The 1153433-nt window shown below is 43.3% G+C and overlaps 8 protein-coding genes and 2 long non-coding RNA genes across 39 annotated transcripts; 5 read left to right on the forward strand and 5 right to left on the reverse strand.

Moving 5' to 3' along the window:
• Positions 1–5935: 5935 nt before the first annotated feature.
• PDS5B (PDS5 cohesin associated factor B) lies at positions 5936–175066 on the reverse strand. Of its 4 annotated transcripts, none has more exons than XM_019498287.2 (35): positions 175003–175066; positions 141106–141232; positions 126735–126938; positions 122429–122515; positions 122239–122336; positions 121732–121858; positions 107486–107566; positions 104675–104815; positions 96490–96605; positions 93436–93530; positions 90552–90697; positions 88561–88712; positions 84902–85015; positions 81598–81679; positions 74797–74845; positions 72302–72441; positions 72106–72221; positions 64253–64358; positions 62015–62175; positions 60818–60941; positions 59969–60127; positions 58948–59016; positions 50160–50296; positions 39208–39331; positions 35352–35556; positions 29510–29624; positions 28958–29090; positions 26508–26627; positions 26153–26215; positions 21245–21390; positions 16502–16601; positions 14285–14724; positions 14088–14189; positions 10999–11140; positions 5936–8499 (listed from the first exon to the last, which is right to left on the reverse strand). In XM_019498287.2, exons 1-35 carry the CDS (start codon positions 175023–175025, stop codon positions 8464–8466), a joined length of 4380 nt encoding a protein of 1459 aa, XP_019353832.1. In that variant the 5' UTR covers positions 175026–175066; the 3' UTR covers positions 5936–8463. The 4 variants fall into 4 exon arrangements, with proteins under 4 accessions (XP_019353832.1, XP_019353831.1, XP_014450840.1 ...); XM_019498286.2 differs by having other exon boundaries at positions 16496–16601; positions 175003–175065; XM_014595354.3 differs by lacking the exon at positions 175003–175066 and adding an exon at positions 168017–168124 and having other exon boundaries at positions 16496–16601.
• Positions 175067–195785: 20719 nt separating this feature from the next.
• LOC102558934 (NEDD4 binding protein 2 like 2) lies at positions 195786–277962 on the forward strand. Of its 9 annotated transcripts, none has more exons than XM_006263567.4 (10): positions 195791–195899; positions 200199–201709; positions 214702–214826; positions 222191–222279; positions 222663–222739; positions 234457–234600; positions 257640–259426; positions 262702–262787; positions 263421–263466; positions 277774–277962. In XM_006263567.4, the coding sequence occupies exons 2-10, from the start codon at positions 200199–200201 to the stop codon at positions 277827–277829; spliced, it is 3921 nt and encodes a 1306-aa protein (XP_006263629.1). In that variant the 5' UTR covers positions 195791–195899; the 3' UTR covers positions 277830–277962. The 9 variants fall into 9 exon arrangements, with proteins under 9 accessions (XP_059573520.1, XP_006263629.1, XP_019353792.1 ...); XM_019498247.2 differs by lacking the exon at positions 277774–277962 and adding an exon at positions 271332–275861; XM_019498249.2 differs by lacking the exon at positions 277774–277962 and adding an exon at positions 268182–271423.
• LOC106738653 (uncharacterized) lies at positions 259042–289445 on the reverse strand. The gene is made up of 4 exons (XR_001371755.3): positions 289208–289445; positions 262621–262815; positions 260913–261069; positions 259042–259123 (listed from the first exon to the last, which is right to left on the reverse strand). It is a non-coding gene; the product is annotated as an uncharacterized LOC106738653 (long non-coding RNA).
• Positions 288822–309955, forward strand: N4BP2L1 (NEDD4 binding protein 2 like 1). 3 transcript variants are annotated; one of them, XM_019498254.2, is made up of 5 exons: positions 288822–288868; positions 301787–301911; positions 302904–302992; positions 304035–304111; positions 306475–309955. In XM_019498254.2, the coding sequence occupies exons 1-5, from the start codon at positions 288837–288839 to the stop codon at positions 306728–306730; spliced, it is 579 nt and encodes a 192-aa protein (XP_019353799.1). In that variant the 5' UTR covers positions 288822–288836; the 3' UTR covers positions 306731–309955. The 3 variants fall into 3 exon arrangements, with proteins under 3 accessions (XP_019353799.1, XP_059573721.1, XP_019353798.1); XM_059717738.1 differs by lacking the exon at positions 288822–288868 and adding an exon at positions 289492–289652; XM_019498253.2 differs by lacking the exon at positions 288822–288868 and adding an exon at positions 289846–290210.
• Positions 309779–364905, reverse strand: BRCA2 (BRCA2 DNA repair associated). 3 transcript variants are annotated; one of them, XM_059717355.1, is made up of 27 exons: positions 364821–364905; positions 363698–363805; positions 362552–362803; positions 357591–357705; positions 356035–356087; positions 355896–355936; positions 355700–355811; positions 352322–352377; positions 351872–351980; positions 349130–349612; positions 340180–345366; positions 337157–337246; positions 332102–332171; positions 330915–331324; positions 329767–329957; positions 326873–327060; positions 324411–324581; positions 323757–324111; positions 322958–323113; positions 321173–321317; positions 319810–319931; positions 318232–318433; positions 316729–316895; positions 316493–316631; positions 314964–315223; positions 313408–313560; positions 309779–310592 (listed from the first exon to the last, which is right to left on the reverse strand). In XM_059717355.1, the coding sequence occupies exons 2-27, from the start codon at positions 363774–363776 to the stop codon at positions 309957–309959; spliced, it is 9942 nt and encodes a 3313-aa protein (XP_059573338.1). In that variant the 5' UTR covers positions 363777–363805; positions 364821–364905; the 3' UTR covers positions 309779–309956. The 3 variants fall into 3 exon arrangements, with proteins under 3 accessions (XP_059573338.1, XP_019353839.1, XP_019353838.1); XM_019498294.2 differs by having other exon boundaries at positions 337157–337249; XM_019498293.2 differs by lacking the exon at positions 364821–364905 and adding an exon at positions 364738–364787 and having other exon boundaries at positions 337157–337249.
• Positions 321314–326878, forward strand: LOC132245213 (uncharacterized). Its single transcript, XM_059717751.1, has 2 exons — positions 321314–321579; positions 325625–326878. Exons 1-2 carry the CDS (start codon positions 321525–321527, stop codon positions 326257–326259), a joined length of 690 nt encoding a protein of 229 aa, XP_059573734.1. The 5' UTR covers positions 321314–321524; the 3' UTR covers positions 326260–326878.
• A 9830-nt stretch (positions 364906–374735) lies between the features above and the next one.
• On the forward strand, positions 374736–376809 carry ZAR1L (zygote arrest 1 like). Its single transcript, XM_059718129.1, has 4 exons — positions 374736–374979; positions 375352–375444; positions 375561–375635; positions 376452–376809. The coding sequence occupies exons 1-4, from the start codon at positions 374758–374760 to the stop codon at positions 376593–376595; spliced, it is 534 nt and encodes a 177-aa protein (XP_059574112.1). The 5' UTR covers positions 374736–374757; the 3' UTR covers positions 376596–376809.
• A 3226-nt stretch (positions 376810–380035) lies between these two features.
• Positions 380036–848055, reverse strand: FRY (FRY microtubule binding protein). Of its 8 annotated transcripts, none has more exons than XM_059717956.1 (63): positions 848003–848055; positions 766612–766795; positions 646378–646577; positions 615506–615559; positions 601470–601609; positions 596784–596874; positions 595986–596065; positions 595781–595861; positions 591471–591639; positions 587617–587709; positions 587427–587525; positions 583223–583324; positions 566728–566831; positions 566095–566203; positions 564727–564813; positions 559238–559409; positions 555076–555208; positions 547690–547797; positions 539223–539478; positions 536142–536324; positions 534996–535082; positions 532476–532735; positions 531956–532145; positions 530817–530941; positions 529891–529948; positions 527508–527599; positions 527114–527286; positions 522956–523116; positions 521409–521519; positions 516845–516999; positions 510167–510266; positions 509670–509841; positions 508300–508556; positions 505378–505524; positions 495361–495529; positions 494518–494608; positions 491125–491207; positions 486140–486290; positions 485035–485138; positions 474153–474338; positions 464296–464494; positions 456208–456329; positions 450061–450248; positions 447342–447436; positions 443499–444106; positions 441390–441487; positions 441128–441298; positions 433625–433765; positions 431003–431182; positions 429555–429716; positions 429007–429081; positions 427334–427504; positions 419713–419913; positions 419026–419187; positions 414801–414964; positions 412064–412253; positions 407938–408087; positions 404919–405017; positions 403902–403985; positions 397556–397573; positions 388892–389002; positions 382391–382584; positions 380036–381770 (listed from the first exon to the last, which is right to left on the reverse strand). In XM_059717956.1, exons 3-63 carry the CDS (start codon positions 646495–646497, stop codon positions 381512–381514), a joined length of 8895 nt encoding a protein of 2964 aa, XP_059573939.1. In that variant the 5' UTR covers positions 646498–646577; positions 766612–766795; positions 848003–848055; the 3' UTR covers positions 380036–381511. The 8 variants fall into 8 exon arrangements, with proteins under 8 accessions (XP_059573939.1, XP_059573897.1, XP_019353816.1 ...); XM_059717914.1 differs by lacking the exons at positions 766612–766795; positions 848003–848055 and adding exons at positions 684339–684897; positions 738076–738091; XM_019498271.2 differs by lacking the exons at positions 766612–766795; positions 848003–848055 and adding an exon at positions 738076–738374.
• LOC109285888 (uncharacterized) lies at positions 412198–417781 on the forward strand. Its single transcript, XR_002093789.2, has 3 exons — positions 412198–412276; positions 415328–415425; positions 416758–417781. It is a non-coding gene; the product is annotated as an uncharacterized LOC109285888 (long non-coding RNA).
• Positions 848056–884197: 36142 nt separating the features above from the next.
• RXFP2 (relaxin family peptide receptor 2) lies at positions 884198–942797 on the reverse strand. Of its 8 annotated transcripts, none has more exons than XM_019498309.2 (18): positions 942704–942797; positions 931324–931470; positions 920912–920989; positions 918601–918706; positions 916953–917024; positions 913963–914034; positions 913353–913424; positions 912953–913024; positions 911277–911348; positions 908803–908874; positions 905685–905756; positions 904099–904170; positions 903940–904011; positions 899768–899839; positions 895076–895305; positions 893024–893434; positions 887958–888176; positions 884198–885987 (listed from the first exon to the last, which is right to left on the reverse strand). In XM_019498309.2, the coding sequence occupies exons 1-18, from the start codon at positions 942744–942746 to the stop codon at positions 885728–885730; spliced, it is 2214 nt and encodes a 737-aa protein (XP_019353854.1). In that variant the 5' UTR covers positions 942747–942797; the 3' UTR covers positions 884198–885727. The 8 variants fall into 8 exon arrangements, with proteins under 8 accessions (XP_019353854.1, XP_019353860.1, XP_059574340.1 ...); XM_019498315.2 differs by lacking the exons at positions 931324–931470; positions 942704–942797 and adding exons at positions 921097–921204; positions 921630–921859; XM_059718357.1 differs by lacking the exons at positions 913963–914034; positions 931324–931470; positions 942704–942797 and adding exons at positions 921097–921204; positions 921630–921861.
• Positions 942798–1153433: the final 210636 nt, after the last annotated feature.

A 1153433-nucleotide genomic window follows, 5' to 3' on the forward strand; every position in this document is an offset into this window, starting at 1 on the left:
CAAACAAAAAAAAGTCAGTAATGTTTTGCCCTCTATGGCTATGTGTTTTATAATCTTGCTCAGTGTTGGCTGCATTTAATCAACTTTATAGTTTCCATTACTGAGCACATGCTGCTTTTGGCAGTAGTTTAATGACAGACAAGGTAGTCAAGTGAAATTTCCTGGTTTGCGAATGTAAGATGAGAGGGTCTCCTCCATGTTGATAGATTACTCAGCTTATATTTGAGTAATCGTGGTATTTTAGCTTAACCAAGAACCATTATTGCTATTTCAATTATCTCACCCCATACATGGTACAGAAAGAATTTTAAACATTCAGGAGAAATGCCAGTTTTGTGGTTTCTTGTATGCTAGACAAAAATCATTTCAGAGATGCTACTGCCCTTAGTTTTTGCTGTTCTGAAAAATGCAAAAGATTTTTCAATATAAAAATATTACATGCTTTAGTATCAGCAAGGTTGGAAGAGAATTGCTGTTGAAAGTTGATAAATTTAAATGACTGAACAAGCCCTAATATAAATAACTGATTACAACTGAAGGAAAAATAACATTCATACCAACATACACAACTGAATCCAACTTTCTATGATAGAGAGTTCCCAATAAGTGTGAAAGATCCTACACATTTTCTACAGGGAGAGAATACAGTCTTTTACAAAACATTACAGTTGGTACCTTTTATTTTCAGCTTATGTACATGAGAAATGGTACAGACGATCCAGAGCACAGTTTTATGTTGTAGTGAGGTGATGGCATAAAACCAAAGAAGAGTTGTGACATTTTATTCCAAGCCTGCTCATGAATTTTGAGAGACCTCTCTTCCAATGTGGATATGAAATTATTTGAATTAAACCAGGTAATATTCACTAAGTGTGACTAGATCTGTGCTCTGGTTCTTACTCAATAAGAACAGAAGAAAAAATAATTTTTGGAGACAGATTCTGGGTGTATAGAAGTGTCATATTTTTTCCTATTATACAAGCAAAAGCAGGAGACTATTTCAAATACAAAGCTACTCAGGGTTGAAAAAACAGAACCCATCTTTTAATTCAATAAGATATACTTGCAAAGTTAAGCTTCTCTTATATTAGGAAGTCAAAGTACATTTGTGTGGTCTAGTTTTTGGGACTGTTACTATACTCTTTGCATTTTAACTGGAGAGGATCACATCTAGTCTAGAGACTGGTACTGAGGCGATAAATGCTAAGTACTTTTTGCCATTCTTATCTCTCTGCATGGGTATAACTTCTATGCATATACATGCCTGCACACAAAATTCGCCTATACCAGCACACCAAAATCACTGCCTGCATTCATATTTCTTCTGACACCTCTTCTAACAAACTGTAAGTGAATATATTCCATCTCTTCTATGGTTGTGCTGGAGGAGTCAAGTTGGAAGACTAAATTTTGGGAAGGCAATGGGAGAGGCTGACAGGCTGGAACTGTTTCTTGTGTACGGTCACTTTGCTGAGGGCAATTAAAAAACCTGGTAGTATCTTTGGAGGGAGCTCCAAGCTAGGTTTGATAAACAGTGGGAGGTATACAGAAGATCTTTATATGGTAATTACCACAGTGGACTTTGCAGATGAGTGTGTGGGCATGGGATGGGAAGCCCACTAGGGACTGCCTTAGCAGTAATTGGAGTAGGTCAGAGATGGTTGGAAACATGGCTGGCATGGGGCTCTTACAGTGTGAATTGAAGCACCCCTTGGGTACATGCAAGGAAGGGGAGAGGAAAACTAGCCTCTGCTCCTATGTGGCAGCAAAACAAAGCGGAGCTTGGGAGAACCGTGCCAGACAGGGGGAAGCACCATGCACCCCACACCCAGCATGCCTATGCCCAAAACCCCTAAGGCAGGGGGTACTTACCAGCTCTGCTCTGAGCACGGCTTTTAAATTCCAAAGCAAGTGGAATTGAACAACCTGATTGGCTGAACCCCAGCAGGGCTTCCACAGTATTTCCAGGGCTTGGCTGGCTTCTCCATGCTTCAGGTAACTTTTATTTTTTTTTTTTTTTTTTGGGGGGGGGGGGGGAGGGGGGGAGTTTAAACTCCCTCCCTACAGTTTCAGGCCATTTATTATACAATAAAAGCTCTGTTATCCAGCATCCCCCGGGAATGGAGGATGCCAGTTAATCAAATGTACACTATCTGGTGCACTCCCTGGCGTCAGTGTACCGGGGGACAGGGATGGGGGCCCCATGCAGGCTGCTTTGGCCTGGGCTGAAGAAGCGACAAAGAAAAACTCGGCTCATGGCAGCGAAACTGGAAGTTGTCCGGAAGTGGTACTTCCAGTTTTGCTTTTGCTGCATCCCTACAAAGCCAGTCAACAGAGTTTTCAGGCTAGTGAAGTACTAGTTAACACAGCTTTTGCTGTACAGCTGAAAAAGCTAAAGAACCCCTCTGCTTCTGAGATTTAGACACTGGGATTTTTCTGACATTGTTCTGCTTCCTTCCCCTCTCATCTTAGATTCCCAAATCCTCACAACAGGCATTGCAAGTTAGGCATAAGAGAGGTCAAAAGAGAATTTCCTTTTCTTCTGTTTAGATAACTTGGATGTTAATGTTCCCATCTGCTCATAAAGACTTTTATTCATATACTTCCTTCTCAGTTCCCTAGGCAAGTAATTTATCTTCTCTGTTCTATCTGCATTATGGAGATAATACTGACTTAACTGTCTCAGACAGGTATTCATCCTTCATAGGCTTCTGTTAAAGTAAAAAATGTCACAAGTCTTGACCAGACATGTTATATATTGATAGGAGACCTGAGTCCTATCACTCCTTTCTCCTGTCTCCATTTATCTTTATCCATGTTTAAAACCCATACCTGGAGATGAAGCAATGTTTCAAGTTAGCATATTTAGACTAAGAAGTAGATGCATGCCCGTTTCCTGTCTTTTTTCCAATTCTCCTTTCTTTACAACTACAATATGCAGAGGGATAGCTGTTGCTTTAACAAAAAAGTACCTTATGTGCTTTAGGTGTGATGAAGTAGAAAGCCAATGCTGATGCACAGAGAAACAGTTATATGCTGTACTTATTCATACAAGGTGTGGCATGGCACCTAATATACTCACTTTAAAAATAAGCAAAATGTGAATTTAGAATTAATACTTCGTGGCTTTATTAAATATAGATTTTTTTTAAAGTCTGCTCTTTAAAATACTGTCAGTTTACAAGTACTTTAATTATATTTCTGAATAAAAATATACTACAGGGACTTTGAAAGCCTGGGAACATAAACTATAACTATTAAAACAAGTTAAAATTAAATAACCGTCCCAAAAGCACACTATTTTAAAGTTGCTGTGACTTGCTAACCAGACTCTTCCCAGTACTTTAGATTGTAAGCTCTTAAGGGCATGGCTTATTTTACATCTGCAGCACATTACTGGCTATTTGATAAATACTAGTAAAAGCAGCTGCTTTCCCAAAAGCTTCTTTTTGTATCAGATTCACATATTCTAACTGAAAACAGTGCAGTATTTGATTGAACCAACTCTTAGGAACTGCAGTACTATTTCAAGACATAGTAAAGAGGAATAATGCCATAACCTCCTTACAGAATCCATGAAATTTTTCAATCTTCTGCACAGTGATCTTGTACAGAGCCACCAACACTAGCTTAGAAAATACAAAACAATTAAAATCATTATTTATAGTGACTATTTCTGAGTAGTCAGGGAAATGCGAGAAATGCATTCAATGACCTTTTATTGTGTTCTCTGCAAGTCTGTCTGTTTGCATGCAGCATAATAAAAATACTTCAAAACAAGAGTAATCCAAGACAGCACTTGAGACAGTGTACATTCACCATTATTTAAGTTATAAAAATCATAAAATGAATTCTGAAGTTTTGTTATATGATCAGTGAATTGTGAAAAATCTAAATTTGAGAAAAGAAAAAAAATCCTCAGTCTTTAAGCATACAAAGAACAATCTACTGCAGGTACCAAAGAATATGTTCTATTTATAATAAAAAAAATTGAAATGTATGCATTTGGAAACAGGTGTGCATAACTGTAGTGAAGCACTGATATACAGTGCAATGTACAATTTTGTTTGTATAATATACATCATACAAGAGAAATTATGCTTCGCTATAGTTACTAATTTGGCTACTCAAAAGTTAGTTAATGGCACTTGGTGAACTAACTGTGTGGAAGTTAGGCTTTATAGATAACAGAATTTGAAAATTCTGAAATAAATAGAATTCTAATCTTTTCACTATTATATTACCTATAATTGGCAATAGTCACATCAACAATTTTCCACTGGTAATATTAAACATGGAAGCTCTCCGCTTGATAAAGGTCCAGGTAACAGTGTATTGTATAATCCCGCTAGCAAGAACATAAAGCCACATGCCCCTTTTGTACCAGTAGTTCCCAATGTTTTTGGACTCCTTGAATCCCTTGTTTGACTCAAGGTACCTCTCTGTACTTGTGAACTAAGCAGCATCCCATTTCAAAAATAAATTTATCTACTACAATGCCCTCCCTCATAGAGGGCCTGAGTAGTGGGAGGGCACAGAAGCAGCCAGGCAGGGACTAGCTTGAACTTACACTCATCTCCCCCACTTACCTCCTCACACCTCAGGACACCCTTCAAAAGATCTTGTGGCACCCTGGTTAAGAATCATTAGTCTGTGCTATAGCACCCATCTTTGCTAGGTCTAGGTGAGCTGAACATTAACTAAGGTTTAAAGTCTGCATCATGTAGGAAAGATCTTTATGCATTTGCCAGCCAATAAGACTAAAGTACCAAACTGTCCAGTGTAAGGAAAAGAAAGTCAGGAGAACTGTGTTCTTCTTCTTCCCTGTACAAATCAACTCTTGCAGTCCTATTCGTCATTTTAATCTTTCTGGTCCTTAAAACTGTGAAAACAGGATAGTGAGAGAGTGCTACTAAGAGCTCATTAATTCTAATCATGTCTTTGTTGACAAACTGCATTGCCTTACACAAGAATCTACTTCAGAAATGTCAAAATGAGTGAAAAATCTCTAGGAATCATGGCAACAAAGGTCAGATTGTCAAAAGCCATCTTGAGGCATTCTTATATTTGCATCCACCTGGGTAAACATACTTAAATAATACACAGAGGCTCTTTCCAGCACACAACCTGTGCGCGCGCAAATGTCCAAATGATATAGGTGTTAATGTTACTGAAAATGCTAAGTACATATCTTAAGATGGGCATGAATTTACAGAATCAGAATCATATAATTTACAATGTGTATTCATGGAGACCCAAGTCTATGAAAGACCTAAATTCTAAATATTAATAGCAATAATTCCTCCTTTCTGAAGTGCTCGAAACTCCTTACATGAAAGCTACTAAGCTAATATTAAATATCTAAAAGATTATTGTAATTAAGTCATAAATAGGCCAATTAGCATATAGGAGAATTTTTTTAAAAGAACAGTGCCTATTCTAGTTTGTCAATAAAAGAATTACAACTGTTTTTGCTTGCATAGATTAGAATACAAAAAGCAAAGCTCAAAATAGGACTTAAAGGCAGCTCAATATTTTGCTAGAAAATGGAAACTACCAAGTATAATTAAGGTACAGACATATCTACTGTTGTGGAAGAGATATACTCACCTACAACTTTGGAGGAGGTAGGTCCATATATTTCCTTATTAGTAAGTGGCATTAAGAACAGCCCTTAATATTCATATTATTAGATGGGGGGAACCAGAGACAAGGAAGTAGTATGAAAAACCATGCTTGTGGAGTCAAAGCCAATTCTTCTTTAAACTTAGAATAAGGGTTACAGTCACTTTTTGCATTTTACATATAAAAAGATGACGACAAAGTTTCCTGTTGCACTGCAGCAACAAAAACATAATGCAGCTTAGTCTAATATGCTGCAGGGTACAGCAACATACTTACTGTAATCTCATTAAGAATTTCATACTGGAACCTGTTACACTGAGTTCAGTTTGATTTTTTTAATGTAATACAGTACATTTTTATAAACTTAACATCATCATTGCAGAAGAGCATGCTAACTGAATGTTAGCACTTTATCTTTTTATACATAATTATTTTACTCTACTGTAGCTATGTGCAGACCTCAAATGTTAGTACATAAAATTCATTTTCCTTACATAAGGAGATGAGGATGAACCTAGAAGAGTTTGGAATATCAGAATGAAATATCTGCTGTGCCTGTTTTCCCAAGAAATAATGAATTACACATTATAGCTCAAGAAATTAACATTTAAATTGCAAAACTATAGTTTCAATTTGCATTAAACATTTTATGATCAGTTGATGTTCATTAATATTAAATGATACTTAACCTAACCATGTTTATGCACATAAAACCAATAGTCTGCAGCAGTTTCAACATCAATTTTTCATATTTTGTATAAAATGGACTAAGATATCTATCTTCAATAAATGTTTTCAGTGCAATTCTGTCAATGAAGAAAATATAAAGCTAACTTTCAATCTTTATTTTATAGGATAAAAAACTTGCATTTGCACTGCTGAAGTGTAAGTAAGCCATTTAGGTTAGTTGTGCTAGTAAAAGTCACTTCAACCAACTGTAACTGTCCTTTTAGGCAGCATTTCCCCCATAACCATGGGTATGAATGTAGAACAGCTGAATACTGGGGAAAGATTTTGAGCAAAGGAAGAATAATATAGGTTTTTAAAAATAAAGTTTTCCATCAATAAGTAAGAATATTTCAAAATAAAAAAGTCTAAAGAAAAAAGTAAAATTCCTTATGATAAATATAGTTTGGAAACTGGTATGTTCATGTTCCTACACCACTTTCCTTTTCCTATTCTTTATATTCTATCTTTGCAAATATAACTTAAGAACATATTATTTGATGGATTATATGAAAATGCTCCATTATTCAATGAGATAAAAATTTAATAAGTTAGAAAGTGATTTTTTCACGTTGTCAACTGCAAGGAATCAGAAGGAGAACAGCACCTGAAATTATAAACATGTGCTTGGCTAAGCATAAAGTAGAAACCTATACATTTTGGTTCAAAGATACAGTTCGTAAAACTGCATATAGGATACTGCCTTAAGAATTCTGTTTCTACTTTTGCAGATTATACCAGAACAAAAAATCCAACCTCTCTAAAGGTAGAACGAAATAAAAGTGGAGCTTCATTCAAATCTAGAAAACCTTGACTGCAATGGTCTACAGCTGGCCATTCAATTAAAACTTAGCTCTTCATACCAAATAAAATTTGGCTCACAAAAAAAAAAAAAAAAAAAATAAGTACAATAAACTCTCAGTAGAAGATTCTCTCGTGAGACAACCTACCATATACTACTGCTATATACGAGTTTCAAAAAAAAACATTACATCCCATTGTCAGCACATTTTTCATAAACATGCAACTTCACTATAAAATACAAAACACTTGGCTCTCAAGAACAGCTTTATAAAGACACACTGCATCAATAAAATTATTTCTTTGTGATTAACTTTACATTGTAATAAGAACTGTATTTTCACTAATGTTTATATATCAGATTTCATATTATAATGTAGTAATAATTTGCTCTGTGAACATAATGTTCAGGAGGAAATATCTATACACATTAACATACTAGACTATTAAAAACTTATTCAGTTACAGAATTTTATTGATACAGTAGATTAATAAAAACTGAAAGGTGAAGATAAAATGGGTAGGGCATTCAGTACATTATTTAATAACACACTTTTCAAATTAAAATATTTTAAACCCTTTTTGAATTTTCAATGCCACTAGAAGTCCAGGAAGTCTGGCATCAATACTGAGGTGTAAAATGAGTCAACAATTTATTTCACAATCTGCATCTGTTGTATTATTCTATGCAACATTGTTCAACTGTAAAAGAAAGCAAGTTAGCACCTCTGACAACAGGTGGGTGCCTAGAAGTAAACGCTAGATTAGATACATAAGGAAACAAGGACAATCTGTTTTCTTTTTCTTTCCAACAAATAGTGGCAAAATAAAATGCTATTTGTTCAGCTGATTTTGTTTTTCACAGTTAAATGCCAAGGAGAGTACAAATACGAACACTGACAGATATTGCTTGAGATCCATTTTAACAAATCTTTTCTTTTTTTAAATCAACAGATCCAACAAAGAGTTGGGCACTGTCAGTTTAAAGCCGCAGATAAAAGCTATACAAGCACTTTAGAAGTCAGAAACATTAAAAAAAGGGCTATTTACAGGTTTCTTCTTTAGTTCATATGTCTACAAAGCCAGCGCACATTACACGTCACAAAAATCCACAGTTAATGATATCAACATGTGTGTGGCTAAAGCTTGTGACCTAGGGACTGCAAATGCAGGGGGTAGTAAATGTAAAGAAAGTTTTGTTTTTCTTCAGCAACCCCATTCTGTGCACTGACAGCTTCATTCAGCCTCAAGCTTTATATTAAGAGCGTTCTTCAAAACTTTCACCTGGAAGGCTGTCAACTATACGCTTCCTCATCGCCTTTCCCTTTTGGAAGTTCTACGACGCACCTGTATGGAAACAAGTTGAAAGATGGATTTTGAATTTAGAAAACCCCAAAACTCCTGCACATTATTTCGAGAAAAAAGTAAACAGTATTTATTATTTGCATTTTCATAATAAATAGAGCCCTATTATACAACCAGACCTAATTTTGTTTAAACTGAGTTATCTGAGGGAGTTTAGATGTTTCTAAAGGAAGCTACAGGAAGTCTCTGTTCAACTTAATGGGCTCCTTAAAAAGTGTTTGCAATTCTAAAATAATTTACTTTCTGTCTGACTAGTTTAAAACATCAGGAACTTCACAACTTAGAACACATCCAGTCATCCAGGACCTCATCCAACCTTCGTGAGTTCTCAAAGAAAGTCAGCGATTACAGGCCCCTGCTGACTTGAAAGCATGTAGGTTTTCAAACAATTCTTAACCTGTTTCATCATTATGCTAAGCTGTTTGTCTCATTCTCTGTCTTTGTTGCCCAACTGTACTTATAATTTGGTAGCTGCTCTTATTTGTGAAAACTAGGGATGCACCAATAAAGATTTTCTTGGTCAATGCCAATAGCCAATTATTCACCAGGCTCGCATAGGCAGATGACATAATGGCAGATACCAATCTGATAACTGATTTACAGGAATGCAGCTGGGCAACATGGAGAGCAGCTCCCTGCAGGTACGTTTGTGGAAAAGAAAGGGTGCAGGCGAGGGAAGAGGCATTGGGGGGAGCGGCGCACAGATCGAGGGCGCCCACAGTGAGGGAGGGACTGGGGCAGGGGGTACTGCCCAGCCAGGGCGGTGAATGGGACCCTGGAGCCAGGGCGGGGAGCAGGATGGGGCTGCGGGTGGCTTGTCCAGGGGCAGCAGGGGCATTGAACTAAAGCTCATCAAATGAGCTTTAGTTCAAGTGCTGCTGCCACCATTTTTAAGTGCAGGGACACTTTTAGGAGTGGAGTTTAGGGGGGCAAGGGAAGATGCGGGCTGCCTGCTTTGGGCTCAGGGCTCTCCGCTCTCCTACCTTTGCCATGGGAGCTGCACAATGGCCATAAGCCCCCTGCCCATCTGGCAGCAGGAGGCACAACTTGCTGCTGCCACAGCTGCTGGATGGGCAGGGGACACGTGGGCAGTGCACAGCTCCCAGAGCAAAGGCAGCAGGGCAGAGAGCCCCAAGCCCGCAGCCCACCTCCACCCTGTGCACAAGTCTGGGAGTGCACATTCTCCCCCATGCCATGCCTCCCCCAGGGGCACATGCAGAAGCAAGAAGCCACCCCCTCCCCATCCCCATGCCACTGGATGAGCTGCCCGCAGCTCCGTCCCACTCCACGCCCCAGCTCCTAGGGTCCCATTCACTGCCCTGGCTTGGCAGCACTCCCACCCCCTCCCTCATTGTGAGGGCCTCCATTGGCAGCTGCATGAATGCACATGGCATCCGAAGTCCCTGGCCACAAGACATATCGTATTTATCGGTGACATTATCAACCAAATACAAGCCAAAAAAAAGCCGATGGACGATAATGTTAATTTTCCTTTTATCGGGGATCTGATATGGCACTGATATATCAGTGCACCTCTAGTGAAAACTGAAGTAGTAGAGGCATTAAATACTTCAGCCTCCCCTGAACCATCTGGAACTAGATCGCCTTGAACATTCAGTAAGGGACCTATGGTTTCTTTGGTTTTCTTTTTACTTTTGACATAATTATAGAATCCCTTTTTATCAACTTCTCTGTTCACTGCCCACTGTATCTCAAATTGTACCTTGGCCTTCCTAATGTTCTCCCTACATGCCCATGCATTATCATACATAATGTAATATACAATTCCATCCCAAAAGAAATTCTGACACCGACATTTGTTTTTACCTCTGACACCTAATAGTTTGCTTTGGAACAACATCTATCTACATGTGCCTAAGTCAATATAGTATCTCACAGAAGCTGTCCTTCAAGTCAAGCCTTCATTTCTTTCTTTAAACTGGGCTCCCTAGTCAAATTACATCTGCTATGATGCACCAGTCAAGGCCCCATAGTGATGTATAAAAGTTCTCTCTCCTAACTGGATTCTCATGACCATGATGCACCATGTGAGATGTAATCTGGCTGAGAAGCCTTGCCTAGAACAAAGAACAGAACTGTTTGGCACCCAAACTACAACCCCATAAGATACCTTTGGAGCTTAGATACAGAAGTTAATAGCTGGCCCAGGCCAAAACATTTTGCTTTCATACCTGCCACAGAAAATTTTTTTAAAAAAGGTTATTTTTGCCAACAAAAGTTTCAACTTTTGCACTGATAGTCTCTCTCAACCTGCCCTCCCCTCCCCACCCAAAACACACGCGTGCACCCCTCCCCCCCAAAAAAAATATTGACAGAAAAAAATCTGAACCAGCTCTATTCATAGGAACTTACTGAAAACTAAAGCTTAGGTTATTATAGCACGAAAAGTAAACTTCTTTATTTCAATATAGGCATGTGGAGACCCGCAGAGTACATTTCAAAACGTTTTTTTAATCTTACACTGATAGTGGAAGTTTCCTCTTCCTCCATTACTTCTTCCTGGGGAATGTCATCACTGACAGGAGAACTACTCTGAAATACATCCATCTCTTCACTAGATTCATTCTCTTTACTTGCTGCTTGTTTGGAGCGTCCAGTACGGCTATAATTGAAAAAAGCCACAAGAAATCAATTTCACAGTCCATAGGTCTTTAAGCATACAAATAAACTTTTCACAAAAAAAAAAAAATAATAATCCAGCCTGTTTTAAAGAACTGTTGTTCTTTATTTGCTTCCTGTGTTATATCTATCATTGGCCTCCTTCTCACTGGAGTGCAAAGAATTATAAAACTCTAATTAGCTAAGTAATTGCCTTTCAAAGCAAAATTATTCCAGAGTAATAATGTCAGCAGTAAAAAAAAAAAAAAGCATGACAGCAGGACTATAACACATAAATAGTACTACACTGAATTTCTTGACATTCATATTCTCTTTCCAAAACCCTAACAAAGTTGTAGACCCAAGGATATTTGTTACAGCAGTAATTCTAGTGAAAGGTGGCATTAACAAATATCAAGAGATTTTAAACATATCAATTTTGCCTCTCAACTAATAGGGTTGCTTCCATAAATAAACACACTGATTTTAATCAATTTTTCACCAATTATAATGACCATTTTAGAAATTTTTCTGTATCTCCATTACATTGTTAAGAGAAATTAATGATATGACAATAATGTAAAGGCAATTTACTCTAACTCCCCATATTTTCTTGCATATAATATGGACTTATTCCCCAAAAATCAAACCTCCCCATATTGGGGGGGGGTGTATTGTGTGGAGAACATAATTTACTTTTGAGTCCTGCACCACAGTGAAGCAGCTGTGGCATTACATTCAGGAAACTGAGGGTGTCAACTGACTTAATGGCTCACTGTTTTTCATTCTACACATGTTAATGATCTTGGTGTTCCATTAATCAAGCTAAACTTTTTTAGGGCAAGTTCGCTATCTGTTACCTGCTCATGATCTCTTTTTCACCATCTCTTTAGCTCAGACTCTTTAGCACAGAACCTTCAGCTCTTTTTGAAATCATATAGCCACCCATGGACACCAAATATTCAGTGGCAGTTAGGGATTCAGCTTAATTATGCATGAAAGGATGAGAGAGTTAGTTAATGATTAAGCTCTGTCCCTTCTTTTTACACTCATAACCCTGGAAAAATCTTTTTCTTTATTTTGCCTTTCAAAAACAAGGTATGTATATTGGAGAGAAGATACAGTAGTTCATTCTCAGGCAAAACGAAGAAATCACCAATATCATAAGTTGCTTGTGTTAATTATCAAATAACTGAATTGAGATGAGAAGACATTAATTCATTCAAGATTTAAGACACGACAATAGATGCAATTACATATTATTCATATTGTATATGCAGTCACTTGATCTGGTTACCCATGTTACATTTTAAATCCAATAAAAAAAGAATTCCCAGAAGTAAAATGTTTTTTTTTTTTCCAGAAAAAGTCTGATACACTAATTATTAGCTCAGTCAGGATACTCGAACTGGAAGACTAGAAACCCATATTCTTGGGACCATGTTGCACATTACACTTCACATGAGTTAAATGCATTTAAAAGATGAGCAACCACACATTCAAGCAGTAAAACATATGCTAAGTGCAGTTGTATTGTACCATATTTACAACCTGCTACATGAGGAACATCTCCAAAGCTATTAAGTAACACGTGTTCATCTATCATCAGTCTGCTCCACAGAGATAGTACAAGCAATCTGTGGTCCTCACATCAGCCATGTAGGCTGATACCAAGCTATACCAAGCCTCCAGGTAGGACAAGGAAAGGAAGAAGGATCCCGGATCTTTCACTTGTCAGGTTTCTCCAGTATCAAACTGAAACCCAGATGCTCACAACCCCAGAGGGTCCTGGGGGCTGGGACTGACCACTGAGCTATGCATGTTACAGGTCATGGTAACCCTGTGACTGCTCAGAGCATGTTCTAAACTTTAATACTGCACAAATTTAACATATACTAAGTGCCTCACATGGCAAGGCCCTTGGATGCACAGTCCAGGTATTTACCAAAGCAGTTTAAAAAGTTTCCCCCATCTGGATCCTTTGTGGTACTGACAGTTTAGACTGTAATGTAGAGCCTTGTTCAACTAATCATTTCCCCACTTCAAATTACAGCAAGTAACTTAGAAAAATGGGATGATAAAATTGGTTCTATATTCACAGTCAATAACCTTGAAGATAACCAGTTACTGATGACTCATTTCTCTCTTCAGGAGTTTGAGAAGGGTCCCTCAAAAAGATGATGAATTCTGACAAAGATCTAACTAAAGAAAAGCAGTGCTAACCTGATAATTCTGAGGCTAAATCTAGATGATAACATTATGTTGAGACAGAGCTCCAGATATCTCCAGTTCTATGGCAACTAAAAACTATGGTGTTTGCTTTGGTTTTAGAGATATGGGCTCTAAGATTTTCAGAAATGGTGATCCACAGAAAATCATGTAACAAGTTTTTATATATAAAAATGCAGATAACTCTCCAGGCAGATATAACCTGCCCTTGCAATAAGGAAGGTCAAAAATGAAAATGCCAGATTAAAAAGTCCCCTACTACACTGTTTTACTAAACCACTGGTGCTTAACCAGGTCCGCACTGTTCAGCTGACCCATAGTGCCAAAACCTTAAGCACCACTGTATTAAAATTATTTCACTCCTCCTCCATATTGAAAAAAAGAGTGATAAGATTGTTCCACTTCTCAAAACCCCAAGGGGCCTCTCCATCCCTCAGACAGGTCAGGAGTTGCTAAAGAAAGTGAGTTTTCTTGTACAGGTGCAGAACTAGATTTGACCTCCTTAGTATATTAATATAATTTCTTAAAAAGTCAAGTGCTTGATATGCTCCTTTTCAAGAGAGCTGGAAAACAGACAATTTTCATTCTCCATGTTCAATTGCTACAACAGTAGCAGGAAGCTGAAATATATTGAACTACTCTCTCTAAATTTCTTTGGGGACACAAACAGAAATAAAAATGGTACTACACCAAAAATCTGGAAAGTAGCATTCGCAACTTACGCTTTTTTTTGCTGCGATGGTGGTGTTTTTGGTGGCCTCCCTCGTCTTTTCTGTGGTGTAGACTGGGCAGATTCAACTGTACTAGTTTCAGATGTTTCTGCTCTGTTTTGAGGAACACCCAAATTGCAAGGTATCAAATTATAATTAATGCTAAAAGTTAAAACAAAAAAAGAGAGTTTACAAAAAAAGGAACTCACCTCTGTTGTGTTCTTTTTGGTGCCCTGTTTTGTCTGCCTTTTGGCTTCTGTTCCATGTTTTCACTTTGCCTTTCTTCCTCTTCCTCCTCCTCCTCCTCCGCTGTTGGTGCTGCTTTTTTTCTTCCCCTTTTAGATGACTTTGCTACTGGTTCTTCCTTTGGCGTACTCCCACCTGTTGTTTTAGGAGGCCGCCCTCTTCTTCCTTTCTTTGGTGGACTGTTTTGTTCATCTTCACTTTCTAAAACATCTTCCTTTAGCCTCTTTTCCTCTTGCCACTGTGGTTCATCAGACTCGGTAACAACTGCAGTTCTCTTCCTCCCCCGCTGACTACCTCTGAGTTTCTGTTCTTGACCCAATTTACTCAGATCATCTAAACCCAACTTTTCTTCTGAGTCAGTGAGGGCTGTTTTCTTTCTACCTCTGGGCTTCTCTATCTCTGACTGGAAAAAAGAAGGAGTTCTCTCTTTAGTGAAAGCTTTTACTGATTATATTTGAACAAATGCATTTAAAAGATGCACTGAAAAATAAGTTATAGCAAGTCTCCCCTAGCAATAAAATTGTGCAGATATGTACATTTAATAAAACATTACAAAAATACTTGTTATCCCAATGTTTAGTGATAGTGAATCACTAAGATAAAGCATCTCACCTAGGCTTGTGAAGAAACAACTTATAAAAAGCTAAAATTTACGTTAGAGTACATTTTCCAAATAAATTTCCCAATCATTTACAATTTAGGAGTCATGTTTAGTATGGCTGAAGACATACTGCTTATCCTCCCCACATGTGCACAAACAGACCATATTTTGACCAACCACTAAAATACAAGGGGGCCATCCCAAGAATAATAATATTACATCAGTAACATATATTAATTCCTATTTTTCTAATGGTGTGGTACATTCATTTATTTTCCCAGTGGTTCCTAAGATATTGCACCACTTAAATAAAATGGTTGCTAGTTTCTCAAACCAGGCAAAAACCCAGGTCATTTACTGAATAAAAAATCTTTTAGCATCACACAACCTGGGACAACCCACTTCAGAACAATGACAGAAAACTAGCAGAGATGGATCCAAAATAGAAAAGGTAATGACATCAGAGATTGTGTCTCTGAAAATGGTTTCTAAAAAATCCAGTTACAATAAATGGGATATTGTTTAGACTGCAAGTATTTTGTGAACAACTAAACTTCATTTTTATACTGTACTACAATTCTGGCAAACTATCAGGTATTCTAAGAAGTAAGCTCATGATTTAGAATTATTTTTGATGAAAAAAGAGCTAAAACTAAGTTTACTAGCACAATGTGAAAAGATTGAGTTACTTGAGCTATTTTAGAAACAGAAATTGTATAATTACAAATAGTCACATGATGATAATTTCTCTGAGGCTAATTTTCTGTGCCTGTGAAAGTATACCAGATTTTAAATGTGTTTAGAAAATTTTTAAAAGTGAGTCTAAATATATGTTTTGCTCAATTCAAAATTGGAAACAAGATTTTCACATTCCTTTTTTCAGCTTTACCACAAGTTTGGGGATTCAATGACCACAAGAACACCTGCTGTGGACTCTAAGAAAATTTGCTATTCACACACTTGTACTCTCTCTTTACCACAAGAGGCAAAATGAAACACAAATCAACAGTGACCAACCTCTGACCTTGTGCACTGGATTCAAGTCCGATCTAGCACTCAGGGCCACACTATCTGGAATGGCTCCCCACAGATTTGGAAATCTGGCAGCAGGGGACCACCAGTTAATGCTGCCACCACTCCCCTACCACCACATTTCCACAGCCCTCGGGGCCAGATAACATGTTTCCACAGGCTGGGTTTGACCTGTGGGATGGAGACTGAGTACCACTGTTTTAAACTATTGCTCATTAACCAGCTCCTCCAGAATCCTGGTCCCTCCTCTTGACAGTACCCTGCAAATCTTAGAGAGTCTTATAGCAGAAAAAATGTATTCAGTTAGTAACACAAAGCAAAGAAAAATCATGCAAGTTGTGTAACATCTCTCCTATATAGTTCCATTTCACATCATAATCCCTCTTTGGCATCGCTGAAATCATCTTAGTTCCATGTAACAGCTAAAATTTACAAAAAAAACTTTTACTTAATAGATGTTTGCTAAAGGTGCCATGCTAAAACAAACGTTTAACATTCAGTTAGTTAAGTGAAAAGGCAGCAATACAAAGAAGCTGCTCACCCTTACAAGGTCAGAGTCGTCCCTCTTGTCATTTTTCTTTCCAGGTAAGGGTGATGCCATTGTGAAATCTTCATTTTCACTGTGGTCCATTTCAGTACTGTCAAGCCTATCAACCAAAAACGTTTATTATTTGGGAATGTTATGTTATTCTATGTTTACATTTAAATTGTTAAATTGACAGCAGCCTTGTTGTTTGCAGATATATTGTACATAGGAGAATTTAAGCACAATTTTACTTCCAGACAAAGTAATGAAGGAGGTAATTCCATGATGAATAAACTTTCAATATTATTTAAGCGCTTCTGTTTTTCTTATTTATTTTTATTTCCTTGGTATTTCCTCCCAGCTACTGAAAGAAAGGGACTAAACGATGCAAATGCCTGCAAGAATAGGAAATTTTACTCTGATTTGGGAGGGGTTTTTTTTTATAAGCATATACTGCTGGAAGCAATTTGTGGAGCGCATAGTTAAGAAAAAATTACAAAAAAAAACCCCAGACTGTCTTCCCTTCCTCTTGTTGATTCAGCCATAAAGGCATCATACACAGCTTTTTCCCCCACTATTAAAGATCCCAATCAGGTCAATATCAAACAAAGTAGTTAGTTCACTTCAGAATCAAGCAGAATTCAACTGCAAGTACAGATGCTAAAAAGATACATTTTCACACTGGGATACTTCACAACTTGTTTAGTCTTTAGCAGGTTGTAGAACTATGAAACGGCTGCTCAGCAGATTGCCGCAGCTTTTATTTTAAAGGGTGCCACTTCTCCAATCAGCTGGAGCACAGCAGTCATCCTCCATGGCTGACTGGAGAAGCAGTACCCTTTAAAATAAAAGCTGCAGCAAGCAGCTGGAGCATCTCAGTAGTCCTGTGCAGCTGCTTAGCTTTATATACCCGCAGCTAGTTCACAAACCCTCAAGTTGTACTGGAGTTAGAATTTTAACCTGACAGAGAATAAAAGTTCTCCTGTAACTTCTCAAACCATAGAAGAGGTAACTGAATACTTGTTGCTTGACAATAACATTTAAGTTATTTTAAAGGAATATGAAAGTTATAGATAATTTTAAGACTGCTCACTAATTAAGGGGGCATTTTTTTCTGTTAATTGCCTAAGAGATATTGGGGCAGACTATTTAATTCATGGGCAAAAATACCATGCTACAAGACAGCCCATAACACATACTGCATCTTACTAGTGGAAAAATAAAATCTAACTTCTTTTGAATTGTATTTTTAGCAAATAGCATACCAAATAAGAATTCAAGACACCCCTGTTCTATTCCTAAACTCTGCAACTGTGACTGAGGGCAAGTTGAATTACCTCTGTGCCTCAATTTCCCCATCTGCACAGTAATACCTTCTTTGTTAGCAAATATACAAACATCACCAATGTGGGTAGAGTTACAGACATTATGGAGTAGGGTTTGACGTCGTTTACTTAGACTTCAGGAAGGCCTTTGATACGGTATCCCACCCCATACTGGTGAACAAGTTAAGAGGCTGCAACTTGGATGACTACACAGTCCAGTGGGTGGCGAATTGGCTAGAGGGTCGCACCCAGAGAGTTGTAGTGGATGGGTCAGTATCAACCTGGAAGGGTGTGGGCAGTGGGGTCCCACAGGGCTCGGTCCTTGGACCGATACTCTTCAATGTCTTCATCAGCAACTTGGACGTGGGAGTGAAGTGTACTCTGTCCAAGTTTGCGGATGACACAAAACTGTGGGGACAAGTGGACACACCAGAGGGCAGGGAACAACTACAAGCAGACCTGGACAGGTTGGACATACGGGCAGAAAACAACAGAATGCAATTCAACAAGGAGAAATGCAAAGTGCTGCACCTAGGGAGGAAAAACATCCAGCATACCTACTGCCTAGGAAATGACCTGCTTGGTGGCACGGAAGCAGAAAGGGATCTTGGAGTCCTAGTGGACTCCAAGATGAACATGAGTCGTCAGTGTGACGAAGTCATCGGAAAAGCTAATGGCACTTTATCGTGCATCAGCAGATGCATGACAAACAGAACAAAGGAGGTGATAATTCCCCTCTATCGGGCGCTGATCAGACCGCAGTTGGAAAACTGCGTGCAATTTTGGGCACCGCACTTCAAGAGGGATGTGGATAACCTGGAGAGGGTCCAGAGAAGGGCCACTCGTATGGTTAAGGGCTTGCTTAAGCACTGGAACAGACTACCCACAGAATAAACTGAGTCAGTGGGCAGTAAGGTGGCAGATGAAATTCAACATAAATGCATGCAAAGTAATGCACATGGGGAAAAATAACCTTAAGTACACATGCACAATGAAAGGCTCAGAGTTCAAAATTACCACTCAAGAGAAATCTTAGGGGCACTATTCAATAAAAACAAGTCTTACTATTATAGTGGTAGTCAAAGGGGTAAAAAGAACGCTAGGAAACACTTGAGAGGGGAATGGAAAATAAAACGTAAATAATTATCATGTCATTGTATAAATTCATGTGCTCGCAACTGTCTCCAGGTTACCCCAACTCAAAAAGATAAACTAAAACTTGAAAAGATACAGAGAAGAGCAAGAGAAATGATTAGGACATGGAAGGACTTCTATGTAAGGAAATACTGAAGAGTCTAGAGTCAGCTTGTAAAAGGCAACTGAGAGGGAACATGCTAGTTATGTAAAATTATAAATAGTCTGGAAAAAGTGCATAAAGTTCTATTATTCACTTTATAATACAAGAACTAAGGACACCCAATGGAAGCATAGGGCAAAACATTAAAAAAAAAATCAAAAGAAAGTACTTTCCTTTCAAAATGCAAAACACAATTAACTTAAGCAAATCTTGCTACAGGATATTGTGGAGACAAGCTATGTAACTGGGTTCAAAAAGGCTTAGACAAATTTATGGAGAATAGATCCATCTGGGGCTATTAAACTTAACAGTCACTGATATAACCTCAGGTACCTAAACCTATGGCTGCTGGTAACTGAGAAGATCTGATAGGAGTATGAAAGGACAGATTCTCAATTATGTACTATTTGAAATTTTCATTAATGACTGGAAGAAAACCAAATCGGTTATAAAATTCACATGAGACAGGGTAAGCATTAAATGATGAATCAGACAAATAACTACAAAAGAACAATTACTTGGAAATGAAATGCTCGCTAAGCTGGACAAAAACAAACAATATGCATTTTAACAGAGCTAAATATAAGTTACACGTGTATGAACAAAGTATTTAAGCCACATGCACAGATTGGGTGGTGGAAGAAAGCTTTACCCTAGGAAGCAGCAACCCTGGAAAGATTTGGGGATCATAACAGATAATTTAAAAAGGTTAACAGAATCTTTGTCACTATAACTAGGGGAATTTCAAACAGGGAGAGGAAGGTTACATTATCCATGTATCTGGCTGTAGTGGATTGGAATAGTGTGTTCAGTTTTGCTGTCTGCAGTTGAAAAACATTGTTGATAAATTGGAGAGGTTTCAATAAAGAGCCATAAGAATGACTAAAGAACTGAAAAAACAGGTCTTTAGTGAAAAGATGCCATGAACTTGATTAATTTGACTCATCAAAAAAGGTTATGGGATATTTTGATCACAGCCTAATTACCTACACGGGGGACAAAACTCTGATAAACAAGCTCTCAAACTAGTAAACAAAAAGTAAAAACACAACAGCTGGGAGCTGAAGATCTAAATCTCCAACTAGAAATATGGTGCTTTTAATAGGAAAGGTAATTAACAATTAGAAATAAAGACTGGATGTTGTTCTAAATCAGTGGCGCTCAACCTTTTTCCTACCAGGACCCATTTGCAAAGATCCGTTGCCTGCCCTGACTCACACGCCCTGGCCCTGCCAGTGCCTGACCCCCAGTCCTCTGCCCTCTCCACCCCCCCCACGCTGGTGTCCCTCACTCCCAACCTGCAGCGCCTCTGCCCCCCAACCCTGCCAGAGGGGCCCCCAGCTGCCCCCGTCCCACTCTGGCCGGAGTGTGGTGACTGGCAGCTCTGGCTCACGCAGACAGCAGCAAAGCAACTCCAGTCCTGGCATGGGCTAGAGGGAGGAGGAAGAGAGGCCTGTGGCATACCCCACTGCCCTGGGCTGGGGCTGCTGTGCCATGCCAGGCAGCCTGGTCATGGCCCCTCCTACCCCCTGAGCAGGGCCTCCAGCCACCCCACCCACGTGAACATGGGTACCGGCCCCAGTGCTGCTAGCCTGGCAACACAGCTGTCCACCACCCCATTCTCCCGCTGAAAGAGGCAGCCACCTTCCTGCCATCCCTCTGCCCTGCCGCAGCTCACAACCCTTTGAAATATTGCTGTGACCCACTTCTGGGTCGCAACCCATGGGTTGAGAAACACTGTTCTAAACATCCTTTAGTTCAAATGAGAATTAACTCAGAAGTCCTCCAGTCTGTTTCAACAAAGGAGATCAGTTTAGATGATTAAATTCAGACATTATAAGCCAAAAGTATGTGGATGGCCATGCTGTCAACTACACAAGGTTGATGGAAACATTGGATCTGTGTCTTTTTTTATTTTACACAGTACCGTCATATGATCTGGGATTCCTTTCAATGCAATATTCTGGACTGCTTTTTCATTTTTTCCTTCCTACTTTTGGTTTGGTTACACAAGCATGGTTGTTATTCTGGATTTACAGCAACATAAAACAGAATTATGTCCAGCAATTTAAAAATATATAGAAACCCTTGCTGCTTCAATAAAAATACTTGAGCATCAAAGATGTATTGTTGTATACTAACCTCCCTTTGATCCTTCCTGGAGAGCTTGGATTTGAACTGCTGCTAGCATTGCTTATAGTTTCCATTCGTGAAGATTTGGATTGAGATTGCTTGCCTGCTGATGAAAGAGGCTTATTAACTGCTCCAAGAACATTGGCTGCTTTGGGCTGAAACCAAAAATGTAGATTTTATTTTAAGCTACATATTAGTATATTAATACCTAGTCTGAAACAACACATACCATGCTTAAAATATTCACATAAAACCGATGCACATTCTGCAGTTGCAATGCCTTAATTACATGGTGCAGCTTTATAAAAACAGTTAAACATAAAAGTTATAACAGAAGCCAGACAGAAGTTGGTAGAGATGATAAATTTCCATGGCAGTTGGATAGAGTAGGAAGATGTTCACAAAAGAAAAAAAATGTAGAATTGTAATTTTGACTCCATGGGAATTTTGCTAACTTCACTAAGGTTAGAATTTCACCATTCTTGCCAAACTTTCCAAACATGAGCAGACTGCAAATTATACATTTATAAATACCTTCAGCTCCTATGGACCGTAAACAAGTTTGAAATGTCTGGGTTATGACTGACCAACTAGACATCAAAACATATCAAAGAACAAATTCATTCTTGCTCTTAGCCTCCTTTCTATACATGCAGGTAAAGACACAATTGAAACTAATTCACAATCCACACAATTGCACCTCCTGACATGCCCCACATGCATGGCATGAGGTGAGATAGCGGGATCATGCATTTGAACCAGCTGCGCCTTATTGCTAGTCTAGGGGGAGCCCAATCGTGGGCTCCTCCTGCATTCACAAAAAGCAGGCTCCTGCAGCTGGGAGCCTCTTTTGCTGACAGGGCTTCCAGTTGTGGGAACCACATGCAGCCAAGAACTGAATCCACACCTACTGCGGCTCTTGGTCCAGGCTGAGCCACATACACACAGCTGAAACCAAGAGCCCTGCAGCTGATGGTCTTGGTCCCAGCTGCACCCCACATGTAGCTAGGACTGAGAATCCCATGCTTGACTGGAGCACCCCGCAGCTGGGAGATCACAATGGCTAGAGATCACAGCAGCTGTGATCTCCCAACCACTGCCTGGAAGGCCCATGCAATCCTGCAGCTGGGGGAGAGATGACAGCAGCTGCAATCTCTCAGTCACAGGATTACATACATGTGCAAATTAAAGTGGACTAGAAACTAGCTATAAAGTTATTACACATTTTCAAATAATTTTACAACTGGCTGAACCTTTTTAAGGCGTGATAGTTAAATTTGCACATCTAGATATAACATGTAGAGAAGGTCTTACAAACCAAAGTATAATTCACAGTTTCATAGTAGTTTGGGGTCAGAAGGGACCTGAACGGATCATCTAGTCTGACACCCCCCCCCCCCCCCGGGTTGGAGCACATGCTGGGATCACATGACCCCAGACAGGTGTTCGTCCAGCCTCTTTCTGAATTTACCCAAGGTAGGAGCGAGGACCACTTCCCTAGGAAGTTGGTTCCAGATCCTAGCCACCCTGACAGTGAAATAGTGCCTCTCTCACATCTCTAACACACCTGTTCTCCAGCAGCTTCTGGCCATTGTTCCTTGTCACCCCAGGTGCTGCCGGGGGGAATAGGGCCCTTCCTATTTGCTGCTGACCTCCCCTAACGAGTTTGTAGGCAGCCACCAAATCTCCCCTGAGCCTCCACTTGCTGAGGCTGAACAGGTTCAGGTCCCTCAGCCTCTCCTCATAAGGCCTGCCCTGTTGCCCTCCAACCAAGCGGGTGGCCCTTCTCTGAACCCTCTCAAGGCAGGCCATATCCTTAAAGTGTGGTGCCCAGAACTGGATGCAGTACTCCAATTGTGGCCTGACCAATGTCACGTAGAGGGGGAGTATCATCTCTCTGGACCGGGTTGAGATGCATCTTTGGATGCCGTTGGCTTTGCTGGCTGCGGTCTGGCATTGGCAACTCATGTTCATCTTGGAGTCAATAATGACTCCAAGATCCCTTTCCACCTCTGTGCTCACAAGGGGGGAGCTCCCTAGCTTGTACGTATGCTGTGGATTCCTTCTCCCCAGGTGCAGCACCCTGCATTTCTCTACATTGAACCCCATCTTATTACCATCCGCCCACTTCTGTAGTCTGTCTAAATCTAATTGTAGCCTCTCTCTCCCTTCAAGTGTGCCTACCTCTCCCCACATCTTGGTGTCATCGGCAAACCTGGACAATGTGTTTTCCACCCCCCCGTCCAAGTCGCTGATGAAGATGTTGAACAGTGTAGGCCCCAGGACCAAGCCCTGGGAGACCCCACTATTCACATCCCGCCAGGTCGAGTACGACCCATCCACCACCACTCTCTGGGTGCGCCCCATCAGCCAATTTTTGATCCATCCAACTGTGTAGGCATCAATGTCACAGTCGCTCAATTTATTAATGAGAATGGGGTGAGATAGTGTGTCAAAGGCTTTCTTAAAGTCCAGAAAGACTGTCTATGGTGACACCATCATCCAGGGATTTAGTTAGCTGGTCATAAAAGGCCATCAGGTTGGTCTGGGAGGACCTGCCTTTGATGAACCCATGTTGATTTCCCCTGGGCATGATCTCCCCTGCTGGCTCCTCACAGATGTGATCCTTGATAATTATTTCAAGGATTTTCCCCAAGACAGTAATCTTTCATTACTGGACCATTTGCTATTAAGCCACTCTTACCCAAATTGACCAAAATGACTAAGAAACTGCATAACAAAAATTTTTTCAAGACTCATGTAAATTTTTTTTGTCAACGTAAGGCATATATATAACAGAGATGCTGGTTATGTTTTCACAGTTTGGGCTGGACTGAGTTCCACACTTAAATAAATTATTTACCCTATGTGTATATAAAAAACACAGCATACCCCCCTCCAAAATTCACTATTTAGTTTGGAATATTGAACAAAGCTTTCTGAGAATTCACATATAAATCTGATTTAACACTAACCCAAATGGGTCTTTTGAAAATGTAGTAACTTCCCAACCCTTTCTTTCCTGAATGATCTCAGCAGTGAAACAACATGTTCCTTAAATTTTTCATTAAAAAAATCATTAAAATCTAGCATAGACAATACCTTAATTGCAAATGAATTCCTGAATAAGTTAACCAACACTGTTAATATGTGATTATAGACAGGTCCAACTTGGGTCATTCTTAATTGTGCTATGCCTTTAAAGAGTATACAACCAATCATCAGGTGAATTTGAAGGTTGCAATTCTCCCTTTTTTAAGTGGCATAAGATATAGGACTTGTGTCAATAATTCTTAGTAGCAGGATCCTTGGCATCCACTGTCACTGATTCATGACTAAAGGTTCTATGGCTGCTAGTTATTTTGGGCATTGGTGTCTTGACATCACGGTGCAAGGTGAAGCACTGCCAGGGAGAGCACAAGCAGGAATACACAAAAAGCCATTAAAGCACAAAGATTGTAGAACTCAGGGACTCAACTGAGCTGCAATTTTAGACTGGAATGTAGTGCTAGATTCCCAAAAGAGGTTCCCTTCCTTAAAAACAGCCCTATTCCCTCTAGGTCAAACAGGTATCTCCAGTTGCATCTATCCCAACCAGCACAGCATGCCCACTTCCTCCTTTGAATCCCTAAAGAGGTTCCTGATCTGTGGTATGGGTACCACCAGTGGTACAGACAACCTGTCAGTGGTATGCGTTAACAGATTTATTATAATTACTTATATGACAAAAATTTGCTGGTGGTACTTAAGGTTGTATCATTTTAAACTGGTGGTGCGCCATCTGTCTGAGTTTGGGAACCACAGACCTCTCCCCATCCTTTCTCTGTTAATGGCATGAAGTTGTAAAAGCAGCTTGAAATGATCAAGTTTGCTCTTGGTGACTGAAATAAAGCAGCCAGAGAATCTGGCCCTAACAGTGAATACTACACATCTTCAAACAATTAGCATAACCACATGGTAGCTTTCTTAGTGTCTGATAAAGAATTACAATTTTACTATTTTAAAATTAGCAGTAAATGAAAAAGGAAATTCTCAGTTTGCAGGTACATAACAGTAACATGAAGGGTTAAAACTTTAAGAGGAAATTTTAATTATCCTAAAAGCAAGAACTGCTAGCTCAGGAAAGTCGAACCCCTTGCTCTAACAATAGTGCATTATGTAGTGATGATGAACAATTATGATGAATGCATTATAGCTTAGTTGGTCCCAGGTTAAAGAAAGACATTTCCCCTTTGTTGTTTTTTTCCTCATGGGTGTTCCCTATATTAAGACATATTTCTTTATTTTTGTTTTGAATTAGCTAATACCTAATAACTAATGAAGAAAATTGCAGTAAAGAAAATTTGCTCATAACTATCTCTAAAGCAATGCAAGGAGACATTCTACTTTTTCAATAAACCAAACTATTGCAGTATTTGCATTCACAGTGTTAAAACAGCAGGCACACAAAATGACATCAACAGAATAAACTGTTTGTTTTCCCTGCACTTAGTTTAGTTAAAAGTCTGTTTTTAAAACCTATATATGAAAGTTTTAAGATTTTATTTAAAAGACTGAGATTTGTATATCAATTTGCAGGAGAGAATTTTTCATAAGTTAACTTTTAACATCTGTACTTCACACCACATTATTTCCAGTTAATTCCTCATATAGTTATATTTTTCTGTGAAAATGTTTTTTGGATTCCTACCTTGTTTACCCAACACATTTTCCAAAACATTTAGCGAACCTTTGCAGCATCAGGTCGTTACTACCTCTCCGCCACCCTATTTGTTGGCTACTCTTCTTTCAACTTCTCATTTTTATTTTCTAAAAATGTAAATTCTTGCAGCAAATGCCGAGCCTTCTTTTGTGCACGTACAGCTTTTACCTTAGGAGGGAGGTTAGTGGAAAAATAAATCATAAAACAAAACATACCTTTCCAGGAGTGAAAAAAGATTTCATTTCTGGAGGAAGATAATTTTTCGTGTTACTGAAATTCTGTAAGCAAGAGAAAAAGATATCAACAAACAAATTAGGAGGGGAGGGAGAAGATATATTTGATGTTGTACTAACATTTTTAAATATCTGAAATTCTTTAAACCAGTGATATTTCTGACCCCAATATTAAAAACATAGAACATGGAATGACCTGAGATATTACTGAAATGATTATTACTAAAAAGAATAAGTTACAGAGCTATTTAAATAAGACTCAAAATTACAGTTGTATATTCGACTCTTCAATGCAGTTTGACTTGCAAAATAATCCATTTCGAACCCCAAATTATACCTTGTCAGGCTGAGTGAAATATCGGGCTGGAAGAACAGGATCTTTAGGGGATTCCAAACTGTATGTTGTACTTTTTGACATAATGATATTCATTGCTACATCACAAACTGTGTAGAGTTTCTGCAAATTACAAAATAAAAATTATATAACATCTCAAGGTTAAAAATGGTACATACAGTTAATTGTAATTTTTTTCAACTATTATTGCATCTGTGCTGACCACTGGTAATGATTATCATCCACTGACAGCTCTCTCTAACTGTTAAAGTGCTCATACATTCCCACAAAGAAAGATGTTAAGTGCAACTATCAACACAAATACATTTTTTTTTTTTTTTTTTTTTTTTTACACACAAGAAAGGACTAGTTGGAAGTGAGTTTTCTTTAACATATTTTAATATGCAAAAAGCACATTGCCTATTTTCACTAATAAAGACCACCACACCAGAAGAACTTTTTTAGTTTCCAATGGCTATACAAAGCATACCAAATTCTTGTAAATTCCACCAGCACAAAACCTTATTGTTGACTTGATACTTCTTCTGTGTAGCTATAAATACCTGCTTTGGATCAACTCCTCACATAGTTACTTAGGATATACCTCTACAGCCCAGTGCATCATTTAGATACCCTAGTTACCTCCAAAACCAAAAGCAGTACACCCAAGTTAACACACCTATATTGTGGACCCAAGTTAATATTATTGCATTGCAATGGATTGTGCTATGTAGTCACACCAGTTCATTTTGAGCACTGTCCTGTATTATGTAGACATACATTTAATGCGGAGTAGCTCACAGTATGGACGTATGAACAATTTACTGTGGAGAAACAGGGGGCAAGGATTTACAGTATAACAGCAGCTCCATGGTAGCAGCCTATATGTCCATTCTTAGCATGCAGTAAATGGAAGTTAAAACCATAGTAATTAAGCCTTCATTGAAAGAAGGCTTAAATTTGAAACCATTCTTTATATTACCTTGCAATTCTTTTGTATTACTGCAAAGGAGAAAACCCACCACCTTGCAAAGCTTAACTTTAAACCCATACGTATTTTATGCATATATGAAGGAAGTATTTGATGGAAGATAATACTGAAACAAAAGTAAAATAGAAAAACCAGATAAATTCTTGTAATTATTCCATCTAGCTTGTAAAGAAATTAGACCTCTAGGCTAGGAACAGACATTACACATAAACTGGTTTAAGTGATCAGAAACTGGTTTAAACCTGTAATAAAAACAGATGTTCAGTGCACATAAACCAGTTTCAAAATGGGTGAAACTGGTTTAAAGATAAACCTGGCTGGATGTAGTATCAGACTTAACTGATTTGGGTGAACGCAGTTTATGCAATGCCTGTCCCTTCCTGGTTTAAGTTAAACCAGATTCTCCCAGCATCCTGGCATGCTCTCTCTGCTGGGTTCTCTGCTCCAGACAGCAGAGCTGGTCCTGCCCCTCTGCTCCCTAGCCAGAGCTCCAGCAGAGACTGCATGTACAGTAGGGTCTACCTGGCTTCCCCCTTGCCCCACCCCTCCTCGCTGCTCAAGCAGGTATTCCCCCCCGCCTCCTATTTCCCACAGCACGGACTGCAGCCCTACAAACCATAGGCATGTGGTATGCTATCTAATGCTGAGAGGTGCCCGTGTCTCCAATTTCACTGGGACAGCCAGATAGAACAGTGTCCACCTTAGGGCTTTTTGGAGCTAATCAACAGGTCAGCTGATAATTCCTTGCTTGGAAAAAGCTGTTTAAGAAGAGCTTAAACTAATGGAAAGAGGCTGTTGTTTTGATGATGGGGTGATAAACACTGCTAACAGCACCCTGTTGGTTTGCTTACTTGTCATTTTGCTGCAGACAGTATGAAGAAGCAAGGAGGAAGACTGAAAAACTCCATATCATCAGATGCATGCACTGCACACACACCCTTTGCCTCAGGGCTAGATGGGGGCTGGCAACACTCCCACCTCTTGAACAGCCAGTGGGGAAAAGCCTGGGAAAGTGCAGGCAGACCTCCCTAATCAGAGCATCCTGCCTGGGCCTGGCCACGCCTCCCCTCAGCTCAGCACTAGAGAAGGGACAGCTGCTCTAGCACCTCCCCAGCTTTTAGCCTGAGCCACTGCAGGCATGTGCCTGCATATCCTCAATCCGCAGAGAATATCTGTGCAGATAAAAACCAGTTTAGCCTAGCCAGGCTAGACTAACCTGCAAAGGTTGAATCAATTCAGGATCAGGCTTTTTGAATGTCTGTCCGTAGCCCTACTGAAATCCAGTAAAGTAACAAGACAGTTGCCACCATATAGAACATCCAATGCCATCAGTATAGTTGTACAATACACACACACCCACACACATAGCCCCCAAACCATTTTAAAATAAATGAAAAATGTCTGTTTTCTGACAGAATTGGAATTAAAAAAGAAAAAGCAGCGTGCAGTAAAAAGCACATACTTCATTCATTTTGGGATCATCTGGTCCTTGAGCATCTTTTGTCTGTTTAATGTTTTCCACCATTTTTCTGATAAATGCATGACTATTATTCTCATTTTTAGCCATCAATATTTCCAGTATGAACCACAGGCATCTAAGGGGAAAAAAAAATTCTTCATTAAACTGCAAATGAAAGCCTCATTTGAAAATACAATTTACTTTGGCATGGATTCATCCACCAAGCAGTTTGGCTTTTAGGAATGAATTCAACTATTATAAAGATTTGCTAAAGAAGTTGGGAAGGACTGAATGAAAATGAAATGAATGAATGAAAGTGAGAAAACAAGAAGAATGTTTTACTTATAAAAGTGCACTACCAATGCAATTGAGCAAAATAGAGAAATTGGCTAGAGATGTTTACTATTTTCACTGCATTTAAGAAAATAATTATGTATTGGACAGTTTATTTTATTATCCAACCTTAAAGGTTATCATAGACCATCTCCCAAAATAATGTAAGATCATAGTGAACATGAAGCATCCAAATATTCATATCCAAGGAAATAGTCTTACTCTTTAATATCCTTAAGTTGTTCGATATCCTGGACTTTGACATAATCTGGGTCATGTGCCAGCAGGTGGATAGTATAAGGAACAACATACTCTGGCAGAAGTGACAACAGTTTTTCTAAAAGCATAGAATAAAGAAAAACAAATGTGTTACAAAACATACTTTCAAGAATGTGTTTTATCATTAAATATTGCTCTTTATTTCTTTATAAATCAGTCTGCATCAACCAGCTGAATAATGTTTTGGTGGCAATAAAGAGGAGTTACTTTGTGGTTACTGTGGTTCTTTAAAGACACTCAGCATGGATGCTTTATGAATCTACAAGCATCACATAGGGCAACAATTTGTTGTTTTGGGGGTTTTTTGGGGGGCGGAGGGGCAGTTAGAACTATGTTGAGGCAAACTGTTTGTACAACTTGTGCCACCTCAAACTTTTACTCAAATGGGCACAAAAAGCAGGGCAGTCACAACTCTCCCTCAGTTTCCTTACAATTTAAAGCTCATGTTTCACAGAATTCCAGAAGGAGGGATGAAAGACCAGTGTAGGATCTACACTGTCTGTCACATCTCAAAGAAATATAGCTACTATAGGATAAACACCATTCGTTTGATAGTCAGTCTGAAACTCTGGGCTGATAGGTGACTATAAAGCAGTAACATGCAATCCAACATTCAAGCCAACAGATGCAACTACTGTAGGTCAGGCATTCTAGAAGGTGTGAGAGGTTTGCCTTGATATCTGCAAACAGGTCTAACTGCCAAAGCTGTCAATATGCAAATATTACAACAATCCAAATCTCATCCTGTATGGTCATAAATAGCATTCTGGGAAAATAGGAGTCCACAAGATTCTTGTTCCCATCTTTGCCATTTTCACAGGGCCTAAAGCCAAGCTGCAGAAGTGTGGCTGAGGAGAAGGCCCCAAAGTCTGTTTCTGAGTGACCAAAGAATGAACTTTTGTGGATGTGACAACCAGCTTGGTCAGCAAAGTAAAGGAAGCAAGCAGTATGTCCAGCCAAACCAGTAAAGAGATCCAATTACACAGAGCACAAGGTCTGAAAAAAGACATTATAATGGAAGACCATATATTTGGATTATCTAATATACCATACCATAGCTTTGGCTTATAGTAATTTATATAACCAAATGTATTAGGTACTTTTTTCTTTTTACTATAATAGATATATTTTTGTTTAGATCCGTAGATAAGTTGTTTAAAAAAAAAGTATTGTTTACAGAAAACCATCAATTTTGAGGAAGAGAAAAACAGAATGATAGCAAGCAGTAGTTGATAATGGTGAAGGAAGGAAATAAGGCATTCTCCACTGCAAAAGTGCAATTTTCACAGAAACATAAATCCCAACTGACACCTTTCATCTCCACAAGAAAACTGGTTCAGTCCAGTTCCAAAAGTTACAGTGAAACAAAGAAATGTACATAAAAGCAACCAAAGATTATTTATTAGACTATTAGAGAACCAGCCATATATAAATGTGGAATATGAGCAAGGGGGAATTTTAGTGAACTCAGCAAATTTAAGACCTGTTGCCAATCTGTATGCCACCCTCCTCCTCTCTCTCAAGTTTCCCCAGACAGTATAGGGGAGAATCTATGTTGTGCTGTCACAGGTAGAAGACAGACAGACTTTGAGATAAGGGTTTGTTTTTGTGTTTTGAAGTGTGAGCAAATAAATGTCAGGCTGTAGACCTGTTTTGGCCTCTCTCATCAGTAGCCAACCTGCAAGGTAACCTGTAATCCAGGTAACACTATCAGAAACAGGCACATGGCAGGGCGCATGGACTCATCTCCTCTGCAAAATCAAAGACTTGGCATTACCCCGTCTTATAACAAAGGTATAGTGAGGCACCACAGCCAGCAAATAATTGGGCCTAGAATGGATCTTTGTTAAGACTTCTCATAGATCAGTGGGAAAGGGGGTGACCTTTTTGGCAAATGTACCATAAATTAGCCGATCCCTTTCCCTACCAGATACCTGCTTCTCTGCTTTCTGCTTCCTGTCCTCTCTGCCACCATACTGCCCGTCTTCTCACCAAACTGGCATGTGCCACACACAGAGGCTACCTGTGTCACTTGTGGCATCTGTTCCACATGTTGGACACCCCCACTCCCCCCCGTTACAGTTACGGTAGTGTGCGAGTGATGTTGTAGCCATGATGGTCCAGAAATTATACAAGAGGCAAGCATTTCTTAGGGTGACGTCTTGCATTTGAAAGCATGCTGAGATTTTAATGCCATTGTTGGGAAGAGATGAGAGCGCCAGATTTCTAAGTCATGTATGAAAAAACCCATTTGACTCAAATATCTGCTGCCAAGATGTTGAAAATATTTTGATTTCCAATTTAATGTGTGTTAAATGTATCTGTCAAAAGAACATTACAGGCACACAGGCTATTTTAAATAAAATAACTAGGGTAGACCTAGATTAAATAGAAAATGTTGTCATAAAAAACCCAAGCCATGTCATTAAAAACATACTTCCTCAGCCTAAAACCACAAAAAACACCAGACTCTTCAATGTGTCCCAAATGATAAGATATTTGGGATTATTATTAACTTGGGGGAATTCAAGATGTCCAGAGAACACAATTTTAAGTCCCAAACCTGCACATTTAGAGATGGTCAGGTACCATAGCCTTTTCATATGGTGCAATATGAAAAGGCAATCTCTCAAACATACAGAATCCAAAAGATGGAGGGCTTTAAAGACAAAATTAATACTAGTGTATTTCAAGGTTCGAAGAACACTGGTAGACCTGGGAGAGCAAAGCATGCTCAGGAACAGCCCGAGTGGGACGTGACCCTGTTCTGGTGTGCACATGCAATAATGGAGTTTAGGAAATGTACTGTTTTGGCTCAGTGAAGACCTCAGATTGAGAGCTGAACGTTGCCAATGTAATGACTTTACAATTCTAGATGCATCACTATTTAATGCATAGAGAAAACAGGGCACAGTGGCATCTTAGGGCATTTTTATATATGGAAGCGCCGTAGCGCTGGGTGCTGTGAAAAGCACTCGGTGCTGTGTCGCTTGTAGTTGTATAGGCAGTAAAATGTGTGTTAGTGCTGAGAAAATGGTGGCAGCACACTTTTGAACTAAAACACATAGAAGGTGTTTTAGTTTCAAAGCATACCACCACCATTTTCTGCGCGCTGACGTGCATTTCGCCAGTTATACAACTGCATGGGTTGCGACATAGTTTACATCAGCTCACATGCGGAGCAGGCTCAATTAGTTGAGTCTGCTCCAAAGTGGTGGATCTCTGATGCATCCGTGGGACAAAAAAATATGTGTATAAATGCCCTTAGAAGCCGCCTGGTTTGGAGACGCCTGATCTTTTGCAGGCAACAACCTACTTAGTCTGTACGTAACGGCAATGCATTAGCATCTGACAGACATCTTCAAATTAACAAACTTCTATAATGGTCATTTGAGGTAAGTCTTCCAACAAACAAGAAATTGCTGAACTGTAGGCCTCAAGGAAAAATAACAGAGCTGCTCTACTACAGACATCTATCCATTAAAGAGACTGCAATTGTGTCAACAAAATTTATAACAGAACCAAATGTACTGGCAACATGGAAAAAAAAATGGTCTTTTTTGGCATTTGCATCAACAGCACAAGCCAGATGTTTGTGTTCAGTATGGTATGAAGATTGCGTCCAGATTCTAAGAAGATTACACAGACCAGAAAAGATGGGTCTTGATTTTGACTGGCATGTGGGGAGCTCTAAACCAGTCACAGGTTGTCTTGGTTGGCCTTTACTATTAGTTTACATACTTATCTCCCCACCCATTTTTTAAGGTGGGCTTACTTTTACATTTCCTGATCTCAACTATATATTTTCCTCTAAAGTTGCTGAAATGGATTTTCAACCTTAAAAATGCTGGCTTTAGAATTTCTTTAAGAAAGTAACATTTTCTTAAACATTTCAGAAATTGCTCTAAACAGAGCTAAACTCTCCACAAAATTAAATACTCCCAAAGGCTTCTTATTTCCTTCATCCTTGTCTGAGTGTATGAGAGGCTGCTCTGATAAAAGTCTTTTAAAGCCTGCAAAACACTATCTGAATTTATTTGCCAAGAATTAATATTAGACTGACATTATTTATTAATACTGTACATAGTATTCAAATTGTAAATAAATACATCTTTCTAAATTAGCCAAAAAGTTCAAGTCTTCACTAAACCCAACATTAGAGTTAGTCAATCTGTGGCCAAAAGAGGGCTTACTTGGTTTAACTAAGACTAAGCAAAGAGCCATTAGGAAACTTTCATAGAAATGACACTTAACTGCTCTTGCAAAAATTGCCCTTAACTGTCCCTAGAATAACCTATTTTGAGATAAGTTAATTTATGGACATCTTCATATGGATTTATTTTGTTATTATAAAGTGACAAGAAGCAAAACTAGGTTTTCCAACAGAAAGCAAGTTGCAGCCTCAACTAGTCTCCCTCTGTAGCAGGGGACTCCTACCTCTGCTATTGGAGGTGAGCGAGTGCAATGCCACAGGGAAGCTAGCTGCAATGGAGTAAGCCTGTTAACAGGAGATAGTCAACAGGTATAGCTTGTAAAAAAGGCAGGCCAAAGCAATAAAACCCTGCTAATTAGGAAACTGGCCCTGAAGACTAGAGATCAGGTGACCAGAAGGGGAAGTGGAAAGGGCTATATAAGCCTATCCCAGGGCTAGAGTCTCACCCTGGCCCACATCCTGACCAGAGAAGCAGCTCTATAGGAAGCAGTACGCAGAGATAAATTATGTCTTCTTTTCCTTTGGGTTTGGGTTAATAGTGCCAGCAGGCCTGAGGAAAGGAGTAGAGTAAGTCTGCAAGGTTCAAGGTGACTATAGGGGAGGAGGAGATGGCCATAAGTGCTGTAAAGGTGGGTGCCAGTGAGGCACCTGACATTGTGGGACTGTGGTCCTAAGGCAAAGCGCACTGAGGAAGAGCCAGGGGACCAGCACAGTAAGGCAGGCACCCAGAGGGGCTGGAACCCCCCAAAAAGCAAAGAGAGAGAGAGCCCTACTCAGGTTAGAGTATGAGAACTGGGTAGACTGGCAGTCTAGTGATAAGCAGGGTGAAACAAGGCACCAAAGGCTGAATGCTGGTTCTCTGAAGGTAGTTTCTTAAAATATGTTAATTTAAACATCACAGCAAGGGAGGTCAGAGGGTGAGGCCATATTGGGAGAGCTGGAGTAGGAGATGGGGTATAGTATGGCCACCAGGGGGTCCTCTGGCCACCCTGGGAAGCATTACGTATTACACGCTTTATAATGATTCACAAATATATCAAGGACAGAATTGATATGGCATTTAGGAAAAGGAACAGCCCTTTTAGACTTGCACAGAACTGGACAACATAACAGCAAGGGTCAATCACAATTTGAAATAAAACCTTTATGCTATTAAATAGTGAACCAAAATCTATCACTGATACTTCACTCATAATGCTAATAAGAATCATTCAATTAAATTGCGGTATGTGAACAATGTCACTGAATAATCACCATTTTTAAACTGTTAGCATAAAACTGACCTAAATAGCTACATAACTCACCAAAAAAAAATTGAAAAACTTCATTCAGGAACAACATTTAGGAACTATTTAGGAACGCCTAGGTAACAAAAAATTGGAATTGTAATATTTGTGTTCTCTTTCAATGGCTGAGCTTTTAAATGAAATGCATTACAAATTCAGAATCACATTTAGGAACAGAAATGCAGAGCAGATCAGTCAATATTTATACATCCTCTTTAGGGTATGCACTGAAAACTAGCACATTTGTATTCGTACTTGCTAAGAACTACTTCCATTATCATCTTACCGCTAACTGCTGCATGCTGCTTCAGATACTCCCGTCTCACATTTATGTTTTTTACAAGGCACTGCCGAGCATGAGCTCTCCTTTCCTTCACTGGATCTTTTGCACACAGTGCACAAATGGCCATATATTCAAGTGGTAATCGTAGTCTGGAAAGACCTTTGTGGAGCTTCTGAGCAAATATCTGTCTCACTTGATAACACTCATCCTAGGGGCCGGAGTGGGGAGGAGGAGAGAGAAAGAAAGAGCATAAAAATATTTATCTTGTCTAGATATAATACAAACCCCTAGAAGATGAGCATAAAATGTGTGAACAAGGATATCAAGAACATCTTCAGCTTCTTCAGCAATAAAGGCCATCCTATCTTGGGGAGAGGGGAGTCTTTTTACAGAATTCAGTAGGATTCTAATGAATTCATCATGAATAGGAAATCCATTTCAGGGCAAGAGAAATGTTAAATATAGACTACATGGTTGAATGAATTCCCAAAACATTATATCTTAATTCAAAGTATTCAGACATGTACCTAAGTAATGAAGCACCTGAGCACTGCCACTGGGATAGGAGCTGCTTGCTTAATTTTAAACACAATCTTAAGGGCCTTGCTTAACCAGGAGCTAAATAAGTACCCTCACTGAAATTATATAGCCTTTATTAGTAGCTTTAAAAAAAACCTGCTTAGAGACATAGAAAACCGCCCTCCCCCTCCCCCCCAAAAGTAACCAGTGTTTTACTTTTAGCTCGACACACCCTTGCACAAAGCACAGCGCACACCCAAAGGAGGGATCACTTGACCCAGCTCCTCAGTGTCTGTATAGCTCTTGGCAGACAAGGTTCTTTGGGTAAATCTGATTTTTATTAGACCAACTATTTAGTCTAATAGTTGGTCTAATAAAAGATATCAGATTTACCCAAAGAACCTTGTCTGCCTATGTCCTTAGACGAAAACATCTACAACCTACATATGCCTACAACCCTGCATAGCTCTTGCACTTCAGCAGGGCTTTTTGATGCTTTTATCCAATAGCCGATTCAATCAATATCTGATGTCAGCTACTAGATAAAAGCACCAAAAAGCCCTGCTGAAGCAGGTGAGCTATACAGATGCTAGGCGAGCCCAGTCAAACTGACATGATTCCTTTTCTGAATAAGCACTGATTTTTTTTCCCCTCTCATCTGTCAGCACCCAATGTGAACATGGAAATTCATAATATTAAAACAGATTTTCATCAAGTCACTGGAAGTATGACCTTAAAGACACAGTAGTAACAGAAGTAGGACAAAGTTTCACAGAATACTTGTATTAGTCACTAAGTGTATTAGTCATTTCCAATTTGTGTTACTAATACAATTTGTGCTATTATAACTGATGACAGGTTAACTCTAAGCCAGTGGTGATAAACTGCTTTTCCATGACAGCCTCTGAGGGCTGGATCAGGTCAGTGCCACAGGGCCCAATCCAGCCATGCAGAGAGGGTAGGAGGCAGCCTGACTCTGATGATCCTGCTGCTTGCACAAGGGGGAGGCGTTTGTGTGTTGCGGGAGTAGTTCCTGCCCAGCCCAGCTCCGATTCAGCTGCCAAAGGAGAAGGGGGCATGGCCCAGCCCTGATTCTGTCGCACAGAAAGAAGGGGGTATGAGAATCTGGCAGCAGGAGAGGGTGGCAGTATTAATGGTCACTGCTCCCCCACTGCAAAATTTCTTGACCTAATGGGGAGCCCTGTGGGCCAGATGCAATGGCTTTGGCACAGGCCAAAGGTTAAGCACCCCTGTTGTAAGCCATTAATAAGAACACTTGAGAAAAATGGAAATGTAATCCTAAGATATATTGCCAAGGTACTTCCATTAGAGACAAAGAAATATCAATGTCATTGTGCTGTACAAGACACTGCTAAGACTTCATCTGGAATCCTGTGTAAAATCCCAGCCAACCATGTTCAAGAAATATTAATTCAAACTGCAGCAGGAAGAGAGAAAGACTATTAAAGAAGATCTAGACCAGTGTTTTTCAACCTCTGCAGACTATGTCTAAGGGGTCTGCGAAGGATAACTATAATCAATAATAAATCTGAATACCCACACACTTACAATTCAAAGGGGTCTGGCACCTTCATTCAAAATTTCCAAAGGGGTTTGCAAATGAAAAAAGGTGGAAAACCACTGATCTAGACTATTAGGAGAGCCTCTCCTACAAGAGGAAGCTAAAAGTGTAAAGCTAAATGAGCTTGATTTTTTTAGTCTAGAGCCCCCCCCACCAAAAAGGCTGTGGGATAAGAAGAATACAACTGCTTGTTATTACTGCACTGTAGGCAGGATAGGGATGAAAGAGCAGTTGCAGGATACAGAGAGATGACTGAGTTGAATGGATTCTACATTGAAAAACTAAGGACCCAGTCTTATTCCATCTATAACATGCCTAGGTGGCCATAAGTGCAAACCTAGGCCACTCTGAATCCCTGAAAAACAATTAAAAAAGTGGATGGGTCCTCCTTCTGCTTGCTTTTGATTTACTTGGTCTTAAGGCTAAGATGATGATGCATTATAAAAAAAAACAAACATCTTAACAGTTTTTCCAGGATCTAAGGAGGGTAAAATTCTAGTAGGTGGGTGGAATAGGATCTAGCCTTAAGATCTCAGGATCATTTTTAAGAGTTATTTAGGTCAAGTTAAACAAATGTAATCTCCTGCATGGACATGTAAGCCAGTATAAGAATAACTTTTTCATCTTAATGTAAACCCCTTCCAAAGCAACATGAGCCAAACTTAAAAAGGCATTCTTATACCAGAAGAGTGTCCCCTGCAGGATTTATACTGGCTGAAGTCCATCAGTTTAAATTAACAAATTTGTTTTCACTCCTTAGTAATATGTAAACAACTTTGAGGAGTCCGAGTGGACTACAATTAGCAAACCATTTTGGACTATTAATGCCAAGTTGGTATGTTTTCAATAATACATTGAAAGGGCAGGAAAATCTAGGTTTTTTGGTTTCTTACACTTGAGCCAGAGAAATATTTTAAGATGTGTGGGAGCTGCACTGCTGAAGCCATCCTAATAGTAAACCCATTACTGAGCATTACCCTAATTTTACAAAAGCCTGAAAAGCAAGAGTGCTTTGCAGGCTTCCTAAGCTAAGCAGGAGGGGACTTCAAATCTTCTAAAACTTCCTTTATTTTCTGCAAATACTACAACAGAAAAGAAGATTCCCCATCTCTATTGATATTCTAAATATGGCAATCTTCCTTTCCCTTGGACTTAAAAAATAAAACCAAAGGAAGTGACCTCCTCTCCCCACTGCAACTGTGACTTCCCCCTCCCATCTCATTCAGGGTGTTCAAGAAAACAACTTTCTTCTGTGGACTCTGAAGAACGACAACATGGAACTCCTGCAGAGACAAAGAATCAGTGGTCTTCATAAGGGTCAGCATAACCAAGGGTGTTGTTCTGACATTCCTAACTTCATTATCTAATTGGGATATGGGAAATAGAGAGGGGTTGGAAACGCCCCCCCCCGCCAAAATCCATCTTCAGTGTCAAGGACCTTTAAATGATCTAACACTCCGTCCACTTGCTCTAGATCACTACCAGAGACTCCTTTATTGCATTTAGGTCACCCACTGAGGAAGCTAACATTTCAAATTGTGGATCTCATTCTTGCAAAAAAAATTGAAGACTTCTCAGAATTACAGGGAAATATTATTATTATTTATAAGATTGAGGGCAAGGTAAAATTGGAGTCTCAAAATGTTCAGGACTTTAAATTAGGCCACAGGTTAGTAGTACATGTATGTAATTAACAGACACACGTAAGCCATCTCCCGTCCCACCCAAGTTCAACCCCCCTTCAGCCCATTTTCTTACATTTATGGCTAATGCACACAGTTGGTATTGTTCTAATGTGATGATTTCATGGTAACAGGGTTCCTGGGCCAGTTTCACAATAGCACTACCAGCAGCCAGCCTCAAGCGTGACATGTCAGGTTTACTGAAAAACAGAGATAGATGGGTTAAATCAGTGCAAAATTATTTAACACTATTTCCTTAATAGAATCAGCTCTCATCAGATTTCTGCTGCAAACTGTTTCTTCTCCATCATACAGAAAAATTACTACTGAGGAGAAAAGGAGGAATCAGCATGGCCTTTGCTTCTTTGTAGCTGTTATATGAAGAGAATTAGCTTTCAGATTCAGGACAATATAATTATAGCACATTAGAACATAACTATTTCCTCTGACCTTTTTCGCAGAACTAATGTGTCAAATATGATCTGTTCTGAAAAATTTGCCTGGAAATATAACCTTTTTGACTTATGCATGTGTACTAACCTATGCTAGCAGAAACGCATCCCCTCCTGTTCTGTATTAGTGATCTATATACAGACCCCAAATTTCCCTATTCTACGAACCTACATGGATCTGATGAATCAAACCCACTTATTATTTTTGGGGTACTGCTAGTTGGTTTACTTCCATATCAAAGGATTTATTAGGAAAATAATCCTAATTTATTTGGATGGATTTATCCATCCAAAGGAAATATGGATGGATTTTTAGTATGTCAGGTGTTCCCATAGTTACGACACAGTATTTACTTACATTCCCTTCCCACCCACAAATCACCCTTCCAAATTGGGGTGCATGCCTTAAACAAGGAAGCTGATTTTCCTTTGCTGTAACAAAAGGCGGGAGAAATAGAGCACAGCGTCTATATGCTTCTAATGGTTGCCAAGATGGCTGCCACTTTTCTTTGGCCCAGCAAGCAGAAGGGGTGGAGTCCAGTATCAATCCTCTTATAGTCACTAACTGAAGAACTGAGCTGGCTCAGGACAAATTGGCTGCTGCATGAAGAGGATCCTAATGAGGCTTGCAGTATGGAAACAATTATTCAGAAAACCTTTTATACTAAAGGATATAACAGTCTTGCTACTATCCTTACATGGGCGTGGGGCCGAGCTTTGTTAATATTCTGCCACACCCAGACTCATTCATGGGATGTCACACTTCCCGGACACACTATTTGCAGGAGAACTTATGTCACATAGTTGGCAGCAACGCTGGAAAGATCTTCTTTTACCCTACATTCTACCTACATCCTATTTGGAGGCATATGGCAGGCAAGAAAATAAAGTAAGAGTATCAAAAAATTTCCACATCTGAAATCTGCAAACCAACACTCATCCAATTCAGCACACACTTACAGGGTTTCAAGCAAGTTATATGTGATCATGAGATAGGGCTTGATTTTCCCTGTGCTGACCGGGGGGGGAAGGAGGGAGCCTCATCTTTTAATCAAGCAAATTTGGGTGATTCTATACCCGGAAAATTATAAAAACTATACATTTTCCGATACAGAATCTAATTATTGGGGGGGTTATCTTAAATATAAGATGACCCTGAATGTAAGTAAGGATGGTAATGGGCATTACTTTAATCAGTGGGGAGGAATACAATCTGGAAAGTAAATACACAAATCTCCGCACTATTTCTGACAGGTTCCTTTAAGTTTGTGGTCCTAATTTTCAAAACAATTGACATAGTTGGTGCTTATCCATTAAAAGTTTCCCAGACACTATACAGATCACAAGGCAAAAATAATATTTAGGACAAAGCATTCTCAACTAAGCTGGGAGTATATTGCTATGGAAGAAGCTTTCAAAGGAAGTAAGATCAGTACAAAGTCTGGCTGGCTCTTTCAGTAGGCCTCTTCCTCATAAATACGATGCATTTAAAACTGACACCACTGTAAACCCTACCAAACAAAAAACTTAAAAGAAAAAAAATCCCACACAAAGAACAACCCCCAAAGTCCTATAAACTTCATTCAAGCAAAGTTGACTCTAAAAAAGAAGAGTAAAAAAAAAAAAAAAAAAAGACTTCATGGGGTACACTAAGGACTTCTTTATTGTTGCTGCTTTTTCTGTAGAAGGCATGCGGTAATGGGTCACAATATCAAATTGCACAATAGCTAGTTTATCATAACACCAGGTCCCTAGCTGTGTGCCGGGTTGCTCCAGCACCCGCCATGTGAGCCGCAGGTCAGAGCAACTCAGCACATGCTGGCCAGAAACGCTGCACACTGTGGGGATAGTGGCTAGCCAGCTCGGCTGGGTCATTTCAAGCCCTGTGTGGGGCTCTCCAGCCAGAGCAACTTGGCACACTCTGGCAGACAGCAGCTTGGAGTGACCCTTCACTGGCCAGCCAGGAACCCTGCACACAGTGACCATCCCCACAACATGCAGGGTTTCTGGCCAGCACACGTTGAGCAATGTTCCCTCTAAGGTGTAGCGATCCGTGACCGCACCTCTTCAGTCCCACCACCCCCTTTCGCTAAGCCTGGATCCAGACTATGCTAAGCCTAATAGACTAGAATCCTCATGTAATGGATCCTCATGCAATGGATTTTGCAATAAGCCTCCAAGCACAAGACTGGGAGTTGGAGAGCAGAGCAGTTCCCCAGAGCCAGTAATGTAGACTTCCCATTCATGATGCAGAAATCTTGTGTCATGGTTAGACAAAGTGCTTTGGGTAAATGTGATATAATTTACCCAAAGCACCTATGTCTGCCTATGTGCTTAGACTAACACAGTTGTAACCAGCACCCCCAAACTACATCATGGTTAGGAACAATTCCTTGCACCTGCTCCTTTTCCTCTGATGCAGACCCAGGTTCTGCACCATCCTGTTCTACCCCACGCACCTGAAATCTGGGGAAGCCAAGTTCTGCACGTGTTCCTGCTCCAGGAGCGAGGAGACACATGGCCTCGGGGCTGGGGAGTGAAGCAGTTCCCCGGAGCCGGTAGAGTCCAGCCTCTGCCCCTGCCTCACCTCCGGGAATGAAGAGGCATGTGGCCCCGGGGCTGGGGAGTGAAGCAGTTACCCAGCACCTGCAGAACCCACACCAGCTCCAGCCCCCACCTCACCTCCTCGAGTGAGGAGGCACATGGCTTCAGGGTTGGGGAGTGAAGCAGTTTCCCGGTGGCAGCCCCCAGCCCCCGGGAGTGAGGAGGCACTCCGGAAATGAGGAGAGACCATGCCAGCCCTAGTCCCCGCCTTTTAGTGCCACAGCCCAGCTCCTCCCCAGGCAGGTACACAGTGTTAATAAGTTAGTGTGCAGCACTGTATTAAATTATGTGCTTGACAAAGCCCTGGCTGGAATGATTTACTTGGGGATGATCCTGCTTTGAGCAGGGGGTTGGACTAGATGACCTCCTGAGGTCCCTTCCAACCCTAATTTTCTATGATTCTATGATTTTTATGAACAGAACTACTGACAAAAAAAATATAGCAGGACCAGTAAGTTATAAATTCAACATGAGCTCACTTCAATTCAAACATTAACTTGACTTATACTGTATTAGGTTCTCTCCAGAGCCTAGTGAGTGCTACTCCTTTCTTAGCTCCTGCGACTCCCACGTTTTCAAGTTGCAGTGTGTGGGGTTTCTGGCCAGCACATGCTGAGTCGCTCTGAGCTGCTGCCCCAGCAGTAGGTGCTAGAGCAACCTGGCACACTTTCTCTAGTGAGAAAGTTGTTCCCAATACCCAACCTAAACCTCTCTTGCTGCAACTTGAGACCATTTTTCCTTGTTCTGTCACCTGCCACCACTACAAACAGCCTAGCTCCATCCTCTTTGTAACCACCCTTCAGGTAGTTAAAAGGCTGCTATCAAATCCCCTTAGTCTTCTCTTCTACAGACTAAATAAACCCAGTTCCCTTAGCCTCTCCTCAGAAGTCATGTGCCCCAACCCCTGAACAATTTTCACTGCTCTCTGCTAGACTCTCTCCAACTTGTCCACATCCTTCCTATAGTGGTGGGGCCCCCAAAACTGAACACACTACTCCAGGTGTGGCCTCACGAGTACTAAAGAGAGAGGAATGATGACTTCCCTTGATCTGCTGGCAACACTCCTGCTAATGCAGCCCAGTATGCCATCAGCCTTCTTGGCAACAAGGACACGTTGCTGACTCCTATCCATCTTACTGTCCACTGTAATCCCCAGGTCCTTTTCTAAAGAGCTGCTGCTTAGTCAGTCAGTCCCCCAGCTGTAGCAGTGCATGGGACTGTTCTGTCCCAAGTGCAGGACTTGTTTTAGCCTAATCCTCTAATTTTTCTAGGTCACCCTGAATCCTAGTCCTACCCCCCCAGCATATCTACTACTCCCCCCCCATCTTGGTGTCATCCAAGGACATTGTATGGATCGCTGAGGGTGCAAGCCATACAATCTTCCAGATAGTTACTGAAGATACTGAACAAAACCAGCCCCAGGACTGACCCCTGGCACACTCCACCTGATACTGGCTGCTAACTAGACATCGAGCCATTGATTACTGCCTGATGAGCTTAACAATCCAGCCAGCTTTCTATCCTCCTTACAGTCCATTCATCCAACCCATACTTCCTCACCTTGCTTGCAAGAATGCTATGGGAGACTGTATCAAAAGCCTTGTTAAAGTCAAGGTATATTGTGTCCACTGCTTTCCCCACATCCACAAAGCCAGTCACCTCATCATAGAAAACAATTAGGTTGGTCAAGCATGACTTGCCCTTGATGAATCCATGCTGACTGCTCCCAATCACCTTCTCCTCCAAGTACTTAGAAATGGATTCTTTGAGGACCTGCTCCATGGTTTTTCTGAGGACTGAGGTGAGGCTGACTGGTCTATAGTTCTCAGGATCTTCCTTCTTCCCTTTCTTAAAGATGGGCACTATTATTTGCCCTTTTCCAATAGTCTGGGACCTCACCTGATCACCACTAATTTTCAAAGAAAATGGCCAGCAGCTCTGCAATCACATCAGCCAACTCCTTCAGCACTCTCGTATGCACTGCATCCGGCCCCATGGACTTATACACGTCTAGCTTTTCTAAATAGTCCCTAACCTGTTCTTTCACCACTGAAGGCTGCTCACCTTCTCCCCAAATAGTGCTGCCAGGAGCAGTAGTCTGGGAGCTGACCTTGCCAGTGAACACTGAGGTAAAAAAAAAGTACTGAGTCTTTTTCTCATCCTCTGTCAGTAGGTTGCCTCCCCCATTCAGTAAGGGACCCACACTTTCCCTGACCTACCTCTCATTTCAACATACTTGTAGAAACCCTTCTTGTTACCCTTCACACATCCCTTGCTAGCTGCAACTCCAGTTGCACTTTGGCCTTCCTGACTTCATCCCTGCATGCTCGAGCAGTATTCTTATACTCCTCCCAAACTGTCTGCAAAGCTTCTACTTCTTGTAAGTTTTCTTTTTGTGTTTAAACTCATCAAAAAGTTTGCTACTAAGCCAAGCTGGTCACTTGCCACATTTGTTATTCTTCCTACACAGTGGGATGGCTTGTTCCTGCACCCTCAGTAAGGTTTCTTTAAAATGCAGCCAGCTCTCCTGGACTCCTTCCCCACACCCAAAGGACCATGCCCATCAGTTCCCTGAGTCAAAGTCTGATTTTCTGAAGTGCAGGGTCCATACTGCTCTGCTTATTTCTTCCTTTTGTCAGAATCCTGAACTCAATCATCTTGTGGTTGCTGCTGCTCAACTTGCCATCCACTACTACATTACCCACCAATTCTTCCCTGTTTGTGAGCAGCAGGTCAAGAAAAGCATTGCCCCTAGTTGGTTTCTCCAACACTTGTACCAGGAGGTTTCTCCAACGCTCATCAAAAACTTCCAGGATTGCCTGAGCACTGCTATATTGCCATCCCACCAGGTGTCAGGATGATTTGAAGTCCCCCATGAGAACCAGGGCCTGTGATCTGGAAACTTCTGCTAGTCATCTGAAAAAAGTCTCATCTACCTCATCCTCATGGTCTGGTGGTCTATAGCAGACCCCCACCACAACATCACCCTTGTTGCTCTCCCCTCTAACCTTAACCCAGTGATTTTCAACTGGCTTATCTCCAGTTTCATACTACAGCTTATCTCCAGTTACATACAGCGCAACTCTTCCTCCTGTTCTCCCCCCGTCTGTCCTTCCTGAACTATTTGTACCTATCCAAAACCATACTCCAGTCATGTGAGCTATCCCATCAAGTCTCTTATTCCAGAATAAGAGTCCAAAATAATGCCAAATTAAAATTTTTCCATGTGTGGAGTCTAACTATTGAAGTGGTTGTCTTAAATTCAGGGTCATCTTAAATTCAAGTAAATACAGTAATAATTGGAAGTTTGCCTTGAATTTGTCCCCCACCCACTACTACATCAGGGAAAATAAATCTGGGGGGTCAGGTAGATGCCTTGCCCTCTGCTCCCCACAACTGCTTCACCCTGAAGCCTGTTTCCTCCATACTATCAGATACTGTTCTCCCTAAGGACATGGATGTGAGTAGCCAATTTGAAAATACTGACCTTGAAATAAAGACACCTGTAATAATTTGAATATAGGAAAATTACAACAGGTATCCATAGACTTAATTCATCTAGAATTATGCATTTTGCCTTATTTGAAACTGCTGCAAGGTTTAGTACAGGTATTCCATTAACACACTTTTAAGCACCACTTTAGCATCTACTTATATATAGTAGAAACTATGTATGATATTACTCCAAACCCAAAAGGCTCATGATTTAATATATAGTTCACTGGGCTGGCTCGTAACCCCACTGTGGCTCACTGCTGCTCAGTATGGGTGTGTACACCAGATACCTCCCACAAAGGATCCATGTGCTAGCTCTCCATGACTTGAACCCAGTGTTCTTGTCAGGAGTCCTGGGATCCTCCAAAAATTTATACCCGAATGAGGTGCAGGGCAACCTGGTCCAGCTCTACCATGGAGGGTGGGGCCACACTAATATGTGACAGGCTGAGGGAGGGGACAATAGAAGGACTGTGGGTGAACTGTTTGCGGCCCTATTTGGTGAAGTTTGCCAGACATTTAAGGGTGCTGTAGAAACAGGAATCATTGGAAATGGGAAACAAAGGTGCAGCTCCGTTGCGGGCATGAAGAGGAAATTGAAATCTATTCAATGCAGTGGCTCACTATGACTTGAAAAGAGTCAGTGCCAAGGGGGACTGTGTGCAATGGACACCAATATATATCCTATTCAGATAGGCTGCACTAGCCGACCTTTGGGGTAGATTGCCATCAGTATGTTTGCCAAAAATGGACCATGTGTTTTATAGTCAGGATCAGTGTTGGCTGTATTTAATCAGTTTCATACCTCATTTCCATCACTGAGCACGTGCTCATTTTGGCACCAGTTAAATAATAGACAATGCATTTAATGAGATTTTCTTGTATACAAATATAAGGGGAAGGAGGGGGTGAGGGGAAGCTTGTCTTGTATTCCAGTAAATAGGGTATAAATGGATTGTCAGGTTGGCAGAAGGTTGAATGGAATCCCACTACAAGGGTCAGTCTTAGCCCCAGTGCTGTCCAACAGGCTTATTAATTATTTGGATGCTGGCACAGAAAGATTCTTGAACAAGTATGCAGACAAAAAACTGGGAAGGATTGTGAACACACTGGAGAATGGGACTGCTTTAAGAAAAATCTTAATAGATTGGAAAAGCTGGACTGGAGCCAGCAGAATGAAATTCAATGTGGACAAATGCAAAGTGGTACAATTTCAGGATAAAAATTCAAAAATTTGAATTCAAAATGGGAGACACCTGGCTAGATGACAGCACTAGAGAGAAGGAGCTGGGAGTCTTGGTCGATCATGGACTCAATGAGTCTGCAATATGATGCAGCTGCACAAGACAAATTCAGTTTTGGGCTACATCATTAGAAACATTAGATGCAAGATGTGGGAGGTGATATTCAACACTGCTTAGGCCTCATCTAGAGTGGTGCATACAGTTTTAAACTCTATATTTTAAAAAAGGACATGGAGAAATTAAAGAGGGTCCAGAGGCAGGCAACAAAAATGATATAGGGCTTCGGAGGCAAGTCATACAAGGAGAGGTTGGAAATCGTTATGTTCAGCTTGCGGAAAAGGGGCTTAGGACGGGACATGATAAGCAGTCTTCAAATACTTGAAGGGCTGTCGTAAAGAAGAAAACATCTCTTCTCGCTTGCTGCAGACAGTAGGGTATGGACGAATGGCTTGAAGTTGCACCAAAGAAGATTTAGAGTGGACATTAGGAAAGACTTCTTCACTGTTATAACAGTGAGATAGTGGAATTGACTGCCTAGGGTAGTTGTGGACTCTCCATCACTGGAGGTGTTCAAGAACAGGTTCAACACCCACTGGTCAGGGACGATCTAGGCACAGCTATGCCTATATTTCTACTATGGGTATTTATCCATGCTTCTGGGCTTTCCTGGTTCATGCATGAAGCCAGGAAGGAATTTTCTCCTCCTACGTATATCAGGGTTGTTTTTTTTAAAGCCTCCCTCAAATGCATTCATTGGGTGTTGGTTGAAGACAAGACTGGGGATATGGACTGAGGTGTGCCAGTGTTCCTGCTAGTACTTAAATGCGTAAGTTCCTAGCTAGGAGGGTCTTGCCCCTCTGCTCAGGGGAGACGAAATATCATATTTGGGATCAGGAAGGAATTTCACCCCAAGGCAAAATGGATATGGACTGTGGGCGGTTTGTCCCTCCTCTGCAGCAGGGGATGTGGCCCTCTTCCTACAAGCTCTCGAGTATATTAATAGCCACTGCAGCAGCAGGATGTTGCTCATAAATCATTAAATGAGACAGAATCACATTGAAATTATCTTTTCATAAACATTTAGTCCAACAACGTTTGTATTTCCTACAGCATGTCTAAATTTGAAGTATTGCACATCTCTTAACTGAAAAAAAAAAAAAAATAAAAGCTTTTCAGAGGTTATGAACACAACCGGCAACCAACATACTATTTACTGAAATATGCATCTATTAACTTAAAGGCCTCCAATAACTAGTTATAGCCTTAAAGTAAATTTCCATGAATGCTAAAGCAAGTGGAACGTTGCAAGACATAAATTATGTACAATGCAAAAATCTCAATTCATAAAAAGGCAATAATGGAATGTATTGCAAGTAGTTAGAGGCACAGACTCCTAGAAGACATTACATTTAAAGTGCAATTAATGTGTTAATGGAGCAATAAATTGTGACATGCCATACATTCAAGCACTTTATCACCCGATAATGAGCCACAAAAATGGTGACCCAGCCTCAAAAATGTTACTTGTTAAATGAAGAAGATCTTTATAAGCTTCTTTGTATTATAACTTAATTTGAAATTATGGTATGTTACACATAGGGTGATAGCGCTCTGCCAAGTCCTCCGTCATACCAGCATTGACTGCTGCTCCCCACTGTCCTATTCACCCTTCTTCTTGCAAAAGATCTTTGTGACATATTGAACACTGCTGCCCCAGGGTGCAGTAGCAGACATCATTACTCGCTGCCCCTCCCCTCCCTTTTACCAATGGGCCTTCAAGGATATTTTTTTTAAGAAGCCATTTAGCACCTCCCCCAGTGAGAGTCATAATGTAAACAACAAGATCTGCTTTACTCTCACACAGCAGGAATCTGGGAGAGGGGGAAGAAATGGAAAAGAGAATTTGTTCATACAGCTGCCAGCAGGACATGATGGGGAAAGAGGAAAAGCACATGTAGAACAGCATCTTAAAAGCAGCTCCAAAAGCATTTTGTCTCACTAGTCCTCCCTGCCACCCTGCCTTTGCACATCTCCCATACTCTGCAAAAGTGTCAGGGAAAGCAGCTCCTTCACCCAAGGCATGCCCAACTGATGGCTGGTGAGCTCTGAGCTCACTTCTCATAAGCAGCACAGCAGAACACAGGAGGATAAGAACTCCCATCAGCACCTCTCCAGCTCCCCCTTGCTGGCAAGTGCTGGCACAGCCAGGTCCCTAGGCACTTTTCCCCCCACTCTGGATAGTCTGCCCTGTGAAAATGAAGAACACTGCGTTTCCATCAAGCAACATTATCTGCCAGGGGCCTTAATGATTTTCACAACTCTACTGATAAGAAAATTTCCAAACAATACACCTCAGCAGGTATGATTAAAAAAAGCCGATTTATTACTGAAACTCTTCCCTGACTTATTTCTAAGCACGGGTGATGTGATAGCATTTTACATTTAAAAATTTTAAAATGCTCTGATTATTTAAGTTATACTGAAATGGAATTCTCAGCTAGAATGAGAAGATACTGTATAGTTAACAGTACACTATTCTCAGTTTTGCAATATTTTACAGTCTGAATGAGAGTGGTCTTCTACTTGCATAATCATTATATAATTACCAAACCTAGAAATCTTTTTTTACTATGACTACTATATTCTCAGTTCTCACCCACTTTGGTAGCTAATTTTCAAGATATTTGCCAGGAATAATAATGATGGGAGACTCAATTTCTAATTTCTGCCTAAGCAGAAAGATTAAAATGTTACCAGGAAAACAAACATTAAAAATGAAGGGGGGGGGGGGGGGGGGGGGGGGAGGAAGAGGCAGGGAACTGAATAAAGAGAATCAGCTGTCTTAATCTTCTTTCTGAAAGGCAAGCATCCAAAAATCCAATACAAGAAAACACAGATTTAATACACACACACACACCCCAACCGATTTCTGATGAAAAAGAGGGGAACCTATGCAATATAGTTTTTCAATCCAAAAATCATTCATAGATGGATAAGATTCAAAAGGTTGAGAAAAGCAGTTGCTTATATCTTTAGACTATTTTAGTAAAAAATAAAGTCCTGGGAGTCTTAACCTAACATACCATTATTTTGTTAAGTAGTAAATTATGTACATGAGTAACAGAGAGGCAAATCATATGCTTCTTCATTTTTAGACTTTATACGCTATCCCTCTAAACTTACCAAAAACGTCAAGTGTAGTAAGTGGCTTAACTTAATTGTTCATTCCATACCTAATTTTTCCTTGTTCTGTCAAGTCTCCATCACTGTGCAATATTGTTGTTAACAATCTCAGAGTAGAGGTTCCTGATTTACTATGGTTGTTCTTCATTCCCAGTAACCATCGAACCATCATTTTAATCGCCTGGATCTGAAAGAAATGTTGACAAGTAACGAGTCGATTACTTCCTACAAAAAAAACTTCCTGAAATAATCGCTACAGTAGCCTAATAATATAGCAAAACATCTCTCTCAAAGCTTCTTTAAAGAAAGAACACTGTAGCAGGTCACTAAGGTGCCTGCTATTTGGAGAGGAAGGATAACCCTGCAGATGCTGGTTGCTGAGGCAACCAAAGGGAACTTATGGCTCACACCTGTCTAGCCAGCTAACAAGAAGGGGCAGGGCCTGGCTCCTATATAAACCACATGCAGGAGGCAGTTCCCTACCAGCAGCCAGAGAAGAAGCAGCTCTCCGTTAAGAAAAGAGAAGAGATGCCAGAGGCCGAACCAGTGTCTGTCACTGCGGCAGGATGGAGCACCCCCGGTAGGCTTGAGCGTAGTTATAGCCAGGCAGCGTGTGCTTACGTTATAGCCCATGGGCTTATGTTTATGTTACTATTTGTTACACCAGTGGTTTGGGTGAGGCCATTAGGGGTTGGAGGAGGCCTCATAGGGGACTCACAGTAGAGTGGGGACCCCAGCACCAGTGAGGGTGCAGCATTTGGGGAGCATAGACCCCAGCCCCAGAGAGGGGCAGTTGAGAAGCCCCAGAGAAGGGGGCATTGCTGAGAAGCCCAGCACAGGTGCGGTGAGCCCCGGAGAAGGGGGCAGCATTGTGGTGAGCCCCGGAGAAGGGGCAGCGTGTGAGAAGGCCCTGAGAGGAGGAGAACTAGTTATTGTGGCAGTCACTGAAAAATCTGACAAATAGGGAATATTTCATAGATTTCATAGACATTAGGGGCTGGAAGGGACCTCATAAGATCGTCAAGTCCAGCCCCCAGAGGCAGGAAGTCTGCAGGGATCAAATGATCCCAGCAAGATAAACATCCAAGTGCCTTTTGAATGAGTCCAGAGTAGACACTTGCACCACCTCTGGGGGGAGTCTGTTCCAGACCTTGGACACTCACACTGAAAAGAAGTTTTTCCTTATACCGAGTCTGAATCGGCCTTCTAGAATTTTGTGGCCGTTAGACCTAGTTTTCCTTTGGGGAGCCCTGGTGAACAAGTTTTCTCCTAGATCCTGATGCACCCCTCTTATATACTTATAGGAAGCCACCAAGTTCCCCCTGAAACTCCTCTTCACCAGGCTGAAGTGTTCCATGTCCCACAGCCTTCTCCTCATAAGACTTGTTCTCTTAGCCTTTGATCATATGGGTGGTTCTCCTCTGGACTCTCTCAAGCTTATCTACATCCTTCCTGAAGTGGGGGGCCCAAAACTGGATGCAGCACTCCACCTGAGGCCTCACTAAGGCTGACTTTTACCTATATTCATTTTACACCTTCCTTTTCTCAATTTATTTTCTCCAATGTTCCTTGCTTTTTGCCTCCCTAAACAATCGCTCCCCCTCCTACTTTACCACATCCTCATACCCATAGGTGACACATAGGAGGGACACGGGTTGGGGGGCACATGCCTCCCCTGAGATAAAGCAGGAGGATAACATCCCTAGTTTTGCTTGAGATGAATGGGTGGATGCATGCCAGAGTTTGGTTTGCTTCGTCTGCCACAGCATCACATTGGTGGCTCATCTTGTGGTCAATCAAGATCCCCAAGTCTCTTTTAGTCTTGATGCTTGAGAGCATAGCACCACCAAGCCTATAAACATGATGCCGTTGTTTCTCCCAAGATGGAGTACACTGCATTTCTCTACGTTGAATGCCATCAGGTTTTAGTCTGCCCACTTTGCAAGCATGTCCAGGTTGGCCTGTATCCCCAACCTGTCCCCCACAACTTAGTGTCATCCATGAACTTTGCCAGTCTACATGTAATGCCCAAATCCAGATCATTAATGAAGATACTGAAGAGTATCAGCCCGAGCACTGAGCCCTGGGGAACTCCACTGGTAAACCTTGCACCACACTGATTTGTTCCCATCAACTAGCACCCTTTGGGTCCTACCGCAGAGCCAGGTCCCCAGCCATCGGACTGTGAGATGGTCGAGGCCACAGGTCCCCAGCTTGGTCATGAGGACATCATGGGAGACCAAGTCAAAGGCTTTCTTGAAATCAAGATAAAAGACATCAACCTTGTCTCCCTTGTCCAGGCAATGCTTCACCTGGTCATAGAAGGAGATGAGGTTGCTCAGGCAAGACCTTCCAGTAATAAAACCAGGTTGGCTGGCAAGAATGGGAAGAAGTAACTTATCACCTCAAAGAAACAGAAATCTAATCGCGCGGGGGGGGGGGGGGGGGGGGAGGAGAATAAGGCTTTGGAAAACAAAACAAAATTACCTATCAATAAAATTTAAAATGAAAATTAGTCCTCTAAAACTAGAAAAAGACCTCTTTGGTAACTGAGTCCAGTCAAATGGTAGCATAAGCAACCATGATGGACATTCATTTATAAGTTTATCAAACTCCATCTTAAATTCACTGAGGATTTACTGTCCCTCTATTTCTAATTAATCCTTGAGAAACTCTGCTAGTGACCTTCCTTTTTCATAACAGTTTCCTTTTAGATACAACTTAGCTCCCTGTTATCCAGTTTCTTCCCCATATGACATTTTTTCTACTAATCCCCATTTCCTTTATCTTAACTAATTGATTTCCACGAAGCTCCAGCTCAAGAAAGCACTTGGAAGTCCGCAAAGATTAGACATGGGGTGGGCAAAATGCAGCCTGCAGGCTGAATGCAGTCCACAAGGCCATTTCTATCCAGTTCACGGGGCCCCTAAAAAAATTTAGGAAATTAATATTTATCTGTCCCTGGCTGCCTGTCTTGTGGCCCTTGATGGCTTGCCAAAACCCAGTAAGCGGCCCTCCGCCTGAAATAACTGCTTGCCCCTGGATTAAACCCACATCCCCTTTCTCTAGAAAAATCAGCCAATTTATTAAAAGAAAGATACTACGTTTATCTGGCACAATCTCTCTTGACAAACCAATGTTGCCTTTCAGTGCATTTTTCTTTTACCTCCCTTTATTCTTTCCTTTAAAATTCATTTCCAAACTTTGCCTTCAATCAGACTAATAAATCAGATATGCCTGGCATGGAGATTACAGTGACCTCCCAACTTCAAAACTGAGAGTTCTACTTCCATTTCCAAGATAAAACTTGCCATTCCTATACATACATTTAAATTGGCCTTCCTCCTTTTTGTATGTTAAACAAACACCAAGACTGTCCAACCTGCATGGAGTTAATGGACAGCCTGCAGGCTTCCTCCCAGCTGTTATTTCCCATACTGGTACTCTTGCTGTGGTGACAGCTGCAGTCCTTGGGGACAGGGCAACATATAGCCAGAGGTAGTTTGGTAAGCTCACTACCTAGGCAGCAGGGCAGAAATATAGGCTGCTTGTGCAACAGTACCAGCCAGGGAGGGAGGTGGGAGCAGGAGGGAGACAACTTGTGCTGCTCATATGACAGCAGTGGCGGGGGTTCTCCGGCACAGCCATAGCAGGGGGGTGCAGAAGTGGGCTTGAGCTCACTGTATGGCAGTAGCAAGGGTAAGGGGTTTACAGCACCACCACCAGCAGCATAGGGGCTCAGGCTGTTCCAGTAGAGGGTGGGGGGCTCAGGCTGCTCACGCATCAGCAGTCCTGGCACAAGGCTCAGAGACTTTTTAACTGGTGCAGTGTGCGGAACCTGGACACTCTGGACAGCCTGTTTTACACCATTATCCTTAGTGCAAATAGAAGCAAAGCATTAAATTAGATTTGGGGCCACATATCCTTAATCTCTTTCATTCTCACTGCACCGTAGCATTTATGCTTTCACTTCTTTTTTTTCTTTTTAGTGATATAGCTGAAGAACCTTGTGGTATTTGTCTTCATTCCTTTGGTCTAAATCTGTTTAACTTTTGGCTATTCTCATTTTATCCCTTCACTCATCTGCAAGATAATGAAGCTTTGATGATAAATCTTCACCTTCTCCACCCAAGTTCTTCACTGTCTCCAGTTACTCATCATTTCTGGTGGATATCCAGAGTTAGAACAGCAATCCTTCCCTAGAGGTATTGTCACATTAATTAGAACGTGAATTCCAGAATTTTTTTCCACTTTACAAGTAACTTTAAATTATATGATTGGTTTGTAATGCACAAACACAAAAATTAAGTTTGCAGATTGAAACTTTAAATCTACCCTTTTCTAGCTTTTTGAATGCTTAGTGTAGCCACTTAAATTACTTTTCATAACATAAGAATTTTTTATATGCAATTTGAGAGCTTTTTCTCTGAAATATAAAAGTAAATATTAAGTGCAAATTTAACAGCCTCTCCTGGAAGTGATTTAACCCTCTCCCAGGAGAAACTTAATGTCTGTATGAGGTCTCAATCAGTGAAAAACCCTGTTTCACTTTAAATCATTGATAATTCTAATTCTCTTTCCTCATTTTGACCCTCTACCATCCATCTCTGAGAGTCTCCTCTATTCACCCTCCTACACTTTACTTCTTCCCTCATGGCTACACCATCCCCTCAATGAATCACCAATGCTCCTGGCATTGAAGTGTTGTCACTGTCCTTTGTAGATGCCTGCATTCAGTTTCATTGGAGTGTCAAGTATCATAACACTGGTTTATACTTGGTTGATGTTTGACTGCTGTTTGTCAGAGCTGATTTGGATCAGTGCCTCGACACAGTGGAACTTTCTAGCACAAGGCACAGTAAGGCAGGGGAAGTCTCGGCATGGTGAAGAGTTCCGGCGTGGATAGAGTTCCCGCCGAGGAAATGCAGATTTGCATAATATGATTGGCCAATGTTAAATTATTCCCACGTGGCGGCTGGCAATTGACTCGCTAGCCGTATAAAAGGTTAGGGGCATTTCCGCCATAGTTGGAGAACTCCGCGATTCCCCCTGGAGTGGAACTCCAGCAGCTTGATCACCTGCCAACGACTCCCCCTCGGCGAAGCCTTGCGACGTATCCTCCGTGTTGCATGCCCGAGTTAGACCCGAGCTACCCGGTCTACAAGAGCTCCTCGATTACCGATTAAAGAATAGAATTGTTGCAACTACGATTGCCTGCACTGTATATGATTCTACAGTGTAAGTAAAGCTACCTCTGTTTTTCCAATTGATACGTGTCTCGTCTTTGCCTAATTCCGCTCCGGTGATAGAGAGTACCCATCTACCTGTCACGGGATCGCAGCCACAACCCCAGCTAGCGTTCCTAAAGACTCCCGGTCCTCGATTCCCCCTCAGCCCCCACACTGCTCACTGAAGCCACAGGGCCTAGGGATCTCCTTTTGAGGGAAAGGGTCAAATATTCTGGTCTGCATAATATCCAATAAAAACACAGAAGAGGCACATATATCATGCAAGTTAGGCCCAGCCCTAAGCTATACCAGCTTTGATATTAGTCTTTGCAGCACAATATAATGAACCAACAGATCACATGAAACAAACTTTTAAACTTTTAAACCAGCAGAGAGAGTTACAGAAACATAGCAGGTATATTCCAATAGGCAGTAAGACCACGTGCTACCACTTAGATCTGTGCTATTAGACAGCTGAGTTCTATTCCCAGGTCATAAATTGTCAGTAATTTGTGAGATATTACTTAATAACACTGTAGTCTTCCAAAACTTAATATGAATCAGTAGAACAGACAAGATCAGAACTTTAATCCTCTCCAGGAATTCTCATTGTAATCCTATGGTGTAAAGACTGGATGGGCTCATGCCTCATACAATACCCTGAAAATGCTGCTCTGATATTCCCATGTTCCTGTTACTACAAACACTGAGGCAATAACTGGTCTGAGTTTTTTCTTCCAATGCCAAATATACTGTAGTGACACGAGTTCTACCTTAAAATTCTCAAATATTTTAAAATACTTAAAATATTTTAAGGTATTTAAAATACCTTAAAATACAATTAAAAATGCAAGTAAAATGTTAGAACATACAGGAACAGAACAGAAAAAAACTAAAAACATTTTTGTTCCATTACATAAATTCTAATATCCATCCTGATAATCCTTATGTACTATTTGGAGACATTTGATACTGATCTCTGTCGAAAAGAATTCTAGTTTAGATGGACCACTAATATGATCTAGTAGGCATTATTCTACTTCTTGTACAGTACTGCACTGAAGAATTACTTTAAAATGCTTGCTATTTGGTGGCTGCATTTTTTTCTTGTTTCGACTGAGGTAATATCCAAAAATATAATAGCTACTTTCCAAATAAACAAGATATAATCCTAAAGAGGGATTCTGTATTCTTATTCTCTACTTACCAATTTTCACAGTATCAAATTAAAAGACAATAGCTTACATTATATAATTTAAGATCTAAGTTTAGCTAGCAAATTTATAGAAACCAATTTGATACCCCTACCTAAAAATAGTGGAGTAAATAATTACATAAAGCTGTAACCACTTTTAACAATATTAAATAATATTGGGCTGTACAAAGAACACCTCACTGGGATCAAATGAGAAATTTACTTAAAAACTAATAATACAACCTTGGTACCAGAGTATACACACTAATTTGGAACCACTTACTGATGGCAGTATACACTAAGCTCTCAAGTCATTTTACAATCCTGCTTTCACTTGCTAACTGAATCCTAAATAGTATCTTCTTTGGGCTACTGGTTAAAAAGATTGCTTTCATTCCAAAGGTAACTTTTAAAGAAAGATTTGTAGCAAATTTGTTGTTGGGTTATCCAAACTAAAAGAGCTTATTGCCTACTTTACAAAGATTTTTGAAAACCAAAAGATAATAGAAACCAAAGACCTTCAAAGCCTCAAACTTCACCTTTAGTTAATTAGCTTTTAATTGAGAAATAGCTGCTGCTGTTTCGTATTTAAAAAAAAAAAGCAATGATCTTATAATCAGACATTATGCTATGACATACTATTTTACATTTATAACTTATAGATTCACAGATGTTAGGGTTGGAAGGGACCTCAATAGATCATCGAGTCCAACCCCCTGCATGGCAGGAAAGAGTGCTGGGTTTAGATGACCCCAGCTAAATGCCTATCTAACCTCTTCTTGAAGACCCCCAGGGTAGGGGAGAGCACCACCTCCCTTGGGAGCCCATTCCAGACTTTGGCCAGTCTAACTGTGAAGAAGTTCTTCCTAATGTCCAGTCTAAATCTGCTCTCTATTAGCTTGTGGCCATTATTTCTTGTAACCCCCAGGGGTGCCTTGGTGAGTAAAGCCTCACCAATTCCCTTCTGTGCCCCCATGATGAACTTACAGGCAGCCACAAGGTCGCCTCTCAACCTTCTCTTGCGGAGGCTGAAGACGTCCAGGTGCCCTAGTCTCTCCTCACAGAGCTTGGCCTGCAAGCCCTTAACCATACGAGTGGCCCTTCTCTGGACCCTCTCCAGGTTATCCACATCCCTCTTGAAGTGCGGCGCCCAAAATTGCACGCAGTATTCCAACTGCAGTCTGACCAGCACCCAATAGAGGGGAAGTATCACCTCCTTGGCTCTGTTCGTCATGAATCTGCTGATGCACAATAAAATGCCATTAGCTTTCCTGATGACTTCGTCACACTGATGACTCATGTTCATCTTGCAGTCCACTAGGACTCCAAGATCCCTTTCCGCTTTCGTGCCACCAAGCAGGTCATTTCCTAGGCAGTAGGTATGCTGGACATTTTTCCTCCCTAGGTGCAGCACTTTGCGTTTCTCCTTGTTGAATTGCATTCTGTTGTTTTGTGCCCATATGTCCAACCTGTTCAGGCCTGCTTGTAGTTGTTCCCTGCCCTCTGGTGTGTCCACTTCTCCCCACAGTTGTGTCATCCGCAAACGTGGACAGAGCACACTTCACTTCCTCGCCCAAGTCGCTGATGAAGACATTGAAGAGTATCGGTCCAAGGACTGAGCCCTGCGGGACCCCACTACCCACACCCTTCCAGGTCGATACCAACCCATCCGCTACAACTCTCTGGGTACGACCCTCTAGCCAGAGGTTGTACAAAATACTGTGGAACTAATGTCTCATTTATCTACTAATGAATTTTATGCCAAGCTGTAAAAAACTGAAGCACTAAGCAGCAGCAGAGTGAGTTAAATATAAAAAAAGTTAAACAAGATTATGAGGGTGAAAAAAAGGGAGTTACCATAATGCCTCAACTCCATGTTTCAACAAAAGGTAACTAAAAACGAAGGAAAAAGTGACTGTTATAATTAAGTCTAATTATGGGAGAAATGAAAGATGGAAGAATCTAGTACCAAGCACACCAGCTACAGTAAGGAGAAAAGTAAGCTTATACTGTGATGTAACTTTGATATTCAATGAACATTCCATCTTTAGAAAAAGAAATGGAGAACCAAACTAGAGAAGCAACAAAGGGAAATTACAAAATCATGTTACATGTTAAAGCAAAGAAAATACTGAAGTTCAGTGTAGTATACATACACCTAATCTTATTTGCATAAAAACAAACAATTCTGTAAATCAAATCAGACATCCTGACTGAAGGCAAAATATCCACCTTGATGAAATTTTTAAGTTTAAAAAATATTTAAAATGTCAAGATCAAGGGGCAAATCTAAAGGAAACTAAGAACCACACCCCACAATTCTTACTGGCAGTTTTAGCAATTCCAGACATCTTTAGATCCACAGGACATTTTTTTTTCTCTCATGTATATTTGTGAATCAACAAGTTTACTCACCTTAACAAGCGTCTCAGGAGACACTTCTTCATCTGGAACCCAAAGTTTAGTTGTCTTTTTGCCTGGAAGCTAAATCAAATTTTACAACTTGTTACACTAAGATATTAGTTTTAAGTGAAGGTTTTTGTATACCCATTTTAATTTGTAAAAGAAAGGGGGGGGGGAAACCCAGCAGCAATCTGAAGTTAACTGTACACCTTTGGGATTACCAGTACCCTTGTTAGTCTTGCTTTAGAGCATAAACCATGGCTGTCCAGTTTCTAAGAGGCCAGGGGCTAAATGCCCCATGGGTCACACACCACTGGCATAACTTTTTGATTTTCAGGGATCAAAAGATCTGTAAAAGCATTTGTACAAAATTACCAAATACTGGTTGGCTTATTTTCAAACAATACATTATACCTAAATAATGTATATCCTCAAGTAGAATTGGAGATTTGAGCTCCACACTCCTGTAAAGTATGGCTGTCAAGCTTGGCCAGCCCCATGGACTGGCCAAGGACCAAAGAGGGTGCCTTGCAAGCTGGATCTGGATTTGGACCTGGTGGCAGAGCAAGCAGTTGCTCATGTTCTTCCTTCCCCACAACATTTGCCCCCCCACAGCTTCCAACAGGGTTCCATACCCAGTAAGTTGGCAGCAGGCCATATGCTCCCAAGAGCCCCACAGACTGAATGAAATGGCTCACCCACATGGCAAAGCCCTAGCCTCATTGAAATAAATGGCAGAACTCCTATGTTGCTTGAATCAGCAAGGACTGTATCCATTAGGTTTAACATGAGCAGGCAGTCACGTGCTGTGATGCAACAATATGAAAAATTGCAGATAATGTCTCATTTTCTACAGCCTACTCAAAGACATGAGCCACAACCTCAAAACCTGTTTGTTTTATGCAAACACATAGAAGCATGCAAGCCACTAATTTTCACTGCTATACTAATGTATTACTTACTGAATACATAACCTGCAGGACCCCCACCCCACAATCTTTCAAAAGGCAGCACAACTAGCTAAAGTACTCACCCGGTCATTCATTAGCAAGTCCTTAACAATGAAGGTAGCTACCAAAGATTTTAAAGGAGCAGCAAATTGATCAGGTGCAAGCAAGGCTATATGGCCAATGGTAACCAATGGCGTAATGAGATGTTCAAAGTTGCTCAGATCAAGGCTCTTATGCAGTGGCTAAAAAATAAAATATAGGCAACAAATTCAGATTATATCAATTTACCTGTCTAGCCACATTAAGAAAATTTTCCATCCGTTTCCCTCTGGATAAATTCTATTAAATGAGCCTATTCAACTCATCTATTCTGCTTTTGAAACAATGTTTTCTCCCAGTGAAAGTTAACAAGTCTCGCAGAAACAATGAACTCATTAGATTAATGGATACCCTTTCTGTATTGTTAAACTGAAACAACATATGAGTGGATTACTTATTTAAGAACCACTCATGTAAGTGTTTGTTATAAAGGACACCAAACACAAAAACTGTTTCAATCACAATGTCATTTTTCTCTAACTCACTGTCCCCACTCCAAGTACACACTAAACTATCTGCTAGGGGCTGCCACACCAACTTTACCTTTCAGCTCTTCTATTCAACCTGAACCTATTCAGCTTTAAAAGGGCCCATGCCCTTTAAAAGTACCTCACCTGCACCAAGGGCTATTAATTTAGGAATAAAGGGAGAAAAGAAAGATTTTTCCCAATTTAATTACTTAATTCTGGAAAAGAACTTGCGTTTCAGTTTAGCTACCACTATATAAATTTATTTAAACACAACTATAAAAAAGAAAGAAAAACAAGAAAGGTATAAATATAATTGTATCGTATAAGATGTAAAAAAACCAAAACAAACCCTTTTCATTTTACCTCAAATATCTGTGCAAACTGTGTTTCTTTGCTGGAAAATATTGCATGAATGCAGTGAATAGCATATTTGGCCTGACGAGGTGGCCCTTTTTTAGCTTTATGATGCAAGACTGGAAGCAACGCTCTAAAAACAAAAACAAATACCTCTTTTAGATTTGGATCTCTGCTTTCAAAATACACAAAGGCAAATGTATACATACAGAATTCTGCAAGTCAGAAAATTTATCAAAATGTTGCAATTTTGCTAATTTCTTTTAAAAAAGAAAGAGGACCAGAAGCTATTCTGAAGAAACACTTAATTTTCACAAAATAGTTATTGAGGAATTCAATTTCTTTTCCAGCACTTTAACATTTGTAGAGCCAGACAATGTGAAAGAAAATTTTTCCAGCACTATATGTATTTCATAACTTGGGAAACAAACTGAGGTAATTGCAAAGTAAAGTAATATAGATATAAGCCTGGAAAAAGAAATTCAAACCCCTACTGAAGAGTAAAAAGAATCTGGACTCAAAACAGATATTGGCTTTATGGCTCATGGTCACTTAAACATTGCTACTAATCTCCCTGCACTTCATGTATAATAACTATCCTCTCCCTTCTTGAATGGTCTCACTCTGCCACCAACTAGATTGCCTATTTTATTGCACTTCTGTCATATAAGAGCTCCTAATAATAGCTTCTTCACTCCTATTCAAAGCCCTCTTCCATCCCTCCAGACAAAATGCATATGCATGGAGTCCTCTCTCTGCTATTTAGCTCAACTTGTGTCTGCCTCCTTTTTGTAGACTTGAGGAAGGGCATGTGATGCCTAAAAGGTTGTCCAACAGTTCTCCCAAATATACATTTGGTCCAATAAAAGATATCACAAAAATCTTTGCCTCCTGTACACCTCCTGTATCATCACTGACAACAACACTTCTACCCTACTACAACATGAGTTTAAGTCAGTCAACACTACTTTGTACATATTATTTGTATTACTTGTACCCTTCATCAGCTAATGCAGTTAAGATGACTTAAACCGCTTTGCTGTGCTTATTAAAATGCTGAACATCCATAAAGTCTCTTTGAAGTAACATTTTGCTATAAAATAAAAGGATGATTAGTACTGCACTATCCATGAGTAAAACCAATCACTTCTAAAATCCAATACAATTTAAAATCTCCCTCAAAACACAATAATATATCCAACTCACGATCTAATGTGAGGAAAGTCTTCTTCAATTTTACTTCCTGTGTTTTTGAAAATTTGTAACGCAGCTTCTGCCACCTTTTCATCATCCATTTTCAGGCAAGCCAGAAGGGATTCAAAAGTTTCAGCAGAATGGAATGAAATAGGGTGGGTAAACGAGAGTACCTGACAAACAACAAAAATTCACATTAGGATTTGGGGGGGGGGGGGGTTGTTTAAACACCTCTATCTAATTCAGAAATATATGAAGTGCCATTTTCACTTGCCATATCTGAACCTTTAAAATACATTGCTGTTTTTGGTCAAGTAACTCTACTTCTCACCTTCTCCCCTGCCTCTGACACTTAGCAAAGATCCATCACCCTGAAATCTCCAATTTAAAAAAAAAAAAAAAAAAAATCTTTTTTTTTTTTTTTACATACACTTCTATACATTCCTTTATTCTCTACTAATTATCATACCAATGTTTTATCTAGTCTCCTCATTTTCAACATCCAACATCTTTTGATTGTGTACTACTTATCCCTGTGCCCAACAGACAAGCCTCCAAATATGTTTCTCAGTCTTTAAAACCTTCTGAGCTTTTTATCCCTCACATTACAGTTTCTTTTCTCTCCCCCAGTAGCTTTCCTTCTGCATTCAGGGGCAGACTTTCTCCTATCCCAAAGAAATCCCTTGTTTGTTTCTGTTAAACTGCCTCATGCCTCATCTTCCTTTTGAGTGAGCTCAAAACTTTTTCCCTCTACACCTAATTCCTCCACTTTGATGTAACTAAAAGATGAGCACAAGAACTCATCTTCCTTTCCAAGTTACTCTTCAATTTCCTTACTGCATTTCACAATGCTGACTATCCCAATTTCCTCTTGTAACCCTGTTCTTTTGGGTTTCTGCAGCTGTTCTTCGTTCCCAGCCTCCTTTGCTGATCACCTCTTCAGTTTTATCTTCATAGTCACCTCTGTTAATAATCATTTAATTCTACCCTGAATCCTACATTCTACCTCCAATCTTTTTCGACATCCTGTCTTAAATCCTGCCTTTGTCTAGATGCACAAAGTTCTCCAACCAATTCCTTTGAACATCTACAGCCATTCCTGCCCATCCCAAAATCTCCATACAAATAAACCACTTGGCCTTAGAGAATCTTGCCAGATCTCTGGATAATCTGGCTAGGGTGTGCCCTTGAAGTCTATCGGATTGGTGCATTTTAATTATCTGAACACAACTGAATTTTGGGTGCCCCATGAGACATTTATATAAAAGTTACACTGTTTACCATTGTATATTTAACTATCATAAACACAGTACAAATGAAGTATATGTTGTATAAGCCATGCGGACTAATGTACCCTTATAGAAGTTAGATATAACAAAATTAAGTGGGGTAAAAATTCTCTAATGTTTTAATTAAAGACATTTTTATAATAAATTAAATGAGATTAGTGAACCACAAGATTATCAGAATTTCCTCTTCTACTCCATGAGAGCAATAAGAAAAACAGAAAACTTTTTCCCATTTTTGTATAATTGCATTCTCAATTAAAATGCCAACTTCTTGTACCTTTGGCAAATTATGCCAATATAAATATTACATATAATACATAATTAAATAAAGAATGAACTAGAAACTGGATCTCCAAAAGGTGGGTTCTTGTTCTAGTGAAATGAAATGCTTTACTATTCAACTTTTGACTCTAAAAAAATCAGGTTCAGAAAGGGGGGAGGGGGGAGGAGGGGATGGAGAGGGGTACAGGCATAGGCAACTCACTATTATGTATTTATTCCCTGAATACAAAAATATATAGCAACACAATTTTGTACATGTGCTAAAAGCAAATGCTCCAGTACAACTGACTGCTAGCATGCACGTATACATGGGTGCATGCAAAAACACTCCATAGGAAAAAGAAATAAAATTTAGATATTAGTAATGCAAGCACAAGAAAATCCACATTAATACACTTTTAGCACAAACTTCAAAAAACACTCGACTTTCTGACACACTTTTCTCTAAAATGTTCCACATGGGTCCCCTACTTAGTTATAAGGCAGATGCATAAAGAGCTATACAATGATTTCTGGGAAGTACTGTGGCAAGTCCCTGAAAAGTCCCAAGTTCTTTGGGATAACTGCTGAAAAACCTATAATGGCTGACAGCACTAAGTAATTACATTTTATATGGCTATTTTAAAAATAAGTAAGGTGTGCTAGCTACTCTTCAATAAATATAAAAAAAGATACTTACCTTAAGCAACTCAAGACCTGCCCTGATTGCTTGGTCAGTCGGAACACCCTCATCTTCATCATCTGCTGTTCCATCTATGGACTTGTTTACTTGCTTGATAAGGGCACTGCAAAGAAGAAAATATAACAGACCCTCATACTTATAAATTACTGTTGAGTATAACTAAGACAACTATTTCTAAGACAGTAAGTAGAACCATTAGGAAATGTGTTGTTAATTAGGCTTCACAGATAAAAAGCAGACCACTGACCTGTAATCTAGCATTTAAAATAGTGACTCAGACTTTAAATATCACCAACATTTCTTCATGGAGATTAATAAAACCTGTAAAATCAGGGCTGTCCAACTGGCAGCCCACTGGGCTGCTTGTGCCTTCTAAAGGGTTAGCATGCACTCTGTGGGCTCCCGGCCAGTTGCCATAGCCAACCCCACTGTTGCTCCCGCTGGGGCAATGGGGTTCTTTGGGCTCCACACCTTCCTCTGGTTTGCTACTTCCTGTCTCTGCTCCTGGGGGCAGCACAGGAGAGGAATGAAGTGCCAGAACCACACATGCAGTGGGTGTCTAGGGTGCCGACATTGTGGGTGCCATGGGGTAGAGACCCAGGTTGCTCTCAAGAAAGACAAGAAGCCAGACTGTCCTTACTGTGTGCGTGGGGGGGGGGCAGGGACATGACATGGACAGACGACAGGGAACACTAAGCTGGGGGAAAGTGGGATGACCACATAGCTAACAGCCCTCCGTGTGTGGTCCCCAGGACTTCAACTCACACGCATGTAGCCCCTGACTACCTGGAAGTTAGACAAGCCTGCTGTAAAGGATGCCAATAAGAAATGCAATTCAGTTAAAGAGTTACAATGTTATTTTCCCCATTTGAGATGACAAGTTTTGAGTGTTTCTTAAAACTGATAGAAACTCTGGGTTTATTTACTACTTAATTTACAGCTTTAAAAAAAAGCTAAATGCACTCTTATCAACAAAATTTCAGAAAGACTTGAGTAAAAGTTTCTTGGGGGAGGGGGGGAAGGTACAGATTTTAAAGGTGCACTAAGATGACCAATTACATAAAGTTGGAGGTGAAGCACAATTGCTGTTCCTTACACTGCATACTTGAATCCCAGCATTTCAATGGTGAAGTATATGGGCCCTCACCTCCTGAAGGCTGAATTACAAATAGGATAAACGGCATACCAGTACCACCAGTAACTCCACTAGGGGCAGCATCCTGTGATGTTCATGCGATTTACCATAACAACATGTTTTTGCCATTTCATTTCTAACTAGTTTAACAAATTGCAGAAAAAAACCTAACTACTTTTTAAAAATGGTAAGACCCAATGTTCAAGGAAGAAGGAATATCAAATTTGGATTGCTCTGCGGAAGGAGCACAGCTTAAACTCCATTTAGATATTCTCTAGGCTAATAACTGCTGCACCAGTTAAAGTGCCCTGGATTGTTCTGTTCAGGGAAGGCACAAGCCTTTGTAAAAAAAAAATGGGTAAATTAATCTGCAGATTCAGGTGAACTTCAGAGGCTACTTTAGGAAGAAGTTTCAAGTGGGTCCTAAGGGTCACCTTATCCACATAAAAGTTAGTATAAGAAGAATCCAATGTAATGGCTTGGTTCTTAACAACCTTGCTGTTATAGGAGGCTGCCTCCCAAAGGAAACCTATTTATGAACAGACAGAATAGCAAACTAATTGTCATGGCTGCCTCATCAGGGACTTGATAACTAAGTTCAGAACCCTCTACAGAGCTGGATCCCTTGCGCAAGGAAAAAATTTGCACCACACTCTTAAGAAATCTATGGACAACCAGGTAAGCAAACACAGGCATGCCCCCAATTGGTGGGTGATGAACCAGTGGGGCTGCAGAGTGAATCTAGATCAGAGATGACGGGCAGATTGGCTTTGGTTTGCTTAAGCTCCAATAAATGCTTCAGAATGTTAGTAGTACAAGATCACTGGGAGAAGCATCCTTTGCCTGACATCAGAGGGAGAGAATGTGGTTCATACTACTAGGTAAGAACACTTGAGAAGCATCTTTTTGCTTTGCACAATCCTACTTCACCTGCAAGAACCCTTAAGCATCCAGGCAATATGGTGAAGAAAGTAGAGCCTCAGGTTAAGTAGTCCCCCTCCCCAGAAAGGTCTGGGACTAGCGATAATACCCAAGGATCCTCAAGGACAGAAGCAGGAGAACCTGGTACCAAAACTGTTTATGCCACAAAAGGACTAGGATGATAACCAAGGACATCTTTACACGTGCTCTGGGGTGGTGGTGGTAGGGGACGCTTTAATTAGAGTGCCCACAGCATCTAGGGTATTCAGCATCCCACGCTTCAAAATGGTGGCAGGGGTGCTTTAACTAAAGCTTGTTCAATGAACTTCAGTTAAAGTGCCCCTGCCACCATTCTGAAGCACAGGGACATTGAATACATATGCTGTTGAGGCTGCTGGAGCATGGTAACAAGCATGCTCTCCAACACTTTCTAATTAGAATGTGTCGAGCAGATGTCGGGGGCACATGTATAGGTGCCTGTAGGCTTCACTTTCCACAGTTCCTGCCACATAAGAGGTGCTCACAAGAAGACATACAGGAAGTCTTTTGACCATAAGATTGTGTGCACATATAATGCGGAGCCTGGACTGAAGCCTCCCCATCACAAAAGGTCCCACACTTGCTGTTGAGTCATGTAGCAAATAGGTGTATTCCCAATTAACCCCATCTGTGAAGAGGGAATGGAGGACAGAACTATTGATCTTCCACTCCTGTTTGATGCAGACAATTCAGTTGAGATATTCCACCAGTGTTCTGAAAGCCAAGCAAGTGTGCGGCCAATAGCTAAATCTGGTGGTAGATGAACTACTGCTACAGAGACCACTTCCTGTGCCTCCCTCCTTACTGATGTAGACCAGGGGTGAGGGCCAGATCTGGCTCCTGGCACTCTCATCTGGCCTGCAGGGCTGCCTACACGTCTGAAAATTTGGCAGCAGGGCAGTGCTCCCCTGTTGCCAAATTTACAGACCCATTAGAAACCCCATGGGTTAGATAGTGTGGCCCTGAGTGTTAGACCCAGCACACAGGGTGGCACAGGGCCTGAAGACCTATGAAAAACTGTGCAAATTCAACTCTCAAACAGGAGTTCTTTAAATCGGCACCAAAAGCAGACAGCACTCTGCATCTGGCAGCAGTAATAATGGAGATGATTGGGAGAAAATAAATAGCCCAAGACTTAGGGTTCTATGGCAAATGGATCACTCCAGGGCCTGTAGAAGTACACAGGGAAAGAGGGAATATATACCTAAGGCCACTGGCTTGTTAGTCAACCACTGCTATAGAGAGAGGTAACAATGGCTGGATTCTTCTCTTTGCCAGTACAATAAAAAAAGCAATGGCAGAGACTCATGCACTTACCCTACACAAGATACAAAGAGAAACTAAAGTCCAAAGTGAGAGGAAGAGATCACCCTCTACTGACAATGCCAATGCACTAGCACTTGGCATGCTAGGAGAACAAAGCCAGCTTAGTACCAGGTTGCCTCAGAAAGTCACTCATAGGGGTGAAAAAAAGCAAACCCACAGGGAAGCTCCAAAAGGAGCTAACAAGAGCTGGGGCAAGCCATTGAGGAGTGATGGGGCAAACTGACTGTCACTAGGAGAGTTGCATCACTGGAGAAACAGATTATAACCAATGCCCAGTACCAGCAGCTTAGCACCCCATGTCAACAGTGGTTCAGATGACACAGCAACCAACTGGACAGATCCACTGCATTCTCCAGGGTGCTGGTATAAACTATACCTGGAACCTTAAGCACATGGGAGTCACACAGCTTGCCCAGACTCTGCTGTGTCCTCGTACAACAAGTATCCACCATTTGCAAAGCAAAATAATTCAGCATGCTGCTGAGCTCCTGGTTGAGGACCTACTGTTGAGTGGGATCTGAAGCACAAAGGGCAGATTAAGCTACTGGTGCTCAGTGAGGCTAACATGGAAATACGGTGACAGGTCAAGTCGAGTACTGGACCAGGGACTTAGTTCCTGGATCTTGCTCTGGATCCTGAATTTAAGGGACTAACAGACATATCTATTAGGGGTGTGGGATTGGTTCAGAGCAGTGGTTCTCAAATTTTTTTTTGTACCAGGACCCATTTGTAAACATCAATGGCCAGTCCTGACCCAGTAAGTAGTTTAAGTAGAAAACAGTCCCCTGGCCCTGCTGGTGCCCCTTACATCCAACTCGCTATTCCCCACCCCCCTGTGTGGGGCAGGGGACGGGAACGACAGGACGGGCATGTGTGGGACATGGGGGGGCCCCCCCGCAAGCAGCCCCTTGCAGGCTGGAACTCTGTCAGCCTAAAAAGGAAAACCCAAGGTTTCCTACGTTTTTCTCCTTTAAAGAAGAACCCATTTTTAAAGTTTGTTCACGACCCTTTCATATATTCTTACACCCCACTTTTGGGTCATAACCGATGAGTTGAGTAACACTGCTCTAGAGCAGGGGCGAGCAAAGTCCAGCCCACAGGCCAGATCAGGCCCACAGCAGACTATTTCCCAGCAGCCCCTCCCCACATCACTCCAGCTGGTTTCCACAGAGATCCCAGGAGTGGTGGGGCTGTGAAGGCCCCACACTCCCTGGGTCTCCATAGAGACCAGCCAGAGCAGTGCTGGCAGGGCACAGAGCTGGGTAGGGAGCTGCTCTGGGGCAGGGGCTTGGATTTTGTGGCTTTAACAGCATGGGCAGGAGCCAGGACAGAGCTGTGATCTGCTGCCCACATGCTGTGGGCAGGGGTGTGCAGGCAACAGACTGTGGTGCTACCCCAGTCCCTGCCTGCACTGTCACTGCCTCAAAATCCCAGCCCCACCACATGCCCTGCCAGCACTGCTCAGGCCAGTCTCCACAGAGACCCTGCACTGTCATGGCCCTGCCACTCCTGAAGTCTCCATGGAAACTGGCTCAACTGACACAGGCAGGGGCTGCTGAGACACAGAGTCCAGCTGACAGCCTGATCTACCATTGTGCCCACTCCAATCTAAAGAGTATAGATTCATAGATGTTAAGGTCGGAAGGGACCTCAATAGATCATCGAGTCCAACCCCCTGCATAAGCAGGAAAGAGTGCTGGGTCTAGATGACCCCAGCTAGATACTCATCTAACCTCCTCTTGAAGACCCCCAGGGTAGGGGAGAGCACCACCTCCCTTGGGAGCCCGTTCCAGACCTTGGCCACTCGAACTGTGAAGAAGTTCTTCCTAATGTCCAATCTAAATCTGCTCTCTGCTAGCTTGTGGCCATTGTTTCTTGTAACCCCTGGGGGCGCCTTGGTGAATAAATACTCACCAATTCCCTTCTGTGCCCCCGTGATGAACTTAAAGGCAGCCACAAGGTCGCCTCTCAACCTTTTCTTGCGGAGGCTGAAAAGGTCCAGTTTCTCTAGTCTCTCCTCGTAGGGCTTGGTCTGCAGGCCCTTGACCATACGAGTTGCCCTTCTCTGGACCCTCTCCAGGTTATCCGCATCCTTCTTGAAGTGTGGCGCCCAGAATTGCACGCAGTACTCCAACTGCGGTCTGACCAGCACCCGATAGAGGGGAAGTATCACCTCCTTGGATCTATTCGTCATGCATCTGCTGATGCACGATAAAGTGCCATTGGCTTTTCTGATGGCTTCATCACACTGCCGGCTCATGTTCATCTTGGAGTCCACTAGGACTCCAAGATCCCTTTCCACCTCTGTGCCACCCAGCAGGTCATTCCCTAGGCTGTAGGTGTGCTGGACATTTTTCCTCCCTAGGTGCAGCACTTTGCATTACTCCTTGTTGAACTGCATCCTGTTGTTTTCTGCCCACTTGTCCAACCTGTCCAGGTCTGCCTGCAGCTGTTCCCTGCCCTCTGGCGTGTCCACTTCTCCCCATAGCTTTGTGTCATCTGCAAACTTGGACAGAGTACATTTGACTCCCTCGTCCAAGTCACTCATGAAGACATTAAAGAGTATCAGTCCAAGGACCGAGCCCTGTGGGACCCCACTGCCCACACCCTTCCAGGTCAAGACCGACCCATCCACCACGACTCTTTGGGTGCAACCCTCTAGCCAATTCGCCACCCACCAGACTGTGTAGTCATCCACATCACAGCCTCTTAACTTGTTCACCAGCATGGGGTGGGATACCGTATCGAAGGCCTTCCTGAAGTCTAAGTATACGACATCCACCCCTCCTCCTGTGTCCAGGCGTTTCGTAACCTGGTCATAGAAGGAGACTAGATTGGTCAGGCACGATCTGCCTGCCACAAACCCGTGCTGGTTTCCCCTCAGCATAATTTGCCCTGCCGGGCTCTCACAAATGTGAGCCTTGATAATTTTTTCAAAGACTTTACCAAGGATGGAGGTGAGACTGACTGGCCTATAGTTGCCCCGGTCCTCCTTCCTCCCCTTCTTGAAAATGGGGACCACGTTAGCCCTTTTCCAGTCCTCTGGGACTTGGCCCGTGCGCCACGAGCATTCGAATATTCCTGCCAGTGGCTCTGCAAGGATGTCGGCCAGTGCCTTCAGCACCCTCGGATGGAGCTCATCCGGGCCTGCCGACTTAAAGGCATCCAGTTCTTCCAAATGACTCTGCACCACCTCAGGATCTACGTATGGAAGTCTGGCGCCTTGCTGCTGCCTCTCTACAACCCCAGTGAGAGACTTGTCGTGCCCCTCACTTAGGAACCCTGAGGCAAAGAACTCGTTGAGGAGTTCAGCCTTGTCCCCCCTGTCTGTCACCAATTGTTTCTGCCCATTTAGCAGAGGTCCTATTCCTCCCTGGGCCTTCCTTTTACTCCCAATATATCTAAAAAACAATTTCTTGTTGTCTTTTACTTGGGTTGCCATCCTCAGCTCCATGGTAGCTTTGGCCCGCCTAACTGCCTCCCTACAAGCACGAGCAGAGGAGGTATATTCATCTTTAGTGATCTCACCCTGTTTCCACTTTTTATGTGCTCCCCTTTTGGCCCTTAGGCTGCCCTGGATTTCTCTGGTCTAAACAACTCAGTATAACAACTGCCATGGCTGCCTCCAGGAGGAACTCCTCTTCTACTGGCAGGGTAAGAGCAGAACCACTCCCTTTACTCCAAAAAGGGTTTGGGAAAGGAAAGAAAAGTGGTTAAAATTAAATAAGGCAGGAGTTGGCAACATTTTGGGGCAGAGTGCCAAAAACAGCCACAACCTCAACCTGTAAGATATTGGTGTGCCAGGGCAGAAAAGAGGAGTCATGAGGGGCCTGATCCCTGTTGTGACAGTGCAGCCCCAGCCCATTCCTGAAGGCACAAGTGCCAAGCAGAATGTCTTTGCATGCAACACACTGGCACATACCAGGGATTGCCAACTCCTGCAGTAAAGTAAGACGTAGAGTAAGAATACGTGGGTACACATGTACTTGAAGGAGAACTTGGAGGTGCAACAACGGTTTTAAATGGGTGGTTGTGGGTGTGTAAAAATAAAAATCAGGTAGCCTAGGCTGACTTTTCCCACTGCTTTCAAGTATGTCAAATGTCAAATCTTTTAATGACCATGACCACATTAATCTTTTAATGTGCCATGTCCTGTCCTCCCCTGCCTACCCCAGTTTCGTGTCAAGAAAAAAGATTATGCAGTATATTCTTAAGTTAAATACATCTGTGGGTCAAGTACTTTCTAAAGTGAATGAAATACAAAAACATGAACAGTAAAAAATATGGAAAAATCCAATCCTCCCCCGTCCACTGGTAAGTTTAGCACCTGAAACGTTTTAAAAGGACACAATCAGAATAAGCAAGATGCTAAAAGTACAACTCAAACGATGAAACAGTTTATCTGCAACACAATAAAAAAAATATTTACCTGATGGATTCAGTATCAATGTGCACGGGAGCTATCCTCTCTAGAAGAAATTTTATCATTTCCAAGAAAGGATTTGTAGGTTGTTTGGGGTTGCCCAACTTCTTTGTAATTTCTCGCTGCAACAGCATTTGAAATAGATTATTAAACAATTCAGTTACTAAGATAGCTTGTCAAGTACTTTAAGAACTATCCTTACCACACATCCTTCAGCTTGCTTGCAAGAACATGTTGGGCTAACAAGCATTTCTAACTGACTTCTTATTTTTTCATCATCTTCCAAAACTTGTGTGAACTTCTTCATGAAATCCTGAGCCTTGCCAGGATCTGGCAGATTCCCTTTAAGTATGTAAAACAAATTAATAGAATAAAAATTCCCCAAAATTACAGCAACTTAGATTTTAAATTTGCATAATGCACTAACACAAATTTTACTTGCTCAGTAAAAGCACTGAAAAAAAACATGTAAATAGATAAAGCATACATATGAATGTAGATAACATGTCCATTTCTAGGCACTTTTTCCTGTATATTCAGGTTCCCTTGCTATTCATTTGTTAATACCATCTTTGCATCCCTCATAGGACAAAGGTTCTTTTTCAACTTTCTCTCTCTACTATTTCTTAAGACTTCCCTATTCTGCTGATAAAACTAAAAGCTAATGTAGAAGTTTTATTGACAAATATGTAACCAAGAGTATTTCTGGTTAAATAAGTAGATTACTAACAAGAAAGCAAACAATGTAAATACCAAATTGAGCATAGCTGATATACAAATAATTTACAAAGTAAAATGAAACCTCATCATACTACTTTAACAAAATCATGTATCTACTAGAAATGCACATCAAGCTGTAATCAATACCCTTCTTTAAACAGTAAATGAAAGATTACTGGATAAAAAAATAAATACCAATCTTTTAGCAATGACAACATTTAATATGCTACTGGAGAATTAATTTGGTACATTAAGAAATGAATAAGGAACTGTAGAAAAATATTGCAATGCTATCTGAGAAGTTAATAAAATCCAACTCTACTCAACAGTTTGTAGGAAAACTATATCCTTACTTTGAAAACTCTGTAGTCTAGAACTGAAGGAAACAAAAAGTCATAAACTAACTGGGTCTTCTGCTATATTAAAAGTCAACGATTCAGGATAAAAGCTTCATCTCCTATTCTTCCTCTATTGAAACAAAATAATCTGCCATTTTCTTCTCCAACCTTAAAGTCTGATACGCAATCACCAGCTTCTCAGAAGCAGAGATGTTCAGTCTATTTCTGGTTTTTGAATGGAGGAGTCCCCAAACTGACCAATTTTCTTCTGCAACAGATAGGACCCAAAAGACAAACTGAACAATAAAGGGAGGTTGGCAGTTCCAAAAGGACATAGGCAGGGGAGGCTCAAAACAAACAAGGTGGTGAAAACTAAGAACAGAAGTAAGCGTCTATACACAAGGAGCTTTTTAGCTACCTCAAAATGAAGAGAGAAACATACAGGCAATGACAGGAAGGCATGTCACTAAGACCCTTACCAGACCTTAATATACTCGTGCTATTGGAATCTGTGGAATTTTATGCCTGATCCAAAAAAATGCACAACTATCACACACATAAATGTCCTCAGAACCTAACTGTGAGACTGACAGCAGGCAGAGAGCCTGAGGCTGCCCCCTGCCCAAAGCCCATGATTCACGGATGGCTGGGATCAGGCATGGGGCAGCCCTGGGGTCCAAAACACAGCTTGCCCAATCCCTGAAATCATGCACAGGGCAGGGGCATGCTAGACCTGAAGGCTACCCCCTGCACCAACATGTTTCCTGCTTTGATCTTCAGTGCAAAACAGAAAATGTGTCAGAGTATAGAAAGGGAAGTCCATCCACTTCTTGTGCTCTGGCACTTAAATGGCTAGCTCTGCAGCCTCACATGTGGGCAGCAAGGCAAGGCAAGAAATATGCTGAGCATATGGGGAGCATACTGGAACCCCATGCCCCAGTACTTTTAAATGCCTTGCTCTGCTGCCCCGCTTGTTCACCATTTTATGGCACCATAAATTGCTTGAACGTGTGGTATGTTCCAATTTATCACACAATTAACTTATTAATCATGCATTAAAAGGTAATGTCTGCCAAGGGCCTCGATAATTATACCAAGGAATACCTCCTTCAGCTCCATGTGGCCCAATGCAGGGAAGGGACATAAGGCTGACAGAGCTCAAGAGACGGGAGGTACCTGTCACTAAATAAAGAGGGACTACACTATGGCCCACACTCTTAATACAGGAGAGATGTGTACGGATGTCTCCCGATTGCTACAGACATGGGGACACAGGGCACTGGCTCCTGCTGTTACTAGGAGATGGCAATCAAAAGGTAGGCTAATGTTTATGAGAAAGCATTCCTGACTTGGCCTGTTTGTCAGTATTTAGATGTGGTCAACTGACATTATTTGGCCAGTCAACCGACCAGCTCGCCAATCCTAGAAGTATCTAGGTCTGCAGTCTGAGACAGCACTATTCAAAGGAAGTAACAGTGAGTTGCTGCTTTGATGACCCTTAACTTTAAGGGCTATAAAATATCAATATGTAAGTTATAATGCAATAGTTTAGAGCCTAATGTAACAAACATTTTTTTAAACAGAAAAACAAAAATACTTAGAACTGAAGTAGTAGCATAAAATACTTAAGCCAACTTACTTGTAATGACCATCACTTTTGAGAATATAGCTTTACTGCTGGCATCTGTCTGCACGTCACAAAAATAAAAAAAATATGCTTAGAAGTGAAGATTTGATACTATATGCTTTCAATTAGAGACAGTGCAAGCTCAGTTGTCATAACACCGTATCATAAGTTGGGAATTAGAGCAGTGTACTGTATGTAAAAAGTAATGCAACATCAATTTAAAACCCATATTTAAAGTCAACTTAAATTCTGACATCAACAGCAACATACCTGCCTAGTATATATGCATATCTTTAGATAGAAATTTTAATACCTTAACTAATAACCAAAATGTTTTATAAGCAATGAAACTGAATTATTTCCATATGAAAGGTTGGGGGGAGGGGAGAGTATACAACTTTTTGTATTTAAGTATGACCCTAACATTTCATTTAGCGTTTTTTGTATTTGATCTTCCTGTACAGGTTAGCATATAACAGGTTCCAGCCAAGTTCACACTTCACTAATGAATGCATAAGTTCATGCCTTAGTTGTCACTGCTTGTTCAGCTGAAAGTTAGTTTGAAGGATCTGGGAAAGTGGAAGCCTGTTTTCAAGTCTTCCACTTGGACCCACTAACCAAAGAGCAACCACAGTAAGACTGAAACTTCAAGCATTCTGGAGACCTGTGCTACCAATCTTTCCATCAAACTTTTACAACCTCCTACTAAAAACTGTCCCAGTACCTGCTCATAAGCCTACCAGATAAGACAGGTAAAAATGCACATGTAGTATCAGAAAAAGATTAAGATTACTGTTTACTGCTGACTCAAAAGAGTAAATTTCAGAATCCAGTAGCTCACACCAGAAATTAGGCCTCCTTTGCTAGGCATGGGAATTCAGTAAAGAAAAAAAAAAAAGAATGTCTCAAATTCATTCACGTATAAAGCCACCAGTTTATGGCTATTAGAAGTCCTCTATAAGGTTTTCCCCCTTGGCCCCACCACCACAGACTGTTTCTGGAGTTACCAAAAAAAAAAAAGTAAAAGCAACATGCCAATGGACTTCTCCCTCCAGATGTCACTCCTGTAGGTAGAAAAAGGAGCATTTTTCCCTCTGTGTTATAATCGGGGAGGCTCTACAGTTTGGGAATTTCCCCTAAACACTTACTTGAGACATTTTAAACACAAGAAAAGTAACCACAAAAACACTAAGGAACACCTCCATCTGCAAGAGGGAATAATGCTTATCTTGGAAAATGCTGAGATCTATGAATGAAAATAAGTAATTTCAGGACATAATTTAACTATCAAAAAGATGGTCTGGGGTTGCTGCAGATTCTCAAGAGGACTACAAAAATCTGGATTTACAAATAGGAAAAATGTATTTCTATACATTCTCAAAAATAACAAATCCACTGGCTCCTTAATCAAACAAGGATTACTCTCTCCTGCAAAGTGACTACTTCTAGCACTACTATGTCACTCTGCTGAGCCTTATTTATAAAACCTGGAAAAGATATGCAAGAAGACTCAAAACACTGTCTTATAAATCTCTTCACTGACAATCCGACTAAACTTCAAGTGTGAAAGTCATGACTAGTTATGAGCTTTAATGAATCTAGGAAGATGTTTTGCTTTGGAGATAAACAGCACAGTTACCATTAAGCTGAACATTTTTTTCCTGTTAAGGAAGTAATTGTTCCTTGGATAAAAGTAACAGCCACAGTAAACAAGCCAAAAAAAATAAATAAAAATTCACTGTGGACACCTCAGAAAAACAGTTTAAAATAGCTAAAAAATAAGGCTTACCCTAAGAAAAAATGGTGCAAATGAGATATTTAAACAAGTGAAACAAACATCTGAGCTTTATTCTTAAAAGGTTCTCACCAAGAAACATAAGACTAAAAAGGGCAAGACAGAGCTCAGGGTCTGCTTATGTGAAATCTAAAACCTATTAATGGGGAGACAGGATGACTGGGAGCAAGAGAAATCATGCTCAAATTTCATTATTAGAGGAAATTTCTTATAATTAAAACAAGAGGTTCCCTTCAAGTCATACAAGCTCTGGAGCCAAAAGAATGTCTATTCACTATGATTATTTTGAAACTGTCCATGTAAACTGGTGTAATTTTAAAAGGGAATGCCTTTCAGCCTCTAATTAGTCAGAGAAAGTTTCTTAATTTAGCAATTGACTTGGCTGGACGCTATGGGAAGGGGGCAGAAGAATCTTAAATTCTTCTATTTGCCTACCAATATGCCCGGACCCATGCTGGCATTGTAAGAGGTTGTTTGTTTTTTTTTAACTTCTTTTAACATACATTAAACCAGAAGAAATCTCAAGATGAAGGTTCCAAAGCTGAGAATGGCCCAAACCATTTAGGGCCTTAGTTGACAAAACCAGCACCCTGAAATGTGCCCAAAAACCTGTAAAGACTGGAACACTAGACTTGTGCTCCTGGCAACCCACCCTTGTCAGAAGGCAGGCTATCATCATTTGCATCATCTGCAGCTTCCAAACACTTCAAGGGCAGTCCTACTTAGAGCACATTACAGTAGTCTAGCCTGAAAGATACAAAGGCCTGGATGATGGTGGCAAGATCTGAATCTGAAAGAAGCAGATGCAGCCTTGTCTCCAGATAGAGCTGGTGAAAGGCATTCCTAGCCACTGCTGCCACCTGAAGATCCAAGTGTAGCGGAAGATCCAGGAACATTCCTATACTGCAAACCTCAGTAACAAGGAGAACTGAAACCTGACCAGAGATGCATGTTACAACCTAAGTCGGTGGTTAGTCTACCAACATCAGCATTTGCTTTATTTCTATTTGAATCTCTCCAGAGCTGCAATTTCCTTAAATCTTCCATCCTACTGGAGCAGAGATATTTGCTCAAACCAAAAATGTGGACATCTGGTTGCTGTTCTTCTTCCAAATCAGGCAGGTTGATAGGTCTGTTACTTGAGCCAGTATACAATTACCACTTGAAAGCTCTCTTCACACCTATCCTAAGATATGGAATCACCCAACTTGTAGGTTTCCTCACAAAATGAGATCAAGGCACTACTTTCTTTCTAGGAAATTTATTATGGCATTCACACTAAATGATCATGGAATCATACAAGAGAAGCTGAAGAACTAGAGAAACAGTTAATTATGCTTCGGGCCTTCGAAGCAGCATGGTGCCTCTTAAAGCCCAATGCTTCTCACTTGGAGCAGAAAAAGGAAATTCCAGATTTTACATGAACAGGGAATCTTTAATGGACCTATAACAATGTTTCTCAACCTTCTGAGGCTGACAGCACCCTCCATAACTCCTGTGAATTGAGTGGTTCCCCAGTTCAATACCTAGTTTATCTACTGCAGTACTTAACTCCAGGGGGAGGGGAGATGAGGAGGAGGAATAAACCTTTTGCTTCCCACAGAGCAGTGGGGCAGGGACAATTATGAGCTTACCTCCTTGCACTGGATCCAAGCACTTTTGACCCTGTGCTTAGCATATTATATGGAGAAGTGGGTAGGAACAAACACTTCAGTATACACGCGGGGGTCGGCAGGGACAAGTGTGAGCTTACTCAGAGATGAGCCTGCCCTTACCTCCTTGCATAGAGGTCAGGCGGGGAAAAATGAGTGCTTATCGTCTTGCATGCTACAGCACCCTCAAAAGTTCATGACATTCCCTATTGAGAACTACTGATCTAAAGCAACTGTGCCTCATTAATTCAGAGAACAAGATCAGATGTGGCACTTACATTGCCACAAAGTATAGAAAAGTAACTCAGAATTCTGCTTATCATAGGCTTCCAAAATCCACTTCCTTGAAGATTTGTGTTTGTTTTGTTGTTTTAATATCTTCAGAAAAATACTCCTCTCTCGGGGATAGGCAACCCCCACCACGAGAGCCAGAGTATGGTACACAAAGGCATTTTACTTGGCACGTGTGCCTCTGGGTGGACAGCAGGGAAGGGTCCAAGTCTACACTAACATGACAAGGACTGGGACACCTCATGGCTCCCACACCATCCACCCCAGCACAACAACATCTTTTGAGTCAAGGTTGCAGGTGTTTCTGGCACTCAGCCTAAAAATGTTGCCTACCCCTTCCTTGTCCTTACTGTCTGGACTCTTCCAAAGGTTTAAATACAGGCTTTGGATAGAAGAACAGGCATTAATAGTTAAGTGAAATGTGTTAAGGCAAGAAATAGCCACATTTCTTGCTTCTAGCTTGTCTGCCAGCTCAAAATGGAGGAAAAAGGAATATCCATACATGCAGAACTACCAAGGCAGTAGGTTTAAAAGACAGGAAAACCCTTTATCCTTGCCTCCTGCCTGAAAGGGAATGTGTTAAGGTCATACTAATAGAAACACTGGAGTCTGCATATTTTTATTAGTAATAGAGATACAGCAAGAAAACTTTCTGTATAGTCTTCTGTCAAAGGTTCAACTGTTTGACTTGAGAAGGGGAACCAAGGTCCAGGAGAATCCTAATATGGTGAAAGCAAAAGGAAACAGCAGGCCCTGAACTGTGTTACTGTTATAGATGGACATGGTAACAGCTGTAATGGAAGCATGCTCATCTCAGGGGAATTGGCATCTATTCTTACAATGAAGATACTAAAAGCTTCATTAAATACAGCCACAAAAAGAAGATCTCTCTGAAGAGAGAAAAAATTTGCTTCGAATACGTCAAAAGGTTGCGTGATTAGTCCTACCAGTCTAAAAGCAACACCTCTGAGAAATAAACCCACAATTAAATAAGCATTGTGTGTGTAACATTTCAAATTCTGGCCCAAATATTCTACTGATTCAGGCCTCTGGCAAATATTAATCACATCTTGATTAGTAACCTAGCCATGTGTTCATGTAATTAATGGCACAGTAAAACAAGGAATATGCCACCTTAAACTGAATATGGGGCAGGGTCCTGGGAACAGCCTCAGTGTGGTCCCAGAGCTGAGACTGACAAGCAGCTGATAATTGGTCTCACCTCCAAAACTGCATCAATTCACTGGGCACCTGGTTTTCTACTTGCCAGTACAGAGGGAGCCCGCAATCACATAGTAATGGTGCAACTGAGATCTGATTCAAAAATCGCACATCCCATCATGCATGTGTGAAATGGCAGAAGGCACAATTATTGGGATCAAGGATAGATCCATCATACCATGAAATGAGCATGTTCCAGGGGTCTCAGTGACTCAAATCTCCCTTAAGTTGTCTAGAAGTGAAACAGATGTACCTAATTGGTTTAATTTTCCCAACTGCTTTTAAAGGGAGTTTTTGGATTTTTTTTTGGTATACTGCATCATACGTCTCAGTGCACTCTAATCCTTCACTGCAATACTACACTTGATTTTAAATGCAGCAAAATAAGAACAATGATTATGACTGCAATCCTAATTTGGTTCCTATTCACAAACAACAGTACAGTAATAGATAAGAAACATTTATTGAACTGTAAGGTTCAATCATTTGCAAGAGCATGAAACAGTCCACATAGGGGATATACTGATACTTGTAGAAGTACATGAGTTATGGGAAAAGGCAGCAATTAATTTCAGCTCTTTACATAAATAGCTTGTCCCTGGAATGAATGACAATTAAAACTCAACATGAGTTTTAGTTCCCAGTACTTACAAAGTACTTAAGTGGGACAATGACCTTGTACATCTTTAAGATCCCAGGATAAAAACATTTACCCAACAAGAAATCCTACATGTGTATTTACCCAAACATATGCACATATAAAACTCTGTACCTGGTGTCAAAAGACAAAAGAGAGGTTGTGGAATCTCTATCCTTGGAGGTTTTTAAGACCTGGCTAAATATAGCCTTGACTGGGATGATACAGTTGGGAAGGTCCTGCTTTGAGCAGGGGGTTGGACTAGATGACCTCCTGAAGTCCTTTCCAACCCTAATTTTCTATGATTCTGTGATTAAATAGATGGCAAGGTTTTGTTCATACTTAAAGATTTTCTTCTATTATTTGAAAACCACATTTTGCAGAATAGTTCTAATTTTGGAGAATCAAAGTGAAATGGATAAAAACCTTTTGGTTCAACTGCTAAATTGAATGAACTGCAAAAAGAACATAAATATTAGAAGCTTAATTTATTTTATTATTACATTATTTAAGTAGTGATTATTAATAGTTAGGAAAATACTTTATTCTGTCACTGTTGCTTTTATATTTTTCTAAATTAATAATGCCAGGCATTCACATTTGCAACTGAATGAACATTTGCAATAATAATGGGAAAAAATAAACCTATAAAGAGAGGAGTATATTATATACAAATATTGTATACATTTTGTCATAAATCAAAATTACACCTGGAGAAGAATGGCTTGCATTCCAAAGCTCGTCTTCTTTTATTCCAACTATCAGCTAACTCACGAATACCCCTCCACCCAAAAGAAATGCATGTTGCTATATCAAAGATAACCAGCAAATGGATTTTATTTAACTTCCAAAAAACTTCATTTCTCTTGCTAAGAAGGAGAAATGTCAGTCAAACAGTAATTGTTTGAGATCAGTGGTTTTCAAACTGTTCTGTGGACCCCTGGGGTTCTGCAAGAGGTCATCAGGGGGTCTGTAAAAAGAATGGGGGTAATGATGGAGCAGGCTGGGTGGCCGCATGCCACCCTTGGGAGACTAGATTGCCTGGCTTCACATCAGTCTTCAGAATAGAGTAGGGGTGCTGAGACAGAAGTTATATATGAAGTTGTATATGAAAAGGTTCTGTGACTTAATGAAGTTTGAAAACTATTGTTCTAGAACTAAACCTAAGTTTGTTCTGTTAGTAAATCACAGAGACTATACACAAAGATCAAACTTACTTTGGGCTGTTTAATTAAGTCAACCAAGTCCTTAACCTGGTGTCGTAGCAGATTTTGACATTTCCACATTTCATTCAATGCTCTGAAGTGAAAAAAAGTAGTTAACAAACACTACTGGGTAACATATTATTAACCTGTAACACAAAAAGCCTTCAACTGCAACTGACTTAATAACCTGGAAGGCAATCAGCACCTTAAGTTTCACTGCACACCTAGACATAGATTTAAAATGTTTCCTAATAGAAAAGTAAGGCATTTAAATGTTCAATTTTTAATTCAAAAAAACAAAAAAAAAACCAAAAAACCTTTCATTGGTATTGGATTGAAGTGAATTTCCTATTACTTTCACTGACAAAGGACAGTGAAATTTACATGTGAACTATAAAGAGCTCTTACGTCTAGAAGTCTGAGCTCATCTATCCCAATCACATTCCAACATATATTACAAAACACAATAGTTCACTGGTTAAATGCAATTATCTTCTTTACTAATCTTATTTACAAAATTAACAATTTCAGATTGTGCAATTTTTAAGGAGAATCTTAGGCACATTATAAAAGGAAAAAAATTCAAACCTTTGCAAAGGCTAATCTACATTTTTTAACAAGTTCTTCCACCAGAAGACCATAATCCATAAAATGTCTTCCAGCTCCGAGTTAAAGAAAGTTTGTTCTTTTCAACTTCTAAATATATTTAGTTTTGAAATATACACTGCTATACTATAGAATAACAACAGCAGTTGCAGAATACAAGTTTTTCTCTTGTTCTTGCCCAAAGTAATTACTGGGAGAGGTGAGGAGCTTTTGTTCTTAAAATAGTAATTTATTTTCAGTCCAAGTTTTAAGATGCATGTCAAAACATTTTAACTTAAACCAAAGAGAATTATTTTACTGTAATGTTAAACTTAGCTACCTAAAAAATGCTCTTGATTAATCTAAAGCTATATTATAGCACTGCAGCACTAATCAGAGGACAATGTGGCCAATATAGAAGCTTGAAGCATCAACTTCCGCAGCATTTAAAAGCATTCGTTTGAAAAAATATGTACCCCTCAGAATGGTTAAACAAAACAAAAAACCACACTGCCAAAGGTGATCCAGATATAAACAAATAAAGAACCGTATTTACTTGAATACAAGACAATTTTCCTCCTCCCCCTCAATCAGCATGGGAAAAAGGTTGCTCATCTGACATTTGCACACAAGGAAACCTCATTAACAGAGATCCATGTTTTCCGTTTCCCACAGGAAAACGGTAAACTGAAGATTTTACCTTTTACAGGAGGCAAACGCAGATTTCTCATTTTACCAGAGAAGCCCACAGATTTTGCAGTTTTGTGATGAGCACCCTGCAGACTGGCAGAGTTCCAGCCTGCAGGGGCTGGGAGGGAGCAGGAGGAGGGCAGTCAGGCTATGAAGCTGATTAAATGCAGCCAACGCCAAGCATGACTATAAAACACATGTTCATATTGGGGTGACTGCAGTCCTTAAAAAAAAGGCAGTTGCACCGACCTGGCAGTACAGCAATACCAGACCAGTACTTGGAGAGGCAGGAGAAAGCTCAGACATCCTCCCCTGGTACCAAAAATGCTGATGAAAACCTACTACAAGGACAGGTTAGTGTAGCCCCTCTGAACAAAATGAACAGCAGTAACATCCATTAGGTGCAGTCCCCCCAGCACTTACAATTTTTCAGGTCACAGTGAGCCACTACTGCATACATTTTTACTTCCTCTTCACTCCCACAGCTGAGCTGTGCCTTTCTTTCCCAGTTCCAATAATTCCTGTTTCCTCACCAGCCTTACACGTCTGGCAAACATCACCAAAAATCCCTCTGTTGCCCCCTCTCTCAGCCTGCCACATATGATTAGTGTGGCCACACCCTGCATGAGGTAGAACTGGATCATGCTGAGCAGTGGGGTCATCATGGCTTGAAATGCTGTTGACTCTGCTAAGGCACAGCCCAAATAACTATAGGGTAAAACAGCCTTTTGAATTTGTACTTGTAACACACAGTTTGTACTATATATAAAGTACATACAAAAATGCTGCTTAAAAGTGTTTTTTATGGAGTACCCAAGCTAAAAATTACAGCAGTTTTAAAAGAGGTAAACTGCATCAATTCTGGATGAACTAAGTCTATGGGTACTATACGCAAATTACTACAGCTATGTTTATTTCAAGGTCAGTTGTTTTCAAATTTGCTCATTTCCATGTGATCCAGGAGAGCAGGATCTCATAATATGGAGGGGGTAAAGGGGCTGAAAGGGAAAAGTTGAGGGGAGGGGCAGAGGGCAAGGGGGCTGCCTGACCCCCATACTTATTTTCCCTGCTGTAGCAGTGGGCAAGGGACAAATTCAAGCCAAACCTCCAATTATTAGAGCTTATACCTGGAAAACTATGACACATTTATCAATTTTACATAGATAGAATCTAATGATTGAGGGAGTCATCTTACAATCAGGGTCATCTTATAGTCAAGTAAATACGGTGCTATTTTTCCAGAGGCTGCAGACTTCCCACACTGACAAGTAGGAGCAGAGTGAATTTAACAAGACTGGGTCAAATTCTGAACACTGGAGACAGCAGTAAAACTACTATTAATCATGTCAAATTTATGCTTCTCTTGAAAAAACTATAAAAATCATAAGACCCAAGAACTTCAGTGTATAAGACAGATACAGCCAAAGTGAATGTTGTAGGATAAACAAAGCCAATTTTCCCCATGCTCTCCCCTTTGAGGAACCAGAGGCAGGGGGGGAAGGAAGAAGCAGCAGAAGTAGAACATTGGGGAACAAACTGCCAAGTATAAAACAAGGAGCAAAACCCTTCTAAAAGCCTGTGGTACCTCCTCCTTCCCAGAGGCTATGGGGAGTTTCATTTAGAAGCAAAATATATTTCCACTGCTATTGTGACAAGAAGGTTTTCTGTTGTTAGTATGTATCCTGATTTTTCCCCTAAGCCCCAAGTGAACGCTATCGTAACTGATACAGTATGACAAGATTTTTCCACTATGAACTGATCTAGATATACCTTTTGCAGAAACTAATGGAATACAGTGGTTATGCTTTCTATTAATAGTTTCTTAAAAAGAGGTATCATCTTACAAAAAGCGAAACTCAAAGATTAACCAACTTGTCTAAAGCCACAAAATTCAGAGGCAGAAGAGACTACACAAGAACCCAAATCTCCTCCTTCCCAGTTCAGTGCTGACTCCCCAGTCAGCAGACACCTATCTAGGATCACTATATTTAAAATTCTTTTAAGTAACTATAAAGCTTAAAAATATTATCTGAAAACATACTTCACAGCATTTGAGTCCAGTGTTGCATAAAGGTAATACAAACATTTCATTCGTTCATTTGTTTCCAAATTGTGTGGGACCATATACTGCGCAAAGATGCGTTCAACAAGCAATCTGAAAAACAACATTCAGAAAGAACTTTAGCTATAAAACAGCAAGGTGCACTTACAGTTAAATTACTAAGCATTCATCCAAAAAAATTCCCCAAACTACTCAGCTATTGTAAAGTTTGAACATAAAATCAGGTCCTGGTTAGGAATTCATCATCTCAAGCTGAACTTGAGTACTGCAGCAGAACTAAAAGATGACTCTATTAACACAATACCATGCAAAAGATTATGTAAGTGTACGTACTTGGAGATTATTTTAACACAGAAGCAAGGAATTAAGACTGAAGGGAAGTAACTAGAGAAGTTGCTCAAGGATCAGGCTTTCGACTGATGTTTAATATTTTCATTAATTACCTTAGCAGAAAAACCCCAGGCTTGTACTAATGAAAACTGCTGATGTTACAAAGCTAGAAAGGCATCATCAGCACAGAAGACTAGGCTACTGTGCAAGACTGTCTGGTTGATCCTGATGACTAGGGTTTATAGAAAAGGGGTAAAATTCTATAGTATAAAATGTCAGTCCATGCACACAGCATTGAAAAATGAGCTATTATAACTTGCAAGGAAACTTAGTAGTTGGAAATGACTTGAGAAGGACATGTATGACCTAATTGATCATAGGATGCTTATGAACGGCAAATGTTATGCAGCCATAGGATTATAAACTGCTTATGGACATTAAAAAAACAAAACAAAAAAATGGCGCTTTCCTTTAAAAACTCAGCATGCTCCCACACTGAGCACGGTACATGCCCAGAAGTGGTATAGCATTAGTTGGAACCAGCTCATTCAATGTCTGTATAGATCAGATGCTTTAGTGGGGCTTTTTTGGCGCTTTTATCTAATAGCTGATTGAATCAGGTTTAGATAAAAGCGCCAAAAAGCCCCACTGAAGCACCCGATCTACAGACACTTTGGAGCTGGGTCAAACTAAAATGCTGCTACTTCTGGTAAACTTTTTTTTTTTTTTTTTTTTTAAGTGTCTGTAAGCAGCCATCATTTGTAGGGCTGGAAATGACCTCGTGAAGTCATCTAGTCCAGTGCCCTGCTCAAGGCAGGATCATCCCTGACTAAACCATCTCAAATCAAGCATCTGAAAATTTCCAGAGATGGAGACTCTACAGCTTCCTTAGGTAGCCTGTTCCAATGCTTGACAACCCTCATAGTCAGAACGTTCCTCCTAGTTTCCAACCCAAATTTCCTCCGTTGCAGCTTGAAGCTATTGCTCCTAGTTCTATCCCGTACAATCACAGAGAAAAGGAAATCTCCAACCTCTGCATACTTGCCCTTCAGGTGTTTCAGACTTGTCAAATTCTCCCTTAGTCTTCTCTTCTTCAGACTAAATAAACCTAGCCCTCTCAGCCTTTCCTCATAAGTCATGATTCCCACACTTCTAGTCATTTTGGTCGATCTCTGCCAGACTCTGCAATCTGTCTGCATGCGTCTCGAAGTGGGGGGCCCAAGCTGTACTCAGTACTCCAGGTGAAGCTGCACAAACGTCAACTAGATCTGAGGAATTGCTTCCCATGATTTGCAAGTGATCCTCCTGTTAATATAACCCAGGATGCTCATGGCTTTTTTTTTTTTTTTTTTTTTTTTGCAACAAGAGTACACTGTCATCTCATATTAGATTATAGCCCACTGGAACCCCCAGGTCTGTCTCCAATACTGTGGTCTAGCCAATCATTCCCCAATCTGTAAATGTGCATGCCATTACTCCATTCCTAGCACAGGACTGCACTTGAAGGTGACTGACTTTGGACCATTTCTCCAGGTCATTTCTGATCCTAACCCTACCCTCCAGAGTACTGAAATTCCCACTCAACTCTGTGCCACCTGCAAATTTGTTAAATGTGCACTCAATCCCATCCTTCAAATCAATGACCATTTTTTCCTCCTCTAAATAAATGAGAGAGGCAAATGCAATCCTAAGATGTCGGTTTCAGTATTTTTTTATTAGAGAGGCATGCAATAGTTAGGTCTCTCCTGAAATCACATGTGCAATTCTGGTCACCCAGAGTCAACAAATATGCATTAAAATAGTATGCATAGACAAGATGTACTAGGTTAATCATGAGAACAGAGTATAAGAGCTTCATTAATTTAGCCTAACAAAAGGAATGCTCTCAGAAAATACCATATTTATTCACATACCACGCATACCCTCTCCCCAAAAATCATCCCTCCAAAACTGGGATGCATATCTCAAGTGAGGAAGCTCATTTCTGTACTTGAATTGAAGCATAACCATGCTGTAGCAGCTGCCAGGGCTCTGTTTTTCCCCAATCAGAGAGGGAGGGGCAAGGTACAGTCTTCAGGTCATACGTTTAATCCTTTCATAGCCACTGCCATATCAGCAATACCTCTGTTGAGCAGCCAAAACTTGCTGCCAATTCAGCAGTGGCTACAAGAGGGTTAAAACTGCAATTTTCAGGATTCAGCCATGCTGTCAGGGTGCCTCGTGGTTCGGATGCAGTCATGATTCTAGAACATTTTTTTCTTTTGACTAACATGGATAAAACATGGTGGTTTCTATAAATAATGGCACACAAGGGAGCAATGTAGCTGCATCATGTCCAACTGCTATTAATTCTTTATCCCTAATAATTAAGTACCTATTTGCAGCTGGATTGACTGGCATCAAGCCTTCAGAACAAAGCTCAAACTCATGCATCTGCATCTGAAGGAAGAAAACTTAAGAACTCAGTCACCATGCTTTTTTGACTATATGGGCAGGAGGAGGCCTGCAGGCCACATCCAGCCTGCGAGGGGTTAACACAGGCCCCTGGCTCCCATCTGGTGAGTGCTGCCCCCTCATTGTTCCACCTGCTATGGCAGCAGCAGCTGGAGTCTTTGGGGCAAAACAGCACAGCAGGAGACCAGGTGAGCTTGCTGCCCCACACTGCAGCGGGTAGCACCAGCAAGGGAAACTTGGGTGGGGGGCTTGGGCTGCTCACACAACAGGCAGGAACAGAACTGGCGTGTGTGATAGTGGAAGCAAAGTTGGAAGGCCACATGGAAGTGGCAGTGGGGGACTCATGCAGTGAGAGTCCTGGGAAGCCAATGCAGCCTATGCCCACAACTTATACAGCCCTCAGATTCTCTGAAATTGGACAGCCCTGCAATACTGCATATTTTTAAACATTTCCATAAATCATTTGGGTCTACAGATTTATAGACAGCTGCAATATATAAACTGAATAAATTCAATGAGGGAAGTAACTTTCTAGAGTAATTAGAGATAAGCATGTGAGACCAAAAATAGTAGTTGAGACCAATTCTCTTCTATTGAAGCAATACTGAAATCCATAAAAGTACTCTGGACGTAATCCTATCAAGCCCACAGCTTCCATGAATATTTCTGGGTTTTAAAATCAAACAAAGCACAACTTGGTTCCATCCATTTTAACCTAGGTTGAACTATAATTTACTGGATGATATAAGTATGAAATTTTCTTTTTGTAACTGTTGGTCACAGTGTAAATATTCAGGTTAATTCATTTGAATATAAAAGTCTCTAATCTTCAAAATTTAGTAAAACTGACCTACCGATCATCAATACTGTTTTGGTAATATATATGTAGCAGTTTGTCCTTGATCCATGAAATCTGTTTTGCAGCTTCTTTTCCTGCTTCTGACTGCAACGAATATTTCTTGTATATTTGAGCAAGTCCCATCATAGCTTCTTTTCTCACTCTCCACTAAAAAAAAAAAAATTGTATTTTTAAAACTTAAAAGTTACTCTAATAACACATTTTAGATTAGTAATTCCTGTTCTTTCATTCTCTTCAAAACTGAAATGGCAATTTTAATTGGGAAAACATTAACTAAAAAAACACAACACAAAAAAACCCCACTTTACTGAATTTCGTTATGTTTACTACATGGAGAAAGGCTTATATTTATTATTCTATTAGCTGCTACCAACACTTTCAATATCATCCATAGCTAGAAGGCAAATAAAATCAGCTACATAGCAAATGACAAATCCTCTGGAACTGAAGCAATTATATTTCTACTAATCAAGTATTTTTTCCTGAGATCTATATTGTATATCTACCATTATTTTGTCTGCAACAGAGGAAAACATGCCATCAAATAAAATAAAATCAGAGAAGGATAAAACGGCAATTGTTAAATTTGCCTTTAGAATCCTTGCTGTAAGTGATATAGGGTATATGAGCACACTCTATAACAGGGGTTCTCAACCTTTTTCTTCCCAGTCCCATCCCTCCACAGCATGCTATAAAAACTCCGCAGCCCACTTTTGCCACAACAACTGCTTGGCTGCCCAGCCCTGCCCCCAGGGCGCCAGGTACAGTTGGCAGGGTTCAGTGGCAGGGAGCCCCAGGGCTCCATTCACCTGAGCAGCATCACTGTGGAGCATAGCCTACCCCCGCACAAGATGGGGACTGAGGGGCTGGAACCACCTGCACCCCATTCTCAAGACCTGCCTCAGCCCCAGGACTGAGGCGGCTCCTCCCTACACCCAGCCAGGCAGACCCCCTGAAACCTGAAATGAGCACCCACTCTTTAATGCTCAAGGGGCACTGTTACACGTGCTTGGGGACGGGGAGAAAGAGGGTGCCACACTTTAATTAGAGCAGCTTCAAGAGCCATTCTAATTAAAGAAGTGCAGCATCTCATGTATCACCATCCCCGTGCTTCAAAATGGCAGTTGGGGCACTTGCACTAAAGCTCATTCAATGGCTTTAATTCAAGTGCCCCCACTGCCATTTTGAAGGACGGGGACACTGATCCACAATTCACGGAAGGCTGTTGGAGTTCGGCAATTGCCACACACTCCAGCAAACCTGATTCATCGAATCGGCTCCACCACGCTGTAATTACAGTGCATTGGAGCGGCCTCCACATACATGTACAGACACTCAAGGACAGGAAGAAAAAGACTAAGTAAATACAGGCAACCCCTGCTTAACGGTATTTCACTTTAACGCTCATTTTAAATTGATACCTGATTCTACTTAGCGCTCAGCATGTTTTGTTATAATGCTTGCAGTCTCCATCTTGGGTCATTAAAAACACTTGTGGTCGCCATTTTGGACAGTCAAAAACTTTCGGTTTCACTTAATTCTTGTTTCGCTTAACACTCGCTTTTTCACAAACCAATTACAAGCGCTAAGCAGGGGTTGCCTGTATGCTGTTACACTATACTGCAAAAACTGAAAGGAGGTAGAGTTTTCCCTAGTTCTCTGAGAAATGCACATCAGTGTCACCAGATATTTTCAGCCATCAGGCAATGGTATCCTTTTAGTCTATTTTAGACTAAAAGGTATCCTTTTAGTCTATTTTACTTTATTATACTTTACAATAATACAAAAATTTTGTCATCATTTGGAATTCTTATTCAACTTAACAATTCTTTACACATTTTTTAGTTTTTATAAACTGTTCACACACAAATATTTATATTAGCTTCTTGACAAAGCATGCTTTTTCTATAAGAAAGGATACCAAATATGATATTTGAAATTAAACTTGTTATAATTAACCATTACTAGTACTATTGTACATCTCACCCGTTTGTCTAGCGTCCTCTCTCTCACAAAATTAAGTAGATGATCATTGACAAGCAAAAGATCTTTTTTAGCAGCAGTCACTATGGACACAATAACATCATGCCTAATGGCTTCTTCTGGGTCATGTGACCTTACTTTAAGATATTCTGAAAGGAAAAAAAGAAACCACATTATAATTAAAATTAAATATTTATGCAGCTTTAACATGTTTAAATACCTAAAACCTGGTTAATTATTTTAGAAACACGACTATAAAAGATGGACATATTTCACACTTTCAAATATCAAGTGCAAAGTCACTACATTTCTCATTAGGCTGGATTAGATACAGATGTTAGTTAAATAACTAGTTTTTTGTTCAGGCTATAAGCGCATTGATAATTTAGTCAGACAAGGTTCCTTGGGTGAATTTGATATCTTTTATTAGACCAACCCAAATAGTTGGAGAATAGTTATTAAGCAAGCTTTCGAGTTCAAAAACCTTTCATCAGGCTAAGGAAGTTTCAGCAGTTGGTGTGTGCTCTTCCTGGATGGAATGAAAAGTAAAGAAGCCGGGGCTGGGCTGGGAGTCAGTTGCCAGGCAGATTATAATGTATCAAATTAGTTAGATTTCAGAGTCAAAACTGAGTTAATTAGGAAACAAAAATATCTTCCTGAATTCAGTCTCTCTAAGTGATTGTGATTGGTCCCCGTTATCATTATCCCCTATCCTCAATTCTTTCACACAGTGCAAGACTTCTGCTTCTAGGACTGTCTAAACAGTTTTAGGCAGCCATAAAACTACAAACACAAATAGAGGATACTGTTAATTTTTTGCTTTTTTCTTTTAGTACCACATTTACTCGAATCTAAGACATTGAATTTAAGACAACCCTCCCAAAATTAAATTCTATACATGGAGAATTTATAAACGTTACAATTTTCCATGAGCAAAATCTAATTACTAGAGAGTTATCTTTAATTCATCCTCCCCACCACTGCAAGGGGCAGGTAGAATGGGGAAGTCAAACAGAGGGCAAGCTGCTTGTGCCTGCCCCTCTTCAGCCTCCACCTCTGCTCCCCCTCCTGCCCCACTCCCATTCAATCTCCTTGTCTCCCACATTCCTCTGCTCCCTTCCTCCCCCACTTCCCCTTCAACTTCAGCTTCCCCCCTTGTTACCCTTTCTCCATGCAGCAGGCTCTGTCCCTGTTCTGATCTGAGGCATGGTGCACAGCCCCAGACCAGCCCCTGCAGCAGCTGTGCAAGCTGCGGACCACTGCTATGAAGCCCGGCTGGGGACATACTCTGTGCCCCATGCAGCAATACAGATGAAGCCTGCTAACACAGAGCAAAACTAAGGAGGAGATGAAGAGGGGCGAGCAAGGGAGCAGAGACTGCATGAGGGGGAGGGGAGAAATGTTGGGGTGCAGAGGCAGTGAGGAAGAGGGAGAAGGGGGGCAGGCAACAGCTGCAGCTACAGCCCCAACCCAGGGTAGGGGCCAGAGCCCAAGCCACAGCAGCTGCCTGCCCCACCACTACTCTTGTACTTGATTTTAAGACAAGGGTCTCCCCTCCCCCCACATTAAATGAGATGGGGACACCTCATCTTAGGATCACGTAAATACAGTATATATATTTAAAATTAATTTCTCCTCCTTCATATCAGTAATTTGTAAGAACACCTTTCTACAATTGCTTAGAGCAGCAGTGCTCACTCACAGGTCAGATGAGTGGCACGTGGCTTGTCTGCAGGCCCGATCACACCCTGGGGCCTGGAACCACCCCATCCAGTCCCCCGCGCACCTTATTTGGGTCCTGGGGTTCATTGCTGTCCCTGTTCAGACCTGCATGCTAGGTTCAGATGCGGGATCAAATGCACAGGACTTGGGGATCATCACAAGTCCAGAGATTTGGCAACAGAGAAGTACCACCACTGCCCCACCACCAAATTTCTAGGCCCATGGGGAACCCTAAGGTCCAGATGACACAGCACTGCAAGTTAAAGCTTAAGCACCCCTGGCTTAGAGAATCAATAGTGAAATTAGAGTCACAGAACAAAGTTTGTACACGGCTAATAGTGGCTACAAATAATTATATTCACCTCACTCTTTAATGATTTAAAAAACATAAGTTGTGCCATCACAAAATTCCCAACACAATCACCACTGGCATTTAGCAGAAATACCAATTACATCCAGAAGTAAAGTCCAAACTCATACCTACAGAGGCTTTAAAACTAAAATGCCAATTAATAGGCAAACTCATTTTTTAAAAAACAACTTTCAGCCAAATAATTCTTAAGACATCTTCACCTACAGCACACAGTAACAAAAAAACAAAACTCAACAAGGACATATTATTCAAAGAGTTCTATTCTAGAATTAAGTGAGGAGTTTAGCATTTTTTCAGGGACTCAGGCTCAACCAAATAAAAACCCAATCAAAAGTGACTGCTCTCCATACCCCAATGCTTAATGCTGTAGACCAAAAAGTCTGGTACCAGAAGAGCAGAAAAAAACTTCAACACATGCTTCTGCTACAAGTGAAAGGAATGTCATCATCACCCTTTCTGTTAGAAAAGGGCTACAAAGATTTTACAAAAATTTTGGTTAGGGGCTTTAACTATATTAATACTAATACTTCATAATATATTCTGCAAAAAAATGTGCAAGGAGTAGTGATCATATACTGTTAAATAAATAAAAGATAAGTAAACTGGACCAGACTCTTCATTTTCACTGGCTTTCATGTTTACATTCTTTGTAAAAATTACTTTATTTCAAAACCTCATTTTCTCAAATGCTGTGAAACCACAACAGTGGCCAGATACCTGATTCTACTATGTATCATCTTTCAGAACACAAGCATGTTTTTTAATATTTTAAACTTTGTAATAAATTGGTACCTGTTAAATCTTTTGCTAGATCTGGATGGTTCATAAGGCAGTGGCTAGCAAATTTCACACACTCAAGCCGGATAGGCACATGGATATCATTAAACCTGTTTTAAAACAAAAACAACCATATTTAATTATAACAAAATGAAACCATCTTGCACTTATAAGTTTTAAATTATTTTATTTCACTTCCATCACAGTTATGTACTTATTTCTATACATAAAGGACCAAAGGAGTAATAGTCTAATACTAGGTTCAAAACAAGGGAGGGTCATTTTCATATTTCTGCTTACATTAGCACCATCCCATTTTCTTTCCCCACATATTAAAATACAGCTCTGCATGTCTGAATCTATTTCTAAGAGATGTGATGATAAAGTGGCCAAAACAGAATTAGACTACAAGGTTTTTGGACATTAATTAAAGCAAAAGTACTCCAGAAACTACTCTCTCCTTTTATATTTAGCTTGGGGATGAAGAAACAACCTGCTTAAAAGGAATTATAACAAGCAGTTGCTTTTCTAGCATTCGCTCCTTCCACAACACCCTCCCCCCCCCCCCCCCCATTTCCTAATTACACCCAGGAAACATTTTGCAAACACTTCTGTTTTTCAAATATGGATACATGTACAAGAGATGCCCTTAATTTGACTGTGATAATCTAACCAGTCTTGAAAGACCTTAAAAAATGCCTGTATGTGTATAGCTAATTTATCTGCCGAATCTTAAGAGACATATCCTTCCCTGAAGCACATGCAAAACTTCCGTGACCACAAAACTCCAGTTACTTATACGGGGAAGAATCTATACATTACTTTAAAAAAAACATATACACATGGAGTGCCTACTTCTGGAGCAATAATACTAATACTACACCCATTTTGCCATAATTTTTGGTATCGTAATTCAGTCATTCCAAACAACCCGTTCCTTCTTACACTGAATAACATCATAAGGGAACACTAACAGATCTCAATGGGCACATCTACACATTCATTAATGAGCTTTTGCTACTGTGCATTAAGTTTAGTACCTCTAATATGAGGTACCACCATAAAGGCACATTAGACTGTCCTAATGCGCAGTAGCACAAGCAAACAGTTTTTAGTGATGCTTACAGCACAACTGCCTATTCTACTGCACAGTAGCATATTAGCACATTTTATGTGCCACTTAGAATAGGCTTTTGCACATTAAAGCACACATGTAGATGCACCCAATATGTATCAAATTGGATCTAAATGGAATTTGCGTTAAAAAAACTGTTTTAAAAAACAGCACATTTTCAAAATCAAATCTTAACAGAAGTTTATTAGTGCTTGAAAAGATTTAAAAAACCCAAAACAAAAACCTGTCCTTATGTTTGACTTTAGGAATTGTTCCATAATACAAATCACAAATGATATTCTACAAAGATAAACTTTTTGGGGGAAAAATAAAGAGGGTATTCTCAAAATACCATAATATTTTCAAAATACCTTGAATTTAAAATTTACTTATTTACTTCCAAGTTTCCAAATTTAAGACTATGGCATTTTCTAGCAGTTTCCATATATACTGTTAAATGTCTTCTGGCACAAAAGTCTATAATCTGAATGTAATAATTGTACACATTAAAAAAATTTCAGTAAAATTGTTTTCTAAAATGTACATTGTTATGGAAATACAGAATTACCCTGAACCTGTATGAGAAGTGGGTTTATAAAGGCATTAAGGATTGTATGTCAATAATACAGCTTTTTACCTTTTCTTGTTTCAAATGTTTATAAGCAGCTAATTAAAGCAAAGTTTTACTCTTCAAATTGACGACCACCTTAAAGCAGCAGTTATCAATTAGCTCATTGAAAAATATAGGACATGAACAAAAGTATACTTGGAAGTGGCTTTAAAAAGGGAAAGGGAGCTCTATTTGGGAGCTGTTGCAGCTGTTTTCTGGCACCTATTAATGCCTCTGGCAATGTAAGGCAACTAACCCACCCCAAAACTTTGAGCCTGTATAAAGCAGGGTCAAAGCTAGAGCAATGTTTCTACCACTACAGGCTCATGCACAGGTAACGGTTAAAGTATAGCAGCTGCTGCACACTCCCAAGCAGCCACTTCCCTTCCCTTTTGAAGCTGCTTCAAGTTTACATCTGTCCATACCCACTGACAGCATATCATCATAGTAATCTATATTACAATGAAGTATTTTCTGTTAAGCTCAATTACAGCTAGTATTTTTAAATGCATCACACATGGAAAAAATAACATGCAACTATAATACTGTATGTTTTCTCAGCAACTTCAGGCAAAAAATACCTTTCTGCATTAAATGTATAAATATATATAATATACAGCTATAGAGAGATCCATGAGGACTTTGCTGTTTTTCTACTTTAATATGCCATAAAACTGTTTGCAGTATACACTATTGCCAATTCCAATTAGTTTACAAGGGCTGACCCAGAACACTTTCCTATAGAAGGTATGCATTTGCTTCAGTATTTATAAATTTTATTTTATCAGTTCCAGCTTCATATTCTACTTTAATTATCAGATTTTTTTTCAAACCAGCAGAATCTTTCCAAATGGAATAAATACTAACCATGACTATTATATATACTGGTAGCTTATATAAAGTATTTTTAAATAGTAGTAATTACTTTTCAATCAGATTCAGGATAGTATAAACATGAAGCATAAAAAGCCTCAGGATCATCACTAAAATATCATTCCCTAATGCCATCTGCTGTTATTTGAGAACTATTCATACATCATTAGATAGTTTCACATTTGTGAGGAAAAAGTAAAATGCCATGTTGCCTTGGCAATGGCAGTTAAAAAAGTAAATACAATTTTAAATTAAAATAGTAAAATAAAAGGGCTGGTTGATAATTATCAGCTCTACAGAATCACAGATGTAATCTCTTTAGTATTATCTGTGTCAGATTTCAGAGCAAGTAGCAGAATAGAACTCATACTTATCTACTGCTCAGTTGTTTAAAAAAAGGAAAATTTGTAAAACGTTGAATTATACTTCATTGTTTAATCCCTCCTGGGAAGGGAATTCAAACAGTGTATACCTCCCCAAGTAGCACTGCCAAAGTGGTTTGTTTTGAGATGCCAACTCTGAATCCTTTGCCCCAAACATTTTTGCTAGTAGTTTTACAACCTGCAGGCGTTCTTCATTGTCATTGCTCTGGAAAATGAACACATTTTTCAAAAATAAAAACTGCATAAAACAACAGTTCTACACCAAAGCATATTTAACTTCAGAACAATTAAAGATTAAATTACATAATTTCTGTATACAACAATATACATTTCCACATATATAAAAGCCCATCTTAATCATAGAGATGAAGTAATGACATATAAATAAAGGCAGTTCAAACAAGAACCTTTGTAACTTGTTAAAAAATAAACAGTTTATGTACATTATTTTAACTTGCATTTAGAGTTCAATGATATTGTTCTTCAATCCAGATAAAATTACTGGAAGGTATACATACTTACACAAACAAAATACAACATTAACACAAGGAGCTTACAATGTATTTGTCTAGCAGTACGATGATAAAATGCTCTGAAATTTTCTTATTGATGACTTAGGTAAAAAGCAATATTTATCGCTTTTTAAGATTTTAGGAAGTCATCAATAAATGCCAAAGTTCTCAGATATAACTAGTGACTGAGTACAAATATTCTGTTTTAAAAGTATTCTTCCAAACTGAAAGTCCTAGCTGTTTGTAGGAACAGATGCCAATTGAAGGACAGTTCAGTCACAGAAAGTTGCTCAAGGCCACAGCTTGGAAATACTCTACATTTTCACAACATTTTCAAAACCAAAATTATCAGCATTCAATTCTGCAACTGGACCACAGTTATCAGAAAACCCCATACCTAAATTATTGACTGAATGATCTTTTCTATGATTCAGCTTGATATTAAAATTAAGAATTCACTTATTAAAAATTTTCCCAGTACTTTCCATCCCCTATTGCTTTAAGGAGCTGTAATTAAGGAGTCAGAAAAATCTCTAACACCCTTTACACACATTATTTGCACCACATGACTAGAAGTGTTTAGACTAAGGACTGTCGCTATATATAGTCTAGATTACCTAATTATAGTTTAACTGTGGTGTTAAATGAGAGCTAGCTGATTATTACAATACCTTTTTATTTTGTTTTAAAGAGAGGCTTTATTAGATGAATATTCAGATTATAAATATGCCATTCAATTAAGTGGCAATAAGTAGGGTGCTACTAAATGTTTTTGAGAAAATGAACAGAGGAGCAGAGATTTTAAAAATTAATTTATAGAAATGTAAGACTATCTTTGGATGATTTGCTTTAACTTAGATGAAGACTAATAAGGTACTTTCCAAAACCAGGCCTGCCTACTGCGGGCTCAGGGGGTGGGGAGGGCAGCTGGCTCCCTGCCGCAGCACACTTCTGCGGAGCAGGGGGGACCCACACCCCCCAGAACTGCCCTGACAATGCGTCCCCTGCACGTGGCTGCAGTAGGGGCAGTAGCACAGGGTTGCGTTCAAAGGACAGGTCACCAGTGCAATGCAGAGCTCACAGCAGCAAACATTTTCCTGCACAGCTCCACTGTTTTTTGCAGCACCAGGTCGCGCCCGCTGAGCTGCAGAGGCCCCAGGGGAGGACAGCAGGGCAAGAGTGCAAGCCGCGCACAGATCTGGAGGCACAGGTTCCCCCTGCCCCACCCCTGGAAGTGCATGCAGCAGCAGGGAGCCTGCCCCACCACCTGGAAGAGCCGCCCACGGCCCCATCCTGCTCTCCACCAGGGCCCTGTGGCAACACACTGCAGCCCTGGGCCCCAAGCCCCAGGCACTGCCCAGCTGGGCAGTAGCCCCAGCCCTAGCTCCACCCAACTCCCTCCCTACCTATTCCCCCACTCCTTACCTGCAGGAGCTGCTCTCCAGGCTGCCTGGTAGCCATGTGCATATATATACATTCACATGGCACACCCTGCCTGGCCATAGATGCTGTTGAGCACTCCCTTCTCCCTTCCTTCTATCACTAAAATAATTCACTCATGCCTCAATAATAAATTCTCTCATAGAAAAATAATTTACTAGCATCTGAACATTGAAATTTATTTTATTTCAATTCTTTCTCCATTACAGTTTTTATAAACCAGTTGTGAACCATCATGTGACATTTATGGTGAGAAGTCAGCATCCTAACTTTTGATCAGACCTTTATCAACCACATAGCTCCTACACTGATCAGTAATTTTCAGTGGTCATGAGCCAGGGTTGTTGCTCTCTATGCAAGTGTGTAATGGTGCCTTAACAGTGGTAAATATATCAGAAGTTTCAATACTGCAAATGTAGTTTATATCACAGAGGAGACAGCATAGTTTTTTTTCCAAATCAAGACTAGTTTTAGAATTACTTGACTCCTTGATATCCGTGTTGATGGTGGCTTCAGCAGAGGGTTCAATACTGTTATCTTCAACAAGCAAAGTAGGAAAGGAGTCAAAGTTTACTAAAGAACTGGTGATCTCTTGAAAAAGGAAGTAACTGAGAAGACTGTTTTTGTCTTTGTTCTTCATAAATGCTTTTCTCTTTATAAGGAGCTCCACTTTTTTTTTTTTGCTGGCATTGTTAGGCCTATATTTGATGGGGACAAAATGCCAATTGTTTGTTTTTCCTTTTTATCATTTCTCTCCCTGCCTGTCACTTCCCTAACAAGCTGAGCTGCAGCCATATTTCATTCTCCCCACTACAACTGTTGCATTATATTGTTTATTTTTATTTCTGAAGTTGAAATGTACTCTGACTTCAGAGAAAAAAAGTTTTGCATTACTTGGGCTTAGCCCCAGAATTATGAGCTAGGGCAGCCACCTACACTATGCAGACATAGCTGGCCAGGACTATGCCTGGAGCAGTCCCCTGGGGCATCCCCCGGGCTCTGCTCAGATGCCTCCCCACCCCACCTTAAGTAGTGCCCAGGACTCATGCCCCACTCACCCACCCACTCACTATTGACAATATTCAGTGTATAAAATCTTCCTGAGACCTAAATTAAGCTACCCAATTCTTCACCTGGTTACACATGAATACCTAGGGCATGGAAAACACGAATTCAAGGTTGAAACGCAGTACCTTTTCTTAGGTACTTCTCTTCAATGAGACCCAGTACCTTTTCTTAGGGGCTCACAGTTGAAAAATGTGTAATATTTTTATACCATTTGTTAGTATTGGTCCGAATATAAAATGGTAGAAAGCTGTTCAAGAAAAGCACGGGATATAGTGATTAGTTTAAAAGGCCTGATATCTTTCAAGAAGGATGTGGACAAGCTTGAAAGGGTGCAGAAGAAGGCCACCCACATGATCAAGGGCCTGGGGGGCAAGCCCTATGAGGAAGAGAGACTTTGGGATCTGGGACTGTTCAGCCTGAGCAAAAGAAGGCTGAGAGGCAACTTGATAGCAGCCTACAAATGTGTCAAGGGAGAATTGCCAGGACCTCGGTGAACAACTGTCCAGAAAAGCCCCACCCCCACCCCACCCACCAGGAAGGCATGGACCAGTGGACACAAGCTAGTCAAGGAAAAGTTTTGGCTGGACATAAGAAAAAACTTCTTTTCTGTATGGGTAACTAGAATCAGGAACACACTTCTAGCAGAGGTGGTGCAGTCACCATCTCTGGTGGTTTTTAAGAGGAGGCTGGACAAATACCTCATTGAGCTCATTTGAGCCCAATTACCTCCTGCCTATGGCAGGGGACTGGACTTGATGATCTTATAGGTTGGTCCTTCTTTCTATGATATTATCACTTGCAACACATTTAACAGAGCAAATATTTTCAAACCTCCTTAACAGCCAATGGAGACTGGCCTGGGAATTCCCAGATAGCTGTGCAATAGCTGTATTTTAGAAGAGTTGAGCTGACTTCACAATTATAAGGAGTAGGAAGTTTACAAACTCTTGATAGGAAAACAGCTAATAGTTCCAAGAGCAGCTGTTGGTGCTATCTGCCTGGAGCTGCTGTCTTGAAGCTGGGTCCTAGCACATGGGCTGCTGCTGTACTGGGACTGGCTCCCTGTCTCCTGCAGCTATACAGAAGGTTCCTAGGGGAGTCATCATTCCCTCTCAAAATTAGTACTCGGGGCTTGTGCCCCACTCATTCTGCTCTATTTATACTAACATGAATATGTCCAGCCCTTTTGTAAAAGGTCTAATTCACTGAAGTGGTAACAAAAGCTTTAAGCTGCAAGTGATGCCATACCAAGCTTGGATGACCAGATATAATCAGTCTTTAAAAAATTCCTCTTTAACTCTCCAGAGCACCAGAAAATTTGGAAGAAAAATGCACAGGTGTTAGCTAGTGCAAAGAATAGTCACTTCACATATATTTCATTCCTAGTGCAGATGTATGCTCATGCCATGCAAGATCAGATTCTTCTGAACTGCATGTTATAATGGGGTCCTGCTTAGTCTGGATGCTTTCTTGGTCCATTAAAAAAAATAAACAAACAGAGGGGCAGCTACAACTGCCTTCTAGTTTCTTCCTTAAAAATAGAAAGCATAAGAGGACTGCAACAGTGGGAAAGAGAGTCAGGTCCGGGAATACATCAGAACAACATTTCTCAAGCTACAGATATAACTGAGAAAATAAGTTTGCTTTGTGTGACCATGCCCCTGTATTCCACTTCTGCTAGAGCTCAAGCAATAATTCAAGCTCAGCAGGTAGGCGTTGAGTTTCCTCTAATCAATGATAGTAAACAGCTCTGCCATAAATATTAATACTGTACCTCAACATTTCTACTGAAGTACTCTTTGATACAGAGAAAAGGTATAAAAGTCACCAGATCTCTGTCATCAGAAAGCTTCTTGAAGAGGCAGCAGAGGTTTGAGCATTAAAGGAATAGTCATTAAACTGAAATGGGTCCAGGAGTTATCACGTAATAAGTCTTGATAGTCAGAAACTCTTCAAGATAAGCTCCAAATAGCTAATGGATGATCTTCATTCTGCCAAAAACCAGGAACAATGTGGGATGCCTTTAAGCAAAGGAAGTTTTACACAGGCACATAACTACCCATCACCTCAAAAGACAACATTGCTCTGAACTGCAAGCACCATGATGATCAGATTTCTTGGTTTTCTCTATTTAAAAACTGCAAGTTTGCTTGGCATTTGATTTTGGGTTTTTTACCCTGGAAAATCAGAGCTCCCCCACCCACTTCCCTCACTAGGGTGCAGGTCCAGCAGTGGCTGTCCTTCCAGCCCACTACTTTGTGGCACTGAGCAGCTCTGATATGCCAGTGCCCTGTCCATGCCATTGCCCTCGCTTACAACCCACAGCTCCGCTCCGCCCCCTCCTCCCCCGGCCATGCTAGCACCCCACACTCCCCACCCACAGACCCCTGGGCCCTGCTGGCACTCTGTACTCCTCACCCACAGCCCTGTTAGAGGGGGCCCCCAGCTGCCAAGGAACCAAGTCCACAGCCTCCTGCGCTCCCCCAGCAGCACCCAAGCCCTGGCTGCTGCCTGTGGGAGACAGCAGCTCCTGTAGTGGAACAGAGTGCAGAGCCTGGCTCCCCCCGCCCCATGGGTGGTATGGGCAGAGCAGAGCCCATGGTGGGAGGGGAAGGGGACAGATGCAAGCTGCCCACTGCAGGCTCAGGCTCCCCACCCTTCTGCCCTCCCCTTGGGGTCTCCGTGGCCCAGCAGGTGAGACCCAGCACTGCAGGGCAGAGCAGAACCAGGCGGGGAAGCTCGCTGCCACTACTGGAAGCTCTGTGCCGCCATGGTAAGGCACCCCCTGGGCGTCCAGCAGCAGTAAGGGGCACAACTCTGTGCTGCCACACCCCTCTGCTGCTGGACAAGCAGGGAGCACCTTGCCATAGTGGCGTGGAGCTCCTTCACGGTGGCATCAAGCTTCCCACCCCACTCTACTGTGCTGGGTCCCACTCACTGGGCTGCAGAGGCCCTGGAGAGGTGGGAAGGGGGAAAGCAGCAGGGGGGAAGGCAGCAAGGCAGAGAGCCCAAGCCTGCAGTGCGCAGCCCGGCCTAGTCCCCACACACAAATCTGAAGGGCACATGCCCTCCATGCAGGGCCCCCAGGAGTGTGTGCAGAGGCAGGGAGCCAACCCTCCCCCCCCTCTCCAGACAAGCCATCCATGGCTCTGCCCCACTCCATGCAGCTACATTTTCCAGCCTTTGGCCACAAGCCCCACCCACTACCCGGGCTGGGTGGCAGCCCCAGCCCTGCCCAGCTGCCTCAGTCACTATGGGGGCCTCAACTCCCTGCCCTCCTTAGCTGCCAGTCTTACCTGCGGGGAGCTGTTCTCCAGGCTGCCTGGTGGACATGTGCATGTAGACATGCACACAAGCACATGGCACCTCCTGCTGACTGCCCTCCTCCCACTCCCCCCACAGCCCCTTGCAGGCTGGAATTCTGCCAACCTGCAATGGGAAACCCACCATTTCACATGTTTTTCTCTTTTAAAATGAGAAAATCTGGGTTTTTCCTCCTTAAAATGAGAGAATCTGGGTTTTACCACATTTTTCCATGGCGAATGGAAAACCCAGACTGGTGATGATTCAGCAGTGAAGTACCTCCCTCAGCTAAACAGCATTAAAATAGATTTTATTTATTATTCTGTGGTCTGGCTGCTCAAGAATCAGAACAAGTTCTATACCTCCACCTGCCAACCCACTAGTAAAACTTCCTTTTCACAGCCTCATATATTGTGCAGCGCACAGCAGGCAGCAGCAATGGAGACATTTGACTCACTTGTGACAAAGTGTGTCCCACGTGCCTTCAAAATGCCCCAAAGCTTGTTCAAGTGTTAATCTGCATCTACTCAGGCAGTAAACTGCTCTTTGCTGCTCTCTAGACTTCCAGAATATGGCCCCATGAGCCAGGGAAATAGAAAATAGGTTGTGCCTTCCAAAAAAACCAACAGCATTTAGTCACAGTCATAGAGAACTAGGTGGAAGGGACCTCCAAAGGTCATCTAGTCCCAACCTGCCCAAGACATGATCATTCCCATCCAAAACCATCCTATACAACCCTAATCTAAACTCTACATAAGACTACGCTCAACCCTGACACAACTTAGCCCTAACCTCCCACAGGTAAAAGCAGGGGAACCACAGCAGCCAACGTCCTGCTTCTATAAAATGTTGTCAATATATGCTCAAGAGGTCCCAAGTAGAGGGCCATGCCCCCTGCTACAGAAGAAGACAAAAAAAAAAACCCCAGAGTCAATACCAATCTGACCATGGAGTCAAATTCCTTCCTGACCCCAAATAAGACAATTGGTCTGACCCTGAGCAAGGATGCAGGACTCTCTAGCCATGAACTTCTGGCTTTTCTCCTAGCAGGAGAATTGGCACACACCAGTTGACGTCCCCAGCCTTAGCTGTAGCCAACACTCATTGCTCACATTGCTTTTGCACTAGAAGCTGCTGCTAGAGCCATTGGACTGCATACACCCGATACATTCTGCCTTTGACCTACACAGCTACTCACAGTGCAACATGGGCACACATGCTGAAGTATGCACTAGCTCTGGCAGCTTGATGGTGTCAGCTGCTGCAAGCCAAGAAAAACATCACCTCCCCACCTCAGAAAAAAAAAAAATCTTTATAAGTAGATATAGCCCTAAAAATGGTTGCTGGTATTCTGGCAGCAACTTCAATTAATACCCAGTGAAGATAGAGCTTAAACTAGCAAAAGAGTTCTTTACCAGTTTGGCTTAAGCAAAGTATCCAAATACAATAAGTCGTCATCAAAAAACTTTTTTGCTTCTATATTAGGGTTTAGCAACATAGCTGGGTCAACAGGCATTGGATTTTTGTATTCCTAAGCTTTGTAGTTGTACTAGAAACTTAACTCTTGTGATTGGAGAGAAATGCTGGGAAAAAGACAGCAGCACAAGTGGTGGCTTGGTCTATGCTTAAGAGGGTTAGCGATAACAAATACTAAAATTGCTGCTAAATACTTTGAGTATACAATAATATTATTAATATTCTATATTAGTTATAAATAATAATTCACATTTAAAACTTTCCCTATCTGTCCTTATGTCCTTAATGTATTTTAATATAATTTAAAGTCCCTTTAAGTAAAATGTTAAAAATGAGTAGGCATTTATGATACAAGTTAAAAGGTAGGGACAGACTGCCTTAGCTTTCCCTACAGGGAAATGCCACCAGCCTGTGGCAGAAAAGAAATAGGGAAAAAACAGAGGGTCAAAAACATAATATATATTACAACATTTACCTTAAGTTTGAATTCAAGCTGCGGTAAAACAGAAAGCAAGAGATGACTGTCAATATTGTACAGCTCCAGAATCAAGTCAAAGACATGCTCTGACAGATCACTGATAGAAGTTTTCCCAAGCATAAGCACCTGATTAAAAAACTAGAAAGTAAGACAAAAGAAGAAAACACTAAAGTCAGTAACAGAATACTGGAAATCAGCATACATTTTATAGGTTCTCTAAAAATTCTGAATTCAAATACAACTAATATTAGCATGGTTAAGAACCTCATATAAAACCATTTACTCCAGGTCAGGATGAGATAATAAAAGGGGAAAAAGAAAACCTCAGAGTTAGCAAAAGAATTATCTTTTTAAAATACGGTACTTCTTTATTCATAAACTACTGATAAGAAAGCATGCATAAAAATGTGACATACAATGCTTAGTTTATTATAGCAATTCTACAAACAGCAGCAAATAACTCTTCCAAAGTTTCAATTATGTCAAGCCTTTTGTAGTGTGACTAAATTTAGTGTCCCCTGTGGTGAAATAACTCTAATTTACTTCAAAAGCATTCTGTTCTTTTGTCTAAATGAGACCAATAGGAAAAAAAAACAGCTAGGTAATTACCACACAACTTCAACAAATGGCAATTTACGAAGTTGTTAAATAGAAACATATGAACTGACAATGACCCTATGGTTTCAGGCTTTGTATATGCAAAGAAATATTTTCTGTATACTACAGTTATAAAAGAAACATTTCTTCCTCACAGCTTATGTAACTCAGTGTAAAGATGCTTTAAAAAAAACAAGGTACATTTTCTGGTCAAATCTTACATTAATACTAAGTTATGTTACTTTTTAATGCTTAATGCTTTAAATTACTCATTATTTGCTACTAAATGCTCAGCTACAACCATGGTAGAGGTAAATACGTTACTAAATAGAAAGTTCCTACCCACCTTATCTAAAGCTAGGAAGCTGAGTTTTTTTCATTTAATCCAAAAAGAGCCATGCCAAAAAATGTTACAACATTGTTTATGCTACTTCCAAACCACTAGGACTAATGATGAAGGAGCACATTTAATTGGTGTTCATTGTTTCCGGTTCCAGAACTTAGGCACAGAAATGACAAATCACAAATTTGCTACTGATTCTACCTGATACAAGGTTATCAAATCAGAACAAAGGCCTGCCATTGGACTAATTATTTTAAAAAGTGGGTTTTATTTGGTACCATATCTTTCAAAATACTAATCATCCAGCATAACCTTTAGAAATCAGGCCCAACATATTTTAAAATAGACGCGCCAAAAAGTTGAGGTACCCAAAAATCAATGACTGCTTTGAAAATCTGACATCAAGCCAATCAACTCTGAATTGCACCCTACAACACCAGAAAACATGTTTGTGGAAAGATGGAGGCATGGAGGAAAGCAAGATGAGACTCCCCTAAACTAAAACAAAGAGGAAGGGCACCTTATTAATAACCAAAAGACTAACCTAACATGGAATTCATTTAACGATCTTGAGAAGCAGATATGACCTAAACAGAATGCAAAAGCTAAAATGTTGCCACCTTGCAGTCAGGTAAACATGGACTGTTCTTTAAGAATTAAATTATAATTCTTTTGGGGGAGAGGGGGGCAAAGGACGGGGGCACAGAGTCAGCATGATAAATTTTCAAGGGAACAAACATGTAGCCTGGCAAAGTGCTGCTATTAACTACAACATACAGCAGGGGGAGTTCACGTTTGAAGTGCTCTTGTAACAAGAATCAACTCACCAAGGGGGAAAAAAAAAAAGGGGGGGGGCAGGGGGGAAGAGACAGGGACTTCCTTTCCTATAGTGAAAAGTGTAAGAAAAATGGAGATGGAGACACTTAACTGATCAGGAGATGATTCACCACAAAATCTGGGTGCTACCCCAGAACCACTCAGCTTGTAAACTGTCTTTGTATAGTTTGCTTTTTTCCTGACCACTCTATGCTGCATCTGGACACGCACAATAGCCTGAATCTAGATGCCTAGAGATCTTTCCAGACCAAGACAGACACAAAGAATCTAAGTGTCTTAGTGGTCTTGTAGTTATTGAAAGGGGGGAGGGGAGGGGAGGGGAAGGGGGGTGCAAAGAAAGGTTTGGGTTTAGTGTTTAAGATGCCTCAAAACTGCATTTTAGAATCTTACAGGCCTAGATCCTATTCTGCCCAAGTTCGTAATAATACAGCTAAATTAGCAATGTATTAATTACTCCTACTTCATGTCAATAACTCTCTCCCATAACAAAACAAAATAAATCTATCAAACGAGTCCCATAACTAAGTCTGACCTAATGAGTCAGAAATCTGAGTTTTATTCCCAACTCTGTCACTAACTTAGTCTCACTTAAGGAAAATTAGTTTACCTTGGGCCTCACCCTGCCCTCTGCATTACCTTACCTGTTCATACTGTAAACTCTGTGAAAAGGACATCTATACAACTGCTACTCTAACATGAAAATACAAATACTCATAAAAATACAGTTTAGTCCACCAGCTGTGTCAGTCATGTTGCAGCCAAGGTCCCCATGATAGAAGTTCAAGTACAGTTAGGATGAAGATCAAGAATTAGCAGTAGATTTAGCAATATCTTATTTCTAGACAGCGAAGTATCAGATCTGAAGGCAGAAATTACAGCATTTAAAGTATCAGGCTCTTTCCCACTAGATGGTTGAAAATTATACTTTAAAATAAGATACCTAGCCTATAAAAATAAGAAAAAACAGGTTACTCAGCTCAATCTTAAATTTTATCTTCGTAAGTGTTTGGCTATTTGAAATCTTGACTTACATTAGTGATATAGGGTTCAATAGCTTGAGCCGTCCTCTTTAGTAAAGCCTTTGCCAAGTCATATGCTTGCTTGTTTAAATTCTGAAAAATATAAAAAGCAAACAATGATGCACATACTGATCTCACATGCACAATCTATAAATATTTAAGTTAATACGTACTAATAAATTAACTATAAGAATAGCCCCTCCCTGGATTCCTTCCTTAGATAAAAGATAATTGACAATTAGTTTTTCTAAGCTAGATCTTAAAAACATCAGCCACCTAAATGACAGTGGTAGGCTGGAAGCTTCCCCCAGAAATTCAAACACTTTTAACTGTCACAAACCGGAAACTGGGAGCAGGGTGGGGGAAAAAGTATTTTTTGTTTGTTTGTTTGTTTGTTTTTTCAACTGATATCTTTTATGTTATGAAGGATCACATACAATTAGCACTACACCTGGCAGATTAACTGACACTGTGTTATCTTCCCAAATCTGGAGTTTAAGAGCTCAAGCAACTGGCATCTGCGGCTGCTCCTCATAGCTTTTCAAATGTTTTAGAGAAAGCTATATGGCAACAGCATATGTGGTCACTGCAATTAGCAACAGAGGCATGTCCCAAAAATAGAAAATGGTGAGAGGTAGAATAAGAGAAGCTTCCCCTCCCTTATACCCTGGTAGCAAGCAACCAAACAGCTGTGGGAAGGGCAGAACAGCGAAGACACCAATCTTTTCCTCTCTCAGATATAAATGTTAATGACTCTAGATCCACAATTCTCAACTGGGGTTGCACCAGATCCTTTAAAGGGGCATCAGGATGCTGCAGAATATTAGCACTACTAGATATGCAAACACCTACATATGATTTTCAAGATAAACCCAGGGATTTCAAATAGAAATCCATAGTGTCAAAAACATTCTGACTTGCTTTGGTCTATTATTTTTCCATATTTAAATCCGATGGAAACTAAGGGTAGGCCTTTTTTCAGGGATGCCTTGAGTCTAATAAGGTTGAGAATCACTTCTCCAGATGGCAAAGAAAACTGCTTTTGCATTTCACAACCAGAAGAGGGTGGTGGATACAAGCTGACTTCAAGGAAGCACTTTAAGACTATCAATACAGATCCCTTTTCCATTGTTACCAAGTCAAAGTGTTTTTCTGACCTGAGTGAGTAGAAAAAAAATTGACTTTTTCTGCTTTTCCCACCACTTACCTCTTGTACCTATCTATGGATAGTATATGTCTGGTAACAACTAAACATTCCCAGCAGTACTGGTGACACTGTTACTGCAGAAAAACCTTGCAGTTGATGTAAAAAAGGCCAATAGACAAGTAGTGCTCAACTGAAAACTTTACTTGTAAAAAAATGAAATCTGAAAATATAAATTCTCGGTTTTAATCATTTAAAGCAGGGCTGTCCAGCTGGCAGCCCGTGGGCAACTTGCATACACGTGGGCCACATGGATACACCCAGGCCATATGCATAAGCACACAAAGGGTTAACATGTGGCCACAGGCTGCTGCCCACTGGCAGGGTTGCTCCAGGGTCTCAGCCCTCACTCCCTCCTCCAGTTTCTGCTAACTGAACCCAGCCCCAAGGAGGGTGGCAGCACAACATAGCCCACAATTGCGAGGGAATCTGTACCCAATGCGAGCCTCACCTCACCTTTGGCTGCGTGGCCACGGGCTCCTCCGTCTGCTTGGTGCCATACAGGCCTAGTGGGTACAGATTCCCTGGCACTGTGAGCCATGTTGTGCTGCCCTGCTCCTTGGGGCTGGGTCAGGCAGCAGAAACTGAAGGAGGGTGGAGGGGCCTAAGACCCTGAAGCAACCCTCCCAGTAGGTGGATGGGGTGGAAATTTCCTCAGCTTAACTGTCTGCCCCATCTGCTTCTGAGGGCGCCAAGTTTGAGCCAATATACAGCTACCTTTTTCCCCTAGAGATACTGTGGTTTAGTGTGGATTGTCAGCCCTGGGTTAAAACATTGAATTTTATTTGCAATTTGGTGGCCACTCACTCGATTTTGTGAGATTCTTCTAGAGGTTTTGGGGAGGGAAGGGGTGGTTGGCTTGGGTTTCTGTTTGTTTGTTTGAGTCTGCCTGCTGAATAATTTTGTCATCTGTAAACTTAGCCACCTCACTAGTGACCCCCATTTCCAAGTCATTTTTTAAATATATTCAATACAACCAGACTTAACAGAGAGAGAACTCTATTCTTTCATTTTTAGGAGAAATCAAACCAGTGCTCAAAGAAGATCATGGGAAGAATCACAAACAGCATAAAATTCTTTATGTGGTTTGTTTATGCCTTTCTTTATTGAGAGACTACTTCATGGTCTCGTTTGTTCTGGGTCAATAAGTAAATAAATAAATACATGAAAACAGATTTGCCTGAGCATCATCATCTTTTAAGACATTTACCTATATTAAGTAAACCATAAAAGCTGATTGTCATTCCCTGCCTCAAAGAGAGTAGAGTCCATATTTAAACAAGACAAAAAGTAAGGATGATAAACAATCAAGGATGCATTTTGACTTCTAAAAAGAAAACCCTCAATTCAATCAACTTGAATTTTTAAAGCACTAAGTCACTTTAAAAAAGATACTGGTTTCTCAAAATGAAATGTCAGAGATTTTGAAGTTAAGCTTATCCCTGATTGTCTAAAGCTCAACTGCATGTTTAACAGTGCAAATCAGACAAAATCTGCAATATGTTTGGTATTTAACAGTTTTCTCACACTTCGGGGTATATTTCTTATTATCTGCACTAGCTTTTGAATTAACACTTTGGGATTTTCTCTAGGACACAGATTGGTAAGGATGTGCTTTAAATTTGTGAACGTGGGGGTTTAATACTTGTTGGAACACAAAATGTCTTAATTTAATGTTGTTAGAAGTAAACAGTCTCAGATACAATTTCTACAGCTCCTAGAATATAGCCTCCAGCTACCATCTACCTTTGGCTTCTATTTACTATAAATATTCAAAAAAATATGTTACAAAAGGTGCAAGGAGAATGAGGATATACCTCTTTTTCAGTATACGAAATGTCAAGCACTGGTAAAATACTACATAAAATGTGGTAGAAGTGAGAGAGAACTAAAAGCAAGAGTAAACAGAAGATGCCTTCTTGCAGTAAATAAGCAACGTGATGAGAAATGTTTTTGTTTTACACTGAAAATGTTGCTTTTTTATAAGAGTCTAAGATTCATAGTTTTCAAATTGCTAGAATTCAGGCAGTGTTTGTGCCAACTGTCCAGAAGGCTGGAAGATGAGGGGAAAATTGAAAATTATGCAATAATTATTGCAACCTGGAATATTTTAATTTAAAAGAAATTTTGCATGTCACTGCTTTATTTGCTCTCTCTATCTATTTTTCCTATGTTATCACTGAGAGACTGGGGTCTCCAATTGCTGCAATCCCTTCATATCCTGGAAACAAAAAGCAATGACAGGGAAATAGGCATGAAATTCCTTCCCCTGTGTCTCTGAAGACATTTCTCTCCCCCTTCCCATACCAGCTCTCCCCTTGACCAGCATGACTTTCACAAGCACAGCTGCTACCCCACTGCCCCTCTACTCATATGCTTGAACATGAGGAACAAAACTTACAAGATAATAAACTCTACATTAACTGTTACAACACAGAAAAAAAAGACTCTGTAGTCATTGCAGATACTTCGCTAAAAACCATCAGATCAGTGTTGAATAGCAGTCAAAAAGGCAAATAAAGCATTAGGAATGATCCATTATCTATTCAGCACTGGTGCGGCCTCACCTGGAGTACTGAGTACCGTGTTGAGCCACTCTTCAAGAAGGATGTGGACAGACTGGAAAGAGTACCATACAGAGCCACAAAACAATTAGGGGCCTGCTAAGTAAGATTCATGAGAGAGGTTGAAAGTTAATATTATTAGGGTAGAGAAGAGAAAACAGAGGAGGAACTTTTTTTAACAGTCTTCAAATACCTGAAAGGCAGTTTACAGAGAAGGTGGAGATTGGCTTCTCTCGGTGGCCATAGGACACAGGAATAGGAGCAATGGTCTCAAGCTGCAGTACAGGAAATTTAGGTTGGAGACTAGGAAAAATTTTCTGACTATGAAAGTGATCAAGCCCTGGAAGAGGCTGCCTAAAGAAATTGTGAAATCTTTGTCCTTGGACATTTTCAAGAACAGATTGGAGAGACACTTGGATAGGATGGTTTAGTCAGAGACCATCCTGCCTTGAGCAAGGGGCTGGACTAGATACCTTTATGAGGTCTCTTCCAAACCCTACCTTCCCATGATGTGTTGACATATTGAATACTATGTGTAGTTTTGGTCTCTACCCCTCAAAAAGCATACAGAAAAACCAGAAAAGGTCAAATGGATGATCACAAGTATAGAGAGGTTTCCACATGTGAAGAAACTAAATGGGCTAGTATTACCAGCTTAAACAAAAAGAGTGAGATAGACAGATAGATGCTGGAGGAAAAATGTAGTAGTTTATACAATATTAACTGGTGCAGAAAGTAAAAAGGAATTTATTATTTACTATCCCTTACAATACTAGAATGATGGGATATAAAATAAAACTATTTGGGTAATAGGTTTAAAAGTTAAGAAAAAGAAATTCTTTTTTGTGGTAACAAGTTTTTTTGAGCAAGAAGCCGTGGACACTGATAAGCTTAACCAAGCTAAAAGGGGAATTGAACCAGCTCTTGGAATAAAGGTCCATCAGCAGGTTTTGAATATGGCACGTAAGGTACAGTCTCTGAATCAGAACTTCCTAAATCTCTGGATACTGGAAGGTGAAGTGGGAAGAGGAGCAAGGCGTAGAAGATTCTGGACACACTCTGTTTATCCTCCCCATCACCACCTGCTATCTGCCATTGTGAAAGACAGGACACTGGGCCTGAGGGACCTATGGTCTCACACAGTAAGTGGCATTTCTTATATTCTCATGCCACATCTAAAAGGTTTCTCTTTCTCCTGTAAAAACAGATTCTTCCAGCTGCTTGTGCAACAAGGTGCAGAAAAGCAACTAAAAGATGAGAACTAACAAGTTGGAGAAAACCTAGCCTGTTCAGCATCTAATGGAGGCCCTGAAAAAAATTGTACACTTATTTACCCTTCTGTTCAGGAAGTTGCATAACCCAAATGGAACAAGCTATAATCATAACAGGACAGAGAAAGTCTACTACTCCCCATATCTTCATAATCTTAAGGCCTCTGGCATAATTGGTAAGACCACTATCCATGCACAGAATAAAAACTTCCTGAAAACACCAACCTGTTAAAGAAAACTTTGCATATACATGGGAAGGCTAGATGCTCTACTCTAGCTACACAAGGGAGAAACTGGAAGCACTGAGCAGCATCTTGGATCAAATGGAAATGGGACTACATTTATGAGGGCCACATCACACTACTTGAAAAAATATCCAAATATGGAAATAGCAACAAAAAACCTCAAAAAAACCAAACACAAATCCTGACTGCTTTAACAAACATCGAGAAGGATTCTTAAAAGGACACTTCAACAATCAATCTGTAACTTTTTTGGACAAACTTTCTACCATCCTACTTTCACTGACAAGAAACAAACAATGATCTCTGGATAAGAAACTTACTGGGTCATCTTTCCATTCAATTTCTACAGTTCCCTGAAATTCAACACAGCTCCAAAGCTTTTTTGATCCTTGGGGCCTTAAAAAAGCGTCTGCGTTCATGCACCTTCTTTACTTTTTTTTAGCTGTCTGTTGATGTCTACTTAACAGAAAAGCAGGGTAAAATAACCAGCTATCTTTTCTATACCAGAATAAACTCAGGAATAAATTCTATATATTCTTTTCTACCTGAAAACTGAATACTGTTTGTTTGTTTGTTTGTTTTTTTTGGGGGGGTTGTATTTTTTTTTTTAATCAGTTTTGGTTCTCTTTCCTATGTTAACTAAAAGAGAAGAGAATAAATGAAGTTAATTATTTACTGCCCAACTGGATCAAATATTTCTTCCAAATAAGATTTTATTTTGACCTCCTAATGCTTGTAAGGGCTGCAATTTTACTCTGATAATGATAACTAAGGATCAGGACACTGAACTGCACCTAAGGGTACAATAACTGCAATGAAGCAAAGGTTTAGTAGAGTCTATAACTGTCCTATTTTTGTCTGCCATTTTTGAGTCTACCTCAAAACAGTCTTGATCAGGCACCTCCAAGGATAGAGAGAACAACCTCCAATTATAAAAAATAAACTAACAGCCAATATAAGATTTTAATTCTGTAAAATTGCCAAATGTACCGGGAGGGGGCAGGGGGGAATAGAGTTTGAAGATAATAGGTGCTTGCATTCAGATTCCCTGTAGTACCCTGTCATTGCTGATAGATACAGAAAAAATTGGCAAACACTCAGGGAAATGAAGTACAATTGGTCTGGTTTTATTGTTTTTGCTCATTCTGGCTGAAATAATTCCAACCCACAGTAAGAATAGCAAACTATGGGGATTGAGGATTTTTTTTAATGCTTCTTGGTACCTTAAATACAAAGTGATAGAAGTTAGCTAGATTATGTTTTGGCTCACACGTCAGCAAATAGTCGCTTTAAATCCAATCGTATAATCATTGTAAATGATAATATTAAGAGTAGGGATGACCAGCCTGTAGCATACATGTCATAAGTGGCACAGGTAGCTCTGTGTAGCACATGGCAGATCAGGGAGGGGCCAGGCAGAAGAGTGGCAGACAGGGCAGGGAGTAAAAAGCAAAGCAGCAGATCAGGCAAGAAGCATAGGTAGAGTTCTGCATTTTCAGTTCTTACTAAAAAAAAAAAATCTGGGAATTTTTCAGGGTTTATTTTCCAAACATAAAAACTGGGTTGAAATCGGGATAAAAGGAAGAAAAGAAGAAAATTGGTTTAAATTGGGGAAAATAATATGTTCCCATGGCAGTGAGGGAGGGAGTAAGGCTGGGACTAGGGAAGGGGTAGGAGGAGAGCTGTCAGCCACTCCCAGGACTGCAGCAGGGAGCAAAGCGGAGGGAACTGTCACGGTGTGGGGCAGGGGGGCACAGTTCCTGTTGCTATGTGCACCCTGGAGGACTCCAGGCTGGGGGGCTGCGCACCAGGCTCTTCCCAGGGGGCATGTGCCTCCAGATCTACATACAACATGAGAGCAGGCTGCTGTTGCCAGCTAGGGCTGGCAGCGGCACCAGGCTCTTCCCCAGTACTCAAGGTAGGCAACAGCCTGCTCTCGTCCAGCACGAAGATCGGGGGACTTGCATCCCCAGAAGAGCCCGGCGCAGCCCCCAGCCCTCCCGGGGTGCACATAACAGCAAGAGCCACACACCCCCACCCCACACCCACTGACTTAGTTCCCTCCACATCTGGCAACAGCTGTTCCTGGGAGCACTGCAGCAGGGGCTGGGCTGAATGGGAACAAGCAGAACCCCAGGGGGCACAGGGCATGGCGCAGCTTGTCACTCCTCACCCTATCCCCTCCTGCAGCGGCCCTGGGAGCAGCCGATACCGGCTACCTGCAGCTGCTGGGCAGTGCTGCACCCCAAACCCCCCCCCCCCCCCCGAGGCTCCGCTTGACCCCACTCACCCCAACACCTGCTGCAGCGGCCCTGGGAACAGCTGACACTGCCTGTCTGCACCATGGCACAGCGCAACCCAAGGGCTGGGGGAATGGCACGTGGCCAGATGCAGGGGAGGGGTGGGAAGGAACCCAATTCTGACCCCGGCACCTCCCACCCTGCCCAGAGTCAGACCCAGGAGCCCCGCACCCCTGGGCAGTGGCTGCAGCACTGCAGGCCCATGCAGAGCGGCTGGGTGCAGCGCCTGCCACACAAAGCAGAGCTGGGCTCTCCTGCCTGCCCACCCACCGGGCAGGGCTCACAGCTCCCAAGGCAGGACCTCAGCCACAGTTTTGAATATCCACGGTTAATATTCTGTATACCATTTTGGCTACAACAGTATACAGTTTTGAGTAACCACTGTTTCCCGTGACCACATATCAGCCCACCAACCCCCTGGCCCTGCTCATGCCTCTCCTTCCCCCAACCCCTGCTCCCCCTGCCAGAGGTGGCTCCCAGCCCTGTGGCGGTGCACACGGTGGCGAGGAGCTGCCCTACCCACAGTGACAGGGAACAGCAGACCCGCTTGCCGCTGTTCCCTGCTTCCCTCCCCTGTGACCCAGCGTGGCAGGGAGCAGAGAAGCCACGCAGGGATCTTCTCACCCCAGCAACACTCTTCCTGTGCCTGCCATTAGTTTGAGGGGCACAGCCCTGCATGCAGGAGGTGCATCGCCAGGGTAACGCGAGGTGAACAGCGGCAGGTGAGGAGATCCCCATGCAGCTTCTCTGCTCCATGCCACACCAGGTCGTGAAGCAAGGTGGCAGGGAACAACAGGCCCGCTCAGGTGAATGATTCGTTCCTGCCCCTGCCCCTTTCCCTCCTACATTGTGGGGAGCTCAGTTCCCAGCACCACGCCCTCCCGCATTGTGGGGGGGCCTCTGCAGATAGAACAAAAAAACCAGAAAAAATATAAAGGGGTATATGAACTGAAACTTTGAGACCGAAGGGGTACACTTGTTAAAAAGGGTTGAAAACTCCTGCTTTAATATGTTAAAAAAAGGTTAACTGTTGAGTAGTGGATCGTTTAAAGAAACTAGTGATAAATGGCTGCTTCTTTTTCTTTTAAAGATCTTTCTGGACCTCCTTGTATGGTTTCATGAGGTCTTCCAGCAAGCTTCTTTCCATGAAGGTGTTCATCTCCACCACCAGGTCTGAGAGAATCTTGGCTGCTAGAATGACCTTAAGGTTGGCAGGATTTAGCTTTGACCCTACCACTACCTCTTCACCCTCATTATCACTCGAGGCAGATTTGACAAGCTCACCCAGGTCCTCCTCAGTCAATTCCTCTGCATGGGACTCAAGTAGCTCCTCCACTTCGCTGGCTTATATGTTTTCAAACCCATCACCTCCCACGTCTTGCACAAGCTCCACAATGCAGCATACCTCAGCCTCTATTGTGGGGAGTCCTTGCAACTCATTGAATGCCTCCTTCCAGTTTTTCCCAAGACACTTTGATAGTTGACTGCTTCAGCTCATCCAGGAACTCCTTTATGTTAGTGATGCAGTCATAGATATTGTAGTTTTTTCAACGCTACGTCACCATCAGCGTTGGGTCATTCTCCATTGCCTCTAGGATGCGTCTGAAAGTGCATCACATGTAATAGATATTGAATGTAGCTATTATACCCTGGTCCATTGGTTGTAGCAGGGAAGTTGTGTTGGGTGGGAGAAACGTCACTTCCACATTAGGGTGTGCAAACTGGACTGTCTCTGGGTGGCCAGGAGCGTTGTCCAATATCAGCAGGACTTCGAAGGTCAAAGACTTGGATGTAAGGTACCACTCCACCTCATAGACAAAACAGTTGTTAAACCAGTCCATGAATACAGTGGCAGTAACCAACACCTTGCAGTTGGACCTCCAAGATGGGCAGGTGGCTTTTGTTCTTATTCTTGAGAGCATGTGGGTTCTGTGATCTGTAGAGGAGCACTGGCCTTACCGTAAAGTCACCTGAACCATTGGAGCAAAAAAGAAGAGTTAACCTGTCCTTTGCTGCTTTGAAGCCTGGAGCAGACCTCTCCCCTCCTTCAACAGGAAGGTTCAGGAAGGCATTCTTTTCCAGAACAAACCCATCTCATGGTTAAAGACCTGCTCTGGCTCATGACCCTTTTCCTCAATCCGCTTCTTCAGCTCAGGCAGGTACTGGGCAGTGGCTACATGGTCTGCTGAAACCAATTTCCCCATAAGCTTCATGCTGTGGAGCCCACGTCTCCACTTAAAGTTTTCAACCCATCCCTCGCTGGCTTGAAAACTTGTGCGTTAACTCGTGCCTTCACCCCTCGAGGTCTGGATGATGTGGTCATGAATTCACTTTGCCTTCTCACGTATCACTTAGCTGCTCTCAAAGGCACTTTCCCCTGTGTCTGGTCTTCAATCCAGATGCTAAGAGCTTGTTCATTTTTTCTAAACTATGATCGCACGGCATAAAGGTCACTTTAGCACTTCCCGGTGTACCATTCACAACACTAGCCCTAATAGCAGCCTCACTTTTCTTAATGGTTCTCACAGTGGATTCGTTCACACCAAAATGCCTCCCTACATTTGCCACACTCCCTCCACGTGCTAGACAATCCAACAACTCCAATTTTGTTTCCAAGGACATCACTTTCCTTGTCCTCTTCACAAATTGCTCATCTTCACCACTCACTCATTTAGAAGTCACGATTAAGGGCAAAATGCAAAAATCACAAAGAAACTGGGAGAAAAATTGTGAAGTGCGGTACCTGCGACTCCAACGAAGATGCATGTTTTTTTTCCAAGCTGTTTTTTGGCACAAATTGGAAAAAAAACATGCATCTCTTGTTTTACCAGAGAAATTGGTGGATTTTGCAGCCTGCAGGAAGCTCAGAGGGAGCAGAAGGAAGGCAGTGAGACAGGGGGTGCCACATGTATGGACAGTACATGCACATGGCCCCAAGCAGCCTGCAGAGCAACTCCAGCAGGTAAGTGGGGGAAGAGGGTGATTGAGGCCCCTGTAGGGAGGGAGCTGGGCCGGACAGTGCAGGGCGAGCAACGGCAGGCAAGCAGATGCCTGCATGGCTTCTCAGTGAATGAAGCCCTGACCGGGCCAGGTCGTGGGATAATCCGAACCCGGCAGCTCGTCCAGGGCTGCGGGCAGGCAGCTCCTGCTACCAACGAGTTCAGATCATCCCATGACTCGGCCCAGCCCTCATCTGCAGTGAACGGAGCCCCGGCTGGACCGGGTCGTGGGGCAGTCCTAACTCAGCGGCTCGTCCAGGGCTGCGGTCGGGCGGCTCCCACTGCCACTGGGCTCAGATTGTCCCATGACCCGGCCCGGCCAGGGCTGCTGTTCCCTGCCTCCCTGCTTCCCTCCCCTACGATCCAGCATGGCAGGGAGCAAAGAAGCTGTGCGGGTATCTCCTCACCTGCCGTTCAGATAGGTGGGGGCAGAGAAGTGCCGCCGCATGCTGCATGGGTCTGGCTGGTGCAGTCCTGCTCTCCCCTTCCTTTCCCCTCCCCCAGGCAAGAGGCAAACGCAGTATTCAAGTCCCTAGCCCCATTTTTGCATAAGCCTTTAGTTTCACCAACTGCAGTTTTGCCAACCATGGCAACTTTCCAGAACCTGACCCCTCACAGTTGGTGAGGGAAACCTGTACTACAAGAAGCATATGGGGATAATTTGTGGAAAACCTGCCACAAAGGTCACAGGCATGGGGTACAGGGGCAGGCAAGTGCCAAGGGGTGTAGGCATGGAGGGAGGGTAGTAGCAAGGGAGCAAGATGTGCAGGGGCAGGGCTCAAGCTGCTTGACTCCACTGCTTGCTCCTTCTGCCCCTGCTTTCCCTGCTCCTGCTGTAAAAGTTGACAAACTTAAGATAACCCCCAGAATAATAGGATTCTATGCATAAAAATTATAACAAATTTATACATTTTCCATGTATAGAACCTATTTAGGGGACCTTCTTAAATTCAGAGTTGCCTTGAAATCAGGTAAATATGGTATTCTTATAACTATATTCTTCTAACTTATGTGGCATGCAGCCTATAAGACTTCCCAGAATTCCTGTTTTGGTCATTTCTTATAGGAAAAATCCACTCTTGATTTTAAAATTTCCAGAGATGGAGAACTCACTGTAACTCTGTAAATTGGTCCAATGGTTAATCTTTATTGTTAAGATTTGCATTTTACTTCTAATCTGAATTGGTCTAACTTGAAATTCTGTTCACTGGATCTTAAAAAGACAGCCATCTGCTAAACTGAGAATATCTTATCACATTTCTAATTCTTCATATAAGCATTTATATAGACAAACCAAACAGCCCCACAGTTACCAAAAGATTCAGGAAGTTCAATCTCTTTAATTTTATGAGAAATGATGAACCTCTCTGTTCCTAATCCAATATTCAAGTACTGGATTAGCCCCTTAGCCTAAAATACTGCACTGGGAATTTACTTCACTTGACTATCCATAATCATCCCCCGCCTCCTAAATCCTTCAGAGTCACTGCTTCCACAGCAGCCACCCATCCCATGAGTATGGCCTAACTCTTTGTTCTTTGATGCATGACTTAACTTTTGGCCATATTTGTCACTGGCAGGCATGGAAAAAAAAAAAATTAAAAATAGTGCTTTACTTTCAGCTCGGCACATCCCCACACCAAGCACAGAACATGCCCAGAGAAGGAATCGCATAAGTTTAACCCAGCTTGCCCAGCATCTGTACAGACTGCACACTTTAGCAGGGCTTCTCAACACTTTTATCCAATAGCTGATTCGATCAGCTATTAGATAAAAGCACCAAACAGTTTTGATTGAACGAACAAAATCAAAAAAATAACCGAAAGCACTTTGTTTGAATCAGCTACTAGATAAAAGCACCAAAAAACCCCGCTGAAATGTGAGATGTATACAGACACTGGGGAACTGGGTCAAACTAACACGAGTCCTTTTCCGGTAAAGTGCCGGATTTTTTTGCTCCCCCATCTATCAGCAGCCATAAAGACACAATGTTTGCCTGCATCTTGCTTATCAAGTGATCCATATCACCACATTAGTAAACAATGAAGAGGATAGGTCACTGTTTCTTCACTCTTTGTACTATCAGCAGACTTCAACAGTTATTATCGTGTGTCCTTTCCTCCTCCCTTCCGCACCAGGTTAAGAAACTCTAGAACTCTTTGGAACCAGTTACTCAGTGATGAGTGATATTGGTATACTTGCTTTAAGTGCCGTCAGTCTCAGTTTATTTCTCTTCGCAGTTTTTTTCCTAGATCCGAATAACTAAGAGGAGCAAGGTACCAAAGGCCCTAAAACCAGTGATTCTCAGCTAGAGTGTAAGTTTCTTTTAAGGGTGATGCACGGTGCTAAGTAATCTTAAGCACTGATAGATGTGCAAACACCTACATAATTCACAGGGTATAAACCCAGAGACTACAGATAGGAATCCATAGTAGCAAAAGCATTTGGATTTGTGGTCTCTCCAAGTTTTTTGCAACCGAAGTCATTCTATTATTTTTCCATAGTCAAAAAATGAATGAAAGCTAAGAGGTGGTATTTTTTTAGTGTTTACTACTGAGATTCTTGTTCTGTGAAAAATTTCAAGATTTTGCAAAAACATGGTTACAAGACTCTTATAACATTTATTTTTCCTCCCCCACCCCAAATCACACACAAACCTACCTGGCTTCACAGACAGCAAGCTGCCTCAGAGCAGCAACCCTGGAAGCCCAGACTGCCAAAAAGACCAAAAGCAGTTTGTAACCATTTGATCTTGGGTCAGTGCTAGTTTTCAGCCTACAAAACTTTTCCTTCCCTAACATTCACTCCACGCACTGGCAGCTTATGATCAGTGTGCCCAGGTCCCTCTGTTCCTCAGATATTTAAGTCTATGAGCCCCTATTTTATAGCTGAAGTCCTTGCGAGTGGTCCTCAAGTGCCTGACTTCATACTCTTAAAAACTTCATTCATTTCTGACATCCCAGTCCACAAGATTTAAATCTTCCATATTGGCAATTCCTTTCTTGGATCTCTCAAGTGTACTTTAACAAGCTACTTCCTGTCCTTGCAATAGTAGAACATTAACAATGTCTTCTTCACTTTGCTTTGTCTGTTACAACTTAGGATGTTCTTGATGTTTTGAGGCACTGTGCCCAGTATCTGCATGAGTGGCTTGTTCATGCACTTTTGTTTAGAATAGACTAGATGTACACTTGTCTAGGATGGTTTAGATAGGGATGATCTCCTGAGGTCCCATTCCACCCAATATTTCTATGATTCTATGTGCATAGTTGTATAGTTATTTAAAAAAATTAAATCAAACAGCATTTAACAGTAGCCTTATTTCCAAAGAAAACTATAAATTGTTTATATAAAATTCTACCTGCACTCACTTTTTCATAAAAATGATGTGTCCTTAAATTACATTTCAGACAGGCCACAATGCCAACTAAATCTTCCAAAGAAAAAATGTGCACACTGCCTTGGAGTTAAAAATTAGCACAAAACAATGTCTGTGTAGGAGAAGAAAGTAAAAGCAATAAAATGTTATTAAAGTTTTATTTCAAATAGAATGAAGGAAGCAAAGAAATCCAGGTAAATATAGTGGAATAATTCAGCCACAGTTTGTGTGGAACACACATTTGATCAAGCATCAACATCATACAGCCATACATTTCAGTAGCCATTAAAGCTTACCTTATGTGCAGGCACTAGATTAACTAGAACTGTATCCAAAAGCTCTTGAGATACTGTATCTCCTTCACAAATGATAGAGCTCATGAGATCAACCATGTGCATATGTACTTTTTGATTATGACCATTGCTGAAATAAAAATGTAGTCATTGTTATTATTACAACAGATGTATAGCCTCTAACAAACAACAACATGACCAATAATTTAAGTCATCATGAAAAGAATAACGGAACCTAATTTTTTCCTAGAAACCAAACTACAATTTCTATGCTTTATGTGCCACTTTTCGTGACAGCAGAAAATCAAGCATAAAGTTTGATTCTTCATCCTCCCCCTCCACTACTAATCCATGAGGCAAATGTACACCATTTAACTAGAAATATATATTTTCTCCAACTCAAAACTGCAATTATTGTCTTACAACAGCAATCATGAAACATAAGTAACAAAGTAAAATTAGTTTACTCAAAACACGATTAAAAATTAAAATCAGGATAGCTGTACTTACTTTATTACTGAAAATAGTGTTCTGTACAACTGTGTGAAAATTTCATTGCTGTCTTCCAACTCAAAGCATATGTTATAAGATTTGACCCATGCAATATTCTATATTGGGGGAATACAAAACAGTAAAATTATAATTAAAAAAATTAAAATCAATTTAAAGGTCATATTAGAAAATATGAAGTTTAGCTCACCTCAAGTAAATAAAAGTATCTGTTGAACTGTGGACTTTTTGTATCCTCTAATCCTTTCAGTTGCCTTGTTATAAACATAAATATATCCTAGACAGAAAGAGTAACAGTAAATGGATCCATCATAATCCAATTATTTACTTAAATTAATGTGAATAATTATGCAATGAAAACTGCTGATGAAATCCTCCCCTAGAACTCGCATGAAACTCAGAGAGACTATTTCTCTGTCTGTGACAACAAGATTATGAAAGCACTATAAATTAGGTCAGAGATGGTAACTTTAGAAAGTTGCACCTTGGTAACAAGAGCAGGAAACAAAATTGGTTGAGTTTTACATCAAAACACATTCAGCTTGAAAGCAAAACTATACTTGACTGACCTGAACACAAAGTAAAATTTAACTGCCATCTTGCATTTGATATTTACATTTTGTGATGCATTAGATTTGTTTTTTCATGGAAAGGGGTAATCCTTTTTTTGATCTGAAGATGTTTAAGAATTTTTAACTACGCAAAGAGCTGCTGCAGGTCAGCCACCATTCCAAACTAGCAAAATTGATCTCCTTTGATAGACAAAAAAACAAACAAACAAAAAAAACCCATAAAAAAAAGTTTGACGCTCACTCGCTCAACCTTTAATTTGTCAAATGAAACTTCCATAGCTCTCTCTCATGAGCCTTAAATTCAAATACAGAAAGAGATAAATATGAAATTTTTTGTGCAGATTATCCAAGTTGGCAAGTAGCAGAAGAACTTTAATTAAATATCATTTCTACACTCAAACCAATAACTCTGACTGAAGAAAAGCCAAAAGCAAGAGATTCACAGCTGGTATACAAAAACCATGAAAGAATAGCCAAGACTTGACAAGTTTTCAGACTTTTTCTACCTTACAAAACTCTTTAAGTCTTCCCTTACTCCGTCACAGCTAAGTTTCCAGTAGAATAAATTCTAATTTCAGTTAGAAACAAAAAAAAAACCCATTCCCATTACTTCTTAAAAGATATGAGGCCAAGCCACCTAAAGAAGCCCACAATTATCCTTGGAAGCATATGAAAAAGTTGTTTGGAAGGTACGAAAGCCATCTTCTAAATATTTAGAATGTTTATGGAAACTATGAAGCTTTAATATGTATTTAATGTGGCATGGCAGGAGACACGATTGTGTGGATCATGAATTAGATCCAATCATGTCTTTACCTGCATGTGTAGAAGGGGTCTTAGTCTTTCATGTTCCCATTATGCACGTTCATGTTCTAAATTGGGTCCCCTCCTTTCTTGACCAAATCTGTACCATTCCCACTCCCCCTAACCCCCAACAGTTCTTTTCTCTCTTTATTGTGTCAATACTGTCTGAAAGAGTTTCTCTCTTATGTTGCTACCATGTAAAGTCATATTCTGGTTTCTTTTCCTAGTGAGGGATAAGCCTGCCTGAAGAGGCTAATAAACTGATGTATTATGCCATAGCATATGCTCAGGTTACTCCGTAGGGATGGTACATGCATGATCGTTTCAGCACAATCAGCTGTAAGGGGAAAAAGAGGCTCAGTGAGAAAAGTCAATATTTTAGCTGTTGACCTCAGGAACATCCTCTGGATATATATCAATTATAATTTTTTCAAAGATTTATAAAAACTTATTTTTTTAAACAGGTAGGAACAGCTAAAAGCACATTCTTGACAATGTCCAAACAGAAGAGAAAAAGCTTCTACAAAAATGTCACTAGAATTTCTTTAAACTGCAAATCCTACTCTAGTTATCAAAAAAGTGAAAGCCTTTTAACTAGGTCTTTTCCAAAAAAATTCACATGGAAGTTAACAATTAGACCAGAGAATTTCACCTTACAGATTTGAACCTTTAACCATGCAAGTAACTAAAACAGGACCCTGCAATGGAAAGTCTAGAGCAAACTGTTTCCTTAGGTGTGCCACCAGCCCTATCTATAAATAATAAGATAGAATTTTCACGTTGTTGAGTTATATGCTCTCTATAACTTAGTTATATACTAAGTTTTAAAAGGTCAGAGGGAATCATTATTAATGTCTAGTTTGATCTCCTGAATAATATAAACTGAATCCAAATCCATATTTTCTGGCTGCACAAACACACTTTTTTAAGTAATCTAATCTTTATTTAACTTCAGTACCAGTCATATAATTTCAAAACAGATTTAAACAGTAACAGAAGAGGGTTCAACATGGGCCATGGAAGTTCCGGTGTAAAGATTTCAATTTTGAGAAGTGACTAGCTATCTTGGTAACAACATGAGAACTAGAAAAGGCCTGATTTTCGGAGAGCATGGTCAGTCCATTCTTCAGTTACATCATCATCTTCCTCAGATGTATACAATATGCTACTTGCAAGATATTGTCAGATCTTGGGGAAAACAGTGCCCTAATGGATGCTTTCATAGGGGAATGAAGACAAGGCCATAGTTATTGAAAAGCAGTCCTCAGGCTGGAACCCCAGGCTCCATTTCAGGCTAAAAATTATAGCACATACTTGATGAAATAATTCAAGGAACAATGACTGGGGGGAACATACCTTTGGCCCAATTAAAGTATTTCTCACCTTATCTCTTTACCAAGTGCATGGGCAGGTCCAGGGGAGATGCAATAGCACAGTCATGCCCCTCCCCATCCCACCCCCAGTCCAATCCAGTACTGGTTGCATGCTGCATACACAGTGAACTCAATGGATGGTTGGCATGGGACCTGGGCAGAGACCCAGTGGTCAGTACCACTGCTGTTCACTGCTGGGCTCCAGAGCCCTTGAAAACAAGCTGAGCACCACCACTACCCATCTTTTCTGCTGAGTTCAGGGTGGGCAGAGAAAGCAAACACTGGCAGCACACCCCCTAGGTTCTGAAGCCATGACACAACGCCAAGCTGACCAGTCAGGGAGCTCAAGAGATCACTGCACATAAAGATGGAGCTGCACTGTGAGCTCAAGAGAGCTCACTGGTTTCCAGAGTTGTGATAAGCAGCATGCACCATACAGCCAAAGAGTGTGGCCTAATGTACAGCAAGCTCTCTTCACTGCACACCCATCAGACAGCTAAAGGGGGGCGTGGCTGAAACACCCTTGCCACAATCCTGGATCCACGACCATGAGTGAAAAGAAATTAACTCCATTTGTATGAAAACTCTTTCGTACTGCAGCCAGAATAACTGACTTATTCCCATATCAGCGCATCTAAACTGTACCACTGGTAGGTTTCTCTTTGCAACAGGTAGGTTAGATGCATTTAGATCTTTAAATGTGAAAATTTTTGCAGTGCTACTTTCCACTGCTGCTGAGGTAAAAGCCCAAACGTATTATCCCAATTCAAACTGGGTAGTGAAATCCTGTTTGAGATTTTGTGGGTAGAAGACAAAGGAGTACTGATTTTATGAAAGGAAGAAAAAGAGAGAAAATTAATTTAGTCTGCTGTAAAAGAAAAAAAAATACTTTGTAACAAAGAAAAGGTTTGAAGATGCTTTGTTAAATCAACCATCTCCATCTAGTGGGTTCAAAAGCATTTCAAGAAAAAGTTAATTTACACATTTTTATAACTGTGCAACCATCAAGTTGACAACCAAAATTACCACTTACACCCAAATAAAACTATAAACCTGAAAAGACTGACAATTCTATCACCTTTAAATGGCCTAAAGAAGCAGTCAATAACTTTTCATTAACAGCAGGCTGAAATAAACACAGCTTTGTCCTTTTCATCATGACACAGTCTTGTACCAACTTGCTTGGCAGGCCACATTTAAAAAAAAACACTAGAACAACCACCACACCTCTTTGCAGGCATCAAGTTGCCAACCACTGACCCAGTGAAAAATATTAGTGATCATTAGCCTAAATCTGTTTATGGAGGAGATTATGCTGTTCTCTCTCACAAAAATATCCAATGGAAGTTAAAAGTCTAATAATTGGGAACTGACAATATTAATTTATAGTCTTAAAATAACGTAAATATTTCCAATGTAATTTCAAACCCTTTCAAATATTAATTACTGAAAGAGGCCTCCAATTATGATCCTGGCAGATATAAATGCCCAATTGTTACATCTACAATGCAAGTGTTACAAGTATACCATACCGACTAAAACTAACAAAAATTTGCAATGTAGACAGAACCTGTCTACCCCCTTTCCCTCCCCAAATAAAAGCCTTGAAATGGTTTTGTAACTTAACTAGTTGTATAAAACAAAAACAAGTAACTGAAAAGGAAGGAAGAAAGCAAATCATTAATTAATTCAGTTTAAGAATAGACATGGAGGAATATATATGCATTTTGGTGCTATTTCGACTTGCCTTCAGTTTATCTGGTGATGTATATGGAGCTTCAGGAGCATATATTCTGAAAATATCAGCAAGGCAACAAGCCACCAGCAAGCGCACATCTTTATCAGGATGTTTGAGGAAAAAATCTGAAGCAAGATGTAAAGCAAGGTTTAGATACAGCTCCTTCTCTTCTTCAGAGTCCTGGTCCATATCCATGAAGGTTTTCACAACCATCTATTAAAAGAGAAAAAAAATCTCAATAGGTAGAAGAAGCTTTTCAAGAAAGGGGTTGTCCTCTTTACTGTGAGCTCCGATGTAGCACAAACTCACATTCTATCTATAGATAAACAGAGCCTGGGACTGGGATCCTGGTCCATAACTAAGACTAGGTACTGCCATAATATTGTATTTACTCACGTATCATGCATACATTTCTCCCAAAAATCAGCCTTCTATAGTTGGGTGTGCATCTTAAAGAGAGGAAGCTGATTTTTCTGCCCAGCACAGAGGCAGAGAGATGCTGTAAAATGCCTGCTACTACTTCTTCACTTCCCTTCAGCAGCCACATTTGGGGGAGGGACAAAGTCCAGGAGGAATAGGATCTAGGTGGGGGTACAGTGATGCAATTACCCCATATTTAATTCCTGCTCCACCCTTTAAAACCAACCACCTGGTAGTAACAATGTACCTTCTATTCAGATAGTGCTGAAGGAGTAAGTTGAGTAGCTCTGTATAAATCTACCAGACTTCTGCTAACTGCTCTTCATTCCATGGGTGTTAACAACCCCCTCCTTTTTAATGCTCTTGATGTTCTGCTAATCAAGCTATTTTCATCAACAATTTTGCCATCTGCTACCTACTTCTGGCCTCCCTTCTCCTAGTTCACAGCCCTGAAGGCTGCTTTTAGCATTTTTCAAAATCCTAGATCCATCTAGTTCAGTCTTCAGCAGCAGCTAGAGTTGTCAAGAGCTGCTGTCAATTCATCTGTGAAAGGGTTGAAACTGTAGCTTTAGTCTAAGCAGGAAAGGAAGGGTGAGTAAACTGAAGACTGGGCTCTGTCCCTGCTCTACATAGCCATAATCTGAGGGGAACCTTTTCTCAACTTCATTTTGTCTTTCCAAAAACATGGTATGCAACTTATTTGGGGCCGTGTACTAGGGGAGAAAATATGTCACTAAAGTAATTCAGAGTAGGGCAATATAAGTTCTACCTTGATCCTAGGATGTATTTGGAAGTCATGTTGGTCTTGAGACAAAGAGAAATGCAAAACTCTAGAACAGCAGTTCCCAATCTGTGGTATGGGTACCACCGGTGGTATGCAGACAACCCGTCAGTGGTACGCATCAACAGATTTATTATAATTATTTATATGACAAAAATTTGCTGGTGGTACTTAAGGTTGTATCATTTTAAATTGGTGGTACACAATCTGTCACAGTATGGGAATCGCTACTCTAGAACTCTTGGTTCAGAGATGCTAATTTTTATTAGCCCAACTAAGCAAATCTCAAAAAATTCACATGAAGGTTAACAATTAGACATCCACCTTCAGCTTCCTCTATGCAAAATGAAGTTTATTTTCTACCTATGGGGACTTTTACCATTTTTAATTTTCCCTCAGCCTGAAGAAGGGTACACGTGCCCGCAAGCTTGCAAATAAAATTATTTTTTTGAGATTTCTTAGTTGGCCTAGTAAAAGGTATTACCTCTGAACCAGGAGTTTTAGAGTTTTGCATTTCACCTTGATTCCAGAGCACCCATGCTCTTGCACAATTACTGAAAATGTCACAGAGAAATATTCCTCCCCAAGACACAATCCACTTAAGAGAAGTGAATAGTATAATGGTATTTATCTTGCATCTAATAAAAGCAGGAAAAAGCTGCAGCCAGCTTTTATTAGAAACTTTAATTTCTCTTTAAAAAAGGGAGAATGACAAAGGCAAAGATTGACAAATCCCAAAATGATTTTCTAAACATTTCCCCAACTGATATATAAAATATAAACAAAGGCTGTAACACATTTCCCAACAAGAAAACACGCCAACAGAAGCAGGGCATACTATGTATCTCTATATCCATACATTGACCATAGTCTTATGTAGAGTTTAGATTATGGTTTTATAGTTTTGGATAGGGATAATCCTGCCTCAGGCAGGGGGCTGGACCAGATGATCTCTGGAGGTTGCTTCCAGCCCTACTTCTCTATGATTCTATAATCAGCCAGTATTGTGTACACTGAAGTCCCAATCAAGATGACTGGGTGGGACACCTTATGAACAGCCTATGCATTGAAAAGTTAACTCTCTCAGTAGGTTAGAGAACAAACACACAGAGTAACTAATGGCCAAAGGAAACATGCTGAAGGGGTAAAAAAACAAAAAACAAAAAAAACACAACACTCCCGATAACCACTGTGATCTTTAAAAATACTTTAAATAGGGTTACCATACATCCAGGAGCGAGAGTGCATGTGTGGGTCCAGAGCTGCAGCAGGGCAGGGGAGGTACATGCCCTACATGCATGTCCCTCCAGCAGGGGAAGGCGGCAGGGAGTGGCGTGGCTAGCCTGGCAACTATGCTCACAGAGGTAGGGCTGGCGTGAGCAGGGGGCTTTGCGTCAGGAGTGAGGGGCTGGGAGGGCTGTGACTTCTGACTGAGGGGCACCAAAGGGGGGTGGGAATGTAGCTTGGGAGTGAGGGGCAACAGAATAGGCAGGGGCAAGGCACTGCCATATCACTGCCCCCCACCACTAATATACTGTGCCTCACCCTCCCTCCCACCTCCGCTGCACAGCAGGTGCCCTCTTTTTTAGAACTGGAAATATGGTAATCCTACTTTACATTTGGTCCTTAGATCATTTAAAACAGGTGTGTGCCAAGCTCACATGAGCTGTCAGTCCAGATCCAGACCACAGGGCTTCTTACAGGCTGGATCTAGGCCGTGGGGGTTCTTGCAAGCCAGACAACTTACTTTTGGATCTGGCCTTGAAGGCTTTTTGCCACAACTGCCCAAGCTATTCTGTCAATGCCAGCTGTCAAGGATTTAACACTGCTGCCACTCAAGCCCCATTACTATGGTCAGGAGCCAGGGAGTTAATAACACTGCTCCTCAACACTCATCTCAAACAGCCTCAGACCAGCAGCAACCAAAACAAAATCTGGGGATGCGGTTCACCTCCTGGGTGCTGACCCCCTCCTAACAGTGGCTCCAGTAGCCGCAGGGACAGGGGTCCTGCACTGCTGGCAGGCACAGCCAGCTCTGTGGGCCACATGACCCATCTCTGTGGTGGATCCAGGCCATAAACCATACTTGACCCCCCCCCCCCCGATATAGAATATAATTCCAGTACTAATTTTTCATGGAAATGAGTTTGTTTAGTGGAGTATATTTAAATAGAAGCATCAAAGTAATTAAGCATGTCTTGTTTAAACAGGGATGTAGCTATTTTAATAAGTACAACAATCATTCCAATCAAATAGCATTAAGATTTGATCCTGCATCAAAATGCATACTAAATTTAAACAGCACAGCATCAGGCATTAAAAAAAAAGAATATGAAAATTAATAAGTGCTATACTATGAACCTTCCAGTAAAATCCCTCAAAAAATATACATTTTACCACTGCCTTATTTTCAGACATGGTAAAATCTAAAGTCTTTCATGATGGGCTAGATATTAAACCATCCTGTTTACCTGGACACATTTCTTTAAAGCCTGAATGGCTCCAAGAGTTACTGAACTTCTCAAAGTACATTACGCTTTCTCAATAAAATTATTAGCTTTTGTTTTTACTTTTATTTACCTAAAAAATTTCCACTGAAACAAAAGAATCCTCCCCACTTAGCCAAGAAAAGACCAGTTGCTTAGCTTTTTATAGCACCCTTCCACACCATTAATGAACACCATTCAAATGCTGAGGAACTGTTCTCCTTACCAATGTTTATTAGGTTTCTATAACCTACTAATATGCCAATGAACAATTATTAATGCTTCAGAAGAATTATGAAGTAAAAGAATGTTTCATGTTTATTTTGGAAATTAGCTTGAGTTTCTGGCTGCATGCAGACATTTGAAGGGGGGGGAAAAAAGTGCTTTACCAGAAGCAGCAGCATGTTACTTGGATCTGGCTCCATAGTGTCTGCATAAATCAAGTGCAGTGGGGCTTTTTGGCGCTCTTAACTAAAACTGATTCAATCAGCTATTAGATAACAGTGCCAAAAAGCCCTACACTGAAGCACCTGATCTATACAGATATTGGGCAAGCCAGGCCCAATTAACCTACTGTCTCTTCTGAGCATGCATTGGGCTTGGTGCGGGAACACAGTTTGAAGTGCCAGGTCTTTCGCCTTTTGTTTGGGGTTTGTTGTTGGTGGTTTTGGTTTTTTTTACATCTGCAAGCAGCCTTTCTTCCTGTTCTATATTTAAAAAAAAAAAAAGCCTCTACACCACTTGTAAATGTTTAAATACTGCTTAATTTGAATTAGAAAACCTAGAAGTATGCAACAAATTAATTCCTCATTTGCATGAATGCTAAATGTCCATAAAGTTTGGGAAATAATAATGTAATGTTATATAAAACTCTTTTAAGTGCATCATACAAATTTCTTCTCATACATGTGTGAACTTTCATCAGTCCTGACCCAAAATTCTTTTGCTATTCAAGGACTTGGTTCTCTCTAAAGAACAGACTAAATATTATGCAAAAATATGCCAAATTTAATAGCATCAACATGAAGAAGTACTCAAAAGACAGATGAAATTGACATTTTTACCTGTGACTGAAAAACTTCTAGAGCTAAAACCATCTTTTCACCTGCATTCCAACATCACGCTTTTTAAAAAAATACATAACAACCATGTCATCTAAAATGGGTATACCAGATGCATATCTTCCAGGAAAAATGTGGAAGTTACAGAAACAAAGGTTGTTGGGAAGTATACTAAGAAAAAGTGCTAGAAAAACCAGAACATGTAATGTCCAGGAAGTTCTTATCTATGTAGAGAAAACTTTGTTTCAGAAAATTGAGGGTGTAGCTACAGAGTAAAGTCTCTCAGATCTTGTCCTCACCAGTAAGGAAGAACTGGTTGGAAACACAAAGGTAACCAAAACCTTGGGAGGAAGAGATCATGTTATGACAGATTTCATGATTCTGAGACAGAAGGCATGAGGAAAGCAAAACAAGGACACCGAATTTCAAAAAGGTCAGATTTCAACCAACTCAAAAGGAACAGTAAGTAAGATCCCACGGATAGACTGATTAAAGGATGAAGAGGTCCACGACAGCTGCTAGTTCCTAAAAGTATTGTAGGCTCAACAACCAGCTGGTCCAACGCGGTGGAAAGAAAGGACTGCAGAAGACTAGTGCGGCCACAGAAAGTTTCTTAGTCATCTCAAAAAAACCAAGAAAACAATGAAGGCACTGGAAAGGGAAATCACTAAGGAATTACACACCACGGAATAGCAAGCACATGTAAGGATAAACCCATGAAGGCAAAAGTTTAGAAAAAAAGACAACAAGCAGGAGGTACTAAAGACAATAAAAAGAGTTTCTATAAAATGTGTCAGAAAAGACAAACCAAGGAAACTCTGGGCACACGCTAACTAGGAAGGGTGAGGTATTGAAGGAAGATGCTATGAAAGCAGAGCTTCTCAATAATCAATTTACCTCTGCCTTCACAAAAAAATTAAAATGGCCACCAGGCAAGTAAAATAAATAAATAAATATCAATCAAGGAAAACTGCAGATAAGTAAGAAGTATGTCAGAAATCTTTTGGTCACTGTGAATGAATTCAGGTCAGCAGGACCTGCTGAAATTAATTCTAGGGTGCTGAAATAGCCAGCTGAAGAAACTGACTGACAATAATATTCGCAGTCATGGATAAGTAAGGTCTAGAAGACTGAAGAAGGACTAACAAAATGCCCAGTAAAAAAGGGGGGGAATAGGACCTGGGGAACAAACAAGACAATCAGTACTTTCAATCACTTCAATATCTGGGAAATTACCAGAAAAAAAATTATAAAAAACATCAATTTATAAACACATGGGGATGGGCTGATCTTTCCTGATCTAGCTTGCAAAGTTCAGAAGTTGGGAGGGGTTCCAGACAGAAGGACAAGATTAGTAAGTCAACAAGGATCATAGTAAACATGGGAACTGGACTACAGACAAAATTAAATGCAAGGAAATGTAAGAGGCCAAGCCATGAACCGAAAGAGGTGCAATGATCGCGACCACTGCTGCCAAGAGCAAGTGACAGGTGGTGGCTCCCTCCTCTAGACCAGTGCTTTTCAAACTCTCATGTGGCGGACTGGCAATTTTTTTTCCAGCAGGCCAGGGACCGGCGCCTGGTTCAGCCAGGTGGCAGCAACTGCGTGTAACAGCGTTACACAAATGCATGACCGGCTGTTTCTTTCTCTTTCCTCACCTCTGTTACACCTCAGCTCTGTATTCTTGGGCAACCCTGGCACAGGATGCAGTCTGTCTGACTCACAAAGGACTCCCCCCACCCCCTCCCTCCCCTCCTATACCTAAACAAAACTGATTAAGATGCAGTGAGAGACGCACCTAAAACTCTCCAGATAAGGGTGATAAGAGTGAAACAACTGCCCTAGGTCTCATTTACATCCGAGATGGAACCAGATGACCATTCATTTACATGAGAGATGGAAAACAGAAAGCCTGAAGCAGAGACTGCAGTGAATTCTGGGACCAGAGAAGCAGGAGAGCGCTGCATGATGGGGAATCTGTGCTTCCAATGTTAATTAACCAATGTTCACACACACCCAGCTCAGCATTTATCAGACCAGTTCTAATCTGGATTTGCTAAGGACTTTTCTCCCCCCAGACACACACACACAGCTCTAAGTTTAATAGGCATCTCGGGCCGTACATTCCCCGGTCCCACTATGGGAGGCCTGTTTAAACTTGATTGACTAAAACTCGGTTGCCGGGTTAGGGAATGCTGAGGCAAGAGACCGAGTCCGAGGGGGTACGGGCAACATTTGAACAATGGTTAAGGGTTCATCACAGCATCCAGCCTGCTGGAGCCCTAATCCCAGGTGTTGTCGTATCTTTCCCGAGACGACTGGTGGGAGTCCTCTCCACAAAAGGTTATGAGCACCCCAATAATTGCTTTAAGTCTGTTAAAAGACTATAGTAAAATCTGGAAAAGTCATGCTAAGCTGAGGCTTGTGCACAACAAGTAAAAATCCAAAATCCTGATACTGCAAGCTATCTATTGTTCCTGAAGAAACCATGAGATATCCCATCAGGATATCTGCCATCCATAGGAATCTCAAGCTGGCTCCCAAGTATTTGGGTTACTCCCTAATCTTAAATGTTTCCTGATTATCAATCAGTTTCCTGAGATGGTCCAAACCAGATAACCCCTTGTCAATAGAAAAGACAATGATTTACACTACTGAGGGTGCTTCAAAGCAGCTGAACTGAGGGTATAAAAATCTGTAAGTGTGTGTGCATAACAAAAAAAAAAAGAAGAAAGAGAAGGAAGAAGAAGAAGCAGGGAGAAAGAAAAGGAGAAAGAAAGAAGAAGAAGAAAACTCCTGTGCTGACACCATCCCCTGTTGTTCTTGGGACGCTGGAAGAACAGATCGTCTCTCTCTTCAAGGATTGTGCTACGGACTGTGCCCGTCAGCTTTGCAGCCTGGGTACCGTGGACTCGGTGAGATTCCCAGCGTTCTCTCTTCTTTCTAGGCATAAACTTCTGAACCTGAACTGTATCAGTTAAGCTTGAGCTAAGTTTCCCCAAATACTTAGTGAAACCAGGGTAGTATTGTCATTGTTTGTGTTTGTTTTTCTTTTGCTTGTCTATTACTACTAGTACTATTATATATTTCATATGCTTAGCAATAAATAACTTTTATAGGCAAACTGGTAGTAATTGGGTATATTTTTCCTTCTCTGCTTCTTTTTCCTTCTGTGCTCTGCAGCAACACTTCTTTTACCTATGCTAAAGATCCCTGTGAAGCCTAAATTATTGTGGCGTTTGCTCATCAAGAGGCCAAAGATTGGGACGTGCTGAGTTTGAAACACATAAGGGGATCTGCTTGTACAGGCTGATTGACCCAGTTTGACTCAGACGTGCCCTTATGAACTGAATGCTGGCCCATGAGGGTGTCAGCTGGACACCCAGCCGGATTCAGAGGGATTCTGTTTACCTGTGTGCTTGTGTCTGACTGCATTTTATTGTTGCTCTTATGAACTGATTCTTGGCATATGAGGGTGTCAGCCTGTCCATGCTGATCAGCCTGGCCAGATCAGGCGTGCCACGTTAATTTGTGTGTGTTTGTGTGTATGACTGATTTGGTGACTGGAGGAACCCAGTCCCATTGAGATTGAGTCCTGCAAGATAGCTCCACTGGGGGTGAGGGCTTGCAGAAGGGAGAAATACAGCTCCATATAGTAACACAAGCAGCACATTGACAGAATCACCAAGACCCTAGAAACTATCCCTAATAAATGAGCACACCCCAAAGTAACGGGCAAATCTGGTAACACCTCGCAGGACGTGACATCACCTGGAGTATTGGAACATATGAACTGTGGCACTATGACATATCAATGTTATACTTTTGAAAATATATTTCTTTCTTTCCTGGCAACTCGCTGTGGACCGGCAACCGGTGGCTCCTGGTCCGCGGACCACCACTTTGAGAAGCACTGCTCTAGACCATGGGGGAGGAGTTCCAGCTGGAAGGGGTATGAGGCCATGAGTGAAGCTTAACCTGCTCGCTCAGGTCTCCTGCTTGTTGGGAGCCTGCATCCAAGATGCAACTGAAAGGTTGCCTCGATGTATGCCACCTTCTGACTACTACCTATCTCATGTTGCTCCTCCATGTGGACACCAACGATACTGCTGAGGCGACCTTGAGCAGATCAAGAATGACTACATAGCTCTGGGTGGGAGGGAGAAGGAGATGTAACTGAGGTGGTTGTCAAGCCAGAGGCAGCAGCAGGCACATCCTGAAGGTCAAAATGTGGCTATAAAAATAGTGTTGCCAGCAGGAGTTTGGCTTTTTCGACCATGGGGTGTTGTTCCAAGAAGAAAGGCAACTGGGAAGAGAGAGACTATACCTGATGAAGAGAGGAAAGAGTGTCTTCACATACAGGCTTGCTAATCTGGTAAGGAGAGATTTCAACTAGGTTCACCTGAGGATGGGGACAAAAGCCCAAAGATAAGTAAAGAATCAGGGGACCTGGATAAAAACTTAGCAAATGGAAGCAATTAGGGCTGTGCAAAGCTTCAGTCGTGAATTCAATTCGGAGGAGATTCAGCCCGGTTCAGTGGCTGAATTGCCGAATCTGAATCTAAGCAGGAGACCCATTAATCTCTCTGAATCGAACTGGAAGACTCTGAATCTATTCAGAGAAATTCGACAATTTGGCTTTATATGTTTTTCCTAGGTATCTCAAGGTACCAGGTGCGGGTTGCAAACGCTGAGATGGTGGGGCACATGGAGCATCCCACGGGAGCACAGGCAGGTCCCCCGCGCGCTTGGCAGCGGATCCAGGAGAGGACCAGAAGTACTTCCGGTCCACTTCCGGGTGCACCGCAGAGCATGCAGGGGACCACCCGGGATCCCCCTGTGGCCTATCACTCAGCTGGAGTGGGGCGTGGGGGAGTCTCCCAGATGCTCGGCAGTGGACCCAGAAGTGGACCAAAAGTACTTCTGGTCCACTTCCGGGCCCATCATCAAGCACACAGGGGACTTATCCGTGCTTCCGTGGGACATTCCATCTGCCTCACCATCTCAGCATTCACAAGCCATGCCTGGTACCTTGAGGTACGTAGAAAAAACATACAAAGCTGTGTCTGTGGCCGAATCGCTGATTCTCCGATTCAGAATCGAATCTTCAGATTCGGCCGAATCAAACAAATCGGGAGAGTGATCCATATCAGCAAATCGAATCACTGCCCCCCGAATTGGGCTGAACCAGAATCCAATACTGCCTGCTTCGCACGCCCCTAGAAGCAATAACCAAAGCCTTCTCAACATTCAGACAGAATGATCAGTTAGATACCTGAAGAGTATGTTCTAAGGTGCAGTGTAAAGTGAAATGTAGGCCAGCTGAAGGTCTCTGGGTAAATGCAAGAGGGGAGAGCAGCAGATGGGGTGTCATGGTGGGTGCTAGCTATAGGCCAATTGACTAGAAGGAGTAAGTGGATGAGGCCTTCTGCCCATTTAAAAAAAAGCTTCCAATTTGCAGAATTTGGTTCTCATGGGGGACTTTAAATTGTCAGGACATCTACTGGGAGGGAAGCACAGCAGTGCACAAGCAGTCCAGCAAATTCCTGGAGCATGCTGGGGACAACTTTTTGACACGGGTGTAGAGACCTATGAGGAAAGGCTGAAAATACTAGCAGTTGTTTAGTGTGGAGAAGAGAAGGCTGAGGGGAGATTTAATAATCTTCAAATACCTGAAGGGCAATTTCAGAGAGGACAGAAGAGTTACAGGCAAAGTATGACCTGCGGCAGACTCCATTTCCCAACAGCCCCTTGGCAGCAGCTCCTTCTGGCTGCTGCCACTGGACCCAGTCCCCCTGCCCAGGCACCCCAGCCCATCTGCCTCACACTTATTGCCAAGGGCAAGACCCATGCAGGCAGGACGAGGAGCCAGGCAGCTAGGATGGAGCCATAAGTAGAAGTAAGACCCCGGGATCTTGGGGCAAATACAGCATGGAGCCAGGGCAGGGCCATGATCCACGGGCAGGGGCATGCACGAAGCAGATCACAGTTCTGCCCTGGCTCTGTGCTGTCACTGCTCCAAGATCTCAGCCCCGAAGCAGCTCCCCACCCAGCTGCATGCCTTGCCACACACCCTCCATGGAGACCCCAGGAGTGTAAAGCCATGACAGCATGGACCAGATCCCCAGTTCTGTGGCCCCTCATTCCCGGGATCTCTGTGGAGACTGGCCAGTAGCCATGCAGACAGGGGCTGCTGGGAAATGGAGTCTGACTGCCAGCTGGATCCACCATTTTGCCCATCCCTGGGGTAGAGACAGGTTTTTCTCTGTGGCTGTAGGGGATACAACTAGGAGCAATGACCTGAAGATGTAGCAGAGGAAGTTATGGTTGGAGACTAGAAGGAACTTTCTGGCTATGAGAGAGGTCAAGCACTGAAACAGGATAACTAGAGAAATCCTGAACTCTCTATTCTTGGGAACTTTCAAGAGCAGGCTGGACAGATACTTGGCTGGTATGGTTTAGGTGGGGATGATCATGCCCTGAGCAGGGAACTGGAATAGATGATCTTGCGAGGTCCCTTTCAGCCCTATTTTCCTATGATCTTAAGATAGCACACTTAGGGAAGAAAACAAAAAATGCAAAAATACAGAATGGGGGGTAAATGCATTGGCACTGCCAATGCACTGCCAAGAAGGACTTGGGGTTTATGGTGGATTACAAAAGTCAACATGAGGCAGCAATGAAAGGCAGCTGGCAAAATGCAGGAGGTCATCTTCTCAGAGCTGGTTACACCTTAGCCCTCATATTGTTTCCAGTTCTGAGAAACATTTTAAGAAGGAAAACACAGAGCAACTGGACAGAATCCAAAAGAGAGCGACAAAGGATACAGGAATGGAATGCGACATATGAAGGAAGGTTGAGAGAACTAGGTATACTTGGTCTGTAGAAAGGGAGATTAAAAGAGAGTGAATATTTGAAAGGGTGTCAACTGTTCTCCCTTTCTATAGTGGAAGAACCCAAAGAAATAGGTTTAAAAAGTACAGCGAAGTCCATTTAGATAAAGAACTGGGATGTGGACCACATCTCCTAGTCTACTGAGATGTGGAAGGCAGAGGTGCACCGATACGTTGGTCCGATATCAGACTGGCACCGATATAAAGAAAATGGGCTGCATCAGAAATCGGCCCAATGCGGCCAATAATTTGACCGATTAATGCCTATGCATGCACACAGCCGCAGCACAGCATGCAGGCAGTGAAGTGCACAGCCCATCAGCTTGGAGAGCTTTGTGCAGCTAATAAGTCCGTTGCAGTGGAAGGGGAGGGGGGAGGGAAAGGGCATGGGGGGGGCAGATCAACACCCCCCACAGTGAGGGAGGGAATGGAGCAAGGATTGGGGCAGGCACTGTCCAGCTGGGGTGGGGCAGGGTGCAGGACAGAGCCACTGCTCATCCAGGGGGTGTGGGGGACATGTGCCCTCTGGATCTGTGCAGGGCAGGATGGATTGGAGCCGGGGCTGTGCCAGGCACTGGGCTCAGGGCAGTCAGTGGTGCTGGGAGGGGGGCTATGGATAGGGGCTGCAGTCATCCTATTTTCGCCATAGGCCCCCCTCCCAGCACAGCCCCATCTCAAGCCCCGCTTCCGCCCACACATCAGGAAGAGCTGGGGCTGCACCAGGTGGGCAGCAGCAGTGTTGGGAGGGAAGGTTATAGGGAGGCTAGTGCAAAATTTGGGATAGCTGCAGCCCCCCTCCAGCACCACCACTGCCCACCCCAAGCCTAGCCCCCGCCAAGAACATCCCGGCACAGCCCCAGCTCCAGCCTGGAGCTGCAGCCTGCCCACCCCCAACATGCGCTCCCAGGGTGCACATGGCAGTGGGAGCTGCCCTTCTCCCCCCCTCCCCCCCATGAGCTGTGGCTCTGTACCACACTCTGCCCCACTCCTCCCACCTGACCAGCGTCTGCACCCCAGCCCCACTCCCTCCCTCACTGCAGGGGGCACTGATCTGTCCCTCTCACACGCCCTCCCTTTCCTCACCCCCTTCACCACAACGGACTTACCAGCTAAATGCAGCTGTATCAAAAATCGGATTGGTATCAGCCAATATGCTTCCTTAAAAATTGGCTATCAGTATCACCTCCCAAAATTTCTATTGGTGCACCCCTAGTGGAAGGACTAAAAACCCTCCCAGTGGAACAGCAATTCTTTTTCCTGTGTTAAAACAAATTTAGAATTTCTTCCGATTCCAAATTTCAAGGTAATGTCACAGGAATTACTGCCACTCAGTTTGCTGTAAACACCATACAAGTATCTGCTTGAAACTTTTCAAAGCATTCTCAACTTCTCAAGTCATATCAGTTTTAATGAAGACATTTATAAATAATTGCCTATGTTGCTTTAAAAAAAGAATCAACTGTTAATGCATAAGAAGGTACTCCTTCCTGATCCAATATCTTCATCATTTATGTGGAAGCACTTTCTGGAGCTTTCCTAGGAAAATTTTTGGATCTATATCAGTCTTCCCTACCTCCTTATATGTCTTTCTCTTGTACACAAAAGCTCTGATATCCAAATGTATCAACTGGTACAGTTTAAACAGTGTTACTCAAGACTTTTTGGCTTATCTAATCATGCTTACATTACAATGGCCTATAGCAACCTGGCACAGCAGAAGCACTTAAAGGAAGTAACTGACTCTTATTTGCAATCCGCTGTCCTCAGCAGCATTAAGATAGATGCTGTATTCTAGTGTACCAATAGCCAGGATTAATCCTAGAATACACTCATGTGGTACTAGACAATCTTCTATCAAATGAAGCAAATAAAAAGAAAATTTTTATTTGTATATTATTTCCTATGCAATTTATATAGTTGTACTAGACCAGGACTAGCCACCCATTTTGACTTTGTTTTCAAAACCGGAGGGGGGGGGGGGGGAGGAGGGGAGGTGGCAGGGAAGCAAAAAAAGATGGTCTCCATATATTTTGGGGTGTTTTTGCATATTGACCAAAAATTAGACATGCTAATTCCTGGTGATGAGACTTCTAGATTATACAAATTAGTTTCCCCCCATTTTAAGAAATACTGATATACAGAAGCATCAAGCTTCTCTTCTATGCAATACCACATTATGCAGTATACTGGAAACCTATCAGCCCAATTCCTAGTAAAGAACAAAAAGAACCTTTAGAAGCAACCAGACTTTAAAGTAACCATACCCCTGTCCCAAACAGTGCAGATTCCACCAGCCCAGTACTAAGACATAGGGCAGGGATTTATTCTAAAGATACTACCAGAAAAACTCCATTACCTCTTCATAAGAATCTCACCCCCAAGGAAATCTCCCTGTTTCCTGCCTATAAAAGATCTTCCTATCTTTATAAAATCACCTTGGTTTTAAAATAAGCTGGAATAAATTTTGAATGGCAATATCTAATTTATTTTGTATTCCCACTACTTATTTCTCTTGTGCTTTTAATTTTATTTAAATATTTTTGCACTGAGAAAGTGGCTGAACACCAAGATAGAACAAGGCCAATAAATAGCTCCCTCAACTACTTAACAAATGGTCTTTTGTTGTAGAGCACAGCAGAGTAAAAGAGCACAAACTTGCAAGGTATGAAATGTATCATGTGAAAGTTTTATGTTCTGCTGCCAATGAACCTGCAAAAATCTAGAAAGTTCTATACTAACCTTTAGTCGCCTCACCATCTCTTCTTTAGATATTTTATCAGAGATTTCTTTGACTCCTGGAGGATACGTAATTTTTCCATCATTGGCTCTCGTCTTTGAGTGAGCCATGTTTTCACTGATTTGAAAACTGAAAGAAAAAGAAAAGACCAAATCAGACATTATTTTCACAGATCAGAGAATTTAACTACTTTAATGTAACTTACACTAAGTGTTATCCCATATCTGCTGCAATCTGTTTTACTGGCATATCATTTTCCAGGCTATAAGAAATACAAAGAGCTCCAAAACCACCTTTGATATTTTACATATCCAACTCCAACTAAAGTCTCTAGCAACTGAGCCCTTATAAACATAAAAGCTTCAACAAACTTTTTTTCTAGTTATCAACAGCATAACAGGAAGGACCCTAATGTTTGCCTTCTCATATCTTGACAGTAAGTACAACTGTTGCTTCAAATGTTCTATATCAGGGGTTGTCAACCAGGGGGGTACGCGTACCCCTGGGGATAATTTGAAAGGTCCCAGGGGGTACATGCAGGCAGGCGGGGATGGAGTGCCGCCACCGCCTCACAGGATCAGGGCCGGGGTGAGAGCAGTGGCGCCCCTCTGCAGGCCTAACAGGCGATGCCCAGCCACAGAGAGAAAAGTTTGCACACAGCAACTGCCGCTGCCACTGCCATCCAGCATCCCGCACTGCCGCTCCATGTGCGGCTGCTGCCACCCTCCCCCACAACCAGCCACTGGGGGTAAACTGCTCAAAAAAGGTTGAAAAACCCTCTCCTATATGAACGTGACATTTAAAATTAGAATGTGAATGGAACTGTAACAATTCCTCACCTTATATTTAAGGTGCCTTTAACAGTTATATTCACTCAGTAGCAAAGTAAATACATGCCCTCTAGTCCTCTTGGACTTCTAGGACCTTTCATAAGAGACTGTTTAAAAGGACTAGAAAAAATAAGAGAGGAATAAAAGCATTAAGTAAAATCTTCAAAAATGCCAAGCAACTTAGGAGCCTAAATCACTAAGATGCTTCAAAACAGAGTTTCAGCATATTTAAGTATTACCAACTGAAATTTGCCAAAGATATACAAAAAGCCCTCATCCCATGCCATATGAGGGATTGTGATCTGATCAACTAAGGAAGCAGAGCTATCAGCTATATACTTTAGGGGTCTGTAAATGAATGCACAGAGCCTGGGAAACAAGTGCTCACACAGTCAAGAAACTAGGATGTGACTGGAATAGCTCACATGACTGAAACACTGTCATGGATGGGTACAAACAGTTCAGGAAGGACAGGCAGGGGAGAAGAGGAGGAGGAGTTGTGCTGTATGTAAAAGATCTGTATGATTGCTCAGAGCTCCAATATGAAACTGGAGACACCTGTTGACAGGAAGAGCAACAAGGGTGATGTCATGGTGTGTGTCTGCTATAGACCACCAGACCAGAAGGATGAGCTAAGTGTGGCTTTCTTCAGACAACTAGCAGAAGTTTCCAGATCACAGGCTCTGGTTCTCATGGGGGACTTCAAATCATTCTGACACCTGCTGGGAGGGCAATACAGCAATGCACAGGCAATCCAGGAAGTTTTTGGAGAGCACTGGAGACAACTTCCCAGTGCAAGTGTTGGAGAGACCAACTAGGGGTAGTGCTTTTCTTGACCTGCTGCTCACAAACAGGGAAGAATTGGTGGGGGATGTAGTAGTAGATGACAACTTGGACAGCTGCAACCACGAGATGATCAAGTTCAGGATCCTGACAAAATGAAGGAAGGAGAGCAACAGAGCAATATGGACCCTGGACTTCAAAAAAGCAGATAAGACTCAAAAGGAACTGATCGGCAGGATCCCCTGGGAGCCCAGTCTGAGGGGGAAAGGAGTCCAGAAGAGCTTGCTATATCTTAAAGAAAACTCACTGAGGGCACAGGAACAAACCATCCTGATGCACAGGAACAATACCAAATATGGCAGGCAACCACCTTGGTCTAGCAGAGGATTCTTCAGAGAGCTGAAGCAAAAAGGAAGCTTACAAGAAGTGGAAGCTTGGACAGATGACTAGGGAGGAGTATAAGAATATTGTTTAAGCATTCAAGAATGAAATCAGGAAGGCAAAGCACAAAGGGAGTTGCAGCTATCAAGGAAGGTAAAGGGCAACAAAGAAGGGTTTCTACAAGTATGTCAGCAATAAGAGGGAGACGAGGGAAAGCATGGGTCCCTTACTGAATGGAGGAAGCAACAAAGTAACAGATGAGGAGGAAAAAGCTCAATGCCTTTTTTTACCTCGGTCTTCACAGGAAAGGTCAACTCCAAGACTACTGCACCAGGCAGCAGTTTGGGGAGGTTACAACCAACAGTGGTGGAAAAACAGGTTAGGGACTATGTAGAAAAGCTAGATGTGTATAAGTCCATGGGGTCAGATGCAGTGTATCCAAGGGTGCTGAGAGAGTTGCCAGACATGACTGCAGAGCTACTGGGGGACCTCCCAGACATTTGAAACATGTCTAATCAGAAGCTCTGCAGAAAAGGATCTGGGGGTTACAGTGCACAATAAGCTGGATATGAGTCAACAGTGTGCCCCAGTTGCCAAGAAGGCTAACAGCATACTGGGCTGCATTAGTATGAGGGTTGCCAGCAGATAAAGGGAAGTAATTATGCCCCTCTATTCTGCACTGGTAAGGCCACACCTTGAGTATGGTGTACAGTTTTGGAGCCCACCACTACAGAAAGGATGTGGACAAATTGGAGAGTCCACCAGAGGGAAACAAAAATGGTTAGGGAGCTAGGGCACATGACTTGTGAGGAGAGGCTGAGGGCTCATTTAGTTTGTAGAAGAGAAGAGTGAGGGGGGATTTGATAACAGCCTTCACCTACTGAAGGGTGGTTCCAAAGGAGATGTAGCTGGACTGTTCTCAGTGGTGGCAGATGACGGAACAAAGAGCAACAGTCAAGTTGCAGCAAGGGAAGTTTAGGCTGGATATTAGCAAAAGCACATCCCAGGGACCTCTTAAAAATGCCTGCTTTCACAACCCCATTTAAACTTATATTGTAAAGCGACTGCCCGAGCTCAGAATGGGAAAGAAAGAAAGGTCAAGATGAGTTCCATTGATGTGGGGAGAAAACTGCAGTATTTTTTACTTACGCAATGAAAGAAGGTTTAAAAATACAACTGGAGAAGCATTTATATTAGTTAAGACAAAGTAAGTCACACATAGACAATTAATAAAACCAAGTAAAATACAACCCTCAGGTTATTTCATCTGGCCCACGGGCAGGCACCAACTAATTATCTAGTGCAACCTGCAGCTGTCCCTGCTATGCTGTGCATGGGACTGAGTCCCACCCACTCCTGCCAGGGCAGTATGCTGTGCTCCACCCTCACCCATGGGAGGGCCCCAGCACAGGCCCTAGCCAGTGCACATAGCTTCCAGGCAGGGCTGCTACTGCCAGTGCTACTGCTGCCAACGCTGCAGCCACCTAGAGAACTGCACGGCTCCCCTGGTCTCCAGTGGTTCCTTCTCCTGCTGCAGCACTCCAGGCAGCATACAGAGAAGCAGCAGTGGGCAGGATAAAGCTGCAACTGGCCAGGTGTACAGGGCCAGAGCAAGTGGAAATGCAGAGTGCGGCAGCAAGACGCCCCCACAGGCTCCCAAAAGGGAGAGGGCAGTCCCCACGGGCCCTAAACCCCACAAACAGCACCCCCCACGGGGGGAACTTGCCTCCCGGAGTACAGCCAGAGCCAGAGCAGGAACCACAGCCACACAATCCGATGTTACACCGGCTGTTTAATCAGCTGTTCCCCAGGCGGGGAACAGCTGCACCTTTAAAAGCCCCACTGGAACCCAGGGGGCGGAGGAAGCGAGGGAGCACGCCAGACGCGCTGAGGCTCCTGCAGCAGGGAGGAGCAGCACACCTGGTTCGACACCGACAGGCAGAGTAGGGGAGGCATTTGAGCCCCCTGTAGGAGGCTGGGGGAAAGGAGGCAACTCCACACCCCTCTCCTCCCCAGGGGTCTATTTCTTTTGAAAGGGAAAAAAAAAAGACAAGAGAGAAGGGCACAAGACCAGAAGCGCCCTACTCAGAGGCGCTGAAGTAGGCGTCAGGCAACGCGTGTACAGCTTGCCAGTCTCCATGATGGGAAGGCTATTCGTCGGGGGGCAGCCTGACAAGTGCCAACAGAACCCACCCAGAAGTAGAGTGGACAAGGCGTAGGGGAGGCAGAGCCCCATGGAACATCGCACCTGAACAATGAGTATTGCCGTCTCCGAGGGGGGCCCCCAGGAAGAAGATCTCCACTGAACTGTCCCTTTATATAATAACACCAAATCGTGGTAGGCAAGTTGAGGGGAATGGCCCCACACCGGACAGATAGTGCATCACTCAAGGAACCCCACTTAAGGCGCCTTCCATCACACAGAGCCTGGGCCAACTCCATTGCACAGGGCTCCCTGCAGCTCACATGCAGCTCCTGGGACTTGACGGGAAGCTGTGCACGATGGAGTCAGTAGCCTGGCCCCACTCCTTGTGCCACATGCAACTCCCAGGAATCGACCAAGAGCAGCAGGGAGCCCCATGCAATGGAGCTGGGCCAGCTTGGCCCCATTCCCTGCCAAGTCCCAGGAGACATGCATGGCAGCAGTGAGCAGAGCCAAGCTGCTGCCTCCATCACTCAGGCTCACCCTGGTGGTGGGCAGCTCCCACCAAGTCCCAGGAGCTGCATGTAGGCTGTAGAGCAGGGGCGGGCAATTATTTTGGGCTGAGGGCCGCTTACTGAGTTTTGGCAACCCATCGAGTGCCACATGATAGACAGCCAGGGGCAGATAAATATTAATTTTCTAAATTTTTTAGAGGCCCCGCAGGCCGGACAGAATGGCCTGGCAGGCCACATCTTGCCCACCCCTGCTGTAGAGTACTGCGCAATGGAGCTGGGCTAGCCTGAGCCCACTCCCTGCCACCATTGTGCAGCTCCTGGAACTAGGCTGGAGCCATGAGCTGTTGGGGTGCTCTGCCTGCTGCAGCCACAAGGACCCCAAGGGCCTGCTGCTCCATGTCTTTGTCACATGGCTCCAAACAGAACTAACTTTTGGACCATTTAGAGGATGATATGTATGCAGGGTTGCGTATTGGTCTCATCTAGGCTGCATCTGTGGCTGAGCACACACCCCAGACATTCACCCCCAATTCATGCATGCTGAACCCCAAAAGAAAAGCAATGTAGCTGCTGTACCTCAGTCTTGAGCACATAACAATGAAGACAAAAACAAGCCCGTTTAAAAGCAGCATTAAGGCATGCACTCAGGACCACCCTAGGGTGGCTACATTGTTTCTTTTCTGGGATTTGACCCACCTGCGATGGAAGTAAGTGAGGAAAAAGCATGTTTCACAATGGCATTCTAGGTTGCATGTCAGATGGTACAAAAAGCCTACTGGGAGCACACATCCCATCAGTAACCTAGGATCTGCAGACTTCCAACCAACTTGAGTAAAAGTTGAAATTTTGGTTTTATTTCTAAAATTCGATATAGGCCAGAACCTGACAGCTAAGAAATCACCTCTTCCCCATGCCATACACTCACAGCTAGAGGGGGAAAAAAAGCATTCAGACCACAGCTCCTTTGCTTTAAACTGAAGAGAAAACATTAATTGTATTTATTCACCACTAACTCTGAAGTTTGTTCTCTACCACTAAGAATTTTAAATTAGTTCAAGTTGAACTTTGTTTTTAAAAAGGATCACTGTCAGATTTTTTCCCACATCCCTATAATAGTCTCAGTAACAGAATAATAAAGATTTTTAACTTTATATATAGTTATAACCAGGGATCTGGGTTTTCTCCGATTTTAAAAAAAGTAACCCCAAATCCACATTTTTCCATGATTAAAATGAAATACTACTAATATATATAGTTATCTGGGGTGTTTCATTTTAATCATGGAAAAATGTGGATTTGGGGCTACTTTTTTAATGCAAAATTGGGGATTTTTTTTAAATTTGAGAAAACCAGGATCCCTCGTTATAACAACTCACTTTAGTTGTATCTCATGCATTTATGATTTTTTTTAGGCTAATGGTTATTTGCTATTAAACTTCAGAATGGCAATGTTTTCATCAGAAGCTGAGCAACACTGTTCTACTTCAGAGAGCTTCATGGCAAACTACCAAATTACTGCTAAAGCGAAACAGAAATGAGCCTACTAACGTAAGCAGTAGCCACTTTCCATTCACCTGCTTTTCACAGAGTTTAACTGAGGACAGACTACTGGCTGTAGTTCAAAAGAAAACAATAAGGAGGGCAGTCATTTTGAAAGAGGCCAATTCTTTGAGTTTTTCCTAATAAAAGATTCAGTGTACCTGGTTCTGCTGACAGACATATTTACAGTTATGAAAAACAAGCACAAAAATTATTCTTAAATGAGACAAAGACACCAGGTACAACTATCACACTCACTAGCTATCTTCCAACATCTATCCCATTTCTGAGGTATATACGGAGGGAAAATTTGAGATCTACACTCCAGCTGGTTTCAAAGGTCCTATCCACATCTAAACTGGCCTGCATGCTCTGGCAGGTTCTAAACAAACAACAACCAGTGCCAGTGAATTTGGCACTAAAGTTAAAACAACATAGGTGTTACTTATTATTTTAAATAAAATTTGAAGTCAGGTAATAGTTAAATCATGACCTGGATATAATCCTCACTTATTTTTTCTTTAGTAACCTACAATGCTAGATGAAACAGATACTCCAAAGTATCCTCTACGTTATATAACAGGAGAGGCAAGAAAAACCAGAAGAAAGTCAGCAAGTTGATGTTGGAGTGGAGAGGCAGAAACAAAAAGTACAGAACAGTCTTTGAGGAAGAAAAGACATGAAACGAAAGAGAGCGTAAACAGGAAAAAAAACATGAAAAAGAATAAGAGGAAAGGAAATCAGGAAAAGAGAAATATATAACCAATAAAGTAGTAAAAAAACACAAAGTGAAATGGAATCAGAAATGATAAAGGTGAGAGTTACATTTTTAATCTTAAATTAATTCACAGTGTTACATTAACTATGCTGCATAAATCATGCAAAATTGTTTAGCTCCTTTGCTTTGCTGCATTCCTAATAAGTAGTTTTTACTTAAACTAGCAAGCTGAATTACTACAGGTAACTGACATTGGAAAAGTGTAATCCCTGATGATAGATTCTCTAGGGATAACTATATAACTATCATCTTGCTTTTAAAAAATAACTGGTTCAAAGCATATGTGTAAGCGTCAAAGCATCCGAACTCAATTTGTTTATTAAATAAATTAAGTTTTAAAAATTCAAGGATATCCACTGGAAAACAGCTTATTGTCATCAAAAGAAATGCATCAACTGTCAACCAAGAGAATTTGGGAATATGAAAGCAAATAGCTCTGTCAATAATTAGCAAGGCCCCAAAACTATCCAATTCTTCCTAAAAAACACTCATTTAAATAGCCAAGGTACTGAATGATGGAAGAATCCTTTGCACAAACAGTAACTAATTCTACAAAGATTTTTAAAATCTACAGCTCTTGTACTACAACATATATAACATGTCTGCCTCCAGGCACAAGATGGCCAGGGACCTACTCAAATCACAATTTCAGAGTAACTACAAAAAAAAAAAAAAAAAAAAAAAAAAAAAAGCATTTTCCACAATTTCAGGCGCAAACACAAAAAAAATTACTAAAAATAAAATGCTGGCTCCCCAGTGGCCCCCCTCCTCCCAACTGGCTGAGGGGGGTTGCCTTTCACATGGCCCTACCCATATCTACCAATCAGTGGCTAGGGGTGGGGCTCAACCCTGTTGGGTAAGCAGTAGCAGGGTGGAGGCAGGGAACTGGCCACAATAGGGCTGGTGGCCACTTTGTCAGGCTTATGATTGGCCCAGAAACTTGCTGCCTCAATTTGGAGAAATCTGTAAAGATGAGGTCACATACCCACAATGTTAAATGGGGGGGGGAAAAAAAAACAAAAAAAAACTCATACTTGAATCAATTGCAGTGGCAGGCAGCTGCTGCAGCTCCAAATGCAACCCAGGCAGCTGCTGTCTACCCCTTCCTCCCCCCAAATCTCCCTTGTGCAGGCTCAGGCTCTTCACCTATTTCCCCACACCCCACCACTTACCCTTACTCCCGCAACAGCAGGCTTTGTCCCCATACCAGTCTGGGCACGAAGCACAGCTCCAACCCAGCCCAGTAGCAGCAGCAACTCCAGCTGAGTCCCGCCCAGGTCCACCATCACTGCTACCAGGCCAGGTTGGGGTTGTGCTCCACGCTCAGAAAGAGGCAGACGGAGCCTGCCAGCACTAAAGCAAGAGTATAGTGAGGGGAGTTCGATTTTGAATCATGACTTACACAGCTACTTCACCAAATTGTTTTGGAACTCCATATACTGTTACATTTAAATGTAGGATGGTATCAAAATACCCATTCTTGTAGACTTAAATCACATTTATGAACTTTAGCCTAAAAGCTATTGCAAACCAACCTTTTTCACCTTAAAATTTGAATATTACTCCTTTGTAACAAATGCATGTTAGTATACTTCTATGTACAAATTGTCATAAAGGTACTATATAACATTTGTTCTGATTTGGGGAAAAATGTATTTAAATTTATCTGCTCGTACCAGAGCTGGTGTAAGAAGCAGCTGAATTATTAGTTTTATAGGAATGTTTATTTTTGCTTACTTTAAAATTATGTTGTAAAACATTTTATCATAACCTGATTTTATGAAGAACAAATACTACTTCTTTATATTCATGTAACGTTATCAAAGTTGCTCCTGTTAACAGCATCTTGCAATGAAGTTCACATATGGAGAACATGGGACTTTTTCCCCACCTTTAAGCTCTCTCTCAAAAAAAACAGAGGATATTCTCCATTCTCCGCAAGTGAACATTAAGGCCAAATGTAAATCTTCCTTAAAGTGGGTATTTGAGAAAGAATCCTTGAGAAAATGTCCCATATACTCTGCCTCCAAATGGAAAAATCTCTACAGTAAACTCTCTACTCATGCCATCTTAGGCGATATTCTTTTTTGTTGTTGTTGTTGGGGGGGGAGGGGGGCGAGGATCTGAGGACAAATCAACCTCATACATTAAATCAATTACTGCGAGTTTCACTCTGTTGTTTCACCAATTTCATCCTTAAAAGCATATTAAAATTAGTCTGTTTTCCAGTGATGAAACTCTTACGTCTCTTTATATTATCAACAATATGTATCCTTTAGTTTGCTATCCATAGCACCTGACAAACCAAGCTTCAGCAAAGTAGTTGTCAATCTTTAAGATACCATTTGTGACAACAATTTAGAATGCTCTTACCCCTCCTCAACAACCCAATTTAGCCTTAAAGACAGGGAATATCTGTCCCTGCCTTTATTTCTGGGTTGTTCCCTGTCTTTAAGACAGCTCTGAAGTTGTTCACAAGTCCTAGGCTGAGGAACTCATGATCAAAAACACACCTCTTTAGATGAACAGGTGATTTTGTTTCAGAGTTCTGCATTAAAATACATTTCACTAAATGGCTATAGGAGTTTGTTGTTTGGTTTTTTTTAAGACAACCATAAGGTGGAATAAAGCAAGTGTAATTGATTCAGTACCTTCCTCTCAAATCTGCAAATAGCCCACTCCAGTGCTGCTGCAGCTACTTGAAATTTCCAGAGTCCAAATGAAAAAAACTGACAAGTTCAATCACTTAACAATGCTTCTCTTTCCCCACCAGACCACTGCAAGCAATAGTTCAAGTGACAGAATAAAGTCACTCTCCTTTTGTTGCTACTTAGGAAAGCTGGTACTATTCACTAGAATATGAAGAATTAACAAGAAGAAAAACTAGGAGGATTAGAAGAGCAAAAACAACCACTGCAGCTGCCAGAACGTTTAGGAAACAGTAGAGCCTCACAGCTTCTGTACCCATGTGCAATTGTTCCTTCTAGTCTTGGGTAGCCAGTTACCTTTTAGAGGGCTGATAAAATTTCCTAGTTCTACACCACTGTGCCTTGTCCTACACTGCTGTGCCTTGTGAATTACTAGGTGTAAGTAGGAGGGACTGATTATATTTTTGGTAGCAGGAGAAAAAAACCCCCAAAGAATCAAAAAAGCACATGGAGGGGGGGAAAAAAATCAAGAAATAGAACAATGAATAGAAAAAGCCAACACTAGAGACAAAGATGCACCCTGATTTAAGACTTAAGGGAAAGAGAGAAGTGGGCTGAAGCCTGAAAAAGAAAGATAATCGCGCATGACTTTAAGACATGAGGCAGACAAAATGATATACATGCAGATGCTTATCTCATCTACTTTTATCCACAAATAGTGGTTTCCATTAATACTTCTGGGGGTCTTTAACCAGCTGATTAGCTCTATCAGCCTGATGAAACCAATTCAATAAACATACCAAGGGGGAAAATTTATATAAATCCAATATTTTCAAAAACAGTTTCTGTTATTTGACCAGCCCTGGCAATACATTTAAGTTACATTTTTACAGTATTAAAATAATCAACAATGTTACAATGAAACATAACTTGCAGTAAGAAAACTGGCAATTGCTTGATTCCTTTAGATACCAGGAAGTACAGTCATTTTAAAGGTAAGCTGACAAAGCTATTTTTCATGCCATCAGGATAGTTTTTCAAGCTCTAAAGTACATGATTTATTTTCCACTATGAGAACAGCAATAGTTATACTACTGCCTGATGGAGCTAAAGGGAAAAAGCATATGTTAGCTTAGAGCAGCAAACACGCATGATGTCACCATACCTGTAAAGACAAATCAATAATTCGATTGCTTCTTACACCAGCTCCGGTACAAGAAGATAAGTTTTAAAACATTTTTCCTCAAATCAGAACAAACATTATATAGTGGCCTTTTGACAACGTGTACATACAAGTATACTTATATACACTTGTTACAAAGGAGTAATCATAGAATCATAGAAAATTAAGGTTGGAAGGGACCTCAGAAGGTCATCTAGTCCAAGCAGGACCAGCCCCAACCAGATCATCCCAGGCAAAGCTCTGTCTAGCTGAGTTTTGAAAGCCTCCAAGTATGCAGCTTCCACCACCTCCCTGGGTAACCTGTTCCAGTGCTTTACTACCCTCCTAGTGAGAAAATTCTTCCTAATATCTAACTTCAACTTCCCTTGCTACAACTTGAGACTGTCACTCTGTGTTCTACCATTTGCCACCACTAAAAACAGTCTAGCTCCATCCTCTTTGGAACCTCCCTTCAGATAGTTGAAGGCTGTTATTAAATCCCCTCTGAGTCTCCTCCTCTCTAGACTGAATAAGCCCAGTTCCCCAAGTCTTTCTTCATAAGTCATGTGCCCCATCCCCCTCACCATTTTCATTGCCCTCCGCTGGACTCTCTCCAATTTGTCCACATCCTTTCTGTAGTGAGGTGCCCAAAACTAAACACAGTACTCCAGATGCGGCCTCACCAGTGCTGAATCGAAGGGAATAATCACTTCCCTTGACCTACTGGCAACACACCTACCAGTGCAGCCCAGTATACTGTTAGCCTTCTTGTCAACAAGGGCACACTGCTGACTCATGTTCAGCTTCCTGTCCACTGTAACCCCCAGGTCCTTTTCTGCAGAGCTGCTGCCCAGCCAGTCAGCCCCCAGCCTGTACTTGTGCAAAGGATTGTTCTGTCCTAAGTGCAGGACTTTTCACTTGTCCTCGTTGAACCTTATAAGATTCCATTTGGCTCAATCCTCCAATTTGTCTATGTCACTCTGAATCCTAGCCCTACCCTCCAACATATCCACTACTCCCCAAAGCTTGGTGTCATCTGCATCATTTAAAAATTCAACTTTAAGGTAAAAAAGGTTGTCAATTTCTTCTTAAACTTTAGCAGGTGGTTCTACAAGCCCTACCTAAATTAAAGTTGGCAAATATTTCCCACCAGAAACCCTGTTTTCAGTTGTTTATACTTTGGCAAGCTATAAACATTTGGTTTGGTATCTTCCATGCCAAGCTGTCAGGCATTTGCAAGCATCAGGAAAAATGGTCCCACCATTTCTAAGCATAAATACACAAAGAAAAAAAAAAGTAATTGTGCTCATGTCCAAAGTAGAGTTCACCAAAATTTTAACAGCTCTATTTATCTTCCCCACCCCACGCCTTCCCCATTGCACACTGGAGCAGGAACATGATGTTTGGTTTTGGCTTTTTACATTCGCAGCAGAAATGTCCTTCTCAGGAAAATCTGAAGAATTTTAACTACAGGCTTTGGAAAAAAAAAAAATGCTGCATATGGCTAAATCTCAGTCCAAATGCAATTTTAAACATTGTATGACATGGTTACCTGTGATATCAGGCAAGTATACTCAGAGAATTAGGAACTCCTTTCTACCCCTATGTCATGTCTCCCTATTCCTACAGCAAAGAAGCAACATTTCCAGTTCACCTTTTTAGAGAAAGTCTTGAATGCCTGTCCTTCAGTTTCTAAAAGATCAGATTTGTTTCTGAAACTCTTAGACTGTTCTTTGTGTGATGAACAATACATGCTTCCAACAGCTCATTCCACATACAAAGCTGTATTCCAAAGTCTCAGAGTACTATGGCAAGAGTATGAAGCATTCTAAATTGACAAAACCACTAGATTAATTTAAAAATCCATGGAGATGTGCTTTGGTGCCATCTGGCCTCTTCCAAGGTGCCCAGAGCTGAATTCACTAATTCATTCACTATCTACCCCTTTGGTGTAAGGAGGAAGACAAAAGAGAAGGCCAGATACTGTTATTTCCCATGCTATGTCACTTACTAAGGATGTCAACTGGACACCTGAAAATATTACATCCAGAACAGAATAATTTACGAAATAACTCAAACATAACTCAAACATCTTAAGTTTCTCAAAAAACCCTTTACTCCCAAACACTGTCAAAGAGATCACAGGTTCCAAATGTCCAACAAGACTCCTCATCTAAACCAGGGGTTGTCATCACACCCCCTCATCATACCTCCGGGGGTACCTGAGATAGCCCTAGGGGGTACACACGGGCAGGGATGGAGCACTGCCACGCAGCATCCCGCTGCTGTTTCCAGCCTTTCGCTGCCACCCCCCACCCCCGGCTCTGAGTCCAGCTGCGTGCCACCTGCCCACCCTTCCACTCAGCAACCAGGAGTACACTGTAACCCCCTGGCGGCTGGATGCAATGATGCAAAGTCTGAAAACCCCTGATCTAAACTATAGAGCCCAAACAATCAAGCCAGACATATGTAGAGAGCCACATTCAGTCAAAGCCTTTACTCTAAGGAACAAGAAGTCCTAGTATAGTGCAGTAGTTGACTCAATAAAAAGAAGAGTTACAATGCCAGAAGACTAGAGTACAGCATTTACCTGAGCTTAGAACTCCAGTTGGTAGTTGACTGTTAACTAGAGCGGCTCCAGGAGCTGCTCCAATTAAAGCACCTGAAGCGTCATGTGCATCAGTATCCCCATGTTGAAAATGGCAGCGAGGGCACTTTAACTAAGGCTCATTCAACACTCTTTCAGCACGGGGATGCTAATACATAAGACACTGGAGTCTGCTGGAGTGCAGTAATTACCACGCTCCAGAAGACTTGATTAACTAAGTCTGCTCCACTGTAATTACAGTGCATCAGAGCAGCCTTGCTGCACATGTATAGGAGCCCACAGAGAAGTAGGGCTGGAAGGAACCTCCAGAGGTCATTCAGTCCAACCACCAAATCTGTATCACACAAAAGCTTCACAATCTGATCAGATTATAGCCATAATAACTCTTCTTCACAGATAAAGAAATTACTTTTAGAAAAAAAGAGAAGGTAAAAACTAATGTTTGCCCTTCCTCCTAGTATCAAAAAAGCATCTTTCCCCTTTTATTTTTATCTGTTGAAAAGAGTATTAATTTATATGACTGAGTTACAAATACAGGAAAAATTTTGGTCTCATAAGCCTCAGAGATTTATTCTTACAGTGGTCTCCTATGATTACTGACACAAATGAGCAAATATTACAGAAAAGGGTAGCATCACTTTTGACCCCTTGGGGAAGGAAAGGATAATTAGGAAGGGTAGGAAAAAAGTGAGGGAAGAATAATAAAAGACAAGAGAAATAGGAATAAGAAAATTTCCTTGCACTGACAGTCAGTCCTCTGTGAGCAAACATCAGTTAAGAATCTTCTGAAGTGCCCTCAGGGAAGAAAAAGTATTCCACCTCATTTTAACACTTCATCTATTTGACAAAGGGATGTAGCACTGAAAATTTCCAAAATGGGAAAATAGATACAAGCTTGGTCATTTTAACCTATGTTGTACAAATGCTTAAAAGACAAACCAGACTTCCTGATTAGGGGTTTCAAGGTTTCTGAAGTTTTATAAGATGTAATAGCAAAATTGCCTGTCAAGAAAGGGGGGGGGGGGGGGGGGCGAATGCCACCACCTAATGCCCCATGCTGCCACTGTTCTGCTTCTTGTAGGGAGTGGAGTCCTCAGCACAGTTTGCAGGGAGCAGGGTGGGCTGGCCTCGGCTCCCTGCCCTGCCCAGTCCGGTCCTTGCCGCTCCTTGAAGGGTGCGGGGTGGGGGAGCCGAGGCCAGAGCTGCTGGCCTCGGCTCCCCCACCCTCTGTCTGGTCCTCAGCATGGCTTCGAAATAATGGCAGCACCCCCCGCCCCGCTTGGAGCACTCTGATTGGCTGTTTCCGTCAGCTGATCAGAGCACAAATAAAGTGTTACAGACAGAAAGACAGACATAGGCTTTTATAATATTAGAATTAGGAGTAAACCAAAGGAAAACTGCATAGGCAAGTTATCAAGATGCATCTCAATTAGTCAAGATTGAAGGAACAAAGTTGCATTCCCTATGAAATGGTTCTCTCACTCAACATGACAAAAAAATTGATAGTTTTCTAGGTTTTTGCAGTGCACAGTTCACAGAAACCTCTCCACACTACACTAAAATGTGCTCCCCACTTGTACCTTAGTTTTTAGAAAGCAAAAATTGGTCTCATAACAAAAAACTGGGATATCAAATAAAAATTCTGAACATGGACATGCAGTACTACTTGAGAAATGGATTTTCCCCTTTAAAAACTTAATATAAAATGGAAATCAGGGGGACTATTAAGACAAGGTAAACATTTTGCACATTCCCTTCCGGCCCCTACTCTGTGTCTAATACTGAAAATAACGTTAATAATGTTTTTCAGGGCTTCAAACAAAACCAGCATTTAAGTCAAAGTTATCATTAGGAATGGCACAACAACAAAATTAGTAAGGTATTCTAATCTTCATTTACCCTACCCAAATCCAATGTTTTTCAAACTGTATGCCCTGCCCACGCGAGTGCCACCTCCAGAAGTGGCTGCAGAACACACAGGCTGGGATGCCTGGGCAGCAGGGCTGGGTCTGGCAGCACAGCCAGGAGGAATCAACACCACAGGGGCTGCTGGGAAATGCAGTCTGCAATCCGGCCCACAGGCCAGACTTTGCCCACTCCTAGCTTAAATACTGATGTTTCCTCCATCCCCATGCAGACTCTGAAATTAATTGGGTGCTGTACAACAGCACTGGAAAGGTTCAGTTAATTGGGATCAGAGTAACTTCAAATTTTCAAATTTCTATATAATCCAGGACAACTGTGAATGTGTAAATTTTGACTTGAACATACAATCAAACAATTATGCATCCAGATAAATACATCAGGCATGGAAGATGCAACATTGGAGCTGTTTAGTAAGGATTCTAAGAGAGTCAGGGATGTCAGGGATCCTAAGAAAGTCAGGGAGAGTCAGGGAGAACTGCATGACACCTAAAAATTACATTACCATATTTACTCGATTCTAAGAGAAGTTTTCTTTCCCCTCCATTTACCATGGGAGGGAATCCCCTTGTCTTAGAACTGAGCACTGGTGGGGACAGCAGGTGGCTGCTGTGGCTCAGGCTCCAGCCCCCACCTAGGGCTGCCTGCCTCCCCCACCTCTGCACCCCATCACCTCCCTCCTGCAGCCTCTTCCTCCCACACAGCCTCTGTGCTCCACTACTTGCCGCTCTCCCTCTGCCCCTTGCAGGCAAGTTCTGTCCATGCTACAGCCTAGGGCACTGAGTGCTCAGCCCTGCAGCATGCAGCCCACACAGCTGCTATGAGGACTTGGCTGGGGACATGTCCAGTGCCCCAAGCTAGAACAGGGACACAGCAAGGGTGAGGGTGGGAGGAGGGGAGGAAGCAGAGGCAGATGGAAATAGGGGGACCCCTCTGAGGCTGAGGAGCAGAGACAGGTACAAGCAGGGGGCAAATTACTTGGCCTCTCCACAGCACTTGCCCCAGTATTGCCTGTCCCCCTGAACTGGTGGGGATGAATTAAAAATGACCCTCCAATAATTAGATTCTATACACAGAAAAGCATAACAAAATTTATAAACTTTCCATGTACAGAATTTAAATATTGGAGGGTCATCTTTAATTCAAGTAAATATGGTAATCAAAATACAAAAAAGCAAAATTAGATGTAGTCCATTAAAAAAAGCTTTTCTTTTTTGCAGAATTTTTATTATAAGCATATGTACACTATCTATTGTGCTCATTATGAACATGTACGATGCTACCATTTTCTGTAATACTGGCTCATGTGTGTTGGAAACCATAGCATTTCTACACTAATATATGCAGTATATTCCATCATGAGTTGGAAAAATAGAAAACAGGATAGGTTCCATACACATTACATTAAGTTCTACAAACTCATTAAGTTATTTCTAAACTTAATTTGTAAAAACATGTTTAAGCCACTTGTACTGAATTGGTCAATAAACTGATTGCATCAACAGATGCAAAACAGCACTGGAATTGCATTTTGCTGTAGGATGTACAAATAGAGTCGTCTATAATGCCACCATATCAATTTAACCTTAGTTTGGGAGGTTATATTTTTAAGAAGTTCATAGGATCATAGGGAAAAAAGAGCTGAAAGACTTCACAAGGTCATCTAGTTCAGCCTTCTGATCAAGGAAGGATCATCTCTCACTAAACCATGTCAGCAAAGTGTCTGTCTAACCTGCTCTTAAAAACTTATAAGGATGGAGATTCTCTGGGTAGCTTGTTTCAGTGCTTAACCACCTGCATAGTGTAAAAGTTCCTCCTAGTCTTCAACCTAAATTTCTTCTGTTGCAGCTTGCAGCCACTGCTCCTAGTCATATCCCCTACAAACACAAAGAAAAACCCATCTCTACCACTTCTATAATTGCCCTTCAAGTATTTGAAGACTATTTTCAGATGTCCTCCCCTAAATCTTATCCACTCCACTTTAAATAACGCTAGCTCTTTCCTAAGTCTTGCTTCTCACACTACTCATTTTTTTCATTGCATGTTAGACTCTTTCCCAACTGTCCATATCTTCCTTGAGGTGTGGGGCCCAAAACTGGATATACTACTCCAGATGAGATCTCACCAGCACTGAACAGAGTGAAAGGATCATTTCTCTTGATCTGCAAGTGACACTCATGTTAACAAAACTGATTATGCTGCTGGCTATTTTGGCAACACAAGCACTCTGTTGGCTTATATTCAATACTGTCCAGGGTAATATCAAGGTCCTTCTCTGCAGTACTGCAGCCTAGCCACTCATTCCCCAGTCTGTATTTGTGCATGCAATTATTCCATCCCAAGTACCAGATGTAGCATTTATCCTCACTGAATATCATCTGAGTGATTATAGACCATTTCTCCCGTCTATCCAAGAGATTCTGGAACTTACGCCTAACTCTCCAGACTACCTGCTTGGTGTCATCCACAAATTTTCTAAGTGTACATTCAATCTCACTCCAAATCATTAATGAAAATGCTAAATATTGAATCCAGGACAGGACACTGGAGAACCCCACTTGATAACCTGTCTCAAACAGACACTGAGCCATTCACGAATACTCACTGAGCAAGATGATCCAAGCAGTTACACATCCATCTTACAGTACTTTCATCTGGTCTGCATGTCCTTATGATGTTAATCAGAATGTCTCAGGAGGCAGGGTCAAAAGCCTTCCTAAAGTCAAGATGCATCACATCCACTGTTCTCCCCCACCCTCCATAGAGCCTGTCACCTTTTCACAGAAGGCAATCAAGTTAATCAAGCATGACTTGCTCTTGGTGAATCCATGCTGGCTGTTCCTGATCAGTGATCACCTTGTTCTCCTGTATGTGCTTCACAATGGATTCCTTGAGAACCTGGTCCATGATCTTTCCATGTATGTCTGACTGATAAGCAGAGATCCAGGTTTTCCGTTTCCCACAGAAAAAACAGAAAAAACACAGATTTCTCCTTTGAGCAGAGAAACCCACAGGTTGAGCTCCAGCCTGCAAGAGCTGTTTGCAAACAGGGCAGGAAACCTACAGCCCTGCCTGGAGGGGGAGGCAGAGGAGCAGGGTCCGAGGCACTCAGTCAGCCACAGTTCAACTCAGCTCAGCCTCACTCTTCACTCCTGGAGCCTGTGAGGTTAAGTGGGGCTTGCAGGGGGCTCGGGGGTCAGGACCAGGCAGCAGCAATGGGGGAGCCGGCTCCGTGCTGCTTCTGCTGCAGCTGCCTGCTGTTGGGGGCAGGGAGCTGCAGAATTGTATCCCTAGCCCCACAGCCCTGGCAGCTGAGGGCCCCCTCTGGCAGGGCTGGGGGAGGTTTTAGGGGCAAGTAAGAGGCACCAGCAGGGCTAAAGGGGGCTGCAAGGGACTTTTAATTTTAATAACAGATTTGGGGGGTTGTGTCAGAGAATTTGTGATTTTATCAAAGAAAACCAGGATCCCTGCTGATAAGTAGCACCCTGAGCTCCATAAAATGCATCTGAAATTACTCAGTCAATTCCTTCAATGCCCTAGGGGGCATCCCATCCAGCCCTGCCACCTCAAAAGCATCTAGTCTCTAAGCAATCCCTAACTCTAGGTTCTTTGACTCCTCTCTCTGCTGCCAATTGCACTTATCTGATAGTTTCCTCTACTTACAAAGACTGAAGAGAAAAAGGCATTAATTTGTCCTACCCTATACATTTGTTCTCCTTGTTTGGTATGCAAGGTCTGGACACTTAGTTTGACTTTGACCTGAAAATTAAAGAAATTTCAGAACTTAAAGCCCTTGTGCTCTTCAGCAGAGCTGATTTCATGAGCTAGTTCCCTTAAGTTTCTCAGAATTTACCCTTTTTGAAACAAAAACCTTGGCTACAAACCTACTGTTACTTATCCTTCCACTTGATTTGTTATCATTTTAAGTGATAGTAGCTGGGGGTTTTAAAGTGGAATAAAGGAAGGAGGACAGGTCACAAATTCATCATGTACAATCCCCAATACACACACATACAGACAAGTACAGAAACAGCTGAGATACAATATCTATAGGATACTGCTGTAGGACATTCAGATGCAGGTTCCATTAATCTGAAGTAAACTGACAGAGAAGCTACTTTGCTAGCTATGACTGGCAGGCAAAGTTTTAGTGGTAAAACAGAGGTGGGCCTTTAAAGAGTTGTTATAGATGTGATCATTAGAACTGTCTACCAGCAAGATTATACAACATTTTATACAGCAACTGATGAAGTAAGCTTGTGCTCATGAAAGCTTGTTATACATCTATGATACAGTTAGTTTATAAAGTGCAAATCTACCCTACCTTACTATGCAACCCCCTTTTAAGTTAACTATGGCAAACTAATGCTTTTCAAACTGAATTTTTTTCATGATGGATATCTGATCAAGCTTAATGTTTCAAAAAACTTCAGAAAGAAGCCAGCCACTTTTGAGAAGGCTCTAGTGTTAAAAATACGTAGCTATGTTTTTCTTGGAAAGCTGTAGCAACCCCATGGTATGGAGAAGGGATTCAGATTTGGCAAAGCACAGCCTTTACACCACTTTTTGCTGTCCCCATGAAATTCACACATCTTTGACTTCTGAAAAGCTACAGATCACACATACTTAACCTTCAAAGACTACATCTTTCCAGAGCTGCTCAAAGCTGCTAATGCCAACCAACTTTACATGTCAACCTAAAGATCAGCTGAGCAAATTCCAATGCCTCACAACTCCTAAATTAATAGGACTGCACCTACATCTCCTTACAGAGCAACTCAGTATGCTCTAGTTTAGGGCTAGAGGTGATGGCATAAACTTCCTTTGTGATGTACCAATATCTACTCTGCGCTAGAAAAGAAGGGGGGGGAGGGAGGAGGAAATGGAAAAGGGAGGTAGACATACTGAAATTGAGTCCAGAAAGTCCTTGTGCTCTCAGGTTACCGTGGGGGGGGGGGGGGGGCGCACTTTTCCCCTAGCACGCACAGCCTGGCAGCAGCCATTAACATACATTTAAAAAAATTAACAGGTTAATTTGTTTTTGCATTAAGTCATGCCCATTGACTGCAATTAATTGACAGCCCTAATTTAAACTTCCTATTAGGTGGGCTATGGTCAAGATAGAAGTAGAGGTAGAGCAGTGGGTTATCCGTATACTGATGGCACCTCACTGAATCTCTAATATACCTAATAAAAGGTATATTATTTTTAATACCTTTAAAATATTTTGAATCTTCAGCTGACCCAGGGTGTTGGCTGCAACCAGGGCTGGGGGTTTTGACTGGAGTGTGCCAGTGGTCCTACTGGAACTAAAACCTTGAGGTCTCTGACTAGGTCTTCCCCCTGCTCAGCATCAGACAGAGCATATTTGATGTCAGAAAGGAATTTAACCCCATGGTCAGTCTGGTATAACTGTGGGGGGCAAGGGGGAGTTGCCTTCCTTCGTAGCTGGGGGGCATGGCCCTTCTTTGGATCTCTCAGTAGTATTTTAACAACCAGCATTTGCAGCAACAGGACACTGGCTACTGTTGTCCCCCTGATTTACTTGTGGCAGGTTATGGTGCTATCTATGCCTTGTGGTTGTATGACAGGGTTAACTCAAGTTTTAATAATAGGCTAGACAAGTATTTATATGAGATGGTCTGAATAGGGATGATCCTGCCTCAGGCAGGGGACTGAACCAGATGACCTCCAGTGGTCACTTCCATTTCTAATTTACTATGATCCTATGATTCAAAAATAAATACCTATCAAGCTTTAAAGAAAATGGGTTAAGCACATACAAATCTAAATATATTTTTTTCTTAAAGTTGTATGCCAAGAAAAAAAACCCAGAAACTTAATAGACATTGAGAATACTTTACAGAAATAAGTACGGTATGCAAAGTATGCATTCAATGTTCCCAAATGTATCAGGCAACCCACACCCAAGGTAAAGAAAAAGATCTCTAGTCCACCATCCTAAACCAAATTCAATCAAAGCCCTTCCTAGAAGACTCCACAGCTTCAATTATATAGAATTAAAAGTTCTTCCTTCCTTCTCCCCAGCTGACTCTCCAGCCCAGCCTCTGGCTTCTTTACTTTTCATTCCATCCAGGAAGAGCACACACCAACTGCTGAAACTTCCTTAGCCTGATGAAGGGTTTTTGAACCCGAAAGCTTGCTTAATAACTATTCTCCAACTATTTGGGTTGGTCTAATAAAAGATATCAGATTCACCCAAGGAACCTTGTCTGCCTTCCTTCCTTCTCATGTCCTTGTAACAGAATTCACAGATTTGCTGAAGTCTGACACGGCCATGACCATTTCTGCTACAGCCTTGATCTTGCGACCCCTCAGCTGTCTACCAGGCACCTTAGCACCCACACAACTCCATCCCTCCCAAATCAGAGGTGAAAAAGTTAGAGATGGGGTAAGAAGGGTTATACTTGCTCCCCACACTCTGGAAACCTTTAAAAGGGAGGGCACCCATGGCAAGCCACATGGGAAGGGGACCATAAAACCAAACAGTGGAATAGGAGGGGGAAAAAAAGGATGACATTATTTCAAAGACCATTTGCATCCCATAAATCACAAGAAATCTACAGATGAAGTAGTGAGAAAAATGCAAACTATGTCCCATATAAGAAATTTCATAAGATGACAAAATTTAGAGCCGAAGTTTACCCTCATCAAAACAGATTACTCCTACACATAGGAAAACAATGTCCTTAGGATCTCAGAAAGCAGAAAGCTTTACATTCTGCTCAGGCACAAAAATAATTACCAAGATCTTCCAGGATATTAATGGCAATATCATGATTAACTACAAGTTACAGGAAATCTGTGTATATTTTCCCATAAAATAAAACACACTTAAAAGGGAAGAATCTCAGTTTTGTGCATACAGTTTACAAGGATGTGTAAAACAAAATGTCTTCTATAAGATGCTTCTGTATCCCTTTGTCTCAATGTAGAACACCTGTCCAATTTGTTTGCAACAAAACTGAGTTCTAATGCTATTTTTAATAACTTTTCATTAAATTTTCTAGCCTCTATTAACACACACAGAGAACGCCTACAGATATATGATGTGAAGCAAACAACAATTTCAAAGGGGATTTTGTGAATAGTGGCCAAGTGAAGTATGTAAAGAGACTCCTTAAATTAAACACTGGGCATGCCGATTAGATTTGATGCAAGTAACAGTTTAAAATCAATGTTTAACACATGGCTTCTAGACGGCAGGGTAAAGATGCACTTCATAGACTAACTCACAGCTGTCCAACTTCAGACTAGCCAGGGGCCGCACGCCACACCAGACTACAAGCCCTGTAGGGTCCCAGGACACCTGCCATATGCAGTCCTTCTGCTGTACAAGCCACACCCCACGACAGACAAACTCCAGCCACACCCTCATCACAACTACCACACAGTCCATCCCTTACCCAATAAGCAGCCTGTACCACTGCCTCACAACTCCGTACCCTCCTCCCGCTACCTCCCCCAAAACCCGCACTGCCATATGGGCAGCACAACCTCTCCCCATCACATGAGCAGCAAGCTTACCAGACCCCCTCTGGCCACACTTCTCTGCCCCGGAGACCCCAACCATGACTATAGCATCAGGAGCAATGGAAAGAATGGCAGCCTGGAGGGAAGTCCATGGGCCACACTAACCCCATCATGAGCCAGATTCAGGTGCAGGTCACTGGTTGGACAGCCCAAGACTATATGAAATAGATATGCATAAGCATTCATGACCAAAAACACTTATTAGATGCTAGGAAAAGACATGTACAAAGCAAGCTATCAACAAGGTGCATATCTATCCAGTTTTCTGCCCAACTTCACACAAACAAGGCTAACAACCTCTCATTTCTTCTAACTGTACATCCAAATATTAAAATTGGGCTTGACTGTGGCATTGTACTGAACCACCAGATTAACAGGTTTGTTGCATAGAGACCTAGATGCTGGAACTTCTTTGAAAACAGATAGATCTTGCAAAGCTTTGTACAAAGTGAGAGAAGACTCAATTCAACAGCTAGTTTGCCCAAAGCTAGCAACCAGTATACTTTTGGTTGACCTGCAATAGTCTAAGACTCAAATAGAAAGCTATCGCAAATAAGTCAAGCAACTTGATCATGGGTACAACTAAAATGAAGCCAATCTACATTCTAAACTTTAAGGACTCTTACATTTCTTTCATTAAGGAGTACAAACATGTACTTCAGCAGACATGGTACAAAAGTTTTTTTTTTAAATGGCTATTTCGTGTAAAGTTTTCATTGGGACTCAAGAATTTCATGTACCATTGACTCATACATTCTAGAAGTGGCTCAGTTTCTCGTATGTATTTACAAACATGAAGTGTCATCCATTCAAATGTCTTGATACCTACAAATCTCATTAAATCTGCTATTTAAATGGGAAGAGAGAGTAAATCTGAACAAAGATGAGAGCAACACATATAAACCAACTTCATGTTTTCCTGCTTGAAGGCTTAATTCACATTTAAAAATTTGGTAAAATGAAATGGGTATCATGACATTTTATCTTTCATTTCTATTGCTTAGAATTCTCAGCTTCTATTATTAGCTAAAATGGTACACTTTCCTAGAAAAATCAGGCATTGTGGGAAAAAATGAATGGGTATCTTTGCCAGATAGATGTATCAACTTTATGTGACAATTAAATACATTTTAGGAAAAGAATGCTTATTCTGCAGTCAGACTGAGGAAATCTGTGAGAGAAAGGATGGGAAAGGTTATGGCTTTTAATAAAAGGTAAAACTGACTTTTTAAGCATTAAAAAAAACCCTCATCTTTTTCTAAATGATATGGGGTTCTTTTAGGTTAGATTTGTTGTATTATGTAGATGTATTAACATTTCATTTTTATTGTGAAGTTATTTGAAACTTTTTCTACAAATCATAAATTGGTTTATACCATGTCTGATTTGAGAAGTTAATTCTCACATTCACTGAGCCCATTTACCATTGTTGAACAACTATACTGTGCTTGTATTTTGCTTCAAGTGAACAAGGTGTACCCTGAAAACTATGAAAACAATTTTCTTTTTCTTTTTTTTTTTTAGGGCATGTGCTTAACTGAAGATATCATTGCCAGAGGATTGATCAAGATACAGTTTTTCTTCACATGGATGCACACAAATATAAATTGTTTCACTTTTAGATAGTCTGCATTTGGGGGCAGAGAGGAGAGGAAAAATTCATTCTTAAAGACCCTATGTTCTGGCAACTGTTTTCAGGTGCAGTCTGCATGTGAGTCTCTCCACAATCTCTGACTACCACCCAAGCATTGTCCAGTGGGTATTAGCATGGCAGCACAACGCTCTCCCCTACTGCAGAGAATGATTAGGCTGCCCAAAAACCTTTTAAATGAGACAGTGTTTTCTGAGATTTATCCCATTCCAGTCTCAGCTCTAGGATTGATATTATAATACCTAGATTCTCAATCTCTCATCAAGTTTATTTCAGGTTATAGAACTGTACTGTGGATCCCAATTGGACACTTCATTTTTATAACCCTATGAAAGTACAATGCACTGTCACAGGGCTAACAGCAGAACTGCACTGGAGAAAGACTGGACTGCATCAAAGAAAACAGAAAGGCAGAAAAGAATTAGGGCTTGTATTAAGGAAGTTGGAAAGACAGAAAATTAACATTTGCTCTTATTTTTAATTCCCTGCCTTAACTTTACATAAAGTCACTTGCCTAATTCCTCTTAACATTAGTCTTCAAGCTCTTTCACATTGTTCCTTGGAAGAGCTTTTTTGAGCAACAAGTGGCCTATGTCTTCTGCTCCAAATTCAACCTTAAAACACTTACTCCAAGAGTCTTTTCAATTAAGACTGCAATAGAAAAACTTTTATAATTTACGATGCTTGTGTATGGATTTACTTAACAGGATTATAAACACATTTTCTTATGTTAGTACCGTATGAAGTACAAAATATTGTACTTCATATGTCCAATGTTCAAATACAATGAGTACAGAAAGGAAGTTACATGGGAAAGAAGAGAATATGTAACCAACCCTTAGCTCATGAAAATATATAACATCCCCACGAGAAAAAGCACCTTTATCAGTAACAGACACACAACACTGCCCCCACAAGAGACAATATGCACATCAAGAGAGGCAAAAGCAAAGGATAACCAGTTCTCATGCTTGTATTTTACTACCTCACATTTCCAAAACATTAACAATTGCTTAGTTTTGGTTAAGATTTAAATAATACTGTAGTTAAACTGTCTAATTTAAATCTACATTTCACCTATTTTGGTAGCACATATATGAAGACAAACATTTTAGCAAGTGGATTTGCTACACATTCATTTTTTTTCCTCAATTTCAGGCAGTGGTGACACATAGGGTATGCAGCATGTACACCCCCTGACTAGCTGCACTTGCCACTTAGGTGATGGGCAGGGGGGGCGGGCAGGAGTGCCAGTGCCTGCCCCCTGCGTGAGCGCCAGTGTTCCCAGAAGCAGCTGCAGCGATGGATCAGCCATGGAGGGAACCTGACCAAGGTGGTACCAGTCACCTGTGATTTCAGGTTATTTTTGTAAACTGATGCAGTGAACTAGAATGGTCTATCAATTTTCCCTAAGCACGAACAAAACTGTATACTAGTACCATGGTCCAGTAAAAACTAAATGATGAACATAAAATGTAATTTGACAAAGTAGCAGCCCAAATACTCTTTTTCTCCTCCTGTACAGGCCCTTAGACCTGGATGGTGACGGTGCCATACACAGTTGAAGCAGATCATGCCAACTCCATTCTCCATCACTAACACAAGTTTCTCATGCAGGAGAATTTGAACACAAGACACATTCAAGTGTTTCACTTCTTCCCTGGCTTCCAAGGCACATCCGCCGCCCTCAACATCTGCCAAGTTAAATGGCTGCATGAAGCCACCTCTCAGCACTATGAAGAGTTCACGTAGGAAAGATAAGTGCTACTTATGTCACAGGTGAGCTGCACCACCTCGAAAACCCGCAGTTCAGAGAGAAGGACGGGGGTTCCCATGGCGGTGGGGACGAAGGGGCGCCGCTCCCCCAGCTCAAGCCTCCGACCTGTTCCCCGTTAGAAACCGCTACTCGCGGGCGGCCAAGGGCTCCTGCCCGCGGCGCAACGCGCCAGCCCGTCGGGGCAGCGAATCGGGCCGAGCGGCTCCCGCGGAAACCCGCAGCGCGGGCGGGGGCGGCGGCGGCGGCGTGACTCCCCCAGGCCGGGCCGGGCCGCGCAGCCGCCTCCCGCCCGGCGCGTAAACAATGCGGCGCCCGCGGCCCACAGCGAGACAAGCCCCGGGCACCGGCCCGCGCCCCGCCCCGCCACCGAGCGCGGACTAGGCCGGCAGCCGCGGGAGGCGGCCGCTGCCCGAGGCCGGCGGCGCGTGGGGAGCGCGGACAGGGCAGGGGAAGCGACCCGCAGCCCCGGCCAAGGTCACCCCTCGCGGGGGACTCCCGCAACCCAGGGCCGGAGGCGCCAAATTTAACTCGCGGAGCCGCTCGGGGAGCGGGGCCTCGGCGCCTGGCCCCCACCCAAAAGAGAAAGGAAAATGGGGCTGAGGCAGCGCGGCCCTGTCCTACCTCGCCCGCTTCCGCCGCCGCGCCGCTCCCAGGCGGGTCCGCTCCGCTCCGCGCCGCCGCCGCTATGGGCTCGCCGAGGCGCTGCCGCTGCCGAGGCTGCCGCCGTCGTCGCCGCAGCCAATCGCCGCCCGCCCCCGCCCTCCCCTTCCGCAGCTCGCCCCGGTCCCCCCCCCTCGCTCGCTTCAAAATGGCGCCAACTCATCTCCGGCGGCTCCAGCGGAGCCTCCAGTGCAGGGCAGCAGCGCCCCCTGCCGGCCCGGCCGCCGCGCCGCGCCGCCAGACGCCGGGGGCAGGGCACGGCACGGCAGGGAAAGGAAGGCGGCTCGCTCCACGCCACGCCGACCCGCCGGGCTCCCGCGTCACCCCCCTCAGCCCCGGAGCCCGCCCTGTCTCCCCGCAAGCCGCTCCCTGGAGGGGGCTGGGGTCCCCGCCCCGAGGGCCGCCTCCCACCGACACAAGAAAGCCGAAATCGGAGAACCAGAGCAACGGCAGCCAAGGACAACGTGCCCTGGGCTCCTGCGGGCGCATCCCCTCCCTCAGGCCAGGGAAGCCAACAAGCTCAGCCCTAGCCCGAACACATTGGAGGTGCTAGTCCAACAGCTAAGACGCAAACCTAGGGGAATCACTAATAGAAACAATGCACTAGGACTGTTACCCACCCCTCAGCAAAGACCTACAAGAGGGGCAGGCACTCGCCAGGAGATACAAAATGTGGTGTGAAATGAAGCCAACTTGCCCGACTGACAGGAATCTATGATGCAGGGTAGACGCATATATTTACACCTCACCTGGGATGCACACGTGACTGATCTCCCTCACACTCAGCAGATCCGCCCAAATACTAAATTCGACCTAAAGCAGGACAAAATGTATAGATATATAATTTTAAAAAGCTAGCTAAAACGTTATGACGAATACACTTCAAAATTTTAGCTTACCTCAACTAGCTGCTGCACCAGATCAGAAAAACAGAGCTGGAAGGAACCTCCTGAGGGCTAGTCCAAAAGCTCAAGGCAAAAATCACTCCTGTCTAAGGCATCCCAGACAAATGCACAGAATGCTAAAACACCTGGTAAAATAAAACCAGCCTTACCTTAGTTAGTTTTTTTAAACATACAAATGGTCCAATAAAAGCTATCACAACAACTCCTTGCCTTGTTTTTGAAACATTTTAGCTCCCATGTCCTTAGTAAAAGAACACTGTTTAATCAAATCTAGAAAAGGCCTACGCTGCCAAATTGTTAGCTAAATCCAATTGCCAGCCTGAGTCCATTTATGGATTGTGGAGCCTTCTTAGCATTCCCTGTTTACAAGTAACTCTGTCTCTTGCATCGTATTCATTTGGATGAGGTAGGGAACTTCATTAAGTGCGACAATATCTTGAAGCTAGAGACAAACTTTCAGAAAATGAAAACTGAACCTGTTAGGAAGTATGAGACATGGTCCCAAATCACCAATTCCAAAATCACTAATACAATCATTTATATGACAGACAGTTAGCTATGTTAGTCTGAAGTCAGGCAGAAGTCAGGGCAGGATGGCAGCTTAGAAACAACTTATTCAGAAAGACATAAGCTTTTGTACGAGATAGCCACTGCCTTAGATGTTATGAAATACTTGCAGAGAGCAGAGGTAACTAAATATCTCTTTCTTTTCAGAAACAAACTCTTAAAAAGTAACCCTTTTATTTCTTCCCTCTGCTGGCACTGTAAATTTTCTTACATAGGCTGTAAGCACACAAAATAAACACTGGCCACTACAAGCAAACTGCTAAGATAGTTCCTTCTTACTAATTCAACGGTAGTACCCGCACTGTTCCTCAGGAGGGAGCCCTTCAAGCATCTCTTCTCACGAGAAGCCAACAGATAAACGTCAGTTGTCACTCCTAGGTAACACAGATCTTTCCTATTCTAAACCCTCATCTATTCCTATAATGGGACATCACTCAAAAACTTCCACTTGAAGTTTGACAAAAGGAAAATAATCATTACATAAGTACCCTGTTATACATGCAGCCATATCCTGTTCTTACTGTCCCACACACCTGTTAAAGTATAGCGATGACAGAAGAGTCCTTCATCATTTAGACTTCCAGGGGGAAATTCTAGAACTTGCCTGCCCAAACAGAAGGAGAAAGAAAAGAGCTGCCGTTACCCAAGCATCTGCCAAACCCCAGTATGTACTGATTGGGGATGGTCACCCCCCACCCCCCCCCAAAAAAAAAGGAAAAAGATGAAAGGTCTACCCAAACCAAGCTGCCCATAAGGCTAGAAGACATGCTAGTTTCTGTAGCCAACGATACACAAGCAAATGATGTTGCTAGCATAACATCTGTCTGCCTTTAACTCTTCCAAAGCCCAAATGCAAAAGCACTCATTTAAAACTGGATCAAGTGGGGCAGTAGTGCAACTAAGAGGTTGGGGGGGGGACAGACAATAGCCCTGGCCACCAGCTTGGTGGAGAAGGGGGAGAGGGGTGCAAAAGTAGCTGCAACCACAGCTGGCAGTATTGCCACGTGATGTCAGTGCCAGGGCATAAAGCTACCATGTTATACCTCTGAACTAGGTATGACTGGCGTAAGGCCAAGGCAAGGCTCAAACTCACACTTCTGGAGCTGTAGTTGGCTTAACCATTCTGCCACTAGAGTCCATGACTGGCTGCTACTAATAAGCCTTTTTCTGAACTTTCTCATATGCTGTGTTAAGGTTTAGTTAAACATATTTTAGAAGCCAAAAAATGATCTTAATATTTTTGACTGTTGCAGTTTAGGAAATTATATTCTGTATAGTGGATAATGATAAAGGACATAAAAGCAACATGCGAGATAATCAGGAAGTACTTTTGCTTTGGTCCTAAAAAATAAGAAATAGCAATTGTTAATACTGATAGCATAGCACAAATTATTTTCGGAGTGAGGACCCATCATCTTCTCCACAAGGTGTGTTCCCCCTAGCGCTAGGTAGAGAGCCATAAAAATGTGGGGGAGAACATCATTCACTGTTTTCCCACCATCCAAAAATGCAGGCAAAAAAAGGGGGAACAAAATCATTTTGTGAAATGGGATTGTGCAAATCTAATATCAAACAACAGACTCATGGTGTTTAGCCCAAAGACATAAAAATTCCTTGTGGGGGGGACAATAGAAGCCAGACATACAGTATTTAAAAACAAAAACAAAACACACCAACCTATTAACCAAGGTAATTAAACCACTAACAAGATACATACACCAGTATTATGCTTCATGCCCCAATAGTCAAAAGATATAGGTACAATGGTTGAAGAATGAACATCCTTCCAGTAATATTTCACTTGCAAAGAGTCCAACTTCATACTCAATATGTAGATAAACCCATTGGTAATACATATTTTAGTTGTCTTTTTTTCATAAACATGTTTTTACTCTAGAAATTATAGAAACACTATTATGAGGTCCCAATTAATTTCCATATTAAATGCACTCAGTTCAAGCAAAAAGCATGAGTTCTGTCATTACCACTCTCTACACTAAAGCCCCAATCACACTTGTATAGAGATCCCTGTCCCAGGCAGAGACCCACAGATTTCAATCAGATTCTCAGCCGACATAAAAGTCTGCCTGCATGTAAAAGCTTGCAGGACAGAAATCAAAGGATAGTACTGAAAAGTCAAGTTGGTTTCCTTCTACCTTGTATATCATCTACAATAAAGATTTTGCAAGGCAGTGATAATTACACTTAGTTATCTTCAGTGGTTTTGTACAAGTGTCACTGGAACTTACTAAAAATTTTGTTGTTTATGAAAGAGACCACATGGTCCAGTAGGTGTAGGGCAGGAGCCTGAAAGGCAGAAGGCCCAGAGTTAATGACATTTTCTGCTACAACATTCCTGTGTCTGGCCTTGGACAAGTCACTGAAGCCTAGATTCTCAAAGGTATTTAGGCGTATAACTGTAATTGAAGCACATTTCAGTTTCATTATCATTTTTTCACCTGAATTCTAGGTTCTGATTTCAAACAGGAAGCTTCAAATCAACTTCCTTCCTTCCTTCTCATGTCCTTGTTGTAACAAGGTATACAGTGAAAATAAATGAAAGAAACAGGTTTTCTCACTCACCAACTGCCTTCTTGCAGTCAATATAATTAGTCTGGCTTCCCTGTACCCATTAGTTGTCAAACTTTCCAAAACAAAACACTATCTTACATTTAAGACAAAAGTTGCAGACATGTTATATTTGTATTATTGTAGCACCTAGGAAGCCCTAACAATGGATCAGTTAGGGTGCATTCTATCACTGGGACTTAGGCACCAAATACTTCTGAAGATCTGGATTTCAGTTTCTGTCTTAACTCTAAATCTGTAAAATTGGTAATAATAGTATTTATGTACTTTGCAGGAAGGTAGTTAGGATAAATCCATTAAAGATTATAAGGGTGTACTTGGTAGTCGTGTTGGTCTGAGACCAGAAGACATACAAAAAACTAGAACTCTTGGTTTCAAAATGATGCATTTTATTATGGACCCAGAGGGACAGCCTTCCATCTTCAGCTCCCTCTGTGAAAAAAAATGAAGCTTACTTCCTACCTATGGGGACTTTTTACCATCTTGTACCATCTATACTTTTCTCAGAGCCGGACAACGGGACTTTGATCCCGAAAGCTTGCAGAAAAGGATAATCTTCTTGCGATTTCCCACTTGGTCTACCGTTTTGGAACTAAGAGTTCTAGTTTTTTGTAGGTCTTAAAGATTGTAAAGAATTCAGAGTACAGTAATAAGCACAATATAACTACCTCAGATGGAAATGCACATAATCCAGTTAATCTTCTTTTAACTATTTTGGCTCTTCTTCAGTAATGGGAACTGGCATTCAAGAAAAAACCTGAAAATACATTAAACTTTGCATGTCTTTCCCCAGTCCCCTTTCTCACTGCATAACCCTAAACACAGAAGACCACGATGTGTACATATCAGTTTCCTTATAACCATTCTTGCCTTCAGTACTCTGCCCAGTTCCCATCATTTTTATTCTCTGATCTATTTCCTTATTGTTGCTTATCAATTTTTTACTACACCCATGGTGACAGCCTCAACATTTAATTTCTTTCCCTCTCCCATTCTCACAGTTATGCTTTCCTCTAAGCTGCTCCTTACATAGAATAACATCTCAACTTCAGTGCATCAGACCCACATTCTTTTAATTCAAATCACCCCAGAAGACACTGGTTGTGGACAAGTATGCAACATACCACTTTTAAAGTGGGTCATGGAGAACTTATTTCAGACAGACTAAACCAATGTAAGTTTAAACCTGAATGAAATGGGCTTAAAGTTCCAGTAGTTTATAGCTCCACTTATAACAGTATAAATGCTGACAGTCTAAAGCAGTGGTTCTCAATCTTTTTAGAGTTAAGGTACCCCTCAGAAAATGCCACCACTTAGCTTTCACTTGTTTTCTGACTATGAAAAAATAAGAGCAATTCTTCTGTTGCAGAGCGCTCAGAAAGACTACAACAGATCAGAAGGCTTTGACACTATTGATTCCCACTTGAAATCTCTGGGTTTATCTTGTGAATCGTGTAGGTGTTTACACACCTAATATTGCATGATATCCTTAAAAGGATCTCACAGGGCCCCAGGGAACAATGGTACCCTGAACTATTATTACTGAACTAAAGAGTAACATCATTCAACATAACCCATGGGATTCTGATAGAATTTTAAAACACTGTAAATGTTTCATCTGTCTACACCAGCTATGTTATGCATTACTCTGTTTTAAAGTAGAAAGCAGCAGTCATGAAACAGACTTGCTTTGTTCCATTACAGACTTTTTGCTTTCCAAAAAACAACAAATCACCAGGACTGGATACTATACATGAGTCTTGTGTGGTCTCAGTATCTATTAAATACTTCTTTTATTACTACTATCTTAGAATAAACTTCACTTATTTTGTGCCTTTTGCACCCTGTCCTTGATTTATATCTGCTGGGTTTGTAGGGTATTAAACTCCCAGCAAGAAGAAACAGGCTATGAAACACTCCATCTAGATCTAGTTCTTTCATTAGAAGAAAGGAAAGGACCAGCGTGAGAGTTATAGAATATGAATAAGACAGAAGTCTAACCAGCCATTTGATTTGGTTGTGCTAAAAAGCCACTTTTGTTCAAATATTTATATTTAGGGACCTATTAATTCGCAGTTTTGCAGAACCCATGAAGTCCAGGATTGTCCACAAAATCTGTGAAATCAACAACAACAAAAACCCTTCAAAATAAAATGCTAGCTCCACAGTGAGAGCCAGTGGTCCTTGCTGCTGGGAGGGGAAGGTGCCAGCTGGCAGCATGAAGGACAGCAGATAAAATGGCAGCTGCCCCCTTCCCCCTCCTCCCTCTGCTGGAGCCTCTCTACCGACCATCACCAAGGGCAGGGCTTCTCTGCCACTCAGCATCGAGGGGCATGGACACCATGAAATGCCCTCGAAATTGGCTCTGCCATGAAGTCCTTACTTATATTCTAAACTATCTTAAAAATAAGTTAACAGACTCTACCAAGAATATTCAGTAAATCTGGAAAAGAGACCTTTGGAGACGGTCATGTGAATGAAGGTTAACAGATGCAAGTTTTGTTTTTACCTCTCTCACCTTTATTAATTTGATTTTTCCATTCCAATTTTTATGTGGCAGACGATTAATTTGTATACACCCCCATCAATTCTCTCCTTTGCCTGGTCCTTTTATAATCAACAATCCCACTGGCTTCACTGTACAATATCTGTGATAGTTCTGATTAACTGAAATGTGAATAATCTATAGGCTAAAGGCAAGATTCACAAAAGAACACAGGCATCTAAAATAGAACTTCAGTGGAATTTAAGCATCTAAGTTAAAAGAACTCACAAAAATCTACACCTCTGATGTGTCCAGCACACTGCAGATACCAACATTTTTAGCAGACATCCCCCATTGGCACTTAATGTTAAGCTTTAAATTAAAGCAGGGCTACTACTTACATGGTTATTTGTAGACTAAACATGGGCTGGAATTTCACAGAGGCTCACACTCCTGGCAAACCATTGCTTAATCCTGAAACATTCAAAGGACTGCCCTTCTAACTGGGAAGTGTGTTGTCTTAATCTGTTCCTCCCCCCAGCCTGTTCTTGATATACAAATAATTGGTCTGGCTTTCTTGTAGGTCATTGGTTGTCAAACCTTTCAAGGAATTTAATTCTGAAAACAAAGAGAGACAGAGAATATTGAATGTACTCATTGTTACTATTATGGTAATTATTCATATTATGATAGTGCATAACAGACCTAAGCCTAGACCAAGATTACTTATGTCAAGAAAAGACTAAGTATACCCTATATGTTTCATAGATTTTATAGACATTAGGGCTGGAAGGGACCTCGGAAGATCATCGAGTCCAGTCCCCTGCCCAAAGGGCAGGAAGTCAGCTGGGGTCATAGGTTCCCAGCAAGATAAGCATCCAGTTTGCTCTTGAAGGTGTTCAATGTAGGCACTTGAACCACCTCCAGTGGCAGGCTGTTCCAGACCTTGGGGGCTCGGACAGTAAAGAAATTCTTTCTTATGTCCAGCCTGAAACGGTCTCGTAGTAGTTTATGACTGTTCGACCTAGTCGTCATCCCTCAGGGCGCTCTGGTGAACAAACATTCCCCCAGATACTGGTGGTCACCCCTGATAAACTTATAGGTGGCCATCAGATCACCCCTGAGCCTGTGCTTTTCCAGGCTAAAGAGCCTCAGGGCTCTCAGCCTGTCATCATAGGGTCTGCTTCCCTGACCTCTGATCATGCGCGTGGCTCTTCTCTGGACTCTCTCAAGCCTCTCCACATCCTTTTTGAATTGTGGAGCCCAAAACTGGACGCAGTACTCCAGCTGTGGCCTCACCAAGGCCGAGTACAAGGGGAGAATGACGTCCGGGGACTTGCTTGAGAAGCATCTATGGATGCAAGCCAGCGTTTTGGTTGCTTTACTAGCCGCAGCATCGCATTGCAGGCTCATGTTCATCTTGTGGTCAATGATGACTTAGCAAGTCTTCAGGAGCCCTTTGGAGACCAAAGAGATTTTGAGAACCTCTTCAAAGTCTGAAAAGAAGCCAGAGCAGGTCCATCGCAGTCTGTATTCTAAAAGAGCACGTTTACCTACACTGAAATGGAAACTGACAACATTGAGAAATGACTGCCTACTCCAGTTGTCTCTCTCCACCTTTGGCTGAGATATCACTTCAGAGAACATCTATCATGAATCACAAAATATTCCTGTAGCTTCTGCAACTCCTCTATGGTAGGAGGAATATTTTTCTCTTTTTCTACTGTGTCATAGAAGTGAGAAGTCAGGCTAATGGCCTTTTCTGTGTTAAAACAATGCAATCACACATAATTAAAAGAAAAATAAAGATAAGTTGTGAACAATCAATATGTACGAGACAAAATAATTATGATATAAACTTTAATGGCCTTTATATATAAAAATGCAACCTGACCAATTAAAATGTACATTTTTGAGAACTGTAAAAGTTGCAGAAACTTGTTTGGCAAGAAAACTTTTTAGAAATGGCTAAACAAGCCAGTTCTTAATATAAACATTAACCTAGGTATGGGCTGGGTATATGGACTGTAAGGTGGATAGAAAACTGGCTGAATTGTTGGGCTCAAAGGGTTGATGTCTAGTTGGCAGCCAACGTCAAGTAGTGCACCCCAGGGGTCAGTCCTGGGGTTGGTTTTGTTCAATATTTTCATCAACTGGAAGATGGGATGGAGCGCACCCTCAGCAAGTTCGCAGATGACAAGCTGGGTGGAACAGTAGATACACTGGAAGGTAGAGCTAGGATTCAGAGAGAACTTGACAAATTGGAAAATTGGACCAAAGAAATTTCATGGGGTTCAATAAGGACAAGTGCAAAGTCCTGCACTTAGGCTGGAACAATTCCATGCACCAGTACAGGCTGGGGACCAACTAGGTAAGCAGCAGTTCTTCAGAAAAAGACCTTGGGTTACTGTGAACAAGAAGCTGATTATGAACCAACAGTGTGCCCTTGGCACAAAGAAGGTTAATGGCATACTGGGCTGCATTAGTAGAAACGTTGCCAGCAGATCAAGGAGAGTGATTTTTCCCCACTATTCAGTATTGGTAAGGCAACATCTGGAGTATCATGCCCAGTTTTGGGCCCCACACTACAGAAAGGATGTGAACAAATTGCAGAGTCCAGTGGAGGGCAACAAAAATGGTTAAAGTGCTGGAGAATATGACTTCTGGGGACAGGCTGTGGTAACTGGGCTCATTTAGTCTGGAGAAGAGAAGACTGAGTAGGGATTCGATAGTAGCCTTCAACTACCTGAAGTGGGGTTCCAAAGAGGATGGAGCTGGACTGTTCTCAGTGGTACAGATGACCAAAAAAAAGGAGCAATGGTCTCAAGCTGCATAAAGGGAAGTTTAATTTAGACATTAGGAAAAACTGTCTCACAAGGAGGTTAGTAAAGCACTGGAACAGGTTACCCAGAAAGGGAATGGAATCTCCATCCTTGGAGGTTTTTAAGACCTGGCTAAACAAAGCCTTGCCTGGGATGATCTAACTGCGGATGGTCCTGCTTTTCAGGAGGGAATTGGACTAGATGTCTTCCTGAGGTCTCTTCTAACCCTAATGTTCTATGATTAGTAATTAGTCTGTTATTTCTTAAGCAGTACCTTTGTACTGTCAGGCTCTGTCAATATAGTGGTGGTTTCTCCTCAGCTTGAGAAGACAAATACAAAAAGCAGTTCCTTGTTCATTTTAAGATATGGTTCATATTAGTTTCAGTTTCCTGAACACAGTGGGTGAAATTCTGACCCCAGCTGAAGCCATTCATAAATTTTCTACCGACTTCAGTGAACCCATACATCCACCTAAGGTATAGAGGGGCCCCTATCCATTTAATTCTCACACCTTTGGAACAAGGACTTGAAACTTGGCAAGAGTAAAAAATGTGTCTTTTCATGGAAATAACCCTAAATATGGTAAAGCTGTAAGTTTTTGCAGAACTGAAGATCATACATGCTCATTAGATTTGTTGGAGCTGGCAGCTTTATCCTCCAAAGAATCTACCTCCAGAGAGCATGCTCAGTCCCTGTACCTCTCTTACATGATACCTGGTCAGAGTCCATCCTAGACTTGCAGGTGCTTGAGAGATTTTCTCTTCCGTTGCTTCTCATAGCTCTGAAGGCTGCTGTCATGCCTTGTTCCAGATCTGAGATTAGGGAAACTGTTACTCCCATGCTTTCAGTGCTCCTCATGCTGGAGTCTTGATAGCAAGAAGCAGCAAGAAGGAGCCCAATTCCAATACAAAGGCACTAACTAGGGTTAATTGGAAGTGACAGCAACAAAGCATGGAGTATAGAAGTAGAAAAAACAGGATCAGGAAGCAGGATGGCAGTGAATGGAAGCAGAGGAAGAGAGGGAAAGAAGACTTGCAGTTGTAGTCTGTAGGAACAAACAATTATGAGAGCAGGAACTGTGAGGATTTTAGGACATGCACAAGCTGGGGGCAGGGGAGAGAGAGGCGGAAGGGTCTATAACTACCAAAGTGCACTTCTCTCCAAAACCTGAAATTGAGCCTACATAATGATTCAGAGTAAATAATAGCCTATTACTGCTACCTGTCATCATGTCTGCTCAGGCAGCTGAAGTCTGTGCTGTAGCTTTAAAAATCTAAGTACAAAAATAGCTAACGTAAGAAAATGTTATAAGAACTCAAAAAGTATGTAGTGCCAGACAAGTTTCTCCATGGAATTTTTATTTAGCCCTCATGCATATATGTTATGAAAATATATTTAGTAAACTGTATACATGGATGCATACCAGTTACTAATAAGGTAAAATCAAAATCTGGTTGTACTTGACCAAGAAATTGCAGAAAGTTCACTCCACTAGTCTCTCAGCTCACTATGATTCATACACTGAGGCTAAGATGACCACATATACATGGAGAAAATAAACAGTCGATTTCTCATTCTTGGTTCCAGAATGAAAACACTAATTAATTCTTTTTAACATTTCATTTTTAAATACTTTCCACAACACTTTCAGTTTAAGAACTGCTTGGCATATTAGTATAAGCTTGTTTTGTATAACATGCAGTAGATAGGACTATTAAAAAATTCCTGGCCTCTCGTGTACAAATATAACCATCCAGTTTTAGAGGAGGGGTGGGAAGCCACTAGTATGTCAAATGTGCTAAAATAATAATAACCAGTAAATAAGACTCTCTTACAATTCTATACCAATAGAGGCAGGTTAGATTAGAAACCGGGAAATCAGGATTTATCAATTAAATTCCCAGTTTTTAAGTTAGCTTCTTTTGTGACCCTGGATAAATTATGTAGCCACTTTGTGCATCAGTTCATTAGCTGGAGAACTGAGTTATTATTTGCTCATCTTTATAAAGTGGTTTAAGATGCATAGGGTTCCATTGCTGAAAGGTGCTTCACGCTAGAGGATAAGCTGGCAATTCAGGCTGACCTGAACAGGCTTGCAAGGTGGGTGGATCAAAACCTGATGGCATTCAACACTGAGAAATGAAAGGTACTCCACCTCGGAAGAGAAAACCCACATCATACTTATAGGCTCGGCAGTGCTACACTCACTAGCACCACAACCGAAAGAGACCTGGGGGTCATGACTGACCACAAGATGAACATGAGCCACCAATGTGATGCCACAGCTGGCAAAGCAAATAAAAGTCTGGCTTTATTTGGCGTTGGTGAGTACTGCATCTAATTGTGGGCTCCACACTTTAGAAAGGATGTGGAGAAGCTTGAGGGAGTCCAGAGGAAAGCCACACACATAATTAGAGGTCAAGACAGCAGGTCTTATGAGGAGAGCTGAGAGGCATGGGACTCTTCAGCCTAGAGAAGTAAAGGCTCAGGGGTGACTTGGTGGCAGCCTATAAGGATAAGGGGTGTGCATCAGGAACTGTGGGAACATCTTTTCACCAGGGCACCCCAAGGGAAGAGAAGGTCTAATGGTCGCAAACTGCTGGAAGACCATTTTAGATCGGACATAAGGAAAAACTTCTTTACCGTCCGAGTCTCCAGTCTGGAATAAACTCGCCACAGAAGTGGTGCAAGCACCTACCCTGGATACCTTTAAGAAATGCTTGGACACTTATCTTGCTGGGGTGATCTGACCCCAGCTGACTTCCTGCCCCTTGGGCAAGGGGATGGACCTGATGATCTTGTGAGGTCCCTTCCAGCCCTAATGTCTATGAAATTTATGAAAGGAAATGCATAATTTTTACTAAACATATACTGATACATGTTTTGCTTATTAGGTTCCTGGTCACAGCAACCACTAAACTAGTTTAAATATGAATACTTCTGTTCTTCACAATGTCTATATAAATAGTACTGTGCTCCTAAGTAACAATCTGAATGTAATCTTTATTCTTATTTTTTCATTAGTGAAAATATCATATTAAGGAAGATGCACCAGCATATTAATTGCAAGTGGCCTTTATCCAGATGGCATATGGCATATAATTTCTCTCTCTAAATACAAAATAACATTAAGTACTGTAAATGTGGCAGAAAATTAGCTTCCACAATGTCAAGGGACCCTGACATCACTATTTGATTCTAGATTGGGATATCTGGCCCTTCACCAGACTAAAGGTAGGGTAGAAAGATAGCAATTAAAACATCCCAGCTTGAATGATTTTCATGCAATTACCTCCTACAGCTTTGCCATATGTTAATATTTGTTATAATATTTTTTTTACAGTACTATAAAACAAATCCCTCTGCTGGGAGGTTTACAATCTAAGACTCTGGTCCTGAAAAACCCTATACCAGTAGTTCTCAATCTTGTCAGACTCAAGGCACCCCCTATAGATTCAAAGCACCCCTTGGAAAATGCCTCCTCTTAGTTTTCACTTATTTCTTTACTACAGAAAAATAATAGAGGAATTCTTTCTATTTCAGAAAGACCACAACAGGCCAAAATTTTTTTACATGATGTACTTTTATTTGTAATTACTAGGTTTATCTTGTGAATCGTGTAGGTGTTTACACACCTGCAGCATGCAACATTCTGCTTAAAATCGCTGCCTCACATGCCACTAACCTTATGCATTAAAGTAGTGTACTGGGCCCTATATACCTAAGGGACTGCCTCCTCCATTATGCTCCATCATAGTCCCCAAGGTTAACTGAGGGCAACCTCCTTCAAGTTCCACCTGTGCACCAAGTGGGTTTGGTGAAAATACATGGGAGGTCATTCTAGGTTGTCACTCCTCAACTTGGGAATTCCCCACCCTTAAGGCCCTTCAGAACCCAAACCTGGACATCTTCTGTAAGCATTATGAGACCTTCTTATATGGTCAGGCTTTTAGCCAGCAAAATGAGGGTAATAGTTTACTGAATATGAATATTTTATGTGTTATTATTATTTGCCTTGCTTTGGTTGTGTGGTGGGAGAAACCTCCCTAAGGTCCGTTGTCTAGCTGTAATTTGATTGACAGACAACGCAGGTAAAGAAAGACAGCTGTTTATTTGCTCGAGCAAAGACCATAAAGCCAGTAAAAGGCAAAATGGCCCCCCCTCAAGGGTGAGGTGATCTTTTATACTTCTTACAACAAAGCAAGACTATATGGTTAACAAAAAGCAATACTTGGGGCGGTGCTCTACAAATCTTTGTAACAGCATATTTCTATTAAGCTGAACTAGCACTTTTTAAAAGCTAAAAGTTAAGTAACAGTAACATTATGTTAGCAAAACCTTACACAGTAGAAGATACTTCTCAAGGACACAACCAGTAAGCTCAAACAATGGTTTCTCTGTCTTATCTTACTTCTTGCTGTAGCTGATTTTTTTTAGCACACAGACACAGATTCACTTTTTAACTCAGAAAATGCTTGGTGCAGTTAAAATGATTACTTGACACAAGCAAAGGCCTAGCTATCATTCTGCCTTGTGGTCAGCTGCATTGCTAGGCCACAGGTCATGCCTTGTATTCAGCTGTAAAGCTAATACTTCTTAAAAATCCAAATTATTGTAAACTTAACAGTATGCTTTCAGAAAACTATTCTATTTCAGGGTAATGACAAACCTGCGCACTACAGTTGTAAGCCTGTTCTGGAAGAAAAGATAACTATATAAAATTGATAGTTTCATCGCAGTAAATGGGACTATTAACAGCAAGAAAAGCATGATCAAGAGCTAAATCAACTACAGCTTTTAAATATCTTTTACTGTCTTTGACCCCAAGACTCAACGTTGCCTTCCCTCTCCTTACCTCTTGTCTCCTTTCCTTCTCCAACTTTCCCATTGGAAACAAGCTTCCATCACAGCTGCTGCTTTCTTGAAAGTCACTGGCCTTCCTGATCACCAGGGATCCAGGTTTTCCATTTCCCACAGAAAAATGGAGAAAACTGCAGATTTTACCTTTTACCAGAGGCAACCATGGATTTCTCATTTTACTGGAGAAACCCGCGGATTTTACAGTTTTGCATGAGCTCCCTGCAGGCTGGCAGAGTTCAAGCCTGCAAGTGGCTGGGAAGGAGTAGGAAGAGGACAGTCAGGCAGGGGGCACCAGGTAGCCTGGAGAGCAGCTCCTGCAGGTAAGTGGAAGGGGGTAGAGATTGAAGCCCCCACAAAAAGGGAGGGAGAGAGCTGGGCAGGGCAGGCGCTAGGGCTGCTGCCCAGCCAGACAGTGCTTGGGGTGTGGGGCCCAGTGCTGCAATGCCCTCCAGATCTCTGCATGGGGTGGGGGTGGGGCAGGCTGCCAGCTGCAGGCTTGGGTTCCTGCCCTGCTGCCCTCCCCTGGGGCCTCTGTTGCCCAACAGGTGTGACCCAGCACTGCAAAGAAAAGCAGGGCCATGCAAGAAAGCTGTTTGTTACTGCAAGCTCCGCATTGTCCTGGCAACATGTCTCCTGCGCACAACTGCGTGCTGCTGTCCCCACTGCAGCTGTGTGGGCAGGGAACACGTCATCAGGCCAGCACAGAGCTCACAGCGGCAAACGGGTTTCCTGCACAGCCCCACAGCTCTTCGCAGTGCTGGATCACACCTGCTGGGCTGCGAAGGCCCCAAGGGAGGGCAGCAGGGCAGGAGCCCAAGTCCACAGCAGGCAGCTCACACCGGCCCCCACGCTGCACACAGATCTAGGGGCCATGGGTCTCCCCACCCACCCCAGGAGTGCACACAGCAGTAGGGAGCCAGCACCACCCCACCCAAGCCTGCAGCAGATAGTAGGCAGAGGGGGAGCTGGGCTCCACTCAGCTGCAGCAATTGTCAGCTCCTTCCAGGGGCAGGGGGCTGCGGACCCAAGTCCCTGGCTCCATAGCCCTGGCAGTTGGGGGCCCCCTCCAGCAGAGCTGGGGGGACCCAGGAATGTGGGTGGGGGCTGAGGGGCATGAGCAGGGCTTGAGGGGATTGGGGGGGGGGGAGGGAGTGAGGGTCATCAGCAGGGCCGGGGGAGTTGCGTGGGGCCTTTCATATTAATCACGGAGTTTGAGGTTTTTACATCAGAGAATCTGTAATTTATTTATTTATTTATTTATTTATTTATTATGAGAGAATTTGTGATTTTTTTTTTATCAGGGAAAACCAGAATCCTTACTGATCACTCAGTTCCTGCAGAGGTTTCTAATGTAGCTTCTATACTGTTTCATTGAAAGGGAAGATCTTGGAGATCATTCAACAGACTACAACCGTGAAGGACATATTGCAGAATTTTTTGTATCCGTGTTGTAGAGTACCTGCCCATGTGAGATCTGTAGCAGCTATAGTTATACCATCAGGGAGAATACATTTTATTACTCTCACTGAGGTTAAAAAAAATGACATTAGGGTATTGTCAATTACAATATTATGTGGCTTATTAAATAAGGTACATGGGTAGAGAAAGAATTCCCAAAATGAAATACATCTGAGACAGTAATTGATTCTTGTTATAAACATAACAAGAGGGATTTGGGATTTCTCATCTAGAGATACTGGCCTCAAAAGGCCCAAATGGAGAATTAAAGCATATTATATTCTCTACTTAAAAGGTTTACCTTGATGTTTCATGATTTCAGTTTGCCTAGGGAAATGGTTGCTAACGATAACTAAGATGGGGAAATCTTTAATTGTATTTTTCTCTATTTAGGATGAAATCTTCAGAAACAGCGGTATTCAAAATTTTTCCACCTAATCAGCAAGAAGTATAGTCTTACACTTGAAAAAATCAGTAGCAACTACATTAATTTCAATGGACTTAAACAAGATAAAAACTGCTGCATGAGAATAATCCAGCCTTTGGTCTCCTACCTGAAACTGAGCAATTCGATTCACTTTAAGTCAATATTATTTTGCTCACCCTCTTTCTAAGGTTTTTACTAGCAACAGTTAATTCTTTGAGCCACTCCAATTTTCTCTCTCACCTAAAGTCCTTTTGCCCAGGCAGAGTATAGATACTGTTTTACCATCCTGAAGTACAGCCAGCCCTCCCCCTTCCTTTCAGCCAGCATGCCAGAATTGCTAGTTATGCCTCTAGGTAATGGGAGCAAAGATGCAATTAAATGGAATAGCTGGTTATACAACTAACAAACATTGTATAGAACTTGCACAGTACAGTGAATGGATGTGTCTCATTGAGACTTTCTCTCTTCCACACGTGACTGTTCAATTAATCACATGTAATTCATGCAGCAAAACAATATGAAAGTTTAAATGTTTGTCTTCTAGTGCTAATGTACATAGTAGTTCTGGTAAGTAATTTGTCAGTTCAAAGTTCACATTTTCCTTTAAAACACCATTGTGTTAGAAAATACACAGCTCCTGAATCTGTTACTTTCTTTATATACAAATAGTTTAAGAAGAAGAAGACTTTTTTCTACTTATTAATCTATTTTGAAAGCTATGTGAATAACATTGTCTTCCCTTAGTTATATTTAGTGCTTTCACAGCAAGGTTTGAAAATGAAATCAATCACAAGAAGGCACTAGAGGACATACTTGTTAAGCAATAAACTTTAGCTATTGCTTAACTGAAGTTTATAATAGCCATAGGACAAGAAGCTAAAATGATTATTTGTTCTTGCACAGAACGTACAAATAACTGCTAAATAGTTATATTTTTTTTATATTTTTAAATATGCTGGCACAAATTCTACTGTCAGTTTCAAGCTCAGAACTCCACTGACTTCAATAAATATCATCTATGCCAAAGAAAGGATAGTATATTATTTTTATTATAAGAATGGTAAAGTATTTTTTCTCTATCACATACGTTGCAAGTACTAGCATATGCAATTGCACTGGGTGCAAATCAATGGTTATGGTTTCAGACCAACATCAGAATCAATACTGTATAGTCTGAAACACTGTCTTAACTTTGCCTTATAGTTACATGAACTACAATATACCTTTAATTGTACTGGTATATATTATTTCTCAAATAGTACAAGCTCATATAATTGCTGTTCAACCTGAAGTCCTGACTGCTAAACTTACGCATGCAATGAAATACTGCATAAGCCTGTGTGTAGTCCAAGTGCTTTTATCAAAATTCTTAAAATGTCAAGTTAAGCGTAAGCAGAAATTACTGCAGGATTGAGACCTAAAATGTACTATTAATACAAAAGAATGTCTGCTGTTACCTGGAGTATGTTGCATATCAGTAGTTTGTGGTGGTTTGGGGGTTTTTTTCATACAAAGGCTTGAAATGGACTGTTTGGCCTCTCTGGCAAAGGCATAACTTTAAATGTGGGTACCCTGAGCGGTTGGAAAGAAAGTGGAGTAGAGTGACCTCCTTGCACGGAGATGCAACCGCAGCACCAAGGGTTGCTGCAGCCTCAGTGCAAGCTTCCTGAGGGGTGTCAGAATGTTCAGAATTGGGGCCTCAGGCTGGTATCCCACTCATGCCCCCTAAGTTACACTACTGCTACATGGAGTTGTGCATAATATGATAATACTACACATGCATGTAAAACAGATTTCATTATATGATCAGATACTATTTCTCCAATGATAATGCTATTAAAAGCTGTATCCTAATGCATATATCTAACAAGGAAGGCTGAATACTACAAATGCATGCAAAAAAACATCTGCCATAGCTGTTTAGGGGCATCTAGCAAACACTCAACTAGCTCTGATTCTAAGGACAGTCGATTCATTACAAATTAAGGTCCCAAACCTGCAAATATCCACATGACTTCACCATGACTACTCATTTATAACGTCACATATATGTGTGTTTTCAGGATTAGTGTCTTGTCTTGTGAAGGTCTTCAAACAATGCATGTGTATTTTAGGTTATCCAATTCCCACAGTTAAAGTCCCCCTGCCATTAAGTGGAACTACTAGATGTGCAAATACTGTATACCTGATTTTTAAGCACTGATAAATTGGCTACCTTTCAAAGTAAATGCAATTAAATGTTTTGGACCAAGTTCATCACTAATGTAACTCCCTTGATATTAACTTTACCCATTGGTGTTCAAGTCATTTATAATAAAAATGACTTGCAAAATAAATCTTGCTATCATGTTAAACACATAATTTAAGTAAGTGTAAGTATAAACAGACAGCAATCATCAGCTCTCAGAACTGCTGGAAAATGAGCAACTCCAAAAATCCATACATGACTGACTTTTGTAAGTTGCATACATGGGGAAAATTAATACACTGTATCAGTTTCTTGGTAGTACACCTGCTTTATTCTATAATTCTAATAGCTATCTGACCATCGGTGCACCAGTGGGAAGACAGATGCACCAACATTAGTGTCCTCTTGCAATCAAATACCCTGAGCATCAAGCAACAATCATCCGGGATCAACTTCATTGGGCCGGCCACATCATCTGGATGGCCAACTCTAGATTCCCAAAGCAAATTTTATTCTCTCAGTTCAGTCAAGGGGTATGCTCAAGAGGAGGGCAGAGAAAGTGCTTTAAGGACATCCTCAAGGCCAACTTGAAAAAAGAATGAAACATCAACTTCAGCTCGTGGGAGACTATTGCCCAGGAGCACCCCAAATGAAGGAAGTGTGCTGCAAGGATCTCAGTACTTTGAAACCTTACAACAACAACAGGAGACAAAAGCAGGAGTGGTAGAAACAGCAGGTGAGAGATTGAATAAACAATCAACTTACCCTGCATGGAAACATGTGCCCAATTTGCAACAGAGTTTGTACCAAAAAGTCATGCATGCATTTTTGGAGTTGCTCATCAGACATTTTTGCACCCACAGATAAGGCAATCGTGAAAGAATCATCCTCAACTGCGAGGGGCTGCTGCTGATGGTATTTTTTCATAACATGGAAATGTTCAAATTTATAGTTGGGGGGGGGGGGGTGGATCAGCACTTGGACAACCAATGATCATGGAAGAGCAATGGTGAGCTTTAAATCCCTCTCCCAAATCTGCACAGCGTGCTCCTTGAAGGTTAGTGTTAATCTGGCCAATTGCATTCTTTTAATAACAAATAGCAAACTATTATTATTTAACAAATTTTGATGCTTAACAAGTGCTCTCATTGATTCAGAGAGAACACTAGATCATCTAGCTTGGCATCCTGTACATCACAGGCCATTACACTACAAGAACATTATCCTTTCACTAAACACTCTGATTGTGTCTGATTGGAGTGCATCTTTCAGGAATTATTCTAATCTAAACTGATGTCATCAAGAGATGCAGAATCTACCACATCTTGTTGATTTATTTTAATTAGAGGTGCACTGATACATTGGTCTGATATCGGATTGGTACAGATATAAAGAAAACTGACTGTATCGGATATCGGCCCAATAATTTGGCCGAGAAATGCCCTTGCTGCGTGCAGCCGCAGAGCAGCAACCGGAATTTATAACCCAGCCCTGGCTGTGAGCCGGAAGTCTCCACTCCCCCAGAAGTCTTGCACTTGCCCTCCTGTAGATACCCAATCCCTCTGCAATAAGGGAAGCACAGAAAGATTCTAGAGCAGTGCTTCTCAAAGTGGTGGTCCGCAAACCACCGGTCACTGGTCCGCAGCAAGTTGCCAGGAAGGAAAGAAATATATTCACCAATCCGCAGCGAGTTGCCAGGAAGGAAAGAAATATATTCACCAATCCGCAGCGAGTTGCCAGGAAAGAAAGAAATATATTTTTAGAAGCAAATATTGATATGTCATAGTGCCACAGTTCGTACGTTCCAACACTCCAGGTGACGTCACGTCATGCGAGGCGAGGAAAGAGAAAGAAACAGCCAGTCGCGCATTTGTGTAACGCTGTTACACACAGTTGCTGCCACCAGCTGAACCAGGCACTGGTCCCTGGCCCACTAGAAAAAAAATTGCCTGTCCACCCCATCAGATAATTTGAGAAGCATTGTTCTAGAGGAAGAGTTCTTAACTTTTTGCCCTTTTCCCCCCTTCTCCTTCCTCACCACCCCCCCAAAAAAATTAAAAGATCTTCTACTGACTTCTTTTCTATTTACACATTTTTTTACACCTTCTGAGTTGAAGCAGAACTTCTAAAACTCGGTAACCAATGGTAGATATAAATATTCTCAGCCTGTATCGTCGGCTTGTGCAACATTTGAACTTTCACATAAAAAAAAACAAACATACCTATAGCAGGGGTCAGCAATCTATGGCCTGTGGGCTGGATGTTCAGTTTGGCACAGGGAATTAGTGGCCTGCTACTCCTCAGCTTCTGTTTTTTCCCTTATTGGAGAGGGGTTGGGTTCCCCTACCTTGGGGGGGTCTTTAAGAGGAGAGTGGACAAGCACCTGGCTGGAGTTATCTGACCCCAGCATTCTTTCCTGCCTGGGGCAGGGGGTCAGACTTGATAATCTGCTGAGGTCCCTTCCAACCCTAATATCTATGAATATATGAAAGCGTAGAGCAGAGCCGGCAGCTTGGAGAGCTGCCTCCAGCCAGTAAGTCAGAAGGGGAGGAGGAGGGAAAGGGCATGGGGGCCCAGATCAACGCCCCTACGGTGAGGGAGGGAGGGGGCAGGTGCTGTCCAGGTGGGGCAGGGGCATGGGACAGAGGAGTAGCTTGTGTGTGTGTGTGGCGGGGGGTGGCATCTCCTGCTGCTGCTTGCACCCTGGGAGGGCAGGAGAGGGGGGTGTGCCCCCTGGATCTGCACAGCACGGGCAGGCTAGAGTCAGCATTACACAGCTCTTCTTGGCAAGGGCTGGGCTCAGAGCGGGAACTGGCAGCACTGGGAGAAGCAGTCACCTCAGATTTCACGGCATCTCCGCTCCCAGCCCTGCACCGCCAGGCACAGCCTGGCTCCATGTCCCTCCTCCACTCACACGCTGCGAAGAGCTGAGGCTGTGCCAGGTGGAGGGCAGTAGCACTGGGAGCAGAACTGCTGTGAAATGTGGGTGGCTTCAGCATTCTCCCAATGCCCGCTCCAAGCCCACCCCCACGGAACAGCCTCAGAGCTGGCAACGCTGGGAGGGGGCCGCAGTACGTAGGTGGAAGTGGGACATTAAGCCAGGCTGTGCCTGGCTGCAAAGGACTGGGAGCAGAGTGGTGGCAAAATTTGGGGTGGCTGCAGCCCCCTCCCAGTGCCATTGGTGCCTGCTCCAACCCCATCCCCACTGAGAAGAGCCACGCAGCACCAGCACCAGCCCACCTGCTCACCCCCCCCCACGCAGATCCGGGGGGGCACACACCCCACCCTACTGCCTGCCCTCCCAGGGTGCAAGCAGCGGCAGAAGCCACCTCCCCCCACAGCTGCGCCTCCATCCAGTGTTCCCACTCCTGCCTCCCTCTCTGTGGGGGTGTTGATCTGCCCCCTCATGCCCCTTCCCTCTCCCTTCTCCTTCCACCACAAAAGACTTACCACCTGGAGGCAGCTGTATCGGATATTGGATCAGTATTGGCCGACATGCCTCCTTAAATATCAATTATTGGTATCGGCCCCCAAAATCTCTATCGGTGCATCCCTAATTTTAATGATAAACCATCCTTAGCTAAATGTATCTGTTTTTAACTTGCTGCCATGGGTTCTTGTTAAACCTTTTTCACCTGGAGTAGGATGTGGTTTACCCAGTATTTTACCCTTTTGAAGGTATTGACGTACTGTAAATCAGTGCATGTGGCAATGTGTGCTATTATGACAGTTGTTATTTTTGCCACTGCAAGTAAAGTGTGACTTTTTACAAGCCAAATGTTTTTTTCTCCTGCCTTCAGATACACCGATGTAAAATCTGGAGTCGCTGAAGGCTGGATCCAGTCAGGCTTTAAGTGACAGAAGGCAGGCAGCATTCAGGTGATTAACCCAAAACTGTGATCCAGAAGTCCCTGTTCAACTGCCCCTCTCCCTGGAGGTATTTAAACTCAGTTGGCACCCCCCATTTAACTTGAAAGTTCCTCAGACACAGAATTCTAGCTCTACATATACACAAACCTACCCCTCAGCACCCCTCTCTCACCTAAGCTTCACTGGATTTCAGAAACTACATGGAGAAATATCCAAGTCTCCTGAGGAGCCTGAACCAGCAGGCATTCTTGAAACACACATAGCACATACTGACACACCACCATGAAGCCAGGTGAGGAGGAATGTGTGCAGGAATTGCAGAGATAGTTAAAAAGACTGTAAAAGAAAGTTAAGCTGTTGTTCCTATGGATTCTTTGCTTGTATGCCTCTCACAGCGCACTCTACTCTTTCACAGCATTTGAATTGAACTTGGATTCACAAAAACTTGTGTTCTATATACATCTTATTTACTTAGTCTATAAAGGTGCATCTGTACCCATCCTTCTAACTGACTTCAGCAGATTCATTTCCTAAACACTACAGAGAAGTTTTGCAGTGGCCTCATTGCCATGACATTGTATTGGAAACCTACCAACCACCACAGCTACCTTCATGCCACCAGCTTTCTTCCTAAGCACACCTCTAGATCCATCAGTTACAGCCACCTACTTTACAACCAGATCTGCTCTGACCCCACCAACCAGGATGAACACCTTAAGGATCTACAGCAGGGTTTCTTACAATTACAATACAATCCCAAAACTGTAACTAGTCACTCAGATCAACAAGGCCAGATTCAGACCTGCTACAATACCAACCTAAACAGGACAACAGAATCCCTCCAGTTGTCACCTACAGTCCCCAGCTTGAACACCTAGTCTAAGTACAGACAGTCAAAGGCTAGGGATTACACATAAACCAGTTTAAGTAATCAGAAACTGGTTTAAACCTGTAACAGAAAAGATGTTCAATGCACATAAACCAGTTTCAAAATGGCTGAAACTGGTCTGAGATAAATCTGGATGAATGCAGTATCAACATTAACTGATTTGGGTCAAACCAGTTTATGCAATGTCTGTCCCAGACCCCTTCCTGGTTCAACTTAAACCAGAGTCCTCCAGCATCCCAGATGCTTTGCAGCTCTGGGCTGGCCCCTCCCCTCTGCTCCCTTGCTGGAGCTCTGGCAGAGATGGCAGGCACAGCAGCATCTGCCTGGCTTCCCTGTGCACCCTCCCCCCCACCACTCAAGCAGGAATCCCCTGCTCCCCTCTCTCACAGCATGGACAATAGCCAGCATGTGGTCTGCTAGCTAATGCTGAAAGAGCATAAGGCAGACAGGACAGTGTCCGCTCAGGGCTTTCTGGAGTCAATCAACAGCTCAGCTGGTAACATCCCTCATTCCTTCCTTGGAAAAAGTTGTTTAAGAGCTTTAATTAATGATAGAGACTTTTGTTTTCTTAATGGGCTGATAAACACTGTGTTATCAACTCCCTGCTGGGCTGGTTAGGATCACTCCCTAATCAGTGTCCTGGCAGGGCATCACCATGCTCCCCCTCAGTTCAGCATTATGGAAGAGAGGGGGGGCTGCTCTAGCCCCCACTGGATTCTAGCCTGAGCCACTGCAGGCATATGCCTGTATTTCGTCAGTTCAGAGGGGATGTCTGTACAAATACAAACTGGTTCAGCCTAGCCAGGTTAGACTAGCCTGCAAAGATTGAATCAATTCAGGCTCAGGCTTTTTGAATGTTTGTCCATAGCCAAAAAGCCCAAGGCTGAATCGATTCAGTCTTTGCAGGCTAGTCTAAGTTACAAAGATTAAACTGAGAAATAGCTGGACGGACATTCATTTTTGACTCAGGAAATGCAGCCACATACCTGAAGTGGCTCAGGCCAGAAGCCGAGGGGCGCTAGAGCATGGCTCTCTGGCATGTAGCCAGCATGGACTGTGTGTTCGCTTCCTCCTTCTGCTGTTCCCAAGGTCTTTGGGATTTGCAGTCCAGAATTACAGCAGAATGACTCTGCAAGGTTGCTCATCACTTTCTCTTTCTGCTTTCAGGTGCCTCTGGGATTTGTAGTCCGCAGTCACAGCCAACAGTAAGTTTTTGGCAGGGCAGGGCAGCTCTGTACTCAAGGGAAGGGAAGTCCTAACCCCACTCCCTTGCCCCAGACCTCACTGGGGTTTGCTGGGGTGGGGGGGAATCCCTGCCTCCCCCCTACCCAAACTTTCTCTGCTGGAAGAGACAGCACAGACCAGACCAGGGCTAGAAAGTGTGATGGGATGCTGGGGGACTGCAATTTAATTTGAACCAGGAAGGGGTCTGGAACAGAAGTCTCATAAACCAGTTTGACCCAAATCAGTTAAGTCTGATACTACATTCAGTCAGGTTTATCTTGAATCAGTTTCAGCCACTTGCAAACTGGTTTGTGTGTACTGAACTTCTGTTCTGTTACAGGTTTAAACCAGTTTCTGATCATTTAAACCAGTTTATGTGCAATTTCTCTCCCTAGTCCTAATGACCATTGTCCCATCCTGGAAAAAGGATGACCATCTCAAGGCAGCCTTTGAGGACACACCTGTCTTGTTTTACAGATAGCCCCCCCAATGTCAAATGGCATCCCTTAAACAACAGACTAATGAACTCCCATTCTCACCAAGGCACCCTTGTAATGGATCCAAATGCCTACTGTGTCCCCACAGCAATAGACCACATCATTACCAGACCTAATAATAAGGAATACAACATCTGAGGTTCTTTCACCTGCAACTCTACCAAAGTCAAATATGCCATCACTGCTTACAATGCTCTTCTGCTGTCTACATCAGACACACAAGGTGATATCTATGTGTAAGAATGAATGAATGCTGATCTGGAATCAGCTGCAGAAAGACTCAAAAGCTTGTGGCAGAACACTTCAACCCTCTGGACACTCCATTCCTGACCTCAGGATTGCTGTACCTCAGGCAAAAATTTAAAAACCAGTTTGAATTGGAAACTGCAGAAAAATAAATCATCCACAAACTGGACTGTGTTAAGTATGGTTTAAACAGGGACTGTAGATTCTTCTCTCATTACCTGGATTAGCTTTTGTGACCGTTGTTCCTAGGGGTTTCTCTTTTTTTTTTTTCTCTCTCCTAGTACTGCCATCCACACCCCACATCTCTCCTCACTTGTCTTTTGTATTCTAATCCCTCTCTCCTTATACTCTGCACTCTACACATCCTTTCACACCATTTAATGAAGTGAACACAAAAGCTTGAAAACTTGCGTGCGCACTCTCTCTCTCTCTCAGAGGTTCCCAAACTTTTTCTTATTGCGTACCCTCTTCCAGATTTACCAGCTGCTCCCATACTCCTACCACCATATTTTATATTTTAACCCCTTAAATGCCAATAATTATAATGAAAATTAAATCTTCCATTACACAATTTCTCCTGTGTACCGCACCCCACCACCCCTGAGATAGTTTGCATACCCCCATGGGTACACGTACCACAGTTTGGGAACCCCTGCTCTATCTTAGTTTATAAATGTGCCTATCTACCCAGCCTTTAGACTAACACAGCTAAATACTCCTCTCTGCTGTGGGATATAAATACCCAGGGGCAAAAAACGTTTTTACTTTAATCTGCCACAGAGAAGAAAATTGCACACTATTCAACTTAACACTTGCCAGACATGTCACAAACCAGGATCTGCCTGTTTAGTTTTTCTTTTGTAAAAAAAATAACCGAAGATCAAAAAGCCTCAGTAAACAAAACTAAAGTACAGCAATCAAGGCTCAGAAAACTTCTAAATACAACAGAGTATACCTGGGTGGTCTGTGCAGGAAAGTGGAAAGGCAGCAACCTTCATCTAGTGAGAAAAATTTGCTCCATTTTCCACTTCTTAAAGCCAAAATTAAACCAGCAATGCTTTAAACAAATGCATTATTTAGAAAACTGAAGCCTGGTCATTTGCCAAGATCCCAGCAAGTTGAAACTGAAACCACAGCCCCAAGTGATTGTTAACATGCAGCAAAATCCTTCCACCCAGCACATAAGGGAGACAAATTCTCTCTATACAGGGAGATCAGTCACTCCCTAGGAGTGAGTTTCTCCATGCCCCTCTCAAAATGTGATGTACCCGCTCGAATGTACCACATGTCCTCATGGCAACAACATGGATGAAACTGAACAGCCAATTATACACCAGAATGAGCCCTCACAGAAAATATAGAGGAAAGAGACATACACACACCATTAGGAGCATATTTCACACATAACAACCACTCCCTGTCTAACCTCACTACCTTCCTGTTCAAGGGCAATCTATCTACTGCCTTTCAAAGGAAATCTTGGGAATAAAAAGGCATGTCAGCTGAACACCAAGCAAGGACTAAACACTGATATCAGGTTCACGGCACATTATATTTGATCCAATTCCCAACTTCTCCCCACACACAAAAAGTGATAACCACCCTCCTCCCTTTTCAAAGGCCTTGATTTCCCAACAATCAGCTGCTTTTCTTCTACTAATTTTTTTTGTTTGTTTTGGAAATTTTTTCTTATTCCAGGTCAAATGAGTCAAATCAGTTCCAAATACTTGCGACTGAGCAAAACTCAATCGCTGAAATACCATATGTGGTGCTACGACTCACAAGTATCCTCCACCCAAGACTTTTCAATCTAGGGCAGGGGTCAGCAACCCCCAGCACACATGCCGAGCATGGCACACGAGGCCGTTTTGTTGGCACGCCATGTCCAGCCCCAACTCTGAGTAGCTGCTGGAGCTGGCTGCTCCCAGCAGGGCTTGCAGCATCCGAGCTGCCTGCTGGGAGCAGCCTAGGCTCTGTGGCCAGCAGCAGGTACCCAGAGCTGGGGTCAGCTGCAGCCAGGAAGCTCCAAACAGCTGTGCCAGGCTCCAGAGCCCTGGCATCAGCTCTGTACCAGCACGTGCACCCACGTGTGGGAGCAGGAGGTTCCTGAGGCAGCCCTGGTCTCTCCCCTGCTCCCGGTAGGTTCAGCTGCCCAGGAGTCTCCCTTGCCCTTAGCCAACAGTGCCAGGAGCAAGCTACAGAGGAGCACCCCATTTCCATAAACTAGGCATGTAGCCAAAATCCTCCCACTGGAAGCTGGCCACTGGGAAGTTAATGACAAGACTGGTAGGGGGTCTTCTCCACAGTACATTGGACAGGGGTCCGCCCTCTGTTACACGACGCCACTCAAACCCATCTCTGCCTGGGCAACAGACCGTGATCTTCCTTCAGCCTTCTCCCCTCTGCCAGCCTGGCTCTCTGACCAGCCCAAGCCTGCCCCGAATGCGAAAGCTTGTCTAACTCCACACCTAGCCCACTTAAACATCCCAGGTTAAGCAACCCCTCCCTTATGCAGACAGAAGCGCAGAGCCTACGATCTCTCACGTTAATGGGAAACTTTGCACTGCCCCGCCCAACTCCCCCATTATGTGGCGCAGCGCCCCACCTCCACCCCCGGACCAGCTGCCTACTCGCTCACCCCCTCCGCTCCGCCGCAAGGGGTTCTGGGAGTTGTAGTTGGAGGCTGTGCGGACGCCGGAGGTGCGGGGCGGGGAGAGGCGGCGCCATCTTGAGAGCGGGGCGGCGCGGGGCGTCCCCTCCCCGGTGCCGGGAGTGCGCGGGGCCCGGGCGGCGGCGGCTGGTGTTTGTGCCCTGAGGTTGGTTCCTTCCCGCGGCCTCTGATCCCCGAGAGGGATGTGTTGCCCTGCAGGGAGCGGGGCTCCCCCCAGCCCATCTGAGGTGCCGGGGGGGAGGGGGAGCTGCTCCGCCCCCGCCAGCAGGGACCGAGCCGCGGCCCCCGCCTGCTGCGGAGTTGTTGCTGCCCCTGTCAGGCCTCGAGACTGCCTCGGGCCCGTGAGAGGGCTGCGATGCCTCCGGGCAGCGGCCTCCTTCCCTGCGAGAGGGGATGAAATTCCCTTGTCTGGGCTAGGCGCCGGGCGGCCCTTCGGAGAGACCCTGGGGCTGGCAGGGGCGCGGCTAGTGCAGGCCCTGCCTGAGGCGGGAGCAGCCCCGGCCAAACCTTCCCCTAGTTTAGGCCCTTTGTAAAACTGCGGGCGAGCCAGGTACCCCCCACGACAACACCCGAACCTGCCGCAGGTAAAGCCGGGGGACCACAGTAGCTGCCGTCCTGTTTTTATGAAGTTTGCTAATATACCTCAAGAGATCCTGGGCTGGGGCCATGCCCCCTGCAACAGATGGAGGCCAAGCTCCCTGCAATCTGTACCAGTCTGACTGTGGCATCAAATTCCTTCCTGGCCCCAGTGCAGGGATTGGTGTGACCCCGAGTGGAGGAGCAAGAGCCTCTAGATAGGAGCCTCTTCCAGCTTTAAGTCCTAGCAGAAGCATTGGCACAGCCCAGTCAACATCCCCAGCCTTGGCTGCAGCCAACACCCAGTGCCTCTGAGGAAGGCTTAAAAAAAAGAAAAGCCAGCCCTCCTACTCCCATCCCGGGGTAATAGAGACTGATGCCAATGTCAAGATCCCCCTTGTCTTTTTTGAGGGGAAAGATGCTCATGTGCAAGTTCTTCTCATGTAGGTAGGAGGTTTGAGGGTAACTCCCAGCATGTACCATCACCCCCCCTCCCCCCACCACAAGTGGATGGCAAGAAGTTCCTTGAAATAAATCTTCAGATAAGGGACTTTTATTCCTACTCCAAAACAAGGAAGGATGTAATTCATTTTCTTAATTTTCTTTGACTGGCATCCCATTACCAAACTTTCTCTTAAGTAGAAAGGTCAGAGACTTAACAGGTTATAGGAGCCAGTGGAATGAATCCTCCAGCAGGAGCTGAAATGTAGTAATTGTCCATATCTTCCATCTTGTCTGAAGCAAGGTGACAGCTACATCTTGTCTGAATTGCGTGTTTACATTACTTCACACCAGGGAAATTCTCAGACTAATTTTGAAGCTAAGGTTAAGGCAATGGACGTTGCATTGCATTTTTAGATTTCTGATGCAGTGAAATGCCAGGTAATCCTTGATCAGGTAATCCAGGGCTGTCCAGCTTCTAAGTGGCTGGAGGCTTCACACCCCTTGGTCCATGCTAGCAGTACTAGTAGTAATTTATTTACAGCTTTCACTAAAACAGGACACTAAAATGGACAGTAGAATTGTATATAATAGAATAAAATGATATATGGTTATTGGTAAAAGCATACAATAATGTTAGACCAACCCAAATACTTGGAGAATAGTTATTAAGCAAGCTTTTGAGTTCAAAAACCCTCCAACTATTTGGGTTGGTCTAATAAAAGATATCAAATTCACCCAAGGAACCTTGTCTGCCGAGCTCCTTATAGACCAACATGGCTACAACCTACACCCCTACAATAATGTTAGACATTTTACCAATTCAAACAAAATTAAACAATATATATTAATACAAAAAGATCAAATAAAACTATGTGACATAGTAAAAGAATAAAGCAGATATTTTATTTGAGTTTGACCCTGATGCCTTGTGCAACTACTGCAGGTACACCCAGGGAGAATAGAACAGGCTGTAAATTACTAGAAAGGAGTGATTTTTTTTTTTTTCCTCATTAGCCTTGTGCTTAATGTTTTCAGCTAATGGAGGGATCTATTTTCCTCTTATTTATTAAAAAAAATGGGCAAGATCACAAACAGTGATTTAAATCATCTAGCTCTTTTTTTTTTCCATAAGAACATCCCCTGTCTGTATATGGGGTTGGACACTGCCTGCCTGTGAGGACAGCACATCTCATCTGAGTGAATTGGAGTCTAGTGTTGGCTTCTCAATGTTTGTAGTCTTGTACTTCTTGAGATAGGTAGGTTTATGGGCCAAAAGAGCAGGTTAGTAATCTTATAAAAGGAGAAGCTTGAGAAGATCTTACTGCTTGTGTATCTGTCTGCAGGTTGGCATCTTTAATACTTAAATATTTATCTGCTTTTAAATATAAAGGAAAGTATTGGATTGGATCACTGTCTGTCAGTGTCTTTCCCAGGCCATTTGTCTGGAGAAGAGTATGCATGTTATTTAACCGTCCAATTAAGGGCTTATTCAGAGAGACGTCTAAAATGTATTTTTTAGGTTATCTGGTAGGAATATACATTTTGATTTTTTTTTTTTATCCTATAATTTAGAGTTCTTAAGTTAAAGTGTTCACATTAAGCAGCCCTGTTTCAGGTGGCATGAGTCCTGGTGTAGAATGTGATAGAGTTAAAAGCCGCCTTAGCAAGTAATTAAAAGTTTTTTCTATTTTTGAATGAACCATAGGGTCAGCACACCATAGTTGTACTGTGTACAGTGTAATAGACTGTGCCTTAAATCTGTAGGCATTTAGTGCTGCCAGTATTGACCTTCTACTGGTCTTATTGTAAAAGGATAAAAGTCCACCCGAAACTTATTTTGCTTTTATGCTTACTTTTTTCAGTATGTTTATTCCAAGTCTAGTAAAATAGATTCCAAAGTGGTTACATGAAGATACCACCTCTCATTTCTTTTTCTGTAAAAACCAAACTAGGTTCCTTCTTTCATTTCTAAAAACCAGTCCCCTGGATTTAGAAGTGTTAAATTCCAAGCTATTTAAGATGCAATATTGCATGAAAATGTCTGTGGTACTACACACTCCCGTACTGCTGTTCACAGCATCTCCGTGCTCTGCTAAATGCTCTCCCACTGCTGCTCTCCATGCCTCCCTTCTGTTTTGGGCACCTCTTACTGTTGTTCCCCAGGCCCTTGCTACTGCACCATGCACCCAGGAACCTGCACTCACCCTTAGTTCCCCAGCTGCAAGCTTCTGCACGTTATCATGCATTTCAGGCAGCCCAGGCTACAGGTTTCCTTTGCACTAAAAGCTGAGCCATGCTGTACTTCATTTCTTGGGATAGGGGCAAGGGCAGGGCGGGGAAACCATAGGTGTGGGGGAGGGTGGGGAGTAATATGGAGCCCCTGGTAGCTGCTACAATTGTAGCACTGGGGGGAATGCTGGTTGGGTGGGAGCCCAGGGGCTGCAATTTAACTACTCACAGGCTATATGCAGCTCGCAAGCTGACAGACAACCCTATGGGAACTTAATACTCAGGTGACTGGTTGACACTGAAGATTGATAGTAGCATGATTTGGAGATGCTTATGTGCCAAGACACGGTGTCTTATTGCTTCCTTTTGCTCCCTGTGTGTGCCCATCTGTTTTCTTGGTTTCTAAGCTCTTTGGGGCTTCCAGAACCATGGTATTTAATGCTGCCACTGCCCCCCTGCCAGTAAATTTGACACAGCCCCATGTGCCAGCTTATGGGGTTACTCCATGACTGGATCTGGCGCATGGGGTTGCATTGCAGCCGGATCTGGTACATGGGGCTGGGTCAGCATGTTGGATCACACGCATGGTCTGACACCATGCATTGACCCCATTCTGGATCTTGCTTCTTGACCAACCTTGCCCATGGGATCCAGCCTATGGATTAGTCTTAGTCACTTAGATGGATTAGTCTTAGTCGCTATGGAAGTTAGAGCACCACTGAATCTTAGCAGTTCCCACCATGTGCAAGTGTTCCCACTATGACTAAGTGTTAGTTCAATTTTAAGTCTTAACCAAAATCTCCAGTAAATTGAACATGGAACCTTGACTATACAATTGTTAAGACTGATCCCTATAGAAGAAAATTGGACAGATTGTTGTTAAGATTGCGCTGCTGATGTCTACAGTGAATCTCTTCTGTGGATAACTTAAAAACTCCAGTTTTCAGAATTACTGGTTTATTTCTTCAAAATTAAATTCACTGTTAAAAATAGCTTAGCCCAGACAGTTAATTGCTAGTACCAAAAAACTCTGCAGTAATATATTTTTATTACAACTCTAGTGAAAAAAGTAATTTAATTTAAACCTAACCTTAATTTCCTTATTAGGGGAGTTTTCTTAGATATGGTTCTGTTTCTGCATGTTATTGTGTAAAGATTTACATACTGTTAATATTTATGTTTTTCTTTCTTTAAGATGTTTCATGCTGAATGTAAAGTAAGACCCTTGGAGTATCAAGATGAAATGACAGTTGAACCACATTCTAAAAAAATGAAATCAAAGGAAGAGATTTATGCTAAGCTTTGTGATGATGATTTCCAAGGATCTCATGAGAAAACAGGAACTCAGAGAACATCCAATGATTTGATACCTTCATCCATCTCTGATAACCAAGACAAACATGAAGCACAAAAGCAGGAGAATGAAACTACAGTTGATTTGGAGCTATCAAATGAAGTAACCCTTTATTATAAACCCGTGCTTATAGAATCTACTGATTCAGAGAACATACAGAACACAAGTCCTTCATTTGTATCAAAAAATGATGCTGAGATAAAAAATAATTGCACTTCTGAAACTGATTATCTTGATAAATCTAGTGTGAAGAAAGAAAGCAATAAATCATTTGAAGTAAGTGATGGTGAGGTGGCATTTGAGGAATTTAGTACAAGCAAAGCATTTATTGGACCCATATACAAAACTGAGAACAAGCAGGATAAAACCAAGGATTATGCTGAACTTAGCACAGGTGAAGGGGAGCAAAATGCATTACTTGGTAGAAGAACTGAGGAAGAAAGGGTAAAGAAAACAAAGGCCATCTCCTGTGATAAAGAAGAAATAGATGATGAATTATACCGGTTTTATGAAGAAATTCAGCAGATTGAAACTGATAAAGATAATTTAGGAGATAACTTGGAAGTAAAAGAAAGCCAGTCTTCTCAGGAACAATATACAGAACATAATTACAAGCAGACATCTTGTGGTCAAGGTATCCGGTACACTAGCACACAGTCACATTATGGTAACCAGCAGTATTTCAGTAATGAACAAAGTGGCCAGAGAACAGGCAATGAACAGTGTTTTGAAAATGAAACAAATAGCCAGAGAATAGACAATGAGCAACATTTTGTCAATCAAACAAGTGGCTGGAGAACTGAGAATCCTTCTAATGGACAAGAGGATTACCCTGAACCAGAAAAGGTTTCTAACTTCTGGAACTTTTCAGTGCCTCAGTTCAGGCCTGCATGGCAGTCAGCACAATCTTTCATAGTACCTCAGGGTCCTCTTCCTCCTAGATTCAGCCATCATTTAGATTTTCAAACAATTAGGTTGTCACCACACCAACCAAATACTTTTCATCCTCATGATGTTCAACCTTCTCATAAGAAGTTTCCTGATTACCATGGAAATAATAGTCATGTTAACTGGAACCATCCTTTGTCTGCTCAGAATTGCAGATGTGTTGGTAATATTGATATCCATAATATTCAGGTCTCCAGGAATGGATATAGTGACAAGGATATACCTGTGAATGATCGTTTGAGTGAAACCAGAGAAGATTGTTGGAAGGATACTAAAACTTACCAAACCAAAGGAGAACACAGTTTTTCTTTCCAGCAGTTTCCGGAGGAAAAATTATGTGGGTCTCAAAAATTACTCCTAATTTTAAGAGGCCTTCCTGGTTCAGGGAAAACAACAGTATCTCGGTAAGTAAATCTTAAAATTATGTTAAAAAACTAGGGGCCAGGTTAAGCCTCCAGTGTTCAGGGTTCTGAACTGGTGAACATTCACAAATGAGTAATGTCCTTGAAGTCAATGGGACTGCCTAAGTATACATTATTTTTGCAGGATTGAGGCCCTTATTAGGAGGAGGTATATTGGTAAATATTAGAAATATCAGTAACTCTTCTTTTAGCTTTGTTTTCTTTTTCAATAAGAATGTTGATGATCGGGGGCTATTTTATTATTTGTTCTAGACAAATATTTTTTTTTCCTTCCAGCGAGTCACCTATGCTTATTCCTGAAAATCCCAACAGCACTGGTAGGAAGATCAACCACATTCTTCCTTTTCAGATTACTAGAAGACATTTTAAGGAAGCAAAGTTGCCACTATAAACGCCCCTGCAGCGAGTGGGGCTGGGGCAGGTGCTGCACAGCCGGGGCGGCGCGCAGGACAGAGGTGCAGCTCATGGGGTGGGATCAGTTCCTGCTGCTCCTTGCATCCTGGGAGGGTGGGGGCGGAGAGGTGTGTTCCCCCAAATCATGCATGGCATGGGCTGCAGCTGTGAGGTGGAGCTGGAGCCAGCATTGTGCAGGGCTTTATTTGCTGGGGGCTGGGCTCAGAGCGGGCTCCAACACTTCTGGGAGGAGGCTACAGCTACCCCAGATTTTGCCACAGCTCCACTCCCAGCCCCACACCGTTGCCTGGTGCAGCCCTGGCTGAGTGCCCCACCTCCACCCAAGTGCTGGGAAAAGTCAGAGCTGTGCTGGTGGTGACGCAGGGCTGGGAACAGCTGTGGCAAAATCTGGGGTGGCTGCACCCTTCTCCTAGCACCGTTGGAGCCTGCTCCAAGCCCAGCCCCCGGCAAGAAAAGCCCTTTGCAGCACTGGCTCTGGCTCCACACTGCAGCTGCAGCCTGCATCACGCAGATCCAGGGGCACACAGCGCCCCCCGCTGCCCTCCCAGGATGCAAGTAGTGGCGGGAGCTGCCCCCACCCCATGAACCGTGCCTCTGACCCGTGCTCCCCTCCTCCTGCCCCGGCTGGGCAGCACCTACCCCTGCCCCCTCCCTCACCACAGTGGTCGTTGATTTGCCCCACCATGCCCTTTCCCTCCTCCCTCCCATTCTGACTTACCAGATGGCGGCAGCTCTCCATTCTGCCGGCTCTGCTCTGTGTTGCGCTGTGGCTGCGTACAGCACGGCATTTATTGGCCAAATTATCGGCCTCATGGGGCCAATATCTGATATAGACAGGTTTCTCTATATCTGTACTGATCTGCTATTGGACCGATGTATCAGTGCACCTCTACAGACAAGGGTCACTTAAGTATCCAAAATCTTGTTTTCCTGATTTACTTACAATATTCAAGATGTGGGCACGTTATGGCCGTGTATGGGATGATGAGGTTCTCTGCTTTGTTTTCAATTCCCTTTTTACTGATGCCCAGCATTTTGTTGGTGTTTTGCTTGCTGCTGCACATTATGACCTGATGTTTTTAGTGAGGTACCTACAGTGACTCCAAGGTCTCTTTCCTGAGTTGTAACAGCTAGTTCAGAATTCAGCATCCTGTATGTATAATTGAGTTGAGGTTATTTCTTCCCAGGTTCATTACCATGGATCCTGGATTTTTCTGTTGAAACATCCCAAATTCTCTGATTAAAAGGGAGGGGTACCCTAAATTTTCTGATTAGAGAGCCCAAAATCCATGCGTTTCTGTGATTAAAATGAAATGCTACTATATATTTAGGTGTGAGTTGAATACAATATTTATTAATATATTTTAAAGCAGTTTGGAAGGTTACCAGTGCCTTAATTATAATAATAAGATAAATTCTAAACATCTGTACATTTTGGCATTTAATTATTTTTTTTTTATCATGGAAATCAGAGCTCCTCTGCCCATTTTGCTCACCAGGACAGAGGTCCCGCTGCTTTGTGATGCTGAGCAGCCCGGATAAGCTGGTGTCCTGTGCCTGCTGTTGCCCCTTACTTTCCAAGTTGCAGCCCCTTGGTCCTGCCAGTACCTCTCACTCCTGGCCTGTTACCCCCTGGCCCTGCCAGTGCCCGTCACTCCCAGCTTGCTGCCCCCTGCACCTCCAGTGTGTGAGGAAGAGGGATGAATGCGTGGGGAAGTGGGGGGCTGTGACCACAGGTGATGCATGGAGGGGGTGAGGGAGCAAATGCAATGCATCAGGGAAGGGGCAAGTGACCCCCTGATTTCTGCACTCACAGCAGGGCGTGGGGCTGCAGGCAGGCCAGACCAGCTCTGGGCAGGCCCCGGCATGGGAGAGAGCATGGTGCCACCATGACCACCAGGACAAGGCATGGTGGCATGGAGTTGTGCCCCCCACCTCTGCCAGGTGGGCAGGGGGTGCCTCATGTTGGCAGCCATGGCTATGCAGCCCTCCCTCCTGCTCCAGGTCCTGCCCACTGGGCCCCAGAGGTGGCTTCTGCCCAGAGCTGGTCAGGCCTGGCTGCAGCCCCACACTCCACTGTGGGAACAGAAATCTGGGGGGGGGTGTCCCCCCCATGTTGCTTGTGCTCCCCCACAAGCTTGCCATGTCTCCTGTGGGCCCCCCCTTCCCATAGAGTTACCCGGAGGGAGTTGCGGGAGCTGCTCATCACCACCCAGCCTGGCTGCAACATGCACGTGGCGCCCCCCCGTATCCTGTCTGTCTGTCTGTCTGTCTGTCTGTCTCTCTCTCTCTCTCTCTCTCTCTCTCTCTCCCTCCCCCCCCCCCCCCCCCCCCCCCCGCCCCAAGCAGCACTTTGCAGGCTGGAACTCTGACAGCCTGCAAGGGGAAACCCACTGTTTCATGTGTTTTTCTCCTTTAGAGGAGAAAATCTGTGTTTCTCTGCAGCAAATGGAAAAAAACGGATCTCTGGTTATGACTCCAAAAGCATCAGTTTACACAGAGGTGAAGTGTGTAAAGCCACCTTGCGTTGACCCAGCTGGGATTGGGTAGCTGTTTTTCTGGGCTGCAGAGTCAAAAGCAGCCAGATATGATGCTTTCTGCAACCCTCCCTTGCAATGATGTACTGTGGGTCTCTGGCGCCTCCCTCCTATCCGCGGCTGATCACTGTGGGTGAGGGTGGTCCCCCGGCAGGCAGTTGCCAAGCCCAGAAACACCAGCAGCACTTCTGGTTTCGCCAGAACTGCCGCCGGGGGACCAAGTTCCCCCTGGAGAACCCAGCTGGTGCCCTTCCCCCCCACCCATCTCCCCCTGCCCTTAGCCAGTGCCTGGGGGTATGGCTCCCCCCCAGCCCTCCTTGTCGGTATGCCACTGCTCTCTTGCGTGCCATTGGCTATAGACTCAGGCACTGCTTTACCCATGCAAACCCACTGGACCACCTACACTTGGGTGGTCCTTTCGGCTTTTTTGACCTCGTATGTTGGTGAATACAGGTTTCCCTCGACTTAGCAGTAGATGTGTTCCCAGGGAATGGCACATAAATCAAATTAGCATAAAACAAAACCCAGTTTACAATGAAACAGATAGGGATGCATTCCCAGGGCAGTGAGGGAGGGAGGGAGTGAGGCTGGGCTAGGGAAGGGGCAGGGAGAGGGGCACAGTGCAGCCCAGTGGCTGCAAGCAGGCAGCATCTCCCATTCCTGGGGCTGCAGCAGAGGCAGCACCAGGCTCTTCATGACTCTTGGGGTGGGCGGCAGCCCCACTCAATCCACCCCGAGCACCAGGAGTAGCCTGTTGCCGCCGCTGGCCTAAGCCTACAGCAGCTGCTGTCCCCAACCTGCTCTCATCCCACTGCAGCCAGCTGCCTGCCCCTGCTGCAGCCCTGGGAGTGGCAGACGTCGCCTGCTTGCAGCCGCTGGGCTGCACCGTGCCTCAAACTCCCTGGGGCTCTGCTTCCCCTGGGGCACTGTGCCCCAAACTCCTCAGCATGGCGGAGCCCAGTGGCTGCAAGCAGGCAGCGTCTGCCGCTCCCAGGGCTGCAGCAGGGGCTGGCAGCTGCAGACTTGGGGACAGTGGCTGCTGCAGACTCAGGCTGGTGGCTGCACCAGGCTCTTCCTGGCACTCAGGGTGGGGTGAGTGGGGCTGCCAAGTCTGCAGCGGCCAGTGGCTCCAGCCTGCTCTCATCCAGCTGCAGGTGGCTGCCGGCCCATGCTGCAGCCCTGGGAGTGGTGGATACCGCCAGCTTGCAGCCTCTGGGCTGCACCATGCTGAGTGGTTTGGGGCACGGTGCCCCAGGGGAAGTGGAGCCCCAGGGGGTTTGGGGCACTGGGCAGCCCAGCAGCTACAAGCCGCTTGCCTCGGCTGCTCCCAGAGCAGCTGCAGCAGGGGTGGGCAGCCAGCTGAGAGTAGACTGGGGCTGGCAGCCGCTGCAGACTTGGGCCAGCGGCAGCACCAGGCTCTTCAGGAGCAGGTGAGTGGGGGCCAGCCCCACAGCCCTTTCCCCTCCCCTCCCCCCTCCCCTCTGTTCACAAACTCAGACTTACCTGCTTGGGGGAGGGCAGAGCGCACCTATGCCAATTGCATAAGATCGGCCTATGCCAATCGCATATTGTATATGCAAATTTACCTCACATATAATGACTTTCAGATACAAAAGGGTCATCGCACAAGAGTGAATTTGCATAAATCGAGGGAAACCTGTAGTCCCTCTTTGTTTGTTGCATCCGTGTGAAGTCTTGCGGGTAATAGCAAATTTTCTATCAAGTTAATGAAATGCAGTAGATTAAGAATGACTTGCTTAGAATAGTTATAGCTACTTTGAACACAACTCATTCACCAAAATTATAAACTTGTGTGTTTAGTATGTGATGATTTCTAATCCTGAAGCAGTTAGCCAGTTTCACAAGTCAATTTAATGGATCTTTTTAATACAAACTGGATTTATTTTACTTGTTACCACACTGTTTTATTTTAAGAGTTGAACAGGTTGTCATCTTAATCACATTTCTACCTGAAATTCACCCTATCCTTATTAAAAGTGAAACCTGTTACCAGTGCTGAATGTATTGGGCTTATTTTTGCTTTTCTGTATATCAGTTTTCTGTATTGATAGTGTTTGTGTGTATCTTATTTTCTTATAGAGGGTCTATTACCATATTATTTGAGTATTTTATATTCTTTGCAAGGTAAGAAAATGTATTCCCATTTGAACTGAGGCAAAGACAGACTAATGTCCAGATCCACAAATGGATTTAGGCACCTAAATTATATAGGTTGCCAGAGATATTCTAGAAAGACTGTAGTTAAGCAGAGAATTAGACCCTGGTTTCCCAAGTCCCAGACTAGCACTCTCACTGTTGTCTTCTGGCAATGGATAGATTTTAATGCTGGGATGGATCATTGGATCATACAATATGACATATATGAAATGGACTACAGTATGAGTTTTCATGCTATTGGTAGGGAAGAACTGCACTTTTTGGGGGAATCAAGCTTGCAGGGTTTTGTTACTAAGTTCTTCTGACCTATTGTGTGGTCTTGCTCTTAACTTCTTGCATCTAATACTTGCCTATTTTGCAGTGATATTCTGCAGTGTAATATTTGCTAAGAACCGTGACATTTTCTTGAAGGAGTTACTAAGCATTAAGGCTGTATTCCTCTTGTACTTACTCTGTGAAAGTATGTGATCAAATAATTAGTTATATGAAGAACAGCCAAAATATAGTGGCATGGATATATTTGAAATCTAAGACAGCAATGCAAAACCAGAAGAAAATAATTTTTCAGTGATGTGGAGCATCAGTTTTTGAACACATGTAGGGAGCAGTACACATTCAGTTGTGTGTACAAAATTTCAAAAATTATTTAAAAGATATGAAAGACAAATCAGTTTGGCTCCATGTAGGGTTCAGTTTGACCCTCTGTGTAGGTTCAGTGTTTGACTATAACTAAATGTTACCTTTAAATCTGTGTTATTGTTTACTACATAATGACTTCTTTTTAAATAGCTGTGTCAGTATTATAGTAAAGATGCTGCACCATATTGTGATAAACTTGCATGAAATATTCCAATCAGCATTCAGCCTGGTGTGCAAAGTACCTGCTTTAGTTTTGGAGAATTTAGAGAATTTAACATATGGCAAACTTAGCTTTCTGATTGGGTGAGGGTAGGTATTATCATGCTGACTGCCTATTAAGTCTAAAATAACTTCTGTATTATTGATGTCCACACTGATTACAAAAGTAAATGGGAAGCATTAATAGTGAAAAGCAGTATCAACTTATTCTTCAGTTTTGATCATCTGTGTAGCAAGTACTCCAAGTGAGGAAATGCTATTAATAGGATTCTTCATTTGCCACAGTTCTTTTTAAGTGCACGCAGTTGTTATCTTATACTGCCCAAGTATAAGGTGCTGGGTGTTTCAAAGAGCTGAGAAAGATATGGAACCTGTCCAATAGAGTTGAAAATGTATATTTGGAGATGAGCTAGGGAGAAAAATGCAGGGTACAGCCATGTGCTAAGTCAGGGATCAGCAGGGTTTTGCGTTGAGGGGCTGTTTTAATAGAGCTTAGCTCTGAACATGGGCCACTTCCAATTTGGCCTGCTTTTGCTTCAGTCACCAGTCCCCCTGCGATGGTGTAGTTACTGTCACTTTTCCTGCCACCTGAGCGAAGCTCCCTGCTGCCCCCTGTGCTGAGTTGTTTACTCAATTCTGTCGCATGCAAGTACTTGCAGTTCTTTATGTAAAAATGTTGATTAGCTTATTGACCATAGGAACAGACCTGTGGAAGGGCACTTGGTTCCTGAAAACTTGTCCAGTAGCTTCTCCAACTATACAGTTGATCTTGAAAGAGATCACAAAAAATCTTTGCCTCTTATGCTTCCTGGACCATTACAACTACAACAACACTCCATTCTTACTATTTATTGGAAAACTTTTTTTCCTTCTCCATCTGCATTAGAAGCAGTGAAGGAAACCTCTCCTTATTTTTTTTTATCTTTAAAAGAAGAGCAGGCTGTCAAAATAATATTCCCTTATGCATACTTAGCACCTATAACCTATTTAGCTTTTGTGTCACAGTTTATTAGTACAAGACAAGTATTACTTTTGTTTTTGAACTCCTAAAAGTGTTCATTTTTGATGGACAAGATACTACTAAGGGCAACTAAACAAATCAGCATGAAAATGGCAAGTATATTTGAATGCTGAAATTGTTGGAGTTTAAATTCCATGAAATTCTAGAAGAGAATATTCTCAGACTTTCAGAATTTTTTGTGGTTTCTATTCCACAGCTATGAAACAGTAGTATGTTAGCATAGCTAATATCTGAGGCTTCAGTTCATTACTGAAATTCTCATTATGTCTTGTCTTGATATGTAACTGATCTGTATTTTCTGGTGGGGTGGTGGGTTGCTGAGTGCACATTACTTTAGTGCCGCAGAAGTCTGTATTGGGTACCAGAAGCTTTCTGGGTGCAGCCCAGGGTGCTGGTCTTGATCTATATAGGCTTAAATTGGTGGTGTCAAACTGTTCTGGCCCTGTAGGTCAGATGAGTGGCAAGGGTCTAGTCTGTAAACCAGACTGTACCGACAGACAGTCCCACATTCTGGATCTAGAGTGGGCACCACATATGGTACAGTCCTATTCCAGCCACTGTGGGGTTGTGCTGCCCAGCCTCAGAACTGCCAGCACTGTGAGGACATGCTGCACATCCATGGAGCTACTGCTGCTGCCACTGCAGGGCTATGCTGCATCAACCTAGAGAAGCAAGTGACCACTTTACTGCTCTGGAATGCAAGCTGGAACCAGTGCCCTGTACAAGTACACGGGGCCATCCAGTGCACCCATAGGTGGCACCAGGGGCTAGATGATATAGTGCTGTGGGTTGTATGTTTGACACCCCTGCCTTAAATTGTTGGGTCTTATGTACTCAAGGAACCATCTCTTCACTTATGTTCCATCATGATCCCTAAGGTTAGCTGAGAGCCACCTTCTACAAGTACCATCTGTGCTCCAAATTTTCTTGAGAAAAATACATAGGGAAGGATCATTCTGAGTAGTTACTCCTCAGGTCCAGACCTCAGTGCCCCTTGAGGACCACCAGAACCTGAGCTTTACCATCTTTTGGTAGTGGTGTACGGTACCTTTCTATTTGGCCAGGCTTTTATCAGGTGGGGTTAAACTTCGAGGCTTTTCTGGGGAATTGTTTTAGTATTTATTTTATATAATTGTTTTTATTGCATTTTTATCGTATTCTGTCTGAGACTTTTTGGGGGGAAGGCAGCATAGAAATCAGATAAATACTTTGTCCACTTTTTAGGAGTTCCATCATTGTGACTTGGCTTGGCACTGAAGAGGTGTTTTGCTTTGATGACTCTGAAGGTTTTGTAAGCTAGGTCTTACGCACATATGTTTTACTGTATACTGGGTTTGGCATGCTCATGACAAAGTTAAAGGGTAGAATATGGCCCTTGTGTAGAAACTAAACTTTTCAATAGTGAAATAATCATTGCAAATGTCTGTGGAAATGTGTGGTTATTGTATACAATCTAACACATGATTGTGCTCTCAGTTATTTGTGATTTTGCTAGTTCTCTTTCTTTCCTGCTGTCTAAACAGTAGGGTATCCCAGAAAGCTTTGTCCCATATGCTGCTAATGCTGTTTTGTTTCTATAGCATTTAGCTACACTGTCTACTTTTGAGGAACTAAGTCAGGGGTGGGCAAATAAATTTCTAATATAAATTAGAAAATTAATATTAATCTGCCCTGGGCTGCCTGTCATGAAGCTCTCGAGGGCTTGCTGAAACTCACTAAGTGGCTCTCTGACCAAAATAACTGCCTGCCCCTGCACTAAGCAGTAGCTAACTAGACTTCACCGTAATTCAGTAATACAAACCTAAGCAGCTTGATAAGCATGGACACACACTGGTGATGCCTGACTTCAGCGGATATACAAAAACAATAATGCTACTTTAAACTGATATACAACAATAATGGAAGCAAATAAAACAGGCATACAAATTAGGGGTGTACCAATAAAGATTTTCTTGGCCAGTACTGATAGCTGATTGTTGGCTGATATCAGCCATATCGGCCAATACCAATCCGATAGTCAATTTATAGGAATGCAGCTGGGCAGCGAGGAGAGCAGCACCCTGCTAGTAAGTCTATGAGGGGAAAGGGCGTGGCGGGGGAAGATTGAGGCCTCCACAGTGAGGGAAGGAGTGGGGTAGGGGCAGGCACTGCCTAGCCAGGGCGATGAATGTGACCCTGGAACCAGGAGTCAGACAGAGCTGCAGGCAGCTAGTCAGGGGGGGTGCAGGGAGGTGGGGTGGCTCCCTGCCTCTCTGTGCATCCCTGGGGGAGGCATGGGAGGCAAGTGCCCCCCCCAGATTTGTGCATGGAATGGAAGCGAGATGCCTGCTGTGGGCTCGGGACCTGGGGCTGGCAGGAGCTTGGTGGGCTATAGCTGCCCAAAAATTCCCTGTAGCCACCCCCTGCCCTGCACAGCTGAGCCCACCCTGAGTCCAGTCTGGCTGAGCCCAGCCCCTGGCCCTGACCCCATAGCAGGCAGCCTCTGCCCCACACACATCGTCCCCTCCCTCCTTCAGAGGTATGTGCAGTGGCGGGGAGCCACCCCACCCGCTTATGCTGCCCATGACTCTGTCCCACTCCCAGCCCCAGGGTCGCATTCACTGCCCTGGCTGGGCAGCTCCTGCCCCACTCCCTTCCTCACCATGACGGCCCCCATCTGCTCCTCCCATGTCCCTTCCCTCAACACCCTTTCTTCCCCGCAGACTTACCGGTAAGATGCTGCTCTCCATGCTGCCCAGCTGCATTCCTGGCCACGTTTGTACAGCTGCACACATGCACGCAGCATTTATGTCGCGTCAGTGACATTGTAAGATACACTGGCCAAAAGAAGCCAATAGCTCATGGGTTGTCAACTGGGGGTACATGTACCCCTGGGGGTACTTGGAGCAGGCCTAGGAGGTTTGTACGGGGGGGGGGGCGGGAATGGAGCACCTCCACCTCCCAGGAGCAGGGCTAAGGCAGGGCGAGTGCAGTGGCGCCCATCTGCAGGGCAGGGGAGCTCGCACGCAGCGGCCTCATATCAGCCCAGTGAGCTTCTCCGCCCTGCAGAGGGGCACTGCTGCCCTCACCCCAGTCCAGTGAGCTTCCCTGCCCTGGCCCTGCTCCTGGGAGGTGGCAGTGCTCTGTCCCCACCCCCCATGTGCCATTATTGCCTCCCTGCTCTTTGTCCAGCTGCGTGCTCCCCTTTCCCCCCCCCCCCACTGTAAAAAGAGCTATCCAGGCAGATGTTTATTGGGGCTGCACAATGTTATTTTTGGCGTTTTGGAGCCTTTATTTTGTACATAAATGTAATTCTGATGGAACTGGTATGGTATGGATTTTATTAATTATAATAAAATAATTTATTAATTTCCAGCCCTGTATAAGGCTCTTTGGTTAAAAATAACAGGGGATAAAATAAGTCTTAATGAAAATTAGTAAAAACATAATGGATAAATCCATGTTACAAGTTGATATCAAATTAAGGGGGTGGCAGAAAGTGAAGTGTGATAGATTAGAGCAGGGGTGGGCAAAATGTGGCCCGTGGGCCAGATCCGGCCCGCGAGGCCATTCTATCCAGCCCTCGGGGCCCCTAAAACAACGTAGAAAATTAATATTTCTCTGCCCTTGGTTCCTGTAAAAAATGACAGGAACCAAGGGCAGTAGGACCCAGGGGAAGCCCAGCGGGCTCCAACAACAGTGGGGCCTACCCAGCCCCGCCCCCAGCCAGAAGCCCCTATCGGGGCTTCTGGCCTGGGAGCCACGTGGCTGTTCCATGCTGGAACCGCAGGTAAGCGTGGGGGAGAAGGGCGGGAGGGACCCTGGGCAGGGAAGGAGTGTGGGGGTGGGGGGAAGCGGCCCCTTCCCTGCCCCATGGCTGGCGCCCCGTGCTTCAGCTGCTCGCAGGCTGCCTGCACCTGCTCCGGACAGCCCCGTGGGCTGCAAGCAGCTGCAGCAGGGAGCACCAGCCTTGGGGCAGGGGAGGGGCTGCTTTTCGCCCTGCGCTCAGCTTTTACCTGGGCTCCTTCCCTGCGCGGAGAAAAGTGGCCCCTTGCCCACCCCATGGCCGGCGCTCCCTGCTGCAGGCGCTCACAGCCCATGTGGGGCTGTCCGGAGCAGGCACAGGCAGCCCCAGCCCGGCTGCAAGTGGCATGGGGTGGGCAAGGGGCTGCTCTTCCCTCCCCCCTCCCCCCCCTGCTCAGCACCACCTTGTAGCCCAGCCCCACTGCCAGGCTGGCAGTGGGGGCGGGTTACAACCTGGTGCTAAGCGCAGGGAAGAGCGGCCCCTTGCTCACCGTGTGGCCAGTGCCTCATGCAGCAGCTGCTTGTAGCCCACGTGGGCCTGCCTGTGCCTGCTCCAGACAGCCCCGCGTGGGCTGTGAGCGGCTGCAGCAGGGAGCACTGGCCATGGGGTGGGCGAGGGGTTGCTTTTCCCTGTGCTCAGCACCAGCTTCTTCCCTGCTGGCAAGCAGGGCGTCGGGGCTGTGTGCTGCCCCCCTCCTGTACCGTGGGGCTGGGGGGCCAGTGGGAGCACGGGGCCCATACCAGTGCCCCAGGGCCAGCGTCGGGGGGACCCAGAGCAGGGCAGCAGGTGTATAAAGTCCCAGTCGGCTGGGACCCTATGGAGCCAGGCCAGCTTCCCCCTCTCCCTGCGGATGCAGCCCAGCCCGGCTCCGCAGGCCCCTGCTAGCCTGCACTCTGCTCTGGGCCCCACCGGTGCTGGCCCTGGGACATTGGTCCCAAGACATTGGGACATTGTTCCCAAGATGGTGACCAGGGGGTGGGGCACCTGTCAAGGGGGGGGGGCTACCCATGCAGCTCTCCGCAACCTGCCAAAACTGGGTAAGCGGCCCTTCGCCCGAAATAATTGTCCGCCCCTGGATTAGAGGGCTAGATTTGCAAGAGAACAGGTGAAAAGGCATGTGTATGTCAAAGAATAAACATCAATGTATATTTTTCTTTTTTACAAACGTTTTAACTGATAACGTTTTCTTCACAGACATTTGAATAAAGTGTCTTACCCTTGCTGGTTTTGTTCTTTTTGTTGCTTGTTTATAAATAATAGTGTATTGAATATTTATGAGACACAGTCTCTTGCTATGAAACTATTAAGGCATGTTTTTACATGAGGGATTGATAGTATGGTAATGACCTTAATCCTACTTCCATGAAGGAATGACTACTTTTTCTTAACAGGGAAAAGATAACATATGCTAATATTAAAACAGGGTTTTCCATTAAAGGTTTAGGAAAAGCTGGTGAGTGGGAGTCAACAGATTTCTTTTTTTGCTCAGAGAGAAGTTTAAAATTTGAAAAAATCATATGTAAGACTTGTTTAAAATAAGATGAGAAACTAAGGTATGAGTTAAGGATAGTTTTTAGCAAGAGTGAATGTTACATTCCAGTCCTGAACTTGCTCAGTAAGATGGTCCTGCAAGATTGTGTAGGTGCTTGTGACTCTTGTCCTTGGTCTAGTAATAAAGAAACTGCTGGGCATTAACTTTGTGCTAGATCAGTACAGACAAAGGTGAAGGAAAGCAAGCCCATGCCTGAGGTGTTGCCAAAGACTCAAAAGAAACAAGTCTGTTCCCAACTACACCAGAAGTTCCCTTTGTGACTGTGTTTCTTCTACACCCCAATTACAAAATGGGGGTAATATTTCCCAGATTTTTTGTGAGTATAAATATGTTAAAAGAATGTGAGGTCAGAACCTACCATGATGTGGACTTTAAGGAGATGGGTGAAAACATGTTTTCTGTTGTATGCGGGGAAAGCAAAACATGTAAGGAAGTGGTGGAGAGAAAAGAATAGTGCTTAATTTTGTGTTAAAAATTGGCATGTAAAAGAAATTTAGGTATGATCTGAAGGTATTAAGAAACTCGAAATAAATTGCCATGAGAATTTTCCAGTATCATTTTATTGTTGCTTCCTAAAGAATAAGATTTGGATAATTTGTAATGGTTTTGTTCTTTTCCTTTGTTTGTCAGTGTTCTACTTGGTCAAAGTCGTGATGGCGTTGTATTCAGCACTGATGACTATTTTAATCAGCAAGATGGATATACCTATAATGCTGGTCAGCTTGGTGATGCTCATGACTGGAACCAGAAGAGAGGTGTGAATGTATAAGAGAAATTATTTTAGATTACTCTTAGAGGTAGAAAATGCAAGTTACTGTATCACTGTTGTATACAAGTCTTAATCAGTTAATAGAAAATGGAGGAAGATACTTTATCTTTTTCTTAAACCACAAATATATGGGTTTGTGAAGTGTTCAGATTTGGGAAGACTGCAGGCAAAAATTCCCTTTCTTTGTGCTTGGGCCCATAGATTTGCTTCATAGATGTGTACTCCCTCCTGCTTGAAGCTTCTGGGGAAAATCAGCCATAGCTGCTTACTAGCAGCATGTTGCATGTCTCACCTTCTGAAGTTTCCTCCATTTTTTTTTCTGACCCTGCAATAGCTGGTGTCTGAGGTTACCTTCTCTGCTGCTGGTCTTTTCTGAGGAAACTCCAAATGTTAATTAATAATTTTAATTAGCCTTAATACATTTTCCGGTTTCCAGCGAAGTGCCAGAGTTGCATTTGATTATTGGGTTCCAGTCTCAGGTTACCTACAAGCCCTTTCAAACAGGCTCACAGGCAGCCTAAGGGCAGAGACTTCCCACTGCTGCATTTGTCTCTGACTTCCATTAGCTGTTGTCATGGTGGCAGCAGCTAACCAGGCAAGCCTATTGGTGAGTCTGTCCTCACTGACTAGCTCTCTTGGAGACTTGGTGGATCTTAGAGCTGTTCCTGATTATCACCCACTGGCTGGAGAGCTTGCCTTTGCAAACTTTAAAGGTGTTTCAGGTAGCCTGAGACTGGAGACTGGTCCCACTTGCAAGCTTCTGCTTCTGCTGCTTCCCTGTCTACATTGCTGCTGGGAGGCAACCAGGGTAAGACTGCCTGGAAGTCAGTTTCTGCCTGGCTGCCTACTAGCTTCCCACTGGGTGGGCTGAAGCAGGGGAGGGGAAGCAGGGTACTGGGGGGGTTTCTCAGATTTGACCACATGTTAAATTTATCTTGGAAAGATAAACCGCAACTTTATTGTGGATCTGCCATTTCTGTGGAAAACAGGTCTTTTTTTAGCATAATAACAAACAGCATAAACATGTGGCCGGTTACTTTTTGTTGTGTTAAAACAGCTACTATGGAGGGACAAATGTAATGTCTGTTTAAGCCCTGAGAAAGACAGAAAGAGGTAAGTCTGGGAAAAGGCATGGGGGAGAGGGGGCAGATTGAGGCCCCCACAGCAGGGAGGGAATGGTGTGAGTGGGGCCCCGGGTTGGGTCATGACACGCTCTGAGCCCAGGCGGCTTGTCCGGGGGGGGGGGGGGGGGGGGGGGATCCTGCTGCTGCGCGCACCTCTGGAGAGGCCTGGGTGGAACATTCCCCCCAGATCTGTGCATGGGGCGGAGGTGGTCTGCCTGCTGTGAACTGGGGTCTGTGCCGCGCTGCTCCTGCCCCAGGAGCAGCTTAACCGCGCGTGCCTGCTGCCGCCGGCTCCTGGAGCCGGCTCTCGGGAAAAGAGCAGCAGGGCACAGAGCCCAGCCCTCAGTAGACAGCCTGCCTCTGCTCCACACAGATCCTAAGGTGCGCGTAGTGGCAGGAAGCCCCCTGTGTCCCTGGGTGAGCTGCCCAGGCTCAGAACGTCCCATAACCCACCCTGGGGCCCCACCTGCCCGTGCCCCACTCCCTCCAAACCTGTGGGGGTCTCGATCTACCCCCCCCCTCCCCCCAGTGCCACTTTCCCAACTAACCTGCTGTAGCAGTCCTGTCTGCATGCAGGCTCTGTGTCTGTCTGTGCGTGGCGCGCCCCCTTCCCCACCTGCTGCAGCCGCCTGGAGCCTGCACCCAGGCTGCCCTGTGGCCCTTTGTGCTGCCTTGCGTTTGAGGGGACTAAGACCCATTACCCCTGGATTTCTGCTGCCGCTGGCTGTGTGGCTGCCTGCTGCACATGCATGGGTAAAGTTTGTTTTTTTTTTTCGCAGACTATTCACTGAACTACCAGAACCCATTTGCCGAGATCGGTGGTAGTTTGGTGGATAATCCATGAAAAATGATGCTTTACCTGTGCACGTGCTGTGGCTTTTCAGCAAGAAACCCATGGTTTTCTCAGGACACTAAACACAATGTTTCAGTTGAAAAATTCCCACCCATGTTTACTTTAGAAGCAAACAGCCAATAATTACATTTCTGTGTAGATGATGGTAGGGAGTGGTGGGATACATTTGCTAAAGTGCTTTTGTCTATAACCTTGAATAATTCTCACCCTAAGATTAGTCAAGAATAATTTATAAAATGTTTATGAAGTTAAATATTGTCTACTGTCAATATAAGAAGACTTGAATTACTTTGGAGGCTAATTCTGCAGGTCTGCTGCTTGATTTTTATCTGTTGAAATTTCAGACTCCTACAATTTTCATCAGCCTGAAAATTAAATGCAGTGGTTCCATCTGATACTGCAGTCAATTAAAAATACTGGATATGACATGATGTGTGTTAAGAATGCTCAGGTTGCAAAATCAAGTGCTCAAACTTAAGATTGTCTGTTCAACTTGAATTCTGTCCCTTTGTGTATATATATTATGATAGTCTTTAATTACATGGTTCCAGGATAAAACTTTAGGCCTCTTTTGAGTTCCTCTCAAATTTGCTCTTCAGGCTTTGCTACTTTTATCCCTCTCTACATATTTGAGAGTGAGAGAACCACATTGTCTTACCATATTGTCTAGTATATTGAATGTGCTAGTGTTTTTTGCCTTTGAGTCGAGCTGCTGCTTAGTTTAACCCTGTTCTGTTCCCAGAAGTTGTGGCAGCCAACAGGTGGTGGCGGAGTAGCTGCAGACTGAAGTCAGAAACCTTATACTATTCCAGAGCAGAAGAGTAGTGGGTGTCAGTGCTGTCCTTTTCCAGGTAGGGAGGGAGGGACATAGTGCATATTTGGCTGCACTTACTTTCCTAGTTGATGCCAATTTGGTATCTGCTGTAAGAGGGTTAAAGATGTAGCTTTCTCTCTCTTCTTTTTTTGGCTGAGCAGTGATGGTCAGGATTCAGGCATGCAGTCAGGATTCAGTCATAATTCTGGAAAAATCTTTCCTTCCCTTCATTGTGCCTTCCCAAAACAAGGTGTATATCTTTTTGAGGATTTGTGATATGGGAGAAAATAGAGTAGTATCCAACAGTTTAAAACAATCAGGGATGCATGGGATATACCTATTCTGTAATCTTTCTCTGTAAACTTCCGTAAATTCCCTCAATCTAGTTACACCCCTTTCTGAGTTGGGAGAAGCTGACTATGGGCTTCTTTTCCTTTTTTTTGTGTGTCTTTATGGATGTGCATATGAGTGAGCAAACATGAGTGAGTGTTTCCCACTGCAGCCCCCCCCCAGCAGCTGCTGAGGGTTCACTCAGCTCTTCTTTGATTTAAATCCTCGCAGTCTGTCAGGCGAATACCAGGTAAATGTATGTATGTGGTAACTTCTTGACTCTCCCCAGTAAAGAACTGTTTTTCCATGTTCCTTCTGCTTCATTCAGTGTGCAGGTTGGGCAATGATCACTGAATGTGTAGGTATTACTTTTTTTTTTTAATCCATACTCATTCAGTGTGGGTTGTCATTTCTTAGTTACTCCATGCTATTTTAATACTGTGGTGAAGTAGGGCATGAATAGCTTCCGCATGGGTGTTTTCTGTGGCACCTGTCACCTAAGACTCTGAATACTTCACGTGTGAAGCAATCTTATCATGCCCATAAAAGCAGGTGGGACTTTAATTCCCTTTTTACAGCCAGGGTTCAGAGATACTGATATATTGAGGGTTTTATGTATCAAACACATTCTCAAATGTTGCGTGCCCAATTTTTGACACACGTTTTTTTTCCCCCAGAGTATTAAACTTTCATGTAACTTTGTATGTTGAAAGTATGTTTTAAACTGATTTTAGATTTATAGGTGAGGGTTAGCACTTGACAAATGTGACACCAAGTATTTTAAGTTAGGGAATCAGGAAATAAAGTAGGTACAATAAGTGGCCATCTGTGAAAAATGACTTGCCTACCATCACATAGGTACATAGCAGATGCAGGGATAGACTCCAGTTATGAAGGATGTTCTTCAAGTGCCTTAATCATAAGACAATCCTTTTTTTCCCTGCAGTCACCTGCCTTATTTGTTACATACCTTCCAACTTCTGCATTAAGTGAGAGATGCATTGATCATACTGACAATTTCACTGCACCTTGATTCACCTCCAGGACAGGTCCAGTCTGTGCACTGAATGAGGTAGGGCTTATATGGAAAAAAAAATTACATTAACATGCAATTAAAGACTGTATCATAATGTACAAGGGGGCTAAGTTAAGGCTGCATGTGTAACTTTGATTCTCATATTTTCTGAGTATGAGCATTTACCTTGCAACCTTTGCATCTTCTTTTCCCCCCTGTAACTTTCTAGGTTTAAAAAAGTGAGCTGAATCCTTGCCTGTATCCCCCTAAAATTTTATGTGGAACTCTTGATCTTCGCATGCATCATCAACAGAATTGTGACTTTAGGGAAAGGTTTTTGTCACCTGCGCTATCTGAATACCACATTTACTCACATACCACATATACCTTTCCCCCAAAAAATTAGCTGTCCAAAACTGGGGTGCATGTTGTAAGCTGATTTTTCTTTACTGAAAGAGAAGCGTGAAGATTAATTGCTGTAATTGCTGCCATTTCTCTCTGACTCAGGAAGTGATGCAATCCAGTGGTTTAACCCTCTCACAGCTGCTAAGGAGTTAGCAGTAGCTATTGCCTGAGCAGTGTAGCTTGTGCTTGAAGAAGCAGTTGAACTGGCGCTGGGCAAGTGAGCTGCTGAATGCAATCTCTGGTGTCTTGATGAGGCTTTTGGTTTGGAAACAATGTACTCTTTACAGGAACTTGTATAAAGAACTATTTACACTAAAGAAATAACAGTCTTGCTGAACTTGCAGGAGTTTGGGGCCTAGCCTTGCTGCTGTCATGCCATACTAGGACCTTCCTGATGCATTTACACCTACTGACTCCTGGGATACAATACTTGGACCATTGGGTCATTGTTTTTTCCCATGTGTACCCCTTTCGAGTTGCACGAGTAGGCTGTTATCTTCTATTTAGGTCTAGAAATTGACAGACTTACTTTACCCTTGGGTTTTCAGCTATTATGCCAGTCAGAAATTTTAAAACTTGGGAATATTAGGTTCAGTTCCAGATTCTAGACTTGCATGTGCTAAAGGGGTTATAAACCTTTCTTTCCTGTCTCCGTCACTGCTGCCCATTATCCCCCTATATCCCCATCCCTCCATCTCATGCCTCCAAAAACATCCCTTGGCTCCACTCCCCTTGACTTCACTCCCTTCTGCTTGTATTCAGCACTGTTTCTGTGCTGGTGCTTTTACCTTTGAGTCAAGCTGCTGTTTCCTTGCCCATGCTGTCTAAATGCCTGCTTTGGAATACAGCGTCCAGTTCTGGCATCAGACTTCTTATAAGTGATCTTCACAATTTGGAAGGGACTTGGGAAGGAGCTGCAAGAAGGATTTGACACGTGAAAACTGCTTTTACAGTGAGAAATTAAAAACCTTCATTTATTTAACAGGAAAGAAGTTCAGAGGGGGTGCATGATCACAATTTATAAGATCTGTATGGGGAAGAAAATCTTTTGTAATAGTGGCCTTTTCAAAATTGGAAACAAAGCGTAACACAACAGACTGGCTAAAAGCAGAAGCCAGACCAATTCAGATTTGAAAACAAAGCGCAAGTGCTTTTTATAGTGAGGATGATTAACCAGTGGAAAAAAATATGTAGGAATACTCTGGACTCTGTATAACAAGAAAATCTTTAAATCAGTATTAAACATCTTTCTAAAAAGTGCTGTAGCTCAACCGAAGTTTATGGAATCAGTATAGGAGCTGTCAGATGAAATTCCTTGTCCTTTGTTATTCATGTTATGCAGTCCTTTCATTCATTTTAAGGCAAGAAAAGTTGCATCCGGTAACAACAGAGTAAACTTCCATATTTCAAGCTCTATCTCCAAAGCTTAGAGGTTTTTAATGCTTGTCAGTGAAACAGTATTTTTAAGAATTTAACACATGGGTAAAGCAACATTTCACTTTTCCTTAATCTTTGCTCTGAACTGTTTTGCAGTAGCATGTTTAAAAAAAAAATCCCCCTGAGGTGGATACATAGCATAAAAAATAGCAACCTGAAATATTCAGGCTTTTGGCAAAATTTTCAAAAACCAACAGAAAGGTCCTAGACTCTAGACTGAAAAATGTAAGGCAGTTTTAAGTAAAGATATCACTGCCAGTGTCACCCTAAAATTAAATGTGCCTTATCTAATTTGTGCCAGGTATTACAGTATTGCTGAAGTAAAATTCTACAGAAGTTGTATTAATGTTTAAAAATTATTATATGGTTAGCAACTGGAGAAGCACTAAACCGTTGTTTTGCTTCTGCCTCTTGGTTCTGCAACTCTTAAGACAGATTTCTTACCGAGAATTAAAAGGGCAAATGCCTGTTTTGGGAGAATAAATAATAAATAAATACATACTGCCCAGCCTAGCAGTTTGAAAGTATGTGTGCGTATATGTATATGCTTACAGTTGTGTATAATATGAAAAATATCTATATGTATTTTTAGAAATAGTTTGTTTCTGTTTGCTCAGAAATATTGATTGTCATAGGGAGCTATTTGAATTTGTTTTGCATGTAATGCTTATTTTTAGATATGCAATGTTAGCAGCTCTGAAACAGAAGAATTTTGAATACGGTATAGGTTTCATAAAGGTATTTTTTGTGTTCTCTGTTGAAACAGTAATGTTTTCTATAGTGTGGCTCCTACAGTTGTCCTTCTAGGAACTGCTTGAAAAGGTAAGTATATAGAAGTTGTATGGCCAACATCCTTCCTGTCTCCATGCTGAAGACCAATACCTCTTTGATATATTGGAGTTGGAAGCCAGAGGATGACAGTTACCTATGTGTACCTGTGTTTGTACACCCTTATTAAGTAAATTACTGTTTGTTTACTTATCTTGAAGCAAAGTCCCAGTTCTCATTCAGATGGAATCTAATGAAATAAAAATCCATATTTGACTTGGAGTGATGGTGTAGCTGTAATGGTCCAGGAAATAGGCAAGAGGCAAGGATTTTTGTGAGTGATAACTTTTATAGGACTGACTGCATGGTTGGGAACTCCTTCAGGTTTGTGGAGTACTCAGCCTTCAAGAGCTTGTCTAAGTCTATCCCAACCATGCAGTTGGTCTGATAAAAGATACCACCAACAAAAATCCTTCTCAATCCAGATTAGATCAATTCATCATAGAAAAGCTAATAAAATATCTTCTAGAACAAATAGCTTATTTTCATCCTTTTACTTGATTTAAAGCATTAATTCTGTATTTAATTTATTATCCTATTGTAGCAAGACAAGCAATGGAACAGGGAAAATCTCCAATTATAATAGACAATACTAATACTCAAGCCTGGGAAATGAAGCCGTATGTAGAAACGGTAAATATAAATATCCTAAATTATTTTTTTCTTAAAATGATTTTCTTTGCAGTCTTACCTTCTGAAATGATAAATATGACTACTTTGTCTAGATAGGTTTTTCTTATTAACACTCCTTTGGAATAGCAACTTTTTGGCCTAGTCATTAACAGGGATGGTAATGGTTCAGTTGGGATAATTTGATCGCATATGTTTAGCCCAGGATGAATTGTAGGCTTGCTTTGTGGGGAGTGAACTACATTTCAGCATGCTAGCACTGCATTATACTTAATAATAGTAAAAGCTTGGTTATTAATATTTTTCTATGCATTTTTCTGTATTGTTTTGCAATACAGAGTTTGGTAAAGTTACACTTTTCATGTGTATTTCTTTGCTTGTTGTAGGCTCTAGAAAAAGGCTACATAGTAGAATTCCGCGAGCCAGATACATGGTGGAAGTTTGACCCTGAGGAATTAGAAAAGTAAGACACAATTTATAATAGCTATCATAGTTACTTTCTTTACTTTTTATTAAAAATTGGTTGAATATTGTTTCAAGATCTTGGCCCATAAATATAATGTGTGTATTGCTAATAAGTACTTTTATTTACATTTATTTAAACATATTGTTAATTTAACTATTGACACATAAATAAGCAGAATTGTTACCATCCAGTTGCAACTGAGGTCAGTAGTGAAATTTCCATGGACATAGGTAGAAAACTGATTGGATTCATAAGAGCCACTTTATGCAATGGATAATTAAGTTAACCTGTGGAAGTCAAAACATTGTGGAAGCTATAAGCTTAAAAGGTACAAAAAAATGAGATACTATATAGATGACAACATCAAAAGTTAAAACAGATAGTATAAAACATTTTCAATGCCTCATGCATAAAGATATAATTTTATTGCTAATCAGTAGGAGGTTAGGAAGAAAATTCCTGCATGCAGTGGCTGTTTTGGAGTATGATTTTTTTAAGTTTCTCCTCCTTCCTCCCCAACCCAAAAGCATCTGTTTCTGGTGGATACAAGATGCTGGGTTAGATAGACTATTGATCTGATCTGTTATGATGTCCATATCACTACTCAGTTTTCTTGTTAATTTCTGCTGTTTGTTATTCAGTTCAGCTGCTTTTGAGTCTGTGGAGCTTTGCTTATGCCAAGCAAACTTGGCAGAAGTCAGTGACAAATGGGAGGCAGGAAAGGAACAGTAGAAAAAAATAATTCTTCCGCTTGTATATTGTGAGGGGTGGCTATAGGTTTGTGGGGGGGCTGTGGGTGTGTGGGTATGTGGGTGAGAGAGCACATGGGTGTGTGTGTGGATATGTGGGGTGTGGGTGGATATGGGGTTTGTGGGGAGGGTGGCTGGGGTGTGTGGGGGGTGTGGGGGTCTGCATGCATGGCAGTGCGGGGGCAGAGTGTGGGTGCATGTGTATGGTGGGGTGTGCGTGTGGAACTCACCCTACAAACACACACATACATGCACGCTCTGCCTCTGCCTACACGTGCATGCTCTGCCCCTGCCTGCTTGCACTCTCTCGCTCTCCTCTCCCTACACACACCACCCGTCCTTCCTGGTTGGGCTATGCAGCCAGAAGCCACATGCTGCTGGAGCAGGGTGCAGGCAGGAACCAGGGAAATAGCCTGGTGTGGGGCTGGGTTCCTGCCTCCTACTGACAACTCACCGTGGGTCCTGCTGCCCCTTGCTCCTGTCCTCTTTTGCAGGCAGCCTGGAGCAGATAAATATTTTCTAAATTTTTTAGGGGTCCTGTGGGCTGGATTTGGCCCATGGGCCATATTTTGCCTGCCCGAGTTAAGACGCCAAAGAATGCGTCTACACAAGACACTAACTACGCAGTGGCATGTCACAGCACAAACGGTGCTAATACGCGGTTGCATAATATTATTAGGCTACTGCACTCTAGCATCACTAAAAAGGCGCATGTTGCCGCTACTATATAGTAACTCCAGTTGCCACATCAATTTAGTACTCAATTATACAAGTACTAAATTTAATGCACAGTAACCATTGCGCATTAATGAACATGTAGATGTGCCCTGAGATTCTGTGGATTATGAGTGAAAGGTTGACTGACAAGAGGCAACATTTTCACCTGATGTCTGCCTATATTGTTCATATTTGAAGCAGACTGTAGACAGCTTAGAAATGTACAGCAAAGGTGGAATTAACCCTTAAAGTGATGTGGGAAAAAGTGAAAGGTTGCAGAACAGTGAAGATCCCTGTGTTCCAGTTCGAATAAGGAAACGTAACAAATTAACTGTGTGCCTCTTCAGCTAGTGACGTTCAGTATCTCATTTGAGGCCAAAGGTTTTTAAAGTATTAAATGCAGACGGAGGAATTGGGGAGGAGGAAATATAAATAAAAGGAGCTTGATATTGGGATTCCTCTGAATCCTGGATTTGGGACTTGTGCTTTCTGTGTGAATGACTGTACTAGAAGGTCAAATGGTAGAGCTCATTGGCTCAGAGCCAGTCAGACATAAGGATGTGTCATCTGCAGCCTGGTCAGTGATGATTTAATGTTTATTTCTAGGTTTTTGATAATAATATTAAGCACTGAAGGGCTAAGAAACAGTCACTAACTTCATGATGATTCCCAGTTTCCAGACTCTTCAGATAGCCAGTCTGCTATCAATTTAGTACATGCTTTTTTGAATTTGTATCATGTTATTTTTTTAGTCAAGTATCATTTGGTTCCAATTTGAATGCCATACACTAGTGTCTAAATATAAAACATTACTGCTATTTTAGCAAGTGAGCTAATAATTTGTTGTCTCTAAACTGATGCTAATTAGGTTTATTTCCCTCCTTTAGCTCTTTATTACTTGAATTCTATATTAAATATTATTAAATATAGTATTTTGCCTGACATGCCAATAAATACTTTGGTCTTCCTGTTAGCTATTTTGAAATATTGACGCAATATTGTATTTCTGTCTTCTGGAACTTCCACAGTGTTCCAAAAATTAGTGAAAATCAACACTAATGTTAGAGGATATAGACAAATCAGAGCATTATAGGAAACAGGGCTAGATGGGATCTCATGAGGTCATTTAATTCAACCCCCTGTGCAAGGCAGGATCATCCCAGTTTAAACCATTCAGGAGAAGTGTTTATTTAACCTGCTCTTAAAAACTTCCAAGGATTGAGGTTCCATAACCTTTCTAGTTGATGCATCTCATATGTAACAATTGTATTAATATCAAATAGCTGTTTTCAGTCTCCTATGATGCAGTTGTTACATCTACATGATTCTGTATACAGGTATAGTAAAAACCATTCTAATTTTAACTGCTTCATTTAGGATCAAGTCCAGGGCAATTTAGCTAACTTTTATTGCTATAGGATCATGTAGCTGTAAGAGTAGGATTGTAACACCCAATGCACACTTCTGTGCAACAGTAGCTCCCCCTTCCCTTTTAAAGAAATTAAAATGGAGATTTGTTCCTACATGGACCTAACTTATAAAAAATGTCTAACTACAGCACCTGCTGTTAAAAACTGTACCAAGTTATCAGTAGAATAGAAAGCATGCCATTAAACAACCTCTCAATTTCCTAAATGCATAACACACATTTATTGCAACCTTTTGCCTTTTATACATTATTAGTCATAGTTTCTTCTTATCTTCTTTTTATTTCCCTTATTAATTTTCTACAGTTTATAGCTTTAGATTTATGTTTATTTTGATCAGTTTCCTTTTCTTCTATTTATTTTATATGGCAAAAGACAGGGCAGGGTGGCACTTTATAGATTAACTCTTTCAGAGAGACTGAACATTCTTGTTTTATATGGCTGCTTTAGTTTTATAGCTGTCTTCATTTCCCTTCCAAGCAGGTTGATTTTTTTAATCAATATGGCCTTTCTTCCTCATTGTGGATTGTGGACTTGGGGTATCTAATACACATGTTGGAATATAGGACAGGAAGGAAGCTCCTGGATCTTCAGGTCCACTGTTGGTATTACAGGCAACCATGCCATGGTAATTTCTGTCATAAATTGATCAACCTGTATTTTAAAAGCAGTAGGGTTGTTTTGCCTCCTGCTATTCATAGTGGCTGTGTACAGGCATAAATTTGTATCAGTAGGAATATCAGAGGAACTCTTACCAATAGAAAAATAGGCCAGAAGCCAAAGTGTACCGGTATTCCAGCCCTGTGGCTGGAGAACTTCACAAGCAAGCTGTCCAGTCAGGATGCACTAAATAGCTCCTCTCTTGGCCACCTCTACCTTTAGGAGAGCCCTTTAATTGATAGCCTGCCTTCTCCCTTCTCTGAAAAGGGAGCTGGCTGTCAAAATAAGCAGTTGGCGGCTGTGGAAAAGCAGCATCTGTCAGAGAGAGCTCTGGGAGAGTTCCAGCCCCTGAAGAAAGCCTCCCCCCAACCCATGAATCAGCTGATTGAAGGGAGGAGGGAACATTTTCCTCTGGGAACAATCTAGTTTCCTGCCACAGATGAATAATCTCTGCTTTCTGCACTTCTCTGGGCCAAAGTGGAGGAGTGCAAGGTGGGGCATTGTGTTGAGGAAGTAAGGTGCAGACAGACTTATAGCTGGATCATGGCAGTCTGCCTCTTCCTGCCACCGCAGGGTTGACTCAGAGCAGTGTAAAAGAAGATGAGGGCAGTTCGCTACAGCGGCAGGTCTTTGAGCTTTGCTGTTACAGCATGGTAGCCTGGTTTGCCCTGTCTGCCTGCAGCAGTGTGGGGCAAGGCAGGGGCATTCTATCACAGTGGGAACTCTTTCTTGGAGGTTTCCTGCTGCAGAAGAAGGGCATCCCTGCTGCCAGTCAGCTGATTAGGGTTGGGGGGGGCAGGCATTCTCCTTCCAGGGAAATCTGTGGAGGAGGGGAGTAATTTTTTAGCCAGGATCTCCACAGGGCTCCCTGACAGCTCACTCCTGGGCAGGGAGGAAGAGCAGAGGATTGTGGGCTATTGAGTGTCCTCATCACCCAAAAGCAGTGTATAGATGTTCCATTTAGATCCTGAAGAAATTTTTCCGCACTGGTACCCGATATACCTTCTAGCAAAAGAGTCAGTGCTCTTTGCAAGAAAGCTCTCAAACAGAGTCATAACAGCTCTGTTTATGCCAGAAGAAAGGCTTTTCTCCCAGCAAAAATGGAACATTTGTATGTGGTTACAGGAAGCCTGTTCCAGAATCTCATTTATCTTATGGTTAGAAATACTTACCTGGTAGCTATTTTTTATGCATTTTGTTTTACACCAATCTTATTCTAAAGCTCAAATAGCAATTCTACTTCCCTGGTGCTTATTCCCCCAGTATATTTGAAGAGCAGTGATTCCCTTTCATATTTCCTTTTACAGAGTTAAATAAGCCAAGCTGTTTTTAGGCGCCTCTAGTAAAATAGGCTTTTCTCATCCCTTATTCATCCTAGCAATTCTTCTCTGCACCTATTGCTGTTTGAGTCCACCTTTTTTTGAAGATTCTAATCCAGATGAGTTCTTGCAAGTGCCTTGTACAGTTTTTGAAGTTTTCATGGCAATACCATTTGGTAGCTCATAATCATTCTGTAGTTGACTAATACACTAAAGACTTTCCTAGTTGCTTCCTGTAGCTCCAATTCTTATTAGTCTCAAAGTGCATGATTATACTTTTGAATTTTATCTGATTTTTATTACTTCAGTCATTTAGTGTGATATCCGAGTCCTCCTTTGTGTTGGCATTGTACTCTAATTTTGAGATGCAATAACAATGAATCAGTAGATTCATTAGCACTTATATTGGGCCCTACATGAAAATATTTAAGTTTCATTGCATCTGTCATTTAAAATAATTCTCAGTTACTTACAAGTATACAAAATTTATTATCTTTTCTGTCAACTAATTCAGCTCATACTGTATTCACTTAGATATAAGATGAATTTTCCCGCCCCAATCAGCATGGGGGCAAAAGCTCCTTGTCTTTCATTTGCACACAAGGAAATGTCATTAAATACCTTGTCTATCATTAAACTGCTGCCAAAAGCAGCATGTGATATGCAATGAAATCAGCTATGAAGTTGATTAAATGCACCCAACACTGAGCATGACTATAAAACTTATGGCCTGTATTTTCCCCATACATGCTGATAGGGAAACTACCACAAGAATAGCTTAGTACAGCCCCTCTGACTCAGACATGGTAATGCCCATTGAGCTCAATCCCCCTCAGCCCCAACTCTTTATTCAAGGCCTGGTAAGCCAATACATTTTGACTGCCACAGCTAAGCTGTGCCTTTCTTTCCCATTTTCAATTATTCCAGTTTCTTTGCCAGCCTTAAGTGTCTGGGAAACATCACCAACCAGTGCCTCAAACAGTTCACCCCAAATCCCTCTGTCACCCCCTCTCTCAGCCTATCATATATGATTAGTGTGGTCCCACCCTCTGTGAGGTGCAGTCAGACCAGTTTGGCCTGCATCTCCTCTTATACATTTTTGGAGGCTCTGAGGAGGATTGTGACAAGAACACCTGGTTCCAGTCACGAGTTGGGGGCTAATTAGCACATGGCTCCTTTGTGGGGAGATATCTGGGACATGCATACTGAGCAGTGCTGAGCTGTGGGATCACCATGGCTTGAAATGCTGTTGACTCTGCTGGGGTCCAGCCAAATGAACTATATGGTAACTGATGGCTTTGGACTAATATCATGCATGATTTGTACTATATATAAGTAGGTACAAAAGTTCTGTTTAAAAGTGTGTTTATAGAGTACCTGTGCTAAAACTTGCAGGAGTTTCACAAAAGTTAAAATGCATCAATTCTGGATTAATTAAATTACTACAGACATGTTTATTTCAGAGGCAGTGTTTTCATATTTGCTTCTCACTTCCATGTGCTCGGGGAGAGCAGGGCCTGATAGTCGGGAGGTGGGAAAGATGTTGTGGGAGTAGAGGGCAAGGGGGCCATCTGACCTCCCCCTCCATCCCCCAAGATATTTTTTCCTGTTGTAGCAGTGGGAGGGTGACAAATTCAAGGCAAACCTCCAATAATTATATTCTATACCTGGAAAACAATAAAAAATGTATAACGTTTTCCAAATATAGAATGTAGTTCTTAGGGGGGTTGTCTTATATTCAGAGTCAGTTTACATTCTCATAAATGTGGGTGGCCAAAATCTGGAACCAACTTCCCAGGGAGGTGGTCCTCGCCCCTACCTTGGGCAAATTCAAGAGGAGGTTGGATGATCACCTGTCTGGGGTCTTGTGAACCCAGCATTCATTCCTGCCTGTGGCAGGGGGTCAGGCTAGATGATCTGTTCAGGGCCCTCCTGACTCTAGCTACTATGAAACTACTATGAAATACAGTAATTATTTTTAGCTCTGTGAAAATGGTCCTACAAAATACAAAATTTTCAGGACAAGAAGCCGTTGGATTGAGATGACAATTATATCATAGAATCATAGAAATTAAGGGCTGGAAGGGACCTCGAAAGATCATTAAGTCTAACCCCCCTGCTCTGGGCAGGAATACTACTGAGATCAAATTATCCCAGCAAGGTGTCTTTCCAGTCTCTTCTTGAAGATTTCCAAGGTTGGGGACTGTACCACCTCTTCGGGAAGTCTAGTCCAGATTCTTGTCACCCTTACCGTAAAGAAGTTCTTACTTGCATCTAACCTGAAACCATCCCCTAAGAGTTTATGGCCGTTGGGTGACCTGTTGAGGTGTGATAAATAGAGAAATAAGTTTGACTGGAAAATGGTTGGTTTCTGAATGCTTGTGGGGTAAAAGTGAAATTTAAAACTTATTTGTAGGGTTTTGTTTTCAAGTTTGTATTTGTGTACAGTGTTATTCCTCACCTTAATTGACCTTACTTCTTTACTATTAAAATTAAAATGTTGCCATTGACTCCAGTGAGCTCTTAGGATCAAGACTATTGTGTTGATTATCCTCCATAATCAGGTAAAGGTCATACCTACAATACAGCTATTTGAGTCGCACATTTGGAATACTATCCTGGCAAATTTCTCTTAGTGTGAATGCAATTTATACAAGTAATTTTGCCCTGATTTACCTAGCCATGTTGCTAAAAGTCTGTAGTATAGATATGGCCTTAGAAGTGGTTTGTAATATAAAACCAAACAAAATCTTAGACTTGCTGTTATTCTTCATTTAGGCTCTTTTTGATTTGATATCATCATCAATAAGCCTATTATTATGCCTTGTACTCTTAAATACTGAACAACAAAAACATCAGTGTGCTGCAGAATTGGCCAAAGCCCAAATTCAGTTATGGTTTCTCTCTCCCCATGGTTAGAGAAGTCTGTGGCTTGAGTGCACAGAATACACGTATGCCTTTGAGGAAATGGATAGGTGCACAGTAGGGCTGTGCAAAGCTTCAGTCCTTGATTTGATTTGGTGGAGATTTGGCCCGATTCGGTGGCCAAATCTCCAAATCCAAATTGAATCGGAGGACCCTTTAATCTCTCCAAATTGAATCGGAACCCTCCAGATCGATTCAGAGACATTCAGGAAGATTCGGAGACTTAGACGTAAAAGCAGCTTTAAAAGATTTTTCTACGTACCTTGAGGTACCAGCACAGCTCGATTGCTGCGATGCTGGGGCTCATGAAGCGTCCCACAGGAGCATGGGGGTGGGGCCCTCGTGGTCGGCAGTGAACCTGGAAGTGGACTGGAAGTACTTTTGGTCCACTTATGGGTCTGCCTGGGAGTGCTCTGGGGCGCACCCTTAGTGCACGGTCACTTCAAGGAAAATCAATTACTATCTTTTAAGACAAAAACCATACCTGGATAGAACAACAATGGCTCCAGTAAAGGACCAGGAAGGGCTACAGCCCAAACCAGTTCTCCTATCTTTTGACACCCTGTCTGAGGATCTTTATTCTAACTCCTTTGAACATCTTATGTAATCTTTTTATTTTTCACAGAAAGTGGAAGTACCCTATCTTTCACAACTATACAGTTGGCTCAATAAAAGGTAGAACCCACAAAAATCCTTGCTTCTTCATTGCTTGGACATTCATATAACACTTTCAAATTCTATCATTCTGTCAGTATAGAATGAAGCTTCATTGCAAGTTTTCATCTCTTTAGCAGAAAGATAAAGAGCCGAGGCAATATTGACTCTTGACTTTTCAAAAGCACACAGAAAAATGCTAGGTTTTACCTCACAGAACTCAAACTTCCAGGATATTTGTATGTTTCACTAAAACAGCTGTCCTTAAATAATGGCTCCAATATGGACACCTGCAAATCTACCACATGGTCCTAACTATACATCTTTTATCAATGTTTTGCTTTACTCCATTCACTCATTTGGATTCTGATTTTGGCCAGGCAGTTCTCTATTCCATTTTGATAGGCTCTAAAACTTCATCATCATAATGGACAGTTACTATGAAATCATCAAAACTGGAAGAGCACACACCAACTGCAGATGCTTCCTTAGCCTGACAAAGGATATTTATACCCAAAAGCTTGCTAAGAAGAATTTTTCCAACTATTTGGTTTGGTCTAATAAAAGATATTTGCCAAAAGAACCTTGTCTGCCTGTATAAGCACATAATCACTTGAAAGAAGAAACAGCTAATTGCCTTCATAGTAGCCATTTTTCTTTGGCATGTGCTGTGCTAATATCCGTTCTATGCCATTCCTCTGACACTATCTTTGGACTTCTAATGATCAATTTCTTGACTGTAGACAGCCAAGCCTTTTTATGCCTTCATCTGTAAGTAGGGCTGTCCAAACAGTACTCCTATCCAAAATTTCCATCTTGAACACAGTAGGTACACATGCCTAAGTGGAATGGATATAAGCACAACATCTCTTGGAAAAATAAGTTTATATCCAAACATGCAAATGTATTCGGTCATGTTAATATATTTGCTTGCTCTTCTCGCACCCTTCCCACCCCAAGCCCTTGACCAAGTATACTTTTTATCTGTCTTTCAGTTCAGTATCACATTAGGTTATGGACATCAAACATCTGGCCCATATATCTAATATATTTACCCAAATCCAAGACTACTTCAAATTTAAGGTGACCCTGCAATAATTAGGTTCTTTACATGGAAAGCAGTGGCGGAGAGGTAGGAGGTGGTAGAGTCAAGAGGTAGGGAAATCAAGTGAACTGACCTCCCACGCCTTGCCACCTGTCCCCCCTCCCCACACTTCTGCCTCTACGCCCCCCCAGCACCTGCTCCCCTAGGGGCCTGACCTCCCCGCCTCCAAGTGCCTGTGCTCTGCCTCCGCTTTTGCCACCAGTTAACTTCAGTTGTGACTGTAGCTGTGGCCCACTCCAGTGCAGAGCACAGAGTGTGTGGTGGATCAGAGCTGGACCTGCTGCTGCTGCCAGGGGCTGAAGTCACTGTGTGCTCTGGGTCATAGTGGGGCCAGAATTGGAACTGCAACTGAAAGTAAGCAGTACTGGAGGTGGGAGCAGCAGCTCTGGTTCTGACCCTGAGCCTGGTTTGCAGCTGCAACCACTTGCCTTACCCCACTCTGTATTCAAATCCAAGATTTCCCCCTGCTGTGTTGAATGGGGAAAAAACCCTTATTTTGGATTTGAATAAATATGGTATGTCATCTGACCCATGGGGCTCCAGGAGGGACTGGGAATTTGGGTACAGGACAGTCAGGGCTGGGGACCCACCAAAATCCAAGGTGTAGAGCCCCATTAGGGACAGCTGGATGAGAATGGCTATGTTCACCCCAACATCTACAACCACTGCTTCCCCCCACCCCCATATCTGGATTTGGCCTGCAAGGAGCCCCACTCCAGATCTGGCTGGGGGGAGCGGGTTGTGTGAGTTTACCACCCTTGCATTACCTCATTGGTAATCTTCTAATGCTAACTTCTGAAGGAGACTTTAGTTGTTTGATTTCATTAATTTTTTCTATTGACTGCTAAATATTAAACATTGGTAATTCATATTTCATATATCTTCAGGTGATGTATATTCTAAGGAGACCACTCTTAAGTATCAGCTTAAATAGCTATATTAATTGCTTTTTCTTTAGAAACTTTATTCTTCCTAATTGGCCATGTGCTGATTGGACTTGCTGAGTGAACAAGTAGAGTTTGCCCACTACTTTTTTACCTAATGCAAAACAACCTTTTTACACAATGCATAGTTAACTTGTGGGATTCATTGCCACAGGAAGCAGATGGCATAGCCAGGTTCAAAAAGAGACTAGACCAATTCATAGATGATAGATCTATTAATGGTTATTCAGCAGAATGGTTGAAGATGTTTCTTCTGACATCTCTAAACTAGTAATGGTAGTTGCCAGGGAAGGTACTGAATGGGGATATATCACTCTAGATCTGTCCAGTTCAGTGATTTTTATGGAATCCTCCCCTGCCACTGTCAGAGACAGGATCACGGGCTAGATGGACCGTTGGTCTGACCTAGTATGTCATTTCTGTTTGCTAAACTCTTTGCAAGGGTAAAGTGTGAGACAGTTTTGTTGACCTTCTTTTCCATAAGAGTATCTTATATTTTATTTCTTAGTATTAGGAGGTAATGTTAGACGTGTTTAAAATATTCTGTCCATATAACTTGATCCACATAAAATGGTTCATTACTTGTTAAGGCTTTATGCAGAGTGTTTCATTTATTAGCAAATTTCTTGATGCTATATAATTTTTTGGCATTCTTGTCCTATTCTTGCAAACTTTATAGATGAGGTCTTAAATCCATGCATTCATTCATCCTCTCACTTGTATACCCCTAATCACTTTAGAATCTGGCAGATAAAAAGAAAGAAATATTCTCGAATAGTTTATGTACATTGTCAGTGCCACATTTCAACATAAAGGAAAAGATTTTAGTATTGTATTAAATATATTGCATACAGTATATGCAATAAATAGTGATTAAAAAGATTCAACACAATTTTAATATTGTTAGACTTTAAATACTGTGCAGTTAAATCTGAACTTTTACATACTACAACATGTTCGTTTCCATATGCATGTAATCGAATGACTTAATAATGAATGTATATCTATTTAAACTATATTTAACCATATGGTTATGTAATGTTAAAAACCCACTTGGTTTCTTCAGATCCTGAAAACGGAAAGAACATTAAACAGCAATTAACAGTTCTGTGGAAGCATGGAAGGGGCCAAATGAAATATTCTGCCATAGCTTAAAAAGATTGTAAATGTATTAAAAATATGAAAACATTTACTTAAATGTTTTATTTTTGTAGGAGGAATAAACATGGGGTCACACGTGAGAAGATTGCTCAGATGTTGGATCGATATGAATATCAAATATCCATACCTATTGTAATGAATTCAGTGACACCACCTCACAAAAGTACACAAAGGCCACCTCCACAGCGAAGACAGAGGTGGGGAGGCTGTATAGACTCTTGGAATTCTTTCAGTGGTTCAGATAACCGATAACTCAGGTTCCAGTCAACTAACACCAACTTGTTTTCATCATTAAAAAAAAAAATTAAGTAGTGGACCTTCTCCTGTGTTTTAAATAGGCATAATTCAGTTAAAAAGCCTTTCCCTCTTGGAGGTTGTTCTATTATCAGGCTAAAATGTAAATAAAATTTAATATTAAAATGTATTTTAATTACTTTTAAAATTTATATTTGTTACAGTTGTTCTAACTTTGGTTTTAGTAAAACACCTGGAATAGCATGAAGTAAACCAGAGTCTTCCTTTATACGTGTCAGTCAATGACATTGTTGTCTACTGAGAACTGTTGAGCAGTTTCTTTTAAAGAAGTCGTTACAGAACTTTGTTGTCATTGCTTGTTTTTTTTCTTTCTTTTTTTTAAGAACTCAAAGTCCAAAGGAATAAGCTACTTATGTAGTATTACATTGTAATGACTTCCATTGCTCTAATATTCTACCCTGGCCAAGATTTGTACTGAACAGCTATGTTTTTCTGTTTCTTGCTAGATGCTTCTTTTTTTGTTTAATCGCCCAGTGATGACACATGTATAACCCACATTTCCTTCTCTCTATCTCGTCGGTACATTTGACAGCTTAAACTGATGTGCTGCAATTGCAGTATTCACTAGTGTGAAACTACAAACCATGATTTGTCTTGGAGTTATTCACTGTCCATAGTAATGTACTGAATACAATTGTGTCTAAGGACTGGATATTTTACTAGTTTGGGAGATCATTAATCATCATGAAAATTGCAGCTTCATTCCATTTAAGTTTACAGGTCTAAAGTGCAGCATCAAAGCTGAGTGTTTGAGTCAGCTTTTCTATTTTATCATAAAAAGAATACCTTAAATATTAATATGTCAGATATGCCAGACTGTATATAGCTATATCAGTTAGATGCAAGTAGACTGTGGTCTAATTTTATAAAACCACACTAAGTTCTTTTCAGGATTTGGCACAGGTACTATAGTTTTTGTTTGGCAAATGCCAAAGACTGAGCCACCGTGGAGATTGATGGATTAATCTATTACCGGATGCATTTTTACTTTAGACACTTATGTGAAAATAAGAGTTCGCTTTGATGCTTGCCTTCATACCCAGTTGCTGGATTTCTTCCATATTGACATAGTTTTGGAAGTCCAATGCAAGACTGACAAAACTAATATGTGTATGTTAGTATTGTGGAGATGTATATCTCCACATTTTTATAGAGATATATAGAGATATAGATATATATCTATATATCCACTACTAAAAGAACAGTTTTGAACCGTTTAAACTTTAGTTTCATTCTTGTCTATGTTCAGTTTTGCTTTGATTTTCATATTGTAGCACAACTTTGAAAGAAGTAGGTGGCAACACCAGGATGAGAATGTTTAAAAACCAAGCAAAAAGATTCGATTTGATTTAATTTAAATTGGGGGGGAGGGGAAATCCTATATGTTTTTGGTAAAAAAAACAAAAACAAAACACAACAAAAAACAACCCCCCCCCACCCTACATTTTGGTTTAAAAGATTGCAGTTTAGTGTAGAGAGATGGCTGAGCTGGCTTGGGTATCAGAAGGAGTCTGCACCTAGTGACCCAAAGCTCAATTCTGGTTAATTTATTCTGCTTAGTAACAGAGTAAATTAAAAATAAATTTGGAGCTCTGTACTGCTTCAGTAAGTAGTTTTTAATACTTGAGTAAACTCATCTAAAGCTAGTTTCATTTCTACACTACACTAAGTCTGTGATATATATGTTTACCATTGTTTCTTCCACAGCACATACTGCAATTATCTTAATTACCATTTATGAACTGACTGGATGCTCAGTGCAAATTTTTATGACTTCGTATAGTTGACATTTTAGTATTCTAAGAACTGCAGTATATCATCAGGCTCAATTATAATATTTTTGAAGGTGAGCATTAGCAATAGGGTCAAGTAGACTAAACTATGAAATCATTAATTTGTTGTGGACTTTTTTACTTTTTCAAAAGTAAGGTAGTAATGGTTTATAAGTTCAAGGAAAAGTGTAGATGTTATTTTAAAGATGGCTGTATATAAAACTATATATTATAGGGCCCTACAGAATTCACAGTGGAAGTGGATTTCTGATTGGCTGAGGGATCCTTGTGGCCCTGCTGCTTGCTGCTGACCAGTCAAGAGGCAAAAACAGTGCCATATTTAAAACCATGAGTTTTGCCTCCCTGCCAGTCAGGAGCAAACAGTGGGGCCCCTCCACCAATTGGTGGGGGTGGGGAACCTTATAGGAGAACCTGCTAGATTAAAGGACCTGACGTGCAGCCCACTTCCACCATAAATTCAGTAGGGCCCTAATTATAGTGTTAGAGGGTTCTAAGATGCATTGATTATAACAAAATATTAATTTAAGGGTATTGATTTTAGAAGAATCATCAGCATTTACAGTGATTTGGAAAGATTTATTTTTTTTAAATAACACTTCTTAATGTTTGGCTAATTAAAAAGTTTAAATGTAATAGTTTCTTATTATACTGAGGTTCTTAAGAGGTGTTACTTTGGTAGGTAGTAAATAGAAATACACAGCTAAAAACTTTCAAATGCATTTTTTGGTCTCATAGAGTTTAGAATTTTGTGTTTTGTGATATTATAATGCAGGTTTGAGTGCAGTTTAAACAGTAATATAATTTATAATGTAAAAAAAATTAAAGTTGAAAATCAGTATATTTAATGCAGTCTTTTTATGTGGTTTTGTATTTCTGTTGTGCAATTCTATATTTGTACAATGTAGTATATTTCTAAAATAGTGTTTTGCTAAGAAGTTTTATTAAATCTAAAAACTGAATCATGCTATTTCAATTTGTTTTTAGTAACTTTTCATCATCAGCAAATTGATTGCAATTAAGATGTTTTCATACTTGCATGGATTGTTTAAAATACTTGAAATACCGTGTATTTCATAAGCTGATGCTCAAATGATATTTAATATATTTCCTAATTGTATCTTATATATAAGCATATATATTACTGTTTTTCAGTTTGTATGTCTGGTTATCAACTTCAGCATCCTGTAAAGAACCTGGAGAAAACTCAAATATTTTCTCTGTCCTAAACCTTTGTGTACTTAAAAATACATTACAACCATGAGGAAGATAAAAAGGTTTAGAAAGACTTTTCCATTTACCAATGCGATTCTGTCTCAACTACTCTAAGCTTTAATAACGTTAAATAATTACTTGGTTTTGTACCTAGTTTATATAAACTTCAATAACATAAAAAATAGCCAACAGGACTCTGATGCCTTTATAAGGATTTTGCAAGAAGTGGGGAAGTTTTTTAACCTTCTTAAATTGTGGTTGATGCTATTTTTTAGTGTTTACTTGGAATTTGTTTTTAAATAGCCATTTTTAAAATTTTTAATTTGTTATAAATATATACAGGTAACGTGTGTGTGTGAAAATATTCATTGAGGTGGCTCTCTCTTTTTTTTTTTTTTTTTAATACAAAAAGCACATAGTTCAAATTAGACTATGACATATAAAGAATTCATTTCCTAAGAAGGGCAAAGCATTATACATCTTGGCATGTTGTATAAACTATTTCATCTAGAAACTTATGTTCTGTGGTAAGTACAATGGTATGGTAAGTGTGGAAGTTGCTTGTGATTTGTGTAATGTGTAGCCTTTGTTCTGTTCTTTTCCTTTTGCAATTTTATGTTCTTGTGCTGTTTCCCTACATGTATGGCTGTGTGTAGCAGTCATTATAATAAGCTGCTAATTACAAATAATATTAAAAAAATTAAGCCCTTCGGGGCAAATGAATTTGTTTTCTTCATCTTTGCTGTGGATAGTACACTAAGGGCAATATGAAAATAATAATAAAAAGCAAGTGAAACAATAACTTGCCAGTTTTGAATTCCCTCTTTCATCCATAACAGTGAGAAAAATCACTTATTTTTGGCAGCAAAGAATTGTCCTTGTACAAAACTCAAATTTGGTACCTAATTCTGTTAATACAGTTAAGCCTGAGGTTTAATACTAGTGAATAAAACTTTAGAGTTCCAACAGCAGTAACAGCAACACCCAGTAGCAAAATATATCCAGGATTAGTTTTTTCTCAAATAATTGTGAAATAAAGTGCCGGTTCATATTTTTTGTATGCGTAATAAATATAGGTGGTCAAGAGTTTTATATCAAGAATAGCTGAAATATGAAGTGCTTTGTGAGCATCATTTGCTTTTACAGGTCCATGGACAGCATCCATCAAAACCTTGTAAACCAGCTAATTATCAGGCACAAGTTCCATTGTGATTTAGTATGAGTGAACATTTGGAAATGACTGATTAGGTGAAGTGTTTTGCATATAAATCAGTTTAATTGTGGTGGATTTTCAGCACAGTGATGAGCATAAGAGCATAGTGATGAATTACTTCAGTAACTAAATCAAATTTCACTATATTTTTCAATGCTAATGCAGCAGTATAAAATGGAGTCTTGCTAATCTACAGTTTGCTAAAACAGACTGAAAATTAGCCATATTATCTTTATTTCTTAGTAAAGATTTAGTAAGTGCTACAGCAAAGTCTGGTATTGATGATTTCTTTTGCCGCCTTTAAAAATATATATATTCTACAAAACAATTGCTATTCTGCTGGTAAATATTACAAGTAGAGTCCATTTTGACAAAATTAAGATGGTAAAATTTTGATGCATTATATTTGTTAAACTATTCCATGAATTTATAAGATGTAAGTAATTTGGAATGTGTCCTCCATACACTAGTAGAGATTAGCAAAGTGATATTATCACAGTTTCTAGCTTCTGATAAAGGAAAAGAACTTCAGTTTTGTTGCTTTCTTTTTCCTGTTTCTCCTTTGTGCTGGTGAGTGAGTTTATTTCTTGAGGCATTTGAGAAGACTTTTCAAAAGCCCTGCCTATTGGTTTGTTTCAGTACATCTTCTCTAGTATAGTAAATGGAGAAATGGTTATTCGCTTTCTGGACTAGGGACAGAAGTTGCATGTAAACTGGTAAAAATGATCAGAAACGGGTTTAAACCTGCAGCAGAGTAGAAGTTCAATGGACATAAACCAGTTTCAAAATGGCCAAACCCAGTTTAAGATAAACCTGGATGGATGTAGTATCAGACTTAACTGATTTGGGTTAAACCAATCTGTGGAACTTCTGTCCCAGATTCCCTCCTGACTTAAGTTATGTCTCAGTCCCCCAGCATCTCAGGATACACTTGGGCTCCCCGCTAACCTTCCTCACAAGGCAGGTGGGCTAGCTTGGGCTGTCCTGTCTGCTCTGGCTGAGCTGGGGCAGGTCCCGCCTATCAACCCTGTGGGGCAGCAGTAGGGGAAAGGCAGGGGAACAGAGCCCCCCATGGCTCCCATCCTAGCACCAAGTGCTGATCTGCGAAGGCTGTCCCTCTTCCCCAGGGCAGGCTGGTGGGAGTTACTGACGTGCTGGGGGGAGGGGGAAAAGAATGCTGGGCCCAAGTTGGGCATCTGCCTATGTGGGGGGGGGAGTCACAGTCTGGGTGGGGAGCAGGGGCATTTCCCTAGTGGCTCGGGATTCCCTCCAGCCCTGGTTTGCCCAGCTGCCAGGGGGGTGATTCCCTGTGAAGGGGGGGAGGCCTGGGGTCCAGGGAGGAGTTGCCCCATTCCCACCCAGCTGGGGCCAGCTCTGTGGAAAGAAGGATCAGGCCCTGCCACTTGACATGCCCCCAGGGCTACCCAGCATGTCTTGCTGGCTGCTACTGCTGCCAGGTTCCAGCAAAACACAAAAGGCACCCTGGGGAGCTTGTACTGGATGGCAGGACCTGATCCTGCCTTGTATGGTTAGCTCCTGTCCCTGCCGCCTCAGCATGTCCTGCTGAAGCCTGTCACCAACGACAGCTAGAAGGAGGCACTGGGCAGCCCCAGGGGTTTGTGCAGGACAGTGGGGCCTGGTTCGTCTTTTATGGAGCTAGCCTGGCCAGGCAGGGACGGGGGAAATTCCCCTGTCCACACCTCCACTCCCCAAGGCCTGGCTCCCCCAGCTTGGGGGGCTGAGACTGCAGTGGAGGGCTTCATTCCCCTGCAGCTAGCCAGACCAGGGGTGGGGGACAAGCTGAGGCATGGAGCTTCCCTTGTGGTCAGATGCCTAGCTCAGGGGCCAGCACTAGGAGGGGAGCTCCACCCCTTCTCCCCCCACTGTGGGGTACCGGAGGGAGTTGGGGGAGTGTGCTGGGCAGCCTCTGCTTGGCTGAGCTGGGCAACAGCTGGCAGGTTGGGAGGCGCGCTCTAGCGCCTCCCCCCTCCCCCAACTTTCTAGTCTGGGTCAGCATTAGTTCAGTTTGTTAACAGTTCAATCTATGCAGCTTAGCAAAACCTGCAAAGATTGAATTGGTTCCACCTTGGGCTTTTTGACTGTCTGTACTTAGACCTGGTGCTTATCTTTTTTTTTTTTTTTCATGGCTACAGAAAAAAGTTTGTTTCTTACCTGAAATGAAGACAAAAGATTTCTTTTATTCCTCCAGTTCGTGAGTTACCTCATGCTCAGTCTTACCTAATTGTTTACCTGGTTTTAAACTTTAATTTTTTGTTCTTCCTTTTAAACTCTAGTATAAGCTCTTACCTTTGGAAGGAATCTGTTTTGTTTGGACTCCTCTATCCAAATGTATTTTTTACTACTTGTAGAAATTAAGTAGCTCAAAGCTTTATTTCATCTATTTCAGATTTTATCTAATTTCCATCACATTGAAATCTACCATATTTTCTTGAATCCAAGATGGTTATTTTCACAAATAAGTATGGAGGGGAGTGGGTGGAAAAAGCCTTGTCTTAGATTTGTGTACTGGCCCAGGGGCAGGTGGCAGCTCAGTTGCAGCTTTGAGCCTGAACTTGGGGTTGAAGCCAGAGCTGAGCCACTACCAGCCCTGAGCCAGAATGCCCCATCCCCTGAAAAATGAGCTGTGTGATTGGTGGGAGTCTGAGGGAGATGATGGGGTAAGAGGAGAACCTACAGCCTGCTCCCCCACCACCCCTTGTCTTCTGTGCTTGTCCCCCCCCATGCCCTGCATCTCCCTTCCCTGCTCCCCCCTGCAGCCTACCCTCTCTTCCTCCCTCTCCTCCCCCCTACCTTCTGTCCAGCTCCAGTTCTTCCAACTTGACCCAACCCAGCCAGGAATTGCTGCCTTTTCTCCGTGTCTGGAGTAGGCCAGAGCTGCCACTTTTGTTTTCAAAACATAGGAAAGCATTTGTTTTAGGGGCGTATGAAATGGGCTGTATTCAATTCAGATTCAGCCCAAACTGGGGACAGTGATTCAATTTGTTGATTCGGATCACCGTTCCAATTTGATTCAGCTGAATCTGAACCTGAAGTTTCAATGCTGATTCAGAGAATCAACGATTTAACTATAGACACAGCTTTAAATGTTTTTTCTACATACCTTGAGGTACCAGGCGCAGATCATGAATGCTGCAATGCTGGGGCGGATGGAACGTCCCACAGGAGCGTGCGGGCCCCCCCTCCCCCCCCAGTGTGCTCAGCAGCAAACCCAGAAGGCTGTGGCGATTGGCTGGGGGAGGGGGCCCTGGGTGACCCCCAGACACAGAAGGCACCAGTTGCCTGGTGGGGAGTGGGGTCTCCTATGAGCTCCCCAGTGGACCTGGAAGTAGATCAGAAGTGCTTCTGCTCCACTTCGGGGTCTGCTGCCAAGCACGCTGGGGACTCCATAGGACACTCCATCCACCCCAGCATCTCAGTATTCACAAGCCACCTGGTACCTTGAGGTATGCAAAAAAAATATTTAAAGCTGTGTCTATGTCCAACTCTCTCTGAATAGATTCAGAGGGTTCCAATTTGATTCAGAGAGATTAAAGGGTCCCCTGATTCAGATTCAGAGATTCAGCCACCGAATCAGGCCGAATCTCCACCGAATCGAATCAGTGACTGAAGTTTTGCACAGCCCCAATTTGTTCTAGAACTGATCACTGCAAAACCTATTAGAAACACCTATATTTAACAATGATTCCCCATTGGTGATTACGACTTGCAATCTGTCAGTCTGTTACTAATTAGTTTAATTTATCAGTATGCTTTATACTGTATTATACTGATATTAACATAAAATTGTTGTGCTATATAAAATTGAAGTATTTTTACCTATGCCATTAATTAATTTAGGAAAAAACCCAAAACAAAGTTGCATCTGTTAGGAAAGCCCTGTTTTTCATAAATCTATGTTGATTGCCATTAATGATATTCCCCTTAATTAATTTAATCCAACATTAATCCTTTCATTATTGTCTCCAAGATCCATGTCAGGCTCTGCACAATTGCCTGGACATTCCTTCTCATCCTTTTTTTGAATACTGACATACTACTGACTTTCTCAATATCCCAAGGTTTATTGAAAATGTTATTAGTGCAAAAGATAGCTCTTGAGGCAGCTGTCTTGGAGCTCTTGGATGCAAGTTATTTAGTACTTGTATTGTTTATTTTTACTACGTGATGTTTAACATGCTCCCTAATTGTTCATGGACTAAAAAGTGCTACATTAGCCATCCCTAAAATGAGTAAATTGATCTATTTCTTTCCAAATAATGAATACATTTTTTCTGCCTTTCCTGTATCTTATTATTAGAGATTTGCTAACTCCGTTTAGTAATGGTCCTGTATTATTAGGATTTTCTTAGTTCCTCATATACATAAAACTCTTGTTAACTCCCAGTTTTCTTGCTTTGCCAACCACCGATTTTTACCTTGTTGTCCTTTGCTTCCATTATTTATGTTTTGTGTTTCATAAATTCTTTTTCATATGTATTGCTGGGTATGATTAATTCCCCTTAAAAACAAGTCCATACATTATGTGGCAAGATTTGAATAATCATTAAGGTGTTTTTCAGCTAAAATATGAAGTGAAAGAATTCAGTTTTCCTAGAATTATAGAAGAATAGGGCTAGAAGGGACCTCAGGAGGTCATCATTCTAGTCCAACCCCTTCCCTCAAAGTAGGATAATTTCTGACTGACCCATCCCAGTCAAGTATCTGTCTAAATTTCTCTTAAAACCTTTCAAGGATGAAGATTTTGTAACTTGTCTAGAAAATCTGTTCAAATGCCTAACCATTCTTATAGATAGAATGTTCTTTCTGATAATCCAGTCTACCATATTTACTTACATACCACATGCAACTTTTCCCCAGAATTATCCTTCCAAAATTGGGTTGTGTATTTTAAATGGAGATGCTGCTTTTCTGCCTGCAATAGAAGCACTGCACCAGGATTCCTTCTCCACCAAAATCTAAAAACAATTGCCCAGCAGCAGCAGTGGCATTCTATTCAGGCAGCTGAGGGAGTTCTTCACTCCACAAGTGTTAACACCCCCTCTTCTTTTTGATGTTCTTTGTTCCTCTAATTAAGCTAACCTTACTTTTGGCAATTTTGCTGTCGGCAAACTGGTTACTTTTGTCCTATTTCACAGCCCTACAGACTGTTTTTAGATCTTCAGATTTATAGATCTACCCATGGAAAGCAGTCTTCAGTAGCAGCTAACGGTTTGAGCTGCGGGGTGAGTAGTAAAGGGACTGTGAATGAGCTGAAGTTTAGGCTCTGTTCCTGCTCTATGCAGCCATCATTCTGGAAAAAAAAAATTTCTTCATTCTGCCTTCCTGAAAACAAGATGTCTTATTTGGGGAGTTTGGCATGTGAGAAAATACGTTAATTTTTCCCTTGCAGCAATTTAAGACCATTGCTTCTTATTCTATCTCCTGTAGCCACAGAAACTGTGATCTATATCCTCTTTAAAACCACCCTTCAGGTATTTGAAGTTTGTTATCAAATCCCTACTTAGTTTTCTCTTCTCCAGACTCGATAATCCCAGTTTTCAGCATTTCCTTATAACTTGTGTTTCCCAGACTTCTAATCATTTTGTTGCTCTCCACTAGACTTTCTACACTGTCCATGTCTATATCTGTTTGTTTATATTTAGATTTTACCTTCTCTTTCTTGAAGTGCAGTGCCCAAAACTGCACTCACCAGTGCCAAATATAGTGGAAGAATCACTTCAGTTGATTGGCAAGTGACACTCCTGTTAATACAGCTTAGTATGTCACTGGCCTTTTCTGTACCAAGAGCACATTGTTGGTCCATATCCATTTTATGGTCTAGTGTAACTCTCAGTTCTCTTCTGCATTATTCCCCAGTTATTTCCTAGCCTGTATTTGTGCATACAGTAGTTCTGTCCTAAGTATAGAATTTTGTACTTGCCCCTATTGAATTTAATTGATTTGATTTTGGATCTTTCCTCCAATTTATCAATGTCATTCTGAATCCTAATCCTGCCTTCCAAAGTTTCTGAAAATTTGTTAAACGTGCATTCAATCCCATCCTCCAAGTCATTAATGAAGATGTTAAAAATATTGGACCCAGGAATGACCCCTGGGGAACCCCATTCAATATCTTTTTCCAACTAGTTGTCGAACTGTTATAATGACTCTTCGAGTATGATGATCTAACCAGTTATGTATCCACCATATGGTAGTTTCATCTAGACTTTATTTCCTTAGCTTATTAATGAGAATGTTATAAGAGACAGTGTCAAAAGCTAGAATTGGGATATCGCATCCACTGCTCTCCCCACTTCCACAAAACCTGTCACCTTGTCATAGAAGGAAATCAGGTGCCCAGGCATGACTTGCTCTTGGTAAATCTGGGGGGTCGGACTCGATGATCTATTGAGGTCCCTTCAGACCCTAACACCTATGAATCTGTGCTGAATGCTCTTGATCACTTTGTTTTCTTCCAGGTGCTTAGGAAAAGATTCCTTGAGGACCTATTCCATGACCTTTCCAGGTATCAAAGTCAGACAGACTGATTTTAATTCCCTGTTCCCTTCCCTTTCTTAAAGATGGGAACTATATTTGCCCTTTTCCAGACATGGAGGACCTCATCCCATGTCCACAAGTTTTCAAAGATGATCATCAATATCTCCGAAATCACCTCAGCCAATTATTTTGGTATTACAGCCCAGCTGACTTGGAAAAATCTAGTTTCTCGAAGTAATGTCTGACCTGTTCTACTTCTCTAGGCTACTTTTCTCCTCCATTACCCTTGCTGCCAATTGCACTTGTCATTTGGTAGCCAATCTCATTCTTACTAAAGTAACAAGACATTGGGTGCGTCTACACAAAACTGACTGCACGGTAGCCCATGACTACTCTTCGGTACCATCGCAAGGCAGGAAGTGTGACACGATGCTACTGTGCAGTAGTCACAAACTACTGCGTAGTCAGCATCACAAGACAGCCGTTCCTCAGCAAAACTGTATAGTAAGTCCAGTTACTGTGCAGTCATTTAGTCAGCATCTCGTGTAGATGTAGTCATTGAATACTTCAGCCTTCTCTGCATCCTCCATTTTGTATGATCTCCACATTATCCATTACTGTGTCCAGAGTAATTTTATTTGCTTGGAATTCAAAAAAACATTTCACCAATTTTTTTCATAATTTACAGAAAAATGGTATCCAGCCTTTAGAGTGAAACTGAAGTAAACCAATGTATAAGGTAGGATTATAAGGAAGGCTCATAGTGGAACCTTAATTTTCCATGTTCTGTCTGTAATAGACTAGTGAACAGCTGTGAGAGAGGAATTACTACTTGATCCTGCTATGGGAGACAGATTAATATTTTCAGTGTTCTTTTGTGTGCACTAATGTTTTTGCTGAGAATGTCACTTTGCTGCTAGAATTAATGTATCACCACCTAGCAGTGGTGTAAGCAAGGCTTCAAAATGTTTGTAATTTAATCACGTATATTTTTTAGGTGTTCTCAAAGCAAATCAACACAGCATGGGAGTAAAAATATACATGGTCCCTGCAGTCTTATTCAGATGAATACTTTAACCTACTCAGCAGTACTGGTGAAGAATTTTTTCAGGATAAGAGATAGATAATGTCTCCCTTCTTGCATTTCAAGTTCTACTTTCATGGTTCTTCCTTGCACTGTTGCCTTGTATCTCTTTTTTTGGAGCCAGTGCATGAGCATGTAAAATCTTCAGGCAGCAACCAGCGTGCATCCTACTAACACTTGAACTTAACTGCATCTTCAGTATTTCCACCAACTTCTAAATAGTAACATATTTTTTCAGTCAAGATTATATTTATTTGCAGCATTAGATAATAGATGTTTGGGGGTTATAATGTAAAGAGCAGGAATGGGATATAGGACTGACCAGTAATGCCAATGACTCTGCCTCTCTTCTGGGCCTCAAGGTCTTTGATTTTATGATGTTTGCAGTTGGAAAAGTATTTGCCTTTAGCCACCTAGAAGCAGTAAAACGACTTAGCTCATTTTATTACCTTCATTAGATTTCCACTTTAAAAAAAAAACAGTCTTCTGTTTTTTATGAATTGAAATGCTGGGAATATCTTTGAGAAAATGCACAAGGGAAAATCTTTAACTTTTCTGGATTTTGGTGAATTCATTATTTACAAAATAAAACCATTGTAGAATTTGATGCGAGACTAAGTATGCAAAGCATAAAGAGCTAGGCATTAGAACAAAAGCTACAAAAATACCTTGGGAATGGTAGGAAGAAGCAGATTTATGACTTTTTAAATGAATACTGAAAGTCCCATTTGAGAGTTGATGCAGACCCCCAAAAAATCTATTTGCATGTGGTTTGGGTTTTTTTGGTGTCTCTTTTTTCCACAGCAAGCTAGAATAAACAGTGTTTATTAGTTATTTGCATACTTACCTATGGAACATCCTTTAAGTGGCAGTGTTTCCTATTTTTTTATTGTTGTCCCATATATATGCTGCCTCTGAGTAGGCTGTAAGAGAGCTCTCTTGAGTAAGGGTAACACATTTCAGCTCTCTTGCCTGCCATTCAGAGCAGGGAGTAAAGTAGATCAGGTGTCTCTTAGGTACACCTAAGAGACAACAATGTGCTTTCTGGCACATTGCTGGTATGCACAGAAAAGACTCTGGACCATTCCATGCTGTTCTTTGCTGTTCATTACAACTTGCTGTAAGTGAAGGGGATGTATGGACCCTGTAAATCTACTTTCCACTTCTGCACTGTGATCCATGATGAATGTTCTTATACTGCCATAGTGCTATGTTAGCTCGGTCACAATTTGGCCCAGAATAAACCCAATTTGGTCCCCCCTTGAATGACTTCAGAAATCAAGGCTATGTTTTCAAATTAAGTAGTAATGTTAGTACAGGAAAATCCCTATTATCAGGCATTCTACTATCCAGAACACTCTACTAACCAGAATTTCCAGCCAGCCAGCTGGATGCGGGGGGGAAAGCTTGCACACGGTGGCCGCTGCCACTACCTACCACCACCCTGTGAGGGGGTTGCTCTGTGTGTGGCCACCACTAGCCCCACAACCCTGCTTCACGTTTGGCCGTCGCCATTCTCCCCTCCTCTGCCCTCCCCGCTCCACATCCATCCGGAAACCCATACTTCTTAGGTAACTGGCATTTTTAGATATCCAGCACCCCTCATTCCCCACTCATGGCAGATAACAGGGATTTTATTGTACGTTACATTATTTTGTGTTTGTTCATAGATGTCAAGGTGCCTTACTGAAGTGAGTTTTATCAATCCCATTTTATAGTGAATTGAAGATGTATCAAACGAATGGCAAGGCTAGGTATACAGCCCAGGTCCCCTGATTTTTTTTTTACTTTTTTTCTAACCATTAGCCATGCCCATGTGACCATTTTTACCATCTTTTGTCCAAAGCTTTATTTTAAGGGTGGGTTGCCCAGTTTAGTCCTTTTCCTTTATATAGGAAAATACAGTTAGAGCAGCGCATAATATTCCCCCAGTGGAAAGAGTAGACTTCTTTTTGCTGTCTTAGTTCCCTTTTCTCTTGTCTTGGAACAGTTCTCTTGGAAAAACTGCCCTTCCATTTGAATTTTATCTATCAACTATTATATAAAATTAGCATTTTATTTTTTCTTGTTGGAAGAGACAGCATAAAGGTTGGGTGCTGCCTGGGAAAAGGTCTGATTAGATGGACAGAGTCATTAAAAGGAGGCAGCTTGAACACCAGGACGAAATAAGGCAAAACACTTTTTGTTGAAGAAACAAATGGACCCAATGGAACTTACCTATCACAAATGAGACTGCTCTAAAAGAGTTCAGACTTTAAAGGATTAGGGAGATGATAAATTTCTTAAATTGTAGATGTACTATGGACTACATATACAACTCAGGCTCTGAAAATGGAAGTATATGATAGACCTATGTGTACCAGTAATTCATTCCTCAGGAATACTAGTTTGTCTTCAGCAAATCAAAAGACCAGATAAGTAAAGGGGGGAGGGGTGGGGTAATGGTTTTATGCAAAGGGGCCTACTCAGTTTATATGTAACTTGATCTGAAGTCTAATTTGATTCTGTTGGATGGTATAAAACTTCAAATACTTCTTGCATGTCATACTTATTTTGTATTTCATTGGTGGCAGGTGGTCTTGAAAGTGACTTTTGGTATCTTCACTTCAAATGATTTGCTACTGGGCAGAAATTAGCCAAGATCAGTGAGTTCAAGGTGGGTTTTGTGGGTTGGTCAAGTTGTTCCATGTTTGAAGGGTATGAGGAGGATTCTTTCTGTAAGTGAGACATTGGTTGTTTCACTTAAGCAACTGGGACCATTTCTGTGATTCTTCCTCAAATCGAAAAAGACAGCAAGTCTGCTTTAGTTTTTGGCTGAATCTTCAGAGTGCCCAGAATTTCATGTGGAGTGAATGGCTTTGGACTCGAGAAATAAAGCAGATCTGTTCACTGACTAGCCTTAGAAGACTGAATTCATACAGGGGAATAGGATGATCACTTTCCAAAACACTGGATGTTGGATTCTACTCTATCTAGGAGGTAGTCAGGTAAAGAAAAGTCCCCTGGGCATGGATTGGTCACTGTGATCGTATGCCATTCTCTACGAGTGTAGTGTGTGTGTGTGAGAAAGAGAGTGTTATCCATTGTGCCTCTGAACTATAAGTTTTTCAGGGCAGCACTTTGTTATTTGCATGGTGTAATTGATTTGTTGCACAGACCAACTGATGATCGTATAGAAATGTTAATCATTGGAACAGAACCATCAGCATCAGAACAGAGCAACCTCCCGTAACGTAAGAGACAAGTGTTGAAGTCTGATTCTGCATTGTTGGGATGGAGTGCAACAATAGATTAGTCAGAATAGTGAACAGTTAATTATCTCTGGTTTAATCCAGTTAGTAGGATCCATTCTGATCAACTGTTTTGTAAAATTTAAGAGAATAAAATATTTCTCATGACTAGTTTTTAAAAAGTCTTTAAGACAGGAATTTTTTTAAATAGATGGAAACAGAAATCCATTTATCCTCTACATGTTTTGCATGCATTTACACATCCTTAATTGCCAAATATTTCACTAGGTTTTGGAGAAGGAAATTATTTTAGCCACCTGTGTTGATCTTAGAGTTAAATCATATACAAAAAAAAAAAAGATTGGTGAGCTAAGTCCAAATTTGTGATTTCCATTTCTGTTTGTTGCTGAAGTGAATTTAGACTGAGGAAGATTTTGTTAAAACATACATTTATAATCATATGGAGAGTGCGGGATTTTCAAGTGTATATCTTAACAGAGATAAACAAACACTTTAGTTCTGTGGGGTACACTCATTTTAAGGTACTCAGGCTTAGTTACAATAAAACAATTTCTCCAAATAGTTTATGCTCTAGCATGAAATCTTATGTACATGGGAAGAATTTAGTTTTGATTTGCCAATTCTGTTTATACAATTCATTTCTTGCAGTAATGACACTTTTCAGGTATCAAGCAGACACTTATTTTTGGCATATGGTAAACTTGATGCTTCTAAAGTTTTAAGGCTGTCTGATTAAATGGACTTTTTTACTTTTGACATATGTCATAAACATAGGGTACAACTTTCCTATATATTTTCTGTCTACTGTACCTCAAATATGAGTAAAGTGTGTCTACCCTTTCAATAGAGGGCTTTTTTTGAACACCGATTGTCAATCAGAATGGACTTAGCTGTTTGTTTGCGTCTTAGCTGGCACCACCGATTCATATGCATCACAGTAATGGTTCTAAACAATTTCAAGAGTACCTCTTGCTACTTTATCAAGAGCAAAACAAAAGTATGCAAAACAGCAGCAAATAAAGGAGAGATCCCTGCTTCCTAATAAAAGATTTACTGTTTGGGTTGGCTTATTAACAAACTTTGAACCATCATTGTTATAAGTTAAGTTAGAAAAGCAATATCTGAATAATGTAAGTGAAATTACTGGTTTGAATATTTTCCGTGATCATTTCTTGTGTTTTGTATTTGGTTTGGTTTGTTTGTGTATGGATGGTTTGTTTGTTTTTATACAACCCAAGTAACAAACTCCTTTTTTTTTCTTAAACGAATAAAGTCATCTCCATGCTGGTTTTCTTCAGTACTTCCATGTGTTGTATATGTAGTTTTATGATGTGGACAACTCTCTACATAAGCTTAGGAACATTTAAAAAGAGAAATATGTCTACTCATTTACTTTGATTATTATCTAGTGCTAAAACCTTAATGTAAGGAGTTGGATGAATGCCAAGAAGAAACAACATAAGCAGAGTGGTGTCATCAGAGTATGAATATTACAAATGCATTGCTTTAAAAGGCAGCATTTGGACAGATTCTGTTATCAAGTGCAGCAAACTGGGAAAGAGAGGTGAAGGCCATGGTCAGGTGTTTGATCTAGAGCAGTGTGGTGCCCAACCTTGCAACTCTGGGGGCTGAATGAGTGATGTGGGAGGAGTTTGCAGGCCCTTGTCCTGTGGGCCATATCCCACCAGATTGGGCCCACTGCTTTAACCCTGGTCCCAGTCCCACATGTACCACATTGGTCTCACCACACTGAATCAGGTCTGCCACCCTGGCCCCAGCCCCTGCACCCAGGGCCATGTCATTTGGCTCACAGGGCTTGGAAATTTGGCAGTGGGGTAGCAATGGCAGCATTAATTGCTACTGCTCCCCCACCATCAAATGTCCAGTGCCTTTGGGAGGCTTTTTTTTCCCCTTTCCCACTTCCCTGGCCTTTCTTTAGGAAAAAAGTGTCAGACTTTGGCTGAAATGGTGAGAAGGGGAAACTGGGCATTTATCTTATCCTGTTAATACTCTTTTGCATTCCAACGAGGGTCTTGACATGATAAAGTTGGCTTAAATATTTAACATTCAGTGGAATGTTTAATACTAGTATGTTTATGTTCCCATCTGTGTTGTACCCTACAATCTAGTTTAATGGTTGTATTCTGTTCAGTTTCACAAGAAGCAATTTAAATGAAAAAAAAAGGATCCTTCAAATTCCTGCTTCTAGAATATCTGGTCCTAGTTTGTTCTTGCATTCTAAGTTACGTCCTGTCAGAGTTTTTTCCCTGCTTGTTTAATAATGATGACAGTGGAGTGGGTGGAAGAAAGGGCTAAATGCATGGGACTTTTGCACGTTTTTCTCTGACTTGTATAAACTTTAACAGTACTTTAGCATACAAGTCTAGGCTCCAAAGAAGCTGTTCTTTCATTAGCAGTGGATGAAAAGGCCCTGTCCCAGGTGATGAGCAGGAGATAGATAAATCCTGTGCTCCTTTTTGGGTCCTTTAACCTTTAAGCTTATGAGTAAGGCCTTTTGCACATGTTCATGCAATGGTGAAATGGGATCTGATATCCCAATTCCAAGAATTGTGTCCAGTCATGCCCCACATGCATAGAAGGACATGTGGTTTTGGGATCAGGGATCAGATCCCGCTCACAGCATTACTACTTGCTAGTGCAGGTGGAGCCAGGGATCATGATCTCAGGCTCCCCCTGCCCTGGGAAGTTGAAAACCAGGTGCCTGCAGCCCAGTGTGAATTGATGCGATTCCGGTGCTGGGATTAACAATCCTCTAATTGCTAGTCTCAGCCCTGGACTGCACAAAAGCAAGTTCAAAATTCTGGTGGGGTCCTGGGACTGGGACCAACAAGCAGCTAATTGTTGGTCTTGGCTATGGGATCTCACTGGAGCCAATTCAAGGCCCCAGTGGGATCCCAAGACTGAGAACAAAAAGCAGCTGATTGTCGCAGGCTGGTTCAAGACTCTCAGCCCAGCTGCACGCACAGTTTTTTTTAAGGATCTGGGAGAGGTCCCTGATCCTGTGGTCCCCATGCGCTGGAGATGTTAAAAAAAACTCTGTGCATAGCCACAGGGCTGTCAGATTGCTGGTATGGGGAAACTGTCCACCAAGCCCTGTCTTGCAGGTAGTATCAGTCCTGGCCATACATTCAATTTTAAGGTATGATGGAAACCAGCCACAAAAATGTTATACATTTTGTGGAATATTTTTATGACTGGTTTTCCTTCTTGTTGTGCTATCTATTGCCTGAAGGTGCAGCTAGGTTACTATTCAAGACATGATTATTACATTTAAGATGAAATTAACCTGTTATGTCTACCAGGGGCCTGAGATACTAGAAACCCCCTTTAATCAGTATTTGAAATACTCTTAATACTAATGTGAAACATTCCTAATGAAAGAGAACAGAAAATGGGGATAGAGCTAATCCTGCAGCCTCAAGAAAGGAGGATTCATTCCTTTGCTTCTGCATTTCTGCTGTTCTTGTACCTACATATTGTTTAAAAGACTTTTGTGACAGCAAGAAATCAATTCATGCAGTTACGTAGGGCTGTCTGTTGTGAAACTAGGAAGTCCCTGTTCTGGTTCAAAAGACATTTAAGAAAGAAATTCACATCAGTCCTAGGGAATTGTGGTAGCATCCTGTGACATTCCCATTATCTGAAGAATAATTGGTCAGCTTTCTATCAGATTTAAATAAACAGATTCTCATTTTATTATGCACTCTAGAAAACTGCCCAGATACTCAGGCAATATAGATAGCTTTTATACCTGTTTGGTCAGAGAGAAATCTCTCCAACTTGGTTCTAAAGTTCATTCCACAATTCTATATCTTGTTTAATTATAAGTTTGTTAGTGATTGGATCAAAAGGATGACATGTTTCAGATCAGGAAGTACATTGTCTGCTGATGTTCACATAGTATGTTTACAACATAAATGCTGAGCAGGCATGGGATAAGTAGTCTTTAATTCTCTCAACACAGTTAGGCAGCAGTGGGCAACCTTTTTGCAGTGGTAGACAGGAATGACTCAGCTCACATTCTTGGTGGGCAGATTCAATGACCTGTCTGCCACCCGTTCTCCCTGTCATCCAGGTATAGCACAGACAAAGCTCTCTAAGGCCCAATTGTGGCCTGAGCAAAGACCCCTACTACCTGGCTGCAGCACAGCAGAGGTGGTGTGGAGAATCAATGGCAGTGTATCCCCACTCCCCTGGAACCTTTGCATCCCTCCAGGAGTGCACACCTCACACTTGGGAAATGTTGTGCTAGTAGTATTCTTCATCTGGCTGTCAATTCAGGGGTATAAACTCTGTATCTAAGCATGTTTAATTTCTTAGACTCCAATAAGAACTCTCCCATGAGTTTGTTTTCTTGCTTCATGCAGCAATGTTAAACTGTTCAACTGTCCAGTTTCCTGGTTGCTTTCTCCCTTCCCCCACACGCAACCTCCATAATCATGGTTCTTAGATGTTTGTTGTCCTTCCTCCCATGTCTATACTTCATAAATTTTAAGAAAAATAGAAACAGAGGAAGACCTAGATCTAGGTTCTAGTACCTCTAGTCCTCATTCTTCTGTGTCTGATCTGTTAGTATGGTCCTCCTACTGTAACTCATGTAAGAATACATTTTAACTGCCGAGTTCTCCCTGATACTGATGGAGTAATTTGGGAGTGTTTAAGGTGCATGTTGAACAGGCTCAGCATCTTTTGCTACCAGGGCTGTAGCAACTGAGCACAGGTGCAGCTGCTGAGAGCTGCTGTAGTATTTCTTTTATACTGCATACATATTTTCAAATGCACTCAGTTAAGTATCTGGCAGTTTGTCACATATCATACAAGGGAAGTGTTACTTTTTTGAACCATAACACCTTTCTTTTTCTAACTCCAGGTTCCATTTGAGCTCAGAATTTTCACCATTGTTTTATTCTATTTGATATGCAGCAAAAAGCACTTTTGTTTCTGTGGTGTACTTGGTAGCCATGTTGGTCTGAAACAAGAAGACGTACAAAAAACTACAACCCTTGGTTCCAAAATAATACCTTTTATTAGACCAACTGGGAAATCGCAAGAAAACTATCCTTTTCTGCAAGCTTTCAGGATCAAAGTCCCTTCGGCAGGTTCTGGGAAAAGTATAGATGATACAAGATGGTAAAAAGTCCCCATACGTGTGGAGACTTTTTTATACCTATTGGGACTTTTTAGCATCTTGTACCATCTATACTTTTCCCAGAGCCTGATGAAGGTGTAGCAGAAAGCCCCTTTTCCTCTTGCCTGCAGTTGCTCTCTCCTCCTTGGATATGTTTTTCCTCTTCTACCTTTTCTTCCTTCCTCTTTCTTTCACTTTAAGATAAGGAGTTGTGTTTTGAAATTTGTATGTGTGCATTTTGTATCTCCCCTTGTATTTTGGTATTTTTATCTATTTGTGCGCCATGGCATTACTTTTGTAGCTTATATTTTATACTTCTCACCTTTCAACTAAATGTGTTTAGTTTCATAAGTAAGTTATACATTGTAACAATGTTAACAAGGGCAGGAATCAAACTGCCCTTCCCTGTATCAGGCTGGCCCCTGAAAGAGCGAGTGAATCAGTGATTGAATGTGTAACACGGTAGCAGGCAGCCATTAACACCTAAGAAAACTGCAGATCAACGAACGGAAGAACTCGATAGAAGACAATGTAACAACCAGGAAATCTCTAAACGTCACTGATCAAGGGCTAGAAGCCCTGGCCTGAGTTAATCAACGCTGGGGACCAACTTTTGGGCTGAATATCGACCGCTCCCAGAGCCCTATTCAAAATTTATCAATGGACTCCCAAACCTGCACGTACATGCGGACGACCCCTGGGGCTGACAGATGCCATCTAGTAGCCACCAAGGGGGGAAGTCCCATGAGGGTCTGACCCCTGGATTGGGCAAACCTGAAAACTGGGGAGTCACCAAAGTGTGCTATGGACAGATAAAAGCTGTGAAAAGTGACCCTCAGTGGCGCCCTCTTGATCTCCAACTTGACCAGCACCCGACCTGTCTAGCCAGAAGGACCAGCCGGTGACCCCCTTCTGGAAGATGATACCATGCTGAAAGAAGCCTCAACAACAGACTCCAGCGCCTGTGGGATAGGTATACCTGACTCTTGTAGCTTGCTAGTGTGTGTGTGTGTGTGTGTGTGTGTGTGTGTGTGTGTGTGGAAGGACTAGCCCCAAGGTTTATGATTTAACTCATTACAGTGTTTCGATCCGCCTAATAAATCAGAATTTTAAGGATCCCGAGTTGGACATTTGTAGCCAACAAAGGGACTTTGATCCTGAAAGCTTCCAGAAAAGGACAAAGTCCCTTCATCAGGCTCTGGGAAAAGTACAGATGATACAAGATGGTAAAACTTCCCCATAGGTATAAAAGTCTCCATACGTATGGGGACTTTTTACCATCTTGTACCATCTATACTTTTCCCGGAGCCTGCTGAAGGGACTTTGATCCCGAAAGCTTGCAGAAAAAGACAGTTTTCTTGTGATTTCCCAGTTGGTCTAATAAAAGGTATTATTTTGGAACCAAGAGTTCTAGTTTTTTGTATGTCTTTTGTTTTTATGTCATTTAGGAGAGCCATCTAAATGACACAGGAACAAAAGTGGACAGGTGACTGACTCCCTCTGCTAGTGGAGGGTCCCAAGTTATTCACAATTTATAGGCTAGGTTGTTTTATACCTATTTAAATTTTGTATGCATACTTAATATCAAAAGAAATTAAGTCTTTAAAATCTACTTTTGTCACTAAGGCCTACATGGGAAAATGTTCATTGAGGACTTCTCCAGTGGAGAACTAGCATTTTTGTATCATGAGATTTTAGTGAATGATTTCTTAGAAGTAACATGTTATTTGCATATATTAATTGGTTATTACAGGGTACAAGTAGGTTTTTATAGAAGTATCCTTTATGTCCTTTACACCCTATCCTGTGTCGTATGTTTTTCCCATTTTAATTTCAAATATTTTCTCTGATACTCTATCTGGTGTCTAGCAGTGGATGCAAATGTGCAAAAAATGATCCATTTTTATATATAGGTCACCTATCTCTTGTATCTGTTCACATGGAGTTATTCTCACTGCATTTTTGTTCTGTTAATGCAATTAATGGTACAGAATAGGATGGATTTCTGGAATAGGTTTTCCTTGCAATTTTTTTAAGTTGTTAGTTTCACTATTACTTTATTAACAGCTAATTTGTCCATAGCAGACTTGGATTATGGGGTATATGAAAGATGTAATTAAGAAACGATTTGGAAAACTGTAAAAAAATAATAAAACTTCTATATTATCAAAGGGTTTTTCCCCTGTAGTGTCTTCTGAATTATTGAGTCACTCTAATATATTTTGCCCAAATCAATGGGATATTTTAATAGAAGGAAAACTGAACATTTCATGATCTATTAGATAATTTCGACACTTCTGAGTACTGCACAAGATGGGACTTTGCAAAAGTACAGGTTATAAAAAAGTCCTAGTTATGGAATGACCAGTAAGGATCAATGAGACACAATTCTGAAAAATTTCTAGAGTTTTCCCCATTTACCCATAATTATGCCCTGAGATACTAATTAGGATTAAAAAAAATAAGTGTAAACCAACTTGTTTTTTTTGTATTTTAAACAGTTTAAATGCTTTATGAATAATAAAGTACATTTATACTATATGTCAAAAATATGCAGCTGTGGTACTGTTTAAAATTCAGTGTCACAATTTTAAAAATAGAATTTCAGCAGTCAGCTAAGCAAAACTATCAGCAAATGGTTACATCAAATATTTTATAAGCTGTCTCTCACAGCTAGGCTATGGATGTTCTTTCATATTTTATTTTTTATCTTATATTTAGGGAAACAGATTTAAAGAAGAAACTTGGACACCGATTGAACAAAACAAAACAGAGAAAAAAGCGAAAAAGAGGCAAAAAACAAAAAAATAGCCTTTTTAACATCAGGGAGAAAAAGTCAGATGGAGCACCTCATCATCTAATTCCTGCTGATCAGGAAACCTCAGAGAGTGAAGAGGAAGATTCAGAAGAAGAGAACAGAAAATCAGCTTGTACGTTCAATGGAGATGCAGGAGATCCAATAGGTGGTTGTGAAGATGGTTCTACTGGTGATGTTGTTGAAAGTATAGAATCTACAAATCTTAAGAAAGAAGGTTTTCCTGTTGCTGTGTCTGAGACTTCAGCCACATTTGACAATCCATCGAAAAACAACTTGCTTGCAGAAGATAAAAATCCACTTTTAATAAATTCAACATCCATTTCTAATGATAACGTAACTGAACATACAGCTGATGCACAGCTGACAGATGAAAATCAAAATAAAATCCTCTTGGAGAAAGAAAGCAATTCATTAAAAAAAAATGATCAAAATTCTATCATAACAGCAGAACACAGTAGTGACGATTATAATACTGTGATGTTAAACACTGAAGACAAATGTAAATCAGGTCAAATTACATGCGGACCGAAAGAAAATCTTTCTCACCTTTATGATTTAAAAGAATCTGAAACTTCCATTGTCTTGTCCGATAAAAACATAAATGATAAACATATATCAAAAAGTAATAGGAATTACTCAAATGCATGGGCTTTTTTTTCAATTAATTTAGGTGATGAACAATTACAGCTGGACTCTGATAGGCAGACTTCTCTCTCTGCATGGCCTGAGAGCACCCATAAATTTATATGTGAGCAAAGACCAAAAAAAGTGAGGACACCCAAACAGACATATTCTGACAACACTGTAGAACTAGCTTATCATCATTCTAATGAAGAAATAGAAAAACAATCCAGTCAGCAAACATTCAATGAAGAGATTGTTAGTGTACCACGTGATAGTCTATCATCTTTGATTGACAGAAGAGATAGTATTTCATTCCAAGAATCACAAGACACCTCCACAAGCAGCTTTCATGAAGTAAATTCTGAATATGCACCAGTTGTGCCAAAGGAAAAAACACGCAAAAGGATACTCAAATTGGCACCAAACTTTAATATACCAAGACAGATTGCTGTTAGTACAGAGGAAGGACAGAAGGATGTTCCTTTACAACATGATCGTTTATCAGAAAGCATTTTGGAAATGAAACAAAAGAAAGTTTTCAATAAGAAAAATGGAGAAAGGGATGACCAAATCTTTAAAATTCATGGATGTCAACCATCTTCTAATAATGATGAGCTGATAGAGTCTTCACCTAACTGTTATGTGAAATCCCTTTTGCCTAATACTTTGTATAATCACATGGGACAATCTGGTGCTTCTTCATTTCAGAAGTTTCCCAATAGCTTGTGTATAGTTTCTTCAACAACTGAGGAAAAAATCCCACCTGTTAAACAACAAAAGATATGTGATAAAAAAGAGGGTGAGCAAGAACAAGTCTCTTCTGAGGTCACAACTAGTCACCCAGATATCTTGTCTTCTGTTAAAGTCATTTCTGAATGTTCTGCAGACTGTATTATGTTTGAAAGCTGTGGGAATGGTATAGAGAAAACTGAACCACCAGAAGTCTCACAAATTGAAGATAAACAAGATTCTCTAGATGCTAAATCTAATGTTCTGGATCTTCCTTTATCATTAGGATTTGCTTTTCAGCTTGTGCAGCTTTTTGGTTCTCCTGGAGTTCCACTTGGTAATATTAACTATTGTTGTTTCAAGCGTACGTGAAGATAAATGTCAGTTTCTCATTGCAGCTAGCAGTTACACATTTGTGACAATTTAGATGATGACCAGTTGCCAGTATAGATACTTTGATGGAATTAATTGGATCTCTTGCTCACTTAATTATATAGGCTACCGGTTCTTCGTTGAGCATTTTATAGCTGTGTACCCTTGTTGCATGCTGTTGAGTAATGCTGACTATTCACTAACTTTAAATCCAAAGAATGAGATCCTTGTAGCTATGCTGCAGTTTCAGCTGCATAAAGACATATTAAGTCAAATTTTAACCAGATGGTTAAGAAACTGCATGAAAACAAACATGAAGAGTGAATCTTTTGCTTCCATGTTTGTTTGCGTATTTCCTTGCTAGCAAGCATGTATTTCACCTTTTTAAATACTAGCATTCCAATACGAATGATGCACATCCAGAACCTATATTCCATTAACCTTTTTCAGTGCATTTTAGGTACTTTTGAAAATTTTGCCCTGAGCCAAATGAATATGAAATTGAAGATCAAGCCCCAGATGCATATTTTTCTTGTGCTACTTATATTCTTTGAAGCATGTTATACACACCTGGAATGTCATCATAAAAGGCTAAGGCATATGCTGAGTTTAAATTTTCCTAGTGTAATTTTATTTAAATTATATGCTAAGTCAGGCGGGATATATCCCTCTGAATGAACAAAATATGTTGAAAGGTTAAACCATCTTCCTAAGTGTGTGATCACCTTCACATGAAAGTAATTCTAGTGACGCATAGTCAGCATGGTTCTTCATGTGTATAACTGAACATTTGTCTAAGACTTTGTAGATCAGTGACTTCAGGCCCCTATTTAGACAGTTATAAACATTTTACCTCTTATGGGGGCTTTCCTTAATGAAAATATTAAATTCATTTAGATTACAGAAACATTGCTTTGATTTTAACATATCATTTTAACAAAGCATATTTACAGAGAACCAAGGTTAGAAATAGATGCTGCTAAATGGAGCAATTCATCTGTGTTGTTATATGTCACAGCACAGCTGATCCACTTCACTGGGCAAAAGACACAGGCTGAGTGGGGAAAGCGCTGCAAGGTAATAGACATCTGCCTCAATAAAGCAGAGTCTATTACTACCTTTTGCTGTGCCACTGATTTTCATGTCATGTGGCACAACAAATGGTAAAGAAGTCTATTTGCTCAGCATTTGTGCCACCTTAAAATTTGTAATGTGGCACAAATGAGAAATCAGATGATATCTGTTTCCTAAAACACAGTCAAAAGCTACATGATGATTTAAAAAAAAAAAAAAGCAGGTGCTTAATTTTAAATCCTTGAGTATAATCCTTAATGATTTTTAGGTGTTAAGACTTCAAGTTAAACATGTGCTTAAAAGCTTTGCAGAATTGGGGATAAAATTAACAAACATGTTTTTGAAAATAGTTGATAATTAGTTTCTCTTTGACTTACCTGTCAAGACCACTAATTTTCTTGTAAAAGTTGATGCCATCACTAATGATGAGGACAATATAATTTCCTCCATATATTTGGTGCTTGTGAGGTCTCAGCTATTACTGGCAAATACCTTTTCCTCTCTTCAGCTATGGCTTGCAAGTGTACATCTTGGCTAGGGACAGACATTAAAAAAGCCTGAGCCTGAATTGTTTCAGTCTTTGCAGGTTAGTCTAACCTTGCTAGGCTGAACCTGTTTGTAACCAGACAGACATTCTCTCTGGACTGAGGAAATTCAGGCACATGCCTGCAGTTGCTCAGGCTAGAAGCTGGGGGCCACTAAAGCAGCTCTCCCTTCCCTTCCATAGTGCTGAGCGGGGGGGGGGGGGGGGGAGGGAGGGTGGCCAGACCCTGGCAGAATGTTCTGACTAGGAAGGTCTGCCTGCACCATCTCAGGCTTTTTCCTGCTAGCTGCTCAAGCGACAGGAATGTTGCCAGACCCCAGCTCCCTGCTAGCACTTTGAGGCAAAGGGGGGAGGCAGGAAAGGGGAGTGCAAAGTATGCATCTGTTGATGATACAGAGCTTTTCAGTCTCCCTCCCTGCTTCTTTATATGGTTTGTAGCAAACTGACAGGAGAGCAAGCCAGCAGGGAGCTGATAAGTGTTTATCACCCTATCAGCAAAGCAATAGCCTCTCTCCTAATGGAGTTCAAACTCTTCTTAAACAGCTTACCAGCGGACCTGTTGATTGGCTTCAAAAAGCCCTAAGCGGTCACTGTTCGGTTTGCCTGCCCCAGTGAAATTGGAGACATGTGCGCGCACACACACACACACACACACACACACACACACACACACACAACCTCTCAGCATTAGCTAGCATACTTCATGCCTAGGGTCCATGGGGCTGGGGTCTGCGCTGTGAGAGATGGGAGGCAGGGAGGGGGAGGATCCCTGCTTCAGCAGCGAGCAGTGAGGTGGGTAGGGCAGGGGGAAGCCAGGCAGACCCTGATGTACTTGCAGTCTCTGCTGAAGCTCCAGCCAGGGAGCAAAGAGGAGGGGCCAGCCCTGCTGTGAATCGGAGAGCCCTGTCCAGCCCAGAGAGCATGCCAGGATGCTGGGGGAGTCTGGTTTATCTTAAGCAAGGGGTCTGGGACAGACATTGCATAAACCAGTTTGAACCAAATCGATTAAGTCTCATACTACGTTCAAGCAGGTTTATCTCAAACTGGTTTCAGCCATTTTCAAACTGGTTTATGTGCACTGAGCATCTGTACTCTTACAGGTTTAAACCAGTTTCTGATCGGTTTGTGTGTAAAATCTGCCCCTAGCCTTTCTGGGCTGGGGTCTTGTCAGATCTCATCAAGGAAACATGATTGGATATTATAACAAATTGAACCAGTAAATTCCAAACATGCATATAAGCTGGGAGTAGTGGTGAAGCCGTAGTAAATCAATGACTGTTACTTATCCCTTAGAGTCAGTACTAAGCCAAGCTCTTTGTTTTAGGGGAACTTCTGTTGGAAATACTCTTTAAGAGATATAGCACTGAGGCCCTGACCATTTATGATTGTTAAAGATACTATAGTTCTGGATATTGGTCCCAGTCTATTGGGAAATATTTGTATTGGCTTTAGGTTCCTTAAAACCTGGTATGTAGAAAACATATAATTCTGGGTTTTGCCTGAGCTGAGCTAGCAGCAAGTCCTTCAAATATAAACAATACCTGATAAAATACAACGATACTTCTTTGCTTAAAATGCAGTAATATGAATAGTCATCTGTAAAATGTCTTGTTCTTTTGCAGAATCTTTGTTGCCGGATGATTATATAGTTCCTCTTGATTGGAAAGTATCAAAGATGATCTATTTCCTGTGGAAGACATCTGTGGAGGTATGAGTTCTACTTTTTCCCAAGCCACCTATAGTTTAGGAGTAAAGAGCAACCATTTCATTCAGAAAAAGAGATTATTTTAGCTGGAAGATCTCTCTTATAAATGCAAACAATTTAATGGACCACCTCCTGCAAGGCCAGGACTAGTTCTAATATATAGTCAGACTGAGAAGGTGTGAGGGGCCTAGCAATAGAATAACTTAGGAGCCAGGTAAGAAAAATGAAATCTCTTCTTGTTGCTGTAGGTCCCTCCCTAAATCCCCCATATGAGTTCCTACTGCCCTCTGCCATTCTTTTCCTACACCTATTGTGCCACAACCTGAGCATCTCCAGCTAACCCTATTCCTTCCCTGACATTTCTAGCAAAAACATTAATAGAGGTTGTGTTGCATGAGTGAGTGACTGGGACTTGGCTTCCTTTACCTGGTCAGACACTGCAGTTTTGAAATAGGTTTTTGCTGCTGTTTACAGTAGCTGTTATTTTTTTATGGCAATTTTTAGAAAATATGATAGGCTGCTATCATGAAAAATGACAGAAATCCTGTAAGTACAGTTAATTAAAATTTGTTATGTAAAATGGACACATCTCACACCACATTTTCTTCCTTTTTATGTTGTTGTTATTTATTTTAGGAAAAACAGAAGAAGAATGGCTTTCAAAATGGGAATTCCTTGGTTGGTAAGCATAATTTCCTAAACAGAAAGCATATAAAATGTCTGTTTACCTGTGGAACAAACAATTAAAGGAGAAATGAAAAAATTTGAAGTCCCTGTATCCAAAGGAGTTATTATGCTATTCTTTGTGTTAGATGAAGCATATTATACTTCAGTGTAGTATTAAATAGATGCCTCTGTATACAGTAGACAATATAGCCATTTTACAACTGTTGTGCAACATAATTTGAGTTTCCTTATGTTCTGAAATTTTCCATCTTAATGGATTCTCTTATTAAATACATTAAATTAAGAACTTTGAGTTAACATCCAGTTCAGAATAGGCATGAAAGTGAAAAACATCTTTTTTTAGGCTTTATTCCTGCCAAGTGCTAAGAGTATCCAACTTTCACTAAATTCACTGGGCACTAAAGATGATTAGTACCTCTTTGGAACAGGCTGCAAGTTAGTAAAAAAGAGTGAGGCTTGATAAGAAGTATCAAGAAGACTGTGTGAAGGAAATTACTGAAGTTTTCAGATGGAGATTGGTGTTGATTTACCCTTTCTCCATCACTTTCATCTCTTTGTGTGGCTGGTTGCCATTGGCCTGTAAATATTTTACTGTTTTGTGGCTTGGGAGCATCAAAAGCATTCCCCACTACAATTTTGTTGTCTTTGTGGGAGACCTGGTCTTGGGCAAGCCTCCCTCTAATCATCAACAGTATTATCTTACTGCAGCACTCAAGGTCTATGAAAGCAGCTGGAAAAAATGGCTTCTGGGATGGGTACCCAGAAGTTAGTCTTTGTCTTGACTAAGTTTAGGTGCATAGTTAGGCTGAAACACTTCAGGGTGCTAATAGATGTGGAGGACAAAAAAAAAAAAGTGCTTTAGTGGATGAAGCAGCATGTCAGATCAACCCAGCTCCACAGCGTCTTTATAGATGGGCTGATTTAGTGGGGCTTTTTTTGGTGTTTTTATCCAACTATAGATTGGGCACTCTGGTGGGCTCTTTTGGCACTTTTATCTAATAGCTGATTGGTTCAATCAACTACTAGATAAAAGCCCCAAAAAAGCCCCACTAAAGCACCTGATCTATACAGACATTGGGTGAGTCAGGTCCAACTAACACAATGCCTCTTCTGGGTATGTGCTGGGCTTGGTGTGGGTGCGTGCAGAGTTTAAAGTAAAGCACCATTGGGAGGGGGAAGGGGGGGATCATACATACATCTGTAACCAGCCTTAGTGTTTCAGATTGGTAAAATACATAGATTTGTAGTGAAATAAAGTGTTCCAGAGATGTCATTTTACCTTGACACAAACAAATGGCAAACTGTAAATGTACTTCACTTATCTCTGGCAAATCACAGTATTTTTTTAGTTGATACTACCACTCCTCAGTATAAAGAGTCAAGAATCTTATGAAACATTTCAAGAAATGGACCTGTTTCACGTGAAATAGTAGAGAATGTCATGACTCACACAAGTGCTTGTTGCCCAGATACCATATCCAACCTATCTTAGATGCCATCTTGAATAGAGGAACTCAGCATGAGAAAAAATGTAACAGTTTATAAACCTATTTATCTCATTCTTATGCATTAGGTTGTTCAAAACACCTGAAGAACAACGATTTTTTTGCATTCATTTTCATAAAATGATTTTAAAATAGTACCTATAGACATCCATCTCTGACTTTATCTACATTCCTCCCCCCCCCCCAAAACAAAAAACAACAACAACCCAAAACTGATTTAAGGAAAGAGGACAATCAAGAAACTATATGTTTTTAATCAGTCAGTGGACAAACTACAATACAGTAAAACCTGGATGGTCCAGTGGACAGAGCACTGTACTGGAATGCAAGAGATGGGGTTCTATACTCAGTTTGGTTACTGACTTCATGGGAGAGCTTGGTTGAGTAAATTCCCATTTCTACATTTCAGTTTCTCCTTCTGTAAAATAGGATAATGTTACTGACTGTCTTTCTGAGACATTTTGCAGATAAATTATACTCAGCAAAACTTATCCTCTTTGTATATTAGACATATTCTATGGCAAATTGCTAATTAAAAATAAAGTACTAAGAACTGTAAAGAGGAAGGACTTTGGGACCAGCCTATTGGATGCAAAAAATAATAATACCTAGCTCATATATTATGTTTCTCATCAGTAGATCTGAAAGTACTTTTACAAAGGAAAAAACATTATTACTCCCTCTTTAGAGATGGGAAAGCTGAGGCACTAGTAAGTTAGGTAACTTGACCAAGGTTATCCAGCAGGCCAGTAGCCAAGCTAGAAATAAAACCTCAGTCTCCCATGTTTCAAAAAGCTACTGCCAATGTGCGAGTTAGCTATGAATATGCTGGAGTTTGCTTTGTCAATATTCTCTTTCATAATTACCAATTGGAACATTTTCTAATAATTTACATTGTTTATTATGGAATATAATCTGTGTCAGAAGGAAAGTAAACAAACAAGCATTGGGTTGGAACAGTACTTTGATGTTTATTCATTTTAATATTGATTTTCTTATAAGGAAGTTTCAATAACGTACTTTCCCCTCTAATTTGTATTGCTGATTAGCTTAAGAACTCGGTACGTTTGGAGCTGTAGGTCAACAGGGCGGAGCTGTTACATTCCAATTGTTATATTTAGACAAGCCATGAAAGATAAAAATGCAGCAAAACTACTCCAGGCTTTAACCTGCTTCATCTAGTAGGGCTGCTGACAGACCTGAAAAAACCAAAATCATACTTTAGTGGATGAGGCAACGCACTAGTTCAACCTGGCTCTATAGCATCTGTATAGATCGAGTGCTTCAGCAGGGCTTTGTGGCACTTTTATCTAAGGTTGATTCAATCAGCTATTAGATAAAAGTGCAAAAAAAGCCCTGCTGAACCACTTGATCTATACAGATGTTGGGAGAGCTGGCTCAAACTAACTCAATGCCTCTTTCTGGGCATGCCCTGGGCTAGCACGGGGTTGCACTGAGTTTAAAGTAGAGCGCTGTTTTTGGCGGGGGTTACATCTATATGCAGCCTAGTGTTAAAGCTTAGCTACATTTTTATAATTTCCAGTTTATTTACCCATAGCAATTAAAATGTAACAGGTGCTGTCCTTTTGAAACATTTCCCTTTTGAAAGAGCTCCAAAGGTATGTCTGTCCATACCTGCAATTCACTACTGTTACATAGTTTCATAGTTGGTAGGGTCAGAAGGGACCTGAGCAGATCATCTAGTCCGACCCCCTACCATGGCCAGGAAAGCATGCTGGGGTCAAATGACCCTAGCTAGGTGGCTGTCTAGCCTCCTTTCAAAGACTCCCAGGGTAGGGGCAAGCACCACTTCCCTTGGAAGTTGGATCTAGATCCTAGCCACCCTGACAGTGAAGTAGTGCCTCCTCATATCTAGCTTGAATCTACTCTCAGTCAACTTACGGCTGTTGTTCCTTGTTACCCCCGGTAGTGCTCAGGGGAACAGGGACTCTCCCATTGCCTGCTGGTCCCCCTTGGCAAGTTTATAGGTGGCCACCAGATTCCCCTTCAGCCTTCTCTTGTGGAGGCTGAACAGGTTCAGGTCCTGTAGCCTCTCTTTATAGGGCCTGCCCTGCTGCCCCCTGATCATGCGAGTGGCCCTCCTCTGGACCCTTTCGATGCTGGCCACTTCCCTTCTGAAGTGCGACGTCCAGAACTGGACACAGTACTCCAACTGCAGCCTGACCAGTGTTGTATAGAGGGGGAGGATCACCTCCTTGGCCCTGCTTGTGATGCAGCTGTGGATGCATGTCAAGGTGCGGTTAGCCTTCCTGACTGCGTTCCCACATTGGTGGCCCATGTTCATCTTGGAATCAATAGTGATTCTAAAATCCTTCTCTGCCTCTGTGCTGATGAGAAGTGAGTTCCCCAACCTGTAGGTATGCTGCTGGTTCTTCCTCCCCAGCTGCTGCAGCACCTTGCACTTGTCCGTATTGAAACCCATCCTATTCTCATCTGCCCACCTCTGTAACCTGTTGAGATCTAGTTGTAGCCTGTCCCTCTCTTCTAGCATGCTCACTTCTCCCTATATCTTAGTGTCATCTACGAACTTGAACAAGGTGCTTTTCACCCCCTCATCCAAATTGCCGATGAAGATATTGAACAGTGTGGGCCCGAGGACCGAGCCCTGCGGAACCCCACTGCTCACATCTCTCCAGGTTAAAAATGACATGTCCAACACCACTCTCTGGGTGCGGCCCTCCAGCCAATTTGCAACCCATCTGACTGTGTAGGCGTTGACACCACAGACGCCTAATTTTTTAATGAGGATGGGGTGAGAGACTGTGTTACAGAGTTACCCAGTTTAATGACAAACAGTTCACATTCTGATAATGGCTACAGCACTGATCCTGCAAAATGTTCTATGTGTGACTTCAGTTGGTTTTGAAGTCAAGTGTCTTGTAACACTGTAGTCCTAATTGGTAGTTAGATACTAGTGTGTTATCATCAAACAACTAATTGCATCTCTAGCACAGAGTGAAGTTTTATATTTATCAATACTATAAACACTTCACTAGCAAGCATATTTGTTTAGAAATAGTACTTTCCTGGTAGTTTGTATTCTGTAGTTATGCATTTAAAAAAATTAGAACTTTATCACTGTTAGAAATGTTAATTATCAAGAAATTACTTTTATTTAGGGTTTTTTCCACTGTTCTTTAATCCTCCAAGGCTTCCCTACTTATCTGTGGACGTTCTGTTATAGGGCTAACCAACTGGCCGCCCATGAGCCACCACCAGCACTGAACTGCAGGCCTCAAAAGCTCCTTCTCCCACTGCCACATTGTGAGGCAGGCCACGGAGGGGCTGCACCATGCTGTGGCAGGGTCAGGGGCTGCCCCCAGATGTGAGGCCTGCATAGCATACAGCCCAGGCTCCACGTGTCGGTGCCATTTGTAGCCCCTATCTACACCAAAGTTGGACAGCCCTGTTTTCTAATATTAACTAGTGCAAATGTTTTTAGTATTGTATAACATATGACAGACTGCTGTTTGTCAAGGTGCTTACAGCTGCTGTGCATCATGATGATAATGATCTTGAGGTTGAGTTCCATTGTAACTAATTTATTGCTTGGACAGTTCCAAGTTTTTAAATTTAAAAAAATGCATGAACACAAAACAAGAATCTCAAAAAGGACATGGTATCAGAAGAGGTTTCGATGAAGTATCAGTTTTATTTTCAATTTTTATGGCTAGGTTCAACAATATGATGTAGCTGCCATATGTTTCATAGTTTCTAGGGTTGGAAGGGACCTGAACAGATCATCAAGTCTGACCCCCTGCCTTGGTCAGGATCGAGTGCTGGGATCATAACACCCCAGCCAAATATCTGTCCAGCCTCCTCTTGAAGAGCATCGCGTCCCTTGGGAGCCCATTCCAGAGCCTGGCAGCCCTAACCGTAAAGTAACGCCTCCTGATATCAAGCCTGAACCTGTTCTCAATCAATTTGTGGCTGTTATTCCTTGTTATCCCAGGTGGTGCTCTGGAGCAGCACCATATCAATGGGGACTGTTAGCCAAAATTCTTCCAATAAGCACTGGACAAGTATGCATCTAAAATAAAATATAAATTTGTACAACATATTTTGAAGAAAAAATTATAAGCTTAATAGAGGGAGAAAGGACTTAACTTAGGCAGCAGAATGGAAATGGTTGTTCATCTAGGTTGCTATTACTGCATTTCCATCTAAACCCAAGTGTCAGGACAGTCTCATGCTTACTGCTGCTAAAAGAAACAAACTTTCTATTTTTCCTTCCTACCTTTGGTCCAATATAAGTTCTCACCTTAAAAAATAGTTGCTGCTTGTATATTTCCTGGACCATCATGGTTACAACATCACTCCAACCCTATTTTTAGTACAAAATTCAACTCCATCTTTACAATGGAACCACCACTAACACCTCCATGAAACTGTCAAATGTATATGTGTGTGTGTGTGTGTGTGTGTGTGTGTGTGTGTGTGTGTGTGTGTGTGTGTGTGTGTGTGTATATATATATATACTGTGTATACCCAAATCCAAAATTACTTTGAATTTAGGATGACCCCCCAATAATTAGATTCTGTACATGGCAAGTCCTAAACTATATTGTAATTTTCCATGTATAGAATCTAATTATTGGAGGGCTGTCTTAAATTCATCCCCTCTCCCATAGCTATGGCAAGGAAAGCTGGTGAGGGGCTAGACCCATGCCCCTTGCCCCCACCCTACCTGCCCCCCCTTGCCCTCCCTGTGTGTCCCTGCCCCCGCCACTTGTTGCCCACCCCCTTTTGATCTGCCTTCTGCCCCTTCTTCCCCATGTCTGTGCCTGGTCCCTGCCCTAAGCCATGTGCCATCATAGCTACCCATCCCTTGCCCCCACCCCCTGTGCCTGTTTCCCCCCAGCTGTCTGTCCCAACCATGTGCCCAACAGCATCTGTCTTTCCCTGTACCTGTCTTTCCTGCTCCCCACCACCACAACCCCTAGTCAGTGTCTGCTCCCCTTCCTGCTTACTTTCTGAGAAGCTCTGGCTCCAGCTATGGGGCATCCCTGGCCCCACCAGGGAGAAGCAGCAACAGCAGCTGTAGCCTAGCCAGGTCAGAGCCAGCAGGGCTAGGGCTGGAACCAGAACTGAGGGTAAGTGTGAGGGGAAAGTTGCTGGTGGGAATGGGAGACAGGGAGTTCAGTTTCCTCCATGTTCCCTTCAGGGTGCATACTGTGGGTCTCCCCTACGTGTCCCCCTACCCCCACAATCTCCCCCATGCTCTCTTTACCAGATGATCCACCCAGCCTGGGACAGATGGCAGGTTAGGTTTGGATTCAACCCTGGACTTGGCCTTGGGAAGAAGCTTGAGTTGAGCTGCTACTTGCCCCAGGCTGATACTTGAATCAAAGATGGTGCTTTTCCCCCCACGTTGATGGGGGGGTGGAAATGCCATCTTGGATTTGAGTAAATACAGTTAAGTTATATTTAGACCCCCTATTGTGCAGGCTTGTCCATATTGGTAGACCCAGACACTGTACAGACTCCATTGATTTCAGTACAACTCCGCAGGAGCAAAAAGGCCAGTCATGTGGGCGAGTTTACAGAATCAGGCCTTAAACATTCGTGTCCCATCTAAATTGAGCTAAACTGTCTGTCTGGTCTTTCTGGCTTATTATTGAGGATTGGAGACCTGCTTATTGTCTTCAGTTTTATTTTAATAAACAGTAAATTTACAATCAATTTATTTTCATCTTGAGACTTTTCTGTTGCGTTATGTAATCTTATTTCAGCTTCTTCGATTAGGCCTTTTATTTTGCCTTGATTTCTTTTAAGAGAAGTTATAAATAATTGCTATTTATTCTGATTTTCCAACTTTGCTAGCAAAGGATATTATTTGCTAAAATAATTTAATTATATATTGCCATCCATAATTTTAAATATGCATTTGAGTTGCTCCAGCAAACCATTTATAAATATAAATTGTGTTTTGCAATACCTGTTTCCTTTAGTTGCACTAAGATATCTAACTTAGTCAATAAAATAATGTTTAATCCATTTAATTCTTAATTCAGGTATTTCAAATTTTTGCATAATATCTCCAATAATTAGTTTCCTTTTAATGGTAAGTAATGCCGGTGTTACTTATATTTTGCCTGATCTTATTCTCTGGTTGGATTTGTAGTCATGAATGATAAATACTAATGAGAAATTAAAAATAACTGTAGGAACGATTTTTTTTTTGAGAGAGAGTTGGCTCTTTTATTTCCTTAAATAACTATTGGTTAGAGGTATTTCCTTTTCCTTTCACAATTACCACAAGAAAGATTACCTGACAGAACAAGGCCTGGTTTTCTCTAGCGGGTTATCTTCTTTGTTGCACTGTTCATTTTAGGGTGCTGTTGTTTGCACATTTACCTTCATTCTTATTTTGCGAGAACCTTCCTGAACCATCTCCTTTCACTTGCTGAAGAGCTCCTCCCAAACTCTGTGTGGGCTTGGGCATCGAGAGGCACAACCAATATGATTTTCACTGCTCAACAGCTGTAGGAAAAATGCCAGGAACAACATAAACCTCTCTACGAACCACATGAAAGCCTTCCACTCTGTCAACTGAGAAGTGCTGTGGAGGATAATTTTGAGATATGGATGCCTGCTGAAATTTATCATCATTCTTCACCTGCTCCATGATGGTATGTGAGTGGTGGTTCTCAGTAACAGATATATTACAGATCCATTTGAGGTGAAGACAAGAGTTAAGCAAGGCTATATCATCGCTCCAGCACTTGTCAGTATCCCTTACTTTGATGCTATATCTGACTGCTGACGAGCTTCTGGTTGGAGTAGAGCTAAACTACTAAATGGTTAGCAAGCTATTTAATCTCAGCTGACTTTGAGTCAAAACCAGGAATACCCCGATGTCAGTCATCGAGCTGCAATACACTGATGGTGCTGTAGTGAGCTCACTCAGATGGCACTCGCTCAGAAGCAGATCTTCAGACAATTGTTGACATCTTTACTGAGGCATACAACAAAATGGGACTGATGCTTAACTTTCAGAAGACTAAGGTCCTCTACCAACAAGCTCTTAATGAGCAGTTTCCAGCTCCAGTAATTCAGATTTGCAGTGAAACTCTGGAGAACATTGAGTATTTTCTGTATCTTGGAAGATATCTCTTTCAGGAGGCTGACATTAGCAAAGAAATCTAACATCACCTCAAATGTGCAAGTGCAGCCTTCAGATGCCTGAGGAAACAGGTGTTCAAAGATCACGATATGAGATTTGAAACGGCTCGTGGTTTTGCTGGCAGTTGTGATCCCTACCTTACTATACCAAGCTGAGATGTGGACAGCATATATGAGACACCTCAGGTCACTGGAGAAGTGCCGGCAGAAGATCCTTTGACTCCAGTGGGAAGACACATCAACATTAGTGTCCTGTTCCAAGCAAATATCATGAACATTGAGGCGATGATCATCCAACACCAACTTTGCTGGGCTGTTCACATCATCCAGATATGCAACTCTGGATTCCCAAAGCAAGTTTTATTCTTCCAACTCAGTCAAGGCATACAGTTAAGAGGCAGGCAGAGAAAGCACTTTAAGAGCATCCTCAAGGCCAACTTGAAAAAATGCTACATCAATATTAACTTGTGGGAGATTATTGCCCAGGACTGCCCCAAATTGAGGAAGAGTCTGGTGTAATGATCTGAGTCCTGTGAAACCTCACAATGACACAGGAGACAGAAAAATGGGAGTGGCGGAAACAGTGTCTCATGGAATGAACCAAGAACCCAGAGCCATCCACCCCACCAGAAAATATGTCTGAGCTGCAACAGAATCTTCCAGTCCCAGTTAGGCCTTATCATCCATCTTTGGATCTAAAGATAAGATGATCATGGAAGACAATCATCCTCAGCTGTAAGGGATTGCCAAAGATGATGATGGTTTTGCCTTCCAACCCCAAAATCTGTATCTTGCTATTAAGGCTAAATAGAAGGTAATCTTCCTGAGTGAGCCAACTATTAATTGGTGCTAGGGATCATGACATGGTTGTATTCCTTTGCTATTAATTCACACTACAATCGCTTCAGATTAGAACCTGGCTGGCTGTGGAATGGATCCAGCCTGTGAAATGGTCCAGTCTGGCCTATAAAAGTCCAGTCTGGCATGGGGAATCAGTGTCATGGAGCAGCATTGTACCAACCATTCCCTCTGTGTAGCTGGCTGCATCTGCATTTACCCTCACTGCAGAGAGTTGACAATGAATAGCAAAACTAAGCACAGGCTGCTCCAGGGGTGGAGATTTGTAGTTTGCACCAGCAAAAGTTGTGGATCCCTTCTTTAAATTATACAAATGTGAAGGCACCTCAAGTGCCATTTCTAAGTCCATTTAGGAAAGCTATAAACCTTTCTAGCCAAGTGCAGCTTAACATAAATATGTTTACCAGATAGTGATACCTTCTCACTGAAGTTGTTTAGGTTTGATTATGTTCAAATGGGGAAATTAGTAGCTTTTTGTTTTGCTGGAGAATGTGTGTGTGCACACGGGCTAGTATGGAATAGCTGATTCTTTCTCATCTTGACAAACCTAAAGCAAGATGGAACAGATGGATATAAAAAGATATCAGATGTGAGAGTATAAGAAAAAAATAAACAATATTGGTTGACAAAATAAGCAATGATGCCTAACTTATTTGTAGGCAATTTCTTTTCCGAAACTCCCTCACCTTAATATCACTAATTCTCCCCCTCAAAAAATAAATGAATAAAAATATATAAAGCTGACAAAGTCCTTTGCCAAGCAGAGTTTTTTAGCTAGAAAAAGGGGGAGTGCCAGCAACTCCATGAGGTCTATTCCAGACTTCATTATTTCTATCAATTTAGCTAGCTTGATAAACAGCAGTCTCAGCACATGAACAGCTTAATACCTTGAATACATGTTACATTTGTAGTGCTACAGGTACCTTTGTAGTACTATAGAAGGTGAAGGGATGTGCCTGCACCTCCCTGCATCTACAAAAATGACACCAGTGCTACAGAAATGTTCCCGTTTGAAATAGGAACTTCTCTGTAGTGCTACATTTTGTAGTGCCACATGTAGTGTCTGTCCAGTTGCATGCAGTACTACCAGGGGTCTTTTAGTTCTCCAGCAACCCACAGTGCTCCATTCTTCCTCTCCTGCTCCAGAAGGGGAGGGAGGCAGAACAGTTGGCTGTCTGATAGCCTGGCAGGAGCAGAGCAGAGAACCTTGCTGCTGCCCTGAAGGAGAAGTAACTCTGCTCGGAGGTCCTGCTGCTTCTGTACGCCCGCCCTCCTCCCCAGTGACAGTAGCAGAGAAGACTGCCTCCTGCTGATGATGCCACCAAGGCAACTCTTCTCACCCTCCAGACCTCAGGGCAGCATGTAGAGTGCCATCAGAGAATCCCAGCTCTCGGAGAGCTCACTGCTGCTCTAAATCTTAGAACAGCAGTTTCATAGTTTCATAGTTGGTAGGTTTGGAAGGGACATGAGCAGATCATTAAGTCCGACCCCCTGCCATGGCAGGAAAGAATGCTAGGGTCAAATGACCCCGGCTAGGTGATTATCTAGCCTCCTTTTGAAGACTCCCAGGGTAGGGGCAAGCACCACTTCCCTTGGAAGTTGGGTCCAGATCCTAGCCGCCCTGACAGTGAAGTAGTGCCTCCTCATATCTAGCCTGAATCTACTCTCAATCAACTTATGGCCATTGTTTCTCGTTACTCCCAGTAGTGCTCGGGGAAATGGACTCTCCCATTGCCTGCCGGTCCCCCTTGGCAAGTTTATAGGTGGCCACCAGATCCCCTCAGCCTTCTCTTGTGGAAGCTGAACAGGTTCAGGTCCCGTAGCCTCTCCTCATAGGGCCTGCCCTGCTGCCCCCTGATCATGCAAGTGGCCCTCCTCTGGACCCTCTCCATGTTGTCCGCTTCCCTTCTGAAGTGCAGCGCCCAGAACTGGACACACTACTCCAACTGCGGCCTGACCAGTGTCTCATAGAGGGGGAGGATCACTTCCTTGGACCTGTTTGTGATACATCTGTGGATGCATGACAAGGTGCGGTTAGCCTTCCTGACCCCATCCTCACATTGGCGGCCCATGTTTTTAATTCACGCTGTACGCCCTGTGCGGACAACCACCCCAAGAGCTTTACATGCTTAAACTTTGCATATACTTAATATTAGGGGTGCACTGATAGGGATTTTTGAGGCAGATACCAATAGCCAATATTTAAGGAGGCATATTGGCTGATACCGATCCGATATCTGATACACTGCCTACAGCAGGCAAGTCTGATGTGGTAAGAGAAGGGGTGGGGGGGAGAGGGAGGGTATTCAGAGACCCACCCACTACCCAGAGGAGTGGTTGAGGGTGAGGAGAGCTGTTCTCTAGGGAGCCCCTGTCTCCAACCTGGCAGCAGGGCCAGGGACCCCTGCTGCCCCCACTGTCAGTGATGAGCTGCTCACTGGTCACTGTCAGTCTGCTCAGTCCCCCTTCCTTCTCTGGGGAGAGGACAGGCTCTCAATGTTTGCTGACAGGTTCTCCTTGGAGGGAGAGCAGGGGAAGCTGAGGAGGAATCCCTGTCACCCCTTGGCTGGTGAGTATGACTTTATAGAGCTTTATATATCTTTGCATGGTGCCAGTAGCACTACCAATGAACTTGTGTCCAAGAATCAACCTTGTCAAGTTTTTTTGTAGCCATCATGGAAAGGAGTAGTTTTTTGAGAGAGGATAGTTTGTTTTGTGGATGTTTATGCCAGGCTTCTCCCAAGTGTGATGTGCAGGATGAGAGAAAGTGAAGATGGAGAGTGCAGAGTGATGGAAGCTGTTATCAAGTGTTGATCATAGGCAGGAGTCTATATTGTGATAGTGAATACAAGAACTTGGGCCACTAAGGGCCTTGGAGGGAGGTGGGGAGGGGGGAATGACATTTAATGCAGTAAAGAAGGGGGTGGGGCAGGGGTGTTAGTAGAAAGATGACATGGGAACTGGGTTTAAGAAAGCAGTGTGATCACCAGGGATCCTTGTTTTCTTTGATTAAAAAAAAAAAAATTCACAATTTCCAGTTCGGGGGGAAAGTAACCCAAAATCCACTTTTTGTGGGGGGGTTACTTTTTTTAAATGAAAATTGGGGATTTTTTAAATAGGAGAAAATCAGGATCCCTAGTGATCACTTTACTAATACTTCATAAGGGACAGAAATTACATAATAGAAGTCAAGTATACCATTGTAAACAGCTGTTTTGTTATAATTCAGAATCAATCAACTTGACTCAGATTAAAATCTGATTTTAGTTCTCAGTTATTAAGATAAAATTTGAATGCATGTTGTCCAGTTATGAAACTGTTATTTCTGATACTGAAGTCTATCCATCTGCCTTACTTTTGGATTTCTAGTTTCATAACTCATGCTTACATATCTTGCACATGCTTATATACCTTGTATTTAAAAATTCTGGAAAGAGGAAGCAATGGATAAAATTCTTACTCTGGTGTGCAGCAATCCATTCTTCTTTGGCACTATGGGCAATTAATAACCCACAAAATGAATCAAACTAGCATGACAAAAGTGCCATAAAAGCAAACCATTGCAGACATACAAATCTTCCTTTCTACAATTATGTAAAGTATTTTACTTAGCTGCAAAATAAATCAAACACTTGGTTCTTTACTAGATAATTTCTCACAGTAGCTCAATATAACCTCCTGAGGTCCCTTCCCACTCTGACTTTCTATGATTCTATGTATTACTTAATAAGAGTGGCATAAAATACTGAGTATAAAGAGATTAATATCATTCTACTTATATTTACCTAATTGATTTTAATTTAGTATAATCTTTACTTTGCAATTGAATATTGAGAAGAATATTTAACAATAACAAATGCATACCAATCTGCAGAAAAAAGTATGTTAATATCAAAGGCACTTGTCTAGTCCCTCTCTTTTTAGGAGCACAAAATCCAGCTGAAGGACAGCCTCTCTATGAGATGCAAAATCTTTACACAAAATAAAATCAAATAGTTCTTTAGTCTAAAAGACTTTTTTCATGCTAAGGCTAAACTCAAATTCAAAGGAATCCATATTCCTCTTGCTAATATAAAAGGATTTGTTTAAATGTACACAGGAATTGGACATATGTAAAAAATCTCTTGTATGATATTTAGCAATCCTGAAAATAACTTTTAAAACTTTTAGAACACAAGTCAGTACCCATCACAGGGAAGCGCACACAATAAATTGTACTGCTTCAGGATTCCTCAGATTAGAGAGAGCCATCAATTTCTATAAAAATACAGTGGAGGTGCAGAGCGGGGAAGCATATACATGCATTCTGAGGCTTTGCTGTGCCGAGGCTCTGGTGGAACTGTATGTCTCCTGTGATATGTGATCACCATGGATAGCTTCCACTTTAAACTTGTCTCATGTAGTTGTTGTCTTAATTTTTACTTTCTAATGAAGAGAGAGAAGTTTCTTTTCCCTCACTTTGACCTCCAGTTTTCCCATTTTCTTTCCTTTTGGACTTTTCAGGTTTCTCATCTTCCGTATTCTCTACTTCATCTCTTTTCCAGTCTTTCTAAATCCTACCTTGGTTTTCATTTCTCCTTTTGAAGAATTTACAAACTTCTGAGGCTAAGGAGGAAGTGGATCTCTATCAGAGACGAAAGTTGAAAAAAAATCTCTTAATACTATTTTTATTCAGAGAGAGGAATGTAGCAATATTAAGGCAACGTTTACAACTGATAATGCTTCTAACATCTGCACTGATTGATTATAATGATACTTATTATACTCAACATACTTTTTCTTTTGTATTACAGAAATTTCTCATCTTGGCTCTACCATGGAAGGCCCCAGTTTACCATCAAGTATCTGAAATGTAAGGGATAATCTGGGAGAAATACTCAGTTTCAGATGTTGTGCTGAAACCATGGCCCCCAAGAATCCTTATACTTTCTACTCACATGCCACCCATTCTGCTTATAAATAAAGTCAATGTATGATCACTTCTTCTTTGTCAAAGGTCACTTTCAGAAGCCTTCTAAATCCATGCTTTCCTTGTACATCTCTATGTTACAGAAAGACTGAAAGTAAAACTAGTTATTTGGGTCAATTTTTTAGTTTGAAACAGAAAAGCTACAAATTTCTGTACTGACTGATTTCTGTTTTTTTTCTTTCTTTTTTTTAAACAAAACAGACAAACAAGGGTCTATTGTCTATATAAACTGTGTGCTTCAGATTCTTTTGTTTTGTTTGCATCTAATTCACTGGAAACACTTGCTATAAAGCACCAAAAAGTGATAGCTTGCAGGTTACAATGCATGGCTGCTTAGAGAGATAGCTGGTTTCTTCATGGCTCTTGTTTTTGTGGCAAGTTAAGTAATTTGTTGTAAATCTGCCTTCTTTTTTCCTATTTATCCTCCTGCTTCTGTTACTGATATTTTATTCTTTGGTTCTTCAACACAGTATTTAAAGCAAGTTGTCAGCAGTCTTTCTTCCTTGCTCAATAGATGCACAATATTGCCATGTTCATGTTAACTGTGCCTTGAAATCCAGGCTTTTGGTTTTCTTTAGACTAGATTGGTGTATGGGTTTCCTTATAGAAGTGAGTAGAAATCACCTTTGATTTTCATTATGGAGCTGGATCAAAACCCATTTCTGTTGATGGACTTTTGATCAGACCTATGTGGACATTGAGTAGTTATCAGTTTGGTACTTCCATTTATGATTTTTTTTTTTTTTTTTTTTTTTTTTTTTTTGGTCTAAAACCCTCCTGACGACTCATTGAAAAAAATTTAAATAATCTAATCTAAAAAGAATTCTGTTTGGGGTATAACGCTTTTTACTTCACCATTAATTTTCTGGAGTTTTTTTCCCTTCAGTATTTATCATCTAGTTGCTTATTCCCCATCTAAAACCATAATCTGGCTAGTAACATCTCCATTTTTTAAATTATTTTGATATCTGTAATAGATCAGCCATTTTTGTATAGGGAATGAACAGTAAAGACAGATTAACAATTAACATGTATATATGACCACATAAAATTTAGATTCATTAGAAGTATTTTAAAGACATGAAAATTGGAGAGAAATGGGGAAAATGTGTACATAGATCGGGCTAAATTAAACAGGAGATGCATTTGACTCAGTATTTGAGAGGATTTCACAGTTTTTGGAATCATCCGTGTATTTTTAAATTTTCTCTTTGTGGAAGGTATAGGTGTAGTGTCGTTCTCTTGGGCTTATAGCATTTTAGGAGAAAGCACAAAATCATACCACTACAGACAACCCCCGCTTAACGTGGTTTCAGTTAGCGCTGTTTCACTATAGCGCTCAGTGGAATCAGGGTTTCAGCAGGCAGGCGGGCAGGGAGAAGTGGTGGTGGCAGCGAGTGGAAGGTGAGTGGGTGGTAGTGAGTGGGCAGGCAGGCATGAGGGCCCAGGGCAGGACAGCAATAGCATGGGCACAAGCTGGCACATGGTGCTGGAACGAGCAGCTGCAAAAGGGGAGGAGTGTGGGGCCCAAGCCAGTGCCCAGGGCCAGGGCCAGCATGGGGCTGCACCTAGGGGGAGGGGCAGGAGCATGGGGCCTGCACTGGTGTGTGGGGGCCAGTGGAAGGCCCACACCCAGAGCAGGGCGGCAGGAGCGCTGGTGCCTGGGCTGGAGTGGGCAGAGGGGGGTGGGGAGAAGTGGCAGCAACAGAGGTAAGTAGTACAGGGCCCGTGCCAGGGGCAGGGCTGGCTGGGCCGGTGCCCAGAGTGGGGTGGCAGAAGCGCAGGGCCCACATCAGTGCCCAGTGGCAGGGGCCGGTGCCCAGGGCGGGGCAACAGTAGTGCCAGTGCCCAGGAAAGCAAGAGGGGTGGGGCGAGGTGGCAGTAATGAGAAGCAACTAGCAGGGCCCGGGCATGAGTGCGGGACCTGTGCCAGTGCCCAGGGCCAGGACCTGCAGGGGCCCAGAGCGGGGCAGTAGGAGCACGGGCCTGGGCTGGTACATGGGGCTGGAGTGCCAGCAGGTGGGTCAGGGAGTGGGGAGAGGCGGCAGGGGGGCAGGCAGTTGTGTGGGCCGGGGAGCGGTCCGAGGCCCTCGGGGTTTTTTTTCGCGCGGCGGGCTGTGGCCAGCAGCCCGGACACGCCGGGTCGGGGAAGGCAGGCGGCACGCTAGAATTAGGCACGGTTGCTTAGCGGTTGATTTAAGATTATTTTACTTACACCGAAGATGGTCGCGGTGCAGGCAGGAAAACTTGCTTGAGTTGGTTACAGACAGAAAAGAAGAGAGGCGGACTAGAGTTCCTTCCCGTGAACCTTCTAGCCCATCCGGTTGAAGGCTCTAAACACGCGAGCCCGTTGTGTCAACTGAAGAAAGTAACTCGAAGCAAAGAGCTCTGAATACACTCACACGAAGTTTGCTAGGCTCCGTGGAACTTGCGCGCAGGGAAAGGTACGTCGAGGGATCAGGCGGCGACGGGGAGAGGCGAGAGGCTGATCAGACCCCTATAGCCTTCTTGAGGTATACGCTGGGTTCGATAGGCTCCACAGCGCTTAGAGATCTTCACAAGATGTGAAGTTCTCCTCCTCCTCCAGATGGTTGTGGAGTCCTCCCTTGCGGGGTTCTCCTGGGAGTTCTCCAACTTGGGCGGAAACCACTCAAGCCTCTTACATTGCTAGCAAGCCAATCGCTAGCCGCCACGTGGGAATAATTTATAACTGGCCAATAGTGGGACACAAATTTGTATACAAATGGCGGGAACTCCTTGCACCGTGCATTTCTCTTTTGCAATTAAGAAATGCACCCTGCAAAGAAAGCTACAAGTGGCGGGAAATAATTTAGCAGTGCCGAAGCGCACACAAACAAAAATCACACCCTTGGGTTGTGACAGCAGTAACCAATTAATCTCTACTTAGGTTCATTTCTATGGGGAAATGGGTCTCCCTTAGCCTAGTTCTGCTTAATCCTCAGCTTTTCTGGAACCAATTAAGAGCGCTAAGCAGAGGTTGCCTGTACCCATAATGCTGTGGGTTAGAGCTCTCAGTCTTGCCATGAATCTATCTTTAAGCTGGCACTCTCCTACTGGGTGTGTCTGGGCACAGTAAAGAGTGAACCACTTTTCAGGGGTGTTGCAGAAGTGGTCAAATAATGCTGAATGATCAGCACTTCTGCCTAAAGAATGGAATAAATACAAGTATGAGAATGAGGAACCTAGCACACAACAGCTTCACATGAACTTGAGGAAAAAGAGGGGGGGAAATGAGAGGAAAAGTACATAACAGAGAAGGGCAGAGGAGAAGGTGGGTAAGGGCAGTGCTGTGGATTTATAGTAAGCAGTAATAACACACAGAAGTAGGAAGTGTAAAAACAGGCACAGACATGAAGAATGACAATAGAGAGAGAAGGTGAGGAGGAGAAGAAACAGACAGACCAGCAGCTCTAAAGCATAACTATATCTAAACTTTTGCAAACAGCGCAGTAATAACACTTGGTGGATGCACTGTTGTGCTTAAGTATTTTTTTTCTTTGGTGGAAATGTACATTACTGTTACCAGCATGAACTCTCTAGAACAGGGCTCTCCAGCTTTTAAGCTCTTTTTTGGTTGGCAATCCCTCTCAGTCAAGATTTATTGATTGATTGTCTTCCATGATTGATTTATCTGTGGATCCAAAGATAGCTGATAAGGCTGATCGATAGACTGTTGCAACTTGGATATGTTTTTTGGGGAGGGGGTAGATGGGGGTGGACTCGGGATTCTTGATTTGGTCTGCTGTGTGCTGTTCCTGCTGCTTCTGCTTTTCCTTTTCCTGTTGTAAGATTTCAAAGTGCTAAGATCCTTGCAGCAGACTCTTCCTCCATAAGCAGCTGTGGGACACAGCAGTGGAGACTCACCATGGGCATCCCCCCCTGCACACACTGTTGCACCATGCACCTGTGCAGGCCTTTTTTTCCTCCTTTGCATTGTGTGCACAGCTCCAGGCTCACCCTCAACTCCCCCTTCCATGCTTGCCACACTGCCCTGACCCCTGGGCCAGAAGCAGGCATCAAAATCTGGAGGAGGGGTTGGAGACTGGCAACCGGAGCAATGGGGAAGCAGTGACTAGGCAGGAGCCCCGGGGGCAGCAACTTACCCCTTTGAGGGTTGCATGTGGCCAGTGGGCTGCAAGTTGGGCAGCGCTGCTCTCGAAAGTATTATAGTATGCAGGTCATTCCAGTATTCAACACTTTCATAATTTTACCTTAAGTACAAGTGGCATTAGGATAGGGAATGTTTAATTTCAAGAAACCTTTACCCATGCAGTAATATAATGCTTTATTTCCTATTTGTATTAATTTGACAAAGAATTGGAATCTGAGTACATTTACTTTGCATTAAAATCTAATATTGTGAACTGAGTATTCAAATTTCAGAATATTTGAAATAAAGAATTTCAAAACCTCACGGGAGGTTATGAAGATGAAAGACTTTGTGATTTTTTTTTTTTATCAAAGTACTGTCTATTAAAACATATATTTAAAATCCCTTATGTTTTACTAATATTTTCCATCCAGAGGTGGTGCATCCCTCCAGAGGTGGTGCAATCACCTACACTGGAAATCTTTAGGAGGAGACTGGACGGTCACCTCAGTGGGGTCACCTGACCCCAGTTGTCTTTCCTGCCTCGTGCAGGGGGGCTGGACCCGATGATCTTGTGAGGTCCCTTCCAGCCCCTTACAATCAATGAATCAATCAATCTATGAATCTGTTTTTGATAATTGAACTTGAAAGAATATAAGATAAATCATTTAAATCTTTGTATATGCTGGGATGGTTCTTCACTAGACCAAGCTTGGACACTAAAATTAAAATTAATAATTTCCACTTTCTAATGGAGTAATTAAACAATACTGCTATCTTTAGATTGCCAACAACATAGGGGGGAACTAAATGTTTACAGTATAAAAACACTTCTAATATAATTTGGAAGCCATTTTAAACAAAACCTACTGGTAATATTGAGGCAAAATGGACAGAGGTGAAAAATGTTGAGAAAGCAAGAGACTGGTAGGTTGACTAGCACTTTGGTGGTCATTAGTTGGGATGCACCGACTTAAAAAAAAACAAAACAACATTTTGGACCAATATTGATGGCCAATTATGAACAAGCCATATTGGCCAATACTGATCTGATTGTTGATATGCAGCTGGGCAGCTTGGAGAGCAGCATCTGGCTAGTACGTCTGTTGGCGGGGAAGGGGTGGGGGGAGAGAAGGGGCACAGATTGAGGCCCCCCGAGAGGAGAGATGTGTGCCTCCCGGATCAGTGCGCAGGGCATGGGTGGGCTGCCACTGTGGGCTCAGGCTGCGGACAGCTCCTGGTAGCAGGGTTTGGGGTAGGTAGTTTGGGGGGCCATGGGAAGGCTATCGCAAATTTTGGGGTAACTACAGCCCACCTATAGGCCCCCCCACCCCAGCGCTGCTGCCACCTGCCCTGAGCACAGCGACGGACGAAATCCACTGCCTGGAAGAGAGCAGCACTGCCCCCAATCCCAGCCCTCTTTCACTCCATGCCCCCCAGATGAGCTTGTGGCTCCATCCTGCACCCCACCCTGCCATGGCTGGGCAGCAACTGTCTCAGCCCAAGCCCCACTCCCCCTTCACTGCAGGGGCCTTTATCTGTCCCCCCACGCCGCTTCCTTCCTGCTGCTCCTTTTTCCTCCCCCCAACAGATTTACCAGCTGGATGTTGTTTTGCAAGGTGCTGGGCTGGCCGTGTGCATGCTGCGGCTGCATGCATGCATGCGGCATTTACAGGCAACGTTGTCGGCCATATCAACTAAAAGAAGCCGATTGCCAATAATTTCAATTTTCTTTTTATCGATGCCAAAACTATATGGACCAATGTACCATGCACCTCTAGTCATTGAACTCCAATCATTTTTTTTTTCATTATCACATACTTAGTTGAAAAAATCCTTTCAAGTGGAATAGGTTAGGATAATAGAAAATTAGGGTAGGAAGGGACCTCAGGATGTCATCCAGTCCAAACCTCTAATCAAAGCAGGATCCAACTAGATAATCCCAGCCAAGGCTTTGTCTAGTTAGGTCTTAAAAACTTCCAAGGATCGAGACCCTCAACCTCTCTGGGAAACCGGTTCCAGTGCTTTACAGCCCTCTAAATGAGACGGTTTAGGTTAGATATCAGGAAAAAACTTTCCTTGCTGCAACTTGAGACCATTGCTCCTTTTTCTGTCATCTGCTACCACTGAGAACAGTCTAGTTCCATCCTCCTCGGAACCCCCTTCAGGTGGTTAACAGCTGCTATTAAATCCCCCCTCAGTCTTTTCTTCTCCAGACTAAATGGCTAGGGACAGACATTCAAAAACCCTGAGCCTGAATTGATTCAATCTTTGCAGATTAGTCTAACCTGCCTATGCTGAATCAGTAACTGAAACTGTAACTGCACAGACATCCTCTCTGAACTGAAAAAAATGCAGGCAAATGCCTGCAGTGGTTCAGGCTAGAAGCTGGGAGGCACTAGAGCAGACCTCCCTTTCCTTCCACATTGCTGAGCTTAGGGGGTGGGGGGACATGGCCAGGCCCCAGCAGGATGCTCTGATTAGGGAGGTTCCCCACTGTTGGTCAATGAGGGAACCAGGGATTTACACAGCATTTATCACTCTATCAGCAAAACAAAAGGATCTCTTATTAGTTCAAGCTCTTCTTAAGCAACTTGTCCCAAAAAAGGAATGCAGGAACATTACTAGTAGGCCTATGCGAATAGAGAAATATTTGATGCAGATTCGGAGGACAGTGATTTGATTTGGAGATTTGGATCGCTGTCCCAAATCGATTCGGCTGAATCAGTTTCGGAAGGTTTGGCGCTGATTAAGAGAGATTCGGTGATTCGGATCGGCCAGGGAGAGGCAGGCACAGCCGGGCAGCTGCAGGTTCTCCTCTGGCTCCTCCAGCTTTGCCTGCCTCTCCCTGGGTGGGATGAGCCACAGGAGAAGCCCCCATGGCTGCCCTGCCCAGCCCCCACCCAGCCCCAGCCTAGCCATGGGTTAGCAGGGTGCTGTGTGCTTCCTGGGACCTGAGGCCCCTGGGGCTGAGTGCTGCTGGGTTCTAGCTAACACGTGGAGCCACCCCAGCTCCAAGACAGCACAAGTTGCCCTGCTGAGATGTGCTGCACCTGTGCCATGGGGGGGGGCAATCTCTGCCCCCCCCCACTGCCCCACACTGCATGGAGGGGCCTCTGCCACGAGTGTCCAGAGGCCCCAATCGCCGCTGCAGCAGCCGGTGAGTGTGGGGCTTTCTTAAACCTCCGCACTCTCTGGCTCTGGCAGCAGTGATTGGGGCCTCTCAGGGCTCATGGCAGGGCCCCCCTGTGCAGTAGGGGACAGCGGGTATGGCCCCTCTGCTTGGCACCTGCACGGCAGCTGCCCCATGGTGCAGATGCAGCATGGCCTGGCAGGGTGTTGCATGCTGTCTGGGAGCTGGGGCGGCTCCCACATTCACCCGGAGCCCGGCACCGCTCAGCCCCAGTGGCCCCAGCTGCCAGGCAGCGTGCAGCACCTGTGCCATGGGGCAGCTACTGTGCAGGTGCCAAGCAGGGGAGCCATACCCGCTGCCCCCCACTGCCCCGTGCTGCATGGGGAGGCTCTGCTATGAGCCCTCAGAAGCCCCAATCGCTGCTGCCAGAGCCCATGAGTGCGGAGCTGCTGTGGCTTTTTTTTTTTTAATGTGGGGGGGAGGCTGGGCTGGGCAGGGGATAGGGCCAGGCAAGGCAGCCACGGGGTCTTCCCCCATGGCTCATCTGGCTGTGCTTGCCTCTACCCTGGTGGCTGGAGCAGCAGGGGCTATGCCCTCTGCCACTTGCCCAGCCAATGTGGGGGAGGGAGTTGTGATGCAGCCGCGGCTCGCTTCGGGTGGCAGCAGGGCATAACCCCCACTCCCAGTGCTGCCACACCTGCATCCCCCTACCCCCTTCCCCAAGTAACGCACCCCCCTCCCCAGCCCCGACTGGACAGTTTGTCCTAGCCCCAATCCCTCCTTCCCCCTTCTCCCAACCCCAACAGACGTACCAGCTGGAGGTAGCTTTCAGCTGTGTGTTTAATCTATGGCCAAATCTCTGAAGCGGCCAAAGCTTTTCTGAATCGATTTGGATGCTTCAAATCAATTTGGAGCTTTTAATTGGTCTCCCAATTTGATTTGGATTCAAAGATTTGGTCCCTGAATTGGGCCCGAATCTCCTTCGAATTGAATAAGCTACTGAAGCTTAACTACCAGCTATCTATTGATTAGTTCCAAAGAGTCCTAAGCCACTGTGCTGTCTACCTTTGTCCTGTCTACCACAGCATGGACTGTAGCCAGCATGTGGTATGCTAGCTAATGCTGAGAGATGTCTGTGTAAGGTAGAGGGGAGGGGGGGAATCCTTGCTTCAGCAGGGACTGGTGAGGGGGAGAAGGGGAGCAGGAGAATGCTCTGTACATGCAGTCTCTGCCGGAGCTCCAGCCAGGGAGCAGAGGGGAGGGGCCAACTCAGATCTGCACCAGAGAGCCCCGGCTAGCCCAGAGAGCATGCCAAGATGCTGGGGGACTCTGATTCAACTTAAACCAGGAAGGGGTCTGGGACAGACATTGCATAAACCTGTTTGGTCCAAATCAGTTAAGTCTGATACTACATTCAACCAGGTTTATCTCAAACCAGGTTCAGCCATTTTCAAACTGGTTTATGTGCACTGAACATCTGCTCTGTTACAGGTTTAAACCAGTTTCTGATCACTTAAACCCGTTTATGTGTAATGTCTGTCCCGAACCAGTAAGTCCACTTCCCTCAGCCTCTCCTCAGAAGTCATGTGCCCCAGCCCCCTAACCATTGTCATTGCCCTGCATTGGACTCTCTCCAATCGATCTACATCCTTTCTGTAGTGGGGGTGGGGCAGGCAAAACGGGACAGTACTCCAGATGTGGCTTCACCAGTGCTGAATAGAGGGGAATAATCACTTCCCTGGATCTGCTGGCAATGTTTCTACCAATGCAGCCCTGTATACTGTTAGCCTTCTTGGCACCAAAAGCATGCTGTTGGTTCATATTCAGCTTATTGTCCTTTGTAACCCCAGATCCTTTTCTGCAGGTTCTTGCAATTAAGCTGTTGAGCTGTTTCCTTTCCCTTTTTTTTTTTTGTTGTTTTAATTTTTTTCTTACATGTTTTTAAAAATGTGATCGAAGATCCATCCATGTATGTTTAAAAAAAATACAGAAAGGCTGTTACTGATTGTAATCTGTAAAGAATTGGTAACATTATTAATACAAAGCAGCATTGCTTTTTTGAAAATTAAATCTTATCAAATCTCACATGGGTCAGGTTCAGACGTTACACTTTTACCAGTATAAGTGATCAGAAACTGGTCTATACCTATAACAGAAGTTTGGCACACAAAACTAGTCTGTACTGTAACAGAACAGAAGTTCAGTACATATAGACTGGCTTAAAAATGGCAGAACCGACTAAGCTTTGCCCTCCCCCCCCCCCCCCAAAAAAAAAAAAAAAAAAAAAGGATGACTGTGTTCTGTTTGCTACCCATCCATCCCACAGTGTTTACAGAAAACTGTGTAGCAGTTCTGCCTTGGGCTTTTTAAATGGCCATACCTAACCATTATGTTTTATGAGATGATAAGCATGCTGAATAAAAGTAACAGTGGGCACATCCACATTGTTACTTATGGCTGCCTGCAAGTCAATGCCTGAGTGTCTGTATTTACAACCCCTAAGCTCAAACCTAGGACCAGTTTAGCCTGTTTGTGAAAGCTCTGCTGGGCATTACAGCCTGAGGTCAAGTTTCCCAGCCCTCTTCCCCTGAAGCAATTTCATCACTTGTTTTGCAGGCTGAAAATGTACAGGAAATCCAACAAAGGCAAACTCATAGCCTGCCTCTGCATATTTCTTTCTTTCTGTACCTCACTTCCTATTTTTGTTGTCCCTAGTTATAGCCAGGCACAGAAAGAGAAACAAGCAGTAGGCAGACTGACTCTACGGGCTTTGCTTGACAAGCAGGAAATGTGTAGTGGCTGTAAGATAAAGTGGGATGAGGAGCTGTTTAAACACTAGCTTCAGGTTTGGCCAAACTGCACGGTAGACACACTCTGTGTTGACATAAGAGATTAGGTTGAAAGAGGATTTAGACATGGCGTCATCCAACTTTTGGTGCTATCTTGATCTAGTCCTGAGAAGAATTCCTGTCCCTTATGCAATATGTGGCTTACAGAAGCAAATACAATGGGTGCGGGGTGGGGATGGGTGGTGGAAGCAAGCTGGTCAATAGGAAATGCTTGAACTTGCTTCTCAGTTTTCCATCGCTGCTAGAGTTTGACACCTAGATCAGTTCAGTTAACTGATTTTTAGTAAAAGAAAGGGATGCAGTGTTGCTACCCTATTTAATAACCTAGTAGTTGAGCCTCAGAGGTTCCTCTTTGATTTGGAGAAGCAATTTAAACCTGGCCTCCTTAGTGCTAAGCCTTGTTAACCATAGTCTGATCTGGGTTTCTCTTGCTGAAGCTGTTCCACTCTGCTTGTAGTCTCTGTCTCTGGACTAATAACAGTTTTCATAAGCTGGTACTAGGGCAGTCCCAGCTCCAGCAAGTACATTCTTATTTTTATATTAAGTAGAAGAGTTTCAACAGGAGAGACTTGGAGAGACCAGTAGCTCAGGCTCTCTCCTGAGACTCTAAGAATTGGGTTAAAAATTCTGCTTTAAATTGGGTAAAAAGGAGTTGAGCCTGTTTTTTGCCTTTGGGCTGGGGGTGGGTGGGGAGGAGGGAGGTGTGGCCAGATCATGCCGACTGATCAAGATCTGCAGCTGAGATAGTGGAGGGAAGATTTCTTTTGTGAAACCCACCCGCAGTTAGGGGTAAGATGAGTACCAAGTTGCTCAGCACTGTTAAAATGTAAGTTTGCTTATGCCCAGTAACTAAAAGAAAGGTGCCTGTAGGGCCTTTTGGGACCTCTAGGGTTGGACAGCAGAGGAGTGGTGGTTTCTTGAATGCAAGTCATACCTAACTATTGTGTTTACGTGTCTAAAGGGATGGTCGGTCCCTCTTTGGAAAGCAAGGCTACCAGAAAATGAACCCAGGTCTTCCCAGGGTAGGTGCCTGCCTCCGACACACGCCTACTGCGGGGTTTCGCGCGCTCTCCTCCCCGCTGGGCTATTTACGTGACTGGCCTGGCTGAGGTGCCCACCAGGACAGCGGGACTTGTTGAAGGGTTTCGCCCCCGGCTGCACTCACCAGGCGTCACGCCGGGCTGCGAGGCCCCTGCCCCCGAGGAGAGCGGCTGACTCCCGAGCCAGTGAAGTTGACAGGAGCCTGTTCATACAATTAGCGGAGATTAAATCTGAGCAGGACTGAGGACGGGGAAACCCCGGCCGCGACCCCCCCCCGGGCCGCAGCGCGGACGCCCCCGGCCGGTTTTGGAGTCGGAAGCTGCGCGGCGGCGGGGAGAGGCCGGGCCCGGGCGGGGCCTCCCGCGGGCGCTGCCCCGCCGGCCGCGCGGAGCAGAGGGCGGAGGAGCGCGGCGCGGGGCGGCCATGGACCAGGGGCTGCTCCGCGCCTTCGGGGGCCTGAGCCTGGGGCCCCCGCCCCGGCCCCGGCCCCGGCCCCGGCCCCGCCGCCGCCGCCGCGCGCTCGTCCTGCTACGCGGCCTGCCCGGCTCCGGGAAGAGCTCGCTGGCCAGGTAACCCCCCGCCCGAGGCGGACGGGGGCGAGCCCCGCACTGACGTCACAAGGCCTGGCGGCGTCCGCACCTCTATGACGTCACAGGCTACCTTCCACCGCGCGGCGGGTGACGTGAGCGCTGGCCCGGCCTGGCTGCCGCGCGCTCGGGGCCGGGGCCAGGGCCGGGGCCGGGGCCGCGCCTGGGGGAGAAAAGCGCGGCGTGGCCCCGCTCCGGCAGGGCCAGCGCATCTGAGCGCCTCAAGCCTAGCAGGGGTTTCCTGAGAGCCCCAGCAAGCGACCGGCTCGCTCCAAGCATCCCTTGATTTTGCTCCACAATTTGTTTCTGTGTCTTTTCTTTTGCCCTGCGCCAGCCTGTTCGGAGTTTCTTCTCAAGTTGGCTGAATCTCAAGGCGCTGCGTTGTCAGTGAGCCGGGCAGCGCCGGGCGCTTGCGTTGGTGTAGGCAGTGTTTGCGAGGCTGTTTCTGGTGATGCTGCAGACCGGGGGTGGCCAACCTGCGCGAGAGAGCCATGCGTGGTGCCGGCAGCTCATCGGTGTGGCGCACGGCAGATCAGGAAGGTCAGGCAGCGCAGCAGCAGACAGGGCCGGAAACAGCTGAGCTGGGGCAGGAGGCACAGGCCAGCGGGCAGGGGACGGGGATTAGAGTGACATTTGGGGTGGGATCTGGGGCTAGTTTGCAGCACACCTGCCAAAAGGGTTGGCCACCAGTCACAGAGAAGCCGGGTTCTTCTGTACCAGGACCCATTTGTAAAAATCGATGGCCAGTCCCGACCCAGTGCCCCCAGGTCCCAGCCCCCATTGTGTGGAACGGGGGGGGGTAGGTGTGTGGGCATGGGGACCCCAAGCACCCCTCATAGGCCTGCCAGGGAAAAGCTACTGTTTCCCTTGTTTTTCTCTTTTAAAGGAGAATCCATTTTTAGTTTGTTGGCAACCCTTTCCTATATTCTTGTGACCCACTTTTGGGTCACAGCCCACAGATTGAGAAATGCTGATCTAGTCCAACCCTCTTTGCCCGAGGCAGGATCATCCCTATCCAAACCATGCTAATATAAAATGCAATCTCGACTCTACATGAGACTACCCTCAGCCTGGACACAAGGTCGTCCTAGCACCCTTGACCTGCTACAGGTAAAGCAGGGGAACCACAGCAGCCAACATCTTGCTTCTGTAAAATACTGTCTATGTATTGTCCTGGGTTGAGGCCCGTACGCCCCTCGTACAGAGGAAGACAAAACCTCCCACAGTCCATACCAGCCTGACCATGGGGTACAATTCCTTCCTTTCCCCAAATATGGCGATTGGTGTCACAGGCCAGCTGGGCACTGTGCGTGTATTAATTTTATCACAGGCCAACTGGGCTGTTTGATTCAGTTTTGGATCGAGGAGGCAAAGTTGGGAGTGGAATAAAGGCAAATTTATTATAGCTTACACACACACAACAGTTAACAGAAAGATAAATGCGATAAGCAGACAATGCAGTATAAAAGCTAATAGTAAATAATAACAGATAATAATAACAGATAGATGGATAGATCAATCTGTCGCAGGCCAACTGGGCACTCTGAGGGTATTAGCCACACTGGGCTGTTCAAAACAACAAATAGACAGACATGGGTTGGCAATTTATCCATAGTCCCTCAATGCCAGGTGTGTGCCAAGCGATTCCAGTGAAGTCAGGCGTCCCTGATGATTGACGCTGTCAGAGGGATTACCGGGGAAGGTCCCTCGATCAGGATCCGATCCTCACTCACACCGGGAGTCTGGGGTCCGGGAATGGGACAGAAATGACCATTCTGTTCCCTCCTTCCTGCTGGTCACCTGATGCATGTGTTTTTTATACCTAGTCTTATGTTAATCTGTTGGCCGCAGGGCTACTCACAATGTTGCCCTATAGCTGTTACCCTATGGGATTGAAAGGTGTTAAAATTATCATAAAAGGTTACTACCCAGACTCAGGTTTATCCAATAAGCAAATTATGATGCAGCACCTTTAGGTTTGAAATTGACATCGCTCCGCCTAAATCCCAACCCCTTTTAGGCTTTATTTGAATATGCTTTCTTGGGATGTGGTTTCCTGGAATGTGTTGGGTGTGCCAGGCAGTTAGATCCAGTTTTTATCACTAAGGCTGAACCCTGAGCAAAAAACCGTTAGGCCAGCTAATCTCACAGCTACAGCTTTGCCTCTGGGGCCCAGTCAGTTCCATGAACAGTTAGTTTATCATTTTGGTTAAACTTATGACAGACAAGTTACATTTGCAGTTTACAAACTTACAAGCTTATATTAACTAATATTACCTGTTTAGGCAAAATATGAAGTGCCTCCAAGAAGCACATGTTATTGCTTATTAATCTCTCTGGTTCTGGCCGTCACAGGTTGGTCTGACCCTGAGCAGAGGGGCAAGACCCTCTAGCCAGGAACCTTTGGCTTTGCTCCCAGCAGGAGCATTGGCAAACCTCAGGAAAGGTTGTTGCCTGCTGTCATAAAGCTTTCTTAGGGTAAAGTTTACTTTTTTTCCAGATAGATTCTCAAGGACAATGTTGAGGCCTTTTGTGCATTAAAATGATAACAAAGGTAAGAGAGACAAGGGACTTGGTTTCAAAAATAAGCCTTTTTCATATACAGGATGTTATCTAACATACTTGATTTCAGTTTGCTTACTTTAGAAAGACCAATGTAAAATAAACAAATGGAAATTCATATCCAAGCCCTCAAGTAAAATATGCAAGATGTATGCTGGGCTAAAATAAAAGTGCATACATTAAGGAAACAATGCAACTAAGCTTATTATTAAGCAGATTGTTTCTTTATGGAAAATTGTGAATTTACTAAAAGATTTCTAGTTTATTACCTGAGGAATTTTGAAGCAGCAATGAAGAGTGGGCAATATATTTAACTTAAGATAGCCCTCTTTCACCTGAGTCAAAGAAAGCAGGGCTCTGTACACACTATCTACAACTATTTTTTTCATAAATATCATGATTTAAAGGGGTAAGAGGTAGAGGCCAAGACAGCATACTGGAGAATGAAAGTTAAAACACAATCCACTTATCAACATGGAAAGGCTGTTTTTTTTTCAGATATGTTGTTACCCATTTTATTGCCATAGCGATACAGGCTGGCAGAAAGTTAGTGCTTCTCATTACTCGTATATACCACCATATTTTTCTATGTTTGAGCAGTTGAAGCTGGGGCTGTATGTTCATGCTACTACATATTCTCTATAAATGTAGGGACATCCAAGGAGATTATAGGCTCTGGACACAATTCAAGATCTTGTCTGAAGACCTCAAGGGGCTTTTGGTGCAGAAAGTTACTTTGGTAATAAAGGTCTTGTTTTGTCAGTACTCAGACTGTGATGATCCCTAAGTTCTTTGCACAGACCAAGGGTAGACTGTTCTCAAATAAGGTGAAAATAAAGCAACTATATGCAGAAGTACCACTAGCATGGTTAGAATTTTGGACATAAAAGCCATTACGTGAACCTGACACTTTTTCAGAGGTTAGAAGGAAGATTCTATATATATAGTGTGCGTGTACACACACACACACACACACACACTATGATATGTATGATACTCATTTACTTCTCTTCCCTGCATCCATTTTTACAGAAGCCATAGCAGAGGGAAAACGCACACATACACACACACATACATTTGATTTGTCGATTTGCTGTATTGCCCTTGCTAAGTCACATACTCTGTGCTACAGTTTCTGTAAAATGGAGACAGTGTTTCCAAAGCAAAAGGAGAAAGCAGAGAAAAATGTCTGGAGAGGCAGGGAAGAGAAGTAAATGAAGGGTTGAGAAGGAAGAGATAGGCAGAAGGGAGATAGGTCCAGAGACAGCAGGTCAGATTATAAGACTGTCTTGGCTTCATGCTCTAAGGCAGGGGTTTTCAACCTTTTTTGGTTGGTGTATCCCAGCGGCCGATTGATGAGTGGGGGTGGGGGACGGAAAACCAGAAATGCCGGCAGCATTTCCCAAGGGGCCTTCCTCCCAAGTACCTCCAGGGGTACACATACCCCTGGTTGACAACCCCTGCTCTAAGGGCTAGAGAATTTAGGGGACTTGAACTAAGTCCCTCAGAGAAGGTTATACCTAGTGTATTTCTGTCCCCCACGTAGACTGAAGGAAGAGTTAGATGCCACCCTCCCTTGTGCTGCATGACTTGTGAAGGCATCTTTCAAAAACCGTAATGGAGCATGTAGGAAAGAAGGCGAATAGATGTCAAGGAGAGTGTAACGTACGTACCAGGCAGCGTGTACAAACAAGGCTGTCCATTGGATGGCTTTACTCAAGATTGTTTCATAAATCCTAATATTGTTACAGTTCTTTATATAAATTCAGGTGGTAGACGCCTATATTTTGGCACAAGAAAATCTGTGTGTGTTCTTCATGGACAGACAAGATTCTTTGGGTGAATCTGATATCTTTTATTAGACCAACTTAAATAGTTGGAAAATAATTATTAAGCAAGCTTTTGGGTTCAAAAACCCTTCGTCAGGCTAAGGAAGTTTCAGCAGTTGGTGTGTGCTCTTCCTGGATGGAATGAAAAGTAAAAAAGCCAGCGGCTGGGCTGGTATGCATACAGGACAGGTAGTCAGTGAAAATGTAGATTGAGGAGTCAATGGGTGAGATACAGGCTGGGGAAGAGGGGAGAAGAGAGAGAAGGGGGATGAAAGTGGAGATACCTGGGGAGTCAGATGTGAGGCAGGTTATAATATGTCATAAATCCAATGTCTATATTTAGTCCATGATTTTTAGTATCCAGGAGGTTAATGAAGTGGAGTTCATAGGCTCGTCTCTGGGAAGTGTTGTGTAAGTTTCCTTTGAGGATCAGGACTGAGAGATTGGAGAGTGGTTTTCTTGTGAGAAATGTGCCCCCACAGGTCATTGGGTATTCCTGTCTGATAGATTTCCGGTGTGCGTTCATTCTGGTGCGCAGTTGTTGTTTGGTCTCTCCTACGTATTTTCCATCAGGGCATTTGGTGCATTGGATGAGGTATATTACATTTCTGGAGGTGCAGCTGTAAGATCCAGGAATACTGATGGCTCTGTTGTAGGGTGTAGTAATAGTGGGGGAAGTGGAGATATGTTGGCAGGTTTTGCATTTCTTGTCCTGGCACGGTCTGGATCCTTTTGGTGTGTTCTGGGCTTGAGGAAGTTGCTTCTGGTGATGAGGTTAGTGAGGTTCGGTGCTTGTTTGAAGGCTAGGATGGGTGGCTCTGGGAAGATCTTTTTAAGAATAGGGTCTCTTTCTAGCATGGGTTGCAATAGTTTGAGGATTTTCTGTACGGGTTCGAGGGAGGGGTGATATGTCATAACCAGCAGTGTGCGATTTGTGGGTTTTCTTCTTCTGTACTGCAGCAGTTCTTCACGTGGTATCCGGGTGGCTCTTTTAAACATAAACATGCAATCTCTCTCACTGGAGGAGTGTCCTTGTTGGGTGAAAGTCTTTTTAAGATTGGTGAGGTGGCAATCCCGGGTGTTCTCTTCAGTGCAAATTTGGTGGTATCTCAGGGCTTGGTTGTATGTCACAGCTTTTTTGGTGTGTTTAGGGTGATTGCTGGTTCTGTGCAGATATGTTGGTCTGTGGGTTTCTTGTATAACATGGTCTGTATTCTGTCATTCTGGATACTGATCATCGTGTCTAAAAAGGAGATGTTGGTGCTGGAGTATTCTAGAGAAAGTTGGATGGAGGGATGGTGATTGTTGAATTTCTGATGGAACTCAATCAGAGATTGTAGGTTTTCAGTCCAAATGATCATCCAGTTCTTCATGGATGATTTTAAATAATTCTCTCTCCTGTAATAGTCTTTTCTCCTCCACTCTCCATCAGACACTTTCTTGCTTGGTCACTTATGCATCATACCCAAAAAGTTATTGAATCCGGGACTTCCAATTTTACAGAAGCTTGAGGGGGGAAATTATTTTTGAGATTTGTGGTTATCACTCAATATTAAGTTGGACTGACAGTGCAAAGTAACCTAGAAATTTTACTTTGTTTTCCTTCCTTCCTACCCCAGTTGGAATGGGTGGTTGAAAATCTGTGGCATTAATTTGATCGTGTCTTTCAGGCTGTGAACAGATGTAAATTTCAACCTCTTTAAAAGGGAAGTGGGGGTTGCTGTTCTGGACCACAAATCAGCTGTTGCACTGCCGTTGTAATGTCTACCTGCTCCTGGAGAGATACAAGTGAGCTAAATCACTGTAACCTTAATCCCGACTGAAACAGGATTAAAGTTACAATGGTTTTGTTATACTTGCACCAGTTTAGGAGTCTGCAGATATCATAGTTGCATCATACAATGTGTACTCTCCCCTTTTAAAGAGCTCAAAAGTTAGGCCTATCCAGAGCCAAAGACAGTAATGGCTTGTCATTCCAACTGCTTTGAATATGGAGTGAAAGGCTTAAACACCAAGCTTGCTCTAGAGTTATAAAGGCTATGAACTGTTCTTTTCTTCTCAAACCCTGTTGTTAGATATCACAATGTTAGGGTCACACTGTAATGAATTTTGCTTCTGCCATGTCATACCATGCTCAGAAAATCTTGATTATTTTCTATTCCTTTGTACAAACCTGATTACTTTGAGAATTCAGGATTTTTTTCCCCATGAGACTCCATAATACAATAACTTCTTTCCAAACCAACTTCTGGTTACAGACACAGAGATACTGTTGCTAGTTTTCACTGGCATCATTGGCTGTTTATCCATCATGTTACTCCTTCAAATACAGGATATTATTATTTAATGGAAAATTGTCTAAGGGAATTGTGACCAGAATTTTCAACCTGAGTGCCCAAAAAGTTAGGTACCTGAATGAGTTACCTGATTTGCAGAGATGCTAAATGTACACACAGCCCTTTTTAATTTTAGTTTTCATCTACAGATGAACATCAAAATGAGCTGATGTTTCACATCTTGTCTGAAAACAAAAGCAACTATCCTGGTGCTTATATATAAATTTAGGTACCAAGCTGTAGAAACTTCCAATGTACCTTCACATTTTTATTGTACCTCCACAACTTCAGTATCACTCAGAACAACTGAAATAAGTGCACTGAACTCAACAGAAACTGAAAATCCTGAAAGGGAAGTTCTCTTAATAACTACACTTACTAATATAGAAAGAAGAGGAAGTCACAGTAGGATGACGCAACAAAGCATGTTGAAGCGAATGGTAATGAAGGTATAGCAGACTGAGGCAAAGTATGCCATTCTAACTGTTGTAACACATTAAAACACTTCTAGTATACCTCATTTCATAAACTTGTACCAGCTACTTTGCCTGCATTCTGAGCACTGTTTGGGTTAGATTAGTTTTCAATGGGTTTAAGCCAAACTAGTGCCAAGATAAACAGTATTAAAGTATTGCAGGCCTTCCACTTCTGCTTGGCAGTGTCTCATTCACCTTTCCAAATCAACCTTTGCCTCTGATAGCTGTGCCAGACTTGGAAGACAGGTATGCCAAGCATACTGCAAATTCAGTAGATCATAGAGAAGTAAGGCTGGAAGGGACTTCAAGAGATCATCCAGTCCAGCTGGATTTAAAGAGTAATGTTAGCGTAGACAAGAGAAGAGTGGAAGGGTTGTTACACTTCAGTACAGCTGGTTTGGATGAGAGCATTGGACTGTTACCGTACAGTAATAGTTTCATAGTTGGTAGAGTCGGAAGGGACCTGAGGAGATCATCTAGTCCGACCCCCTGCCATGGCAGGAAAGAGTACTGGGGTCAAACAACCCCGGCCAGATGTTCGTCCAGCCTCCTTTTAAAGAGCCCCAGGGTAGGAACCAGCACCACTTCTTTTGGAAGTTGGTTCCAGGTCCTAACCGCCCTGACAGTGAAATAGCGCTTCCTAATGTCTAGCCTGAAACTACCCTCCACTAGCTTGTATCCGTTGTTTCTTGTAACTCCCGGGATTGCTCGGGGGAACAGGGACTCTCCCAATGCCTGCTGGTCCCCCTTGACTAGTTTGTAACAGGCGACTAGATCCCCTCTCAGTCTTCTCTTTTGGAGGCTGAACAGGTTCAGGTCCCTCAGCCTCTCCTCGTAGGGCCTACCCTGTTGCCCCCTGCCCTCCTCTGGACCCTCTCCGTATTGGTAACAAGCAGTTCAATGTTCCTGTGCAAATAGAGTACTAGTATTACAGCCTATGAAATGTCTATAAGCCTGAGGTTACATCTGACCACGAGTCAGTAAGTATTTAATCACTGTGGTCTGTGGCTGCGGCTTCCATTAAGTTATACACATTTAGTCAGTAGATGGAGGCTGCAACCAAAGGAGCAAAAGTTAAATCCTATTGCTATGAATGTGTATTAAATATCTGCACAGAACTCAAAACAACATATATCTATTAATGGCATCCAAGGCTAAGATGAGTGCTAAAGGGCCTGGGCTGAAAAGGAGCTGTTGATTGAACTGAAAGCTTTCTCTATATCAGCTGTACCACTATCAGACAGAATGTGAGCTGGCAAGAAAGCTGGGGTATGTACATGGACGGCTTTTGCTACATAACTGGATACCTTACTTGTAGACATAGCAGTGCACAAGAGAGGTGGAAATTTGGGACCTTGCATCTTTCCTACCTATTGTTCCCTCCCTCCTCACTCTCCACCAAAGGAAAACACTGATCCGCATGGACCATCAGAAGTGAAATTGCTCCATGAGGAAATTCAGTGCCTTTTCCAGCAAAAGGGGGGGGGGGGGGGGGGGTTAAGCGTGAAGCAAAGAATTACTTTAAAAATAATTGAAATGAGATTGCAATCACAAAACTTTCAGGAATAATAATTAGTTGGGAGGAAAGATTTGAATCAAAGGCAAATATGAGAAGAAAGGCTGTGGATATCAGGAAGACGTTATGAAAACATATGAGGTCAAAGGAAGGAAATTAAAAGTAAAGGAAATTAATCCCAACAAAACAGTGACGTTGACATTGTAGCTGGTTTTTAAATAGGGCCTGGAAGATTAAAAAAAGTTACCCTAATGGTAAGAATAAGTCAGAACATCAGACAAAAGGATGGTTGGTAAGATTGAGAGCTGCATGTGCATGTTGGAGAGAATAAATACATATAAATGCCAAAAAGCCCCGCTTAAGCGCCTGATCTATACAGACACTGGGGAGCCAGGTCAGACTAATGCGATGCCTCTTCCAGTAAAGTGTTGGGTTTTTTGGATTTTTTTCATGTCTGTCAGTGCCCAGGATGATTAATTTGTGTAAGTTGGACATCATCTAAGCTAATGCATCCAGTGCTTGTTTTCTTGAAATGGCTAGTACTGTATCACCTGCACAAAGTGAAGCCGTCTCACCACAGAAGTCAGTGCACCAGCCATACTATTACCTCTGGGTAATTCCAAACTGGGCCATAGAGTCAGTGCAGGTAATGATTTTTTACTAGTTAACTTGAAACCTACTTATAAAATAGGAATAAACTGGTAAGGGATTCCCAGTGCTTTGTTATCTGTTTTATCAGCCTAAAGGAAAGACCTTCACACATTTGGACATGCGGGTAAGAAAACCTGCGTGCATATTGCTGCAGCCTCCCTAAGATGTGCCAAATTCCTGGGAATCTCCATAATGGATTCCTTTTGGAAATTTCCAGCAATCTACCACTACCACCTGCACTTTGATCAGGAATGTACCATAGACCTAGGGAAAACCATTACTGCTCATAGTGAACAGATTATATGGATATAGGACTTCAGTTTATAGTGCTATCAGCTTCAGACTAGGGGGTGTCATAAACTGGATCCAGACCACAAGTATCTTTACTGAATGGATTCAGACCCACATCCAGTGGCAGGGCAAGCAGCATTGGGGTGAGTGGTATCACAGCCACCAGGGAAGGGAGCCACATGCAACCATTGCTTACCCTGCTACTTCCAAAATGCAGCAGAGGTGCTCCATGCCCCAAAATTTGGCAGCAGTGCCTCCCTCACTTGCTCTGCCCCCACCAAATTCCCAGCCCCTCTAGGGAGCCCTATGAGCAGAATGACATGGTAGTGCTGGTCAGATCTGGTCAGTGGCCCATAGTGGGCCACCCCAGCTATAGACGATGCTAAATATATGTGGAAAAATATTTTTAAAGTGTAAAATTAAAAAACAAAAAACACATGAAAAGGTGAAGGATAGCTAATCATATAATCACATAGCTAATGTATATAGCTAATCACAGCCCAGTTAGCCTGCCCTTGGTCTCTGGAAAGATCATAGAGCAGGTCCTTAAAGAATCCATTTGAAACCACCTGGAGGAGAATCTGTCAGTGCAGGATGAACCTAGGCTGCATGGGTCATCAAGAACAAGTCATGTCTGACCAATTATTCTTTCTGTGATAAGGTAACAGGTTCTGCAGATGTCAGGGGAAGAGCAGTGGATGTGATATACTTTCACTATAGCAAGGCTTTTGATATGGTCTTCCATGACATTCTCATTGATAAACTAAGCAAATATAGACTATAGGCCAATACTGTAAGATCAACATGTAACTGGTTAGATCATTGTGCTCACTGAATAGTCATCAACAGCTCAGTGTCTAGTTTGGAGGAGTTATTAAGTGGGGCTTGCCAGGGGCCTGTCCTGGGACTGTTATTTAACACGGTCATTAATGATTTGGACAAATTTGCAGATGATACCAAGTTGGGTGGCATGGAAGACACACTGGAAGGTAGGGCTAGGATCCAGAATGACCTGGCTAAATGATAGAATTGGTTCAAAATCAATCAGATGGGATTCAGCAAGGACAAGCAAAGAGTTCTGCACTTGGGACAGAATAATTGTGTACACACATACAGACTGGGGAAAACTGGCTAGGCTGCAGTTCTGCAGAGAAGGACCTGTGGGTTACAGTGGACCATAAACTGAATGTGCACCAACAGTGTTTTCTTCTGTTGCAAAAAAACCCCAATTTCCCCTCCCTCCCAACCCCCCTGCCCCAAACGAAAACCAAAAAAACCTCCAACCCAATTGCATGCTGGGTTGTATTAACAGGAGTATCACTTGGAAAACAAGGGAAGTGAGTCGCAGCCTCACTGTGTCTAGTTTGGGGCCCTACCCTTCAAGAAGATGTGAACAGATTGGAAAGTCTAGCAGAGGCTGACAAAAATTATTACTGGTCTGGGAAGCATGATTTATGAGGAAAGGCTGAAAGAACTAGGGTTATTTAGTCTGGAGAAGAGAAGACTAAGGGTACATGTGTTGACAGTCTTGACCTACTGGAAGGGACTTTTCTCTGCAGTTGTGAGACTAGGAGCAATAACCTCAAGCTTCAGTAGAGGAAATTGAGGTTGGAGATTAGGAGGAACCTCCTGACTACGAGGGTGATCAGGCATTGGAACAGGCTACCTAGAGCAGTTACAGACTCCATCTCTGGAAATTTTCAGGAAAGGTAAGAGAGATGTGGCTGGGACTGATCCTGCCTTGAGCAGAGGTTGGACTAAGTAACTTCAAGAGATCCCTTCCCGCTCTACTTTCCTATGATCCTAGTAAAATTAAACAAATGAAAAATTCAGTAGTATAACAAGACATTTGTCAGTAGAACTGTCTTGGCATTATTAGAAATAAAATAGGAAAATCTTGACTGCTCATGTGAATAAGTTAAATAAGATCAGTACGTTATGCAACGAAAATGGGATAGGAAAGAAGAAAAAAACATGAAAAGATGAAAGAAACAAATGAAAATTCATATCCTCCTTGCTGTCAACAAACCATGCCCTCCCTCCCAGTCTGTGGAAAAGTTGGTGGCTTCTTTATGTTAAGAAATTCCTTTTTAAAAGGAAAAAAGTTGCACAATCAGGTTGCACAATCCTTCCCTTGTGTTTCTGTGGGATTACAGAAAATTTTGGTAATTTACAAGCATTTCTCCAGCCAGCTCAGATAACCACATTTGTTACATGTTAAAAGTCCATTGTAGATTTCTCTGTTAATTTAAAGGATGGTATGAAAAATACATCGTTTTTCTATTCCTGTGCTGTAATCTTACCAAAAATAGAGCAGTTTCCAGTTCTCTCTGAATTAGGGGTTTATGTAATGAAAGCTATATGCAGTCTGCAGAACATTCAAATGACTTGATTTGAAGTTATATGATAAAAGAATAGATTTAAATGTACTAATATTTTGCTTCCCATTTTTCAGACAACTGAAACATGAATTCTCCAGTGCTGTGATTCTTAGCACTGATGACTTTTTCACCGAAGATGGCATCTACCAGTTTGATCACAGATTGCTAGAGGAAGCACATACATGGAACCAAAAGAGAGGTGAATCAAAACAGTTCCTAGTTTTCTTAGAGCATTAATGGACTTCCTCAGTCTATCTAAATACCTGCACAGTCCTCAAAAACCACAGTGTCTCAACACAGTACACTGCACTATTTTGATTCTCTAGGAAGGGAGAAAGTGTAATCATGTCTTTCATTGAAGTTTACAGCTTGTCAGTCTTCAAAAAAAAAAAAAAAAAAAAAAAGAATCACAGAACTGAGAGCCGTTGATTATTCTTTATGGCATGTGAAAAATAAATTATTGCTAACTGAACAAATACTGATAAATTCATGGTTCATTTTGTTTTTGAAAACTTTTAAAACAGTAAATATTTATGGAAGTGCAGAAGCTGGATCCGAGCAAGAGGCATGCAAATGGCAGCACAGTGACAGCTTGATAGAGACATGTTCGTCCTTCTTCAGATTATAACAGGTTAAACATAAACCATTGCTTTAAGCTTGAATGTCCATTTGTGACTTCTGCAGTATGTGTGTCTGTTGTCAGGAAGTATATATATTAATTACGAAGTCATTCCTGAAGTTCAGGAGCAGAACAAATGATGACCGTATTTTAGGGAGATGACTGTGATACAGCCTCGTGAGGCAGTTGAAACTTGTGAACTTATGTAATGGAATATTATTACATACCAAATTATATTTGATAACACTCACGTATCCTATGTGAATATCTTAATTTCCACTGCCATTGCTCACATAAGTTGAGGAGTCTTCAAAATACACATCAACCTTTACACATTCTCTTTGCTTAAGTTTTACAATCGAGCAGGTACGTTGGCTGCTGAACATCCTCCAGGAATTTTAAAAGCACTTTTTGGTTACTATCAATTATTTGCTTTGAGATGGGCATGCAGAAACCCTTTACCAGTGGGTTCACAGTCTGTGCAAGGGTCTCTTGAAATAGAAAACTCCTTCAGGCCTGAAACCATCAGTTGTCTGGTACTTTTGAGCTTCACTTAATATGTTATATTGCAGCACGCAAAGCAATGGAGAATCGGAGATCCCCAGTTATTATTGATAATACCAACATCCGTGCTTGGGAAATGAAGCCATATGTGATCATGGTAGGGAAAACTATGACCTAACTCTTGTTGTAAATGCTTAGCTATGACATCTAAGATGTGATCTGATTGGGAAAAAATATTAAAAGATAAAAGCAATTTTGGTCTTCAGGTAATTCAGACAAGTTAATTCTTTGCTAAAGTAGATAAAGAGGCACTTATGTACTTGTTTTAGCTAAGTATTTAGTTCAGTGAGAAAAAAAGTCACTGGAAAAGATTCAACTTGCCCCATATTCACCAGAGATCAGCCTATAGTGTCCCACTTCCCCCAGAGGAGTCTGCTTCCATAACGTTGACAAGCATATTAAAACCCGAGTTTAGCCTTAGCTCATTTTTTGCTGTACATGTCCAGAGTACATATTAAAAGCAATCTAGAGACTGTGTTTTGATCAGTCTCTAATGGTTCTAGGATGGATGGACTCTGTGATGGCTTTATTGGCACTCTTCCTATTATGGTTTCACAATGTGTCCCATTACAGTCATGCTCATACGTAGCTATATTACCATGGGTTATCATATGGTCAAAGTTTATCATTTGGGATCTATTTTCTGTTTCCACACAAGGTATAGGAGGTCATAGTGGTTCTCTGTGCCTGAAATGCTGCTACGAACCTTGTGCTTGTGAACAGTTTCTCTAAAGAAACTTCCCAATCAAGGTTGTGGCCACTCTAGGATGACTACGTAGTGAAGGGATCGTAGGCTAGAGGCTGCTAAACTGTGAACAGGTGGCTTCTCATACTGTTCTGGCTGTTCCTCCTCCTCTTCACCAAGATCACTTTAGAAATACTGAGAGTACTTCAGGTGCCACTTTTCCATTCAAGCAATTACCAAAGGCTTATTGCATAATTGTGAATGGAAGGGAAGAACATTTGAGGTTTTGTACATGGAAAGGATCTTGTCTATTCTTGGTGAATATTTGAGACTTGATATATGAGAATCCCTGGTCCAGGTGATGAGGCACACAGTGAATGTTAGTTGGTGGCAGAAGCCTTCTATAAGAACTAGATGGTAACACTTTTAACATGTGTGCACTTTTCCAAATCAGGCACTTGAGAATGGCTATGAAGTTACATTCCGAGAACCAGAAACACAATGGAAATTCGATGTTCAGAAGCTGGCAAGGTATACCTTTTCCCTCTTAATGAATCTGGTTATTTCTTATTTAGTACCATGTTTCAGCTGTGAAAAAACAGGATTGTAAAATGCACTTTCCTCTTCAGATAGTCTAAGAAACAGTCCAATAATGAACTATTCAAGAATAGTGGAGGGATAATTTAATATATTCAACATCAGAGGATACTAGCTGCCCTGAACAGTGTCAGGAAAGAGAAATCAATTTACACTGTAAGCTTCTATTTGGGCTGCAAGTTGTGGGCGGGGGGAGGAGGAAGAAGAGGAAGGGCATTTGTGTAATGTTTCCTTCAGTGGGCTCATGGTTCATGACTAATGCTATGATCTAGACATTGCAGTAATACAAATAATATCTACAGGTTCCAACGTGAAATCTAACTACAACATGGCTTCATATAATTCAGGAAGGCAGGTAGTAGGAGAGCAGCTGTTTTAAAAATCATTAAGAAATCAGTTCCCAAAGGATTATTTGTATTGGATCTCAAATAACACATGCAAGAGTGTTGTACCCTTCCCTTCTTTCAGCAGTGCTCCCTTCTTTCCGTCCCCTTTCCGTCATTTGTATTTAAATTACCTTAGTCCTTTTTCTTTAGTATCACTGCATTCTGCAAGTCCATTCATACCATCAGATGAGGTAGACTATGAGCCTACCAAAGCTCATGTCTCTTTGAACCAGTTAATCTACCAGGTGCCACACTGCCCTGCCTACATACGGGATGGATACATTAGCCCACAAAGCATTTATGTTCTACCTTGTTTGATCTCATAAGCACAATATTGTTTACTTTACATGATTTTTAGATGATGATGATTTATTTACATGACTGTAATAGCTCCGAACCTTTGTCAAGGAGCCATGTGGTTTCCCATTGTGCTAAGTGCTGTACACACAAATACTGAGGAGGACCGTCCTTGCCCCAGAGAGCTTGTAGTTCAAGCATCAGACAGGACTTGACATGGAGAAAAGAGAAAGATGCTTTGGGGATGGGGAAGAATATGGTAGTAAAACAGAGTTTATCAGCAATATAGAAGTCTTGGCTCACCACTTGTCTTACCAGTGCCAAATAGTAGTGATTTGCAGGCATGACAGTAGAAGTGGGTCTAGTTGGGAGGAGGTATCAAGTATTAATGCCTTGTAATATTTCTTAACTGTCTTATGGTTGGTATTTGTTTTATCAATTAGTGAAGGATCTGGAGATCTAATAGGCTGTCAAGATTACTAAATCCAGACTCTGTCTTTAAGATTGGCCTTTCAGGCATGCTCCTAGGGCAGAGACTCCAAAGCCACAGACCCATGGCTTTTTCTTAGCATGAGAGAGACACATCCCAACTGCCCTACCATGTCAAAACTAATGCGGACCACCTGAGTCTGCTGTACATTGGGACATGCCTTTTCCAGAACTTTGCTCAGGTGGTACCATGGTTTACTGTCTCACTTCTTGAGGACTTTGTAACCTTTAAAGCAAAGAACACACAGACTTTACCAACTCACAAAATACAAGAGATACACTGCTCTATGGCAAAGCACCAAACCCCTGTGAACCAAGACCCTGCCTCAGTTTCCGCACCCTGCTTGAGAATTCTTTGGAGTCTATGCATCACTCCTGGAGCCCAGAAACCTTCTGCACCCTTTTTTCTTCTTGTCTAAACTTCTCCTCTTCTGTTCCAAACTCACGTCACTATAGAGAAATATCCCTTCTAACACTTGTCTCACTTACTTATCCTTCGCCTGAGGTCCTTTCAATCTTCAGTGCTTTGTGTTTGTTACAGCAAACCAGTTAAGTCATTAACCTGTAGGAGTCTCCACTGTCCTGCTGGGGCCCTGGATCTGATCTAGACAGTGTATGGCTCTTTAGACATGGGCAAAAAACATACAAACAAACAAACAAACCCCCTCTCCCCCACAAACACACAGACCTTGACACCTGCATGGGTTGGTCACATACTTGTGGGCTCTCTGCAACTACTGTCTGTCCTTCTGCAGATGGATAGACAATCGTTCCTGAGGGTTCATTAGCTTCTTGTATCCGTGTAACAGAAACCACGATGGCAATCAGCACACACGCTTCCCGTGCTCGTCACAGCAGAAGCTGTGGACCTTGTCATAGACAATTCACCTAACTTTATATCCTGGCTGCCTACAAAAATATTTGGGTTATATGTCAGAGTGAAGCAGCCAAAAATAGCTTTGAGAAAATAGATAGCAGCCAACTGCAAGGCAGTCAAGTGTTGGACCTGGCTCTCAGAGACAAGAATGGATGCTTTACTAAATGGAGCAAGAGGGTTAGCAACATCAAGCCAATGCACTTAAAGGGCTAAAAAACTGAATTTTTATATTAATTTTGATTCTATAGAAGAAATACTCATCAGGTCCCAAGAGAAAAAATACAGCGGATGAAAGAACAGTACGAGCATGGTGTTACCGTCGAAACTGTGCTTCAGTCTGAACAACCCAGGAGAGATGTTGGAAATTCTAGTGGACCAAATGCAGCTCTCAGCGCTGGGGCTTACTCCAATTCACATCCAGCATTTTCAAACAGAAGAGCATATGACACACATACAAGTCAAAGATCATATAACAGGAGAGGTGGATTCCACAATGTATTTTAGTATTTCACCAATGTATGAAAGACCATTTTGCAGTTTTCTAAGCCATTTTTACTGAGTTTTTTGGGCTTTTTGGTTTACTAAATCTTTAAATCAGGTATCAATGCTTTTAAATTTACATACTGTAACGCAAGAGCATTCAGTTATGGAATCTAAGACTACTAAGCCTACTGTAAACTCTTCCCTTTCCCGCTAAACCCGTGTTCATTAATTTCTCTCGTTTTGTCATGTCATAGCTGTAGACTGTGAATTCTCCAGGGCAGATTTGGTGTCCGTAACCTGCCATATTACTTGTATTGCAACTTGTCTCCCAGACCCACTCTCTCTCCTTTTTCCCTTGTGTCCAGTCTCTCACTAAACCAGCCTCTTCTTTGTCTCCAATACTTTCCAGTTCCAACCTTTCTTCAAAGTTCTTGGGACCAAACCGTTGTTCAGGCTGTGGTCATTTCTAGTCTCCCCACTTTCTTATGCCTGGTCTCCTGGCTTCACCATTCTTCTCTTTCCAGCTTTCCCAAACCTTAGCTAACAATGTACAGTGCTCTTTGAATCCCTCTATTGGTTTCCTGTCTTACTGCTGTAAAAAGGCTCAACATAACCATCTGCCCACCCATGTCTTTTGTTACCTTGATTCAGGCTTTTCTTACTCTTCATTTTACTTTACACTGTGGCTCCTCCATAAAGACAGATATTGTCTGGGTGTATCTGCCAAGTGCTACCTCTCCTCCTTCAGATCCCATTAAGTCTCTCCTCCCTTTTCTCATTAATAGTCACCACCTCACTCCTTTTCCTGAACTGATAATCTGTATATCTTGCCTTATACTATAAAGTTTTAAGAATAGGGGCGTCTTTGTTTTAAAATGTAGTATACATTGTATGTGATAGCACTAATTTTTTATTAATAGTAGAAATAGAAAAAATGTACACAGTGGAGACCATCACAAGCCATGAGAACTTGAGCGATGCATTGAAGACAATTAAATGAGGCACTTTGTCTTTCAACCTAAATGCTGACAGGGCAGAGCTTTATTGTGTGCAATGTATGCACTTGGTGTGAAACATCTGTTGGGTATATATTTACCCATGTGTCTTTGGATACAGAGAGACTGGTGTGGCTAACAACATCTGATCTTTTTGTCTATTGTCCCAGGCAAGAACAGGCCAGAATGTTTCTTAATCAACTGCTCCATCTTGCTGAACCATAACTCACCCACATTGTGTGTCAAATGAGCATTAAGCTTGGTCGAACTTTCCATATCATGCGCACTCCTATGAAACTGTGCTTGCAGAACAAGGCACAAAGTGAAAATAAAAACATCATGATGGAAAGCAGACCGGTTACAGCCTACGCCAAATCTCGAAGATGCTAGACGAGAGGTTTTGGGTGCCGCTACTGATCCGATTTCTAGTATATTGTGGAGAGTGGTAAGTCCTTTGCTGTGAAAGGGGAGGGGGAAGAGAAGGGGGGGCAAATCAACTCCTCCTCCTCCACAGTGAGGGAGGGGGCAGGGGCGCAGGCATGGTTCATCGGAGGTGTGAGGGGGGTGGATTCTGCTGCTGGCTTACACCCCAGGAGGGCAAGGGGGCGTGTGCCCCTGGATCTGTCCGGAGTGAGATGGGCTGCAGCTGCAGGCTGTTCTGGGCTCTTCTTGCCAGAGGCTGTGCTCAGAAGAGGGACTGCAGCCACCCCAAATCTTGCCATAGCTACCTCCCAGTGCTGCTGCCACACATTCAACGCAGCCCTGGCTCAACCCACACCTCCCCCCACGTGGGGCGCAGGATGGGGGTACAGCTCCCTACCAGCGCTGCCACTTCCACATGCCTGGCACAGTCCCGACTCTTCCCCTGCCTCCTTCCACACACCGGAAAGAGCCAGGGCTGCGCCAGGCGTGCAGAGGCAGCGGTAGAGGGAGCTGCCCCCACACCCCGATGAGCCATGCCTCTGTCCCATGCCCCACATGGGGGGAGGCAGGGGTTGAGTCGGGAAGAGCCAGGGCAGTGCCAAGTGCATGGTGGCGTGGGGAGGGAGTTGCCCCCGCTCTCCCTTGAGCCACATCTCTGTCCCACGCCCTGTGGGGGGGTTGAGCCAGGAAGAGCCGGGGCTGTGCTAAAATACACCATGGTGGCAGCACTGGGAGGGAGCTACAGCAAAATTTGGGGTGGCTTCAGCCCCCTCTATAGTACCTGCTCCAAGCTCAGCCCTTAGTGAGAAAAGCCTGGCACAGCCTGCAGCTGCAGCTCACCCCGGGCAGATCCAGAGGCACATACCCCTCTGTGGTGCAAGCAGCAGCAGGAACCCCTCCCTCCCCACAATGAACCACGCCTGCACCCTGCCCTGGCTAGGCAGTGCCTGCCTCTTCAACCCCTCCCCCTGCAGCGAGGGATGGGGATCTGCCCACCATGCCCCTTCCCCTACACCAGACTTACCAGCTGGAGGCAGCTCTCCATGCTGCTGGGCTCTGCTCCTCAGTGGCTGCACACATGCATGGCATTTATTGGCCAAATTATCTCCCCCATCAGACCAATTTCTGATACAGCCAATTTTCTTTATATCAGTACTGATCTGATATCAGACCAATCTACAGTGCACCTGTAATGGAAAGGTATGTTTCCATACTGTACAAATGGCGTAGTCATTCTCTCTGACGTACATGGACTTTAAAGAAGAGGATAAGGCCACTTCATTGAGATCCTTTATAGTCATTGTCACATTGTCCTGTCAATGTAACAAAATCACTGCTGCCTTCCAACAACTTAACACAACCAAGCATAGAAAAAATAAGGAATATAAACTACTCTGGGATTAACACCTCAGATTTCACCTCTTCTGCCCTGACCGGTTTAAGAGAATCCCTGGGATTCTGGATTCAGCCTCTAAACAACCTACACACATTTCTAACTACTCTCCTAATAGTCCAACAGAGTGAACAAGTGTTCTATGCTAAATAATCCCTTAAGCTCCAGATAAGGGCTCACTACTGACATGTCAGAACTGCAACAACACAGGCACTACTGTAATGCACAAGCAAATAAATGATCCGTAGAGATAATAGATTGCAGTGATTCTTACCGAAGTCTTGGAAGTTTTATTGCACATATAAAATTACATTTATTAAACTTTTCCTTTTGAAATAACATTATTAAAGACAAGCAGATACTATATGTTTCTAGCATGCAAATTGTAAAAATATTCATTTAAATCCAAAATATATACATTATTATGTACTTACATTCAATAGTATTTGCGTTTTTTACGCCTTTGTAGTTTTTTTGGGACTGTGAATGAACTCTCAGTTTTACTTGTCTCCTTCTCAAGAGCCTCAGTTCCTTCAGTACTATTTTGTGAAGTATTTGTTCCTGCAGCAGACATTGGAGAATTACCATGTACAAGGTGGTCTGATGAATCCCTGGACGCAGCACTGATAGTTTTTTCTGTGTAATCAGTTTTCTTTTCTTTGGGCAAATTACACAAGAGTGCTTGTGTATTAATCATTGCAAGTTCTTCATCAGCAATCAAGTCAGTCTCAGCAAGAGGGGTAATTTCATTCAATCTTTTAAGAGCTGTGATGTGAACAGTGTCGTGGTTTGTTCCCTTCGATGATTTGCTACACTGGAAATCAGAACTTCGTGGTGGCTGAAATGCCTTTTTCAAAGATGGAGAAACAATTGAATAGACTGGTGTCAATGGGGGAGGGGGAGGGATCTGGCTGAGGAGGTCCATTGCTTTTCTCTTTTTGCAGTTCTTGGGGTAGTCTTCATTAGGAGTATGTGGAATCATCTTTGCTAAGCCTTGTGGAGCAAGTTTCATATCTGGTTTGCTGACTGACAGTGGGCTTTGATACTTCATTTCACTATTTGGAAAGGATGTCTGATTAAGGAAAGAAAAAAAAAAGAAATGTATGATTTTTGTGCATGGACAAGGCCAGAACCCTTCCCATTCGTCACAATTAATGCACCAGACTGGCATTCCACGGGGAATGAAATAACTAAGAAGTAAACTTGCTAACCAAAAAAAAAAAAAAAAAATCAAACACCATATTAACTTAATTACCTCAATTTGTTACACCAACAACCTAAAACTGAACCAATAATATTGTGCACCACATGTCTGAGTGAAAGTGACTATCCATCTCAAACTGAAGTTACTACAAAAATCAAAATGCTGTGAATTAGATGCATATTAAGACAACATTTGGATCCAGCATACTGTAAATATACAGTAGAAGAAAATAGTAAGAGTATGCAAAGTATGTATGAAAAAGGCAGCAAGGACAGAGTTCTGTATAATCTAATGCAGTGGCTCCCAATCTTTTTGGACTGTAGCCTTAATTCAGGGATTATAATTTGAATGCTTGTTAGCTTGTGGTCACATCATATACAACATCCAGTCTGAGCCCAGATAGGGTCATGCTCTGGGACCTGCAACCCTGTTTTCCAAGACAGAGTTCTTGGTTCCTAGTTCAGGAAACATTGCTCCATTATACTGTATTTACTTGAATGCAGGATGAGGCTGTCCCCCCCAATTTAACATGGGGGCGGGGAAAACCCCTCATCTTAGATTTGAGTACAAGTAGAGGAGTAGGCAGGCAGCTGTTGTGGCTCTGACTGTAGCCCTGATGCCAACCTTGGGCTGGAGTCAGAGCTGCAGCAGCCACCTGGCTCTCCTGCCTCTGCCTCCCTCTCTGCCACCACTTACCATCCCCAGCACCAGCCCTGCTGTGGCCTGGAGTATAGAACACATTTGGCTCCAGCCCTGGCCTGGCCACACAGTAGTGGTTGTGGTGGCAGCAGCTTTGGCCCTAGAGCTGGGCCAGAGCTGCCACCACTGCTGTGTGGGAGGTGGGGGTAGGCAGAGGGTAGGAAGCAGGCATTGGGGGGGGGTGGGGGGGGCAAGAGGGGATGAATTTAAGATGACCCCCTAATAGCTGGATTTTATACATGGAATACTATAAACAAATTTATACATTTTTCATATATAGAACCTAATTATTAAGGAGTTGTCTTATACACTCAAAGTTATCTTGGATTAGGGTAAATATGGTACCCTCAATAATAAGCAGTTAGCAAAACAATAAGGTATGGGGGAGACAAGCAGCAAGAGAAGAAAAGGTAATAAGAGTGTTTTTGAAAATGGAAAGAGATATAATAATCATCAGCAAAATGAATATAAGGGTCTGAACACACCTTAATGAAGGCGCGGGCAATTATTTCGGGCAGAGGGCTGCTTACCCAGTTTTGGCAGGCTGTGGAGGGCCCCATCAGTAGCCTCGCCCCTTGACAGGTGCCCTGCCTCCTGGTCACCATCTTGGGACCACTGTCCCAATGTCTTGGTCCCGTGTCCTGCACTAGTGGGGCCTAAAGCAGGGCGCAGGCTGGCAGGGGTCTGTGGAGCTGGGCTGGGCTGCACCAGGAGGGAGAGGGGAGAGCTGGCCCGGCTCCATAGAGCCCCTGCCGGCTGGGACCTGGCGCTCCTGCCACCCTGCTCTGGGCCCCACCGGCGCTGGCCCTGGGGCACTGATGCGGGCCCCGTGTTCCTGCTGGCTCCTGCGCCCACTCACACCCAGTGCCCCCAGCCCCATGGTACAGGCGGGGTGCAGCACAGAGCCCCGATCCCCTGCTCGCTGGCAGGGAAGAAGCTGGTGCTGAGTGCAGGAAAAAGTGACCCCTCGCCTGCCCCATGGCCAGCACTCCCTGCTGCAGGTGCTCGCAGCCCACACGGGTTTGTCTGGAGCAGGCACAGGCAGCCCCATGCGGACTGCAAGCGGCTACAGCACGGTGCTTTGGCCATGGGGCGAGCAAGGGGCTGCTTTTCCCCATGCTCAGCACCAGCTTGTAACCCGGCCCCACTGCCAGCCTGGGCTCTGTGCCAGCTCCGGGCTCGCCCTTCAGTAAGAGAATGGTTTCAAGCTAAACTTAAGCAGATGAAAGCCTTTTACTCCATGGGTACAAGTAGATCTTGATAAAGAGTTTCCATTTTTAGGAAATGTTTTTTAGAAGAACTTCTATTCTTCGCATCTTAATCACACCCTTGTAAACCACATGAAAAAACTGCACTGCTTTCCCCCTAACGTGCAGCATTTTTGTCTGTTTTGGTGTTTTATCTTCAGTAACGAAGAACTCTCCTTTCATGCTGAAATCTAGAAAACTTAGTTGAATGCAATTCATGTGGTTTCTCACTCAAAGCCCCAGCTTTACAATTTTCTTATTTTCTTGAGCACTGGGAAGGGAAACTGAAATGGTGGTTTTAATACTTTTCCAGACCCTTTAAGAATTAGATTGTGGGACATATCTTTCACTAGTCTCTAGGTTAACGGTTCTCAATGTTTTTGGAGTCAAGGTAGTCCCTAACAGGACTCCGCTGGACTCCTTCAAAAATTTTGTGAATCGAGGGGCAGTGTTCGCATCCTTGCAGAAGGGCCTTCATTCCTTCATCTCCTCTGCATGTGGCATGGAGAGGTGGGGGTACAGTGGACCATCAGAGAAACTGCTTAGACAAAGGGTCTTTAAACAAGTGCTCAAAACATGCATGCAGCACAGTGAGGATGGACAACTCAGCTGAAGGAGGATGGCTATATGCTGTAACAGTAGGCACATTATTAAAATAACACTTCAACAATTATAAATTGCTTATATCTGTGCTATCATATTGCTTCAGTTTAAAACTCATACAATTTCAAACTTACATGGTTTTTATTTCCCACACAAAGGCTCGACTTCTGGGAAGGAGAAAGGAGGCTTAAGCCACATTCTTTATTCAAGTTATTCACTTGTGGACCATTTGTTTGAAGCAAATTCATTAGTTTGCATTTTGCATCACTGCAAAAGGAGTTTACATTCTAGAAGACAGAACAAACAAAAACACAAGATGGCTGCATGTTTTAAAATGTAAAATGCAACATCTTAGCATTTACTATTGAAAACAGAAATGCTAAGCAGACCCTTCTGGTATTCCTTGCTTAAATCCTGGCTAGCAAATGATTGCAACATTATTAATTACATTTTAAAGTGTTGATATAGTATTTTTTAAAGAAATGAAATATTGGTAAGAGGCAGTAAATGTATTAAGATGCAAAAAACTGATGAGCCCATTTAGTCTCTGTAAATGGGAAAGGCTGTTTTTAAAAATTTGTTTTTCTCATGCACCAAATCAGTTAAAATGGTGACACCCAACTCAAATGAGCTGGCAGGCCAGATACAGGCTTCTCACAGGTTGGATGACCGACCTCTGGGTCTGACCTGCAGGGCTTCTCATCGCAGCTTACAGATGTTGCAAACATCGCAGCAACTGAAGGTGTGCTGCCAATTTGTATGCTGGATGGGGACTGGAAACTACAAGTTAGGCAGCTGGTAAGGGGCAGGGCAGTTTGGGTGCTGCAGATTACAAAGCCATGGTAAGAAGTCCCCTGGGTCAGGGTCCTGAAGGGAATTATCCTGCCAGAGAGAAGCCCCATGAGATAGATAACCCACCTCTGTAGGCCAGATCCAGCCTGCTAGTGATATATTTGATAACCCTGATCTAAAACAAAGCATACACATGCATGTTTAATATCAGGTAACATTCAAATTTGCTGGAATCCTGTGAGAGACTGCAGTAATGTCAATTATTTCAGGTAGCATAAATTAATTCATTCTCTTTTCTGTAGTTACTAACCACACAAAACAACTGGGTAGGAGAGTAACACCACCAATTTCTGCTACTTTTAAGTGCAACAGGTTTTTATGTACATTTGTGCAATATTGAAAGAAAAATATAAAAACAAAGATAACATGTGCTGTGTTTTCTTATTTCTCTTTACTTAAGCCAGTTGAAAAAACTAAAGTCAATAAAACACACTGCAATATCAAATTGTTATAGATAATAAATGGGCTCAAATATACCAACAAGTACTGTGCCTCTCATATCTCAAAACATTCAAGGCAATTAAAATGTCAAAGACAGGTTCCACATGAAAAGGTATTAGATTCTGCTTGGCCAGATGATGGCAGCTATAAAATGGGGACTTTGGGGTTACTACTGTAAAGCTGAGGAAAATGGGAAGACTGCACAAGCAACAGGTTCCTTCAGAAAGGAAAAAAACAAACCAGTCCGCTTCCTGAAATCTCTTCATTCAAACTTCATACTATCAGCATTAAGTTGTTGTTTGTCCCAGCACTAGTAGTATTAACTGATTCTGTACCAAAAAGAACTACATACTAACAACTAAAAACAACTATTACATTAGAAGATCCATTACTTCACCTCTATTGTGTTTTTTAACTCGTTAAATCTTTCTTGAAGATAGCCTTCCTTTGGATTTGTTGAAAATAGAGAAAGGTCTCCAGCAAATAGTGTGGGAATTTCTAATCTGAAATTAGCAGACTGCCACTGAATATTGCTTGCAGAAATCAATGTACAAGGTTTAATGATGTCTTCAACTGCAAGTTGCTTAAGGTCCATCCATATCTTGATTGCCACTAGATTGAGATTTTCATCTGATAAATACACCAGAGTTGTGAAACCTAAAAAGGTTAAATTAAATTGAAAAGAAGGATGCAATTTAGGTAGATGTATTCCCACAGATCTATTTTACTTTTGATTTTCCCCACTGGTTCCTTCAAAGGAAGGACACCTTTAAAACAGGAAAACAAGTATGTAACAACAACAACTACACAAATAAGAGAATGGTCAACATAAGAAATGCCATGCTGGATCAGACCAACGGTTCCTCTAGCCCAATATCCTGACTCTGACAGTGGCAGTAGTAGGTAATTTAGAGGGAGAGCATATGAACAGGGCATATCTAAAATGATCCATCTTCTGCCATGCCCTCCCTGGCATCTACATAATTTGTTTAGGGATGTCAGAGGACATATATGTGACAGTTCTCTTAAAAGTGTTTAATGTATCCATGAATTTGTCTAGTCCCTTTCTGAACCTGGCTGAGTTCTGCCTTTACAACCTCCTGTGGCACAGAGTTCTGCTGCATAAAAAAAGCACCTTCTCTGGTTAGCTTTAAATGTTTCTCCTATTAATTTCAGTGGGTACCTCCAACTCCTGGTATTCTGGGATTTGGTGAATAACAGTTCCCTATTCACTTTGTCCACACCCTTCATGACTTTATAGATTTCTACAATAATACTCCTGCTCAAGTGTTCTTTCCAAACTGCACTCTTAGCCTTTATTAGTCTGTTCTTGCACAGCAGCTGCTCCATACCCCGATCATCTTTGTTGCCTTTCTCTGTACCTTTTCTAGTTTTACTAGTTCCTTTTCAAGATGCAGAGACTAGAACCGCACACAGTATTCAAGATGCTAGTGTATCATGGATTTATATGGTGGCACGATGATATTTTACACTTTTATTTTCAATTCCCTTCTTAATGCTGCCCAACTTTTTATTGGCTTTTTTTTGGTGACTGCTACACGATATGATGTTTTTAGAAAACTATCTACAATGACTCCAGGGTCTCTACTCTGAGTCACAGCAGCTAGTTCACAGCCCAGTAAAAATAAAACTCATTTCTTTATTTTGGCTTTTCATTGTGTTCCCCCTCCAAAATACTTAACTCAAACATTTATCTTAGAAGGCAGGACATCAAGAAACTTACTGTTATTTCTGAAGTGTTACACTCTCACATACTAAGGTAGTTGGGCAATATTACCAGCTGGGTCTAACATGCACATTTATATAGACTTGTCTGCAGATATAAAACCAAAATCACCTTGGAAGTTTAAAAGAAAATGTATTTTCATTAGACAAGAAAATACTCAGACTCAGCATGTAACACACCTGTGCTCTTATTAACAGAAACTATAAATCCAACTAAGTCAACTTCACCACATGCTGGTTGAAAAGAAAGATCCAACAACTTGCTGAACAGCACAGCATTCCTGGGAATGTAAATCTCTAACAGCATCTCTTGAGAAGCCTAAAGAAACAAAAGATTAATTATTTAAATAATTAAAGGTTACATATACTGTTTATATTTTTAATCAAATGATGCTTTTACAGTAAGAAGTTTTTACCGATAACTGAAGGAACTGAGTTTTCTTTGTAGCTGTTAACTGTACATTAGCAGTGTCCAATTTGCTTTTGGACTCTGATGTTGCTAGCTGGTAGATTCTGTACCGATTTCCTTCTTTTAACAGGGAAAATACATCCGATAATGGGCGCCAGATATTCAGCATGACCACTAAAAACATAAGATTAGAAAATACTAAGTCTGCTATAGCCATATAGATTACCTCAAAGGGCGCCTGTACACACCACAGGGCTTAATCCTCATTAAACAGATTTATAAAATTTAAGAACTTGTTCATTTTTGGAGTGTTGCATCAGTGTTTGCACACACTAGGTTTTCAAATGAATTATGCCCGGTCCCTGACCCACAACAGTCCACCGCTGCCCTCCCCTGGCCTGGGGCCTCCCATCCCATGCCCTACCACACAGCTGTGGGAGCACAGAGCTGGCAAATGGCACAATAATTAAAAAGCAGAAGCAATTCCAAAGTGGAAGCAATTTGAAGTGGTGAACTACAAAAAAGTTGCAGCGCCATCTCATAAACAAAGAGGCTCATTACATGTTTTTGAGTGCTTTTGTGTGTGTATGCAACAAATAGATGGACACAACGCTTTAATTTGCGGTGAGCCAAACTAAACTACGTCCAAGGAGTTTTACTTTAATGCGCCAGTAAGACTTTTAAAGTGTCCAGAAAACCCGCTCGTGCAAAGTCACGCTGTTGCAGTGCAAGAAAGGGCAAAAAATGTGGCATGTACAAAGGCCCCAAAATCTGCATCCTAAAATATCCTCCTTGTTATAACTCAGTGGTTCTCAACCTTTCTAGACTCAAAGCATGCCTCAAAAAATGCCAGTTGTCAGCTTTCATTCATTTTTTGACTACAGAAAAACAACAGAGAAATTCTTCTGTTGCAGGGGGAGTATGAAGTCATCCCAATCTTGTTTTCCTCCCATTTAAAGTGAGAAGTATCCTATTTAGTAAGGCCTTGCTCAATTCAGCCACTTTAGTATAGAGGAATTTACAACAAAAGGCTTTTATTTTTAAATGAAATAGATTTTAATCATGGCAAGATCAATGTCAGATTTGTTATCTGTATTTAATGCTGCTAAGCACACTAAACCAGTGATTCTCAACCTTTTAAAGCTTCAAGAACCCTTCAATAGGCTTCAGGTACCCCCCCCCAGAAGTTGCTAGGCTCCTAGTTTACTTGGGTTTTTTTAAATCATAAAAACTAGCATTTTTTCTATTACAAAGCACTCAGAATGACAACAGGTCAGACCGTTTCTGACACCTGATTTCTATTTGAAAACTCTGGGTTTATCTTGTAAATAAGGTTTAGGTGCTTGAAAAGAAGGATCCGAGAACTTAGTACTAATACTGCAGTACCCTTAAAAGAATCTCACAGTACCTTGGCTGAGATTCATTGGTATAACTCCATTTAACTTTTACCCATTACGTTATTACACTGGCTTCTTATTCAAGTGAACTCTAGTTTTACATTAGTACTAACCTTTAACTTTTTCTTGTTTTCTGTAATCTACCACACGTAATTTCCACACTGTAGATACCTCCCTTACAGAGTAACCACGTTCCTCTTGTTCAATAGACTCTAGAGCCTTCTTGAATTCTGCTTGTATCTGAGCTTGCTTCTTATCATTCAACATTTGTCTGTGAGTATTCAAGGCTCTTAACTGCTCTTCACTGAGATATCCCTGTGTTCACAAGAAGAAAAACCATTCAACTGCCTGTATGATCACCAAAAATACCCATCAAATTCTGACAAAACCTCTTCTCCAAATACTCATGTATAAAAGATCATTTTTGTATTTTGTTATGGTACCAGAACTTCAGAAGCATATATTATAGCAAAAAGGTCCTCCTGAGGCACTACCTGAATATAGGTACATGTAAGAGAGGTTGGCATCATATGAGAGGTGGATATGGCTCATGGAGCTACCGGATCTAGCAGCAGAGCCAGAGGGCGTGCTGGGGCTGGTCAGTGAGAAGCTGTAGTGGGGCTGGGGAGCTGAAAGTTCTGCCTGCATTGTTGCTGTTTCTTCCCACCCCATGGCTGCAGTGCAGGCACAACTTCCAGCCCATGGGGAACTGAGCTAGGCCTGGTCAGCTTCCCACACCTGGCTCAGGAGCTGCAGCCAAGAGGTGAGGGGGAAGAAGGGGGGGAAACTGCATAAACAGCATTGATACAGCTTCCTACTACCAGGCCCCAGCTTAGGGAAGCTGCACGTGTGCCCCAGACAGGGGGGGAGCTGAGGGCTGGGAGAAGCACAGCTACAGGCAACCCTTCCCCTCCTACTTGGCTTACAAAGGTTGCTGGCCCTGTTATAATAAATCATCGTAGATATGCATGACACTATTAGAACAAACGTATACCAAGCTATAGATCCAATGAACTTATTATAAAGAATCTGATCTGGCAGGTACTTAGGTATGCACTTAGTTTTGTAGCACACGTAACTAGGCTAATGCACATGTATTTAGTTAATCAAGTTGCTAAGTGTTTATTTTCTTGAGGTTTTAATATGAACGACATGAAGAAGGGAAACAAAAGTATAGGGAATAATCATTTCACTCATCACCTCTACATAAAGTATTTGGTAAGTTTTAATTCTCAATTAATGTATTTTTATTACAAAATTATACATATTCATAAAAATTATTTTGTAAATCATACCTTTCCAGGTTTTTTAATTTCAGCATTCACAACTGTACATGCACCTCTAGAGTACCTTTTTCTGTACATTTTAATCCACTAGTAAAATAGTTATTCTATTCAATACATCTTATATGTATGCATTTTTAATACTCACATTGTAACAGACCACTACTAATTAACAAAACATGCAACAGTGATTTTGAATCCTTTATGCAACCTTTTCTCGTTTTTAATTTGAACTTTTGGTAACGAGCATACTGAAAGAAGGTGTCTCATATGAAGAGAGAGAATTCTAATTTAAAGGTCACAACATTTTTGGATCTGGCAGCTGTTACTATTTATTTTTTAATTAAGGCAAAAATACAGTGGGCATTCCATAGACACTTGAAAGTAGTAATCTAAATCAATAATTACCTCCATATAACCAGGATCAGGTGAATTCTGAATTGCTTCATAAAGCTCTGCACCATCTTGCAAAGTCTGAATCTGCTGCTTGGTAAGTGCACATGACCTCAAAACCCTTTTTCTAGTTTTACCTGTTTTTTTTAAAAAAGCACAAGTGAAAAAGTTATATCCAGCTGCCACAATTAAAAAAACAAAACAAAATAAAAAAAACTGTGTGATGCTTCTGATGGCTGAATTGTTTCCAAACAAAAATACCAAGCCAAGTCTCTCTATATGGATTTACTTTAGAGGTGCACCAATACATTGGTCCCATATTGGATTGGCAACAATATAAGGAAAATTGACAGTATTGGCAATCAGCTTTTTTTGGCTGATGTGGGCAATAAGGTCGTTCATAAACGTCCCATGCATGCACAACAGCTGCAGCACATCACACAGGCAGCCACAAGAGCAGCCAGGTCTGGCTGGTAAGTCTGTTGTAAAGGAAGGGACATGGGTGGATGGGGGAGCAGATTAAGGCCCCAGGCGTGAGGGAGGGAAAAGGGTTGGAACTGGGACAGAAGCAGGTGTTGCACAGCCGGGGTGGGGCAGACAGAGCTGCAAGCAGCTTGTCTGGAGAGTGTGGGGTGGTGGCTCCTGCCACTGCATGCATCCCGGGAGATCATGGAGGGCAGATGCCTCGTGGATCTGCCAGTGGGGGCAAGGGTGGACTGGGGCCCAGCTCTTCCCAACAGGGTGTTGGGTTGGGGCTGCTTTTGGGACAGGCAGCAGCAGCACTGGGAGCAGGCCTATGGTGAATATTGGGGTGGCTGCAGCCCCGCCCCCCATAAACCTCCTCCCCAGTGCCACTGCTGCCCACCAGGGATGCTATATTGGAGAAAAACAACTCCAAAATCTTCTAGCAATGTCAGGTCTGCTAGTGCTCTAGAAGCAAAAAGAACTAGGTGTTAAAGCACTGGTGAAAGAGGCAGTACCACATCTGTGCAGAATAGTTTCTGGATGTGGCTCAAAATTAGTGCCAAAATCTGTGGTGGTGCAATAATTTTAAGTGGTACATGGGCAGTGCCAAGTCCCTGCAAGAGAAGGGACTCTCATCCCAAGCGCCATTTCTATGACAACCCTTCAAGATTGGCTACTATCAGGTTCAGAGCAAAAGCCTTTCAAGGCTGCATAGAGAAAAACCGCACAAAGAAGTTTTTCACTGTCAGGTCTCATATATTTTTATGATCAGCCACTTGAAACTTCAACACATTCTGTTCACTTCTCATGAGTTTGACTTTTCAGCATTTACCAAAGAATTCTGTGTACGTACAGTCCTTATCTTCACAGGCATCCTTATTAATCAAATATATGATAGTGAAAGAAATTTTACCTTCATTCTGTTCATATTCTGCTTGGATTTTTGCAAATAAAGCTTCTAGATGTTTTTGTTGATTCTCTGCATGCTTTGCAGCTTCTCTTTCTTCAGCTCGATTGTTACGGAACACATATGATCCAGTTGGTTTTTTTTCCATCCACTGGAATAAAAAAAGTGTTCATATCAAATTAACCATTTCTAAATTTTAAAAGAATTATCATATTATGCCTCAAAATAGTACTAATTCACTCTCGGAAACAATTCCTTAATTGGAAAAAGATCAGCATTTTTTTCCAACTATAATGAATAAAAGGACAAATTTCGAAAGTGTTCCTTAATTTCTCCCTCTACTGCAGGCTTGTCCAACATGCGGCCCTCCAACCTGTTTTCTGAGGCCCGAGGTGCTGCAACGGGAAACAAAAGTAAGCACTGTACTTTGGTTTGTGGCAGGGTGGGGGGGAAAATGTGATAGCTTCCTGTGAGGCCTGTGAATATGGCTTGCCGGCCCACTGGGTGATAAAAAGTTCATGATCCGGCCCCACATCAAAAAGGTTGGACACCCCTGCTCTACTGCTATATTTTCAGTTTAGGTTAGGCTAAGTTTTTAATTCCACCATAGAAATGTTTTCTTCTTGATCACTTTAATGATTACTAAACATGATTTTATAGGAGTGTGGGTTTATGTCCAAATTTGAGCTCTGGTTTTGGACCTGTCTGAGTTAGCTGTTGAAGAAAGAATAGTTTTCTTCTGTAGAGATCAATTATCAGGGGTGTCTGACATATGGTCCATGGAACCTTCACATGAAATTCCATGGAGGGGAGCTGGAGGCAGGGCCCAGCACCAAACTCTGGGGTATGGAGCCCCATTAGGGATGCATATCAGCAGCAGGGGATGAATGGCTACAGTAACCCCCACAGTTCCCTGATGCTACCACATCCAAATGTGACTCCTAAGTAGCCCCACAGTCTGGAAGTGGCCTGGGGGTGAAGGAGAGGGGAAGTGGGGGATGGAAAAAGGGCAGCAGGGTGAGTTTCAAACACTGAGTCATATGATTTTGAAATATGTGGAACCCATGTTTCTAGTTTTGGATAAGGACACTGTGACAGCCTGCAGAATGCCAGACCTTCATTCCGTGTAACACTCCTCATTCCTTTCTTGCCTCATATGTCCATACTAATGACCACCATCTCCTATTTTATTATTCTAACCCTGCTTTAATGCTTTAATGTTCATGCAATATTGTATTAGCTTATATTTGTGCAATTTTATCAAGTATTTAACCACATAATTCTGTTGGAGTTCCCATATGGCATTCAGGAATAAATGCAAGTCTTTTTTTTTTTCTTAATCTTTTAGTTATCTTACTCTTTAATATGAAAAGAGTAAAGTTGTCAAAGGAAATGGTTAAGAGCAACATAAATGGCCTCTGGAACTGTTGCCATCGAGGAGTAGTGGTGGCAGCAAACTGGAGAAGGGGGCATGGCCAGCACAGGCTATGGTGCAACACTGCAGCCAAGATGAGAACAGTTCACATACTGTAGAATTATGGAAGATGTTGGACTGCAGAAAAACAATCACAAATCTTTAAAAACCGCACCTGAATTTACTCCATTATTTTACAGAGCAATAAAGGCTTGTCTACATCTATCCCAACCATGCTCCAGGATAAAAAAACATCACCCACAAAAAAAAGTTATCTTATTAAATCTTTTAGCCCCCTCATACATTCTGTTTGAGGAATGGACCAAACTGAACAGTAAGAAATAATCAGGCATCTTCACAAACTGTTGTTACTGTACCTGAAGAGGGTAAGCTCTTTGAATAACTATATCAATGCATCCAACAGTACCTCCATCACTGAAAAGTGATGACAGAGACAAAGGAAAAGGTCTGGGATCTCGATGAAATCCTAATTTTGCGTACCATCGAGCACGTCGAGTACCGTTAGCTGAAATCTGAATAAATTAAATGTTTTTAAGTAAAAATGTTACATATTAGACAGAAGGATTATTATTATTATTTTTAATTTAAAGGGGAGACCATATTTGGATTCTCCACCTGAAAAGCTTTTATTCTCTAACTGAACATACTCAAATTTATTCTTGTTGTGAATTACATTTTAGTTGAAATAGCCTAACAAATTTTTAAAGACAAGCAAGTATTAATGAGACAAAACTTTATCACTTTATACCAGAAGGGAAACATCTTCAAAATTAAAATAACTTTCACAACAGTCTCAGACACCAGAAACAAACGTCATGCTCCAAATCTTCCTTCCTACTTAAAATCCCCTCTCATAACTTTTATTGATTCTCTTTCAATGCCCTATATTCTTGAGCAATTTATTAAACACTGAATTTAAAAAAAGACCGAAAGAACTAAAACTAACATAGTGTGTTCAACAAAGAAGCAATGCGATTTTACCTTGGATTTACTCTGCAATATTACAATGTCAGCTATCTTGTGCCATGTCAAGTTCTACTCAATCTGGACTTCAAGTTTCTTGGAACAGCGAAGGTATCTTATCTCCACAAGTATGACTACATATATATGTAAACACATCCCCACCCTTCAAATTGAACAAATACTTCATTTTACCTTTAACATGAGGGTATCTGGTGCTTCCAGAGGTGTGCATGCATTTTGAGAACCCACAAGTTCTGCTCCATGTACTATGATCTTCTGACCAATAGTCAGCCTTCTTCTTTGTAAGAGCACTTTGAGAGGAAGATCTAAGACCGCTCTAATGCTATACCAGCTATCTGTAACTTCAATTATCGCTGCATCTTTGTTGTTTTCAAACCTGGTTTTAGTAGCAGGGTTCTCAGATGTATTTGGGCTTAATGATATTACTTTAGAAATACAAAGTACAAGTGTCCTAGCAGCAGTATCATCTCTCTCCATTATCTTTTTTATAGCAGATCGCTTACTTTTATCGACTTCTAAATCATACCTACAAAACAAAACAAAAACCTCAGACACACAAATACAGTCTACAAAGATGTTTTTCCAGCCCTACTGAGAAATAATTAACAAACTTATCTGCCCAGTCTTCATTTAGGTTGGAAGCAGAACTTTATGCTTGCAAATAATTTTGATATTTCAAGTCTCAAAAAGATGATGTTCAATACCCTAAGCATTCTAATGGATTAATATACATACAATTAAGGTGTGACGAACTCACAAAACTTAAACCAGTAAGTGCATACAATCAGAAACTAAACCTTAAATGCACTGCTGTAAAATACTCACCTGTATTTTAATTGCAACAGCACCCGTTCTGGTGTCAAGCACCTGCTAGCAAATTCCTGTGGAAAAGAGACTTCCATGGCTGCCAATTTCCATACAATCCACCTATAATGGTTGTAGACCCAGGCATCAGTAATTAACTTTGGATCCACACCAGGTGTATCACAGAGTGCCCTGCATACAAATTGTTATATTAAACTGAAATCCATTTTCATGAATTCTTTATCTGTTGTATTAATTCTTTAGAAATGCTTATAAAGGAATACTTTTATTAGAAAATAAATAAATACATTTATACGTTTATTAGAAAATAATTACAGGTTTCCCTCAATTTATGCGGGTTCTTTATATGCGAATTCACTCTTATGCGATAAGCATATTTAGACCCGTAATTCATTATATGCAAGATAAATTTACTCTTATGCCATCAGCATGGATGCCCACCCTCACCTAAGCAGGTAAGTCTGTTGGGGAGGGAAAAGGGCTGTGGCCCCACTCACCCCAGCCACGGCTGCAGAGGCCCTGGAAGCGGCCAGCACCAGCTGCCTGCTCCTGTTCCCCCCATGCCTGGGCTCACCCCAGCTCCTGGGCTGCACCATGCCATGATGCAGGAAGCTGGTGTCAGCTGCTCCTGGGGCCGCTCCAGCACACGCTGGGGTGAGTGCAGACAAGCGGAGCTTCAGGCAGCGTGGGGCACAGCACTCACCTCAGCCCCAGCTGCAGCAGTCCCAGGAGCAGCCAAGACCAGCTGTCTGCACCAGGGCATGGCGCAGCCCAGAAGCAGAGGCGAGTGGGGACAGGCAGAGCACACTCCAGCTCAGTGGCTGCAGGCAGCTGGTGCTGGCCGCTCCTGGAGCTACTGCAGCCGAGGCTAGGGCGAGTGCCCCTCTGTTCCCTTTGCTTTGCTGCCTTGTGCAGCCCTGGGAGCAGCACCCCACACACACCCTTCCTTCCCTAGTCCCAGCCTCACTCCCTCCCTCCCTCACCGCCACAGGAACCTATCCCTAATCTGCTACATTGTAAAGTGGGTTCAGTTTATGCACCCTTCTCCGGGAACCCATGTGCAGCATAAATCAAGGGAAACCTGAATTAGTAAAACATTTTAACATATTTTAGATATTAGAAACAGGCACTGAAATAAGAAATAATATGAAGTGAAATATTAAAAAAAGGAGAGTCAAAACTATTAGCTTCACATATATTTTTCTGTGTTGCAGCTAACTGGCAGACATCACTGGTAGCAAGGCAAAATATCTATCTACAGAAGCACACCATGGAGTTTGAAGCACAGGACTGGAAGGGGCCTCCCAAGCCATTAAGTCCTATTCCTGCACTGGTAGAAAAAAATTTGCACAGACAGCCCACAAGGTTCTCTACTCTGACAACAGCCACAAAGTACCATATGAAAAAAGCCGTACAATATGCCAAATGTGAAAAGCACACGAGAAAAGGGAATGCTGCCAATGCCTCACAAACACCAATGGCAGGGAGTTTGTTATGCGTGTATATTCTCAGATTATTCCAGGAGGACGACTGTAACCCCACACTACAAAAAGAAGTCAGAACTGTCCATAGTTCTTACCAACCTGATTTGGGAGAAAAAATACTTCCTGCCCTAACACATAATAATCAGTTGGACTCTAAGAACATGGGCAAGACCCTCCATTCAAGCACCCAAAATGCTTCACTTGGCCTGCAAAAAGGGCATGGCAAAAATTATGGCAGGGTTGTACTTGTGTTATTTTTTTTTTGTTTCTTATTACATATTCAAAAAAGAAAATACTATCAGGACCTTTCTCCACCCAAAGGGAAAAAAAGTTGGATTTTTTTCTATACCGTTTCATATTTTTAGAAATGTCAACATGCATTGTTCTCTTCTGTTGGAGAGTTTCTTGAATTACCCTGAGGTATTAATCACAGCCTTTATATCCTTAATCTTTACAGCAGGAGTATTACAAAATCTTCTAGAACCTCCTTATACTTTCCAAAAAGAAGTCACAAAGTTTATGGGACAATCCTGACCAACTGAGCCAGTTCAAGTTTTACCACAGATTTATATGGAGCGAATATTTCACTCTACAAAGGTAAAACATGTTTGCTCAGGAAAGTAGGAGCAACATTGAAACTGAAAAAATTGGCATCTCTCACCCAACTGTATCCTGCCAAAAAACCCCAAACCCACACACAAAAACTTTTCCATATGAAAGTCATTAGATGTGTTAATGTTATGTTGAATAAAATAACAAAGGTTCTAACCAAATCAGTAAACAGCAGCACATTTTGAATTATGTACATTGAGAAAAGTAGACTAAAACATACATTGCCACAAAGCATTGCAAGAAAGCTGCACCAGTCTAATAAAAAAAAAACCTATAGTGAATTTTGTTTTTTTAATCACAGGATAAAAGAATGTGCGTGCTAATAAAATGGTATTTTTTTCCATTTAAGATGGTATTAAAAAGTACCTATAAAACTCATTTTTTCCTGCCCTTCCCTCTTCAGTAGGTATAAGCCAACCTCCATCACCAAGTTGTACTCCATGTCCAGCCAGAAAATATTCTTCACTGAAAAAATCCTGAATGAGAAACTCAAAAGACTCTGCATTGATGCTGTTAACTTGAATGCAGCTCTTTGAAACCCCATACATGTACAGCTGCAAAAAATAAGGCAAGAGACAAATAATAAGTAGCATTATCCAAAGTACAAGAATTCCAACAAATAAAATCCCATGAGTTCAGTAAACCATCACAGAAATCATAGAAAAATAGAGCTGGAAGAGACACTGAGGGGTCAACTTACTGTATCCGCCTGTCAAAACAGAATCAACTTATGCCTAACACCTTCCCCAACTATGTTTATTTCTCATCGAACAGTAAAATCTTACTACCTACAATCAAAGGAAAAAGGAGATTTCGGAGACAGTAATTTTAAGTTGAAGCTAGACAAATTTATATTCAATATAAGGGATACATTTTTAACAGTAAGACTAATTAACCATTGTTACAATCTATAAGGGTTGTAATGGAGTTTCCAACCCTGGACATTATTAAATAAAGAAGTAGATGTTTTTCTGGAGGATATGCTTGAAAGGAAACAAACTAATTCAGGGAAGCCCTATGACCTGTGTTGTGCAGGAGATCGAATTAATCATCATAATTATTTCTTATGGCTTTATATCTATGAATCTAAAATTTTACATTCATAAGATGTTTCTCTACAACTTAAAGGTAAGAAAATCTCATTTAAGAGTAAATGTTTTTGTAATGATTTGTTTTCTCTCTTTTTTTTTTCTTTTGGAATGTGCCCTTTTGACCCAAGATAAATACAATGAGTTTGCCAGAAAAAAAAAAAAAAAAGTGTGTGGCTGATGTAGCTGCATCAACATTAGTATTAAGTGGAAGACATGACAGGTGATAATGCCACTGTACTCGGCACTGGCTAAGCCCTCAACTAGAGTACTGTGTGTAGTTATAAGCCCTGCATTTTAAAAAGGATGTGGAAAAGTTACAGTGGGTCCAAAGGCTGTCAAAGATGTGGTGGAGCCTCCTTTATTGGAGGTTTTCAAGAAGAGGTTGGATAAGCATTGGTTAGGGTCAATTTAGGAGTGACAATGCCTGTAGTGTGCTGGGTAGAGCACGCACACAGCTTAGAGACCACAAGACAACTCTGCATGCCCAGAACAGGTAGAAGCTGGAGAGGACCATGCTCTGCAATGGGAGAATGAAGCAGAGCTCCACAACCAGCTTGTTTATGTAAGGTGACTTAAAGGAGCTGGGATAAGTTTATGTAGAGGATAAGGTGATAGAAAAGGGAGTCTGACTCTTCACTTAGGGTGTATGATCGTAGAGCTGTGTTTGCAGTCCCATGGCTGCAGTATAGTGTGGAAGTTGCCTGGGCATCCCATGCTTCTGGGGTTTGCTGGTGACTATATGGGCCTAGGAAGTTTTTCTTCTCCTCCTCTTTCTATAGGTGTCAGTTTATTTTTCACCTTCCTCAGAGGCACGGCTGTTGACCACAGCCAAGTCTGGTGATTTTGACTGAGACGTGCTGATGTTCCTGTGGGCACTTAGAAAATCCAGGGCTTCCTGGCTAGAAATTCTTGCTACTCTGCACAGGGTCAAACAAACTGCTGCGTTTGGGATCAGGAAGGAATTCTACCCATGGTCAGACTGGCATCATTTGTAAAGGGGTGGCAGCAGGGGAACTGCTTTCCTCTCTAGCAGGTGAATGTGGTCCTCTTCCTTGGATCTCTGGCATGTATTTAATAAACTGCTTCCTGTCCTTGCAATAGCAGGACATTGACAATACCCTCACCTGCAACAATTTTTTTGAGGTTTCAGGGCTTATGAATGGTAGTTGTGCATGAGGGTTGTTCCTAAAGTTTTTAAAGATAAATTAGACAAACATCTGTCTAGGAAGTTTTAGATATGGATAATCCTTGACCAGGAGGTTAGACTAGGTGACCTCCAGAGGTCCCTTCCAGCCCTACTTTTGTAAGATTCATTGATCAAAGAGTACAATATTTTAATCTCTATAAAAACATTGCCTAAGCAAGACTTTCCAAAAAATATTTTCATTTTTCCTATAACAGTAAAATTTAAGCTTTAACCCAAAATAAACAGGTGTTGAATGTGATAAAGCAGAATAACATCTCAACTCAATTTACTACATTCATGCTTAAAAGGTCACCAATTACACTAACACATATTACATGTTAGGTATTTACCAGACTCTTCAGGAAAATGGGGCTAAACTATGAACTGTCTGGCAAAGCTAACTAGGCTTCACATATGGCAAGCTTTAGAAAGTAACATTTCATAGCATAAATACCATTATATCAATTATGTGAATTATAAAAAAAAACCCTTCCAATAAATACAAAGGACTGACTAACATTGTTTTTTCACCTTTGACAAAAGTAAGATGTTTTTGATACTAACTTGGTTTCAAGTTAGCAGAAAATAAAACCAAACAAAAAATTAGCGTTTTAACAGATATGAGAATCTTTTGTTATATAAAGGGCTATTCATTTTAAGATTAGCTCTTACTAGTGGGAACTAGACCTCACTGATGAATTTACATCCCTGATTTTGCTTTCATCGTTTGTTAATTGTATCAGAGGAGCTCTTAGGAGCTTTGCTCTATTCTTATTTTTTTAATGTTTTGAAAAGTTACAGACACACAAGTTTCTTAATATTGAAATGACAAACGGAAATGTTTTCCTTTTAGGACAATACCCTTAAAAATGTATTACTGTAATATTTGGCTATAAAATCCAAAGGGAGACATTTTATTTAAATATATATATATTAACAAGTTGAAATGTAATATTAACATGAAATACAATACAAAAATGTACCTCTTCTGTGGAATAAATATGAAGAGAGTTGTTTTCTACTGCAGCTTTAAGCGAGATCCTTTTTACTGCAGATGTTTTCATGATATAAAGACTGCCTGGCTGTGGTTGAATATTTTGTCTATATTTCTTTCCAATTCTCATTTCTTGCAGATTTCTGGCCTGGTGCAGATTTGTAATCATATTGGTCAAATCTGATAAGGGGCCAGGGCGACAAAAAACCAAAAACCCTTTAAATCCCACTGTGATACCATCAAACTGCATAATCAACATACTTCCTCAGCTAGTACACAGATTTTTACAATCTGCCCCAATTTAAATTTCAAAATGTTCTTTAAGAAGCATTGTTTATTGGAAACCATTGGAAATGTTTCGTTCAATAAGTACATTTCAAATAGAATTAAACACAAACTAATTCTGAAGCCTAATTTTGTTTTCACTGATAAATAATGGGACAATGTCTAACTCTAAAGTTTTATACAGTGTCTGTTTATTTGCAACCAACAGAGCTAACTCTGCATACACTTATGCATGTTAAGTTTATGCACATGATTAGTCCTATGGTAGAAAACTAAACTAATTTAAAGTTGTATAAATTACTTATTATCTGGGATTTTCAGAAGAGGTTAAAAGAAGTAATTTTAACTCCCAATGAAGGTCAAGGAATCCTAACTACCTAATACTTTTATGCCTCTCTGAAATCCCAGAAATGTTTGCATAATTGGGCCTACATTTTAAGAAATATTGGCAATGTAAATAAATGTATCCATTTATAATAAATAAAATGCAATTATTAGTGGCCATTTTATAACGCCTCTATAATACCTTCTATTAGACAAAAACAATCAAATATTAAATTAAATCTGAATACCAGAAATGAAAATTGCACCACACATTTTCTAAGCATTGCTGCATGTCTAAAAATGCTCATGTACTTGAATAACTAAAAACATATCCATAAATGAAAATGCTAGCAAAGTAACAGATCAAAATCAATCAGAGGGAAAAAAAACAATATTTCCTAACGTTTCTACATATAGGTTTAAAAATAAAAGCAAGAATTTAACAGCAAGGTGCAAAAACTTCAGGAATGTATTCAGACAACTGGTGCTCACTACAGATAACTGAGCAAAACTTTCCCCTAAAAATACCTGCACCGTTGTTTCCCAAATTTCTGGCTGCTGCATGGTTGGTGCAATCTCTCTCATCTGACTGATAAGCTTCACCTTGACCAGTGTTTTGTTGAACTAAGGCATCTTTTTGTTTCTTATCTACATTCATATTGCTGTTAGTCAATGAGTCCAGTGTTTTGTTGCCAAGCTTTTCATCTGCCAAATCATCCAACTTAGTTTTGAAGGGTGGAACAAAAAATTTGGCAGTTTTGCTTTGTATATCCAGATTTTTTGTTTTCTCACTTTTCTCAGCTGAGGTCTTACTAAGTGGAGTAAAACAACTTGAAATACTGCTTGAAGAAGAATCAGATTTAGATATAGATCCTTTAAAATTTTGATCAGGTAGAGTAAAATGAGGATTCCTGACTTCTTGTCGTACCTTAGTAGCACTGTATGGATAAAAATATTTGAACACAGATAGTTGAGCTTATCAAAAAACTTTAATTTATCAGAAAATTGTATTTTTAATTCTTTAATTTGTGAGTGCTTAGGGACTGCAGGCCCCCCAGCCATATGCCATAGGGGGCTAAATGCAGCACCATGCTCCCTCCACACATGCTTCTCCCATCACATAGCTCTTCCCACCTCATGCTGTGTGGGCCTCCTTAAATCGCATGGTCCACACCCCGCCCACCAATACCATGTGGTAGCACGGCGCAGCCCAGCTTTTGCCTACCACCTCTTGGTACACTGCACTGGTGCCAGCACACTGCAAAAGATCCCCAGCCATGGGATTTCACAATCCAGCTGGTGATGCTACTGTGCCCTGCCCCCAGGAGTGGTGGTAGGCAATGGAAGGTGGAAGAGGGAAGGGCAGCCTGGGTTGAATTTTTTCAATTCTGTCAACTAGAAATACTTTTTTCTTTTTTTCACAACTAAAAACAGATTTAATGCATTTTTTTTATTTCAGGAAAAATTAAATTTGAATTCAAATATATTGTTTCTTTTTGTATTTCTATGGAGTATTGCAGTTATTGTTTCAATAAAAGGCAACAATTTAGATGTTGCCTCTATATTTTGAACTAAAATGGATTAGCTTTTCTTTAGAAAATGTAGGAAATTACTATAGAAAAGTAAAAATAATCGATCTGTAGGAAAATACAGTCTCTTTTTTTATCCAAAACAATTGCTTTAGAAATAAGCACTATACAGTACACATCTCTTACCTAAAAGGACTACAGGTCACTGGTTTTAAAGGAACATGGTATATAAACTTTCTTCTGTCTTTGATTGTACCTAAAAGTAAATACATAGAAACACAGTATCACTTGACTATTTACAGAACATATTAAAATGGCATTTTTGTATGAATACAGAAAATGCAGTATCTTTTTCTCAATTTCCATTTTTAAGGTAAATAACTGACTTTGTATTAAGTACTCTTTGATGTTAAAAGACTGTTTAGGTTTCCTTAGCTTGCCACTTAATGAGAAAAAATAGGTTGTAATAAATTGACTAATAAGTACAAAAATGCTATGTAAATCACCTTTGGGTACAGATCTATTTCTCATCAGCTGATTGCCACTAGAAAGATTCTGTACCTGATAAATAAGCAAAGTACTAGGAGATGCATTGTGCCTATGTGCAGAGAGGAGGAGAGCAAGCAGTGAAATGCAGAAACACCAGAAATTTCAGGTACTAAATTGGTTTGCAACCTTGTTTTCTTGTTGTTGTTTTCATTTGTTCTGGCATGCTTTTTTCTGCGTACATTCTTGTGGGAGACATTTTCAAACAGTATATACTACTTCTAAAGGCTCCAGGTACTTATACTTTAAGCACTAAAACCAGGACTGCACTACCAAAAGACAAAGGGGTATGTAAATTCTACTACTTACGAATAGTGTCTAAAAAACATGCAAATAGGCCCTAGGAGCAATGCCCTACAAATACTGATGATGAATATATAGTAGAGGCCACTGCAGCTTATACCCTAGTTTGATGAGCTTTGATATTGCTAACAGTCAAGGTCTCAAAAACTCTTAACATAGCTGGAATGCAAGATGAAATTCATTTTTTAATTTGTTTGTGTAAACTGTATTACTTCTCGTTCTCTCAGCAAAGGAAATAAGCTGTCTAGGAAATGCTGCGAAGACTTCCTCTAATCCCTTAGTGGATGCACCTCCACTAAGGTTATATCTATAAAGAATTCTACTTTTTTTGGTGACATGGTGTAATAGCTCAAAGAGCCTGATTGACTCAAATTCATTTTTTTGGCATGTAAACACCAAACTGAGATCCCATGATGGAGGCAGTTTAGATACAGGTAGAAAGGCCCTTGAGAAATCTTGCTCTGACTGGACAATACACAGTACAAATACTGTGGAACTTTCAGCAGGAAGGAAGAAATCCCCAAGAGATGCCAAATAAATTCTCAAAGAATTGAGGGAAAAGGTTCTTACCCTGCAACCCTTTGAGAGGGAGAATACATAGGCCACACATAGGGCAGTGATTCTCAACCAGAGTTGAGCAGCACTCTGGAGTGCTTTTCAAGGGTGCCATGAGGTGCCACACAATGGTGTGCTACTGCACGCTGTTAGGTGTGCAACTGCAATTCACAATACAAACCCAGAAATTGTAAATATAAATCAATAGTATTAAAAACATTCTGACTGTCGTGAGTTCTTATTATTTGAGTGAAAAACAAAAACAAAACCAAAGAGCTAGCAACTCCAAGGGCTGCCTCAAGTCAAATGGTTGAGAACCACTAGACTCTAGTGTATCTAGCAACAATAAATGCAGATAACAAAAATCTGACACTGATCATGCCATGATTAAATTCTATTCCGTTTAGAAATGAAAGCTTTCCTTGTAAATTCCCTTCTAAGGAGATTGGATTGGACCAGGCCTTACTAAATTAGATACTACCCACTATAAACTGGAGGGAAAAAATGTTGAGATGACCTGCCCCCCCCCTCCATTCTGCACAGGAAGGTTTGCCACGAGGTAAGGGTAGGAGGTGGGCTAAAGGACATGCAAAGGTGTGTAGTACAGCCACACTGGAGCTATTAGTGTGAAAACTGTCTTGCTCTGTTTCAACTCTTTAAGGATACTTGGCAGTAATAGTATTGGGGGGGATGGGAAATAAGCTGATCTGACCAAATAATCACAAAACAATCTCCTAATAAGGCACAACTTACCATACCAGCCAGAATAATTCTGAAACACTGCTCTGCTCAGCTGCATGCTACAAAATTGTGCTTTCATTCTTCCACCATTCGACAGACATACAATTCTTTGAAGGATGTATAACCAGCATGTCTTGGTTATACTTGCCTACAACAGGTTGTGCTTGCTTACAACATGCACCGACTTGAAATGTATCTTGTGTGAGGGGTTCACAGGTGTAACATGCTGCACACACTGGAAAGCAAAGGCAAGATAATACTGGATGTCAAGCAGTGTTCCCTCTAAGCCAGGGCGGGCAATTATTTCAGGCGGAGGGCCGCTTACTGAGTTTTGACAAGCCATCGAGGGCTGCATAACAGGCAGCCAGGGGCAGATAAATATTAATTTTCTAAATTTTTAGGAGCCCCGTGGGCCAAATAGAATGACCTGGTGGGCCGCATCTGGCCCACATTTTGCCCGCCCCTGCTCTAAGCTGCGTGATGTGCATGGCGGCGCAGGTCCGCTCATGCTGTGCTGCCAGGTGTGCCTGTGCAGCCGCGCACGCCACACAGCTTAGAGGGAATGTCAGCTCAAAGACGAATCAGCCCGAAAGCTGTTGCAGATTAAAAACTCTTTTCTGTTTTTAGAGTACAGAACTACGGTAATACATTTTGTGGTGTAGCTGATGTCAAAGTGATTTTTTCTGTATTTATCATCATAAGCCCTAGAACTCTGAACAGGTTTAGGATTGTATTAATTGATGAATTGGGTCAAAGGAGGTACATTTTATAAGCCAGTCATTTTGGTATAGGGACACTTTTATACATTTGACATGGGTATAAAAGTGCTTGCGATTACCTTTCTAAACATGCTTGATATCGTTGATAGGCTGTACTTGTAGCAACTTGTGACAGTTAGGAAATTGAGAAACCTGTTTCTTGGATGAATGTCTACATGAAAATAAGCATTCTTCAGGGTGAGAACTTTGAACCAAATTCTGTGACCTAGTGAAGGGATTATGAATGATAAAAATGACCATTCTGTATCTGATATATCAGATTAGGATGTTGAATTTACTGAGCCTGAGAATGGGTCTCCATCCACTTTTCTTCTTGGGAATCAGGAAGTCTTTAAAATAAAAACCTAGTTTTTCAAGACAGGATATTCAGTCTAGGGGTTTTGTGTCTGTCTTATTGTGAACCTCCCTGATCCTTTTTGGAGTGAAGTGAGGTATATAAATCTAAGTAACAAAGATCTTTAACTCCCACCTGTAAACATGAGTTTACTCCTCTGAGAAACCGCTTGTAAAAGTTATCCCTGAAAAGGGACAAGGAAGGTAGATGCAACCTAAGTAGGCTTGGCAAGATTTTTTTTTTAATCAGTAAACACTGATAAATGTTAATTTCACCTCATACTCACAGACAGATGAAAAATATTTTGATAATAAAAGAAATTGATAGAAAGGGGATGTAAAGAAAAACAATGGCTGATGGAGTGTGTGATGACAGGGGGAACAGTCCCACAAAACTGTGCTGACTGCAGTTTGGACTGCAACTCCTAGAAACCCCAGGGGACTGGGAACAGAAGACAACAAAGTGACAAAGCAGACAAAGGAGCTACCGGCAGGCGAATGGAGCCAGGAGTTATGGCAGCCTGCTGCTCAGCTGGTGGCAGTCCTTCAGTAGTTAAGTTTGTCATTAATAAACTGTCTGTCCCCCACACCCTAATTTCATGCAATCCTGAATGCTTAAGTTGATAAAAACTAAAGTAAATGCTAAAAAATAAACAAAGTTGGAATTATCCATCAAAATTATTAAAAAATAAAAATCGAATTCTGCCAAGCCTAAACATAAAGCACTGAACTATGTCTTATGGAAATAGTTTCCACCACCTTTTTTTGGCTGCAAAAGACTTCTATGTTATAAAAGAATCAGTAAAAGGCACCACCCATACAAGGTAAGGAAATGAAAAGGATGGCCTCTCTACAACACTAATATGCGGCTAAAATCAGTACCTAGATTAAAAGATAACAGGCAGAAGCAAGCCAAGTCAAGATGTAAGTTATGTTAATGTAATATGTTTCAGAGTTCTATCTCCTGCATGTTACACCTGCTCTCACATTATCAATTCAGAGCCTTAAACTGATCCATGGATTCTTTTGAACTTTTCACTGCTTCTAATTTCAAACAGCTTCATCAACATATTACTGGCTTTAAGACTGTCATATGATTTCTTCATGTTAACAGTATATATTTGTGACATACCAAGTGAACTGCTACACTCCAGACCAAAATGTAATCATAGATGCTTTAACAAGGATCAGTTGGTCCAAAATGCAGCAGTTTATCTCTTCACTAACATCCACTGCCAAAAACATATCACCCCAGTGCTCTGCTCTTGGTTCAAGGTCCCCCATGGAATTGGCTCAAGTTATCTAACAGAGAACCTGCTGTAGATTCCTGCAGTAAATTCAGCAGTATGTGCACAGTGAGTTCTCTCTGAGCTCACTGCCTGGTGAGTGTGGATTCTGCAAGAACTCTGTGAGACCACCAAACTCTTGAGTTCACAGGCTGGTTGTGGTGGGGGCTGGTAAGAGCTCTTCTTACCTTTCATGTGGCTCCAGAACCCAGGGGGTGAATGCTGCTGCTGTTCCCCCATCCCTTCCCTTGCCTCCCTGCTGAATTCAGCAGCTGTGGAAAGGAGAGGATGCCTGGGGGCAGTGCTCACCTCCTGGGGTCCAAAAAACACAGGCTCCAGCCAGACCCCATGGCCTGTGATTTCAAAGTCTCTCAGCAAGTATGTTCCTGAAAGTGTGTTTTAGGTGTCAACGTTGTTAACTCACATTTCCACATTTTTGTAGAAAGTTTTACAGTAAAAATATGCCTATTAACACGGTATCTTAGTAACTTTGGAGTTTGAGAATTTAAAGGTTGGGAAGGCTGGTTGGTATGGAGAGTAATTTTGCCTTATATAATTATTTCTTTAATAGAAAAAAACATTTACAAAATCTTAATTCTACATGAGATTTTGTGCAGAAATTAAGAGCTTGATACAGAATTCTATTTGTGACATTTCATACCACAGATTACTGTATAGGATATAGACTTAAAAATTACCATCAGGAGTGCTTTTTGAAGCATTCAAAGATTTATGGGGATCCTTTGTTCTGTCAAATTCAGGTAATAGCTGCCTTTTAATTGGAGGTTCTTCTGGAACAAAACAATGGGAAGTTACTTATCAAGTACTGGAATTCAAGATGCATTATTCATATGCACATTCTACCACGAATGCAAGCTCAGAAACATTTTACTCCTAGCATTATTAATCAGGCTTCATGTACAACCATTTATGCCCTCTGTACAGAGTGTGAAGAGAAGCAAGATACATGCTTCCTGCTTCTCGGTTTCTTTTCAGCCACAGAATCCAAGAGCGTTAGGGATTCCAAGAAGAGGGGGAGTATGAACATGTATTCACAAGCTGCCTCTTGAATTTCCCAAAAGTCTGGTGGCAGCCTATCAACAAAAAATGGCAGGGGTTCATGAATTCTGAAATCAGACCGAGCCAGTCTTACCTTGTTGTTGACTCTGTGAAATTGCAAATTGGTGGAGTAAAATGGCTCCCCTAGCAAGTCCAGTTTATTTGGTCCATTATCTTTCAGGCTGCTACAAAGCTTTTTTGCCTTCTGTTAAGCTGCTGCTGTAACTATGGAAGAGGGCATACAGTGCATACAGAAATATGCTGGCACCTGGAAGGACCTGATCTAATCTCTCAACCTATTGTATGATGAATTTTCTAGATAGAGATGGCCTGTGTCTGCCATGTCATTCTGACAAGGTTCACCATTGACTCATTGATGTGGAAGGTAATCTTGTCAGATACAGACTTGCAAAATGCACATGAGCCTGTATGAGGATTCATTAGTCTTATCAACTGAAAACTGCAAAGCTCAGCTGCTGGCTTTCCAATGGTTTGGTCAACAGGAAGCCAGAGCTTTCATGCTTGCTTTTGTGTTTGACTCACCAAAAAGACATGCCTTAGAACCAGACACTGGTTTTAGAGTTCCCTAGGATCCAACAAGGCCAAAGGAACAAAGAAAAGGCAAATACTTCTCTAAAGACCTTCAGGGATTTTCCCCTGGAAATTTTCTTTGGGCCTATGCTCACTGGAAACACCTCTGGCACCAGTGACAAGCCTATAGCATCCTCTAAAAGGTATTCATGCCTCGGAAAGTTCTGCAACCTGCTAAGTTCTGCATTCTAGGGTCTAAACTTGATTGCATAGATTTTTTCAGAAGCTGGGGTCTAAGACAAGGTCCTTCTAAGACAGGGGCAGGCAATTATTTTGGGCAGAGGGCCGCTTACTGAGTTTTGGCAAGACATCGAGGTCCGCATGACGCATGACAGGCAGCCCAGGGCAGATTAGTATTAATTTTCTAAACGTTTTAGGGGCCCCACGGGCCAGATAGAATGGCCTGGCGGGCTGCATCCAGCCCATGGGCTGTATTTTGCCCACCCCTGTTCTAAGACAAGGAAGTGAACGATTTCCAAACACTATATTTCCCAGGGTGATGAGTAAGGATACTTAATCTACCTGAACATTATTGCAGAAAAAATTGCACCATAGGAAAGTTATATATTGAAATCAAGGGAAACTATGCTGATGGTCGAGGGAGAAACCTGCTAGGAGTATGTAGGACAAATGGAGCTTCTGTAGCCATAGGAGGCTACTTGAAAGGCTAAAGGAGGCTCACATCTTACTGAAAAACAGACCAGAAAATTAGAAAAACTAATTAAAACCAAATTATGATTCAGAAACAAAACAAAGCATGTTTGTTGCTTGTTTTTAAATCGTTGTAGATCAAGCACAGTCTGGAGCAGAATTTAGCACTTTGATCTTGAGCAGTCTATTGAGAAGGATGGAAAGCAACCACTGCCCTTTATGTTTTCAGTACAGAGCACAAAGAAAGAAGGATACACAAGTGTTGTAAGGGTAAAGTGGTAAAGTGCCACGGTAAAGTGCCTAACCTCAAATACTTGACAATTATGTACATGTACCCAAAACAGTATATACATATGGATAATTAGTCAAAAGGAAAGCACTGTCTTTTAAAAGTGAATTTCCTATTAATTTCAATATCTTAACCAAAGTTGTATAATATAAGTAGCTTCTAAATGCAACATTTAAGCAGTTGTGCCAAAACAAAATTAGCAACTTTACAGATTACAGACACCAATGAAGATGTCCTTTTCAGCTAATAGCTCTGGTTTCCCAGCAGCAGTCTCTGCTCCCATGACCACTGGGGTATCTGCTGCCAGCAGGCAGCTTTGCCGTTGCCACTACAAGGGCAGTAGCTGTCCCCATTGTAGCAGAAGCCCTCTTTACCACTGTGATGGTGGCAGCAGGATGCCCAAACAGATAAGCAGAGTTCACCACAGAGCCTCAGTTCCCAGCAGATTGTAAAGGAGCCAGTCACTCTCCCTCCCTTCCCTCTTTGGGAAACCATTCTTACTGACACCACAAAGAGATTTTCAGATGACAGGACCCAACCTCTAGATTACCTGAAATCAGTTTAAACCAAAAAAAAAAAAAAAAAAGTAAAATGTTCTAAGCCAGAGGTACTCAACCTATGATCTGTGGGCCACGTTGATCTTGCTGGTCAACCCCATGTTCAATCTGGCCCACAAAGTAGCCCCAAACAACTCATCTGGCTCGTGGGACAGGACTGGTTTTGTACCACCACTCTAAACCAGTGGTGCTTAAGCTTTTGGCCCTGCGGTCCAGGTGAGTGACAAGGGTCCAATCTGCATACTGAATTGAGCCCCATATGCCAGGACTGGGCACCTGGCAGAGCCCTCTCCTGCCTGGTGCTGCCTCCATTCTGCCCTGCACTCTGGATTGTGCAGGCAATCCAACATGCAGGGCCTAGGCTCCCTACAAGTCCAGGAAACTGTTAGCAGGGAAGCAGGCCACCACTCCACTGCCAAACTCCCAGAACCACTGAGGAGCCCTGTGGGCCAGATAACAGTACTGCAGGCCGGATCTGGCCTGCAAGCCAGGGGTTGAGCACACCTGCTCTAAGCTATTCCATAATGTGAAATTAAAAAAAACTTTAATAGAGTTTAAAAAGCCACAGACTTACCAACTGAGATTTGCTCTGCCATGCATCTCTTCCCAATTCTCATATTTAATGGAAAGTTTTTATCCATCTTTCTACAAGCCAAAAGGCACTTTTTGGTACTGTTTTGTAGTTCATAATCAGTGAGGTCACAATCTTCCATTAAAGCCTTGGCACTTTCCACCACTTCTGTTTCCAAATAATTTTCTGGAACCTGGGAGCATGCAAGATAAACACCCCGCTTTGGTTTAGTAGGAGTACTGCACAAAACTGCTTTACTATTTTTTCCCATCCTTTGCTGCTCATTTTTTGAAGAGCAGGACTCCTTTAGCATAAAGGCATTTTTTAATAATGTTAAGTGCTTGTCCTCTTCACTGTGGGATGGCCCCAAAGGTTTACTGCAAATGTTTTCTAAAGCCTTTGTTTCATCAGGAGAGATTCCTGGTAAGTCTGTTTCTTTATTGTGAGTTTCTTGAATTCTTGAATTCTTGATTTCAACTCCTGCTTTAGCCATACCAACATAATTAATTGAAGTTTTAATAGCTGAACCAGAATCTTGCATTGAATTAACCTGATCTGCATAACAACACTTGCTGCTGGCAATATTATCAAAATCTTTTAGGATTCCTGTAACTTTATGAAGAGCGTTTTCAGAGACTAGCACCTTCTTTCCACTTGCTGTGCTGAATCCAAATGGAGGACTCAGAATGAGCTCAGGATTTGGAGGGTTTTTTTCTTGTGATTTTACTAACTCTATGTTCACAAGTACTGAAGCACTTGCAGTTCCACCCTTCCCTATTTTTTCCCCAACTGAAGATACTTTATAGCCACATTTCATATCCAAAATGCTTTGTTGCTCATCTAATGAATTATTTTCCATTTCAAAAAAAAGCTGTCTAGCTTTCTTTAATGAATCTTCTGATAATTGTACATGTTTACCACTTGCTGTGCTAAAAAAGCCTAGGTTACCTGCAGGAAAATCTCCAGGATGATTTAGCTTATTAGATTTATGTATGCCAGAAAATTTATTTTTCATTTGAAAGGACAGTGACTGAGGACTTGTCTCAGATCCAAGATCTGCAAATGTATTTCTCTTCTGGTACAGTGTTCGTTTATCCTTATGGTTGTTCTTAGTTGCATTAGGAAAATGGCTTGTAGATACATTATCTGTCTCAGTCTTCTTTACATTTACTGAATTATTAAAAGTGGGGCAGTTGGTGTTTTCAAAGGTCTTCAAGCAATCTGTTGTAACAACAACTTGATTAATTTCCAATTTAGTCTTAATATTCTGTTTCGCGGGGTTATCAGGATTTTCTGGAAACAGCTGTCTAACTCTCTTCAGTGCATCCTCAGAAACAGTGACTGTTTTACCTTTTGCTGTACTAAAAACAAATGGTCCATCCTTCAGTGGCTTTGAAACAGAACCTTCTACTTTTGTTGCTGAAATTTTCAGAGTATTTTCAGCATCTTGAAGTTTCAAATCATTTTTTCGATTTATACAACTTGTATTAGGAAATGTATCTTTGAAATTAATAACGTTGTTTTTGTCTGAAGAAAGACATGTCAGTGGTTGTTCTTGACAAATATTAGGTATATTTTCTGAGAAGCAGTTTATAATATGGCACGTATCATTTGAATTTTGACTGTCAGACCCCTTTGTATGGCATTTAACAAAAGAGTTACCATCTGAAAAGTTGCCCAAACTTATATAAAAGCAATCATGGCATTTATTTTTATCATCCTTAACTGTTAAAATACTTTGTGCATTTTCATGTATAGGATTTTCTGCAGGAGTGTGGGAAACTTGCATTACATGCATATCTGTAGTCTTGTCAGTACTAGAAACAAGCAATGTATGTTTTGAGGCATCACTTTTTCTTGATGAGTTTTCCAGTTCTCTCTCTCCAAAAGACTCTGTCTCAAATAAAGAAACTTTACTTATAGCATTTTTTCCACTTTCAGTATAAAATTCTGAATCTAAATTTCCAAAGTCCACAGCAATAGGTCTTTTTGAATAAAAAGCTTCTGCATATTTTTCAGGTTCACTGGCCAAGTTAGCCAACACACTGCTCTCTAATGAAAGATTTTCCCTAACTCTTTTTTCAACTGAACTGCTTTGTACTACCAGTTTAAATGCATCTTTTCCAGGTTTTTTAGAAACAGGGTTATCTGTAAGATCAAGCTTTTCCTCAATACATTTAGCAGTGTTTTCCATAAACAATTCACAATCTCCTACAAATGCTTTTTTGTTACCTTTCTTTTCATTTAAAGAGAGAATCTCAGGGTCCTCAAAACTGCCATTGTGTTCATTCTCAAAGAACACATTTTCTTCTGCAAAAAACTGTTTTGCTTTAGCCAAAGATTCATCAGCAGTTGTAATTTTCTTGCCACTTGCAGTACAGAAACCAGTAATGTTGTTCTGTATTGTATCTTTGATTTTAAAGTCTTTGTCTTGTTGGATGTTAATTTGATAATGGTCAAAGCACATTTTGGTTTTGTCTTGGTTCATGTTAGTACTTTTTTGGACAGAAATTGTATCTGTGCCTTTTTTGCTAATACCATTTGTCATTTGCCTACTGAGGTTTGATAAAACATTATCCAATTCTTTTTCTGCATATGTTTCAGGAAGCAAATGTGGCACTTCATCCAACAGTGCCTCAGAAACTGATATATTAGCTACAGTTTGAAAATGTTGTGATAAACATTTATGACCTGGACTTATTTTTTGTTCTTTTGTATTATGATCCAGCTGTTCGATTTCATCCAAAATATTTAAAGTAAACATCTCTTCAGTTTTAGCTGCTTCTCCGAAACATGTTAGATCTGACAAACCTTCTTGTGAATTGGATTTAACCTGAATGTCACCCTGGTTTGGTAGCTGTTCTAAGATGTTCAAACTCTGAGCATGGCTTTCACTAGGTGGTAGACTAGTTCCCATTTCACGAACAGAATATTGTGCGTTATCTTTTAGGTTATTAATTTCAGTACTCCCAATAATACGGATATTTTCACCATCATTTTTTGGTTTATTTTCCATGTGTTTTTGATTATTTTGAGATGTATGCTCAGAATCCACCTCTGTATCTTTTAAACTTGTTACACAGTAGTTGCCCTCTTCTGTCAGGCATCTAGAAACATTCCAATTAGAAGACATGCATCTATTTGAACATCTACTTTTTGTATTTATTTCAGTGAATTTCAGCATTTTGCCATCATCATCCAGGTCACTGAACAACTTCGTAGCTCTCGTCAAAGCCTTGTTAGAAATATGTATTTTTTTGCCTCCAGCTGAACAAAAGCCTTCCAAATTAGAACATTTTTCTTGCATAGGCACTGAGAAAATCGGTATACAATGCATCCTATTTTCATTTGCATGTAAATTAGAAACAACCTCTTCACAGTTATATTTCTGGAGATTAAAACTGTCTTCTTTTTTATTGCCCACCATGTTAGCCTCTGTGTCTGCACACTTACTCAAAAAATTGTCACTTATTTTAACTTTAGTTTCAAAATCATCAACAGAATCAGAATTTTTCCACACGCCAGAAATATTCTTTGAGTTAATCATTTCACTAGTACCTACACTTACAGATAATTCAGAGGCATTATTCTGTGTTACACTGTTTCGAAACTGTGTAAATTCAAACTGGCTACCTGTTTCTTCCAGTATGTTAGAAAGTTCAGTGATTTCAGCTTCTTGGCTTGCTGTCAAAGTTTGGTTTTGTTCAGGAAACTGTTGCTGATTTTTAGACAAGTTTTGAAAAGATGAATGAATGCTTTTAAATAAAATAGAGCGTGGATTATTACATTCAAACAAACCTGCTTGTGAATCAAAACTAGGGGAAGAATTAGTGTCCAATTTATTTTCCAAAACTGAAGAAATCTTATTTCTGCTTGTAACTTTATTTGAAATGTTTTTTATTCCATCTGTGGACACGTCTTTAAGACACTCATCCTCAATATCTTTGAACAGCATTTTGCCTCTTGTTATGCTATTTTCAGAGAGTTTGATCTGCTTATTGGAAGCAGTTTGGAAGCCATCAAACCTCTGTTTTAAACTGTGTACACTAAAACTTGCATGCCCTAGCCATTTCTCTTTGTTGTTTTCAGAATTTTCTTCGGCCTTCTTGTTGAAGCATAAAGATGTTATTGAATTTAAATTGTTATCTGATGCAGTACATTTTAAAGGAAATTCAACTGCCTTCATTATATGATGTTTATCTTCTGCATTAGGCTCTGGTCCTTTCTTTGACAGAAGCACAAGTCTTGCTTTTTGAGCCTTAGTTGAAACAGACTCTTGTGCACTAAAAGCTGGTACATCTTGTAGCAGTGGCAACGTAGATTTCTCAGAAATTACCTCTCGTAAAGAACTAAGATCTTTGCAATCTAACACTTTATTGCCACTTTCTACACCTACTATGTTTTTGTTAGCAGCTGTCTGAAACTTATTTTCATCATTTTCAGCAGACTCGGTTTCTTGATTATCAGCTGTAACTTTTAAAAATGAAATTCCATCTGTTTTGTTCCCTCCCTTTAGCATAGTGCTAGAATTTGTATATGACTGTATTTCGAACGGTGAATTAATTATTCCTTTACATTCATGTACTGGCAACTTGTCAGTAGCATCATTTTCTTTTGTTGATATATTTCTATTGCAACATATACTATTGCTGTTATTTATGTCAAGGTTGATTTCACTCAAGCTATTGCTGCAGTTACAGTTTGTCACAGAAACTGGTTCTAACCCAAATTCAATCAAGTGTTCATTATCACTAGAAGTCTGTCTACATTGTGGTCCCTGTTGAGGTGCAACAGTAACATTCAGATTAATATTGGTATTTCTATCTTCCACATCTCTTATTGGGGACTGAACAACATGTATAGTCCTATCAAAGTCCATTTTGGAATATTTAGTTGTGAAGAGGCATGCTGTGACTAAAACGTTATGCTTTATACTTGAAACAGCATTAGTATTTGAAGCATCCACTAAATATTCTCTCCAAGTATTGGCCATGTCTGATGTAACAGGTTGATGCTCCTCTCTATTATTTTTTACTACATCCTTCAACTCGTGATGCACCAGTCCATTATTGAAAGAAACAGTACAGGAGTTATTTGCAACATCTGTTTTGGTGGCATACTTGCTTGACACAGAATTTTTCTCAGTATCTGACAGTAAACATTTTCCCTCAGCAGACAGAACTGGAAGCTCTATAAAAAAAAATAAGAAATATTGTAAATTAATCCAACATGTCAATAAACAGAAGGAACAAAGCAATTCTCACTTTTTCAAAGTGGCAGTTAAACAAATAAGTCCTTTCACAAAATTTTGGCTCTAAAGCTGTTAATACTTATGTACCTACTTTATCTTTACTACCGTGAATGGCTTATTGATTTAAAGAGTGTAAATGTTCACAGGACTGTGGCCTTACATGACTCAATTATGGTCTGATAACTGACCAGTGAATCTGATATGATCTGAATAACAAATCAATTGTTTTTATTAAATTGAGTTAGAGGAGGTGGTGTCCATCTTTTGATGTCTGAGCATTCACATTCAGTAGTACATACTTCACACAAGAAAGAATCCTTGATTTTTTATTCTGATGTAATAATTCTTGTAAAATTCATAGATTCATAGATGCTAGGGTCGGAAGGGACCTCAATAGATCATCAAGTCTAACCCCCTGCATAGGCAGGAAAGAGTGCTGGGTTCAGATGACCCCAGCTAGATGCTTATCTAACCTCCTCTTGAAGACCCCCAGGGTAGGGGAGAGCACCACCTCCCTTGGGAGCCCGTTCCAGACCTTGGCCACTCGAACTGTGAAGAAGTTCTTCCTAATGTCCAATCTAAATCTGCTCTCTGCTAGCTTGTGGCCATTATTTCTTGTAACCCCCGGGGGCGCCTTGGTGAATAAAACCTCACCAATTCCCTTCTGTGCCCCCATGATGAACTTATAGGCAACCACAAGGTCACCTCTCAACCTTCTCTTGCGGAGGCTGAAGAGGTCCAGGGGCCCCAGTCTCTCCTCATAGGGCTTGGCCTGCGAGCCCTTAACCATATGAGTGGCCCTTCTCTGGACCCTCTCCAGGTTATCCACATCCCTCTTGAAGTGTGGCGCCCAAAACTGCACGCTGTATTCCAACTGCGGTCTGACCAGCACCCGATAGAGGGGAAGTATCACCTCCTTGGATCTGTTCGTCATGCATCTGCTGATGCACGATAAAGTGCCATTAGCTTTTCTGATGGCTTCGTCACACTGCCGACTCATGTTCATCTTGGAGTCCACTAGGACTCCAAGATCCCTTTCCGCTTCCGTTCCACCAAGCAGGTCATTTCCTAGGCAGTAGGTATGCTGGACGTTTTTCCTCCCTAGGTGCAGCACTTTGCATTTCTCCTTGTTGAATTGCATTCTGTTGTTTTCTGCCCATATGTCCAACCTGTCCAGGTCTGCTTGTAGTTGTTCCCTGCCCTCCAGAGTGTCCACTTCTCCCCACAGTTTTGTGTCATCCGCAAACTTGGACAGAGTACACTTCACTCCCTCGTCCAAGTCGCTGATGAAGATATCGAAGAGTATCGGTCCAAGGACCGAGCCCTGTGGGACCCCACTGCCCACACCCTTCCAGGTTGATACCAACCCATCCACTACGACTCTCTGGGTGCGACCCTCTAGCCAATTCGCCACCCACCGGACTGTGTAGTCATCTAAGTCACAGCCTCTTAACTTGTTTACCAGTATGGTGTGGGATACCGTATCAAAGGCCTTCCTGAAGTCTAGGTATACGACATCAACCCCTACTCCTGCATCCAGGTGTTTTGGAACCCAGTCATAAAAAGAGACTAGATTAGTCGGGCATGATCTACCTCCTACGAACCCGTGCTGGTTTCCCTTCAGCATAATTTGTCCTGCTGGGCTCTCGCAAATGTGAGCCTTGATAATTTTTTCGAAGACTTTGCCTAGGATGGAGGAGAGACTGACTGGCCTATAGTTGCCTGGGTCCTCCTTCCTCCCCCCTTCTTGAAAATGGGGACCACATTGGCCCTTTTCCAGTCCTCCGGGACCTGGCCCATGCACCACAAGTGTTCAAATATTACCGCCAGTGGCTGTGCAATGACGTCAGCCAGTGCCTTCAGTACCCTCGGATGGAGCTCATCCGGGCCTGCCGACTTAAATGCATCCAGTTCCTCCAAGTGACTCTGCACCATCTCAGGGTCTACGCATGGCAGTCTGGTGCCTTGCTGCTGCCTCTCTACAATCCCAGTGAGAGCCTTGTCATGCCCCTCACTTAGGAACACTGAGGCAAAGAACTCGTTGAGGAGTTCAGCCTTGTTCCCCCTGTCCATCACCAATTGCTTCTGCCCATTTAGTAGGGGTCCTATTCCACACCCTGGGCCTTCCTTTTACTCCCTATATATCTAAAAAACAATTTTTTTTTTTAGATACAAAAAAACAAAACGCAGCTTTTGGAAATAAATTATAAAGTACAGTATCAGAGTAGATGCATACTTTAGCAATTTTTAAAAAAAGGTTTAACGCTCCTGAAAGAGGCAATAGAAATTAAAGGTTCCATCTATAATACTTTTTAGTCAGTCTTGACTTTGAAAAAACATCCTCGAAATACCAAGGTGCTCAATATTCTGCATGTCCATTTGATCCTCTTTAACACCAAGAGGGTGACAATAATGACAATGGCTTGAGGACAACTCTTTAGCTAATGATTAGACTAAGACCAATACATTAGACATAGGCTAACCAGACTGTTTTCCAATGGCAATACATTTCTGTTATTATTACCATAAGTGGGCTAACTCCAGATTTTATTACCAGTCCTGTGAGCTACAGTTCTCCTTGCAAACTATGATGATTCCTCTGAACTGCGTGTGAAACAAGAAGTAGGTTCTATTAAAAAAGCATCATGCACCTACTAAAACAGGATTTCTCAACCTGTGGGTCGCAACCCAAAAGTGGATCACAAGAATATATGAAAGGGTCATGAACAAATTTAAAAAATGGATCAACAAACTTGAAAAATGGATTCTCTTTTAACAGAGACAAACATGGGAAACCATAGCATTTCCCTTGCAGACTGGCAGGGTTCCAGCCTGCAAGGGACTGCTTGGGGTCCCCCACCCCCTACCTGCCTCACACACTGGGTGAGGAGCACTGGGTTAGAACTGGCCAATGTTTACAAATGGGCTCTAGTACAAAAAAAGGCTAAGGACCACTGTACTAAAAAGACATACCTTGATCATCCTTGCTGACTGCATCTGAACCTTTAAAGGTATGCGATACAAATTCTGAATGGGATAATGCAGAACGAATAAGAGATTCAGTTTTTAAGCCTCTCTGGATTTTTCCTTCTTTGTATAATACTGTCTCATTCAATGTATAAAGAACATTTTTTGATCTCTTTTTCAGGCTAGATAGTATGTTTATGCTTTTCAAGCCTGATCTTGTAGAGCGGTCATCATTGCTTTTTGACCATTTTAGGCTATCGTGAATATTTGAAGTTGAAACATTATATAGAAGAGGGTGAGAGGCAGCATTAGTTATTGAAAATTGAGAAATTTCTTTTAAATGTTTGGGAAAGCAATTGTCACGAATTATAGAGTATTCTGCAAAGTTTGCAGTTTCCATGAAGGTTCTACAGTCAAAGCAGCTCACTTTGGAAATTGTTTCAGCTGCACATCCTTTCACTAAATTGAGATCCTGAACACTTACAGAGGCAGAGCACCTTGGAGAGGTTTCAGAAATTGAATTGTTTTCATACATTTTTACTGCATCATCCATGTTTTCTGAAAAATTGATATTCAACCATTTTTGTCCTTCCATTGTGTTTAGTAAAGGGGTTTCTAAAGTACTAAAGTTAGTACTTGTGTCCAAAGAATGTGCTAATTTGTCTTGTGAATTTTTCTTGTTATATAAATTAACTTGTGAACAAATATCAGATGAGGACTTCCTTTCCAACTCACCTGAATCAAGACTTGATAAATCCAGCTGAGACCATTCAGAGGTTAAGGAAGATGGCACATGTAAATTTGTAAATTTCTGATTCTCAGAAGGCATCCGCATTCTATTATTTGATGCGTCAGCTGCAAACAGCTTACATCTAGGGAAATCCAATTCTCTTTCACACTTCATTAAGCAAACATCTCTAAAGTTCCCTGTCACTCTATTGGTTTCTTGAAGTTCAGCAGCTTTCATTTTATCAAGATGCTTTTTCTTAGAATGAAGGTCTGTTTTCACTTTCTGTAGATATCCAGGTTTGCTACTAGTAAGACATATTGAAAGAACATTCTCCTCTCCATTTGGCATATCTTCTGTTGCTTCACATTTCTCTCCATCTTGCAGTGCATTAAATGCCAATAAGTTTACAGCTGCCTTATCTGGAATAGGAGATGGATCCTGGAAGCCGTTTGTTTCACCAAACGAGCCATCTAACACCTTCTCTAACTCTGTAAATAGTTAAAAAATGAACAGATTATAGAAGGCAGTAGTTTAAGAAACATTACTGTTGCACAATCCACAAATTGCAGGCATGGACAAACAAACTGTAGGAGCAGCAAAAAGGGAGGGGGAACACTGCTGCTCAAGACAGCACAGCAGGTCTTCAACTGTAATTGCTACTTGTGCATGATCCTGTGTTGATACAAGTGAGCTAAAACACCCCACCTTAACCCTGCTTCACTCAGGGTCAAAAATGGGAGCAATTTTGCTAGACTGGTGCACTTATGGACTGAAGTAGTGCTACCCCTCCCCTCTGAAACAACTCCAAGTATACGTTTGTCCTTATGCTGTTTCCCCAGAACCACTTTGGGATGCTCCAAAGAAGGCTATCCTCAGCAGCACTGTTCTTCAGTGGTTTAACTATGTTGCTATGGAGGGGAAAGGTGAAAATGGATATGTTCAGCTGTATTTTGCCTCCTGCAGGGATCAGCAAGTTTTGAAAATGAAAACCTTGGCTTCTTCAATCAGCAGAAGGGAATGTGCCAATATCCCTGGAAAGGAAAACTGAGTAGAAAACTACAAATTAAATCTCTATTTTTTTCTCTATTGAAGTTATAACACATAAGGAACAATGAAGATCCTAAGAATAGTCAAAATTTTACTTTTTTCTCCCTCTTTGGGTCTACTGTTTGTAGTTCACAGAGCATAATTTAAAAAAAGAAATACAGTATAGCCTCAGAAATCCAGATATCAAATATCCAGAATTCTCAAAAATCCAGCACTTTTTAAAAGTGCACTAGATCGGGGAGTAGTGGTGGCCGGTCCCAGAGCAGTGGAGGGGGAAGTCTGCTCGTGGTGGCTGCTGCCGCCATGCTCCTCCCCACATGCAGCCACTGCTCCAGGAGTGGCTGCTGCATGCCCCAACTCCAGGACTGGCCACCACTCATTTAAAAAATCTGGAGTTTTTAAATTTCCGGCAGGTACTCGGTGCATGGGCGACTGGTGCCTCCTGATACTGGGGGGGGGGGGGGGGGGGGCACCAGCAGCTGATCAGTGACTGGGGGAGGGTTCCCCCCAGTGGCTGATCACCATTGGCAGACATGCCACTAGTGTTTCTCTTGGCACACTCACCATCTCGGGGGGGGGGGGGGGGGGGGAGAGAAAGAGAGGCAGGCACCTACCCTCCCCCACCCCAGTGCATCACCTATGGTCCCGAGCATGCCTGATTCATGAGGTTATACTGTATAGTGCAACCTAAGGCTGTCTAACGTACAGCCTGAAGCCCAGATCCAGCCCACGGAGCCATTTCTTCTGGTCTGCTAGGCTTCTGGTAGGCCAAGTAATTTTGAGTGGGAGTTGGGGCCTCCACAGAATTTGGGACTAGTGACCCTATTGGATATGGGTGCTGGGGGCGGGAGGCAGAAGAGGTGGTGGGGAGCAAGTGACAGCTCTGTCAACAGCTCTGCAGCTGCTTGTCCTGATGCCTCCATCACCCATACTGTCATTGCTTGCCCCACTCTCCGCAAGGTCTGGAACTGGCCCAGGATGAGTTTGACACCTCTGGTCTAACATGATTGTCCTCAATGCAAAATGTGACAGCATTATAAAGGGATTAGGAAGACCACCCTTAGCCTTCTTTTTTATATAAAGCATTAGGATGGTCTAACAAGTTCACAAACCATTGCTATATAAACATTATTGTTATAAAACAGTTCATCTTTTTTGTTTACAGAAAGATTATACATCTAATATTATCATCACATTGCACCATTTAGATGCGTATTCATGTATTATACAATGGGGTTTTTTTAACACCACCTAAATACTGGCAACTCATATTTATCAAGCATTAAAATTGAAAATGTTGCTTCTGTGATGGAATATTTCCATCCTCTCTTCTCGTCTTACAGTCATCTTATAATTGGGACAATAGGGCAATATTTAGAGCACCTGATCCAGTCTGTTTAATGAACTGGTCAAAATACCATATTTACTTGCATACCACCCTAAAAATCAACCTTCCAAAACTGGGGTGCCATGTCTTAAGCAGGGAACCTGGATTTTCATGTGCTGAAATGCAGGAGAAACATGGAGATGCTGCAAGATGGCTGCTATGATTCTTCCATTGCCAGCCTCAAGGACCAAAGGGGGCAGATTTTACCCTCCGAGGTCAGAGCCAAGTGCTAACCTTCTCACAGCCACAGCTGTTGCAGTTGGAGACTCCTGTAACACTTCTAAATTAGTAAAAGCAAAGCAGCAGTGCTTACCACAATCTTTGACATCACTTTCTGCATTTAAGTTTACTATCTTTGGTGTGGATTCCATATTTATATCATTCTTTTCAGGACTTGTGTGATTGTAGAAGTTGTGCAAGACCTGCAGGCCCAAGTGTTAGACTATTAAGTGCCAAATAAGATACACTTACACTTTAGCATTTAAATGTTAGATGCTTTAATAATTTGCATATCATTTATACGTAGTCTCATAATAAAAATTTGCATCCGTTCAAAAATAGAAAAAAGGTAAAAATATCAAATTAAGGTATATCCTGCTTTATCATGCTAAATTTTGCAAGTAATTAAATTGTAAAACTTCACCTCTTTTAAAACACATTGGAGACCCAGATGTGAAGACAAGGGAAAATCAAATATTTTACTTTTTGGCTGGAGAAACATGAACAGCTAAGTAACATAACTATAATCAGATTCATGTCTTACCTTGGCAATTCTGTCATCGTGTTCTTTTGATCCAGATAGTGAATCATTTTCTTTAGCTGAAATTTAACAAGTAAATTTAAAAACAGAAAGTTATGCTTAATACTTAATGAGCAGTTTAAATATGCTAGATACTAGTTTAAAAACATTATGGGGAAAGATCTTTTTTTGCATTTACACTGAAGAGGGATTATCCATGTACTGAAAGCTTCACCAAATTGCCTAATAGCAGAAATTTATGAAAATACTCTCTTAATGCCATAAAACAAATTAGAACTTGAATATTTTAATCCCTTCTTGAAGTACTGACTGGATAGATGCCTTGTCAATAGCTCTAAATTGAATTTTAGCAATAAAAATGAAGTTAGTATTAGAAAAAAATCTTAGCTGCTAAATATTTGTACACAATTGCAGAAATGTTACTTCAGTTATATGAAGCAATACCAAACAAGAACTTCTGCAGTTATAAAACATGTTTTAATGATAAATTTTCCAACTAACGCAGTTTCATCTAAGCGTACCCTAAAACCTTTTACAAACTGGTTATATAAATTAGGTATACTGATAATATACATGAAGAATGCTGCAGCTGTTCAATTTTGTATTAAAGCTACCAGGCCTCTTCTCCTGTAGAACAACCACTGTTGAGCATTTGTTTAACACTGAATTTAAACAACAAATGTAAGCTACCACATCACAACAGCATTTATTGCTGTATCTTTATGTTTTCACATACCATCCATTCAAGAACGTACTCAGTTTGGTCTTGTTTTAGCTTGATCTGCCAGAGGTAAGAGGTGATGTGGATATAGGCAATCATTATTCTAATTTTTGCTTCTATAAATGTTACTATGTTAATGCTGTCACAGGGGACACTATTTTATGCATCTTGAACCCTAACACAAAATGAACTAGTCTTAGAAAAACTAAGACCAAAACATAGTTTGGCTTTCAGTGATTTTGTTCAAAATCAACCTGCTGCAGCTCTGTTATAGGCACCACATTACAAAAGATTAAATCATTAGATTAATAGGTAAGAATCCAGCTTATTTGAATAGAGGGTTTTCATCATACCTGGGACCATGGGAACACAACAGGAAGCTGGAGAGCATCAAAGTGAAACCCTGACAGGCAAAAAATTAGGTACAGAGAGCTACCAGACACTGTGCAAATTAGTACTGGATAGAGCTGCACTGATACATCAGTCCGATATTGGACTGGCACCAATATAAAGAAAATTGACTATATTGGAAATCAGCCTGATGTGGCCAATAATTTGGCCAGTAAATGCCCGTGTGTACGTGCAGCTGCAGCACAGCACATAGGTGGCTAGGAGCACAGTCTGGCAGCTTGGAGAACTAGTACAGCTGGTAAATCTGTTGTGGTGGAAGGGGAGTGGGGAGGGAAGGGGCGCAGTGCAGGATGAACCCATGGTTTGTCTGGGAGACACGGGGACGGGGAGCAGTGTGTGTCCCTGGATCTCTGCAGGGCGGAGCAGGGAGGGCTACAGCTGCAGGCTGGGGCTGCACTGGGCTCTTCCCAGGAGGGGAGGGGGACCGGGGCTAGGCTGTGCTTAGGGTGGGTGGCAGCAGCGGTGGCACTAGGAGGGGGGAAGGGCTATGGTTGGGGCTGCATCTACCCCAAATTATGCCATAGCCCCCCTGCTGCTCCCCCCACCCCCCAATCCCAGTCCAGCCCAGCCCCCTCCCCCCCCCCCATAGACCCAGTGGCACACATGCCCCCTCTCCCGGATAAGCTGAGGCTCCATCCTGTGCCCCACCCTGGCTGGGCAGTGCCTACCCCAGCCCCACTCTCTCACCACAGGGAGTGCTGATCTGCCCCCATCCTCCCGTCCCTCTTCCCTCCCTTTCCACCACAACAGACTTACAAGGTGCATGCAGCTGTATCGGAAATCGGTTTGGTATCAGCTGATATGTCTCCTTAAAAATCGGCTATCGGCACTGGCCCCCAAAATCTCTATCAGTGCACCCCAAGTACTGGACTCTGTGATGAGATACAAGCCTCAGACACAGGAAACCTAAAAGTCATGTACAACCATCTGAAGAAAGCTCTAAAGAAAGCTCTAGGTCCTACTGTCAACAAGACTGCCCCTTTCAAGTCATGCAGTGGTGAAGCAGTTACAGATAGAAGCAAGCAGACATCTCATTGGGTTGAATACTACTCAAAGCTGTACTCACAAGAAAGAAACATCACCAGTGAATTACTGGACCAAATACCAACTCTACAGGTCATGCCAGAGTTAGATGTGGAGCCCATTGTAGAAGAGCTAAGCAAGGCCATTGATTCATTATCAAGTGGCAAGGCTCCTGGAAAAGACGGCATCCTAGCAGAAATTCTCAAGTGTGGGAAAGAAAGTCTATTACCATATCTTCATCAGCTGCTACTCAAACGCTGGAAAGAGGGTGAGGTACCACAAGACATGCATGACACAAGCATCACCACTCTGTATAAAAATTAAGGAGATAAAGGTGATCGCAACAACCAGAGAGGCATCTTGTAGTAGTCCAAAAGTTCAGCTACCTAGGTTCTATAGTGACTACCAACCTCTCACTGGATGAAGAACTTAATGTTTGCATCAGAAAGGCTGCCACCACCTTCAGCAGAATAACAAAGAGAGTCTGGAAAACTCAAAGCTTACCATTAAGAGCAAAATGCTAGTGTACAAAGCTTGCATATTCAGCACTCATGTATGGCGAGGAAACATGGACAACTTGTTTCCAAGAGAAAAGATTAAATAGCTTCCACCTGTACTCTTTACACTGCATACTCAACATCAAATGGAAAGATAAAGTTACCAATGCAGAGGTTCTTCAAAGGGCAAATTTACCAAGCGTGACAGCCCTACTTAAACAGAGACAACTGCACTGGCTAGGCCACCTCAGCAGAATGGAAGATGGATGTATACCCAAGGCCATGCTAAACAGGGAACTACTGGAGGGTACAAGAACAACAGTACAGCCCAAGCTACTCTACAAAGACACATGCAAGAGAGGATATGAAGGCATTTAGAATTGATCCTGACCAATAAGAAACCTTGGCAAGTGATCAGAACAAGTGGCATCATCATCTCCACTAGGGTATCAATGTCCATGACAGGAACTGGCTCCAACAGCTTGAAGAGAAAAAAGAGTCCATAGGAAGCAAGCAGTCCTCAAACCATCCACCCATGACACATACACTTGCAACCACTGCCACAGATCATGCAAATCTTGGATTGGACTATTTGATCACATGAGATACTGTACACCATCTATGCCATAGGCTGCAATATCCACCATCACTTGAAGATAAAAGGATGCCAACCATAAGACCCACTAAAAACAAATGCTTAACCAAGTCATTATGCATTGATAGTATTACCTATTATTTCTGTTGCACCAAGGGTAGGTGGTGTGGCTAAAGAACTTGACCAAGACATATCTGGGTCCACCTCTGCTCCCAGACTTTCAGAAATACATTTTGGTGTCTTGACCTAAAAACATACCAAATAATATTTTTTTACAATGAATTTCAAGAACACCTCTCAGAAACTAGCACTTGGAAATAAAATGCTTACCTCCAACAGCTTAGGTGAGCAAAATAAGCTTCCATATGCCACTGAAAACAAAAATGAATCAAAACATTTAAGTCATCTATTACCTCTAGAAGTTATTGGATACTTTCATTAGTAGGAGGCAGAGAACAAATATACACACCAGGAACCATATTTTTCTGTGGTGTTCTGAAACTACTTCTTAAAACTGGTGACCTATACAGGCAAAAACAAGGAAAAAATTATCATTGTTTATTAATAGAAAATGGTAAGCATTCCTAATAGATAATATGCACCACCAAGCATAACTACCTGTCATAAAATTGCATTTGTAATTTAAGGCTAAGTGCAGACGTTCAAAAAGTCCACGTATAAAGCGCTCCATTGCATTTTATTAGAACATGTTCCAACCTAACAGATGTTCTGTTTGGTGGGGGGCCTCGGTGCCTGCTGGCACTCAGGTCAGCAGCTGGGGGGTGCTTCCACACACCTCCCAGGAGGCTGCTGGAATGTCTCCACCCAGTCCAGCCCTCCCAGCCAGCTGGGGACTGTGAGCAATGGGCTGGAGGGGGAGAAGGGAGGTTCACTTCAAGAGGGATGTAGATAACCTGGAAAGGGTTCAGAGGAGGGTCATCCATCTGGGTAAAGGCCTACAGGAAAAACCCTAAAAGGATTGATTGAGGGACCTGAATCTCTTCAGCCTCCGCAAGAGAAGGCTGAGAGGTGATCTTGTGGCTGTCTACAAACTCATCCAGGGGGGCACAGCAGGAAATATGGGATACAATGTTTACCAGGGCGCCCATCAAGATAACTAGAAACAATGGCCAAACTGAAGGAGAGCAAATTTAGATTGGACATCAGGAAAAAATTCTTTACAGTGAGGGTTGCCAAAATACGGAATACACTTCTAAGAGAGGTGGTGCTATCCCCTTCCTTGAGGGAATTTAAGAGGAGATTGGACAAACACCTGGCTGGGGTCATCTGAACCCAGCACTCTTTCCTGTCCAGGGAAGGGGGTCAGACACGATGATCTAATAGGTCCCTTCGACCCTAAAAATCTATGGAATTTATATACAGACTGTACTGATTGAATTGTATTGAAATCTGATATTTAAGCTGGTGGTCACTTGAAATTAACATACGTCACTACGTATGCCTGTGCCTAACCTGAAATACTTTGGCTTGATTTGAAAAAAAAAAATTCTAGAAAACAGAATATTACAAGGAATCAATGAACATTTAGTCATTAATTTATTTGGGAAAGGAGTTCTTTTTTAGCATATGATACTAATATATTGCAGGTACTATTTAATGGTCATTATTTTAGCTTCTACAATCCTTATCATTTGATACAACGTCAACTAACATGTCTTATGCAAGCTATACTATAGCTTAGTTAAATGAAAAGTAAAATATTTTAATCAACAGCATAAGAGTTCAACCAATTTAAAACAAGGGTAAATTAAAAATGTAGCAGACAAGTTCCAATTCATTCAGCTAGATGCTATAATATTACATACACACACACGCACGCACTTTACAGGATATAACAAGATTAATCTCTCTGTTCTAAAATTTCATATACGTCGTCTCCAGGTCTGTTGTAACCTAATACAGTTGCAATATAATTTGAATTTAAATAAGTACTTTACTTAAAAACTCTTTTATGGGAAGAAGTTAATTAATTCATTTTTAGAAAAGCTAACATTCTTAACGTACCTTGTATTGAGGCAAGTATCAAAACGAGAGACAGATATTTCATTTGCTTGATCCACTTTTGTCTTCATAATACATGGGCTAGTTCTATGTTCTTTATTAGCCAAACTCTCTTTGCCTGCAATATTTGCATACATAGTACAATAAATCAGCCACATCTTGAATATTTGCATGGAATTATTTTGATTTTTGCAGACTAATTTTTTAAACAAAACAAAAACAAAGCACAAATACCAGTTTCTTATATTTCTAAAAATGACACCATAAATCAGTAGCTTTCAAACTGTATTCCAAGATAGTCATCAGAGGTTCTGCAAAGAGACCAGGGTTAATGACAGAGTGGGTCAAGGGGTGGTACACTGCCATTGCCAGGTTGGGTCACCTGGCACTGCCTCAGCTCACAGGGCACCTTATACACATGACAGAGCTCTGCTCCAACACATGTTAATTAGCACACGTCAGAAAAGACTGGATCAATCAAGTCTGCTGCAAGCTTGCTGGAGTGTGCTAATTAGCATGCTCCAGTAGCCTTCGCGCCACCTGTATGTAGCGTCCTTATTTTTCAAAATGACACCGGGGGTGCTTTAATGCAACTAAAGTTCATTCAATGAGCTTGAAGTTCCCCTGCTGCCATTTTGAAGTGCAGGACACTGAATACATGTGATACTGTGGGCACAAGCAACTCTCAGAGCTGCTCTAATCATAGCACCTCCCTCCCTCCACCCTAGAGCACATGTATAGACACCCACAGTGGTTCCATGGCAAAAGTGGCATGAACAGTTCTGTCACTTTAGGAAGTTTGAAACTGAATGCCAGAAAAATCAGTCAGACCATGTGTCATGGGTGGGGTCCTCCAGGAGGGCCGTGATCTCCTTAAGGCCCCTTTCTCAGTGTCAAGTCAGCCCAAGGGCACCCTCTAATTCTCGCCCGCCACATCTTTGATGTTTAGATAAGTTTGGGAGGCTGCCTTACACCCTCTTGGTCACTTCTTGGTGTTGGTTCAGACCCCGTGGTTTCCCAGGCCCCTTATGGGTTCTCACTCTATGATGGGTGCTTCAGGGACACCCTAGCCTTAGGGGCTATGCATGGCTCCAACCACCCCTTATACCACGCCCCAAGCCTTGCTGCTGAAATAGACGTTGGTCTGTCAAATATACACTCACCCTCTCTGGGGTCCTCTCCGTAGTGCTGCCCTCTCTCAGGGATGCTCTGCAGCGCCGCCCTCTCTCTGGGGCCTTTGCAGTAATGCCGCCCTTCTCTCCAGGGCCTTCTCCACAACGCTGCCCCTTTTGATAATACTGCCCCCTTCTCTGGGGCTCCTCAGTACTGCTGCCCTCTCTCAGGGCCTTCTTAAGTGCTGCCCCCTTCTCTGGGGCCTTCTCAAGAATGTTGCCCCTCTCCCGGGGCTCTCCGTGCCCGCACTGGGCCTTCTCAGTAAAGCCCCCCGTCTCTCGGGGCTCACCGTGCTGCTACCCCCTTCCTCCGGGGCTCACCGCACCCACACTGGGGCGTCTCAATAGGGCCCCCTCTCTGGGGCTCGCCACACCCACACTGGGGCGTCTCAATAGGGCCCCCTCTCTGGGGCTCGCCACACCCACACTGGGGCATCTCAATAGCGCCCCCTCTCTGGGGCTGGGGTCTATGCACCCCGTACACCATGCCCTTACTGGTGCTGGGGTCCCCACGCTACTATGGGTCCCCTATGAGGCCTCCTCCAACCCCTAATACCCTCACCCAAACCACCGGTGATAAACAGCAAAAGCAAAACACAAGCCCCTAGGCTATAACGTAGCTTAAAGCCGCCTGGCTAAAACCACATGGCTCAGACATCCTAGAGCTGCCATCCTTTACCCGGCTTGAGCTGTACCTGCGGTCAGGCTTCTTCTCGCATCTTTACTCCAGGAGCTCCTTTCTCTCTCGCTGCTGGCAGGGAACTGCCCTGGCCTCAGCTCCTGGGCTTTATAAGAGCCAGGCCCTGCCCCTTACAGCTAGCTGACTGCTGGCAGGTGTGGGTCCTTTGCTGACTCCAGTTCCCCTGGCAACCAACAGCTGGGCTCCTTATTCACTGCTAGGGCTTTTTCTCTATCAGTTTCTCCTCTTTAGGAGCAGGGCACCTCAGTGCTCTACGACACCATGTTCAAATGCTATGTCAAAATGACAATACTAAAAATAATCTAAATGTATAACAAAAACTCCTATGAAATTTATCAGCCTTGTTTAATTAACATTTATTTCAATTAATTCCTATGTATTTTCCATAATATAAGATATAATATCACCACTCTGTTTGTTACTATCAGAGAAGAGATTTTTGCAAAAGCTCCCCTCCACCCCAAAAATCACCTTTACATTTATTTTGTCAGCATCATCTCAAGTCTGTACAAGCAACCATTTTCTTGGGTTGAGTGAACAATTATAAAGAAAGCATTTGTGGTATTATGGATGAAGCCCAAACAGTACTTTTTATACTGTAAGTGTCCCTTGAACAGTTGAGTGTCTGGAAACAGTAAGTGAAAAAGCGCTTTCACCTTGGGAACTGGAACTGGACTTAGACACCCCAGATTGGTGTGCAGTTACTCACAGGAACTGTCCTACTGATTCCAATCAGATTGCTTTCAGACTGCTCGTTAAGTAACTGTTCATGCATGAAAATAAGGGGCTCATAATAAAAAGCTTTATTCAAATGTACTGTAAAGACTGCTATTCAAAAACAATAAAAATAACCCTATGTAACAGGTATGCTTAAACCCCAGTAGATGGCCCTGTGCCATCCAGCCTGCAGGGCTCCCAATGGGTCCAGAAGTTTGGCAGTAGAAAAGCAGTGGCACTGCTCCTCCACCACCAAATTTCCAGATTTATGGGGAATCCTGGGCCCCATGCACTGGATCAGGCACTCAATCCCAGAGCACAGGGCTGAGCAGAGGCAGTGCTAGACCCCCAGCACATGGTGGGTGGGAGGGGAGGTGCCAGGCCTCAGGGTCTGATTGGTGTGGGGGGCTGGGTGGGAGCAGTGCTGGGCCCCAGGGTCCCAATCCTAGTGTGGGGGGCTGGGCAGGGGCGGTGCCAGGATTCTGGGACCCAATCCCAGCCCCCTGGGGTGGGAGGCAACAGTGCCAGATTCCTGGGGACCAAGCCCAGTATGTTGAGGTGGGAGATGATGGTGCTGGGGGCCTCCTGGGGCTGCAGCCACAGCAATCCTGCCAAGTGAAGTCTGGGGGTGGCCCAAAAGGTGGCCCAGCTCCGCTCTTCAGCAGTGCATGCTGCCCAAGTGTGCACTAATTCATTTCCCCCGCCCCCCCGCAGTTTTTGTTTTTTTGGGGTTTTTTTGACTCCTGGATATCCTGGGGCCAAAAAAGCCCTCAGCCAAAAAAACCCCCCAAACAAACCCCAGAGCAGCACACAGTCAGGCAACACACCCTTGCAGTGTGGAGAACACTGGACTGTGCGGTATGTGACACTGCAAACATGTTTGCGGTGCCACACCTCCCAACCACACTTGTCTGGACGTGCCCATAGAGCTCATCTTCATGAACAGGAATGTACTTTCCCCAGGGACAACTAGCAGCAGCACTATTAGGTTAGGGTTAGGTTTGCCCTGTCATTTTTGACAGGAATCAAGGGCAGATAAATATTCATTTTCTACATTTTTTAGGGGTCCCGCGGGCCGGCTAGAATGGCCTCACAGCCCGGATCCGGCCCGCGGGCTGTTTTTTGCTCACCCCTGATCTAGCACATGGGGCTGGTCTATGGGCCTGATTTGGACCAGCCCCAGATCTCGTGTGCATGGCTGGGCCAGTGTGGGTGCTGCGTGCAGCGCATGCCTCAGACCATCCCTGCACCTCACATTCAGTACTTGCTGGCCCAGCCCGGCATTACAAAACTGTGCTCTGGATCTGGCACACATGGCTGGTGTCTCAGCCTGAATCAGACTGGCCCCAGATCCAGCATGCAGGGCCAGTCTGGTGTAAGCACTACATACAGCGATTACCAGCTCTCAACCTTATGGGACACGTAGCCTGTACCAGATGGGCTCTGTGTACCACAAGCAGCATGTAGGGCTGGGGCCAACAGAGACTGCATACGACATGTAGGGCTAGTCTCAGACCCTCAGACAGCACCACAAGCTGGGTGATAGGGCTCTGCAGGCCAGTTCTGGCCTGTACCTTGCAATCTTCTTTATAGAGTTAAGTCAGGGCTAAACTATTCAGTAGTAATCATGCAGTTGGCTCCATACTTTAATAGTGCATACGGTGGACAGATTTCAGTGAATAACTGGTCATATATCCACTCTAAACATTGGTATAATTTTACTTCAGGGTAAAATCTGAAGTAAATTACCTCAGAGGAATCATGTGGGTCTGCAACCTTACTGTGGTGAAGATAATGAGGTGCAGTCTAAAGAGAACAAGTCTCTGTAACAGGATAACTCCTCCTTTTTAAGGCTGACATATACTGAAGATGACTATGGAAGCTTTCTATCACAATTTGATTAAAGCAGCGACAAACAAGACAACTATTTACATGTCTTCATTAGAAAGATTAATGAGTATCCACAAGCACTGCACTGGAGACCTACCATGGATTTCTTCTACTTACCCCAAGCCAGCAAACTTTTTAGCCTATTCATAAATTAGCAAGTAGCAACTTCAAACGTATATATTGCTGATATAAATGGCAATTAAAAAACTAGGAATCGCATCCAAATCCTGCAATGAGTTTGCACGTATGGATCCAATCAGAACTCATTATAAAACTGGGTCCCATTATAATGAATTATAATTGTAGTTTTTGTAATTTATAATACATTAGATGACTTAGTACCAAGGGCTTTTTATCATTTAACACTGATATAATAATTATGTCTTGCATTATTAACTGGCAGTTGTAATAATGAAATATAAAACTCTCCCCCTTAGAGAGCTGCAAGAAGCTCTAATCACATTTTTACTTCAGTACAAACTCACCTGCACCTATTCTTTTCTGACCCAGGTCTTGTACAGGAGAAGAAAGAAGTCGCAATGTTGTACTGTGTTCTTTGAAAATCAGTGGAGTTGATGCCAACTGGCTATACAAAGAAAGTTTCCCCTTTGGAGTTTTAAAAGTACTTTGATCAAGCCAGCCAGTTTGGTATTCGGGTTCTTCTAACATTTTAGATTCATAAGGTGGAGCTTCTAAGCTAAGTTCTTCAAACCAGTTGAGGCTTATTGGCCCTAAGTCTAGAGAGAAAAATATCCAGTATGTTACATCACCTTTTTTTTTCCCCCCTGAGAAAAAAAAAGCAACATAACAAAATCTAATCAAATATTGTGCCAATTACACAAAGTAGCACAGTTTTAACTTAACATGTTGATTGATCCAGTGCATATAGTTCTTCAAATGTAAAAATAAAATGTAACATGGGCTTAAATCAAGTAAGTTTAAATGTCCCCTCCAAGATATCACATAGTAACTGAATTATTGGACATTTAATTTGTCTTGTTAAAGAAAATCAACACTCTGCAGCCACAAAACTTTATAATATAGTAATAAAGTCTTACTCCTTCTGTGATGAAAGTTGCAATGGATTTTTAAGAGTGTTCATGGATATACAGAAATGCTGATGCTGCAAAACACAAAAGCCTGACGGTGACTTGACTTACATATAAGGGACCTGACCATGACAACAGGAAGTATGTCTAAATATTAGGATATTTATGAGATTTGAGCCACTCTGAAAGCTGCTATAGATTACAGCTAGACCTTTAGTTTTAATTACATCTGTAAAGGTTATAACTTATAAACAATATATTAAATCAATCCGTTCAAAATCTTAAATGGATTAACTTGATTGACAATTGAAAACATGAAAGAAAATGAACTACAAAAATAGAACTTCATAGAAATACAAAGGACGAAGATAAAAGGAATAATTAAGTAAAAGGAACATAAGCATAGCAAAATAAACAGCGTATAAAGAATATGGAAACGAGAGACAATAAAGTTAAACTGAACTCTTCAATAGGATACAGTTTACTGCAAATATCTGCTGAATGCAGCAACAAGAAAATCTCTCCGATATAAGCAATGTCTTAAAAGTTACTTATTTTATTCAAATTAAGATAAAACTGTACCTGATTCACTGCATTGTGTTTTAAATATTTCAAAGAAAGTTGATCTTCCAACAGGTTTATTAGCCATTTCCTTATCCATAGCATTAATGGAATGTGCGTTAAATAAACCTGAAAAATAATATGAAAATGCTTTGATACTCAGCTATTAATTGTACTGCTGCGCACTACTCCCAATTTCTTGTTTCATCATGCAAAATAAAGCAGCAAGCACTTAGTGCCAGGTAATATCCTTTCTAGCCAGCTAAAAGAATCACAATGACAGACTCCAAAGAAATTGGTATCTGTTTTTATAGGACATGGTTATGGTTGCACTGCAGGCACCTTAACATTAGAACCAGCATAAAACTTAGACAGTTTCAAAGCAGGGCATGGAAACTCAACTCTGAACACAAGAGAACAGTATCCAGACAGTTTCTGGAAGCTACAGAAGACTTTGATGATGTGTTATACCCCTCCCCCCCCAAAGTCACGTTCACACCGATTCTTGATAAATGATGTTTATCTTCCCCTACATGAGGCGGAAACCTAGAGAACACGGTTTTGTTAGCAAAGCTACAGGCCAAATACAAATTTAAACTGGACTAACTGGAAGCTGAACAGCTGCCATGCCAATTTTAAAACTGCCATCTTTTTAAAGCCTGTTAGAAACAATTAAGACAAGTGCATTTTTCAAATGAAAATATTTTATGCCTCATCCATTTCATGGTTTCCTCGGTAGGCAGAAAATGTCCCCCTATGTATGTGGGTTAATCTCAAACCATTCAAGGAAACAAAGCTACCTTTAAACCAATTATAACACCCCCCAGGGGCTTAAAAATACTTGCAAAGGACACAGGGGTGGCTGTTAAAGGACTAGCCCAAAGCCACGCCCCACTGTTTCATTCTGAACTCATTCCCCACAGGAGCTCAGGGAGGGTACTGGGGGAGGAGGGAGACACTGGTTTACCTGCACCTCCCCCCACCCCCGTGGTTGCTGCTGCACCCAAGCCAAGAGCCAGGCTGCGGCAGCCTAGGGAGTCCCCAGGCTCGTTGCAATCTACCGGCTCCCTGCGGACCCCGCCTCTTCCTCTCAATGGTCCGGAGGGTCCCCCCTCGCCAGACCCCGGCCCGGCCCCGCCGGTACCTCCGCGCCGCCACCTAAGCCACAGCGTTCAAGCACTGGCGCCAAATGCCCCACGCCTGCGCAGTAAGGCCCGGCTTGGCCGTGCCACGGCCCGTTGGAAGGGGGCGGGGCCGGCCCGGAGCTGCGCAGTGGAAGTAAGAGGCGCAAGCGGGGCATGAATTCCAGGGGTTTTCGCCTCCGCCGCGTCCGGCTGATGTAAGAGTCAGCGATTGTGGCTGCAAGACGGGAGCAGGCAGCCACAGCCACAGCACCCTCTAGAGCCTGAGCCCCGCCCCACAGCAACACCATCCTGCGGAGCCTGGCCCGCGCACGCCACAGACAGCAACAGCTCCCTCTGGAGACCGTGCACACCCCGGCCCCAGCCCCTCGAGGGGCTAGAGGAACGGAGTTATGGGCACGAGACAAGCTGCAGGGAGTCTGCAGCCTGTAAGGTGCATCTCTAGGCTTCAGGCTAACACTGCTAAGCACCTCCTTTTTGCTGGGGGTGGAAGAAACAGCAGGTCCAAGACAGGAGAGCATGGAGGAGGGAAACTGGAGTTTGTGACTGCTTTCCCATCCAGACCTTGGAAGTGGGCCCCCAGCTCCTGACTCTCAGTGTTTCTCTGCAAATAGATGTATATCCAACTGACAGGATGCCTGTCATGTCCCAGTGCCGGCCGTTCCCCACACAGGATAACAGGATAACCCGTTATCAGTTACACCAGGGGTTTTCAACCCTGGGGTATGCGTGCCCTTGGGGGTACTTGGGAAAGCCTCCGAGGTACTCAGCAGCAGGCACAGCCGCCGTTTCTGTCACCACCACTGGCACGCTTACTGAGCGGCTGCTGGGGGACCCTCCCTCAGCTCGTCAACCAGCAGCTGGGGGTACACTGACCCCAAAAGGTTGAAAACCCCTGAGTTACGCTACTGCCTCCAAGAATATGGAGAGGTAATTAGTGGAGTTAATTTGAAGTCAAACAGAAGGCAAGGTAAATTTGCACCTTATGGACTAAATTAGAGATATATATTATTATATATTACATATTAGTATAGCTGATTAAGTGAGCTCAAACTCATAAAAGTTTGTGCTAGGTAGCTCTGATTTAGTCCATAAGGCGCACATCTACGCTGCCTTCTCCAAAAGAATGGGTCATTACCATAGAAATAAAATGCCAAGCCTGCTGATGACCCATAAGGAAAGTCAATGTGGTCCCATATGTGGAAGGAAGGAAAGTTCTGCTAAAACCAGGGAGCTACAAGAAAGTTAAGGTGGAGAAGTCAAATCCCTCAAAGATAGGAAATGCTAAGGTGTCCCATGGAAATTTAATTTGGTTTTACTGTGTATGAGGCACCCTTAAAATGTTCACATACAATTTTTTCATGAAAATTCTTATCCCAATCAATGTATTGAACCTAATCAATATTCTCTTTATCCTGATATCCTGATATGATAAGGTGAGGTGCCATGCCATAATTACTGCATATCATCCAAATCCTATACTACTCTTGAATTATTAAAAATACATGATTCATGTATACAAATACATGATTTGCTGACATAGGACTGCTTTGTCCAGGCATCTTTAACCAAAACTTATACTGGTTTCAGAAACACTTATTCCCTCAGCGGTTTCTCTTAAAGATTACAAAGGTTTATTGTTTGTTATTTGAGGATGAACTGTATGAAATTACCATATAACTGATATCTTAATAATAACTGGAGAAACAAATTGGAGAAAAATAAAAATGGTTTGTTGAACATATCATATTCTTACTTCTTATAAACTAAACAAAGCATTCCTAGTTTATCTATAGAGACAAAGAAAATTGAATTGTTGGCACTCAGTTAAAGGCAACCTCCTTTCTCACCACTATTTACTGTTTGATAACCTGTGCTATTATAAAACCATGTCCCCTTTATGTCTAGAGACCTCTTTTCTCAAGCCCTGTACCCTGAGCCAGAGTCACTACTTCCATTCTTCACACCAGTTCCCGTCACTTACCTACACACCCATAGCAATACCACTGCAATATTGAATTGCCATGTTCCATCTAATCTAATTTCCTTTTTCTGGTTATGGCCAATGCCAAAAGCTTTCGAGGAATTTGCAAGAAACCCCACAATAAGCAAATGTACTAACAGGTCTCATTCCAATCCCTATCCATTAGACTTTAGTTTACATTGTTAGCATAACTAAAACACCAGATACTTTTGTTATCTACATACATTTTGAATCCTTTTTTTTAATCTCCCTAAATTCTTGCTCTCCATATGATCTGGTGGCAAAGAGTTCCACAACTAAATTACATATTATATGGAAACTTATTGACTTTTATCATCTTTTAATATGCCATCTTTCAATTTTATATATCCCCTTTTGCGTTTTGAGAATGGGAAAACAAAGCTCTTGATATTCCTCACACCTCTATACCAATCATTATTTTATATATTTTTATTACACTGAACCAAACAATGAAAACCACTGTAATCTTTAAAAGAAAGTGCTGAAGGAATAAGTTTCTGGAACCAACATCCTCCTCTAAGCTTTGCTTAAAGAGTCCTGGACAAAAGTCCTAAACTAGTTAATTATGTTGCCAGGGGAAAATACTGTATTTACATTAATCCAAGATTACTTTAAAATGACTCCCCTTCAAAATTAGGTTCTGTATATGGAAATTTATACATGTTATAATATCCCAGGTATAAAATTTAATTATTGGAAGGTCATCTTAAATTTGCCCTCCTTACCATTGTGGCAGGTAAAGCAAACCCCCTCCTCTTGCCGCTCTGCTTGCCCCCTCAGCCACTCCCCCCGCCAACCTGCTTCCTGGTTCTTCTCCCTCCTAGAGACTTGCTCCCCATGCCTGTCCCCACCTTGGATGTCTGTTCCCTTCTGCCTTCCCACCACCCCCACCAGTGCCTGGTGCCCTGCCACCTTGGGGCTGAAGCCAGTGCCAAGCCCCTGCCTGCCCCTGGCTGGAATGGCTCTTTGGTGGGGTAAGGGGCACGTGGCTGGGGACAATGCAGGGAGACTGGAGGGAGGGGTAAACTTCAGTCTGCCCTGCCATGTTCCACTTTCCCCACTGCCTACCTCCCGCACCCAGCTGCCTTTTCTCCCCTTACCTTCTGTCCCTGTTCTAGTCTCTCCAGTCCTGACCCTGCCCAGCTGGGAGCTGCCAGGCTGCACTGGGCAGTGGTGGAGCTGCTGCTGAGAGCCTTGATCCAGAGCAGAAGGCAAGGGGAGCAGGCTGGAGTGGGGGAGCAGAGTGTGGGAAGGAAGGGAATAGGGGGGCAGGCAAAGCCATGTGGGGCTAGGGAGGGAGGCAGGCACTGGCACAGAGGGGCAGGCTACAGGGGAACATATGGTGGGGGAGCACATGGCAAGGGGCAGACATCAGTGGGGACAGGCACAGGAGAACACAGGGCAGCGAAACAAAGGGTAGGGGTCTGGCCCCTGCCCCCTTCCAGCCACTTCTTTCCCCACCACAGCAGTGGAAAAGTTTAATTAGACCTTCCACTAATTAATTATATATATGGAAAATTACAACAGAATCTAATTACTGGGGGAGGGGGTGTCTTAAATTCAAAGTCGTCTTGGGTTTGGATGAATGCAGTAAATCTTTAATTTCCTTTTTGAAATGGGCTGACTATACCACATTCCCAGAAGAGTTAATATAACCGATTTATATAATAGCATTTGTTTTCCATATTTTTCTTTTCCCCATTCTCTATGCATCCTAACAACCAATATTCTTTTTTATCACAGCTGCACAGTACCTGGAAGTCTTTATTTAGCTGGCCACAATGTTGTGCTGGCCCCTTTCCTGATTTGGTACAGCTAATCTGGAAACCTATTATGTGTTGTACAATATTCTCTCCATTCAGCACAGCTTTGTATTTATTTACACTGAACCTAATCTCCTGTCAGGTTGCCTATTTGCGTACTTTACTTAAATCCCTCAACGTCTTCCTCCAGTCATGATTTTCAAATTTTGTTCCTTCTCATCTCCTTGTCAGTCATCAATATATGCATTACATTATCTTGGACTTAATATGGAAACTTGAGGCACGCTGAGGTTAACCACGATGAAAACTCAGCACTTTATTTCCAGTGCCAGAGCCCACTATTTATCCATGACAGTGGTTTGCTTCTCAAGTTTCTTTACTAGACTCTTGGGAGGAACTTTTTCAAGAGCCCTTTTGGAAGGCTAAACAAATAATTACCATCAGTTCTCCTTTATTTCTCTACCTTATTGACATGTTAAAAGTATTTTTATACCAAGACATGTTTTTCTTTTGCAGAAACTGTGGTAGTTATGCCCTAACATTTTATGACTTTCCAACTCTTTTATTAATGCTTTTAACTAGACATTTCAACCAATCTCTCTACCTCTCTCTGTCTAAGCACAGATATGAAGTTTATTCATCCGTAATTCTCCAAAACAAATGCGAAGAGCACAGACAAACTGCAGCCACTTCTATAATCTGATGAAAGGTATTTGTACACAAAAGCTTACAAAACATTTTTCCAACTATTTGAGTTGGTCTAATAAAAGATATAGGATTTACCCAAAGAACCTTCTTTGCCTATGTCACAACCCAATTAAGCAGTGCCCATGCCACTAGCAAGAGATACCATTCAAAGCATTCTCATTCCGCACTAGGTTAACTAAGGGTTAACAAGATGCTGGTAACAGCCTTTTTTGCTGTGCATGCCAACAAAAGAGATTTATAGCTGCGACACTAACAAAAACAAAACTTTAGCCCTCTGTGCTTTACATAAATCATTATAATTGGTCAAAGTAAAAGGGGAGTAGCCCTGCAACAAAACCCTAGCGGAGACTGCTACATAATTGGCGATTCTAATTAAATTTATGATGTGGCATGAAACAATTGGTTCTTACACAAACAAAACTCGCTTGCACTTCCACAAAGTCGGAGACCTCTGAACATACGTATCAGAGTAACTTGACAATCTGATCAATTGCCAAAGCCTCCCCGTCACCGACCCAAATTTAGACGTAAATCAACGACTGCCGGCCCGACATTTCTGCCCGAACACCTCTGCAGACCGACCTCACGAACTCTAAGCTGTAACTAACTAAGTATCTCTGACCTCCGTCATTCACCACCTTGACGGTGTAAGTAAACAATCTTGCTTTGCAACCGATAAACGTCCGTGCCTAATTCCACTCCAAGCGTCACAAGTATCTGCCTGCCGGGCCCCTAAGGCCCCGGACCCCTCGCTGCTGTGCATGGCAGCGACAGCCTAGAGCCTTTCTAAAATATTGGTACATTTGCTACTCTCCAATCCTTTGGTACAGTAGCTATTTGGCAACAGATTTTTCTAGAAACTCGGTTGCTTCACACTTGAACTCTTTTAGAAGCACTAGATGTATATCATCTGGACCTGGAGACTTACAGCTTTTTTTATCATATTTTCTTGAGTCACTTGTTCTGATACTTCAATCGCTGCTCATTCCTCATCTTTATTATTAGAAAAGATTTTATCTAGGACACACATCTTTCCATCATTATTTATGGTGAAGAAAAATGCAAAGAAATTATTTATCTTCTCAGCAAGGAGAGAATTTTGCAAACTCTGCAGTCTCAAAAGATTTTTGTACTGATTTAACCATATCAACTAAGAAAATGACAGTGAAATTAGTCCAACTCTCTACTGTGATACTGTTATGAAAAGACATCCTCTTAACACTGAAATCCTTCAGTGTGGAAGCAGTCATGCTGCTATAAATGTACTAGTATCTGTGTAATTAAATAAGTTATACATATAAATAACTTATTTAATCGCACAGATATTAGTACATTTATAGCAGTATGACAGCTTCCACACTGGAGGATTTCACCCATTTAAATGTACCTTATTGGTTTCTAGGTCAGTATAGTTAAACAGATACAAACAACCTCGTGTGTATAAAAGTCCTAAGAGACGGGCTAGTGAGGATACAAAAATGGGTAGCAATGATTAAGAGTTTCCATTCAAAGGCCTTAACACACAGCTCGCTGACTATAGTCCAAAGATCTTGTGTCTAGTTGCAATTAAGTTTATATCCAGATCTGATTAAAAAATGTTTTGGTGGGATCAGTTTCTCCATGTCAACAATAAACATTTTTTTCTTTTTTTTTGAACAAATGAAATATAGAAGAGTAGCCTTTCCATCACAGCAAATGTTACAACCGTTTCATGTTCTCAAAAGGGTGTACTTATTGTCCTTCCAAAGATTTGCAGTCTCAAGGTATTTTTAAACCTTTGACTGTTTTAGGATTCTCCAAGCAGCTAGCTAAACAATTGCAGTCTTTGCTTGATGGCAGGGATGTTGCTGCCTCTATTAAGTCTTTGCTACAGTGTTTTCAACATTTAGGACCCTGCAGTAGTATAATTAGGGTGGGGTCAATGAAACAGCCATTCTGAGCCTGAATGTGGGGTGGGGAGGGATCAGGGGAGGAGGGGGGAAGCAGAAAAAAATAGCAGCCACTACAACCAGTGCTGCCCTTGTATGTGGTAGGTGCCCCAAGTGCCTGGCCTCATTTGTGATGCTTCAGCACTCTTGAAAGCTACACGTATTTAGTGTAGTTGTCAGGACTTTTCTGCCTAGGGAAGTGAGTTAATATGAGCCTGTTATATCTGCCAGGTTCAGTTCAAATATTGGTTTTCATTTGTAAAGGACTCTGTGTTTACAAATATCACAGCTGAGCTATAGGGTGAAATCCTGGCCCCAGTGAAGTCAACTGAAATTTTGCCATTGACTTCAGCATGTCCAGAATGTTATACAAGTTCTAAGATAGATTGTAGCTGTGTTGGTCTAAGGACATAGGCAGACAAGGTCCTTTGGGTCAATCTAATATCTTTTATTAGACTAACTCAAACAGTTGGAAAAAGTCTTTTTTGCAAGCTTTCAGGTATTTATACCCAAAAGCTTGCAAAGAAGAATTTTTCCAACTATTTGGTGATGCTATTTTTAGATTTGATTAAATAGTACGGACATGCTAGAAGAGCTAGTTGTGCAAAATATACTTGTATTGAGGGAATCACAAGTTGTTTTAGACTGAAACCAAAAACAAATCTACACTATAGTTTTCAGTTGCAAAAGGGAAGACTGAGAAATGAAGGGAACTAATCAGTGAAGGCAACTCAAATGAAGAAAACTTGAACACTGAGGCGATCTGGAATTTCTTCTAATCAGAAATACAGAAACTATACTGAACTTGCATCATAAGCAAGAGAGAGAAAGTGCAAGGAAGGTTTCACACTTACCTGGATAACCACCTCAAGGTAAGAAGGGCACTAAAACCTCTGAAGAATGGGAAAAGGTACTAGGTATTGTATCTTTGAGGGCAGGAATTGTGGGGCTAATGTAAACATTGACAAACTTAAGTGATTTTACAAAGGAGATTAAAATAAATTGTAAAAGATTCTTCAGCTTCATAAAAAAAGAGGAGGAAAAAGGAAATGGGATCCTAGGCACTGAGAATGGAGTAGAGATAATCAGGCTTAAAAGATAATTCAGTATTTTGCCTCAGTTTCCAATGAGGAAAATGTTTTGATAAAAATTATAAGAATTATTATAATAAAGGCAGTATAGTTAATGGGAACAAAGGTATAAATATGGAAATTACCACACCTGAAATGGAAGAAAAACTCAAAGAAATTAATGTGCTCAAACTGGGGGCGCTTGGATAATTTTCACCCCAAAATTCTAGAAAACCTAGCACAGGATGCCATTGATCCAGCAGCAATTAGTAGAATGGTTGGGTAAATAACTGACTAAATGGGAGATGGCAATGAATTGCGCTGAATGGGAACCATCAGGCTTGTGTAGTTACTAGTAGATTTCCTCAAGTATCAGTTTTGGAACTGATAATATTTCCATTCATAACTTTTACACAAAAGCAGACATGCAATAATGCAATTTACTGATGACTGGAGGCAGTGTCAACATAGAGCAGGATCAGAATAACAGAGTAGAAAAATGGGTGTCTTTGCAGACTGGAAGAATAGCAATGGGATGGAATTTAATAGTACAAAATGTAATAATAACTAGAATTTCTACTATAGGCTGGTAGCTCATCAGCTGGAAACAGTCAAGATGGAGAAAGCCTTGGTTGTACTAGCCAATCACAGGATGCCTATGAGCCACTAATATACGGCAGCAGTGAAAAAAGTAAATCCAATCTTAGAACAGATCATACTATTCAAGACATTAATGGCACTTTTTCATGTGCTCCAGGGGTGGGGGTGCTTTAATTTCCTTTTACTTTAAAAGAAAGCCCGTTCGATGAGCTTTAGTTCAAGTGCCCCGCCACCATTTTGAGGCACAGGATGGTGATACATGAGAGATTCAGGAGGCTACTGGAGTGTCATAATTGCCACACACCAGCAGACTGACTTGTCTTTTGATTTTAAGATGGCTCTTCATAAATTTGTAAAAAGGATGGTCTAACACGATTGTCTATGGTAGCAAAAGACTGGACTCCATGACACAGCAAATCCATTCCAGTCCTGTTCCTAATAGAGTTAAAAGGAAAACAGCAACTCACACTCCATTTTTGATGGGGTGTTAATAGGTATAATGTACAAAGGATTTTGTCTCACTGTTTCAGCGGATCATAGGAAAACACCGCCCTTTGGAGAGCCGACGACGTAGACCAGTAGGGTGGCCGCTGAGGTACCTCAAGAATAGAGGACAGTTGCATTTAGTGCAACTGTCCCCCTGTCCCTACCACCATGAACATCGCACGCCTCCTGAGGCTGGGGGGCATGGCGAGGTCCCGCAGGCAGCAGTGGTGGCATTGGTGGTGGGGAGCGGGGAGCTCCTGCAGGCAGCTGCAGTGGTGTCGGCAGCTGGGGGTGTGGGGATGCTGAGCAGTGAAAAACAGAGGACATAAAGGTGTTTGGTTTCATATCAAGAGGACAGAGGACCAGAAAACATGTCTGTCCTCTATAAAACCGGATGAATTACCACCCTATAGACCAGTAATTCTTTTTAGGTTTGTGGACCTGTGGCCTTGTTTTCGGCTTGAGGCACCCTTCAGAAAACATCAGCTCTTAGTTCTCACCCATTTTTTTGAGAACCGCAAAATAACAGAGCCATTTGTCCCTTGCAAAGAGCTCAGAAACACCCTGGCAGGACAGAAGGGCTTTAACACTTTCAAATCTCTGGCTGTATCTTGCCAGCCACCTCTGCACACCAACCAGTGGCACCTGGGAAAGTCCCTCAGGGCACCCAAGGTGCCAGCCTGGCTGAGAGTCACCGATAGAGACATTAATCTGACTTTATGGGCTCGTTAATGGGAATAAATGGCCACGGGCCCAGGACTGTGTACAGGACTAGGGATTCACACAAATCTGCTCCTCCCATGAACACCGCATGCCCCTGGAGGCTGGGGGGACACCGTGAGTTCCTGCAGGCGGAGGCAAGGGTGCTGTCAGCGGTGGGAGCATGATGGTGGCAAGCAGGAAGCTTCCACAGGCAGCAACAAAGCTGGCGGCAGGAACGGGTGGTGAGCGCCAGTGACCATCTGCAGATGCCACCTGCAGTGTTGGTGGTGGCCAGTGGTGATCGTGAACTGGTCACAGGCACTGCCAGCGGCGTCAGCAGTGAGGTGGAGGGTGGTGAGCGGTGACCGCCCGCAGTGTTGGCTGCGCGTTTTCGCAGGGGGTGCACCGCCACGCTGGGGGGGAGGGGGGGAAGAGTGCACGTGCATTGCCAATCAGGAGCATGAAATTCCTGCCTTTTCTGAGGAGTAACAATATCCTGGAGGTTAACGGGACTTCAGCATCTCGAGGTGGGGGAGAGGGAAGGAAATCCTCTTCTCCTCGGGGGGCAGCGCTGCGCCCCCGGTGGGGCTCGGCGGGGCGGGGCGGGAGGGAGGCGCCCTGCCAATTGGCGGCGGGATAAGAGCGGGCGGCGGCGGGCACGTGTCGGGAGGGCGGTTATGGAGAGCTTTGTCTACCCGCCCTACAGCCTGTACCAGGGTTACCGCGGGCCCATGGCGCCGGGCTGCGGCGGCGGCCCCAAGCCGAGACAGCCGAGCTGGAAGCAGAGCAAGGGCAGCGGCGCCTACCTGGGCGCGCCGCCCGCCGAGCCCTTGCCCCTGGGCGGCGCCGACTGCGCGGACAGCTACCGGCGCGCCCAGCTGAAGGCGCTGCTGTCGCAGGTGAGCCCGGGGCTGACGCCGCGGCTGCGCAAGGCCAACACGCGGGAGGCGGCGGTGCAGGTCAACCCGCGCGTGGACGCCGCCGTGCAGTGCTCGCTCGGGCCGCGCCCGCTGTCGCCCGCCGCGCCCTGCCCGCCCCCGCCCCACGCGGCCCCGGGGCAGGCGGAGGCGCCCAAGCAGCAGCAGCAGGAGGCGGCAGAGGCGGCAGCGGGGAAGCCGCCCGCGCTGGGAGAGGCGCCGCCTGCGGACCGGGCCGCCAAGCGATCCGCCTTCCAGGTGCGCGGTGGGCGGGCGGGAGGAGAGGGGCGCCGAAGCCCAGGCCCGGCCGGTAGGTGGTTGCCTGCGCTGAGCGCTGCCGTGTCTCGCATGCAGTTCCTGGAGCAGAAATACGGCTACTTCCACTGCAAGGACTGCAAAACCCGCTGGGAGAGCGCCTACGTCTGGTGCATTTCTGGGAGTAATAAGGTACCTAACCCTCCCCTCGACTCGTCTGAGCTGGGGGGAGCCGGGAGATAAGTCCTGGCAACCTGTGCTTTGTGTGGGAGGTCCCTGTGGTAATGGGCTCACTTACCACCTCATAGGTTTACTTCAAGCAGCTCTGTCGGAAATGCCAGCAGGGCTTCAATCCTTACAAAGTGGAAGCCATCCAGTGCCAGGTGAGTGTGTGTTCACGTGTTCTGCTGTATCCCAGCTCTGCCGCAGCCAGGACGCAACTTCTCTAGCATCCATGGCCCCTTCAGGAGCCCTAAATCTGCTGCCACTTGTGTGTAAGCCTTAAATGCTTTCTTGGCCTAGATGCTGTATTAACTCGGGTCAGCACCAACTAACCAACCTTTTTCCTCCCTCTTGTGGCTTATTTCTAGAGGCTGCAGCTGCAGTGGAAATATTGCCCAGGCCTCCTTTGCAAAAGAGAAATTGCCTGTAAAAACAGAGTTCCCAGATGGTGCTTTCTTATTCCTTACTGACATGGTCTTGTGCATGTTGGTGGATGGTATTTGGTTGCTTCTAAAGTTTGCTTGAATGATGGAGAGAAATGTTACTTGGATACCAGTATTGGAGGTCCTTATCTTTGCACTTTGTCAAGGCTGTTTGCAGTGCATGTATAAATTGCCTCTGGACGTAGTTACTCAAATACATGTGTGTAGGATTTGGGGCCTTAATGCATCTAGAAGATTGCTAGGCTTCGGAGCACAAACTGCAAGAGACTCCTGGCAACATGCTGCTTTTAAGCACCAAACATAAATGTGGGTTAATCCAGGTGGGGTTTTTTGTTTTGTTTTGGGGGGGGGGGGGGTTGTTTTTGAGTGCTTGCTGCCTTTGACCTATGAGGGCAAGAATGCCAGGATAGTGTAGAAATGGCTACCTCTGCAGCAGAAGAGCTGCCTCATTTTGCTGAAACCAAAGAAAGAAGTTCAGCAGGTCTTCCCTTTTTGCTTTCTAACAAACTGTTGTCCTTTTTCCTTCTAACCAAGACCTGTTCAAAGACTCATTGCTCCTGCCCACAGAAGAAAAGACACATTGACCTCAAGAGACCCCACCGCCAAGAACTGTGTGGCCGCTGCAAAGGCAAGAGATTATCCTGTGACAATACTTACAGCTTTAAATACATTGTCTGATCCCATGGCCTGACTCTCTTACCTTGAGTCTTCTTGTATTTTGCACTCTGCACTTTTGTCAGTTTTTGTACTATGGATTTGACTTTAGGCTTTTGACCTGGCATTGGATATTGGATTAAAGACTTTCTTTTTGTTTTAGTATGATTTATAACACTAATTTATAATTCTACAGTATTAATTAGAAGTCAATCTCAATAAAACTTTGCACTTGGTATTCTCTGCCTCTCATCATGATGTGGTTAGGGGAAGACTTCTTTAGAACGAAAATCATTATAATCATTCCTGCTAGGGTGGAAATTCCTCCTTTGGATACCTTGCACAAAAGACTATATGGGAGCAGTGAGGCCATGCTGTAGCTCCCTCTTCTCATTATACACATGTGCTAAAAGAGATGAATTGGAAGCTAAGATGCTTCTCATCCAGAACCCTACTCTACCCATAGCTTCTACTGCTGAAAAGAAAGGGCTCTGGGGCTATTATACTAATGGTCTGTACCTCTTAGGCTGGCTGTGGGAATCGTCTTTTTTGCTTTGCCTTTCTGAAATGGGGAAGGTGTTGACTCGGCCACATAATTAAAGTATACTGATCACAGTGCAGTATATTGAAAGGCAGGTCTTTTGATATGACCAGAAACAAGGCTTTTGGTCTGTAAGTGGGGCGGGGAGAGGGGGAAACATGTCTCTAGAGTCACATCTGTATTCAGTGAAATGGTAGCAGTCACTCATTCTAGTATACTTCCAGACAACTTTTATAACTAGCTTATAGAATCCATATTAATTCACATGTGGTCAGTAGTTGCTTAGACTCCTGGGGACACTCTTGTAAGAATACTCCAATTTTCCTTGGAGTGTAAAGACTACTGCTCGGCCTACACATGGTAAAGGTAAGATGAGACTTTTAAAACAAACCTTGACTATGGTAGAAGGCTTAAACAAGCTCAGTACAAATCACTGAGAGATTGGAAGAGCATTATCTCAACTAATTCTGAAATGTTTACTAAGGTGCTAATAGAATCTAATATGAAAATGAAACCTTAAGTTGGTGTAATGGAATTCTGAACTTATGGGCTGGTGATACTTGGGCTCATCTCCAGTGGCCCTAACACCCAGTTGTAGCTCCGGTAATAAAAATTCCATTCAGCTTTGGAACCTGAAAATCCTCTTTCCTTGGCCCTGCTAGGAAAATTAGGATTTTAAGTCATCCCTTCAGTGGAAATGAAGAAGCTTCACTAAGAAAAAATTAACTTTGAAGCCTAATCCAATCTGTAGATTGCAACTTTTCAATAAGGCAGGGGGTCAGATTAATAGACAGTAGTACAGATCTACTGGCAACTTGCCTAAAATAGTGGGCAACGGTAATTAATGAGAGACCTTTTCATTTGTAGCTAGCATAAGGTCTGTCTACGTAGTAAATAACTGCAGTAAAGGAGTTAACAGACCCTTGGACACTTCCAGATGGGGAAAAGAGGTTCATTACTCTCAGAAACATTTCATGTAGACATAATTAGTAAAACTGCATTTCATCAGGTATTGTGACCATTAGCCACTAATTGACTTGACTTAGCTTTTTCATGACAGTACCTATTATATTTTCATAACATATTTCAATGCAGCCTATTTAGTCAAAGTTTTAGAAAGGAACATTATATGTTTAGGTTTCATTTGAAATGGTATCGGGAGTGGCTACTCCTTTGTGGGAATTTTTATGGTTACCTTAGTAGTTCATTATCCCTTTATTATATACATATTAATTTAAGAAAACTAGGTACTAGTAAACAAACATTTTAAACACTCGTTTAATTCTACATTCAAATACATGAAATTTGGATCCCATTTGTTTCATTGCAGCATTTCAGGGTTGTAAAAAGGAGTAGGCTAAAACTGATTTCAGTAAAGTAATTACTAAACTTTTTTCCAGTGAAAATTACTCTAAACCAGGGATGTCCAACCTTTTTGAATGTGGGGCTGGATCATGAACTTTTTATCACTCAGTGAGCTGGTGAGCCATATTCAAAGACGTCACAGGGAGTGGTATCATATCAGGAAGTGATGTCATGTGACCTTTGACACCAATGAAGTTATAGGAAGTGACAATGAAATGGGTCTAACCAGTACAAAACTCTCCTTCTAAATGACTCATTTCCTGGATCTCAGCAAGTAAGCTGAAGTTCTCAGATAATATGCAAGCGTCACAGAGCTGTTAATGTCACAGTCCATCAGTCCAGTTGCCCTGGGCTTTAGAGTCCCAGTGAAGACATTAGCATTATTGCTGGCTGTGCAATGTCTGAGCATCCCCAGTGGAGGGAAGGCATCCCACTGCAATTCATTCATTTTACCCAACAACATATATCAAATCCTTCCAGGGAAACATCTATTTCACTCCACCACCTTTCCTGCCAGAAACTCTTCTCCCCTTTGGTACACACCTCCAACATCAAGGAGGGGCTGCAGGGTCTGGTGGGTCTCTGCCCCCTGAAGAAACTTTCTCACCGCTAGAGACTATTGGGGAGCAACACATGGCTCCGCCGCCACTTCTGCTGGCTGGTGCCGACCTGGCTGGGCTCCTCCCATCCCCAGCAGCACATGGGAATCCAGCTTCAGCTGCATGCTGCTCCAGATGGGACAGACCCGCCCGGGTCGGCACCAGCCAGCAGAAGCGGCGGCGGAGCCGTGTGCCGCTCGGGACTGACCAGCGCAGGTAGGGGGAAGTGCAGCTGAGCCCCTGCTGCTCCAGTTGGGCTCAGCCTGTCCCGAGGCACACGGCTACTCCTCTTCCCACATTCACCGCGTTGGCAACATCAAGCTGATGCGGTGCACGTGGGAACCTTGTCCCTTCCCCAGCCCTTCAGCAGCCATTAGGAAGCTGCTGAGGGGCTGGGGGAGGGACAAGGGGCAGGAACAAAAGTAAACCGTGTTTACTTTTGTTTCCCGTCACAGCATCGCGGGCCACAGAAAATGCCTTGGTGGGCTGCGTGGCAGCCTATGGGCCGTATGTTGGACAAGCCTGCCTAATGGTACTTGGAAGTGAAACTCAGTTGAGGTTTGATTTCTTGTTTTCTGTCACTTAACCTAACTGCAGAGTTAAAGGAAATTTTAAGTTGTGGCAGATCTTGCTTAACAGAGCTGATCCCTGACCTTTGTTCTGTCTGGTCATACAGCTAGAATAAGTTAGAAAACTTGTAGACCTGCAATAACAACATACATGTCAAATGAATGCTGTGCCTTTTTTGTACCAACACAATTGGCTATTTAGTGGCGGGGCTAGTTTCAACAGTACAAGCTGAAGGGGTAGTTGTGGCTGGGGAATCATTGTGGGAGAAAGGAAGAACCTGCTTGATTTTGCTAGCTTTTTACTTGTAAGCCAAGTGAGCTTGTAATGCATGTCACTGAGACACAAGGATGAAACCTTACACAATCATTCACAGTCTTTTTTCAGAGCAGTTTAAACAGATCTTAAAAACTATTTTATTTTTTTATAATGTACAGTTAGCTTACTTGCTCTTCCCTGGATGCATTATTACTGAGAAATGGCATGAAGATGTTTTTACAGTCTGTTCCATCAGTTTCTTTCAAGGTAATCATTCTAGCCATTTCAGGAAAAAATAATTTTAACATTTAGTGGACCTGTGTTGTTGATCTTGAAGCAATGCTAGACTTAGTCAAGGACAAGAGCTTCATACTTAGCATGTACACGGTTGCAATATATGAGTTTTATATTTTAGTTAAATGAATGTACTAATCAAAATATCAACCAAAGTTACTTCACAAAAAACTGTAGGTGCATTTACAGTGTGAATAAGTTACAGATTATGTCTGAATAAAAGCGTTTCAGATGTGCAACGGGTTTACATGCACACATTTAACACCAGACAGTAGTTACGTGTAAGGGGAAAAAAAATACAAGAATGACTTTATAGATGTATATCTATATCTATATAGCTATAGATATAGATATAAATATATATAGATACATATATTACAAATAAAATAAGAACTTGCATTTCACGTTAATATTTTTACTTTTTATACTTCAAATTTATATTAAATAAAAATATGCATGCGTAATAGTTCAAAAGATTTGACTCTGATGTGACTTTCTCCTACAAAATGGCAAGTTAAATTAGATCAACCATCCTTGAATAGTATAAATATATTCATAAAAGCAACCTTCTAGTAAAAAGCAGCTGAGGTCTTTAAAAAAAAAATTCTACCTAGACCATTCATGATACTTGGGGCCTAAGAACAGACCTCTGCAATATGATCCAGTACCTTCAGAGACAGTAGCCTAGCAACATTCGGAAATGTACTTCATAGCAGCTCATTGTTTTAAGATACAGTAATCATATTCAAATTACAGTGTACATTACATTGTAGTCCATTTACAATTTGTTTCATATACAAAGGCTCTCAGCTTTTGACCAACACATTTTCAATGTTCTGTGGCCAGCTTCATTCTGCCCATCTTTCACTAAACCAAACAAGGAAAAGAAAAGAAAGAAAAAATGTACAAGGGTTTCTTTTTAAACAAACAAAAAAAATTCTCTAGTGGCAGAAACATTGCACTTTTGCCAACCTAAAATTAATTTGCTATAAAGGAAGTATCGTTCAGTGTAGTAGGCTTTGGTATGCAATGGAAGTCACTTCTTCAGTAGTGAGTTGCAGTTGTCTAGTGAAATGTTAACCAATTTCTGTGCAACACAGAACAAAGGATTTTGTCTTGGATGTTCTATGTTACCTTTGTCCTGACAGTATTGCTACACGTTTGAAGGTCTGCCCACTTCTTTTTAGAAGTCTTATATGTAACAAGAGTGAGTACAGCTTGACCAAACCTTTCTAAAGCTGAGAAGACATTGAACCACCTCACTCCAGCAGGGCAGCACTTCCAGTTTGAAAGAGAAAGGGGACACAAGGCTCCTGTCAGAGACTTGTGCCGGAGACACTGGAGTCTGGAAGAAAAGTATTGATGACCCGATAACTCTGAGCTCTGCGAATCATGTCACGAATCTCAATATTCAGCTCCATTAGTTTGGTACAGATCTCGGTCAGGCTCTGGTTTGAGCCCACCAGTGCGTAGGTGCCCGTCTGGCCCAGGGTTTGATGCCGGAAATAAATGTTCAGTAGTGTCTGGACCTCATCATCAGAACTGCTTCCAAAGATATCATTGGGCCACAAACTCCTGCAGTAAAACAAATAGAAAGTACATGCATGTTGTGTAATAGGATACACACTGAGTTGTTTATATATGAATATATCCACATACCGCATTTTTTACATATCTAGTCATGCTGGAAGCAACACTTTTTACAATGTACACTTGTTTGTTAGGCCTAGAATATTAGATGCTGGATTCACATAAAAACTGCAGTTCCAGTTCTATAAAGCCAGATTAAGAAAACTGATATAATGGAACAGAAACAGAACTGATATAAGTCAATTATTAATGCCTGCTGAGGCATTGGCCTACAATTGTATTTTCAGAAATGTGTCACTGCAGTATTTTTGGTCTCTAAACAAGAATAATCCGTTTTATTTGCTCTAGGATCCAAATGTCCCTGATATTGTAAATATACAAGTCCTTCATTTGATTTTCTTATTTGGTATCTTTATTTTCAGCATAACTGCAGAAAGATTAATAACATGCATATCATGAAATGTCTTGAAAAATAATGTGAATCTTAGGGTACTGACTCTATCACTTACAGTATTTCAGGGAAGAACATTTATTTAGGGAAGCTAACAAATACATGCATTTCTAATAGTATGATAGTTCAATATCAATCCAGTAGTAAAACTTGCCTGCATTCCCTTATTTGTCGTACAGCTTTAACAAGTTCATTGTTTTTTAAACACTCCAGCATGGATTGAATGGCTGCTTCTGTAGAATTAAATGTGGGCTCAGACTCCATATTTAGAGGCTCAGCTGCAATGGCAGCAGTGGCTTCCTTAAGATTTTTCTTTAACTCGCTCAGTTCCCTTGACATATTTAGCAGCTGTTAAAATAAGAGTTGAGAAATTTTTTAATCTGTATTTTCATTTGCATTTGGCATCAATGTGAGAACAATACATTTCAAATCTGATCTTAATGCAAGAACATTTTTCAGTCCCAATGGTAAAAATCATCTCCTTTGGTATCCAGTGTATTATACTAATGCTGCATGTGTGACTAAATATGTTACCGTTATGTTTTCTCCAATCCTCTGCCTCTTCTTGGAGCACATCATCCCCCCTCTCAACTTTTATGTCATAGTGTGAAAGGTTAGGAAAAGAACATTTATTTTTATAAACAACTCTGGTATTACTTAGAGAATTCATACAGCTTACAGTCATTTTCCTTCAGAATTTGTCAACATTCTGAAATGGTCAATTGGAGCATAGGAGTTATGCAACACTTACTAGACTGAAAAATTTATATGGCAAAAAGCAATTCAACGCTGCGTACAACATGTATCCAGGTGTAGCAGGGGCTGGGGTGCGGCCCCCTGCTAGACCTCCGCAGGAGGGGCCAGACTGGGGAAAATGCACTTGGTGGGGCTCAGACAAGTGGTGCCATCCTGGTCCACTGGCTGCAAGCCCCAAAAGAAAAAAAAACTTACACAGCCAGGTCCGGCAGCACCAGAGCACCACACCACCCACAGGCTGAAGGAAGCTGGCAAGAGAGTTGGACTTCACCTGGCAGAGGCAGGGGAGCTCTGGGGGAGAGAACTCGCTTGGAAGGACCTGGGGAAGCCATGCTGCTGGGGAAACGTGGGGGGAGGAGGGGGTTGGTGCAGACTCAGCTGGCAGGCTCCCAGGAAGGCGGTGCTTCCCCAGCATGCCCGGGAAGAGAGCAGGGGGCCACACACCTGGCTCAGGGAGCACATGCCCCAAGGGCCCATGCTGACTGGCCCAGGAGGAAAGCCTGGGAAGTTTAAAGGAACATGAAGGGACATTGCAGCCAGACTGGGAGGAGGATTCTGCCGCAGCTGAGACCCAGCAAGCTGAAACCCCATGGGATGCCAGGGAAACTTGTGACCCTGAGTGAAGAACCAACCTGACCTACCATCCAGATAAGTGAAGCCAAATGGCAGGGTGCTTTCAGGTGACCCACCAGCTGGGAGATGGGGGACACCGGGAAAAGGAGTACCCCAGACAGAGAGAGTACTAAACCCTCAGGAAAGAGGATGGGAAGGGACACCAACAACAGCTAGCCTCAGAGGGTCCTAGATAGTTACACATGAAGAAGGGATTTGCCTGGAAGAACTGAGTAAAAGAGGCCACTGGCCCAGGGTACCTGCAGATAGTGGAGCTGAAGCCCAGTGCAGACCCAGAAGTTTTTTTTTGTGTTATTACACAGAAATCCTGAGGTAGGGAAGTATAGCAGGGGAAAAGCCTGATCCCCTGCATACCTGAGTTCTGATTAATCCAGCCCAAGAGTCAACACCTGAGACCCAGGAGTATCTGAATGTGGATCCTGGGACTGGCAAGCAGAGATTCCATCTCCACAGGACCCACTGATCCTGGATAGAAGGAAAACTACTGCAAGTAGGGTGGAGACATTTGAGGAGGAGTGACCTGCCTAGAGGGCATGGCTATGACCTCTCACAAAACCCACAGCCAACCGGGCCAGAGAGGATCCACGAACTGGCGATTTGCACTCAATACCAAAAGAAAGAGATGACTTGTCACTTGAGAGAAAAGGGGCAGGGAGTGGGGGTGGTGGAGAAGACCGACCTCACCTGTACGATCATCACCCAAGATACCATCTCAACTCCCGAGAACTAAACATCAAAGACGTGGCAGGTGAGAGGGAGGAAGAATGAGGTAGAGGTCCCTGAGATTCCAATGGGACAAAGAGCAGCAGGTAAGCCCATTCACTCATACCAGGGACATATCAGAACATGATAATAATACAATGTGACATGAACTAGAGTGGCTATTTCTTTTAAAAACTAATGAATCCAACAAAATTCATGATGAAAGCCATTCCTCCTATTTTTTTCTCCAGTACTGTATAAGTTTGTATCACTTAGATTATTCCATGTATTCATTTGTTATCCGTAGGCACTACGCTCAAATATATTTACAACCCTCTATGTAAAAATGACAAAGATACTGAAAAAATATATTCAGACTATTGATGGTACTAAAGTCCTACCATTTGTCCTCTGCAATATGTTCCATTACCTTCAAAGAAAACAGAAAATCATGGAGAAGTAAGACTGGAAGGGACCTCCAGAGATCATCTAGTCTCTCCCCCCTGCCTGAGGCAGGATCATTCCTATCCAAACTAGCTTATACAATCCATAATCTAAACTCTACATAAGACTACCATCAACTCTGACACAACATGGACCTAACACCCTATCCTGCCACAAGTAAAGCAGGGGAAACATGGCAACCAATGTCCCACTTTTATGCAATGTCAGTATATGCTCAAGAGATCCTGGGTAGCAAGCCACTTCCCCTGCTACAGAGGAAGGCAAAAACCCCTTGAAGTCAGTACCAATCTGACCATGGGATAAAATTCCTTCCTGACCCCAATTATGGCAATTGGTTTGACCCACAGCCCTTCCCCCCATCTCTTCCCCCACAGACATACCTGCTGGGGGGGGGTGCCCCCAAATAACTTTTCTCCCTTTGCCTCAATCTGCCCCCCAACCCTTCCCTAGGTGGAGGGAAGGTGTGGGACTGATCTTTGGGATTGCGGACGGGGGGCGCAGGGCATAGATGTTGGGTTGCTTTTTAATTCAAAAAGTGATCTCCCACCCAAAAAGGTGGGAGACCACTGACCTAGATCATTCCTGACCAGTGGTTGTTCAACCTCTTCTTGAACACTTTCCAGTGATGGAGAGCCTTAGGCAGTCTATTTCATTGCCTCACTATGCTAATATTGAAGAAATGTTTCCAGATATCCAATATAAACTTATTTTGCTGCAGCAACAAGGCATCAGTCTGTGTCCTTCTCTGCATCAAGAGAGAAAAAGTGCATTCCCTCTAACTTTATGGCAGCCCTTCAAGTATTTGAAGACTTCTGTCATGTCCCATCTTAAGCATTTTTTCTGCAAGCTGAGCATGCCTCCTTCAGTCTTTCCTCATATTACTTGCTTTCCGAGCCCTTTATTATCTTTGTTACCTGCCTCTGGACACTAACTTCTCCACGTCCTTATTAAAATATGAAGCCCAGCACTGCATATAGTACTTCCAGATGAGGCCTAACCAATGTTGAGTAAAGAGGCACTGTCACCTCCTGGGTCTTGCATCTATTGCTTCTATTGATTCAGCCCAAAGTGCATTTGCTTTTTGTGTGGCTGCATCACACTGCAGACTCATACCGAGTCTGTGGTCTAAGACCCCCATGTCCTTTTCCATAGTGCTGCCATCCAGCCAGGTGTCCCCCATTTTGTATTTGTGTTTTTGATTATTCTTCCCGAGGTGTAATAAATGTTACATTTGTCCACATCGAACGTCATTCTTTTAGCTCTAGCCCAACTTTCCAATCTGTCGCAATCCTTCTGAATTGCAATTATATCCTCCACTGTGTTCACAATCTTTCCAAGTTTTGTGTTATCAGCAAACTTGCTCAAGAAACTTTCTAGGCCAGCATCCAAAACATTAATAAACATGTTGAACAGTGCCAGGCCCTGGACAGACACCTCTGGGGCTCCACTCAAAACCTCCTACCATTCTGACATAGACCTGTTAATAATTATCCTTTGCTTGTGGCTATTGAGCCAGTTACCTATCCACCATGTAGTAGTTTTATCTAGCCCACACTTCTCCAATTTATTTATGAGAAGGTTGTGTGGTACCTTCTCAGACTCCTTGCTGAAGTCTACACTATATCTGCAGCATTTCTTTCATCCACCGAAGTAGTTACTTTGTCAAAGGAGATCTAGTTTGTTTGACACAATTTGTTTGTCAGAAATCCATGCTGGCTGCTTATGATCAGCTTTACCTCTTCCAGATGCTTGCAAGTAGCCTTCCTTAGGATATGCTTCAGTAACTTCCCAGGTATTGAAGTGAGGTTAACCAGTCTGTAGTTCCCCCAGCTCTTCCTTTTTGCCTTTTTTAGAGAGGTGCACTATGTTGGCCTTCTGGTACCTCTTGTCCTCTGGTACCAATGACCCATCTCTCTGAAGATCACTGCAGAGGGCTCTGAAATCTCTGCCAGTTCCTTCAACACCCTGGGATGAAGTTCATCCGGCCCTGCTGACTTGAATTCACTCAGACCCAACAAAAGCTCTCTGATCAACTCTTTTGTTATCTCCTTCCTCAGCTTGCCCCCTTCCTTTTCCAGATAATCCTTATTAGGTACACCTGGCTGCAGCTTAATCATTCTGTGATGACTGAGGCAATAATAACTGTTGAGTAGATTTGCCTTCTTTGCATCTTTGTTAGGAGTTCCCCCTGGCTTGTTAACGGAGGACCCATAGCTTCCTTGGTCCTTCTTCTCTAGCTTTGCTACATTAAAAATGTATTTCAGAGTAGCTTCTAAAATATGGTAACTATATTCAAATTGAGTTATCATTACTGGAATACACTTATAAACAATACTATACTAAGAATCTTCAAGTTACTCATTATAACTGTTACAAAATACACTTTGCAACTTGAAATGTCTTTTTTTTTAAGATTACAATTGTATTAGATGCACTAGCTCTTTCTTGCTAGTTTAAATGTCTTTTTACATGAAAAAAATATTAAATATGCTGCTGTTTTAGCATTTTCACTTAAGTGATGACAATAGCATTTACAGTGGTTATCTCTTAAGATATTATTTCTTAATATACTGTGGATTTTGGAGGATTTTTGAAGATATATTTGTCTCAAAACATGGTTCTGTCAATAATTTTTAAGTGATTTGTATAGAAATAGCTAAAGAGAAATTACCAATTCTAAAGTTCAGAACAGGCCACTTTAAGAAGTAAATTTTAGAATTAGTGGGCATGTCTACATGTGCACTTTAATACTCAGTAGCTTATTTTACTGCGCATTAGTGTCACAGCAAAAACCATGCTAATACACTAATGAACTGTAAAATTAGGCTACTGTGCATTAAGCATTGCTAAAAAAGCATGCACTTTCGCTACTGTGCATTAGGGCAGCCTAATGTGCACGTAGTTAGTACATCACATTAGAGGTACTGAATTTACTGGGTGGTAGCAAAAGCACATTAATGAACATGTAGACACACCCACTGAGTCTCAAAATTGTAGCAGAAGATTTAAGAAACATTTTCAAAATGATTGTTACAAATTGTGTAAGTCATCATAAAATTAAGCTACATAGATACTGAGTTTACTAGTAAACTCTTATTATAAAAAGTTTTTAAAAATATAACTTTTCAGGTTATTGACTGACAAAGCAGAAATTGAAGATATTTGTTTTTCCACAAAATGGGCAATTATAGTGCAAGGTCAAGGCAGATCTACTGCAGACTTTTTCTGCAATGGCTAGGTTGGGGATATGAAAAGGTGTGATCCCTTATTACCAAAGCTGTGCTAGTAAGTGTCTTCAGTGTAGACACAGTTACACTAGCAAAATTATGCTCTTGCAGGTACAGTTTATTTTGCATGGGGAGGTTGGAATAAAATATCCCTGCAGTTTTGCCAGTGTAAATGGCACCCAGGCTAGTTCTGCTTCACTGGTATGGTATACTAATGTACTTAATGCACATTTCTAGCAACTTCAGGGAAAGCAAAAACCTCTTTTTAACACCATTTCCCCTTTGGGCATTTTCCATACAGTGAAGTCAGGTGATCGTTTCTATAACAGCGACAGCCACTTAGAAGCAATGTGGCACCAGGGCACCAACATATTGCTGCTTAACAGGTGTCACCACTTAGTCACACCAATGTGGTGCTTCTAACATAGATGTGGCAACAATGTCCAAATAATGTCAAACATGCACAAGGAAAAGGATCACTAATAGAAGACATCAGTTGCCATGACAATTAATGTCAAAACCATGTGAAGACATAGGGAGCCATCCTCTTCATGTGAAGAGAAGCATGTGAAGAAATCATTCCATGATCACAGCCTAATTTAGTATTCTAGTTTTTCAACACTGATTAAATGATTGTTGGAGGGTGAAGTTTAAAAGAACTCAAAAGTCTGAGTCTGTGAAATTTCTAACATAGTGCAAAATCCCATCTGTATTTTAAATTAAGACACAAGTGTATTATGAAAATATTTAATCTGGTGCTACAAATCAAATATGAATAATTAATATTTGGTGAAATCCTGCAGAAAGAAAAATAAAAATATTACAATACAGTGTTTATTTTACTTAAAAGATTAGCAATATTTATGACATACCTCTGGCATGGAACTAACTTCATGTACCTGTCCAATGAGCTTACAGTAGGACTGAAAAAGCAACAGTAGCTGGAAGTGGAGTTTGTATAATCTTTGACACAGTTCCAATTGCTATGGAAAGATTTATAGAACAAAAAATCATTAATACAGAACAGTAGATTCTAGGACATTTTTGTGTAATTAAAATATTTGGACCTATACATATTACTTTTTCTCTGGTAAGAAAAAGCTTTGGGCACTATTTTACTAAAATATAATCTACTGTAAATGCAAAAAACACCCAAGATACTATCTCCTCTGTAATTGCCTCTTCCAAAATAATAATACCAATCTCTTGCATAGTACTTTTCATCAGTAGATATCAAAGTGCTTTTCAAAAGTCAGTTTAAATATTTTTATTTTACTGTGGGAGAAATATTAAACATCTAGAAATGCAGAAGTGGCCTGAGACTTCTTCTGAGAAGCCAGTTCAAGATAGGGACAACAAAAGAGTGTTCCAGGGTCAAGTGCTTCTGTTTGCATCTATGAGTAGGCTTCTACCCAAATTGAGGGGGCAGGCAGGTGATTTTGCAGGCCGATCACATCACTGGCTCCAATTTTATGTTCTTTTCACAGCAGAGTGCCCCCCCTCACTGATTGGCCAAGAGGCCCTAGCAGCCTCACCCCTCACTGCTGATTGAGAGGACTGCCTTTTGTGCAGCCCCCACATTTCACCACTGATAGGGAAAGAGGCTTGTCCTTCATACAGCCCCATACCCCTCACTACTGGGGAGCCAGTATTTATTTTGAGTAAGTTTGTTTTTGTGGTGATTCCGCACAAAACTGCAGACACTGCTGTTTTAGCAGTGTTCATGGAAACCACTTTTTTGAGGTATCTGTGAAAAGAGCAGAATCATTATTTGAATAGGTCCCTATTTATGAGTAGAAAGGAACCAAACATAAAAGAAAAGAAAACCAATACAGCCAAGTGGACACAGTCTTAGCTCTGCAACATAACCCTTCTCTTCCTTCACACCTTTATGAAACCGTTCAACATGTGCCTGAGGCAGAGGCTCCAAGTTCCAGGGGCATGATGACTTCTGGACTCTGTGGTAATCAATCCCCCAGATACTGGGTGCATCTATACAAGATGCTTTACTACGAAGTAGTGTAGTTTACTGCACAGCAAGCATGTGCGTCTATACGTGTACATGCTTACTGTGCAGTAAACCTCACTAATCACGAGTAAATTTGCTATCTGCAAATGCAAGTAGCAAATTTACTTGTGATTACTAACTGTGCAGCAGTGCTCGTGTAGACGCCTAACTGGGAGCAAATCTGCTTCTGGTCAGTTGGCCACCAGGGAGATTGCTCCCGGCCCCTGGGAGCTGCCTGCTGCTGGGGCAGGATCCATCACCAGAACATGGGCGGGGACATGTCTCCCTGCCCTGGCAGCAGGGAGCTCCAAGCCTCCCCACTCTGAGATTGTGATTGGGGAGTGGGGGCTTGGAAATCCTTATCTCCCACCCCTGCTTTGCCATCATGATTGGGGAATGGAGGGCTGGGAGATCTGTATCTCCCAGCTCAGGCCCTGTGACTGGGGAGCTGGTGCTGAGAGCTCCCTGTTGGTGAGGACTGGGAAGCCTGTTCCCCACCCAGTTCTGCGATCAAGAGCTGAGCAGGGAACAAGCTCTTCAGCCCCTGCCTTGCAATCATGGAGTGGGGACTGGGAACTGTCTCAGTCAGAGGCAGGTCCCAGTCCCACACCCCAATTGGGTGATCAAGGTGCTGGGCTTCCAAAGAGCTGCAGGGGTGGGGCAGGTCCCAGCTCCCTGCCCTGATCTGCTGGTCGGGCAGCTAGCAGTGAGCCCCTGGCTGGGTGGGGATTTGGTGAGGATTCTACTTCCACTTCCCTACGTGTGTAATAGCCTGCCCAGGTGCGTTTACTTTCAAGTAAACTGCTCTCCTATCAAATGCATGTGTAGACACAAGTCATGAAACATTAACTTAATTTTTCTGGCACAACATTCAGCTCCTCTCCTTAAAGTTGTGGGCTACAGGTAACACAAAACCATTGTGAAGGCCAGAGAAGCTGGGCCTCTGCATCTTGTCTATGTATCTCTAAAGAGTGTTTTTTTTAAATATGAATACTTTGTTCAGTGGTAACTAGGGCAGGATGAATGAGGCAATTTCCCTGGGGCCCACCACCAGATCTAGCAAAAGCAGTAGCACAAGGATGAAGCTGGGCACCCAGGGGAAAGGCAGCAATGGCTTCTGGGTGCTGTGCAACGTAAATTGCAACTGCATGGCTTCCCACTCTCCCTACCCACTTCTGGTCCATTTCCAGGTCTGCCGCAGAGTGCATGGGGGACCCTTCCCCCGCCCCTGGCTCAGTGACAGGTGCCTCCTGGGTCTCAGGGGAGGGGGGCACCCAGGGTCCCCCTGCAGTTGATCATGAAGCTGGGGGGTACAGGGTTCCCCTACGTGCTCAGTGGCAGACCTGGAAGTGGCTAGAAATACTTCTGGTCCATTTCTGGGTTTCGACAAGCACACGGGGGGGGGGGGGGGGGGGAAGGGAGAGTGGGGGGGCCCTCCCCGCACTCCTGTGGGATGCTCCATCTGCCCCATCATCACAGCATTCATGAGCCACATCTGGTACCTTGAGGTATGTAGAAAAAACATTTAAAGCTGTGTCTATGGCTGAAGTGTTGATTCTCTGAATCTGCATCTAATCTTCAGATTCAGCCGAATCGAATTGGGACAGTGATCCGAATCAACGAATTGAATCACTGTCCCCCAATTTGGGCTGGATCTGAATCAAATATGGACCATTTTGCACACCCCTACTGTTTTCATCTTAATCTATTAAAATGCTATGTTGCAGCAATTCTTTATTATGCCATGGAGCACTTGACATAATTCACTCTGAGGGCCACTCAGTATAGGCACTTGAGACTAGCACAAAATCTTTCTTCCCTGTCTCACCTGCAGGTTCAGTGCAATGCCTCTGTAAATTCTAACTGGTGATTAGTTAGAAACAAAGTTCTGATTTAATCACAACTTTCTAGTTCTCTCTAGTAAAGCTCATTGTTTCAAATTTATTCATCCCATTCCAAAGGTGCCACAAGCAGTGCAGATTATCTAAACAGTCATAGAAGGCTATGGTCTGCATATAGTTAATAAAATACATTTCTGGAATTAGCTTAACAATTCACTTAGGATTTCCATTTTAGTTTAATTTTGACACTTCCTCCACTTGTGTCCTGACATGGCTGTGAGATGCACTAAGTGATCCTTCTACTTCTATGGAAGACTTAGAGCAGTACTTCATGTCAAGAAGAAAAAAGAAGGTGCTATTAATGACCCTGATTTTTCAAAACACTTACTGTATGCCTTGCTAAGTAGGTACTTAAATGATTTGTTGAATTGTTATCACTGTGATTATCAGTGAACATTATATTAAAATAAATTAGGCATTTAGTTTTCTAAAATGTTCAATGTTAGCAGTTTTTGTTTTTTAATATGCCAAAGCACAAAATTAATTTTGTGTTGCCAACTCTCCTGATTTCTTCACAAGTCCCTCAGTCTTGTTTGAGACAGGAGCCAATGAGAAATTCCAGCCCTCTGGCAATTTTAGACTTGCCTCCAAATGGCTACCTTCCCCCTCCCCTCTCCTTCTCTGCCTTCTAGGGAAGAGTAGCCAACCAGGGCTGCTTCAGGAGTCAGGCACAGCTGTGCCACCTCCCCTCAGGATCAGGATCTCCCAGCGCCAGCCCCAGACCATGGAGCTGGCACTGGGAGATAAGGATCTCCCAGCCCCCCCCCCCCCCCCCCCCGGCTCCTTGATTGCAGAGCAGGGGGCTGGGAGATAATGATCTCCCAGTCCCTGTTCCCTGATCATGAACTTGGAGTTGGTGGGGGGCTTGGACAGGGGAACCCACCCTGGCAGCAGGCAGCTCCTAGGGGCATTCGGAGAGTCAGGCATAGATACAGCTTTAAAAGTTTTTTCTACGTACCTTGAGGTACCAGTGCAACTCATGATCACTGCGATGCTGTGTCCACTTCTGGGTCTGCTGCTGAGCCAGCTGGGGAGCCCCCCGTGCTTCTGTAGGGAGGCACTGAGGTCCTGGAGGGGAGTTGGGAGTCCAGGAAGAGTGGTCATTCCTTAAGGAGATGATCCTCCAAGCCCAAAGGGTGACAATCCCAATGTGGATCAAAGTGGGTAAGAGTGCTCAAAAGCCCCCATGGCTCACCAAAAGCATCCAGGAACGTCTCAAAGCTAAAAAGCAGGCGTACATCCAGTGGAGGGAAGGGGCCATCACCAAGGAGGATTATACCTCCATTGCTTAAGACTGTAGGGCGGCTGTTAGGAAGGCAAAGGCGGAGATGGAACTGGACTAGCAACCCAGATCAAGGATAACAAGAAGTCCTTTTTTTAAATACATAGGGGGTAAAAAGAAGGTACCAGCTAACGTAGGGCCTCTGCAGGATACGCTAGGAAATCTGGTGGTTGCACCAGACGACAAAGCTAACCTCTTTAACAATTTCTTTGCCTCCATCTTTTTGAGCAGGGACCAGGGCATCCTCCCCACTGGGATCCCCGATGGACCCAGGGGAGGTGCTGCTAGGCCCAGGGTCAGTGAGGACCTAGTCATGGAACTTTTGGTGGGACTAGACATGTACAAATCAGCAGGTCCTGACAATCTCCATCCCAGAGTGCTGACGGAATTAGCAGAGGTCATTGCGAGACCCCTGGCACAGCTTTACGAGCACTCATGGTGCTCTGGCGAGGCTTAGGGGGAACCAACATGGGTTCATTCGAGGCAGGTCCTGTCAGACCAACCTCGTGGCTTTTTACGACCGGGTCACAAAATCCTTGGACACAGGTGTCGCGGTGGATGTAGTCTTTCTGGACTTTAGGAAGGCCTTCCTTCGACACTGTCTCTCACCCCTTCTCATTAAAAAATTAGACGACTGTGGCGTCGATGCCTACACAGTCAGATGGGTTGCAAATTGGCTGGAGGGCCGCACCCAGAGAGTGGTGGTGGATAGATCTTTTTCGACCTGGAGAGATGTGGGCAGTAGGGTCCCCCAGGGCTCAGTCCTTGGGCCTCCGCTGTTCAACATCTTCATCAGCGACTTGGATGAGGGGTTGAAAAGCACCTTGTTCAAATTCGCGAATGACATTAAGATGTGGGGAGAAGTGGGCACGCTGGAGGAGAGAGACAGGCTGCAACTAGATCTAGACAGGTTACAGGGATGGGCGGATGAGAATAGGATGGGCTTCAATACTGAGAAGTGCAAGGTACTGCACCTAGGGAGGAAGAACCAGCAGCATACCTACAGGCTGGGGAACTCCCTTCTAGTCAGCACAGAGGCAGAAAAGGATCTTGGAGTCATTATTGATTCCAAAATGAACATGGGCCGCCAATATGGGGACACAGGAAGGCCAACTGCACCTTGACATGCATCCACAGACGCATCACGAGCAGGTCCAAGGAGGTGACCCTCCCCCTCTATGCGACACTGGTCAGGCCGCAGTTGGAGTACTGTGTCCAGTTCTGGGCGCTGCACTTCAGGAGGGATGTGGACAGCATCGAGAGGGTCCAGAGGAGAGCCACTCGCATGATTGGGGGGCAGCAAGGCAGGCCCTATGAACGGAGGCTATGGGACCTGGACCTGTTCAGCCTCCACAAGAGAAGGCTGAGAGGGGATCTGGTGGCTGTCTACAAACTGGCCAAGGGGGACCAGCAGGCTATGGGAGAGTCCCTATTCCCCCAAGCACTACCGGGAGTAACAAGGAATTACGGCCATTAGTTGATGGAGAGTAGGTTCAGGTTAGACATCAGGAGGCACTACTTCACAGTCAAGGCAGCTAGGATCTGGAACCAATTTCCAAAGGAAGTGGTGCTTGCCCCTACCCTGGGAGTCTTTGAAAGGAGGCTAGACAGCCACCTAGCTAGGGTCATTTGACCCCAGCATCCTTTCCTGCCCATGGCAGGGGGTCAGACTTGATGATTTGCTCAGGTCCCTTCTGACCCTACCAACTATGAAACTATGAAACACTCCACGCGCCCCAGCATCGCAGTGTTCACGAGCCACCTGCTACCTAGAGGTATGTAGAAACAACATTTAAAGCTGTGTCTATGTCTGAATCGCTGATTCTTTGAATCAGCATTGAATCTTCAGATTCAGCCAAATCGAATCGGGGACAGTGATCCAAATCAACGAATTGAATCACTGTCCCTCATTCAGGCTGAATCCAAATCCGAATTGAATAGGGCCCGCTTTGCACACCCCTACATACACTGCTACACTTCGCACACCCACAGCAGAAGGTGGTTAGCCTGTCTTCCTCCTCTCTGGGATTCAGCAAGATCATGCCTTTCAGTGATTAAACCTAGATAGGAGTTTCAGATTATGAATCTCACAGGCACAGGAATGCCTATCTTGGGGCTGTGTGGAATAGCATAAATGTCTACACCGCAGCGTAGATATATACCCAGCTCTGTTTCCTTTTCCTGACCTGCGAGCTATAGGTTGATCTTCTCTGTCCCATTTTTTCCTCCTCAGCAAAGCAGAGAACAGGACCCTGATACAGCTGGCCCTTATTTCAGACCTGTGATGGCTAGAAAATGGCATTTAGAGATTTGCTTTTGGGAAGTGGCTTATAGGTAAAATAGATATTGCATTAGAACAATGGTCCAGGGCAATGGCAAGGGTTAATTGATTCCAAAAAAACCCCTATTTTGTGACAAAGTTTCCTCAAAGCCCGCTGCATCATACAGGCAAGCAGCACATAGGCTGGGAAATTAAAGACATGTACCACACTGGTCCATAACATGAGATAAAGTGGTACCAGGTCACAGTGCCCAATTGCAGAGACTTGGGATTTCCAGCTTTGGTAGATGGACCAAATTAGGAGGCCCAGAAAAAGCCCAAATTAGGATGTGTGCATGTGATGGGTTTGTGAAACAAAGGAATATACTGGCAGGACAAAACGTGGACAGTATGACGACCACAGGAAGGCCAATCAGCGATGCCCAGAGATGAAAAGTCATCACTGAAGGAAAAGGAATACAAACGGAGGGATTTCAGAGCAGCAAAGGGTCCTTGAGAGGGGAACCTGAGGACATCATGGACAGAGGGTATACCACCAGCCCGTTTCACCCACCCCACTGGAGAGAGTGGGCCTTAGCCTCCAACCCCCAGGCTGCTGACATCTGACATTCAAGAGAGAACCTCAGAGTGAAGCTCGCATACTGGCCAGACGTACCTTGACTCTGAAGCTCTAGGACTGGTAGATATAGAATTGTTTGCATTATTCTTATCTGCTATCAGTGTGTATCAATAAAATTCACCTATTATTGAATGGAGCGGTCGTGGTTGGTCTGAGGGTTTGGGTCCGCTCGGTACAAGGTATCTGGGTCATAAATTCAGTGCCAGCAGCCTGGAGTGTGACTGAAGAAAGCAGAGCTGAGGCTGTGGGACAAAACTAATATGTAGGCAGAACTGCTGACAGAGTTGATCTGGGAATAGGTGCAGAATTAATCTGTGGTCAAAGGACCCTGAAGCACTGGATGAAATTTTTCTTAAATTTAGGAGTGGGTAAAACTAATTGTCCGATACAAACGCACACGGAATGGTCAGGGAGCTCTTCAAAAATCAAAAGATAGGCCAAAAAACCATAAAACACTTAAAAAACATTTTTACATGATGTTTTATGGTCTAACTCAAGGGTGGCCAACCTGTGGCTTGCATGCTACAAGTGGCATAGGCAGCCTTCATATATTGCATGTGGCTGATTGGAAAGGTAGCAGAGAAAACAGTAGCAAATAGGACAGGGAGCACAGGGCAGGGAGCAGAAAGAAGAACAACATATTGGGCAGGGTATGCAGATTAGAGTGGCACTTGGGGAGATTGTGGAGCTTACTTTGTGGCATGCCTGCCAAAAAGGTTGGCCTCCACTAGTTCAACATATGACTTTTGAAGCTCTGGGGTTGGCGATATTGTATATACTTATCCTTCAATTTCTCCCCTGCTGGTTACTAGATTAAATTAAGATAACAGTAAAAAATTAAATTTAACTAAATTTAATTTTAAGTTATTCTGCAGTTGGTTGTCTTATCAAGCAGCTAACTTTGTTTTACTCCTGAGTAGCTGTTAGACTAAGACGATGGTAAAATGGTTCAAATTAACAAAATGTAAATATTTTAAAGCCTAGTTTAAAATTATATTTATATACTTATGTTAACAACACTGGGTTTAAAATAATCACTATTTCAGAACTCCAGTATTGGTTTTAAAGTCAGTTTGAGTCTTGATTATTTAACAAGATTGATTCATTTTCAGAATGGTATACTTGGATGAGTTTAGACAGGTTTGATTCTGCCTTGAGCATGGCATTGGGCTAGATGACCTGAGGAACCTTCCAGCCCTGTTTTTCTATGAATACATGCAAATGCCAGAATTTTGTAGTTGCACCTTTACATTTCTCTTTGAAGAGAAAAGTGACATAAAATGCAACTTAGTCACTTATTTTAGTAAGACACATTGAATCAAATTTGCTAAGGAAAAATAATTGAAAAGAAAAGGAAAAACATGCTAAGATAAAACAGTAACAGTAAAAACAGGGTGTATTAGTTCATCTATAGATGGACAAAGTATGAAAGAACTTCAACTTACTGCTAGAGATTCCATTTGCTATACAGCAAGCATGGCACAGGGAAAAAAGGAAAGGAAAGAAAGTATAGTGTCAGTTTAATGCATGCAATAGGAAGCACAGCCCTTCTTTAATAGCACAAACTGTCAGCACTATTAGCATTGCTTGCCTCAACCTGCTAATCGGTTGAAAATAGTTCACCCACACAACATGCACAGCATTCTCATGAAAACCAAGCTTTAATCCTAATGGCAAATTATAATGTAATTGTCCTAAATTAGCTCTTTAGATTTGTTAGTTCTAATTTCTCCCATGGCATGTTTCCAAAAATAAGGAAGTTACACCCAAGTTTTTATTGCTTCAGGATTCTTAAAATCAAGAATTTGTCTAAGTCTGGTCTTTTATATATGAGCTTATATGAAAGAAATACTAGGAACAGTACTTTTAATTTTCAACAGAACTGAAGCAAATAGTTGTGTTATATGGAAGTTAAAGATAAAACTTATTTCTATTGGAAGTCCTATGGCCTATAGCGTAATAATTTGGCATTTTAAAAATGAAAAATCTGTTTGAAATCACATGACTGTTAGAATCTATTACAGGTTTTAAGTCATGACTATTACAATCTTTTTGAAAAAAAAATTGAACTTTAAAGGAAGTCCAAGATTCATCTGAATTACTGGCAACTTTGTAGGTTCAGACTGATTCATGCTCCTTTTTACCCTTGCCTCTCACTGACTCTCAGGTGTGATGGAGCCATTAAAATGTTAATGCATGTCCTGCTCCAGTGTTAATTTAAGTGTAACATTCAATTGCATTGGCATTTAAATGACAACAGGATTAGCTTTTCAGCAATAAACTTTCCCAACCTGAAAAAGGAGACGTTATCTCCCTTTGTTTTCCAAAAAGCTAACATTTTAACTAGTATATCTGTCTAAAGTTTTTAAGGCAGCTTTCACCATTAGATCATAAAACCATCATGTGGCTGGTTTAGCAAACATAATCCACGCTGACATCTTATACTTAGCTACAATGTGATGTCAGCACACATGTGCACAACATAAATGCATGTTTCCAATTGTTATTAAAATGTTTTATATTACCATTTCAACAAAGGAGACAAATGCATCAATGTTAAGTAAATAGTGCCATGAGACTATTTTGATATTGCCAAAGCTAAGGAATTCAACCTTGTCCTCAGCTTTTGCTTTCAAGAATGTATGGATGAAATGTTATTCTGGTCTACCATGGAATAAGTCAATGACTAAATGACAGACTAAGCTCTAAATTAAGTTTGCTTTTTTGGAATGTTTAACTTTAAACCTTTGACATTACTGCAACATTTTTTCTATTTCTAGCATTTCTAGAGAAAACATTTTCTGTAAAATTCCATGCAGTTTACATAATCAAGCCTTGTATAATAAAGATAAGATCAAATAGGAAGAAATAAGACAGGTTACTATATCAGTATATTCAGAACCACATGACTGAATTTGTCAAAGCTTATTTGTATGTAACTTACTCCTCTCCAAATTTTGATGTACCTCTAGTTTTTTACATTTTTAAACAAAACTGATAGAATAAATGTGTACAAATTTACCATGGAATTTACTTCATAAAAAGTGGGGAAAGCAGCAAAAAAGTGAACTCCAAGGTCTACTATTCCAGAAAAGCTGCCTTCTCTCCACTGCTTCCAAAAAGGTGTGCAAAAAAGAAAAAAAAAAAAAAAAGAAAGAAAAGAGGGAGTTGCATCATGTGAAAAACTGAAAGAAAATATACTAATTTTAAATAAATATTCTCCAAACTCCCTGATTAATGAGATGGCTAATTTGATCCTATAATTTGATAACAATTTCAGTTCTTCATCTTGAAACTGAGAGGAGAAAATATTACCTGTGATTTCATTTAACTGTCCTTGCCCTTTAGCTGGTTCAAGTGGAATGATCACACTTATACGGCCCTCTCAGGGCTTGTCTGTATCAAAGCCGTTGCCAGTACTTGCTGAGCATGTCCTACCCCTCGAAGTCCGTTGATTCACTCCAGAGCCAGATGTTTGCTAGTCAGGCTGTTCTGGGATCATCCCTAGCACCTGCTTTCAAGTTGGTTTTATGGACATAGGAGAGTTACACTGTTGGAACGTGAGCCTTCAGCATTAAATGGATGTTCTTCAGGTATAGTGCAAACTGCTCAATCTATAGCGGCACACTGGATACCTTCCTGTTCCTTCTCTGCAGGGGCTTGCTACCTAGTTATAGCCAGGTAGCAAGGAGGTCTTAATTCCCAGTTCAGGTTCTAGATTTGTGATGAATTTTACTGCAATTGAGACTTAATTCCAGATCTTAATAATTCATTTGTAACAACCATATCATGGACCTTTATGAGGCCAGTCCAGTAGAATTAATTAGTGTCAGTTGGAAGTCACATTTTACATAGTTTACAATGAGACTTGATACTGCCTTGCCTTGCTGTCAATCTGTAGCTATATTTCTAGTTCTAGGTTCACTGGCAGGCCTGATTCATATAAAATAGCTAAACCTGAAGCTACATGGAGCCCTGTTCCACAAAGTACAAACTGGAACACTAGTGTGAACCCATGTAGGGTACAGTTTGGTTTGGGTTGGCTAACAGCTTGAGTACCTTACAAAAAACACTTAACAGCTTTGGACACTTATCCCACTTACTTTTCCAATTTCAAAGCCACATACTTTGGCAAAGCAGAATGGGAGAAAGTTATACACTGATCTTGCATCTTCAAATGAGAGACATTAAATGGCTTTATAGGATGCCAATATTTATTTGAATTATCACTATTCACTGTCAAGGAAAATGTAAGCTTCAAGACATCTCTTGCTCAGGGAAAGCAAGGGAAGAATTTGACTACTAGATAAAGAATTCCCTGTTTAGAAGGGACCAAGACCAGTTAATCACATCTTAAATAGTAACCTGGCTACACATTCATGCAATTAATAGCACAATAAAACAGGGAATAAGCCACTAAGTTATTACACAAAATACATGTAATGACTTCGTGGTTGGTTCTTGTTGCACCTTAAATTGAATGTGTGGCCAGCGCCGATCAGCTGACTGATGCTCCCAGCCACAGGAGCACACTGGAATGCTACACTGTTGCTCTGAGTCAGCTGACTGGTGTTCTAAGCCATGGGAATACTGGGTACCCAGCTTGCTACTTGTCAGTGGAGGAGGATCCTGGGCTCCCCCCGCACCGGCTGTAGGGAGCAATTAGAATCTGATTTCTGGTTCTTCAGTTGCACTTCTTGCCATGCATGTGTGTCATGGCAGGAGATGCAATTGCTGGCATTGCAGATCAGACCCCATAGTGCCTTTATCTGAACCTCTGTCAGCATCCATGGTCTCTTCTCTGCAGAGCAGGCTATGAATACACATTCCTACTTTGTTTTTTCCAGGTAGGGTGTAACATGCATCTGAGAATCTAACTGTCTGCAGAATGAGATATTTCTTACTACTCCATCTATTATTGTTAGGGTTGATTTAAGCAGTATTTGTATGTCAGGTGAGTGCCAAGTAACAACTAGACCCTCAGTTTAATCTTCAAGAAGGATTAACGAATTTATATAGGTTTCCTCTTCAGCTCCCCCTATAAGACACCCAGCCTTTCCAATAATTGCTCTGTGCTTTAGTACAAATTCACTTTCTTCACTGTGTGCCTGGATTGTTATATCCTTTCAAGCTCAGGCAGAGAAGCAGAGGACATGCATGAAAATATATTACTACATATAGCAGTCACTTTTCCTAATGACACTTTCTCAGCACACATTTCTCTAGATCTCTGCTCCCATTTTACTTTGGGTGACTAAAGAAAAGAGATTGTTGGGAAAGAAAGGTCTTTTTGTGACCAAATGGACAAATGACTGGGATAGGGAAGAGAAATGTATATGTATGTGTGTACACACAGGTCTTTTGAGATAAATCAAAAGACCTCCCATCCTGTTAACAGCCAAGAAATAATACATTTTGTGCTGAGGGAACATTATTGGTCAAAGAATAGGGATTTCTACAGCAGTGAGAAACCCTTCTTTTCACTCTGAGTATTAAGTAATTCATGGACTAACCCTGGATTCCCAAGATACACACATATTAACTCTGAAATAGAGAATACCTAATTAAAGTGAGCAAAACACAAGAGTAACATGACATTCAAACTTTAAATAGTTTAGCCATTTAATATATGTACCCAGTTCATATCCCAATTCATTTGTATATAATTTGGAGTCCTCTACTGTTTTATTTCCTTTTTTAAAGAGTAACAAGTCACAAGATGTAAAATGGGATTAAGGATCACACTTTTGAGAAAAGGAACTAAGACCATGTAAGCTCTCAGGTTACAAGTGTAAGAGCATTTTTCTCAAACACTGTTTAGTGTGCGAAGCAGGCCGTATTCAATTCGGATTTGGCCTGATTCAGGGGACAGTGATTTGATTTGTTAATTCGGATCGCCGTCCCATTTCGATTTGGCCTAATCTGAATCTGAAGATTCGATGCTGATTCAGAGAATCAGCGATTCGGCCATAGACACAGCTTTAAATGTTTTTTCTACATACCTCGAGGTACCAGGCACGGCTTGTGAATGCTGAGATGGTGGGGTGGATGGAGCATCCCACAGGAATGTGGGGAGGGTGCCCCCCCGTGTGCTCGGCAGCAGACCCGGAAGTAGTTCTGGTCCACTTCTGGGTCTGCTGCCAAGCATGCAGGGACTCCCCCCGCACTCCTCCAGCTTGGTGATCCTCGGCATGGGAACCCCAGGTGCCCCCCCCAGACCCAGGAGGCACCTGGGCACTCCATGGTGGACCTGGAAGTGGACCAGAAGTGCTTCTGGTTCACTTCTGGGCCCACTGCCGAGCGTGCTGGGGACCCCCCCAGGCTCCCATGGATGCTCCATCTGCCCCACCATCTCAGCATTCACGAGCCACCTGGTACCTGGAGGTATGTAGAAAAAACATTTAAAGCTGTATCTATGTCTGAATCATTGAATCTCTCCGAATCATTTTGGAGGGTTCTGATTAGATTCAGAGAGATTAAAGGGTCTCCTGATTTGATTCAGATTTGGAGATTCAGCCACTGAATCAGGCTGAATTCTCCGCTGAATCGAATCAGCGACCGAAGCTTCACACAGCCCTACTGTTTAGTTTATGTGACAGAAGGGTGGAAACACTAACTGAGCATACTCTAGTAAATAACTCTCCACAGAATTTTATTTCATATTTGGATTCAGTTTTATTAACTGGATCTCTGTATCCATCTTTTCTTAATTTTTCAGATAGCTTACTCCCAATATGCCAAGGTATGACCTCAGAGCTGGCCAATCTCTGTAGCTTTGTTAAATATAGCCCTAAAATTGGCAGGTGTATGCAGTGTTACCAAAGTATTCATGCAATTTTGTTGGCACAAGTGCTACATGGAGGAGGCTTAACAGCTTGTTCATTGCTTGTGATCCTTCCATAGGCTTTAATTCAAACAGTGTCAAGGTAGACAAAGCATAAGGGGAAATGCCTAAGGCTTTTGAAATAAAAGAACTTGAACGTAGTTTTAATCTGCTCCTATGTGCTTGGCAAATGCACATGTGCAAAAATCAAGGCAGAACAGAAAAAGAAGAAATAAGATAGAAGGGGAAGAAGATGAAGTAAGAACAAAAGCAGAGGGTAATGAGAAAAGACAAAAGAGGAAGAGCAAGAAAAAAATGAATCAATAAAAAGAGAAAATGAATGAAGATAGAAAATGGACAAAACTACAAAAATGTGTCTGAGGAAAAACTGGCTAAAACTTGGCAAAGCTTCTGAAAATGTTAGTTTTTAAAAATATATACAAAACACATGGAAAGAGAAGGTGCCATTTCCATTCTGTCTGCAGGGTCAACTCCTTAAGTTTGTCTTATCAGTTTTTTTTCTTGTGTTTCTCGTGTGAGGAAAATTGGAATTGGTCTTTTAGAGGTAAGCATCTACAGTCAGAATGTTTGGTCTAAAACTAAAAAAATGCATTGCTAGCTTAGCCATGGTCATTCTATTTAATGGAAAGGAAAAAAAAGCAACACTTTCCAATTTTCCCTTCCAGTGGTGTTAAAGAAAACAATTGTTTGCTGTACTTTCTGTATACAGTTTTGCTGTGCTCTGCTCAATGGTGCAAAAGAGGTTATAGTGCCATAGCCTCATATATCCTTTCCTTCTGATAAGGCCTGTGCCAGTAATTATATCAGTGCAAGAATTAGTATTATGAGTGCAAGAATTAGGACTGTGCCCAAACTCTGTAAAGGAAGAAAGCATAACAGTGTCCTAGGCAATTAAGAAATAATTCATGAACGGCACTTTAAAGGAAATAGCACTGCTCATTTATTACCTTCTCTTCTGAATCCCCCGGCTGACAAGTAATAACTCCATCTCTTGAGCCCCCAGCAAATGTTGCCTTGCAATTTGCAAGCCACTGTTTTCGAAGGAAAAAAAATGTTAGGTCTTTTTAGATTAGCTGGATTTAAAGATGATATTTTAAAATCTCACAATGTAACGGCTGAGAAACGTGTTGAGTTAAGTTAGGTGACTGGACATAATCTAAGAAATTCTGCTTTAGCAGACTGAGTTAAAAAGCTGTTTCTGAGTTCTATTAGAGCTTACACTGTAGAAACAAAGCAAATAAATACATTAATTACTATTAAAAAGACATGAGGAGCTTGAAAAGCTAGAGATCCATAAATAGTTGAAATGAAGCAAGATAAAATAGCTTTTATTGTGCTGTAACTTCTAAAATAAAGATAGGGAGATACAAGTAGGCACTTATGAATCCAATATTTATATTTAAATAGTTATTTAAACAGATATCATATCAAAATGCAGAATAGAATGCTTTAACACAGGGCCATCTAGCTGGCAGCCTGTGAACTACCTCTGGCCCAGGAGGAGTTAAGCTGCAGTCTCTGGGCTCCTGCTTTGTCATTGCTGCCCCCATCACTCCTGCTCCAATAGCAGCTGGAGTCTTCATGCTCCCCCGCACTCTGCCTGCTGCCTGCCCCCACCCCAGGCATGGCCTGAGGAGCTGAGGGGGAGCCTGGGGCAGCATGCATGGTACAGTGGGGGGCAGGGAAGAGAAGAAGGGGTATGTGTATTGTGTGGAAGTATGCAGGAAAGGCCTGCACAGGCATGCGCTGCAGCAATGGGAAGGGGTCATGGGTGCAAGGTGTAGCGGGAAGGGGAGTAGGGGTCACATCTCTGTGCACGAGGTCCAAGATACCTGTGGCTCACTCTGATACAACCCCTGCTGGTGTGGTCCATGGGGCATTCAGCCACCAGCTGCATAGAAGTTGAACAGCCTGCTTTAACATATGAATACAGTGGGCAATAAAGCAAAGAAATATCTGCTTACTGAAAGAGTTGCTTCTTTTCTGTTGTTGTATGTATCCAAATATTCCTGTAGCTCTAAAACACTGAATTTCAGCTTTTCAAGAAGGCCACATGAGAGAAGCTGGAAACATTATGATAAAAAAAAAAAAGCCAATGAATTCTACTATTAAGGAATATCAGTGAAGTAGAAACTATGATAGGCCCTGCAAAAAACACTTTAAGGTGTATCATTGCCAGTCACAATGTTATGCTGACACTCTGTCATGATGCTAGCTGTACTGGTGAAAGCCAGATCCTAGTGGAATTGAGGTTTAAAAACACAGTCCCAAAACAACAAACATTTTGACTAATGGTGCTCAGCCTCTGGCCCACAGCCATGTCATCTGGCCTATGGGGCTCCCCACAAACCTGGAAATTTGGCGGCAGGGAAGTGGTGGCAATTAATGCTGCCATTACTTCCACATCACCAAATTTCCAAGCCCTATGGCCAGATGACATTGTCCTAGGTACCAGTTTGGGTTGGCCTGCAGGGCTGGAGCAGCAGGCCCAATCTAGTATGCAGGGCCGGGGCCTGATCTGGTGTGCAGAGTGGGGCTGTGAGCTGAATTGAGCCTGCTTGCCAGCTGCCTGGTGGATTAAGCCCACGGACTGAACCCATGCACTTCATCCAGCACCAGAAGGTTGGGCACCACTTATGCCACCATCTTGTCAGTAGTTCCAGCAACCAGTTGCTGGTATGAACCAGAACTTTATTTTGATCCCATCCACAGTGAATAATGGTTGGTTGCTGGAGTTATGACCAGAGCCAGAGTGAGAGCTGACTTGTACGGGGTATAAAGCCATTAGAGCCATTTGTACAACAGCACTAGCTCCTGAACCAGAAGCAATGTAGCCACATTGGTGCACTACTACAAATGAGCCAATTAGCTCTGCCTCAGAAACTTCTCTGTGCTGCTTCTAGGTTAGCAGCTAATGAATGTAGAGCTGACCAATTCCAGTTTCAGGTAATGTTCTAGGCATCAGTGGACAGTAACCTACTGACTTAGATGAAACTGGCATGGGTCATATGGAGCCCTTGTCATTTGGCTATCAGAGCCAATGGCTTCAGCCATCTCTGTGACTGGGATCAAAGTAGAATTTGATGGCAGCCATTAACACGTTTGAAGATAACTATGTCCCCATCACTTCAGCCCTTAGTATCCTCCCAATATAGTTTCATAATATTCTCTCCTTGAAAGGGAAAGATAAATGAAAGAAGGAAATTAAGAATGGTGATGGGGAGGAAGAAATGGGAAGATATAGGAGAAAGTGAGGCTCTCGCAGATCCTCTGGAATATGTCAGGGGGTGAATAGAGTACTCTAGTATGAGGGCAAATGGAGCTTCTGGAATGAGGGAAGGGAAGAATGGTGGACTTCGGTAAAGGAGAATGAGAGCACCTAAAGAAATATGGGATGTGGAGAGAGGCTGGGGGAACCCTGGCATAGGAGGAAAAAAGAGTTGCAGGGAGTCTCTGAAATATCATATTTTCTTGCATATAACGTCCCTTGAGAAACAAACATACACACCCCTCTTTTGAACAGCGGAATGAAGAAAAAACAATCTTGCTTTGAAATTACTGGTAAGTATCAGTAAGTAACTGAGCAGCAGCAGCTAGGGAGCCAGTGTGTTCACTGTGGTACTCCCTGTAGAACACATACAGTGTTTTTTTTGCTACCCTGGGCCCCGATGAGGCTGCAGAAACTCTATTACCATATCATGTTGCTTATAATGTGCACCCCAATTTCCAGGAGATGATTTTTGAAAAAACAGTGCATGTTATATCCAAGAAAACATGTTAGTAGGGGAGCAGAGGGTTCTGAAACAGGGAGCTTGTAGGGAAGGAAGCAAGGAACCACTGGTGTGGAAAGTGCACTTGGGCTACAAATGGAACAAAGCATGTGATGCCCCCAAGTTGTTATTATTTCAAATCTAACATGTAATCTGAAATATGGCTATCTGGATTTGGAGTTTCACCAGTGTGTATACTAACAAAGTTCTGTTCTACAGTTCCTCCATACTTGCTTCCTTATTATAAATAAAATTTTGAGTGAACAAGAAAAAACCCCACGTCCAATAATGTGGAATATTCCAAGGTTCCTCAAAAGGGCTGTGCAAATATTTAGATGGAAATCAACTCTACTACATCATGAATTTAGTTCATGAGATGTTTACAGTAACACCATGCTGCACCATACTGCAACAACACTATCAAACTGCTAAAAATTCAGGTTTGGATGTAACCTTGCTAAACAGTGATGAATCCAAATCTAAAAGTCAGAGTTTGGCCATTCTTATTCTCTGGTGTTTGTAAGTGACTTAAACCCAATGACCTCAACATGGTTTGCGAGGGCTTCTATATTTAGAAAATTGTAAGAGATTAATAATAGCAATATTGGTGTAACTCCTTCTAAGAATGGATGCACTTATGTTCTGGATGGGAAAAGGGTAAAGGTGACTTGTACTAGTATAAGTGTATCCATACTAGAGCTTATATAAATATACTAGTAAAAATAAATCACATTTATAACCAACAGAGTTATATCAGTAACACTTTGAGACTAGGATTAACAAGCAATACTGTATTATTGTAAAGAAACAAACTCCTAAAATGCATCTTATTTTAAAAAAATGCTAGCAACTCAGTCTCTAATAAAACAGCATGAATAAATGGAGGTTTGGTTGACCACAGAGAGAAAAAAAAAAAGATTATAATCACTAGGGGTATCAGGGCTATGAGTAAATAAGCCAAAGGGACAGGTGTCCCCCTGATAAATACATTCTTGAGCTGACCGGAAATAGGATAAACAGAGAATCCCTTCAGAGATGATTTGAGATGGGATAATTGGAGAATACCTCTAACACTTATCTATAGGAGACTTGATGAATCTAACAAAGACGACTAGATGATTCTAACAAGCAAAAATCTTTTTGTCACCCTGGTTTCCTTGACATGGCACACAACGGACAGATTATTCATGATCATTTATAGGAATATACTTACTGTTTCAGCATCTACAAAAAGAGTGGGGCATTCTGAACATGAAGTCAGCATCTGAGAAGACCTCACAAATTTTGTGCCTATTCCTCTCAGATTGTCTCCAAGGTAACTGGCAGCATCACAAGTTAGGAAGCAGAATCTTTTCTGAATATTCTGTGAAACAAAGTAGTTCTTATCATATACTTTTCTCCAGTATAAACTTTGTAAACAGAATTGCACACATTCCTGCTTCATGCAACAAATGAGGGCGAAGAGAATGTTTGCTGAAGGATGAGAGGCAATAATTATTACATTGGACACAGTACTTAGAAGTTTCTTTAGCTGGATGGCTATAAAACTATCCCTAGAATTCATATCTAGCAATGAAATTGCAATTTGTTGCTGAAATATCATTTTTATCATTCTTTTTCTTGCAGGTTTTTCTTGACCTTGCTTGTCATCAGTGTTGATCAACACATGATTTTCTGCCCATTTGGGTATTGTATTGTTAGTATCCAATGTCAAGTGGCTATTTGTAAAGAATGTTCCAATACCAAACAGCAGCCTGAAAAATTATGGAAGCAATTTCCCCCCCTCATTGCTAGAGCATCTCTGCTGGTTGGGAAAGTTCCAATAGTATCAAATTGCATTTGGAAACTATTGCCTACAACAATGTTTGATATCTTAGCAGTCATTGAACCCAGAAGAGCCCTTTGTCCTAGTCTTCAAGGAACATGCTACTGTTGTTACTTATTTGATTTCCAGTTAACTGATATCTGAACCTTTAATGAATTAATACAATTATGCAGATATAATGATCAAAATTATACTGACAGATATCATCAGTACATCACCGAAGCCAAAAGGGTGAGACGTTTTACGGATAATGAGAATACTCAAAGTTACACCAGCCAGAATAAGCAACTGAAAAAGAGACCTATAATCTCTCACACTCTGGGGCTCAAGCCAATGACTAATTAATAATAATTAGTAGAAAAGAACTACAGAAAATAGTGTTGTTAGCCAGTACTGAGTTTACTAATTATATATGAAAAAGTACTTGCCAATAAAATCTGTGCCCATTTTGTATTAATATAAAAATAGGAAAAAAGTGTTCTCAGAATGTTTTCCTTTTTTGATCTGATATTCTCCTCCCTCAACTAGAAAGAAACATGATTGTAAACACCAAACATATTAAACATTAAGGAGCTCAATTATAAAACCCATTTGCCAGCCTTAAAATCCATTATAGCCTTTGATCTGAATGAACCTAAATACTAAGATCCATCTTAGAGCACGAATTTAGCAAAGATTACCTTGAAACCAATGAGATTCCATCAGTCTACTGAGGGAATACTTTACAATTGTGAAAAATTAAAATTTCCAGGAGAACACACATTTTACCAGCAGACTCTCTCTCTGCCTGAAGAAGGGTGTTTGTGCCCAAAAGCTTGCAAAGAACATTTTTTCCAACTATTAAGTTGGTTAAATAAAAGATATCACATCTATCCAAAGAACCTTGTCTGCCTACGTCCTTAACCAACATAGCTACAACCAACAACCCTAGGAATCTTAAATAATGAGTTTATGCTGTGGGCAAACACTACAGTCAAACAACTAGTGGTAGCTCTAATTCCAGATGCTACTGGAAATAAAGTCCTTTCACTAAATAAAATATTAGGTTAAGAGGCTGCTTTAAACAGCAATTTTGTTTCATACACAAATATTTTGGCAGTTCTTCAGACTGCAAGCCCTGCACAGTTTGGACTTGTTTATGAAACTTCCTGTTGGCCTGAGTCAAAAGTCTTTTTAAGTGAGCAGATGCGTGGCAGAGTTTTATCATGCAAAAACACTGCAAATGCAGACAAGTTAGGAACTTAAGAAAAAAAGACCTGGGGAAGAACATGTCCCTGTGCTTTGACATAAAGAGGTTAAACATACTATTGCCCTTGTAATCTCCAACTTGGAAATGCCATTTTGAAATTACACATCACCTTGCATGTTAAATACTGTTAGCCAAACTTTGTTATAATAATTAAACATTGTATTTGGGAACTATGCTGTATATTTGGCATTGAGTATTATACAGAAGAAAGCATGTAAACTTTCTTTACATTGTAACTGTCACAACCCAAAGTTGTGATTTGTTGTTTGTGTGTGCTTTGGCAACGCTAAATTATGTTCCCGCTAAAATTACAGCTTCCTGGCACGGTCGAGTTCTCTGCTGTGGGAGAGAACTCCGGTGCAAGCGCAATCCTAGACGTATCCCTATCCTATATACCCAGTTTTTGAACCCACGGAGTCTAAACAGCTCCGGGGGCCTGGGAACCGAACAGAACCCACGGAGCTTCGACAACTCCGTGAGGAAAGAATTGCCAAACCCGCGGAGCCTAAACAACTCCGGGGCCAAAGAACCGAATTTGTCGGAGTCCTCCAACGAGGATTTGAGCGGAGCTGCACCTGGAAAACTGTCCAGCCTACACCGCGACCATCTTGGGTGTAAGTAAATAATCTTTTCAATCAACCACTATGCCTCTGTGACTAATTCTAGCCCGCGCGTGCCTTGCCGCCGCGCGGTTTTCTCTGGCCCCGCGTGCCCGGGCTGCTGGCCACAGCCCGCGTGCGCAAAGACGGGCCCGGCTCGCCCCCCACCCGCACAGTAACAATGCCTGCAATTAGAGACAAACAGTTCCCTTAACTGTAATTTTAAGGGTCACAGTTAACATAACCTTATTAATATTTTAGTTTTCATGTTAGCATACTGTCAATCTTTTTTAGCACCTTTATGTCAAACATTTACCCTATCACCTTCTACATCTGGCATACTTGGTAAGAAGAGGCTAAAATATGCAATATGAAAAAGCACAGGACTGAATTTCAAACATGGGCACTATAGTTGGGTACACAAATTAATGCTGAAGTGCCTAAAATTACTATTTTCCAGCAAGTGCTTAAACAAGGACTAGAAAGGCCAAGCTTGAAAAGTGAACCTATAAGTGTGTTCAAAGCGAATGTAGTGTATGTAGCAGCAAAGAAACAGAGACAGAGCCTAGAGGAAGCCAAGCATGAGTATTTCTTTTAAGGATCTACTACAAAACACATGTCAAAGTCCCTAGATAATAAGGGGATGGACATGTCGCCAGACATGTCATGATATTGAAATGTGAAAATTCAAGGTTCTTTGTCCTCTATGGCCAAAGGGAACTAAATTCTACACGAAGGAGCCTGTATTCTGGAGATTCTTCTGCCACCTTATAAAAATTAAAAAAAAACAAGCAAAGTTTTAAAAAATTAATTAGTCACGAAAATTATCCATAGGGGAGCTGCAGTAATAGCCCTCCACCCCCACCCCCACCTTGCTTGCGTGTTTATTTTTGGTATAAAGCAGAGCTTTATGCTGCCAATATAAAAGAGAGAAGGGAGCTGAAGCATATAGGAACTCAGTAACGGTCAGCAGAGCTCCGACACTGGCGGAGCAGTACACGAGGCAGTCTGAAATGAACTCAGAGCTGCGAAAGTGATCAGCTACAGAACATGTAACCGTGGTGACATTTGAACAGTTTTCTTTAGTTTTTGAAGTTAAACACTATTTGATATGAATGTGACATTTTGCGTCTCTCAAAGTATGGGACTATGAGCAAGTTTAACACAAGGTAAGCCAGCTTGCGAATTTATGTCATGTCAGCTAAATCTATGGCAACTGCCCATGTGCGTTATTCCACAAGAAACATGAGGGAGTTTACTACTCAATGAAAGCAGGTCAAGCTGTCTCATAAACTGAAGGGTAAGAAGGTATATTCAGGCACTTGTAAATTGTTCATGTCACCATCCTATAGTTTTGGTTTCAGGATATTTGCAGAATTGAAGAATCATTATCCCTTAATACTTGGTTCATATCTCATAAATGTTAACTTCATAAGTATATTTTAAAGTAAGGTAATTTTTAAAAAGAAAAACTGTCCAAGGAACATGTATGCAACAATGTGTATTCTGTGGCCAATTCTGTGGCCAGGCAATTTTCCAATACGTAAGAGTACAAGTACAATCATAAACAATAATCCATTACTACTACCACTACCATGACTAAATAATGTGCCGGGGAGTCAACACATTTATCTAAACTCACTGGTTTTAAGTTATGTTGTCTTACCTTAAACAGGGAGGAGAACACATGAAAGGTATAAACTGCACAGGACCCATCAGAATCACACATGAGCTGGTTGATATGACTACGCCAGGCTTCTTCTGCATCATCACATGCAGCTGGTTGAAATGCAGCAAGGATGGCAGAAAAGAATGGTGAGGGAGGAGGGGAGGCATTTCTGTCACCTTCACCAAAACTGTAGAAGAGAAAATATAGCACGTAAGTCTATTTCCATTCTACTCCCTGTTTTCAACTGCTTAGAACTTTCTGAAACTATCGCTTACTGAACTTTCCATGCTTGGTCTCTGACAAAAAAAACTAACATTTTAGAAATCTGAGCAAATACAGCACAGCTATTTTTGAGTAACAATAGAATAAAACACACATATATATTTCCCATTATGAAATCTGTTTCCACCCTCAGCATTCTTTGAATAGCTTAAATTCCAGATTTCTTCCTTTGGATCACAGACAGACAGCCTCATGGAGGAAATGTACATTGTGAGTATTCTGACCAAATTGGTGTAGATATAACTTACTACACTTTTTTATAGGCTGTACTAAGTTTAAAATTGGTTTTCCAACTATGGTGGGTACATAGTAGACATCCATTTTCCCAGGGGAATTTTAAGAAAAAATCTTACAAGAAAGAATTCTTCCTGGAATGCTATGGTACAACAGGGTAATGTGCTGATGGCTGCTTCTTCTATGGAGTGCTAAAATACTTGCTTCTGGGTATTCCCCCTTTGGAGTGATGTGTGTACATGGAGGGATACATCCCTGTGCTTCCCAACATGCAGGGCAAGCAAAGAGAAACGTAGACTTCCTGTGTGACCTTCTGCTTCCTAGCATTTCCACAAGGGTCAGCCACAATCCAGTCAGAAGTGCGCAGCTCTAGATGGCTGCAGTGTGATACCAAGCCCTTAAATTTTCCAGTGTGTGCAATGAGGCAACCCTTCACAGAGCATCCACACGTTTAGGGGAGTACCAAGAAGAGAGAGATATGACATGACCCCTACCCATGACACACAAGAAATCAGTGCTGAGGCTATATTGCTGATTCAGCTTTGAGTAGTTTACCATGCACACTTTGGCTAAGTACAGTCAAAGAGCCTGAGGCTGAATCAGTTCAATCTTTGCAGGTCAGTCTAAGCTGTGTAGATAGAACCGATCAGCAAGTGAACACACTTCACTTTTGATTCCAGAAATGCAACCACATGCTTGCAGTGGCCCAGGCCAGAAGCTGGGAAGTGTTAGAGCATGCCTCCCTGGTCTGCTGGATCAGAAAGCTTGGGCCATGGCTAGCCTGCCCATCCTACAAGGGGTGGCTTGCAGGGCAGGTGCAAAGCATCCTGGGATGCTGGGGGACTATGAGTTAACTTGAGTCTGGAGGGGATCTAGAGCGGAAGTTCAATAAAGCAATTTAACCTAAATCAGGTAAGTTTATACTACATCCATCCAGGTTTATCTTAAACTGGCTTTGGCCATTTGGAAAGTGGTTTATGTCCACTGAACTTCTGTTGTGTTAGAGATGTGAACCAGTCTCCAATCACTTATACTGCTTTATGTGTAATTTCTGTCCCTAGCCTTTAATTATAATTGTCCTTTTATAAAGCTTGCTTAACACAGCTTTTAATGAAATATGCAGTGACTGGAACTGTACAGATTATATATAAATCTTAGAGCTGTGCGAAGCATCAGTCTCTGATTTGATTTGTCAGAGATTTGGCCCAATTCGGTGGCTGAATCTCTGAATCCAAATCGAATCAGAGGACCCTTTAATCTCTCCGAATTGAATCAGAACCCTTCGAATCAATTCAGAAAGATTCAGAAAGATTCAGAAATTCAGACATAGAGACCACTTTAAATGTTTTTTCTACATACATCTAGGTAGCAGGGGCTTGTGAGTGCTGTGATGCTGGGGTGCATGCAGCATCCCACAGGAGTGCAGGGGGCTCCCCAGCACGCTTGGCAGCAAACCCAGAAATGGACCAGAAGCACTTCTGGTCCACTTTCGGGTCTTCCAGGAAGCGTGCTGCGGGGTCCCCCCACACCTCTCCTGGCTTGGTGACTGGTGCCTCCTGGGTTTGGGGGAGGTATCTGAGGACCCCTGTGGCTGATCACTGAGCCAGGGAGGTGCAGGGGGGCCCTGCAGCATGCTCCTTGGCAAAGCAGGAAGCGGACCAGAAGTACCTCCGGTCCATTTCTGGGTTCACCACTGAACACGTGGAGGCCTACCCCCACACTCTTGTGGAATGCTCCATGCATTCGACAAGCCGTGCCTGCTACCTCAAGGTATGTAGAAAAAACTTTTTAAGTTGTGTCTATGTCCAAATCGCTGATTCTCCGAATCAGCATCAAATCTTCAGATTCAGATTCAGCTGAATCGAATCAGGGACAGTGATCCAAATCAACGAATTGAATCACTGTCCCTGATTCAGGCTGAATCCAAATCAAATATGGTCTGCTTTGCACACCTCTTATAAATCTCATTCAATTTCTGCTATAAAGGATGCTTTGCTCCAGTTTTTAGAGTTTTAGTAAATATAGTTGAGCAGAAATATGTTATGAAGTTTTTTTCAACAGTCATGAAAAAACTCAGGGGAACTTTAATACAGCTCTGGCCAAAATAGCTAGTAGGGTTATATACTTTATGAAGGCATATTAAAAAAATGCAATCCTTGTCTATATCTTTGATCTGTGCAGTAGAGGATCTTCATGTACTCCAACAATGTGCAAGCACCTGGCAAGAGCAAATTGCTCTAGTCTGTCGCCTTTTTCTTCAGTTTCTATCATATCCAGGCTAAGGCTATCACTGCATTCAAATGCCACTGGGAGTTCATTTGTAGAGCCAGAAAGGTCATCTTCATGTACAGTAGTATCCTCCTCTTCATGTGTAGCTTCAGCCTGAGAGAGAATTTAAACAGCAATCATGTCTCAGATGTAACAGTGCATTTAGAAGGGATTTCAGCTAATAAGCAGGAAAGTTTATATATAAAAAGATATTTAACATTTGTTAAGTAGTGAAACTATAAAGTGACAATAGGTATCATCAATGACTAAAATTAAGATATTCTTGTTCAGAAATACTGTGTACATTTGTACAATCCATTCTCTTTATCGAGATATTTTAAAGAAACTTGCTTGTTCCTATCAAGTTATTTCTACCAAATTTCAACATATTTGGCAGGGCAATAGGAAAACATTTTATCAGAAAAGGAACAGAGTTCCTGTTATTGTCTAACGATTATCGCCGTTTATCTTTTTCAGTGCCCAAGAGAGTGCTAGAAACTTTGCAGAATATATATCAAGAACAAACCGTTCCTGAAAGACCATATGCCTGTTTTGGTAATGAAGAATATTAATCAGTACGTGTTTTTCATTCAAAGGGATTCCAAAGTACTTTACAAAATTAATATAGGGATTACACTTCCACCATTTTGAAAGACAAAAGCCTTTTTTTGTCCTTTGAACCTTTTATGCTTAGAATATAGTCATCTCTCTCAGTGAGCCCATTTCAGATCCAAGCCCCTTGCATTCTCCTGATACTTTCCCTGCTCTTCTGCATCCACACTGGGGTATTTACAAATCAGCATCTGTTGGGCATCTTAACATCACACTGGGCTTGTCTACACAAGATGCTGACTGTGCAGCAGCCAGATACTACTGTGCAATAGCATCACATGGCAAAAACTGCTAAGACGCTACTGTGCACTAGTTTAGGCTACTGTGCAATAGCATAACTGAAAAGCATTCGCCATCACTACTACTCAGTAACTCCGGTCACTGTGCATTTATTTAGTACTTGCTTATACTAAAGATACTATGCCTACCTAACCAGATTTCCTTCTGGTTAGGGGTGGTCCCATAATGCATTATATAACTGATTTGGAGAAACACATTACATGGGATTTGAAGACAGTAGCTATCTCTTCACAACAGACTCGCTCAATTCTTATTGTAAATTCAGAATGACAAATTCTGCTTTTTCTCAGCATTCCTATCAGAAAGGACAGGAGAAAGTGCCATTAGGGCCCAGCTACGGTGGGCTTGGTTGTTTGTTTTTTATAAACAAAAAGGAATGGGCAAGGTTTTGGGCCCAGGCCAGAAGAAATCAGCTCAAGAATCAAATTTTTTTTTTAAAGTAGAAATGAACAACCAAAAGAAAATGAGATGTTGCGCCTAAGTATTGCACAGTTTATGCATTTTATGCTTTCTTCTGATGAAGTAACTAGCCTTTGCCACTTTCAGATATAGGGTATTAGACTAGATGGACCATTAATTTGATTGTGAAAAATATCAGCATGCTTGCTGGAAAGGAGTGGGTTCAATCTGGGTTGGGAGAATGGACAAGGGAAAAAAGAAGCAACGAAGCAACAAGAGACAAAAGAAAGGAGAGGTGTAAAGAGGCAATGGGCTGTAAAGAGTTAAGTTTAGATAAGCTTTCAAAATCTGAAGGGCTTAAATATTAACAATAGGAGCTTTGGAAATACATGTTACAGAGATTTGCATTTCTGAACTCTTTAGCTTCTCCCATTATGGCCTTCTAATTTCTTAGTGTTGTACTAACTATTCAAATCATTGCTCTTAATAAGAAAGAGAAAGGCATTTTATTTTTTTCCAAAACAGTGCCATCTTGTTGTTTCTTTAATACTAGCTCTACCTTTTGTACCTCACAAACTACTTTTTGGCTCTTTCAGGGTTATTAAGAATCTTTAAAAGGAACCATGGACTCAGAAAAAACTTCCATTCTTGTTAGTAATCCCACTGTTTGTTGCTCAGAACAATGCAACAAATGACAACTGAGACTGGAAGATTACGCATCTTTACTTGCTTGTGAAATGCCTAGTCTACTTCTTATAGGGTGCATCTACATGTGCAATTAATGTGATGTGATAAACTGGTGCAGCTTGCGCCAAAGTCAGCTGCTCCTGGGTGCAGTGTCTACACATGCGCCCTGGGACAACAGCAGTTTAAGCCAGGGCAGAGTAGCCCTAGCAGTATGTTCAGGGGTTCAGCCCTGGGCTCCAGGTGGTGGCATCAGGCAGCAGAGCGGCTGGCTGGGGCATAAGAGTGCTAAAGTGTGGAGCCATGCGGCAGGCAGTCCCTGCACTTAGCAGTGCACTCTCATGCTCCAGCCAGCCCCTGCCACCATCTACACGTGCGTTTCGTTGCGCTTAATTACTCTGCTGTAAGAGTAATTAATATTGGCTCACATGTAGACAGTGATACTTTATGGCAGAGCTAACTGTTCAACTTTGCAGTAAAGCGCATGTGTAGATACACCCACAGAGTACCAAAAAGTAACAACTCCTCTGTGTTGCTGATCTTTCAGAACTCCTGAGAAAAATACAGACAGAGGAAATGGGAAAGAGGAGCTTTGTATTTACTAGGTTAGTCTGACACTTGCAGTTAAACATCTCTCAACTAAACATTAGAAGAATTATTTTGTTTGTATGCAGTTAAATATCAAACCAACTCTCTTCCCACATGAATAGGCATTTTAGCTCTGTTTATATGTTGACCCTAGATTGTTTTGAAACTATGCTGTACACTGGTAGCAAGAAACTTGTTACAGAAGCATCAAGAAAGCTTTTCAAATAAAGTTTGTCAAATGCTACTGTTATCTTGCTAATGTTTCCAAGTCTCCGTCAGTTTGGTTATGTGCTTCATAAACGTTATACCTGTTTCAGGACTAGTCTATTCTGAGCATTAGCTTAGCAAACAGTTTACCTGTGTTTTTTTCCTCCTCCTCCTCTTTTTTTTTTTTAAACAATATGCATGCCTTCAACCTTGTTTCAAACATGAGGACTGATGAATTACATGGATTTTCATAGTGCTAGTTTAAAAAAACCCATAATCACACCAATATGAAGCAAGTGACATTTATGAACAGTGGTCAAATACTGTTAATTTATAAATCAATAACTATTAAAAGGATTCTAAAAACATACAGTAACACTGGCATCAGGCAGTCTGTAGTCATATCCTATAAAATAAGCTCTTTGACTATATCTAGTTGGAATAAGACCAATGTCAGCACAAGTCAACTCCATTTATTTACTTCTCTTGCCTCACTTATGTCCCTATTTTGTAGAGTATTCACAACTCAGCCACAACAAGGAATGCCTGGCTGGTAACTCCATTGAGTCATAATACTACAACAAAAATATTAAAGTTAATGGAGACTATATGTATTACTTATTTTTCTCCCTTTTCTTTTCTAGCATGTGTGCATGTGTTTATGAATGTGTGAGAAAGAGAGGGAGGGAGGGAGGAAGAAGAACTCAGATAGAAAGTCATTAATGGAAGAAGAGCCTAAAAGAAAAAAATAACCCCTGCCAGAAACACTGATAATGAAAGATTGGCTAAAAAAGTATATAGAACCAAACTCTCGTCTCTGGTGTGGTTGGCTTTAGAGAGCTACATAGAATTGGTTTTTACCCCTTTTTGTCCAAATGGAGCTTAATACTACAATTGGGCATTTAATATTCAGGCAGTATGCTAAAAAGCAAGAACGAAGTCCAATGAATGCAACTGCACAAAAGTTTCCCACATTCAAAAAAGTTTCAGAGTACATGCATACACCCACACCCTAGTTAGTGTATTGCCCTTTAAAATCAATATGAAGAACATGAGAAGTATTCTTTAAGCACTGCAACTTCAGACTCATACATTTATCTTGCCATTAGTCAGAGGCATTCTTACTGTATGTAAAATACTTGATTTAAAATCCTCCCCCACTAAACTCAAATCAATTTACTAGAAAGAGACCAATGTTAAAAAACAAGTGTATCAGTCACACAAGAATGTGTGAATACATACGTTAGAAACCCACAACAAACAAAGGGAGACAGAGGGAATCTAATTGTCCAGGCAATGAAACTCCCTCATGGAATTTTAAAAACAACAGCAAAAAGTTAATGCAAGAGGAACTGTAATAAAAAAATTACCAAAACCCCCTTCACCTTAGAGACTTCAGACACTTGGAGATTATTCATATCAGGCAAAGAGACTTCAAAGTTAGATGTTCGCATGTTAAAATGAGGAGGGTCTGCTGAGGTCGTATCACATGATGTAGACAGTGAGTCTATGTGATTTGTATCCTCAGAGGGAGAAAGAGTTATGATCTGTTAAAAAAACACAAAAAAATGAAGTGTGAAGCAACTCTGCCACACGGCTTTTTTCTATACATGAGATATGAACACTGGGTTAATGCCATCTTTGTACTACTGTTTAGTATCTTCTGTACTTATTCATCTTATAATATTTTAAATGCTTTCTTTTAAATTGTTTTAAGCATCCCAACAATGAAAACTTAAAAATCTAATGCTGTTCACAAAAATGGAACCTTGCTACATTTTCTAAATGTTGCATACCCAAAGAATTTCACATCAGCCACTTACACAAATCTGGGATACAATAGCTCACTGAAAAAGTGCTACTTATCAGATGTGATGCTTCCTGTGTTTAGAACTTAAAACAAACTTTTTTTTTACATTTGCAACTAAAGGCAAAGCAAACAGCAAGGAGGCATTCAGAAACATGAAACTTGTTCTGCAGTTCCAGCTGACCAGCTTCCATGTAGGCAAGAGAAATGTAAAAAGTCAGTTTATTAAAAAGTGCTATTTTTAATTTATAATTGAACAACTTACAAGATCTGAGTGTTCCAAGATTTGGCTTGTTGTTAGGTCCTCCTCCTCTGATGACTCATCGGAGTCCTCATGGTTCATTTTATTTAGACTGGGTGTACTTCCTGAGAGCTGGCTTTCCTCCAGAAGCTGCATATCACACTTGTCCAGACTATCTAGAGAACGTCTGCGCACTCCCCAGTTGAAGTTGTCCATACTCTCACCCTGAAACCATACACAGGTTAGTTTGCTTTCCTTGTCATCATATTAGTGGTTTTGAAAGTAATTTTATAACTTGTTCTAATTTAACAGAAAAATTGTTTTGACAGGCTATATAGTACAATTCCAATATGAATGCAATTTTAAGCAACAAAGTATGCTGGAACTTTTGAAATTTTTTTAGATTCCCATCTGGAAGTAAGAGCATAAGCATGGAAATGAAAGTTAAATGGGTATTCATTATTTGAATACTAAGTATTTTTTTCATGCTTTAACTTGTTTAAAAATTTACTTCTATATTTTCATAAGCATGTCTATGTAAATCTCAGTATCAATGAAACAGTGGTAGGCTAGATTAAAAAAAAATAAAAGCAACTTGAAAAGATTTTTCCCATGTTATTTTAAAACATTAGGAACAAAAATTTGTTGCATCTTTATAGTAATATTTCCATAGCAAACCATATGTTAAAGATTTTAGAGTCTCTGTATTACATACATAAACACAATAATGAAAAGCAGAGTTAAAGTATATCTGAATGCAGCTCTTAAGACAGCATGCATAATGCAATAGCTAAAGCAGCACAGCTTTTTTACTTTTATTTTAGGTCTAAGATTGATTGTTTTTCCCCAACAGTAAGAGGACTAGTTTGGAATTAGATTCCACTTTTTAAAAGGACATAGGCAGCTTGGAAATCCAGTTTCTGTCTGAACATCCTGTACTTACTTTAGGTTCTGATCCTATACACAATTATATAAACATGAGTTAATTTTAAGCATTATCCACAATTATTTGCAGAACTGGGAAAACTTGCAATCTTAAGGTATTTACAAATGAAAGGAATTAAAACTATTTTCCATTATTTACTTTATGCATTACCAGTGCTTTGCAGATAGACCATTTCACTAATTCCCTTCTGTGATCAAGTTAGGGGCTGTTCCTGTCAATGCTTAAGCATGAGCATAACTTAATTCCTGTGCGCAGGCCCTCTGAAACGACAAGGGCCTTGCACAAGTACAGTTGTCCACCCATGTAAACCCAATGGAAGGCCCCAAGACTACATACTTTTCTCCCTTACTTAAAAGGCCCTTAATAACACATCAACATGAAAAAAAATATAGAAGAGAATTATTTTTTTACAGTTCACACATTTCATTTTAAATCAGCACTCTAGAAGAAAACAAAATCCTAAAAAAATAGGTATTACAGATGAAGCATGTTATAGGAACCAATTAGGCTGCATCCATGCAGAATAAAACCCTACATAATAGCCCTTTGATTCATCAAGATAGTTAAGCAGGTGCTTAACTTTAGACAAAGAAATAGTCCCATTGAGTTTTATAGGACTGCTTTACTAAAATGAGGTCAAAAAGTGTATAAGCAGCAATGAATTCAGGTGGCAAACTTATTTTAAATCAATCATTACATCATTTTGGATCTATGCTTTTTAATGAAAAGAAATTTAATAGATTGATGCTGAGCAGAAAAGCTCTTCACAGCGAAGCAAAGTGAACTAACCCTTCAGGAGTGAAGACAGAAGAAAATAAAAAGAAGGAAGGATGTACACAGCTCTAGTAGCTATGTCAAGTGAAAAATTTGTTTGAGCCTCTGGAGTCAACAGCAAAACGACAATGAAGCCATCCTGGAGTTAGATACAGTGTTAGAAGAATATTATAATTTTCATATTTGGAGTTAGGATCCAGAGGTCATCATTAGAAAAGAAGAGAAACCACATTCAATGACTAACGAAGTTTGTCTCCTGGAATTGTAAAAACTATTTTAGATTTTCCAATTATTTGTATATTTTAATTAATTGCTTTCCCCCCCCAACATGAAAGCCACAAGCAACTGCATCAGTGGAACATCTCCACAAGTTATCAGTGGAGATCAGTTATCTCTCAGAAAATACACTGGTTTCATACTTGTTCTCATGATGTCAAATGCTAGTCAAACTTCTACTGGTTTTACTTGGCAGCTGGTACTACAGAAGTATGAGAGTAATTTTTCCTGGTGCTTATCCTCCTTGAAATTGTTCAAGGAAGAAAGACAGGGGCAAAAGGATGAGAAATAAAATGGAAGGCAATGCATGGTAAATGTAATAAGCAAAAATGGGGAAGAGAGAGTGAAAAGAAGTAAAACAAAGGAAAATAAACTATAGATGCATGAGAGGAGGATGACAGAAAAGGTGAAATACACATTAAGTAACTGGGAGGGCCTGATCTTGTCAATAAATACAAACTGGCACTGAATTCAGTGAGTAGCTGGCATATGTATAATATAGCAGGATTTCTGCATCATAAAAAACAATGTGTTGAAAAAAACCCAATCAAAATTATCAAGGGAGAAGGATTGCTATGAGAGGCTATTCTTCTCTACTTGCAGTTAAAGAGAATTCACCTACACTGCAAAGATACAAGTAACGAACACGACTCATTCCAATGAAAATCAGCTATTTCAACCCCTAAAACATGGCCAGATGTTACAGGAGACCCTAACAATCATAATTATCTAGTAGTTGGGTTAGATTCGCTCTGCATCCACTCTAACCATTACTATAATCTATACTGAAATTGGGACTTCTGTGTTTAAATAAAAAGGAACAGAACCCCCAGGACTCTTTACCAGGAAGATCAATGTTGTCTCCCCAACAAGCTCACAGAAATCACACTAACCTTATTCAGACAAGAATTCACTTTGCTTGGTTGACAAGATATAACTAACTTCAAATACAAATCGCATGGTACCTAAACATAAATGTTGCGCATTTAAACTAGATATGCCCTAGTAATCTGAGAATAATACAGATTTTCAATATGCTTTTGTCTAGAGCATAAGCTTTTTGGGACAGAGGCCATTTTTTGTTTGTTTGTTTCTACAGAACCTAGCACAGTGTGGCTCTTACTAGAAACAGACAGGCAATGTTGTTGCTGCTGTTTGTTATCCTATACTAGGTTCTTGTGTCGTTTCAGTTTTTTTTTACACAAAGTTGAAAAGTTACAAATTTAGGCCCCAATCCTGCAAAAACTGCACACCTTACCTCGTAGCCTGTGCGAAATTTTGCCAGCTGTTTCGTTATGATGCTGTTTCGAGTTCAAAACAACAAAATCGAAACGAAACGAAAGGCTTCAAAATAGCCTCAAAATGAAACGAGGAAGTCGAAACATTTTGAAACTTTTGAAATGTTTCAAGTTTCGAAGCTGAAGCTGTGCTTGCTTGCAGGGAAACAGAAAGCAAGGAGAGGGAGGGGGTTGAGGGGGGAAGGACTGCTCTGACATTGACTGTGTAGCTGGCCAGTGACTGTGATCCTTCCCTGTGGTCCCTTCCAATCCCAGTGCTCTGGGGTCCCTGCGCCAGTGAGGGTGCACCTTAGCACACACACAAAGTCACATGTCACGAGTTTTGCTTGTCAACAGCTTGAGGTGCAGTTTCCCAGAAACCTCTGCACTTATCTTCTTGAAACCTGGCAGGCATCATGGCCTCATAATATGCTACCATGCCTGCTGTTTTCAACCCCTGTGCCTTCACACTTACAAGTGACACGAGTTTTGCTTTCAAGACTTTGAGGTGCAGTTTCCCAGAAACCGCTGCACCTATCTCCTTGAAACTTGACAGGCTTTGTTGCCTCAGCTTTATGTTTTCATTCGAATCAGGCAAGAAATGACAAAGTTATAGGCACTTTCGTGATTCCCCATTATAGCCTATGGGAGAAACATCGAAACGTCAAAACAGCGAAACAGTTATGACGAAACGAAACGGAATGGTGCTTCAAAACGAAATGAAACTCGAAATGAAACTCTGTCCCTTCAAAATGGCAAAACAGAAATCAAAACGAAATGGTGCTGTTTCGCACAGACCTATTACCACAACTTGTTTTATTGCAATAAATTTGATGGACAAGTCATGTGAGTAGTTAAGCATGAACAGTTTTGCAGTATTATAGAAATACAAAGCCAGCAAAATTATTTTCCATTTAGGGAAAAATTTGGACTATTGAAGGACATAACAAAGAGGCTGCATATTTCAATTTTACTAGCATACTAACAGGAACAAAGGTACCACATGAACTTCAGTTTGGAAATTAAGAATGGTCAGTTATTTAACACTGAACAAATGCTACAACTGTGTTGTATTTTATTACATGGGTGTAGGTTGTAGCTGTGTTGGTCTAAGGATATAGGCAGACAAGGTTCCTTGGGTGAATCTGATATCTTTTATTAGACCAACCCAAATAGTTGGAAAATAATTATTAGGCAAGCTTTCGGGTTCAAAAACCCTTCATCAGGCTAAGGAAGTTGTATTTTATTATACTTTCAATGTGACATTAATTTTTAGTTTTTTAGTTTCTGTGTTCTATTTGTGTACTAAAATGATTTAGAAAGATAAATAGTTATTTTGTAAAACATAAAATAAAGTGAGTGAATTTTGCCTAGAATCAATTTGTTTTTTGAAAAAGTTATTTAAAAAATACAAAAATCACATTCATATAAAAGTTCAATCCAAATTAATTTAATGATTTAAAAATCAATCTTCCTAGCTGTCTAAAGTACTTCTAGAGTAGGCCAGCAAAAGAAACACTCTACTTCATATTCTTTCGCTCCCCTCCCCCCAACTCGCTCTCTTCAAAAGAGAAAAAAAAGCTGTGATATTCTTTTATATAAACATTTGCAATAATGCATAGCATCTACTAGCACATCTGAGTTCAAATAGCATTATCTTACCTGAAGTTCCTGGATAGCAGATATAATAGATAGAAAAACAAATAAAAAAGTCTATTTAAAATTACTGTATTAAAGATTCCATAGACTTAAAACATTTGTCCTACAATAGTAAATAATGCCATCAGATAATCTACTGTCCTACCTTGAATTTTAAAAAAATATTGTATCATGTGTTTTAACCTCTTTATTAAATAGCAAACGTTCACATCTTGTGACCTGGGAATGATGCACTCAGTATCGACCTGTTCATATTGCGTTTCCAAAATAGCTACTTGTGTTTGTGCTACTCTGAGCTTCCCAACACTGTTTTATTCATATTTATACATATCAAATTCAGACCTGATGCCAGTGGTATGATGAAGTCATAGAGAAATGACCTTGCACAGCAGGGCTGAATTTTTTCAAAATGTTAAATTTACATTATGTCAAAAGAGTGGAAAGTTTAGTAACAGAACATACATTAGATTGCTCAGTGATGCTGCCATAGTTCAAATGAATATGTTTTCTCCCACCAGTCTACATCCCTGTTTTCAGGGATTAATTTAGTCTGGGTTAGATTTTGGCATACAAGGTCTGAGGTGTGAGGCATTTCATATAGTGTTTGAGGTTTTTGTTAAATGTATTTTTAATTTTCATTCTATGTATACAGGCTTAAATTTAAAGATTACAAGCAAGCTCTATCATCAGCCATTCAATTCTGAGAAAGTCAAAACATATGAATCTGCAGTGGAGATTATTCCCAGAAAGGAGGGACTAATCACTCTAGGAAATTTATTCTGACTCCATAACTGTTATATATTTGGTATGGTCAGTGGTAAGGTCACTGAAATTCTTCCCTATGATGAGGCCTAACTCAGTAATAGGAATTAATCTGTTTTACAGTATTAACTTTTTGAATTACAATGAACTACCACTAGAAGGTATCTTGCACACCTCAACATACCATGATTGGCTGATTTTATGTTACAGTCATTTCCCCCATTCTTGTATTTGATATTGCCTAATTTAGCCTCAGTCCTGAAATTAAACATATTGTCAAATCTTTTCAGAATCAGGGCCTAAATTCTGGGATAGGGATGAGTCTGTGCCAGGTCTAAGGGGCACCAATCTAGTTGAGGGCCTTCTAATCTTGAGTAATGCTACTACTCCTGCATAGTAGTAAGAGGTTGCTAGTTGGTGTGCTGTCTTGTATACCTTTTAAATCTTGGCTCTGGCTAAATACTGAACCTTTCTACTACCATCTGATTTCAGTAGCTGAAGGGAAGAAATAATTCCCTTAATTTTCAGCCAGTGAATAAGGAGTAATCCTGTTTGCATGATTCTTGTGCTAATGTATCATTCTGATAACTGATCCAACAAAATCAGCATCCAAATAGGGTTATAAAATAGGGTTATAAATTATGAATATATTGTAAATGCTGTAACAACTGCAACCATTTTTAAAACAAAAGCAACTTGCTGTTATAATTATCTGGTGTGTGAAAGTTTCCCCAAACAGCTCTGTCCACATACCTCAACCCTTGCAAATCAAAACCCTTGCTTTTCCAGTTGGGGGACGACTTTGGGTAGAGGCAGCCAATTAGAACAACAACATTTTGATGTGGAGAGTATGAAAAGACAACCAGCTTAGAAAATAGGGAAGGAGAGAGGCCTCATAAAATCTCTCTTTTATCTCATCATTGGAAAGAAAAAGTTGCAGATATATCATCTGACTACTCCTAGTAATGGGAATGTTGGAGTGCCTCTGTGCTCCTAGTAATGACCAGTGGCGGGGGTGCAGGTGAGCTCTGCTGCACACATTTCTTCTCAAGGCTAAGAGTGATGTCTGAGCAAATTCATATCCAATCTGCATCTCCATTGTGGCAAGACAGATCTGCTGAGCTATTAAGCTGGTCAAAGGTTTGCATTTTAAATGCACGTACCTGGATTTTTAACAATGTGAGACATCTCACATTGGATATGAACTTCTTGTCCATTTCTGTCCAAGTCAAGAACTATTCACCATTGATACAGATTAAACAGTTTAACGATTTTTAAAAATTCCACAGCCCAACAACTCTGTCCCTCAACTGTATGATGCTCACTTAATTGCAGTTCCTTTGCAGCAGTTGTAATTAAAGATGAACTGACAGACTTCACCTGCCAAGACCTGATGTCAGGCCCTCAGAGTTCTGTTTTACTCCTGCAAGACCTGATGAAATCATTAACACCTAAAGAGAGGAGAAGCTGTCTACCTTTAAGTGTTGGTGATTTCATTAACTGTTGTGGGAGTAGACAGAACCTCAGAATTGGAATTCAAGTTTTGGGAGGTTATTGAAGAAGGAACTAATTTTAAAACAATTTTGTTTTATGGTCTAATATTTAAAGTCTGCACATGTATTATATTAATAATTTGTGATCTTTAGCCACTTTAAAATTAGAGAAACTTGAGATCTGTATTGTTGCTAAAGCTTCAGCTTTGCCTTTCATTAATAATTTTGCAGCATATCTTAAAGTGGAGTCAGAGAGGAAGGGAGTGGTAACTCACTAAAAATGTTATGCTACTGCAATAACAGTATCTGACAATTATAAATAATTCAACTCAAGACTGAGTTTACAGTCATAGCTATTTTTGTTTTAAAGAGTTCATTATTTAGTGGTAAGAAAGTCAAATTATATTTTACCAAGAGAAAAGTTTAAGCAAAGCCATTTCAGAGAGAGTATACCATACCTCCCCATCTTCCAGTTCAACATCAAGGAAATCGAAGTCCCTAAAGACTCTGAACTGTTGTTCACTGTTTGAATCATCCATGTTCTCTTGCTCCCTTGTTCCGTCTTCTGAGGACACCAAGCTTGTCTGGTGCTCAATCAGATCCAAATCACCACACGAAGAAAAAATAACCTACAATTCAAAGGATTTCTCTTTTGAGAAACTGTTCCCTCTGGTTGTTTCTTAGTAAAAGCTGTAATTGGTTATTCAGAAGACTCTGTTTTCAGTACACACCTAATTCCTTCAGCTGATATTTTTAGAACGCTCTTTTATTATTTATGTTGGACAGGTGCCTTCAGATTAAACTTGAACAAAGACGTAACTTCACACTGCAGGAACGTGTCCAAGAAAATAACTGCTACCTCCTAATGGCTACAGATTGATGTTGCCTAAATGTTTATATACATTTATGGGAATGATATTCAAAGATCTCACTGCAGAGGAGAATGTTGAGGGGATAAGTTAATACTATTACCAGAAAACTTCTAGTTAAATATGTTTAAGACCGTGGAGAGAGTAGCAAAAAACCAAAACAAACCAAAACAAAAACAAACTAATTTGTGCAGCAGTAGCTTTTCCTTTCTTACCAGAAAGTAACTAACTGCAGTTTAGAGAAAAACTATTTGTTTTATGGGACCAGTTTTACTCAAACTAAGAATCTATTCATAGATTCATAGATGTTAGGGTCAGAAGGGACCTCAATAGATCATCGAGTCCGACCCCCTGCATAATCAGGAAAGAGTGCTGGGTCTAGATGACCCCAGCTAGATGCTCATCTAACCTCCTCTTGAAGACCCCCAGGGTAGGGGAGAGCACCACCTCCCTTGGGAGCCTGTTCCAGACCCTGGCCACTCGAACTGTGAAGAAGTGTTTTCTAATGTCCAATCTAAATCTGCTGTCTGCTAGCTTGTGGCCATTATTTCTTGTAACCCCCGGGGGCGCCTTGATGAATAAATACTCACCAATACCCTTCTGTGCCCCCGTGATGAACTTATAGGCTATCTACACTAGCAAGATTTAAATATTAATTACTTATCAAAAAGCATTCAAGGTTTGTACATTTCTATAAATATTTAATCATTATTTTAAGATGATAAATACAAATCTTTCCTTTGAAATAAAAAAGACTCTCTAAATAAAAAAAAAATGGAATGGTCTTTTGTACATTCTACTACATAACACAATATTCATTCCCTCAAAGACTAATATTGGAATAATTATCTAATAAAGAAATCAGGGCCCTAAGCCTCATTTTTCCCCTGTAATTAAATTTAGTGCTGTTGGAAAGAGTTAGCTTAGGAGTTCTGGAAACCAAATCTTCCATCCATAGAACGGGTCTCACTTTCACAGCCATGTCCCACTTTCACATCACTGTCCCAACAAATTCTTTGCAACCCTGTTCTCAAGGAATTGCATATGGAAGTGAGGGGTTACTCACACTATAGCTCATTCAACTGCTGTCTTTTCTACTGAGAAATTTACTATGTGCCAGTTAATGTTACCTTTGATGGTGATTGTGTTACATAGAACAATAAATCAGCTCAGTGATTCTGGGAAATAACACCCTTGGCATTTATAATTAATGACACAAAAAAACCATGACAATAAGAAGCGGTCAATATGCCAAGACTTACTGAAGGGTTTTTACTCAGCCCTACTTCCTGGCCACAGAGAGAAAGGACATGTACCAGCTTTTCCTTTGTTCTTTTCTAAAAGGAAAAGAAAAGGGTTTAGTAGTAGTATCATTTCCTTATCTATCCATCCTCCTGAAGAGAGTACCTAAAGAGGCTAATAATTCTCAATGAGGAAACACTGGTGAACAGTTTAATTGTAAAGACATTATTTTCTTCTACAGAGAGCTGATCTAAAAATGCATAAAAAGCAGCATCCAATTTTTTGCTCCTTAAAAATTAAAGCCACGCTTGTGAATTCTATTCTAAGTGGAACTATTCACTGGAGTAAATTTAATGACATGCACAGGCACAAGGCTGGTGCCTTCCTCATTTTAAATTTGATACGTTAAAAAGAGGAACAAATATATACATTCTGTATATATATATATATATCTTTTTATTTTATTCAAGCTGGTGGTTAACAAAAGCCAACAGTGCAATATTATCCGGTATTCAGGAGCAAGGCTTTGGGATTTTTTTTCATAACCAGAGCTGGAAGAGAATTCTACCTGAGAATACTGAGGCCTTTTCCAGCTCACAGGAACAAGGACATTGGAATTAGAACCCGATGAGGTTGATGAAGCGCTTCGAGTGACAGCCATTGCCCTGGGTTTACCATCTCGTCCAGAAGAACTCTGAAGTTCATCATATCGTCTCCCAATTATTGGAGTCTTAAATGAGAGAGAATTAAATTACATTCCATACGAGAATGTTAATAAGCTTATAAAGGCACCCCTTAACATAGGGGTAGGCAACCCCTGGCACAAGTGCCAGAGCGTGGTGCACACAGGCATTTTGCTTGGCACACAGACCTTGGGGCAGGTAGTGGGGAAGGGGCCAAGGCCGGGACTGTGCCGCCACAAGGATCAGGCCCCTTGTGGCTCCCCACACTGTCTGCCCCTGGCACGCCAATATCTTACAAGTCAAAGTTGCAGGTGTTTTTGGCACTCTGCCCAAAATTCTTGCTGACCCCTGTTTTAGCAGTTGATGACTCACTCTGAAGGGGGGAAAATTTTCTGTGCCAATTTTTGTGTTCTCCTTTGTTTGCAAACACTATGCAAGTCTTTACATGTATATTTCTTCCAAAATTTGTTCTTAACTTATCTTTCTCATGCCTGTCCCCCCCTATAATATGTGAGCAGTCATGAGCAACTTAAAACAAGCTAGTTTGTAGCACAAGAAATGAAGAAAACAAATGTTAAGTACACTTACTTGAACTTTGGATTTCTCACAGCTGTTGTTTTACAGGTTTATCCTGACCCCACTCCAGCAGAACATTTAAGCACATACAGAAATGTTTGGCTAGATTAGGGGTGGAGTGGTCAGTACCTTGTAGGACTGAGGTCATAAACAACCATGAGAAAAATACTGGTGTCCTTTTATGGTAGCATTTTTTTTAAACTTTATTTCTCAGTAGCTATTGCAAGAAAAACCCTCCAATCATGCAAACCCTTGTTCAACTGCAGTCAGGCAAGTGGCCCCTTAAAACCAATGGGACTACTCAGTTGTATAACATTAAGATGGTGTTTAACTGTCCGTAGGCTCAAGGTGCAAATCTGCTGTAAAAGGATACGTCTACTGTGTAACAAATTTAGAGAAGATATTTTTGTACTTTTTAATTAATTGTACTTAAATTAAGTCATGTACTAGTGCTGCCAACTGTAATACAGGCACAAAAATGCATTATATATCTACTTTTCCCTATACCCAAGGAATGATTAGGTTGGATATGAATGGACTATTAAAATAAATTCTAGGAATTCCAGATGGAGACATCCCAAATGGGTTATTAAAGTTTAATTTTGGACCTAAACTAAAGCTTTTCATATGATGTTTTTTGTGCAATTCTCTTTGCTTTCATACTTCTTTAACTCTCATAGAATTAAGACATGTCTACTAGACAACAGAGGAAAGTTACAGTTTTAAGTAGCATAAGTTCATTAATTGTAGGCAGCACCTCTGAAATATCAAAATGAAACTCCAAAGTTTTCCCTGGTAGTTCCTTGGATGCACTGGTCCACACTCGATGCATTTCCATTTTTGAAAGATCACTGTGTTGATAGGAAGGTAAAACCAGGCTGGCAGAGCGAGAAACAACCAACTTCAAGATATTTAAGGCCTCCCTCCAGTGAACGCTCTGGAAACACATCATATTTACAAAAACAATTTGAAGTAAGAATTAACATACATTAAAATCAAATTAAAAGCCAGTTTATTATATGCATTAAACACTTTATACATTTTGCTGTTCAATCCACTTCTAGTTCTAGTGATGATGCTTGCAGAACAAAAATACAATGTTAAAAGGAATGGACATTTATATGAATAACATCTACAGTTCAACACAAAGAATAAAGATTGCAATCAACCCTTGTACTATGGCGCATGAATTAACTACTAGCCAGGTCAGGAAGATATTTCCTCCAAGGTGTAATAGTGGATGTATTTGAAATTAGATTCATTATTATTATTATTGGTTGTGGACAGCAAAGATATTCACATGGTACTACACAATCAAAATGTGAATTCCTTCACCTGAAGTACCTTACTTTTATGCCCCTGGTCTCAGCTGTAGTGAAAGAGAGAGGTATACTGGATTAGATGTTGTATATCAGGGTGGTCATTTCCCGGGGGTGAATCTACAAAAGAGCCTAGGACTTAATTCCCACTTTAGGGATCTACAACAATTACTCAAGTCTAAGACGAGGTTTTATTCTCCCTAACCTGCCCCTCCCCATGTAGCCTCTGCTCCCCTGCCTGCCCCTCTTCCTCCCTTTTACCTTTGCTTTGTGCCAACAGGCTCCATCCATGCTGCAGCCCAGGACACTGAGCACAGCCCCAGCCCAGCCCAGCCCTGTAGCAGTGGTACACAGTGTCTACGGCTGCTATGGAGGCTGTGCTGGGGTCGTGTTCAGTGCCCTGGCTAGAATGGGAATGGAGCCTGCCAGCATGGAGTAGAGGCTGGGTGAGGAGGGGAGCAGCAGCTGCAGGGGGGGCTGGCACACAAAGTAGGCAAACTGCTTGACCTCTCCACACTTGTCTGCCCTGCTACAGTGGTGGGAGTTATGAATTAAAGACAACCCTTCAATAATTAGATTCTCTATGGAAAATTATAACAAATTCATATGTTTTCCATGTATAGAATCTAATTATTGGGGGGCCATCTTAAATTCAGGGTTGTCTTACATTTGAGTAAATACAGTCATTTCAAAATCACCTTAAAACCCCTACCTAACCTTAGAGGTTCCTAAGGCTATGTCTACACAGTAAGCTGACCATGCCTGGTAGCTGTTCTGGTCTATCAGGTTGCCTAAATTGGCATCAACATAGTTTCATTCATGCAGCATTTCAGCAGTCTTATTAGCACTGTTGAGTGACAATGCCAGTTAACCAACCCATAGCATCACACAGACATGGACACACCACTTCTGACTTAGGAGGCAGACTACATAGAACAGGCATTAGGGAGCTGTAGGCAAGCTTGCTTGCATGCATGCTAGGCCTCTAATGCATACAACATCTTTATTCTTTAAGAGATTAAGTTTCCATTAGTAATGTCCCCCAAATTCCTAAATTTCTATCTCTGGTACATGCAGAACTGCCAAAGCCTTGACAGCATGGAGCTGCTCAGGGCCTGTCTTATACCTATGTCACAGCAGGATTTAAAAACCAGGATCCCTGCCACCTATCATAACCCTGGGGCCCAATCCATTACGTGTGTTCTGAGTACATCTACCCCCAAACAAAATGTGGGTGTAAGTGGCTTATGCCTTACTACTGATTTTTTAAGTACTTAACTGGGACATGAGAAACCCAGGCTCAAATTCCCACGCTGCTTGATTGTGAGCCGAGACTGCAACCTGACACACACATCCTGATAGAGGGCCCTTGCCACTAAGCTACAGAGGCCCTTTAATTGACCTGATATCCATTTATATTTAAATTATATTTATATTTAAGTGAATATCCATTTATGCAATATGGAACAACCTCACCAGCAAGGATTAACACCCAACCTAGAACACCAGTAACCAGACAGAGGAAGGAGAAGAGCTGCTTTCTACTCCAATTAGATGGGAGTGATTTGAAGCCAGGTCTCACAGGTGACTGCCCTGCTAGGAATCAGGGCACTTATGACATCACAAACTTGTTATGAGTTAAGGACTGGCTTGGCTTAGATGGCTAAGTCCAAGAGAAGGCTTATGGCTGTATTGAAGATAGGTAAGTGTTTTTTTCCTCCAGCCTAGGGTTAGTTAGACATTTCTCAACTCTCTTTGAGAAATGGGGTTTAAACCCCATGCTTCTCCTGGCATTTCTTACTACTTAATTTAGGCAGATTCCTAAATGTGTTGTCTTCTGTGACTCCCATTCTTAGGTATCTTACTCTTCCCATGCATTTTATAGTGAGCCTAAGCTTGAGGCTGTGAATCCCAATAGGTGTCAGGGTGACTAAAAGTTGCATGTGGCAATGCTGCCCCTCAGCCCCTTGTTGAATTAAGTTTCTACATGGAGGCTTGATAGATCACAGGAATTATTGTTCCATACACACTTTAATATTTTAAGAAGATATAGTATTTACCTGCACATATTTTTCAATGGTCTTCAGAACCTCCATGTTAAACTGTTTAACAGGAATGGCTGATAAGTCCATATAGCTAAGAAGACTGTAGATCATCTGCAAGAGGGACTGTTGCATGCTGGGAAGGCCTTTCTCCAGTAGCTATGAAAAAACAAGTGAAAAATAATTAGATATTGAGAGACTGTTTTTCAAAAATAACAGCACCAAATCAGTTATACATAAATATCATTTGCATAGTTCAAAGGCAATTTCAGAATATCTTGTTAAAATAACTAGTTATGATATTACCAAGAAGATGAACTACAGAAAATATATTACAGTCTTGGGCTAGCTGTATGTTTTATTAATGAAACATGAAGCTTCTTGTCTTGACACTATTTCTATTCCAACCTCTCCAGAAAGCTTAGTCAAGAACTGAGTAAGCTGGCACCTGTAAAACTTAGAATTGAATTAGAAGAAAAAATAAATAAAAATAGCAGACTAACTTTTTATTTCTTCTTTGCTGGAAGTCTGGAGAAATGAGAGGAGGCACAGATGGAAGGAATTCAATCACTTTAATTTAGGCAAAAAATTGTATTTACCCAAATAAACTACTTAGGTAAAGGTGGAGGGCATAGGCAACCACAGAAACACACATTCTTTAGGTATAGAGGTGGAATATCTGGTTTCTGTTATGGTAGGAGATGATACAGAGATGAACTTGAACTAAAGCTTCAACCTTTGAAATATTTGGAGCAAGGGATCTCAACGTTACAAATGTCACTGTGCTTAACTTTACATGGGTGACTAACTCCACTGACATCAGAGTTTAGAACAGTGGCCACCGACCAGTCGAATGCGATCGACTGGTTGATCGGGGAGCCTCTGATAGTTGATCTCAGTCTGGGGGGCTCAGCCTAAGCGCCCCCCAGACTGATATCGGCCCAGCCCCCCCAGACTGATATCGACTGTCAGAGGCTCTGTGATCAGGAGCGGCGAGACGCACATGGGGAGCAGCGGGACACACGTGGCTGAGCTGAGCTGTGACCCCTGCCACTGCGGCTGTGCTGGGGGAAGAGGGATGATCTCCCTCAGCACCCCTTGCCCCTGGGTGAGTTGGGCCCCGTCTGGGCCAGGCCGGGGGAGGGTTCGAGCCTGGGTGGCTCATCCAGGTTTGTGGTGGGGCTCCCGCGGCTGCATGTACTCTGGCAGAGGCCCGGGGGGCACGTGCCTCCCCAATCTGTGCATGGGGCAAAGCCACTGCACACTGGGCTTTGTGCCTTGGGCCCTGCTGCAGCTGTCTCACCCTGGGCTTTAAGCCCAACTGATCTTTGCATGGGGCAAGGTGGCTGCCGTTGTGCACGGCTGTAGTGGGGCTTAGGGCAAAAAAGCCAAATGTGCAGCGGCAGCAGCCTTGCCCCACACACAGATCTGGGGGGCATGGGCCCCCCCCCAGGCCTCCGCCAGGGTGCGTGCAGCTGCGGGAGCCCCGTCACATGCCTGGACAAGCCACCCTGGCTCTGAACTTTCCCCGGCCCAAACCGGCCGGGGCCCCACTCACCCCTGCCCGTCTCCCTCCTTCACTGCAGGGGCCTTGATCTGCCTCTCTCCCCCATAGGTGGATTAATGAACAGACGGACCCCAGGATCCTCATCAGCATGGAAGTGAAAGCCTCAGTTTTAAACTCGGTGCCCATTTTTGGCACCAAGTTTAAAACTGCGGCTTTCACATTTGCTTCCCTGGGAGCTGGAAGCGGGGTCCCATGACCAATGGGGCTGGAGGGAGAGAGGGCAGGGATGGGGTTGGGCTGGGAGTGCCATGCTGTGCATGAGGGAGTGGGGTGGGCCAAGGGGTGCCACATCTGGGGAGAGTCCGAGCCGGGCTAGGAGAGCCGTGCCCCACCTGGCGGGGAGGAGGGGAGCAGTTGGGGCCAGGCCAGGAGCGCTGCGCTGTGCCTTTGCAGGCGGTGGCACTGGAAGGGCCTTGGGGGCTCTAGCCTAGGGCTGTGCGAAAAAGCACCCTTTTGTTTTGACTTCTATTTAGCTGTTTTGAAGGGACAGTGTTTCGTTTCGCTGTTTTGAAGCGCTTAGACTCTTCCTTAGTAATTAGTTTCCTACATGCCCAGTGCACACTTTATCAAAAGAACATCAGATTGGAAGGAACCTTTTGGGTTCATGAATCCACATCTTTACCACTACAAACAACCACATCAAATGATCTCATAAAATGATGAAGCTGATCTTAAAAGTAGTTAGGAATTTTGTACCCACTCATTTTATTCATACTTTGCCTCAGTCTTCAATAAAGGTGAAGACATAACTGAGGTTATTGGTGGCATGACACATGGCAATGAGGACACTAATACACCTTTTCTGAGATGGAAACAAAACTTGGACTGCTTGTTGTTACAAAATCTAAGTCTCGGTAATCTCTGTTCTATAACAATGTGGGAACAGCACATAAAATGGAAAATCTAGCATGGATCTTCACTGAATACATCTACTCAGGGATAGTACCCTACAGCTGAAAAATAGAAAATGTAATGCCTGTCTTCAAAATGGAGGTGGAGGGAAGTGATCCAAGCATTTGCAGAAGTGTTTGCTTGACTTCAATAGTAGGTACGAGTTAGAGCAGATACTGAAGGAAAGTATATTTAGAGGTATGGAAGGATATGGAAAATGGGGTGAAACAAAATATGGGTTTATCTGGGGACAATACCATCAGACTAATTCTGGTGCCTTCTATTGCAAGATAATGGATTTCTTGGATTAGAGTAATGCAATATACTTAATGTATCCAAATCTAAGGAACATTTTTGGTACTGTGCCTCCTAGGACATGACTTGCCAAACTGGAGGAGATGAAGATCCATGTTGCAATTGTGAGGTGGATAAGGAATTCGCTTAAAAAAAAGACTACTATCGGTTATGTTAAAACATAAGTTATCTGAGTTATCAACATTTTATAGAAGCAGGACACTAGCTGCTGTGGTTCCCCTGCTTTACTTGTGGCAGGTTAGGCTGTTAGGTCTATGTTGTGTCAGGTTTGATAATAATTTTATGTGGAGTTTAGATTATGGTTGTTACAGGATAGTTTGGATAGGATGATCCCATCTCAGGCAAAGAGTTGCGTTAGATGACCTCTGAAGGTCCCTTCCAGCCCTACTTCTCTATGACTATGATTTGATGACTCTATGATCAGAGAGCAGTTACTAGTGGTGATCCTCAGGGATTAGGCTTGGGACCTAGCCTATTTAAACTTTTTTTATTAGTTGTCTTGGTACTGGAACTAGAAGTGTCTTCATGAAACTGATGGATGACTAACCTGGGGGCATTCCCAGTACAGAAGAGAACTGGATCATTATACAGAAAGACTAGGAAAATCTTGTGGAATGACACACTGAAAATGAAATGAAGTTTAACAGTGTGAAGTACAAGGTCATGCACTCTGGGACCAATAACAAGGACTTCAGGAAGGAGGGTGCATACATAAGAGACATCCAAGAAAGAGAGGAGTCTGGGCGTAATGGTTGATTGTAGGATAGCCATGAATTGCTAGTGTGAAAGGATACCTACTTACTTCACAAGTCTTAAATAATTTAGGAAACACCGACTATTATTCCAAGCTTCACTTAGTAAAACAGGAGCTATTCTGAACATGGGCAAGGATGCCACTCTTATTCCTTTGGAATCTCATGAAGGTATAGTTGTGGAAGAAATTGAGCCTCTGTTCTGGTCAAAAACTGCCCAAAGTGCTCCTTATGCTTGGGTGTGGAGCTAGACTTGTGAAGGAGACAGCTGAAGAGAAACCTTACCTGTCCCACATATCAGGACCTGAACTTTTTACTAAAGAATGAAGGTCTAGGGGATGAATTCCACTTACATTGAAGATGAGGCAGAACCTCACAGCAAAAACAAACACTGCTGCAAGCCTAAGGTGCTGCAGCATTGGAGAGGACTGGTGAATGCGACAGAGCACAAAGGAAATGAAACTCTGTCTCGCACTTCCCTGAGGATGTGAAGGCAAAGGAAAAAGGTGTAAACCTTGATTATTAGTTTTTTTCATGCTGTGTTCTCATTAAAAGTACACATTATTGCTATGAAGGAGATGCTTAGTTTTGCCCTTCTGGGACCCAGTGGCTCTGCAGCTTGCAAGAATTATAGCTGAACAGATTATGAGAGGCTCTAACTATGGGAACCATAATGCTGTTGGACTCCCACAGTGGAGGCATGACTTCAGGCAGGAGTCAAGACCCTAGATCAGGGGTAGGCAACGTTTTCTGGCAGGAGTGCCAAAACCCCCCCAAATTTCTACCTTGGAAGGTGCCAGAGTGCTGACATGCTGGAACCCGGAGCAGCTGTTTGCAGCCTCCCAGCTGCAGCTGGCCCACAGAGCCTGCTCTGCTTGCAGCAGGGCTTGCAGCCTCCCAGCTGCCTGCTGGGAGCAGCTTGGGCTCCGTGGCTGGCTGCAGCTGTATAGAGCTTGGGCTGGCAGTGGCATGTTGAGCAAAATGGCCTTGTGTGCCATGCTTGGCACATGTGCCGGGGGTTGCTGACCCCTGCCCTAGATGCTTATCTGACTCACAGCCCAAAGTTCTGGCAGGGAAAATATCAGTAGCTTTAGGCAACAGGGCACTATTTGCCACCCCACACCCCTATTTAGCCAGAGTATAGATTAATGCCCTGTAGCTGCCTTCTGAGACCTCTAGTACCTCTTGGATTTAGCTAAGTGCCCAAACAGCTTTTCTTCTGCCCTGGTGAAGGGGAGAAGGAGCCTTCACCAGACAAGCCAGAAGGTGAGAATCACCGATTCCTCACCTTGTGGTGGGGAGGAAATGAGGGAAGGGCTAGAAGCTCTGGACAACTTCATGAAAATGAAAAACACATGTGAGGTATAACAGTGCAGGTAGGAGAAACCAAACCACCTGCTCTTCTTCTGTTGGAGGTAGAAACTGAGTCAAAGGGTGGGAACTGGTATTGGACCTCTGAGCAACAAACATGGGCCATGTGTTTCCCCAGGTGCAAGGTACTACCTATTAGTCATGAATGAGGAGAGGAACTACACAAAAGAATTTTTCCCTTTAGTGTTAAAAGAAGAAAAAAAAAGTCATTTTAAATTAATAGGCCTGGACATTTTTACTGGGAAATGCCTCTTCCTTAACACGATACAGGAAAAGCACGTGCAACCCTTACTAGAGTTGAAGAGCACTTTCCAGAGTTGTTTGTTTCACATAGTTGTGCCGCTGCTTTTTGTCCCGGCACATGCCCCCTCACATGGGGTTAGTGTGGGGAAAAATGCTCTGGATGGGGTAAGGGGAGCCTGGGGTGAGCACCTTGGCTGGCCCCAGCAGTCTTACCTAGGGTCCTGGGAGCTTCCTGGGGCTCCAGCAGCAGCGATCTAGGTGCGTGGAGTCTGATCGGCACCTGGAGCTTGACTCTGGCTGGCCAGGCTCTGGTTTTGGGTGGTGCATGCTGCCACCACATACACTGCCCTGCTTTTTCCTGGTGTGCTTTTTTTGACATTGGGATCTCTGGTGAATCTCTGCAAATCAGCAATGTGGCAAATGCCTGCATGTGTGGTTCATGCAGTCTGCGGCGCTGCAGACTGCAAACTACACAAGGGCGCTCATCTGGTTATGCCCTATGATTGTAGTCAAAAACCCTATCTGATAATGTAGGGGGAGGCAACATCTGGCCTGCCAAGCATTTTCATCCAGCCCATTGTGTCTACCAACAAATTGTGCCCTGCCCAGCCCTTCCACCCATGGCTCTGGGCAGCAGGTAGGGAAGCAGCAGGGGTGGGGTTGGCGGCAGCACAGAGCCTGTGCCCAGCGGGGCAGTGGCAGCGCAGAGCTGAGGTAGGCAGCATGTGAGTTTGGAGGAGGGTGGGACACCCAGTGGGACCCCCCCCACACCCCTGATGATGTGCAGCCCTGGCAGAGAGTAGTAGCAGCAGCAGCAGCAGCTGGTGGGGTGCTTAGGGTGCAGTTGCTGGGTGGGGCGCGGCTCCAGCCAGCACTGCATATTGCAGCGAGAAGTGCACCTTCCACCGGGCCGCCTGTATTGCTGGCGTTCCCTGCCACTCATTCACAGCCTCTGCACTTGCACAGCACGGGAGGGAAGCTCTATGTGCTGAAGCTGGCTGCCCTCCCCGCTGGGGCTGCTCAGCACTGGAGAGAAGCCTCAGGCACTGGAGCCTTCCCTGCCTCCCTGAGAAAGGCATCTGGGACTTCCCTCCACTGCCATGTACACCCGGCAGGGGAGGCAGCTGGCTCCAGCGTGTGGGACTTCCCTGAGTGCCCCGCCTGCTGCTGCGCCATGAGGGAAGTGCAGGGGGGGAGGGTTCCCCACACCCCCCACCCTGCCCTCACCCCCCCACATATTCACAACCCCCCAACATAACCCATGCCCCCCCACACACAGTCATATCCCCCCCACACACCCTCCCACACACTACCACACCCCACCATACACACCCACTATACACACTCCCACCACACACACCCACCCCCACATCCCACCAAACACCACACCCCACCACACCCTACCATACACACCCACTCACATCCCATTATATACAAGACTAAGAATTTATTTTTGAGCTATCATGTAATCATTTCTAAATACACTGCACAAACACAAATCATGACAAAAATATTTTTCATAATAAAATTAAAATATGTCATAGTAGGTGTTTAACTTTTAGTGTATCATTTGGTTTTCTTCTGGTTCTAAGATGGCAACCCCCCTCCCAAAAGAAGTATTTCTGGGCTGGGGGGCTGGCAAGAGGAAGGACTTCTGGTGGCAAAGGTCAGAGGTTAGGTCTCAAGAGGGTAACAAGGAGGCAGGGCACCTGTCAAGGGGTGGGACTACCCACACTGCCCTCAACAGCTCACCAGAACTCATTAAGCAGCCCTCCACCCAAAATAACTGGCTGCCCCTGTGTTAATGGGTGTGGTGAGCAGATATCTAAATAACTATGTTTTTAGCATGAAATAATCAGATTTGGTCACTCCACACAGGAAGGTCTACCCCTGTGTTGTCATGCTTTTTCCTTCAAACCCATCCATAAAAGGACTGCACAGAAAACTGTAACCATCTAAACAACATGTCTCTCTCAAATCTAATCTTGCCTCTTGCCCTGCACCCACCTTGGTTTGTGCCCAGCTTTACCATTCATTTCTGCCCAGTCCTGTCTCCAGCTCCCTTGCACCAGTGTGGATTTTTCAGCTCTTCATATTTGCTTTGCTTTTGGATTTAGATTCTGGCCTGTTGGCAAGCCTACTCTAACCATTACTCTACAATAGCTGAGCACTACTTTATCAACCAGTAATCTTGAAAACCTTGCTTGACTTTAGAAAAAGTAATTTGAATCTAAAAACAAAACACATGACAGTGGGTAGCAAAATTCTGTTCTCAGACTTGTGAGAAAGAACTAAGGGTACATATCCAAGAAAATACAGTCCTTCAAATTATATACCAATGAAAAAGGAAAACAGTTCCTGTGAAAAAAATAAATAGCTTACCTCAGCCAAATATGTAACCATATTCAGGGTAATGTCAGCAAAGGCTTCATGAAGGTAACGGCAAACAACATTTACCCAGGTAGCACAGTCTCTCGTATAACTGTGAGTTTTATAAAGGGTCATGACATGTGCAAGATTTGATAGCTTAGGGTTTTTTTCTTCCAGACAAACCTAATTAAAAATGAATTAAACAGTGTAAGAACAAGTACAAAATATTCACAAGATGGAATACGTTGTGCAATGCAGTAAATAAGCTTGGTACCTGAGCAATCCTTTCTGCTATTTCCTTACAAAACTGGTTTGGACTGTCAAAATGCTGAATTAAATGAGGCAGGAGACACAAGACATTCAGTGGGAACCCTGGCACAGAAAATAGAATAAACAGTGGATATTTGATGAGAAGGTAAGGATATTCACTGTTTTAAAACAATACTTGTATGGTAGTCATGATTACAAATGTATGTACGTTAACAGTGCTACTACATAGAACCAATTAAATTTGTTCAGTGCCTTTGTCACCTTAAAATTGTCTTTATTTCAGACAACACACAGCCTATTACATAAATGACAACATGATGGTCCTTACAAATATGGAACTGGTTCTGCAAACGTTACCAAGTAGAGTGCTTACTACTAGGCACAATGGGTGTCTGTACCCGTGCAGGATGCCTGTTCCAACGTGTTCTGTTTAGAATGCTCCAATAGCTTCACCGTCACATATATTCAGTGTCCCTGTGTTTCAACATGGCGGTGGGGGGTGCTTTAACCAAAGCTTGTAAGATGAGCTTTAGTGAAAGTGCCCCCACTGTCATTTTGAAGTGCAGGATGCTGAATAAATGAGACACGGCAGGCGTTTTGATTAGAGTAGCTGTCAAGAGCCATTTTAATTAAAATGCACCCCCCACCCCCAGAGTATGTGTATAGATGCCCAATGCTATTGCAGTATAAATAAACACTGTTCCTTATAACGAGCATTTGCAGAATTGAGCCATAATGCCTATATGCAGCTAGTTCACAGAAATGCAGTTAGTTTTTGGCTCAGAAATTAAGGCTCAATTTCCTTTGTTTTACGCTGCCGGAGTGCCAAGAATAGGATGTCAGAGGGAGAAAATTAGCCAGATGAGAATTTCCTGGCAGCAGAGAGAACTCCTGTGCTAGCTAACTGCTCACTCCCTCCGTCTCAGAACCATGTCAGGATAATGGAGCTGCAGAGCTTAACTCTGCTATTCCAGTTTATGGTTGGCGTGTGATCACATGTAACCATTAAGGTAGTAACACCAGTGGGACTGTCACATGAGAGAGGATTTGGCCTTAACAAAATGTGCAATAACAGCCTATCTAACTTCAAAGACGAATTTAGCTTTTTATGTTTAAAAAGACAAGACAAAAGAAACCACAAACAAACAAGAAAAGCCACAAAACAGTTGGCAGCTTGTTCAGGTTCTTCATGGAAAGCCTGCAGAACTGCTTGATTTACGTTTTCTACAGATAGACAGTAGAAATATTCTACTATATAATTCTGAAGAAAGTGGTCACAATTTCAGCCATCTGTTTGGGAATGTGACTCCCACTGACTCAGCACTGAGTTATTCCCCACTAATTCATTACCGTATATCTCCTAATAAGTGCACAATGAATAAGTGGTGAGTATCTACACATGTGTATGTGGGTATATGTGTTTTAAAGAAAAAGTCCAGTATTGCTTCTCATTTAAAAATTGACAAGCAGATGCTAAAAACAAGAAGAAAAAATTGACCAAATTTATCATCTATTAATTCTGATAGCGTGCCTTTAAATAGGATCAGGACTATAAATTAATTAATCAAGTGCATTACCCTGATAGAAAGATTGATCAATTTAAAAATCATCCAAAAATGATCATTATCAGGATGGGTTTAAGATGCCAACTTCAGCATTGAGTTATAGCTTTTTTTCCAAAATCTGGAGGAATATGGGGTAAAAAAACTGGTTTTAGCTTGGGACTAGTAAGGATTTATATGTGTTTTCCAGAGGCACCTCAAGAAAGGAGAATATAAGGAGAATATAGTGCTTTATTACAGAAATATTGCAATAATTGTAGGCTTTGGTGGTTTCTTTCACTAGAAATGAAATGTTAAAGAATATTTCATTATAAAAATGGCATCTCTCCTCCTCCTAATACCAACTTTTACTTTAGTTTTCAGTCAGAATTTCACTTTGGTTATTTTTTAGAAAGGTCTAATAGAAATATAACTATATACCTATTTTAAAAACAAAAACCAAAAATAAATTGACAATGCATAAGGTATTTTAATTACTACAAGCAAGCTTTATATGAAATAAAGAATTTTCTAATCAAAATGTGAAAGACTGAAACATATAACAGATTTACCTATAGCTTGAGATGAATCCACCATGGATATTCGTGACACTGGCGTCAGCAAACTGAAGAGCTGTAATGTGAGGTCAGTGGTGGTAAGGGAGGTGAATCCTTTCAGCAGCAGCTGCTGTAGTCCTGAGAAATCAGCCCATTTTAGCTGTCCTTGTAATTTTTCTAATTTCTCCCTATTTTCAACTTTATCCAGTGGCAAATGAGCTAGTAGTTTATTTAACAACCGTAATGCCATTAAGTACTCAAATTCAAAATCTGATTCCATCAAAGCCACTGCAACCCAGAAAATGGTGGCCAGCAGGTTGGTTGGATTGTTAATATGAGATGGATCGGTCAGGCTGTCTTTCAGAGAGGATGAGCTCCTGGTTTTGGAGGACAGGCCTTGTTGAGTGCATGCCTGAATCCTGTCCAGCGTGGCACTGCGTGGTGGATCTGAGGATTTGTCTACATCCCCAAACTTCTTGGGTACGGAAAAACTCCTCTGGTGTCTGCTTCTTTCAGCAGTGGTTATGTTACTGCTTACAGCTCCAGGATTTACATTAAGTTGGCCTGTACTCTTCCGGTTTGTGGTCAGTTTAGTGCTTGATGTTAGGTCTGGTGATGACGAGCTAAAGATGCATATCACAAAAGAAACTTTTAAATATTAAAAAGCAACCTCCCCCTCACCCCCAAGTAAAACCATAAAAATCTCAGTGGAAGCCTGCTCTGGAAAATACTTCTTAGTTCCCTCCATTCCCACATCTGGAATACCCTATAACAAATCTATAGAGCCCCAACTGCATGAAATCACTAGCAGAAGAGATTATAGTGTATCCCACGCTCTTCCACAGACTTGAGGACATTTCTGCAGTAGAGAGGAACATGCGGCTCTTGATCTGGAAAATGGAAGGGTATACTAGACTGCAGTTCCAAATCAACTGCTCCTCTCTTGCCACCTCCAGGTAGTTCTGTTGTTTGCTTAATGTGCAGGAATATCCCAAGAATTTTAACTTGTGAATTACTAAGTTGCTGAAAAAATTGAGATCTAAGGGATTTCCTTTAGAGCAGTGATTCCCAACCTTTCCAGACTTGAGGCATTAGGCTCAAAGCACCCCTTACTGGATTTGAGGCATGTATGTATGTTTTTTGTGAAATGAATGGGATCCAATTTAAAAACTAGTCTGTATATTACAGTGCTTACTACCTTGCAGAGGGGCTGGGCAGTGGGGGTAGAGAATCATCTAGGCAAGGACAAGCCTGAGTCTACCCCTCTCTCATATCTCATAGCACCTTTCAAAGAATCTCATGGTACCTGAGGGTGCCATGGTACCCTGATGAGAATCGCTGGTCTAGAGACACACCCAGTTCCTATCCCAGCTAATCAGGATTACAACAGACATGAGTCTCTCCAAGGTATACAGTAGGGCTGTGCGAAACAACACCGTTTCGTTTCGACTTCCATTTCCCCATTTCAAAGGGACAGTGTTTCATTTAGGTGTTTTGAAACACTGTTCTGTTTCATTTCGTTGAAACTGTTTCACTGTTTTGACGCATCTCAACATTTTGCCCATAGGCTATAATAGAGAATCATGAAAATGCCTATATCTTTGTCATTTCTTGCCTGATTTGGATGAAAATTGCAGGGATGGTAGCCCTTTATGAGGGCATGAAGCCTGCCATGTTTCAAGGAGGTAGGTGTAAGGGTTTTTGTGAAACTGCACCTCAAACTGTTCAAAGCAAAACTAGTATCACTTGCTGGCACTGGCAGCCTGCTGTCATCCTGCACGCAGATCTGGGGGCCCACTTCCACCAGGAGGAGTCTGGCACAGCCCCATAGCCCTCCCAGGGGACTCAGGCCCCCAGATCTGCATGTGGGATGACAGCAGTCTGCCATTTCTGGTTGGGGCCAGCACCAGCACTGGGTTCTTCCTGGTGCTTGGTGCGGGCTGTGCTGGGCAGACTTGGGTGCTGGCACTGGCCCCAGCCAGCAGCGGCAGTCTCCTGTCATCCACATGCTCTGCAGCTGGTGTGTGTGGAGCCTTTAAAAAAAAAAAGCCCTGCACTCACTGGTTCTGGCAGCAGTGATTGGGGCCTCTGGGTGCTTGTGACAGAACAGAACCCCCCTGCGCAGTGTGGGGCAGTGGGGGGCAGCGGGGATGGCCCCCCCACCTCCCGCCTAGCACCCATGCAAGTGCAGAGCAGCTCTGCAGGGTACCACACCCTGTCTGGGAGCAAGGGTGGCTCCACCTGTCAGCCAGAGCTCCTGGTTCAATTCCCCAGCTCTTCCTGGTGGGGTGTGGCACCCGGATCTGCATGCAGGGTTTCAGCAGGCTGCTGCTGCCAGCTGGGGAAATAGCCCAGAGCTGCCACCATCCCCAGGTGGTAGTGGCAGCTTGCTGTTGTGTCGCATCATCCGGGGGCTCATGCCCCTTGGGAAGAGCTGGGGAAAGTGATCAGAGAGCTGGGGGATAGATTGGGGAGCTGGGGAATTGAACCAGAAATTGGGGGAATGTTCAGGGACCTGAACATTTCCCTAGCCCCCAGTTCAATTCCTCAGCTCCCTGTTTGATTTCCCAGCTCTCTGATCACTTCCCCCAGCTCTTCCTGGGGGGTGCAAGCTCCCAGATCTGCACACCAGGTTTCAACAGGCTGCCACTGCAGGCTGCGGCAGCACTACAGTCTTCCCGGTGCTTGGCGTGGGCTGCGCCAAGTGGCTGCTGCTGGCGGCAGCCTACTGAAACCCCATGTGCAAATCGGGGGCCCGCACCGCCTGGGAAGAGCTGAGGAAATGATCAGAGAGCTGGGGGAAGCGATCAGAAAGCTGGGGAAATGAACTGGGAGCGCTAGATGTCAATATCAAAGCAGTCCTTTCCCCGTCTTCCTCCTCCCTCGCCTTAGTTTCTGTTTAGCTGCAAGCAAGCCTGGCTTCGAAACTCGAAATGTTTCAAAACTTTCGAAATGTTTCGAGTGCCCTTGTTTTGTTTTGAAGCTGTTTTGAAGCCTTTCATTTTGATTTTGCTGTTTCAAGCTTGAAACGCATCAAAACAGCTTTGAAATGAAACACCCATTGAAATTTCACACAGCCCTAGTATACAGGTTTACTGTATCTATGTTACAGAAAACGGGGAGTTTGCCAGACCTCAGCCTAGGAGGGCCCTGTGTGAAGTCAAAGACCTTTAGCTAACAAGGCCTGGGGTGAGTATAGAGGCAGAGAGTGGACACTTGTATTTCCTTAAATACCAAATGGATTCTGTGGGGAGCTTTCCTCCAATTTGTGAAACCTTCTTTCCTGGGGATTCTATAGAGAGCTGTCTGGAGAGGTAATTCTACAGACCTGCTGGTAAGAAGTAAGAGAAGGGGAAACCATGAAATAATTCAGAAGAATAGGGCTACTGCAAGTATACTGTTAGCCTCCTGAGGAATCCTTGGATAAGTACATTCTGAAGGTAAAATTCCCTATTTCTTCCACAAAAAGGAGCAAATTCTGCCTGGTCAGATAGGTTTTTAGGGAAAGCTTGATAAAAGGTGTCATGAGTTCTCTGAAACCGGGAAATGACATCTGCTTCTACGTGCCATATTTTAAGCAAAGCATCCTGTGTATTTTTTCAAAACCATGTTTAATACAAAAATATATTGTGAAATCCTGCTGCTTTTTATTTAAAGAGCCTGCCTGCAGGAAGCAGAAAGGAAGAGAAGTTTATTACAAGCGTTGTTGCCAAATTGCTCAGGACTGCCCGTAGACATTTCTATGAGTATGCTCTGAGTGAGATCAGTTATATCAAAATCACTGTATGTTGCTCAGTTAGCAGGACTTTGCATTAGTGGAAAAAATAAAGAATGTAGTTAAAGAGGACAGGCTCTTACCGAGATAAAACAGTTAAGAGGTCGCTGTTCTTCAAACAATCAGACAGATTATCCACAGCAGCCTCCAAGGTCAGTAGGGCCTCCATTACATAACCCTATCAAATACATAATGTCATTCATTTCAACAAAAGCATTCACCAAGAAGTCAGGAAAAGCAAGTGTGGTGTATGGCGAACTGAGAAATGCATAATTTATCCCAGGAAAAAGAAAATTATTGCACCAAAGTCATTTCATTGCTGATGTAAAGGTCATTACAAATTTTATTTTCTCTTTTTCTAAATGGTCTGTGAAGGAGTTTAAGGATACCAGATAACTTGTCACGGAACTGATAATGGAATACAGAGACACTGATTTCCAGGTCACTGCTTCAGATTCTGAATAGGCAGCATGACAGAATATTATTGTCATTTTATTGTCGTTTGACTATCAGTGTGAAATAAGCAGTCCATTTCTTAAAAGACAGCACTAGGCTTTGGTTTTGTGTGTGTTTGTGTGTGTGTTTTAATCTTAACACCATTAGCACTTAACATTGTATTTTTTTAAAATCTCAGAAGAAATGCCATTGTTTGACTAGCCGAGCAGATTAGATGCCCAGTCTGAAAATCATATTAGGTCAGGGTGGGATTTGTATTTTTTTGTTTAGGATATTATTTTTTTCCCTAGCTAATTATAAAACAAGATGGTGTATTAGTCTGTTACAGACCACCAAATCACATTTCAGAATAGTGAGATGGACTCTTTAAGCACCTATCATGAAAAGCAGGGAAAAAAGGGTGTATTATTTTAAGGATTTTAATCTTAGTGATGCATGCTGGAGATCTCATGCTGTCAGTAGGAAAATACTACTAGAATTTCTAAAAATTATAAGTGTTACTTTCCTAATACAAAATATTGTATTATACTCAGGGGAAATCTATATTATCTCCTCTCTATAGATAAATATCAGATTATATCAGAGAACTAAAATCGGTGCTCACTTAAGTGATCACTTGTCAAGGGTAACTGAAACTAAGTCCCAATCAGTCATAACTGTTTGTTGTGGTCTAGAATGAGTCAATTTCACAAAGATGAAAATAATTATGAGCAGAATCAGCTGGAGAAAATAATTAAATAATAAAATATAAAAATTAGTAAAATGTTTAAGAATATTTTACTTGTTACTAAAAAAGCCATAACCGAAAAAGGTTGTTAAACTGGATATAAAAACATCATGGCTTTGAAGGCAAGTGAAAGCAGCTGTGAATTTAAAAAGTAAGAGAATGGAAGAAAGGGTAAACTGTTCATAACAAATATAAACTAGAATGTATAGAACATAGTTTCTCAACCTGTGGTATGCATACCCTTGGGGGTACACGAGACATAGGCAGGGGGTACGTGGGTACCCCAACACTCTCTCGCCTCTTTTCCTCTCTCTCTCGCCCCTTCCTCCTCTCAAAACTATGGGAAAAAAATTGGTGCGCTGTGCATTGTGCAGCGCTTTAAATTTCCTGGTAATAAATTTGGCGTGCCCTCCTAGCTTTGGCCGACATTACCTCTAGCCCAGGTACGTACTTGAGTTGTGCACCCCGGTGTAAAAAGTGGCAACCCTACCCACACCAGATCAGACATCTGTCATATCATGGTCTTATATAAACAGCCCTTCTTCCAACATACAGAACACAGTAGTCTGTAAATATAAAATCCCCTGGAAAATTGAGTGTTGGTGTACTTATTAAAACTTTCAGAAGTTAGGTGGTACTTGCTACTTAAAAGGTGGAGAAACATTGGTATAGAAAACTGATAATGGAAGTAAAGAGACAAAAGAAGAATTCTCTGTCCAACTGAATTAAGGACAATAAGGAGGAGATTTTAAAAATGTATTAGGAACAAAAGGAATATTAAGAATCACATTGGTCCACTGATAAATAAAATGGTAGACCTGAATGCAGAAAAGGCAAAAATACTCACTAAATATGTGTGATTTGTATTTTGTGGAAGAAGCCAGATCATGTACTTGTGTCACATGATAATGACATATCTTTTATTCTAAAAGTAACAATGATGATAAACAACAGATAATAAAAAGATATCCTGTCCTTCCTCGTAAAAGTGTGTAATCTGTACCCAAGAATTTTGAAAGAACTGGATGAGGATCTTCCCGGTCTACAGGTGTAACAGGGCTGTCAGATATCCTGGGTAAAGCAAATGCATGGGGCAGCAGTAGCTCCTGGCAGCACAACTGGCTAGCAGCTGTTATTTTTGCATCTGTACCCTGCCTCTTCCAAATCAATAGCCAGAGCTGTTGCCCAGTTGCCCCTGCTTAGTTACACTGCTACTCTAAACTGTTAATGTTTGCATTTTAATAAGTTTTGGTATGCTTGGAAAGGTGTAAAGAATGAGAAGGAATCTAATATTATGTCAACTTTTAAAAAGGGTAGTTACAGGACAGTCAGCCTAACATTGATCACAGACAAATGGAAGAGCTGAGTTAGCACCAGATTAATTGAGTATTTAAACAAAGTAATATAACTAATGCCAATCACATTTTTTTAATTAAAAATAGATCTTATCAAACTAACTCATTTTTAAAAATATAATTGCTGTTCTTTTCTAAGGTTATGCTCATATTTATACTACAGCATACTTCCTAAATTCATTAGTCTTTAACAATAATTTGAAGTAAATTATAATGTACATGCGCATTATGTTATCAAGAATATACCACATCACTTACACATACCTGAATCTCATCTCCATGCTCTCCTATAACTTCCACCAACCTTGACAGAAGGTCAGACAATGCATGTGCAGAAAGAGGCTGTTTTAGAGCCCTGAATATCTGGAAAGAGCGACCTGCATAATGTCTTGAGGAACTTGACAGAGCTGTTTGTAAAGCAACTTCACTCAGATGCTGTTCCAAATGGAATCCTAAGTAGCAAAGGAATATGTTGATATTTCAATTATGAAGTAGCAGATTTTACTGTGTGGTATATAAAGTTAATTTATGGTTGAAACCTATAGTTAAGCAATTCTTTGCCATGTTTCCTAGCACTTCAAAGAGGTTTGGCAAGAGTTTTTATGGGATATTAATTTATTAAAGGAATAGGACCATTGTTCATTTTCTCTAAATAGGAGAATAACCCCCATTTCAGGACAATACAGCATACTGAAATTGCTAGTAGCTTAGCAAAAAAGCTGTGGTGGTGGTGGCAGGGGGAGGGAAGTACTGGGGAATCCTGGTATGGAGGAGGAGGGAAACAGAGGTTGCAAAGACCTCCTAGAAGGGGAGATATAAAGGGAGGAAGGGGAAGGAAAGGAAGGTGTTGCAGGAAATGGCTGAAATAGAGGGAGATAGGAAGGTGCTACACAGGGAGCTTGTGGGACGGGACTGGAGGAATGCCCAGGAGTCCCTAGGGTGTGTCTGACAGAAATGATGATGGGTAGGACTCTTTACTACATTCTATAACATGGAAAAGTCTTTTCAAAACAGGAATTAAATTTTTCCATTCTAGAAAGGCCAACATCTTATCAAAATACTTTTTCACTTTTATTTTGAAATGGATTTTCAAAGAAGACACATTTGAAACATTCAGCTTTCAATTAATTCGTATTTCTGACCACCTAAAGTAAAGAGCATGTTCTAATTATAGTCAATGATTTTCTGTGTGATTGTCACTTCCATATCTCTCAACATTTCCTTCAGGACAATAGTACTTTTCTTCCTCATAAGGGTGTAGTAATAATTACCTTATTTACACAAATCTAAGACAACCTGAATTTAAGATGACCCCCCCCAATTAGATTCTATATATGGAAAATCTATAAATTTGTTATAATTTTTCAGGTATAGAATTTAATTATCAGAGATTTGGCTTGAATTTATCCCTTTCCCTGTGCTTTAGTAGAGAAAATAGTGGTTGGGGAAGCTCAGGTGGTCCCCTTGCTCTCTACCCCAACTTCTTTTCCCTGAGCCCCGTTCCCTGCCTTACTGTCAATGTGGAAATAAGAGGTAAATCTGAAATGCAAGGGAATAAAAAACACTGACTTTAAAATAACTGTACCTGGAGTACTTTGGAGATAGGCAAATTACTATGGGAACCTATAGATACAGTTAATCCAGAATTGATTCATTTTACATTTTTAAAACTGCTGCAAGTTTCAACACAGGTACTGCATAAATACACTTGTGATCAGCACTTCTGACAAATGATGCATGGTATTAGTCCAAAGCTAAAAGGCTTATCATATATCATACAGCTCAGTGTTTCTTAACCTGTGGTAAGCGTACCCTTGGGGGTATGTGAGACACGGGCAGGGGGTATGCGGGTGCTGAGTTTTGAGTTTGGCTCACCCCCCCGCCCAGGCCGTGGTCCACAAGGAAGAAGTGGGACTCAGCTTGCAGCAGCGAAACTGGAAGTGCCATAGTGGGACTACTGGTTTCGCTTTTGCTGCGTTTTACATTTGCCGCATTGATTGGCAGGTGGTACCAAAGGTTGAGAACCACTGATATAGCTCATTGAGCTGGGCCCCAGAGTCAACATAATTTCAAACCAAGGTGCTCTCATAGCCCAGAATATGTGTGTACTTCAGATACCGCCCCCCCAAAGTATCCATGTGCTTAATTAGCCCCCCACTTGTGACTGGAACTGGGTGTTCTTTTGGGAAACTCTAAAAATGTATATGCAAATGAAGCATGAAGCTGTGCCTGGTCTGGCTCCACCACATGGAGGGCAGGGCCATAAAAATTACATGCAATGGGTTGACAGAGCTGGTGACAGAGGCTCTCATCTACATAAATGTTTGGTGATGTTTTCCAGACAGTTAAGGCTGAGGAAGAAACAGGAATCATTGGAAATGGGAAGGGTGCTGCTCAGCTGTGACAGTAAAGAGGAAGTCAAAATGTATTCAGTGTAGTGGTTCACTATGACTTGAAAAAGAGTCAGCTCTGGCGGGGACTGAACACAATAAACTCTATATATTATTTAGATGGACTACACTAACCTAGCTTTGTGGTAGGTTCCCATCAGTATGTTTGCCTAATATAGGTCATGTGTTTTACAGGCATGGTAAGTGTGGGCTGCATTCAATCAACTTCTTAGTTGGTTCCCATTACTAAGCACGTTACTTCTGGCAGCAGTTTAACTGTAGGCAGTGTATTTAATTAGGTTTCCTGGATGCAAATATAAGATGAGGGGACTTTTTCCTTAGGCTGTTGGGGAATGGAGAGGGGAATCTCATCCTATAGTCAAGTAAGTACGGCACTGTGGCACTCAATGTAATATAGTGTTTTGAACCTTTGAACACAGGATCTTAGGACCTGATTCAAAACTCAGTTGAAGTTAAGGGAAGGAAATCTTTCTGTAAATCTCAATGAACTTTAAAACAATTCCTTATTACAAATAAAATGACTGTGGTCCTATCTCAGCAGACATTCAATAACGTTTTCTGTTACTAATGAAAATATTATTTAGCATATTTATTAGTATGCTCTGCCATACCATAATAAAAAAAACAAAATACTGAACTGTCCTGCATACAACATGCTCCTGAATATAACACACACCTTTTTTTTGAAAGGCCAAATAAAGAAAGCTTGTTTCCAGATTAATGGCTGCATAGAGTGGAGTCAGCCCGATCTTCAGCTGACTCACCCTCCCTTTCCTCCTTAATTAAAGCTGAAACCCTAGCTACAAGTGAAGACTGGTGTCCATTGGTGGATTTATGATTTTGAAAAGAGCTAAAAAATCTCTCTAAGACTGTGTAACAGGGAGCCAGGAGCTACTGTTACTTAAGGGAGAAGCTACAGCAGGGATGTCCCCGTGCGAGGGAAGCCCACATATTATGGGCTAGCTGCAGGGGAATAGGCAGCCAGGGGCTCATAGGTGGCAAATGCCTATTGTGAGGCTAGCTGCCTAGCAATAGGACAGAAGGGCAGATTCCTGGTTAGGCAGCAAGGGCCCTACAGTTCAGCCAGAGAAATGGCAGTAAGCTGCTCTAGAAGCTGAGGGGACACATCTGTGGCCAGTCAGGAGAGCACCTGACCAGAAGGGGAGGAGCCTAGGGGATATAAACCTGGGTCCCTGTAGCAGAGGGGCAGTGAAGTCCTGAACTCTGCAGCGAGGTGGCTTGGCAGTGGTATGATGGCCTAGAGGGGGGATTTTGAGGGTTTGATTTTAAAGCAGTTGCTTGCATTTTTGTTTTAGTTTATACTGGAGGACAGATGGAGGCTGTAAGGGTAGAAAGGAAGCCATAGGGGCGCTTGGGGCATGCCAAACTTTGAATCCCGCCGGGGCAGGAGGCAAAAGGCAGGAGCAGGCTTTAGGCCAACGGGGCCAGAGCCTGAGCCCAGAGGGGGTGACAGAGGCAGCCTGAGGCTGAGAGGGCCAGAGTCCAGAAGGTAGCTAGGGGCTGACATGAGGCTGAGACTGAAAAGACCAGGCCAGAGACAGTGGGTTTAGGCTACCAGTCAACAGCCAGAGTACCCTGTAGGCTAAGGATAAGAAGGCCAAAACCTACACAGGAAGGCAAACAGTGACCAAGTAACATCTGCAAGGCATGGGCATGGCTACTGTGGTGGCAGGAGGCCAGAATTAAGAGCCCTATGACTTAAATTAGGGCCTTTTGGGGCACACGTGGTGACCACTGGCTCAAATGCCACCCAGGCACCAGTGGGTACACCAGAATAGAGAGACACCCATGGATAATGGAATAGTTTAGAGTATAAGAATTAAGGACCTAGGGACTCTGAGGGGTCAGTTAGATAGGTAGAGGACAGTGAGAGTGCTACAGGACTCAGGGGAAGCCTCCTAGTTAATAACAAAGGAACAACAAGGAGTGCCAGGCAAAACAAACAGGGGAAGTTATATAGAGGATTAGGAGTGCTGGTGGTATTAGGGAGGCCTAGGGGAGCCACAATCGCTCAAGGACCCATCCTGTCACACTTGTGAAATAGGAGGACAGAGACCAGGAACAGTGAGATAATCAAGCTAAACTTGCTTAAGGGGAATTTTCTAAGAACATCAAGACCATTAAAAAGGAGAGAGTGTTGTTAACACTTCTGGAGTGACGAACAATGAGCCATTAAGACAACTGATCCCCTTCCTGAACAGTAATGCAGCAGCTGCTGCACAGTGGAGCAGGAAGCAAAGCAGGTGCATCAACTATGGGCAGAAAATCAGCTCTCCTGCTTATATCAGCCCCCAAAAACTGGGGTTCATTTTGGGGAAACAGATGTGTGCTGTGCATGAGAAAATATAGTATAGTTTGTCAGGAAAACTGATTAATTCTTTTGATCCATTTTACAAATAAAAGGCAAAGATGTTTTCTATTAATAGAATAATCAAAGCGTTTTAGTGTGACATGTTTGAAGAACTGCTTATTTTAGTGTCTGTCTACAGTCCAATCCAAGACAATGTTTGTCTAGCAAATTCATAACACAAATGCATCCTTTACAGGATATACATTTTGCTTTAGCATACACAGAACTAAGGAAAGAATCACAGAATCATAGGGCTAGAAGGGACCCTTGAAGGATCATCGGGTCCAGCTCCCCAAAAGACAAAAAAGAAAAAAATCGTAGGATAAAAATGTACCATGGACCTGAGGAAAAATATTAACTTACTCCTGTTATATGTTTGAATACAATGTATTTGCTTAAAGAAAATACAATAGGGGTGTGCGAAGTGGGCCCTATTTGATTTGGATTCGGACTGAATCAGGGACGGTGATTTGATTCGTTGATTTGGATCACTGTCCCTGATTCGATTCAGTCAAATCCGAATCTGAAGATTTGATGCTGATTTGAAGAATCAGAGATTCGGACATAGACACAGCTTTAAATGTTTTTTCTATATACCTCTAGGTAGCAGGCGGCTCATGAACACTATGATGCTGGGGTGCATGGAGTGTTCCACAGAAGCATGGGGGACTCCCCAGCATGCTCAACAGCAGACCCGGAAGTGGACCAGAAGCACTTCTGGTCCACTTCCAGGTGTGCCAGGGAGCACGCTAGGGGCCCCCCCCGCATCCCCCTGGCTCAGCGACTGGTGCCTCCTGGGTCTTGGGGGGGGGGCACCCAGGGTCCCCCTGCAGCCGTTTGCTGAGCTAGGGAGGGATGCTGGGGGGGGGTCCCTAGCACACTCCCTGGGAGACCCATAAGTGGACTGGAAGTAGTTCCAGTCCACTTCCAGGTTTGCCACAGAGCACATGGGGGGCCCCTCCTGCACTCCTGTGGACACTCCATGTGCCCCAGCATCACAGTGATCACGAACTGCGCTGGTACCTCAAGGTATGTAGAAAAAACTTTTAAAGCTGTGTCTGTCTGAATCTCTGAATCTTTCTGAATCAATTTGGTGGGTTCCGATTCGATTCAGAGATTAAAGGGTCCTCTGATTGGATTTGGAGATTCGGCCACCAAATCGGGCTGAATCTCCACCAAACTGAATCAGGGAACAAAGCTTCACACAGCCCTAAAATACAAGATTGTATCAGCTTTTGGAGAAGTATGGTAAAAGAATACAAGGTGAGCTACTATTAGACGGAAATAATGTTATTTAACATTAATTTGAAAGTGTTTATTTGCAACATTCAAATGTATTTGAATCTGCAGACAAAAATCATACTAAATATTACTTTAAACAGACTATAAAACAAAAATTATTTAAAAACTTCTAACATGGAAAAAAGGTGAACTATATTGTAATGAAATTATTATTTTCATAGAACAGAGGGCACTGTTGCACAAGAAAGCTCTTATAACAGCCATGTGAGGGAAAGAAACTGGCAGTTAGAGGAAAGTTTCCATAAACCAACACCAGAAATATCCCACTGGCTGGCATATTAAACTAGGGTACAGTATTTAGCCATTATGGGGAAAAATATTCAGTACCTGACTTGGAATCTTTAAACACAGACACAAGATGACGTAGAAAATTAGTAAGCTGCTCAGTGCTTTTTGTATTCTGGTTCTTGGGTGTTATATCTTCATGGCACCAAAGTGGACCAAATGCCCTAAAGAGAAATGTAACAAAGTGTACAGGTATTCCTTTGAAGCATTTGAAATAAATACAACTAATTTAAAAAAAAAACTATTCAGTACATGCTATTAGAAACTTGTAGTGCTTTTCCTGGAAAACTGATCAAACAATTCCATGAGAACTAAAAATAAATAAATACTTTTAATCAAACTTTATAAAATTCTCCACTTCAAAAGGTAATATTGGCCTGACATTTCAAGGCTTCTGGTTTTCAATAGCTATTTGCAAAACCCATTGATGATGTTTTTTGAAGGGGTGTTTTTTTTCTATAAGTTTTAAAGCACTGGGTAGATTTCAACACTTAAAAAAAAATTAAAGCCATAGACTACTAGGGAAGCTTGAAAAAGAATTCTCAGTTGCTATCATAAATTCCTAGTATTGGCAGGAGCTCTATGGTAGATGGTGCTCCAGTAGTTTCTAGTGTTTTTACCACTGTTTCAAAGTAACCTGAAGAAAAGAAGTAAAGAATGGGTCAGTCACAGAGGCCTAGTCTACATTAAGGCTCTTACTGGTGCTGAAATTAGCAGGTTTTTCTTGGTTAATTCCTCAGTATAGAGGAGGCTCTGCAGTGTTGACCTTGATTGCTAAACCTATGCATGCAGTGCTGCTCAGCAGCTTGGCATGAAATGCCCGAGTTGTGAAACAGCTAGATGTAAACATGGAGACCGAAGGATCAAATTTAGCATCTTTTTTTTATTGTAAATTCCCTGAGGAAGCACAAAGCAGTCCTCCTAGGGCATTACTGTAAAACAAATTCAAGATATGAAACTAAGGAGTGGGTGCCAGTTGAAAAACACATTTACTATTGAGTGCATAATTTTAATTTAATCAGACCTTTTTGGTGAGGTTTAATTTATTCCCATTCATGAAGTCTTAGCCATATTACATGAGGTAATTAGGGAGGGTATTTACTGTGATAGGCTATATGATATTATGAATAATCACAAAAAAACTGAAATCTGTAGTAAACTCTAATGCTTGCTAATAAATTAGATATGAACCACTTGTAGTAATAGTGTAAACCTAGGATTTCATGCTTGTGTCCTGATTCAGGCAAAATTCCATCCAAGTCCATAGCAGTTTTGTATAAATCAGGACTTCAGGCTTCTGTCTGGCCTATGCAGACATAATATAATATATCGTATTTTCTCACATATAACATGACTCAAAATAAGAAAAAAAGTCTTATTTTTAGAAGGCAGAAAGTAGAAAAAGATTTTTCCAGAGTTGTGGCCAACTGTGTGACACAGAAGCTCTCCTGCGAACACAGAGTGAGGCATCCAGAACTTCCTGGTGTGGCAAACTGTCTCCTGCTCTTTTTATAGCTGGATAGTAATTTTTACTGTGTGATAATTACTGAGCACATGTGGCTGTTATAAATTTATTGCATGATTAACCAGTTAATTTTGTGATAATTACTTTGCACTGGTGGCTGGTCTTACTTTTCACATATGGCCGGTTTGAAATTATTACACAATTAACCAATTACTTGTATAATATATGTAACATGTAGTAGGGGCCTATTTCACAAAAGATTAGGCCGCAGAAACTTGCAAAAGGGCAGTAATAAGACTGTTAGTTCTTTACTGTAAGTAGGTATTTATATTAATTCCTGTAAATAAAGTGTTGCTTCCATATCACAAGCCTCAGCAAGATACTACCAGCAGCTCACTTGCTGCTTCAGGCACAATCTACGCTGTTCAGCCAATAGCTATGGCCCTGAGAAAATTAACACAAGACTGCTCCTTCAGCTTGCTGAACAGACACAAATGGCTGCTGAATGGCATTCACAGGGTCTCCAGGAATACTCCTTTTCCAGTGAAGAAAACAACTTTTCCAGTTAAAACATGCATCCCAATTTTGGGGGGCTGATTTTGGGGGAGAAAGGTGTGTGTTGTATGTGAGAAAATATAGTAGCCATTTGGCTTATGGGAGACTTATTATCAAAACAGTTATGTTGATTGTCACGGCGGGGTCCTACAGGAGGGCCGTAATCTCCTTAAGGCCCTCTCTCCGTGCCAATTCGGCCCAAGGGCACCCTCGATTCTCGCCCGCCATGTCTTGCTGGTAAATATAATAGGGAGGCTGCCTTGCGTCTCCTTGGGCACGTAAACTCCTGGACCCCTCGTGGGTCCTATCCTGCACCCATGGGTGCCTTGGGGCACCCTAGCCTTATGGGCTACACGTGGCTCCTACCAACCCCTAATACCATGCCCCAAGCCTCGCAGACGTACTGGACGTTGGTCCATCAAAATACATGCCTGCTCTCCCGGGCCTCCTCTGTGATCTAGCCCACTCTGGGCTCTCTCCTCGGGCTCACCACACTGCTATCCCCTCTCCTCAGGGACAACCGCAGCACCACGCCCTCGTTACTCTCTCCCCGGGTCTAAATTCCCTGGGCCTTCTCTACAACAATGTGGCCCGCTACAGGACTTCCGGCCGAGCCTCCGGTCCCTTAGGCCCACCACACGGCTACCCTCTCTGACCCAGGCTCACCGCACTGCTATCCCCTCTCCTCAGGGACAACCACAGCACCTTGCCTTTCTCCTGGGGCGTTGTACCACTAACCCCTTCCGTCGGGGTCCACCGCAGTACCCTACCCCTGTCTGAGGGCTGCTGCCATACTAGCCTGTGACTGGGCTCGCTATGCTCATCCCGGGCTTCTCAATAAGGCGCTCCCCCTCTTCAGGGCTCGCCGTGCCCACCTTGGGCTTCTCAGTAGTCCCCCGCTTTCTCTGGGACTTGTTGGGCCCACGCTGGGCTCCTCTAAAGTGCACTCCCCCTTTCTGGGGCTTGTCACACCCACGCTAGGGCTTCTTGGTAGTGCCCCCTCCTGGGGCTCGTCATGCCCGCGCTGGGGCTTCTCAGAACGCCCCTCTCTGGGCTGGGGTTTACACACCCTGCAAGTTGCGTCCTTACTGGCGCCGGAGTCCTCACTCCCTTGTGAGTCCTCGATAAGGATACTGCGCCCTCACTAGCGCTAGGGCCCCACACCCTGTGGGCCCTTATGAGTACACTGCGCCCTCCTCAGGCGCTGGGGCCCCACCCCTCTGGGGTCCCTATGAGGCCTCCTCCAACCCTTTATAGCCTCACCCTAGCCACTGGTGTAATACAAACACTACCAAAACAAAACACAAGCTTCCTGGCTATAACTTAACTTAAGGCCGCCTGGCTGTAACAACATAGTTCCTGCGTCCCAGAGCCACCATCCTTCAGTCTGCTCAAGCGGTACTCACATCCTAGCTACATGAGCATGAGCATGAGCATGAGCATGAGCATGAGCATGAGCATGAGCATGAGCCCCTGCCCCTGCCCCTGCCCCTGCCCCTGCCCCTGCCCCTGCCCCTGCCCCTGCCCCTGCCCCTGCCCCTGCCCCTGCCCCTCTGGCTGCTGGCAGGGATCAGCCAGCCTGGCTTCAGCCCTGGGCTTTAAGGGCCAGGCCCTGCCTCCTACAGGCAGCTGACTCTCATTAGTTGTGAGTCAATCTATCTGGAGTTGCCCTGGCAACTCACAGCTGAGCTCATTATCCCTGCTAGGGCTTTTCCCCAGCAGTTTTCCCCTCTCTAGGAGTGGGGCAGCGAGGTGCCCTGCGACATTGATATAACCCACAGTGACTGCAGTTACACTAGCATAGTTTATTCTCCTTTCTATACTGGAATAAACTATATTGGTATAACCTGTGTTCACGGGGGGGTTGGTTGGTTGTACTGCTATAGTTAATGTGTAAATTCTTTATAAACAGGGTTAATGTGGACCTGAATTCTGTCCCAGGGGCATAGTTAGGTTTTCCTACCCCCAATCCCAGCTGTTATTGAGAGTCTATAATTTTGTAATTGATTCCATGACATACATCATGTAGGCAACTGGAATGTTACAAAGTTCAGCAAAGAGCCTTTGACTCTGTCCTGAACTATTCCCTGTGCAGCTCCAGTCATGTAGGAGCTGCAGAGTGTGAACAATGAGGGTTTCAAAAGATGTTGTCAAGGTTGTCCTTTGGGTTTTGCTCCTGGCTCCAGCCCCTTGGACATGTATAAGGGATGCATGGAAGCTGAATTTAACTTGTCACATGGACAGGACATTAGCCATGGACAGGCATTCACTTCTTACCACTAGAAAAATAGCCTGGCAGCTAAAGAGTACAGATGTTCCAGCCCTACACCTGGAGAGCTTCACAGGCAAGCTCTACCTGGGAGAACTACAAACCTGCTCCCTGGGCCACCCCTATGCTCTGGGGAGCCTATTGACAGCCTACCTTCTCCCCTGCTGGGGAAGGGGGCAGGCTATCAATAAGCAGTTAACAGCTTATGAAAAGGAGCAGTTGCCAGAGGCAGTCCCAGACTGACTGTCAGGAGGGTTCCTGCCATGGGAAAATAGCTGACCCACAGGAGTGCAGGGAAGGAGGAAGGCATCCTCCTGTGGTGGCAAAGATCCAAGAGCCTGCTGCCATGGCACAGCAGCCTGCCTCCCCCTGCACAGGTCTGGGCCAACCAGTAGGATTATAGTGGGGTATGGAAGCGAGTGGCTGGGCGTCATTCTCTCCAGAATCAATTTCTTGAGGATCCAGGAGGGATCCCACTGGAGGAAAAGTGCCCGCCCCACCTCCTGTCCATTAGCTGATTGGCTGAACAGCGGTCCATTCTCCTGCAGTGAGAACATGTTCTGGGAGGGTTCTGGCCACAGGAAAATACCCATCCTCCCACCAAGCTGACTGGTGGGATGGGGATATTTTTCAAAGTAGAGTCCCTACAGGGTTCTCAGACACCTCACCTCTAGGTGGGTTATCAGCAGGGACCCTAGTATTCTCTGATTAAAAAACTGCAAATTCTCTGTTAAACCCCGCCAAATCCATGATTAAAATAAAAGCCCCCCGCCACAGCCCTGCTGGTGCCCCTAACTCCCCCCCCATACAGTCCCCCTCAGCCTTGCTGGTGCCTCTCACTCTCCCCCCCCCCACAGCCCCTTGGCCCTGCTGGTGCCTCTCATTCTCCCCCCACCCCCACAGCCCCCTGGCCCTGCCAGTGCCCCTTGCCCCCACCCCAGCCCACTGCCACCCCCAGCTGTCAGGGCTATGGGGTCCTGGCCCTGGGTCCATAGCCCCCTGTCTCTGGCAGGAGTGAAACCCGGTTCTCCTCTGCTGCCTCCCTGCTGTGGGGTCGGGTGGGAGAGGCCAGCTCTGCACTGCTGCATGCATTGCCAAGAGGGCAGGGGGGACCTGTGCCCCCCAGATCTGTGCGTGGGGTGGACACAGGCTGTGGGCTCAGGCTCCCACCCTGCTGCCCTACACCGGGGCCTCCGCAGCCCAGCAGGCATGACCCGGCATGGCAGGGAACAGTAGGGCTGCATGGAAAAGCTGCCTGCCGCTGAAAGCTTCACACTACCCTGGTGACATCTCTGGTGACCAGATTATGACATGCTGGGGCCCTAAACTAGGGGTTCCCAGCCTTTCTATGCCATGGCCTGGCAAACTGTGGACCAGAAGCGGCCGTGACCTGGCAAACTGCAGACCAATGTGTGGAGCCCCACAGCCAGAATTTCCGGCCAAAACACAAGTAAAGATATGGTCACCCCCCCTGGGTGGGGGGGAGGGTGGACCAAAACCTCAACTGCAGCTGCCATGGGCCCTGTGGGAGGAGTCACGGCCTCTGCCTGGCTCCGCAGGGCTGCAGTTTGCCGGTTTGCGGTCACTTCTGGTCTGGCAGCTGACCCTTCACGGTCTGGGGGTTGGTTTAGAGGCCCCTCATAATGTGAGGCCCTAGGCTGAAGCTTACTTAGCTTATGCTTAAATCCAGCACTGCCCACCCCCACTCCTGCCCCATGCATAGATCTGGGGGGCAGAGGTCCCCCCTGTCCCTCAGGATTGTGAGCAGCACTGGGGAGTCAGCCCTGCCCTCCGGACAAGCTGCCCATGGCCCTGCCCTGCTGGGGCCCTGCAGCTGCATATTGGAACCCCGGGCCCTAAGCCCCATGCACTGCCCAGCTGGGCACCATCCTCAGTCCCAGCCTCAGCCCTGCCCAACTCCCACCCTCCCTGACTACAGGGGCTCAATACCCCCACCCTCCACCTACTTATTTGTGGGAACTGCTCTCCTGGTTGCCTGGGGCCATGTGTATGTATGTGCACATAGTGCCCCCTGCCTGACTGCCCTTCTCCCATTCCCTCTGAACTCCCTGCAGGCTGGAACAGTATTCCCTCTGAGCTGCATGGTGTGCACGGCTGTGCATGCAAGTTCATGCCATGCTGCCAGGTGCTCCTGCGCAGCTATGCATGCTACACAGCTTAGAGGGAACTCTGGGCTGGAACTGTGCCAGCCTGCAGGGAGCTCATTGCAAAACTGCAAAATCCACAGGCTTCTCCGGCAGAATGAGAAATCTGTTTGCCTCCAGTAAAAGGTAAAATCCACGGTTTACTCTGTTTTTATGTGGGAAATGGAAAACCCAGACCCCTGGTTATCGGGGAGCCAGTGCTCCCTTAAAGGGAGAGAGAAGGAGGGAGTGCAAAGGACTGTAGGATATAGGGTATCCTCAACACCTGAGAGTAATGTATAGCCATTTAAGTTGGAAAGGGAGATCTTCCTCTTGGGAATTGATCTAACTTTCTTGTGGAAAAGCAAATTTTCTCCTGCAAGAAAGCTATTGAACAACTGTGGGCACAGACAGAAGTGATAGTTTTTGAGTGATCTGGCCCCTGAAAGTGCTCTACAGTCATGACTTAACATATGTGCATAGCTGCAGACTGCTTTTCAAATGGCCAATACCGCAAAAAATTAACCCTGGTTAAATCAAGTATTACATTAAGGTACTCAAAAGCAGAGCACCTTAGGGAACTTGTGTTCCCTCCAGGATTAATTTTTCATATAGGTGCTGGGCTGGTCCCTAACCCTGACCCCTGGGCTGTCAGGGGGAAGGAGAGGGAGCTGCTGGCTGTTGAATGGCCAAAACTGGCAGGAGGGGGTGAGGAATGGGGACCCCTCACCTTGTGGCTAGGGCACTGGGGAGAGTTGGGTCAGGCCCCGGAGGCAAGGAGGCAACCTTGGATACTTTGTAATAATGTGACCTTTTCCATTGTGTTTTTCTGAAATGCCTTTTAAGTGATTAGAAAGACTTGAAAACTATTTACTCTAAAAATAAAAAATAGAAACATTAGAGAGAGAGAGAGAGAGAGAGAGAGAGAGAGCCAACCAAATACAAGTGCCCCCCAAAACAGTAATAACAGTAGAAATTAATAAAGCTAAATGCAAATGAGATCTAGACCTAACAAAATTCCATGTATAAAGCTGACTTTTGCTGGTTTATCTTTATTAATCATCTTGATTTTTTTCCCCACTTAATCCACCCTTTTTACTCTGGCAGTTATGTAGTATACTTCTGGAAAGTTAAAGTGTAGCCCCACCTGTGGCTGCTCTTTGGATGATACAGCTTAGGTTCCAACACTTTCAAAATCTATATACTTTAAGGCTGCTTTCCTCCACAAAAGCAGTATAAAGCAGATTTAGTATAAATGAGATTCAGGTCCTAACTCTTTTCAATGCCAGGACAGGACAAGGACCTGCCAGTCTTATTCAGCAATTAAAATTAGGCTCACTATGGCCCCTCACAACACCTGTGAAACTGCTGTCACTGTTATAGCTATAAAACTGTTCTCTTCCATTAATTCTGCTTGGAGTGTAATACTATTAATCATTTAACTCTTTAATCCTGGCAGCTGGCATTTTCTTATAGGAGCACTGACATTCTAATGCTTTTAACTACCTCTTTTGTGATGCAAGTATCAAAAACACAGAAACTGGAGTCTATTACTAAAGGTAATTACTCAATGTAATTAATAAAAGAAAATGAAAACTCAATAATTTTCATCTGTGTCTTTTACAAGATGCTATAGATCATTTTACAAAACACTGGAAACAATGTAACCAAGGGTACGTTCTCCTTATTTTGATTACCTGGTTGTCAGAAACTCAATTAACTTGTTTGCCTTTTCATCTGTTTCAACAGCTGTGTCCATGTCCTCGATCTCTTGGGTGATCTGTGGAAGATTTCCACTGCTGCCCCCCAGACTGATACTGGAGGAGGTGGAGCTGGAGCTTAAACCAGAGTCTGGCACTGGAGATGACTGGTATTCCCGTAGAAAGTCAAAGCCACCTGGCAGCAGCAGAGGAGAAGATAAAGATGGAACGCACTATTTAGATCAGCATTTCAGACAGTAATGAAGGAAAACAGTCTTTTAAAACAGTATGCTGCTCAAAACTTTCTCTGGGAAGAAGAAAAAATATGTTAAATGAGAATATCTCCAAAGAGTGAAAATTAAAGATCTTATATTTTCTATCTTGCAGGATGGAATACAAAATGGACTCTTCAAAAAGTCCAAGATAATTTTCCGGTGCTATAGCTGTAGCATTTGAACATTGACTTTTTCTTAGTATTGCTTCATTTAGAAGGAGGGCTTTCTGTAAACTGCATTATATTTAAGAGGTGTATATCAGCTGAGCCCTTGTAAGCTTATTTGATTTACCCTGATGGTCTGATGTGAACTATGTTTAACAAGGAATGCACTATCGGTCATATTATCATCGCTTCCCAGATAAGGCACAGAACGATTTAAAGCATAGTCCAGCAAAGCACTATATGTTTAACTTTAAATATATGTGAATCATCCAACTGAAGTTTTCCATCATTAAATTTAGGTAGGAGACTAAGGGCATGGGTATATCATAGAATCATAGAAAATTAGGGTTGGAAGGGACCTCAGAAGGTCATCTACTCCAACCTCCTGCTCAAAGCAGGACCAGCCCCAACTAGATCATCTGAGCCAAAACTTCGTCCAGCCAGGTCTTAAAAAACTCCAAGGATGGAGATTCTACCACCTTGCTGGGTAATCTGTTCCAGTGCTTTATTACCTTCCTAATGAGAAAATTCTAATATATAACCTAAACTTCCCTTGCTGCAACTTGAGACCATTGCTCCTTGTTCTGCCATCTGCCATCACTGAGAACAGTCTAGCTTCATCTTTTTTTGTAACCCCCTTTAGGTAGTTGAAGACTGCTAATAAATCCCCCTTCAGTCTGCTCTTCTCTAAACTAAATAAGCCCAGTTTCCTCAGCCTCTCCCCAGAAGTAATGTGTCCCAGCCCCCTCACCATTTTTGTTGCCTTCCGCTGGACTCCAACTTGTCCACATCCTTTCTGTAGTGGGGGGCCCAAAACTGAACACAGTTCTCCAGATGTGGCCTCACCAGTGCTGAATAGAGGGGAATAATCAATTCCTTCACCTGCTGGCAACACTCCTACCAATACAGCCCGGTATGCCGGTAGTCTTGTTTGCAACAAGGACACACTGCTGGCTCAGATTTGGATTATTGTCCACTGTAACACTCAGGTCTTTTTCTGCCAGTCAGCCCCCAGTCTGTATTGGTGCATGGATTGTTCTGTCCTAGGTGTAGGGCTTTGCACTTGTCCTTGTTGAACCTCATAAGATTTCTTTTGGCCCAATCCTCCCAATTTTTCCAGGTCTCCCTGAATCGTAGCACTATCCTCCAGCATATCTACTACTTTCCCCAGCTTGGTGTCATCTGCAAACTTGCTGAGGGTGCATTCTATCCCATCTTCCAGGCTGTTGATGAAGATATTGAACAGAATTGGAACCTGGACTGACCTCTCAGGCACTCCACTTGATACCAGCTGCCAACAAGACACCAAGCCATTGATTACTACCCTCTGAGCCTGATGCTCCAGCCAGTTTTCTATCCACCTTACAATTCATTCATCCAGCCTATACTTCTTAGCTTGCCTGTGAGAATGTTGTGGGAAACTGTATCTAAAGTCTTGTATCAAGGTATACCACATCCACTGGTCTCCCCGAATGCACAGAACCAGTCATCTCATCATAGAAGGCAACTGGGCTGGTCAGGCCTGACTTGCCCTTGATGAATCCATGCTGACTGTTCCTAATCACTTTCTCCTCCAAGTGCTTAGAAATGAATTACTGAGGATCTGCTCCATGATTTTTCCAGGGATTGAGGTGAGGCTGGTCTGTAGTTCCCTGGATCCTCCTTTTTCCCTTTTTTTAAAAATATGGGCACTATATTTGTCCTTTTTCAATTATCTGGAATCCTTTTTCATCAGACCTCTCCTGATCACCATGAGTTTTCAAAGGTGATGCCAGTGGCTCTGCAATCACATCAGCCAACTCCCTCAGCACCCTTGGGCACATCCCATCCGGCCCCATCGACTTGTATACGTCCAGCTTTTCTAAATAGTCCCTAACCTGTTCTTTTGCCACTGTTGGCTGCTTACCTCCTCTCCAAACTGTGCTGCCAGGCACAGTAGTCTGGGAGCTGACCTTGCCTGTGAAGACTGAGGTGAAAAAGGCATTAAGCACTTCAGCCTTTTCTGCATCCTCTGCCCATTCAATAAGGCACTCAACCTTTCTGTGATCCTCCTCTTGCTACTGACATACTACAAGATACCAGGAATCTTGGTACCCCTTGCTAGCTGCAACTCCAATTGCACTTTGGCCTTCCTGACTTGATACTCCTCCCTAGTTGTTTGTCTAAGTTTCCACTTCTTATAAGTTTCCTTTTTGTGATTTAGTTTACTGAAGAGTTCTCTGCTAAGCCAAGCTGGTCTTCTGCCATTCTTGCTAGTTTGCCTGTGCATTGGGATGGTTTTGTTCCTGCACTCTTAGTAAGGATTCTTTAGAGTACAGCCAGCTCTCCTGGACTCCTTTCCCCCTCAGAATGACTTCCCAGGGGATCCTGCCCATTAGTTCCGAGTGAGCTGAAGTCTGCTTTTCTGAAGTCCATGGTCCTTACTCTGCTGCTCTCCTTCCTTCTTTTCCTCAGGATCCTGAACTCAATCATCTCATGGTCACTGTTGCCCAAGTTGCCATCCACTATGACATTCCCCATCAATTCATCCATTTGTAAGCAACAGGTCATAGTTCTTTAGTTGGCCGTTCCAACATTTGCTCTAGGAAGTTGTCCCCAACACTCTCCAAAACCTTTCTGGATTGCCTGTGCACTGCTGTATTGCCTTCCCAGCAGATGTCAGGGTGACTGAAGTCCCTCATGAGAACTGGGAAACTTCCTCTAGCTGTGTGAAGAAAGCCCCATCCACCACTTCCTCCTGGTCTGGTGGTCTATAGCAGCCCCCTACCATAACATCACCCTTGTTGTTGTCTCCTCTGACTCTAACCCAGAGACTTTCAACAGGTCTATTCCATACAGGAGCTCTGAGCAATCATATGGCTCTTCTACATAAGTGCAACTCCTCCTCCTCTCCTCCCCTGCTTGTGCTTCCTGAACAGTTTGTACCCATCCATGACAGTGCTCCAGTCATGTGAGCTATCCCACCAAATCTCTGTTTTTCCAATCACATCATAGTTCCATGACTGTGCAAGGACTTCCAATTCTTCCTGCTTGTTTCCCAGGCTCTGTGCATTCGTATACAGGCAGCTAAGATAACTAGTTGATTGCCCTGATTTCTCTGGAAGTATGAGAGCACCTCCACTGTTGCCTCCTCCTGCTTGCTCTTCCTCCAGGTCACCCACTTCCCACTTACCTCACGGCTTTGGTCTCCATCTTCCAGCGAACCTAGTTTAAAGCCTTCCTCACTAGGTTACCAAGCCTGTCTGCGAAGACACTCTTCCCTTTCTTTGTCAGGTGGATCCCATCTCTTCCCAGCAATCCTTCTCCTTGGAAGAATATCCCATGGTCAAAGAAGCCAAGGTCCTATTGGCAACACCACCTGTGCAACCAGTTATTGATCTGCAGGATGCACCCAGGCCCTTTTCCTTGACCGGAAGCATTGAGAGAACATGACCTGAGTTCCAGCCCCCTTCACCCTTGCACCGAGCCCTGTAGTCACTTTTGATCTGCTCAGGGTCTCCCCTGGCAGTATCATTAGTGCCCACATGGATGAGCAGCATGGAGTAGTAGTCAGAGGGTCGGATGAGTCTCAGTAACCCCTAACTATGACATCTTGGATCTGGGCTCCATGCAAGCAGCAGACTTTCTGAGATAACAGGCTAGGTCAGCAGATGGTTCCCACCATCCCCCACAGAAGGGAGTCTCCAAACACTACCTGTTGCTTCTTCTGGGTGGGGGTTGTCATGATCCTTCTCACCTTGGTGAGGCCTGGCCTGTCCTCCTGCACCAATGGAATGTGCTCCTCCCTCTCTGTTGCTAGTGCTCCATATCTATTCTCCAGACAAACTGCTGCAGGTAGAGATGAAGATTTCTGCTTGCTGCCAGAGGTAACAAGCTTCCAGGTTCCACACTCCTGGGAGTCCACCTCTCTCTTCTCTAGCACTGCCTCTGGCTGTTTCTCCTCCACAGTCCCAGAGATCTCCTTTGGCATCAGATCAATGAACTCCTCATGGTGGAGGATGCTTCAGAGCCTCACCACCTCTTCCTGAAGTTCTCTTGCCTGTTTTCTGAGAGACCACCAAGAGGCACCACTCACACTGCAGGCACTCCCTGATCTGGCCATCATGGGAAGGAACCTGCAAGCCGTAGTTCCCCACAGTGCCAAACCTAGACCTCAACTGATGAGTGGTTCTGCCTGGACAGAAAGCTCACAGGTGTAAATAGGCAGTGGCAGTGGCTCTGGCATTGTAACATCCTCCAGCCATTTCCCTGGGTCTCTTAATCTGCCATTTTTCTCTTACTGCTCTTCCAAACACACCTTCCCTAGTGAACACACCTGGAAGCTGGCCTGTTTACTCATTGGCCCCACAGGGTTCCTTTTTTCTTACTTCTTCACACCAAGCTGATAGGTGTGAAGATAGGCTCTTCCCTCAAGAGGGGCAGGGAGGTGAAGGGCAGCAAACCGACCTGCAAACTGTTTACCCTGTTTGTAGCTCCTGGTTGCTGGTTCCTTGGTTCCTGTCATATAAGTTGCTGGGAGGTAAAAGAGGACAGGCATTTATAGCATGTCAGTTGGTCTGTGATAACTATCCCTGTTTATGTTCTCACCCCATGGTGAATGAAAGCTGATCCTCTCTCATTGAGCTGTAAACTACAACAGGTTAGCAGAGACCTGAGGATGGGTACTGTGGTACCAGGAAGCTTGGCTATGTCCTTCCCATTTATATAGTTGGTTCACTAAAAGTATTATTCACAAGAATCCTTGCTTTTCACATTTTTCCTGGATCATCATGGCTACGTCCTCCTAACACTACCATAGGTTAGCTCTCATTTTACTACAGGGCAAGAGTGTGTAGTTGTGATCAATCCTAATCAATAATCATAGCCACAAAACAGGCCTCATTATGGGGGTATGAAGGGTAGGAAAAACCATAGGAGTCTTCAAGGATACCCTCAGTGGATTTGCCGTGTCATTTCTGGGTTTGGCTCATGTGAATGGAGCCATGCTTTGCAACTGTGCACTCAAAACTGCTCTCAAAGCAAAGACACTCTTACATTATTTTCTCCACATTCTTTCATTTTCTCTATCATTTATGTCAGGTAAAAAAACCCCAAACTACAGTGGTTAGTGATGGTTAAACTTAATACGTTTTTCAGATAAGCATATAAATTATAGCAAAAAATATCCAAAGCTTGTCCAAGACACTTTCATAGCTTTCTGTCCTTTTTCTCTTCTACCTTTGCTTCCTTCATGGAAAGTAAAGCAAGACGAGATCTATTAGGTAATTCCATCCATATCCAATTGCAAAAGCTGCTTCTCAAAACACATTTTCTAGTTGCGTGTCCAGTTTTAAATTTTAAATTAATTTTAAATACCTTAAACAAAAAATTTATTACCATTCCCGGAGACACTATTCGACAGAGAGTGTTTTCTGATATTCAGCTCTGACTTTCCCTTGCTTAATTTCATCTCTACAACCCTACATAATGGTCACACTAACATAGTTTTATTTTTCAAATGTTTGTAGGCTTACCTCCCAGCTTTTTTCTTGCACGGCTATGTTCTAAATAAAATTTATTATTTCCCCTTCTCATCCACTCTGTTTGTGTGTATATATGTGTGTATCTCTGTGTGTGGTTGGTAGGATTACAAAACAAATTAATTATCTGGTCATTTTATTCTTTATAATCTTGCACTCCTTATTGCTCTCGATTCCGATACCATCCTCTCTCTTAATAGTCATACTATTATTTTACTAATGCTACAACTGATATGTATGAAATGGCAACTGCCAGGATTATTCCTCTTTGCTTCTCACTTCTTGCTTCTGTTCCAAACAAAAGCTTATCTTTTTCTTTGACCTTAGTTAATTCTATCTCCACAACTGTAAATTGGCTCCATGACTCCCTTAACGTCCAGCTTCCCCCTTGAGTGTAGTGACATTCCATAAGTCTTAAATCTAGCCAGTAGGGCTGTGCGAAGCTTTGGTCCCTGATTCAATTCGGTGGAGATTCGGCTCGATTAGGTAGCTGAATCTCCGAATCTGAATAGAATCAGAGGAACCGTTAATCTCTCCAAATCAAATCAGAACCTTCCAAGCTGATTTGGAGAGATTCGGAAAGATTTGGAGATAGACACAGCTTTAAAAGTTTTTTCTACACATCTTGAGGTACCAGTGCAGCTCATGATCACTGTGATGCATGTGCTTAGCAGCAAACCTGGACTTCCGGTCCACTTCCAGGTCTGCTGGGGACTGTGCTAGGGCCCCCCCCGGCATCCTCCCGGTTTGGCAACTGGCTATAGGGGGACCCCAGGTGCCCCCCCAACCCAGGAGGCACCAGTTGCTGAGCCAGGGGGACACCGGGGGGGCCCCCAGCGCACTCCCTGGCAGACCTGGAAGTGGACCAGAAGTGCTGCTGGTCTGCTTCCGGGTCTGCTGCCTAGCGTGCTGGGGAGCCCTCCATGCTTCTGTGGGACATACCATGCGCCCCAGCATCGCAGTGTTCACGAGCTGCCTGCTACCTAACAGTATGTAGAAAAAACATTTAAAGCTGTGTTTATGTCTGAATTGCTGATTCTTTGAATCAGCATTGAATCTTTAGATTCGGATTTGGCTGAATTGAATCAGGGACAGTGATCCAAATCAACAAATCAAATCACTGTCCCTGATTCGGGCCAAATCTAAATCCGAATTGAATAGGGCCCACTTCGCACACCCCTACTAGCCAGGTGGTTTTATCAAACTTTGCCCAACCAAAACTTCTTAAAGCCCTGCAACTTGCAAAAAGTTAGTAAGAAATCAGCTTAGCAGGGATTCATAGTAGACAAGCTAAAATTAGAAATGAGCTTTGGAAAACAAAGCAAATGTCCATCACTTTCAGAAAGTGGGTGTTGAGAGGAGTACATAATATTGGAACTTAATTGAATTCAAATCAGGTTTCAGTTGGATCTCGAAGGTAGGTAGCACGTTCCTAACTACATAAATCCCCTTCTCTTGTACTGCAACTGTATATTAGATCCTTCAAGTTTGTCTGATTTATACCCCTTCCCTCATATCTAACAGAATTGTCTCTCTCAGTGGGCACATCTACACAAGAAATTAATGTGACACAATATACTCCGGCACACATCAGACCATGTTTACATGTGTGCTTGGAACTGCAGCACATTGAGCTGGGTTGGAGCAGCTTCAGCTGGCAGGGAGCCCTGGGACTACTCTGACCTGGCTTAGTGGCTGGGGCATGAGGGTACTCCAGTGCAGGGCTAGCTGACAGGCAGCCCCTGCAATGAAGCAGCCTCGTGCCCCAGCCAGCCCCATCAGCATCTACACATGCATTGCTGCATGCTAAAGAACACCACTGTAGGATAGTACTTGTTTTTACAAGTACTAAGCTATGGCAGAGTTAATTCGTTTACTGCAGCTTAATAAGGCTGCATGTGTAGACACTGAGACTTTACTGCAGAGCTAATTAGGCAGTTCCACAGTAAATATCTTGTGTAAATGCACCCAGTGGGTTGGAAAGTTACAGGGAAGTGGAATGGCTAGTTTCATTTCTATAACTATACTAGACATTTTGCCTTCTAGCTGTGCTCTTGGACTCAAGGACTCAAGGCACCCCTCCATAACTTTTGTAAACTGAGTGGCGCCTGATTTAAAAAACTTTGCAGAGTGGTTGGAAATTGGGGATGGGGGACCATTCAGTCAGGGGACAAGCCAGGGCCTGAATTTATCTAATTAGATTACTTGTTTATCTCCTTACACCTCATGGCAACCCCCAAAGGGTCTGGCAGCACATGAGGATACCCTGGCATCCTGGTTGAGAATCACTGTCTTATAGAAACACATTTTTCTCTATATAAAAAAAAAAGTCTCTTTTAATAATTTAGGATGTTTTTCCAGAGTAGTTTGAAGGAGTTATTGTCAATGACAGCTGTACAATTTTACAACTTTGATAAGATGGCCTATAACCAGATTTACTCAAATACAAGATGAGGTTCCCCCCTATCACCATAGGGAAAAAAGCCACTTGTTTTACATTTACATACAAAGTCATCTAAAAAAATACACTGTCTATCATTAAACTTCAGCAAAAGCAGCATGTGCTCAATAATGGAAAACAACTATGAAGTTGATTAAACGCAGCTGACACTGAGCATGACTATAAAACATATAACCCCATTTGGGCAAACAAGCTATTTTTTTTTGGCCCTAAAAAATGGGTGGGTTTTACCTCCACAGGGAACTGACACCAGGCCTGGAGGTACTGCAGTACCAGGCTGGCACCGCAAGGGCCAGAGCCAGCACTGATACCCTCTCCTTGGAGCCAGTAATGCTCAATCCTAGCCAAAAGACCGAGATGCTGATGGGAATTTACCACAAGACTAGATTAGTGTAGCCCCTCTGAGTCAGACATATGGTAAGTGGAGTGCTTTTTCACAAGCCATGGTGAGCCACCACACTATATATATTTTTACTTCTTCTTCACTCCTACAGCTGAGCTATGCTTTTCTTTCCCATTTCCAAGATCCCTGTTTCTTCATATGTCTGGCAAACATCACCAAATGGGACCCCAAACAATTCACTCAGAATCTCTCTGTTGCTCCCCACTTCTGCCCCTTAGCCTGTTGTATATGATTAGTGTGGCCCCATCCTTCCATGTGGTGGAGCTGGACCAGGTTCAAGTCATGAGTTGGGGGTTAATTGTTGAAACATGGATTGTTTCAGGGAGTATCTGGAGTACACACACATACTGAGCAGTGCTGAGCTGTAGGGTCACCATGGTTTGAAATGCTGTTGACTCTGATGGGGCCCAGCCCAATGAACTACATGTTAAATGATAAGCCTTTTGGCCTTGGTCTAATATCATGTGTGGTTTGTATTACATATAAGTAGGTACAAAAGTGCTGCTTAATAGTGTGTTTATGGAGTACCTATGCTAAAATTTGCAGCAGTTTCAAAAAGGTAAAATGCTTCAATTCTGGATGAACTATATGCAAATCATTACAGATGTGTTTATTTCAAGTTTAGTGTTTTCAGATTTGTTCCCCACTTCCACGTGCTCAGGGAGAGTACAGTTTGTCAGTAAGGAAGGGGAGGAAGGGTGTCCAGGGGAAAAAGTTGTGGAGGCAGAGGGCAAAGAGGCTACCTGATGCTTCAGATTTATTTTCCCTGCTGTGGCAGTGGGAGGGGGGCAAATTAAAGGCAAACCTCCAATAATTAGATTGTTTATCTGGAAAATTATAACAAATTTATAAGTTTCCCATATATAGAATCTAGTTTTTAGGGAGTTGTCTAATAGTCAGGGTCATCTTATATTTGAGTAAATACAGTACTTATTAAAAACTTTACAGTATTTCAAACGACCAAACCTTTCCATTCCACTAGTCAAATCTTTGAAATACAATGTAATGTATTATCCTATTGCACTTTATTACCTGTATAGAGGTATTCAGGTAGATATGCTGGTTGGACTGTCAGAGTTTTGGTTTCATTCATCTCTCTGGTCTGAAGAAGCACTGAGGCAATGGCTTGATAATTGCTGTTGCAAGACAATGCAATCAAAAGGTGGAGCAGTAGCTTTTTACTGTGTTCAAAAACCTCAGGGCGATAATGGTCAAGACCTGAAGGAAAAATTTACAGCAATCACTTCATATGAAGTAATTATAAACAAGTTTATATTCCAGACATAACGAAGATTGCAAGGGAGTTCATGGCAGCATTACAGAACAAACAAGATACAGTAATTCTGGCCACAGTCCCATTGTGTTTCTTTAAATGTGAAAACTTAGTATTTGAGAAAGATGGCAGACTGACAGAGTGAAGACCTTTTTGCATCTACTGAGCAGGTACAGCTGTAGTAGTATAAGTTTCCTGATATTGTTACCCCTCAATGTCTAAATCTTGACTTGGTAAGACCACCGCTAGAAATGACACTTTAGTCCATTGTACATGTACTTCAATGCTTGGTCTCTTTGTTGAGACTGTCAGCTTGATAATTAGTGTTAACTTTGTCAGATTTTGTGACCTGGAGAATTGGACAGACACACAGAATCATTTCCTATGGGACCTCAATCAGCCTTCAGATGGTAACTAATTTTGGTCTCTAGTACCCTGTATAGAATTTGAACTAAGGATCTAGAAATGAAAGAGTTTATTATAGCACTACATCAGTCTATGAAACCATTCACTTATACTTCCATTGATTTTTGTTCAACATGACCTACAAACATAGATGATTCAAGTTTTAATAAAATATATTGCAGTGATGATTTTATTCATTTTTCATCCAAGTTTCAATTCAACATTTTCTATGGTGAAAGGACAGGTCAGTCTCCATGTGTGTTCAATCCTCAGCTTCCATTTTTAACTTAGAAAGGTAATCTTTGGTGATGGATTTTGTGATATAGACATCTTTCTGCCAGGACCTCAACTGAGCTCATCAATTCATGTTACACAGGACAACAGAGCTGTCAAATGGCAGTGACTTTCAGGGACTACTAACTTGGGCAGGCTCAACAACTGGAATTGATATCTTATTAGGATCATAGGAAAGTAAGGCTGGAAGGGACCTCACTTGGTCATGTAATTTAGCCCCCTGCTCTAAGCAGGATCATTCTTGATTAAAACATCCCAGCCAAGTGTCTCTGTCTAGCCTGCTCTTGAAAACTTCCAAAGATGAAGATTCCACAATTTCTCTAGGTAGCCTGTTTCAATACTTGACCACCCTCATAGTCAGAAAGTTCGTGCTAATCTCCAACCTCAATTTCCTCTGCTACGGCTTGAGGTCATTGCTCCGTTACGTCAACAGAGAAAAGGCCACCTCCATCCTCTCTATAATGTGCCTTAAGGTATTTGAAGACTATTATTAAATCTCTCTTCAGACTTCTCGGGCATGTCCACACATGCAGGCATGTGAGCTTGTAGCAGCCCAAATAGAAGCGGTGCAAATTTGAGCCGGGGCTTTTTGCTTCAGTGCACATGCCTGGACATGTACTTTGGAGTGGTGCAAGTTGTGCCACTTAGGGCAAAATAACCCTGCTGGGCTCCTCCTGGATCTGCAGTCAGGGAGAGCTCGAGCCTGGGGTCAGTGTAAGAAACTGTCCTGTCCTGGCCCCATCAGTAAAAAAAGCTGCCCTGGCAAGCAGCTCAGGGCTACTCGCTCTCAGGAGCTTTTGGGGCCCGGCCAGTTGGTACCTTGGGACACTACCCCTTGTGCCAGCTGGACTGCTGAAGCAGCCCTGAGAGTTCCCTGCACCCTTTACCCACTGCACCAGTCTGGCAGTGGGGGCTGCTGCCTGGGTGTGACCTGCTGCCACCTGTGACAGCATGTGGCCCCAAGGCTGCATACCTGCCAGACCCGGATGGGGACTGCACAGCCAGTAGAGGCATGTGCCCCTCTGGGCCAGCTGCCAGTGGGCTGTGACTGCAGAGCTGGCCTTTGTGCAGTACTACTGCCATGTGTGCCCCTGCCCGGCCATCTGGGCAGCTATCACCTGGAAGATGTTCCCAGGGTGGTAGCCTGCTTTGAACTGTCAAGGCGTGTTCTCCTGGCCCCAACTGGCCAGGACATCAGCCACCTCCAGCTGGGCCCAAGGTGCCAGCTCTGAGTAGGTTCCTCTGCCCGGGTCCTGCCACTTGCCACCCTAGCAGGAATTCTGGTGTTCCCTATTTGAAAACTGAAAAATCCCTGATAAAAAATCCTGAAGTCACTCTGTAAAATACTCCCAAATCCATGTTCCTCCACAATTAAAACAAAAGACAATTATATATATATAGAGAGAGAGAGAAACAGAGAGACAGTGATCAGATGGGCAATGTTTTATTGATATATCTACAGCGTTAAACCAATTTGGAAGCCCACCAGTGTCTCTATCATCATAATAAAATTATTTCTAAATACCTATATGTTTTGCTGTTTGCCTTTCGTTTTCTTACCATAGAGCAGTTAGAGCTCCCTCTGACCCCTTCACTAACCAGGATGTGGGGAGAGCTGCCCCTGCAGCCACAGCTCTTGCCAGCGGGTCTCATCCTGTATGGCAGCTGGGCACGCAGAGTGTGTGCTGGGGGGATGTGAGGTTTGTAGGAGGAGGGTGGGAAGAGGGGTGGGTGGCTGTGGAGGGATGTGGGGGTCATGGGGTGTGTGGGTGGATTGTGGGGGGGCTGCTCAGGAGGTGTGGGTCCCTTGCCCCCTGCAGGGCACAGCTCCCCAGCACAGCTCATGGGCTGCCCCCACATTGGGCCTCTGAGAATCCCATAGGTGGCAGACATCTCCTGCCAGTGGGGCCTTTGCCCGCTAAGGAGACCATGCCACAGCCCCCCCCAACAGGGGCCATATGGCCCCCACACGGGCTACCCCCGCCTGTAGGGCCCATGTACCCAACCCCCATTTGCTCCCCCAGACCTCTGGATTGCTTCCCTGCCCCACCCAACTCCATCCCCTGCAGCCCCTCAATGGCTGCCCCACCCAGCCCCATCCCTCACCAGCTCCTGCAGCCCCCCTGATGGCTGCTCCACCCAGTCCCACCTCCCACTTGCACCCCAGACCCCCCAATGGCTGCCCCACCCAGCCCCACCCCCTGCTTGCACCCCCAGACCCTCTGATGGCTGCCCTGCCCAGCCCCACCCACCACTTGTACTCCCGGACCCCCGATGGTTGCCCCACCTGGCTCCATTCCCCACTTGCACCCCTAGATCCCTGATAGCTGCCCCACCTGGCCCTGTTACCTGGCAGTTTCGAGTTCTTGAGGAAACTCTGGCATCCAGCTTGCTGGACTTACAAAGGACTTTTTCTTCCCCCCTGCCCCGCCACACACCTTACCTAACCAGAATTAAGCAGAATAGAAGTTTAATAGGCATCTCAGGCCATACATTCCCCGGTCCCAGTATGGGAGACCTATTTAAACTTGATTGACTAAAACTCGGTTGTCGGGTTAGGGAATGGCAAGAGACTGAGTCAGAGGGAGTATGGGTGACATCTGAACAATGGTTAAGGGTTCATCACAATGTCTAGCTCGTTGGAGCTCTAACCACAAATGCTGTCATACTTTTCCCAGGATGACTGGTGGAAGTCCACCCCACAAATTTTATGAACACTCCAAGTAATCCCCTTAAGTATGTTAAAAGACTGCAGTAAGATCTGAAAGTCATGCTAAGCTGAGGCTTATTCACAACACGTAAAATACAAAACACTGACTTCACAGTGCAAGCATAGCTAGGCCATCTGAGAAGAAACAATGTGGTATCTCTTCCAGTATATCTTCTATATTAATAATAATTTCAAGCTGGCTCCTAGGTGTCTGGTTACTCCTTAAAACTTATGTTTTTCCTGGTTGTTAATCAGTTTCTTGAGATGTTCCAAACCAGATAACCCCTTGTCACTGAAAAAGGTCATTCATTTAAATTGAAACTGTTTATATAACAGGATTTTTCCTGTCAATTATGGCTTGGGACCCTCTTGATTTACACAATTAAAAGAATGCTTTGAAGAGGCTGGACTAAGGGTATAAGAAAGCTGTAAAGCAGCAAATAGTGTACTTCAAGAGGCAGAAATCTCTCTGACACCATCTGCTGTTGTTCTTGAGAAGCTGGGATAAACAGATAGTCTCTTTCCATCGCCTGTTTAAACTTCAACGATCAAGCTAGGAACTTTGCCTGTCAACAAAACACCCAAGTGCCTTGGAATGGTGAGATCCCAGCTCTCACTCTCTTTCTCTTTCTCCCTCTTTCTCTTTTTCTTTCTAGGCATAGCTTTCTGAACCTGAATTTTATTAGTTAAGCTTGAGCTAAGTTTCCCCAAATACTCAATTAAACCAGGGTAATATTGTAATTGTTTTTGTTTGTTTTCCCTTGCATGGCTTTTATTACTAATGCCATCATAAATTTTGTATACTTAGCAATAAATAACTTTTATAGTCAAACTGTTGGTAACTGAGTGTATTTTTCCTTCTCTATTTTTCCTTCCCCACTTGCTCTGCAGCAACACTTCTTTTACCTAAGCCAAAGATCCCAGAAATACTGTGGAGTTTGCTCATCAAGAGGCTATCACTACTAGGTTGGTTAGGGCAAAAGATTGGGACGTGCTGAGTTTGAGACACATAAGGGGATCAGCTTGTATTGGCTGATTGACCCAGTTTGGCTCATATGTGCCCTAATGAACTGAATGCTGGCCCATGAGGGTGTCAGCTGGACACCCAGCCTGATTCAGAGGTATTCTGTTCACCTGTGTGCTTTAGTCTGACTGCATTTTATTGTTACCTTAATGAACTGATTCCTGACATATGAGGGTGTCAACCTGTACATAATGATCAACCCGGCCAGGTGAGGTATGTCATGTTAATCTCTGTGTGTGTATGTATTTGACTGATTTGCTGGCTGGAGGTACCCAGCCCCACTGAAATGGAGTCCTACAAGATAGCTCCATTGGCGGTGAGGACTAGCAGAAGGGAGAGATACAGCTCCATATAGAAACACAAGTGACACAAGCAGCACATTGACAGAATTATAGAAACCCCAGAAACATACCCCTAATAAATGAGTGCACCCCAAAGTGATGGGTAAATCTGGTAACAACCCCAGCATCCCAGCACTTAAAAAAAAAACAACCAAAAAGCAAAAAAGGCCCCACACTCAACAGCAGAAGCAGCAGCTGTTGAGGGTCACTGGGGTTTCCTGGCAGAGCCCCCTCCCCCCCCGCACAGCACGGGGCAGGCCACCTGGCACCCACACTGCCACTGTCCCATTGCGAGGGTGCACCCGTGGTCGGTATGGCACTATGGGGCTCCGCACGCTGTCAGGCAGCTGGGGCTGCTCAGGCTGAGCTGTGCAGGGCACTGGGTGACAGGCACAGCAGCCCCAGCTACCTGACAGCATGTGGAGCTGCACAGCACCCTGCCAATCCCAGCCACACCTGTGGAAAGAGGCAGTGGCAGTGCAGGTGCCAGGGGCTGGTCCCTGCTGCCCCGTGCTGTGCAGGGGGGCTCTGCCAGGAGGCCCCAGCGACCCCTATGGCAGCTGCAACTACCAGTGTGTGTGGGGCCTTTTTTTTTTTTTTAATTGCCGGGATGCTGGGGCTGGGCGGGGCAGTGATAGGGGCACTGCAGGAGCCACCAGGGGATGGGGTCAGGTGGGGCAGCAAGCAGGAGGGCTTGGGGGGCAGGCAGGGAATGGGCCTGGGTGGGGGTCCCTCCTGCTCCCCTCCCCGCTTCTCCAACCCCCACCATCCCCTACTTACTGGCACAGAGCCCAGGTCCAGTCAGCACCAGGGCAAGGGCCAGCCATAGAGATGCTCTGGCTGGCTACCAGAACATCTCTGTGGAGGACCCGAGCCTCCGGTTGCCTCAGGGCATGGTCTTGGACTGTGCCTTGCCCTGCTTTTTTTGCCTGGGGTATTTTTTGACCCCTGGATAACCAGGGGTCTAATTTTGCCCCCTTGCTGCAAATCTGCAGCACGGGGAACAGTTTTTTGTTCCCGCACATGCCTCTTGCAGCATCTCAAAGGGCTTTGAGATGCTGCAAGAGGCACATGCGTGCTCATCTGAACATGCCCCCCTTGTCCAAACTAAATAACCCTAAGTCATTTAACCTTTCCTCATCAGTCATGATTTTCTGGTCCCTAATCATTTTTGTTGCCCTGCACTGGACTCTTTCCAAACTGTCCACATCCTTCTTGAGATGTGGGGCTCGAAACTGGAGACAGTAGTCCAGGTGAGGCCTCACCAGTGTAGAACAGAGTAGAAGAATTACTTCCCTTGACTTGCAAGTGCCACTCCTATTAATACAACCCAATATGCTCTTGGCTTTTTCTACAGCAAAAGCATAACTGTTGGCTCATATTCATCTTATAATCCACTGTAACCCCCAGGTCCTTCTCTGCAGTACAGCACCCTAGCCACTTATTCCCCCTTCTGTATTTGTGCACGTAATTACTCCATCTGAAGTGCCAGGACTCTATCCTTGCTGAATCTCACATGATTAATTGTGGACTATTATTCCTGTCTATCCAGAATTAATGAATTCTGGATCCTGCCCTACCTTCCAGAGTGTTTGCAGCTCCACCCAAATCATCCAAATCATTAAGATGTTGACCAATACTAGAACAGGACAGACCTATGGGGAAACTCCATTTGATGCCTCCTCGCAGCTAGACATTGAGCCACTGATGACTACTCATTGAGCATGAAGACCCATTGGAGATGTGTAAGGGGTGCACGCAGGTGCATGCGCACCCCCTGAGATTGGCCGTGCACCCACTGAAAGCATTAGCCACAAAGCCCTCCCCTGGGTTGGTGATCGGCCAATGGGGGACACCCCCGTTGGCGATCTGGTGCCCCCCCAGACTCAGGATGCACCAGTCACCCATGCAAAGACCCAACCACATATGTAGCTACTTTCCAGTACTTCCATCTAGTCTGTATTTCCGTATTACTATGCTTCATACAGTCCATTATCTGTTTTCTGTGTATCTGTAAATTCACTTCATCTTAAATATTTTCCAACTCCTTCCAATATATTAGTACATGTATGCCCAGTTTAACTCCAAACTATCTCCAGTTTCTTACAGTGAGTTCCTTCATGTTCTCTCTCCCAATATGCCTACTTACATTCGAGCATAACATCACTACTATTTTAGCATGTTACATTCATGATTCTGGTTAACAGGTTTATTATTACTGTTGTGAGGGTCTGCTACAGAGAGCACAGAAACATTTACATGGGCTGTGTGGCAATTTTATGAAATTGAACCATTATAAAACAGAATGTTAATTCAAAATGTAAGTCATAAAGCTACCCAGGGATTACATTTGACTTCTACATTCCACTCTCAAAAACTAAGAATCCCTTGAGTTATGTTTCCAGGCCTTATATATCCTGATCTCCATTTAATCACTAGTGATGGGGCTATGCAACTTCTAAGTGGCTGGAGGCCAAACACCTTGCAGGCTGTGCCAGCTTGGGCCTAAGGCCTGTGGGCTGCACCAGGTTGCGCTACAGGGCCCCTGGGCTGCATAGATGTGGCCATTGCCTTGTATATTACTTCTAGTCTTAAGTCCCTTCATTGATTTCTCATAACAGATCTATTAACATTTAAGTTTTTATAATGACTCATAAGATTTCTGATTACAAATGCCACAGCTGTTTTTTTCAGACCTCTACAACTGTACCAAACTGGCTAATTAGCTAGTTTATCAGCTGTTAGTTACTTGTTTGGTTCACACTACACTGAAGCTACACTCTTTCTCCTTTTAGCAACTTCTCATAGTTTCATAGTTGGTAGGGTCAGAAGGGACCTGAGGAGATCATCTAGTCCGACCCCCTGGTGTGGCAGGAAAGAGTACTGGGGTCAAACGACCCCGGTCAGTTGTTTGTCCAGCCTTTTTTTCCAAGTCCCCTAGGGTAGGAGCCAGCACCACTTCATTTGGAAGTTGGTTCCAGGTCCTAGCTGCCCTGACAGTGAAATAGCACCTCTTAATGTCTAGCCTGAAACTACGCTCCGCTAGCTTGTGTCCGTTGTTTCTTGTAACTCCCGAGAGTGCTCAGGGGAACAGGGACTCTCCCCCAATGCCTCTTGGTCCCCCTTGACTAGTTTGTAGACTGCCACTAGATCCCATCTCAGCCTTTTCTTTTGGAGGCTGAACAGGTTCAGGTCCCTCAGCCTCTCCTCGTAGGGCCTACCTTGCTGACCCCTGATCATACGGGTGGCCCTCCTTTGGACCCTCTCCATATTGGCCACATCCCTTCTGAAGTGTGGCGCCCAGAACTGGATGCAGTACTCTAGCTGCGGCCTGACCAGTGTCGCATAGAGGGGGAGGATCACCTCCTTGGACCTGCTTGAGATGCATCTGTGGATGCATGACAAGGTATGGCTGGCCTTCCTGACCGCGTCCCCACTTTGTCGGCCCATGTTCATTGTGGCATCAACGATGACTCCAAGATCCTTTTTTGTCTTGACACTGGCGAGAAAGGAATTCCCCAGCTTGTAGGTGTGCCGCTGGTTCTTCCTCCCCAGGTGCATTACCCTGCGCTTGTCAGCGTTGAACCCCATCCTGTTCTCAACGGCCCACCCCTGTAACCTGTCTAGATCCACTTGCAGCCTGTTCCTTCCTACTAGCGTACCCACTTCACCCCACATCTTAGTGTCATCTGTAAATTTGAACAGGGTGCTTTCTACCCCCTTGCCCAAGACATCATGATATCTGATGTCTTGATTCGCAGTTAATTTTGAAAGGGTAAATCCATTTTTATTTTTAAGCCAAATTTTGCTGTTGCCTAGAACGTTTTAAGATTGGTTAAGTTTGGTTTTATATGCTCTTTTAGAGCTACCTGTGAAGAATTCAGGAGATAGGTATTTTATATAATCTTTTATGAAAGGTACTATAAATGTACACAGCAAAAAAGGACAGGAAATCTGGAAGTCTGGAAGCCTCAACAGGGGTTTTGTATGCTTACAAGGTCCCTGCTCTGGAGGCAGGAGCCAAATCCTAAGTAGAATCAAGGATCTCAGCTTTATCAACAGAATCTTTCAAGCACTGAGAGCTCAAGGCCCATGGCCGTCTGCACTGCAGGACTGTCCTGGAGCTCTGCAACAGTCTTTCACCCCATCCTCATCAATAAATTAAGCGACTGTGGCATTGATGCCTGCACAGTTGGATGGGTAAAAAATTGGCTGATGGGGCGCACCCAGAGAGTAGTGGTGGACGGGTTGTACTCAACCTGGCAAGATGTGAGCAGTGGGATACCCCAGGCCTTGGTCCTTGGGCCCACACTGTTTAACATCTTCATCAGCGACTTGGACGAGGGGGTGGAAAGCACGCTGTCCAAGTTTGCGGATGACACTAAGATGTGGGGCGAGGTGGACACACTTGAAGGGAGAGAGAGGCTGCAACTAGATTTAGACAGACTACAGAAGTGGGCAGACGAGAATAGGATGGGGTTCAACGTAGACCAATGCAGGGTGCTGCACCCTGGGAGAAGGAATCCACAGCATACATACAGGCTGGGGAGTTCCCTTCTTGAAAGCACAGAGGTGGAAAGGAATCTCAGAGTCATTATTGACTCCAAGATGAACATGAGCCGCCAATGCCAGACCGCAGCCAGCAAGGCCAGCTATAACCTGTCATGCATCCAAAGGTGCATCTCAAGCCGGTCCAGAGAGGAGATACTCCCCCTCTATGCGACTTTGGTCAGGCCACAGTTGGAGTACTATGTCCAGTACTGGGCGCTGCACTTCAAAAGGGATGTGGCCAGCCTGGAGAGGGTTCAGAGGAAGACCACCCACTTGGTGAGAGGGCAGCAGGACAGGTCCTACGAGGAGAGACTGAAGGACCTGAACCTGTTCAGCCTCAGCAAGAGGAGGCTGAGGGGGGACCTGGAGGCTGCCTACAAGCTCATCAGGGGGATCAACAGCAAATAGGCAGAGCTCTTTTCTCCCCAGTACCACCTGGGGTGACAAGGAACAATGGTCATGAACTGATGGAGAATAGGTTTAGGTTAGAGATCAGAAGGCAATATTTTACAGTTAGGGTGGCCAAAATCTGGAACCAACTTCCCAGGGAAGTGGTCCTCGCCCCTACCTTGGGCAAATTCAAGAGGAGGTTGGACGATCGCCTGTCTGGGGTCTTGTGAACCCAGCATTCATTCCTGCCTGTGGCAGGGGGTCAGGCTAGATGATCTGTTCAGGTCCCTCCTGACCCTAGCTACTCTAAAACTATGAAACAGTCCTGCACTCTGCCAGGGATCTTAAGGTATTCTAGAGTGCTACAGCACCCTGGTTAAGAATCACTGGTCTAACTGCTCATTGAATCCTGAGTGTCTGTTCTGAGACTACTGATAAGAATGCAAATTAGTTGCAATTATGGTGGTAGATTTTGGACTGTGGCCTTCTTCCCATTAAGAACTCAACTGAGAGTGCCAATTATTATTAATTCATTGCATATGTGTTTGACTATTTTCATAATGTACTACAGAAAATCTTTAGCACTTATATAATATTTATACAGTTCTTAGTTACTCTAGTATGGTAAACACTTGTTTATGAGAGCTTGAAATGTCTTATTAAAATTAAGGCAAAAGAAGGCAACAAAAGACTTGAAGCAGCGAGTGCCTGTATAAAAAATGCTGCAATAATGACTATCCAGATGATCAAGTTCATTTTCAAGAACAGATGTTACAAAACACTAGTGAGAAAAGAGAGAGCTTATAAACAAGGTTATAGTGGAAGGTATAAAAAGAAAATTTTAAATATTGCTAACTCCACTGTCTCAGTGAGACTACTGGCACTGGAATGCACTCATACTTCAATTCTTGTTCCACTGGTCTTACCTAAAAAGAGAGCATGAAGTAATAAGGGAAGGTGGAGGGCCCAATCTTCTCTTACACTGTGATCCACTACCATTTCAGTCATAAAGATGACAGCAATATTGCACCTAGTAAGAAAAATCACAACAGGAATTTAAAAACTTCTAGGAGATAGAAAAGAGAAATAGACTATGAAATCCTATAAGAACTGATAAGACATGACAAGGTGGGACATGGGTTAATGCACTAGACATACAGTGCTGGGAAATGAAATTTAGCTCTTGACATGGATCCCAAGTGAAATTAGTTTCCAATTTATTCCAGATCTACATCTATCTCAGTTTGGTAGAGCTCATGACTGCTGCTCAGCACACCAAAAAACAGCTAGATAAAATACAGCAGGCTTGGCTCAGTGCATATTCAGGATGTACTCAGGTCATAGCCCTTGTGTAATTGCCCTCTTATTCACAGCTGGAACTGATTATTGTTTTACATTTTACATTGCGATCATTTATTAAAAATCAGCAATATTAAAAATAATGTTAATAAGGATAATAATGATAATGATAAGGGCACACACAACAGTGCCCTGGACCAATCTCTGTCATAAGCTCTTACGGTGCAAGGTGCATTTAACCAAAAAAAAAATGAGTACACATAATGCTTTATTGGAAGAATCAAATAATCTTTATATTTTGTAAAATTTAAACTTTCTTTTGAATATGATAAATGTCAAAATGAAGTCACAGTACCTGAAATTATAATACTTTACTGTAAAATACAATTATTGAAATTAATGGTATTCATGTCAATATAGATTATGTAAAGAGGAGTTCCAGCACATGTACAGCATAGTAAGAACAAAAAAAGGAAAAATCAGGAGAAAAATGTTTTCTGAATAGCAATTTTTTAAGGATTGGGAAAGACAATGTTCTAGTTTCTAGTCAGGTTTTGTTGCTTCAGTACTTTCTATCAGTACTTCTGATCTCACCCACCAGGAACAAGCTACAGTTTTAATAAGGCATTAGAACTATAAAGTCTAAGTGAAAATCTTTCTGATTTCAAATGGAAATATTTGGAACAGTAAAAATGTATGGTGGAAGATTAATCTTTTCTCTGTAATGCTCACCTATGTAGGGGTCCCCGTGGCGTGATGGTTTCTGGGAGGTAGTCAACTAGTGGTGCCCAGCATCCCCCATTGTAAGGCATTGGCAGGGGTTGTGGCTGTTTGGTTTCAACAATATTCAACAGCCAGCTTGTGTATGGAGAAACAGGATCATCTGCATGGTAAAGTAATAAAATATGCTTTAGCATGTCATAAAAACCAACAGCTTTATTATTCAGTGTTGAAAAATAGTTCATGCTAAATGCAGTGGTTCAATCATTCAAAATCATTTAGCTGGATGACATTAGGTTTGCAATAATAAATGCTGCATGCTTAATCTCTCCTTCACCAATGTAACATAGTTCAAGCAAGCAGCGCCATAGGTGCTGACTTTTAGTTTTGCCAGTGGGGGGTGTGGTGCCTAAGATGATGCCTCCCCCCCGCAGTGGCATGGCTGGAGCAGAGCTGAGCGGAGCCTGTAGGGGGGTCGGGGCAGATGCAGGCTGCCTGCTGCGGGCTCAGAGCTCCTGCCCTGCTGCCCTCCCCCTGGGAGCCCTGTGCTGGCTATGCCGCCAAAGTGAGGCACTCTCTCTCATCCAGCGGTAATGGGGGGCACAACTCTGTGCTGCCGCCCCTGCTACTGCTGGGCAGGCAGAAGGCACCTTACTATGGTGGTGTGGGGCTCCCAGAGGGAGAGCAGCAGGGTGGGAAGCCCTAAGACCACAGTGGGCAGCCCACATCCATCCTTGCCCTGCACACAAGTCTGGGAGGCACATGCATGCATGGGGTAATCCATTATTTCCTGCAGTAAACAGATACATGGATCCCTGCACAATACTGGGAATCCAGGACAAATGCTGTTCCTGAATCATGCAGCCCAGGACTGGGTCTTGATGTTCCCATTTTGGGACTGTCCTGCCTAATAAGGGATGTGTGGTCACCCCACCCTCTTCCTGAGGTGGGGTCAGGGCCCTTGGGCCCCCACGTACTCAATGCCTATGGGCAGTGCTGAATTGTATGGGCTGCAGCTAAATTCGTTTTTTTTTGGTTTGTTTTTTAGTAACTTAGGATCTACATCACTGAGCAGATCACTGGCAATGAATGGACTCACTCTTGAAAAATTAAAGTTCAGTCAACATAGCCATAGCCTGGCATCTGTTGCAGGGAGCCATATAGCAGTGTCATGTTCTTGTAATGTCTCACTGAATGATGCTATAAAAAAGCTAAAAATTAAATCTGCTGATTTAACAAGAGAAAACAAGGAATGTGAAAACATCTTCAGTGTGGTAAATTTCTTTCAACAGGGATGAAATATTTATTAAGCTTCTCAAATATGCATTTAGTTTAGGTTTAATGAGACAGCTGTTGGATGTAATAAACAATAGATTTTTCTTTTATTCCTGTCCATCAGCTCATCAGCAATGCTGCAGAATGAAATCTCACCACCACTTTATGTCTTGCCCCTGATTCATGGCCTCATTCATCTTTATAATGTTTTCTTCTATGTCATTCTTCAGAGTCCATGCAATGCATTCTCAAGTTTTTCTCTATTTTTTGTTCATTGTACGTAGATATGTAGCATCATGTTGAGTACTTTGCAAATCCCTTTCTGACACATATCCAAATAACTGGAGTTGTCCCTCTTAAATATTCTAAAACTGATTTCTTATCCTGCCCATTTCCTTAACCTTTAATTTCTTCTTTTCTGCATTGTTTAAATTCTCAGTGTTGTCTCTCAGCCAGTTAATTTATGTAGCCAAGATTTTATGTTGGTTGGCTTTCTTCAAGCTCCAACATTCCCATTGGCATGCCACTTGTCTCATTTATACTACCTTTAATTCTTATCAAAATGTCTTCCATGTCTTCCAGAGTGCAGGAGTGGCAAGTCTGATTTTTCTTTTCATGTCTTTTTTACTATTACCAAATGCAGTCCATTAGGGAGTGAATTTTTTCCATTTATTTTAATTTTTTCTCTCTGGCTTAAATGTATGCCAATTCTTCTTGTATTCTAGTAGATGATATTTTACTCCTTCTATAGATAAATCTAGACATTTTAATCTGTATAATTAAATTTTCTATAAATAGAGTTAAATAGGATCTATTTGCCTTACAGAACTTAGGACAATGATTTACCAGATAGTTTCCAAGTTTTGCACGTAAAAAACACAATATAGCTGTTATTTACTACTAATCTATTTAATACACAGTACAATAACTGCCTCATTAAGGCACACAATGTCCCTGTCCCTTTGGTGAGGTTCTGTGTGAGTGAGGGAGATAAGAAGCTTTTTATCCTTTCAAATAAGATGTCTTCCATAAAGACCTGGGGAAAAAAACAGTCCTTGTGCAGAGGGGCAGTGACAGACTGATCTGGACTCTTGGGAATGCAATCTATATCAAGCAGGTAGGAGACAGTGGAGAGAAGCCATGGCATAGTTTCGCTTTCTGCAACTAGTCAGTTTGTGCAGCTTCCCGAACATGCAAAAGGTAGAAGCATGCTTGTTCTGCATTCTGAGGAGCTGAAAGAAGAATTATCCTTCTTCCAGCTGTGAATAAATGCTGAGAACTCTAAACATGCCCATATAAGGCACCTCATCTTAAGTGTTATATATTTTATCTTATATCTTGATATTTGTCAGAAAACCTAGAAGTAACCACTGCACCATTCTTTTTATAGTTGTGCAGGTTAGCACTTTGCAGGTAAAATCAGGGATAAACAGATACACGGCTTGAGGAGATGGACCAAAGGAAAGTATCACCTTTCTTAATTTAGCTCTTGATTTGGTGTGAGTTTCTTCCCACCCCCCAGTTTTCCTGAAAAAACAGAAAGTTACTTTAGCACGTAAGCTTGTTGCAAATGCCACTATGATTCATCCAACTGGAGAAAGCAGCCTGATGTTTTTGGTACCAGTTGTGGTAACTGCATAACTGGGTATGCAGTTAAATTGGCGTGTTATACAAAATGGAAGTTGGAGGGAAAAGAGAATGAAGACTCTGAATTAAGGTGCTGTGCTCTGATAATAAGTCAAGAAGAGGGTTGGAAAGAAAGGTAAGGCAGATAGGTAGTATGGTGAAGGGACTACGAATAGAACTGAGGGCAAAGACCCTGCATTCTAATTATGACTTTGCCACAGAATCCCGTTTAGCCTTAGGCAGTTTCAACAAGACTGTTTTTCAGGCTTGGCTATCTGCAAGAGAGGAATTAGCAACACCTATTTACCTCACATTTTGTGATGATTGTCAAACTAATGGAAATATAGAATTATGCTCTTTCAGGTATGGGCTGTTTTTTTCTCTCTGTACAGAGCAAATTACACTGCTGATATTCAGGAAGTAAGTCCTTTCCGAACTCTGAAGATGAAAAGCACCAAATACATGGGTAAACTTAACTGCATGTTGGATCGATATAAAAAGGATGTAAGACTCTAGACCAGGGGCTGTAGGCTAGATCTGAGCCATGAAGTGATTGCATTGTGTCAATGGATGCATGTGCATTGGAACCTTGGCAGATATAGGAAATCAGAGGCAACAACGTGAACAGTGACCAGGTTGAAAATTGCAATCAGTAGCGTGTTACTATCCCAGCTGTCCTTAATCTCTTGCACACAACCCTTCTGCAGCTGTGGCTCCTGCTGCCATCAAATTGGCCCTAGGCAGCAAATCACAGCATGGTTGAGGGGCAGCTACAGTGAGAGAGCAGTATTTGGTACAGAACAGAGAGGACTGGGGTGGTAGTTTGTGGTTTGAGTGGGGCAGGACACAGAAGAGAGTCACTGGCTCAGGACCCAAACCTTATTATTTACACCTCTGGAAGTGACCCCTTCTCTAGACAGCTGCTGTAATCGTAACTAATCTGGAGATCAGGCAGCAGTGGTGTACGTCCATTATTTCTTAAAGTCTTCCAGTTCTTCTCTTTTTGTAGCTACTGTTGCAGAAATATTTAGTTTGCTACTGTTACCCCAATTTGATCCAAATAGTAATATTCAGGTTTTTCCAGACTGTTTTCATTAACTGGAGAAATTGATGATAGTGCCCAGGATTTTTTTAATGCAATCCTGTTTGTTTACAAAGAGTACACAAAAACTCTTGCTTCCCTAAGCAGGAATCAACAAAAGGAGGCAGTTTCCTTACTTAAAATTCCAAAACTCCATTCAGCCAGCACTCTGCTATTCCCTTGAACCCAGCTTGTCCAAAACCTTAGTTAAAACTACCCAGCTGTAGATGCATTTGAAAATATTCTAATGTAGTTCATTCAATCCTCATTAACACTGCTGTATCAATTACCATATGCTGAGGAATTTTTGTCCTTTCTAACATACAGTTTAGGGTTTAAATGAAATCTGTTTATTAGCTTCTTCACCATCATTTACAGAAATAAATTCATGCTACCCCACTTCCAAAATTAATAGTCAAATTGAATAAATAACTGATATGTCAAGTTTCTGCCAATACTCTTGATATGAAATATCAGAGGCCAATTTCTACTCCTCTCCTGAATGCCCTGCCATGGGAGACAGTCATAACTTAGTTACAAGTGGCAGGGATAAGTTTTGCTGATGCAATATGTCTTAGGGGTCCCATAGGTATACTTGGCCACACCTACATACTTACAAGACTTTGTTAGGGTGGGGAGGGAAGTGCTGGTTTCATCTGTTACCCTGATGTGTCAAATGCTAATGTTCTGTGTGCTGACATAGAGCCCCTGGGAGCATTATACCTTGTGACGTGAAAGCACCTCCAAGCACTGCTGCTTGGAAAGGCCTCCTTTTTCACTCCAGGAAATCTCTGCCTGTGCAGAGGTTCTTTTGAGCCCTGAGATAGCAAAAGAATGAGTTAAGCCTAAAATCAGTTTAAAAATAACATGGGGAGGCTATCAGCACTGAACTTCCTAAGCTGTGCCTAGACTATACACAAGACTTTTCCAGGTTTTATTTACTACCAACAAATAAAACGTTTCCTTTCCCACAAACATCCAAAGAAATTGCACCAAGCTGAATATCACGACTTACTTTTGTCATCATCATATGATCCTCCAGAGCTGTTACTGTACCTTGACTCTAGCCGAGTATGTACTCTGATTACATTACTGAACCTTGAAATGCAAGAAAAATCCTCATTAAAAGCTTTCTTTAGATTAATTTAACAGTTAGATAAACAATTGCTTCAAGAAGGAAATATCTCTATTTTCATTATTTCCAGCTATGATTTCTTAATGCGTGAGCTGACAGCATCTTTTCTATTTATACTGCCTGACACGTCCTATTTTGGAACCTGTCTGTGAGAAGCTCTAACATCTCCCTTGTTTGCAACAAGCTTCTGGAATTCAACAAGGGGGAAACCCTCAGGATACAAAAGTACCTTTTGTTTGTACCATTAAATTATTCAGGCTTTTTTCAGGTATAAGCTGCTGTTAACAACTGCCATTTCCTCACTGTCACCTGTGTTCCTTGGTGAAAGTTTGGTAGCCTGCCAAAACAGTAACCGATTATGAACATTTTCAGGCTATGGCCACAGTGTTATTAAAGAAGCAGTTGCAAATATGTTATAAAATTCTGGAAGTTGCCAAAGCAGGTATATTGAAGGGTCTGGTAGATAGCTGGTGGCAGACAAAACCCTTTACAATCACTCCTCAGACTTATCATATGGCTTTAGTGATTGATCCTTTTGTAGCAGCCCATCATCCATTGCTTTCTCCAAATTAGCTCCAAAACTAAGTGGCAGAAATTTTTGCTGCAGGTTCAAGGCCTGCCCTGCCGATGGTGGAAAAATGAGATAGAGACTATCACAGTGAAGTTAGGAAACTGCATAAAGGAAACTGCATTACAAGAACATTAATAAAATCAAGCCCTCCAAAGTTAGGAAACATCAGATGTAATGTTTCAATTTTAATTTTGCCCTTTAAGTGCAAATATTATGATAGTGTCTTGTAAAACAATCTTACACTTTTCACCTAGAGGACACCTACATCATTCAGGGCACAAGATACATGCATAAGAAGGCAAAATTAAGTTTGCTGTCTCCTTTAAATCTAGCACTTACTGATTTTCAAATGCCTGAAATAATGTTCTTTTATTGCATTTTTCTGCATACATACAAATTGAAGGTTACTGGCATATTTATCTGGCTTTCGTTAAAAAATTAGCAAAGTGTATTGCAAGAAATGTTGAGGGGAAAACACCTATGAAGAAATACACAATAACCAATTCTATTCTCAGCAGAATGCCATAACTTTAATAGGAAGCATGGACGATGACAGAATATGAGTGGACAGACTTTGAAAATAAAATAAAAGTGATAAACCACCATGTAAGATACATGATGACATTACAAACATATAGCTGTCATAACATGACACATTAATAACACAATTCATTGGTGCCACACTACAGTATCAGTCATGATATAACCCCTCCCTTCTTCCCCCTGCATCACATTACCACATAAAGTAAAGCAACATCACCTGGGAAAGCTATGATGCAGCATGATGATGTTGCACTGGCATAAACATTTTTTCTAGACCAGTCAGTGGTATTTTACACATCTCAAAAGCACATTTCTTTTATGTGCTATTGCTTCTCCAACATGAACTGTATCATCTGGTTTGATTATATGTTATTTCACAATGGCCCTATTCTTGTAAGAGCAGTTAAGAAACCTTCTATTACTAACTGTAGAATTTTTTTTATTATATCTTGACCCACAAAGTCAATACTAAGAGAAATTTCTAAGATTGACACGTTGTTTCTGAAGTACAATACTGAAACAACTCAGGGCTATTGCTTTCTTTAAATCCATAAATATCAATAAAAACTGTGATAAATTGACAAATTATTCTTCATTTCTTCTTAAGAGTCCTCCACTGGGGATCAAGAATATATACCATGGCAGTCTTCCCTTTGCTTTCACTCTTTCAGTCTCCTGTAGGTTTGCATGCCAAGACCCTTGAAGGTACAGGTAAGTTTTGAACTGGTGCAGATAATGACAAATATTGTTCTAGCTGTCTGCCCCTCAAGTTTAAAAACTCAATTTAACATATTATAGCTATAAACTTTTTTGAAGAAATAAAGAAAAGGCTACCTGGAGGCAAAGTGGCTTATTTTCCTTGTGCTCACACAAATCTTTCTGCTGCCTATGCTGATTTATCAGTCTGGTTACGCTCTCTTTTCTAGCAAATTTACAGACTGTACTCAATACCTGATCATCTAAAAGCCCAATCTAGCCCGTGGCATGGAGAAATTACTAGACTGATCTGAAAAAAGACAAATATAAAAGGGGAAACTAGAGGAGTTATTGGAGTAGATTGCCTTTGCTCATTTGAACCCCAAACTTGTGAAAGATGGCTCAGATCCTTGACTCTGAAGTAATACTAATGGACAACAAAAACCACAGACTAACATAACACGAATGGGTACGTTTCCCTTATGAAGAAAAAAGGTTTTACTAAGAGAAAAGAAAATTAACTTTTTCTGTATTATGGGATAAAATAAACTTGTGTCTTTACCCATTCACAATTTTGCTATAAGTAAAACAATAAATAGAGGATGCAGGAGACTGGAAATAAAATACATGATAAGAGCACTTGGCAAATATTTTTCAGATATGGAAAATGGCCTTTATCATATAGCTACCTCACTAAAGAGTTAAAGAGAGAGAGTGAAGTGACACTTCTTTTCTCTGCGGTTAGGGATACAAGAGATGCTAATTGTGCAGTGGCCTAATGCAGTAGTGCATCGTATCACAAACAATGCTAATATGCTACTGAGCAGTATTATTAGGTTACTGCACAGTCTGTGTCACTAAAAGGCATTTGCCATTGTGACTGTGAACTTGGATAGTACTTGATTTAGTATTTGATTATAGAAGTACTAAATTGATTATATTTAGTATATATTTTTATATTTGTTATATTTATTGATTATATTTAGTATTTGCTTATACAAGTACTAAATTAAATGCACAGTAACCACTGTGCATTAATGAATATGTAAATGTGCCCACTGAGGTATACACAAATTTCCACCAACTGCCTATGGACCAAAAGGACATGACCCCTACTAAGCCAATTCCCTGGCTCTGCTTTCTTCTCTCCAGGTAGAGTCTACAAGAATATGAGCTATGTAGCACAATTTAGTTAGAATAGGTCTCATACATATACAGTAACAGCTCTTGATAACCAGAACCAGAACTTGGGTACAACTGGTTTTACTATCTACCTCCTTGAATGTCAATTTTGAAGCATTAAACTATTCATCTTGGAATAAAAACAATGTTTTGGTCATCAGCAAGTGCAAATCAGTGTAGTTCCACTGAAGACAATGGCACTTGGCTGATATTACCAGCTGAGGATATGACCCTTAATACTGAAGAAACATGCACACATTCTGCAGAAATACTTTACAAACCTTTCATCAGTTTCTTTCACCATCCTGCTCTCCTCTATGTCAGGAAAACTGTCTTGGCCAGCTACAACAGTATTACTGCTAGAGGTGGTTCCTGTATGTGGGATGGCAACAAGCACACCCATTAAATACTGTACATATTTTTATAAGTTGTTTTTCTTTCATACTAACTAACAAAAAAACCCTGTAAGTTTCTGTTGTAGGCCACAGCAAAAAATAGCGATTATGCATATACAGTATCAGTTTCACTAGCATGAATTAATAATGACATCTCCAAATAACAGGTTCTGCCTGCATGGTCTGCAGTGCACCAAATGACAAGTTAATTTGGTGGCATTTTCTCATGCTCTGCACTAAGAGCTTGTTAAAAGCAGATTAATCAACTGTTTCTGCAGAACTTGGTAGGATGCCGGTGATGCTGAGCTTGACATGCAGTGTGTTATTGTGTCATATTCTCTTTGACTACCTTCTTCTGAAAGTGACATAAGTCCTTCAAGACTAGGCCTAAAACACAATTAAAGTACTAGCCTGTCAATGAGATTTGCCTGCTGTGATTATGGGGTCACTGGTGGCATATCATTCTGTGATACTAGTGATAGAAGAATCAACTCAAATACTTCACCAAATCTTGATTGTATCCTTTTCAAATGGTAAGGAAAAGTGAATGCAAATTTACAAGACATGAAAGACTCTATAAATGCAAAAACTTTTGCCATGATGTGAAACAAGGCCCTAAAATGTGTGCACTTGTATGTATGGATATGAATATGCGTGAAGTAACTAAAAAAATCTGAAAAATTGAGAAAGTAGTGGAAAGTCATAGTTAAAAAAACATTTAGCCCATACCAGAAGCAGCAGCTGAGGCCTTGTTGCTGGCAGTAAAACGGTAAAAAGGAGGATTATCACAATGCTGGACTATAGGGTTCACTGGATCTGTCTGCTGCAGCTCAAAAAGCAGCTCTTCCATTGTTTGAATAGTGTTATTCCGACACAGATATATTGCAACCTTTTTGATCTGAAAAACATGACATTTATTATTCTCCATACACAACGAATAAAACTAGAATAATGTATATAATCAATACACATTACACTTCAGCAATCTAATCAGCCTTAATGCATATATTAATACTGAAATGATACTAGAACAATGTAATTAAGCTCTGTTCATATTAATACTAATATAGCCTCTGCTTTGATTTCCCTTTACAGCAAATCACTGATTTGTTTCCTTGGTTACTTGTTCTCATCTAGAATTTTTAAAATATGCTAAATGAAATTGTCATTTTATTTAGTGTAATGCTGTGCCAATATCATCATTAGTATAGCATATATAGGGCTGTGTCATTAAAATGCCTCATCATTACTTCTCAATCATGCATATTCAGCATTTATATTCTGAGTATATTAATTATCTCTGAGCTGAAGCTGCCCATACTTCACAGGTCCCCAATTTCAATTGAAATATCAGGCTTACGTTTCATTTGTGCGTAACAGGCAAGCATTTTTACACACAAAGAATATGGCTAACCATTTAGAAATGTAACCAGAGTAACAGTATGCCTAAACATAACACAGCTGTTATGCATACATTTCATGCCTTCAGCTTTGAAAATTTGTCCCAGAAACAAGTATTGTTTAAACAAATTGAATAGAAAAGATTTTGTTGGTTTGTTTGCCAAGAACTCATCCTTCCCTGTATCCACAGCAGAAATTCCAGAGACAGTTGATTCAAGATCTACTGTACTTTCAGTATGACCATTAGCTGACTATTCCTCCCATGAAAGCCTGCTCCTAAGCATACAATGCATGTTATCATCAGGTCAGTAAGATTTACTACACTGGACTTGCTGCTATTGAAAAAAATGGCAACCCCCTCCGCGTTTACTTTCATGGAACATTTTTTTTCTTTTAATATATGCAACACTTATTGTGCATTTCCTAAGTGATTTATATATTATTTTCTAATTATTTTACTATCTTTTTTTACACAGGGAACGTGCTCTTATTTAAAGACTTCATTAAAGTAACTGAAGAAGGATGAGCTTGTTTTATCCCGCTGCAGTTAATACTAAAGGGGTGTGTAGTTAGTAAATGGTCTGGCATAATCATTTGTAGTGCAATTAGAAATGGACGACTCTTTATGAAACCTTGCATGGCACTTGCCAATGCAGATGCTAAGGGAGGGGAGGCCAAAGCAGAAAATGGCACTTAAAAGAAAGAGGTAGAAGAGACCAGCTGGACACCTTTCAGTGATCTTTGCCACTTCACAAAAGCTGGCTGGGAAGTATTAGGGGCATGCCACTGCTTGGGCCCATGCAGCCAGAACAGATGGGTGAAGGAAACAAGCAGCTGGTAAAGCCCAGAGGCACACGGATTCCAGTGAGAGAGAGAGGTAAGCACAAATATGTAATCTTGCAGTGGTGTCCTGAGCTGGAATGCTGTTGATAACTTGTTGGTATTATCTTTAGATGCTAATTATTTTGCTCATGCACTAAACATACTGCATTCTTGCTTCTAATTACTGTGGGTGGGGATGAATGGCATCATTGTGATTTCAGGTTAACTTGAATATAACAGATGTAAATTGCTACAAGCATTAACAAGCAATTTTTCCCCTCAAGATTTATTTTTCTACTGGGCTGCCAACCATCTCCTCTGCCTCCCTCTTTATCAACACTCAAATACAGAGTAATGCATTATGAGATTTTAACTTTCACTTCTTAATTTAAAAGAAGTTTCAGGATGTTTCCATCTTTTAGGCAGGGTTGCCAAATGTCTGTAAATTTACAGTTAATCTGTATTAAAAAAAAAAAAGCTGAAATCACTTGTCTGTAAAGTCTTTAAAAATTAAGCTGTCAAGTAAAAAACTAAGAAACAGTGTGTTTGGTTTGAAGATCTCTAAGGATGAGGCTGGATGTAAGTGTTGATGGACAGATAGAAAAGAACTGCACCACTTTGTGTCTGAGTGGCAGTGCCCTGCAGCGAGCTCTCTGGCAGAGGTCTGTGTCCCACACAAACCCCCAGAGCCTCTTCACCCGCCCCCTCCCACGTCAGCCACATGTTGCTGCTGTGTACCGGCAGCCATCACCTGCCTAAAATGACTGCTGCCTCAAAGGTAGGCAGAACAACATGGCCTCTGGGCAGTCTGAGCTACAGGGTGGGATGGGACAGCAAGGCAGATGGCAGCCAGGATGGAGCTGTGAGACCAGGAGTGGGGCAAGGCAGTGAGCAGGAGTTTGTGCTGGGAGAGGGGGAGCAGAGCTGGCAGGGGTAAGGTTGAGGAGTGGTCTGGGATAGGGATGATCAGCATGTGGGAGTGAGGAGGGGGTAAAATAATTGCTGCAGTCAAGTAAGACTCAACAAGGACAAATGCGAAGTCCTGCACTTGGGATGGAATACTTGCATGCACGAAAGTCAGACTGAAGAATGAGTGGCTAGACTGCAGTACTGCAGAGAAGGACCTGGGGGATACAGTGGATTATAAGCTGAATATGAGCCAACAGTGTGCTCTTGTTGCAGAAAAAGCCAACAGCATTTTGGATTGTACTAAGAGGAGTGGCACTTGCAAATCAAGTGCAAGTCAAGGTAATTCTTCCACTCTGTTCTGCACTGGTGAGACCTCAACTGGACTAGTCCAGTATTGAGCCCCAGACCTCAAGGAGATTGTGGACGGTTTGGAAAGATTCCAGTGTAGGGCAAAAAAAATGATTAGGGGCCAGGGAGGCAAGATTGATGAAGAAAGGTTGAATCACCTAGGGTTGTTTAGTATGGAGAAGAGAAGTCTGAGGAGAGATTTGATAACAGTCTTCAAATACCTGAAGGCAGGTTATAGAGAGGATGGAGATGGTCTTTTCTCTGTGGCCATAAGGGAGCAATGTGGGGAGGGAGGTAGAAGCCACTGGCACACAGGGAAGCAGCCAAAATGACAGCTGCTTCCTTCTCCCTCCACTGCTAATTGGATGAGAGGGTTTCCTGTCATGCAGCCTCGCCCCGCTCTGCCAATCAGCATCGAGGGGCAGGCCTTTGCCAGGACCCCTTGGCCCATCAGTATTTTGGAGGGGGCTCACCATGGAAAAACACAGATTTTTATGTATTTGTATGGGAGAATTTTGGGTTTTTTATCATGGAAAACTGGGATCCCTGGTGATGTGCTTAAAAAAAAAAAAAGGTATCAGCTGAGAAAAAGAGTAAGTGACAAGTGTGTGGGGCTTCAGCCAGATTTGGAAAGTTGGTGTTAAACCCCTAAATTTGAACCTGGCCCTTGTTAGTGCTATCCGGGGCCTGGCAAAAAGGTTATATTTACATTATATAAAGGTATATCAGTTAAAAAAAATTGTTAGCAAGGATTTTGCAGATTATCATTAAAAAAAAAAAAAATTGCGTTAGTAAGTCTGCTTTCACACCATGTGGACAAGAACTGACATGAACAATGGATGTCTCTGTTTCTAGAACCTGTACCTGATGTGCTGATCTAAAGGACGACACTATTTTATTTCTGATATTCAAGGCAATTTGATTTTTGCTATGACCAATATAAATTAATATTGGGATGTAGTGCCTCTACTTATACTTTAACCTACTCTAAACCTACTTTAACATTTCTCTTACATTTTTGACTTTTCAGGATATGTCCATTAAGTATTTTTGTTTAATGCAGTCACTATTGTTAGCCAAATGCATTTTTTACTTTTGCTACATGTGTTAGGTACTAAACACATATTTGTTGTTACTAATATACATAGCTTGCTATCTACAATGGTGAGGCCTACATTTCTAGCAGGTGTGCCCTTCCTTCCGCCCCACATTCCCTGAGTGCCATTTCCATCTCCCTTTGATTGGCTGCCCTGCCCTGTACTCCCTGCTGAATTTGCTGCTCTGCTTTCTGTTCCCTGCCTTATATGCCTGTGTTGCAGGTCCCCTCCATGCTTTGCTATGTGCCACACACAAAGACTGCCTATGCCACACATGCCATAGGTTGGCCACCCTTGATCTACAAGTTCTCCATCCTAATGGATGGACAATATGTTTATGACATGAACTGCCTATCATAGTTATTGACTATGGTGGTATGGGCAGCATCTGTGTGTCACACAAAAGTAGATCATGGAGACTGACTATGATTTTTTATCTGGATATAATGGGACAATCAAAGCACTACAGCTTAGATGAGGTTGTCAATTAAAGTGCAATGAAGTATTTCAAATCAAGATGCAATTATGAAAGAAGTTAAATTAATTTGGCAAAGCTGAGGATGGAACACAAAGGCACCTCCTTTCTTTTAACTGTATGCTGCAAAAAGCAGCATTAATGTATGTTATGTCAAAAAGAAAATTACCTTTAATGCTGGAGGAATAATATAGTTTATTTTGAAAAAGCAAAGGTATTTTGCTGTGTAATACATTTTTCTTTTTCAAAATGCTCTTGAACATGACCTAAATTTTGTGTGTGTATGTGCATGTGTGTTTGGTCTGATCTCCATATTAGATTACTGTAAATGTTGTATTATATTGCTTAGATATCATATTACTTATAATTTTTTTTTATTTCGCAACTGCTCCCTCTTTCTCAGAAATGTTCCTAAATGGCCATTACATGTCTTTTCCACTGTTCTGTACAAACAGTCCTTACTTTTCATTTAATAAATGTACTAATATTTTAATCAAATCTCCATAAGTATACCTATATAAGTATATGCATACTTGTCCATGCACATGCCTCTTTCTGGATTTCAGGTTCTATGATGTACAAAAGTATAGCATTAATACAAGTCATTCTAATAATAATTTTTGGCCTTCATTTACCTCTGTAAAGAAGATAAATGAGCATATTTAATAATATTAATCCTAAAAAAAATAGCATGACCAAAGGAGTGCTAGAAGGGGGCAGTTAAATGATTTTTCATGCTGAAGGGAACCTAACGCAAGAACAGGTTAGTGCAGCCCATCTGAATAAGATACAAATATTTGGAGGATCCCGTGGTAGTGCCCATTGCTGTCAGGCAAGCCACTACACTGCATACATTTTGACTTCTTCGCTGCCACAGATAAGCTGCACCTTTCTTTCCCATTTCCAATGATTCCTATTTCTTCACCATCCTTAATTGTCTGCCAAACATCAACAAACAGGGCCCCAAACAAATCACCCAGAATTCTTATGTGGCCTACTCTCTCAGTCTGTTGCATATTATTAGTTGTGGCCCTGCCCTCCATGAGGTGTAGTCAGACCAGGTTGCCCTGTATCTCATCTGCATATAAATGTTTGGAGGATCCCACGACTCATGACAAGAACACTGGGTTCCAAGGGTTTATGACTGGTGGGGGGGCTAGTTAGCACATGGATCCTTTGTGGCGGGTATCTGGAGTACACAGACATACTGAGCAGTGCTGAGCTGTGGGGTCACCATGGCTTGAAATGCTGTTCACTGCTGGGGTCCGGCCCAATGAACTATATGGTAGATAATAACCCTTTTAGATTTGGAATAATATCATGCATAGTTTGTACTCTATGGAAGTAGGTACAAAAGTGCTGCTTAAAAGTTCATTTGTAGAGCACCTGTGCTAAAAAAATCTTGCATTGTTTGAAAAAAAAAGATAAAATGCATCAATTCATCTGTCAGTGCCTTTTAGTTTGCCCCTCACATTCATGTGCTCAAGGAGTGCAGGGTTTGAAAGAGGGGTGGGGGGAGAGGGCAGGGGGACAGGGGCTATAAGAGGAAGAAGTTGGGGGCAGTTGGCAGAGGGACAACTAGATCCCCCAGATTTTCCATGCTGTAACAGTGAGAAGGGGATAAAATCAAGGCAAATCTCCAATAATTAGATTCTATACATGAAAAATTATAACAAATTTATAACATTTCCATGTATAGAAGCTAATTATTGGGGAACGTCTTATATTCAGGGTCATCTTATATTTGAGTAAATATGGTATTTTAATACCTCAGGTGGCAAACAATGTGTTTTAAAATGTATATTTCTGCCTTGCTACAATTACTAGAACAGTCTTGTTTCTAAGCCCCTCCCACATTCCTGTCTCTTTCTTTCAACTCAGTTCACCTTGATGCTGCTTTGGGCCTTATTCCAAACCTCTGAGGCTAGGGACAGACATTCAAAAAGCCTGAGCCTGAATTGATTCAATCTTTGAACCAATTTGGAGGTGGATAGACATTCCCGTTTCATTACAGAAATGCAGGCACATGCCTGCAATGGCTCAGGCTAGAAGCTGGGGGGCACTAGAGCAGCCCTCCCTTCCCTTGCCTTCCACAGTGCTGAGCTGAGTGGGGCGTGGCCAGGCCCTGGCAGGATGCTCTGATTAGGGAGGGGTCCACCCCCTACGTTCTGGACCAGCACGGGAGCCAGCAGGGAGTTGATAACAGAGTACTGAGTTACACAGCAGGGAGTTACATAGGGAATTGTTAGCATTTATCACCCCATCAAACAGAACAAATCTTCTCTTATTAGTTCAAGCTCTTCTTAAACAACTTTTTCCAAGGAAGGGCTATTACCAGCTACCTGCTGATTAGTTCCAAAGAGCCCTAAGCTGACACTGTCCTGTCTGCCTGTCTCCCAACTCCCACAGCACGGATATAGCCAGTATGTGTTATGCTAGCTAAGGCTAAGAGGTGTCTGTGTAAGGCAGAGGGGAGGGGGGAATCAGCAGGGAGTGGTGAGGGGGAGGAGCAGGAGGAAGCCAGGCAGACCCTGCTGTATGTGCAGTCTCTGTCAGAGCTATAGCTAGGGAGCAGAGGGGATGGGCCAGCCCAGCTCTCTGGAGCAGAGAGCCTTGTCCAGCCCAGAGAGCATGCTGGGGGACTCTGGTTTAAGTTAAACCAGAAAGGGGTCTGGGACAGACATTGCATAAACTGGTTTGACCCAAATCAGTTAAGTCTGACACTACATTCAACCAGGTTTATCTCAAACTGGTTTCAGCTATTTTCAGACTGGTTTATGTGCACTGAACATCTGTTCTGTTACAGGTTTAAACCAGTTTCTGATCACTTAAACTGGTTTATGTGTAATGTCTGTCCCTAGCCTGAATGTCAATGGAAAGACTTTCTCTGACTTCAGCTGCTGTCGCCTTTTTTTCTTCTTCTCTAATGAGCTTTGCACTTTTTTCTCATACCAAACTTTATACCCTGGAATATCTTCCCTGACCTCAATCACAAACATCTCCTCTTTTTAGAAATCTTCCTCTGATTAGCCTAACAACCTCCCCTGCTCCCAAACATCAATATTGCCCCACTGCTGAGCCTAGGACTGTTACTTAGGAAATAAGCCCTACAAATTCAGTTTCACTCATCATGTAACCATACCCACAGATTAATTAGTTCAGAGGAGTTGGGAGCTAATCATTTGCCAGGCTTGCCACAAATTAGCCCTGTACTCTCCCTGAGTGCCACTCTGATCCACTTCCTCTGCTCTGTCTGATGCTCTGCTTTCTGCTCCCTGCCCTGTACTTCTGGCCCAATCTGCTGCTCTGCTTTCGCTATATCTGCTGCTATATTTCCTATCCTCTCCATGATCTACTTTGTGTGACACACAGAGGCTGCCCATACCACTTGTGACATACATGCTGCAGGTTGGCCATCCCTTGATCTTTAGAGCCACCCTGAGCATAACTCCCATTGCTAAGGGCCATTCTAAGCCATCTGCCAAATGGATATGAAGGGTTGGAGCTTGTTTCCTTAGCAGTGGTCCTGGGCTTGGCAGGAAAGCAGTTATAGGTACTGTAGTTATTCAATTAAAAACTGAGGTTCCCCACCATTTCACTTGGTGGGGGGGGAACCCTCATCTTACAACTGAGTATGAGGTCGCATGGAGCAGGCAGCTGCTGTGGCCCCAGTCCTGGTTAGGCCTGACTGCGGCTGACCTAAAGCTGCTGCATTGCCTCCTCCCTACCTCTATACCCCGTGTCACTCCTCCCCTGCAGCCTTGGAACCCACTAACCTCTATTTCCTCCTTGTGCTGCTTCTCCCTTTCTCCCATCCCCTGCAGCACCTCTTCCTTACCTTTGCTCTGGTGCTGGCATGTTCTGTCTCTGCTGCAGCCTGGAGCAAGGAGCATGGCCTGACCTGGCATTGTAGCAGCAGTGCTGACTCCATGTCACTGCTGCTGGGCCAGGCTGGAGCCCTGGTTCGCATAGGTGATGCATGGGGGAGCATGTGCTCCCCCCAAGATTGGCCGCTGCCGGCTTCTGCAGGTGGTCGCCACTTGCACCTGCCCCACCCTTGCAGCCGATGCAGCTGGTGTCATCTGCGGGCAGTCCGCACTTGCTGCTTGCCATTTGCCACCCCCCCCACCCCGACACTGCAAGCAGCAGCTGCCAACAGTCACTGCTCACTGCTGCCAACACTGCCTCCAATAAATAGATTTTATACATGAAAAATGATAACAAATGTATACATTTTCCATGAATAGAATATAATTATTGGGGGGTCATCTTAAAGTTAGGGTGAGTATATATTTGGGTAAATACAGTATATCCTGACTTCACAATGTTAATGTATTAAATTAAAAAGAAAAAGAAAACAGCAAGATGCATAGGTAACAAATACACCTCTTAGATGTTCACTGTCTTCACATAAACTTGCCCTTCCCTTTGTTTATTTCTCTTATTTCTCATGATTTATTATTCATTGCTCTATTATGTCTGGCACAGGCTGTAAACTCCTCAGGGCAAACCTGACATTTCCAAACTTGTTATAAAGCACCATGTACCTCTACAATGTTATCTAAATAAACCTTAATAACAATAACAATAGATACTGATTTTTTTCATTATAGTAACTCATCAAACAAATAAGCCATTGAAACAGGATATAGTAAATTATCAGCAAAAGTACAAAGTTTAGATTTCATTCCTCTCAAACTGAAATGCCAAGAATATAGAAGCTTTACTGCTTTTCTCAGACAAGCCTTTTTTAAATTTTAACTGCAGTAACAACAATGTACTCTACAGCTTGACTCACACACTATGGGGAACAGTTATGCAACCAATGACAGCTGTGCTGGGACAAAAAAGAATTAAGCTGACATGCTAACCTTTAAAATTTCAATTAGCATTTACACTGACACTCTGCATTGCACCATAAATGAGTGGTATGAGGTGATTCAGCAAGCACTTTAGCATATGACTTAAATGAGTCTTACACAAATTTTTAAAACTTATGGGACAGAATTTCCAAAGTGCTTAAAGAAGTTAGGCATGCAAGTCTGAAATATGCCTCTCAAATTCCCAGTCTTGCTAAAGAAGGATGAACTTCAGCACACACTTGAAAGTAAGCATATGCTTACACGTTTTGCTTAACTGGAATATAAATCTTTAAAATGTGTAAACATTAATAATGTGTACTGAATTCCTTGCATAGCATTTCATTGTTGTAAGGCCTTGCAAAATATAGTGTACAGCTGTCTAAAGACTAGCTGCCTACTGAAGGAAGTTAATGGCATTTAGTAGTTTTACTCTGTTAATCTTATATGCGTTTTATTTAAACACAGAGCAGTACCTTTTTAGGTATAAAATGGTTTTAATGTTTATTCATGCCAATTTCAGCACTGGATGACCAGCCATTGTCACTGCTATACTGGTCCCTTGTGCAGAACAACTGCTTTTTTGCATTATAGCATATCCACTACTTGAAACTCAGTGAGCTCCACTGGTACAAACTAAGGCTCAGATGGCTTGTTTCATCCATTTACTTTCAGTATCTGGGTTCATTTGCTCTACCCTGACTTAGCTAGTATTGGATGCTAATGATATACAGGTATAGAGAATTTGTGGCAGTCATATACACTCAATGTGAATTATTTTCTTCATTAAAAACAGTGCATCCAGTTATAAATAAAACAACACACAACCACTTACATAAGGTAAAAGGATGGTATCACTGCTAACCCCACACAAGCTAATGAGAAACTGCAGTGTTATTCTAAGGTTGTTGCTCCACTTCTCATTGTTAGCTAGGGCATTCCAGACATTTTCCATCTCTGGTCCAGGAATTTCATCTCCGTACTGGAACGAAGCAAAGAGAAGGAATTTGTGAAAAGTGCACTAAACGTACCATAAATATGAAAAAGAAAACTATCTAGGTCTAGATCCAGAAGAGGACTAGGCTATTAAAGTCAGATTTAGGACAGACATAGGCACCCGAGTAAAAAATGTTCAAGCTCTAATGTACCACTTACATGCCACCTAATCTGCAGGTGTTTAAAGTTCACAAGTGTTTCGCTATTCAACACTATACGATACAAGATATCTAAAATTCTGCTTCTGCACATGGTCACAAAAGCCTCAATTTTGACAGGACAAAATAGCTCAGCACTTATTTTCTACTTAAGTCCTGTCAGATACTGGGCATTTGTCTACCTATCTTGCTAGAGGGGTGAAATGCAGTATGTGTTCTCAGACCACAGCTCCTGGACTGGGCTCCACACAAAATATAAAGCAGTGGTGTGTCCAATGCATCTGGCCCCACAGACCACATGAGTGGTGCAGGCCTGGCCTCTGGGCTGGATCTTGAACATGCAGCTGTGTTTTCTGGGCTGCTGGGATAGAATTGGTGACAGCAGTGTTAATTGCTGTGGCTCCCAGAGACACAGTAGCTGCCACTCTTTCAGTTGCTGAAGTTTTGGCCCTGGGCAGACCTACAAGTCAGATGTTGCTGCTCCGTGCTCTTTATCTGGCTTACGGGGCCACCCAGAAATATGGCAGCAGGATGTGATAGGTAGTGTTAATTTCTGTGGCTCCAGAAGCCATGACAATAAATGCCAATACCACTTGGCATGTCACCAGATTTCCAGAGCCACAGGAGCCCAATGAGCTGGATGACATGGCTCTGCAGACCGGATCTAGCCCACAGGACATCTCTTGATCAGCCCTGTTTTAAAAGATGTGGCCATAGTGGTGTCCCCTTTCTATTTAGCACCACAGTAGGCAGAGCATTCACTCAGGATGCAGGTGACCAAGGGGTGGTACTTGATACTTCCTGTTGATGTTGTTTCATTCTGCAGGAAGGAATTAGAGACATGGGCCAGAGAGAAAGAGTGTTAGAGTGAACATGACTCTCTAACCTGGTAATCAGGACACTCGCCTACAGGTGGAAGTCCTGGGTTCCTATCTATGTTCTCAAGTCTGGGCCTGAAACAGTTAAATGCATATACAGTCCTTGTATATGGTGGGATTCAGGTATGTGCTCTAACTACTAGGCTAGAGAATTGTTGTCCCTCTTTCTCAATAAACCTTTAATTATTTTCTGCAAACTGGAACACCTTCCTCAGGAGGGACTGTGTGCTTACTCCCTGCTTTAAATAGCTGAAACAGCCTGTTGTTTAGGGTGCCCGCCAGGTTGGGGAGGAATATTGGTCTGAATCCCCAAAGGGAGAGCAGAGAGCTGAATCTAGGTCTTCTACATCTTGAGGGAGTCCTGTAATCCCTGAACAATTCTGTAAAAATCCTTTGGCTCTGCCTTGAAAAGCAAAGAATGACCCTGTGCTGGTTTTGATAGAAACTGAGGGCACCTACTTCTAGGGGAGGGTGAAATATCTACAACCCAGAGAGGGGCAGGATTTAAGAAAAATCCCCATCCACGGTGTTTCCTAATTATTTGTTCTGAGTGGTTCCTTATTTAGCAGGCTGATTTTAGGCAGCTTCCCATTCAGATTACTGCTTTTTGTGCAACTGAAATGCCTAGTCCTTCCCATACGCTGTGTGGGGAGCCAAAGAGGTAAATCTGATTTCACTCCCCATAAGCCCAGAAATTTGGTGGGAGGATAAGTGGCAGCCTAAATGTTATAGACCAGTGGGGCACAACCTTTCTGACAGGCATGCCATAAATTAGCCCTGAACCCTCTGTAAATGCCATTCTGATTCCCTTCTCCTGCCCTATCTGCTGCCATGCTACCTATCCTCTCCCCAGTTTATCATATGCCATTTATTGCAGTTGCTTGTGCCATTTGCTCCACTGGCTGGCCACCCCTGGCACAGATGCAGCCATTTAACTACAGTTCTTGGCACTTGCACATAGTCTGAGATTTCACTTAATCCTTGCAGATGCCAAAAGTAATATGAAGAAGGAACTGAGTAATGCCTATCCTGTGGCCTGTGGTTAGAGCACTCTGGTTAGAAATAAGAGATGCATGTTCAACCATCTTTTGTGTTAGGGAGCCGAGAACCTATCTACTGCTCCCTGGGCCACTAAGCTATTGGTTAAAGGGTAGAAGTCACTGTTCACCCAGTCATAGCTTTTCTGCAAATCCTAAAATTTTAGGATTTACCTGCCTTATGTACGTACTTGGGTGAGCGTGTTTTGCCACACAGCTGCCCAGACCAACTTCAGCCCTACTCATGATTATAAATGGGTTTGCATGTGCAGAGCTGAAATGCAAATGTGTATAGGTGTCAAAACTGCAGTTATACAGGTGTGTGTGTGCCATATAGGTGCATAAAGGGGAAGAGGAGATGGCCCTAGATGTCTGCCGTATGTTCTGGATTCTATTTTGGGAGACAAATGCATAAGTTAGGCATAGCAATGTATCACACTGAAGTACCCATTGCTTTTGATCTATTCCTTAGATGCATTTCTTAATTTTATTCATAACGAAGTTCACCCTAGATATGTTAGGGAATGAGATAGTTATTTTAATAATTAGTTCAACAGATACATAACTAACATTTTATTCTCATGAGCATTCTAAACACTTTTTGTCTTTTGAGTTTGTACAGTACCATGCAGTTCTGTTGTTTTTGAACTTTTAAAATATTATAGCTGGAATATATGGCTTTGTTTACCTTGGCTGTCATGTACATGAGATTATTCAGCACCAATGATGTGGCTTCAGGAGAGCCCCATCCATTTCCTTTCAGCCCATATGTGACTGCTATTTCCCCTTCTTTGTCCTTTATTTCATCCTCTGGAGTGCTAGGGCTTGATCCTGGGAGAAGTAGTCTGTTGTCTACAAGTTCAATGTTATGAAGCCATGGTAGAAGATAGGTAAGCATGATCTGTCTCCCATTTGGATGAGTTGTTGGGAATCGCTGACTTACCTCTAATACAGGAAGTATTAAAATAGCAAAGCATTAGTCTATAAAGGCAAGTAAAAATATAGTGTATAGATCACATGTCTAGCATGTCACCATCATTTCTATTTTGCTTCCTGGCCTAAATCATACAAAATAAGGAAATATTCTGAGAGTACAAACGCGCAAACTCCAAATACAAGGGAGAAAAACCACCCAGTGAGATATTCTGACTGAGAGCTAATGGGATCCTTGGATGGATGAACATGGCCATATCAAGCAGGAATAGGCAGGTTATATTACTTCTGTATTTGGCACTTAGTGAGGAGGGCATGGGCTATAACTGGAATACTCTATTAAATTTTGGTGTCCAAAATTACTACAGTTCAAGAATTACTGAAGAAGAGTCAGAAGAGTTGTATGAATAACTAAAAAGACTGGAAAACCTGTGTTTTGTGTCAAAATACAGGGAACTCAAACTATTTAGTTTATTAAAGAAGAGTTTGAAGGATGATATGATTATATGCTGTAAGTACCTACATAGGGAACTAAAATTTGATAACAGAGGGTTCTTAGTATAGCAAGATCTAATAGTTAGAGACTGAAGCTAGAAAAATTCAAGCCCAACGTGAACACAATAAACCACTGGAAAACTTATCCAGGTTTGTTGCAGATCCTCTATGACTGGCAAAGCTGAGGGCAGAAGGAGTAGGACCATAGCATACAGCGCTGCAAAGAATCTGGTCAGCCTGAGGATACTTCTATAATTTTGGTAAGCTTTCTGGATTGACTATTTTAGGCTGACAGCCAATGTTGCCCAGGATCAGATGGATACAACAAAGTCTTCAAACCCCCACACCACTGCCCCACTTCAAGACTGTACGTTCTGTACAAATAATTAGGCACAGAATCAGATCGCAAATTTTAAAATATCAGCCACTGCACTATGCACATGTCTTCAATTGTTCATATAGGTTTAGTTTAATTTTACTATGTTTTAAATTTTACCATTTTTTTTTCTAAAATCAAATAAAACCAAACTCAATCTGAGTATCAGTGGGCTAGTTATTCACAATTAAAGTACCTTAGCAATCCACCATTTGTACGCTACATAAAAAACAAAACTTAAAAAATGCTGATACCTGAAAAAAGTGGAAGGGTAAGCTCAGGATACATCCTTGCTAATTCATAGGAGAGAAGGGCTAGTGATACACTGTAGAGAGGTGGCAATGGACCATGAGTACCATAGAGGATACTGCCAGGCCTTTGCTCAGCTACTTTCTTTGAATAAACAAAAAGTTTTGACTCCAGAATCTATAGAAGAGAAGAAAAATGGACAATGAAACAGAACAATTCCATTAGTTCAGAAAAACTCAGCATATCAACTTTAAACATATTAAGAAATCAATGAACAGTCTATATATTTCAGTATAAACTTTCCAAATAATCTTTTGCACTGATTATTTATACAAATAATCACTTTAGAATTCACAGTCCTAGTTTCAAAACCAAAAGATTTAAAAAAAGTAAATTCAAAAGTAAAACCCCCGAAGTAACATATTGTAAGACATTCATAAGGAAATCAAATTTGGTTATTGTTTTAGAGGAACTTTTATTTAGAAAAGTTGCTGATACATGCCTGCATAAGTTGCATGGAAATTTCATAAATCTCTCTGTTGGTGTCGGATGCCTTGAACAGCACTAAGTTTAAAAGGGTCACTATATCAAAAGGATAGTTCCTGGAAGAATAAACAGTAAATTTTTGTGAACATCAGAATCTAATGCAGCTTAAATTCACCTGGATCTGTTCGCTAATAATGGTCTAAAGAAATATCACCCTTCTTTTCTCTGCTTCTGCACTGGAATACTGAAAAGAAAGTTCTTTACTTGTGATGACATACTCCTTGATCAAATGGCCACCTGGTGAATAGCAGAGCAGGAGGAGTTGACAAACATCATGAGACAGTGTTTAGAAATGTACTGTAATGGCTCTAAAATGAAAAGTTCTACACCTGTTCTCATAACAATCAGGTTTTTTTTTTTTAATTTAGAATTTATTGATGAACCAGCTCCCCAAAACAAAGATGTATGGGTAGAGTTTCCAAGCATAATATATTCTTTAAACAATTCCAGTGACAGTTAAAAATATCTGCTTTTGAAAAAGGATTTATTTCCCAATATGCAGACTCACAGGTATTCAAGTTATGAAAAAGAATTCTCTATCAGAATGAGAAATTAATACTAAAAGGGGCTGGAATCTACAGGCACAACAAAATCACAGGTTCTTACTGAACAAACAACCATCCTAGGTGTCCAAAATTTAGTAAAGGGTCAACAAATCAGAGCATGGACTGCTGCTCTTCATGGGAAAGGCAAATTTCCATGTAATGTAATTTGGCCTTGTGCTAATTTAAAAACGAAACGCAATTTTTATGTTGATTAAGCAAATACATTATTTGACATCCAGCTTAGTTTTAACCAATACAATTGTGGGATCTTTTGCTTTGATCCAAAGGACCTCAGACCTAAGAACCTGTCCTACTACACCTATATATGAAACTTTATAGCTTAGACTAAAGGAAAGTCTTAACCAGTTCTCAAATGCCTGTCTCACAATTAAAATATTACAGCTTCTAAATGGTGCCAAAGGCTTCACAGAGTTTGAACCTATACAAAACACATGTAGTTTCCCATTGAAAAAAATAGAGGAAACGAATATAGAGTGTATGCTGTGTATGTCTCCAATTACTCCGATACTTCAGTCTTAGCTGCAAGATAAGTGAAACTGCAGAACATGTTATTGATAGTATCACAATAAAGCTATCACATGGGAACACCATAGACTCGAGAGTGCCTACATTTTTGTGGAAAGAACTTTCTGAGGAAAGAGGGGAGGTTAGATCAAGTTAAAAATGGCCACCCAATGTAAGGTAAGTTGGGATGGGGATGCTAGCAAGGGGGTTTGGGGGGATCAGGGGGGCTAGAGAGGTCTGCAGGGGGATCAGGAGGGCAAGTGAGGCCTGTGGGGGGGATCAGGAAGCCTAGCAAGGACCATGGGGGGACTGGGGGAGAAACTAGAGACTGCAGGGGGCTTGGAGGGATCAAGGGGGCTAGTGAGGTCCATGGGGGTTGAGGGGGGTCTGGGAGGGTTTGGCAGGATCAGGGGGGCTAGCAGGGTCTGCAGGGGTTTTGGGGGCTCTTTTACCCCCCTTGACTATGGGCTATTTTTAGCCTTCTGACTCTCCCAACCCCCAGACAACCAACCCCTCTGGTGAACCTACTCTCCCCAATCCTGTCTGTTCCTGCCCCTCCCCCATCCCTGAATTACTTTGAATGGAGCCACTTGCAGAATAGGGGATTGGTGTGCTCAGGGGAGGGCCAGCTGCTCCATGGGGGTGTGGGTTGTCCACCTGGGGGAGAGGGCAGGGGCTAAAAACACCCCTGTCTCAGCAGGGTGGATAGCAAAAGTGCAGCCATGGGGGCTGTGCTCAGAGCTGTACAGAAGTTCAGTGAGATCGGTCTCGCTGGATGCAGTCTAAGTTAGACTACCTCAGAGGTACAGTTAACTTAGATTGGGATGGCCATTTTTAGACCAATCTAAACTTCCTGAGCTTCTGTACAGTTCACACTTAGATTCCTAATTAGGTCAGTCAAGTGTAAGGTCTGCATCTGGGTGAACTAAGTTAGATTGGGTGCCATTTTAATGCTCTCCCACCTCCCCTGACATTCCTGAGTTTCTACCTAGTCAAAGAGTCATCCATTATACAATACACCACTGCTCATGTATAAAATGGTCACCTTCCTGTACTTGGGGAGCCCTTTTAGGACTGAGAAGAGGAAACTGCTTGTCAGTTTTAAGTGTTAGCTATACTCCCAAAAAAGGCAGAAATATGAGTTCCTCCTTGAACATGGTCATGTAAACCAAATATTTTACTATTATTGAAGGCATGTAATGTACATCCTTTCCCAGGACACTCAGTCCTATCTGACTAAAATCTGAGGAGGAAAGACATAGTTGAAGGGCTACTGTGTTCGGTGCTTTCTTTTAACACAGCAAAAATGGATCTTTAAGTAACCACATTTATATGCATAAAATTCCATTCATTTTTTAAAAATCTCAATGTCATACAGCTTGTTTTTGCATCTGTTTCTATCAGAGGAACAAAATAGTGTTTTTATAGAGATACTAAATTCTAAAATACTTAATATGTTTTGCTTTGCTCTGTCCCACACATTTCCTTCTCAAAATATGCTGATCAGACATCTTGCCAAATTATGCTTTTGTCAAGAAGTCTAAATTTATCAGAAGTTCAGACTCATGTAATCAGATGAGATTTGCTCTCTATTTCAAAATAACTATTAAATCTCCCCCCCCACATTTTTATTCTGAAAAGATGCCAAGAAGAAACAGAAAAACAATATTTATATAGGATGATACAAGAGTAACATTTTGTGTTTTTCTTCTTTTTACCACTTCTGCTCTGTTAATATCATTGAATATATTAATTTGCAACAAGGCAAGGAAAACCAGGTCAAATTCATGGCCAATTAGAAAAACATGGGGAAAATAACTACCAAGTAATAACTATTTTCTTGTTAGTGACTCTGATTTTATATGGAAAAGCCATCCAGAAATTGGTTTGGCACTAGATTTAAAAATGATATTGGAAATTAAAATGTTTAGGTCCTATTGTACTGTTCAGTGCAATGGTTTGTCAGGGAAGTTCCACTATTTATACAACAGGATGCTACTATAAGCACCTTCTCACGACCCCAAAACTAAGCCTCAGGTTTGTAAGATGGTGCAGGGATTTGCAGTCTCAGAAAAACACTACATGTGACTGATAGCAGCAATTCTCTACAGTTCTAGCGCAACATCTCCAAAACCCCTTGCACATAGGGGACCTGGCCATAAACAGCTGACTGGCTTACCACTGGGATACTAGAGATTATATTTTAAAACTTTACCAAACCATTTTTACATGTCAAGTTGCAAAGATTGTAGAGACTCTATGTAGTGAGTGGCACTCTTGCAAACACTTGGCGAATCTACACGAGATGTTTACTGTGGAGCTGCGTAATTAGCTCCACAGTAAAGTCTCAGCATCTACACATGCAGAAACTGAATTAACTCAGTCATAGGTTAATACTTGTAAACACATGTACTGTCATTAGTGCGCAGCAACGCATGTGTAGACACTGACAGGGCTGGCTGGAGAACGAGGGTGCTTCAGTGTGGGGGCTGCCTGCTGGCTAGCCCCACACTGGAGCAACCTCATGCCCCACAGCACATTGAGCCAGGTTGGAGCAGCCCAGGCTGGCAGGATGACCACACCAGCTCCTTGCCAGCCAGGGCTTCTCCGACTCGTCTCAACATGCTGCAGTCCCACACACGTGTAAACGTGGCGCCAGAGTTTGTGTCACATTAATTTCATGTGTAGGCGTGCTCACCATGTGTCTGGCCCCAGTTACTGGTATGTTGCAAATTTGCAGAGGTGACTGTTTTTCAGTGGATTCATAGATTCATAGATTCATAGATGTTAGGGTCGGAAGGGACCTCAATAGATCATCAAGTCCGACCCCCTGCATAAGCAGGAAAGAGTGCTGGGTCTAGATGACCCCAGCTAGATACTCGTCTAACCTCCTCTTGAAGACCCCCAGGGTAGGGGAGAGCACCACCTCCCTTGGGAGCCCGTTCCAGACCTTGGCCACTCGAACTGTGAAGAAGTTCTTCCTTATGTCCAGTCTAAATCTGCTCTCTACTAGCTTGTGGCCATTGTTTCTTGTAACCCCCGGGGGCGCCTTGGTGAATAAATCCTCACCAATTCCCTTCTGTGCCCCCGTGATGAACTTATAGGCAGCTACAAGGTCGCCTCTCAACCTTCTCTTGCGGAGGCTGAAAAGGTCCAGTTTCTCTAGTCTCTCCTCGTAGGGCTTGGTCTGCAGGCCCTTGACCATACGAGTTGCCCTTCGCTGTACCCTCTCCAGTTTATCCGCATCCTTCTTGAAGTGTGGCGCCCAGAATTGCACGCAGTACTCCAACTGCAGTCTGACCAACGCCCTATAGAGGGGAAGTATCACCTCCCTGGACCTATTTGTCATGCATCTGCTGATGCACGATAAAATGCCATTAGCTTTTCTGATGGCTTCGTCACACTGCCGGCTCATGTTCATCTTGGAGTCCACTAGGACTCCAAGATCCCTTTCCACCTCTGTGCCACCCAGCAGGTCATTCCCTAGGCTGTAGGTGTGCTGGACATTTTTCCTCCCTAGGTGCAGCACTTTGCATTTCTCCTTGTTGAACTGCATCCTGTTGTTTTCTGCCCACTTGTCCAACCTATCCAGGTCTGCCTGCAGCTGTTCCCTGCCCTCCGGCGTGTCCACTTCTCCCCATAGCTTTGTGTCATCTGCAAACTTGGACAGAGTACATTTCACTCCCACGTCCAAGTCGCTGATGAAGACATTGAAGAGTATCGGTCCAAGGACCGAACTCTGCGGGACCCCACTGCCCACACGATTCCAGGTCGAGACCGACCCATCTACCACGACTCTTTGGGTGCGACCCTCTAGCCAATTCGCCACCCACCGGACTGTGCAGTCATCCACATCACAGCCTCTTAACTTGTTCACCAGTATGGGGTGGGATACCGTATCGAAGGCCTTCCTGAAGTCTAAGTATACGACATCCACCCCTCCTCCTGTGTCCAGGCGTTTCGTAACCTGGTCATAGAAAGAGACTAGGTTGGTCAGGCAAGATCTGCCCGCCACAAACCCATGCTGGTTTCCCCTCAGCATAATTTGTCCTGCCGGGCTCTCACAAATGTGAGCCTTGATAATTTTTTCAAATACTTTACCAAGGATGGAGGTGAGACTGACTGGCCTATAGTTGCCCGGGTCCTCCTTCCTCCCCTTTTTGAAAATGGGGACCACGTTAGCCCTTTTCCAGTCCTCCAGGACTTGGCCCGTGCGCCACGAGCATTCGAATATTCCCGCCAGTGGCTCTGCAATGACGTCGGCCAGTGCCTTCAGCACCCTCGGATGGAGCCCATCTGGGCCTGCCGACTTAAAGGCATCCAGTTCTTCCAAGTGACTCTGCACCACCTCAGGATCTACGCATGGAAGTCTGGCGCCTTGCTGCTGCCTCTCTACAACCCCAGTGAGAGACTTGTCGTGCCCCTCGCTTAGGAACACTGAGGCAAAGAACTCGTTGAGGAGTTCAGCCTTGTCCCCTCTATCTGTCACCAATTGTTTCTGCCCATTTAGCAGCGGTCCTATTCCTCCCTGGGCCTTCCTTTTACTCCCAATGTATCTAAAAAACAATTTCTTGTTGTCCTTTACTTGGGTTGCCATCCTCAGCTCCATGGTAGCTTTGGCCCGCCTAACTGCCTCCCTACAAGCACGAGCAGAGGAGGTATATTCATCTTTAGTGATCTCACCCTGTTTCCACTTTTTATGTGCTCCCCTTTTGGCCCTTAGGCTGCCCTGGATCTCTCTGGTCAGCCATGGAAGCCTCCTGGCCCCTTTCCCTCTTTTGCCTCGCTCGGGGATCGTCTTGCTTTGTGCCCAAAGGATCGTTTCCTTTAGGCACAGCCACCTTTCTTGGGCACCCATCCCATCAAAACTCCTACTCTGCAGTGCTTCCCTGACTAATCGCCTGAGTGCAATGAGATCAGCTTTCCTAAAGTCTAGCACTTTCACCCTACTAGTTACCTTACCCCCACTCGCCGTCTTATGTTGAATTCTATTATAAGGTGATCACTGTCTCCCAGATAGCTACCGATCTGGAGGTCCCCTATCATGTCATCTCCCGTTGCCAATACCAGATCCAGTATGGCATTCCCCCTAGTGGGACCATGCACCTCCTGTGTCAGGTGGAGGTCCTGTACACAAGTTAGAAACCTGCGTGAGCGATGGGACCTTGCTGTCTGCGTCTCCCAGCAGATGTCCGGGTAGTTTAGGTCCCCCATGACTACCGCCTCTTTAGCTTTTATGGTCTCCGAGAGTTGCCTCAGGAGCCCCGCATCTATTTCTTCCCCTTGGTGTGGGGGTCTGTAATGCTTCCTCACTCTGTCATTCACAAGATTTTTTTCCTGCTTTTTTCACAGCATGAAATCCAGAACAGTAGAGCAATGAACAGCAAACATGCTTACCGTGCTTAATGTTATTTTTTAATCAGCAGAAATGTGATTTAAAATTTGATTTCAATAGAAGGAAGTAGGAATACACAAAATAGTGTATAACCATCTTACAAATGGCAGCCTGATTTTGTTTCACACTAAATACTTTAGGGAGAGTCTACTTCTAAATTTATCAGTACCTGCTTCCGCATACAGTTGCAATGGCTTTAAAGCATCCAGAGGCAAGCTGGTATGATCCAGTATAACAACGATCGATGGCCCAGTTGAAGAGATTTACTTGGTCAGGATTTAGTTCCAGCAATAAGATGACAACTTCACATCCCAGCTGATGAACCTAAAAATACACAGAATGGCATTTTTTTGTACAAAGTGAGACCCTCCTCCAGATTTCTTAAACTTATTTACAGTGACAATGCATAGGGAGTGCATGGGGATGCGCGTGCACCCCCTGAGAGCGCTGGTCCCCTGACAGCCAGCACTACCCAGTTAGGCGATGGACAGGGGAGGCAGGCAGGACTGCCGATGCCCGCCCTGTGAGCACCGGCTGGGGAGTCAGGGTGCCAGGAGAAGTACTCCTGGCACTTCTGGGAGTGCTGCTTGTGCTTCTAGGTTGGTGCGATCAGCCAGTCAGGGAGATCGGCCACGGGGGACCACTCCCCCACAGTTGGCAAGATCGGCCGTGGGAGGGTTCCTGCCCCCTTCTCCCCCCCCCATCACTGACTGGGTGCTCAGGAGGCACCAGTTGCCCATGCTTATTTAGGTTGTTAGATATAAAGTGGCATTCAGGACTAATCATTTGTCTTTTAAATGACAAAGGAACATTTATTGCATGCTGTGGAAGAAACAAAGTATAGAATTTATCATAACTTCATTTTATGTGTAGCATACATGGAGACTTAACTCAGTTTTGAATATTGTAGACTTTGAAGAAAAATTATATATATATATATATATATATATATATATATATATATATATATATATATGGGCTTAGTCCATCTGTCTGTGTGTTCGTCTATAGCACTCTTGGAACACTCTGGTTGTCTTGGCAACCAATGACAATGCTTACTGAAACAACCAATGAGAGTGTTCCATGGGGAACGGCCGGGATGGAGTGGGATGGCGGAGCGCTGCTATGATGGCGGGGACGGAGGGGATGTAGCAGGGATGCAAGGCAGGGCCAGACATGGAGCGGTAGCAGCATGGGGCAGTGGGTGGTGGCGGCAGCCATGTGCAAACTTCCCTGCTCCCCCGACATCTGACCCCGCTTTGACCCCGGAGTGGTAGCAGTGCAGGACAGCGGGTGGCGGCAGTGGTGGTTGCGTGCAAGCTTCCCTCCCTCCACCTCTGGGAGGTACGGGGCCAGTCATGGAGCCGGAGGGAGGTGGCACATGGGTGGATGGGGAGTGGGTGGGTGGCATGGGGCTGGATGTGGGGAAGGGGGGGCACACAGCCAGATGTGAAGCGGTGGCAGCATGGGGCAGTGGGTGGCAGCAGCAGCCACCATGTGTAAGCTTTCCTCGCCCCCACTACTCCTGGGAGGTGGTGGTGGCATGGAGTGATGGATGGTGGCACTCCGTCCCTGCCCCCCACATCATTCTTGACAGGCAATTTGCTAGTATCTTACAGAAAAGCCATGTAAATAAATATTTTTAAAGCAGATCTTCCACTTTGCTCAAGTCCTTGAAAAACAGTTAATACAAAAGGTGGGCAGGGTTCTTCTCCTTGCTGCTTTTTTGTGACTCAGACTTAAGAGTAAGAGTAAGATGATGGTGAGTTACAAAAATATTGCATAACAGATTTTCAGGACTTGAGTAGGGTGGAGCAGAATTGCACTTAGGCATCTAAGTCTACTTAGAATAGGGGTGGGCAAAATATGACCTGCAGGCCAGTTAGGGCCCACCAGTCCATTTTATCTGGCCCGTGGGGCCCCTAAAAAATTTAGAACATTTTTATCTGCTCCTGACTGCCTATCAAAGGTGACATGAGCCAGGGGCAGTAGTACCCAGGGGGAGCTGGCAGCAGGACCCAGGATCCCAGCTTCGCCCCACCCTCACCCATTTCCCTGTTTCCCTGTCTGCGCACTGCTCCAGCATCACATGACTCCTGGCTGCATGGCTGGACCGTGTGGACACAGGGCATGTGCCGGTACCCTGGGGCCAGAAGCAGGGTGTGTGTGTAGGGAAGGAGAGACAGAGTGTGTGTATGCATACCCCACCATACACATGCACCCACACCCCCTTACACACCCCAGCTACCCTTCTCCCCACAAACCCTATGCCCACCCACACCCCACATATCCACACACACCCACATTCTCCCTCATCCCACACCCACAGCCCCCCAACAAACCTATACCCACCCCCCATTACCCCACCTCCCCCACAAAATACAAGAGTAACTTCATTTTAAGCCATTGTGCAATCACCTCTATGTACACTACACAAACACATGTAAATCAGGATAAAAATATTTCTTGAAATCAAATTAATGAATGTTGTAGATGTTCGCTTTTTAGAATATAATTTGGTATTTTTTTTGGTTCCGAGATGGCAGAAACACTTGCTGAAAGGAGTACTTCTGTGGAGGGACAAGGGTAGGGACTTCTGGTGACAAAGGCCAGGGGTTACAGGGTGGGACTTCTGGTCACAAGATGGCAGCCAGGGGGTGGGGCTACCCATGCGGCCCTCGACAGCTTGCCAAAACTTGGTAAGCAGCTCTCCAGCCAAAATAATTGCCTGCCCCTGACTTAGATGGCTACTAGGTGGAACAGAGTCTGGCCCATGTTGTCTGATTTTTAAGGGAACTGACAGGGTGCTTGGAGCACCTGCTACTTTAAGAGGAGGGGCTATCTGAGAAACAGTCTGTAAGTTTGTATGTGTGTGTGTGGGAGGGGCTGATGAGAGAGTCACCTTACCAGAAGTGGACTGGGCTTGAGATATATAAGTCCAGGGCCTGAGCTGGTCAGGCAGTCTATCCCTGAGTACCACTGGAAGAGGAGGTTCTGGAAGCAGGGCTGCAGGAGGGCTCTTGCCTTAACATCTGAGCTGAACAGATGAGCTGGGTAAGTAGCACTGAGCCCAGGAACAGGCCAGGCCTATGCATGACGAACAGAACCAAGGAGGTGATACTTCCCCTCTATCGGGCGCTGGTCAGACCGCAGTTGGAATACTGCGTGCAATTTTGGGCACCGCACTTCAAGAGGGATGTGGAGAACCTGGAGAGGGTCCAGAGAAGGGCCACTCGTATGGTTAAGGGTTTGGAGGCCAAGCCCTACGAGGAGAGACTAGGGCACCTGGACCTCTCCAGCCTCTGCAAGAGAAGGTTGAGAGGCGACCTTGTGGCTGCCTATAAGTTCATCATGGGGGCACAGAAGGGAATTGGTGAGGTTTTACTCACCAAGGCGCCCCTGGGGGTTACAAGAAATAATGGCCATAAGCTAGCAGAGAGCAGATTTAGACTAGACATTAGGAAGAACTTCTTCACAGTTCGAGTGGCCAAGGTCTGGAACGGGCTCCCAAGGGAGGTGGTGCTCTCCCCTACCCTGGGGGTCTTGAAGAGGAGGTTGGATATGCATCTAGCTGGGGTCATCTAGACCCAGCACTCTTTCCTGCCTATGCAGGGGGTCGGACTTGATGATTGTAGTGGCTGTGTCTGTCAGGTTTGTTCTGCTTTGGAATACTGAAGCAGCTCTTTTGATTAGGATTTGGCAGAAACTAGGTCATAGATAACAAGGATGCTTTGACTATAGTCTTCAACAGAGAATAGTTTTGGTTAAGTTCCTTAAACTGCTTGTGGAAAGAGTTAAAACAAGTCTTCTTCCAGCTTCCTGCCCTTTTCTTTCAGTTGTTGGAGTTTGTCTAGGAACCAAAGTGACCTGTGCAAATGCAAATGCAGCCGTTGTGGGATATCTTGTGGGATAATAGCTGGTTAAAATGTCGGGTGCCACAAGTGGAAAGATAAGAAAACTGAAGATGCTGGAAACTGAAGAAGAGGACTGAAGATGTATGACAAAGATGAAAGAGAGTCAGGAGGCAAGCTATAAATATCAAATTGTTATCAGGTACCTTATAGGTCAATCAAGGAAGCTGCCTCTGAAGGAACAGAACAGTAAACTGTAAAAGTAATCTACTACATAGAGATTATTTAACTTCAGACTCTAGCAAAATCAAAATATACTTGGATAGTTCCAGATCCAGCGCTTAAGGGAAAACTCATTTTCTATTCCTATAGGCTTTGTCTAAAAAAGTAGATTTTTTTTTGCGTTCTTCTGAAGATCTTCTCTTTGACATTGCCACATTCAGCTTTACTTCACCAACAGCTATTTCGTGGAGAAGGAAGTGATTTTACATTCTGATTCCACTGGGCGTAGAAGCAGGTGGGTAGAAATACTCCAGAGAGAAGTGGAAGTATTTTCTGAGCTGCCCTTGGCCTTTGTCTAGTAGTGGATAAAAAGCCTAAAATATTGATTCAAAGAAATTGGAGCCTAACAGTAGAATCCTACTTACTTTATTATGTTAGTTACATAAAGTACATATTCTGAAATGATAAAATTCCTGTTTACCATTTAACTTTGTGGTGATACTGTTCATTGTGACTGAACAATGAACACATGTACTGTTTTCTCCTCGAAATAATAAAACAAATCCAGCTACACTGTCTGCATTTGCAAAGTGGATTGTATTTAACAAGTACAGAATTTGAAATAACTTCTAAACTAGGCATTACTAATAAGGTACTCACACGTAAATCTTGGCAAGCTAGAATGTTATCAAGCCATTTGTAGAGATAGCCATCAGGAGAAAGACCCACATTGTCAAATACAGGGCCACAGCAGAGTACAGCTGACATTGCCTGGTAATACAAGGAAATGTAGTAGTTACGCAAGTGTGTAATGTATATGAAGGGATTTAACAGATTTCTTCACGCCTGCAAGACATTTGTATTTATATTTAAGGCAAACAATAGTGGGGATTTTTTTTGTCAGATTTCTACATGTACACTGATCTAGAAGTTAGTTTCATTAATTAAGGTGCTGAATTAAATTTTTAAGCACCTAAATAGTTGGTATTAGCCAAGTTATGAAATTTATTTTAATTCACCCAATCTTTTATATTGAGATTATAAAATAATTAAAAATAAATTTATGTTTCAAATGCAATTTATTTGTCAAAGTTGAAACTGATTTACTAAATTGTTTTTCATAGATGTTAGATGTTAGGGTTGGAAGGGACCTCAATAGATCATCGAGTCCGACCCCCATCAAATTTGTCATTTGATGAAACATATATTGGTAAACAGGGCATTATTTGTCCTGTTTACTTGAATGCTTGATTGTAATATTTACAGCTGAAAAAGAATATGTAAACTACTGAGCTCATCTTTATGTAAGAACAGGAAATAATCCTTTTGAAACAGGATGTACCTAATACTGAAGTGGTATTACATTTGAACTTGTGCCTGATATCCTGCTCTTTTTGAATGAGGAAGAAAATAACAAAAGAAAAGTGTACAGGCAAAAAAGCAACCAGCCATGAAAAATAGTGCTAAATCAGTGATGCTCAGCCTTTTGGCACTACAGGCCAGCTGGGTAGTGCAGAGCCATCTGTGGGCTAGACCAGGCCACCTAAAGGCCAGATCAGGCCATGGTGCCTGATACTGCCTCCTCCCAGCCCCACACACCAGGACTGAGTCCCAGGGGCCTGGCACTGCCTGCTCCTGCCCTCTGGGATTGGGCTGCAGGGGCCATCACTGCTCCCTTCTGTCCCCCATGTGTCAGACTCAGAATCCAGGGGGGTGGCATTTCCCCCTCCCCTTCTTGTGCCAGATTTGGATCCTGGGGGGCTTGCATTGCCCCCTCCCCACCCCTTTACACTGGGTTTGGGCCCTGGTGCTGCCCCTGCCTGCCCTTGTGCACTGGGATTGGGCCCCAGATCCAGTGTACAGGGTCCAGAGCAACCCATGGGTCCAGAAATTTGGCAGTAGGGGAGCAGTGCCACTGCTCTTCTGCCACCAAGCAGTCCAGAGGCAGTGAGAGTTCCATGGGTTTGATCTGGCCCCCAGGCTGGAGGTTGATAATCTATGCCTTCTGTAGGTTATAAAAACAGAAAAGTAAAGCTTCATTTGATTATATGCATATATATGTACACGTATAAAATCTAATTAACAATAATTATAAATAAAAGAAAATACTGGTCATTATTTTCCTTTCTTTTGAACTTAAATACCATTTCTGTAACCAGCATTACTGAATAGATAACTTTTAATGGAGAAATGAAAACATGTTATACCTTTAATGCACAGTACTGGTATCTTGTAATCTGGTGATTTCTGTCACTATAACGATCCAGTGGTGTAAACATAATACTGAAAGGTCCAGCCCATTGACTAAACAAGATGAAAAGATGGTGCCTCAAACTTTGCTGAGGGAAGAGGAATCTCCTATGATGAACTAAATGAATGAAAATAAAATCAGTTATAGTTTCCTAAAGAAAACAAACAAAGCAGAAATGAAGAATCAGTGTCCTCTCCCTATGGCAGTAATGCTTATTCAAGGACTTCCCACCTCCATGAATAGAAAGTTTTAATTTATATTTGCAGATATATTTATTATAAAATAACTAAACCTCTTTTGGTTATCTTAATACCACTAATGAGACACCCTTTATTTTCAAGAGACTTAAAATTTAAACAAATATGTGTTTATATAAACATATTGAGCCAAATCCAAATCTGCCTCTAAGAGGTGCTTATGGAGTTTTTGGCATTTAAACAACTAAACACAATCCTAATCCACTCTATGCAGCAGCCACCAAACATACTCAGAGGGGTTCCAGTGAAGCATCTATTTTTCAATTATGCCTTTGCTCCCAGCTTGTGTTCCCAATGTTGGTTACATATTTTGCATTTAATAATCATTGGATAAAATTCATGAACAGTGTAAGACCAGTATTCAGGGCTCTGTCCCACCTAAGCCAATGGCCTCTGCCAATAGGCCACAGGATCACAGTCCTTGCATGCTCTCCTTCTGGTACTATGATTCTTTTCCTCTTGCCTGCCCAGTGGCCCACTTCAATAGGCGAGGAAAAGGGTACACTTGGCCTTGCCTTATCTATGGCCTGATGTTTAGGGCACATTGCCAGGAAGAGTAGATAAATGTTCAGACTTCCTCTGGCTAAGAAGGGCCTAAGACTTAGTTCTCTTACTCTTTGGGTTAGCACCCTATTCACTAAATTACTAAGCTAAAAGGTTGGCAAGTGTCCTTCTCCTGTTTAGAATTCTGCCTCAAGGTAAGATGGATCAGAGCTGCATACAGGATCTTCACTGAAATGAGAGGAGATAGTGATGTTCTTTCCAAGTGGATTAGGATTGGTGATGGCTGCTTAGGATCACAGTAGGAGAGCAATATTACTATGCAGGATGGATCAGGACTGGTCTTTGGTGGTGCACTATGTTTCCTATTTAAAGAATAGGTCTCTCTGTGAGGATCTGGATTGCTTACTAATGCAGGACATATACATTTCATGTTAGTTGTGGGAAAGCTCAGAGATGAATTTGGATTTGGACTGCTGCATTTGTGAACAGCTAACTTCAGAATCAGGATGTTAATAACGGGAGTTCACTGCTTCATACATTCTTTTTATGGTCAACTTTTGCTTGTTTATTTTTGTTCCAGGTCTTTCAATATAAGCCCTAATGATGGTTATGTATTACCCTACTAGAATAGCAGGTCTGGGCAGAAAATAAAACAATCCTATGATATTATTTCCTTATAAGGAGGTATGTTATGTTGACTGATATGCTCAGACACTTCCTAAGCAAAAGGAACATATCTGCTAATTCTAAAAAAAAAAATGTAAAAAATTAAGATTGTTTAACATAGTTCTAATTCCTCCAGCACAAAACAGGGTGGGAGATAGAATGCCTGAAAAGGCTGAAAGGCACTAAGGAGAAACTAAATTAACAGGGAAGAAATTACCATTTGCTAACATCTTCTAAGCCAGAACAGACAGTAGGAATTTCAGATAGAAATACCCAATAATAGATAAGCATAGAGCAGAAACTCATTCTGTGGAGCTGAAATAAATGAGGCAAGATACTTCCTAACCTAGTAAAAAGGGAAAATCCAGCTGAGAAGAAATAAAGAACAAGTTTAAACACCATCTTAGCCTAATAAAAACTTTCACCTGAAAGTACTCATCTCCTTGCTGCTTTTACTCCAGCAGCAGGGTCAGCACACTGACAAATTGCTGGACTCATGATACGTTTGACTACTAGACAGGAAGGGGATATAAAATGAATACTCTGAACCCACACATACGTGATTAAAAAAGACATTTAAGGTTAGTTAGAAAGAGGCCAGGCACATTACTACCAATGGACTCTTTCCCCTCAACTTCAAAGCATTAGGTGATACCCAAAAGCATAGTTTAACTAGCCAATAAAACCTCAATATTTAAACTAACTAAAGAAGACTGAAGCTGCCACAATTAAAATGAGTTTGTCCAGAGTTAAGTGGTATGGTTTTGTTAGTTTTTGACATGCTTTGACATCTGCTGGTTAACAGAAAGATAACTGTCTATCTTCATAATCAAATGTTGAATTATTTATAACACACATCAGTCATTGTTGGCTCTTTGCAGGACATCCAAACCAGCTGTTTCACTGTGCTAAATTCACATCGCTACATATTAGACTATGAACGCAACAAAAATATAAGTAAAAAAGAAAAACTTTACAACTATTCGCTGCTGAATAACTCCAATCCTGCACTTGGGACAAACATAAGGAGGAGAATGAGAAAAATAAAGAACTGAGTAAATTATCCATCGGTAACAGCTAACGCATTGGCACCATGAAAATTAATGAGAATTTTCCTGCTCATTTGAATGGGAGAAAAATCTGATGTTGGCAGTAGTGCAACTTGCAGTGGGTGAGCAGGGCACTGGCTCTGGGTGCTAGCTAAATAGGGGCACCAGAACAGCACCCCCACCTCCTGTGAATTTTTTGTCCTGGCAGCAGTTCCACAGTGTTGCTCTACCAGTAGCAGCTGGGTGCACACATACCATGCTGCTGCTGTAGGAGCAACAGCTGGAGTGGGTAAATCATGCTGTGGCTGTGGCAACAGCAGCCAAGGACTGCTTTGAGGCCTCAGAGTAGATAAGCAAACCCTGCTTGTTATGCCTCTGAGTACGAGTGTTCTTTTTTTGCTCATCTATTAGGTATGTGATATACTTCTTACAACTGAGAACAACCAAACTTGAAACCATCTAGCTCTGAATATTGCTGTCCTATGTTAACATTTGTTTTCACTGCTCATTTCTTCATTTTCTTACTTTGCATCCTTCTTGCTACCCAGTAGAAATGCTGTTGTTGCTTGTTATAAGTAGGGTTACTATACATCCCAGTTTGGCTGGGGGAGTCCTGGATACTGTAGGCCATCCCAGTGTCCCATCCAGTTGTTACAAATTGAAACAAAAATCCCATAATTGGCTGCTGCAGGCCGTGGCAGGTGGGCAAGTGTGTGGGGTGCAATCTGGTGGGGAGGCAGTGACATGGTGCACCAGGAAGGCAGGTGGGTAGGCACTGATGCTGCTGTCTGCATGTGCCCAGCCTGGCTCCTCCTGAGCAATGACTGGAGGCAGAGTGGGTGGTGGGTGGGCTGGGTTGGGCACCACTCTAATCTGCCTGCCTTGCTCCCAACACAGCAGCAGCAGCAGTGGTGCCTTCCCACCCATATGCCTGGATCACCATGCCGCCCTACCTCTCCACCAGACTGCACTCTGCATCCCTGCCCACCTGCCTCTGCCTGCAGGGGTGCCATTGAGTGGGGGTGGGATGGGGAAAGACAGTGTCCTGGATTTCCTTAGAAATAATATGGTTACCCTAGTTATAAATAATTTGTGATCAGAAATGTTTAAGGAGAGAACAAGCTTCCAGCAAGATTTTAGTTTCTAATGGTTAGGAAGGAGACCTTTAGGCTGAACTTTTACTTTTTTTTTAAAAAGTGTACACTGCGCAAAGGAGGAGGCTATTAGTAGCTGTAAAAAAGAGGGGTCATGGAAGTTTTGCTGACATGAGGCAGAATTCTAGAGGCTAAGGCAAGTTTTCCATTAAATGTTTAAACTTAAATGTTTTTTCAGCCACCAACAGAATGTCTTCCTTTGCTATGGCCTGAGCTCCCAGGAATTAAATGAAAACTTTGACATTTATTTCTAAACTGAGTAAGATAAGGGCCTGTGAGATAGAAAACTGGACCTGAGACAGGCTGTCGAACTCCTTTGTTGCAATTAGAAAGAGAAGAAGCTTACGTATGTGTGCTGCAACCTTCACCAAGCTTTGTGATGTCTCCTGTTTTCATTCCTGAGAGAATTCTGTGTTCTGTTAACCATATTCCCTTATAGTTACTACACAAAAACCTAAAGAAGAAAGCTAATTTGACAGCATACCTGGAACACACTGAATCAAGTTAGCAATCATGGCGCTGAAGTGTGCTCTCATGTCCTTAAGAATTTCAACTTCTTTATCATTTTCAGCCTCCAGCAGCATGCGGGTCAAATCAACATACTCTAAAAACAAGGCTCCAAGGGCTAAGGTATCCCTCTCTAAGGCTCCATTTGTACTAATATAAAGAAAAGTTAAAAATTAATATGACAGGTGTAGTTCATTTAGCATGTAGTACACCAAATTACAGACTTAAAGACAATCAGAAGTTTTACAGTAGCATGTCAAAAACATATTCTGTATATTTTCCAATTCCCCAGTGAAGCTACTAAATAAATTACCTAACGGCACACCCAGCGGAAATTCTTCCACTTAAAAATACCATATTATCAATCCTACCTGTCACTTATAACACCAGCATCAGCAAGTAATTCAAAAATTCGCAGTAACTGCAGTCTTAGAAGATCTCGGCGCTCACGGCGTTTCTTATTCTTGGTTTCAAGCAAGAAAAAAATTATTAATACACACCCAGATACTGATATTTAAAAAAAGTCTTTGCAAGCCTGATCAAAGCAGCTATATTCAGTAGTGTGACCAGTGGAGGAGAGATGGAGAGAACCCTGGGCACCAAGTTAGGAAGGACACCAGAATTGCCCCCTACCCCCATGAAGTCCATGCCTCAGCAGCATGTATCCCCAGCAACCCACACTCCCTCCCCCACACTCTCCTGCAGGGTTTATCTCAGGTAGCAACTCTGCTTGTTACACTACTAGTCATGTTTAAGAAAGGCAGGATATAATAGTTTATATGAGTAATGATGGAATATTACCTCCTAATACTGGTACCCTTACACAACAACATGAGCATAGTTATAGGCATGTTCATATGTGTAATTTTCTTTCTAACAATTCTTGAAGAAACTCTTTGTAGCCAAATAAGTCCTTGAGGGGGAAAAATGGGCAAGAAACTCTTGAAATACTGAAACAATAATATTTAATTATTCAAGTTGTGGTGCCAAAATTGTATTTTTTTAGGTGCTGGGATGTTATATGATATTCAGGAATGTGGTCTATCTCTTAGCTCCTTGAAAGTGAGCATAAGTAGTACAACTGTGTTAATCTGAGGGTATGTTTATACTGGTATAGTTAAAGTAAGACAGTGTTCTATCTCCAACAAAGTTAAGGCCTTGCCTATATGGGAATGTTATGTTGCACTAGCTGAAATGACAATATTTATTTGATTCCAAGATGAGATCACCCCAGAATTAACATGAGGGGAAAAGCCCCTCATCTTGGAATTGAGTACAATGCAGTGAGGAGACAGGCAGAAGCTGCAGCTCTGGCCCCAACCCTGGGGCTATCTTACACCTGGAGCTACAGCAGCTGCCTGCCCTCCCCACCTCTGCCTCCACTGGGGCTGGGCCAGGACCAGAGCAAGCATATGCTCTATGTCCCGGGCTGGAGTGGGGATGGAGTCTAAGGTGCTGGAGCAATGCAAGCAATGTGGGGGGGGGGAATGGGGGGGCGGGACAGGAGCAGGGGGCAAGATGTGGGTGGGGCAAGGGGAAGGCGTCAAGCTTCTTGATCTCCCCCACTGCCTGCCCCACATTGCTTGCTCTCCACTGCCTCCCCCACCAGTGGTCCCCCACCACTGCTTTTCCTGCTGCAGCAGTTCAGGGGACAAATTTAAGACAACCCTCAAATAATCAGATTCTTTACATGGAAAATTATAGCATACAAATTTTTCCACGTATACAATCTAATTATTGGAGGGTGTTCTTAAATTCAGGGTTTTCTTGGAGTCAAATAAATACATTAAAATATGTTTTAAGCATCTTGTACCTACATCAAGTCTGTTTTCAAAGCAATTTACTTCGCACCTCAGTTGAGCAGTATACCAAAGGGGGGCAACAGAAACACCAGCCTCAGGCACTGGTCCTGGTGGGGAGGGCAGGACACAAAAAGAGCAGCAGTTGTATTGCTGGCTTTGTTACTGCCATGTGAGTGTCAGTGCAACCACTGACACTACCCTGTGAGTGGCTGCTTGGCCAGGGCCCTCAAGCACCCATTTACACCTCTGCCTTAGGTCTCAAAAAGCAAACCTTTCTTCTAGCAAATAATCAAGAGAAATTAGCCTTCCTGAATAATAACTATGATAGTGCAGCTATATTGTATCTGGTACCTGAGCTACTCTGTGTAGTGTACACATGCCTATAGAGCTATGTGCATGAAATGGTTAAAAAGGGAAGTACCATAACAAGAAGGTGGAGACAGATTCTGGTTTGCTACAGTTAAATTGGTACATTGAGAGTGAACTAACTACACTGATGTAATATCACCGAGTCAATGTGGCTTTAAGACAACCTACTATCCTTGGTAAAGTCCTATTTATGCAATACATACAAAACATATTTAAATACTGTTGTGAAACATGGCTGTGGCCCAATTGTGTTACAAGATTCTTTTTTATTATCATTGTAAGTGGATTTCCTAGTTCACAATGAAAAGCTTCCATGTATTTAACTTGTATTTTTTCCAAAAAGTTTATATACTGTATATTTACACAATTATTGAATTATAGAATAAATTCAGTTTTGAATATTGCTTAAAATAGCTGTTATACAGTTATTTAAGATTTTTTTTTTATTAAAAAGTCCAGTTGGACTCTCTTATAGCCAATAGCATGTATTCCTGTATGTCAAAGCATGTATTGTCAAAGAATTATATTTACAACCATTAAATTCATGTTGTTATTTCAGCAAGTACACATTACTTCCACTAACCTCTGGTCTTCTTTCTAGGGCTTCTTTCATTAGTGGATGAAGTTCTTCTACTAATTCCCTAAATAAAAATAAGCAAATAAATGTGTAAATACAGTTCTTCGTAATTAAGCTTTTTTCATAAATTTAATTTTCCCTGTAAGGGAGAAAGAGTATTATACTAAGTCTCTTTATAAGGCTGTTATGACATTGTGGAGTAGGTTCATTGTCATCTACTTCTTTGGGCACATATAAAATCATAGAATCCTAGAAAATTAGAGTTCGAAGTGAATTCAGGAGGTCATCTAGTCCAATCCCCAGCTCAAAGCAGGTCCATCCCCAACTAGATCATCCCAGTCAAGGCTTTGTCTAGCTGTCTCTTAAAAACCTCCAAGGATGGAGATTCCACAACCTTTCTGGGAAACCTGTTCCAGTGCCTTATTGCCCTCCTAATGAGAAAGGTTTTTTCCTAGTATCTAATCTAAACTTCCCTTGCTGCAACCTGATGTCCAATCGCTGGAGCACATCTTAGGAAGGGCTCTGACAAGGGCTTCCATTTTGCCCCTGTCTGAAACTACAGTTGGGCAGCACTTGCTGTACCCATGGAAGTGGAAGAAAGTGCTAACATAATGGTAGTTTAGATTAAATGTAGCACAGGTAAATTGGAAAACTTCTTAGTCTTTATGAAATACTCACTTACTGGAAAAAGCTTTAACTGCCATTCACCCAGAACTGCCAGTCAATACCCATATCCCAAACATATACTACTAACTCAGTGCTTCTTTTTTCTTTACTGGTCTCTCTCCCTCCAACAAGAATCAGCATCATACTTACTATATAAACAGTCATATTTTGAAATAATAATAAAAACCCCAAATAATTTTATATTAAAAGTAAAGCATTTGAAAGAAAGGCAAGTAGCCAAGATTTTATAGAAACCTGGGCAGTACCTGAAAACAAGAGAATTTGTTCTTCCAAATCCCAATACAAGTGATTCTGTGATTTCTATGCTTTCAAGTCTCATTAAAGGCACTAGCTGCTTTAACAGGACACCAACAGATGGGGTTCCAATAGCCTAAAATACATTAAGATATCACTAGAATTTACAGTTAGCATTACCCATACTGAAAACAATAAGTGCAGCTACCAAAGCATTAATGAGTGTTTCACTGCTCCCTTCCTGGTAATAATTTAAGAGAAAAAGGGCATTTGTATATCAGTACTGTAAACAGGGTGGGGTAAGGGGGTACCATCCCTGAGTGATCATTTAGAGGGAGTGTCAGCATGGCATCTCCCAGTGTATAGTGGCAGCAACAGACTGTGTGTGCAAAGAACTCATGTGGCAGCAACAGTAGCTAGAGTGTGGGGAGCCTGGGTAGTGGCAGCAGCAGCTTGGCAACCCCCACTGCCCCTCTTTGGCATCTCTGCCCAGGGTGCCAAAATAGCTAGTTACACTTCTGTTGTATATTATCCTTATACCTATCTGTGGCTAGGTAGCAGTTATGTATAAGTATGCTGCTATGTAGCATTCTGACTGGATGTCTGTCACATCATATCCCCATCAGCCAAAAGGTTTTCTTTATTTTTGGATATTCATGTAATTCACTGAATTTCTAACTCCAGCAAAACACTCTATTCAATGGAAATGACTGAATTTCTTAAGCTGCTACCCCTCTTGGCTTTAGATTCCAGATTCCCATTCTAGACATGAAATTAAGTCACAGAAATGCACTGTCCATCATGCCTTATTAGTTATGTATGTGTTATAGCAGTCCCTTACCAGAGGAAGTGCACATTAAGCATAGAATTTCTGTACTGAATATAGACCATTTCAAATGTAAACTACCAATATAAAACAGTAAAGTGGTGCAAATTCCACTGCAATTGCCAAATGTTTAATGATGCACACTATGCTATGAAGTTGAAAGTTTTCAGTAATTAATAATAATCCTTTAAAAAAGTCATATATATCAAAATATTCTTCTAGCTGGAATACTTTTATCACTACTATTGAATTTCACATGCAAATGCTGTTTAAAACTTATTTTAAATAATTACAGAATACTTCTTCTCAAGCATGTCATGTTACCTTATTATCGTAGTTCACTGTACCATCTGGAGTGGTAGCCATGATCTCTGGAGTTGAGGCACGCAAGTGTCCAGGGCTCATAATACTGGGTTTTGCCACTCCAAAACAGAGTATAAGATAGTTTCTCCACAGAGTTACATAGTTGTCTCCACTGCTAGCCGTGCTTGTTTTTTTTGCATTTATAGGGATACTGAAATTAAAAAAGGTTGATAAAATCCGTAATAAATTTTTTTAAAAATTGCTGTTTTATATTGGAATTATAGGGCTTCTATATAATTAAAAAAAGCAATGAATGCTGTGTAACCTCAGTTTTACTATTTGATATTATATGGTAGAAAAATCAATGCAGCTGGTAAGAATAAGTATCGCTACAGTTGAAAGCTACAATAATCAAACCCACTACTAAAAATTCTGATAACCAATTTGCTGTAATGAGAAACTTATCTTAAAATTGGGCTACAGAACTTCTATTACAACCCAAGCCTTTAAAAGCGAAGCTTATGTACAGCGTAGCACTTACTTTGGATCCACAAGAGGCATTATCAGCTGTAGCCGAGTAAAAGCATATGGCCAAGCATAGCTGAGAGCTGTAGGACAATGTTTTGGTAAATTCTCTTGTCTAAGAAAACTGAAGAGACAGAGAACCCACGGATCTTTCACGGACTGTGCAAATATCCAAACATGGGAAGGGCTTTTCACGTCATAATGGCTGTTTACTAGGACTGCATTCCACTCTACCAGCCACTGCAGATCCACGTTGTGTGTTAATGGTATTGCTGTCTGTGGAGAGAGAAATTTCAAAATCACAGTGATAATTATTTATTTCCATGTGTGTGGATTCCAGTTGTTGTCCTTATTTTCAAAGTCCTCACACCCTATTACCAACTGACCTAGCATTTCTTGTTTGCTACTGAGAGACTGACGCCTAAACCACAGTGCCAGCCTTCATCACCCACTTGTGATATTTTCTGACCAGCACGTCTGTACTTTCTCCCCAGCTGCACTTCATGCTTGGGAGGAACTCCTCAGAAGGCTATCTCCACATAGCTTTCTCATCTTCCTGCAACTCTTATCTTCCTTCAATTCCTTCCTTAAAACTCTTCATTGCTGAAAAGTCAACAAAATAATGGGCTACTACTATTTCCTGACTACTGTCTATCATGCTGACCAATACTGTCTCATTGTTACCTGCCCTGCCAACTCTAGTGACCCATCTCATTCAGGTTGGGGAACCAAAGGTAGTCAGAAGTGATACTAGCAGTGGAAACTGGCATACCTTAACCATCATAGCCCCATGAGTCATATAACTCAGGAGGATCTTTGATCACTACTATTTTTGACAGCAATAACTATAAATTAGGACTAGCCATACCAGAAAAAGCAAACTGCATGGTGCCTAGAGACACGGACCTTGAAGGGACTGCCTTACAGTTATGACCAGTAAAAAACAACTGGAGAAACAACTGTGCTAGCCCACCCTTTATGCCCCCCACTATGGAGCACAAGAGGGCATGGAGGCCATCAATGGACACCATTATTCCAAAAATATTAGTTTCACATCCCAGAGTGCACAATAGAATATGTGTGTACACTTATTGAGTCTAGAGAAGAGAAGCCTGAGAGGAGATTTAATAGCAGCCTTCAACTACCTGAAAGGGGGTTTGAAAGAGGATGGAGCTAGGCTGTTTTCAGTGGTGGCAGATGACAGAACAAGGAGCAACGATCTCAAGTTGCAGCAAGGGAAGTTTACTTTAGATATTAGGAAGATTTTTTTCACTAGGAGGGTAGTAAAACACTGGAACAGGTTACCCAGAGAGTTGGTGGAATCTCTATCCTTGGAGGTTTTTAAGAGCTGGCTTTGGCTGAGACAAAGCTTTGGCTGAGATGATCTAGTTGGGGCTGGTCCTGCTTTGAGCAGGGGCTTAGACTAGCTGACTTCCTGAGGTCCCTTCCAACCCTAACTTTCTATGATTTCTATGATTCTAGGAAATAAGAATTTTTAATTTTGGGATTTCTGTGCTTATCCATCCAAGTGATTTTGAAAATTTTACGCTTAAATAAAACACCCGCACCCAGGCTCAGATAGTTTGTGCCAATCATAATTCCAAGCACTTTGGTGCTTATTGTATCCTGTCCTTTCCTATATCTGTCCTTCTACTTTATAAGCACTGTAGGGAAGATGCTGTTCCTTCCTTCATCTGTTGACAGAACTTGGCATATACAAGTTGCTACTGTATCCCGGTACATAGTTGATTGTGGCTGCTAGGATAAAAAAAGGTAGCGCTATTGCTGACATCTGCTAAAGGCAGACAGACAGTGAGAGGCAGACTGCTGGCTGGTTTAAGGTGTCAGAACTCCATTGATTTGAAAGGGCCAATGACAATTTACACTGCCTGAGTATTTGCCTCTAAGGCTAGGAACAGGCACTGCATTTGTCTTGGGACCAGTTGTGCCTGTGTTTGCCCTGGAACAGAAAAGTACTGGAATTGGCATACACACACACTGCCCTTCCAATCAGGGTTTAGTGAGCAGCTGAATGCACTGTCTCTTCAATAACGTAATCCTAAGACAACTTTGTGATGTCCTGGGACAAACTGTTAGCACTTCTTCTCTTGTGAACCATTTTAGAATTTGTCGCAGGACAACAGATATGAAAGTTTGAATGATCATACTTTGTCCTGAGAGAAAATGTTTTTTCCTAGGAAAAAGCAAAGCCCGTTTATAGCCGAAATTCCATCTTATAACTGGTGACAAACTGAACTATTATTACAGAAATTATCATTAAACTAACAATTATCATTTCAGTAGTGACTATACATACACAGAGGCAAAACACATACAAATGCATAACCTGAAGTATTAAAATGTTTTGAGCATAACTATAGTTTTAAGACAATCATGTCTTCTCTTTATCTCTAAGAAGTGGCCCAGGGGTTTTGTTTGCATTTCCAATAGCTTTCTCAGAATATATCGCATGTATTTGTTCAGCACTTATACCTTGCAAACCATTAGCAGCCAGTAATAATAAATAGGTACTTACTGAATCTGAAACTACCACATGAATAAAACTTTCAAGAATAGAAGAACTTAATTGATCCATGACATCAATCATAGGTCTGTCATCATCCTGTATAAATGAAGATAATACTAGTCAATAATTTTCTTTAGCTAATTGATTCATCTCTCTTCTTTCATGACAGAGAACTCTACACAAATCATGTTAAGATTTAGCACTGCTAAAACAATCCCATAAATATACAAGTTGTCTTAATTGATATATTTTCCCTGGCTTTTTTTTGTATTCCTTTTACTGTCACGGTCAAGCCCAGCCTGTGGTGCGAAAATAAGTTAATTAGCTACCTTAGTGCACTGTTTACTGAACGGAAGTGTGGATCTGAAAATCCCATACGACTTGCCACATCTGTTATCAAAGGACCAAAAAACTAACTTACTGTTTATTAAAGCATTCCTTTGCTATGAACACACATATTTGTGTTCTCAGGCATTTAGATGGCTTACTGCGTTGAGGCCGCCAGCACACAACATGACTTTCTCTTATTTTGTATCCACAAACAAAAAAAAAAAGGATTTTGATTTCTTTACTATACAAGGAAAATGTTATGTGGATAAAGTTAAATGTTTCTTGTACTACTATTTCTTGTATGGAATGACATATTGTAGTAGTGAATTTCATTTTCTTTAGTAGTAAATGGTGATGATGCCAGAATCTGATGGAGTAAGCCCTCTGCTTATGAAAGTTTATTTTATATATCTCTGAGTACGCCTGTAAGATGCAACTCCACCCTGCCTTTTGCCTGATTTCACAGGAACATGGCTAATTACCTCTCTGTCAGAATAATTTGCCATGCTAAAGGCATGATTTTACACTATAACTTTTACATGTACCTTGTATCACAATGAAAAAACCCTTAAAAGACCATTGGATATACCACCACAAAAATGTCCACATCTTACATAATATAATTGTTGTTTGTATTCATCATCTACTAAATTCCCAAGTTCTGCAGTGCTCAGACAAATGAAAATGACAAATTCCCAAAAGGCCAAATGGTTTTATTTATACAACATGACCCACTGCATTTTTTACATTAAGATAAAACCTTGGTAATTTTAGTTTAGAGCATTATCTCTGGAAAATCTTTTTTACAGAACAGGAAAACCATACCTCTGCCTGGCCAAGTGCAAGAAATAAAGCCCGGATTTCTCGGAGAATCAAAACTGCTAGTTTACGTGTAGCAACCTGGAAACTACAAAGTAAGACGAGTGCAAACCCTTCGACAGCATGCAGTACATTGGAGTAAGGACTTCTTTCAGACTGTATTCTATGGCTGGATCCATTTGGTATCAACTGTAAAACAATGAGAGGAAAATAATGAGGATGAGGCTGAGTGCAAAAGAAGTTACTGAAAAATATCCAGTTTGATCAGGACACACGTGAATGAAAAAAGACAGGCCACAACTATTTATGTTAATGTTAGCCAGGGGGAAGAAGAGCGACACTGACCTACACCCGTCAAATTACCAGGTATTAATTGGATCCAGTACAGGGTTAAATGACCTCATGCCATACAAAAAGGAATTAGGACTGGCTCTTTTAGCAACCCCCTTAATTCCCCACTTAATTTCTGCTTGATTCAACCCACTCCTAAACTGTTCCATCTTCTCCCTGAAAAGGAGGATAAAAATGTATGGCAAGTACTTAGTCTGCAAAGGCTTAACATTCATTTTTGGCCCTGGTTAAAAGGTCCGCCTGTCCTTCTTGAGTCTTCACTGAATCCTAGGAAGAGACCCTCTGAATCCCCTTAACTGCACTGAATGCTAACATTATAAAGCAACAGCATTTTAAACATTTTCATTTATTTAAAAATACGACTGCTTTTCTTAATTCTCCCAACCTACCTACTTCCCAGGTTACTTAATTCACACTGTGTTTGCCCAGAGGAAAAAAATCTTCCGCGCCCCAAAATATAGTTGGGTCAAGGCAAGCATGCCTGGAAACCCGGATCTGACAACTAAAGCACCTGGAGGGCTAGGCAGATAGGGCAGCTTTCATTTGGAAGAAAGCTGCTGTATGTCTACAAATGTTTACGTATGCAGAGAGAGGAGATATGAGAAACAATCAGCTTTTTCATTGTTGTTTGAATTGGCCAAAGAGGTGGCTAAGGGAATGGAAGATCTGTTCCATTCTCCCCAGCCTCAGCTGCCTTTGCTCAAACAAGGTCCCCTTGTTTATACTAGGCAGAAGAGAAGCCAAGCAGGTGGGGCTGGCGCTTCAGGCACACTACTCCCATCAACCTGCCTGATCAAAGATCCCTTCCTCATGAAGGCAGAAAAGGGATTACTATATGCAGCACAATCTACAATAATAGTTCTAAAATCTAACTGTGGTGCTAGTGTGGAGAAGGGGACGTGAAATTGCTTATTTAGTATCTAAAACTATTTGTCATTCTATTTTTGTGTTGTTTATTGATCTTGAAAAGAATTGTCTTTTCCCCAGACTTCAAATTTCTTCTGACATTTCATAGGAATACATGCCCCATATTCATACAGAGACATTTGAGCAAAATAAAGAGTATGATACAGTGAGATGCATATTGGAAAGAATGATTACATCATTTACATTTGGACAGATTTTTAGGAAACATAAACAGGAAAATTCACAGAAATAATCGTGATAAGCAACATATTGTTCAGTTTCTGGTTCATTTGATTTTCAAAGTGAGTTAAACACTGGGTGCCTATACACATGCTCAGGGGTGAGGAAGGGCCATTTTAATTAAAGCAGTTTCCTGACAGCTGCTCTAATTAAAATGGCTCACTATCATATGTATTAAGTCCTCCATGTTTTAAAATGGCTGCAAGGGCATTTTAACTAAAGCTTATTCAATGAGTTTCAAAGTGCCCCGTGGCCATTTTAAAATGCGGGGGGCTTAATACACATGATGGTGAGGTGATGCTGGTATAATTAGAACACAGAGCAGAACCAGTTAATTGAGTCTGCTCTGAAATATTCTAATTGGAATGCAAACCAGCATGTCTACGGGCAGCAACTGTCTCTAAAATTAGGCCCTTTAAAAGTGTTTCATGTTGGGCACCAAAAATGCTGATACAAAATCACATTTGAAAATCTTGGTCATAAAATCTTACTTATCCAACTGAATGGGAGAATAGGACATTATTTGGATAAATGGGAATTCAGATAAAACGGGTAAATTTGTTATGTGTACATTGTGAGAAACAATATAAGTCCAATAACATTTTTGTATATGTAGGACTGTACTGTAGCTTACAAAAGTAGTTAAATAGAAAACAGTTTATCCCCTATGATCATGCTAACAGTACAGTATCTGTACCTACAGTTATGTGATAGACTAATACTTTGGAAGAGTTTACATGGATGCTCAGTTTATGAAGGTGTCACATTTTAGAAAGTTTGAAGTGAATCACAGAAACTTTCTTTTTATTTTTTAGCATTATGTGTTTCAGGTATTGGGGAAGTCTCTCTGTCCCATGTACTCTCATACTTCACTTTATGTATTTTTTGTAAGAAGTATTTTTCTTGATGCAGCCTGTATGTATTTTTGTATATTCAGCAAGAATGTATTTTTCTTGACTCAACCTGAAGAAAAGAAGGCTGAGAGGAGAGCTGGTAGCAGCTTACCACTACACTAGGGAAATACATCAAGGGTTCAGTGAGCAACAGTTCACCAGGGCACCCGAGGGGAAAACCAGGAGTAATGACCACAAACTCCTGGAAGATTGATTCAGGCTGAACATTAGGAAAAACTTCTTCACAGTCAGGGTGTCCAGACTGTGGAATAAGCTCCCTCCACAGGTGGTGCAATCGCCTACCCTGGAAATCTTCAAGAGGAGTCTAGATAGTCACCTTGCTGTGGTCACCTGACTCCCGGTTATCTTTCCTGCTTGGTGCAGGGGGCTGGACCCAATAATCTTTCAAGGTCCCTTCTGGCCTTACAATCTATGAATCTATGAAAGTCTGTTCTGGTTTGACATGCATTCTGCCATGTTGTTCCCCTCATGTAACATCTCCTCCCATAATAACATCTCCCACAATGACGTCAACTGTAACAGCTGTCCACAGGTGACAACAGAACTAATTATAAAAAAAATTAACAGCAGTGAACCCTGGAGTTACAATCTGGATAGATAAGGCATACATAAAACACAACAATTAGTGTCATAAATTAGCAAAAACTGGAGTGCAGTTTTGTTTGTGCATTTATACCTCTGAGGATCTGTTTTTTGCTTGTTCAGAGGTTTTTCCTGGAGTGTGTATTACAAGCTTCCACTGTGTAAGCAACTGTAGCAGCAATTTTAGGGAAGTATCAAGGAGAGTATGATGCATATCATTCACTTCACGTAGCAGGAAATTAGTAAATCCAAAGAGTACATCTTCCCGCCAGTCAACAAAGTCAACAAGTAGACCCTGAAGAGAATTTTGTGCAATGTGTCGAAGTTCATCGTCCATATGGATAGAGAGCCTTTGTGTAAAAATAAAATATAAAAAAATACAAGCCCCATCAATAGTGATAATAAGCAAAGTAAATTAATATTAATAGAAACACATCCAAGTGAATATAATAATTCTTATTATACCAGTTCTTGAATATATCTGTGGATTCAAAATAAAAGCTTACTCTGGTCACAGTTACCATGTTAGTACAGAGTAGTCATATGAACATTTTATTTTTGTACTTACAAACATACTGCAAGATTAAATATGGCATCTTTGCAATCTCCCAGAACAAAAATAGTGTTGGCTTGTTTGCTTGCAAAATCAAAAATGTTTCAGGTTAATACATACATCTCATGCTTTCTATTTTATCTTGGGTATATAAAAACAAACACAAATGAAACAAAACTCCCAAGGGCTTGTATAACAATTAAAATTAAATTTCAGTCAAGGAACAGAAAAAAATTATTGAGAGTATATCTTTACATGAAGTTAAACACATGAACTCGAACACTGCCTCATACGACTTCTCTGTAATAAAAAGGGAAAAGTCTAGGGAAAAGCTAAAAGAATGCAATGGACCAAGTTCTATTTGTCTGGAATTATACGATTAACTGGAATTTAGAACAGAAGTTGTCCTGCTGTCTGAAAAAGTGAAATTAAATTACTCCAACCAGATCGCTGTAATACAATTTTTCACAATCAAATCAGAGACTGCTTTACTCTGTCAAAGAAAAGGTTGACTATCACAGAACTTCACCAACAGAAATTGTTGTGCTTTAGGATCCACAGGAATTCATATACAAATTGGGTATTACTATATTTATCTTGCACCTAATTAAGGCAATTTTTTTCTCTTCTCCTTTGGACACCAAAAATAATAAAAATAGGCTATAAACTGAAATTATGTTAAATTCATCCATGCAATAATTATTAGGCACTGAAATATGGTGGTAACTGAAAACAAGAAACAAACTATAATTGTCTCTAAGGCCAAGTTACTGTACAAAGGCACTGGAAAATTTTATCAAAGGAAATGGAAGTTAAACTTAGCTTAAGACAGAAATTCTGCAATATTATGTTAGCAGAGTCAGTACAATGGATATAAGTCAGCTGAGCTAAGTGGGCTTTGTGGAGAATTTCTCCATAATTCTCAGGAATAAGACTTTATCAGTAATTAATTTGGCTTAGTAAAGCAGTTCTTTGCCAAAGGGAAAATCATGAGATGTCAAGAAGATATGCAGACATGCCAGATGTTGGAGGTAATACCTCTTTTAGTTTCTAACAATTCTTCCTGATAAAAAAAAAATCCAAGATTCAGTGCAAGTAAAAGCTCATTTGTTTGCACTTCAGCCCCTTAAGTTTAAAACCTATCTTGGGAATTTGTAATGAATATATTCAGTGGGCAGCAAAGGGTCAAAAGCCAGAGCGTAAGCTTGGCATCTGCTTTACTGCTAGTAATTTGAATACAGCTGTCTTGGAAGAAAACCTAGCTGTTGATTTACAGATTCTTTCTGGAAACTGCCAAAAGACACATCTGTTGTTAGGATGAAAATTCAAACCAAACTGTGAGTAAAATAATCTATTAGCCCAAAGATGCTGTTTCATCTCAAGTAAGGAGGAAATGTTAACAGCTTTCTGTCCAAACATCCAAACTCAACCAAGTCCCTATTAAAGGGGCTTGAGGACTCAACTTGCTTTATTTCAAAAGGATTACCATTAGATGTGATCGAAGCCCCGTAATCCTAAATTCAGCTAATTGAAAAATTTTAGTCACAAAATTTAGTGAATTCAAAATTTAAAGGATTTAACATTGTAATAAGTATTGTGAAGCATTTGCAGAAATGAAAAGCCTAAGCTTCTGCAATGTATGTGGGATCAAATCATAGAAAATTAGGGTTGGAAGGGACCTGAAGAGGTCATCTAGTCCAACATCCTGCTTAAAGCAGGACCAGCCCCAGCTAGATCATCCCAGTCAAGGTTTTGTCTAGCCAGGTCTTAAAAACCTCCAAGGATGGAGATTCTACCACCTCTCTGGGTAACCTGTTCCAGTGCTTTACTACTGTCCTAGTGAGAAAGTTTTTCCAAATATCTAACCTAAACTTCCTTGCTGCAGCTTGAGACCATTGCTCCTTGCTATCATCTGCTACCACTGAGAACAGTCTAGCTCCATCCGCTTTGGAAACCCCATTCAGGTAGTTGAAGGCTGTGATGAAATCCCCCCTCAGTCTTCTCTTCTCCAGACTAAATAAGCCCAGTTCCCTCAGTCTCTTTTTAGAAGTCATGTGCCCCAGGCCCCTAATCATTTTCATTGCCTTCCGCTGGACTCTCTCCAATTTGTCTACATCCTATCTGTAGTGGAGGGGGGGGAGGCCAAAACTGCACACAGTACTCCAGATATGGCCTGTCTAGTGCTGAATAAAGGGGAATAATAATTTTCCTTGATCTGCTGGCAGTGTTCCTACTAATGCAGCCCCGTATGCTGTTAGTCTTCTGGGCAACAAGAGCACACTGTTGGCTTATATTCAGCTTCTTGTCCATTGTAACCCCCAGGTCCTTTTCTGCAGAGCTGCTGCTTAGCGATTTAGTCCCCAGCCTGTATTGGTACACGTGATTGTTCCATCCTAAGTGCAGGACTTTGCACTAGTCCTTCATGAGACTTCTTTTGGTCCAATCCTCCAATTTCTGGGGTCTCTCTGAATCCTAGTCCTACCCTCCAACTTATCGACAAATCCACCTAGCCTGATATCATCTACAAACTTGGTACACTCCACCCAATCTTCCAGATCATTGTTGAAGATATTGAACAAAGCTGGATGTAAAACTGACTCCTGGGGCACCCCACTTGTTACTATTTGCCAGCTAGACATTGAGACACTGATTACTACCCTCTGAGCCTGATGATCCAGCCAGTTTTCTATCCACCTTACAGTCCATTCATCCAACCCATAAATTTGCTTACAAATTGGCTGGAGAGCCGCACCCTGAGAGTGGTGGTGGACAGGTCATTTTCGACTTGGAGAGATGTGGGCAGTGGGGTCCCCCAGGGCTCAGTCCTCGGGCCTGCACTGTTTAACATCTTCATCAGCGACCTGGACGAGGGGGTGAAAAGCACCTTGTTCAAATTCACAGATGACACTAAGATGTGGGGAGAGGTGGGCATGCTAGAAGGGAGGGACAGGCTACAACTAGATCTAGACAGGTTATAGGGGTGGGTGGTGAGAACAGGGTGGGATTCAATACTGACAAATGCAAGGTACTGTACCTAGGGAGAAAGAACCAGCAGCATACCTACAAGCTGGGGAACTCCCTTCTTGTGAGCACAGAGGCAGAAAAGGATCTTGGTGTCATTATTGATTCCAAAATGAACATGGGCTGCCAATGTGAGGATGTGATCAGTAAGGCTAACCGCACCTTGTGATGCATCCAGAGATGCATCTCAAGCAGGTCCAAGGAGGTGATCCTCCCCCTCTATGCGACACTGGTCAGGCCACAGTTGGAGTACTGTATCCAGTTCTGGGCACCGCACTTCAGGACGGATGTGGACAGCATTGAGAGGGTCTAGAGGAGGGCCACTCGCATGATCAGGGGGTAGCAGGGCAGGCCCTATAAGGAGAGGCTACGGGACCTGAGCCACAAGAGAATGCTGAGAGGGGATCTGGTGGCCATCTATAAACTTACCAGGAGGCACCAGCGGGGAATGGGAGAGTCCCTGTTCCCCCAAGCACTACCAGGAGTAACTAGGAATAACAGCCACAAGTTGACTGAGAGTAGGTTCAGGCTAGACATCAGGAAGCACTACTTCACTGTCAGGAAGGCTAGGATCTGGAACCAGCTTTCAAGGGAAGTGGTGCTTGCTCCTACCCTAGGGGTCTTCAAAAGGAGGCTAGATAATCACCTAGCCAGGGTCATTTGACCCCAGCATTCTTTCCTGCCATGGCAGGGGGTCGGACTTGATGATCTGCTCAGGTCCCTTCCAACCCTACCAACTATGAAACTAAGAATGCTGTGGGAGACTGTATTAAAAGCCTTGCTCAAGTCAAAGCATCACATCCACTGGTCTCCCCACATCCACAGAGCCAGTCATCTCATGATTGAAGACGATCAGGTTGGTCAGGCCTGACTTGCCCTTGGTGAATCCATGCTGACTGTTCCTAATCACCTTCTTCTACTCCAAGTGCTTAGAAATGCATTCCTTGAAGACCTGCTCCATGATTTTTCCAGGGACTGAGGTGAGGCTGACTGGTCTGCAGTTCCCTGGATCCTCCTTCTTCCCTTTCTTAAAGATGGGTGCTATATTTGCTCTTTTCCAGTCATCTGGGACCTCTCCCAATCCTCACAAGTGGAACTGCCAGCGGCTCTGCAGTTACATTAGCCAACTCCCTCAGCACCCTCGGGTGCATCTCATCTGACCCCATGGACTTGTACACATTCAGCTTTTCTAAATAGTCCCTAACATGTTTTCTCACCACTGTTGGCTGCATACCTCTTCCCCCAACTGTGCTGCCAGGTGCAGTAGCCTAGGAGCTGACCTTGCCTGTGAAGACTGATATAAAAAAGGCATTGGGTACTTCAGCCTTTTCCACATCATCTGCCACCAGGTTGTTTTCTCCATTTAGTGAGGGACCCATTCTTTCCTTGATCTTCCTCTTATTGCTGACATGCTTGTAGAAACCCTTCCTGTTACCCTTCATGTCCCTTGCTAGCTGCAATTCCAGTTGTGCTTTGGCCTTTCTGATTTCATCCCTGCATGCCTGAGCAATACTCTTATACTCCTCCCTAGTCATTTGTCCAAGTTTCCACTTCTTGTAAGCTTCCTTTTTGTGTTTTAGTTCATTGAAGAGTCCCTGCTAAGCCATGCTAGTTTTCTGCCATGCTTCCTGTGTCCTCAATAAGGTTTCTTTAAAGTAAAACCAGCTTTCCTTTAAAGTAAAACCAGACTCGTTTCCCCCTCAAACTGGCCTCCCAAGGGGCGTGTCCGTCAGCTCCCTGGGTGAGTCAAAGTCTGCTTTTCTGATGTCCAGGGTCCTTACTCTGCTGCTCTCCTTCCTTTCTTTCCTCAGGATCCTGAACTCACACATTTCCTGGTTGCTGCTGCCCAAGTTGCCGTCCACTTCTATATCCGCCTCCAGTTATTCCGTTTGTGAGCAGGCGGTCGAGGAGAACATGGTTTCTCGTTGGCCTCTCCAATACTTGCACCAGGAAGTTGTCCCCAGCACTCTCCAAAAACTTCCTGGATTGCCAGTGCACTGCTGTATTGCTCTCTCAGCAGCTGTCAAGGTGATTGAAGTCCCGCATGAGAACCAGGGTCTATGATCTGGAAACTTCTAGTACTATTTGAAGAAAGCCTCATACACCTCATCCTTCTAGTCTGGTTGTCTATAGCAGACACCCACCACAGCATCACCCTTGTTGCTCTCATGTGGCTGTATGAGGAAAAAAGGCCATATTTGAGATGGAGCTCAGACAACTAATTATTTTACAGTGCATATGGTTAATACTGATAAAGGTGAAAAGGCAGCTCTATGTGAGGAAGATGGAGATCCATTCAAGTATCTCTCTAAGATAATGCCATTGTCCCTCATATTGAACTTAGAGCAGAAATACTCTCCTCACTTCTAGTACAGGTTTCCCTCACTTTATGCTGTACATGTGTTCCTGGAAAATGGTGCATAACTTAACTTCGCATAAAAGAAACCCACTTTACAATGTAACAGATAGGAATATGTTCCAAGACCTTGACTGTACTGACCTCCAGACCCATTTTTACCACTTTTACAAGAGAATTTTGGTCCTCACCAACAGCAGACAGTACACACAAGCACAGGGTAGTATCATAATGGGGATAGCAACTACAGAAACACGTCAAACAACGAGTGAGGAGCACAATCCACACAGGAGACTATATTTTGGTGCATATCACTCCCACAATGCACTGCACAAAGCAGCGGGCTTCCACCACACTGATCGCATAAAAGTGAATTTACCTTACATATAATTGTCATAAGAGCAAATTCGCACGTACAGAACCTGCATAAATCAAGGGAAACCTGTACTGGTTAGGTGACTTCCCCCATATATAAGTTACTGGAGGGTAGTTGGAATATGACACAACAAGGTAAATTACAGCATTGTGTAACAGGATGCAGTGCTGATGCAATGTTAAAGACAGCTGCACACTGTAAGTCTGAGGTATGTATTGCAAAACTGTTTAACCACAATTAAATTTTAGTACTACACGGCTGGTACGAAATATCATTAACATTTAAATTCTGGGCACATTAAGAGTAAATGCATTGCTTATGTGATATCACAGGATAATCAAGAGTGCAGGCCTAAATGCAAGGAAACTGAGACAGTGTTCAGTCAGTTTCCTTCCTATTCCCTTATTTGTCCAGTGGACCACAGTAATTCTAATTCCGATGTTTACTATGTCTCTTAAGAACACTGAAGAGCAATGAAAAGAATTTGCCTCCTACTTTATCAATCCTACCCATAAGGCCCTCTGTTGCTGCACCATATTTATGGCCAATAAAGGCTGGATGAGACTGCCTATGTAAACCATGAATAATTCTTCTTACCTATAGGAGTCAATACAGAGAAATTCAACATATACCAGCCTGGAGGGGATTACCCTAACATACGGGCAATTCATCACTGGAGGAGAACCAACATAGATGTCCTTACATCACTTATCTCAATTTTAACTGTTGGTGCAGTGGAATATGGTCTGGCAACAGAAGACATGACAAGGACATCCAAGCATCACACCTATTCTCAACTGTATTTTTGGCCCTTGTAGCTGTCTGCAATTCACCATAGGTGTAAGCAACTGTCTGACTGTTTTAAGTCAGCACAGGGATTCAGCCCTGCAACAGACAAGACCAAATACTTCTGCAAATGATCCCCCACCTTGACGTCTATGTACACAGTTTAAATACACCTCATGATGGTGCCCACATTGCTTTGTCACTGTTATCTGATAATACTAACATATTACTGGGGTCCTTGAGATTTGCTTTCCCAATATACTCAGTAATAATTCCATTTTAACAGGGTGTCTAAAAGACATATTTTAAAAACATTTAGCAGTGGTACTTTGATACCAGAATGGAGATTTAATAGCAGAGTGTTCTATGCTGAAAATTCTCACCTATCATTATGGCTTTTCATAAGTGTTGTACAACTGAATCTTTATGTGCCCCTACTATATCATTGCTATTAAATCCATGAGCCTACTTCCATTTTGTAGGTTCTGAATCATAATCCACCTCTTTCATGATAATGACATTGTTTTCATGCAGATCAGAAGGGTCCTAGCTCCGGAGTATGACAGATTCAAACCCCCCTACCTCTCTGTTTTTTGCTTTTTTTAATTTAAAAATATTTATGATCTAGTAGTAAGAAGATAAAGTTCAAACACACCAAGCCTGCCACATTATGTTTTGCTAGGCAGATGTGTAAAATATATAATCCCAATCTGGAATTTTTAACTGTTTGTTGTCTCATTATGCCAGATATAGATCTTCTCTTTTTGTAGCATGCTGCTATCATAAAAGTACAGCAAAAGCTCTGTTATCTGGCACCCATGGGGGATGGGGGTGCCGGATAACCAAATATGCCGGTTACCTGAGAGACATCTTTGCCTGGTCAGGCAAAGACACCCCTCTCGCTGCATCTGGTGCATCAGTGTGCCGGGGGACAGGCACTGTGCTGCCCCTCCTGCCACTCCCCTGGTGTCAGTGTGCTGGGGGACAGGGAGGGGGGCCCCGTACAGGCTGCTTTGCCCCGGGTCGTGGCCCAAAGTGGGACTCGGTGAAACTGGAAGTCCCACTTCCAGTTTTGCTTTTGCTGTGTTGACCAGTGTTGACCAGCATGCCGGTTAATAGAGCATGCCATTTAATGCAGTGCCAGATAACGTGGCTTTTACTGTAGTAAGAATTAAATACACATCACATTACAAAAAGGTGTTTGTTTTCAAAGTGCTGTCTGAAAGAGTGAATGTACTAGTCCACAATGTAAAAAAACATTTCTAAAGAGGACATTTACTTCTGCATTAGAGGTTTGTAGGTATGAATGCAATCTTACATACTGCTATTCACATCTATTGTGGCATAAGCTTCAATTACACATCATTTTACCTTATATATGTGATTCTGCCTAAGAAATAATTACACAGACTGAAACTCAGTCTTATTCAATTCCTGCAGATATTCTTTTAAGCATTTACACAACCTACCTTGCCAGTAAATCGATCAGCTCAAGTTTTGACATTCCATCAGGAAGCAATCGAGGAATAGCAGCAACACATGTTCTGAAAAGATCAATTTTTGGTTTTCTTTCACCCCTGAAAGTTTGAAACAGAGTTTAAAGACCAGTAAATGTTGACTGAACATAAAACAACTATGAAAGCCAAAATAATAAAGAGCCAGATCTTAAGCCTCAAGATGGCACTGACCTGGAAGAACCCCATGCTGTTCAGGGAGAACCTAAACATGAGGGTGAAGCACAGTGAAAGGGACTGGTGTGGCCACTGGCCAGAACACTTTTGTTGATCCACAGCTGATATTACAGCTTTGGTGGTTATTACCAGCTGGAACAAATTATAATGAACTAAGGCTGCTTTAACTTGGCTAAAGGCCAAAATGCTTTCTGGTAGTCCAGGGAACTGAGAAAGTACAAATTTCAGTCCAAACCAAGGACTGGGTTCCAAATCTTTAAATTTCCTAAGGGTGGGTTAGGTTACAACAACTGAGAACCTTCATTACAGATACTGTCACAGGATCAGTTCCTTCTTGTATTGTTTCCTGTGCTCTTTACAAATGCTTTTTTTTTCTGAGAATGTAGAAAGAGAAGAAATCCATCAGATAGTCTCCCAAAGAAGGCTAATTTGACTCAACTGCCCTATTATTTGGCTAGCTAGCCTCAATAATCCATATAGATAAGATCATCAAAGTGCAGTATTAGAGGTTGCACAGTCTTTCAGATAACATTACAAAATTACAGTAAGTAATTTTCACGTAACATTACTGTATTGCAGTAGTCCCTGGAGGCCCGAAACATGTTGAGGGCCTCGTTGTATCAGGTGTTCTACACCAGTAGGAGACAGCTCCTGCCTTGAAAGACTGAAAATCTAAATAGTATAAACATAGGGTGGGAAAGGAAAGAGAGGCTCAGTGAAGTGATCAGACTTGCCCAAGTCCATACCACAGTTTAGTGACAGTGCAGAGAACAGAATACAGACCTCCTCAGTTCCAGTTCAGTGTCTAGCCCATTAGATCACTCTTTCTAAATTATACAGGGAATTAAATATGAATATACAGTTCTCCTGGTAAGGAGCTGATGGCATGAATTGAATACATCTCCTCAAAAAAGACTGAAGTGAGGCTAAAGAATATCATCATTTTAATAAGTAACAGGTATAGAAAGGGCACAGAAAGTACTGATTCTTCTTATAATGGGACTATTCAAATTGAATGACAGCTTTGTGGCCCTACTTCAATGTCCTATTTCTCAACACATTTTAAAAAATTTATCAGCTTGAATCTGAATGGTGTTAAAAAAACTACCATGCTTAAGTGAATTTTTAATATATTCAGCTTCCAATATATGGTTTGTTGAAATTAGTTTTCATAATGAATTATTTCATACTTATCTCTACCTTACTCAAAGTGTACCATAACTTTAAAGTATATACGACTGAAGACAGATTTTCATTATCAAAGAGATTTAAACATACTTGGAAGAGACATCTCTATACTATGATTCTCATCTGAGAATTACACTATAACTAAATCTTTGTGATCTATACAAGTATTTCATTAATAATGAAGTAAAGAAATATTAAAACTACAGTAGTTTGCTTAGCAGTTGCCTGTCACCGCTGGGATTAGTTTCATATCTGCTTGAAAACAGATAAGCCGTGCTGGCTCACATATGCAGATGAATTCTGCAGAGATCCTTATGCAAATCCTACATTAAAAACTTAACTAGTATACAATTCTTTAGTGCTAGTCACTATGAAGGGTAATCAGTACATGCAATTATTATGAAGAGATGAAAATAACAGCTCAGATAAAACCATGTAAAGTAACAATCCTAGAAGAAAACTTTATGGGCACATCCACACATGCAAGCACATGCGATTGCAGCAGTTCAAATAGAAACGGTGCAAATTTGAGCCGGGGCTTTTTGCCTCAGTGCATGTGCCCAGACATGCACTTGGGTATAGGGCAAATTGTGACACTTGGGGCAAAATAACCCTCCCAGATCCGCAGCCAGGGGGAGCTAGAACCTGGGGTCAGCTCAGCAGTATAAAAAGCTGCCCTGTCCTGGCCCCATCAGTACAAAAAGCTGCCCTAGCAAGCAGCTGAGGGCTACTCACTCTCAGGAGCTTCTGGGGCCCAGCCAGTTGGTACCTGGGGACAGTACCCCTTGTGCCAGCTGAACTGCTGAAAGAGCCCTGAGAGTTCCCTGCACCCTCTACCCACTGCAGCAGTCTGGCAGCGGGGGCTGCTGCCTGGGTGTGACCTGCTGCCACCTGCCAGACCCAGATAGGGACTGCACAGCGAGTAGAGGCATCTGCTTCTCTGGGCCAGCTGCCAGTGGGCTGTGGCTGCAGAGTTGGCCTTTGTGCGGCACTGCTACCATGTGTGCCCCTGCCTAGCCATCTGGGCAGCTATTGCCTGGAAGATGTTCCCAGTGTGGTGGCCTGCTTTGAACTGTCAAAGCATGTCGTCTTGGCCCTAACTGGGTGGCTGTGGAGGGATGTGGGGGGCCGTGGGGTGTTTGGGTAGGTAAGGGTGGATTGTGGAGGGACTGAGCAGGGGCGCTGCTCAGGAGGGTTGGGTCCCCTGCCCCCTGCAGGGTGCAGCCCCCTGCACAGCTCACAGACAATCCCCCACAGGGCTTTAGCCCCCTCACAGGGGCCACAACCCCCCACAGGGTTCACAGCCTCCCCCACAGGGACCGCAGCCCCCCAACAGGGGCCATTTGGCCCCCACAGGGGCTACCACCCCCCTTGCAGGCCCACATGCCCCACCCCCATTTGCTCCCCCAGCCCCCCCCAGATTGCTTCCCTGCCTGGCCCCATCCCATGCCAGCTCCTGCAGGACCCCCAATGGCTGCCCCACCCAGCTCCAGCCTCCTGGCACTTCAAAAAAAGAAAAGAAAAGAAAAGACAAAAAAAAAGCCTTGCACTCACCGGCAGTAGCAGGGGCTGTGTGGCCTTGTGGCAGAGCCCCCCTGTGCAGCACAGTGCAGCAGGGGGCAGCGGGGCCCAGCCTCAGCTGCCTGGCACCCATACTTCCACTACCCCATTGGGCAGATGTGGGAGGGGTTCGTTAGCAGGGCTCCAGGTAACTCCCCACACTGTCAGGCATCTGGGACCACTGCGGTTGTCACCTGGGCCCCGTGCTGCATGGGGGGGCTCTGCCACAGGCCCCAGTGACCCTGATGGCAGCTGCTACTGCCAGTGAGTGTGGCCTTTTTTTTTTTTTTTTTTTTTAATTGCAGGGATGCTGGGGCTGGGTGGGGCAGCGATGGGGGGGACTCAGGGGGCAGGCAGGGGATGGGGCCGGGTGGGGTAGTGATCAGGGAGGCTTGGGGTGCAGGCAGGGAATGGGGCTGGGTGGGGCAGCCATCATGGGTCTGGGGGAGTGGGCAGGGCCAGCGGCAGTCTCTCCGTGGTCCCCGCCTCCTCTTCCAGCTCCCCTACCCTCTACTTACTGACAGGAGCCTAGGTCCAGCTCCCTGCGGCTGGCATGCAACCTGCCCCGCACAGGTAGCCAGCGTGCTTTAGCACCGGGGTGAGGGCCAACGATAGAAGTGTTCTGGCTGGGTACCAGAGCATCTCTGTGGAGGACCCAGACTCCAGTCCCTTCTAGGCATGGTCCGGGACCATGCCCTGCCCCGCTTTTTTCCTCTACTGTTTTTTTTTACCCCTGGATATCCAGGGGTCTTATTTTGCCCCCACACTGCAAATCTGCAGCACAGCAAACATTTTTTCGTTCCTGTACATGCCTCTTGCAGCGTATCATAGGGTGTGTGCTCATCTGAACACTCCCAGTGAGGGCAAATGTAAAAATACTTATAAAGTCTTTGAACTGTTCTAGTAGTTCAGCAGTTGCTCAAAGACCCAACACAAAAGGACCAAACCAGAAACTCAAGTTCAGACCACACCTTGACTACTTGGTATTTTGTAGACGCAACATACCAGATTTTTAATTTCTAGGAGTGCCTTATAACATGGCTCTCCAGTGATCTTTTTGGCTGTCTCAAAAATCCATGTGATGGATTCTGAACACAGTTACTTTTAGCTGTAAGGACAATGTTTATATGTAGACAATAGATATTATTTAAATAACATCAAACTATTATAAAAGCCTTAGTTTGTCTGTCTGTGTGTCCGTTTGTCCATAACACCGTCTTCGCACTCTGACTAGCTGTCTTGGCAGCCAATCGGAGTGCTCCAAGAGCGTTCAGACTGCAGGTGGCAGCAGTGCCGCAGCAGAGCATTGCAATGACGGTAGGGACAAAGCGGATGGGGAGTGCTGAGGCCAGCACAACTGGCCTTGTCACCCTCCCCCCCGCCCCTGTGGAGGAGGCGGGGGCAGCATGAGGTGGGCAAGAAACAGGGTTGGACCCGTGGCAGCAGCACAAGGTGTGGGGGAATGGGCCCGGGCCCAGGCCAGGCGTGGTGTGGGGGAAGAGCCGGTTTGGATGCTGCCATGATGGTGGGGACAGAGGGGAAGGGGCAAAGGGGCGAGGCCTTGTCCCCTGCTCCAGGGAGGTGGTGGAGAAGGAGCAGACAGAGCAGGGGGGGATGAGGCCAGCAGTGCTGGTCTTATCCCCCACCCCTTGCTCCCTGGATGCAGCGGTGGCATGGGGTGCTGGGTGGTGGCACTCTGTCTGCACCCCCACACATCATTCATGGGGAAGGGAGGCAGGCAGATGCAGGCCAGATGGATGGGGAAGGGGAAGTGGGCCCAGCCCCAAAACGGTGGCAGGGAGGGGGGATGTGCTGGGCCCAGCCCGGTCCGGTCCCGAAACAGCAGCAGGCAGGGTGTGTGGGGGAGTGCACCTGGACCCAAAACAGTGGCAGTGGGGCGGGGGGGGGTTGGCCCTCCAGCAGAAGGGGGGAAAGGGGTAGCAGGCCCGGTCCTGAAGGTGGGGGCCAAGGGGGGCCAGACGCAGGCCTCTGTCCCCACCCGCAACCCCCATCAGTCTTGATTGGCAATTGACTAATTTATATATAAATAATTGCTCTTTCCCTGCTCTATGCAGCCATAACTCTGGACAATTATTTTTTCGTTCACTCTTTCTTTCCCCAAAGTAAGTTGTGTGTCTTACTTCGGAGCATGTGGTCTGTGAGAAAATATGGTATATTAAATCAGAGTAGAAAGGTGTTTTTTTTAACTGTAGAAAACTTTAGACCACTCAGGAAAGAAGTCTCTAGGTTGAAAGTGGGTGTCAATCTAAGACCAGGTATATAGTTTATTACTACGTAAAAATCTACTTATTATTTATAGGTAAATACAAGTCCCAAAATATGGTGTAAGGAAATGTCTTTTCTTTCAATGACTTTAATGGGAATAGTCATAATAGCAAATACTATATCCAGTAATAAGTGTTTGCAGAGGCAGTCTCTACATTCAGAGGTATTACTAATGCTACCAAATAAATACTAATAAAATAATCAGATATTACAAACAGCCATGTTTGAGGATAGTTCAGCCACTTGTGATCCCTTCTGATACAAAATAAGCTTTATGGGCATTTATACGCATACCTTTTTGTCCTGTGAGACACTGGAGATCTGGTGGGTCAGAGCAGACTTGATTAATTGAGTCTGCTCTGCATGAGAGTGGATGTGCACTGTGCTGCATCGAATGCAGTTTTATAAGCAGTGAAATGAATGTCAACGAACAGAAAATGGTGGCTGTGCGCTATTGAACTAAAACACCTTTGAGGTGTTCAAAAGCATGCCACCGCCATTTTCTCAGAGCTGACACGCATTTTGCTGCTTATACAACTGCATGTGACTCAGCTCTAGGCACTATTAAAAACACCCAGCACTGCAGTGCGACCATATGTACAAATGCCCTATTTGTTTCTGCTAAAATGGATTTAAAATGTTTAGTGACTAATATTAGACATTTTATAAATGTCATACTGGCCATGCCAGTTTTAAAACTTAAAATTTATAAAATTATATATGTACTAAAACTAACAGCTAAGAACTCATAAATAGTATATAATTTCAGGAAAACTTACAACTGTGTGAATAAAATAAGAGTTAGATAAATATAACATAGGCATTATATATCAGGTCATGGAAGCATGGAGGTTTATTAAAAATATATATATTATTATCATTTTGGTTATTTTAAAATGTGACTAATAATAACATCCAATCTATATTTAGTGCTTTTCATATCAACATGATTTTGGATTAAGACTATAAATTAAGCATCTGAAATAAATGACATTATAAGGCAAATGTGTTCTCACATATGTGCTTCCTGAGGAATTGTTATGTTGCTTTAGAACTCTAGGTTGGCTTTATTTCATTTAGACACAGGACACAACAAGAAAATATTGCTAATTAATATACCCAGGCCTTTGTGTCAAACTTACCTGTTTGCATTTCTTTCATGAAGAACATTCACCAACATCCTAACCTTCATTTTTTAACCCCTTCTTAACAAGAAACAGGGTGGGCCTGCTTGGGCTGGTATTTGTTAATCAAATAAAGGAAATTTACAAGAAAAATCAAATCTTTTTCTGTATTTTGTACACTACAGACTGACTTCATAGGTTTTGACTAAGCAATTACCTCTTGGAAAGAAAGTGTGAGTGTCAAAACCTTTTTTTTTCCTAAAAAGTTCAGATACTCCAAATGCTCAAATGAAATGGCTATGAGCATCAGAGACCATTTCCATGAAAGAATACATCCAGCATAACATTTCAAGCTGAAATATTAATATGATTATAGTAACATAGCACATATGGCATTTAATGAAAATGAAAGAAGACCTGAAGAGCTTACAGGCTAATGTAGGCATATAGAGCAAAAAAAACAGTCAGGCAGACATGAGGAATTTCAAAACAAAGATTAAGCACAGTCATAATTGTTGGATTTCAAGCAATTAGTATAGTTGGTTTGCCATTTGCTGTACTGCAGGAAATTCGCCATCTTGTCTAACAAATTATTAAAGCCCGCAAAAATCTACAAATTTCCAGCCCTGTCTCATTGCCATAGGTCTCTATTGGCCCGACTCCCTAGTTTTCCTTTTTTTCCCCCTACCACCTTCCCATTACCAAGATTCTGACATAATTCTAGCTATTTAGGGGAGAGCCAATGTAAGTCCTGCACTGCAAACAAATGCTGAAATCCAGAAAAACAAAGATACATTTCCTAAGAAAAAGAGCAGCCCTCATCTTCCTTGTTGTACACAAATATCAGTGACTCTGGCAGAAGGTATTTCAAGTATACATAAACAAACTGTTCGTTCTTGTTGCACGTTATCTTGGTGACAGCTAAGACAGGACTGCAGAAAGGTTTGGAAGACATAAAACAGAACTTTTATGTTTTAGTCAAACAGGATTTTATTTTAACACTCACGTGATCATATCTTCAGGTTCTTTGTTCAACATCTGTATGTTTGTTAACATCATGCATCGCCCCACTTCCTTATCAAGGTGCCTTAGTATGTTGTCTACAGCTTTTCTTACTTGAGAATAATATAATGACATACCTGTAACAATATGCATTAAAGTTACATTTTTAAAAGAACAGAATATTAACAGATACATGCATTTTAAAGAAGAACATAGTTACTCAAGCAGTGTAAATATATATATAACAATTTTAATCATGATATGACCAATTAGCCTCAGCTATTTCATTCTAATTCAGCATCTCACAGGCTGTGTACAAATGGCCATTTCTACCACTAGAAATTATTCCAGGAGAGGGAACAGCACAGATGTTCAGTCTGCAACTGCCCCTTCTTCCCTGCTCCTTGTGCCTTCCCTCTGACTGGGATCATTGTGGTCTGGGGAAAGTGTGGGCTGCTTCAGTCCTCCTGTTCCCAGGAGACTGGAGCAGTGGGGCAAAGCCCCCTGCCCGCTATACATACCTGGGACTCCAGTGTAAGGACTAGGCTGGGGCTTAACTCCACAATTCCAGGGAGAGCTTCCCCAAGTCTATCTCCCAGTCTAGCTAGCTTTCCCTTGCCCTCTCCCCACCCATGCTGCTCAGCTGATTGGTGGGGGGCAGGCCATAGGGAAGCCAGCCAGGTAGGAACCAAGCTCATGGAAAGTCTCCCTAAACCTGACTTTTAAATTGTCACCCCTGCTGCACAGCTGTGTGTGTAGCAGGGATGAGGGCAAGTAGAAGCAGACAAGGGAAAGTGCTGCTGCCTGCACTTGGCTCTCAGTGCTTGACAGCTGATTGAAGGGAATGGCAGGGCAAAGTCCCTGCTCACTTCTTACAGCAAGAGTTCTGGTGTGGGAAGCAAGAGAGGTGGGCAGCTGGTGGCTGCTCCTCCCTTTCCCTCTTAGTCTATGGGAGGGGCAGGAGCAGCTGTTCCTGTGACTTCTCCAAACTAGTGTAACCAGGTCTCAAGAAGGCACAGGAGCTTTTCCCCTGGCCAGAAAAAAGTGTACTGACATTCAGTCTCCTGGGAGTATATCTCCTAGGAGTGATTTCTATCTGGTTATTTTTCTCCTGTATCAACCATTTTCCTTCATTTTGCTTGGACATCTGTACACTTTTCGTTTTTACAAGGAGAATGGTGATTCTCCCAGTAGAAACTGAACATCTTTACATGACCATAGTGTGTAGTGCCTAACTAAGTCATGCAGAAAGGAACTTATGCAACATGAAGAAAGGTGGCCAAAATCCATCCTTAAATGGTTAAATAAAATCTGGATATGAAATAATTCTATTCCATAGCTCAGAAAGTTTTATATATTTTAGCCCCGAAAAACTGGTAAAAATAAAGGCTCTAAGCCAGCAGCTAGTTTTTAAAATTAACAACTAATAAAAGTTTGAATTACCTCCCAGAATACTCTGTGGGTGCATCTACATGTGTTATCAATGCACTAAAATAAACTCCACTGGTATTCGCACCAGAGTTTATTGCTCCCAGGTGCAGCATTTACATGTGCACCCAGAACACAGCATGTTGAGCTGGGGCAGCCCAGCCCCAGCTGGCAGGGAGCCTAGGGGGCCAGCCTGCCAGTCTGGAGCTGCTCCACCCCAGCTCACTGTGCTGCAGAGGGACCAGCTGGGGCACGAGGGTGCTACAGTGCAGACTAGCTGGCAGGCAGCCCTCAGACTGTAGCACCCTCATGCCCCGACAGCCCAGGTCTGCTTCTGCACATGCATTTTGGCGGCCACGTTGTGCTACATGTATAGATGTTGACACATTACCGCAGAGCTAATTAGTCAGCTTTGCAGTAAAGTGCACCTGTAGATGTGTCCTCTTAGTATGAAACTAGGTCTAGTTGTTTTGTATTACATACACTATGTCTCATACTGTGATAAAGTAGCATATAAAATAATTTAAGAAATAAAAAATTAAACAAATTTTGCCTCTGTTAAACTGGAAAATACAATCTACTTTCTCATTTTAAGCTGACATTTCTGAAGTATCCAAAGAAAAGTTCTCTGTCATCACCAAGGAAGAGGTATCTCTCTATATGCTTTTCTCCAGCCATTTCTCTTTCTACTGGATAAAGTCTGTGTAGGTTCAGAACTCCAAAATAACCCCAACTTTTAAAATCCTTGATATGATCTAAATTCCAAGGTAGTGAAGGAAACAAACAAAAACATATAAATAATCTAGCACGGTTTTATATTACTTGTACTTAATAGTAAGTAATTATAGGATTGGACCTTATTTTATGGCAGCCTTACTTTCATGATTATCTAAAGCAGGGCTGTCCAAGCTGTTGACCTGTGGGCTGCACACAGTCTATGAGAAGTTCATTTCCAGCCCCTTGGGTTTCATGTAGATGCTGCTGTATAACTGTTGCAGCTGGGCTCTCCGGGCTCCCTCTCCCTCCTCTCGCTGCTGCTTCCTGCTGTAGAGTATTGGAGGGGGAGGGAGATGGGAGCATCCATGCAGCATGTGGCCCTTGCTGGTGTGGCCTGTGGGGGCTTAAAAGTTGGACAGCCCTGATCAAAACCAATGATGGTTGATATCAGGGAAGGTATGAGAGGGGATGGATTGTTCTAGATCAGTGTTTCTCAAACTGTTGGTCGCAACCCAAAAGTGGGGCATAAGAATATATGAAAGGGTCTTAAACAAACTTCCAGTTGGTCTAATAAAAGGTATCATTTTGGAACCAAGAGTTCTAGTTTTTTATGTGTCTTTTTGTCTCAGACCAACAAGTACCAAGTACATACCTGAAACACAGAATATGCCGAATTTTAGCCGATTTTGGATTTTAAACTTCATTGCAGAACAACAAGGAAGTTTTTTTACCTCCCTGCTTGCCATCTGACACCTCAAGGGAAGGAATTCTACCTGATCAACACATCAAAGAGCTACTCAACACAGCTCACAAAGACACTCTCATGGACCCAGAGGGACAGCCTTTCATCTTCAGCTCCCTCTATGCAGAAATGAAGTTTATTTCCTACCTATGGGAACTTTTTACCATCTGGTATCATCTACACTTTCCCAGAGCCTGATGAAGGCTCTTTGATCCCAAAAGCTTGTAGAAAAGGACAATTTTCTTGTCATTTTCCAGTTGGTCTAATAAAGGGTATTGTTTTGGAACCAAGAGTTCTAGTTTTTTGTATGTCTTTTTGTCTCAGAGCAACACAGCTACCAAGTACACCCATAAAATGGATCAATACACTTAAAAAATGGATTCTCCTTTAAAGGAGAAAAACGTGGAAAACCATGGCTTTTCCCTGGTAGGCTAGCAGAGTTCCAGCCTGCAAGGGGCTGCGTGGGGCCTCCCATGCCCCACATACCACACACACAACCCTTGGCCCACACATTGGGGGGCTGGGGCCTAAGAATGGGGGGCAGCAGGTCGGGAGTGAGGGGCACTGGGTTGAGACTGCCCATCAATGTTTACAAATGAGTCGCGGTACAAAAAAGGTTGAGGACCACTGCTCTAGACATGCCCTGTATATATACTCTTCCTCTAAAGTATCTGCTACTTGCTACCATTGGAGATAGGCTACTGGATCAGATGAACCATTGGTCTGAGCAAGCATGGTACTTCTTATGTTCCTTTCTGCTATAGCCCATAGAAATCTGGATCACTGGTTTAAAATACACAGTGAATGCTTTTCAAAAGGGTTTTTTTCCAGTTTGACATTGGAATGTGTTTCTTAAATTGTTAGATATCTAAGTGCAACTATTTCATTCAGCTATTTCATTTTAGCAGAGAAGCTAAATAAACCTAGATATTCAGCATTCAAAAGAATATCTATCTATATATGAGTTTTATGTTAATCCTATAAAAATACTAATAACTGTTGGAATAACCATCAGTGCTATATCTAAATACATTTACTGAGTATATTATGCAATACATTACAAGACACAAATTTCAGTTAATAGTATTAATCAGTCTAAAGAATGTATTTCTCTAAGTATACATGGTAAAATAAAGCATATACATAAATACTTAACTATATGAAAATATTCTACTAATTCACTTAAGATTCCTATACATGCTGATTCTAGTCATTCTGCAAGTTTTCACATTGCCTTAACATTGCACATTGTTTATTATGCCAAGTGCCTGTTACTGACCTATCATTTTAGCTTCCTCCTCTGTCAGGGTTTTGCTCAAGTAAGTTTTCTTCACTCTGAGAGTGTTTCCAGAGGGAAGGACAGCTCCAGTAACTGGCATTGGAGGTTCACCATCTTTTTGCTGTAAGCTATCAGCAATTACCAAGAAAGCTCTCAGACCAATATTCATTCTCTGTGAATTTAAGAATGTGAATGAGTAGAATGAAGAAATATGCTCTTGTTACATAATGAAATGACATTTTTCAGAAATCAAATTTTGCTATATTAAACCTAATAAAGAATACAGATATTTCCATTTGCCAAAATTGTATAGGAAAATAGTTGATGATAAGCAGTAGGCCATAAAAACCCAGTTTAGGTATAGGATGGGCTGGTGCTTCCAACCAGGCCACTGCCACCACCATGGCTTTTGCCCATAACCCAGCCCGTGGGCAGAACTTCTGCCACCAGAACATGGCCAAACCCTGCCTGGCTCTACCACCAGAGCATGGCTCCATGGGCCAGATAAAATAAGTTGCCAACTCCTGGTATAGGAGGTTAGCATTTCTTTGTACATTTGTTACAAAAAGACTTTGAGTGCTGATAATTACAAAACATTTGTTGTAGTTGTGGTTGTCACAACCCAAAGTTGTGATTTTTGTTTGTGTGTGCGCTTCGGCACCGCTAAATTATTTCCTGCTATTTGTCGCTTTCTTTGCATGGTAAAGTTCTCTGCTGCGAGAGAGAACTCTGGTGCAACAGGGGATTTCCCGCCAAATTACAGCTTCTTTGCAGGGTGCATTTCTTTTGCATCATAGTGATACACGCTGCAAAGGAGTTCCTGCCATTTGTATTCGGATTCACGCCATATTATTGGCCAATTCCTAATATAGGCACACGTGGCGGCTAGCGATTGGCTTGCTGGCCGTACAAAAGGCTTGGGTAGTTTCCGCCCAAGCCGGAGGAGGGAGGAAGAGAGAGAGATTCTGTGTGAAGATCTCCAAGCGCTGTGGACCCTCGCGGACCCAACGCGCCTCCCCTAAGCAGGCAATAGAGGCAATAGAACCGAACTGACGGAGCTTTCGCTTCTAGCCTCTCCCCGTCACCGATCGCAATCCCAGACGTATCCCTTTCCTGTAACTTTGGACCCGCGGAGCCTAAGCAACTCCGGGGAACTTTTCGAACCTCGAACCGGACCCGCGGAGCTTGAATAACTCCGTGGGAGCAATCGATTTGTTGTGTTCCTCTAGCGAGGATCTAAGCGGGAGCTGTGCCTGGAAACCTATCCAGCCTACACCAATACCATCTTTGGGTGTAAGTAAACAATCTTTTCAATCAACCATTACGCCTCCGTAACTAATTCTAGCTCGCGCATAGCAAACCGCGCCGCCGGTTCTCTCCAACCCCGCGTGCCCGGGCTGCTGGCCACAGCCCGCATGCGCGAAGATGGGCCCGGCTCGCCCTCGGCTCGCACATGGCGACGGGAATGAGATCGGAATTGCTGCCGCACATGGCGACAAAGGTGGGATTGGGGCTCGGCCCGCACAGTGGTATAATAAATCAGTAAAATCTATTACAGTGCATTGTATTTATTTTAGACAATAAAAACATATTGAACAATAAAAATTAAAGCTGATCATCCCAGCATGGTTAAAATATGTTTAACAGAACTTTTTTCTAAACAATTAAAAAATTGTTTTTTCTCTAAATAACTTTGTAAAAATCTTTCCCAACAGTGCAGTTGGTATAATAAAAACCAATACACGATATTACCCACAAAAATCCATGCCTCTCACATATTTCCTGGACCATAACAGATGCAAAATCACTCCAACTTTAAGTAACAAAACTAATGTACAACATGTGTTTTGCTGTTTTGTTATTTAAAATATAATAATGTGAGCGGCCTGCTTTTCTACATTATTTTGTCATTTTGATACATGGGCCAAGTGTGAGACTTTTTATGAAAACTGTCCCAAAAGTTTCAGAGATAATTCACACCTGCCCAGAAAGAAAAATCATACCTGCAATTGAAAGAAAAATCAATCCAGATTCACTTGAAACACCTTTCTTTTATAACTCTATATAGCTCTTTATGTATATTTCTTTGTATATATGTTTGCAGTTGGAACTCAATAATGTTCTTTTATAGCCCTGCAGCTGAGTACTGTTTATTTCAGTGGTCACATAAAAAGAAAGGTAAATTCCTCAGAAGACCATAAGGCTAACCATGCTCTACAGGAAATTTGAAAAGGCACTCCATGCCAAAACTGTACACATAGGAAGAGCAAAATCTGCATGGAAAACCTAAAGGTGCCTATAGACGTGCTTGTTCACATTCTAATTAGAACGTGTCATTCTAATTAAATGCTCCAGCGTTGCCTCACCATCACATGTATTAAGCTGCCATGCATTTCAAAATGGGGGCGCTTTGTTTAAACTTTGTTGAATGAGCTATAGATAAAGCATCCCACAGCCATTTTGAAACATAGGAGCTTAATGCACATGACAGTGAGCTGTTTTAATTAAAGCAGCTGTTCAGAACCCATTCTAATGAAAACACCCTTTCCCACCCCCGAGCAGCTTAAATGATCTATATACTTTGGGCATCTGGGCAAAAAGCTCACTTCCAGTACTAACATGATACTATCGCCTCAGTGATGTCAACTTTGTGGAAGGGCATTCCAAAGTATTTATGTCCAGATCCTAATAGACATTTAAGACTCAGTATCTACTCACCCAAAAACCACAGCTCTAACCTCAGGAAGGAGCCCTGCATTATGGCTCCTGCTTCCAATACTGCTTATACATTTTATCTACAGACCATGGGTGGATTTTGTACAGGGGTGGAGGGTGTGGGAGCAACACCCAGTGCTGCAGGTGTTCCTGCACCCCCTGCTTCCAACTTCCCCCTCTCGTGCCCTGGGGCAGGCAGACTGCATTGTGGGAGTAGCAACCAGGGTCTTTTTTAAGTTCTGCAATCAGATAAGAATCTTCCCTCCTTCCTCCTTTCTTTCTTCTTCTCCATGTACATTGGCACATCCCCCCTCTTCACCCTCTGCAACATTTTCCCCTTCTCTGCCCACTGCTGCTGGTGTCCCCACTATCCCCAGCTGACCCAGGGGTGGGAGTAAGAGGATTCTCCAGAGCCACTCCTGCCCCATTATAATTGAGCTGCATGTGGAGCCACACTTGGCCAGAGGCAGCAGCAGTGGTGGTGGCAGTGAATGGGTTGCCTTCCCCTGTGCCTGCTCCAAGGCTGGAGGGGAACACCTGGGGGGATCAGGCAGGGAAGAGAAATCTACCTACTGCTGCCTCTGTCCCCAGCCGAGCCCACCTTCATAGATTTAATAGATTTCATAGACATTTGGGCTGGAAGGGACCCCAGAGGATCACTGAGTCCAGCCCCCTGCCCCATGGTCAGGAAGTCAGCAGGGATCATAGGATCACAGCAAGATAAGCATCCAAATGTGTCTTGAAGGTATTCAAAGTGGGTGCTTGAACTGCCTCCCGTTGGCAGTCTATTCCAAACCTTGGGGGCTCAGACAGTAAAGAAGTTCTTCCTTATGTCCAGCCTGAATCGGTCGTGGCAGAGTTTGTGACCATTTGATCTTGTCATCCCTTGGGACACTCTGGTGAACAGACGTTCCCCCAGATCCTAATGAGCACCTCTGATAAACTTATAGGTGGCCACCAGATCACCCCATACCCTGCACTTTTCTAGGCTGAAGAGTCCCATGGCTCTCAGCCTCTCTTCATAAGGTCTGTTTTCCTGACCTCTGATCATGTGCATGGCTATCCTCTGCACTCTCTCAAGTTTCTCCACATCCTTTTTGAACTGTGGAGCCCAAAACTGGACGCAGTACTCCAGCTGCGGCCTCACCAAGGACGAGTACAATGGGAGAATGATGTCCCAGGATTTGCTTGAGAAGCATCTATGGATGCAAGCCAGCGTTTTGCACGCTTTACTAGCCACAGCATCACATTGAAGGCTCATGTTCATCTTGTGGTCAATCATGACCCCCAAGTTCCCTTCATCTGTAGTGCTAATCAGCATAGCACTGCTGAGCCTATTAGCATGCTGCAGGTTTTTCCTCCCAAGGTGGAGAACCTTGCATTTTTCAGTGTTGAACACCATCAGGTTCTCATCCACCCATTTCATGAGCCTGTCAAGATTTGCCTGGATCACCCTCCTGTCCTCAGGTGTGGATACTTTACCCCAGAGTTTGGTGTCGTCGGCAAACTTGGCCAGTCCTCTTCTGACACCAATGTCTACATCATTGATGAAGATGTTAAACAGTATAGGCCCTGGGACAGAGCACTGAGGGACCCCACTGGTGACCGTGCACCAGGATGATTGGCTTCCGTCAACCACCACCCTCTGGGTCCTGCCGCGGAACCAGTTCCCCAGCCAGCAGATCGTGGAGAAGTCAAGGCTGCAGTTAGCCAGTTTTACCAAGAGGTGATCGTGGGATACCAGATCGAAAGCTTTTTTAAAGTCAAGATATCAATCTCTTCCCCCTTGTCCAGGTGATAGGTCACCTGGTCGTAAAAGGAAATGAGATTGGCCAAGCAAGACCTACTCGCCACAAACCTGTGCTAGGTATCCCTCAGGATATTGCCGTCAGCTAGTCTGTTAAGGATGGCCTCTTTGATAAACCTTGCCATGGAGTTTGCCTGGAATGGGTAGGAGTGGCTCTGGAGCCTTCCCCCACCTCTGCCCTCAGGACATCTAGGCGCAGAGGTAGCAGGGGAATGGTAGGGAGGGGAGGTGTGACTGATCACAGAAGGGAACAGAGGGAATAATTCTTACCTGATTCAGGGACTTAGGAAAAAGTCCTTGGCTGCTGCTACCTCCTGAAAGGAAGAAATGTATCCAGACCACTGCATCCTTTCTTGTTATGCCCTTGCTACAAACTATTTAATGCAAAGTGCAAAAACTAACACTTAAGTCCATAAAGAGTCATGCTGAAGCTGGGGGAGGGGGGGAGGGAGTTCTTTGTGGGTACCATGATACACTTCTATTTGCACTTGTGCATGTTTCACTTCCTATTTTGGCTTGTATTTTTCTTTTCTGCTAACTTATTTCTTAGGCTCCTTGGATTTTTTTACTTTAATTATTTACTCGGTTTCAGTCAAATTAATTTCTGAAATGTGCTTGGATTGTACAGGGTGTTTAATTTTTATAAGTAAAATTATTTTAGTTCTTAAATGTAACAAAAGCAGAGCAATGATAAGCCAATGTGGTCCATAATTTTATTCTTGTTTCTCAACTTCACATTTGGTAATCATCTCTCAGTAGACACAACAGACAAATGTTCAACAGTGTGACAGTTCTGTTAATTTTATCATAACACAGGTACATAGATTTACTTTGCCAGTGCATCAGGTCCAAGATTTTGCCATTAACCCTGGATGGAAGTAAAACCATACCTATAAATGTACACAACATGAATAAGCCATAATACAATAAAAACCAAAAACTGTAAGAGTGTTGATATACATCATACCTCTGGATTGAGACTGAAAGCTTTTGCTGGTTTTCCAACACAAAGGAAGTCAAAGATAATTTCTTTCATTGCAAAATCTAAGCGCTCCTAAAGACAAAAAAAATGTACAAATCATATAAACCTAGTTATTGTTTCTTAATTCCTCAAAGGTAATGGCAGGATTGAAGCAGGATATAATCAGTTTTATTTAAATTTATATAGGGCCAGATTTTCAAAAGTATGCTTAATTCCATGTTGGGTCTAAATTTTGAACGGTGCCAAGCAACTCTGAAGGTACCTAAAATGGAAGTTTCTGGATATTAAATGTCTTAGTAATTCTGTATGCTTAATGTACATATCTAAATAGAAGAAGACCAGTTCTAACATCTGGCTTTAAATTATTTCAGGCTTACTTGATCAATCACTGTATTAACATGCTATTCTATAAAATAGGAAGCTGTGCACAGAAGTCCCAGTTCAACAAAGAATTTAAGCATAAATTCATTTCTATTCAACAAACATGTGCCGAAATCCTTTGCTTAACAGGGACATTACTCTGAATTGGAGCAACAGAGGAAGCTAGGCTTCTATTGATGAGTAGGGAGTTTAGGTGGGTAGCTCCCATTTGTATTAACGAAAATTATGTGTCCCTGAGCCTGAGGCATGGGCATCTTTACATGTGCTCCAGGGTGGGGGAGGGAGCTTTAATTAGAGTGGCCCTCAGGATCTGCTCTAGTTAAAGTGCCTGTAGCATCTCATATATTCAGTGTCCCATGCTTCAAAATGGCGGTGGGGGCACTTTAATTAAAGTTTGTTGAATGAGGTTTAGTTAGAGCACCCCTTCCCCCCACCATTTTGAAGCATGGGGATGCTGAATACATGGGATACCAAGGCTGTTGGAGCATGCAGACTTAATTAGCATGCATCAGAACATGTGTCTGGAATATGTATAGGTGCCCTAAGATCACATGCTCTCACATACTCTCAGATTCTCTTCTCACTTAAGTTTTTACACTAGTACAACTTCACTGCCCTGTGTAATATTTGATTTATTCCAGTGTCATATCAAAATAAGCCACATTATTTCTAGTGTTTAGTGTACAATTAGAGATGAGTGATCAATGGAGTCTTTGGTACACTGGAAATTAAAAAAAAATAATTTGAACTGAAAATTATCTTCTTAGACTTTTTCAAAGAATTGAAAAGTAAATTAAAAGAAAATTTTTGCCCAACTCACCCCACAATTCTACCATTCCTTCCTTTACCATAAAAGAAGTTTATCAATAATGGGACTGAATTAAGTGAGATAATACAAGGTTTAATTTCCCTTTAATAATTTACTAGGAAAATAAATTATTAATTATTTGGAAACACAGATCTTTTCCATACCTGTGCAATAAACTGTATAATTTTCACAAAGATGTTTAGAGGCATATCCCTTGGCACCACACCCCTTGACCCTTTGGGGAAAAGTGTTGTAACAATAGTAATAAGACGACTGAAAGAAAAGAAAAAAACAAGCATCAGGCACTGTTCCTGTCCTTGTAGGAATGGTGGTGAATCTTCTTTTTTAATTATCACAAAATGTGCCTACAAAATCTTGGTCCTTTTCAAAAAGCCCACAGTATGAAAACTCTTCCAAATTAAAAGATACAGTGAAACCTTTCTCTATTTTTTTTGTTTATAAGGTTGATTGAATTAATGTTATTTTGTTACCATGCCACAAGATCCACAATCCAAATGCTGACACCTGCTCTTCCAGTTTCTACTATATGCAGAAGCAAAGTCTTGCTGTCTATTTTCTGGTCCTTCCAAAAGTATAAGCTCTTGGTACAGTACTTGTAAAAAGCAGGAGTGCAATTATTGTCACAAAAGAAAATGTTATTGTGTTCATCTGGATGTGTCCTTATTTGACACTGGAAATACTTCTAGGTCAAGGGAACTCAGTGGAGCCACTGACTTCTGTATTGGAAATATCCACAGCAGAGAGGCCTGGTTTCAATTACAATTGCAGAACCTTACCTTTGGGTAGCTGTATTGCTTTCACATTTAATTCTAATCATGTAAACCCAGAGTAGTCTGTACAGAGATTCCAGTGCAACTCGAGCCATTTTTGGATCCTTGTTCTAGAAGAAAAAACATAAACAAGTAAAAGATTTTAGGTAGCTAAGTCTTAACTCGACCTTACTATTTTCTTTTTCTTGCAGCACAACCTATGCAGGAAGTTTGGGATGCATATTCATTCTTTGTGCATGCCAAGATTACAGGTTTCACCCTGGGCATCACAAAAAGATGTGGCAGAATGGAGCTGTTGGATGCTCAAATATAGCACATAGAATAATATACACAAAATTGTAACCACATAGAAATAAATCCTTGACATTTTAAAAAACTTTTATACAACTGACCCATTTTTTCCAAGATTGTTTAAGATGCCATGTATCCTAAGTGTTTGTTTTAGTGTAAAACAAGACGTGCTGCAATATTCTTTACTACAAAAAGCGTCTCTATTCAAATACAAAAGAAAATAACCTTTACTCTAGTTGACCTCTGGGATTTGTGTCAATACAGCTATTGTTCCATTTTTATGAACACTTGTCATCAAACATATACTTGGTAAATTATTTATTATATAATGCACACATTTAAACATGAAAGGGCAAAATCTGCACGTATGCATACCACGTAATAAATGCAACCACACAGGCCCTAGGCCAGTGGTTCTCAACCTTTTTAGATTCAAGGCACCCCTCAATGATTTATATTAGAACAGCAGTACCCCAACTGAAAACCACTGTTGTACCACCTATGCTTAAACCTACCTCAGTGGTTCTCAGCTAGGGTTTTGCTGCTGCCACCAGCATAGCCAGGTGGAACTGTCTCTTGTACCTTGTGCACAGCAAGATCAGGAAGGGTTGTGGTATGACCTTGTGTTTCTGCCTACGCTAGGGTTATCTGGTAAGGTTAAAATAGGCAGGAGCACCTGGTCTTGCTACAGCCTTTCCTGGTCTGACCATACACAGCATCTCTTGTACACAAAAGCATGTAGGGCAGAGGGAACCATCCTGTGCACCTCTGTTTCCAGGAGACGCTGTTCAGGATTGGACTGGAAACGGCTGCAGCAGGACCAGGTGCTCCTGCCTGCTTTAGACTTATCAAATAACCCTAATGCAGCAGGAGTGTATGCTCATACTGCAGCCTTTCCTGACCTGGCTGTGCACGAGGTACACAAAGCAGACCCATGTGACCGTAGTAGTGGTGATGCCCATGCTGCAGAACCCCTAAAAAGGCCTTATGGCCTCTCAATGTGCTGCAGCACCCCTGTTGAGAACCACTGCCCTAGATGGAAGTGTTGTTTGAAACATTTCAAACACCTCTGAAGTGCTCCAAATAGTGAGGGTACAGGCATGCATGGTCAAAGAAATGCTTAAAAAAAGATTCTCAAAAATAAGGAACTTCTTTGAAATGTTTCCTTTTGAAGCACTTCCTGAAACCTCTATACATTCTAGTGGTCCTCTGGTATCCCACAATGCTCTGCTAACTCCCCCACCATTGGCAGGGAAGGACAAAGTGGCAGACAGCCAGTGAGCACTCTCCTGCATACTCAGGTTTCCTTAGGACCCTCCTGAAGTTCTGGAGGCTAAGCAGCATGCAAGGGATCCTTCTGTCTAGCCCTCAGGCACATCTTGCATGCTTCTAGGAGAAGTTCCTAAAGACAGATGAACACACCAGAAAGTGCTCACTGACTGTCCATCCCACTCTATTCTTACCCCCAAAACCTCCAACAGGAATAGTCAGAGCACTGTGGGACGCTGGAGGACTGAGGAACCTCCTATCATGCCCCCTGGCTGGAAAGCACCATTTTGATGACTTTGAAGCTGTAGGGGAACAGGGGAAGGCTGCACATCTCTATAGCAGTGAAGCACTTACATTTTGAAGCATTCCAAATTTGAATAGAATTTGGAGTGCTCAAATGCATGTTTGTCTATGGCTTTCATAGATTTCATAGACATTAGGGCTGGAAGGGACCTTGCAAGATCATTGGGTCCAGCCCCCTGCCCAAGGGACAGGAAGTCAGCCAGGGTCAAATGATCCCAAAAAGATAGGCATCTGAGTTTTTTTTAAAGTATCCAGAGTAGGTACCACCTCTGGGAAGAGTCTATTCCAGGCCCTGGGGATTCAGACAGAAAAGAAGTTTTTCCTTATGTCCAGCCTAAAACGGTCTTCCTGGAGTTTGTGACTGTTGGACCGTGTCTTCCTGTGGGGTGCCCTGGTGATCAGACGTTCTCCCAGTTCCTGATGCACAGCCCTTATGTACTTATAGGCTGCCACCATGTCACCGCCTATGCTTTTTCAGGCTGAAGAGTCCCATGGCTCTCAGCCTCTCTTATTAAGGCCTGCTCTCTTTAAAGCTTCTCCACATCCTTTCTGAATTGCAGAGCCCAGAATTGGATACAGTATTCCAGCTGCGGCCTCACCAAGACAGAGTAAAGTGGGAGGATGACTTCCTGGGTCTTGCTTGAGATGCACTGGTAGATGCAAGCCAGAGTTTTGTTTGCTTTGCTGACTGTGGCATCGCATTAGCGGCTTATGCTCATCTTATGGTCAATCATGACCCCCAAGTTTTGCTCTTTAGATTGAAGAATGAGTCAGACCGGTTAACAGCTGAGGCTGACAACATCTGACTAGGATTTTTGGAAGAGTTTGAACTAGTAAAGTCTCTTGTTTTGTGTACCCTTTCTCTGATGTGATGCTCAGGAGGTGTTTTAACTTTAGGATGGATAACTGAGCATGTCTGCATCATACAGCCCTTGAGATGAAACATCAGTGCCCTCTTTAGTGGGCTCCTAGTCATTGATCCAGTTAAGTGCTACCTCTCACAGGGCACATCTACACGTTGCTCTATGGCGACGTTGTTACTGTGTTGCTACTGCATTGTCACTGCACCATGCTTTAGTACTTCTCTTTGGAGAATACTGTTCCGTACACATGAAGTACGGTTATTTTTAGCAGCTACTTTGCCATAACGGGGAAGCTCAGTGCAACAGTGAAGCAGTTGCTGGCCACATGTAGACACCCGTGGATGCTACATCACTGTAGCACATTGCTATGGCAATGTAGCATCATGTGTAGATGCACTCATAATGGCCTATTCAGGGCAAGTATGAAACCATATTTCATGGTATCTAGAACAACTGGTGGGACATGAATTTGATTATCATAGGGAAAAAAGAAGCAAGGTGAAACAGTGAAACAGAAATCATGACTAGAATACAGTTACCGAGGAGCATGTGCTATTCAGAAATGACAGAAATAAAGATAGATGGTAGATCTGCATTCCACATTAAAGATATGATGGACTGCAGAGAAATAAGGATTAAAATGGATGTGATTTGGGTCAAATGACTTTGGGAAGGATAGTAAAAGAGTTTCTACTGGCATAGTTCTGGGACTCTGCTACAGATCTGGATTTGTATGGGTTCCTACTATCTCGATTTAGATAGTGCAATCTGTAATATTATTAGAGTGATAAATAATAGCAGGAATTGTGTCATTAGGAGAGACTAACTTTTGATATGAAAATAAGAGGACAAATGCTAATAATAATGTAGGAGTCAGGTATTCTGTAATAGCTGAGAACTTTCTCATCAAGCAGTCACTGAAACAACAAGTGGCAATGCTATTTTGGACTTAACTTTAATAAGTAGTAAGGACCTTATATAAAAGCTGGTCACAGAAAATATGACTGGATTGAATCATCACCAGTTAATTCAGCTTAAGTAAAACAAGGAAAAATGAGAATGCGCATTTGTAAATAAGATACTTGATTTTTAAAAGGACAAACTTTGATAAACTAAAGAAACTAGTCAGTGATGTTAACTAGACTAAGGCAATCAGGGATTTTAATGCAGCAGCTTAGAATTTCTTTTGAGTCAATGCTGCAAAAACTGGAACAGGTGCAGAGAACAACTATTAAAATGATCAGGGGAACAGACAGCCTATCTTATGAGAGGAGACTAAAACAGCTTGGATGTTTAGTCTAGCAAAAATGAAGACTGACAGGGAATATCAATCTATAAATACATCAAAGGATAAAAACAGGGAGGGAAAAGAGGCATTAAGATGAAAGATAACACTGGCATAAGAGCAAGTGGGTATAAAATGGTCATGACTAAGGTTGGGCACTGGAACAAATTTTCTTACCATCTGAGAAAATAGGTTTGGGGACTTCTCTGGTACAAACAGTGGGGGAAAAGACACAAATACCCTTAGATATAGTTTGATCAGGCTAGGCTATGAAAGGGCGTATACTAGCATGATTGTGACAACAGGGGCACTAGAGTCAGTGACCCAGGAGGTCCCCTTTAGTCCTGGGTTTCTATAGAGAAATCTCCAGGTTTAGCTACTCCCTGTCAATTCACACTTCTGCCCTCTTTTCACTTCAGGTGCTGCAGAATGGTGGCGCCTTCCATGGGTTCTTTACAGAGCTGCAAACTGAATTCTATCTCAAATTAAATAAAGTATAAAGGTTCAAAATTATACCTGTAAACACAGAACACAAGTAAAGCTAGCCCTTCATCCACTTAAAAAGATCAACTACACTGTAATGACCTTTCTGACAATGCTTATAATGCCACAGATCTATAGAGGAGACAAATGAAAGCCAAAATAGTTCTGTAAAGGTCTTGCTGTGGACGATGTAGATGAATATGTTTTTTTAAAGAAAGACTTCTAGATGTATTTCCACTTGTATGTAAAATGGCTGGTACATTTTGAGGATTTAAGTTGTTCTCCCAACAACACAAAAGGGAAAATGGGGCTTTATAGTACCTCCTATAAAAGACCCAAAATGAAAGTCATAATCAAGAATGTCAAAGGGATTCAGTTTTGGTTGAAAAAGCCAGCTAGTAGATGTTGCAGAGAATCAGAAACCAACAATTTCACAGAACAATTTTTTCTATTGCTTTATTTGAATATCTGTCTCACTATCAGCTCTGTATTTGACTAGGGGAAGAAGACTACTTTAGATGTTTTACATTGGGATGGCCAACCTAGAGTATGCATACCACAAGTAGCACAGAAAGCCTGTGTGTGTGGCATGAGGCATAGCAGGGAGGGGACAGGCAGCACAGTAGCAGAAAGGGCAAAAAGCAGAAAGCAAAGCAGCTGATTGGGCAGGGTGAGGGAATTTGAGTGGCACCTGGTGAGGGCATAAGGATAATTTTTTTGCCTACCTGCCCAAAAGGCACTGTCTGCCACTGTTTTACACAATTAAGAATAAATATTTATGATAGGTTTATGCTTAAAAGAAGACCAAGGTTGGACAGTAGTTTTAGTACCTGAACGAATAGCAGGTAATGCCTATGATATTATTATATTACTAGTGTGATGATAATAATTTTAAAATATAAAGCTGTGTAAAATCTCATCATTTTTTGCAGTATATTACAATAATTTCATGTAAAACTGGCACTTCAATATCTGAACTGCAGTTTGTTGTAAGCAATCTGTTTTTCCACAGGGTTTAAGGGCTTTTGGATTAAGTCTCAGAGAATCTGTTGTAATTATTTTATAGTTATCCCTATGGAAATTTGCTTTAAATGACAAATTATGCAATCTCACTTTCAGAGTCTTTACAATGTCACACTGATTATTTATATTATTAGTAATAATGACAAAGGCCACAGTAGCTTTGGCAAGGTGGTAGGTACTGGTCAATAATCATAATCAAACATCATATAATGCAAAAGAGATGATGTGAAAGTTACTGGGGCATGTCTACATGTGCAATTAATGAGCATGAATAAACTCCGGAGTTTATTGCTCCAGAGTTTATTGCTCCCGGGTGTACCATTTGAATGTGTGCCTGGGAGCAATAAGCTCTGGAGTTTATTGATGTGCAGCATGTTGAGTAGGGTTGGAGCTGCCCCACCTGGCAGAAGGGTCAGGGAGTCAGCCTGCCAGTCCAGGGCTGTACCCCGCAGCTCAATGTGCAGCAGAGGGGCTGGTTAAGGCATGAGCGTGCTTCAGTCCAGGGCTAGCCAGCCTGCAGCTCCCACACTGAAGCATCTTCGTGCTCCATGTGGTGCTGCAGAGTTTTTTACGCTGCAGCAAAATAGTCCTTGTATTTACAAGGACTATCCTGCTGCATAAAAAATTAGTTTACTCCAGCCTAATAGTTTACTCCAGCATGTGAGAGTAAGAAACCTTACTGAGAGTGTAGGAACAAACCACCCCGATGTGCCAGGAAGACTAGCAAGTATGGCAGGAAACCAGTTTGGCTTATCAGCAGGGATCCTGGTTTTCTCTGATAACGCCGCTCCCCCCTCCCCACAACACACACGAATTTTTGCATATAAAAAAAATAACCCCAAATCCACAATTTTCCATGATTAAAATGAAAGGCCACTCATATATATATATATATATATATATTTATATATATAAAACTGATGAAATTGGTGCATGGAAAAGTGTGGATTTGGGGGGGGGTGTTATATCCGAAATTTTTTTTTGGGGGGGGGGGGGTGGAGGAGATTAATCAGAGAAAACCAGGATTCCTGCTTATCAAGAACTCTTAATAAGCTAAGTCACAAAAAGGAAGCTCATAAGAAGTGGAAACTTGGACAAACAACCAGGGAGGAGTACAAGAGTATTGCTCAGGCATGCAGGGATGAAGTCAGGAAGGTGAAGGAGCAAGTGGAGTTGCAGCTAACAAAGGATGTGAAGGGGAACAAGAAGGGTTTCTACATATGTCAGTAACAAGAGGAAAGATCAGGGAAAGTGTGTGTCCCTTACTGAATGGGAGAGGCAACCTATTGGCAATGGATGCGAAAAGGCTGAAATACTCAAAGCTTGTTTCACCTCAGTCTTCACAAGCAAGGTCAGCTCCCAGATTACTGCACCTGGCAGCAGTTTGAGCAGGAGGTAAACAGCCAACTGTGGGGAAAAAAAACAGGTTAGGGACTATTTAGAAAAGCTGGACATATACAAGTCCATGGAGTCGGAGGGTATGCACTCAAGGGTGCTGAGGGAGTTGGCTGATGTGATTACAGAGCCACTGGCCATCATCTCTGAAAACTCATCATGATCGGGAGAGGTCCTGGATGATTGGAATATAGTTCCCATATTTAAGAAAGGGAAAAAAGAGGATCCAGGAAACTACAGACACCACTACAGACACCTCACTACAGAGGCACCAGCAGGGCTGTGGAGCTGTTGGGGGGGGGGGGGGGGGGGGAGTGAGGGGCATGGGTATGGGCATGGGCATGGCCAGGGGGCTGTGAGGGGTAATGAGGGCCTTTCATTTTAATCATGGATTTGGGGGTCGTTTATTAGAGAATCTGTGATTTTTTATCACGGAATATCAGGATTCCTGGTGATCAGGAATAGTCAGCATGGATTCATCAAGGGCAAGTCATGCCTGACCAACCTGATTGCCTTCTATAATGAGATGACTGGCTCTGTGGATGTGGGGAGACCAGTGGATGTGGTATTCCTTGATTAGCAAGACTTTTGTTATAGTCTCCCACAACATTCTCTCAGGCAAGCTAAGGAAGTATTTGTTGGATGAATGGACTGTAAGGTGGAGAGAAAACTGCCTGGATTGTCAGGGTCAAAGGGTAGTAGTCAATGGTTCGAGGTCTAGTTTGCAAGTGGAATGCCCCGGGGGTTGGTTCCGGGGCCAGTTTTTTTCCAATATCTTTATCAATGGCCTGGAAGATGGAATGAGTGCACTCTCAGCAAGTTTGTGGATGACACCATGCTGGGGGAGAAGTAGATAGGCTAGAAAACAGGGTTAGGATTCAGAGAGATGTGGACAAATTGGAGTATTGGATCAAAATAAATCTCATGAAGTTCAATAAGGACAAGTGAAAAGTCCTGCACTTATGACAGAACAATCCCATGCACTGCTACAAGCTAAGGATGGACTGTCTAAACAATAGCTCTGCAGAAAAGGACCTGGGGGTTACAGTGGACAAGAAGCTGAATGTAAGCCAACAGTGTGCCCTTGTTGCCAAGAAGGCAAACTGCATATTGGGCTGCATTGGTAGGTGTGTTGCCAGTAGGTCAAGGGAAATGATTATTCTCCTCTATTCAGCACTGGTGAGGCCAAGTCTGGAGTACTGTGTTGAGTTTTGGGCCTCCCACTACAGAAAGAATGTGGACAAATTGGATACAGTCCAGTGGAGAGTAACAGAAATGGTGAGGGGGCTAGGGGACATGACTTACGAGGACAGGCTGAGAGAACCGGGCTTATTTAGTCTAGAGAAGAGAAGACTAAGAGGGGATTTAATAGCAGCCTTTAGCTACCTGAAGTGGGCTTCCAAGGAGGATGGAGCCAGACTGTTTTCAGTGGTGGCAGGTGACAGGACAAGGAGCAATGGTCTCAAGTTGCAGCAAGGGAAGTTTAGGTTAGCTATTAGGAAGAATTTTCTCACTAGGAGGGTAGTAAAACAGTGGAACAGGTTACCCAGAGAGATTGTGGAAGTTGCGATGATGGTGGAAATGCTGGAGGTTTTCAAAACCCAGCTAGACAAAGCTTTGGATAGGATGATCTAGTTGAGGATGGTCCTGCTTTGAGCAGGGGGGGTTGGATTAGATGACCTCCAGAGGTCCTGTCCAACCTTTATTTTCTATGATTCTATGTGCAGATGTGCAATGGTTACAGTGCAGCTAATAAGTCAACTGCACAGTAAACATCTCATGTAGATGTGCCCCTAGCATGATAAATAAAGACTCTAATGCATTAATAATATTTTCTAATCTTTGGAATAAAAGAACATTGCATGCAACAATCATTTTACTACATTGGAGATAAATAAACCGATTCTGTATAGATTATAAGAAGCAAAGTAATTTATTTTCACATCAGACAACTTGCTGCAGACTGCAAATGCAGGGACAGAAACATATAAATGTGTGTGTATACATATATGTGTGTGTGTGTATGTGTGTGTATAATCATTAGCAAATCACATTTTTAAATAAAGCAGCTCCTTAGCATCCATGATCTGTAAAGATTTCTTTAGTAATTCAGAGTAGACTCCCAGCTTTCAGACAACTTTGGTGGAACTCCTAGTAGTAGAACAACTGCAACATTTGGAAGAAAGAAGTTTTGCTTTCACCAGAAAAGAACCAGAACTCTGGGTCTGGCTGAAGGGATGAAGGTATGTAAGGCGTCTTTCAATACCTAATACAACCCTGGCCTTGATCCAGCAAAACACTTATGAAAAAAAAAAGGTTTACTGATGTCAGTGGGGCTATATGTTTTTATACGTAAGTATGAAGGCCTTTAATATTCACAATCTGGGAGCATTAACAGCATATAGAAGGGCTACACTAGAATTACTTTACTTCCAGATTTTGGTAGAGTCAAAAAGTTTCATATAGGAGGCTTATTAGGCATTGTCAGTTTTGTGCTACTAGCATTTCTAAAACTGCATAGAGCAGTGATTCTCAACCAGGGTGCCCCTGCAGGTACCTTGAGCTCCTTCAAGAGTGCCACGGGGTGCCATACAAAGTTAACATTGTGAAGCACACGAGTCATGAGATAAACTCAAAGATTTCAAACAGGAATTCAGTGTCAAAAACATTCTACCTTTTTGTGGTTTTTCTGAGTCCTTTGTAACAGAAGAACTGTTTCTATAGTTAAAAACTGGGTTAAAAAAAAGAGCTGACATTTTATGAAGTGTGCCTTGAGCCTGCTGAGGGGTGCTTTGAGCCTAAAAAGGTTGATAATTGCTGGAGTAGAGGCCAGTCTACATTAGATTGCTTCTAGACTGCAGCCACTCCACCAGACAGTGTACACACCTGCATGGGTCAATATGTGCCAGTAAAGGTATGAAAGGGGTGTACTTGGTAGCCCTGTTGGTCTGAGACAAAAAGACACACAAAAAACTAGAACTCTTGGTTCCAAAATGATACCTTTTATTAGACCAACTGGAAAATGGCAAGAAAATTGTTCTTTTCTACAAGTTTTCGGGATCAAAGTCCCTTCATCAGGCAGGAAAAGTGTAGATGGTACAAGATGGTAAAAAGTCCCCACAGGTAGGAAATAAACTTAATTTTTACACAGAGGGAGCTGAAGATAGAAATTCCCCAAAAACATGGAACATGCTGAATTTTAGTCGAATTTGGATTTTAAACTTCATTGCAGAACAACAAGGAAGTTTTTTTTGCCTCCCTGCTTGCCATCTGACACCTCCAGGGAAGGAATTCTACCTGATCAACACATCAAAGAGCTACTCAACCCAGCTCAAAGACGCTCTCATAGACCCAGAAGGACAGACTTCCATCTTCAGATCCCTCTGTGCAAAAATGAAGTTTATTTCCTACCTATGGGGACTTTTTACCATCTTGTACCATCTACACTTTTCCCAGAGCCTGACAAAGGGACTTTGATCCCGAAAGCTTGCAGAAAAGGACAATTTTCTTGCCATTTTCCAGTTGGTCTAATAAAAGGTATCATTTTGGAATCATGAGTTCTAGTTTTTTGTGTCTTAAAGGTATGAAATACACTTTCAGTAGACAGTTAGTAAGGGGCTGTGACCACTAGAAAAAGGTGAAGGCATGATGACATGGTCTGTCAGCTGCTGGCAGCAAAAGACTTGTTGTCAAAGAGACGCCTCTCTGCCAGAAGAAAGAAGGGGCTCTACAATCAAAGGAGAGCTGTGAGTGTGGATGTATTTGCAGTTCTGCCATCAAGAATATATAGTGTAGGTGAGGCCTAGATTTTCAGGCTAATGCTGGAAGCAAGGCATTCTGATGCACCCAACCTTAATGAGGTATACATAGCTGAGCAGAGGCTGAGAGTATGCTCTGAGTAACAAGGTACAGACCTTAATGTGGTGTGAACAAAAGCATACTCTTTCTGCACAAATGAGCAAACAGGCTCAAGGAGTGCCTTTTGATATTGAAATCAGTGGGTATTTGACAAATGGTGAGTATCACTAAATTATATGCATGATTTAAATGGCTGTCCACCTTACTTATAGGCATCTTAAGAAGATTATACTGTATTTCAGGGGACTCTCTACTTACCCCCCATACAGCAACTTCTTCTTTGTGCTAATTAACCAGTCCAAGCTGTTAGCCAGAGGACCCAGCATTCCACTGAGGACTCTATGCATATCAGAAACTGTATTGGCTGGTGCTCCACATTCCAGAAGAGTTATGGTTTGTCCAGAGTCCCCACCCAGATACCAGCACATGGTAACCAGAGAAACATTAAACATTTTGCTTGATTTTAGAGCAGCAGCAGAGGGCACCTATTGGTGCACACTCCTGGGAATGCATTCAGCCCTCCTGTTCTAGCTATGGTGTGGCATGTACAGCTGGCACATTTGAGCTCTTTCTCTGGTAAGGGCAGAATCTATATAACATCTCTATAATTTGACCTAACATCCAAAATGTTGCAGTGTACATCTGTGATTTATTAATGGGCAGTTCCATTGCATCTTCTCTTTTTTCAGCTCTATGTTTTGCCATGATTAATTAGGTGACTTGGATGCTTGAGTTTATTTAGAATGCTTAGCTAGGGAAAAGGTATCCCCTGATAGGACTTTGACTCTAAAATATAGTCTCACCAGTCCTTGGTGTGAAATAGTTCCTCCGCACCCCACTTTTTTCTGTCAAAATCACATACCATATAAAAACTGTTTGTTCTTCTAGGATGAGTATTGAAATCAATGGGAGTTTTGCCATTGGCTTCAATGGGGCAAGGATTTAAACCAGAGGCTTTTTCTAAAGGGTTGATTGGGTGGAAAAGCCAGAATTTATTCTGGCAGCTATGGATCTTCCCTAATACTGTAAGCCGTATCATAGGTATCTATATACAGCTACACAGGCTTTTAGTTTTTTTCTAAGAAAGGCTCACAAAAAACTCATAAAACTAGGGCTGTGAGAAACAGCTCTGTTTCCTTTCAACTTCTGTTTTGGTGTTTCAAAGGGACAGTGTTTCATTTCACTGTTTCAAAGCACTGTTCCTTTTCGTTTTGTCAAAACTATTTCACTGTTTCAACACGTTTCGATATTTCACCCATGGGCTGCACCTCAAACTGTTCAACACAAAACTCTTATCGCTAGTGGGCAGTGGCAGCCTACTGTCATCCCCTGTGCAGATTTGGGGGCCTGTGCCTCCCCGGGAGGGCTGTGGGGCTGTGCCGGACTCTTACCAGGGGTGCGGGCCCCCAGATCTGTGCGTGGGATGACAGTAGGCTGCCACTGATGGCTGGGGTCAGCGCTAGCACTGGGTTCTTCCCAGCACTCGGTGCAGGCTGCTCCAGGCAGACTCAGGTGCTGGCGCTGGCCCCAGCTGGCAGCAGCAGCATGCTCTCATCCCGCACGTAGATCTGGGAGCTCTCTCAAACAGGGAGCTAGATGTCAATATCAGAGCAGTCCTTTCCCCCTCTTCCCCCTCCCTCTCCTTAGTTTCTGTTTAGCTGCAGGCAAGCCTAGCTTTGAAACTCAAATTTCAAAACTTTCGAAACATTTTGAGTGCCCTCGTTTCATTTTGAAGCTGTTTCAAAGCCTTTTGTTCCATTTTGATTTTGCTATTTTGAGCTTGAAATGCATCTAAACAACTTTGAGATGAAACACCCGGCGAAATTTCGTACAGCCCTAATAAAAGCCTCTGTTTCTGCAGTGATTGCTAAATGCCCCAAACTGATAAGCTAAGATAAATTTCAAGGCTATAAATATGAAATACAACCTACAGAAAACATTCTAAACAGTTACTAATTTTTAGTACAGTGCAAGTAAAATTCAGCATGGGGGCCAGATCCGGCCCTTGGGGCTCCCCAGTTAACACTGCCACTGCTCATCCTGCTGATAAATTTACAGACCTGTGAGGAGCACTGTGGGCCAGATCTGGAGCATGCAGTGGCATTATATAGTCCACAGGGAAGCATGTGGGTCAGAAATTTGGCAGTGGGAGGAGTGGCAGCAGCTGTGACTATAGGAAAGGCAGTAATTAATGCTATCATCATCCAGTTCCAGCCCTGTGGACCAGATGAAACAGCTCCCTGCTCTAGATCCAGCCTGCAGACCAACCTGAAGGCACTCTTCTGGTCCATGGGGCCAGAGTAGTTAGACACCACTGATTTAGCATGAAGAAATGGTTTAATTTTGTATCCAAGCTCCTGCCCTCTTTTGTGGGTTTTTGTATATGAATGACAGTGGTCTGAACTTTGACAAACTTAGACATTCATAATCTATCTCTTCTATTGCACAGCTCTGCAGAATGTTTAAAATCTAGCTAAAAACCTTAACTCAGGTGTGGTAAAATTAATTCAGATGTAGAAATGACTAACAGTGAAGTATTGGAGGCACTGTCAATATGCTCATGCTGAATAAGAAATGTACATTTAATTATAACAACTACAGGACAAATGACACAGTATCTTTTGACTATTTTTGCCTAGCTTATTACATTTTCTTAAACTTAATATAAAACATAGCAAATTAGTACACATTCCACTAATTATATGTGTTTTTGCTTTGATCTTAAACTGAATAATATAGTACTAGCCTCCTAGCATATTAGTAAAGCTTCTAGTTTCTCTGTAACTGGAAAAAAGTTTTGTGTTGGATGTGATGATGCACAACACCATATGCACCCACCTTTTCAAAATCCTAGATCCACCCATGCTTGTATACTTAATCTTTATTCTTACTTAATTTCATTATTTCTGTTATATGAATTATTACGGGTGTGCAAAGCTTTGGTCACCAATTCAATTTGGAGAGGATTCATCTCAATTTGGCAGCCGAATCATCAAATCCAAATTGAATCAGGAGACCCATTAAAAGCTCCAAATCAATTTGAAGCATCCAAATCAATTAAAAAAAGACTCAAAAAAAGATCTGGTGATTCGGTGATTTGGAAAAGGCAGTCTTGTGGGGAAACAGAAACTGAGAAGAGGGAGGGGGAAAGGAGGAGGGGAAAGACTGCTTTGATATTGACTTCTGTAGCTGGCCAGTGACTGTGATCTTTCCCTGAGTTCCCTTCCAATCAAAGTGCTCTAGGGAAGAGACAAAGAAACAGCACATAAGGCTCTGTGTGAAGCCTTTCTGTCCCTTTTGTGAACTGTCTGTCTGGAAGCAACAGCGTATGAAAGGTACTGGCTGCAGCAGCTGGCTTCCTAGTAAGCCTCTTCACTCTTTTGCTAGTCTCTCTTCTTGGAAAGGATTGGATACACCTTTCCAATATATTACAGATAAAAGATATAGTAAACACATAGAAGATATAATAAGCAGATAGAAGAAGATATATTGCACAGAGAAGATATATTACACACACACACACACACACACACACACACACACACACACACACACACACACTTTCCAGCACAGCAAATATTATGAAGCATGCTGGAAAGGCAGGTGCCAGGTCTTCTGTCAGGGGAGCAAGAGGGGCTGGAGGGGGTAGAGGGAGAGCTGCAAGTTCCCCCCTGCCCAAACTTAGATGCACCCTCTTCCCTAGCAGCCATGAGGCTTCTGCTGCTAGTGGGAGCAAGGAGGTGGGAACAGTACCTGTCCTGCACCTGTACCACCTCCACTAACACCAGAAATAGCCACCAGCACCAGCATGACAGTCTCCTCCACCCTAATTTCAGCTCCCAGCATAAGCCTCCCAGTGCCAGAGGAGGAGCTGTATCTGGAACCAGGGGGGCTCAGTGCCATAGCCATGGAAATTCTGGGGAAGGAGGGGGAATCTGAGTTTGTGCTCCACACCCCTCAAAGTTTCCCAATAGGCAGGTCTCTTCTGGAAGGCACTTCGGAGGTTGTGGGGGCAGGTGGCTCAGTTTCCCCTCATGTTGTGCCTGCCTGCTGAGGAGGGGGATGAGGAAGGATCCCTACCCTCAAACAAGAAGCAGGGGGGTAGTGTAGTGTGGGATCATTTTGAGTTGGCAAATGATCCCAGGTAAGCTACCTGACAGCACTGCCGAAGGCAGATCAGCCGGGACAAGGAGGTGAAACACTTCACCACCACAGCGATGCTGCTGCATCTCAGGAGGCAGCCCCCCTTGCCTTTGTTCTTCCTCAGCTGGCACCAGTGGGAGCATATCTAAAAAGCCCCTGTCCCCACATAGCAGAGGCAGGCTACCCTGGAGTGGTGGGGGAAAGACGCAGACAAAGGGGGAGAGGGGGGGCGTGTTGCAAGGCCAAGCGAGGTCACCCAGAGCACTGGCGAGATGCTTGCTCTGGATAGCCAGCCATTCTTCTTTGTTGAGTGTCCAGGGTTCAGGCAGCTCATGGCTTTCTGCCCTGTTCCTATACTTCCAACTGTGGGATGTCAGAGGACAGAGTAGCCAGTGTAGTCCTCCAAAGACAACAGAGGCATTTCAGGAAGCACTTCAAAAGGAAGAATTTCAAAGATGATCCTCATTTTTAATGATTATTTTCAAAGCGCTTCAGCCATTTTTGAAGTGCTTCTTCAGCTGTGAATGTCTGTATGCTTGCTCCTTGGAGAGCTTCAAAGGCATATGGAATGCTTCAGATACTACATCTTTCTAGGGCCTGAGTCACTGATTAGTATTTTATCACAAGACCAATCTTCCTCTCCTCTTTATCTCAATAACTAATGACACAAATTTCATACATCTTGAATTTTGTTCACTGTTTAACAAATTATCATAATTTTAACATATTCAGTTTATCATTGCACACTAGAGTGGTTGAGAAAATGTGTAGAATCTGTTTCTTTGAGAAAATACATTTCTGCCAGGTAAATTTATGAGAATTTTTTAGTTCTTTAAAAATTGGAAGAAAACTGTATGTGCTAATTGTCTGCAACATGACAACAGCTTTCAAATAGTTAATACCTAGTGTGGGAATGATTTTTTCTCAATACTAGAATTTTTTTCTCTTCCATTTTCTTGAGTTCTTCTAAATAAAGCTTTTGGGCAGGTGTTCTCAAAGCATTTCTATATGAATCATGTTTTATCAAAATTGTTTTGCAATCCACACCCTTCTCAGTTACAATCATGTAACAACAACAGTTGCTAATACAGAAAGAAAAAGTAATATCAGAAAAATATGCAGTTAAACTGTAGAGTCTTTAATGAGTTTTAACAAATTGAGAATAAAGAGGAGTCAATACCATGTGACCATCCAGTTTTTTACAAACCAGCAGCAAATTCTTAGAAAACCCTACCTGAGTGAAGGAAATAAAATAGGACAACATTTGGCAGATTTCTTCTGCCACTTCATTCTTTGCCAACAACTTAAGTCTATTCCCACCTGCATCTCTAATATTTAGGGTGCCTGGTTCAGGCCTGTCTCCTCTAAGAAAGATACAGTAAATTCAGAGTAGAGACAGGAACTTTTTCATGGACAAAATCGTGCACAGTTAAATACCTTTTTATTATAATCACTGGCAGGACATAAAATTATGCATTGGTTTAAATATTATCAATAATCCATAACAATCCTGTAAAATTGATTTGTAGCAGACCCACAATAAATACTGTGTGCTGACAAAGTATTCCAAAAGAAATAAGACACTGACCTTGAGATTGGATAGGCAGTTATTGAGGAAAATATGCCATCTGTTTAAAAAGAACTGCTTCTGACTGACACAAAGCAGGCATGTTACCAAAGGATACAAAGCCTAAATAGGAAGAAGATGATGATACACAATTATTTGTATGTCAACAAAACATGAACCTAATTTAACACTAGAATCACTGTAAATTTAAAGCCCTGCCACCCCTGTGCTATGCAGTATGCACCAGCCAACATAAACATGTTATTCAATAGTATAATTTAAAAAGAATGTTTCTCTAAAGCTGTTATGAATTTTTATGGATTACTTTGTGTAAATGTAGAATTACATTTGCACTGAAAACAATGAAATGCCTAAGTATAGTACTATTATAAGAGCCTAAAAGACGGGCCAAAATTTTGCAGCCACACAGGGCTAATTTCTTTGTCAGTTAACTTGCAGTAGCTTGGGAAAAACTGCACTGTACTATATTCAGCAACAGAAACCCCATAGCTCATTCTGGTTGTCAGTTTTGAGAAGAACTAACTCCCGTCAAAATCCACAGCCATGAAATTTATTTGGAAAGCTGACAAATTCCATGGGCACATGCCTTAAATTATGGCCAGAACATAAGTCTTCTGGAGGTTACATCTTGTAGGGTAGCTATTGAAAATGAAGAAACAGACAACACACCAGATAAAAACTCAAACAATGTAAGCTGTTTTTTTGTTTTAGGTCCACATCTATTTTTAATTAATGTTTGGCAGTGGCACTGCAAATGAGAGGCTACAAATATTATGCTAAAATCTGAGATACTGATTTTGACATGGGCCTCACTGTTCCAGTGCCTCACCTATTCTGGTATGAATACAGCCATATCAGGCCTGTGAAAACCAATGACAAAAAGAAGACAAATTTTTTCATCTTAAAAAGATGACACTTAAGTCCCATATACATGTTGCACAGGGGCTAGGGACAGACATTACACATAAATCAGTTTAAGTGATCAGAAACTGGTTTAAAACGGTAACAGAACAGATGTTCAGTGTGCATAAACCAGTTTGAGAATGGCTGAAACCGGTTTGAGATAAACCTGATTGAATGCAGTGTCAGACTTAACTGATTTGGCTCAAACCACTTTATACAATGTCTGTCCCAGACCCCTTGATGGTTTAAGTTAAATCAGACTCCCCCAGCACCCCAGCATGCTCTCTGGGCTGGGTGGGGCTCTCTGCTCCACAGCAGGGCTGGCTCCTCCCCTCTGTTCCATGGCTGCAGCTTCTGCAGAGACTTGCAGGCACAGAGCGTCTGCCTGCTCCCCCACTTCCCCTCCCCACTCTGTGCTAAGCAGGCCTTCCCCTGTCCCTCACAGACACCTCAGGATTAGCTAGCAGACCACATGCTGGCTACCTCCAAGCTTTGGCACACAGAACAAAGGCAGAATTAACAGATACCTGGTAATGTCCCTCTGTTTTCTTAATGGGGTGATAAACACTGAGTTAGGGCTGATAAAATTCCCTGGTGGTCTGCTCAGGATGGGGGGGAACCCATCCCTAATCATAGTGTCCTGCCAGGGCCTGGCTACGCCCCTCTCAGCTCAGCCCTGTACAAGGGAAGGGAGGGCTGCTCTAGCGCCCCCCCCACCCCCTGGCTTCTAGCCTGATCCACTGCAGACACGTGACTGCATTTCTGGGATGTATGTCTGGTTACAAAACTGATTTAGCCTAGCCAGGGTAGACTAACCTTCAAAGATTGAATCATTTCAGGCTTAGGCTTTTTGAATGTCTGTCCCTAGCCTTATTGTGTGATTATTATTAATAAGTTAATCATGCTTTAAGTGATCACGTGGCCACATGATCATTAATTTAATGGTGTGATAGAGGAATACGCTGATTGGAGCTCCTAGCTGGGGGGCCCATATGCACCCGAGAGCCTGGGAGTTCCCAGCTGATGCTGGTTTTCAGACTTGGGAACAAATCTCCCTGTGGTTGGGAGTCCTAACAGCTGACAGGGCTCCCAGCACAGGGGTGCCCCATGCACCCCCTGTGGCTTGGAAACCACAGCTAATGTGGTCTTCCAAGCTGTGGGGTGCTTCGTGTACCCTTGTGGCTGGGAGACCACATCAGCTGTGGTCTTCTTGACACAGGGACCCCTTGGGTCAGCTGATAGGGCTCCCAGATGGGGGAGTGCATGGTGTGCCCCAGCAGCTGGGACCCATTAGTTGAGGGGGCTCCCAGCTGCAGAAGTTTGAATCTTGGTGGTGAAGAGGGAGCATAGGATCAGGTTCCCCCTGCAGCTGCAATAAGGCATGATGGGATCTGGTATGCAATCCCACAGTCATGCCTCCTGCCATGCATGTTGGGCATGGCAGGAGGCACATCTGTGTGGATTGCGTATTAGATCCCATCATGCCTTTACCTGAATGTGCAGAGGGGCCCTATATCTTCCACATAGGAATATAGTAGCCAGAGGGCAATTCAGGTTTCTTCACAGTTAGCTTCCTCATCAGCCTGAACAACATCATTCCTGTGGTAGATGAATAGTTGTCTTCAGGACACTTGACTGCATAAAGACTCTAATAGTCTCTAGAACACAAATCTTATAGTAAAAGCACACCCGCTAAACCATAAAGAAATCTACATTTTTGTTTAAAGAACATCATTATATCATCACCCAGAAATATTTGCTGCACTTAGCACCGCCAGTTGCTTGCCATTTTCTTCTTCTTTGAAATGCTTGAACTCTAACTACCCCCTCCATATAATGTATTCCATTTTGTAACTTTAAAGCATGTGCCCTTCAATTTGGTATTTGTAGGAAAGTGTTCAGACAGAGAAGTCTTAGTTGTGCAACCATTACATAAGCCAAGTACATTTACTCTGGTGAGTAGTCCTATCACCATCTATAGAATTGTTTGCTTACTACTCTGTGTGAGGATTGAAGAAAAGGATTTTGCTTGCTGTCATTTCCACAAAGTTTTATTGGCATAATAGAACTGAATACAGACACGGGAGAAATCCTGAATTAATTCAATCAACCTACAAAGAATTGCTGACTCTGGTGGAGTTAGGCCTTCACTCAGAAGATAGTTATTTTGACTGTCCTCTGGAATTGGACAGGCACTGGAGGCATACATGTATGGCAGGAGGTACAATTGTGAGATTGCACATTACATCCCACTGCACTGTAATGTCGGTGCAGGGGGAGCCCGATCACAGGCTCCCCCTGCCCCAGCAAGAAGCAAGCTTCTGTGGCTGGCAGATGCTGTAATCCCAAGGGTTTGGCTGGGTGTGAGCCCCCGGGACCCTGGGGAACATGGCTGTAGCAATCCCTAGGGCTGCAGTGTGCGGGAAATCCATGGACCCTGGGGATCATGACTACTGTGGTTCCCTAGGGCTGGGCAGGGGGTGTGAAACCCCAGACCCTGCGGATCGTTAGTACACATTTTCAAGGTCTAATTTTATAGCTGGTTGGAGCTTTTTATGGTATGATAGCTACTTTGCCCATGTAGCTGATCTCCAGGCAACTGCACAATTAACCAGTTAATTGCACAATACCTGTAACATGTAGAGTGGGGGCAGAGATGCACCAGTGAAGAAAATGTTTGTTTCTTTTTTTCTTAAATGGCCCAAGACTTCAAAATGGATTAACAAAGGATACAGGACTGAAGCGCGCTGACCGATTTGGAAAGACAGACCACTTAAAATGGCCAGTGTCACACTGACTCAGATATTCATTTAATTTAGTTCAACTACTCTGCAAAATATGCTACTATTCCACTGTTACTCCCACGAAAAAAAAGAAATAGAGAGCTGCACAGAACTTAAGTTAGGTAGAAGGCAATGTTATTTTAAAATGCTGTTTGTTATATGCTTCTCAGTTCCTGCTAAATGTTGTTTAATATGTGAATGAACTGTTCTCATATACCCCATTAGTTCTCACCTGACAATAACTGTGCTCTTTTTCCTGCCTCATGATAATAGTCACAATAGCTGCTGGTAGGGAAAAAGTAACCACTTAATAACCAGAAACTCAGATCTTAGGATATCTGGTGAAGTCAGAATAACTTGGATAAAATAAACATGGATATCTTTTAAGAATACAAATACCTACTTTTGAAATAACATTTTATAGTATGTGGAGGCAGATCCATAACTCTTTAGATATTCTTGCCTACAGAGATCTCTGACAAAGAAATGTTATCTTCAGCTTACTCAGGTTTACTAACCAGTGAGTGCTTCTTTCGTGAAGAAAGCTCAAGTGTTGTATCATACAGGCTTTCAACAAAGTTCCTCAGACAGGGGACATTCACTTCATTCTTAACAGCCTGAAAAAAAAGATTTAATGTTATATATTATTATACATATTGGTTTTTCCAATTTGAAAAATATCAAAATAATGCAAATAAACAAACTTACAGCAGCAACAGGGACAAGAATTTCAACAAACAGTCCTGCTAATGCATGTTTGATATCTTTGTCTTTCACTTCAAGGAAATAATGTGCACATTCCTGGAAGACAACCAATGACAAGAAAAAAAATTGCATATCAGCTGGAATAAGAACATCTGAATGCTAGGTAAAAGCACACAGTGTGGTAAGTATTATTGTGCAAATCCTGCAAAGAACATTAAGGAAAGGTTATACACTCTCAAATAGCTATGAGCCTGAGGCAAACCTAGGAGAGAATTGTTGCTCTCAGAATCACATTTTGTGTCAGGGTCAAAGAGCCTGGGTAGTATGTAAGGAGGGTTCTTATTATCTTTTTCTCCCTTTCAAGAATGTGCAAATAAATTTACGGGCCAAGTCCCGGAGGACTGGAAAAGGGCCAATGTGGTCCCCATTTTCAAGAAGGGGAGGAAGGAGGACCTGGGCAACTATAGGCCAGTCAGTCTCACCTCCATCCTTGCCAAAATCTTTGAAAAAATTATCAAGGCTCACACTTGCGAGAGCCCGGCAGGACAAATTATGCTGAGGGGAAACCAGAATGGGTTCGTAGCAGGCAGATCATTCCTGACTAATCTAGTCTCTTTTTATGACCAGGTTACGAAACACCTGGACACAGGAGGAGGGGTGGATGTCGTATACTTAGACTTCAGGAAGGCCTTTGAATCGGTATCCCACCCCATACTGGTGAACAAGTTAAGAGGTTGTGACTTGGATGACTACACAGTCCGGTGGGTGGCAAATTGGCTGGAGGGTCGCACCCAGAGAGTCGTGGTGGATGGGTCGGTTTCGACCTGGAAGGGTGTGGGCAGTGGGGTCCTGCAGGGCTTGGTCCTTGGACTGATACTCCTTATGTCTTCATCAGTGACTTGGACGAGGGAGTGAAATGTACTCTGTCCAAGTTTGTGGATGACACAAAGGTATGGGGAGAAGTGGAGATGCCGGAGGGCAGGGAACAGCTGCAAGCAGACCTGGACAGGTTGGACAAGTGGGCAGAAAACAACAGAATGCAGTTCAACAAGGAGAAATGCAAAGTGCTGCACCTAGGGAGGAAAAATGTCCAGCACACCTACTGCCTAGGGAATGACCTGTTGGGTGGCACAGAAGTGGAAAGGGATCTTGGAGTCCTAGTGGACTCCAAGATGAACATGAGTCGGCAGTGTGACAAAGCCATCAGAAAAGCCAATGGCACTTTATCATGCATCAGCAGATGCATGACGAATAGATCCAAGGAGGTGATACTTCCCCTCTATCGGGCACTGGTCAGACCGCAGTTGGAGTACTGCGTGCAATTCTGGGCGCCGCACTTCAAGAGGGATGCGGATAACCTGGAGAGGGTCCAGAGAAGGGCCACTCGTATGATTAAGGGCTTGCAGACCAAGCCCTACGAGGAGAGACTAGAGAACCTGGACCTTTTCAGCCTCCGCAAGAGAAGGTTGAGAGGCGACCTTGTGGCTGCCTATAAGTTCATCACGGGGCCACAGAAAGGAATTGCTGAGGTTTTATTCACCAAGGCGCCCCCAGGGGTTATAAGAAATAATGGCCACAAGCTAGCAGAGAGCAGATTTAGATTGGACATTAGGAAGAACTTCTTCACAGTTAGAGTGGCCAAGGTCTGGAACGGGCTCCCAAGGGAGGTGGTGCTCTCCCCTACCCTGGGAGTCTTCAAGAGGAGGTTAGATAGGCATCTAGCTGGGGTCATCTAGACCCAGCACTCTTTCCTGCCTATGCAGGGGGTCGGACTCGATGATCTATTGAGGTCCCTTCCGACCCTAACTTCTATGAATCTATGAACCATAGATCATTATATTCTAATTATATGATCTAAGGACCATATCCTATTCTACCGGTTAGGCAACTATGTGGTACTTTCATGTCTCAGTGTGATCCTATTCAACCCTGCTCAAGTTCATGAAAAACTTAAGCGTAAACTGAAAGCTGTACGATGAAACACATCAAATAGGGGTGATTTTCATACAAATTCTTAAAATATGTTATAATACATGTGTACTGGGAGCTTGGTATTGAGCTGGACTCTCAGGCTAAGTACAGACATTCAAAAAGCCCCTGGAGGAAAGTGCTTTAATTATCACACTTTTCTTAAAGTTGTATAAGATGTTCCATGTTCCAACAGAACAGATGTGTGGTTGGGGTAGGGGAGAGGTCTCGGTGCCTACCTGCAGCTGGCGAAAGCCAGCAGATGGGGCACTGCTGCATGCTTCCCAGGAGGCTGCTGGAGCAGCCCCCCCCACCAGCCCTACCTCCCTCGTGGCTCAGGGTGGTTTCCCCCAATTGCAAAGGCGCCTCCACGCTTGCTAGTTGGGGTCACTGGAGTGGCTGGGCCAGGCAGGGGGGCTCCTTCCCCCTCAGCCGCAGTCCCAGGCTGCAGGCTGTCACTGTCAAGAGGCTGGGGTGAGAGGAAATGGGACCCCCCCGCCAGGATGGCTCCCCTACAGCTTGCAACCTGAGGTCTTTGGGAGGTGTTGGGTCTGGTCCCCATGGTGTGTGTGTGGGAGTGGAGGGGGGCTCCCTTTTCCCCTGGCCCAGGCTCTTGACAGTGGCAGCCATCAGCTGCAGGTGGGGCAGTCCAGCTTCGTGTTTCCCCACACCAGGAACTGGAGCCAGAAGGAGGGAGCCCTGTCACTGCACAGACCCATCCTGGCTATGCCAAAGACCCCAGCCAACAAGCTATGGAGTGGGGGCTGTGGCAGCGGGGAGGGCTCCCTTTGCCCTCGCCCTAGCCTCTTGAAAATGGCAGCCAGCAGCTGCTGCAGATTTGCCCAGACCTGCACATTGTTATGCTGGGAACTGACACCAGGAGGGGGGAAGGTAGCACCCCCCGGCCATGCAGACCTGGACTGACCCCCCAACCTGGGCTGACCTCCCAATTAGGGGTTTACAACACAGAATATAATGTTAAAGCAATCAGTTCTGTGCATCATGTAGTGGATAATAATCCCTCAATATGCATGTTCTATATTAAGAGGGAAACTTGACTTGAATCTCAGTGTTTCATGTTCAGAGATAAAAATCACACACTACAACATAAAATAGTGATAATTTTGCTTTAGACTGACATTTCATTGGATAATACTTGTTTTATATTTGTGCTGGCTTGATCAGCTGATCCTTCTCCAAAAGAAAAACAATGCAAACCTTGAAAAGTGGACTTCTCTTGTAGATATCAGTGCAAGCATAAATAGATTAAGAACCAAAATGACTGGAACTGCTCCCTGCAGATTAAATCAGAGCTGTCAGGACATGCAGCTTTGCTCACTGTGTGTGCTTTTTGCTTGACTGACAACTCACAAACTGGCTGCATTCCAATAAGCAGAGCCTTATTGGAACTTCCTGGGGGCTGGTGTGTGTGTGTACACACACATGTGCATATGGGTATGTCCACCCCCTGAAAATTGTGGATAACTTAAAGAAATAATATCCTTCTTAACAATACTCCACACAGGTATACTGATTATGCCTGCAGTCAGGAATAACAGGCTAAGTACAGGTGTTCAAGAAGCCCACAGTAGAAGTGCTCTAACTTTTGAGCTTTGCTCTAACTGCCCTCATTTAGGTCAAGAGGAAGCAGAACACGTTACCCTTTGGGGGAGCAGGAACTCAGAGCCTGCCTGCTGGACCTGAGCGCAGAAGATGGAGGGGTTCTCACACACCTCCAAGCATGCCATGCAAGCTCCCTAGGCTGCTGAAGACTCCCAAACAGAGCCAAGTAGCCAAGATGCCCCTGCCTGGCTGGTGAGGACATCGCAACTGCCCACTTGGACCTGATGAGGCAGTGACTCATCATAACATGTACCAACAAATGTTACCTGCATAAACTGAAGAGAGGCTTCAAAGTCCTCCACAGGATACATCTTAATGCGAAAGAATTTCATTCCCATTATTAGACTGATAATGCTTTGAACCACGTAAGGGCTTTGCTCTTTATGTCGCAACTCTTTTAATTCTGCCATGAATTTTTTCTTCACAGCAGGAAATCTAGGGAATCAGATTGGTGAGTTACAAAACAATAGGCTGGCAGTAATATTTAACATGTATTACAATGTACCTAAAAGAAAAACAATGAAAGAATTCTGTTTTAAATCATCATTTGAGCCTTAGCATATCTGACTAGATTTCTTTCTACTTGGCATTTGTATGGTTGTGTTGTCATTTGGGATTGCCCTACAATATTATCCATCTCTCTAACCCCTTCATTAAGTTGCAGTGTCTTTATGACTACAGATCACTGAACATGACTCCCTTGCTGCCGGTAAACATTAAAGATAGGATGAAAGGATGGGATGACTGAATGCAATGCAAACCACTTTCCTTTCTCTTAAAGGCTGACTACACTATTTCCTACCCAGCACAAGCTTAGAATATGAAAGTATAGAGTCCAAGCTCCTGATATTGTGTGCATCTAATAAGCTTTCCAAGTTTTTCTGCATTAGTGTTCTTTCATATATACAATCTAACTCTATCATAAATTAGTCCTCCTACATGTTTTGAAATCCAGGATAAAAGCCATTTTATTGTAAGCATTTGCAATATTTACAAAGGGAAATGTTTAAATGATAAACATAAAAAGATTCAGCTAGGTTTTAGATTCTAGCTTTAAGGTTCTCTTGGTCGCTGTTACAATATCTTTGAATCTTAGGTACTGTAGTTAATTTATTTTAAAAATATAAGAAAATACTATGGATTCTCACATACCATGGTGTAGTAATGGTTGACAAATGCTGAGCTTTTTTTAAAGGCCAGCTACTATAAATGGTGTTATCAGATACACACTTATAAAGTACAACTTTATATTGTACCTGTGCCTATGTCCTTACAATTGCTAGTTATTATCTTGAGTTAGATATGGGACTCAGTTGAAGATGCCAGTGTTACCTAAGAACTGGTTGAATACACTTTAATAATGGTAAGCAGGTCAAAACTATCTCATGTTGAAAATGAATTTAGATAGTGTTTGTGTAGAGATGCTCTGTTTACCAGGACAACCCTTGGAATAACCAGGAACAACAGCCACAAGCTAATAGACAGCAGATTAGGGTTGGATATCAGGAAGAACTTTTACGGTTGCCAAAATCTGGAATGGGCTTCCAAGGGTGGTGGAGCTCTCCCCTACCTTGGGGGTCTTTAAGAGGAGACGGACAAGCACCTGGCTGGGGTCACATGACCCCACCACTTTTTCCTGCCATGGGCAGGGGGTCAGACTCGGTGATCCATTGAAGTCCCTTCTGACCCTAGCATCTATGAATCTAGGACTACTGCCAAATGTTCCTAGATTGAGCTCATCAAGACGCCATTCTGTTTCAGCTTTAGCAAATCATTTAGAATTTTAGGTATGGATGCTTCACATGGTACTCTGCTTCAGTTTCCTGCTGCTGATCATGGCCCATCTCCAATTGCAGTTTTGGATGGTAGAGAGAGACAGAAGAGGAGTCCTCTTCAGGCATTCACAAGTCCCTTTTACCATCTCAGTGATGACAAAACTAGAGGGGACACAATTATGGGCATGCCTAGATGATGTGTACCAGTGTTTGCTAGACAATTCTAGCCAGATTAATGAATACTTAATTTACAGGCAAAGGCCACAGGAGTATAATGGAGTAATCTACCAGTTTTATGGGAAATTCCTTGATCTCCTTGGAGGAAAAGTCCTCTTTTCAAGAATTATTGAAATCTTCAGAAATCATCCAGCTGTAGTGTGCCAGGTGCCAAACTATTAGCTCAGATCACTAACTACTAAGGCTGTGCGAAATTTCACCCAGCGTTTTGTTTTGAAGCTGTTTCAATGCATTTTGAGCTCAAATCTAAATGAAACAAAAGTCTTTAAAACAGCTTCAAAATGAAACAAGGGCACGTGAAACATTTTGAAAGTTTTGAGATGTTTTGAATTTTGAAGCCAGACTTGGCTTCAGCACCAGTCCCAGCCAGCAGCAGCAGCCTCCTGTCATCCCACACAGATCCGGGGGCGCACCCCCCCGGGAGGATTCTGACACAGCCCCCAGCCCTCCCGGGAGGTGCCAGCCCCTGGATCTGTGTGCCAGATAACAGCATGCTGCAGCAACCTCCTGTGATCTGGTAGGCAGATCGGGGACCTGCTCACACCCCCGGGAGGAGTCCAGCAGAGCCCTGCAGTCCTCCCAGAGGTGCAGGCCCCCGATTTGCATGCCAGATGATAGGAGGCTACTCCTGCTGCCTGGGACCGGCGCTGGGCGCAGGCTGCAGGAACAGCCTCCTGTGATGTGGCAGGCAGATTGGGGGCCTGCACCCCTGGGAGGGCTGCATGGCTTTTCTAGACTCCTCCCAGGGGCGCGGGGGCCACCCAATCTGCCTGCCAGATCACAGGAGGCTGCTCCTACTGCCTGGGACTGGCAGCAGCACCAATCTTCCTGGTGCTAGGTGCAAGCTGCACCCAAGACCAGTCCCAGGTGGCAGGAGCAACCTCCTATGATCCAGAAGGCAGATTGGGAGCCCCCCGTACCCTCAGGAGGAGTCCATCAGAGCTCTGTAGCCCTCCTGGGGTATGGGTTCCTGGATGCACCTGCCAGATGACAGGAGGCTGCCACTGCTGGCAAATGACAATTTTGCTTGTCAGCACCGTGTGGTAGTTTCCCAGAAACCTCTCCACCTATCTCCTTGAAACCTGGCAGGCTTCATGCCCTCAGAAGGGGCTACTATCCCTGTAAGTTTCATCCAAATCAGGCTAGAAATGACAAAGTTATAGGCAGTTTTGTGCTTCCCCATTATATCCTATGGATGAAACATTGAAACAGTTTTGATGAAACAAAATAGAACAGTGCTTTTGAAATGAAACGAAACTCGAAACGAAACACTGTTCCATCAGAATATCAAAACGGAAGTCGAAGCGGAATGGTGCTGTTTTGCACAGCCCTGCTAACTACTTCTTTGTTTGGGGATGGTGAGGAGAACATAATAGGTCTCCCCCATGTCTACTGTCTGGAGCATAATCTTCAACATGTCCTCATGTTCTCGAAACAGGTTGGTGCTGGTGAATTTGTACACCAGAGTGATGAAGGCACTCTGCAGGAAAAGGAGCCCATGCTCACACATTTCAATTCCAATGAGGCATGTCTGGGCATGATGTTGGGTCTATATAGATACGTGTCCAGACTAAAATCTACAGTCAACTTAAAGAACACCATAAACTATTTGAAATTATTTCATGAACAAAATAAGAGATAAAATCTTTGAATACAAAAAAAGAGAATGGGATGAGCACTTTTCTGCTTGTTGTATTATTGTTCTGCTTATTACCAAATGGAATTCTGAACTGAACTAGAAATTAGAAGTCTGAAAGCAGATAACCCAGGGAGGAAAGAGAAAACATTAAACAGAAGAAATTACAGGGTAGATGATAGAGAGAGAAAGGAATGAAAATATCTTCAGGGAGAATGGCATACAATGGTCCTATGGTACTTTGAACATATCTATGACTCTCTTCAGCAGTCACATGATTTTATTGTCCTTACTCTCCCATAAAATCTCTCTGGGAACTGCCATTTCCATCATTCTTTTTGTGATGTAGGTTCCAATCCTCCAAACACCAAGTATAGAGTTTCTTCCATGAATAGCCCTATTGACTCCACCACAAAAAACAATTTAGTAGAAAAGGATAACATAAAGAATGGACAGAAAAAAATTATATACATATAACAATATAAAGGAAAAATAGGTAAAAAGAGGAATGGAAAACCAAAAAAAGAAGAAACATAGGATTTTTACATTTATTAAATTAAACTGAATTGTATTTTTACTTCATTCCCAGTTAACATTACTGCTGATTGTTTTTTAAAGAAGTGATAGCAGGTCCAAAAATGATCCTTGTGAGTTCTGCATTATGTTCAAGTATTTGGTTTTGTTACTTTATCTATAACAACTGCACCACATAAATTTAGTTCTAAATTAAAATAATCACAAACAGGCTAAAAAAACATTTCTGTGACCAGGTAATGGGTCATTTTTAGCTCAGCCATGCTAATTAGATGAAGTGATTTATTCCCATAGTTCCTTTAAAGAAATCCAAAATATCAGACTATCCATGCTTCTAGAATGATAAAAGGAAAATCTCTCAGGCTGTTTTAGACATTGCATTAAGTATACTTACTTAGCTTGTGCTAGCACACCTATTACTTCTGCATATAGATCTGCAACAATATGCATATTTCCAGTGTTAGGACCAAGATACCTAGCAAGAAATAAATCAGATAGTTGAAAGAGCATGCTTCCTTTAACAAGTAAAAGTAAACAAGTCAACAAACAATTCTTTCAGAATTGTTTTTTTTTTGTGGGGGTATGGGAAAGAACCTTACCCTTCTTTATATTTAAAGTGCTTGAAAGCCAAGTTAATAACATCATGTACCAAACTGTCTATTACAGGATGAAGTGGAATCTGAAAATATAAAATAAAGCATAACTGACAATAAGTATGAAAGCATAGGCTTCATACCTTAGTGTTAATATTACTTCTGGATATCATCCTTGCACAAATATTATAGCAGCTGAAAACTGGGACAGCCATATTAAGATGGCTTAGTACCAAAAACAAATATTTCATCTCTGAAAACGTGGCAAAACAAAGTCTGTATTAACAATGAATTTAGTTCCCATAAGGGGGACAAGAAGACAACAATAAGTAAAGAAGACATTTAACAGTCATTTTTGCCTTAGACTATTTAGGCCAGTAGTTGACAATATTTTAAGGCTGCAGACCAGACTGACCCAGTTAAGGTCTGAGATGGGCAGGTGGGTGAGTGCTAGGACACTGCCACCTCTTTCCCCAGTAGTGAGATAGGGAAAGCACCTGCAGCTACCACTTTCCCTCCCCTGCAACAGCAGGGGAAGAGCGCCTGCAGCTGGCAGTTCTCCCCATGGTGGCAGGGGAAAGCAACTGCTGCTGGAGCTCCCCACTGCTGAATGCTACCAAAGCCCCATATCTGCTGGCCGGATCAAATGGTTTCGCAGGCTGGATCCAGCTCACAGACCATAGATTCCCAACCCTTGGTTTAGGCTACAAACAGAAATGAACAATTTGAAAATCAGTGTGAGAGATAAAACAATGCATATCTTCAAACATTTACCATATTATGAATAATTTGAGGATCATCTACCTGTTTCAAAACTTCTATTAGTACTAATGAAAAAATGAAATCGATAGCCAGATCTCTTCTTTCCATTAAATAGTCTCGCTGTTGTTCATCACTGCAAAATCAACAAGAAATATACTTGTAATGAGAAGTGGATCATATCTGCCAATATTACAGTACAACAAGATGAATAAAATGGGTTTCATTTTTGTTTTTTTTTAACTATAAACTTAAGCGAAAAGAAAGGGAAGTGAATTGGCAGTTGCTTAAAACCTATGACACACAGCCCAGTTACTGACCTGTTATAATCACCTATTATCAGATGTCAGTATGCTCTTCCTTTCATTTCCTCCCTCCCTTTTTACCTACAGAAACTAAAATGGGACCAATTCACTTCCTATAACTTATTTTTATGTTTCTGTTATAATTCAGCAATGGTTAAACTGAATTCCACTTGGTGGTTTTTATATTTTGATTTCTCTATGATTGTTAAATTTATTAATTATTAATTTAACAATCATTTTTTAAGTAGAAACGGTAGTCTTGCTGGTTGTCAGAAATTAATTCAGACTAAGTTTTTTTTTTTTAATTAGGAGGCAAAGTTAAATTACTAAATCCACATTTAGCTCCTTCCTTGATTTTCAATCAGGTTGCGCCTCAGTAAAATAAAATGCCTAAGTTAGACTCCTCAAACCATATTTAGACAATGAAATCGGAGGCCTTATTTTCCCAAGAATGAATAGTAGGAGGTACTTGATTTTATACATTAAGCTTTGAAAATTTTGGCTTCAGCATTTACTTAAGATTGTATTACTGTTTACTGTGTCATACTGACTATAGTTCTGTAATAAACAGGTGGGCAACAAAACTGCGCAAAAAGAAAACAGTGAAAGAATTTTAGTCAGTGAAGAAAATAGGACTTGCAAAAAGAACCTCAATCAACGTATCAAAGATCATTAGAAAAGATTTGCTTGATGTGGTGAAATTTTATTTCATTTTCTTATTCTATCCTGATGGAATAAAACTAGAAAAAAGCATCAAAAGCATGACATAATAGTGATAATTGTTTTTGCTTCAACTACAACTAAGTTCTATTAATTTAATTATATTTATTAATTTCAATTATTCTATAAATTGGCAAGAATAAAGAAAATCTTCAAGCTGGCCTAGTAGTCTCATATCAAAAATATCTCACACCAACATATGTGTGGCAGATATTTGTAGAGGTAGCTTTACAGTCTTGTACATACATAAGTCCATAATTTGAAAAAAAACATTTTTTCAGTTATATGGAATGGGGTGGAGAGATACTTAGAATATCTGGGAGGATTAAAGGGATTTCTTCCAACTTGCATTTAAGTGGCAGTTAATATACAGCTGTTCAACCCACCATGAGCAGCTTAACTATCCACTTTAAAGGACAAATATGGGACTAAACAAGTAACTGAAATATTGGGCAACTATGAAGAGACCAAAAAGACCAAGTTAATGTCATTTTTTATTTGAGGATAATTATTTAAATAAACAGTGGAGGCATCAGCTATCTTTGCTGTGCTGAATTTTAACATTAAAACTGATTGATAATCCATAACAATACAGTGCCCTCTTCCTTTACCATTATATACTAGGAGACAGATCCTATTCCAACTATTAGGTGTCTAATTGGACTTATGGGCCTAAGTATGATTTTTCTCCACCCTGAAAATCCATTTCTGTAACATACATTCATCATACCCTTAGGACCGACTCATCAAAAAGCAGCAAGGAGGAGGAGGACTCACCCACTGTTTATTTTAATTGTTTTTCAGGAACTTGAGCAAGTTGAATTAGAATCATATTTAGGCTCCCAGGTCCACTAATGTGCTTAATTGGTCGAACAGAACCTGGCTTAAGTGTTAAGTGTATGCTTGATGCTATACAATACATGTAGATAAATGATTATGCCCTTAGAAGCTTTTGGGAGCACAAAGAAGTGACAATTTTTGTCCTATGTGGCCACAGAAAGCAGTTTATAGCCATGACAAAACATAAGTGCATTGCTACAGACAGCTTAAAAAATGGCCAATAGGGTGAAAGTTAAGTGAAGATGTTTCAAAACAGAGAATCTTCTGTAACTTTTGTCTGCACTGCCTGCCAGTCTGTCACTGTTTTCAGAATGGGAGGGGGGTTGGTTTGGGGGTTTTTTAGTCCCTAGAAGAGGGTGGGGCAGGGGGTGTACTGTAACCCCCTGAGGCGGGGGTGGGGTGGGGCTCCAATACATCCCCAGCCCACCCTCCAGAGCTGGCTGGGAAACCCCTAGAATGAGTTCCCTCTGCTCCCTTTCCCCCCCTCCCATTCTGAAACAGGGACAGCCTGAGAGTGAGATGGGGCTGTTGCTAGAGGAAACCACTCCAGCTGCAGGAAACCACTCCAGCTCTCCCCTGGAACCAACAGTGAACTTTTGTTTGTTCCCAGAAATTGTTGTAACTCAGAATAATTCCTGCAAAGCATTCTCAGTTACAGTGGGGAGCTAAACTTCTGTCTGCACTCTTTAATCCAAAGATACTTTGATCATTTGTTCACAGATCTATAATACACTGAAAGGCTGATATGGAAGATTCCATTCTGCCTATTAAGTCATGGGTGGGCAAAATATGGCCTGTGGGCTGGATTCATCCCACCAAGGGATTTTATCAAGCCCAAACTGTGGAGTGTGCAGCTGGTCCTGCTGCTCCTGAGCACATTGACAGACCTGGCTGCTGCCGGCCCCGGCCCCACTACCCAGGCACCTTGGCCCATCCACCCTGCACCCACAACTGGGAGCACCAGACAGAGTGGGAAGGTGAGCTGGGTCTCCATGGAGATCAGCCTGGGATCAATGTGGGCAAGGTACACTCAGCCAAGTGGAGGGGATGAGGCTGTGGGTGGGTGGGTGGGGATGGGGCCAGGGCCAGGATCTTGGGGTGGTGAAAGTGTGGGGCTGGGGCCCAAGGCAGAGCCACAATCTGCTGCCCACACATCCCTGTGATGGGTATTGGGTCTGTGTGCAGAGGTGTGTTGGGAGCAGATTACGGCTCTGCCCCAGGCCCACACTGTCACTGCCCCAAGATCCTGGCCCTGCCTCCAGCCCCACCAGTTCCACTCCTGGATGCCATTCCCTGTCTGCCCACAGTCCCATCCCATGCACCCAGCCAAGCACACCTTGCCCACATGTGTCCCGGGTCAGTCTCCACGGAGACTTTGGGGCTGGAATCGCTGGGCAGTGACATTGTGGGGCTGGGCCCCAGGGCAGAGCCACTTGGGGAGTTTTGGTGAGCTGTTGTGGCCAAGGAGTAAGGGGGCTGACCTGGCACAGCAGGGGATGCTGACCTGGCCTGCAACAACTCAGCAAAACTCCCTAAGTGGCCCTCTGGCCCAAATAATTGCCCAACCCTGTTCTAAAGAGACTTAGGCATCTAAATGAGATTCTACTCCTCTGAGTTTCAGTCCTGAAAATCCATTAATGCATCTTTTTTTGTAACACCCCGCCATCTTAGCCTTAGGACTGAGTGACAGAAAAGGACTGAGGAGAAAGGCCTACCTATCTTTTGTATAAACTGTTTTTCAAGGACTCAAGCAGGGTGTACTAGAATCATACTTAGGTACTCTAAGTCTACTTACATGACTAATAGGTGGAATAGATCTGGCCCAATCCATATTCACATGGATTAAGGGCAGAATTCTATTTAATGTAGTGGATGAACAAAGTGAAACATTCAAGCCACTCTGAGCTATCTAATTAAAGTGTAAGAACAATGTGATGGTCCCTTCTGAGGGCATAAGCACCCCTTTGTAGGATCGCACTCCAAAAACAAACAGACATCTCCTAATTTCTATAATGGGGACATTTACATGCCCCAAAGAAGTAATTACTCCTACACTTCCATCAAATAACTTAGAATTGGTCACAAGCTGCACTTTGGTCATCTACTAGGTAAACTGAATTCTGCCCATAGTGTTTTCTACTCTACTCTTGCAGAGCATATCTGTTTTTTTGATGACCACGCAGCAGGTTAAATCTACAAAAGTCTTGGTTCAGTGAAGTGGTCGTAAATTATTCTTATTACATTGCCTGGTATTAAGAGAAAGGCAGACAAAGACAATTTCTAAAAAAAACACTATTTAAATGCAGTCACAAAATTCCACATGGCGGTGAAAACGAATGCTGTGGTTGACACAGGTTGTTCCAAGTACATTATATTAATTCTAGAAATATTGAATTCCTTTATAATAACTTGATATGGTAAAATTTAGGATTAAACATGAAAGTGAATGACTGGGTAACTATGAAATAAGCAAAAAGTCTAAGTTAGCATCAACCTTATTTGATCTGGGAGTAGAGTACTAATAATATGATGTGAAGAATCTGATGAAAAATTAAGAGACTATGGATTTTTTTATACATAAGTATTATTCTTACCTAAGAATTGCGACTGTGTATTGAGATACAGATACATTTAGATATTCTTACCCAAGAAACTAGACAGATGTACAGAGAAATTTTAATTTTCTCGTTAAGTTAAAAAGTGATTACTCAAGGTCAAGAGTTTATTATTTTATCTTCTTGAAATTCCAGTTGTCCAAAATTCCAGTGCCCTGAAGCCAGTCAAACAACAGCAGTGCTTCAATGTATTATGTTTAATGTATCTTAAAAACCATCAATAATGGTTAAAAGCTTATTCAAGATCATACCTTTTAGATTTGGTGCTTGTTCTTGGTCTATATTCATGAGATTCATCTTCAATGCCATTTTGTCTTTTATACCAATCAAACAAAGTACGAAGAATAGAGGGTAAGCAATACTCTGAAAGGGAGCTCATTGAGCTTATTACCTAGTGGGTAAAACAAAATAATTCAAATAGTATACAGGCATTATCTTCTCCTTCAAATGGTACTGTAAAATTTCATTCAAAGGCTAAACTTTCTCATTCTTGTAATATCTCTGTTCTGAGTTGTCATTGTGTATCACAAGCAATAACTCAGTATTTTTTATCACCATGCCCTTATCAACAGAAATATAATTATGTTTTCATGTCTATAGTGCTTTTTCATGTCTATACGGCATTGAAAACACTAATTGCAGCTTTAAATGCAAGAAAAAGCTACCCAAGTTCTTTAATATGATGTTGACTGACATAATACCTGAGCATATTAAAAGGTAAAGCGACACATATATTTTACAAATTGAAGAAGGCATTCTTTCGCCAAGCCAGGAAAGCACAGAAACAACTGCTCATATGTGCATAGTCCACTGAATTATTGGGACTACTCATCTGCTTGAAGTTAAGAATCTAGTTAATTTTCTTCAGAGTAGTGGTACAAGGATTGGAGATAAAGGAATTGAAGAATTGTTGTAGCTGGGGTGCTCCAGGAAAGGGTCCTTTTGAGATATAGTTTATTAGACCAACTATATAGTTGGGAGAGATACTACTGAAAGTTGGTATGCAGATACTGTAGTTTGGTATAGTATAAGACCTCCAAAAACACAATATTAGAGTAGTCTAGGCCTAATTACGATGAAGTCATGAAACATAAACCTTAATAAGCTCTTTTAGGATATAGATCATTTGTCAGCTCAAAATAGTAATCATTAACAATACAGGATGCTCTCAAAGTACAGCTTAGACAATTTTATCTTATTTTCTAAAGCAAAACAAACTTATTTCTACAGTGGTACACCAAAGCTTGTTAATTATGAATAACAAAGTAATGCTGGTTGGGCCAGAGCATGAAACACACTCTCAGGCTAAGAGAGATGGGGCCAGAAACAGAGAGCAGGCTATGAGATGGAGGCTGCAACAGAGTGCCCAGGAGTGAGTAGCCCAGAGAGACCCTCAAGGAGCCCAGAGGGGTGATGAAAGATCAGAGCAGGTAGGCCTGCAGTGGTCCTGGAGAATAACCTAAAACTACATCCTGCTGGGCTTGGATGGCATGGTGGGGCTGCCTGTGGCAGGATAGTCTCCAGGAAATGCCACACCAATGCCTCCCTATTGAAAGGCAAGTATGGGGCACCAGAAAGCACCCCACTGCCTTGTGGGTGGCCCTGTGGAGGGGAAAGGCTAGGGGAGTATACTCTAAGAGAAAAGCACCAGGCTTGGGCAAAAGCACAGGGACCAGGAGAGCCCAAGGCCCAAAGCCTGAGAGAATGAGGCCTGGGCAACTACACAGGGGCCAATGCCTGTAACAGAGAGAGGAGGCCTAGCGGGAGGCCAGAATGAGACTGAGGTTCGGGTATGTCAAAAGATGCCTGAGGCCTGAGTGGGCCGTAGGCTGAGAGTGGGGTCCAGGCATTAAGTCCTGAAGCCCCAGTGAGGGGGTGGAGTAGTTACCCCAGTGAGGGGACAGAGTGTGAGGGGCTAAGAGCCTAATGAGAGGCAAGATGCCCAGAGCATGTGTGGGAGTTGAGGCCCCAGTGAGGGGGCATGTGGCCAAGGCATGTCTGAGGACACCTGAGGCCAAGTTTGGGCCAGAGGCTGAGTGTGGCCCAGCAATGGGGCTGGGGGAGTAATAGTGGAAGTGAATTTTGGATGCCATCTGCGAGTCGTGGGACACGGTAAAGGGAAGGTCGGAGCTGTGTATTACACCCTTGACATCAGGGCATTAAAGGGGAAGCCTCCCATACTTTCCATCTGGTTTAGATACATGAAGGCATGGCAAGTGAGTCAGGGTGTACTGCCTTAGACAGGTGGGTGGGCTGACATTGTGCCTGGCCCCAGGGATGGCCCCGTCACATCATGTTTCTCAGGCCTCTAATCATTTTTGCTCTTCTGTGTTGGACTTCTTCTCATTTTCCCATATCTTTCTTGAAGTCAGGGACCCAGCACGGGTATAGTTTTCTAGGTGAGACCTCATCAGTGCTGAACAAAGTGGGAGACTCATTTGCTTTGATTTGTAAGTGACACTCCTACTACCATATTTTATAAATATAAGTTCCTCTAAATCAAGATTTGTTTCCATATCACAAGCCACATGAGGATACTACTAGCAGCTCGCTTGCACAAGAGACAGTGCTCAGTCAGTAGCTATGGCTGTCAGAGAGTTAACACAGGACTCTGCCATCTTGGTAGATGCTTGGTATGCACAGTGTCTCCTAGCTTGCTTCTTTTCCAATGAAGAAAATAACTTCCCTACTTAAAGCATGCACCCCAGTTTTGATAGGCAAAGGTGTACACTGTATGTGAAAGCACATGGTAATACAGATCAATATATTATTGGCCTTTTTTGCAGCAAGAACATACTGTTAGTTCAGCTTGAGCTTATGGTCCAGTATAATCCCCACTTCCTTTTCTGTATGACCACAGTCTAGCCACTCATTCTGTACTTGTCTTAACTGAATGTCATCCCACTGATTACAGACCACTTCTCCAGTTTATCAAAGTCATTCTCAACCCTAATTTTACCCTCCAACATGTCTGCAATACCATCCAACTTGGTGTTGTCTGCAAATTTGCTATACATGTACTTCTTCAACTTAATAATGAAGATATTAAACAATATCGGACCCAGGACAGACCCCTGTTAAAGCTGTTTCACTCTACAAAACTAATTAACTATTGGTTTGGCTAGGAAGGGAGAGCATGAATGAGAGTGAACATGATTCTATAACATAGTGGTTAAGGTATTCTCCTGGGAGAAGAGCATCTCAGATTCCAGTCCTGTGTCTGTTCAGAATATAACATAAAATACTGCTCTTTTATATTAAAGAAAGGACATAGATACTTAGGAAAATTAAAAAATGGAGGAAGATACCTTCTGTATTCCAAAATACAGGGCGCTGACAGACATGGGGGAAACTCCCCACCCCATACCAAATGCACTCTACCAAAGCAGCAGCTCATTACTTCAACCTGGCTCTTCAGTGTTTGTAAGGATTGGGCACAAAAAGGGGGATTTTTGGCACTTTTAGCTAAAGCTGAGTCAACCAGCTGTTAGATAAAAGTGCCAAAAAAGCCCGACTAAAGTGCCCAATCTCTATAGATGTTGGGAAAGCCGGGTGCAACTAAGGCACTGCCTCTTCTGGGCATGTGCTAGGCTTTGTGCAGGAGCACACCAAGTTTAAAGAAAAGCACCATTTTTTTTTCCACGTCTGCAAATAGCCGTACTGACTAGGCCCCAGAAAGAGGCTGACTTTAAGGCACCCATATGTCCTTAGCGTTTGTTAGGGTGCTGACAGATGTGCAGCTCCCTGCTCCAACTTATGCTGCTTCACAGAAAGCACCATGAATTACAGCAACCCCCCCCCCCGACCAAAAAGCGGTTTGCTGTTGGGTCAGGGGGTAGGGGATCTTGCTCCACTTTGGAACTGATCCAGCAGAGAGAGGCTGCCTAGCTGCAGCCTCTCTCCCCTAGCCCCACCCCCACTCCCACTCCCAGTTCTGGTGCTGTCTGCAGGATGGAAGGGGGGGAGAAGAGAGGGAAGCTTAAGCAGGAGGGGGAGTGGGATGGGGGGCTGTGAGGTGGAGGGAGGCTGCCCCCCCTTCAGCTCAGGATGGGCAAACCTCAGCCTGGAGCTCCCTCCCCCTTCCTTCCCCCCCACTCTAGTCCTGCAGACAGCACCAGGGCAATCACGCAGAGAGACTGACAGAAGTTAATGAAGGCACTCTGCTTTGGAGCACCTTCATAGCTAGGGACAGACATTACACATAAACCAGTTTAAGTAAGTGATCAGAAACTGGTTTAATCCTGTAACGGAACAGATGTTCAGTGCACATAAACAAGTTTGAAAATGTCTGAAACTAGTTTGAGATAAACCTGGTTGAATGTAGTATCAAACTTAACTGAATTGGGTCAAACCAGTTTATGCAATGTCTGTCCCAGACCCCTTCCTGGTTTACGTTAAATTTGAGTCCCTCAGAATCCCAGATGCTTTGCTGGGTGGGGCTCTGTTCTCTGCTCCAGCCCAGCAGGTCTGGCCCCACCCCTCTGCTTCCTAGCTGCAGCTCCTGCTTGGCTTCCTGTCTGCCTGGCTTCCTCCTGCTCCCCACCACCCCCATCTCAAGCAGGGATTCCTCCCTCCCCTCTGCCTTACACAGACACCTCTCAGCATTAGCTAGTATACCACATGCTGGCTACGTCTATGTTGTGGGAGACGAGACAAAGGCAGACAGCACAGTAGCTCAGAGCTCCTTGAAGCTAATCAACAGGTAGCTGGTAATGTCCCTCCATACCTTCCTTGGAAAAAGTTGTTTAAGAAGAGCTTGAACTAATGAGTGATCCTTTTGTTTTGATAATGGGGTGATAAATACTGTGTAAATCCCTGCTGACTCCCTTGCTGGTTGGAGGGGGGACGGGGAACCCCTCCCTAATCAGAGTGTCCTGCCAGGGCCTGACCACGTACTCCTCAGCTCAGTATTATGGAAGGGATCGAGGGCTGCTCTAGCGCCCCCCAGCTTCTAACCTGAGCCACTGCAGGCATGTGCCTGCATTTTTTCAGTCCAGAAGGGATGTCTTTACGGTTACAAACTGATTCAGCCTGGGCAGGTTAGACTAACCTGAAAAGATTGAATCAATTCAGATTCCAGCTTTTTGAATGTCTGTCCCTAGCCCATCTGAACCCTCATTACATGAGGGTTAATTTGTCATGTAATCGGGCACTTTTAAGGTGCTCTGCAGCTGTGCACTTCTGTCAGGGTATAGTTGTAGAATGCTTTAGGGGGCTGATCACGCAACAAATGTCACTTCTGTCAGTGCCCTTAGGGTGTTTATACATGTGATCCAGGAGTTGTGGGGGACACTTTAATTAGAGTAGCTCCAAGAGCCGCTCTAATTAAAGCACCTGGAGCGTCTCTTGTATCAACATCCCCACACTTAAAAATGGTGGTGGGGGTGCTTTATCTAAAGCCCAAATGAACTTTAGATAAAGTGACCCCACTGCCATTTTTAAGCATGGGAACGTTGATACATGAAACGCTGGAGGCTGCTGAAGCACTGTAATTACCACGCTTCAGCAGACTCAATTACAGTGTGTTGGAGCAGCCTTGCTGCTTGTGTAAAGGTGCCCTTAGTGTCTCTTTTATGCAGTTCCCCCCCCCACCCGTGTGTTAGCTGTTCTGAAATGCATTCTCAGCTTCCTATCTTGATTCATTATATAGTAGGGCTGTGCGAAGCTTCAGGTGCTGATTCAAGTTGGAGGAGATTTGGAGGTTGAATCTCTGAATCCAGCTCAAATTGAGAGTCCAATAAAAAGATCCGAATTGATTAGAAGCTCTCTGAATCAATTTGGAAAAGATTCAGAGAGCTCTGGAAATTTGGGCAGTCCCCACTTGTCACTGCAGGGAACTGGATTGAGACTCTGTGCCGGTAAATGGGGGCTGGGGTTGGAGGAGTGGGGAGGAGACCATGGGGGGACCACCACCAGGCCCCATCCTCTGCCTGCTCCCCCAGCCCCACTGAGTGCCCCTGACCCCCGCCCGCTCTCCCAGTCTCATCAATGGCTGCCCCACCCAGCCCCAGCATCCCTGTTCTTTTGAGAAAAAAAAGCCCCTCGCTCACCGGCTGCTGCCAGGTGGGGGAGTGATCCCTCCTGCCCCGCACTGCATGGGGGGCTCTGCCATAAGCCCCCATCTGCCGGGACACTGGAGCCGGGCGGAGCAGCCATTTACAGGCTGGGAGAGCAGGCTGGGGATGGGGCCTGTTTGATCTGGAGATTTGACTGATTCAGCGGCGGCTGAATCAATTCAGAACAGTGATTTGAATCACTAAATGATTCGAACACACTTAAAGGAATACTAATGAATTACTATCCCCTGAATCAGCCAAATCCGAATCCGAAGTGAATACTAGTCGTTTTGCACAGGCTTATTATATAGCAGTGTAGGATCCTAACTTAGAACTGTAGATTCTAGTACAAAGGCCAGGTGCTAAGTATGGCCTAGGCCCAAGTCCCTGTCCTAAAGATTTCAGAAAATAACCATCCAAATGCAAATGCAGGACAAGAGCTCAAATAGGAGAAAAGGCTGGCACATCACCACCGAAAAACAAGGTAAATAAGCTTTGTGGAAGAAGTGACTTTAATGAAGGATACAGAGCAGGGGTGTCAAATGTATGGTCCACAGGCGAGAGGTAGCCTGCAGAGATGTGTCATCTGGCTCATGGGGCTCTTAAGGAGACCAGGAATTCAGGGTTGTGGTGAGTGGGGATGGGTCCTGCCACCAAATTCAGGATATAGAGCCCTGCTGGGGACATGTGTTAGTGACAGGGGATGAGAGCCAATTGAATGAACTCCTGTGGCTCCCTGATGCCACTTGCTCCACTGTTGGAGGTGGGTCTGGATTTGACCTGTGAGTAACTCTGCTGTCTGGATCTGGCCCCTGAGAAGTCTAACCAGTTTCACACCCCTGATCTAGAAGAAAAGGAAGTTCTTTGCAGAAGAGAAGTTGGAAAAGTAAAATATACTTTCAACATCTTCATTTTGTTTTAAAATTTGTTTTAAAACCTAATTAAGATTATATTAACTTCTGCACTGCTTATGTTCACACAACACTAGGTAACAGAAATGCATTGATCTGGAAGCTCATTCTGAAAATACCAACTCAGAATCTTTTATTTATGGTCCCATGCAGCAATATGCTGGATCCTATAAAGGTGAAGCCAGGACACTCTGGCAGCTAATTATGAAAATATCAACTCTGGGGCTTTTATTTATAGTCCCATGCAGGAAGCCAGATCCTAAAAAGTAGAAGATTATTCCAAATGAAGTTTCCTCCTCTCACTAATTCTTAATTTTGATTCAAGAAATCTGTATTCTTCACTTCACAGTCTACCATCAAGATTTACTTAAAACTGTAGATGAGTGATGTGGAAACCTCTAAAAGTTCTATTCAAATAAACATGCAAATTTTGGGCATCTATTCAAAACGTAGATGACCTATCTAGACAAAGTGGTTCTGCAACATGGAGCTGGAAATCTTGTAGGAGACTCTTAGAATCAGGGTACCTAAAATCTGGAATCTTAAAGGAATGCACACATGAAAAAGTCAAAGCAAAGTTTTCAAAACCCCTAGAAAGGATCAATTCTGTTTTGATTCTAAGTTTGGGTAAAAGTCTAATTTACTTCAAAAAGTAAGGAAAGCAGAAGTAGTAACACTTCATTAGGCCAGGCAGGGCAATGCACTAGTTATAAAGTGTGCACTAGCTAACCTAGCTTGCTCAGAGCTAGGCTAGTATCTTTACACAGATAGCACTGCAGTAGGCCATGTAGCTATACCCTATGTTAGAGATATCTAACATAGGGTAACAGAGTTCTCTGATATGGGTTTAATTAGTAGTAGTATTTTGTTTTAGATCAACTATCCCTATAAATGGTCCCTAGGATGATGATTTATGAATTAATAAACAGTTCCAGCCTTGAGAGTTTTCCTGAGATCTTTAATGTTGCCAAAGTAGCGTATGCATCTAGCAAGATCAGAGGCATAACCACACAGCTGGATACCCAGGGCAACTGCCATACATAGGGCAGCTTCTGGTTGCTGCTGTACTGTGCAATTGTAACTGTGTGTTTGCATCTTTTTTCCATCTCTTCACTCACCACGTTGGTGCCTGGGTTAGCTGCCCCCATCACCCTGCCTAGTTATGTCGCTGAGCAAGATAAGCCGTTGCATAACTAAGGCAGAGCAACTGGGCACCACCTTGGTCGGGGAGTGGAGACAGGACACTGTTGCACTGTTGTGGTGGCAGCTCTAACAGCTGGAAGTCACCGCTGCTCGATGCACTCTATTGCATCTCTGAAGATAAGAACTATCAGGTTCTGATGCATGTACAGTATGGGGTAGCAGATAGCAGGAAAGAGAAAATAAATGCAGTCTTTTACAGCACCTTCAACTTTTTACATTTGGGCTCCTGAATCACACACAACTCTCTCTCATGAGGATTTTCAGAGCCACTTTGCTGCCTAATGAATAGAAAACATAAACAATGTACTTAATCATTTCTTCTGCTTTTTAATAAGTAAGTTTACATCTTGTCAGATACATGGCAAGAAAATTCTACTTATAAATATTATATGATGGCTAACACCAAGAAAGCATGGATGAGTCATTTTAAAAGAAAAATACTATGTTTTGAGAACTGAATTCTTTTCTACTAACACTAATGCTTGTAAATAAAAATGTACATCTGACACCTAAATATCTTTGAAGGGATCATAAAATTCAACTTTAAACAGAGTCTCTTCAGTTATATCTAACTGCATATTCTCTATACTGTGCATTCATGTCATCATTCAAATTTCACTCATTGAAGAGTCAAAGTTATTCACGTCAAATATCCACACGCCATACTTTCTCTGGTAAATTTACAGTAGGGTCTTTGGTAGGGATAAAAGGTCAATATAACTTTTTAAATCTGTCACTTCTCTTTTAAAACAGGAAGGAAGGGTGGAATTTGCAAAGACCTGGCTCAGAGAACAGGAAGGGAGGAAAGTCTAGCCAGCAAGTTGGTTACTCAGCTCCTTCATTTATTGGAAGTAAATCTAGTGGTGAGATGAATTCTAGCTCTGTGCTGCTGCTGAAAGAGAGCGTACAGATGGACAAATATGTCCTTGTTGCACGTAATGATCATGTTCTTCCATCATAAATGAACTACACACTGTACTGCTTAAGGATAACAGGTCTGCACAACCACAGAGCTGTTTAAGCCTTGTGTTCATAGAACGTTAAATGAACTTTTATGTAAATGCTTCCTTAATATTTATTTTGGCATAATTTGTAAAAATAAACTGAATAAAACTTTGCTTTAGACAGTTTGCTACAACATATAATTTTCATAAAAGTCTTATTATACTATCAAAATGCAAATATAAAAAAATTATGTACTGCCAGTATATCAACAATGACTGAATGTTTTATTTACCCAAAAGTGGTAAATTTCTATGCACTTTGACAGCAACTGTATTCTCTGTTAAATCAGCTTTCAAATATATTATCAATATTTTCTCATTTAAATCTTATTTTTTGTTTTCTCTCATACCATTTTTCATACATGTTATTGGTATTTTAATAATACAAAGTTTTCTGAATGATTATTTTAACTTGTAAACTGTCAGCTAAATTCTGCTTTAAGTCATGACATGATAATGTAAATGCAAAATAGTTTTGAAATCTGGAAATATTCTGCATTTTATACCAACAGGATTAGGTTTAGAATATGTCATATATTAGCTTCTTACATATATTTAGGATACTTGTAGCTATATAAGAATGTTTTTCCTTTAATGGCTTTTTGCATTTTATTTATTATAAAGCATGAAAACTGGGCTGATTTTAGAGAAACTAAATGTCTGTAGTAATAATGTAACTGTAAATCCTCCCCCCTTACATTTTAAAGGCTGTACTCCCATAGGGTTCAACAGAAGCAAGAGAAACCTAACTACATTTTTTTTTCCATGCTGTAGATTGGAGGTGAAGGTAATAGGCTACATTATGTTCTTATAATTTATCACAGCAATTAAAAACTATAATTGATGGTTATGCCTTTGAGACGCATCATCCTGTTTCTGTAAAGGCCATTAAAAAAAAAGAAATTAATCCCTTCACATAAGAAGGAGAAAGATGTAAAATTAGAAACAAACAGTAGCTTTATAATTGTATGGAACTCATGTTATCTTCATTGTGTTCAGTTTTAAACAATATTTTCACATGAAAATTCTATCAATTTGAAAAGTGGAAATATATATTTAAATTAAAATCAGAGTTACTAGGTTCAGTTTGTGGCCACAGTTGTGCTATCAGACACAAGCTCAGCATCCTGAATTTTGTTGCTAGGGAACTATTCTGTCACTACTTCTGGAGTGCTGATCGCTCCTTTAGTTCCCGGAAGACATTCTAAACAAAGGAACATTTTTTTTCACCTATTGCAAGTTCAGTTTTGAACCTGTCACCCTTGACTTCATCTCAACAGCTATTTTTTTCCACAGCTTTATACACACATCTATGATTACGAGCCCCTAGCTGCTGCTCTGGCCCTATAAGCATTAACTTCTCAGCCTTCCTTTATTGTGTAGGGCTGTACAAAACAGCACTGTTTCATTTCCAGCAGAAAATAGGTGACCAGAGGAAAATAGGTGAGGCTCTGTTTCCCCAGGCACCACATGGGATAACAAGGAATAATGACCACAGATTGATTGAGAGTAGGTTCAGGCTTGATACCAGGAGGCATTACTTTATGGTTAGGGCTGCCAGGCTCTGGAATGGGCTCCCAAGGGAGGTAGTGCTCTCCTCTACCTTGGGGGTCTTCAAGAGGAGGTTGGACAGATATCCAGCTGGGGTATTATGATCCCAGCACTTGTTCCTGCCCAGGGCAGGGGGTCAGACTTGATGATCTGTTCATGTCCCTTCTGACCCTAGAAACTATGAAACTATTTCGAGTTCCGTTTCACTGTTTCGAAGGGACAGTACTTTGTTTTGCTGTTTCAAAGCACTGTTTCATTTTGTTTTGTTGAAACTTTCGCTGTTTTAATGTGTTTCGACATCTCACCCATAAGCTATAATGGGGAATCATGAAAATGCCTATAACTTTGTAATTTCTTGCCTGATTTAGATGAAAATTGCAGGGATTTGCAGGGAATTGCAGGGATGGTAGCCTCCATGCTCTTCAATAGCTACTTTACTACAGTTGCCTCCTCAGGAACTTCAAAAACATATCTTTTTAACTTTACATAAATAAATGAAAAATGCAGGCTGTATAGGCAACTTAGTTCTTGTGGCCACTGATGAGAGGCACCTGTTTGTCAGGACCGCAAAGATTAGTTAAGACTACGTGGCCACGTATACATGAAACGCTGGCTGCGCAGCAGCCCAATACTACTGCATAGTAGCATCATGTTGCACAAACTGCGACATGACGCTATTGCACAGTACTATTAGGCTATGGCACAGCAGCATCACAAAAAAGGTGTTCATCAGCGCTGGTGCACGGTAACTTAGGTTACTGTGCATTCATTCGGTACTTGTTTATACAAGTGCTAGGTAAATGTGCAGTAATGACTGCACAGTAGTGTCTTGTTTAGACGTGGCCCCTGAATTTTCTCATAAAGCTGTACTGAAGTAGAGTTAAGGAAGTTTGGGTGACCTGAACAAGGGTCTTCCATGTTTCAAATCACTATGAATTCTCTTGGGTCCTATGGGCATATTCTGACAATTATAACACGTTTGTGAGCTGTCTTTTAAAGGTTACTGGTGAAGGATTCTTTAGGCATGCTCTTTTTTGCTTCTTTACAGTATCTATAGAAGCAACCAGGCCAAGAATGTTTTTTCAAGTGATCGGTTATTCTGGCTGCCCCAATTCTGGATACCCAACCTCAGAGAGACTGATTGATTTTGAGAAAGTGTGAAGTTCCCACTCTCTGAAAATCAGGCCTGTTTGAAATGTTTCATGTTTGGCACCCAGTAGGTCAGGCATTCTGAATTATTATCCACTTTTGGAGATCTTTGGCAAGAAGGCTTTTTATTTTGATTTTTCCTGTTTGTAGTTTTGCATTTTGCTTATACTTGGTGCATCTACATATGCTATTAATGCACTGTAAGTTTATTGCACACTAAAATAAGGTGTAGGAAGCTTTCCCCAAAAGCATGTCTACTACATGTGCGCCCAACAGGAGCAAATTTGCTCCCGACAGGAACAGTTTAGTGCAGGACTATTCCTGCCCTGATCTGCCCCCTACAGCAGCCAAGGGGAACTTCAGACTCCCCTGAGTGCCAGTCCTGGGCTGGCAGGGGGCACTGAGGTCAGATCTGGGATCCAGGGGGCAGGAGGAGTTCTCCTAATCGGCCATTTGGGGCACAGGGTTGGGAGACAACTGCCAAGAGGAGGGTACAGTTTCCCCGGCCCATGCTGCCTGGGCTTACCAGGAGCAATTTGCTCCTGGTCAGCTGTTTCTTTCTCCCAAATGTATGTTACATGTTGGAATTAATTTACAAAAATAAACAAACACCAAATTGAAAGAGTCTATTTTGAATCCCTTCCCCTCATAATCTTGGCTCCAATCACCCTAAATTATTTCAGGATACATAAGATACACATTTTAATAATAAAATGCAGCCCTTTAGGTCAATTGTTTAGAACATGGGTTAATACCACCAAGCTTGCAAGTTTGATTCCTGGTTGGACTGATGATTTCTTGAGGTCCCTTCCAGCCTTACTTCTCTATGAAACATCAAATGGATGCAAAAGCTAAATGCCCATTTATACAGTTTTGCAGAGCACCTTTACAACCTACTATTTGCAGAATGCCTACTAATAAAAATCTTCAGAGATTCTGAACACGAACAGGTTTTACTAAATATGTGTGAATGACAATTTTTTAAATCACGAAGTGAATTATAATTTGCACAGATTTTCATGAGTGTAGCCCAGAGGCACACCCTTTAAGCTAAACCAACTGCCCTGCCAAACTCTAAGTCTTTACTTCAAAGCACAGGACATTGGAGCTTTTCAAAATGATTGCAACATTTTTTAACATGGGCAAACCAATGTGAAGCTTCAGTGTTAAAACTATTCAAAATAATTCAGCCCAAGATAAACTCCCAGCATGGAAATGTTCATCCTGGATATTTTAAGTTCAGAAAGGTTATAAACAACTGAAACGTTTGTCTTGTAAGAGGAAATCTCAGGCAACTATATACTTTGTTCCCAACTCTATTTATATATCCATGAAAGAAGAGGTGCAGTTCAAATTGTATAACTGTTGTGTCAAAATTTATTTTTGTTGTTGTTGTTAAAGAAACAGATTATTGGCAGCAGCATTTACTTCCGATATAAGCAGCAAAAATATGATCCGATATATAAAATTATTACAGGTATTCTAAAATTTTTCCTGTAGGGTTAATTTCAACAATGGATATTTATTTTTTCAAATGTATTGGATAGATATATTTTTGATCTAATCATGACAACACATGTACGTGCTTAACTTTAAAGTTAATGAGATCACTCATAATACATAATGGTAAGTATGCACATAAGTTTTGTATGATTATAACCTCAGTGATGAAAAAGTGTAACATAATTAACTACAGAGACTGGGGACATGTCTACATGTGTAATTAATGCAATTGAATATAGTCAGGATCAATTTGAGCTGGAGTAAACTAATCCCAACATCACTGTCTACATGTACATTTAAGGTAAGCACAGTAATTTACTACACTGCCAGATACCACTTATATCTGTTGGGACTATTTGGTAGCACAGCAAATTAGTCTACTGCGCCCTAACTGCCACATACATGTAGATGGTGATGCTTTACTGTGCAGCAACTCAGTCTGCTGAGTAATAAAGTGTCTCATGTAGACATGTCCAGGGATTGTTAAATGTTTAATTTTAGAGCAATGTCCTCATTTGCGCTGATAAAATAGGAATTGGGGACTACCACTGGGAAATAACTCTCATATCCATGTTCTAATATTGAAACAGAACTCTCAATCTGGTATATTCCCAAAAGACATAAAGTTTGTTTCTCAGAGTACAAAATAATTCAGAGGAAATAATATATGGCTATCCAATGTACTTAAAAAAAGAGGTTCTGATGATTTTGGAAAAAACAAAGTGCTTCCTAACTCCTCAGGCAAACTGATACATAGATAAAGAATTCTCAGGTCTATTACCTCAAGTTAAATGAAGGGCTTTGATTCCCCAAATGACATAGCATTATAATATTATGAAGACATAATGGTCAATTTTGGTTCTAAGAAACAGCAAGCACAAGGAATAAAATTATTCAAAACATTACTTACTTGATCAAACTGGGGATCTTCTCCTCGTTGCAGAGATTTGGTCAGCGGCTTTTCCTAAAATGAAAAATACGAGCCAAATTAGTAGGCATTTTGTTACTACTACTACTATGTTTCCATTGCTTTTTCATTCATACCATTTCCCTTTCCCAACCAACTTTAGCAAGGGGAAACAGTTTACTTCACACTCAAAAAAGAAGTAATTGAATGCATATAAACGAACAATAAAACAGCATCTTTCAGTATTTTTACTTTTAAAGAAAAATGACTGAAGTTTATTATGCTTGAATATGACCGTTGCTCATACAGACAACAGCAAACTCTTCAGGAACTCTGAAATTTGCTCAGTTTTTCCTTCTATCCATACTGCAGTTGCTATATTTAACTTTACATATTTATCCTACCTTTGCCAGGAAACGGAGTTTGCAATGCAAAAACATTGCCATCAGTGGTTCACTGCTATTCAACAGAATGTACATTTAAGACCCTTCAAGTATTTTGAGTTTCCTTTTCTATGAAGAGATAACTATGATGAAAAACCTTCTTCATAAGAAAGAATATCTTATTGACTTCAATCTTCCCTGACAGACATAAAATAATGGAAGTACATTTGCAACATCCAGGGCATGTCTACACAAGACGCTACTGCGCAGTGGGTACTATGCATTTATTTAGTACTTGTATTAGCAAGTACTAAATAAATACAGAGTATCTGGAAATCCTGTGCAGTAGTGCTGGTGAATGTCTTTTAAGTGATGCTACTGCGCAGTAGCCTAATAATACTATGCAGTAGTGTATTAGTACTGTCCATGCTGTGAAACACTACTACACAGTATTATTAGGCTATTGCAGAGTCAACATCTTGTGTAGATGCGCCCCCAGTCTATTTAATTCTTGATGTGATTTTGTAGTACCATAAAGGCTAGATAGAGTTGCTCAGTCTCATTCAGGAAAAAACTCTGCTGCATGCAGCACATCTGTTTACATTTATGATATGTATGGAAAAGTGGGTTTTCATAAAGATCACTGTAAATATTCAAGCTATAAAGATCCATAAGATACATTTTAATTTTAGTTGCAATTTGTAAGTCCATTTGTTCTCTCAAGAAGTGAATGTTTGTTCCACTCAGTTTTGGTTTTTATTATAACTAAGATTAATGTTGTTTTCTTATAGACTATTATTAATTTATTTCTGTCAGTGTCCTCAGACCCCTATATGATTCATATATGAGCAATACAGACCATATATGAGCTATCTACATGCTTTAAGGGTTGGTCTCAATTAAGCACTGGGAAGTGCAGTGTATATGATTCACAACAGATTTTAAAATATGCAATTTGTCTAGGAAAAGGAGAGAGAGAAAGAGAGAGGGAGATTGTTCCTTTTAAGGACAATTAACTTTTTCTCCTATAAACTTATAACTCAGTACTCAATGGCCATCTAGCCCAGGTAGGATAATGGATTATAGACGGTGAAAACCAACTCAAAGTGAAGTATCAATATTACTGAGTTAAATTGATAAGGAAAATTATTACTGGATCACCTTGTTAAATGGTGCTGGAAACATTTGGAAATGAAAACTCTGAATTATCGCAAGCTTTTCAAACCCATTTGGCTTCAAATCCAGCATTCCCTTGGTACGAAGTAGTCCTGAGTTACATTCTTTGCTGCCAGGACTATTTCTATTGTTTTAATATTGAACACATACTCTGATCTGATAACAGGGACCAGTATGCCACTAGGCTACAGAAGCAGGCATACTCTTGCTTGTTTGCCTGCCAGTCCAATGAATCTCTGGCCAGGGGCCTGGCTTCCATGGGAAGGACAGAGAGTGTCCTCACCTAGCCTTTTCTATAGCCTAATAGTTAAGGTGCTCTCCTCTCAAGTGGGATATATGGGTTCAAATCTCATCATGATGGAGAGAAGATACAACTTTCTTATTACCTGGGCAAGTGCTCTAACAAAGCTATTGTATAAAAGGTGGACCCCTCACCAGCTGCTCCTCTTTCAGTTAGGTGGCTATACTCAGAAGTGAGATGAGGCTTTATGAATTGGTAACAAATGGAGATACCTAATAGTTTGAATCAGGGGATTTCAGCTCCTGAAGCTGGAGCTTAGATATACCCCTGTGTTTTAGTGTTTCCTTCTGGCTACCTCTATGGGGGTCTCTGGGTTCTCAGAGGGTGCAGACAGAAGTGACAATGTTCACCTGATTTGCATCAGAAAGCAGTTGATAGTTGTGACCAAACACAAATGCACAACTTCAGACAGCTTCAGAAATGGCTGATCGGGTAAAAATCTGACCTTTCATTGCATGAGGTATCAGATAAAGACGTTTCAAAATGTAGCATCTTTTGCATCTAGTGTCTAAGAACCTCCAAGATAGTCGATGTTTTAAAAATGGGAGGGGAGGAAAGGGAGCAGATGGAGTTCAGTCTGGGAGTTTTCAGCTCCCCCCTGGAGGGTGGGGTGGGCATGTTGGATCCCCCTCCCCAAATGGGGCGGGTTCCAAATCATCTACCCCACCCTTCAGCACCAGCTGGGGAACCCCAAGAATGAATTCCCTCCACTGCCTTTCACCTCTCCCATTCTGAAAACAGTGAATAGCAGAGACTGACCATTGCTTTGGGAACCTGGTTGTAGGCTCCCAGCCTGCAGCTAGATTCCCCCCCACCAAACCTCCAGAATCAACAGTGAACTTCTTTCTGTTTGGTCTGGGGTAACTAACTCAGAACACTTTGCAAAAATTGTTCTGAGTTATAGCGGGAGCTGCAGTTCTGTCTGCACCCTTAGTCACCTTTTACAGGTGCCTCTAGCTCTCCAATCTCTCTGCAGCATGCTTAATTGCCTAAACTTGCATTACTTCTTGACACTCCACAGTCTTTGCACTTATGGTATAGGGCTCCTAAGCACATTACCTGGTCCAACTGAATTACCCTCTGGGGCAAGGTTCTTATATTTAAGACATACAATGCCTATGGCTAGGGACAGAAATGACACATAAACGGGTATAGTGATCAGAAACCATTTCAAATCTGCAACACAACAGAAGTTCAACTCACATTAACTGCTTTCAAAATGGCCAAAACCAATTTAAGATAAACCTGGATGGATGCAGTATCAGACATCACTGATTTAGGTTAAATTGATTTATTGAACTTCTATCCCATATCCCCTCCAGATTCAAGTTAACTCACAGTCCCCCTGCTTCCAAGGATGCTTTGCACCTGCACCACAACACCACCTTCACAGGGTGGGTGGGCTAGCTTTGGCCCCAGCTGTCACTGCAGCCAAGCAGGGAGGCATGCTCTAGTTGCCCCTGGCTTCTGGCCTAAGCCACTGCAGGCAGGTGGCTGCATTTCCGGAATCTAAAGTGAATGTCTGTTCACTTGCTTATCGGTTCACTCTACGCAGCTTAGACTAACCTGTGAAGACTGAATTGATTCAGCCTCAGGCTTTTTGGCTGTCTGTACTTAGCCCATGTATAGTTGCCTAATGAAGAATTCTGATTTAAGTCTTCTTTAGCTCTGGCATTTAATCCCTTTGTACCTTATTTATCATTTGTAAAATGGTAACAAGTATTCATCATTGTCATCACTTCTCCAGTCAAGGATCATCATGAGGTCTGATGGCTAGGCACCTGGCTATGGGGGCAAACCCAAAGAGTACTAGTTGAAGGGAGCAAATCAACATGACGCAGGGTGACCAGTGGAGTCCCTCAGGGCTTGGTACTTGGGCCAGAACTCTTTAACATTTTCATCAACGATCTAGGTTCGGAAGTCAGATGTGAACTGTCCAAATTTGCAGATGATACCCAATTATGTGGGAGGGCCATCACACCTGGGACAGGCTGGGAATACAGGCTGACTTGGACACACTCTCAAGGTGGGCCGACCAAAACCAGATGGCCTTCAATGCAGAGAAGTGCAAGGTGCTGCAGCTCGGTAGGAAGAACCCTCAGCATACTCAGACTCGGCAGTGCTACGCTCACTAGGATCATGACTGAAAGGGACTTGGGGGTTGATCACAAGATGAATGAGCCACCAATGTGATGCAGTGGCGGGCAAAGCTAACCAAACTCTGACGTGCATCCACTGGTGTATCTCAAGCAAAACCAGGGAAGTCATCTTCCTGCTTTACTCAGCCCTGGTGAATCCACAGCTGGAGTACTGTGTCCAATATCAGGCTCTCCACTTCAGGAAGGATGTGGAGAAGCTTGAGAGAGTCCAGAGGAGAATCACCCATATGATCCAAGGCCTGGAGAGAAGGCCATATGAGGAGAGGCTGGGGGACTTGGGACTCTTCAGTCTGGAGAAGAGAAGGCTCAGGGGGAACTTGGTGGCAGCCTACAATTTCGTAAGAGGGGTACATCAGGACCTGGGAGAACATTTGTTCACCAGAGCTCCCCAAGGGATAACAAGATCTAAGGCCATAAACTCCAGGAAGGCCAATTTAGTCTGGATATAAGAAAAAAGTTCTTTACAGTATGTGCGCCCAGGGTCTGGAACAAACTCCCCCCAGATGTGGTACAAGCACTCTGGTCTCCTTCAAAAAACAGCTGGATTTATTTCTTGCTGGGGTCACTTGATCCCAGCTAACTTCTCGCTTACGGTGGGCAGGGTGGACCCGATGATCTCATGAGGTCCCTTCTAGCCCCTAATGTCTATAAGTCTATGAAATCTATGACTCTCTAATGGTGTGTTTAATCTATTTAGAGCTTTTTAGACTCAAGGCATCCCAAGAAGGACTTTGGGCACCCCTTGGAAAATGTCAGCTCTTAGTTTTATTTGTTTTTTGAGTACAGAAAAAATAAATAGAGCACTTCTCCTGTTGCAAAGACCTCAGAAAGACCACAACAGGTCAGCATGTTTTTGACACTATGGATTCCTCTTTGAAATCTCTGGGTTTCCCAAGGCACCCTAGTTGAGAATCACTGATTTAGACTGAAAGGTCATAGGGACAGAAACTGTTTCTTTCTCTTTATATATATATATATATATATATATATATATATATATATATATAGCATCTCACATAACAGAGCTCTAATTTCAGGTGGGCTCATTTTAAACACTAGTTTTATATTAAAAAGATTAAAATAAACACAATAACATCACCTGATTAAGTGACAGAAGCCTTTAGGATAGGGAGCATAAAGAAGTAAAAAAGAAAACAAGTGAGGACAACACTGTTTTGAGGAAAATTCTGATCCTGTAATTCGAAAACCTATTCGAAAATATATTTGTGTTGAATTACATTTTTGTGGATATTTCCTCCAGTTCATACAATGATAATCAGATCCAAGAAGCAGAATTAATGCTATTTTTTATTGAAGGCCCTATTAGGTCACTGTAACCATTATCATCAATCATCATAAAAGATTAACTATACTAGCAGATGAAGAACTTGTCACCTAGGACAATATTAATAGCCTCAAGTACTTAGCAAATTGTCTTAGTTAAAATGCTCCCTATCATCCGATTGTTCTCAAGCCAGCAATCTTATTAGCTGGCTCATGAATACAGGAGAACAACAACAAATATTTTGTTTTTCAGCTAACAATCCATTACCTTTTGAAAAAGATTATCTTATTTAGTGATTCTTTCTTCAGGGCATTCTATGTTTCAACATAGTATGTACTTATTATTCCCATACTTCTGGTTCTTGCATCTACATCTACAAATAGTCACCATGGGAAAACCACTACTTAAAAAAAAGAAGAAACAATACTAACACCTTGTGTGTTTCCTGACTGTAAGCTAGGACAAGGAAGATCCATTTTCAGATAACTGTACCCAGTAATTTTCTAAGAAAAGTTTGAACGTTGGGCAATTTTTGCTTACTTAACAGAAAAGTAAGGAACCAACACAGGAAAGAACATAAAATATTTTAGGAGATACTGTAAATTATATGCTTTAATGTGTAGGAATTAAAAAATGTAAAGAATCCTGAGGCAGCAACTCATCTTCAAGAGAACAGAATCATAATTCACATCTTCCAAGTTCTGTGTTATGGCTTCATATTGCACAAAAGTTTACCTATTCCTTTTGAAATAATTCTACGTCACTTACCAGTGGAGGATCCACAGTACAGTAATGTAGGTTTTTAGGGCCAGCTCTAACAATGAACTTAGGAACCTACCAGTTAGGCACTGCAATACCTATCTTGCAGACCCCTGGCCCAGAAAAACAGAATCTAGAATCCTATGTTGGATACTTCGGCTCCCACTAGGGACAGACATTAAAAAAGCCTGAGCCTAAATTGATTCAGTTTTTGCAGGTTTGTCTAACCTAGATAGGCTAAACTGGTATGTACTTGCACAGAGATCCCAGAAATGCAGGCACATGCAGTGGCTCAGGCTACATCAGCCCTCCCCTCCCTTCCATAGTGCTGAGCTGGGATGGGCGTGGCCAGGCTCTGGCAGGACACACTGATTAGGAAGGGGTTCCCCCTGTCCTGAGCAGCCCAGCAGGCAGTTGATAACACAGTGTTTATCACCCCTAACTCAGTGTTTATCAACCCATTAAGAAAACAAAACAAAAGCTTCTCTCCATTAGTTCAAGCTCTTTTTAAACAACTTTTTCCAAGGAAGGAATGGATGGACATTACCAGCTACCTGTTGATTAGCTCCAAAAAGCCATGAGCGGACACAGTCCTGTCTGCCTTTGTCCGGCCTCCCACAGCATGGACTATAGCCAGCATGTGGTATGCTAGCTTATGCTGACATGTGTCTGTGTAAGGCAAAGTAATCCCTGCTTAGCAGGGAGTAGTAAGGGGAGGAGGGGAGCAGGGGAAGCCAGGCAGATATCTGCGGTCTCTGCCAGAGCTCCAGCCAGGGAGCAGAGGGGAGGGGCCAGGTCTGCTGTGGAGCAGAGAGCCCAGCCCAGAGAGCATGCCAGAATGCTGAGGGAGTCTGGTTTAACTTAAACCAGGAAGAGGTCTGGGACAGACATTGCCTAAACCAGTTTAACCCAAATTGTTTAGGTCTGATACTACATTCAACCAGTTTTATCTTAAACTGGTTTTAGCCATTTTCAAACTGGTTTATGTGCACTGAACATCTGTTCTGTTACAGGTTTAAACCAGTTTCTGATCACTTAAACTGGTTTATGTGTAATGTCTGTCCCTAGCCCTCATGTAGTTCAGGAGGCTTGAGTACCTCAAAACCAGATCTAGTAAAGTGAGCTAAAGTCAGCACAGTACTGCCTGGAGTTAGCCAATACGGAAATGCTGAAATCTGGGGTGAATTTTAAATCCTATCTTTCTAGATGCCTTATTCAGGACTCTAAGGATGAGACTCCATCCTTTTGAGATGCAGAACCCTGAACCCTTTCCTGAATGCAGATGGACATGCCCATTCTTTCAAAGAACTGAGCCAGGCTCACTCTTCTTCAAAATTTGTCAGAAATTAGGAGACCCATGTTCAATTCCCTCCTTGGCCTGAGAAGATTCAAATCCACATCTCCCATCTCCCAGGGAAGTGCCATAATAAGACTGAGCTATTCTGGGTGGGGGCAAATTACCTTGTGTTGAAGGAATGCCATAAGGCAGAACAAGAATTCAAAATGTATGGTGCTAGAGAGAGAGACTGAAAGGGAGAGAATGTCTTTGTAGTCTAGTTGTTAGGGTGTTCATTTAGGGTGAAAAATGTCCAAAGATCTGGTCCCTGCTCCCAAGACACTATATTTCATTCAACATAAATGACACAAACAGTCCTGGATGTAGGGCATGAGTTATCACAGCTGAGGTGCTGCTTTGCATGTGCATAGCCAGAATTTTCAGAGCCTAAGGAATTGTAAGAACAAAAACTGTAGTACAAAAGAAGCAACTTCAGGGTTAGTTGAGTGGGGGTTTTCAAGATTACAACTTTGGACTTGGGTAACAAAGATCTTTTATTGAATCTGATCCTAAAAGCCTTTTTGTAGATTGTCAGACTTAAAAATTATAAAGGCTGAATCTTCTAATGACCATATGAAGAGCATAAAAAAGGACTGTCAGGAAGATGCTGTTGTGCTAAATCAAGGAGTGCTCTTAATATCATGCTAAAGATATTGGAAGTCTTAAGAAAAAAAGAAATGTGTCTCAGTCTTATCGACCTTCATTCCATTTACTGTTCCCTGCATTTATTTAGTACCAGGCTGTCTCTGTCCTGGCACACAATCTCAAAAGTATAAAGGTTTTGCCATTAATGCTCCTTTTAACTCACTTCAATTGCTTGGTATCTTTCCACATGTCTTCTAAAAACAGTTTGTTTCCTTGTTTCTTATCTCAATTCTCACCCTAAGGTATTCTTAACTATTTAATTCTATCTAACCATTTTTATGTCTAATTTACATGTAGATTTAATTCTTTAAATTATTTCACGTTTAATTCTATGAGGTATTTTGAGAACAGTTTTATGAAAGAAGTTACATAAAATAAAGTCAGATTGTTTTATGTTAAAGACAGACAGTTCTCAATTGCATACCCAGGACTCAACATTGGCAAAAAACAAGGTTAAAAAATATGTAATGAAATGAAACTGCCATTGAGCAGTGGATTCTATGTCAGTTTATGTGTCCTAGAGATGAATATATTGGAAACATAAGAAAAAATAATTTTCAGCCTCAGGGTTCCTTTTTTTTTGTCCACCCAATTCAGAAATGGCAGAGAAATTCTTTCACATCAACTGTTTGCTCTGCTTGAGTCTCCAGGCTTAATACACTTAAAGAAATGTCTTCCAACTTTTGTATGAATAGGTAAGGTAAAAATGGAGCCAAGAGCTATAGCCACAAAAAATATGAATAAAGAAGGGTTTGATTCATCTGAAAAAGCCTATAGCACTCTGCACTTTGAAAACCGTCAGATAATTTTAGAGGAATAGAGTCCTCAATACACATAGTCCCAATACTTTTGATCACTGTATTAAACATTCTTATTTCTTATTTGACATTCTGTTCTCAATTGCATATCCTCTATTCGTTCAATTCTGAAGCTCACATTGACATGAATAAGCATTAGAGATAAGAAGTATAGATCAGAGAGGAAAACTTTACCCGTAACATTTAAAATTACATTTTTTAATAAAAAATTATATCCTTCATAAGCTGACTCCTCTCCTCAGACCTACACAAAAAAAACCCAAATCCCAAAATGAATTTCCAATCTGTACTTTATTACTGTTACCTAAAATAACATATTTACTTGAATCCAAGCCAACATTTCTCCTCCATTCTGCATGGGGGGGTGGGAAGCCATATCTTAGATTTGAGTATCAGCCTGGAGCAGGTGGTGGCTCAGTTTTGGCTTTGGACCCAGACTTGAGGCTGAAGCTGGAGCTGAGCCATTGCCTGCTCTGGCCCAGAACAACTCATTTGGTAGGGGAAGGGGCATGTGGCCAGGAGGAGTACAGGGGAGACTGTAAGGTAAGGTACCTCTTGTCTCTCCATGCCCGTCCCTGCCCCACTCCACTCTATGCTTCCCTACTGCAGCCTTCTTCTCTCTCCTCCCAGCTGTAAGTGGGAAATCCTGGCTTTCTCCACTTACAAAGGAGATGTGCCCTGGAGATTGTCCAGGGCATGTGGGGAATATGTTGCCTATTGTCCCACAGAATTAGGCACTTGCCCAATGTAGGACAATGAAAGACAGTGTGTTTTGCCCAATGAAGCAGATCAGCTGTTGTGGGACATGTCCTACCATGGCTGATCTGCTTCATTTAGCAACTTCTGTTTATACCCTAACAGATCTGTTAACAGTGACTTAGTAAGAAATTGTGTTGATGTGCTATTGTTTCATTCATGTCCTGTAAATAAAGGAGTCTCACAAAATAACACAGAAGTAATAATATTTTATAGTTTTATATAACTGAATATTTAAATAAGATTGAGATACCTGCTTTTGCTATGTGAAAGCTGAGGTTTTTCTAAACAGGTGATTCTCTTAAATTAAAAGTTGACTACAAGAAGTACAATGAAGGAATTGGACATTCTTAGTTCACCAGTGAAAATTTCCTTAATATGCCTTTCTCCATCTCAAAACTACCCATTTTGTGAGAGGATGCCCATAAAGCAACTAAATTAGAAGAGTTTTTGAAACAAGATTAGTCTTTTATTTCTACAGAAAGGCTTCTTCCACAAAGAGCTATAATGCCCAGCAATGGTAGGCAAATAGAACTGAGGTACCATAACAGATAGAGTGGCAAAATAGAAGAACAAACAATGATGAAAATCAACCCATCCTTTTGCTTATATAGACAGACTCTCCAAGTTATGTCTGAGAGACATTAGATGAGAACAATATTAATAAACTTGCACTGCTATTCTTTGATTTTTATCTTCTGTGTGGTTAAGTATAAAATGGCAGAATGCAGGGTAGTTTTGCACCTTAGGGTGTATATACACACCTAAGTTGACTTAAAATAAGGTGACTTAACTAAGTCAACTAAAGTTAAGCCGCATCAGAGCATACACATGTACATCTCTTTGACATGTTGGCAGCCATCTTGTGAGCCCTCATACTTAGAGTCGACTTAACTAATGCAACTCAAGATAATATACCTCAGAAGTGTATTATCTTGTGCTGCATTTCAGTCAACTTTGCTTCACATACGCGTGTATACTGTGACAGTTGAGTTAAAAAAAGTTAAGTCGACTTGACTGGCAAAAAGTTAGTACATGTGTATTCACCCTTATAGACTAAATCAGATATGCATAAGTTTCCTCAGTAGCAGCTTGCTTCATGAGAAGCTACTGCTTATGAATCCTTAAGCATCTCTGATTTAGTTAGTTTATAAGGGTGCATACACATGTACTAACTTTTTGACAGTCAGGTTGACTTCATTTTTTAACTCTACCTTGTCTCCTGCCCAACTTCAGACTAACAACGCTAACTACCTTTTAAGAACAAAATGTCATTCTTGATAACTTCTTTCAGGCAATTTTTACCAGAACCAAATTTAGTTTAACAAATTATTTTAAAAGAAAAGAATAACTGAAGACATACAGGAAACCCTCACCATTCGTGGACTCGCCATTCGTGGTTTCAAATATTCACAGTGCGAATATTTGAACCCACACTATCTCCCCGTGCAGGCTCTCTCCCTGTACACTCTCTCCCTGCTCACTCTCACCAGCTCTCATGCACTCACCTTATAGCTTTGGTTAATTAACTGACTTGCTGCAACGGTAATTGAGGGAGCGCAGTGCCAATTAACGCTCATTGTAGATCATGAGCTCCTCTGAGCTTGCAGATCAATCAATCTGCCACCCTGTTCCCAGGGAAGTTTTTCTCTCAAGATTAGTCTTCAGTGGGCCCATCCAGCACACTCCTCTTCACTCTTCCCTTCCCCATTGCCAACAAAGTAGGTGGCGTCTGTGGGAGCTCTGTACTTGTTGCTGCTGGGCTTGCGCTGCTGCCGCCAGGCTCCTGACATATTCACAGATTTCGCCATTCATGGTGATCTCTGGAACAGATCCCCCATGAATGGTGAGGGTCTCCTGTATATCATTCTAGATCAGGACAGGCAATTATTTTGGCTGGAGGCCCGCTTACCGAGCTTTGGCAAGCCGTCAAGTGCCACATGGGTAGCCTCACCCCTTGACAGGTGCCCCAGCCCCTGGTTGCCATCTTGTGACTCGAAGTCCCACCCCCTAACTCCTGACCTTTGCCACCAGAAGTCCCTCCCTTTGCCCCTCCAGAAGTACTCCTTTAAGCAAGGGTTTTTACCATCCCAGAACCAGAAAAATGCCAAATTATATTCTAAAAAGCTAACATCTACAACATTAATTTCATTAAAAAAAATGTTTGTTCTGATTTACATGTGTTTGTATAGTGTACATAGAGATGATTGAACAACAGCTTAAAATTAAGTTACTCTTGTATATCGTGGGGGGTGGGGTCATGGGGTGGGTATAGGTTTGTGGGGGGCTATGGATGTGTGGGTATGTCGGGTGTGGGGGAGGGTGTGGGGTGAGGGAGCGTATGTGTGTGTGTGTAGATATCTGGGGTGTGGGTGAGCATGGGGTTTGTGGCAGACTGTGTGTGGGGGGAGGGTGGCTGGCGTGTGTGAGGGGATGTGGGTGTGGGGATCTGCATGTATGGGAGTGAGAGGGAGGGTGTGGGTGCATGCGTATGGTGGGGTGTGTGTGTGGGACTCACCTTGTGATCATGCACACATACACATACTCTGTCCCTCCCTCGCTAAACCCCCACCCACCCCCCTGCTCCTGGCCCCGGGATATCGGCACGTGCCCTGTGCTCCTGTGGTTCGGCCATGCCGTCAGGAGCCATGTGGTGCTGGAGCAGTACGCAGGCAGAGAAGCAAGAAAATGGCTGGGGATGGAGCGGGGCTGGGATCCTGGGTCCTGCTGCCCCTGGCTCCTGTCATCTTTGACAGGCAGCCAGGAGCAGATAAATATTAATTTTCTAAATTTTTCAGGGGCCCTGCGGGCCAGATAGAATGGCCTGGCAGGCCAGATATGGCCTGCAGGCTGTATTTTGCTCACCCCTGTTCAAGATGCCTACATGAGTGGTGTAATTGAGACCCAGGCTTAAAGTGCAAAAAGAACTAAACCTGTAGTTACTAAGATAGAGATCATGACAGTTATATGTGAAGATGTAACTGCATGCAGTCCCTAATTTTTCTGAATGTACAATTATCCCACATGCTGTGATTGCAAGACAGTTGGCATTCCTGTGCCTTAGCTGTTCTATGATAACTGTCCTTATGTCCACCTTTGATTCTGCAGTAAGTGCACAATAAGTGCTACATTACAGTAAAGCCCTACCCTGTTACCTGTGATAACTACCCCTGTACCCCAATTAAGAGTAGGCTTAAGAATTTACTATGTTAGATTCTCTGTGATCATTGTCCCTAGGTTCACTTTATCCCACAATGGGTGCATTTACATATCCAACTAATGCAAAGCAATAAACTCTAGAGCAGTTTGAGCCAGAGTAAACTACTCCTGGATGCAGTGTCTAGATGTGAGCCTGGGACAGCAGCAATTTGAGGTGGGGTGAAGCAGGCTTGGGCTGGCAGGGGGCACAGGGATTCAGCCCTGGGCTCTGGGTGGCAGCATCAGGCAGTGGAGGGACTAGTTGGGGCACAAGGGTGCTGAAAGTGCAAAGCCATGTGGCTAGGTAGCAGGCAGAAGTCTGGCCCCCAACTAGCTGGACTGACCAGGAGCAATTTACACCCAGGGTCAGTGCCTACATGTGTTTAATCACAGGAAAATTACCCTGGTGTAAGAGTACTATCCCTAACAGTACTATCTTACTGAAGCATTAATTAGTTTACTGCAACCTAATACTGGCACACATGTGACATTATTTTGCAGCTAATTAGTCTACTCTACAGTAAAGTGCATGTGTAAATGCAGCCAGTGAGAGCTAAACAGAATAATTTACCCCTGAATAAAACAGGAGGGTTGTCCTCATGTACTTTTCATTTACTGCATAGACATGAACAGCCCACTGTTAAAAGGGAGTAGGGATTTACTGCATCTAAGCTACTCTGTAGTAACTGATTATGCATCTTACCCCCTGGAAAGTAGAGCTGGCAGGGTAGGTGTGTAGGTCCAGGGACAGTTACTAGAGAGCAGCTGAGGTATGGTAAAGCTGCACCCCATGTTCAATGCAGGCACAGGGATAGATATGAGTATGTGTATAGATGTATATGTGGAATAATTTGTCTATAAGTAGGATCACGACCAGAAAAGACTGGGTACTGCTAAGCTAAACCTAAGTTATTCTCAACTGGGGAGCCATGAGATCCATCTAGCGATGCTCTGATGCCACCGCCAGGTGGAATTGTCCATCACACCTGTTTTTGGGGATTTGCAGTGCTGGATCAGGAAGCAGCTGAGGCAAGAGGGAAACAATGCTGTAGCTTAGCTAACATGAGGGGGTGCCAAGAGGCAGCAACGGTTTTACACACCAGGATTTTAAAGCAAAGTAAAAACCACGACTAGAATTCTCAATACATGCAATAAAATGTCCGTGTGTTTTCAGTAGTGAAAGAATTCCATGTTACCTCTTTTATTTTTCTCTAGTTGATGTTGGGCAATCTCTAGGCTGCTCTGATAATAACAGAAGTGCAATGAGCTCATTCAGTATCTGAGGCAGGTGGGGTGGGTATGCCGACCACGGTAAGCCAGAGGTAGTAGTGAGGGAAAGGGAAGTCTTACCTACCTAATACACTGAAGACAGCTGTTACAGAAGCAGCACTGCCTCAGGCAGCAGCAGCTCTGCAGCACAGGCTGCCTGGGAGCTCTTCTGATGCCCTGTTTGCTCCCCCCCTTCCTTCACATATGCAGTTTGGTGGCACCCGCTGTGATAAAAACTCCCAAAAGCATGAAAAAGAACTATTTCATCCCCCCTCACTCCCCAGACATATTGCTGGGTGCATGACTGTGTCTGTCAGGGCTCCTATTGTTGGGCAGTGCAGGACTTCCCCTGCCCTGGCTCAGACTCCCAAGATGGGGATTCTGGCACCCCCTCACAGTTGGTGCCAAGGGCTGGTGACCCACTTGCCTCTCCCCCACCAGTTACACTGCTGGATGGTAAGTTTGCTACTTTAACTCTTCCTACAGTTAGGGCCCTATTCCCAACTCCATTTGGAATAAATTTATATGACACTTATAAGAAGCGAGTGTAAAGCTACAGCAGGTTCAACTACATCCAGTACTATGAAAAGTGCTGGGAATAACTGTAAAACAGAGAACAGGCAATGTGTAAGGGAGGGAGCTGAGTTTACTCGAGTTCAGGACTTTATCTTGGAACCCTAAGGATATGTCCGAACACGGTGACAGAATATAAGTTTTCAGTCTCCTGTATAGGGAAAAGGTGGGGCCCTCTGCCTACAGCCATAACGGGTACCACTAAATTAAGTTATGGGGGAGATCCTGGGCTCTGAATAATGGTTGAGAGCCCCTGCACTAGTGCTGCAAGGTAGCTCATGTGCACAACTACGTGAGTGAGGGATCTGTTGGGTATATCCCAAGGTAGCAGCATTAGCAGCCATCTCCAGTTTTAAGGGACACACTCTTTTCAAATACAAGAACTAGGTTGTTTCATTAAAAATTGTGCTAGGAAATAATCAGAAATCATCAGCCTACAAGCACTATAGAAAATATGAGATGACAGAGATATCAAAATATGATCCGAGTGAACTGCCAACCATCCTCAAATGCAGTATCTTTGGACATATGAGCTACAGAAAAACATACAGAACAAATTGGCCCAGCCATATGGTGCTGCCTGCTATGAAAAGAAGATACTACATGACTGATGAGGAGGATTGAACCTACTTCTTGGCAAATGTTTTGATAGAGGAAAAGAAAAGAGCAAACCCAGTAGAATCAAATGCTTGACAGCAAGATCCTCTCAGTTACAAGACCCCAACCAGGGCTGGCAGAAAATTTTACATACAGTGACAATGGGGAGGCTTAGGTTATCAGACATATTTTTAAGGTCAGATGTATCAACTGAGGATTAGACCTATGTCTTCTTATAGGTAAGTGAAAAAAACAAGTGCTTTACTTCTACTATAGTATACCAGAGTTTCCAAATCAATTTAGATGCTTGTGATATTTGCACAGGCAAATGATGACCTGTGAAAACCACCTAATTTCTCTTATTTGATCTTCTAAATTTACTTGTACCTGTTGGTTCGTTTTCTCCTTGTATTGTTATTATTTGTAATGGTGAAGCCCCCAACTAAACTGTGTAGAGTGTAAGCAATCCAGATCTGTGACTGTCTTTTTTGTAACCCACTCTGGAATAACTAGCACAAATTAAACTTATTTTTAAAGTATTATTGTAATTTAAATGTTGATTAGAAAAAGAGAAATGGCACCTATTTTATTGTGTGACTATTTGCATCTGCTGTTGTATTGTTTTATAGCTAATTAGTAGGATGCTTTATGGTGTATACTAAGCAACAATAACCTTTAAGAATCCTTTAAGCACAAATGATCCTAACCCCTACCAATACCGAGTACATTACTTGAACAGTTATTTTTATTTTTTCACATGTGGAAGGTTTGCAAGAAAATAAAGCACTGTAACATTCAAAACATGAGCTAGCTTCAAGTGAAGGCAAAGTTTACCTCCAATATAGCATACAAAATCTGTGACGAAAAGGAAGGCTCTTGATGTAGATTTTGTTCTGCTGACATTACTTACTGAAATCATCTTTTACCAAAGCAATAAAACAAAATAAAAATCCTGGATTTGAACACATCTAAGTATGCAAGAAAGTTTGGAACAGTATCTAATTTTTCTCTTTGATGATATCTCTAATTCTGACCACTCCAGCTGCCAAGATGAACACAAGAGAACAGATTAATCTATACAGATTAATTTATGAACTCCAAAAAAAGCATCTACTAGTTGAAGCCTGATGGCAACTGTTACCACTTTTATTCCATCAATGACAACATCATATCTGCAGACAAATTCAATGATTTTAGTTTAAAATCTTAAACTGTAAGAAAAAAAAAGTATTTTTGTTATTTAGAAGTAGATCTACTGGTACAGGAAAAACAAAACCTTTATTAATACCTTGTTTTGTGCTCAAATATTACCAAGAAGGGCTATGATGTAAAGCATGATGAATAATTAGGAAGTGAACAATAAAAAACTTTAATCAAATCATAATGGTTTAAATTGTGTAAAAGAATGTTAATCTAATACACCCTGTGGGATTAACTTTATTATCAGGCTCACTTACATCCAAGTTTAAATAACTTCTTTTATCTGAGTACTACACCAACAGTAGTACTAATACAGAAGAACCAATCAGTATTTGTCCCTTAATGTTCCCAGTTTCTATGGCTACAACAAACAATTAATTAACAGCAATTCAGACACCCAGTTTAATACTCCCCAAACAATAATCCATTCAAAGTACATTCAAGGTGTTTATGCCTGTACATCTCCAGATACATAAAAAATTTAAGTGGGTAAAATCAATGCTTAGGAAGCTAAGTTTAAAGACACAAATCCACCTCCAATTTTTTTTTAGGATTAGCCTAAAATTATGCATCTTGCCACCTAGTGTGATCCAAATTCAGCCAAGGAGATAAAAAGCTCTCCCAAGGGCAGTCTAAAGCACCCAATGGGCAGTCTAAAGCACCCCTAGCTGCCAATCCTATTCCGTCCTGCACAGATGCATAGATAGCTTTCTTATTTTGACAATGGACAGCCTGCACAGATTTTAGTTCATCTCAGGGATTATATAATTCTCCTGTTCTTTCAGTGGAGGATTATGTGGCTATGCCACGTAGGGATTCAACTCACCCTGAAGGAAATATCTAAAAGAGCTCTGAGGGAGACAGCTAAGTAACAGAGTGGGAGGGCAGCCCATCCATGCTTTCGTTCAATAACATAATGATTAGGGCACTTGCTCAGGGAGTGTTGGCTTACAAAGTGATACTCCTCATCAAGAAGAAATCTGAACATACATCTTTTACCTCCTATAAAATACCTTCACCAACAGGCCATGAGAACTGTACCCTGCTGCTGGCCCATCAGACAGGCAAAGGGGAAAGAGTCACAGGGCAGAAGGAAAGCAAACAAAAGGGAATGCGACTCTTTGAACCACGTAGGAAGGACCTGGCCTCAGACAGGAAACTCCGGGTTTTGGCTTCTGCTTCCAATGCTGTTTCTGCATTTTGAACTGAAGATTCCCATTGGATAAAATGTAAGGAACAGCTAGTAGATGCAGCTGTTTGTACTGGAAGTGGAAAGAGATGTAAGTCATTCAGCCCATGTTAGGGGAGGAACAGCTAAATGGACTTTGGATGCTTCGCTAAACAATGAAAATTTACTAAATTTACTTAGACAATGAATGGTGTGACAGTTGCGTGAATGAAAAATATATAACGAGTCTCACTGGATAAAGCTCACAACTTAAAATATAACTTTGATTGACTATACCCCATGCAGGGTTTATTGTGGCCTTATGTAAAAGTGTGTCTAACAAAAGACCTCTGAGGCTCCCTATCTCTAAGGCCAGCTGCCCCGTAGGTGGTTCATGAGTCACATTTCGTCTTGCTTGCTTTCCTTTTGTACCACAACTCTTTCCCTTTGCCTGCCCAGTGGATCATCTTCAGCAAGCAGGGGAGAGTTCTCATGGCCTGTTGGTTAGGGCAGTTTATGGGAGGTAAAGGTGGGGGTTCAAATCCCTTCTCAAGGAGGAGTGTCATTTTCTAAGTCTCACACTTCCTGGGCAAGTGCTGTAATCATTATGTTATTGGATAAGGCATGGGTGGGTTGCCCTCCCACTCTTATTTATCGGTCTCCCTCTGAGGCCTTTTAGATATCTGCCTGGTGACAGTACCCATCATTAGTCCTACTCTAATGAACAGGAAGTATAACAGCACCTCCTGCAGGGGTTTAGCTTGGATTGTGCTGTGATGAGCAGAATGTGGCTTCAGGGTCTTGCTCTGATATGACCTTGTGCAACAGGATTGTCCTAATGAAATATTTAATTTGTGGATTTATACAAAATGTTTTTCTTGAACATGCAAAAAAAAATTACAGTATTGTGAGCTGGCCTTTTTGCTAGTTACATTTTTACATAAACCCACAATAAAGCCTTCATGGGATATCACCACTCAAAGGTATATCTCACTGATTTAGCATGGTAATTAAACTATGGACTTTGCATCAACCACTAGAATAAGTTCAACTGTTTTACTTCTCTTTTACAGTGCTTAAGAGCAACAGTTATTGTTGTAGAACTCATGAGTCACTGCATTCTGACTCATCCCAGGAATCATAGCAGGACCTTCCCCTGTTTTTTGAGTGCTCATTTGACACTCCATATCCTGAATTCCAACAGAGAGGTTACATGGCATGTTCTTTGCTGGGCAGTTATCCTGTGAACTGTGGTCACTGAAGCGTAGCTATGCATGGGTTCAGCAGGCTTCACATAGAGCTGGATTTGGGTTTCTGTGCCATGACTTGTTTTCTATTACGGCTATCTTCATCATCCTCTGAATGAGGCCATGTATGTCTTTCTCGGAAAGGTCTATGATAGATTTTCCTGTCACCATTTTTCTGTTTGTCTTGACTCTAGGAACCACTGTTTTCACTTCAGCTTTCTCTGTGTACACACCCGATAAAAAAAATTGCTCAGGAAGAAATAAATGAATACCCTTCTTCCCTACAGCCAATACTATTGCTCACAGGGTGATGGAGAAAGATCGAAAAAGCACATGTAACAGATGATGGTTGATGTTCCTGACATTTACTGAAACTGGTGGGAGCGAAACAAACTTTTCGTGAAATTCTTACATGTCTCCATTGGGTAATGGAGCCATACAAGGTGTCACGTGGGCAATATCAAGTGGCATAATTTAATCAAAGCTGTATGTAAGAGTCTAACTACAACCAGAGGTCTGTTCCAAAGAGGGCTGATTGCTACACATGGCTCTGCAACAGGGGTCAGTATCAGGGTTACAACTGGGACTGCAGGTGGTCAATGTAAGGGTTTGGCTGGGATGTAGGGGCCCAGGCTTGTGGGTAGACCCTGAACAGGACCAGGCCCCAGGAGAAAGCAGGACCAGGCCCAGCAGAGCTGAGAGGGAGATCCAAGAGACATAGTCCAGGGCACAAGCCAAGGTCAGAAGCCAAGAGTCAGAGAGCTGCGTGCTGAGTTCCAGGGTAGATCCAAAAGCAAAGTCAGGCAAAACCAAAGCTGAGCCAGGAGCCAAAGGAACCAGAGAACTGGTCACAATTTTCAGGGAAGATCCAAAATCAGGGTCAGGGAAAACCAAAGCCAAGTCAGGAGCCAAGAGAACCAGGGACAACAGTGAATGGAAGCAGACTGAGCCTGTTGTTAAGGCTGCAAGTGTGCTTAAAAGGGCTTCTCCCTGGACTGCAACCTTGTTGTGGTGGAGAGGTTTGCATGTCCTGATGATCCTGAGAGCAATGCTGTCCTGACAGTGATGCCGTCCAGAAATTTTTCTGGACGGCATCACTCTCAGGACAGCATCCCCACCACGACAGCCATTGTCCTAGTTTGCTAGGCCATGGCACATGAGTTCCAGGCCTAAAGAGTGGGGCCAGTCAGCGCAAACTGTACTCCACTTTAAAGCACCATGTGCAGGCAGGAAGAAAATAAGCCCCCCAAGTCCTACAGAGCTGGGAGTGGGGCGAAAACAGCAGGTGTAAGATGACACTAGAAACTGCAGTCCCAATCCTGCATGCAGGCAGCTCAGGAATACAGGTTGTTTTGATGATGACCCGGAGATAACCTCATCACCCGGCAGCACCCTGTGCATCTGAGCAGCTTTTTTAAAGGATAGCACTGCTCACTCCTCAATAGGAGAAGGACCTAAAAAGGTGGCCTAAAGAAATGCTCATCCCCCTACCAGCCATCTGGCTCACTGTGTTTAGTGGGCATCTTCAAAGCGGCCGAATTACAATGAAAAGGAAAATGAAAACTCCAAATCCCACCTCAAAAGGTGGGAAAAAAAGAAAACCTCTGCACCTTGCACATTTGAATATCTGTACAATGCTGGACTCTGATGATAGTAGCCACCTTCAGCGATGCTCATCCTTGGTTGCCCATGAGTTAGCTAGGCTACACATTGACACAGCAGCCCTGGGAGAGGTGTGCCTTCTAGAACAAGGCAACCTAATAAAACCCAGTGCTGGTTACACTGATCAGGTAAATTACAGGTAGAGAGGCGCCTCTCAGGTGTTGGCTTCATGATAAAGAACTCCATTGCTTCCAAGCTACAAAGCTTACCAATCAACCTTTCTGATCACATCATGTCCATACATCTTCTTTTGTGTGACCAGCAGCATGCCACCATTATTAGTGTGTATGCTCCAATCCTTCAGGCAGACACAGCTGATAAACTTAAGTTCTATACCGACTTCTGCGATTTCACCCAGAAGATAGGATTGACGGCCAGACTTTGTACATTGACAAAGACTCTACCAGGGACTGATGGTTTGAGCACTTTCAAACTCTCTTTAGTGCTGAACGTATGGTGCATGAGTCTACTATCAACCTAATTAAGCAACTGCCTGTCAAGGAGAAACTAGATGAGCGTCCTACACTGGAAGAAACTTTCACAGCTATCGACCAGATAAAAAGCAACAAAGCTCCAGGAATTGATGGGATTCCACCTGAAGCCCTGAAACACGGAGGTACTGCTCTTTACTCCAAGCTCCATAAACTCTTCATAGCCTGTTGGGGACAGGCAAAAATTCCATGGGATCTGCATGATGCTGTAATTGTCACCCTGTATAAGAATAAAGGTGACAAGTCAAACTGTTCCGACTATTGAGGGATCACCCTTCTGTCCACTGCTGGGAAGATCCTAGCTAGAATATTCCTCAACAGGCTGGTTCTTGCCATAGCAGAAGAGCTGCTCCCGGAGAGCCAATGTGGCTTCAGACCAAACAGAGGCATAACAGATATGGTATTTGTGCTCAGACAAATGCAGGGAAAGTGCTGGGAGCAGAACAAGGGGCTACACATCACTTTCATCAACCTCACTAATGTGTCTGACAGAGATGGCCTGTGGAAGATTCTTGAGAAGCTTGGGTGCCCACCTAAGTTCCTTCCCATGGTTAGGCAACTCCATGATGGTCAACGTGAACAAGTCAAGTACAGCAACACCCTCAGGTCCATTTCTGATCTCCAATGGAGTAAAGCAAAGCTGTATACTAACCCCTGCCTTGTTCACCAATTTCTTCACCATGATGCTGCAGCAAGCATCGGACAATCTTGAGGAAGGTGAAGAAGGTGTCTACATCCACTTCCAGGCAGATGGAAACCTCTTCAGCCTCAGACGGCTACAGGCCTACACAAAGATGTCACAACAGCTTATCCGTAAACTTCTGTTTGAAGACATTTGTGCTCTGGTGGCCCATATCCAACATGATCTGTAGCACATGACTACTTGATTTACTACTGCAGCACAACTCTTCAGACTCACCGTAAGCTGGAGGAAGCCAGCTCCACATTAAGCTTATGTGCCACCGAAGATGACTATTGAAGGAGCTGAGCTAAATGCTGTCAAGCAGTTCACCTACCTGGGGAGTGTCATCTCTTATGATGTCATGATTGACAAGAAGGTAGACAACAAACTCTCAAAAGCCAGTAGTGCCTCCAGCAAACTCTTCAAGCAGGCCTGGAACAGTCACAACCTACAGGCACAGACCAAAGCTAAGGTGTACAGAGCTGCTGTTATCTCCACTCTACTGTATGGTGCTGAGTCATGGGTCTTATACTGCTGCCATGTACACCTCCTTGAGTGCTTCTGTCAGTGCTGCCTCCACACCATTCTCAAGATCTGCTGGCAGGATTATGTCACCAACATGGAGGTGCTACAAAGAGCCAATACCACCAGCATTGAGGCGATTCTCCTGCCGACTCAGCTGTTGTGGGCAGGCCACATGGCCCAGATGGATGACAACCACCTACCAACTCTGCCACAGTCAGTATGTGATTATGAAATTCCAATGGGAAAATAAAAGTGACCAGCAGACATGTCATGGGCTCAGTTTCTGGTTCATCTGGAGGTATTCCAGGTTCTTATGATCTGTGATTACCTGGATGGGATGGCGATCCCCTTCCAGAAGGTGTTGCCACTTCTCAAAGGCCACTTTGATTGCAAGGAGTTCCAGTCCCAAATGTTGTCATTTCTTATGAGGGCAGTCAGGGGTCAAAAGGCATAAGGGTGCTACTTTGTCTGAGCTACTTGAGGAGTCAGCCTCGATTATGAAAAGTCTTGTGGGGTCAGGGTGCACCAGAATGGGCACAGAGGTAAAAGCCCCTTTTAGGGTCTCAAAGGCCATTTGGGCCTCTTGGGACTGCTTAAATGTTATCCCTTTCTTAAGATGGGCAGTCAGGGGGCTATCAGGTGCAAGAAGCCTCAGAAAAAAGACCTGTAAAAATTGGCAAAGCTCAGGAACCGCTGTACTCCCTTTACATCCCATGGAGTGGCCCATTTAATAATGACATTTACTTTACATGGGTCCATGGTCAGGCCCTCAGGAGAAATTAAATAACTTAAAAATTCAACCAACAGTTTGTTAAATTTACATTTTTCTAATTTAACAAATAAATAGTTCTCTCAGAGCCTTATCAAGACCTAGCAGACACGTTCTGGATCACTGGAATAAAATCAAGATTTCATCAAGGTAAATTATAATAAATCAGTGTCTCAAAACACATCATTCACGAAGTGTTGGAAGCTAGCAGGGGTACTGCAGAATCCAAAGGGCATGATCAGGTATTCAAAGTTCCCATAGTGGGACCAAACATGGTCTTCCACTCGACCCCTTCCTTTATATGGACGAGGTTGTAGGCTCTTCGTAAATCTAATTTGAGAAAATCTTGGCCTGATAAAGCCTCTCAAATAATTCATTCATTAGGGGCAGCAGATAAGGATTATGAACCATCACCCTGTTTAAAGCCTCAGAGTTGATACAGGGGTGGAGAGAGCCATCTATTTCCGGCACAAAGAATATTGGGGCCCCTTACGTACATTCTCCATGATGTACTTTTTGAGAACCCTGAGCTCTGGTTCAAAAAGGGAGTAAATGAACCCAAAGGGAATCTGTACCTCTGGCACAAGATCAATGGGGCAATCATAAGGATGATGCAGGAGAAGCCGATCTGCTCCTTTCTTATCAAACATGTCCACCAAGTCATGACACTTAGCAGAGAGTGATGGACCAGGGTTCATTGGACAGGTATTTCCTGTTGATGCCGGTTGGGAGTTGTTTGTGGTCAGTGTGAGAGTCCTTCTGCTGGCCTGGGCCCCAATCCAAGGAGCCTTCTCCAAACAAGAGCTTGAGCAATAGGGCAAGCTGAAATGGAGCGTCCTTAGGCCCCATAGGATACGGTGGGAAAAACAAGGGATTCCTAGGATAACTGAAAAATAAGGGAAATGGATAACACTGAAACAAAGAAATTCCTGGTAGTCATCTCTTGATACACGCAGTGGAACCATCTCACCAGTAAAGAAGCCTGAGGAGATAGGGGAGCCATACAGGCTAGAGACAGACATTACACATAAACTAGTTTAAGTGATCAGAAACTGGTTTAAACCTGTAACAGAACAGATGTTCAGTGCACATAAACCAGTTTGAAAATAGCTGAAACCAGTTTGGGATCAATCTGGTTGAATGCAGTATTAGACTTAACTGATTTGGGTCAAACTGGTTTATGCAATGTCCGTCCCAGATCCCTTGCTGGTTTAAGAAAAAACAGACTCCCACAGCATCCCAGCATGCTCTCTGGGCTGGGAGGGACTCTCTGCTCCACAGCAGCCCTCTGGTTCCCTGGCTGCAGCTCTGGCAGAGACTGTGAGCTGCTTCCCCACTCCCTGGTAAGCAGGAATTCCCCACTCCCCTCTGCCTTGATGAGAGGTGTCTGTGTAGTAGCTAGAAGACCACATGCTGGCTATTATCTGTGCTGAGTCAACAGGTAGAATCAACTAGTAGAATCAACACGTAACTGGTAATGTCCCTCTGTTGTTTTCTTAATGGTGTGATAAACACTAAATTAGGAGTGATAAACACTGTGTTATCAATTCCCTGCTGGGTGAATCCGAGTGTCCTGCTGGGGCCTAGCCACGCCCCACCCCCCCTCAGCTCAGTACTGTCGAAAGGAAGGGAGGGCTTCTCCAGCACCACCCGTCTTCTAGCCTGAGCCACTGCAGGCACGTGCCTCCTTGTCTGGGATGTCTGTACAGTTACAAAGTGATTTAGCCTAGTCAGGTTTGACTAACCTGCAAAGATTGAATCAATTCAGGCTCAAGCTTTTTGAATGTCAGTCCCTACCCTCATACTCTCCACTATTTTGGGGTTCCTCTTCAGCCTGACTAGTATCTGGCAGTGTTCTGCAAGGTCAAGTCCACGAAATTACCAGAGGCTCCAGTGTCTGAGACAGCTAGAACAGACACCTTCACCCCAGATGTGTACTGTAGGTGAAGGGTTACTAACAAGGGTGAGTGTTGGGACTTGATGGCACTCAAGACACTGATGTGGGTCGGTGGGGTTTGGCTGTAACATCAGTGATGGGCTGGGGCCACACCCCTCTGAAGCTGGGTCAGGGAGTCTTCCCAAAGCAGGGGTGGGTATCCTCTCTTCTTTGGGCAGATTCAGACAAAATGCTCTAACTCCCCACAATACAAGCAGAAGTCCTGAGTAGATTCATAGATTCTTTTTTAGGGGCTGGAAGGGACGTCACAAGATCACTGGGTCCAGCACCCCTGCCCTAGGCAGGAAAGACAACTGGGGTCAGGTGACCCCAGTGAGGTGACCATCCAGTCTCCTCTTGAATATTTCCAGGGTAGGTGATTGCACCACCTCTGGAGGGAGTTTATTCCACAGTCTGGACACACTAACTTTGAAGAAGTTTTTCCTAGTGTTAAACCTGAAATGGTCTTCCAGGAGTTTGTGAAAACTCCTGGTTTTCTCCAAGGGTGCCTTGGTGAACGGTTGTTCACTGAGCCCTTGGTGTAGTCTCCTGATGTAGCAGTAAGCTGCTACCTAGTCCCCTCTTAGCCTTCCTTTTTTTTGGCTGAAGAGACCCAAGTCCCTCAGCCTTCCCTTGTATGGCTTACGGTGGCTCTTCTCTGGACTTGCTCAAGCTTTTCTATGTCTTTGGTGAAGTGTGGCATCCAGAACCATATGCAATACTCCAGCTGTGGCCTCATCAATTGAAAGTTTCATAGTTGGTAGGGTCGGAAGGAGCCTTAGCAGATCATCAAGTCCGATCCCCTGCCATGGGCAAGAAAGAATGCTGGGGTCAAACGACCCCGGCAAGGTGATCATCTAGCCTCCTTTTGAAGACCCCCAGGGTAGGAGTGAGCACCACTCCCCTTGAAAGTTGGTTCCAGATCCTAGACACCCTGACTGTGAAGTAGTGCTTCCTGATGTTCAGCCTGAACCTACTCTCAGTCAACTTATGGCTGTTATTCCTAGTTACACCTGGTAGTGCTCGGGGGTTCAAGGTCTCTCCCATTCCCTGCCGGTCCCCCTTGGTAAGTTTATAGATGGCCACCAGATCCCCTCTCAGTCTTCTTTTGTGAAGGGTGAACAGGTTCAGGTCCCATAGCCTCTCCTCATAGGGCCTTCCCTGCTGCCTCCTGATCATGCGAGTGGCCCTCCTCTAGACCCTCTCAATGCTGTCCACATCCCTCCTGAAGTGCAGTGCCCAGAACTGGATGCAGTACTCCAACTGCGGCCTAACCAGTGTCACATAGAAAGGGAGGACCACCTCCTTGGACCTGCTCATGATGCATCTGTGGATGCATGACAAGGTGCAGTTGGCCCTACTGACCATGTCCTCACATTGGTGGCCCATGTTCATCTTGGAATCAACAATGACTCCAAGGTCCTTTTCTGCCTCTGTGCTGATGAGAAGGGAGTTCCCCAGCCTGTAGGCATGCTGCTGGTTCTTCCTCCCCAGGTGCAGTACCTTGCACTTGTCAGTATTGAAGCCCATCCTGTTCTCATCCGCCCACCCTTGTAACCTGTCCAGGTCTGATTGCAGTCTATTCCTTCTAGCGTGTCCACTTCTCCCCACATCTTAGTGTCATCCACAAACTTGAACATGGTGCTTTTCACCCTCTCGTCCAAGTCACTGATGAAGATGTTGAACAGTGTGGGCCCGAGGACCGAGCCCTGGGGAACCCCACTGCCCACATCCCTCTGCCCCAATTAAAGCGGAAGAATCACTTCTTTGGTTTTGCTTGAGATGCATCAGTTGATGCATGCCAGAGTAGTTTGAGCTGTTGGCTACAGCGTTGCATTGATGGCTCATATTCATACTATGGTCTATTATTACCCCTAGGACCCTTTCTGTCCTGGTGCTAGTCACTTTGGCACCACTGAGCCTTTAAGTATGTTGGGGATTATTCATCCCCAGGTGGAGCACTTTTACACTTCTCAGTGTTGAACTTCATCTGGCTCTGATCCGCCCAACTTGCCAACCTGTCTAGGTCCACCTGTATCTGCAGCCTATCTTCAAACGTGACCACACTTTCCCATAACTTGGTGTCATCTGCGAATTTGTCCAGTGAGTTCTTTACCCCCATATCCAAATCTTTGATAAAGATGTTGAAAAGCACTGGACCAAAGCACCGGGCACCACTGGCCACTTTTTGGCAGGGCGACACAGATCCATTCATTAGAACTCTCTGGGTCCTACCCTGGAGTCAGCTTCTTACCTACCTAACTATCAAGCAGTTAAGCCCCAAGTAGGGTGAGGATGGAGCCCAGGAGCCTGGGACAGTGGACCTTGGGTGGAGGGGCCCAGCCAGAGCAAAGTGGCCAAGGCCAGGAGACCAAAGCCTTGAAGAGGATCTAAGGCATGAACTGAAACCCTCCTGATCTCTAGGGGTAGACTCCCAGAACAACGATAACATCAAGGCGTGGCAACTGAGGTGGCAAGGTGGACCCCCTGAGAGGTCAAACTGGTTAAGGAAATGGGAGGGTCCAGGTGGCTGTTACGGGGGTTGGGAAAACATGGCTTAGACCCACTACATTTATAGCATCCAGTGATCAGCCAATATGATATGACAGCAAAAACAGTAAAAAACAAAGACAGAAATCTAAAGACCTGGCAACAAATCATCTGGTATACTCGGTAGAGATTTCACCATAGACTGGAGCAAGTGCTGAGAAGAGCTACTCAGATGAGCAAGGGAATGAACAGCCTATTTTATGAGGGGAGACTATAAGACTGATTAACTTGACAAAATTCAGACTGAGCGGGGATATGGCTACAAATAAATTTAGTCTGGAAATAAAAAGCAGGCTTTTAACCATCAGAAATGTGATACTCTGGAACACTTCAGAGACAAATACTTCAGAAATAAATGGCAAGAACAAAGATATTTGTTCTTGTGCATCTTAAGGGTTATTTGTAACAGACTGTGATAAAACAACAAAGTCAATAAACTGTGAACAAATGATCTGAAAAAGTATTAAAGTATATAATGGTTGTAAAATATGTAATGGCTGCCTATGCTGTAAATACTTGGAACCATGGAATCGTGTGTGTGTGTGTGTGTATACACACACACAGAGTACAGAATATTGAACATTAAGGATGCTAACCAAGTAGAAAAAATAACTGTAACAATCACGTTTGAAATATACATCTTTGAATCATATACATCCTTGAATCAGGAGAAGGCTATGGACAAATGGTAGTTGGGGCTTGCTGGTAAACTTACAGTCTTTTAAAAATATGCCCCCAAATAAAAGATTCATCTTTACAATTGATTAAATATTTTTAAAGGGTACAATGGCATTTATGATGCTCAATTAAATTTCAGTTTATTCACATAGAGCTAATGTTTTATTCCTTTGAGTATAAATGCACTGAATTGATACCCGGAATAAAAGTAAAGTCTAAAAAAACTCTTCACAAGATAATATGCATTATATACTGTATTTTCTTGCATATAACACCAAACTTTTTTTTCCTGCAAAACAGGTGGAAATTGTAGCACTCTAGGGCTGTGCTAAATTTCACTGACTGTTTCGTTTCGACGTTGTTTTGATTCGTTTCAAGCTTGAAACAGCAAAATCAAAATGAAACAAAAGGCTTGAAAAACAGCCTTGAAACAAAATGAGGACAGTCGAAACTTTTAAAAACTTTTGAAACATTTCAAGTTTCAAAGTTGAAGCTGGGCTTGCCTGCAGGGAAACAGAAAGTAAGGAGAGGGAGGGGATAGAGGAGGGAAGGACTACTCTGATATTGACTGTGTAGCTAGTCAGTGACTGAGATCCTTCCATGAGGTCCATTCCAATCCCAGTGCTCTGGGGCCCCAGTGCCAGTGAGGGTGCGCCTTAACAGGCACAAAGTCACACACGTCGTGAGTTTTGCTTGTCAGCACCTTGAGGTGCAGTTTCCCAGAAACCCCTGCACCTATTTCCTTGAAACCTGACAGGCTTTGTGGCCTCAGCAGGAGCTAGGCTCCCTGCTGTTTTCATTCGAACCAGGCAAGAAATGACAAAGTTTTAAGCAGTTTCGTGATTCCCCATTATAGCCTATGGGCGAAACATCAAAATGTGTCGAAACAGTGAAACAATTTCAACGAAATGAAATGGAACAGTGAAAGGTTTTGATCACAGCACTGTTTTCGTCAAACCAGTCCTGAAGGGATTAGGTAATAAAGCTGATTGATTCTGGGCAATCTTTATGGATGGTTTGTTTTTTTTAGAGCTTGCCAATCTTCCTCAACACAAGTCTTATCATTTTCAATCCTAAAACTGTCAACTAGCCATTAAGAAGTAATCAATGTATAAGGTTAGTACATGGCTTCTTGGGGGCTGAAATCTTTTCATACCAATTTGTGTTCAAGAAATGTAAACATATATTGTACCACAGTGAAATAAGTGGAACAGGTTTTAGTAAAAGCCACTGGTGTCTCTTGTGTTGGCAGCCAAATTTTTCCTGATGCTTTGTCATATTAAACTTCCTCAGGGAGCTTCTAAGTGATAAGCAAGTTCTTAAATAACAATGTACCGTAAATAAATACAGTAAAAGCTCTGTTATCCAGCATGCCCCATGAATGGGGGATGCCAGATAACAAAATATGCCCGTTAATGGAGTGGCCTGGGCTGCTGCTTCTCCCGCCAAGTCTGGGGCATCCCGCTGCCCATCCTGCGGGCTCCACGGGACAGGGAGGCGAGCCCCACACAGTCTGTTATGCCCCCAGGCCGTGGAGGCTCGGCAGCATAGGCTGCTTTGCCCTGGGCCGTAGGGGCTCAGAGAAACCGAAAGTGCAAAGGTGGGCACTTCCGGTTTCACTTTATCTTACAAGCTGGCATGCCGGTTAATTGAGCATGCTGGCTTGTAGGATGCCGGTTAACAGAATTTTACTGTAATATGAGATAAACAGAGAATTTCCATACAACTTTGGAATTTATCTGGCTTTCTCATACATTCAAACAATGACAACTTACTTTACTCTCATCTTTACTTCCTAGTGGCCGTATCTACATGACATGCTGACTCTGCAGTAGCTCTTTACTACTTCACAGTAGCATTGCGTGGCATGAAGCAGGACACAACGTTACTGAGTAGTAGTAATGAGCTACTGTGTAGGCCGCATCACCTAAAAGCCATTTGGCAACACAACTGTGCAGTTTTTGGTTACTGCGCAGTTATTTATTGTCTATACAAGTACTAAATGACTTCACAGTAGCAACTACACAGTCAGTGTCTCTTGTAGATATGGCCAGTAGGAAGAACTTGAACCAAAGAAATGAAATGCAATTATCAGTTTATGCAGCCAACCCCCCTGCCACTGATAATGTGATATTCTTTTTCTTTACTAGTTTGAATCCAGTAAAAAAAATAAAGTTAAAAACTTTAATTTTCCTACTGAATTCTCCAGGTGCAACAAAGAGGTTGCAAGATCAATAATTAATGTATATCAATATGACAGTATTTAAAAAGACCTCAGAAAATCTACCCAACACCAGAACTAATGCCACCACGTCATCCACCTGTCTCTACTTAGTTTCGTGCCTCAACGAAAGCTTAGATAGACAGATGAATCGCACTGTACTGAAGTTCATGAAATGTTTAATGGACAAAAATGGGAGGAGAGGAGAAAATAAGTTCCCGAACTGAAACCTATCACCAAAAATGATCTATCACCAGGTCCCTACCATTTAAACCTGGGGGGCCATTAGTTCAGAACATCACAACTGCTGCTTCTAAAAGAGGGAAAGGCAGTTTCTTCAGTAGCTAGGACTCAAAACATTTAGGACTTCATAGGTCAAACAAAATCTATAGTTATCACCTGACCACTCTGTAACATGTTGGGCATTTATAGCTTGAAGGGTAACAAATTTCAGCACAAACTTGATTAAAAAGTAATTTCCTCTTACTCACAAGGGGCTCTGCCATGATGATGCGAATCTTGCGCTCAGCCTGTGTTGTAAAATTAACAAACAAGCTCTTCAGGACATATTCGCCTGGTTTACTGTCTGGGTCAACATTGATGGGCAACATGGCTGGAGGTCCCTTTTCCCTTTGTGTGCCAGAAACGGGAGGAACTGTTGGTTTGATGTATCCGTTACCAACTGGAGAAGCTGAAATGGATAAGAAACAAATTCATTTTCACAAATCCTATATCCCTTGATTTTTTCTCAATAGTATTCTAACACAGTGGTTCTAGACCTTTTTTATACCAGGACCCATTTGTAAACTTTGATGGCCAATTCTGACCCAGTACCCCTCACTCCCAACCCACTGCCTCCCAGGCCCCAGCCCCTCAGTGTGTGGGGCAGGAGGTGGGTGTGTGGGGCAGGGAGGGCCCCGAAGCAGCCTCTTGCAGGCTGAAACTCTGACAGCTTGCAAGGGAAAAGACACAGTTTCCCATGTTTTTCTCCATTTTTAAAGTCTGTTGATCCAAGTTTAAAGTTTGTTCGCAACCCTTTCATATATTTTTGCAATGTGGTTTTTGGTTGTGACCCACAGGTTGAAAAAAACTGTCTAACATATTATCTTAACAGTAAAACAAAGCAAGAGCTTAGTTGATCACTGAAAACTATAAAACGATATATTAAGGAAATAAGTTACATAAACTGAGCAGGGTTATACTAGACTTGTGGTTTTTGGTGGTTCCAAACCCATATATTAGTTTTGGGATTCCCAAACTGTATGATCTACATTATTATATGGAACCAGAGATGAAATCTATTATCTTGTGGTTGGGTAGAGCCAAGTCTGCATGTTCTGCCCTATACTGTCTTTGACATGGTGAGGCTTGCTATCATTCAGGACTTTTACTGACACTCAGCTCTCTCATCCCATGCAAGATTTCTACATAGTTCAGTTGTTAATTGTTCATTTTATTCTTTATTGTTATGCAAAAGGCTTGGCTCTCATAGATGCCAAGAGCATAGCTTTTTAGCTACGAATCTAAAATAGAAGGCCTGATTCTCCTCTCACTGATTCTGATTCAACTCAGGAATAAATCCACTGAAGCCAATAGAGCTTTGCCAGTGTAAACCCTACAGAAAAAAAAACCTCAGACCCAAAATATTTTCTCTGGCCATCAGAAAAATCTAGTATTGTATCAGTTTGCCTGAGAACAAAAACATGTTGTTGTATTAGCATTATTTACCAACCCATAATAAGCAAAACAATATGCATTGCATTCAGCTCTGCTCCTGTTTCTTATGACAAAGTAGAACTGGAATAAAAACAAATGCTCAGACTTGCCTATCTATGCATGGAATTCCTAAATTACAGTTCCCAGGCGCTGAGCTGCAAGTGGCATAACCTTTATTGACAAAAAGCAACACATTTGATTTTGTAGGATGCTGCTGGCTGCATCTTCTAACCACTCATTTCACCAGCTGATCTAAAAAGTAGTGCTAATCAACAACACTGGAAGAAGTTCAGCTGCCTCCCCTCCTGTAATTCAGATGCCATAACACCTATGAGCAGCTGTGTAGGTGGTGCAGAGAGATTTGAAATAAAATATCAAGTGACAGAAAATGTGCAAGGCTGACAATGTTTCTCAGTCTTGCTGCATTCTAAAGAGAAGTTACTAAAAAAAATACATGCCTGCCTTTTGTGTTCATTTTGTCAGGCTCCAAAAAAGGCAGAAAGAAGATAGGAGTTCAGATGTAGACTTTTCAGATAACCAGTGATGTGTACTGCACATCTAAGATTAGAATTTGGCCTCCGGCATTATATAGCATACGCTCTTCTGGGATACATTTGCATTATTTCTCCTGAAATGACTTTTAAATATTAACCAATTGAATTTATCAGAAGAACAAATGAGATTTGATATGCTGCCAATGCATTTTAACATCTTATTTCTGCAAGGTTCTTATCACCCTTAACCCTCAATGACTTCAGTAGCATATGACTTGGCAGAATTAGGCCCAAAATTCTTACACTGAAGTGCATAGAAATGTATTGCAGAGCAGGAAACAGTCTTACTTTAAATATTTGATTTTGCAAAAGACTGTTACAGGATATAAACATTAAAGAAGTAAATTCCCTGTTTTGTATATGTCAGAACAGCTGTTACACTTAAGGGGATGTCACCCATTCAATTCATACTGCACTCCGCTAACAATGAGTCCCTTAATCAACAAAATATGAGATCATACTCTAACACAGCAATCACTGATTCTTTTTTCATCCAGTTTTCATTCTCATAAAACTTAATTTGATTGCTTAGTGTTCCATTATAATAACTGAGCTATGCTGGGAACATCATATCGTCCTTATAACAAATCATACCTAGAGCTCTTTTACATTTATATTCTTCAAGACTAAAAGGAGGTGCACATCATATACTTCAGTTATTCTAAACTACAATAAACCTCAAGTTCATGAAAAAGTAAACAAACGGTCATAAAAATATAAACACAATCCCTCTCTTGTCATCATTTAGGACTGAGCAAAGAATAAGGAATAATGAGATACAAAGAAATATAGATTATCAAGTCTATCAGAGCTGGATCTGAAAAAAAGAACCCGGGTACCTAATGTACCAATTGAATGCAGCCCTCTAAATCCTGCTTAAGTGAGTGATTTTATAAAACCTATTTAGGCCCACCAAATTCTGCTACTGTACCTGGCCTGAGGTGCATCTGTCTAGCTGAGCTATAAATTCAGGGGAACATCTCAGGCCTAAGACAATTTGGGGTTCATAAACTATGCATTCTTGTGCCGAAGTGCTTCAAGGAGCTCTGTTGAGAACATGCCTTATGAAATAACAGGAATCTGTTCTGCACAAAACAGAGCAACAATAACTACTTTCACTCAAAAACATAGCCGGAACAGAAGTAGGTGTTGGTAGCCATCTTATCTAGCAGCATACTAGCTGAAGCATTTATTAAGGAGCTGCAAGACCCAGGTCCAATGCTCTCTTCTGCTGAGCAGCTGATGGAGTACAATCCCATATCTTCAGCCTCACAAAGAAGTGCTGTAACCAGCAGGCCAGAGGCAAGCCTGCAATGTAAGTATTTTCCACCCATCTCACTGAAGTTATGTCACTGTGTAGAAAGGAATCCAAGATCCATATAGCCAGAGAGAAAGTAAGGAAGCATGAATATAATTATGCAGCTGAGTGATGAGGAGGCAGGACATCTGGGCTCTACTCCCAGTTCCCAGGGCTTCTTATATGTTTTGCATTAAAGAGACATTTGATAAAATGCATGGAGCCAAGATCTCCCATTTCCTAGGCAAGTGCTATAGTTAGCAGTCTATTACACTGATTCTCTACCAGGATGCTGCAGCACTTTGGGTTGCCATGAGAACCTTTTAAAGGTGCCACACAATATTAACACTATTAGAAACACCAATGTATAACCTTCATTCAACACCCCCCCCCCAGTGTGTATGCATTATGATACAGTAAGTACATCATAGAAAACCCAAAAAGGAACCTGATAATTCTGTAGAAGCATGGATGTAAGTAGTTAACAGTACAGAGGGACACATTTAATAGAGATAAAACAAAATACCATCTAGTTGCTCATTCTGTCATCACTTTCCATATTGTGCCCTAATGAGTGAGCATGTATCTACAGACTATACCATAATACATAAATGCAAGGGGGAGCAAATTAAAGTTGTGTGGGCAACCCTACTTCTGGCATTTCATAGAGTTTATGGCTAGAAGAGATCATCAGATAATCCATTCTGACTTTTATATCAAAGGCCATTATTTTTCTTCCAGATACTCTATATTAAAGCTCAAAGACTTAAGCTGGAACAAAATGTTTCAGCCTTTAGGAGGCTAACATCATTGCCCTGGGCAGAGAATAGGAGAGACTAAGGAACCAACAATGTTTGATGGAACTGATGACATAGACAATATAAATAAAATGTATTGTATATTGTATGCAGGTGTGTAGGTTGTAGCTGAAGAGCACACATCAACTGCTGAAACTTCCTCAGCTTGATGAAAGGTTTTTGAACCCAAAACCTTGCTTAAAAATTGTTTTCCAACTATTTAAGTTGGTCTAATAAAAGATATCAGATTCACCCAAAGAACCTTGTCTGCCCTTGTATATTGTATGGTATTGTATATTGTACTGAGTATATTGTATTGCATAGACAATCTAAATATATTTAGATTGTCTACACTATCAGTTTCATAAATAAGAGTGAGTGCTTGCACAGATTTTCACAGGGCAGTTGCTTTATATATGTGTGTAAAAATATATATATAAATAAATAAATATATATTGCTGTCTGAAAATCTATGCAATCACTTACTTGTATTGGGCCAATCTCAAAATCTGTCTAAAGCTTTGAGCACAACTCTGCTCCAGTTTTGTTTGAGACCATTTCATTTAGCAAACAGTGTTTCTTGGCATCTTGAGTTTTTTCTAAAGTTTTGCTATTCCTACAACAAGATGTACTTATAAACACTAATCCTTCCCTATCAGATGAATTATAACAGTACTGCATTTTTCTTTAAGTTAAAACCTTTGTAGAACTTTGTATTGCAACTTCCAATAATGTAGAAGTTGCAACATGATATCTGCAAAACCATATGATTCCATGTTATTACTGCAAGATGGATGTCTTTGTTAATGCACCTGCTATGCTAACACTGCAAAATCATTTCAGGTGGGAGATCACCTGCTTTTCTAATATGATAAATAATTACTTACAGTAACAGTTCTTGAAAATAACAGTAGTTTTAATTCATATCTGGGCATTAATATAATAATCAGGGACAGACAGAATATTAAACTATCATGCCATTTCTGTATTATTTTGGTAGATTCCCCATGCCAAGATCAAGCAAAAATTAGAAACATGCATGTTATGCATACAATAAAATTTTGCATCACTGTACAAAATCAAAAGACTTCAGGGAACAACTTAAGCAAAAGACTGTTAGTGATCTTTCCATTATCCTCATCTAGAAAATGACTCTGTGATAGTCTTTATAAATGTCAAATTCAAAATCTAACAAAAACAGAGTAATGAGAGATACTAAACACATATTCCAGATATTTTTATACCTACCAAGCTCCTTTATGAAGCTGATCACACTGGATTTTCTCCAACAGGCTACTTTAATCTCCATGAGCCTGATAATAATACCTGAAAAGTTCCAATCCTTAAAATTGTTTTCTTACTAAAATGGAGAAGGCAAGTAGTTGTTTCATGATCCTGTTCACACCTTCACTGTAACTTTTTCAGCATCAAAGCAGCCGTGTCTTTTAGCCTTTTAAAAAAATATCCAAGTGCTGAAGACCTACAGTATATGTGCTAGAGCAGGACTCTCTATCAAATCAGGCTTTCCATAACCAAAGGGGTAATTTTTAGCTTCAGCATATGATGATCTACAACTTGCAGAGTGGTGCATGTCTATATTTATCCACAAGTACATACTATACTGACAGATTATTGAAATGACTTCAAGCACTCCAAGAACATGAGACCAGCTAATGCAGTTTGGCATAAACAAACCACGCGCACCAAATACACGTATTATCATATAGTTCAAGTTGACAGTAATCAGTAAAGAAATGCAATGGGGAGAGATAAGGCAGAATGGGTGATAAAGGCTTTGTTTTGTAACTAAGGTTTTTTGGCCCTAAGTGCAAACAGTTTAAATTCCTTGAGACAAAACCAACAAAGTATCCTTTCCCCATGCCAAGAGTCAGTGAGAAACCACAAGTCCTTAAAGAAAATTACACAGTGAACATCTGCTGGAGTAAGTCATAGGGAAATGTGTTCAGTTATAAAAGCATAATTATAACATTAAAAAGAATATGCAAATTGTACATCTAAACCAAACTGTCAAGAACTTAATTTACAAGTACACACTACAAGGTTTGATAAATGGAGATGTTTGTTTTTGCCTTTTAAAGGAAAATCTTCCCAGACCAGTAAGAGATTGCCAGGAAAGGAGAATAAAATAAAGACAAATTTCTGCTTAAATACAAAGTGAAAGTCTAACAGATTGGTGTTCTCTCTCATAGAAGCCAGTCAGGAAAATATATTGGTTTTATAGATGCAGAACTAGTGTTTTAGTAAATGTAAATATAATGTTTATTTACTCTTTCTTCAGGAACAAAATACTTTATTAATATAGACATACAATTCAGCAATTCAAATATGATGCATTATTAAGTAATTAATTGCACTGTATAGTAGCATAAAGAAAATATATAAAATAAAATAAATATGATTTTACATTGCTCAATCAGTGGTACTGAAGTCAAATCTTACAGTGTTGCCATTGACCCCACTGTGGGACAGGGTTTATTTTCAGTGCATAAAATTCACACCTGGGTAGAGGGCTAGCACCAGGGTTATATACCACACAGGGCCCACTCATGGCAAATTTCAGGGGATAAAGTAGAATTTATAGGAGATACAAGCCCTACCTTTTTCCTCTGCAGGGAAGCCTATTCATCTAACATGAATATCTGCCTGCAGATTAAAGCTGGCAATTGTTTTACACCCTTCTATGAAACCAAGGCAAGTTTGCAGCAGCAGATTATACTAAATGCAAGATCAGAGTATGTATTTTTTGTTCCTTGCCTGTGGAAATACGAATTTAAAAAGCACTTGCATATCTTATGATCCTTAGGTGAGTGCAGGCCTGATTCATTGCAAGTGAAAATGCAGTGAGTTTCCCATACTAGAGAACTAAAGCGTTGTCCACAATTTATAGGCTTCTGGGTGATACGTGCACTTTAGAAGCTGTTACATGGCATGCCACCTATTTACATTCCTTGTAATAGCATTATTCCGGTAATTATCTGGGGGGAATTCTGGGGGGAAGAGGGAGGCACTGCATTCATTTCCTTGCCTTATCAACCTCTCAAAAGCGTAAGGTTTTGTCTTATTTGGTGTGCAGCATTTTTCTTGACTAGGAAGACTGAATATGGAGCTCCAGAATCCAGATTCTTGGTTTAGCAGCAGAGATCTACAGAACTCTCTAGGACTGAGCATGCTGCTCTCTGTAATATTTCACCTTCACTTTAATCTTAGACTAAAACAAAATCTGTGTTAGAACAGTTTTAAAATCTGATCCATGGCACTATATCATGTTAGATAAATGTTTATGTGTCAAGGTCGTTAGAGCACTAGGTATGAGAAAGTCCTGGTTCTTTCAAGGCGGCTTCCTGCTTCTCTTAAATCAGTTTCTCAGTGCATAAAATTAAACCTGTTTTATCCAGTGTAATTAGCATGGAGATGCATACACCTATGGCAAATGGCTTGGGACTGTATGTAGATGGTATTGAAACAGAAGCAGTAATGCAAGGAATGTCAGCTACCCTCACTTTACTTGAGATGTTTGGGTGTGAACTAACGGGTTCAACTAACCCACTTGCTGTACAGATGTTGTCGTAAGTGAGATGCTACTGAGCAACTTATGCAGACATGGTTACAAGAACCATTGTATTTCATACTCAAGTAAAATAAATGATCTGGATAAATTAAAACTGAAAAAATATGTTGTCTCATTTCTCAAACCGAGTGAGAACATCTCTGTGATTCATATACAGTATAGAAAATATTTTGTTTTAAAGTAAGTTTTTCAGATCTTTACACTTAGATGTTGTTGTGGAACACTGGAAAAAGTTACTTTCAGAATACCTGGCCTGGCTGAAGCCAGGAAGTTGTGGAAACTTCACAAATGAGAACATTTTGGGAAGACTTCTAACCTGATGATTTCTTAGATGTGCCTTCCATTTTGGACAAGAAAAAGTGAAGAATATTCTGCATTTAGTGGTTGGTGGGTTAGTTGCAGGAGTATTTTAGTCAGCTTGGAAAAGCGCTAGCTCAAGATTTAAAAAAGTGCAGAAGCTATGCTGAAAAATACAAATATCTGCTTTAAACAGATTGGCCCAAAAACGTTTCTTCCTTAAATGTCTTTTGGGAAGAATGTACTTTTATTTTTCCTCTCTAAGCATTCAGCAGTGAAGAACGTCAGTCTTTTTGTTGGGATTTAAAAAAAGTCTATTTCTGTTTATTAAAGGTCCTGTTTTTCACAAGACAATGAATGTAAACCCTGGGATCCTGGTCATATTCCAAATTAAAAAGTTACTTTCTATGCATTTAGAACATCCCTTGAACTTTCCATTAGACATTAATCCTTCTTTAAAACCATTGTGGAATTTGCTGTTTGCTGTTAAAGAGCTGCCCTGTTTCACTGAAGAGGTAGCTGCATATAAACTGTGGGTGAAATGGTTTCCCTACACTGCAGACATGCCTAGGAAATGCCACTACCTACATTGCACTTGAACAGGTATAACTAGTAGTCCTTGCAATTAAAGCTTAATAAAGAATTCTGCTGATGATGCACATGTTCATCTGTCTCTTGAAATTGCAGAGCCAACATGGCTCAAATGAGTAAATCTTAAAAGCTGTTTGTCACCAAAGACTTCAGATCTGTTGATGTTTCAACAAAGGAAGAAAATCTAGACCCCAGTTCCAGAAACCCCTTAAGCATTTATTGACCTTCCTAATGCTACTAACAAACTAAAAGTTAATCACATGCCTGAGTGCTGACTTTGTGCTCTGGGTCTACAGAACAGAACAATGCTTTAAAAATATAAGAATCTTACATACACCCTCAAATAGATCTTCTGCTGCTTTTTGCCTAAGCTACGACTGTCTTTTAGTCTGTGAGCTCTTTAGAGCTAAGACTGTGAGCTCTTCAGAGCTAGGGCCCATCTATGTTTCTGTTTTGCACAACAGAAAGCACATCAACCTTTAACTGGCTTCTGATTGGGTTGTATGGGTGGAAGCTGGCACAACCCAGGGAGAAAATCAGGCCTTTTGCTGGTATTTTTACACCAATGTACTAAATCTTCACAGAGGGAAGAGAGTCTTTGCAGACAGGCTTGCTAACCTAGTGAGGAGGGCTTTAAACTAGGTTTGCCGGGGGATGGAGACCAAAGCCCTGAGGTAAGTGGGGAAGTGGGTGACCTGGATGAGGAGCAAGCAGGAGGGAGCAACAGAGAAGATGCTCTCATACTTCCTGAGAAATCAGGGCAATCAACTAGTTACCTCAGGTGTCTGTACAGAAATGCACGGAGCCTGGGAAACAAGTAGAAAGAATTGGAAGTCCTCACACAGTCATGGCACTATGACGTGATTGGAATAACAGAGACATGGTGGGACAGTTTGCATGACTGGAGCAGTGTCATGGATGGGTACAAACTGTTCAGGAAGGACAGGCAGGGGAGGAGCTGCACTTTATGAAAAAGAGCCATATGATTGCTCAGAGCTCCAGAATGAAGCTAGAGATAGGGGGCATGCTCTTCTTGACCTGCTACTCTCAAACAGGGAAGAACTGGTGAGGAATGTAGTAGCAGCTGGCAACTGGGCAGCAGCGACCACGAGATGACTGAGTTCAGGATCCTGATGAAAGGAAGGATAGAGAGCAGCAGAGTAAGGACCCTGGACTTCAGAAAAGCAGACTTCGATTCATTCAGGGAACTCAAGGGGAGGATCCCCTTGGAAGCCAGTCTGAGGAGGAGAGGAGTCCAGGAGAGCTGTCTGTACTTTAAAGAACCCTTGCTAAGACTGCAAGAACAAACTGTCCTGATGTGCAGAAAGACTAGCAAGTATGGTAGAAGACCAGCTTGGCTTAGTAGGGAACTCTTCAGTAAAGTAAATCACAAAAAGGAAGCCTATAAGAAGTGGAAACTTGGACAAACAACTAGGGAAGAATATAAGAGCATTGCTTGGGCATTCAGGGATGAAATCAGGAAGGCCAAAGAGCAACTGGAGTTGCAGCTAGTGAGGGATGTAAAGGATAACAAGAAGGATTTCTACAAGCATGTCATTTGCAAGGGGAGGATTAGGGAAAGTGTGGGTCCCTTACTGAATTGGAGAGGTAACCTTGTGATAGAACATGCAGAAAAGTCTGAAGTGTTCAATGCCTTTTTTGCCTCAGTTTTCAAAGGCAATGTCAGCTCCTAGACTACTGCACCTGACAGCACAGTTTGGGCAGCCCTCAGTGGTGAAAGCACAGCTTAGGGACTACCTAGAAAAGCTGGATGTGTACAGTCCATGGGGCTGGATGGGATGCACCCAAGAGTGCTGAGGGAGTTGTCTGATGTGATTGCAGGGCCACAGGACATCATCTTTGAAAACTCATGGTGATTAGGATTGGTCCCGGATGACTGGAAAAGGGCAAACATAGTTCCCATATTGAAGAAAAGGAAAAAGGAGGAGCCATGGAATTACAGACCAATTAGCCTCACCTCAGTTCCTGGAAAAATCCAGAAGCAGATCCTCAAGGAATCCATTTCTAACCACTTGCAGGAGAAAAAGGTGATTAAGAAGTCAGCATGGACTCCCCAGGGGCAAGTCATGCCTGACCAAACTGATTGCCTTCTATGACGAGGTGACTGGCTCTGTGGATGCAAGGAGACCTGTGGATATGGTGTACTTTGATATTAGCAAGGCTTTTGATATGGTCTCCCACAACATTCTTGCAGGCAAACTAAGGAAATATGGGCTGGATGAATGGACTGCAAGGTGGATAGAAAACTGTTGGAGGATCAGATTCAGAGGGTAGTAACCAATGGCTCAATGTCCAGTTGGCAGCTGGTATTAAGTGGAATTCCCCAGGGGTCAGTCCTGGGACCCTTTTTGTTCACTGTCTTCATTAACGACCTGAAAGATGGCATAGAGTGCACCCTCAGCAAGTTTGCAGAAGACACCAGACTGGGGGGAGTAGTAGATATGCTGGAGGGCAGGGGTAGGATTCAGAGTGACTTAGACAAATTGGAGGACTGGGCCAAAAGAAATCTCATGAGGTTCAACAAGGACAAGTGCAAAGTCCTGCACTTAGGATGGAACAATCCCATGCACAAGTACAGGCTGGGGGTTGACTGGCTGGGCAACAGCTCTGCAGAAAAGGACCTGGGGGCTACAGTGGACAATAAGCTGAATATGAGCCAACAGTGTGCCCTTGTTGCCAAGAAGACTAACCACATACTGGGCTGCAATGTTAGGTGTGTTGCCAGCAGGTCAAGGGAAGTGATTATTCTCCTGTATTCAGCACTGGTGAGGCCACATCTTAAGTACTGTTCAGTTTTGGGCCCCCCACTACAGAAAGGATGTGGACAAATTGGAAAGAGTCCAGGGGAGGGCAACAAAAATGGTGAGGAAGCTGGGGGACATGCCTGATGAGGAAAGACCAAGGAAACTGGGCTTATTTAGTTTAGAGAAGAGAAGACTGAGAGGGGATTTGATAGGAGTCTTCAACTACCTGAAGAGGGTTTCAAAAGAGGATGAAGTTAGATTATTCTCAGCGATGGCAATTGACAGAAAAAGCAGCAGTGGTCTCAAGTTTCAGCAAGGGAAGTTTAGGTTAGATATTAGGAAGAGTTTTCTCATTAGGAGGGTAGTAAAACACTGAAACAGGTTACCCAGAAAGATTGTAGAAGTTGCGATGATGGTGGAAATGGTGGAGGTTTTCAAAACCCAGCTAGACAGAGCTTTGGCTGGGATGATCTAGTTGAGGATAGTCCTGCTTTCAGCAGGGGGTCTGGCTAGATGACCTTCTGAGTTCCCTTCCAACCCTCATTTTCTATGATTCTATCATCAGTTCTCATTACTTAGTGCTGACAATAGTAGAGCACCTGTAACACACAGGGTAGGGACAGAAATTACACATAAACTGGTGTAAGTGATTAGAAACCAGTTCAACTCTGTAACACAACAGAAATTCAGTGCACATAAACTGCTTTCAAAGTGCCCAAAACTGGTTTAAGATAAACCTGGATAGATGTAGCATCAGGCTTCACGGGTTAACGGATTACAGACTTAACTATAAACCAGTCTATCCAAGTTCTGCCCTAGATCCCATATCAAATCAAGCTAAGTCATAGTTCTCCAGCATGCCAGTATGGTTTGCAGCCTCAGCTCTAGCTAAACTGAGGGGCCTGTCCCCCGGCCATCAGAGCTGAGGCAGCAAAGCCTCTGCTTCCCAGCCAGGCCTGTGGGCAGCACAGGGGACCAAAAGAGGGGAGGAATTGACCTCTGCTCTGGCCCAGCGCCTCTCCCCCCCCCCCCGCTGGAGTCTCACAAACAGTTGTGGGGAGAAGGCCCCAAGCATGGGTTTTCCGTTCCCCTCCCCTTGCAGCCCAGCTCTGCTGGCTGGGAACATGAAGCACTGGCCCCTCACCAACCCTGTCCTGTCAGCTGTGGGGACGGGTGAGGGGGGAGTGGATCCCTGCTCCAGCTCAGCCCTCCCCAGCAGGGTTCAGTTGGGAGGGGGGGCCCCAGGGATGGACCCCCTCCAGCCCCTGCTGGGAAGGGACTGGGACAGAGTCAGACATGCCTGGGGGCTTTCCCTCCCCAACCGACCTCTGCTGGGGTGGGCCAGGCTAGAGTGGGGGTCCATTCCCCACCTGCCCTCTCTCGCACCTGACAGGTTGGCAGCTGGCAAGGGGACAAGGCCATTGTGTTTTCAGTTTGGGGGAGCTGGGAGGTGTTTGTGAGTGCCCCACTCCCTCTGGCAGTGGCTAATGCAGGCATCTGCAGGAAGACTGAATGTCAGTTTAGTGTGGTATCCGTTCAATCTACCTAAAAAAACCCTGTGTAGATTGAATCAAGTTCACCTCAGGCTTTTTGACTGTCTGTACTTTGCCTTTGTGTTTCTGCTGAACAAGATGTATTGTGGTCCTGCCACCACTTACACATTCTTAACTTTATTACTGTGAATAATCACATTGGTTTCAAGATGGCAAGTCACATATTAAGGGGAATTACGTGCAGAAAAATTCAAAATTATGCACCGAGTCCCGGGGGCTGCATGTGGTGGTATGGCGCTGGACTGGCTTGGCCTGCTGGCATGTGCTTTCGAACCAAATCAGGCTGGCTCCATGCCAGTATGTGGGGCTTGCGGTACTGCAGGGAGGAGCCATACACCACCAGGCCAGGTGGGCTTCGTGCCTCCATGTGGGGCTTCCAGCTCTCTAGCAGGAAACCACATGTGAAGGCATGTCGCCCACTTGGCCCGATGGAGTGCAGACTGTGAGCCGTGCACCATCAGGCCAGGTGGGCTCCAAGCCTCTACATGCGGCTTCTCACTGGAGTGCTGGAAGCCCCAGGTAGAGGGCTGGAGTAAGCTGGCCCAACCCAAAAGCACACGGCTCTCACCTGCAGTGTTGCAAACCACACATGCTGCCACAGAGCCAGCTCAACCTGGGTTGAAGGTGTGTACCAGCAGCCCAGCTGGGCTGGCTTCATGCCGCCATGTGCAGCTGCTGGGACTCAGCCAGACCCACATGCCACTGGGAGGCTCTGCCTGTCATAGCCATGAGCACCTTGAGGGCCCACTGCCTGCTGCTGCTGCTGCCACTGTCAGAGGCAGGGGCTGTACACCATTTGGGGCAGGAGAGGGCATAGCGGGGGTGCCCCCCCATGCCCACTCACAAACTCCATGCCCACCCCCAGCCTCCTGCTGGCAGGAGCTTCCCTCCCCACTCACCAGCCATCCAGCTGCATGCCACCACACTTGGTGCTTCCACATAGGGCTCCCAGCTAGAGTGCCAGGAGCCTGGAGGAAGTGGGGGCACAGAACCTACCCAGGGTTAAATTATGCAAAATTATGCAATTATGCACTGTCATACGTTTTATGCACAAAAAATTGTGCAGGTGCATAACTGTGTAATTAAGGTATGCACATTTGTGAATATGTTTGTGATATAGGGGGTGTAATTAAACCTTCAGTGTTTAGTACATAGGCGGGCAATTATTTTGCCTGGAGGGGTCCTTAACGAGTTTAGGTGAGCTGTCGAGGGCTGCAAGGGTAGCCCTGCCCCTTGACAGGTCTCCCGCCCCCTGGCTACCATCTTGGGACCTGAAGTCCTGCCCATAACCCCTGATTTTTGCCACTGGAAGTCCCTCTTCTTGCCTCCAGAAGTACTCCTTTTGGGAGGGAAGGGTTGCCATCTTGGAACCAGAAAAAAACCAAATCACATGCTAACAGTCAAACACCTAATATGTTTTAATTTTATTACAAAAAAGATTTTTGTCATGATTTGTGTTTTCATACTGTATAGAGGTGATTGCATAATAACTGAAAAATAAAGTCTTACTTTTGTATATTATGTGTGGATGTGTGGGGGTCTGGTTGTAGGGGGTGTGTGTATGATGGGGTGTGGGAGGAGTGTGGGGTATTTGTGAGGGGGTGCAGCTGTGTGTGTGTGGGGCAATAGGGTTTGTTGGGGTGTGTGTATATGTGGGGGGGTTGTGGGGGCAGGGTGTGGTTGTGTGGCATTTGTGGGGTGTGAGGGAGGGTGGAGGCCTGTGGGGACATCCCACACACTCCCATGGTGCCGCCACTGGTGGCAGCAGCAGCAGCAGCAGGCGGGGACACTTGTGGTGCTCATGGTTGGCGCAGGTTCTGCCACCTGGTGGTGCATGACTTCTGCCACACTGCATGTGGTGGCAAGGAGCGCAGCCTTGTCAACCTGCCTCTATTGTGTGGGGCTCTGCATGGCACATGTACAGCTCCTGCACTCGCACACCACTGGGGAAAGCCCCATGCTGGAGCCAGCTCCCTTCCTCATGCCATGTGCGTCCTGGGGCTCTGCCAGGAAGCAGGGGGCAGATCTCCCTGCCACTTCTGGCAGAGTCCCAGGACCTGCACAGCAGGGGCAGCAAAGGCAGCTGGCTCCAGTGCAGGGCCTTCTGTAGTGGTGTGCTAATGTGGGAGCTCTAGGTGTGCTACATGGAGCCTCGCATGATAGAGGTGGGCCAGCCAGGCTGTGCTCCTTGCTACCATGTGCAATGCTGGCCAGAGCTCTGCGTCACCAGGCGGCAGCGACTGCATGGGCCATGAGTGCCTGGAGTGCCCCCACCTGCTGCTGCTGCCGCCAGTGGGGGCTCTGTGACGTTGGGGGGCGGGAGTGTGTGAGGGGCCCCCCCAGCCCCCTCCTTTCCCTCATACCCATACCCTGCCCACCCAAGCTCCATGCTCCTGCCACCCCTTGGGTGCAGGCTCTGCACTCCCGCCAGCCCTATGCTCTGCACTCCCACCCAGCTGCAGCTTATTGTCCCTGCCCCCGCTGCTTTTCTACTTGGTGCCTGGAGCCAGTGGGATGCCAGGGAAGCCGATCAGGTCCCCCCAGCGGCTGCAGCAGTGGCAGCAGCAGCCCCACATGGAAGCTGTGTGCTGGCTGGGCTGGGTCCTTCCACTCACGAGGGTAGAAGTGAGGCGCACAGTCTGGTTGGGGTACAATTACTTGGTGGGGTGCCCGCAGGCCAGATGAAATTGCCTGGTGGGCTGAATTTGGCCTGCGGGTCATATTTTGCCTGCACCTAGTTTAGTAGCTTGCTATTTCATTAACCTGTATATCAGTAGCCACACCTGCCAACAAATGTCATCTGCTTAATCATAGAGGTGTCCCCTGTTTTACATTTTATGTAGAACCCATTGTAGGAATATCTTTATAGTATGCACTCACTCCTTCAAAGTTGAACCTACTTTGTTTTTTATTTCCAACTCCAAAGAACAAAAGCTACATACTCAAGAAAAGAACACTTCTTACCTCGGCATTACAGATAAAAACTTTAAAAAGAAGGAATTTTTCCACCCACTTTAATTCAGTGGCTGAAACTCTGTCTTGAATTCAACTAGGTAAAAACCTTTTACTTGAATAAATCATTTAACAAGATGGAATTTTACCTACTATCTGACTGAACATGTATCCAGTGAGGCAACAGTAAACACCAATTACATATACAAGGACACTGCTCTTCATGTTGCCCAACAGACCATGATTAAACATCCTCATACCCTGAAACCTCAGACTACTGTCACAGAAGTCACAGTTGAGAGTACACCTTTAAGTGCTATTAATCCATGCCACTCATCCACTTTCTCAAAAAATAGAGGGAAATGAGCCCTCTATTAAAGCATTTCATTAGAATGATTTAATGTATTAGAGAATTACAGAAAAGGGCAACAAAAATGACTATGAATATAAATAGGCTAAATATGTATATCTAACTGTGACAATTAAAACAAGACATGAGCTTCCAAATATTTGAAGAGGATAACACCAGAAGAGAAAATTTATTTAGGATAGTACATAAAATAACAATAAAGACAAATAGAAAGAACTAAAAGGAAGGGAAAACTCAGACTATTTACCTCCTGAGAGTATGATCTGTTTTTCTGTCTGAAAGTCCTGGAGGCCTCCTTGCTTGGGATATTAAGTCTTACTGATTTTTTATAAATGTTGGAAAACTAAAACAGTTTTAGAGGACTGAAATAAAACTAATGTTATATAAATACTTAAAAAGGGTAAGTAGGAAAACCCAGTTAAATATAAGCTACCCTGAAATCAATGCCAGACAAAATAATAAAAAAGATTTATAAATTCATGATTAATAAAGACTAGATTAAGAGTAACATAAATAACACCAACCAGCCTGTATTCACAGAAAATAGATCTTCCCAAACTAACGTGATCACTTTGGCTAGTACAAATAGTCTGAAAGCCCAAGGCAGAATCAATTCAATTTATGCAGTTTTCTCTAAGCTGCAGAGATTGAATGAGCTTTAGATAAAGCACCCTTGCCACCATCTTGAAGTGCAGGGACACTGACACATGAGACACTGGAGTCCGCTGGAGTGCAGCAATTACCATGCTCCAGCAAACTTGCTGCTCATGTATAGGCACTCTGAAGTTTTATATGCCTGGGATGTTTTATTCTACTTGTGGGGTACATCTAAACAAAAAATCTAAAAGGATAGCCTAAAAGGATTTCAAGTAGAAGGTCATTACAAAAAATTCTCCCTTGAGCCTATGGAGAAGTTTGAGCCAATGGATTGCTTGACCAAGTTCAAATGCTGGGACCTGTGCCACAAAAGGAAGGTAAGTCAATTATAAGATTCAAGAGCAACACCTTTAATACTAGTACAGTTTGAAATAAAGTTCATTTTATTTCATTTAACCTTGGTGTGTAGCCAAGGTTGGGAAGTACTGGTACCATTATGGGATTATATTCTGTATCTACACAGTATAATTTAACTTTTCTCCTTGGGCATCATTACTAGCTGGCTGTATTCAAGTAGACTACTTTGCATTCTTTGCAAGCACTGTATAACACGAAGTTGGTGCTGTAAGAGCAAGAGATTTTGTAAGGCAAATGGTTGCTTTAACATTAAAACAATAAGCATGTACTTTTTAATAATCTGTACACCATAATTTTACCTTGGAAATATATAAAAATTGTCATAAATAAACGTGGTCAAAATGTAATTTAAAGGAAAATGGGCTAGATAGTGTTCCCAATGGCATTTCATAAAAAGAAAATTTACTGCAACTTTAAGTAATAATAAGTCTCAAATGTTGCTTGAAAAGACATGTTATGGGATATCACTTCACATCAAGCACAATGACAAACTGTCAGCACACTAAGTTATTATTCCCAATTCCATGTCATCAGTACTATGCAGTATCCCAGAGACAATGAACTGCTGTGCCATGAGCATAGCGTATACAAAATTATATGGTACCTTTAAGTACCTGAAATATTAAAAACATGGTGATAGCAAACTCAGAATTCATGCAGTGGTTTAACTGTAGGAGCTTTCTTTATGCAGTAAAGAAACGTGATTCTTTGGGCACTCAGTTATCCACCACCATATTCAGGGGAACTAAGGCTGTGTCTGATACCACCTCTTGGCAATCCTGAGACCAGTGGCAATAAACAAGCCCCAACTGCTTGTTGCTGTCTCTTCATGCCTTAATTGCCAAAACTGTTTTATAGTCACTTTATAGTGCACTCCCTGTGATGTTCAGCACCAGTCTAATAGTAACCACATGACATTTTATAGTGTTCAGTGCAAGTTGAATGGGAGTGAGTGGGCAGGACTTGTTTTTTGAGATCACTGCAATATAAATATGCCTTTAGGAAAAAATGGAACCTAGGTCTCCTATTTCTCAGATGAATGCTTTCACTCTAGGGGTGTTTTGTAAAGGGTGGCAACTGTCACCTCCAGGTCTCAAAAGAAACGACTATGCCCTTCTTATTTCTCTGGTAGAAAGGCTTTAGGTGTCAATGTCAGGATAAGATTTTGGTTGTAGAGCTCAATGAAGCTGAAGCACATAGATGCAAAGAAGAGCAGGATTTGTGACATTAATTTGCATCCCGTTCTGAGGTACCTACCTGTTCCCATGTACTGTATGGAACCTTGGCACCTAGGTAAGGGTTTTCGATTATACTCTGGGGATTAGGAGGCCACCCTATAGATCAGAAGTGTCAAAGAATTGACCCATGGGCCAGACCTAGCCCATACACCCCCTATCATTTGGCCCATGGTGCTGCCCATGGGTCTCTGACTGGGCCTGCAAGCTGGATGCAGCATGTACTGAATTGGCCCTGCACATTGGATCATGCCGGTCCTGGCGCATGCACTGCCTATGGTGCACAAGACTGGACCAACATGCATGCACACTGCATGCTGCATTTGCACTGGATTCAGGTTACTAGGAAAAGTACCTAATGTGCTATGTAGCACCTTCAAATATTTTGTATAACTCACAGGAAATACACAGAAGATGGTTTTCTGACTAAACAGCATTAAGCCTAGTGAAGGGTAATGAGAAGGATTTCTACAAGTATGTTGGTAGCAAGAGGCGGATCAGGGAAAGTGTGGACGCCTTACTGAATGGGGGAGGCAACCTTGCAATAGAAGATGCAGAAAAGGTTGACCTAGACAAATTGGAGAATTGGGACAAAAGGAATCTCATGAGGTCAGCAAGGACAAGCGCAAAGTCCTGCACTTAGGATGTAACAACCCCATGCACAAGTACAGGCTGGGGACTTACTAGCTGGGAAGCAGCTCTGCAGAAAAGGACCTGGGAGTTACATTGGACAAGAAGCTGAATATGAGTCAGCAGTGTGCTCTTGTTGCCAAGAAGGCTAATGGCATACTGGGCTGCATTGGTAGGTGTGTTGCCAGAAGGTTAAGGGAAATTATTATTCTCCTCTATTCCGCACTGGTGAGGCCACATCTGGAGTACTGTGTCCTGTTTTGGGCCCTCCACTTCAGAAACGATGTGGAAAAAATTGGAGAGAGTCCAGCACAGGGCAACAAAAATGGTGAGGGGGCTGGGACACGACTTATGAGGAAAGACTCAGGGAACTGGGATTATTTAGTCTAGAGAAAAGAAAACTGAGAGGGGATTTAATTGCAGCCTTCAACTACCTTAAGTGGGGTTAGAAGGAGGATGGAGCTAGGCTGTTCTCAGTGGTGGCAGATGGCAGAAAAAGGAGCAATGGTCTCAAGTTGCAGCAAGGGAAGTTTAGGTTGGATATAGAAATAATTTTCTCACTAGGAAGGTAGTAAAACACTGGAACAGGTTACCCAGAGAGGTGGTAGAAGCTCTACCTGTAGAGGTTTTCAAAACCTGGCTAGACAAAGCTTTGGCTGGGATGATCTAGTTGAGGATTGAGGATGGTCCTGTTTTGAGCAGGGTGGTTTACTAGATGACCTCCTAAGGTCCCTTCCAACCCTAACTTTCTATGATTATATGATTCTAAGCCCTTTTCTAGCCTATATAGGTAAATTCCAACCCCATGCCAATGCAGAGCCTCAGTGAATTCAATGAAACTACAATTGTGAGCAGAACCACCAAACCGGTCCAACTGGTGGGCTGATCAGGACCTATGACAGACAACAGATGATAAAAAACAAAGTAGGAAGGAGGCGTATGAGAAACAGCATATGGTATATAATCAGGATTAAATGTCTTTTCTGTTTGGGCATGTGCATTACTACTGAAGTCAGTTGTAAAATTCCCTATTGACTTCAAAGGAATTTGATCAATGTAAAGCACGTTTGAAAATCCCACACAATATATCTTAATGCCTTTATTATAAACTTAGATTTTTTTCTCATCAGGATGATGTGTATATTTGCCAGAATTTGGTAAAAGTTACATTTCTATTTTGAATCCAGTATCTATTTTTAAATGTAATAGTATATATGTTGCTTAAGACAACAGGAAAAGACAGGTGCAGATTTAAAAGCTTTGTTATCACTTTCATTGTGGCTGATTTGTGTCACAAGTTTTATGACTGGTTGAAGATAAAGTTTGAAATTTAATTAGCATAGTATAATCTCTTAAAATATGGTCTCAGGCCTTCTAGCAAAAACATCTGAAATGTCACTTTTATAAAGTAATGTAGAAAAATATGTTCAACATAAAATGTATCAACCTTAAATGCCATTTTTGGATCCCATATTATAAAAATGTAACATTTGTATCAAGAATTCTTGCCCTAAGGACTTTGTCATTATGTGCACTCGGACTTTAAGGTGCATGATTTGTATGTCAGACAGGCTTTTGCGAGTTTACAAATAATGTTTAAAGAAAGTTCAGCAGATCAACTAGCTATGGGGTAGAAGCTAAGCAGATTCAAGGCGTGGCAGGACAGTAGGGAGCACTCCTGAGTTGAGCCACCCACCTCACTGCTCCCGACCACTTTCCAGGCTCCGAGTGCCTCCCTAGGGGTGCCTCACGTCTGGCCGACCTCCTTCCTGAAGCACATCCACTAGCCTGGGGGTTCCACTGACGCCACCCAGGGCTGGGCTTGATTCTGGCTCTGCGCACTCTGGGAAACACAGGCCTACTAGCCCTCGAGGGTACTTGATTCACTTCAAAACTTGGGATGCTTCCCTCAGTCAGAAGCACAAGTAGTGGTCTCCCTTAGTCAGCTGTACCAAGGGGACCCCAAGGCATAATCTAGACCCACTCCCAATAAGTCTCCCACACTAGGTACAAAGGAGAACTTTATTGGTTACAAGGGGTAGGGTTGGAATAGGATACAGGGTAGAGAAATATCAGAGAAATCCCATAGAGCAAACTCCCATGGCTGGGTAGCTTTTGATCACACATCTGAGTTACTGCAAGCTATATGTCTAGTTAGATCTCAGGTAGCTTACTCACGAGTACCATCCAGAAGCAGGTGGAGATTCCCTCTGGAGGCAGGCAGTTCCTTGATCATGAGTTTTGAGAGAGAGAGAGCAAGTTTCAAATGGTCCAGCTCCTCTCTCTCTCTGAGTCTTCCTCATGGCTGCTGCCCCCTCCTCCTGGGCAGTCCTTAACTTATATAGCCCTTGTGACCTCGTTTACCTGGTCCAATGGAGGCCAGCACCTGTTGGCTATCAGCCAACCAATTTGAAATGCATCACTAGTTGCTGGGCAGACTGGCAGTTCCTAGCTCCCCAGGGAGCAAGCCCCTCACCCAGGTATGTGATGCCAATCACGTAGGCAGAGGGAGCAGGTTTCCCCCCTCCCTCAGGAATGTATCCAGCTCAGGTTACCTAAAGAGATAAGGTAAGGTGTGTATCCTCTGCTGGGCCCATCCTAACCAAATTATCACAAAGCAGAGTTTATGAGGGGAAACAGAGGTGGCCTTTTGCCACACAAGGCATACAACCAATTTCATGTAAACTTCATTATGACCTCTTGAAGACATTCAGTTTCTTCTGTGAAAATTGGTGCTTTCCCAGGAGATACCATGAGTATACAGATGTTCAGGCTTTTTCTCTCAAAATAAAAATGGTTGCACCAGGAGAAAAATAACCTGGGAACAACCAGGGTGAAATCACTATCAGAAGACTTGCTCCTGGGAGAGCAACTATCTGTATATGTTGTGGCTTATTTTAGAAGAGAACAGTCTTCCCACCATCACTCCCAACTCCCTGCCCCCAACTATCACCTCACGGAGACAGTGTGTTGCTTGCTAGGTTCTGCTGCAGTGAGGGGGAGTAAAATATACTGGGGCTGCCCTGTGCCCTATTGCCATCTGTCTCAAGGCAGACTAAGAAAGTCTGCAGAGCAGCTGAGATGTGTACATAGGCCCTTCCCTTCCCACAACCCCTGGCTTCACAGTTTCAGCCCTGCAAGCTCTCTACTCTTCAGGGCATTAGCATTTGAATGTCTGCACACTTGGCGCTAAGTAAGTTTCTCTACCAGAATAACATACCTTGGATAATTCTCCCAGATTATTTGAATGTTGGCAGAAAGAAACAACTGCTCCTCTTTTTGGACACAAGCCAACAAAAAGGAGTTAAAAGTACTCATCTTTTTGTAGAATGAATAGTTTTGACATGAGAAGAAAAAGCCTGTCCACTATCTAAACAGTAGATCTGTCGATGAACTGGAAATAATGGTACTAAAATGAGGTAGAAGGACATTCCAAAGAACTATTAATATAATGATTATCTGACAAAATTTCACTCAACTCCAACTTGCCAATGGCATGGAGTTTCTATTTTACTGCCTACAGAATTACCACTCACCCTAAGGTAAGAACAATTCCATTTCTTGTAATTCTTGCTTTATGAGAGTTTACAGCTAAAACATATAAATCTATGGATTATGAGCCATGCACATTGTTAATTATTCAGGTATTTGATTTTAAGTGGTCCAAGCAACAAGTGTTTGATTAACTCCTGTGACAGAACTCTTTATAGAATAATAAGTCTCCATGTTAAGAAACTTTACTTAATATTTTTCTCAAATCTTCCCTCAAATCATAGGACTAGAAGAGACCTCAAGTGCCAGTTAGTCCAACCTAGGTGCAGATGCAAAATGTGCTATTCTTAAACCCTCCAAGCCAAATACCTCTCCAGCCTGTTTTTGAAAACCTTCAGTGCAGGAAATAACACAACTAACCCGGGCAGCTTGTTCTCTTGTCCTTTGGTTTTTACAGTTATAGGGATGCATCTACACAAGATGCTTACTGTGGAATTGCCTAATTAGCTCCGCAGTAAAGCATCACCATCTACCTAAACAGTGCTATTAGGCCAGAGTAAATTAATTAACTCCACTGTAGGACAGTACTACCCAACACAAGTACTGTTCTACAGCCTATTACTCCATCGCAACCCACATGTAGACTATGACTGGGGCATGAGGGAGCTATAGTGCAGGGCTGCCTGTTTGCTAGCCCTGCACTGTAGCACCCTTGTGCCCCAGCCAGCCCCTCCACAGCATGTTGATCCAGGCAGCAGCAGCAGCAGTAGCCTTGGGCTGGCACGCTGACCTGCCACAGCCTCTGTCAGCTGGAGCTGCGCCATCCCGGCTCAACATGCTGCAGTCCTGGGCGCATGTGTCAACACTACAATATACTCCAGCATGAACTGCACTGGAGTTTATGATGTCAAATAAATTTCACCTGTAGACATGCCCAGGAAGTTTTCCCTGATATTTAATCTAAATCTGCTTTCTTGCAGTTTAAACTCACTGCATCTCAGGTCCAGCCTTCCTTCACTCTTCCACGGCAAAAGAGAACTGTTGTTCTTCCTTTTCTCATGGCAGCCTTTCAAATATTTGAAAACTGCTATCAGGTCTCCCTTAATTTCTTTTTTCCTAGACTAAACATACCTGGCTCTCTTAGCTTTGTGTGATTTGCATTCCAATACTATCATTTTTGCTGCCTGCCTTTGGATCCTTTCCAGTTTCTCTACATCCTTGTTAAAGTGCCCAGGCCACACATGGACATGATACTCCAGTTGAGACCTTATCAGCCCTGAGTAGAATGGTACCATCACCTCCAGTATCTTGCACACAATACCAGTTTTGCTTTTTTTGTGTGTGTGACAGCATCACATTCCTGAGTTTGTGATCTAGTTTAACTTCCACATTTTTCTCAGCAGTGCTGCTGCCAAGCTAGTTGTCCCATACTTTGTGTGCGTACATTTAGAGGTTTTTCCCCCTAAGAGTATTACCTTACATTTATCTTTGCTAAAATTCATTTTGTTGTCTATGTGCCAGTTCTCAAATTTATCCTTTTGAATTCTAACCATATCCTCTAAAACATTTACCACTTTTCCTGGATTTTTATCACTTGCAAACTTGCAGCAATCTCACCACTCTGCATCTAAGTCAATAATAAAAATGTTAAACGGTATCAGACCTAGAATTATGACAAATGCCACTAATATTTACCTTCTTCCAAATCATTAATAAAGTTATTAAATAGATAAAATGTAACACCAATCACTGCAGTACCCCACTGCTAATTTTGTAAATTAACATAAATAGCTTCACTTTAATTACAGTTCCTTATGCCAATTCTCATCATGGGGCTCAAACAAGGTTACATTTGAAAGTAAGCTTATGAGACACTGACATGTTTACTAAAATCCTAATGCAGGCTCTGCTCTTTTCACTTACTAATTTTAGTTTTTTTTAAAAGAGCAATCCAGTTTGTTTGGCCCTCCCTAAAATAAAAGATATCTAAGAGACCAGTTTTGCATTATCAGCTGTAAAATATCTATTGCATTTTGGATCTATTGCTTGTTTTAAGTTGGTTGCTTCTACAATAAATATAATTAATAAAACTCACACATGGTCTTCTTGTACAGCCATTCTCAGTTCCCTTTCTTATACCCCTATTCCTTGCCCCCAGTTTCCATGTCTTGCCATTTCCAAATTTCCTAACCACTCTTCACTCAATTAGTCTCTCCTTCCCTCATTCCCACTGACCTCCTTCCTGAATTTGCCTGGCAAGCCCTAGTGTTTCCACTCCCCAAATCCTCATCTATCTCAGTTTACACACAGACCCACTGCCTCCCAGTCCTACATCCTTCTGTCTCTCTAGCCAGCCAGTCCCGCTTTCCAGCTCCTAGTCCCAATCTTCTTGTTATGTTGGGTCTTTTCATCAAGCTCCCAACTCCTGTGTCTTTTCTCAGGCTATCTCCTCTGGCTTTTTGCCCACATCAACTACCCCCCATCTGTATTCGAATCAGGCAGCTTCCTGCACAGTAAGGGGACAGCATAGGATAGAGACCATCCTTGCTTTTGGTTCCAGTAACTGACCTGCAGCAGCCCAGAGAAGCAGCTGCAGGGAAACTCAGCCCTAAGCTGAAATATGCTCGGTATGACTGGAATTGTTGGGTAGCTGAGTTCTCCAAGGTCTCTGTCAAGTTTGTACAAATTGTGATTTTTCACAGGGCAATTTATAATTTGGCAAAAATTGCAACCCTGACACAAATACTGCATTTATTCATATACCACACTCACCTTTTCCCCCAAAAGATCAGCCCTCCAAAATCGGGGTGTGTCTTACTTAGAACAGCTTATTTCTAACTTGGAACAGAAGCAGAAGGATGCTGTAATGGCAACTGAGGCTGTTCTCTAGCAGCCACAGAGAGGGAGAGAAGGAGTGGAGTCTTCAGTTCATAGTTGGTTTTAATCTGGTAACAGCAACTGCTGAATTGGCAGCAGCTTTTGGCTGAACAAAAGGGGTAGAACTATAGATTTGACCTGAACAATGAGAGTCAGAATCCAGCCATGAGGTCAGGATTCCCTGACAGCCGGGATTCAGTCATGACTCTGGAAAAAAAAATGTCCCCTCATTTAGCTTTTACAAAACGACATGCACGTTAACTACATGTGGTATGCAAGAAAATATGGTATTTCAAATTCCTACTCAAAAGGTTTGGGGCACTAGAATTTCTCAAAACAAAAAGCTCTCAGAATCTTTCAACATGGACAAAAAGGTGTATTTTTCTATAACTACATTCTCAGAAACAACTGAACTATTTTCACTAAAATTAAAAAATAATAATAATAAATCAGCCTGAGGGAGACACCCACAATAGATAATTTCAACTAAAAAAGTGGAAGTCTTGCAAAGTTGTTAGCAACTGAAATCAGGATTTGTATGTAAAATACACACATACTCAGCACCACACACCTAATGTACTTTTTCCCATTTGTTCTTACAACTTTTGTAGAGCCATTCTAGTCTTTAAAAAATCATCCAACCAAGCTTTGGATTTGCCCTCTAGAATGTAGCAGACAATTCTGTAACATTCTATTTCTTCTTGCTTATTTTCCATATGTTTTGAATTTATGCAAGATATTTTACTAAAGCCATAAAACTCAAACATTTCATCTTGTGTCTTATTTGGAGATATTATTGCCTTGGCAGGAATGAGCTGAGACTTTCCTTAAAGTACTATAAATGCTAATGACCCTGGTATTTCAAAGGTGATACTGCCAGATCTTGCAATCCCTGAAAAGTTACTAATCTGGACTTGTCCAGGTAGGCAATATTTATGCTGAAATGCCTAATTTCCTTTTAATATGATTAATAAAACTAAAACTAAAATTAAATTATCTCCCTCTCCGAGGAGAATATGGCCATAGGGGATGTGTATGCTGGGGGTAGGAGTGGAGTACTGTTTGTTATCAGTATGTGTTTTCAAAGCACAGATCTGAGAAAGGGCACTTTGAACTCAAAAGCTTGTCTAACAGCTCTCCCAAGTATGCAGTTGGTCAAAAAATGGACCACACACAAAAAAAAAAAAAAATCCTTTCCTTTTCAAAGAACAAGAATTGCAGTTAAGTCATTTTTTCTTTTCCAAAGGTATCCGTTATAGCAGATGCCCATCCTCTCAAAACTAATATGTTTTCAGGATGTCTCCATAAAAAAACTACAAATTAGTGCCAATTAAAAATCTTAATCAAGGTGCTAGAGCAGCCTCGGGTGTCTTGAGAACCTTTCAAGGGTGCTGCAGGATGCCACACAATAGTAGTGCTGTTAGGCATGCTAATGTTGTTCTCAAGATAAATCCAGAGAGAGGGGACTCCAAATAGGAATTCTAGTTTTAAAAATAGTGTTAAAAACATTCTGACCTATTTTGGCTTTCTGAGTTCTTTGCAACAGAATAATTACTCTATTATCTTTCTGTAATCAAAAAATGAGTGAAAACTAAGAGCTGACATTTTCTAAGGGGTGCCATGAGTCTAAAAGGATTGAGAATCACTGTAATAACCAGTCACAACATGGATCACAGAGTTAACTAGCTACTATCATCTGAAAAAGATGGGAGGAATGATGGGTCTTGTTAAGGCATTAAAGACAGTGCCCTATTTCCATCTCTGCCACATACTTCTTATGTAGGTTACTTAATTTTTGTGTCTCTTGTAGAGAGATAGATGTGTTCCTTAGGTATGTTATGGCACAAATTAATATTAGTAAAGCATTCAAATAGAAACCACTTTACAAATATTATTGTTTTATTGTATCCCAATTAACCAAAACAAGAGAAGAATTCTATTTTAAAACATAAAGGGGTGATATCACACTCACTGAAAAAAACAGAAGCTAGAAGATGGTGCGTCAGGTGTCTATGAATCCAGAAAATATTTCTGTAACACTGTGGACATGTCTACACGTGTAATTATGTTACCTGAATAAACTGTGGAGATTATTGCTCTGGAGTTAATTCCACCTGGGTGTGCCATTTGCATGCGAGTTTGAGAATAATTTACTTAGGACCAATAAGCTCTGCAGTTTATTCAGGTGCAGCACATGGAGCCTGAGTGGAGCAGCCCCATCTGGCAGAGGTGTCAGCCTGCAAGCCGAGGGCTGCTCCCCACAGCTCAACGAGCTACGGAAGGGCTGGCTGGGACACGAGGGTGCTTCAGCACAGGACTAGTTGTCAGACAGCCCCCGCACTAAAGCAACCTGGTGCCCCAGTCAGCCAGGCAGCATCTACATGTGTGCTGCTGTGGAGTTTTTTACGCTACAGAAGGATAGTACTTGAATTTACTATCCTGCTTACATCCAAGTTTACATGTATGAGCCTCTGACAAGAATGTCTTTAAAATGACCTTGAATCTGAAGGTCTGCTCAGGAATAACAATAAGTAGTGAAGTCAGAGAGTCATCTAGACGTGATTCTATTCAACATAGCTTGACCAAAGGAATTAGTAGCAAAAGAAACACAAATCTGAGCAGACATTCTTAGAGGTTTATTTTGTTCCACATAAAAGAGGAGGCTTTTTCATATCGAGCTTGGTGAGGAGCACTCTGTCTAAACAGCTATGAGATAGGAAGAAAAATATTAGTAGAACGCTCACTTAATTGTAGTGAAACTCCTACAGTGCTGTATCTTTGGCAGGAATCTATGCTGACTAAGGTTTCCCTTAGTTACTTATTTATTGAATAAACAATAATCCAGAAAGTATCTTATCTCAGCTCTCTCAGCACCTTTACCATTTTTTTCAAAATAACGAGCAAATTATATGTGAAAACATCAGCACTGTACAATCATAAATGCAATCAGACAATAAAAATTATGCCCCATCACATTGTACTTTCTTGGCAAGTCCTGTCTTGTGCTATTAAATCTTAAATTACAGTTCAGCAGATTCTCAATGCAGAAGGCAGGGCTTCATCTCTTATTGTTAGATACCGTAAACCATAGTAATCCATCAGAATATGTATCAGAAAATGAGCTTCTGACAAAAATCACAAACTCTGAGTGTGAAACTTTTCTGAATGGGCCTTTCTGTTTCCATGGAGACCAGCAATGTATCTCATTCTAAGATGATTTGCAACATCTAAAGATAGGATTCAGACTAATTTTCAGATTTGCCCCTTGTATTTTACAATTGGAGGTTAATCTCCCATTGTTTACCTCAAAATTTCTCTCCAGAAAGGAGACTGAGATGACCTTAATGGGTAAATTAGAGCCACTGTCATCCTACAACATGTCCAAAGACCGGGTGCAGGTAACAGTAATCTCTCAGCAGACTCCGAGTTCATCAACAACACTGCCATCTGGGCATAACCATTAGTGATACTGGCACTGTCTGTGCTTTGAATACCAAGGAGATCCTGTACTGAGACTACATCTTTGTAGTCACTGACCTATGGTTGACAGTAGGCCTATAGTCCATCTTGGTCCAGCCATATTACTATGGATCCACCACTATCCTTCAATAAATAAATCCAAGGTTCTGCTGTGAACAGAAAATCCTTGCAGGACTGAAGTTTAAAGCATATCACGTTTTGAAGCATGTAAGGAAATAAGGACGTCGAACAGAAAAGCATGCCTCAGGACTAGCTTTGAGGAAGATTTCAACTCTTAAATCAATAGCTACATTGTGATCCTTTCCACATCAGGATGTCCCATCCTCTTGGAACAAGGAGGACTACTCCATGGATGCTACTACATTATGCTTGGTCCTTTCAGGCTATATCTTCACAGAATTTCCATTATTCAGTACTAGACTATTTAGTCCTTCATTGGAGCCATGATAGACTGCTTACCTTGAGAGTTTCTTCATTTAATGATGGATTTGCACATATGCAGGGAAGATCAGTCACTACACAAGGAACTCTCCCAGGAATGGCTCTGACAAATTAAGACTGGGGCACATCTCATACTATACCATGACCTTTCCAAAGTTACTACAAATGCTATTTGTGTCTGGACTTTAAATTGTTGGGTTGCTTCTTCATATCTGAATTCAAAAACAATTGAAAAAAACACAAGCCACCAAGGGCAAAACACATAAACAGCCTCTGCTTCCAAAAAATAAGAATTACATGTACAAGAAGTGAAAAATAGTAATAAAAAAGTCACTACTATAAAAGGAATAGGTAGGGACCTTCATAATTTGCGGTTTCATGGAAACCACAAAATCTGGGATTGTCTGCAAACTCCAAAAAAAAACCCCTTAATAAAAAGAAAATGCTGGCTTCCCAGTGGGATCCAGTGGTCCTTGTTGCCAGGAGTGGAAGGTGCCGGCTGGTGGGGTGGCATGAAGGGTAGCAGACAACATGGTGGCTGCCCCTTTGTCACTCCTCCCCCTGCTGGGGCCTCTCCACTAATCAGCAGTAAGGGGCAGCGCTGCTGCAAACTGTAGAATTAGAGCTTTAGGGCTGCATTCAACCTACAAAACTGGTAAATCCCCCTGCAATTCAGGTAAACCCTTATCTATAGGACCGAGTGCATCACAGAAGCTTAATGTCTCCCTTGCCAGCCATACGCTTCAAAACTACTTCTTCCCTCCTTGGTTTTTTTTTAAAATGTGTAATGAGAACAATTACTGAGATAGCAGCTACTCAACTAGAAATTTCAAAGATGTATAGTAAGGAAATACTAGTTTAAATCAAAAGACAAAGCAAAAACCAGCCCTCGGCAGCAGCACTAGAATTAGGCTTCAATCTCATCTATACAAAGGAAAGAACTGAAGAGTAACAGCAACTGCCTTGCAACCATGTGGCAGGTTGTGGCTTCTAATAGATCCACAGTTTAGAACTCAGAATGATGTAAATTCCACCCTGTCACTCATCAGAGGTGCCAAAACCAAAGAACAGAGCCTTTTTATAACTGGTATCTTTGGAAAAATGACTTTCCAAGACAAGAGAGGTATATTAACCTCTACCACCATGTGATGATATAAATATTTGTTAAGCCATTTTTAAATGCAAAATAGTATACTTTTTAAATGCAGTTTCATTTTTAATTTTTACATTTTAAAATGTAAACTATCAATATAGGGATTTGGGAGTGGGGCTAAAGGGTCTGGGGGCACAGGTGGTGTTCTCGTCAATCCTCCCAGTCTCAGGCTATGGGCCGAGGAGGGAGAGGAGGATCCACGTGGTCAACCAAAGACTGCGGGGCTGGTGTCATCGGGAAGGCTTTGGCTTTCATGACCACAGCCTGCTCTTTGGCGAGAGAGGCAGCGAGCTGCTGGGAAGAGATGGCCTCCACCTCTCTCCCCTAGGGAGGAGGCTCTTCTCAGCCAGACTGGCTGACCTGCTCCACCGGGCTTTAAACTAAGCCCGCTGGGGGACGGGGGGACTACCGCCACTGCTGGCCCGCTGAGCAATCCTTGCAAAGTCAGCAGTTCAAGGCACTTAAGGGAGCCCACCTCTGCCCCTACCCTGGTAAAATCTGTGGGCAAGGAAGGAGCCCCCCAGGGGGCACTTGCTTGCCTGTACACAAATGCCAGGAGCTTGGGGAATAAGCAGGAGGAACTCATCCTCCTGCTCAGTGCAAATAATTATGATGTCATAGGGATAACGGAGACCTGGTGGGACTCCACCCATGACTGGACCACGGGTACAGATGGCCATACCCTGTACAGGAGGGATCGTGTAGAGAAAAGGGGCGGGGGTGTAGCTCTCTATGTTAAGGAAAGCTACATATCCCTGCAAGCCGATATTGGCGGCCAGGGTGGACGGCTGGAGACCCTCTGGGTTAAAATCCGTGGGGAACACGGCACAGGGGACACAATGGTGGGAGTCTACTACAGACCTCCCACCCAAAGTCCTGAGCTTGACCAGGAGTTTGCCTGGGAACTGACTGAGGCGGCATGCTCCAGGACCATGGTTGTCATGGGTGACTTCAATTACCCGGACATCTCGTGAGAGGATCGCTCAGCAAAATCTGAGCAGTTGCAAAGCTTCCTCTCGTGCATGGATGAACTCTACCTGACTCAAGAAGTCTATGGGCCAACGAGAGGCAAAGCGCTGGTCGACCTGGTACTGGCTACTGGGGATGACCTAGTCGGCAACCTAGTGATCGATGGGAAGCTGGGTGACAGCGACCACGAGCTGATCACCTTCACCATCCACCGAAAAGCTGGCAAGTCGGTCAGCAACACGCAAGTCCTTGACTTCAGGAAAGCCGACTTTGACAAGCTCAGGAGGCTTGTCACTGAGGCCCTAAGGGACCATGACCACGGAGAGAGGGGAGTTCAAGAAGAGTGGTTGCTCCTCAAGGGAGCGATCATCAATGCACAAACTAAGTCTATTCCATCTCGGAGGAAAGGCAGCAAGAGGGCACAGCAGCCCCCCTGGCTCTCCAGGGACCTAGCAGACCTCCTGAGGCTAAAAAGAAAGGCCTACAAAGGATGGAGGATGGGAGTCACCTCCAAGGAGGATTATTCTGCTCTGGTCCGGTCCTGTAGGGAGCAGACCAGGAAAGCCAAGGCTGCAACTGAACTCCAACTAGCTTTGAGCATCAAGGACAATAAAAAGTACTTTTTCAGATATGTGGGGAGCCGGAGGAAAAGCAGAGGCAACGTTGGACCCCTGCTGAACCAGATGGGGCAACTGACAACTGACGCCCAGGAAAAAGCCAACCTATTAAATAGGTACTTTGCATCGGTCTTTCATCAGCCCCATAGGATGCCTATGCGCGCTACGGGACAGGGAAGTCTGAGTGAGGGTGATCCCCTGCCCTCCATTGATGCTGACTTCGTGAAGGAACATCTTGAGAAGCTGGATACCTTCAAATCAGCCGGCCCTGACAATCTTCACCCCAGGGTACTCAAGGAGCTGGCGAGCATCATAGCCCAGCCTCTAGCATGGATCTTTGAAAACTCTTGGAGCTCTGGTGTATTGCCCGAAGACTGGAAGAAGGCCAATGTGGTGCCTATTTCCAAGAAAGGGAAGAAAGTGGATCCGGCTAACTATAGGTCCATCAGCATGACTTCTATCCCGGGGAAGATCTTAGAAAAGTTTATTAAAGAGGCCATCCTTAATGGACTGGCCGATGCCAACATCTTAAGGGATAGCCAGCACGGGTTTGTTGCGGGTAGGTCTTGCTTGACCAATCTCATTTCCTTCTACGACCAGGTGACCTATCACCTGGACAAGGGAGAAGAGATTGATGTCATATATCTTGACTTCAGAAAAGCCTTTGATCTGGTTTCCCATGATCACCTCTTGGAGAAACTGGCCAATTGTTGCCTTGGGTCCTCCACGATCCACTGGCTGGAAAATTGGCTCCGGGGTCGGACCCAGAGGGTAGTAATTGATGGAAGTCACTCATCGTGGTGTCCTGTGACCAGTGGGGTCCCCCAGGGCTCTGTCCTTGGACCCATACTGTTCAACATCTTCATTAATGATGTGGACACTGGAGTCAGAAGCGGACTGGCCAAGTTTGCCGATGACACCAAACTTTGGGGAAAAGCATCCACACCAGAAGACAGGCGGGTGATCCAGGCTGACCTGGACAGGCTCAGCAAGTGGGCGGATGAGAATCTGATGGTGTTCAATGCCGATAAATGCAAGGTTCTCCACCTTGGGAAGAAAAACCCGCAGCATCCTTATAGGCTCAGCAGTGCTATGTTGCCTAGCACTATGGAAGAAAGAGACTTGGGGGTCATCATTGACCACAAGATGAACATGAGCCTGCAGTGCGATGCTGCGGCTAGTAAAGCGACCAAAACGCTGGCTTGCATCCATAGATGCTTCTCAAGCAAATCCCGGGATGTCATTCTCCCCTTGTACTCGGCCTTAGTGAGGCTGCAGCTAGAGTACTGCGTCCAGTTTTGGGGTCCACAATTCAAAAAGGATGTGGAGAAGCTTGAGAGAGTCCAGAGAAGAGCCACGCGCATGATCAGAGGTCAGGGAAGCAGACCCTACGATGACAGGCTGAGAGCCCTGGGGCTCTTTAGCCTGGAAAAGCGCAGGCTCAGGGGTGATCTGATGGCCACCTATAAGTTTATCGGGGTGACCACCAGTATCTGGGGGAACGTTTGTTCACCAGAGCGCCCCAAGGGATGACGACTAGGTCGAATGGTCATAAACTACTACAAGACCGTTTCAGGCTGGACATAAGGAAGAATTTCTTTACTGTCTGAGCCCCCAAGGTCTGGAACAGCCTGCCACCGGAGGTGGTTCAAGCACTTATATTGAACACCTTCAAGAGCAAACTGGATGCTTATCTTGCTGGGATCCCATGAACCCAGCTGACTTCCTGCCCTTTGGGCAGGGGGCTGGACTCGATGATCTTCCGAGGTCCCTTCCAGCCCTAATGTCTATGAAATCTATGAAATATTTAGCTAAGAACTTGCTATGAGTTTTGAATAATGTAGTAAGTATTCCTCCAACTGAAAAAATAAATTAAACGACTGGATGACTCAAGAAAATGCAGACATATAAGGATTTTCAGTTTGTAAGTTGTTGACTAAAATTTATCCTGGGTCAATTATGATTAAAAACCAATCATATATTACGAAGTGATAACTTTTCAGTTGTCTACATGAAATGATTTTGTAATCTCAGGCTATATCCAACTCCTGTCTCAAACCATAAGCAAAGAGTTGGCTCTTTTAAAAAAGAAGAGCCAACCAATAGTTACATATGCACAGCTGGACTGTAGAGAGTAAAAGTAAGCCTTCCATTTGTGCCATTTTCTTTTCTCTCCAGATCAGGAAAGGAGGAATACATTGAAATGTTAGTCTAGTAAGTGTAGAAGAAAGAACTAGGGCTTGCATCTTCAATAGTTTATACTAGCTGCAATGTAGTGCTACACAACTTTTAGTAGACAATATAATCCCTTCTCTATTTTGTTTGTTTTTCTTGCTTTTTTTTGTCCTGTAATGGTAAGAACAAATCCAAGATGTTATAGTCATTTAAAAAACCAACCAGCACTCTAAGAACCACATTCTGATCCTCTTGATCATAGCAAGTAATATTTTACTGCACAAATAGTCTCATTGACCATGTCCAGATGAGCACGGATGTTTGGGTCTCCAGGGACAAGTAGCAGCGGTGCACCTTGTGTCGCAGATACTTGTCCCCAGGGGACACCCATGCCATGTGCACTTTGGCACGTGGCAAATTATCCCAGGGGCAGTAAGGGAGGCTGGGGCTGGCCTCAGCAGCCTTATCTGGTGTCGTGGGGTTCTCCTGGGGATGAAGCAGCAGTGATCCTGCTGGGCAAAGCTTGGCTGGCAACTGCAATGCACCTCTGGGCAGCCCGGCTCTGCTTTTCAGCGGTGCATGCTGCCGGTGCATGTGCTGATCCGTTGTTTTTTCCACAGGTTTTTTTGACCCCTGAATATCTAGGGGTCAAAAAAACCTGTGGAAAAAAAAAGCGGAGCAGTGCATGCATGGGCAGTGTGCCCTTGCAGCATAGAGAACACCTAACTGTGAGGTACGTGGCGCTGCAGATGTGTCTGTGGCGCCACATACCACATGGCCATGCTTGTCTGGACGCACCCATTGATTTCAATGGGGAAATGTTTGGAATAAAGTACTTTTTAGCATGATAATGGATTGCATTCTAGCCATGCTATTTTTATTAGTGCAGTTTCCTAGCCAAAGTAATATAAATATGCTTTTTGTAATGAAATATGCACCTGCAGTTCGTTTTCATAATCCACACACCTTCCTTTATGTGAACTAGAGTGGTAAATGGAAATAGCATCACTCCTTCTCTTCAGCAAGTTACTGGAATATTTGCCACCACTGCTTGAAATGCATGGTATTTCATTAACACGTGCAGAGTCAAATTGTGCCTTTAGTCTTGGTAGTCACATATGAAAGAGTTCAAGAAAGTCAAGGCAGTGGATGGCTCAAGAGGCAGCAAAACAGCACCATGCACCCATCTACAACATTCTGTTGACTAAATGAGTCTAAATATTATGGGTGTGCAGAACAATCTCAGATAAACACACCGCAAGATGTATATTAGCTCTCTCCCTAGCTAGCTGGTAGTCATGTGAGCCAACAAGCATGACAGCTGGGCATTTCTGCAAGTGCAATAGCATGCCACATAGAAATCCTGCCTTATTAGTGCATAAAAGGGTAAAGTAGCATTCCATTTCAGAAGATCTTTGACAGCAAAGTTGGATACTAACTCCAAACCAAAATGGAGTATCTCAGCTCTATGTTCCAAGCAACACAGCAGGCATACACTGAACAGTCTATAACAAATATTAATGCTGTATATAACCTTTTGTATATTTCAACAAGAATGACCATTTCATTACACTGATAAACCTCAGGAAGGACAACCACTGTTTATGGTTGGTATTCAAGGAACTGCTGATTTATGAAAATCTTTATGAATAGGACCTTTATTACCTCTACCAATTGCATAGCATATGCCTTATTTTTCTATCTAATTAAAAAAAAACACACTTTCAGAAGCTATGCTGACAAACACATCAGCATACTTAATCACTCACTTATGCTCACTGGTATGCAGGTCCCCATCACCTATGATTCTGAAAATATACTCCTGTGCATACATGTGCAAGCTTAGTTTTTTTAAGCAAGGGAAGCTTTTTCCTCTGCTCCACCCAATATACAACAAAGTTGAAGAAAAACCTGGGCCTGTCAAAACCCCATATCTTTTAATCCATTTTTTTAGCCAAAAAGAATATATATAGTTTCATAAAATCCTTTCTGACTATAAACAGATAAATGTGGAAACAATTGTAAATATACTGCAAATAAAACTGGATTAACTGATAGTATTAACTGACTGTTTCACCTAAGTACAATACAAAACACATTTTTCTGTGATAGAAACTGTTACTTCATATGTTTTGTTTTTATTCTTCAGAAACACAGACAAAGGGATAAAGAGATATAATATAAAATTTAATTTAAGAGTTCCAATTTGAGTTTATGAATTTACTATTTGTTTCTAAATATGTTCCTAGGAAAGTGTAGGTGGAATAGACTGAATTCAACATAGAAAAAGGATTTACTGTTAAAATTACTTTTCATAATACTTTAACAATATTATATTCTTATGGTTAAAAAATAAAAGAGTTAGTAATACCTGGTGTTTTATACTAGTACATTAAAGAAATGAAATAAAAACAGAATAATTTGACAGCTTTCCTACCACCAAGAAGATTTATTTTTCTTTTCTTTCATAAGCTGTGACTAATTAGTTACAAGATATCCATTGTCACAACACATACTTATGCTTTCTTTAATTAATTGGCAGTAGGTCAAAAGCTAAAATAATAATAAATTCCTCTAATCCTCATTATGCCATAAATTCTAAATGTACTCAATGTAGGCAAAATGGTTTTTAGGTTATGAAAAATCAAGCAATGTTGTTTAGAGAACAGCATTATTCCCTAGTCACTACACACTTAGTGAAAAAACAATTTCGGGTAAGCCCTACAGTGTATATATACTGTAGTTCAAAATGACCTGGAAAACTATGGTTTCTATGGATATCATTTAGTTAGGAAAAACACAGCACACTGTATGTTAAGTATTCTATTTTGTATTCCTGGAGATATCCAGATATGTCAGACATTGTCTATATCTGCAAAGTACAATTTTATATACTACATTATTTTATACAAGTCATTTATGCAGGAGCTATTTACTTACAGAGATTATGATGATCAGTACGTACCTGCATACATAACCAACTTGTATTTTTCCAGAGACATTCTTTTCAGTATTTAAAAACATTTTAATGTATGTGAGCCTGACATATTAACAATTACCAGCATGAAAAAGGAAGTTAATATACATATATTTTTAAAATAAAAGGCAAATCTGGAAAGGAACTAGGAATCTAGAGGCCTGACTCTGTCTACATTTACAAACACTGCCTTTATTTAGAGACCTTAATTATATAACATTCCTGAAAAAGCTTGCCTGATACAGATAGCAATGGCATACTTGGACTATCAATCCTGAAATACTTGTGGAAGACTCAAATCTCATTTATTTACACTGTGTAAAACTCCAGTTTGGATGAGATAAACAGATAGATTCCTTTTGGATAAAATATCACTGAAGATTCTGAAATCAATCCCAAATGTAATTAAGGAAATATTGCTGTAAGTACCCAATTCATATTTCCTTGACTTTTTATCATATTAAAATAATGACATGCAGAACTGAAATACAAGTAGCACATTTTTTGTTTACCAAACACAATATAAAATATAAAGTACTTCAGAGCAATGCCACGCCCAAGGAATTAAACAGCACTTCAAAAATATTTAGGTATAGTCTGAATAAATCTAATAAATATCTGGGCAGGAAATGCTGTTTGGAATGCACTGCTCTGTACTATTCCAGAGAGCCGAAAGCAGCCTAACTTGAGAATTCAATCAGGCAGAATCTAGTATAATCTCATATGAGACTTTGCAGTTAATGAAAGCTATTAAAATCTCTGACATTTTGATTATTATAGCAGATGGAAGAAAAAATTATTTGGTTCGCTATAATACAAGCATACAATAAATGAAGGATTTTATTATTAGGTTATCCTAACTATTTACAAGGCAATGCATAATATGAAAAGATTACTCTTCTGCTACTCACTATTGCTCCAGGATTTCAGTAAATATTTGATACTGATTTCAAAGAAGCCTGAATCCTGCTGGCTAGCCATGTCTGCTGCATACAAAGAAGCTTCTATAATTCTGAGCAGCTGAAGTGGCAGGTACTGTGTATGTAGATGTGACTGTCACCAGTTAATGATGTAAACGAGGGGTCAGAAGAGGAAATGAAGTCTCTGCAGATTTACTTCTTCCGTTCATGGTAGGTAAGCTCTCATTTGAAAACAACAACAAACACACACCATGAGATGCTCATCCTCTGATCTTCCTGTAGGGCTTGCACTAGTTTTATTTGCTGTCTATTTTATTCCCAGAAAATCCTCAGTAGGTGTTTTCATTTATTCCATTCCAAATGGACCACATTTCTGCTGCCTTTTCATGTGCTCAGTTCAATGCATGTACAGTACCAAAGCAGTTGTTGCATAAACACGGGTAGAATGTCTTCCTGAAGAGGGTTTCAGCTGGCCTTTTAATAATGTGCAGTCTGCCTGTCTGAAGCCTTTTCCATTAGCAGCTGATAGACTAAACGTATGCACCTCCTCCTGCAAACACAGAGAATCAACTTAAAGCCCCACGGAGAATGTCTCTTCTGTAGCTGAGAGAATTTCTGTTATTATTTTCCCTTTAGAAAAGCCTCTAATGAATATCGTGTGTATGTTCTGGTCAGCTGCTTCCTTTCAGTCTGTTTCCAAGAACAACACACTGAACTGTACACAACTGCATCATGCTGCGGTAAAGCAAAGCTGCGCCCATATATCTGATTGCAGTGACGTTTAAAAAAAGCCCATCAGTCAGGCTAGTTGCACAAGAAAAGCACTCAGAGAGCAGGAAAAAAAATACGTTTATATTGGCTGTTTCTGCTCGTCTTTCACAGCTACAGAAAAATCTCACTGTGACGTCATTCTAGTCTTCAATTATGCTGCTTATAAAAATGAGAGATGGCAGGCTGAATTTTGTTAGAAAATAAAACAGAGGCAGTTCACTGACTGTTATTCCATCTGTAATTTCTACAGTAGATTTCCTTACTAGGTACAACTTACCCATTTCTAGATAGTTTTTAATTCTAGTAATCACAGCTGATCAGTATGTACAGCTTAGTAATAATGGAGAAAACTAAACGGCATCAATTTTTCAATGGCTTTTTGGTTTGTGAGTTCTTGGTATTATGCTTCTTGATTTTAGCTTACTGGGTTTTACATTGTTTCTTTTCTCACCCAGTGGAAAACAGAGTGTAATACATCACATAAAATTCAGGCTCAAGCTTAGCCTTTTCATCCAAGAATATTATGAAATGTTATATTTTCACAATGTTAGTCCCAGAAAATTATATCTTCTTATTTAATTAAAACATGGGACCGTAGGACATAGTGCTGGATGGGACCTCCTATAACTGAGTCGACTCACTTTTACTGCAGGTGATTATAACTGATAATCCATTTTGTAAATGTCTTAAGTCCCATCTTGAAACCAGTTAGGTTTCTTGACCCCACTACTTGCACTGGAAGACTGTTCCACTGCTCTGATGATTACACATCTTCTAATTTCCAGCCTAAATCTATTCATGTCCCATATATAACCTTTCAGTCTTGTGCCAACATTGTCCTTTAGCTTCAATACCTTTCCTTCTTTCAGAGTTTATCTATATATCTATATGAAGCAAGTATGCCCTCTTTCAGCCTCCATCTTGCTACGCTAATCAAGCAAAATACTTTTCCTCCGTTCCCTTAATTATCCTGAAGACCCTCCATTGCCTCCATTCATTGTGAATTCATAGAATTATAGAATAATAGGTTTGGAAGGGGCCTAAGGAAGCCACCTTGTTCAGCCCCCTCCTCAAAGCAGGATCATTGCTGACTAAATCATCCAAGTCAAATGTCTGCTTCACCTGCTCTTAAAAACATGAGATTCCACAGCCTGTTCCAAAGCTTAATCACCCTCATAGTGAGAAAGTTCTCCCACATATCCAACCCCAGTTTCCCCTGCTGCAGTTAAAGACCCTGCTGTTTGGCCTGCCCCCAAGGCCATAGACAATACCCTATTTTTCTTTGCTGTATAATCACCCTTCAGATAGTTGAGGGCTATTATCAAAATAACCCCTTCATATCCTCTTCACCAGATTAAATAACTCTGGTTCTTTCAACCTATCTGCATAAGCCATGTACGACTCTAATTTCTCACCAGTCTAATTATTTTTGTCACACTACACTGGACTCTAATTTGCCTATATCTGTCTTGAATGGAAGGATCCAAAATTCATCTTAATTGAATGAAGGGTTAACTAGATAAAATAGATTAGGATTAGATAAAATGTAACTAATGCCTTGTAAAATGGCATTAGAATTTCACTATTTCTACTGGACATGCCTCAACTCTAAGGTTTCATTTACCTTTTTTCACAGCTTATATTCATTGATGTCTCATATTCATGAAATGGTCAACTGATACACTTAGGTTTTCTTCCTCCTCTTGCTTCCAGCTGATTAGATCCCAACATATAGTATACGTTCTTGTTATTAGCACAGAAGAGCATACTCTTGCAGTTTGTATTATTAAATTTCATCCCATTTCTATTATTCCAGCTATCAAGGTCATCCAATTCTTCCAATGAGATATACCTCCCAAATTTGTCTGCAGATATCACTAGCACCTCCCAACCTTTTGTGCTAAAGTAATTAGTGAAAATACTAATTATCAAACCCAAGACTGAGCCTTGATTCTACTGGTAACTTCTCATCACCACATGACATCACCCTACAGCACAATTCACAGTATTCCCCCGATGGCCATTTCCTTACCCAACTCCTCCTTACCCATCTTCCTCAATTTACCTAATAATTTCCCATGTAGCACCCATGTAGCACTATTTTACCAAAGTCCAGCATTAGGTTAGATCTATTGCATTTCCCTTGTTTCAAAAATATCTTATTAAGGAAAGATATCAGATTTTTCTGGCATGAACTACCTTTCTTAAATCCATTTTAAAATTTTATTCTATCTGCTATTTACCTCCATGTCTTTCAATATCCTTTCCTTCAAAAATTACCCTAACGGCACTGCATACTATTTAGATCAGATCAACTGATCTGTAGTTGTTTGGATCAATATTTTCCAGTTTTGGCTGTTCTTGAATCATATGGTGCTGCTTTCATCTTGGTAAGAGGGAATGAACATCCTCACTACTGTGCTGGTGATTTCATGTTCTATTTTTTTTAACACTATGGGATGAAGATTACTTGGTGTCATGCCTCCCCCACCACTCCCACTGCAGTGCATTAGGCTGTTTGAGTTCTACTTCCATCATGGTTGTGACAACTGGCATTTCCATAATCAAATACACATTAACCATTCTAACTTTACCTCCACGGTCAAAATCATTATTGAAAAATGAAGCAAACAATTCACTTAGTTTTGGGACCATACCTAGATTTTCTTTAATTTTGATCACATCCTCACTGCACAGCTGATCTAATTCTTCCCTCTGTGTACCCTCATAAAAGTTTACATGATTACAGAACCTTTTACACTGTTTTATTTCTGTTTGCAAGATTAAACTCAGCTTGAATTTTGGAAATTCTTACTTCAGTCCTACATCTTCTGTCTTGCAAGACATCACTTTCTTTTCTGATCAATGCTGTCAGCCAGTCTTTAAAAGTTCTCTGCTACCTCCTTGTTTTTTGAAGAGTTTATTCAACTAAGTAAATCTGGAGCGCTTCTCTTCAAGTTTTGCCCATTGCTGAGGATGCACATAGCTTTATCACCTTGGACTTAAAGAAATTCCAGTTTCTTAAGCTTTTCAGTACAAAGTACTTCACTGACTAGTAATTAATTTCTCAAAGTCTAACTTTTAGAAATTTAAATTAGTTAAAAACCTATTTTTATTTAGTCTTCCATTTCATTTAAATTGAAGATAATTTTATCCAACACCGATTTCTATGACTAACTCTTCCATAGCATCCTTGCTACTTTCCAAAACTAAATCTAAAATACCATCACCTTTCATTGGTTCTGAGAGTATTTGGTAAAATATGTTTCGGTTACCTTAGTCATGAATATCTGGGTGCTACTATTATTACTAACATTTGTTCTTCAGTGGGTGGATCTACACATGCAATTAATGCAACCTGAGAAACTCTGGAGCACTTTGAGCCCCAGTACACTGCTCCTGGGTGCAGTGTGTATATGTTCTCCTCGGACAGCAGCACTTTGCGCCAGGTTAGAGCAGGCCTAGGTTAGCAACAGGCTTGCGGGGTCAGCTCCAGCCTCTGGGTGGCAGTGCTGGGTGGCAGAAGGACTGATTGGGACACGGATGGAGCTGTGTGGCTAGGCAGCAGGCAGAGGTCTGGCCCTCTGCTGTCTGTGCTGACCAGGCACAATTTCTGCCCACAGTCCCTGTGTACATGGGCATTTCATGGCAGTTGTTTACTCTGCCATAGGAGTGTTAATTAGTTTACTGTACCCTAATATCAATGCACACATAAACTGTAGCACTTCACTGTGGAGCTAATTAGTCAACTCCGCAGTAAAGCACACATGTAAATGCACCCAGTCAATACCTGGGAAGATTGAGTCTCTCCTGATCACTCAATTCCCAGTAGCATTTCTCTGTGTAGTATTGTATTTTCTCACATACAACACACTTTCCCCCAAAAAACAACAAATGGGAGTGCGCATTATACGTAAAGAAATATGGTAAGAAGTTTCTGCCACATACCAGGTAAAGGCAAAAATAGAAACTTAGGTGCTAATACTTAGTTTCTTACTACAAGAAAACATCTTTTTTCCTTCTTTCTGCCTTTCAAAAACAAGATGCATATTATATTTTGGGGCACATTATATGCAAGGAAATATAGTGTTAAAGAGAACTATTCATATCCAACTGGGAACCTGGGCGGCTGAGGGGCTTATAGCAATCCCATATCATAATCCCAATTAAAACTTAATTTACCATCTTCCTGAAAGAGATCTTGGCCTAATACAATTCTGTTTCATTCTTGCTGTTACTTCTTATTTTAAGTCTACCACATCATCAAAGTACCATACTATGCCACCCCCTCTACCTCCATTTTCATTTTTCCTATGGAGTACATGCCTATGGAAAATAATATGCATTTCCTCTGAATACTCACAATTACACCAACAATGCTGCATAAATTAATGAGCTCAATACTTTGAATATTGAAAAATACAATAAAAATCATCCTCATTCTAGAGTTCAGAGTTTTTGTATCAAATGCAAAATTACACATAGAAAAAGATCTCTTATATTGTGCCTTCTGGTCTAAAAATATTTTCTAAAATGAACTGTAGTGACAATCCAAAGCACTGTAGATTTTCTTAGTCAATAGAGCAATGTTTACAACTCATCCTGTTGAAAAAAACCCAGCCTTTAGAGAAACTATTTCAATACTTTACTTTTACTGCACCACATTTAAGATCTTTGTTTAAATCATATTTATATTATACCATTAGTTTATATTTATTATTTAATCAAATTTCACTTAAAAACTTTACCTTCATGATTAACAGTCGTTGCAGAGTTTAATCTTGGCTATGCTATACTAGGTGAAGGCAGTTAAAAATTAATATTGAATCCTATTAAAGCTTTTTAAAATATGAAACCTTTATCCTTGAAGATATGTTAAAATGCATTAAATGGTCTTTCAACATACATTTAACTCTAATATTAGAACATCTTAGAGATAACAGCACATTTTTGGCAACATTTTAGAAACATTCCTAAAACAGCTGGAACAAGCTGAAATAGCAGTAAAAACAACATTCTTATTTAGCTCTAACAAAGTTCTTAAATTGGTTTTTATAAGGCTTAAATGGTAAAAAAAAGGAAACAAAAAATCATATCAAATAAACTCCCAAAATTCCCAGTAGCTTCCACATTCTTCATTAATTTAATTTTCAATCTCAAAGAGTTAGTATGTACACATTTTAGTCAGTGAAAATGAAGTTGGCACAAGACACAAAAGATTAAGTTTTAAAACAATTATTTTGGCTAGACCCTGTAGTCTATATATTTACAGGCTATCAACACTCTAGTGTACATGTTTTAGTCCACGACAAACTGAATGTTAACATATGTCAGTTTCAGTAAGGAGACTTACAATACCATTTTTCTCAATACTGAAGAAATAAAAGATCAAGAACAGAACTATTTTCACAGATCTGCCAGGAGAAATGGCTTGCATCTTCTATTATGGTAGACAGCAGTGTTTCAAGTACATAAAATTGCATTCAAACCGACTCCTGCTACCTTGTCTATATTCTGTGCTCATAAAAGTCTCCTTAAGCACAGACAGAGAATATCCAGGTACCTTGGGCAATGGATTATACCCCCATCTGGAAAAGCAGACACTGGAAATGTTCTTTCCCACCTCTGGTCTGAGGGCACCCTAACTAATCACCATGTTAAGGTAAAAGGGGCAACAACTCACCATACATCTGCTGCTCCACAGTAACTGCCAATGAATATGTTCTTTCCCAACGGTAAATGAAGGCTAAACCACAGTAGCTAGACCACAATAAAAAAGGGGAAGCCACTACACTTTAGCTTCCTTGTACCAGAGTAAGAACACACACACAAAACATGGTAAACCCCCAGTGCCTTTTACCTTTCAAGAACTAATTCATATGGCCATACCCTTACATTGGCGTGGATTAGCCTTTTGGCCTGTCAATAGTGCTCTCATGATTGGTATATGAATGACTGTTCCCACAGAAAAACTCTGAAAATAGACTTAAAAAAACCTTGGCCTGATAACAGAAAAAAGAATGGCAAAACGATACATCAACACTTTTGCAATTACTATTTATGATAGGTATGTATGCAGTTTAGTACTGTACAATCAGAGTTGTGGTCAGATACATTCTTCAACCAGCATAACATAAAAGGAGCTGTGAGTATAAGATGGCCTAGCAGGTTGATCAGATACAATCTCTAGAGCTCATTTTGGATGTAATGTGCATGGAAGCATTCAGTGCTAGGGCTTTTACAATTTAAAGCAAAACTCAAAGATGAGAGGAATGAGTTCTGCACATGAACCTATCTTCTTCTAGCAGTAGTTTCCAAAAACAAAAACCTTAGTCTTACTTGTTGGCAAAAGAATACCGTTTTTAGCTCAAGTCACAAGGCAATGCACTCTTGGCCCTTGGTTCAAGTCCCACTGATAAACTACAGTGACTGCATTTTTTAACAGGCATATGTAATGTTTAATACCTGTCCTGTTATAAAATCTCACTCTAGCCTACAATGGCACTACCAATATTATCACATACTATGGTCTAGAAGAGTTTGATCCTGCTTTCAGGCTTGAGTTGCTGATCTGCATGGCTAAGTACAAACAGTCAAAAAGCCCAAGGCTGAATTGATTCAGTCTTTGCAAGTTAGTCTAAACTACAAAGATTGAACCAATAAGCAAATGAACAGACATTCACTTTTGATTCAGGAAATGGAGTCACATGCCTGCAGTGGCTCAAGTCAGAACCCAGGAGGCATTAGAGCACAGTTCTCTGGCATGTAGTCAGCATGGGCTATGTGTTTGAGTCCTCTTCCTGCTGCCCCCAAGGCCTCTGGGATTCACAGTTCAGAATTGCAGCAGCAGGACCCTGCAGGGTTGCTCTTCACTTCTTCCTGCTTCCAGGTACCTCTGGGATTTGGAGTCCACAGTTGCAGCCAGCACTAAGTAAGCAGGGCAGGGTAGGTCTGTACTCAGGGGAAGTTTAACCCTACTTCCTGGCCCCAGACCACAGCAGGGGTTTGCCTGGGGAGGGGCAGTGGGGTCAGAAAGCCAGCCCTCACTGCTCCAGCTAGGTAGCAGAATGGCAGGGCCAGCCCTGCTCTCTGAAGCAGACAGCCCAGCCCAGCCCAGGGCTGCAAAATGCTTGGAGGCTGGGGGACTCTGATTTAACTTGAACCAGGAAAGGGTCTGTGACAGAAGTTTCATGAACTGGTTTGACCTAAATCAGTTAAGTCTGATTCAGTATTCAACCATTTAGCCATTTTGAAACTGGTTTATGTGCACTGAACTTCTATTCTGTTACAGGTTTAAACCAATTTCTGATCACTTAAACCAGTTTATGTGTAACTTCTGTCCCTAGCCCATAACACAAACCTCCCCCACAAAATACACAGGTATAGAATATCTACATTGGGATTATGAAAATTTTAAACATGCAAGTCAAACTACAATCATAAACAAGTCAAAAGTTTCCCTTTATGTGATCAACAATGGACATGAGAATTTGTGAGAAGGAAGGTTTTTTCCCCAGACCTGAAGAAGGGAACTTTATGCCTGAAAGCTTCTTTAACATTTCTCCTAACTAAACAGTGATCCAATAAAAGTTATGACCAAAAAAATCTTGCTGCTTACATATTTCCTGGAACATCACAGCTACAATAATCCAACCCTGCTACATATGACAATTTGTGTTTTAGAAAAAAAAGTGAAGGCCTAGAGCTCCTGAACATTAAAATAAAGATATTTTTGTATATATTTTTTTTTTCAAGAAATGCATGCAATATTTTAATCTCATTTTAATGTCTCTCTCCTTTTACATATATTTTCTATATTTTAGACTATAATTTACTGGGGGCACATACAAGACAATGGTTAGTGCTCAACATTATCATTGTTTGTATTATGCTGGGGGAGGTGAATGTGTAGCAGTGCAATACTAATATATTTTTCTTGTATTTAAGACTGTGTGCCTATCCTTTAAAGCCAGATCCAGGCATGCAGTCACGTGTAGTTTGAGGCACTGCAAACCTCTTTGCGGCACCACAAACTTCACACTCAGCACATTAAAATGTGCCCCACACTGCAAATTTGCAGCACAGGGGCAAAATTTGCTAATAGGAAATCCCAGTAGCAAAAAAAAAAAGCACCAAAAACAAGCGGTATGGAGCATGTTCCAGGCGGATTTGCTGGCAGGCAAGGAGGCTCGGTGCTCCTGGGAGACATTCTGGTTGCTGGCCAGAACATCTCCCCTCTAGTTGTCCCCTGGCTCCTCCAGCACACCGGGAGCTAGGAGAAGCAGGGAAACGGCAGTTTCCCCAAAGCAGGGCATTTTGCCCCTGCACCAAAACCAATATGCAGGGGCATGCACAGTAGCAAAAAAAGTAGCAGCATAAACTTGTGCTGCTGCTTTATTCCCTGATGAAGTGCACGCCTCTGCATGTGGGGACATGTCCTAAGATACTCAGACTTTTCCAAGCTATACAAACCAAAATGAACCATTGCCTCATATCATAACCACATGCCCTAGTAAACTATGGTAAAAGATTTAAACTTTTTTATAATATTGTAGGGGAAAAGAGGGATGAAAGACAGCCCACCTTGAAAATTACAACATGAAAAAATAAAGACAATAGGGATTGTTTTGTTTTCGTTATATTGTGGCTCTTTTTAGAATTAAGTTTCAATCTTTGTTAGAGTTCTGGAAAGCAGATGGAAAAACAGTTCGTGTGGCTAGCTTTATATTTGATTACAAAACAACAACACAGGGTTTATGAAACACTAGGTAACATTCCTTTCCCCTCTCTTCTGCATGAATTCCATTTATTTCACCTGAGTGACCTTAGATTTTCTGAATTGCAATCTCTTCTACTTTTCTCCCATTAAAAAATGTACAAGTGTTTTTTGTTTTTCCAGTGTTTCCAATGCTACTTTACTAAATATAAGTGTATGTATAACATTAAACAATTGAAAACAGACATTAACCACACGTGCATACACTGCACATTAATGTCTTCATTTGAAAAGCAGATCAGAAATTTCATCTAAATCATCTGAAATGCGCACTTATTATAAAGCACTCACAACCACATATGCCACAATCAAAATTCAAAATATAGATGTATATAGAAGTTACACACAATCCAAAATGTCATGAGGCTCAGCATTTTAATGAGACAGGTCAAAACCAAGGCAACAGCCAGTCTATTCAGTTTTTATGTCTGAATCCTGTTATGTTTTGCTTCACCATTTTCCTCTCTTTGTACTTGCGTTAATATATTGCCACCTAGTGTTGAAAAGCATAAACACAGAATCAGTAAAATAAAGATGACTAATGAAAGGCATGTACTCATGCCATGAAATGTCAGAATTGCAGATAAAAGTACAGTAATATCTTAAGATACACTTATTCAGTTTTAAGAAGTATTTCAGACAGCTAGATACTTTAGATAAGATTATTTAAAATATTTTAATAGAGAAATTATTTGAGTATTCATGTTAATTTTCTGACACTGAATTAATGAGTATCCTTGGGTAAGTAACAAGAATTGTGCAACTCAACTTCTTACCTGAAGTAACAGGGCTGTTTCTAATAAAGAATAATTCATAGTACAACTCCCAAGTAATTCTGGAGAGGATTAATCAGTTAATATTGGAACAATACCTTGAAGGTACAAACTGTTATAACTGTTATAAACTTTTTCTTGGTTGTGCTTGGTCTTGGAATCACAGAAAAAAAATGGGTGGAAGGCACTTCAAGAGGTCAGTTAGTTATATGTTTGTTTAAATCATAAGCCTGAGGAGTTATGTCATCTTCAGACTCTGCATCCCCTGGAAACTTTTTTTCTAACTGACAGTCACAGGAAACATTAATGAACTAGACAGGAACTTTCCCATGTTAAGTCAGTCTTACAAGCCAAGTGTGGAATCTGCAGATTAACTGATGAGTGTAAGCTTGAGTAATGCAAACAAGGTGGAAGCCCTCACACAAAGAAAGATGTAGCTTATGCAGCTACAGCGTATGCAAAACTTACACAGCATCTATGGATCAGCAGGCATGGAACATGCTTTGAGTAGCATTTTCTCACTGTGCTGCAGCTTACTCTGCTTCCTGGCACTGTCTCTCCAAGCAAGTCATTTTGCTCTGAGAATACACTCGTGATATAGCTGTAGACCAGAAAGTTTCCCCTTTGTTTTGTACAGCCTCTTTTGTTCTCCTTGTACATCTGTTCTAAATGACAAAGACAACATTTCTCAAATATCTCAATATACCTGGGCCTGCTCGGAGGCCATTGGCTTTCATTCTTCCCTTTTTTTTTGCCTAGCTTTAGATACAGGATGAGCAACCAAAGAGGCAACACCCAAAGTTAAGGATCACTTTAGACAGCTTGAGCCTAAATTACTGGCTGAAGGTTCAAGGCAGTGCAACGGGGGTAGAGCCAAGAAGAGAACCCAGGAGTCCTGACTCTTATTCTCACGCTCTAGTCAAGGGGGTGACTAACCTTTTCACACTGAAGGTCAGACATATTATTTCAGAGAGGTCTAGGGTCATAATCAATTCCTGAGCCTGATCTGATTCTTTTGTAACAAGCAAGGGTATAAAGCCATCATCGCACAGATACCTCCCTCATGGCAGTCTCTAATGGAAGACTGAAAGTGCTGGGGTCAAGAGCGGGAAGGGCTGGGATGTGCTGACCTGCAGATATCCCCATTTTCCTTATGGCCCCTGCCACATAACAGCTAGGGCAGTGATTCTCAAGGAACCCCTCCAAAACTTTCCTGAATTTGGTGGCAGCCTGGCTGAAAACCACTGTAAAGTCCTAGCCTACCTACTTTATAACCAGGCTGCCATGACCACTGCTGCCAGGTGGGACTGCCCTGTTTCTAAGACAGTTATGGGGAGGCTAGAGGTGGAAGTGGCTGTGGCAGGAGTGAGTGCCACTGCCTGCATTCGGTTTTGCTCTGCTCCCCTTTCCTCCCCCACTGGCTGGCAGTTTCTATATAGGAAATACAGGTTTTGCAGAAGCCTAATGTAGCCGTACCCTACAGCCAAAGTATCCCTCTTTGGGCTGCTGCCTGTATTTCCTATTTACAAACTGGCAGCCAATAGGGGAGGGGAGCAAAATCTAATACAAGCAGGTGAGCCTGTTCTTGCCACAGTTGCTTCCCTGTCTGGCCCTCCATACCCCTCCTGGAAAAAGGTATGGGGGCGCAGTTTCATCAGGCTCTGGCAGTAGCACTGGTGCCATGGCACCCTTGATAGGGTCTGAGAAACAGTGAGCCCAGGGCATGACAGAACAGGACACCTGGGCTAGCCTGACTGGCTGCGTCAGGGAGAGAAACATTATTTACTAGACTTGGTTTAGGCACAGATAGTCAAATGCTTGACCTACTCTTCCGGGGGTTGAACAACCTTCTCTGAACTAATCTCATCTCTCCTGTCATGCAAAAGGCACCCAGATGGGAAGCTGCTGGAGAAAAAGGAAGCCAACTCATCAGAGAACTGCTGACTCCCATCAGAGCTACTTTGTGGGATTCCAGGGAAGCAGGTGGAAGCAGCTGGGAGGGAGCTCTCCTTCCTGCCAACCCAGGGGGAAAGACTCAAAATAAACATTTCAATTTAAAAACTATGGATATAGCTCAGGGACACATTTTCATTTCAGAATTAAATAAACATTTTTTTCTAAACACCGGCACCTATGCAGCCACAACCACAAGCTGTTCACTAGGCTTCAATGGCTCCCTCTGTTTTCATGTTTCTCTTTATTTCATCTTTTTAAAGCTTTTTTTTTTTTTTTTTTGCAGCCTGATACCTCCACATTATGTGCATATCCCAAGGGGTTCTCATGGCTTGGCTAATCAAGAGCTGGAATTCTCAATACAATAGGCCTTCAACTCATTTTAAGATTCCAGCACAGATCTGTAAAACCCTTGCTATTTTTGGTTCATGCAATTTCTGTGATGTAGCTTTTAAAAAGAAGGATCTTCCTGGGTTTCAAATATATTTACACAAATACATATGATATTTTTCTTCTCTTTTTTAATCACAAAAACTTCCATTCTATCTCTAAAGCTTTCCCCACTTTACAACTTCCTATCGTTCTTGTCATGCACTGCTTGTTTAGTTTGGGGTTTTGGGGGGTTATTTTTTAAATAAAATTGTCCTTCTTGTTTTCTAGGTTTTCCTTTAATCACCAATTTTTCTTCTTTTCTAACTGATCTACTTGGATACTCACACCTTAAAATTCCAGCTACTACATTCATCACAGGAAGTGCAGTGTTACCTCCAGCCCCCTTCCTCTACCAACCATGCTAACCTTAAATGTCCTTTTCTCTATTTCTCTCATAAATAGAAAATGCCAGTTAATGCTCTGAATGGAATATTATACCTTATGCTTCAGGCTGCTTTAAGTTACTCTCTGTCTTTCAGGGATCAGGAGGAGATCTGATGTGACATGCAGACTATCTGACAATTGCCTCCTATAAGGTGTTAAACCTTCCTATGAAATATTTGGTACTGGCTACTGTGAGAACAGGTTACTAGACTAGGTGGCCTACAGGACTGTTATAACAATTCCTGCGTTATTTATTACAAATATCTCTGTGCTTTCCTCCACATTATCCTGATGCATAAACCATCCACAAGCTACTAACCTAATCCAAAAGGTACTACTCTATCCTCCAGATTCCTTTCAGCCTGCAACACTTTCCAAGAAATCAGTCATCTAATGATGGGTACCACTGAGCAGCAGTCACAGATAACTGGTTATATTAGATGCCTTTCAAATTATTTGGCAGTTAAGTTCTGCTTATTTAAGAAAGTAGCTACTTGTGGCTCCATCCGCCTTTTTTCTTCTATTTTTTTTCTTAAACTCACTTGTTTCTTCTTTTAAATAATATTATACATTCTTCAGGGCAAAAGTCAAATCTTCCTTGTTGGACACACAGCATCTAGTCCATTTCATGCAAGCAAATTAAGTAACTAACTTTTTCCTGTCACAACCCAAGGGTGTGATTTTTGTTTGTGAGTGCTTTGGCACTGCTAAATTGTTCCCGCTAAATTGCAGCTTCTTTGCACGGTAGAGTTTTCTGCTGCAGAGGAGAACCCCGGTGCAAAAGAATTCCCGCCACCAGTAGCTTTCTTTGCAGGGTGCATTTCTTTGTTGCAGCACAGAAATGTACATTGCAAGGAGTTCCCGCCATTCGTATTCAAATTTGTGCCCCACCATTGGCTAGTTCTAAATTATTCACACGTGGCAGCTAGTGATTGGCTTGCTAGCCGTATAAAAGGCTTGAGTGGTTTCCGCCCAAGTTGGAGGACTCCATGAACACCGGGAGGAGGAGACTTCACACTGTGTGAAGATCTCTAAGCGCTGCAGAGCCTATAGGACCCAGCGTATTTCAAGCAGGCAACAGGGGTCTGATCAGCCTCTAGCCTCTCCCCGCCACCGAGCGCAATCCTCGACGTATCCCTCTTCCCTGCGCGCAAAAAGGATCCACGGAGCCTAGCAAACTTTGTGTGAGTCTATTCAGAGCTCTCTACTTCGAGTACTTTCTTCGGTTGGCGCGATGGGCTTGCGGTTTAGAGCCTCCAACCGGATGGGCTAGAAGAATGTTCACGGGAAGGAACTCTAGTCCGCCTCTCTTCTTTTCTATCTGTAACCGCAACTCAAGCAAGTTTTCCAGCCTACACCGCAACCATCTTCAGTGTAAGTAAACAATCTTGAATTAACCACTAAGCGTCCGTGACTAATTCTAGCTCGCCCCCCGGTTTTCTCCGACCCCGCGTGCCCGGGCTGCTGGCCACAGCCCGCGTGCACAAAACGGGCCGCGGATCGCTCCTGGCCCGCGCATTTCCTTCTTTCATTCAAAAATCCAAGTTCAAAATCCAGTTACATAGATTTAAAGACTATGAGTGCCTGTACACACCATGGGGCTTAATTCTCATTAAAGGGATTTATACAATTTAAACTTGTTTATTTTGTAGTGTTGCATCAGTGTTTGAATGTAATAGGTTTTCGAACAAATTAAGCCCAGTCCCCGACCAATGCTGCAGAAGAGTGGGATGGTCCTGTGCTGCCCCCCTCTCTCCCAGGGCCCCCCACCCTATGCCCTGCCACACAGCTCTGGGAGAAGGGAGCTGACACGGCACAACGAAACAAAAAAGTGGCAGCAACTTGAAAGCAGCAGCCATTTGAAGGGGTGAACTACAAAAATGTCACAGCAAAACCTGGTGGACAAAGAGGCTCATTACACGTCTTTGAGTGCCTTTGTATTTGTACACAATGAATCCATGGACACGGCAGTTTAATTCCTGGAGCCAAACTAAACTATATTCAAGGAGTTTAAGTTTAATGCACCAGAAAGATTTTTAAAGTGTCCCAAAATCCCACTCGTGCAAACAGTCATGCCACTGCAGTGCAAGAAAGGGCAAAAAAACGTGGTGTGTACAAATGCCCTCATGCTACAATCCATTTATGGTGATCTAACTACAGAGCAGGGTAGCATTTATAACTGTTCTTCTTGTGTCAGGATGGGGAAGTGGAAACTCTTTAAAAATCTCAGAATTATTAAAAACAAGATACATGTGGTGAATCTTAGAGCTGTTTTTCTTTCTCATAATGTATCCTGGCAAAACATGCAATGTACAGATACATTTTTTTCACTATTGACCAGGATTATGAGTCTCCACTGCCTTGGCCCTTGTGAAAATTATTTACAGCTCCATTGTTTACAGCTCCAACCCAATTTTTCTTCTGTTGCTATTCACACTCTTCTTTACTGTTAATCCGATAGACTGTGATGTCAGCCAAACACCTGATCTTTCCTGAAGATTTCTTAAGGGAAGAGTGTCCAATTTCACATGCTTTTCATTCCCACTTCCAGATAAACATCTTTACCAAAGGTTAATAAGAAGCAACAGAACAGGTATTGTTATGTAAAAATATTTTTACTCAAATTACAGAGTGGCATGCTTGGCTGCTTGCTAGCCAGGAAGTGGAGCTTAGCAACAACAAATCATGCTGGTATTACACAATAATACCTGTCCTGTCCTGCAGCATCATACCTAAATGCAAAGGGAAAAATATTTTTTTCTAATTCTCTACACATTTGTATTCTTACATGTTTGAAAGTACTTTGCACCAGTAGATAACTCAGAAAGGCAGCACAGATTTATTTTCCTTTTTGTGCATATTATTTAACTTCAGAGCCCTTTTAACAAGGGACTATCTCCCCTTGCTAATACAGAGGCTTTGTGAGAATCCTCTGGGTGTTAGAAGTGGGAAAGTTAAAAGAGCACCATGCTCTCTCACAACTACTGTTTTTTTAAACACCTTGTTGAAACCAACAGGACCTGTCATACAGCAGAGTTAAGCCTGCACGTTTAGGGATTTAATTCCTTCTTATGGTCTCCCTTATTCGTTAACCTAGAAAACAAACTTCTTGCTACAACCTGCTTCTGAGCTTGGCAAGATCTAGGGTTATTTTCTGCTAATTAAGAACCAGATTAAGAAAGGTGTGGGAATATATCTACAAATTGTAACTATTCTTGGGTAAATTCTTCCTCCCCCAACAGTGGTAGAAGATAGCCAAGAGGAAAAGTACAGTTCCACAAAAAAGGCACTGGCATTTGGGACAACTTAGCAAATAGGAGAGCTCCCATCTCAAGTGGCATACCAAACTCTGTGGCAAGTCCTAGAAGCCAATACCCTGTTACACAGGGAGAAATCTAGAGAACAGGAATTCTGGAAGAAACCTTGCAGCACAGCTTTCATTTCATTTTTATCTGGGCTCAAAAGGTCTAAGTTCTTTTCTCCCACTTCCCATGCCATAACCTTCCTTCCAAATCACTGGGAATGGGGAAAAATGGTTATTTACCTTGATATAACTGTTGTACTTCAAGATGTGGGCCCATACACTCCCCACACCCCATTGTGCACAAACTCAGATTATTTCTGAAGAGCAGGGTGCATGGTGACTGTGCTTACACTTGCATATCTTTGTGACCTCCATGACCAAGGATACCGGGGAACAAGGCAGCCGCAACCCCTTCTTGTCTCCTTCACCACAAAAAATCCCAAATGCAAAGGACTTCGACCCATGATAACACAGGTCACTATGACCAGATTCTGAAAGCTATCAAATGACGCATATAGGGGCAAACCGCGGTCAGAAGGGTAAGGCACCCTCCTACCTCCAGCTCTGTTTTGGTGCCCTCTTCCCCTTAGGCAGCATCCAGAGTTCATGGCCCAGTTGCCTACCTGCTGATTCCTGATAGAACTGCTGGAAAGTCTAGATGGCTTCAGAGTACGAAATTCAGGGCAGCCGGAATTGAGGTTGACAGTAGAGAGAACAGGTGCTGAGACACACAAACGGAAACCTGTTCCATTTAGCTTTGTAAACCAGTCTTGTGAGGAGCTTTCTCCTCCTATCTTGCAGTAAGATAGGTCTGGATCTCAGACAAGCAGTTCCTCTTCAAGAGTGCCATATAAGCAGCATCCAGGTGAAGGAGGGTTGGAAAGGCCTGATCTCTACTTTGTTTATATGGAGTGTAGCTTCTTGTGCAGAACATTCCTTGAATCTTGGGATAAGCTTCCCATCCATGAGTGGAGGCATCTGTCACCAAGACAGAGAAAGGAACTCCATGCATGCCTGAAGTGGTATGATCCACCAATTTAATTTTATGGGTCATTCCTATACCTCTTGGGTAGATATACTGATCACAGCCACCCTTGCCAAGGCCAAAGGTAAAATCTCACAGTTAGGGTTAACATACGTCTGAGTTTTCCCAGACATGTCCTCTTTTTGGTTCCTCCTATTTCCATCTGGGCAGTTTTTTAAAATATCAGCAAATGTCTGGGATTTTGCACTGTTTCTCCTTTCCCAGTACTTCCCAGCTTGCCCCAGCAAGGAGCAGTTTGCAGTTGGGGGGAGTGGAAGGGAGGGAGATTCTGAGTGGAGCTGCCACTACTTCTGCTTGCACGTGTGAAGCTTCTGTCCAGGCAGAACTGCTCACCATCGAGGCTTCCACCCAAGTCCAGGTTTGGCACTATGGGGACTGCCTGCAGATTCCTTCCAGTGACGGCAAGGTTGGGGGGTACCTGCAGTGTGAGTAGTGCCTCCTGGTCGTGTCTCTCAGGGAACAGGGAAGAGATTCATCTCCACCTTCAGTGGTTCATCTGGAGAACAAATGTGCAGCTCTAGCAGCATAGAGGAAGGGGCATTTTCCATCGGTGGAGGAAGACAGGCCAGGACTCACCAAGGCGAGCAGGATCGAGATAACCGCCACCAAGAAGCAGCGACAGGTGGTCGTGGTTGGAGACTCCCTTATACAGGGGACGGAGGGAGCCATCTGCCGGCCTGACCTGTTGTCTCGGGAGTCTGCTGCTTGCCCAGAGCCCAGATCAGAGGGATGACGGAGGCTCATCTGGCCCTCTGACTACTACCCCATGCTGCTCATCCATGTGGGCCCCAAAGATACTGCCAGGGGAGACTCTGAGCGTATCAAATGTGACTACAGGGCTTTGGGTGCCAGTATGAGGGGGTCAGGGGCTCAGGTTGTGTTGTCATTGATCCTTGTGGTCAAGGAAAAGGGACTGGGCAGGAGCAGATGCATCCTGCAGATCAACACCTGGCTGCGCAGATGGTGTTGCCAGCAGGTATTTGGCTTCTTTGCCCATGGGATGTTGTCCCAAGAAGAAGGATTGCTGGGAAGAGATGGGATCCACCTGACCAAGAGAGGGAAAAGCATCTTTGCAGATAGGTTCACTAATCTAGTGATGAGGGCTTTAAACTAGGTTTGCTGGGGGTTGGAGACCAAAGCCCTATGGTAAGTCGGGAAGCAGGAGACCTGGAGGAAGAGCAAGCAGGAGGGGGCAACAAGGGAGGTGCTCTCATACTTCCTGAGAAATCAGGACAATCAACTAGTTACCTCAGGTGCCTGTACACAAATGCACACAGCCTGGAAAACGAGCAGAAAGAACTTGAAGTCCTTGCACAGTCATGACACTATCATATGACTGGAAAAATAGAGACTTGGTGGGATAGGTTGCATAACTGGAGCACTTTCATGGATGGGTACAAACTGTTCAGGAAGGACAGGCAGAGGAGAAGAGGAGGAGAAGTTGCATGCTATGTAAAAGAGCTATATGATTGCTCAGAGCTCCAGTATGCAACTGGAGCTAGGCCTGTTGACATTCTTTGGGTTAAGGTTAGAGGGGAGAGCAATAAGGGTGATGTCATGGTGGGGGTCTGCTATAGACCACCAGACCAGCAGGAAGAGGTGGATGAGGCTTTCTTCAAACAGCTGGTGGAAGTTTCCCAGTCACAGGCCATGGGTTCTCATGGGGGACTTCAATCACCTTGACATCTGCTAGGAGGGTAATACAGCAGTGCACAGGCAATCCAGGAAGGTTTTGGAGAACAGCAGTGCACAGGCAATCTAGGAAGGTTTTGGAGAGTACTGGGGACAATTTCCTGGTGCAAGTGCTGGAGCAGCCAACTAGGGGCCATGCTCTTCTTGACCTGCTCCTTACAAACAGGAAAGAATTGGTGGGGAATGTAGTAGTGGATGGCAACTTGGGCAGCAGTGACCACAAGATGATAGAGTTCAGGATCCTAAGGAAAGGAAGGATGGGGAGCAGCACAATAAGGACCCTGGACTTCAGAAAAGCAGACTTCGACTCAGTCAGGGAATTCATGGGCAGGATCCCCTGGAAAGCCAGACTGAGAGGGAAAGGAGTCAAGGAGAGCTGGCTGTAATTTAAGGAAGCCTTACTGAGAGTGCAGGAACAAACCATCCCAAAGCACAAGAAAACTGGCAAGTATGGCAGAAGAACAGCTCGGCTGAGCAGGAAACTCTTCAGTAAACTAAATCACTAAAAGACAACTTATAAGTAGTAGAAACTTAAAGAAATAACTAGGGAAGAATATAAGAGCATTGCTCAGGCATTCAGGGATGAAATCAGCAAGGCCAAAGAGCAACTGGAGTTGCAGCTAGTGAGGGATGTGAAGGGTAACAAAAAGGGTTTCTACAAGTATGTTGGTAGCAAAAGGAGGATCAGGGAAAGTGTGGGTCCCTTACTGAAAGGGGGAGGAAACCTTGTGACAGAGAATGCAGAAAAGGCTGAAGTACTCAATGCCTTTTTTGCCTCAGTCTTCACAGGTAAGGGCAGCTCCTAGATTACTGCACCGGGCAGAAGTTTGGGGTGGAGGTGAGCAGCCCTCAGTGGTGAAACAACAGGTTTGGGACTAGTTACAAAAGCTGTATGTGTATAAGTCCATGGTGCCAGATGCACCCAGAGGTGCTGAGGGTGTTGGCTGATGTGATTACAGAGCCATAGGACATCATCTCTGAATACTTATGATGATTAGGAGAGGTCCAGGATGATTGGAAAAAGGCAAACAGAGTGCCCATAATTAAGGGAGGGAAAAAGGAGGGTCCAGGGAACTACAGACCATTCAGCTTCACCTTGTCTAGTTGGCAGTCGGTATTACGTGGAGTCCTTCTGGTGTCAGTCTTGGGGACCGCTGTGTTCAATGTCTTCGTCAACAACAAGATGGCATAGAGTGCACCCTCAGCAAGTTTGCAGAGGACACAAAGCTGGTGGGAGTAGTAGATACACTGAAGGGTAAGGGCTAGGATTCAGAGTGATCTAAGCAAATTAGAGAATTGGGACAAAAGTAATCTCATGAGATTCAACAAGGACAAGTGGCAAGTCCTGCATTTAGGACAGAATAATCCCATGCACCAGTACAGGCTGTGAGCTGATTGGCTGGGCAGTAGTTCTGCAGAAAGGACCTGGTGGTTACAGTAAGCTGAATATGAGTCAGCGGTATGCCCTTGTTGCCAAGAAAGGCTAACAGCATACTGGGCTTTATTGGTAGGTGTGTTGCCAGTAGGTCAAGGGAAGTAATTATTCCCCTTTATTCAGCACTGGTGAGGCCACATCTGGAGTAGTGCATTCAGTTTTGGAACACCCACTACAAAAAAAGATGTGGACAAATTGGAGGGAGTCCAGCGGAGGGTGACAAAAATGATGAGGGGGCTGCGGGACATGACTTATGAGGCAAGACTGGGAGAACTGGGCTTATTTAGTCTAGAGAAGAGGAGACGAAGAGGAGACTTAAACTTCAACTACTTGATGGGGGGTTCGAAAGAGGATGAAGATATGCTATTTTCAGTGGTGGCAGATTTCATAGATTTCATAGACATTAGGGCTGGAAGGGACCTCAGAAGATCATCGAGTCCAGCCCCCTGCCCAAGGAGCAGGAAGTCAGCAGGGGTCATAGGATCCCAGCAAGCTAAACATCCAAATGTCTCTTGAAGGCATTCAAAGTAGGTAATTGAACCACCTCTAGCGGCAGTCTATTCCAAACCTCGGGGGCTCAGACAGTAAACGAGTTCTTCCTTATGCCCAGCCGGAAACAGTCATGGAGGAGTTTGTGACTGTTCGACTTTGTCATCCCTTGGAGCGCTCTGGTGAACAGACGTTCCCCCAGATCCTGGTGAGCACCCATTATAAACTTATATATGGCCATCAGAACACCCCTGAGACGCTTTTCCAGGCTGAAAAGTCCCATAGGTCTCATCCTCTCATCATAAGGTCTGTTTTCCTGACCTCTGATCATGCACGTGGCTCTCCTCTGGACTCTCTCAAGCTTCTCCACATCCTTTTTGAATTGTGGAGCCCAAAACTGGACACAGTACTCCAGCTGTGGCCTCACCAAGGCCGAGTACAATGGGAGAATGACACCCTGGGATTTGCTTGAGAAGCATCTATGGATGCAAGCCAGCGTTTTGCTTGCTTTACTAGTTGCAGCATCGCATTGAAGGCTCATGTTCATCTTGTGATCAATCATGACCCCTTTCATCCATAGTGCTAGCCAGTGTAGTACTGCTGAGCATGCTGCAGGTTTTTCCTCCCAAGGTGGACAACCTTACATTTTTCAGTGTTAAACACCATCAGGTTCTCATCTGCCCCCTTCCTGAGCCTGTCAAGGTCAGCCTGGATCGCTCTCCTGTCCTCAGGTGTGGATGCTTTACCCCAAAGTTTGGTGTCATCAGCAAACTTGGTCAGTCCACTTCTGACGCCAATGTTCACATCATTAATGAATATGTTGAATAATAAAGGCCCAGGGACAGAGCCCTGAGGGACCCTGCTGGTCATAGCACGCCACGACGATTGACTTCCATCAACCACCACCCTCTGTGTCTGACCATGGAGCTAATTCCCCAGTCGGCGGATCATGGTGAAGCCAAGGCCTCAGCTGGCCAGTTTTGCTAATAGATCATCATGGGATACCAGGTGGAAGGCTTTTTTTAAAGTCAAGATATATGACTTCAATCTCTTCCCACTTGTCCAGGTGATAGGTCTCCTGGTCGTAAAAGGAAATAAGATTGGTCAAGCAAGACCTACCCGCGACAAACCTGTGCTGGCTATCCCTCATGATTTTCCCATCGGCCAGTCTGTTGAGAATGGTCTCTTTGATCATCTTTTCTAGGATCTTCCCTGGGGAAGAGGTCAGGCTGATGGGCCTGTAGTTTGCCGGATCCAATTTCCTCCCTTTCTTGAAGATAGGCACCACATTGGCCTTCTTCCAATCTTCGGGAACTTCACCAGAGCACCAGGAGTTCTTGAAGATCCGTGCCAGAGGCTATGATGCTTGTCAGCTCCTTGAATGCCCTGGGGTATAAGCTGTCAGAGCCAGCTGACTTGAAGGTATCCAGATTCTCAAGGTGTTCCTTCAAAAGGTCAGCATTGATGGAGGGTAAGGAATCTCCCACACCCAGGCTTTCCTGTCAAGTTGGCTTTTTCCTGGGCATCAGTTGTCAGTTGTCCCATCTGGTTTAGCAGGGGTCCAATGTTGCACTTGCTTTTCCTCCAGCTCCCCACATATCTAAAAAAGGACTTTTTATTATCCTTGATACTTGTAGCCAGTTGGAATTCAATTGCAGCCTTGCCTTTCCTGGTTTGCTCTCTGCAGGTTTAGACCAGTGCAGAATATTCCTCCTTGGTGGTGGATCCGGTCCTCCATCCTTTGTAGGTCTTTCTTTTTAGATGCAGGAGGTCCGCTAGTTCCCTGCAAAGCCAAAGGGGCTGCTGCGCCCTTTTGCTGCCTTTCCTCTGAGATGGGATAGACTTTGCTTGCGCATCCAGGATTACTCCCTTGAGGAGCGACCACTCTTCCTGAACTCCCCTCTCCTTTGGGTCATAGTCCCTTAGGGCCTCACTGACAAGCTTCCTGAGCTTGTCAAAGTCAGCTTTCCTGAAGTTGAGGACTTCTGTATTGCTGACTGACTTGCCAGCTTTACAGCAGATGGCAAAAGTGATCAGCTCATGGTCACTGTTACCCAGCTTCCCTTCGATTGATAGGTTGCTGATAAGGTCGTCCCACATTGCCAGTACCAGGTCGAGCAGCGTTTTACCTCTCATCAGCCCATAGACTTCTTGAGTCAGATAGAGCTCATCCACACGTAAGAAAGCTTTGCGACCGTTCGGATTTGGCCGAGCGCTCTTCCCACGAGATGTCCGGGTAGTTGAAGTCTTCCATGACAACCATGGACTGGGAGCGTGAGGCCTTGGCCAGTTCCCTGGCCAACTCCTGGTCAAACTCTTGATCCTGGGTAGGAGGTCTGTAGTAGACTCCCACCATTGTGTCCCCTGTGCTATATTCCCCACGGATTTTAACCCAGAGGGTCTCCAGTCATCCACCCTGGGCGCCAATGTCGGCTTGCAGGGATGCATAGCTTTTCTTGACATAAAGAGCTACACCCCAGCCCCTTCTGTCCACTCGATCTTTCCTATACAAGGCATAGCCATCTATACCTGATGTCCAGTCATGGGTGGAGTCCCACCAGGTCTCCGTTATCCCTGTGATGACAGAACACGGAGCAGCCGTCTCAAGTTTCAGCAAGGGAAGTTTAGGTTATATATTAGGAAGAATTTTCTTACTAGGAGGGTAGTAAACCACTGGAACAGGTTGCCCAGAGAGGTAGTGGAAGCGCCATCTCTGGGGTTTTTCAAAACCCGGCAAGACAAAGCTTTGGCTGGGATGATCTAGTTGGGGCTGGTTCTGTTTTCAGCAGGGGATTGAACTAGATGACCTCTTGAGGTCCCTTCCAACCCTAACTTTCTATGATTCGATGGAAGCAGGGGCATCACATGCGCCTGCATGCAGCTCCATCAGCTACAGGCAGGTAAGTTTGTGGGGGTGGGGGTTAGAGGACCAGGGCTGGGGACTGTCAGGGTTGTGCATGTGTGTGCGCGCGCATGCACACACGCGCATGTGTCTGTATGTGTGTGTGCATGCATGCACATGTGTGCACCAGGGCTGCTGCAGGGAGCTGTGTGTGCAGCAGGGCTGGGGTGGGGCAGAGTGCTGCAGGTCAGGAGTGAAGGGGACCAGCAGGGCTGGGGTGGAGGCTGCAGGTTGGAAGTGAGGAGCACTGCCAGTGTGGGGGATAGGAAGGGGCACCGGCAAGGCTTGAGGGGCCTGTAGCTTGGAAGTGAGGCACACTAGGGGAGCGGGGATCTGTTGGTCAGGTCTGTGGGGCATGGGCAGAGCCAGGGGGCTGCATGTTGAGAGTTAGGGGTATCAGTGAGGAGCACCAGTATGGTCTGGGGGGTGGGGTACTATGAGTCAGGAGTTAGGGACGGCAGCAGGGCTGGGAAGGCTGTGCCTTGGGAGTGAGGGGCAGGGTATATCACTGCCCCTCCCACAATCATATACCCCTCCTCCTCAGCAGGTTTCCTCTTTTTTGAAACTGGAAATATGGTGACCCTAGGCATAATATGAGACAGATGCATACTGCCATGCAGCCCACAGATTTGAGATATGATCTCAGTGATTAGCTAAATATGCACATCTACACAAGATGTTTACTATGCAGTTGACCAGTTAACTGCACAGTAAGCGTCTCAGTACCTACACATGCACCCCTATTAGGCAGCAGTAAATTTACTCCACAGCAGGTTATTACTTGTAAAAAAACTTTTCAGCAACACACGTGCAGAGACATTGCCTGGCTGGCTGCAGCATGAGGGTAATTCAGCGTAGGGGAAGCCCGCTGGCTATCTGCACATTGAAGCTCCCTTGTGCCCCAGCCAGCCCCTCTGCAGCACACTGAGCAGGGTCCCCTGCTAGCTGGGGTTGCTCCGCCCCTGCTCCACCTGTTGTGGCTAAATAAACTGTAGAGCTTATTGCTTTGGAGTTAATTGCTCCCAGGCACATGTTCAAACTGCACACAGGTAATTGCATGTGTAGACAGAAATGCCCAGTAAGATATACGAGTCCAAGCTTTCATGACTCAAGCTGAGTTCATGAAACTTGTGCTCTCTTTCTACACGCACACATACACCCCTTAGTCTATAAGGTGCATATTTACCGTGACTTCTAACTGACTTCAGACTAACACAGCTAACTGTCTCTGTACTCTAAGTTATCCAGAGCTGTGAGGTAAACTCAAATGTCATTTAGAATTGCTGCTGACCAAGTATGCTCTCACTAACCTGGTACATCAATGTGAATAGCCTGAGTGAGCATCAGAGTGGATTTCTCCTTGATTTTAAACCTAAAGAAGGCAAACAAGTAGAAAACTGGATGAACTGAGTTAATTATCTATTGTGGTAATTAAATAAAGGCAAACCTGAATTCCTTGTTTATGAAGATGTACAGCCAACTTCAGCCACTGAAGGGCTGAATGATAGGGCCATATACTGGTAGTAAGACTTTACAAAAATGAAACTCAGTTACATTCATGAGCCACGTAGACAGAAATGTAAAAGCAAGGAACATAAAGGTCAAGAGTCAGGACCAATGGAAGGTATAAGGGAAGATTATATGAATTTGAACATTTTGCCAGAATTTGAAATCCAGGGTGACTACGGAAGAATCAGGTGATATATCCTCTGTGGAACTTCTGCTCCTCCATCAGAGACTCCAACAATTATTCCGGAGAGCAGCACAGGGGTTAAGGTTTCTCCCTATAGTAAGACCATTGCCTCAGATACTATTTGCTCTGAAAAGTGACGAGTCCCAGAAACTATCATGTTGCTCTTGTGTCCTTGAAATTGTTCAGAGCTGCATCCATGATGCTACTAAATAAATTAGACATTTTACCTCTGAGGGTTTATTTCTCCTGGTTACCAATCTAATTAATGGGGACAAGTAACAGACTGGGAACTAAAAAGGAAGTACATATGTTCCCCAAGCTTAAATTAGATACTTTGCTTGTTTGTTCTTTTCCTCTCCTTCTCCCTTGCATATCCTAGAAGTATTTTTCTTCGCCCATCCTAAAAAATCCTGGATTTTGTTGTTATTCCAAATCTTTTGGTGCCCTCCCTCCCAAGCCCCCTTCTCCAAGAAAGGCTTCTTTCACTCCCTTATTCTAACACAACCTCCTGCTGGGCTGCTCTTCTGCTTGGACTCTTTCCTACACCCCGCTCTTGGACCCCTCCAGCCTCAACTTCAGCTGCCTGAGCAACTTTTCTTTCAGACCACAGGGTGTAGCATTCCCCTCCCAGTATTATTGAAGCCATTGTTCAGAAGAGATGCACTGAAAAGGGAGAAGCCATATGTGAAGAGAAAGGGCCTGAACTCTACTCCATTCACATTTTCAATCAATGAGACCAAAAATGCAAGATTAAGGGGCTGATCCATCAGGCTATTGATTGTTGAAATTCTGAGTGGAAGTAAAGCTGAAAAGACTTGTGCTCAGCAGGCCCAGTCTCAGAATAGGGACAGGTGTCAGGTCTGCACAATTCCCCTGTCATTCACAGACTTGCAGGGTAGACTAGTTTACATGGAAGTCATTGAAACCACTAATTTTAATCATGATTTACATGGGCAAGAAGAAAAAAAATCTATTTAAATAAACTTATTTAATCTTGTTTTGCATTTGTTCTTTTTAGTTTTCTCAAGGACAGTTCATAATGGTTGTACCAACCAATTATAAAAATAAGCTTATTGTAAATAAATAAATCTTTCACAGTCTTTTGCTAACAAGAAGATAAAGAACATCTATACACATTTACTTAAGCAATTATATATCTTTATTCAGATTTCTGCTTCTCAAGTTTTTATTATGCTAATAGTAATGATATATTTCTTATAACCTAGATGATAATATTTTACTTGGGATTTGCATCAAGCTGCATTTAGATGCAAATTGCAATTCGATTAAAAAAGATGCAGCCAGACGCCTAGTGGGATTTTCCAAAGTGTCAAAACAGGTTAAGTGCCTGTTAGAATTCAATGGGAGTTGAAATCAATGAGAGTTCAGCATCTATCTTTCTTAGACACTTTGGAAAATCCCACTAGGCACCTATCTGCATCAGTAGGTACCTAAATACCTTTGAAAATCTATTCTCCTGTCCCTCAGTTTCTTAGAATTAGACCTCTCTCTCTCCCACCTGTTTCTTATTCACAAACTAGAAAAGGAAAATAAAGTTCCTTTCTTTCCTAACTTCTAATAGATTTTTAATTTTTTTTTTGAATGAATTAGTCGTGATGAAGACAATATTCTTTCTGCACCTACTAGCCAAACTGAAACCAAAAACAAAGGCAAAAGTTTTCTCTGATGCAGAAATGGAAAGAGCTCACATCTGGAAAACCTAAAACAACAACATTTGCTTTATTGTAAAGCCTGGAGAAATACAATACTTAGTGCTATGCATTATGCTGTGACATTTCTGTAATGCTCAATATGACTTAAAAACATAGGCATTTCCCCCATGATTCTATATGCAACTAAAAAAGCAACATCACTTAACTCATAAATCTCTGAGGAACTGGTTCACTGATGCGCCATTTTTAAATTAATGTAATATTTTCTAATAAAAGTAAACAATATAATCTAACACCATTTCAAATTAAAATTTAAATAAGTTATTTTTTTAAGAGAAAGAAATACTTTATTAAAATAAACATCTAATTATTTTCACAATTGTTTTTATATCAGCCATTTTTATCCAATCTACAACTTGCCTTGAGGCAGCAGGAGCTCACTGGGAGCCAGACTATTTTCAGAGCAGTTCTGGAACAGTGTTTAATTTCTCAGCATGGAATGTGAGCTCTAACAATTGCCATAGTCCCCAGAGACACTGAGTCTTTTGAACTTCAAGACATTAGCAAGACATGATCCTTCAAGACATTATCCTTCCTAACCCTCCTTTTCACAAGTCAGGAGAGTCATCACTAGTCACTCTAACTCACTAATCTAAAAATGAAGGATTAGTACATAAAAATCCTTTATAAGACTAACACTGCTCCAAAAATGTGAGAATATATTTCTTATTAAAATAAAATTACAGTTCCAAAATTAAATTATGTTCCAGCTTTTTATCTGGAGTGGGTGAGTGTTTTCTTGCTCTTTCCAGAACATTATGTTATTCAGATTTTGCATTTTAGTTTAAGGAGTAAAATAGAATTCCAGTATATGGGGAGTCTGCACATATTTATAGCTATGAATGCATCTAAAATATATTATTCCAATTATATATTTTAAAACTTACCCTAAGGAAAACAAGCTGGTGAAGAGTGGAATAATCTTTTATTGGCATGAGCCTTGGATGGTTGCATTCTAAAAAGTGTCAAAGTCAAGAGTGAATATGCACACACACCCCCCCCCCCCACACACACACAAAAACCAGAAAATGGAAAGAATATTATATGATTTTTTAAATACAAAGACATTGCATTTTCAACATAATTTTCCACATCTGCACATAAATGCACCACCATTTATAGCATAAACATCCATAGAAAAGTATATTTTTAATGCAGTTTTTAGTGCTAAGTCATTAGTAATATTTCTGCTCTGGGCCCTCTCTACACGTGCAGGTAAAGGAGCAATGGGATCTAATGAGCAATCCATACAATCACATTAATCATCACATGTGCATAGCTGGAGGTATGATTGTCAGATCACACATTAGATCCCATCACACCTTATTGCAGGTGCAGGGGCAACCCGACTCCCCCTGCACCAGCAAGAAGCAAGCTCCTGTGGCTAGGAGCCCCCTCAGTTGAGGGGCTCCCAGCCATGGGGTTGCCCCATGCACCACTGCAGCTCAGCAATGCAGCTGCTGCATTTACCAACCCCAGGAGGTGTATGAAACCCCAGGGCTAGAAGAGTGCAGCAGCTGTGATTTCCCAGCCTCAGGGGTGTGTAAAACCCCTGGGGCTGAAGGAGTAAAGCTGCTGCAATCTTGCAGCCTTGGGTGGGGTGTGAAGTGTGCTGGCTGGAGATTTTTATGGTGACAGCTACTTTGCACATGTACCTGGTCTCAAGGTAATTAATTGTTAAATTGCAGATACCTGTAAGGGTAAGGGGCCCCCAGAAACAGCACATAAGTAATTTAGTTATTAATTACAGAAGGCACTGCCATTTCATTGATTCTAGAGCCATAAGGGGCCATTGCAATCATATAGTCTGCTCTGCTGCATAAAAAAGCCATATAATTTATTTAATTGCTTCACTGAGTCTATAACTTCTGATTGAGTTAGAGTCATTCAGTGCAGCCAAGCAACATGGTAATGACCTACTGATGGTTCTTTTGCTAATAACTGGCATGCTAAATCCAGATTAAAATGTTTTTTAAATTACCAAATGTACACTAAAGTATTCATTGAGTCAGACCCAGCCTTCATGACATGAATTTAACATCCTATATGTACAAATTTACACATATTGTAAAAAGTACATTAATCATCATATTCATATCTATTGGCATTGTTAATTCCTTTTCAGGAATTTATACTTATATTAAAACACTTAACACTAATATATCTGTCTGTGTAAACAGAAGAGTATATATTAATAGTCATATGCTGGAGAATTAGCACTCCTACTTGGTTTTGTGGGCTTCACTAAAATAACTCTTTAAGGACAAAGGGTTTATTAGATTGGGAAAAAAATCAAGTTCATTTAGACCTATGTTTTAATTAAAGGCAAATTTTATTTAAAGAGAAAACAAAGGTAACATTCAGAATCTTAAAATATGATCAACTTATTTCACTCTTTGGGTTCTCTTTCTTCAAGCTGCCAGCACCCTGGCTCTAGGACTCCAGCAACAGAAAAGTTTCGAAGGCAGCACAATTATGCAGATCCACTCTGCTAAGGGCAGGCATCAATAAGAGAATTCCAGAGAGTGAGTAGGACCAGCCCTGCAAAATGTTGAGGTCAGGACAGCAAAGACCATTTGAGCCATTCTTCAGTTTAATAGCTTCTTTGGCTATATAGCTGTTAATTTGCACTGTCTACTTTTTAGGAGTGGATTTGGTCCAGTACATATAAGATATGACAACTTTACAAAAATAGAGAATTGTATATTATGTATGTCAGGAATGTTTCAAGCTCACCTTATTTTATATATTTCCCTTCTGAAAATCTTGGATATGCTAAAAGGAAACAGTGGCCTTATTTCAGATACATCTTAAATCTCAATTAAGACTTTTGAAAATATTGGGAAAATGTTCTTTATAGCTTTATACTATATAGATTTAAATTAGCAAAATGTACACTAAAGTATTTACTGAGTCAGACTCACTCTTTTATATAGATTTATACTATATAAAATCATCACAGAATAAATCAGAAAGGATGCATACAAATGTCATAAACAAGATGTTTAAACATACATCATAAAAAAGCATTCATAACATTAGTGTGTACATCTCTTTTCAGCAGTTTAAATCACTTTTTCTAGTTCACAAAAAAATCTTAAACCTCAAGATCATCCCTGGCTGGCTGGGGCATGATGGTGCTACAGTGTGGGGGCTGCCTGCTGGGTAGGCCTCACACTGTAGCACCCTCATGCCACAACCAGCCCCTCCACCACTTGATGCCACCACCCAGAGCCTGGGGCTGATCCCTTGGGCCACCTGCCAGCTCAGGGCTGCTCTACCTTGGTTTGAATTGCTGCAATCCTGGGAGCATGTGTAAATGCTCTGGCTGGGAGCTGCTGACTCTGACACAAACTGCGCCGGAATGTATTCGGACGGGTTATTTCACATGTAGCTGCACCAATTGCGTAAATAATACTCAAAACCGGCAGCCTGATGACTGGCAGGAAAGCAGAGGACTTCTTCTGTAGTCAGCTGTTCTACTACTAACAGCACAGAGCCATGAAATGGACTCACGTTGCAGGCCATGCCTGTGGTATGGTACATCCTCAAAGATGTGCCTGCCTAAATACTGTTTTAGAGGCTTAGCTTTAAACCCTCACATTCGAAAATTAAGATCAATATGACATGTTCAAGTCTGGAAATCAATCAGTCTCCTCTCTCTTTCTCCAGGAACCCCAAGTACTGAAGGAACTGCAGCTGCTATTTTGGGCTTCTAGCATTAAAGGCAGACAGCCGCTTCACAAACTCAGGTTCCTTGTTCCACCCCCATATTTCCTGAACATGGAAAAGGAGGAGGAAAGAGATGAGAAAAGAAAAGAGCCTCCTTCTTCCCTGACAACAAGAAACACCACCTAGTGGCACTGGAAGAAATTAAATACAGATATAAGAGTATCACTACAGTGGCAAGGATAATTACAAGAAGGAAAGAAACACAAAAATACCCATAGAATTATAAAACAAGCTCCTGCTGGCCCTTTTCTCAGGAAAGTGAAGCACATGTGGAAAGTGAAGCTGTCTTTGCACAATAGTTTAAAATATAATTTTTGTAAAAGTGTAGGCCTAAATACCAAAAAACAATGAAAAAGGGTATGTGCATGAGTAGCAGCACTACCAGCACCAAAGATTCAAAAGGCCTGGGTCAGATCCCATGCAGTGATGATTCTGGCTCTAAAATGAGTTTGTTAGAAAGTATTACATATTAGCTTTTGATCTACTTTATGATTTCCTGACCTCTGTGTGTATGTGTATGTGTATGTGTGTGTGCACACGCGAGCACAAGTGCATGCATCTGGCAATCAATGTTGCCTATTATTCAAAATTTAGAAAAAGCAGACTGCAAAAGAACTCCTAGCTCATCACATCCAGTCCTCTGATATTGTAGGAAAACATGGCACAAAATACTCACAAACCGATCAATCTGCACATTAAGATTTGTTCGGTTTCATTGGCTTCTGCTACTCCTATTTGAAAGCTGTTTCAGACCTTCACTACTCTCCCAATTACGAAAACTTCTTCTAATTTCTAACTTAATGTATTCATCACCAGTCTAACATATGTTTCGATGCCAATGTTGTCTCACAGTACTTCCCCCTCCCGCCTGTTTACTCCTCTGACATGTCTACAAAGAATCATCATCCTCACTCAGTCTTCATTTTGTTAGTCAGGCTGTCTCTCCATGATAAACTTAACCTCACTTGAACTAGCTCCCTCACACACATTGGGTGCGTTTAATCTAATGCACAGTAAAGCATCGCTGTCTACATGTGCACAGGACTTACCGCGCAACAAATTAGGCTAATGCACTGTTTGCTCCCAGTCAGTCCAAGTAGCAAGGGGCCCACTGCTGCCTGGCTAAGCTCCAGTGCTGAGGGGGAGCTGTGCCAGCAGTAGGGGCAGCTGTCTTCCTGCCACTAAGAGCTGCCCTGGCAGCCGGGACTGCTGCATCCTAGTCACATGGAGACTGGGTCAGGACCTGATCCCCATGTGGCCAGGAGACTCATCCCCACTTGGCAGGGATGCTGCCTGCCAACCATATGGGGATTGGGATGGTCCCAATTCCCACATGACCAGGAGAGCCGTCCCTGTTTGGGATCCCCAGGTGACAGGTAGGCAGTGTTCCCACCGAGTGGGGACAGCTTTCCCAGCCACGTGGCGACAAGGACCGGCCCTTGTGCTCCCTGAGAGCCCTGGGGCTGGCATCTGGGGGAGCCTAGAGCTCTCTCTGGCTGCTGCAGCGGGTAGAGCAGGGCAGGAGCATCCCTGGACTGGGTTGCTCCTATTAGGTGCAATTTGCTCCTGATGGGGGCACACATATAGACGTGCATCCCGGACCGCTTTAATGAGCCTGAATTTTCTGCAAAGAAAATTTAGCTGCATTAACTGCACATGAAGACATGCCCACTAAGCTTCCCTGGGAAGGTTGTCTCCTAAACTGGAAGCAGTCTAACTGCTTCTGCCTGGCACTTCAGATAGGCTAATATTCACTAACAAATGACAGTATCATCCTGCAGGGATGTGGATGCACAGCTTCTTGCTTGGAAGGCAGCCTACTCAAAGTGGCACGTCATTCTTAAGGGCACTGCCAGGGGAGTTTACTTTATAGACAAAGCCTGAATAAGCCAGGCTCTTTTATTGTCCTCTCATAAATTTTCCATTTCTCCAATCATCCAAATTGCCCATCTGTGCACCTGATCCAGGCTGAATTAATCTTTCTTGGCCATGGGTAATCAGAATGACATGCAGAGCTCTTACCAGGCTGTGTATAATGGCATTGATAGCTTCCTTGCCTCTATTATATATACCCTGACTGATACGTCCTGGAATACATTTTCCTTTTTCACACCTACATTACATTGGTGCCTCACAGCTGTCTGTGATCACTTAGTACCACCAAGTCTTTCAAATTTATGACTCCCCACGTTATATAAGAAATTCTTATTAATCCCTAAAGTGCTCAATCTCATAATTAATACTATTGCATCTATCCCATTTCTATTGTTACAGTCTTCACGATCATATACAATCCTTCCTGCACGATCACATACAATCCTTCCATAATATGGCATCCGTTAATCAGTAAGTGATACTCGATATTGCAGCTATTCTCTCTCTCTCATATATATAGATCTATATCTATAGATCTATATATCTCTATATATAGAATACATATATTCAATATTTCTTCCTGTATAATACTCCCTGTATTGAGGCTGCTTCCCAAATTTATGTCATCAGCAAATTTCACTGGTACTTTCCTTTTTCTATAAAACTGTTAATAAAAAGAGTCTCAAGATCAAACTTAAAGGAACTCCTCTATTACCTTCCTTGCAGTGCTAGATTTCTCATAGTTTCATAGTTTCAGAGTAGCTAGGGTCAGGAGGGACCTGAACAGATCATCTAGCCTGACCCCCTGCCACAGGCAGGAATGAATGCTGGGTTCACAAGACCCCAGACAGGTGATCATCCAACCTCCTCTTGAATTAGCCCAAGGTAGGGTCGAGGACCACTTCCCTGGGAAGTTGGTTCCAGATTTTGGCCACCCTAACTGTAAAATATTGCCTTCTGATCTCTAACCTAAACCTATTCTCCATCAGCGTATTACCATTGTTCCTTGTCACCCCAGGTGGTGTTGGGGAGAAAAGGGCTCTGCCTATTTGCTGTTGATCCCCCTGATGAGTTTGTAGGCAGCCACCAGGTCCCCCCTCAGCCTCCTCTTGCTGAGGCTGAACAGGTTCAGGTCCCTCAGTCTCTCCTCGTAGGGCCTGTCCTGCTGCCCTCTCACCAAGCGGGTGACCCTCCTCTGAACCCTCTCCAGGCTGGCCACATCCCTTTTGAAGTGTGGCGCCCAGTACTGGACACAGTACTCCAACTGCGGCCTGACCAAAGTCACAAAGAGGGGAAGTATCACCTCTCTGGACTGGCTTGAGATGCACCTTTGGATGCATGACAGGGTATAGCTGGCCTTGCTGGCTGTGGTCTGGCATTGGCGGCTCGTGTTCATCTTGGAGTCAATAATGACTCCAAGATCCCTTTCCGCCTCTGTCCTTTCAAGAAGGGAAATTCCCAGCCTGTATGTATGCTGTGGATTCTTTCTCCCAATGTGCAGCATCCTGCATTCGTCTACGTTGAACCCCATCCTATTCTCCTCTGCCCACTTTTGTAGTCTGTCTAAATCTAGTTGCAGCCTCTCTCTCCCTTCAAGTGTGTTCACCTCACCCCACTTCTTAGTGTCATCAGCAAACTTGAACAGTGTGCTTTCCACCCCCTCATCCAAGTTGTTGATGAAGATGTTAAACAGTGCGGGCCCAAGGACCGAGCCCTGGGGTACCCCAGTGCTCACATCTCGCCAGGTTGAGTACAACCCATCCACCACTACTCTCTGGGTGCGTTCCATCAGACAATTTTTTACCCATCCAACTGTGCAGGCATCAATGCCACAGTTGCTTAATTTATTGAAGAGGATGGGGTGAGAGACAGTGTGAAAGGCCTTCTTAAACTCTAGAAAGACTACGTCCACGGTGACACCATCATCCAAGGATTTAGTTACTTGGTCATAAAAGGCAATCAGGTTGGTCTGGCAGGACCTGCCTTTGATGAACCCATGCTGGTTGCCCCTGAGCATGATCTCCCCTGCAGGCCCCCCACAGATATGCTCCTTGATGATTCTCTCCAAGATCTTCCTGAGTACCGAGGTGAGGCTTACAGGCCTATAATTACTTGGGACCTCCTTCCTCCCTTTCTTGAAAATTGGGACCACATTAGCCAGTTTCCAATCCCCCACCACCTGGCCAGATGACCATGAATGCTCATACAGCCAGGCCAAGGGCTCCGTGATGACCCCTGCCAGCTCCCTAAACACCCTTGGGTGCAGGGCATCTGGACCTGCAGATTTAAAAATGTCTAGCTCTTCCAGTAGATCCCTAACTACATTTGCACTAACTGAAGGCCTGACAGCTATCCCCAAGATTGTCCCTACCTCTGGTAGGTGGGATATCCCGGTCCCTGTTCAAGATAACAGAGGCAAAGAAACTGTTAAAAATATCAGCTTTCTTGTCTGGTGTGGCCACCAGATTACCGTTTGCATCTTGCAGGGGCCCTACATTGCCTGGTGCCCTCTTCTTGCTCCCAATGTACTTGAAAAAGGACTTTTTGTTGTCCTTAATCCTGGACGCTAGCCTGAGTTCCATCTCTACCTTGGCCTTCCTAATAGCCCTCCAACACTCATGGGCTGAGGAGAAGTACTCCTCCTTGGTGATAGCTACTCCCTTCCACTGGTTGTACACCCCCTTTTTAGTTCTTAGGCATTGCTGAATGTCCATGCTGAGCCAAGGGGGTTTCTGAGCACTCTTCCCCCCCCCTTGCTTCTCTCAGGGACTGTTATCCTTTGGGCCTGGAGGACTGCCCCCTTAAGGTACGACCATCCCTCTACCTTCTGGGCCCTCAGTGCCTCCCCCACTAGTCTCCTAAGATCATTGAAGTTGGCCCTTCTGAAGTCAAGGGCTTTAGCCTTGGTGTAAGCCCTTGACGCCCTGCGTTGGATAGTGAAATCTCCTTTCAGCATAACCTGTTGTTGGCATTTCTTTAGCCAGTTTATTACACACTTCACAATTCTTGTACTAATTTCTGTCTTCTCCAGTTTAAGTAATACTTTCTCATATGAAACCCTATCAAATGTTTTATTGATGTCTAGACTGGTGGAATGAATTGCATTTGGTTTGTCTAGAAAATGTCATCTTATCAAAGTTAGCTTGGCACAATTGATGTTTGGTGAATTTTTATTCTTACCTCCTGTCTTTCTTCTAAGCATACAATTGAGGTTGGAGGAATGAGCCTGTTGTTTCCCCACTGACTTTGTATCCCTTTCTTAAAAATAGACACTACATTTATTATTCTTCAGTCCTGTAGTACAACTTCAGACTTGACAGATTTATTTAAATTTTTGGCTTAAAGGCTTGCAATTCAATATGCCATTTCTTTCAAAATTCTCAGGTAGGGATTACTTTGTTCCCCCCCGATTTAAATGCATTAAGTATCAATTCTATCCCTCCCCCCTCATCAGCAGTGCCCTCAGCCAGGCCATATACCTGACAGGCCTTCATATCACTTATGCCCCACATCAGTTCTCTTCTATCCTCCCCCACCACTTCTCTGTGGTCTAGTGGAGGCCCATAGCAGAATCCCCGTTCCTTCTTCCCAAGTTTGGGGTTGCAGCTGCAGTTCCTCACTCCTTACTCATATCCTGGGATTGGTATTGTATTGAGGTAGAGGAGAGGAAAAAAGAACAGAAAAGACAACTGCTATCCCCAACATGTACAGGAGTGGCAGGAAAAGGGTTTAAAGCCACTTTGAGACATAGATACCAAATTTTATTTTTGCTGGGGACGGGAGGGGGGCTAAGATGATGGGCATGTGAAAAGTTTTCTGCATTTCAGGTGACAGCCCTCTTCCTGAGGCAGGGGGCCAGGGCCCTCGGGCCCCCACATACTCAGCACCCATGCTTTGAACAACTGGGTTTCCTTGGCTGCTTTTTGCAACAGTCCTGATTTACTGCTCTATCCCAGGAAGTGGGCAAATGAGACAGGCAGACAATCAGAAGGGGTATTAATATCAGGCAGGGTTGAAATTTTTTAGAGAATTGGAGTTTCTTGTGTCATCACCAGACTAACTTCCATCCCAGCCAAAATCCTATCAAACCTTTCCCTTTCCCACCCTCCTCTCCAAAATTATACGTTGAAAGAACAGGATTATATTGCTGTAAACAAGAAAAAGAAAGATCTGTATAAATGCTTGTTATTCACATTGGTGTTGTCTGCCAATATTTAAAATAGTAAAGAAATTTTGGAGACAAATAGGTAGATGTGTAGCTACCTCACTATCAAGTTTACCTGGTTTTTATGATGCACATTCTGAACAAACACATCCCCTAACGAAGTACTAGAGATGTGCCAACTACAACTGGGAAGAATTCTGACTTTGCATAAGGTAAAAAGCAGTTATTTTGTGGCACTTTTCATTCAAAATATGCAGTCTGTGTGTGCTTTAATGCAAAATCATCCTAAGGTCCACTTTAGAAACATGGTCCCCATCTTCAAAAAAGGGAGGAGGGAGGATGTTGCAGGGCACTAAGGTGCCCTGTTCCTAGAAGAGCAGAAACTGCCTGGGAGAGGGCCCAAAGAGAGAGACAGAAGCCCAGGTGCAGGTTACCAGGGCAACAAGCCAGGGCAAATTAGCCTGCACCTGCATATGGTCAGCTGACCAGAAGGGGGAGGACTTTGGGCCCATATAAACCCCAGGCTGGAACTAGAGTAAGCAGTTCTCTGCTGGTGGCCAAGGGGGAAGGAGCTCTTGTAGAGTAAGTGATGGGAGGAAGCCTAAGTTCTGCTCCCAGTAACAGGAAGGGGCAGAGCACACTTTATGCAGTTGGTGTTATGTTACAGCCCAGGGGCCTATATTTGGTTGTAGTTTTATAAGGCTGGTGGTTTGGGTGAGGCTACTTGGGGAAGGGGGAGGCCCCATTGGGGGCCAACTGCAGTGTGAGTCCCCTGGTGCTAGGAGGCGCCAGGGGTGGCGTTTGGGGTGCACAGACCCTGGCACCGGGGGCAGCATAGACAGGGCTGTGAAGAGCCCAGAGAGGACAAGGGGGCCAATTCATAGCAAGGCCTAGACCAGACAATGTCAATGCCATCTGCAGGGATTGGAGCATGGTAAAGGGTTGGTTGGAGCCATGCATAGTCCATAAGGCTAGGGTGCCCCCAAAACACCCATTGTGAAATGGGACCAACAAGGGGTGGGTTCAGAGAGTCCATCAAACTGTGTCTAAGAGGACTTAAAGGCAGCCTCCCTATTTTTATATTTCCATCAAAGATGTGGCGGGCGAGAACTGAGGGTGCCCGGGGGCCAAATTGGCACAGTCAAGGGGCCTTAGGGGTAACACAGCCATTCTTAGGGACCCTGTCCCATGACAGAGGACCTGGGCAACTATAGGCCCATTAGTCCTACTTCAATCCCAGGGAAGCTCTTTGAGAAGATTATCAAGGAGCACATCTGTGAATGGCCAGCAGTAGGGATGATGCTCAGGGGCAACCAGCGCAGGTTCATTAGGGGCAGGTGCTGTCAGACCAACCTGATTGCCTTCTATGATCAGGTCACAAAATCACTAGACACGGGTGTCACAGTGAATGTAGCCTTTCTGGACTTCAGGAAGGCCTTTGACACTGTCTCCCACCCCATTCTCATTAAAAAGCTACGCAACTGTGGCACTGATGTTTACACAGTCAGATGGATCGCAAATTGGCTGAGAGGCTGCACTCAGAGAATGATGGTGGACGGATCATATTCGACCTGGAGGGATGTGAGCAGTGGAGCTCCCCCAGGGCTCAGTCCTTGGGCCAGCACTATTCAACATCTTCATCAGCGACTTGGACGAGGGGGTGAAAAGCACCCTGTTTAAATTCATAGATGACACCAAGATTGGTGTAAGGTGGGCATGCTAGAAGGGAGGGACAGGATACAGCTGGACCTGGACAGGTTACAGGGGTGGACAAATGAGAATAGGATGGGATTCAATACTGACAAGTACAGGGTGCTGCACTTGGGCAGTAGGAACCAGCAGCATACCTATAGGCCGGGGAACTCCCTTCTCAAAAGCACAGTGACACAAAGAGATCTTGGAGTCATTGATTCCAAGATGAACATGGGCCGCCAACATGAGGACATGATCAGTAGGGCTAACCGTACCTTGTTGTGCATCTACAGATGCATCACAAGCAGGGCCAAGGAGGTGATCCTCCCCCTCTATGCGACAATGGTCAGGCTGCAGTTGGAGTACTGCATCCAGTTCTGGGCATCGCACTTCAGGAGGGATGTGGACAACATGGGGAGGGTCCAGAGGAGGGCCACTTGCATGATCAGACCCTACAAGGAGAGGCTATGGGACCTCAACCTGTTCAGCCTTCATAAGAGGAGGCTGAGAGGGGACCTGGTGACCATCTATAAACTTACTAGGGGGGACCATTGGGGAATGGGAGAGACCTTGTTCCCTTGAGTGCCTCCTGGAGTAACAAGGAATAACTGCCATAAGTTGTTAGAGAGTAGGTTCAGACTAGACATTAGAAGGCACTACTTCACAGTCAGGGCAACTAGGATCTGGAACCAATTTCCAAGGGAAGTCATGCTGGCTCCTACCTTGGTGGTCTTTAAGAGGAGGCTTGATGATTACCTAGCTGGGGTCATTTGAGCCCAGTTTTCTCTCCTGCCCAGGGCAGGGGGTCAGATTAGAAAATCTGCAAGGCCCCTTCCGAACCTATATCTATGAAGGCTGTCAGAGACAGCAGACTTAAACTTTATTAATTTGGTTCTAAAAAGATGTTCTTTAATGTACTCTTATGTAAAGGAACTAGGCAAATGTAATTAGTCCCATTAAATTCAAATCCCTGGTGTGCAACTCAGTTAATTGGGTGTGAAAAACTAGACTTTGAGACATGAGCAATTGTTTTGAAACTATGGTAGTGAAATAAATGTTATTTCAAATAAACATGAACATAATTCTTAATGAAAAAAATGCTGGGCCTATGCCAAGTCATGCAGTCATCTATGTCCTTTCCATCCCACCCACTTGCTTTGTAGGGCAATTTGATTTTTTACAATGTTCCCTGAGGATATATTTAGTGTGTCCCTGGATATTATAACATGACAAAGTGGTTGCTCACCTAGCAAATTTATATTCTTTTGAACAATCATGACTATTAACTAAGTTACACAACCCCAAAAATCTGTTATGAACTCTATTCTGGAGCTCAGTCATGAAAGAAAAAAGATGACCCTGTAGGATCCACCACTCCTTCCCAAACCAGATTGCAACAATGTTTCTGATTGTGAAACCTGATATAACAGAGAAGTGGTGATTGCACCCTTAACATTTGATGAAAAGCATGAAGAATTCCTTTAGCACCATCTATTAGGGTGGGAATGCACCCAAAATAGAGGGGAGGTGGAGAGAAGCATAAATAGTTTGTAATAAAATGAAGGGATAGCTAGGTTTAGGACTTTTCAGCTTTCTCTTGTGAGACAAGATTACTTTATTCTCAAAACAGTAGCTATCACCACAGAGTCTAAGTATAGACATTCAAAAAGCCTGAGGCAGAATCGGTCTAAGTTATGTAGTGTTCTGTAAGTGGCATAGTTTGGATCAGTAGCAAGCAGAACACACATTCGCCCTTTGAGGAGTGGGGGGTGGTAAATCTTAGACCATTTTTAAACTAGTCTGTGTGTGCTGAACATCTGTTTTGTTATGGGTATAGACTGGTTTTGTGTGCCAAAAACTTCTGTTCTATGATTAGTATAGATAGGTTTGTGATCGCTTATACTGGTAAAAATATAATGTCTGTACCTGGCCGCATTGTTCAACCTCACCTGGGAAGATAAGTAAAACCAGAAACAAGGAGTCCTAGTGTGCAGAAACAGAAAACTCATTTATGTTCATTCTCCCTTCTCCAGTTGCTTTACAACTCCTTCCTGCATAATCTTTTAGCCTTGAGTGAACTTTTTCCCTTGCCAGCACACAGTAAGTGACATCTCCTGGAGTTGGCCTCTATATATATATATATAGGGACCTACTTAAACTGTGGCAACACAAAGGGCTTTTTATGGCCTGATCATAGCATGCACAGCCAGGATCACTGCAAAATAATCCCCTTGCACTGACTGGAAGAGAGGCCTTGCCCCTCAGTGCTGATTATTGGAGAGCCTGGGGGGGGGGAGAAGGGATGAAGGGGGTGGCCCCCATCTTGACTCTGGTTGCACTATGTACTGCCCCGCCCCTTGGTACTGATTGGCAGAGGCCCTGGGGGGGGGGGGAGTAGGAGGGGTGAGGGGGCATCTTTGTTTTTTGCCCTTTGTGCTGCTCCCACCAGCTGGCATCTTCTCCTCCTGGCAGTGAGGACCACTGGCTCCTACTGGGAAGCCAGTATTTTTTTTTATTGGGTTTTATTCTTGATTCAGAAGACAATCCCAGCATGACATCTCTTCCAGGATTGGCCTCACTGTGTAGTTAGTTGAGCTTAAGTAAAAAACCTGGTATATGAAAAACGATTTTAGCAAGAACACAGTGTGCTTGAATTGTTTTTGACAACTTCAAAAACAGATTTATAAGGACAAATCTAAATTAAAAAAAAATACAACTTGAAGGGCCCTGCTACATGTTCAGATAAAGGCACAATGGGATCTAATGGGGGATCCACACAATCGCGCTTCCTTCCCCTGCCCCCCCTGCTGCTGCCTATTACCCTGTGTTAGGGCTCCAGCTGTGACTCTAGCCCTGCTCTGGCCCCCATCCAGCCATGCAGCAATGGTTGTGGTGGCAGCGGTTCTAGCCAAGGCTGGAGCCGCTGCCACCACAACTGCATGCTTGAGTGGGAGCTGAAGCCAGTCTGGGCTCCATGCCCTAGAAGCCCTGTTGGAGGGTAAGTGGAAGTGGATGGACAGAGGGGAGGGGCAGAGGTGACAGGGGGTAGTTGCAAGGAATAGAGTTGAGAGGGAATAGAGGCTATGGGGGGAGGGGGCGGGGGCTCGGCACTGGGTAGCTCCAACCCCAAGCCCAAGTCAGTGGAGCTCCCAGCAGCTGCTTGCCCCCAACATTCCCCTGCTTGTACTCAAGTCCAAGACAAGGGACTTTTTTGTCCATGTTGAATGGTATTATCCTAAAATGAATCACACTGTATAGGTGGTCAGTGAGATTTAATGACCTAATTTCATTTCTGATCTGAAAGAAACATGATTCACCTGCGTCAGCTCATGGTGGACACCTAAGCATTCAGTGATATAGATATTTCCATGGTGACATTCCAAATTCATATAGAAATCATACATTATATAGACAGATTCCCCAAATCATCACATGGGATTTTTGAGATGTCATTCTCTTCAGCTAGAATACAATGACTAAAGGGGGAGGCGTGCTTTTTTTAATCCAGAGGTAAATCTGCTTTCTGGAAGAACATCAAGCTAAGGAGTCAAAGCAGGGCTGCCTAGTTTAAGGATGTTATGCATATCAGGATTCACAGGAGGGGCAAGATTAGATTTGGTGGGCTGAGTTCATGGTATTCCTGCCTTTCAAAGATCTGCAACTCTCTAGTACTTTCAAGAGTAAAGGATCTGTAGTTAAGAACTTTCTTTGCCAAACTTCCTTGCCTTATGTCTTAAATGACCTTATGTCTTAAATGGACGATCAAGCAGCTAAGAGTTCCCACTAAAAGGTAGAACTATGAAGGAACTCCACACTTAAGCATTTGAGGGTTCAAGAAGGCGATGTCCAAAAAGGTCCAGGGACACAATTGCTATTGAGAGTCAAGGGGTCATTGGAGCACTTGTGATCTAATAAGTAGGCCTCATTATAATAAATCTGTTCACAAAAAGGGACTGGGCCATGTTGTGATGATATTCTACATGCTAAAAATTACAGTAATTTAACATAATTTATAAATATAAGACAACAGGAAATAACTATAAAACTGAGTGACATGTATCTCTACACTTAAACCACAACATATGATATGCCACATTATTAATAGATAGGATTACAAAAGCATCTTACGACATAAGGGCACAAATCTCCAGTGAAAGCCATCTAGGCCTTATTTGAAAATTCCTTGTAGGATCTTTAAAAAGGGTCATTGAACTGTATCACATACAATCAGTCTATCAAATATGGACTACTTTTTTGGGAGAGGGAGGCTGATTAATCTAAAAGGAAAATGTCACTCTTAAATAGTTATGCCTTTCTAAACAATTTAGCTTTAAAGGTGCCACCCTGCTCTGTCTAGAGTAAACAGTGAAATAAAGAAAATAACAAAGCCAGAAGCTTGTAGAGTTTCAGAAACTGCAGCATCAACATGAACGCTGAATGTTGACAAAAAGGCATCATTCCAACACTAAAGAGCAGTGAGACCAATAAATAATTCAACTCAGAGAGTTTCATCTTGAGGCACAATGCAAATATAAATCCCAATTAACTCAAAGGCAGATGTGGGTGCTCAGTACCTCTTAGGTTTAGGGTCTGATTTAGAAATACATATCAACAGAGAGTTTCCCCAACAGAAAATCATTTTTTTCAAACTAAGCATTTCCTTTTTGTTACAAGGACCTTCAAAGTGTGGAATCCAGTAGGTGAAGCTTACTCTCAAAAACTAAACAAAAAACACCACAAATATGTCTGTCTAGAGCAACACTGTGTTAGTACACAGTGTATCCTGTAGATTTCTTCACACAGCTGTGCCACAGCATTTTAATCCGGACAAACAATACATCTAGCCTTCCTGCTAACTCCAAGTAATTCCAGTGGGCTTTTCCTGAGCAGTCTCTCCCTATTAGTATAGATGCTATTACACATGTTGATCTTATGGTGCATAATATTTCCATGAAATATACTGAGTTGAGACAAATTATTTTATGAACTAAAAGTAATGTTTGATGTACTTTTGCCTTATAATAGTACCTTATGTTTGAAGATGCATTAAAAAAAATTAAACCTTTGTAATATTATTTTTAAAAAAAGATGTGTTTCTTAACATACTAAAAAAAATGATTCCATGGGTTTTATGATAATTTGGAGATTTAACTCAGATAAGGTGTATCCATATGGGATGTACAAGGCTATGTGACTAAGTAGCTCAGATAAAATAGCTATTACCAGATATATCCACCAAGTCTACAAATGCACCTACAAAGAAGCAAGTATCTAGCTGGGGTCATCTAGACCCAGCACTCTTTCCTGCTTACGCAGGGGGTCGGACTCGATGATCTATTGAGGTCCCTTCCGACCCTAACATCTATGAATCTATAAGTACCATGTAAGTAGTAGCTACCAAATGACTAATGTACAGATAATTTTGCAATTTTTACCAAATGACTAATGTACAGATAACTTTGCAATTGTCACAACAGGAGGCTTGGAAGCCATATTTTACTTTCATTAGCCATTCAGATTACACAGGCTGCCTATCTGAAAAAAGGAAAATCACAGAAGTATGACAGCTCAAAATAAAGTTAAAGTAGAACCTTGGGCTGCATCCAGTGCATGGATAGTTGGTTCCCTGGGAACAACTAGTGGTGGTGCACCTTGTGCCACTGCTAGTTGTCCCTGGGGAATGCTTGTGCCATGTGTGCTTTGGCACAGGAGGCTGAGGCCAGCACTGGGATGGCCCCAGCAGCCTTACCTGGGGGCCTCCTGGGGCTGCAGCAGTGGCAATCCTGACACATGGAGCCTGGCCAGCAGTAGAGTGTGGCTCCAGCTGGCCAGGCTCTGGCTTTGGATGGTGCGCACTTCCACCACATGCACGCTCTGCTTTTTTTCTGTGGATATCCAGGGGTCAAAAAAATCCTCTGTGCTGCTTGCTCCCTTGCAGCGCAAAGAATAGAATGTGAGATATGTGGCACCACAGACATGTCTGTGGTGCAGCATACTGCATGGCCGCACTTGTCTGGACACAGCCTTTATGATAATTCAAAGACCTAATTTTTTTTAATGAATTTTTATTTTTTGAGGTGTTTTGGGTTACTTCAAAATATTCCTTTACAACTTGAAGAGATGTGAATATTTCTGATGTAGTACAATGAAACACTCCAGAAATCCTGTAAAATGTAATTCATAGCATCACAGAGTTGGAAAGGCGTTCAAGGGTCTTCTGGTTTAATCCTCTGTGGAAATGTACTTATTCAGGCAAAGTTTTTATCATATTAATATGGTAAAGCAGTTTGTGGAATAAGGGCATAAATATTACTTATGTGAAATCGGCACTCTGTCATCTGTACTCAAAGGTAAAATGTCAGAAGCAGAGAGAGATAGAAAAGGAAATATTTTGTCTGATGATTTCTGAATAAAGACTTAAAAAAAAATATCAAAATGCAAATATTATGTATACTAACCCCAACTGTATTTGAAATTAAATGAAAGCGGCTGAACTTGTTTTTTAAACTTCCTCAATTTTTTAAATTTTAAATTGGGATTTTGCCTAATTTCAAATATGTATATAGTTCTGATTTTTTTAATATTTTCCTTATTTTGTCTCAAATTCTTATTTTTCTCTCATTTCTAATTTACACCTGCATACAGCTCTAATTTTTTTTTATTTTTCTATACATAGCCTACTAACAGGCTTCATTTAAAAAAAAATGTTACATATTCATTCAATATTCCTTCTTGGAAAACAGATATTTTGTTATCCTCAATCTACACCTTTCCTAACATGGATATGGACATTCATTTAAAATTTTTATCACTATATCCTGCAAACAGTACCCTTTGGAATGCACATACTGTGCAGACAAAGGCTCAAGTAAAACATGTTACTAGACCAGATTCTTTTGCATTCTATCCCTCAGGCTGTTTGTTGGCCACAAATCTCTGCTGAGGATCAAGGAGCTAAAGAACACTAGAGCAAAGAATCTCTGCCATTAGGCATTGTGCAATTTGCAACATATTACTTTAAGTGGAGTGTATCCCACTGTGTAGTTAATGGAGTTTGTACATAATATCATAACCTCAGCCTTATAAAAGTGCCTTAGCATCCATAATAATAGGAGGTAATGCTAAAGCAAAAAGAAACATCAGGATACAATGAGACAGGGTAAAAATAAAACCTGCCACAGTAGCACGAAAGAAATCTGTGATCTTTCCTTGTCTTTTTCATCTTCGCTTTCAGGCTCATTCCCCAATGGAAGGGGAGAGACTCTTCAGTGTTCTAAACACAGCCCACAGATGAGGCAGTGCCCTCTTCTTCACAGGTTGAAAGAAAGGTTAAAAGATCCATACACACTAAATGTTGGAATGCCAGTGAACCCAGGAGGAAAACAAGTTTAATAATTTATGTCTTACATTAGACTTGTTTAGACTTCAAACTAAGGCTTTCCTTGAAATCATGGGGCCACCATTTCTTAACAAAAGAAAAGAAAATATTACTAAATATGCTAAAAAGAAATATCAGATACCCAAGCTGATTCATATTATAGTATAAGCAGGAGCAGAAATATACAATGGCATACAAAAATAAAATACGCACTAAGTGGCAAAGTTTTTATGTAGAAAAAAAATCAAATTAAGAACAGTTACCATTTATTCAGACCATTATATTTAACGTTGTGCCATTCTTACAATACCTTAGTACAGTTGGGAAAAGGATTCAGTAAACACAGAAAAGAAAATGGATCAAGTTAATGCTAGTTTATTATAAGGTAACTAACAGAATCTGGAAAAATATCAGCTTAACTATTTTTTTTAATTAACAGCAAGTTTAGCTAAAAACATGTAGAGGAAAATGAACCTGCTGATAAAAGTCAGGAGCTCTTCGTTCTACTTTTGACTCTCTTTCAAAGTATTCATGTAACTTAACCTTCTTCGATAAATCACTTAACTTGTTCTGTAAATTTTCATCTGTAAAATGTGGACATACTGAAACATCTAAAGTATTTTTTAATTTACCAGTTTTGGAGGACAGAAGAAGACAGGGAGGTAGAGAACTTTAGGAGGAGCAAGCCCTATCTATCTATCTATCTATCTATCTATCTATCTATCTATCTATCTATCTATCTATCTATCTATCTATCTAAATGGCTTAGTCCATCTGTCTGTGTGCGTGTGTGTCTGTCCGTAATGCTCTTGGGAGGCATGGTTCCAACCAGTGCTGCAGCAAGAACGATGAGCGGGGCCAGGTGGACATGAAGCGGGGGGGGAGGGGGGTGGCACAGGGATGGATGCAGAGTGTGGTAGGGGGTGGCAGGGGGCCAGATGCAGAGCAACAGCAGCAGGGGCGGTGGTGGCAGCAGCAGCCGCACTCAAGCTTCCCCTCACTGCTCCTGAGAGGTGGCAGCGGTGCAGGGTGGTGGGTGGCAATGCTCCGTCTCTGCTCACCCTTACCCGCCAACATTCTTGATGGGCAATTTGCTAGTTATGTAATAATTGACAACTAAAGGCCAGTGTCTTAAATCTGATTATGCAGGGATGGACTGCCCCAGCTATATACCCACATAGATCACAATGAAGTATCAGGGTTTTAGAAAAACAGAATAACTGTAGCTTTGACTAAATGTGTTCTAGGAGGAAATCATAATGTTCAAACCTTCATAAAAATCAAAATATTGAACCTAGGTAACAAAGGTATGGTCAATGTTTTCATCAATGACCTAGAAGATGGCATAGAGTGAACCCTCAGCAAGTTTGCAGATGACACTAAGCTGGGGGAGTAGTAGATTCAATGGAGGGTAAGGCTAGGATTCAGAGTGACCTAGACAAATTGAAGAATTGGACCAAAAGGAATCTCATAAGGTTCAACAAGGACAAATGCAAAATCCTGCACTTAGGATGGAACATTCCCATGTACCATACAGCCTTGGGGCTGCCTGGCTGGGCAGCAGCTCTGCAGAAAAGGACCTGGGGGTCACAGTGGACAATAAACTGAATATGAGCCAGCAGTGTGCCTTTGTTGCCAAGAAGGCTAACAGCATACTAGGCAAGAGGGGATTTAATAGTAACCTTCAACTACCTGAAGGGGGTTTCAAAAGAGGATGAAGCTAGACTGTTTGCACTGGTGTCAGATGACAGAACAAGGTGCAACAGTCTCAAGTTGCAGCAAGGGAAGCTTAGGATAGATATTAGGAAGAATTTTCTCACTAGGAAAGTAGTAAAACACTGGAACAAGTTACCCAGAGAGGTGGTGCAATCTCCATCACTGGAAGTTTTCAAGACCCTGCTACACAAAGCTTTGGCTGGTATGGTCTTGCTTTGAGCAGGGGGTATTACTAGATGACCTCCTGAGGTCCTTTCTAATCCTAATTTTCTATGATTCTATAAGGTAGCTATATTTTCTTAAATCAAGATGTTAGAACTCATAACTTGCAATTTTTTTTTAAGTAATGTGATTTTTGCAAACATTTTTTCAAGAACCTGGCTATCAAAAGAAAAAAAAAAAATCAAAGGAATTCAGCCATGCCCCAGTGCCAAGAATGTAATGTAAATGATCTGTAGTATCTTTGAGGTTGTTGCACTCTGTGTGTTCTAGTTAAGTCTTCCTTTCTCATATGATGTCAACATATTTTAATGCTGCATCAGGTTAATTTACTTCTTTTAGAACATGAGACTGCTAAAATTATAAGTGGATTTAAACATCAGAAATATGTCACTCAATCTACCTTGAGAAAGTATCTTAATTGTGATTTAGCCAAGGCTTTTCTTCATTGCATAAAAAGGCATTTCTTGTTTTTAGCAGGATCAACTAATACAAGTTAGCCAACCAGCTGTATACTCCTAGTGCAGGCAAACCACCTGTAGTTTTTACTGTGAGGTATTTAGGTGGAGTCAATATTATATGCTCATCCATGCTGATCTGACACAGTTTACTATATGGTAACACTACAGACCCTTGTTCCAACGTGTTTTTACACAAGAGTTGCTCACCCACACTAGTCAGCCCACAGCAAATGTACATCATTTTTGGCAGTGAAGGCAAAACCTGAGTCAGAGAGACAAGAGGTGACTTAAGTGTGCCAGGTGTTGGGAGAGGCAGACACTTCAGCACCCTTTCTGTATCTTCTGTCCTCCAAAATGGTCATACTAGTAAACAGTAAACTGGGGGGCAGGGGGAGGGGAGAAGGGAGGGAGGAAGGGTCAGAATCTTACCTACTAGAAAGTCTGTTTCTAACTAGAAGTCCTATTGCATAGAACAGTGATGTTGCAGATGAAGGATCAGACCCATCTTTCCATCGAATTCCACTAGTAATTTGCATTATCTTTGAGTCAAACATCCTACAGTGCACAGCAACATAAGATGATATTCATTTTATGAATGTCACAGCAGCAATCCAGATGCACAATTCCTGGTTGTATGCTCCAGTCTGAGGTAGTATAAACTGTGAAGATGACTATTTGTATTGGCGTAGGTGATTTGGGATGGGGAAAGGAGCATAATGAGAAGCAAAGGGTAAAGTCTTTATTTTAGTGATCAAAGAGGGAAGCATTTGTAGGTTGGAAAATAAAGATGCAAAGTTGAATGGACACCAGAGAATAAGATAAGATCAAAATGAAGACAATAGTGGTGAGCAAAGGCATAGCAGGGCAATTCTCTGTCCTAGGCAGAGGTGGCACATGGAGCAGTGGCAGCTTCTGGAATGCCGACAGAAGCTATTTTTGTGCCACTGTCCCCCGCTCTAAAGGTGGTATTTAGTGCTGCTACCCTGGTGGCCCCATTTAGTTATTTTACTGTTGATAAGTATGGGTACATCTAAACGAAAAATTTGGTAGATAGGAAAGGAACACAGCTATAACTGGGAAGAGCAAGTGAGCTAACCAGAAAGAAAGACTTTTGACTTTTAAGAGACCTTTATTCCCCGGAGGGTGATGACTCGGAGCCAGTAAAAAGCATGTACAAGGATGCCCGAAGCTCTGGGCCTCATGGACAAGGCCTGGGCTCATGGCCTGCAAGGCCTGCCCGTACACGCTAGACAAAAAAAAACAAAAAACAACACAACGAACATAAGGACTATTTACAGTATTTACAGTTCTGCCAGCAGGGACACCCATGGAGGCCTCCGGGGTCGACCCGCACGAGCAAAAGTCCAGGGCCTCGGCCCGCTTGACGCGTCTCTGCGGCTTGAGCAGCCGGTGGCATCACAGAACGAGGATCAGGCGTCCCGCCTCGACCCGGCACAGCACCCCCTCGAGGGCCCAGCGCTCCTCAAAGGCGGGCACCGTCCGCCGGAGGACAGCGTGCTCAAACTCGAGCGAGAGGCGGACCCGCACCAGCAGGCGGAAGAGCTGCAGGGCGTCAACCATCCCGGTGCCGGTGAGCTGGTTTCGCCGGCTCTTCAGGGTGGCCATCTTGGCCTGGCCCAGCAGGAAGTTGGCCAGGCTGACCGTGGCCCGCTCGGCCGCCCGGTATGGAAAGGAGTGGACGTAGGCGTCTTCGGAGAAGTCTCGGCCCAGTACCCGAAGCAGTGCGCCCAGGGCGGCAAAGAGAGGCTGCAGCCGGGGGCAGTCGAGGAACGCGTGGAAGATGTCCTTGTCCAGCACCCCCGGGCAGAAGGGGCAGGCCGCCGAGGCCGCTGGGTCCAAGTGACGCACAAAGGTGCCGGTGGCCAGGATGCCGTGCACGAGCCGCCACTGCAGGTCGCCGGTCTTCTTGGCGATGGGCGCCTTATACAGCGTGCGCCACGCCGGGGTCCCGGGCCGCGCCAGGCGCCGCTGCCATGCGGTGTCAGGGCGGCCGGCGAGCACCTGGGCGTGCCGGGTGCGCACCACCCACATGTAGAGTCCCTTGCAGGGCAGGGTGCCAAAAAGGCAGCCTGTATTGCTGCCGGGGGGCACTGGGAGCCTGAGCAGCGTGTTGGGCCGCTCGGCCAGCTTGCCGGGTACCGCTGGGATGACGGGTAGCGGTGGGAAGGCGTCTTCTGCAGCATCTGCGGTGGGGAGGGGCCGGCGAGCCTGGAGATGGGCTTCCAGGGCGGTCACTGCCTCCGTTGGGAGGGCGGCCCTAACGGCCCACAGAAGCCGCCCCGCGGTGCGGACGGAGCGCATCGCCAGCCGGGCAGCCAGGGCCTCGGGTGACAGCCAGTCCGACCGAGCGGGGTCCAGGAGGTGCTCCAGGCGGGTGGAGCGTGCCTTGACGAGAGCTGCCGTGAGGCTGGCGGAGGCCAGGCTCGGCACGAGCCGGTGCAGGGCCGAAAGAAAGAAAGAAAGACTTTGACTTGCCATTATTTATTCTTTACCAATACAAACAAGTTTGATTTTGAAGGATAAACTGCACTTTTTTATCACATTACGGCATAAACATACACTGCCCAAGTCAACACAGCGCAGCAGCTCCGCATAAGTCTCACTAGTCTTCCTTTGCTATGTCTTGTGGTGCTTCCAGTTTTTCCTGAAGTTGTTTCTGTTCTCTTCTGAACTGGTCAAAGATTGGTTTAAAGATGTAGATTCCTCCACCAACGCCAAGGACCATCGCCAGGATTATCTGAGGCAAGGTCAGTCTACCAAACATATTCACGGCCAGGGCAAGGTGCTGGGCCCCTCTTCGCAAAAATGCCGCCTGGCCCGCGCGCCCTGGATCAAATACTTAACTTCGACCTGGACCTGGACTGGAAGAAGCCTGTGCTTGTGTTAGGCCCCAGCTCAAGTCTGGGTTCGTGCCCGGTATGCAAAGGCCAATAAAGATACCAGGGGTGAAAGTATAAAAAAGATTTATTGCTAGCAATAAAAAGGTGCAAGCGGAATAATTTCACAAGACAAGCACACACATATTCAATATTGAGCCCCTTATATACCAGAGGTTGAATCTTCATAAGCATCCTTGTTTGCTAATTGGTTATAAAGGAGTGACGCAAGGAGTTCTTTACTGAGCATGTCTCTATACCTGTGTTTTAGCTATGTATCTCATTAACGTACATATATGTTCCATTAGCATATATCTTCCCCGCCTCGGGGTGTGATTTTTAGTATTATAATGAGCTCTTTGTTCCAGTACCTCTGATTCTGTTTTTTGTTTTCAAGCTTCCTCTATCTAAGACTGTCTGCTCCTTATCATTGCAGATGGGCATTCGACACATAACATTCACTTTTGCTTAGGCTTTGCATAGTAGTTTCTAGGTCAAACCTTACACTTGGGCACGTGGCGGAGCGGGAAAGCGGCGGCCGGTTTGCAGACTTTGACTTTGACTTTTAAGAGGCGTTTATTCCAGGGAGGGTGACAAATCGGGGCCAGTAAAGAGTATGTACAGGTTGGCCTGAACACCTGGGCCTCACAGACATGGTCCTGGGCTCACGGCCTGCAAGGCCTGCCCGTACACTCTAGACTAAAAACCATAGCGAGCCAAAGGTCTAGTGACATATTTACATTTCCGCAAGCGGGGACACCCATGGGGAGCCTCAGGGCTTGACCCGCGTGAGGCAGCTTGAGCAGCCGGGGGTGTTACAGGGCGAGGAGCAGGCGCCCCGCCTCGACTCGGCAGAGCGAAAGAAAAAAAGAAGAAAACAAATGAGCGAAACAGAAGAAAAGAAAAAAGTAGACACTTTATCCAGCCAGAAACACCATATTTTGACTATCACAGACAATCAGGAATGCCTCAGGAAAAGCCAGTTCAGGCACTGGGAAGTGGTGGAGCTACAGGGCAGACCTCAATCAACCAACACAAACATTATAGGAAATACTTTTTAGAGTGAAATTAAGAGGATGACAGGGAAGGGAACCTTACTTTCTTATGTGTCAAAAACATTTTAATGTAAAAAGGGAAGCCCATAGCACCTACAACTTAATTTGGAGGTTCTAACTACTGAGCAGAGTACATTCTCCTTTTAAATCTTGTCTTCCACTCTCTTACCCTTATTCACATTTTTTTTTGTAAGTTTCACCCTAACAACAAGGCTTTTGCCTCCAGCCTTTCAAAGGAGGTCTAGAACACTGCCCTGCCATTAAAAAGATCTTTATTTCAAATATATCTGTACTGCTATACCATTACCCAGCAGGAATTGAAATACATCAATTTTTTTCCCATCTAAAAAAATCAAATAACTAATTTCAGAATACATTTTTATCCTATAGAATGAGAGGTTTCTACTTGTTCCAGTTGTCTCACAGTTATACTTCCAGTTTCTACGGAAATTAACCCAGATATTTAGAATCCCCCTGGTAAAAGATGTCAAAATTCTTCTAAATGCAACACACCATAACAAATCTTTTGTGTGTCCATCCTAATCTTTGGTCTATTTTAGATACTATTTACATTATTTTAAATAAAAATACATGCCTATTTTATCTTGATTCAACCCACTGATCCACCTTATTCAAATATCTTAACTAGAGAGTTAAACTGAATCACTTATTACAAATGTTTTTAGGCTCCAGTGCAAGACAGGAATTTAAAGCATGCATCTGAGTATTTAATGGTGTTAATTTCTGGCTACACAAAAACGATCAGCTTCACTGAACAAGTCTACATCTCTCTCTCCCCAGAAAGAAAACAAGATACAAAAATAATAAAAATCGGATATCTCCAATTTAATTGATTATCTCTCTTGTAAGTGAAGCTAAGGACCTAATTTTAAGCACTTTAATACATGTCAACTGATTTTTTTTTAAATGGCAAGTATTAAAAACAATACAAACACAAAGATACCAATGGACACTGTCTTTTTAGTTACAATGGCATATCATATTTCTTTTGTTTTAATTTGTAAATGCAACTTATTTTATCTGGAATAGATTTCATTTAATAACTACAGAAACCAATTACTAAATTCCTCACATATCAGCACAAAAGATAAAAAGGTACTGCACCAGTGTACTAGTAAAACACAGCATGTCCTACCTCGGAAAAGAGAAGGTCTTTTCTTAGGACGTCTGGGGTGTATAGGCTCTAAATTCTTAATATTTCTTTGAAACCTTCCTTTAAGGTCATTTCCCGGGAGGAGGTCTGGTGGTAAGCTACTCCGTCTGACTGATTCATAATCATTCTGATATGAATTCAGTTTACTCTTAGTTCTAGAGTATAAATTGCTGTCATCGACTGCCATTACAATAGACTCATTTGTAAAGCTACCCTAATGTAAACCCAAGCAGTAAAAATCTGAAAATCCAAAGACTTATTTAACTGGTGGTCACAGTCCCAAGCAAGTTCAGATGTTCTCATGCTTAAGTCTGCACTTGTTTGGTAAGTTTAGCAAGTTGATAGGCGTAGGCTCAACCAGGTGTAGAATTACTACATAACCCCTCCTTTTAACAGTTAAATAGCACAGAGGAGGAGGTACACAGAAATCATTAGGCTAAAAGTTTTTGGATGACTGGAAAGTTTTAACAAACATGAACTCACCAGCTCATGATGCATAAAGGGAAAAACAAAACTGCTTAATGGCAGCTGCTGTACAGGACACTGTATTTCATGTTTCACCAACAGTATTTCTCACTTCATTTCACTAGTACTTCCCTAGCAGTATTTGTTTAACTTGGCATGCCCACTGTAAGAGAGAGAGATCCTTCAAGCTATTTGATTCAGGAAAAAAAATATCTGACCAGTATATTTGGGTTCTTATCTGAGGCTCGGGTCCTTCTATAGATTAAATATAACTGGCTTGTCAGAAGTAGAACACATTTTGAGAAAAATATTCAAGAGATTTTTGTGCCTAAATTTTGCACTGTGCTTTATTTCTGTTCTCAGAACCACTGACTTATCTGAACAAGGGTTTCTCCAAAGTGTTACCTCTATTAGGATAATTCATACATCATTCCTACATACACATGCACACACACACTCCTCCAATCCCATCGCTTTTTTAAATAACTGCAGACATATTAAAGGTGCTGGGAAGGAGCAGTAATAATTGTATTTCTTCACTATAACATGGGAAGCCTATAAAATGTGGTAGCCTAATTGCTGGTTAGGTAACTGTTTTAATATACGCTGAACATACATAACTTCTGTATAGACAGAAAGATCTGAACTTTTACAACAAGCAAAAGTTAGGATACTAATTAGAAGTACAGTCATCTTCCTTGTCTGTCTTTGCTACTACCGGTAAAATCCACTGAGATTTACATAGGTCTTTCTAACGCATCATTTTGCTGTCTCTGACTTCCAACAAGACAATTTTAATCTTGATTTAAATCAGTTGAGAGGCAACCTTAATTTCCTTAAGTGATTTTAATCTGTTTTTGCATTTGAACTTTTTAAGCTATTTTTCTAAAGATACGATGCACGCTTAATATCTAGAATGACCTGGATAGACTGGAAAAATGGTCCACAATCAATCAGATGATATTCAACAAGGACAAGTGCAAAATCCAGCACTGGAATAATTGCATGCAGATGCAAATAAATACAGAATGCGGAGTGAGTGGCAGTACTGCAGAGAAGGACCTGGGGGTTACAGTAGACCATAAACTGAATATGAGCCAAAAGCATGCTTTTGTGGCATAGATGATCGTACTTGCTTGTACAGGAATGTTCCTTGCAAATCAAGGAAAGTGATTCTTCTGTTATGTTTAGCACTAGTAATGCCTCATGTGGAATACTACATATAGCTTTGAGCCCTACACTTCAAGGATGAGGAGAGCTTGCAAAAAGTCCAGTGAAGAACAACAAAAATGATTAGGGGCCTAGAAAGCAAGATTTAGGAGGAAAGACTGAAAGAGGTAGGGTTATTGAGTCCAGACAAGAGAAGACTAAGAGTGGATTTGATAACAGTCTTCAAATACCTGAAAAGTAATTATAAAGAGGATGGAGATAGGATTTTCTCTGTAACCATAGAGGACTAGGAGCAATGGTTTCAAAAAGTGGCAGTGGAAATGTAGGTTGAAAATTAGGAGGAACTTTCTAACTATGAGAGTGGTCAAACATCAGAACAAATTGCCTAGAGAAACTATGGAATCAACATCCTTGGAAGTTTCAAGAGCAGGCTGGACAGTCACTCAGCTGGCTTAGTCAGGGAAGATCCTGCCTTGAACAGGGGCTGCGCTAGATGACCCTTCTGGCCCTACTTTCCTATGATCCCTAATATGCCTTGAGAATCATTCTATACACCTTTAAGAGAATCTCTCTTCCTATGTTATTTTGAATAAAGGGATATATGGGTTTTATGTTTCAGAAATATAAAGGAAAACTGCAAACTGCTAATGGGTGGCAAGCTCATTGCATTATTCATGTTGGCTACTAAAGCAATTCTAGGTATGAACAGGTGTTTATTTCTAGTTGTGGAAATTTGTGGGACATTTCCACTGCTAGTAATCTTTCTGGGAGAAGGATCATACAGGCATTCCATCCTGCAGCTGCCCACTCTCCCCTGTTCCTGTACCTTCCACATAACAGGGCAACCCTGGTCTGGGGAAAAGCAGCTACTCCACTCCTCCTGGTCTCTACAGAGCAGTGGGGAAAGACACCAAACTCTCCCCCATCCTCAGCTATATGTGCTGGAATGGTCACATGCAGCTGGGGATCAGAAAATCTCCTCCATCCTCAGCTCTAGGCATCCCTATAGAGACAGGTTTTAGCGCTCTTTAAACCCAGATACCCTGGTTTCTCCTGAAAAAGTGGCAATTCTTTCAGTAGAAACTGAATGCCAATGGCTGCATGCATTCGGGGGGGTTAGATCAAATAAAAAATGGCCACCGAATTTAAGGTAAGTCAGGATGGGAAGAGCTAAGGAGGGAGGGGGGCTTGGGGGAATTGGGGGGCAGGTGGGGTCCACAGGAAGGATTGAGGTACACCTAACTTAGATTGGGTTGGCCATTCTTAAACTGATCTAATTGTCCTCAGTCTCTATACAGTTCACACTTTGATCCACCTAGCTAGTGTAAGGTGAACTAAGTTAGATCAGGTTGCCATTTTTAATGCGATCTAACCTACCCCTAACTTCCCTGAATGTCTGTACCTAGCCTGTGGGTGGCTTCTCTCTATCCTTCTTTGATCTAGCAGGTGAAAAGCATGGTATTTTGGCATCTATGACGATGATGTATGAACCGATTTTATAGCAATATTATGATGGCCCTCAGAGGATGGTAGTCTTCATCCGCAAAGTATCTGAGGGTCGAGTTCTCTTCCCATATTTTCATCAGATGCTGGAGAATGAAGGCATTGCTTGCAATGAACATAACTGTGAAAATACTTTGAAAATGAGAGAGCCCATGAGACATATGACAAAGTTCCCATCTAACACAGGAGCAACAAAATACCTTACTTCTTCACACATTAACATTTATGTTCTGTAAGGTAAAAAAAAGAATTTGGCCAAAGTTATGAGTCAAACACATCCTTTTCTCAAGAGTTCTAACCAGATCTAAGAAAATAGCCTTCTATTATTTGTTAAACCCAATTTTCTTGTAGAAGAATTCTATCTATGCAACCCTCAGAGAAGGTGGGGATGGAAACCACCAAAAGACACCTCGTTAAACTAGCATGAGCAATACAGAATGCTTGAACAGAGCAGTCAAAAGCCTGAGGGCAAAGGAACCAGTGAGATTGTAAAAAAACATTGTGGTAAAAAATGGCAATACACAGACTGGCCAGAAAAGGGGTCCCTCACCTTGGAAATTGGCCAACTGTGTACCTTTTGCATATGAATATTCAGTTAATGAATTTAAAATGATGTATACTAAATGGGCATGCATATCTGAAACAAAATGACAAATGGTCTGAGCATGCACAATAGCCAAGTGTACCAGTGTACATGTTTGTTTCAGCCTAGCTCTGCAAGTGCTCCAATCCATTCAGACACAATACTGAATTTCATGAAGCATACACACACACACACACACACACACACACAACATTCAAAATAAAAAACAACTGGAGTATATAAATATTCTAATTATTGAATCAGGGTCTAATCAGCTAGCTGAACAGAGCAGCCTGATAGCTAGGCTGGCAGCAGAAGAGAAGACTAGAGCTAGCTAGCTGCATGATTACAGCCTACTGGCATGGAAGATAGAGATTTTTCCTTGAGGCAGATCCTGGATCCGGTGTGTGGTGTTTGATCTATGATTAGGTAAACTAAACTGAGGGAAGTCAATTTTCTGCTGAAATGTCATGGTCATGTAACAGCAGGCATTAGGGAATGGCAACATATCAAAAATAAAAAAGCATTAGTACTGCAGAAATGCTGCTAAGACAGTGTCAGTTGCCACAGCAAAAGTACCATTTTTTCTGCAATACTAGCCAGAGGAAAGAACTTACAAAATGCAAGCAACTGAGAACCAGAGTGAGTGAAATTGCACGTAAGAGTATGTCAGTTACTAAATAAGGACTTGTCACTTGAAGATTTAATAAAGATTTAGAGAATACGATTTGCTCAAAATATATTTACATAGTAATTTATAAATACAAATCTGATATCTGATACACATCTGATATTTGGAATGAAAAAAAAGGAAAATTGGCTTAAAAAAGGATCTTGTCTAGAAATAAAGATACTTTCAGTTCTTGTTTTCAAATAGTTTTGCAGACAATACAACTGGATCAATTTTGAAACTTCTCCTTTAAAGATAATCACATTGGTCGAGTATATAATACAAACTGGAGAGACTATTGAGAGAAATATTTGATAAAAGAGAATTATTTGATTATTGAATTATTTCCCAAAATTAATGCATTGCCTACAGCAATAATGCCTTATTCATTCAACAGATATCACAATTTAAAACAAGACAGTGACTGATTTGGACAAGGAAGATAAAAAAGAAAACTGAAAACGGTGTATGAAGAGGCACACATAATTTATTAAGTAGTACTCTGTCCCCCAAGAAAATTATAATTTAGCCTAGCAAGTTGTTTACGGGTACTGTCCTGTGGAAGTACACCAGGAGGGAAAAAAGAGAGTTTTTGAGGATGTTTTTAAATCAAAAGCAGCACACTTGGGATTCACAAAATCTAAGTTCTCTTCCTGGTTCTGACAGGCTTCCTGTCTTTTCAGTATGGCCTAATTTTTATGAAGTGTCTAAAAATTATAAGCAGCTATCCTGAAAAACCTAGGATTAGGGCATCCACTTCTCCCAAAGAAATTAGGTGGAGCTATAAATACTTAGCACTTCAGTGGACCTAGCCCTAAGGAATACATCCACATAGACTTAACTGTTGCAATGCTCTGGTGTTCAGTGGAATTTACAGTCTCAAAATAGGCACCCAGACTCCTTGCCTTATGCACAGGGAGGAACTTAAGAATGGGATTCACAAAAGTGAACAACCTAAGCAGGTAGCTGCCCAAGCTAGCCAACAGTACATGCCAAGGAGAGAAGCAGGTACTAAACTCCATCAGTCAAAGGAAAATGAGTACCAAACTGCAGGTCAGAGAGGCATACCTAGCTCCATTTAGGATGCTCAGTTCTCCCCTGGATTTAGGCACCTAAGATAGGTCATCCCTTTCTAAAGAGCAACAGGAGAGCTCCCCCTGCCCATAGCATCCAATAGCTAGAACGCCCACATAGGAAGTGGGAGATCTGTTTTAAAATCCTCACCCTGCATCATTTGAAGCAGAGACTTTTTAAAAGAAAATCAAATGGAACTGCCAGACTACTGGATATTCTGGGGAATGGGTTTCTCAGGGTTTCCTGCTGCTATTGTTCCACTAAGTATAAATAATTAAATGCACATTAGAGTGGGGACTTGAACCTGACTCTCCCATGTTCCACTGGCTATTGAATCCCTCATTCTTTTTCTCTTTGTATAAATAAATATTCATTGTGCCAAACGGAACAGCTTCAAGAGGAAAACTTTTGTCGTCCTAAGACATCCAATAGCCTGATAGTTGAAACACTCCACTGAGACATAGGTGACCTTGGTTTAAGTCCCTACTCCAAATCAGATGAGTGGGGATTTGCCAACAGGTCTTCTATCACATTGCTGAGTACTCTGAGAATTAAGTCTAATGGAAGAGGACATAGTCTTCCCCAAGGACTACTAGCTGCCTCTTGTGCAGGACCCTGGAAGACATACCTGGAGAATACCTACTGGATCAAATAGGCAGGTGAATACCTAGTCTGAGAATCTAGCCAGGGTCTAGGTGAGAGTTAGGGCTCTGAGCCACTGGCTGGCCTCACAATTTCAGCAGTTTTGCACATGTCCAATGGCAGAAAAATTACAGACCATGGGGACTTTAGGTATCTCCAGAGATAGCAGCTGATCAGAGGTTTAGAGAGTGCCTAGCCCCTAAATGTTAAATTTAAGCATCAAACAACTCATTTTTGCAGATTAAGTGTTAAATATCTTCAGTTGGACAGATTTCTTTCTCCCAGAAGGCCTGCATAACTCTGAGCAAAATGGAAAAAAGTAGTATAGTAGCCTCTCTGAATGGCAAGAGTCAAAAGGTTATTCAAGCCAAAATTTTGAAATTTGGCAAGCTAATTCTACTGAACTCAACAAATAAGTGTAAATTACAGCACACAGTGTAAAGCGGGAAATCAGGAAATGAAAAGATTGAGAAGTGAATCACTAAAATATACCATACAACCAAACAACAAGCGTATCCCAAGCAAGGATCTGTAAAAAGACTTTTTTGTTCTTCTGGATCAAGAGTGGTTGAAGTAAACACGTTAATAAACACAAGGGCATTGTCAATGAAGTTTTCCACTTATCAGTCCTTACCAAAGAGAATGTGGGGAAGATACCTTCTCTAGACCTGCTATTTTCTGGTTGTAAAGATCAGGACCTGAATTGTCAAGAGACAAGGTATTGTAACAAACTAAGAATTTAGGGTGCTTGTACACATGATGAAATTGGCCTTTAAAGTGGCTTAATTGCCCTTTTCCACCGCTTTAATGGCATCACTGTTTACACCTGTGGCGGTGTATTTCATTTTAATTTTGTCACATTGTACAAGTGTGGCGGGAAACACATCCAATGTATTATAGCTTGCTATGTAACAAATTGCAGCGATACATCTGGAGAAGGTGGCGGGGACGGTGCATAGGGTACAGGAAGCCTAGTCGTGCTTGGGGAAGCTCAGGCTTAGATGGCTTCTAGTGCCCCATGCACCATCCCCACCACCTTCTCTGGCCTCCTAGGAAGCACCAGATCCCCCTGCAGCTCAGGGGCTGTGCAACCCAGCAGCAGCTCACATGGGCAGGCTCTGCCAAGGGCCAGGAGGAAAAAAATGTGGCGAGGGGCTGCTATTTTTTTTTTTTCTGGCAGAGCCTGCCCGTGGCTAGGGGTTGGAGGCATGAGCTGACGGCAGGCCATCACAGTGATGGAAGTCCCTAAATTGAAACGGTGGGTTTTTAATCGACACAGTTAAAAACCCACCATTTCAATTTAGGGAGAACTAAATCCCCATCATATGTACAAGCGGCCTTAAATGCAATTAGTCATACAGCATCCATCTTTTGTCCCATAGTGTACGGCCAAGAATTTCAAAAGAATAAGAATGACTGAACTGTTAGCAAAAATATGCTACTTATCATTAAAAGTAACTTATACTGGAGGATGAGATGGCAGCAAATACTGTATATTCAACAGAAAGGAGATTTTTCAAAGGAGGATATTCACAGTTGGATGAAACAACTGTGAGCCATGTGTCTGTACCTGGTTAATTAACTCAAATGATAACTGCAAACAGAACAAAATATCTGGAAGATGATAATTTAGGATGCAACCAGTATAGTTTCTGCAAAAGAAAACTGTCATTGATCTGTAAAAATTTTTTGAACACATCAAAAAAGTAACAGATAAAGAACTAATTATGAATTGATATTTTCAAAACTGTTCAACAAGGTCCTCCACCAAAGGCACTTAAAAAAACCTAAAGAGTCATGAGGTGATAGGCAAAGTACTGTCTTGGATCAGAAATGGGTAGGAGGCAGGAAATAAAGTATAGGAATACATGGTTAAATGTTCTGTGCGACAGAAGATGGGAAGGTGCCTCAAGCTTTCATATTTGGGATTCTGTTGTTTAGTATTTTTAACAGTTTGGAAAGGGATGCCATTCAGGTTTTCTGAAATAATCAGGTGTGCCCATCAGGTTCCAATGATACATCAGAATGCCGCACTAAGTCCAGCTGGTGGCACATATCTGGCACACAGGATGAGTGCTGTGGTGGCCCAATCCAATGCATGGAGTAGGTGGGGCTCAGCCCCAATCTGTCAACATTGAGAGTGGGGAGGGGTCTGCCATGGATCTAGCCACATGGGGGCAGGTGCTTAAAATAAAAAGGTAAACTACTAATTGAGGGGGAAAAAAAAAAGTCACATGGGAAAGTGAAGGCTGAATTAAGATTATAACAAAGATGTGCAAACACCTTCAATTTTGATTAAAAAAAGACTTGCCTATTTTTCTGTGAAAACTGATTCAAAGACCATAAACACTGGACCAAATATTTGAATTAATCCAGTTTTCCAACAGACTAATCTCGTTAAACATAAATAGGCAAGTCTTGACATATTCTTGACAGATGAATGAAAAAGCTCCCTAAAAATCAAGACATTCCTCAGGAGAAGGGTGGTAGGGCCAGAATGACAAATTAAAGTCAGAGAGTGCATTTACATGTGAAACTAATGCGACGCAATAAATTCCAGAGCAGATCAAACCAGAATAAACATCTACACGTGCACCTGAGACAGTAGTTTGAGCAAGGGAGGAGTAGGCCTGGGCTGGCAGAGGGATTGGGAGATCTACCCCAGGCTTTGGGTGGCGGTGTTGGGTGGCAAAGGGGCTGGCTGGGGCATGAGGGTGCTGCAAGTGCGGAGCGATGTGGCTTGGCACTAGGCAGGAGTCTGGCCCCTGGCTGGTTGGGCTGACTAGATACAATTTACACCCATAGTCAGCATCTATATGCGAGTTTAAGTGTATTTAAGGTCATTAAAGTGATATTAAAGGTCATTTAAGGTGTTTGCATGTGTGGTCAGTATATACAGTGCTATCTTATGGCAGAGTTAATTACTTTTACTACAACCTAATGCTGCAGCATGTGTAGATAGTGACACTTTGCTGCATAGCAAATGGTCTAATCCACAGTATAACACACATGTAGATGCATCCAGAGTTACCATCTGAAAAAAACTGTAGGGTCTATTAATGTCTATTACAGCTAAAACTTGGCTTTCCCAGCAGTGGAGTTAACAGGTAGTTTTGTGTCTATGTGATAGTTATATCACAGTATTAAGGACTAAGTAACTAGTCTTTGTCAGCATTATGTGACAGACAACTGCAGTTGCATATCAGGGTTTACACATAGAATTGTTTTTCAAGACAAACATACTGAAACATGCAAACAGTTACTGCTAAGAATATTTAACAACTTCAAATATACATATTAATTGCTTTGGATAAGACTTCAATTGTATGTTTCGCATTTTAGACAATTGATAAGAATTGAGATAATTCTTTGATTGTTAATCCAAGTCTTGTGTGAGGGACAGAGTGAAAGACACACACGTGCAGCCCCAACATTAGTTGTAACCTGGCTCCCCTGCAGGGGCTCTCTGACCTTTAAAATAGTTTCTCGTATCTTCTCCAGTAGGTATGGAGGACCAGGACCCCATGATCATTCCACATGAAGATATGTTTGATCACTCCACATATGAACCTTGCATCAGTCATTAAACTCTGCTTTTTATGCTGCTTTGCTTCCATTTACCTATTTCCTGAACCAAATAGAACTTGACTCTATGAAAGATTGTATGTGGACACATTGTTTTTCATCTGATATAAATTCATTGATATTTGGCTCCACACTGTTTTAACAACATTGTTTAACTATATTTTATGGTTAGAAAGAATTTGCATGTTTAATTTTTACTACAATGGTATTAGTGGGTTACAAGACAGAATAAAATATTAAAGCAATCAATTCTGCGCATCACGTAGTACAGGGGGTTTCAAACTTTTTCGATCATTGTACCCCCAAGGTGGCCGGAGGCGGAGCAGTGTACCCCCAGCCGCTCAGCAGGGTGGATGGGGGAGGGACAGGTGTGGTGTGCAGCCAAACGTGGAGCTGTGACAGCCTCCACGTACAAGCTTCTCCTGCCCCCATGTCCGGCCGGGCAGGTGGTGCCTGTGCAGCAGCTCAAGATTGAACATTGTGGCGCTCCATCCCCTCTTGCCGCGCTGAACCCCCTAGGGCCTTCTCAAGTACCCCTGGTTGACAACATTCATGTAGTGGATAATAATCCCTCAACATGCATGTTCTGTATTAAGAGGGAAAATTGACTTTAATCTCAGTGTTTCATGTTCAGAGATAAAAATTATACACTACGAATATAAAATAGTGATAATTTTGCTTTAGACTGACAACCATTGAATAGTGCTTGTTTTACATTTGTGCTGGCTTGATCAGCTGATCATTCTCCAAAAGAGAAACAATGCAAACCTTGAAAAGTGGACTTCTCTTGTAGACACCAGTGCAAGCATAAGCAGATTAAGAACCAAACTGACTGGAACTGCTCCCTGCAGATTAAATCAGAGCTGTCAGGACATGCAGCTTTGCTCACGCTGTGTGTGTTTTTTGCTTGACTGACAACTCATGAACTGGCTGTATTCCAATAAGCAGAGCCTTATTGGAACTTCCTGGGGGCTGTGTGTGTGTGTGTGTGTGTGTGTGTACGCGCATGCGCATACAGGTACCCCCATCCTCTGAAACTTGTGGATCACTTAAAGGAATACTAGCCCTCTTAACAGTAATATCCCTCTTAACAGTTGGGTGCAGTAGGAGGGAGAGGAGGCTGACTGGGCACATGTGTGCCCCCTGCAACGTTCCTGAGGCGGAAGAGGCTGAGAAGCAACAGGGGGGGCAGCAGCAGCTGATCCCCCAAAGGTAAGTGGGGCAGGAGCTGGCGCAGCTGCAGAGGATCCGGAGGGGAAGCCCCTGGATCCCTCTTTGCTGAGCCGGGCAGGGAGCCGTGCTCCAGAGCCACGCGTGAACAGAGTGTGCAAACAGGCACACTCTGTAAGGGCACGCCGGTGTTTGCGCAGGCAGAAGCAGGCAGGGCAGCAAGACAGTCTCTTCCTCAGACGGGAGCAGACTCCACCAAAAATGAAAAAGGTAAGGACTACCTGCAAACCATGGTGAGGACTTGCAGTGCTGCCAGGGGTCCTGCCTCCGTGGTGCCACCCTTCCGGGGCTCCTCTGAGGTTACCACCCAGACGGAGCCCTTGGGGGGCCTGGCGACCACCTGCTCCCTGAGCTGTGGGGGTGGCTGGGTGGGATCCCTGGGGGTGGGACTGAGGTCTGGTGACTCCCCCACCTGCCTCTCTTGTGAGTGTCTTCAGGCTCTGGAGGGGCAGGTGGCAGAGCTCCAGGCTGAGGTAAGCATGCTGCGGGGGATCCGGGCAGCGAAGGATGAAACTGACCTGTATTTCCATTCTCTGCAGGGACAGGAATCCACCGGAGAGACCCCACGTGCACAGCACCCAACTAATCGGTGGCAGCAGGTTCCTGTCAAGGTCAGGGCAGTCTGAACAACTGCTGTGCCTGCTCCCCAGACACCCCTCGGGAACAGGTATGCAGCCCTGGCCCCCCTGGAGGAGGAGGCAAAAGAACTGGCCCCCAGAGGAACTGAAGCCGCTTGACCTACATCACCAGCTCAGAAGAGGCATACCCCAAGAAAAGGAGCCGCAAAGTTCTGGTCATCAGGGACTCCATCCTGAGGGGAACCGATGGTCCAATCTGTCGCCCGGAGCCCTGGTCACAGCAGGTCTGCTGCATGCCTGGAGCGAGGGTTCGCAACGTCACAGAGACCATCCCTAAAATCATCAAGCCCTCTGACTACTACCCACTGGTTGTGGTCCATGTGGGTACAAATGATGCATCCAAGGGCAAACCGGATAACATCATGGAGGACTATAAGGCATTGGGACACCAACTGAAGAGGACGGGAGCGCAGGTGGTATTTTCCTCCATTCTCCCGGTAAGTGGACGGGGTAGGCGTCATGAGGCCTGCACTGACGTGGTTAACCGGCGGCTTCAGAGCTGGTGCCACAAGGCAGGCTTTGGGTTTTTTGACAACAACCCATGTTTTTGTAAGGAGGGCATGCTGGGGTGGGATGGGCTCCACCTCTCCCCTAATGGCAGACATATCTTTTCCTCTAGGTTGGCTGGCCTCATACGGCAGGCTTTAAACTAGCTTCGCCGGGGGAAGGGGCTGCTTCGAGTGGAGAGGATGCTTCACCAGCACACAGGGTGACAAGAGGAAGGGAAGCATAGGTAAGTATCAACTCCGAGGAGCAGGGGGCAACAAGTGTCCTGGGAGTGGGAGGAAGGCACGAGCACCTTCAGGAGGCCTCAGGTGCCTCTACACTAATGCTCGTAGTATGGGGTGTAAGCAGGAGGAACTATGCCTCCTGATTGCAAGTAAGAACCCAGACTTAGTAGGGCTCACAGAAACCTGGTGGGACCCTACCTATGACTGGGCAGTGGGCATTCGGGGGTATACCCTATATAGAAGAAACAGGACAGAGAGGAAAGGTGGGGGAGTTGCGCTCTACATCAAAGAGCACCTCACATCATCAAGGATTAGCTTCGGGTTAGAGGAGTGTTGGGCAGAGACACTATGGTTCAAACTACAACGGGGGCATGGTGAAAGGGACCTTAAGGTGGGTGTCTACTACAGATTGTGCGGGCCGAGCCCCGATCCCGCCCTCGTCGCCATGGGCGGCGGTGATTCCGATCCCATTCTGGCCGCCATGAGCTAGCCGGGGGCGAACCAGGGTCGAACCAGACCCGTCTTCGGTGCATGCAGGCTGTGGCCAGCAGCCCGGGCACGCGGGGTGGGAGAGAACCGCGGGGCGGTTTAGCGCACGCGAGTTAGAATTAGTTACGGAGGCGTAATGGTTGATTGAAAAGATTGTTTACTTACACCCAAAGATGGTATTGGTGTAGGCTGGACAGGTTTCCAGGCATAGCTCCCGCTTGAACCCTCATTAGAGGACTCTGACAAATCGATTGCTCCCACGGAGTTTGCTAGGCTCCACGGGTCCGGTTAAGTTGGGTTCGAAAAGTTTCCCCGGAGTTACTTAGGCTCCGTGGGTCCGAAGTTTCAGGAAGGGGATATGTCTAGGATTGTGCTTGGCACCGGGGAGAGGCGAGAAGCAAAAGCTCCATAGACTCGGTTCTATTGCCTCTATTGCCTGCTTAGGGGAGGCGCGCTGGGTCCGCGAGGGTCCGCAGCGCTTGCAGATCTTCACACAGAATCTCTCTCATCCTCCCTCCTCCGACTTGGGCAGAAACTACCCAAGCCTTATGTACGGCTAGCAATCCAATCGGTAGCCGCCACGTGTGCCTATATTAGGAATGGGCCAAAAGCATGGCGTAAATCCTAATACAAATGGCGGGAACTTCTTTACAGCATGCATCACTACGATGCAAGAAAGAGATGCACACTGCAAAGAAGCTACAATTCGGCGGGAAATCCCCTGTTGCACCACAGTTCTCTCTAACAGCAGAGAACTCTACCGTGCAAAGAAAGCGACAAATTTGGCGGGAAATAATTTAGTGGTGCCGAAGCGCGCACACAAACAAAAAATTCACAACTTTGGGTTGTGACACAGATCACCCAACCAGGGGGAAGAACTAGACCAGGACTTCTCCAGTCAGCTTATGGAGGCGGTTAGGTCAAGGGATGTTATTGTCATGGGTGACCTAAACTACCCAGACATTTGCTGGGAGGAGCAGACAGCCAGGTCTGACCGCTTGCGTAGGTTCCTGGCTGTATTACAGCACCTTCACCTTATCCAGGAACTGCACAGCCCCACTAGGGGTAACGCCTTGCTGGACCTGGTCCTGGCCACAGGGGATAACCTGATGAAGGGACTGCAGGTCCTTGACCACCTGGGCAATAGTGATCATCACCTGCTGGACTTCACTATCCAGTGCAGGGCGTCTAGGGCTCACACCGAGGCTAAAGCCCTTGACTTAAGAAGGGCCAACTTCAATGAGCTTAGGAGACTAGTGGGGGAAGCACTAAGGGCCCAGAAGGTAGAGGAGATGGGAGCCCACGAGGGATGGTCGTACCTTAAGGGGGCGATTCTCCAGGCCCAAAGGATAACAGTCCCTGAGGGAAGCAAGTGGGGTAAGAGTGCTCAGAGACCCCCTGGGCTCAGCAAGGGCATTCAGCAATGCCTGAGGACTAAAAAGGAGGCGTACAACCAGTGGAAGGGAGGAACTATCACCAAAGAGGAGTACTCCTCCTCAGCCCAGGAGTGTAGGAGGGCTATTAGGAAGGCCAAGGTAGAGATGGAACTCAGGCTAGCGTCCAGGATTAAGGACAACAAAAAGTCCTTTTTCAAGTACATTGGGAGCAAGAAGAGGGCACCAGGCAATGTAGGGTCCCTGCAAAACACAAACGGTAATCTGGTGGCCACGCCAGACAAGAAAGCTGATATTTTTAACAGTTTCTTTGCCTCTGTTTTCTTTGCAGGGACCGGGATATCCCACCTACCAGAGGTAGGGACAATCTTGGGGATACCTCTATCAAGCCTTTAGTCAGTGACGATGTAGTTGGGGGATCTTCTGGCAGGGCTAGACATTTTTAAATCTGCAGGTCCAGATGCCCTCCACCCAAGGGTGTTGAGGGAGCTGGCAGGGGTCATCGTGCAGCCTTTGGCCCAGCCGTATGAGCATTTGTGGTCATCTGGCCAGGTGGTGGGGGATTGGAAACTGGCTAATGTGGTCCCTATTTTTAAGAAAGGGAGGAAGGAGGACCCAAGTAATTATAGGCCTGTAAGCCTCACCTCGGTGCTCGGGAAGCTCTTGGAGAGGATCATCAAGGAGCATATCTGTGGGGGGCCTGCAGGGGAGATCATGCTCAGGGGCAATCGGCATGGGTTCACCAAAGGCAGGTCCTGCTAGACCAACCTGATTGCCTTTTACGACCAAGTAACTAAATCCTTGGATGATAGTGTCGCTGTGGACACAGTCATTCTAGACTTTAAGAAGGCCTTTCACACTGTCTCTCACCCCATCCTCATCAATAAATTAAGTGACTACAGCATTGATGCCTGCACAGTTGGATGGGTAAAAAATTGGCTGATGGGGAGCACCCAGAGAGTAGTGGTGGATGGGTTGTACTCAACCTGGCGAGATATGAGCAGTGGGGTACCCCAGGCCTCAGTCCTTCGGCCCGCGCTGTTTAACATCTTCATCAGCGACTTGGACGAGGGGGTGGAAAGCACGCTGTCCAAGTTTGCGGATGACACTAAGATGTGGGACGAGGTGGACACACTTGAAGAGAGAGAGAGGCTGCAACTAGATTTAAACAGACTACAAAAGTGGGCAGAGGAGAATAGGATGGGGTTCAATGTAGACAAATGCAGGGTGCTGCACATTGGGAGAAGGAATCCACAGCATACATACAGGCTGGGGAGTTCCCTCCTTGAAAGCACAGAGGTGGAAAGGGATCTCGGAGTCATTATTGACTCCAAGATGAACACGAGCCGCCAATGCCAGACCGCAGCCAGCAAGGCCAGCCATACCTTGTCATGCATCCAAAGGTGCATCTCAAGCCGGTCCAGAGAGGTGATACTTCCCCTCTTTGTGACTTTGGTCAGGCCGCAGTTGGAGTACTGTGTCCAGTACTGGGCGCCACACTTCAAAAGGGATGTGGCCAGCCTGGAGAGGGTTCAGAGGAGGGCCACCAGCTTGGTGAGAGGGCAGCAGGACAGGTCCTACGAGGAGAGACTGAAGGACCTGAACCTGTTCAGCCTCAGTAAGAGGAGGCTGAGCGGGGACCTGGTGGCTGCCTACAAGCTCATCAAGGGGGATCAACAGCAAATAGGCAGAGCTCTTTTCTCCCCAGCACCACCTGGGGTGACAAGGAACAATGGTTATAAGCTGATGGAGAACAGGTTTAGGTTAGAGATCAGAAGACAATATTTTACAGTTAGGATGGCCAAAATCTGGAACCAACTTCCAAGGGAAGTGGTTCTCACCCCTACCTTGGGCATATTCAAGGGGAGGTTGGACGATCACCTGTCTGGGGTCTTGTGAACCCAGCATTCATTCCTGCCTGTGGCAGGGGTTCAGGCTAGATGATCTGTTCATATCCCTCCTGACCCTGGCTACTGTGAAACAGTACTCCACACAGGCATACATATTATGCCTGTAGTCAGGAATAACAGGCTAAGTACAGGTGTTCAAGAAGCCCGCAGCAGAGGTGCTCTAACTTTCGAGCTTTACTCTAAGTGCCATCATTTAGGTCAGGAGGAAGCAGAACACGTTACCCTTTGGGGGAGCAGGAACTCAGAGCCTGCCTGCTGGACCTGAGCACAGCAGATGGAGGGGCTCTCACACACCTCCAAGCATGCCATGCAAGCTCCCTAAGCTTCTGAAGACTCCCAAACAGAGTCAAGTAGCAAAAATGCCCCTGACTGGCTGGTGAGGACATCACAGCTGCCCACCTGGACCTGATGTGGCAGTGACTCATCATAACGTACACCCCAATGACTATGAGCCACCCGCATGTCCACTCAGTGCGCCCTGCACCTGCCAAGTGTCTGTGTGTGTTCCAGATGCCTGGGGGGTGGCGGGTGCATACACGCACATGCACATGCATACAACCCAGGTGTCCTGGACAGACACACACACACACACACACACACACACACACACACACACACCCCCACACACCCAGGCATCTGGGGTATGACTGGGCCACTGACTTTCACACAGCTGATGAGGATGATGTCCTCCCTCTTGTACAACTCCCAATTCCCCAGGGTGATGGAGAGAAGGCATTATGCTCCCAGGATCCCCAATTCTGTCATCAGCAATGTCATTGTCCCCCAATCCTTGTGAGGGGATTGGCCTATCCCCTCCTGCCCTGGCTCATGAGGCCCTATGGGAGGCAGCTGGACTGCTGGAAGGAGCACTTCAACTACAGACCCCACCTGGCACCACAAGCAAACATGGCATAGGGATGCAGGAGAGGGTGAGCTCCCCGCTGATAAGTGTGGACTGCCAGCCCTCCCAGATAAGTAGGGCCAGAGGGCTTTGAGTTGCCAGGCCCTGGCACCAGGCCCTGGGTCTCTTGCTATGGGCTCCTCTGGCCCCAAGTCACAGGCACTATTGCCCATAACCCAGGGTGCTTGAGCACTGTCCATCTTCCCCTCTCCCTCCCCAATCCTCCCACCAGGGGCACACACCAGGGCAGCAGGGGAATGCAGCACAAGGAAGAGACATGCCTCATTTTAATCAAATGTTGAAGCTGTCAAATTGTTAGTGTGTTTATTAAACAAAAATGGTGCCCACCCTGGAACCTGGAACCTTCTTCTCAGTCAACATTGAGAAAGTAGGGAAAGACTATGCCTCCACCAGGCATTTATGTCATTGAGGAGGGAGTGGGATGGGGAGCCACGGAGGGGTCGGGGTGGAGTCACAACTTAAACAAAAAACCATTGGGTGGCAGGGGACAGGGAAATGTCACGTGTAAAACTGCTGCCACTCCATTTAATTAAATATTGCAGCTGCCAAACTTTTTGTATGCATAATAAAGAAAAACTGTGGAAGGTTGTCTACTCCAACTCTTGGACCAGAGGCCAGCCTGTCCTTGTGGAGGCTGCGCTGGTCCTCTGCAGCAGGACCCAGGCCTGGTGAGAGACCACCCTACACTATTTTCTTTGGGGCTCTGCACCTATGCCGGTAACTGCCAGAGACCAGGCATAGTGAATTGGCCATGGAAGCTAAACCGAGTCAATTCCAGACCTGGTATCTGGTCTTGGGCAGCTTGGTCCCCCTTTTCCACCCCCGCGCTGCTGCTTCCCTGAGCAGGCCCCGTCAGACAACTTCTTGGCTCCTCAGACCATGAGTCAGTGGCTCACCCATGCCATGTCTCCTGTTCCAGGGACCCCCCCCCCCCCCAAATCAGTACATAGTATGGAGTGTTCCCCCACAACCTCCATCTGGGGCACACCCCTCTGGGACTTTCAGACATATCACCAGAAGGAGGAGTCCCTGGAGTGTCTGAGTCCCTCAGACCCTGAGATGGTGCAGAGTCACTTGGAAGAACTGGATGCCTTTAAGTCGGCAGGCCCGGATGAGCTCCATCTGAGGGTGCTGAAGGCACTGGCCGACATCATTGCAGAGCCACTGGCGGGACTATTCGAACGCTCGTGGTGCACGGGCCAAGTCCCGGAGGACTGGAAAAGGGCTAACGTAGTCCCCATTTTCAAAAAGCGGAGGAAGGAGGACCCGGGCAACTATAGGCCAGTCAGTCTCACCTCCATCCTTGGTAAAGTCTTTGAAAAAATTATCAAGGCTCACATTTGTGAGAGCCCAGCAGGGCAAATTATGCTGAGGGGAAACCAGCACGGGCTTGTGGAGGGCAGATCGTGCCTGACCAATCTAGTCTCTTTCTATGACCAGGTTATGAAACGCCTGGACACAGGAGGAGGGGTGGATGTCGTATACTTAGACTTCAGGAAGGCCTTCGATACGGTATCCCACCCCATACTGGTGAACAAGTTAAGAGGCTGTGACGTGGATGACTACACAGTCCAGTGGGTGGTGAATTGGCTAGAGGGCCACACCCAGAGAGTCGTGGTGGATGGGTCAGTCTCGACCTGGAAGGGTGTGGGCAGTGGGGTCCTGCAGGGCTCGGTCCTTGGACCGATACTCTTTAATGTCTTCATCAGTGACTTGGACGAGGGAGTGAAATGTACTCTGTCCAAGTTTGCAGATGACACAAAGCTATGGGGAGACGTGGACACGCCGGAGGGCAGGGAACAGCTGCAGGCAGACCTGGATAGGCTGGACAAGTGGGCAGAAAACAACAGGATGCAGTTCAACAAGGAGAAATGCAAAGTGCTGCACCTAGGGAGGAAAAATGTCCAGCACACCTACAGCCTAGGGAATGACCTGCTGGGTGGCACAGAGGTGGAAAGGGATCTTGGAGTCCTAGTGGACTCCAAGATGAACATGAGCCGGCAGTGTGACGAAGCCATCAAAAAAGCCAATGGCACTTTATCGTGCATCAGCAGATGCATGACGAATAGGTCCAAGGAGGTGATACTTCCCCTCTATCGGGTGCTGGTCAGACCGCAGTTGGAGTACTGCGTGTAATTCTGGGCGCCACACTTCAAGAAGGATGCGGATAACCTGGAGAGGGTCCAGAGAAGGGCCACTCGTATGGTCAAGGGCCTGCAGACCAAGCCCTACGAGGAGAGACTAGAGAAACTGGACCTTTTCAGCCTCCGCAAGAGAAGGTTGAGAGGCGACCTTGTGGCTGCCTTTAAGTTCATCACGGGGGCACAGAAGGGAATTGGTGAGTATTTATTCACCAAGGCGCCCCCAGGGGTTACAAGAAACAATGGCCACAAGCTAGCAGAGAGCAGATGTAGACTGGACATTAGGAAGAACTTCTTCACAGTTCGAGTGGCCAAGGTCTGGAACGGGCTCCCAAGGGAGGTGGTGCTCTCCCCTACCCTGGGGGTCTTCAAGAGGAGGTTAGATGAGTATCTAGCTGGGGTCATCTAGACCCAGCACTCTTTCCTGCTTATGCAGGGGGTCGGACTCGATGATCTATTGAGGTCCCTTCCGACCCTAACATCTATGAATCTATGAGTGGGGCTCTCCGTGGCAGGGAGGGGGGTGGGCAGCAGCCTGTCTCACCACTCCAGCCTAGGAGGGCAAGTCTCCCTGCAGCTGATGGTGCTGATGCCACTCAGCAGTGCCATAGCTGGATTCCAAGCAATCTTTGATCCCATGCATGAACTCCTTATCCTGGTGCTGCATCTCTCAGTTCAATAGCGACATGTGAGACCTCCCTTGTTCTTGGCCCTTCACAGTGTGTTCCTGGTCCTGGATGGCTCATTCAAGTGTTGGAGGAGAGTGGGTGCAAGCAGTCACCAACCAGTCCATTCCAACAACCCATATCAAGGGTCCCATTTGGTTCTCATGTTGCTGGCACCATCTACACACACACATCTGGCACTCTGCAAGTGTCTGGCCAACCATCCTGAATCCAGTATCAGGGGCTCCATGACAAGGCCTGGTGTGCACATATGAAGAGTCTGCATATAAGGGACTGAGGGACCTATGGCTACTGTTATAGTCGTTTCACTGTCAGAGCTGCACTACCAGTGTATCCCCATAGTGGGAATGTATATAGGTCAAAAAATAAAACTGTAAAGCATTTTTTTATAAAGTGACTAATGTCAAAATAACTATTACCTTGTTATGTTTATTTTTTGTATCATTTCCCAATTTACTAAATGTAAAAAAACAGACCTTGGTTGGATTAAAAAGCCAACTAACCAGAAAAAAACCTGCTTTGTGCTTAAATTTTACTTTGTACTCCTGATCAGGTTATCAGCAAAGCTGACATAGTAAGAGAAATTACAGAAGTCACTTCATGGAATGCAGCATGCTACTATGCAGCACCGTTTTACGACACAATTATGAAATAGAAAGATGTTTCAAAAACTTCAAATTATTATTTTGAGAATACGTGTGAACCAGAGCTTTGTTTCAATGGTGTACTTCTTCCCTTACTGCAGACAAGTAAAGGGTGAGGAATTCTAACATATATGGAAGCTTTATCAAGGAGAAATTTTAGAGAGCAAAAGGGAAGTTTCTCAAGAGTTGTTTATATTGTGCCTGGCTCAATGATCATTTTACAGTTGCTTCCCCATGAATAAATCCTCTTCACTTCTAGATTAGCAGCAATAATAGAGGATCATGGGATCTACAAGGTAATTTTTAAATACAGATGCCACCAAATACAATATATATATATAATTAAAAGTAAAGAGAATATTCTTGCTAGTTAAGGAAAGGCTCTTCTGGATCTCTTGTTTGTCCACACAAATAAAAAAAAAGACTTTAAACTAAGATTTTACAAGATTTTTAATAAAACTAAAATTAAGTATGAAAACCAATAGGAAATGTATAGTACAATATAGATAAACTTGGTCACTTCGTGGAAATGTATGATGAAAAAAATTAATTACTACAGGGTGTTATCAAGGAATTTACTTTAATAAGTTAAATTCTAAGGCACTATCTTCTTGATGTCTATGCATACATATAAGGTATGTGTATAAATATATCAGCTGTCTCAGGGAAAGTGAATAAAGTTCTTTCCAGGTCCTCTATACATAGTATAACCAATTCTGTAAAAAGATTCAAATCTGGGCTATTTGGAATGAAGCCAGGGCCAATTAACACCTCACATCTGAAGAGAACACTATCAATTCATAGAAGCAGAATCTTATAATCACAGCCAGTGAATGCTTTACACACCTGCTGCTTTCAGGTTCAAACTCAGATTCTGTAAGTGCCAGGGCCCTAAACTCAGAAGAGCTGGTGAAGTACGGAGTATAAGGTAATCTCAGAAACTCTAAATGGCTTGCAGTTCAAAGCCAGCTAAGGATTCTGAAGTGTACCTGCTATTCAAAATGAAGGTCAGAGTATGCACCTTTGATATGGTGTACTGGACCACATACAGTTTCTTGGGGCTTTCAAATTCAGACAAAGATGAATGTGAAGTATTGACCCATGATCACAAAGATCACTATGCCTAGGTCTGAATTTAAGTGGTCTCTGAGAAAGAAAAGGGTAGGAAAGAAAAAAACCCACAACATTCCCTAATCACTGCTGTTAATACTAGAGAGCATCCATGAAAACTGAGGATGTAGGACCTGATTCAGTGATCACTGAGACCAGTAGAATCTAATTCATTTCAATGGACATGACTCAGGCCCTGCAAAGAATTTAGGCCTAGAAGTACTTCTCTCCCATTTTGTTAGTTATTAACTGCACTTCTAACCATATATACATAGTATACAAGTTAGTTGTCAAACCGTCCTTTCCTTTCCATTTTGGATACCACCTTGGAAAACAGCAGGGGAAGTGTCTTCCATTAAACAGTGAGGACAAGTCCTACTAGATCCTCATAAAGCATCATACTGCCCGCAGGCATCTCTGGTTTTTCTTACTAATGAGAATGTCATGGGAGACAGTGTCAAAAATCTTGCTAAAGTTCAGATATATCATATTCACTGTTCTCTCCCAACCCCAGAGGCTGTTGTTGGATAGTGTGTCATCTTCTCTATATAACTTTGCAAAATGTTATTTCAGTAATCTGTATGGACTATGTAGTTCTGCATTATCAAGGACAGGATTTACTAATGAAAAGTTATTACAGAACCTGTCTTCTTTGGTAATTACATAGAAAAGTAACATTATGATTATTAAGATGATTTTAAACTGATAGGCTTCTAAGGCAGACAGAATACAATATAAGGTAAGAAGGGGGTTAAGAAAAACTATTGTATTATCATGCTAAAATCTCATAGGAATTGGTTAATTATGTTCCAGAAGTAATGAGCAAGGAAATGAGACTTACTAACCTTCCAGCTTTCAGAATGTTATTCCACAGAAGCAATCCCGTAATTCATTTCTAAAAATTCAAACTACATGTTCGCTGCCTCTCTCCAGGAAAAGAATGTTTCCATTCTTATTAGTGTTACTCAGAAAACAATTCTGTGCCTTTCATGAAATTAATAAAGTGTAAGAGCCCCCTAAGGGTCCCCAATGAGGGTAATAAACCTTTCTTCTTTAGGGACAGGGAGAAGTCAATGCAAACAAGAAACCCTCCTAACCAAACCCTGGGTAAAGGCAAAACAAGTGAACACATTACAGAGATATCTGAACATGAGGAATATACCAAATGTAACTCTTTTTGCTACTGTGTTGGATTCCTTTTAAACTTAAAAAATCTTTACCTGTAAACCAGAAACGTCAAAAAGTAAATGTGGCATATTTCTGTTTCAGATCCAAAATGGCAAACTGGTTGACAAAATAGTAACTGTTCTATTCAAACTGCAGGAGGTCCTGGAAAAATCTTAATTCTCTCATGGACTAGGTATTTATAAATGTACTGTGCTTTTTTAGTTTTATTTTCCATAAAATGATGAACACACACATGTCCACTGTGTGGACATATTTTTACTTGAATAAAATATAATTTACTTGAGTAAAATATAATTTCATATAATTTCATAAAAGATATTTTTTCATGTGTGTGCACATACTCGCACAGATACCATATGTAAAATATAATGTCATGAATTTAATTGAACAATCCAAACCTTTCTGGAGTTTCTGAAAAAAAACAGCTATTTTCAGAGACGGCCAAAGCAGGTCAGTACATAGCCTAAAATAGCACACCAACATTTGGAAAAATTCTGCTTATTTGTATATTTGAGCTTCTTAGCTCATTACTTCATGGGGGGCATGGAGAAAGGAAGTACTTCCCCTCCTCCTACACCCTTGGGGGGAAATATACACTGGAAAGATTATCTCAGTTAAAAAAATATATTGGAAAAATGCTATTTATATCAACCTAAACCAAAAAGCAGTACTATTTAAAACTTCCAGAGTATTCTCAGAAACTACTGCTCTTCTAGTATAATGTCATCTTATTTCCTTGCTGGTGTTAATACTAATTGCTTTATACATATAATAAACAATTATTTTAAAAGCACGGGTTCTGTGGGTACACTTTTGTCACCTTTCTTGTCTTTGTGAAACAAAAGGTTTCATTTTGTTTGGCTATAACATCTGAGAATAATTATCGTCTAGTATTCTATAATAAGTTGTATGCATAACACTATAAACATATTTTCCTTTAATATCGGAAGTATCTTTTTTAAGAGGACTGATGCAAAATAAATTCAACTTACGTTACATTCAATTTAGCACAAACATTCCTTATCAAACAGTTGTGAAATTTTAAAGTGTGCTGACTAAAAGAGTTCCCTACATTTGTCATTGGCAAGCTATTCCCGACATGAGCTGCCACAATACTCTAATGTTAAAAGGAAATGGCATAGGTTTCATTAACAAAATAATTAGGCAGTATTGCATTATATGTATCAGCTACAGAATATTGCTGACAGTGCAAAGAAAAAGATCTTTCTTCCATAAGCAACAATCTCCTACTTCAGATGAAAGGACTAAGATACTACTGGCTGCCACACAGGATGAATGATGATGACTTGTTTCACTGCAAGGAAAAAATCTCATACCAGCATAAAAAATACCCTTTGAGTCGAAGGAAAAACATGTAGGCTAGGGACAGAAGTTACACATAAACCAGTTTAAGTGATGAGAAACTCATTTAAACCCATAACAGAACAGAAGTTCAGTGCACTTAAACCACTTTCAAAATGGCTGAAACTGGTTTAAGATAAACTTGGTTGGATGTAGTATCAGACTGAAGTGCTTTAGGTCAAACCAGTTTAAGGAACTTCTGTTCCAGACCCCTCCGTGGTTCAAGTTAACTCACAGTCCCCCAGCCTACAGGTCATTTTAAAAGTTAGAACAAAAGTTAGAACAATTAAGATGTTTGCATCCAGTTCTGCTGCTTCCATTCTACAAGATATTTAGCACTCTGAATTAGTACTAGCAAAATCAGTAGTGTTGGGACACAGGGGCAATGGTTACTTTTAGTTACTGGTTTTTGTTGCTCTCTTCCCCTCAGAATGGCACCCCAGATGGCTGCCCCTTCGCCTCACTTAGCGAAGTATTTCAGCGTCTGTTTAACCTTAGAGAGATGAGACTTCAATTCACATAAAATTTAGAGTGTATTTACAGGCTTCATTACATTGTTGCTAGAGTGGTTAGGTGTGGTAGAGTAGGGCTTTTTCTTTTCTTCTTGAAGCATGCCTGGGACAATTTAAATTTGATTTCAGAACTTGCCAAATAACTAGCTAAAATTTCTTCAGATTGCTGAATTATAAAATCCTATCCTGCGATTTATTCAATGTAAGAAATGAAACAATAAAGAGATTAATTTCCTGCAGCTAGCAGCAGAAATAGTATGGAAACATTTTACCTTTAGCATCGTTTTCTATGAGAGTGGGGACTCACATACACAATTATATACACAATCTTCAAAAACACATGAGGGCAGGCTTTTTTGGCTTGTACAGAGCTTTCTACAGAAACATATTTTTAAACTGCAGTTCTTCTAATTTTTGATTGACAGGTCTACAGAGTACTCATGAAAACAAATCATGTAAAATATTCTCACAAGATTTTGCAGGCCATACTAATAATAATATTACCACAAGCCATACTGTGCTTGCAGACTTTTAGGGCTACCCCAAGTGTAGGCAATTATTTTGGGCAGAGGGCCGCTTACCAAGTTTTGGCAAGCTGTTGAGGGCCACATGGGTAGTCCCACCCCTTGACAGGTGCTCCGCCCCTAGTCACCATCTTGTGACTGGAAGTCCTGCCCCCTAAGTCCTGACCTTTGCCACCAGAAGTCCCTCCCTTTGCCCCCGCAGAAGTACTCATTTCAGCAAGGGGTTTTGGCATTTTGTAACTAGAAAAATACCTAATTATATTCTAAAAATCGAACATCTACAGAATTCATTAATTGATTTCAAAAATATTTTTGTCCTGGTTCACATGTGTTTGTGTTGTGCATATAGAGGTCATTATATATAATAGCTTAAAATGAAGCCTCACTCTTGTATATCGTGGGAGGTGGAGGGTGTGGGTGTTTCTGTGGTGGTGGTTAGGTGTGGGATGAGAGAGCATGTGGGGGTGTGTGGATGTGTGGGGGAGGGTGGCTGGGATGTGTGAGGGGGTGTGGGTGTGGGGGTCTGTGTGTATGGCAGTGCGAGGGGGGGTGCATGTGTATGTTGGGATGTGTGTGTGTGGGACTCACCCTACACAAACACACACACAAGTAGTGCAGAGGCAGGGAGGCAGGGAAATGTTTGGGGGTGGAGTGCGGTGGGGCTGGACTGCTCAGTCCTGCCGGCTCCCCCTGGCTCCTGTCATCTTTGACAAGCATCCAGGAGCAAATAAATATTCATTTACTAATTTTTTTAGGGGTCCTGTGAGCCAGATAGAATGGCCAGCTCACAGGTCATATTTTGCCCACTCCTGGACTATCCCAATTCGCACTGAAGCTAGGGTTGCACGGAACCCTACTAGCACACAATAACCTAAAGATCTTGAGGATCACCTAACCCACCACAATTTTTTATATCTACAAAGCCACATCATTTACAAATCTTTGTGTACTAAGGTACAGATATACTTTTACGATCTGCGCTCATAAAAGGGATCGTGGATACTCCTTGTCCCTATAGGCTGAATTCTGACACCTTAAAACCAAAAGTATGTCAAAATAGGAAACTTCCACTTAAGCAGTTAACATAAACCACAAAGATAACCATCTGTAACAGGGAACCCTAGCCCTGTTACTAGAAGGCAGGTTGAGGGTTCAGAAAGACCCCAGGTGATGGAGAAGGGGGGTGCGGTGTAACAGGTAGCCCTAGCCCTGTCGCCAGAAGACAGGTCTGCCCCTTTAAGGCCAGAACTTTCTTGGCATGGAATGCTGGTAAGGAGGGGGTTAAATACTGAGCCTGGCCAGCTAGTCAGCGGACCAGAAGGGGCAGGCTAGGACTATAAAAACCGTGGGGAGAGAGGCAGTAAGGGCTGGCAGCCAAAGGGGAAGGAGTGCATCCCAGAGCTCCATGAGAGGCTTGGTGAGCAGTCCAAAGGCTGGAAGAGGGGACTATGGAAGCATCCCTGAGAGATGGCAGCCGCCCCAGAAGCTGACAGTGGGGAGCCGAAGCACAAACCCAACGTAAATGTAAGCTGGTTTGTGGCTTTGTTTGATCGCATTTTTTTAGTGGCCGTTATTGCCCACGGACAGGACTGTCCATATTTCTTTTGGTTACTGAATACCTGGTGGTTTGGGTTAGGCTATTAGGGGAAGGAGGAGGCCTCATTTGGGGGCCCACCACAGATTGGGGACACCAACACCAGTGAGGGCACAGCTTTTTGGGGTACATAGGCCCCAGCACCAGAGGGGGCACAGGATTTTGGGGTGCACTGACCCCAGTGCCAGAAGCCACGACCTTAAAAGACCAGGGTGGCCTGGTGTATCTGACATGCAATTCTAATTTTTTTTTTTTTTTTTTTGTAGGACTAAGCAAGTTCGGCCCCTGGCCTTGAACTTGCGCCACCCCAGCTGTGGGGCTGGCAGCTAGACCTCTAGGCCAGGGAGACCAGGCTCCAGATTGGAGCAGGAAAGAGGGCTAGAGCCTCGGAGTTGAACCCTGTTTGGTGGGTTTAGACGGGGAGGCCTAGCTAGAGAGAGACTGGGGTCAAGGCCTGTGGAGTTGAAAGACCCAACTTACGAAATACAATAGGCAGTCTCCCACTTTCAAGTACATCAACATAATAATTTCCATCAAGACGTGGCAGACGAGTAAAGAGCTGGACACAAGAAACCTTAAACGGGACTCCAAGGGTGCCCCACATAGGGTGCAGATAACCTGTTACACCATCCAATTGAAAACAACTGTTGCTTGAACACACAGCTTTCTAGTAGTACCTTGCAAATGCAAAAACTGAGGTCTGTTTCTCTCCTAAACTGGTGGGGAAGAAGCTGGTAGAGGTACAGATCCTATCACTGAGGGAGAGAATAGAGTAGGATCATATTTTTATTAATTAGTGACTTCCTTAGCTAATTAAGGAGCAGCATTGATTAGTTCACACGCTGATAGATCCCCATGTGAAAGAATGAATGCACACCTATTTAACATCAACTCCAAAAAGACATACAAGCCTGTGGTAGAATACTTTAACCTCCCTGAACATTTCACTGCTAACCTCAGAGTAGTTGGCTTATGGACAACATAACTTTAAAATCCAACTTGAACAAGAAATTGCAAAACAAGCAATCATCCTAAACATATTCTAAACTGGAACGGCCAACCTATGACTAGAGATCTCTGCAAATCGTGGAGGAAGTTCACCCTGCAGTGGCTCCTTTAAATTTTTCATTTCACCACTTGGTTCCACCCCCACCCTGCTGCAGGTCCCTGATTGGCAGAGAGGCTCCACCAGCTGGGCTGTTTGCTGCTGATCGCCAGAAAAGCAAAAAACTGCAGTTTTAAATATGTCTCAGTTTTTGCCTCCCCACCGGTCAGCAGCAAGTGGTGGGGCCACTAGGGCCCCTCCACCAATCAGCAGCAGGGAAGCAAAGAACGATCCTAGTGGCACTGCTTTATCAACTTTAACAGATATTAAACCACAGAGACTATTATCTATAGACTATTATATATTATTCTGTATTTTCTCCTCAGTGCCCACTTGGAACTCATATTTCAATTACTGTCCAGAATGCGCTCTCACAAATAGTCATTGCCAAACACTCAGAATTATACATGCAATCCCCATTAATGAGAACTGTATACCTGCTTCCTAAACCAGCAATATAATGCTTATGCTTTTTCACCAATGTCAAATATAAACTATAAAATATCAACATTCTCATAATTACTACAATAATTATTACAATAGTTCACTATGAAAATGCACTACTTAAGTCAAATACATTGTGATTATTGCTAATACAAAAATCTCAAGTAAAGGTGTAATGATTAGATGTTGAAAACAGTCTTACCTTTCCTCAAATCAGCACTTCCAATCTGCCTATTACTGTTTTAACTTTCTGACATAATTTTCATCAAGATTGTAAGCAGGCAGTTTCTAGTTCAGGCAGAGGTAGATTAATTGCGATTGACAAGGACGCTAGCTTCCTTGCTTCCTGGAGACGAGTGTTTTGCATTATGAGCCATCACTGCCACCTAGAGAAAACAACAGTGTTCTTAAAACTTAGGTCACCTGGACAACAGTGCAATATATAAACTAGCGAATTGCCCATCAAGATTGACAGAGGGGGCATGGGCGGGGACGAAGCACCACCACCCACCATCCTGCACTGCACCGCCTCCCAGAAGCAAAGGGGGGGAAGTATGCCCCGCCATTCCCTCCCTCCCCTTTCCGCCAGCACCCTGCACTGCTGCCACTTCTGGTGCCACTGGCCTCGTCCTCCCCAGCCCTGCTCCTCAGAGGTGGCAAAGAACTGCCATGACAGCAGGGACAGAGGGGGGGGGGGGACAAGGCCAGTGCTGCTGGCCTGGCTCCCCTGCATGGCGACGCTATGCTGCCTCCAAAGAGCAAGGCCGGGGGTACAAAACCAGCGGCACTAGCCTGGCCCCCCTGCTGCCTCTGAGGAGCAGCGCCGGGTGTGGGGCAAAGCCAGTGGTGCTAGTCTGGCCCCCCTGCTTCATCCCTGTCGTTATGGTGGTGCTCTGCATTCTAACTGGTTGCTTCACTAACCAATCAGAGTGTTCTAAGAGCATTACGGACAGACGGACTAAGCCCTTTATTATATAAGAATTTACAGCCTCTTTAAGCTAAACAGAATCCTTGTTTCAAAACAGACTATTATATATTATTCTGTATTTTCTCATCAGTGCCCACTTGTAACTCATATTTCAAGTATTGTCCAGAATGCCATACACTCAGAAATATACATGCAATCCCCATTAATGAGAAACGTACACCTGCTTCCTAAACCAGCAATATGAAGCTTGTGCTTTTTCACCAATGTCAAATAAAACAATAAAATATCAATAGTCCTTAATAACAATAAACAATAACATCAACAGTCCTTAATAACAATAAAATATCAAAAGTCCTTAAAACTGTTTTAACTATTCTACATTTTGCCATGTATGCTGTTAAAAAGTTTCTTACTAGGGATTTATCTTTCACACATGCACAAAATATCCTGTAAGACGCCTGTATTCAGTTTTAAATTATAATTTTTATTACAGCAAATCATAATGTCAATTATGACCATTTTACCTTTAGTTTTCTGGTTTGTATTTGAATAGAAAACACTGCTCTGATCAATGACAGAACTACTGTAAGCAAAAGTAGTTTTTTAAGAAAATAAAAAAGCCTTTGGGATGAGTTTTTTTTGTAGACCATATTCAAGTAACTTACCTACACTATTGCCATTACTGAAAAAAACTGGAGAATTTTGTTTTGTTCAAAATTACAAACATTTGACAGTCAATGTTTTAGTGCACAAGTTAATCAAAGTTAGGGGCAAAAATAAAGGTTACCTTGAGATTTCCACTCATGGAATATCCTACAAGACCAGCGAGAACAGCAAAAAGTTTTTCAAAGCACAACCTGTTGAAGTGCTCTTGCACTTATTCTTCTCCCTGGATGCTCCAAGAGCAAACTTATAAAGGGGCCATGACAGCATTCTGGCTACCTCATTTCCTACTACTGTCTTTCAAGTCCCAAGTTGCTCTTAAGACTAAGAGACAGAAAGTGTAAGTAGGTAGTGTCAATGTGCATAGTCCACCCTGAAGAAGTCTTCTTACAGTTGAGTTGCTTTCATTCTTTCTCCCAGGACAGTCAGTAAGCATTACTGCCTCTCTGAAAGGTGGAATTTAGAGACCTAATTAAAAATGTAGTGCTTCCTTCACCAAACTGAACATCCAACTGAGATGCTAGATCTAGTGAGCAATGCTTTGTGTGACTAGAACTTCATATTGCTGCTCTGAATGTTTCTGAAATGCAGATATGCCTGAGGCATAGCTTCCATGCCCTGGTGAGTGTGATTTTAACCTCTCTGGCAAAGGAACAAAAATGTAGTTGGTGCTTTCCCTCTCTACAAAGCTCAACCTGTACAGATAAAAGCCGAAAAGCAATTGCTTGTCCTTCACTATTAATATCCCAAAATGAAAAATGTAGGTGACTTTTTAAATCACTTAAGTCTGTTAAAAATAAAAAACCTAATACTATCTTGGTAGTGGAGGCATGCATTTTGCCTCCCCATTTGTGGGGAAAAAGTAAGAGTACATTAATGGTCTGTTTGAAGTAGAATTCTTACCACTCTGGGGAAGAATTCAGATGAGGAATGAAGGAGCACTTTGTCCTTATGGCAGACAATGAATGGCACATTGTGAGGGCCCGTCACCTGCTCACTCTTAGTAGATGCCATTGTTACATAAACTAGTCTGCCTCTTTAAGAGACAGTGCAGCTTGGGCCAGCCAAATTCTGTTTCATGATAAACTGAATAGACTCTTGTGACAGCACATTACAAAAGATGACACAGTAGATTAACTGAGAAACTGGGCCAAGTGTTAATCAAAATTTTATCTTCTTACCACAGTAAAACCTAGTTGATAAGCAACTCTTGGGAGGAGAAAAAGGGTAAACAACCTGGAAAGGAGAACTGGGAGGAAACACTGAGTTGGGAATGATGCTACTTAGGAAAAAGAACCAGGAGAACATCTAATAGGTTGGAAGAAATCTGTCTGAACTCTGGTACAGCTCCAAAGAGAAGAGCTCTGAAGCCCTAAAACATGGGTGTCAAACATGCGACCAACAGGCCAGATCTGACCTGTTGACCCAGGTTATCCAGCTCAAGGACTTTTGCCCAGGTTCTGGCTGCAGTGGGGCTTTCCGCAGTCAGCACCCTAGGGAAAGCAGCAACAAGGACAGAAGCCCTGCTACTGTGGCTGGAGCTGGGGAAAAACTATGTGGCATAGTGCGCTCTAGCCAAGGTAACAGAATCGCTGGAGATGGCTGAGCCCCAGCTTTCATTCCTGGTTGCTGATATGACAAGCCCCACTCTCTCCCCACCTGGAGCTGTAGCACAGCCTGATTTTCTCTCCCCCCCCACCATCCTCCCAGAGCTATAGCAATCCCTGATTCCCAGCCCCAACTTGGAACCTGCTCGCCCCATATGCAGCTTATGCCACCACCGGCCCAGTGTTGCAGAAGCAGCCATATGCAGGTACCATTGTCAGCTATGAATGTGCCTGGCAGGTTCCGGGTGGGGATCAGGGCATCTGCCTGGGATCACAGCTGATGCTACCACAACAGCACTTTGCAGAAGCAGTCCCACCTGCCCACCTAGTACCATGTGGCAGCTGGAGCTGCCAGCTGCCCGGGGGCAAGATCTGATGAGTTGGCGGCCGCCCACTCACAGGCCAGGTACAATCAGCTGGTGGACTGGATCCAGCCCATGGGCCACATTTTACCCACCCCTCAATTATGGGCATAGGGTCCTTGAGAATGGCCAAACTGGAGAACACACTATCTAAAGTTGGCAGATATTTTTCTAAATGGCTACCTATTTAAGACATTTAAAACAAAAATCATTGGCTATACAATATCAGGATGATAATCATTACACTATGCTTACTTGTTAAGGGAAATATTATGCAATAATATAATCAAATTTCTCATTTTAAAGGGTACCACCCTATTACCAAGTGAGTGTGCTTACCCCCTGCTTGCAGGTCATTTATTAAACTGAGTGAAATTACTGACTCTATTCATTTACAAAATTAGCCATGTTTATGAAACATCAATAGTTAAAAAATGGACAGGTCTGAGGTTTTTGGTAACCAAATAAATACATACTTCCAAATAAGTAAGTACATAAATAAAAGAAATGGTAACCAAATGTTTAACTGTCAAGTTGACCCCCAAATTCCAAAATAAGTAAAAGATGCATTGATTTTTAAATCACTACCTTCCATATTGCTGAATAATTCCTCTAGTTTTGAACTATCATTTTTTTCCCAGTGAGAGGCACTAGTCTAACCATGATCAGATCAAATTAATTCTTTTGAGTGTAGCCATTTCCTCTACAAAACCTAGGATGATTACCAAAGGATTATACATGATTCTTTGCTAGCTAGTGCTGAAGTTGTCTCATCTTCAGATAAGCATAAGAATTTATGTAGGTTGCCAAAGCTATGAGGTCCATGCACCTCTGGACTACAGAAAGGATTTTCAATATTAAAATACAGGATGGAAAGTCTTTTCTAGGGTGTTGATGGTATTTATCAGCATTGTAGCCATTCCTTCAACAAGTCCATGTCACTGAATAGATTTCTATGATTTCTGATAGAGAAGCAGCTAACGCGATCCTTAAGTCATCAATAATAGATGCTTTTTGTTGTCTGGCTCCACATCAGCACTCTGGAATTCAATAAGACCTTCTGGTATTTTGATAACATATCAAGGCTCAACATGAGAAAAAGGTCTCTCTGACATAGTTACATATACATATCAGGTTTAGTCACATGTAATGTGTAATATTCAACCCATTTTCTGAGAGAAGTGATTTATATAAACACAAGGTGTGGAATTCTATTCCTTTTTATGTGACTAAATGGCAGTTTTGGCTTTACACTGACACAGGTTCAAAAGGAGGGCTGCAAAAGGGCCTGGATAATTCCTAGCATGTAGTGTGCTGGTTACAGTACTGTGTTGGGAAGTCAGAGAAACACAAATTCAAACCCCCTCAGAGAGAGGCGGGGTCCTGATGGCTAGAAAATGGTATTTAGAGGTTTGCTCTTGGGAATTGGCTTATAGTAGTAAAGTAGATATACATTAGAATAATGGTCCAAAGCAACAGTAAGAGTTAATTGGTTTCTAAAAGCCTGTTTCTGAAAGTTGCCTCAAGGCCCGCTGTGTCTGAAGCCAGCAGGCACGCAGGCTGGGAAATTAAAGACATGTACCACACTGTTCCATAACATGAAATAAGGTGGTACCAGGTCACAGTGCCCAACTGCAGAGTCCTTGGGATTTCCGATTTTGAGCGAACAGACCAAATTAGGAGGACATGTGCATGTGATGGGTTTGTAAAACAAAGGAATATGCTGACAGAACGTGAACAGTATGATGACAGAGAGACCAATCACCAATGGCCAGAAACAAAGAGTCATCATAGAAGCAGAAAAGAATACAAAAGTAGGGATTTCAGAGCAGCAAAGGGTCCCAGAAAGGGGAACCCAAGGCCACCATGGACAGAAAGCATACCACCGGCCCATCTCACCCACCCCACTGGGACTTGGCCTCCAACCTCCAGGCTGCTGACATATGACATTTAAGAGAGAACCTCAGAGTGAAGCTCGCATACTGGTCAGGCATACCTTGACTCTGACAACAGCTCTAGGTCTGGTAGATAAAGAATTGTTTGCATTATTTTTATCTGCTATCACTTTCTATCAATAAAATTTGCCTATTATCAAATGGAAAGGCTGTGGTCGATCTGAAGGTTTTGAGTCTGCCTGGAACAAGGTAGCTGGGTTATAAATCCAGTGCCAACAGGTCCTAGAAACTAGGTTTTTTGCTTCCTGGGCAATTAGCCTAACAACTCAGCTACTGAAGCTAAAACAAGGGAGGAACTTGTCCCCCTGTGTTACATCAGTGTATGTACATTCATAGCTGCCTGGCCCGTGTGTAGTCTACTGAGCACATGCAGTAGTTGTGTGGATGCTTACACACCAACCCTGCAGAGGTTGGTGCCAGAAATACTACTTACACAGAAATACTACTTACACAGTTGGACACAGGGAAAGGGAAGAGAGTTCCACCTAAGAGGAGATCAGCAGCCCTGCAATGTGTATAAGACTGTTAGGTCATCTAACACAAAGTGCTATAGAGCCAATCCCCACTTAGCTCTCTTAATTGGTTCCAAAAAAACCAAACGTTAAGCAGAACCACTCTAAATGAAATCCATTTGCCCATAGGAATGAATGTAAATATAGGTAATTGGTTACTGCCACTTCTCGCTGCCGCCTCTCCCCACTAGCCCGCTGACCTCTCCAGTCCCATTTGCCAGCCTGGGCCTGCGCTCCTGGGCTTCCACCAGCCCAGGCCCTGGGCACCAGCGCAGGCCCTGCATTGATTCCTATTCCCTCCACTCACCACTTCTCACCGCCACCGCCTCTACCTACACACCCGTCCACCCATCAGCCACTCCGACCCCATATGTCAGCCTGGGCACCAGCATTCCTGCTGCCTCACTCTGGGCATGGGTCCCTGCTGGCCCTGGCCCTGCATTCCTGCTGTCCCACCCTGGGTGCAGGCCTCTGCTGGCCCTGGCCCTGGGCACTGGCGCAAGCCCCGCACTCCTTGCCATCTCCTGCTGCTCAGTCTGGTGGGGCAGTGGAGCATCCCACAGAAGCAGGGTGGATGTGTGCAGCCAGTCAGGAGCAAGGGGGTTTGCAGCCTCCCCAATATGTGCTGAGCCGGCTGTAAACCCCACCCCACTCCCAGCCGGCTGCAGAGAGAGGTTGGGGGTGGGTCAGGGACTGTCCCCCACAGGCAAACCCCGGCTGGGGTCTGGGACTAGGGATGGGGTGTTAAACTTCCCTTCCCCCAAGTACAGACCTGTCCTGTCCTGCTAAAAACTTTCTGCTAGCTGCAACTATGGACTACAAATCCCAGAGGAAGCTGGAAGCAGGAACAGGAAGTGATGAGCAACCCTGTAAACACACAGCCCATGCTGGCTACGTGCCAGAGAGCCGTGTTCTAGCACCTCCCGGCTTCTGGCCTGAGTCACTGGAAGCATGTGGCTGCATTTCCTGAATCAAAAGTGAATGTCTGTTCAATGATTTCTCAGTTTAATCTCTGCATCTTAGACTGACCTGCAAAGACTTAACTGATACAACCTTGGGCTTTTTGACTGTCTGTACTTAGCCTGAAAGATTCACTATTGTAAAAGAAATCATCTCAACTGGATTCATACATCTGTGTGGTAAACTGCATATCCTGATCCTAAAAAGCCCAATTGGTAACACATAGCTTGCGTTGCATTTTACAGCAATAAAATGCAACTTTGATGTGTAGACTTGAGTTGAAGAGGAATCAAATAGTCAAAGTCAACATTTATCTGCAAGTACGCCACCTGCTACTCTTTAACAGAGTATGTGTGTGCAGTTGCTGTAAAACAGTTAAGAACATTCTCCTCTGGAACTAGAAGAAAATTTGGACGAATGGGAAAACATGCAGAAGACCCACATTTACTCAGTTTCATGATTCACTAACATTCTGATGATGACAATCTTCCCAAACACCACACATTGGATATAACTGGTTTGCTTTAAGTTAGGGATGTATTTGGTGTGCATCTTCATCACTTTTTAAAAGTGTATTTGTGATGGAGCCTCTCAAAGTGTAAGAACACTGTTTATAAATATATTATAAACCATATACTAAACAACAATTTTTGTGGCCAGTGGGGGTTATTCGACTGTCAAACATAGTTCTGAAAAACAGAGTTGCATTACAAAATAGGAGACTAATACAGGGGAAAACAAATCATGGTTATTGCTAACTTCTCTCCAAATAAGAAGATTACCGCCAAAAGACAAATATTTTTAAAAATATGAACACAAAATAAAATCTCTAGGTAGACAAGCTTCTTGCCTTCCCCTTTTATTATTGCTTTGGAAGGGGAATTTCATGGAATAAAATTTTGACTTAATGAAAATGAAAACCAAGACCACAAAAAAAAAAAGAAAAGATACTGTACATATACAGTCTCCCTGAAGTCATTCACAACTAGCTATTAAGACAAGCCATAGTAGTCAGATTTGACAACATACCTAATGGTCCTAAAAGATGAATAAAGCTAGTAAGGGCATCAAATTATATTACTCTAGCACCCTCTCCTGGCCCTCATCTAACATCATTTTGCCTAAATTACTAATAATACTTTTTTCCCCCTTCCATTTAGCTAGAAAGACTGTGGATTTTCCATAAGAACACATTAATTTAAAGAGGTGAGAGAATCAGTGAAAATATAATATATAGTATTTAAAATATCAATATAATAATCAATCAATATTACTGAATATTCAAGGCACTCACCTATCTGTAAATACAAATGGGAAGATCAATCTCTATATTTATAAAGAGCAAAATACTCGTCTTTAACCCACAGTTTCCCTAGTTCCTCTTACGAATTTCTACTGCATGCAAGCTTCTATTACTAAAAATGGGAGTTCTCCACATAGAACAAGTGAATACTGATTATTTTTAGAACACCTCATGATAACAACTGTGTTTTATATATGTGGTTAAAAATATAATAATATAACGAGAATTAAACAAAAATGACATTCATCCTAAAACAAGAGATTAACTTCAAGGTAATTAAACATGAACATTATGTACCAGCTGTTCTAGTGAACAGCTAGAGGATGCTATTTCCAGAAACAGAGGCTCAAAAATAAGAAAACCTTAGTACTGGGTTGTAAACCACTGGTACTCCAAGAACCTTAGAGAGAAAAACTTCTCAGGTAACTTTAACTGTCACCTCTGGACATCATCTCAGAAAGCTGAATAATGTATCTCCAGTCACTTACAGAAGATTCTACCAATATTAGTATAAGGGAAGACCAATTTTGAATTGCTAAATCAGCTCCTACTCTTCTTCACTATCAAACTTCTCACCTTTATAGCTATCCCTACTACTCCTATCTACCTATGTCCCATGAACCTGGCAAAAAACAAACAGGCCTATCTACCTATGTCTGTGATTGCAATGTTCTACACACCCTTCTGAACTTGCTTTGCTGGTGGAGTGACAGAAGAAACCTCAGTCTGTTTCTTCCCAAATACTACCTCATGTCTTCATATTCTAATACTTCCATAGCTATTAGAGGCTGTTTGGTCAAAAGCTGCCACTGTATACCAATGCTTGCATTCATACTGCTTTATATAGTTGATGTATACACTTATAAGGCCAGAAGGAGGCCTGCGTGACACTTCAGTCTGACCACATCACATATGCCATACGACTATTTCTGTTTTAACTAAGGTATTCCGTTTAGGGGAAACCCCCCCCAACTTAGATCAAAATATGTCTAGAGATGGAGAACACAACACAAACTTCCATAAATTATTCCAATGATTATTTACCCTAATACCCTTTATTTCTTAAAGGCTAAGTACAGACAGTCAAGAAGCCTGAGGCTGAATTGAATCAGTTTTTGCAGGTTAGTCTAAGCTGCAATGATTGAACCAATAAGCAAATGAACAGACATTCACTTTTGATTCAGGAAATGCAACTATACACCAGCAGCGGCTCAAGCCAGAAGCCAGGGGCACTACAGCACAGTTCTCTGGCACACAGCCAGCATAGACTGTGTGTTTGCTTCCTCTTACTGATGCCCCCTAGGTCTCTGGTATTTGCAGTCCAGAATCACAGTAGCAGGCCTCTGTAGTGTTGCTCATCACTTCTTCCTGCTTTCAGGTGCCTCTTTGTAGTCCACAGTCACAGCCACCACTAAGTAAGCAGGGCAGGGAAGTTCCATACTCAGGGGAGGGGAAGTTTAACCCCCCTCCCTTGCTGCAGATCCCAGCAGGGTTTTGCCTGGGGGGGCGGGCAGTGAGCCAGCCAGTGAGGCCTGTGAACCAGCCCTCACTGTTCCAGTTAGGGAGCAGAGGGATGGGGACAGCTCTGCTCTCTGAAGCAGACAGCACAGCCCAGCCCAGGGGTGCAAAATGCTGGGGGACTCTGATTTAACTCAAACCAGGAAGGGGTCTGGGACAGAAGTTCCATAAACCAGTTTAATCCAAATCAATGAAGTCTGATATTACATTCATCCAGGTTTATCTTAAACCAGTTTCAGCCATTTTGAAACTGCTTTATGTGCACTGAACAACTATTCTGTTACAGGTTTAAACCAGTTTCTGATCATAAACTGGTTTGTGTGTAACTTCTGTCCATAGCCTTAAGAATTTTTCTAGCTTTGCTTTTCAGCCATTGGTTCTTCTTATACCTTTGTCTGCTAGACTGAGGACCCCTCTATTTTCAAAGTTTTGTTTCCTGTGTATGTAAGTGAACGTGATTCAACCACCCCTCAACTTTTTGTTTTGATAGTAAAACAGAATGAGTTCAAGTCTTTCAGTAGTGATCAAACCAATGACAAATCTAGAGGTGATATAACTTCCCCAATATTCCCATGTCTATATTCAAAGCTTGTATTAGCCCTTTTGATCATGGCAACACCAAAGAAGCTCATGTTCAGCTGATTTTTTTTTCTTTTTACATATGGCCCCCAAATCCTTTTCTGAGTGACTTCCTCCCAGGATAGACTTTCCCAACCTGTGAGTGTAGCCTACATTTTTCTTTCATAGAGGTGTGATCTGACTCCCAGTCGATGTTAAATGCATATTGTTGGTTGCTTGTGTCTAGCTGAAAAGGAAGCCAGCTGACTGTGTCTGTAACTTGCCTTTGTTATTTCTCACTTTCTTTAGTGATGATTTTATGTTTTCTTCCAAGTCATAGATAAAAATGTTAAATGGTATACAGCCAAGAACAAATCCCTAGAGGACACAAATACAGTAAAAGCTCTGTTATGAGGCATCCCCCGGGAATGGGGGATGCCGGATAACAAAATATGCTGGTTAATTGAGCAGCCCCAGCTGCCACTTCTCCCGCTGCATCTGGGGCATCCCTCTGCCCCTCCCACAGCATTGCCATCCCTCCTCTCACATCACCACCCCTCCTGCGGGCCTGGTGGAACAGGGAGGCGGGCCCTGTGCAGCCCCTCACAGCCTGTTACACCCCCAGGCCGTGGTGGCTCAGAGAAACCAGAAGTGGGCGCTTCCAGTTTCACTTTATCTTACAAGCAGTCATACTGGTTAGTAGAGCATGCTGGCTTGTAAGATGCCAGTTAACAGAACTTTTATTGTAATTAATTATAATCTCTATGAACCTGCTTGCTATTTGGTGGGAAAGCATGACTATGTGACTGCCTCAAGCTAAAAATGTATCTGTTTCCAGTGGAAGAGAAATACTGTTGCTGAGGTAACATGCGGGTCCTATACACATTGAGGGGACACGTACACAGAAAGAATGGTTTTTAAAAGGAGCTAAAAAGCTCCTAAATAATGCAAGTGACCTTTCCAAAGCCAATGACAAGGCAAAACAAAAAACCCCTCCAAAATAAAACCTTTACATGCCAAATTTAAAATTCTATTCAAAGGTATTACTATCACTCATCTTTTAAACCTGCATTTTTTTTTTTTTTAATTTTACAGTGGATAACTTGTATTTTAACATAATGCTCTAGAGAAGTGGGACTCAGCCTGTGCCGATGTCTCACAATTTGGATATTCAGAGTCACGCATCAGCTTATGTACTAAAATGATTTCACCTTATAAAAATCAACATAGCTTATCAAGACTATTAACCAACTGAGGAATCAGAAACTGTCCCAGCCCCCAGACCACACTTCCATACAAACTCAAATCTGGGGAGAACTCATGCCTGCATCAAACAATTGTAGTTCATTGCAATACCACCATGATTACAGCATAATAGATTTAAAATTTAGCTCACCTTTATATGAACTAAAGCTCCAAATCAAGTATTTTGAAATAAATACAATTTCCAGTAGCCTCAAAAAAACTAACTTACTACTTTTCCCAATATTTTCAGGTATTCATATTCTTTTTTCAATGTCATTACTGCTGGCAAAAGGATTTTTTTTAAATGTATTTAATATAACTTCACCCTTTCACTTTTTCCACATTTGAATGTTCTTATTCAAACTGCAAGTGTTATATGTTATTTCCTTCAGAATTTGGCTGTTCATTATATTGCTAGGTAGGGCTGCAGTGATCAATAGCTTGCAACTTACACAGCATAATTCATTTGCTTAGCAACGGTATGGGTGGGGTTCAAAACAGAGAAGCTACATCAGTAATATTTTGCAACTATGAGGTAAGAAAAAACAAAGAGATGCAGGAACTGGTTTGGTACATTTCTTTAAAACAGAAAACAGTATTTCCCTTACCCTTCCATTATAAACAAATGTGACTTGTTTCATAAATTCAACATACAAAAATGAATTAAACTGCATTTAAAATATGTCCCATGGAAAAATATAATGTTAAAACTGTTACATTTGCTTCTATTACTAAATATAATGCATGCAAAGAAATACAGGCCGATCCAGCTTAAAATGTATGCATGTATTACTGTATTTACCCACATTCAAGACAACTTCAAATGTAACATGATCCCTGTGGCAGAAATGCCACCATCTGTGTCTCCCTCCAGAAATCTGTCCCAGTCAGCTTGGGACACTGGGGTCGAATTCCTAAGGAAGGGGGGATTTTCCTCCCTGCCTACGTGACAAAAGCCTGGTGCCGAGGGTGTGGTCCCTCTGGTCACTTGAGTGGGTGGAGGAAAAAGCCCCTGCTCCTCTGACTAGGTAACCAGTGATGCTTTTTAATTGGTTGGTTAGTCGCCAACACTGCTGGCTTCTATTGGACTGGGCTGCTGAGGTCAGAAAGGCTATATAAGGGCCTGGTCCAAGAAGAAGGGGGAGAAGCCATTTTACCAGCATGGCACAAGCATCAGGACACAGAGAGAGAGTCTGATCCAACTGAAACACACTCTCTCTGGAAATCTCCGAGCCAGATCTCGACCATCTTCTGGATGATACTTGTGTTTCTAGAGAGTTAGTCAGCTCACAGTGATGCATTTGTGTATCAAACAGCCACCTCAGCCAGACTGTTTTGCTCAGTGGTAATCCCTTGATAGTGCTCTACCTCCTACCCTATTCTAACCCTACCCTTTGTAACCAATAAAGTTCTCCTTTGTGATTGGTGTAGGAGACTTACTGAGGTGTGGGTTTAATTATGCCTAGGAGGCCCCTTGGGTCTGCAGACTAAGGGAGACTATCCTTTTTGGCCCCCAACTTGGGGAGGAGCCCCGAAGGGCTTGTATTGGGTCAAGTACCCGTAGGACTATTAGGCCTGTGTTTCCCCGAGGACACAGAACCTAGAAGGTCCCCTCTCGGGGTGGTGGTAGCACGTTACCCCCGGACTCTGTAGCGGGGCTCGAAAGGGGGTCTGCCAGGGCTTAGGCGCCCCTGGGGAGATACATGGAGTCCGGCAGGTGGATGGGCATAGTGAGGTGGGAGGTTCAACACAGGAGCTCCCCCTACTGGCCCACCACAATCCCCCCCAATAATTAGATCGTATACGTGGAAAATGATAAATGTTATACTTTTCCATGTACAGAATCTAATTAGGGGAAGGTCATCTTAAAATTTGTCCCCTATACTGTTGTGGCAAAAAAAGCAGCAGCAGGGGATGAATAGCCAGACACCTGCTCCTTGTCTGCCCACAGTCCCTTGGCCTGTGCCTGCCCACTAACATCCTGGGAATCGAGGCCAGGAACACACTTAGTATTAAAAGAAATTAGAATAATACAGAATGATTCTACTAGGCAACATTTTATTATTTTATGGTAAAATTTATTAAACTTGCCATTTATTAAATCCAGTTTTCAGGCTGTAACATTATTCGGAACAAGTTCTTCTTTATTTTAGACATACTATCCATGTCTAAAAACGTGTTCAGTAGCAAAACAAAATTAGACTTAGTCATGAAAGAACTGTTTGTGCTCAATGGGTATTTTTGGTTTCCGTATTTCTCGAGGCATTTTGTAGCATAAGAGAAATGTGACAGTCTTCCTATTCTGCACACTTTGTCTATCTGTTCCTAAGAAAACAATAATCAGTATTTGTTTTTATTATAACTTTTACACTAGTATATCCGGTTCCAAGACATAGAAGCTTTCGCTAATAATTTATTAGATTCCTTTTTACAGAAGGAAATTTCTGCTATGTATAAATGGGAAAATGGTGTGTATTTTATTTTCTGAAAATGTTAAATATACTGATATTCTGAAGGCAAAATTCTACATAATTCTATTCAACAATCCCTACATCAGAATTTGGTCCTGAATGTTTTCTACCAAACATGCACAATATGTGGCTCCAACAAGCTGGTCACTACCTTATTAGTTGCACAGCTATGGGACAAACAAAGGTACTTTTGTTAAAGTCATAGGCTCCCGGGATGGTCAATTGATAACATAGACTATAGTGGAATGCCAAATATTTGCACTCCCATCAATCATATATCCAATTAACATTACTGTATGTGATATATCATTGATCAAAATAAAAATCATCTTAGTTATCCACATTTCACCCCACTAATCATCAGATTATAATGACCAAATCTGAGTTCCCAGATTTATTTTGTTAATAAAGTAAAACACGTCTTTTTCTTTTGTACTTTCAGTTGTGTTTTAGGAATTTATCTATCAACTGAATACTTTCATAACTAACTACACAGGGGTTGAACCCAGCCAGTTCAGATGTTTGGTGTTCTACTTATTAGGATTCATAAGTCAGAGTGACTTTAGATAACATTAAACCTCTACTCCAAGTCAATTTATAGAACCTTGTACAAATAAAGGAACACAGACTACTAGGAGAAGCAAGAGAGAATACTTGAAGAAACCAAAACTCAGAGGCTAAACAGAGACATTAAAAAAGCCAGAGCCTGAATTGACTCAATCTTTGCAGGTTAGTCTAACCTGTGTAGATTGAACTGATCTGGAAGTGAACTTTCACATTTGATTCCAGAAATGCAGCCACATGCCTCCAGTGGCTCAGGCTAGAAGCCAAGAGGCAATAGAATGAACCCTTCCTTCCCTTTGGCAGCAGCTGCAAGGCTGGAAGAAAGTTGATTGGGGGGGGGGGGGTGGCTCTGGCCAGGTGCCAGCAGGCTGCTAAGTATAATTGGGGAGGTGTTTAAACCTCCACCCTGGCCTGAAGAGACCCCAGCCAGAATGTGCCTGAAGGGGGAAGGGGAAAGGAGGAAGCAGCCCCTGCCAGGTTTGTCCCTCGGGGCGCATAGCCAGACAGCAGCCTGGGCACTGCCTCAGGAAAAGGGGGGTGTGGAATTAAACACCCTAGTCTCCCCTCTGCCCCCCTGTCATGGGGACCCCAGCCTGGGTCTGCCCAGCTTTCTGCCCTGCTAGCAGCTCATGGGGTGGGGGGCATGGCTAGAGCAAGCAGGCATGGCCCCGCCATCCACCCACCTTGCCTGGGGCTAGGAGAGCTAAGCCGGGCCAACCCACAGGTGCAGCTGAGGGTGGGCGTGGAGGGGCCAGCCCGGGCTGGGTTGCAGGGGCAGAGCCCTTCCCAGTCAGCTGTGGCTCAGGCTAGAGCCACGGGAGGCCTGTGCCCAGATTGCTCTGGGCTCCCCACACACAGGCTGGGCCGAGCTGTCATGGAGCCACAGCTGCCTGGGAAGAACCCTGCCCCTGCAGCCTGTCCTGTCTCAGGTTGGCTCCTCCATGCCCAGCTTCAGCAATGCCTCCAGCTGGCCCCACTCAGACCCAGGTGAGGCAGGTAGATAGTGGGGCCAGCCTGGGTGGGTCGTGGGGGCAGGGCCCTTCCCAGCTGGCTGTGGCTCTGTGGCAACCTGACCCAGTGCACATGGTGTGAAGGTGACACCACGCAGCTGTGGGTGGGCACCATGGCAGACGAACTGGCTGTGCGAGATGTGTTCATCATGCCTGTGGCTGCCCAGGCCAGCTTGCAAGCACTGGTGAGCCCAGAGTGTGGCAGCTGCCTGCCATCACTGTGCAGAGGGCATAGCAGTGGTGGCAGCTGTGGGCAAACGAGCCCCCCTCATGTGCAGCTGCCAGGCTCCAGGCCCACCAGTGCCTCCGAACTGGTCCAGGCAGCTGCGGGTATGATGAATACATCCTGCACAGCCAGTTCGGCTGCCAAGGTGCCCACCCGCCGCTGCAGCAGTGTCAGTTCCATGACACTGCCCAGCCAGCTGCTGCCCATGTGCACTGAGTCCAGCTATCACAGAGCCACAGCTAGCTGGAAAGGGCCCTGCCCCAGGCCAGCACCGCTATCCACCCATCTCGCCTGTGTCTGAGTGGGGCCAGCTACAGGAGCTGCTGAGGGCCGGCATAGAGGGGCCGGGCTGGGCCAGGCCAGGCTGAGGGGCCTGGGCCCTTGCCAGCCAGCCGTGGCTCCATGACAGCCTGGCCCAGGCTGAGCGCAGAGAGCTGGGAGCAATCTGGACACACAGCTCTCACAGCACCAGCCTGAGCCGCACCCAGATGGGAAGGGCCCAACTCAGGCTGGGCCATCCATGCCCAGCCTCAGCAGTGCCCATGGACTGACCCAGCTCAGTCCCACAGCCTCTGCCTTTCCCATGGCTGATGCTAGGGCTGGCAGGGCCATGCCAGACACCATCTGGCCACACCCCCACCCCTGCCACTGTAGCAGCAAGGGGAGGAGGAGAGGGAGGAAACCCTGACAGGGGCTGCTCCGCCCTGGCCAGGCAGACCCCGGCTGCAGTCCCCCATGGGGAGAGGGGTGGGAGGATGAATAAAACCCCTCCCTTACACTTCACCTTAAGGGGCCTTGCTGATCAGCATTTGGACACAGTCCTGCCCCTGGTCCAGCTAGAAAGCAGAGGGGCGGGGGCCAGCCCTGATCTCTGGAGCAGACAGCACAGTCCAGTCTAGGGCTGAAAAGCATGCTTGGATACTGGGGGACTCTGATTTAACTTAAACCAGGAAGGGGTCTGGGACAGAAGTTTCATTAACCAGTTTGACTCAAATCAGTTAAGTCTGATACTAAATTTAATCGGGTTTATCTCAAACAGGTTTCAGCCATTCTGAAACTGGTTCATGTGCACTCCAATCACTGAACAGATATTCACGTTTGATTCAGGAAATGCAGCCACATGCCTGCAGTGACTCAGGTCAAAAGCTGGGAGGCACTAGAACATGACTCTAGCACGTAGCAAGCATGGGCTGTGTGTTTGCAGGGTTGCTCATCATTTCTTCTTCCTGCTTCCATGTGCCTCTGGGATTTGTAGTCCACAGTTGCAGCCAGAAGTAAGTTTTTAGCAGGGCAGGGCAGGGCAGTTCTGTATTTGGGGGAAGGGAAGTTAAACCCCCCATCCCTAGCCCCAGACCCCAGCTTGGGCTTGAATGTGGCAGGGAGTCCTTTCCCTAGCCCCCAACCCTACTCTGCTAAAGCAGACAGCCCAGCCCAGGGCTGGAAAGCATGCTGGGGGACTGTGATTTAACTAGAACAAGGAAGGGGCCTGGGACAGAAGCTTCATAAATCAGTTTAACCCAAATCAGTTAAGTCTGATACATTCAACCAGGTTTATCCTAAACTGATTTCGGCCATTTTGAAACTGCTTTATGTGCACTGAACTTCTTTTCTGTTACAGATTTAAACCAGTTCCTGATCACTTAAACCGGTTTACATGTAACTTCTGTCCCTAGCCAGAAAGTTCAACTTTCAGATTCCAAAATGGGCTCTGAACCTGTCCTAGGCCCAGAATAGATTAGTTCCAGGTTAAAACGAATGGATCTCAACTATACAACATCTAAATGAATCAACAAAAACATAACTCAGTATGTTTATATAGGCTACAAATATTGGACATAATACAACATTTATTCAATGTAGAGACCATCACGGTACATACCACATTTACCCAAATATATGATGACACTGAATATAAGATGATATATATGGAAAATGTATTAATTTGTTATAATTTTCCAGGTATAGAATCTAATTATTGGAGGTTTGCCATAAATTGGGTAATAGGTAAGGCTAACTACACTCTGTCTTGCATTAGTAGGTGCATCACAAGCAGGTCTAAGGAGGTGATACTTCCCCTCTATGTGGCACTGGTGAGGCCACAGCTGGAGTACTGTGTCCAGTTTTGGGTACCACACTTCAAGAAGGATGTGGATAATCTGGAAAGGGTTCAGAGGAGGACTGCTTGTATGGCTGAGGGTCTGCAGTTAAGATACTATGAAGACAGATCGAGTGACCTGAATCTCTTCAGCTTCTGCAAGAGAAGGCTGAGAGGTGATCTTGTGGCTGTCTACAGGCTCATCGGTTTGGGGGGGGGGGGGGGGAAATAGGGATACTCTGTTTAATTGGGTTACTAGAAACAACAGCCATAAACTGAAGGAGAGCAGATTTAGATTGGACATCAGGAAAAAAGGTCTTTACATTGAGGGTTGCCAAATTATGGAATGGGCTTCCAAGGGAGGTGGTGCAGATCAGGGGGTCAGACTCAATGATCTGCACCACCTCCCTTGGTCCCTTCTGGGTCCCTTCCGATAGGTTCCTTCTGAACCTAGAAATCTATGAAAATCTATTAAATTTGTCCCTCTCCCACAGCTACAGCAGAGAACAAGAATGTGGGAGATCAAGAAGCCCCTTTTCCCTCTGCTTCCCCCCAATTTCTTCTCCCTGTAGCTTCTTCCCCCCCCCCATCTGTCCTATCAGAGCCTGCTTTCCCTGAGCAGATGGAAGCGAGAAACAAGTTTCAAAACACTGACCTTGAAATAAACATATCTGTAGTAATTTGCATATAGTACTCATAGATATAGTTCACCTAGAAGTCATGCATTTTACCTTTTTTTAATTGATGCAAGTTTTAGCACACGTATTCCATAAAAACAATTTTAAGCAGCAGTTTTGTAACTATATGCATGTAATAATACAATACATGCATATTAGCCCAAAGCCAAAAGTTTCATGATTTACCAGATAGTTCACTGGGCTAGGCCCTAGCAGTCAACAGCAATTCAAGCCATGGTAACCCCACAGCTCAGCCCTGCTCTGTATGTGTGTGTACTCCAGATACCCCCTCACAAACGATTCACATGCTAATTAGCCTCCCACTCATGACTGGAACTGAATGTTCTTATCTTGAGTCCTGGGATCCTCCAAAAATGTATATGCAGATGAGATGCAGGGCAACCTGATCTGGCTCTACCTCATGGAGGGCAGGGCCACACTGATCATATGTGACAGGCTGAGAACAGGGCTGAGATTGGGATTGGGGTTGAACTGTTGGGGCCCTGTTTAGTGAAGTTTGCCAGACATTTAAAGCTGGTGAAAAAACAAGAATAATTGGAAATGGGAAGAAAGGAACAACTCAGCTGTGGACATGAAGAGGAAGTCAAAGTGTATGCAATGTAGTGGATCACCATGACTTGGAAAAAATGAGGCAGTGGTATGAGGGACTGAGCTTAAATGGACACTACTGTATATTTTATTCAGATGGGCTGCAGATTAGTTCCGGACCACATTAGTACCAATGAGTTTTTTGTCAACCTGTCTCCCTCCTCCTCTTTGTCCGCCTTCTTCTTTCTAAGCTCCATAGCATGTGATTTTTCTTCCTTTTTCCAATATGGTTCTCTTTTTTCTCCTGCTCTATTCTCACTCCTCCATCTTCCTGCATAGTTTTCTCCTCTTCCCTCATCTCTCCTCTGTCTCAAAGTCCCTTGTTCCACTTCATCTTCCCTTCTTTTCCCTCCTCTGTCACCAGCTGGGCCCTTTCAACTACTAAAATTTCATTCTCTTTCTTCCTGACTCTTCTTATGGCATATCCTCTACTGTCATGCATTCTGACTCAACATCTTTTTCTCCATTTGCTGTTTCCTGTCTCTGTTGCTTCACTGTAGATCTCACTTTATTTGAGAAGGATCATGGACATTGCCACTGTAAGTGTTCATCTTCCCTGCAAATAAGTATTGCACTTCAGTACTTCTTGGCACTCCGCTGCCCTGTGTCCTTTACCTTCACATCCGTAGCATATTGTATACCAACAGTCTGTGGCCAGGTATCCTTCCTGGCCACACTTGCTACAGAGTTTAGACTGTCAAAAATACATTGTAAACCCTCAGTATGGCTCTACTTGGATTACTGATGCATTATCATAGAATCATAGAAAGTTAGGGTTGGAAGGCTCCTTAGGAGGTCATCTAGTCCAACCCCTGTTCAAAGCAGGACCATTCCCAACTAGATCATTCCAGCCAGGAGTTTATTGAGATGGGTCTTAAAAACCTCCAAGAAGGGAGATTCCACCACCTTTCTAGGTAATTCATTCCAGTGCTTCACTATCCTCCTACCGAGAGAGTTTTTCCTAATATCCAAAACTAAACTTCCCTTGCTGCAATTTGAGACCATTGCTCCTTGTTCTGAGATCTGCTACCACTGAGACCAGTCTAACTCCATCGTCTTTGCAACTACCCTTCAGGTTCATAGATTCACAGATGTTAGGGTCGGAAGGGACCTCAATAGATCAGTCTAACCCCCTGCATAGGCAGGAAAGAGTGCTGGGTCTAGATGACCCCAGCTAGATGCCTATCTAACCTCCTCTTGAAGACCCCCAGGGTAGGGGAGAGCACCACCTCCCTTGGGAGCCCGTTCCAGACCTTGGCCACTCGAACTGTGAAGAAGTTCTTCCTAATGTCCAGTCTACATCTGCTCTCTGCTAGCTTGTGGCCATTCTTTCTTGTAACCCCCGGGGGCGCCTTGGTGAATAAAACCTCACCAATTCCCTTCTGTGGCCCCGTGATGAACTTATAGGCAGCCACAAGGTCACCTCTCAACCTTCTCTTGCAGAGGCTGAAACAGTCCAGGTTCTCTAGTCTCTCCTCGTAGGGCTTGGTCTGCAAGCCCTTAACCATACAAGTGGCCCTTCTCTGGACTCTCTCCAGGTTTATCCGCATCCCTCTTGAAGTGCGGCGCCCAGAATTGCACGCAGTACTCCAACTGTGGTCTGACCAGCGCCCGATAGAGGGGAAGTATTACCTCCTTGGATCTATTCGTCATGCAGTTAAAAGGTAGTTAAAAGATGCTATCAAATCCCTCCTCAGTCTTCTCTTCTTTAGATTAAACAAACCCAATTCCTTCAGCCTCTCCTCAGAAGTCATGGGCCCAGCCGCCTAACCATTTTTGTTGCCCTGCACTGGACTCTCTCCAACTTAGCCACATCCTTTCTGTAGTGTGGGGCCCAAAACTGGATACAGTACTCCAGATATGCCTTACCAGTGCTGAAAAGGAGAAAATAATCACTTCCCTCAATCTGCTGGTAGTGCTCTTACTAATGCAGCCCAGTATGCCAAAGGCCTTCTTCATAACAAGGGCGCACTGTTAGCTCATAGTCAGCTTACTGTCCACCGTAACCCTCAAATCCTTTTCTGCAGAGCTGCTGCTTAGCCAGTTGGTCCGTAGCCTGTAGTGGTGCATGGGACTGTTCCAACCTAAGTGCAGGACTTTGCACTTGTCTTTATTGAACTTCATGAGATTTCTTTTGGTCCAATCCTTCAATTTGTTGAGGTCTCTCTGAAATCCTAGCCCTACCCTCCACTATATTCACTACTCTCCCCAGGTTGGTGTCATCTACAAACTTGCTGAGGGGTGCTCCATCCCATCTTCCAAGTTATTGATGAAGATATTGAACAAAACCAGCCCAAGGACCAACCCCTGGGACACTCCACTTGACACTGGATGTGAACTAGACCTCAAACCATTGAGGTCTAGTTGGGTAGATCTCACTACCCATTGATTCTGAAGTTCCAGCCATCTTTCTATTCACCTTACAGTCCATTCATCCAACCCATACTTCCTCATCTTGCTTGAAAGAATGCTGTAGGAGAATGTATCAAAAGCCTTGCTTTTGATAAAAATCAAGGTATACCACATCCACTGGTCTCCCCACATCAACAGAGCCAGTCATCTCACCATAGAAGGCAGTCAGGTTGCTCAGGCATGCCTTAACCTTGGTGAATCCATGCTAACTGTTCCTAATCACTTTCTTCTCCAAGTACTTAGAAATGGATTCCATGAGAATTTGCTCCATGATTTTTCCAATAACTGAGGTGAGGCTGGTCTGTAGTTCCCTAGCTCCACCTTCTTCCCTTTTTAATGATGGGTGCTATATTTGCCCTTCTCCAATGGTCCGGGACCTTCCCCAGTCACCATGAATTTTTGAAGATAAAGGTCGGTGGCTCGGCTGTCACATCAGCCAACTCCGTCAGCACCCTCAAATGCGTTGCATCCGGCCACATGGACTTTTCAGAAAATCTAGATGTGTAAAAGTCCCCAACCTGTTCTTTCACCACTGTTGGCTGCTCACCTTCTCCCCAAACTGTGCAGCCCAGTACAGTAATCTGGGAGTGGACCTTGCCTATGAAGACCAAAGTAAAAAAAACAAAAAACATTGAGTACTTCAGCCTTTTCCTCATTATCTGTCACTTGGTTGCTTCACCCATTCAGTAAGGGATCCACACTTCCCCTGACCTTCTTGTTGTTAACATACTTGTAGAAACCCTTTTTGTTACCCTTCATGTCCCTTGCTAGCTGCAATTCCAATTGTGCTTTGGCCTTCCTGATTTTATCCCAGCATGCCCGAGCAATATTCTTATACTCCTCCCTAGTCATCTAAGTTTTCACCTCTTGTAAGCTTCCTTTTTGTGTTTGAGCTCACTGAGGAGTTCTCTGCTAAGCCACACTGGTCAGCTGCCATATTTACTGTTCTTCCTGTACACTGGGATGTGCTGTTCCTGCACCTTCACTAAGGTTTCTTTAAAATACAGCTAGCTCTCTTGGACTCCTTCCCCCTTCAGACTGGCTTCACAGTGGTTCCTGCCTATCAATTCCCTGAGGAGTCTAGGTCTGCTTTTCTGAAGTCTGTGGTCCATACTGTGCTCCTCTCCTTTCTTCCTTTTGTCAGGATGCTAGTTACTCTCCAACACTTGCACCAGGCATTTGTCCCCAGTGCTCTCCAAAAAATTCCTAGATTGCCTGTGCACTGCTGTATTGTCCTCCCAGCAGATGTCAGGGCGATTGAAGTACCCCATTAGAACCAGGACCTGTGATGTGGATACTTCCACTAACTGTTTGAAGAAAGCCTCATCCACAACTTCCTCCTCCTTGTCTGGTGGTCTATAGCAGACATCTGCCAGGACTCTTATTTTATCCTGCCAGGACTCCTCTCATCTGCCCTCATTACTATGCATGCTCTCCACAATCCTGTCTGTATATTGTATTTATCATGTATCATCTCAATGCGCACACCTTTTGTGCATAATTCTCCAAACATTTTTCTATCTTCCCCATCTCAAGTATGTTCGTGGTACATGTGAATAATTATTGCCCTTTCTCTTCTCTCCCATAATAAAACTTTATGTTCTTTATGTTTCCCTTTAAGTTCTTCTCTCTCACCTACTACCTCATATGTCTTCCAAAAATCTTCATAACCTTCTCGGCTCCAATAGGAAATTTCCTAAGACTTCTAGCTAGGAAAAGTGAGAAGGCTATTCAAATGTTCTGCTTTAACATCCAAAACTTCAAACAATATCTTTTCTACAAATGTATATCTATTCATCATCCAACTTCTCTATTCTCCTTTCCCTGTTACTACTGCTCTTATTCTCAGGAGTAGATTACTTGCCACTCAGTCTGTTGTTTCTTCTCATCTTTATTTTTGCTGGTTTGGCTTATTCCTCCAACTAGTTGTCGTCTTCCCTTCTGTCACTATTATATTCTTCATTTCTCCTTCCTGACCTTCTCTCTTCCTCTTCTCCTGTTCTTCCTGCTGGCTGGACTCTTCCTTCATTGCTTTCTTCAGTAAACCCTCCTCCAAAACCACTGATCCCATGACACCTTTCTTTCCTGCCTTCTTTCATCCCTTCTTCCCCACTTTCACCCATCCTCCATCAGCTGCTGGATATTTCCTTCTACTCTCTGATTCACTTCTCATTTCCTGATCCACTTTCTATTCCATAGCTGTCACTCTCCTCTCCAAGACCGCTGCCATGCTGTTTTGGGCTCTGAAAACTCTTCCACCTCCTTCTCCTCCATCCCAGTGCTCCACCACTATCCTCTGGAGCTCCTGGCATCAATCCAGTCAGTAAACTGAGCCTCAGCTGAACCAACTACACTTGATCTAAGACAAGGGGTGGCCAAAAAGCTATGCCACCGATGGGAACCTTGTTCAATTTCGCGTGTGTGTGTGTGTGTGTGTGTGTGTGTGTCCCTTATAAGAAAAAATAGATGGGTGTTTCCCTCTGCAGGGAACTGGTATTGGGCCTGACGCTATGGCAATACCAGGCTAGGATCAGGAAAGCCAGAGTCAGCCCTAACACCCTCCTTTTGGTGCCAAAATGTGTAATCTTAGCTTAAAGGTTGAGATGCTGATGAGAGTTTACGACAGGGGCGGGCAAAATATGGCCCATAGGCCAAATCCAGCCTGCCAGGCACTTTCATCTGGCTACAGGTACCCACCAACAAATTGTAGCCCACCCACCCCTTCTGCCCATGAGGATAGGAGCAAGGCACCTGTGTATACACTGTCCCCCCAAAATACCCTATTGCACCACACTCCATCCTAATGGGTGGAAGAGCCCAGCCAATAGCAGCTTCTGGGCAGGGCTGCTGCTGCCATTGCTGCAGCTACTGAGGGACCCGATTGCCTTCCCCGGCATCCTGCTTGCTATGGGCAGCAGGTAGGGAAGTGGTAGTGGAGGGGCAGGGGCAAACTGCAGCTGGGCGGGGGCAGGGAGCATGGGGCTGAGCTGGCAGTAGTGTGGAGCCCACGCTTATGGGGTGGGAGCTTGGGTGGGCAGGATGTGGGTGTGAGGGAGGGTGGGGGTTGTGGGGACCCCCACACACTTCCTCCCTTGGTGCACAGCCCCCGCTACTTGTGGCATCAGCAGGCAGGGACACTCAGGCTGCTTGTGCTCTGGCCACCGCTGCGCATGGGGGTGAAGAGAGCAGGCTGCCCTGCTCATCTGTAGTGTGGAGGCTCCACACAGAAGGCCTGCAGCTCCCTCACTCATATGCCACTGGGGGAAGCCCTGCACTGGAGCCAGCTGCCTTTCCTGCCCCCTGTGGTGCAGGTCCTGGGACTCCATCAGAAGTGAAGGGGAGCCCTACTCCCTGCTTCCCAGCAGAATCCCAAGACCTGTGCCACAGCAGGCAAGAAAGGCAGCCAGCTCCAGCACAGGGCTTCTTCCAGTGGTACACAAATGTGGGAGCTGCAGGGACACCGTGTGGTGTCCTCACTATAGAGGCGGACCAGACAGACTGCGCTCCTCACCCCCATGTGCAGCACTGGCTGGAGCCATGCAGCGCCAGTGCCTGTGCTAGGTACAAGCACCCTAAGCACCTCTACCTGCTGCTGCCACCACCAGTGGGGGCTGTGCACCATGGGGGTGGGAGTGGGGGTGGAGGGTCCTCACACCCCCCGCCTTCCCTCACACTCCACAAACCTCACACATCCATATCCTGACCCCACAAGTCCCACACACACACACACACACACACACACACACACACCCTATGCCCTGCCAATACACACAGCCACACTCTCACAACTCCCCTACATCCTACCATACACACAAACCCACCCCCAACCACAGCCCATACCCCCACACATAATATACAAGAGTAAGACTTTATTTTTGAGTTATTATGCAATCACCTCTATATCCAGTACACAAATCATGATAAATATTTTTGTAATAAAATTAAAATATGTTACAGTAGGTGTTTGACTTTTAGTGTATGACTTGGCATTTTTCTGATTCCAAGACGGCAACCCTCCCTTCCCAAAAGAAGCGTTTCTAAGAGCAAGGGGAGGGACTTCTGGCAGCAAAGGTCAGGGGTTAGGGATGGGACATCTGGTCCCAATATGGCAACCAGGGGGTGGAGAAAATGTCAAGGGTGAGGGCTACCCATGTGGCTCTCCGTCCAAAATAATTACCTGCCCCTGGTCTACCACAAGGATGGAACCGCATGTGAGAGAGGTGTCGAGCATTAAATTCAAAGGGGATACGGATTGGAAAGAAGGAGATCTTTAGTGTGACCGTCAGTGATCACTGGATGCTGCAAATGGAAGTAAGTTTAGATAAAAGTGAAAGTAGGGGGAAAGGGATGTGGAAGTGAAATGTTCAGTTATTACAAGATGAGATGACCTGTCAAGAATATGTAGACCTGTATAAAGGATCAAGGACCCTGAAGAGTTAAAAGAATTGCAGGCAAGGAAGTAGGAATTATTAAAGAAGGTGGTAAGAGGAGGACAAGTGAAAGAAGAACTGAAAGACAAAGCAATGGACTGAAGAATGGGTCAAAATGAAAATAGATGAGAAAATCTTCCTGACTAGAGCACCTTGGGTGGACAAGGAGGAAGGATGGTGTAAGTATTTTTCAGCGAAATTAAGGAAAAGAAGAACGGAATTGGAAGCAGCAAGAACTGAAGAAGGAATCTAAATAGGAAAAAAAAGTGAGATGTTGGACACAGCAATGTTGTACAAAAGAAGAGACGTGGATGGAAGAATAGTGAAGGTGAAGGTGTTCTTTGAAGTGATAAAGGATGGCCTAGAGGATGAGAAGAAACAAAAATTGGAGGAGAAGTGAAGTATAAGACTGAGTGGAAGACTGCTTAAAAGCTTGCAAGAAAGGGAATGCACTGGGAAAAGATGGACTTCTGGTGGAATTCTCTGAAAAGTTTTGGCAATTGCTGGGGACAGATATAAGACAGACATATGGGGTAAAATGGAGTGTGGGGGAGATAGGGGAGGATTTTGCAGAAGGTTGATAATTTTGATATGCAAGAAAGGAAAAGGTGTGTTAGGCAACTGGAGGCCAAAACCCTTTTTAAACGTAGACTACAAGTTGATGACAAAAGTATTAGCAAAAGAATGTATAATTGTTTAGCAGATATGATACAAGAACAAACATGTGCCATTCCTGAGAGAAGGATCTCTCAGACCCTATGGTTAATAAGAGATTATATCAGATGTGCAAGAGAAGAAAAGAAATATGGAAACAATGAATCTAGACCTGGAAAAAGCTTATGAGAAGGTTGAACAAGTTTTCATGTTTGAAGTATTGCAGAGGATGGGGTTTCCAGCAAAGATGATCAGAAGGGTCAAAGTGCTATACAGTAAAGCAGGAAGTTGAGTACTGGTAAATACTTACTTGAGCAAAGCATTCCCCATACAAACAAAGGTGAAACAGGGATGCCTGCTGTCCCCCTATCTTTTTGTGTGTGAGATGGAGCCATTGGTGCAGAGAATTAATGTTGATAAGCTGATAGATAAGTGGTGCAAAGATACCAGGAGGAGAAGTTAAATGTTCATTATACGTGGATGATGTGAACATTGTGGGTCAGGATAATGCATTCATCAACAGGGTACTGAAGCATACTGAGGACTATGGCAAAGTGCCAAGGGTGAAATTAAAGATGATGAAAAGTATGTTGATGGGTGTGGGGAACTGGGAGAAATTACAGAAGTTCTGCCTGTGGGTGGTAGAGAGTGTGATTAAGATCTTGGAAATTTCAATGGACACCAAAGGGAAAGGAACAAAGGCATGAAAGAAGTTAGAACATAGGCAGATTAATGTACAGGCTGATGGGGCCCCTGCCAATCAGTGCCCAATTCAATTCAAAGGTTCTAGCTTGGGGCTGCCAGGAGCTTGACATAGGGGGTACCACATGGGCAAGACCCACCCTGGGGCCGCTCTGCCCAGGCAGGTGCCGACGAACCTTTGTAGCTGGGCAGAATGGAGCGAGCAGCCTCGGGGCAGCCCTGGGAGACAGTGAGTGAGTCTCACAGAAGGCGCCACTGATGTTGGAAACCCCAGTGCAGGATATAGAGCTGCCACAGGGTCTCTAACAGGCTCCCACTGGCAGCACCAGCAGTGGCGGCAAAACCCCCACCCCCACAGGTGCAAGGGCATGGAGAAAGTGACGCTGTTTCCTGCCCTTCCCCCATCTGGAGCTGCCGAGTGCATGGGGAGTCCTGGCCCTAGCACCAAGCGCTACATAGCCCCTCTGAAGCACCAAACTTTACAGATGCTGCAGAGCCAGGCTGAAGTAACATGCTGCTTATTCTGGTAAAGAGCAGTTTCTTTGGGGTTTTTTTAACATCTCAGCCATGGCTCATGGGTGCTGAGCACCACCAATTTTTTTGGTAGGTGCTTGAGCCCTGGAGTACCCATAGAGTCAGCACCTATGCTTCTTGCTCACAACATTAGAAAGTAATGATTTTAAAAAGTATATACAAGGACATTAGACCAGGAATCTGTTAACCCAGTGTTCTTCCCCCACAGACTATATCAAAAGATTTCCATCCTCCTGCTGAATAATCAAGTCTGGGATTGGTACCATCTGGTATAATCTGAGTAAGGTCAACCAATATGCTTAGGTTCACTTGAAGTTATCAATGATTATTTTAAATTGTCAAAATAAAAAAAGCACTATTTTATTGGATTTTTTTTTTACTTTTACACTGGTCTAGCACCTCAAAGCCAATCAGATCAGATCTTTATTGTGCTAGGCGCTGCATGTACATAGAAAGTGACAGTGTCTGACCCACCGTGTAAAGAGAACATGTAGCAGGCATGTAAGACGAACAGGTGGGGTATCATGAAGAGCTAGAGATATGACATAATAAAAAGTAGTTGGAGGCACATTTCTTAGCCAAACAGCAGTAGCAGTTAATAGGTAAGTAGCTGGGGACTTTAAATTAAAGGCAGGAAAGAAAAACTGCATGTTTTAACTTTATATTTTACTTAATCAGACATTTTATCCATTCAGATATTTACCAAAAATTAAGAAAGGACAAGTTTAACCTAGTATTATACTGTTCTAAATAATACCTTTAGTAACTGCATTTTCTAGTTGTCAAGTGTATAACATAACTGAGTCATAAAAATAAAGTCTGAATAAAAACCACAAAGGCAGTAGTAGTCAGAACCTGGTCCCGATCCCCCAACCTAGGGGCTCAGGGACAGAATTCGGCCCTCCACCAGGGCACACAGCTCATGGAGGAAGGCAGAATGGCAAGGAAAGGTGGTTCACTGGGAAAGGGCCTCCCACTGCTGGCCTCTGACTGGCCTGGGGCCCCTAGCCCCTCCCACCTATATAAGGCATCTTGTTTCCTGGGGAAGCTGTCTGGACTTTGGACTAACATGCTATATTCCTGCCTCTCCACCCTGATTCCAGGTCTGACCACCTGTTGCTGACCCTGCTCAGATGTCAACCTTTGCTTCGTGTACTGAATTGTTAGAACTCAGCTCTTATGGGTGCCAGACCTGGCTCGCTTCCTGACCTTAGTCTGCCAAGTGTTTCAGCCTTGATTTAGACTCTGACCCTCTAGCTTTGACCCCAACTATGCCTCAGATCTTCAGGTATTGGCTGGTGCTAATCATGAGTCAAACCACCTATTCCTCCGTGCGTGACATGCTGCTCTAATAAAAGGATAAATCAACAAAGATCTTCAGCTACAAACTTCCTTAAAGGATGGCTTCATTTAAGGACTAAATAATTCGGGGAACAGCTGGAAGGAAGCTTTTATAACTGCCGTCAATATTACTTTCTTCAGTATTATAATAAAGACCTGTCATAATTGTACTATCAGTGGGAAGCTTCAGGATTAAGCAGTGAACACTCTATTCAAAGTTTATACTAGTTACAGGATCCCAATGAACATCAAGTCCTATTAGGCAAAACCTTTACTCAGACCATTTATGTCCAGCAACTCACTGGGTCCACTGTGCTCAGGGTCATATCTAGGTCTGTCAATCTGTAACACTGAAATGCTAGTGGGATAGCTATCACCGCATAAAGAATAGAGGCAGTATAGATTATTAAGAACAAGCTACCTAAATGATAAAGAGACTCATATTTTACAGCTAGATTCCTCAGAACGTTTGTATATTGTGGCACTTGAATTATCTTCTTCTTGATATGAAACAAATTCCCTGCCATAAACTTAAGCATATATGTTGACAGTATACAGGAATTTGCTCCTAATATTTGCTTACATTTAGCTATTAGTGTGGTATGAATACGTAACATCTCTATTAGAGCACCTATCACCACCGTACTATACCTGATAACTTATTCTTTTGTTCTTAAAGTGTCGGAAGGAAAGCAGGAACTACTGAGGCTCCTCTGGCTACTACCCCATGCTGCTCATTCATGTGGGCACTAATAATACTGCTAGGGAAGAACCTGAGCATATCATAGATTCATAGATGTTAGGGTTGGAAGGGACCTCAATAGATCGAGTCCGACCCCCCACATAGGCAGGAAAGAGTGCTGGGTCTAGATGACCCCAGCTAGATGCATATCCAACCTCCTCTTGAAGACCCCCAGGGTAGGGGAGAGCACCACCTCCCTTGGGAGCCCGTTCCAGACCTTGGCCACTAACTGTGAAGAAGTTCTTCCTAATGTCCAATCTAAATCTGCTCTCTGCTAGCTTGTGGCCATTCTTTCTTGTAACCCCCGGGGGCACCTTGGTGAATAAAACCTCACCAATTCCCTTCTGTGGCCCCGTGATAAACTTATAGGCAGCCACAAGGTCGTCTCTCAACCTTCTCTTGCGGAGGCTAAAAAGGTCCAGGTTCTCTAGTCTCTCCTTGTAGGGCTTGGCCTGCAAGCCCTTAACCATACAAGTGGCCCTTCTCTAGACCCTCTCCAGGTTAACCGCATCCCTCTTGAAGTGCGGTGCCCAGAATTGCGTGCAGTACTCCAACTGCGGTCTGACCAGCGCCCAATAGAGGGGAAGTATCACCTCTTTGGATTTATTCGTCATGCATCTGATCTGCTGATGCATGATAAAGTGCCATTAGCTTTTCTGATGGCTTCGTCACACTGCCGACTCATGTTCATCTTGGAGTCCACTAGGACTCCAAGATCCCTTTCCACTTCCATGCCACCCAGCAGGTCATTTCCTAGGCAGTAGGTATGCTGGACATTTTTCCTCCCTAGGTGCAGCACTTTGCATTTCTCCTTGTTGAATTGCATTCTGTTGTTTTCTGCCCACTTGTCCAACCTGTCCAGGTCTGCTTGCAGCTGTTCCCTGCCCTCCGGCATGTCCACTTGTCCCCATAGTTTTGTGTCATCCACAAACTTGGACAGAGTACACTTCACTCCCTCGTCCAAGTCACTGATGAAGACATTAAAGAATATCGGTCCAAGGACTGAGCCCTGCAGGACCCCACTTCCCACACCCTGGAAGGCAAGGACCGACCCATCCACCTCCAAGGACTGACCCATCCACCACGACACTCTGAGTGTGACCCTCTAGCCAATTCGCCACCCACCGGACTGTGTAGTCATCCAAGTCACAGCCTCTTAACTTGTTCACCAGTATGGGGTGGGATACCGTATCGAAGGCCTTCCTGAAGTCTAAGTATACGACATCCACCCCTACTCCTGTGTCGAGGCGTTTCGTAACCTGGTCATAAAAAGAGAATAGATTAGTCAGGCATGATCTTCCTGCTACGAACCCATGCTGGTTTCCCCTTAGCATAATTTGTCCTGCCGGGCTCTCGCAAATGTGAGCCTTGATAATTTTTTCAAAGCCTTTGCCAAGGATGGAGGTGAGACTGACTGGCCTATAGTTGCCCGGGTCCTCCTTCCTCCCCTTCTTGAAAATGGGGACCACATTGGCCCTTTTCCAGTCCTCCAGGACTTGGCCCGTGCACCATGAGCGTTCAAATATTCCCGCCAGTGGCTGTGCAATGACGTCAGCCAGTGCCTTCAGTACCCTTGCAAGGAGCTCATCCAGGCCTGCCAACTTAAAGGCATCCAGTTCCTCCAAGTGACTCTGCACCATCTCAGGGTCTGCGCATGGTAGTCTGGCGCCTTGCTGCTGCCTCTCTACATTCCCAGTGAGAGACTTGTCTTGCCCCTCTCTTAGGAACACTGAGGCAAAGAACTCGTTGTGGAGTTCAGCCTTGTTCCCCCTGTCTGTCACCAATTGCTTCTGCCCATTTAGAAGGGGTCCTATTCCTCCCTGGGCCTTCCTTTTACTCCCTATATATCTAAAAAACAATTTCTTGTTATCCTTTACTTGGGATGCCATCCTCAGCTCCATGGTAGCTTTGGCCCCTCTAACTGCCTCCCTACAAGCACGAGCAGAGGAGGTATACTCCTCTTTGGTAATCTCTCCCTGTTTCCACTATTTATGTGCCCCCCTTTTGGCCCGTAGGCTGCCCTTGATTTCTCTGGTCAGCCAAGGAAGCCTCCTGGCCCCTTTCCTTCTTTTTCCTTGCATCAGAATCGTCTCCCTTTGTGCTCGAAGGATCATTTCCTTAAGGCACAGCCACCCTTCTTGGGCTCCCATCACTTCAAAACTCCTACTCTGCAATGCGTCCTTGACTAATCGCCTGAGTTCATTGAAATCAGCTTTCCTAAAGTCTAGCACTTTCACCCTACTAGTTACCTTACCCACTCGACGTCTTATGAAGAATTCTATTATTAGGTGATCACTGTCCCCCAGATGGCCACCGATCTGTAGGTCCCCTACCATATCATCCCTCGTTGCCAATACCAGATCCAGTAAGGCATTCCTCCTAGTGGGACTGTGTACCTCCTGTGTCAGGTAGAGGTCCTGTACACGGGATAGGAACCTGCGTGAACGGTGGGACTTCGAAAGTGAATACAGGGCTCTCGGTGCAAGGATGATGGGGTCTGGGGCTCAGGTTGTGTTCTTGTCAATCCTCCTGTTCAAGGGAAAGGGTCCAGGCAGGAGAAGGTACATCCTGCAGATCAACACCCAGCTGCACAGGTGGTGTCATCAGGTGTTGGCTTTTTTGACCATGGGATGTTCTTCCAAGAAGAAGGATTGCTGGAAAGAGATGGGATCAACCTGACAAAGAGAGGGAAAAGCATCTTCGCAGATAGGCTCACTAACCTAGTGAGGAGAGCTTTGAACAAGGCTCGCCAGGGGATAGAGATCAAAGTCCTGAAGTAAGTGGCAATGTGGGAGACCTGGGGGAAGAGCAAGCAGGAGTGGGCAACAGGGAAGGTACTCTCATACTTCCTGAGAAATCAGAGCAATGAACTAGTTACCTCAGGTGTCTGTACACAAATGCACAGAGCCTGGGAAACAAGTAGGATGAATTGGAAGTTCTTGCACAATCACGGAACTATGATGTAACTGGAACAACAGACACTTGGCTGGAGGTCACATGACTGAAGCACTGTCATGGATGGGTACAAACTGTTCAGGAAGGACAGGTAGGGGAGAAGAGGAGGAGCAGGTGCACTTTATGTAAAAGAGCCATATGATTGCTCAGAGTTCCAGTATGAAACGAGATAGACCTGTTGAGAGTCTTTGGGTTAGGGTCAGAGGGGAAAGCAACAAGGGTGATGTTGTGGTGCGGGTCTGCTATAAACCACCAGACCAGGAAAGTGAAAAATGACGCATTCTTCAAACAGCTAGTGGAAGTTTCCCAATCACAGGCCCTGGTTGTCATGGGAGACCTCAATCACCCTGACATCTGCTGGGAGGGCAATACAGCAGTACGCAGGCAACCCTGGAAGTTTCTGGGGAGTATTGGGAACAACTTCCTGGTACAAGTGCTGGAGCGGCCAACTAGGGGCCATGCTTTTCTTGACCTGCTGCTCACAAACTGGGAAGAATTGGTGGGGAATGTAGTAGTGGATGGTAACTTGGGCAGCAGTGACCACAAGATGATAGAGTTCAGGATCCTAAGGAAAGGAAGGATAGAAAGCAGCAGAGTAAGGACCCTGGACTTCAGAAAAGCAGACTCTGACTCACTCAGGGAACTCATGGGCAGATTCCCCTGAGAAGCCAGTCTGAGGGGGAGAGGAGTCCAGGAGAGCTGACTGTAGTTTAAAGAAGCCTTACTGACTGTACAGTAATGACGGTGCGTAGGGCTAGGATTCAGAATGACCTGGATAAATTGGAGGATTGGGCAAAAAGGAATCTCATGAGGTTCAACAAGGACAAGTGCAAAGTCCTGCACTTAGGATGGAACAATCCCATGCACCAGTACAGGCTGGGGGCTGACTGGCTGGGCAGCAGCTCTACAGAAAAAGACCTGGGGGTTACAGTGGATAAGAAGCTGAACATGAGCCAACAGTGTGCCCTTGTTGCCAAGAAGATTAACAGCATACTGGGCTGCATTAATAGAAGTGTTGCCAGCAGGTAAAGGGAAGTGATTACTCGGCACTGGTGAAGTCACACCTGGAGTACTGTGTTCAGTTTTGGGCCCCCACTATAGAAAGAGTGTGGACAAATTGGAGATAGCCCAGTGAAGGACAACAAAAATGGTGATGGGGTGGGGCACATGACTTATGAGGACAGGCTGATGGAACTGGCCTAATTTAGTCTAGAGAAGAGAAGACTGAGGGGGGATTTAATAGTAACCTTCAACTAGGTTCAAAAGAAGATGGAGCTAGATTTTTCTCAGTGGTGATAGATAACAGAACAAGGAACAATGGTCTCAAGTTGCAGTAAGGGAAGTTTAGGTTAAATATTAGAAATATTTTTCTCACTAGGAGAGTAGTAAATCACTGGAACAGATTACCCAGAGAGGTGGTGGAATCTCCATCCTTGGAGGTTTTCAAAACCCAACTAGACAGTGCTTTGGCTGGGATGATCTAGTTGGGGATGGTCCTGTTTTGAGCAGAGGGTTAAACTAGATGACCTCCTGAGGTCCCTTCCAACCCTAACTTTCTATGATTATAAGACTAGATGACTAAAACTTCAGCCTAAGCCTTAGGCAGACAAGGTTCTTTGGCTAAATCCGATATCAGATTTACCCAAAGAACCTTGTCTGCCTATGTCCTTAGATCAACACGGCTACAACTTACACAGCCTACCCTTTAAGTACTTTATTAAAGGCAAAAAAGTTTCCCTGCTCCATTCTTGAAAACTGTAAGTGACCATAGGGGCTCAGAAACTAAAAATGTATCAGCCGTTACTTTCTTTTTGTGAAAAGTATGGCTGGGAGCCTGTAGCTTTACTTTTCATGAAAGGTAAATAAAGCAAATGGCTCTACCCCTTCAGTATTTATGCAGTACTCTCTTTTCTTCAGTGTTTAATTCAGTTTTACCTGTCTAACAGTTCCCAAACAAACCCTACATCAACTGCCACCCACAACCAAACTGTTTCATTGACAGACAACCCAACCTTCTTCAACAGTTCTCTGTACTCCCTATCACCATACATCCTAGAATTAAACTCTACAATACCTTCAACACAAAATTATCCTCATTTACATTTTAGGGGTAACTGTCCTACAGAAGTTCCATAAGTCTCCTGGGCCCCACAGCCATAGAGACTGACTCATGTTTTGAGAGTATAGGCAACCCCTGTTTAAAGCCGTTTCACTTAGTGCTATTTTGCTATAATACTCATTTTAAATTGACACCGGATTTCACTTAGCACTCAGCAAGTTTCATTATAATGCTCGTGGTCACCATCTTGGGTCGTTAAAAGCAATTGTGGTTGCCATCTTGGGTCATCAAATACTTTCAGTTTCACTTAATGCTCAGTTTTTCAGGAACCAATTAAGAGTGCTAAGCGGGGGTTGCCTGTACTACTTTCTCTAATGGCATTGGGTAGGCCTCCTCTCAGCAATATCATAATATAGAGTGCAGTATGTCAACCAAACTCAGAAATTACACTTCTGCTTTCCAGATGAAAGGTAAGTTCTTACTTACTCTACTACTATATATTAACAGTCACGGATTTCTTAAGATGATATCTTTTATTGAACCAACGGCATCATTGGGAAAGAATGAAATAAGCTTTTGAATGCAACGCATTCTTTTTTAGATCTGAGGAGTAAAAACCAGCATAGCCTAGTAAACACCAGTTAAAAGAGGAGGGAGAAAAATTCCCAGGGGTAGCAGACAAACAACTAGCAAAAGAAAAAAAGCTGATTACTGGGAGACCAAGGCCTATCAAAAGGGAGGATGTCATTATCACCTTTCATGTGCAGGAAGAAATCGGGAATCAGGTATGTTATAATGTGCTATAAAACCAATATATGTGTTAAGTCCTTGGTTCTTAGTATCTAGCAGCCCGTCACTTTAATTTTTTTTCAATTCTAGCCCCTGGGCTAGAGCTACTGGTTTTCCAGTTATGGGTTCTCAAATCCCAGAGTGAAGTTGTGGGTTGGCTTAGTGTGATTCTACTTGCATATGCCAGTCAACTCTTTTCTTTCCATTAGAAGACAAGTAATGTTTAAGGCCAGCTATTCCCTTGTTGATTCTGTTTTAGATATAAAAGTAGCATGGCTCAGTCTGACTAGACAATATACTATATTTACTCAAATCCAAGATGAGGTTTTTTTTCTGGAAACATCTTAGATTTGAGTACCAGCTCAGGACAGGCAGTGGCTCAGGACAGGCTTGGAGCTGAAGCCAGAGCTGAGCCACTGCTTGCCCCAGGTTGGGGTGGCTTGTGCAGTAGGTGAGGGGGTATGCAGCAAGGGAAGCATGAAGGAGACTGTGCAAAAGAGACCTGCCCATGGAGTCTGATGGGAGCACAAGGGAGACCATGCCGCCTGCCCCATGCCCTCAACTACTTACCTTCTGCTTTAGCTGTGGCCCCTCCAGCCCCAACTCATCCAGGCCCAGAGCTGCTGAAGCTGCTTTTGCCTGGCTGGACAGAGTGGGGCTGGGCTGGGGGCACCTCTGCCATCTGCCCTGGATCCAGAGCACCAGAAGACAGCAGAGCAGAGCACCAGAAGCCAAGCAGTGTAGAGGGAGGGTGCAGGGGGTGGGAAGCAGGCCCAGTGAGGGACAGGAAGCAAGGGTCACACATAGGCAGGAGGGCAGGAAAAAGTGGGGAGCAGACAGTGAGGGACAGACATGGGGGGCAAGAGGTAGGGGAACAGGCATGGGCGGGGGAAGGACAAGGGGAGCAGGGGCCCAGCTAGTTACAGAAGGGAAGGCACCAGGGGGGATAGGCATCAGTGGTCAGACAGGCATGGAAGGGCAAGAGGCATAGAGGGCAGGGGGACAGGCACAAGGGCAGGGTCACAAGGGGGCAGGGGTCTGGCCCCTCGCACACACACCCCTACTTTCCCTGGCACAGCAGTGTAGGGGCAAATTTAAGATGGCCTTGCACTAATTAAGTTTAGGCATGGAAAATTATAACTAATTTATAAATTATAACTAATTTATAGATATTTATAGGTACATATATCTATAGCTATCTGAATTATAACTAATTTATAAATTTCTTACAATTTTCCAGGCCTAGAATCCAATTATTGAGGGGTTGTCTTAAATTTGATGTCATCTTGAATTTAGATAAATATGGTAAATATTTCCAAGAAATCAAACCCTTGCTAGCTAATTTTCATCTTCGCTGTAGAAAAGATGATAGATACAGTTCTTATGCCAGTATCTTTCCATATACCTCTCTCTCAACATATTGCTACCATATCATAATAATCTCATTTAATACACGTACTATGAAGTGTTTATAAACTGTTATTTCCACTGTTTATTTATACAAAATACATGGGCAATTCATCAGTTTAATTTGTAATCCCATGATTAACATCTGATCCGCTCTTGCTTTTGCTTGGTCCCTCAGCTTCTCTCCTTGAGCTCACCTGCCATCATCCTCATGGAACAACTTCCTGGGAAAGGACACTTCCATCACTATGGGTAGAGAGTTATAAAAATGCTTTATTCTTCAACATCTCTTCTTTTAGACCGAGGAGGAAACCACCCATGAAACAATTACCCCAACAAGACAAAGTCTTTGAAAAAATTATCAAGGCTCACATTTGCAAGAGCCCAGCAGGACAAATTATGCTGAAGGGAAACCAGCACGGGTTCGTAGCAGGCAGATCGTGCCTGACTAATCTAGTCTCTTTTTATGACCAGGTTACAAAATGCCTGGACGCAGGAGTAGGGGTGGATGTCGTATACTTCAGGAAGGCCTTCGATATGGCATCCCACCCCATACTGGCGAACAAGTTAAGAGGCTGTGACTTGGACGACTACACAGTCTCGTGGGTGGCGAATTGGCTAGAGGGTTGCACCCAGAGAGTCATAGTGGATGGGTCGGTATCGACCTGGAAGGGTGTGGGCAGTGGGGTCCCGCAGGGCTTGGTCCTTGGACCGATACTCTTCAATGTCTTCATCAGTGACTTGGACGAGGGAGTGAAGTGTACTCTGTCCAAGTTTGCGGATGACACAAAACTGTGGGGAGAGGTGGACACGCTGGAGGGCAGGGAACAGCTACAAGCAGACCTGGACAGGTTGGACAAATGGGCACAAAACAACAGAATGCAATTCAACAAGGAAAAATGCAAAATGCTGCACCTAGGGAGGAAAAATGTCCAGCATACCTACTGCCTAGGAAATGACCTTCTGGGTGGCACGGAAGTGGAAAGGGATCTTGGAGTCCTAGTAGACTCCAAGATGAACATGAGTTGGCAGTGTGACGAAGCCATCAGAAAAGCTAATGGTACTTTATTGTGCATCAACAGATGCATGATGAATAGATCCAAGGAGGTGATACTTCCCCTCTATCGGGCGCTGGTCAGACCACAGTTGGAGTACTGCGTGCAATTCTGGGCACCGCACTTCAAGAGAGATGTGGATAACCTGGAGAGGGTCCAGAGAAGGGCCACTCGTATAGTTAAGGGCTTGCAGGCCAAGCCCTATGAGGAGAGACTAGAGAACCTGGACCTTTTTAGCCTCCGCAAGAGAAGGTTGAGAGGCGACCTTGTGGCTGCCTATAAGTTTATCACGGGGCCACAGAAGGGAATTGGTGAGGTTTTATTCACCAAGTCGCCCCTGGGGGTTACAAGAAAGAATGGCCACAAGCCAGCAGAGAGCAGATTTAGACTGGACATTAGGAAGAACTTCTTCACAGTTCAAGTGGCCAAGGTTTGGAATGGGCTCCCAAGGGAGGTGGTGCTCTCCCCTACCCTGGGGGTCTTCAAGAGGAGGTTAGATAGGCATCTACCTGGGGTCATCTAGACCCAGCACTCTTTCCTGCCTATGCGGGGGGTCGGACTCGATGATCTGTTGAGGTCCCTTCTGACCCTAACATCTATGGATCTATAACAGTAAAATATTAATATGGAGAGAAAGAAAGGAAAATGAATGAATGTCTTAATTTATCTGGATTTACAGTTCTCCAGAATGAATCTAGGTAGGGCATTGTTACAGAAAAATAGACGGAATAGCTTTCAATGGATGGAAATAATTCTCCCACTGGATAGTCTATTAGCTTCATTTGCAGTCCAGATAACAGCCAACTCTTGCTGCATCCAGGACCTGTTTTTAAGTCACTGACTGCACTGGATTGCATTTTCACTCCCCTCCTGGCAATCCAACTTTCATTTCAAAGGGCTGAAAGGAGAGGCCAAATAACTCTTGTCATCCAGTTACCCCAGAGGAGTCGTTACTAGCTTTCTCGTCTCCAGGGGAGGCATGTCAGAAGCTCTGGAGATTTTCATTCTTGAGATTAATTATGGTAATCAACTTATGATCTATACTAGGGCTGTGCAAAGCTTCAGTTTGTGATTCAATTTGGAGAAGATACGGCCTGATTCAGAGGCTGAATCTCTGAATCTGAATCGAATTGCTAGAAACTTAAAACTTTCCGAATCAGTTCGAAGCTTCTGAATTGATTTGGAAAAGATTTGGTGATTCGGAAGGCGGTCTTTCTGGGGAAACAGAAAAACTTAGAAGAGGGAGGGGGAGCAGGGAGGGAAGGGGGAGTGGTGGGGGAAGGACTGACATCTCTAGCTGGCCAGTGAGTGTGATTTCTCTCCGACTGCTCTTCCAATCACAGTGTCTGGGGGAGGGACATAGAAACAGCATAAAAGTCTGCAGGCTTGCTGTGTTTTTTGTGAGCTGGTTCTGAGTGAGCAACAGCATCAGAAAAGTACTAGACTGCCTGGTTTGCTTCCTAGTCAGTTGCCTGCTCCATTTTGTTCTTAGAAAGGATTGGATAGGATATAGTTTAGCTTAGTTTATCTTATCTTAGTTTACCCTTAGCTTAGAATCTCTCTACTTAATACTTATCCAATTCATTTCTTTCAATTTATATTTGTTCTCTCTCTCTCTTTTTTTTTTTTTTTGCAAACTTTTAAAAAAGAAAGCTCAGTGTTTTCCCTGGCAGTTTGTTCCATCACTGTGCAGGGAAACACACGTTATATACACTCACACATCATACAAAAGTCAGATATTCATAGAAGAGATTGTATATAGTTATTACATTAGTTATTAATATTATTAGTTATAGTTAGTTTTAATAGTTTACATACTGACTACAGACAACACAGAAGAAGTCAGGTAGAGATTCAGAAAGAAGAAGATAATTTTAGGTATACTACACAACACAGAACTGTACGGTAAAGTAACAAAACCCAGAAGAAGACAAAGGAAAAGTCGGACAGTCACCCATTCAGAATCAGGGCAGAAAGCACACCACCGAACGACGACGACAACAACAACACCACCACCACACACACACACACCCCCCATATACTTTATTAACAATGAATCAATAATCAAGCTGCAGTCTACTACACAAATCAAAACAAACAAATCAGACAAGCTAGAAGTCAGACACACACACACCTTTTGCAGCACAGGAAAGATTAATATGAAGCATGCTGGAAAGGCAGGTGCCAGGTCTTCTGGAAGGGGAGGGAGAGGGGCTAGAGGGGGTAGGGGGAGAGCTAGAGCTCCACCTTCTGCTCCCCAGCAAACAGACTCATCCTCTTCCCAAGCAGCCGTGAGGCTTCTGCTGCCAGTGGAAGCAAGGAGGTAGGAGCAGTACCTGAGGTCCCGGCACCTGCACCACCTGCCCTAACTCCAGAAATAGGCACCAGCAGCAGAATCACCGTCTCCTCCACCCCCATGTCATCTCCCAGTGTGAGCCTCCCACTGCCAGAAGAGGAGCTGGAGCTGGAACCAGGGGACCTGAGCTCCCTGGCTCAAGCAATTCTGAGGACCAAGGGGGAAATCAGAGTTTGTGCTCCACACCCCTCAAAGTTCCCCTAGACACACGTCTCCTTCTCCAGAAAGCAGCACCTCGGAGGAGGTTGAGATTGTGAAGGCTCAGGCAAGTGGCTCAGCTGAGACAGCTCTTTCTGCTGTTGAGCCTCAGCCTGCTGAGGAGGGGGATAAGGCAGCATCCCCACCCTCATACCAGAAGCAGGCAAGTAGTATACTGTGGGAGCATTTTTAACTGGCAGATGATCCCACGTTTGCTATCTGCCAGCACTGCCAAAGGCAGATCAGCTGGGGCAAGGAGGTGAAACACTTCACCACCATGGCAATGCTGCTGCTGCATCTCAGGAGGCCAAACCCCCTTGCTCTTCTTCCTGCTCAGCCTGGCACCAGTGCAAGCATGCCCAAATTAAAGTCCCCTGCTCGCTCAAAGCCCCCATCCCCCCAAAGCAGAGGCAAGCCACCCTGGAGCAGTAGGAGAAAGCTGCAGACACAGGGGGGTGCATTCCCAAGGCGAGCAAGATCACCCAGACCACTGGGGAGATGCTTGCTCTGAATAGCCAACCCTCCTCCCTAGTTGAGCGGCCAGGGTTCAGACGGCTCATAGCACTTGTGGCCCCATCTTGCCAAGTGCCCGCACGCACCACCTTTAACAGGAAGGTGCTGCCCTCCCTGTATGAGGCATGCAGGGAGTACTTGAGGGAGGAGCTGCATAAGGCAGGGCCGCAGGTAGCCTTGCACTTTACCTTGGACATCTGGAGCAGCCAGGGTGGTGATCATGCCTACCTCTCCCTGACAGGGCACTGGTGCGATCTGTCAGGCCATTGGTGGGCTTTCCTCCAAGGCAAGGTGCTGGATGAGTCCCACGTGGCAAGGGAGATCATGGGGGCCATGAACCGCATGGTGCAGGGGTGGCTTGTTGGGCAGGCCAAGCTCACCCGCGGGTTCGTGGTCACCGACAACAGGGCCAATATGGTCAAGGCTGTCTGTGATACCAACTTTGTTGGCATTCACTGTGTGGAACACAGGGTGCACCTCATAGTCAGGGATGCCTTGGAGGGGGACAGAGCTGCCGGTGATGGCACCACCACCACTACTGCTACAAGCCAGCTGATTTAAAAATGCAGGAAGGTGGCGGGCTACTTCCACTACAGCATCAAGAAGGACAAGATGCTGTTGAAGAAACAGGCAGAGCTGAGCATCCCTCAGCACAGAATCATACAGGTTGTGGAGACTCATTGAAACTCCACATACCTGATGCTCGAGAGGCTGGTGGAGCAACAGGAGGCCATCTATGAGATGGCCTTGCTTGGGGAGATCGGGATTAGCAGCCCCCTGAACAGAGCTGAGTGGCATACCATCTCCCAGATCTTGGTGTTCCTCAAGCCCTTCCTCGAGGCCACTGATACCCTTAGCTCTGGCGATGCCCTCCTTAGCTAGATGATCCTCATAGTGAGGGAACTTGAGAACCAAATGGAGAAGTTCCAGGGGATTAATGTTCCTGGCTGGGGCAGGCTGCTATCACCAGACATGCAGGCAGTGGTAAGGCAGCTGAAGGAGGGCATCAGGAGATGGCTGGATCCCTTGCAGTCTAGTACAGTCCTCATGCTGGTGGGCATGTGCAACCCGAGGGTGAAGGGGAGCATGTGCAGTGGCAGCACAAAACCCTTGATCACTGGACGCAGGTGTTGGTCAAAGTCAGGGAGGCCGAAGGGCAGAGGCAAGGGGATGTGGAAGAGGGGGATCCACTTTCCCGTGCCAACACTTCCAGCACCAGCACCGCCACTAGCACCAGCACCAGCCAGTCTCCTCCACGCCAGCCACTGCCAATGTGGGCCAAGGAAATGGCTTCAATGCTGGGGTCCAAACACACCAGACCCCAACCTTGGGCAGGTAACGCCGAGGCTTTGGTGGCTACCTATCTTGCCAACAATGTGGAGCCACTGGACTGCGACCCCTTGGCCTACCAGGCAAGCCACAGCCAGATGTAGCACGATCTGGCCACGGTTGCCTGGCAACACCTGTCCTGTCCACCAACCAGTATTCCAAGCAAGAGGGTGTTCAGCATTGCTGGGGATGTTGTGACACCCTACCGCACCTGCTTGGATCCTGGTTTGGTGGAGCAGCTGGTGTTCTTGAAAGTGAACCTCCCACTGCTGGGGTTCCCCAAACTTCACCTGCAGACAGACTGAGTGCCACCCTCCTCACTCCATCTGCACCTATTTCCTTTTTTCATTTTTATAAAAACCAGGTAATGCCTCGCTCTCAGCTGGAGGGGGCACTCACTGTATTACCAGCCAGTAGGGGAAGAACATGTCCCTGCTGAGCTCAATCCCCTGCCAGGACGAGCTTAGAGGTATGGGCTGGGGCTATGGGGGAGGAAGCCACAGGTCCTGGGCATGACCACTAAAACTGCACCCTGCCAGGGTAGGGAGGCCAGGTGGGACTGCTAGTGGCACGGCAGCCCCATAAATGCCAGGACCAACAATCTCCTGATGAAAGGAAGGTAGGAGGCATCATAACCTCCAGCTAACGCACACATATACACAGCCCGAGCTGGGGAAAGCCCAGACCTGTCATCTTTGACAGGCCTGAGGCTTGCTGGTTGCAGTGCAGTTGTGAGGCTCTCGGTGAGCTCAGCTTAGCTGCCTGGGATGCCAGCTTTTGCATTGAAAAACCCTTTGTCAGGTGGAGGAAGTCCCTGCAGTTGGTGCGTCTCCTGGTCCTGGATGGAAGGAATGGTAAAGAAGCCAGAGGCTGGCCTGGCATGCAATGCAAGCAAGAAAGCCAGTCAGTGAAAATGGAAATGGAGGTGTCAGGGGGATGTAGCAGCGCAGGTAAAAGTACAGAGGTACCTGAGGAGTCAGATGTCCAGCAGGTTGCAGTGTGTCAGAATTCCACTGTGTATATTGAGTCCATGAGATTCTGTACCTGCTAACTAGGAGGCTGATGAAGTTAAGTTCATAGGCCCAGCTGTGAAAAGTGGTTTGTAATTTGTTCCCTCTCAGAATCAGGCCTGAGAGACTGGAGGCAGAGTGTTTTTTTGGTGAGGAATGTGTCCCCACAGGTAGTTGGGTATTGTTGTCTTTGATACATTCTGGTGTGCAGTTTGTGGGGGTACAGGAGATAGTTAGCAGGTTTTGTGTTTTGAGCTGGAGGAAGTTGGCTTCAGTTCTGGTGATGAAGTTAGGTGCTTGTTTGAATGTACAAACCACTTTTCAGAGCTGGGCCTATGAACTGTACTTCATCAGCCTCCTAGGTAGTAGGTACAGAAACCCGTGGACTCAATATACACAGTATAATTCAGACACCTCTGCAATTTTACCTGCGCTGCTACATCCCCCTTCTCCCCTGCCCCCACCCCCCACCCCACTCCCAGCCTGTCCCTCAGTCCCTGAAGCCTCCATTTCCATTTTCACTGACTGGCTTTCTTGTCTGCATTGCGTGCCAGGCCAGCCTCTGGCTTATTTACTATTCCTTCCAACCAGGACCAGACGACACACCAACTGCAGGTGCTTCCTCAGCCTGACAAAGGGTTTTTCAACCCAAAAGCTTCCTAAGATATACTTCTCTAACTATTCTGGTTTTTTACATAATACATCTTCCAGTACACATCTTCCATCATCAAGGTGGGGGTAAAGGAGAGGAAAATTGAGGTGTTGTGGGTCAGGATCCAGGGGGGGCCAGGGGAAAAGGACTTGGTATGTCTACTACAGACCTCCTCACCAGCATGACGAGTTAGAAGAGGTATTGTCCAGGAAGCTCTCAGATGCCATACAGGCGAGGGAGGCAGTGGTCATGGGGTATCTAAATTACCCAGACATCTGCTGGGAGGAACAGATGGATAAAACAAGCCACTCATGGAGGTTCTTACACTGTGTGCAGGACCTCCACCTAACCCAGGTGGTGTCCAGTCCCACCAGGGGTAGTGTCTTCCTAGACCTAGTCTTAGCAACAGGGGATGATCTCGTGGGGAACCTGCGAGTACACAGTAACCTGGGAGATAGTGACCATCACTTGGTAGAGTTCACTATCCAGCAAAGGGTGGGAAAAATATCCAGTGAGGCTAAAGTGTTAGACTTCAGAAGGGCCAACTTTAGTAAACTTAGAAGGCTAGTTAGTGAGCTGGCGGAACTCAAGAGCGTTGAGCAAATGGGGGTCCAGGAGGGTTAGAGGTTTCTCAAGGGAGTGATCCTTGGGGCACAAAAGGAGTCTATCCCCTTACACAGGAACAGGGGTAAGGGGATAAAAAAAACAACCCTTGGCTGAACAGGGAACTCCAGGAAAGACTGGGGACAAAGAAAGATTTACAGGCAGTGAAAGCAGGGAGCAGTCACCAAGAAGGCATACACCTCTCTGGCAAGCTATTGCAGGGAATCAGTTAGGCAGGCCAAGGCAAGACTGGAGCTTAGGCTGGCTACAACAATTAAGGACAATAAAAAGTCCTTCTTCAGATACATAGCAAGCAAAAGGAAAGCGCAGAGTAACACAAGGCCTCTGCAGGACAAATCAGGACAGTTGGTAGTTGACACAGGGAAAAAGGTGGAGCTCTTCAATCAGTTTTTTGCTTCAGTATTCCTAAGTACTGACCAAGATAATTCCCCCACCTTGAGCACAGATAATTGTCCAAAAGGCACCAGACCGCCAAACGTTAGTGCTGACTTAGTAAAGGAGCATTTGGAAGGGTTGGATGGGTACAAGTCAGCCAGCCCGGATGACCTCCATACACAGGTGCTGAAGGAATTGGCCAGTGTCATAGCTGAGCCACTGGCACGGCTGTTTGAGCGCTCATGGTGCTCTGGCCAGGTCCCTGAGGACTGGATTAGGGCCAATGTGGTGCCCATTTTTAAGAAGAGGAGAAGGGATGAGCCAGGTAACTTTAGGCCAGTCAGTCTTACCTCTATCCTTGGGAAAATACTGGAAAAAATCATTAAAGAGCGCATTTGTGCAGGCCCAGCAGGAGAAATGATGCTGAAAGGAAACCAGCATGGGTTCATCACAGGTAGATCCTGCCTGACAAACCTTATAGCCTTTTATGACCAGGTCAAACACTGCCTTGACACTGGAGCTGAGGCAGATATCATCTACCTGAACTTTAAGAAGGCCTTCAATACTGTTTCACACCCTATTCTCATAAAGAAGCTAGCAGGCTGTGGAGTGGACACTTACACAGTCAGGTGGGTGGCCAACTGGCTTAGGGACCGCACCCAGAGAGTGGTGGTGGATGGGTCATTCTAGGCCTGGAAGGAAGTGGGCAGTGGGGTCCCTCAGGGTTTGGACCTTGGACCAGCATTATTTAATATCTTCATCAGTGATTTGGATGAGGGTGTGGTAAGTACCCTCTCCAAGTCTGCAGATGATACCAAGTTATGGGGCAAAGTTAACACACCAGAGGGCAGGGAGCAGATATAGGGCAACCTGGACAGGTTGGATCAATGGGCGGAACAAAATAGGATGCAATTCAGAGATAAATGTAAGGTACTCCACCTAGGAAGGAGGAATCCCCAGCACACCTATAGGTTGGGGGATGACCTTCTCAGCAGCTCAGCAGCTAAGAGGGATCTTGGAGTCATAGTTGACTCCAAGATGAACATGAGCCGAAAGTGTAATGAAGCCATCAACAAAGTCAATCACACCTTATCGTGCATTAGCAGATGCATGACCAACAGATCGAGGGAGGTGATGCTCCCCGTCTATGCGGCACTGGTCAGGCCACAGTTGGAGTACTGTGTCCAGTTCTGGGCGCCGCACTTCAAGAGGGACACAGAGAATATGGAGAGGGTTCAGAGGAGGGCCAGTAAGGGTGGCCAAAACCTGGAATGGGCTTCCAAGAGAAGGTACTACTATCACCTAACTTGGAGGTCTTCAAGAGGAGACTTGATAGTCACCTGGCTGGGGTCATCTGACCTCAGTCCTCTTTCCTGCCAGGGGCAGGGGGTCGGACACGATGATCCATTGTGGTCCCTTCGGACTCTACAATCTATGAAACATAAACATAGAAACACAAGATAAACCATCATACACCACGAGTAACGTACATCCAACACAACATCTTTACTTCTTGCTTTCTATTCCTTTATAAAAAGAAAGGCTCTGTGACAGTTTGGCTAGGCTACCAGAGATGCTGCTGGTGCGCATGTGCTAGTGCTGCTCACTCACTTAGTAATTTTATCTGCTGCCATTTACAGTGGTGGACGGGCCTGAGGCTGAAGGGGAGGAGACCTCGCTGGGGCATACTGTCATGTTGTACAGAGGCCCCACCGCCAGGAAGGGCATACCTGAACACACACACACACACACACACACACACACACACACACACACACACACACACACACACACACACAGAGTGTCACCGACCCATGTCATGAGTTTTGCCTGCCTGCGGACAGAGATGCAGGGCCCCAGAACCCAGACTCATCCTGCACCTATCTCCTTGACAGCTGGCAGACTTCGTGGCTATAGAGGGGCCTGGCAGGCCTGCAGTAGTTTTTTTTCCACCTCCCTGTTCCCTAAGACAGACACAGCTGACAGGCTTTGTAGCCCCAGCAGGGCCTAGCAGGCCTGCAGTTTTCACCCCCCCTGTACCCCAAGACAGACACAGTCACACAAGCACCCATTCACAAGTTTTGCCTGTTAGCAGCCAGAAGTGCAGGGCCCCAGAAGCCCCCTGCACCTATCTCCTTGACAGCTGGCAGGCTTCATGGCCGCAGCAGGGCCTAGCAGACCTGCAGTTTTCACCCCACTGCACCCCAGGACAAACACGGTTGCACAAGCGTGAATGTCATGAGTTTTGCCTGTCTGCGGCCAGAGCTGCAGGGCCCCAGAACCCAGACTCCCCCTGCACCCATCTTCTTGGCCAGAGCAGGGCCTAGCAGGCCTGCAATTTTCACCCCCCACCCCCCGGTGCCTCAACACACACAGTGTCACCTATGTCACGAGTTTTGCTTATCAGCAGCTTGAGGTGCAGTTCCCAGAAACTCCTGCACCTATCACCTTGAAACTTGGCAGGCTCTGTGCCCTGAGCAATGGCTACCAGCCCTTCAAGTTTCATCTGAATCAGCCAAAAAATGACAAAGTTATAGATATTTCATTGATTTCCCATTATACTCTATGGCTGAATCTCTGAAGCCGATTCGGTCGAATCGAATCAGAAAAGCAATCCGAATTGAATCGCTGGCATCCAAACTAGCCAAATCCAAATCGAATAGTTCCCTATTCACACAGGCCTAATCTATACCTTTGTAACTTACTATACAAACTTGCTTAAACCCACTGGGGACTCAGCTGAACAGAGAGATAGTGGAGATAAGATGCTCATGATTACTAAAAGAAATTTCTATACCACAGACGTCTTTAAAAAATTGCCAAAACTATGCCCAAAGGCATTTCAGAAGTTCATACATCCCTATAAGTCACATATTGCAGACTTTTCAGGTATTATAATCTTTTGTTGCATTTGTTAATTATGTTCTCTAATTATCTATTATAATATTGCATCAAGTACATAAGAACACAGTAATGTTATTGTTTTTGCATTTGCCTACTGAAAACATTTCAGTCCACGCTTAGTAGAGAAAAATGAAAAAGAACATGTTATTTCATAAGAAGATAATGCATAAAAATCAATTAAACACCAGCACTTACAATTGCATGCTTTTTTTCAACAGGTTGCTTTTTCTCTCTCAGCATATTAAGATCTTTTTGAAAGATGAAGTGATTACAGTTCTAAACATGTTTCACATTAACCTCTTCCAACAACCACATGCTCCATGGTCTTCCATAGTTACAGATTTACAAAAACTCATCAGGCAGCAGATGTATCCTTTTGTAGGCCTGTGCGAATAGGGAACTATTCAGCTCAGATTCGGCTGATTTGGATGCCAGAGATTCAATTCGGAGATCCAAATTGTTTTTCCAATTTGAATTGGCTGAATCACTTAGGAAGATTCAGAGCCGATTCGGAGATTTGGCCATAGAGTATAACGGGGAATCAATGAAATATCTATAACTTTTTTGTCTTTTGGGTGATTCAGATGCAACGTGCAGGGATGGTAGCCTCTGCTGAGATCATGACACGTGCCATGATTCAAGGTGATAGGTGCAGGGGTTTCTGGCAAACTGCACCTCAAAGTGCTGAGCAAAACACATGTCACATGTGTGTATTAAGGCACGTGGGGGTGAAAACTGCAGGGATGGTAGCCCCTGCTGAGTCCACAAAGCCTGCCAAGTTTCAAAGAGATAGGTGCAAGAATTTGGAGGAAACTGCACCCCAAATTCTTGAAAGCAAAACTCGCATCACATGTATGTGTTAAGCCACAGTGGGGTCAAAACTGCAGGCATGCTAGCCCCCGTGGAGGCCACAAACCCTGCCAAGTTTCAAGGAGATAGGTGCAGGGGTTTGGGGGAAACTGTACCTCAAGCTGCAGACAAGCAAAACTCATGACATATGTGATACTGTGTGTGTTAAGGTGCAGCAGGGTGAAAGTTACAGGTCTGCTAGTCCCTGCTGAGGCCACGAAGCCTGCCAGCTTTCAAGGAGATAGGTGGAGGGGCTACTGGGTTCTGGGGCCCTGCACCTCTGGCTGCTGACCAGCAAAACTCATGTCATGGGTGTTTGTGCAACTGTGTCTGTCTTGGGGGATGGGGGGGGCAAACTACTGCAGGCCTGGCTGCTAGGCCCTGCTGTGGCCACAAAGCCTGCCAGCTGTTAAGGAGATGAGTCCAGGGGGGTTCTGGGGCCCTGCACCCCTAGCTGCTGACAGGCAAAACTCGTGACATGGGTTGTTGTGCAACTGACTGTCTCTGCCTTGGGGCAGAAGAAGCTCCTGGCTCTATATTGATTCTTTCCTCTCCTAAGTTCGTGGTTTTGCATGTGTTAATCCTTGCTCATTAGCTCATTATCCTTGTTGCTAGTGTGTATTGAGCTGGTCCCCAAATGAATCATGATCAATTGGTAACACAGTAGCTTAGCAGCCAGGCCTGCAGTACTTCCCCTGCCCCACCCCCATGCCCCAAGACAGACAGTTGCACAAGCACCCATGACATGAGTTTTGCCTGTCAGCAGACAGAGGTGCAGGGCCCCAGAACCCAGTAGCCCCTGCATCTATCTCCTTGAAAGCTGGAAGTCTTCGAAGCCTCAGCAGGGGCTAGCAGGCCTGCAGCTTTCATCTTGCTGCGCCTTAACACGCAGTGTCACCCATGTCCCGAGTCTTGCTTGTCCACAACTTGAGGTGCAGGGGTTTGGGGAAAACTGTACCTATCACCTTGAAACTTGGTAGGCTTTGTGGCCTCAGCAGGGGCTACCCTCCCTGCTGTTTTCACCCCCAAGTGCCTTAACACACACACACACACACACACACACACACACACACACACACGACATGCGTTTTGCTTTCAGGACTTTGAGGTGCAGTTTGCCAGAAACCCCTGCACCCATCACCTTGAATCTTGGTATGTGTCGTACTCTCAGCATAGGTTACCATTCCTGCAAGTTTCATCTGAATCAGCCAAAACACAATATAGTTATACATATTTCATTGATTCCCCATTATACCCTATGACCAAATTGCCAAATCTTTTCCGAATCTATTCAAAAAGCCTAAAGCTTCCAGCTATTTGATTTGGATTCGGCCTCTGAATCATCTCTGAATCTGAATCGTGATCCGAAGCAAGCTTTGTGCATCTCTATCCTTCCGTACTTCCCCTGACACTTCTCCACAAAAAGGCAAAATATAGTATTCAGAGATGCATTGTTCTAGTTTTGAATTAAAGTCATTTGTTATTCACTGCTGCCCTACTGCTCGCCTCTTTATAACAGCAATACATGAACCTTCTTTATTTGGACTTTCTATGTTACCATATTTATGGCATGTACCATGACCCTGAATATAATACACAACCTATTTTTGCAAGGCCCCAAGAAGAAAAATCTTATTGTGCAATGCAGGTAAGTAAGAGGTCTGGGGCCTCCATGGGAGGAAGCCAGTGGCTGGGGGTTACATACCAGGGCTGGAGCCCAATCCAGCATGCCAGTGTTGGGGTTGGAGGGCCTGATCCAGCATGCTAGTGCTGGGGCCACACAGTGTGGCAAGGCCCAATCTAGCATGCAGGTTCCAGTAGCATGCCAGGTCTGACCCTGTGCACTGGCTCTAGAATAGTGGTCACCAACCAGTCGATCTCAATCCATTAGTAGATCCTGAAGCCTCCTGGAGTCAATCCGAGGCTGAGGTGGAGGTCTGAGTGCCTGTGTGCATGCACGCACATGCCCCAGCCCAACAGGTCAGTCTGTGGGGGAGGAAGGGGTAGAGGGTAGATTGAGCCTCTATGATGAGGGACAGTGCCACAGAGGCAGGAGCAGGGGTACGTTGAGTGGGGCCCTGGCCAGGTGGGACTTATCTGCTGGGAAGGCACACCCCCAAATATTTTTTCTCCCTCTGGCTCAATCTGCCCCCACTCCTTCCCTCCCCCCCCACAGACTTACCTGCTGAGCAGGGGGGGTGGGGGGAGCGGGGAGGTGGCAGCAGCGCACAGTAGATCTTGGGTTTCTTTTAAATGCCAAAGGTGATCTCCTACCTAAAAAGGTTGGAGACCACTGCTCTAGAACCACATGCTGGGTCTGGGGCTGTGTGCTGAGTCAAACCCAGTGCTCTGGCCCTGGCCCTGGCCCTGGCCCAACTCTGTGCGCCATCCCAATTCAGCAAGAGGTTGAAGCAAGGCTCCCCATGGGGCTGGAAATTTGCAGCACAGATGTTGAGTGGGGGAAGGAGGGCTCCCAGAGCCACACCAATTAATACTGCCAACCCTTCACCCTCATAAGTTTCCAAACCAGCAGGGATCACCTTTCCTCATATATAATGCACACCCCAATTCTCTATAGCTGGTTTGAGGGAAAAGGTGTAGATTATATGCAAGAAAACTCAGTAGCTGCTTCCTGGATCCATTTTGTTTAAGTCTTCATTCCTTAAAGAAAACTATATCAGGACTCAGAGCAGCTGGTCAGATAATCAGCTGCCCCTGCTTACCTAAGTGGACCTGGAAGCCTCTGGCCTAACTACTTCCAGCTGGCCCCAAATACTTGCATAAGCATGGCTCCCTGCTTGTAAACAGCAGCGCTTAGTGCCTGGCCTGCTACTCAACAGGACAGATGTATTTCTGTCCAGCCTTGGGCTTCTGACTCCTTTTTCCCAGTTCTCTGGTGTCTTCCTACTGTTTCAGATCTGCTAGTTCCTGACTAGTCCAGACCCCTGTCTTCTGACAGCCAGCTCCTGCCTTGTAGTTTTGGTTTGGGGATTGACCATGTCTCAGTCCTTTATAGCTACAGCTGCCTGCCTGCTCTGGATGACCTGGCCAGCGACTCCAGTCTGGATCTTGCTTCCTAATACCGATGCTCTTAGCTCATGCCTCTGTCTTGCTGACTAAGAATGTCTGTACTGCTCCTGACTCTAGTCTGGACTTTGTCTGTTCCTGATCCCTGGGTTGGAACCCATTTCCAACCACCCACATCCCAGTCATCCCCTAACATACTGTATTCACAGTAGATTCTTCTTGGTCTATTATTTTGCTGTCTTTGATTTCAATGGTAAGGAAGAAAAACAAACAAACTTAAGTTTAATTTGTTTGTTGGTTAGGCAACAAAAATTAAGTCTGACATTTCAGCCTACATCTTCTCTCTCATCACTTCAGCCAGAGGAAATATGACTGGGCTAAGCATATTACAAGCAAAATGACAAAACATTCTCATTATCTTTATACCTGCCTACTTCCTTAATTAACCCCCATCACCACAATATTTAAAAAGCTCTTTCTTTCTCACCCCCTTCCATCCCAGCCTGCTAAGTTTGGGGACATTACAGCAGGTATGTGAAATATGCAGCGTCCAAGCTACATGCAACATGGGGAGCCTGTCTGGCACAGGGGCTGGATCTGGCACTATGGGCTGATCATGGCACAAAGGGTCAGGGTCCAGGGTGTGAACTGCATGTGGTCCCTGTGCCCAACCAGTCTTGAACACCAAGCAGGGGCAAGTCAGGATTAGGCCCCAGGCAGCGCACCTCTCTCCCACCAGCTGCAGCCCTTTACGCTGCCCTACCTTTGAGGGTGCTAAGCCCCGTTAGCCCTGGCCTCCTGCCACCTATGGTCACAACCCTTAAAAATTGCGGTGTGGTGTGAATTTCGCGCAGCCCATGAAATCGCGATTTTCTCAGGGCCCTATACATGCTTCAGTCTTTAGGTACTAATATATTACATTTCTATTATTTTACCAAGGATAAATTTTGGATTTTAATTACAAGTACTTGTCAGGATCAATTCTTTCCCTCTCTTGAGAATTGACAGTTTTATTTTCTTTCAAGACGCTTGGTCTCAAGCACTCTTCAATTAAAGGAGAAACCACATTTAGCTTTCTTGGAACGAAAGCCTGTTTTATTCCAGTTTTGAATAGGGAAACACCCACAAAAGAGTGAGCAAGAAAATAATATTAAAGAAGTAATTTTATTCATGTTAAAAATCAGTCAAACATACAGATAAAGAATTAAAAATCTAAGGTTCCTAGTACAACATTAAATCAACCACATTATGCATAACTATACTTTTTCACCTGTATATTGTTCAGGAAATATTATATTATTACATATTATTATAATCTAATCCCTGTTAAATGTACATCACATGTGCATTATTACTCAACAAGACCAAGTTCTTGTTGAGTTGGGTCTTAAAACATTACATTATTTTATTTTCTGATTTATGGGTTTTATGTCTCATCCTTAATCACAGTAACTAAACAAATAGCAATATATGGTCTGGACAATATTTTGTGGGAAACCTGTCACACAATTTGCTAATGTGCTGCTTAGAGTTAGGTGTAAAGTATGCATGAATATCAGACAACAGACTGTAAACGATCATTCCTAATCTTAGGAACATATCAATTATTCACTAGCTTGTTCTTCTTGTGCTTTATCTTATAGACTTCACCATGGCAACACTACACTTCACTTCCTGGCCTTAATCAGTGAAAGTTGCAAACTAATATTAGATTTAGCTGTTGGATTACTTGATTTTCTATTTATTACATAGCATTTGTGGTGTGCCTTCCTTTATATTGAAAAAGGTAATTTCTTTAAAAAGTAAACAGCTGTTTATTGTTTTCTTTGTTGGCATATTAATTATAAATACACAATGTTACACATATGTCAGTATTTCAGAACAAAAATGTCTAGAGGCAGAATCTAACCTAGCCCACTAACAAAGGCTGGGAAATTGTCGGTACTGAATAAGTAACTGTGAACTAAGTGAGTATCGGAAAAGGTGTTTTGGCTTTTATACATATATATAAAAACGTGTGTATGTGTGTGTGTGTGTGTATTATACGCGCGCGCGCACACACACACACACACACACACACACACACTGTATACATGTAGCCAAGTCTATAAATATATACTTATATATTTAAAGATTTATTTTTTTTTAATGAAAAGTTTACTCGGTGCTGTACAACGCACAGAAAATACAATCCATACACAGACAGAAAGTAAGGCGGGAGCATGTTTGAGAAAACCTGGCCTCAGAGTCAAGAAATTTTGTGGACAATGACTTGGAACAGATCCAGGGACAGTGTGGGGAGTGTGGCTGCATCCCTATTTGGCCGTGTGGCATATGTGCCATGAGCTCTCTAAGCTAACCAGCTTGTCAGAGTGGCTCCAGAACCCAGAGGGTGCATGCTGCCACTACACACCTCTTCCTCCTGTCCCTTTTCCCCCCTGTCGCCAAATTCAGAAGTGGACTAGGGGATACAGGAACAAGTAGATCAGAGAGCTCAGCCCCTGGATTCTGAAGCTTCAGGCTAGGGACAGACATTCAAAAAGCCTGAGCCTGGAATTGATTCAATCTTTGCAGGTTAGTCTAACCTAGCTAGGCTAAACCAGATTGTAACCAGCCAGACATCCCAGCAATGCAAGCACATGCCTACAGTGCCTCGAGCTAGAAGCTGGGGAGCACTAGAGCAGTCTTCCCTTCTGTTACACAGAACTACGCGGAGGGGGTGCGTGGTCAGGCTCCAACAGGACACTCCAATTAGCCCAACAGGGAACTGATAACAGTGTTCATCACCCCTAAGTCAGTGTTTATTATCCTATTAAGAAAACAGAGGGACATTATCAATTATTTGTTGATTCTGCCTGTTAATTTTACCTATTGATTCAGAACAGATCGTAGCAGGCATGCAGTCTGCTAGCTAATACACAGACACCTCTCTGCAAGGCAGAGGGGAGTGGGGAATTCCTGCTTAGCAAGGAGTGGTGAGGGAGAAGAGGGTGAGCAGCCTGCAGTCCCTGCCAGAGCTGCAACCAGGGAGCAGAGGGGAGGGGCCAGCCCTGCTGTGGAACAGAGTGCCCCACCCAGCCCAGAGAGCATGCTGGGATGCTGAGGGAGTCTGGTTTATCTTAAACCAGCAAAGAGTCTGGAACAGACATTGCATACACTGGTTTGATCCAAATCAGTTAAGTCTGATACTACATTCAAGCAGGTTTATTTCAAACCGGTTTCAGCCATTTTTAAACTGGCTTATGTGCACTGAACATCTGTTCTGTTACAGGTTTAAACCAGTTTCTGATCACTTAAACCAGTTTATGCAGAATGTTGTCCCTAGCCACAATGACAAGCCAATTAGCTCAGACAGCTCACTGCACATGCACCACATAGCCAAAGGGGAGCATTGCCATACACCCTTGCTTCTTTCTCTTGGATCTGCCTATGGAAACAAACTGTTTCATCCAATGCTAGCTAGCATCTGAAAAAGTAGGTTGTTGCCTAAGAAAGCTCATTCCTCCCTGAACCAGTTAGTGTGTTAAGTTGCCACTGTGCTCTACCTACTGCCTGACTTCAGACCACCTGGCTAGCCACGTGTGTTTATGGAGTCCCTACAATGAAGAATTTATCCCCACTTCATTCCTCCCTTTTTTCATTTCCTTCCTATAACCCACTTTAATCTCCATGAATCAATTACCTCCACAGTTATGTTTTCTGTCTTACTTTTCCTCTTTAAAAAAAGAAGAGAAATATTTTATTCTTTTACTAGCCTTTGTTCCAGACATTACATTATTAACCCGAATACAAGACAACTTCAAATTTAAGACACCCCTCCAATAATTAGATCCTATACATAGAAAATTAAATATTTCTTATGATTTTCCATATATAGGATCTAAGTATTGGGGGCTCATCCTAAGTTTGTCTTCCCCCCTACTCCTCGCTGTGTCAGAGAAAAGCAGTGAGGGGAAGGCAACCAGACTTCCCCTTTGCCCCACTGCTGCCTGCTCCCCTGCCACTTGCCCCTCCTGTTGCCTGCCTCCATGGCCACATGCCCACGATGCTGCTTGCCCCCTCTGTTTCCTGGCCCCTGGCCACTTACCTCCCCATCCCACCCCCACCATGGTACCTTTCTAGAAATGTATAATGACCTTCCACTCTACCCTTTCTAACTGCCCCACCCCATTGTTATATTTGCTTTCTTGCTTCTTCATAAAGGTCCCTTCCATTGTTTCACTGCATTCTTACAATTTCTTATACGGGATTTTGGGAAGCAGTGACTCAAGCTAAATTTTTAAGACATAATGCTAGATTTCAACATGCTAGGATTTTCTAAGGTTCTCATAGATTTCATAGACATTAGGGCTGGAAGGGACCTCGGAAGATCGAGTCCAGCCCCCCGCCCAAAGGGCAGGACGTCAGCTGGGGTCATAGGATCCCAGCAAGATAAGCATCCAGTTTCATCTTGAAGGTGTTCAATGAAGGCGCTTGAACAACCTCCGGCGGCAGGCTGTTCCAGACCTTGGGGGCTTGGACAGTAAAGAAATTCTTCCTTATGTCCAGCCTGAAACGATCTTGTAGTAGTTTGTGACCATTCGTCCTCGTCATCCCTTGGGGCGTTCTGGTGAACAAACGTTCCCCTAGATACTGGTGATCACCCCTGATAAACTTGTAGGTGGCCATCAGATCACCCCTGAGCCTGCGCTTTTCCAGGCTAAAGAGCCCCAGGGCTCTCAGCCTGTCATCGTAGGGTCTGCTTCCCTGACCCCTGATCATGCGCGTGGCTCTTCTCTGGACTCTCTCAAGCTTCTCCACATCCTTTTTGAATTGTGGAGCCCAAAACTGGACGCAGTACTCCAGCTGCGGCCTCACTAAGGCTGAGTACAGGGGGGGAATGACGTCCCGGGATTTGCTTGAGAAGCATCTATGGATGCAAGCCAGCGTTTTGGTCGCTTTACTAGCCGCAGCATCGCATTGCAGGCTCATGTTCATCTTGTGGTCAATGATGACCCCCAAGTCTCTTTCTTCCATAGTGCTAACCAACATAGCACTGCCGAGCCTATAAGGATGCTGCGGGTTTTTTTTCCCCAAGGTGGAGAACCTTGCATTTATCGGCGTTGAACACCATCAGATTCTCATCCGCCCACTTGCTGAGCCTGTCCAGGTCAGCCTGGATCACCCGCCTGTCTTCTGGCGTGGATGCTTTGCCCCAAAGTTTGGTGTCATCGGCGAACTTGGCCAGTCCACTTCTGACTCCAGTGTCCACATCGTTAATGAAGATGTTGAACAGTATGGGTCCAAGGACAGAGCCCTGGGGGACCCCACTGGTCACAGGACACCACGATGAGTGACTTCCATCAATTACTACCCTCTGGGTCCGACCCCGGAGCCAATTTTCCAGCCAGTGGATCGTGGGGGACCCAAGGCGACAATTGGCCAGTTTCTCCAAGAGACGATCATGGGACACCAGATCGAAGGCTTTTTTGAAGTCAAGATATATGACATCAATCTCATCTCCCTTGTCCAGGTGATAGGTCACCTGGTCGTAGAAGGAAATGAGATTGGTCAAGCAAGACCTACCCGCAAAAAACCCGTGCTGGCTATCCCTTAAGATGTTGGCGTCGGCCAGTCCATTAAGGATGGCCTCCTTAATAAACTTTTCTAAGATCTTCCCCGGGATAGAAGTCAGGCTGATGGGCCTATAGTTAGCCGGATCCACTTTCCTCCCTTTCTTGAAGATAGGCACCACATTGGCCTTCTTCCAGTCTTCGGGCACTACACCAGAGCGCCAAGAGTTTTCAAAGATCCGTGCTAGAGGCTGGGCTATGATGCTCGCCAGCTCCTTGAGTACCCTGGGGTGAAGATTGTCAGGGCCGGCTGACTTGAAGGTATCCAGCTTCTCAAGATGTTCCTTCACAAAGTCAGCATTAATGGAGGGCAGGGGATCACCCTCACCCGGACTTCCCGGCCCTGTAGCAGGCTGAGGCGTCCCATGGGGCTGATGAAAGACCGACGCAAAGTATCTATTTAATAGGTTGGCTTTTTCCTGGGCGTCAGTTGTCAGTTGCCCCATCTGGTTCAGCAGGGGTCCAATGTTGCCCCTGCTTTTCCTCCGGCTCCCCACATATCTGAAAAAGGACTTTTTATTGTCCTTGATGCTCAAAGCTAGCTGGAGTTCAGTTGCAGCCTTGGCTTTCCTGGTCTGCTCCCTACAGGACCGGACCAGTGCAGAATAATCCTCCTTGGAGGTGACTCCCATCCTCCATCCTTTGTAGGCCTTTCTTTTTAGCCTCAGGAGGTCTGCTAGGTCCCTGGAGAGCCAGGGGGGCTGCTGTGCCCTCTTGCTGCCTTTCCTCCGAGATGGAATAGACTTAGTTTGTGCATTAAGGATCGCTCCCTTGAGGAGCAACCACTCTTCTTGAACTCCCCTCTCCCTGCGGTCACAGTCCCTTAGGGCCTCACTGACAAGCCTCCTGAGCTTGTCAAAGTCGGCTTTCCTGAAGTCAAGGACTTGCGTGTTGCTGACCGACTTGCCAGCTTTTCGGCGGATGGTGAAGGTGATCAGCTCGTGGTCGCTGTCACCCAGCTTCCCATCGATCACTAGGTCGCCGACTAGGTCCTCCCCAGTAGCCAGCACCAGGTCGAGCAGCGCTTTGCCTCTCGTTGGCCCATAGACTTCTTGAGTCAGGTAGAGGTCATCCACGCACGAGAGGAAGCTCTGCGACCGCTCAGATTTTGCTGAGCGATCCTCCCACGAGATGTCTGGGTAATTGAAGTCACCCATGACAACCATGGTCCTGGAGCAAGCTGCCTCAGCCAGTTCCTGGGCAAACTCCTGGTCTAGCTCAGGACTTTGGGTGGGAGGTCTGTAGTAGACTCCCACCATTGTGTCCCCTGTGCCGTGTTCCCCACGGATTTTAACCCAGAGGGTCTCCAGCTGTCCACCCTGGTCGCCAATATCAGCTTGCAGGGACGCGTAGCTTTCCTTAACATAGAGAGCTACACCCCCTCCCCTTTTCTCTACACGATCCCTCTTGTACAGTGTATAGCCATCTATCCCTGTGGTCCAGTCATGGGTGGAGTCCCACCAGGTCTCCGTGATCCCTATGATATCATAATTGTTTGCATTGAGCAGGAGAATGAGTTCCTCCTGCTTATTCCCCAAGCTCCTGACATTTGTGTACAGGCAGGCAAGTGTCCCCTGAGGGGCTCCTTCCTTGCCCACAGATTTTACCAGGGCTGGGGCGGGCTCCCTTGAGTGCCATGATCCGCTGGCTTTGCAAGGATTGTTCAGCGGGCCAGCAGTGGCGGTCGTCCCCCCGTCCCCCAGCGGGCTTAGTTTAAAGCCTGGTGGAGCAGGTCAGCCAGTCTGGCTGAGAAGAGCCTCCTCCCTAGAGCCATCCCTGCCAGATCTTTGAAATCAAGCACCTCCAACAGAGAGTTATTGGTTCTTTCTACTTCTCTCTCAAATTCCTGTCCCTTGGAACTCTTTCTTACAGAATATGAACTGCATGTTAAATCTCTAACAATACTACTACTTTTCACTATTGATAAAAGGTCAGAGCAACTACAGAATGAAAAGATGCATTTGACTGAGACCACCCTAGTACACTTGCAAGTTCTCTTTGTTTTCACTTCTACCAGATGATAGCTGGGGTGCTCTGCTCCGTGTTCCCCGAGGATGCACTAGTCTTGACCCTCTGACCCCACTGTCACTCCCTTTCATCATTTTTTGTCCCCCGTAATCAGTTGATATCTTGGATCCTTATGGCTGCCCAACAGTAGCAGCCCACAGTGAACTAGTGGGCTAAATCCCACAGACCGAGTCAAATAGGTCTACCAGATGACAAGATTAAGCTCTGTGGAACCAAACAGCTAAAAGCTCCCTGAGAAAAACAGCAGTCACGCATCACTATTTTCTGAGATAACAAGAATTCCATAGTAATAATTATTCCAGTGCAGTTCCCTCCACCTTCCTAGGTTTTACAAACATGCAGCTAGGACACAAAATCATAGGATTGGACAGGATCTCAAGGGACCCACATATACAGACACTGGTTTCCCCCCATGGAAATGACTCACGCTGCCTTACACCTTCGTAACCATGATTTCTCACAACAGCTACTGAAGGAACCGTCAAAGGCACAAAAGATAGAACCTTCTAAAAAACTGGTGTGTGAATTCTCTCCCAGGCTAGGGACAGACATTCAAAAAGCTTGAGCATGAACTGATTCAATTTTTGCAGGTTAGTCTAACCTAGCTAGGCTAAACCAGTTTGTAACTGCACAGACATCCCCTCTGGACTGAGAAAATGTAGGCACATACCTGCAGTGGCTCAGGCTAGAAGCCGAGGGACGCTAGAGCAGCCCTCCCTTCCCTCCATAGTGCTGAGCTGATGGGCTGTGGCCAGGCCCTGGCAGGATGCTCTTAGGGAGGGGTTCCCCGCCCCTTCCTGGGCAGCCAAGCAGGGAATTGATGATAATATAGTGTTTATCACCCAACTCAGTATTTATCAGCTCATTACAAAAACAACAGCCTCTCGCAATTAGTTCAAGCTCTTCTTAAACAGCTTTTCCAAGGAAGGAACAGAGGGACATTACAAGCTACCTGTTAATTAACTCCAAAAAGCCCTAAGCTGAAACAGTCTTGTTTGCCTTTGTCCCATCAGCACAGACCATAGCCAGGATGTGGTATGCTAGCTAATGCTGAGAGGTGTCTGTGTATGGCAGAGGGGCGGGGGGAATCCCTGCTTCAGCAGAGGTTGGGGGGGGGGGGGGGAAGAGCCGGAGGAACCAGGCAATCCCCTCTGTATGTGCAGTCACTGCTGGATCTGCAGCCAGGGAGCAGAGGCGAGGGGCTAACCCAGCTCTCTGGAGCAGAGAGCCCTGCCCAGCCCAGAAAACATGCCGGGATGCAGGAGTACTCTGATTTAACTTAAACCGGGAAGGGGTCTGGGACAGACATTGCATCAACTGACTTGATCCAAATCAGTTAAGTCTGATACTACATTCAACCAGGTTTATCTCAAACTGGTTTCAGCTATTTTCAAACTAGTTTATATGCACTAAACATCTGTTCTGTTATGGGTTTAAACCAGTTTCTGATCACTTAAACCAGTTTATGTGTAATGTCTATCCCTAGCCCCAGTAGGGAATAAGATGAGCATCAGCTTCCAAGCCCTCAGAACAGAACACATAACTTGCTTAGGCGTAACTGTTCCAAAATTACATTAGAAGCATAAATAAATCCAATACCTGCTGGCTCAAAGGAAAAAAACAGCACATACATTAAATGTCTTCAATTATCATTTTGCTCACCACAAATTCTAGATATGGCAATGATATGCTACCTAAAATCTAGATCACAACACAAACGAACTGGGATATAGTATACACAAGGCCTAACCCTATTCTCACTGGAGTAAACAGCAAGACTCCTGCCATATTCACTCAAATCTAAGACAAGTTATTTTCCTCCAATCGGCATAGAGAAAAAAGGCTCTTCTTGGATTCAGGCACCAGCCCACAACAGGCAGCAGCTTGGCTTTGGCCCTGAGTTCAGGGCTGAAGCTGGAGTTGAGCTGCCACCTGCCTTGAGCTGAAATGGTTTGTTGGGTGGGGTGGTGACATACAGCCAGGGGGAGCACAGGGTAGGAGGGGAACCTGCAGCCTGAGAGCCCAACCCCAGACCCCTCATACTTGTGCCTGTTCCCCACCCCCCACTCCGTACTGCAGCCTGCCCTCTCTTCCCCTTTACCTCCTGCTCTGGCCTAGTCCAACCAGGACTGCTGCCATTTCTCCCTGGATGAGCTGGGCCGGGGCTGGGACAGGGACAGGCTCATGCTGCTACTAACTGCCCCCTAAGCCAAAGCAGAGCTGCAGGAGAAGGTAGGGGGAGGCAGGCATGGAGGACGGTGGTAGGCATGGGAGGGGCACTGGGCAAGTACAAGGGGGATGGGAATATGTATGGTGGGGATAAGGGCCAGGGGAGCAAGTAGCAAGGATATGGCCCCTTATTCCCCACCACTGAGGGGTGGGCAATGAGACAAATGTAAGATGACCTTCTACTAATTAGATTCTATACATGGAAAATTATAACAAATTTATAATTTCTATGTATAAAATCTAATTATTGGGGAGGAGTCTTAAATTCAAAGTCATCTTGGATTTGGATAAATACAGTAATTATTCCCAATCCTACTACAAAACTCCAATCCTTTTCTCCATATCCCAACTGTACTTTGAAATTGCTACAACAGCTCCTGAGAAACTATCCCATACAAGTCAATCTAACTTACACAAGCAGTTACAAACTCCTCACAAGATATAGTTGACTCTAAGATAAGTTGTGAGGTCTATTTGATTAATTTAAAAAGGAAAAAGTTCTTACAGAAAATACTTTAGAGCTGACATGATAGAAGGGGAGAAAGCACCCCCCCCTCCACCATAACTGTGGCAAAGTAATAATAAAACTCATCTGGTCATACCATTACACAACATGAATTGGGTCTGATCGTTTGATGCCAATTATAAAATGGATTTTGACCTATAAAACATGCATATAAAACATATTTTAATACTTTTTAAAGAGAAAATAATTTTCCTATGAGTGAACTCCATTCTTCCTATGAGTGGACTCCATTAATATGGCACCATTTAAATACATTTGATGGAGGCAGGGAACTAAAGGAAAATAAAGGGTATCAGCACTTGGTATCATCTTAACAATAGCTCTGACTCGACATCAACTTTTGTCCTGTAAAGACAACATTAATGCGCTTTCCTCAAACTTTACTTCCTATCTGAATTCTAATACCCATTTGATTTCCATATGATTCAACTACATTTAAACAAAATGGATATTTTATAAGCTGAGCCATAAGAACTGACTGTCTTAATATACCTCACACGGGTCTGCACGCAGCCACCACACCAAGGCACAGCCTTATTGTTAAACTTTGAAGCTGTGACTGCTCTTTCTCGGCGTTTGTCACTGCTTCTCTAGCCGAGCTGTCCTCTAGAAGGGTTTCAAGGAACCGTACCTGTTCTTCAAGGTGGCCTTTTTCCACTGCCCCACTTTCGAATTGGGACTAACTCCTCGCTCACTCTCACCTTGGTCTCTAACTCCTTTTCCAGGAACAGGTTTCGCTGGTGGAGTGCCCCATATCTGGCCATGTTGGCTCTCACTTTTTCCATCTCCTGGGTGACCACCTTGTTCGTTTCTTCTGCCTGTGCATGGCTTTCAAGTAGCTCTTCCCCTAGTCCCTTTGCTAGGTGTTCTGCCTGTATGCACTTCTGCAGCCAGTCTTCCAACTCACCGTGTAATTCATTTATGTGGTCCTCCTGGCTGTGGACTTCTTTCTGCAGGAGACTAACTAGGCTTTTTGACTCCTCCAACTCCTGTTGTATCTCCTTTGATTCTCCTGCCTGGGTTGTGTAGGTCTCAGTTGACTTTTTCCTCCATGTTTCCATCTCCCTCTGCATCTCTTGTAGTTTCTTTTCTCTCTGTCTGCTCCTTTTGGCCTCTTCTGCCATAAGCTGTTCTAGCGCTCGACTTCTCTCTGCCTCTGCTGCAATCAGGCACCTAATTTCTTTAGAGCCTCCTTTTTTTTTCCCCTGCTTGTACCCACTGTTCCAATCCAGCGGCCTTTGCCTCCGCCTGCTCCTTCTGGGATTGGGCTACCTCTAGCTCCCGCTCTAGCCGTGCAATGTTTTCCTCTAATTCACTCACCTGTAATAGCCAGGCAAAATTCTCTTGATTTAGGCTCTCTGTCCTCTATTCCGGCCATGGTTCTACTCTCGTCCTAGACCAGACCTAACGTCTTCCCTTCTACGTCTTTTAACAGCAGTCTTTCCTTCGATCTGGGCTTGCCTTCTCAAGCCCCCAATCTCACTGCTTTGCCTTTCTGTAAATCCGTACTAGCCCTAAGGTTCGTTCCCCTTCTCAGGGACATGGGTTCCTTCCCCATGCATGGACTTTGTTCCCGGCCAATGCACCAGTCTGTCACAGTGGGGTCCTACAGGAGGGCCGTGATCTCCTTACGACCCCTTCCTCCATGCCAAGTCAGCCCAAGGGCACCCTCTGATTCTCACCCGCCACGTCTTTGATGTTTAGATAAAATTGGGAGGCTGCCTTACGCCCTCTTGGTCACTTCCCTATGTTGATTCTGACCCCGTGGTTTCCCGGACTTCTCGTGGGTCTTGTCCTGCAAATAGGTCCTTTGGGGCACCCTAGCCTTATGGGCTATGCGTGGCTCCAACCACCCCTTATACTACGCCCCAAGCCTCGCAGTTGGAATAGACGTTGTTCGGTCTCTCTGTTTACACTTACGCCCGTCTCTCGGGCCTTCTCGGTACTGCCGCCCCCTCCTGGGGCTCTCTGTGCCCACTCTGGGCCTTCCCAAGAATGCTACCCCTCTCCTGGGGCTCTCCGTGCCCACTCTGGGCCTTCTCCGTAATGCCGCCCCTTTCCTGGGGCTCTCCGTGGCCGCACTGGGCCTTCTTAGTCAAACCACCCTCTCTCGGGGCTCTCCTCTAATGCCGCCCTCTCTCGGGGCTCGCCGGTAAGCTGTCCCCTTCCCTGGGGCTCGCTGGTAAGCTGTCCCCTTCCTTGGGGCTCGCTGGTAAGCTGTCCCCTTCCCTGGGGCTCGCCGTGCCCGCACTAGGGCTTCCCAGTAGTGCCCCCCTCTCTGGGCTCGCCATGCCCGTGCTGGGGCTTCTCAACCGCCCCTCTCCGGGGCTGGGGTCTATGCACCCTGTATGCAGCGCCCTTACTGGCACTGGGGTCCCCACACTGCTGTGGGTCCCCTATGAGGCCTCCTCCAGCCCCTAATAGCCTCACCCAAACCACTGGTGAAACAACAAAATGAAACAGAAACTCGAGCCTCTTGGCTATAACCTAAACATAAGCCGTCTGGCTATAACACAATTGCTCAAGCATCTTAAAGCTGCCATAAGCTGTACCTGCGGTCAGGCTTCTTCCCGCATCCTGGCTTAGGGAACTCCTGCCTCCCTGGCTGCTGGCAGGGAACTGCCTCTGGCCTCAGCTCCTGGGCTTTATAAGAGCCAGGCCCTGCCCCTTACAGTCAGCTGACTTCCTGGTTGCCCTGGCAACCCACAGGTGGGCTTCTTATTCCCTGCTAGGGTTCTTTCCCCAGCAGTTTCCCCTCTCTAGGAGCAGGGCACCTCAGTGCTCTGCGACATTCTTCTTAATTTTTTTTTACTGTATTATTTTATCCTTCATTTCACCACCCTTCCCCCACCCCCATTTCCTTTCCACCTCCCATTTCATTACCCACCCCCATCCCATTAACTCTCCACCTCCCAGCTTGATGTTCCTGCCCCTCCTGCACAACCCATCATCTCTCAAACATCCCCAATTAGAGCAGGGATAGAAGCCTGTCCTGGCTCACTAGCCCTGTGGTGGCAACTCAGAGCTGTAGCTCCTAGTCAGGCCCCTGCTTCCCAGTCTTCTAGTGGTATGTCACAGTTGTGCAGGTTCGGGACAGTCTGAGAAAGTTTTGGCCTTAAGATGTGACTGCTCAAAACTCAAGCTAGCATTAACACTGATCAACATTTGAGCAGTCCAACATACTGTACAACATGTAACAAGGCCCTATATTTTCAAATTTAGAAAGGGTTAATGCTCAAAATAGCAATTTTCAATTTGACTAGGAAAAATGCCTATCTTTCTGAATTATATGTGGGATAATTATGGCCACTGGGGTGTCCTTTGTTTGTTTGAAATTACACAGTGATGTTCCTATTGAAATTCAGAAGAAATGGGTCAAGCAAAGCAAATCAGATTTCACTAATAAAACACAAAAAAGATCTGGATAGATATCACTATGAAGAACAAACACACAAAAACTAACAAGCACAGCTCTTCTCTATCATAAAGCACTGGGAAGAAAAAAAAAGTATTAGTTAGTCTGTACTAATTATTTTTTTCTTTATTTTCCTACCTCCATTCTCTGCCACTAGGTTTGGGCTTGGGGGTGGGGCGGATGGGTGAGGTTTTGACTCTCAATTTAAAGCATAAAAAAGTGAAGTAAAAAGCAACTACTATACTACCTGCAGGTTCTTATTTTTATGAAGTGGAAAAATCTTACAAACTAAATAGGATAGTCTGAAACTAATTAAAACATTAGCAAGTATATAGTTCTAGTATGGTGATTAGATGACTTTTTCAACATCCCATATCAACAGAAAAGATTTATCTGAAAATATAAAAGTTACTTCTGCTGTCACTCTATAAGTTTAGTTATTATGAAAGATATGTAATTTGGGGTCAGATCCAAAGTCAACTTAAGTCAAGAAGAATCTTTACATAATACTTCAGTAAGCTTTAAATAAGACTCTTAATGCTGTTTTTTTCTATTAAAAGAATCAAATGCTATAAATATAAGGTTTCTGTATTTGACGTTTCTCTGCCCTTGAGATATTTTTGAAGGCCTCTCTAAGATATTAATGTTACTTTATATTACTAAAGTATAAAAATAACTTTGCCATTGATTCTCTGCGCAAGACAGTAATTTCCTTCAGAGACAAAAATCAGGGGCCACTCAATCAGGTTGAAGACAGACAAAGAATATTTTTTTTTATGCTGTACACCATTTTCCAAGTTAGTTAATGTCCAGAGTTCTTATCCTAGATTAGATTTCCCTATATGCTGTGTTGTATGACTTGCTTCTTAGGTCCCTCCTAGATATTCCATACCCAAAAATTGAAGAGACACTGTTCTAACTAAACTTGCACATGAAACCCAAAATATGCTCCAAGTAACAGACAGCTGTTTTGTAAAGGTTATTTTAAATAGAATGCTTTTCTTAACCCTTCAATTAGATCATACACCAATTCACTTCTATTTTCCTAATACTACAATATTTTGGTTATTTTCAGTATGAGGAGGAATAGTGTTTTTAAAGCAAAACTTTAGAAAACAAATCTTCAGCATTTCAGTGTACATTAGTTATATCTTCATAGTTTATTCTAGAACACTGGTTTATGCAGGGTCTTCACTTATATTAAAATAATATTTCCATATAACAGTAGATGTTTGCCCTGGCATGATTTTATAAGCAGTGCCAGCAGTACCTCAGATTTTTCTGGTGACAGATCATAAATGACTACCCAAAATAATTTTGTCTCTTGTACTGAATAACTTGCACTTTGATTTTGGGGAGAAAGGAACCAGAAGCCAAATTATCAAGTTTTTTATTCTATCCTAGCTTCAGTTCCAGATTTTAAGATAAGTCCTGGATTCCCCCATTCAAGTAGGGCCAAGCGAAGAAGTGGAGCATTGCCTGCATACCCAGCAGACACCCATTTTCTGCTACCAGTTCCTCCTACAGAACCATCTTTGCAAGTGGGAAAAGGAAGAAGCAACCCAAGCAGAGAGAGGGAGATAAGATCTCCATAGGTAGTTTGCAACATCAACAAACCTAGCCATGACATTTTGGGTATGTACACACATTCAAGGAGGTTAGAGGGAGGTTAGATCTAGTTAAAAAGGTAAGTCAAGATGGGGGAGGCTGGGGGGAGGACTGGGAGGATTGCAGGGGCAAGCAGTGTCTGTAGGGGGGGCTTGGGAGGATTGAAGAGCAAGCATGAACCATGGGGGGAGGGGGGTTGGGGGATGAACAGGGCCTGCAGGGAGAGGTTGATGGTATCTGCAGGAGGTTGGTAGGATTGTCTGGGCAAGCAGGATCCAGGAGGGTTTGGCATGATCAGGGGGGCAAGTGGGGTCTGCAGCTTCTTAGGGAGTCAAAGGGAACTGGTGGGATCAGGCAGGCAAGCAGGGTCTGGGAGGGCTTGGTGGGATCAGGGAGGCAAGCAGAGTCTCCAAGGGCCTTGGCAAGGGTTGGGGGAGGTTGTCTGGGTTGAAGAGGCTCTCTGATCCTGACAAAACACCCAGGCACCCCCACCCCCCAGATGCCACCAGACTGCCCTGATCCTGCAAACCACTCCCAGAGCCAGTTTTACTAGACAGTTTTGTCACAACCCAAAGTTGTGATTTTTGTTTTGTGTGTGCTTTGGCACTGCTAAATTATTTTCCTACCAAATTTGTAGCTTTCTTTGCAGTGTGCATTTCTTTTTGCATCTGAGAAATGCTCGTTGCAAAGAGTTCCCGCCATTTGTATTAGAATTCGAGCCACATTATTGGCTAGTTCTAAATTATGCATACGTGGTGGCTAGTGATTGGCTTGCTAGCCGTAAAGAGCTTGGGTGGTTTCCGCCCAAGTTGGAGAGACAGAGAGAACGAGAACGAGAACAAACGAACTCCACGAACATCAGGAGGAGGAGTCTTCACCCTGTGTGAAGATCTCTAAGCGCTGCGGATCCTATTGGACCCAACGCATCTCTCAATAGGCAACAGGGGTCTGATCAGCCTCTGGCCTCTCCCCGTCACCGACTGATTCCTAGATGTACCCCTCCCTGCGCGCAAAAGAGACGGATTCACGGAGCCTCGACAACTCCGTAGGAGAGACCGAGCTTGTCATAATCCTCAAACGAGGATTTAAGCGGAGCTGTGCCTGGAAACTGTCCAGCCTACACCGCAACCATCTTCAGTGTAAGTAAACAATCTTGAATCAACCACTAAGCGTCCGTGACTAATTCTAGCTCGCCGCCTGTTTTCTCCGACCCCGCGTGCCCGGGCTGCTGGCCACAGCCCGCGCGGCGCGAAAAAGGGCCCGGATCGCTCCCGGCCTGCACAAGTTTGTTCAGTAATTTGAAGATATTAGCCTCAAAGACAGATAATCAGTCCCATTATGTCTTATATATAGGTTAATAAACTAATATTTTATGATACTGGTTAACAAAGCAGCAGCCTGAAGCTAAACTAGAAAATAACCTGCAAGAACATTTTCTGTTCTAAATGTTAAAAATTGGTAATTTTGTTGTATACAGGAACTTCAAACCATTTATTAAATGATTTAGCTGCCTAAGCAAAGGAAAGAAAACATGCACAGAAAGTATGCAGCTCTATCAACCTTCTCTGTACTGTATAAACCAAACTATTATTCTAGGCAGGCTCCATAAGTACAACTAATATGGTAGGCCATTCAGCCAGTTATGTGAAAAAATAAATTAGCAGCACAATACTATTATGAAAATATGGCTAGATAAGAAATCATTATCTACCTAGGATTCAATTCCTAGAAAGATATAACCACACTAGATTTCTTTCCAGCATGGGGCAGATCAAATCTGATTTAGTTCAAATTTGGAGGAATCAGAATTTTCTCTTGCACAAGAAGTGTAGCTGGCTAGTTCTCCATCATGGGCAGTACTGCACCTTTATACACCCTGAATCTCACCTTCTCCAGCTCTGGCTTAGGGAGAAGTGGGACCAAGAAAGTGAAGCAGCCCTTCTCCCAGCTCTATTCTCACACCTTCCCTTTGGCAGTGCCGGAGGCTTGCGCGCCACTAACCCACCTGTTGTTATAATACTGTTGGAAGAAGCACATACCAACATTCACAGGTACACCTCACCACAATACATGGCACCATTCAGCTCTTTTCAAATGCTGAAAGAAGGAGGGAACAATGCAGCAAGTAAACTACAATCTTAGGCTGTGTGCAGATGAAACAAGAGGCGTGTATGGACAACACCTTAAAGCGAGCTAAATGTTTTTGCACTGCTTTAATGGTGTCATTGTTTACACACCTTGGCAGCATATTACACCTTAATTCTAGCCACTGTAGGAAATGTGGCGGCGTAATTTTCCTTACATGACTTGGGGCACAGCAAACTAAAGCTCCTTTGAGTTTTAGTTTGCTGCCCCTAGTCACAAAGCAAAGCACTGGGCTCCGTGCAGTTCTGCGGCTCTGCAGGAAGCCCTGCAGGCAGCCTGGCAGCAGCCCAGGAAGGTAGGCTCCGTCCAAGTGGCAAACCTGATCTTTCTCCCCCCCAGCCTCAGAGCTTGCCTGCCTGCTTGAGCTGCACAGGGGCCCAGTGCTACCCTCTGCGGCTGTGGTGCCCCCCAGGACCACTCAAGCTGGGTGCCTGCGGGCGGGTGCCACCTTGGGGGGCCACCACTGCCACGGAGGAAAGCACCAGCCCTGCCCCCCCTCCCCTCTGCACTCTACCCGCTGGTAGCTCGCCCTTTCCACCCTGCCGGAGAGGCAGGTAAGTCAGCGGGGTGTGTGCATGACACAGGGGTCTAATCAGCCTAAAATTGAAGTGGTGTTTTTTAAAACCCACCACTTCAAATTTAGGGTTCCCGTTTTGTCTACATACACCCTTAGACTAACATTCCATATCCCTACACACACTGCGTATAAAGGCCAACTTTGTAGGCAGACATGTTTTGCTTTGTTTCTTTTGTTTTTTAAATATGGCTGGTAACATGCCGTCACTTGTTATTGTGTTCTTATATTTTCCTCATCTATTCGTGAGAAAGGATGTCGAGCTGCTATTCAGCCTTCCCCTTAAGAGACTGTTTATTAGAAAACGGTTTCAGTTTGCTTTAAAAAACAGCTAACTTTGGGTCAAACCTACCTTTCTCTTTTAAGCAACAGTTCCATAGCACAGTGGAATCCATCAAGAGAGTTCTGTCTTCTGCTCTCAGAAATTTATATTGTTTTTCATCAATCTCAGAACTCCCATTGACAGGCGGATAGAAATTGTCATAATGGATCACAGTGATCCATCCAATCCTGCATCCTACCTGTCATGGGCAGTACCAGATGGCTTGACAGAAGGTGGAAGAAACCTTACAGTGAAATAACATGCCCGCCTAGCCCCCTCAGCTGGTAGTTAGTGTATGCCTTGAAGCCAGAGGTTTATATCACTAAGAATTCTTTTTAATCCTATCTAATGAAACCTGAATGTTCTCAAGATACTTGCAAGCATCCACTACCTTTTTAATCCTGCCAAGCTCTTAGCCTCAGTGATATTTTCTGGCAATGAATTCCATAATGCCACAGGCTAATTATAAAGGAAAATGAACTTGTACTGTATGAAGGAATATGTCCTTATATCAATTTTATATTTATGACCTTTCAATTCTATTACATATCCCCTTGCTCCTTCATTTAAAAAGGACAAAATAGCAGCACCTAATTAGCATTCCCTATACTGAAAATGCTGTATACTGTACACTTATAATTTGCTATAGTGTAGGGTGAAAAAAATGAATGGTAACAATTTCACCAGTCTTGCTTTCTATGAATGGTTTTCAATTACTTTTGTTGTCAGTCTCTGCATCCCTCTATTTCTCCTTTCTTTGTTTGATAGTAGGTGACTCCATGTAAACACTAGGCTCAAGGTGTGGGCCTACCACTGATTTTTATGATAAAGTTAAAACATACTAGCAATGATTATATCCCATTTTTTAATAACCTAGCATTTGTTTCCTTTTACAACTTACAATATTAAAAACAAAGAGCTATTTATCCCAACTAGTTAGTTACCGGAGAACCCTACAATGTAGGTCAGTAGTTGTATTCCCTGTTACTCATTCAGCTGAGGAATTCTTTCCTGGCTTTTGTCAATGCTGAATTTCATCAAACATCATTTTGTCAGTCATAACATTTCTAGGTCTCTCTCAAGTTCTTCACACACTTCTCTAGTCTTGGCTAACTTAATTTGGTATCACTGTGAGTTTTGCCACCTCACAAATCACCACATTCATTGACCAAGTATATCAAACATCATCGTTCTTAATATACAACTATGGTATAATAAACTATTTAATTCTTACTTTTGCCTTTTCATGCTCTCTCTCTCTCTAAATCTGCTTATAACCTGAGAGAGTGAATTCACCTCCTACCTTCTAATAGCTGCTTACTTTCCTTACCAGTCTTTTGAGGAACTTTAGAAAAGCATTTTCATAAAGTACACATAAATCTATTTTCTAAATACAGTTCTTTTTCATCTACAATTGTGCAGACATTCATTCATAAGAGCCCTAACAAGATGTATGGGTTTCTTTTAAAATATTCTGATGCAATCCGGTACAGCCCTTACACTTATTCCAAGCACCACACCTGCACAGAATACAGGCGTTCCACCCTCCACACACACACACAGACGCACACATACAGAGCACACATAATCCAGGCATCCAATGTGCACACGCACAACCCAGGCATCCAACATGTGCACGCGCGCGCGCACACGCAATCCAGGCATGCAATGCATGCACGTGGGGAGCACACATGCATGCAACCCAGGCATCCGACACGCGTGCACATGCACGCAACCCAGGCATCCGATGCATGCATGCACACGCACCCAACCCAGGCATCTGACGCATGCACGTGCACACACCGCCACCTGGCAGCCAACCCACATATCACACACAACCCAGGCATCTGATGCGCGCATGTGCGCACACACACAGAGGCACATACTTGGTGGGCTCAGGGTGCACTGGGCAACCATGCACAGGATGGCCAGCTGGTGACTTGTGGCCATGAGGGTATGTGCCATGAAAAGCCACTGCTGCATCAGGTCCAGGTATGCATCCATAATAATCCTGCAGCCTCCAATGAGACTCACATAGTCTACTGGGTCTCCCTCTTTGTTTGGGTATGATGGCTGGGAAACGAAGGCAAGTACAAGTCACAACAGCAGGGGTTTGGGTTGTAGCCGTGTTGGTCTAAAGACATAGGCAGACAAGGTTCCTTGGGTGAATTTGATATCTTTTATTAGACCAACCCAAATGGTTGGAGAATAGTTACAACAGCAGGCAGTTAGTTGAAGGCAAGGTGGCTCATGCCTAGCAACCAATCAGGGGTGGCTCAGCCATCCCACTCCATTGGGGAGCCTTCAGGGCACACTGGGAAGCATGAGGGAGCCCCCCCTCTATCTGCTGGGCTCTGCCCATGCAGGTAAGCTCTGAGCCCTGCCCTACTGAAGGATTATCAGGTGTTCTGTTTGCTCTTGACCTAACCTTGGGGACTTAGAGTAAAGCTCAAAAGTTAGAGCACTTCTGCCTCAGGCTTCTTGAATGCCTGTACTTAGCCTCTGTATTTTACTTGGCATCCTTATGTCTGTTTGGTACATGGATATGAGCACTTTCATGACTGTGAATGATAGCCTCCTATTAAAACTAAAGATTTCCCCCCTTCATTTTTTACTTTATAGCCTTTTAAATTGGATTATTTGTTTTCTTTTAAGTCAGCCATCTCTAAGGACCAGACTAGAGCTGACCAATCATTTTTCAGACTAGAAGCATCCTAGACATTGCAGCTCTCCTGATGCTCTGTAGTGATGGAAAGACCTTGTTCTTTGTTTCTGATATTACCCTCAGACTACTGAAAATTTGTTATGCAGTTTTATGGAGCAAATAATCTTGATGATATTGCCTGCCTCAATATGTGGTATTTTCTATTTTTCTTCAAAAAGATGGGCTTTGGGACTAGTGTAGAATGAAGCCCAGCCAGAACAAATTTATTACTAGCAAATTCCACAGTGAAATCTAAGAAGCCAATTATTCAAAAATTAGCCTTGGCTAAACTCAAAAGTATTGGAGTTTGGCAGAAAATATTAAGATTAACAAATTGCTGCAAATACACAACCCACCCAAGTGACTAGCCACCACTTATGCTTATGATGCTTATGAAAGGCTTCACCATGACCCTTAGGTTTTCCCTCTTTTCCCCACCTCTAACTACGCTTATTATCCTTATATTCTTCTATCCCCTTTCTCTCATTCCAATCCCAGTTTCTGGTTTGCCACCACTAAGTACCCCTTAGTTTCTAAAATCCCATTACTCTCCTGGCCTGTCTCCCCTTTCCGTTCCTCTCCTTGCTGTTTTTTGCTATCGTTAATATTAGTTACAACTTATCCAAATTTTAAGTCTGTAAGCTCTCTAGGGCAGTGGTGCCCAACTTTTTTGCGCAGCAAGCTGGGCTGGAAGGGCCTAGTCCACCCACGGGCCAGATCCAGCCCCCAGTGGGGCACAGCAGGTATTATTTGGCCACATGGAGGGGAGCGGGGGGCAGGCTAGATCCAGTGAAGCCCTGCAAGGGAAAGCAGCTTGACCTGGGCCTGTGGAGAGGGAAGGCGGCAGGCCAGACCCCAACCCAACCCCACAGAGGAAAGGGGGCATGTCTCAGCCATGGGGGGCATGGCCAGGACCCAACCTGGTCTTACAGGGGGAAGGGGGCATGGTCTGGCCCTGATCCAGAAGCTGGGGGCATGTGGCCTGGCCCTGTGGGGGAAGGGGGCACATGGCCTGGCTCTGATTGGCTGTGCAGGGATTGGGGTTTGGGGACTTGGCAGGAGAGGAGGTGGCTATATTAATGGCCACTGCTCCCCCCTGCCAAATTTCCTGACCCGTAGGGAACCCTGTGGGCCACATGCAATGGCTTTGCTAGCTGCATCTGTCCAGCAGGCTGGAGGTTGAAAACCCCTGCTCTAGAGCATGGGATATACCTTTTGTCAACACTGCTAGATACCTAGCACACATCTGAGTACTGAAACTATTCATATATAATACTTCATATTCAACAACTGGTTTTCTATTACATGTCCTGTAACTTAACCAACTAAGGCTTGGATTTTCCTTTATAAATAGAAGCTCTCTCTATTATTTGCACATCTATAACAAGAATTCCCAGAGGATTTTCAAAGAGTACTACCAAATGATACTATAGTAGGCTTTAATCAAAAGAGCTTTTCAAAGGGGTTTGGTACAATTATCCAGGATCTAACTCAATAAGTACCTTTAACTGACTGTAGTATATGCATATTTATTCTAACTTAAATCTATTTTCCTGATTTCCAATCCTGGAAATATGTTTTTAGTTGTGTTAGCCTGAAATCCGGCACAAGGTAGGACACGGTAGCACCTTAGAGGCTGACTGATTCAGAGAGGTGTGAGCTTTTGTTGGCAACAACCTACCTTGTCAGGTGCTATGAAAAAGATGAATACATTTCTACGAATAAATTTTGATTGTACCTGAAAATACTGTGAAGAGTTTTAAAGATCAATTAGGAAGAAAGGTATACTACAATAGATTAAAAATAAACTGAAAGGTTCTATAAAGTTCTTTAAACCTTCTATAAATGCTAAAGAACTCTGTATTTTGATGGTAAAATCTGTATCAGTTCAGCACACCTTAAAAAGTATTATGAAGTTACCCATTACCAGTAGATCATTCCACATTCTGTGCCAGCACTGTAACTGCAGGACCATCTGTGGCACCCCATCATGTGTGTTGAGGTCACAGCATTGGTCCTGGCTCATGACCAGCAACCAGGCTGTCACTCTCACCAGAATGCCCTGCAAACAGCATTCTCTTTGAAAGCATCCCTGTACAGTTCTTGAACAAAAAAAGTGCAACTACTGATGTCACTATTGCTTTTGTATGTAAGCTAGGCTTTTAAAATATTAAGTAAGCAACATAAGTGGAACATAAGAGAAAAAATGGATAGTACATCTTCTCACATAAAAACAAAACAAAACACATTAGCTGTTTTCAGCCTATAAAAAAAATAAATCTGTGTGATGGGTGGGTACAAGCAGCACATTTGTCAGCTACACCACACAGTGATGTTGGTATAAGTTATTTGAGGATAGATGTTCCTAAAATCATCTGCTACCACCTGAGTTGAAGAAAAGGCTCCATTAGAGACCAATTATGTAAAGATTTGTATCCGAGAGCCAGACACTAGACAATTAAATAATTTCAGAGCCTTAGCATATCTGATATTACAACTACTTCCTCAAGCATCTGGTGTTCTCAGGAGTTCCTACCACTTGGGGACAAACTTTAATGATTCCATGTAAAGTCCTCAATCTATCATAAAGTTTTTACTGAAGCTTTTGTTCCAAGACAAGCCAAATGTAGTGAATACCCAAATATAGTGAATGGATCTGCAACATTTTCCAACAACTATTACTTCAGAGATCCACATTAATGCATAGACCTGAAGTCCTCTTAAAGTCTTATTACGACTAATTTATCACCACTCTCTAATTATGTGCAAATTAGAAACAAATGCCTTGACCTCTGAACTAAAGAAAAATCTCCAGCCATTGTTAGTAGCACTGCTCACGTGTGGTAATGTTTTATGGTATAGCCTTATCTGCTCTCACCCATTTTTATTTTTATTTTCCTGCCAGAATACTTTTGGTAAAAATTGAAAGTATTTCAGATCTACCCAAAACCAGAATTGTATGCAATCTCTGTCTAACTGGGGGAATAAAAATATTGCGCATTCTTAATAAAAGCAAAGCATGGCTCACAATACCAAGGAGAAGATAGTAGCAGCAATCCCAGTGGTTAGGATGCTCACATGGGACCTTGGTTCAAATCCTCTGCCTTGTGCAGGGAATGCATCTGAACACAGATCTCCAACCTTGAGACAAGGCTAAAGGATATTCTGTGTCTCGTTCCTCTTCAGAATATTCCACTTTATAAAATACTTAAATTCTTACTGGAACAGAGACTAGAACCCCTCTGCCCCACCTCTCAAATGAAAGTCTATCAGGTTATAGAGCAGAGCAGTGGTTCTCAACCTTTTTAGACTTGAGGCACGGGTAAGAAAATGTCAGCTTTTAGCTTTGATTCATTTTTTGACTAGAGAAAAATAATATCACTTATTCTGCTTCAGCAAACTCAGAAAGACCACAAGTCAGAATGTTTTTGATGCTGTAAATTCCTGTTTGAAATCTCTACGTTTATCTTGTTTGCACACCTGACAGTAACATTGTGTAGTACCCCACAGCACACCTGAACAATCTCAAGGCATTCCACAGTGCCATGGCACTCTGGTTGCAAAACACTGCTATAGTCCCTCCTCTCTGGTCAAGTGAATATTTACATATTTTACATACCAGAGCAGAATCACTTCAGCAGGAGAGATGGAGAGAAACCCACCACAGAATACCCTCCATTAGCGTTTCTCAAAGTTAGGTATGTACTTCTAGAGGGTACACAAGAGGAAGGAGCAGGAAAGCAGGAAACCATATACACATATAGGCATGTACATATATATCTCCAACCCCATTGTGAGCTCACCAATAACCTAAGACGGGGGTGTCAAACTGATCTGGCCCTGCAGGCTGGATTAGTGCTGCAGGGCTGGTCCATGGTTTAGATTGCACTCACTGACTCCCCTCCCCTCCCCTCCCCTCCCCTCCCCTCCCCCTACCAGATCCAGTGCCAGCAGCAACCAGTCTAGAATCCATGCCATACGTGGTGCCCTATCCCCTTTCCCCCCCCACACTGGACTGGGACCCCAGCTGCATGCAGCACCCACTCCAGCCAGTCCAGGACCCACACTGCATGCGGCACCTGTATTGCTCATCAGGGACTATGCCACTTGTGGCACTCAGTCCTGGGGATGCCACATACAGCATGGCTCACAGATGGGTTGAAGCAGGTGTCACGTAGCATGCATTCTGGACTGGCTAGAATGGGGGCCACATGCAGCACTGTCTCAGACCAGCCAAGGTCGTGGGTCCCAGAGCAGGAACTGCATGGAGACTGTGTCCTGGGCCTTGCATGCAGGACCAGTCCAACACACACCACATGGGTCAACTAGGGCAGCACCTAGGGCATAGTGTAGAGTTGTTCTTCTTTTTCTTTTTTCTTCTTTAATTGTCCAGAACAGAAAGATGGAGGCAACAAAACTGTAACTGTGAAAGGGGCAGAGAACAAACCACTGACTTGCATCCTACCAGTTGGAAAAGCTACCTGAGAGGGCAAACCTCAGTTCAAAACCCTGTTGTGAATCAGACAGAGAGGGAATTTGAACCTTGATCTCAACATCCTAGGTGAATATCCTAGTAAGTGGGCTATACACTGAAAGGGGAGCAGGAACCAGTACCTCTGCCTGTTTTGTGAATGTTACTTTTATAGTTGGAAGGAGAGAAAATGGACTTAAGAGTTCCATTTTATATAATTAAACACATGCTCTGCAACAGGGATTGGCAACATTTTTGGGCAGGGTGTCAAAACCACCCACAACTTTGACTTGTAAGATGTTGGTATGACAGGGGCGGATGGTGGGGAAGCCACAAGGGGCCCAATCCTTGTTGTGGCAGTGCTGCCTGGTCCCTTCCTTGCTGCCCACTCTGAGGTGTATGCACACCTGCCACGAGCAACGAGACTCCATGGACCCCAGTGCAGCTGCTTGCAGCCTCCCCACCACCTGCTGCAAGCAGCCTCCAGCTCCATGATAGACAGCAGGGGCCAGTGCCTGAACCAGGTGAAGCAGACAGGCGGGAGGCTGCAAGAGGCTATACCACGGTCTGGCTATAGCCCCAGCCTGACACCTGACTTATTGCTGGCAGTGGGTGCACGCACACCTCAAGGTGGACAGCAGGAAAGGGGCTAGGACTGCACTGCCACAACAAGGATTGGGACCCTCTCAGCTTGCCTGCCATCCACCCTGAGGAATGCGTGCACCTGCCGCTGGCAATAAATCAGGCCAGGGCTCTGCAGACCCCAGTGCAGCTGCTTGCAGCCTCCTGGCTGTCTGCCACAGCCAGCTAGGGCTCTGGGCAGACCTCTGCCACCCACCATGAAGCCTGGACTGCTAGCAGCAGGCAGTGGGGAGGCTGCCAGCAACGGCACTGGCATCTGCGGAGCCCTGGCCTGGCTTGTTGCCAGTGGCAAGTGCATGGGCACCTTGGGGCAGATGGCAGGGGAGCCACAAGGGGCTCAATTCTTGTTGTGGTAGCACAGCCCCAGCCCCTTCCCTGCCATCTGCCCCGAGGCATCTGTGCCAAGCCCCGCTCTACATCTTATTTTCAGAAAATCATCAAATATTACTAATAATAAAGTATAAACCCCCATGTATACAAAACCAAACATTGTATAGGAACAGTGCCTAAGTCCTATCTTACATCACATAAGTGAACAAATAATGTATATAGATTTGCCTGCTTCTTCAATTAATAACTTACTCTGACCAGGCATTATTGTCAGGTGTTCTAGTGCACTATACAATCCTGTATTGGGCAATTTGGAAGATGTATGTACAGTAGATTTTTAAAACAAAGGCAAGTTATAATAAATTCTATAAAACTAGACTTTCATGCTAGTATGTCACTGTATTATTTGATATGGAATTAATGATAAGCAAGAGCTGTTCTAAATAAGTTCAATAACAAGTGTTCTCAAATCCTAACCACCCATTGCCAGAAGTAATGTGCTGTGAACCACATTTTTAATATATCCTCTTGCTTTTGAAGGAAAGAGTGATAAAAATTCAATCTCTGATAAATATTAAAAATAGTTAAATAAGTAAAGCAGTTGTTTTTCATAATGGTAAAGAGGTAAATGTTTAACCAATACAAACTGAAAAACAAATAAACACAAAGCGGGCCAGCATCATTCACCATTTTACCAGCATCATGGATTACAGTGAAACTTTCTACTGTTTCACAGACTATGAGGTTTTTTCTGTGCTTTAAACAGTATATAAACAGTGCAAAGACTACTTCCTAATAATAATAGGTGATATTCTATTGTTCAAAGTGTCTTCCCTCTCAGTAGCAGTCCACTTCATGTGAAAAAGTTTTTCCTTTATTACAATTTTAGTTAGTTAGTTTATGTGCCAGACTCAGGGCAGCTTACAATAAATGACAAAATTACTCATAAAAAAACTAAAAAGGATACTAAAACAAATCAAACTCCTCTCAAAATATCCAGGAATTCAAATACAATGCATCCCAACCCTCCCAATCCTGCTCAGTTGCCTCTCATCTAGGAGCATCTCCCCCTGCCTAAGTCTCTCTCACTTCCCAACCCACATTCACTATGTCCATTAGAGACAAAAATTGTCCCATAGTCCCTTGTACCCAGTTCCTCTCTGCTGCCTCAGACCCAAAGGAGTCCTTTCCCCAGTTTTTTAAAGTCCTTTGCAAACTCATATCTCCCTCTTCCATTGGGGGGGGGGGAGGTGCATGGCTGTCCCCAAAACTCACATCAACTCCATTCCCCTACCCCCAATAGAAACACATTCAATTTAAACCATTACAGCAAGATATACCACCATCAGGGGCCCTTCTCTGTCACTGCTAAAGGGCAACACCAAAGGCTCCACTTGTGTATTGCCCTTCAGCAGTGCCTCCCCTGAGCACCTAATCAACAGCACCCTACAATCCCTATTGTTATTTACCCACAAGACCAACTATCTTAATATTTTACATGAGAAAGGGACCCTAGCAAAATCAGGAATGAGGGCAAAATGAGAGGTTGCAAACAACGGGGATAATGAAGCCAATAATTAGCAAGATGAACAGACTTGGACAAATTACCCAATGCATTTGTTCAATTTTTAAACAATCATTCAGTGCGTTCAATTTATAAGCACTCTCATGTGGCTTGCTGTCAGCACAGTTTGCTTAAATTTGTGAATCTTGGTGAATAGTGCAAAATATTTGAGGAAGTTAAATTTCAAGATTCGTAATGAAGCACGTGCCTGGGAAACTACGACTTATGTTTAATAGAGAAGAAAAACTAGCACACAACCTGCATCTCCACACGAATAACTCCATTTTTCATGAATTCAGTTGCTTATCAGCACTTTCAGAACTGACTCTGTCAAACAGCAGGGAAAGAGGTCTGGTGCGAGACAATACTGTAACTGAAGAGTAAATGAGATCAGTTTGGTTTATGAAGTGGAATGAGTGTCCATGGCCATGCAAATAACCCCTAATAATGGGTTCACTTAAATTCAACAGTTCTAACTTGGAAACTATCCCAAAATCTGCTCAGCACAACAGGCTCCTTGAAAGCACTAAAATACCACCAAAAGCCCTCCCTGGACCACACAGCACAGCCAAAAATCTGCCCTCAGGCCTAGAAAGTTGGAACTGTCCAGATGCTAGTGAAGTCCCCGAGGCACACGGACCAATCTGGACACTGCCATCCAGCACAAAGAGATGCGCCAGGCCAGGCAGCCCTTTTTTTCCCAGTGCACGAGTCCGATCCCTACACACAAGAGGCAAAGGCTGCTCCAACTGCAGACAGGCGTGCACAAGCCAAGGGGAACCCTGCGACAGGCGGCAAGCGGAGGGGATCACTGCCTAAGCCAGCATCCCGCGCTGGACTTAGTGCTGCAGCCAACCTGTGGGGTCTACACTTGGGGCTAAATTCAAGGCGATTACAAACATCAACCCCACTGGAGGGTGGGGCTAAGCACAGCAGCTCCCCACCGGCCTAGGGGCAGTCCCGCCGCCCTGACCGAGATGCCCGCCCCGCCGGGCGGGGCAGGTCCCGCGCACCCGGGCTCGCCCGGCCCTGAAGGCAGCGGCCTCCGCAAAGGCGGCGGGAGGCGGCAGCGCCCGGCCGGGGCCGCCATCCGAGCGGCCATGATGCGCGCGGGGGCACGAGGCCGGTCCCCGCCGCCCCTCACGCCCAGCTTTGTTCCCGCCGCCGCCGCGCACCACCCCTGGGGCTCCCGGGAAACTTTCTCCCCGGCTGAGGGCAGAGACGCGAGCGCCCGGTCGCTCACCCACTGCAGGTGCTCCCTCCCTCGCCGTCTGCTGTCAAAACGAGCCCCGCCGGGCGGGAGCTGGCGCAGCGCGGGTGGGCAGGGCACGGCCGCCCCTCCCCCCGCCCCGCCCCCACCTGGGGCTCCCGCCCCGGGCGCGGTCTGCGCTGAGGTGCGGCGCGGGGCGGTCTCCCGCCCTGCCCCTGCCCCCGACCTGAGCTGGGGCTTGGCCTCACGCAGGGGGAAGACCCCCACTCTGCTGCTTCCGGGGGGGCACCCATGAGACAGGGCTCCCCGCACCACGCAAGGGAGGGGGATCCACACACAAGCCCCCACCCTCTTCTGCCCCTGCACCTCAGAGGGCGGACAGAATAAGCCAGAAGAAATTTCTGAAGGACCTCGTGGTGCTAGGGTCGTGGGCGACTGGCACCTCCTGAGTGTCAAGAAGCCAGCCGGGACGGGCCTGGCCAGCACCCTCAGAAGCCACCGGCAGCATTGGAGACAGGGGACAGCCCCATGGGTTGATGTTTTTAAATCTGCGGGCCCTGATGCCCTCCACCCAAGGGTGTTGAGGGAGCTGGCGGGGGTCATTGCTGTGCCCCTGGCCCAGCTGTACAAGTGATCGTGGTCCACGCGCCAGGTGCCCAGAGATTGGAAACTAGCTAATGGGGTCCCCATCTATAAGAAAGGGAGAAAGGAGGACCCAGGAAACTATAGGTCCATAAGCCTCGCATTGGTCTTGTGGAAAATCCTTGAAATAATTATCAAGGATCACATCTGTGAGGGGCCAGCAGGGGAGATCATGCCCAGGGAAAATCAACATGGGTTCATCAAAGGCAGGACCAACCTGATTGCCTTTTATGACCAGGTAACTAAATCCCTGGATGATGGTGTCGCTGTGGATGTAGTCTTTCTGGACTTTAAGAAGGCCTTTGACACTGTCTCTCACCCCATTCTCATTAATAAACTGAGCAACTGTGGCATTGATGCCTACACAGTTGGATGGGTCAAAAATTGCTAGATGGGGCACACTCAGAGAATGGTGGTGGATGGGTCGTACTCGACCTAGGGAAGTCCGGGTGGGGTGATCCCCTGCCCTTCATTAATGCTGACTTCGTGAAGGAACATCTTGAGAAGCTGGATACCTTCAAGTCAGCCGGCCCTGACAATCTTCACCCCAGGGTACTCAAGGAGCTGGCGAGCATCATAGCCCAGCCTCTATCACGGATCTTTGAAAACTCTTGGCGCTCTGGTATAGTGCCCGAAGACTGGAAGAAGGCCAATGTGGTGCCTATCTTCAAGACAGGGAGGAAAGTGGATCCGGCTAACTATAGGCCCATCAGCCTGAGTTCTATCCTGGGGAAGATCTTAGAAAAGTTTATCAAAGAGGCCATCCTTAATGGACTGGCTGACGCCAACATCTTAAGGGATAGTCAGCACGGGTTTGTTGCGGGTAGGTCTTGCTTCACCAATCTCATTTCCTTCTACGACCAGGTGACCTATCACCTGGACAAGGGAGAAGAGATTGATGTCATATATCTTGACTTCAAAAAAGCCTTTGATCTGGTTTCCTATGATCACCTCTTGGAGAAACTGGCCAATTGTTGCCTTGGGTCCTCCACGATCCACTGGCTGGAAAACTGGCTCCATGGTCAGACCCAGAGGGTAGTAATTGATGGAAGTCACTCATCATGGTGTCCTGTGACCAGTGGGGTCCCCCAAGGCTCTGTCCTTGGACCCATACTGTTCAACATCTTCATTAACGATGTGGACACTGGAGTCAGAAGCGGACTGGCCAAGTTCGCCAATGACACCAAACTTTGGGGCAAAGCATCCATACCAGAAGACAAGCGGGTGATCCAGGCTGACCTGGACAGGCTCAGCAAGTGGGCGGATGAGAATCTGATGGTGTTCAACGCCGATAAATGCAAGGTTCTCCGCCTTGGGAAGAAAAATCTGCAGCATCCTTATAGGCTCGGCAGTGCTATGTTGGCTAGCACTATGAAAGAAAGAGACTTGGGGGTCATCATTGACCACAAGATGAACATGAGCCTGCAATGCGATGCTGCGGCTAGTAAAGTGACCAAAATGCTGGCTTGCATCCATAGATGCTTCTCAAGCAAATCCCGGGACATCATTCTCCCCTTGTACTCGGCCTTGGTGAGGCCGCAGCTGGAGTACTGCATCCAGTTTTGGGCTCCACAATTCAAAAAGGATGTGGAGAAGCTTGAGAGAGTCCAGAGAAGAGCCACGCGCATGATCAGAGGTCAGGGAAGCAGACCCTATGATGACAGGCTGAGAGCCCTGGGGCTCTTTAGCCTAGAAAAACGCAGGCTCAGGGGTGATCTGATGGCCACCTATAAGTTTATCGGGGTGACCACCAGTATCTGGGGGAACGTTTGTTCACCAGAGCGCCCCTAGGGATGACGACTAGGTCGAATGGTCATAAACTACTACAAGACTGTTTCAGGCTGGACATAAGGAAGAATTTCTTTACTGTCCGAACCCCCAAGGTCTGGAACAGCCTGCCACCGGAGGTGGTTCAAGCACCTACATTGAACACCTTCTAGAGCAAACTGGATGCTTATCTTGCTGGGATCCTATGACCCCAGCTGACTTCCTGTCCTTTGGGCAGGGGGCTGGACTCGATGATCTTCCGAGGTCCCTTCCAGCCCTAATGTCTATGAAATCTATGAAATCTATGACCTGGCAGGATGTGAAAAGTGGGTCCCCCCAGGGCTCGGTCCTGGGGCCTACACTGTTTAACATCTTCATCAGCGACTTGGACGAGGAGGTAGAAAACACGTTGTCCAAGTTTGCCGATGACACCAAGATGTGGGGAGAGGTAGGCACGCTCGAAGGGGAAGAGAAGCTCCAATTAGATTTAGACAGACTACAAAAGTGGGCAGAGGAGAATAGGATGGGGTTCAACGTAGACAAATGCAGGGTGCTGCACCTGGGGAGAAGGAATCCATAGCATACATACAAGCTGGGGAGCTCCCCCCTTGTGAGCACAGAGGCAGAAAGGGATCTTGGAGTCATTATTGACTCCAAGGTGAACATGAGCCACCAATGCCAGACCGCAGCCAACAAAGCCAACCACACCTTGTCATGCATCCAAAGATGCATCTCAAGCCGGTCCAGAGAGGTGATACTACCCCTCTACATGACATTGGTCAGGCCATGATTGGAGTACTGCGTCCAGTTCTGGGCACTGCACTTTAAGAAGGATGTGGTCTGCCTTGAGAAGGTTCAGAGGAGGGCCGCCCGCTTGTTTGAAGGGCAACAGGGCAGGCCCTATGAAAAGAGGCTGAGGGATCTGAGTCTGTTCAGCCTCAGCAAGCGGAGACTGAGGAGGGATTTGGTGGCTGCCTACAAACTTGTTAGGGGAGATCAGCAGGAAATAGGAAAGGTCCTATTCCCTCCAGCAGCACCTGGGGTGACAAGGAACAATGGCCAGAAGCTGCTGGAGAATAGGTTCAGGTTGGAGATTAGGAGGCACTATTTCACTGTCAGGGTGGCTAGGATCTGGAACCAACTTCCTAGGGAAGTGGTCCTTGCTCCTACCTTGGGTAAATTCAAAAAGAGGTTGGACAAACACCTATTTGGGGTCGTGTGATCCCAGTGTGTGCTCCAACCAGTGGCGGGGGGGTTAGACTAGATGATCTATTCAGGTCCCTTCTGACCCCTAACTACTATGAAACTACTCAGTTAAGGTCAGAGCAAAAATCACTATAACTATTGGAATGTGCACTAATTTGCCAGATTATATATTGTTTAAAATATATATATAACAAAATAGGCAAAACAGTCAAAAGAGATTATCATTAGCCCTGTGGTCATTATAGTTAAGTGGATGTCTCTTACTCAGTTGAGTGTCTTGATAGTCCCTCTGATACTTCACTGTTGGTCCTTTCTACATCTGAATTAATATTACCATACCTAAATTAAGGTTTTTACCTTGAATTAAAACAGCCTGCAGGACTGTAAAATAAAAGAGGGGCATTACCAGGAATGGCTAACAGACAGCACAATTACAGTAGAAAGGATACTTTGATCAATGGAACAGCTAGACTCTTAAAAAGGATAGAGGATCATTAGCACCTGTGGAGTGAAGAGAGCTTAACAGGAATCCGGAACATGATAATGAGCCATCAGATCAATTGACTCCCTCATTGCTGCCTGAATAGAAAAATCTCTGCCCCTCTGAAGCAGATTTTCAAATTTGAGTGGAGCAGGAATCCAAAGTGGGTGCAATTGCACCGCTGCCTTCCCAGCCCCTCTCCATTCACACACACCTCAATCTGCCCCAGCTTCAGCCAGGATGGTTTCTATATGGAAAAGAAAGAATGTGAAAGATGCTACATTTAATGAATGGAGAAAAGGTAGCTTTGGACAACTGACAAATGAGGAAAAACCACTTAAGAAAGGCAGACAGATAAAAAGGGAAGGTAAAAGTTTTGAAGGGGAAAAATGTGCATGGTCAGTAGGAGTGACAAGTAGAAGGAATTCTAAAAATTTTATCAGGAACAAATGAAATCTTAACAATGATATAGGTCTGAAACAAACAAGGTTGTATAAAGTTATATGAACCATGACCCAGAAACCACAGTAGTATAGAATACATTAAACTGGTCTCCATATTCAAACTGTTCTCCATTCCAAAGGAAGTAGCATGTATTCATTCCAACAGTGATAACATACTTTCTGGTCTAACAGTAGCTGGTTAGGTTACTAAACAACACCATTCAGCTTTAGGTTTTTTGAATCTATAGGACTGACTAAATTGTAGCCAAGAGTATTAAAAGAATTGACTTAGGAGCATCCTGAACAGTTAATACTGATTCATAACATACCTTGGAACATTCAGATAGTTCCAAAAGACTGACAGAAAAAGCTATTGTTGTACTAATGTAACAGAAGCTAATATCTGATGACCCAGGGAAAAAAGGCCATGTAGTCTAGCACCATTAGTAAAGAATTAAAAGATGGTACTACTTAGGCTTACAGAATAGTCAGCACTCTTCAGCTGCCACTTAGGGCAGCAGCTTTACATGGAGGGAGGGTCCAGTTCACCCAGGTGGGGAAGGTTCATCTAATGGAGTCATTGCTGGACCCTTATCTCCAGCTCAATGTGGATTTATAGAAAATAGTTCTTGTAAAGAAAACATTTTCATCAAAAAAATAACAAAGAACCAACCACATATGACCAATAAATTATTTATTTATACAATGTAGATGCCACCCTTCCCAACAAAGGCTAGTATATAGACTTAATTTATATAAACTTTTGTACGGAATTTAATTTAGACTTCTATGATACACATATAAAAGTTAGTACTATATTAAAAAGTATATTAAAGTAGAGTCAGGCTTGTACTCAATGTAAATTGACAGTTCTCAAAGAATACTGGCACTTCTACTGGAGTCTTCAGATCTATTCTTAGTTAATCACTATTCAATACTTCTATTCATGAATGCAAGAAAAAAATAAATCATTGTTAAAGTTTGAGGACAATAAGAAATTGGGGGAGTGATACATACTGATGAGAACAAATCAGTTGTACAAACTGACAATTGGGCATGAATTTTATATAATCAAAAGTTTTCTGTTGGAATGTTTTCTGTTTAATTTGGATTTTGCAACAAAATTAAACATTTTGCAGGGATATACAAATGTCATGTAAGATTTTCTTTAAAAAGAAAAAAACTTTGATAAGGTCAGATTGTTTAATTTTGGTAATACTGACGTGCTTTATTTTGATAGGGTAAATTCTGGAGCAATGTTTTTCAGAAATCTCATTTCACAAGATTTTTAAAATTTTTATTCAGAAAAAAGTAACATTTTGAAATGTCAAAATTTACTGCACAGTAGAAATTCTGAGTTTTGACCAGTTCTCATTTTAATTGAACTAAATGCAAGGATCTGACATCTAGGAACAAAGAATGGAAGTTGCACTTATAAGAATTAGAACTACATCCTGGAAAGCAGTAACACTATAGCTAAAACAACAATGACCCTTTTGGAAGCATTAACTGAATAGCAAGTAAAAAAGTAGGAAGGTAAATTTGCACCAATTTATATACTTTTAATGGAAGCTGGATCTATTTTGGCAACCTATAGTTCAGACAAAAGTTATGGACTTGAACCAGAAGTTTGAGGGAGGTTCTCCATCCTGTGAGATAAAAATCAAATGGGTCCCGTTTAATTTTCTCTGTCTCTTTCCAATAAACCTTTTAGTACTTTTATTTCCTGTGACACTCTCAAGGTTATTAAAAATAAATAGATGTGAGAAAGCAAGCAAACCATGTTGCCTAGACAACACCCATACAATGTCAGCGCTGCACCCTATCAATAGATCTACTTTGTCATTTGGGGGAAAATGGAATAATAAAGCTTTATATCTAGGGTCCAAAATTCTTCATCCATCTTTTGTCTTTTAGTACCTTTCATTGTTCTACCATGTGAGCTTTTGGTTCTGTTTGAACCTCAGGTTGAGTAATTAATTGCCTTGCTAGTTTATTTGTTACAGAGGTCATATGCTCAAGATTATATTTATTAAGAGAGGGAGGAAGGAAAGAGGTGGCATTTCCTACACAGCGCCCATGTATTTTCAGAGTGTCACCCTACTCTGAAACTTTCTCTGAACACAGGCTAACACCTCCACCCTAATAGCCCACCCAAAGGACAGACCAAGAGCCTCCTTGGATTTCACCCAAGCTTTTTTCTATCAAGCTGCAGGTTGTCTCAAATTAGTAGTATATGACTTCCACATCTCCCTTTCTTGGGAGTGGGCTTCATCATTGTAATCAAGGATCTCTGTGTTGTTAGTTCAAGAAGAGAATACCACATTCCTGTTCTCTTTTTTGGGGACTCTTCCTACAAGAGCTAAAAATACTGCAACACTACCATTGGTACCTCCATGGAGCCATCACTGAGTCTTATGACTGGCAACCAAAACCATTAGTAAACCAGAAAGACTGTGGCTTGTACAGAATAACACAGAATCTTTCCACAAGGCTGTTGGTTGGAGGAAAGGTAGGGAACCCACAAAAATAGAGACTGTACCTTCTACACTGCCAAGACCCAATTGAACATCTGACACGAAATTAGTTTCTTGCTCCATGTGGATCTCTGAGAAAAAGCAAACCTGATTATGAAATATGCACACAAAAATCATTCAGAGAAGACAGGGCAAATGAATAACAACGTATTTCTGATCACCGGTTTTCCACTTGGTGCATGTTTCTGTTGTAGGTCAATAACTGATTATGGGGGTTGAACAAAGGCGACACGTGCCTCCTGAGGCTGGGGGGGGGGGGGGGGGGGGCACGGTGACCACCCATAGGCAGCGACACAGGCCAAGGGCAGGCTGAGCAGGGACCATCCGCAGGCGGCTGTGGCCGTGTCAGTGGCAGGGAGGGGGGGATCTCCCTGTGGTCAATTGCTGACCGGGGGGGTGGGGGGGGTGCCACCCACAGCTGGATGCCAAGCCCAGAAGTGCCAGCGGCTCACCCGGAAGTGTCAGTGGCACTTTTCTGTGGGGAGGGAGGACACCAGTGCTCCACCTGCCCCCCCTGCCCCCCCTGCCTGTTGCCTAAGTCAAGAGCGCTCGCTTTTGGGGGGGTACCAGTACTCTCAGGGGCTGCATGTGCACCCCTGTGTACCCCCTACGCATCAAGTATGGGGTTGAACATCCTAAAATCTACTATTTGTTGTCTATTCTTCCTCATAAGGTGTTTGCTGAAAACATCCCATCTTCTCCCTGTTTTCTCTTTTTTTCCCTTTTTTTTGGCAGCTGAGCCCTGGATTGATCAGCTAATGAGGCTCACAGCAAATTTAGCATGAAGTTGATAGCTGTTAGAAGGCACACTAGGAAAAACACATTACTTATGCACCACTCCCATCCTTTGAACAGATTGAATTTTATTAGTAACTGTTAAGAGTCAGGAACCAAAAAATGACAAAGCCATAAGGGAAATATAGAGTGCCTGAGCGAGGGATTAACATAGAAGGGATGGGGGTGAGGAGAGGAGCACAAATAGGTTACAGAAAATACAATGTTAGCCAACTAAGCCCGGGGGTGAGGGGAATGGATGAGAGAAGGGGAGGGAGGTGGGTCACGACGCTGAAAGAGAAAGACACAAACCCGCACAATGGGCCACAATGGTGGAGGGGGTAGGTTGAATGAAGAAATTGCTCAATCCATAAAGTCTTACCACAGGGGTCCTCTTCGGTGGAGTGGAGTGGTCAACCCAAAAGAGCAAGCTAGGACTGTGAAGCTTTGTAGGAATCGCTTGAGAACCCCATATACAACTCACAATGAATGGCCCAGGGAGCCAAGAATTAGAAGGTTCTTCACATTCCCTATTCCTTTGTTGGAGTAGGTTGTATGGAGAATGAGCTACAGCTTGGTCTGCCCCCAGAATGCACCACTCAATACAGCTGAGCCAGCATGAAGATTGTTTTTAACCTCTGATTTTAAATGCTGGAATACAATTATTACTCTTTTGGGAAAAGAAAACACCAAAGAGATTTTCATGTCTCTGAGAGGTGTCATTGAATCCCAATGTATCCAGGGTTACTCTTGTTTAGAGCTGTTATTAAAAGGCACTAATCTATCCTCATGCCATTTTTCTGATAAAGAGGAAAGCATGTTCAGTAGCTGAGCAATACCTGATGGATGCAACTGTGTTCCAGGGTGCATCTTTTTGTAGTTAGTACAGATATAGTTGTGGTGATACAGTGCTATGGAACATAGATTTTGGGTCACTTGTTTTGTGACACCAATTATCTTACAAGTTTGGTTAATTATGGATCCTAACATCAGACAAAATGGATAAGACTTTCAAGCTGGAACATGTTAAGAAAACATTTTTTAAATGATCCATTTCTGGCTGCATGCCACTCATGTGTCTCCAAACCCCAGGTGCTCTACACAGGGACAGCATTCTAAGGTTTTAAGGTATTAGGTATTATAGGTTTTAAGGTATTTAAGGTATTATAACCTGATGCATGCTATTTATATTTCAGATATTTATAACAAATGAGGATGGAATGATGGTTGCCTTCTAAGCATCACTTTGTTCATTATTTTAAAAGGAAAGCCTTTAAATGTATTAATGTATTAAAAGCATTAATTCCTTATATGCTTACGTTCCTTAAATGCTTTTTCATTTAGCAATCACAGGGGGAAAAATTAGCCTATGATGGGGTTGTACATTTTGATAGGACTTATATAAATGCCATCTCAGCCACACAGTTTCATCTATTTGTTAGAATGTGAAGGAAATACAGGATCACACACAAAAAAAGAGAGCTATGATGAGGCAGGGAAACATGAGCTGCAGAACAGAAACTTGGGTTAAGAGAGGAACATAGTGCATAGGAGATTTTAGAAGGACACCTACCGGAAGACTTGAGTAGAAATGCGGAGTTCAGGAAGAGACTGAGAGGTAATAGGTAGAAGAGTTGACTGTCATGGTGAAAACAGATTGTGGGATTGAAGTAGAATAAAATGTCAACATTTGGAGACAGAAAGGATATATGGAAATATAATGTAATATACACTGATGTCCTTAAGCTAGAGGAAACATTTGCTGCATAGCTCATCAATTAAAGTCATCACTGATCAATTGATAAGTGCCACTTTAGAAGTCTGGCTCATGTTAGACATGACCAGACCTCAAGAAGGAGGAGTATAGACAGACAGACAACCTTATATTCTGTCCTGTTCTTGCTCTGTAACAATAACTGCTGCCACCACAGCCACAGCATAGTTTGCCTGCTCTGGCTCTTTCTCCTACAGCATGCTGTCTGTATACCTGGATGCTGCTACAAAAGCAAAGCCATAGGGCTGCTTCTGTTGCCATAGGGTGGTTTCGGCAGTGCTGGGAGTGCAAAGCTGGAGTCTCTATTATGTTGGTACCTAGGACTGGTGCCCTAGTCACCCACCCCAAGTTACACTACTGTCTAGTCTAGACCCCTGCTCAGGGCAAGATCATCCCCAACTAAACCATCCAAGCCAAGGATTTGTCTAACTTGATCTTGAAAATTTCCAGGGATAGAGATTCTACAGTTTCTCTAGGTAGCTTGGTCCATTGCTTGACCACCCTCATCATCAGAAAGTTCCTCCTAATCTCTAACCTTAATTTCCTCTGCTGCATCTTGAGACTATTGTTCCTAGTCCTGTCCCCTGTGGCCACAGAGAATAGTCTATTTGCATCATCTCTATAATCACCTTGCAGGTATTTGAATACTGTATCAGATCCCCCTCAGTCTTCTCTTCTCTTTTCTACTTTTAAAAAAAATGTTGCTTAGGAAGGTATTGCAGAGATGAACTGTGCTCTACACAGGACACACAGACACAATCTGATTCAGCCATTGTGTAACCTTTTACTGCTTTTCAGAGACACCAGGGCTTGATTCACTTTGGTCCAGCACCTTTACCTATGCTAATGCAAAATGAGCGTAAATAATTTTTGCACCTCTTTGTATTGCTATAAATGACTGTACTAGGTTTAGAGTAACAGGACACACATTCCTCAGGTTTGGGAAGAACACTAGGAAACTCAACAAGGGTCACCAACACTTCAGTAAGAATGAAGTGATATTCTCAGGAACGTATTAGGAGGAATGAAGCAGAGCCAGCCTTAGGGGTCTGTGACGTGGGCAACCACCCAGGGCACCATGTTCAGGAGGGTGCCAAACTCATGCACAGACACATGTAAGCAACCCGTGCTTATAGCAGAGCTCTCCTCCCTCCCCACCCCACCCTGCCCTAGCCAATCCCCACCTCAGGCAGGAGGAGTGGTGCCCAGCCCAGCCTGCTCCCCACCTCCAACCACTGCTGAGGAGAAGCCAGCCTGGGCATGCACAGGTAGGGTGGCACCTACTCCAGTCCACCTTCCTTGCTCCCACACAGGAGCAGCAGTGCCTGCCTACTTCCCACCCACCTACCTGGTGTACCATGTTGCTCCGCATCTCGTGCCTCGTGCCCCTGTTTGCCTGCCTGCCTTTGCCTGCAACAGTGCTGCTGACTTGGGGGTGGGAGGAAGGCATGAAAATACCAGTTCTCCCAGGGTTCCATTTTTCCTAAGGCCAGCCTTGGAATGGAGTAGGAGTCAGTTCTAGCTGTATAGGAGCCATGGGCTGCCAGTCCACATCCCACTAAGAGTCCAATGACATGTTTCTGAATGCTAGACAGAGCATGTATTATCATATAACTAGGTGCATGTTTGTGAGCTGGGTGACTAAGACAGGAATTTTTTTCCTCCATTTATTCTACAATATGAAACTGTGTTGCTAGTATAGTATAGTTTCAAACAATGAATATGTAAACCTTCTTCCCTCAGGGGGAATAGTACTTGCACCTCAGGGCTAACAGATCAATTAACCAAGCAAAAGTCTGGAAAAGCAGCATAGACTAGACCAGTGGAGCTCAGCCTTTTGAGGAGGGATTTGGGTGCTTGCAACTTGGCTGCACTGCAAGCTACCCCTCCTCTCTGGTAGGGGAGGAAGGAGTGAGGTGGCTGTTAATTTCAGAAGGGGAGAGAAAAAGGAAGAAAGCCTACCTCTGCATGTGGAGGGGATCAGCACTGTGGCACAGGACAGGAAGGGAAATGCCCAGGCTGAGCTGCTTACTGCTGATCTCCCAGACTGCAGGCCAGATGCAGTTACTGCAAGAGCCAGATCTGGCCCAGGGGTTGTAGCCTGAGCACCACTGGAATAGATGGACTTAAGGCTAAATGCAAGATTCTGACTCAGAACAAGTGCTCACCTGCACTTTAAATACATTTTGTTGTGTACAAACCCACATACAGGCACACACAAATATCCTGTGTCAGTCCATTTAGCTAGTGTTGCTGTGTTAGCTTCCATTACAACATAAAATATTTAGATTCAAATAATCTTTGAACTCTGCAATTCCCTAGGCTCAAGGGAGAGGGAAGGATTATGTAAGTAATGCAATCTGGTTCAGCTGGCAATTAGGTCTGCGTTCCCTGCTTATGAGAAAATGAATCCCACTCCCCCCCAGGGCCTCTGCATCCCTCTGGCATATGTGCTTTATGTTACGATACAATTTGCCTCTCTTATCTTATTGAAGTATAGTAATGAATTTAATCTTTGCTAATGGCTACTTCACTATCTACAAAACAATAGGGAGGAAACAATAATAATTAAAGCCAGAATATTCTCACCTTACCCTGGCTGAGTCAAGTCAAAGGTCCACCCAAGCCAAACAGCCCATTGGGTAGGGGGTTTAAGATTCGTCCATTTCTAGAGCTAGTGAAATGCCTTAAGCAGAGAGAAATGGCAGTTCCAGTTAAACAGATTTTTTTTTTAGGACACAATTCACATATAGTAATAGCTTTTATAGTAGGCATTTCAATTATCCTTGATTAGGCTGCAGGTTCTTTGTGACTGTCTTGCTCGGCAAGTTGCCTATTGTTCTGTATATGTAGCAATACACATTTTGTGTTATATTTTAGGGAGACACTGCTTACCTGGTTGTTAGAATTCTGCTTACCTGGTGGTTGTGATTCCTCTGATGGCTGCTTTCTCCTTTTTTGAGAGACAAGCAACCTGAAATAGGCTTGTTATGTGATGGTGGTATGTGCTTGATGGAACTAGGTATGAGAAAAGAAAGGGTTTGAGGGTTGAGCAGAGGATGTGCTGGGAAATGCAGTCTTTTGCTGAAAGCCAAAGGATACAAAACATTAGGATCCAGATGCTCAACTATGCTACTACAAATTTACAGTAATTTCATTAGCTTCAGTAGTATTATTCAAGACTTAGAGCCTTAAAATTGGGGCTTAGAGATAATAAAAACATTATTTTTCCAGATACATGACACAATTTTCCAGCAACCCCTCAGTTTTGCTAATTAGAATAAGTTCTCCTTCAAACAGGACTGTCCACACTGCAGTGATTTTGTTATCAGTTTGTAAGTTTTTGCTTCTTCAAGTCCTAGTTATATTTCACTATCATCTTCCCTAATAAAGTAAGATATCTTTTGTAACTGAAAGGCTAGCAAGTCCTGCACCTGCTCATGTTTATCTGGCACAATGAATCTTGAACTAATTATATAGTGTGCAATAATTGTAACAGGAAGAGTGGAGAATATACCCTAAATCCAAAGAATAGCCTTTAGTCTGGTGGCAAAGGCACTCATCTGAAGGGTGGAAAAGGTAGACCTGAATTCCCTTAGGTTCAGAAAAGGGCACTGATCCTGGGTCTCTTGATTTTAACTATGGAGTGCTTTAACTATTGAAATACTGTATAAAGGAGTGCTGATCTCACAGTGACCGTTGTCATAGACATAGTGAAAGAAAGGAAATAACTCTAGGAAAGGGCTCAAGGCAGTGAATCCTGAATGGAGATAGTTTCTTTCCTGCAGTCCAGAATTAGCTAGAGGGGCAAGGTTTTTAACACTCACCTCCCTGCCCCCACCTCCTTTGTGTTTCCCATTAGCTAGTCTCCCATTCAGGGTACTAGCTGTTGTGAATACCATTCTGAGGTACTTAATAGGGGTGTGTGAAGCAGGCCCTATTCAATTCAGATTTGGATTCAGTCCGAATCAGGGAAAGTGATTCAATTTGTTCATTCAAATCACTGTCCCTGATTTGATTCAGTCGAATCCAAATCTGACAATTCAATGCTGATTTGAACAATCAGCAATTTGGACATAGACACAGCTTTAAATGTCTTTTCTACATACCTTGAGGTACCAGGCGGCTCATGAACATTGTGATGCTGGGGCGCATGGAGTATCCCACAGAAGCACAGGGGGCTCCCCAGCGCATTCAGCAGCAAACCAAGAAATGGACCAGAGGCACTTCTGGTCCACTTCCAGGTCTGCCGGGGAGCACGCTGGGGGCGGGCCCTGTATCCCCCTGGCTCGGTGACTGGTGCCTCCTGGGTCTGCGGGGGGGGCACATGGGGTCCCCCTGCAGCTAATTGCTGAGGCAGGGGGGCACCGGAGGGCCCCAGCGCACTGCCCGGCAGACCCGTAAGTGGACTGAAAGTACTTCTGGTCCACTTGCAGATTCGCTGCCAAGCACATGGCGGGGCCTCCGTGCTCCTGTGAGATACTCCATGTGCCCCAACAACGCAGTGATCATGAGCTGTGCTGATATCTCAAGGTATATAGAAAAAACTTTTAAAGCTGTGTCTATGTCTAAATCTCCAAATCTTTCCAAATCTCTCTGAATTGATTCGAAGGGTTCCAATTTGATTCAAAGACATTAAAGGGGCCTCTGATTCAATTCAGATTTAGAGATTCGACCACCAAATCGGGCCGAATCTCCACCAAATCCAATCAGGGACCAAAGCTTCACACAGCCCTAGTACTTAACTCTCCCCGTACACCATACACAAAGTCTAGGTGCTTAACATGCGGCTCTAGATCCTGTTCTAGGGAGCAGGCAGCTAAAAATTAGGCATTGCAAAGATGAGTGTGACACCACCTAAATCCCATTTTGGTTCTTGCTCTTACTGATGATCAATGAACTGCACAATACCTCAACAGATGGAACCTACTGGGAGAGGGAGAAAAAACACGTAACATTGGTTACACACTTATTTTTATGAAAAAATGCTGGGGATCTTTTAGGCCAGATGGTTAAAACTGCATGTAGTTTTCAACAGTATCCTATTGTCAGCCTGGGAAGGAGGGTTATCAGAGCCAAGTGTATTTGGCTTGGTATTTGGCTTGGTTTTTAAAAACTTAGGGCTGTGCATGAGTGTCATGCAGCTCAGGTACATTTATGCTCAAAACTGCAACAAGAGACCTAGCTGAAAAATTTCACACTCAACTATTTAATTAATTAATGGGTGTATAATGCTTTCAACAGAGTAATACTTTGGACATAATAACATTCTATATTATTCATAAATATTGCACGTGGAAATTACGTAAATGGTTACATATACATTTTTTCACGTGGCTTAAGGTTCTTGGGGATTTTAAAAATTAGGCATTTTATGGCCCCTCTGAACAAAAAGGGCTGCATTTTTAGATTTAGTCTGATAAGACCATCTATAATAAACAGCATATGCTCAGTTTAGTTCATTAAAAAAATATGGATGAGTCAAATGAAAAGGGATTTGAATATGTGGTGCCAGAAAGTCTAGATATTTCAAAGCTGAATTGTAGACAGCTAAATCTAGCAGTAATTTTTTTGTCCTGTAGCACTCAAGGTGGAAGTTTTTTATGATAGATTATGAGATGTTCAGTGGAGAGACTCTGTCTTTAAACAGATTTATGGCTCCACATAATGTTTACTATTATAAATACTTATAATACAACTAACTTTTCCATTTTATTTCTCCATCATTGTACTTTCTCATACATAGAGTAATATGCTTTTGAATTAAATACAAGATGTTGGGTATTAGGAAGAAAATGATCCATTTCAGCTTCCCCATTTCTGATGAATTTGCTCTATACTTCTGATGAATTTGCTCTGTTCATTGTGCTTGAGGCTGACCCAGATAGTTTTTTGAAAAATTCCAAACAATATCACCATGAGTAATAGAAAATTAACTGCTAGCTTTAGGAAGAGTCACCAAGGATTACAGATTGTGTCTAATATTCTATATATTTCTTTAATAAAAAAAACCCCACACAACATTACCATATTAGCTGAAAACATGACACCAATATTGTTGTAAGCTGTGGCAAGGGTTTTTCTGTGATATCTTTTATTGGAGCAACTAAAAAGTTGGGAGAGATATTTGACAAGCTTCAAGATACAAAGCATACTTCATCAGGTCCCTTGCTTCTCATGCATTTCCTTGACCTTTATATGGCTACAACAACACTCCAATACCACTACTATATTGTAAGCTCTAACATTTTAGACCATTTGTGTAGGGAAGGGTGTGTGAACTTTGGAAACTTTACAGCAAATCAATATGTTGGACTTAGCCAGGAGACCCAGAAAGTTATGTTTAGCTATCATAGGATTCTACTACCTGGATACTAGACTAAAATTAGAATGATAAATTTGTTTGAAAAATATTCATATGTAAATACATGCTTGGTTTTAGGAAAACACCATCAATGGAATATTTAGATTTAAAAAAATCTTTACTTCTATAACTAACAACATTAAAATGAAAAGAAATCTTTACCAGTGACTAGGGCTGTGCGAAGCTTCGGTCCCTGATTCGATTCAGTGGAGATTTGGCCCAATTTGGTGGCCAAATCTCCAAATCCGAATTGAATTGGAGGACCCTTTAATCTCTCTGAATCAAATCAGAACCCTCCAAATCAATTTGGAGAGGTTCAGAAAGATTTGGAGATTCAGACATACACACAGCTTTAAAAGTTTTTTCTACATACCTTGAGGTACCAGCGCAGCTCGTGATTGCTATGATGCTGGGGCACATGAAGCATCCCAGAAGAGCACGGCGGGGCTCCCCACCATGTGCTTGGTGGTGAACCTGGAAGTGGACCAGAAGTACTTCCAGTCCACTTATGGGTCTGCCAGGGAGTGTGCTGGGGCCCCCTGGTGCTCCCCTGGCTTGGCAGGCAGCTGCAGGGGGCCCCAGGTGCCCCCTCCAAACCCAGGAGGCACCAGTTGCTGAGCCAGGGGGATGCAGGGGGGACCCCCAGCATACTCCCCAACAGATCTGGAAGTGGACCAGAAGTGCACTCAGAAGTGGCAGAAGTGCTTCTGGTCCACTTCCCGGTCTGCTGCCAAACGCGCTGGGGAGCCCCCCGTGCTTCTGTGGGACACTCCATGTGCCCCAACATCCCAGTGTTCATGAGCCGCCTGGTACCTTGAGGTATGTAGAAAAAACATTTACAGCTGTGTCTATGTCCAAATCGCTGATTCTTCAAATCAGCATCGAATCTTCAGATTTGGATTTGGTTGAATCAAATCAGGGACAGTGATCTGAATCAACGAATTGAATCACTTTCCCTGATTCGGGCCAAATCCAAATCCAAATCAAATAGGTCCCACTTCGCACACCCCTACCAGTGACCTTCTGGTTTGTTTGATTATGTTTTGTATTTTATTTTCTTACACAAGGAAAGGAAACAGGTCAGGTTTTTGTGTGGTCAGGTTCACTCTCTGTGTGTCTGGCATTTATTTATTCATTTATAAATGCCATGTGCAACACTGGACAGGAATGTTTCAATTAAAAATATTATTTCCATCTAACCAAACAAAATCCTGAATATGCCTTGAAATCTACAGGTGGAACATACTATAGAAGAGATAAGTATTACTAATGATTTTCAAATTATAGTTATTTTCTTTCACCTAATTTTTTAAAATTGAAAGCCTTGAGTGGAAGCATCAGTAATTATAGGGATCTCTCTTTGGTAACTATAGAAGTGGGGCATGCATTTTCCTCATCACTGTTAAAAACCTGTGTGAAAATCTTGGTGGAGATAGTTGGTGGGATTTATATTAGGGACTATCCTTGACATTTCCTTGCAACGACTGACAAAGATAGTCATACTTATTGTAAGGCAGCCTTAAATACCGTCAGCTGAAACTCTGCATTTGCATTTACTACAAGGGAGTGGAGTGGTGTTAGTATCTTACTAACACACACTGACTAAACACACATCATAGTGCACTGGGAGGGAGGGAAGCCCAAAACATTCATGTTGTAGCCTCACCTGGAATTTCTGGGTTTCCCAAGGATCCCTGACTGCAGTGGTAACTCTTCTATCCTTTAAGAGATACAGCATGCATTCTGTTCTATGCATGAACAATAGCACTGGCTAGTTAAGTACACACTACTTATTAAGTACACAACATAATTAGGATGTAGAACCTGTTATTTTTTGTTAACTTTATTGTAAATAGCAAAATGATCACTATTAAAGGTGCAGGTGAATCCTTCTCTTAGGATATATTTTCCCCAAAGCAAAAGGTCTGCCATATTACTACAGATGTGGCCAAAAAGTTACACCAAATACAGCCAGCAATTCCAGTCTGAACATCTTGTTAATTACTTTGGGAAGTATTGCTTAGTGAACCCTTACAAACAACATTATTTATCCTCTGATTTCTCCATTGTAGTCCTATCACTTCCTTCTGCATGTGGAAGTAACAGCAAAGTGACAGAAACTAAAGGCACAGACATAAGTGCAGCTCCCCACTGCAACTCATAGCACTTCACAGGAAGTGCTATGAGTTACAGTGGTCCCCTGGAACCAACAAATATTCACTGATAGTTCCTGGGGGTTGGGCTGCACTTTGGTGTGGCTGCAGTTTTGGATTCAGCTGCAATTTGGAGTGGCTATGAGTCTACAGCTGATCTCCCCTAGCCGTGCCTTTTCCCCCTCCCATCCTGGACTGACTTCAGAATAGGAGTGGGGGAAGGGAGTGGAGGGAGTTCGGTCTGGGTTTTTTTGGCTGGCAGTAGAGGGTGGGGCAGGTGAATTGGAGCCCTCCCCACCTTGGGAGGAGGCTCCAATCCACCTGCCCCACTCTCCAGCACTGGCTGAAAAACCCCCAGACAGAACTCCCTCTGCTCCCTTTCCCCACTCCCATTCTGAAGACAAAGCTGGGTGCAGGGCTGAGCTGCATCAGATGCAGACAGATGTTAATGAAAGCATTCTACTTTGGAGCATCTTCATCTGAACCCTCATGTAATGAGTGCCCTTTTAAAGCACTGTTTTAAAGTGGGACTGGGTTCTTTTAAAGTCATGCACTTGTGTTTGGTCACAGCTGTAGAGTGCTTTCAGGGGCCAGATTGGGTGAAAATTGTCACTTCTGTGTGTGCCTTAAGATACCAACCTCAGAGATCAGTGATTTCTTCAGTTCCACTGTGTTATGATTAATGGGCACAAAGCAAGGAGCTGGAAAAATAACATAGGAATTAGTGGCAGATGTTGGGAAAAAAAACAAACAGAAGGAAGGATAAAGGAAGATGACAAGACTAGAAATAGGAAGGTTTCTAACATATTTTTTTACATGTAATTGTTGGAGCATCAGAAGTATACACAATAAATTGATAACATTAATAAAGCCATGTCATACTGTCATTACAAAAAGCTTTTTATTATACACTAATAATTACAAATTCCCAGAAATCTGGTCCTAGGTGTACAACTTCCCCCCCAAAAAACAAAAACCAACAAATAAAAAAAACCACTGTCATTCACTTAAAGGTAGGAGAGAGATATATAAAAGATTTATTTTTGGTTACATTCCCTGCTTTCATTATTTAATGCTAATTCACAGATTAAAACATTAGATAACAAAAAAGGTGTTAGTTGGTACTGTATCCAGCACTAAGGATTTAATTTTATATGATATGTATTTCAATGTTTTGCTAGTCTTACATTTTCAAGCTGCTAATAAGATCATGTTTAAATGTTACTCATTCCAATGGAAACATCAATATGTTTGAGCTTTCAGTAGCTACTGACATAATTGATTTCTAAATGGCGTAGAGTGGAATCATGGAAAAAGACAGCCCAAGCCATTAATGTATCTCTGTTGTCTTACAGCAGTCTTCTGGAGATGGTAAGAGATGACCTACTGTGAAGGCTTAGACACCCTCTGATACATAATTTATTTAAAACCTCGATTTATTTAGATACAGAAACATCATTTAACATACAATATACCACCATCATCATCCATCTTGCTGAAGTATATTGTATGTCTCTATACAAACAGGAAAGTGCCCAACTCTGCTCTTTATTCCATTATTCACATATTGTCCTGAAGGAACCTCCAATTATCAATTTCAAAATATGTCTCATGAGCAATCTTTGTTCTGGTCAGGGGTACAAAATGGTTCTTACTCTGGACAAAGGATGACCATGCACAGTATACTAGAAATATCCTCAGGGCACCACACACACTTATTTCAAAGCATTAAAACATAAAACTAGATTAAATGGAATAGTCAAAGAGCTGCCCTGTTTTACCACATGAGAGGGTATCCTCCAGTATGAAAATAGGTGTAGGAAAGTTAAGGTAATTTGTTCATTTGCCCCGGTAAGAATATAAATACTCTGTAATTGAAGAAAAAAAATCATAATGAAGTTTGCATTAAACCTTTTATATGAAGCAGAATTAAAATCCCCCTGTTCCAGTTTTCTCTAGTTGAAATTAGTTTCCAGCAGATTTACTGTGATCACTGCTGCAGAGGGTGAGTGAATTTTCAATGTTTTTTTTTAAATAAAATGGTTACCAATTATTCAGGAGGGGGAAAAAAGGCAATCATATTTCATATTTGGCCCTGCCAGCCTTTTTTTGCCCCATGTAGCTTGATAAGATTGTAAGCACAAATTCTAAACTTCTCTTTCTCCTTACCATCCCTGTGCCACACACCCAGACACAAGCAGATTTGGCACTTTTAAAAATTAAACAAAAAAAGACTTTCCCTTGCTTATCACAGCAACAAGGAGCACAGTTCCAATTTATCAGTCAGAGATAAGAGTCCCTTGAGAACATTAGTGCATGTAAGTGCCTACATTTTGGCCAGAGAAAACATAACAGCTTTCCTAAAGAGACACAGATCTACACTCACAAAAGCAGCCAGTCTTGTCTGACTGTTCTACCAGAGCCATGAAATAGGCAGAAACTTCATAGTGTGAAAAACTTGCATTGTTCTGGAAGTAACCAGAATTTACCAAATTGACAACCGCTTAAACACTTAGGTTGGTCAACACTTTGCTGATAAAAATGGAGAAGAAAACTGTCTTTGCTTTTCCACAGCTACAGCACAGAACATCAAAAACGCTCTTGTACTGCAATCAATTAGACTGGCATTTCCCAAACTCTGGGGTCTGCCCTGTGTGGTGGGGGTGTGGGTGGGGAGAGAGGTCTCAAATAGTTTTCTCCTGGGGGCATGGCAGTTGGTAACAGGAGGAATTAGCAGTGTGGGAGGCAGCAGCAGGAATCAGCAGTGATCAGAAGTGGGGAAACCAGAGAAAACAGGTTGCAGCAATAGGGGAAAATTGGTAGCTGAAGTAGGGGGACCTGAGTGGTGTGGACTATAAACACAACAAGTTTGGGAAATGCTGAGTTGACTTACAGTTGTGATTCCCACCATCAGTACTGCAACTTCTGACCCGCTATACTTTGTCTGTCATAAGTCATTTATATGCCAACATAACTTGTAAGGGTAATATATAAGATGACATCAAAATGGGAGATAAGAACAAGGGAAGATCTTATTCTCTTGCATTTTGTCAGTAATATTTTTTTCTGAAACCACCCATTAGCTTTCTCCTATTTTTCTTGTTAAACAGCTGTGAGTGACAACAGAGTAAAAAATATTTTTTTGAAAGCAGAACAAAGACAGCTGTCCTTTCAGCTCTTCATAATCAGGAATAATATAAGGAACATTCTGATCAGAAACCAAACATTAGTTTTATCTTCTTTTTTCTCTTAAAAACTAGGCAAATAACCATGGAAACTTTTATAAAGAAATACAGAAAAAGCCACTGATTCTTTTAATTCTACAGATCATTCTATATATTAAAAAAACAGTATGAGACCAGATGAATGGCTTCTTTTTTCAGAGTTTGCTTTTCCTTTTTCACCTCTCATCAATAGAGCAGGGCATGGCTGCAGTGCTTTACAAGCTATCAGCAATTAAAAGTGTTTCAAAAGAAAGGCTTTTAAAATCCTTTATCATAGCATGCACTAAATTAAATAAAGCCTGAGATAGAAAAACAGACTTCTGAGACATTTTATTTAGGTAGACATTTTCTTCTTTCATGTTCATAAGAGTTCATTCCAGTTACTGGTAGTGGAAGTCAAGAAAGCTCAAACTGGAAATAAAATGTACATTTGTAACAAAAATGACAATTAACTTTTGGAACAGATTCCAAAAGATGTGCTGAATTCTCCATCGCTTGTAGTATTTAAACCATGACTGGATAAAGATAAGTTCAAACAAAAGTTTTTGAGCTAGATACAACTCTGACTAGGAGGCAGAGAGAGGATTTTGGTCTCTTTGGTCTCTCTGTCCAACATTTCACAAGCACTAAATTCACTGAAACAAGTCATGAGAAATGAGAAATTATTTTCCTAGTTGACATAATCTTTGTAGGATTGAGGAGCAGAGGGATGTCTCTTCCATGGAACTCTCTGTGCTTCTCTGTCCAGGGATCCAGAGTATATAAAAGATTCAGTTAAGCACCAGGAAGATGATGCTAAACAAACTATCTAATTCTCTCTGAAAATAAGCCTGCAGCCTCTTGATCAGGTTTCCATGGGAGGCATCTCCTTCACTTTAATTTTCTGCTGGGTGAGGAAGGGAGAATATTAACATAGCAGTTTTTCTTCTAATTTTTTAAAACCTTTGCCATTGGCCAGAAGCTTAGCGACCCAGAAAATTAAAAAGAAAGAGAAAATACAACCAAGAATTGGAATCTCAAAAAAGATTTGGTTGAAGTCCAAGACAAACTTGGGATTTCACCAATGTATTTCACCAATGTATTTATTAAACAAATAAACAATACACATATGGGCAGTTAAAGAGAAGTTTCACTTAGGATAAGTTAGCCCCACCTTTTGACCATCTTAGATGGTATTGGTGCTTTCCTAATTTAACCAAATTCTTTTTCAAGTTACTGCTCCCAAATTTTCCTAAGAAGAACATAGAACCTTACCTCCATTCCTCCCACATTAACACACATTGACCACATGTTAGTTTCTGGTGCTAGTAATTTTTCTGAAATTAAAGAAACACAGTTAACAACCCCTTCTCCCCCTTCCTTCCCCCCAGATTGCCAGGGCTCCTGCAGAATAGTGGGGATGGTGCAAGATTCACCCTTCTCACGAAATGATTCAAAAGAGATTAGAGAGCTTCAATAAACTTGCAATACAACATGTAAAAGCACTGGCAAGAGAGCATATTGCTATTCTACCAGAATAAAAATGAATGAAAGCTAGTGTCACCTTTCATAATCCAGTATAATAATTTACATTCAAAATTAGCCTTAATCCAAATACGAGTCAGTTGGAGATGCCTGTGCAGTATGAGGGTGACATTTTTATTGTGCCACAAGGACAAGGTTTCTTGCAAGCATCTCTGCTGTGCTTTCATTTTCATAGTTACTACCTTTCATTACTTCTTTACCCAGTAGCTGAATCTGGATACTATTATGTTTCTGCTTTGTAACACTCAAATACATATCACATCAGTTGATTGTTTCTGCCATATTATTGTACTGATACTTGTTCTCAGATTAAAGTATGGCATGGTCTATGCTGACATATCATGCAGAAACCATTATTAAATTAGCTCTTCTGAGTTGATTAAAAAATCAGTACTTGAATGTACTGCTGTTACTTTTGTCATGTTCATTACTAATGACTGAAATATTATTAACTGATAACTCAGCTTCCTTTGATGTGTTCTTCTTGCTGTTCTCATTGATATATTAAGTTATGCTGATGAATGCGATGTAATGGATCTCTTCCATTTCCAGTGCTTTCCTTCAGAGGTGACTAAAGGCATAGCATTATTGTGACAGCATGTCATATAAGCAACAATTAGCCATTACTTGTAGCGACCATATCTTTGTGAAGCAACCTGAATTATTAAACGTTGCTGTTCTTTTCAGTTGCTTGGTTGAATAAAGGGTATAAAAATAGCATCCACATAATCACTATTTTTTATTTTAGTTAGTATATCTGGTTTTAAGATTTGGTTGAAGTCCAAGACTTCTGCCTTGTTTTATGAGTCAATTGTGAATGCTTAATTTGATGATATAATGTCATTCTATTTCTGTATTCATGACACAAAAAGCACTTAAGTACTAGTTTTTATAATGGTCTCTTTTATAAATATTTTCTCATGGCACAAGAATGAGTCTGTTTACCGACTGTAAGTGACTTCTCATGTATATACAAAGCTTCACTCTTTCTGTATTTTTGTGCTTATGAAACCTTGGAAGCACTTCAGGCAGGGCAATGTTTTCAGATCTACAAATGTCTACCACAGAAGGGCCAATTCTTTCTAAGATCTCGGGCAAATGCTCTAAAACAAATATTAAATAATAATAATTATTATTATGTAAGCATATGGGTAATATTTCTTTGATTCTGTAGCAGAAAGCAAGGCAGGATAGGGCTTTGGAATTCTGTATGAAGGGAAGCCTTATGGTGAAACAGAGTGGACTGGAATAGCTTTAGGGATAATACTTTTTTCATTATTTTAATAAAGATCCTTGTTCAGTGTTAGAAAAAAAAGCCACTTACTTATGATTCATTACCCTTGTCACATAACACTTTCCAAAAACTTTCTGAGTATTTTCAGGCTTTTAATCATTGTTTTGTCCTTGATTTGATGACAAAGACCTAGCTTCAGGTGGCCATTGGTGCTAGTCTTTTTCTATATGCTAAAGATTGTCTTATCATTTTATTTCTGATGAAAAACAAACCAACTAATAGCATCTTTATCTTTTCAGTTATGTGGAGCCAGTGACCAGTAAGAAACAAACAGGGCAGTTTGCATAGGACTTGGGGGAGAAGTCCTTGTTCTTTGGCACTATGTAAATATGCCTGTCTGTTGTTTAGTGGTGTGCCTGGTTTTAATTTCTAGTCTGTGGTTTTTTAAAGTTATAGAATGAGTCTGTTTGGGGACTTGTTGTGAATAGGAGAGAGGGCTTATATCATCAGCAATCCCTCATAGTCAAGGATGATTGTCTTCCACAATTGCCTTATCTGTGAGTCTGAAGATGGCTGGCAAGGCCAATCTGGGATCAACAGGCTCTACTGCAACTCAGGCATGCGTTTCTATGCGGGGTGGGTGGTTCTGGATTCTTGGCTTGGTCTGAGACACGCTGTTTTGGCTGCTCCCATTTTTCCATCTGTTGTCATTGTGAGGTCTCAAAGATTTGAGATCCTTGCAGCAGACTCTTCTTTCATTTGGGGCTGTCCTGGGTGATAGTCTTCCATGAGTTTATGTCAATGATGCATTTTTTCAAGTTGGCCTTGAGGATGTCCTTAAAGTGCTTTCTCAGCCCTCCTCTTGAGTGTACGCCTTGAATGAGCTGGGAGAATAAAACTTGTTTGGGAGTCTGGAGTCAGATATCTGGATGACATGGCCAGCCCAACAAAGTTGATGTTAGATGATTATTGCCTTGATGCTTGTGGTGTTTGCTTGTGAGAGGATGCTAACATTGGTGCATCTGTCTTCCCACTGGACTTGAAGGATCTTCTGCAGGCAGCATTGATGGTACTTCTCCCATATGTTGTTGACATCTCAGCTCCATATAGTAAGGTAGGGATTATTACGATTACGATGATGATGATTACGATTATTATGATTACGATTACTATACTTGATAAACCATGAGCTTGGTTTCGAATCTGATGTTGCAATCTTTGAACACCCAATTCCCCAGTGTCTGAAAGTTGCACTTGCACATTTGAAGTAATATTGGATTACTTTGTCAACAACAGCTTTCTGTAAAAGCTGGCTTCCAAGGTATGGGAAATACTCAACATTTTCCAGTCTTACCATACATCTGAATTCCTGGACCTAGGGACTGCTCATAGGGCTGTGCGAGGCTTCGGGCAGAGCTTTGGATCTGGAGAAGCTTTGGATGCTTGTCCGGGTCAAAGCACTGGCCTCATTAGGCTTCCCGAAGTGGTTCAGACCTTCCGAAGAGCTTCGGAGCCACCTTGGAGATCCGGCCATAGGGTATAATGGGGAAACAATAAAATATCTATAACTTTGTTGGTTTTTTTTCTGATTTGGATGAGATTTTTAGGGATGGTAGACTATGCAGAGAGGATAAAGCCTGCCAAGTTTCAAGAATATCGGTGCAGAGGTTTGGGGGAAACTGTACCCCAAATTCTTGAAAGCAAAACTCATGTCACATCTAGGCGTTACAACACAGGGGGGTCAAAACTGCAGGGGTGGTAACTCTTTCTGAGGCCACAAAGCCTGCCAAGTTTCAAGAAGATCGGTATAGCTCTTGGATCTCCTGGTCATTTTCAACAAACCAGTCCTGATATTTCCTGGTAGAGAATCCAAGTGTCTCTACACAGGTGCTGATGAGGACTTAAAGGCAGCCCAAGCGCTGCTGACATTCTCCCATTGTTGTTATTGGAATTCACCAATTTTTCATTGAGGCACTGGTGGAAGAAGTCTCTCTTGATTGGGTCCTTAAATCCTTCTGTCAGCATTTTTTATGTTGCAGCCATCATTTGGGAGCCAGTTTGAATGAAATAACTGAGTGGATGATTTGGTGAGCGGTCCAGCAAGTGTCAGCTCCTAGCATAGCCCGAGTGCTGTAGACATCTTTGTGATTCTGAGCATAAGCGATGACATAGTCAATTAAGTGTCAATGCTTAGATTGTGGGTGTTGCCATGATGGCTAAACATTTGTTTTTCCCAGTGGAAGAGGTTTTGTTTACCCAGTGGGAGAGGCTGCTGGTCCCAGCCAGGCCACATCCCAGTTTTCCCCTGTGTGGCTGGGCCATGACCCCTTTTTCCTTGTAGAGCTGGGCTGCAGCTGGGTTGCCCCCCACCCCGCTCTGTGTGGCTGGGTAGAGTCCATCGTTTCAGCCCCAATGTTGGACTGGGACCACTGGTAGAAATCCAGCCCACCAACAGATGGGGGAACTAGATCTCACTGGATTGCAGTAATGCTAATCTCTTTCTTTGTCATTCCCACCTCTGTATTCATCTTCCCACCAGGACAGATGGGGGCACTGCCCATCTAGCCCTTCAGGGAAAAAGGTTGAGCACTACTGTTCAACAGGAGCAAGGGAGGCACCCCCCAGAGTCCTACTGCCTGCCTTTTTCTATCTATTCCCTGTGCAGCAACTGCTGACTTCTGGGGTGTATGCCTGTGGCAGGGGCTGGGTTGCAAACAGTTGTCCATGGTGGCAAAATGTGCCAACTGCTGCTCTAGAGGGACACAACCCCAGGCTTTTCAACAGACCCACTCATCCTATGAACATTACTGAACACCAGTGATCCCCAAAGTCTTGAGAAAACTGAGACACAATTCAGGGTGCAGCATGATAATCACCGTCATGAGTTACATTATTCTGGTATTTGCATCTGAATAACATCAACACAGACATCAATCATTTGCCACTTCTAACTGACATTGTTTTCTAGAACAAACCCAGCATCTTTGACAGCCTGGATGTTGGCTGGATGCTGTCCATCAAAAGAAAGTGTTAAGCTAAGGTTTGAAACAGTCTTCTCCCTAGCAGAAAACCCAAGTGGACTGACGTATGGTACTAAATGGAAGAGGTTTCTCAACCAGGCAACTCTGCAGAAAGATCCAATATCAGCTGTATTTGTTAGGCCTAAAGCAATCTTGGTTCTGTGTTACTTCAATAAAAGCCCAACTCACAAAGGTAGTGTGTATTTTCATACCTTACTGTGATATTTAAATTAATGAAGTGACCACTGCATGTTTCTCCCCACTTGAGCCACTTCCCTCCTGGAACCTGAGTATATCACTAGTAGAGTTGACAGATAAGGGCCACTTTGAGCCCTTAGAAATCAGCTTCTATGTCAAAGAAAACTACTTTCCTGGTGGCCAGTTACATCAGCTAGGAGGGTAAGAGAAATTCAGTCATTTATCTGTATTGGACATGTAGTATAGCTGCAAGGACAGGGTTACCTTCACATCTCACACAAAATGGTTGGCTTAGGTAGTCTCAACTTCCCATAAGAAGCAGTCCATTTATCTCTCAGTTTTCTTTCCAAAGCCTCACTCTAGTTTGCCTGAGGTAAAAATTCACATACTAGATGTAGAGAGATTTTTTTTTAAAGATAAGCTCATTCAAGAACAAACACAGGCTATTTGAGGAATTTCCTGAAACTGCCAAGGGGAAATCTGTATAGCTTCACAGAGGTTACCACAGTGAGTCCTTGATTTGGATAATGACAAGGAAAACTCTCTCTGCCCATGTAAGAGATCATTCTATTAGTGCTCTGTAATCTTTGATTTATTTATATTTTACCCTAATTTTGTGGCTTACATTCAACTTTTAGCACCTGTGGTATTAAAATAAGTTAAAAAAATCAACTTTTATGTCTTGTTACCTGGTCATTCAGACCGGGGAATCAAAAGCAACCAAAGGGAACTAAATGCCTCCCAGATATGCTTTTGGACTACAGAAACTCATGTGCCTTAACCATGCTAATTATATTGCCGATGATAATGTATTATTTGCAACACATGCACCAGACTTAATAATACTTTTCTTTAACTTTTTTCAAGAGGTAAGAATTTCTTAGGGTGATATCTTTTAATGGAACAACTGCATAGACCAGAGATCAACAACTCCTGGCATGCATGCCAATTAGTGGCACGCAGACACATTTTCCCTAGCACACTAGGCAGTGTGAGAGGAAATTGTTTAATTTTTTTTTAAGTTGCTGCTCTAGGCTCTCCTGAGCAGCCACAGGTGCCAGCACCATGGCAGGCACTGGGGGTGAAGTCAGGAGAACACAGGCGGGAATGCTGTCCATGTTCCACTGCCCCTGCCCCCTGTCCCCAGGCTGCACTCCCCCCACCCTGAGGCCTGGGGCTGGGCTGGGGACCAGGCAGGCACTGTGCAGGAGGCTTCCAGTGGGTGGGTAAGCCCTGGGCGTGGGCAGACACATGCCCTGTCCTACCCGGGCAGGGGCAACACCAGGGGCGCTGGGGCCGGGCAGTTGGGACAGGGTCTAGGTGGTGTGGCGGGAGGCGCTATGGACAGGCTGGCCCAGGGGAGCCCATGGGAAGCCAGGGATAGGTGAGGACCGGGGGCTGCTGCAGGGCTTTGTGGGCTCGAGTGATGGTGGGCGGGTGGGCAGGGGCACCCAGTGGCACCTGAGGTGGGGCTCGGTCCATCCTGGTGTTGGCTACAAATGTCCAACTCGGGATCCTTAAAATTCTAGTTTATTAGGCGGACTGAAACACTGTAATCATAAACCTTGGGGCTGGTCCCCACATACACACACATAGTAGCAGGCTACAGAGTCAGGTATACCTATCCTACAAGCGCTGGAGTCTGTCGCTGAGGCTTCTTTCAGCGTGGTGTTATCTTCCAGAAGGGGGTCGCTGGCTGGTCCTTCTGGCTGGACAGGTCTGGTCAAGTTGGAGATCAAGAGGGCGCCACTGAGGGTCACTTTTCACTGCTTTTTATCTGTCCTTGGCAGACTTTGGTGACTCCCCAGTTTTCAGGTTTGCCCAATCCAGGGGTCATTGACCCTCGTGGGACTTCCCCCCCCCTCGGTGGCTACTGGACGGCATCTGTCAGCCCCAGGGGTTGTCTGCATGTACGTGCAGGTTTGGGAGTCCGTTGATGAATTTAGAATAAGGCTCTGGGAGCAGTTGATCTGGAGATACTCAGCCCAAAAGTTGGTCTCTGGCGTTGATTAACTCAGGCCAGGGCTTCTAGCCCTTGATCAGTGATGTTTAGAGATTTCCCGGTTGTTACATTGTCTTCTATTGAGTTCTTCCGTTGGCTGATCTGCAGCTTCCAGGTGATAATTGCTGTCTGCTGCTACTGTGTTACACATTCAATCACGTTACACATTCAATCACTGATTCACTCGCTCTTTCAGGGGCCAGCCTGATACAAGGAAGGACAGTTTGATTCCTGCCCTTGTTAACATTGTTACAATGTATAATTTACTTATGAAACTAAACACATTCAGTTGAAAGTTGAAAGGTGAGGAGTATAAAATATAAGCTACAAATGCCATGGCACACAAATAGATAAAAAATACCACAAGGGGAGATACAAAATGCACACACACAAATTTTAAAACACAATTCCTTATCTTAAAGTGAAAGAGAGAAGAAGGAAGAAAAGGTAGAAAAAGAGAAACATATCCAAAGAGGGGAGAGCAAATGCAGGCAAGAGAAAAAGAGGGCTTTCTGCTACATTATTCCTCCCCTTGACATCGGCCTTCCACAAGGGTGATGTCACTATATTGTTTGAACACCATTGTTCAGCTATATAGATAGGAGGTGTGTCATCTTCAGCTGGTTTGAAGTTAAAACAAAACTTAGGCAGTTAGAAGATATTGAAAGAGAAAAGCCTTGGGGGGCAGAGAGAGAAAATAACATAACGAGGTTGATTTGCACAGTTACAATGGTATAGTTGTCTCTTTGCTTATTAAAATATGACTTTGAATGCAGTTTTTTTTGGTTTTTTTTTTACACACATTTTGTTATACTGATATTCTAAATAGCATTTAAATCCTTAAGAGAAGTACAGAGGAAAAACAAAAACAAAACAAAACCCAAAAAAAACAAAGTACACATGACCCTTAATAAATATCCTTTTGCTAACCAAGTGGAATATAAAACCTTTTGAGAATTGCTGCCCTTGTTTCAAATATCAGAACAACTTTCCAGTCCAACCGGACAGAAGTGTTCTGGTCTGGGATTCACAGACAGGTCCAATTTTTAGAGGAGGTATTACCAATTACTCTTATTATATTTTTATGATATCGTATCTATTTAAACTGACAACTTAAAACAAACCAAACAAACAAACACAAAACATGTAACAAGACACCACAAACAGACAAGACAATTTTTTTGCCATGGCTGTGATGAGGAAGATGCTGCTGATGGTAATGAGGCCTCATGGTTTGTCGGTCACCTTTGACTACACTGTGGCTTCTGCAAAAGAAAACAAACACACACAAACCTGCCAAGGAAAACTCCTTGCAGTGGCTGATTATTCATACTTACAAAGTGCAATGCTGACATGTGCAGTGGCAGTGCACACAGCATTTTCCATTCTTTGGGTGCTTTTCTTTTATACTGAAAAAGTGGAGCAGTTACCTACAGGAGAGTGGCCATCCTAAGTTGCGGACTTTTTTTGGCCTTTTCCTGCCTCAACATCGAGGTGGGCACTGATCAGCCCGTCCAATGCGTATTTTCCAACGGCTCAGAGCCGTTCCTTCCTGCTAGCCATGAAGGGTGGCCGGCAGGATTAAGAGATTGGTTGCCCTGTTCCTTGAGGGTCAGGTGGTTGGTGGCTCACTTTTTTTTTTTTTTTTCTTTTCTCCAAGCTGGGTCACTGGGATGCTCTCCTCATGACACAAGGAATCCTATTATGCCATACTGGATCTGGTATTGGCAACGGGGGATGACATGGTAGGGGACCTCCAGATCGGTAGCCATCTGGGGGACAGTGATCACCTAATACTAGAATTCACCATAAGACGTCGAGTGGGTAAGGTAACTAGTAGGGTGAAAGTGCTAGACTTTAGGAAAGCTGATCTCAATGAACTCAGGCGATTAGTCAAGGACGCATTGCAGAGTAGGAGTTTTGAAGGGATGGGAGCCCAAGAAGGGTGGCTGTGCCTTAAGGAAACGATCCTTCGGGCACAAAGCAAGACGATCCCCGAGCGAGGCAAAAGAGGGAAAGGGGCCAGGAGGCTTCCCTGGCTGACCACAGAAATCCAGGGCAGCCTAAGGGCCAAAAGGGGAGCACATAAAAAGTGGAAACAGGGAGAGATCACCAAAGACGAATATACCTCCTCTGCTCGTGCTTGTAGGGAGGCAGTTAGATGGGCCAAAGCTACCATGGAGCTGAGGATGGCAACCCAAGTAAAAGACAACAAGAAATTGTTTTTTAGATATATAGGGAGTAAAAGGAAGGCCCAGGGAGGAATAGGACCCCTGCTAAATGGACAGAAACAATTGGTGACGGACAGGGGGGACAAGGCTGAACTCCTCAACGAGTTCTTTGCCTCAGTGTTCCTAAGCGAGGGGCACGACAAGTCTCTCACTGGGGTTGTAGAGAGGCAGCAGCAAGGCGCCAGACTTCCATGCGTACACCCTGAGATGGTGCAGAGTCACTTGGAAGAACTGGATGCCTTTAAGTCAACAGGCCCGGATGAGCTCCATCCGAGGGTGCTGAAGGCACTGGCCGACGTCATTGCACAGCCACTGGCGGGAATATTTGAACGCTCGTGGCACACGGGCCAAGTCCCGGAGGACTGGAAAAGGGCCAACGCGGTCCCCATTTTCAAAAAGGGGAGGAAGGAGGACCCAGGCAACTATAGGCCAGTCAGTCTCACCTCCATCCTTGGCAAAGGCTTTGAAAAAATTATCAAGGCTCACATTTTGAAGAGCCCGGCAGGACAAATTGTGCTGAGGGGAAACCAGCATGGGTTCGTGGCAGGCAGATCGTGCCTGACCAATCTAGTCTCTTTTTATGACCAGGTTACGAAACGCCTGGACACAGGAGGAGGGGTGGATGTCGTATACTTAGACTTCAGGAAGGCCTTCGATACGGTATCCCACCCCATACTGGTGAACAAGTTAAGAGGCTGTGACTTGAATGACTACACAGTCCAGTGGGTGGCGAATTGACTGGAGGGTCGCACCCAGAGAGTCGTGGTGGATGGGTCGGTCTCGACCTGGAAGGGTGTGGGCAGTGGGGTCCCGCAGGGCTCGGTCCTTGGACCGATACTCTTTAATGTCTTCATCAGTGACTTGGAAGAGGGAGTGAAATGTACTCTGTCCAAGTTTGCAGATGACACAAAGCTATGGGGAGACGTGGACATGCCGGACGGCAGGGAACAGCTGCAAGCAGACCTGGACAGGTTGGACAAGTGGGCAGAAAACAACAGAATGCAATTCAACAAGGAGAAATGCAAAGTGCTGCACCTAGGGAGGAAAAATGTCCAGCACACCTACTGCCTAGGGAATGACCTGTTGGGTGGCACGGAAGTGGAAAGGGATCTTGGAGTCCTAGTGGACTCCAAGAGGAACATGAGTCGGCAGTGTGACGAAGCCATCAAAAAAGCCAATGGCACTTTATCATGCATCAGTAGATGCATGACGAATAGGTCCAAGGAGGTGATACTTCCCCTCTATAGGGTGCTGGTCAGACCGCAGTTGGAGTACTGCGTGCAATTCTGGGTGCCACACTCCAAGAAGGATGCGGATAACCTGGAGAGGGTCCAGAGAAAGGCCACTCGTATGGTTAAGGGCCTACAGACCAAGCCCTACGAGGAGAGACTAGAGAAACTGGACCTTTTCAGCCTCTGCAAGAGAAGGTTGAGAGGCGACCTTGTGGCTGCCTATAAGTTCATCACGGGGGCACAGAAGGGAATTGGTGAGTATTTATTCACCAAGGCGCCCCCGGGGGTTACAAGAAACAATGGCCACAAGCTAGCAGAGAGCAGATTTAGATTGGACATTAGGAAGAACTTCTTCACAGTTCGAGTGGCCAAGGTTTGGAATGGGCTCCCAAGGGAGGTGGTGCTCTCCCCTACCCTGGGGGTCTTCAAGAGGAGGTTAGATGAGTATCTAGCTGGGGTCATCTAGACCCAGCACTCTTTCCTGCTTATGCAGGGGGTCGGACTCGATGATCTATTGAGGTCCCTTCTGATCCTAACATCTATGAATCTATGAATCTATGAATTAACAAGGCTAGATTCAGGGTTAGATCTATTCTGCCCCCTTAAACAGTTTCTTGAGACACATGTACCCATTTTCCTGATTTAGGTCCCATTTCCTCCCGAATACATTTAGTGCAGCTCCAGTGTCCAGGAGTGTACTGGTATACCCTTGAGTTCCCACCGTAACAGGTATTCGGGTCTCCCTCCTGGATCCCAATTGAGGGTCCCCAATTTCTCCCATGAGCCAGGGCTTTGCTCGGGGGTCCCATTACGGGGGCTCTGTCAGTGCTCTTCGGAGACCGGGGCTGAGGCTGCTACCCTGTTAGAATGGGGAGGTGCTGCTTCCTCCCCAGTCAGCTCTGTCATTCTGATAAGCAGCTCGGCTAGAGGCTTTCCAGGCCATTTCCCTCTCGGTTCCCCATGCTGCATTAAAAACTTCCACACTGCTGACCGAATCCCATTTTCCCCCTTTCTTTCCTTTGATACCCTTGGGTTAACCCATTGTGGGCTTGGGTGATAATTTGGGCCCCCAACCCCCCTATCAGTTTTGGGGTAGGCACTTTCATTAGGGTAGGTAACCATATAATTCGGTGTGTCATTAAGCTTTTCTCTGAACTGGGTGGCTGCAATCGCCCCCCCTTGACGTCCAATTAACTTCTCTGCATCCTGAGCCCGGGCTAGGACTTCTCCCAGCACGTATCTCCCAGTCTCTTGGAGCGGCCCCATCAGTCCAATTATGGGCTGATGCATGCCTTCCTGTACCTCCTTCCAAAACCCAGGAGGGTAATCTATACTTCTTATGTCTGATGTCTGTTTGTTCTCCTTGTCTAGGGGCAGAACTGTCCCTGGCAGCAATCCCAACATAACACACCGGATCACATAGTCCCTAACAGGTTCCCCAGGTGTCTGGTGGCTAGCCCTGAACTGTCCCTTAAATGTCTTTCTTCCCAAACTGATCCCCAAACCCACTATGCTCCAGAGAATATTGTCTCCCCCAAAGCTGTCCTCCTGATTCATAGCTGCCTGAATCTCTGGGGTGGCACAAGCCCTTAGTAGGCGGTGCCATTCCCGGACACTCAGAGTTTCACACTCCACTACATTCAGGGATTTCTGCAACCACTGTCCCAAATTCCTAATGTTAGCAGATCCCAGGGTCTTGCCCAGGGCTGTTATATCAGCTCCACTGAGGGGGACCGTTACCTGTGTGGTTTCTGTGGGTTTTCCCTGAGCATCCCGAGTGACTGAGGTCCGCGTGATTGCGCTCACCTCAGGCACCAGGGTCCTTTCCTGATCAGACTTAGGGTCTTCAGGAGAGGGCTCCCCTGCATCCTCTGGATCTCCCCACATCTCCCCACCCCAAATCTCTCCTGGATTGAAGGGGATGTCTGGATCCCTGGCTTGGTCTCCCCGGATAACAGCTGCTACTTGCAGGCTGCGCTCCTGGAGTTCCTTTTTCAAACAGTTAATGGTATTTAGACAGGGGCCATGGTTGACCTTGGCTCCCTTCTCGGCTTGGTCTTTAGCCATTGTTTTTACCAATTTTTGCAAGGCTTCTCGGCTAGCCTTTTCTTGGTCCAATAATTCCAATTGTTGGGCATTGTCTTGATTTATTTTTCTCAATTGCTCATTTTCATTTTCCAAGTTCCGAGACAACCCCTTTAGAGTCTAATTACTGGTTTCCAATTGAATACATCTATCTTTTAGAATTTGGATTAGCTCCTCCTTTTCCTCAATTTCAGAGGCTCGCTGAGCTTTTTCCTCAACTGCTGTTTTTACAGCATGCCATAGCAGCCAGACCAAGGCACTGTGTTGCCTTTGAACCAAGGGTTTTTCACAAAGGCAAAATCTTTCAAATTGGGATTCAATGTCCCCTACGGAAAAGCCTGGGGTGCACACATCCTCCCTCCATGGGCTGGGTCCACCTTCAGAACCTCCCTATGGAGAGGGGAAATTTCCTCCCTCCGTACCCCCTTATCTTCTTAGCCTCCTGCTCCAACCTTAGGGGTTTTTTCCCTAAACAAAGACATTTTCCTCAACATGCCTCAGGCCTGTCAGTTTCCTTGAGCCCTCGCGCTCCCAAGCTCTGCAGGGATGGGCTGCAGCTACTCTGCCCATGAGGGGATGCTGCCTGGCCAGGGCAGGACGCCGGGCTCAGGGGGCTTCCAGCTCCAGGCTCAGCCTCCCTGTGTGCTGGGCACAGTGTGAGCAGGGCAGAGCCACCCCTGGTGCAAGGGCCCACCAACTGTGGGAGCTCCTGTGAACAGTTGCTGCAGCTGCCCCAGCCTGCCTGGGCCCTGGCCTTGCTTACCCGCAGCTCCTGTTTAGGGGCTGTGGCCGGGGCCAGGGCCAGGGCAGGCACTGCATAGGGCCACTGCACTGCAGGCTCCTTGTTGACTTAACTCTGAGTGCCACCTGTGGTGGCTGTTCTCAGAGCCCGGGGAACTCCCACAGCTCAGGGGGCTCCTGCCATGACCTAGGGGGCTCCGCTTTGCTCATGCTGTGCCCGGCATGCACAGAGGCCAAGTCAGGAGCCCCTCAAGCTCAGTGTCCTGTCCCAGCCAGGCAGCATGCCCTTGCAGGCAGGGTGGTTGCACCTCATCCCCATGGAGCTGCGTGGGCCAGACCAGGCCCTATCTCGGGGGACCACTGGGAACCCCCACTGCACCCAGAGTCTGCTGAGCCCCGGGGCAGCCCCTGCTCCTTGCCTGGCCCCTACTTTCCTCCAGCTCCCTCCTTTCCAAGGGCCTGACCAAGCCAGCCTGCCTGTGGTGCCTCCCACACACCTGCTTCTCCCCATGCCTCTCTCCCTTTCTCTCCCTCTCCCCTCTCTCTTTTTTCTCTCTTTCATCACAACATACTTAACAAAAAAGAATATACAATAATAAAGGTAGTATATGAAGTTTTATTTATTGTTACCTCCTGTAGAATTTTTAGAAAATTTGGTATTTACCATAAAAAAGCAGCATTTATGATTATTAACTATATTAATATGCAGTGTGTCCTGCCATGTGCCCCCCACCCCAGTTTTGTTTTTCTGGTGTGCCAGCACTCTGGCATCCTATAAGGTAGGCATTGTGGTATTTTTGGCACTCTGGCAAAAATGTTGCCTACCCCTGGCATAGACATTCTTTATTCAAAAGCTTGTCTAACTCTATCCCAACTATGCAATTGGTCCAATAATGTATCACCCTAGGAAATTCTTGCCTCTTACATCATTCCTCGACAGTCATGGCTACAACATCACTCTAACACTACATTAACATTATTATTACTTACATTTATACCTCACCCTATCCAGAAAGGCTTAGCCTGGCTTACAATACCAGATAAACAATACACACAATGGAAAACACCAACAGACTCTCCAGTCAACAACATAAAACTCTACTCCACTCCATCCATTTCCACCTCCTTGCCTAGTACCCAGGCACACAACTGTCCTCCTTGCAACAGCTGCTTGTATTCCCTGCTCTGCCTGGGTTCTTCTTCAATCAGGTTAGTCTCTTCCTTTTGATTCTTACACATATTTTGGAACAGGCTCAAAACCCAGCTGGCCTTCTTTGTGGTCTGTTAGGCCTCCATCTATTTTTCCCCAGTCAGTTTTGAATCATGTCATCTGAGGCAAGTCACCATCTGGCCCAAGTACTTAAAGGAAAATGTTACCTAGGAGGGATGAGGTGCACATGTGTGTGTCAGTGTGTACAACACACGCTCCTCCCAATAGATGGGGACATTCTATGTTGTGTTTGTCTCCTGTTATGCTTGAAGAACATTCAGTTAAGCCTTTTGTTCATAGAATAAAGATGGCTACTCTGTTGCACCAAGTCAGATCTAACTGGGATTAACAAACCCTGAGATGCACTAAAAGAATGACCTTTAATTATGTCTTGTGTGGTTGGCATGTGAAATTATGTGCTCAAGGGGGCATTCATCTCTCTGCAGACAGCCAACAGAGTGCCTATATTCTATTAACATCCAACAGAATGAAACTGGACTTCCATGGTGCACAGAGTGTGTGCTGGCCTACTGCCCACTGGCAGTTTTCATCCTTGGTGAAAACTACTTATAATCTCACTTAGCCAAATCATTTTTGGAAATTTTTACTTCTGTATTTCTTCAGTGTTACAAAGGCTATAATAGGGAACTGCTAGTATAATTGGTGACTGGGGAAATGGAATGAATAATAGAAATGTGTCATTGTTTTCAGTTCCAACATTCAGCATGCTTGCTTTGAACCTTAACACGACACCCAGATAAACTACCAGCTGTTGCTTTTATTATTTTATGGGAAGATGAATACAGAGGTGGCAATGACAAAGAAATTTCTAAATAAATCTCAAAGAGATTAGCATTACTGCAATCCATTGAGATCCAGTTCCCATGATCTCGCTGAAAAACCATCACTTGTATGATTAAGTTAATTTTACTATCCCCAAGGATTGTTTGTTTAATAATCCAAGTTTAAATGAGGAGGCGTGAATTAGGGAACCACCTGTGCACACTGATGTAGCCAAGCTGTTTCTGTCATTTTTTAAAACAGACCTCCTTCGATGACTGTGCAGAAACTGTTTTAACTTCTCCTTAAAGACAGTTGTTGTTAGAGTGTAGAGAATTGGGTTCAACGCGCTGTTTATTGGTAGAATAAATATCACTATCCAGGAAGTGACTGTGTCTAGAAAAAACAAGATACAGAACTTCAGAAGCTATTCAGCATTTTCCTTTGTAGGAATTATGGAGAAGCAAAAGCATAACATATTGTAATCCCAACAGTTTTTTCAGTCTATAATTTTTAGAACTATACTGTAATATTATTTTTATATGAAGGGGACTTGGATATTGTGGTCTGTATTAATCTACCACACTTTGTAATACAAAGAGACAACAAGACACAAACCTAAGTACTGTTTACGTGTGACAGTGTTATTTTGCATGTCATGGTCATATGTTCTGTCATATATTTACTTTCTATTTACTGATATAAAGACCCATAAAGCAAAACGATTAAACATGTGCTGAAGTTCAGCACATGATGTATTAAAAATACATCTTCTAGCTCTTATATGGGACTTTTATCAGTTGATTTCAAAATGGGATACAAAAGAGGTGAATCATAGAATCATAGAAAACTAGGGTTGGAAGAGACCTCAGGAGGTCATCTAGTCCAATCCTGTACTCAAAGCAGGACCATCCCCAACTAGATCATCCCAGCCAAGGCTTTGTGTAGCTAGGTCTTAAAAACTTCCAAGCATGGAGTTTCCACAATCTTTCTGGGTAACCTGTTCCAGTGCTTCACTACCATCCTCATAAGAATGTTTTCCCTAATATCTAATCTGAACTTCCCTTGCTGCAACTTGAAAGCATTGCTCCTTGTTCTGTCATCTGCCACCACTGAGAACAGTCTAGCTCCATCCTCTTTCAAACCCCTCTTTAGGTAGCTGAAGGTGAAGGCTGTGATTAAATCCCCTCTCAGTTTCCATACTAAATAAGCCCACTTCCCTCAGCCTCCCCTCATAAATTACGTGCCCCAGCCCCCTAACCATTTTCATTGCCCTCTGCTGGACTCTCTCCAATTTGTCCACATCCTTTCTGTAGTGGGGCGGGATACAGCCAAAACTGGACACAGTACTCCAGATGTTGCCTCACAACTGCCAAATAGAGGGGAATAATCACTTCTCTTGATCTGCTGGCACCACTCCTGCTAATGCAGCCCAGTATGCCATTAGCTTTCTTTGCAATAAAGGAACATTGTTGGCTCATATTCAGTTTATTGTCCATTCTAAACCTCAGGTCCTTTTCTGCAGTGCTGCTGCTTAGCCGATCAGTCCCCAACTGTGATCTTATCAATAGACCATTTTTCAGATATGGAATGCAGCTCTGCAGTGGTGCAGGCCAGCAACTGATGGAATAGTAATGAGATCTCCTGAATCCCAGGCCAGTGGTCCAGCCACTGAGCTGAATGACCTGAACACCTACCTGAGAGCCAGTATTTTTTTACAGCACTTCATTTGTTAACAGGCTGTTCTCTTGGAATGCAAATATATTACTGTATGATGAATGAAGCTAAACTAGGTTTCCTCACACAAGTGACAATCCTTTGGGTTTGTTTAATGCCTCTGTTGGCTGTGGGGTAAAAGTTATTTACAGTACTTAATTTTATGCAAAAGCTGTCAGTTTTCCAGAATTGTAATGGAAAGACAAAAATGCTTATATTCAAGTATTATCTGGAAGTCATACAGTTGGGAACCTGTCAGCATATTCATTACAGGTCTAGACTTTGGACTGTCTAAACCCCACTCTTGCGCTGATTTCTGAGTATCATTTTGAGATTGTACAGCCATTGCAGTAGAAGAGCTTGTACAGTTCTCGGTTCCACATGTGACTTTTGAGGGCGATACCAGTTTATTTTTCTCTGATTTCTGAATACAGCAGAAGCCAAGTATCAGGCCGGATGTTTTGATAAATATTTAAACCCTGTGAACAATCCTTGGGTCCTTTCTCAGATAAACTCCTTCATAATTAATGAGAATTTGGCCTGCAGAAGTACTGGGCAAAGATCACAGGGTCCAGCTTTATATGAATATTGAAACTTTAACAAAAGAAGAGCTAAGAAATCACATTATCAAAGAGCAAAGATAAATTTACCTAGAATTTCCACTTGGAACAGAGAGAGGATTTTTATAACAAAAACAGGAATCCAGCAGATGGCATCAGTGAATACTATAAAAAAAAATCGATTGGCAACAGCAACATCCCTATGAATATGGCTCCTGACTTCTGATGTCTGAAGGGCAGTTTTTTTTATGGAATAAAACATACTGACATATGAAAACACTATTATGATGAAGGCAAGTAGGTTCACACCTATTGGGGAAAAAAAGAGAAGATTCAAAACCAGCAAACTGAAAAGGACTTTTCCTATCTCCCTTTTCTCACACCATTGTTATATTTCTTTTTCCTAACTAACTTTATTCCATATACTCTACATATTCCCCCTTTACATATAGATCTTAATGTTTAGAAACATATCTCAAACAGCTGTTATTTAGCTTTCATGCATACCGGGTGCTCCCCTCTGTTACACAGTGTGAAGTGAGCTGTAGTGTGAGTTACTATAGAAACAGATAATTAATGCACTGTATGAGTTCATGATTCCCACTAGCCTGATCCCCTGACTAGATAGGCTGCAGTAAGTCTGAAAGACAAAGTATCTTATAGAAGTGAACGTTAATGAAATAACGGCTTCCTTATTGTGGAAGAGCAAAACCCCACTAATACATATACTAACTAAAGCGACCAGCTATCCTGAATTTTCCAGGAGAGTCCTGAATTTTGAGGCTGTCCCAGCCTTCCTGAGGACTACCCAAAGTAGAATTGTCATCTTGAGTTTGAAAAATTGGTCCTAGATCAGCAGCAGGCAATGTCCTGTTTTATACAGTGAGGGGACAAAGTACAATACTGCCTGGTACAGGGAACAAAATGGTTGTGGGTTGGGAGGTAGCTGCAGCGTAGTCGTATTCACATGGTACTGCATGCAAATCTGCTAATTAGTTCTGCCTCACAGTGTCTGAACTTATTAGCTTTGCTGAGAGGCAGAATTAAGCAACCTGGGTGCAGTGCCATGTGAATGCAGCTATGCTTCTGCTCAGGAGGTAGGTGTAGTCAAGAATCAGAATAGCTACATTCATGTGTTAATGCATCCAGACTAACTAGCTTGCTCCTCAGCAGAGATACTTAGCCTGTCTGTTGCATAGCAATATGGTGGTTATGATAATCAGAGCCAGAAGGGACATAACCATCTCCCACTTCCAGAGGTGTGTGGAAACATCTGGGACTGTATCCCGGATCTTGCATCCTGAAAGCTGATTACATTGATGCTAGCCAATAGCTTTCTCAGCTCACTTCTGAAGTCCATCAGAAATGACTGCAAGAGCTGTCCCTAGGGGTGTGTGGGGCCCAGGGCATATCAGCCTATGCAGGGCCAGGGGGTAGGGGTGGCGACCACCTGCAGAAGCTGGCAGCAGTGTCAACGGCCGGGGGGGAGGGATGGCTGCCCTCAGAAGCCGGTGGCAGTGGCGGCAAGGGTGGGAGTGGTGGCAACTGCCCACAGCCGCCGCCGGTGGCAGCGAGGCTGTGGCAGGGTCTGTACGGCACTGTCTATGGGGTCCCCTAAAGCGCAGGACCTGGGGCAGTCGCCCCAATTCACAATCCCCTAGGGATGGCCCTGGCAAGACTCGTGTGCAAAGCAGATGTACAATGTGTTTCATACCCTGTGTAAAGAAGCTTCCCATCCTTTCTTTAAGTGCAGGACTTTCTAATAATGGTCCAAATTCTGTTCTCAGTAAAAGGCATTGACTTGGATTTGCAATTTAGAGGAGAATGTGGTCCAGTTGCTTCTAAAATTCTGTGAAATGTAGTCTGTCTGGGCTCAAATTCAGTTTAGATTGTTTTTCAGAACCATGTAAAAGCTGATTTTACAACCAAGCTCTAGCGCAGTCTTTTAAAAACAATTTAATTATATGGCCCTTTGAAGCTGGATTAGGAATTTATCTCAACAGGATATGGCTCTGAGGCTACTGTAGAGGGGCCACATATCATTGTTATGCAGGTATATTCTGGTGTATTATACAGATATATTATGGTGTATGGACTGAAGATGCTGCACCTTAAAATACTGTGCCCCTAGTCTCTGTGCTCATAGTGGTGCTGGGTGCTGGAATTCTGGCCTACACGCTCCTCTCCACTGACATCACTGTAGGTTTTGTTTCTTTGCAGTGGGATCTCTATCCAAGTCCACTGTACATCCCGTGAGCAGGAGCTCTACACATGAATTAGCATGCTATGGTGCTAATTCTTGTGGCATTTCTGTGCATATTTTGTGTGGGTGTCTGCTCTTTTCATGCTGTTTTCTGCAAGAAAAGAATATGTGGCTCTATCAAAAAAGGGAGGTAAATTCTGTAACCATGGCCTATGTTTGTAACATATATTTGTGAATGAAAAAGTCACACTGGGTGCATCTCTACATGATATCAAAGCGATGCAATAAACTCCAGCATACTTTGCACTGGCGTTTACTGCTCCTGAACACAGTGTTTACACATGCGCCTGGGACTGCAGCATGTTGAACCAAGGTGACACAGTCCTGACTGGCAGTAGGTCAGGGGGGTCATCCTGGCAGCCCAGGGCTGCTCCCCACCAGCTTAGTATGCTGCAGAGGGGCTGGCTGAGGCACGAGGGTGCTACAGTGTGGAGCTAACTGGCAGGCCGCTCCCTCAAGGTAGCATCCTTGTGCCCCAGACAGCCCTGGTCACTGTTGACACATGAATTGTGGTGAAGTAAATAACTGTACCATAGGATAGTACTTGTGTCAGGAAGTAATATCCTATGGCAGAGTTAATTAGTTTACTCTGGCCTAATAGGAGTGCCTGTGCAGATGGTTATGCTTTACTGTGGAGCTAATTAGACAACTCCACAGTAAAGAGTCTCGCGTAGATGCACCCACTGTGGAACACTAACTTGATTTCAAAATAAATTCAGTAGAAAAAAACAGAAAAAAAACATTTCCTAAGCAAATCCTAAGAAGATTCTTATACATAAGGCAACTGAGGAGAATGGATTTTTCAGGACAATATATACTCTGGGATTTTAATATTAATAAATTATTTATAGGTAAATCAATTTTGATAAAATAATTTTCATAGCAACCTATGAAGCAGCAGGAAAATATTCATGTTACAGTACACTATAACATGCCATAGGTAAAAGCAGGGGAAGCTGTCAGTACCTTGCCACTTCAATGACAGGGGAGTAACCGGCTAATCTATGCTCAGGGTGTCATGTACCACACTACAGAGAAAGGCAAACACCCCTACAGTCATGGTCAGTGTGACCTAATGAAAAAAATCCTTCCTGACTCCAGAGTGAAAAGTCTATGTCAAACCTACTATCTGCATGAGAACAGACTAACCACATGGGCTGTTTACAGATGTTTAAAGATGTGTTTTACCGGAAGAAGCAGCATGTTAGTTCAACCCAGTTCTACAGCATCTCTACAGATTGGGTGATTCAGCAGGGCTTTTTTGTGCCCCATTAAGTGCCTGATGTATACAAAAGTTGGGCAAGCCAGGTCCAACTAATGTGATGCCTTTTCTTGACACGCACTGGACTTGATGCTGGAGTGTGCTGAGTTCAAATTAAAGTGTCATTTTGTTTTGTTTTTAATGTCTATAAGCAGCCATAATGTTTACATTAGTATATAAAGGTTGCAAGATGGGCAGAATACAAATAAAAATATTTTAAGTCCTCATTTAGCATGATGCTTAAATATATGCATTATTATAAGACCCTGAATAATCATAAACTGTAGAAACTGATAGGGCTATTTAAATGCTTCATGAATATACTTTCACAGTCTTGCTGAATCAGGGCCTAAAACAAAAACCACAAGCAAAAAGGTCTTTTAAAAAAATCTGAACTGGCACTAAATCATCCTTGGAAGAGATCAAATTCTCTACAAACAGTCATTTTCACAGTTTCAGAAAAACGGAAAAATCTTTAAACTGAAATGCTTGAAATAGCTAGACCACAAAAAAGGAAGTGTCTTCTCTTACAAGTCTATACTGTGTCTTTTCATAGTTATAGCTCACAAAATGTGCACCAAACAAGTGTGTTTGCCTGAAGTTTATTTCTTGTTTGGTTGGCTGTAATGCACATGGAATGCTACATGAATCTGACATCTTCTTCAATAAGTTTATTGCCCTCACACTTCTGGTTCAGGGAACTAGGATTTAGTTCTAGGCAAACAAAAGCCCTATATTCTTGTGTATTTTGAAGTCAAGAAATAAAAACACCCTACAGATAATTGTTAAATGTATATAATTTGATAATGTATTAATATGGTTCAGGAGATGTGATGCAGGGGTAAGGTAGTTTTCTGGAGGCTTGAATAATGCTCTTTCCTTGGTTAAATAGGATGCTCTGAAGCACTGTCCAATCATGTATATTTATATTTCATATTAAAGTCCTGATTTAGGTTTTATGACTGCTTATTTCCAGTTCATTTTATAGATTTTTGTGATTAGCATTCTCTACCACTAGCTTACACTTAGGTTTTTGCTTTCACAATTCATCCTCTATTTCTTATATTATTGTAGCTAGATTCTATATTATGAGGTAGTAGATGAAGATAATTTTTTTTTCTAATTTATCAAAGTGAAAATCAAAGTGAACCATCATGCTGTTCAGGGAATATAGCTATGTAATTACATATTCTTATTGTTACCATATTTCCACTCCACCATTCATGTCTTTCCTTTTCCTTATTATAGTCACTTATATCTTGTTTAAAATTAGATTCTAAATTCTTCAGGGTAAGATCATGCAGGGTTTGAATTACACGTTAGCTTTTGGGGAGGTCTACAAAAAAAATTGGGCTGCCCACCACAATGCCCTAATAAAATTGGAGACCCCCCCTCTCCAAGGTTATTATTTTCAAATTTTATGGGGGAGGTGCTCTCATCTTTTATGGGGGGGGGGGGTCTCAGCCCCTCCCCTCCCAAGTTCCCCCATAATTCAAACCTTGGGATCATGTTTTCTTTCTTTAATAGGAACACAGTATGAATAGTAAAATTGAAGTGAAAATATATATGCTGTACTTTGTAAAAAAATTATATAAACTAGTCATTTAGACACTGGGAAAAAATTAAGCTTACCAAGAAAAATGCCAAAAGAATACCCTTTGCCTCCAATTTCTTCTGTTTGATCAGAATAAAGTGGGAAACAAACTCCATTTTTCCCATAATAATTTCCAAAAAAGTCCTCATCCCCAAATGGGATTATTGCTATAACAAATCCAATAATCCATATGGAAACAAGGATTATTACTGTTTGATGTTTTCCTGGTCGGATATTACTGAAGGGAAAGACAATCACTAAATATTTTTCCAAAGTCAGATATGTCAACAAAAGGACAGAGACTTCTGTAGACAACATGGCCAGAAACCCCATGATATGACATGGTAAGCTTTCCATCCACAGCACGGCATATTTTTTATACTCTCCACGGTATTTAACATCAAAGATTCCAATGAAGAACAAATACACACCCATTAGACAATCAGCACCTATTTGAAAAGTGAAATTTACAGTTTAGTGAAAGCAGAAGTTAAAAACGGTAAACACAAAAAACTTCTTTTTAGAGTTGGCCAAATTGTGGCTGATGTATGCAGTAATGTATGTACCACAGTGTTTGTGATATCAGAAGAAATTTGACTGGCGAGACTGTGATCATGCCATAAATACTAGGTCGTGGCACTGCCTGGATTTATTTAACAATAAATAACAGGCATCTCTACTAAGAAGAATGCATATAGACAGGAAATGAGTGTACAAAGCCTTGATTACTGGAGCCAAGGAGAGAACCTTACTAGCCTGAAAGTTAGACAAAATACAGTGCATTCATTTGCAATCAGTATAAACTTCTGCCTAATTATGAAATATGCGATTTTTAAATCACACGGGGATTGCACAAAAAACCACAATATATAAAGAGCAAGTAGTTAACACTGTAAGTAGTTAACCCTTGTATATTCTTTAATGTCAAAGTAATAACATAATTGATAAAGTGAAACCACTAAGTTTTTAAAGACTCTTTCCATACATCTTGGTCAGTTGAGTCGAAAGGATTAGAGAAACATTCTGATTATACCAAGAATATCTGGAAATGGGACAAAACCAGTCAAATGCAGATTACACATATTCTGGAGCTAATACTTGGTACGTGATACATAAATCTACTAAGCTAGGGGTGAGCAATGTTTTTGGCAAGAGTAACACCCCAACCCTGACCCATGCATTGACTTGGCATGCCGGGGCAGGCCGCAGGGCAGACACAAGGGACCCAATCCTTGTTGCTAGTAACATCTACACATGCACCTTCAGCGGAGGTGAAGGTGGGGAAGAGGCCTGGGTTGCCCTGCCCCAGCCCCTTCCTTGCCCTGTGTCCAAAGTCACTGCTGGCATGGAGCTGGTGCCAGGGCTCTGGAGCTCAGTGCAGCTGTTTGCAGCCTGCTTATCACCTAATGCAGGTGCCCAAAGTCTGGGCCACCTATGGCAGGCAGTCAGGAGGCTATAAACTGCTGCATTAGGCTCCAGAGCCCTGGCCAGGCTCCATGGTGGCAGCAGGTGCATGCACGCCTCTGGGTGGACAGCTGGGGGCGGGGCCTGGCTGCCTGCTACAGTTGGCCCAGGCTCTGGGCAGCTGGGAGACTTGAAACAGCTGCACCAGGCTCTGGAGCCTTGGCACTGGCTCTCTGACAGTGGCAGCTGCATGTGCATCTCTGGGTGGATGATGGAGGAGGGGCTGGGCTTGCGCTGCCCAGGCTGCTCCCACCCCCACTCCTGAGGCACATGTGCAGCCACCACTGAGTTTAGCCAGGGCTCTGGAGCCCAGTACAGCTGTTGGCAGCCTCCTGCCTGTAGCTGGCCTGGGCTCTGGACAGCTGCTGCCACCCACGGAATCCAGGCTGTTGCAGCAGGGCTTGCAGCCTCCCAGCCACCTGCTACTTTCAGCCTGGGCTGTGTGGCTGGCTGCAGCTGCCTGGGCCGGCCGCGGTGTACTGAGCAAAATGGCCTTGCATGCCATGCTCTGGCATACGTGCCAGGGGCTGCTGACCCCTGTACTAAGCAAAGCTAAACATGCTGGAATATACATAATATACCAGACTGTTTTCAATTTTAAATTAATACCACTAATATATACTTACAACACAACATTTTGATAGACATAGTGTGTGTTTTGTTTTCAGCTCTGATGAACGATCTCATTCCAATGACAAAAAGATTGCCAAAACATGTAATGCAAGCTATGACCCAGAGAAATACTCTTAGAACATTGTTAGCTAAGAGGTCCTCAAATGATGAAATCCCATCTGTTAATGGAGTGCATATTCGGACATGGAGAGCATAGGAGCAATACCGAAATTTTTTGAAGTACCTGAAAGCAAAGAAATGAACACATAAAATAGCTGTTCAAGCACAGGCCAAAGGCACAATTATGTATTTGGTCTTCAGTTAGATGCAAAGAAAGACAATCCTGACAAGCATTATGCCTATTGGTTGAAACAGGTGGTGATGTAAGAGGCCTAAATCAGTTTGACATTCAACTAGGTTCTTGCCTTGAATCCGTAGTTGATGTTAGAAGACTATCAGATTTGCTCAGAGTTGTTTTTAACACCTTTCTAATATAACCTGGGTGTACCAGAGTGTGTACTCCCCTCTCCAATAGAAGGGGAGGGTCATCAGGGCATGCGTGCTGGAGATGGAAACTGCAGCTTGCTCGCAGCTTCCCCTTCTCTGGTGTCTCTATAGAGGAAGACCCGGACACAATAGCTTAACTATATACATGGTTTATTCAGGTGCAGAACAAAAGAGGAGGGGATAGAATAAATTGGATAGGTGATAAAGATAAATATTGACATATAATATATTAAAGTCAGCAAATAATAACAGGTAAGTATAGTAGTCCCCCAAGACCCATGAGAGAAACCCCACCCACAGATCCCCAGAGGGTAAGTATGTCCCAACAATTGATGGGTAAGCACCCCAAAATATAAAGCACAGTAAACAGTTAATAAACACTCCAAAATATAAGACATGGGAAGCAATTAACAAACACTCCAAAATGTATGGTAATCACAAATACCCACCTCCTCCAGAGGAGTCTGTCTCTCTCTAGCATAAACCTCCTCTGATGGGACTATCCACTGTGTCCCTCCCCGGGGGGAAACCCCTTGTCCGAGAACTCACGCTTCCCAGTGAGTAGGGTCCTGCAAAGGTTCCTGGTGTTCCATCCCCAGCTAAGCAAGCAGCTCCTATAGCAGGTGCTCTGTCTCAGGTCCTGTGTTGGGTGCGTGACTCATTCACATGTCCAGATAGCTCAGCCTTCTCAGCCTTCTCACATTGTGGGCCTGGGCCACCTCGTATGAGCCCAGGGCTGGGGCTCCAATACAGGCCTGCTGCACTGTGGAACCTGCACTGCCCATGGGCCCTCGTGCCCGACAGCAGGGAATGGGGCCTGAACCGTCCCCTGCCCCCTCCAAGGGCCCTCAGTCTGATGATGACTCACCATGCAGCGGCATCTGCACTGGTTCTGACATTGTGCCAGGATTGGAGGCCCGAGCCGCCTCAAGCTGCTCCCAAGGTCCCGGTCTCTCATGAACCCTCCGTGCAGCGCTGCCTGCACCATTAGGCCAAGTGCTGGGGTTGGAGACTTGAGCCACCTCAAATGGCTCTCAAGGTCCTGGTTTCCTTGCAGACCCTCCATGCAGTGACACTTGCATCATCTGGCCTTGTGTCAGGGTTGGAGACCCAAGCTGCCTTGAGCGGCTCCCAAAGTCCCGGTCCCTTGTGGCCCCTCCGTGCAGTGATGCCTACACTGGCTTGGCACGCTGTCTTGTGGTGAGGGATTGGGGACGCAGTTCCCGTCCAATGGTGGAGTCTTCAGGCTCTTCAGGACAATTGGACATGCCTCCTTGGTAGCTCTTTCCTAGCTCTTCCTCAGCCCCAGCTTCTTCTTTCTTCTCTGTCCCTTGTCATCTCCTCTGTGTACTGTGCACGCAGCTCCTTATATACACTTTTGGGACTCTGTCCCAAGAGTGAAGACTGGCCGATTGTGGGGAGGTGGAGTGCAGTCTTCAATTAGGTCCGCTCTTCACCTCGCCCCGATGTAGGGGTGGGGAGGACTTCTCCCAAGGCCCCTCCCCTGCTGGTCTCTGATTGGTTTGCCCCACCAATTGCTTTGGCAGTTCTCTAAGCCCGAGGAACCAGGAGAAGATAGGCAAGACTGCCACACTAAAAAGTTTACTTATCTGATTTTGGGGCCATAATTTTTTTGCACAAATTGAACACTGATATTACACGGTGTTTCATGCTGGGATTCCTAAGCAGCAGATTTGTGATTTGATCTTGGCAGAAGGGATTTTGCCAGGTCAATGTTGCTTTCTGCATTAACAGACTGTTGGTGTGTGGTTTGTCTTTAAACTGTGACTTGACACTTAAGGCCATCAGTAAACTGAATCTGAGCTATGTTACTGAGATACTGACACTTTTGACTTGTTTAGTCAAATAGAGTGGGGCTGATGAAAAAGACACACTTTTGCAGAGGGTGTTTGCTTGGAGTAGTTCATCCCCTAGCTATACTAAAAAAAGAGGAAGGTTAATAAATTATTGAAAACTAGCATTTATGAAAAGGAAGCATGGTAATTTATAGTGGAACTGACATATATTCTTTTGATTCCAGCATGTTTCTCAGTTCTTTGGAGTGAAAATTTATTTAATGCATTTCTCTAAAGCTAAGCAAGACATTCAGGGGCATTGGGAGGGGGGCAGTAAATCAAATCAAAATGTCTGCCCAATATCAAGTAAGTCAGGATGGAGGGGGGGTTAGGGGTCCAGCAGGCTGGAAGGGACTGGGGGGGGGGTCCACTGGGAGGTAGGGGGCGGGTGTGACCTGCAGGTGGAGTGGGGAGGCAGGCATGACCTGTGGGTGGGATGGAGGGGACAGTATGATTTGCAGGTGAGGTCGGGGGGCAGGTGTAACCCATGGGTGGGGTGGGCAGGCACGGCATGACCCGCATTTAGGGTTGCAGGGCAGGCACAATCTGTGGGCAGGTGGGGGGGGCAGTTATGACCCACAGGTTGGGTGGGCAGGGCAGACATAACCTGTGGGTGGCATAGGGAAGAGGTACAATCCATGAGGGGTGGGGGAGGCAGGCATGAAACGTGGATGGGGTGGGCAGGGCAGGTGTGATCCTCAGTACAATTTGGTATAAGAACATATTTGATGTTAAACTGGTGCTCAAGAGCTCTGCTGAAATGGAGCCAGATAGAGCAAAAGCAAAATATTCACAAAAAACATCAACTTCCAAAAATCAAATATTTTATCCGTTTATACGTGAAATGATGTACAGGTTTCCCTCGCTTTATGCAGGTTCTGTATGTGCGAATTCACTCTTATGCGATGACCCTTTTTATGCCAAAACATTTTTATAGGTCAGGTAAATTCACTCTTATGTGATCGGTGTGGTGGAAGCCCGCAGTCAAGTGCTTTGTGCAATGCATTGTGGGAGTGATGCGCACCAAAATATAATTTCTTGTGTGGACCAGTGCTCCTCGCTCGTTGTTGGCGACACATGTTTCTGTAGTTGCCATCCCCATTATGGCTTCTAAGTGTCCCACTAGCTTCTCTCTTACTCCTCTTCCTGGTCCATCAATGAAGCACAAGAGAACTTCACTAATACTAACACCCTTCACCACCCTCTCTTCACACCAACTAAACATTCACTACCACCCTGTGCTTGTCTGTACTGTCTGCTGTTGGTAAGTACCAAAATTGTCTTGTAAAAGTGGTAGAAATGGGTCTGGGAGTCACTACAATTGAGGTCTTGGAACGTATCCCTATTTGTTACATTGTAAACTGGGTTCCCTTTATGCAAATTCGAGTTATGTTCTGTTTTCCAGGAATGTATGTACAGCATAAAGCGAAGGAAACCTGTACATAAATATTAGATCATCCAAAAATATAAATTAATGAAAGAAAAAGATATATAAAATAACTTAAAATGGTAAAATATGTATTTTATTAAGATAAACTAGCTTTCTGAAATGATTGTGAAATATAGGAAGGCTGATGTATCGAATTTTGTTGCAGGTATGGCCCAGTAGCTCAGTGGGTGACTTTGCTAGTAGTCTGTTGGTAGACAACTGCGCAGGGGCAGTTTATGTTTTACACACTGATGACACAGTGGAGTTAGGAACAGAATGAAGCTTTCCATTTTCCAGAGGAAGTAAAGAGTGGAGGATGCAGTATGATTTGAACTCTAGGAATAAATTCAGGAAGACAAGTGCACAGTCATTGATGAATACTTACTTTCTATGTCATTATACAGAGGCAGCAACTGGGGATACTTTGAGGGAGAAAAGCCAAAACAGGATAAAGAACTAGGATTAGAGCAAAAGGTTCAAGATGTTCAGTGTGTACGGGAACAACCTGACAGTTACTGACCCTTTCCAGGTATCCTCAGAAAGGAAAGGTGAGTTGTTCAACTGGAATAGGCTCTAAAATCTTAACTCTACGGAGGCCTTAAAAGCTGCCATTTCTGAATTGGATTTTGGCCTAAAAAAATGCCTCCCTTCTTCAAAGCATGTAATAAAAAAGTCACTATGGAAAAGTAGAATGATACCAGTAGGGAATATGAATTACATGAAGAAGATGCATTTTTTTAATTATCTCTGCATAGAAGTTTAACATATTCAATACCTTTTGAAGAAACAGAAGCCTATTTGACAATCTTATTAGCATTTAACAAAACAGAAATATATAACAAATCAGAGCTACTTGGTACATTTCTGTGTGTTAAGGAAAAGGAGTCATGATATTTTTTATTTTGAATACATACATGTGGGAAAGGTTCCTCAAGGGCTGAAACATCCTTGCATTTATATTTGGGATCTCTATTGTTTCCAAGTCTCTGGAAAATATGTAGATTTCATTATCTATGAAACAAATTCTTTAATTTTAAAATAGCCTTTTCAGTTATCACATCCTGAATTAAGCAAACAAGCACATTTCCCAAACCAGAAATGTCAGTTACTTTATGAAAAAAAAGCTAACATCTATTTTAACAAGAATGCTCTTGGTACCTTCTATTGCAATAAGGATGTTTATGAAAGAATAAGTCATATATGCAATATGTTTATCTTCACCAGTATTCATATACAATTAGAGAACAGGTGCCCCATACATTTAAGACATTGAAGATACTGCTCTTGTTTACTCTCTGTGTACGCTAAGCTGAGCTAATGACAGCAGCATGTGTCTGAACAGCTTTATTAATCAAACGCTATTTAGTTTACCCTATGGATTTTCATTCCTATGAGATCTGTTCAAAGGGAGTGTAAGATTGGACTAACTATGAATTTCATGCAGAATAATTCAAGAAACGTGCTGCTTATGGACTCTGAAACTGGAAGCATTGCAAAGAACTGGATTAGGTGGAAGTAGTTAATCTTTTCAGGACTGATATACATTGGTGCTCTACAGCCTGAAAGCTGCTCATTTTTAATGTGCATTGGACAAAAAGGAATATCTACAGAGAATACATCTTTAGTAGCAAGCTGACTGAAACAAATATGAAAAATCCAGACAGGCTGTTTGAAGCCTATCATTTCCCAAAAACTCCATACAAAGAAAAAATTTTTAGGTGAGAAATTAGAGAGTTAGTGAGACAACTGTTGACAGGGTGACCCAGCTGCTGTTGATAATAAATGGCTATGCTTTCACTATGCAAGGTCCTAAAGGACAGGTTATTAATGAAAGTCAAAAGAAAAATAAGAAAAAGAAATAATGGAGAACAGAAAAAGCCATTATAATAGACAAGGAACAAAGCTTCCAAAGAGAAGTTTTAACCTTTTATTAATCACGAATACCTTTCACAAGGTGCACATAATAAGATAGAAAAGTATGACTAAGAGTGATACAACAACACACTCCAAAAAAAAAAAAAAAAAAAAAGAGATATGAGTACCACAGTGAGGCACCAGCCACACACACCTTTGAAAAAAATGGTGCAGCAAAGGCACAGGTACATCAGATTTGCCACAGAACATCTGCATCACACAAAGCAAAAGAAAAGCTAGGCGCTCATGAAGATATACACAAAGTATAACAAATCAAAACAACTTGCATGAGCATGAGTCCTAGGAAACAGAAAAATACAGGTCTTATAAAGTATACAACAGGAGAACATCAATGAAACCATCTGGCAGCAATGACATAGCATTCTTTTATGCTATAGTAAAGAATAAGGAAGTCAAGAGGGCTGAGGCCTATTGCCTAAAAGGTTAAAAAAAATAGCCATACACTTCAGAATGGACACCAGGGTACATGTAAACTGCATCCCCAATACAGAATTTAGGAAAAATTTAGCCCACACCTCAGCACTAACATTGCCTGTATCAGTGAGACTAAAAAGTTGCAGAGGGCATCCACCCCACAGAGTAGGGAAATGGGCTATGAAATACAGGTACGTCAAAATCTGGATTTCTATGTAATAGACAATCCAGCAAAACCAGTACTGGGGTTGAGTACCTTAAAACTCTTTAGTTTTGATAAAAAATGTAATAGTAGCAGAATCCACAAAAGTACATCTCACAGCAGAGCAAATAAAGAAAAGATTTCTTGACACATCTGAAAGCCTAGGCTGTCTAACCAGGATACTGGAAAATCAAGCTATCTACATATATTCTGCCACATATATTCTGCCAGTAATTAAATTTTAATTAAAGCACCCCTCAATGTGTAAAAATACCCTATATTTTTAAACTGCTACAAGGTGCACTTTGTCTCTTACAGGTCTGGAAAATTAAAAGGAATGACTTGCTACAATTGTTCTCCGAATAAACATAAAACAAAGGGCTGGGATTTAATTAAAATAATCCAAAATCAAAACCGTTCTAGTAGAGATACCATATTCTGGCTTCCTGATACATGTGACCGCACAATGAAGGCTCTGAATCTTTGAAACATGAATGTTTTTCACAGTCAGGCAAGGTACGGGAATGGTTTTAACGGATGATGCACGGAGTAACTATGAAGAATGGTTTGTGACTAGTAACATCTCTGACCTTGAATGATCTGAACCTTAGGGCTAGAGACAGACATCCTGAGCCTGAATTGATTCAATCTTTGCAGGCTAGTCTAACCTGACTAGGCTGAACTGGTTTGAAACTAGATAGACATTCTCTCTGAACTGAGGAAATTCAGGCATATGCCTGTAGTGGCTCAAGATAGAAGCTGGGAGGGGGGGCTAGAGCAGCCATCCCTTCCCTTCTGCAGGGAGCTGAGCTGAGGGGGGCATTGCCAGTCCCTAGCAGAACTTTCTCATTAGGGAAGTCTGCCTGCACGGTCCCAGGCTTTTCCCGCCTCTGAAGGGGCAAGAGTGTTACCAGCCCCTAGTCCCAGGCTAGCACTTTGAGGCAAGGGTGTGTTTGCAGTGCGTCTGTTGATGATACAGAGCTTTTCAATCTCCCTCCCTGCTTCAACATACTGTCTGTAAACTGACAGGTGAGCAAGCTAGCTGGGGTGGGGTGGGGGGGAGCTGATAAAGGGGGGGGGGTCTTTATCACCCAATTAGCAAAACAATAGCCTCTCTCTACATTACTTCAAACTTCATAAACAGTTTACCAGCTGACCTGTTGATTAACTCCAAAAGCCCTAACTGGTCACTTTTCTGTCTACCTATCCCAGTGAAATGGAAGAAAGAGACACACAGAAACACCTCTCAGCATTAGCTAGCATACCACATGCTGGCTACAGTCCCTGTTGTGGCAGAGAGGAGGAAGCAATCTCTGCTTAAGCAGCAAGTGGTGAGAGGGGAGGGAGAGAGGAGCACAGGGAAGCCAGCAGACCCTGCTGTGCCTGCAAGTCTGTGCTGAGCTCCAGCCAGGGAGCAGAGGGGAGGGGCCAGCCCTGCTGTGGAGCAGAGAGCCCCACCCAGCCCAGAGAGCATACCAGGATACTGGGGGACTCTGATTTAACTTAAACCAGCAAGAGGTCTGGGACAGATATTGCATAAACCGATTTGAGTGAAATCAGTTAAGTCTGATTCTACATTCAACCAGGTGTATCTCAAACCAGTTTGAGCCATTTTCAACCTGGTTTATATGCACTGAACATCTGTTCTGTTGCAGGTTTAAACCAGTTTATGATCACTTAAACCAGTTTGTGTGTAATGTCTTTCCCTAGCCTAAATAATTTCCTCTTTAACTCAGCCAGGTGTTTTGAACATTCAGTTACAAGAATGAGGTTTTCTTCATCATCAACAAAATCAGAAGAGATTGAAACTCAAAATGTAAGTGTAACATTTTGCTTTCCATTTCTACAAATTATTGGTAAAACCCACATAACATATCAATGTATAGGATATGAGTTATTCAAAAATTGTCCTATACTCTTGAATTTCTTCCTTGAACACAATGAAGCTGGAAGATTCCATTTTGGTGTGAACATGAGTCCCAGTTCATGAACCCCAAAACCAGACCTGGGTTTCCAAGAGCAGTCTTTGGGAAAAAGTTTTTTGGGGAAACAAAATTTCTGAATTAAAACTTTCTAGGAAGCCCCTATTTTATAAAATATGGGTTCAGACAAACCAAGTCTATTTAAATCACAGCACCCATGAAACATTTGAAAGAAAGATTTACACAAGAGTGATACAAAAATGTCATGCTGCTTTGTCTGCGCTGAGTTATCATCTCATTTGTGCTGCACTGCAGGTGAGTTAATTAGCTCTTCTGATTGACAGTGCCAATTACTCTATTCCCATGCTAATTAGTTAATCTGAAGCACTTTGTGAATGAGCTATATTGCTTTCAATTCAGGAGGCAGGACAATGCTATGTTTGAGGTCACTGCTGCCTCCAATGTCTCAAAGACTTCTTCACTGAGAGTTAAGGGCATTCAGCACCTCATACAATGTTGACCGTTATCTTAAAGAGCCTGTTAATTAATACTTGTCCTGGCATAAAAGCATATCACTCAGTGTATTGCGTTAGTATTTCAACATCTCACTTACAAAGACTGAAGTTGTTGAAGACTCTCAAACTGATCCTCATAGAGGTGAGAAAGTGAATTGAAAGACAAATTACTAAAAGACAAAGAAATTATTTCTCATTAAAAATTAAGAAAAAAATGAGGTTAAATTACAATAGATTAAAATGGATCTGTGACTTACAGTTTTTGTAAATATTTCAGGTCTTTAAAGATATAATGTGGTAATTCAGTAATTATGTTCTTAGACAGATCCCTGAGAGAGAAAAAAAAAACCAAAACTACTTAGAATTATAACCAGTGTTCTGGTAGGTGTGTTGCCAGCAGGTAAAGGGAAGTGATTATTCCACTCTATTCAACACTGGTGCGGTCATATCTGGAGTACTGTGTTCAGTTTTGAGACACCCACTACAGAAAGGATATGGACAAATTGGAGAGAGTCTAGTGGAGGGCAACAAAAATGGTGAAGAGGCTGGGGAACATGATTTATGAGAAAAGACTGAGGGAACTGGTTTTATTTAGCCTAGAAAAGAGAAGACAGAGGGGATTTAATAGTACCCTTCAACTACCTGAAGGGAGGTTTGAAAGAGAATGGAGCTAGACTGTTCTCAGTAGTGCCAGATGACAATAAGGAGCAACGGTCTCAAGTTGCAGCAAGGAAAGTTTAGGTTAGATATTAGGAATAATTTTCTCACTTGGATGGTAGTAAAACACTGGAAGAGGTTACCCAGAGAGGCTGTGGAATTTCCATCATCGGAGGTTTTTAAGACCCAGATAGACAAAGCCTTGGCTGGGAAGATCTAGGGGCTGTGCTTGCTTTGAGCACAGGGTTGGATTAGATGACCTCCTGAGGTACCTTCCAACCCTAATTTTCTATGATTCTATGCTCCTCCATTTCAGTAGATAGCAGTTCATTCAGTGGCACATTTTATATTGAAGAAACAGATTTTCTGCATTTTTAGATGAACAGGATCCCTTCTATCTTGTCACTTAATTCATGATAATGCTTACATTTTAGAATGTGTTTATATTTATATTAAAAAATACGAGCATTTACACTTTACATTAAACTTCCACATTTTTCACTTTAAAAAATGATCTGTTTTCATCCAGCACATACAATCTTTTTTTCCCCACAACTTCACTTCTTTTTAGGAACACTGACTTAATTAAATGCATTCCCTTAAGTTTTGTGATAACTAAACACAAATCACTCCTCTGTTGTATTAACCAGCAACTTTTACTCTTTACACTAATTAAAAAAAAGCATTAGGAAGATCCATGCAAATTAACATTATGAATACCAAAACTGAAAAATATGTCAAGCGAAATAACTTAATACAGAATCATATTACTGAATATTCTGCTCATCTCCCAGAAGTTTTCAGTTGTCTGGTACTCCAGCTCCCCTAACAGTTAAAAAATGTATCTATTCCTTTCTCCTTAGCTGCTAATGACAGTCAGATACACTTACTACTCATTCCCTCTTTCTAATCACTAATGATTTTATTATTTGCCCTTCCCTTTTTAGGTTTCTGCACTCTCCGATCATGTGTATACTTCTCCTGGAACCTGTAGCACTAACTAATGTAATGATTGAGCCCCTTTTTAGTATTCAAGACAGTGCTAGGAGTGCAGTTGGTTCTTCAACTGCATTGGTGTTCACAAAGAATGTGCTGCTTCTTAATGTACTTCTCAGTTATGTACATTCACAGTTTATTAAAATGTAACGGCATACTACAACTCAGAGAAGAGATTTTAAAAACTTACAGTTCTCCCAAATGTTTTAAGGAAGAAAATGTCTTTTCAGGCACAAAATGAATTTGATTTCCACGAAGACACCTGTGACAATAAAAGGATATGAATGAGATGGTTAAGTGTTTCAGTGCAATTGCTTCTAGTTTTATAATTTTTCTACTTTTATTGGAAGTTGTATAGAATGGAGGGTAATTTTAACATACTATTACATATTACATTTTCATATGCCTCTCAAAAGAAATCTTGTTGGGCTAAATCCTGAGAGATTTAGGATGCATCTACATGAGATGTTTTGCTGCACATTAGACTAATCTGAAGTACAGTAAAGCATTACCATCTACACATGTGCAGGACTTACTCAGCAGTAAATTAGGCTAATGCACAGTTTGCTACTACCAAGAAATACAGGTATTAGATTAACCACACATTCGCTATTGTGCAGTAGTGCACGTGTAGATGCTGACGGGAAGCAATCTGCAATTTACTCCCAGTCAGCCTAGGCAGCAGGGGGCCACAAGGAGTTGGGGGGTGGGGGAAGGGGAGGGCAGGTGAGCTGTCCATGTCTCTGGTATGGAGCTCGGGATTCATAGATTCATTGATCATAGAGTTGGAAGGGACCCAATGGATCATCGTGTCTGACCCCCTGCCCCTGCCAGGAAAGAAGACCGAGGTCAGATGACCCCAGCCAGGTGATTGTCAAGCCTCCTCTTGAAGACCTCCAAGTTAAGTGATAGTACCACCTCTCTTGGAAGCCTCTTCCAGACCCTGGCCACCCTTACTGTAAAAAATTTCTTCCTAATGTTTAACCTAAATCTACTCTCCACTAGTTTGCACCCATTATTCTTAGTTACTCTTTGGGGTGCTCTGGTAAACAGCTCATCCTCAATTCCTTGCTGTCCTCCCCTGATAAACTTATAGGCGGCTACAAAGTCATCCCTCAGCCATCTTTTGTAAAGGCTGAAGAGATCCAGATGCCTCAACCTCCCCTTGCAGGGTCTTTCACGGAGGCCACTAATCATGTGAGTGGCCCTCCTCTGAACCCTCTCCAAATTCTCCATGTCCCTCTTGAAGTGTGGAGCCCAAAACTGGACACAGTACTCCAACTGCGGCCTGACCAATGCCTAATAGAGGGGGAGCATCACCTCCCTCAATCTGTTGGTCATGCATCTGCTAATACATGACAAGGTGCAATTGGCTTTGTTGATGGCCTTGTTACACTGCCAGCTCATGTTCATCTTGGAGTCAGCTATGACTCCAAAATCCCTCTCAGCTGCTCAGCTGCTGAGGAGGTCATCTCCCAACCTGTAGGTGTGCTGGGGATTTCTCCTTCCTAGGTGGAGTACCTTACATTTATCTTTGTTGAATTGCATCCTATTTTGTTCTGCCCATTAACAAAATCATTAACGGGATCATAGCCCGGCACTACATGACTGGCTTAGGGCAATGCCCCGTGGCTGAGTGGCAGCAGTGCCCAGAGCTCTCCCTTCACTTTGATTGCTGAAAGGATGGAAGAGTTCTCTGTCCCTGCAACATTGGGCTGGAGATGCACAGCTTCCCCATCCCCTTAGCTCTGCTGCTGCCCACACAACACATGCCCCAGTTAGCTCCCACTTCCTACCCATGCCTGGTGGGGAGCCAGGAGCTGAGTAGTACTGGAGGTAAGTAGTGGTGAGACTGGGAGGAGATGCTGGGGTGGAAGCAGTGATGGGACTGGAGGATGTCTCCCCCTTGTCCTGACACTGCTTATGCCCCCCTACTGCCCTCACAGAACCCCCAGGTCCCAGTACTGCTTACTCCCCACCTCAGTGCATCTTGCCCCAGTCCCAGCACTGCCCAGCTCCTGGCTCTCCCCTGGCACAGGCAGGAAGTGGGAGATGATTGGGGCAAGTTTTGTGTGAGCAGCAGCAAAGCTGAGAAGATGGGCATGCTCTCTGTCCCCAGGCCAGTACTGCAGGGACAGAGCTTCCACATCCTGGTGCTGCTCAGCCCCTGACTCCTGGGGGAGCTGAGAGATGAGCAGTACCAGGACCAGGGACAGAGAACTTCCCTGCCCCTTCAGTAAACTCAGTAAGCAAAGTGAGGGGAGAACTCAGGACACTGCTGCCACTTGGCCACGGGGGTATTGCCCCAAGCCAGCATTGCCAAACGGGGCTGTGATCCCAAGCTCCACTCAGCTGGGAGCTGTCCCCTGCTCCAGGACAGCACCCCGTTGCTCCTTGGAGCCCAGCCCAGCCAAGGGCTGGCACTATGGGAGCTTGAAATCCCCTGGCTTCTGCAAGGGGGCAGAGTAGGGCAGGGGGGCAGGAGCAGCCATGGACTTAACTGCTTCTGTTGGGAGCAAATTTGCTTCCAACCCGGGCACATGTGTAGACACATTCCTGGGTGCAGTTTTCTGCACCTTATTTTGCTGCCTAACCTTAAGGCACATTAACTACACATGTAGATGCATCTCCTATCAAGCAAAGCTCTCCCTGAAGGAAATAAAAAAATCTGACTGATTAAAGTCTGCCTGATTCTCTCCCTTGATAGAAATCTTATTGTGCTCAGAGTCTAACATCAGATATTTACTCTGTAGCTCCTATTGAATTTTGCACAGTCCTACTCTAGAAGCATCCATTTCCCATGTGGAAAAATGCTGTGCATATAACTTGCAGGAGCTTTTCTTATCTCTTGCCCTGCAGAAATTGCTTCTGTTGAATCTTAGCCTCATTCAGATGCTGCTTTCCATATCTGGAGAAACAGAGTGAAGAATCTTGTTACTGATCAAGTGAAAACTACTGCTGTATAGCCATAACTCCCATTCTAGACTGCAGTGCAGCTGAATACATTCCTTCAAATTCAGCTCTGTCTCTGTTTGACAGTGAGAATATAAAGCCGTTTTCTAGTACTTGTGAGCTGATCATAAATCAGAAACACCAAAGGGGCCCAATTCGTAACTTGTTTATTGAACAAATGATAGAAAGACTACTTCCTGGAGGCTATATAGTACATATTTGGGGTTCAACACCATAAACACAAGCATCCTGGCTCAGCTATATCAAAGGAAATAAATACTATGTCGATGAATATGATTAAAAATATTCTGAGGTTTCATCACTGCTGTAATTTAGTACAATGTTTATTTACTTACAGCACCGTGAGTGCATTACATTCCAGAAAGGTGGCATTAGTTAAGGCTTTAATGTGATTACCTTCAAAATCCCTAAAGAAAAACAGGCAAATTTTGAGTTATTTTTCATGAAAAAGTTATATGAACATTTTCATAGCAGTGAGCTCAAGGTTCAAACTTTGTTGTTGGCTGTTGCCAGTTTTGTCCTTTTGACTTTTCTTTTATTAGAGATCTTGCCAAATCATCCCTGATTCAATAGACTGTTCTAGAGCATGAACACAAATGCCAAATAAAAAAACTCTACCTCATTTCTTGGTTGTGACTTGCTTTCTGTTATTCTAGCATTCTGTCTTCTCTAATTTTTTTAAGACCAAATCAATATGCCTGAAATTTCTCATGAGTTCTCCATGTGCTGAAATCTTTGTATTTATTATGCCATGGATCACCAAATGGAGCTGTTACACACAGTTTTACAAATTCTTTTTTGTAGCATGAAAACACATTTTAAGAAGCTAAGAAAAATGCCATATTGTTACAAGTTTGTTATATAAGGGTCCTTGGAGAAAGGGTTCCAAAAACAGCAGATTTTACTCTTGACTTTACTTTCAGTACTTAGAAATTCTTAGTGTAGGGTAGCTTACTGAAAACTCAGCATTGCTGCATAGGTGAAGATTACAAGAAGAGGCGATTGCCTCCATGTGCTGATTGCAACTCCCTGCATTCCAAGACACTTATGTTTAAGTGTCTATAATTCTATATAGCAATTTCCACTTTGCACAGTGGTGCTCAATCTTTCAGCCACATGGGCCAGATGAGATGAGTGAAGTGTAGCCAGGCCATAGGCTGGTTTGGCATGTAGTGTTGGCACTGAGGCCAGCCTTACATGCTGGATGGAGCTCGTGGATGACCCTAAGAGTTGGGCCTGGGACTATGGTGCAGGTCAGAACTCTTATGCTTGGTCCAGCTGCAGAACATCCTCATGCACTGGCATGTGGGGCCCTGACATCCATCCCATGGAGCTTCCCACAGGTCCAGATATTTGGTGGCAGGGGAGTGGTGACAGTGTTAATTGCTGCAGCAGGACAATTAAAGGAGGCATGGAAGGTAAGGCTGCCACTGTTCCCCCACTGCCAAATTACTGGATCCATGAGGAGCCCCATAGGCTGGATGACTTGGATTTGTGAGTTGGATCAGGCCTGCAGGCTATAATTCGAGTACCGCTGACTTTACATATATCCAGATTCAGCACCATTGATTTTCTTCCAGCAAGAAAACGAATTGCAAGGCTCCAAATTTTTGCTGCCACTGAGCAGATTGACACAGGTGTCAGTAGAAGGGGCAATTAAATCTATTTAAGTTTGGGGAAAATTAAGTGAGGCATTTGTCTGATGATTGTTTGACACATATGACAGTTCTATTTCAGCAAGTTTCCTAATGCTCGGTTTGGAAGCCTTTCAAAATGCTTTGACCTAAAAACTCCACATTTGGGTTATTCTGTTATCTCCATAGAGGACTAGTTACTAGGGGTGTGCAAAGTGGGCCCTATTCGATTTGGCTCAAATCAGGGACAGTGATTTGATTCGTTGATTCAGATCACTGTCCCTGATTTAATTCAGCCGAATGCAAATCTGAAGATTTGATGCTGATTCAAAGAATCAGCAATTCAGACATAGACACAGCTTGAAATGTTTTTTCTACATACCTCTAGGTAGCAGGCGGCTCATGAACACTGAGATGCTGGGGTGCATGGAGTGTCCCACAGAAGCATGGGGGGCTCCCCAGCAGACCCAGAAGTGGACCAGAAGCACTTCTGGTCCACTTCCGGGTCTGCCAGGGAGCACACTGGGGGCCCCCCATGTGTCCCCCTGGCTCAGCAACTGGTGCCTCCTGGGTCAGGGGGGCATCTGGGGTCCCCCTGAAGCCAACTGCCGAGCCAAGAGGGTGCCAGGGGGGCCCCATAGCACTCCCTGGCAGACCCGTAAGTGGACTAGAAGTATTTCCAGTCCACTTTCAGGTTCAACGCCAAGCACATGATGGGCCCCCCCATGCTCCTGTGAGATGCTCCACGTGTCCCAGCATTGCAGCGATCATGAGCTGCACTGGTACCTCAAGGTATGTAGAAAAAAACTTTTAAAGCTGTGTCTATGTCTGAATCTCCGAATCTTTCCGAATCTCTCTGAATCGATTCGGAGGGTTCTGATTTGATTTGGAGAGATTAAAGGGGCCTCTGATTCAGTTCAGATTTAGAGATTCAGCCACCAAATTGGGCTGAATCTCCACCGAATTGAATCAAGGACCAAAGCTTTGCACAGCCCTACTAGTTACTGACTTTTTTTGAACAACCTTAAGTGAATATTTCAGGGTGGGATTTTTGACAGTGCTCAGTGTGGGCCATTAATATTAATGGCAGAACAATTAAGTCAGTGTTGAATGTTTTTTGAAAAGTTTACCCTTTAAATAATAAACCAAATGGACCTTTTGCATAATGTACTTACATCCAGTTAATAAGAGGCATTTGAGTGCATATTTTCCCTGGAAGGGTCACAAGTGAGTTGTTTATCATAGACCTTCATAAAAGGAAGACACTGTTATAAAAGGAAATTTAGCATTATATTTTAAAACAATAATAATAAAAAAATATGAAAAGCATGAAGAAAAGATATGAAATCTGATGATGAATCCATAACATTAGATTAGTTACACTGTCTAAAAACTGAGAAATTCTATCCAGATTTTGTAAAAATCCATGTTGACCCATTACGTTCTAACCAATATATTAAAAGTATTTTCTTAATAAACAGTAAATAAGTGCAATGCTTGTGAAATATGCCATAATAACAATATTGGATAATTTTTATCCATTAAAAAAAGTCTAGTGGTAGTAAACATTTTCTATACCATTCTTTCAGTGTTTCTCAATTTTTTTCTGGAGGGTCCAGTTCAAAGGTTAAAGGGTTGTTCAATTGTTTGTCCATTCATTTTTTGGTTTTTCTGGAGAAACTGGTGGCATAGGGGACAATTAATGCCAACAGGGGTAGCTAATCTAAACCATTGCCTACTACGAAGCTCGTTGAGACAACCAAATAATTTACTATAAATGATTAAACACAAATTAAAGAGCAATACTTTTCCATCTCTACTCTTGTGGCCTGAATTGCAATCATCTATCTAGTAGTGCAAGCTTCTGTATCCCATTACCAAAACTCAGGTTCATTGAGTTTCCCAGCTATCATTAAGGTAGCTGTAATTTCAATTTCTAAGAAAGAAGTCTAATAGTCCATGCATGCCACTGGGATCAGGAACTCATGATTCACTGGTCACGTCTACACATGCGCTTGAATGTGAATTAGCCTGTTTTAATGTGCATTTATACGGCAAAAAAACCCCATGTGACCTTTTCTAGTACCTTACAATGGAGGTACTAATTATAGTGTGTATTACCAAAAGCTCATTAATGAATGTGTAGACACGCCCACTGTAGACTTAAGAAGTCTTTTAGATTATCTGTAGAAGAGGAATAGTATAATTTATTGTTTATGTAAGGTGCCAATTGTGAGTTCATGTTTGGAAGGAATTCTGAGCACGTCTTATAAAAAAGTTTTTCTAGTGCACTTATCACTGGGCCCAACTACATGTGTCTCTACAGCACCTTTGTTACTGCACCCTCATTTAGTACTTCCTTTTGGAATTAAATAGGACAGGAGTTTCCTATGTGCTGCATTCCCTCTAAGCTGTGCGGTGTGCATGGCTGCACAGGTGCATTTATGCCATGCTGCCAGGTGCACCTGCACAGCCGTGCATGCCACACAGCTTAGAAGGACCACTACCTAAATGTATCCAAGAGATTTCAGTTTAAAAAGACTTTTCTGTGTGTCTTGTGAGAAGGGAATTACGAGTTTAAAGAGATTGATGATTTTAAGGATATCAATCAGCCCTCACTAGCAGCATGATATTTATAGGCATTGCATGGACAATACTTTATCTTGAAGACTGAGGGAAATTTGAATTCAGACTATGTAAGTACAAACAGTTGAAAGGTATGATTCACTCATGAGGAAAATGTTTTCAAATCTTATTGAAAGAAAGAATGTGTACTATGGCTTATATTTGTTAGCAGTTTTATAGACACAGAAGAACAAAGGTATGAGAAATGTTCAAGATTAGTACTTACAGAAAAAACAAGGACTTTAGACCAGTAAATAGTTTTTGTGAAATTTTCACTATTGGGTTATCATCTAGAATTCTAGCAAGACAGAAAGATTAATTATTACCAGCATGATACTTGTAGAAACAATGAAAAACTGATTTGGAAAACTAATCTACAAAGAAGCTGGGCCGTTTGTTTCTTACTGAGGTTTCAAAGTGAATAGAATTAGATACCTATGATAACTAATATTCAGACTATGGTATAATAGTAAGAAATTTCAGAAATCTGCTATCCTGAATGAGAATGCCTTAATCATAATTTTTTGCAGAAAGCAAATTACAAATATAATGTGAATGATATATTTTTATCATTTTAAATCTATGAATGGCAATGCTTTTAAAAGTAAAAAGAAAAGGATACTCACAGCCATTTCAATTTGTGTAGGTCTCTGAATATCCCAGGTTTCAGACTGGTGATGCAATTATGACTGAGATATCTGTGAAAGAAGGAACATAATACTGGGATTAAAATGCCTATGCTTGGATCTAGTTTAATTATGTCCTGTCCTCTCCCACTCCCTGCCAAAAAAAAGAATGATTTTAGCAATTAAATACTGATTTGACAACTGTCATAGAAATAAAATGAATGCAGCAACCAACTTTGTACTTTAAAATCCTGGATGATAGTGATCATTTTTCTCGCACAAGGGCTGTCTCATACAAAATGCAATTTGATTTAATTTTTTTCCTCTCATTTTACTACATATTTAACACCATATGGCTTTAGAAAATGTGCTTTACGTATCAATCTTACACTGTATGGCAGTGGAACACCTATATAATTCAGATAAAATAAACTATGTTTGCTGTGATCCTGGCTCATGTCACTTAGCCCACTACACTGCAGACTCTTGACTGATTCTTAAAAGACACATGAAGCTGAAATATTATATAGTTTATAAATTAAGAACTTGTATTGATAATATTAGGCAGTCAGATATATCAGAAGGTAAAATATAATAATCAACTACTCACAATTTCTGAAGTTTGTATAATCCAAAAAATGCTTTTCTTGATATTGTCTGAATGCAATTATGTTGCAGAAATCTAGTGTAGACAGGGTAAAAAAAAGCTGAAGTGGTTTTATGTCAGAAATTTTTTAGAATTCATAATCTCACATGTATACCCTCTGCTATTTAAGGACGTTGAACTAAATTAACCCCATAATACCAAGGAAAATGCTAATTAATATGATTGCATTACACTGGAATTTAGTTAAATATTTCCCATCAGAATGCAACTTTTTTTAGTGTCATGCAGAGTATTTTGCATCTCAGGGGTGCATCTACATGTGCACTTTACTGCAGAGTAGTCCAATTAGTTCTGCAATAAAGTGTCACTGTCTGCATGTGCATTGGTATTAGGGTGAAGTAAACTAATTAACTCCACCGTAATATAGTACTGTTGGGGGCAGTACTATTTTATGGCAGAGTAAATCACTGCACTAAAATGGATGTATAGATACTGATTGGGGGTTTGCTCCACCCGGGCTCCAATTGGTGCTGTCCTGGGCACACATGTAGATGCTGTACCCAGGAGTAGTTTACTGTGGCTCAAACTGCTTTAGAGTTTATTGTTTTTCATTAATCATACATATAGATGCATCCAGTCAGTAGGAGATGCTGTCACTTTAAGGAACAAATCCACCATGCCCACAGAGGGCAGGGCCACTGGATGTAGGCCGGGGATGTAAAATTAGACCTACCAGATCTCTACCTAAACTTACATCATTCTGAATTTCAGCTATGCTTAATAATTAATGTTAACATATATCCCACTCTATGCTGAGTAATGCATTGAAGGGAGATGAATTCTATGGCATGTTTAAATAAAATTAGTTTTAGTTCTATGCTCCTTCAAATCATGTGATCCTTTCAAATGACTGCAGTTCCTCAAAGCTCCTAATCAGTTTTGGATGGACAGCAGTTTGGGCTGTCACAAGGAACTACTTGTTAAATGCATACCATCAAATAAGAATCAATGGATTAACACAAATAGTGTGTACTGAGAAGATTTGTAAGGATTTATTTTATATCTGGCATATGAAGACCAGATTTTTCAGCTGTTACTCTTAACTGATATAGGAAACCCAGGATTATATGTACCTAGTAGCTGTTAATTATATTTTAACCTTACGAGGGGTTATGACAGAGCGATATTTGACATGAATTATCAGCAGAGCCTGAAGGGAATTCTATTTGCTGGCAGTGCATTATACCAGACGATGTAATTTATATTGAGGTCTATGCTCTACTTTATTCTAGGAATAGCAAACTGGTTTCTATGGTAACCCGAAGAAAGCCAGAGTTAAAGCTATATAAGACAAATTCCAGGAAAACGTCATTGGTTGCTTTATTTTTCAAATAGATTTTTTTTTGCAATAGGGCCCATAGACCCAAACAGCCTCATGGCTTTATTCTGCTACAGACAATACCAATATTGAAGAAGGCAGCACCTGCTCAAAAAGCTTACCCTCAGCCCATGGAAGGCCAGTTAACAGCACAGGAAAATTACAGATTTTCTAACTAACTGAAAAAACATGTCGGATAGGGTATTCAGAAACCTGCATCATATTTTCTTCCACTCAATGATAAAGACTAAAACAATAACTTTAATAGAAAGTGACTACATAAAACCTAGGTTCTCTGGTTTACCTTTCTGCAAACTTCTTATGGCTATTAGTAGATCAGGGGTGCCTCTACCAATGTCAGCAGAACTGATGAATGTGGCTTTTGCTCTTTTATCAAGGGTACAAAAACTACAGTTGTGCAAAGCTTCAGTCCTTGATTCGATTCGGTGGAGATTCAGCTCAATTTGGTGGCTGAATCGCTAAATCCAAATTGAATCAGAGGCCATTTTAATCTCTCCAAATCAAATCAGAACCCTCCAAATCAATTCGGAAAGATTCACAGATTCAGATATAGACAAAGCTTTAACATTTTTTTCTGCATACCTTGAGGTACCAGCACAGCTCATGATTGCTGTGATGCTATGGTGCATGGAGTGTCCCACAGGAGCACAGTGGGGCCCCCTACATGCTTGGAGGCGAACCTGGAAGTGGACCAGAAGTACTTCCAGTCCACTTATGGGTCTGCTGGGGAGTGTGCTGGGGGCCCCTGGTACCCCCCTGGCTCTGCAATTGGCTGCAGTGGGACCCCGGGTATCCCCCCTTCCCCCCCCCCGACCCAGTCGCTGAGCCAGGGGTATGGGGGGTGGGGGCAGCGTGCTCCCCGGCAGACCAGGAAGTGGACCAGAAGTGCTTCTGGTCCACTTCTGGGTCTGCTGCAAAGTGTGCTGGGGAGCCCGCTGTGCTTCTGTGGGACACTCCATGCGCCCCAGCATTGCAGTGTTCATGAGCTGCCTGCTACCTAGAGGTATGTAGAAAAAACATTTCAAGCTGTGTTTATGTCTGAATCGCTGATTCTTTGAATCAGCATCAAATCTTCAGATCTGGATTCGGCCGAATCGAATCAGGGACAGTGATCTGAATCAATGAATCAAATCACTGTCCTTGATTTGGGCTGAATCCAAATCCAAATTGAATAGGGCCCACTTCACTCACCCCTAACAAAAACATAGCATTGTAAATCTGCCCCACAAACTGCTGCTAAAACCATAATTTGTCCCTCTGCACAGAGTATATTTTACATTCCTGGCTTTATAGTGTTGAGTCTTTTAAAACACAGTGGCAGTATCTTGTATTCCACCCTAGTATTTTCTCTGTTTTTATACATTCTTTGAGAGCAGACCATATATTTGTGTGCTGCTTACAAAACTGCATTGTGTCTGCATGCTTACTGCTAGAATGAGAAGCCCTCATAATTAAGATTTGAATTCCAAAAGTAAATGCCATTTTACGTCATTAAAAAGGCAACAGCAGATTAAGTAATTCAGTACTGAATTTAGTACATTCCCTATAATACAATAATCACTTAGAATTTGTAGACTGTTGAGAGGACACTTACATTTTCTTCACTTCTGTATATCTGCTGAAAACTTCATCTGGAAGAGCATGGATCTGGTTGTGTTTAAGAGACCTAAAATAATTCATGTGTGAAAGTTCACATTAAGGTCTTAATTACTTGTTGATTTTGCAGTCATAATCTAGAGTTTATCATTAGTACAACTGATCAAGTGCCTCACTGATAAACTAGGGAAACACTTTTGCTCAACTCACTGGATATCATTCCAACTTTCTATCATAGTTAAGACAAATTTTGCTTATGTTGCAAGTACTGTAAATTTAGATGCCCTAATTACTGAATTAATTATTTTCTGTGAATGTAATTGAGAACATGGTATAGGTTAATTAAACCACAAGCTATGTTTAGAAAGGCCATTGATAATTACCATGTTGTAGACAAAGAGTGAAAAACTTATGCTATAATCTGAATAATAAAACAGCTTCCTAGTAGTGAAAAAGAAACAAAGTTCCTACTCTTTCCTTTTTAACACAAACATTCATAATTCTACATATGATATTTCTGTAGTATTTGAAAAATCCACAGTGATTCATAGCTTAGACTGGTACAAAATAAACGAAACTTTAAGATCGCTTCATCCACCCCTAATATGTCACTATCTTTCGAGTAAAATTTGGTGCCATTAATAGTATACAATATGACTGCATAAAACCTGAAGAAAGAAGTGATTGCCCAATGGAAATCACACAAGGGATTTGGGTAGAGAACAGTAAGGAGTTGACCAGGACCTGCACCCCAGAACCATGCTGTTATTTCTTTTTTTGTACCAAGGTAGCTCGTAGGAGATCTAGTAATAGATGAGGACTCCATGGCACAGGACACAGTATGAATACATGCAGTCATGGCCTCAAAGATTTACAATAACAGCATAAGAGAAGTTGGTGGTACTGCTCTCATCTACCAGTTCCTTGTCAAGCCACTCTAGGCCTCATGTTAGTGCCTCTTTGGCACCAGGTTCTGCTGCTGAGCCATTTATAATCTGTTAGTTTGTGGACTGAAGCAGGGAACAAGGCACAATATTATGGGGATGTGATTAAGAGAATGGAAACAGGTTGGGATAAGAAGGCATTTTCAGACCAGAGTGCAGTGAGATCTACTGGGGCTCATGGCAGACAGGTGTCCTGACCTGTGGCTGGCTCTTGACACCACAGACCCTCATTCCTTCTCAATATAATGCTACCCAGTGGCCAAAATAATTAGGACCTGAGCTTTAGACACCCTAGAACTCTATGGGTGGTTGTACTGAAGCTTAACTCAAGCCTGAATTTCACAACTAGGTCATTTCTATAACAGACCCAATCAAACCCTACACCCCAAGCTCACTTAAACTTGTAGAGTTCAAAATGCCATTGTAGGTCAGGTCCATCTTTAGGGAAACCATAACAAATAGATTAGTTCAAGGGAATTAACTTGTTTCATACCAATGACCAATTCTTCTGTTGTGAAGGAAAGAAGTAGGGATACAAAAGAGTAAGATATCATTTTCACATGATGGGACAGTAGATTTGCCCATATTCTACATATGTAGGTTATAGTTAACCATCTCATTGTTTCTACAGCACCTTTATTCCAGTGAGCAAGCAGAAGGCAGAGCTGTGTTTATAATGGTACAATATTCAGAACTACTTACAGTAGGGTGACATTGCTTGAAACAAGTGGAACAGATTTTAAATTAACATCTACACATTCTAATTCAGTTTCTATGCAGTCACAACTTTCTGGGTACTGGTGGAGACCTAGAAAAAATAAGTAGTGATTTTATATATGATTATTGAATATATGGATGACAGTGTTATTTTTAATGCCTAATTTTGGTTTCCTTTTAAGAATACCAATGCTACAGGGCAAAAGCCAGCTTCTAAACAGAAGGGGTAGGAAGAAAAAAGATTCCCTTGTGGGCAAGTTATTCCACAAACGTGCATTTGTGTTTCTTGCACCTTCCTGCAAGGCAACTGACACTGAATGCAGGATTCAGAGGCAGGATACTGGAGTAGCCGATCACTGCTCTATCCCAGAATGGCAGTTTTAGGCTCCTACTCTGTAAGCACATCTACACGTGCATTTACATTGCATTAAATTTATTGCACAGTAAGTTACTAATGTAAATTACTGCACATTAAGTGAAAATAGGCCAGCATCTACACATGCAGGCATTAATGCCATGTGTGGTCTGACTTGGGACTAAAGTTAGTCAGTGCACACACAGTGTTACAGTAAGGTGTCTACATGTGCATTACTGCACAGTGACTAATCAGGTGTAAATTTGATACCTTCATCATGCAGGTTTCAAATTTACGCCCAAATCAACATAAGTCACCATAGTTACTGCACAGTACAAGCATGGACATGTAGACACATACCCGGACTGCACAGTAATTTTCAGTTACTGTGTAGTAATTTAGGCTACTGAGCAGTAAATGTGCATGTGTAGATGCATCCTGTTTTCTGGAAAACTTTGCTTTGCATCTGGATTTTAATTCAGAAGGCTTCCAGAAGAAGCACCTCCAAATACTCTCTCTCCAACTATTCCTACACTTCAGTAACAAGCTGGTACATTACTTTGCTTCAGCCTCCACTACACATTACATGTATTACATCATTAACTGGTTAATTGCGCAATTAATTTAGATTGGCTACACATTTAAAATAACTACACTGCGAGGCACTGCCGTGGCTTGGGCTCCCAATCATGGCAATACATGGGGTGTTGCCACAGCTGCAGGACTCTCAGCTGCAGAAGCTTACTACTTGCTGGTGCAGGAGGAGCCTAGTATGGCAATCCCAGGCTCCCCCTACACCAGCAATAAGGTGTGTTAGGATCTGATGCTGGATTCCACAATCATGCCTCCTGCCATGCATATGTGGCATGCCAGGAGGTGTGATTGTGTAGATCGTGCATCAGATCCTGTCATGCCTTTACCTGAACATCTAGAGTGATAACAGGGATCTGGCTATTTATTTCTCTGAACAGTAACATGATTCAACATCTCAAGGGATTATTAATTTTTAAAATACTGATACCAAACTCTAGAAGATAGAAATACAAGTTAAACCACACCTGTACTTTTATGTGATATCAACAACTGCTGGGATGGGAACCTAAGAGTAATAACTATGTATGTCTTTTCATGGTACATGTAAAAGGTAGAGCTTCTTAGAAACTCTCTGCTGGCACAGTTTCCTCATCAGTGAATATGGAATCTCTGAATTGCAAATGTTTCACAGAAATGTTTCAATTTGAACAAAGGCACCTGGTTTCCTGACAGCTCACCCACCTGCCCAGCTTGCTGACAGTCTGTCTGCTGGGCTTGTGGAGAGCCAGGCTCTGGGCTTTTAGGTAATCTGTGTGGAGAGCTTACCAGCTGCTGAGACTTTGAAAGCCCTGGGAATGCCAGTTTCCAAGTTTCAAGGCAGCTGACTCAACTGGGACTTATGGATTCCGTATTCCTCATTACCACACAGGGAAAATTTTATTTTGAAATGATAAAAGTGAACTATTCCCATTTTTCAGAACAGTGTTTTTATTCTGTTTCCCAGGGTGTTAGAAATGTTTAGTTTTTAGTCCAAATCAAAATGGAAACACAATTTGAAATCCTCAAATCCTCTGCAAAATGAAATGACAGTTCTCTACACATGCTAATAAAAACAGCAGCATGGCACAAGTGACCACTTTCCACAGTCCAAAGTCTGCCCTTCGACTTTTTTCTTTTATACATGCTAACAATTTCTGTACCCTAGATAACACAATTGGGAGCTGAGCTGGTTTATTCTACTAGGTATCTCTTAATTAAGGTAAAGACTCTCATTAATGAAGGAATTTAGAAATGCCAGGTAGATTAAGACCATAAACAAAAGCACTGCAATCTCCTCAGTATTAAGTCATCATGGTAATCAAATTAAAACACATCAGTGTATTGATTTTTTCATCCAGTATCACTTACAGCACTCTTCTGATAAGTCCAGATAATTAGGCTTTCCATGGACCATGTCAAATATATTTGCCCATCCACTATTGTCACCTATAAAACAATATTAAAATTTGTCAGCTGCCCTGTCGATAGTGTATCAAGCAGTGAAAGTGATGAAGTGGGAAAGAGAAATACAAAGATTTAAAAATGGAAGTCACCTTGGTGGGTGTAAGCATACATTTGTGTTGGTGTGTGCTGCTGTTTGGTCAGCAATTCACAGAGGAACTTTTAACTGTTGTATTTCTTCAAGCAGTGAGCTTTTTCAACTGGAAGGGAATGTTTTGACTTAACCATCCACTATATAATTCAATCCTTAACTTTTTTAACCAAGCCAGCTCTCATGCCTATACATAAACATATATTTTTGTCTGATCTCCCATACCTTATTTATTTCTTAACTATTACCTTAATTCTTTTAAAGTTTCTGCTTAAGCTCAATTTTTTAGATTTTTGGAGAGGATCCAGAATTTATTGCATGGGGAATTGTGACTGCTTTTCACCTCTGAAAATCAAATTGCTACTTTATCACAGGTATGTAGGGCTAGAAGCAACCTCTGGGCTAAGTACAGACAGTCACAAAGCCTGAGGCTGAATTGATTCAGTCTTTGCAGGTTAGTCTAAACTGCAAAGATTGAACCAATAAGCAAATGAACAGACATTCACTTGCGATTCCGGAAATTCAGCCACATACCTGTACTGGCTCAAGGCAGAAGCCAGGGTGGTGCTAGAGCACAGCTCTCTGGCACGTAGCTACATGGGCTGTGTTTGCTTCCTCTTCCTGCTGCCCCCAAGGTCTCTGGGATTTGCAGTACACAATCATAACAGCATGACTCTACAGGGTTGCTCATCACTTCCTCTTCCTGCTTTCAGGTGTTTCTGGGATTTGTAGTCTACAGTCACAGCCAGCACTAAGCAGGCAGGGCAGGACACTTCTGCTCTCAAGGGAAGGAGAATTTAACCCCCCTCCCTCACCCTACACCACAGCTGGGTTTTGTCAGGGAGGGTCAGTGAGCCAGCCAGTGAGGCCAGTGAACCAGCCCTCACTGCTCCAGCTAGGGAGCAGAGGGATGGGGTCAGCTCTGCTGTCTGAAGCAGACAGCATAGCCTAGCTCAGAGATGAAAAGCATCCTGGGATCCTGTGTGGACTCTGATTTAACTTGAACCAGGTTGGGGTCTGGGACATAAGTTTCATAAACCGGTTTGACCTAAATCATTTAAGTCTGATACTACATTCAACCAGTTTATCTTAAACCAATTTCAGCCATTTTGAAACTGATTTATTTAGACTGAACTTCTGTTCTATTACAGGTTTAAACCAGTTTCTGGTCACTTAAACCAGTTTATGTGTAACTTCTGTCCCTAGCCCAAAATGACATCTAGTACAATCCTCTGCACTAGGTCAGAACTAAGAATACATAGACCAGCTCCAACAGAAGTGTAAATTATGAGTTCTAAAAAAAAAACCCCAATGAAGGAGATTCCACAACCTACTTGACTATGCTGTTTCTGTTTCACTACCCTAAAAGTTTCTAATACTTAGAACATTGCCCCTATGTCCAATCTAAATTTTCTTTGCAGAAAATTAAGCTAATTTCTTTTTATCCCTCACTCAGAAGACATTTTCTCCTTCAAAAAACAGCTGGATTTATTTCTTGCTGGGGTCACTTGATCCCAGCTGACTTCCTACCTGTGGTGGCAGGGCTGGACCCAATGATCTCATGAGGTCCCTTTCAGCCTCTAATGTCTATGAAAAAAATGAACAATCCCTTTTATAACAACCTGCGATGTTCCCCCTCAGTTTCCTTGTGTTAAATTTATAAAACCCACTTCTTTTAACCTTCTGTCCTAAGTCACTTTCACTATCATTCTCATTGCTTTCACCCGGCCTCTCTCTCATTGGTGTATGTCTTCCATAAAATGTGAAAGATTATTTTAGTTACTTAACTACAGACAGTCAAATTTGAAAATGTATTTATCAGATGAATCTAATGCTTTTCACCATGATCTATGGCTTTGCTATTTTAATGGAAACATTTATATTCTGTACATGCTATATCAGAATTGTTGTTGTGAATCAATGACCATGTTTCATTTTTCAAAGAGTAATGTTTGTTGTGGACAAGTAACTCTCTCTTTTTACTAAATACTATTGCTTGTGGAGTCTCTGTCTCTGGTTTAGTAAAACTACAGCCAGATACAAACATTACACACAAACTGGTAAGTACTTGGAAACTGGTCTATATTTGTAACCAAACACAAGTTCTGTGTACACAGATTGTTAAAAATTGGTGGAACCTGGTCTAAGATCGATCTGGACTGATGTGATATTAGACTTAAGTGATTTAGGTAAGACCAGTCTATTGAACTTCTGTACCAGATTCCCTAGTGACTAAAGTTAGGTTGAAGTTTACCTGCATCCCAGGTGCCTTTGTGGCCCCCCACTCCTCCCTCCCCCTTGCATGAAGGCATGCTGGAGATGCGCTGGAACTCAGCTCATGCTCGGCTGCTCCAGCCAAGTGCCTAGCCAGGCCTACCCCAGGGCTGTCACAGAACCATGGCAACAAAGCCTCTATCCCCAGGGTACCTAAATCCCTGTCAGCCAGGCGGGGCAGTGTGCGGGACAGGGGAGCAGATGCCCCTGATGCAGCCCCTCCAACTGTGCTGGCTTGAGTCTAGGGGGCTGTGATGGGGGCCTCTGCTACTCTACCCACCAACCCCTGCTGCCTGGCCCACCTTTCCAGGTGCAGGTAGGAGACGTGGCACTGGATCTCAGCTGGGCCAAGCAATGGCTGGGGGCTGGAATGGAGGCCCCTACCACATGTGCCTCCTTTAGCTGTGTTGGCTTAGGTCTGAGGGTCTGGGTCTTGGGCCAGGTCCAAGCAGCAGGGGCCTCTGCTCTCTCACCCTGCCCCATTGCTACTGACAGCCAGCCACTTCAGAGCAGGGCTGGGGAGAGGGGACATGCTGGCCAATAGGGCTGTGCGAAATTTAAATGGGTGTTTCATTTCAATGCTGTTTTGACTTGTTTCGAGCTCGAAACAGTGAAACTGAAATGAAACAAAAGGCTTCAAAAACAGCTTTGAAATGAAACAAGGGCACTTAAAACGTTTCAAAATGTTTCAAGTTTTGAAGCCAGGTTTGCTTGCAGCTAAAGAGAAACTGAGGAGAGGGAGGGGAAACAGACTGCTCTGATATTGACATGTGTAGCTGGCCAGTGACTGTGATCCTCCCCTGAGGTCCCTTCCAATCCCAGTGCTCTGGGGGAGGGACGGAAAACAGCATAAAATGCATTTTTTGAACTGAACTTTCTATGTGCCTTGGGGTCAGCTTACTGAGCCGTGTCTTCCAGCAGCTCAGCAGCACCAGAGAAAGGCTATCACTTCCTATTTGCTAGCCTGTTACTAGTAAGTGGAATTCTCCAATACCTTTTCCTTTCCTAATACCCTTCATTCCTTTCCTTTCAATGTAATCCTCCCCCAAAATCCTCTTTTTGTTTTTGTTAGTCTATTTTGATTATTTTTCCCCAGAAAAAAAATCTCTACTTTCTCTCACAGTGTGCATTCCATTCAGTGTGCAGGAAAGCAGAGCATATATTGCATATTATAATATAGAATTTATACAGGAACACATACATACATATATATATATATATATATATGTATATATATATATATAGGAGAGACCAGACAACAACTGCGTACCAGAATGAATGCACACCAGAAATCCATCAAAGACAGAAACACTCAATTACCGGTGGGGGCACATTTCTCACAGGAGGGCCACTCTCTCTCCAATCTCTCAGTCCTGATCCTCAAGGGAAACTTACACAACACTTCCCAGAGACGAGCCTATGAGCTCCATTTCATCAACCTGCTGGATACTAGAGATCAGGGACTAAACATAGACACTGGATTTTTGATACATTACAATCTGCCTGGCAACTGACTCCCCAGCCCAGCCCAGCCCCTGGCTTCTTTACTTTTCATTCCATCCAGGAAGAGCACACACCAACTGCTGAAGCTTCCTTAGCCTGACGAAGGGTTTTTGAACCCGAAAGCTTGCTTAATAACTATTCTCCAACCATTTGGGTTGGTCTAATAAAAGATATCAAATTCACCCAAGAAACCTTGTCTACATTTATATATTGTATTTATTACATAAATACATACATACAATTATCTACATATGTTACATAAATATATATTACATTACCGAAGAACACACAGATTTTACAGCATACCAAACACACTACGAAGCATGCTGGAAAGGCAACTGGCAAGCCTTTGGTGGGGGGAGGGAAGAGGGGGTAGAGGGAGAAATGTAAGTCCCCCCCCCCCCCCAAACTGAGATGCAGCCTCTTTCCTACAACTAGCAGGCATGAGGCTTCTGGTTCTACTGGCAGTAAGGAGAGGGGAGCAGTGCCACTGCCTGAGTCTGCATCCCCTCCAGTAGCACCAGCCATAACCCCCCCCCCCCCCACCACAACAACAAGCAGCAAAAGCATGACAGTCTTCTCCACCCCCATTTCACTTCCTGTCCTGAGCCTTCCAGTGTCAGAGGAAGAGCTGGATCTGGATCTGAGTACCATAGCAAGGGAAATTCTGGGAAGGAGAGGGAATCATCTGAATTTGTGCTCCAAACCTCTCAAGTTTCCCCCAGAGCCAGGTCTTCTTCCTCAGAAGGCACTTCAGAGGAGCTTGAGGTAGAGGTTGTGAAGGCAAGTGGCTCAGCTAAGTCTGCTTCTCCTGTTGTTGTGCCTCTGCCTGCTGAGGAAGTGGAAAAGGCAGCTTCTGCACATGCACCCGCACCCCAGAAGTGAATGGGTAGTGTGGCCTGGGATCATTTTGAGCTGGCAGATGATTCCACATATGCTATCTGCCTGCACTGCTGAGCCAAAACCAGCTGGGGTTGTCACAGAGCACTGAGGTGCCCTGCTCCCAAAGAGGGGAAACTGCTAGGGCTTCCTCCTTAGTAGGGAATAAGGAGCCCAGCTGTAGGTTGCTGGGGCAACCAGGGAAGGTCAGCTGACCAGAAGGGGCAGGACCTGGCTCCCTTATAAACCCTGGGGCTGGGGCCAGAGTCAGTTCCAAGCCAGCAGCCCAGGAGGAAGGAGTTCTGTCATGGAAGAGAGGGGAGGCCTGACTGCAGGAGTGGCATTTGGCACTGCTGAGGGATGGAGTAATCCCCGGGCTAGGCTTGAATGTTCTTATGGCCAAGTGGCTTCCATTTAAGTTATAGCCAGAGGGCTTGTGTTTATGTTGCTGTTTGTTAAACTGGTGGTTTGGGTGAGGCTATTAGGAGTTGGAGGAGGCCTCATAAGGGACTCACAGTGGAGAGTGAGGACCCCAGTGCCAGTGAGGGTGCAGCATTTGGGGTGCATAGACCCTCAGCCCCAGAGGGGGGAATTGCTGAGAAGGCCCCAGAGCGGGGGCAGCATTATGGAGAAGGCCCCAGAGAGGGGGGCAGCGTTGGTGAGAAGCCCAGTGCAGGCACAGTGAGCCCTGGAGATGGGGCAGCATTGGTTAGAAGCCCAGTGTGGGCATGGTGAACCCCAAAGAGGGGGCAGCATTACTGAAAGACCCCAGAGAAGGGGCAGTGGCTGAGAAGTCCCAGTGTGGATGCAGAGGCCCCAGAGAGGGGGCAGCATTGTTGATAAGGCCCAGAGAAGACAGCACAGAGTCTGGAGAGGGCACGTATCAAAGGAAGGAAGGCCCGGAGAGGACAAAGAGGGGTCAGATTGTGATAGGGCTGAGACATAACGGCTATTCCATTGGCGAGGTGTGGACTGTGGTGTAGGGGAGGAAACGGAGCCACAGATAGCGCCCCCTGGCAGCGGGGCAGTACAAGGGCAGCCTCCTGCTAATTAACATCAATTAATTAATTAACAGCAAGGCATGGCAGACGATATGGTGGGCAGTTGCCCCAGGAACAGGTGTGTGGGCTGCATTTAACCGCTCTGGGCCGAGCTACCTGTTACACGGGGGAAGGGAACAAAACACATGAGCACCACAGGGATGCTGATGCATCTCCGCAGGCACCACCCCCTTGCCCTTGCTTCTCCTCAGCCTGGCACCAGTGGGTGCATGCCCAAAAAGAAGTCCCTCTTTTGCTCCAAAGCCCCCATTGCCCTGAAGCAGAGGCAGACCACCCTGGACCAGTGAGGGAAAGGTGGACAGAAAGGGGCACATGTTCCCAAGGCAAGTGAGGTCACCCAGAGCATTGGGGAGATGCTTGCTGTGGATGGCCAGCCCTTCTTAGTTGAGTGGCCAAGGATCAGGTTGGTCATGGCGCTTGTGGCCCCATCGTACCAAGTGCCTGCACGCACCACCTTCAGCAAGACGGTGGTGCCCTCCCTGTATGAGGCATGCAGGGAGTACTTGAGAGAGGAGCTGTGCAAGGCAGGTCCGCAGGTGGCCTTGCACTTTACCTCGGACATCTGGAGCAGCCAGGGTGGAGGTCATGCCTACCTCTCCCTCATAGGGCACTGGTGCAACAAGTCAGGCCATTGGTAGGCTCTCCTTCAAGCCACATGGCAACCAAGACTATGGGGGCCATGAACTGCTTGATGCAGGAGTGGCTCGTTGGGCAGGGTGATCTCACCCGTGGGTTCATGGTCACTGACAATGGGGCCAATATGGTCAAGAGGGGCTGTGATGCCAACTTTGTTGGCATCAATTGTGTGGCACACAAATTCCACCTCATTGTCAGGGACGCTTTGGAGGGGGCAGGGCTGCTGGTGACAGTGCCAGCACCACCAGCAAACTCATTTCCAAATGCAGGAAGGTGGCAGGATACTTCCACCAGAGCATCAAGGGGGGCAAGATGCTGCAGTACAAAAAGGCAGAGCTGAACATCCTCGAGCACAAAATCATGCAGGATGCGGAGACCTGGTAAAGCGTCACATACCTGATGCTCGAGAGGCTGGTGGAGCAACAGAAGGCCATCCATGAGATGGCCTTGCTTGGGGAGATTGGGATCAGCAGCCCACTTAACAGAGCTGAGTGGGATATTATCTCCCAGATCTTGGTGGTCCTCAAGCCCTTCCTTGAGGCCACTGAGAGCCTCAGAGCTGGCAAATGCCCTCCTTAGCCAGGTGATCCCTGTAGTGAGGGAACTTCAGAATCAAATAGAGGAGTTCCAGGGGCTCAATGTTTCTGGCTGGGGCAAGTTGCTGTCACCAGACGTGCAGGCACTGGTGAGGTAGCTGAAGGAGTGCATCAGGAAATTTCCTGATCCCTTGTGGTCCAGTACGGTCCACGTGCTGGCTGTAATGTGTGACCTGAGGGAGCATCAGTGTATGCAGCAGCAAAACCCTGGATCAGTGGACAGTGGTGCTGGTGAACAGAGTAGGGGAGGCAGAAGGGCAGAGATGGGGGGACATAAAAGAGGAGGATCCACTGTCCCGTGCCAGCACACCTTACACCAGCCATTTTTCTCCACCATCACAGGCGCTGCCAACCCACTTTTCACAGACGAGCCTATGAACTGCACTTCATTAGCCTCCTAGGTACAGAAACTCATGGGCTTAATATAGACATTGGCATTTTGATACACTACAACCTGCTGGACATCTCACTCCCCAGGTATCGCTCCGCTTTTACCTGTTACATCCTCCTTCCCCCCTACCCCAGCCTGTATCTCACTCCCTGACACCTCCATTTCCATTTTTACTGACTGGCTTTCCTGCCTGCATTACATGCCAGCCTCTGGCTTCTTTACTATTCCTTCCATCCAGGAAGAGCACACACACCAACTGCAGGTGCTTCCTCAGCCTGATGAAGGGTTTTTAAACCTGAAAGCTAAGATATATTTCTCCAACTATTTGGTTGGTCTACTAAAAGATATCAGATTGACTCAAAGAACCTTGTCTGCCATGTCCTTAGACCAGCATGGTGACAACCTACATCCCTAGCACCTGTCCCTGGTCAGTTGACTGAAAGGAGGCAGGGCCCTGGGCACATCTAAGCCCCAGGGCTGGGGCTGGCAGGAAGAGTTCTCTGGCAGCTGCTGGAGAAGAAGCTCCTGCAGGAAAGGAAATAAAGGCTCTGTGACAGTTTGGCTGCCTGAGATGCTAATGCTACTGTGGTGCTTACCTATTGTTATTTAAAGTGGTGGATGAAGCTGAGGCTGTAGTGGAGGAGTAGACCTCATTGTGGCACACTACCATGTCATGTAGAGGCCCCAGTGTCAGTGAGGGCATGCCTTAACACACACACAAAATCACATATGAAATGAGTTTTGCTTGTCAGCAGCTTCAGGTTCAGCTTCCCAGAAACTCCTGCACATATCTCCTTGAAACTTGGCAGGCTTCATGGCCTCAGCAGGGGCTACCACCCCTGCTGTTTTCATTTGAATCAGGGAAGAAATGACAAAATTATAGGCATTTTTGTGATTTCCCATTATAGCCTATGAGCAAAACGTCGATACGCGTCGAAAAAGCTTCAAAACAGCAAAACATTTTTGACAAAACAAAACAGACCAGTGTTTTGAAACAGCAAGATGAAACACTGTCCCTTCAAAACAGTGAAACAAAGTTGAAATGGAATGGTGCTGTTTCACACAGCCATACTGGCCAGTAAGGTGTGGCCAACTGCTCAGGTGCTTGGCTGGGCTCAGAGTTCTCCAGCAGCCTTCTGGGAGGCATGCAGGAGCACCCCCAACCTGCTGGCGTCGGCCACTGCAGCCAACCCATGTGCTTGGCAGGCTGGATCCAGCCCATGGGCTGTATTTTCCCTGTCCCTGCTCTATACCTTGCCTAGATGATCATTTAGGATTAGTCAGTGACTTTCAACTCTGATGAAATCACACCAGGGAATAAATGAGAAGTGCACCAAATTCCAAAAAGGGAGAAAGAGCAAATACCATGGAACCCAGGGGAAAAGGCAGTAAGTGTGGATTCAGGTGATCATGGGTTCACATCTCAACATCCAAAATGAAATATTCCCATTTCCCTAGAAGTAACAACTGTTAAAAACTTTAAATTAATATTTTAAAAATATACCAACAAAATAACTGAATATTGAAACAAGACGATTGATATGTCAGTGCAACTCCTGTTTGCATACTGTAACATGGAAACTTACAATCAGGTTTACAATAAAAACCAGTTACAATCTAAAATGAAACTGAAAATAGCTGAAGGCAAGATTTAAATTGAGGAAACAACTTAGTGGGAAGACAGAAGGAATATAAGAGATTTAGTATTTGACCAATGTTCAAAAATGATCTCAAAATGCAGGCGCACACAGCAAAAATACCAAGGGTTGACCAAAGTTGTAACTACTGAATGAACTGGCAATATGTAGAGAGCACCCTGTTTTGGCTTGTCCTGATTTCTGAGATAACGCTGAGAGAACCCCTAGAAAACAAAATTACTCTAGGGGTTCATTGAGTCTCTTGCTAAAATAATGCTCTGTGCGGAAAGATCATTTGATTTCAAGTGCACATGTAAACAATAACGTGCCATGTTATAGGCGCCATCTACACATTACACTTAAGACTTGATTAACCAGTTAATCATGACTTCAGTTGTGACCTAGCCACACATTCATCAATTAATGGCATGACAAAACAAGGAATAAGCCACAAAGTCATTCCACAAAAACTTGGTAATAACTCTGGAGCTCATTCTTATCACCATGAGCCCTGAGACATGCGTGTAGCTGTAATCAGCCATGTAATCCAGGATGCTTGCAACTGGTGGTGGGCAGGTTGCAAGCAGCTGCACTGAGGTCTGGAGCCCTGCCCAGCTTTGTGGCCGGTGGTGACTACATACACACCTCAGGGTACATGGCAGGGAAGGGGCCAGCTCCTCCCCTGCCATCTGTCTGAAGGCACACGTGCACCCACCACCACCAATGATCCAGGCTGGGATTATGCAGACCTTGGTACAGCTGTTTGCAGCCACCACACTGCCTGCCACACCTGGCCCAGGCTCTGGTTAGGACCCTGTCGCCCACCATGGTACCTGGACTGCCTGCAGCAGACAGTGGAGAAGCTGCAAGTAGCTGCACCGAGATCTGCAGAGCCCCGGCCTGGCTCATTGCTGGTGGCTAAATGGCCTCACATAACATGCTCTGGCATGTGTGCCAACCGGTGTTGCCAACCCCTGCCCTATCACGCCTTTACCTGAATGTCTAGAGGGGCCTATAGACACTGTCTGAATTAACATTCCTGCATGTTATCTTGGTGTTTGTGGTTTTTATGTTTTACAGAAAAGAATGGAAAATTTAACAACACTACATTGTACTTTTAGACCTGTCATTCAGGCAGGTTGTCTGAGGACTATTTATGCACTAATGAGTATTAGATGATGGAGCACATAACTCATTACTACATTTCACTTTGTTTCTTGATTGTAGAGTAGTCACATATGTTATACTCACCACAGTTTTCTTCATCTGCACCATTCCCACAGTCATTTATACCATCACAGTGAAATGACCGTGGAAGGCATGTTGTAAGGTTCCCACATGGAAAATAACCCTTTGGACAGATGGGGACAATTGAGCTGCCTTCAAACAGCCATGATTCTGGAGATAAATGAAAACATTGTCTTTTATACAAACTTTCTTTTACACAAACTACATTTCTAAATGCTTGACAGAAATAACTCACCTATGACAGTATGGACAGTAATGGTATGTAAGGCAGTGGTAAAAAATAGCCATTTTATAATAAATTTTGTACTTTTTTTTATTGCAACATACCAGGGTGGACAGAACATTATAAAATGACACTACTACTATGTATGTCTGTCATAATAAATGATTATGTCAAAAACTACATGGACTGGAGACCTTGTGACTGAATTCTATTGCATTCATGTTCTGAAAGCTTAAGAGATGGCATTTTCTGAGGGATGCTTTGAGTATAAAAAGAGGTACATTGAGCCTATAAATGTTGAGAAACCACTGAGTTAGACATTTTTACATTAACTGGTATCTTTAAAAACAGTTATGCAAAAACAATCCTAATTAGCAGAATAATATATATAAATGAACATTGAGATACACTCAGAAGGTGATTAATGAAGCATGGAAATGTCCTTGTGTAACTGCAGTCTCTTCTGCCCGTTATTCAAGGCAGTTAGGAATCTGGTTCAGGTTGCACAAGAACATTTTGTGTCCTTACATGTGAAGAACACTTTCAAAGAAACTGTTACTCTTAGTTCTTAGCTAGGGATTCTTAAATGGTCACAAGCAATTTGGCCTAAAAAATACATATGAGCACCATTTATCTATGGTTAACAACAATATTATTATTAGGATCACACACAAACCTAAGTAAATGTAAAAAAAAAAAAAAATGGAAGAGAAGGGAATACAACAGTAGTGAGTACTCAAGCAGGCAATCATCTAAAAACAGTAACAATAAGTGTCTCCCTATCCAGGTGGAGATTATCAGGTCTTTTCCTGTGGAAAAAAAGAGAAGGCTTCTCTTTTTTAAGTTTTTTAAGGAAACATGGCTAAGGTTGGGCTCCAGAATCTGAACTTAAGCCCCAAATATGAAACCTAATTTTGAATATTGCTGACCACCTGGTTGTTACTATCAGCAGCCTAAATACTCATGTACTCAAGAAACTAAGACTCATATAAACAACAGAAACTGGCTTGAAAATTAAAGAAAATAGGTTGTAGCAGAAAGCCGCTTACAGCAATCAAGTACATCGATATTCCTTTGTTATGCGGTAGCCCTGTTAATGTATCTGTTTTCTGTGTAACAACCTTTGTGGTGGTTATACCTGCATGCAGGGTAGGGCTGCAAGGAACTGTGTCCTTTTTCTGCCTATCTTTATTGGTATGTCTGGCTAATGGGAGTGGGAACTGTTTGTTTTAACAGTTTGAATAGAAGGGGTCAGGTGTGTTGGGTTTGTGGGCACTGGTCCTACCTTCTAAAATTGTAAAGTGTATAAGGGGACTGATGCTGTAAAACAAAATTTGGGAAAGGTGGCAACAGGGTCAGTGTTCACTATGACTTGTGTGAAGGTGTAAGGTGGAGGAACCCTCAGCTCAGGAATCACAGAGGAATTTTGGGGAAGGTCTCTTCAAGAACTACCCGCTATAAGAAAAGCAGCTGTTCAGGGAAGAGTAACAGATTCAGACAGAAGCCTGTGCCCAGTTGTTTCTGAAATATCTGAAATACAGAGAATGGGTCACATTCACGCCTGTATCGCCTAGATTCTAAAAATGCTCAAATCAAAACAGCTGTGTCGGTGAAGCAGCAGCAGCAAACTACAGAGACTTTAAATGGCAACAGGTGGCACACTTTTGCTGTGACCTATGGCAGCAGAGCAGCAGCTATAAATGCCTCATGCGTCTGGAGGCTGGGGGGGGGGGAGGGGCACAGCAACTGCCCACAGGTGGTGGCGGTGGCAGCAGTGATGGTGGCAGCGGGGGTGTGGTGGCGGCAAGTGGGGACCGCCCGCAGGTGGCTGTAGTGACATCAGTGGCAAGGGCAGGCCAAGCAGGGACCACTCGCAGGTGGCCTCAGTGGTCTAAGCAGGGGGGTGTGTAGCAAGCACTGAGAAGTGATCGGTGACTGCCTGCAGACATTGCCAGCAATGTTGATGGGGGCAGGGGAGGGGGGAAACAAGCGGCAACTGCCTGCAGACACTATTGGCAACATAGGTGGTGGTCAATCTCGGGGGTGGCACAGCCAATCTCAGTGGGTGCATGTGCACCCATGTGCACTGCCTACACTTTGTCAATGGCAGGAGCAACGTTCTCCATCAGTGATCCCTCCTGAAGGGAAAGTTAGCAATTCTTGGGGAAAGGCAAGTTTCAGATAGAGATTGTAGTTAAGAGACTGAAGGTGTTTAATAGCTGTGATATTTAATAGTAAGGGTGTTTTACATTTGTGGTGTTTGATAATGTTTTCTTATTCTCATTTCCTTTTAATAAATGTTTTTTCTGTTTGATAATAAACTGCTTGTGAATGGGGAAGCTGTTATTTTAGGACCTTCAAACTGAACTACATTATACAAAGGAGCAGGTATCAACAGAAAATGCATAGACTAGGAGTTGTCAGCCAGGGGTACGCGTACCCCCAGGGGTACTTAGAAAGGCTGTAGGGGATATGGGCAGGCTGGTGGGCAGGAATGGAGTGTACCCCAGGGCACAGTGTCTCCCCAGGTGCGTTTGCCTGTTACTCAGGGGAGGGGGAAAGGGAGGGATGCGCTGGACTTCACCGGCCACATACAGCACACTGCGGTGCCTCCCTACCACCCACCCCAGCTCACTGTCCTGATTGGCCACTACCCCCTTACAGCAAAGCTGCGAGGGTCTGAATGGCAGGGAGGTGGGGGAGTGCATTTTGTGCCTGCCTCTGGTAGCATGCAATTGGCCAGGTGCAAGGCCTGTTAACAGCCTGCGGAGCTGCAACCGGCCATGAGAAAGTGGCATGGTGGATGGCCAAGCAGGGCAGTGGTGATGATGGTGGTGGCAGCTGCTGCGTGTGAGCCTCCCTATTCAGCCTCCCCTTCTAGCACTGCAACTATGAGCAACCCTCGGAGGGCATGTGGGGTGCATGCCCCTAGATTAGCATGCAGGGCAGAGTGGGCTGCAGGCCGCTGCAGGGTGGGGCCAGGGCAGCGCTGAGCTGTTCCCAGTGGGGATGTTGGGCTGGGCTGCATGGGGAGGGGCTTGGAGGGGGCTATGGCAAATTTTGGGGTGGCTGTTGCCCCCTCCCCATAGCCGTACTCCCAGTGCCACTGCCACCCACCTACCCTGAGCACAGCCTGGCCCAGCCCCTACCAGAAAGAGCCTGGTGCAGCCCTGGCCCCAGCCTGCAGCCACAGCCCACCCTCCCCCCTGCACAGATCTGGGGAGCACATGCCCCCCCTTTGCCTGCCTGGGGTGTGCGTAGCGGTGGGAGTTGCTGCCTGCCCACACAGCTGAGTCCCTCACCCTGCTTCAGCTGCGCAGTGCCTGCCTCGGCCCCAGCCCCACTCCTTTCCTCCCCTCATCACTCCCTCCCTCGCTTTCTTTATGACTGGAATGGTGGGGCAGATTCAGACCCCCCACAGTGCAGGAGAGAGTGGGTTGGGGCAAATCATTCACCCTTGCCTCTGCCCCACTGCCTCCTGCACTGGGCGGATTGTCACATGACCCAGCCTGGCCGGGACCCCATTCACCATGAATGGGGCCCCGATCAGTCCAGGTTGCCCACTCCGCAGAGATATGCACCTCATAGTTTGAAGACAGTTAAATACAGTCCACATCTAAGGGAGCTCAAAGTACTTCTTTGAGTATGATTAGGACACATTTTAGCTGACAGCAGACTCCCTGAAGAATTCTTCTTTTCTGAGTCTCCTGCCACTGCTCCAGGGATGTAATGAGAACAGATGGGCGGGCCAGCTTGTTTTGCTTGACTCTGAAATCATTCATAGATTGGAAGGCCAGCTGGAGCCCTTATGTTATTAGGTTCATGTTTCATTTAGGCAGGAATGTGAGAAAAGTAGGAAGAGACAGAAAATAATCAAGTGGTCAAAGGGAGAAACAAATACATGGGGACAAAAAAAAAGGAGCAGCAAAGGTAAGAGGGGAAAATTCTAATGGAAAAGGTAGGTACATTTATATAGATAGAGATCAGGGGTGTCAAAGATATAGCCCAAGGGCTGGATCCAGCTTGTAGAGCCACTTCATTTAGCCCCATGCAGGGCTAGCCAAGAACCCCATACAAAAGTGCCAAATCCAGGGCCCACAGCACCCGCTTTGGCCAGTCTAGGATATGAGCTGCATGCAGTAGCTGCTCCAGTTAGTCCAGGGAAGGTGCCATGTGCAATGCAGGTCCCAGAGTCAGTGTCATGTATTGCACAGTCTGGGACCAGCTAGAGTGGGCACTGGATTCAGCACATTGGCAGGGCAGGTGGCAGAACAGGGCAGGGGGCTTCTCTGGAGCTGCTGGGATCTTGCAATGGGGGCAGCTTGGTCGGGGCCAGGGCAGAGCCATGATCTGCGGCCTATATGCTCTGGGCAGGGGCACTCAGGCAGCAGATCATGGCTCCGTCCTGGCTTGGGACTACGCTGTCACTGTTGCAAGTTGCCGGGGCACAGCTGTGATCTGCAGCCTGCATGTCCCTGCCCAAAGCATGCAGGCTGCAGATCGCAGCTCTGCCCTGGCCCTGGACCAAACTGCCCCTGTTGCAAGATCCCAGTGGCTGCAGAGCAGCCCCTCTGCTCTGCCACCTGCCCTGCCAGTGCAGCTGGGGCCGGTCTCCATGGCAACTCCAGCCTTGCGCTATCACAGTGCAGTTGCGGCTGGGATCTGGCCCCAGTCATGCAAGCAGGGGCAGCTAGGAAATGGAGTCCACTGCCGGCCGGATCTGTCCCACCAGCTGGACTTTGCCCGTCCCTGACCTAATCTTACTTCTGAGATTGCAGTTTAATGTTTCTCTAAAGACAGCAGATTTTCATTTGAGGAGGTGGTGATTTCCTTTTTTTGCTCTAACTCAGCAATTGGTTACATCTTCTGGCAGCACAGGAGAATGAGCCAGCTCAGGTCTGAGGCAGGCCAGTGCTGGAACCTGGCTACCACCACATTTTGGCATGGCCACCAAATGCCACTGAAGCCCCCATACCTCCAGAGCCTGGATCTAGTGGCTCCATGAAGTGGATCAAGCCCATGGGCCATAGGTTGCTGATCCCTGATCCAACCAACTGGTTAGAGCACTTTTCAAGGAAGCGAGAGACCTGACCTCTAGCTTCTCAGCCTGAGGGGATCCAACCCACATCTACCATTTCCCAGGACAGTATCCAACCACCCTCTGGTTGATTTTGGCCCACTGAGCAACCAAGAGTGCAAGAGTCAGGGATTCCAATTTCTGGTGCCAGGCTTATTTCTGTTTTTCAATCTATGACTATCTAATGTAAAATACATAAACTATGCTACATATTAAACAAGAGGGAATCTGCATCTGTAGCCAAGTAGTTATGGCCTTCTCCTGGACAAAGTCCCTAGTTCCAGGAATAAACCTGGAAATAGAAACTGCAACCCAGGAGTCCCCATCCCAGAGGAATACTGTAACCAGAGGCAGACTTTCACCCAGTTTCCTTCTGATACTCTTGGCTGCCCAGTGGCCCAGCTGCAACATGGAAGTGGGAGATGTAGGCTTTAAATCCCTCAGGCTGTGGTGATCCTAGAGGTGCGGGTTGTTTAACTGCCAGCATGAATGACTGGTGCCTCCCAAGACTGGGGGGCACCATGGCAGCGAGCGGGGACTGCCTGCAGCCAGCAGTGTCAGCGTTGGTTGTGGCAAGCGGGGACTGCCAGCAGACGCTGGCTGTGATGTCAGCGGTGGTGAGCGAGGACTGCCTGCAGACGCCGGTGGTGGTGTTGGTGGCAAGGGGGCTGGTGAGTGGGGACTGCCTGTAGACACTGCCAGCCACACTGGCGGTGGGGGAGGAGGGGTTGAAGGTGGCGAGAGGTGGCCACCTGCAGAACCCAGCGGCGGCCAATCTCATGGGGGGGCACATGCCCTCCTGTGCTCCCCCTATACATCACCTTTGACTGCCAGGCTGGGCAAAAGTGGGCACCCACACTGGTTTCAGCTGAACAGAGTACTGCTGATGTAAGTTAGACATGTTTATTCCACCTGTTTTTAGGGACTTAGGCAAAAATTAGGAGTCTGCCAGCAACGTTCACAAAGGAATAGGAATTAGGTGCTAAGAAACATCTAAGCCAGGGGTGACCAACCTATGGTATGAGTACCACAAGTGGTATGGGCAGCCTCAGCGTGTGGCACAGAGCAGATCAGGAAGGGGACAGGCAGCACAGTGGCAGATAGAGCCAGAAGCACAAAGCAAAGCAGGAGACTGGACAGGGAGCACAGACTAGGAAGCAGAAAGCAGAGGAGCAGATCAGGGAGAAGTAGGGGGTCAGAGTAGCATTTGGGGAAGGTGCCAGGCTAATCTGTGGCACTCCTGCCAAAAACATTAGCCCCTAGTGATCTAAGCATTCCATCTGGATGGCTGCTAAACATGTGCAGAAGCCCTAGGACAGATGCTGAAGAAATATTTTGGTCCAAATGGAGGTGCCTAATCAATTGATTGCCTAATTAACATTGTAGCTGCTGGAGTAGGGCCATTTTGAATAATTTTTTGGAACTTTGGTTTTTTAACTATGCAAAAGTCCCTGTTAGGCTGCAAAGAGATATTGCCTTTGTGCTACCATAAAAATATTTATGACAGGACAAAGTAAAAGCAAACAGAGGTCCATGCCCTTTGTTATGCCACAAAGGCCCACATCTGTTTATTTCAAGGTGGAAGAGCACGGGCAGCCTGAAGCTGCCCACATTCCTTAGTTGCCCTCGGCAGGCACTCCTCGGGCTTCAGGGGAATGATCCCAAGTGCCCCAGGAATTCCCCTACAGCACCTGCCTGGGTTTTCCCATTTGTGGAGGTATACCTCAGGAATATGACTTGGGGTGTGACCCTGCAAACAGGGAAATCCTGGGTTTCCCCACTTGCAGAGGCACACCTCAAGCATTGCCTCACAGGGTTGGGCCTCTGCTGCTTCCAGGAATAGCAGGGGCCCAACCCTGCAGGCCCATGGGTGACATCAGCTTCACTCAGTGAAGCAGATCAGCTGTGCCAGGATACATCCTGGTACAAATGATCCACTTAATTTGGCAACCTCTGTTTATAGCCTCTGTTACCTAAGGAAACAGTTTGAATATGGCTTGTGTAGGTACTTGCTGCTCTGGGTTTAAGTTTTAGTGAAAGTTCTTCCCTACCTAATAAGTATCCCATTTTCTTTTCACCTCAAAAGAAAAAAATGTTTAATATTGAATCTTCCTTGGGGAAAAAAACTTGGAATTAAGTTACGTAAGAAAAAGTCTGAGCAAAACTGGCAAAATTAGCTGAGTAGAGCATGAACCTCTGAAACATGAAGTGTGTACATTCCACAGTAAACATCTGCACGGCAGCTTACAAATGTAAAAACCTAAGCAAGGGCCAAAGTCAGACACTGCCACTTTATGAAATCTACAAATACTGCCTAATGAAATGTAAACTACAAATATGCACAATAGTTTCCAACTGTCTTATTTATACATCAGCACTCATCCAAAGATTGCCTTCACATTAAAATAATGGATGCAACGGCAACTTCTTTCCTACTAATCTTTCATTTCTACAAAAATCTATACTACCTTTTAAAAATAAATCAAGTCTTTCCTCCAATCCATTGAAAACTGTTATTATTATAATAACCAAGGATCTGGGTTTTCCACTTTCCACAGAAAAACGGAAAAAAAATGGATTTTTCATTTTAACAGAGATACCCACAGATTTTGCACTTTTGCAAAGAACTCTCTGCAGGCTGGCAAAGTTCCAGCCTGCAAGAGATTTTTGTAAAGCAGGCAGCAAACCCTAAGCGATGTCCGCAGGGGGAGGGCAGGGCTTGAGCAGGGCCTGAGACTCTCAGTCAGCCAGGGCTTGGCTCAGGCTCACTTTCCCTCCTGGAGCCTTTGACGTAAGTGGGGCTTGCTGGGGGCCAGCTGGGGACTTCCTCGGGTGGGGTTTGGGGGGCCTGGGGGCACTGTGGGTCAGGGATGGGGGGCACCAGCAGGGCTTGGGGGGGGCCTGTAGGGCAGATTTGGGTGACTGCCAGGTCTGAGGGCTTGGGGGCTGTGGGAACAGCCAGTGGGGTGGATGGGGGCAGGGCAGGGGTGTGTGGGTGGGGGCTGAGGGAGTGGGAAGGTGTCCATGGGAAGCCCCGTGTAGAGGGCTGGCCCATCCCAATGGCATATGGATTGGGAGCTGCACACCATCAGGCCAGGCAGGAAGCTACACACAGAGAGGCATGGAGCACCATTGGGCGCCTGCGTACCTCCATGTGTGGCTTCCTGCTGGAGTGCTCCAGCATCAGCTCCGTGCTGGCAGCGACTGCGTATGCACCTTGGGGCAGACAGCAGGGCAGCGCAGCCCACTCTGAGGTGCATGCGCAGTCACCGCCAGCACAGAGCTGATGCTGGAGCTGTGGAGCCCGGTGCAGCTGTTTGCACCCTGCCCGCTGCTTGCTGCAGCTGCCCAGAGCCCAGGCTGGCTACAAACAGCTGGGCTGAACTCCAGAGCCCTGCCATCACCTGTGTGCCGGGAGCGGGGGGAGAGACCAGGGTTGCACTGCCTCAGGCCCCTCCCCCACTGCCCGCTCCTGGCACAGCTGTTTGGAGCCTCCTGGTTGCAGTTCGCCCTGGATCTGGGTAGCTGCTGCCAGCTGGGAGCCCAGGCTGGGTGGGCAGGGGGCAGCAGGGCATCCTGCCATGTACCCCCTGCCCTCATTTTGTTTTTCTGGCATGCCGGCACTCCAGCACCTTCCAAGGTAGGCATTGTGGGGGTTTTCGGCACTCCAACCAAAAAACATTGCCTACCCCTGATCTAGATGGTGAAACCTACTAGCTGTGATTTTAGATCTTCTCTCACTTCTATTTAATAAGTACAGACTTTGACTTGAGGAAGCTTGTTTTTAATCAGTAGCCATGTGATAATTCTACCTCTTCAATACACCTAAGACACAGTATAATTACTTTTCACAGGTCTGCATTTTGGAGAGAAGTATGTGAAGTTTACTTTTGGTTGGAACAACCTGTGTCAGCGACCATTTGGATAGATCTTGCAGGGATAAATGCTACAAAGTAGGACTGTGCATCTCTGACCACTAGAGGGCAGTAAAATACTGTCCTTTAAGCATCACCAGGTCATTCACAGTAAATCATAATGCAGCTTTTGAAGCTTAACCAAATGCTTACATACCAGCGGCAGTTATTACAAAGCATCATTTTCCAGTCATTTACAGTACGCTTAGAGTTATGCCCAAGGCATTATAACATAGTTGTATAAGTATCTGTACCTAAATATTAGAAATTGAATATCAAACACCTATTTTTGACTGTGAATCATTTTTTCCCCACTGAAAAGTTCAATAAATGTGGTTTTCCACTCTGCTATGCCATTTAAAAGACAACAAAGATGGACTCTACTTAAAACATGAATGTTTATCAATATCTAAGGGTTTTAATATTATAAACCTGAAGGAACAGAAAGATAGTTCACTTTTCATTTAATTTTTTTTTAATTTGATTCTAACTAAGAGCCTTTTGTACAGGCAATTTGCACTGGTAAAAATAACACTTTTTCTGAGCCTTACTACTAAATCTGTGGTTAGTCAAGGCACTTGAGCTGAAACCTCTTCAGCTTAAAAGTAAAGAGGCAGCTGGGAGGGCATTCTTGCTAAGGGGACTTACAACTTTGGAATTCCCTCCTGCACTGCATAGGTCAGAAATAGCCTGAATTTGCTGACCTTGCACTAGGAAAATGCTGCAGATCCTGTGCATTCATAGAGGATGATTTTTAGTGAGATTATTTTGATTTGTTATTCCCTATTATGGCTGGCTAGAATGCAGATGGAAAAGCTGGAGTTTCAGGAAGGTGGTGGCTCTAACATCTGTATTTTAATTATGACAAGAGCACCCAGAAGAGTGAATGGAAGCTTTTTTCGTTTATTTTATTAGAAATCAGAATAAATGAATACACATATGACAACTTGCTAATAAAACATTACCAACAGTATCACACAGTGCTCTGGTAATAATATTTGTAATACTTTTGTTTGTATTAAACAACAAACTGGTCAGTCAAACTGCAAGCAAAAAAAGGAAAGGGTTAATAGGCATAATTAAAGGGTGGACTGTCATATGTTCTCTGTTAATTATATTATTGCAGAATAAACAAAACATTGAAAGCCTTATATAATAAAGGGCTGAGTTAAAGTAAAAACTTATTTAAATCAATAAAAGTTACCATCAGCAACAACAGCGAAAGCTATTCTTTAAAAAGTTGTATCTTCATGAATTACTCTTTCCTGAGAAATGCTGCCATAGCATATTTCATCTTTCTACCAGAGTATCGTAAGGACAAACAATCTTTTCTTCAAGCCATTATATTTTTCCATAATTTTTTCATTAATATTTCTGAACCTTAATAAGGAACCACCAGTATGTCTCAATTTGAATATATTCCTAAAAAAGTTACATGTCTATGGCATAACTTTCAAAACTGTAGAAGAATGTTACTCCTTCTGAAATTAATTTCTGTAAAAAGCATATTTCACTTTCCAGCCAGATTCCAAAAACAAAAGAGAATAAAACTTTTCATCATTAAAAGAAAAATCTTTGATGATGAACTGAAAAATCTTATTTTTTTTAAAGTTTCTTCAAACAAAATGCCATGTTTTTTTTCCTGTACTATTTTATTTTTCAAAGATTTTAGTTTAAAACTAATTTTGTTTTATCGGTCTTTTTTGATTTATTCAAGATACTGTCACACATACATATATATAAATGTAAATGTGTTTATATTGAAAAGTCCTCTTTTTGTATCATTAACATTTCAAAAACTTCTCTGAAATTAGAGGAATAATGATAAGCATTCAACTAAATGTTTACTTTTTTTAAGAATGTAAGGAAATATATTTTTGTAGCAAGAAACTTGCTGTGTACTGCAACATTTCATTAATTTAAATATTTTATAAATGATTAACTTATAATTTCATCTTATACTATATCAATGTTAATTAACCAATTTTTAGAATTATCAAGGTGAAATAAATGAGCCATATCCTGAACTTCAAGATAAACCTCTTATCTACTTAGAAAAGAACATTTTTAAATAAAATTTTGTTTAACAAAATATTTTAAGTGAAAATATCTTATGTATATTGGAGTGCACTCAAACTTCTAGATGCACTAAGAAAGGAGTAGTCTTACCTTTTATTTCTAACAGAACAAGAAGATGGAGTAGAAATCGCATTGCAGGCAGTCTGAAGTTAATAAGATTAAGAGAGAAGCAACAGTATGTTTACGACAATTGAGTTATACTTATGCTCTGGACACCTTAGAAACTGCTCTCATAAAGCAACCTCCAGTACAGTCACGTATGTTACTGAGCATGCTCACAGCCTGCTACTGAGAAGCACTGAGGAAGAAATCTCTTGTCACCCAGCAGGTTGGTACAGTTATTTAAACTATATTGACAGTTTAATCTGGCTGCTTGATTATTATGGACTGAGCCCAAGAAAGATGGCAAATTATTTCAGTTTTACTCAATATTTTCCTTTTCCTGCTTCTTCCCCAGGAAGAGGTAAGGTTTTTATTTAAACGCATCAATGTGATAAATACAATAAATCTGTAAGAAAGTTTGCTGTTACTACATGGTGATTGGATTGGTGTCATTTTGTATTTAGGTCATTTAGGTCTCAAAATACGGGCCTGATTCTGCAAACACTTCAGCTCAGAAATAAAGATTATGCACGGTTATCCCAGTGACTTCAATGACACGGTAATCGTAAAAGGTGGGGGATCCAAAAGGGATGGTCTCAAAGGAGAATCATTAGATTTTTGGTTTGCATATCATTCTAGCAAATCAACTGTTTGCCATTGAAACACCCCAAATGTCAAGTTTTGGGGATTTGTTTTAACTATTCCTCCAGATGAAAATCCAAGCCAGGCCTTTCCCTTACCTCTAACTCTGTTTCAAATTGCACAAGTTGACCATATTGCTATGTTATCAGTTGCTTACTTGTATAGTATTTACAAAATACACGAGGGAGTCAAATGTACTCTGTCCAAGTTTGCAGATGACACAAAGCTATGGGGAGAAGTGGACACACCGGAGGGCAGGGAACAGCTGCAGGCAGACCTGGACAGGTTGGACAAGTGGGCAGAAAACAACAGGATGCAGTTCAACAAGGAGAAATGCAAAGTGCTGCACCTAGGGAGGAAAAATGTCCAGCACACCTACAGCCTAGGGAATGACCTGCTGGGTGGCACAGAGGTGGAAAGGGATCTTGGAGTCCTAGTGGACTCCAAGATGAACATGAGTCGGCAGTGTGACGAAGCCATCAAAAAAGCCAATGGCACTTTATTGTGCATCAGCAGATGCATGACGAATAGGTCCAAGGAGGTGATACTTCCCCTCTATCGGGCGCTGGTCAGACCGCAGTTGGAGTACTGCGTGCAATTCTGGGCGCCACACTTCAAGAAGGATGCGGATAACCTGGAGAGGGTCCAGAGAAGGGCCACTCGTATGGTTAAGGACCTGCAGACCAAGCCCTACGAGGAGAGACTAGAGAAACTGGACCTTTTCAGCCTCCGCAAGAGAAGGTTGAGAGGCGACCTTGTGGCTGCCTATAAGTTCATCACGGGGGCACAGAAGAGAATTGGTGAGTATTTATTCACCAAGGCGCCCCCGGGGGTTACAAGAAACAATGGCCACAAGCTAGCAGAGAGCAGATTTAGACTGGACATTAGGAAGAACTTCTTCACAGTTCGAGTGGCCAGGGTCTGGAACGGGCTCCCAAGGGAGGTGGTGCTCTCCCCTACCCTGGGGGTCTTCAAGAGGAGGTTAGATGAGTATCTAGCTGGGGTCATCTAGACCCAGCACTCTTTCCTGCTTATGCAGGGGGTCAGACTCAATGATCTATTGAAGTCCCTTCCGACCCTAACATCTATGAAAATTAAGTTAACATGTTTGACAACAGCTCTGTCTCTTCTCAGCAGTGTTACATGAACACATTTTGATTTAAGTGAGAAAACAAATAAATGAAGTCTCTAGAGCTCACTTTATTTCTCGATAAATATATGCTTCCCTCTCACCCACTCCCCAGCATTACATCTATCATAGGCTAAAGAAGGGGAGGAGTTTTTATGAAAAACTTGTTACCTTGTGAAAGCAACTCACTTCTGCAGTCTAAAGGTGTACCAGAATACATGGAACTGGCTAAAGGAATACAGATATCTTCAGAAATCCAAGGCCTTGAAAAGTGCTAAAAGCATCAGTAGCTTAGCTAGTGAGATTCAAGGAATCTGAACTTGGATTACAGTGGGTGAACCGACTGGATTACACTTGGTTTCTGCTTGAGTCAAGCAATGATTAAAACTAGAACATACACTTTTCCAGCAAGGTATTGAACATCTCTTAACATGAGTGATTTGCTGTCCATTCTTAGTTTGCTGTGCTTTGTGCTCTCTAAACTTTAAGACCTCTTTAAATTTCAGCTCAACTCAGAACAAAGGGAACAGCGTAAGGCAGGGCTGCCTAGCTGATGACCTGTGAGGGGTTAAGTTATGGCCCCTGGGCTCTCATGCATTTTCCCTCATTGCTCTAACTGCAACAGACACTGAAGTCTCCAGGCTCCTCTCTCCTCCAGCTGCTGCTTCTTGCACCCAACTCAGGGAGCAGGTCTATGCAGTGTGCAGTGTGGGGAGCTGAGGGGGAGTCAGTGGCTGTGTGGGCATCTGGTGCAGCGGGGATGGGGGGAACTGTGCAGTGTTGGAAGTATCTCTGCAGCAGGAGTGGTGGTTTCCCTGTGTATGGAGTCTGGGGGCCAGTGTCTTCTTGTCCTGGTGCATCCTGCAGGGTGTGTAACCCCTGCTGCTTAGAAGTTTGACAGCCCTGGTATAAGGCACCAGCTTTATTTTTCTGAACGACACCATACTAGTGTTGAACACATACTTTGGGGCAGATTCCCTACTACGTTTGCATTCTGATAGCTACATCAGAATTAGGCAGATACCAGGGAGCTGGCTTTGACCCCGATTCTCTGTTCCAGGCAGAGGTGACCCGAGCAGGGTGCAGGGCCCAGGGGAAATCAGCCCATGCGGGGCCCCACCCCCAATCCAATCCGGGCCCCAGACCCAGAGAAGCTGCTGCTGTCAATGGCGGTGGCAGCATTGGCAGGGCAGTGGGTAGCAAACAGCTGGACGTGGAGCCGCCACTCCATGCCGCCACTGCTCCACCCTCTGACCAGCTCCATGGGCCCCGCAAAAGCATGGGGCCCGGGGCGGTCACCCTAATTCTCCCCCCCACCCCCCTACGGATGGCCCTGGTTCCAGGACTGGGCCTGACATGAGTTAGAGGTATTCCTGCAGCAGGCAGATTGGGGGCCCGCAGCACTAGGAGGAGTCCAGCACAGCCCCTGCAGCCCTCCTGAGGGTGCAGGGGCCCTCCAATCTGCCTGCCAGATGACAGGAGGCTGGTACTACCGGCTGGGGCCAGCGGCAGCACCAATCTTCCTGGCACAGGCTGCACCAGTACCGGTCCCAGCCGGCAGCACCAGTCCTGTCATCTGGGAGGCAGATCAGGGGCCCCCTGCACGCTTGGAAGGAGTCGGTAGAGCTCCGCAGCCCACCCAGGGATGCAGGGGGTCCCTGATCAGCCTGTTGGATCACAGGAGGCTGCTCCTGCCACCTGGGATGTCACTGGGCACAGCCCGCACCCAGTGCTGGGAAAAACAGTGCTGCCACTGGCCCCAGCTGGCAGCAGCAGCTTCCTGTCATTTGGTAGGCAGATCTGGGGCCTGCCCGCACTCCTGGGAGGGCTGTGGGGGCTGTGCTGGACTGCTCTCTGCGGTGTGGGCCCCCAATCTGCCTGACAGATGACAGGAGGTTATTTCTGCTGTCTGGGGCCATTGGCTGCAGGGTGTGGAGCAAATCAGCTCATGAGGTGACCTGCCCCAATCCACCCACAAAAAACAACCCCATTCCCTAGCTCTGTGCCAAGCTAATGCCCAATCACCTGGCAACCCCTAACTAGATGTGCCCTTTCCCAACATTAATTGCCTATCCCTGCTGTCCCTAATTTGTCCCCATGCTCCTCTAGGACCTCTCTAAATCTCTCTCAAGGCCCTATTCCTTTAAGCTGCTGCTTGTCCTTTAACTTGCTGTCCTGTCTAACCTGAAACTTCCATAGTCCCATCTTCCCACTCTCTGCTCAAACTGACAGTTACCCTATGCTTGTCAGATGGCCAAGGCATCTTTTACTCATGCTCCACATAAGTCTTGCATAGGGAGAACTTGAAAGCAGATGCAATGAGAGCAAGAGCTTTCATGTGTGTTCCAATGCAGAACAGGACATTTTTGAATTCTTGAAACATTGCACGGACAGTTTCCTGCCCCACTGAAGGCCTGAGTCCCCCAAAGACTAGGGACAGAAGTTACACATAACTGGTTTAAGTGATCAGAAACTGGTTTAAGCCTGTAACAGAACAGAAGCTCAGTGCACATAAACCAGTTTTAAATAACTGAAACTAGGTTAAGATCAACCTGGTTGAAAGTAGTATCAGACTTAACTGATTTGGATCAAACCACTTTATGAAACTTCTGTCCCAGACCCCTTCCTGCTTTAAGTTAAATCACAGTCCCCCAGCATCACAGCATTCTTTCCAGCCCTGTGCTGGGCTCTGCTGTCTGCTCCAGCAGAGAAGAGTTGGGGAGGGGTGAAAGGAAGACAGAGAGAGAGGCCGGGAATGCCCCCCACCCCCACCCCAGGCCAATCCTGATTGGGGTCTGGGGGCAGGGAGTGGGGTTAAATTTCCCTTCCCCCAAGTACAGAGCTGCCCTGCCCTGATAAACTTATTGAAAGTTACTGGCTGCAACTGTGGACTACAAATCCCAGAGGCACCTGGAAGCAGGAAGGTGAAGTGATGAGCAACCCTGCAGAGTCCTGCTGCTGTAATTCTGGAATGAAAATCCCAGAGACTTTGGGGGCAGCAGGAAGAGGAAGTGCCAGAGAGCCATGCTGTAGTGCCCTCTTCGCTTCTGACCTGAGCCACTGCAGGCATGTGGTTACTTTTCCTGATCAAAGGTAAAAGGTGAGTGCAGTTGTTTCTCAGTTTAATCTTTGCAGCTTGGATTAACCCGCAAAGACTGAATTGATTCCACCTTAGGCTGTTTGACTGGTTGCACTTAACCAAAAAGATTCCTTTGAAAATTTGTCTCATTACCTGCAAACACTTAACGCCGAAAAGTAAATATGAGAAGGAAGTGTCAAACATCTACAAAGTCTGAATAGAATCTTTATAGTATGCAGCTTGGAACTTACCAAGAGTATTTGCCAGGTTCTGGTACCACGGTACATTTTAAAGAAAAACTGAGCTTTTGCCATTTCCCCCCATTCATTTGATTTTAACTGGCAGATGATAATACCAAGCTCTTATATTTTAATCCACTTCTTCTGGATTCCTGCAAATGATCAAGTTACCAGTTGGTTCCTTGGCAGATACAATCAAATAAACTCAACAAATAGATTTTTGCACCTGATGTGATGCTGTTTTCTACAATTTTACTGAACTTCCTTTTTCTGTCTACACTTTATTGACACTTTTCTCTTGGTATGTATCACTGGTTTTACATTTTTGTGGTTGGATAGAGTGGTTAAGTCAACATCCAACTCTTTTAGCATATCGTCATACTTTTCAACATGTGTTCATCTGTTTTCATTTTTCCAGTGATCTGCATCCTGACATTACCATATTTCCAAACAACGTACTTGTCGTCTATATCTTTCCATGCCTAGAAAACAAATACAAATGTGTCACCTTTATATCCATTTGAGATTACACTCTTCCTATTACTTAAATTTACTCTAAGTACTGTATGTACTTTTCACTATCTCTCGTACAATCACATGTTCAGTTTTAATGTGCTGCAAATCTTTATTTGTCAATATATTACCTTGCCCCTGGTATCTTTTTTTTTAATGTAATAACAAGACTGTCTCAACTTAGGGCTAATTTCCACCTCCTATTTTGTACCTTTTGGAGAGAAGGTACAGTAATTCCTTATAATATAGCTTGTTCTGTTTTCTTAAAACAGAAATTGTTTATTAAGATTTTTTTTGAGAGACCAGCAATATTAGGTTTGCTTTTTTGGGTTCATCTGCTAGTACAGCTCAATCCTTTCCTTCAGCTTTACCCATAGCACATCACCCAATTATTTATCTTCACTTATCCTTCAATAAACACATTAAAGACAGACTATTCTTACATGCCACCTGACTTCTGACAAAACACAGGACAAGACCCTTGTACATGGTAACTAGCACAACAAGGCACAGACAACTGAATGTGTCTACTTCCTCCTCACCTGCACACCTGTCTTTACTAAGCCATTGCTAGAAAGAATCCACCACTTCCCTTGATAGTTTGTTAACTTTAACACCATCTTTACAGAATGATTCCCCGTGGTACAAGCCAGTTCCAGGGTTGCACTGTGCAGTTGCTGGGTTCCTTACCTCCATTTCCTAGGTTTAAGTTTGTTTTTTCCTTCCTTTCCATCTTGGTTTGGGTTTAGCTGAACTTGACATTTTGGAAGAGTACAAGACCTCACCCAAGGAACCTTTACTCTATGTTAATAAAGTTTTTGTTGGTGAATACAGTCTCTGTTGAGCACTCTTTGTACAAGACAATCTCACATTGATGTAAGCAGGAGATTTTCTGGCACAAAGCATACTGAACTGGTCCCAGAAACAGACCATGTGTGTGGCATGTAGCTATGAGACCATGATGCTTTATTGCCTTTGCATTCCAGTTCAAGAGCTGTGCCAGTTTTGCAAAGACAGTAACCATTCTGCTGTCAAGCCTACCTACAGCTTGTGCTCTCAAGAAAACTTTAGTTTTGCTCTTTTTAGTTGGTAATTTGCTAAACCAAAACAAGTAATTTAAACTGAAAGTAAATTGTCCCTTTTTTGTGAAAAGAAAAGCAGAACAGTAAGTGGTGAAACTGACACAGACTGAAGTGACTTCCAAAGAAGAGCAATTTAATCCTCATTTATTACTTTCAATGATTTTATTTGGAGAACCATTTTTTCATAAGATCAATTAATTGTTTAAGTAGCTGCCTAAAAGCCATATCAGCCAGCAGAGTTTCCAATATAAATTATTTTCATGAAAGGCAGCACAAACATCTATTTTGAGGTTGTGGCTTGGCACCTTTGGTGCCTGCCACTTTAAAGGCAGAAAACAGGCAACAGTCAGGTACCTGATGAGGGCAGGCATTTCAGACCCAGGGATATAAGTTGGGTTGCAGCTTGCTGCAGGAGGAAGGAGGTAACACCAGGCTGGGGGGCTGCTCAGGAGGTAAGGGTGGGGGCTATGGGGTGGAGGTGACCCCTTGTCCTGAGTAAGATGTAAAACTGCACCCTGCCAGGGAAGGGTGGTCTGGGGGGGCTCCTAGTGGTGTGGAAGCCCCCCGGAAATGCCAGGCCAGTTACCTCCCTGGTGAAAGGTGGGTTGGGGCACTTTAATAACCACAGCCCCACATCCCTGGTGGTGTTCTAACGAGCAGGGGGAGCCCAGGCTCATTGAGGAACTCAGAGGCAGAGCTCAGGCCAGAGAGGGACATGGGGCTGCACCCAGATGGCAGGGGAAAGACTGGGGGTGTTGAGTGGTGAGACCTTGTGAATGTGGGTGAGTGAAGATGCCCAGTGGAGGTATAGTGGCCTGTACATCCACTGGTGGGGGGAGCGGGGTGAGGGGGGAAGATGGCCAGGAACGAAATAGGCTTATAGTTGTAGAATTGCTCAGTCAATGCTCAGGTGAGGGTAGTGGGAGACACCCAACAGACTGTGCCAGGGCTGACTGAGATGAGAGCTAAGCCTGAAGCCGGGTAAGGTCAGGAAGGATGAGTGTGGCCCTGAGAGATGGCGGTATGAAAGAGGCTGGGTGAGAGCCAGTGGAGTAAATGGGTCCCTGGTGAGGGAGGGGTGGCATGTGAGTGTCTCTTTGGGGCTGTAGAGAAGAGCTACAACTGTGTGCCCAGTTTGCTCTTGCCATAGGCTGGAGAAGTAACACACAGAGTAACATATGCGAGGCATGGGACCCATGGAGGGGAGGTTGGAGCGCGTATCAAGTCCTTGTCAGCAGGACAAATAATGGGTAGTCTCCTGCCTTAGTAACAACTCTCATTTTTCCATCAAGGTGTGGCAGGAGAGTGAAGCGGGCGGTTACCCCAGGAGTAGGGTGGCCGTCAGAGACCTGGTGATGAGGAGGCCACCCTGCTACAGAGGTCCATGGTCCTTCTCCACTAATGAACTAGATTTAGGTGTCTCAGTTGTATTGTGGGCTGGGTGCAGACTTCTTAATGACTAGCATGAGATTAAACAACAAATTAACTAAAAACTGACAAACATTAGGATAAGCAAATGTTACTGCCCACAACTACATGCATACATAATAAAACTCCTTAAATCTGATTTGTACTATTCCATTTAGCATTAATGAAAACATTGCACCTGCTTCCTTCTAGTGAAGAAGTTTAATATTAGACTTCATGTTCACCATGCACATCCTCAGTGACTAAATATATTGTATTTTCATGCATCCAAATAAGACATAAAGCTCACTTTTGGAAGGCAGAAAAAGCTTTTTCCAGACTCACAGTGAACTGTGTAAGTCCTCCTGGAAACATAGTGGTCAGGAAATGTGGGAACCCAGGAGAGAATCTGGGTGTGGCAGCAGGAACCTCATAGTGTGGCATTAGAGCAACAAGACTAGGCCCAAACACAGGGGCAACACCAAGGCTTATTTCTTTATTGTGACTTGTGTTTTATATAGCTCCCTGTAAATAATATGTTGTTTCCATACCGCAAGCCATATCAAGATACCACAGACTGTGTGCAGCTGCTCACTTGCCCTGAGCCAGTTTAGCTGTTGCTTCAGGCACAAGCCATACTGTTCACCTAACAGCTACTACCACTTAGTGGCGGTGAGGGGATTAACACTGGACTCCAACCCTTCTGCTTGCTAGGGCAGAGAGAAGCACAAGCCATTAGAGTATGGCATCTCCATGCTTCTATTCCAGCAAAAAAATATCAGCCTAATTGCTTAAGATGGTCACCACAATTTTGGCTGATTTAGGGGGAAAGGGTGTATGTGGTATGTAAGTAAATACCTGTTAGACTAACAAAATGTTTCAAGAGTTCAGTTGGGAACCATCTCTTTACAAAGGTACTGCTGAAAATGGCTCTCATTTCTATGGCAAATTTCTTGATTTTGGACATCCGTTTAAGGTCATTGTTTGCCTGTTGTTCTGATATTTCTAAATGATACATGTAAGGTGTCTTCTCAATGTCTGCTTCAAACTGATTTTGGAAGGACCAAATTCTCAGTCTTAGTATGCTTACACAAATCCAGAAACTGTTCCTGGAATTGCCTCTGCAATAGCTCCAAGGTCTCAAAGTACCAATTAGCTGAAAAATGGATTTCTGCTTTCATCTTGTGACTGCTTCCCTCTGATGTTTCAGGTATAGGTTATTCATATGCTCTGTGAACCTACCGAAAAAAGGTCAGATCCCAAATCTACGGAGAACCAAAGAGTTCTGACTTCAGCTTAGCCTTTTCTGTGAGAAAAAATATCTATTCTATGGCATAGTACAAAAATGCTTCAAAACTGACTCCTGTAGAGCCACCTTACTGATGTCTGAAACTAAATATTATCATATTCTGCTTCAGTATCAGAAATGGTTGTTGAAATGAATGATGATGATCAGGTATCTGGGTTTTCCATTTTCCATGGGAAAAACAGAAAAAAATGTGGATTTTTCCTTTTAACTGAGGGGGAAAAATGTGGATTATTCATTTTAACAGAGAAACACATGGATTTTCCACTTTTGCAAAGAGCTCTCTGCAGTCTGGCAGAGTTCCATCCTGCAAGAGGCTGAAGGGGAGTGGGAGGAGGGTGGGAGGGGGTGCCATGTGCATGTGCACATGTACACACGCACATGGCTGCCAGGCAGCCTGGAAAGCAGCTCCTGTAGGTAAGTCTGGTGTGGGGGTAAGGGAGGATTGAGGCCCTCTATAGAGAGGGGGCGAGTTGGGCAGGGCTGGGGCTGCTGCCCAGATAGGCGGTGCATGGGGCTTGGGGCCTGGGGCTGGAATGTGCAGCTGCAGGGCCCCAGTAGGGGTGGGACAGAGCTGTGGATGGCTCATCTGGGGGGTGGGGGAGAGGGGCTGGCTCCCTGCTGCTGTGCACACTCCTGCGGGGGGCAGGTGCTCCCCAGATCTGTGCGTGGGGTGAGGGCAGCCTGCCGTCTGCAGGTTTGAGCTCCCTGTTCTGCTGCCCTCCCCCCAGGGCTTCTGCAGCCCAGTGGGTGGGACCTGGTGCTGTGGGACAGACCAAGGCAGGGCAAGGAAGCTCCTTGCTGCTGTGAGCCCTGTGACACCCTGGCGAAGTATCCCTTGCCTGCCCAGCGGCAGTGGGGACAGCAGTGCAGAGTTGTGCTCCTTGCTGCTGCCAGCAGGCAGGCAGGAGGCACCCCACCAGGGTGACATGGAGCTTGCAGCAGCAAGGAGCTTCCCTGCCCCCCCTGGCCTTAATGTGCCAGGTCCCACCTGCTGGGCCATGGAGACCACCCCTGCCCCCATTCAGGGTGTCAGGATAGGGAGCCCGAGCCTGCAGCAGGCAGCCTGCATCTGCCCCCTGATAGGCTCCACTCTGGCTATGCCACCTTCGGGAGAAGGAGACCTGGGCTCTACACTCTGCTCCATCACAGCAGTTGCTGCCTCCCATGGGCAGCAGCTGGGGCTCAGGCACTGCTGTGGGGAGCAGGGGGCTGTGGGCCCAGGTCCTTAGCTCCATAGGCCCAGCAGTTGGAGGGCCCCTCCGGCAGGGCTGGAGGAGGTGAGGGGCTGTGGGTGAGCAGTAAGGGATACCAGCAGAGTTGCGGGGGGCTGTGGGTGGGGAGTGAGGGGCCTGGATTTGCATTCTGGTGAGTGAAGGGGTCAAGGGGAGCTCTGATGTTTCCATTTGTGTGTATATATGTATATATAGGTATCAATTGAACACTATGCTTTATTGATATATTTGCAATTTTTAAGTAAAGTAATTTGGAAGCCTACCAGTGCCTCAATGACTATAAAAAAATAAATTTTCAACACCTATACCTTTTGGTATATGATTTTGGGTTTTTTTTATCATGGAAAATCAAAGCTCCCCCTGACCGCCTTCCTCTGAACCCTTCATATATATATACACACACACAGACTAACATTTCATTTTAATCATGGATTCTAGGGTTTATCAGAAAATTGACGATTTTTAAACAGAGGAAACCAGAATCCCTGGTCATGACTTACAATGTGACTAAGAATGAAATTCATGCATGAAATCACAACCTTCATAATGGGTTCCAAATGTATAGTTCTCTCTCTCAAATATTCCTGAGAGATGATGCTGTAAAGTTTTATGGAAATTCCACACTTAGTTGTTGCATTTTCTTGTTAATGAGAAACCCCGATTCCTTTTTTACCACATGCTTCGTATGGACATCAATCCACACACTTCTTGGGTCTCTCCAATGAATTTGAATTATGTTTTATAATTCTATATTGTTTTATAAAAAAATATTTTCCCCAGTAGTTTCATATTCTGAAGTGCAAATAACTCCTCTATGCCTCAAACACGATTATCCTGAACTATAATTAGAAGCAATGCTGTTTCTGAAATACCACTGCTCTTATGAAGTGCTAATGAGAAACTCTCAAAGATCCTGAGCTGTGGAAATGAGTCCTCATCCTTTTTTTTTCCACTTTAACTGATAAATTTACTGGCAGATAATTTAAATTACTGATACTACCTGCTTTTCTGAACTTACTTCTTCAATTACTTTTATCATCTAATTCTTAATGAACTCTCCAGCTGTAAATGGCCTCTAACCTTCAGCAATTGACTTAACCACTTGGGCTAAGTACAGACAGTCAAAAAGCCTGAGGCTGAATTGATTCAATCTTTGCAGGTTAGTCTAAACTGTGTAGATTGAACCAATAAGCAGGTGAACAGGCATTCACCTTTGATTTGGGGAATGCAGCCACCTGCCTGCAGCGGCCCAGGCCAGAAGCTGGGGGATGCTAGAGCATGCCTCTCTGCTTTGCTGGAGCAGATAGCTTGGGCCAAGGCTAGCTTGCCTACCCTGCAAACAGGGTTTGTGTGGGAAGTGCAGAGCATCCCAAGATGTTGGGGGACTGTGAGTTAACTTGAATCTGGAGGGGATCTGGGACAGCAGTTCAATCACATGTCTAAGATACTTCTATACCATGACAATCCCTGACTATCAGCATGACCTTTTTGAGCCATGGGCACCTCTGAATCAATTAGAGATATCTTAAATTTGCTTTATTTGAGGCTGGAGATCAATTAGGATCCAGATGCCCCTAAAACCAAGGAGTATACAAATTGTTTAAAGTCATTTTTGTTCATTCTTTCTGTCCTCCAGAATCAGTATTTATAGCAATCCTTTAAATCCTTTCTAAATAATACAACATAGTTAGCAAAATGCTCCTATACTTTAAAAGCATGATCAGTGACAGGCTCCTACCTGATACAAATCATTCAGTTATTCCCAAGGAGAATGTTTAACAGAAACAGGAATTTTATTAAACTCCATATTTAGTTTCTGCATATATACATCTTACTTTACGAACACATTTCGTAAACAACCTGGGTCCTGCTTACCTAGGAAACCATTTCCTCCCTTATATTTTATCATGATCCCAAAGGTCAGCCAAAAGCAACCTCCTGCAAGTTCTATCTTTGCTCTGAGTTTGGTGAAAAGACATGGGAGGATGTTCTCAGCAATTGTTACCTTCATGTCATCGAGAACCCAATCCTGAGCATCTTTTGGAAGTGCTGCAAGATCTTGTTTGAGCTGGTATTCAGTAGGTGGGGTTAAGTTTTCAGGTATCATTTGAGAAATAACTTTATCATTTACTATTTCATTTAATATTTTATTTGTTTTTATTTAAAACTGATTTAATGGCAACCCTCCAAATAGAAAACCAACTGAAGAATGGAGGACCAAGACAATACTATTCCATCTTCTCTTCTCATTTTCACTATGCAACCTCATTGACAAATGGTGTGACCCGACTCCACTACTGATACCAGCAAAATACTTTAGTCTGCTCATCATATTTTATATTTGATTAAGAAAAATCCATCCCTGCAGTTCTTGACATTATTGAAAAATATGGAAGGTCAAATACTGAAATCTTTATTGGAGTTCTTACTCAAGGAATAATATGAACTATAGATTCTAAATAATTACACAAAGCTTTGTGCTTATCTCTCAATAGGTAAGGAAATCCCTAGACTCTTTACCTCCCTTCAAAATAGGCATTTCCTAAAAAATTCCCTTCTCCTTATAGCAGTGGTTTTCAATCTTTTTTCATTTGTAGTCCACTAAAAACTTTGAATGGAGGTGTGGACCTCCTTGGAAGTTTCAAGTGGAGGTGTGGACCCCTTTGAATTGTTCACCCCTGTGAACCACCAGGGTTTCACAGACCACAGACTGAAAACCACTGCCTTATAGAATAGCTAGAAATTACTCTTATCACTTATGTGATAATTTCCCCATTTTGAAAGCTGGTCTAAATATTAATCTCAGCTCCTTATGTACCATACATTTGATTACTGTCTTTAGCATTTTACAGCTATCATGGTCCATTTATAAATGAACATTTATAACACTGGAGTTATTTACCTTTGTGTTTTTATGTTATCCCTTTTGCTTGGAAAGGGACAACCATAATTTTTTATTACTCAGAGGTGATAAATATCTCATTTTTTATTTTATTTAACACTAGTGTTTCTGCTTCTGACTTAGAGAATCCCAAACTAAATAGTCAACTGGCAATTTATTTTGGTTCTGTTGAATGCTCAAGGTAGAGAGCAGCACTAGGTAATTCAAGAACCAAAGGCCAACTTGCCTTCCCTAACTTTACCATGACAATCTTCTTCTGAAGCCTTGCTCATTTAGATAAACCTCATACTGTTTACACATCAGTAGAAGCCTATGTTCTGGGTAGGTGTGCTACAAATTAGCCCCACACCCTCTCTAAGTGCCACTCCAGTCCCTTTCCCCTGCCCAATCTGCTGCACTGTTTCTGCTCCCTGGCCTGTGTTTTCTACCTGATCTGCTTTATGTCCTATCTGCCACTATGTTGCCAGTCCCCTCCCTGATCTGCTGCGTGCCACACACGGGGGCTGCTTGTCCCACTTGTGGCACATGTGCTGCTGGTTGGCCACCCATGGTCTACCTGACAGTAAGAGCAGTAACTGCAGTGTAGTGTAAAGATACTTGATCTGACTTTATCTAGTAGCTCAAGCAGAAGCTAGTAGCTGTACCAGTAGCTGTGGGAGCCGAGAGCTCAGTGCAAGCTAACTTGCCCTGCTGAAAAAAGTAAATTAGCCCATGCTAAGCCCTCTGCTGCTTTAGCTGGTCTGTTCCTAATGCACAAGCTGGCTAGTTTAGAGCTAGCTGAGGTATTCTATACTACAGTTGTTTTTTGTGCGACTGCATGTAGATATTCCCTGCGTAAGGATGAACAAACTTAATTTAAACCAGCAGTGCTCAAACTTTTTTTGTCTTTAAACCAGTGGGCCAAACCTTAAAATCAGAAATGAACAGAGTGCATGAGAGGATTGAGGTGGGTGCAGCCACACCTACCGGCTAGGGACAGACATTATGCATAAACCGGTTTAAGTGGTCATAAACTGATTTAAACCTGTAACACAACAGATGTTCAGTGCACATAAACCAGTTTGAAAATGGCTGAAACTGGTTTGAGATGAACCTGGTTGAATGTAGTGTCAGACTTAACTGATTTGGCTCAAACTGGTTTATGCATTGTCTGTCTCAGACCCCTTGCTGGTTTAAAATAAACCAGATTCCCACAGCATCCCGGCAAACTCTCTGGGCTGGGTAGGGCTCTCTGCTCCACAGTAGGGCTGGGCCCTCCCCTCTGCTCCCTGGCTGCAGCTCTTGCAAAGCCTGCAGGCATCTGCCTGGCTTCTGCTCTCCGCCCTCCCCTCTGATCAAGGATTCTGCCATCCCCTCTGCCTTACGCAGACACCTCTCAGCATTAGCTAGCAGACCACATACTGGCTACAGTCCATACTGTGGGAGACAACAAAGGCAGACAGGATCTTTGGAGTTAATCAACAGGTAGCTGGTAATGTCCTTCCTTGGAAAAGCTGTTTAAGAGCTTGAATTAATGGAGAGAGGCTTTGTTTTTTTAATGAGTTGATAAACACTGACTTAGGGGTGATAAACATTCCCTGTTGGGCTGCTCACAAGTGTTGGGGGGGACATCACAGCATCCTGCCTGGCCCTGGCCACACTCCCCTTCAGCTCAGCTCTGTGGAAGGGAAGGGAGGGCTGCTGTAGTGCCCCCTGGCTTCTAGGCTGAGCCACTACAGGCATATGCCTGAATGTCTGTCCAGTTACGAACCTTTTGAGCCTAGCCAGGTTAGACTAACCTGCAAAGATTGAATCAGTTCAGGATCAGGCTTTATGAATGTCTTTCCCTACCCCCTTGGCTGTGTAGCTCATGCACACTGAGCTCTTTGAGCTCTGGCTGCAGCCACTGCTTTTATACAGTTCCCAGGAGGGAATGCTGCCAGTGTTCACCCCAACTTCCTCCCCTCCCATACCGAATTTAGGAGCAGGGGAAGGGGATGAGAGGAGACAAGGATGGTGGCATTGTGCACTGTGCATGGAGAGCTCTGCCGGGAGCCGTGCTGTCATGTCAGCGAGCTAATGCCATTAATGGACTGCTTATGAAGGTGTCACAGGCCACATCTGGCCCACAGGCACAGGTTAAGCACCACTAGGACCATATAGTGAACCACTCTCTACCTGTGCAAGGAAATTGGAAGAAAACATGCATTTTCAAAATGTAATTAACAATTCATAACATATTCCCTCACCCACACAGCAACTTTGTGGGCAAGCCTTAGCAAGTGAGCATATGCTATGCATGTTTAAAAAACATAGAATTCAGATACTGCTTATTGATATCAGACTCATCACCTTTTAATTTATGTTCCCTTTACAAAGCTTCCCTCAAATCCACCAGGTGGCATCTCTTAGTATATCCATTTAAAAGGTAGCAGAAGAACAGTTACTTAAACAAGATATTTTGTAAATTAGGAACTGTTTTAATGCAGAATGCAAAACGCCTTTTTGACTAGAAATATTTCATAGATTTCATACACATTAGAGCTGGAAGGGACTTCGGAAGATCATCAAGTCCAGCCCCCCGCCTGAAGGGCAGGAAGTCAGCCACCACTGAAGCAAGCTGCCTGGAAGGAACAATTTGCCTCCTTAATTTTCTGGGTCAACAAGGGTATCGCGATTCCCTGTGATATTTTCCCTTAACCCCAGAGTCTGCTTCTAACTGTACTCTCCATCCTCCTCCCGGGCTTATATCAGGAGAAGTCGGGGAGTTTGGAGATTGCCAAACACCTGACGGCCATGGTTGGCGCTGTTCCAGATCCCTATGTCGGGGGGTATTTACAACTTCTGCCTCAGGGGGGGAAGAAGCAGGAAGAGCAGATGCCAACGAGGAATCAGATGAATCAGGAGGAGGAGGAAGAGGATAAGGTAAAGGCAACACAGGGAGAAGAGCCTCTGGCTCCGGACAGCCCAGGACAGGATTTGCAGCTGGTCAAGCCACAGCCATCTCACAGATCCCAACCCCCTCCCCCAATCCACATTCCTCCAAAACTTTTTTATCTCTACAAAGAGACATAAATGCTTGCGCATACATCAATTCCTCCCATTTACCATTCTGCCGGCAGAACAAAATCAATTGTAAGATGGTATTATAATTAACACTTCCCTCCCGAGGCCAATATTCTTTATCATCTAGCTGATAGCGTGGCCACGCAGTTTCACAGAAGAATTTAGCTTTCTTCTTAGTCATAGCATCCTCACCAAACTCTGCCCAATGTCTCAATACACAAGAGAGGGGGGTACATTTCCTAACCTTACTGTTAATAGTACCCATTTCAGGACTGCCTTCCCGGTTCTAACTGTCCGACTTACCTGGGATCCAGGGATCTGTTTTTAGTCCTTGTCCTCACAGGGGAAAAAATCACTGGTCTTGGACTCGGGCCAGACAGAATACTTACAGAGATAATCCCAGGCAGACGTACTGACGGTAGGCCTTATGCCCTTTCTACCCTCTCACCCAGGTGCCTGTTACTGATACTTTTACTCTATGGTGTTGCACCATTAGGCTACTGCCGCCTCAGCGATCCAGCTCCTCCTGAAACAAAAGTCTCACCGGGAAAAGAAATCCCGGGGCACGCTCGACTTTTGATAAGAAAAAGCAGATAAACTGGTCGTCAGTTAGTCCGGGCAAAGCTATCTACGACAGTCCCATCTGGGGTGCCAAAAACTGTTAGGCCCCAGCTCAAGACTGGGTTCGTGCCCGGTATGCAAAGGCCAATAAAGATACCAGGGGTGAAAGTATAAAAAAGATTTATTGCTAGCAATAAAAAGGTGCAAGCGGAATAATTTCACAAGACAAGCACACACATATTCAATATTGAGCCCCTTATATACCAGAGGTTGAATCTTCATAAGCATCCTTGTTTGCTAATTGGTTATAAAGGAATGACGCAAGGAGTTCTTTACTGAGCATGTCTCTATACCTGTGTTTTAGCTATGTATCTCATTAACGTACATATATGTTCCATTAGCATATATCTTCCCCGCCTCGGGGTGTGATTTTTAGTATTATAATGAGCCCTTTGTTCCAGTACCTCTGATTCTGTTTTTTGTTTTCAGGTTTCCTCTATCTAAGACTGTCTGCTCTTTATCATTGCAGATGGGCATTCGACACATAACATTCACTTTTGCTTAGGCTTTGCATAGTAGTTTCTAGGTCAAACCTTACATTTCCCTCATCTGGAGCATTTATAATTATTAATTATGATTGCTCCATTCAATTTGACTTAACACAAATCTAGTATTCTCAGCTTTCTTCGTTTGCAAAATCATTTGATTTACCTTAGGCCTGAAGATAGATGTGATACAAACCGGTATACAGTGGATACAGAAACAGATCATAATCCCTATAAAGCAAAACAGAATAACCATACAAAACAACTGCTTCAACCATCCAAAATTGGGAAGCCAGGAAGTTAACCAGGAAAAGTCTAAGCCAGATGTTTCTTTCAATGTCTGTGTCAATCGTTGTAAGGCACCAATTTTGTCTTCAATTAGCACAGAATTATCAGTGAGGTTGAAGCAGCACATTCCTTTTAAGGTTTCACACCCCAGATTGTGTCGTAACAAGAGATAATCAATAGCGGCTCTATTCTCTAAGACAGCGTCCCTTAGTTGTTTTTGTTCAGCATTCAAGGCTGAGAGCGCTCGAGATGTAGCATTTAGTCCTTTTGCTAAAACACAGGCTACTGCATTAAGATTTCTGCTATTACTTACAGCAAGACCCGGAACCCCCACCATAGATGCAGCTAATGCTATGTATTCTGCCTTAGATAATAGTCCAGGGGAATCATTCTCGTCACAATCAGCAGTGAGAGTAGTGTATGCTCGTTTAAACCTCCCACCAAGAGGGGTTTGTTCAGTGTGCATTAGGTCAGACTTCCTTGGAAGAGCTGCAGTTACCCGGGCAATGGTGCATGGTCCCCCAGTAGCATTTGCTGGAAGGTATGAATATATCATTCTCCCGCAGGCCAGAAACCATCCTCGAGGAAGGATGGTATGTGTATATACATAGGATATTTGACTGGTCTTATTACAGAAGATTTTTCTACCTTGGTTCAATTTAAAGCAATTACTGGTACAATTCACTATTAAGAAACATTCAGAAGCATTAGCTGTTGCCTGAACCCGTACAGAAAACATGTCTCTGCTTTTCTCTTTTACAATAGTCCCCCACTTATATATATCCTGATATGTATTTTCCTTCTTTACATCTTTCAGCATAGTATAATTCTGTAAAATTTTCAAAGGGGTAGGTACTGCAATTAAGCATGAGGTAAAAACCAGATGAGCATTGATCCCTCCTGCCAAGCAGAAGTCTGTTCTATTTAATATTTCCCGGGCCAGATAAATCCAGACATTTTCCTGAGGGTCAAATTCTTGTGGTAAAAGATTTTCCCCTCCTATAAGTAGGAGTGGACAAATTAGGGTGCCCCACACTAAAACCTTGAACAATTTCATAATAAGGCTTGTAAAACTTGATCAAAGATTGACAAATTATTCAAAGTTCCTTTCTTTTGAATAGGAATTTTAAGTCCCTTATTGGCTCCACCTTCCACTGTTCTCTGCCTCCGGTCCCGGAGTTTGCAGGAGTTTCTTCTTGTTCTGGTTCAGCCACCGGCTTTAGGTGACTGGAATGTATCCAAGTCTTGATTCCTTCGAGCTTTGCTGCCGTTGGGGTCGTTAAAAGTACTCTATATGGGCCCTTCCATCTGGCTCGAAGTGGTTCCTCGTTCCAATCTTTCACAAGAGCGTAACTTCCAGGTAATAATTGATTTTCCGGGGTAGGAGACTGGTTCTGTGTCTGCAGCACGTCCCGTACCTGCTGATGGATGGAAGACAAAACAGAAACCAAAGACCATACATATTCTCTAATCATTCCCTCTCCTAAAACATGTAACTGTTGTTCAGTACCCATGGGCAGACTCAGAGGGTAAGGCTTACCATACATTATCTCAAATGGGCTTAATCCCAATTTAGAATGTGGTGCGACCCTTACTCGCAACAGGGCCAAGGGTAGGGCCTCTGGCCATTTGAGTCGAGCTTCTTGGCAAATCTTTGCAAGGTGTCTTTTTAAGGTCTGATTCATACGTTCCACTTTTCCACTCGACCGGGGTCTCCAAGGGGTGTGTAAATGCCAGCTGATTCCCAGGAACTCAGAAACCTTTTGAGTAATTTGTGCAATGAAATGTGGGCCATTGTCTGACCCTATTCCTTTTGGAAGTCCAAAGCGAGGTATGATTTCTCGTAGGAGTGCCTTGACCACCTCTCGGGCTTGGGCAGTCCGACATGGGAAGCACTCAACCCAATTAGAGAAAGTGTCCACAAAGACAAGGAGATACCTCATCCCCTGTTGCCGGGGTAACTCAGTAAAATCCACCTGCCATTCCTCTCCTGGCCCATTGCCTATTCTCTGATGTCCTGAAGTTTCTTTTCTCCCTCCTTTTGGGTTATTTCTCTGGCAGACCTCACATGTCTCTGATACCTTCTTGGCAGCCTCTCTCAATCCCACTCCAGTTACATAGTGACTGATCCACCTTATCAGGGCCCTGGGTCCATAGTGGGTGCCATGATGAGCGCTCTTCACTACCACATGAACCCAGGCAGCTGGGATGATAATGTGGCCATCCTTTGCTACTAGCCACCCGTGCTCCCCCTTCTTTGCTTGAAACTCTCTTATCAATTGTTTGTCTCTTTCCCCGTACTGTGGTGTCACAGGCTGGTATAAGTCTGGGAGGAGAGGTAACAAATTACTTACTTCGGGCAGCAAGTCTGTCTGAGGTTTTTTAGCTGCTTTCTTTGCTGTAGCGTCAGCAAATCGATTACCTTTTGTGGATGAATCATCATTTTTCTTTTGATGAGCTTTGCAATGCATTATCGCTACTTCTTTTGGTTCCCAGACTGCCTTAAGGAGGGCTTTTATCTGCTTGCTATGTTTAATGCCTGTTCCTTTTGAATCAAGTAGACCTCGCTCTTTCCATAGCACTCCGTGAGCATGTAAAACAAGGAAAACATATTTAGAGTCAGTATAAATATTGACAGTTTTGTTGGCCACCAATTGCAAAGCCCGAGTCATAGCAATGAGTTCAGCCTTTTGAGCTGAAACAGATGGGTTTAAAGGTCCTGCTTCTATCACATTCTGTGCAGTCACGATAGCGTATCCGGATTTTCGAATTCCATTCTCTATACTCGAGCTGCCATCAGTGTAGAACTCCAGGTCAGCTTTTTCAAGAGGTCTGTCTCTCAAATTTGGTCTTGAAGAATAAACAGTTTCCAATGTTTGCAAACAGTCATGCACAAGATCTGGTGTGTCACCCATAGATGGCAACAGTGTTGCTGGATTTACATTGCGAGAAATGGCTAATTTTATTTCAGGCTTATCTAGGAGGATGGCCTGATATCGAGCCATTCGTCCCGGAGTTAACCAGTTCCCTCCTTTCTGTTCCAAGACTGTAAGTACCGCATGAGGAATATATACAATCATTTCATGGCCTAGGGTTAATTTTTCAGCTTCTTGTATTAGCAGACAGGTAGCAGCAACAGCCCGGAGACAAGCAGGCCTTCCACATGACACAAAGTCTAATTTTTTTGAAAAATATGCCACTGGTCGTTGCCAGCTACCCAATTTCTGTGTTAAGACTCCCACGGCTACCCCACCTCGGTCATGCACAAAAAGGGAAAAAGGCTTACTCATGTCCGGTAGTCCTAAGGCGGGTGCTTCAATGAGAGCCTGCTTTAACTGGCAGAATGCTTGCTCACACTCTTCAGTCCATTCGAGTACCTTTTCATCTCCGTGTGTTGCCTCATATAGAGGTTTTGCAATAACCCCAAAATTTGGAATCCAAATCCTGCAAAAACCTACTGTACCTAAAAGTCCTCGTAGTTGTTTCTTTGTTATTGGGGGTGCCAGCCGGCATATAGCTTCTTTTCTTTCAGGCAACAGGGCTCTCTGACCAGGCTGTAATTCAAATCCCAAATATGTGACTTTCTGGGATATGGGCTGCATCTTTTTCCTGGAAACGCGATACCCTTGTTGACCCAGAAAATTAAGGAGGCAAATTGTTCCTTCTAGGCAGCTTGCTTCAGTGGTGGCTGTTAAAAGCAAGTCATCTACATATTGCAAAAGAGCACAGGACAGTGGCAATTCTAGCCTGCGTAGTTTATAACCGTTTGACCTCGTCATCCCTTGAGGCGCTCTGGTGAACAAACGTTCCTCCAGATACTGGTGGTCACCCCTGATAAACTTATAGGTGGCCATCAGATCACCCCTGAGCCTGCGCTTTTCCAGGCTAAAGAGCCCCATAGCTCTCAGCCTGTTGTCGTAAGGTCGGTTTTCCTGACCTCTGATCATGCGCATGGCTCTTCTCTGGACTCTCTCAAGCTTCTCCACATCCTTTTTGAATTGTGGGGCCCAAAACTGGATGCAGTACTCCAGCTGCAGCCTCACCAAGGCCGAGTACAATGGGAAAATGATGTCCCGGGATTTGCTTGAGAAGCATCTATGGATGCAAGCCAGCGTTTGGTCACTTTACTAGCCGCAGCATTGCATTGAAAGCTCACGTTCATCTTGTGGTCAGTGATGACCCCCAAATACTAATTTGCTGCTAATGGTCTGAAATCTTTCCAAGCTAGCTAGATACTTCACTCTACCTCAGATATAATTACAATATTCTATATACCGGGTACTCCCTCTCCAGGTCTTCAACTTTCAGGATTCTCCTCTGCAGTTGAATTTAAATAGTGTAGCCAAATGGATGCAGCAGGGGATTGGGACTTGGGAGAACTGAACTCTGTTTCCACTCTTACTGTAGAAAAAGTTGAGAGCTTCACTGGAGAACTGCATTCTATTCCTGTCTCTGCCACAGTGCGTCTCACATGCCATCACGAGAGACACTCACATAAACCAAACTTTCTGTATGCAGTCACAAGTTGTATGAGTTACTCATTTCAGCAGTTTGATTTGCAAAACTGCTGAGGATTCAGCACTGCAAAGGAAATTTGTGAAGCTGTGCTGGAATAGATAATGAGGTATATAATGCTTGGTATTATAAGTAATTCAGGTACAAGTGAATGATTCGGTCATCTGAATTTGGAAACACAACATTATAATAGATATGCCTTACCTTAATTTCTCTGCACCTCAGTTCCCCACCTTTAAGTAGGAGATATTATAGCCCCCTCAACGCAAAAGATTTTTGTGAAGATAAATTAATGAATGTGAATTACTTGGGTGTGAGAATCAGGGAAAATCAGTGTTGGAAGGGACCTCAGGAGGTCATCTAGTTCAACACCCTGCTCAAAGAAGGACCAGACCCAACTAGATCATTCCAGGCAGGGCTTTGTCAAGCCAGGCCATTGAAAAGGCCAAGAGGAAATGCATACCAATAATTCAGAGCTGATTTAGTAGAAACACGGTCATTTCATATTTTTTAAAATGTAACAGATCACTTTAACCCACTTTATTCTATACTTTAACACCATTATCTTTACATCCTGAAAAAACACATACCTTTCCAATATCCTGTCTACTGAAGATCAAAGCTAAGAAATCATTTAACTTTTGTGCAGTTATCCTTATGCTCAATTGCTCCTTTTTTTCCTTGGAAGTACAACAGATCCACTGATTTTCTTGCCAGGTCTTTCTTGTAATTAACAATTTTAAGGAGGTGCATAGCTCAGCATTTAAAGTCCAGCTGCAGAGGATTAGAGGGCAATAGACTGCCTGCCTGCCTGCCTGCCTGCTTGCTTAAGATCTCTGGGCCAGCTGATGGGGATGATTGGCTGGCCCTGGAGGAAGTGAAAAGCTTCTGAGGAGCTCCTGAGGTATCCTGACCCTCTGAATCCTCTAGAGGGTGGTTCAGATTGCATTGAATCCCAATCCCCTCCCCAAAGCATTTCCACTGGCTTGAGAGGGCCTTGACCCACTCTGTCACTCAGTGTGATCTGGGTTGAGGTCCAAAGAGTACAGGGTCTGAAAAGGGAAATATTTCCTCCAGCTCTGGCTCAGTGGAATTGGGGTCAGCCTGGCTTCTTTGACTCATTAAGCCAATCAAAACAATTTGGACATTGAGCCCTAGTCTTGCCCCATCACTACTGGCTAAGCTAAATGGCTGGCCACCACAATTGTCCTGTTGACTTCCTGTCCCCCGATGGTCACCTTCAGGTGTGTTATGGGGTATTGTCAGGCATCTCCATGAACACATGACACTTAAACACATTAATTTACTGGGATGTCTACTGGATTCAAAACTTGCCCATGGACAAAGGTCTGGCTACTCACTTAGCCAGCAACTTATTCTCAGAGGAGGGGAAAAGTAGTAATACTCAATCCCTTGGCTGATAATGGGCATTTTTATTACGCTGCTGTTGCTGCACTTGCTGTGCAGCCTCGGATTTTCTTTTGCAAGGGCATACACCAGATCTAATCTTTCCTGCAGCTTCAGGACATATTGGACTACGCTCTGTTTTGTTGTCTCCTGGGTCTGCCAAGCGTGAGGCAGTATTTGGGACAGTAAATGGCTATGATGCAGTGCTGTTTACATTCACATGTAGTTACCCTAACATGTTTTGTAGAGTGACTACATTTTGTGTCCTTTACAATTTTAGATCCCTTGCCATTTCCAGATTTCTGAATGATTTAGGGCTTATATTTCTAAGGATGTTAGCTCAAAATATTCTTTACCTATTTAATCACACAGGATATTTTCCTGCCTTCCTGCTTCTTGTTTACTGTAGTGAGCACACAGAAGCTTCAGACTGGGGTTCCAGTGGGCTAGATGCTCTATAAGAAGATGAAGTCCTAGCATCAAAGAGCATTAGATTCTTTTTACTTAGTTTCCTGGGGGTATAATCAAGAGACAGGGTTTCAGGCAAGTCCTATTTACTTCACATCTGGAACTGTAGACTTAGGTGGATACATTCTTTATTGTGTCATACTTATATTCCCTAATTTGTGAAGATGAGAATTATGTAATTTATAGGTATAATGAGATAATTTGCTTTATTTATTACTTGGTGTGTGATATAAAAGGTATTTTACTTGCATATAGTATGGATGCTGAATACATGCAACGTCTGTCCTTGTTTATATATTCCTGTGGTTGAGTCCAGGGTTTGGAAAGGAAGTTTTGTCATCTTTCACATTTTTTCATCATGTCATGACATTGTATGTTGCACCTGCTGCTGTTCCAGAAGCTTTTAATAAGTTTGGAGTTCAGTGTCAAAATTGCAGTGGAAAGTTTCCAGGTTCATTATACTTCAGTGAAACTCCTGATTTCTGAGTAATAGGGCTTGTGCAATCTATTTGTCAAGAACTGTTTCATATTCTCCTAGAGTGATCTGAATATACAGGCAATGTGGTTCTAAGGAACATTATTGTTGATAATGTTCTCTCAGTGTAGTAGTAATTATCTATCTATATTCCAAAAGTATTAAGCAAGAAATATAACTGTCTTGGAATTACTGCACAATATGGTGACAAATATTGGAACAACATTGCTCCCCTCTGTTTAGATTTTTGCATGTCTAGGACTGTTTTGGGATGGAAGAGCATTCTGCTGTCATGCATACTGGCATTTGACAAGTTTTAAAAGGCTTGAAAGATTATTAACACATTAAGTACTATTTTCAGTTTAGTTAGGCTAAACTGTTTGGAGGAACAAACAGATCTTTTCTGCCCTTGTAAAAAGCCCAGGGAGTTAACAGAATTTCAATAGTTCGAAGTGAGGCTCTGATACTTCCTAACAGAGTGCATCCACAGAAGGCCCCTGTTCATCCAGGCTAAGTACAGACAGTCAAAAAGCCTGAGGCTGAATGGATTTACTCTTTGCAGGTTAATCTGAAGTGCAGAGATTAAATTGAAACAGAAATGAACAGACATTTATCTCTGATTCAGGAAATGTAACCACTAGGGCTGTGCGAAATTTTGGCAGCCATTTCATTTTGGAGGTGTTTTGGGCTGTTTTGACACCCAAAACACCAAACCCGAATTGAAACAGAAGGCTCCAAAATAACTCAGAAATGAAATGGAATGTTTTAGAAATGTTTTGGAGAATTTTGGAGTTTTGGAGCCAGGCTTGCAGGGAAACAAAAACTAAGAAGAGGGAAGAGAAAAAGGCGGAGGTGGGAAGGACTGCTCTGATATTGACATCTAGTTCCCGGTTCGATTGCCCAACTACCTGGTCTCTTCCCCCAGCACTCTGATCATTTCCCGAGCTCTTCCTGGCAGGGCGTGGGCCCCTGATCTGCATGCAGGCTTTCAGCAAGCTGCCGCTGCAGGCTGGGCCAGCAGCAGCCACTCTGTGCAGCCTGTCCTGAGTGCCAGGAGGACTGCAGTGCTGCCGCTGCCCCAGCCTGCAGTGGCAGCCTGCTGAAACTTGGCGCACAGATTGGGGGGGCTCATGCCCCCTGGGAAGAGCTGAGAGAATGATCAGAGAGCTGGGGAATCGAACAGGGAGCTGGGGAATATAACCAGTGACTGGGCAATCCCAGCCATGCGACCTGGCTCCGCAGGGAGCAGAGATCTGCACTGGGGTCTCCTTGCTGCCACTGCCCATCCCACGTCACCGGGGCAGTGCAGTATGGGCAGCAGTGGCAAAGAGACCTCTGGTACTGATCTCTGCTCCCTGAAGAGCCGAGTCACGTGGCAGGGACCAGCAGGCTTGCTCACTGCTCTGCGCTGCTTCCCTGCCCCGTGACCCAGCGTGACAGGGATCAGAGATCTGTGTGAGGGTGTCCTTGCCTGTGTGGAGAGCAGCGGCCCTCCTCCTCCCCTGGACGAACCACCCATGGCTCTGTCCTGCTCCCTGCTTGGGAGCAGGACAGAGCTTTCCTTGCAGCTTTCTTTGCAGCCTGTTCAAAACAGATTTGGGCAAAATGAAACAGGACAATGATCCAAAACAACCAAAATGAATCACTGTCCTCCAAAATGTCTGAATCCAAAACCAAATCGAAACACAGCCACTTCACTCAGCCCTAGTAGCCACATGCCTACAGTGGCTCAGGCCAGAAGCTGGAGGGGCTCTACAGTATGGCTCTCTGACATGTAACAAACATGGGCTGTGTGTTCACATCCTCTTGCTGCTGCCCTGGAGGTCTCTGGGATTTGCAGTCCAAAATCACAGCAGAAGGACTCTGCAGGGTTGCTCATCACTTCCTTTTCCTGCTTTCAGGTGCCTCTGGTATTTGTAGTCCACAGTCACAGCCAGCAGTAAGTTTGAGCCTGGCCCCAGCTGGGGTTTGCCTGGGGGGCGGGGCAGGGCAGTCCCCCCATGCAGACTGGGCTGCATCCACAGCTGGACTTGCCCCCTGTTACCCCTTGTCAGCCAGCCCACACTACTCCAGCTAGGAGCAGACAGCACAGCCCAGCCCAGGGTTGCAAAGCATGCCTCGGGGATTGTGATTTAACTTGAACCAGGAAGGGGTATGGGACAGAAGTTTCATAAAGTGGCTTGGCCCAAATCAGTTAAGTCTGATACTACATTCAACCAGGTTTATCTTAAACCAGTTTCAACCATTTTGAAACTGGTTTATGTGCACTGAGCTTCTGTTCTGTTACAGGTGTAAACCAGTTTCTGATCACTTAAACTGTTTTATGTGTAACTTCTGTCCCTAGCCCCGGGGTGTAATCTGCCATTTTTTCGGCAGACTGTGGACTCTGACCATCTGTTCAGTTATAGCTGTAGAGCGCTTTCTGTGTGCCTACCCACAATAAGTGTAACTTCTGTAGCTGGCCACTATGAGCAAGGAAGCACAAAATGCTGTTGTTAAACAGAAAGTATGAGTAGTTATTCATGCCAGGAATGTATCTATCAACAAATGGAACTCTAAGCTAACAGAAGCCAATAGAAAGTTGAACAGAAAAGTAGCAGATAAGTGGAAAAGAACAGCTTCACTGCATTACTTTATGCTTGTTTTGCTTTTTGAATATTATCTTCACAATCGTGTGCTAGACAATTATTTTAAATTAAACCTTATATTCTGGATCATGGTTAGAATTCTTTTTATTTAAAATATATGGCGATTTCTTTCACCGGATCATTTAATTGTATTGTAGGTAGGGCCCTGTGTACATACTGTAGTGTTTTGTTCAGTCTAGTTTTAAATAATCCAAGCAATGAAATTTTTAACATTTCCCTTCACAGGCTAGTCTATTGCCCAAACAAACATCTCCCCATAATGGTACTTCTCCTCATATCATCTGAAATTTCCTTTCATGACATCCCATTTCTCTAGGCTACATTACCCATAATGTGGTGTCTAGTAGATGCACCTGAGCCAAATACTGGGAGTAATATAATCATGCTACTGTTTCTGGTTACCTGTACCAACTCTTTACACAGCACTGAAGAATGCTGTAGATAAATCCTTTATCTTCACTTCTTATGTAAGCCTGAGCAACTGGTCCAGTGCTGGTGCTGGAAGTGGTCCTATCCTTGCTAAATGGGGAGAGAAAAATCACTGGCATGGTCCCATTCCTTTCTCCCTCACTGGTCAACAGAGCTAGCCAGGCACACAGTATTACGTGAACTACATTGTTACTTCAGCACATGCATAAGTGCTTTGCTGACTAACAATATTGTACTTTCCCAACTCTGAATTTAAGATGATCCACCAATAATTAGATTATAGACAAGGAAAATGTATAAATTTGTTATCATTTTCCACATCTAGAATCTAATTATTGGAGGGTTGTTTTTAATTCCCCCCACACCCTCTACCTCTGCAGCATGGAAAACAGTGGCAGAGGACAGACAGTGGGGCAAGCAGTAGAGGGGCATGCAACTTGACCTTTGCCCCTTGCCTCCCCACACCTTGTCACCTGCTGCCTTTCCACCCCAACACTTGCCGTCCCCTGCTGCCTTCCCCCCATGCCTGCTCTCCCTGTCACCTGCCCCTCTGCAGTCTCTTCTCCCCCTACTCCCTTCTCTCCCTGCTGTAGCTTCTGCCCCCTCCCTCCAGTCTCTGCTCCCCTGCCTGCCTGCCCTGCAGACTCAGCCCCCACCCTCACCTCTCTACCAGCCTTTTACCCTCGCTCTAACTCCAGCAGGCTCTGCTCCAGCTTAGGGCATGGAGCACATTCATGCTCTAACCATAGCCTGGCTTGTTAGCGGTGGCAGCAGTTCCAGCCAAGCTTCGGAGCTGGAGGCAGAGCTGCTGTGCCCTATTGCCAATGCTACTGGGCCAAGCTGAGGCCAGAGCGCTCTTACTCCATGGCCCAGGACAGAGCAAGACTAGAGCCAGATCAAGGGTAAGTGGCAGTGGAGGCTGAGGGGGGTGGGGAGATAGGGGGAAGAGGCAGTGGGGTGGGGGCAGAGGCAGTGAGGGGAGAGGCTGTGGGGTGGGGGCAGATGTGGCAGGGAACAGCAGCTGCAGCTCTGGCCCAACCCAAGGTCAAGGCAGGAGTCACAGAAGCCACTTGCCGCTCCACCACCTTATACTCGATTCCAAGGAAAGGGGATTTTTTTCTTTATGTTATATGGGAGGAAAACCTCACTTTGGAATTGAGTAAATACAATATTAGAAAATGCTGGTGTAATTTAGCTGGCGTATTCACACAGCTATACCACATAAAACATCCCCTAAGAATAGCAGTCTAAAAATTGCACTTCAGGTTTGCTTCCAAAATATAGTTTGGAAAACATAGGCTCCTTCCCAACTCCTAAGCCAGTGGCAGCACATTTTCGCTGGCAGCCAATCCACCTGTAATAGCATTTTTTCATAGTTTCATAGGCCAGAAGGGACCATTAGACCATCTAGTCTGACTTCCTGTATATCATGGGCCATTAAATACCATCCAGTTACCTGTGTTTTGAACCCATTAACTTGTGTTTGGTCAAAAAGACATCCATTCAGTCCTGATTTAAAGACACAATGAGATGAAAAATTCAACACTGCCCTTGGCAGTTTGTTCCAGTGGTTAATCACTCTTACTGTTCAAGCACAGACCTCCTTTCTTTGTCAAACCTCACAAAAAGTGTTGAATATGAGAGAGCCCACTGGAACTTTAACAGCAGAAGAATTACTCCTGGCAAAAACAATTACTTGATTTCTAATCATTCATTACAAAAACAGAAGCTACATGATTTAGAACAGTCCAAAATAAATTCTGTTATGACAGATCTGAATTATTTACTCATTTTATCTCAGAAGTTATGTACTATATATGCAAAACCTCTCTCACATTCACCTTTTGCTATGATTAATACCCATTTAAAGGCCAGAAGAACACATACTGCATTATGCTGTGCAAACAGTATGCAATGATCTGAAACAAGAATATGTAGACAGAGTATAGCAAAGACAGCTTCATTCAACAGTATTTAAATTAAGGGAAAATAGAGCTATAATTGTTAGAAAATGGGTGTCTATTTGTTTGGAAAAAATCCCCACTGTTTAAAGACTGAATTATTAAAAATAAATCAGTGCTCATAGTAGAGATGATATCTTTTATTAGACCAACAAGATTTTTGCAAAAAAATGCAAGCTTTCAGAGAGAAAAGATTGTAAAAGTTCTCCTGGGTAGAAAAATACTTACAATCTTTTCTCCAATGCCTGATGAAGGGTGTTTGTGCCCAAAAGCTTGCAATTAAATATATTTTTTTGCAAAAATGTTGTTGGTCTAACAAAAGATATCATCTCTACTATGAGCCCCGATTGCTTTTCCAACCTAGATACCTTATTAAAAATAAAGTACTTTTAAATTTGTTTTGTTCAAGAGAAGAAAACAATATTCAGAATTATAACAACTCTCATTCCAAATTTTACTATAAACCAGATTAAAGGGATATTTGATTAACTGCTAAGAAGTTGGTTTATGAGAACTGGCAAATTAAGGTAATATAAAACATAATTAAGAAACCTTCCTGAAGTAGTCTGGATCACTCCTTATGTTGTTGAAATATAAGAAGTACTATTAATAAATGGGTTTTGTTTGTTAAAAAGGGAAATGAAATGCAATCATTTTGACATGGGACTATTTGTATAGAATACTGGAACAAACTAAAGCATTTGTGACATTAATTCTATGATAAAAAAATTTTGGAGGATTATTTAGGGATTTAACAGAGTAAAACCAGATGTTTTGGTTCAGAATGTAACTCTACAATTCATCACGTTAAGCATTTCAAAAACAAAGTTTTAATTTAAAAGCAGTGAGATGGCTGAGTAACAGCTGAGTGTAATTCACAAAACCCCAGCACTACAAAATGTATATGAAAAGTGAAGGAAATCAAATTTTACATTGCCCATATAGTAGTAAAAATTAACATATTTTTAACAAATACAAAGAAGCTGTGAAGAACTTAGGTAATACCTTAGAAAAAGAGCTTTACAATTTTCTTACCTGTGCCCACAGTTTGTGATCTACACTGAAATTTTACAGAATAAAACAGTTCTGACAGAAAAAGGAGCAGTGGTCTCAAGCTGCAGCAAGGGAAAATTAGTTTAGATATTAGGAAAAACTCTCTCACTAGGGGGGTAGTAAAACATTGGAACAAGTTACCCAGAGAGGTGGTGGACCCTCCATCCTTGGAGGTTTTTAAGACCCAGGCAGACACAGCCTTGGCTGAGAGATTTTAGTTTTGGATGGTCCTACTTTGAACAGGGGGTTTGACTACATGACCTCCTGAGGTCCCTTCCAGCCCTAATTTTTTATGATTCTCTGATACTATGAATATTCTATGGGTTTCATTTAAAAGGATGAGCAAGCAATTATAAACTTAAACAATTGTATTACTAAGCTATTTTACTACTATTTTTTAAAACTAAACAAAGATGGCATAATGCACTGATTTAAATTTAAATCAGATTTAAATCACTTGTTTCAAATGGTTGAACCCAGGAAGAGATTTCCAGCTGCCATAATGGTCACAACAGAATTGCTCATGTTGCAGCCCTGTGAGATGCTGATGAATCTGCAACTCCTGCTAAATACTTGTCAGCAACAGTCTCAGACAGGACACGAGAAGAAGATTCAAATGATCACATCATCAGATTAGTACAATAGGTCATTAAACTGAATAAGGAGGCCAATACTAGCAGAGAATCTGTAAATCTTGTTTTGAAACTAAGGAAAAACACACTTCTTTTCCACCACTGCAGCTGGTGTTCTAGTTAATCCAGTCCATTGACCTAGCTGATGAAGACAATAAGTATCTGTAGAATTTGTGTCAGTTTTGATCTTGGTCTCTTGATAAGGAAAGTTGCTCAGTGCAAACAGTGAAGTCCCCGGGTTTATCTTAAATTGCTAAAGCACTCCTTAACAACTACCACCCAAAGGATGACAAAATGAGTGTTGTAGTGAGAAAAAAATAGTAGAACAAAGTATGTGGTAAAATCACTACAGATTAGGAAACATACAGCTAGGGGCTTTGAAAATTAGGAGGAGTATATATGTGCTATGGAAGCAGACTGGGAGTCACAGCAGAGTATTACAAAGTAACATACAATTTGGCAGCCACCCGTTGGATGAAGTGGCTTCATTGGAAATTACGTTTGCCAAGTTAACATACCATTCAGCTAACTTTAATGTTATATTGCTTTTCCTCAATAATACATTCTCATGATGAAGACAAAAAATAGCCATTTGCTCTAGTATTGATGTAGAACTGACAACTAAAGCTTTGGAGCCAGCCACATGTGACAGATTACGGGTTTATCATGATATTTCTGTGCTAAATGTGTTCATGTTATTATCGTGTAGTATGACTCAGTTTATTTACTTAACTCTTCATTCTCTCTACACAGGCTAAGCACCAGGTCTGCCTAAGCAGAGGAGGAGACAAGATGGATTTTTAGCATCAACACAATCTTGTATTGCTTTCTGGACATATCAATAAAGGTGAGATGCCCGAAACCTAGGGGGAAATAAACAGGCTGGAAAAAAATGGGAGAGCAGTCTGGAAAAAAAAAAGCAGCTTGGCAGCTCTGGGCAAGAAAAGTCTGACGTCTGAGAGAACTGGAGGAGCTCTAAAAAGCTAGAGAGATTAGAAAGGAAACAAATGAGCATTTTTGGGGGTGCTGAGGGTTGTGTGGGGTGGATGGGGAGAAAGAGGGAGTGCTTAACCCCTTTGCAGAAGGCAGAGAACCTCTGGCTCGGTGGCCTTTGCCCCAGTAAGAGCCTTGTTACATGATGATTTTAGGTGCCTTCTGGAGCTCTTAACCCCTGGATTGGCTGCATGTTTACACCTTGTAAATTATGTTAAATTAACACCTTTTAGAGCACTCATTATTTGGTTTAAAGTTACACCACTCCAGAGCAGGATTATCCCTAGTCTGCCTAATTTTGCTCCTGGTCCATTAAGGTGTGGCTACACTCCACAGCTGTTCTGCCCGAGTTTTAGTCCTCCAGCATCCCAGGATGCAGTGGCCACTCCTGAGTCAGGGCAGGGATGCCAGGGCACAGTGGGGCCAGGCACAGTGCCTCTGCCTTGCTGCTTCCACCAGGCAGAGCCAGAGCCAGAGTCCTGGAGCACCTGGCAGCTGTGGTGCCTCCTGGTCGGCCTTGCTGCACCAAATTCCTGGGCTGGACTCAAACTGTGATGCCGGAGGTGGGTGGCAGGCTGGTGCTCACTCCTCCCACTCACCCATGGTTGAATCTGTGCCCAGCCCTGTGCTCCCCTGCAGCACATCCCCCACCTGGTACCTGCACCCCTGGGACCCAGACTCATACCCCAGTGGGGCCAGGCAGCTGGAGCAGGGGGTAGCTCAGCAGCTGCGAGTGGTGCAGCCTCCCTACCTGCTCTAGGCAGCCCCAGCCTAGACAGGCAGCACTGAGCCCTGTGCTCTGTGCCTGGAGCCTTCTGGTTGCTACAGGGGGTTCAGAGACTTCAGGCGCCTGCTAACCATGACCATTGCCAGGTAAACCAGGTGGGGTTGGGGGGTCCATCGGCCAGAGCCTGCATAGCCTGGCAGAGCTTGGGGTCAGCAGGAACTGGCCTTGGGCTGCTGTGCTGCATCTGACGAGTTCTGCCCTGCCAGGGTTTGTGTCCCCAGGTCCTGGAGGTCTGATCCTTTTTGTTTCTCCAGAGGTCACCCTCCCACACCACCACCACCTAAGCTCCAAGGGGCCCGATTCTTTTCAGAGCTTAGGTGGCACCTGGCTGGCTGGTAGCCTAGACAAGGGCAGCGTGGGAGGAAGGGCTCTGGAGAAAAAAATGATCAGGCCCCGCAGAGCTCAAGCAGCAAGCTGGTCCTGCCCCTGCTCACCAAGCCTCTAGTGGCAAGTCGTAGCTGTGCAAGTGAAGGACAGCCAGCAATGGTTTTTTACCATAAAGTGTGACTGCTACACTAAGCCAATTAGCATTTGTTCAGCTTACAGCATAAGGTGTAACAAGACCCTAAAAGCCTTTACTAAAGAGACTGTCTGCTGTGCCGCTTGGAGCTCTGGGTTGCACTTGGTCTCCTCACAATAGAAGGTGAAGCTCCTTGCTTGGGTGCACAACTGGATGCTCACTCCTTGAGTCAGGGCCACAGGGAGCCAGGGAAGGTGGGAGACCAAAAGGCCAGGGTCTCAGAGTGCCAAGGAGCGTGGGCTCTCCACTTGCTCTAGAAACACCTAGGCTGGTTTAAGGGACTCTTTCAGACACCAGACAAGTCCACATGGGTCCCGAGCAACCACTTCCTGAAGGACACTACATGATAGCATGTTCTTAGCACTTGTTAATAGAATCTCCTTTGGGGCAAGACCACAGCAGAAATATAATATTGTTTTTTCCTCCCAGTCTTCAGGAGACAGCAGTGTCACATAACTCATCTATTAAGGTAAGCAGACATCCAGTATGTCCTGTATAGAAGCTAGAACTATAATATTTTACTTCGGCTTTTCTAGCAATGCAACTGATAGTACTCAAAATCCTATCCCACTTCTTTGTGCCAAATTGTCCCCTTTGTTTGTCCTGACATCAGCCTTTTACTGCATGAAATGAAGCAATGGGCAATTTGTAACTGTTATATTTTGATAGAAAAAGATATATTTGCTGCGGAGAGACCAAAAAAAAAGTCATTAGTGGAAGTTGGTTTATTTGCCTGGCTGTCCACATCGAAGCTTTTGGCTCTCTTCTAAATCATTGTTCCATGTAGGTCTCTGAACAGCAATAATTCAGAATTGCTCTATCTGCCTTCCTGCCTATCTCCTTTCTTCCCTATTGCATGCATCCAGCGTCTGCATTATCTTGTATATTCCCAGCTCAGCACTGGGTTATCTGATAAATATTTACATACCAGGCAACTTATTCAAAACTAATTTTTTTCTTTTAAATGAGGATATGGTTGGAAAGTTTAATTTTTTTGGCAAAGGTAATTGATTGATTAGATTTCACACAGACGTTGTTCAGCTAGATAAACTCTTTGCTACAATGGGTGACAAGTGAACTGAGTATTAAGTAATTTGTGTAATTCAGCACTGGAAAGCGCTAACCCTCCCTTAAACACATCAATTTGTATTATGCCATTTTTTGACAGAGACTTTTTTTTCTTCATTTCAAGTTAAGTCCTGACTGAAGTAAATACATATATTTATACATATATGTTTAAGCATATGAGTGTATGTCTTATATCCCCCACCCCCCCCCAACAAACACACTTATTCTGCATGGTTTTGGGAACTGATGTAGTGCTAAAATAGAAACAAGCCTAGAAGTTATCTAGTAAATGAAGAAAAGAAAAGACTTAACACAAATTTCCCATCATCTAATTTTCTTGAAATACTTATTTGATTATGGGATTCCTTTCTCATTACTTCTTCCTTTCTGAGCTTAGTGAAAATTAGATAATGGTCTCCTTTGGGAATGACTCTTGCCTTGTGGAAATCACTCCTCACGTTCATCAATGTTATTGTGTAAAATAATAATGATTCTTATTTCCTCAAGACCTATAAACCTAAAAATTAGGACACCTTCTATAGTGTTAGAGTGATGTTATAGCCATGATGGTCCAGAATTTATGTAAGAGACAAGGACTTTTGTGGATGATATTTTTGTATTGGACAAACTGCATGGTTGGGATAGAGTTAGACAAGCTTTTAAATGGAAGGCATTTTTCATCAGGTCTGAGGGAAGAAGCAGGTACAGTGGTTAAAAACAGTGTGTAGAATTGAGAAACTAAGGAAGGGGGAGATTCCCAGGGGTAGCAGACAAACAATGGAAGCAAAGAAGATTGATTATTGGGTGATCAAGACCTCTCTAAAGGGAAGAGGATCCTTATCACCTGCAGTGTGAAGGAATTTCAGGAATTAGGTAGATTACAGTATGCCATAAAGGCAATATACTATATTGACTTCTGTCAACTTCTGTAAGGAGCTACTAGGTTGCACATCTTAAATATATACTATATGTCACAGAAATGTAGAAGGAAAAAGCTATTCCACAAACACTTAAAATTTGAACGGACAACATAACAGAGCAAGGCTTGGGAAAAGGATGGTGTACACACCTGGGTTTCTTCTCTCTCTTAATAACAAAAGTGTAAGAGTCAATACAGAAACAGTTTCCAGTTATTTAGACACACAACAAACTTGGTTGAGTAGAGTAACACAAGAACCTTCACACACACTACACAACTGCAAGATACCCATCAGTGTCTGTCCTATGAAATCTCTGTTGTGGTGCAGGAGAGGAAAGGAACCTCTTCACTGTTAAATGGTAGCAAAAATGATGTATAAAAACTACAGAAGGATTAACCATAGCAAAGAGTTCCTTTCAATATTGTGAGAGCTAATTCCCTACACTAAAACTAATTTCTAATTCAGCTGTAGAAGAAACACTGAAAAAAAATGAAAATGAAAGCCCTTGGATTGCATTAATTTTTTATAGCAAAACCCAGTCAGACCCTGAATAACCTGGTTGTCTAATTTAGCACCACATTCTAGTTACAGCCCTCCTTTCTCCTTGGATGGGATCTGCTTCTTGCTGATGGAAAAAAGTGTTGATTTTTATTTTCAAAAGGTTGCTAAATCACCAGATTTCAGCACTTAGATGCTTATTTATGTGGACCTACAGCAGTGCAGCTTTCAACTGTAATCTCTTCCTCAAGCCATAGACGTACAGCAAAACAGGCCTTTTTAATCCTCTCCACAACTCATTTTCTGATTCCAGATTTCCATTTCCCTTGGTGTGCATGCAGTTAAATTTGGTGGAGAAGATAAATTCTACACCCTCCTAGCCAGCAGCTAATGGTACTACAGGAAGGTCGACACAGAACTTAAGAACTGCACTAAATTATTTACAAAGGGTTTGGAAAAAGAATGTAACTAATGGTTAGACTGTGCCTACATCTGAAGGGACAGGAAGCTTTCCTGGCCTTTCCAAGGGAGTCTAGTCCCAAGTGCATCATGGATTTCCCAAACAGGAAAAAACAGGGACAAGAAGTTCTTCGCTGAGTAACTGATATTGACCTATGTCCTTCATATGCCTCTGGAGCCCTTGCAAAGGTATCAGAAAATTTGTTCCTTCCAATACTTCTGTATTATCTGAACTAGGCAGGTGTGTAGAAGTGCATCCTGCAAAAGAACAGCATAGTAGGCCCTGTTCTCTGGGCCCTGTCTAACACTCCAAAAGTTATCTGCAAGCCTCTAGCATGTGTGCAGTGCCTTTCTACAATTCCCTGTGCCAGTGCTAGTAGTGATTTAGATGAAGATTGTGGCTTTATTCTAGTGCTGCTTTATTCTAGGAATGTACTCCATTACGCTCTAGGAAAAACTCCTGCAAGAGCTGGCTTTTAAAAACAAGCATTATGTAGGGATTGATGAATCCCAAGCCAATTTCTTCTGGCTGTGTGAAGTGAACAGATCCAAATAATATTCTAACTCAGAATTTGTTGCTTAATTTGCTTTTCCCAGCAAGCAATAGAGATTACAGGATGTGGTGAAAAGTCAGTTTGGTGTAGTTAGATGCTGATATGAAATCAACAGAAAATGTGTAAAGATTAAGGTGTGCAGGATGTTAGCTGGGGATCTGAGAGCCAGGGTGACATCATGCAGCCAGGAAATTCCCAAAGAGAATATATATTTAAAGTGCTTGATTTCTGCTGGGGGACAAGACACAAATTATAAGTCTCTTTTTTCATCTTACTCGATTCAGTGAACCCTGGCTGAGTAAATACAACATTTAATGTACATTTTAATTCACTTCCAAATCCCTAATCAACACAATACTAAGTTAATTTTCTCTTAAACTAAAAAGACAAGAAATAGAAAAATGAGAACTGGATGATTTAAGAGGATATTGAAGTGTAGTACATTTTGTAAAGACATCCTTCCTCAGTAGATCATTTATCAAGCTGTCCACTTTGTTTGTACTATGGTCTCTTAAATTTCAAGCTCCCCAAAAGAGAAGTAGAATCACTTCCCAGCCTGCTGTGTAAAGGAATCTGATGTCCAGAAGTGCTGGAACTATATTTGTAATATATGGGACAGGCAATAAAAATGTGTTCTAAAATGGACATGAATCTTAATGCAGAAAACACATCACTGGCCCCAGGTAGTAAAATCAATTGACCTTCTGAAGGAATATGCAAATAATTTCTCTCACTGTATGGGGAGTTAACCAACTAAATCATAATATAACAAAATGAGGTTATAATCCTTTATATCAAATTTTCTGCTACAATTCATTTTACTGGGTACTAATACAGGGCTAAAACAATGGTGAATAAATGAAAGAGTAGCCATTTAAAAAAAAAAAATCTGGAGACCTGAAGAAAAATGCATTGTGTTGGAAAGCTTGTTTTAGGATGGAAAGAGACATCACCTTTCCTTGTCTTTGTGCTGCCATAAAAGTTTTATGATGGCACAAAGTGAAAGCAAATAGACAGCTATACCTTTTCTCACACCACATATGCCCAAATTTGTAGCCACAACAAAAGGTAGTAATAATTTATTACAATGGACATCTATTTCCTCTATGGTGAGAGTGCATGGGCAGCCTGGAGCTGCCTGTACTCTCCAAACAACCTAGGCAAGAGCTTGTGGGCTTGAGGGGCCTGATCCTGCCCACCCTGGGAATGCCCACACAGGACTGGGCCCCTCAAGCCCTGGGAAAGCCCTGAGGGAGCCAGGTAAAAAGGTTTCCTCACTTGCCTGGGCATGTCCCTGGGATCTCTGGGATGCATCTGGTAAGTGGGGAAACCCCAAATTTCCCCATTTACCCTGAAGTACCCCAGACATTTTGGGGATGTGTCTCTGTAATGGGGAAAGTCAGGGTTTCCCTGCTTACCAGGACACATTCTTGCAAGCAAGCTAAGGAAGTATGTGTTGGATGAATTGACTGTAAGGTGGATAGAAAACTGGTTGGATTATTGGGCTCAGAGTGTAGTAATCAATGGCTAGTTGTCAGCAGGTTTCAAGTGGAGTGCTGCAGGGGTCAGTTCTGGGGCTAGTTTTGTTCAATATCTTCATCAGCAACCTGAAAGATGGTTTGGAGTGCACCCTCACCAAGTTTCCAGATGACACCAAACTGGGGGGGAGGGGAAGTTAGTAGATATACTGAAAAGTGGGCTAGGATTCAGAGAGACCTCAACAAATTGAAGGATTGGACCAAAATAAATCTCATGAGGTTCAATAAGGACAAATTCAAAGTCCTGCATTTAGGACAGAACAATCCCATGCACCGCTACAGGCTGGGGATCAACTGGCTCAGCAGCAGCTCTGCAGAAAAGGACCTGCAGGTTACAGTGGACAAGAAGCTGAATGTGAATCAACAGTGAGCCCTTCCTTGTTGTGAAGAAGGCTAACAGCATACTGGGCTGCATCAGTAGGAGCATTGCCAGAAGATGAAGGGAAGTGATACTGGTAAGGCTGCATCTGGGGTACTGTTTCCAGTTTTGGGTCCCCCACTGTAGAAAGGATGTGGGCAAGTTGGAAAGAGTCCAGCAGAGAGCAACAAAAATGGTTAGGGGGCTGGGGCACATGACTTCTGAGGAGAAGCTGAGGGAATTTGCAGGCTAGTTGCTATTTTAATAGCAAAAACTGCCAGTGAAAGGGGGAAAAGGGGGCAGTAGAGTTCTGGTTGCATACAAGAGCAACAGCAGGAGTGTGGGAGTGAAGGGTGAGGACCAAAGTGATATGAATTGTCTGAAGGACTGACCAGACCCCTGTCACAGAATGCATGGTGTCCACATGTACCATTGAACTGATTCAAAAGAATCACTGTGAACTAATTTAAAAGAATGCCTGATTTTTCCATGTACACTTTTGAACCATTCCAGGTAACTTTTAAACCAAATTACCAGGCTTGTATATCTGTTAATTTCATATTTAACCCACATATAGATCATTCTAAGTGGTATGTATGCCGCTGTCTACGGTCCGCAGGTCTTTGGATCCTCCACTCTGTTGTCTGCTGATGGGACCACACTGTTAACTGACAAGACCCAGATTCTCCAGAGATGGGCTGAATGCTTCAGTGTTGTCCTCAGTCAGACCTCCTCTGTCAACATGGACACCATACAGAGGCTGCCTCAAGTCACTGTCAACACCTTGCTTGAAGCTCCACCTACAATCACGGAAGTCCAAAAGGCCATACAACAAATCTCTAGTGGCAAAGCTCCTTGAGTCAACGCGATTCCAGCTGAGGTCTACAAATCAGGTGGTCACGGCCTTACGGAGAAACTAACCAAGATCTTCTGCAGTATGTGGTCACAGGATGTAGTCCCCCAAGAATTCAAAGATGCCTCTATCATCCATCTGTACAAGAGACAGGGAAATTGCCAACTCTGTGACAACCACAGGGGCATCTCCCTCTTCTTAACAGCTGGAAAGATATGAGAGTCCTCCTCAACCGGCTGACCGACCATCTAAACAACCTACTGTCTGAGAGTCAATGCAGCTTCAGCAAAGGATGCAGAACCACTGACGTGGGGTTTGTAGTCCAGCAGCTTCAAGAAAAGTGCCAGGAACAGAACGTCAACCTTCTCACATTCATCTATCTAACCAAAGCCTTCAACACGATGAACTGTGAAGGCCCCTGGGAAATCATGAAGAAGTACAGATGCCCTGAAAAATTCATCACTATGATTTGACAGTTCCACAATGGCATGATGACATGTGTCTTTGTGAATGGCAAGTGATTTGACCCCTTTCTGGTCACAAATGGCATCAAGCAGGGCTCTGTGCTCCCACCTACCCCCTTCGGCATGGTATTCTCTGCTATGCTGTTGGATGCTTTCTAAGATGATGACTTTGGTATGGGGATCAGGTACCACTTTAACAGAGACATCTTCAACCTGTGCAGGCTCCGAGTGAGCTCCAGTGTTCAGACAGCCATGCTTTGCAACTTCCTCTTCTCTAATGACTGTGTGTTATTTGCAGGCTCACAGACTGACATGCAACGATTCATGGACCTACTCTCATCAGCCTGTGACACCTTTGGACTCATTATTCACATGAAGAAGACTGAAGTGATGTTTCAACCTGCACCTGGCACAACACCCCAGGAACTGCACATCTCAGCTAAAGACCAACAACTGTCAATGGTCAACAAGTTTGCCTGTCTAGGCAGCACGCTCTCCCATGCTGTCTACATTGATGACGAAGTCAATGCGAGATTAGCGAAAGCTAGTGTGGCCTTTGGCACACTCCATAAGTCAGTCTGGGACCACAGAGGCATCAGAATGTCAACAAAACTGAAGGTTGACAAAAAGCCATCATCCTTCCAACCTTCCTTTATGCCTGCAAAACCTGGACCATTTACCAGTGTCATGCCAAGAAACTAAACCACTTCCACTTGTGGTGCCTGCAAAATATACTAAAGATCAAGTGGCAGGACAAGATTCCGGACACTGAGGTGATCAGAAGATCTACTCTCCCCAGTATTCAGACCTTGCTGAGATGGGCCAGCCACCTCTCAAGAATGCCTGACACTCACCTGCCAAAGAAAGCTTCTATGGTGAACTGTCAAATGGAGTATGCTTTCGTGGCACACCAAAGCAGCAGTACAAGGACACCCTAAAGGTGTCCCTAAAGAGTTTGGCATCAACCCAGAGTCATGGGAATAAATTGCTTGTGACAGTCCATCCTGGAGGCCCCAAATACAGAATGGAGCATTGGCCTTTGAACAGCAATGGACGGCAGAAGCAATGGCCAGGAAAACAAAAACCTCTCATACCCAGTCCTCATTACTATCCTGCCCCTGCTGCAGCAGATTGTTCAAAGCAAAGATCGGACTTATAAGTCACATATGTACTCACATGACCTAACTTCCACACCCCTTCATTCTCTTCCCTTTCCCTTCTTTCTCATTTTCTCTTTTCTCCTTCCCTTTTTCTTTCCCACTTCTTTTCTCTCTTCTTCCCTCCCCTCCCCCCACTGAATGCAGTCGTCTTCGCCTATGAAGGACGAAAGTATACAGACCATTCTAAGTATTATGTATGTCCCTGCCCTAATAGTGTACTTTGCACAAAGCATAGTTTCTATTGATTTTGGCTGAATTGCAAAGCTTGTCATATCTACAAATAAGAATGCAGATTGCACGTTGGGCACCCTGAAAATGAGTGGCCCTCTGTGAAACATTTGGTTTCAGTAACTTGCCCACAATAGTACTATGACACAGCCAAGAGAAGCAGCCAGCACCTGCCTTAATCATAAATCCTTCCTTCTCTTCTTGCTTATTATCTACACCTGGGGTGGCCAACCTGAAGCCCAGGTGCCACAAATGTCACATGCAACATACGTGTGGTGCCTGGCAGATTGGGGAAGGGAGAGGCAGTTCAGTAGCAGATAGGGCAAGCAGCAAAAAGCAAAGCAGCAAAATGAGGCAGAGAACACAAGGCTGGAAGGAGAAAGCAGAGGAGCAGAGTGAGCAGGGGAAGGGGATTGGAGTGGCACTTGGGGAAGTAACAAGGGTAATATGTGGCATACCTGCCAAAAAGGTTGGCTTTCATTGATTTACACATTTTCCATCTTCTGCAACAAAGAAACAGAGGTTCTACAGACAATAGCGTTCTTTAACAACCACAGGACTATACCAAGAAACGTCTTCTGTGGGAAAAAATACTATGTATGGGCCATGTTTACACATGCACTTATCAGTGGAGTAAAGCATCACTGTCTACACGTGTGATGCTATTGGGTGGCAGTAAACTAATTTACACCGTAGTATGATAGTACTGTAACTTGCCTTATGCCAGGGTATTCTACTGTGATTAAACACATATGTAGACGCTGATCATGGGCATACATTGCAACCAGTCAGCCAGTCAGCTGGGGGCCAGATTCCTGCCTGCCACCTAGCCACATGACTCTGCACTTTCAGCACCCTCCTGCCCCAGCCAGCCCCTCCGCCACCTGACACCACCAGCCAGAGCTCAGGGCTGAGCGGGCCTGGTGTAAACTGCTCTACCTCCAGCTCAAACTGCTCCAGCATTTATTGCTTTGAATTAATTGCATGTGCAGATGCACCCACTGGGCATTATCTATACCTAGATGTTTACTATGCAATAGACTAATTAGCTCCATAGTAAATGTCATCTGGCTGGGGCACAGGGTGCTGCAGTGCAAGGGCTGCCTGCTGGCTAGCCCTGTGCAGAAGTACCCTTGTGTCCCAGCCAGCCCTTCCACAGCACACTGAATTGGTGGGAAGCAGCCCCAGGCTGGCAGGCTGACCCCCTGGGTCTCCTTTCAGTTGGGGATTCTCCGATTTGGTTCAATGTGCTGCAGTTCTGGGCGCATGTTCAAATGGTGTGCCCAGGAGCAATAAATTCCGGAGCAATCAGCTTCAGAGTTTTTTGCTTTGAATTAACTGCATGTGTAGATGTGCCCACTGTGTAGTTAAATACTCCCTTTTAATGCATTTCTTAGCTTTTGCCTGACTTTGCAGCCTTTTAACACAGTTTTTATATGAAAAATTTTATCAATACTGAGGGAATAAGCTCTATGAGTTAGTATGATTTGCAGAAATATAGCAGCTTGAGTAAAAATGTATATTCTTATGCATTTCTTTTTTCCTCCCCCTTCCCCCAAAATCTATAAAAACATCATATGATAGCAATGTATTTAAAAGATAAAAAGTAACTATTGTTACTGAGAAGATAAAAAGAAACTAAACTCAAAAGAGGGCTGTTAACTTAAAAATGAAATACCTTCAAGTACATAAAGCAAAGAGAAAGGATAGAAAGAATGGAAAAGACCACTCAAACTCTCAAATATTACCTAGGAAACTGAGGACAATTCAGATCTTTGAATGTGCTAATTTTGGGTATCCACAACTGAGGAACATTTTAAAGAATATGTTTTGTAAGAACTATTTCTCTAGCACTCTTTTCTTCTCACAAGCTACAGATGCATACATATTTTTAATATTCAACATTCAATTTGAATAAATTCTTAACATTTTTTTCTTTTTCAAAGAAAATAACACTGAGAAACTCAGTTGACAACATATAGGGTGTGACTACATGTACATATCAATTAGATGCAATAAACTCTGCATCTTATTGCTCCACAGTTTGTTGCTCCCGGGCATGCTGTTTGAATGTGTGCCTGGGACTACAGCATGTTGAGCCAGTTCAGAGCAGCCCTGACTGGCAAGAGACCCAGAGATTCATCTTGCCAGTCTGGGGCTGCTCCCCCTGGCTCAATGTGCTGTGGAGGGGCTGGCTGGTGCATGAAGATACTTCATCATGGAGCTAGCCAGCAGGCAGACCCTGTACAGAAGCACACTAGTGCCCCAGACAGCTGGAGCAGTGTCTACCCATGCACTGCTGCAGAGTAAAAAACTCCATAGCAGAAAGTACTTGTATTTGCTAGTATTCACAAGTACTATCCTTCTGTGAAGTTAACTAGTTTCCAGCCTAACAGGTGTGCACAGGTAGAGGCACAATGTTTACTGCGCATCTAATTAGTCAGCTTTGCAGTAAATGTCTCATGTAGATGTGCCCATATAGTCTTAAATATATAGTAATATCACATAGGGTTGCTGTGGTTTTCCATATACAAAACACAATCAGAAACTTTAATGGTGGCTTCTATTTTGGGCTAAGAAAGGCAAAGGAAGATGCAAGCATTTCCCTAAGAGGGAAGAGTTTATTTTTCTCTGCTAGGAGACTATACTAAGCTGTGCCAAAAAGGAGGAGATTTTGTAAAGCACAAAGGACCTGCAATTCATATGAAATATCTGTTGCACCTTTGAAAATAACTTCAGAAATAGTTGCTGAATTCTGCATATAAAAGATATTTGGAGTTTCTGTACACAAAAAAGTCATCACCCTTCTGTAGTTACTGGATAGACATCACACACAGAAGTTTGCTGAAAAAAGGAAATTTGTGAAAGCATTCGAAAAGAGATGCCATTTCTATGATATTTATTGTGTCAGACAAATTAGGATTCTAAATATACTGTTAATGCATGTATTTATAAGAGATGTTGAGAAAGCTGTTATTGGGATCATATAAACATTTCTATTCTGAAGAGATTGTTTTTAGGTGTTTATGACTTTTTATCTTTTTATCTGTTTTGGATTGACTAATCATCATTCTTCTTTCCTCTCACACTTCTCTCCATTGGTCCAATCCAACTTGAGTTTAGAGGAAGTGCAAGTTGGGTTGGAACATGGAGAGAAGTATTAGAGGGAAGAGGAATGAAAACAGAATATATGCACTGTGATTTCTCTGAGGTATGTCATGTTGGAAATATGATCAATGAAAAACATGTTTGTCAAGCTGACAAGTTTAAGTATCTGGGGTCATCCGTTCAGCAGAATGCAGTTAGATGAAGAGTTGTACCATTGAATAACAGCAGGATGGACAAACTGGAAATTGGTGACAGAAATATTATGTGACAGGAGAGTCTTGGTGAAGCTGAAGGGGAAAGTCTACAGGATGTGTGCATCCAGCGCTATTGTATAGAGCGGAGACATGGCCCCTGAAGAGAACTCAAGAAAGGAGACACAAGCTAGCCACAAGCTAGCAGAGAGCAGATTTAGATTGGACATTAGGAAGAACTTCTTCACAGTTCGAGTGGCCAGGGTCTGGAACAGGTTCCCAAGGGAGGTGGTGCTCTCCTCTACCCTGGGGATCTTCAAGAGGAGGTTAGATAGGCATCTAGCTGGGGTCATCTAGACCCAGCACTCTTTCCTGCTTATGCAGGTGGTCGGACTCGATGATCTGTTGAGGTCCCTTCCAACCCTAACATCTATGAATCTATGAGACTGAACATGACAGAGATGAGAATGCTCCAATGGATGTGTGGAGCGACAAAGATGGATAAAGTGAGGAATACTTACATCAGAGGATTGGTAAAGGTAGTGGAGGCATCTAAGAAAGTACAAGAGAGAAGACTGGCATGGTATGGGCATGTTCAAAGGAGTCTGGAAGAAAATGTGAGAGAAGAATTTACCAGAATGGTACTATCAAGGAGGAGGGGAAGAGAAAGACTGGAGATGAGATAGAGAGATATAATGAAGAGGGACATGAGAGAGAAGGAATTGGAAGAAGATATTTATGACCGAAGCTGGTGGAGAGCCAGGATCCACAACAGTGACCCCGTTTAGATGGGACATGTCAGGAAAGAAGAATGAGATGACTTTTTATCTACCCTTCCAGCTGAAATTTGGCTGGCTTGGTTTTTGAATGGCTGAGCCAAAACTGCTCAGCTGTTTTTGATAATAAAGCATGGAAAAAATTAGCCTTTCAAATTACAAAAGCATATGACTTTCATAGCATGCCTCTAGTGTTACAGCACTGGATGGCACAAACTTGAAAATTGGCAGAGTCACAGCGCTCATGTCACAGATGTTATTTTTGGTGGTTTAGTTAGTTATTGCAATTTTTAAAAAATATAAGTGTTTTTAAACTATTTTTTTTCTTGTTCACTGGATTTTATAGTGTGATCTAAGTCTGTCTGAATCTGTGGGTATGAGGGTCACTTAGGAAAATCTGTAGTTAGGGCTATCTCTCTCTCTGATTAGTGACTAGTCAAGAGGAAGGAAGCCAAGTGTCTGATATCTGAGTAGCTAACCATGAAGGAATGCCAGTGAGGGGGACTTTAAGAAGACGATGTCACCAGATTCCTCCAATATCATCCCTGCTCTGTGGCTAGTATAAATAGTATGTCTGGGAGAAGGGAATGAGGCCAGAACTGCCGTAAGGCCAGCACCCTTGGGCCTGTTGACAAATGACCTGGTAAGAATAGCCCTCAGGCTACTGAAACTCATGCCAGAGGAGCAGACCGACACTCAGCTACTACTAGAAGAGGAAATTGTAAAATTTCCTCATCTCTAAAATGGGCACAAGATTTCTTTTCTCCCTCTTTTTATCTGTGTTATATATTGAGAGCAAGGACTCTCTCTCATTATATTTGTTGCAGCACACTAGGGTGCCCTGCTCCTTTAAAGAACTGAAACTGCTAGGGGAAGAGCCCTAGCAGTGAGTTGGAGGCCCCAGCTGCTGGTTACCAGGGCAACCAGAGTGAGCTAGTGGCCCACACCTGCCAGCGGTCAGCTGACTGGAAGGGGCAGGGCCTGGCTCACATATAAACCCCAGGGCTGAGGCCAGGATGGCAGTTCCCTGCTGGCAGCCAGGAGGGAAGGAGCCTCCAGGGAGGAAGGGCCCAGTGACTCAGTAACCACCTAATATGCTACACCCAGGGCTAACAGGGCTCCATGAGCTCCGCAGGTATGCTGGCTCACTAGAGACTTAGTGTTGGGGATGTAGTTCAATGCTTTTAAAGGGGCAGAGCACACCCTTGTTTTTTGTATTATGTTATAGCCCAGGGACTTGTGTTTTGGTTGTTCCACAACACTGGTGGTGTGGGTGAGGCTATTAGGGGATGGAGGAGGCCTCATAGGGGACCCACAGCAGTGTAGGGGACCCCCAGCACCAGAGAGGGCACAGCACTTGGGGTGCACTGACCCCCAGTGCCAGAGAGGGTGCAGTACTTTGCAGGGCTGTGAAGAGCAGAGCGAGACTGGGCTGTGATGAGCCCAAGCACCAGTGTGGCATGGAGCGGGACTGGGCTGTGGTGAGCCCGAGCACCAGTGCAGTGCACAGCGAGACTGGGCCACGGTGAGCCCGAGCGCCAGTGTGGCCTGGAGCCAGACGGGAGGGCCCAGGGAGTACAAAGGGGGCCAAATTATAACTAGGCCAAACAACATCAGTACCAACAGTGAGGCTTGGGGCATGGTAAAGGGGTGGTTGGAGCCACGCATAGCCTATAAGGCTAGGGAGCCCCGAAACACCTGTTGTGACATCTATCTTGGAACGGGACCCACTGGGGGTTTGGGAGTCCACAGGGTCAGAGAGTACAGCAAACCGTGTCCAAGAGGATGTAAAGGCAGCCTCCTTACTATATATTTTCCATCAAAGACGTGGTGGGCGAGAATCAAGGGTGCCCATTGGACCAACTTGGCATGGTAAGGAGGCCTTGGGAAGATCACGGCCATCCTGCAGGACCCCATCCCATTACAATATTAAATGCTATATCTATATACACGGTGTGTGTGTGTGTGTGTGTGTGTGTGTGTGTGTGTGTATGTATATGTATGTGTGTGTGTGTATGTGTATATATATATATATTATTCACTCATTTTTTGACTATGGAAAAACAATAAAGCAGTTCTTCTGTTGCAAAGAGCTCAGAAAGACCACAACAGGTCAGAATGGTTTTGACACTACGGATTGCCATTTGAAATCTCTGGGTTTATCTTGTGAATCGTGTGTAGGTGCCGATATTGCATGGCACCCCACAACACTTTATAAGAATGTCACAGAGCCCTGACTGATGATCACTGGCCTAGCAAAATGGACCCTATTTGAGGTTTTTCAACATTACTATAATATGACTATTACTGATGAAAAAAATACTTGATATCTCTGAATGGCTAGAGAGCTATACACCAATCGGTGTATATCAGTGGAATTAGCCACTACTACTGTTTTTTCAAGAAAATTGGACAGGTAATTTTTTAAATGCACCTCTGTAGTGGTTTTATCAAGGCAATCTATTACACTAACATATATTATATTCAGTTAATCCTTTTTAAAGCATTCTATTTTAAAGACGACTACTTCTGTCCCCATACCAGTCATGAAAAAACCCAAAGCCTGTGTATTTTATTTTTATGGCTTAATATAATGCAGTCTTTTCCCATATGACTCAGTTAAAATATGTGATAGCATATTCTTCAAGGTAAAGAACAGAGAGACGTATATGTTTTATTGTTATTAGTCTTGAAAGCCAGATATGAGAAACAGTGAATTCTGTATCAATAAAGTCACAGCCATCTGTCCAAACCAATGAAAGTCAAAAGCATGACTTTATTATTATTTTGAGAAATTCCTTTTATTCAAATCTGGAAAGTGCTTAGAGATCTCAGATGAGAAGTACTTTATAAAAGGTCAGTCCTGAAAAGTGCTGAAAACTGTCTGGTCTTAAGCCAACAAAACAGACTCTTAAAGTACATGCGTAGTCCCATTAGGAATTAAATGTGTGCTTAAAGCTAAGCATGTGCTTAAGCATTTTGTTGGATCAGGGTCAGAATACCCAGGAACAATTGCCTACACTGAAGTGTTTTTAGACTAAGAATATTGTGACAGAACTGCACACCAAGGGTAGTTGTGAAACCCCCCTAAATGACTGAACTACCTGTCCCACGCAGCTCCTCAGGCAACCTCATCACTAGGGATCCTGATTTTCTCTGATTTAAACTCAGATCAATAAAACTGACTCTAGCCTTCTTGAGCATCTTGACAAGGCATCCAGTGTTTCACTGAAAGATTTTTCTGCACCTGAACTAATGTTCACCTGAGCTAACATTTCCATACTTGAGTTAATGTTTTTAGCTAGAGTTAAAAAGAGTTTGCAGGATGTAAAATAGGAGCTACATTACCAAGAGAAGCTAACAGACAGTAGAATTGCAGAAGAAAGGATAATTGGTGGAACATTGAGACCATTAAAAAGGAGAGGGTTGTTATCCCCTGTGGAATGGAGAGTTTAGAAGGAATCAGGTAGATGATGATGAGCCATGAAGTCAATTGATTCCCTCACTATTACCTGAATAGAAATGGTTCTGCCACTGCCACGCAGTTGATTTTAAACTTTGGTGGACCAGGAATCAAAGCGAGATGGGATGCAAAAGCAGGGTACAGGGGTGTGACTGTACCATTGCACCCTCCCTGGATCCACCACTGCCTCACAAGATATGATAGAGTCAGATATACCAACCTAAAACTGATCCAGGTATGGCCTCTATTCAGTCTTTCTGAGTGCATCTACACAAGATGCTTCACTTGAGATTACAGTGGCTCCCAGCATGCTCCCTGCCCAGCTCTGTGATTGCAGAGCTGGGCAGGGAACAGGCTCTCACCACTAGCTGCCCCAAATGGCAGACTGGGGTAGGGAGCTGGAACCTGCCTTTTCCCTGCAGTTTTTTCCAAGTCTCCTGCCTCTAACTGGGGAGCCAAGGCTATGAGCTACCTGCTGCTGGGGCAAGTGGACATTGTCTCTGCCCACGCTCTGGTGGCGGAGCCTGCCCTGGCAGCAGGCAGACCCTCGGGTGCTGGGAGCAATGTCCCAGCCCCTGCCAGGAGAGAGCTGTCTCCTGACCCCATGTTCCCTGTCAGCCCCTGAGCTAGCACCTTCTCCTGATTCCTTTGCTTCCACTGTGCCTCTCAGTGCAGCACAACAGGGCAAGAAATAGGAAGGAACACATGTTGGTCTCAATTGACCAAATGAGTTCTATAGTGCATTAGGTAGTAAATGAGTTGTACTCACTTTAGTACAGCCCAGCACACTATTCTCTGATACCTTTTGTCCACAGCATGTTAGTTAGAAATCGTCTTGCCCAGGCACCTGGAGTCTGATGAATTCTGGATGGAGAGAACTGGTGAGGGAGTCCCTTCAGGGAGTTTCCATTATTCTGTCACGTCAGATCATAGCTGTATTCTTGCATTTCCTCCATCCTGGCCAAAAGGTTGCTGGCAATGAAAATAATTCCCTGTTTCAAGAACGAGTGGTGGCAATTTTGGCTTCTTCTTTGATAATGGTTCAGGAACGCACTTTTCCACAGGAACAGTGAAACTGATTTTCTTGCCATGCTGTGTATGACGAGTTATATGCATCCCCCCCTCCTAAACTATGCAAACGTTTCTTCTATAAAAATGATTAATTAAAATAGAAATATGTACTTAACTTTATTATACTATCTTCGAAACTCACAGAAAAAATGTACAATTGAAATGTTTTACCTTCGGTAATCATCCATGTGACTAGTAATAATTTAATCAAAAACACATTTGTGTACATTTTAGGATTTGCCTATATTATGCCCTTTTACCTGATTGCAATATAAGTTGATTCATAATATGTAGGTAGAATTATTTCCAGGTTTTCCAGTGTTAATTTGTGGTACTTCTAAATCAGATTGAGTCTGTATGCTGAGAAATATTTCCCAATGTTGAAATGTGTTTGTGGGTGCGTCTACATGTGCAAATAAGAATGACTAAATTTAATTTAATGTGCATTAAGATAATGTGCATTAAGCAATTTTGGCAGGTGTCTACATGTGCAGATACTTAGAACTAAAATTAATCCCAAATCCCTCCAGTCCCTCCATGTGCCTCTGTGGCAGCTGGGGGGAGCTCCAGCCTCCGGCCACATGACTGCCATCACTTGGCAGCCATGTTGAAGCCAGAGCCAGCTGCCAGTACTTGGCAGCCATCTTAGAAACTCTGATCCCTGACCAGCCCTTTTCCTACCCAGGAGCTGTGTGCCCAGTGCAGGGGCAACACGTGCTACCTCCCTACTTGCCCACCCTGCCTCCGCTCACCAGAGCTGCTCCAGCTTCTGCCTCTGCCCCTGCCACTGATGGCCAATGCCCCATTGCTCCAGCATGGCCCCTGCCAGCAATGACCAGTGCCCTGCATGCCTACTGGCCGTGGTGCTGGCCCTGATGGCCCCAACAGACCCTCCTGCCCAGGCTCCAGGACACCCACACACCAGCCAGTGGGAGCCAAGGCACCAGATGTGTGAGGCCCTGGCTGAACCCCTCCTCCTGCACTCCCCCCTCCAGCCCGCCCGCCCTGCCACCCACATACCCCTTACCCCGTACTGACCCCCAGCACCACTCTCAGGCCAAGCACATGTTTGATAGAAAAAAACTTTATTACCCACACAACACCCACTCCATCCCTCCCCCTCCCTCCTCAACAAACAGAACCCTCTCCTCCATCCTCCCTCAACCAACAGTGCCCCTCCACGGCGATCCCCACCCACCAATAAAAAACCTACTTACAAGTGAAAAACTATATACAAGTGGGAAACTATTTACAATAATTTAGGTGTTCACTCAGAGTGGGAGGCTGGGGGGGATGGGACCTAGGGGGCAGAGCCCCAGGGCAGGTGCTCAGCACTCCAGCCTCTGGATGTTCTCCCATGGATCTGGGGGCTGCAGCAACCCCAGGGAATGGTGGCTTTATGAGTACCTGGATTTTTGGCCGTGTGGTGTGGGATAGTAATGGGTCTGGTCTAAGGATCAGTAGCAGGTCTGGGGTGGGGGCTGGGCCAGGGAGTCTGACAGGCAGGAGGCACCCAAGGAGCTCTTCTCAGGGCCAGGCAGGGGTTTGCTATAGGGCAGAGGGTGGGACCCAGGGCCCTGTGTGGCCATGAGTGGGGGCCAGGCTGTGGAGGTCATGTATGCAGCTGCTAGGGCCAGGAGGGTGTCCATGGCTTGGTGGTCAGCATCCTCCTGCTGCCAGAGCTGCTCCAGGTGCTTCCACTCCAGGGCCTCCATGTGGACCCAGTAGTCCTGCTGTGCTCAGTCCTGTGCCTTCACCCAGGAGACATCCTCAGCCGGCCAGGCCTGCTCCCACACCTCCTGCTCCCCTGCCACTGCCACCAGCTGCCAGAGCAGCAGGGTCCAGTCTCTGGTGTACAGCTGGTGCAGGTGGCGCATCGGTGTGGCTCCAACGGTGAGTGGCAGCGACTTGGAGATGATATCCCCAATGGGGTTGCTGGGCTCTCACCCGTGTCCAGATGTTGGCCCTGCAGAGGCAAAAGACAGAAGCCTTTTGTGAGAGTCTGCAAGATTTCAGAGATAAGATGTTCTGAATCAGGGGCCACATGCTGCCCAGCTTCAGATCAGGGGTCAGCCATGCACAGGTGTCCAGGGACCATGATAAGCTGTCTGGGCAGGTCTGAGCCCAGGCGGCTGCCACCCAAGGCCCCATCCCTGTGCATTCCCCTGGGGCCAGTGGTCCACTGGGTGCTAGCTGCAGGCAGCCTGTCTCTCCCATCCCCTTCCTGGAGCAGGACAGGCCAGGCTGCTGGTAGCCCTGCTGCCATGGCTGCAGACCCCTCTCCTCCCCACCCCACCCCACAGGCCAACCATTCTGCCATGCTGCTGCCCAGCCCATGGCACCCAGACTCAGGGCATGCGGGGCTCCCAGAAAACAGGGGTGAGGGAGGGGCTGGCTGTGCCTTCATCCTCCCCACAGGGGGCCTCTCCAGGGAGGCACCACGGGACCGCCCCCCACCCATGCCACTGCAGCCTGTGCACCAGGAAGTGCCCAGGGTGTGCTCAAGCATACACCTGCTGCCTTTTCACTGGGAGGTGCGCAACAAGCTGTTTATGTAGGCAGTGGGGTGCCCAAGCCACTATGCCCTACTGCTGCTGATCCTCCTGGTGCCCCAGGAACATGTGCACTCCTGGCTCAGGACCCTCACCTATGACAACACAGGGGCACGCCCAGGCAGCACTATACATCCCTGCCCCTTGCAATCTGTGGCAGCACTATACATCCCTGCCCCTTGCTGCTAAGGAGAATATTGCTGCTAGCATCAACATGTTTCTCAGCATGTGAGGGGCCCGTGTCCACCCAGCTCTGGGAACACAGGCTGTTGAATAAAGTTCTGAATGGTGTCCCATCTGTCTGCATGCTGTGGGGGCAGTGTTACCTCTCAGCTCCGTGTTCTTGGGGAACCCTGGCACAGGTCGCAGCCTGTCTGACTCGCAAAGAACTCTCCCCCTCCCCACCTCTGCCTGAACAAGAAATGATTAGAGGAAGGATTTACAAAAGACAAAGAAGATGCAGTGGGAGATGCACCTAAAGTCCTCCAGACAAGGGTGATAAGAGTGAAGCAACTCCCCTGGTCTCATTTGCATCCAAGATGGAAGCAGATGACAACTCATTTAAATGGGAGATGGGACAGGAAAGCACCTTCATTAGCATTCAGGATGGAGAACAGAGATTCCAAGGTGAGGACCGCACTGAATTCTGGGATCAGAAAAGCAGGGGAGCACTGCATGATGGCAATCCTTGCTCCAAATGCTAATCAACCCATGTCTACACACATCCAGCTCAGCATTTATCAGACCAATTCTAGTAATGACTCCTCTATTGGTATCCAAAACACTGCATCTGCCTGTCTGTATTGTGAGCTCCCTCAGAGTAATGCCACCCATAGCCAGGAGTGATCAGTTTCTATTATCCAGCATATGAACCACTGTTTACCCCTAAACAAACCTAGTGTTCTCCCTTGAGCCATTGTTAGTTCTCTACAAAAACCCCTACCCAAGTTCAAGTTTCTGTCCTGGTGCATGGATCCAAAGCTGCACCAGATCCACTCCTTTTCTGCCTGGAATCCCTCCATTAATCGTGCCCCAGCTCACTCTCTCTTTCTCTCTCTGTGACTCAGGAACCTGACTTTTATTCTCTTACTCCAGGAACAGTTTTCTAAACCTGACTTTTGCTAATCAAACTCGAGCTAGACTTCCACAAAAAACCTAACTGAAAAGATCTAATATTGTAACTCTTTATTTGTCTCTCTCTTGTGTGGCTATTATTACTAGTATCATCATAAGTTCATATACCTGGCAATAAATAACTTTTACAGTCAAGCTGGTTGCTATACTTTCTTTCTGAACCTCACCTACTCTTTCTCCCCCTTGACCTCCCCATTTGCTCTGCAGCAACACTTCTTTTACCTAAGCCAAAGATCCCTGTAATGCCCAAAACCACAGTGGGGTCTGCTCATCAAGGGGGTTACTACTAGGACCATTGTGACAAGATATTGTGACGTGCCGAGTTTTGAGGCGCATGAGGGTATCAGCTGAAAGTGCTGATCACACTTGGCCTGCTCAGACTTACTCTGTTAGTGTGTGTGTATGTGTGTCTAACTACATTTATTATTGTCCAGATGAACTGAGTTCAAGGCACATGAGGGTATCAGCCCATCAATGCTGAATAGCCCATCAGTGCTGAATAGTCTGGCCTGACTCCGATGTGCTCTGTTAAACCACATGCCTGGGACTGGTGAGGCTGGCAGCTCAGCGTGGGCCTCCTCATCAGCAAGGGCACCCGGCTGCATCCAGTGTCCATAGCTTGTGGTGTACAGTGGGCCAGTGCCCTGCTAGGACTCCCCCACAGGGAAGGAGCTGATGCTGCTCATTGCTGAGCACTCCTTGTGCCTGCTCATTGCTGACCACTCCTTGTGGCGGGGTATAGGGCTGTGCCGAGGTCAAGGCAGGCACTAGGCAGGGATCCCTAAGCTGCCAGTAGATGCAGCAGCCAGGGAGGAGGGCAGGCTGGGGTGCTGAAGGCCTGAGGTCCCCTCCTCCAGTGACATATCACTGGAGGAATCAGGGTGGGATAGGGGCTTGGCCAGGCCACCCCTGCTGGTGCCACTTGCAGAGGTGTGGCCTGGCTCCCAGGCCACCAAAATGCAGGTCAGCTCCTGCATAAAGGCCATGGACTTTTGGGTATGACCAAACTGAAGACTGAAGTTGGTCATGGCCATCCACTGTGCCTGCAATGCCTTGACCTTTATGTGGCCCTGGTAGTCCTGCCCCTCCCCACAGATTGCCAGATGGCCTGAAACTGCAGCATGATTGCTTACTATTAATGGCTTCTACAGGCTTAATTAGGATATTAAGCCTGTGAAAGCCATTAATTGACATGTTATTAAGCAATCTAAACATTTTTAACTCTAAACTGAAATAACTTATGAAATTAAAGCTATACAGAACATGAATTGCAACTAATACCAACTATATACACGTACTGAATGCTAACTTTAAGACAGGCAATTCATGCTAGCTATTAAATGCCAGCATGCTGCTTCCAGTGACAGCAGCTGCAGACATGCTCTCTCTCTGTGGGGTGAACACTTGTCCATACACTGAGACAGCATGCTCAGCATTCACCAAGTTAGTTGGAATGGTGAAGCAATGTCTTGCCAGAGTGTAAGGATGTGGAAACCGATCACAGCCAGAGTCCCATGACAGAGGCACAGGCATAGGCATCCAGTACTCTGACAAAGTTTACATATACAGAAATGTTAGTTGTCATGTTCTTTCCACCACCCAGGGATTGATTTCAGTAGCTGAGGGTCACAACTCAGAACAGGCACTTCGTTGAGATCCAAAATGTGAACAGCACTAAGGATGGAGTTAGGCAGTTGACTGAACTATGGTGGCAGTGATAGGTTGTACTTGTACTACTGATGCAGCTTCACAGCTATTGCCGGAAACAGATCCTGTCTCTGCTGGTTTTCATAAGGACAGCTTGACAATTTTTGCAATGTCATGTCTTCAACCCAGCTTATCAAATCCATAAGCTTGTTGTGTGCATGGTGGATCACAGTCTGACAGCCTTCAAACCATGTTAGAAGCTCAATTAATTGAGTGGCATTTTCAGCCACAAATGTCAGTTGATCTTGAATGTTGCCTTACCTTAAGAGATCGCAAAGCTTAAGCATGCAATATATGCTGGGTGCAATTTCCAGGTCCTCGCTCAAACTGCTGGTAGTACTGCATATGTTTGGCATGGTAATGGACTGTGTTGAACCATGAATTCCACCTTGTAAGCACAGACTCTGGTGGTAGCACTTTGACTAGAGATGGACTCTCTGTATGAGACCTTACAGCCTGGACAGTGCTTGAAGGCTTTCTTGAAGGAGGATACTAGACCAGGGGTGGGCAATTATTTTGGGCAGAAGGCTGCTTACTGAGCCATCGAGGGCCATATGACAGGCAGCCAGGGGCAAATATATATTCATTTCCTAAATTTTTTGGGGCCCCGCGGGCAGGATAGAGTGGCCTGGTGGGCTGTATGCAGCCCATGGGCCGCATTTTACCCACCCCTGTACTAGACTATCCACATCAGAGAACTGCATGTGCCAGGTGTCACTTACTAAAGACAGAATGTATACGTTGCAGGTGACATGGATCGCATTGGGCAGTATTCCTTGGAGCACATCAGAGAAAGCCTTGCACATGTACATGGCATTGTTGGGCAGGAATCATGAATTGTTGTTAAATGCTAAACCATTAGTTGACAATTACCTTCACTATGGCTCAAGGCACATTAAAAAAAAAGACAGACATGAGGTGGACTGGCTCTGTTTGAAACACAGGCAGGTCCTGGTCTGTCCAGCTTCCTCGTACAAATAAAATGTGCATCGGAGTTATCTTGAGGGTCAGTGGCTTCATCAGCCACAATGGAGAAGGATTTACCCTCTGCCAATGCAGACTTTGTGGGCTGTACATGTGAAGCAATCACTGCAGAGAGATAGTCTTGGTGAAGCTTGTTGGCACAAGGAAAACTTACAGCGTTTGGCATGTTTTGGTTCAGGTCATCCCTTAACTTCAGGTGATCAAGTTTCTCCAACAGGATGTTCACCACTGCAAAAAGCCTCCATGAAGGAAAATGTCGCCTCTTGCTTTGCCAAGCTGCTTGGCTGCCGGTAAGATCTTTAATTTCTTGTTTTGCAACAAGCCAACCAAAATTGCGGAACATGCCATTTCTTGTGGACATTTTTCATGGCACCTGCTCAATTTTGCATTTTCTGCAAAAATCATGCAATTGCAAATTCAGTAGTTCCCTGCTTATGAAATACAGTTCCTATGTGATCAGTAGTATAACATGTAAATCAAGTCACTAAACATATATATCAAGCTATTTAAAAATAATCTACAACAGAAATAATCTAAATATTTGATTCAGAGCAATATCTATACCATAAATCAATATAACTTCACAAATTAAAACTGTAATAGTCTTCAACAAAATACAGTATCAGGTACAGAATTCAGTACAGCACATGACCAACCTGAAGATAACTCCTGTGGTGTATTCATCAGTCCAGCAGCTGGTTTTTGATATACTAAAGATACTTCTAAATATTCATGTTAGTGTTTTAGAACCTCTTCTCCCACTGTTTGGGCACACTTGAATGCCAGTGAATTGTTCTTCTGCTCTGTTCTCTTTTGCACTATTGGTTTCAGGCTTAGAGTTAGAGAAGTAGGACTGGGAGGAACCTCTGTAAGTCATCTAGTCCAAACCCCTGTCTGAGGCAGGATCATCCATATCCAAATCATCCTATACATATCCATTATCTAACCCCTTGGCAAAACTACACAATCAACTCTGACACACCAGGACCACCATACTAGGAGAATGAAGTGGATGAGGCTTTCTTCAAACAGCTAGTGGAAGTGTCCACATTAGCGGCCCTGGAGTTCTCATGGGGGACTTCAGTCACCCTGATATCTTCTGGGAGGGCAATATAACAGACAATCCAGGAAGTTTTTGGAGAGTGTTGTGGACAACTTCCTGGTGCAAGTGTGGGAAAGGCAAAATAGGAGTCATGCTCTTTTTGATCTGCTGCTCACAAACAAGGAAGAATTTGGTCATGTCCAGATGAGCAGGCACATGCAGTTTGTGGTGCCACAAACTGATTCATGATGCCACAAACCGCACAGAGTGAACGACATAATGTGTGCTGCACTGGCAGCAAAATTTGCTAGCAGGATTTCCCGGTACCAAAAAAAAGTGCTGGAACAAAATAAGCATGCTCTGGCATAAACGGAGGCTGGACCATCCAGAGCAATGCTAGTAAGACTGCTGGGGCCAGCACAGGTGCTTGCCTCCACCTCCAGCTTTCCCTAACTGAACAGCTGGGAGGAGCTGGACAAGGGCAGTTTGCCTGTTGTGGGACAATTTGTCTTGCAATGAGCTGCATGCACAGGGGCATGTGTTGAGGTAATTTCTGCCACAGCAAGCACATGCAGCTGCTCCTCTGGATGTGGCCTCAGTGGGGAATGCAGAAGTGGATAACTACTTGGGAAGCAGTGGCCATGAGATGATTGAATTCAGGATCCTAAAGAAAGGAAAAAAGGAGAACAGCAGAGTACAGATCTTGGACTTCAGAAAAGCAGACTTTGACTCACTCAAGGAATTGATGGGCAGGATCTCCTGGGAAGCCAGTCTGAGGGGGAAAGGAGTCTAAGAGAGCTGGCTATACTTTAAAGAAACCTTACTGAGTGTACAGGAACAACTAGAGTTGTAGCTACAAAAGGATGTGAAGGGTAACAAGAAGGGTTTCTACAAGTGTGTCAGCAACAAGTTGGAAAAACCAGAGGGTTTTTCCACCTACTGACCCCTCTGTAAAAGCCTATGAAATATGAACTTTCATTTCTACTCAGGAGAACTTTTATAATCTTTTCTCTGATGCCTGGTGAACAGTGTTTGTGCCCGAAAGCTTGCAATTAAAGATTTTTTTTTTGCAAAAATCGTGTTGGTCTAATAAAAGATATTACCTCTGTCCATGAGCACTGATTGCTTTTTTACTCTAGACCCATACGGCTACAACCTGGATACCTCAGCAACAAGAGGAAGATCAGAGAAAGCATGGGTCCCTTACAGAATGGGGAAGGCAACCTAGTGACAGATGATGCGGAAAAGGTTGAAGAACTTGATGCCTTTTTCATCTCAGTCTTCACAGGCACGGTCAGCTCCCAGACTACTGCACCTGGCAGTACAGTTTGGGGAGGAGGTGAGCAGCCAACAGTGGTGAAAGAATAGGTTAGGGACTATTTAGAAAAGCTAGACGTGTGCAAGTCCATGGAGCTAGATGCAATGCACCCATAGATGCTGAGGGATTTGGCCAATGTGGTTGCAGAGCTGCTGGCCACTATCTTTGAAAACTTGTGGTGATCAGGCAAGGTTCCAAATGAAAAAGGCAAATATAGTGCCCATCTTTTAAAAAGGGAAGAACAAGGATCTAGGGAACTACAGACCAGTCAGCCTTACCTGAGTCACTGGAAAAACCGTGGAGCAAGTCCTCAAGAAATCCATTTCTAAGCACTTGGAGAAGGAAGTGATTAGAAACAGCCAGCATGGATTCACCAATACAACCTGATTGCCTTCTATGATGAGAGCAGTGGATGTGATATACCTTAACTTTAGCAAGGCTTGTGATATGGTCTCCCACAACATTTTTGCAAGTATGCTAAGGAATTGTGGGTTGGATGAATAGACTGTAAGGTGGATAGAAAACTGGGTGGATCATCAGGCTCAGAGGGCAGTAGTCAATGGCTCAATGTCTAGTTGGCAGCCAGTATCTCTAATTTATTTATGAGGTCATGTGGGACCTTGTCAAAAGCCAGGCTGAAATCCAGATACACGATATCCATGCAATCTGTTCTTCCATGCAAGGAGATTGTCTCTTATTGGCATCCATTAGGGTGTGCGAAGTAGGCCGTATTCGATTCAGATTCGGCCCGATTTGGGGGACAGCGATTCGATTCATTGATTCGAATCACTGTCCTGATTTGATTCGGCTGAATCAAAATCTGAAGATTCAGATTCAGGAGGCACCAGTTGGCAAGCCGGGGGGAGGGGTCCCCCCATGCACTTTGCAGTGGACCTGGAAGTGGACTGGAAGTGCTTCTGGTCCACTTCCAGGTCTGCCACCGAGCGTGCTAGGGACCCCGCTCCTTGCTCCCATGGGACACTCCATTTGCCCCACCATCTCAGCATTCATGAGCCTCCTGTTACCTTGAGGTATGTAGAAAAAACATTTAAAGCTGTGTCTACGTCCAAATCTCCAAATCTCTCCGAATTGATTCGGAGGGTTCTGATTCGATTCGGAGAGATTAAAGGGTCTCCTGATTCAATTCGGGTTCAGAGATTTGGCCACTGAATCAGGTCGAATCTCTGCTGAATTGAATCAGCAACTGAAGCTTCGCACAGCCCTAGCATCCATGTCTTTCAGTGACAAGGGGTCCTGACATGAATGGGGTCAAGTACACCCTGCCCAATTACACCCACTGACATGCCTCAAACACAGAGGTTTGCCAATAAGTCCCTCCATGCTCAGCCTTAGCATTGTTCTCAGGCTCCTTGGAGATTGGGGATCCAAAAACAAACACAGAAAGATGAGCTTAGAGCAGCCTCACATAATTTACTTCTAGGCTTGAACTTGCCCACAAAGACAAACAGACTGACTGTGGACAGGACACATATAGCCCTGTCCTCCACAAAACCTGCCCACCCGCAATGTAATGTATTCAAGCGCAGTGAAACCTCCCTATACCACTTTATAAGAAGTTTTGAACACCTGTATGTTTGTTTTTTTCAGTGGTAAAAGGCCACATTTTTAATTAGAAACATAATGCCTGCCCCATGGCTTTATTCCTGCATGTTTCTGGACCCTTCTAGCTGAGTTGCCAAGACATGTGCTCTGTACATGTGCAGACACCAGAAATTTTCCAACTAAAATCCATGCCTCCTCCCTAAAACTTCTCTGTTTGGATGAAATGGAAATGTTTCAGCATAAGGCATATGGGCTATACAAACATTTTCAACACGAACACTAATGAATCTTCTGTTGCTTTAATTTTTTGCCTGCTTTCACTGGCAACAGAAGAAGATCCAGATACCAGCTTTCCAATGTATTAACCAAGAAACACAGCAACTATTAGATGAAAAGAACCTCAGAAATAACAGAATGAAGCATCTTGTGTTTCATTCTGAGTTCCAGAGATATAAAACTGTCTACTATTAACAACCTTCCTTCAAAGATTTGTATCCCTGTCACAGCACTTTAGTGTGAAGAGGGCTGGAAGATGCTAAATAACAATCCTGTATCCAGACTTTTTGTTTTTGAGGTTTAATTGCATAATATGATCCCTAAGTGTAAGTGAAAGAGAGCAAAATAAAAACAAAGAGGGATGGGGGGAAAAAAATTAAAGAATATTTTTATGTGAACTCTATACTGCAAAAGAAGAATGGCTTTGACCTCTTTAAGGGAAGGAGCCTGGGTCTTTTAAGAAACTTTTTCTTAGAGGAGTAAATCTAGTGACTACTACCATAATGAGAAGTGCACTATGGAGCTGTCGTGACTTAGTTTTATTGAGGTGAATTTATTTTTTAACTTAAAGCGGGAGTTCAAACTCTTCATTGTGTATGAAAAAATGTAAGGTGTCCTCCCTCAAAATAGCACTTTGTTTTTGAGAACTAAATGAATTTTCTGAGCAGTTACAGACATATTTGTAAGCTAGTTTATGAATCAATTTTAACTTAAACTGAGGTCCTTTGGAAATTTAGCCTGCGTATCAGTCATTTTGTTCCAGGTGATCTTAGTAATGGAACAACCCAGATGTCTCAAACTTTCTATAAAGTTAACTAAAAAATTATGCTAAGGCTATAAATGAAAAAGATAGCTTGTAATCATGGTAAAATTTTAATGATTGGTACCTCATATAATTTAAGTACTTTGTAATATCAGAGGTAACCCAAACAATCAAAACTTTCAACTTAGCTAAAATATATGCAATGACTTTACTAGTTGTACTGAAACAAGTATGTCCCTGTGGAGCTTTAGCCCATGCCTGGAAGTTCTCCCAAAAGGTACAGCTGCACACTTGGGACACATCACCACCCATGTTGTAGATCAAACAGGCTCAGGTCCTGTAAATGTACAATTGCATGAGTCTATCAGCAGAATCTTAATTCATAATAAAGAATGTCCATTATGTGGGAAATTCCATTAGTTTCCTTTATTTTATCTGAAATTAAAATAAGAAGTTAAATATTGACCCCTGTCTTTCTCTGTGAACTTTAAACTAACTGCGATTACATGGAATTTCAACAGGCATATGTAAAGTTTCCATCAATATACACTACGGAACCTCTATAATGTACATTGTAAAATAGAGTGGTATTGTAGCTGTGATGGTCCAGGCGGTGTGTGAGGGGCAAGGTATAGCTTGGAGAACTGGTTCAATAAGGAAAAAATCACAAAAAATCCTTGCTCTTCCCCTGGACCATCATGGCCAGAACACTGTGCAATGGAAACACTTCAACCCACTTTAACAGGATTCAGATTGGGCCCCCAGCTCCTTTGAGCATGGGGGATAGAAACAAGCCAGAAAGATGCCTTCTGGCTTGGAAACTTAAGAACGTTTTTAAATCCCTTTCCTTTTGATAAATGTTAGCTACATATTTCTTGCTCTTTTGTAACTTTATGATGTTTTATTTTGCAGACTTTTTATATACGATTAGATACCTATATAAAAATTAGTCTCTACTCAGGAGTACTTGACAGTATAATTTATCTTGTGAAAGGATGCCATTTCAAGGGAGTACTAAAACAGCAAATAATCCCACTATATATCCTCAAAAGTCTTTCTGGACATTAGTATATCTTTGCAATAGAAACGGATAAAACCAAAGATTTTTTGTCAAATATCAAAAAGAAATGTATCATCTCTGGAAACTCAAAAAGCTTAAGATATAATAAACTATTACCAGGTTACTGGACCTAATAAAATTCAGGGCAGTTACCTGAAAGAAGTCCATTTATATTATTCTGAAGAAACTGGGCCAGAGTATCAGCTGGTGTAAATGAGCACAGTTCCAATGAAATCAACAGACTGGGGTTCAGATTTTGAAATGTGGAGAAATGGCTATAAGATTTTGGTTCAGGCCTAATTCTAAATCAAATATAATGAAAAAATATATATTTAAGGCACTAATTTAGCAAAGCTTTCAAGCAGGCACATACAGTATATGCATCCCTATTCTGTATAGCTCATACATCCCATTGTCTTCGGTTGCCTAGTAATGTACACTATCACATGTTTTTCAAGCATTAAACAAACTTCAGTGTGGAATTAGTTTAGTAATAGGAGTCTTCTGCTCTAATGTTTTCAATAAATAATAAAAATCAGTCTCTGTGGAACTCAGGAGTTGCCTAGGTGGGATCTCTTTATTATCGTACTACAGTAGCATCAAGTCCATCATGTAGTTCAGGTTACATCGCAGGTTTCACTTTATAGATGTGACTCTTTTAAAGAAATCAGACACACCTAAACATTGGTGCTTTGCTTCTATGTGGTACTGATTCAGTTATACAATTGGTAGCCTTGTTTGCAGAGTATTTAAAAATATTTATCTTGGAAAACAACAAGAGACTGGGAAAATGTGTGTGAAAGCCTTTTCTACTTGTCAGGTCCCTAGGGAAGCTTCCCAAATTAATGAACTATGTGAAAGCCTTCTCTAATGGCCAAGTCCCCAAGGAAGCTACTATCCAAATTAATTGATTGATTAAGCTCAATTACTATCCAAATGAATTGATTGTATGACAATCATGTGCATCTCACACACTCTCATATGAGTTATATGAAGAGATAAGCACATCTAGCTATCACTGATGTGTGTTATAATGAAAATAAGAGCATGTGAGGCACATCTGACATTACATAATCCATTCATTCAGGAAGATCACAGTAGAGGTCATGGGTAGCAGTATGAGTCTGATGATGTCTGGGGACACAATAGAGTTGTGTGAGAAACCTAATGTCTGTTCTATAATATGTTTTAAGTTATCCGAGACAATTCAACCCAATGCCACCAAAACAAAGACCCCCAAAACTCAAACTTGAAAATATTCACAGACATGTAATATCACAATATTAAGTTTTGGAAATATCAAAACACAGTGTGCACAAGGACCAGTGCCTCCCTGAATTGAGTCTAAGTTAGCTGAGGCTAACATCACTCAATCACCAATTCACTCCAACATCCCTGTCTATGTCACCTGACACACCATGTCACTTCTTCAGTGGTTAGGCCACTGCAAGACAGCATTGCTCATTGGAATGAGGTACATCTAACTGGCCTTCCCTTAGACTCTCTTAGCCTAAACTGGGTTCCTCCCAGTGCTGACCTTTCTTATATGCTCTTGCCCTTTTATCTGCTTCTGCGTTCCAGGTCAATCCTTCTCCAGCAGACATTTTTCATCATTTAACTACTGGACCTCTTCTGCCCTTTTCCTGATGTCTCCTTTGCTTGTACCCATGCCAAGACAGGGCCTCCCAACCTGTGTAATCTCTCTTAAAGGGATCTTCCCCCCTTTCCCTTTCTATTTCACAACTGGGGAAAAAAGGATCCCATTATACATAATGCTTCTGAAACAAAACGTGATGAGTGACTGAAATTGGCATCTCTTCTGCCCACAACCAGTGATGAAACTAGCCAAACTAAGGATTCTAGGATCTAGGGCTCCAGGACCCTCAAGTTTTGAGATTCCCAGACTACATGGCTTCCTGGGCTATCAAATTCTCAGGGCTGGTGATTCCCCAACAACTGCAAGTCAGGGAATGAGCTGGCCCAGGACTTTGGAAGCCCAGGGATCTCCTGTCATAAGGCAATCTATATGATAGGGCTCCCACACAGACCTGGTTCTTGGAAGCCTCAGATTCCTTGACCCAAAAGGAGTCCATCTGTCATGACTGCCATGGGGTTGCATATTTTGGAAACCTGTCTTCACCAGGTGAGCTGGCAAGAAACCAGGTAGGAGCCCTGTTTGTAGGTTTGTTGTATGTTCTTCAAAACAAACAACTTTTGCCAAATATTTCAGTTTCAATTAATGAGTATTTTCAGAGGGCTTGCAGATTTCCACATTTTTGATGAATGTGTATTTCCATTTTCCACACACAGAATCACACAGTCAGAAAAATTAGTGTTGGTAGGGATCCAACAATGTCATCTATTCCACCTCCCTGCTCAAAGCAGGACTAGCTCCAACTAGATCATCCCAGCAAAGGCTTGGTCTAGTTGGGTCTTAAAAACCTCCAAGGATGGAGATTGCACAATGTCTCTGTGTAACCTGTTCCAGTGCTTTACTACCCTCCTCATGAGAAAGTGTTTCCTAGTATTTAATTTAAACTTCCTTTGCTGCAACTTGAGACCATTAATCCTTGTTCTGTCATGTGCCACCACTGAGAACAGTCTAGCTCCATCCTCTTTGGATCCACCCTTCAGATAATTGAGGGCTGCTATTAAATCCCCTCTCAGTCTTCTCTTCTCTAGACTACATAAGCCCAGTTCCCTCAGCCTTCCCTTGTAAGTCATGTGCCCCAGCCCCCTAACCATTTTCTTGGCCCTCCACTGGTCTCTCTAATTTGTCCACATCCTTTCTGTAGTGGGAGGCCAAAACTGAACACTCCAGATGTGGCCTCACCCATGCTGAAGAGCGGGGAATAATCACTTCTCTCGATCTGCTGGCAATGCTTCTACTAATGTAGTCCAGTATGCTGTTTGCTTTCTTCACAATAAAGGTACACTGTTGACTCATATTCAGCTTATTGTCCACTGTAACCCCCAGGTCCTTTTCTGCAGACCTGCTGCCCAGCCAGATAGCCCCCAGCCTGTACTGGTGCATGGGACTGTTCCGTCCTAAGTGCAGGATTTTGCACTTCTCCTTATTATACCTCATGAGATTTCTTTTAGTCCAATCCTCCAATTTGCCCAGGTATCTCTGAATCCTAACCCTACCCTCCAGTATATCTACTACTCCCCCAACCTTGGTGAAATCTGCAAACTTGCTGATGGTGCACTCTATTCCATCTTCCAGGTCATTGATGAAGATCTTGAACCGAACCAGCCTCAGGACTGACACCTGGGGCACTTCACTTGGTGCCAGCTGCCAATTCAACACCAAGACATTGATTATTATCCTGTGAGCCTGATGAACGAATCTGGTTTCTCCCCCGCTATAGTCCATTCCTCCAACACAAACTTCTTTAGCTTACTTGTGAGAATGTTTTTGGAGACCATATCAAAAGCCTTGCTAAAGTCAAGGTATATCACATCCACTGGTCTTCCACATCCACAGAGCCAGTCATCTCATCATAGAAGGCAATCAGGTTGGTCAGGCCTGACTTGCCCTTGGTGAATCCATGCTGACTGTTCCTAATTACCTTTTTCTCCTCCAAGTGCTTAGGAATACATTGCTTGAGGATCTGCTCCATGCATTTTTCAGGGACTGAGGTGAGACTCACTGGTGTGTAGTTCCCAGATGCTCTTTCTTTCCTTTCTTAAAGATGGGCATCATATTTGCCCTTTTCTAGTAATCTGGAACCTCTCCTGATCACCATGAGTTTTCAAATGGCTAGTGGCTCTGCAATCACATTGGTCAACTCCTTCAGCACTTTTGGGTGCATTGTATGTGGCCCCATGGACTTGTACATGTCTAGCTTTTCTAAAGAGTCCATAACCTGTTCTTTTAATATTGTTGGCTGCTCACCTCCTCCCTAAACTGCACTGCCAAGTGCAGTAGTCTGGGAGCTGACTTTGCCTGTGAAGACTGAAGTGAAAAAGGAATTGAGTACTTCAGCTTTTTCTGCATTATCTTTCACTATCTCCCCCATTTAGTAAAAGACCCACACTTTCCCTGATGTTTATGAATATTGCCTTTGCAATTTATTTAAAGTCTTTGGAGCAAAATGATGGTTTATTGCCACTAGTAACTTCCTCAGGTATGCCATGCTTTGCAAATATGGATTTTCAACATCTGATGAGAGATGCACTTATATCTTGAAGTAAGTCTGCCTCTATGCATCCAGAATATCATCAACTAAAATAACATAATTTATCCTTTGACATTCTAATAGGCATACGTCCAATTTCTGAAGTTCTGTTATGGACCTCTTGAGGTAGCATTTGTTCTTTTTTATTCTTGTTCTTGTCAGTTTAACATCTCACAACACTGTACCATAATTATGCATACCTGCCCAAAAATAGCTCTTCAACCTCTTCTTTTGCATATGTACACTCCCAAGTGATTCTCTTGAATAATAACCAGGCCCTGTTTCCAGATATTTTCTGGTACTATGGTTCTGTTACTTTTAAAGATAAGTCTGTCTCTCACACACAGTTCTTCTGTATATGACCAATAAGCCTTCAAATCTCCTTTCTGGCCAGCTTTCAAAAATAGTTTGTCTCAAGGTTTGAATCACCATATCATTTGTAGTCACTGCCTGAAATTCCTTCAACTACTATTCTGATAGTGACAAATAGGACATCATCATGTGTACTGTACAGTAGACATCAGTTTCTTCTCAACATACTTCTTCACCATTCAACCTACATGACTTGGTTAAGGCATCACCAAATGCTAACACTTTTCCTGGCCTTCATATACTTTTCAGGTGGTATTTCTGTGTCTGAACATGCATCTTTGAATCTTTGGGGGAGCATTGTTCAAGGGCCTTCTTTGAAAATCAGCTTCAAGAAGTTTGTGGTCTGTTTCAACATGTATTTTTTTCCCTAAGATACACCAACAAAATCAAGACCAACCAAACATGATTTCTGGCATTTCTTTTTCTATTTGGATACAGATCTGTTGTGTTGTCAGAATTTTAGGTGCAGAAGCAAAAGGAGGTCTTTTTTTGCAACAGCGCCTAATCCAGTGGTACCAGCATCCACAGGTGCAATTGATTCTTTGACATTAAAGTCCTCCAGCATTTGCGCCCTCATGGGCCATTCTTTCACATGTCAAATATCATTTCATGATGTGGCATCCAGGAAAATTCATTAGGTGTTTTTCAACAGCTGTCTTAAAGGAATTGTTACTGTTGACAAGTATGCAATAAATCTGGATAAATTTGTACCCAGATAAGTAGCCATTCAGAGGAATCTTTGCCATTCTTGGTATGGCCATTAATTTATTGCAGCTTTTTTTTTTTTTGAGTAACTGGGGTTTAGGCCTTCCTTTGTCAATTCATGGCAATTAATGAAAAACATTTCATTTCTCTCAGAGCTATTTTATTCTTATGCAGCTGTAGATTTCTTTCATAACACCTGTCCAAAACTCTAAGTCTTTCATTGTGGACCTGTCCTGTATTTCCCCAAACCAATATATCATCTATGTAGCACTCGACACCTTTCAGATTTTCAAATGTCTGTTGCATTAGTCATTGATACACTTCAGGAAAAAGCAGATAGCAAAGGAAAGTCTGGGAAGCTTCCAATGTACCTTCCAATGATGTACTGAGGTACACAAAATCAGAATTTCATCATCCTGTTGCACTTATCAAAATCCAGTACCTGGCACCTATCATAAGACTAAAAACTGTAGCTTGGCTAAATGGCTAGTGATTTCATCTAGAAATAAAAATAAAAATGTTCCCTTCCTATTGCTTCTTTCAAATCTCTTGGATCCAAAAGTATTCTTACTTTCTCTCCCTGGTCTATCCACAGTCACTATAGAATTGAATCAATTTGTAGGCCCTTGAACTTTTGATACAACTTGCAACTGTTCCATACAATGCAATTCTTGTTTTACTTTATCCATTAATGCCATGGGAATTCTGCAACATATGAACCATAACTGGGATTTGCAAAATTTATCTTTATGTGTTTACCTGGCAGGCACTGTAAGTCTTCAAATACATTGTATTCTGTAAATATATCTTGGTCACCATTTTTCCATTTTAAACCACATTGACTTTCTGCACTAAATTCAAGCTTGTCACAGCTGATAAACCTAGTACGACTCATGAGCCAAAATCTACCACTTGAAATTCCAAAATTAATATTAAAATTAAAATTTTCATTTCTGCCTGACTTCTGGTGAAAGATGTGTGCCTCCCATAGGTAACATTTTTCCTTGGCATACCTTGCATGGTATGCCTTAAACTTATTAATTAAGACTTGCACTTGCTCTTTATCTGCTGAATTTTATTCTTGCCATCACTGGCTATCCTCCCAAAATGCAGATTCAAATTTTTATCCCATTTTCCCTGAATTAATGCAATTTTATTTAAAGATTTTGCCATCTTCTGTTTCTTTCACATGCATATTATATATTGCATTAATTCAGGGAAAATGGGATAAAAATTTGAATATATGTGTGTGTGTGTGTGTGTGTGTGTGTGTGTGTGTGTGTGTGTGTGTGAGAGAGAGAGAACATTTTATCCTTTGATTCAACATTTTTAATTTAAAAAATGCCCAGTCTTCCTTATTCCCTTCTGCTAAAACAAGCAGTTGAAACTAATCTCACCTAGTTTGAAGTAATTTCAGTTCCACTTAGCATAACCATAAACAATGTTTTTGTTTGGCTCATCTCATGTTGAAGTAATTTTCCATTTCTGTCATCTGGATCCAACTTACAACTGAATGGTACAAAATATTACAATGAATTATTATTTTCTCTTACTCATCAACCAATACACAATATTCCTAGGGTTGTTATGACTGTGGTCATTATTGTAATGTACTGTGACTGAACAAAAAGATGGAGGAGGAAAGAAAAACAGCTGTGTAAACTTGATCTCTGTTACAATTGAAAGGAAAATTCAAGGTTTGTCAAATGGACAAGTATAAAATGGGTCAAAAGAGAACAGAACCATTTCTCAGTTTCTAGGACATTTACCTTTTAATGCCTTTTAGTACTCACTGGTCATCTTAAATAAACAGGCTTGATCCTGCTCCCACATAAGTTATTGAAAAAATCCTATTAGAATAAACTGGGGACAAATGAAAACATTATGTATTTTCCAGTGAGTATGGGTTATGTCTAAATCTTCTTAAATGAATACAACAGCACGATCCGGACCTTTTCTTTATGGATTTTGTATTGTATGCCTACTTGCGTCATCTGCAAGTTGCAATACCATCTCCTCATAATAGTAATCAAAGACCTAATTCACTGATGCCATACATGGGCAAATTTCAGCATTGAATTTGTATAGTACACTTGGCACATGCTAGCTTTCAATAAATACCTCTGATTACAAAAATAAAAAACCAACACAATCTCCTGTACCAATAATATACTGACCAATGTTTATGACAAGAAAACCAGGCTACATGAGTAATGTAAACAAAAATATCATGAAAATAAAAGTATCATATTGATCTTTCCTGTGTTTATCTTTATGATTAACAGATGTTTGAAATCCTCACTTGTGATCTGAGAATTCTAACAACTGTGATGGAAAAACTGGATGCCATTTGGCCCAAAATAAACAAACCCAACTAGGAGCTATATTGTTTCCTCTATCTCAATTAAAGTAAATCATGAATGAAAGTGGAAAGCAGGACAAATTTCAAAGATAGACTCCTTGGGTTTAAAAGAATGCAAAGATATGTTGGGTGAATCACTAAAAAGTTCTTGTTTGTGAACTGTTGGGTGCAAAATCAGCACAATCAAATAGACAGTGAGAAAATCCATTGGAGACCAGGTCTACATTAGCCCACTAGTGCCTAAACAGGATTTAGGTACCAAAGTTCCAGAAGGTGATTGAGATTGATCCCACTTCAGCAGCAACTACACCTGTTAGGCTTCTAAAAACCTTTAAGTACCTTAATTTTGGACTGAAATTCTGGGTGCCAAGACTTTGGCTTCTTACCATGCTCAGAAGTGATCCAAGCCCAAGCCACTAGGCAGCTAACTGCTGCCCAAACTCTACTGCAATCCAAACTGGAGCTGGGAGACACCTAAAATCTGCCAAGGCCCTCAATCCATTAGGCATTCACAGAACACATCTAATTCATAGTAGGTACATTGAGTTCAAAACAAGGTGCAGCACTTAGTCACTCTCACTTGTGTGCTGATGATGACAGAGTCCATGGTAGACTAAGCAAATTGGCTCAGTGCCCAAGTACCAGGTCAGCAGCCTAAAGGGATTCAAATCTACATCTCCTAAAGAGTATGCCCTGGCCCAGAGGGGTGAACCTTTTTGGTAGGCATGCTACAAATTATCCCCACACTCTCCGCAAGTGCCACTATAATCCCCTTCACCTGCCAGTCTATGCTCTGCTTTCTGCTCCCTGCCCAGACTGCAGTTCTGCTTTCTGTTTCCCTGCCTTGTGCTCCTTACCAGATCTCCACTTCCTACTCCCTGACATATCTACCACTGCATTGTCTACTCCCTCCCTAATCTGCTACGTGCCACACACACAGGCTGCCACAGTGACAGGTGGCATCCATGGGGGGGGTGGGGAAGGGGGTTGGGAGGCAAGCAGGATCCATGGGGATCAGGTGGGATCTTTGGGAACAATTCAGGGGATTGGGGGGGATCAGGGGGACAGGCAGGATCTGTGGCAGAGAATGGGAGAATTGTGGGGCAGGTGGCATCTGCAGGAGGGATCAGGGGGCAGGTGGGATCTGCAGGAGCAATTGGGAGGGATCTGGGGGCAGCAGCTTTTGTGGAAGCAATAGAGGGTCAGGCAAGATCTGCAGGAGTGATCAAAGAGGACAAACAGGGTCCACAGGGGCTTGCCGGGGTCCAGAAGGCTTTGGCAGGATCAGGGGGGCTTCTGGGGTTGGGGGGGGCAGGGAGGACCAGGGGCTATTTTTAGCCCCTCAATCCCTTGATTTTTAGCCCCCCTTGTGGGGGTCTTGATTGATCACAAGATGAACATGAGTCACCAAATGCGATGCCATAGCCAGCAAAGCAAACCAAAATCTGACATGCATCCACTGATGCGTCTCAAGCAAAACCAGGAACGTCATCTTCTCACTCCACTCTGCCTTAGTGAGGCCGCAGCTAAAGTAGAGTACTGTGTCCAGTTTTGGGTCCCCCACTTCAGCAGGGATGTGGTTAAGCTTGAGAGAGTCCAAAGGAGAGCCACCTGCATGATCAAAGGCCAAGAGAGCAAGCCTTATGAGAAGAGGCTGAGGGACATGGGACTCTTCAGCCTGGAGAACAGAAGGCTCAGAGAAGACTTAGCTGCAGCCTATAAGTATATAAGGGGGTGCACCAAGATCTGAGAGAACAGTTGTTCACCAGGGCTCCCCAAAGGATAACAAGTAGGCTTGTGTGAAACGGGTCCTACTTGATTTGAATTCGATTTGGCCTGCACTGGGGACAGTGATTCGATTTGTTGATTCGGATCACTGTCCCCGATTCAATTAAGCCAAATCCAATTCCAACGATTTGATGCCGATTTGGTGAATCAGCAGTTCGGACACAGGCACAGCTTTAAAAGTTTTTTTCTACATACCTTGAGGTAGCAGCGCAGCTCATGATTGCTGCAGTGCTGGGGTGCATGGAGTGTCCAACAGGAGCACAGGGGGCTCTCCAGAGTGCTTGGCAGTGAACCCAGAAGTGGACCAGAACTACTTCTGGTTCATTTCTGGGTCTGCCAGGGAGTGTGCAGGAGGGAACCCCTGCAACCCGCCAGCTTGACGAGCAGCCACAGGGGAACCCCAGGTGCCCCCCCCAGACCCAGGAGGCACCAGTCGCTGAGCCAGGGTGGCATGGGGAGGCCCCCCTTGCGCGCTCCCCGGTGGACCAGGAAGTGGACCAGAAGTGCTTCTGGTCCACTTCCAGGTCTGCTACCAAGTACACTGGGGAGCCCCCCATGCTTCTGTGGGATGTTGCATCTGCCCCAGCACCGCAGCGTTCACAGCCGCCTGCTACCTAGAGGTATGTAGAAAAAAAATTTTAAGCTGTACCTACGTCCAAATCACCGAATCTCTCCAAATCAATTCAGAGGGTTCTGAATCAATTTGGAGAGATTAAAGGGTCCTCTGATTCTATCTGGATTCGGAGACCAAATCGGGCCAAATCTCCACTGAATCAAATCAGGGACTGAACCTTCGCACAGCCCAAATAACAAGGTCTAACAGTCACAAACTTCTGGAAGGCCAATTTAGACTGGACATAAAGAAAAACTCCTTTACAGTCTGTGTGTTCAGGGTCTGGAACAGCCTCCCCCCAGAGGTGGTGCAAGCACCTACTCTGGACTCATTCAAAATGCGTTTGGCTATTTATCTTGTTGGGATCATTTGACCCCAGCAGACTTCTTACCTATGGCAGTGGGGCTGGATTCAACCTTGCGAGGTCCCTTCCAGCCCCAATGTCTATGTAATCTATGAAAATCCTTGCAGCGAACCTTCACCCCCATCCCTCCTGCTCCTCCCCCCCTTAATAATACTTACTTTCTCAGCTCCATGCAAATGCTGATAAAACTGGCACCCAGAGCAGCTTGTGGAATGAGGAGGTTCAGGGTAGTGGGGCTGACTGGTTCATGGGATGGGAGCAAGGAGTTGAAGGGACTAAAAATAGCCTCGTGCCAGGTGTGTGGGTAGGAAAAGCACAGCCCTGGGGCTGTGCAGGCAACTGTACTGAAGTTAGATGTAGATCAATTACGTTTGAGTGTACATTGGTCCAGATCTATCTTAGACTGGTCTATGTGCACAGAACTTTTGTACTGTTATAGGTATAGATTGGTTTCCGATCACTGAGACGGGGTCTAAGTGTAAGGTCTACATCTGGGTGAAATAAGTTAGATCAAGAATCCATTTTTAACTTGATCTAACCTCCCTCTAACCCCCATGAATGTCTGTACTTAGCTAGTAGTGGACTAGACTTAATGACCTAGGAAGTCTCTTCCAATCCTGTATTCCCATGTAGAATCAAAAACATAAAAATAAAATACAGTTTCTGTATTCTTGTAGGGTCAGGCCAAAACTCACAAATATGTAAATTACATAGGAAATCCTAATCTGATAAAACTGCCAAAGACATTCATTTGAGCTTAGACTTGAATGGTTTATGTACAGTCTATTCCTTTCTCTATACTGAGTCTGACTCCATAGAGCTGATGTTCATTCTGTTCTAGCTAACTCCCCTGCCTCGGTGATTAAGTTTGTATTTAGAGAAGTGTAGGGACATTATAACAATGAGATACCAACTGCATTTTTTTCTTAACAACAAAAATTAACATTAAGTGCTTGGGGCTAATGATAACTGTAGTAGGACACTAAGGTGCCTGCTACTGAGAGAGCCCGAAAGACTCCTCAGGTGCTGGTTGCCAGGGCAACGGGAGGCAGCAAGTGACCCACACCTGCCAGCGGTCAGCTGGCTATAAGGGGCAAGGCCTGGCTCTTATAAGAGGCAGGTGAGGCCAGAGGTAGTTCCCAACCGGCATCCAAGGCAGAAGGAGTTCCCTGCCAGCAGGCAGAGAGAGAGAGCGAAGCTCCTGGAGCAATGATGTGAGGAGAAGCCTGACTGCAGGTACTGCTAGCAGAGTAAAGGGTAGCAGCTCCAAGATGTCTGAGCAATGTCATTACAGCCAGGTGGCTTATGTTTAAGTTGTAGCCAGGAGGCTCGAGTTTCTGTATTGTATTGTTGTTTAACACTGGTGGTTTGGGTGAGGCTATAAGGGGATGGAGGAGGCCTCACAGGGGACTCACAGTAGAGTGAGGACCCCAGCCCCAGTGAGGGCACGGAGTTTGGGGGTACAGACCCCAGCTTCAAAGCAGAGCCTGGTGAGAGGGCAGCCCCGCAGAGGGAAGAGCCCGGTGAGAGGGCAGAAAGCCCCAGGAGAGGGGCAGCATTATGGAGAAGCCCCAGTGAGGGCGCGGAAAGCCCCAGTGAGAAGGGCAGCAGTACAGAGGCCTAGTGAGAAGGGTGGCGTACAGAGAAGGCCCACAAGGCTTAGATACGTAGGACACCCGGAGCAGGAGAACTGTGGCCAAGTGGAGGAGAGGTAGCCTCCCTATAAAAACACATCTTCAAAGTTGTGGTGGGCGAGAATAGGAGGGTGCAAGTCCGAAGCTTGGCACAGTAGAGGCGGCGGCAAGGGCTAGCACGGCGACCCTGCCGTCCCTCCTGTTACAATAACAATACTTCCTCCTTCTTATGCAATGTCTTCTCTATGGATTTCCAGGTCTTTTATAAAGAGGAGGTAAGCGTCATTATCCCAATATTGAGATAGCAAAATGAGATACAGAAAAGATGAGTCATCCATAGCAGAACAGTGACAGAGCTAGGAAAAGAACTCAGGTCTGCGGACTTGCAATCCTGTGTTTCAACTGTTCATTGGAAACGTAAAAAAACAAAACAACGAAAACAGCAACTGATACAGATTCTGCTCTGTACCTGCTCATTAATGATATAAACTGCAGGAATGGATCCAATTCACCTCTGATGCAACTCTATTCAACTAACAGGACAGCAGGGATAAAATCTGAGGTTAGTTGCAAGAGTGCCAGAATATAAAACAGCAAGTTAATCTCAAAAATATAAATGGTAAGTATTATTGCTAATGATTTTGGGCCAACAGTATTATTATAGTTGTTAACTTACCACTATATCTTTAAAACAAGTTACACACACAAATGTCTCCTCTGAAGTCCAATGGGGTAAATAGGAGTAAATGTTCAGCACCATGTAGACAGGAAATAAATCAGTAAATCCTTCAATAAATAACCAGTCAGATCAAGATTTAATTGAACACTACTGCCAATATGCTATGAATGAATTGTGCTGTTTTGCAAACTGAAGAGTCCTTAATGTCAATAATGAACAAGCAAGCAAAAATGTAGAGAGAGTATAATAGAAAAAGGGAGAAAAGCATAGCCAGGGAAAAGGAGAGAAATGAGATGAACTATTCAGGGTCCATCTGATTGTGAAATTTGGAATTGGGAAGAAAATTCCCCTCTGTATCAGATTGGTAAGGACTGTGAGACCGGGGGGGGGGGGGGATGCTGGCTTGCCTTTCTCTGTAGAGCAGCACTAGGTCATTTTCCTATGATTTTTTTTTTTTAGTACTATATATTAATCAACCCAGATTTTGCAATGGGAGGGCATTGGTATGGCACAGATCTTCATCTCCACCTACAGTGGTACATCTGGAGAACAGATATGCATCCCTAGCAGCAGAGAGGGAGCATGTTCCATTCATGGAGGAAGACAGGCCAGGCTTCACCAAGGTGGGAAGGATTGAAACGACCACCATTAAGAAGAAGTGACAAGCTGTGGCAGCTGACGACTCCCTTCTGCAGTGGACAGAGGGAGCCACCTGCCAACCTGACCTGTTGTCTCAGGAAGTCTGCTGTTTGTGCAGAGCCAGGGTCCAAGATGTCACAGAGGGACTACCAAGGCTCATCTGACCCTATGACTACTACCTCATGCTGCTCATCTGTGTGGGCAACAATGATAATGCCAAGCATAGCATATCAAACGTGACTAAAAAGCTCCCTTCACCCTTGCACCTAAAGCAAAGGTTATGTTCTCATTGATCCTTCTGGTCAAGGGAAAGAGCCCAGGCAGGAGCAGGTGCATCCTGCAGATTAACCCTTGGCTGAGCAGGTGGTGCTGCCAGCAGGGGTTTGGCTTCTTTGACCATGGCATGTGCTTCCAAGAAAAAGGATTGCTGGGAAGAGATGGGATACACCAGATGAAGGGAGGAAAGAGCATCTCCACAGACAAGCTCGCTAACCTAATGAGGAGGGCTTTAAACTATGTTCACTGGGGGATGGAGACCAAAGCCTAAGGTAAGTAGGGAAGCAGGAAACTGGGAGGAATAGCAAGCAGGAGGGGAGCAACATGGGACGTAATTTCATACTTGCTGAGAAATCAGAGCAATGAACTAGTTATGTCAGGTGCTTGTACACAAATGCATGGAGCCTGGGAAACAAGTAGAAAGAAATGGAAGTCCTCGCACAGTTACAGAACTATGATGTGATTGGAAGAACAGAGATTTGGGGGGACAGCTTGCATGACTGGAGCACTGTCATGGATGGGTACAAACTGTTCAGCAAGGACAGGCAGAAGAGAAGAGGAGGAGGAGTTGCGCTTTATGTAAAAGAGCTATATGTTTCATCAGAGCTCCAGTATGGAACTGGAGCTAGGCCAGTTGAAAGTCTCTGGGTTAGTGTCAGAGGGGAGAGTAAAAAGGGTGATGTTGTTGTGGGGGGTCTGCTATAGAGCACCAGACCAGGAGGAAGTGGTAGATAAGGCTTTCTTCAAACAGCTAGCAGAAGCTTCCTGATCACAGGCCCTGGTTCTCATGGGGGACCTCAATCATCGTATCATCTGCTTGGAGGGCAATATAGCAGTGCACAGGCAATCAAGGAAGTTTTTGGAGAGTGTTAGGGACAACTTCCTGGTGCAAGTGCTGAAGCAGCCAACTAGGGGCCATGCTCTTCTTGACCTGCTGCTCACAAACTGGGAAGAAATTGGTGGGGAATGCAGTAGTGGATGGCAACCTGAGCAGTAGTGATGATGAGATGACTGAGTTCAGGATCCTGAGGAAAGGAAGGATGAAGAGCAGCAGAGTAAGGACCCTGGACTTCAGAAAACCAAACTTTGACTCACTCAAGAAATTCATGGGCAGCATCCCCAGGCAAGTCGGTCTGAGTGGGAGAGGAGTCTAGCAGAACTGGCTGTACTTTAAAGAAGCCTTACTGAGAGTACAGAAATAAACCATCCCAGTGCACAGGAAGATTAGCAAGAATGGCAGAAGACCAGTTTAGCTTAACAGGGAACTCTTCAGTAAGCTAAATCACAAAAAGGAAGCTTATAAGAAGTTGAAAGGTGGACAAACAACTAGGGAGGAATATAAGAGTATTGCTCAGGCCTGCAGGGATAAAGTCAGGAAGGCCAATGTGCAATTGGAGTTGCAGCTAGCAATGGAAGTGAAGGGTAACAGGAAGGGTTTATATAAGTATATCGGTAGCAAGAGGAGGATAAGGTAAAGTGTGCGTCCTTTACTGAATGGGGTGGCAACCTCGTGACAGAGGATGCAAAAAAGGATGAAGTGGTCAATACCTTTTTTGCCTCAGTCTTCACAGTCAAGGTCAGCTCCCAGACTATTGCACTGAGCAGCACGGTTTGGGGAGAAAGTGAGCAGCCAACAGTGGTGAAAGAACAGGTTAGGGACTACTTAGAAAAGCTGGACATGTACAAGTCCATGGGACCAGATGGGAAGCACTGAGGATGCTGAGGGAGTTGACTGATGTGATTGCAGAGCCACTGGATATCCTCTTTGAACACTCATGGTGATCAGAGAGGTCCCAGATGATTGTAAAAAGGGCAAACATAGCACCCATCTTTAAGGAAGGGAAAAAGGAGGATCTAGGGAACTACAGACCAGTCAACCTCACCTCAGTCCGTGGAAAAATCATGAAGCAGATCCTCTAGAAATCCATTTCTAAGCACTTGGAGGAGAAAAAGGTGATTTGGAACAGTCAGCATGGACTCACCAAGGGTACGTCATGCCTAACCAACCTGATTGCCTTTATGATGAGGTTACTGGCTCTGTGGGTTCAGGGAGACCAATGGATGTGGTGTACCTTGATTTTTTTTTTTATTTTTTTTTTTTTTTTCTTATACGGTTTTCCACAACATTCTTGCAGGCAAGCTAAGGACATATGGGCTGCATGAATAGACTGTAAGGTGGATAGAAAACTGGCTGGAGCATCGGTCTCAGAGGGTAGTAATCAATGTTTCAATGTCTAGCTGGCAGATAGTATCAAGTGGAGTGCACCAGGGGTCGGCCCTGGAGCCAGTTTTGTTCAATGTTTTCATCAACAACCTGGAAGATAACTTGCTGAGGATGCACTTTAAGCTTGCAGATGACAGCAAGCTGTGGGGAGTAGTAGATATGCTGGAGGGTGGGGCTAGGATTCAGAGTGACCTAGACAAATTGGAGGATTGGGCCAAAAGGAATCTCATGAGGTTCAACAAGGACAAGCGCAAAGTCCTGCACTTAGGACAGAACAATCCCATGCACAAGTACAGGCTGGGGGCTGACAGGCTGGGCAGCAGCTCTGCAGAAAGGGACCTGGGGGTTACAAGGGACAAGAAGCTGAATATGGTCCAGCTGTGTGCCTTGTTTGCCAAGAAGGCTAATGGCATACTGGGCTGCGTTGTCAGGTGTGTTCCTAGTTGGTCAAGGGAAGTAATTATTCCACTTTCTTCAGCACTGGTGAAGCCACATATGGAGTACTGTGTTCAGTTTTGGGCCCCCCACTACAGAAAGGGTGTGGACAAATTGTAGAGGGTCCAGCAGAGGACAGGCTGAGCAAACTAGGTTTATTTAGTCTAGAGAAGAGAAGCCTGAGAAGGGGATTTAATAGCAGCCTCTTACTATCAGAAGTGGGGTTCAAAAGAGGATGGAGCTAGACTGTTCTCAGTGGCAGCAGATGACGGAACAAGGAGCAATGGTCTCAAGTTGCAGCAAGGAAAGTTTTGGTTAGATATTAGGAAGAAATTCTCTCACCAGGAGAGCAGTAAAACACTGGAACATGTTACCCAGAGAAGTGGTGGAATCTCCATCCTTGGAGGTTTTTAAGAGCTGGCTAGACAAAGCTTTAGCTGGGATCATCTAGTTGGAGATGGTTGTACTTTGAGCATAGGGTTGGAGTAGGTGACTTCCTGAGGTCCCTTCCAACCCTAATTTGCTGTGATTCTATGATCTCCCCTGCCTTTACCTGCTGTCAGAAGATGTTCTTGGCATTTGGGCTATTATGCCATGCAGTTTTGTATGAAATGATGATTTTTGGGGATGCCTGGGGTAAGCACAGGGACAGATCCAGGGCACTTGCACCTCCCCCACTTTTGATTCCTGCTCCACCCAAAGTTTAAAACCAACTGCTTGGAAGTGGCAGCAGAGGGAGTCAAATGACTTCATGGATCATTATAACTACCTGATCCCTTCTAAACTCTTGATTCCACAGGTGTTAGTGACCCTCTCTTCTTTTTAATGTTCTTGATGTACCACCAATCAAGCTAGTGCTTGTTCTGCAATCTGTTAAAAAGCTCCTATTTAACAGCCCTGCAGACTGTTTTAGTTCATTCCAATGAAGTTATATTTGGTTTTACTTCAATCTTAAACTGCATAGTACAGACCTAGGCCCCTAGCATAATTATAAAGTTTCTAGTTTATTTTTAACTGGAGAAAAATATGTGCAGTTTTATATATGATGAAGCATATCACTATCTGCACCCCACTTTCCAAATTCTAGATCTGCCCATGGGTAAGCAACTGTCTATCAACACGGGGGGGCTGGACTTGATGCTTGAATGGCTCCTTCCAGTCCTGTGTGCCTAAAGTTCAAAGAAAGATTAACCATTTTAGATACTGTAGCCAAATTGGATTTAGCAGTGGCAGAATTTGAGAAACCACAGGTCCTAACTGTTATGGACAAGGCAGCAGAAACTTTACAGTTATTAGGAAGACCAAAGGTATTACACTAAGGCAAAATCCTAAGACAAATGGCTTTAGCTGATAAAGCAGAAAACAAAGCTGCTGAAAATGATTTAGTCTTTATTGCCACAAATATCAGTGTCCTGGTTGCAGTGATCAGTATTATATACAAAAACTGGCAAACTTGAAAACAAGATAAAATCATCATCAAGGGATTCCCACAGAAAAAATAAAATATACAAAACAGGTTTTTTAAGTAACAAGTTTCATAAGTAAGAACATAGCTGAACAGCTAATTTTCTGTGGAAATGTTCAAAGAAATCAAATTTTAAGTTCATGACTTTTTGCAAGGGAAGCCTGATTCTCAGAGTCCTGCTCACCCAATAAAGGAATTTAGACTCTTGGTGAGGAGTTACAGACATGGGCTGATACCCTGACCCTGGTTCCAGCCCCATTATACCATTTAAGGGGTATTTTGAGGAGGGGTAGAACCTTTGTTTCTCAAACTATGACACACTGAGGTGGTTTGGGATTACTGGTCCTCACTCATGTCCAGCTCTTACTAATAGTTCCACATGCCACATCTTGGGCAACTGCCTTTGCCAGCAGGTTGAACTTAGTAAAGGGGGACAGTTCTTGTCATTAAGAGCTGTTCTCTGATCATCACTGTGACAGGGTATGACGTCAGGGTCGCTGTGCTCTACCCTGCTGCCTCCTTTACCATGCCAAGTTGTCTTCTTGCACCCTCCAATTCTCACCTGCCACGTCTTGGATGTTATGAATTTTTATAGGGAGGCTACCTTCAGTCCTCTTGGTCATGGTCCTCCTGTCTATGGTTGTCCCATGCGCCCAAGCCTTAAGGGCTATGCATGGCTCCTACCACCCCAATACCATGCCCCAAGCCTCGCAGATGTAAAAGGGACATTGTTCTGTTCCTCTCTCTAGCTTCGCACCCTCTTTAGCATTCAGGCTCTCCACAGCCCCGTCTCTCAGGCCTTCTCCGTATGCTGCCCCATCTCACAGGGCTCTTCTCTCTGCAATGCAGCCCGTCTCACAGGGCTCTTCTCTGGAGCTGGGGTCTGTACACCCTGAACTCTGTGCCCTCACTAGGGCTGGGGTCCTCACTCTACCGTGAGTCCCCTATGAGGCCTCCTCCATCCCCTTATAGCCTCACCCAAACCACCGGTGTAAACAAGCAAAGCAAACACAAGCCCCTAGGCCATAACTGAACTTCACGCTGCCCGGCTGTAATCACATTACTAAAATGTCCCAGAGCTGCCCTCCTTAACCCTGCTTTGAGCAGTACCTGCAGTTCTCACATCCTTGCTCAGGGAGCTCTTTCTGCCTTGGCTGCTGGTAGGGAACTGCCTTTGGCCTCCTGCCTGTGCTTTATATATAGGGGCCAGGCCCTGCCCCTTCCTTCAGCTGGCTAGGCAGGTGTAAGCCATTAGCTCCCTTTGGTTGCCTTGGCAACTGGCACCTGAAGAGTCTTCCTGGCTCTCCCAGTAGCAAGCACCTTAGTGTCCTGCTACAATCACAATGGTAGCTGTAGCAGAAGATGATATTTCCCAGCAGCAAAGCTGGTAGATGAAAATGACAGTAACCACAACCACTGCCTTGTAGATTGCCTCAGGAAAAGTGAAGGCTAAGAGAGTAAACCCTGTCAGAAAACCGGGAATAGAGCCCCCTAAGGCAGTTAGGTGATTATTCAGTCTTCTTTCCGACAGCTCTTACAACTTTCCTGGCCCCACCTCATATTGGTTCTATCTTTCCAGTGGATAAATCAGCAAGGACAAAAGGGTGATTATGATGCTTGGGCAACTCTTGATCACCTAGCAAATGCCCAGGCTTTTGCACCCTGGAGAGGTTACTCCAGCTTTGTCAATGCATTGAAACAAATGGGAATCAACAGTTACCAGTTATAAGCCATTGATCAATCAGCATAGATCCAGACACCAGGGGCTGTCTCTGATAATGGGAAAGGTCATCACACCTCATTGGAAAACTACCTTCTGCCTCAAGCTGAGCAGTCCCCAGCCAATAAGGTATTTTCCTGCTATAGTCTGCTGTTTCAGTAGGTGCTTGGAGCTTAGAGATTCAACTTGAAAGCAGATTGCTATAGCACACCACCAGCTACTACCAAAAATGCAAGGAAAAATATTTCAATCCTAAAGATTGGAAGTTGGAATGTATGTACAATGACCCCAGGTATATCCAATTACCTCCAAACCGTTGACGACACACGCAAAACTGCAGTCATTGTTGCAGAACTGCTGGGACTGAATGTTGATATTGTTGCTTTACAAGAGACCAGACTACCAGGCACTGGTTGCCTGAAAGAAAAGAACTACACATTTTTCTGGTGTTGGAAACAGCCCAAAGAAATCAGAGAGCATGGTGTTGGCTTTGTCGTAAAAAATAAACTGCTGGTTGCAATAGAACTCCCAAATAAAGGCTCTGAAAGGTTAATGGGTCTTTGAGTCATTACTGCCTTTGGTTCTGTCAGTCTTTTATAGATTTCATGGACAATAGGGCTGGAAGGGACCTTGGAAGATTATCGAGTCCAGCCTCCCACCCCAGGGGCAGGAAGTCAGCTGGGGTCACAGGATCCCAGCAAGATAAGCATCCAATTTTCTCTTGAAAGTGTTCAATGTAGGTGCTTAAACCACCTCCGATGGCGGGCTATTCCAGACCTTGGGGGCTCAGACAGTAAAGAAATTCTTCCTTATCTCTAGCCTGAAATGGTCTTGCAGTAGTTTATAACTGTTGGACCTCGTCATCACTTGGGGCACTCTAGTGAGCAAACATTCCCCCAGATATCGGTGGTCACCCCTGATAAATCTGTAGGTGGCCATCAGATCACCCCTGAGCCTGCGCTTTTCCAGGCTAAAGAGCCCCATAGCTCTCAGCCTGTTGTTGTAAGTTCTGTTTTCCCGACCTCTGATCATGCGCGTGGCTCTTCTCTAGACTCTCTCAAGCTTCTCCACATCTTTTTTGAATTGTGGGGCCCAAAACTGGACGCAGTACTCCAGCTGTGGCCTCACCAAGGCCGAGTACAAGGGGAGAATGATGTCCCGGGATTTGCTTGAGAAGCATCTATGGATGCAAGCCAGCATTTTGGTCGTTCTACTAGCCACAGCATCACATTGAAGGCTCATGTTCATCTTGTGGTCAATGATGACCCCCAAGTCTCTTTCTTCTGTAGTGCTAGCCACCATAGCACTGCTGAGCCTATAAGGATGCTGCAGGTTTTTCCTCCCGAGGTGGAGAACCTTGCATTTTTCAGTGTTAAACACCATCAGGTTCTCGTCTGCCTATTTGCTGAGCCTGTCCAGGTCAGCCTGGATCGCCCTCCTGTCTTCAGATGTGGATAATTTGCCCCAAAGTTTGGTGTCATCAGCAAACTTGGCCAGCCCGCTTATGTGCATACACTCCAACTCTCACTGCTTCATCCAAATCAAAAGACTGCTTCTGTGAAGAGCTTAGTGCCTTAATCAATAATATTTCACCTAACGAAAAAATCTTCTTGCTCGGAGACTTCAACTCAAGGGTTGGCACTGAGCATGGTGCCTAGCCTAACTGTCTGGGCACCAATGGTGTTGGCAAAGTGAATGAAAATGTGTGTTAGCTTGAGCTATGTTCATGAAATGAGCTATGTATAACAGATTCTTTCTTCAATAGGAAATCTCAACACAAAGTATCTTGGTATTACCCATGATCTAGTCACTGGCATCAACTCAACCTGATTATCACCCGCTTATGAGTCTTCTATGATGTAATCATTATACAATCCTATCAGAGTGTTGAATGATACTGACCATTCATTGGTATGCACTAATGTCAAATTGTGTCCCAGGAATCTGTACAAGAGCTGGAAACTCTCCTTACTATGAATACGTGCCATGTGACTGAAAACTGAAGAAACACCATCTCTATTCATTAAAACTCTCTCCAGTGCTCTATCATATCTTAATCCATGTAATTCTGCTGAGGAGAAATGGGTTCAGCTCAAAGGAGCCATCTTGTGTTACCTTGCATCACAGCTCAAATGACTTGTTCGATGACAACTCATCTAAAATGATCCCACTCATAGAAAAGAAATGGTCAGCTCTCCTTAAATGTGACCCTAGCCACCTCAACTTGCAGGTGCTTTGAGAGTTCTGGCAAAAGCTCAAACATACAGTGAGACAATGTGCAAACAATTATTGGCTACTACTGTGCAAAAGTATCCAAAAAGCTGCTGACCAAGGTGACATGAAAGCAATGTATGGGGGCATCAGGAAAGCTCTTGGGCCTGTTCCCAGGAAGACTTCCCCTTTAAAATCTTCCACAGGGGAAGTCATCAATGACCACAATAAATAGATAGATTGATGGGTTGAACATTACTCAGAACTCTATTCTTATGAAAATGTGGCCCGTGACTTTGCTCTTGATGCACTTGAAGACCTCTTAACCCTGACAGTGCTTGACCATCAACCTACTGTAGACAAAGTAGAAAAAGCCATTGATTAGCGTGCTTGTGGTAAAGCCCCAGGTGTGGACTGCATACCAGCTGAAGTTATTAAGTGTGGGAAATACATCCTCCTCTTCCATCTGCATGAATTAATACATATGTGTTGGAGGGAAAGTGAAATTCCTCAAGACGTGAAGGATGCCAGCACAGTCACTCTGTACAAAAACAAAGGTGATATGAGCAACTGCAATAACTATCATGGCATAGCCTTACTTTGCATCATTGGGAAGCTGTTCTCCCAAGTTGCCCTGCTAAGACTGCAGACCCTTGTGGACAGAATCTAACCCTGAGTCTCAATGTGGTTTCAGATCCATTAGATCCATGACAGATATGATATTCTCCTTGAGACAGATACAAGAAAAGTTCCATGAACAAAGAAAACCTATGTATATAGCATTTGTTGATTTCACCAAAGCTTTTGATCTTATCAGCAGAGATGGTTTGTTCCAAATCCTGAAGAACACTGGCTACCCTCTTAAGCTCCTTAGCACTATCCAGTCCTTCCACATCGGTATCTGTGGAATGGTGCAGTAAAATGGGGCACATTTGGAAGAATTTGAAATCAAGTGTGGTATCAAAGAGGGCTGTGTCCTAGCTCCAACACTTTTTGGGATTTTCTTCACTGTCCCACTCAAATAATGCATTCAGTGGCTGTTCAGAAGGAATATACCTTCGGACCAAATCTGATGGGGAAACTCTTTAACCTTAGCAAAAACCAAAACCTGAGATGTTCTTGTCCATGAAATGCTCTTTGCTGATGACACAGCAATTGTTAGTCATTCAGAAGCAGGACTGCAAAGTCTCACAGATCACTTTTCTCATGCTTGTGATGATTTTGGTCTGACCATTAGCCTAAAGAAGACAGTAGTCATAGGTCAACAAGTTGACTGACCTCTTGAAGTTAGAATAAATGATGAAAGCCTGGAAGTGGTTGAAAAACTCACTTACTTGGGCTCCACCATATTGCAATATCTTGGCTTGGAAGCCAAAATTAATGCTTGCATTGGAAGGGCAAGCAAAGCCATAACTAAACTTCAAAAGAGAGTTTGGAAAAACAGAGTACTCACTCTGTTAACAAAGATGTCCATCTATAGCACTTGCATACTTAGCTCTCTATTGTACGGCAGCAAAACATGGACTTCTTATGCCAAGGAAGAAAGAAAACAGAACAGTTTCCATCTTCGATGCCTCCGCCATATCCTGGGTATAACATGGCATGACAAAATCTACAACTTTATTGTTCTGGAATGGGCCAAGATACCCAATATGTTTATGCTCCTGAGACAGGGATGCTTCCATTGGCTAGGACATGTGAATCATATGAATGATGGCCAAATCCCCAAGGATATACTTTATGGTGAGCTGGTCACTGGCAAATATCAACTTGGACAACCTAAACTCTGTTTTGTTGATGTCTGCAAGAAAAACATTTGAGAGCTGTGCATCAATGGCCAATGCTGGGAATCAATCACTTTGGACTACTGTGCATGGAAAGCCACTGTGAAATAGGACCTATGTTGCTTTGAGATGGAGAGGGTCAATGATGAGCTAGCGAAAGTGTCAGAGGCAGGCAAAACAAAACACAACTCAGCATGCCAGTGCAAGCTCAACTGAGTTTGTATGTGCAAATTGCCAGAGGGTCTGCTTATCATGCATTGGACTCTTTAGCCACTCAGGAAGCCGTTGTGGTACCTGGTAACCCACCAAAGGCATAATCTCCATGGTCTTCTGAGACCAATGGCTGCCAATGATGATGATAGCATGTAAAAATTATACTCCTAGCTGTATAAAACACATGGAAAGAATATCAAATAGCCTCATGTTCTAAAGAGACAATTTCATTAGGCCTGATTCTCTTCTCATTTAAAGATAGCATATATCAAATGCAATGGAAGTCAGTGGAGATGCATTGCTCTTTAGCTGATAAAATTTAGACTCAAAATGCTCAATGCCTCACTTAGAAAGCAAACTGCAGGACAAACAAAGTCAGTCATCAGATTTTGTGATGAGAAGGTGACCAAAATATTTAAAAATCTGGGATTGTATATGGGAAGTTTCTGTTTCTACTGGCTTCCATTAAACCTGAAGCTACTTTCTAGTTCCTTAATGTGCACAGTTGATGTGCGGGTGGCACACTGGCTCAGTTCTGACCAAGAACCGTATTTTGCATTATTCCTTTTCAACAAACTTGTGATTCAATTATGTTTTTATTTTTTTTCCTATCACCATTTCTAAAACCATTCCCTACAGCCCCTCACAAAAGCAGCTAATTTCTTGTTTGTAAATTAAAGTGCTAAACAGAAACAGCTATTTTACTTAGTATAGCTCTGTACAGGGAACCCTAGCCCTGTTACTAGGAAGTAGAGCAGCCCCTTTAAGGCCAGAGTCTTCAGAGTGCAGTCTGCCAGCAGAGCAGGGGTTAAAGGGTAGCCCTGCAGGCTGGTCAGCTGACTGGGGCTGTCACATGACTGTGTGAGAGCTCAGGCCAGAGCTATATAAGCCCTGGGCTGAGCTAGCTGAGGGGGGGCAGCCCAGGTTGTGACAGAGTGGGGATTCCTGAAGGCTCCAAGAAACTGTGAAGCAGCCCTGCAAGTGAGAGCACCAGGCAGAGTGACCCAGAGACGTGGAGCCAGGGGGGTGGTATTGAGCCATGCAATTATCCCTTAAGGCAGGAGCTCCTCATGTCCAGGTGTTTGAGAGCAAGGACCAGATCTGGGAAATCTTGGGGCAGCCTCCCTGTTGATAACCCAAAGAAACATCAAGACATGGCAGAAGAGTGAAGGGGAGTCTGTTCCCAGAAGCAAATTCAAATACAAAAGGGTGTCTGGGGTGCCTCCAAGCATTCTCGAATGCCTCTGGGAATGGCACCTTACTACGAGTTCATTTGGGCTAGCCACTTTTTAACTGCATTGTCAGAGCTCTCTCACACACTTCAAAAGAGTGACAGTGATAGGTAACAATAATAATAATTTCAAATTTCAATATGTTCCTTGAAACTACATAGTTGTGGTAAAGACCCCTAACTTTTCATGATCCTATCTATATTGCTTCTATCCATTTTTGGTCAATAAGTTACTCTTCCTGACATCAAGCACTTGAATATGATTCAGATCCAAACCCTTCTATGTTTCTAGAACAGATAATATATTTTACTTGGTTGCCTAAGACATTTGGATTCTGAAACAGGATCATAAATTCCATCACATTCCAGCCATTCAGTATTTGTATTTTATGCATCCCTCCAGCATAGTTGTTATCACTGTATTTGACTTACGAAAACACTGCTTTCAACAGAGAAGGCTTTGCAATTACAAGTACCTCACATTTTGTTTTCTAGTTCATATTCTCAGAACAAAATGTACTAAAGACAAAATGAGTCTTTCATCCATGATAACCAGTGTAATTGGAAACAGCCTGTTGGGCATTTAAAATAATATACTGAAAAGCCATATTTCATTATTAACAACTGCATGATCATGTGACTTGCTCATAAAGAAAGAAAAGAACCTGCGGTAATTTAGCTGTTCAATTGTTTTGATTTCTATTGATTAATATCAAAAGTGATCTTTTTCTCAAAGAATACAATGTTCCCCATTTGTACACTTACCATGCTTTTGGTTCTCAGCATTAATTATTGCAAGATTTGGCATCTGATTTTTATAACCCATTTATCAAAACTGTTGGTTTAAATCAACAGACGAATCCCATCATTAGAAAGAATAGGCATCTAGCAATGTTTAACCAAAAGTTACACAATATCACAATATGTGCTAAAGGATGGCTCTGTGTCTAGAACGTGAAGCATTTAACAACCGATATGGCTTTGTAGAAGAAGTAGAAACAGCTCGTTCAATTAAAATCAGTTAAACAATCAACTTTTCCAACAGTTATCACACAGTGATATCACATTTCTCTGCAAGCCTTTGAAAAACCAGTAACCCTGATAATTTTTCAGGATCTCTTCAGACAGTATAATGCTGTCTCTGGCTATAGCATGACTTTTTGGTCCACCATGAACGATCCTGTTCCTGATGAAGATGATTCAATTGTTATTGCCCAAATGCTTTGCATACCAGACAGTCAGTAAAATACATACAAATGATACTGGCCTTGCAGAGGTGAAATAGTTGTAAAATTTTAAGTAGTATTTGCTATAATGGGAGAGAATTGAGTTAGGTTTAATATATTTTAGACATTTATACACTGAATAAGGTTGTTTTTTCCTCCTGCTGGTAAATAATGACTATATTTTTTTAACTTACACATACATATCTCAACATGTGATATACTTCATCCTATGCACCAGTTATTCTGTCATTAACTAGGGTAGGTGAAACCAAATTAGTTTGTTCCAGAATTAACTCAAACACCTGTCACTAGTGGAAGAACATTTTTCACAAAACAGCCATGCCATATTTGAATCATAGTCCTTGTGCTTAAAGGAAATTTAGACCATAACTTCAGAACATGGGCTTGGAAACTGCTTTTTGCTCAACAACTAATAACTGACCACTTCTCTTTCAAGTAATCCAATTGACTAACATAAGGTTAAAATGAGAGCAACTGTTCTAACTTGACCTTAACTTAGAGGGTGCTGCTTCTTCATACTTTATGAAGGGCATCTGACACTTGAAAGCTTTACTTTCTGTCACAAACCCAATTTTTTTCATGTCCCTTGACCATCACATGTGAAACACCAGCACCACAGCTACTCCAGTGAGGGATAGCATAGTTTCCAAATTTGGCAGAAGAAAACTGTGGTATCTCAGATATAGTTATATTGGAAACACAGATAAATGGTGGCTACAGTATCTCAAGATGAGCAACAGAAAAGAAAAACAGTTAAACAAGAATAGTCCTCACTGGAACACCAAGTGTTCACGTATTCTTGTTAGGAAATATGGCTGTGTTAGGAAAAAAGATAGTGCTTACCCTATGCAACCTGATACCAATTATGGAATCAATGTTCCCCTCATTAATTCTTTCTTGACTCGTAAATCAAAAACAGTCTATGATACAGAGGGAAGAGCAATATTGAAATTTCCCTTGCCTGTGAATAAAATTGTCCATTCTTACTTTCTTGTTTATTTTATTAAACTGTACAGAACACTTAATTTTATTTGGGCTTGCAGACAGCCTAAGTGCACACTGGAAAATGGTTCCAATATAGTAAGTTACCCAGCCATCTATCTCACTGCATAAAATCTTTGATTACAGCCTGGATCCTAATAATAACTAAGCATACAGTAGGAGAAAAGAAGCTGAACAAAAGTTGGATGACTCTCAAAACAAAAAATAACTGAATAAATATGAGGCAATAATTTTACTTGCTGGCAAGAACTTATTACTTTTTTGTTGTTCTAGAAACTTTTCTTAGTTTTTAAAAAAGAAGGACCAGACAAAGTTAAGGAAAATACTCATGAAGGGACTAACAGTAGAAGACAACAGAAATCTATCAAAGGTTATTTTCTCTAGAAGGAGAAGACTTAGAATGAAGCATTCAAGATTGTCATAGATACAGTGAAATCAGTTCTCTTCTCTTTTCCTCTAATCCCATAATGTAAGAACAAGGTGAGACACAATGAAACTGAAGTAAAGATTCATTCTACGTGTTGTGATGGCAGAATACAGGCTATTTACCAGGGGGAGGCAGGAGGGAGATGGGGGAGGCAAAGGAATACAAGGATATCTGCAATGGCTTTTTACTAAGGGGTTTGGAGACAGCTGTCATAGCACATAAAATAGGTTAAACTAGGAGATGTGCTGCATTTCTGTGGGAGCCTCCACCTGTTGAAAGAGCTAATAAAAAGCCCATCCATATTATAAAGGGGTAAATACAGACAGTCAAAAAGCCTGAGGCAGAATCAGTTCAATCTTTGCAGGTTAGCCTAAGCTATGTAGACTGAACTGATAAGCAAGTGAACAGACATTTACTTCTGTTTTTGGAAATGCAGCCACAGTCCTGCAGTGGCCCAGGCCAGGAGGTGGGGGATGCTAGAGCATGCCTTCCTGTTTGGCTGGAACAGACAGCTTAGGCCAAGGCCAGCCTGCCTACCCTGTGATGAGGGGTGTTCAGGGGAGGTGCAAAGCATTGCAGGATACTGGGGGACTGTGAATTAACATGAATCTGGGGGGGGATCTGGGACAGAAGTTCAATAAACCAATTTAACCTAAATCAGTTAAGTCTGATACTACATCCATCCAGATTTATCTTAAACTCATTTTGGCCATTCTGAAAGCAGTTTGTGTGCACTAAACACTGGTTTCTCATCACTTATACTGGTTTATGTGTAATTTCTGTCCCTAGCCAAGTTGCCTCACCTCAGTGCTCCTACCCCATAAGGTAAATCTCCACTCCCTGCTGCTCTTTTGTGAATATAGGAAAGCAATGTTTCCATCCCATTAAACCTGTCTCTGGAGATATAAAAGAAAAAACGGAACACTCTGGATCCTGGCCCTGAGTGAGTTTTGTGGAAGAAGAGGGCACATATTAGTCTTTACAATGAAACAGGATGCACTCCCTTACAGGAACAGTACCATGTTTTTCCTTTACATTTCTTAGTCAGCCATTTAAAAGCTCCCGCACTGACAGGCTGACAAAACAGTTGCTGCAAAATAAAAATACAACTGAGGTGAAAGGTAAAATTCTCAAAAAAAAAAAGCTTTTATTGATGGCTGAGCCTTAGGAATTCCAAATTTACAATGTTTCAGTGTAAATAGAGTCTTTCAGCTGACATTTTCCTCTCCTACAGATAAATTAATGCATTGAGATGCTGTTCACCCTGCCTAACTGACATCTCTCCTCTGTCTCTGATACTACTTGTGCAAAGTGCAGTCCTCAGTTATAGAATGGGGTTTTACATGTGAAATACAAGTTATAATAAGGACTTTGTACCATGGCATTTTAGAAACAACAGCCTTCCATTACACTCCATCCAAAATTAACTGTCACATGAGAGCAAGCCTTTTCCCCTGTTGCTTCAAATTTTTGTACATGTATCACTATGCTAGTCATGCATCATTTTGAACAATCACTGCACAAAAGATAAACAAGACATCTGAAACAACAGGAAATGTTGTCCTATCTTCTAGCACTGCCCTGCCTAACTTTGAGGTGCCTGGCATCCAAAGTAGAAGTCACAAACCTGCTTTAGTTATCTAAATATTCAATCCAATGCATAGGAAGAGTTAGATCAGGTCTGTCCAACTTCTAAGCATCCATGTGTTACCTGCAGGGACTACATGCAGTGAGAGCCACACCAGTGCAAGCCATGCCCTCGCTTGGCCTGGGTGCACCCCCACTGCACCAGGCACATGGGCACCCCAGCCTCACCCTCTGCTCTGGCTGCAGCCTCTCCTCCTGTGCAGCATCACATTAGTACTCCAGGCTACTAGCTCACCTGGCACTGTGGGCTGCACTATACTGCCCCACTCCCCTCATGCAGGGGCAGGAAACGGAAGCTGGAGGAGTGCGGGAGAGCCCTGAAACGCACTTCTGCTGCTGCAGCCAGAACACTGCAGGGAGTGGCAGCTGAGCGGGAGCCCAAGGGCTGCAAACTAAGGCCAGCTGGACAGCTCTGATTTAGATTCTCAACAGCCAGTACCCGAACAGGGAGGTTTCTAAGCCTTTCAGCAAGAAATGCTGGGGAGAGAAGTGTGTCTGAAATCTTGCTTCTTCTCCAGACTTCGGCACTTTCCTGCAGCCCTGAGAAGAGCAGCTATATGAGATTGGGGTTCTTAGCACAAAGTACCCTCCAGCATTTACATGTCTTAGGGATATCGATGCAGCACCCCTTTCTAGCCCAAACACACTGCCCATCAGTGTTCAACCTGCCCTATCCTACCCTATATTCAAGCCCCTTTCAGGCCCCTCTGGCCCTGTGAAATGGCAGTCCAGGCTGCTTCCAGGTTACCTGTGTACCATCCCTATATGCCTGCAGTATGGTCAGGACTTGCTAGGGCTGATGGAGGCATAAGAAGTCTTTCAATCACTTTTCTGCACCCAATTTCCTATTCCTAGTGCTCATAATTCGAGTAAAGCAAAGATGGAAAAACAACATGTGGGCATGACTACTAGAAGAGCCCTGTTTGAATTTCCTGTTCCTGTCCAGCAGAGCCCTTTCTAGGAACCAGTCTACCTACTTTTTAGCTCTTCTTCTGTGCTTTGTGTGGGCAGCATATGTGACTAGATGTAGCTCAGTGTAGTCTTTAGAGAAATTGCAAAACAGAGGCATAGGCATATGTCTGGCTCACTTTCTTTCTTTAGAATCATAACCAGAAGCAGAAATGGGAGACCTGAGTTCAATTCCCTCCTTAGCCTGAGGAAGGCTAAAACTCCATCTCCTACTTCACAGGACAAAAAAGGTGGGGTATGAATGACATTCTTCACACTTTCTCTTGAAGCTCAGCCACTGTGTAGCCAGGAGTGAAATATTCATGGCAGTATCTTCAACTAGGCTTTTTAAATATCACTGTCTATTAGTATAATGGCTTCTGTACTTTATGCTGAACTCGGTTTTCTTGATATGTGTTGTAGATACTCTGAGAATATTTACTGATTGAGCCCCTCAGGGTACTTATGCAAGGCAACACTCATTTCAGCAGAGACTGGGCATGCATAGTAGCAGAACTTCAGGTGCTTAAGTACATTCATATCCTGGTGAAAAGGTGGGGGTATATGGCTTCTTAGAATGTCAGGTTTTATGGATAGCTAACTTGAACTTAGGCTCTTAAATTCCACTTAAATTGCACTTCAAAACCTAAATCACATTTTTTATCTGGGCCCAAGTGTCCTAAAATAGCTGCAACTGAGACCTTGTTCTCTGTTTCCAATAAGAAGAGAAATAGAATAGGAAGTTTATCACAGTTTCTAACCCAGCCTTTGATGGAAAAAATGTAATGGGCTTTCAGTCAGGATATGGAAACAGAATGGGGAAACACTGTGTTGAGGTGTGAATGAAAGGGACATAGGCAAAGGAGTTAAGAAAACATGAAGAATGAGTCAGTGGATGGGCTAAGACACAAGGATAAGACATTTCATTCCACAGAGGCAAATATAGATGCTGTCCCCCAGAAAAAGACTTTTTCAAACTTGAATTCCCTGTTGTATCAATGCATTAAAGAGTGGAATCATTGTTAGGAGACTTAAAATGTTCCTTTTAGGAAGCCAGCCATCCAGCACTCTCATAAAGGGTGAAATAAACATTTCTGGTTACAGAGGTAGAGGAACAGTAATATAGCTAAATGAGTCACTAGACTCTAATGGAATAAAATATTTACAGTAGAATCTGTAAGATCACCTACTCCAATTCATAGATACACACACCACTACTACCTAGATATTATGGAAGCAAGTAGGGCTAGTTTCCTGATCAGGAAATGAAAAGAATATAATGGTCAGGGAGCTGAAGACTAATAAAAACAATAAGGAGGGGCAATTTCAGTAATAAACTGGGCAATTTTGTGTCCATTTCTCTACTTATCTTTTGCCTAGAGCCTCCCACAGGATTCCTGGTATGGTATTAGTACATCACACTTTATTTTCCTGCCTCCTTTAGAAAGCCTCACTCCAAAAATGATGCAGCACTTAGGAACAGTAAGCTATTCCTAAGTCTGTTTACTTCATTTCTTTGCCCATGTCTGGGCCTTTGTTCCGTTATATTTTGTCCATAAAATCCCACCCATCCTCCCAATATCCCCACACTCTTCCCCATCTAATCCATACCTAGAATCAGTAAAAGATCAAATTGTATCCATTAACATTTACAATCAATTTTATAAATGCCTCTGGATACACTAAAAACAGCTTATATAAATATGATTCAGGATAAAAGTGGTAAGGACAACAAGGAAGCGGGGTTTAAAAAGTAATAAAATGCTGTATCCTGCAACTTTAAGGTGCATATAGTTCTGCACAAAATGTTTCTTTGTCATTCCCAACATATATAAAATCAGGATTACATTGTTCTTCAGTATAATGAAAAGCCTTCAGTAAAATAGCAAACATATGAAATTGCCAGATGAAATCATAAGAAAATGGCACATGTAATCAACAGAGTGATGTCAAATTATACCAGATAAGGATCTAGACTCACAAATGTAAAACTCATGATTTTTACCAGATTTCAGAGAAACATCCTACCCTGGAAATATATATATCATGCAAATTTTTCTTGGAGGCTTCAAAATTGGATTTATAATGAGAAACTGACTTCTACTTCAATAGCAGAGCAAGTACTGCCACTCAAGTAATACATTGGTAAGCACTAAATTCTGGCAAAAATGAATTATTCATCACCTAAGAACTATGGTACAAAAAAGGGTAACAAATATTGTTATCAAAATCTCTTTTTTGCTGATTGAGCTTGGGAATCAGTGTTTATATTCTTCATTGGAGGTGGCAAGTCAGTCTTTCTCTTCAAGAGGTATTTATTAGAACAAAAGAGAGTGCATTTTTAAGTAACCAGCTATCATTATCTACCTCTGAAAAGAACTGTCCATGGTCCTCTAAGCGCAGTTTCAATTTAAGAAGTAGTGTCATGAACTGCTCAAGAATTTTTTCTTTTCTTCACCAGTACATGACATCATTAGGCAGCAGGAGATCCTCATTATATCTTGGATTATTTTTTACAAAAAATCTTTTAAAAAACTTGTATTTAAGATCCTTTACAAAGATGAATTTAACATCCTCACAGCTAGTTTCATCACTTCAATCAGTTCATCATTTAAAAATTTTGCATATAATATTTCTACATTCTTACTACAGTAATGGTGAATAAGAAAATAAAGAATGCATTTATTTTTTATTAAGGCACAAATCCTGTTTCAGTTCTGCCCTGTGTTGATACTTGATAAAACACTATCTGTCAGTAGAATGATTTTTATTATAAATGTTGATCTTGCTTTTTTCCAATAATTAATATTGCAAGTGCTGGGACTAGGACCCTACTATGTGCTATGTTATATGCAAACACAAGAAATAAACAACTCTGTTCTGGAGGCTTTGTAATTTAAAGATATAAACAGAAAAAAATACAATGCAATGAATAAAATAAGGATTTTTGTAAATTACAGTATTGTATTTTTTTTAATTGGGACCTAGATTAGGGTTAAAGGAGTAACTCAGATTATGGGCTTGAGTAACTGAGAGGATGATGATATCATTCAGAGCAATAGAAAAAAAGAATGAGTGGATATGAAGGGAGAGATCAAGAATTCAGTGGGTGCATCTACACGAGACACTATGTTGCTATAGCAATAAGCTACAGCGACATAGCTCACCACTATGGCAACATAGTGTCAGCAGGCACAAACCGTGATGGTCAATGGTACTGCACAGCAGCAAGGAGCTATGTCACCGTAGCTTGTTGCTATGGTGACATAGCATCTAAAAAATAACTGTGCGCTGCTGGAACTGTGCAGTACTGGCGGGTGCTAAAGTAAGTACTAAATGACTGTGCAGCACCAAATGTGCAGCCAGGGACATGTGTAGACATGCCCAGTGTTGAGTTTAAGATGATAAATAAGCTTCTGCAAAGAAACGTCAGAAGGACTACATTTGATGGAGGGAGATAAATTTTCATTACAGAGGCAAACCTGTGAATGATGATCAGCATAAGATGACTCTTAAAGTCATGTTTTAGTGCATAGAAGAGGAGACCAAGGAAACAGACATGAAGGATACCCATGAAGAGGGGAAATGTGAAGGGAGGGGAAAAAGTATGACCTGCCAAACAAGGCCCTCAAGGAGAAATTGGAGAGCTAGGAAGAGAACCCTAAGACGACAAAATTTCCAGAACTAGGAAGTAGTGAAGAGTGTTAAAAGGTGACAAGAAAATAAGGTTAGAGTGCAGGCCTTGAGATTTGGCCAGGAAGATATATTAGAGATTTCACTGACAGCAGCTTTCTTAAAGAAGCTAGATTGGAGAAGATCAAGAACAGTATTGAAAGACTTATAAAGGAAAGAGAGATGAGAGTTTGGGTGAGACTAAATAATGTTTGCACTGAGATGGAAAGAAACTGAGTGCCTGAGAAAAAAGAAAGAGTAAGAGGAACAGTGAGAAACATTAGAAAACTAAAGGCAATAGTGTTGCAGGGGGACAAAGAAGGATGTAAAAAGAAAAACAAGCATGAAGTTTCAATGATATAGGCTCTTTAAGAGGCTTGTACTAATGTAACCATGTTGGCTAGAAAGAACTAGCTATGTGTGGGGGTTAGAAGCAACGGCTCAAAGCAATAGCATAACGAGATTGTCTTCCAGTTATCCCTCTCCTTTAGTTTATTTATTAATAAAGTCTAACCTGTTCCAGAAAGCTGACCATGGCATCTCTGCTAAGCCCATTAGCAACACAAAAGTCTGTGTTGGTGATAGGGGAGAAAGAGACATGTACTGGAATGGAAGGATTTAAGGGTGGTTGAGAAGGGAGGTAATCCATGATTGAGTCCAGAGATAAAAAGTCTGGTTGGAAAGGATGAACAGCCAAAGAAAAGTTATGGATGTTGCTTGACTGAACAGGTGGCAGGATGAAGAGGAGGGAAAAATCAGGGAAGAAGAGAAGGCAAAAACAAGAGTGGCCTTTTAGTGTATAGAAGAATTGACTCATAACTGCAGGTCACACAAAAGAGTAAGGACAAGGAAACAGAAGCCTGGAAGGATCATATGGGATATTGGCATGGGAAGTGAGATCTCTAGGGATGATGGCTGAATGGAATAGTGCAACGTGAGAAAAGGGAGACCCAGTAGTCAGTCAGAGAAGGTGAATTGAGAGATGCGAGGAGTCAGGTGGTCCATAAATAACACCAACATAGGGGAAGAGGAGAAGAGTCAAGGAAAGTATTGTTCCAAGGAGAAGAATGAGTAGAAAGTTGGCAGGGCAGGGGTTGGAAACAGCTGGATTTGAATAGGATATTTGAGAGTAGTTTTGCTCTGGTACCAATATCTATGGAATCAGCAATGTTACAGCTGAAAATGGAGCCTCTCTCACCACTTTCATAACCTTACTGGGAAGACTGATTATCAGAGCAGGTCTCAAAACAGGTTCTCCATTCCCCAAGAAATTTGAATTGTTACTGCTGTTGCTAATCATAACAAAAAGCTAAAATGCCTGCACTCCTCATGAAATGAAAATTCAGAACACAATGATGTTGGAATATGGAAATCTTTAGTTTCAATAGCAATAAATGATTTGATAATGTTGACATATTATAACATAATAAAATAGAAACTGTTAAACATGTGACCTAATACCAAATATAAGTGACTATAGCACAAAATGTAATATTAAATACAGTATGAACTGAAACAATAAAGTTAAAATAAAGTATTGAAAGTTTAAAGTATTGAAATAAAATATTTCAGTACTATTGACACAAAATCAGAATGTCCAAAATAATGTTTCAAGTTTTCCCATTCAAATTTTGTTGAAATAACTCATCCCTGAAAAATGTCTTGACTACAGACAACTGGCATTTTCTGCCAGCAAACCATTTCCCCAGAAATTTTTCAGTCATTTGTACTGATTAACTGTTTCTGTTCTTAATAGTAGTTCCTGAAGTGTGCTCTGAGAGTATTACAAAGCATTTACTCCTGTAATTTACAAAAAAACCCTTCAGCTGCACCTTGAGCAAATTCCCTGACAATATTGAATTTGTTTTTAAGTTTTTCTAGGGGCTGTAATTTAAGTGGGACTTTATTAATGACTTCTGATTTCTACAACTTAGCAAAAGAACCTGGAATAAGAGAAGGGATTTCAGAATTATATATTTCTTAACACATAAATGAGTGCATTGGGGTGAAACTTTGATACATACTTCTGTGATGGTGGTCTTGATTGCACTAAAAATTCAAAGCATCACTCACATTCCCTACAAACAAGAAAATTATCATTAACGCAACTTTTGTTACAATTCAGCAGAGCAAAAACATAATTAAAGAGGAAATGCATAATATAAAAAAAACAATTATTTGTGTTTTAGTCTACTGATGTTTTCCTATACACAATACCACTTGACACGCATTCAAAAGTTCAAATCAAAAGAAAACTCTAATTGATGGAAGATTAAAACCAGGTTACAATTAAATACTTGTTTCTCTTGAATCTATCAAATTGCTGTTTGCCCAACAAGAACTGGACTGATATTCATCTGTTTATGTCACACAAAATTCCAAAACAGTCTTCATACTTTTCATTGACATAGGTCACATCTGAACTCATGAGCTAGAAATAAAAGGCTCTATAACAAGGGTGAAAGCCCCCGGCACGCATGCCAGAGCATGTCACGTGAGGCCATTTTGTTCAGCATGCCACTGCCAGCCCAGACTCTGGTCCGCTGCCGCTGGCCATGGAGCTCAGGCTGTTCACAGCAGGCAGGCAGGAGGCTGCAAGCCCTGCTGCAAGCAGCCCAGGCTCTGTTGCAGGCAACAGCTGCCCAGAGCCTGGGCTGGCTGCGGCAGGCAGGCAGGAGGCTGCAGACAGCTGCACAGGTGTCTGAAGTCTTGGCTGGGATCCATGGTGACAGCAGCTGTATGTGCACCTTGGGGTACAGGGCGGGCAAGGGGCCTGGGGCAAAATCCCAGCTGCTTCCCTACTGTGTGCCCCCATGCACACATGTAGCCACTGCCACCCTGCCCTGGGCCCCTTCCCTGCTGTGCACCACAAGGCACGCATGCAGCTACTGCCACAGACCCCAGCCAGGGCTCCAAACCTCAGTACAGCTGTTTGCAGTCTACGGGCTGCCTGCCACAGCCAGCCACAGCTCTGGGCAGCTGCAGCAGGCAGGCTGCAAACAGCTGCACCGGTGTCCAGAGCTCTGGCACTGGCTTTATGGTGGTGGTATGTGCATGCATGCCTCAGGGTACAAGGCGGGGAAGGGACGGGGGCAGTACAACCCCAGTTCCTTCCCTGCCATCCTCCCAGAGGTATGTGTGCACCTGCCACCCAGCAACCAGGATCTGGCCCCTCATGGCTTCCCCACCATCTGCTCTTGGCATGCCAAGTCAAGGAGTGGGTCATGGTTGGGGTGTTTTTGGCACTGTGGCCAAAAATGTTGCCAGCCCTGCTGTATACTCTGTTATCAATCCTATGAGCCATCTACTGCCTAATAATATATATTTTCATGTTACCCTGTCCTCAAATTAATCAGATGACTACAGAAAAAGTAGTTAAAATAATTAACTTAAATAGTTCAGCTAGCCTGGCATATTTTAAATGAGCTGTTAGAATTTTTTTTTTTAATTTTATGGCATTTTGAAGTTACAGCTCTTTGTAAAAATAATAAAAGGTACTAGCAAAATGATAACTAGGTTAGTAAATGGGACACACAGCCTGAAGACGATAATATTGCTTCTGTGGAAAGTAACAGAAAAATAAGGAGTCCTCAGAGATGAGAAATGTCTCAAAAAAGGTTCAAGTAAGAGTAGAGCAGGGATGTAATCTTGAAATTAAATATCTGTAGCTTGTTACCCAGTGGTTTAATAAGGGAAGGGGACCAGCATCAGGCACCAATTTTGAGGAGACCGGGGGAAGTGAAAAAATGGTTGCTGCTGACAGCCACAGGATCATGATTATAATGGCAGTGCAGTGGCAACTGGAAGTCACCGCTTCCCTGTGCCCCAGGTTTCCAGCTGCATTTCTTTGCCACTGTTGTTACCTCCCACTTCTGGTAAAACCTACAGGAAATTTACAGGCCTTGATTAAGACACCAGCACTATACCCCTTCTTAGGGCCCTCAGATCTTGGAATCATGAGACTGCATCATCACATATGCCTTTCTTTTTCTAAGAAAGTAAATTCCTAAACCTGATATTTCTGAGAAAAGTTGTAAACCAGGGCTGAGTATATCTTTGGCCTAACCATTCACAAGCAGTAGCAGCACCAGAAAAAATAGCTCTGCAATGAGCCAACTGCAGCACTGCATCTCGGTGGGGTGCTAACTACAAGATCACTTGCTTTAGTATCCTGCTAGAAATATCCCAGCAAGGAATTCTCCAAATCCCTGACACATGGCCATCCATTCCCATTTGCACACTTCAAGCCTGGACGTATGCAGGTGAAGGTATTCTAGGGTGCCCCTCTGTAGCCACAGTCAAGACCTAGGCCTCAGGTGTACTTGAGAACAGTCACCCTGTAGTACAATCACCAGTGTGTTTCCAGGTTTGGAGTGTATGAGCAGGAGTGTTGGGGTTGTTCTGGCTGGAGCACACTAATGCCACAGCATGGACATGCCCTCTGTGTAGCAGGAGAAGTGTGCAGCCAGCAGGTGCACACCATTGACTGGGGTAATCCTTAGGATCTCTGATTGCCTCTTCTCCTGTGACTTCTGAGGGGAAATGATAGTTCCATTCTCCTACAGCTACCTCTCTGAGACAGAAGAAAAGTGCCTCTCCAAGGGGGTGCGCTTGTTGTAGGTTGCCACAGTGTCACAGCAAGGGGGCGGGGCGGGGCGGGGCGGGGGGAGGTTAAACAGGGTGACCGCTCTGGGTGCTGAAGCCAAGGGTTGCCAATAGGCACTGACCAGCTGGGGCAAGGCATGGGATGGAGCCACAAGCAACTTATTTGGGGGGGGGCGTAGGAGGGGTGCCTCCCGCCACTGCCGTGCACTCCCAGGCAAGTATGGAGGTGGGGCATGTGCCCCTGAATCTGTGCACGGGGTGAGGGCAGGCTGCTGCTGTGGGCTTTGCCCTGGGCACCAAACTTCATTGCTACAGCACTGGGTTGCTAGGATCTTTCAGGAACACCTCTGGCTCAAAACAAATTTGTATGAGAAACCCTTCTGCATGCAACCCCTGTCCTGGTCATCCCATGTGGGGACTCAAAGGAATCTTTCACATCTAGGATCATCTGCCATGAGCCACACAGATTCCTGGAGACCTGCAGAAGGCCATTCACACAATTCCCATGTGCCTCTGTGCAGGGGCTCCCTCGTGGCACATCTCCTCTGGAAGACAGCTAAACATCAAATTTATTATTACCTGTACATAGTCACGCATATACTCTAACCTGCAATGTAGTAGGTTAGAGCCAGAAACAAGCCTCCCATCCCCAGAGGACTCACTGTCAAAATAAGAACAAGCAGAAAACAGTTGATGGAAAAAGTGACTCTCAAGTAAGTTTCCCCAACACTGGAGACCGAGTGTTCAGTTCCTCTGAACAGTCTAGAAGTAATCAACAAAATAACATGCAATCCAGCCTCTGACTTTTGGTTGCTTCTTGGTGTTTCTTTGGAAGCAAGTCTCTTCTTTAATTAGCTTTAGTTTGACATTAGAAAAATTGGTTCATTCATAGATTTATAGATACTAGAATTGGAAGGGACCCCGAAGGATCATCGTGACTGACCCCCTACCCCAGGCAGGAAAAGGACTGAGGTCAGAAGACCCTAGCCAGGTGCCTATCTAGCCTTCTCTTGGAAGACCTCCAAGTTAGGTGATAGCACCACCTCTCTTGGCAGCCCATTCCAGATTCTGGCCACCCTTACTGTGAAAAATGTCTTCCTAATGTCTAACCTGAATCTACTCTCCACTAATTTGTACCTATTATTCCTAGTTACTCCTAGGGGTGCCCTGGTAAATAGCACATCTCCAACTCTCTGTTGTCCTCCCTTGATAAACTAATAGGCTGCTACAAGGTCTCCCCTCAGAAGTCTCTTGTGAAGGCTGAAGGGATCCAGATCTCTCAACCTCCTCTTGTAGGGTTTTGTACGGAGGCCACTAATCATATGATTGGCCCTCCTCTGGACCCTCTCCAGATTCCCCACGTCCCTCTTGAAGTGCGGCGCCCAAAACTGGACACAGTACTCCAACTGCAGCCTGACCAGTGCTGCATAGAGGGGGAACATCACTTCCTTTGAGCTATTAGTCACGCACCTGCTAATGCATGACAAGGTGTGATTGGCCTTGTTGATGGCCTCATTATACTGTTGGCTCATGTTCATCTTGGAGTCAGTTATGACTCCAAGATCCCTCTCTGCCTCCGAGCTGCTGAGAAGGACACTCCCCAACCTATAGGTATGCTGGGGAGTCCTCCTTCCCAGGTGGAGTAACTTACATTTATCTTTATTAAATTGCATCCTATTTCTCTGCCCATTGATCCAACCTGTCCAGGTCGGCCTGAATCTGCTCCCTGCCCTCTGGTGTACTAACTTTGCCCCATAGCTTGGTATCATCAGTGAACTTGGAGAGGGTGCGCTCCACGCCCTCGTCCAAATCGCTGATGAAGATATTAAATAATATTGGTCCAAGGACCAAACCCTGTGGGACCCCACTGCCCCCCTCCATCCAGGCCGAGAAGGAACCATCCACCACCAATCTCTGGGTATGGTCCCTAAGCGAGTTGGCCACCCACCTGACCGTGTAGGTGTCCACTCCTCAGTCTGCTAGCTTTCCAATGAGGATAGGGTGCAAAACTGTGTCGAAGGCCTTCCTAAAGTCCAGGAAGTTGACATCAGCCTTGGCTCCCGTGTCCAGGCAGTGTGTGACCTGGTCATGGAAGGCTACAAGGTTTGTCAGGCAGGATCTACCTGTGACAAACCCACGCTGGTTTCTCCTCAGCATCGTTTCCCCTGCTGGGCCTTCACAAATGTGTTCTTTGATTATTTTCCCAGGAATAGAGGTAAGACTGACTGGCCTAAAGTTACCCGGCTCATCCCTTCTCCCTTTCTTGAAAATGGGCACCAAGTTGGCCCTTCTTCAGTCCTCAGGGACCTGGCTGGAGCACCATGAGTCCTCAATTACAGCTGTGCCAGTGGCTCAGCTATGACACTGGTCAATTCTTTCAGCAGCTGTGGATGGAGGTTATCCGGGCCTGCTGACTTGTACCCATCCAGCTCCTCCAGGAGCTCCTTAACTATTTCTGCAGGGGTGGCCTGTCTGCAGGGGTGCCCTGGTGGTGACCCTACCATCAGGGGAGGGGGGGAGCCCCCTCACCTGTCCCTCATGTGCCCACTTTCAGGCCTTGGAGGAGCAGGTGAGGGAACTCCAGGAGGCAGTGAGAAGGCTGAGGGGGGTCAGGGATGATGAGGCTGTGATTGACGGGTATTTCCATTCCTTACAGCTCCAGATGTCCACGGGAGAAACTCCATGCGAGGAGTTTGCAGCAGGGGAGTGGAGGACAGTCACCTCTGGATCCAGGCGGTGGGGCCCGGTGTCTGCTTCCCCATTGCGTGTGGGGAACAGGTACAGGGCCCTGACAACCATGGAGGAGACAGAGGAGGAGCATTCTCCTGCAGAGGAGGTGATCCCTGTAGCCCCTACCGGGCAGGCTGAGGCATCACTGCCCAGGCAGAAGAAGAAACGCCGAGTGATTGTGGTGGGCGACTCGATCCTGAGAGGCACGGAGAGGCCGATCTGTTGACCGGATCCTATGGTGAGAGAAGTCTCCTGCATGCCTGGAGCTAAGATAAGGGACATCACAGAGGCAATTCCTGCTCTCTTCAAGCCCTCTGACTACTACCCCATGGTCCTCGTCCATGTGGGAACCAACGATGCGGCTAGGACCAGCCCTGACTGCATCATGAAGGACTTCCATGAACTGGGAGACAGCCTTAAGAAGACTGGAGCACAGGTTATATTTTCTTCCATCCTTCTGGTTGGCAGCAGCCGGAGATGCCAGGGTGCCCGCATCAAGGAAGTCAACCGGCGGCTCCAGATTTGGTGTCTTCAGGAGAGCTTCTGATTCTACAGCCATGACCAACACTTCCAGGGAGGAGGCTTCCTGGGAGATGATGATCTTCATCTCTCTCCCAGAGGTAAGTATCTGTTAGCCTGCAGGTTGGCTGATCTCCTCCAAAGAGCTTTAAACTAGGCTCGACAGGGGTTGGGGAACCAGTGGTCGAAGAGAGCCCAGGGTTGGTAAACCACAAAAAGGGCACCAGATCACACCAGGTAAGTATTAAGGGGTTGGTAAGCCATAAGCAAGGCACCAGACCACACCAGGTAAGTAATAAAGGGAACACACACCATCAAGGCATAGGGGCACCAAGAGCCCCCTTTGGGGGACTAAAATGTCTTTATACAAACGCCAGGAGTATGGGGAACAAGGAGGAGGAGCTCGCACTCTTGCTTAGCACCCAGTATGACCTAGTTGGACTAACTGAAACATGGTGGGATTCTACACGACTGGGCGGTAGGCATTGAGGGGTATAGGTTGTATAGGTGTGACAGAGTGGGGAAAAAAGGTGGGGAGGTAGCACTCTATGTTAAGGAGCAGTATACGTCTTCCACCATCAAGGCGGCAGTGGAGGAGGGGCATTGTGGGTCAGGATCCAGGGGGGGCCAGGGAAAAAGGACTTGGTTGTAGGGGTCTACTCCAGGCCTCCTCAACAGGATCAAGAGCTACACAATGTATTTTCTGGGTAGCTAGCAGACGCCACACAGGCAAGGGAGGCGGTGGTCATGGGAGATCTAAACTACCCAGATATCTGCTGGGAGGAGCAGACAGCCAAAACAAGCCGCTCATGAAGGTTCTTACACTGTGTGCAGGACCTCCACCTAACCCAGGTGGTGTCTAGTCCCACCAGGGGTAGCGCCTTGCTTGACCTGGTCTTAGCAACAGGGGATGATCTCGTGGGGAACATGTGAGTTCATGGTAGCCTGGGAGATAGCCTGGGGAATTATATGGCATGGCTATCTGACAGGACTCAGTCATCCAGGATGTCCCTTCCAGTCATGTTTCTAAATCCTTCTCAAAAAAAGTTAACAGCGGTCACAAGTTTCATGTCTGGTGTAAAGTGACTACCATGTAGGAATAAATAGCCCTTGTTCATTTCTGAGGAGCTGAGGTTGCTCAAAATCCCAGCAATTCAGTGGTTTTTAATCTTTGAACAGAAAGATTGATGGCTTATAATTGTACAGTATATGATGGTCATAGCTTGTAAAGTAAGGTATAGTTTTCCTTCTCAAAGCAAAAATCTACAATTAGAACATTCAAAGCATTTTACATTTAGAGGAAGATTATATGGAAAAAGTGAAGTCTTTGTTTTGTTTGCTGGGAACTAAAAGGAAATCTAAAAGCTTTTCTTGCTCAAAAGACCACTATTTTCTGCAGGGCTATGAATTATGCCATCATTTTGTTCAATCTCAAAAGATAAATCTGTCTCTCGTATTTTTCTGATTTGAAATGCACTAGCAGTGGGCAATAATAGTGTTCTCTTGCAATTTGTAAAGAATGACAATCCTATTCCACAGAATTTGTAAAGAATGATAGTCCTTTCTAGAGAAACTTTTGAGGACTATTCAATAAAAATAGTTTGTCCTACACAAGCTGTCCCCCTCTAACTTTTTTATTACTGATATTAATCAAAAATAAAATCAATTTGAACTCTGTAATGACCAAAATGGTACAAAGCAAAAGACTGCTTTTCAAAGACCTTACAAATATTATACCTTTTCTAATCCCAAATATCCTTCTCTTCTAAAAATCAGTGAGAGCAGGGATTGGTTATTTAAAAATCTAATATTATAAAAGCCTTAGTCCATCTGTCTGTCTGTAACACTTTATTCACACTCTGATTGGCTGGATGAAACAGCAAATCAGAGCGCTTCACAAGCGTTCAACAGAAGACTGCGTGGCGGAGAGCCGCCATGATGGGGAAGTGGCAGCAAGGACCGTTGGGAGCGTGCGGGAGGTGAGGCCAGCACCACTGGCCTTGGCTTCGCTGTCCCACTCCCTTCAAGTAATGCTGAGGACGAGAAGCAGGGGCGGGGCTTGACGTGGGGGGACACAGAGCCGCAGGACCCCATTCTTGACAGGCAATTGGCTAGTAAATATACAAATGTTTGTTATCTGTGCCTTTGTTACTTCTAGAATGAGAAGTGTATTAGGACATAGAACTGAGAAACAAGAAGGAAAAGAAAAAAAAATAAAGACACTTAGCTGAAGTCTTGCTTTGGCCTCATTCTTGCAACTCCCTGCACAATGGGAATGCAAAGTGATTGCTCTACATTCTGATCAAGCAAATCAACAGACAGCCCATGTGTCCAGGAAGGGTTGGGAAGCCACGATAGATGGCTTCCTAACTAGATACTTTTTCAGTAACTGGACATTTGTGAATTATGACTACCTGGAAAGTACCACCAGCATGCTTCTATTCAGTACTAACTGGCATTTTGAATTGACGCCTTGCACTCAAATAGATTGTACCAGATATTCTGTATTGTCTAAGTGTAGCACTGTACTGATAAATAGCTTTCATAGCCTTCTTCTCTCTGCCATATGCAAAATGATAATAAAATAAAGAAAAGAGTCACACACTGGACACACATTCATTTGTGGCACTACAAACTACCTCAGTACTTTATAGTGTTGTAAAAGTAGAGTGCTGTGTGGTCTTGCACAGCAGCCTGGCAGGAGCATAACAAAGTTGCCTGAAAGTCATGCACTCCAGCAAGGAGGTAATAGGGGGCTGCACTTTTGCTCTCTCACACCCCCAACGTTGCGGAAAAGCTGTCTTCAGTTCATGCCACTATGGACGTTAGTTGGAGGCAGCCATGCCAGAGACACCCAAAGCAAACCAAACTCTGGCATGCATCTACCGATGCATCTCAAGCAAAACCAGGGATATCATCCCTCTGCTTTACTTGGCCTTGGTGAGACCACAGCTGGAGTACTGCTTCCAGTTTTGGGCCCCCCACTTCAGAAGGGATGTGGAAAAGCTTGAGCGAGTCCAGAGGAGAGCCACTCACATGATCCAAGGCTTGTCAGGCAGGCTGTATGAGGAGAGCCTGAGGGATTTGGGACTCTTCAGTCTGGAAAAGAGAAGGCTCGGGGGGACTTGGTAGCAGCCTACAATTATATAAGAGGGGTACATCAGAACCTGGAAAAACAGCTGTTCACCAGAGCTCCCCAAGGGATAACAAGATCTAATGGCCATAAACTTCAGGAAAGCCAATTTAGACTAGACATAAGGGAAAAGTTCTTTACGTGCGTGTGTTCAGGGTCTGGAACAGACTCCCCCCAGAGGTGGTGCAAGCACCTACTCTGGACTCTTCCAAAAAATATGTGGATGTTTTTCTTGCTGGGGTCACTTGATTCCAGCTGACTTCCTGCCTATGATGGGGTGGGGAGAGGGGCTGGACTCAATGCTCTCATGAGGTCCCTTCCAGCCCCTAATGCCTATGAAACCTATTAAACCCCCGGCTGCCCATGGGGGTGTTGAGGCTTGCTCTGCACAGGTAACAGGGGGCTGTGCTTGCCATCCATTGCAGCTGCTCTGGGGCTGGGTTCTGGTCCCATGGCAGCCACTGTCAAAGACAGACTCTAGCTGCCCATGGAGGGGGGAGGGAATGGGGAATGCTCTTTTCAACCCTGCCATCCATGTAGGTTGCCAAGGGCTGTGCCTAACAGTCTTTACCACCTAGCAGCTGGCTGTCTTTGACAGCCACTGCTCCATGACTGAGTCCCAATCCTGGTCCTGGAGCAGAACCACCACAGGGGACATAACTCCCCTATTGTGGTGATGGCAGCAGCTGTTCCCACCACAAGCAGTGCCGTGAGTTCTTGCCAATGTTCTTTCTGCAGCACAGTAGCAGGGCAGTGGCAGGCCTCTTTGCCATATTTTCAGGGCAGACTGTCAGGAAGCTAGCCTCTCTCCCTCCCTCCTCTTGGAGTGCTGCATGTAACTGTGCACACATTACATGTAGTGCTACAAAAGGTAGCAATATGAAGAAATTCCTGTTTGAAAGGGTGGAAACAGACATTGCCAAACCAAAGCAGATCAGCTGTGGCAGGACACGTCCCACTAGAACTGATCGGCTTTATTAGGTGACAAACGCCTTGCCTGTTGCCCTGCATCAGGCAGGGGCCCGATGTGGGACAATAAGTGACATGTTCTTCTGGCCTAGGGATTTCCCACACCAACCCATGCCTCACACAGAGGCACAGGTCAACATGGATCCCACTGCAAGAGGGTGCAGAGGTGTTAGAACAGGGGGGTCCCCAGCACCCTGTGTCTCCATGTCAGGACCTCCACTGACGTAGAAGCACGGGTCAGCATGGGTCCTGGCATGGAGCAGCGTCAGAGCCAGGAATCTCCGGCAACCTGTGCTTCCATGCTGGGACCCACATCAACTCGCTCCAAGGTCCCAGCATGTAGGTGCATGGCACTAGGGATACCCCAGCTCCCACACTGGGAGCCAGGATGATCCATGTCCCCAGATGAGGCATGGGCCAGTGCTGATCCCAGCATGGAGGCACAGAGACATGTAAGTCCAAGCATGGAGGGCCAGGGCACTGGGGATTCCCTGGGTCCCATGCCTCCATATCAGGACCAATGCGAGCTCTCCTCACTTAGAGAGAGGTGCCCCTAGAGATCCTGAAGTATGCGTCCATAAGTGGAAACCATGACTTTTCCCACTCTATGCACCTCTCTGCAAGAGAGAAAGATACACAGACACTCCAGGGGCCTGAGGGGCCCAATCCTACTTGGGAGCAGCTGCCTGGGGTAGCTGGAGAGTGTGGGCAAATCCAGGCTGCCTGCACTCTCTTGAGCAAATGGAACAAAGCATCACAATTTATCACTACCTTTGGTTGTGGCCACTGATGTGGTGTGACAAAGGGTAGGGATGTCTATTTGCTTTCCATCTATGCTGCCATAAAAATATTCAGGGTAGCACAAATGCAATATCAGGTGAAGTCTGTTTCTACCTAAACAATGACTTTTTAATGATTTATCCACCATTACTGTATCACTAAAAACAACCTGAATGTTTGGACACTCACTTCTGATAATGTTACGGAGGCTTATCTAGCACTACAAAAGTAACGTGTGTCCAAAGCAGTGAGTCATAGAGATGTTAATCTTGGATGCAAATTGACGAACTGATGAAGAAATATTATTCTAAAACCAAACATACGAGAAGTTTATAATTCAGTTGGAAATAAACACATTTAGCATCTTTTTTATTAAATATTAATAATGCTTACTTTAAAGTACGAAACAGAGATAATTTCACATAGTTACTTCCATAATACAATCAATAATTACTGCCATCTGTAGCTTATTGATATGCTCTTATTTTTTATAAAATGATTCATGTTAAGCAAATGGACTGAATTTTTGTTTTGTTTTTACAGGGAGCAGGGGATCTTAGACTGATAGGAGGAAGGAACATATGGGAATCTCAATGTTTCAAAAGAGGAAAATCCATTGGGCCAGTATCTGATTAAGGAAGGGAGAGCATAAAAGAAATGTCCATGAGCCTCAAGGAGAAGGGCAAAACACCCAAAGGCAAACAATTCTTCACATATATTTTTACGTCCAATTTTAATCTTCTGAGGGCAGGCACAGGCAAATTTCAAAACTACTTTTGTGGGAAGGTAATGTTTAAGTTCTTGTAATTTCAAACTGCAGAAGAAAAAAAGAGGCAAGAATAAAAGAAGAGGAGGAAAACAAGCTTCCTATCTCTGAGCAACTTTTCTAATAGAAGCAGTGAAAAATAATGGAGACAAATCAGCTGTAGAGCAGAGGATTTTACTAAACTGTTCCTGAATAAGTCTGACAGGCACATTAGCAAGGATCAGGGTTTTTGGTTTCCCACAGGAAAACAGAAAAAAACATAGATTTTCCCTTTTAACTAACAAAAAGGAAGAGTTCTCATTTTAATGGAGAAACAAGCAGAGTTTCCACCTTTGCACAAAGCTCATTGCAGGCTGGCAGGGTTCCAGCCTGCAAGGGGCTGGAGGGAATGGGAGGAGGGCAGTCAGGAAGGGGGTGCCATGTGCTTAACATGTATGTGGCTGCCAGGCAGCCTGGAGAGCAGCTCCTACAGGTAAATCCGGGGGGTGGGGAGTGGATTGAGGCCTTCATAGGGAGGGAGGGAGGAAGAGAGTGAGCTGAGCAGGGTTAGGGCTGGGGCTGGGGTTGCTTCCAAGCCATGAGACTTGGGGCCTGGGGCTAGAATGTGTGGCTGCCGGGCCTCAGCAGGGAGTAGGACAGGGCCACAGGTGACTCATCTGAGGGGTTGGGGGAGTGAGGCTGGATCCCCACCACTGCGTGGGCAGGGTGTGCTTCACCGGGGTGGCACAGGGCTCACAAAAGCAAGGAGCTTCCCTGCCTGGCCCTCCTCTGCCTTGCCATGCTGGGTCCCACCCACTGGGCTGTGGAGGCAGCCGGGTGGGGAGTCTAGAGCCTGCAGAGGGCAGCCCACTTCTCCCCCCACTTTGATGGGATCCACTCCATCCATGCTACCTGCATGGGAGGGAGAGCCAGACTCTGCACTTTGCTCCCCATTCAGGCCATAGCAGCCACCACCTCCTACGGGTGGCAGCCAAGACTTGAGTGCTGCTGTGCAGGGCAGAGGGCTGTGGACCTGGGTCCCTGGCCCCATAGCCCTGGCAGCTGGAGCCCCCCTCTGGCAGTGCAGGGCGGGGCAGAGGGCTGGGGTGGGGGGGTGAGGGGCATCAGCAGGGCTGGAGGGCTGGGAGTGGGGACTGAAGGGCACTAACAGGGCCTGAGAGGGGGTGTGGGTTGGGACTGAGGGGCACCAGCGGGGCGGGGGGGCTGTGGCTTGGGAGTGACGGGCCTGGAACTGCATCCTGGTGAGTGAAGGGGTCGGGGGGCTCTGATTTTTCCATCATAAAAAACCCAAAATCATATACCAAAATTTAGAGGTATTTAGAATGTATTTTATTATAGTGACTGAGACACTGGTAGGCTCCCAAACTGCTTTAACGTTTTAAATATATCAATAAAACATTGTGTTCAATTGAGAACTATATATATAGTGGCATTTCATTTTAATTGTGGATTTGGGGTTTTTATCAGAGAATGTGCGGGAGGAGGGGTGCTTATCAGAGAATTTGCAATTTTTAAACAGAGAAAATGAGGATCCCTGTACATCAGTACACTTTGATCAAGCCCAGGAAAATAAGGAACAGGTACCAGACCGGATTTAGCAGACCAAAGAAAACGATCCAGATGTTCAAGGGGTTCCTGCCTCAAGACGTCCTGTATACTGATTTAAGGAACTGGCAGGAAAATCATAAACAGTTACGTATTTGGACTGAGTAGAGCTCAGGGAATCCAAAATGAACAGAAGTCTTAATAATTTATTAAATATATGAGGTGCACTAGCAAGTCCATTAGACAAATAAATTGGTATTTGATGTCTTAGTAACAAAATTGTAAAAACTTATGTAGTGGGACATTAATACCAAAGCAACAAGCATCTGTTAGGTTCAGCAAATGAAAATCTTCCATAAAACCTATTCAGCATTTTTCCTTATTTGCTCATTAGTGAGTTTTTCTGATGATTAATGTGGCTGATATACTTTAAGTGACATTGCAAATGTTGCCATATACTTTATGCAGTATCCCAATGAATGGATTTTACCCTGGTGCTTTCATTAGAAGATGTAATGGTATAACAAATTTTGTTTGTCTGGAGACAGACCATCTCTGTCTCCAGAAATTTAGAGATTGTCAGAAATGCTGTCTACCCTTAATAACATAAATTAGAAATAAAGATGATATTTTTGAAATAGATAATTGTCACAGCTACTTAAACAATAATGACAGGGAAAGTGAGCTTCATCTGTAGTTCCTTGACTCCCTTCTTCCTCCTGCCTTCTTAAATATATTACATTTTCTGTTCCCTAGTCATGAATTTCTACCCCAGATTTGACAGATTTATTAAGAATCCTGGTCACTGACCTTGCAGTTTCATGTGCCAGTTCTTTCAGAATTCAGGGATGGAGATTATCCAGTTCTCCCAGACTATGTGCATTAAGCTCTTTGTCAAAGTTTTGCTTTTATCTCAGACGTTCGTAATTTCTTTTTATATATAATTTACATTAGCCACCCTCCATATTTAACATCATTGTCCTCATGGAAAACTGAAGCAAAGCATCCATTTAATTTTAGATTTTTATCTTTACACCCTGCTTACCTCATAGTGTACCACTTATTTATTTGCACTATTTATATATAATGTATACATACACACACATGCACACACATATATATATAAATCTGACTAAGGAAAGGAGAACATAAAGGAAATACATAGTGCTCTCTCTCTCTATGTATGTATATGTGTGTGTGTGTGTAATTAAAACAAATAAGTCCTTCAGCAACTAATATATATATATAATTTGTTTTAATTTCCTTGGCAAGATCTAACTTAGTTTAGCTTTGCTGATTTTCCCTTTATTCCAGCACTTTTTGACCTCTAAAAAACACCTCTCTTTGACAAAGAGTACTTTTTCTACGCTTTGTGTGCTCTCTTATTCTTAATACCCTATTGAGATGATTATTCATCCAGGTAGGTCTTCACTCCATCCCTACAGTTTTACTTCAGCTTACTTTGAATTGAAGTTCTAGGTAGCTTTTGCCCCATCCCTTTGACTTAATAAAATCCCAAGCTTTCCATACTTTCAAGTCCTTGCGCTCTTCAGTCCAGTTAACTTCAGTAACTAGTTCCCTTATTTAATCACCATTTGCATTTTTTAATTAAAAACCTCAATTACAGCTCTTTTTGTTTATATTTCTATTTAATTTGAACTAAATCTACTCATGATGACACATTATGATGAGATCTTTTTAAAAAGCGCCCCTATTTAGCAAAACCATGTATGCCTTCTGGAAGAAAACTAAATAAATAATTTCAGATGTATCTGTTGGCTATGACACCCAGGTTTATCCAGTAGTGTAACATTTATTTTCTAGCTTACATCAGAGAAGCTAAAGTCTTGCATAACAACACAATTCTTGGTAGCATTTATCTCCCTCATAAGATTACAGAAAACTGTATCTATATACCAAATCCTATTGTGGGATGTGGGCAGCAGACTGCTCTATTAAAACTTATTTTACGGTCCTTCTGCAGAGTGATTTAGACCAAAACAAATTCTGTCTTTATCAATGTTACCCTTTCTTTACAGTCTGTCACATCTTTAACATTTAATGCTACTCTACTACCTTTACTTTTATGTTTCCTGAATAATATATCCTTTAATAGTAGTGTCATGATTAGGAAAAGTAACCGAAACTCCAGATTTTTCTATGATTAAAATGAGACACCGCTAATATATATATATATATATATATATATATATATATATATATATATATATGAAACACCAGTGAAACACCACAAATATATTTTATATATATATTGGATATTGGATCGGTACTGATAGAAAGAAAATTGTCTATATCAGATATTGGCCCTATGAGGCCAATAATTTGCCTGATAAATGCCCGTGCTGCACACAGCTGCAGCACAGCATGGAGTAGAGCCGGCAGCGTGGAGAGCTGCCTCCAGCTGGCAAGTCTGAAGGGGAGGGGGAGGGAAGGGGCCCGCAGGGGCAGATCAATCCTCCCTGCAGTGAGAGAGGGGGCAGCGGCTGGGGCAGCCGCTGCCCAGCCAGGGTGGGGGGGGGAATGGGATAGAGGCATGGCTCGTGGAGTGGGAGCAACTCCTGCCACTGCTTCTACCCCAGGAAGGCAGTGCTAGGAGGGGCAGGGGGCTACAGGCCCTGGCTTTGATCCTGGGCCCATAGCCCTGGAAGATGGGGGCCCACTCAGCTGTAGGATATGGCCCACATAACACACTGAGAGATGCAAATATGGTCCCCAATTGCAAATAGGTTGAGAACCACTGGACTAGAGGAAGGGATATGGGCCAGAAGTCCCGAAAGCTAGGGCAGCCACAGGCTGGATACAGTTATCCTTTAGAGGAGCAGCAGCAGGCTACATAGAATCCTTTGGTGAACCACATCTGGCCCACAGGCTGTATTTTGCCCACCTCTGCTCTAACTGATAGTCAGGAACAGTGAAGATGGACCATGGGTTTTGATGGTTGACTAAGAGGCCATTAGAAACTTTAGCAAGAGCAGTTTCAGTGGCTTGCAAAGGATGGAAGTCAGACAGGATAGGATTCAGGATGGAACTGGAAGAACCCCTGACAGCAATTGAAGACAGTGTTCAATAAGCTTAAAGATGTCCTTCCCAGACATAGTGGGACTCACTGAAGCCTAGTGGGATTCAACCCGTGATTGGATGGTAAACATCAAGGGCTACAGACTGTACAGGCAGGATGGAACAGGGAGGAAAGGCAGGGGTGTGACGCTCTACGTCAAAGAGCAATACACGTCCTCAACAAACAGCATTGGGCCAGAGGATGGGCAGACTGAAGTGCTCTGGGATAGAATACAGGGGGGATCATGGGGAAAGGGACTTAACAGTGGGCTTAACGGTGGGTGTCTACTACTGACCACCCAACCAGGGGGAAGAGATGGACTGGGAATTCTCAGGTTAAGTCAAGGAACATGGTCATCATAGGTGACTGAAATTACCTGGACATCTGCTGGGAGGAGCAGTCAGCCAGGTCTGACTGCTCACGTAGGTTCCTTGCCGAAATACAGGACATCCATCTAACCCAGGAGGTGCACAGTCCCACCAAAGGAAATGCTTTGCTGGACCTGGTCCCGGCCACAGGCGATGACCTGGTGAGGAGACTGAGGGTTCTCGACCACCTGGGTGATAGTGATCATTGCCCGCTGGAATTCACCATTCAGCTCAGGGCGTCAGCCCTTGACTTCAGGAGGGCCGATTTCAATGAGTTAAGAAGATAAGTTGGGGAGGCAATGAGGTCCCGGAGGGTAGGGGGGTTGGGAGTCCAAGATGAGTGGTCGTTCCTTAAGGAGACAATCCTCTGAGCCCAAAGGGTGACAGTCCCAATGCAAATCAAAGGGGACAAGAGTGCTCAAAACAGGGCAAGAGCGCTCAAAAGCCCCTGTGGCCCACCAAAGTCATTCAGGAATGTCTGAAAGCTAAAAAGGAGGTGTACACCTGGTGGAAGGGAGGGGCTATCACCAAGAAGGATTATACCTCCATTGCTCAAGACGGTAGGGGGGCTGTAAGGAAGGCTAAGGCGAAGACAGAACTAGGACTAGAGACCTGGATCAAAGATAATAAAAAAGTCCTTTTTTAAATACATAGGGAGTAAAAAGAAAGCACTGGGTAATGTGGGACCCCTGCAGAACACTCTTGGCAATCTGGTGGTTGCACCAGATGATAAAGCTGACCTCTTTAACAAATTATTTGCCTCTATTTGTCTGAGAAGAGACCGGGACATCTCCCCCCCCCAGATTCCAATGGACTCAGGAGAGGCACCGCCAGGTCTAGGGTCAGAGAGGACCTAGTTAGGGAACTTCTGGAGGGGCTGGATGTGTTTAAATCAGTAGGTCCAGATGATCTCCACCCCAGGATGCAGAGGTCATTGCAGGACCCCTGGCATGGCTTTATGAGCACTTGTGGTGCTCTGGACAGGTGCCAGAGGAGTGGAAAAGGGCTACTGTGGTCCCCATTTTCATAAAAGGAAGGAAGGAGGACCCAGGAAACTATAGGCCTGTTAGTCTTACCTTGGTCCTGGGGAAGCTCTTTGAGAAAATTATACAGGAGCACATCTGCGCGGGACCAGTCATTATTGATTCCAAGATGAACATGGGCTGCCAATGTGAGGATGTGGTCCGTAAGGCTAATCGCACCTTGTCATGCATCCACAAATGCATCATGAGCAGGGCCAAGGAGGTGATCCTTCCCCTCTATGCGACATTGGTCAGGCCGCAGTTGGAGTACTGCATCCAGTTCTGGGCGCCGCACTTCAGGAGAGATGTGGACAGCATGGAGAGGGTCCAAAAGAAGGCCACTCACATGGTCAGGGGGCAGCAGGGCAGGCCCTACCAAGAGTGGCTATGGGACCTGAACCTGTTCAGCCTCCACAAGCGAAGGCTGAGAGGGGACCTGGTGGCCATCTATAAATTTACCGGGGGGGACCAGCAGGGGATGGGAGAGTCACTGTTCCCCCGAGCACTGCCAGGAGTAACTAGGAATAACTGCCACAAATTGATTGAGAGTAGATTCAGGCTAGACATCAGGAAGCACTATTTCACAGTCAGGGTGGCTGGAACCAACTTCCAAGGGAAGTGGTGCTCGCTCCCACCCTGGGGGGTCTTCAAAAGGTGGCTAGATAGTCACCTAGCCGGAGTCATTTGACCCCAGCATTCTTTCCTGCCCATGGCAGGTGGTTGGATTTGATGATCTTCTCAGGTCCCTTCCAACCCTACCATCTATGAAACTATGAAACTATGAAAAGGGAAGTGGAGTGGCGGGTGGGTGTAGCCACATTTTGTCCTAGGGTTCCAAGCATGTGGGCATGATGGCTTACAGATAACCTATTCAGGGATATGTGATAGTTGGAGCAAACAGGCACAGACTTTACAAAAGGAATTCCAAATCAAACACTATGCCATTATTCATAGACATCACAAGAGACTCACAACTCATTAGAACAGTGCCTGAACACCATGTTGCTTACTCTCATCCTTCCCCTGGGAGTCCATTTGGGCTCAGACAATCAGGATCCTCAGCTGCCCCCTTGAGCAGGCATGGCAGTGAAATGCCCAGCTAAAGAGATCAGAGCTGTTTCTGGGTTTTCTTATAAAGTTCCTGTCATATGACCCCTGATTAGATTCTTCAGGAAAGCAAAGTCCCCACGTGATTTGTTGCTTGGTTATCAATTCATCTAGCAGCATTATTTTTGTTTGGTTTGGCCATCTCCTTTATCGCATCCACTGTAATGCTCAGATGGACCTAATCAAGCCCCAATGGGCGCGTCCAGACAAGCATGCACGTGCCTCTGGCCCTGTCTCAAACCCTTTTGAGATGAGGCAATAGGCATGTGCAGGAATGAAAAATGTTCCCCACGCTGCATACTTGTTCTCCATGCTGCAAATGTTCCCCGCGCTGCAAACCCTGGATATCCAGGGGTCTAAAAAAATTCAAAGTTTAAAAAAGTGGGGCAGGGCCCAGTCCTGGACCATGCCCTGAGGCAACCAGAGGCTGGGTCCTCCACGGAGATGCTCTGGCTGCCAGAGCATCTCTGTGGTTGGCCCCTCACCCTGGAGCTGAAACATGCGGCTGGCTAGGCCACGTGTTCAGCACCAGGGCTCCAGTACCAGTGGGTAAGGGGTTGGGGGGACTGAAGGAGCGGGGAGGGGACCGGGGGGGGGACCCCTGCCTGCCCTGCCCATTCACCCATCCCCCCAATCCCTGCCCTGCCTGGCCCCACCCTCTGCCCACTTCCCCAGCCCCCCAAACCCTGCCCTGCCCAACCCCACCCCCCTGAGCCCCCCTGACCACTTTTCTGCCTGACCCCACCCCCCACCAGCCCCTGACACCTGACCCCCCTGAACACTTCCCTGCCTGGCTCCTCCCCCTGCCAGCCCCCCAACCCCCCCGATCCCTTTTCTGCCCAGCCCCCCCACTCAAACCCTGCCCTGCTCGGCCCCATCATCCCAAGGCCCCCCCGATCCCTGGATCCCCACCCCATAGTTTAAAAAAAACCCCAAAACCCAGCACTTACTGGTAACTCCAACTGCCATCTGGCTGACTGGGGCCCCACCTGCACAGTGCAGGGCAGAGGGACAGCCCCAGTGGCCCCAGCCCGGAGCCTCCTGCCCCTGCTGCCCTGTTCTGTCTGGGGGGCTTTGCCAGGAAGCCCCAGAGCCCCCCCACCCCTGCTTCTAAGGTAAGTAGAGGCTTTTTTTCCACTTTTTTTTTCTTTTTTTCCTGGGTTTTTTTTTTAAGTGACGGTGGCTGGGGTTGTGGGGGTAGCCATGGGGGCCTGGGGGTGCAAGTTGGGGGTGAGGCTGGGTGGGGTAGCCATTGGGGGGCCTGGGGGAGCAGGGGGGTGGGGCTGGGTGGGGCAACCATCAAGGGGGCTGCAGCAGCTGGTGGAGGATGGGGCCAGGTGGAGCAGCAATTGCAGGGCTGGGATGGGGCATGTGGACCTTGCAGGGTGGGGTGGTAGCCCCTGCAGGGGGCATTTGACCCCTGTTGGGGAGCCGTAGCCCTTGTGTGGGGGCTGAATCCCCTGTGGGAGGGCAGCAAAATATATATTCATGTATTCATGAATTCTTGAAACATGTATGCCATGCTTGAATACTGTAGATATATCAATAAAATATTGTCCAACTGACCACTGTCTCAGTCTCTCTCTCTCTCTTTCTTTATAGTGGTCTTTTGCTACCCCACCCAGCCTCACTCCAACGTGCACTTGCAGCAGGTCAAATAGAAGCGATGCAAATTTGAGTCAGGGCTTTTTGCCTCAGCACATATGCTTGGTCATGCACTTTGTTGTGGAGCAAATTGTGTCACTTAGGGCAAAATAAGCCTGCTTGGCCCTTCCCGGATCTTCAGCCAGGGGAAGCTAGAGCCCGGGACCAGCACCTGTCCTGGCTCCAGCAGTATAAAAAGCCACCTTGGCAAGTAGCTCAGGGCTACTAGCTCTTAGGAGCTTCTGGGGCCCAGCCAATTGGTACCTGGGGACAGTACCCCTTGTGCCAGCTGGACTGCTGAAGCAGCCCTGAGAGTTCCCTGCACCCTCTACCCACTGCAGCAGTCTGGCAGTGCGGGATGCTGCCTGACTGTGACCTGCTACGCAGCTGGGACCTGCTACACTGCTGCCTGGCTGGGACCTGCTACCTGCCAGACTCGGATGGGGACTGCACAGCCAGTAGAGGCATCTGCCCCTCTGGGCCAGCTGCCAGTGGACTGTGGTTGCAGGGTGGCCTCTGTGTGGCACTACTGCCATTTGTGCCCCCTGCCTGGCCATCTGGGCAGCTATCACCTGGATGATATTCCGGGTGTGGTAGCCTGCTTTGAACTGTCAGAGCATGTCCTCCTGGCCACATTTGGCCAGGAGGTCAGCCACAGCCAGATGGGTTCAAGGTGCCAGCTCTGAGCAAGCAGGGTCCTGCCACTGGCCTCCGTAGCAGGAATTCTGGTGTTCCCTATTGGAAAACTGAAAAATCTCTGATTAAAAAAATCCCCAAATCACTCTCTAAAATACCCCCAAATCCATGTTCCTTCACAAGTAAAACAAAAGACCACTATAAAGAGAGAGAGAGAGTGAAACAGACAGCGATCAGTTGGACAATGTTTTATTGATATAGCTACAGTGTTAAAGCAAGTCTCTTATCATAATAATAAAGTGAACCCTAAGTACAGGTTTAATGAATTCATGAATACGTATTTTGCTGCCCTCCCACAGTGCGATGGCTCCCACACAAGGGGTTGGTCCCCCACACAAGGGCTATGGCCCCCCAACAGTGTGGGCCCTTGTGTGGGGCAGGGCCCAGCACTGTGTGGGCGGGGCTCCAGGCAGCCAGACGGCAGCTCCAACTGCCGGTAAGTACTGGGGTTTTGGGGGCTTATTTTTTTTAAGTATGGGGTGCGGGGGGCAGGGATGGGGGGGCTTGGGGAGATGGGGCCGGACAGGGAAGAGGTTGGGGGGTTCGGTGGGCTGACAGGGCTCGGGGACAGCCAGGGCAGGGGTCAGGGAGTTTGAGGGGGCTGGCAGGGGGAGAGGGCAGCCCCAGCAGGGGAAGGAGGGCTCGGGGGGAGGCTGGTCGGGGTCAGAGGGGCGGAGTGTGCGGGGACATCGAGGTTCCCCCCATGGTCCCCTCCCCCTCCACCAGCTCCCCCATGCCTTACTCACTGGCACCAGGGCAAGGAGCAACCATAGAGGTGCTCTGGTAGCCACAGCGTCTCTATGGAGAACACAGCCTACGGTGGCCTGCCCCGCTTTTTTATATTTTGCTTTTTTTAGACTCCTGGATATCCAGGGGTCAAATTTTCTTTCTGCACTGAAAGTTTGCAGCGTGGGGAACATTTTTTTGTTCTTGCATGTGCCTGTTGCCCTGCCTCAAACCCCTTTGGGCACGTGCAAGCTTGTGTGGACACACCCAGGGTGTTTTGAGCGCTTATGGGGTGAAATGCACGTAATACATATTTTGTCACATGTGGTCATGAATTTGTTGCAGTATCTTTATTAGACAGCATGTAGCAATTTAGTATCATTCATCACTACCTTTATAACTTGTATTTCATCCCACCACAAAAGTTGTATTTTTTCTTTGTTTTTAAATTTAGTTTTATGTTGGCTAAAAGCATAAAGTTGATAGAGTATGTTGGGAAAGATCCTGAAACTGAACAAAGATTTAGGATGGCTTTCAAAGACAGGAATAATATTTATTGTGAGCTAACAGACAGTGCTGTTAAAATTATGATAAATTCTTCATACAACTTGATATTATTCCTGCCAACAGACAGATGCTGTTTTCAGGAATATATGCACTAGCAAAAAGTCATATTCATATGGTTTCATCAACAATTATAGCAATAAATGAACAGACATAGAGATTAACTCATTACTGATGTGATATCTTGGCACTCGGTAAATTCTGGGAGCTTTTTAGATCGCATCCAAAGCCCACTGAAGTAAATCAAGGAGTCCCTGTTGACTGATAGCAATATGATGTTTTTTATCCTAATAAAAAATGCTGAAATGTATTAATATCCACCTTCCCCACCCCACCGCCCAAAGAAAACAACTTCAGAAACTTTTTCTGGTCTATCTGTACATTCAGTATTTTTGGTTGTAGTCATGGAATGATAAAAGTTAGGATTGGAAAGGACCTCAGGAGGTCATTTAGTCCAACCCCCTGCTGAAAGCAGGACCAGTCCCAGCTATATCATCCCAGCCAATACTTTGTGTATCCAGGTCTTAAAAACCTCCAAGGATGGAGAGTCCACAACCTCTCTGGGTAACCTGTTCCAGTGCTTTACTACCCTCCCAGTGAGAATACCTAATACCTAACCTAAAAGTTTAGGTGTAGGCACAGGTAATTTCCTAATACCTAACCTAAAAGTTTAGGTGTAGGCACAGTCTTTGCAAAAGTAATTCTAATCAAACACTATGTCATTGATAGACATCACAAGGGAGTCACAGCTCATTAGAAAAGTGCATGAACACCATGCCACATACTCGCACCCTTCCCCTGGGAGTCCATCTGGGCTCAAACAAACAGTATCCTCAGCTGCCCCCTTAAGCAGGCATTGTTGCAACTTGAGATCATTGCTCCTTGTTCTGTCATCTGCCACCACTGAGAAGAGTCTAGCTCCATCCTCTTTGTAACCATGCTTCAGGCTGCTATTAAATCCTGCCTCAGTCTTCTCTTCTCCAGACTAAATAAGATCCCTCAGCCTTGTAACAGCTGAGAATTCTCTGTGTGATAAAGGTGCTGGCTGAACACTCTGTAAGGATTAGACCAAGTGCTTCTTGTCATTCGTTCATGTATTGTGAGCTGCATGTTGCTGCTAAGAGTTTAATTAAAGTAAAAGATTAGTGAGGCCTTGTAAGATTAGTGAAGTCTTGAAAGTAGTGAGGCCTTGTACATAGTGGCACAGTTTAAATTAAGCTTATTAGAAAAATGCAAAGGTTTGTACTGCTATTGGTCAATCATAAGGAGGGTTCGCAGTGAGTGGCTGTGAGTCCACAGTGTAGCTCAGAAGTTATAAATTAGCTAGCACATCCGGAAAGTATCAGAAGGAAGATGCAGCATTGTAAGAGAAGCTACTAATTTAGAAATTAGCTGCTGACCTGGATTCAGTGGGCCCGTAGATCTCAAGGAGCCTGAGGACTGAATACCAGGGTGCTTCCCGGTACCCCTTGGACAGCACAGATCAGGGATGCCTGACTTCGCTGAGCTTTATAGAAGAAGAACTTGTCGTACATCAGGCATCAGAGGGGACTGCCAATAAGTTCCCGACGCAAATTGTTATTGTCTGTCATTGCTGTCTTGTTATATTATGTGTAGTTGTGTGTTTGTTAAGTCAATAAATCTTTCTTACCTTTTTACCCCTGACCACTCTTTCAATCCCAAACCCTCCCGCTGGTGGCTGGGACAAGGCTCTCCTCAGAAGTCATGTTCCCCAGCCCCCTAAACATTTTTGTTGCTGAACCCTCTCCAATTTGTCCTGAAAGACAGGACAAAGGCTTTCCAGGAACTGCTAGTCTATCTGGCTGAAGCCTAAGGACTTTAAAAAAAAAAAAAAAGCCAAGAGAGAGACATCATTTGTTGATTAGGGATCCAGGACACGTGACAATTTTTTTTTTTAATAATGGTATTATGAAGTCTGAAAAGAACAGGTAGTTGATCTAAACTTCAATAGCTCTGGTTTCAAAGCTGATAGATCATTGTTATCAGGACTCTCAGAAAAGTTTCAAGTAATTCTCATCCTGCTCTGGGATCTCTGATAATGGCAGCAGTGAATGAAATTCCAAAATAGAACACCAAATTCATCTATAAGATGAACAATGTCAGGATACCTAAATGCATGGGTTCCTTGGGACAATGACATGCTCTTGATGAAGAGTGTCAGTTACCATGCAATGATGGTGAAGTAGGATAAGATATTGCCATTGTCGCAGAGCACTTAGGTGCCCTGCTCCTTAGAGTGGAAAGAGCCCTAGCAGTGAGGGGGGAGCCGTAGCTGCTGGGTACCAGGGCAACCAGAGGGAGCTAGTGGCCCACACCTGCCAGGGGTCAGCTGACCGGAAGGGGCAGGGCCTGGCCCACATATAAACTCCAGGGCTGAGGCCATGATGGTAGTTCCCTGCCAGCAGCCAAGGGGGAAGGAGTGCTCCTGGAGCAAGCAAAGGGGAGAGGCCTGACTGCAGGTACAGCCTCTGATATTGGTGAGGGATGGAGCACCCCTGGGGTGGCTTGAATGACATTATAGCCAGGTGGCTTGGATTTATGTTATAGCCCAGGGGCTTGTGTTTTGTGTTTGCTGTTTAAGACCGGTGGCTTGGGTGAGGCTATTAGGGGAAGGAGGAGGCCTCGTAGAGGACCCACAGCAGCGTGGGGACCCCGGCTCCAGGGAAAGCGCAGCATTTGGGCTGCACTGACCCCAGCACCAGGGAGGGCGCAGCACTTTGCAGGGTGGTGGAGAACCCGGGTGCCAGTGAGGGTGCAGAGTGAGACGGGGCTACGGAGAGCCCGGGCGCCAGTGAGGGCGCAGAGCGAGATGGGGCCATGGAGAGCCCAGGGAGGACAAGGGGGCTAAATCATAACAAGGCCCAGACCGAACAACATTGGTTCCATCTACGAGGCTTGGGGCATGGTAAAGGGGTGGTTGGAGCCACGCATAGCCCATAAGGCTAGGGTGCACCAAAACACCCATTGCAGAATGGGACCACAAGGGGTCCAGGAGCTTACGGGGTCAGAGAGTACAACAAGACCTTGTCGAAGGCGACATAAAGGCAGCCTCCCTATTATATTTTACCATCAAAAATGTGGCGGGCAGGAATCAAGGGTGCCCTTAGGGCCAACTTGGCACAGGAAGGGGGCCTTGGGGAGATCACGTCCATCCTATAGGACCCCGCGCCATGACAGCCATTCTTGGATCAGTTCATAAATACACAAGAAAAGAAAGAGTATTAACTATATGAGGATTGATGGACAAACAGGGTGCATCCAGACAAGAGTGGATGTTTGGTTCCCTGGGCACAAGTAGCAGCAGCACACCTTGTGCCACAGGTACTTGTCCCTGGGGAATGCCTGTGCCACATGCCCTTTAGTGTGCAACAAGTTATTTTGGGGGGTGGTAGGGAAGGCTGGGGCCAGCTCTGGGCTGGCCCCATCAGCCTTACCTGAGGTCCTGTTGATCTCTTGGGGCTGCAGCTGCGGTGATCCTGCTTGGTGGAGCCTGGCTGGCAGCTGCAGCACGGCTCCGGGCAGCCTGGCTCTGCTTTTCAGCAGCACAGGCAATGCAACCTGTCAGTGATGAGAACACTAGACTGTGCAGTATGTGGCACTGCAGACATGTCTGCAGTGTTCCATGCACCCAGTCCAATAAAACAATGTTGCTTCCATTGAGATTGCCTCATAGATTTATAATTCTTCCCTTTTCCTTTTGGGGATGAAATTGCCTCATAGTTGTGTTCACTGCAGGACCAGTCATCCAGTGTACAGCCCCCCCAGGAGACGCGTTCAACACAGGAGTGGCAGAAGGTATCCAGCAGATCCAGGGCTGCTTGGGCTAGCATGGTGGAGGCTCCCCAGGTACAACTGGGGAGCAGATATGAGGCCCTGGCAGCTGTGGCAGAGAAGAACAAAGGCGATGCCTCCAGCAGGGACAATGCCACTCCACACAAGACACAGACAGCACAGAGAGGGAACATCAGGAGGAAGAAATGCTGGGTCATTGTCATCGGGGACTTCATCCTAAGGGGAACGGAGGGACCCATCTACCTACCCGACTTCATGGCACGAGAGGTCTGCTTCATGCCTGGGACTCAGATTCAGGACATCACAGAGAGGACCCCAGCCTACATTCGACCCTCAGACCAGTACCCCATGGTTCTTATCCATGTGGGAACAAATGACACAGCCAGAGGCAACCCAGACAACATCATGAAGGGCTTCGAGGCCCTGGGGGCCAAGCTCAAGGAGACGGGGGCACAGGTGGTATTCTCCTCTATTCTCCCAGTGAGGCCTGCATTGGTGAGGTCAACTGGCGGTTATGGAGTTGGTGCTGCCAGGCAGGCCTTGGGTTCCTGGATAACCACCTATACTTTCACTCAGGGGACTTGCTTGAGTGGGATGGGCTACACCTCTCTCCTAAAGACAAGCATGTCTTCTCTTCCAGGTTGACTGATCTCATGTGGCACGCTTTAGACTAGCTTTGCTGGGGGATGGGGGCCACAGGAAGACTTGAGGACACCTCTCAACCAAGACGGATGATGTGCACAAGGAGTACCCAGGTAAGCAACAGGGGTCCAGATAGTCCTGGGAATCGGGGGGGGTGGCACACGCACCAGTTCAAGGCCTTAAATGCCTCTACACCAATGCTCATAGTATGGGGAATAAGCAGGAGGAACTCGCCTTCCGGATAGCTAGTTCAAACCCGGACATAGTAGGGCTCACAGAAACCTGGTGGGAGTCATCCCATGACTGGGAGGTTAACATTAGGGGCTATAGACTATACAGGTGGGATAGAATGGGGAGGAAAGGCAGGGGTGTGGCGCTCTACATCAAAGAGCAATACATATCCTCAACCAGCAGGGCACAGTGGGGCGCAGCTCCTGGGGTCTGAGGAGGGGCAGGCTGAAGTGCTCTGGGTCAGGATACAGGGGAGTCATGGGGAAAGGGACTTAACAGTGGGGTCTACTACAGACCTCCCAACCAAGGGGAAGAGCTGGACTGCAAATCCTTGGGTCAGCTTGTGGAGGCACATAAGGCAAGGGATGTAGTTGTCATGGGTGATCTAAATTACCCGGACATCTGCTGGGAGGAGCAGTCAGCCAGGTCTGACTGCTCACAAAGGTTCCTTGCTGAAATACAGGACCTCCACTTAACCCAGGAGGTACACAGTCCCACCAGGGGGAAATGCCCTGCTGGACCTGGTCCTGGCCACAGGCGATGACCTGATGAGGGGATTCCAGGTCCTCGACCACCTGGGCGATAGTGATCATCACTTGCTGGAATTCATCATCCAGCACAGGCTGTCAAGGGCCTGCAGCAAGGCGGTAGCCCTTGACTTCTAGAGGGTCAACTTTAATGAGTTGAGGAGATTAGTGGGAGAGGCACTGGGGTGCTGGAGAGTAGGGGAACTGGGTGCCCAAGATGAGTGGTCATTCCTTAAGGAGACAATACTTGGAGCCCAAAGGGTCACAATCCCAACAAGAAGCAAAGGGGGCAAGAGTGCCCAAAAGCCCCCATGGCTCACCAAGGGCATTTGGGAATGCAAGATTGTCAAAAAGGAGGTGTACACCCAGTGGAAGGGAGGGGCTATCACTAAAGAGAAGTATACCGCTACCGCTTTGGTCTGTAGGGGAGCTGTTAGGAAAGCTAAGGCAGGTATGGAACTAGGGTTAGTATCAAGGATCAAGGATAACAAAAACTCATTTTTTAAATACATAGGGAGCATGAAGAAGGCACTGGGTAATACGGGACCCCTGCAGGATATGCTTGGCAATCTGGTGGTTGCACCAGAGGAGAAAGCAGACTTCTTTAACAATTTCTTTGCCTCCATTTTCTTGTGCAGGGACTGGGACTCCCCAACCAAGATTCAGGACGGACTCAGGAGAAACTCCACCAGGCCTAGGGTCAGGGAGGACTGAGTTAGGGAACTTCTGGAGGGCCTGGACATGTTCAAATCGGAGGGTCCAGATGCTCTCCACCCCAGGATGTTGAGGGAATTGGCAGGGGTTATCATGGGGCCCCTGGCATGGCTTTATGAGCACTCGTGGTGCTTTGACCAGGTGCTAGATGACTGGAAGAAGGCCAATGTGGTCACCATCTTTAAAAAAGGGAAGAGGGAGGACCCAGGCAACTATAGGCCCATTAGTCCTACTTCAATCCTGGGGAAGCTCTTTGAGAAGATTATCAAGGAGCACAACTGTGATGGGCCAGCAGCAGGGATGATGCTCAAGGGCAACCAGCATGGTTTCATTAGGGGCTGGTCCTGTCAGACCAACCTGATTGCCTTCTACAATCAGGTCACAAAATCATTGGACGCAGGTGTCGCAGTGGATGTAGTCTTTCTGGACTTCAGGAAGGCCTTTGACACTGTCTCCCACCCCATTCTCATTAAAAAGCTAGGTGACTGTGGCATTGATGCCTACACAGTCAGATGGATTGCAAATTGGCTGAGGGGGTCATACTCAGAATGGTGGTGGATGGGTCATATTCAACCTGGAGGGAAGTGGGCAGTGGATTCCCCCAGGGCTCGGTCTTTGGGCCCACACTGTTCAATTTCTTTATTAGTGACTTGGCGATGGGGTGAAAAGCACCCTGTTTAATTCGCAGACGACACCAAGATTTGGGGTGAAGTGTGCATGCTAGAAGGGAAGGACAGATTACAGCTGGACCTGGACAGGTTACAGGGGTGGGCAAATGAAAATAGGATGGGATTCAATACTGACAAGTGCAGGGTGCTGCACTTGGGCAGTAAGAACTAGCAGCATACTCATAGGCTGGGGAACTCCCTTCTCAAAAGCACAGTGGCAGAAAGAGATCGTGGAGTCATTATTGACTCCAAGATGAACGTGGGCCGACAATGCGAGGATACAGTCAGTAGGGCTAACCGTACTTTGTCGTGCATCCACAGATGCATCACAAGCAGGGCCAAGGAGGTGACCCTCCCCCTCTATGCAACACTGGTCAGGCCGCAGTTGGAGTACTGTGTCCAGTTCTGGGCACTGCATTTCAGGAGGGATGTGGACAGCATGGAGAGGGTCCAAAGGAGGGCCACTCGCATGATCTGGGGACAGTAAGGCAGACCCTATGAGGAGAAGCTACGGGACCTGAACCTGTTCAGCCTTCACAAGAGAAGGCTGAGGGAGGACCTGATGGCTGTCTATCAACTTATTAGGGGGGACCAGCGGAAAATGGGAGAGACCTTGTTCCTCTGAGCACCTCCCGGAGTAACAAGGAATAACGGCCATAAGTTGCTAGAGAGTAGGTTTAGACTAGACATTAGAAGGCACAACTTCACAGTCAGGGCGGCTAGGATCTGGAACCAACTTCCAAGGGAAGTGGTGCTGGCTCCTACCCTGGGGGTCCTTAAGAGAAGGCTTGACGTTTACCTAGCTGGGGTCATTTGAACTCAGTTTTCTGTCCTGCCCAGGGCAGGGGGTCGGACTAGAAGATCTACAAGGTCCCTTCCGACCCAATATCTCTGAATCTATGACTGTTTGTTTCCTACTTCCTGGGAATAAGAAAGGGATTAAATAAGATGAAGAATACAGAGGAAATAATTGATTCCAGGAAATGTTATCTTGTGCATTTGTCCAAGTTTTGTACAGAAGGTACAGTGTGTTTTTCATGACGGTGAAGGGTGTGATTTTCATGAAGATTACAGATATCTTCCCCTATTATTCATGTAAGACAGCCTTTTAAAAAACTGTCTCCAAACAGCAGCAGCAAAGGTGGTATTTACACCTGATATTTACTTTGGAAAATGGTCAAATTGAAGACGAAGGTAGAATTATTAAAGAGGTAACATTATTATCAAGTCAATTCAAGAGCTGCAGTTAAATAACCTTTTTTACCTTCACAGTGCTGCTAGTCTGTGTATCCTAGTAGCGATAATCACTACAGTTTCTAGGAAAGGAAGGTGGTAAAATAAGATGTGGAAACTTACACCAGAAGTAAGTTCTGTTTTTCTTCCTGGAGTTCAATGCTACACTTGGCTCAGGTCCTGGAGTGGGCACCACATTCAGGGGCCATGACCCTGCATGCTAGGTGAGGCATGCAGGACACCAGAGGGCTGAAGCATGGCACACAGGAGAAGCATGGGGCCCAAGGAGCCTGATCCTCACATGTGGAGCCTAAACCTTGCATGGGGGACTGGGCTGAGGTGGCACTGGGCCCCAAGGGCCCAATCCTGGCATGCACAGTCCAATCCACCCAGGATGGCCCCACAATCCTCTACCTGGCTCATAGAACCAAAAGCTTGAGCATCATTGGCCTAGACTATAACTGGTGGGTGTTTGTCTGAGAAGAGATGCAGGTCAAGATTTTCAAATATGATTCTGAGTGCCTCATTCCACAGAAGAACCTAATTTTCAGAAAGCCTTGAGCACCTTCCCCCTGAAGTTGAGGTTTCTTCAGTCTTACAGATGAAAGCAAACCATTGTATATCAAGTTGTTTGGATGTAAAATAACATGTAGCACCAGCTCAGAGGTCTGTCCATATTCAAAGGCAGCAGTGAACTACTGGATGAGAGTGTTACTAATCCTTTAACATGCATGGAAAATCAGCTCCACCAAGAAGGCAAAAAACTACATCCGTAATTTTTAAGTCACTGAAATCTTTCTCTCGCTGATACTTCCAACAGAGCGATGTTTAGAAGTCCATTACTATACCTGCCTCTTACTATGTTGAACGTAAAACATAGACTATGTTCAACAGGATAACTCTTACCAGAGTTGCTTCAGCCAGGTGCTATTTAGTATCAGAGATTGAAAGAGACATGGACATCTGGAGCTTGATACTAGACAGTCATGAAGCAGGAAAGCAAAAGCAGACAAGGTCAGGAAGCAAGTGTCCAAACTAGAGTCATAAATCAGGGGGTCAGGAGATGATGTCTATAAAAGATTGAGATGTGAGACATGAACTTGGGCTCAGTTGAGACTAGTTAGGTCACTAAAAGCCAGGCCCACTCTGGTAATCAGTACCAGTTTGGGTCTAAAGTCTGCCTGCTATCCTGACTCCTGACATCTGGCCAGCTTTATTTTCCATATTGTGACTGTGGAGCAGTGTTCCAAACTAATTCATGTTGGGGGAAGAGAAGCCAATCAAGCATTTGAGGGAAATCTAAAACACCTAGCCTTTCAGTCAAGGTTTATAGGCCATCGCTTGACTCTGAAGCCAGGATAATGAACTCTAACTTCTGAATATCAGAGAGAAGGAGAGGGATAAAACCCCAGTAGAGTCATAGAGTCAATGGACCAGAAGGGACCTGTTTGATCATCAAGTCTGGTCCCCTGCCATAGGCAGGATGTTAAAGAGCTCAAACCACCTCAATGAGGTGCTTATCCAGCTTCTTGAATACCTCCAAGGATGGTGACTGCACCACCTCTGCTGGGAGTGTGTTCTAGGTTCTAGTTACCCTTACGGAGAAGAAGTTCTTCCTCATGTCCCGCCTAAATCTTCCCTCTATTAACTTATGACCATTGGTCCTCATCCTCCCAAGGGATGCCTTCCTGAAGAACTGCTCCCCCAGATCCTGGTGTTGCCTCCTGACATATTAGTAGGCGGCTATCAAGTCTCCTCGCAGACTCTTCTTACCCAGACTGAACAAGCTCAGCTCCCAGAGTATCTCCCCATAGGGCCTATCCTCCAGGCCTCTAATTATGTGGGTGGCCCTTCTCTGTACCTTCTCGAGTTTATCCACATCCTTCATGAAGTGTGGCGCCCAAAACTGGGCACAGTACTCCAGTTATGGCTGCACCAGTTCTGAGTAGACAGGAAGAAGCACCTCCTTCGATCTGTTGGTAACGCATCAGCTAATGCACGCCAGAGTTCTATTTGCCCTGCTGGCGACTTCCTTGCACGGTTGGCTCGTATTCATCTTGTGGTCCGTTATGATCCCCCAGATCCCATGCCAGCCAGTGGGTTACTGCCTATCCTATAGTTGTAGTGAAGGTTCTTCCTACCCAGATGAAGGATAAGTCCCTAATGAACCTTATCTGATTTTGATCAGCCCACAGAACCAGTCTGTCAAGGCCATCCTGGATCTTTACCCTATCCTCTGGTGTGCCCACATTTCCCCACAGTTAGGTGTCATTCATAAACTTAATCACAGAGCATTCCACCCCCTCATCCAAGTCGTTAATGAATATATTAAAAAGCACAGGTCCAAGCACCAATCCCTGTGGGACACCACTGGAGACAGTCCTGCAGGATGAGGCCATACCATCAATTACAACTCTCTGGGACCGGCCTCTAAGCCAGTTGTCCACCCACCTCACTGTAGGCTGGTCCAGGCTGGTACCCTCTAGTCTGACTGAGAGAATTTTCAGGGGGGGGCCTTACTGAAATCTAAGTACATGATGTTTACCTCACGACCCTTGTCCAGCTGCTTAGTTACCTGGTCATAAAAGGACACCAGGTTTGTCAGGCATGATCTAACCTCCACAGAGTCATGCTGGTTGTTTCTTAATACTCTGTCAGTTACAAGCTTGTGATTGATGGCCTCTTTAATAATTTTTTCAAAAGTTTTTCCAAGGACCAAAGTCAAACTGACTGGTCTGTAGTTTGCAGGGTCAACCCTCCTATTTTTCTTCAAGATGGGCACCATGTTGGCCAGTAGTTATATTTGAAAATTTTAGCCATAGTCTTCTGACTATTCAGAAATGGAATCATACACATTACAGTAATTTGGACTCCCGGTTTTCAAGAAGCAAAAGGAAAAAACTCATAGCACAAGACTAAATAAGATTTTAGTGTGGAGGATAAAAGGTGAGGGAGACATGCTTCTGATGGAACACATGAGCATAGTTTTGACAAACTCTTCACAATGTTTCTTTTTTCTTGTCATAACCACTTCTGTCCTACCTTCTGTCCTACCTTCTGGCTTGCTGAGTTTCTGGCACCTGTTTTGCATCCAAGTGTTTACACTTCTTCAAGAACTTTTCAACAGTCAACTGAAGCATGGTAAACTGTTTTTTTAAGGATATTCAGAACTGGCCTCTTCCAGTTTTCAAAGGACTTTGTTATTACTTGTTTTGATTTTATAATTTAGCTTTTCCATGATCCCAGACTACATAATGTAATACATATTTTTTTGTGCTGAACACTATCTCAATACAAAGTTTGAAACACAGGTAGCTTTTGATATTTGTTCATGAAATTTTCAAAAGTAAAACTAGGAGGATGTTTAAGAAATTGGCATTAATTATTAGTTAGGGATTCTTTGTCAATGAAACTGACAGAGAAGGAACAATGGCAAAAGAAAATGCTTTAGTCCTCATCCTCCATACTGGCCAGGGCTGTTTTTCAAAAGTGATATAAAATTCAATACCTGGGGAAATGACTTTTCCTCCTATATACCACATTAAGAAGCCCCACTGACTTACAGGACATATGCCCATGACCATTTTTCTCATGGGACAAGATTTTAGACCTAAATGGGAATTTGGTAACAACATCTGGAACTATACTAAAATCTTTTCTACTAGATCAATTAACTTTTTGCTCAGAACTTGCTTTCAGCTCTAATATGATAAAGTCCAGAGGAATTGTTACAGGGCAGGACTAATTACCTTCCCCTAGTTTCATGACAGAATTTTACCTGTTTCACCATCTGCTCTATATTTTCCATGAGGCAAAAACTAGAAAGAAATGAGTGTTCAAGACAGATGAGACTGAATAAGAGAATGAACCAACCCACTGTGGAAAGAAGAAAAGGGCAGAAAGTAGGAGGCCAGGGGGTAAGCCAAAAATATGGTAGGAGAGGAGGGGATCATCTGCAGACCAATGGTGACCAAACTGGGAACTTACTTATATGTACAAAGATACAGGACAAATAAGTAGCTTGGACTGGTTATAACTACATCAAATTTAGCTTTCCCTCACTGTCGGTAAGGTTTTTCTGTGATTTATATTAAAGAAACTTGAAAGAAAAAGATATTAAATTAAAGTTTAAACTTGTCAAAATGACACCCTCTATGATAAATATATATAGTAAATTGTGTAAATCTGATAAATATATATATATTTATCATAGATGGCGTCATTTTGACAAGTTTAAACTTGAAAGAAAAAGATATCAAGTTAAAGTTTAAATAAATAAATATATAGCCAGATCATTTTATCAGATTGTTCCTATATACTGTCCCAATTTCATTTTCTGAAAGTAAAATAATTCCATGTCACAATTTACTCAGGTCCAATGCTGGATCATAATAAAATTAAATGAAATAAAAGAAATATCCACTTTTCTCACTGAAATGGATGAATAAAACTTTAGTGCAATTGTGAGATTTTGTTTAAGTAACTGCAATCAATTACAATCTCTGGGTTTGCAAGATCTTATTTTTACAAATGTGGGAGTCAGTTTGACCTGCCAGTGAGCTTTTATAACAAATCAATTGTCAGAGCAGTGACAGTTTAAAAAATCTCATATTCTTTACTGATCTGATGAAGCAAGCCCCACCTCACAAAAGCCCCTGCTGTACATCTGTGGTTTAATTAGTCTGTAAAATGAGGGTGTAGACAGAAGTGCAGCTCCCCGCTGTAACTGCCAATACTTTGCAGGAAGCATTCTGAGTTACAACAATCTCCTGGAACAAACAGAAGTTCACTGTTGGTTGCAGGGGGCAGGGGAATCTAGCTGCTGGCTGGGAGCTTGCAGCTGGTTTCTCCTAGTAACACCCTTCCTGTCTCCCAGCCTGTCCCTGTTTCAGAATGGGAGCAGGGAAAGGGAGCAGAGGGAGCTCCTTCTAGGCCAGCACTGGAGGATGGGGTGAGTGAATTGGAGCCTTCCCTTGTACCTCAGAGGGGCTCCAATACACCTGACCCATCCTCCAGAAGGAGTCGAAAAAACCCCAGACCGAACTCTCTCCACTCCCTTTCCCTGCTCCCATTCTGAAATCAGCTTGAGGCTGGCAGGGGGTTCAGGCAGAAGTTATTTGTTTTGAAACGTCACAAGGGGTCAGATTTTCACCCAAATGTCCATTTTTTAAGCTGTCTGTAGTTGTGCACTTTTGTTTGGTCATGGCTATAAACTGCTTTCTGTAGCCAGATTGAGCAAAAATTGTCACTTCTATCTGCACCTGAAAGTCTATCCTACCTTCTGCCTGACTTCAGACTACCATAGCTAACTACCACTCTGTCCTCTTTCTGACATATTGTTCCCTTATGTCTTTTGCCATACTAACAAAAGCACTTGCTCTGTTTACACCGTACACACTGTCCTGCTATTATGCAGAACTAACGAATTACTTGTCAAGAATGATGTGGGGGGGAGGGTGGCAGGCAGGGATGGAGCACCACCACCTACCAGCCCGCACCACCACCACCTCCCACAAGCAGGGGTGGGGGGAAGCTTGCACACAGCGGCTGCTGCCAGCACCCACTGGCCCGCGCTGCTGCCACTCCATGTCTGGCCATGTGCCACGCACCCCCCCCCCACGTCTGCATCCAGCCCCATGCCACACTGTCCCTCACTCCGCATCTGGCCCCATGCCACCACCACCCCTATTACTTCTAGCACAAGTGAAAATAGTTCTGTATCTTCTCTAACTTGTGACAGATAATGTCATGACAATAACATTGTATTTAGTCTTCACTTTCAAATGTGGACCCATGATTTAGGTTAAATATAGCTGAAGTCTCCTGGCAGCTTCTTTTCCACTGTATTCAAAGCTTTTCTGATCTTGTACAGAATTACACCTATCCTGATTTTCAACAGAATTATGTAATAAGTAGTGCAAAAGTGGAGCAGTTAGAGAAAAAAGAAAGGAAAGCGAACCAAGAAAGCACCAAAGATGGAAACTTGAATCTGGAACAATGATTTTGGAGGATCAGGGATGGGTTTATTTATATCTGCTGATCCAAAGCTCCCCCCACATTTTTGGTTCTGAGTTAGATCTAAATGTGAAATGAAAGGGTGGAGTGAGCATGGACAAAATGTAGCTAGAACTGTCATTCATCCAAGAGTTTGAACCAGAACTGAACGTGAGGTTTCTTTGCCATCTCTCCAGAAAGCTAATATATCCTTTGAATGTACCACTCTATTTATAATCCCTAGGCTACTGAAAAATAAATGGAATCATTATCTTTACTTCAATAGGCTTTGGATAAGGTACAAATGTATCTACTACCAACTAGTACTAAGGAACGCTAACACTTTCTAGAAGTCTTTGAGAGTTTTTTACATTGATTTTGTGAAACATTTCTTGCTTTTAACAGGTCACCATGAACTTTTGTGTTGTGCTTGTTACAATCATTATCAAACATTGAGTCACATGGTCAAGCAAGTCATTTTTGTGTAAGCTTTCTATGTAAGTAATTTTACTGCCCCATTTTGGAACTAAAAATAAGAGTTTCCATTATGAAGATGATTTCCAAAACACCGTGAGTATCAACGCTGAGCTGGTATCATGGTAAGTCAGTATCAGTAGCAATTCCCTTCATCTCACTCTGACACATGCACCTTTTCTGTTCACAAAGATCAATCACAGTTCTCTGTCACAGATCTCTATGTGACTTGTTATACACGCAGCAAATGCCAACTCCACGCAGTCAAAAATCAAGAGATTTTACATAAATTGCAAATCATGGGTTCTTCTTATTTGTCCTCCATAGCTCAAGCCTTTTAAACCTCAAATTCAATTCATATTCTCAGACTTAATCATGAAGAAAGTGAGGCAGGGTGGCACCTTTAGAAACTAACTGGTTCAGAAAGGCATGAGCTTTCATAGGCAACCATCTACTAAGTCAGGTGTGTACATCTGTTGAAGTAGGTGCTTGCCTATAAAAGCTCATGGCTCTCTCAACCAGTTAGTCTCTAAGATGCCACTCTCCTCTACTTTCTGCTTGGCTTCAGACTAACACAGCTAACCACCTCTAGGCTTAATTGTGAGACTTTTTGAAAAGAAAATTACATCCTGGGCTTTGGTCTGCCCTGTACCTTTTGAACTCTTTCTGCCCGACCCCAATACATGAATGACAAGGACAGGTTTGCCACCTCTCAGAGACTAATAGTAACTAAGGTAAGTCTGACGCCTACAGCAGAATTCCTTGTTAAAAGAGCCCTCTGGGCATATCCAGACAAGTGCAGACAGGCAATATGCAGTGCCACAGACCTGCCTGAAGTGCTGCACACTGCACACACTGCACATATAGGCATTCCCCACACAGCTAATTTGCAGCACATGGGGGAGGGAGGTTGACAACAGGAGATCCCCGTGTGCACCGATGGAACCCGGAGCCTGCCAGCCAGAGCCATGCTCCAGCTGCCAGCCAGGCTCCCTGCTATTGTCAGATTGCCACAGCTACAGCCCCCCAGGGGCTCCCAGGTCCCCAGGTAAGGCTGCTGGGGACAGCCCAGGTGCTGGCCCCAGCTTTCCCTAACCCACCCAGGGCAACATTTTGTATGCTAGAATGCATGTACACAGGCATTTCCCAGGGACAAGCAACAGTGGCACATATTGTTCCACTGCTATTTGTCCCCGGGGAAATGCACGTTCCCACTCTTGGGGACGTGCCCTCTGAGATCAAGTGATATATACCCATTCAAAGTTCTGCCTGATGGTGCACAGAGCTGCTCAGTTTCTCCCAAGATATCAAAATCCAGACAGTTCATTCTGGGGTCCTCCAGGTCTACATTTGCCCATTCCCCACTACAGCCATTTCCTTCTGGTCCCCATGCTCCATCAAACACATGACTTCTTGTCTCCATATCTACCAGAGGCGTAACTAGCAATTTCAGTGCCCTGAGCAGAATGCTGTTGAGTGCTGCCAGAGTAGTGGCTGAAGAGTGGGGGCCAAAGACCCTGGATGACACTGCTGAGTCCTTTCACCCCAGTTGTGGTAGCTTCTGCACAGACTCCTGAGGGACCGCCATTCTGGTACTACCTCTAAAACAGCAGCCAGGGCTGATGCCCTTCTTGCCTCACTCTAGTTATGCTCCTGTTAATTTCTTCTACGTCTTCAGCCCTCACTTAGGCTGCAACTCCGCAGCAACTTACCCCACTGGGCAAAAAAATCAATTCAGCCTCCATCTAGCACAATCTTTACCCCAGCTCATCTCTGATTCCTCTGCTACTCTGAAGGTCCTTCACCTTACTCCCCAGCCTGAGGGAGGATTTCTGAAGGGAGGTATTGTTCCCATCCCCCCCTGGCATCACTTGGAGCCCTCTCCTCCTCTTTTCTAAGCTTTGTGTTTCAGGATTAGCAAGGAAATGAATCAGAGTGCCTCTGAGATGCTGGACCATTTCTGCTCCTTTCCCAGTTCCCTGCCATGAAACAGTATTGGCTACACCATCTTTTTGGTTTGGAAGGCAGAGGGAGTTCTTTGGATGTTCTTTCACAGTAGGCAGGGAAACAGGGAAAGTATTCAATCAGGCCTGATGACAGGTTGGGCTGTCTTGCGATACTGCAAGACTTATATTAATGGAGGCCAGAATTATACTGCTTGCAAGGAAATTGAAGGAAAGCAATATCATAAACATAGGGAAATGAATGTCATAAACCCTCTCCTTGATGCTTATCCACCAGCACTGTGATTCTTACTAGCACACTAAGCAACAGACTGAAAGGAACAATTTACAACTTATATCAATGCCAGCAATAGCACATTTATGCATAGTCTGACAAATTTTAATCTTCAAATTTGAGGAATCTGCAGAGAATTTTCTTGGTGAATTTTTTAACTTGACAAAGTACAAGAGGTAGTGAATCCCCCTGTGGAATCTTCTGGCTTTGGAGAAAGCATGTGGCTGTGTCAAATGGCACTTAGCTTTGGAAGTCCTCTCATAAGGGATTTAGTGGGAATTTGGGGAACTGGCTATGAACCCTATAACATAAATTTCATAGACATTAGGGCTGGAAGGGACCTTGTAACATCATCAGGTCTAGCCCCATGCCCAAGGGGCAGGAAGTCAGCTAGGGTCAAAGGATCTCAGCAAGATAAGCATCCAAATGTTTCTTAGAAGTGTCCAGAGTAGGTGCTTGCATCATCTCTGGGGGGAGTCTTGGGGGCTTGGACAGTAAAGAAGTTTTTCCTTATGTCCAGCCTAAGATGGTCCTGCAGGAGTTTGTGACCGTTGGACCTTGTCATCCCTTGGGGTGCTCTGTTGAACAGGTGTTCCCCCAGATCCTGATGCACACCCCTTATGTACTTATAGGCTGCCACCAAGTCACCCCTGAGCCTGCTTTTATCGAGATTGAAGAGTCCCCCATAGCTCACAGCCTCTCTTCATAAGGCCTGTTCTCTTGCCCTCTGCACGTGGCTCTCCTTTGGACTCTCTCAAGCTTCCCCACATCCTTCTTGAATTGTGAAGCTCAGAATTGGATGCAGTACTCCAGCTGCAGCCTCACCAAGGCCGAATATAGTGGGAGAATGACATCCTGGGTCTTGCTCAAGATGCATTGGTAGATGCAAACCAGAGTTTTGTTCCCTTTGCCAGCTGCAAAATTGCATTGGTGGCTCATGTTCATCTTGTGGTCAGTCATGACCCCCAAGTCTCTTTCGGTCATGGTGCTAGTAAGTGTAGCATTGCCAAGCCTATTAGCGTGATGTGGTATTTTTTGCCAAAGGTGGAGCACCTTGTATTTCTCTGTATTGAATGCCATCAGGTTTTCACCCGCCCACCTTGCAAGCCTATTGAGGTCAGCCTGGATCACCAACCTATCCTCAAGTGTGGATACTCTTCCCCAATTTTGGTGTCGTCAGCAAACTTAGCTGGTCCGCTTCTGACACCAGTGTCCAGATCATTTATAAAGACATTAAAGAGTACAAGTCTGAGAACAGAGAATGAGAATGATAAATCAAGGCTGTGATACAGAGCCAGCCACTGCATCACAGTTAACTGCAGCCCTTACCTACACTAAATAACCTTACCCAGGTGTTGGAAAGGGACCAGATTATGGTCATGACCTTGACCATGTACAGGTCAGGATTAAGGGTCTTCCCAAGCCTAGTAGTTTATAGGGCTAGTGTGGTTAAGGTACTCCAGATTCTACAGCCAATGACACATTAGGCAGTGATGTTGCTAATAGCACATCTGGGTGGTTTGACTCCCTTGACAAAATGACCAGATTCTCATATACAACTTGGGATAGACTTTGGTACAAATGGTGAAGGGGTCAAGCAACGTGCCCCTGAACAAGACACCTTAAATCCTGTCACTACACCTCTTACCAGGCTGTATATTTTCCTCAAAAGACAATTGTTCTGTTTTGTTGTCATGTAGCTTTTGCCCTTCTTGTACTATAAATTTGGATTATAAAACTAGAAAATGCAGCACTATCTCAGGTGTCGCATAGTATTGTGAAATGTATTTCATTAAAGTCTATAAAGTCCAATGAGAACCTAAGAGATAGTGTTCAAGGCAGTCCTGACACTTAGATACAATAGGCTGTTTGCAAAATAGGCTTGAAAGCAACAAATGAATATAGGTTTCAGATTCTCCTTTTTTAGTCTACTAAAATGAGATATTTATCCAAATCCAAGATTACTTCAAATTTAGGACAAGCCTCCAATACTTAGATTCTAGACATTGAAAACGTATAGATTTGTTATAACTTTCCATGTATAGAATCTAATTATTGGAGGGTTGTCTTAAATTCATCCTCCCCCTCACTGCAGTGGAGTAAGCAGTGGCAGGGGGCAGGCAGCAGGGTCATCAAGTGGCTTGACTCTTGTCTCTCACCCCCTGCTACTCTTCCTCTCACCACTTGCCCCTGCTGCTGCCTATGCCCCCGCATACCTTGCCCCCACCACCTCCCCCTCCTGGTGCCTGCCTCCCTTGTGCTTGCACCTCCTGCCTTCTACCTCCACCATAGTGCCTGCACACCCTAGCACCTATCCCCCCTCACCAGTTTCTCCTCCTTCTGTTGGCCACCCCTGCTCCCCACTGCCTTTCCCCCATGCTGCCTAAGCTTACTTTCCTGTTGCAGCTCTGGCTCTAGCCCTGGCCCCATTCTGGTCCAGGACATGAAGCATGGGGAATATAGTGGTTCTGGTCTTCGCCCAGCCATGTAGAAGCACTTGCTGTGGTGGTAGCTCTGTGCCACTCTTGCAGGAGCTGAGGGAATAATTCCCCAACAGCGGGACAGGAAGATGAGGGCCTCAGTAAGAGGACTCAGGTGCCTATATACTAGCACCAGGAGCATGGGAAACAAGCAGGAGGAGCTAGCTCCCCTACTCTCCAGTGTGCATTATGAGTTAGTAAGGATTACGGAGACCTGCTAGGACTCCTTACATGACTGGAGTGTAGCTATAGAAGGCTACACCCTGCATAGAAGGGACTGGGTGGGGAAGAACGGTGGTGGCATTGCTCTCTATGTGAAAGAGAAGTGCACCTCCTTGGTGGCCAACATCGGCTCAAAAAATGAACAGCTTGAAATCCTCTGGGTTAAATTGCAGGGGGGAGGGGGGTGGGGGGGCAAAGCAAGGAACTCAATCTGGAATTCACCCGAGAATTGACTGAGGCTGCATGTGCATGGTTGTCATAGGCAATTTTAATTATCCAGACATCTCCTGGGAGGAACACTCAGCCAAATTCGAACAGTTGTGATCCTTCCTGACCTGTGTCGAGGAGCTCTTCTGACACAGGAGGTGCATGGGACAACCAGAGGAGACGCTCTGCTAGACTTGGTCCTGGCCAAAGGAGACGACCTGGTGACCGATTTAAATATAGAGGGAAGTCTGGGTGACAGCAACCATGAAACCATCATATTCACTGTCTGATGTAAGGCAGACAAATCTGATAGCAGGATTGAAGTCTTAGACTTCAAAAATATAAATTTCAACAAGCTTAGGTCACTAGTAGGGGAAGTGCTGCGGGACCAGAGGCCAAAGGCAAAAGGTGTGCAAGAAGAGTGGTTGTTCCTTAAGGACACGATCCTTGGAGCACAAAGGAAGTGCATTCCCATGCGGAGAAAAGGTAACAGAAGGGCTGGGAAGCCCTCTTAGCTAAATAGGGAAATCAGTCTTCTTAAGAAAAGAGAAGGAGGCTTATAAACAATGGACGCTTAGGGTGAGCCCCAAGGAAAACTATTCCACGATGGCCCACATTTGCAGGAAACAGATGACAAAAGCTAAAGCAGCAACTGAACTTAGATTAGCAATGGGAAGGAAGGACAACAAGAAGTCCTTCCTTAGGTACAAAGGGAACAGGAGGAAAATAGGGAGTGTGGGGCCATTGATCAACAACTCAGGAGAGCTGATTACTGGCATCCAGGAGAAAGCTGAACTCCTGAATGACTACTTCACCTCGGTCTTTCACCGGACCAAGGGGAAAACAATGCCAGGTAGAGAACAGGATGAGCATGGTAGAAATAATCACCTTCCTACTATTGCCGTAGAATTGGTGTATGACCAATTTAAAAAATTAGACGTATATAAGTTAGCGGGACCGGTTGATCTTCAAATGAGAGTGCTGAATGAGCTAGCTGAAGTTATTGTGGAACCACCGGCAAAACTCTTCCACAACTTGTGGCGCTCTGGAGAAGTCCCTGAGGACTGGAAGAGGGCCAGCGTTGTGCATCCACAATAAGGGCAAGAGGGAGAACCCAGGTATTGATAAGCCAATCAGCCTAACTTCCATCCTAGGTAAAATCCTAGAAAAGTTCATCAAGGAGACCATCTGCAATAAGTTTGCAGAAGGTAAAATTCTGAAAGACAGCCATCATGGCTTTGTCTCAGGCAGGTCTTGCCTTACCAACCTCATCTCCTTTTATTACCAGGTAACTCACCACCTGGACATGAGAGAGCAGGTTGACTCTGTATACCTTGACTTCCAAAAGGCCTTTGATCTAGTATTCCATGATGTGCTCACGAGAAAAATGGAGGATTGTAGGCTTAACTCCTGCACATGCTCAGTAAGAACATCTGGAACCCTCTGGAACAGGACTGACATTGCCTGGACATGCCCTCCCCATAGGAGATCATAGGTAATCTGCCCCATAAAAAGGGGTAGTGAAGACTGACTCTTTGGGATGCCCTCTCCATCTGGACCAGCACCATGCCACACCACCTATCCACCCAAAGGCCCTGCTGGCAACCCCCCTCTGGACAACACCTGCTGAACAAAGACCCCTTTCCAGGCTGGATAGGTAGCTATCACCCCCACCCTCTCTTCAACCAAGTACTTGGACTCTGTTTCTCTTCCCTACCTGGACTCCAACCCTTCCACTGAATCTCTTTCCCCTGCTACCATTGTGTGCGCATGTGTGCGCGTGTGTGCGCGTGTGAACCAATAACTTCATGGGGCTGTGTAGTGTGTTGTCTTTTTAATAAACCTGTTATTTTGAAACCCCGAGTTGGGTTTTTGTCTGCTTTCTGACTGTTTCCTCCTTGTCACCACTTATCTGCCCCCCAAACTCCCAGCTGTCTGCCTCAGTTTCCAGACCCAAGGTCCCAGCTTTCATCCTCTCTTTCCAGCCCCAAGGTCCCAGCTTTCTGCTTCAGTTTCCAGCCCGAAGCTCCCAGGTTTCTGCCTCAGTTTCTTTCCTGGCTGTCTCCTCCTTGCCACCGGGCTTTCCCCCTTGCACCAGTGACCTCAAATAATCCTGGGGCCACTTGACCTTAAGTAACCCCAAGTCTCAGTTCCTCAACCCAGTTTTCCTCTAGTCTACTGGTTCTAATCCTGGTTCCAGCAACTTTCACTCCTTACACTTTCTCTCTCACCTTAACCTTCCTTCAAGTACCCCAAACACACACATACATACCGTACCATCCAAGTCAAGAACTCACCTGTGTGTATGTGTAGGTGGGTGGTATGTGTGTGAACTGGTGAATACTGGTGTATGGAGTGTGTGGGTATTGACAACTGATTGTTGTCTAATTTTTGGTGTGTAGTGTGTGTGTACTTGAATTAGTGATAGGTATGCATGTGCATAGGCTGGTTTGAATGTGTATGTGCCTGAGTTGGTAGTGTGTATGTGTGTATGCACCTAATTGATTTGTGTGTTTGTATATGTGCAATTGTGTAACACCCTCCTGTCTAACAGTGCAATATTGAGATCCTGAGAGTTGACCTGACCCCACAGGGCAACAATATGATCAGTCTTACATGGCAAGCCATACAAGGAAAGACTGAGGGATCTGGGACTCTTCAGCCTGAAGAAAAGAAGTCTGAGAGGGGATCTGGTAGGGCTTGGTGAGCAACGGTTCACCAGGGCACCCAAGGAGTAATTAGGAGTAATGGCCACAAACTCCTAGAAGACCAATTCAGGCTCAACATTAGGAAGAACTTCTCCACAGTCAGAGTGTCCAGACTTTGGGATACAAAGTCCTTTTCCTCGGATCACTGAGGAAAAATGCCTTTTCCACTATAAACAGCTTATTTTAGTGTCCTCTGTGTTGTGGTAGTACTGGGGTGATTGATGTACTGGGGTGATTGGTAGTACTTGGTGATGTTGTAACTGTAATGGCTACAATATCACCCCAACACTACCAAAAACAAAAAATGTATCTCATTCTTAATCTATAATCTCTTGCATGTCTTTAATATTTTTAATCCATTTCCTTAAGATGCATAATATTAGTCATTGCTATTATTCTTCCACTTATCTTTGAGATTAAGATTAAGTGGATGGAATAGTTCATTCATATTAAAGACTACTGCCATGTTTATAAATATGGTCTTTTAATGAAGAGAATGTGACTGATGTGATTCCTATCTATATATGGATTCTTTGTGTCTGATAGATGAGAAAGCAGTGAGAATGAGACAAATTTATTTGTGCTTATTTGAAGAATTGCTTTCTTTAAGTATTGAGGCCCACAGATCCATTATAATGGGTACTGAAGCCTCTCTTCAGTATGAGACTGAATCAGCCCTGTCAGTCACTGGCAAATGATTTTACCTCTGAAATAATTTTTATGGTCAGGATAATTCACATCTGCTTTTCTAAATCATAGATTGAGTGTAGTATACTTTGAAGAAAAAGCACAATTACCCTTTCAACAAAGAAAGGCAAATTCTAGCTAGTGATGAAAAATCCAGATCTTTAAATGTCAATTTTATACTTCCATTATTGGAGGACTAGATGTCTCCAGATTATTGTTCAACACAAATCAATTTTCATGTAATTTTTTCTAATCTACTCTGTGATAAACTTCATGGTCTGTCATAGTGTCATTTTCATAAGAGTGTGGGTATGGGAAAGGATCATTCCTTAAATGTGAAAATCCAAAGTGAGGTAAATACCTCCTACATCTTCCCATGGGCACAGAAAAGACTGCCACAAGAATGCCAGAATGGTCCTTTGTTAACACTGGATGACCATTAAAAATGTGGAGAGCTTCTATATTGTCTGTCTCATTTCAGGAGAAATGATTGTTGTTCCTTGATATTTAGTGCTCTTAATGACTAGATTTAGGTGAAGAAGAGGACTTGGTCCAGATGGAAACAAACTTATTTTGCTTGGTGATTTCAACACCAGAGTTGGAAGGCACTTAAACTTCTGAAATGGAACCATCAGCTAGAAGGGAGTGGAAAATGTCAATTCCAATGGCATCTTCCACTTGACCAAATGTGCTGAACAGACTCAACAACACCAACACCCTGTTCCACCAGAAAAACAAGCACAACAGGGAAGAACTTGACCGGGAATTCTCAGGCAGTTCACAGAGGCAGTTAGGTCAAAGGATGTGGTCATCATGGGGGACCTAAACTATCCGGACATCTGCTGGGAAGAGCAGTCAGCCAGGTCTGATCACTCAGTAGGTTTCTAGTCATGTTACAGGACCTCCATCTAACCCAGGAGGTGCACAGTCCCACCAGGTGAAATGCCTTGTTAGACCTGGTCCTGGCACAGGTGATGACCTGGTAAGGGGACTGCGGGTGCTTGATCACCTGGGCAACAGTGATCATCACCTACTGGAATTAACCATCCAGTGCAGGGTGGCAAAGGCATGCAGCAAGACAATAACCCTGGACTTCAGGAGGGTGGATTTCAATGAGGTAAGGAGATTAGTCGGAGAGAGACTGAGGTCCTGGAGGGGAGGGGAGTTGGAAATCCAAGAAGAGTGGTCGTTCCTTAAGGAGACGATCCTCCAAGCTCAAAGGGTGGCAATCCCAACAAGGGTCAAAGGGAGCAAGAGAGCTCAAAAGCCCCGTTGGCTAACAAAAAGCATCCAGGAACATCTCAAGGCTAAAAAGGAGGCGTACACCCAATGGAAGGGAGGAGCCATCACCAGGGAAGACTATACAGCCATTGCTCGGTTTTGTAGGGGGGCTGTTAGGAAGGGTAAGGTGAACATGAAACTGGGACTAGCGACCCGGATCAAGGGCAATAAGAAGTCCTTTTTTTAAATACATAGGGGGTAAAAAGAAGGTTCCAGATAGCGTAGGGCCTCTGGAGGACATGCTAGGAAGTCTGGTGGTCGCACGAGACATCAAAGCTAACTTATTTAACAACTTCTTTGCCTCCATTTTTCTGAGCAGGAACCAGATCATCCCCCCCATCATGATCCCTGACGGTCCTAGGGGAGGTGCAGCCAAGACCAGGGTCAGAGTGGACCTAGTCAGGGACCTCCTGGTGGACTGGATGCATCCAAATCAGCAGGTCCTGATGATCTCCACCCCAGAGTGGTGAGAGAATTAGCAGCGGTCATTGTGGGTCCCCTGGCACAGCTTTACGAGCACTCATGGTGCTCTGGCAAGGTGCCAGAGGACTGGAAGAGGGCCAATGTGGTCCCCATTTTCAAAAAAGGGAGAAGGGAGGACCCAGGAAACTATAGGCCTGTTAGTCTTACCTCGGTTCTGGGGAAGCTCTTCGAGAAAATTATCCAGGAGCACATCTGCAAGGGACCAGCAGGGGATTGTATGCTTAGGGGCAACCAACATGGGTTCATCAGAGGCAGGTCCTGTCACACCAACCTGGTGGCCTTCTATGATCAGGTCACTAAATCCTTGGACGCAGGCGTCGTGGTGGACGTAGTCTTTCTGGACTTTAAAAAAGCCTTCAACATTGTCTCTCACCCCATTCTCATTAAAAAAGTAGGCAACTGTGGTGTTGATCCCTATACGGTCAGATGGGTCGCCAATTGGCTTGAGGGCCATACCCAGAGAGTGGTGGTGGGCAGGTCTTTTTCGACCTGGAAGGATGTGGGCAGTGGGGTTCCCCAGGGCTCGGTCCTCGGGCCTGCACTGTTCAACATCTTCATCAGTGACTTGGATGAGGCGGTGAAAAGCACCTTGTTCAAATTCGCAGATGACACTAAGATGTGGGGGGAGGTGGGCATGCTAGAGGGGAGGGACAAGCTGCAATCAGATCTGGACAGTTTACAGAGGTGGGTGGATATGAATAGGATGGGTTTCAACACTGACAAGTGCAAGGTCCCCACCTGGGGAGGAAGAACCAACAGTATACCTACAGGCTGGGGAACTCCCCTCTCACCAGCACAGAGGCAGAAAAGGATCTTGGAGTCATTATTGACTCAAAGATGAACATGGGCCGCCAATGTGGAGATGCAGTCAGGAAGGCTAACTGCACCTTGTCATGCATCCACAGATTCATCACGAGCAGATCCAAGGAGGTTATCCTCGCCCTCTATGCGACACTGGTCCAGCCACAGTTGGAGTACTGCATCCAGTTCTGGGCGCCACACTTCAGGAGGGATGTGGACAACATGGAGAGGGTCCAGAGGAGAGCCACCCGCATGATCAGGGGTCAGAAGGGCAGGCCCTACGAGGATAAGCTACAGGATCTGAACCTGTTCAGCCTCCACAAGAGGAGGCTGAGAGGGGATTTGGTGGCCATCTATAAACTGGCCAAGGGAGACCAGCAGGCAATGGGAGAGTCCCTGTTCCCTGAGCACTACTGGGAGTAACAAGGAGCAACGGCCATAAGCTGACAGAGAGCAGATTCAGGCTGGATATCAGGAGGCACTACTTTACAGTCAGGGTGGCTAGGATCTGGAACCAACTTCCAAAGGAGTCCTCGCTCCTACCCTGGGGGTCTTTAAGAGGAGGCTAGATAGACACATTGCCAGGGTCGTCTGACCCCAGCATTCTTTCCTGCCATGGCAAGGGGTCGGACTTAATGATCTGCTCAGGTCCCTTCTGACCCTACTAACTATGAAACTATGAAAACATCATGGCAATACCTGAGATCTAAGTATTGGCACTTGATTGACTATGTTATCATTCATGCCCGGATCACAAAGATGTCCACATCACTCAAGCTATGCTAGGAGCTGATGGTTGCTGGATTGATCATCAACTCATCTGCTCGGTTATGTCAGTCAAACTAGCTCCCTAACGACAGCTGCAGTAGAAGCAATGCTGATGGAAAGTCATTGTCAAAGGACTCAAGGACCACTCAAGGACCCAATCAAGTGAGATCTCTTCTACCAGCTCCTCAATGAAAAACTGGTGAATTCCAATAAACAACAATGGGAGAACATCAGCAGTATTTAGAGTGTCCTCAAGTCCACCATCATCAGCTCCTGCAAAGAGACACTAGGATTCACTACCAAGAAACATCAAGACTGATTTGATGAGAATGACTGGGAGATCCAAGGGTTGATTGACCACAAGCACAAGACCTTTTGTGCTTGGCAAAGTGACATCAACTCCAAGTAAAAGAAATTGAATCACCAACAATCACCTTTGAAGCTAGAAAAAACAGAGGGGGGGGGTGCACAGTATAACAGTATTCTGACCTAAAGTAGATTGCAGCATTCATATTGTGGCTTTTCTATGACATGAGTCTGCTAAGCTCAGGAATGGGACAACACTGTGCCCGAAATTCTCTGTAGAGGACACCCTACAGACAATGTACCAAGACTATTTGATCAAAGCTATTCATACCTAGGGTGACCATACATCCTGGTTTGGCCAGAATACTCCCAGATTCCATAGCCTAGTGCCAGCTGGTTGGTGAAAAGTCCCTGGAGCCCGCAGGTGGAGCAGAGTGGTGTGCTGGACAGGCACCACTGGTGCTTTGCAGCAGCAAGGCAGGCAGACTGGAGCAGGCGCCACCCCGCTAGTGCATGACACCTACTTCCTCCCACACAATACTAGCTGTGCCTGCCCAACCACTTGCCTGGTCCACCATGCTGCTCCATCTCCCCACTCGACTGCAGCCTGGGACTCCTAACCAACCGGCCAGGACTGGGCTAGGGAATTCGAGAGCATCCCAACCAAACCAGCACATATAGTCACGCTATTCATAGCCCTCTTCATTCCCAATTTGAAAAGGCATGGTAGAAATGAAGGGTTCCAAGTCTGGGAGACCTCAAAATAGCTATGAGGTAATAGAGGGCAGCTCCCAATGCTGCTCTAACTCTAGCTACCACTTGCCAAGAGATGTTTCTTCTTATTGTACTTGGAAGAATGATCCAGTTTGATATAAAACATACAGCTTTCTCTATAGTGTCTAGAAGGACCCAGGATTGTAATCTGCCTTTTCTATAGACTCTGAATAGTCTTCTTTTTCCAGTAAATATCCCACTGTATCACTAAGATAAGTAGGAACCAATTTGTTTGAATGTTTTATAACAAGGACTAAAACCCAATGTAGCTGCAAGGAAGATCTGAAATTAGAGTTTTTCCTTCCTTTGTAGGAGAAGTCCTCAAGCTAGGTCATTTATGAGTCAAAAGTTCTTTGTTTAAAATACTATCCAACCACCTTAGTATTGTTTATGAAGGGACATGGAGGTACCACCAGCTTAAGATTGCAGTTAATATTTATATACAATTCATATTTCATATACCACCCAAAAGCCTTTGGCATATACCACCCACAAGCCTTCGGATCCTGAGATGATTCGTGCCTGGACTTTGCTGCCTATGAATGATTTATACAGTAAGGACAATACACTTCCATGTAAAGGTCTATTCTAGACAGAAATGACTAATTCCTGATCACTAGAGCACAGAGCTACAGAACCACATAAACTGAGGAAGCACAAACTAGATGTAAGGTGGATATATAACTGGTTGAATCATTGTGTTCAGTGAGTAGTCATCAATGATTCAATGGGAGGGATGAAGAGGGATTTTCCAGGGGGGTTTCTGTGTCTAATATCTGCATTAATGATTTGGAGGATAAGACTTAGTGTACCTCTTCCACCTTTGGGTTTCTATCTCTCTCATTATGCTATAGCCATTCACCAGATGACAGCAGTGGAGGTAGTGGTGAGGCTTGGCAACCTGAAACAAAGCTAGGAACAAAGCTAGGAAAGCCTGGACATTAGAGCACAGGGAACCACAGAAGTGGCATGGAGTCACCACCCAATACTTATAGTTAGGTTGCACATGGCAAAAGCAAAGAATGACACCCCAATATGCCCTTCGGTCTCTCAGAATACCCCTGTGCCTCTATGGCAGTTTCCCTGACTGTACAAGGTGTAAAGAAGAGAAGGCTCCTCACAACTCATCTTCTCACTCCACTCTCATGAAATCCATGGAAGAACCAGACTCAGTCTGGCCTAGAGTCTTTCCAGAGTCACATCTCCAAATAAAAAATATTCACATTAAACTTAATTTCTGTGCATCAGCTATGAACAAATACTGTGAAAAATGTAAAACTGTTGGCTGTGCTCTCCTTATTTTCCTTTTAACCTTAATTTATTCTTACTGTACCATTTTATATTTTAATGTTAATATAACACAGAACCTATTCAATCTTTCTAATGTATGTACACTGTCCCCCTCTCCCCAACACCCACCCCCATTAAATAAATATATTGAAAAGATCACTTTTTGGAAGAGGAATATTGCAATTTTCTTCCCTCTGAAGAAAGATATAGTTGTAATGGTCACCACAAAGATACAGCATAATGTCCATATATTTAATCAAACAAGGGCAACAAAAGAAGAGTAATAGAGAAACTGGAATAAATCTGCTATGCAAGTGTTTTAGCTGCAAAATCTCCAGGAAGCAGAAAGCAGCATGAGGAATGGATAAGGTCTTCCTTAAAGCAGCCTCTAAGGGCTGACCTCTAGACACTCTTCCACATTGTCAGTACCATGAGAATTCTTCCAGTAAGTCCAGGGCTTACCAAATTCTGTGGGTAGAAGGGGACTGCAGTATGGGGCTTAGGGATCATTCTCCAGTTGTTCAATCTATTTGTTGGTTAGTAAGTCCAAGATAGTCTAGCTGATATTGTCATATTTCCATATGCCTTTTGTTGAGATGATTTCTGGGTTTGGACCATATTGTTGCCCGCAGTTTTTAAACATGGGAATATCGAAACTATATTTTACTAGGTAACCTGGTAGCTTGTCTCTAAGCAGTTCACTGATTTGAATAGAGAGGAGTTAAATACAGATAGCATGATATAACTCCTTGGCATTTAGTTCTGTGTGAGATATGTATCAGCTGACTATGATTTTAAGCCATATTTGTTATACAGAACAAAAGTTTTCTTTAAATTTGCAGTCTTTCTCTACAGGTTTATTTAGGTAAATTCAGTAATTGCAGTAATTTGTCTACATGATTTCCATTCAAATTAATGGGAGAACAACATGGTATTACTGTGTCACATATAATTGCATAGATTTTAAGCAGTCTTAACAGCAACTGCAGTAAGGATTATTTACTTAGAGCTGAACTACTTGAGAAATAAACAAATTACAAAATAATGACAGCAGTTGCGAATGTTTTCCTGGAAAGGACTCTTTTGCTATTAGCCATACCCTTGTATTGCAAGTTTATACCCTAAATGCTTTGTATTTGTGCTAAGCCCTGTTCTAGAAGTGTGCTAGCAGTTGAACTAAGACCTATGTATTAACTGGTGTGTCACGTTCTCTGTACTAATAGCAGGACAAAGGCAATGTATAAAAAATAGTGATAAGCAAAGATATATAGAAAAGATAAGATGGTTCCACATATGGTAAAACCGTAGGATGTAAATATGGGTAGGTTAAACAGTATGCTATCCTTGTTCCATTCTTCCCCTTTGCCACAGCTCTGTAACAGATCCATCCTTTGGATGACTAGTATATAAATTTATACCTTGTTGATTGGTTATGGTCTTTATCATAGAATAGTAAGGTTGGAAGGGACCTCAGAAGGTCATCTAGTTCAATTTCCTGCCTGCAGCAGATTGCCCCAACTAAACCATCCCAGTCAAGTATCTGTCTAACCTGCTCCTAAAACCACCCAAGGATGGAGATTCTACAACCGCTCCAGGCAGCCATAATCCCCCAGATAGTGAGGAAGTTCTTCCTCATCTCTAACCTAAATTTCCCTTGCTGCAATTTGAGACATTGTTCCTTGTCCTGTCCCCTATGGCCTTCTATCTCCATCCTGCATGTAATTACCCTTCAGATATTTCAAGGTTGTTACAAATCTCTCCTCAGTCCTTTCTTCTCCAAACTAAACAATTATTTCAATCTGTCTTCATAAATAATGTTTCCTCTTATTTATGTTACTTTCTGCTAGACTCTTTTTTATCTACCCACATCGTTCTTGAAGCGAGGTCCAAAACTAAACATAGTATTCCAGGCGAGGACTCACCAGTGACAAATGGTGTGAGAGACCAATGACTTTCCTTAATTTACAAGTGACCCTCCTATTAATATGATCCATTAAACTGTTGCCTTTTTTGCAACAAGGACACATGTTGGATTTCAAATCAGATTGTGGTCCACTGGGCCATTTCTCCAGTTTATCAAGGTCATTCTGAATCCTAATCCTACTCTACCCAATTTGGCATTGCCTGCAAATCTGCTAAGTGTGCACTCAATTCCATCCTCTAAATTGCTAATGAAGATATTAAACGTCAGACCCATGACAAGCCCTAGAGAACTCGATACCTACTCCCAACGAGACATTTAACTATTGATGACTACTCATGGAGCATGATTATCCAACCAGTTGTGTATCTGCTTTATAGTCCCAATAAATAAAATAAGTGAGCTGGGTTGATTTGGTCTGGAGTCTTTCTTGAAATCAAAAAATAATTAATATAGCTAGTCAGTACCAAATTCCTTAACATTCTCATAGTTTCACAGTTTCATAGTTGGTAGGCTAGGAAGGGACCTGAGCAGATCATCAAGTCCGACCCCCTGCCATGGCAGGAAAGAGTACTGGGGTCAAACAACCCCGGCAAGGTATTCATCCAGCCTCCTCTTAAAGACCCCCAGGGTAGGAGCCAGCACCACTTCACTTGGAAGTTGGTTCCAGATCCTAGCAGCCCTGACAGTGAAGTAGTGCCTCCTGATATCTAGCCTGAATCTACCCTCTGCCAGCTTGTGACTGTTATTTCTTGTCACTCCTAGTAGTGCTCGGGGGAACAGGGACTCTCCCAATGCCTGCTGGTCCACCCTGACTGGTTTGTAAATGGCCACTAGATCCCCCCGCAGCCTTCTCTTGTGGAGGCTGAACAGGTTCAGGTCCCTTAGCTTCTCCTTGTAGGGCCTGCCCTGCTGCCCCCTGATCATGCGAGTGGCCCTCCTCTGGACCCTCTCCATGTTGTCCACATCCCTCCTGAAGTGCGGCGCCCAGAACTGGACGCAGTACTCCAACTGTGACCTGACCAGTGTCACATAGAGGGGGAATGTATTGAATAATACGTGAGAAAAATGCTGCCACTGAAATATAGTACACTTACCTTTTAGCAACATGCTGCTTTGGGAAATTCAAAAACAAAATTGATAACTATTTGAGAGTCATCTACTGACTCAAACTATCATTTGATATCTAGACATGGACACGTTTCTTGGATAATAGCAGTGGCAAGAGAATTCCAGGAATAGGAAAGTGGTACTGCGCCATTACGATTGAAAAATATGCAAGTCACAGTATTATACCACAAAAGTCAGAGTCGTGATCCATCTAATGAACCAGAAAACACTGAAAGGAATTCATATGGGGGGTGGGAAGTGAGGGGTGGGGGGTGGGAAGAGAAGAGACTTATCAGCTGATCTGCAAGAGGGAAAGTGGTTTTTTTCTTCTGTAATACATACAGATTTCTTGGACCTATTTTAAAAGATATTGTGTATACTTGCTTGTTACATTAGAAGCTCAGATCATATTTAGTCAGTGTTTCCTAAGAAATACTACAGATGACTAAACAATTAGTAGGTTTAGAAGGGCAGACCTATCATGTAGGGGAAATATGACTGTATGATTAACAGAGTGAAGTGCTTTTCACACTACCTAAGACCTGTTGGGTGAAATCCAGGTCCCATTAAAGTCAATGAGGGCAGGGATCCATACTTTGTTTTCAGTTAACACCTTTATAATTTATATTTCTGATGAACACTTGGGAGAATAGCTTTCAGTTTTAAAACTTCAACGCAGTCCTTTCCTCATGACTAAGAACTTGGAGTTCAAAATCCACACAGGAAATCTCTATTCGATTCTCTTGTAAAACCAAGAAGATCAGACTTGATATTTCATAAAAAATAAAATTATGTGGTAAAAAATGCAGAGACTTTATACAACACAAAGAATCAGAAACGGGCACAAGCCCTTATATACCTTCCTTTGATACTTAATGTTGTGAAGATCTATTATCTAGTTCAGGTAATAGAGGCAGGGGGCAACATGTATTTATGATTACCTCAATGTTCAGTATTTTATCCATCAAAAATTGGTATGTTTGTCTCTGTTTTCTGCTAAAATGCCATAAGCGGAAAAGCTATCCTTGTCGTACTCCCAGACAGGCTACAGAACATCTGGAAACACATGAGGATCAGTTAAATTTGTTTTTGGCTTACACAAACTTTTTCTATTTCTGAACAGATGTAGAATATTACCATCCATTATTATTAACATTACATAATCAGTCACTGATATTAATCAAAGTAAGTCATCCCTGCTATGTAGATAAGTATAGTCAAACTCAAATTCTGCTCATGGATGTTTATACATTTCTCAGTGTGATTTTTCCATGCCTGTAATCAAAGGCATAGTTTACTTCTGTTGACATATTACTACACAATACTTAATTTTCACCCTGTACTTCAGCTATAGGTTTAAGTTGTTTTTCCGGTTATGACAACTGCTTTAATTCTTATATGTTTTATATACCTACTAAATATGGTATGTATAGACTTTTGGTCTTAATTGCCTTCCTTCTCATTCATTTTACCTATAGAACTGGTTTCTTACTTGTACTGTGCAGAGAGCTTTGTAGGAAGGAACAAAGGAAACAATATAAGACTTAAAAGGGCCTATCAGAAAGTCCAACCATCTGCCATCACTGTCAACCATGTCATGGAATCCTTTTTACAAACTTAGCAAACTCCATTTTAAAACCAATTAGGATGTTTGCTTACATCTCCTATTGGAAGACTGTTCCAGAGATCACCGCTGGTGAGAAAACTTCTTTTACTTTCCAGCCTAAATTTATCATAGATATTTTATACCTATTCTTTCTTGTAGCACACCTGTCCTTGTTCTTCCCTCTCACTGATGTATTTATAGAAGACTATCATATCCCTTATTCAGCCTTCATCACACCTATACTGTGTTCCTGTGGATTCACTCTCCCACAAAAAATTACTTCAGTTAAAAGCCAAAGTATAGAGCATATTGTCCCACTGTTTGCTTAGCTCCCTCTACCCAGAAACCTTCCTAATAGCCAGCATCTTGTGGCAGGGTGCTTCCTGCACCTGTCACTTTAGGAGGAGAGAGGCTGAGGGAGAGGCAGCCTGCAGGTGTGGTAAGGGCCAACTGGGGAGACTCCTGATCAGAAGAGGGCCGGGTTTGAGCCATATAAGTCTAGGGCTGGTCAGGCAGTCTAGCCTTGAGAGCCATAGGGGGAGGAGCTCTTGGCAGCATGGGTGCAGCAGGGCTCCTAACAGAACAACTGAGCTGGGCTAAGCAGCACAGAGCCTGGGAACAGGGCAGGCGTGGGTACAGGAGTACGTGAGCCCGTAGCCCAGAGAGGGGCAGAGGCAGGGAACAGCAGCCTGGAGATTTGAGACAAGGAGCTCAGAGATTGGGGCCAAAGGCCCAAAGCCCAGACAGGGGCAGAGGCAGGAGACTGCTGGGGGAGGATGCAGTGCCTGGAAGTAGCTCATGTAGGCAAAGTGCCTGGTGAGGAGTACAGGTGAGAAGGCTACACCCAGGAGTAGCTCTGAGAAGCAAAGTGCCCAGGAGAAGCAGACAAGCCTAGAAAACACACGGGGGAGTATCTGAAGTGATTGAAGTGCCCGGGCAGGGACACCCAGTTATAGGGGCTGAAGCCATGGCCTAAGAGAACTGGTGATAAATAATATCTGCAAGGCATGGGCATGGTATAAGGGATGGCCGGAGCCATGTAATTAGCCCTTAAGGCAATGACCACAGACACCTGTGGTCAGGAGAATGAGTTCAGGCTTGGAAAGTCCTGAGGCAGCCTCCCTTTCATAAAGGATAATAACATCAAGGCATGTGGGCAAGAGAAGGGGGGCGCCCAAGGAGAGCTGCAAGTTGGCAAGGACTGAGTGGCCACCAGGGGAGCATCATAACCACCCCTGGAACAAGCACTTGTTACACACCTCCACGCAGTACTGTTTTACCCTAAACTTAAAGAATGTGGAAGACTGTGTTGCAGCACCACCTTGTGACCCCTGCCGTAATAGTGGGTGATCATTCAGCATTTGTGCAATATAGGGTATGGCTACATGGTAAAATAGTGAATTCTCAACTAACTTGGGTTAAAATAGCAGAAAGGGTAAGACAAGCTGTTGTTTAACTCAGGTTGCCATCTCAAGTTCAGTTCTACTCCTATACAAGTTAACTTAAACTGCTAGAGATATAGGAATCTTTGCTTCATCTCAGGTAGAGCTGATTATGTTCTTCACAGTTATGTACTTTGGTCCCAAAAGCTCATCCAACATTTCCAACCATACAATTAGTCCAATAAAATATATCATTGAAAGACCCTTATCTCTCATACATTGTGAAAGCCTGTCAAACTTGTTGATTATTGGGGTCAGAGAAGGTCTGTAATGGATAGAAGGGACAATGCTTCTAGGAATCAGTGAAGCATCACCCTCCAGCTTTTTTATCCATGCTCTGTTCTCTCTTTACATTAGTTTTCTCTTCAAATGAGCAAAGAATATGCCTTCAAAAATAAAATATAATTGTTTCCATTCACAAATTATGGCAGCAGAGAATATACAAGTAGAACTAGGCCTCAATCAATAAAAGAGAGGAATAGCTATTATATAGAGGATGGATTATCAGAGCATGTCGGGTAAGTTAAAGCTACAGTAATTAAGAGAAATCAGCTTACTCATACTTGGTGATTACAGATGAAGGACAAGTCTTAAGACAGAATCATGGACATTAGCTCAAAATACCTGACAATGAGGATGATAAGAGCAAAACAGAAACAGAGACACCAATTGAAACTAATTTACAAGTTAATCCAGAATGTGGCCAGGAGACCGAACGTTCAAATTCAAACAAGAACATAGGCAGAGAGGCTGCGATACAGTAGAACTAGATAATTGCTGAAACAGCCAGAGATTGATCAAGATGTGTTACTCTGAGTTTGTAATAGTTGTTATCTTAATGTTATTAGTCTAGTTCGGCTTTTATAAAAAGTGTCCAGGAACTATGGCATCCCAGAAGACAGCCTGGGGGAGACAACAGGAACTTCTGGGTGGCAGAACAGGAATCTGACAGCCACAAGACCTTTGCAAGAGCAGTATTAAGACTGTTGTTACTCCTTTATTTTAATTAGTTCTGTATACAAGTTCTTGTGCATAACAAAGAGTTGTTTCAACACACAAGCCTCAACATACCTCAAACTGTACCCACCCAGGGGAATTAGCACCTGTCTGTTGTCTGGTTTTCTGCATTGATCTGCCAATGGACAGACTAGACTGTGATGATGAGGGACAATGACATTGAGGGCTATTTGCCCTACTCGTCATGAAAGGGAGCATAGACAACAGTGATGATTACAACTACATGTTTTTTTTCCCCATAATCCTATTTCAGAGCAGGGAGCCAAACTGAATTCCTAACTCATTTAGGAAGACTTTCAGGTGGGTAGTGTTCTGTCTGCTCTCAAAAGGCAATGCTTATTTGTCTCTGCTTCCTGCAGACACCTCTTGGGTGTGTTGGTAAGAATCTGAGGCACCCCCACATAGCTGGGGCATGCCCAGCGCAGCTGGCCTTCCTGTCCGCCCTGGGGAGTACGGGATCCAAGAGAAACTGTCTTGTCTGAACAGAGCTGTTGTGGGGCAAGGGGAAGGGCAGAGGCATAGTCCCTGGTATGCCTTGCTTTTCTCAGCCTCTCTCCCTGATGCCTCCCTGAAGCACTTGCTGCTGTAAATGTGTCAGGAGGGGGATTAGAGCTGAGGGAACACTCTTCCCAGGAATCAAATGAAGACCTAGGACCCCGTGTTATATTTTGTGTCCCCACAGTGGTGGTTAGACTTGCAAAGAAAGCAGCACACAGCTCCCATAGCTGGTAAAAACCCAAACTCATAACACACGGGGTGTTTATGCTCCAGGAGTGGGAGGGGCGCTTTAATTAGAGCAACCATTTTTCAGCACAGGGACACTGATACACTTGACGCTGGAGTCTGCTGAAGCGCAGTAATTACCACGCTCCAGCAGACTTGATTAATCACAGCGCATCAGAGCATCCAGACGGTGCCCATGGTGCCTAAGGAGGCACACAGTTTAAACACATTAAAAAAAACAGTACCATATATAATAACTAATTAGGGTGGCCATATGTCCCGGATTTTGGAGGTTGTCTCAGCATTCCAGCCATTGGAGAAGCAAAAGTCCCGGGTTGGCAGGAGCTGGGCATGTGCAGGTAAATTTGCCCCAATCTGGCTTCAAATTTCTCCAGGGAGCCCAGCCAATGGGCCTCCCTGATCCAGACCCTGCTGGGCTGTGAGCAGAGTTGTTTGCACAGTAGAGTCAGGGGAGGGGGAGGGATGCACAGGGAGAGCTACAGGTTTGGGGACGGGGAGGGTGTGTGCATGCGCTTCACTGTCCTGCCCAGCCCTGCTCCAAAAGCAACAAGGTCAGGGCTGTGTGTATATATGCATGTGTGTGTGTGTGCATGCACACATGCATGCACTGGCACCTCCTGGTATCCCCTTTCCTTATCCCATCCTGGATTTCCTTCCAATTATTATGGTTACCCTATGACTATTGCACAATACATCACGTTTCTCCATCCTACCATAAAAAATACTTATTTTTTTAATGAAGCACAAAACAACAACATCAACAACAAAAGGGATTATTCAACTCCTTCTTGCAACACAGCAACCAAACAATTTAAAGGGTGAGGCACACCACAAGTTTTCATGCCCATTTATGATAACAGGGTGAAGATAAAAGGGGAATTGCCATGTAACACAGGATCAGCTGGTGGTAAGGAATCATTATGATCTCCTCCAATACATCAGAACAATCAAAGTTTATAACTGGAGGAGGCTTTACGGGGGACATCCAAATGGGGCTTCTTCAGACTCTGGTGTATATCATGGTTTTAACTGCTCTATATGTCTTTTCCATCAACTAGCACCATAAATGAAACAGGCCCTATACATTTAGTGAGTTTCCCTGGTACCATTTTTCTCTTCCAGAGTAATTATGAGCCCCAGACCAAGTCTTCTAATTGGAATGAATGACTGTGAGACACACTGTTTATCAATTGGTTTACTTTGGGATCCGAGCATCTGTGACGCAACATCAGGACATAAAAGGTTAAAACAAGTACCCAGTGACCTTCTCAATAAAAGAATAGCAATTGACTCCTTTGTAGTTGCACGGAGTATGTTACAATAAATAAGTGTGAAATTGCTCAACTTATGTTGAGCAGACTGATTGGTTCATAACGCATGCTTGTGAGCTTGTACAAAACATTCTGCTAGTTTTGTAGCAGGGTGATAAGGAACAGAACATACAAACTGAATTCCATTGGAAACAAGGAACTTTCTAAATTCCTTCAAACACAACTGAGGTTTGTTATCACCAGAGATTCTGGTTTTCTCTGATTTAAAAAAATCCCCAATTTTTGGATTAAAAAAAGTAACCCCAAATCCACAATTTTTCATGATTAAAATGAAACACCACTATATATATATCTCTATAGATTAGTGGTGTTTCATTTTAGTCACGGGAAAATGTGGATTTGGGGTTACTTTTTTAATCTGAAAATTAGAGATTGTTTTAAATCAGAGCAAACCAGGGTCCCTGGTTATCACTCACCAATAGCAATGGCAGTCCAAAGTGACTAAATAAGGCACAAAGATGCTCAATAGTCTGGCTAGCTGTAAAAGAAAACAATTTGAAAGCTGGCCACACAGACCATGCATCAACCACTACTAAACATATGGACTTCCAATGACTCTGTGTAATTCACATGAATACACAGGCCAATGAGTATGAGGCCATGACCAAGGTTACAGATAAGCTGGACCAAGAGCATTCTGAATTTGTTGACATGAAGTGTGGAGCTTGCGCACCTCTCGCCGCCCAGTCTATCGGGGTTTGCCCCTCCCCTCAATTCGCCTGCCATGACTTGGATATTAAACACACTTTAAGAGGGGTCTACAGTGGAGATCTTAGCTTGGATGGGTCTCCCGATAGACAGTGGTACTCACGGTCGTCTGACACAGTGTTCCACGGGGCTCCGTCTCCCCTACACCCCGTCCACACGCCAGCCACTGGGTGATGCATTATAGATGTTTCCCAGCCTCGTATGATGGCCTCAGACCAGTTCCCAGGGTTCCGGTCACTCTCCCTGCTCCTTGGGGAAGATTTCTTTTTTTATAGAAAATATTCCTCCGAGTCAGGAGGAGTTGCAGGGTTATCCCCCTTACTCCAGCTCCCTCTCGGATTCTTAGTTGTTTCCTCTCCCCTACCACAAGCAGGAAGCTCCCTTGCCTCCTGAGTGGAAGTCCCTCCAGGTGGCTGTAAGAGTGCCTCTGCTTGCCCTCCTTGTCTGCCTCCTGTTCTGCCTCCCGCCGAATGCTTAAAGCCCTTCCCTGGGCTGTCTGCTGGAGCCTTGCAGGCTGGGTCATCTCCTTCCTGTGCCGGAGCTCGCCTCACGAGCTGCCAGCCCGTGCTCTCTCTCTCTGGCTCTCTCACACTCCCTGCTCCGCCGGTGTTTTTTAATCTTTCCCCGTAGCGGCCGCTGTGATTGGCTCAGCTGTTCCCCTTGCCAGGAACAGCTGATGTCACAGATGGAGTAATGCCGCTTCACACAGCTCCTGCTCCCACTGTTCTCTGGGAGGTACGTACGCCCCTCTGGGGGCTTGCTCTCGGGTTCTGGGGTCCGCGGACTCTCTTCCCTCTCCCTCAAGCGCCTCTGGGGGCACCTTGCCGCCACATGAAGTATAGCATGTTGCTGTCCTTTCAATGTCCTGATCAATGCTTGGCCATCACACATAACTCCAAGCTAAGGCTTTCATTCTCACAACATCAAAATGTCCTTCATGAAGAGCTGATAACGCATCCCCTAACAAGACGCAACCTTGATGTACTGATAATTCTGACCAATATAACACAAAAGATGTCAGCCAAGTGTTGTAGTTTAATACTGCACCTGGTAGAACCATGCTTTTCACAAGAGAAAAAACAGTATCCTTAGCAGTTTCCATCTTGATGTGTGTGTAGGTAATGGGTAAATGTTCCATAAATTCAAATAGCTACTCAGACTATTGAGCAGCTTCATGACTTATTTAGTTGCTTTAGACTACCAGAGAAATCACCAGAGAAAGAGAAGGCAATCTTTCAAGCACCACCACCAGGGAATGTTTCACAGTTACATTCCTTTTCAGGATTACTTTAACCATTATGGTACATTTTTGCCTGATTTGGCAACAGAATTGGTACTGCTACATGAACTACTGCAAGCAAAAAAAGAAATGGAATGGAAAGAGAATGTGAATGTGCATTTAAGGAAGCAAAAAAAATGTTGACATTGAAACAAAATGATCAGTTTCCACCACAACTTTTCACACACCTACCCAGAGTGCAGTGCTGGGCACAGGACTGGTTCCATATGACACAGAGAACTATCCTGACTTATTATACATTGAGAAATTATACATATACTGGTTACAGCTGCACTGTTACAATTAAGATAAAGATCATTTTTCTTAAGGCCCCTACTTCTGGAGTCTTGCCATTACGTGAGAATCTCTGTTTTCATTTAAAAATATAGTAAGTTTCTAGACCTTATAATTATAGAGAAAAACCTTGACACTGAGACTCCAGTGAAAGATAAAGGCTCAGAAAACCAAAAGCAAAATAATGAGGTTGCTGCTTTCTTCTTAAAAACCTTATGAATTTTAAACAAACAGCATGATTTTGAAATCCTTTTAGTTATCAGTCCTTGGGGGGGGGGGAGGGAGGGGGAGGCTGGTGGGGTAGAGAGCCCCTAAACTGCCATATGATAAAAAGTTGGTGGGTAAAGTCTAGTCTGCAGTCTCTTGATCCTTCCTCTGGTTTCCTTGGTCTGCTCTTTCAAACAAGAATGCCTGACAAATCCACCCTTGATGCAGTGAAGTTCTACATGTTCTCCTCAGTGTTCTGTACCTTACTGACATGCATGTGTAGACAAAATGGGGGTACTAAATTGAAGTGGTGAGTTTTTAAAAACACCACTTCAATTTAGGGCCAATTAACCCCCGTGTTGTGCACATACTGTACTTAGCTGCCTCTGGGAACAGATAGGGCGAGCTGCTGGCAGGTGGAGCAGTACCTGGGCTGTTGGGGGGGGGGTGCTTCTCTCCATGGCAGCAGTGCCCCTTCTCAGGCGGCACCTGCCTGCAGGCACCCAACTCGGGCGGTCCCAGGGGGCACCGCAGCTGTGGAAGAAGCACCGGGTCCCTGTGCAGCTCATGCAGGCAGGCAGGCCGGGGGGGGGGGGCAGGGGGGTGCAGGGAAGGGGAGGGAGGGAGGGAGGGAGGGAGGGAGGGTGATCAGGCTTGCCACTTTTTTTTTCTCTCTCTTGGGCAGAGCCTGCCTTCTTGTGCTGCTGCCAAGCTGCCTGCAGGGCTTCCTGCAGAGCCCCTGAGCTGCACAGAGCCCAGTGCTTTGCTCTGTGGCTAGTAGGGCAGCAAACTAAAACTCTTTAGAGGAGTTTTAGTTTGCTGTGCCCCAAGTTTCAGAGCAGAGTCCAGTGCAAACCAGTAAACATCCTGTTAGAGTCAGCTAAGGAGAGATTGAAGAGTGGCAGGAAAATGAAACAGCTTGGGAATTGACTGGACCTACATATAGAGAGGAAACAATGGGGAGCTGAAATGGGCTTAATGCATAAACATGCTACTTGAAGCAAAAAGCTTGACTGGCCTGACATCTTAGTTGTCAAGATTAACAAGTTATTTCAAATACACTTCAAGCAGTGCCCAAAGATCAATCCAAATAATACATACATTAAAGAAAATATGTTTGGAAAAGCTGAGGGCCAGCATGTTAGATAATTTCATTCCTATTTTTATTAAATTAACGTTTTAAAAATGCATGGACCCCATTTTAGCAAGAGAGTCCCACATCCTCTCACATTAACTACCGATAAGACCAATGTTTGCCAGAGGTGCTTGTTTCAGTGGAAAGGAGTAAGCCATGTAAACTCTTTGATGCAATATAATTTCTTCTCCACATGACATATCAAAATGAATGCTATATGAATTATACATCAGTATCAACATTTGTTTTGCAGCCAATATATTTTTTTAAATATACTGCAGGACTTAACAAGTAGCTCACATCACAACTATTCTCCAGCTACTTCAAGATCTTTTTGATAGTATTGTTTAGAAAAGGAGAGATGCAGACTCAATTCTGAATAGCTTCAATTAATTTCATTAAACAAAATCAGCTTCTTCAAAGGGAGTAAACAAAAAGTGTAATCAAACATGCATTAAGTGAAAGCCACTATTTCTATACTGAGCGTGGTTAGAATAATAACGTACAAGAGGTATAATGTTATGTTACATTACAAACCATAAGCAATGGAACCATATAATTATCTAAAATCCTGATCCTGCAAGGAGATATGTGGCAGAAGACCATTAAGGCTGTTAGCTTTAGTGGAACTACTTGCATGCTTCAATTTAAACATATGATAAAAGCATGTTGTTACATTGGGGCCTCACACTTCCTAAACAGCCCATGTAAGTCTCTGGAGGCAGGACCCTGTGGAATCAGTAGGAGTCCTTCCAATGACTTCAGGGGCAGATCCAAGTGGGATTTTGGTGGTATAGTCATACCTCACCATTGATTCCTGTTTCACTCAAACTAACTGTAGAGGCAGATGTATTTCTAATGACAGGGGCAGCTGTATTTCTACTGAGGTAGAATTGAGAGAGTCAATTGATTTCTACTACTTGATTTCTACTAATCTCTTCATCCCATAGAGGTTAACAATTTTTGATTTTCCACTAATCAAGCTAGCTTTTCTCCTGTATTTATACTTTCTGTTATCTACTTCTGGTAATTTTCTCTGCTCACAGCCCACTGTGTGCAGTACAGGTGTATCCCCACCTAGGAACCTGTCCTGCAAGGCTTTGTTCCTAGGGGATTCAAACCCACAACAAATCAGAGACAGGGTGGGGAGGGGCAGAGCTGAAAGAAGCGACAGGTGACGGTCGTTGGAGACTCTCTTCTGCAGGGGATGGAGGGAGCCATCTGCCAACCCAACCTGTTGTCTTGGAAAGTCTGCTGCTTGCTTGGAGTCTGGATCCAAGATGTAATGGAGGGACTACTGAAGCTCACCTGGCCCTCTGACTACTACCCCATGCTGCTCATCCATGTGGGCACCGATGATACTGCCAGGGGACACCCTGAGCATATAAAAAGTGATTATAGGGCTCTGGGTGCAAGGGTGAGGGGGGTTGGGGCTCAGGTTGGGTTCTTGTCAATTCTTCCGGTCAAGGGAAAGGGCCCAGGCAGGAGAAGGTGCATCCTGCAGATCAACACCTGGCTGCACAGGTGGTATCACCAGCAGAGCTTTGGCTTCTTCGACCATAGGGTGCTCTTCCAAGAAGAAGGACATCTGGTAAGAGATAGAATTCACCTGATGAAGAGAGGGAAAAGCATCTTCAGAGACAGGCTCACTAACACAGTGAGGAGGGCTTTAAACTAGGTTTCCCAGGGGATAGAGATCAAAGTCCTGAGGTAAGTGGGGAAGCAGGAGACCTGGAGGAAGAGAAAGCAAGTGGGGGCAACAGGGGAGGTGTTCTCAGACTTCCTGAGAAATTGGGGCAATCAACTAGTTACCTCAGGTGCCTGTACACAAAATACACGAAACCTGGGAAACAAGCAGAAAGAATTGGAAGTCCTTATACAGTCACAGAACTATGATGTGATTGAATAGCAGAGATTTGGGGGGACCGCTCGCATGACTGGAACACTGTCAAGATGGGTATGAAGTGTTCGGGAAGGACAGGTAGGGGAGAAGAGGAGAAGGAGTTGCACTTTATGTAAAAGAGCCATATGATTGCTCAGATTGCTCCAGTATGAAACTGGAGATAGACCTGTTGAGAGTCTCTGGGTTAGGGTCAGAGGAGAAAGCAGCAAGGGTGATGTCATGGTGGGGGTCTGCTATAGACCACCAGACCAGGAAGAAGTGGTGGATGAGGCTTTCTTCAAACAGCTAGTGGAAGTTTCCCAATCACAGGGGGACTCATGGAGGACTTCAATCATCCTGACATGTGCTGGGAGCACACAGGCAATCCAGGAAGTTTTTGGAACGTATTGGGGACAATTTCTTGGTGCAACTGCTGGAGTGGCCAACTAGGAGTCATGCTCTTCTTGACCTGCTGCTCACAGGAATGAATTGGTGGGGATGATTGGTAGGGGGAATGTAGTAGTGGATGGCAACTTGGGCAGCAATGACGATGAGATAATAGAGTTCAGGATCCTGAGGAAAGGAAGGTTGGAGAGCAGAAGAGTAAGGATCCTGGACTTCAGAAAAGCAAACTTTGACTTGGCTGAGGGAACTCATAGGCAGTCTGTCTGAGGGTGGGAGAAGTCTAGGAGAGTGGGCTGTACTTTAAAGAAGCCTTACTGAGAATACAGGAACAAACCAGCCCAATGTGCAGGAAAACTAGGAAGTATGGCAGAAAAACAGCCTGTCTTAGCAGGGAACTCTTCAGTAAACTAAATAACAAAAAGGAAGCTTATAAGAAGTGGAAACTTGGACAAACAACTAGGGAGGAGTATAAGAATATTGCTCAGACATGCAGGGCTGATGTCAAGAAGGCTGAAGTGCAATTGAAGTTGCAGCTAGCAAGGGATGTGAAGGGTAACAAGAAAAGTTTCTACAAATATATTGGTAGCAAGAAGAGGGTCGGGGAAAGTGTGGGTCCCTTACTGAAAGGGGGAGACAACCTTGTGACAGTGGATACCGAAAAGGCTGAAGTGCTCAAGGCCTTTTTTGCCTCAGTCTTCACAAATAAGGTCAGCTCCCAGACTACTGCACCAGGCAGCACAGATTGGGGAGTAGGTGAGAAGACCTCAATGGTGAAAGAACAGGTTAGGGACTACTTAGAAAAGCTGGATGTGTACAAGTCCATAGGCTGGATGGGATGCACCTGAGGGTGCTGAGGGAGTTGACTGATGTGATTGCAGAGCGACTGGCCATCATCTCTGAAAACTCATGGTGATCAGGTTTGGTCCCGGATGATTGGAAAAGGGTAAACATAGTGCCCATATTTAAGCAAGAGTAAAAGAAGGATCCAGGGTACTACAGACCAGTCAGGTTCACCTCAGTCCCTGGAAAAATCATACAGCAGATCCTCAAGGAACCAATTTCTAAGCACTTGGAGGAGAAAAAGTTGATTAAGAACAGAATGGACTCACCAAGAGCAAAGTCATGCCTGACCAACCTGATTGCCTTCTATGATGAGATGACTGGCTCTGTGGATGTGGGGAGACCGGTGGATGTGGTACATCTTGATTTTAGCAAGTCTTTTGATATGGTCCCCCACAATATTCTTGCAGGCAAGCTAAGGACATATGGGCTGAAGGAATGGACTGTAAGGTGGATTGAAAACTGGCTGGAGCATCAGGCTCAGAGAGCAATAATCAATGGTTTGATGTCTAGTTGGCAGCCGGTATCAAGTGGGGTGCCCCAGGAATTGGTCCTGGGGCCGGTTTTGTGCACTGTCTTCATCAACAACCTAGAAGATGGCATAGAGTACACCCTTAGCAAGTTTGCAAATGACACAAACCTGGGAGGAGTCATAGATATATTGGAGGATAGGGCTAGAATTCAGAGTGACCTAGACAAATTGGAGGATTGGGCTAAAAGGAATCTCATGAGGTTCAACAAGGACAAGTGGAAAGTCCTGCACTTAGGACAGAACAATCCCATGCACAAGTACAGGCTGGGGGCTGACTGTCTGGGCAGTAGCTTTGCAGAAAAGAACCTGGAGGTTACAGTAGACAGCAAGCTGAATATAAACCAGCAGTATGCCCTTGTTGCCAAGAAGGCTAACTGCATACTGGGCTGCAGGAGTGATGCGTAGGGGGTACATGGGGGTGCACATGCACTCCCTGAGAGTGTCAGTGCACCCCCTGTCAGGCTGAACTCCCTGTTTATCTGGCAGGCAGGGGAGCAGGCAGGAGCACCAGTGCCCCCCTGAACCAGCCAGGGAGCGGGGCTGCCAGGAATAGCGGCCGCTTCAGAAGTGGCCGCACAAGTTCTGGAAGCGGTGCGGCCGCTTTCCTGGTGAGTCCTCATCACACACATTTGTAAAGGACCAGATTCCAGGGAACAACCTCACCCCCCCCCCCAGTCACTGACTGGGGGGGGGGCATGTGCCCCCCCTGACTCAGGAGGCACCAGACACCCATGCTGGGCTGCTTTGGTAGGTGTGTTGCCAGTAGGTTAAGGGAAGTGATTATTCCCCTTTATTCAGCAATGGTGAGGCCACATCTGGAGTACTGTGTTCAGTTTTGAGCACCCCACTACAGAAAGAATGTGGACAAATTGGAAAGAGCCCAGCAGACAGCAACAAAAATGGTGAGGGAACTGGTACGGCACATGACTTATGAAGACAGGCTGAGGGAACTGGGCTTATTTAGTCTAGAGAAGAGGAGACAGGGGATTTAATAGAAGTTTTTAACTACCACGGGCTTGTCCAACATATGGCCCACGGGCCACCATGTGGCCCTCCAAGCCATTTTCTGAGGCCCGAGGTGCTGCGACGGGAAACGAAAGTAAACTCTGTATTTTCGTTTTGTGGGGGGTGATGTGATACTGCTTCCCGTGAGGTCTTTCAATATGGCTCACCGGCCCACTGGGTGATAAAAAATTTATGATCTGGCCCCACATTCAAAAAGGTTGGACACCCCTGAACTGTATGTTCAAAAGAGGTTGGAGCTAGACTGTTCTCAGTGGTGGCAGATGACAGAAAAGGGAGCAGCAGTCTCAAGTTGCAGCAAGGGAAGTTTAGGTTAGATATTAGGAAGAATTTTCTCACTGGGAGGGTAGTAAAACACTGGAACAGGTTACCCAGAAAGATGGTGGAATCTCCATCTTTGGAGGTTTTCAAGACCTCGCTAGACAGCTTTGGCTGATGTAGCTGGACTGGCCCTGCTTTGAGCAGGGGTTTAGACTAGATGACCTCCTGAGGTCCCTTCCAACCCTAATTTTCTATGAAAGCAGACTGAGCTGTGCAGGGATCATAACCAGGAAGATATAAAGCTAGGCAAAGGCTGATGCAGAGGGGTTGTCTCCGTTGGTACGGGCATTACAGAAGGCTGAAGCGAGTCCTCCCCATCCCAGATCTTCATTTCCATATATTGAGGTTGGAGATCAGTGGAGGCCAGCTATGGACATGCTGGGGGAGGAGGGGGGCAGTGGAGGAGAGAGAAGGGGAGCTTCATCCCTTCCCTGACCTGCTCCCTGGCCAGGAGCTGAGATGGGTTGTGGGGGAAGGTTTCTGAGGAGAAGGGTCTTCTGGGGGCTCTGAGGGGTACCAAGGTCATAGCACTAAGCAGCTTTCATGGGAAGCAGGAACCTGTGGGATACAGGGGTATCCACAGGGAGATGGGTGTTATAGGGGTGGGGGTGTGAGTGGAAAATAAGGTTTGGGGTTGAGGGAGGTGATGGGAGCTGTGGGGGTAAAATGGGGTTTGAGATGCATTCAAAGCAAGAGGAATTGTAGATGAGGTGGCTCTGGGGCATGTGAGGGTTTGCAGTGAGGTTTTGGTGTCAGGGGGGCAGGGGAGGGCTCAGTGAGGCATGAGGTGTCAGAGGGACCAAAGTGTGATGAGGACAAGTCTGTGTAGGGTGCAGCTGGTTCACAGGGACAGGGTAGGACTCATGGCTGCAAGGTTCCCCATGCTTGAATAGTCTTGCAGCCATAGGAAATTTGTCCCTTGCCTTGTCTTCCCTGCACTTGCCTCCCATGGAACTGGAGTCATACTTAGGAGATGACAGTGCCAACACTTCAAAGCTACTATTCCCAAGCTTGGTTCCCAGTCCCCAGGCTTTAAACTGCTGCCCCGTCACCCAGCTAGCCAGCAGGGGCATGGATTGTAAAGCCTCAGGGACCAGGGCCAGGGAAGCTATCCCCTGCTTCATGGTGCTGAGGGGTTTAAATGCCACATGTGCCATCTGAACATCACACACAGTAATTTAAAAGCCAGGATGGCAGGATTGGGGAAGCTATCCCTGGCCCTGCTTCCCCATACTTCCTGCTTCAAATCACCCTATGTGCAGCCCATGTGGAGGGGAAAAGAGTTTGGAGGTTGTGATTTCAAAAAAAATGTTCTAAGCAGCACTGTTTACATGAGATAGTTCAGAAAATACTAAATAACATTTGATTTTTCACCTGGTATTGTGTGGATTCAACCCAGGGGAGTGCAGTGGGAGGCAGGTGCAGAGCTGGAGCCCTCCTATTTCCCCTCCTATCCTCTAATGTGCTTGCTACAGAATTGCTCAGGAAGCTCTCAATTCTGGCATCCAATTAATTAACAATATGATTTCACATTCAAATCTGAAACCAGCCTCACACTCCAAGTCACACCCAGATTCAAAGAGATTCTGCTTTTGTCTAATCCCTAACCCACACAGCACAGTTCTGTAGTATTAGGGAGCAAGCACAGCCTTATATACATCACTTAACATATAGAATCATAGGATCACAGGGATGGAGGGGGCCTCAAGTGGCATCTGGTTCAACGTCCTTGCATGAATGCAGGAATACTACTCCTAATTCATCACTGACCAATGATTATGCTGCCTTCTCTTGAAAACCTCCAATGAAGGAGATGCCACAACTTCCCTGGGCAGACTGTTCCACTGCCTCATGGTTCCAACAATAAGGAAGGTTTTCCTGAGTGCTAATTGAACTCTACCTTGCTGCTTCACATGTAGCCCTCCATAGCCAGGGAGAAAAGTTGTTCTCACTTTTCTTTATGGAAGCCTTTCAGACATGGGCAACTGGTACCTCCTGGCTCTGGGGGGGCACCAGCTGCTGATTGCTGATGGCAGGGGAGGGGCCCCCCAGGGGCCGATCACTGCCGCCAGCAGAAGTGCTGGTGGCAAACTGGAAGTGCCGCTGGCGCTTTTCAGTGGAGCACTGGCCACTGCTTTCCACTCCCTGGCCAGTGAGGGCCAATTTTAGGGGGAGTATGTGCCCCCACATCCCCCACTATGCATTGCCTATGCTTTCAGATACTTGAAAATTGCTATTCTGTTCCCCTTGCACTGCATTTTTGCAAGCTAAATATGCCCAGTTGTTTCAACCTTTCCTCATACTATTTGCCTTTCAATCCCCTTCATCATTTTTCTTGCATACGTATGAGCCCTTTCTAACTTCTCAACATCCCTCTTTACAATACAGAGCCCAGAACTACACACTATACTCTGGGGTGGATCCAGAGGTGATGCAGTCACACTCCCCTCAATTTCCCTCCTCAATACTGCCATCTACAGAAAACAAGAGCCTCATCCTGCTGGAACAAGGCTGTCTGGCTCCTCTTCCTGAGCCTGGTGGGTAGTCAGCAGTGCCTGCCATGTCCTACCAGCCCCAGAGACCACAGGCTCAATACTGACTATAACCCCCTTCTCAAAATCCAAAAGCTGCTGTTGCAGTACTATAGCTGAAATCTAACCAGCAGAGCTGAAGTGGTGAGTAGAGTGGTAGTATCATTTCCCTTGCTTTCTATTAACTCTTGTTGCAGCAGTCCAAATTGCCTTTGCTTTCTGTTTTTCTTTAGTTACATCACATTGCTGACAAAACCCTAAGATCCCTCTCAACAGTGCCAGCCAGTTATCTCCCATTCTGTATTTGTGCTTTTGATTATTCTTTCCTAGGAGCAGCACCTTAGATTTGTCTGCATTGAACTTCATCCTGTTAGCTCTAGCCCAGCTTTCTATTCTCTCCATATCCTTCTGATTTCCCCTCCCATCCTCTAACATGCTTGCTACAGAATTTCTCACGAAAATCTCAGTTCTGTCATCCAATTAATTAACAAACATGTTAAATAGTACTGGGCCCAGGATGGAACCCTGTGGAACCCTCCTCGAACGCTGCTGCCATTCTGACATTGATCTATTTATAATTACCCTTTCCTTGTTGTTATTTGTGACAATTCTCTATCCAGATTATAGTATTTTATTTAGCCCACATTTCTACAATTTGCTTTTGAGATTGTCATGTGGGATTTTATCAAAAGCCTTACTATTAAAATCAAAGTACACTATGTCTATAACACTCCCTTCATCCACCCACATAGCTACTTTGTCGAAGAGGAAGATCAAGTTGGTTTGACATGAATTGTTCTTAACTGACAGAAACCCTGCCTTTCATCTATTATAATATTTACCTTTTCTGTAATATCTATAATATCTACCTTTTCACTATAGATTTCTGCCAACTTACTTAAAAAAAACCCATCAACAGTTTGTGTAGCTTCGCTTTGCTTTGTTATCTTTTTATGTTTAACCTTTAAAAAAGAATCTTATAATTGTTATGAACTTTGCCATATAACCCTTAAAGATTTTTTGAAGTACAAAAAAGACTACTTTGACAGTCATATATATCTAGCACTATTCATTAATCAGTTTCATATATTAGGTTTTATGGACTATTTCCAGACACTGCAAGGATAATGTGTGCTTTTGACTATGCACATTTGGTTTCTTGAGTTTCCAAAGTTCAGATTTATTAACAAATAAAAACTGGCAGAAGTGACAAAGAAACTATATTTAAAATGGAGTGCGGCAGCCAAAATGTATATATGTTATATTGTGCCTCTATGTGTCTTTCACGAAACCGTCTTATTGGAAGGTTTATAGTGTAAGAATTGTCAAATTAAACTACCTATTTTTTGCTTGGAAAAATATTTCTTTAGTTTTAATTTGTAATTATTGGCAATAATCTGTTAACAATATAAATACAGGAGGGCTAATAGACCTTATTATGAGGAGGGATCTGGGTTTTCTGTTTCCCATGGAAAAACAGAAGTCTCCCCTCCCCCACTGCAGGTTTTCCCTTTTAAAAGAAAAAAGCGGATTTTTCATTTTGCCAGAAATACCTGCAAATTTTGCACTTTTGCAAACAGCTCTTTGCAGGTTGGCAGAGTTCTAGCCTGCAAAAGCTTCTTGCAAAAAGGGTGTCAATCCCTAAACCCTGTCCTGAGGGGGAGGGAAGAGGAAGGGGCAGGGCCTGAGACTCCCAGTCACCAGGGTTTAGCTCAGGCTTGCTTTCCCTCCTGGAGCCTTTGAGGTAAGTGGGGCTTGCAGGGATTGTTGGCCAGCTGGGGGCTGAGTCAGGGATGGGGGGCACTGGCAGGGCTGGGAGGGCCTGTGGAGGGGGAGGGTGCGGGTGATTGTGGGAAGAGCCAGTGGGGCAGGTGGGGGGCAGGGTGGGGAGGTGTAGGTGGGGGCTGAGGGAGTGGGGAGATGTCTGCAGGAAGTCCCATGTGGAGGGCCAGCCTGGCACAATGGTGCATGGACCAGGAGCTGTGGACCATCAGGTTGAGTGGGAGGCTGCACTTGGAGGCACGGAGCCTCCATGCACCACCGGGCTGGACGGGCTCCTGCTTGCCTCCGTGGGCATCTTTCTGCTGGACTGCTAGAAGCCCCACGTGGAGGCACGGAGCCCGCACCACTGTACTAGGCCGGTGGGCTCTGTGCCTCTACATGGGGTTTTCAGCACTCCAGCAGGAAGCTGCCCATGGAAGCACGGAGCCTGCCTGACCCAATGGCATGTGGCTTCTGTCTGCAGTGCCACAAGCCCCACATGCTGGCACAGAGCCAACCTGATTTGGTTTGAAGGTGCTCACTAGCGGGCCAGGCCGGCTCTGTGCCAGCATGTGCAAGCCCTGGGACTCAGCCACAGGCACGTGCCACTGGGGGCCTCTGCCTGCCATGGTCATGAGTGCCCTGACAGCCCATTGTCTACTGCTGCTGAGCCGGTGACAGTGGGGGCTGTGAACCACAAACCCCACACCTTCCCACAAACCCCACATACTCCCATACCCATACCCCCACACCTACCCACACACCCTAGCCACCCACCCACAGCCCCCACACCCTTTCACAATTACCCACAAACCCCACACCTGCTCACAAACCCCACATACTCCCATATCACACACTCACCCACAAACCCCATACCCACCCACACTGCCCAACACTTTCACAAATTCCCCCACACACAACCCCATGCCCATCCCCCAACCATACAAAGTACCTGCATGTTTTTCTAAAGAAGGTTCAAATAGCATTCTATTTAGTTTAATTTGTAAAAAAATAAAAGCAATTTTTCATCATTTTGAATTTTTCTGTGCATAATTCCCTGGGGTATACAGAGTGGTCCCAGCAGGAGCTCTGATTTTCCAACGATGAAAAATCCAAAATCAAATGTCTTTATATTTATATGCATATTTAGAATTTATTATAGTGATTGAAACACTGGTAGGCTTCCAAATTGCTTTAAAAGTGTAAATATATCAATAAAACATTGTGTTCAACTGATACCTATATATATATAGTGGCCTTTCATTGTAATCATGGATTTGGGGGTTTTAATTAGAAAATTTGTGATTTTTTTTATCAGAGAAAATCAGGATCTCTGATTATGAGGGCCTGAATATCCACTAATAGTATTGTGTACCAGTGATTTCAGTGGGAGTTTTGAAGCACGGTAGCCCTTCAGGAGGCATCAGCAACTCTCATTATCAGGAATTCATTTAGTATGGCTGCCATGGCAAATTACATGGGGAAAATATTGTAGATACGCACTTAATGGAATGCTTTGTTTAACTTTTTTTTGATGTTACAGCATTAAGTTATAGTATGTTCCTACATAATTCAAGAAGTATTTGTGTCAATCATTTTTTATTTCTTTAATTTTTTTTTGCAATAATTAGAAGATTTTACTGGAGTCCAAAGCAACCCTGTCAACTTTTAACTCAAGTGAGTAGTTTTGATGCTGTAATAGGACAAATCCTTTGAGTATGGCTTTCTGGATCAGACCTGTAGAATGATGCCACCATTATTTTTCTGAATATAGAGTATTTATTTGTGCACATGAGTTCTGAGTATTTACCTGTCAAGAACAGAAAAAGGTTTACGTTTACTTTACAAGGTCATTGCTGAATCTGTTTATGGATTTTTCTAGTGGTCAGGGAAATGAGGTACAGTATGACTTGTAAAACAAGGCAACTGTTCATGGTGTTTAGCTATGGCTATTTAAGCTGCTTGAAGACATTAAAAAAAACCCAAAAAAGGCATTTTACTTTAAACTCGGCATGTTCCTACGCCAAGCGCAGCACCTGCACAGAAGAGTCAGCACGTTATTTGGACCCAGTTTGCCCAACATCTGTATAAATCGGGCACTTTAATGGGACTTTTTTGGTGCTTTTATCTAATAGCTGATTGACTCAGCTTTACATAGAAGTGCCAAAAAGCCCTGCTGAAGTGCCCAATCTATACAGACAATGTGGAGCCAGGTCGAAGTAACACACTGCTTCTTCCAATAAAGCATCTTTTTTGGTGTTTTTTTTTTAATCTCTGCAAGCAGCTTTGCTTTCAAATGCACTGCAGCTAGAATTGTTGGTGCTCAGCATCTCAAAAAACAGTTGTTTTACTGAATATTCAAAATTATCATTCTGGGAAATGTGGCCACAAAGATTTGCTGGAGGTCTCACAGATTTATGACACATTTGAGAGCAGTTCAGTGCCTTAACCACAAAATGATCTTTCCTTTCTTCTAGTATTGGCCAAGTCATAGTGGACTTAATATACCATATGTACTTAACTCTAAGATGACCCTGAAAGATGATCCCCCACAATAATTAGATTCTATATGTAGAAAAAATTATAAATTTGTTATAATTTTCCAAGTATAGAATTTAAATATTAGAAGGTTGTCTTGAACCACCTGTGGCCAGCTATGGCAGGGAAAGCAATGGCTGGGTGAAGGGTGGCTGGGGGAGGTCAGATGTCTCTGTCTCTTCCCCTCTCCCACACTCCCCAGTGTCTGCCTCCCCTACCCCAGCCCTGTTACTGTCAAATGCTGCTGGGGCTCTGTTCCCTTCTGGGTTACAGTGCACAGCATGTGGAGCTCAACCCTTGTTCGACCATGCAGCAGTGGCAGCCCAGCTGATTGGCTGGGCACAAAGGCAGAGTATCTCTGTACTCCATGCCCAGGAGGGAATCCAGCCCATGCTGGAGCTGAGCTTTGCCTGGTGTAGGACAAAACTACAGACAGCAAGTGGAGCAGGGGGCAGCAGGCCACTGTGCGGCTGTTCTGGCCCCAACCTGGGCCCAGAGGCAATGTCAGAACTGCATCAGCCACCTGACACCCCTCCCCAAAAGTTTGTATGCAAAGCTGAGATGAGGGGCTTTTCCCCCATACTAAGTGGTGAAAAAAACTCTTCCTAGATTTGAGTAATTATGGTATTATAATTATTATATCCTTTAGGAGTATGGCAGAAGCTTTTGGTTAAACTCTGCTTTATTCTAAATGTCTGAAAACATAATGGCTCCAGAATCTTTTCAAGCAGTAGAGTAGCACTAGGAGGATCATTTGCAGAAACAAATTGTATGGAGATGGGTTTGCCACTCATTTCTAGTAAAACCAAATAGCTCTTGTAAGTAACTCTAAAGCGGCCACATCACAGGTAATTTCATACTTCAAAGTAAGCTTCTGGGCTAGGTACAGATATTCAAAAAGCCCAAGGTGGAATCAATCTAAGTTGCATGATTTTCTGTAAGTGGCATAGTTTAGATCTGTAGTGAACAGAATACACTTTTGCCCTTTGGCGGGTGGTGGGGGGAGCAGCAAATCTTGGACCAGATTCTTCCATTGTTAAACCAGTCTGTGCACTGAACTTCTGTTCTGCTACAGGTATAGACTGTTTTTGTGTGCCAAACTTCGGTTCTGTTTATAGACTGGTATTTTGGTCTATAAACTGGGTATAGACTGGTTTCCTATTACTTATACCAGTAAAAGTATAATGTCCGTACCAGGCCTATGATGTTCACTCTTTTCTGAGTTACACAACCTTATTCATAGAAATCATACTGAGACAAAACAATTCAATTTCTTTTTCAAAATTCTAGTCTGATGTCCTGCAGGACATTATAAAACAGTATAACAAGGTGGCCTGTACCTATTAGATCCAGGGATCAGCTGTAGCCCACAGTGAGCATAGAACTTGTTCTGTTTTGGCATTTGTTTGAGTTTGTTGAAAAATAAAACTGTGGCCATGAGAGTTGGGCCTAATGCTGAGCCCTTGCTGGGCTAGGGAAATAGAAGGCAAGGTAGATATGCATCTTACAGACTAATTAAGGTCTATATAGAGTACAAGCTTTCATAAACTTGAGTTCCCTTTATAAGATGATGTGAAAGAATGACAGAGAGCAGTGAAGGGAATGATTTCAATAAAAAAACACGAGAAGGGAAGAAGTGAGGGACGTGGGAGAGAGAAACAGGCCAGCCAGATTTTTGAGCAGGTAAGCAACTACATAAACATCCTTAGTATAGCAGCAAGCAAGGTAAGGGTTAGAAATGTGAAGGAAAATGTTTTGTATACTTCCCCCCACTCACTTTATTCATGGCTAGAAATAACTCAATATAAATGGCTTCTGAGAATACATTTAGTTATCAAAGCAGAAATCCTTATATCAGGAATTCTAAATACAATGTGGGCATCTGAGAGTGCAACACTGTAGTAAAATAAAAAAATGGAAAGGATGGGCCTGATCCTGCATTAAAATTGTAGCAAAATTAAAAAATTGGAAAGGATGGGTTCAATCCTGCATTAGCTGCATTCACTTTGCTGAACCTGCTCCTGATGTATGCCAGTGCAAGGAATCAGACTCCTAAACTTCTTCATTCTGATTCGGGCAATTACTGGCTGTCAGCATTTGAAATCTAATCAGAGTCTTTCTAGAAGCAAACATTAAGTTAGAAGTTTCCAACCTTTTAGATAGAGCACCTGGTCTGACAGTTGGCATGGCAACGCAAAGCAGACAATTCATATAATAAGAAGTGCATGGATGAGTAGAGTGTTAGTGGATGCCTTTAAAGACAGGAGATGTTGGGCTAGGCTGGAACATTTGTTTGCAAATAACCGACTAGAACATGAAATGAAAGATTTATGGCATTAGTGAGATTGACAAGAGAAGACAGATGAGTGAGGTTGCCAGGGGAAGCAGTACCTTGCACAATAGTGCTGGAGATACTGATAGGCACTACTAGATAGAGGTTACATTCTGCAAGTTGTTGATGCTAGTTTAAACGTAGAGTAACTCCACTGACTGCACTTACACTGATTACCAGACTGTATTTGGTACCAGAGTCAGATGGCTGAGACATTTGGCTATGTTCCAAATCACAAAAGAGCCCCCTTCCTGTCGTAAATGAGTGACTGCCCTCACTAGACTCCAGGGGCCCCAGTTCCTCAACTTCACTTCCCCACTGGCAGCTGCCACCACTTTACATCTTCTTGACACTCATCACCTCTTGCTGCTGCTACTTTCTTCTCTACTAACCTATTTCTCACCTCAAGCAATTTTTAATGACCCTCATCTCTCCCATGTATTTGCTGATGGTTTGTTTGGTTTTTTTGGTAAATGGCCAGAAAGCCTCAGGCAATGAGGAGGACATCAGTCTCTATGGTCTGGAGTCATTTTTGTCATTTCTACTTGTTCTCCATTTTGTGCTGCAAAAAAATAAACAACACCGAGGAAACAGCTGAACTCAACAAATCCCACAAATCTTTACAAAGCTATTCCAAAAACTGAGAAGACAGTCACTTCCTAAATTAAAAAATACAGTTAATTCAGACAACATTCATGTAATCCAAGGATGAAGAAGTAATAAAACCAGTATAAAAGCACTGAAAAGAAATCAGTGCTTGCTCCATCAATATGGGAATGTAAGTAAATGCTAAGCCCAAGTCCCTAAAAGGTCCTTTGCCTTTGGCCTTGATTTATTTTTAGCAAAGTAAAGCACCCTAACTAACTACTCCTGGCTTCCAGAGGTAAAATGAGGGCATTCTCGTGGGCAGAACTACTTCTTCCTTATATAACTCACCCAGCCATGTGATGAGCAAGGATCATTTAACCCTTTACAGGCTTCTACTTCTAACAGGCTTTACAAAGATCCCTTTTCTGCGAGTCGGATTAGGAAGACACAAGAGTGTCTTCCTAACACTTCCAGTGTTGTTTTTTGATACCACTGAAACACCAACTAGTGCTTTATTTTACTGGTTCCCATTGTAATGCAGAAACAAGGCATGTCCAGACAAGAGGGAATGTGCATTTCCCTGGGGATAAATAGCACCTTGTGCCGCTGCTACTTGTCCCTGAGGAACACCTGTACCATGCACACCTGGGTGGGGTAGGGGAAGACAGCAACTGTGCTAGTCTCAGCAGCATAAACTGGGATTTTGGGGGCCTCTGGGACCTGCAGCCATGGCATTCCTATAGCAGGAAGCCTGGCCAGCAGCTGGAGTGTGCCTCTGGCAAGCCAGGCCCGGGTTTTGGGTGGTGTATGCTACCACCACGTGCACTGCCCCACTATTTTTAAGCATGAGTTTTTTGACCCCAGGATCTCCTGGGGTCAAATAAACCTCCTGCACTGCAAAGTATCAGTGCAGGGAATGCATGCGGCACCGTAAAAGGGCCTGCGGTGCCACGTACCGCACATCTGTGCTCATATGGACGGACCCACAGAGGCTAACAATCCAGGTGACAAAGATAATTAAGGCCCATTTCTCTCATATATGTGACAATTTCTATAATTTAATTAAAGCATTACAAATTTAAAAGTAGCAAAATAAACTGATTTTTTTAAATGCACACAGTTTTACACTGCAAGACATCTTAATAGAACCTAGAACATTACTAAAATATTTGTCAAAAAATAAAAATAGGTTCATTATGACAATTAATAAACATAAGAATAAATGGGATACTTTTGAAGTATCCCTGATACAAATTGACCTTGATCCTACAAAGAGAACTAATGGCAGTCAGGCAATGAGATTTCACACAGGCATATGAGTCTTCACAAGCAGTCCCTATTTCAGGGATAGAGCTGTGATAGATGTGAGAGCAGACTGCTATAGTTTACTAGCCTTTTATGTCCATTTGTGTGTTTTGAGTGTTGTTTGATGTATGATCACAAGGGTTTAGTTCCAGCAGATATACAGGAAGGAGACAATATGCAACTGATAAAGGGAAATTGAGGTTCAAATCCCTGATCTGTCTTTCTTCTGTGTCTGAGAAGAAGGTCCTAAGTACTAGGTTACAGTCAGACTCTCTGGGCATGTCTACACAAGATATTTACTCCAGAATTCCCTAATTAGCTCCACAGTAAACATCTCAGTGTCTACACATGTAGTGTTATTAGGATGGAGTAAAATAATTAACTCCACCATAGTTTAGTACTTGTAAATACAAGTACTATCCTATGGTGGAGTTTTTTACTCTGCAGCAACACATGTGTAAATGCTAATGGGGCTGGCTGGGGTACAAGAGTGCTTCAGTGCAGAGCCGTCTGCCAGCTAGTCCCATGCTGAACCACCCTCATGCCCCAGCCAGCCCCTCTGCAGCACACTGAGCTGGATTAGAGCAGGCTCAAGCTGGCAGGCTGAGCCCCAGAGCTGCCTGCTAGCCAGGGCTGCTTCAACCTGGCTCAATGTGCTGTGATCCTGGATGCACATTCAATAATGTGGGAGCAATAAACTCCAGCGCAAAATGCACCAGAGCTTATTGCTGTTCATTAATTGCTCTCTTTGAATATTTAATTATTTAAAATTGAATAGCTAGAACACAAGGACTAGAGAGAGCCCTATCAAGAATAAGCAGCAGAGTGCCCTCACTTGCCATTATGTCGCTGTGCTTAATCTGGGTTTCACATCTCAGGCAAATTCCCTAACTATTAGAATTTTAGTTACTTTAGTATACTGTTAATCCAGCAAAACACTGTTGAGAAGGGAGCTATCAGGAGAGAAGGAAATTGTCATTGGTGCTCCTCAAGGAACTATCTTGGATTGATCTTGTTTAATGATTCTAATACTGAGCTCAGCACAAAGAGTATGAATGCACTGATGAAATCTGCTGCCACAAAATCAGAAGGGATCATCAATGGAGGCAACCATAAGATGGGGGAAATGGACATAGGAGTCACGCAGTGAACTGGTGGCAAACTGCTATGAGAAATCAGGAGCTGTCAGTCCTCCATTCCATCATCAGAACACCAGGCTACAATGCTTCTCTTTTTGCCTGCTGTGCCCTGTTAATACTGTGTATCTATCAACAACAACATCTCTGACTAAGATTTAGTTCAGGTGCAGCAATCAGGAAGAAGTATTGTTTATTCCTCTGGCCCTATTAAGTGTTGATGAGGTGGGTAAGAATGCAACTGTCCAATACTACTTTCCCATCCATTATGAAGCTTGGCATTGCCATTTGCCAAACCTGTTTTGTTGGCATTTTGCCATTTTTCTATTGTGGCCACTTACATAGCACTAGGTATGTCAGGCTTTGTAGAAAAGGTCCTTGCCCCAAGAAGCTCACTGTCTACCCCCAGCACCTAATTGTCACCATTCTTGGGAAATAAAGAGGTGGGTGTCTCCATTCCACAGGTTAGTCAGAGAAAGTTCCCCTGCCTCTGCCTGTGCTGTTTAACCTGTGTTCATTATTACTTTTGCCAATGAAAGGCTTGTTGTGTTGTTTAGTCCATCTAAACAGACTTTAACAACACATTTCTTTTACAACACCAGATGCCTTTTCACAGGCCACGCTGGCATGGTGTTACACTCAACGCAATGGCATTTTCTCTTTGGCCCTCTGGCAGCAATGTAGTAAATTTTGAATGTCATAGTTCTGGGTTCCAGTTCCCAGTTCCAGGGGTTATATTTCCATCTTTTAAGCAATGAACGCTTGACTTAACATGCATAAAGAATGCTGGAAGCAGGGACCAAAACTCAAGACTCCCATCTCTGAGCTGAGCACCCTAACCATTTGTGCCACAGTTTCCTTCTTTCCCAATGAGCCGTGCATTTTACATTGCATAGTTCCCAGTGTGATAAAGGGTACCATCCCCACCCAGACTAGCTTATAGCTTGGTAGTTGGGGCATTTTCCTGGGAGAAATGAGTTTAAAGCCCCTCAGGCTGAGAAGGGAGTTAAAGCTGGGTCCTCCATCTCCTGGGCTCGCACTCTGACCAGCAACTCGTTTCATAAAAAGATGGTTCCAGGAGCACCACTATCACCTGCTTCTCCAGCAGCCTCCTTTTAAAGAGAAAACTTCTGTGTGTTTTTGGAAGGGCCCAGTTCTGTAGGCCTGTGTTAGGCATCCCCTGAACATGCCCATTGGATTGAGTGAACATAACCACTGCTCCAACTGGTTTTAGAATCTCACTGGCAGCCCAGGCTGAGCCAGTTCAGGGCATACACAGAAGCAAAACTCCAGGTGTAAGAATGCTGAGGTCCAACTGGAAGCCATTTACTTAGTGAGTGGTAAGCACTTCCAACTTAATAGCAGGTTAGTGTTTGCAGTGACAATTTAAAGAATTCTTTCAATTAATGATTCCCTGTGAAAACAGGGAAGTGGACTCAATGGCCCAAGAGGCCCCTTCCTATCCTGTGTTCCTAAAGTTTCTGCTTTAAATGACTAAATTTGTTGCTGGTATAAGCAACTGCACTTATAAAAATTATAAAAAAATACTCCTTGAATCTTCATCACTGTCTGATTTCTCCTCGCACTTGGACACACTTAAAAAAGATCCACGAAGTTTTCCAGGGCACAATTGAATCTTATCAGGATGGCAGCACTTAGTAACATACGACAAAATCGCACACATGCCATGCTAACTAGGCTAAATTAAATAACATTCTTTCCATGTGTGTGAACATTAGCCACTTCAACGCAGCTGTAGATTTTTGGGCCCTTCCCACAAAGATATCCACCCAAAATGTTGGGTTAATCTACCCCTTTGATACCAAACACCAGAACAGACTAAGTGGGACAAATTCTGCTCTTTCTGTATACATCTGGAAAAAATCAAATGTTTTTCAATATGGGTTACTTCAGATTTACAATCGTGTAATTGAGTGTGCCTTGTAGGAAGATATTGCCCTGAACTCTGTTATCTCTTAAATCTCTCTTCTTTGTATTAAAACTTCTTTCTGATGTTTTCCAGATTGTTGCGAATTACTTGTTCCCTCCTTCAGCTTTAGGTTGCAACATCTGGGGGAACTTTCTGTGAGTTTTGCTTTTACTGATACTGTTCTTGATACAGGAACATACCATGACCCATAGGATGTGGAGGGGTCATTGTTTTTAACAGTTACATATAAGCTTGGCATATCACTTTATTATGGATTTTGTTTCACATTCTCATAATTTCATCATCTTCAAGTGATATTCTAGAGATAAAGCACAAGGAGGAACAGGAAAAAGACTCTTGAGGAATTTGGATTGGCTTTGGGTCTTGAAAATAAGACAGTGACTGGGATGGGGAAATAAGTTTGTAGATGAGTAGAGGGAGATCAGATTTCCTGGAAATAGGGAGGGGAAGAGGAGGGTAAAATGACGGATACAGTTTATGATGAAAACTCTTTGGCCACCTTAACTAGAAATATCACAACTGATGTCTACTGTAGGAAAATTCCCAACAAAGCATTGTGTACAGCCGTGGCAAAGTCATCACAGAGCAGGTTTTTCTGTGCAGGGCAGGATGGTAGGATATGACTGTTTGACCAAGATTCATAACATTTGAATATGTGTACAGAAGGAAAGCATTTCCAGGATTTAGTGAGATTTTGACCAAACTACCAAGTCTTTTCCTAAACTGTGGTGCCTTGTACTATAATTTAGGATACAATCTACACAGGGCAAGATCTAAAAAGGACCAGTTTGCTTTGCTTTAAAAATAATGAGAATAAAATGCTTATTTGACACCTTGTGCTCTTTTCTTGATGGTTTCTAATTGGCGTGTATAGTAGCAACAAAATAATGCTTAAAATGACTGTCCATACCCACAGCATTGTCTACAAACATCAATTAAAAAATTAAAAATTTGTATTAATTAATATCTTGCATTTGACAGCTTGTCTAACACTATGCCAACTCTGTCTATATTTAAATTAGACTGGGAAGTGCAATACATGGACTTTGAAAGCTCTTTTGGTTTGTGAAGGACTCAGCATAGGGAAAGAGAGAGAGAGAGAGAGAGAGAGTGTGTGTGTGTGTGTGTCTTTTGAGAATCTGAAACAGCTGTAGCTCCACCTGCTGGATTGAGATAGAACATACAGGACTGACATTCCCTGTTCTTCAGGTGCACCCAGCAAGTAATGATGACTGCCCTTTCAAGCACTAACCAGGAAAAAGCTCCTTACGCTTCTGTGCCTGAACAATCATTTGATTTTACCTTATCATGTAGTCCTGGAGCTGTGTCTGGCTTACCTGGCATTAACTGCTGCATGTGGTGGTAGGAGAAAGTCAGCAAACTGTTCTTGCTGCTGTCTGAGAGTCTGTTCTGGAAAACAAAATGACTTTCCAGTAATGGACAGGATTAAGATTAGTTTCTTTTTTTAATCTAACACTGTCTGCAATTATGGCATAAAGTTGTCCCTACTTCAAAGACAATGAACACTAGTACCCACCTTGTTCAATCTCATGACGGCCTAGTGATATTATATTTTAGAGATCAGATTCTTTTCTCAGGATGAGTAATTCACTTAAAGGGAAAGCAGTGAAGATTTTGCATTTGAGTCAAGTATGTATGCCACTGTATGCTGGTGCTATACAGGGTGCCCAGGGTGCTTCTTGCCTTCATTAGGGAAAAAAAACAACTTCTTGTTTTATTTTCCAACTTTCAATAGCAGCAGTGACCATTACCACTTTGAGGTACTTGGTATGTACTTGGGTCTAGTCTTGGTATTCAATCCCATCCTCTGACAGTGGAGCTTTTGTCTCTATCACTTTGGAAGTGGGATTGGGGCAAACAAAGTATAAATAAAATCTGAGAAGCAAAATTGAAGGAATAATTCTGAATTGTTCTAGCAATTTTCTCTCTTACAAACCTGGTTTAGGGAAATAAAAGGCAACACAAAAAGCAATGAGAGGTGGGGAAGAAAAAGAATAATTATAATCCAAAGTAATACTACATTTAAAAAAAAGAATGTAGTGGTTTTATATGCAAAACAGTTTAAACAATAAAGGCTTCTTAGGATCAGTGACAAAGGTGTTTTGGAAGAAGCTGCAGGCCTTGAAATTATTCCTGCAGGAGTAATAGCATTTCTTGAGCACTGAAACACTTTGGTAAAGATGCTTTTCCAGGTAAAGATAACTTTTTTGTTTTTACTGAGTATTCCTCTCCTCCTTTATGTCAGTTCTGATGCTTAACTAATGAAAACATATTAAGCAATCAAAAGATACTGGCTTTTTCATTTTCTCAGGCTCTACAGAGATTCATCTTCCATAATCATAAAGGAACTGAATCAAGAAATAGATTTTCATATCTGCTACTTTAATAGCTTGTCATTTGAATCATACTTGTACTGCCTGCCAGGATCAACTGACAGTTATAATTCACTATTCAATATTTTTTTCAGTAAATTTAGACTCTGTTTTCTATTTGTCTGAGAGAAGGCTGCATGTTTAATGAAATTCTTATTCAATGACTAATTTATGCAAACATTTCAGCCTGTGATTGCTCAGGAGTGAATCATCTAGTTATTGCATGACTCAGAATTTGCTATGTCTGCTGACTGGGAAACTGCCAAGGCCTCTAAAATGACTAGTAAACACTACAAGCATGCACATAAGAGTGCACATGGGTTCAATATTTTTTAAATAAAGGCATATTTAAGGCATAATCCTGCTGCTGTTGGATTCAACTACAGAATTTCATTGACTTCAATAAACAAAGGTAATTTGCCATGTTAGTCCGAAGCTGGACAGAAGGCAGGGTAGTATCTGCTGAAGTGAGCTGTGCTCATGAAAGCTTATGCATTTCTGATTCAGTAAGTCTGTAAGGTGCACCTCTATCCTGCCTTCTGCCTGATTTGAATTAAGCTGGAGCTCTAGTTCCAATTATGGAAGAATTAATATAGTTTGGTTTTGCATACAGCTGTGCATGACATGAAGAATCATGCTGAGTTATATAAAGAAAATCTTTGTGAAATACATTTTTCTATTACAATGTGAACCTATTTTAGAAATATTAACTTTAGGGTTTCTTAAGGATGTTTTAAGCTAGTTGTCTTTTCCCTAATGGACTGTAATAGTTACTGAGAAGTGCTACTTGACAGTTTCAATGGGGAAAAAGCTTCTACACAAAAGTATGATATATTTTTAATGATTAATTTTATCCCAAAGGGATAACATAAGATGACTCAATCGACCCATATGTGACTTATTTTGTCTAACATAGACTTAATGTTTTTCAAGTCCTGAACTGTAGGTGAAATAATTATTATATAAAGAACATTTCAAGCCTATTTTACATAGACATCACTAAGCTAATCATGTGTCAAAGACTGATTTTTAAAAGTCAAGTGCCTTACACAGACACCTCAGTGTTACCTAGCAGACCACATGCTGGTTATAGTTCGTGCTGTGGGATATGACAGGCAGAAAGGGTTTTTAGAACTAATCAACAGGTAGCCTAATGTCCTTCCTTGGAAGAGCTTTTAAGAAGAATTCCATTACTTAATGGAGAGAGGCTTTGTTTTTTTAATGGGTTAATAAACACTGAGTATGGGGTGATAAACATTCCCTGCTGGACTGCTTAGGATGGGTGGGAATAATCAGAGCATCCTACTAGGGCCTGGCCACTTCCCCCTCAGCTCAGCACTGTCTAAGGGTAGGGAGGGCTGCTCTAGCACCCCCCCCCCCCGCCTGGTTCTAGCCTGAGCCACTGCAGGCATGTGCTTGCATTTCTGGGATGTCTGTCTGGTTACAAAACTGATTTAGCCTAGCCAGGTTCGACTAACCTGCAAAGACTGAATCAATTCAGGCTCAGGCTTCTTGAATGTCTGTCCCAAGACTAAATATTTAAAATCTGGCCCATGGTTGCCCACTAAAATTCTTTTTAATTAAAACTTGGTCTATTGTTGCCAGAATTCTAATTGCCTCTCATAACTCCAGAAATTAAATGAAGAAAATGTTTTTTACTCTTATTAACAGTTGTACATTCATAACATGCTCACAGAGACATTTCTTTCAGAACATTGGCTCTATATTTCACTCCTCCCTTGTACAATTATCCTTGTTATAACAAGAAGCAAAAATGAGGTTTGGTTCGCACTTACGATATATTTCACAGTATGGTAAAATCAGCCGCTTATGCACTTGGATCATATTCCATGGGCAGCTTGATCAAGATCAAAGCAAAAGACAAGGGAAGCAGAATGTTTTGAGTGTTGTGCACTTTTGAGGGCATAGATTCTAGATTCCTTTTGAGGGCATAGATTCCTTCTGATAGCTGGAGTGACACTCATGGGAGGATGCATTAATTAAGCAATATGGCACCAAACATCATACAGAAATGCTGACTAATGCAATAAATAAACCCAAGGAAAAATGTGGTGCACCTATGCCACAAACTGATCAGTAGTACTGCTGAGTCTGACATGACCTGTGGGATTTTCTTCTTTAAAGAGTTATGATGAAGCATTATGTATAGATACCTCTACTTGTGGTAACATACTGTAGTTTTTAGTAGGGCTATGCGAAGCTTTGGTCCCTGATTCGATTTGGTGGTGATTTGGCCTGATTCGATGGCCGAATCTCCAATTACTAGTATTTTCTTTATATGTTAAGCATAAAAACAGGGCGCCAGATGGTCCAACCCCAACTCCTGCAAGTAAAAGAGGTGGAGGAACATTTATTTTGTGAATCCTGACAGGGATCAGTATAAGATAGGTAGTGAGCAGCACCTAGGTGCCTACAGTGTTGGGTAAGGGGTGACCTCCAGGTGTACATAAAGGTTGAACTTGTGTGTCTAAGTCCCTGTTGTAGATTGAGCTCTCAGGATGGAATTTAGGCTCTCAAAATACTCAGATACTTTGGGCAAATTCACCCAACTGATAGAGTGTTTATTAAAAAGCTGGTATTTACCCTCACTTGACACACTGTGGCAGTAAAGATACTACTGTTGTTTCCCATTCTGGCTTTCAGACATTACTATAAGATAGTGGTCCAACAGTGGCTGCCATTAAATAAATTCCCAATAGGTGCTGGGTGTTGACTCTGGATGGAAATGAACCAGTCTCTCAAACAGCTGTTTGCTGGACCATCTAAAATTAAATCTTATTAATACTTGGCCAATTTAAGCCCTTGTGCAAAAGCAGCTGCAACTCAAACTTCAAACAAATTACACCTGCTAATAGTAGAGAGGAGTAGGGATTTGTGCGCTCTCTGTGGAGATCACCATTGCATTTGAGTTCCTGCTCCTACTCCAGAAAAAATAATGAATACAAGGTGGTTATCTGTGAGCTAGCAGTTAGCAACTAAATTTCCATGTGTTCCAAGAAGAATAGAACAATTTTTCCATTTCTGAGGTCAGGAAGTACTTAAGAAAGCAATGTTTTTACCTTCCAAGTTGTTACAGCTTTCAAAGTGCCTTTCCAGTCTCACTGCCTTTTTCTGCAGGCCATATTGTTGGGCTAAGAGAAGACTTGGAGTTAAAACAATCCTAATTACCTCTGTTTCCATTAGAAGCATTTCATTGCATAGCTCAATCTGAAAGGGTTCATTATTCCCCAGTCTCTCCCTCACAATCAGCAGTAACTTAATTTGTCCATGGAGTGACCTATAGCAAAGGAGAGGCAGGAATTAGGGAATGGTTCTGTTGTAATGTGTGCTAATTAGATAATTGCTTTTTAGGATTTGGTGCCCTCTGGCACTTAGGAACAGGAGTGCAACCAGACAGTTAATTAGGTGTTAGTGAAGTGCTTGGAAGATGAACACTGCTATACACATGCTGTGCCAGAGTAATCATCAGAAGCCAGTTAATAGCACTGAGAAAATAAATCTATAATTGTGGAAATCATTATCTGCACCCCACCACTGCTTCTCTGCATCCAGACAAGGCTCCAGAGTCACCAGAACAGATGCAGTTTTGCTACAAGGGATGGGGAGTCAAAGTTGGTATAAAGCAGGTAAAAATCCCCCCCTTCCCACCCACCAACTGCCCCTGCTGTTTTCCCTAATGTCCTGGGAGGCCAGGGGAAGCCAGAGCTGCTTCTGCTTGCACCAGTCAGGCTCCATGGATGTTGGGCTCAGTGCTTTTACACATGCTCCAAGGGTGGTATGGGGTGGGGTGGGGTAGGCTGGCACTTTAATTAGCAGCTCTGAGAGCTGCTTCCAGAGCTGACCCTAGGGGTGTGTGAGGCCTGTGCGGGGGCGAGGGGTGGCAAATGGCTGGAGTGCAGAGCAGGGGGTGGCAAACAGCCAGAGCGTGGAGCAGGAGGTGGTGAGCAGTCAGAGCTTAGGGTCCCCCAAAGTGCAGGGCCTGGGGTGGTTGTCTTGATTCACTGCCCCCAAAGGACTGCTCTGGCTGCTCCAATAAAAGCGTTGCAGCGTCTTATGTATCAGCATCCGTGTAGTTCTAAATGGCAGCAGGGGCACTTTAAGTAAAGTTTGTTCAGTACCTATCAGAGTCCATGATATGTTTTGCGTGAAATGGTGACATCTTTGGTTTTCTTCCTTACAACAGCCATTCTCCTTATAAGAGGAGAAACTTCAGGGTTCCCTTCACAAACTCCATCACAAACCTACCTTGGCAGGATTTGTAAAGCTCTAATTCCTATCCTGCACAAGAAAAAAGAGAGAGGGAAAGGGAATGACCCTGCATGCCCCTCCGCACTAATCATTAACTTTCAATCAGAAACTCTTTCCTAAAGTGAGTTTAGACACCAGCAGCAGTGCATTGATTTAAGGCTACAGAAAGACATCAGAGCTGCTTGCCTCATTTTTCAGCCAGTTTTCTGTTTTAAGTCACAACTGATTAGGCCAGGGCGATGCAACAGCAGGAAGCCCAGTGTAGCACAAGACACAAAACAAACACCAGCAAACAAAGCATGTGCGCGCGCGCACACCCCCCCCCCCCCCACCCCAGAACACTTTGCTGAAAATAACAGGTTTAGTTTTGCATCAGAAGAAAGCAGGGAAAGGATACATTTCCTGTTGCGGCTATTTTTTGGTCCTTTAAAATCTCTTGCTCTATACAGATTGGTCAAAAATGGAAATGTTCTGAGCTGAGGCACCAATCCTATCTACCCTCAGTGGAAACTGAAAAACTCAGTGTTTTCCTTTAGATTGATTTTAATTTATACACATTTGTTTCTTGCTGCCATTGAGAACAAAATGAGCAAGCTTATTTATTGACTTTTCTTGTTAAAACTTTGGAAAATAATATATTCCCTACTTGAAATGAACTTGACAACTGTGGGGCTCAAATGGCCTATTTGGACATGACTCATCTCTCTCCATTTGCTATTTGTATTCAGTGTTTCTTGAAATGTGACACAGAGAGCAATAGAGCATAAAAGATTGACTAGATTTTCTCAGAACTTTTCAGTATCTTATTTCTCCATTATGGTATAGGATTGTGCTTTCCACTGGGGAAAAGTTTAGGTCCTGTGGTGTTGGCATAGTGCCTTGTGATTAAAGCATCTTTTGTTTTATTTGCCCAGATATTCATGGATTCCATGAATTTCACATTTGAATTTTACTTTGTCCTTTGCTAGTTTGGAATTTATGCCTGTGGGCAGGTGGATATGATGGTAACACCTAACGTATTATTAATGAAAATCTTGAAAGCTGCCAAGGTAATTCTTGGGTTCCACAGAAACTAGAGAACAAAGGCTCAGAAACACCATTGATGCATGAAGAACCAGAGCAGTGAACTCCCTGTAGGAGCTGTAATTCTAAAGTTTATTCTCTCCTACGGTTTCCTCCTCCTATGGTTAAGGAGATTTGAGATAATTTGCAAAAGTTGACTCTAGTTTGGCAACCAAACTTCCTAATCTGTCCACTCAGCTCTGGGTATATATCCTAAAGCAAAAACAAATATTATAGTGGGTACAGAATAATGCCATATTAACGGCAGTTTCTTTTCCTCTTGCTTTCTGCATTTCAATAACTTTTCCCCTAATTCACTATAACCAACCTGACATTTCCTGACATTCATTAGATGTCTAAAGGATTTCAAGAATAAAGTGGTTGTGCTACTAAGAGAAACCTGCAGTCATTCATTATAATCTGCCAGAAAACTGCAAAGTAGTAAATTTTTAGTCTATTCTTTAAAAAGGTGGTAGAAGAGTTACAGACTTGTACCACACAAATTGTTTGAAGTGGCAATTAAAAAAATTATAACAGTTAGATGAACAAGGCATGAAGAGGAAAATTGACATAGTTCTTGGGAAGGAAAAGTGTTTTATTAATATACTAGAATTCTTTGAGTATATTGACTTTCAAAGAGCCCCTGATAAAGTTGCTCCTAAAATGCTATTAAGTTAATCACAGGGTAAGAGGTAATATATTCTCATGGGTAATAAACATGTTAATTTGTACAGTAGATGCGAATATCTCCTGGAATCTACTTTTGCACAGTAACAATTCACATTAAACACAGCAACGGATCAGCATGGAAATTCCAATCTAGACAAGACTGAAGAGGATGAAAAAAAGAGTAGGAACAACTGGTTAATTTTCCACAAAGTGAAACTTACAAGATTTCCCATGAGGACTGGTGTTATTTCAGTGACTGCATAGGACCGGGGTGGCCAACCCACAGCACAAGCACTACACGTGCCACAGGCAGCCTATGTGTGTGATGTGACAGATCATGGAACAATTTTTATATTCACTTCCAGCTTATTGATGAAACTGTTGAGTAGCATTGAGCCTTGTACCAGCCTCTGTGGAACCCACACTATACTAGGTGTACATTTAAATCTCATCAGGCTGAGAATGGAGTCAAGGACAACTCACCATATCCTGAGTTTTTATCCTCTGTGTAATTGGGCAGAAGGGAAAACCACCACCACTTGGGAACACAGCAACACAGGGCAGGGAGCAGAAAGCAGAGCAAAAGATCAGTCATGGGAAGGGAATCAATATGGCATACAGAGAAGAGGGGGGAGCTTACCTTATGGCACGTCTGCCAGAAAGGTTGCCTCCCTCTGGGATAGGGGGTGTAACATGAAGAGGTACAATTCACAAATGGGAAGAATGAATTAAGTCAGTGTAGCAGGTGCTGGTCCCAGGGGTGGCCGTGACACTCCTGCTCTGCCCTTGCTTCTTAGGCTTGTACCCCTTCACCTTGCCTGTCCTGCCTTGTTGTTATTAGATCCTTAGAAAGGGAGGCTGCCCCAGGGATCCCTGCTCCCATCTTGCTATTCAGGTGTTACTCAGCACCTTAAGGGCCTATTACATGGTTCCAACCATCCCTTACACTACACACATGCCTTGCAGATGTCACCATTCGATCTTCCTTACTTCTGGGCTGGAGCCCTCCCCAGCTCTGGTTCCACTATGCTCCCAGGTCTGTTGAGACCACCACTGCCCCTTATCCCAATCCCTAAACCACCAGACCCTACCTCAGCTCTAAAGCTGCCTTTTCTTCTTCATCATGTCTCTAGTCCAACCTTTCTATGTGGTCTGCTCCCAATATTATGCACAGGCCATTGCTTCTGGGGTTGGTGTTGCCAAATCTTGTGGGATGCATTATGGTACTACAGGGCATCTCAGGAGATGATCCATGGTTTGCTTCTCCTTATAAGTACATTTGTCAGCTGCACAGAGGCCCCATGATTTCATGAGAATGTTGCATCTGCAGAGACCCATCTGTTCAGGCTCTGCTATATATGGTGTAACCTGGTTGGTACTACAAGAGGTACCCCCTCTCCAACTGAAGGGATCAAAGCAGGTGCACAAGCGCTGTGGGAGGTATAGGGACTCTCCTCCCCCTATAGAGCAGAGCCAGACCACCAATGGAGACTTAACCATATACCTTTTAATAAGAGAACAATACTGGGAACATAACCAGTATTAAACAGGGGGTATAGGGGACACTACAATGCCCCAAAGGGGCAGGATTCAACAAAGGTTAGACACTTACAATCATAGACATATTCATCCAGTTGCCAAAAGACAGGGTTAACCAAAATGTAAAACAGAAACAGCAGAACAAACAATACTGGTTGGTGAAATATAAAAGGCACAAAATACAAAATTTCAAATGACAAGGAATATAGGGCCTAGCTAACTGGAGGGGGAGAAAGGGGAAAACACAACGGCCCCTTTCCACTGCAGGAAGATTTTTCTCTGTTAACTCACTCACCCCAAGTTATCCTCTTGGGACTTGAACTCAGATCTCCCACATGGTAGCAAGAAACTCTGCCACACAGCCACCAATGCTGGTACTACCCAAGCAGGGAACACAGAATATGAGTCTTTGAGGCCTGATTGGTGAGGAAAGGGAATCCCAAGTCCTCCAATCATCTTTTACCCCTTCAAAAGCCCTGGGCTAAGTCACTGCCAGCTAGTCCGTCACATCGGCCATTTGTAATTTGAGCTGGATACTAACTCCTCACTGGGGGTAATTTCTTGCTGGCTCCATTCAACAACTTTCCCACCTAGGTAGCCCACTCTTTTTGCCAGAGAGTAGTTCTGGCTGATTCCAGTGATGTGATCAATGGTTTGGTAGAGGACAAAAAGCTATTTCTCAATGAGAGATGACAGTGTGCTGGTTGATGTCCATATAGCGGGTGTTAGTTGTCCGACTCTCATACCTGCCAGTCAATGTCGCCTGCTACTTTCCTTCTGATGTAAGAGGGCACTGTGCCAGATAGTGTGTATAGGCAGGGAACAGCGGTAGGTTTTAGGCAGCCTGTTATAATTCTGCGTGTATCCTTTAGGGTAGTGTCAATATGCTTACTGTGACTTGAGTGTCCCCAAGGGGTACAAGCATATTCAGCCACAGAGAAACAAAGTATAAAGCAGTGGTGCATAGGGTGGAGTGATGTGCTCCCCACTTGGAATTTGCAAGCTTACACAGAATGTTGTTTCATGTATTGACCCTAGCTTTGGTATTTAATATGTGCTTTTTGTAACTAAGTGTATGGTCCAGTGTTATCCCTAAGTAGACCAGGTGTTTCTAATGTTTGAGACTCTGGTTACCCCAAGTGACATTCAGGTGTTGTTCCGCATCCTGGTTTCTCAGATGGAAAGCACAGATTTGGGTTTTGCTAGGGTTGGGTTTGAGATAATTGTTTAGATAGTAATCTGACATCTCATTCAGTGCCCCCTCCAGGATCTTCTCTGTGTCCTCAAAATTCTTCTGCTGTGTGCTAATGCAGAGATCATCAGCATAGATGAAATGCTGACATTCAGCAGGAAGTGGCTGATTGTTAACCTAGATGTAGAATAAAAATGGAGTGAGCACAATGCCTTATGGTAAGCTGTTCTTTTGGGAGCACCATATACTTTTCTAGTCATTTAACTCCATGTTGAAGTGCCTGTTCTCCAAGAGGCTACGAATGGTTTGGCTTAGTTCTAAGTCATCAGTCATGATGCAGTGCTGGATAGTATAATATGCAGCAGATAGGTCAACAAACACCATGCTGGTAATCGCCTTTATTGGAAACCATCTTTGATGTGTTGCGTGAGGTTTAGAAGTTGGCCTCCACAGGATCGACCTGGTCTAAAACAAGCTTGGTCTCATGTAAATTTAAAATCTACCAAGGGTGAAATTCATTGTAGGATAAGATGTTCCTAGAGTTTGTAGGTAATGGTGAGGAGGGAAATTGGGCTTTAACTTTTTGGTGATGAAAGATTTTTTGCTGGTTTGGGCAGAGCTATGACTCTTGCCTTCTTCCATACTGATGGTATTTGCTTACTCATCATGTATGCATTGAATAGATCAAGGGGCCATTGCCTTGCAAGGGAACCTAGGTATCATCTCAGCAAGTACATCATCTACTCCTGCTACCTTCCTATGTTTCAGTAGGCCTATGTTGACTGCCAGTTTCTGCATAGTAAATGGATGGGTTAGGTCTTTAGGTGGTTGCTTGTCAGACAGTAGGGCTGTGCAAAGCTTTGGTCACCAATTCGATTTGGCGGAGATTTGGCCCAATTTGGTGGCCGAATCTCTGAATCTGAATTGAATCAGGAGACCCTTTAATCTCTCTGAATCAAATCAGAACCATCCAAATTGATTTGGAGAGATTCGATGATTCAGACATAGACACAGCTTTAAATGTTTTTTCTACATACCTCAAGGTACCAGGTGGCTCACGAACGCTGAGAGGGTGGGGTGGACGGAGCGTTCAATGGGAGCGTGGGCGGGCGGGTCCCCAGTGCACTCGGCGGCAGACCCGGAAGTGGACTAGAAGCACTTCTGGTCCACTTCCAGGTCTGCTGCCGAGCACACGGGGAGCCCCCCCACGCTCCTGTGGGACATTCCATCTGCCCCACCATCTCAGCACTCACAAGCCATGCCTGGTACCTTGAGGTACGTAGAAAAAACATTTAAAGCTGTGTCTATGGCCGAATTGCTGATTCTCTGAATCAGCATTTAATCTTCAGATTCGCCCAGATCGAATTAGGACAGTGATCTGAATCAACTAATCAAATCCCTGTCCCACAAATTGGGCCAAATCTGAATCAAATACGGCCCACTTTGCACATCCCTATCAGACAGTATAATGCAGCAATGGTGTTCTACAGTGTTTCTTCTATGTGAGCACTTCCCATTGTTGAGCAGTTGTTGTGCAACCTGGTTGGCAGTAACATTTGATATAGCCAGAGGTGTGATGTTATCACCTCCTAGTTCTCTTATAGTCACACAAGCTTTCTTGCTGTTTGGTGTTCTCAATCATCTCTTTCCAGGCATTGCGCCTCTTTTCTCCTTTGTTGTCTATTAGGAGTTCTCCCAGAGTAGTGGTGGATTCTGAGAAGGGATTAAGATGGTATTCTCTCTCATGAAGAACATACAGGTCAGATGTTGAACTTGACATGCCTGGGATATATCTTGTGCAGCAGCCCCTTGAGATGGAGCACCAGGCACTTCTCTTCACAGCCCTCACAAAATGGTTATAATTCTTGTGGGTAGTTGTAATGTCCCTGACTGATTCCTCCATTGCCTCTGTGAAGGCTGTCCAATTGGCTTTCTTCAGGTTGAAATGTATGTAGAAGGGAGTGTTTTACACCATTACTGGGGACCGTAGCTTGATACTTATAGGGTGGTGTTAGGTGTGAGGTATGGGTTCCCACACTGCTTTTTTGAACATCTGGCTAATTCCACTGTTCACAAAGCTGATGTCTGGGTTGTATCCTCTCCTCCAGCAGTTGCTGTTAAATAACTTGAGTTGTTTAGTGTCATGTACCATTGTCAGGTTATTGGTCTCTGTCCATTATTCTACTGGGATGCTATCATTATTGTTGTTAACATATCTCCATGCTATGCTGATCACAAGGCTATACTAGCAGGTGCTACAGTTAGGTGGATTATTCCACTGGAAAGTACTAGATGGTGGTTTGTATATAGATGTTATAGTGATGTTCTTGAAGCTAAGTGTGATGGTTTTGATATTATTCTTGTTTGTGCTGGTATGCACTTGCTCAATTGACAAGTCAAGTCTAGGAAAAATCGGACTGCCTTACTCCCTATGTTTTATTTTAGCAACGAGTGTTTTCCTTTTGATGGTGAGGCAAGAGTTATTAGGTCCTTTGTGTGTCCCCTGAATGCATACAATATCATATGCCTGTGATATTATTGCCAGGATATTAGCCTGTTAATGTTAATGAAAGAATCAAAAGGATTGATAGAGCCGATTGTAATCAGAGCTCGTGTTTATGATGCTGTCCACATGTTTCTTGAGTAGATGTGGTTGTTAAAATTTGTTTGGTGCCTTCTCTTAACCTCTGGGAGTACAGAGTTTCCCTCTGTCTGCTGCTTGCTCAGAAGCTCCTTCCATGTCAGCAGTCAGAGCAAGACTGCCTCCCCCACCTCTGGCTCTGGGTTTATCTCCCAGTTAATCCCCGTGCATTTCTGGTCTGGTGCTCCTCGCCTGCTGATTCAGCTTCTTCCAGGCCTTCTCCCTCTCTTCTTATAGTAACAGGGGTGCCCAGCCTATTATAGTCAGTCAACATAAAAACAAGATGAGAAAATGTCTTAGTCAGGAAGAAATAAGAAGAATGAAAGCAGAGGGAATGCAAGGTGTTACTGCTAGGGCTGGCTTCTAGTTGCACCAATTCTAGAATAAACACAGGGTGGTTGTGGACAGCTCAGTGAAACAACCCTGTGAGCCTATCAGGCTGGTTACAGAAGCAAACAAAGGGAGCTTAGAAACAGATGATCCTTTTGAAAAACAGGTGATCTACCTGCTGGCTATTACTGCCCCTCAGCATTTATTACCTAATGCTCTCATAGGTGCTATTAAACAATGACTGATTAGTGCACCCCTGAGCTGTGACTAAACTTAGTACTAATCCCTAGTATGGGTTACCATGTCAGACAGTTGCAAACACATGATAAGTGTACTACTTTTGTTATACATCGATAACAAGGGACCTGACATACTTGAAACAAACACCAGTGGAACTGAGTTATCAGCCTCAAGAATAAGTCCTGATCCTTCAAACATATACTGAAGAATGAAAACTTTAGAATGAAAAGCCTGCTAGTTAAGGCACTCATTGATACCTCCCTGTTTTGTATCCAGGGAGCACATATAGCTGCACTATCAAAATGCTGCAGAAAGAAAACCATCATCAGTGGTAAGATCTTCTCTTAGCTGTTGTTTAAAAGTCAGGTGCTGAAGGGTTCTGAGCATCCTCAAATCCCACTGGAATAAACAGGAGTTGCAGGCACTGAGCATCTCTTACGATCAGGTCTTTGATCTGCACTTTGAGCAAACATTAAAGACACCAGTGTGCTTTTCTGATAGGAGAAAGGATAAAGCTTCTTAGTAAGATGTTGCCAGAGAGACTTTTACGATGCACAGAGGATACCAGAGGAAATTGAAAAACAACATGCATCTGAGAATTACAATTATTGGGCTAGGAGCAATCGTTTGTATCTAGGTCACATATTAAAAATACTGATGTTAAAGTATACACATTTCTGACCTTTAAAGAATTCAAAGCCATTAGTCTTGTTTTTACTCTCATTATTGATAGCTTTAGATAGTGGTTCAAACTACAACTGACTTAAATGGTCTGTGATTCCTAAAAATTTTAAGTAGCCCATCTCCTCTTAGAAAGGGTGCCAGAGTGTTTAGCAGGGAATTTAGTTAAGGAATTTAAGAATTACTGGCAAGTCTGGCAAAGAGCTTGAGTTGGACTTGTGGTCTGTCATGGCATCTTATTTCAGTAATTTTTCTTTCCTTGGTGTGGGTTACTAATTTTTTATCTCTTTTTTGCAATTTTTTTCATGTAAGTGCCACTACAGCACTGGTTCCTAACTTTTTTGCGCCTCATGGACCCCATCCCCCTCCAACCCTCTCTCTCTGTTATGCATTTTTCCCAGCCCTGGAATCCTTTTTGTGTCTCTTCTCTGTATTGTCTTCAATTTTTCAGCATAATTTTTGAGCTGAAAAAATTATATTTTCTGATATAATTAGACTTGGATGTGTTACACCAGAATCAACCTTGCCAATGCTTATAAATGGGATCACCCCTAAATACTATCCCTTCCCCCTTGTTTATACTTCTAAGAATTGCATTTGCCTTTTTTTGTCATGCCATCTTACTAGGAACTCATGTTGAATTGGTTGTATACAATGACCCCTAAATTCTTTCCAGAAATATTGCTTTCCAGGATGCAGTTCCCTGTTCCATAGGTATGGCCTACCTGCCTTGTTTCTACAGATACAGGTTTGAATTTGTATTAACACATGTTGTTTGAATGGACCTAATTATAGTTTCATAGTTGGTAGGGTTGGAAGGGACCTGAGCAGATCATCAAGTCCGACCCCCTGCCATGGCAGGAAAGAGTACTGGGGTCAAACGAACCCTGGCAAGGTGTTCATCTAACTTCCTCTTAAAGACCCCCAGGGTAGGAGCCAGCACCACTTCTCTTGGAAGTTGGTTCCAGATCCTAGCCGGCCTGACTGTGAAGTAGCACCTCCTGATATCTAGCCAGAATCTACCCCCTGCCAGCTTGTGACAGTTATTTCTTGTCACTCCTAGTAGTGCTAGGGGGAACAGGGACTCCCCCAACGCCTGCTGGTCCCCTCTGACTAGTCTGTAAAAGGCCACTAGATCCCTGCTCAGCCTTCTCTTGTGGAGGCTGAACAGGTTCAGGTCTCTTAACCTCTTCTCGTAGGGCCTGCCCTGCTGACTCCTGATCATGTGGGTGGCCCTCCTCTGGACCCTCTCCATGTTGTCCACATCCCTTCTGAAGTGTGGCGCCCAGAACTGGATGCAGTACTCCAACTGCGGCCTGACCAGTGTGGCATAGAGGGGGAGCATCACCTCCTTGAACCTGCTTGAGATGCATCTGTGGATGCATGACAAGGTACAGTTGGCCTTCCTGACTGCATCCCCACTTTATTGGCCCATGTTCATTTTGGCATCAATAATGACTCCAAGATCCTTTTCTGCCTCTGCACTGATGAGAGGCGAGTTCCCCAGCCTGTAGGTATGCTGCTGGTTCTTCCCCCCCGCCAGGTGCAGCACCTTGCACTTGTCAGTGTTGAAACCCATCCTGTTCTCATCTGCCCACCCCTGTAACCTGTCTAGGTCTGATTGCAGCTTATTCCTCCCTTCTAGTATGCCCACTTCTCTCCACATCTTAGTGTTGTCTGCTTTTTATACCCATGTCCAAGTCTCTGATGATGTTGAACAGCGCAGGCCTGAGGACCAAGCCCTGCAGAACCCCACTGCCCACATCCCTCCTGGTCAAAAATGACCTGTTCACCACCACTCTCTGGGTGCGGCCCTCCAGCCAACTAGTGACCTATTTGACTGTGTAGGTGTTGACACCACAGTCCCCTAGTTTTTTAACGAGAATGGGGTGAAAGAGTGTCAAAGGTCTTCCTGAAATCCAGAAAGACTACATCCACTGCTACCCCTGCGTCTAAGGATTTTGTGACCTGGTCATAGAAGGCCACCAGGTTGGTCTGACAGGACCTGCCTCTAATGAACTCGTGTTGGTTGCCCCTAAGCATAACCTCCCCTGCTGGCCCCTCGTGGACATGCACCAGGATAACCCTCTCAAAAAGCTTACCCAGGACCAAGGTAAGACTAACTGGCCTATAGTTTCCTCAGTCCTCCGTCCTCCCTTTTTTGAAAATGAGAACCACATTGGCCCTTTTCCAGTCCTCTGGCACCATGCCAGAGCACCATGAGTGCTCATAAAGCCATGCCAGGAGTCCCGCAATGACCTCTGGTAATTCCCTCAGCACTCTGGGGTGGAGGTCATCAGGACCAGCTGATTTAAATATGTCCAGTCCCTCCAGAAGTTCCCTGACTAGATCCTCACTGACCCTAGGCCTGGGAGTGCCTCCCCTGGGACCTACAGGGGTCCCGGTGGGGGGAGGGGGGTGACCCAGTCCCTGCTCAGAAAAATGGAGGCAAAGAAATTGTTAAATAGGTTAGCTTTGCTTTCTGGTGCAATGACCAGATTTCCTAGCGTGTCCTGCAGAGGCCCCACATTACCCGGTACCTTCTTTTTACCCCCTATGTATTTAAAAAAGGACTTCTTGTTGTCCTTGATCCGGGTAGCTAGTCCCAGTTCCATCTCCGCCTTGGCCTTCCTGACCGCCTCCCTGCAGCCCCGAGCAACTGAGTTATAGTCCTCCCTGGTGGTGGCCCCTCCTTTCCATTGGGTGTATGCCTCCTTTTTAGCTAGATGTTCCCGTGTGCTTTTGGTGAGCCATGGGGGCTTTTGCACCCTCTTGTCCCCTTTGATCCGCATTGGGATTACCTCCCTTTGGGCATGGAGGATCGTCTCCTTAAGGAACAACCACTCTTCCTGGACACCTGACTCCCCTCCCTTCCAGGACCTCAGTACTTCCCCAACTGTTCTTCTTACCTCATTGAAATTTGCCCTCCTGAAGTCCAGGGCTACTGACCTGCTGCAGGTGCCACCTTGCGCTGGATGGTGAATTCCAGCAGGTGATGATTGCTGTCGCCCAGGTGGTCGAGCACCTGCAGACCCCCACACCAGGTCGTCACCCATGGCCAGGACTAGATCCAACAAGTAGTCTCCCCTGGTGGGGCTGTGCACCTTCTGGGTTAGATGGTGGTCCTGTATCTCGGCTAGGAACCTACGTGAGCGGTCAGACCTGGCTGACTGCTCTTCCCAGCAGATGTCTGGAAAGTCCAGGTCACCCTTTGACCTAACTACCTCTGTGAGCTTAAGAATTCCTGGTCTAGCTCTTCCCCTTGGTTGAGTGTTCCGTAGTAGACCCTCACTGTTAAGTCCCTTTCCCCTCGACTTCCTTGTATTCTAACCCAGAGCACTTCAGTGTGCCCCTCCTCTGACCCAGTGCCACTCGTTGAGGATGTGTATTTCTCCTTGACATAGAGCGCCACACCCCCATCTCTCCTCCCTAATTATCAAGCAGCCCAGATCATTCTGAAGGCCTATTCTGTCTTCTTTATTAGTTACTATTCTGCCAATCCTTGAGTTAGTGGTAGTATTTTTTTATATTAATTTGCAGCTCATTGATTAAACTGTTGAATAGCACTGAGCCTTGTACCAGTCTCTGTGGATCTACACTACACTAGGTAAATAATTTAAACCTCCTCAGGCTGAAAACAGAGTCAACTCACCATATCTTTAGTGACTATCCTAACCCCTATGCTATTGGGGGAAGAGTTGGGACAGAGTTGTGGCTGGGAGGGACTGTGTGGGGGCAGGCAAGGGCTGTGGGTTGGGAGTGAGGGGCAAAGGGGAAGACTGCCATCACATGGGCCTTAGGGGGCATGTCCACAAGTGTAGGCACGTGCGCTTGCAGCAGCTCATATTGCATCAGCATTAATTTGCGCTGGGGATTTGTGCCTCAACATATGTGCCTTAACATGCACTTTGGTGTGGGGCAAATTGTGTCACTTGGGGCAAACTGACCCTGCCCAGATCCTCTTGGATCTTCAGGCAGGGGAAACTAGAGGCTTGGTCCAGCACCTGTGCTGGCCCCAGCAGTAATAAGAAGCTGACCTGGGGAACAGCTCAGGGAGCTTTTGAGGTCCAGCTAGTTGGTATCTGGGGACACTAGCCCCATGTACCAGATGGACTGCTGAAGCAGCCCTAACGTAGAGTCGCCTCTGCACCTTCTACCCGCTGCAGCAGTCTGGCAGTGGGAGCTGCTGCCTGGCTTTGACCTGCTGCCACCTGTGAGAGCATCCGCCCCCTTGGACCTGCGGTTCCATGGCTATGCGTCTACCTGGGCTGTAGTAGGGGCACCGCAGCAGATCTGCCTGCACCTCTGGGCCACCTGCCAGTGGGGCATGGCTGCACAGTTGGCCTTCAGGTGGCGCTGCTGTCATGTCTTCTGGTGCCCCCACTCTGCCATCTGTGCAGCTATCACCCAGAAGATGTGCTCCTCGTGGTGGCCCACTTCGAACCACCAAAGCATGCCCTCCTGGCCCCAAATGGCCAGGAGGTCAGCCACCTCATCTGCCCTCTAACTGGGTCCCCAGTGTTGCCTTGGGCAGGCTTCTCTGCCCGGGTCTCGCCACTTGCCTTACCAGCAGAGATCCTGGTGTTCCCTTTTTAAAAATTGCAAATTCTCTGATAAGAAACCCATATTCTCTCATTAAAATACCACAAAACTGTGTTCTTCTGCGATTAAAATGAAACACCACTATATATAGAAATCAATTGGGTAATATTTTATTGATATATTACAATTTTAAAGCAATTTGGAAGCCTACCAGTGCCTCTATCTTCATAAGAAAATGAATTCTAAATATCTATATAATTTGGTGTTTGCTTTTGGGTTTTTTGTCACAGAAAAATAGGAGCTGCCCCTACACCCTTAACTCACCAAAATGTTGGGTGCTGAGTAGCACTGATATGCTGGTGCCTTGCCCCTCGCTCCCAACCCACAGCCCTTGCCTGCCCCCCACACGGTCCCTCCCAGCCACAACTCTGTCCCAACATGAGGACATGAGTCCAGCTGCAGCTGTCCCACCCTCTGCTTTGTGGCTCTCAGCAGTGCCAGCCCTTGTTCTTCTGCTCCCTCAGCCCATGCTCAGGCCCCAGGATCCCCATGCCATTCCTGAGAAGCCCTTGACTGGGGCTCAGGGACTTAGCTGAGCAAGCTCCTTCCGTCATAGGTGGCAGAAGGCCAGGGCTAATGGGGTTTAGCCCCCGCAAACATGGGTCAACTGTGGCAGCACAGAGGGTGGTAGGGCAGCCCAGGCACGGGCTCTGGGCACTGTGTGCACCCTGGGGGAGGCTTGGGGGGCACATGCCTACTGGATTTGTGTGTGGGATGGAGGTAGGCTGCCTGCTGTACACTGGGCTCTGCACCCTACTGTCATTACTTCGGGAGCCACATGATGCCATGTGCCTGCTGCCACCAGGCTGTGCCGCATCCCTTGCCTGCCCAGCAGTGGTAGGCACATGGCATTGCACAGCTTCCAGGTTAATGGCAGCAGAGCACAAAGCCCAGTGTGCATTGGGCAGCCTGCCTCTGCCCCATGCAAAAACCTGGGTGGCACATGCCCCCCATGCCTTCCCCAGGGTGCATGAAGTGGCAGGAGTACCCCTGCACCTCTGGATGAGTTGCCCAGGCTCTGACCATCCCACGACAGGCCCTGAGGCCCCATTCACCCCAGCCCCTGCCCCACTCCCTCCCTCACTATGGGGGACTTGCTCTGCTCCCCCCCATTCATTAGTTGCACCCATTCCCTCCACCCTTTCACCTCCACAGACTTACCAGTTGTGTGTGTGTGTGCATGCGCACTCAGCCCCCCAAATAATATTTTCTCTCTCCGCCTATGTTCTTCCTTTCCAGACCAGCCTCCCCCTGCACAGACTGCTTTAGGGAGGCAGGGGGGCTCTAAGCCCCACTTTGTGGGCCTCTCCTACCCGGCACACTCCCCCACCCCCCAACCCCTATCTGTCTGTCTTTCACATACCCCCCTACTGCCACTTCCACCCCTCCCCCCAGCCCATCACATCCACCAAGTGATTCCTGGGGCAAGGAGCCCCTCCAGGCTGGGCCCCATGTCCCAGCACCAGTGTGGGCATGGGGCAAGGCTGCAGTGTGGCAGTTGCCCCTGCAGCCGTGGCTCCTACTAGTAGGTCCCATCCCATCCTGTCTGGTGGCTAGGCACGCAGGACATGATTTATGGGGGTAATGTGGGGGGGGTGTTTGTGGGCAGGTTGTGGGGGTTTGTGGGTGAGTGTAGGGTTTGTGGAGGTGAGGTTTGTGGGGTGGGGAACTTGGGGGGGTGTGAAGTTTGTGGTTGGGCATGTGTGTGTGGGTGTTGTTGGTGTGGGAGGGACTGTGGGGGTGTGGAGGATTGTGTGGGAACTGATCAGAAAGGGTGGGTCAGCACAGCACCTCCCACACTGCCAACAGCCCCGCGGCAACAGCAGCAGCTGTCAGGGTGCACCAGGCTCACTACAGACTGGCAAAGCCTCCCAGCAGCACAGAACAGCCCTGGCTGTCTGGTGCCAGACTGGCACCATACACAGGGGCTGTGCACCCTGCGGCCTGGCCAGGTCTTGCCCCCATGTGCCCCATGCACATTGGGCTGGGACAGCTCCATGCAGGCAGGACCTGGCCCGAAGGTGCACAGCCCCTGTGTACAGTGCCAATCCAGCACCAGGCAGCCAGGGCCATGCTGCGCTGCCAGGGGGCTCTGCCAGTCAGTAGCAGGTCCTGCACGCTTGACCGCCGCCACTGCTCCTGCAGAAGGGCTGTGGGCTATGTGGGGAGGGGGGCTGCAGGCCAAGTGGGGTGGTGGACAGGCAGGAGACTCCCCCCTCCCAAGCAGTCCCCGCAACCCATAGTCCCCCCTCACACTCACACACTCCCCCACCCTCACAGTACCCCCAGTCCCATGTCCCTACTTACTTGGGACCTAGCCAGGGTCTGATCCACTGCTGCAGCCTCTCCCTGCTCCTATTTGCCCCAGCACACTGAGGCAGCATGCTGGGGCAGCGGGGCATGGGGCAACCATAGAGACGCTCTGGCTGGATGCCAGAGTATCTCTCTGAAGGACCCAGCGTCTGCTTGCTTCAGCGCATGTTCAGGGAGCATGCTCTGCACCACATTGTTTCAGCAGGGGGTTTTTTGATACCTGGATTTCCAGGTATCAAATTTAGAGCCCACACTGAAAATTTACAGTGCGGGGAACTTGTGACATCTCAAACTGCTTTGAGATGCCGCAGCAGGCATGTGCACACTCATCTGGATGTGCCCATGGAGGGTATCTAAGTCCAGCTTTTTGAAAACCAAACTTTTCATCTGATGAAACATTTGATGAAACTGGTTGAACGCTCTAGTTTTTTGTTTCACTGAAATGAAAACACAAAGGTTTTACTTTAGGTCAGGGTGAAACAATTTTAGTTTGGGCGATCAAATAAAAAAACCCCAAACAGTTGTTTATGCAGTCCTACTGGAGAGCCTGATGGGTGCTATTTGTCACAGTATAAATAACAACTAAAAAGAATACAAGCCCACTGTATTATTGAGGCGAAGTACCATTATGCTTGATTTCTTTGTCCCATGATATTAGCAGTTTGTGCACCTTAATTGTATAGAAAGTTAAAGCTGTTTCTCATAAATGCATCTGAACAGTCAGGCATCTGCTATCTGTGACTCTGCCACAATTTCCATGAAGAATATTGCAAGGTTTTTGGTTGTAGCCATGTTGGTCTTAGGACATAGGCAGGCAAGGTTCTTTGAGCAGATGTTATATCTTTTATTAGACCAACTAAGTAGTTGGAACAAAGTTATTTGCAAGCTTTCAGGCACAAGTACCCTTCTTCCTATGCCTGAAGAATATCATTGCTGAGCTAATAAAGTATGTTTCTTCCTGTGCTGTACAATATCATTGCTGAGCTTTGATGTGCTAAAATATTTCAGCTCCAGTAGAGATTGAAATGAGCACAGTGACATTTCTATCCTCTCTTTTGTACAAATTCCAATTGGAAGTTAATCCTTTTGCTGAGTAAAATCTAGGCATGAGATAAGTTTACTGTCAGTGTATTGTTTTATACAACCATTTAGTGGCTAAATATATGGCACAGATATAGATTAGTTTTGTTTATATACACTTTACTATTTATGCACCTGCAAATTGTCTCATGCTAAGTGAAAGTTAAAAGATAATAAAAGATATCACATCTACCCAAAAAACCTTGCCTGCCTATGAAGAATACTGGCTTTTACTGGCTTTTTACTGTAACAAGTAATAAACTGCTTACATTGTAGACCTTTTTTGAATTCAGGGCTCAAAACTGAGCACCATTACCAATTAGAATCCATATTACTATGGTGACAGTATTCATCTGCACAAGAGATAGGGTGTTAAGTCTTCAGACTGACACACAAAACTACTTTTTTCATGTATTTCTATGAGGACTTTAGCATTTATATGATTCTCATCATACTGAGACAACACCCCCATATCTGATAAAGTTAAGAGAGAATTTTTCATGATGCTTATATTTTTCTTAGACAATTTCATCTATTTTCATAGTCTGCCCTCAGGGTCTCAAAGCAATTTTTGTTTTCCTTGGTGGTGAATCCTATCCACTCCCTGTAGACATTTCTATTATCTCCAAGTTATATTTTTATTGTTATATGCCATATTTACCTGAGTACAAAGACGACTTTGAATTTAAGATGATCCCACCTAAAATTAGCTTCCATACATGGAAAATTATAAGAAATCTAATTATTGAAGGATTATCTTAAATTCGCTCTCCCCTCCACACTTGCAACTGGGAAAGCAGCAAGAGAGAAGCAAGTGGCAGGGAGGATAGGCAGCCTGAACCCAGACACTTTCTCTCTGGCATCTTGCCCCCATCCCCACCCGCCCCATACTTTCCCCTTTGTGTCTGCCCCCTACACATACATGCCTCCCCTTCTGCCTCCTCCCTAGTCACTCGCCCTTCCCCACCCCTCCCATAAGCTGCACTCCTGGATGGTTTTGAGCTGGGTCTTTGGCTGCTCAATGGTTATGTTCTGGATCCTGAGCTGCTCCCTGGCTCTGTGCTGATTCCCTCATTGCTCCCTCACTCAAGTTGATGTGTAGGACTGGGCACACAGCCAGAGAGTGGCAAAGCAATCTGCACAGAGCTAGAAAGCAGTGCAGGACCCAGTGCTGCCTGAAGATATTTGATTTTAAGACAAGGCTCCATTTTCCCCATGATGGATGGAGGAAAAAAACCAACTAATTTTGTAATAGAGTAAATGTAGCAGCTACTTTTAAAGTAGCCCTTTTCCTAGTAGTGAGGTGTAGTATATCTAGGTACTGCCCCAAACAACAAATCTATTTAATTCTTGCCATTTAATTTTGCTTCTAAGTGCTTTATATTTACATTGGTGTCTGCATCATGAAATCTGGCTCAAAGGGGAAAACAGCAGAAGCAGTAAAGAACAGTCAGTTTAGCTCCCTGGTCAGTGGGCACATGCTATTAATGAGCAGCAATGAATTCTGAAATGTATTGCTCCAGAGTTTATTGCTCCCAGAAAGCTCCCGGGCATGCCGTTTACACCTATACCCAGACTGCAGCATGCTGAATTGAGTCGGAGCAGACCTGGCTGGCATGAGGATAGCCAGCAGGCAGCCCCCACACTGAAGCACCCTTGTGCCTTAGTCAGTCAGGTCAACATCTACACATGCACTGCTGTGCACAAAAAAACTCTATAGCAGGATAGTACTTGTATTAATAAGTGATACCCTGCTGTGGAGTTTATTAGTTTCCTTCACCCTAACGGGGGTGCACATGTACACACTGAGACATTTACTGCAGAGCTAATTAGTCAGCTCCACAGTGAACATAGAATTACAGAAAGTTATGATTGGAAGGAACCACAGATCATCTAGTCCAACCCCCTGCTCGAAGCAGGACCAGCCCCAGCTAGATCATCTCAGCGAAATCTTTGTCTAGCTGGGTCTTGAAGACCTCCAAGGATGGAGCTTCCACCCCCTCTCTGGGTAACCTGCTCCAGTGTTTTACTACCCTCCTAGTGAGAAAATCCTTCCTAATATTTACCCTAAATTCCCATTGCTGCAACTTGAGACCATCGCTCCTTGCTCTGTCATCTGCCACCACTGAGAACAGTCTAGCTCCATCCTCTTTCAAACCCTCCTTCAGGTAGTTGAAGGCTTCTATTAAATCCCCCCTCAGTCTTCTCTTCTCTAGACTAAATAAGCCCAGTTCCCTCAGTCTTTCCTCATAAGTCATGTGCCCCAGCCTCCTCACCATTTTTGTTGCCCTCCGCTGAACTCTCTCCAATTTGTCCACATCCTTTCTGTAGTGGGGGGCCAAAAACTGAACACAGTACTCCAGAGGTCACCTCAAAAGTCCTGAGTAGAGGGGAATCATCACTTCCTTGACATACTGGCAACATCTTGTGTAGATGCACCCAGTATGTATTACCTCTCTGTGAAGTCCCCTCAAAAGGATGGGAGTCTCTTATAGGCCTCAGTTACACAACCTCAAGTATTCTTTTAAGTTAGTAAGACACACAATCTCCAGGCGGGCAGCAGCAACAAACACCGTGGTGGCGCAGCCCTGACGGGCGAGCCCAGAGCCAGCGCGGGGCCCAGGCTGGCGGTGGGGTGGGTTACAAGCTGGTGCTGAGTGTGGGGGAAAAGCAGCCCCGCACCCACCCCATGGCAGGTGCCCCGCACTGCAGCTGCTCACAGCCCATCTGGGGCTGCCTGTGCCTGCTCCAGACAGCCCTGTGTGGGCTGCAAGTGGCTGCAGCAGGGAGCGCCAGCCATGGGGTGGGCAAGGGGCCACCTTTCCCCGTGCTCCACACCAGCTCCTTCCCTGCCAGCAAGCAGGGGGTCGGGGCTGTGCACTGCCCCCCACCTGTGCCGCGGGGCTGGGGGGGGGCACTGGGAGTGAGCGGGTGCAGGAGCACAGGGCTCACACTGGTGTCCCAGGGCCAGCACCAGCAGGGCCCAAAGCAGGGCAGCAGGGGTACAGGGTCCTGGCCGACAGGGGCTCTATGGAGCCAGGCCAGCTCCCCCATCTCCCTGCTGGTGCAGCCCAGCACAGCTCCACAGACTTCTGTCAGCCTGCGCCCTTCTCTGGGCCTCACCGGTGCTGGCCCTGAGACATTGGTCCCAAAACATAGGGACATTGGTCCCAAGATGGTGACCAGGGGGCAGGGCACCTGTCAAGGGGCAGGGCTACCCATGCGACCCTTGACAGCTTACCAAAACTGGGTAAGTGGCCCTCTGCCCGAAATAATTGCCTGCCCCTGTTCTACTCCCATACCGTGTGGAACTGTTCCAAACTGAAATTAGCTGAAGACTTGGTTCTTCATCAGAAAACAGAAAATGACTCAGAGCTTATTTGGAATTACATTAGTTTGTGAATGAGCAAGGAAGTTAATGTAAAGTTACTGCAGCACAATCTGCTGCACGATTCATTTGAAAAGTATAATTTAGTCAAAAGTATTTCTAATGTTTAAATGTAATGAAACCTTAGTGAGGAGATGCTCTACAACACTGCCATTAAATTACTGCAGAGAGGGAAGGGGGATGGGTTAATGTGATAAATTATGAGATACGAAGATGAGGAATGTGTGAATAAATTTATCTCCAAAGGAGATGAGCTGAGAGAACAAACAACTATAGTTGAATAATAAACAATGGTAACCTCAGGATTAATAAGGCATTGAGGGCTGTGCTTGCAGGTTTCACAGGAATCGAACTCTGGACTCTTCTTTATTATTTCAGGGTCACACGGGGCATCTACACATGCAATTAATTTGACTTAATAAACTCTGGCACAGTTTGTGCCAAAGTTTATTGCTCCCAGGTACACTGTTTGCATGTGTACCTGGGACTGCAGCACATTGAGCCAGGGGAGCAGCCTGGCTGGCAAAAGGCCCTGGGGGTCTGCCTGCCAGCCTGGGGCTACTGCTGCCCAGCTCAATGTGCTGAAGAGGGGCTGTATGGGGCATGAGGGTGCTGTAGTGTGGGGCTAGCCAGCAGGCAGCCCCCACACTGAAGCACCCTTGTGCCCCAGCCAGCTCTATCAGTATCTATTCATATGTTGCACTGGAGTAAATAACTCTACCATAGGATAGTACTTGTATCTTGACCACGAGGGATGGTCGTACCTTAAGGGGGCGATCCTCCAGGCCCAAAAGATAACAGTCCCTGAGAAAAGCAAGGGGGGTAAGAGTGCTCAGAGACCCCCTTGGCTCAGCAAGAGCATTCAGCAATGCCTGAGGACTAAAAGGGAGGCGTACAACCAGTGGAAGGGAGGAACTATCACCAAGGAGGAGTACTCCTCCTCAGCCCAGGAGTGTAGGAGGGCTATTAGAAAGGCCAAGGTAGAGATGGAACTCAGGCTAGCGTCCAGGATTAAGGACAACAAAAAGTTCTTTTTCAAGTACACTGGGAGCAAGAAGAGGGCACCAGGCAATGTAGGGCCCCTGCAAAACACAAACGGTAATCTTGTGGCCACGCCAGACAAGAAAGCTGATATTTTTAAAAGTTTCTTTGCCTCTGTTTTCCTGAACAGGGACAGGGATATCACACCTACCAGAGGTAGGGACAATCTTGGGGATAGCTCTATCAAGCCTTCAGTCAGTGCAGATGTAGTTCGGGATCTTCTGGAAGGGCTAGACATTTTTAAATCTGCAGGTCCAGATGCCCTCCACCCAAGGGTGTTGAGGGAGCTGGCAGGAATCATTGCGCAGCTTTTGGCCCAGCTGTATGAGCATTCGCGGTCATCTGGTCAGGTGCCAGGAAACTGGCTAATGTGGTCCCTATTTTTAAGAAGGGAAGGAAGGAGGACCCAAGTAATTATAGGTCTGTAAGCCTCACCTCGGTGCTCGGGAAGCTCTTGGAGAGGATCATCAAGGAGCATATCTGTGGGGGGCCTGCAGGGGAGATCATGCTCAGGAGCAATCAGCATGGGTTCACCAAAGGCAGGTCCTGCCAGACCAACCTGATTGCCTTTTATGACCAAGTAACTAAATCCTTGCATGATGGTGTCGCTGCGGACAGTCTTTCTAGACTTTAAGAAGGCCTTTGTCACTGTCTCTCATCCCATCCTCATCAATAAATTGACTATGGCATTGATGCCTGCACAGTTGGATGGGTAAAAAATTGGCTGATGGGGCGCACCCGGACAGTAGTGGTGGACGGGTTGTACTCAACCTGGCAAGATGTGAGCAGTGGGGTACCCCAGGGCTCGGTCCTTGGGCCCACACTGTTTAACATCTTCATCAGCGACTTGGACGAGGAGGTGGAAAGAATGCTGTCTAAGTTTGCTGATGACACTAAGATGTGGAGCAAGGTGGACACACTTGAAGGGAGAGAGACGCTGTAACTAGATTTAGACAGACTACAAAAGTGGGCAGAGGAGAATAGGATGGGGTTCAACATAGACAAATGCAGGGTGCTGCACCTTGGGAGAAGGAATCCACAGCATACATACAGGCTGGGGAGTTCCCCTCTTGAAAGCACAGAGGCAGAAAGGGATCTCGGAGTTGTTATTGACTCCAAGATGAACATGAGCCGCCAATGCCAGACCGCAGCCAGCAAGGCCAGCCATACCCTGTCATGCATCCAAAGATGCATCTCAAGCCAGTCCACAGAGGTGATACTTCCCCTCTATGTGACTTTGGTCAGGCCGCAGTTGGAGTACTGCGTCCAGTACTGGGCGCCACACTTCAAAAGGGATGTGGCCAGCCTGGAGAGGGTTCAGAGGAGGGCCACCCGCTTGGTGAGAGGGCAGCAGGACAGGTCCTATGACGAGAGACTGAAGGACCTGAACCTGTTCAGCCTCAGCAAGAGGAGGCTGAGGGGGGACCTGGAGGCTGCCTACAAGCTCATCAGGGGGATCAACAGCAAATAGGCAGAGCCCTTTTCTCCCCAGCACCACCTGGGGTGACGAGGAACAATGGTCATAAGCTGATGGAGAATAGGTTTAGGTTAGAGATCAGAAGGCAATACTTTACAGTTAGGGTGGCCAAAATCTGGAACCAACTTCCCAGGGAAGTGGTTCTCACCCCTACCTTGGGCATATTCAAGGGGAGGTTGGACGATCACCTGTCTGGGGTCTTGACCCAGCATTCATTCCTGCCTGTGGCAGGGGGTCAAGCTAGATGATCTGTTCAGGTC

The sequence above is a fragment of the Alligator mississippiensis genome, chromosome 1 (genome assembly GCF_030867095.1).
Source record: "Alligator mississippiensis isolate rAllMis1 chromosome 1, rAllMis1, whole genome shotgun sequence".
Taxonomy (NCBI): domain Eukaryota; kingdom Metazoa; phylum Chordata; order Crocodylia; family Alligatoridae; genus Alligator; species Alligator mississippiensis.

Bases quoted from the DNA above. Each gene is read 5' to 3' on its own strand.
- BRCA2 (XM_019498294.2), bottom strand. From the start codon at position 363,776: ATGGATAAGGAAATGGCTAATAAACCTGTTGGAAGATCAACTTTCTTT. The intron at 357,706-362,551 runs GTGAGTTTGTAC...CAAATATTGCAG, and splicing joins TCAGAAAAGAATAGGTGCAG to GCAAAGAGAGTTTGGCTAAT. The intron at 315,224-316,492 runs GTGTGTTACATG...TAACCTTTTTAG, and splicing joins TTCTGTTAATAAGAGCACAG to GTTTCACAACTCTGGTGTAT.
- LOC102558934 (XM_019498247.2), top strand. From the start codon at position 200,199: ATGTTTCATGCTGAATGTAAAGTAAGACCCTTGGAGTATCAAGATGAA. The intron at 234,601-257,639 runs GTGGGGAGGCTG...TCTTATATTTAG, and splicing joins CCTCCACAGCGAAGACAGAG to GGAAACAGATTTAAAGAAGA. The intron at 262,788-263,420 runs GTATGAGTTCTA...TATTTATTTTAG, and splicing joins TGTGGAAGACATCTGTGGAG to GAAAAACAGAAGAAGAATGG.
- N4BP2L1 (XM_059717738.1), top strand. From the start codon at position 289,507: ATGGACCAGGGGCTGCTCCGCGCCTTCGGGGGCCTGAGCCTGGGGCCC. The intron at 289,653-301,786 runs GTAACCCCCCGC...CCCATTTTTCAG, and splicing joins GGGAAGAGCTCGCTGGCCAG to ACAACTGAAACATGAATTCT. The intron at 301,912-302,903 runs GTGAATCAAAAC...GTTATATTGCAG, and splicing joins TACATGGAACCAAAAGAGAG to CACGCAAAGCAATGGAGAAT.
- RXFP2 (XM_019498309.2), bottom strand. From the start codon at position 942,746: ATGCGATTTCTACTCCATCTTCTTGTTCTGTTAGAAATAAAAG. The intron at 895,306-899,767 runs GTATGTATTCAA...CTTTGCTTTCAG, and splicing joins TTGAGGAACCTTTCCCACAT to GTACTTCAAAAAATTTCGGT. The intron at 893,435-895,075 runs GTAAGTATATAT...CTTTTCAAATAG, and splicing joins GTCTATCAAAATGTTGTGTT to GTGCTGATTGTCTAATGGGT.
- PDS5B (XM_019498286.2), bottom strand. From the start codon at position 175,025: ATGTTTAGTCTACAAATAACCAT. The intron at 81,680-84,901 runs GTATGTTTTCAG...TTTTCACTTCAG, and splicing joins CTGGACTCAAATGCTGTGAA to AGCATTGAATGAAATGTGGA. The intron at 62,176-64,252 runs GTAAGTATCTTT...GTTGTTTGTCAG, and splicing joins CAGGTCTTGAGTTGCTTAAG to GTACTCTCGTTTACCCACCC.
- LOC132245213 (XM_059717751.1), top strand. From the start codon at position 321,525: ATGCGGCCCTCCAACCTGTTTTCTGAGGCCCGAGGTGCTGCAACGGGA. The intron at 321,580-325,624 runs GTAAGCACTGTA...TCTGTGTTGCAG, and splicing joins TGCTGCAACGGGAAACAAAA to CTAACTGGCAGACATCACTG.
- ZAR1L (XM_059718129.1), top strand. From the start codon at position 374,758: ATGGAGAGCTTTGTCTACCCGCCCTACAGCCTGTACCAGGGTTACCGC. The intron at 374,980-375,351 runs GTGAGCCCGGGG...TCTCGCATGCAG, and splicing joins TGAAGGCGCTGCTGTCGCAG to TTCCTGGAGCAGAAATACGG. The intron at 375,445-375,560 runs GTACCTAACCCT...ACCACCTCATAG, and splicing joins GCATTTCTGGGAGTAATAAG to GTTTACTTCAAGCAGCTCTG.
- FRY (XM_019498271.2), bottom strand. From the start codon at position 738,280: ATGGCAGTCGATGACAGCAATTTATACTCTAGAACTAAGAGTAAACTG. The intron at 419,188-419,712 runs GTAAGTTGTTCA...TTTTTTTAACAG, and splicing joins TCTTGGAACACTCAGATCTT to ATCATAACTCTTTCTCCCTC. The intron at 405,018-407,937 runs GTAAGTATATTC...TAATGTTTCCAG, and splicing joins TTTTTGTAGATGCTGAAACA to CTTCTCTCATGTGGCCTTCT.